This window comes from Mobula birostris, chromosome 14, assembly GCF_030028105.1.
Source record: "Mobula birostris isolate sMobBir1 chromosome 14, sMobBir1.hap1, whole genome shotgun sequence".
Lineage (NCBI taxonomy): Eukaryota > Metazoa > Chordata > Chondrichthyes > Myliobatiformes > Myliobatidae > Mobula > Mobula birostris.
Genome location: NC_092383.1, coordinates 58847492 through 60000924, shown reverse-complemented (window position 1 = coordinate 60000924; position 1153433 = coordinate 58847492). Strand labels below are relative to the sequence as shown.

The window sequence follows — 1153433 nt, the reverse complement described above, 5'->3', positions numbered from 1 at the left end:
GCAGGGTGAAAGTTGGAGGCAAAGTTAATAAAGTCAAAGAGCTCAGCATGCGTGCAGGAAGCAGTGCCAATGCAGTCGTCGATGTAGCGAAGGAAAAGTGGGGGACGGATACCAGAATAGGTTCAGAACGTGGTTCATTCCACAAAGCCAACAAAAAGGTAGGCATAGCTAGGACCCATACGGATGCCTATAGCTACACCTTTAGTTTGGAGGAAGTGGGAGGAGCCAAAGGAAAAATTATTAAGAGTAAGGACTAATTCCGCTAGACGAAGGAGAGTGGTGGTAGAGAGGAACTGATTAGGTCTGGAATCCAAAAAGAAGCAGAGAGCTTTAAGACCTTCCTGATGGGGGATAGAAGTGTATAGGGACTGGACATCCATGGTGAAAATAAAGCGGTGGGGGCCAGGGAACTTAAAGTCATCGAGAAGTTTAAGAGCGTGAGGAGTGTCACGAACATAGGTAGGAAGGGATTGAACCACGAACATAGGTAGGAAGGGATTCTCCGTAACTTCCGCCACCTCCAACGGGATCCCACCACTAAGCACATCTTTCTCTCCCCCCCCCGCTTTCCGCAGGGATTGCTCCCTACGTGACCCCCTTGTCCATTCATCCCCCACTTCCCTCCCCACTGATCTCCCTCCTGGCATTTATCCTTGTAAGCGGAACAAGTGCTACACATACCCTTACACTTCCTCCCTTACCACTATTCAGGGCGCCAGACAGTCCTTCCAAGCGACACTTCACCTGTGAGTCAGCTGGGGTGATATACTGCGTCCGGTACTCCCGATGTGGCCTTCTATATATTGGCGAGACCCGACGCAGACCGCCTTGCTGAACACCTATGCTCTGTCCGCCAGAGAAAGCAGGATCTCCCAGTGGCCACACATTTTAATTCCACATCCCATTCCCATTCTGACATGTCTATCCACGGCCTCCTCTACTGTAAAGATGAAGCCATGCTCAGGTTGGAGGAACAACACCTTATATTCCGTCTGGGTAGCCTCCAACCTGATGGCATGAAGATTGACTTCTCTAACTTCTGCTAATGCCCCACCTCCCCCTCGTACCCCATCCGTTATTTATTTTTATACACACATTCTTTCTCTCACTCTCCTTTTTCTCCCTCTGTCCCTCTGACTATACCCCTTGCCCATCCTCTGGGTTTCCCCCCCTCCCCCCCTTTTCCTTCTCCCTGGGCCTCCTGTCCCATGATCCTCTCATATCCCCTTTGCCAATCACCCGTCCAGCTCTTGGCTCCATCCCTCCCCCTCCTGTCTTCTCCTATCCTTTTGGATCTCCCCCTTCCCCTCCCACTTTCAAATCTCTTACTAACTCTTCTTTCAGTTAGTTCTGACGAAGGGTCTCGGCCTGAAACGTCGACTGTATCTCTTCCTAGAGATGCTGCCTAGCCTGCTGCGTTCACCAGCAACTTTGATGTGTGTTGCTTGAACTTCCAGCATCTGTAGAATTCCTCTTGTTTGCGTTTCTAGGTAGACCCATTGTTTCAGCTTGTTCCTGCCCCACTGAACTCATATTGCATATCTCAACTCTGTTTTATCACCACGAGTTCAGTCGCTTCCTACCTTCATCCATGACACTTCACACGTTCAAGATCTCTTCAATGATTTCAAGTTCCCTGGCCCCCATCAACTTATTTTCACAATGGATGTCCAGTCCCTATACACCTCCATACCCCACCAGGAAGGCCTTAAAGCTCTCCTTTTCTTTCTGGACACCAGACCCAACCAGTTCCCCTCCACCACCACTCTCCCCCATCTAGCGGAACCTGTCTCATTCTTAATAATTTCTTCTTTGGCTCCTCCCACTTCCTTCAAACAAAAGGTGTAGCCATGGGCACTCGTATGGGTCCCAGCTATGCCTGCCTTCTTGTCAGCTACATGGAACAGTCTATGTTCCAAGCTTACATTGGTGTCTGTCCCCCACTTTTCCTATAGAACCATAGAACCATAAAATACTACAGCACAGAAAACAGGCCATTCAGCCCTTCTAGTCTGTGCCAAAACTTTATTCTGCTAGTCCCATTGACCTGCACCCAGTCCATAACCCTCCAGACCTCTCCCATCCACATATCTATCCAATTTATTCTTAAAACTTAAGAGTGAGCCCGCATTTACCACGTCAGATGGCAGCTCATTCCACACTTGCACCACTCTCTGAGTGAAGATGTTCCCTTTAATATTCCCCTTAAACCTTTCCCCTTTCACCTTAAAGCCATGTCCTCTCGTATTTACCTCTCCTAATCTAAGTGGAAAGAGGCTACTCGCATTTACTCTGTCTATACCCCCCATAATTTTGTAAATCTCTATCAAATCTCCACTCATTCTTCTACGCTCCAAGGAATAAAGTCCTAACCTGTTCAATCTTTCCTTGTAACTCAACACCTGAAGACTTGGCAACATCCTAGTAAATCTTCTCTGCACTCTTTCAATCTTACTGATATCCTTCATATAGTTAGGTGACCAGAACTGCACACAATACTCCAAGTTTCGCCTCACCAATGTCTTATACAACCTTCTTTAAGTTCAGAACCTTTGTTTCTGAATTAACTATATACAGTAGCATAGTTGTGGATACCTAGTGTCTCACCATAACATCCCAACTCCTATACTCAGTACTTTGATTTATGAATGCTAGGATGCCAAAAGCCTTCTCTATAACCCTGTCTACCTGTGGCGCCACTTTCAGGGAAGTATTTATCTGAACTCCCAGATCCCTTTGTTCCTCCGCACTCCTCAGCGCCCTACCATTTGCTGTGTATGTCCTACCCTGATTTGTCCTTCCGAAATGCAACACCTCACACGTGTCTGCATTAAATTCCATCTGCCATTTTCTTTCCCATTTTTCCAGTTGGTCCAGATCCCTCTACAAGCTTTGAAGGCCTTCCTTGCTGTCCACAACACCTCCAATCTTAGTGTCATCAGCAAACTTGCTGATCCAATTTACCACATTATCACCTGGATCATTGATACAGAAAACAAACAACAGTGGTCCCAGCATAGATCCCTGAGTCACACCAGTAGTCACAGGCCTCCAGTCTGAGAAGCAATCATCCACTACCACTCTCTGTCTTCTCCCACACAGCCAGTTTCAAATCCAGTTTACAACTTCTCCATGGATACCTAGTGTCTGAACCTTCTGAACTAACCTCCCATGTGGGACCTTGTCAAAGGCCTTACTAAAGTCCATGTAGACAACATTTACAGCCTTTCTTTCATCTACTTTCTTGGTAACCTCCTCAAAAAACTCTACAAGATTCGTTAAACACGATCTACCATGCACAAAGCCATGCTGATTTTCCTTAATCAGCCCTTGGCTGTCCAAATACTTGTAAATCTGATCTCTCAGAACACCTTCCAATAATTTATCTACTACTGATGTCAGGCTCACCAGCCTGTAATTACCTGGTTTACTTTTGGAGCCTTTTTTGATCAACGGAACAACATGAGCTACCCTCCAATCCTCCGGCACCGCACCTGTGGCTAAGGACATTTTAAATATTTCTGCCAGGGCCCCCGCAATTTCTACACTAGTCTCTCTCAAGGTCCGAGGAAATATCATGTCAGGCCCAGGGGATTTATCTACCTTTATTCGCTGTAAGGCAGCATGCACCTCCTCATCTTTAATCTCTGTATGTTCCATGACACTACTGCTTGTTTCCCTTCCTTCCATATATGCTATGCCAGTTTCCTGAGTAAATACTGATGCAAAAAAACTGTTTAAGATCTCCCCCATCTCATGAGCTTCCACACATAGATGACCACTCTGATCTTCTAGGGGACCAATTTTGTCCCTTACTGTCCTTTTACTCCTAATATACTTGTAGAAACTTTTCGGGTTTACCTTCACATTATCTGCCAAAGCAACCTCATGTCTTCTTTTTGTCTTCCTGATTTCCTTCTTTAGTATTTTCTTACATTTTCTATACTCTTGAAGTACCTCATTTTTTCCTTGTTGCCTACACCTGCTATACACCTCTCTCTTTTACTTAACCAGATCGCCAATATCCCTTGAAAACCAAGGTTCCCTATGCCTGTTAACTTTGCCTTTAATCCTGGTAGGAAGATGCAAACTCTGCACTCTCAAAATTTCACCTTTGAAGGCCTTCCACTTACTGAACACATCCTTGCCAGAAAATAACTTATCCCAATCCACTCTTCCTAGATCCTTTCTCATTGCCACAAAATTGGCCCTTCTCCAATTTAGAACCTCAACTCGAGGACCAGACCTATCCTTCTCTATAATTAACTTGAAACTAATGACATTATGGTCACTGGACCCAAAGTGTTCGCCTACTCATACTTCTGTCACCTGATCTGTCTGGTTCCCTAATAGATCAAGTATTGCATCATCTCTCGTGGGTACCTCCATATATTGATTTAGAAAACTTTCCTGAACACATTTGACAAACTCCAAGCCATCTAGCCGTTTCACAGTGTGGGAGTCCCAGTCAATAGGTGGAAAGTTAAAATCCCCTACTATTACAACTTTCTGTTTCTTACATCAGTCTGCTATCTCTCTACAGATTTACTCCTCCAATTCTCTCTGACTATTGGGCGGTCTATAATACAACCCTATTAGTGTGGTCACACCTTTTCCGTTCCTCAGCTCCACCCATATGGCCTCAATAGACAAGCCCTCTGGGCTGTCCTGTCTACTCACAGCTGTGATATTTTCCCTCACTAGTAATGCCCTTTAATCCCTCCCCCCATCACGTCTGAAACAACGGAACCCCAGAACATTAAACTGTCAGTCCTGCCCCTCCTGCAACCAAATCTCACTATTAGCAATAATGTCGTAATCCCACGTGCCAATCCACGCCCTAAGCTCATCTGCCTTACCTACAATACTTCTTGCATTGAAATAGATGCACCTAAGAACATTTCTATCACATACAAGCCTTTCATTTCTATCTATACATGCATTCCACGTATGACCTTTATCCCCCTGCACCTCACTATCTGTTCTAACACTCTGGTTCCCCTCCCCCTGCAAATCTAGTTTAAACCCCTCCCCACCCCGAGCAACACTAGGAAACCTACCTACAAGGTTGTTAGTCCCCCTCCAGTTCAGGTGCAAACCGTCCCGTTGGAACAGGTCCCACCTTCCCTGGAACAAAGCCCAATTGTACAGAAACATGAAGCTCTCCCTCCTGCACCATCTCCTTAGCCATGTATTTAGCTGCATTACCTTCCTATTTCTAGCCTCACTAGCACGTGGCATGGGTAGCAATCCTGCGATCTCAACACTAGAGGTCCTGTCCTTCAACTTTGCACCTAACTCCCTAAACTCTCTTTGCAGGATCTCCTCCTCCTTCCTATCTACGTCATTGGTCCCTACATGGACACGACATCTGGCTGCTCTCTCTCCCTCCTGGGAATACCAAGAACTTGATCCGAGATATCTCGGGTCCATGCTACATGCTACGCTGCATCGACAACTGTATTGGTGCTGCTTCTTGCATCCATGTGGATCTTGTCAACTTCATCAAGTTTTCCTCCAATTTTCACCCTGCCCTCAAATTTACCTGGTCCATTACCAACACCTCTCTCCCCTTTCTTGATCTCTCTGCGTCTGTCTCTGGAGACAGCTTATCTACTGATGTCTATTATAAACTCATGGACCCTCATTGCTACCTGGACTGTACCTCTTCCCACCCTGTTACTTGTAAAAACGGCATTCCCTTCTCTCAATTCCTCTGCTCTCAGGTTGAGACTTTTAATTCTGGAGCAAAGAAGATGTCCTCCTTCTTCAAGGAAAGGGGCTTCCCTTCATCCACCATCAACACTGCCCTCAACCGCATCTCTTGCATTTCACACATCTGCACTCACCATCCTCCTGCCACCCTACCAGGGATAGGGTTCCTCTTGTTCTCATCTACCACACTACCAGCCTCTGTGTCAAGCATACAATTCTCCATAACTTGCGCCACCTCCAGTTGGATCTCACCACCAAGCACATCTTTCCCACCCGCCCCCCCGCCCCCCATTTTCTGCTTTCGGCACAGATCCCTCCCTATGTGACTCTCTTGTCCTTTCATTCCTCCCCACTGATCTCCCTCCTGTCACTTATCTTTGTAAGAGGAACAAGTGCTACACCTGCCACTACACCTCCTCGTTCACTACCGTTTAGGGCCCCAAACAGTCCCTCCAGGTGAAGGGACACTTCACCTCTGCGTCTGTTGGGGTTATATACTGTATCTGGTGCTCCTGGTGTGGCTGCTTATATATCAGTCAGAACCGACATAGATTGGGAGACTACTTCACCGAGCACCTATGCTCTGTCTGCCAGAAGAAGTAGGATCTCCCGGTGGCCACCCATTTTAATTCCACTTCCCATTCCCATTCCAATATATCAATCCATGTCCGCTTCTATTGTCTTGATGAGGCCACGGTCATGTTGGAGGAATAACACCTTATGTTCTGTCTGGGTATCCTCCAAACTGATAGCATGCAAGTTTTTCGAACTTCTGGCAATGCCCTTCCACTTTAGCATTCTCCATTCCCTTTTCCCTCTCTCACGTTATCTCCTTGCCTGCCCATTGCCTCTCTCTGGTGCTCCACCACCTTTTCTGTCTTCCATGGCCTTCTGTCCTCTCCTCTTAGATTCCCCTTCTCCAGCCATGTATCTCTTTCACCAATCAACTTCCGAGCTCTATACTTCACCCCTCCCCTTCCTGGTTTCACCTATCACCTTGGGTTTCTCCTTTCCCTCCCTCCACCTTTTAAATCTACTGCTCATTTTTTTCTCTCTAGTCCTGCTGAAGGGTCTCGGCCTAAAACGTCAACTACACTCTTTTCAATAGATGTTGCCTGGCCTGCTGAGTTCCTCCAGCATTTTGTGTGTATTGCTTGGATTTCCTGCAGCTACAAATTTTCTCTTATCTTGCAGCGTGGATGAAATCACCAGAGAGACAGAGTTACTAGTAGATACAAAGCAGCTTCTTTATTCGATACAGCAAGGTACAGCAGGCATCATACAGACGGAGACGCTTTCGGTAGGAAGGTCTGCTAGCCCAATATGGGCTCCATATTTATATGCTAAACACAAAGGGCAATTGCTATTTACCAAGTTATAGACAATGCATAGACAATGCTTCTTTTTGAAGCTACATACAAAACATCACACCTTCTGACTTCATCCTTTCCTCCTGACGCCAACGTATCTGGGTTGGTACTCACAGCCTTTAGGAATACAAGTCAAATCCACAATACATTTATTTGGCATCTTACATGCTAACATAAAGGACAATTAATATTTATAAAGTATGGATAAGACTGTCTTCGAAACTACATGTAAACTTCACACTTCCATCCGCAGCATCTGGCTAGTATTCCGATATTCACAGCTTTTAGGAAATGCATTGTTGTGAACTCAATCCACAGTATTTTGTCAAAACAGAAGACTGGTGGCCAGAGTCATTTAAGTGTAAATGAATCATCTACCCAAAAACTCACTCTACAACAGTCCCTCCTCTTGGCCCTCTTGGACAAAAAATTAAAATTTGCATCAGGAAAGGCCAACCTGGGAGGACCTGCTCAAATATGGCAGCAAAAATGCCCTGTCTTGAAATTCCACCACCCCCAATTTTGTGTGCCTCGATATCTATCCTCGTATTCCCTAATCGCTACCTACCAAATGTTAAACAGAGAGGCTGTTCCAAGTCTTTAGAAAATGCAGCTCCTTTCATGTGCCTGTCAACTCTTTCCCTGCAGGCTGACTGCAGCTTAATCACATTCCTTTGTCTTCAGCCCTTTATCCTCTGGTCGCTGAAATTCTCCTTCCAGGATCACCCACAGGCTCTCTCATCGATGTACAAGAAGGGGTTGGGGTGGCCTCTACGTAAACGTCTGCAAGGACCTCTCCCCGGTGGCACCCCCTTTCGAATTGTCCGGTCGATCACTGGCCCAGCTGCTGAAAAGTGTCCAGCTTCTCAGACTAGGGGTGACTGCTTCCAGATGCCGTGTGCAGTCTGAAATGCCATCGAAGTGGTGGAACTTGCCATCTCTGCTTTAACTCAAAAATCCCTCCCTGTCTATTTCCCAATAATTTTCTACACTATGCTATAAAATTAATCATCTACCTTCAGCAACCAGCCTTCTTTACAGAGTGCCATCATCGTTAACTTTAGCAGGCTATTCATGGTTTTCCAACATGCTCTCCGTGTCTTCTGCCACGCTCTTGGCGTCTTCTGCCTTTGTGTTTTCTCCAGGTATGTTCTCATCAACTGTGGTAGGTCTGGCATGGCCGGCTGGTGTTCCTCTCTTAGGTTCTCTGTAATTATATGGTTACTGGGTACACTTGGTTCCCCACTCCATCTGTGGGAGCAACAAGAGGGTGAGTCGTATGCTTTAACCTGAGTCCAGTGTTTCCACTGGCTGCCTCGCCAAGTCTGTACACAGACACATGTATCATTGGTTAAGAGTACCATCTGTGGTCCTATCCACCTGGGGGAAAAGCCCGGCTTTTCTGGCAACACCCTCACCATGACTTGATCACCGGCCTGTGGAAGGACTATCCCTTTCCCTCTGGCTCTCTCAGCTCAGCGATTCGCTGGTTGCTGTTTTACTCGGTCCTTAAATACTTTAAGTTGGTTACAAAGGTCTTTCACATATTGGGTCATTCTAGTAAGCCCGAGGCTCCCCACAACCTGTAATTACCCCATAAGGGAGTGGCATTGCTTGCCCCATCAATAACTCGTAGGGGATGAGACCCAAAGTGCGGTTCGTGGTTGCGCGCAATCTCATCAGGATTCCTGGTAATACATCAGCCCATGTCTTTCCTGTCTCAGCTATAGCTTTGGCTAATGCATTCTTGATTGTTCGGTTCATCCTTTCTACCATCCCTGAACTCTGGAGGTGGTAGATTACATGGAACTGTTGTCGAATCCTTAGCAGTCGACACATCTCCTTCATCACTTTTCCCGTGAAATGTGCTCCCTGACCTGAATCCACCTGAACTGGGGTTCCCCACCTTGCGAGGATTTCCTGTACTAGGATCCATGCAGCGGAGCGGGTGGTGCAGTCCCTTGTTGGGAAAGCCTCTACCCACTGAGTGAAGTGATCCATAATTACTAGACAGTAGCTTTTCCCCCTGCTTTTTGGCAGGGGCCCTGTGAAGTCTATCTGGATGTTTTCCCAGGGTCCCCTCAGCCGAGGCTGATTTGCCAGCTGTAGCTGTCTGCCCTTACCAGGGTTATGCTGACAAATGATACAACGGCGGCAGAATTTCTCCACATCCCTGCCCATCCCTGGCCATCACCAGTCCTGCCAGAGGGTTGTGATCATGCTCTGCCTTCCCTGATGCATCACCCCATGATATAACTTCAGTAGTATCTGTCTAATACAGGGTGGGGCCACCACAACTCTTTCCTCCCCGTGTGTCCAGCACCCATCTGGTCCCTCTTTAGATGTATGCTAAAGTGTCCGCTGTCAAGCTGAACCTCTATAACTACCTAAGAAAATTAAAGCCAAAGGTGTGCCATTTAGTCCTAATAGAGAGGAGTTATGTATTGGAATGCCCAAAGATCACTGAATTTATTTTGAACTTTGAGCACCATAAGAATACCATGAGCATGACACATACTGGCATTCCCCCATCACTGATGGCAAATTTTGTCTTTTTCCTAAGCCTCTCTCTCATCTGTCATCCCTGGGACCGTTTCTGCTAGTTATTCATAGCAGTTTAAACATGCTCAAATTTCCCACGTTTGCCCAATGACTATGACTTCTTTCCTCTGCTCAGAGTGCAGCAAGGGTATAATTACTCAAGCCTATGAAATGGACTTAAAGAGAAAGGGGGACATCTGTTCACAACAGATCCCAAAATACTGAAAATCCATGATAAACAGTCTCAATCTGAAACAACAGCTGTTTATTCCTCTCCATAGATGTTGCCTGATCTGCTGAGTTCTGCCAGCATTGTGTGTGTATAACTGAAAATATGATGTGAGGTTTATAGGCACAGATTTTGGTGCTGTATAATGGCTGACTTTCTGGCAACTAAATAGGATAGGCAGCAGGGAAACAAACCGGTCTAATGAGTCATAACAACATTTGTGCCCTGTTCAATCATTTCTCATCCTTTCTTGTCTCTTTCTATTACGTTCCCTCTTCTCCAAAATGTTTATCAGTCTCCCATTAAATGCCTCTGCATTATTTGCCTCAGATAGTCCCTCAATCCCACAGCTCTCTGGCTAAGGGAGTCTCTTATGAATTTCCTGTTGCTCGGTGCCTGTCTTGCATTAATGACCTCATGTGTTGCTGCAGACAAAAGGTCCCCTTGAATAAGTTATTCATATTTCCCAATTTGAGCAATTGGCCTTTATTTGTTCAAGTTTCCATCTTAGTTCACTTTGAAAAATAGGCACAACCAATAAGCGTGATCTCACAGTTCTGTATCATCCTCATCAACCATTTTTATACCATCTAGGTGCCACACTATGCTTTTATCAAAGTACTGCCGAAATGTTCCAGATACTGTATGGTCAACGAGATGATCAAACTTACTTCTAACACGTTTAACAGGTTATTGCCACTGCTAATATAAAGATTCATCATTTGCCAAATACAACAGAATATAGTAGTCATTACAGTATTCCGAACTAACCTCATATTTTATTATATAGGTGTGTTAAACAAACATTTTAAGTTTTTTTTAGCCACTAAAACTTGTATCAAGCTCATACAGATAAGATTCAAGTCTTCTTTTTCTGTTGAATGGACAGGAAATTGCCCCTGTGCAAATATACTTTTTTAAAAATATTACAAAGAATGCTGTTCTTAATTCAATTCAGCACAACAGCTTGTTTTGTTCCATGTCTGATGACGGTCTACTAATGATAAAGGTATTTGCCTTCAGGTGGCAATGATGTTGGTCTGGCACCTGTCACATCAAAAGGATCCCTTCATCGTAATAATGTGTTTACTTAGCAGCTTTATTTGCGTTTGAGAGATATAATCATTGAAGATAGGTGCCCCCTGTTCAAACTTCAAAGAGTATGGAGCTAGAGCTTGCACAATACACTCCCAATTCATCATTTTCTCTCTAAAGTAATTGAAGTACACCGGATGTGACTGCATGAAAATTAAGATTACCCACAACTGTCCATTTCATTTGCATGACTGAAACACGATTATAGCCATTTCCAAGTCATTTCATGTTATTGCAGGTCACTCAGTCAGTCTTTCCCAATTGTGTTGCGCTTGTGAGTCTGACTCAGGATTCAGTACAGATGCTCATGAAGAAACTGAGTGCATTGTAATGAATGTTTATTAATCTGAAATGCTAGCTTTGTTTCTCTCTCCACAGATGCTGGCTGATCAGCTAACCATCTTCAACATTTGCTGCAACACTCACAAAAAATGCTGGTGAACGCAGCAGGCCAGGCAGCACCTATAGGAAGAGGTACAGTCGACGTTTCAGGCTGGGACCTCACAAAAAATGCTGGTGAACGCAGCAGGCCAGGCAGCACCTATAGGAAGGGGTACAGTCGACGTTTCAGGCCGGGTCACGGACTGAAACGTCGACTGTACACCTTCCTACAGATGCTGCCTGGCCTGCTGCGTTCACCAGCATTTTTTGTGTGTGTTGCTTGAGTTTCCAGCATCTGCAGATTTCCTCGTGTTCAACATTTGCTGGTTTATTTCAGACTTGCAGCTTCTCTAGTAGTTTACTTTTAAATTACTTTACTCCTGATGGTAAATTGTTTTACTATAGACCTTTGATGGATGTTCATTGGTCAGCCAGACCCCTATAGCACACCACCAGACTGAATGACAACTTGGGAAAGTCCCATTGTTCGAATTTTATCCTTTGGGTCACCCACACTGCAATGCTGATCCCTTTCACCACCCTCCCACCTTCAGCCCCAAATGTCCCTGGTCTCAACATTCAAACTTCTGGCGCTAAACCCCAATATATTCGGCCCACCACCATCATTCTAACTCACTTGTCGCGACCTCACACCACCCATTAACCCTGCCCCAAACCAACCGCCCCTCCAACCTCTCCTAGCAAATCCTCACTTGACCCATTAACCCTCAGTTGACTGAACAGCCAGGTTTTGATGTCCCAAAGCCTCTGACGGAGGTCCCAGTCTTAACACATTCTTCACTTATATCTACTTGATGTCTTCAATTCTGCTACATCCCCATCCATCAACCCTAGTCACAGCTCCCTTGTCCAGTTGTCCAACTGTCCAACTGTCCACACTCTGGTCCTGATTCGATCCTTGACTGCCAGTGCTGTCTCCACCTTTCAGGGATCACAGGAATTTCTGGATAATGAATGCAGATCCTGGGTATCAGCCACTAGGTTAGCAAAGTTTACACATATTTCTTTTTGTCTGCAGTGGAAAAAATGATTAATTTCTGTAAATAAAATAATACAAGTCCTTTTATTGGCTTGGTTATCACACAACATCTGGTTTGAATAAATGTTTTATATTACTTACAGCTGAAACTGGCAGAATACATTTTTTTACAGTTTATAATCTAATGGAGAAAACAAGAGTGTTTGTGACATGTACAAAGTTAAAGATTTTGTTTTTATGTTTGGACCGTTACTGAGTTTGCAAAAGTAGATTCCAGTCTATAAGGAATGAGAGCTCACTTGAGAAGTGCCATTGATCCTGAGCATGTGTGAAATTCAGAAGTATGATACCGTCTTCTCAGAACAGGATGAATTAAGGGTCTCTGTCACATTCACTCATTCCAACCCCTTCATTTCCCTGATGCTTACCACGTTTTAGTTATTATTTACCATCACAAGCAAGGTCTTTGTTTCTTTCCACTCTTTTGCACCTTTGTTCTTTACTTCATACTCTTGTAATCTTCTGCCATTCAGTTTTCTTCCTGTTACTTCTGCTCTTCCCATCTTTTCCAGTTGACCTCTGTCTCATTCTGGCTTCCCAATCCCCTCCATCCCAATGCAATTCCTGCCCTGAAAATCTGAAATGTCTGGGCAACATACATGTGCAATATCTTCGAAGATCAAAAGAAATCAATTGCTATTAAAACACTATTAATTTATTGTTAATAGTTATTTAAAAAAACTTGAAACAGTAAATAATGTACTTTGTGTTGCAATTGACCATTTTAAATTCCTTTTATATTTTATGTACAATCAACTTATTAAACATACAAACCTATAAAAATGACCTTACATCAATCCACTAGGTTGGAGGAGTATACTCAAGATTAGCATAGAGAATTATTGCTTCTTCCAGGTGTCCATGAGAAAATTGGCCCTGAGGAAGCTGCAGCTAATATCTGCTTAGTTTATGCCCCTGAAACTATGCCATAATGATAATTCGTCAGTTTATTGCTATTTCAATTTACTCCATTTGTCGTCAGTGCTGCAGGCTAGGAAGAGTGTTTGCTTCTGAGTAAGCAATAATAAAAGAAAATTTGTTTCTCCTCCTCATAGGTGGCAAGCAAAAAGGTTTGTAGTCAACAGGGTGAAGGAAAAATCCCCATGGGTAAGGATTTTACAAAAATAAGCCTTCTTAAGACCATAATTAAGGAAGACAACTTCTTTATTTCATTCTGAAACCCAAACGGCTAAACTCACTGATGTGAGCTGCTATTACCTTGCAGATGTTTTGTATAAAAGATAAGAAGCCGAGTCAGGATGATAAATTACAAGGTCTGAGAAGAAGCGTGTTATTCTTTGAATTGTGTAAACAAGCTGGAAAAGACGATGCTTCCCAGACTGCCTAGTTTTAGATTTCTGCATAAACATGATCCTTCAGGCACAGATTGCTAATTGTATTTTGGAACGCAATGTTTTCTTACTTGGACAACGCCTTATTTTTCATCATGAATAAAAAATGTTCTGAACATATATATATACATACACACACACACACACACACACACACACACACACACACACACTCACACATATATATATATGTGTGTGTGTGTGTGTGTGTGTGTGTGTGTGTATGTGTATATATATATACAGTTTTAGTTGCTGTTCTGTCAACGTACAATTTAAAATACTATTTATCTTGTTCTTTCATAAAAATGGTACTTTTCACATTTCGGTTTTGTTGCTTTATGCTATTTTTACTTAGCACCTTATGTCCGTACAACATCAGATTCACAGATTTACCTAAAATGCAAACAAAACTACTGCAGTTCATGGACTATTCATAAATATGATAGCAGAGGGGACGGATCTGTTTCTAAAACATTGAGTATGTGTCTTCAGTTTCTTGTACCCCTCCCTAATGGTTTGTCTGAATGATGAGGTTCCTTCATGATGGATGTTGCCTTCTTGATTCATTGCCTTTTATCGATGTACTCAATAATGGGAAGGCTAGCCGACTGAGTCTACAAACCACTGCAGCTTTTCCTGATCCTGTGTATTGGTGCCTCCATAACAGATGGTGATGCAACCAGTTAGAATGCTCTCCACAGTACGTCTTCAGAAATATGCTAGTCTCCAGTGACATACCAAATTTCCTCAAACTCCTAATGAAATAGAACTGCTGCCGTGCCCTCATTGTGATTGCATCAATAATCACTATTCTCAACCCTTCTGACTAGATTGTCCCAGCAACGTTCCTATAATATAAGGTGTACAAGATGATAAGAGGCATAAAAGGAGTGGATAGTCAGCAACCTTTCCCCAGGGTGGAAATGGCTAATACTAGAGGGCATAATTTTAAGGTGACCGGAGGAAAGTATACAGAGTGTGTTACCAGGTTCGGATATGGCCCAAGTGCGGAGTGAGAGGTCGATAGTTCAGAGACTTTAATGCGAACAGTGTTAAAGGGAAAATAAAACAATAAACACTAGGCCAAAAGGGCTGTTAACTAAAACGCTCAAATAGAAAATGAAGCCTGCATTGAGGCTGAAAAGAACATCTAAGCATTAAATGACTACCACTAATCTTCAGAGTCAGTTGACTCGGAAGTCCCATTTTTCAGGGAAGGCCGAATACAAACAGGCAGCGAAGCATTGCTGTGCCCTGACCAAGTCTCGACAAGCACTACAATGACAAGTATGGAGTTAAATACTATCACAATTAAATAATAATTAGCTGACACATGCAAATTCACAAGTGCAATTGCTGTATCTACTGCGCTGCCAAATCAGTGGCTGTGGCCTGGGGATGCTGGAGTTAAGTTTACTGCTCAGAGGGTCACTCACAACAAGCTGGAGGAACTCAGCAGGTCGGGCAGCATCCATGGAAACGATCGGTCGACGTTTCGGGCTGGAACCCTTCATCAGGACTGTAGAGGGAAGGGGCAGAGGCCCTATAAAGAAGGTGGGGGGAGGGTGGGAAGGAGAAACTGGTGGAACCTACCAGCTTTCTCCTTCCCACCCTCCCCCCACCTTCTTTATAGGGCCTCTGCCCTTTGCCCCTACAGTCCTGACGAAGGGTTCCGGCCCGAAACGTCGACCGATCGTTTCCACGGATGCTGCCCGACCTGCTGAGTTCCTCCAGCTTGTTGTGAGTGTTGCTTTGACCCCAGCATCTGCAGATTATTTTGTGTTTACTGCTCAGAGGGTGGTGGGTGTGTGGAGGCAGATACGTAGGGGAATTTAAGAAACTCTTAGATGGTGTTACGTACCCCGTAACTGGGTTGCCAAACCAGCAGAAATGGATCACTCAGTTGGAGTCTGGATTACTAGAACTACGAAAGTTTTATTAAAGAAACAAACAACACAGTAAACAAAAGGATAATGAATGCAACAGATCAGCAATGATAAACACACATGTGCACAGAATTAAGATAACAGGATCAACCAAGCTCTATCGTTGTCTAGGGGTAAATGACCAATTTCAAAGTGACACAAAGTCCAGTTCAATTTAGTTCAGTTCGCAGTAATCGTTGCCATGGCGATGGTCAATGTGGGGGGAAGGAGAGAGAGAACGAGAACGAATGATCATTCCAAAACGGCTTCCACTCACAGACCTGTGATATTGCTCACAAGCAGCTTTCGGGCGAGTCCTTTGTGATGTCACCTGGGGTCACTGACTGTGACCCCTCCTCCAGATGCGGTCGATCCTCTGCAGTGAACCCGGCATCCAAGCAAGGGCGGACACACACCGGGTTCCCGTTGATCGTACCTTTCCACCCTGTGCGTCTAAGGCTGGTCCCGCGATCAGCCGTCCAAGAGCTTCCCACCGACTTGTGAGAGGCACACTGCTTCCAGGGTCTCGTTACCTCGGGGTGTCGTGTGTGTCCTGCCTTAGCGAACCTGTCCCTTTTTATCCCCCTGCTGGGGTATCGCCTGTCCATCACTTCAAACAGTTCAGGGTTCAAAGGGGGAACCGCTCTAGACAGCTCTCTCTCCCGTCCCTTCATTACACATCTCCAGATCGCCTGTCCATCACTTCAAACAGTTCAGGGTTCAAAGGGGGAGCCGATCTTGACAATACCCAGACTGATGGCTCCTTCATTAACACCTCCAAATGTTGCTTCATTGTTTGCCTTATCTCTCCCTCCCCTGAGGACAGGTGGCAGACCAACTGCTGATGGCACTGGTGCTAGCCCAGGCCAGCAAACATCTTAATTTATGTGTATTCTCGTCACAATGGGCATATGGACGATAGAAGAACAGATACTAAATATACCTCACCAAACCTTCCACTTATGAAGCCTCCACTAGCTGTGTCAATATTCACATTGTCCTGATTTTTAAACTTTGATTTTAAAATTGCCTGGGGTTTAACACCACAGGGGAGGCATATGTTATTTAACATATCGGATTTCTCATCTACCTCAATGCCAATTGAACCTGTTTTCTGTTGTTTTCCAAAGAAATTGTTTCCTTCTGTTGGGATACAGGTTGTCTGACACACTTTGGCTTGCTACACTCTGTCATCTCTGCAAATAGACACTATGTATTCTTGTCTTCTACAAACAAAACAGCTTGATACTCTGAAATGACACACACATGCTGAATATTTTTTTCTACTGCAGTGGTAGTAAAGTTTCCATCAAGACCCCTTTTTCCTTCCTTTTATCATGTCACTTACAAAGCTCTACCATTTACACTTGTGTTCAGGGAGATTATACTGAGGCATTTTTGCACCAGGTCCCCTCTGTGTGCTGATTGTGCTACGGTTTACCTTGTATCTACAGACACTCCAAATTGCCTGAAATTCCCTCACAATTCTGAAGGCAATTTCCATTGGTGTAACTATCTTACATATCCTTTTGAATATTAGATCTAACATTTTTATTGACTTGGACCAGATTTGTTCATCAATTAGTCTACACTCAAACTTAGTTCATGATGTACTGTCCAAAACTACAGCAAAGTTTTAACAATTTTTTTATATAATAACATGTAGCAGGTAATCAGTTCTCCCAACCCATGATGAAAGGTTACACGTGTTTAACAGTCAACAATTTCTAGTGTTGGATTGAATAGATTTGCAGGTTTCCTATTTTTTGGTTAAACAAAGCAATTTTGTCACTATTACAATGGTATTTGGCCCTATTGCCATTCTCTATGAATGCAGCCTCTACATTCACTTATGGGTTCAGCTGATCATTTTCACCATCATTCTCTATTTTGATTTTCCTGAAATAATCTTGATTTATTTGACATAAATAAGTAAAGGTTCCCAAGCATTGTTGTAATACCAAGATTTCTAATCTAACCAGATTGGGATTGGACAACCATGTTGCAGTTAGGTGGTACTGCCTTGCGCTTAAGTATGCAATTCAGAATTATATCCAACAATGACGACGTTGTAAAAGTTCACCCAGTGCAGAATAGATAGGAGAGGGAAAATATCTGTTCCTGCTTCAGTTTATGATTAATGATGATTCTCATGATTAATTATGAGCATCTCAAATTCATTCCATCAACACAGTCATGCTGTCATTCAGTATCCTAGATAGTGTCCATCATAATGGTTGTGATTACACACTATCATCAGCACCAATGTATTAACCTCCCACAAAGTCTATTGTAGAGTGTATGGACAGATACACATGCAATGCAAGAAGCTCAAACAAGATGTGCAGAGATTATTCAAGGGCTGTTCATAGAATGACCTGTGAATTTGAAGGAGCCATACAGAAACAGAAGCTATAGAACATAAAACAGTACAACACAGTACAGGCTCTTCGGCCCACAATGTTGTGCCGACCCTTAAACCCTGCCTCCCATATAGCCCACCACCTTAAATTCCTCCATATACCTGTTTAGTAGTCTCTTAAATTTCACTCGTGTATCTGCCTCCATCACTGACTCAGGCAGCGCATTCCATGCACCAATCACTGTCTGAGTAAAAACCCTTCCTCTAATATCCCCCTTGAACTTCCCACCCCTTACCTTAAAGCCATGTCCTCTTGTATTGAGCACTGGTGCCCTGGGGAAGAGGAGCTGGCTGTCCGCTCTATCTATTCCTCCTAATATCTTGTATACCTCTATCATATCTCCTCTCATCCTCCTTCTCTACAGAGAGTAAAGCCCTAGCTCCCTTAATCTCTGATCATAATGCATACTCTCTAAACCAGGCAGCATCCTGGTAAATCTCCTCTGTACCCTTTCCAATGCTTCCACGTCTTTCCTATAGGGAGGTGACCAGAACTGGACACAGTACTCCAAGTGTGGTCTAACCAGAGTTTTATAGAGCTGCATCATTACCCTGCGACTCTTAAAAATTTTTCCCTTGGCTTATGAAAGCTAACACTCCATAAGCTTTCTTAACTACCCTATCTACCTGTGAGGGAACTTTCAGGGATCTGTGGACATGCACCCCCAGATCCCTATGCTCCTCCACACTTCCAAGTATCCTGCCATTTACTTTGTACTCTGCCTTGGAGTTGTCCTTCCAAAGTGTACCACCTCACACTTCTCCGGGTTGAACTCCATCTGCCACTTCTCAGCCCACTTCTGCATCTTATCAATGTCTCTCTGCAATCTTCGACAATCCTCAACACTATCCACAACACCACCAACCATTGTATCATCTGCAAACTTGCCAACCTACCCTTTTACCCCCACATCCAGGTCATTAATAAAATCATGAAAAGTAGTGGTACCAGAACTGATCCTTGTGGGACACCACTAGTCACAACCCTCCAATCCAAATGTACTCCCTCCACCATGACCCTCTGCTTTCTGCAGGCAAGCCAATTCTGAATCCACCTGGCCAAACTTCCCTGGATCCCATGCCTTCTGACTTTCTGAATAAGCCTACCGTGTGAAACCTTGTCAAATGTGATCCATGTAGATCACATCCACTGCACTACCCTCATCTATATGCCTGGTCACCTCCTCAAAGAACTCTCTCAGGCTTGTTAGACATGATCTGCCCTTCACAAAGCCATGCTTCACAAAGCCATGACCCTGATCAGACCATGATTCTCTAAATGTCCATAGATCCTATCTCTAGGGATCTTTTCCAACAGCTTTCCCACCACAGATGTAAGGCTCACTGGTACATAATTGCCTGGACTATCCTTACTACCTTTTTTGAACAAGGGGACAACATTCACCTCCCTCCAATCCTCCGGTACCATTCCCGTGGACAACGAGGACATAAAGATCCTAGCCAGAGGCTCAGCAATCTCTTCCCTTGCCTCGTGGAGCAGTCTGGGTAATATTCCGTCAGGCCCCGGGGACTTATCCGTCCTAATGTATTTTAACAACTCCAACACCGCCTCTCCCTTAATATCAACATGCTCCAGATCATCAACCTCACTCATATTGTCCTCACCGTCATCAAGTTCCCTCTCATTGGTGAATACCGAAGAGACGTATTCATTGAGGACCTCGCTCACTTCCACAGCCTCCAGGCACATCTTCCCATCTTTATCTCTAATTGGTCCTGTCTTCACTCCTGTCATCCTTTTGTTCTTCACATAATTGAAGAATGCCTTGGTGTTTTCCTTTACCCTACTTGCTAAGGCCTTCTCATGCACCCTTTTTGCTCTCCTCAGCCCCTTCTTAAGCTCCTTTCTTGCTACCCTATATTCGTCAATACACCCATCTGATCCTTGCTTCCTAAACCTCATGTATGCTGCCTTCTTCCACCTGACTAGATTCTCCACCTCACCTGTCACCCATGGTTCCTTCACCATAAAGATATTCTTTATCTTCCTCACCGGGACAAATTTATCCCACACATCCTGCAAGAGATCCCTAAACATTGACCACATGTCCATAGTACATTTCCCTGCAAAAACATCATCCCAATTCACACCTGCAAGTTCTAGCCTTATAGCCTCATAATTTGCCCTTCCTTATACTGTGGATATAACAGCACAATCAAACACACAGAGGGGACCTGGTAGAAAAATGCCTCAGTATAATCTCCCTGAACTCAAAGTGCATCAAATTCCTGTGCTCTTAAAGTACATATATAGTAACAGGTTAATAAATGCCATTTTAATAATTAAAAATTATACAGTTTGTTTCCTTATTTTGGATGTGGACAAATGGTTTCATGCACAATGGGAGCACACCTGCAATAAACAAAAGTATATTGGACCAAATCTGTGTGTCTGTGTCACAGGAGCACAGAATTATATGTGGTGCCATACTGATATGGAACAGTTTGAAGGTCATCTTATCCAATTAACGGTTGCCTTGCAGAAATCAATGAGGCAGCTTATCCCGTGCTTAGAGAATGTTGAAAATGAACTAACTAGTTACTTTACTGTGGCTTCAACTATTTTATTAGAACATTGGACAATACAGCAAAGGAACAAGCTTTTCAGCCCATATACTTCCGCAATCCTCAGAGGCACATCATCTTCTGTAGCTTCCATCATCTACAACAGGATCCTACCACTAAGAACATCTTACTAACCCTCCATTTGAAGAGAAGAGAAGGAGTGAGAGGAGAACCAGAATGTGAAAAAGAGAGGAGGAGGGGAGGGAGAGATTACTGTAAATTCGAGAAATCAATGTTCATGCCATCAGGTTGCAGGTTACCCAGACAGAACCTGAGGTGCTGCTCCTCCAAACTGAGTATGGCCTCATCATGACATGGGCTGACATGTCAGAATGGGAAGGGGAAGTTGAATTGAAATGCATGGACACTGAAAAATCCTGCCTTTTATGATGACTTTGGCAGAGTGAAGCTGCTCAACTGCACATTCCCTCAATCCACAGCAAGTCTCACCAATACCAGGAGCACAGGACACAGTAAATGACCCTGAAACACTTTCAGATGAAGTGCCTGGAAGGACTGTTGGGGGCTGTGATTGGAAACGAGTGAAGAGCTTAGGGCAGGTGTTGCACTTGTTCCGTTTGCAGGAATAAGTGCCAGGAGGGAGATGAATGGAGAAAAACGAATGGACAAGGGAGTCATGAAGAGAGTGATCCCTGTGGAAAGTGGAGAGTGTCAAAGTGGTTATGCAGGTAACTTTTATGTGTGAAGAGGATCTCTGCCCTCACTATTCTTGCAGGCAATTAATTATTTACGTAAATAGTTGCTTCACAACTCCCTTCGAGTTATTCCACATATTAAACTGAGAAAGATGTATCAGATTCTCTAGTCTATATTGGACCTGCAATGTTATAAATATCACTTCAATTAGTAAAGGTGTTCAATGCTGAATTAATTCATGTTTTTGTTTAGCTTTACAGCTCAATCCATTTGTGTAAAATAACATTTGTACCAGTATTCTTATAGATTTTTTAAAAATAATTTGGCAGGCATTTCTAAGTGTAATTCCCCCCAGTAGTGCAGAAGGAGGTGAGAATATGTGATCCTATCAGAGGTTTTCCACTTGTTACATACACCTGTTAGGGTGCATTCTCCAGTTACCTTATGAGGTAACCGTAGCCTTCAGCCAGGAACAGATGTCATCAGGTGGTTCCCAACCTTCACCGAGTGTTTCAACCCTTAACCACGATGCTCTCCAGTTGGTGGGCCAGCAGTGGTGGCCAAATCACTGCCCATCTGCTCCTGGCTTCCAGCTCCCCTCCGCTCACCTACTCCAAATCCAACAAGAGGCTCTTTCTGCCTCTTCCCCCATCCTACGAGCTGTTCGTTTTTTACTCCTTTTGTCCAGGCCCAGATCTGACAACAACCACCATGCTGATTTGGCTGGGAAATCTCTGCAGCTGAGCTCCACAGGGAACAACCATGCCTGCCATCCCTTGTCTTTACACTCCTGCACTAAGTGCTGGTACTTCAAGGCCTTTCTCTTGTGGGCCTCTTCCCATCCCTCCTCCCACAGCACAGTCAACTTGACCAGAATTATTTTCTTATCTTCCGTTGACCACAGTACAATGTCCGGGCATAGGGTTGTGTGCACCACACCCGGGAACTGCAACCTCCTTCCCACATCAACCCTCATCTCCCAGAACCGGCCATTAGCAGCAGATTGGGCTTTGGCTGTTTGGTTACAAAAGGCCTGGCTCCCTCTTTGATGAAGGTGATGGCCTTCCTCAAATCTGTGCCAGCCATCTTCTTCTTGCATCTCTCTCACTCTAGTGTGTCAGCAAGAGCCAGAAGCACCTTATCATGGCACCACCTATACCGTCCTTGAGTTAGAGCTGTCTTACACCCAGACAGTATATGAGCCAATGTCCCCTTTTGACCACAGAGCTTACAGTTCGGGTCCTCTCTCATCCCCCATGTGTACAGATGTAATGGTGAAGGAAGGGTGTCATACACGGATCGCAAGAGGAAAGAAATACAGAAGGGCTCCAGTCTCCATAACTCTGCCCATGAGATCTTGCGCTTAGGCAGATCCCATTTTGTCCAGGCACCCTGGGACCCTTGTTCCACTGCCTTTGAAATCCGCTTCTCTTCCTCACGGATCCGTTCTTCTGCCTGTATCATGTCTCGCCTGTTCCTTATGCTTGTGTTTCCCCACTGCTGGAAGTGAACTGAGCCGAGGCCTTGCCGCCCGATGCAGGGGCTGCTGATGATATCTTGCAGCTTCAGAGAACACAGCTGCGATGGCTGCCCACTTGCACCCGGATCTGGTTGTAACGCCTGCTTGCTTTACCAAGACGTCATTAGAATCTCTCAAGCTTAATAAAGCTCTGCATTTTTCCACCTTGAATTCCTCCACAACAGATGACAGGGGAAGCTGCGGTTGCCCAGAACGAATGTAGAGGCCCACTGAAGAGAAGCTTGGGGGATCTACCAACCAACTCCGCAGGTGCTTGTTGGTTTTCCTCTCGATGCTCTCTACAGCAGTCATGGGGAGTTCATAAAGTGTGAAGAGCCAGAGAAGCCTGGGCAGAAGGCCGTATTGGTACAGCCAGGTCTTGAATTTACCTGGAAGTCCGGATTTGTTGATCTTTTTCAGCCATTCCTCTGTCTGCTTCACAGCATTGGTGACATTGGCCCCATCTGTCAGTGACACATTAAACCACTTCCCCAAGCATTTTATCGGGTTATCTTTGATGGAAGGGATGACCTCACCCTGAACCTGGAGGCTAAACTTGCTAGTAACTTTGCCCTTTCTGATCACCATACACCTGGACTTCTTGGCCTTGAAGGACATCATTGCCCAAGTGGCTACATTACCCAGGGTTTCCAATACCCATCTTGCTTGGACTTGTGACACAGTTGTTATAGTGATGTCGTCCATGAATCCTCGTAGAGCCGGCTGAACAATGCCCGACTCCAGCATCGGGCCACAGGTTACATGTTCTGCTGCTGATAATAGGAGGTTCATTCCCATAATAAATAGGATCGGGGGGATGGTGCACCCTGTTGGAATCCCCTGCTGGTGGTCCTGCCAACTAGTTGTGAAATGGGTTGTTGTAAATCTGAGTTTGAATCCTCCTAGGTAGCTGGTGATCATTTCTCAAATAGCCACTGGGATGTAGTAGTGGTCGAGTCCTTCTAGGAAGAGGCCATGTGGAATAGATCCGTAGGCGTTCGCGTGGTCTAACCAGACAACTGTTAGGTCGCCATTTTTCTGCTTGGCCTCACGGATCAAATGGCTAATCATTGAGGTGTGCTCCAGACACCCCGAAAAGCCTGGAATACCGCCTTTCTGGATGGATGTGTTGATATAGCGGTTCTGCGTCATGTAAGAAGTCAGCCGTCTTGCGAGCATAGAAAAGAAAATCTTACATTCCACATCCAGGAGAGAAATTGTCCTAAACTGGGCAATTGCAGGTCACAGTTTGAGGATAAAGGGGAAGCCTTCTAGGACTGAGATTAGGGAAAACTTCTTCACACAGAGAGTGGTGAATCTATGGAATTCTCTGCCACAGGAAACAGTTGAGGCCAGTTCATTGGCTATATTTAAGAGGGAGTTAGATATGGCCCTTGTGGCTAAAGGGATCAGGGGGTATGGAGGGAAGGCTGGTGCAGGGTTCTGAGTTGGATGATCAGCCATGATCATACTGAATGGCGGTGCAGGCTCGAAGGGCCAAATGGCCTACTCCTGCACCTATTTTCTATGTTTCTATATTTCTATGAAACCTCTTCCTTTGGAATAAAGCGTCCCTCTGCCAATTTCCAACTTGATGGAATAGTACCTTTGGCCCAGATCTTTCTCATGACCTTCCACAGCCTCCGAAGAAGCTTTGGGCATTTCTTATACACCTTATAGAGTATGCCGCCTGGGCCTGGGGCAGCTGATGCTTTAGCTTTCCGGATGATGTCCTGGATTTCCTGCCATGTAGACTCCTTCACATTCAGCTCAATTGATGGATTTTTTGGTCTACGCACAGCCCGATTGGTTCCTAGTCCCTGACCCCTCCGTGGGTGGCTGTGTGCCTCCCGCAGGAACTCCTCTACCTCTGGCTTCGAGCTGGATAGTAGACCAGATCTTTGTTGGCTGAGAAGAGTCCTGGTGAAGCTGAATGGATCTCTCACAAACTGCACTCGCCTTTTCTCTTTCTTCCTTCTTTGCTGTCGCAGCTGTTCCGCCCTCCGGAGTTTGCACAGCTTTTCCACAGCATACTGGTTAAGTCCTTGATACCTTCTTTTTCGGCCGGTGAGCTGGTTTTAAACCACTTGTTAAACGCCTTTAATTCACCTCTCAAGCGACGAATCTCCACTTCCCTCCTATTTGGTTGCCACGGTAACTCCAGCTGGCTTTTCCGCTCCATTGGGCCAAATCGTTCCTTAGCTAGATTGTGCACTATGGCCATGAGTGAGTTAATCTTTCTGTATACTGGACCTGCTAAGGCAACTTCCAGGATACCATCTAGATCATCATCGAACTGCATCCAGGCGACGTTGTCTGACGATCTAGGCCATTTGATCCTGTCTTTCTTGACGAATGGATTGGGGTAGCCGAAGAGGAACTCACTAGGACTGTTGTTTGGTGCTGAGGCAACTCAAGTGCGGAGAGATCTTCGGCTCTGTGGGGTGCTTCCTGGCTGGAATTCCCCTTCGTCTCACCGGACACTAAGTCTGTGCGCTGCGCTTGGGTCACCATTGATCCACATCTAGACCTGCTCTGGTGTATCTTGAGCCCTCTGAAAGCCTTTCTGCAGAAATAGTGCCTAACGTAATTCCTACACTTCCTGCAGCCATTTGTTGAGTTTGAATAATGATTTTTTAAGTAAATTAATGGCTAGAAAAATATGCAATGTTAAATTAAATCATACTTCCAGTAACAGATTCCTATATACATTTCCTTCTGTCAAACTTCAAAGCAGGGTGTAATATACTTTCTTAACAACTCAAATCCTTTCTTATCCAGTTATAAATTAATAATGATTAGATTTTAACGCATTGATTACCAATATGCAAGCATGATCATGGGAGTGATTATTCTTTATCTGGAAATAATAGCTGATAAAAGTATGGTTTATATGGAGATGAAATGGATTTTATTTGCATAACAGTTTTGTCTCTGCAATCCTTGCTCATCTTCTAAGTAATGTCATTGTTCTTGTTTTGTTTATTCACTGAATTTTGTTTATTCAAAATGCTCTGTGATCACTTATTCGGATTAAATGTGTGGGATTATATATGTTTATGTTTCTTAATAGCTGCTGGTTAATAGCTTTGAAATATAAATATATGTAGTCCTAATGTACAATTAAGTAGATGGGTAACGGTGATTTGAAGATAGTAGCATAATACCAATTCTTGATTGATATGTGCAAATTGTACCAGCTTTTATAAAGTCATCTGAATTCACCACCATTGTAATTCTTTCTCTCATCCATTCTGAACATTGGCTTTTGCAATAGGCTGGCACATCTACAGTGAATTAATTCATGACATGCTTTATTTGTCACGTTGCTTGTTACACTCCACACCCTGCGCCATGTACAGCTGCAGTACTGATTCCTGGTAATGAGTTCCAGGTAGGAATGATGCCAAATAGCTTCCTTATGGAGAACAAAGCTGAAATAGATGTGAAATGTGTACAATTAGAACACGTAAACTAGGAAATGTTGTTCTCTAAACAAGGAACATTGCCCAAATGGTTCACTTTTCTGTCTATTTTGGTAATAGCTGTACTGCAACTTACTATTCTCTTCTGTAGTAATGCTACAAAACTTAAATATTTATAGTGGAAATATTTAGCAAACTGTATGTGATTAATTTATACTGTAAACTTGGATTACGTCATTTCGTAAGCTTTTGCCCTTTCTTCTCCTAACTGAAAAGTGGCAGGTTATCAATCTGGTTTCTTCTCCTTCCGAAACAATAGGTATTGTTTTCTCTGCTGCAGAAGAAGCTAAGCGATTACCTGATAATGCATACAAAGTTATTTGGGAGATAGAAAAGACAGATACCAAGAATCATATTCCCATCCAAAACAGGGGGGCAAGGTATATGATGAGATTAAAAGGTTTAGTGGGAGTCTGACGGGGATTTTTTTCACACAAATAATGTCTGAGGAGGTGGTAGAAACAGGAGCTCTCACATTTAAATAACAAATAGAAAAAGCATTTGAACTGTCATTGGAACAAGTATTGAAATCCAGTTTAATATCACTGGCATATGTCATGAAATTTGTGACATATGCACCTGTACCTCCTCCATGATGGTAGCAATGAGGAGAGGGCATATCCTGGGTGATGGGGGTCCTTAGTGATGGATGCCACCTTTTTGAGGCACCTCTACATGAAGATATCCTGGATGCTGGGGATGATAGTACCCATGATGGAGCTAACTGAGTTTACAAGGTTTTACAACTGTGCAGTGCCCTCCACCATACCAGACAGTGATGCAGCCAGTTAGAATGCTCTCCACTGAACATCTGTAGGCATTTGTGAGTGTCTTTGGTGACCTAGGTCCATAAGATATAGGACCATAAGATGTTTGGTCAATTGAGTCTGCTCCACCATTTCATCATGGCTGATCCAATTTTCTTATCAGCCCCAATCTCTTACCTTCTCCCCATATTCCTTCATGCCCTGCCCAATCACAAGTCTATCAATCTCTACCTTAAATATACATAAAGACTTGGCCAAGAAGTCCAAGATCCACCACTCTCTGGGTAAAGAAATTCTTCTTCCTCTCCATTATAAAAAGATGCCCATCTGTTCTGAAGTTGTGTCCTCTGGTCTTAGATTTTCCCACCATAAGAAATATCGCCTCCACATACACTCTACCAAGGCCTTTCACCATTCAATAGGTTTCAATGAGGTCACTCATCATTCTTCTGCATCTAGTGAATACAGGCTTAAAGCCATCAAACGCTCTTCATATGACAAGCCATTCAATCCTGGAATCATTTTCGTGAATCTCCTTTGAACCCTCTCCAGTTTCAGCACATCCTTTTTAAGATAAGGGGCCCAAACCTGCTCATTATACTCCAAGTGAGGCCTCGCCTGTGCTTTATATAGTTTCAACATTATATCCTTGCTTTTACATTCTAGTCCTCTTGAAATGAATGCTAACATTGCATTTGCATTCCTCACCACAGATCCAACCAGCAAATTAACCTTCAGGGAATCCTGTACAAGGACTCCCAAGTCCTTTTGCACCTCAGTTTTTAGTGTTTTCTCTCCATTTAAAAATTGTCATCCCTTTCATTTCTTCTACCAAACAAGTGTATGACCATACACTTCCCAACACTGTATTCCATCTGTCATTTCTTTGCCTATTCTCCTAATCTGTTTAAGACCTTCTGTAGCCTCTCTACTTGCTCAAAACTCACTGCCTCTCTACCTATCTTCATATCATCTACAAACTTTTCAACAAAGCCATCAATGCCATCAACCAAATCATTGGCAAATAACGTAACAAGAATTAGTTCCAGCATAGGCCCCTGTGGAACATCAGTTGTGACTGGCAGCCACTCAGAAAAGGCTCCTTTAATTCCCATTCTCTGCCTCCTGCCAATCAGCCATGCTTTATCCATGCTAGAGACTTTCCTGTAATACCATGGGCTCGGAGATTGTTAAGCAGCCTCAAGTGTGGCAACTTATCAAAAGCCTCCTGAAAATCGAAGTACGCAATATTAGCTGATTCTCCATTATCTATCCTGCTTGCTATTTCTTCAAAGAATTCCAACAGATTGGTCAGATAAGATTTTCTCTTGAGGAAACCATGCTGACTATGGCCTATTTTATCATGTGCCTCCAAGTACCCTGAACCCTCATCCCTAATTGATTCCAACATCTTCCCAACCACTGAGGTCAGACTAATTGGCCTATAATTTCCTTTCTTCTGCCTCTCTTCCTTCTTGACGAGTGGAGTACTATATGCAATTTTCCAGTCTTCCGTAACCATTCCAGAATCTAGTGATCCTTGAAAGATCATTATTAGTGCCTCCATGATCTCTTCAGCCACCTCTTTTAGAAATCTGGGGTGTACACCATCTGGTCCAGGTGATTGATCTACCTTCAGACCTTTTAGTTTCCCAAGAAGCGCCTCTCTAGTTATGATAACCTCATACACTTCATGCCCCCTGACATCAGGAACTTCCACCATAGTACAGGTGTCTTCCACAGTGAAGACTGATGCAAAATACTTATTCAGTTTGTCCAACATTTCTTTGTCTCCCATTACTACCCCTCCAGCATTGTTTTCCAGCAGCCTCTCTTTTACACTTAATGTACCTGAAGAAACTTCTGGTATCCTTTGAGTATTACTGGCTAGCTTACTTTTGCATTCCATTTTTAACTTCTTAATGACTTTTTAGTTGCCTTCTGTTGGTATTTGAAAGGTTTCCAATCCTATAATTTCCCACTAAATTTTGCTGTATTATATGCCCTCTCTTTGGCTTTTATGTTGGCTTTGACTTCTCTTGTTAGCCATGGTTGTGTCATCTTTCCTTAGGAATATTTCTTCCCCTTTGTGATGTATATATCCTGTGCCTTCCAAATTGCTTCCAGAAATTCCAACCATTGCTCCTCTGTTGTCAGCTCTGTCAGTGTTCTTTTCCAACCAATTCTGGCCAATTCCTATTTCATGCCTCTATAGCTCCTTTTACTCCATTGTCATACTGACCCATCTGACATTAGCTTCTCCTCAAATTTCAGGGTGAATTTGATCGTTTTATGATCACTTGCCCCTAAGGGTTCTTTTACCTTAAGGATTCTAATCAATTCTGGTTCACTACACAACACCTAATTCAGAATAGTTGATCATGTAGAATAGTGGATCCTCTAGTGGGCTCAAGCATGAACTACTCTTGTAGGCACTCTAGAAATTCCCCCTCCTGTAATCCAGCACCAACCTGATTTTCTAAACCTACCTGCATATTGAAGTCCCTCATGACTATTGTAACATTGCCCTTTTGGCATGCATTTTCTATCTCCTTTTGTAATTTGTAGACCACATTCTTAATATTGTTTGCAGGGGTGTCTGTATACAATTCCAGTCAGGGTCTTCCATCAGGACATACCAAATGTCCTCAAATTCCTACTGAAATACAGCAGCTGTAATGCCTTCTTTGCAATGCTTGGCATGGACATGATGGGCTGAACAGCCTATTTCTGTGCTGTAAGGTTATGACTCTAATTTTCCCTTGTCAGAATTACAGGGTATTGCGTGTCATTAAAAAGACAGATAAAGGAATAATATTTATGTGACACATGCCTTCTACTCAAGTCGTGCTAAAGTGCCTTGCAGTCAATGAAGTGTGTTCACTGGATTGCAGGAAATACAGCTACCAAATTGTAGACAGCAAAGTCCAACAAAGTGCAATGCATGTCCTGTATGTGTAGCTCAGATTAGTGTTGACATAACGCTGCTTTTGTCAAGAATTTTGCAGTTAAGTCCCTGAAATGAACCTTGAACTTTCTAACACAGATGAGAAAGCTACCAACTAAGTCCTTTTTGACTCGATACATGACTCTCCACATGCCCTCATTAGTATCTGTGAAGATATGATACAGTAGACCATCGCATTTCCTTCCAGTAGTTTTTCTTTGGCTCTGGAGACTGTCTATGCCTGGTTCCTCCTTTAACTTTTCTCTGGAGCATTTCATGGAGTAGATGCTTTTCAGAAATTCACACACTCATCCTAGTTATCTTCCTCCATTTTAGAACCCTCCTTTTCCCCATTTGCACACATCCCTCGCTAACAGCAATTTCATTATTTTAAAATACACTTCCATATATATTTTGATGGCTGCTTGTTCTATCACTAACCCCTGTGTTGTCTATTATTTATTGAGAAATATAGCTCAGTAGCAGGCCCTTCCGACCCAATTAGCACACCTCACCCAATTACACCTGTGATCAATTAATCTACAAATCCAAACATCTGTGAAATGTGGGAGGAAACCAGAGTATCCAGTGGAAACCTACGCGGTCACAGGGAAAACTGTCACAATGTGCTGTACTTTTTAAACACAAGGATAACAACAAATAATTAACTACAGTTTCATTGGCTAAAATGACAAACTTAGTCTCAACATTTTGAATATTGTAATCTGTAATTTTGAAGAATTACATATTTATAATGGTAGTGCATCCCTTTAGCAGAACCTTGAGATTCTAGTAGCTGATCTAAGAGTCCAAAATACAAACTCCAGACCCATAAAATATATTTCTTTGATTACAGTGTTGAGCAATGCCACCATGAATATACAACTAGTCAGAATATACAGTAGACAAGATGGTGCTGGTGAACCACAGTGATGTATTACAGGCCGATTCAGGAACAGTTATTACCTCTCAACCATCAGGTTCTTGAACCAGAGGGAATAAATTCACTCAGCTTCACTGGCCTACATCTCTGAACTGTCCTCACAACCTATGAACTCATTATCAAGGACTCTTGATCTCATGTCCTTGATATTTATTGCTTATTTGTTTATTATTATTATTTTCCTCCATATTTTCAAATTCTGTTGTCTTTTACATATTGGTTGTCCATCTGTTTGGTGCAGTCTTTTATTGATCCTATGGTGTTTCTTAGGTTGACTGTGTATGCCTGCTAGAAAATGAAGGTCAGGTTTGTATATAGTTATATTTTAAGACATCCGTTAGTCTTGTGAGACCATGGATCTGCGCCTGGAAAGTCTTCACTCTCCAGGGCACAGGCCTGGGCAAGGTTTATGGAAGACCAGCAGTTGCCCATGCTGCAAGTCTCCCCTCTCCACGACACCTATGTTGTCCAAGGGAAGGGCAAAAGCCGATACAGCTTGGCACCGGTGTCATCGCAGAGCAATGTGTGGTTAAGTGCCTTGCTCAAGGACACAACAGGCTGCCTCGACTGGAGCTCAAACTCATGACCTTCAGATCGCTAGTCCAATGCCTTAACCACTTGGCTACATGCCCAGCATATATAGTTATACACTGTATATGTAATTTACTTTGAACTTCGAACTAGAATATGTGATAACAACAAACCTAACCTGAACATTGCATAAAGTGGGAGAGGTACACCTTTAAGAATGCATTAATAGATTTTTGAAGAAGAGGAAGATTAGACTTATTTGTTATGCGTACATCAAAATATTGAAACATGCAGTGAAATGTGTCATTTGCGCCAATGACTAGCACAGACTGAGGACATGTTGGGGGCACCCCTCAAGTGTTGTCATGCTTCTAAATTCAATATGGCATGCCACAACTTACTAACCCTAACCCATACGTTTTAGGAATGTGATAGGAAACCAGAGCATCTGGAGTACACCCATATGTTCACAGGGAGAACGTACAAACTCCTTACAGACAGGAGTCAGAATTAAACCCCAATCTTACAATTTCCAGCACTGTAAAGCATTACACTAACTGCTATGCTACCGTGCCAAATAGGAGATGACCAAATAGGAGAACGCCTTCCCTGATCTCATCTTGAAGTTTTCAATGATCACCAATTAACATGAACATTCATCTATTATCTTTGCTAGAATAGCTTCATTGGGACAGAATCAGAATGTCCAATGACCAATGATTAGTTTCAATAGTCTGGGCATATCAGTTGAATTTAAATTGTGAACAGATTTTATTTACTGAAGACTGGTTGTGCAAACTTTCGTATCCTCATTTTAATCAATATCTGCTGTCCATAATTTCATAACTCCAGAAAAATTGAATGATTGGATCGATCTCTAACACCGTCCTGTGCGAAGAGTGAAACTTTGTCAAATAGTTATCTAATCTGGCATATTGAAAGTCCCTTCCCATCATTTACTGCATCTGATAATTTCTCAGTGTAAAATCCAGCCTTTGGCCATGTTTTTAGTCACACCTGCAAGTGCTGTGGGGCAGACTTCAAAATTAATATCATTTAAATTTGTCTTCATGTGGATATTAGAAAGAAAATCTCCTAATAGAAAAGTTCGTCTTGAAACTGGTGAATGTTGATTACTTAAATAGTTTCAGGTTTAAAGTCTGCTTTTCTATTACATGACCCTAAGATTTTCCAAAAAAACTTTTATCTAATATTGTGATAATGCTACAATGATTACTTTGATGAAAACTCTCTGTTGATTTTCAGTGTTTTAGTTAATTTGCATTTGTCAACTTGACAGCCGTTGGAACTCGACACTGACAGTCAACATTTTGATGTATGTGTCCATCTGTCTACTTGGAAAATTGAACATCGTTCCTTTTCCTAGTTTTGCACTTGGTTGCCTCTTCAGAATCCAACTAAGCCTTTGATCTAAGAGTTAAAACACCATTGTGGACAAGAATCCCCATGACAGCTTTGCAATCTGAATGATACATAGCAGAATTCCACCCGAAAGTTGGAGCATTACAAAATCTTCCTTTTGTCTTCAAAACGAATCTTGCTCATGCCATCAGGTAGGAAATCCTAAAGTGGTTGCTTCCTGCTTCCAGGAATCTCAACATTTGGGAAAAGTATTCCAGTGTAAGACGGTAATGATTCATTCAATAATAACAAAAAGAGCAAGCATGTGAGACCTTTGGTAATGTCATCAACAAAGCAACTTTTGAGAGAGAAGTCGAAAAAAAAGAGCCAAGAATAAAAGAAATGAAAGAAATTTGTCCGAAACTTATTATTGTCAACTGCAGGAATGGAAGTAATGAACTTAATTCATTCCAGATGCTCATTACTGTAATTTTAATAGGTTTGACCCTGATTAGGCTATAAACTACAGAGTTCGTAATTTGACTCAGAAATTCATGCCATCACATGCATGATCAACTGGGAAAAGTTACTAAATTGAACATTAGGCCTAAATAGCAAGTAGCTTTTTTTTTGTTTCAAGACCACAAAACATAAGACACAAGAGCAGAACTAGGCTATTCAGCCCAGCAAGTCCGCTCTGCCATTCCATCATGGCTGATTTATTATCCCTCTCAGCCCCATTCTCCTGCTTCTCCCCATGACCTTTGACACCCTGACTAATGAAGAACCTATCAATCTCCACCTTAAATATAACCAAATGACTCTGCCTGCACATTTGCCTGTGGTAATGAATTCCACAGATTCACAACCCCCAGATGAAAGAAATTTTGCCTCATCTATGTTCTAAATGGATATCCCTCTATTGTGAGGCTGTACCCTCTGGTACTAGACTCTTCCACTATAGGAAACATCCTCTCCACATCCAGTCTATCAAGGCCTTTCAATATTCAAATAGTTTCAATGAGATACCCCCTCATTTTTCTAAACTCCAGCGAATCCGGGCCCACAGCCATCAAATGATCCTCATACATAAGCCCTTTCATGCCAAGAATCATTCTCAGGAACCTCCTCTGGACCCTCTCTAAAGCCAGCACATCTTTTCTATAAGATGGGGCCAAAACTGCTGGCAATACTCCATGTGGTCTGACCAATGCTTTATAAAGCCTTGGCATTACATCCTTGCTTTTGTATTCTAGTCCTCTAGAAATGTATGTTAATGTTGCATTTGCCTTCCTCACCACAGAGTCAACCTGCAAATTAACCTTTAGGGAATCATGCACAAGGACTCCCAAGTCCATGTGCACCTCAAAGTTTTGAATTTTCTTTCCATTTAGAAATGCTTTTATCTCTTCTACCAAAGTGCATGACCATACACTACCTGACTCCGTATTCTATTTGCCAATATTTTGCCCATTCTCCTAATTGGTCTACGCCTTTCTACTTCCTCAAAACTACTTACCCCTCCACTTATCTTCATGTTCTCTGCAAAACTGATGAAAACGCCATCAATTCTGCCATCCAATTCATTGACATACAATGTAAAACGATGTGGTTCCAATATCGACGCTTGTGGAACATAACTAATCACTGACAACCTACCAGAAAAAGCTCATTTTATTCCCACTCTTTTCCTCCTGCCAATCAGCCAATGCTCTATCCATGCCAGTATCTTTCCTATAATACAATAAGCTCTTATCTTGCTAAGCAGCCTCAGATGTGGCACCTTGTCAAAGGCCTTTTGAAAATCCAAGTACACATCATCCACCGATTCTCCTTTCTCTCTCCTGCTTATTATTTCCTCAAAGAATTCCAATAGATTTGTCAGAAAAGATTTTCCCTTAAGGAAACCATGCTGACTTTGGGCATTTTTATCATGTGCCTCCAAGTATCCCAAAAGCTCATCCTTAGCAACTGACTCCAACATCTTTCCAACCATTGAGGTCAGACTAACTAGCCTATAATTTCCTTTCTTTTGTCTCTCTCCCTTCTTGAAGAGTGCCATTTGCAATTTTCTATTCCTCTGGAACCATGCCAGAATCAATTGAATCTTGAAAGATCACTACTAATGCCTCCACAATCTCTTCAGTCAGCTCTTTCAGAGCCCTGTGGTGTACACCACCTGGTCCATGTGACTTATCTACCTTCAGACCTTTCAGTTTCCCAAGAATATTCTCCGTATTAATGGTAACTTCACACACTTCTGCCCCCTGACACACTCAAATTTCCAGCATACTGCTTGTGTTATCCACAGTGAAGACTGGTGCAAAATACTTATTCAGTTCATCTGCCATTCCCTTGACCCCATTACTACGTCTCCAGCATCATTTTCCAGTGGTCTGATATCTACTCTCACATCTCAGAAGGAACTTCTTGTATCTTCTTTAATATTATTGGCTGGTTTACCTTCATATTCCATCTTTACCTTCTTTGTAAGTTTCTTAGTTGTCTTCTGTTGGTTTCTAAAAGCTTCTCAATCCTCTAACTTCCCACTATTTTTTTTTAGCTCTATCATATGCTCTCTTTTTGACTTTTATGTTGGCTTTGACTTCTCTTGTCAATCATGGTTGTGTCATCGTGACTTTAGAATACTTCTTCCTCTTTGGGGTGTATATGCCCTGCACCTTCCAAATTGCTCCCAGAATTTCCAGCCATTGTTTCTCTGCTCTCAGCCCTGCCAGTGTTCTTTTCCAATCAATTTTCCAAGCCTTTTGGTACAGAACACCCTTTCCCCAGAAGATATCCCAGTGATCCTGAAATCTGAAACCCTGACCCCTGCACCAATTCTTCAGCCACACATTCATCTGCCAAGTTAAAGCAACACACACAAAGAGCTGGAGAAACTCAGCAGGCCAGGTAGCATTTATCGAAAAGTGTACTGTCAACATTTCAGGCTGAGACCCTTCTGCAGGAGTGGAGAAAAAAAGATAAGTAGATTTAAAAGGGGGGGAGGAGGGGGAGGGAGAACCTATCCTAGAGGTCCTACTTTTCAGCTTTCTGCATATCGCTCTTCTAGATATCTTCCATTTTCCTATCTATCCTGTCATTACCTTTATGTAGCACGACCTCCAGCTGTTCACCTTCCCCCTTTAGAATGCCACAGACCCGATCTGAGACATCCCTGGAATGGCAATGTACCATCTGGGTGTCTATTTCACATCCACAGTATCGGCTTTCTGCTCCTCTAATTGAGGAGTTCCCTATCACTACTGCATTCTTCTTCTCTCCGCTTCCTTTCTGAGCCACAGAGCCAGATTCAGTACCTGGTCACTGGAGATTCCTGCTAGTAGGCCATCCTTCCCCCTAGCAGTATCCAGAGCAGTATACGTTTTACGGAGGGGAACAGCCACAAGTGCACTCTGCCATGACTAACTATTCCCTTTCCTTCTGTTGACAGTCAAACAGCTATCTGCTTCCTGCAACTGAGGGGTGACTAACACCCTGAAGCTCCTATCTATCCCCTCCTCATTTTCCCATATGAGCTGAAAGTCATCCAGCTGTGTTTTCATACCACATCTGTGTTATTTGTAGACAATAGTCTTTTTATAATAATGGTCTTTAAATATATTCACACTTCGCTTTCCACAGAACCTTTTTAATTACTATTTCCCTTTCTAATGCTTGTTGATTGTCACATGACACAATGACACCTGTCCCCTCACAGCTTCTCACTTCATCCCCCTCCCCCCATGCACCCACCTTCCACCTCACCTAGCCTTACATCATCTACGCACAAGAGTTTCTGCAGATGCTAGAAATCTCGAGCAACATTCATGCACAAAATGCTGGAGGAACTCAGCAAGTCAGGCAGCAGCTATGGAGGGGAGAAAATAATCGAAGTTTTGAGCCAAGACCCTTCTTCGAGACTACCAGCTTGTACTCCTTTCTCTCCCCCCACTTTCTTAATCTGGTTTCTGCCCACTTCTTCTCCAGAGCTGATGAAGAGTCCCAGCCCAAAACATTGACTATTTATCCCCTTGCATTGATGCTGGCTGGCTTGCCAAGTTCCTCCAAAAATTTGTCACACAATTGTTTGCATTCACAGTATTTATACTGCATTATCTGCAAATGTTTTAACATCTGCTTTTATGTTCACCTGAGGGTTAGGATTGTAAACTGTTGAATGTGCTCACAATGTATAGATGTCCTTCTCATTTCATTGTATCGTACTTTATGAATGGATTCACCTCACTGAGTTGATAGTATTTGTTTAGAGTTGGTGTGTCATTTGCTAAATGGTGAGATTACTGGACATAGTGGCATGATGCACGTCATTTACAAAGTCTGGGTAAGTAGTAGGTGGGAAGCTAATATAATTTAGGTTAACATCCTTATTTTATTTCTGTATGGGTACCCTTTCCTTGCAGTTCCCGTTACTGAATCAGGATCAGAATCAATCAGAAACAAGTTTATTATCACTGCCAATAGTCAAAAATTGTTGATTTGTGGCAGCAGTATAGTTCAGACATAAGTTACAATAAAATCAATAAATAGTGAAAATGAGGAATAGTGAGGTAGTGTCAGAGTCAGAATCAGAATGAGAATCAGGTTTATTATCACCGGCATGTGTGGTGAAATTTGTTAACTTGGCAGCAGCAGTTCAACGCAATGTCAATGGGTTCATGGACTGTTCAGAATTCTGAAAGCAGAAGAGAAGAAGCTGTTCCTAAAACATTGAGTTTAGGGCTTCAGGCTGAGACATTGAATAGGAAAGACATACATTCTCCTGATGATGCGATACTGAACGTAAAACCTGATGGGGTAATTCTGAACATCTTGTATGACAAATGACCGTCAAGAACATGAGAAATTAGAAATATTTATAACAGTATAAATTGCATCAGATATTCAAAGTTCAAAGAAAATTTATTATCGAAGTATGTACAGTACCATGCAAAAGTCTTACCATGCCCAAGACTTCTGCATAGTACTGTATTTGCCAACATGGAGCACAGAGCGAGTTTGTAAATCTGGTGGGAGCAAATGATGTTGGGAATAGAGAGGGTTGAGCACCATGGGAAGGGTGTGGGACAGGCGGCAGTAAAGGAGTGCCAGGGGCAGGGACGGCATGGGTGCAGACACACCCAGCCCTGAGACGTCAGGCAAGGTTGTTTGATTCCAAACAATTGGCTAATTGATCATTACAGAATGTCTCTCTGGTGCTTCCCGCTCCCTTCCCCTTTTCCTAATTACGATTCTCCTCTCCCCTGACTCCTTCCCACTCTCAGTCCACAATAGAGACCAATATTAGAATCAGGTTTATCAACTTTCACGTGTTATGAACTTGTTTTTTTGTGGCATCAGTACAGTGCAATACATAAAATTACTACAGTAGTGTGCAAACATCTTAGGCTCCCTAGCTATATGTATGTGCCTAAGACTTTGCACAGTACTGTTTATGTCCACGTATTCTGTGCTACCCTGAGATTTATTTTCTTGTGGGCATTCACCATAGACACAGGAACACAAGAGAATCGATGAAAAACTACACACAAAGAATGACAAACAACCAATGTGCAAAAGAAGTCAATCTGTATAGATGCATAAAGAAAGAAAGAAAGAGAACATAAGTTGCAAAGTCCTTAAAAGTGAGTCCAGTTGTTGAGTCAGTTCAGAGTTGAGGTGAGTGAAATTATCCACTCCAGATCAGGAGCCTGATGACTGAAGGATAACAGTTGTTTCTAAAGCTGGTGGTTTGGGCCCAAGGCTCCTGCACCTCCTTCCTAATGGCAGTAGCGAGAAGAGAGCACAGCCTGGATGCTGGAGATCCTTGATGATGGATGCTGGCTCCTAGTGGCAGTGCTCCTTGTAGATGTGCTCAGTGGTGGGGATGGTTTGCCTGTGATGGATTAGGCTGTGTCCACCACTTTTCATAGGCTCCTCCATTCCCGGGCACTGGTGCTTCCATACCAGGCTCTGATGCAACCAGTCCAGCTACCCTCCCCTGTGCATCTACAGAAGTTTGTGAAAGTTTTAGATGACGTGCTGAACCTGCATAAACTTCTAAGAAAGTAGAAGAGAAAAGGGATAATCTTTATAATTCCCTACTTTGTTTGAATTGTTGCATGGCTTACATTCAACATTCCATTTGGTTAATAGATTCTATGTTTTTGGCCAGATAGTAGTGATTGGAGCCAACAGAAAGACAAGAAATCATCTAGAATTGGAACGAGGATATTTTTATAAATCAAACTCACTTCTCAGTAATCACAGAGATTTTACATCTGACTCTCATTATGCTGTGGCCCTACTCCTAAAACATTAACTTACAGAGGTGATCCAACGAGTAAAATCAATTCTTAGAAACAAAGTAGAGAATCATCAACAATACTTGTCTGTTATAGTCTTTGTTACAACTCAGCCTTCTAATGTTTACCTTTCTGAATTGTCTTGCACCTAATGCAGTTAGTCATCATAATCAAAGTATGGCTCGCGTATTCGAAAACAGTCAATGGTATAGTTGAAAACCAGTTCAAATGAAGCAGATCTAAACAGACATTCCAAAGGTCTTACAGCAGTTCCTTTAGATTGTTGCTTATCTATCCAACACACATTCAGCTGTCCACTTAGTTTTCTGCTCTCGTTATTCATCTCTCCCATCTCCCAACACTCACCAACCACCACCCCCCCCCACCAGTTCCATCTACCTTTCGTCCCAAGAGGTCAGCTATTTGTCTCCCTCCGTAGATCACTTCTCTTCCCTTTCATTCCTAATGAAGAGCTTCAACTGAAGCCTTTACTTTAGCCTCCAAGAATGTCACTTGATCCAGAGAGTTCAAAATAAATCAAAGCTCAAAGTAAATTTAATGTATTCAAGTATGTAATTTGTCACTATGTACTGCTCTGAGATTCAACTTCTTGCAGGCATTCACAGTAAAACAAAGAAATACAACAGAATCGATGAAAAACTACACACCAAGTCTGACCACCAATGTGCAAAGGAAGGCAATCTGTACAAATACAAAAAAGAAATACATTTTAATTAAATAAATACATACATACATACAAACATAATGCTAAGAACATAAATTATAGAGTCCTGGAAAGTGAGTCCATAGGTTGTGGAATCAGTTCGGAGTGAATGTGAGTGAAGTTATCCACGCAGGTTCAGGAGCCTGAAGTTTGAAGGGTAATAGCTGTTCCTGAACCCGGTGGTGCAGGGCCTAAGGCTCCTGTACCCCTTTCCTGCTGGTAAAATATTCAGCAAGATATTCCATATTCCAGAATCCACAGTCTCTTTTGTCTTCAGTGGTAAAACAAAATTAATGTGTTTAAGTTCATACAGTTAAATCAAGAGAGGTGAGAATTCTGGAACTTTCCCTTTCTCTGGTTGCTGAGGACTGTTCACTGCTTCCCTAAGAACAAACCGTGGGTCACCAGTGATCTGAAGGCTCTTCTCAATCACAAAAAGAGAGTCTTTAGATCAGGGGATGGGGAGGAATTAAAACATACACAGAGGGAGCTAAAAGAGGAGATCAAAGTGGCTGAAGAGGAATACAGGAGAGAGCTGGAGAACAAGCTTGGGCAGAGTAGCACATAGGAGGTGTGGAGAGGCATGAAGAACGTCACTGGCTTCAATCAGCCTAGCTGTAGACCCTTGAAATGCAGCCGTGAATGGGCTAATAAGTTAAACCAATTCTTTAACAAGTTTGACAATTGCCCTCCTGTTCACACCCCCCTCAGCACACTGGTACAGGTGGTGAAGCACCCAATATTCCCTCAGCACCAAAGCCTCCCCTCCTCGCTCCTACCCCCTCCAGTTCAACAGGTGGCTGAACAACACTGGCTACCACTACCTACATCCCCTCCTTGCCCTGCACCTACCAGCCACACCTCCACATACCAACTGCTATCGTAGCGACCTTCACGTCCCCCAAGCCCCCACTTTTCACCAACTCCCCAGTCATTAAGGACTCACCTTCACCACTGAGCACGTGAGAAGAGCTCAGTGGAAACTCAGACATGGCAAAGCAGTGGGACCGGATTGTGTGAACCCCAAGGTTGGGAAGGAATGTGGCAAGCAGCTGTGTGGAGTTCGCCAGCACATTTTCAATCTGAGTCTCAGCCTGGACAGAGTCCCAACTGTAGAAAACATCATGTGCGGTCTCAGTACCCAAGAGGAGCCAACCAAAAGTTTTGAATGACTACTCTCCAATGGCCCTGACCTCATACATCATGTTGATGCTAGAGAGGCTGGTCCTGGCTCATCTCCAACCCCTGGTGAAATCAGCCCACAGCTCCCTGCAACTTGTCTACAGGAGCACATTGGAGTCGACAGTATTGTCATCTACCTGCTGAACAGAGCCTACTGTCATTTGGTTAATCAGGGCAGCTCTGTGAGGAGCATGTTTTTGATTTCTCAAGTGCCTTCAATACCATACAGCCCTCATTGCTGGGGGAAAAGCTGCATTCATGCAGATTGGCACTTCCATTGTATCCTGGATAACGGACTACATACTGGCAGACCATAGACTGTGTGGCTTCAGAGCTGTGTGTCAGACATGGCTATAAGCAGCACTGAGGCCCCACAGGGGAATGTATTGGCTCCCTCCTTGTTTGCCCTGTTAACCTCGGACGTTAGGTACAACATTGAGTCATGTCATCTGCAGGAATTCTCTGACAACTCAGCAATATTTGGGTGTATAAAGGTAGGACAGGAGGATGAATGCAGGGCCCTGATGGAGGACTTTATCAAATGGTGCAAGCTGAATCATCTGCAGCTCAACATCAGTAAGACAAAAGAGATGCTGATGGACTTCAGGAAGACTAAACCTGCAATGCTCCCTGTTACTATTGATGGTGAGGATGTGGATGTGATGAGGATGAGGATGTGATGAAGACCTACAAGTACTTGGGGGTGCACCTGGATGACAGATTTGAATGGAGCACCAACACAGAGACTGTGAAAAAGAAGGGCCAAGGTCACCTCTACATCCTGAAAAGTACGCAGGCCTCTCCTTGATGTGTTCTACAAGTCTGTTGTTGCCAGTACAATTTTCTATGCAGTGGTGGGCTGGGGCAATGGTATCAACATTGGTGATGCCAACAAGCTCAATAAACTGATTAGAAAGGCTGGCTCTGTTACAGGAATCAAACTGGACACATTGGATGCTGTGGTAGAAAAAAGGACCCTACAGAAAATCCTGGCGATTCTGGACAATGCTTCTCACCCTCTGCATGCCACCTTGGCTGAACAGAGGAGTACTTTTAGTGACAGACTAAGACAACTGCACTGCTCCAGAGAACGCTACCTGAGGTCATTTCTACCCTCAGACATTAGGCTCTATAATAAGTCAAACTATAGCTGGGGAAATGATTACGGCCTCCTGTTAGACTGTTCGAGATAACTTTTTTTTAATTCTTTCTTACTTCTCTTCTAATATTTGTATATTTGTACATCTGTGCACTTGTAATGCTGCTGTGACACTGTAATTTCCTTTGGGATCAATGAGGTACCTATCTTTCTCCCTCAGGACATACATCTCCATTGAAACGAATGGAGTCACTGAACCAGTTCCACATCCTTTCTGGCACAGGTTCAATGGATAGATTTCTCAGCCTAACTACTACAAAGCTGCAGAAATTCTCACTCTTTCACTTCTCTCCACCAGGAATCCAGCAGCAGAGTGTAAAGGATTTCAAAATGACATTTCAGGGTGTGAAGGATTTCAGAAATCATTAGTTTTTTTTGAAGCAACACACACAAATTGCTGAATGAACTCAGCGGGTCAGGCAGCATCTGTGGAAAAGAGTACGAAGTCAACATTTTGGACCCAGACTCTTCTTCAGGACTGAGAGGGAAGAGGTGAGGTGCCTGAATTAAACGGTGCAGAGGATGGGAAAGAGGCTGGCTGGAATGTGATAGGTGAAGCCAGGTGAGTAGGAAAGGTCAAGAGCTGGAGAAGAAAGAATCTGATAAGAGAGGAGAGTGGATAATAGATGAAAGGGAAGGAGGAGGGATCCAGTGGGAAATAATGGGCAGGTGAGAAGAAGTAAAAGGTCAGAGTGGGGAATAGATGAGGGGGAGTGGGGAATATTGTTTGCCAGAAGTAGAAATCAATATTCATTTCAACAGGTTGGAGGATACCAAGACGGAATATAAGAAGTTGTTCCTCCATCCTGAGGGTGGCCACATCTTGACGCAAGAGGAGACCATGGATTGACATGTCAGAACAGGAATGGGAATTGGAATTAAAATGTTTGCCAACCAGGAAGTCCCACGGATAGTGGATGGTGTAGAGGTGCTTGATGAAGCGGTCAACCAACTTACGACAGGTTTCACCGATGTAGAAGAGGCCGCATCAGGAGCACCAGACACAATAGACAACCCGGGCAGATTCACAGGTGGAGTGTTGCCTCATCTGGAAGGACTGTTGGGGGCCCTCAATGGGGGTTAGGGTGGAGCTGTAGCAGCTGGTCTAGCTCTGAGGCTGCTTTCAGAGATAAGGGCTTGGAGGGAGATTACTGTGGACAGATGAATGGACGAAGGAGTCACAGAGGGAGCAATCGCTGTGGAAAGCAGAGGGTTGGGAGGTAAAGATATGTTTGGTGGTAAAACCCCTTTGGAGATGACAGATTTTGCAGAAGATGAAGTGTTGGAGGTGGAGGCTGTTGGGGCGGTAGATAAGGACAGGAGGGACTCTGTGGCTATTACGACAGTGGGAAGATGGCTTGAGCACAGATGTACGGGAAATGGAGGATGAGGTGAGGGCAGCATCGATAGTAGAAGGAAGGAAACCCCATTCTTTAAAAAAGAAGGACATCTCTGATGTCCTGGAATGGAAAGCCACATCCTGAGAACAGTTTTTGGTGGAAATCTGCAAGGATTATATTCTACATATTCGACCATATTAAAATAGTTCAGGACATACTCCCCATAAAATTAAATCTGAAAGGAGGATGAATTTCAATGAATGGTGGAGGTTTCCCTTTCTCCATCGTTGATACTGCCCTCACCTGCATCTCCTCCACTTCCCATACATGCACATCGTACCTCCCCACCAGCAGGTGTAGAGTTTTTCTTGTCTTACCCAACACTCCATGACCCCCCACATCCAGCACATTATTTTCTGCAATTTCCAACATATTCAGTGGAATCAAACATATCTCTACCTCGCACCCTTTCCCCCTTTTTCCACTTTCCACAGGGCTCGCTGTCTGAGATTCTCTTGTCCATTCGTCCCACTCCCTAACTTCCCTCCTGGCATTTAGCCTTGCAAGGGCTGCATCTTCCCAATAGCGTCCTCCCTTCACTTCCATTCAGGGCCTCAAACAGTTCTTCCAGGTGAAGCGACACTTCACCAGTGAGTCTGTCAGTTTTGTCTACTCTATCTGGCAGCCTCGTCTACATCAGAGAGACCTGACGTAGATTGGGGGACTGCTTTGTCAAGCATCTTCTCTCCATCCACAACAAACAGGATTTCCCACAGGGCAACTATTTTAATTTGAATTCCCGTTCCCATTCTGACATGTCAATGTAATGGCCACCTCTACTGCCACGACTGCCAGTATGGAGGAGCTACACCTGATATTCCATTTGTGTAGCGTCCAACTTGACAGCATTAACACCAATTTCTCTAACATGTGGTTATTTCTCCTCCCTCCCCCTTCTTTTTTTCCATTCCCCATTCTGGCTCTCCTCCCACCTGTTCTTTTCTCCTCATCTGCCTATCCACTCCCTCTGGTGCCCCTCTTCTTTCCTTCTCTCCTATGGTCCACGCTCTTCTATCCAATTGTTCTTTCTCAGCCCTTTACCTTTTCCACCTGTCACCTTTCAACTTTGTACTTCATCTCCCCTCCCCCACCAACCTTCCCTCTCAACACACACAAAATGCTGGAGGAACTCAGCAGGCCAGGCAGCATCAATGGAAAAAAGTACAGTCGAAATTTTGATCTGAAATGCCGACTGTACTTTTTTCCATCAACGCTGCCTTGCCTGCTGAGTTCCTCCAGCGTTTTGTATGTGTTGCTAAGTTTTCCAACATCTGCAGATTTTCTCTTGTTTGTACCTTCTCCCTCACCTGGCTATACCTATCAACTTCTGGCTTGTACTCCTTCCCCTCCCCACCCCACCTTCTTACTCTGGCTTCTTATCCCTTCCTTTCCAGTCCTGATGCAGGGTCTCAGCCCAAAACATTGACTGTTTATTCCTTTCCATAGATGCTGATTGACCTGCTGAGTTCCTCCAGATTTTGTGCATGTTTCTCTGGATTTACAGCACCTACAGAATATCATGTTAAAAAGAACATTTTTCCTCTAACTTTCTTGATGTATTCCTGGCTGCCAAATTCTGTGGTAGCCCATTGAAATTCTTTCACCTTGCAATGCCAAATATTTACAGACATTTTTAATCTCTCCCTCTCAGTGTAGAGTGCACACCTGCTTCAAAACATCCACCATTTTCCCTGTACCTAAAAGGACCAAGGTAACATGCCTGAACGACTGGTATCCTGTCACACTCACCTCAATAATAAGCAAATGCTTTGAGAGGCTGGTCCAGGACTACATCTGCAGCTTGCTGCCACCCACACTGGACTCCCTACAATTCACCTACCAACACAACTGATCGACAGATGACACAATAGCCATAGCTCTACACACCGTCCTTACACATCTGAAGAAGAAGGATGCTTTTGTGAGAATGTTGTTCTTGGCCTACAGTTCAGCATTCAACACCATAATTCCTTCCCGGCTTGACAAGAAGCTTGGAGACCTCAGCCTTCACCCTGCTTTGTGTAGCTGGATCCTGGACTTCCTGTCAGATTGCCGGCAGCTGATAAGAGTGGGCTCCCTCACCTCTGCCCCTCTGACCCTCAACACAGGTGCCCCTCAGGGCTGTGCCCTAAGCCCCCTCCTTTCCTCTGTGTATACCCATGACTGTGTCGCCACCAGCAGCTCCAATCTGCTAATTAAATTTGCTGACAATACTAAATTGATAGGCCTAATCTCAAATAACAATGAGGCAGCCTATGGAGAAGAAGTCATCACCCTGATACAGTGGTGTCAAGAAAACAACCTCTCCCTCATGTCGCAAAAACAAAGGAGCTGGTTGTGGACTACAGGAGGAATGGAGACAGGCTAACCCCTATTGACATCAGTGGATCTAGGTTTGAGAGGGTGAATAACTTTAAGTTCCTCACCATGCACGTCATCAAGGATCTCACATGGACCATAGATACCAGCTGTGTGGTGAAAAAAGCACAATAATGCCTCTTTCACCTCAGACGGTTGAAGAAGTTTGGTAAAGGTCCCCAAATCCTGAGGACTTTCTACAGGGGCACAGTTGAGAGCATCTTGACTGGCTGCATTACTACTTGGTATGGGAACTATACTTCCCTCAGTCACAGGATTCTGCAGAGTGGTGCGGACAGCCCAGCACATCTGTAGATGTGAACTTCCCACTATTCAGGACATTTACAAAGACAGACATGTTAAAAAGGCCTGAAGGATCACCCCAATCACAAACTGTTCCAGTTTCTACCATTTGGGAAATGGTACCGCAGCATAAAAGCCAGGACCAAAAGGATCCAGGACAGCTTCTTCCACAAGGCCATCCGACTGATTAATTCATGCTGATACAATTGTATTTCTATGTCATAGTGACTGTCATTTTGTACATATTTATTACAAATTACTATAAAATGCACATTGCACATTTAGACGGAGACGTAACGTAAAGATTTTTACTCCTCGTGTATATGAAGGATGTAAGTCATAAATTCAATTCATTTCATGTACCAATTTTATCAAAGATCAGTGACATTATTTTTGTTATCTCCTTGGTCTCCCTCAACCGACATGATCTCTCCTGATAAAAAGAGACACCTTAAATTCAGTGTGCACGTGTTTCACCAGGAGTCATTGGATAATCAGAAATGCAGACAGAATGAGTATGTTCCCAATCGTGGGAGAATCTAGGACCAGAGCACAGCCTCAGGATAAAAGTCCTTTAAGAACAGAGATTAGGAGGAATTTCTTTAGTGAGAGGGTGGTGGATGGGTGAAGTTCATTGCCACATGTGGCTCTATACACGGCAGACTATGGCATATTTAAAGCGGAGGTTGATGGTGTCATGATTAGTAAGGGTGTCATAGCACAAAAAGAGAAAGCAGGAGAATAGAGTTGACAGAGAAAATAAATGAGCCATGGTCAAATGGTGGAGCAGATTTGATGGACTAAATGGTCTAATTTTGCTCTTATGTCTTAAAGTGCTATAGTCTGTTGCCTACCTTCTCTGGTAATACCATGAACAGGCATTGCAGAAAGTTTAACATCATGACAATCACATCCTGTGCAGAAAGTGAGCCATGGAAGTGCACAGCCTAATTTCTGAAATGGCATTTTTTCCCAAGGCAAAACCGTGTGATTGTTTTTCTCTATGGAATGCATGGTTTTTCCAACACATAGTGCCAAAAAGCCAATACCTACAAAAGAACTTCTATCTGTATTTCAGTTCAGCAAAATGGAGTTCCTGGGTTTAGTGCAGTGGTTAGTACAATGCTTTACAGTACTCTGCAACCTGGGTTCAATTCCTGCTGCTGCCTGTAGGAGTTTGTACGTTTTCCTTGTGGGTTTCCTCCAGGTGCTTCAGTTTCCTTTCCTTCCACAGTCCAAGGACCTACCAGTTGGTAGGTTAATTGGTCATTGTAAATTGTCCCATGATTAGGCTAGGATTAAATCGGGGGATTGCAGGGCAGCGCAACTCGAAAGGCTTAATCCGCACAGTCTCAATAAATAAATAAACCCAAGTAGCACAGAAGGGCACTTGAAGAGTTAACCCTCTTCTTCAGACCAAAAATATGAGCAGTTTCTCAACACAAGAAGTAAATACTGGACTTCAATCAGCTTTTATATGCATGGTTACACAGAGCAACATTGGCAATGCAAGCCATATATCAACGTGAAAGACTCACTTCCTCTCTTAGCTGGAGGCATGTAACCTGGGATAGAGTGGTACTGAAAAACAAATGAAAAGGCTGACTTCTTTCGAATAGAGTGAAGAGGTAATATAACTCTCTCTTCATATCAATAAAGGTTAAAACATTAAAGAATGTCAGCTTTTATAATCAAGGTAATTGAGGCACATGGATTTCAAACAATAACAGAAAATTCAGCCTCCTTGTGTGTGTTGTTAATGTTATTATTGCAACATTGTGTGGATCACATTAGTCATCCTGTTTCCATGGAAATCTTTTCCTTATGCTCATACTTCATTTGTCCTTCGAGAAAATTATGCACACATCAAAAACAAGTGAGTAAACTGTGCTCAACAGTTTCCATTCACCCACATAAGTCTCCTTTATGCAATATGGGTCTGCATTTCATTAAAGTGGCATTGTTAAAACATTGGGTATATTCAAGATTGCAAAGCTATGAACTAAGTTCAACTGTAATTTGATGCTATGTCCCTCGGCACTAGTTGAGCTCAAGAAAAACAGCAGCTGACAAGAGATTACTGAAAATGACCAGAATATATGTGCAAAACTGTTCAAGGAGGTTTTTCCAGGCCTTTTCAGAAATGTAGAACTGAAGGCATATTATTGTTAGGGATAACAATAAAAATCGAGCAGACTTGATGGGCTGAATGGCCTGATTTTGACCCTGTGTCTCATAAGTTTCTTTCCTTCAGACTGACTGTAGATTATAGGACCATATGAAATAGGAGTAGAATGAGGCTATTTCCCCATCGAGTCTGCTCCACCATTCGAATATGGCTGATTTATTTTTCCTCTCTACCCGATTCACCAGCCTTCTCCTAGAACCTTTGACCCCTTTACCAATCAATAACCTATCAACTTCTGCTTTAAATGTACCCAATGACCTGGCCTCCACAGCCATCTGTGGCAATGAATTCCATAGGTCCACTACACTGTGGCAAAAATAATTCCTCTTTATCTCTGTTCTAAGGAGTCATCCTTCTATTGTGAGGCTGTGCCCTCTAGCCCTAGACTCGTCCACTATTCAAAACATCCTCTCCATGCCCACTCTGTCCAGACCTCTCAATATTTCAATATTTGGTAGGTTTTGGTGAGATCATCCCTCATTCTTCTCAGTTTCAGTGACTACAGGCCCAGAGCCTCAATCAATCCTCAAATAAAATTTCATTCTCATAAACCTCCTCTGAACCGTCTCCAATGGCAGTACACCCTTTCATAGATATAGGGCCAAAAACTGCTTACAATACTCTGTGTCTGACCAATACATTATAAAGCCTCAGAACTGCACACTTGCTTTAATATTGAGGTGCTCTTGAAAAGACTGCTAATATTGCATTTGCTTTACTCACTACTGACTCAGCCTGCAAGCTAATCTTTTGGGAATCCTGCGCTAGGACTCCCAAGTCCCTTTGCACCTCCATTTTCTGAAGTTTTCCCTGTTTAGAAAACAGTCTCTGCCTTTATTCCTCCTACCACTGTGCTTGATAACATACTTCTCTGCACTTTATTCCAGCTGCCACTGCCTGCTTTCTTAACATAATCTGCCCCTTTGCCTATCTTTGTATCATCCGCAAACTTGGATAAAAAGCCATCAATTCATCACCATATAACATGATAAGTAGCAGAGTCAACATTGACCCTAGTGGAACCCCTCGAATTCCGGCATTCAAACAGAAAAGACCCCTTTATGCACACTCTTCTCTTTCTGCCAGTCTGCCAATTTTCTGTCCATGCCAGAGTCTTTTCTTTCCTATAACAGGCTCTTATCTTGTTCTGCAGCCTCACATGTAGCACCTTGTCAGAGACCTTCTGAAAATTCATGTAAATATCATCCACTGATTCTCTTTAGTCTATCCTGTCTGTTATTTCCTTGAAGAATTCCAACAGGCTTATCAAGCAAGATCTCCCCTTAAGGTAACCATGCTGAATTCAGCCTAGTTTATTGTGTTCCTCCAAGTAACCCGAAACTTCATCCTCATCTGTTGAATTGTTGAACATTAAACCATTTCAAACTTGTTTAATATTGAGACTCTTTAACAAATTGACATTATTTAAAATATTATTTTAAATAGGTAAAATGGGTCTTCTACAGTAGGTCCTCTCCTCTCTCTATGTTCAGCAGAACAGTTTGATCAGATGGTCATTATGGAGTTTATATGATCTTTTATCTTTCCAGGGATGTCTCTCAAAGACCTCATTGTAGTCTCCAATTCCTTGATAACATTGACTGCTTCCTTAATACAATCCAAAGGCACCTCAGTGAGAGACGATGCAGTGCTTATCCATCTTGTGGTGTTACGTCTTGAGCTCTTATTAATGTTTTAACAGCTCTGCCCTTTGTGACCTTAGCTGTAGGGTACCTCCTGTGTCAATCTTCTCATGAAACCATTAGTTTCAACTTGATCATGGACAAGGATAGATCTGGTCCTAGGGTTGAGGTTCTTAACTGGAAGAAGGCCAAATTTGAAGAAATGAGAAAGGATCTAAAAAGCGTGGATTGGGACAGGTTGTTCTCTGGCAAGGATGTGATCGGTAGGTGGGAAGCCTTCAAAGGAGAAATTTTGAGAGCGCAGAATTTGTATGTTCCTGTCAGGATTAAAGGCAAAGTGAATAGGAATAAGGAACCTTGGTTCTCAAGGGATATTGCAACTCTGATAAAGAAGAAGAGGGAGTTGTATGACATGTATAGGTAACAGGGAGTAAATAAGGTGCTTGAGGAGTATAAGAAGTGCAAGAAAATACTTAAGAAATAAACCAGGAGGGCTAAAAGAAGACATGAGGTTGCCTTGGCAGTCAAAGTGAAGGATAACCCAAAGAGCTTTTACAGGTATATTAAGAGCAAAAGGATTGTAAGGGATAAAATTGGTCCTCTTGAAGATCAGAGTGGTCGGCTATGTGCGGAACCAAAGGAAATGGGGGAGATCTTAAATAGGTTTTTTGCGTCTGTGTTTACTAAGGAAAATGGCATGAAGCCTATGGAATTAAGGGAAACAGGTAGTGAGATCATGGAAACTGTACAGATCAAAAAGGAAGAGGTCCTTGCTGTCTTGAGGAAAATTAAAGTGGATAAATCCCCGGGACCTGACACAGAGTTCCCTCGGACCTTGAAGGAGACTAGTGTTGAAATTGCAGGGGCCCTGGCAGAAATATTTAAAATGTTGCTGTCTACAGGTGAGGTGCCGGAGGATTGGAGAGTGGCTCATGTTGTTCCGTTGTTTAAAAAAGGATCGAAAAGTAACCCGGGAAATTATAGGCCAGTAAGTTTAACGTCGGTAGTAGGTAAGTTATTGGAGGGAGTACTAAGAGACAGAATCTACAAGCTTTTGGATAGACTGGGACTTATTAGGGAGAGTCAACATGGCTTTGTGCGTGGTAGGTCATGTTTGACCAATCTATTGGAGTTTTTCAAGGAGGTTACCAGGAAAGTGGATGAAGGGAAGGCAGTGGATATTGTCTACATGGACTTCAGTAAGGCTTTTGACAAGGTCCCGCATGGGAGGTTAGTTAGGAAAATTCAGTCGCTAGGTATACATGGAGAGGTGGTAAATTGGATTAGACATTGGCTCGATGGAAGAAGCCAGAGAGTGGTGGTAGAGAATTGCTTCTCCGAGTGGAGGCCTGTGACTAATGGTGTGCCACAGGGATCAGTGCTGGGTCCATTGTTATTTGTCATCTATATCAATGATCTGGATGATAATGTGGTAAATTGGATCAGCAAGTTTGCTGATGATACAAAGATTGGAGGTGTAGTAGACAGTGAGGAAGGTTTTCAGAGCCTGCAGAGGGACTTGGACCAGCTGGAAAAATGGGCTAAAAAATGGCAAATGGAGTTTAATACTGACAAGTGTGAGGTATTGCGCGTTGGAAGGACAAACCAAGGTAGAACATACAGGGTTAATGGTAAGGCACTGAGGAGTGCAGTGGAACAGAACGATCTGGGAATGCAGATACAAAATTCCCTAAAAGTGGCGTCACAGGTAGATAGGGTCGTAAAGAGAGCTTTTGGTACATTGGCCTTTATTAATCAAAGTATTGAGTATAAGAGCTGGAATGTTATGATGAGGTTGTATAAGGCATTGGTGAGGCCGAATCTGGAGTATTGTGTTCAGTTTTGGTCACCAAATTACAGGAAGGATATAAATAAGGTTGAAAGAGTGCAGAGAAGGTTTACAAGGATGTTGCCAGGACTTGAGAAACTCAGTTACAGAGAAAGGCTGAATAGGTTGGGACTTTATTCCTTGGAGCGTAGAAGAATGAGGGGAAATTTGATAGAGGTATATAAAATTATGATGGGTATAGATAGAGTGAATGCAAGCAGGCTTTTTCCACTGAGGCAAGGGGAGAAAAAAACCAGAGGACATGGGTTTAGGGTGAGGGGGGAAAAGTTTAAAGGGAACATTAGGGGGGGCTTCTTCACACAGAGAGTGGTGGGAGTGTGGAATGAGCTGCCAGACGAGGTGGTAAATGTGGGTTCTTTTTTAACATTTAAGAATAAATTGGACAGATACATGGATGGGAGGTGTATGGAGGGATATGGTCCATGTGCAGGTCAGTGGGACTAGGCAGAAAATGGTTCGGCACAGCCAAGAAGGGCCAAAAGGCCTGTTTCTGTGTTGTAGTTTCTATGGTTTCTATGGTTTCTATGTTCGTTAGCATTCTTCTGAAATGACCTGCAACCAATATTCATATATTTAGTGTACTTCATGACAACGTATGTGTTATTCTTTAAACCAGTGTCAGCAGGACCTAGTTAATCTGAGATTGATTCCTCATTCTCATTGCTCTTCTTGGTTTGGCCTCACAACCCACACCACACCCGGACCGCACCAGCTTCCCCATCCCCAAGCCACCACTTATAGCTTCCAAAAATATGAGCTTCTAATCTACAAGCCCAGCTGGTTCTTTTCCATGTAGTAGTACTGTGTATTTACCAGCCATCCAGGAATGAAGTGGATTTGCCTGGAAATAAAGGTTTATCTCCTGATACAGCCTCAAGAAATCCAACTGTAAAATCTTTCAGATGATTTTACAATTATTTATGGACTTTTGTTATTAAGCTAGGGTGGCCAGAAGCAAATCCTGCAGTGAATTCTTCAATAATTCATTCAACCAAAGTTGGAAACTCCAAGCCATCACCACAGAAGGGAAGGAGATGAGTTATAAACAGGGAATAAAGCAGAAAGGGTAAAGAAAGTGAACAAAGTAGAAATGAGAGTGGGAAGAGAGGAGTGAGGGATGCTAAAAAGAAGTGGGAGAAAGTGTCAGGAAATGTAGAGGAATTTTGACCTAAATGGTTTAATGATGAATGACAACTTTAATAGTAGACTGCAAAATAACAAGACACTCAGGGCCACAAAGCAAGAGAGAATAGAAACTAAACATTTCAGGCAACAAGGTAAACCTTAGGCTAGAAGAGTGAATGAGGCTGACTGGTTCAAAGAGTGAACAAGGACTGTGGATGGGAACTTTGGTTAAACAGGCTGCAGGTGATGAGCCTGGAACAAGTGACAAAAGTTCAAAATAAATTTATTAGTAAAACACATATACATCATGATACAAAACCCTGAGATTCATTTTCTTGCAGGCATTCACAGCAAATACAAGAAACACAATAGAATCAATGAAAAACTGCCCCCAATAGGATGGACAGCAACCAATTTACAAAAGACAACAAACAGAGCAAGTATAAACTGAGAAAGAAAGCAAAATAATAAATAAATAAACAAACAATAAATATTGAGTCCTTGAAAGTGAGTGCATTGATTGTGGGAATAGTTCAGTGACGGGGTAAGTGAAGTTGTGCGAAGTGATCCCCTCTGGTTCAAGAGTCTGATGGCTGAGGGGTAATAACTGTTCCTGAACCTGGTGGTGTGGGTCCTAAGGCTCCTGTACCTTCTTCCTGATGGCAGCAGTGTGAAGACAGCATGGCCTGGATGGTGGGGGCCCTTGATAATGATGACAGGTGAATCCTAGCCTCTGGGTGGAGAATGCGAAGTGCCTACTGGTGTAGGTTGGTTGGTGTCTGTGGGAGCAGCCCTGACAGGGCCACCTTCCTATGGCTGGCCCACGATGACCCAGGATGATTCTGATAGGCCCAGTGGAACTTATCGATCAGCGATAGCACCCAAGAACTTTCCTCTGGGCCATGCCCTTCCCAGTTAACCAGGAACTGCACACACATCCATGGGAGATGAACCCATCAACCAGTGAACCATGGACACTGGATCGCCTTCCACTATCCTAGGCTCCAGAGCTGTAGGTTCAGGTGGGTTGAGTGATCAGTAGACATTAGGCTTGAGGTATGACACACGTAAGTTAAGTGTGATCCTGAGGGATGGTAAGTGGCAAGATTGATTTTATGGGTGATCTTGAAAGGATCAATGAACCAGGGTGAGAGTTTGTGAGAGTCCGTACACAGGTCAGATCCTGGGCGAACAGCCAGACATGCTCCCCAGTCTGTTAGCCTGGTGGATCTGGTTCTCAAGATCCCAGATGATCAAGGCAAGGATCTGAGAAGATGAAACGATGACTAAGGGTTGGTCTCCAATTCAGCCGGGTCAAACTGTCTTGGCAGGGCATCTGCCTTTGTCTTCTTGAAGCCAGGTCAGTAGGGGATGGTGAAATGGAGTATCATCTATAAACTTGCTGACAATACAACTATTGTTGGTAGACAAGAGGGTGTACAGGAGTGAGATATACCAACTACTGGAATGGTGCCGCAGCAACAACCTGGCACTCAACATCAGTAAAACAAAAGAGCTGATTGTGGACTTCAGGAAGGGTAAGACAAAGGAACACATGCCAATCCCCATGGAGGGATCAGAAGTGCAGAGGATGAGCAGTTTCAAGTTTCTGGGTGTCAAAATCTCTGAGGATCTAACCTGGTCCCAACATATCAACGTAATTATCAACAAGGCAAGACAGTGGCTATAATTTATTAGGAATTTGAAGAGATTTGGCATGTCAACAAATACACTCAAAAACTTCTATAGTTGTACTGTGGAGAGCATTCTGACAGGGTGCATCAGTCTGGTATGGAAGGGCTACTGCACAGGACCGAAAGAAGCTGCAGGAGGTTGTAAATCTAGTCAGCTCCATCTTGGGTACTAGCCTACAAAGTACCCAGGACATTTTCAGGGAGCGGTGTCTCAGAAAGGCAGTATCCATTATTAAGGACCTCCAGCACCCAGGGCATGCCCTTTTCTCACTGTTACCATCAGGTAGGAGGTACAGAAGCCTGAAGGCACACACTCAGCGAGTCAGGAACAGCTTCTTCCTTTCTGCCATCCAATTCCTAAATGGACATTAAATCTTTGGACGCTACCTCACCTTTTTTCAATATACAGTTTTTGCACTTTTTAAAAATCTATTCAATATATGTATGCTGTAATTGATTTACTTGTTTATTTTTTTCCCCCTGCTGGATTATGCATTGCATTGAACTGCTGCTAAATTAAAAAAATTCACGTCACATGCCAGTGATAATAAACCTGATACTGATTCTGATTCAACGAAGAGGGCCCAGAGAGCCCGGTGTGGGTTGATTTGCTGGGTCTGTTGTATGGATATGAGGCTCTGGTGGTCAGTCCAGATCAGTAAGGGCTCAATGTGTCCCAAAGACCAACATCTCCATTCCTCCAAGGCTCACTTGATGCTAAACAGCTCCCTGTCTCCCACTCTATAAAGGCACTGTGTCAGGTTGAACCTGTGTGAGAAGAAGGCACAAGGGTGTGTCTCCCACCCACTCACTGGGAGAGGATAGCCCTGGCACCCACATCAGATGCATCCACCTCTACCATAAAAGGTCTGGTGGGGTTTGGATTGTGGAGGATGGTAGGCATGGTGCAGCATCTCTTGAGCTCCTTGAAAGTGTGGTCCACAGCAGCAAACCAGGCTACCTAGAAGATAGGTAATTTGGTGAGGGAGATGAGAGGAGTAGCAATTTGTCTATAGTTTCTGCTGAAACGATGGTAGAAGTTGGAGAATCCCAAAAAAGTGCTGCAGCTGTTCAAGAATGTGCACTTGGCGCCGTTCAACAACAGTGTGCAATTTCCATGGGTCCGTGGTTATGCCTTGAGTTGAAAGGACATAACCCAGGAACAAAATGACTTGGGTGTGGAACTGGCACTTTTCTAACTTCCAGTGGAGTTAGTTTTTGAGGAGGTGCTGAAGGACTGAATGGATATGACACCCATGTTCCTGGGTATCCTTAGAGAAGATGAGGATATTGTCGAGGTAGATGAACACATCCGTGTATAGCATGTCTTGGATGATCCTGCTAATGAAGGCTTGGAACATGGTTGGACTGCTGGAAAGTCCGAAAGGTATCACCAAGCATTTATAGTGGCAGCTGACCTGAGGAAAGGTAGCCATGCTTCCTGCAGCAGGGGACCCACAAACTAAACAGAAGTCTGGAATAGAGAAGATTAGCTGGATCTATTTAATACTGAGGATTGTGGACACATAAATTAAACCACTTTAATTCATGTATTTACAAATTCCAAAAGGATAAATAGAGGTGATATTGAAGCATAAAGTATTATTGAAGCCTCTTTTTTCATAATCAATGAAGTCATTAGGTGGACCCTAATGGTCTTAAAATTTTCGATGCTGCTTTGTAATATTCATGGAGATAAAAATTGGAGTAAATTATTTAATTTTCAATGTGCAGTTTCAGTGTCTTCTCTTCATTAGATAGTCAAAGAGGTTGCCCTAAGGATATTTAAGAGTTTACACCTTTCTGTCGATTTTTATCTCTCTGCTATGCTGGGACATTTTCTCTTTTAGAATACAATGTGTGTTTCCTCTTTAATATTGTGTGCTATTCTGATCATGTCCGGTATATTGGGTGTGGTCATGAAGAAAGCAGTTATTATCCTACATTGTGCAACAATCTCATATATCAAAGGCCTGTTGATCATGGGTTGAATCATTCAGTCTGGAAGTGTTTGATTGCGCTTTGCATCTCTACCAGTGACCCAACCCAGATCCATTGCACACTGTGTGTGAAACCTCAAGGCCAACTATTGTTGAAGCAGTTTTTTTTTAATCCTTGGATGATAAGACATATTTTCCAAGTTGGTTCTAGATCTATCAAATATATGACAAGTTTTACTGCTTACATAGTATTTCATGTTGAAATTCATTAATAACTAATCTAATACTTACTGACACCATACATTGATTCTGTAAGGAAATGTAGAGGAGGCTTCATCCAAACACAAAGAGCAGCAGAGATGATTTAGTGGTGAGCAAACAATTTAATAAGAAACTGCAAAATGACAAGCCATGATAGGCCACAAAACAAGTCAGAATGGATACTTTAACATCACAAGGCAGCAAGATAACTGAAGTCTAGGAGCAACTAGCTGAGGCTGACTGGTTCATATGAGTAAACAAAGATTGTGGATAAGAGCTGGGTTTAAATAGGCTGCAGGTGATGAGTTGGAAACGAGTGGCCGTTAGTTGGGTGGAGACCTGACAGGACACCCCCTTCCAACAGCCAGCACCCGACAGTTCAGGATGATCCATGTAGGTCCAGTGGAACTTCTGAATGAGTGGTGGATCCAAGATGTAACTGAATGACATCCCCAAGATCTCTCCACCAGGCTGAATTTTTCCCAGTCGATCAGGTATTGCACACCTCTTCTGTGATGACATGAATCTAATAAAGATGGTGCCTGCATACAACGCTCTTTAGGTCGACATCTTCTGAATGGATCATGAAATGATATATTTCACTTCTCTTATGGCTTTTATGTTTGTTTTTTTGAACTTAGATGAGATTCTGAAAATGTTGGAGCCTGTGATTTACTGTTTGAAGAACTTCTGGGTGTTCCAGTACTCTACAGTCTCTGAGAGGATTTCAAGAGGCAGGGGAAATGTATGAACCTAAAAGCGGGCAGGCTATGGGACAGCTATGGGGTGCATTCCAATGCTCTGCTCCATTTTGCCAAATAAAGCTTCCATTGTTTGCCAATTAAAGAGAAGGAGGAGATTGAAGCATTGAGGTAAGTTCACAGGGTGAGAACTGGCTGCCTCTCTCTTGATCATTGAGGATCGCACTGCTACACCGCCAGAGAGGGGAGAGGCTGATGTTGTGCCTGGAGGATGTTGCCCAGGTTTTCTGCATTTTGGTTGTGGACTTGGACTATAGACTTTTTTCAGTCTTATGGGGTTTTTTTGCATTCTGTTTTTCGCCCGATCTTTCTCTTTTTTTTTTGCATGGGGGTTGGGATTTGGGGGTTAATGATTGTGCTGCCTTTTTTCTTTCTTGGTGTCATGGCTACCCAGAGAAGAAGAATTTCAGAGTTGTATACTTTGATAATAAATGAACCTTTGAACCTTTGAATCCATCAACTGGCAAAATGGGTAAACTGGACTACCTTCTACCTTCCTTGATTCCGGAGGTGCTGGCTCAGACGGGTTGAGTGGTCCATGTACAATGGGCTTGAGGCTGGACACGTGGAAGGTAGATGTGATCTTGATGGCAGCTTGAGATGTTAAATGACTAGATTGATGCAATGGGTTACCTTAAAGAGACAACTAAACTGGGGCAAGGACTTGCAGGTTGGTGTGCAGGGGCAGATCTTGGGTGGACAGCCGGACACAGTCCGTGGTGGTAGTAGGTGCAGTTGACAGGTAGGATGGCCCTCCCTGCCTTCTTCCAAGCATCCTAGGATTTTTAAATCAGGTCTCTGACAGATGGGACCTCCACCATTGACTCCTCTGTGGCAAACAATTGGTGTTGGTAGCCATGTTAACATACCCATGTGTGTAGATTGTGACATAGTGGTGTACATCTGCGATCCTGGTGGGCCAGCAGAACCAGGGTTGCCGAAAATCCAAGGATGTGGTACACCGGGGTAGTCACAGATGGGTCAGGAAGGGGCTCACTGGAGTGTTTCAGAGTGTACGCCCACTGGCACATGCATGCATTTGTCAGGTGTGTTAGCCCGATGAGACTGTTGCAGGAGGACTTTGTGGATCTAGTTCTCCATGTTCCAAGTGACCAGGATGAGGATCTAAGAAGATGGAATGATGGGCTAAGGGTCAATCTCTGTTTCAGCTGGGTTGAACAGTGAAAAAAGGGCGTCCACCTGAGTGTTCTTGAAGCCACATCAGTAGGATATGGTGAAGCTGAATTGCTCAAAGAAAAGAATCCAGCGAGGTTGTGTTTACTGTTTTTGGGTCTATTGAATAGATATGAGGTTCTGGTGGTCAGTCAGGATCAGGAAGGGCTCAGTTTTTCCCATTAGTGTCATGGTCCGGTCCGTGAAGTCCGCATTCCGGTTCACGGTCTGGTCCATCGATCCTTGCTCCCGGTTTTCCTGTCGACCCTGTTTCTGTTCCTGTTAAGCACTAATTGAGGCAGCTGATTTTCGTTGGGGCTGGCTGTATAAATACCTCCAGAGACCAGGGCATGGCTGCTGGATTGTTCTTGTCCTTACTCCTTGTATCCCTTCCCCCGCCTTCTGTTTCCTCGCCTGAAGCCCTGCCTTGTCTTGCCGCTAACTCTCGCCTCGCTTCGCCTGTAGTCTTGTCTTGGAGCCACCCTGTACCTAGCTCCCTTCTTGTCCCTTGCCTCCACCGGGTAAGTCAGGCCGTCTTACCGTTACCCTGCGGTTGGTTCTGTCCCTTCCTGTCCCTTGCTTCCATTGGGTAAGCCAGGCCATCTTGTTGTTACCTACGGTTGGTTCTGTCCCTTCCTGTCCCTTGCCTCTGTTGGGTAAGCCAAGCCGTATTGCCGTTACCCTGCGGTTGGTTCTGTCCCTTCCTGTCCCTTGCCTCCGTCGGATGGAGTATCGCGCCCTGCCCAGGAGTACCGCGCCCTGCCCTGGAGTACTGCACCCTGCCCAGGAGTACCACACCCTGCCCAGGAGGAGCTTCAAGACCCCAAGCCTCAAGCCCCTAGTCTCAAGCCTCACCCCAAGTCTCTAGTCTCAAGTCTCTGGTCTCCAGCCTCATCCTGCCTGCCAGCCGTCATGTCCTTGCCTAGTTCTAGGGTCTGAGCCAGAGGCAAAACCCAGGTTCTGAGTCCTTGTCCAGTCTCTGGCTTGGAGTCCAAGCCCAGGCTCCAAGCTCTCTTGTCCAGTCCTGTTCCAGGTTCCCGGTTTTCGTGTCCATGTATCCTGTATCCTAGTCCTGTCCCTAGTACTTCAGTGTCTGTGTCTTGCACTTGGGTCCGTTCCTAGCCACCCCCTTCTGACAATTGGCCAATGTCTCTATTGCTCTGAGGCCCATCAGATGGTGAGTAGCTCCCTGTCTCCTACTCTATTATGGCACTGCGTAGAGTTGAACTTGCACAAGAATGCACAACGTTGTTTTCCTATCTGGTTCTCGCAGGGAGAAGATGGCCCAACCTACGTCAGAAGCGTCAACCCCCACCACAAAAGGTCCAGAGGGGTTTGGGTGCCAGAGAATGGGTGTGGTGGAAGAGGAGTCTCTGGAGTCCTTCAAAAGCATGGTCTGCAAGAGCAGACCAGGTTATCTGTGAGGTAGATGACTTGGTGAGGGAGGTGAGATGAGTGGTGATTTGGCTGTAGTTCCTGATGAAATGTGGTAAAAGTAGGAGAAGCCCCAAGAACTCTAGCTGCTTGAGGGAGTGCAGTTGGCACCATGCAATGACAGTGTACACTCTCTCAGGGTCCATGGTTATGCCTTGGGGTGAAAGGATGTAACACAGGAAGGGGCGTGGAACTAGCATTCCTCTAACTTGCAAGAAAGTTCGATATAGAAGAGGTGCTGAAGGACTGAATGGACATGACAGTCATGGTTTTTGAGGTTCTTGGAGAAGATGAGAATATCCTCGAGTCAGGTGAACACATCCTTGTGTAACAGTTATTGGAGGATCTTGTTGCTGAAGGCTTGGAAAATGGCTGGACTGTTGGAAAGTCCGAAAGGCATCACCATGAATTCGTAGTGGCCCCTGGAGTTTATAAAAACCATCTTCCACTCAACACCTGGCGAGTATTCAATCGGCGCCGTTGATCCAGTTTGTGAAGACGTGAGGGGGCACAGAGTGCTTTGAATGTGCACTCCATCAAGGGGAGAGAATAGTGGTTCCTGATGGTGATTTTGTTGAGTCCACTGTAGTCCTTGCAGGGACGAAGACCCCCATCTTTCTTTTTGACAAAGAATCCTGCACAGGCGGGGGACAGAGATGGTCGAATGTAGGCATGCTGTAGCGCTTCAGAGATGCACTCATTCATGGCTTACTTCTCAGGCAGGCAGAGGGAGCACAGACAACCTTCAGGTGGGTTGGTGCCAGAGGAAGCCACCGTGTGGTTTGTGAAATGGCAGGGTGCTAGCTTTCCGTTCATTGATAGCAATAGCCGAGTTGTCGTATTCTTGTGGGAGTCTAGTCAAGAGTTCCCTACGTTTTCACAGATCTACGGGGTAAAGTCAGCTGAGGATGCAGGCAGGTGGGTCCCCAACGCAGCAGAGAACCGGATGACCAGGTGAAATAAAGGTCCTAGGTGGAGAGTCAGGGGTAACCTAGGATGACAGGAGAGTTGGGCAAGTCAATAAGGAGGTATCAATGGACTCCCAGTGCTCTCCGATGCTCCTGTGCACAGTCTGTGTGCACACTCGGACCATCAAAGACTTCAAGGAACTTGTGGCAATGACTGTAATACAGAAGGAGTGAGAGATCAGCTCAGCAGGGAGTCCAAGCTACACATCCAGAGGCCAGTCCAGAAGGTTGCCTCCTGCGCTGGATCCCCCAGAGCCTGCTCTGTCCATAGAGCCATAGGGGTGTGGAGGAGAAGAGAGAGAGAGAGTTGGACTATTGTGCTGGAACAACACGCCGGGGGGAGCTTACCAGACAAAAGACAATGGCTGTTTCTGCCAGTCTCTATCTGGTGGTGCCATTTTCCTGGACCAGTAGGCATTGACATGTGGATGATCAGCAGCTCTGCAGTAAGTGCACAAGTTTTTCCTCCACTGATTTTCATGCTCTTGGGAGGTGAGGGAAGCCCTCCATAACTGCATGGGTTATGGAGGCATTGATGATGAGGGTCCTGAGGCCTGGGAATGGAACTGGGGTTCTGGCTGGTGATCTGGAGGGTCATCCTTATAAAAGTTAGTCAATTCAGAGGGCCAAAGTAACGAGGCTATTGAGGTCAGTGGGCATCTCCCAGTTAGACAGCTCATCTTTCACATGTTTTAAAGGCTGTGATGGCAATGGGCCAGCAGCATTTCCACAATCCAGATGCACTCTACTGAACTCCACAATGTAATCCAACATCAAGCATGAGCCTTCACACATGCGAAGTATCCGATCCTCTGGTCCCCTTCCACTTTCCAGATGACCAATAACGTGGTGCATCTCAGTGGTAAAATCCTCATATTGGTTGCAAATGCTGGTTTTATTGTCCCAGTTAGCGGCAGCCCAGGTCAAAGCTCAAAAAATCAAGAGAAATGACAAAAGCGATCTTGGTTCAGTCGGTAAAGTATAGAGATGGCTGGAGCTCGAAGTGCAAGACGTACTGGGACAAGAAATTGTGGCATTAGTTGAGGATTTGTTCAGGCACCAGAATACCAGCCTCAGGGAGAGGAAGTTGCTTGTTGCGATGCTGCCGTATCGAGATAGAGAGTTGGAAGTGACTGGCAAACAGATGGTCAATGGTTTCTTGCTGCTTCTGGACTGAGTGCTCAGGTTAATGGATGACTTAGGTGAACATTGCTGGGTTAAATGTTGGTTCACTCATCCTGTCAGGAAATGTAGTGGAGGTCTAACCCAAAAGCAGAGCAGTGGAAACGATCACTTTAGTAATAAACTGCAAAATAACAAGCCACGAGCAGCCACAACACAAGGGAGAATGGATACTTAACACAACTAGGCAACAAGATAACTGAGGGCTAGCAGCAACTGTTTGAGGCTGACTGGTTCGATGGGTGAACCAGGACCGTGGTGAGAGTTGGGTTTAAATAGGTTGCAGGTGATGAATTGGACAGTGGCTGATAACTCCTGTTTGTTGGATCGAGACAGTGAGGAGCATGCATGTGCAGGCCTGACAGATTCTGATATTAGGCAAGTATAGATTTTTTTGTAAATGAATAACTCTTCATTCCGATTTTGTTCCAGTTGCATTATAATGTTGGAAATGATGAAATAATTAGGCACTCCTGAAGCAGTGTTCAATGTTCAGGTACTTTGACAAGTTTATGCATACATATTTTTAAAATATGTTGCTGTTTCAAATTTTAACAGGCTAAGTTCAAGGTCAGGTTATTGTGAAAGGTATACATACGCAGGGAAGCATGCAAAATGCTGGAGGAACTCAGCTGGCCAGACAACATCTATGGAAAAGAGAAAACAGTCGACATTTCAGGCCAACACCCTTCAGCTGGATTCTTTTCCATAGATGCTCCTGGCCTGCTGAGTTCCTCCTCGCATTTTGTGTGTGTTGCTTTGGATTTCCAGCACCTGCAGATTTTTTTTGGTTTGCGATAGATACACAGAGTATAAGTACCATGAAAACTGGGTTTTGCAGTAGCAAAAAAATTGTTTTAATCATGACAAACATAAATTAATACAGAACTAAATTAATATAAACTGCTGTATCAATGAAAACCTGCTTTTTCATTGTGCCAGGCCAGAAATCCTGGAGTAAATGTGCAATCAGCTAGGAAACAGCTCAGTCATTAAAACTAATGTTACCTGATCACTGCTGACCGTCAGAATTGTACATGTTTTCCCCGCTAAATTTCATATATTGCAATAATTGTACAACTTTAAAAAAATACTTGCTTATCTGTAATTACCTTTGAAATTGCAGAGCTTAACAAAGAATATTCTTTTATTGTTTCATTTATTCCATTTTCTCTGATGTGTGTGCAAGGGATTACATTTTATTAAAGGTATTCATACAGCATAAAAGTTCAAACCTATAATTAAACAAGTTGTAATTATAATATTATAAGGTGCACCAGTGGCTATTGAGAGAGTTAGGCCCTTCATTTGGAAAACCAAATTGTTCAACAATTAAAATACTGACAGCAGTAAGATTATTGAGTTATCTTTGGGACTTACCACTACATTTGCTTTGGCAACTGGTAAAAGACAATTAACCATAACAAGTAATCATTTCTTATACACTTAAAGTTTTATAGCATTATAATTGGAATAGTACATTTGAATAACTGGGAATAACCACTGTGATGATTATAAATCACTATAAATGAACTACAATAGCAGATTCAGATGGGTGTGTTTTCTGACAATAGGTTTACTTGATCAGTAAATTGAAACCTAATTGAAAATCTCCTTCAATTTTCCCTTCTGCATTAGCAAGGCAGAATGCATTCAGCTTCAAAGGAACTATCCCACATCTTTCATGTTTCTACATTGTTAATAAAGAAGGCCTTTGTAGACCTTACCAGAAGTATTAGCAGTTTTATTCCAAGACTCTTTATGAGTTGTGAAGGTAAAATGTGTCAGAAATATCAACAAGTTGCCTTGTCAGTCTGTCTTGCTATCATGCACTAATATAATTTGGGCTTCCAGTCATAAGATTTGACTTTTACCAGTTATAACTGCACAGTTTTATCTTGAAGAGCTGCTTCACCACAGGAACAGAACAACATAAGAGTCGGCAACCCAAGCAAAATGCTGGAGGAACTCAGCAGGCCAGGCAGCATCTATGGAAAAGAGTAAACAATTGATATTTTGGGACGAGACCCTGCTTCAGGACTGATCCTGAGGAAGGGTTTCAGCCTGAAATGTCAACTGTTTACTCATTTTCATAGATGCTGCCTGGCCTGCTGAGTTCCTCCAGCATTTGTGTGTGTGCGTGTTGCTTTGGTTTTCCAGCATCTGCAGACTTTCTCCTGTTTGTAACATAAGAGTGAGTTATTCCAACCAACAATGTCAATCGGTGGCAATTTACCAAACAGAAAATATAGAAAAATAGAAAGAAGAGCAGATTTTTCAGCCCCTCAAGCCAGCTCTGCATTCAATACAATCATAGCTGCTTCAATGCCACGTTCCCACTGTCTCCTCAGGCACCCCTATGTCTTTTGAGTTGAGAAAGTGTCACTACACATGGCTGGAAGTAAGCCCCCTGACTTGTTAATAAAGGCCCTTGTCAGAGAGAAAGTAATGACATATGTGAATAATATTAATCTAAATGCAAAATAAAATAAAATATCAAAAATAACATTTTTCCATTTTGTTGAAATTCTTAACCTTGTTCTTAAACTGGTATTCAACCCATTCCTTTTTTAATTAACCTAAATTCACTCTTTTTTTCCACTTTTAGTCTTCTGATAACTAATTCTGAACACCATGCTTTTTGGATAAATGCATCTGATTTATGCATGGATTGTACGAAGTAAATGAAATGTTAATGTTCTCAAAGTTAGCTACCTGTATTCTTGCTACAAAGATTTGGATCCTGTCTCCTTTAAACTCTTTCTAAAATAATCACACAAGATCGACAGGAAATCCATAGGTGGACCTTAATCACATGCAAAACTACAATAATAGAGAGCTTAACATCAGTCATAGAGAAAATACTAGAAACTTTTATTAAACATGTCATAGGAGGAACGTTAAGAAATATCAAGGTAATCAGAGAAAGTCAACATTGTTTTTGGAAAGGAAAATTAGGCTTGACTCATTCATTGAAGTTCTTTGAAGAAATATCATGTGGTGTGCAAAGATGTGAACAAATAAATTTACAGAAAATATTTGATTAGGTGCTGCATCAAAGGTATTGTGCAAAATCATTGCGCATGATGTGGAAGGTACCATTTTGGCTTAAGTAGAAGATTGGGTGGCTATCGGGAAAGGGAGAATGGAGATTCCCTGGAGCATAGGAGGCTGAGGGATAACTTTATATAGAGGTCTATGACGTTATGGGGGGGGGGGGGGTCATAGATGAGCTCACAGTCCTTCTCCTAGGGTAGATCAGCCTAAACATAAGGTGATAGGAAAGATTTAAAGGGGGTCTAAGGGGAATCTTTTTCACATAGAGGTTGATGGGTATATGAAACAACCTTTAAAGGAAGCTGTGAAGACAGGAACAAATACAAAGTTTAAAAGACATTTAAACAGGTACATGGACAGAAGGGGTTTAGGGATATGGACCAAAAGCAGGTGTATGCGACTCGTTCCGATGGACATCTTGGACAAGTTGGATCAAAGGGCATGATTCCACAACGTTTAGCTCTATGATTCTATGACTCTATAATGGCACAAATGAGCCTTTTTTTGGGCTGGCAGAGATATGATAAATTGTGTATTACAGCGACTGATGCTGGAAGCAAAACTTTGTACAATTTATGAAAATAACTTGATAAAGACTCTGAAGGTATAGTCACTAAATCTACTGAGATATGGATGCAGGAAAATTAGTTGTGAGGGGGACATAGGAATTTCTGAAGAGATATAGATGAGTTACGCAACTGAACAAAGATCTGGTAAATTTTACAAATTGTCTATGTTGGTAGGGAAAATTAAAAAGAAACATATTATGTATATGAAAGACTGTGGAGATCTGAGATGCACAGGGATCTTGGTGTCTCTTGAGAATGATTCCCTAAAAGATAGCATGCAGATGCAAGAAATTGGAAAGCCAACAAACTAACATCATTGAAAATCAAGTACTGCTTATGCAAGAAATCAGAAATAAAAATAAAAATTTTGAAAACACTCAGCAGATCAGGCAGCATCTGTGGAAAGAGATACAGAATTAATGTTTTTGGTCAAAGACTCTTCATCAGAATCTGCAAAGCGATTATCATCATATATTGTGATGGAAACTGAATAGAAAGGTAGGGTGGTTATGGATGATTGACTTTGCTGAGTCCACATGTGGAACATTGTGTTCATCTCTGATTTTCCTGTTTAAGCAGAATGGAAAAGCAGTTCAGAGAAGATTTAATTGACTGATACATAAAATTATCCTGCATTCTATATGTTTAATTGACTGAGAAGGGGTTTGATTAAAACATGAGGTCATGAGAAGTCTTGACACAGTGGGAGTGTAGAGGATATTTTCATTTTTATGAAAATCTCAAAATAGCATTCACTGTCCTAAGAATAATGGAACACCCAATTAAGACAGAGTTGAAGAAAACTTATTTATCTTGGAAATTTTGAAATGATTTTCCTCAAATGCCAGTGGCGATTTTGAATATTTTTAAGCAGAAGCAGATTGGTTCTTGATAAGCAAGAAGGGAAAAAAGTTACTCAGGAACAGGCAGGATCTTTAGTAAGGGTTTTATTTTATTCCACTTTGACAGCAATGAAATCACAACAGATAGTTGTCACTGCAAAACTGCAATTCAAGCTGACATCTACATCGGAAACGACAAGATCGAACAAGTGTCTTCCTTTATATACCTTGGTGCAGAACTAAATGACACAAACGAATGCAGCAAGGAAATAAGGCGAAGGCTAGCAATGGCACGCACAAGCACTACCAAACTCTGGAGCATCTGGAAAGATAGGTCTGTGAGCACTGACACCAAGATACGCCTCCTCACGAGTCTCGTCTGGCCAGTAACCCTATATGGCTGTGAAACATGGACCCTAAAAGCAGCTGATGGAAAGAAGTTGGCAGCATTTGAGATGTGGACATACAGACGGATCCTCAGGGTATCATACATTGAAAGGAGATCCGACAATTTCATCCCAGAAAAGATTGGCACGAAACCAATACTTCTGGAAACCGTTATCCAAAGGAAACGTTGCTATTTTGGACACATCTCAAGAACTGATGACACACTGGAATGCACTGTGCTTGAAGGCAGAGTAGAAGGAAGCCGCTCCCAAGGCAGACAGAGGACAACCTGGATCGACAACATCAAGAACTGGACCAGCCTCACTGCCAGAGATGCAAGAGGTTTGACTGCTGACAGATCGCAATGAAAGAAAGCGGTTGCCAAGGCTCTGGCAGTGTATGGCACATGATGATGATGATTTGTCTCATCTTAATAGTGTATCTGATAATGTCACCAAGTCCTGTGACCACAACAATTCAATATGTAATTACACCACTTTAATTTCCTACTTTGAACAAGCCATATGTCTTGTAGCGTGGATGAAATTACCGGAGAGACAGTCACTGGTAGATACAAAGCAGCTTCTTTATTCGACACAACAAGGTACAGCAGGCATCTTACAGACGGAGACGCTTTCCGTAGAAAGGTCTACTAGCTAAAATGTAGGCTCGATATTTATATGCTAAACACAAAGGCAATTGCTACTTAAAAAGTTACAGACAATGCTTCCTCTTGAAGCTACATACAAACATCACACCTTCGGATTTCATCCTTTCCTTCTGACACCAACATGTCTGTGTTGGTATCCACAGCCTTTAGTTCAATCCACAATACATTTATTTGGCATTTTACATGCTAACATAGAAGACAATTAATATTTATAATGTATAGATAAGATTGTCTTCGAAACTACAGCATCAGGCACCAGAAGCTTCTGGTATTTACACCTTTTAGGAAGCCCATTGTGGTGGACTCAATCCACAGTCCTTTGTCAAACAGTTAAAATAAAAGTCTGGTGGCCAAAGTCATTTAAATGTTAACAAATCATCTACCCAAAAAAAATCCACTCTAACAATATGTAAGCACATTTTCACAGTCATTACAGATTCAGCCTGCTGACTGGCCTCATAAGTTGATTTGACATTCTCAACAGCATCTTTGTCTCTGATGGCACACTTGTTCTTAGAACTGAGGAACTTGAAATCTCTTAACTCGACTCACTGCTGTTCTATGTCTCTTGAACAGTAGTTGACTCAGTGCCAATGTCAGGATTAGATTCGACATCATATGTTACTGGTTTCCGCAGATGTTGTTCTAATCATTTGAGCTTTACCTCCAAGGTTTGGAATCCTCTTGGTTATTCATTGTAACATCTTTCACTCTTTGAAGATAGAAGTTTGAATATTTACTGCCCTCTGGGAAATCAATCTTGAAAGGGGACTTGAAGGGCAAACAGGCCCCAGGTACGGCCATATGGGAACTAGGAGCCAACTGTTAGCTTCTAGCATATACACTCTGTGGCCACAGAATCAATAACTATGGTGATAAACACAAGTTAATCAAAACAGATATACATCATGAAGGAGTTTGTTTTTCTATCAGTCCCCGGCCTTTTCCATTGAGGGTGAAAAGGAAACCAAAGGAACATCTCATTTTCTGCTTCGATACAGTCCACAACCCAATGGTATGAACACTGAATTTTTCAATTTCAGGCAGCCCTGTGTTTCCACCACCCGTCCCTACCTTTCCTTCCAACCCACTGTCAGTCCTCCGATTCATATCTCCTTTCCCATAATCTCCCCACCCCTCCATCGTCCATTTTCACCTCCCTTCCCCACACATTTCACCCTTCAACTCCGCTCTCTCTGTTTGTTTCCATCTGCCCTTCATCTTTCCCTTAATGCTGCCCCTGTGCTTCCGACTTACAATTCTGTCTGGGAGGTCCTAATTTTTTTTCAGCTAAATTTCCTTTTGTGGAGCACATTTTTGTACGTAAAGGAAATCAAAAGTTTTAATACAAACGCAATCCTTTATGCACAGCACCGATTCTTTTGGAAGTGGTCGTGGGATCACCTACATTATGACATCATTGAACAGTGATCAGAGGGCATGATGTTTTCCTCATCACTAAAGAATGAGGTTAAGTTCACCTGGCAGATGTCAGCACACATCAATATTGTGTGATGTCTATCGCAGCAATATTCGATAGTTCATTGGGTATAAGACATGCTGAGAATACTGGGAGAGAAGAGCGTATGTGAAAGTAACTCAATGGTAGATAGAGAGAGGAATGATAGGTACCAAGGGCAACATTAGAAGATCCTTTGAAGGATGGATCAATATTAGAAGAAAAGGAATTGAGGGAAGAAAGATCAGAGCTAGATATGTACTCAGGTAGTGGGGTTGGGTGTAAACTTTCATGTTATCAGTTAGGATCAAGTTTCAAGGAATGTGAAAAGGCCAGAATCCAAACTCAGTCATGAATAGGAGGGATAATTAGGGCAAAAATGATATTGGTGACGGGTGGGAGAGTGTGATAACAGATGTAGTGCAAGTAAATGCCCAGCTAAACTCGCGAGGGTTTACCTGTCAAATGAATAATACTAGAAATTTGCCAACTACAGATCAAATAGGGTTGGTCTCCCACTGACTAAGAGGCAGACCTCAGCTCTCCAATTAAGGCTTGTATCCATGTGCATTCTCAGCCGCTAAATGCGCTTCTTTGCATGTAAGCAAGATACATGAGGAGGGCACAGATCCAATTTATGAATGTATGCTGCATGATAAAGCAAAGTTTTTTTGCCACACAAAGGAAGTTCTAGCCCTTGGCCTTTGATCTGAATATTACACATTAATGCTTTTAGAAGCATAGATGTTTCCTGGGAACACATCCCAGTTCGTTTATATTCTGCAGTCCATCCACAGTCCCCATTGTCTAGGAATGCTATATCATCCAGGAATATAACAATATTGTCAAACTATCAGTGACACAGCAATTTCCTCATTTGCATATGTCCGTCATGTAAATACTCAGTCAGACATACAGAGACCATGTCGGTAGGGTTAGTACTTTGCTCTGGGTGTCAGATCTGGGCATCCTGGGAATCTTTCCGTCTCCCAGATGGCCACATTTGCACCAAGTGCACCAAGATGCAGCTCCTGAGAGACCATGTTAGGGATCTGGAGCTGTGGCTTGATGACCTACGGCTTATTAGGGAAAGTGAGCAGGAGATGGAGAGGAGCTACAGAGAGTTAGACAAGTGGGTGACTGCCAGGGAAGGGAAGGGAAGAGCTAGATAGTAGAGAGCACCCCTGTGGCCATCCCCCTCAGTAATTGTTATCTTGCTTTGGATGCTGTTGAGGGGGGGTGACCAGACAGAGGACGACCACAGTGATCAGGTCTCTGACACTGAGCCTAGTTTCATGGTGCAGAAGGGAAAGAAGGAGATGAGGAATGCAGTAGTCGCAGGGGATTTCATAGTGAGGGGAACAGACAGGAGGTTCTGTCAGCCTGATAGAGATGCCTGCATGGTGTGTTGCCTCCCAAGTGCCAGGGTACGGGATGTCTCTTATCAGAGTATTCTGAAGGGAGAGGGTGAGCAGCCAGAAGTCCTGGTACACATTGGTACAAATGACATAGGTAGAAAAAGGGAGGAGGTCCTGAAGAGAGAATTCAGGGAGCTGGGTAGGAAGCTGAAAAGCAGGACTTCCAGAGTAGTAATCTCAGGATTGCTGCCTGTGCCAAGTGCTAACAAGTGCAAGAATAGCGTGATCAGGCATAATAATGCGAGGCTGAGAGACTGATGTAGGGGGCAGGGCTTCGGATTCCTGGATCATTGGGGCCTCTTCTGGGGGAGGTACGACCTGTACAAAAAGGACAGGTTACACCTGAACCCAAAGGGGTCCAATATCCCTGCAAGCAGGTTTAATAGAGCTGTTAGGGAGGGTTTAAACTAATTTGGCAGGGGGATGGGAACCAGAATGATAGGGCTGAGGAAGGGGGAAACAGAAATAAATCAACGATAGCGTGCAACAGAGATGATAGAAAGGACAGGCAGGAGATGAGGCATAATCACAGCCAGTGGGAAGATTTACAGGGCAATAGAGGCATGGTGCAGTTAAAACAGAAAGCAACGAATACTGAAATGAAAGTGTTATATTTGAGTGCATGCAGCAAAAGAAATAAAATGGCCAATCTTGAAATTCAGCTATAGATTGGCAGGTATGATGTTGTGGCCATCTCTGAAACTTAGCTAAAGGATGGCTGCCATTGGGAGCTGAACATCCAAGGATATACAGTGTATTGGAAAGATAGGTTAGTAGGCAGAGGGGATGGTGTGGCCCTGTGTATAAGAAATAATATTAGATCATTAGAAAGGGATGACATAGGATCGGAAGGTGCCATCTCTATGGGTTGAGTTAACAAATGGCAAGGGTAAAAGGACCCTAATGGCAGTTGAAAACAGGTCTCCAAACAGTAGCCAGGATGTGGATTACAAATTACAGCAGGAGATAGAAAAGGCATGTCAGAAAGGCAATGTATGATAATCATGGGGATTTTAACATGAAAGTGGATTGGGATAACCAGGTCAGTACTGGACCTCAAGAGAGAGAATTTGTAGAATGTCTAAGGGATGGCTTTTTAGAAAAACTTGTTGTTGAGCCCACTAGGGGATCGGCTGTGCTGGATTGGGTGTTGTGCAATGATCTGGAGGTGATAAGAGAGTTTAAGGTTAAGGAACTCTGAGGGAACAGTCATCACAATATGATCGAGTTCACTTTGAAATTTGAGAAGGAGAAGCTAAATTCCAATGTGTCGGTATTTCAGTGGAACAAAGGAAATTACAATGACATGAGAGGAGAACTGACCAAAGTTGACTGGAAAGGGACACTAGCAGGAAGGACAGCAGAGCAGCAAAGGGCTGGAGTTCTGTGAAAAATGAGGGAAGTGCAAGATAGATATATTCCAAATAAGAAGAAATTTTCAAATGGAAGGAGGACAATACTGTGGCTGACAAGTGAAGTCAGAGCCAAAGTAAAAGCAAAAGAGAGGACATACAAGTCAGCCAAAGCTAGTGGGAAGATTGAAAACTGGGAAGCTTTTAAAAACTTACAGAAGAAAATTAAGAGTCATTAGGAAGGAAAAGATGATTTATGAAAGGAAGCTGATGACTAATATCAAAGAAGATACTAAAAGCTTTTTTAAGTATATAAAGGGTAAAAGAGAGTTGAGGGTATGTATAGGACCAATAGAAAATGACGCTGGAGATATTGTAATGAGAGACGCTGATGTAGAGGAACTGAATGCGTATTTTGCATCAGTCTTCACAGTGGAAGACATCTACAATATACTGGACATTCAAGAGTGTCAGGAATGTGAAGTATGTGCAGTAAACATTATGACTGAGGAGGTGCTCAGAAAGCTTAATGGTTTGAGGGTGGATAAATCTCCTGGACCTGATGCAATGCAGCCTTGATTTCTGAAGGAAGTAGCTGGAGAGATGGCAGAGGCATTAACAATGATCTTTCAAGAATCGATAGATTCTCGTATTGTACCGGATGACTGGGAAATTGCAGATGTTACTCTGCTATTTAAGAAGGGTGGGAGGCAGCAGAAAGGAAACTATAGACCTGTTAGCCTGACATCAGTGGTGGGAAGTTGTTGGAATTGATTGTTAGGGATGAGATAAATAAATAAAAAGGAGCCAAAATGGATGACAATCCAGAAAGACAGATGTGTTTGATTGCACAACAGATAGCTGGAGGACATATACTGAATGAATTGAGCAGTATTTTGGAACAAATTAAATAGCCAATGAAAAGCAAATGCCAGTGTTACTGAGTGCAATAAGTACAAAAACATACAGTTTGCTTAGAAGTTTGACTTCTCCAACCAAACAAGCCAAAATTGCTTTGCTGATATCGAGTCCTAGAGTCATAGAGGGCTACAGCACAGAAAGGAGCAGTTGCAATCACCGTTTCAATGGAAACAGCAGTCTGAGATGGAATTGATTTTTAATCTCTCCCTCTCCCAGTGTAGAGTGCACACCTGCTTCAAAACATCCACCATTGTCCCTGTACCTAAAAAAGACCAAGGTAACATGTCTGAACAACTGGTGTCCTATTGCACTCACCTCAATAATAAGCAAATGCTTTGAGAGGCTGGTCAAGGACTACATCTGCAGCATGCTGCCACCCACACTGGACCCCCTACAATTTGCCTACTGACACAACTGACTGACAGATGACACAATGACCACAGCTCTACATACCATTCTTACACATCTGGATAAGAAGGATGTTTATGTGAAAATGCTGTTCTTGGACTACAGTTCAGCACTCAACACCATAGTTCCCTCCAGGCTCAACAGGAAGCTCAGAGACCTTGGCCTGCTCCCTGCCTTGTGTAGTGGCTCCTGAGCTTCCTGTCAGATCACCAGCAGGTGGTAAGAGTGAGCTCCCTCACCTCGGTCCCTCTGACCCGCAACACAGGTGCCCCTCAGGTCTATGTATTAAGCCCCCTCCTTTACTCTCTGTATACCCATGTCTGTGTCACCACCCGCAGCTCCAATCTACTAATTATATATTCTGACGGCACTATACTGATTGACCCAATCTCAAATAATAATGAGGTAGCCTACAGAGAAGAAGTCATCATCCTGACACAGTAGTGTCAAGAAAATAACCTCCCCCTCAATGTTCCAAAAACAAAGGATCTGGCTGTGAACTACAGGAGGAATGGAGACAGGTTCACCCCTATAGACACTAATAGATCTAGGGTTGAGAGGGTAAACAGCTTTAAGTTCCTCAGCAGAAACATCACCAAGGATCTCACCTGGTCTGCACATACCAGCTGTGTGGTGAAAAAGGCACAACAGCGCCTCTTTTAGCTCAGACAGTTGAAGAGGTTTGGGATGGCCACCAAATTCTAAGAACTTTCTATAGGGGCACAACTGACAGCATCCTGACTGGCTGCATCACTGCCTGGTATGGCAACTGTCATCATCATCATCAGGTGCTGTGCCCAGTTTGAGCTTTGACTGCCAGGGCCCACACACTTTTGTTTCGGGTCAGGTGAATCAATCCATTAGTATTCATTTCCAGTTCTCTGGCTGCTGTCTCCGTCATCATTTATCTTTGTCTTCCTCTTGCTTTCTTCCCTTCAATCTTTCCCATAATTACCGTGCATTCTAACTCCTCTTTCCTAATCACATGTCCAATGAAGTTACGTTGCCTTTTCATGATCTCATACATTATTTCTCTTTTTGTGTTTGCTCTGTTCAGGACATCCTCGTTAGATATTCATTTCATCCATGATATTCTTTGCATCCTCCTCAAAAACCTCATCTCTGCTGCTTCAATTTATTTCTGCATGTTACTAGATATTGTCCAACATTCTGAGCCATATAACATTACTGGATAAACATAACATTTCAGTACTCTGAGGCAGGTTGTCATGCCTAGGTTAGTGTTGGTCAGTATACTCTTCATTCTTGTAAAGGTGTATTTTGCCATCCCTATTCTTCTTTTGATGTCCATGTTGCACCTGCCATCTGATGTCACCCAGCTTCCTAAGTAGCAAAAGTTCTGTACTTTTTGCAACACACGTCAAAGTTGCTGGTGAACGCAGCAGGCCAGGCAGCATCTCTAGGAAGAGGTACAGTCAACATTTCAGGCCGAGACCCTTCGTCAGGGCTGACTGGACTTTGATGTGTGTTGCAACAAGTACAGAACTTTTGCTACTTAGGAAGCTGGGTGACATCAGATGGCAGGTGCAACATGGACATCAAAAGAAGAATAGGGATGGCAAAAGACACCTTTACGGGAATGAAGAGTATACTGACCAACACTAAGCTAGGCATGACAACCTGCCTCACAGTACTGACGAAGTTAGCAGTTAGTCCTGACGAAGGGTCTCGGCCTGAAACGTCGACTGTACCTCTTCCTAGAGATGCTGCCTAGCCTGCTGCGTTCACCAGCAACTTTGATGTGTGTTGCTTGAATTTCCAGCATCTGCAGAATTCCTGTTGTTTCTGTACTTGTTTTATGTCTTCCGCGTTTATTCTCAGCCTGCACATAGGATTTTCCTTCTTTTTGAATATCACCATACATCCTGTATTTTTGCAATTGATAGGTAGACCAATTTTTGCACTTTCTTCAACAATTATAGCAATTAAGTTTTGTAGTTGTTCTCCATACTTGCAATTAACACAGTGTCATCTGCATATCTGAAATTTTTGATGCTTTCACCACCAACTTTGATTCACAAGATGTCTCTTACTTTGTGTAGTATTGTTTCACTGTGCACATAAAATAAATCAGGGGAGAAACACACCCTGGTCTAATGCCTCTCTTGATTTTCGTAAACTGACTCACTTCTCCATTTATTCTTACAGCGGCAGTTTGTTCCCAGTACAGATTTCTGATTAGGCGGAGGTCTTTCGAATCTAGATCTAGAGTTTTCTGTAATATTTCAAATAACTTACTGTGCTTCACTTTATCAAATGCTTTTGTGTAGTCGATAAAATAAACAAACAAGTCTTTTTTGCACTTGCATAGCTGGTTCTGATAGTATCCTTAACATCAATATAGCGTTTCTTGTACCTTTGTCTTTCACAAAACCATATTGTCCTTTACCTATTTCAGCTTGTATCTTACTTTTAGCTCTTTTCATCAAAATTCTTAGAAGTATCTTGGTGATAGGACTCATTAAATTTATGATCCTATGTAATTCACATTTTATTGCTCCAGGTTTCTTAGGAAGAGTGATAAATACTGTTTTTTTCATCTCTTCTGGTATTATTCCAGTCTCATAAATGTCATTGATGAAACCAGTAAATTTTTCAAGTCCATAATCTTCAAGGGCAATAATTTGTTCTATTGCTAATTCATAAGGACCTGCTGCCTTTCCTTTCTTCATCTTATTTATTGCATTATAAACTTCAGGTTTTAAAATATTTGGACCTTCAATGTTTTTCTTAATTTCTGGTTTTTCGCCTCAATCATCTTCAAACAATTTCTGAATATACTCAGTCCATCTGTTCATAATCTCATCTTTTTCTATGATAATGGTACCATCCTTTGCATTGAAACATCCACCTGAAGAACAGAGGAGCTTTTTACCGGTGATATTCTTGATTTGTTGATGTAACCTTTTTGGATCAGTAATAGGGATTCTTTCTACTTGCTCACATTCCTGGTTTAACCATTCTTCTTTGGCTTTTTGAAATAAGCTTTTAACTTTTTTATTGAAAAACTTATTTTCTATAGGACTTGCTTTCTTCCGCCTCCTTTCTTCCATTAGATTTTTGATTTCATCTGTCATCCATTTATTCTTTGTGCTTTTTTTCTTTTTTAGGAATCGCTGACTTTGCTGATTCTACCAAGGCATCCTTTAAGGAGTTAAATTTCATTTCTACATGATTGTTATCATCTTCAACAGATTCTATTTCTAGACTTTGAAATCTATTCCTTACTTCAATTGTAAATTTTTGTCCTAAGTTTTCTTCTTTAATTAATTGCACGTAGTCAAGGGATTGTTCAGGTTTTTACTTCTTTAGTTTTTTAAGTTTTACTTTTACATGACATACTACTTTCATTTCTTTCCCCTTGTCCAAATTTTCCTATGGTATTTCTATCAGCACCTTGTCCTACTTTAGCTTTAAGATCTCCCATGACAATAACAATATCTTGAGATTTGCATCCATTCTTTGCTTGTTCAACTTGGCAACTGTACTCCTCTCAATTGCAGGACAATGCACAGAGTGGTGTGGACAGCCCAGTGCATCTGTAGATGTGAACTTCCCACTATTCAGGACATTTACAAAGACAGGTGTGTAAAAAGGTCTCGAAGGTTCATTGAAAACCTGAGTCACCCAACCACAAACTGTTCCAGCTGCTATCATCTGGGAAAGAGTACCACAGCATAAAAGCCAGGATCAATAGGCTCCAGGACAGCTTCTTCCACAAGGCCATGAGCGACTGCTTAATTCATGCTGATACAATTGTATTTCTAAATTATATTAACTATCCTGTTGTACGTAATACTTATTATAAATTACGACAATTGCACATTGCACATTTGAATGGAGATGTAACATAAAGATTTTTACTCCTCATGTATGTGAGGATGTAAGTAGTAAAGTCAATTCAATGTAAGTGAGCATGAACAATATTGTAACGTCTAAACGGTAACCTACTCGGCCAAACAATTTGTTCATACACCAGACAAATACAGATTTAAAGGTGAAACTTGCAGAAAATGCAACAAAGTACAACACATTCAAAGAGCATCTCAGGTAGACCAAAATAAATGGACTGCACAGGGAAGAGAAAAAGACAAAGTCAAGTGGCAGTTTCAAAAAGAATACTAATCTGCATGCTGTTGTTGAAAAATCTAATAAGAGTGACACAGCACTTGGTAGCCTTAAGATATACGAGAAGGACAAGGCAGAGGGGGGAAACCCTTGCCCATCCTCTGAGCCCCACCTCTTGTCTTTCTCCCCGGATCTCCTGTCCCATGATCCTCTCATATCCCCTTTGCCAATCACCTGTCCAGCTCTTGGCTCCATCCCTCCCCCTCCTGTCTTCTCCTATAATTTTGGATCTCCCCCTCCCCCTCCCCCTTTCAAATCTCTTACTAACTCTTCCTTCAGTTAGTCCTGACGAAGGGTCTCGGCCTGAAACATTGACTGTACCTCTTCCTAGAGATGCTGCCTGGCCTGCTGCGTTCACCAACAACTTTGATGTGTGTTCCTATGGGAATGACATTCATATCAGTGAAATGCAAAAAGCAACAAGTTATGTTGGGCTTGTATGTGGTAAAAATAGGAGGGCCAGCATTGTGGGGCTGTGATTGGCTGAGATCACTGCAATTTGATTGGAGACCCCTCCACAAATTGCATGCCACATCCCCTGCAATGATCAACTGAAAGCAAATTGAGAAAGGTACTGGATGTGCCACAGCAGTGTTCAAAGATGGCATTGGAAAACTCAAACTTGTCAAGGGTAAAATAGTGTTAAATGAAAATGTCACACCCAAGTTTTACAACGCCCGTCCAGTTCTTTATATCATCTGTGAAAAGTAGCCACTGACCTGGATCACATGGAGGCTGAATTGTAAGGTTGAGTGGAGCCCATGGTCAATGCCAGTGGCGTCAGTAGCCAAAAAGAATGAGTCTATCAAGATCTGGGTGTGGTGATTTTAATGTCACCATGAACATAATACAGAAAGTAGATCAATAACCTTTGCACAGAATAGAGAATATCTTTGCAAACTTTTCTGGAGGGAAACCCTTCAGCAAAGTGGGCTTAGCTGAGGCCTACCTACAGATAGATGTGGAAGAAGATTCCAACGTGTTTCTTACTATAAATACATACAAAGGGCTTTATTGCTATAATGGGCTAATTATTTTTGAGTAGCATCTGCACTTGCACTCTGGCAGAAAGCTAAGCACCAGGTGCTGCAAAGCCGACCAGGCTCTCAATATCTCCTGAGAGACATCATTGTTAACAGTGAGGATGACAAGGAACATCTCCAAAATCTCAAGGCAGTAAAGATGAGAAGATTATAGGCTCGAAGCATTATGCAACAAGTATGAATTCTGTAAGCAAAGTATCACTTACTTACAGTGATCGCACCATTGGTGGACAAGTGTGCTGAGAAAATTTAGGTGGTAGTGGATGCCCCAAGGCCAATAGACATGCCACAGTTGTGTTCCATTTTAGGATTAGTCAATTAATATAACAGGTTCCTGCCAAACCTGGCTACTTTTCTCCACCCCTTCAACTTATTACTGCAGATCGGGAAGAAATGGATAAAGCAACGTGAGATGGTTTTCCAAAAGACAAAGGAAATGGTGATGTTAGACACTATACTCACACATTATGACCACATCGTTCAGTGAAACGCCTGTGTCACCTCACTTTATGATATAAGTGCAGTGATGTAACATATTATGAGTAATGGAAGTGAATCCCCCATAGAATTTGTATCAAGTTCCCTTACCACTGCAGAGAAAAATTGGCAGAAAGGCCTTGAGTCTGGGTTGGAGTGTAAAATGTTTTGACCAATAATCGTATAGGAAGCATTTTACCCTCATCACTGATCATCAACCACTAGTGTCCGCTTTTAATTCACAGAAAGATGATCCATTAATAGCAATGGTGCAAATACAGAGATGAGCTCTGTTTCTTGGAGGACACAATTACCAGATGGAATTCAAGGGAACAACTAAGCATGGAAATGCCGATGGATTGTCCTGTTTACCCTTAGAAATGGAAATATCGCAATAAAATTACATACCAGGACAACACTCCTCAATGTATTCTCCATAATGCAACTCAAAAGTCTCCTTGTTATGGCTGAGATGATCGAAAGGGAAATCAGAAAAGTCCCGATACTGTTTCAAGTCTACATCACAGCCCAAAATGGCTCGAATGTACAGCAGAAGTTCCAGTTCCCACATTTTTACCAGCCCCCAGATGAACTTGCCCTTGACAGGAGTTGCCTTACGAGAGTTGTTGTACCTATCAAGCTGAAAGCTAAAGTGTTGGGGAAGCTACATGTCACTCATCCAGGCACGGTCAAAATGAAAGAGTTGGCTCAAGAATTTGTTGTTGACTAGGGACAGATCAGCAGATCAAACAACTTGCCAAGCACTGCTCGGGATGCCAACACCTACAGAAGGTGACAAGAGCAGCGCCTCTTCATCCCTGGGAATAGCCTGCTTTGTCCTGGCAGACAATTCATGTGGATTTTGTTGGACAGTTCCTGGGTACAAATTTCTTGGTAGTGGCTGATGCAGCTACGAAGAGGCCAGAAGTGTTCCCTATTGCCTCCATTACAGTGTCATACACTGTTGGTGTGTTGAGCAGCCTCTTCTCAAGGACTGGTGTTCCAGAACACTTATTCAATGATAATTGACCACAGCTTGTTGCAGAACAGTTTCAGTCATTCCTGAAAATGGATGGAATAAGATATTACATCTGCACCATACTACCCAACTACGAACGGCTTGGCATACGTGTTTGTCCAGAGTCTAAAGAATACACTGCGAGCAATGCACTGACACTGAATCAGAAGCTCATTAATTTCTTTTTTGCATTTTGCAGTGCAGCACACACCATAACCAACAACTCACCATCTATGCTCTTCCTAGGCCATTGCTTAAGATCACTCTTGGATCTCCTCAAACCCAGTCTCAGAAGGAGTATGCAGGACAAACAGTTTGAGACAAATTGAGGGTTTTTCAAATAGAGGGGTCTGATGTTTCACTCCTGGACAAACAGTCCTGGTGAGGGACTACAGAAATGATCAAAAGTGGGTACTTGGAAAGATTAAGGATGGAACTGGACCACTCTCCTACACAATGGAAATTGTGTCTGATGCCATCTGGAGATAACACAATGATTAGTTGACAAGAGCAGAGTCAATTGTTAGAGAAGAAATGTTTCCGTAGTGGTTTCCATAACAACTTCCTGCAGTCATAGAATTAACTCCTACTGCCACCACAGAGGAAGCCCCAGACCTGAGATTGTTTCACAGCCACAAGTCTCACCTGCCAAGCACAGTGACTCCCCTTTGTTAGGAAAGACGTTATTCCACAAGAATAAGAAATCCTCCAGTGACTAAATCTTTAGGCCTCAATAGGACAATTCAAAATTTACTCTGTTGTCGATGTCTATATAGTAGTTGGATTATATCACATACTGTGTATATCTACTGTATATATAGATGACTAGAGAGCAATACATTACATATTTGAGTTGAAATGCATTCTAAGTTAAGTTGAAGTCTATAGCTATGCGGGAAGGAGTGTAGTGTATTTAATATTTCAGTATTATTTGAGTAACATTGCAAATATTTCATTTGATTAAGCATTCTTTGGTAACGTAATTCATTACCGGTTGTATGTAAAAGTACGTGAATGACATACATCATTACACCATCACGTCATTTCTGTACACCTCATTAAAGTAAAACTAAAATAGACAAGTTATCCTGGGCTCTTGTGTTTTTCTTTTGATTAGTTTTATCTTTTGGAGTTTAAAAAAACGTAACTCCTGCTCCACCTGGGGCCCAAACACCATTAACCATGCTACACAATCATCCCTGCCCACACTTTGGTACATCTGACCACCAGACTGTGCTCCTAATCTCTACATACAAACAGAAGTTGAAATGTAGGGATCTAGCACGAATGTCATATAGTACTGGTCTGAGGAAATAGATGAGTTTTTATGCAATTGCTTTGATTTTCTGGACTGGTCCATGTCCAACGACTCAGCAGTCAGTCTATATGAGTATGTCACAACCATTACAGATTTCATCGGCAAAGGTGTTGAGGACTGTGTACCAAAGAGAACAATCTCGGTGCTCCCAAACTGGAAACCATCAATGAACTGAGAGATCTACTGTCTTTTGAAGACTTCAGCATTCAAATCATATGACCCTGTCCTTTAAAATAAATCAAGATAGGACCTCCATAATGCTATCAGGGATACCAAAAGACAGTACCATTTCAAAATTGAGTCCCCTAACCAGCTACCAGTTGTGGCAGGGCTCACGTTCTATCACGAGCTACAAAACAAAATCAGGGAGCATTGATGACACCCTTCTCGATGAGCTTCACTCATTCTATGCATGTTTTGAACAGAAGGTGATCAGTAGGTTACCATCCACCCTGATAATGCACCTGAACACACAGCCCCTATTACGGATGTAACAGCAGTCTTCTGGATCAAAAACTTGTAGCAAACATCTGGCCCAGATGGCGTTCTTAGCAGTGACCTTAGATTCTGCACAGAGCGAATGGTGGCGGTATTTGCAGACATTTTAAAACTCTTCCTGCTTCAAATTGAGGTTTCCACCAACTTTAGGAAGACCACTATTATCCTGGTACCTAAGGGAAAGAAAAGGCTATGTGCCTGAATGGCTACATCCGAAGGCTCTCACATCAGCCATCGTGAACCACATCAACCATCGCTCTGAGAGGCTAGTCATGGCACACCTCAACTCCAGCCTCCCAAACAGCAGACTCAATGCAACTTGCTTACCACGAAAACAGGTCTACAGAGAATGCCAACTCCCTGGCCCTACACTTATCTCTGGAGCATCTGGACAGTAAATTATGTTAGACTATTGTTTATTAGTTACAGCTCAATCTTCAATTCTTTAATTCCAAGTAACCTCATCTCTAAACTCCTAGACCTGGGACTCAGCACCTTCCTTTGCAGTTGAATCCTTGACTTCCTGATTAACAGACCACGATAAGTAAAGATAGGCAGCAAGACCTCTGCCATGATTATCTTGAACACTGGTGCCCCACAGCCTGTGTCCTCAGATGCCCTACTCTATTCTCTATACACCCATGACTGCATGGCCAGACATTGCCCTAACTCTATTTACAAGATTACAGATGATATTTCAGTAGCAGGCTGCAACTCAAGTACTAATGAGTCAGAGAAACGGGAAGGAGATAACCTCATGACCAGATGCCATGGCTGCAACCTTTCCCTCAATGTTAACAAAACAAAAGAGCTGGCCCTTAGCAACGGGAAGGGGAGCGTTACTCATGCTCCTGCCTACATCAACAGTGACGAGGTCAAGGAGGTTGACAGCTTCGAGTTTCTGGGAGTGAACATTGCCAGTAGTCTGTCCTAATCCAACCATGTTGTTGCCACTACCAAGAAAACTCACCAGCACCTCTACTTCCTCGTAAGGCTAAAGAAATTTGGCACGTTCATGTCAACCCTCACCAATTTTTATTGATGCTGTAGTGTTCTCGTGCAGTGTGTTGAAACTCTGACTAAACACCAAGTTAAACCAGAGCCAATGAAGACAGAGTCGTAGTAAGGTTAACTATTTACTGTTCGCTCTTCCACATTAACATCATATGGTGAAAACTGTTGATAAAAATAAACAAACATATACAGCATCTGTTTCATTCTGGAGACCACGCACGCTCTCTTCTTTTAGCGAGTGTCTCCAGCCGCCCCTAGTAGCGGGCGAGGGGGTCGTGTCAAACCACCATCGGGCTCGAGCCGACCCCGCATTTGAAATTGAAAAGCCGGCACGCATGCCGCCCCAACCGCCGCTTCCTTAACAGAAACCGCGTTAATATTTTTACTTCAAATACATTCTTATGAACTTACGGCGTTGCTTCTATAATGTTTCTTTGTGGGTAGAAACGGAACTCTTCACGATCATGCTGCACGCATGGCACCTGCCTCTACACCTTCCTGAACCGGAGGTTACACATAAGACGCGGCCAAACCGGAGGTGAGGTCATCGCATGCCGCGATATACCATAGACAATGAACTTACCTTTGTTAAACTGTAACATAGTTATCAACCTTTAACTTTAACTTGAAAATAGTTACAAACAAATCATTTAAAACGTAGGCCTAACAAAGTCAAATAAATGCCTTAAGGGCAACACAGACGCAATACGGAAAGCATTCCATCTGGATGCATCACAGCTTGGTATCAGAACTGCTCTGCCCACGACTGCACAAAGCCGCAGAGAGCTGTGGGCACCGTGCAGCACATCACAGAAACCAGCCACCCCTCCATGAACCCTGCCTGCATTTCTTGGTGCCTCGGTAAAGATTCAAGATTTTTTAATGTCATTTCCTGTACACAAGTGTAAAGGAGAACAAAATAATTATTACTCCAGATAGGAACAGTATGCGAGACAAGGTTTTCACTGTATCTCAGTATATGTGACAGTAACAAATTAATTTACTAACTTACATCAGCGTAGTGCCCGAAAACTCCAACAGTGGGAGGATTATCTTATGATCATCTCTGTGATGGAAAATGATTCATCAAATGAGTGAGTAATAGATCAGTATATAAGAAAATACTGGAGACAACTTCAGTGCTGTTCAATGCCAGAATAAAATGCATGAGGATGGTTGATGAAAATCAAAGAATGCAGATGCTGGAGAACTGAAATAAAAACAGAAAATGCTGGGATACCTCAGCAGGTCAGACAGCATCCATGGAAAGAGAAAGCTGAAATGATAACAGTGCAGTCTCTGTAATACAGCAGGTTATGTCATGGAATTGTACTTACAATGGTTACTATGTGCCCCAGTTAGAAAGTAGTAGACTCAGAATTGGATTTATTATCACGGACACATCATGAAATTTGTTGTTTTGCAGAAGCAGTACAAAATTCCTATAAGTTACAATAAGAATTTATAAAAAATAGATAATGCAGAAAGAGCCATATTGCGAGTAATTGTTCATGGCTTCATGAACTGTTCAGAAATCTGATGGCAGAGGGGATGAAGCTGTTCCTAAGACATTGACTCTGTGTCTTCAAGCTCCTGAACCTTCTCCTTGATGATGGTTATGGGAAAAGAGCATGCCCTTTTTGGTGAGGGTCCTTAATGATGAATGCTGCCTTTTTGAGGCAAAGCCTTTTGAAAATGTCCACAACAGTGGGGAGGCTAGCACTCAAGATGAAGCTGGCTTATTCTACAACCCACATCAACACCCATATTCTTTGCATTTCTGGTCAGATGCTAAATGCATTTCATTGACTTTGTATCTGTACTCGGCACAATGACAATAAAGTTGAATCTAATCTAATCATAGTAAATGTTGGTTTCAATTATAAAGTAGACCATTTTTAAGCTAAGTGTCTCCAATACATATGTTTGATCAAAGTTGGCCTGCATTTTAAGTTTAAAAATCAAAGCAATTAATTTATTTTAAAACACATTAAGCTGCTGTTAATTAAAACATTAACATATAGTAAAATTTACAGAAATAAACAAAGACTTAACTGATCTTACTTTTATTTAATGAAGGCTAGTGGCTTCCTTCAGATGAATGGGCCAAGTATTGCTGATAAAATGCTGAGGAGCCTCACAGCTGGGTAAGCTTCAATGATAAGTCTAGAGGTTCACTGGATCCTGTAGGGTCATGTATCTGGTTTCCAGCATTTTTGCACTTCTATAGTGCACAGAAGCTACCCAGGGAAGCCACCTGTCAGCCTGATCGACCACATTTTTATCAACCAGGCCCAGACTCATTCCTCAAATGCTGCATTTTGTGTTTTCATTTGGGTACAATGAGCAATGCTTGTTAAATCTTCAGAATGCAATCCTTTAAAAATAACAAAGAAAATATATATCTTGTGATTTTGATCATCATCACAACACTACATTACGTTTCACCTATGCTTCACTTACTATCTAAGCATACAATTCTGTAGTGAGGAGCAGTCAGCCTTCAACTCATATTAACCTGCTTAGCAGCATACTCCATTCATTCTGCCTTTCCCCATGTTATATGACATGGTCTACCAGTTTACATGGCTCAAAAGCTTCCAGTTTTGCAATTGTTCAGAGCCAAATCTCAAAATAACTCTTGAAATGTGTTTTCTCAAATAAAGTTCAAAGAGTCTGCAGGGCAACTATGAAAATTATGAACACAGCAATTTTCTACATTTTTTTCTCCTGGCTTTGAAAACATTGCTGTTTCTTATTTCAGGAATATCTGTGTTTGGCAGTCCCTTGGGTTGGAGCTTGAATTGCCACCACTCCAGCATTAGGCTCTGATGATTTCATTTCAAAAGTTTGCTTTGATAGAGTTGTCAGTGAACCTGGAGAAAGTTTCACTCAGCTTATGGAAAACAAGTCTGGATCAGTTAACAAAAGGAATAATATTTCAGCTGTGACTGAGATGAAGGAGAAATGACAAATATTTAAACTGTTAATAACTTGTGTCATGAAAAGGCACTACAATCTGCCTCATGAGTTTCAGTAAACCAAAAGCTCCAGTCCTACATCTCATAATCTTTGTTGGAATCCTAAGCGAGTCTCTTAATTATACTTCTAAAATGCTTTCCATTTAGCAACAGGAAACAGTTAGTATCAAGCATGTGATTCATTTCGCTAAGAATGCAGCTGGATTCAAGGCAGGCTTACGGGATGTCAGTGTTGATTACTGTCACTTGATTCCCACAAGCTTTTCCCATTTTCAATAAACTGCCTCTGAACTAATACTGTTTATCACAGTACCCTATGTGGGAACAATTCTAAGATTGTGAAAACTTTACAACAGACATGATTCCCTCCTAAATTGGACCACTGCGACAGGATAAAGCTTTCAAACTGACTAGCAATCAGGAATGAGAAAATATACAGTTCACCAAAATTGAGATTCTGCCAAGGTTATATTTATATCTGCTAACAACAAATATGGCAAATGCAAGATTTTGAAGGAAACAGCTTTCATCCTGGATTGTTTTTCCTAGATTTATCTAAATGGCTCCAGTTTCTGCTACAAGAGTGTGAAATTGCTATGTTCAGCTGAGGTGAAGTGCAGAGACTGAAGAGCAAATATAGATTTTGGATTAGCTGCTCTGATACAATGGAACATCTACCTTCTGCATGGATCTGGTTAATGTCATCAGCCGCTGGCAGTCTTCCACACTGGGGTGGGGTGGAAAATTTCTGAATCTGCTGCACACTTGAAAAATTTCTGAAAACAAATTTAGCACAAAAGTAAAAGAAAAATGGAGAAATAATCCTGGACATTCTAATTTGTGAACCAACAGAATTTCTTACAACACACCATCAATCTTCACTCCCCTTGGAGTATGTGAATGCAGACAAAATTAGAAATAGACCAAAGGGATTATGCTCAGTATAATTCATTAACCATGATTGAAGAGAATAACTGAAACCAATCCAAGACTTTATTCTGGTGTTTTTGAAACCAAGAGGTAATCTGGTCCAGGCCATGACGCTTTGCAGCTGAGGTGTTGAAGGCGAAGTTTTTAGTGACACTAGCAGTACATATGTGAAACAGAAAGAGGCCACTCCATCCGTCAAGTCTATGCTGGTTCTATACAAAAGCAATAGAATTGAGATAGAGTTCTCAAATTTCATCCTAATAATTTCCACATCTATTATGGACTTATTGAGTATGCCCCTGAGAAAATACATCACAAGGTTGCATATGGCTTTGATAATAAACTTACTTTGAATTTACTTAATCATTTCTACCAGCTTAATCATTCCTAATGCTGCCCACATCTTTCCTTCCCCATCCCTTTCAGCCTACCATAGAGACAACTCACTCCTTGATTCCATAGTCAGCTCATCACTACTCACCCCATCCCATGGAACTTACCCCTGCAACTACAGGAGATACAACACTTGTCCCCTGTGCTCCACTCTCTTCGCCACTCAGGGGCCACACCAACTCTTCCAGGTGAAGTAAAAATTCATGTGCACCTCCTCCAGTTTCACGTGCTGCACTTGGTACCCTTGATGTGGCCTCCTCCACATTGGCAAGATCAAGCACAGACAAGGCAACTGGGTTAACGGCAACAGCAGATTGTCCACAATGGTTGTTCCAAGCTTCTGGTTGCATGCCGTTTCAACTCCCTTCCCATTCGTGCACTGACCTGCTCATCCTCACCTTCTCCACTGCTAGAATGAGGTCCGATGCAAAATAGAAGAATATGACTTTGTATTCTACCTGGGTAGTTTATACCCTGTGGTATAAACAATGAATTTTCCAGTTTCAGGTAACCCTTGCCTCTTGTGTTTCCCTAGCTCTCTCTCCATCTATCTTTCTATCTCTCTCTATCTCTCACTCTCTCTCTCTTTGAACATCTTCTGATCATCTCATTTTTGATCCAATTACCGTTCCTCCCTTCTCAACCCTCATTCAGGCATTTTCACCTCGTCTCCTCTCCTGGTTCCATCCATCTACTGCGCATGCACTTTACCCCCTAGATTCCTACCACCATCTGGTTCTGTCTGCCCTTTATCTCTCTCTTAATGATTCCTTCATGTCCCTGCTTATCACCCTCCAGCTTCTATCTCTAACTTCACGCTCCCCTCCGCTACCTGGATCCATCTGACCCTTCACTTCCTTTGTCCTCCTCCAACTGCCTCTATCTCCCAACTCTACTCTTCCTTCATGTTGCGCCTTCTGCCCATCAGCCCTCAGCCTTCCTTGGTCCACCAATCATCTACTGGCCCTTGTCTCATTCCTCTCCCTTTCCTCTTTATACTGGCTACGTTCCCTCCCCACTTTAAGTGTAGGGTTTCAATCCAAAATGTCAGCTATTCCCTTTACCCTGCAGATGCTGCACAATCCACTGAATTCCTTTGGCAGTGTGTTTCTTGTTCCTGATTAGAGCTTCTGTAGCCTCTTGTGTCTTTAGGTCATGTACTGTATCAATACGGTTATAGAGAAGCATGTCACCACAAAATCATTCAGCATCTTTCCCAACCAGAAGCCCTGGATGAACCATGAGGTCCACAATCTGCTAAGGGCCGTATCAGAGGCATTCAAGTCTGGCAAGCAAGAAACTTACAAGGGGTTCAGATATGATCTCCAGAAAGCCATCTCACAGGCGAAGTGGCAATTCTGGACTAAGCTTGAATCAATGAAGGATGCTCAACAGTTGTGCCAGGGCTTGAATGTTGTCACCTCTTATAAAGTGAAATCAAGTGACATAGGTAACAACAGGGCTCCACTTCCAAATAAGCCCAATGCCTTCTATGCTCACTTTCACTGTCAAAACATTGAGAAACCATCACAGACTCCCACAGTCCCCGATGCTCCTGTGACTTTAGTCCATGAGGCCGACCAGCAAACATTCTTCAGGATGGTGCAACCCATGGAAGGAATCCGGCCCAGACGGGGTGCTGTACCTGGCCAAGTACCAAAGCCCTGTGCTGATCAACTGGCTGGAGTGTTCACTGCGATCTTCACGTGTTCACTACAGCAGTCTGAGGTATTCACCTGCTTCAGGAAGACTTCACTTATACCAGTGCCTAAGAAGAACGTGGTAACCTGCTTCAATGACTATCATCCAGTAGCACTTACATCCACGGTGATGAAGGGTTTTGGAAGTCTGGTGACAATGCATATCAACTCCTGCCTCGGAGGCAACTTGGACAGCTCCAATTTGCCTACAGGCACAACAGGTCCACAGCAGATGTGTCTTTACTCAATCCTGGAACATCTAGGCAGCAAGGGTGCACACATTTGGATGTTCCTTATCGACTACTGCTTGGCCATCAATACTATTGTCCCCTTAAAACTAATCAATAAGCTTCAAAACCTTGGCCTCAATACCTCCTTGTGCAACTGGATTCTCGATTCCTTCACTTGCAGATCCCAGACAGTCTGGACTGGCAACAACCTCTCCTCCACAATCTCCATCAGTACAGGTGCATCACAAGTCTGCGTACTTAGCCCCCTGCTCTTCTCACTTTACACTTATGACTGTGCAGCTAAGCACAGCTCCAATGCCGCATTCAAGCTTGCTGACAACAACACTGTCATAAGCCAAATCAAAGGTGGTGACAAATCAGCGTATAGGAGGGAGATTGAAAATCTGGCTGAGAGATGCCACAACATCAGTGATACCAAGTAGCTGAATATTGACGTCAGGGAGAGGAAACCAGAGGTCCATCAGCCGATCCTCATCAGTGGATCAGAGGTGGAGAGTCAGCAGCTTTAAATACCTCAGAGTTAGCATTTCAGCGGACCTGTCCTGGGCCTACCACATCAAAGGTTCAAAGGTCAAATTTAATCTCAGAGAAATGTATACAATATGCATCCTGAAATGCTTTTTCTTCACAACTATCCATGAAAACAGAGAAGTGCCCCAAAGGATGAACGACATTTAAATGTTAGACCCCCAAAGTCTCCCCCCCAGTGCCCCCCACCTCCCGCGCGTAAGCAACAGCGAGCAACACTTCCCCCCTCAGCCCACCGGCAAAAAAAACAGGAAGCATCGGTATCGGCACCGAGCACGCAAGCATCAGCAAAGCAAGAGCAAAGGTACAGACTTGCAGTTATCCCAAAGGCTTCGCATTTCACCTGGGATGCAACATGCCGTAGGTTCTCTCTTCCTAATAAGGGAGAAAGAGATGTCTCCATTTTCCCAGCGAGTGGGGAGACATAACAAACAACTCACTGGTTTAAGATGTTAAAAGTCCTTTATGTCACTATTTTTGAGCTCTGTGCCTGAAGATCGGAAAGATCCCAGGTCTCCAAGCACACAGCATATATCCTGACTCCCCCGATGACACACGGGTCTCCTGTCGTGACACCGACCCTCGATCCGCTCGTCTCCAGAACCCCAAGATCCTAGGCTTCCAAATTTGAGCCAGACTCTTAGGCCGAGCCTTTGGCACGCCAAACAACAGCTATTTATGGAACGCAGAGAGCGGGTCCCATTCCCGCAAAGAACCAGAGTCAGTGTGTAACTTCAAGTCAGGGTCTTCAAAAGAATCCTGAAAGGGAAAAATAAAGATATTAAAGATGGAAATAGAGCTGTTTCCGAAGATGTAAGCAAAGGAGTCACTGGTAGATGCCATTAACTCTCCTAAGCACACAAGTACATTTATTTTTAAAAAAGCACAACAGTGCCTTTACTTCCTTAGGAGTTTGTGAAATTTCAGCATGACATCTAAAACTTTGACAAATTTCTATAGATGTGTGCAGTGAGTATTTTGACAGGCTGCATCACAACTTCATATGGATCACCAAAGCCCTTGAATGGAAAAACCCTCAAAAAAAATACTGGATACTGCTCAGTCCATCGTTTGTAAAGCCTCTCCATCACTGAGTATATCTACATGGAGCACTATTGCAGGAAAGCTACATCCATCACGAAGGACCTTCACCACCCAAGTCATGCTCTCTTCTCATTGCTGCCATCAGGAAGAAGTTACAGGAGCCTCAACACTCACACCACCGGGGTCAGGAACAGTTTTAACCCCTCAGCCATCAGGCTCTTGAACAAAAGACCCAACTTCACTTGCCCCATCACTGAAATATTCCCACAACCTACGGACTTACTTTCAAGGACTCTTTATCTCATGTCCACAACATTTGTTGTCTATTTATTTATTTATTTATTTATTTATTCTTCTTTCTTTCTCTACTTTCAGTTTGTTGGCTTTTGCACACTGGTTGTATGCAGAGTTGAAGCAGCCATTCATTGGTTCTAATATGGTCATTAAATTTATTGAGTATGCCACAAGAAAATGAATCGCAGGGTTATATATTGTGACATATATGTACTTGGATAATAAATTTATTTTGAACTTCGAATTTTCAAGGTTTACTCTTGCATCTATAGATCAAATTCTTGTATAACATTAAAGCATAGCCAATTTCTTTTTCTTTTTATTCTTTATTTAGATATACAGCACAGTAACAGGGCCTCTGACCCAACAAGTCATGCCACCCAATTAAATCCATGTGACCCATTAACCTACTAACCCATGTATCTTTGGGATGTGGAAGGAGGCCAGAGCAGCTAGAGGGGAGTACATACAAACTCCTTACAGACAACGAGAATTGAACCAGGGTCACCAGCACTGTAGTAGCATTACACTACCATGCTGTCGCATTTAATTAGTGATTGTTGACTAGTTCTTTTTTCCTTCACTTAACAATCAGGAAATTGAGTGCACTTGGATTCATAGCCTTCAGCCCTGCTTCAGTTCATGCTGCATTGATTTCATGTGCAGTTTGTTCATGGGAAAACTCCTGTTATCTTCAAAATTCCTGTCTCTTTCACGTATGATTCTGCCTGATTTTTCCTGAAGCATCTTGACTGATGCATTAGCAGGAGAATCACTATGAGCTACAATTTATTCTCATTCTTTATTCTTTGATGAATGAGTTTTGGCACCATTTACCTGTCGATTTTCGATATCTGTGTTACACTCCAATGTCTCTTAGGGTAGTAAATCTCTGAAATTCTCCACCCAAAAAGGCTGCGGAGGCTCAGGTACTGAGAATATTGAAGTAAAAGATTAGATATTAAGAGAATCAAACAATACAGAAAGTGGTGATGAGATATGAGATCAATCAGAATATTATTGATGAGCAGACAAGGAACAGAAATTCCTACTTTTGTTCGTTTCTTTTGTCTTTAGATCTTCCCACAGATGAAAATCCTCTGCATTTGTTAACTTCCACAGTATTTTCATCCATCACACCATTGTTAGAATATGCTCTGTGTTAGCCATATCTCTGTAGCAGAATTTCCTTTCATTAGGACCATTGTTTCCATGGAATATGAAACAGATGTTTGTCACTGTCAAAAGTAACGATGAATTGACAATATTGGCAAATAATAATGTAGAGCAACAATTCCATGAAAAGGGAGAAAAAAAATTGGACTCCTGAGACCCCATGTTTGAATGAGGGGCAAGGGGAACAACTAAGAGTTCAGGAATGAGGGAAGTATGTAGTATATAAATAGTATGTAGTATATGAAAGTATATAAGTGGTGCAGATGTGAATGATAAGGAAGAATGCAAATGCATGATAAGAAAAGCAAAAACACTATTTGAAGGCAAAGAACAAATGTGAAGTTGAAAGGAAATATGAAGTTAAAAAAATGTACAGTCAATTCAATAAAAAGAGAATTTCCATCCTTTTCAACAAAATGACACACTCCAATCACCATTCTGAATAGACTATTATTTTTTTACAATTCCCTGACCTATTTTTTCATCTCCCCCACAACCATTTTCCTTCTTACAGTACTTCCTCATACAACTGCAGAAGGCAGTATGCTTCTCCTTTACATCATCCTTTCCCACCATATGGGTCCTGAACAATCCATCTAAGTTTATCTGCAATGCAATTGTAGTGGATTTAAGACAGGGTTAATGTATACATGAAAAAAGATAAAAAGTGAATTCAAAGAACAAAGCTCCCAGTATGGATGGATTGCAATCAATAATTTTAAAAGTTTCTAGTCTATTGCATTCCATGTTAGTGATGACTCTGTTGAACTGGAGTGACCAAACACAGATTAAGGAACTGCGTTGCAATAAATGGATAAGTTTTTCTTCATTGATATCCATCTTACCATCTAACAAGGCCATTGCATTATGAATTTAAAAGCAATAGGCATCCTCGCACTGAAACTACAATTGAACCTGCCTTCCATTACACCCAAGCACTCAATGCTTTCCACATGTCAATTTTCGTATTTTTGCCAATTACATTTTTACTATGTCCAGAGTTTCGTATTCCTTCCACCTGTAATACAAGGAATGATCTTACGGATTATAAGACCATAAGAACAAAAGACATAGGAGCAGAATTAGGCCATTCAGCCCATCAAACCCACTCTACCATTCAATCGTGGCCTGGATGTCGGGGTAGAAGGGTGGGTTGGCAAGTTTGCAGACGACACAAAGGTTGATGGTGTTGTAGATAGTGTAGAGGATTGTCAAAGATTGCAGAGAGACATTGATAGGATGCAGAAGTGGGCTGAGAAGTGGCAGATGGAGTTCAACCCGGAGAAGTGTGAGGTGGTACACTTTGGAAGGACAAACTCCAAGGCAGAGTACAAGGTAAATGGCAGGATACTTGGTAGTGTGGAGGAGCAGAGGGATCTTGGGGACATGTCCACAGATCCCTGAAAGTTGCCTCACAGGTGGATAGGGTAGTTAAGAAAGCTTATGGGGTGTTAGCTTTCATAAGTCGAGGGATAGAGTTTAAGAGTCGTGATGTAATGATGCGGCTCTATAAAACTCTGGTTAGGCCACACTTGGAGTACTGTGTCCAGTTCTGGTCACCTCACTATAGGAAGGATGTGGAAGCATTGGAAAGGGTACAGAGGAGATTTACCAGGATGCTGCCTGGTTTACAAAGTATGCATTATGATCAGAGATTAAGGGAGCTAGGGCTTTACTCTTTGGAGAGAAGGAGGATGAGAGGAGACATGATAGAGGTGTACAAGATAATAAGAGGAATAGATAGAGTGGATAGCCAGCTCCCCTTCCCCAGGGCACCACTGCTCAATACAAGAGGACATGGCTTTAAGGTAAGGGGTGGGAAGTTCAAGGGGGATATTAGAGGAAGGTTTTTTACTCAGAGAGTGGTTGGTGCGTGGAATGCACTGCCTGAGTCCGTGGTGGAGGAAGATACACTAGTGAAGTTTAAGAGACTACTAGACAGGTATATGGAGGAATCTAAGGTGGGGGCTTACATGGGAGGCAGGGTTTGAGGGTCGGCACAGCATTGTGGGCTGAGGGGCCTGTACTGTGCTGTACTATTCTATGTTCTATGTTCTATTTATTTTCCCTCTCAAACCTATCCTGTCTTTTCCTTAGAAACTGTGACACCTTTAATAATTAAGTACCTATCAACCTCCGCTTTTAATACTCTCAATGACTTGGCGTCCACCAACATCTACAGCGTGAATTCTATTGTAGCGTGGATGAAATCACCGAAGAGACAGAGTCACTGTTAGATACAAAGCAGCTTCTTTATTCGACACAACAAGGTACAGCAGGCATCTTACAGACGGAGACGCTTTCCGCAGAAAGGTCTGTTAGCTCAATGTGGGCTCGATATTTATACGCTAAACACAAAGGCAATCGCTACTTAGAAGTTACAGACAATGCATAGACAATGCTTCCTTTTGAAGTTACATACAAAATATCACACCTTCGGAGTTCATACTTTCCTTCCGACGCCAACATGTCTGGGTTGGTATCCACAGCCTTCAGTTCAATCCACAATACATTTATTTAGCATTTTACGTACTAACATAGAAGACAATTAATATTTATAATCGCAAACAACAGGAATTCTGTAGATGCTGGGAATTCAAGCAACACACATCAAAGTTGCTGGTGAACGCAGCAGGCCAGGCAGCATCTCTAGGAAGAGATACAGTCGACGTTTCAGGCCGAGACCCTTCGTCAGGACCAACTGAAGGAAGAGTTAGTAAGAGATTTGAAAGTGGGAGGGGGAGGGGGAGATCCAAAATGATAGGAGAAGACAGGAGGGGGAGGGATGGAGCCAAGAGCTGGACAGGTCATTGGCAAAGGGGATATGAGAGGATCATGGGACAGGAGGTCTGGGGAGAAAGACAAGGTGGGGGAGGGAAACCCAGAGGATGGGCAAGGGGTATAGTCAGAGGGAGAAAAAGGAAAGTGAGAGAAAGAATGTGTGTATATAAATAAATAACAGATGGGGTACGAGGGGGAGGTGGGGCATTAGCAGAAGTTAGAGAAGTCGATGTTCATGCCATCAGGTTGGAGGCTACCCAGGCGGAATATAAGGTGTTGTTCCACCAACCTGAGTGTGGCTTCATCTTTACAGTAGAGGAGGCCATGGATAGACATGTCAGAATGGGAATGGGATGTGGAATTAAAAAGTGTGGTCACTGGGAGATCCTGCTTTCTCTGGTGGACAGAGCATAGGTGTTCAGCAAAGCAGTCTCCCAGTCTGTGTCGGGTCTCGCCAATATATAGAAGGCCACATCGGGAGCACCGGACGCAGTATATCACCCCAGCCGACTCACAGGTGAAGTGTCGCCTCACCTGAAAGGACTGTAAGTGGACTGTAAGCAGAACAAGTGTTACACATGCCCTTACACTTCCTCCCTTTCCACCATTCAGGGCCCCAAACAGTCCTTCCAGGTGAGGCAACACTTCACCTGTGAGTCGGCTGGGGTGATATACTGCGTCTGGTGCTCCCGATGTGGCCTTCTAGATATTGGCGAGACCCGACACAGACTGGGAGACCGCTTTGCTGAACACCTACGCTCTGTCCACCAGAGAAAGCAGGATCTCCCAGTGACCACACATTTTAATTCCACATCCCATTCCCATTCTGACATGTCTATCCATGGCCTCCTCTACTGTAAAGATGAAGCCACACTCAGGTTGGAGGAACAACACCTTATATTCCGTCTGGGTAGTCTTCAACCTGATGGCATAAACATCGACTTCTCTAACTTCCGCTAATGCCCCACCTCCTCCTCGTACCCCATCTGTTATTTATTTTTATACACACATTCTTTCTCTCACTCTCCCTTTTCTCCCTCTGTCCCTCTAACTATACCCCTTGCCCATCCTCAGGGTTCCCCACCCCCCTTGTCTTTCACCCCGGACCTCCTGTCCCATGATCCTCTCATATCCCTTTTGCCAATCACCTGTCCAGCTCTTGGCTCCATCCCTCCCCCTCCTGTCTTCTCCTATCTTTTGGATCTCCTCCTCCCCCTCCCACTTTCAAATCTCTTAATAACTCTTCCTTCAGTTAGTCCTGACGAAGGGTCTCGGCCCGAAACGTTGACTGTACCTCTTCCTAGAGATGCTGCCTGGCCTGCTGCGTTCACCAGCAACTTTGATGTGTGTTGCTAATATTTATAATGTATAGATAATACTGTCTTCGAAACTACAGCATCAGGTGCCAGAAGCAACTGGTATTTACACCTTTTAGGAAGCCCATTGTGGTGGGCTCAATGCACAGTCCTTTGTCAAACAGTTGAAACAGAAGTCTGGTGGCCAAAGTCATTTAAGTGTAAACAAATCATCTACCCAAAAAAAATCCACTCTGACAAATTCCACAGGTTCACCATGCTCTGGCTGAAGAAATTTCTCCTCATCTCTGTACTGAAGAGACATCCCGCATATGATGCATTGAAGTTTAGCAGAAAAATTCACTGGAGCATGTAGCAATTTCAATGAATGCCTTAAAATCCCAATAGCAGTAACCTGGCATTAATTCTTAGTCTACTGTTTTTGAAGTATAAGGCACAAAATGAAGTTGTCTTTTGTGGTCTGAAGTTTTAAAGCATCTGCTAAACTTTGAAACAAGGCATGTTCCCAGTAGCAGTGACATGCCAGAAACATGAATGCATTCTGCTGTATCTCAGGATAGCAGTACACCAAAATTCTGGCACCAGTACTGTCAAATGGCAGCAGTGATCTTATGATTCCACAAGAGAGAGCCAATTAGCAACGGTTCTGAGGCTACATTACTTGCAAAGAGTCACATGGAAGTTGTTGAAGCAGACACCTGTGTTGTGCATAGCAAAGCAACAGGTTAGCAATATTATGTAGACTAATACTCATCAGTGCCAAAAAGAACCCAGTAATAAAAAAGAGAGATATTAGTTTTAGAAAGTCTGCAAGGTTTGCTTTCTCTGGAAGTGGTAGATTAACTCCGCACATCAGATTTCAAAGATACCAATAGCTTGATAAGAAAATCCTAGTGATTTAATAATGATATAGCACAATCAGCACATGCACTCTAAAGTTTCATTACCTTCTCTTACTTATTCAAATGACAGGGAAGTTATTCTCAAAGAGGAATCCACAGGCTATGCTACTGGTTAAAAATTTGTGCCCCTCATCAGAATGTCAAGTCCCAACAATGATGCTGATTTGGAAATGCAAAAGTAGTGAAAGTTGCCAGAAGTAATCTTGAAATGCGTTCTTTGATAATAACATATGCTCACTGTGACCTTGCATTGGTGGTATTGCGGTTATCGATCAGTGATAAGCATTGTAAAAAACATACAACTCATGAGGACTGCACTCACACATAAGCTTCACTGCTTTCAGAAGAATTTGAGCACGTGCTCCTCCTACAAATGTTATTTTCAATGCCATTCACAACTTCAATACATCCCAAAGTGTCTTGAAACAATGAAGTGCTGTCACTATTTAATGTAGGAAACGCAGCAGCCGAGTTGTGGAAAAAAAGCATTGTAATTTATTTAGAGCTTTATTGTCATTGCTCAAGACAACAAAATTGCAGAGCTACTCCAAACAGAATACTGACAATTCAATTTCTAAAAACACAATGAATAAATTTAAAATAACTTCTGAGTTATTTACAACAGTATTATGTTTTATAACTCCAAAACATAAAGCTCATTGAAAAGAAACATGACACTGGGAATGGTCGTTTTAGTTTCATATTTACTTTAAGCAAGGCATGCACATAAGACATGGTGGTGTAATGACATATACAATTCACATATTTTTGCATACAAGCGATAGTGAATTACATAAACAAATAAGAATGCTTAATGAAACAGTATATTTACATTATTCAAATATTACTGAAATATTAAATATGCAACACTCCTCCCTGCTTAGCTATAAACTTACTCAATGTACAGTAGAGTTCATCTCAATATATATATATATATATATATATATATATATATATATATACACTACATAATTCGATGTCTATATAGACATCTACAGCCGAGTAAATTTTAAATTGTTCCATTCAGGCCTGAAGATTTAATCACCATGGAGGCTTTCTTACTCTTCTGGGATAATGTCTTTCCTGACAAGGGGATTACTTTGCTTAGCAGGTAACATGTGTGACTGTGAAACAATCTCAGGTTCTGGGGCCTCATTCATGGTGGTTGTAGGAGCTGACTCTGGGACTGTAGGAAGTGATTCTGACAGCTTTGGACACCTTCTTCTCTAATGATTGACTCTACTGTCCTCAACTGATCTGTGTGTCATCTCCAGATGACACCAGGCACAATGTCCACTATGTAGAAGAGTGGACCAGTTCTGTTCTTAACTTTTCTAGGTACTTACTTTGATCACCTCTGTCGTCCCTCACCAGGACTGCTAATCTAGGAGTGAAATTGAACCTCCTTGTTTGAGGAGATTTGAATTTGTCTCAGCTGTTTGTCCTTCATTTTCCTTCTGAGATCCTGAGGAGTGTCCTCCATTGTAAATTCTTCAGGAGTTTCCTTTTCCAAGGGTAAACAGGACAATCCATCAGCATTTCCATCATACATTGTCCACTTGAATTCGATCTTATCATTGTGTTCTCCCAGAACAGTCCATCTCTGCATTCATGCTGTTGCTGTTTGTGGAATGCCCTTCTGTGGATTAAAAATGGACACTAGTGATTGATGACCAGTAACGACAGTAAAATCTGTCCCATACAAGTACTGGTTAAAATGTTCTACTCCTCTTACCAAAGCCACTCTGTCAGTCTGTGCATAATTTTTTTCTGCAGCAGGAAGGAACCTAGATGCAAGGTCTATGGGGTGCTTGCTTCCATCATTCATAATATGTGACATCACAGTACCTACACCATAAGGCAAGATTCGCTGGACAATGTGCATCATAATGTGCTCGTAGTGTCTGACGACACCACTTTCTTTATCTTTTGGAAAGCCACCTCAGACTGATCTGTACAATGCCATTTCTTCCCAATCTGTAGTAATGAGTTCAAGGGGTAGAGCACCATAGACGAGTTTGGCAGGAACCTGTTATAGCAATTGACAAATCCTCAAAAGGACTGCAACTGTGACTCATCCTTTGGCCCTGGGGTATCAACTTACTACTTGAAATTTCTCAGCAAACTAATGTAATCCTTGTGCATCAATAATGCGACTACAAGTAAGTGACGCTAGGTTCAAAGAATTCATACTTGTTCTGTAGTGCTCTGAGCACTAATCTTCTAATCTACTTAACACTGTTTTGAGATTTTGGTGATGTTCCGTGTCATCCTTCTCGATAACAATTATGTCATCCAGGTAATAATGGGCATCTAGGCAACCTTCAGCACTTGGCCCATAGCTTTCTGCTCAGTTGCAGATACAGATGCTACTCCAAAAATAAGGCAATAAAGCCCTTTGTGAGAGCTTATGGTGAGAAACACTTTGGACTCTTCTTCGATATCCATCTGTAGGTAGGCCTCAGCTAAGTCCACTTTGCTGAAGTGTTTCCCTTCAGAAAAGTTTGCAAAGATATCCTCTATCCCGGGCAAAGGGAATTAATCTACTTTCAATGCTAGGTTGATGGTGACCTTAAGATCACCACAGACCTTGACAGATGTTGTATGACAGGAGTTGCCCATGGGCTACACTCAAACTTGGAAAGAATTCCTTCAGTCTTCATGTGACCCAGCTCACTGGCGATATTATCATAGAAGGTATAAGAAACCAAATGAGCTTTACAAAACTTGAGTGTGGCATTTTCATTTGACACTATTTTACACTTGATATGTTTGAGTTTTCCAATGCTATCCTTGGACACTTTTGTGGCATCATCCAGTACCTTTCTTTATTCATTTTCAGTTAACTCTCTTGCAGGGGATGTGGTATGCAAATGGCGGATGGATCTCCAATCAAGAAGTAGTCTCAGCCAATCATGGTCCCACATGCAGGTCCTCCTGTTTTTAACTACATAACAAGCCCAATGTGGCTTGTGGGCTGTTTTATTTCATCATTACAAATGCCATTCCCACAGGAGTTATTTCTTCTTCATTATAAGTTCTTAGTTGAATACCTGCCGGCTTCAGTTCAGTATCTTTGAAATGGCATTTAAACTCATTTTGTGGAATGACAGAAACAGACGAGCAAGTGTCCAATTCCATTTTCATGAATTTTCCATTCACTTCTGGTGTAAACCATATTGCTTGTCTATTGTTAGTTTTCACATTGTAAATCTCAAGTCTACGCAGTCCTGTATCACTCTCATCATTATCCGATTTTTCATCAACTGTATGCAGATTCATGCTCTTTTTGAAATTGCACCTTAACGTTTTAACTTTTTTTCTTCCCTAAGCAGTCCATTTTTTTTTCCTTTGCACAACTTGCTCTTTGTATGTGTCCTATTATGTTGCATTTTCTGCAAGCCTCACCTTTAAACCTGCATTGATCTGGTGTTTGTGAGCCTCTGCTACAATGTTAACAGAGTGTTTGGCCAGGCAGGTTTCTGTTTAGATATTACAATTTTGTTCACAATCACTTCCATTCCTGACTGCAATTCAATTGCATCTCTGTCTGCTGTTTCCATTGATACAGCTATTTCAATTGTTCTTTTAAGTATAAGTTGTGCTTCAGTTAGAAGCCATTTTTGAATGATTTCTTGTAAAATTCCATGAACTAAACAAACTCTTAGTACATCAATAAGCTTATCACTGAGCTAACAATCTCAGACAGCTTCTCCAATTCAGCCACATATGCTGAAGTGAACTCCGCTTTCTTTTGATTCCACTTACAAAACATAAAGTGTTATGCAATCAACAATGGTTTCAGTTCTCATTGACCCTGCATTGCATTTACGATATCAATAAAGCTCATTCCAGCTGGTTTGGTTGGAGCAGTTAAACTTCCTCGTAAACTGCATGCTCTTCCACCCAATGCACTCAGCAAAACTGATACTTGCTTCGCATTGTCTATTTCATCTGCTTTAAAATACTACTCAATTTTGTCAGTATACAACATCCAATTATCTCTTGTGCAATGTTTCTTCTCAATTATTTTTATGTTTTGGAGTTATAAAACATAACATCATTACAATGGTTTTAGGATGAGCAGAAGTGCACAGTTTGACAAGAGGCATGACATCAATTGTGCACACATAAGTGTGTTGACTGTGCTCAGGAACAGACCGTTTACCTCAGAATTCCATTCCAGAGACAAGTGTATAAAACCTAGACTGACACTTCAGGACAATCTGTTTAAAGATCATCATTTAGATGAGATGGTAAGCAAGTCTGCCCAGAGGAGGAATGAATAATCCCTTAGCACAATTTTGGTGAAGAACAGGGTTACTATCAGACCCCTGGCCATTATTAATCCTTCAATTAAAATCAGAAAAAAAAAATTATTACCTGTAGTATTGAGGACATCTTCAAAAGGCAGTGCTTCAAAAAGGTGGCATCCATCATTAGAGACCAACATCATCCAAGACATGGCCTCTTCTCGTCTCTATCATCATAGAAGAGGTACAGAAAAATGTAGACTCACACTCAACACACACAAAATGCTGGAGGAACTCAGCAGGTCAGGCAGCATCTATGGAAAAAAGGACAGTTGATGCTTCGGGCCGAAACCCTTCAGCAGGACGTCGAATCGGATCTCAAACAGGTGGTAAGGATGGGCTCCCTCACCTCTTCCCCTCTGACCCTCAATGCAGGTGCCCCCCCCAAGGGTTGAGTTCTGTGTCTCCTTTTCTACTCCCTTTACACCCACGACTGTACTGTCACACACAGCTCCAATCTGCTGATCAAATTCGCCAATGACACGACTTTGATCGGCGCTATTTCTAGTGGTAATGAGACAGCCTACAGAGGAAAGGTTGACATTCTGACATAGTGGTGCCAGGGTAACAATCTCTCCCTCAATGTCCAAAAAAACAAAAGAACTGATTGTGGATTACAGGAGGAACAGATACAGGCTCAGCCCGATCAACATCTGGGTCTGCAATTGAGAGGGTGAGTAGTTTCAAGTTCATTGGTATACACATCACCAATGATCTCATATGGACTATACACACTGGCTTTATGGCAAACAAAGCACAACAGCATCTCTTCCACCTCAGGCAAATGAAGTAGTTTGGCATGGACCCCAAATCCTCAAGACCTTCTACAGGAGGTGCCATTGAGAGCACCCTGACTGGCTGTATCACCGCCTGGTATGGGAACTGCACCAACCTTGATCACTGGGCACTGTAGAGAGTGGTACGGACTGCCCAGCACATCTGTGGACATGAACTTCCCTCCATTGAGGACATTCTTTAGCAGGTGCAGAAAGAAGGCCTGGAAGATCATCGGGAACACCAGCCGCCCCAACCATACACTGTTTCAGCTGCTTCCATCAGGCAAACGCTCCCGCAGCATGAAAGTCAGGATTGACAGGTGACGGGACAGCTTCTTTCTATAAGCTATTTGACGTTTAAATTCACATGTCTGTACATTACAATGGAGTCATAATGCAAAGATTTTTACTCTCTCACGTGAGATGAATGTAAGACTTAAATAAATTCTAATTCTTATAGCAATTTGCTATGGCTGCTCCATACTGCTGACACAAAACCAACAAATTTCATGACATGTCAGTAACAATAAACCTTATTCTGATCATTTTACAAGATGCTGGTAAACTTTACTGATGGGTCATTGAGAACATACTGACCTACTGTATGACAGTACGATACATGAGATGCAACAAGATTGACCAGAAAGCACATCAACAAGTGATCAGGAATGCACAGAAAGTCACTGGGACTCAATTATCAGATATGGAAACCACCTACAACTCATGGTTTTCTACAGCAGGCTTGCAACATTGAGGTGGACTCATCCCCCCCTGTATTCATATGTTCAAGCTCCTAACATGTGGCAGGAGATACAGAAACATCTCTGCACAGATATCCAGATTGAAAAATACCTTCTTCCCTAGAGCTGTCATGCAACTGAACAATGCCACCCCACCCCCCACCACTTGCCCATAGTCCATAGGCAAAATAGAAAATCTCTAAGAGCAATACGTGGACAGGCAACTGGGCTGCTGCCTTACTTTAACTCCAGAGCTCCTTTTTTTAAAAAATTTCAGCTTTAATTCTTGATGTTATTTTTTATTTTATCATTTTATTGTCGTCGTCATCGTGGCTATCCCTCGAGGTCAAGGATGATGGTCTTCATTCTGAAGAAGTGGCTCACAGAGTGAAGACGCCTGTGCGTGTATTTGTTTAACGTGTACTTGATGTTGTACTTCAAGAAGCACACAATACTTCACAAATCAGCCAACTGATTCCAATGGCATGGAAACCACAACGATTGGAGCTGAGGAATTTGTTGCAGCCTTCATTCGCCTTCACAGCCGTTGAGTTCGAAGTAACTTCATCCGCCTGTTCCACCGTTGAGGTCTTAGTTGGATTGTTCTTTGTCACCTTACCGTCATGGATTACCCTACCAGGAGCATAGCTCCAGACGGCATCGCTCTTGGGATCACAGGACCACACAAGCTTCTCCACCACGACAAGGCGACAATCCACGGAGAAGTATTGTATAAGTATTTTATTGTATAACAAGGGCATGTGCAATATTTGAATAGGGTAGCTGCTGTTCTTTTAATTTTAGAGTTGTAACTTGGATATCATTTGTTGTGTATTTAATATTTCAGTAATATTTAAGTAGTATTGTAAATATATTGTTCGATTAAGCATTCTTTGTTGTTTGTGTAAGTCATTGTGTGTTATATGTAAAGGCACATAAATTGTATACGTTATTATGCCACCAAGCCATATGTGGGCACGTCACTTAAAGTAAAATGAAACCAAGAAATATATTCCCAGCTCCGTTTTTCCTTTCAATTAGTTTTATATTTTGAAGTTTCAAAACATAACAGTGGAGATGAGGAAATTTCAAATGAAACCAAGACGACTACCTACCTGTACAAGTGCAGCAAAACATTTGAGTTTTTAAAAAAAAAAGCAGCAAGGCACGTGCTTTTTCAGGAAGGGACAGAAACAGACAAATTAATAAAAAGGCAAAAAATAGACTAAATAGGAAATGGTTCATAAACATGTGGTGTGATAAAAACTATGAATTTTTTATAAAGCAGAATTGGCTGGCTTCATCAGCACAACTCAGATACTTGGGTTCAATTCTGGCTTCTGCTGCGGTCAGCATCAGATTTGCACTTTCTCCCAGTGACTAGATTTGAAGTGGGTAAGTGGGAGGTGTTGCATTTTGGGAGGTCAGATGTAAGAGGAAGGATTCAGTCAGTGGCAGTATCCTTATGAGCACTGACGTACAGTGGGGCACCTGGAAAGTGTCAATACAAGTGGATAGGATGATAAAGAATAGGGTACTACTTGCCTTCGTCAGTCGGGGCATTGAATAAGCAAGTACGCAATATCTGTGCAGATGTGATCATGAGAATTCTAGGAGGGCATGTGGAGGCTTGGAGAAGGTGCACAGGGCGGTCGCAAGGATGTTACCTGGAGCAGAAAATATTAGCTATGAGAAGAGGTTGGATTATTTTCTCTGGAGCATTAGAAACTGATGGGTGACTTGAGAGAAGTATATAAAATTATGAAAGGCATAGATAGGGTAGATATTCAAACCCTTTCTCCAAGGATGCAAATGTTAAATACAAGAGGCCATTGCTTTAAGGCACAAGTGGGAGAGGGAAAAATTTAAAAGGCAAACTCTTACACAGGGAGTGATAAGTGCCTGCAATGCACTGTTAGAGAAGGCGGTAGAGGCAAATACATTCAGTAGCCACTTTATCAGTTACCTCCTGTACCTAGCAAAGTGGCCATGAAATGTCTGTCCATGCTCTTCCTCCACTCTAGCCAAACCACTTCAAAGTTTGATATGTTACGCTTTCAGCATACCACTGTTGAAAAGCATATGTAAGTGGTTTCTTCTTTTATATTATTGCGTAGGCTAATCAAAATGGCTTCTTTGTTATGTTATAATTAAAATGGCTTTTCTGTAATAATGGATGTGATATGAGAAAGTTCTCTCTCTAGCAGCTTGTTTGGGTTATAGAAAGAGTTGTATTCATTTGCTAACCAATTGGAATAGATGTTATTCTTTTTCGTGTGTCTGTAAGCTATTGTTTTCGCGGGCTTTGGGGCAGAAGGCGCGATGGGGACAGAGAGAGGAAACGCGATGCTGTAAACTGGCCGACGGAACGGACCACGAGCGGGAGTCCAAGGCCCAGGGTCTTCGACGAGGAGAGGAGACAGAGACAGACTCGTGTGGTGCGTCTGGTCAACCACCGTGGTTGGTCTCAGGTGGCAGGTCGATGTGGTTGGAGGGGATCGAAAGGTGGAAAGAGGACTCCGTTAATTGAACTCCAACTGTTGTGCACGAAGTTGGGTTGAACTTTGATAAGTTTGGCGCCTTTTACTTTCCTTTTATATTTTATCTCTATTAATTACATATTTCCAGTAATATCTATAAATTGCAATCATTTAATCACATATGGTGTATTGTCTGTAATTTGACAGGGTGGGGTACATCACACAGCATCCACACAAACCTGATTACCCAGTTTGGCGGGGCCAAAGGCTGCTCCCCCTAGATGAAAGCAAGCTGAGCGAGCCTGAGGCTTACCAGGGAGTTACACATAATTATTTGAGTTACTGTCACCTACCTGGCAACTTGAACCAGTCTGGCCCTTCTCCTCTGACCTCTCTCATTAACGGTGCATTTTCACCCACAGAACTGCTGCTCACAGGGTTTTTTAAAATGTTTTTTGCACCATAGTCTGTAAGATGAGCTACCTGGAGACTGCTGAGTGTGAAAGCCCCAGTAAATCAACAGTTCCTGAGAAACTCAACCCACCCTGTCTAACATCAACAATCAATCAGTCAGTCAGAGCCACTAAGATCACATTTCTTCCCCCATTCTGAACAGCAACTGAATCTCTTGACCATACTTTTATTGCATCGAATTTCTGTCACTTGATTGGCTGATTTGATATTTGCATTAACAAGCAGGTGTACCTAATAAAGTGGCCACTGAGTGTTCAGTAACAACGTTTAAGAGACAATGATCAGGCACAGGAACAGGCAGTGAATGGAGGGGTGTAGTCCATGTGCAGACAGATAGGATTAATTTAGTTTGGCATCCTGGGCAGCGCAAACATTTTGAGCTTAAGAACCTGTTCCGGTGCCAATCTGTTTTATGTTCTTCATGTGGGTTTCCTTGGGATGCTCAGATTTCCTCCCACATCCCAAAAATGTGCAAATAATTAGCCCAAATGGCGACAATGAATTTACTCTAGTATATACCATAGATGTGTGGTAGAATTTACGAACAAGTCAATGGAAGTGAGGGGAAAATAAAATGGGTGAGGGCGGGGTTAGTAAAAATGGCCGCCTGATGGTTGGCAGAGTCTGAATGGGCCTTTTTCCATGTTGTTTCACTCTGTGACTCTATATAAGGTAATGAGGGATGGGGTGAGAAGTATTTCTAAAACATTTGTTGCTTAACCAGGCAAATTGCCCAGGAGGCGTAGTTTCTTATGTGGGTAGGGAATGTTTTCTCCAAAAATTCCTGCAGTAGCTGTTCATTCATGGAAAGTCCTTAGCCAATCAGGTCATACTAACGTGACATCTATTAAATGTTTTAATGAAAAAGGAAAAGGAACCTTCCAAAACATTCCATCGGTAGAACAGATTGTGCAAGTATCCTTTCCAGCTACTCAAGCCAAATGCGACAAAGTGAGCATAGAAATATAACACCGAAAAGGTCAGTGCTGCGTCGACCATTTCCACTCCTACCCTCAGCGAAGTGGTACAAGGTCAGAGTACATTCTGATGATGTGGAAAAACAATAAAGCTGGAAATGACTTTCACCTCCAGGCATGCAGGATCATAAAAATAATCGCAAAGCATACACACAGTCTGCACAAGTAACACTTATGCAAAGCAAATAGTACTATGATTTGAAATGTTACTTCCACATTTTCCCTTTCCATTCCTTTTAATTCTAATAACTAGAATCTGAACAGGCAGAACAAGCCCCAGCTACTTATATAATCTTTTCCAACACAGGTATATTGTAAACTGATCATCGTCTTTCTGCACACCGTGACTACTTTGTACTCCAAGTTAAGAACTGTAATGATAAGGCACTCCATCATAGCATGAGACAGAAAACAGTCCATTTAATGACAGAACGCAGGTCCAATACTGTGACGTCTCTAGTAGCGTACAGAAATGGAGTCACAAGAGACTGCAGATGCTGGAAGCTGGAGCAACACAGAAGGTGCTGGAGGAAATGAGTCTATTTCCTTCCATCGATATTGCCTGACCCACTGAGTCCCTCCGTCACCTTTCCTGCTTCTCCAGAGTAATAGAGATACTGTTTCTGAAGCAGGTTTCCAATCTCGTTTCCTACCTGGGCAGTTCAAAGTAAATCAAAGTTCAAAATTCAAATTAAATTTCTTATCAAGATACATATATGTCACCACTAACTACCTTGAAATTCATTTTCTTGCAGGCATTTACAGGAAATTAAAGAAATACAATAGAATTTATGAAAAACTACAGATAACGAAGTGGCAAACAACCAATGTGCAAAAGAAAACAAATCATGCAAATAAAAAAGTCAATAAATAATACTGAGAGCATGAGTTGTAGAGTCCTTGAAAGTGAGTCTATAGGTTGTGCAGTCAGTCCACATTGAGGTGACTGAAGTTATCCTCGCTGGTTCAGGAGCCTGATGGATGTTGGGTAACAAATCTTCCTGAACCTGCTGGTGAGGGACCTAAGGCTCCTGAGTCGTAAGCCTCCTCGAGGCAGAGGCAGAAATGACTCACAAATTTCAGAATAGAAAAGAAGAACTTCCTAAGTTGTTTTTAGTAAAAATTCTTGACGCCAGTTTTTCTCTTCCCAAAGTCACGTGCATATCAATTTCAAGAATTTGAGAATGAAGGGGGAAAAAATTGCCAAAAATCTGTTATGCTGGAGATCTGTACAAATTTCAAATGGCACAAAATTGTGGCACAGACCAGACAGATCCAGGCAGTACACATCTTACAATTTTACTGACTGATGGAGTGGGGCAGAAAAGTGTCTGGCTCAACAATTTCCACCAATAACTCTATATTCTACACTCTGTTATGATTTTTCTTTGATGTACTTATGTAGGGAAAAATCTGTTTAGATGGTATAGAAACAAAAGCTTTTCCCTGTATCTTATTGCATGTGACAATAATAAGCCAATTCCAATTAAGGAATCTGATTTGAATACTTGGGCAAACTTGGAAACAGCAATGAGGAGTTTGGGCTTGGAACAGGAAGGTCATGAAAAGGCAGGTAGGAGACTATTGTTAATGGAATACTGCAACATTTTGCGGCTATTATTGAAATCCTGCATTTGCCTCAGTTCCTCCTCTTCAGGTGGAGACATAGGTAATCTGAGTATGCAAAAGGAATGTGATCCTTTGCAATTACTGTCAATATGCAGGGAATACAAAATGAAGTTAAGTGGCCTGTGCCAAAAAAAATCAGAAAGTAGCCTAGACTTGAGAGTTATGCAACACAGAAGTGGGGCTTACAGCCCACATTGTCTATGCTGATCTTTTTGTGACCACCTCACAGCTTGCAAAACCACCTATTCCTTTTATAGCCGCCAAAAATTTGATACAATACACCCAGTTCTTTTGTGTGAAATTGCACTTAATCTGCCTTATTAGTAACATTACTTCAGGATGTAGAACCAGCAGATGGGTCAGCTACTTTGGGAGGTCTTTTTGTTTAAATTTGCTATTGTTGCTCATTTGCACAATTAACTTTTTTCTGAGTAGCAGCCTGCACTGGACATTTGATGAAACACCATAAGATGCTTCAAAAGGGCCAATTCAGAAAATAATATTGAACCAAACAAAAAGCATCAGGCCTGGTGATCGAATACTTAGCCAAAGAAATACATTTATGCAAGGGTTCTTAGGGAGAGAGAATTAGGGTAGAAATTCCAGAGTTTAAGCCTGGATGATAGAGGCAAGCCCAATAATGGGATAACGAAAGTGGGAACATGTACAAGGCCAGGTTGAAGGAAAGTAACAGCTTTTTTTGGGTTTCAAGGCTGGAAGTTGGGGCAGAGGTGAGAACCTGCAGACTTGAACGCAAGAATGAGGAATTTAAGGTGAAGCATTGTCAGCTGTGATCCAGTGGATGTCAATGGCCACAGAGATGATAGATTAAAGTAGGAATGCTGATGTTGTTGAGATCCAAGCACTAATCTCTTTGGTGCCCCCCTAGTTACTGTCTGATGGCTTACAGTAAGACAAACTCATTTACTTCACTCTGGTTCTTGTCTGTCAACTAATTTTCAATTGATGCCAATATGCTTCAATCAGAACGTGTGTTAATGTTACACATCGACCTTTAATGCGGTACTTCTCTTTTTGAAAATCTAAGTGTATTATGTCCATTGGTTTGCCCTTACGTATTGTAGCAATTACATCCACAAAAGAACTCCCAAGGGGTTTGTCAAACATGACTACCTTTCCAAAAAACACACATAAAAGTTGCTGGTGAACGCAGCAGGCCTGGCAGCATCTCTAGGAAGAGGTACAGTCGACTTTTCGGGCCGAGACCCGTCGTCAGGATCCTTAGTCCTGGAGAAGGGTCTCGGCCTGAAACATCGACTGTATCTCTTCCTAGAGATGCTGCCTGGCCTGCTGCGTTCACCAGCAACTTTTATGTGTGTTGCTTGAAATTCCAGCATCTGCAGATTTCCTCGTGTTCGTGTTACCTTTCCAAAATCCATGTGGACTTGGTCTAATCCCAGTGATTTTCCAAATCTCTTGCCATTGTGTCAGTTATAACCTCCTGCATTTTCCTTACTACAGAAGCGAGGCCAATCAGCCTGTAGTTTCCTGTTTCCTCTCTCCCTCCTTTTTGAATAGGGCTTGCAATCATCATAAGGGTTTGCTCCACATCATTGGGAAGAAATCCAGCAGCCCCAGAATTGTCTGCTTGGAACTGCGTTCCAATTATTGAAATTCTAGACACTAACGGTAGCCAGGAGGAACTCATGATTCCAGGAATAAGGTCTATTGCCATACAGAGCTTCCAACTCCCAAATGGTTACCTTGGATTCACCATTGAACCCCTAGCTGGCCATCTTCCATTCTTTGGTCTCTCTGCTGACTACAAAACCCAGCCCACTATTTTTTTTCCCTGGCTCAGGTCAAAGTCCTCATATAACTTTCGTCATGAAAATAATAAGGGAGATAGCCCACCCTATCAATCTAATGTAATATGATCCATTTCTCATTAAGTCCCTCTCAGTAAAGGACTGTTCGCAGTTCACTGGACCGGTAATAATTTAGGATCTGGGCTAGAAGATGTGCTCAGATTCAAGAAAGTTGATGGATGGTAGATTGCCTATTCAGACGTCTTGACCTGTCAGACTGAAGATCAGAATATCAGATCAGAATCAAATGTTTGAATAACTGTTTTACTGAGTCATAAAATTAAATTATTTTTAAGGGTGGTGTAGGCCTTTGAACATAAAGCAGCCAAGGAACCAAGAGATGCTGAAGGAGAACCAAGTGCCATGAACCTTCATGTAGAGATTAACATCAAACTTTGGTGATGATAGTGAGTGATGTGTTAAAGGAGGTAAGGCATAGTTATTGGCTGATTGCAGTGGGCTGAGAATACATCCCATAGCAGAACACCAAGGGCCTGTTTACTCAAAAAGATATCAAGCTCTTAAGTTAACTTTCACCTAACATCCTTTGGAGAGACCATCCCTTCAAGTGCTTTTCTAAAATATAATATGTCATCCATGTAGGGGTAATCTTGCATTGGTCCTAGGTTGTACCTGTTTCACAGATCTATTGCATTTATTATTAATATGTATTTTTTCTTTTCTAACTCTTTCCCACAATTCCTCCTAATTGCAGAATAAACTGCTTCCCCTATTCCAAAACATATAGTTGTATCACATTCTTAGGCATGTGGCTATTCCTGCCCAATTGTGCTTTGTGTAGTGATTCAGGTACAGAAAATCATGCATAGCTTTTTCTGTGACAATAGGATAGAACTAGAAATCAACTCAGAAAAGTTCAGGTCGGGTGAATTTCAAACAGGCACAGTAAGACGTGGGTGAGGAGAAAGCAACTATACACTGGCTTATAATTTCTATAGGTTTTTACTTCTTATAACTAAGGAATTACTGTCTATTATAAAAAGCTAGTAATTTTCTGTACTCTTTAATGTTTCAATAATAAAAACTCAAATGCATCCAGCTATTACTTTTGTTCTATCTTGTCTCTGCTTCCCTGTAATATTCACATTGGGCCATCCTCTTCTTTTTAAAGACATTTTGTTATTTAATGGTATCTTTGCTATTAAATACAAAAGAGGTTCAGTACGTAGTCATCTGTTTTTATTTACAGCGTTTCAGACAAAAAAAACTGTCATACAGATTGCAAGATTTCCCTTTTGGCAGAGTAAAATCACAATGTGAAGCATTGGAAAGACAATATATCTAAATAAATAAAGTCGGCAGAGTAATTTACAATGTATTATGCATGACTTTAATGTAGTCATCACTACAGTGAATATTGGTCATTTAATAAATAAAAAATTAAGACTTAGAAGCATTTTGTGAATAATGAATCTGTTTCTAAATTATTATAGTCCTTCTCATGAAAATACATCTATTTTGATTCATGATTGTCATTTGGTTGAACCGATGTATATTCTTGTGATGGCAGCAGACACAATTAATCCTGTCCATTCAGTATTGTTTGGTTGCAGGTGAAGTATTGTTCATTTCTTTTGCATATTGTTAATACCTAGAGGTAAAGAATGACATTAGACGTTAGACAGCAATCAAGACTTTAACACAAATAATGAGGTAAGGCATGTCATTTAAAATGTTAAACTGATAGTTTTGAAAATCCAAAAATAAAGCTCTGTGTAGCCATGAGAAAGTATCACAAGCCACTCTCTCAGAGAGCCAGATTTAATATTTTCTCTTCACCGCTTATATCCTTCACATGAATCCCTCATGTGGCGATGAATCATTTCAGAAATGTTCCCATGTGCTGAATGTATCTTTCAATAATTCACCCGGGTGAGATATCATTAATGTGCAAGCTAGTTTTAATTTGTAGCATGCTACTTGGGCTTTGCAGCCGGATCCTTGTCCAAAACAAACAAATGATGGTATTTACAGGAAGTCACTCCAACACATGCAAATACAAATTTGAACTCCTTTGTCCTTACCAATGGAAAATAACTGTATTCTGCTCAGTTACAACTGCTGAAATCACCTAGCTCCAAAAATAGGGTTGATTCTAAAAATAATCAGTGCATATTTAAGCACAATTCAACAAAATACAAAGTTACTTATCTTGAAAGTTACAGACCATCACTTTTAGGACCAAAGTTGCAATGTGTCCTTGCAAGTCAGTGATGAATTCATGCTTCTTTCTAGTCAGTCCCACAGGACTGAGGATAACCTACTTCCAATCTGCTTTTATGGATTCTGAGGTGGCTAATGAGGCCAGTTAGGGAATCCCAGGTTCTTCCACAGATGGGCTAGGTTGTGTCCGATCGTGAGTTAATGTATTTTTAGCACACTGGCAGCATCAAATGCAGCCAGTAGTGAAACTAAATCAATTAATCAGCCTGAAAATGTCATCAGAACAAAAACAGTAGCAGCCCATATATTTGGTGTGGTTCTCCAGCATTCAATAAGAAGATGGCTGATCCTTGGCCTCAACTCCTCTTATCCACCTGTTAACCTCAATATTGAGCATCCATAACCCACAGAGATACAGAAACGAAAGATTCACGGCCTCCTAACTTAATCTTTGCCTCTCCACCACCTCCAACATAATAGGTCAACCAATAATCTGGCTGCTCTATGTCTTTCAATGACATGACCTCTCATAGAGCACTGGTGCATTTTCTCCTCAGTCACAGCAATGTTAGACCCCTCTCTGTAAAACCAGCAAGACTACACATTCTCAGTGAGTCCCAATAGTGTAAGAACCCTTTAAGTTAGTGTAAGAACCCTTTAAGTAAACAAATTGCTTGACCTATATTTAAATATTCCACCACATGAAAATAGTAATGCACGTTCAGATTTTTTTAAAAGTTAAGTGCATGTGTAATCAGTTGTAGGTAAGCTATTCTACCTTCATTACTGTTTGCAAGGTTAGAAAATAGTAATAAATCACTTATAAAGAATAACAAATCATACACATACTTTTCTCCAAGTTTGTATAGTAATCTAATGTTCTACTCATGAGTATAAAAATATAACAGAATTAAAGATAAATTAAAAAATTATTGCTGAAATATTTGAGGTTTTATTCACTCAAACATTAACAAGGATAGTCTTAAATTTGTAATACCTATATGTCAAATATAATGGTACAGTACTTTCTAAGATACATTATATTCTGGTTATATCAGATATATGATGAGAAAGCCATTATGAAGAGAATCAATAATCATGATTGTATTTTTAAATGTTGTGTGTCAAAGATAGTCAATGACATTGCTATCCTTTACTACTGAGAACGTAATTTCTTCACGTCCTCTACCATCAAACCCCCATTGACATCAGTGACATTAGCAACCAGAGTTGCATTAAGCTCAGAAAGATTTGTTGTAATCAGTCTAATATATTTCCCTAATCAATCATTCCATTTTTGAACTATGCAAAGCACTTAATGAAAGACAGTGGCATTTATTTTCTTGAGGGGAGTTCAAACGCCAGCCTTCTGATGTGGTGTTGATACTGCAGTACCTTTAAATCTGAATGATGCTATCAATGGATCATTTAATGTTTAAAGGATTCAAATGACCTGATTGGTCTATTGCATGTTTTATCTCAAGTTGCAACATAATCACAAGATTGATTTTAATCTTCTAATGATTCATTTGGAACTTCTGTTTGCACAAAGTTCAAAGTAAGGTTCTCAACAACCTATTTATCCAAAAATGAATGATCAATTTTTGGGAGATATATCCTTAGTGTTCATATATTCACTGTGTAATATTTTAATAAGCTATCACAGAAGTGGTTTAGAACTAATTAATATCCCCTTTGGTAATAAACTATGAAAAATGATTATAAATCACAGACTATCACATGAATGTATGAAACGGTCATTCCAGTCATTCCTGGCTTTAAGTAAAACAGTGAAAATGTAACCTAATGGTGACAACTGTAAAAAAACCTTAACAGTTCCATTGATCTGGAACCAATGTTAATGATGTCCATGTAAGAGTATTGTACTGCCTTGTAAAACAACTACAGGAGGTTTAGTGTAATACAAATTACATTAGGTTACATGAAAATTTCATTAACTGTATGCTAGAAATCAAATTAAGATCTATGACAAAGTCCTAAAACGATACCATCTGAAATTTCAGCTTTCAATATTTGACGTCCTGGATACCCCAAAAAGTATGTAAAAATCAAACATAATTAATGATATGATTATCTACTGCAAATTTCAAATGAGAAAAAAATGTGTCAAGTGATTACTCGTTTCCTACAAAATTTTCAATTTAAATGTTTTTAAAATGATAGCGCTGAGTTGAGAAAGTCCATGTCACCAGTTCAACACGGTCATATTAAAAACGACTCATAAATTGAGATTTTAAATGGTCACAATTTATTTGAACAAGACTAAATGTTCATATTGAAAAGGGCCAATTAGAGATGGCAGAATATGGGCCCAAGAACATATTGCAGTGGCAGGGCCCAGGAGGAGCGAGGAATGGCATTAGGTTTGAACAATTTAAGCACCAGGCCAGATTGAAAGGTTCAGGGTGTCAGGGCCGGAGGCGAGGAACAGGTCAGTTCAGCTCACTGCCTGCTAAGCTTCACTCATCTCTGCGCTGAACTGAGACAGTGGCCTGCAGCTAATGGGCTCCTGAATCGATTGCAGTGATCACGGGCTTCACGGCTGTAGACTCGCTGTCGTGAACTTCAGTTCTTTGCTTCCTTTTGTTATTTGCAAGATTTGTTTTTGTTTCCTGCACATTGGTTGGTTTGACAGTCTTCCTTGAAATGGGTTCTATTGGGTTTGTTTGCTTTGTGGCTGCCGATAATGGGATATATCTCAATGTTGTATATAGTACATGTACTTTACTTAATGAGCATACTTTGAACTTTGTCCAAGTCTTGGACATGGCAAGTTAATACCCATTGTACAATAACTGCAAAGAACCCTGTGCCCCATGAAAAATAATGCCACAAGTCATTCTGCACTCCTCATGAAATTCTAATGTGACTCATATTTGAAACTGCAATCTTAAAGCCAATAGCGTCAATTTCCACCTTCAGGCACTTTCAAATACTTCATTCCACCAGCAAGGCAAACCATTCATTGTCATGGTTAACTCTCTTCAGATTCCTGTGCAGCTTAACTTTATAGACAATCATTTTACCTGATAAAGATTTTACAAGCTTACTTCAATTAATTTAAAATTATAATATTACCATGTTATTATGACACTTAACATCAATTGTATCGAATACTAGGGAGGAGCTTGAGACAATATTTCTGAATGTAACAATGGGTGTATACTCCATTCACAATTTACACAAAGATACCAGTTGGTGCTGAATTAAAATTGTGTTGTCCCATAATCTTAAAGATGCCATTGTACACAAATATTGTATAACTGTTGACTTAGAATTTTTGATGGAATAATTTGTTTCCATCTTCAGTTTTCTTCATGGTTCAACCTTAAGGTTTCCCCTTGTAATTTTTTTGGACTCAGGAAGTTGGATTTCCTTTTGTCTTCCTTAGTGAATATAAAAATGAGTAAAGGTATTTGTTATGCTGCTCACAACACAACTGAAGAGCTCAAAAGTGATTTTTTTAAAAAAATAAAGATACCTACTACATCTCCAGCATACAATGCACAGACCTAAAGCAACTAACTTCAGAATAAAACTGCCATCTAGCTAACCACCCAGATGGTGCATTTGAAGCCAATAGCTCTAACACAGCTCTCAATTGTAAACAGAACTAACCCATCAGCTTACATATCAAGAAAAGCCACTTGGATGAGACATTGAATGACTGATGCCAGAATGGAAAAAAACAGTGCAGTGCAGACAGATAAACCCACAATATTGAAACTTCTAACCTGTTGGTTATATTATTTTCCTAGTTCTAAACTTGCAAATCTTCTACTTCCTCATCAACACATTAGATCTATTATACCAGTAACATGCACATTTAAATTCATGCTCATTACATCACTATTCAGTTTTTGAACTTTTTTATGGAGCACAATTCCTGATTCCTTTCCTGATCTTTTGTTAAAGGAACCTTTTGCCATTTAACAGCAGAGATTTTTAACTGGTTTCAATCAAAACAAATTGTTACTGTGCTTAATTACTACAGCAGCGTTACTGAACGCATGAGAATGGACTAGGGAAGGTGTACAGTACCAATTGTTGCAAGTTAGATTATCTAAGTTAACGGAATCAAAAGGTCCAAAATGTATGTGAACCAGTCTGTAAGTTATAGTATCTGCTTTCCTATCAATTGAAACATATTTTTTACAATGTTGATTTCAACACTGAGATGTGAATTTTTAACACAGCCCCTGTAGAATGTATAATAAGTATATACACTGGTAGAGAAGTTCAGTATTAACTTTAAGTGAATTTGACAGTATTATTTAAATACGGGTTCTGTACATATTGAGTAAATTTTTGAATTTATGTGGTGCCACTTACATCCAAAAGGTAGTTCCCATCTGCTTCCTAGCTTGTATTTTAATGCTTTGCAACAAAATGATGTTAAGCTGCTGGATTCACAATTTAGTATCAAAATAAAATCTGCTTTTATTAACATTCACAGTGATGGGGCGGCGGCATCTTTTATACAAATAATCTATTCAAGTGCCTTGGCTGTGTTTCAGAAAACTTTCCCTTTGTGCTGGGACTTCAGGATTGCATCCGGTGGAATCTATTATTGTCTGCTGGTGGAAGGGTGCAAATGCCCGACCATGCAGTTTTCTACGAAGTACAATTATTGCAATTAAAGTTGTTTCCAAACATTGACTAAAATAATTTGTCTCAGAATGTTCAGAAATCACACCCCATCTGCCTAAACCTATAACCAGGCCATAACAAGGCACCGTCATATTTCTTAGCATTTGCTTACTGGGCTAAACTTTCGTATTGATGCAATAAGCTGACAGAACAGTGAACTGTCGGATATTGTATACATGTCCTAGGAGAATTACTTGTTCGGTGACAGGAATGGCGAAGGAAACAATGCCATTGTAAGTTATCAGTGACTACTCCGCGTGTCAATCGCCTGTTGATCCAACTGAAATGGATTCATTCATTTGCGACTTACTGGTAAATAGCACCGAGCCTTCAGTGGGAGAAGGCGGCGGTGATGCGACAAAGAAGCATTCTGGTGACCACCAACTCACCCTGGTGTCTTTGGATCAGGACATGGTGCTGATAGCAGTTGGCGTGCAGATGTGAGCCAGCTGTCGGGATTTCACAGACTGAATCGCCTGGCGGTTCTTAAACTGCACCATGCCCAGTGTGATCTCGGCGTTCCACGTCGAGTCTTCCAGGCACCTGAAGTCTATTTCCTTGTTATCTGCCATCACGATGGTGAAATAGATGTATCTGCCTTTCCTCTCCACGCAGTCCACCGTCTTCATGTTTTCAAAGGCGAGCACTTTGCATTTTGACCGGCTTGCCTTCGGATCGTGGATGCACAGCCCTTCGTCTGTCAACAGGCAGTTTTTCCTTTTCCAAAGCTGCAGTAAGCCGTCGCTCCTCTTTTCTAACTGCCCCTCCTTCAGAATGTTCTGACCGTTCATTTTGGCCGCACTTTGATTCTCCTTTACTGCAAGTATTGTCTACGAACTTGGGATGGAGGATCCTTCTAGTTCATCTCTCTCTCTCTCTCTCTCTCTCTCTTCGCTCCTCCAGTCTGTGCTAGCGTGCTGCTCAGGATCTGTTGTAACATGCCCAGATGGCTTTTTATTTCAATTCAGCATTTCTTCGCCCAACCCTCCGCTGACGTCTCCTAGATCAAAGGCTCAGTCCTACGCAGCAGTCAGTCATTCGGGCCACTCGTAGTCCGGGGAGGTGGGGGTTGGGGTAATGGCAAGACTGTCTGAGGTTTGGAAAGATGTGGGGCTATTATTCGCCTGTGAAATGGGGAAGCCCCTACTTTCAGTCTTTAACGTCACCGAAGAGCAGCCAAAGCCCCTGCCGCATCTGAAAATGCATAAAAATTCCTTCTTCTTAATCTAGAGGAAAAACGCAGGCGAACCACGCTTGTGTGCAATTCTTCCTGGGCACCATGTGCTCTGCTGCTGAGAGTTACGTGTTCTTATAAATAATGTCGTTGTCGCTCATTCTAGTTGATGCAAACCGCATTCCGAATTGTAGGAACGTGCTGCAACCCAATGCTTTAACATTTGTTTAATTTTGACACCTTGCCCACGGTCCTGTGAGCACCACGCATTTTATTTAATACAGACTGTATGTGCTCAGATTTATCCAGTTCATCAGCAGTTAGGGTTATTCATTCAGCCGATTGCGTTCATTCACCGTTTCCCCCCACCTTTGAAACTAGTGTGGATTAGAAAGAAAACACTTTATGAGATTGAATGGTGATTGTACTGCCTTTGTCTTGCTTCCGCTACATAATTCTGCAATTGTCCTTGTTTTAAGGTCGTTTATTCTTGCCTTCCTTCAGACTTAAGCATATCTGTTATTTGTTCCTCATCACCTGTACAGCCCTGGTTTTGATATTTTATGTATTGCCCAGGTTAGCGTCAGGTTTTTATTTTAAATAACCTGCTTTTTAAGAAACGACATTAGCACTGAAGGCTGAAGACCCTTGACCAGAACAATGCCACATTGATTCTCGTCATTTCTTTTTATATTCCAAATAAAACAATAAAAAGAGAAAAAAAAGTTGGAAATCGTTGGTAGCTCAGAAGGGGAGGGGGGGAACGATTTAGTGTTTCAGATCAATGATCCTGCAAATTCAACCACTTGAAACTTTAACTCCACTGACAAAGGCTGACTACTACTAGTATTTTCTGTTTTCAATTCAGATTAACATCTGCAATTTTTTGCTTTGGATTGTTGGGTAAAGGGCATTTTAGTAATACTTTGGTGGGATATGTGGTCACCAATATTTTAATATGTATTTTATTCTTAAAATTTGCAATTGTGTGATACAGTGTATCAGCATTCTCATAGAACAGGTGGCACAGTAGCATAGCTTTAGCGTAATCACTTTATAGCACCAGTGATCACTGATCAAGCTTTGGTTCCCACCGCTGTTTGTAAGGAGTTTGTACATTCTCACTGTGACCACGTCAGTTTCCGCTGTGTGTTCCCGTCACTTCTCACATTCCAAAGATATATGGTTAGGGTTAGTGAGTTACGGGCATGCTCTGCAATGCCAGACGCGTTTGATGAACATTTATTGCTCATCACTAGTTGCATTTAAGAAGTCATTAATGATAACCAGTCATGCAGTAAGTACCCTGTGACCCGTCTGATATATCTGATCGAATGGACAATGAATCTGGATCGATTTCAATTAGGAAAACAGGCCCAGGAACTCCAGATGGAATTTAACTCAGGTGAGGTTAAAGAGATGCATTTTGGGAAGTTAAGCATGCAGAGTGAATGACCGGCCTGGTGGAGGACCCGAGGGGCAAATAAATACGTAGTTCCTGGAAGTCATGACATATGCAGACAAAGTGATGAAGGAGGCATATGGCGAGCCCGCTTTCATCAGCAGGGCACTGAGTACGAGAATTGGAATGTCATGCTACAGCTGTGCAAGACATTGGTGAGACCGCAGGAGTGCCGTTTGCCATACCATATGAAGGATGTGGATAAGCCAGACAGAGTGCTGAAAATGTTCACAAGGATGTTGTCAGAACTGGAGGGCTTGAGCGAATAGGAAAGCATGAATAGATTATGAGTTTTCTCTGGAGCGAAGGAGAGGTGTTGCTTTATAAAGGTTTATAAAATCATGAAGGGCATAAATAACATGGATTGTCACAGTCTTTTTTCTGAAGCAGTGGAGTCTAAAACTAGAAGGAATAGGTTCAATATTGTAAAGAAAAGATGTAAAGGGGACCTGAGAGACAAGTTTTCACGCAGAATGCAGTAGGGATATGGAAAAAGCTTCCAGAGGAAGTGGTAGTGCCAGGTACAATGACAATGCTTTAAAGAAATTTGGACAGCTGCAGAGACAGTTGAACAACTTTACAGGGATATAGGCTAAATACAAGCAAATACAGTAGGATTAGCTCAGAAAGGTACAGTCCATGTGAGCTGAAGGACCTGTTTCCGTGCAATATAACTCTGTGACTCCGTGATCACAGTATAAATCTGAGAATTTTAAACACAATTCTAAATACCTAATTCTATCTATTATTTAATCATGCCACTTAATTGTTGTGTTATTCAAAAGAATTCTTATTTATACGTTGTCTTTTTACAATCTGATTTTACAATTCTAAAATGCGCATCTAAAGGTGATGCTAATTAAGTGCAAACAACAGGAATTCTGCAGATGCTGGAAATTCAGGCAACACACATCAAAGTTGCTGGTGAACGCAGCAGGCCAGGCAGCATCTCTAGGAAGAGGTACAGTCGGCGTTTCAGGCCGAGACCCTGAATGTCTAGAGATGCTGCCTGGCCTGCTGCGTTCACCAGCAACTTTGATGTGTTGCTAATTAAGTGCTTTTGTTTTCAAAGGCAATCCCTGTTGTAACACAGGAACATTCCACTAGGTGGAGCAACAGTGTATTAGACCTCAACCAACAGGATCAGACCACCTCCTTAGTAGCCTCCAGATTCGTCTATCTTCCTTAGTTCTGCTATCCATGAACCTGAGGTAATCAACAAAAATTGAGTTGAGTTCTAACACTTCTATACCTGATTTGATACTGGATCCACTCATTTTTAACTTACACATGGGAATCACAGTGGTACAGCTAGGGAGGGCTACTGCCTCACAACTCAAGAGACTCAGGATAAGTCTTGACCTCTATGCTTCCTGAATCAGAATCAGGTTTATTATCATTAACTTATGTGTGGTGAAATTTGTTGTTACAATGGCACGCAAAAGTTTGGGCACCCCTGGTCAAAATTTCTGTTACTGTGAATAGCTAAGCAAGTAAAAAATGAACTGATTTCCAAAAGGCATAAAGTTAAAGATGGCACATTTCTTTAATATTTTAAGCATGAAAACTTTTTTATTTCCATCTTTTACAGTCTCAAAATAACAAAAAAGGAAAAAGGCCCAAAGCAAAAGTTTGGGCACCCTGCATGGCAGTACTTACTAAAACCCCATTTGGCAAGTATCACAGCTTGTAAACGCTTTTTGTAGCCAGCTAAGAGTCTTTCAAATCTCGTTTGGGGGACTTTCATCCATTCTTCCTTGCAGAAGTCTTCTAGTTATGTGAGATTCTTAGACCGTCTTGCATGCACTGTTCTTTTGAGGTCTATCCACAGATTTTCGATGATGTTTAGGTCAGGGGACTGTGAGGGCCATGGCAAAACCTTCAGCTTGTGCCTCTTGAGGTAGTCCATTGTGGATTTTGAGGTGTGTTTATGTTCATTATGCTGTTGTAGAAGCCATCCTCTTTTTATCTTCAGCTTTTTTTACAGGCGATGGTATTTAAATGAATTCATTCTTCCCTCTACCAGTAAATGTTCCCTGTGCCACTGGCTGCAACACAAATTCAAAGCATGACCGATCCACCCCTGTGCTTAACAGTTGGAGAGGGGTTCTTTTCATGAAATTCTGCACCCTTTTTTTTCCAAACATACCTTTGCTCATTGCGGCCAAAAAGTTCTATTTTAACTCCATCAGTCCACAGCACTTGTTTCTAAAATGCATCAGGCTTGTTTAACATAGAATAATACAGCACAGTACAGGCCCTTCGGCCCACATTGTTGTGCCGACCCTCAAACCCTGCCTCCCACATAACCCCCCACCTTAAATTCCTCCATAGATGTTCCTTTGAACCTTTTGAATAGAAGTTTTTGGCCTCGAACTGCATAGTATTACTGAAGCAGATTGCAATATAATATGGATCACAATAGGTGATCACAACAGTTCACCTTTGCCTGACTCTATGTTGTTTAATTCTGTTTTACATTCAGTCAATTGATGCATCTGCTTAGTTTTGTGTTTGAGACTTTTCACTCAGTTATGCTTTTCGTCTGCCTTGTGTACTCTCTCGATGTGACCTTGTTAGTGATACTTTCTGCAAGCTTTTTCTTAGAACCAACAGTCATTTGCAGCATGGGAGGATTTGCCACATCGATAACATTTTTGGCTTTTTGCAGAATTTAGGGACATTTTGTGCATTTCACATTCTAACCTCCTTTTCTGTAGTTCTGCTGCAGTCTCTAACAATATTGCAATGATCAATGCCCATTCTAAGATTAGGTCTCTTTCTGACAGTAGCCTCTTCTGAGTGCTTTGACTGTTAGAGTGGATTTCTTTTTGGGTAGATGATTTGTTAACACTTAAACGACTTTGGCCACCAGACTTCTATTTTAACTGTTTGACAAAGGACTGTGGATTGAGTCCACCACAATGGGCTTCCTAAAAGGTGTAAATACCAGATGCTTCTGGTGCCTGATGCTGTAGTTTCAAAGACAGTCTTATCTATACATTATAAATATTAATTGTATGAATTGTCTTCTATGTTAGCATGGGAAATGCCAAATAAATGTATTGTAGACTTAACTTACATTCCTAAAGGCTGTAGATACCAACCCAGACAAGTTGGCATCAGGAGGAAAGGGTGGTGTGAGATTTTGTATGTAGCTTCAATAGGAAGCATTGTCTATGCATTGTCTGTAACTTTTTAAGTAGCGATTGCCTTTGTGTTTAGCATATAAATATCGAGCCCACATTTAGCTAGCAGACCTTTCTACGGAAAGTGTCTCCATCCATAAGATGCCTGCTGTACCTTGCTGTGTCGAATAAAGAAGCTGCTTTGTATCTACCAGTGACTGTCTCTCCGGTAATTTCATCCACGCAACAACATTGACTATGCTTGCCTGTCCATGCATGTACATACAAGCCTGTTCATTAATGCATCAGAAAGTCCATCTCTAAAGTCACCGTACTGGAAAAGTTTGCGCAGTTCTGCAGTGTATTCAGAAATGCTTTCATCCTTTGACTAGTTCCTTTTGTAAAATCTAAAACTCTCAGCTTAGTTTAGGGCTCAAGTGATTTTGTAAAATTGTAGCAATTTCGTCGAGCATCTTGCTTGCTGGCTTTTTAGTGGTTACTAAGTTGCGTAAGAGACTGTATATTCTAGAACCCATTAAGCTAAGAAGCATGGGGGCTTTCTTTTGTTCCTCCATGTTGTTCGCATCACAATTCCACCCTCTCGATATACAACTCCCAGTCTTCATTAGCACTATCAAATTCATCAACTTTCCCGACTGAAGTCATCGCCATGTTATTTTCACTTTAACTTTGCTAGTTGCATCTTTCACTGTGTACTATGCAGGCAGTTACTATGTGTCCCTTTGTTGGCATCCATGATGGCCTTCATACCGTTCAGTGTTTCATCCCGTAACTGTCAGTGTAGATCACGTTATTCTCTGATGCTCAGGTTCGTACTTATTGCCATTTTGTTGTGTCTGTCCAACTACGTGTTGATTAAATAATTTAAAAGCATGCCTGCAGGAGATGGCTTTAACTGGTGTATTCACATTGCAGCGAGAGAGGAAGTAAGAGTGTTCTGTCTTCACTAAGGAGGACATAAATAATCTTCCAGAAATAGTAGGGGACAGAGGGTCCAGTGAGATGGAGGAACTGAGCGAAATACATGTTAGTAGGGAAGTGGTGTTAGGTAAATTGAAGGGATTGAAGGCAGATAAATCCCCAGGGCCAGATGGTCTGCATCCCAGGGTGCTTAAGGAAGTAGCCCAAGAAATAGTGGATGCATTAGTGATAATTTTTCAAAACTCGTTAGATCCTGGACTAGTTCCTGAAGATTGGAGGGTGGCTAATGTAACTCCACTTTTTAAAAAAGGAGGGAGAGAGAAACCGGGGAATTATAGACCGATTAGCCTAACGTCGGTGGTGGGGAAACTGCTGGAGTCAGTTATCAAGGATGTGATAGCAGCACATTTGGAAAGCGGTGAAATGATCGGACAAAGTCAGCATGGATTTGTGAAAGGAAAATCATGTCTGACGAATCTCATAGAATTTTTTGAGGATGTAACTAGTAGAGTGGATAGGGGAGAACCAGTGGATGTGGTATATTTGGATTTTCAGAAGGCTTTTGACAAGGTCCCACACAGGAGATTAGTGTGCAAACTTAAAGCACACGGTATTGGGGGTAAGGTATTGGTGTGGGTGGAGAGTTGGTTAGCAGACAGGAAGCAAAGAGTGGGAATAAACGGGACCTTTTCAGAATGGCAGGCGGTGACTAGTGGGGTACTGCAAGGCTCAGTGCTGGGACCCCAGTTGTTTACAATATATATTAATGACTTGGATGAGGGAATTAAATGCAGCATCTCCAAGTTTGCGGATGACACGAAGCTGGGTGGCAGTGTTAGCTGTGAGGAGGATGCTAAGAGGATGCAGGGTGACTTGGATAGGTTGGGTGAGTGGGCAAATTCATGGCAGATGCAACTTAATGTGGATAAATGTGAAGTTATCCACTTTGGTGGGAAAAATAGGAAAACAGATTATTATCTGAATGGTGGCCGATTAGGAAAAGGGGAGGTGCAACGAGACCTGGGTGTCATTATACACCAGTCATTGAAAGTGGGCATGCAGGTACAGCAGGCGGTGAAAAAGGCGAATGGTATGCTGGCATTTATAGCGAGAGGATTTGAGTACAGGAGCAGGGAGGTACTACTGCAGTTATACAAGGCCTTGGTGAGACCACACCTGGAGTATTGTGTGCAGTTTTGGTCCCCTAATCTGAGGAAAGACATCCTTGCCATAGAGGGAGTACAAAGAAGGTTCATCAGATTGATGAAGAAAGAATGGATGAACTGGGCTTGTACTCGTTGGAATTTAGAAGATTGAGGGGGGATCTGATTGAAACGTATAAGATCCTAAAGGGATTGGACAGGCTAGATCAGGAAGATTGTTCCCGATGTTGGGGAAGTCCAGAACGAGGGGTCACAGTTTGAGGATAGAGGGGAAGCCTTTTAGGACCGAGATTAGGAAAAACTTCTTCACACAGAGAGTGGTGAATCTGTGGAATTCTCTGCCACAGGAAACAGTTGAGGCCAGTTCATTGGCTATATTTAAGAGGGAGTTAGATATGGCCCTTGTGGCTACGGGGGTCAGGGGGTATGGAGGGAAGGCTGGGGCGGTGTTCTGAGTTGGATGATCAGCCATGATCATAATAAATGGCGGTGCAGGCTCGAAGGGCCGAATGGCCTACTCCTGCACCTATTTTCTATGTTTCTATGTTTCTAAAACAATGGGCATGCGTAGGCAAAAGGTCAATGCACATTCGCAGACAACAGATCAATACATAGTTCTAAGGGTGGGGTCATTGCTCTAAATGAAATAGATCCATACATGCAGTCTCCTTCCACCTCCCAAAGAAATGCAGGTTAACAGGTTCATTGGCTGTTGTAAATTGCCCCTAATGTGTAGATAAGTGATAGAAAGCGTACATGTATATGTGTGGAAGGGGGTGGGGTAGAGGGAGAAGTTGATGGGAATATTGTAAAAATAAAAATTATGGTCCATGTTGAATTAACATAAGTGGATACTTAATGGTCAGTGCAGATTTGGTGTGCTGAAGGGCTTGTTACTGGGCTGTATAACTCTAATATAGACCATTTGGTAGATCTGCACCCATTGTTACACTTATTGTTGTTTTTTATCATTCCCATGTATATTGTTTATTCAGAGCTGAATGCAAACAAGGAATTTCATTGCACCCTGGTGTTTATGGCAATCATCTAATCTGATTTATTACTCCAAAACAGCATAATCATTGCACAATTAATGATAAAATCCCTTAATCTGATTGGTTTACAAAATGTCCAATATCTTTTGCTGTACATGATGAATTTACATCAACAAGAACTTAGCAGACTGAAAATGTCAACTCTAAACAACATTCCAAATCTAATGACAGATGCAGGTGAAAGCCAACTTTTGCAATCCACTCTTACCTGCCTTGCTGCCATGCACTTGCATAAACCTAAGCTAATCAAAAACTGTGTTATCCCTAACCTAACTCGTGCTTCATCCCAGCTCTCTGTTTCCTCGAAGAATCATAGAGTCGTACAGAACAGATACAGGACCTTTGGCCCTACTCAAACATGCTGACCTTGCTGGCTATCCATGCTAATCTTATTTGCCTGAATTAGATCCAAATCCCTCGATTTATTTCCTGTCCAAGTACCTGTTCAAATATCTTTTAAATATTCTAATGGTATGTGCCTTTTCCACCTTTTGGAAGCTCATATTAGATAACCTCCATTCTCTTGTGAAAAGCTATCCCTCAGGTGCCCTTGAAATTTCTCCCTTTTACCTTTAAACCAATGCACTCATTTGTTTTTATTCCTTCATGGTAGAGGAAAAGATTCTGACTAATCTACCTTATCTATCCCTTATAATTTTATAAATCATGACAAGGTTACCCACACCTCATCTTCCAGTGTTCCATTGAGAACAAACTTTGCCTACCCAATCTCTCCTTCTAGGAAAAGCCCTCCATTCCAGGCAATATCCTGGTGAATCACTTCAGAACTCTTTCTTTATATGAGCACATCCTTCCTGTACCACAAGTGCAGCCTGACCAATAGGTGCAACTCCAATATGACATCCCTACTCCTATAGCCAATGCCACATCCTATGAAGGCAAGTACACAAAATGCATTCTTCACTTTCCTGCCCAGCTGTGTCAACTTTTTCTTAAAGCTCTGATTTTTTATCCAAGGTGTCTCAGTACATCTGTACACTCCAGGTGCCTTCCATTAGCTCTATACTGTATATCCATTTAATATCAGATGTTCCAGGAACCATCACCTGAGTTTTCCTGACATGTACTTTACGTAGTCTAAGCTATAAGCTGTAGAAGTCCTTCCTTAAATTCTCCATCTTACCTCCTTGAGATACTTATTAGTATTGACCTTTAATAAGCATGTTAAGGATCAAGCTTATCAAGCTTAATCGAATTTTTTGTTGTCTGCCCTAATATTTGTTAATGCAGCTTATATGAAGTTTTGTTTGACAGCACACTTGCCAAGTCATTTGGAATATTTTTCAATATTAAAGATACCTTAAGTATAGTTAGGAATCCTTTGGTACTTAAAGGCATGATCATATGATGTTGATACCAAGGCAAGAAAATAGAACATTGAACAGAACAGCCCAAACAGGGTATTTGGCCCATGTTGTACATGCTGACCATGCAGATTTTAACTAATCCCACCTGCCTTCACATATCTGTATCTGTCCATTCTCTACCTGTTCATGCACCTGTCTAACTGACTCTTAAATGTTACTACTGTATCTGTTCTCACCTCTTCCTCTGGCAGTGTGTGTTAGGCATCAACCATTCTGGGTGTTTAAAAAAAACTTGGTCCTTGTAATGGCTGAGAATTCTGCTCCTTTGTCTTATAGACCATAAGACAATCAGACATAGGAGCAAAATTAGTTCATTCAACCCACCAAGTCTGCTCCACCATTCCATCATGGCTGGTTTATTATTTTCCTCAGTCCCATTCTCCTGCATTCTTCCCATAACCTTTGATACACTTAATCGAGAAACTATCAACCTTTGCTTTAAATGTACCCAATAACTTGGCCTCCACAACATCTATGGCAAAGAATTCCACAGATTTACCACCTTCTGGCTGAAGAAATTCCTCCTCATCTCTGTTCTAAAGGGATGTTCTTGTAATCAGAGGTTGTGACCTCTGGTCCTAGTCTTACCCACTATAGGAAACATCTCCATGTCTACCTATCTAGGCTGCTCAATGTTCGATAATTTTCAATAAGATATCGTATAAATTTCACCTCCCCCCACCTTACAGCTGTGCCCTCCAGTGTTATCTGTAATTTACAGACCAGAACTACAGTACACACGATACTTCAAATACGGCCTAACCGAAGTTTTATACAGCTGCTACATGACTTCTCTACTTCATAGTCAATATTCTGACTGGTGAAAGAAGTCAAGTATGCATTACACCTAATGTTTATCATCCTGTCTACAGTACCTCTTGTTGCCACTTTCAGAGCACTCTGGATTTGTGTCCCAAGGTCCATCTGTTCACCAATGCTCCTAATGGTTCTGCCAGTTACTGTATACTTTCCTCTTACATTTGACTTCCCAAAGTGCAATGCCTCACATTTGTTCAAATTAAACTCCATAAGCCATTGCCCACTTTTCCAACTTCAACAACCTCACTCACTATCCATAATGCTGCCAATTTTTGTGTTGTCTGCAAATTTACTAACTGGCATCAGATGGAGACTCTTAAGGGTATTTTTGGGGTTGGGACATTGACTTCAGCAACCAACCTTCAGATGTGAATATTCATTGAATATTAAGTTTAAAATACAGCTCAGAACATGCAGACCCAACAGACCAGGAAACAGGGACTTAACTGATTGTTTATATATGTATTAATCCAATCATGCATATGCATGGCTACATCAGTAATGGACAATTATAATTATATTGGGTGTGATGGTGGGAAGATCCAGGTATTTGAAACTGTTACATGTATTTCAGAGGAAGCAGTGTAAATATAGATTTGTTTGAATTGTCCTGAATTTCGTTTGATCTTTAGCACATAACATGTTGTGTAGTGGTGGGACAAGCAGCTGTTTTTCCTCCAGAAGAGTCTCCACCTGATGCCTGCTGTATCTTACTTCGTCGAATAAAGAGACTGCTTCATTCATGTCTACCAGTACTTCTCTCTGGTGACTTCATTCACATAGCAACACTAACTAACTCACCTACATTTTCATCCAAATGTGTCACAATCTACAGAAGTCCCAGGTCTGATCCTTGTGTGACACTAATGGTCATAGACCTCCAGTCAGAACAACATCCCTCCACCACCATCCTTTGCCTTCAACGGCCAAGTCAATTCTGAATCCAACCTACAAAATCTCCATTGATCCTATGTGCCTTAATATTCGGAACGACCTTCCAAGAGGGACCTTGTTGAAGATTTTACGAAAGTTCATGTGTACAGCATCCACTATCCGACCCATATCAATCAGCTTTGTCACCTCTGCAAACTACTGAGTCAAGTTTGTAAGGCATGACCTCCCACACACAAGGCTATGCTGATTAGCCATAATAAGTTCGTATTTTTTCCAGATGTGAGTAGATCCTGTCCCTAAGAATGTTCTCCAACAATTTCCCTATTACTCATGTAAGACTCACTGGTGTATAATTTCCTGGCTCGTTTCTATTGGCTTACTTAACAGAAGAACAATATTGGCTGTTTTCCAGTCCTTTCATCCTCCGAAATCAAAGAAAAGAAATTCTAGTTTAGCTGAGAAAAAGACAGACATTAAGACTGATTTCAAAATTGTACTGAAAAGTAGAAAGACTATATGATTAAAGTGCAGAATTATAAACATGTGGTCCTGATTGTTACTGCAGCAGAATCTGTCCCAATGTTTGTTAAAGGGGGCTCATGATCTTTTTAAAGACAAGGATGATGGGAGACACACGAACCATGTGTAACGAGTTAGTCTAGTGAAATGTAAGCCATTTATTATTCACAGGGAGACATGAGAGACTGCAGATACTGAAAATCTGGAGCAACACACATGGTCTTGGCCTGAAACGTCAAATGTTTATTTCCCTCCAGATTCAGAATCAGGTTTAATATCACTGATTATAGTATGTCACAAAAGATGTTGTTTTGCTGCAGTACTGCAATGCAAAAGCATATGAATTACAATATTACAATGAATAATACACATTTTTTCTTAATGTAATAACATAATAAGTACAGCATGAGAGCAAAGAATAGTGAGGTGGTGTTCAAGGGTTGGTTTATTGTCCATTTGGAATTCTGATGGCAGACGGGCAGAAACTGTTCCTGAAATGTTGAGTATGTCTTCAGGCTCCTGTACCTCTTCCCTGATGGTAGCAATGAGAAGAGGGCATATCCTGGTTGATGAGGGTCCGTAATGATGGGTGCTGCCTTTTTGAGGCATCGCTTTTTGAAGATGTCCTTGATGCTAGGGAGGTAGTGTCGATGATTCAGCTGGCTGAGTTTGCAGCACTCTGCATTTTTTCCCCCAGTCCTGTGCAGTGGTCCCTCCAGATGGTGAAGTAACTAGTTAGAATGCTCTTCGCGGTCCATCCGTAGAAATTTGCTAGATTCTATAGTGACATACCAAATCTCCTTAAAACCCAAATGAAATATAGCTGCTAACATAACTCCTTTGTACAGGTCAACCTTCACTAATCCAGCACCATTGGGACCTGAGGAGTGCCGGATTAGTGAAAATGCTGAATTACGGAAGGATCACATTAAGCATAATCAGTGCCGGATTATAAAAGGAACAGGATTACAGGAAGTCGGATTAGTGAAGGTCAACTGTAATTGCATCAATATGTTGGACCCAGTCTAGAGCTTCAGAGATTTTGACACCTAGGAACTTGAAACTGCTCACCATTTCCACTGTCGATCCCTCAATGAAGACTGGTGTGAATTCCCTCAATTTCCCGTCCCAGAAGTCCACAATCAATTCCTCAGTTTTACAGACATTGTGTACAAGGTTTTTGTGACACCACTCAACCAGCTGATCTATCTGACCCAGAGGCTGCCTGACCTGTTGAGTTCCTCCAGTATGAGCTCTGGTAATTAACAAGGAAAACAATGGAAAAGTTGATAGAGATCTCAGGTGAGATAGGGATGGATGTGGGCAGTGCAAAAGAGACGGAGATCAATAAGTTTGGTGTTTCCAGGTAAATCAATTCTTATGGTCTTATCATCAAAGGCTATGTGGTGAAAGCAGGGGAGTGGCGATAACTGGATCAGCCCATGATTGAATGGCAGAGAGGACTCGATGGGCTGAATGGCCTACTTTTGCTCCTATATCTTATGGTCTAACCTCAGTGACATCAACTAAACGTTGGGGGAAAATCGTGTCATTCTACATCTTCTCCAGGAGTTTGTGCCTCTGTAACAAAAGCCAGAAACTAATTACTTTAATGTTGTTACACCCTATCCTCCTCTATTATTGGTACCAAAACTACAGATATGATAAATGAATGTGCGTTGGATCTTGGCTGACTTTCAGTAATGTTTTATAATTCTTGACATTCCTTACTGTTCTATGTAAATAACCTGGTCCAGAAGACCTTGGAACCAAAAAGCATTTAATATAGGAAAATAATCCAAATGTTTTAGAATGTTCAGGAAATAACCAATATTGCAAAATAAAAGACAATATAACATTGTTAATTAATTTTCTTTATTGCATCCAATAAAAATCCTTTCTAATACTAATATATTTTCAGATATTCATGGTGGTGAGTTCATTTTCAACAACATATTCAGATGCAACAATATTATTAGTGTATCAACTCATGGTATCTTCAAGAGAGTAATGTAACTTACGGTATTTATTGGTACAAGTAAATAAAATACTAGTTTGGCAACAAGAAAGGTAGATATTAAGGCAGAACTTAAAATTGTTGTGAGAATTGGAAAGGCCATTTGGTTAAATTACAAAGTTGAGCTCCAAATTGTTGCCAGCAGTGAGACAAGTTGAGTAGGGTATGAGTGGATTGTCTGAAAATAAAGAAACCAAAAGATCTTGGACGCTTGGAAGTGACTGCAGAGGTAGTAAAGGCTGAAATTTTAACAAGTATTAAATGAGTCACTGATGATCATTTCAGGTCAGCACACATTGATTGTTGAGCAGAAGTTGACTTAAAGCCAATAATACCAGTTCATTGAATGTCAGGGACCTAAACTCAGCCTAGATGGTCAGGCCTGGAGTCCATAAGATCATCGATGAGGGCTTCAGCAGCAGTTGAGTCAAGAGCTGGAAATATCTAATATTACTGAGGAATATTTAAGTCTTCCCACAATTGGTAGGGAGCATTCTGCAGTTATGTGAATATAGCAGAAATTAATTAGAACAAGAACCTGCTTCACTTCTTAATGGAAATTGTAAATTGCAAGCAGTAAACTCAAGTTGAAAGCACACTTTTGCAAATATACTGTACTGTCTGTGTAGCACAGACTAAGAGATGTGGTTTGGTGCCATGAGATGTTTGCATATGCAGCAGGCAAACATTAAGACAATAGCGTTATGTTAATTAGCCTGCAACAATCCAGTGTTTTGAGTTTTTTGCACCATTGTAAACAGGTTCAAGGAAGTTTGCAAATAGTTTGCCCCATCAAATGTGTTTGAACATTCAGAAGTCCTCCCACTGTAGGTATACAATTCAAAGGAAGTATTGCCAACCCAAAGTATTGAAGTAAACAGTATCATTGTAACAAGTGAAATAGTATTGAATTACCTTTGATCTTAAGAGTATAGGAATGTGATGAACTGTGAGTCTGTGGGACCCTACCAGGAGAATGTCTGTTTGTTGTGCTGAATAAAAATGTTCATATCCACAACTTCAGTATCTATCCATTGACTTCAGTCACAGTCACAACATTTGGGGGTTTGCTCAGGATACATTCATGATCCAATTACATGGCCAGCAACCTCTGCAGCCTAAGGAGGGATAGAATTTCTGATCATGGTACACCATGCTTAGATCTGCTTAGGCCAATTACCATGGGATCATGAAGCATCAAAGAACATGGTGGGGAGCTGGAGAAGTAGATGTGAAAGTATGTATGTGTGTGTGTGTGTGTGTGTGTGTTTTGAGTAACAGACAAGTTACTAGAAGACGTGGGGTAGCTTATTGAGACAGCCCACCAGTTGTGAAAAGTGGTCACTGACTGCTCGGGACACCAGAGATGTGCATGTATCCTCATATTGTGGGCAACGACGTAAGTGGAGCATGGTTGCTGTGAACGCTTGGTTAATGTGAAAGATACTGTTCAAGACGTGAAATGGTATAAGTACCATATAGCAGCAAATTGTTTGTAAGTGTGTGTTTCACTGTGTGTTAGAATCAAGGCCCAGTGTAATGATAGTGCAGAAATATTTTCTGCACCAATGTGTATATTTGCAAGAGAGAACCAAGTGCCAAGACTCACACAGTGTACAAATAACAGAGCCATGGGAGAAAACAAATGAATACAGAGAACAATGAGACAATGTACAAGCAGAGCTGGACAGATTGGTGGAACAGTTAGAACTTTTACAGAGAGGGACACAGACACACACACGCACACACACACACGCACACACACACATGAGAAACAGGTAGAACAGTTGGAACAATACAAGAATGAATTAGTCAGGGATCTGAGCAAACTGAGAGATCATTGAGGTAAGGACCAGCAGGTGGGTGGCAGCCATGGGAATGACAGCTGAGGAAAGTGATGAGGGAAATTGGGATTTGCTGGACTGGGAGGTTGACAAGTGGGAAAGAGGCGGAGAGAGGTTATATTGATTACTGGCCGTCGGAATGACACCTATAGAGACCAGACAACAACAGGCTCAAAACCCTGATGATTTCAGCCAGCCTCTCACATTCATCAGCACCATCCACAGGCCCTTCACTCTATCTGAATTGCCCTCACTTAGAGTTGTGTGCAGAATTTTGGCATAAGTTAGAAGAAATGATCGAAGTCCATCAGATGCGCCCCAAAGACATACACACTTTGGTTAAAGCTAAACACCCAAGAGATATGTGGGACAGTATGATCCCAGGGGCGCAGGATGGGCAACTAATGGGAATGCCAATAATAGGGAGAGGTGTCTGAACTTTAATGAAGAAGTGAGGTAAAGACTGGGAGGAAGAGCAAGTAACTGGGGAATGATATTTTCAGATATTCAGAAGGGTGATGCACCTGCTACGGTCTGTGCAGAGTGAAAATACCAAGCCTATGAGGAATACACAGGCCTGGTCAATCCAAGTGTGATGACCCAGTTTTCAAGGAAGACTTCCTTCCTTGTTCAAGGAATGTTCAAGAAAGGTCTGAGCTTAGCTCACCAGGAGGGTTTAGACTTAGGGATAACTGTGGGAGTCATCTCCTCCACAATAGTTTAATGGTCCATGGAAATAGACGAAAAGAGAGGTCATAACATGACTCTAGTGGATCTAGCTACTGCAAGGACACAGAGGACTTGCTTTGTGTGTCAGCAACTGGGACACTACAGAGAGGACTGCCAGAACAGACATAGAAGAGTAAAGATGCTGGGGCCCCTCATGCCATTGCCAGAGGCAACGTCACAAGAAAGACAGTGTGACAGTCACCCACCAATACAGGCAGACACCACATCTGAATCCTCTCTAACCACGTTTACCGCTGACCAGACTATATAACTAGTTAAAACAGCATTGAAGTCAGACAAACAGCTATTGGCAGCCCCCATTGCCGGTCACTAGTTATCCACGGATGTACAGTATACAAGAACTTTAATGGGGGTCAGCAATGCAATTTGTTAGTGGACACAGAAGCTTCAGTATCCATAACAGACCTACCCTTGCCCACAACAGGAGAGACTATTTATCTTACAGGTGTTGGGGGGAGCAATTAGGGCAGAAGAAAGTGAGCCTCAGGTCTTTGAGATAGATTGAGTGCACTGTCCAGAGGATTTCTGGGTGTGCCCAATCAATAAAGGTTCTGTCCTGGGGATAGATGAACTTAGTAATGCAGGTCCTGTTATGGATTCAGGGACAGGATGGATTACTTGGACAAGTCAGTGTCAATGTTAGCAAACACATAAGTTTCACAGAACTGAAAGCGTGACCACAGTAGCCCTGATGAAATTGGACTGGAGCCAGGATGGTGTATCTGGATTATATCAAGGGATCCCAGCGGTACAGTCTGACCACAAATAAGATTGCGTACCAGTCAAAATAAACCCAATTAGAGTAGAGCTATATAAACCCACACTTACACCTCCCTGACATAAGTGGAAGCGAAGCATGGGTCAAGACTAAAGGAGGTCCTCAAAGGATGTGTTGTTCTAAAGTACAACTCATTGCCCAAGACAGTAAGATCATCAGAATTAGAATCAGATTTAATATCACTGGCAAGTGTTGTTGACTTTACGGCAGCAGTGTAATGAAATACATGAAAATATATAGAGATAAAAGAGAATTAAGTATATATGTATGTTTATTAAATAGTAGTGCAGCATAACAGCAATAAAAAAGTAGTGAGGTAGTGTTCATAGTTCTAAATGGCTCAATGTCCATTTAGAAATCGGATGGCAGAGGGGAAGAAGCTGTTGCTGAATCACTGAGTGTGTACCTTCAGGATCCTGTACCTCCTTCCCGACGGTAACAGTGTAAAGAGGGTATGGTCTGGGTGGTGGGGGTCCTTAATGGTGGATGCCGCCTTCCTAAGGCACCACTCTTTGAAGAGGTCTTAGAAGCTGCCTCCCATGATGGAGCTGGCTACTTTTACAAGTTTCTGCAACTTATTTCGATCCTGTGTTGTAGCCCCCTACCCCCCTCCCCAGTACCAGACAGTGATGCAGCCAGTCAGAATGCTTTCAACAGTACATTTGTAGAAGTTTTTGAGTATTTTAGTTGACAAACCAAATCTCCTCAAACTCCAAATGAAGTTAATCGCTGTCTTGTGAACGAAGCAGGCCAGGCAGCATCTCTAGGAAGAGGTGCAGTCGACGTTTCAGGCCGAGAACCTTCGTCAGGACTAACTGAAGGAAGAGTGAGTAAGGGATTTGAAAGTTGGAGGGGGAGGGGGAGATCCAAAATGATAGGAGAAGACAGGAGGGGGAGGGATGGAACCAAGAGCTGCACAGGTGATAGGCAAAAGGGATAAGAGAGGATCATGGGACAGGAGGTCCAGGAAGAAAGACAAGGAGGGGGGCGGGGGACCCAGAGGATGGGCAAGGGGTATATTCAGAGGGACAGAGGGAGAAAAAGGATAGTGAGAGAAAGAATGTGTGTATAAAAATAAGTAACAGATGGGGTACGAGGGGGAGGTGGGGCATTAGCAGAAGTTAGAGAAGTCGATGTTCATGCCATCAGGTTGGAGGCTACCCAGACGGAATATAAGGTGTAGTTCCTCCAACCTGAGTGTGGCTTCATCTTTACAGTAGAGGAGGCCGTGGATAGACATGTCACAATGGGAATGGAATGTGGAATTAAAATGTGTGGCCACTGGGAGATCCTGCTTTCTCTGGCGGACAGAGCGTAGGTGTTCAGCAAAGCGGTCTCCCAGTCCGCGTCGGGTCTCGCCAATATATAAAAGGCCACATCGGGAGCACCGGACGCAGTATATCACCCCAGCCGACTTACAGGTGAAGTGTTGCCTCACCTGGAAGGACTGTTTCAGGGCCCCAAACAGTCCTTCCAGGTGAGGCAACACTTCACCTGTGAGTCAGCTGGGGTGATATACTGTGTCCGGTGCTCCCGATGTGGCCTTTTATATATTGGCGAGACCCGACGCGGACTGGGAGACCGCTTTGCTGAACACCTACGCTCTGTCCGCCAGAGAAAGCAGGATCTCCCAGTGGCCACACATTTTAATTCCACATTCCTTTCCCATTGTGACATGTCTATCCACGGCCTCCTCTACTGTAAAGATGAAGCCACACTCAGGTTGGAGGAACGACACCTTATATTCCGTCTGGGTAGCCTCCAACGTGATGGCATGAACATCGACTTCTCTAACTTCTGCTAACGCCCCACCTCCCCCTCGTACCCCATCTGTTACTTATTTTTATACACACATTCTTTCTCTCACTACCCTTTTTCTCCGTCTGTCCCTCTGAATATACCCCTTGCCCATCCTCTGGGTCCCCCCCCCCCCGTCTTTCTTCCTGGACCTCCTGTCCCATGATCTTCTCGTATCCCTTTTGCCTATCACCTGTGCAGCTCTTGGCTCCATCCCTCCCCCTCCTGTCTTCTCCTATCATTTTGGATCTCCCCCTCCCGCTCCCACTTTCAAATCCCTTACTCACTCTTCCTTCAGTTAGTCCTGACGAAGGGTCTCGGCCTGAAACGTCGACTGCACCTCTTCCTAGAGATGCTGCCTGGCCTGCTGCATTCACCAGCAACTTTGATGTGTGTTGCTTGAATTTCCAGCATCTGCAGAATTCCTGTTGTTAATCGCTGTCTTGCCTTGTTCATAGCTGCATCAGTATGTTGTGTCCAGGTTAGGTCCTCAGGGATATTGGCATCCAGGAACTTGAAATTGCTCACTCTCTCCATTTCTGATCCCTCTATAAGGATTGGTTTGTGTTCTCTCATCTTACCCTTCCTGAAATCCACAATCAGCTCCTCGGTCTTGCTGACACTGAGTGTAAGGTTGTCGCTGCAACACGACTCCACTAACTGGAACATCTCACTCCTGTACGCCCTTTCAACCATCTGAAGTCCTGCCAACAATAGTTGTATCATCAGCAAATTTATAATGCTGTTTATGCTACACCTAGCCACACAGTCATGGGTGTAGAGAGAGTGTAGAACTATGGGCTAAGCACACATCCCTGTGTTACATCTCCAGTGTTATAGTCAGCAAGGTGGAGGTGTTATTTCCAATCCACACAGGTTGTGGTCTTCTGGTTAGGAAATCAAGTATCCAGTTGCAGAGGGAGATAAAGAGGCCAACATTCTGTAGTTTTTCAATCAGGACTGTAGGAAAGATGGTGTTAAATGCTGAGTGATTGTCAATAAATAGCATCCTGACATTGTCCAGGTGATCCAAGGCTATGTGGAGAGTCATTGAGATCGTATCTGCTGTAGACCTATTGTGGCAACAGGCAAATTGCAGTAGGTCCAAGTCCATGTTGAGGCAGGAGTTGATTCTAGCTCTGACCAACCTCTCGAAGCATTTCATCACAGTAGATGTGAGCGCTATTGGACGATAGTTGTTGAGGCAGCTCACAGTGCTCTTCTTGGGCACTGGTATAATTGTTGCCTTCTTGAAGCAGGTGAGTACTTTTGACTGTAGCAGCGAAAGATTGAAAATGTCTTTGAATGCTCCCGCCAGTTGGTTGGCCCAGGTTTTCAGAGCCTTACCAGGTACTGTTGCCTTGTGAGGGTTATAAACAGGTCATATAATCAGAATTCTATAGATCAGGGATTTGAATTTGAGAAAGCTCAGTAGAGGTTGGAATTTAGGTTGATGTGAGGATGGTTGAATGCTTGCATGTCCATGACCAATAATTTCCAGTATTCTTTGTTTCAAAGTCTTAAGGTCTAAGATTCTGATAGGTGGTTGTCAATGTGGGTTTTAAAATATTTTGCTGAATGTTTAGTCTTTGAGAGAAAGTAACTAAAACATGAATGGTATGAGTTCAAAGGCTGTAAGGTGAGGCCACAAGTGAGTTCACTTGACAGAGAGAGAGAAGAAGTGGGGCGAGGGAGAGAGAGTGTATGAATGAGTGAGTGAGTGCAAAGTCTATCAGTTATTTATTAAATCTATATTGGAAGGTATTTGAATTATTTCAAGAGGATGTGAAGTGAATTTACAGGATGTTTTGTCTTAAAAGGCAGTCTATTTAAGAATTTATGTGAGAGTGTGTGTGTGTTGGTGGGGGGCACCCATCCATCATTTCTTTTTCTTTGTTTTCTTTGCTCTTTGGAATGTGTTTGTTCCAACTATTTTTCCAGTTCATTTATGAAGCTTCAGAAGGAAGAAAAATGCAAGCATGGGTTTTTGCTTTGCCTAATCCGTGTTTTGAATTTACTTATTTCCTTTGGAATTGATATTGGATAGAGTGATCTGGATTCCACACTGGCTATGTGAAATCCAGGTTAACATGATAAAAATGTGAGTGTCTCTATTCCAGATACGAGATTCCCACTTTTAGGAAGAAATTAGCATTTGGGAAATTGGTGATTTGTATATGCAGTACTCAAATTAAGAACTTGATATTTATATTGTTGGAAGGAGTTTGGAACGCTAGGGCAGTCACCTGAAATATTAACTTCCGATCAAGGTGGTGCCTGTGTAAAACACTCTTCTGGTCGACATCTTCTCAGTAGATCATGAAACAATATATTTCACTTTTGTATGTCTTTTATGTTTGTTTTTCATGTTGAATGTGATTCTGGAGCTATTGGAGCCTGTGATTTGCATTTTGGAGATCATTTGGGTGTTTGAGAGAGCGTGTGTGAACCTCATGTCGAGAAGGCCACTGGACAGGGCGCAAGCTGATGGTTGACTCAATTTCACTGGTTAAAGCTTTGATTGTTTGCCTATTAAAGCATCGAAGGGGATTGAAACATCGAGGCAAATGTGGAAGGTGAGAGCCTGCTGCCTGCCTTTTGATGGCTGGTGGAATCGCTCTGCTGCATTTTGAGCATGGACTTGGACTATAGACTTTTTACCAATCATAGAGTTCTTTATATTCTGTGTTTCGCCTGATCTTTCTTGTTTTTTTGTGTGTGGGGGAGGGGGATTTGGGGATTGATGTGCCTGTACTGTCTTTGTTCATTTTTTGTGCGGGAAGGAGGGATTTGGGGGTTGATGATCGTGCTACTGTTCTTTTCTTTCTTGCTTTCATGGCTATCTGGAGAAGAAGAATTTCAGAGTTGTATACTTTTAGAATAAATGAACCTTTGAACCACTGAACATTGCTTTCCTTAACAAAGATGTTCCATAAGGCTAATATATATATATATTGTCAACATATGATTGAATTTTAGGGTTTTAGTTCTTCAAGAAAAACTTCGCACAGTAGATAAAAATTGATACAGTGTGTGCCATAAAATGAAATAACTAGCCAGGACTCAGGTCATTCCATTCTCCTAGAAGGCAAATGTCAAACGTGCCTGGAGTGCAGGATGTGTCAGATAAAATGCAAATGAGTATTCACCATTGCTGACCATAGAGAACAAAAGGGAGAAGGCAGACAAAGTGAGTCAGCCCATTAACAATCTCATTATAGGAAATTAAATATTGACCATCAACCTCCTGATTGAGGTGGACCAGCAATGCAAAAGGAATGGGAACGCAAATGTAGAAGACACAATGAGAGCGTGTCAGCAAGCCATAAAATAAAGTGTTGAATGGTAATGGTACTTTGCATTGACAGCTGGATCTGGGTGGTAGATGTTTAGTTACATAGATCAGAATTAAAAGATATTAGGAAAATAGATGGGAAGGGATCCGAGTTACGACATCAAGTTCCAGAACATTGATGGCAAGGCAAACTGAGAAAGAGAAGAAAGTGCACCCAGCCTGGTATGGGAGTGGACACAAGTGAGTTGGGCTCTTTCTGTAGTAGGGCCAGTGATCAAAAAGACAGTCTGGGAGGGGTGCCTCTTGCAGCCACTCCAATAGAGACCAGCCCCAACCCTCCTATAAATCGATCAAAGAGACTAACAGTCTTGTCAGATTATTCTAAAGAGTACTGTCATGGAAGGTGAACTGTTGTCTGTGAACCTAAAATAAATTTATCTTGCTGGTGCCCCTGTGTACAGAGTAACTACTGATAGCCACTGCTGAGTTTTAGCTGTCAGATCTGGAAGGAGTGAAGGTAAGGATATGCAAATCATAATAGGGCAGCAGGGTAGGAGGCAACAAGCACACAATATCAAAGGGGCATTTAAATACTGATTGAAGTCAAATAAACATATGTGTCCAAGAAGAGGAAGTGATCAATTTTTTTGGAATGCTTTATTGCCCTCTCTGTTCATTCTTATTGGTAGCCAATTAGGGATGATAGTTAGTGTAGATGGAGGTACAAAATATGTTGGTTACTGAGTAAGGAATCTGAAGTCAAGAAGGGTCTCAGCCTGAAAAATTGACTGTTTACTGCTTTCCATAGATGCTGCCTGGCCTGCTGAGTTCCTCCAGCATTTTGTATGTGTTGCTTTGGATTTCCAGCATCTGCAAATTTTCTCATGTTTGTAAATTGAAGGGGACCGGGTTATCTCTGAGGCAAGATTTGATTGCTGCCAAAACCAACCTTTTGAAGCATGTCATTACAGAGCATTTAATTGCTACTAGACAGTAGTAATTGAGGCAGATTACTGTGCTCTTTTAGGGCACTGATACAATAGATGCCTCTTTGAAACATGTTGGAACCTGAAGTTGAAGATGTCCTTGAATACACCATCTTGTTGGTCTGAACAGAACTTCAGAAATTGGCTAGGTATGCTATCTGGGCCGGCCAAGGACTTCTGCGAGAGATCACAATATTTGATATCCTGGCTAATTTCTATCCACAGGTAAAAACAAATTACCTGACAAAACAGTTGTTAGTTTATGGGATTCTGATGTACTGTATCTCCCTATTAAAATTCTATCAGATATAAAATATGAGAAGGTGATCCCTAAGTGCTACAAACATGAGAAAATCTGCAGATGCTGGAAATCCAAAGCAACGCACACAAAACACTGGAGGAATTCAGGAGGCCAGGCAGCATCTATGGAAATGAGTAAATAGTTGACGTTTCAGGCTGAAACCCTTCATCAGGACTCAAAACTACTTGTTTTGTTATCAGACTTTATTGTCCTTGTCTGAATAGTTATGAAAAAGTCAAGGAATGGGGGCACAATATATCTGGCAGCCTGGATTAAACATTATCCGGAAACTATGGCACACACACCTTGCGTGCCACTTTTTATGTGGGAAACTGCATTCTGCCCAGTAATTTAGCTGTTGATCATATTCTGGATATACACTGCCACCTGACCTGAGTCACACAATAGCTGACTGGCACAAATCAAATTCACACCTGATCCCAACTTCCTTTTCCTTGATTGATTAACCTGAGAACAAAACCAGATTGTAAACAAGGATGCAATTAACATACTAAGCACATAGTTCTGTCATAGATTGTTTTGCTTCAGGGGTAAATACATAGACTTGGTGAAATGTACATTTCCAGAATTAAGCTGACAATCTATTGTACCTGGGAGGTATAATTGAAAGAAAGACAATATACTGTGAACAAGATACATAGTTTTGTTATTTCAAACCTCACCGAAGACGCAAAGGTGTGTACCCATGTGTTCAAATCAGGATGTTGTGTAATAACAGGTTTTGGTTTAACTATGATGTTTCCCACGATCAAGAAAACCTGCTGACATAAATTGTCAAAACTCATAATATTAGTCACATGGATTGCTTGAGGCCAACCAGTGCACAAGGAATATTACCAATTATTTTTGTTATTCAGTTTTATTCTCCTTACTGATCTCTTACCTCTGGAAACGAAGTAACAAAAATTATCTGATTTCTGATGCTTGCAACTTAATAGACAGTATATAATCCGGCAAACACCATTTGCAGGAAAATAATAAGTTAACACTCAGCCACAGGAGATGATTGACCAAAACCTTGTTCAAATTGCAAACAAAAGAAAATCTGCAGAGGCTGGAAATCAAAGTAATACACACAAAATGCTGGAGGAACTCAGCAGGCCAGACAGCATCGGTGGAAAATAGTAAACAGTCGATGTTTCAGGCCAAGACCCTTTATCAGGTCTGGAAAACAGAGATTAGAAGTCAGAGCAAGAAGATGGCTTGGGGGGTGGGAGGAAATAGTGCAAGGTAGTAGGTGATAGGAGAAACTGGGAAAGAAATAAAGAGCTGGGAAGTCAACTTGTGAAAGAGATAAATGGCTGGACAAGGGAGAATCTGATAGGAGAGGACAGGAGGACATGGAAGAAAGGGAAGGTGGTGGGGAGCATCAGAGGGAGGTGATGGGCAGATAAGGAGATAAGTGATAGAGGGAAATGTGAATGGGGAATGGTGAAGGAGAAGTGGGGGGGGGGGCAATTACTGGAAGTTTGAGAAATTGATCTTCATGTCATCAGGTCAGAGGCTACCCAGGTGGAATACAAGGTGTTGCTCCTCCAAACTGAGTGTGGTCTCATTGTGGCAGTAGTGAAGGCCATAGACTGGCATATCGGAATGGGAATGGGGAGTAGAATTGAAGTGAGTGGCCACTGGGAGATCCCACCTTTTCTGGCGTACGGAGTGTACGTACTCAGTGAAGTGGTCTCCCAATCTACATTAGGTCTCACTGGTTTACAGGAGGCCACACCGGTAGCAATGGATACAGTAGGTGACCCCAACAGACTCACAGATGAAATGTCCCTCACTTGGAATCTCATTTCTGTCATCTCCAGTGGGATCCCTCCACGAAGCACCTCTTTCCCTTCTCCCCACTCTGTTTTCCACAGAGGTCGCTTCTTTTCCAACTCCCTTGTCCATTCGTCCCTTCCCACTGATCTCCCTCCTGGCATTTACCCTTGCAAGCAAAATAAGTGCCACACCTACCTGTACACCTCATCCCACTACCATTCAGGGCCCAGACAGTCCTTCCAGTTGTCCATTCTGACATGTCAGTCCACGGCCTTCTCTACTCCTGCAATGAGGCCACACTCAGGTTGGAGGATCAACACCTTATATTCCATCTGGGTAGCCTCCAACCTGATGGCATGAACATCAATTTCTCAAACTTCTGATAATTCCCCCCCTTCTCCCTCGCTATTCCCCATTCCTGTTTTCCTCTCTCACCTTATCTCCTTACTTGCCCATCACTTTTCTCTGGTGCTCCTCCCCTTCACTTTCTTCCATGGCCTTCAGTCCTCTCCTATTAGATTCCCCCTTCTCCAGTTCTTTATCTCCTTCACCAATCGACATCCCAGCTTTTTACTTCACCCCTCCCCCTCCCAGTTTCTTCTATCACCTACTACTTTGTACGTCTTCCTCTCCTCCACCCACCTTCCTACTCTGATCTCTAATCTCTTTTTTTCCAGTCCTGATGAAGGATTTCAGCCCAAAACAATGATTGTTAATCCTTTTCCATAGATGCTGCCTGGCCTTGTTCAAATTAATGAGCTTTACTATGCTCCATGAAGCAACACAGAGCAACAGAGAGGTATAATCATATAACCATATAACCATATAACAATTACAGCACGGAAACAGGCCATCTCTGCCCTTCTAGTCCGTGCCAAACTCTTACTCTCACCTAGTCCCACCAATGGTAAGGATGTTTAGGAAAGAAATTCCTTATTTTCGAACCTTGACAGCTGTAGCCTTAAAAGGCTGGTTGATTAGGCTGAGTACAGGTGAGGCTGAGTACAGGGCTACGGTAGGAAACTTTGGTGTGAGCAGAATTAGCTACAGCTTAATGTGAAAAAGACTAAGGAGCTGGTGTTAGACCTGAGAAGAGCTAAGGTACCGGCGAACCCTGTTTCCATCCAGGGGGTCAGTGTGGACATGGTGGAGGATTACAAATACCTGGGGATACGAATTGGACTGGTCAAAGAACACTGAGGCTGTCTACAAGAAGGGTCAGAGCAGTCTCTATTTCCTGAGGAGACTGAGGTCCTTTAACATCTGCCGGACGATGCTGAGGATGTTCTATGAGTCTGTGGTGGCCAGTGCGATCATGTTTGCTGTTGTGTGCTGGGGCAGCAGGCTTGGGGTAGCAGACACCAATAGAATTAACAAGCTCATTCGTAAGGCCAGTGATGTTGTGGGGATGGAACAGGACTCTCTGACTGTGGTGTCTGAAAAGAGGATGCTGTCTATGTTGCATGCCGTCTTGGACAATGTCTCCCATCCACTACATAATGTACTGGTTGGGCACAGGAGTACAATCAGCCAGAGACTCATTCCACCGAGATGCAACACAGAGCATCATAGGAAGTCATTCCTGCCTGTGGCCGTCAAACTTTACAACTCCTTCCTTGGAGGGTCAGACACCCTGAGCCAATAGGCTGGGCCTGGACTTATTTCCTGGCATAATTTATATATTACTATTTAACTATTTATGGTTTTGTTTTATTACTATTTATTTATGGTGCAACTGTAATGAAAACCAATTTCCCCCGGGACCAATAAAGTATGACAATGACTATGACTATGATTGGCTGGAAGGTACACAATGCCACTAGTAAACAGGAGCAGGGGTAGGCCTTCTGCCCTACCTGAATTCCTAAATCATTCAAAATCATTATGGCTGTTTTATTTTGGCCTCACCTCCTCTTCTGTGTCATTTCTCCATGCCTCTCTATTTCTAGATCTGTCAAATATTTATCGAGATCCTTTAAATACTTAGAAAGTAGAACACAGGGCTTGTAATGTTACAGCAGAGGTTCTGGGCCTTCAGTTCATGAAGTCTGTGTTGACTGTGGTGTCAAATTAATCTAAAACTATCCACCTGCACATGATCTAAATCCCTCTTTTCCTTGCCCGTTCATGTGCTTCTTAAACATTGCTACCATATCTGCTTCTGCTCCTCTCCCTGGCAGCGTATTTGAGATTTCTGTCCTGGAGAGTAAATACTTCATCTACGTTATCTGTGCCTTTCATCCCGCTATCCATCCCCCTATAGATGGGCACCCCATTGTGAGGGATTAAGTGAGGAGAAGTGAGAAAAATGATGAAATGCTTATACCACTTGGTAGCAGTCAAATGCCCAGTGCACCCTTTTGGACTACTGTAGGGGGCAGTTTCCCTCCCTGGGCCTTCATGGTTAGCTGATGTCAAGGGCAGTGGACTGTGAATCTCCCCTCCTCACGATGAAGCGTCCATTGGTTCATCTGCTGGGACACTGGCTTCGTCGGCAGAGGCTGTTTCTGTGGCTTCCCTGGGTCCTTCAACAGCTCTCTGGTATATATGATCCAAATGTCACCTAACGATATGCCCGCCTGTCAGCTCAAGTTCAGCTATTCACCCATGACAATTTCTGATGACTGTCACGAGCCAGTTTTCTGCCTGCAACATGTGCGTGTAGACTTTGTCTCTGGCACCTAACATTCACAGTGCAGTGCGCATATTGTATATTTGTCCAGGGCCTCTTGCTTGCAGCAAATTTGTCCCTGTGGACCCTGTAAAATTGCATCAAACCATCCAGGTTCTTTAAATTCCATTTCCTTCACAATGAAGAACAAAGTCATGCCTTCATAACCACTTATTTGACCTGCCTCTTGTCTTTTTGTGATTCATGTGCTTGAATATCCGCATCCCTCTGTATTTCACTCATGCAGTATTTCTCCATTAGCAATCTGCCTTTAGTTTCTCATACAAAAATGAATGAACTCAACTTACCCACACTAAACTTCGTTTGGCAGTTTTTTGCCCGCTTGCTCAATCTACCATTGTAGAAACTCAGTGTCTTTATCACAGCATGCCTTTCCACCTAATTTCACATCATTAGCCAATTTGGAAAACTGATGCATTGCTGCTTCCTCCAGGTTATTAACATAAATGGTGATCAATTCTGAGCTAAAAAAAAATGATCCCTGTGATATTCCACTGGTTACCTCCTTCCAGTCTGAAAAGGACCCACTAATTCAAACTTGGTCAAGAACTAGTGAGGCCTCTGTTGTCCAGGGCCTGAATTTAGCTAATCGTATATTCTCTTTCTCTGAAATTTATTCTTTTCACTTCAGCGGAAAGCATTTTGGATGCAGTGCGCAAAACACTCATATTCAACATTGCTCCTTTTTGTGCATCGCAACTCGTTGAGCTATGTTTGCTGCCCTTGATATGTGATCACATTATTTCCGTTTGTCCAGCACAAAGCAATGAAAACAATGTGCCAATCAGCCGAATTTCGGTGGGAGGCTATGTTGTGATGAGGATATTTGGACAATGGAAACAGGATACAGATAGTTAAGTGAGTGGGCGAAAACTTGACAAAAACCTAGTGTGAGAGAGAATGAGGTCATGCACTTTAGTTGCAGGAACAAAAAGACGGATCATTGTCGATAAGTGGAGTACAGAGGGATTGAAGTGTTTCTGTACAAGGATTTCAAGAAGAAAGCAAGCTGGCGGAGCAAGTGGTTAAGAAGGCAAATGGTATAAAAGTAGATCAGTCTTTGGAGTTCAGAAGAATGATGGGTGAACTTATTGATTCCAATAAGCTCCTGAGGAGACATGGCAGAGAACTTCCAAGTGTTTCCACTAGTAAAAGAATCTCAAATGAGGCAACAAAGTCATAAGATTAGGAAGTGGTCATTTAAAACTGCAGTACGAAGCAGCTTATCACAGGATGTGGTGTATCTCTGCAATTATCTACCCCAGAGGGTTATGGAATCTGGATCATTGGGATACATTAAAGAGGAAGCAGATACATTTTTGGAAAGGTAAGGGGAACCAGCAGGGAGAGAAGATGAAAGCTGGGGCAGATCAGCCAAGGTAATATTGATTGGTCGGGCAAACTTGAGGAAGTGAGTCGCCTTCCTGCTTCTGTTTTCTTCTGCTCTGGTGTTAAAATGCCTGGCACCCTGATATTATCGACAGGAGTTGGGTGCACAGTTTACTCTGGGTGTGTCTCTCCTGCCTCATTGGCATTCTGAATGCTTCCACAGCTATCCCACCAATGCTGGAATTTCTTTATAAACAAGCCTAAGATATGAATGTGTCACCTGTCATTCAGCGGACTGGACTCTGAGGAATGCAGGTATGGCACCTTGAAGTGAATGAAGTTCAGCTGGAAGAGGGAGCGCCGGGGCAGACTTCAAGTCTGATTAAAGCATTGGGTCCCAGAGCACAAAACAAAATGGTGTTCAGCCCTACTACTCTGTGCCAGCCAAGATCCCACACCTGAGCATGTCCCGTCTGCCTGTCTCCCTCTCTTCTCGCTATCATCAGTCTCCTGGACCAGCGTGGACAGTTTCACTTGCCTATGGACTCATTTTCAGGGACTCTGCAGCTCATGATCTCAGCATTATTTTGTTTCTTTTCTATTATTTGCACAGTTTGCCCTCTTTTGTTCATTGGATATTTGTGGGTATTTGGTATGTGTGATTTTTTTTACATGGATTTTTTTGTTTTCCTGTGGGTGCCTGCAAGAAAATTAATGCCAAGGTTGCATATGGTATACCATGTTGGATAATAAATTTACATTGAATTTGAATTCAGTATTAACTTTATACAAACAGGAGAAAATCTGCAGATGCTGGAAATCCAAAGCAACACAGACAGAATAGTGGAGGAAGTCAGCAAGTCAGGCAGCATCTATGCAAAAGAATAAACATTTGATGTTTCAGGCCAAGGCCCTTCATCAGGACAGGGAAGAATGGGGAGAAGTCAGAGTAAGAAGGTGGGGAGGGGAGGAAGAAGTAGAAGGTGGCAGTTAATAAGTGAAACTGGGAAAGGAGGAGGGGTGAAGTAAAGAGCTAGGAAATTGGTGAAAGAGATAAAGGGGAAATCTGATAGGAAAGGACAGAAGGCCATGGAAGACCAGCCACTGCAGTTCAGTTTAAGATTAGCTATTCAGCAATTAGCTCTACGTTGGTCTTGTGACATTGAGATATCTGGCTGCATTATATGCCACAAGATGCATGCTGTTAGTTAATCTTACAACTTCAAACAGATTCTTTTTAATTGCTAAAGGTTAGAAGAAAAGAACCAGAGAAAGTGAATACTCTCGATCAATTCAAAAATTTTCAGTTCCCTGGCCCTGATGGCCTTGATTTCACTCTGAGTGTTCAGTACTATAAATTTCTATTTCCTCTCAAGAAGGCCTGAACTCTCTTCACTTCTTGCTGGGATACAAACCTGGCCAGTTCCCCTCCATCACCACCTTCCTTCATATTCAACAATTTTTCTTTTGACTCCTCCCACTTTCTCCAAAGCCAAGGTGTAGCCATGGGCACCCACATGGGCCCCAGCTGTACCTGTCTTTTCATTGACTACGTGGAACAGTCAATGTTCAAGGCCTTCACAGGTAATATTTCCCAACTCTTTTCACACTACATTGATGACTGCTTTGGTGCTGCTTCATGCACCCACATTGAACTTGTCAATATCATCAACTTTGCTTCCATCTTCCACCCTGCACTTGAATTCACTTGCTGAGTTTCTGACCTCTTCTCCCCTTTCTTTTTTGCTCTATCTTCACCTCTGGACACAGACTGTCTACCAGTATCCTTAATATAGCTACTGACTTTCACAGCTCACTTGACCATATCTTCTTCCCACCTGTCACTTATAAAAGTGCCATTCCATTTTCTCATTTCCTCCATCTCTACCCGATCTGTTCCCACGATGAAGCTTTCCTTTTCCAGAGCATCACCGATGTCCTCCTTCTTCAAAGAATAGGGTTTTACTTCCTCTATCATTGGTTCTATCCTCACCCACATCTCCTTCATTTCCCAGACTTTCACCCTCACCCCATCTTCCTGCCACCATAACAGGCATAGAGGTCCTATTGTCCTTAACTACCACCCCAAGAACTTCTGCATCCAGCACGTCATTCTCTGTACCTTCTGCCATCTTCAATGGGATCCTACCACCAAACACAGCATTGCCACCCTCCAATCTCCACTTTCTGCAAGGTTTGCTCTCTGTGATTGATTGCCTTGTCCATTCACCCCTCACCACTGATCTCCCTCAATCTTCCTCTTGGCAATTATCCTAGCAAGCAGAAGTGTTACACCTACACATTCACCCCTTCCCTCAACAACATTCAGAGCCCCAAATAGTCCTTCCAGGTGAAGCAACAGCTATGAATCTGTCTGGATTGGTGCACTCCCAGCACAACCTCCTCTACATCGGTGAGACCTGACATAAGTTGGGGGAGTATCTTCTGTCCATCTGCAACAAGTAGGATTTCCCAGTGGCCAACCATTTAAATTCTTCTGCCTATTCCCATTCTGACATTTTGGTCCGTGGCCTCCTCTGCTGCCACAATGAGGCCACTAACAGGTTGCAGCCGCAGCACCTCACGTTCTATCTGGATAGCTTCCAACCTGATGGCATGAAGGTCAGTTTCTGTAACTTCTGGTATTTACAATCCCTCCCCCTTCTCTCTTTTCCATTCTCCTTTGTGGCTCCCTTCTTTCCAAATCTCTTCTACTCACCTGCCCATCATCTTCCTCTTGTGCCTTTCCTCCCCTTTCTCCCATGGTCCACTCTACTCTCAGATTCCTTCTTCTTCAGCCCTTTAGCAGCAGGAAACCATTGACCATCTTCTTGCCACTCTCCACCAACTCTCTACCTTGATACAGCCACGTCCTGCTAGTCAAGCTTCTCCCTTGCAGCTCTGGATTCCAGAGCCCAAACACTTTGATGGATCCCCAACCTGATGCCTCAACTTCCAGTCCCAGCACATCTTACACTTCCAGCTCCAGCCATCTCTGTATGTTATAGATCGAGTCAAGGTTGCCTTCATCATTTTTCCCTTAACTGGCTGAGCTCTGACCTGAGCAGTTGGCAATAAATACGAGGAATTCACCACTGAGATATGCTCGGTTTTCCACCATCCAGGAAGCGGAGTTTGGGGGTGGGGGGGCAACAGATCAGATACTTTGCCTATGGCTCATGCTTGGTGCTGGATTACACCGTGGAATTCAGGACTCTTGCAGCAGAGTGCAGCTGGAATGGGGAAGCACTGATAGCCCACTACCATCACGGCCTCTCAGAGTGCTTGAAAGACAAACTGTCTATCTAGGAGTTGCCCACCAACCTCGAAAGCCTCATCACTCTGGCCCTCCGAATTGACGGGTGTCTTATGGAATGACCCTCCAGATCATTGGCCAGAGCCCCAGTTCAATTCCCAGAACCATTTCAGGCCGCAGGACCTTCATAAGCAATACTTTCTGAACCCAGGCAGTTAGAAAGAGCTCTCTTAATCCCCCAGGTGTGTGAGCATTGGTGGAGGAACAACTTGCACGCTTACTGTCAAACTGCTGATCACACATACGTTGAATGCCCCCTGCACCTGGGAAAAGGTCACCACCAGGTAGAGATGAGGGGCCTTCTATTTGTTAAGCTCCCCATGGCCTCTTGTACCAACACCATTGCCCAACTCACTCTCTTTGACCTCCTCCACACCCCAACAACTCTATGCACAAAGGAGAATCTGATGGATTCCGGTGCAGAAGGCAATTTTCTGGGCCAGAGTAAACACAAAATAATCTGCAGATGCTGGGGTCAAAGCAACACTCACAACACGCTGGAGGAACTCAGCAGGTCGGGCAGCATCTGTGGAAACGATCAGTCGATGTTTCTGGCCCGAAACGTCGACTGATCGTTTCCACGGATGCTGCCCGACCTACTGAATTCCTCCAGCTTGCTGTGAGTGTTTCTGGGCCAGAGTCTATGTGTGCAGCTTGGACACACTACTGAGCCTATCTCACACCCCTCTACATCACGGTCATTGATAAGCATTCCTTGGCCTCTGGGATGGTCAGAACACACACATGGTTTGTGCATATGAGCATTGGAGAGCACCACGAGTCCATCCATTTCTTTCTTATCGACTCATCGAACTCTCCTCTGGCCCTCCATTACATCTGGTCATCCAGTTCACTGCTGAGTTGGGGACCCACCTGCCTACAACCTCAGCTGACTTCACCCCATTAATCTGGGAGACTCACCAAACTCCCACAGGAATACGATGACAGCCATCGCCTTCAGTGAAAGGGAAACCAGCCCTATCACTTCTCAAACCAGGAAACTGGACGATCGACCTCCTCCTGGTCACCAGCCTTTGCTGAGGTTGTCTGTTTTCCCTCTGTGCTCCTGAGACCCAAGCGATGAATGAATACATTGCCATAGCTCTACTGCGCTCTTCATTTGAATATCTGAGTCTACAGCCAGTGCAGGATTCTTCTTTGTCAAAAAGCAAGATGGGGATCTTCATCCCTGAATTGACTATCATGGATTCAACAAGATCACCATTAAGAACAGCTACCCTCTCCCCATGATGGATAGCACATTCTAACTACTGCATGAGGCCCAGATCTTTAGCAAACTGGATCTATGGAGTGCATGCAGCCTGATTCACATCTGCCAAGGGAATGAGTGGAAGGCAGCAATCATAACACCCACTGGCCTCTATGAATATTTGGTGACTTTCTGACTTTCCAACAGTCCAGCTTTCATTAACAAGATCCTCTAAGACACGCTACACAGGGATGTGTTCATCTACCTCTATGACATCCTCATCTTCTCCAAGAACCTCAAAAACCACGACTGTCACGTCCAATCAGTCCTTCAATGTCTCTGTGAAAATAAACACTGCTGCAAGTTGGAAAATTGCCAGTTGCTCACCCCAGTCGTTTCCTTCCTTGGTTATGTCCTTTCACAGCAAGGCATGGCTCAGAGAAAGTGCGCATTGCTGTTGAATTGACCCAGCGGCACACCTTCAAACAGCTACAGCACTTCTTGGGGCTTCTCCAAACTCTACTGCTGGAACTACAGCCAAATCGCCACTCCTCTCACTTCCTCGCCAAGTCACCTACCTCACAGATAACCTGGTCTGGTGCTATGGTCCATGCTTTCAAGGAGCTCAGGAGACGCTTCACCACCAGTCCCATTCTCCGCTATCGAAACCCCTCCATACCTTTTGCAGTAGAGGTGAACACAGCTGATGTGGGCGCCAGGTCCATCCTCTCCCTGCAAAGATCAGATGGGAAGACATGCACGTCCTTGTGCCTTCTTCATTTTCAAGTTCAACTCCACAGGATGCTACTTACCATTAAATAGGCCTAGGAAAAATGGAGGCATTGGCTGATGGGAAACTCTGAGCCCTTTCTGATCTGGACTGACCACCAGAACCTCATATCCAGACCTGCCATCTCAACTCATGTCAGGCTCACTGAGCCCTCTTCTTTGACCAATTCATCTTCACACAGGGTGGCTCCTGTCAGGCCTGCTCTGGCAGGCACCTCCCAGTCTCTATTCAGCTAAAAGGAGTCACCTGCCACTTATCTCCAACTCGTCACCTGCAACCTATTTAAACCCAGCTCTCATCAGGAGCCCTTGTTCAGCCATCAAACAAGCCAGGTTGAACCAGTTGTTCCTAGTCTTCAGCTACCTTGTTTCCTTGTTTCATGGTCCCTCATGGCTTGTTATTTTGCAATTTGTTATTAAAGTTGTCATTCACCACTAGATTGCCTCTGCTGCTCTGCATTTGGGTCAAGCCTTCTGTTCATTTCCTGACCATCGTGGCTTCTTCCCCCTTTCTTTCCAATCCTGTTGAAGGGTCCCAGCCCAAAGCATCACCTTTTATTCCTCTCCATAGATGCTGCTTGACCTGCTGAGTTCCTCCAGTATTTTGTGTGCATAACAGAGAAAGAGAAAATAGGGAATAGGAAATAGAAATTAAACATACTACAAGACAAGTAAGAAAGATCGGAGAATTGAGGGCAATGTGGAAATTCCATAGAAAAGGAGCTGCGGCCTGGGGTAGATTATGTCTAATCACTTTGAAGGGTAAGGTAAGCCTGAGAGTAAAATGGCTACTCCTGCTTTTACTTTCTTGTGTTGTTATCAAAGCCTAGACCACCTAACAAAACAAGATGCAGGCCACCTTGCTGTTCAAGGCTAGAAAGAGGTTACAGTAAGTGCCACTTGCCAGCAGCAACAATTCAAAAGGAATTAGTGGTGGTTTCCTGTGAAAAAAATCAATTCACTTCTGCTGAGTTTCCTAGGCAACTATATCTTGGAATACATTCAATTATACACCTTGTAGCTCTTCCTTTCTTCAGAATTAGGTGGAAGTTCACAACTGTTAAAGATATGCTGTCAAGCATTTAATGTGAAGGTGCTCTCCTGTCCATTTGACCAATTAACCAACAAATAGAATAATTATTTTTTCAAGTCAACCATAACAAGGTTATTATAAAATGTACTGAAAAATAAGTAAACAGTCTCTTCACCTTTAAAACACAGAAAAAAGTTTTTCATTTCTAGCAGCACACAAAGTGCTGGAGAAGATCCGCAGCCCAGGCAGCATCTATGGAAAGGAATAAACAGTCGACATTTCGGGCCGAGATCATTCATCAGGACTGGAAAAAAGCATGAGAGTTCAGGATAAGAAGGTGGGGGGGGGGGGGGGGGAGGAAGAAGTACAAGGTGGTAGATGATAGGTGAAACCGGGAGAGGGGGAGGAGTGAAGTAAAGAGCTGGGAAATTGATTGGTGAAAGAAATAAAGGGCTGGAGGAGGGGGAATCTGATAGGAGAGTGTTGAAGGTCATGGAAGAAATGAAAGGAGGAGGAGCACCAGAGGGAGGTGATGGGCAGGTAAGGAAATAAGGTGAGAAAGGGAAACAGGAATGGGGAATGGTGAAGGTGTAGGGGATCTATTACCAAAAGTTTGAGAAATCGATGTTCATGCCATCAGGTTGGAGGCTACCCAGACAGACAGACTATAAGGTGTTGCTCCTCCAACCTGAGTGTGGCCTCATCGTGACAGTACTGACATGTCAGAACGGGAATGGGAAGTAGATTTGAAATGTGTGGCCAACGGGAGGACCCACTTTTTCTGGGGTATAGAACATAGGTGCACAGCAAAGTGGTCTCCCAATCTACATCAAGTCTCACCGATATATAGGAGGCCATACTGGGAGCACTAGGTACAGTCGATGACACCAACGGATTCACAGCTGATGTGTCGCCTCACCTGGAAGGACTGTTTGGGGCCCTGAGTGGTAGTGAGGGAGGACGTGTAGGGGCAGGTGTGGAACTTGTTCCGCTTGCAAGGATAAGTGCCAGGAGGGAGGTCAGTAGGGAGGGACAAGTGGACAAGGGAGTCACATATGAAGTGGGAGTGGTGCAAAGATGTGTTTGGTGGTGGGATCCCATTGGGGATGCCGGAAGTTACAGAGAATTTTGGGCTAGTGAGGACAAGAGGAATCCAATCCCTTGTGTGGCCGTAGGAGAATAAGGTGAGGGCAGACATTTGTGAAATGGAAGGGATGTGGAGTGAGGACAGCATTGCTGCTGGAGGAAGGAAAGCCCCTTTCTTTGAAGAAGGAGAACATCTCATTAGTTCTGGAATGAAAAGTCTCATCTTGAGAGCAGGTGCAGCAGAGACATAGGCACTGAGAGAAGGGGATGGCATTTTTACAAGTGACAGGGTGGGAAGAGGTTTAGTCCAGGTAGCTATGAGAATCGGTGGGTTTAGAAAAGATATCAGTAGATAGACCATCTCCTGAGTCAGAGACAGTGAAATCGGAGAGGTATGGCAATTATGGGCCAGAGCTCCTATACATTGATGAGGGTGTTATATTCTTTAAAGGGGGTATTGAGAATATTCTTGGAGAATTTCCTCTGGGGCTTTGTTGAAATCTTATTGCGACAGAACTCGAAGTAGAATGCATTGAAATTCATATTGGTATTGGATTATTATTTTCCCATACCACGTACCATTCATACAGATCAAATCATCACACAGTGAATTGAGCTGGAATAAATGAAAACAATAACAATGCAGAATAAAGTGTAGAAGCTACTGAAAAAGTGCAGTGCAAGTAAATGATAGAGTGTAAGATCATAACGAGTTAGATTGTGATGTCAAGAGTCCATCTTATCGTACAAGAGGTCCATTCAAGAGTGTGATAACAATGGGGTAGAAACTGTCCTTGAGTCTGCTGGTAAGTGCTTTCAGGCCTTTGTATCTCATGCTCGATGGGAGAGGGAGAATAGAGAGTGTCTGGGGTGGGTGGGGTCTTTGATTACGCCAAACATGAATAAGTCTACAGATGTTGGAAATCCAAGCAACACACACACACACACACACACACACACACACACACACACACACACACACACACAATATTGGAGGAATTCAGCAGGCCAGGCAACATCTATGGAAAAGGGTAAACAGCATTTTGGCCAGGAGCCTTCATCAGGACTGGAAAAAAAGATGAGAAGTCAATCATTTGTCATCTTTTTTTCCCAGTCCTGTTGAAGGGATTTGGGTCGAAACGTTGACTGTTTACTCTTTTCCATAGATGATGTCTGGCCTGCTGAGTTACTCCAGTGTTGTGTGTGTGTTTCTTTGATTATGCCACTACATTACTGAGGCAGGGAGAAGTATAGACAGGGTCCATGGAGGGAAGGCTGGTTTTTGTGATATGTTGAGCTGTGTCCACAATTTTCTGCAGTTTTGTCACGTGCAGAGCAGTTGTCAGACCAAGCTGTTATGCATCCAGTCAGAATGCTTTCTATGGTGCATCAATAAAAATCGGTAAGGATTGATGGGGACATGCCAAAATTCTTTAGGCTCCACAAAAGTAGAGGCATTGTTGTGCATGTTTTGAGACTCTAGTGGCAGACATTCGAACAATGGTAGCTGACCAACCAGAGCCAGCTGATGTTGGAGATGTTGACCAGGGAGAGAGTGTTGATATTATTGAACTTTTCCTCTCTGTGAATTTAGATGATCTTGTGAATGAATTTGCTACCCTCATAAAATCTTCATTGTTCTGCACCTGCTACAGAATGACATGCAAGCATAATCCTAAGCAGTGGGACAATCGCAGAGCAAATCACAGTATAAACTTTGGTTAAGAAAGGGTTAGCCATTACTCCAACCCTTTTCTTAATCCTGTCCCATGCAGCAATGCACTAGCAAGCTTCCTATTAGAATACAGTTAATCTTCTTTTCTTTCTTGACAAGTCAACAGGGTAAATGGAAAAATGTTCATTTTATGTCTGCCTTATTCCAAAACTAAAGTCAGTCGAACTTCAGTCTCTGTGCTGAAGTATACAGATAGCACTTACATTTGCACATGTTGAGTGGCCAAGTTCTAAGTCATCACTGATTTGTTCAAACATGCATAAAAGGGATTGGGCTTTTTGCTAAACATCTACAAACAAACTGTGTTTGTTATACAATGATATCTATAAACAATAAATCTCTGTTAATGCAGACCAAATAAAACATCAAAGAAGCTAATTCTCAACAAAGTTAGTCATCAGTAATGAAATGCATCATATCCCCAATATGTCAGCATAGTATTTGGTCATCTGGGAAAAAGTGTTCAAACCTCAAACTGTTTACCGTATTTATGACATGTTGGTTAGTATTGATCTCTGCCCTCCTGTGTGCTTTGGAACATACATTGAAGATGAAAGGGGGAGAGTTCAAAGAAGATGCGCGGGGCAGAGTGGTAGGTGCCTGGAAATCACTGCCAGGGGTTCAGAGGGACACCAAGGGCTTCTTCATACCTTGCACCATGGAAACATGGCTCACCCCCGCCATTTCGGACACAACATTGCAGTTCGATGGCTTCAGCATTCTCTGCAAAGGAAGGACAGCTGAGTCTTCTAAAGTCAGAGGAGCTGGAATATGTCTTCTGATGAGCTCATCTTTGCCTACAAACATGACAGTTCTGTCTCCGTAATGTTCACCTCACCTGGAACGTCTAGCGGTCAACTGTACCTGCCGAGAGAGTTTTCCATCATCTTCCCAATACTGGTGTACGTTCCACCTCAGGCAAATATCAGACAGGTTCTGGAGGAGCTGTGCAATGTAATCAGCAGGCACAGAACTGCGCACCCTGATGCCTTCTCTATAAATACGGGAGATTTCAACCAGCCCAACTTGAAAAAGTCTCTAAACAATTACCATCAATGTATCAGGGTTCAAAGTAAATTTATCATTAAGTACATATACGAGGGGTGATTGATAAATTCATGGCCTAAGGTAGAAAGAGTCAATTTTAGAAAACCTAGCACATTTATTTTTCAACATAGTCCCCTCCTACATGTACACACTTAGTCCAGTGGTCGTGGAGCATACGGATGGGTTCCTTCTTTGTAGAAGCGGTCCACAGCAGAGGTGATTGATAAGTTTGTGGCCTAAGGTAGAATGAGATGAGTTACTAACTTCAAACTTTCTGCATTATCACTCAAAGAGTTGAACTGCATGTGCATGTAATGAGAGCTGTATAACTCATCTCCTTTTACCTTAGGCCACGAACTTATCAATCACCCCTGCTGTGGACCACTTCTACAAAGATGGTATCCGTATGCTCCACGACTGCTGGACTAAGTGTGTACATGTAGGAGGGGATGATGTTGAAAAATAAATGTGCTAGGCTTTCTGAAATTGACTCCTTCTACCTTAGGCCACGAACTTATCAACCACCCCTTGTCTGTCACCATATACAACCCTGAGATTTATTTTCTTGCAGGTGTACTTAATAAATCTAACTACAATAATTGAATCAATGAAAGACCTCAGCAAAAGGGCAGGCAACCAATGTGCCTAAAACGACCAATCTGTACAAATATAAAGAGAAAGAAAAAAAGAATAATAACAATAAAAACAAGCAATAAATATCAAGAACATGAGATGAAGAATCCTTGAAAGTGAGTCTATAGGTTGCAGGAACAATTCCGAGATGAGGCAAGTGAGGTTGATTGACATTATCCCCTTTGGTTCAAAAGCCTGATGGTTGAGGGGTAATAACTGTTCCTGAACTTGGTGCCGTAAGACCTGCTGGCAGCTGCAATAAGAGAGCATGGCCTGGGTTATGGGGGTCCCAGACAATGGATGCTGCTTTCCTGCGACAGCGCTCCATGTAGATGTGCTCAATGGTGGGAAGGGCTTTATCCGCTTCTCTTTGCAGGATTTTCCATTCAAGTGTTTCCATACCAGGCTGTGATGCAGCCTGTCAATGCACTCTCCACCACACACCTATAGAAATGTTTTCAATATTTTAGATGTCGTGTCAAACCTTCGCACACTCCTAAAGGAAGCAGAGGTGCTGTTGTGCTTTGTTCATAGTTACATTGACGTGATGGGCCAGACAGGTCCTCTGAAATTTTAAGAAATTTTAAATTGCCGACCCTCTCCACCTCTGATCCTCCCATGAATACTGGCTCATGGACCTCTGGTGTCCTCCTCCTGAAGTCAATAATCAGTTCTTTGGTCTTCCTGACACTCAGGAAGAGGTTGTTGTGATGGCACCAATCAGCCAGATTTTCAATCTCCCTCCTATATGCAGATTCATCACCAGCTTTGATTTGGCCTATAACAGTGTTGTTGTCAGCAAACTTGAAAATGGCATTGGAGCTGTGCTTCACCACACAGTCATAAGTATAAAGTGAGTAGCATGGGGGAAAGCACACAGACTTGTGGTGCACCTGTGCTGATGGAGATTGTGGAGGAGATTTTGTCGCCAATCCGAACTGAATGGGTCTGTAAGTGAGGAAATCAAGGAGCCAATTGCAAGGAGGTATTGAGGCCAAGGTCTTAAAGCTTGATTACTTTTGAAAGTTTGCTGATGTCAGAACATCTTTCAAGAAGGTGCCGATGTCTAAACATCTTTCAAGAGGGTGAAATCCTGCAAGGTGTCAGGTTCTGATGATGAACTCAGAAGGGATCTGAAAATCTGTGCTAACTAACTGGCAGGAGTATTCAAGGGCAATTTCAATCTCTCAATGCTACAGTGGGAGGCTCCCATCTGCTTCAAAAGGGCCTTAAAAAAGCAAGGTGAGCTACCTCAATGATTTTCGCCCAGTGGCACTCACATGAACTGTGATGAGTGCTTTGAGAAGTTGCCGTGGCTAGAATCAACCCCTGCCCATGCAAGGACCTGGACCGGCTGAAATTCTCCTGTCGCAACAATAGGTCTCAGTGGATACAATCTCACTGGCTCTCCACCCAGTCTTGGGTCATCTGGACAATAGTAACACTTAACTGATGCTGCTGTTTCTTGTTGGCAGAATTTCAGATGGTGATGAGAAGGCATACAGGACAGAGATAGATCAGCTGATTGAGTAGTGTCACAGGAACAACCTAACACTCAATGTCAGTAAGAACAGAGAACTGATTGTGCACTTCAGGAACGGTAAGTCGAGAGACCACACACCAGTCCTCATCGAGGGATCAGAAGTGGAAAGAGTGGGCAGATTTAAGTTCCTGGGTGTCAGCATCTCTGAGGATCGATCCTAGGCCCAATACCTTGATGCAATTACAAAGAAGGTATGACAGCGACTACATTTCATTAGGATTTTGAGGAGAATTGGTACACCATGGAAGACACTTGCAACTTTCTACAGGTGTACTGCGGAGAGCATTCTAACTTGTTGCATCACCATCTGGTATGGAGGGACTACTGCAGAGAATGAGAAAAAGCTCAGTTTCAGGAATAGGTTTTCCCCTCTGCCATCAGATTTCTGAATGGACAGTGAACCTATGAACACTTACTCAGTAGATATATATTGCTATGTATTGCAATGTACTGCTGCCTCAGAAGTACAAATTCCATGACATTTCACCATGGCAAGAATCAACTCCAACTAGCAGAGCCCCTTTGAATATTCAATACTGGGGTCTATTTTCCCTCACGTTACTGGTTGGAGGGGTGGCTCTGTGAATATCCAACTAACCAGAAGGTCAAGTGACAAACAGATCTGCCCTGAACTGTACCTGAAGTGGCAGGGATACATCTTTCATAATGTGCTAATAGCAAAATATTCATCTATTGTCTGAATCAGAATCAGGTTTAATATCACCAGCGTATGTTGTGAAGCTTCCGCTGTGTAGTTCAATGGGGCAGTATCAGAAGGTTTCACCCCCAATGATTGGCTTCACCAGCCACAAAGTATCAGCTGGAAGTTCAATTGTGTACAGGTTGTATTTCCCGAAAACTAGTTCTCATTTCAGTTAATCCATAATTATGTGATCAGTAATTTCATACCTTGAGTACTGTCACTCTGTCTGCCACAAAAGGTAGGATTTCCCAATGGCCACCCATTTCAACTTCCCATTCCAATTCCAACATGTCCGCCAATGGTCTCTACTACCACAATGAGGCCACACTTAGATTGGAGGAGCAACACTTCAAATTCTGTCTCGGTAGCCTCCACCAGATGGCATGATAGCAATTTCACTAACTTTTGGCAATTTATTGCCTCCACCCCTCCATTCTTTCTTTTTCCATTCTCCATTCTGATTCCCCTTTCAACCTTTCTCTTCTTCTTACCTGCCCATCTGTTGCCCCTCCTCCTTCCCTTTCTTCCATTTTCCACTGTCCTCTCCTACAAGATTCCATTCTTCTTCAGCCTATCATCTCCCTGCTTCACCCCCACTTCTCCACCCACCCACCTTCCTCCTCATTTGGTTTCATCTATCTCTTGTCAACATATACGCCTTCACCTCTCCCACTTTCTTATCGGCCTTTTCAGTCCTCCCTTTCTGGCACTGATGAAAGGCCTTGGACCAAAATGTTGACTGAATTCCTCTCCATAGATGCTGCCTGACCTGCTGAGGTTCTCCAGCACGTTGTGTGTGTGTGTGTGTGTGTGTGTGTGTGTGTGTGTGTGTGTGCTCAAGGTTACCAGCACCTTCAGAATCTGTTGAGTTTACAACTCCAGACAGATCCCTAAATCTGGGAAAAAGTCTGCCATCATCCACCTTATCTGTGCCCCTCAAGATCTGACATAACTTCGCCTTTCATCCTCCTATGCTCTGTGGAAGTAGTCACAAGATAAGAGCCCATTGTATTGCAGGAAAGATACTAACATGGATAGAAAATTGACTGACTTTGGCAGGAGGCAAAGAGTGGGAATAAAGGGGGCCTTCTCTGGTTGGCTGCCGGTGATTAGTGGTGTGCCACAGGGGTCAGTGTTGGAACCATTTCTTTGCAAGTTCTATGTCAATGGTCTGGCTGACAGACTTGATGGCTTTGTGACCAAGTTTGTGAACAATACAAAGATAGGTGAAGGGGAAGGTAGTGTTGAGGAAGCAGTGAATCTAGAGAGAGACATAGACAGATTAGGAGAATGGGCAAAGAATTGGCAGATGGAATATAGTGTAAGGAAGTGTATGATCATGCACTTTGGTAGAAGAAATAAAGGCATAGACTAATTTCTAAACAGGGAGAAAATTCAAAAATCAGAAGTGCGAAGGGACTTGGGAGTCCTTATGCAGTATTTCTGAAATATTAACTTGCAGGTTAACCGGAAATATTAACTTGCATCCTCGCTGGCAAGGAAGGTGAATGCAATACTCCGAATAATTTCAAGAGGACTGGAATATAATAGCAAGGATGTAATGCTGTGGTTTTATAAGGCATTGGTCAAACCGCACTTGAGGTATTGTGAGCAGCTTTGGGCCCCTTATCTAAGAATAGGTGTGCTGGCATTGGAGAGGATCTAGAGGAGAACTTTTCCAGGAATGAAAGGGTTAATGTATGAGGAGTGTGTCATAGCTCTGGGTCTGTAGTCGCTGGAATTTAGAAGAATGAGGGGGGATCTCATTGAAACCTATCAAATGTTGAAAGAGGCCACAGCTCCCGAATAGAGAAAGATTGAGAACAGAGATGAAAAGTAATTCTTTAGCCAAAGGGCAGTGAATCTATAGAATTCATTGTCATGGGTGGCTGTGGAGGCCAGTCACTGGGTATACTTAAAGTGGATGTTGCCAGGTTCTTGGTTAGTCAGGGTGTCAAAGGTTACAGGGAGAAAGCAGGAGAATGAGGCTGGGAGCAATAATAAACCAGCCATGTTGGAATGGTGGAGCAGACTCAATGGGCTGAATGGCCTAATTCTGCTCTTATAATTCAGCCCTTCAGTCCTAGTGACATCCTTATGAAACTTTTCAGCTTAATGAAATCGTTCTATACCTAGGAGACCAGAGAGGCACATAATATTCCAAAAGCCGTTTCACCAACAACTTGTACAGTTGCAACATGACTCCTGTACTCACAGCACTGATCAATAAGGTCTTGTGCGCCTGCGTTCTTCACCACCCTGTCTACTGTGTCATCACTTTCAGGAATCGGTCTCTCCAGCCTGATCAATTACTGCGTAAGTCTGGCTTGGCTTAATTGCCAAAATGCAACGCATCTGAGTTAAATTCAATCTGCAATTTCCAGGACCACTTGCCTAGTTCATATAAATCATTTTGTAATTTTGGATAATGCTCTTCACCAGATTTTGGGTGTTATCTACAAACTTACAAATCACGTCATGTTAACATCATTGCCATCCAAATCATTAATATAGATAACAAACAGCAGTGCACGCAGCATCAATCCTTGTAACACATCCCTGGTCACGCAATAGCAATCATCCACCACTATCCAGTGTCTCCTTCCACTAGGCCAGTTATGTATTCAATGGGCCCTGGATCCCATGTGATCCAATGTTCAGGGTTAGCCTACAATGCAGGAGCTTGAAAATGGCTTTGCCAAGGGAATGCAGAATGGCAACCGGAAGAAACAACCTGGACAATTACAATTTGCCTAGGCCATTTGTGCATGGTATTAACCACAAAACCAGTTCATTATTCACCAACGGACTGTATCTCCCCTCTGTTGTTCACCATCACAGCATCCGCATTCCGTACAACTGGAAATAAAGAAGAAAGACTCCCATTTATGCTGCGCTTATCCTGACCTCAGGACATCCTGAAGCAATTTACATCTACTTAGGTAATTTTGACGTGTCATGATGTAATGTAGGAGGAACATGGCCACTCAGCACACAGCTTTGTCCATTTCTCGCCTCCCACTACCCCCACATTCAGTGCATTATAATGGATCCTCCCTTCCACAGCATTATCAGTTTCCTTACATACATCGAGCAGGACAGCACTCAGTGTTTCTTTCCTTTTTAGAAAGTATTTCAAATATTTTGGCAAGAGGGATTTATGTCATGCTATTTGAAGTTACATTTTAGATCTACTTTGCAGAGTCTCTAAAGTTATGTTTCTGTGCAGATGGTTTAATTGATTCAGTCCTTGAATCATTAAACTGTAATTATGTGTAATCTTCACTCTGCTCCTTTCATAAATTTAGAAGCTAATGCATTTTAAATGAAAAGCAGATATAACTTTGTCCTCTCAATTCCTTCAAAAACTGCATAAAGATGAATACAATCGATAGAATCAAATTTATTTTCACTGGCTTATATGACATGAAATTTGTTGTTTTGCAGCAGTAGTACAGTGCAAAGACATAGTATTACTATAAATTACAATAAAATTATAAATAGTATCAGAAAAGGGAATAATGACGTAGTGTTCATGGACCATTCAGAAATCCTGAGACTTTCGATTTATTTGCACTCATTTTTTCAGGTATTTCCTTTTCCCAGGGTAAATGGAACAATCCAAAAGCATTTCCATTAATAGTTAGCCAGGCAGCATCTCTAGGAAGAGGTACAGTCGACGTTTCAGGCTGAGACCCTTCGTCAGGACTAACTGAAAAAAGAGGTAGTAAGAGATTTGAAAGTGGGAGGGGGAGGGAGAGATCCAAAATGATAGGAGAAGACAGGAGGGGGAGGGATGGAGCCACGAGCTGGACAGTTGATTGGCAAAAGGGATATGAGGGAAAGGGATATCTCCCAGTGGCCACACATTTTAATTCCACGTCCCATTCCCATTCTGATATGTCTATCCACGGCCTCCTCTACTGTAAAGGTGAAGCCACACTCAGGTTGGAGGAACAACACCTTATATTCCGTCTGGGTAGCCTCCAACCTGATGGCATGAACACTGACTTCCCAAACTTCCGCTAATGCCCCACCTCCCCCTCGTACCTCATCCATTATTTATCTATATACACACTTTCTTTTTTTCTCCCTCTGTCCCCCTCACTATACCCCTTGCCCATCCTCTGGGTTTTCCCCCCTCCCCCGTTTCTTTCTCCCTAGGCCTCCTGTCCCATGATCCTCTCATATCCCTTTTGCCAATCAACTGTCCAGCTCTTGGCTCCATCCCTCCCCCTCCTGTCTTCTCCTATCATTTTGGATCTCCCCCTCCCCCTCCCACTCCCACTTTCAAATCTCTTACTCACTCTTCCTTCAGTTAGTCCTGACGAAGGGTCTCGGCCCGAAACGTCGACTGTACCTCTTCCTAGAGATGCTGCCTGGCCTGCTGCGTTCACCAGCAACTTTTAGGTGTGTTGCTTGAAATTCCAGCATCTGCAGATTTCCTCATGTTTGCGTCCATGACTAGTTGTCTTCTTGAATTCGATCTTGTAATTGTGTTTTCCAAGAGACAGAATCCATCTCTGCATTCGTGCTGCTGCTGTTAGTGGAGCTCCCTTCTGTGGATTGAAAGTGGACACTATTGATTGATCAGTAACCAGGGTAAACTCTCTCCCACACAAGTACTGGTTGAAAAGTTTCACAGCCCAAACCAGACTCAAGGTCTTTCTGTCAATCTGTGCGTAAAATTTCTCTGCAGTAGTAAGGGAATGTAATGCAAAGGGAATGGGGAATTCTCATCCATCACTCATGACAATTGACGTGGTTGTACTTATAACATAAGGCGATGCATCACAAGCAAGCTTCGCTAGATAATGTAGATCAGAATGTTTAAATACAGTGGCTTGCTGCATTTCCTTTGTCCTTTGAAAAGCCACTTCACAGTGCTTTGTCTACTGCCATTTTCTTCCAATCTGTAGTAATAAATTCAAGGGATGGAGCACAGTAGCCAGATTTGACAGGAACCTGTTATAGTAATTGACAAATCCCAAAAAGGACCACAACTGTGACACTTCCTTTGGTCTTGAGGCATCCACCACTGCTTGAATTTTCTCAGCATATAAGTATAATCCTTGTGTGTTGATAGTGTGACTCTTGGTTTAAAGCATTCACACCTGTCACATTGTGCTCTCTGCCCATAAGCTTCTAATAATTCTAACGTTGTCTTGAGATCTTGGAGAGGTTCCTTGTCATCCTCACCACTGACAATGATGTCATCCAGGTAACGCTCAGTGCCTGGGCAACCTTGCAGAAACTGAGCTATAACTTTCTGCCAGAATGCAGGAGCAGATGCTACTCCAAAAATAAGCCTATATAGCAATAAAGCCCTTCTGTGAATACTTAGGGTGAGAAACCATAACTCTTCTACCATTTCCATCGGGCCTCAGCCAGAAAGGTTTGCAAAGATATCCTCTATCCAGGGCAGAGAGCATTGATCTACTTTCAGTACTGGGTTGATGGTGACCTTAAAATCACCACAGATCCTGAAAAATCCATCCTTCTTGGCTACTCGGACCATTGGTGTTACCCCTGGGATACACTCAACCTTGGAAAAAAATTCCTTCAGCCCCTATGCAATCTATTTCATTGACTACTTTATCATGGATGGTATAAGGTCCAGATGGGCGTTAGTGTGCCATTCTCATTTAACATTCTTTTCCATTGAAACGTTTGAGTTTTCCAATTGTGTCCTTGAACACTGCTCTGGCATCATCCAGTATCTTTCTTAATTCACTTTCACTTGACTGTATTACAGGGATGGTGGATGGATCTCCAATCAACTTCTTGTTGTCTTAGCAATCATGGCCCCACAATGCTGGTCTTCCTGTTTTTACTATATGCAAACCCTATGTGGCTTCCTGATTGTTGTATTTCACTCTTATAGATGTCATGTCCACAGGAATTATCTTTCCTTCAGTATAAGTTTTTGATTGTATATCTGCAGGCCTCAGTTCAGTATCTTTGAAATGCCATTCAAACTCATTTTGTGTACAACAACAGGAATTCTGCAGATGCTGGAAATTCAAGCAACACACATCAAGGTCTCGGCCTGAAACATCGACTGCACCTCTTCCTACAGATGCTGCTTGACCTGCTGCATTCACCAGCAACTTTGATGTGTGTCATTTTGTGTACTTTTGTTTATGGCCTTTGTATGTGTCATGTTTTGTTGCATTTTTTACAAGTTTCACCATTAAGCTTGTATTTGTCTGCTATATGTACGCCCCTGCCACAACGGTAACACAATTTATTTATCCCAGGCAGGTTTCGATATAGACAATGCAATTTTGTTCATGTTCAGTGGCATTCCTGACTGCAACTCAATTGTGTTTCTTGCTGCTGTTTCCATTGACACTGCAATTTCAGCTAGTGCTTTAAGTGTGAGTTGAGCCATTTTGGAATGCTTTCTTGTAAGATTCCACAAACTAAACACTCTCTCTGTGCATCAATATGCCCATCACTGAACTGACAATTTTTTCAGTTCAGCCAGATAAGCTGAAATGGTCTCCCCTTCCTTTCAATTATGCTTATGATACCTAAAGCGTTCTGCAATCAACAATAATATTGGTTCTGAATATTACATTTACAATATTAGCAAAGCTCATTTCAGCTGGTTTGGGTGGAACAGTTAAACCTCTCAGCAAACTATATGCTTTTCCACGCATGACATTCAGCAACATTGACACACGCTTTTCATTTCCTGCTCAATTCATTCAGTTTTAAAACTTTCTCATCACCACAACAGTTACGTTTTGTAACTCCAGAAACTAATCAAAAGAAAAGCACGGGAGGCAGGACACATTCTGTCTACTTCGTTTTTCTTTAGTGAAGTGCTCATGCTGTCGCAATGACATATACCATTCATGTACTTCTCTCATATAACCCGTAATGAATTATACTAGTAAAGAATGCTAACTCTAATAATATATTTGCAATATTAATCAAATATTACTAAAATATTAAATGTACTGCGTGTGCCTTCTTCATGAATGCATCATTGTGTCGGGCAACAGAATAGGTCCACTGAGATGTTGACACCCAGGAATTTAAAGCTATTCACACTTTCCAGCACTGATCTCTCAATATGGGCTGCTGTGTGTTTTCTGAAATTCATTTTCCTGACATCCACAATCAATTCCTTGGTCTTGCTGACTTTGAGTGTAAGATTGGTGATGCAACACCATTCAACCAGCCAAAATATCTCACTCCTATACCATCTGAGATTTTACTAACAACAGTGGTGTCATCTGCAAGTTTATCGATGGTGTTTTTGCAATGCATTGTCACACAGTCACGAGTGGAGAAAGAGTACAATACTAGGTTAAGGTGCACCTGCGTTACTCGCCAGCAAGCACAAGATTTAGCACTACATGAACCTATGATATCAAACATACTTATCTGAAAGATAAGCAAACTGCCAGATTTTCAGTTAATTGAGCAGGTCAAGTAGCATCTCCAGAGGCAGAGGGATGGTCAATGTTTTGGGTAAAGATCTTGCATCAAGGTCTTGACTCAAAATGTTGACCATATCTTTACCCCCACTGATGCTGCTTGACCTTTGAATTCCTCCAGCAGTCTGTTCCAAATTCCATCATCTGTAGTCTCCAGGGAGTCTGGTTTGTGTGGGGGTTGGTTAACAATATAGTGGGGAAGCCCAAGGACAAAGAGGTAGTGGGACTGTTATTGAGCAGAATAAGTTTATCAATGTGTGGTTATGTAGAAGTGACCAGCAGCTGCCCAACTTCAGAAAAATGTGCACTGATTTACCTGGCAGCAAAAAGTTGTATGTAGGATTAATGTTGTTTAATGTTTTGTCACAAAAGACAGCAATGCTGGATCTTCCTTCTATACTCACAGTGTAACCACCTACCTCTGATCAGCTCCTGTCTCAATCCTCTCCTTTATTTCTCATATGCATGTTGAAGCATACAATGAAATGTACTGTTTGCATTAAAGCCAACACACCTGAAGATGTGCTTGGGGCAGCCTGCAAGGGTCGCCACACATTTCGGCGCCAGCATAGCTTGCCCACAATGCTCGGCAGAACAACACAGAACACAACTAGCAACAAAACAACAACAGCAAAACAAGACCTATTCCTCCCTTCCACCCACTCACCCACACAAATACATAGATCTCCAACAGCAGGACAGGCCACCTTTGGCCTCCAGCTTCCAGTGGACTTGGTCATGGACTTGCAGACTTTAAGCCTTTGACCTCCCCAATGGACCACGACATCCAAACATCTGATGGACTCTCGGGCCTTGACCCTCTGCATCGAACTCAGGACCACCTTCCTGTTGATCATGAAACACTAGGCTTCAAACTCTTATCCAGTATTCTTCTGATAAGGCTCCAAACTTGTACAGCACTCTCATGCTTTCAAACATGAATAATCTATTTTGTTATTATGCACAGAATTAATCTAGCAACATCTGCATTCGGCAAAACAAACCCTTTGTTCATCACTGAGGATCGAACTGTTTCTCACCTCAAGCAGAGTCCAAGTAAAGAAGGAATAAAAACTAAAAGCCAGAGTGAATAGATCATTAGCTGGGAGCCATAATGAGTACCACTGGGGTTAAACTGAAGTTTTGTACAATTTAGCACAAAACTGCATTGTGCGCGATCGGAGAAAGCTGCAGGGGGTTGTAAACTCAACCAGCTCCAACATGGGCACTAGCCATCCAGTTTCAAAGACACCTTCAAATGGTGGTGGCTTAAAAAGTTGCTATCCATCATTAAGGACCCCCATCACATAGGACATGTCTTCTTCTCAGTGCTACTGTTAGGGCTTATTCTGGGGTTATAGAATACAGAAAATATTAATTTCAATAGCAACCAGTCTTCAGACCTGAATGTGTATTGTAGATTGAATTTAAAGTGACAGTGATAATGTATGTTGCCACAGGCCTGTTACTCTTGTCTGGTAGAAGCACAGATGACATGGGAGCTCTGTAGCCTTGCCTGTAGCGAGGACCAGACCTCAAGCCTCGGGCCTGCCTGCTGCTGCAGACCAGGCAAGAGACATGGAAGCGTTTACAGCATGGCGTCTGAGCTCAGCTATGGCTGGTCTCTCCTGTCAGTGCTGCCCTCTAATGCTCAAGCAGTGGAACTGCACGTGTCACTACACTGCCAGGAAACTGTACCATAGAAACATAGAAAACCTACAGTACATTACAAGCTCTTCGGCCCACAATGTTGTGCCGAACATATCCCTACCTTAGATATTACTAGGGTTACCCATAGCCCTCTATTTTTGTAAGCTCCATGTACCTATCCAAAAGTCTCTTAAAAGACCCTATCGTATCTGCCTCCACCAACAATGCTGGCAGCCCATTCCACACACTCACCACTCTCTGCGTAAAAAACTTACCCCCGACATTTCCTCTGTACCTTGTCCCCAGCACCTTAAACCTGTGTCCTCTTGTGGCAACCATTTCAGACCTGGGAAAAAGCCTCTGATTAACCACACAATCGATGCCTCTCATCATCTTAAACACCTCTATTAGGTCACCTCTCATCCTCTGTCGCTCCAAGGAGAAAAGGCCGAGTTCACTCACCCTGTTTTCATGAGGCAGGCTCCCTAATCCAGGCAACATCCTTGTAAATCTCCTCTGCACCCTTTCTATGGCTTCCACATCCTTCCTGTAGTGAGGCGACCAGAACTGAGCACAGTACTCCAAGAGGGGTCTGACCAGGGTCCTATGTAGCTGCAACAGTACCTCTTGGCTCCTAAATTCAATTCCACGATTGATGAAGGCCAATACACCATTTGCCTTCTTAACCACAGAGTCAACCTACACAGCTGCTTTGAGCGTCCTATGGACTTGGACCCCAAGATCCCTCTGATTCTCCACATTGCCAGTCGTCTTACCATTAATACTATATTCTGCCATCGTATTTGATCTAACAAAATGAACTAGTTCACAGTTATATGGGTTGAACTCTATCAATGTCCCGCTGTAACCTCTGACAGCCCTCCACACTATCCACAACACCTCCAACCGTTGTGTCATCAGCAAACTTACTAACTCATCCCTCCGCTTCCTCATCCAGGTCATTTATAAAAAACACGAAGAGTAAGGGTCCCAGAACAGATCCCTGAGGCACACCATTGGTCATCAACCTCCATGCAGAAAATGACCCTTCTACAACCACTCTTTGCCTTCTATGGGCAAGCCAGTTCTGGATCCACAAAGCAACGTCCCCTTGGTTCCCATGCCTCTTTACTTTCTCAATAAGTCTTACATGGGGTACCTTATCAAATGCCTTGCTGAAATCCATATACACTACATCTACTACTCTTCTTTCATCAATGTGTTTAGTCACATCCTCAAAAAATTCAATCGGGCTCGTAAGGCACAACCTGCCCTTGCCCTCCATCAATTATTGGACATTGTCACTCAGGGTCTTGGACCATATAGATGTCTTTTTTTTCGAGTGAAGATGCTACTTTGCTTGCTATTTTGAATTATGTTACTCACTGTTTTTGAATGTTTTGCAACTTGGCCCCAGAGGAACGCTGTCTCGTTCAGCTGTATCTATGTATGGTTTGAGTGATAATTAAACTTGATTTGATCTGAAATGCAGCAGAGAAACAATAGTCTTCCTGGAGCTGCAGATTGGGATTGATTGCAAACCAGGAAACACCCCATTGACCTGAGATGTCTACATATGCATGAATGCAGTTCAGAGACAGCGATGATTACATAGAAACATAGAAAATAGGTGCAGGAGTAGGCCATTCAGCCCTTCGAGCCTGCACCGCCATTCAGTATGATCATGGCTGATCATCCAACTCAGAACCCTGCACCAGCCTTCCCTCCATACCCCCTGCTCCCTTTAACCACAAGGGCCATATCTAACTCCCTCTTAAATATAGCCAATGAACTGGCCTCAACTGTTCCCTGTGGCAGAGAATTCCACAGATTCACCACTCTCTGTGTGAAGAAGTTTTTCTTAATCTTGGTCCTAAAAGGCTTCCCCTTTATCCTCAAACTGTGACCCCTCATTCTGGACTTCCCCAACATCGGGAACAATCTTCCTGCATCTAGCCTGTCCAATCCCTTTAGAATTTTATACGTTTCAATAAGATCCCCCCTCAATCTTCTAAATTCCAACGAATTAGCACTCATTTTGGGTGTGCTGGTGTGAAGATCTAAGTGTTTGAAAACCATATGTAACTCAAATGAAGCATTATGAATGCATTGTAACTATAGAAATTGTCCTGACCGTTGATCTTCAGCATATAAATATGTTTGGTCAGGGAGCCTCTCTCAAGCGTGACTCCAAATGCTGTCAACTTATGTGTGCTGAACAAAGACTTCTATACTCCCGGCTGCATATCTCTCTGGTGATTTATGTTGACAGTCACAACAGCTACCATCATGGAGGAGGCTGGAGGTAGTACAGGATGCAGGTCAACTCTAGCAGGGTTTGCAGGCCATTACATACTACAAAGCAAAATCTGACATCATGAATAGCAGTGATGTTTCACTCCCAGAGGAGTTTAATGCCTTTTATGCAGAATTTGAAAGGAAGGATAAAACTACAGCTACGAGGATCCCTGCAGTTCCCAGTGACCCAGTGATCTGTGACTCGGAGGCTGACGTCAGGCTATCTTTCAAGAAGGTGAACCCTTGCAAAGCACAGGCCTCGATGGAGTACCTGGAAGGGTTCTGAAAACCCCTTCCAACTAACTGGTGGGGGTATCAAAGACATTTTCGATCTCTCATTGCTACGGTCAGAAGTTACCACTTGGTTCAAAAGGGCAACAATTATGCCAGTGCCCAGGGAGAACAGAGTGAGCTGCCTTAATGACTGGGAGCACCGGATACAGTAGATGACCCCAACAGAATTGTAGGTGAAGTGTCACCTCACCTGGAAGGACAGCTTGGAGCCCTGAATAGTAGTGAAGGAGGAGGTGTAGGGGCAGGTGTTGCACTTGTTCTGCTTGCAAGGATAAGTGCCAAGAGGGAGATCAGTGGGGAGGGATGAGTGGACAAGAGAGTCGTGTATGGAGTGTTAAATGCTGAGCTGAAGTAAATAATCAGCATCCTGACACAGGTATTTGTCAAATGTATTCCTCCCATAACTACCACCTACCCAAGATCCACAAACCTGACGGTCCAGGTAGTGCCTCAAAAAGGTGACGTACATCATTTAGGACCCCCATCACCCAGGACATTCCCACTTTTCATTGCCACCATCAAAAAGGAAGTACGGAAGCCTGAAGGCACACTCAATGATTCAGGAACAGCTTCTTCCCCTCTGCCATCCAATTTCTGAATGGATATTAAACCCATAAGCACTACCTCACAACTTTTTAAATTTCTATTTTTGCACTACCTATTTAAATTCTATATATAAATATATATAGTTGGCATCCATCTGTCTTAAAGGAGAATGGGTGATGATCATCATCATCACAAGCCTGGGTGGAAGGTATGGAAATCCTGAGGCGTCCAGTCATCAAGATCTCCCTCTTGGCCTCACCGGTGTAGTCCAAGGGAAAGCTTATGAAGCAATACGTTTGGCACCAGCTTGGCTGCAGGAGCTGCCGGTAGGATGTTCAATGACATCCAGTCGCCTTAGAGGCTCCACTCCAGATTTTCTGTCTGGGCTTACTCCTGTAGCCTTCACCTCTCCTGAGGCTGCCCACAAGCCAGTGGGGCTATTTACTCATAGCTGAGGATCTGGTTCACGAGCACCAGGGTGTGTCCACACACTGGTGGGCCTGCGTGCTAAGTGTGTGGGGGGCTGACCTCCTCCCCATCCTCTGTAGCTCAGCCTGAGTCCGAAAGGAGTTCAGTTTCCATGTGTCACCAACGACGAGGTACTACATGAGGCTTGCTGTTGGAGAGGCTATGGACTGGCAGGGACGGACTTACGCATCAGCTCCCCTTTTCACAAGCCCGCAGTGGAAGCTAAAAGTGAGAGCGACAGGCACTACCCACTACACTAGACACATCACAACAACTATTTTGACACATATATACTGACTGTAATTCATACTTTTTCCTATTATTTCATATTGCATTGTACTGCTGCTACAAAGACAACAAATTCTATGACATATTCTGGTGATAATAAACCTGATTTTGATTATGATTATGAGGACACGCAGTCCCCTTTTATTGTCATTTAGTAATGCATGCATTAAGAAATGATACAATGTTTTTCCAGAATGATATCACGAAAACACATGACAAACCAACTTAAAAAGTAACAAAAACCACATAATTATAACATATAGTTACAACAGTACAAAGCAATACCATAATTTGATAAGAACAGACCATGGCACAGTAAAAGTCTCAAAGTCTCTCGAAAGTCCCATCATCTCACGCAGACGGTAAACCTCCAGCGCCGCCAACTTGCCAATGCAGCATCCTAGAAACATCCGACCATAGCCCGACTCTGAGTCCGTCTGAAAACTCCGAGCCTCCAACCACCTCTTCGACACCGAGCACCGAGCAGTATCTCTGCCGAGTGCTTCTACCCCGGTCCCGACAACAGGCGATGGGCAAAGCCAAGGATTTGGGGCCTTCGTCTCCGGAGATTCTCGATCGTAGCAGCAGCAGCAAAGCAGGCATTTCAGAAGTTACTCCAGATGTTCCTCTGCGCTTCTCACGGCTGTCGCCATCAAATCCAGATTGTGCACGGCCCCCTAGTTACACATAATCATTCGGAACGGCAACGCGCACTGCGTCGCGTCGCCATCTTCTCCTCCCTCCCTCTTGGGTACTAGCCGACAAAGCCGACATTATGAGATACAGGAGCCCAAAAGCACAGCTTTTTCCCCTCCATCGTCAGATTTCTGAATGGCCAATTAACCCATGCACACTACCTCATAATTTTGTTCTCTTTTTGTACAACTTACTTAATTTGATATATCCTGTTGTAATTGATAGTCTGTTTCATGTATTGCATTGTACTGATGCCACAAAACGACAGATCTCACAACATTCAGTACGTCAGTAATGATAAACCTGATTCTGAAGTACATGCTGTTAAAAGATGATCATGTATGTCGTTCAGCTTTCACACCTAGTGAGAAGAAATACTCTCACACCATTAGCTTGTAAAGTTAATGTAACCAGGAAATGTGGTCCCTTTAAAGGTATTATCAGGCAATTAGCGTGTGGAAATGTTATTCATTCAAAGAATGTGGGCCTTACAGGCTGAGCCAGGGTTTAATTGCCCATTCCTAACTGACATTGAGAAGGTGATGATGAGCTGTCTTCCTGAGCGGAGATGGGGAAATGAAGAAATAGTTTCCTACACATCAAAGTAGCAAAAGGAAACCAGCTCCAATAATGATGAAATCATTCAATAAATCACAAAAAGCCTGACAGTATTGCACTTCCATAATATTTCTGGTTGTTAATTCAAAGTTCAAAAATACATTTATTATCAAAGTATGTATTCGTCTCCTTACAGGCAGACACGAAACAAAGAAACCTGAAAAGAACCCATTTGATAAGAGACCATCAAACCCCCAATGCACAGAGAGAGAAAAGAAACAAAAAGTGCAAACAATAAAAGTTAGCAACACACATAAAAAATGCTGGTGAACGCAGCAGGCCAGGCAGCAACTCTAGGAAGAGGTACAGTCGCCGTTTCGGGCTGAGAATCTTTGTCAGGACTAACAGAAAGAAGAGATAGTAAGAGATTTGAAAATGGGGGGGGGGGGGAGATCCGAAATGATAGGAGAAGATGGGAGGGGGAGGGATGGAGCCAGGAGCTGGAAAGTTGATTGGCAAAAGGGATACAAGGCTGGAGAAGGGAGAGGATCATGGGACAGGAGGCCAAGGGAGAAAGAAAGGGGGAAGGGAGCCCAAGGAGTTATAGTGAGAGGAACTGAGAGAGAAAAAAAAGGGGGAAATAATTAATTAATTAATTAATAAGGGATAGGGTATGGAGGAGAGGTGGGACATTAACAGAAGTTAAAGAAGTCAATGTCCATGCCATCAGGTTGGAGGCTACCCAGACGGAATATAAGGTCTATATAAGAATACACACTTTATATTCCGTAAATATAAGATGGAATATAAAAGAAAGCAAATAGCTTCAGAACAGGAGTTTCAGGACAGACACGAAGCCAGACATCACTGCAGCAACAGCCACAGTTGACAAAGCTGAGTACAGACGTGAAGCCAGGTATCACGGCAGCTGGCAATGCATTTCGGCGAACAGCTGACTAAGCGCCATGGATTGGCGAACAGAACGAGCCTCGCCTCGCCTCCAGTCCCGATACCCTGGCCTTCTCAATCTGGCCCAGCACTTAAATTATCTAAATGTCAGATCATTCCTCACCCTCGGACAGCTCCAGGGCCTGAACCCCACCGCATGATTCAACAACCCATACCAGGAATTTCCAGTTCAGCCGGGCTCTTAAATCAATCAGACATTGGGACTTCCCTGACTCTCAGGAACACCACGACTCTGCCTTGACTCTGCTTCAATTATAAAGTGATATAAAGTAATGTTACTTCATAATACCTTAACAAAATAAATTTATGGAAGTACAGACCATCAACTAGTCAAAAGATTTTTCCTTAATATGGTCATTTATTTATTGAACCCTGTGTTTATAATCATCAAGAGCACTTAGAAAGATCCATTATGCAAAATTACATTTTGTTATATTTTGCAAAAGCAGTTAAAATATTGTTATGGTTTAAAAAATCGCATGAAGAGGAAACTCATTTTGCTACACAAACTACTTATGTAGTTCTTGCCTTGATTTAATAAAAAATGTCTATGAAATTGAGTAATCTTGTGCATCATTGAAAGGTGAATTTTAGTCCCTTCTGGGAAACGCAATGACATAGACACTTGCAGCTTACTAACTATGTAAATGATGATTACATTTCCTGCTCTTAGTCACAGTCCTTGGCAAAGATCAGGAACAGGCTGATTTTGATTCATCTGAAGCCACAGATGGGCAAGGCATGGATTTGTCATAAACTGCAATGAAGTGGTATAGGGAGAGATGGTAAAGAACTATTGCCAGTAAATAGGTCCATAAGCTTGATTGATGGTTTTGGACCTGTACTCGTTCGAATTTAGAATAATGAGGGGGTATTTCATTGAAGCTTATTGTATATTGAAAGGCCTAGATAGAGTGGATGTGGAGAGAATATTTCCTACGGTGGGAGAGTCTAGGACCAGAGGGCACAGCCTCAGAATGGAGGGATGTCCATTTAGAACAGAGATGAGGAGATATTTCTTTAGCCAGAGGGAAGGTAATTCATTGCCTTCCTGCAGAATTCATTGCCACAGGTGGCTGTGGAGGCCAGGTCATTGGGTGGATTTAAGGCAGAGGTTGATAGGTTCTTGATTAGGGCACGAAAGGCTATGGGGAGAATACAGGAGAATGGGTTTGAGAGGAAAATGAAGCAGCTATGATGAAATGGTGGAGCAGACCGAATGTCCTAATTCCAATTTTAGGTCTTATAAATCTTATAGAATAGCTAACACTGGAAAGGAAGAATGAAAATTAGGTTGAATGGTGCCATAACAACAAACTCAAAGGGCTAATTGTTAACTACAGGAGGAAGAAGCCGGAGGCCATTAACCAGTCCTCATTAAGGGAATGTAAGTGGAGAAGGTCAGGAACCATATCAGAGGATCTATACTGGGACCAGCATATCAGTGCCAGCACAAATAAATCACAACAATGCCTTTGCTTTTGTAGAAGTCTACATAGTTTCATCATGTTATCTAAAGTTTGGCAAAGTTCTCTAGGTGCAAAGTAAGAGATTATCTCATCTGATTGCATCACAGCCTGGTATGGAAACACCAGTGCCCAGGAATGGAAAAGTCTTCAAAAAGTGGTGGATACAGCCCAGTCCATCACAAGCAAAGCCCTCCCCATTATTGAGTACATTTACAAGGAGCACTGCCACAAGAAAACAGCATCCATCAGCAAGTAGCTCCAGCATCCAGCCTATGCTCTCTTTTCACTACAACCATTGGACAGGAGATGCAGAATCCATAGGTCCCACATGACCAGTTCAGGAACAGTTATTACCCTAACAACATCAGGCTCCTGAACCAGTGTGGATAACTCCACCTCAAAGTTGAACTGATTCCACAACCTACAGATTCACTTTCAAGAACCCCGTAACTCATGTTCTCAGTGTTGTTTATTTACTTTTTATTATTTCCCCTATTTGTCTTCTTCTGCGCATTGGTCGTCAGTCTTCGTTATGTATAGTCTTTCATAAGTTCCATTGTATGTCTTTATTTTCTTGTAAATGGCCGCAAGAAGATAAATCTCGATGGTGACATATACGTACTTTGATAACAAACTTAATAACAAACCTGATTCTGAAGTACATGCTATTAAAAGATGATCATGTGTATAGTTCAGCTTTCACATCTAGCTAAGAAATACTCTCACACCATTAAATTGTAAAGTTCCATGACAGAAAGTTTCTGTGAATATTGAATGTTAATGTAATCAGGAAATGTGGTCCCTTTAAAGGTATTATCAAGCAATTAGCGTGTGGAAATGTTATTCATTCAAAGAATGTGGGCCTTACAGGCTGAGCCAGGGTTTAATTGCCCATCCCTAATTGACATTGAGGAGGTGATGATGAGCTGTCTTCTTGAACAGAGATGGGGAAATGAAGAAATAGTTTCCTACGCATCAATGTAGCAAAAGGAAACCTGGCACTGAGCCTGGTGCTGTTGTGCAGGAGGGAAGGAGGGAGAAGAGGAACGCGGTAGTCATAGGGGACTCCATAGCCAGGGGAACAGACAGGAGATTCTGTGAGCCTGATAGAGATACCCACATGGTGTGTTGCCTCCCAGGTGCCAGAGTACGGGATGTCTCGGATCGAGTCCAGAATATTCTGAAAGGAGAGAGCGAGCAGCCAGCTGTCTTAGTACATGTTGGTACAATGACATAGATAGGAAAGGGAGGAGGTCCTGAAGAGAGATTTCCAGGAGTTAGGGAAGGAAGCTGAGAAGCAGGACCTCCAGGGTAGTAATCTCAGGATTGCTACCTGTGCCACGTGCTAGCAAGGGCAAGAATAGTAGGATCAGGTAGATGAATGTGTGGCTGAGAGACTGGTGCAGGGGGCAGGGCTTCGGATTCTTGGGTCATTGGGATCTCTTCTGGGGGAAGTATGACCTGTTCAAAAAGGACAGGTTGCACCTGAACCCGAAGGGGACCAATATCCTGGCGGGAAGGTTTAATAGAGCTGTTAGGGAGGGTTTAAACTACGTTTGTAATTTGGCAAGGGGATGGGAACCAGAATGATAGAGCGGAGGAAGGGGAAAACAGAAGTAAATCTAAGATAGTGAGCAGTAAAGATGTCAGGAAGGTCAGGCAGGGGATGAGGCAAATTTGCAACCATTGGGATGAGTTGCAGTGCAACCAAAGCAAAAAGTACCAAATACTGGACTTAAGGTGTTATACTTAAATGCACACAGCATAAGGAATAAAGTGGATGATCTTGTCGTACAGCTACAGATTGGCAGGTATGATATTGTGGCCATCACTGAGACATGGCTAAAGGATGCATGTCTCTGGGAGCTGAACGTCCAAGGATACATGGTGTATCGAAAGCATAGGCAGGTAGGCAAAGGGAGAGGCATGGCTTTATTGGTAAGAAATGATATTAAATCATTAGAAAGAGGTGACATAGGATCGGAAGGTGCAGAATCTTTATGGGTTAAGCTAAGAAATTGCAGGGGTAAAAGGACCCTGATGGCAGTTATTTATAGGCCTCCTAACAGCTGCAGTGATGTGGACTACAAATTACAACAGGAAATAGAAAGGGCTTGTCAGATGGGCAGTGTTATGATAATTGTGGGGGATTTTAACATGCAAGTGGATTGGGAAAATCAGGTCAGCACTGGATCTCAAGAGAGAGAAATTTGTAGAATGTCTACGAGATGGCTTTTTAGAACAACTTGTTGTTGAGCCCATTAGGGGATCAGCTGTACTGGATTGGGTATTGTGTAATGAACCAGAGGTGATTAGAGAGATTGAGGTGAAGGAACCCTTAGGAGGTAGTGATCATAACATGATTGAGTTCACTGTGAAATTTGAGAAAGAGGAGCCAAAATCCGATGTGTTGGTATTTCAGTGGAGTAAAGGAAATTATGAGAGAGGGACTGGCCAAAGCTGACTGGAAAGGGACACTGGCGGGAAGGACGGCAGAGCAGCAGTGGCTGGAGTTTATGCGAGAAGTGAGGAAGGTGCAAGACAGATATATTCCAAAAAAGAAGGAATTTTCGAATGGAAAAAGGATGCAACTGTGGCTGACAAGAGAAGTCAAAGCCAAAGTTAAAGCAAAGGAGAGGGCATACAAGGAAGCAAAAATTAGTGGGAAGACAGAGGATTGGGAAGTTTTTAAAAGCTTACAAAAGGAAACTAAGAAGGTCATTAAGAGGGAGAAGATGAACTATGAAAGGAAGTTAGCAAATAATATCAAAGAGGATATTAAAAGCTTTTCCAAGTATATAAAGAGTAAAAGACAGGTGAGAGTAGATATAGGACTGATAGAAAATGATGCTGAAGAAATTGTAATGGAAGATAAGGAGATGGCGGAGGAACTGAATGAGTATTTTGTATCTACTGAGGAAGACATCAGTAGTATACCAGACACTCAAGGGTGTCAGAGAAGAGAAGTGTGCGCAGTCACAATTACGACAGAGCAAGTACTCAGGAAGCTGAATAGTCTAAAGGTAGATAAATCACCCGGACCAGATGGAATGCACCTGCGCGTTCTGAAGGAAGTAGCTGTGGAGATTGCGGAGGCATTAGCAATGATCTTTCAAAAGTCAATAGATTCTGGCATGGTTCCGGAGGACTGGAAGATTGCAAATGTCACTCCACTACTTAAGAAGGGAGCAAGGAAGCAAAAAGGAAATTATTGACGTCGGTGGTTGGGAAGTTGTTGGAGTCGATTGTCAAGGACGAGGTTACGGAGTACCTGGAGGCATATGACAAGATAGGCAGAACTCAGCATGGATTCCTTAAAGGAAAATCTTGCCTGACAAACCTATTACAATTTTTTGAGGAAATTACAAGTAGGCTAGACAAGGGAGATGTAGTGGATGTTGTGTATTTGAATTTTCAGAAGGCCTTTGACAAGATACCGCACATGAGGCGGCTAAGCAAGATATGAGGATAGTGGAGAGGGCAGTTTGCTCGGGAGAGCACGCGCAAAGTCGCCAGTTACCAGTGCCATCTTATATGATATGAGCCCATGGAATTATGGGAAAGTTACATATGTGGATAGAGCATTGGCTGATTGGCAGGAAACAGAGAGTGGGAATAAAGGGATCCCATTCTGGTTGGCTGCCAGTTACCAGTGGTGTTCCACAGGGGTCCGTGTTGGGGCTGCTTCTTTTTACATTGTACATCAATGATTTGGATTATGGAATAGATGGCTTTGTGGCTAAGTTTGCTGATGATACAAAGATAGGTGGAGGGGCCGGTAGTGCTGAGGAAACAGAGAGTCTGCAGGGAGACTTGGATAGATTGGGAGAATGGGCAAAGTGGCAAATGAAACACAATGTTGGAAAGTGTATGGTTATGCACTTTGGTAGAAGAAATAAATGGGCAGACTATTATTTAAATGGGGAGAGAATTCAAAGTTCTGAGATGCAACGGAACTTGGGAATCCTCATGCAGGATACCCTTAAGGTTAACCTCCAGGTTGAGTCGGTGGTGAAGAAGGCGAATGCAATGTTGGCATTCATTTCTAGAGGAATAGAGTATAGGAGCAGGGATTGAGGCTCTGTAAGGCACTGACTGGTAAGACCTCATTTGGAGTACCGTGGGCAGCTTTGGTCTCCTTATTTAAGAAAGGATGTGCTGACCTTGGAGAGGGTTCAGAGAAGATTCACTAGAATGATTCCGGGAATGAGAGGGTTAACATATGAGGAACGTTTGACCACTCTTGGACTGTACTCCTTGGAGTTTAGAAGAATCGGGGGGGACCTCATAGAAACATTTTGAATGTTGAAAGGCATGGACAGAGTGGATGTGGCAAAGTTGTTTCCCATGGTGGGGGAGTCTAGTACGAGACAGCATCACTTAAGGATTGAAGGGCACCCATTCAGAACAGAGATGTGAAGAAATTTTTTTAGCCAGAGGGTGGTGAATCTGTGGAATCTGTTGTCACAGACGGCAGTGGCGGTCAAGTCATTGGGTGTATTTCACATAGAGATTGATAGGTATCTGAGTAACCAGGGCATTAAGGGTTTTGGTGAGAAGGTGGGGGAGTGGCACTAAATGGGAGAATGGATCAGCTCATGATAAAATAGTGGAGCAGACTCGATGGACCGAACGGCCGACTTCTGCTCCTTTGTCTTATGGTCTTAATTGGAACTTTGAAGTGGAAAAGAACAATAATTTCCAAATGGTGAGAGACTAAATGGTGTTGATGTTGAGAGTGATGTGTGTGTCCTTGTACAAGACTTACTGGATGTTATATATTTACAACAAATAATTGGAAAGCAAATGGTTTGTTAGCCTTTACCGTAACAGAATTTGAATACAGTCAAGATGGTTTGTTCCAATTAAATAGGGCAGTGGAGAGAACACACCTAGAATATTGTGTGCAGATCAAGGTATATAATGAATAAAGAATATTCTTGAAATTTAAAGAATAGTTTGACTACCTAAAGAAGGATATTGTTGCATCAGAAGTTTTGCAAGAAAGGTTCAACAAGTAATTTATTACAAGCAGGTTTGTCATGTGGAGATGTTAGGTAGATTGGCTCAGAATTCTCTTGAACTTAAAATAATGAGATGGAATCTTTCTGAAATATATGCAGTTCTTTGAGGCTTTGTATAGCAGATGCAGAACTGATGTTACCACTGTTTCTTAATATTCATGAGAGAGACAAGAAGAAATTTCTTCATCCAGAGCTGTTGTATCTTTGGAGTCGCCACCGAGGGAGCTGAATATTAAGGACATTGAGTACACAAGGCAGTAATTGGTACAATTTTTAAAATCAATGAAAAGAGGGAAAGCCATGATGGAAGAGGTAGATGATGCACAATCTGACTGAATGGCCAAAGAATGTTCTTCTCCTGCTGCATGCAGGCAACAATTTCTTACAGAGAAGCAGAAGTGAACAGGGTAGAGTTTTAGCAACAACAAACATGGAAACACGGGCTTCCCGGTGGTCCTGGTAAATTTAATGCCAGGACTTGATTAAAGAGAAAAAAACAGCTGCCTCTGCAACCAGACAGACTGAAAAAAAATGGAGACACAAGAGATTGCAGATGCCGGAGTATCATACTGAAAAATGTCTTGATCATCATTAAGTGGGATGTTGAAGGTTTAATATTTTAATTTGATTTTTTTAATGAGAAGTAAACAGAAGTTAAATTTGGCCTGTTCCTCTTAAAAGTTACGTGCTGAAGCTAACAAGAGAACCTGGCCCGTCCACTTAACCTGGGTGTGAGGTTGGATCACTCCAAGCGCTTAGACAATCTGGTGAGATTGAGAAAGGCTTTGGGCTGGGAGGCCCAAGCGTATTGTGGCACCAGGGTCTGGGTCCTAGAGCAAGGCCCTACCCAGTACTTGGAAAACTTAAGTGCCAGCACAGATAGACCGGAAGCCCGAGTGTCGGGAATGGAGGTGAGTGTCAGGCTAATTTCACTCACTCTCCCACAAATATTCATTCCTTTCACTGCAGCGCCAAGGTTGTGAACTGATCTGGCTGCTCTGCGTTTCTCCCCCACTGGTGTGATGATCTGCGACCCAGGCTTGGGCCTACTCTGGTCTTCCAGGAGTGGATGTGGGACTCATTCTGGCTCAGAATGCTGTTGGCTTGCTTCCATTGTTTGCATGAATTGTGCCTTTTTTTCTCTCTTGCTTTCTCTACGAAGTGGTTTTTGGACTTTTTAAAAATTGGGTTATTCCGATTTCTTGCTTTGTGGCTGCCTGTAAGCAGACAAACCTCAAGGTGTGTAATTTATACATTCTTTGATAATAAATGTGCTTTGAATTTTGAACTTTTGGACAATTTTGGAGTCAGGCAGTTTAAGTAGAGCCAGTACGAATGGGAAAACATTTAGTGAGAAGCAATCACAGCACCACCTTATAGTTGGATCACTTTAGGTTAAAAGAAATCAATTGATGTCCAGTTAACAGTTAAGAAACAGGTCTAGGGAATGGCGGCGTAAGAAAAAGGTCTCTCGACAAAAAAGAAGGTAAACTGCCCCATAATCGAATTTAGACAAATACTTAATATTGCATAACTATATTAATGTCTTGATATGGCTCCTGGACTTGGAGGCAGGCTGGGGTCTCGGCTCCTGGACTTGGAGGCAGGCTGGGGTCTCGGCTCCTGGACTTGGAGGCAGGCTGGGGTCTCGGCTCCTGGACTTGGAGGCAGGCTGGGGTCTCGGCTCCTGGACTTGGAGGCAGGCTGGGGTCTCGGCTCCTGGAATGCAGAACCTGATAACTCGGAGGCTGGAGCTCGGAGACAGACTGGGAACTGTAAATCAACATAGAGCCGGGACTCATCCTTCAAAAAGCCGGGACTCATCTTTAACACAACACCAACATGAGACAGGACAGTAGATAGACATAGAGCCTGGACTTATACTTAGACAAGCTGGGACTCAACCTCTCCACACCAAGGTGGGACAGGACAATCCATCCAGTAAGGGCAGAATGGCCAGACTTACCCAACAGAGGCAAAGACAAGACAAGACAGATCCCCCCGCAGGGCAATGGCAGAACAGCCTGACTTACCCCACCGAGGCGAGGACAAGAAGAGACAAACACCAAAGAACAACAGACAGTTCCATCCCTGCATCGGGGTTGCTCTGAGTAGCAGTTACGGCCAGCAACCTCAGCTGGCTACGGAAACAGCCAAATCCCTACCTAGCTAGGAGTGGCTGGCAGCCACTCAGCTGGCCTGGGAAACAGCTGAATCCATACCGCAAAGCCAGCTCCAACTACCGACAGCAAGGCTCCATGAAGGGATGGTTCCCCAACATGGCCTAAAGATGGCAAGTGGCCACTCTAGCCTTCCACCAGCAGATTGCTCCCAGGGGATCCTGACAAGACAAACCAGCAGCCCAACTCACTCAACCCCAAGGCTACTTATATCCAAGCCCCAAGATGGGAATCAGGTGCCTATGATTAACTCAACCAAAACAAGGGACAGCTGGAAGACCCGGAGTCCCGAGTCCACGGACTAGACCATAAACCGGAATGCAGACATCACGGACCTGATCATAACAAAAGGAGGATCCAACAATCTTTACAAGATGTGTAAGCAGTACGTAAGTACTAAGAGGAGAATTGGAGCTGAACAGGGATCAATCGAAACAGTGACCTACTCATGGAGGAAGAGGGCATGGCCAAATGTGCCTTCACATCGGTCTTTATCAAGATTGAAGGAGCTGCAACAGGCTCAGCAAACGAAGATGTTAGATGGGTAAACACTGAGAAGGGCTAAAACAGATTTATCAGCCAATTTGGATGGGATGTATCCTTGATTGTTCATAACGGGGGAATAGTTTACTTCTAATGTTGAAAATGATGATAATCAGGGACAAAATTAGGAGTCAATGAATAGAACATATAATGCAAATCAAGTGCATATTTTTTAATGAATGTAACCACAGAAATATTTAATATCACATTTATTCACTGCCTTAGGGGACCCAATAGAGGCACTTTAAATAGTGAAGATCTCCTTTCCTCAAAGGCCTTCGCAAACCAGAAAAGATTTTAAAATAACTTGGTGGTTTCATGATCAAAATTGCTAAAATTAATTTTCTTTTTATTTAGACATATTTAATTAAAATGAATTAAAATTCTCAGATGCTGTGATGAAGTTTGAACTTTCATCTGCCTAGTTATTAATTCAGATCCCTAGATAATCAATCCAGTCTAAATCACCAATCTTTTTGATAGAGTGAAAAAGCTCATGGTGACATTTAAGGAAATCCTGAAGCAGTTTGATTGATTAAATAATAGAAGAAAGCATTTACCTGCAATTGAGGGAACACATAAAAAATTAATGTTTGCATCAAATCAAATCAGTGAGGATCGTGCTAGCCATCCCGCAAGTGTCGCTACCCTCCCTGCGCCAACATAACATGCCCACAACTCACGAACCCCAACTGTACTTCTTTGGAATGTGGGAGGAAACTGGAGCACCCGGAGGAAATCCACACATTCACAGGAAGAATGTACAAAGTACTTACAGATAGCGGTGGGAATTGAACCCTGATCTTATGCTGTAAGCTAATGCGTTAACCGCCGCACTACTACCTCATCCCGTTTGCAATTTGTTGGAAAGAAGAAGTGGGTTAAGCAAACTGGGCTTCTCTAGTTTCAACGGTTGGAAGGTGAGCTTACTGAGACACAAAGAACTCTTAAGAGGCTTAAGAATATCTATGATATGTGGATGTTTCAACTGGTTGAGATTTATCGAACCAGAAGCCACAGTCTCACAATTAAGAGTCAATCACTGAGGACAAACCCAAGGAGAAACTTCTGCACTTAGGAGATAATAAGTCTTTGGAGTTTTCTACACAAGATGGCTATAGAGGCGTGATCACTGGCATATTTAACACAGGTTTTCAGATATTAATGAAATCAAGGTATACGAGGTTGGAGCAATAAAATATTTTTGAAGTAAAGGATCAGCCATAATTTGACTGAATGGTGGAGCAGACACAAAGAATCGAGCAGCCTACATCTGCTTTGATTTGTTATGCTCCTATATAAAATTTGTTATGCTCCTATATAATGTGGAGTGTAACTGAAATCCTGATTGAAAGCCTGAGTGGATGATTTGTTTCTTCAGGCAGCAAGCTCTCATACCTTGTCTTTCCAGGTGGCTCCCCATTCGAGGACTGAACAAGACTGAGTCTGCTCGGTCAGGTGCTCACAGCCAGGGTCACGACAAGGGCACTGACTTATTCATCCCCAGAGGGCCAGTAATCAGAGGTCACAGATTTAGCACAGTTTTCAAAGAAACCAGTAGGTGAAATGAGAGTTATGTGTTTTTATTTTACACAGTGAATTGTTGACCAATAAAGCTGTGATGATGTAAAATAGTAATTCTCAAAAGAGAGTTAGCTAAATATTTGAAATTTTCACACCATTGAAAAAGAACAAGATAACTCTTCAAGTGATTACATAGGGTTAATTTCCTCCTTCAATGCTGTACAATTCTACAACTTTACCACATATTAACAACAAAATGAAGAAGCTCAGGAAATGGGTTGAGTTTATCTGTAGTCATTGGATGTGGAGTTAACACTTCTTCTTTACCACTCTGACTGTTCAGGTTGCTGTAAATCATCGTCATCGTGGCTATCCCACAAGGTCGAGGATGACGGTCTTCATTCTGAAGTGGCCCACAGCGTGAAGACGCCTGTGCATGTATTTGTTTAACGTGTACTTGATGTTTCACTCCAAGAAGCACACAATACTTCACAAATCAACCAACTGATTCCACTGTCATGGAAACCACAACCATTGGAGCTGATGGATTAGTTGTAGCCTTCATCCGCCTTCACGGCCGTTGAGTTCAAAGTAACTTTGTCCGCCTGTTCCACCGTTGAGGTCTTGGTTGGATTGTTCTTTGGCAGGGACCTCACCCTTGACCTTACCGCCATGGGTGACCCTACCCGGAGCATAGCTCCAGACGGCATTGCTCGCAGGATCACAGGACCACACAAGCTTCTCCACCGCGACAAGGTGACAATCCACGGAGAAGTGCTGTAAATAAAACACAGACGACAAGAGAAGTATATTTTAATTTGCTGCCAGCATTAAACTTGTCAACACGTATTACCCACCTTTGTGATCCCACACATTCAGATCCACTGATTTCAATTCACAGCTCATACTCATTCATGCATTAAGCACTTGTGATCAAAGATTAATTTCTACCCACATTAATTACAGATGATAGATATTGAAAGCATATCCATATCAGTCATGAATAACATGCAAGTTACTGCAACACACAAAATGCTGGAGGAACTCACGAGAGCAGGCAGCATCCATAGAAATGAATAAAAGTCGACATTTTGGGCCGAGACCCTTCTTCAGCACTGGAAAGGAAGGGGGAGGGGGCCAGGATCAGAAGGTGGGAGGGGGGAAAGGAGAATAGCCAGAAGGTGTTTGGTGAAACAGGTGGGTTGAAAAGCTAAAGGCTGGAGAGGAAAGGAATCTGATAGGAGAGGGGACAATAGAAGAAATGGAAGGAGGAGGGGACCCGGGTGGGGGGGTGATAGGTAGGTGAGAAGAGGCCAGAGTGGGGAATAGGTGAAGAGGGGTTGGGGGAGGGGAAAATTATCAAAAAGTGAAATTGACTTTGATTGGAGGTTGGAGGCTACCCAGACAGAATATAAGGTGTTACTCCTCCACCCTGAGGGTGGACTCATCCTCAGAAGAGGAGGCCGTGGACCGGCATGCTGGAATGGGAATGGGAATCAGGTTTGGCCACTGGGAAGTTCCACAGAGGTACTGGACGAAGCAGTCCCCAGCTTACGGCGGGTCTCACCAGTGTAGAGGAGGTCGCAACGGGAGCACGAGGCGCAGTAGACAACCCCAGCAGATTCGCAGGTGAAGTGTTGCCTCCCCTGGAGGGACTGCTTGGGTCCCTGAGTGGAGGTGAGGAAAGAGGTAAATGGGCAGGTGTAGCACCCTGGAAGTGCCGGGAGGAAGATTAGCAGAGACGAACGAACAGACAAGGGATTCACACATACATTCTGCACTTCCTTGATGCAATTGAGCAAGGTTATATTGACTATCCTGTTGTACATACTATTGATTATAAATTACTATAAACTGCACATTGCATATTTAGATGGAGACGTAACATAAAGATTTTTACTCCTCATGTATATGAAGGATGTAAGTAATAAAGTCAATTCAATTCAAAGTGAGTAATCATGACTGCTTAATTAAGCCTTGTTTAAAAATGGGAAACATAATAGAGCTGTAGCAAAGGAAATATTGCCTTTATCAACACATGATATTACATAATGTATTCTAATTTGTATGCACAGCCAATTTTCTCCAAAATTTGTACTTGGGGTTTACCAAAAATGCACCTGTACTTTTTACAATGCTACATTCCATGTTATTTTATAAACCAATATGTGATTTATAATTAATTCACTTCTGAGTATCTAAGTTACGTATTTAAGGCTATCTCACCCCTATATTTAATTGAAGGAAGTGTTATTCCTAAACAACTGTATCAATGAACGTCATTACTTTAACGATTATGTTTCAACAATTTCAAGGTGTATTTGACAAAAGGAGAAAAGAGATGTGATTGTTGAAAGCAAATCAGTTCATCTGCAAGGCATGACCTTGCAGAATCTACAAGTTATGACCTTGCCTGCCTACGATTCAGCAAGATAATGGGTGATTGTTTACCACACCACAATTTTTCTGCACTAAACACATATCTCTCCATTCCCTTCTGTCTTGGAAAGTATAGAATGTGATGAAAAACCAAGTTATCAGAAGATTGATGCTAATGAGAGAGAAAAGTGAGACAAATGGAGAAACGTTCAAAATGTTAATGAAAGAGGAGAGAGAGATAACGAAAAGAGACACCAGTCCGAGTATTGACAGACCGGTTGCTTTGAACCTGAACTGTTTGAAGTTTGATGGACAGGCAATACCCCAGCAGGAGGATAAAAAGAACAGGTTCGCTAAGGCAAGACAGACACCACGAGATCACGAGATAACGAGACCCCGGAAAAGCGGTGTGCCCCCACAAGTTGGTGGAGTTGGAGGTCTGGTCGCGGGAACCGACCATAGACGCACAGGGTGAAAAGGGTACGATCAATGGGAACCTGGTGTGTGTGTGTCCGCTCTTGCCTGGGTGCCGGGTTCACCGCGGAAGAACGGTCGTATCCGGAATGGAGGGGTCACAGTCGGTGACCACAGAAGACATTAAAAGGGTTTACCCGAAAGCTAACTGCAAAGAACAAAGGTCTGTCTGAATCAGATTTGCATATTATCTCTCTCTCTCTCCAATGGCACAACAGCGATTACTGCGAACTGTACTAAGCTGAACTGAACTCTGCGTCACTTGAGACTGATCATTTTACCCCTAGACTGCGATAGAGCTTGTTTGATTCCTATTACCCTAGTTCTGTGTACATGTGTGTTTTATCATTGCTAACCTGTTGCATTTATATCCTTACGATTAGAGTACTGTGTTACTTATTTCTTTAATAAAACTTTCTTAGTTCCAGTAATCCAGACTCCAACTAAGTGATCCATTTCTGCTGGTTTGGCAACCCAGTTACGGGGTACGTAACAAGAAAAACTCAGTCACTGAGAGATAAACCTAAAATTTAGAACAAATGAACTTCTCAGTGAAGGTTCTAATGATAAATCTTCCCGCTAAGCACTCACAAGACCTAATTGATCTTTAAAAATTTTTATTCATTTTTCACAGTCATTTCTAAGGCCAGAATTGATTGGGAATCATTAGATCCCATTGGTGAGCTGCCATCTTGAATCTCTGCAGTCCTTCTGCTGAAGATATCCCCAGAGTGCTGCCAGAGAATCGTGAAGGAAAGGGCAACATAGTTCCAAGTCACGGTGGTACAGTTGCTGGTATTCCTATCTGTCCACTACCCATATTCTTCTTGCTGGCAGAAATGGTGGATTTGTGAGGTGCTGTAAAATAGGCGAGGAGAGTAATGCAATGGGATATGTAGATGGAAAACTCTGCAGCTCCTGTGTACTGATGGTGGACAGACTGTCAGTTTGGGTAGTGGATTCAACAGCTGGTTGCTTCATCTTGGATGATGAAGAGCCTCTTGAGAGTTTTTGGAAACACATTCATCCAGACGAGTGGAGGGGAACTCTCTCATGCCCTGCACTCCTGTCTTCGAGATTGTTAAAAACTCTGGGCTGCAAGAGGTTGAGTTACTCACCACAAAACTTCTGGCCTGCTGTGGCTTGTCTAGTCGAGCTTTTGGTCAACGATCCCCCCCTGGGATATCGTTGGTGGGGGGGGGGTACGTTGTGATAAATATCAAAGGAATGTGATTATACATGACACTTTTTAGACAGTTTTTTGCCACTTGTCTGCAAACATCTGAATGGTGTGTATGTCTAGCTGCTGGCAGACGTAAGCTGCTTCATTTGCTGAGTGCATGCAAATGGAATTGACCATTACGTAATCATCAGTGGACAACCTCTGCTCTGACCTTGGTATGATTTCAGCATTTAGGAGAAATTTGGATAAGTACATAGATGGGAGGGGTATGGAGGGCTATGGTCCAGGTGTAGGTGAATGGGGCTAGGCAGAATAGTAGTTTGTACAGACTAGATGGGCCAAAGGGCCTACCTCTGAGCTGTTTTGCTCTGTGCTCTATGAAAGGAAGGACATGAATGAAACAGCTGAAAATGACTGAGCCTAAGACACTGCCCTGAGGGATCCCTAATTATGAAAAGTGTGACTCTAAGCCCTTCAATGCTTTCATATGTGTACATTATACCAGTAACTCTTACATCTAAATTATTGCGTATAACCTTATATGTATTACTTAACATAATATATGGTCGATATCTATAATATATCTAGCCTAAATACGAATTACCTTCATAAATCAGTTGTAAATGAATACTTCCACAATCCAATGTTACAGTATATTAATAGGTTAAATCACAGCATTGATACTTCTGGAATGTGGGACTCTCCTTACTAGTCTATTGGTTTGCGTAACAGTAGTACATCCTTGCTTTGACATTTTGCATTTCCTCTGCTGAATCTAACACTACTCATTTTGGATTTTGTATCTTTGGGCTCATCTGGACGATGTCCTTCCCCAGCATAGCTGATCATCTATTTCACAACCTTTCCTGATTTATTTGCATCTTTTTAAGCAATCTGCAAATGCAATTATCCTTCCCACTCATTTTATTTGCTTTGATTTGCAGATTCACTTTCCTCATGATTACTGTGGCTTCTTGATAAATGTGATCTATAAACCTAAAGTGCATTGGTGGTTGTGCAGTTAAGAGTTAATATGCTATGAACCAAGCTTTTTGTAAAGGAGAACCTTGTAAATATTCATTTGATTGCCTCTATTTTAAATGCAAGTTAGTTATATGTAGAATGAAAAGGTGATGCAGAAGACTGATCTCCGGGAGATTCCATTTGCCATTGATCATCTATCCAAGAGAGTCTCTTCTTCTTTAACACCCTCTCCAACTGCAGTGTAAATGAATGAGCTATTATTTCTTTCATTTAAAGTACTTGTGAAATATCCTGTAAGAGGTTTTAACAATCATGATTCACCACTTTTATTCACTTGAAATTATTTCAAGTGCTTCAATTCTGATTTACTTCAGATAAGGAAGGAAATTGCCTTCTTAGAAAAAGTGATCTTTCCAAAAAAAGTGGAGTATTTCTTATTGCTTTTATCACAAATATACATGCATTCAAAGAAAGGTGGGTCTCAAGTATTAATATACGTAGCTTGAAATTACAGCAGACTAGTTCAGAAGACAAACCTATAACTTTGAGTTTTAAACTTTCCATTAATATCAAAATACATATATGACATCATATACAAGACTGAGATTCATTTTCTTGCGGGCATTTACAATAAGCACAAAGAAACACAACAGAATCATTGAAATCCAGCACACAAGATGGACAAAAAACCAATGTGCAATTATACAACTGTGCAAATACAGGGGGAAGAAAACAAGTAACATAATAATAATAAATAAATAAGTAATGAATATCAAGAATGAGCAATGAGGAGTCCTTGAAAGTGAGTCCACAGGTTTTGGGAACAATTCAGTGTTGGGGGTGAGTACATTGAGTGAAATTATCTCCTTTGGTTCAAATACCTGATGGTTGAGGGGTAATAACTGTTTCTGAACCTGATGGTGTGGTTGCTGAGGCTCCTGTACCTCCTTCCTGATTGAATCAGTGAGAAAAGAGCATGGCCTGTACGGTGGGGGTCCTATATCATGGATGCTGCTTTCCTGCGACAGCATTCCTTGCAGATGTGCTCAATGGTGTGGAAGGTTTTGCCTGTGATGGTCTGGGCTATATGTATCCAAACAAGAGAAAATCTGCAGATGCTGGAAATCCAAGCAACACGCACAAAAAGCTGGAGGAACTCAGTGGGCCAGGCAGCATCTATGGAAAAAAGTACAGTCAATGTTTCAGGCCGAAGCCCTTTGGCAGGACCGTATCCATTACATTTTGCAGGCTTTTCTGTTCAAGGGCATTGGTGGTTCCATAACAGGTCATGATACAACAAGTCATTATACTTGCGACCACACATCTATAGAAGTTTATCAAATAACACATTATATACTTGCCAGCTGGTGGTGTAGTGGCATCAGTGCCGGACTTCGGAGCGAAGGCTCCCGAGTTCGAATCCAGCCGGCTCCCTTGCATGCTTTCCACCTGTGCTGGGTTGAGCATCGAGCTAGCAACTCGGCCTCGTAAAAATAAGAAAGCCTGCTAATAAAATGCCCTCATGATGGCGTCCCGATGACTCCACTCAGAGTTAAGGGCTTTCTTCTTCTCCATTATATACTCAGTAACTACTTTATTACATACCTCTTGTACCTAATAAAGTAGCCACTGAGTGTATGTTTGTGATCTTCTGCTCCTGTAGCCCATCCACTTCAAGGTTCAACATATTATGCTTTCAGAGATTCTCTTCTGCACATCGCTATTGCAGCAAGTGATTATTTGAATTACTGTCGCCTTCCTGTCAGCTTGAGTCAGTTCTGACTATTCACATCTGACCACCCTCATTAACAAGGAGTTTTCACCCCAGAAATGCCACTCACTGGATGCTTTTTTTTTTACACACCATTCTCTGTAAATCCTGGAGATGGTTGCGTGTAGAAATCCCAGGAGTTCAGCAGCTTCTGAGATGCTCAAACCACCCTGTCTGGCACCAACGATCATTCCATGGTCAAAGTCACTTGGGTCACGTTTCTTCCCTAATCTGCTGTTTGGTCTGAACAACAATAGAACCTCTTGACCATGTCTGCATGTTTTACGCATTGAGTTGCTACCACATGATTAGCTGATTAAATATTTACATTATGGGCAGGTGTACCTAATAAAGTGGCCACTGAGTGTATCTATAACACAAATTGCTGGAACATCAAGCTGTCCACGGGATGGTGAATGACAAAGTGGGAAAACTGCACGTTGACCTTTTCATCAAACCAACTGTATATCACTAAGATCATTGGATTTCACTCAGACTAAAGCCTGATTTATACTTCTGCGTACAGGCTACGCTGTAGGCCTGATTTATACTTTTGCGTACCTCTACGCTGTAATGAGCATGCGTCGCTGTGTCTGTGTCGCTCTGCAATTCACCGCCAAAACATTAGTTGACGGTGGGGTTTTTATGCCACTGTGTTGAGTTTCTTCGTGAGAGACGTGGGCGAGGAAATGATTTTCAAATATTTTCGGATGTCGGCAGGTAGATTGGACGATTTGGTTCATTGTCTCCAACCGTTTATTTCGCATCAGTGTACAGACATGGCAGAGAAAAGCAACCGGAAATGTGACGCTACCAAGCGGACCAATCACAGTTGTTGCAGTCTGCGTCGCTACGACATGTGAGTTACTTTTTTGGGGAGGTGCACGTCACCCTACGGCGTAGGTATGGTGTAGGATACGCAGTACCTACAGCGTAGATTTGACGCAGAAGTATAAATTAGGCTTAAGGCAAGATTTTGAGAAATAACTTGAAACTTCTGAAATTGCATTGTATAATTGCCATGAAATGTTAATGGATTACAAATATCACCGCACTTGCAATTGTGGACTAACAAAAACGTAAGATTGGGTGGGTTTGATAGGGTTAATGCTGAAATGGTGCTTCCATAAATGGAGATATCTACAGCTAGGTCAGAGTGATTCATTAGTTAGGTAAGAGTCTCCTACTTGGGGTGGAGTTTCTTTTTTTAGAGGGTCATAAGTCTGTGGAATGTAGTACCCCAGGAAGACATGGAAACTCAGTGTATTCAAGGCCAAGATGACAGAATCTTTATCTGAGGAGGAGTTAAGAGTTATAAGGAACATTTAGGGAAGTACTGTTGTGAGCCAGATCTGATGAGCCATGATTTTATGGAATGCAAAAGCAAGGGCTCCTCCTGTTCCTCTTCCTGAGTTTCTTAAACTAGTCCTGACCTTGGTAAAAACCCGCTCCTGCATCAAGGTTGATGCTATTCATTATGACCATAAATGTGACACAGTATTGTAGCAGTGACATCAGTCCTGCAGGGCACACCGATTGACATCATTACTGGCTGCTGGTGGCTTCCTAATGTAAGTGCATCATACTCTAGGAGGGGTGAAGTTTGCCATGACACATTTTGACCATATGTTTGTTTCTGGCGAAAAAAAATTAATTCCAGAGCTATCATGCACAAAAGCTTCAGGCCAGTAACTCAAATACATAGCAATCTCCCACAGCAGTGGCCAAGTTACAAACGTATTTATGACTGAAAACAGAAGAAACAATCCTAATATGTACAGACAGAGTGGGATACGATTGCACTCTTAGCACATCAAGGCAGGCAAGATGTAACATCGCACCATTGCAATTTTATTCTCCACCCTGTAATTAGGTGACACAAGGCAAGCACCAGCACTTACTGTGAAGAAGACTTGAAAGAATTGAAAATCTAGAATATGAGAAAAGTCACAACGGTTTTTTTTTCTGTGTATGGAAAAACTGTTGAGCTAAATCTGCTTTTACATTGTGTCCAATGTCAATATTGTGCCCCATGCGAACACCAGATTTTTGGCACAAGTTGAACTACACTGAAGGGGATGCAGCAAGAAGGGATATGAATTCTGCACTAGAAACATTGCAGGCAGGAAGGAGTGCAAAGCATTGTTCAAGACAGATCTGATGGGACAGTCAATGCTTCAGTTAGTGCCCCTCTTAACTGCACATCGAAACATATCCAGTATCTGCAATGATCATCTTCCTGCTACACCGTCAGTCCATCCAACTCTATTTAAAACCACCTCTGCTGGATGTTGGATTGATTCATTAAGTATCTGGCCTCCATTGCTGAAGCAATTTGCAGTGAGATTAAACTTTCATGGGCAATCCATTCAGCACACTAGGAGAATGAACAAACATCAAGACAAGGTACAAGGAACGTGGGTGTGTTGGAGGAAGCAACAGGCTGTAGATGCCAGGATTTTAAGGAAGAGATTCTATCTGAACCTTGTCAAGGGACATTGACAATCCTAGGGCATGATTAGGTCATATTTCCAGCAGCTGCCAAGATCATCCTGGTCATGAGTTTATGTAAATCAGGTTTCTTTCAGGATGGAACTCAAGGTATTTATAACACCTTGTAGCCTTCTTTTGTCAATTGAAAAAGGTTAATCATTGAAGCTCTCAATTTGAAGAAAGCTGATTATATTTTATACTCCTTAGCCAGAGAGCAGCAGATGGCTTAAGCTTGTGGCTTCACTCAAGTTGCTGCTTTACTCTTGGTTCAAGGCATTATCAGCTCCATCTGTACCACTATTCAGACACTACATCTCTACACTGAGAGAGTTCCACCCAACAGTGTCCGGCTAGTGTGAGCCTAAATGTAGAAGGTAGCTCAACAGCCAATATACTGGTACCAGTACTGGTACCATGATGCTTTCATTCTGTGGTAACCCCCCATGACATCTGTGTTTAAGCCACCATGACGAAGCAGACATTATTTCCGATGACTGAGAGATGAGATCATCCACTGATGACCTAGCTCTGACTCCAGTGTCCAACCCGTTGTCATGTGCCAAAGGTCACACTGCCATAAGAAACACACTATCATTGCTGTACTGTGAATGATCCCACTGCCTGGAGAGGTCCCGGATAACAATTCAATACTTGTTGCAGTGGATGTCACAATTTGTGGTGATCTGCAGTTTAATGTGTTACTTCACCATAAGGACTCAGTTTATTTCATCAGGTAAACTGTGACTGGTGACAGACTAGCAGGAAATGAGGTAGAGTGGGAGAAGAAAGAGCACAAGAAGAGAGATAGCAACTGGACGTGTCATTTTATGATGAGGCTTCTGGTGATGAATGAATTAGATTGTACTTCCAGTAAACACAAATCCAAGGCTGTAGACTATGCCTATCCAGTAATCCCACTAAATCCAGGTCTTGCCACTGCTGACCCCTACTCTGTTGATGACCATCACATCATGTGCTTTTCCTTCTCTTGGCTAAAGCTTTAGAAAATAAACATTCCGAATACAATTATGCGTATGTTCAGAAACTTCAACTACATGTCTCTGTAAACACAAGGAAATCTGCAGATGCTGGAATTTCAAGCATCACACATAAAAGTTGCTGGTGAACGTAGCAGGCCAGGCAGCATCTCTAGGAAGAGGTACAGTCGACGTTTCGGGCCGAGACCCTTCGTCAGGACTAACTGAAAGAAGAGCTGGTAAGAGATTTGAAAGTGGGAGGGGGATGGGGGATCCGAAATGATAGGAGAAGACAGGAGGGGGAGGGATGGAGCCAAGAGCTGGACAGGTGATTGGCAAAAGGGATATGAGAGGATCATGGGACAGGAGGCCCAGGGAGAAAGAAAAGGTGGAGGAGGGGAAAAAAACCAGAGGATGGGCAAGGGGTATAGTGAGGGGAACAGAGGGAGAAAAAGGAGAGAGAGAAAAAGAATGTGTGTATATAAATAAATAACGGATGGGATACGAGGGGGAGGTGGGGCATTAGCGGAAGTTTGAGAAGTCAATGTTCATGCCATCAGGTTGGAGTCTACCCAGACGGAATATAAGGTGTTGTTCCTCCAACCTGAGTGTGGCATCATCTTTACAGTAGAGGAGGCCGTGGATAGACATATCAGAATGGAAATGGGATGTGGAATTAAAATGTGTGGCTAGCAGAAGATCCTGCTTTCTCTGGCAGACAGAGCGTAGGTGTTCAGCGAAACGATCTCCCAGTCAGCATCCGGTCTCGCCAATACATAGAAGGCCACATCGGGAGCGCCAGACACAGTATATCACCCCAGCCGACTCACAGGTGAAGTGTCACCTCACCTGGAAGGACTGTCTCGGGCCTTGAATGGTAGCAAGGGAGAAAGTGTAAGGGCATGTGTAGCACATGTTCCGCTTACAAGGATAAGTGCCGGAAGGGAGATCGGTGGAGAGGGATGGGGGGGACTAATGGAGAGCCTTGAGACCTTCCTGATGGGGGATGGATTTCCCTGCCCTCCACACTTTATTTTCACCATGGATGTCCAGTCCCTATATACTTCCATACCCCATCACGAAGGTCTCAAAGCTTTCCGCTTCTTTTTGGATTCCAGACCAACCAGTTCCCCTCTACCACCACTCTGCTCCGTCTAGCGAAATTAGTCCTTACTCTTAATAATTTCTCCTTTAGCTCCTCCCACTTCCTCCAAACTAAAGGTGTAGCCATGGGTACCCGTATGGGTCCTAGCTCTGCCTGCCTTTTTGTTGGCTTTGTGGAACAATCTATGTTCCAAACCTATTCTGGTATCTGTCCCCCACTTTTCCTTCACTACATCGATGACTGCGTTGGTGCTGCTTCCTGCACACATGCTGAGCTCGTTGACTTCATTAACTTTGCCTCCAACTTTCACCCTACCCTCAAGTTTACCTGGTCCATTTCCGACACCTCCTTCCCCTTTCTAGATCTTTTTGTCTCTATCTCTGGAGACAGCTTATCTACTGGTGTCTACTATAAGTCTACTGACTCTCACAGCTATCTGGACTATTCCTCTTCTCACCCTGTCTCTTGCAAAAATGCCATCCCCCTCCTCACAATTCCTCTGTCTCCGCCGCATCTGCTCTCAGGATGAGGCTTTTCATTCCAGGACGATGGAGATGTCCTCCTTTTTTAAAGAAAGGGGCTTCCCTTCCTCCACCATCAACTCTGCTCTCAAACGTATCTCCCCCATTTCACACACATCTGCTCTCACTCCACCCTCCCGCCACCCCACTAGGAATAGGGTTCCCCTTGTCCTCACCTACCACCCCACCAGCCTCCGGGTCCAACATATAATTCTCCGTAACTTCCGCCACCTCCAATGGGATCCCACCACTAAGCACATCTTTCCCTCCCAACCCCCCCTCCCCGCTTTCTGCAGGGATCGCTCCCTACGTGACTCCCTTGTCCATTCATCCCCCCCATCCCTCCTCACCGATCTCCCTCCTAGCACTTATCCGTGTAAGCGGAACAAGTGCTACACATGCCCTTACACTTCCTCCCTCACCGCCATTCAGGGCCCCGGACAGTCCTTCCAAGTGAGGCGACACTTCACCTGTGAGTCGGCTGGGGTGATATACTGCATCCGGTGCTCCCGATGTGGCCTTCTATGTATTGGCGAGACCCGACGCAGACTGGGAGATCGTTTCGCTGAACACCTACGCTCTGTCCGCCAGAGAAAGCAGGATCTTCTAGTGGCCACACATTTTAATTCCACGTCCCATTCCCATTCTGATATGTCTATCCACGGCCTCCTCTACTGCAAAGATGAAGCCACACTCAGGTTGGAGGAACAACACCTTATATTCCATCTGGGTAGCTTCCAACCTGATGGCATGAACATTGACTTCTCAAACTTCTGCTAATGCCCCAACTCGCCCTCGTACCACATCCATTATTTATTTATATACACACATTCTTTTTCTCTCTCTCCTTTTTCTCCCTCTGACCCCCTCACTATACCCCTTGCCCATCCTCTGGTTTTTTCCCCTCCTCCCCCTTTTCTATCTCCCTAGGCCTCCTGTCCCATGATCCTCTCATATCCCTTTTGCCAATCAACTGTCCAGCTCTTGGCTCCATCCCTCCCCCTCCCACTTTCAAATCTCTTACTAGCTCTTCTTTCAGTTAGTCCTGACGAAGGGTCTCGGCCCAAAACGTCGACTGTACCTCTTCCTAGAGATGTTGCCTGGCCTGCTGCGTCCACCAGCAACTTTTATGTGTGTTACATGTCTCTGTATTTCCCTTCCATCTACCTTGCCTAAAGTTCCTGTGCAGGATTAGTCTATTAGAACATAGAACAGTACAGCTCAGTACAGCCCTTTTGGCCCCAAGTCTTGTGCCGACCTCTTAAGCCTTCCAAGATCAATTAATCTTTCTTTCCCACAAAGCCCTATATTTTTCATTCGTCCATGTGCCTAACTAAGAGTCTCTTAAATGTCCCTAATATATCTGCCTTTACCACCGCCCCAGGCAGTATATTCCATTCACACACTACTCTCTGTGTAAACAATCTACCTCGACCATCACCCCCCCTTAATTTCCTCCAATCACCTTAAAATTATGCCCTCTCATATTACCCATTTCTGCCCTGGGGAAAAGGCACCGGCTGTCCACTCTATCTATGTCTTTTATCATCTTATAAACTTTTATCAAGTTACCTCTCATCCTCCTGCTCTCCAAAGAGAAAGATCCCAAGCTCACTCAATCTTTCCTCATAAGACCTGCTCTCTAATCCAGGCAGCATCCTGGTAAATCTCCTCAGTACCCTCTCCAAAGCTTCCACACCCTTCTCGCAATGAGGCAATCAGAATTGAACGCAATACTCCCAAGTATTGTCATAGTCATAGTAGTCATAGTCATACTTTATTGATCCCGGGGGAAATTTTTTTTTGTTACAGTTGCACCATAAGTAATAAATAGTAATAGAACCATAAATAGTTAAATAGTAATATGTAAATTATGCCAGTAAATTATGAAATAAGTCCAGGACCAGCCTATCGGCTCAGGGTGTCTGACCCTCCAAGGGAGGAGTTGTAAAGTTTGATGGCTACAGGCAGGAATTACTTCCTATGACGCTCTGTGCTGCATCTCAGAGGAATGAGTTTCTGGCTGAATGTACTCCTGTGCCCACCCAGTACATTATGTAATGGATGGGAGACATTGACCAAGATGGCATGCAACTTAGACAGCATCCTCTTTTCAGACACCACAGTGAGAGAGTCCAGTTCCAGCCCCACAACATCACTGGCCTTACGAATAAGTTTGTTGATTCTGTTGGTGTCTGCTACCCTCAGCCTGCTGCCCCAGCACATAACAGCAAAAATTGCTGGCATTAGCTTGTAGTTTCTTTCTTTGAAGATACCTTTAAGCAGCTTATTGCTAGGTTACCTGATTTCAAACTGTATTTTCTCAGCATGAGCAGCAGCATTCTGCACTCTCTGGAAAGACAGGCTGTACTAGGCACATACAGAAAAATCAGCACTTAACACTGTGATGAGTTACTGCCACTTCAGAGACCTAGCAGCTTAGTAATCAATCAGGTAACAAATTGCTGGAGTGTTCTGACACCCCACGTGATCTTTGAAACTTTGTCCAAACCTTTGTGTGTTTTCTATTTGCTGGGAAACTTCCTGGCAGGCTTATCAAAGTGGTGTTTGAGCACAACACTGAGGCGTATCTAGTAGAGTCATTGTCTCTCAGATCAAACAGCTTGGATTCAATCCTGACCTCCAGTGCTGTCTATGTAGAGTCTGCATGGGTTTTCACCAGTGCTCCTATTCCTTCTCATGTCGGAAAAAGAAAACTTGGGTTGCCAGAGGAAATGGACACTCTAAATTTCTCTGAGTGTGCAGGAGAGTGATGGAAACTGAGAGGAGATGATGGGCATGTGGAGAGAATAAAATGAGATGAGTGTAGGATTTGTCTAAACGGGGTGCTTGATGCTCGGTGTGGACTCAGTGGACCGAAGAGTCTACTTCCATACTGTGTGACTCACTCTATGACGTTGCCATTAGTATTTTTCAATAAGCTATCCAAATTCTTCTCCTGCAGTAGAATGGACATGCAAACACAGCCTCTGGAGATCTGGCATCCCAGACAATTTTTCTCTTTGGCTGTCGGCCATTTGAGCCAAACAATCCAGTTCATCCAAGTTCTGCATATTGATGGTCAGTGGTGTAATGGTAAGAGGTACTATTAAATCAGTTACACAAGAAGTTCTGCAGATGTTGGAAATCCAGAGCAACACCCACAAAACACTAGAGGAACTCAGCAGGTCAAACAGTCGATGTTTTGGGCTGAGACCCTTCTTCAGGTTTGGAAAGGAAGCGGGGAAATGCCAGAATAAAAAGGTTGGTGGGGCGAGGGAAGAGGATGAAATCAGTTACCTCCTTTTTACTGTCACTGTCTGACTGGGTAACCAAGGTCCCAACCATAATCATCCTGTCTAACTTATGGATCACACAGTAAATCATCATCATATCATAATAGCTTGTCACACCAGACAGCCAGCCACTCTAGTGTTGTTTGGTTGATATTGAGCAGGCCACTGTCAGCTGAATCAGGTGAGAGTGGGCAGTTGCGCAGAACGTGTTCAATGTTCTGTACCCTTTCGCCACACTCACAGGATTCGCTGGTCTTTAAACCCCACTTCACCATATTGTCTCCCGTCCTAAAAACTCCCACTCTCGCTCTGTTGAGAGTGCACCACTTCCGTCTGTCAAGCAGTGCCCCTTCTGGTAACATTTCTGTGCGGTCTTATAGACAATAGACAATAGGTGCAGGAGTAGGCCATTCGACCCTTCGCGCCAGCACCGCCATTCACTGTGATCATGGCTGATCATCCACAATCAGTATCCAGTTCCTGCCTTATCCCCATAACCTTTGATTCCGCTATCTTTAAGAGCTCTACCCATCTCTTTCTTGAAAGCATCTAGAGACTTGGCCTCCACAGCCTTCTGGAGCAGAGCATTCCATATATCCACCACTCTCTGGGTGAAAAAGTTTTTCCTCAACTCCGTTCTAAATGGCCTACCCTTATTCTTAAACTGTGGCCTCTGGTTCTGGACTCACCCATCAGTGGGAACATGCTTCCTGCCTCCAGCTTGTCCAATCCCTTAATAATCTTATATGTTTCAATAAGATCCCCTCTCAGCCTTCTAAATTCCAGAGTATACAAGCCCAGTCGCTCCAATCTTTCGACATATGACAGTCCCGCCATCCTGAGAATTAACCTTGTGAACTTACGCTGCACTCCCTCAATAGCAAGAATGTCCTTCCTCAAATTTGGAGACCAAAACTGCACACAGTACTCCAGGTGTGGTCTCACCAGGGCCCTGTACAGTTGCAGAAGGACCTCTTTGCTCTTATACTCAATTCCCCTTGTTATGAAGGCCAGCATGCCATTAGCTTTCTTCACTGCCTGCTGTACTTGCATGCTTGCTTTCAGTGACTGATGTACAAGAACACCTAGATCTCGTTGTGCTTCCCCTTTTCCTAACTTGACTCCATTTAGATAATAATCTGCCTTCCTGTTCTTACCACCAAAGTGGATAACCTCATATTTATCCACATTAAACTGCATCTGTCCACTCACCCAGCCTGTCCAAGTCACCCTGCATTCTCATAACATCCTCCTCACATTTCACACTGCCACCCAGCTTTGTGTCATTGGCAAATTTGCTAATGTTACTTTTATTTCCCTCACCTAAATCTTTAATATATATTGTAAACAGCTGCGGTCCCAGCACTGAACCCTACGGTACCCCACTGGTCACCGTTTGCCATTCCGAAAGGGACCCGTTAATCGCTACTCTTTGTTTTCTGTCAGCCAGCCAATTTTCAATCCATGTCTTGCACTGTATTGTTTGGTAGGGTTCTGGCTTCTGTTTGTTGCCAGAGGTCAATCTTGTATGTTTGGGGGGATGTTCCCTGTGGTAGTTCCTCCACTGTAGCAAAGCTTATCCTCGATTTTAGGCGGTTGGAAATTGGCACTTGATGGTGTAGTGGGTGCCGTGGATCCGAGTTCTGTTTACCTTTTTCAATTTTTGTTGTAGTGTGTCTTCGGATCTCTGGGGGAGCAATGCCTGCAAGTCTGTAAATGATGTTAGTGGGTGTGGAGCGCAGTGTGCCCGTGATTTCGGCAGGCTTCGTTAAGCAACGGGTCTATTTTCTTTGCATGGGTTGATCTGTCCCACACGGGTGCACAGTATTCTGCAGGTGCATAGCAGAGTGCTAGGGCAGTTGATCTAAGTGTGTGAGCATTAGCTTCCCATTTCATGCCCACTAATTTTTTCAAGAGAGAATTGCAAGAACCAACTTTCCCTCGGAGTTTTTAGATGTGGGTGGCAAGTGAGAGCATCCTATCCAGTGTCACGCCAGGTAAATTGGAGTCAGATGGTGTTTGAGCTCATTCCCACACCAGAAGGTCTTGAGTTTCCGAGCTGCTTCTCGATTCCACAGGTGGAATGCACACACTTGAGTTTTTGATGGTGACCCTGTTAATCCGAAAGGAGACCAATCCTGACATTACGCGCCAGACCAAGTGATTCAGCGGGTGGTAAAAGGATGAACCCTCAGCCCACTAGAAATCATGAAAACCCAGTAAATAAATTGGTAAATTGGTTTATTATTGTCACATGTACTGAGGCTCAGTGAAAATCTTGTCTTTCATCCCATCCATACGGGGCATATCTTTACAACAGTACAAGGTAAAACAATAACAGAATGCAGAATAATGTGTTACAATTACAGAGACTGCAGTGCAGGCAGACGATAAGGTGCAAGACCACAGACATGCCAATCTCAAGAGGCACTGATGCAGCAATCCCTGTAACCCACAACTCACTGATCTAGTCCAGTCACTCTTCTAAGACCCGCTTCTCTGAGACACCAGCCCTCCAATTCACTGCACCACTTGATTAAATAGTTTATAATGGCTAATTAGTATGGTCAAAGAACTAACAATTTCACACTAACATGAGGAAATCTGCAGATGCTGGAAATTCAAGCAACCCACACAAAATGCTAATGAACGCAGCAGGCCAGGCAGCATCTCTAGGAAGAGGTACAGTCGACGTTTCCAGCCGAGACCCTTCATCAGGACTAACTGAAAGAAGAGATAGTAAGAGATTTGAAAGTGGGAGGGGGAGGGGGAGATCGGAAATGATAGGAGAATACAGGAGGGGGAGGGATGGAGCTAAGAGCTGGAAAGTTGATTGGCAAAAGGGATTCAAGGCTGGTGTTTGGCAGTGTAGTCATGAGTAAACACAGTGTACACCAATGGGTTCAACACCCAGCTGAGCTCAGTGAGAATGATGGTGCCCACGTTGAGGATGATGGTCCTCAGGTTGAGGTTCTAAATTGGAAAAGGCCAATTTTGATGATTTCAGAAAGGAAGCCCTTAGGGATTCTCCCTCTCTTTGTCTGATAGAGCAACCTCATGCCTTCCTTTTGCCCTCCTGATTTCCTTAAAAGTTCTCTGGCATTTCTTATACTCCTCAAGTACCCATTTGTTCCTTCCTGCCTATAGCTACTATGCATCTCTTTCTTCTTCTTAACAAAGGCCTCAGTTTCTCTCAAAAATCAAGATAATGTGTTAGCCTTGTCTTTTATTCTAACAGGAACATACAAACTCTGCACCATCAAAATTTCACCTATGAAGGCCTCCCACTTACTAAGCTCACCTTTGCCAGAAATAACCATCCCAGTCCACACTTAGCAAATCCTTTCTGAAACCATCAAAATTGGCCTTTTCCAATTTAGAGCCTCAACCTGAGGACCATCATCCTCAGCACTGGCACTATCATTCTCACTGGGCTCATCTGGGTGCTGAACCCATTGGTGTACACTGTGTTTACTCATGACTACACAGACAAACACCCAAGTCATCACATTGTCAAGTTTTCCAATGACACAGCTGTGACGGGGCTCACCACCAACAACGATAAGGCAGCCTACAGAGAGGATATAAGACCATAGATATAGGAGCAGCAGTAGGCTATTCGGCCCACCAAGTCTGTTCCGTCATTCAATCATGGGCTGATCAAATTCTTCCACTCCCCTGCCTTCTCCCCATATGCTTTGATGCCCTGGCTAATCAAGAACCTATCTACCTCTGCCTTAAATGCACCCAATGACTTGGCCTCCACAGCAGCTCATGGCAACAAATTCCACAGATTTACCACCCTCTGATTAAAGTAATTTCTCCACATCTCTGTTTTAAATGGGCGTCCTTCAGCCCTGAAGTCGTGCCCTCTTGTTCTAGACTCCCCTACCATGGGAAATAACTTTGCCATATCTAATCTGTTCAGGCCTTTTTACATTTGGAAAGTTTCTATGAGATTTCCCCCTTCATTCTCCTGAACCCCTGGGAATACAGCCCAAGAGCTGCCAGACATTCCTCATATGGTAACCATTTTATTCCTGGTATCACTCTCGTGAATCTGTGCTGAACCCTGTCCAATGTCAGTATATCCTTTCTAAAATAAGGAGCCCAAAACTGCACACAATACTCCAAGTGTGGTCTTACGAGTGCCTTATAGAGCCTCAACATCACATCCCTGCTCTTATATTCTATACCTCTAGAAATAAATGCATTCACCTTCTTCACAACTCAGTCAACCTGAAGGTTAATCTTTAGGGTATCCTGCACAGGGACTCTCAAGTCTCTTTGCATCTCTGCATTTTGAACTCTCTCCCCATCTAAATAATAGTCTGCTCATTTATTTCTTCCACCAAAGTGCATGACCATACACTTTCCAACATTGTATTTCATTTGCCACTTCTTTGCCCATCCCCTTAAACTATCTAAGTTTCTCTGCAGGCTCTCTGTTTCCTCAGCACTACCCGCTCTTTCACCTATCTTTGTATCATCAGCAAATTTAGCCACAAATCCATTAATCCCATAGTCCAAATCATTGACATACATTGTAAAAAGCAGTCTCAACACCGACCCCTGTGGAACTCCACTGGTAACTGGCAGCCAGCCAGAATAGGATCCCTTTATTCCCACTCTCTGTTTTCTGCCAATCAGACAATACTCCACCCATGCTGGTAACTCCCCTGTAATTCCATGGGCTCTTATCTTGCTAAGCAGCCTCATCTGTAGCTGTCGTGGTCCGGTCCGTGAAGTCCGCATTCCGGTTCACGGTCTGATCCGTGGACTCAGGACTCCGGGTCTTCCAGCTGTCCCTTGTTTGATTGAGTTAATCATGGGCACCTGATTCCCATCTTGCAGCTTGTAATATAAGTAGCCTTGGGGGTGAGTGTGAGCTGCTGGTTTGTCTTGTCAAGATCCTCTGGGAGCAACCTGCAGGTGGAAGGCTAGAGTGGCCTCTTGCCATCTTTAGGCTGCATTGGAGAACCATTGCTTCATGGAGCCTTGCTGTCGGTAGTTGGAGCTGTCTTTGTGGTATGGATTCGGCTGTTTCCTGGGCCAGCTGAGTGGCTGCCACCCACTCTGAGCTAGGTAGGGATCTGGCTGTTTGTGTTCCCAGCTGAGGTTGCTAGCTGAACTGAGACTTGGAGCTACCCTGGAGCAGAGATGGAACTGTCTGTTGTTCTTTGGTGTTTGTCTCTTCTTGTCCTTATATCTGTGGGGTAAGCCAGGCTGTTTTGCTGTTGCCCTGTTGGGGAGGGGGGGGGGATCTGTCTTGTCCTTGCCTCTGTTAGGTAAGTCTGGCCATTCTGCTGTTACCCAACAGGTGGACCAGTCCCACCTTGGTGTGAAGATAAAGTTGAGTCCTGGCTCTATGTCTATGTACTGTCCAGTCTCATGTTAGTGTTGAGTTAAAGATGAGTCCTGGCTTTCTGAAGGATAAGTCCAGCTCTCTGTTGATGTACAGTTCCCAGTCTGTCTCCAAGTTCCAGCCTCTGAGTTATCAGCCTCTGCATTTCAAGACCCCAGCTCCCAGCCTGCATGCCTCAAGCCTCTAGACCCAAGCCTCGAGGATCCTGCAGCCGATCTCCACGAGCCCAAGCCTCGAGGATCCTGCAGCCGATCTCCACGAGCCCAAGCCTCGAGGATCCTGCAGCCGATCTCCACGAGCCCAAGCCTCGAGGATCCTGCAGCCGATCTCCACGAGCCCAAGCCTCGAGGATCCTGCAGCCGATCTCCACGAGCCCAAGCCTCGAGGATCCTGCAGCCGATCTCCACGAGCCCAAGCCTCGAGGATCCTGCAGCCGATCTCCACGAGCCCAAGCCTCGAGGATCCTGCAGCCGATCTCCACGAGCCCAAGCCTCGAGGATCCTGCAGCCGATCTCCACGAGCCCAAGCCTCGAGGATCCTGCAGCCGATCTCCACGAGCCCAAGCCTCGAGGATCCTGCAGCCGATCTCCACGAGCCCAAGCCTCGAGGATCCTGCAGCCGATCTCCACGAGCCCAAGCCTCGAGGATCCTGCAGCCGATCTCCACGAGCCCAAGCCTCGAGGATCCTGCAGCCGATCTCCACGAGCCCAAGCCTCGAGGATCCTGCAGCCGATCTCCACGAGCCCAAGCCTCGAGGATCCTGCAGCCGATCTCCACGAGCCCAAGCCTCGAGGATCCTGCAGCCGATCTCCACGAGCCCAAGCCTCGAGGATCCTGCAGCCGATCTCCACGAGCCCAAGCCTCGAGGATCCTGCAGCCGATCTCCACGAGCCCAAGCCTCGAGGATCCTGCAGCCTCCATGTCTCAAGTCCTAGTTCCCAGCCTGTAGCCATGTCATGTCCTTGCCTGGTTCTGGGGTCCAAGCCCGAGGCAAGACCCTGGTTGTGGGTCCTTGTCCAGTCTTGGGCTCGGAGTCCAAGCCTTGTCTCCAAGCTCAGGCCTCTAGCCCCCAGCCACATCCTGTCCTGAAGCCACGTCTTGTTCTTGCCTGATTCTGGGGTCCAAGCCCGGGGCAAGACCCAGGTTCTTGGTCTTGTCCAGTCTCTGGCTTGGAGTCGATGCCTTGCCTCCTAGTCCATGGTTTCTAGTCCTGGTCCCACTTTCCCTAGCCAAAGTCTGTGCTCTTGTCCCTGCTCCTTTTCTGAATCCTGTCATGTCCCTACTCTAGTCAAGTCCTGTTCATTGAACTTCAGTGTCTGTGTCTCACATTTGGGTCTGTTCCCAGTGCCCCCATTGTGACAGTAGCACCTTGTCAAAGGCCTTCTGAAAAACCAAGTACACCACATCTACTGCATCTTTGTCTACCCTACTTGTAATTTCCTCAAAAATTGCAGTAGGTTAGTCAGGCAGGATTTTCCTTTCAGGAAACCATGCTGGCTTTGGCCTATCTTGTCATGTGCCTCCAGGTATTCCATAATCTCATCCCTAGCAATCGATTCCAACAACTTCCCAACCACTGATGTCAGGCACAGGTCTATAGTTTCCTTTCTGAAGCCTCCCACCCTTAAATAGCAGAGTAACATTTGCAATTTTCCAGTCATCCGGTGCAATGCCAGAATCTATCGAAGAGCTTGAGACCTGGTGCTAGGCTAACAAACCCCTTCCTCAATGTAAACAAGACAAAGATGGTTATCAACTCACACCACTCATATCTCTCTTTAAATCAGCGGCACAGCATGCCCACCCAGAGCAGGAAAACAAAACTGGCTGAGGACAAGGAAAAATGCAGGTTATTGAATGTGAAACAAGAAACTGAACACAGGAAGAATTCAGTGGGTCGACCGAGTGTTAATCAATGTTCACCTTTTGCCTCTACAGATGCCACTTGACCCAAAAAAAAACGTGGTTGCTAGCTAAATGAAGCTCCTGGCTGAACTAGGAAGACAAACCCTGTCTAAAGGTTGAACCAGTTGTCCCATAAGTGTATGTGAAAAGTCAATTAATGTTTGTTTCCCACACCCCAACCCCAAGTGTCTGCTGCTGCAAAATTCAAGGCCTCATCTAAAGCACAATTAATTTTGCACCATTAAGACTTCGAAAAAATATCCTTTGCACATTTCAATACGAACACCTTTGTCAGAATGCTGTTTATAGCTCGGAGTGTACATTCCTTCAGTCCTAATCAAAAAGTTACAGAACCTGGGCTTCTGTACCTCACTTTGCACCCGGATCCTTGACTTCCAAACCGAAAGGTCACGATCTGTGTGGATTGGTAATAGTATCTCTCCTCCTCACTGATAATCAACACTGGCGCACCTCAGGGATGTGTGCTTAGCCAACTGCCCTACTCTGTACATCCATGACTATGTGGCTAGGCATAGCTCAAATGCCATTTATGAATTTACCGATGATACAATCATTGTTGGTAGAATCTCAGATGGAGAGAAGCGGGCATACAGGAGGAAGATGTACCAGATAGTTAAGTGGTTTCTCTTAATGTCAAGTTCCAAATTTCTTGTAATTGCTCCCCACCTTCACCATTCCCATTCCCATTTCCCTCTTTCAACCCATCTCCTTACCTGCCCATCACCTCTCTCTGGTGCTCCTCCCCCTTCCCTTGTTTCCATGGTCTTCTGTCCTGTCCTATCAGATTCCCCATTCTCCAGCCCTTTATTTCTTTCACCAATCAGCTTCCCAGATCATTACACCCCTCCCCCTCTCCTAGTTTCACCTATCTCTTATCACCTTGTACTTCTTCCTCCCTCCCCCACCTTCTTGCTCTAACTACTCACCTTTTTATTCCCAGTCCTGATAAAGGGTCTCGGCCAAACACATCGGCTATTTACTCTTTTCCATAGGTGATGCCTGGCCTTCTGAGTTCCTCCAGTTTTTTGTATACTAAACCTGATTCTGTTGAATCATTAACTAACTGCAGCTTCCGCACTTCTGTTTTTCTAGTTCACATACTTCAGCAGACAGGTTTCTCTAATGAAACCAAACTAAATGCTAAAGACTGCCTTGACAGAAAAGACTCAGATGCACAGTAGTTGAACATTTCCCAAACAATTCAAAGACAATTATAATCTTAAGGAAAATGCAGGCACTGAGCTCCTGTGAAGCAGACATGTTTATCAGCATAATAGCATAGCACCACTGTAGGAAAGAGCTGAGGCAAGTAATATGGCCCAAGGAAACTGCTCATCATTCAAGATGTTCATAGCAGATCCTTTGCTGCAATCCCACTTTCTTCACTTGTACCCATATTTTATCCAAGGGCTGAGAGAGAATTTCAAGTTTCTCTGACCTCATCACCACATGTTTTCTGGAAGAGCAGCGGCAGTGATGGGGGCAGGTCCTGCTGAAGTGCCTCAGCTCGAAACATCGATTGTACCCTTTTCCATAGATTATGCTGCTTGGCCTACTGAGTTCCTCCAGCATTGTGTGTGTGTTTCTTGCATTTCCAGCATTGACAGATTTTCTCTCGTTTGTGATAAAATGTCCCAAACCGCTTGATAGAATTTTATGCACTGCTGACCCTCAGATCATGCCCAAACCATGAGTAAGCACGTTTACTTTTGTTTCACACCATTTGGCCTCTTTTGTCCCTCATGTCAAAAGTCTTATCCACTTATCTTTAGAAAAAGCATTAACAGTGTTTGAGCAAAGCCTCTAATGGTGTCTCTCTTCAGGTTTTAGACTTTTGCGTGAGAAATTGCTGGGTGTGTCACTTGATAATATCTCAGTGAGGGAAAGAAGTCATCTGGGCCCTGGGTAAACAAGGTAATCTATATCCTTGACTAACTACTGAAGGATTGGGAAACCAACAACAGTGACAGAGTGTGAAAAACAACTGAGCAAAATCAGTGTAAAACCACTTACAGAATGAAAGATAATGAGCTGGAAAAGGAAACAGCAAAGGTACATGAAACTGAACTACGTTCTCCTAATACAACAATGAAATCTTGAAACAATGGCACTACACACTTATGAAGGTTCACATTCAGTAACTGAGAGTTGATTAGCAGTTACTAACATGTAGCATGTTTTACACTTGCTCTTCGATGTGAAACAGAAGGGCTAATCTTTCTGTAATGATCTAGGGATAAGCCTGCACAGAAAAACACCTCCACAGAGTTTAACATACTTCAACAGTGAGACATTATGTGAATCTTTATCTTCTCATCTAATGGCAAGTCAGTCACTACCTTTGGATTTGAAAGTTCAAAGTAAACTTATTTTCAAAGTACTCATATGTTACAATAAACAACCCCAAGATTCATTTTCTTACAGGCATTTATTGGACAAAAGGAAATACCTTAGAATGGATCAAAACCTATGCAAAAGCAAAGGCTGACAAACAACCAAAGTATAAGAGAAGATAAATTGTGCAAATAAAAAATAAATAATACTGAGAACGAGAACATGAATGAACTCTTCTCTGTAAGGAGCTGGACCCACCACAATTTGCCTACCACCACGATAGGTCAGTGGCAGAAGCAATCTCAATGGTTCTCCATGTGGCCTTGGACCACATGGACAATACAAATTCCTATTTCAGGATGCTGCTTACTGACATGTTATGTTACTTCTGTTTAAATGTACTGTGGGTTAACAGTAAAGAATCATATTCTGGCAGAATTAGAGAACTTTTACTTACAGTAGTAAACAAACACGTCTTAACCCAGCCACGTGCTGGAACATTCTGGCAACCCCGCGCATGCTCAGTGCTCTGTGCAATCATGTACTGGCACATTATTGCACGTGATATCATCACATCTTCCTTTACTTAAAAAGAAAAACAATTAACAACGTTAATCAAAACACATCTATATCAGATAACTGAAACTCTGAAGTCGGCTCTTTCTTAAAGCCTTTGTTTATTTCTTAACACCACTCCCTCGTCTGTTTGGACTATGTATGATCTGATCTGTGTCCATGTGTTCCTTTTATCTTGTATCCTCATTTTGTCTCCTTGTCCTTCAGACAAACGTCTCCTTAGATCAGTCAATTCACGTTCCATTTCCATTTGAAATGAAATACGAAACTTCTTTTCTTCATCTAATTCATTCATTAACTGTGTAATTGCTTTTTTATGCTGAGGCTTCATCATTTCAATAATACTTCTCAATTCCTTCACTTGTGCTTACACTATTCCCTGTACTGTGCCCACTGTGAGCGTTCTTGCTCTAGACGGTGATGAAACAGAATCTCATATTCTCTCAGTGTCCCTTTCATTATCACTTGCATTGAAGCAACCTCCTCCTGCCGTCGCTTTTTCACATCATCAATTGCCTCCTGTCTGGTCGTCTCAGACACTGCAGCTACTGCTTTTGTATTCTCCATGTCAGCATTTGCCTCCATGAGCTGGACCTGCAGTTGCGTTACATCACCTTCTGCTGACTGTAATGCAACATTCTGTCGCTTCAGCTCTGTGTCACTATCCAAGACAAAAATTCTTTTCACCAAATTAAGTCTTTCACAGGCAGATAAACCCAGAATTGACCCTGCATTTTTTGGCACGACCACAAATGAAAGCGTGTGCACAATATTTTTCTGTAATACTTCCACTACACGTTCCTTTAACTGGAATGTCTGCACCTGAATACCCAGTCACTTTTATATTTATCTGATGTAACTTTGGTCTTGGCTTTAAAGCATTAAACTCAGATTCTGCAAGAACATTTACTTGTGCTCCAGTATCAAGTTTAAACAGAATATTGTTTTGATTCACTTGCAATGGAATAGTCCAGTCATTCTTACTTTGTTTATTTTCTCAAAGCACATCTGTATAAAATTCCTCACGTTCATCTTCAAGCACAGCACTTACTTGCTTCATTTTATTTTCCTTCTTACTACTTTTACAACAGCGTGAAAAATTATTAATCTTACCGCAGCCATTGCAAATTTTGCCATATGCGGGACACTGATTTGGACAATGTTCCCGCGCACAGCGATTACATGACTTTTTTTCTTTCCAATGCCGTCTTGCTCTGTTGTTTCGTCCACGTATTATTATATTTCTTGATGTATTTGTGCTTTTTTACAGCATTTACATTGCAGTTTTCGACAAAAAGCTCTTCAGCCTGCAATGTCACGATCTCAGAAGCTTTGCAAAGCACCAAAGCTTTTTCAAAATTTAAATCTTGCTCTCTCAACAACCTTTCTCTCAGAGCATTATTTCGAATACCACAAACAATTCTATCTTTAATGAGAGAGTCCGTGAGCAATCCAAACTCACATGTTCTACTACGCTTTCTTAACTCAGTAGCATACTGATCAATTGCTTCAGCAGCTCTCTGCGCACCTGTGAAGAATTTATATCGCTCATACATTAAATTACACTTAGGTATGCAAAATACTTCAAATCTGTCCATTATTGACTCTAAATTGAAATTATCTCTATCTTCAAAGACAAAATTATTATATACCTCTACTGCGTCTTTCCCGATTACATGGAGCAAAAGCACAGCTTTGTTTTTTCCGATTTTCCATCATAATCGATCGCTGATAAGTACAATTCAAACTATTGCTTGAATATCCTCCAATTCTCAGCTACATTGCCAGTCAGCTGAAGTTTTGGTGGGGGTTGTAAACGTTTCATTTTACCGTTTACAGTTCAAACTTTTTTCTTCCATTATCTTCGATTCTCAATTCTTGATTCTCCCGTATTATTCTTCCAGAACTACTTAGATTAGATTACGAGGACACGCAGTCCTCTTTTATTGTCATTTAGTAATGCATGCATTAAGAAATGATACAATGTTTCTCCAGAATGATATCACAGAAACACATGACAAACCAACTGAAAAACTGATAAAACCCACATAATTATAACATATAGTTATAGTGCAAAGCAATACCATAATTTGATAAAGAACAGACCATGGCGCGGTAAAAAGTCTCAAAGTCTCATCATCTCACGCAGACAGTAAACCTCCAGCGCCGCAGACTTGCCGATGCAGCATCCTGGAAGCACCCGACCACAGTCCAACTCTGAGTCCCTCTGAAAACTCCGAGCCTCCGACCAGCTCTCCGACACTGAGCACCGAGCACCATCTCTGCTGAGCGCTTCGACCCTGGCCCCAGCAACAGGCAATAGGCAAAGCTGAGGATTTGGGGCCTTACCCTCTGGAGATTCTCGATCGCACAGTAGCCGCGGCAGCGAAGCAGGCATTTCAGAAGTTTCTCCAGGTTTTCCTCCGTGCTGCTCACGGCTGTCTCCATCAAATCAGGATTGTGCACGGCCCCTAGTTAACACATTATGATATCATTCGGAACGGCCACACGCACTGCGTTGCGCTACCATCTTCTGACTTCTGACACCATGTTATGTTACTTCTGTTTAAACGTACCGTGGGTTAACAGTAAAGAATCATATTCTGGAAGAATTAGAGAACTTTTATTTACGGTAATAAACAAACACGTCTTAACCCAGCCATGTGCTGGAACATTCTGGCAATCCCGTGCATGCTCAGTGCTCTGTCCAATCATGTACTGGTACATCATTGCACATGATATCACCACAGACTATAGTTCAGCACTTAACACCATCATCCTGTCAGTTCTGACTAGAACGCTCCAGAACCTGGGCCTCTGTAACTCCCACTGCATCTGGATCCTCGACTTGCTAACCGGAAGACCACAGTCTACGTGGTTCAGAAATAACGTCTCCACCTCACTGACAATCTACACTGGCGCTCCACAGGGACGTGAGCTTAGCCCACTGCTCTTCTCTCTCTACACCCTTGTTTGTATGGGTAGGCATAGTTCAAATTCCATCTGTAAGTTTGCTGATGATACAACCATTGTTGGCAGAATCTCAGATTGTGACAAGATATACCAGCTAGTTGAGTCATGTCGTAGCAACAACCTTGCACTCACTGTCAGTAAGACCAAAGAGCCGATTGTGGACTTCAGGAAGGGTAAAATGAGGGAACATGAACCAATTCTCAAAGAGGGATCAGAAGTGAAGAGAGTGAGCAATTTTATGTTCCTGGGTGTCAATATCTCTGAGGACCTAACTTGGTTGCAACATATCGATGCAGCTATAAAGAAGGCAAGACAGTGGCTATATTTCATTAAGAGCTTGAGGAGATTTGGTTTGTCACCTAAACCACTTGAAAACTTCTAGAAATGTACCATGACTGATTGCATCGGTGTCTGGTATGGAGTGGGGGAGGGGGCTACTGCACAGGATCGAAGTAAGTTGCAGAAAGTAGTAAAATTAGTCAGCTCCATTATGGGTACCAGCCTCCGTAGTATCCAAGACATCTTCAAGGAGTGGTGGCTCAGGAGGGTGATGCCCATCATTAAGAACCCCACCACCCAGGACATGCCCCCTTCACGCAGCTACCATCAGGAAGGAGGTACAGAAGCTGGAAGGCACACATTCAGTGATTCAGAAACAGTTTCTACCCCTCTGCCTTACAATTTCTAAATGGACATTGAAACCATGAACACTACCTCAATACTATTGTATTTCTTTTTTTTGTACTAATTTAATTGAACTATTTAATATATATATGTACAAACCCCTTTTTACTAGGCCTGTCTAGAGAAGCAGCTCGCTAGCCCCTCACTAACAGCCACAGGACTGAGGATGAGCAAACACCTAGAGTAAATACGACCGGGGTCCCGCCAAACCCGTGAGGCTGGTATGTCTCGCCCACCCGAAAGCCAGTTTGTGTGATTTACTTCCCCCTGCAACCACCTGTCGTAAGAAATAGCAGATCATACATTGCATACAATTATAAAGAAAGTATATTTATGAATGATATCTTAACCAAAGAGTTATTAAAGAAAGAAAAAAAGCAAAAAGGGCCCATTATAATTAAACAGTATCAGCATTATCATTTCAGCGGATCTGTGCTAGGTCCAGCAGGTAAGTGGCATGGCAGCAGATCTGCTTTCTTCAAAGTTTGTGCAGATTTGGTATGTCACCTAAAACTTTGACAAACTTCTATAACTGCATGATGGAGAGTATGCTGACTGGTTGCATCACAGCCTGATATGGAAACAGCAAAGCCCTTGAACGGAAAAGCCAACAAAAAATAGTGGATGCAGCCCAGTCCATCACAGGCCCTCTCCACCATTGAGAACATCTCCAAGGAGTGCTGTTGCGGGAAAGCAGCAGCCAGCATCAAGGGCGCCCACCATGCAGCCCATGCTCTCTTCTTGTTGCTGTCATCAGGAAGGAGGTTCAGGAGCTTTAGATCCCACACTACCTGATTCAGGAGCAGTTATTACACTTCAACCATCAGGTCCAGAACCAGAGGGCATACCTTCACTCAACCCAACACTGAACTGATTCCACAAACTATGGGTTCACTTTCAAGGACTTTACAACTCTTGCTCTCAAATATTTATTATTTATTTATCTATTTTGTTCATATTTTCACAATTTGTTGTCTTTTGACATGATTTTTTGACTGACCTTGTGTGCAGTTTGTCATTGATTGTACTGTGTTACTTTGTACTAACTGTGAGTGACCGCAAGAAAATGACACTCAGGTTAGTATATGGTGACAAATATGTACTTGGATGATAAATTCACTTTGAACTTTGAACTTGCAGAGTCCTTGAAAGTGAGCCTGTAAGTTGTGGAATCAGTTCAGGGTTGTGAGTGAAATTATCCACACTGGTTCAGGAGCCCGATGGTTGTAGGTTAATAACTGATCCTGAACCTGGTAGTGTAGGACCCTGTATCTCCTGCCCGATGGTTGTAGTTGAGAAGGGAGCGTGACCTGGATGGTGGGGGGCCTTTGATGATGGAAGCTGCTTTCTCAGACCAGGGCGTCTTGTAAATGTGCTCAATGCTGGTGCAGTGGCCCTGGCCCTATTACATTTTCCTAATACCTGGACTATCAGCCACAGGTATTGCAAAGCATTGAAGAAAATAAAACAAATGCTATTTCCAAAAACATTCCAAATTTACTGGAAGGACAAATGAACCGATATTAGTGGCCTCTTTCAGGCCAACATCCCAGGCAGTCAGGTAGGGAACCTGCGGTAGTCCGTCCTCATCATTTCCCTAGCCACTATCAGACGGCCAAAGCAGATTCTTTCTGTCAGTTCTGTCTTGGAAGGACATTACAAGGAAAAGAGAGGCACCGTTTCGAAGATGTGTTCAAGATGATAGAAAACTGAAGAAAAAAATGAAACTGCGGGGGGAGTTACTCAGACGAGAGAATCTGCAAATGCTGGAAATTCAAACAAAACACACAAAATGCTGGAGGAACTCGGCAGGCCAGGCAGTATCTACGGAAAAGAGTAAACAGTCAACATTTCGGGCTGAGACCCTTCATCAGGACTGGAAGAAAAAGATAAGAAGTCAGAAAAAGAAGGTGGTGGGAGGGTAGGAAGGAATACAAGGAGGTAGGTGATAAAGGAAACCGGGAGAGGGGAAGTGGTGAAGTAAAGGGCTGGGAAGCTGACTGGTGAAAAAGATAAATGGCTGGAAAAGGGGTAATCTGATAGGAGAGGGTAGAAGACCATGGAAGAAAGGGAAGGAGGAAGAGCACCAGAGGGAGGTAATGAGCAGGAAAGGAGATAAGGTAAGAGAGGGAAAGAGGAATGGGGAGTGGTGAAGGGAGGGGGCAATTACAAGAAATTTGAGAAATTGATGTTCATACCATCAGGTTGGAGGCTATCCAAACAGAATATAAGGTGTCGCTCCTCCAACCCGAGTCTGTCCTCATTGCAGAAGTAGAGGAGGCCGTGGACTGACATATCAGAATGGGAATGGGAAGTGGAATTAAAATGGGTGGACACTGTGGGGTCCCGCTTTTTCTGGCGGATGGAGCACAGATGCGCGGTAAAGCAGTGTCCCAATCTATGTCGGGTTTCACCGATGTACAGGAGGACACACTGGGAGCACCAAACACAGTATATGACCCCAACAGACTCACAGGTGAAGTGTTGCCTCACCTGGAAGGACTATTTGGGGCCCTGAATGGCAGCGAGGGAGGAGGCATAAGGGCAGGTGTAGCACTTGTTCCGCTTGCAAGGATAAGTGCCAGGAGGGAGATCAGTGGGGAGGGATGAATGGACAAGGGAGTCACGTAGGGAGTGATTCCTTTGGGAAGCTGAAAGTGGGGGGAGGGAAAGATGTGCTTGGTGGCGGGATCCCATTGGAGATAACGAGATTTACAAAGAATTATGTGCTGGAGAGGCTGGTGGAGTGGTAGGTGAGGACTAGAGGAACACAGTCCCTGGTGGGCTGGCAGGAGGATGCGCTGAGGGCATTTCACGCACATCTGTCTCAGCCCATCCTCCTGCTGTCCCACCAGGGATATGGTTCCTCTTGTCCCCCCACATACCACCCCATATAGATGCACGTCCGCCCTGATTGCACAACATTTTACTTCAAATTCTGCCACATTATTGAGAGAAAAGGTAGTATGCAGAAAGTACAATGGGGGTTTGCATTAAATAATCATAGAAAATGGAAAACTTGTGAGCTAGTCACAATTAACTTGACAGGATTAACTAGCACAGGGACTAATCACTCTTGTTAAGGCAACTATTAGTACATATTGGTGCTTGAGAAAGGTTGTAGTCCAAATTTCCATGGCATGCAGCAGAGGCCTACAGGGCTCATGGCGTCCATGTTACTTGTGAGTCTGTGTGGCTCCTGACTGCACGCCCCCCCCCCCAGCAGTCTAAACTTTAAGAAAAAAATTGTCCCATTCTTATTCTGCCTTGGATAAGTGTTCTATAAAGCAGTCTGAATTCACATTACTAAGCCTGAACTCTTAGTAATTTCCTCTGCCACAGGGCTTGACCTCTGAACTCCAAGTTTGCTTCAGTTTTAGCTGCTATATCCTTTGCATTACTGGGACATGCAGCAACTTTTCTTTGGCCCTCCATTCTCAAAGCTTGAAATCAATAAGAAGCTGATGGACTTTTCTCTTCATCAGCTCTCTGGCTAAAATTACTGAAGGAAATCATATTGAGGTATTTTGACAAACTTACAGCAGCTTCTAATTGACATAAAATGCTGAAGTAACTCAGCAGGTCAGGCACCATCTATGGAGAGGAACAAACGGTCATGTTTGGGCCAAGGACCTTCCTCAGGATTGGTAAGGAAGGGGGAAGAAGCAGGATAATGTGGTGAGCAGTTTAAACGGCACTCTGCCAGGAATATTGTCTGGTCCAGCAGCCTTCCGTGGGTTGACGCTGCACAGGGTTCTCCTCAAATCAGCCACGGTAAGACATAGCACCTGGGAAGGAGAACAAGCTGGAAGATGATAGATGAAGCCAAGTGAGGGAGAATGGAAGTGAGTGTGAGAGGGGGAATGAAGTGAAAAGCTGAGAGGTGATAGGTGGAACAGCTAAAGGGCTGAAGAAGAATACATCTGATTGGAGAGAAGGGAAGGAGGAGGGACACTAGAGGAATGTGATAGGCAGGTGAAGAGAAGGGGTAAAAGGGAGCCAGAATGGGGAATGGAAATAAAAAGAGAAAGGAAAGAGGGAAGAAATTACCAGGTTAGAAAAATCAATGTTTATGCCATCATCTTGGAGGCCACCCAGATGGAATATGAGGTTTTGCTCCTCCAACCTGAGAGAATGGAAATGGGGAGTGGTATTAAAATGGTTGGCCACTGGGAAATCCTCCCGTTTGTGGATAGAGAGAAGGTGGTGAGGTGCTGTAAAAGTGGCTTCAGATATTCTAAAGCTCAGAATTTGGCTTTCTCTCTCTTTATTGTGAGCCCTGAAACCTAAGATTCATCACTGATAGCAAGGAAGCATGTTCAGGCCAAGCCACCAGAGGCTTGTGCTAGTATTACTTTGTGACTGTGTGGGCTATCGGAATTATGTGTGCTGGGTGCTGTGTGTGACCATTTGCACTGTGTTTTTCACCTTGGCCCCGGAGGAACACTTTAGTTTAACCATATACATGTGAATGGTTGAATGACAATTAAACTTGAAGATAAAACTTTAGTTCTCCTTTGAAAATGATACATACCAGGGAACTATGTATATAGTAACAAAAGACATTTTGCCATCAGTCTCCCGTTTGAAGAGCACATTCACAAATTGATAATGTAACTGCTGAGAAACATTGCAATTGAAACTATTCTCATTTTCTCTGATGGAAATGTTTTTCTACTGTGTTTTAAGGCTGGGAATGGAAATAACTCAAAATTTTCATGCAGTATGTTTAAAATTCTGCATCATTCATGGATATTATCTTTAACAAGGAAATGATCAGTGATGTTACTGCAGCAGAACTGGTTTGATTACAGCTGAATCTCTCCCCCCACTGGAGCTGAGGCTACATGGACAGCAGATGGCACTGTTTCAGAATCGCAGCAGAGAGAAAACTGGTTTCTCTTGAATTTGACATTTCACAAAGGGTAAAATTCACATTGGAAATTGTTGCCTTTAAAAAATGCATTCTTGGACAATATCAAGGAGAATTTGATTTCCATATTGCAGTCATTAGACAGAGGGAGAGCTGTCACAATGTCTCTGCGACACTTTCAGTGGATGGCTGAACTGTGGTTTCCTCCTGTCATAACATTTTTCACCAGTAGGTGGGGGTGTTGCACTATCTTAAAGAAATGTGAATTTATTGTTTACGTGCCGCTGACTTAGCAGCTACAGTAGAGAGAGGATTGAATACTCTGACCACCCATAATGTAAACAGGGCACCTTTTAGATCCAAAACTTTCTTGATGATAGGAGGCTGAGCATAATAGTGGAAGGAAGTTTAGTCTGTGACCAGTAGTGTACAACAAACAGGGTTCGGTGTTGGGACCTTTGATGTGTGTGATAATAATTATAGATTACCACGGATAACAAGAAATGGTGTTTAAGATCAGATGAAAAGTTGGGCAGAGCGTTGGCAGATGGAATTTAATGCTGAAAAATGTGATGCGATAATTTTCAGAATCAGAAGAATGTTTATAAACACCGACTTATATAATGTGAAATTTCTTGTTTTGTGGCAGCAAAGACATAAAGTTGCTAAAAATTTCAAAGCAAATAGGTAATGCAAAACAAAAGAAGAATGAGAGAGTGTTCGTGGACCATTCAGGTATCTGATGGTGGAGAGAAAGAAGCTACTCCTGAATCATTGAGTGTGAGTCTTCAGGCTCCTGTTCCTTCTCCCTGATGGTAGTAATGAGAAGAGGACATGTCTCAGATTGTGAGGGTTTTTACAATGAATGCCTCTTCATATAAACATATAACAACCACAGCATGGAAACAGGCCATCTCGGCCCTTCTAGTCCGTGCTGAACTCTTATTCTCACCTAGTCCCACCGACCTACACTCAGCCCCTAACCCTCCATTCCTTTCCTGTCCATATGGCTGTCCAATTTAACTTTAAACAACAATATTGAACCTGCCTCAACCACTTCTGCTGGAAGCTCGTTCCACACAGCTACCACCCTCTGATTAAAGAAGTTCCCCCTCAAGTTACCCCTAAACTTTTGTCCTTTAACTCTCAACTCATGTCCTCTTGTTTGAATCTTCCCCACTCTCAATGGAAAAAGCCTATCCACGTCAACTCTATCTATCCCCCTCATAATTTTGAATACCTCAATCAAGTCTCCCCTCAACCTTCTATGTTTCAAAGAATAAAGACCCAAATTGTTCAATCTATCTCTGTAACTTAGGTGATGAAACCCAGGTAACATTCTAGTAAATCTCTGTACTCTCTCTATTTTGTTGACATCTTTCCTATAATTCGGTGACCAAAACTGTACACAATACTCCAAATTTGGCCTCATCAATGCCTTGTACAATTTCAACATTACATCCCAACTCCTATACTCAATGCCCTGATTTATAAAGGCCAGCATACCAAAAGCTTTCTTCACCACCCTATCCACATGAGATTCCACCTTCAGGGAACTATGCACCATTATTCCTAGATCCCTCTGTTCCACTGCATTCTTCAATGCCCTACCATTTACCATGTATGTCCTATTTTGATTAGTCCTACCAAAATGTAGTACCTCACATTTATCAGCATTAAACTTCATCTGCCATCTTTCAACCCACTCTTCTAACTGGCCTAAATCTCTCTGCAAGCTTTGAAAACCTACTTCATTATCCACAACTCCACCTATCTTAGTATCATCTGCATACTTACTCATCCAATTTACCACCCCATCACCCAGATCATTAATGTATATGACAAATAACATTTGACCAAGTACAGATCCCTGAGGCACACCACTAGTCACCGGCCTCCAATCTGACAAACAGTTATCCACCACTATCTCTGGCGTCTCCCATCCAGCCACTGCTGAATCCAATTTACTACTTTAATATTAATACCTAACGATTGAACCTTCCTAACCAACCTTCTGTGTGGGACCTTGACAAAGGCCTTACTGAAGTCCATATAGACAATATCCACCACTTTACCCTCGTCAACATTCCTAGTAACCTCTTCAAAAAATTCAGTAAGATTTGTCAAACATGACCTTCGTCGCACAGATCCATGTTGACTGTTCCTAATCAGACCCTGTCTATCCAGATAATTATATATATCATCTGTAAGAATAGTTTCCATCAATTTACCCACCATTGATGTCAAACTCACAGGCCGATAATTGCTAGGCTTACTCTTAGAACCGTTTTTATACAATGGAACAACATGAGCAATACGCCAATCCTCCGGCACCATCCCTGTTTCTAATGACATTTGAAATATTTCTGTCAGAGCCCCTGCTATTTCCACACTAACTTCCCTCAAGGTCCTATGGAATATCCTGTCAAGACCCAAAGACTTATCCACTTTTATATTCCTTAAAAGCCCCAGTATTTCCTCTTCTTTAATCATAATAGTTTCCATAACTTCCCTACCTGTTTCCCTTGTCTTACACAATTCAATATCCTTCTCCTTAGTGAATACCAAAGAAAAGCAATTGTTCAGAATCTCCCCCATCTCTTTTGGCTCCACACATAGCCGTCCACTCTGATTCTCTAAGGGACCAGTTTTATCCCTCACTATCCTTTTGCTATTAATGTAACGGGTAGAAACCCTTGGGATTTATTTTCACCTTACTTGCCAAAGCAACCTCGTATCTTCTTTTAGCTTTTCTAATTTCTTTCTTAAGATTCTTTTTACATTCTTTATATTGAACACCTCATTTACTCCATGCTGCCTATATTTACTGTAGATATCTCTCTTTTTCCGCACCAAGTTTCCAATATCTCTTGAAAATCATGGCCCTCTCAAACTTGTAACCTTTCCTTTCAACCTAACAGGAGCATAAAGATTCTGTACTCTCAAAATTTCACCTTTAAATGACCTCCATTTCTCTATTACATCCTTCCCATAAAACAAGTTGTCCCAATCCACTCCTTCTACATCCTTTCGCAGCTCCTCAAAGTTAGCCTTTCTCCGATCAAAAGTCTGAACTCTGGGTCCAGATCTATCCTTCTCCATAATTATATTGAAACTAATATCATTGTGATCACTGGACCCGAAGTGCTCCCCAACACGAACCTCCGTCACCTGACCTATCTCATTCCCTAACAGGAGATCCAACACTGCCCCTTCTCTCGTTGTTACCTCTATGTATTGCTGTAAAAAAAACTATCCTACATGCATTTTACAAACTCCAAACCATCCAGCCCTTTTACAATATGGGCTTCCCAGTCTATGTGTGGAAAATTAAAATCTCCCACAATCACAACCTTGTGCTTACTACAAATATCTGCTATCTCCTTACAAATCTGCTCCTCCAATTCTCGCTCCCCATTTGGTGGTCTATAATACACCCCCCATAAGAGTTACTACACTTTTCCCATTCCTCAATTCCACCCAAATAGCCTCCCTAGATGACCTCTGTAATCTATCCTGCCAGGGCACTGCTGTAATATTTTCTCTGACAAGCAATGCAACACCTCCTCCTCTTGGCCCTCCGATTCTATCACACCTGAAGCAATTAAATCCAGGAATATTTAGTTCCTTGAGGCACCAACTCTTGAAAATATCCTTGATGGTGGGAGGATTGTGTCTATGATGCAACTGGCTGAGACTACAACTCTTTGCAGCCTCTTGCGATCCAATGCACTGGAGCTTCCATTCCAGTCCCTGATGTAACTAGTCAGAGTGCTCTCACTGTACAGCTATAGAAATTTGCAAGAGTATTTGGTGACACACCAATTTTCATCATACTCCAAATGAAGTAGAGCCATTGGCGTGCCATCTCATGATTGCATCAGTGAGTTGGCCCACGATATAGATCCTCCAGAATGTTGACACCCAGGAACTTAAAGCTGCTCACCATTTCCACTGCTAAACTCTCATGAGGCTAAACCATAAGACATAGCAACACAATTAGCCTATTTAGCCTATTGAGGTCTGCTCCACTGTACAAAGATGACTGATTTATTATCCCTCTGAACCCTATTCTCCAGCCTTCTCCCCATTACCTTTGATGACTTTCAACGTCTCACTGCTGTCGTCTGAGGTTCCACTTGCTTCAAAAGAGGAACAATCATACCAGTGTCCAATAAGAGCAAGGTGAGCTGTCTCAACAACTATTGCCAAATAGCACTTGCATCTACCATATGTAGTATCTTAAGAGGTATCTTATGATTAGAATTAACCCCTGCCTGAGCAAAGACGTGGACCCAATTCAATTTGTCTGCTGCTGCACAGGTCTGCAGTGGTCACAATCTTGTTGACTCTCCGCTCAGCTTTGGTGTACCTAGAAAACCGCAAAATGTATGACAGGACGTTGCTAGATTACAGCTTGCCACTCAGCATCATCATCCTATCAACAGCCTGGACCTCTGTTCCTCCCTCAACCACTGGATCCTCGACTTCCTCATTGGGAGACCAAAGTCAGTGCAGATCGGAAATAGCGTCTCCTCATCGCTGACAACCAACACATTCGCATCTCAAAGATGCAGGCTTAGCCTGCTGCACTACTTTCTCTATATTCATGTCATGTCTGTGTGGCTGAGCACAGCTCAAGTGGCATTTATAAATTCACAGATGACACCACTATTGTCGATGAGATCTCAGATGGTGATGACGAGGTGTACAGGAGTGAGATAGATCAGCTGGTGCAAGATTGCAGACTTCAGGAAGGAGAAGCCCGGAGAAACACACCAAGCATGTAAAAAGGAGCAATTTTATGATAGTCATTGCGGATTTCATTATGCAGGTAGATTGGGAAAATTAAGTCTAGAGCCAGCCTCAGAATAGAAGGATGACACTCTAGAACAGAGATGAGGAGGAATTCCTTTCGCCAGAGGGTGGTGAATAAGTAGAATTCATACCATAGACAGCTGTGGAAGTCAAGTCATTAGGTATATTAGGTAAAACGGAGGTTGATAGGTTTTGATTAGTAAGGAAATCAAAGGTTATGAGGAGAAGCCAGGAGAAGGGGATTGAGAGGGAAAATAAATCAGCCATGATTAAATTATAGAGCCCACTTGATGGGCTAACCCTCATTTTCATTGGCTCTCTAGAACGGTCCATGTTCCAAGCCTTCCCTGCTGATGGTCTACAACACTTCCCCTGCTACATTGACAAATACTGTGATACTGAGCTCGTCAATTTCATTCACTTTGCCTCCGACTTCCACCCTGCCCTTAAATCCAGCCGGTCCATTTCTGACACCTCCCTCCCCTTCCCAGATCTTTCTGTCTCCATCTCTGGAGACAAACTGTCATCCAAAACTTCTTATGAACTTATCGATTCCCACAGGTATCTTGACTATACTTCTTCCCACCTTGCCTCCAGTAAAAATGGCATCCACGCTCAGCCCATTTTCCTGCTACCTTAACAGTGATAGAGTTCCTCTTGTCCTGACCTACCACCCCATGAGCTCCCACGTCCAACATATCAATGTCCTCACCAGCCCTTTACCTTTCCTTCCCACCTGGCTTCACCTGTTACCTTCAATATATCCTCCTTCCTTCCCTCACCTTCTTATTCTATCATATTCCCCCTTCCTTTCCAGTCCTGAAGAAGAATCTCAGCCTGAAACTTCGACTGTTTATTCCCCTCCATAGATACTGCCTGGTCTGCTGAATTCCTCCAGCATTTTGTGTGTGTTGCTCTAGATTCCAGCATCTGCAGACTTTCTCGTGTTTATAACTTTTTTCTTATTTCTCATGATCTTATGATGCAGATCTAATGGAATTAGGGTACATAGGCATAGCGCCAGCAAGGACAAAGGCCCTATTTCTGTCTGACTCTATAATCCATCCCCTCGCTGCCTTCTGAAAACACATCAGAAGTTCAAACTTCCTCTATCCCAATATGTAAACCTTCTTGCTGAAAACAAGTTCTCACATTTCTGAAAGTGAAATCTAATTTGTGGCATGACCACTTCTTCTGTATTAATCATGGAAAGAGAAGCCGTTAAATTTCAGGTCCACAACCCATGCCCCAGGCTTGGAGAAAGGGTTGCAGGACTGAAACTTTGACTGCTTCTCTTCCCACAGATGCTCCCGAGCTTCCCCTGTATTTTCTTAATTTATTTCAGATTTCCAGCACTTACAGCTTTCCTTTGTGTCCTAAAACATACAGCCTAAATTGGGAAGAGTGGAAGTGCCAAGGAAATGTAACACTAATGGAGAAAACTGATGGCCAAAGTCTGGAGACTAGGGGCCTGTTCTGGCTTTGGGGGATTGTCCACATGTGTAGGTGTGTGGGAGGGAGAAGGGGGAAGGGAGGAAAGGGCTTGTTTTGCTGTTGTTCTATTTTTGCTTGTTGTTGTGTTCTGCGTTGCTCTGCCAAGCATCGTGGGTATGCTATGTTGGTACCGTAACGTGTGATGACACTTACCCTCTGCCGCCAGCACATCACAAGGTGTGTTGGTTGTTAATGCAAGTGACAATTTTATGTTTTGATGTACAGGATGATGCAAAAGTCTTAGGCACATATATATAGCTAGGGTGCCTAAGACCTTTGAACAGTACTATATATTGGTTAATACAGGAAGGTGTTTGGAAAGCAGAAATAAGAGTACTTAGCTTTGTATTAACTAGGTAGTATTAAGTGTTATTTGGTAACTGGAAAGACATAATATACAGTACTGTGCAAAAGTCTTAGGCACCCTAGCTATATATATGTCTACGACAGAGCTGATCATGTGATAAATAAATCTGAATCTCAAAGGTTCATTTCATTATCAAGGTATGTGTGCAGAACACTGTACATAGTTCAAGATTTGTCTTCTCCAGATAACCGCAATATACAGAAAACCATGGTGGTGGTTGAAAGAAATACAGCAATCCTCCCACTGCATGAAAAGAAAAAGAAACAAAAACTCTCAAACCCCAAACCCTGCCCCCCCAACCCATTCCCTCACACTAAAATTAACAGATCACCCACATGGAGAAACAACAAGAACATCAAACCCCAGATCTCCAGCCCACCAACTGGCAACAAGAAAGAGTAGACAAGAACATGGAAAAAAAAACATAGAACTGAGAGAGGCCAATACAAACTACAGTCCAATCCATAATCCCAGAATTTCAATAACATCTCCAAGAACGTCAGCTCAAACCAGTGGCCCCCCTGAGGGCAGCGACTCAAACCCAATAGCTTCTCCAGGAACCACTTGCTCGCCTCCACGTTTGCCTCAATGTTTCAATTCTCCTCAGGGCTTTGATCAGCGAGAAGTGTAGTCGACCATGGCCCCTCATCTTGCCTCTGAGCTTCTCCTCATGGTAGCTCGTGCTTGCATTTCTCACCCGGAGCTTTCTCAGGCATAGCAGGGTGATAGTTCACTTGATCGAACTACAGACTGTAAATCACAGGCTCCAACGGTTTCAAAAACAAAATTAAGTTAAAAAGAGTAAGTAGAAGACGTAGAAAACTGAAATATTTGAATATCTGGAAGATGTCACCCAAGGAATCATTGTTTACTAATACCACCTTGACTGGAAGTAACCAGAGGAATCTGAATCTGTTATGTCAAGCAGCTAAGAATCTTAACAAGCAACTGCACATAATTATAATTTGGGTGGATTATAGTGGTGGATTGTTACAATTCTATAGATTCTATAGATTTGTTGAGTGTGCCCACAAGAAAATGGATCTCAGGGTTGTAACTGGTGACATATACATACTTTGATAATAAAATTTACTTTGAGCTTTTAAACTTTGGACTTGTTGAGGAGGAAGGCTTCATGTAAAAGGGATAGTGCTGCATTTTCTACCGAAGCCTCACCGTGGAATTCGATTCTGTAAACTGCTGACAGGAAAGGCTTACAGCGACAACAGAATCAGGCTTCCATGGAATATACAAACATGGTCATTCTCAATCAAAATAAAGCAGGGCCAACTTGTGACATCCATAACCTCAGCTTTGTGCAATGTGTCAGCAGGATTTTTTTCTCCTACAACTGTGCTCATTTCTTGAGAATTCTGGAACAGGAACAAAACAGTTTTCTCTGTTTTAAAAGGAGTACTGCTTAAGAAAATAAATAATTGCCTTTAACAATAAAATCCTTCAACATTCAGATACTTGTTATTACTTGCAGTGCACTTAAGGCCTTGAAAATAGGAGGCAGAACTCTAATTATTTTGGCGCCTTCCATTCCGTCTACCTATACCAGGCACATATCCAACTTCTCTTGGCACATCAAATCAATTCTGTTTCCCTTCTCCACCCGGTAATTTTAAAATTAAAGCAAAACTATTACCTGAAGCAACTGCTACCATGAATTCAATACAGTAATCTTCAGATGTTCAGGCACTTCACAGGAGAATTATGCCAAAACCTGGATCTCATGAGACACATTTGGATCTTTGCTCCAACTGTCTGTGTGCGGAATTGTATTGGACTCCTGTACTCAAGAGGCATTGCAACAAGGATTGAGGTCAACTTCAGCATTTGTTTAAAGGCAATTGACTTTACCTGGGTTCTGGCCGGGATCCCATGGTTTCCATGTTTTTCTTGGGAAATCAGGCTTCAAGTGTAGTTCTTGGAGATCATACCTCCTCCACCCCCAATTGTTGCCAATATCTTCAGGTCACTGACTGATCCAATCTGCAGTCAAATCTTTTTACTCCCTTCCTGACTGATACACTCAACTCTCTGAAACCCTATTCTGGAACATCTTCCTAACTGGCTGCATCATGGTCTGGTATGGAAAATATTAACAAAGTGATGGACATTGTCCAGTCCATTACAGGCAAAGCCATCCCCACGATTGAGTACATTTACATGGAGCACTGCCACAGGAAAGCAGCATCCATCTTCAAGGACCCCACCATCCAGACCATGGGCTGAGTCACTTTCAAGGACTCTTCACCTTATGTTCTCAATATTTATTGCTTATTTATTTACTATTATTGCTGGGGGGGGGGGGTTCAGCTAAAGCTGCAAAAATCTGAGGTATGAGTATAGCCAAGAACACTCATTTCCTAATTGCTCGGAACCTTCGGACTACCCCAGTGGTGTTTAGTATTGTGGCTTTCTGGAAATTCACATAAATATTGCTGTGTGTGTCTGATTGTTTATTGCTATTATGTAGTGACTTTGGAATGATACCAGTTGTAGATATGACTATTGAGACAATGTATTAGACCAAAAGTTCACTATCTCTGTGTTGGTAATTCTGTGCTGGGATTAGTGACATTTTGGTGCATCAAATTTAGTTTCAATGACCTGTACAAATCTTTTTCAGTGTTCCTGAACTGATAGTTCTCTTTACTTCATCTGCCGCATGGCATGCATCTTTTTAGTCTGGCTTTGTATGTACCAGCCTTTTGTTTAGTGCATCTATGAATTCTACAATGCTTTTAAATTATTACTATTATTATTTCTTTTTGCATTTGTACACCTTCTTGGTTGTTTGTCTGTCCTGTTGGGTGCAGTTTATCATTTATTTGATTTTATTTTTAATTTACTGTGAATACCCACAAGAAAATGAACCTCAAGGTTATATATGGTGACATATATGTACTTTGATAATGAAGTTGCTTTGAACTTTGAGTGCTCCCAGACCGTGCCCTCTTCTTGCTACTTCTATTGGGCAGGAGGTAAGAAGCCTGAGATCCCACATCGCCAGCTTCATGAACAGTTATAATGTTTTTGAAGATTAGCTTTATTTTTCACGTCTACGTCAAAACATTGAATATACACTGAAATAACTCAGTTTGTGTCAACAACCAACATTCAGAGCACTGTGCTGGGGGCAGCCACATTTCCAGTGCCAACATAGCACGCCCACAACTCACTAACCCTAACCATATCCCTTTGGAATGTGGGAGGGAGATGGAACACCCGGAGGAAACCTACAGGGAGGATGTACAGGCTCCTAACAGACAGCCTCAGGAATCGGATCTCAATCAGTGATCACAGGCACTATAAGGCAATTGCACTAATTGTTACTCCTCCGTTCTGACCATTATTATCCTGCAACCATCAGGCTCCTGAACTGGCATGGATAATTTCAATCACCACTGCTCTGATCTGATTCCACAATCTACAGACTCACTTCCAAAGACTCTACAACTCATGCTCTCAGTATTATTTATTTTGGTTGGACAATTTGTCTCTTTTTCACATTAGCATTTCATACTTCTGTCAGTCTCTGTTCATGTATAGTTTTTCATAAATTCTATTATATTATTTTCCCATATAAATCCCCGCAAGTAAATGAATCTCAAGGTAGTATATGGTAACAGACTGTATATTTGAAAATAAATTTTAAAGTAAATTTTGTTACCCTTCCAACTTCACCTATCACCCAAAACATCTTCCTATCCATTCTCCATTGCTCCCGGTGATCCCCACGTTTTTCTCTGTCTCCCTTCTCAGTAATTCCACCCAGTAATCCCAGATCCCCATCCAGAACCCGCTGATGAACTAACGTCCTCTCTGGTTTCAGCTCCCAGACGAAAGGACCGTGTGAAACTTCCAGAGTGTACAGCCTGCTCTGTCCAAAAAAACACCCACTGTCTCATGTGGGATATAGTGTGATTGCTGGGAGCCCCACACAAAATTGACACATGGCCCCAAACTGTGTAGCTTTAATTCACCTCAGGTCTTGTGTGATTTTTAAGCTCATATGTTAATACGAATGAACCTTCAGGTTTATTGGTCAGAAATGTCGATCCTGTTTGCCTCTTCTCAGTTGTTGCCGAACCTGTGGAATGTTCTCAGCAACTTTTTGTTTTCCTTCAGATTTCTAGCATCCACAGAATGTCACTTTTGTGCCAGATTTACTTAATTTGGTAATATATTTGGCCTCATGTGTGCCATTTTGGTTCTCAAAGCAGTGACTAAATTCTGTTCTGTAAAGCAAAGAAAGCCATGTGACAATTGCTCTAAGTTTAGACTTCAGAGTGGAGTAATAACTAAATCACCCTGTCACTGTTGATAATACAAACGTTTGTAGTTTTAGCCAGGCACAACTTAAAACACATGTGGGAAGGCAACAGACAACACCATGTCACAGCGTACTTAGCTTAGCTCAGTCATGTTGAATATGAGCATTTGGACTTGTTTTCTTATTAACCATGTGGAATCCAAATCCTGTGACCCATTCAGGACAGCATCCAAAAACTAGCCATGGTTAGACTGGTGCTGGAGCAGTGTCCGGCGATGTTACATGGGGGTGGGATAATCGTGCAGCTATAGAGCTGCTGCCTCACAACTTCAGTGACCAAGGTTTCATCTTAGCCTCCTTGTTGAAATGTGGGCCTCCCCTAGGTACTCGGCTTTCCTTCCACATCCCAAGAGACATGAAAGTTGAGGGTGAATTTCTCCAAGTGTTTGTGTGGGATAAAATTCAGGATCAAGGTTGATTATCATTCTTCAGTAAAGGAGAACAAAATGATTGTCACACCCAATATGATGCAGCATAATTAAAATAATACGCATAAAGAAACCAAAAAAATTAATACGTATAAATATACAAGCAACCTTATAAAACACAATATGCAAGTAACTGTTTGAGTGCGGACATATATACATCAGAGTAAGTTACATTTAGAAGCTGATTGGAAGTACAAAAAGTGACATCAGGTTCAGCAATATCTGAACATTAAGTAACTCTGACAGGAAATGATAAAATGACAATGTTACTCTTTGCAAGACAAACTCTTCTCAGCAGCATCAGGGCATTTCAAAGCACAGTAGACAGTGACTGTGTCAGTGCAGATATGAGATGTGGAGTGGGGGCGGGAATAAAGGATGCTGAGGGGCTGTGGAGAGATGTGGCTGATTTGGACGAAGTGGTGGTGCAGTGGGTTAATGGGTGGAGGTGTTTATCAGCTTGATGGCTGGGGGGCAAGTAACTATTTTTGAGCCTAGTGGTCTTGGCGTGGGTGCTAATTAGCCTCCTCCCTGATGGGAGTGGGACAAACAATCCTTGAGTAGGGTGGGTGAGATCCTCATGGTATTGCTGGCCCTTTGCCAGCACCTTTCTATATATGTCTTTGGTGGTGGGTAGACTGGTGCTGGTGATGCATTGGGAAGTTTTGACTGCCTGTTGTAGAGCCTTCCTGTCAAACTGACAGGAATGTGGAGAGACAAGGTTACAGGGAAAATTAGTGGGGTAATCTGTGTAGGAATGGACTCAGAGGGCTGAATGGCCTCTGCATCAGAAAAAAATACAGAAATTCTTTATGGGAGCAAAACATTGAAGCTGAAATGAAGTGACACAAGTATAAATAAATAGATATACATTACATAAGTATATAAAAAGTGAATGATAAACAGAAAATAGTGGAAATATCAAACAGGTCAGTCAGTGTCTGAAGAACATAATAGGGTAAGACTTGAGTGAACCAGGTTCATGATTCATGTACAACATCCTCACCTGAACAACAAAGTTAAAAAGCTGCAGATGCCGGAAACCTGAAATTAAAACAGAAAATACTAAGCAGCTCAGGCAGCATCTGTGGAGAGAGAAACTGAGTTAACACTTCACATCAATGACTTTTCATCAGACACCTCACCAGAACGGTTTAGTCTATAAATGGAAACACACAGTTTAACTTGGAGCGGTGGGCACAGAAGTACAAATATAGGAGATAAGGCTATATGTAAGGAAAGTGGAATGAGAGAGGTCTTAATCTCCTTTGGACAGAATTTTAAGTTGCCGTAGGCAAAGTTTCCCATCCTGAGGTTCATGGACCCCTCGGTTAATGGTAAGGGTCCACGCCATAAAAGAAGTTGAGTAGAGAACAGTTAATTAGGTCATTGGTCTATAGCTGCAAACTTACTTTCATCTTAACAAGCAGTTTGGAGACATGGAAGAATTGAACAAAATTATAGTCAGTAAAATGACAAACCCAAAGGCTCTCCTCCTGAATTATTCATAACAAGACAGAGTAAAGTTCCAATAATCCCGCCCATTCAGGACCTTGGTGGTGTCAGACTGGCCTGGCAAATTTTCAGAACTTTTAGATGTTGTTCCTTGTTAGTTCAAATACATTTTTAATCAATTTGGGACCTGTTATGGAATATTGAGGGGGAAAGCTATGAAGGGAGTTGAACACAAAAAAAAAACACAAAAAGAAGTTGAGAAAACTAGTAAATTAATTTATTATTGCCACACACATACAGTGCACTGAGGTGCAGTGAAAAACACTGTTTTGCTTGCTATCCATAGAGATCGTTTAATTACATCAGTACATCACGGTGGTGCGAGGAAAAAGCTAAAACAGAATGCACAATAAAGTGTTACAGTTATAGAGAAAGTGCAGGGCAGGCAGACAATAAGGTGCAAGGCCACATCAAGGTAGATTGTGATATCAGGGGTCCATCTTATCATCCAAGAAGTCTATTCAGTAGTATTGTAACTGCTGTGCTTCAGCTCATTGGGAAAGGGGAGAAGAGAGAACGTTCAGGGTTGGTAGAGTCTTAGATTATGCTGGCTGCTTTACTGAGGCAATGAAGTGCAGACAGAGTCTATGGAGGGGAGGCTGGCTTCTGTGATGTGCTGCGCTGTGTCCACAACTCTTTGCAGTTTCTTGTCGGCTCAGCCAGAGCAGCTGCCATACGAGCCATGATGCATCTGGATAGGATGTTTTCTATGGTGCATCAGTAAAAATTGGTGAGAGTTAAGGGGGAGGGGCATGCCAAATTTCTTTGGTCTGACTGAAAATGTATAGAATGACATATATTATGAAATGTGACCCATCAGAAATCCTGAAGGTTCAGTATCAGGTTCCAGGTAATGTTTCCCATGCCCCTCCAAAATTTGTCTGCTCCCATACCCCACCCAGGATACTCTCCTGAGTCTCACCACAGCCTGAAGACTCACCGGGGGGCAATGCCACCCCAGGACTTATCAGATCCCTAGTTCCTGCAATCCCCTAAAATCTACCCAGTTCAGTGGAGAATTTATTATAATACTTTGTGAGGTCATCAAAAAGTAACTAAAATTGTGGGGGGATAACAGCTAACGTCCAATCATCTGAAAAATCCACTGGTCCCACACCCTCCAAATCCTGAATATGCTGGATTACTGGAGTTTCTTGTTCCAAATAATTCAAATAAAGAACATTCACTGCTGTCTTTTTGCCATCTTACTCTGTTCATTTTCAAAATGGAGAATAATCTTATGCACTTGTATGTTCTTTTCCTTGCTGGCAGTCTCTAGTTAGCATTACCATTTTTCTACTCTGCCCTATCACACTCAGTTTTCTTTAACTTTATAAATTTTCTCCATACCACTCTACCCCTTCTCCTTCAAACACTGTTTAGTGGAAAGTTTTATTTACATCCTGAGGTATTGGGTTTGCCCAGACTCCTCTCATCCATAAGCAATGTCCCAAATATTTCTTTGAATAGCAGAAGCCCCGATTACTCAGCACATTTCATTGTGTAATACACTACTGTTTAAACTGTTTCCATTTAAGGCAGTTTTCAATGACAGGGCCTTTTGTGCTTCTGTGGTTGGATCTTTAAGCAGGATTATCCAAGTGCAGTTAACCCAATCATGGGATAGAATTCATATTCCCATTTTAGGAGAAGTATGTGAGTTACATTTTGTGGTCCGAACTATACTACTAAAAAATATTTATCTTCTCATGATTTATTAACAGAAACAGAAGTGAACCATCATTTGTATATGGCATATTCATAAACAAATACATGAGCAGTTTATGTACATTTCAGTAATATTTAAGCCTGCAAGCAAACCAACAATATACAGACAAGCTGTAAAATTTTGTCTTTGTGGTGGTGTCTGTTGATTCGGAGCAAAGATTGACAAGATGCTTCTAATATGGAATTGATATTTGTACATCACTACGGAGTCTGTAAGAATCCAATAAAGGATGACATGCCATCAGTGGAGGTGGCTGGGAGTTGGGTGTTGCTGACACAAGTTAGTTTGTGACTTGATACCATTTATGAGCTACCTCCTCCTGGGGAAGAGACCTGTAGTAGTGAGGGTTGAGCGTCAAGGCTGCTGTTGTTAAATTGCTAGCAATGTGTAAACAAGCAATGAGTTGTGAGTTGGCAACTTGGCAAGTGCAGCCACTCTGTGGTGAATGACCAGTCAGTCTTTTGCTGCTACTGAACATCGAGGGGCTGTCCTCTAGGTAACAGCTTTTCAAAATGTCCCACTGGAGGCAAGTTTGGGAATGCAATATTAGTGTCTTCCATACTTTGTATGTTAGAATCGGAATCAGAATCAGGTTTAATATCACCAGCATATGTCGTGAAATTTGTTATCTTTTTCAGCAGCAGTACAATGCAATACTTAATAAAAGAGAAAAAATTGTGAATTAAAGTAGGTGTGTGTACACGCACGCACACACATGCAAAAAAAAAGGTAAGTGTATATATATATATATATAAAATGTAAAGCTCCGCTATATTGGCTCGTATATATCTAAGGGAAATCCCGCCCGGCGCCCACCTGGACGGCTCCCGCTTGGTCGGTTGCTGTACCCCTGCCACCCAAATCAATCCCAAACGTCAATCATCAGCCAGCACACACAGTACGTTTTACCAAATACACTTTATAGATATTACTAAGTGACCCGGTACAAGACCTGGTTCTTCAGCTTCAACCAAGGCCACTCTTTCAGTAGTAGGGGCACGGAGGCGTGATTCGCCTTCGCCACCTGAGCCATATCCCCCTGTCTAACCGCGTAACAGATAGTGCTAATGCTGTGGTCATCCTGCTGCACAGCCCCCACTTCTTGGGGGCTCAACTCTGGCAACTCAGAGCAGTCAAGTTACTGTAAACAGTGGGTAGCGCGTCCTCATCAGCCCCCAATTGATCCACTGCCCGATCCGGCCCCATCGGGGCTCCTGCTTCCATGTCGCACGCAAATTGACACGTGGCCTTCACTCCCGGGGCAGGGACTCTCTTCCACTCCTCAGCCGTGCCCGACTCGTCATGCGCCCGACGAGATAGAGCATCTGTATTGATGTTCTGACTCCCCAGCCGGTACTTCAGGCTGAACTCATAGGCAGACAAGGCTGCTAACCACCGATGCCCAGTAGCGTCCAGCTTTGCCGAGGTCAGGATATAAGTGAGAGGGTTGTTGTCAGTTTTCACCTCAGACTGGGCCCCGTATAGATAGTCGCTCAACTTGTCCACCACCGCCCATTTCAACGCCAAGAACTCCAGCTTGTGAGTGGGATAGTTTCTCTCAGATGGCAACAAGCTTCGGCTGACACACACCACCGGCCTCAATCTGTTATCCTGTTCCTGGTACAGGACAGTCCCCAGACCCTCATGACTGGCATCAGTGTGTAGAACATACGGCTTCCGGGGATCAGCAAAAGCCAACACTGGGGCCTGTGTCAGCGCCCTTTTTAGAGATTGGAACACCTCTTCACATTGAGCATCCCACCTCAATCCAAAAGGCTCCCCCAGGTTCAAGTATCCTCCTACCTCCGACCCTCGGTCTTTCTTCCTTTTCTTCCCCACAGGTGGATAACCACACAACAGCTGGTTCAATGGGTGACTCATTTTCGCATATCCTTTCATGAATCACTGGTAATACCCACAGAACCCCAAAAACGAGCGTAAGGCGCTCACCTTCTGGGGTCTCGGCCAGGTGATGACTGCGTCTACCTTAGCCGGATCAATGGCCACTCCATTTCGCGAGATTATGTGCCCGACATAGCTGACCGGCGTCTTACAGAACTGGCATTTATCCAGGGAAAGTTTTAACCCTTCCTCTTTCAGCCGACTCAGCACCTTCAGCAGCCGCTCCTCATGTTCCTCCAACGTAGATCTAAACACTATCAGGTTGTCCAGATACACCAACACCTCCAGCAGGTTCATATCCCCCACTGTCCTCTCCATGAGCCGCTGGAAGGTGGCTGGGGCCCCCGATATGCCTTGGGGCATTTGTTTGAACTGGAAAAATCCCAGGGGGCAGATAAAGGCTGTCTTCTCTTTATCGGCATCACTCATTGGAATCTGGTAATACCCACTCCACAAATCCAATACACTGAATCACTGTGCACCACTCAGACAGGCCAATGCGTCTTCCACCCTCGGGACCGTATATTGGTCGGGAACAGTGCACCGGTTCAGGGCCCTCTAGTCCACGCACATGAGTACCTTCCCATTTTGCTTCCTTGCCACCACTACGGGGGATGCATAGGGGCTTCAGGACTCCGTGATAATCCCTGCATCCTTCAACTACTGCAAGTGCTGCCAGACATCTTCCACATCTGCTGGGGCCAACCTCCTCGACCTTTCTCTAAACGGGGTGTCATTTGTCTCCCAGGTAGTGTGACGAGTGCTCTTGGAACATCCCACATCAAATTCGCCCTGAGAAAAGACATCCCCTAGCTTCAGCATCTTCTCCACCAGCCTGCTCTTATACGCCGGCGGTACAGGGGAGTTTTCAAAATTAAAGGCCTCCTCGGTCAGCCGCCCCACCGTTTCCCAATAGTTTTCCTCCAGGGGGCCTCACAGGGGCGCTGGACATCACCGTCACCGGGAACAAGTGCGCGAGGGGCATCCCGCGCTTAAAGCTGATCTCCCTCTCCGTTGTGTTTCTTACAATCACCCCCATCCGCCGTGCCTATACAGCTGAGGGCCTCTGCAATTCAGGTCTCACCAGCGCCCCAGCTGGGAACCAGGACTCCCCTTCCAGGTCTTCCGGGGTGTGTACTATCAGGGCCTCGCCTGCTGGTACTCCGGGGAATCTGGGGGCCCCCATCACAAGTGCCACCTCCCTTGGCCGTATCACCTTAGGCCTCGCCTGGGTACACCACACCGTTCCTCGTTTGCGCTCAGGATCCAGCCCCTGGGGGTCACCCACTTCTTCGAACACCGCTCGAAACATTGGGTGTACCGAGAGCATCTCCAGAAAGTTCTCCCCCACCTTCCCCTTACAGGCTTCCAAGAGCCGTCGCACCAGAGGGGAGTTAGTCCCCACTAGCAGGGCAGGGCCTCTGGTTTCCACTGGGTCCGGACAATCCAACACCAACGTCTCAAGGGCTTCCGACACTCCCACACCTCCCTCCGAAAATTTCAATCTCACTGACAGGTACCCATCGTACGGGTAATCACCGTCACTTATGCCCCAAATCTCCAGTGCATTACACAGAGTTACTGGCAAATGCTTCAGCTCTTTGTTGTAGAACGACCGGTACAGTAAGGTAACCTGCGATCCTGCGTCAAGGATGGCTCTTGCAAAGATTCCCTCTATCCGTAGGGACACGCTGGAACGGGGTCCCCCCAGTCCATCCGGAATAAGGGCTTGTGCTTTCGGGGGTTCCATCTGGAGTGATCGACCGGAGCCTTCCCACACGTCCGTCGTCCTCCCCGTCTCTCCTCCGACTCCCTGCCAAAAACCCTCGTTCCCAGTCATATGAGACAGCATTATCACCCCAAGAAATGATAACATGAACACCCATTGGCTAATAGCACCCTGCTGTCTGTATTAACCAAGCAAATGTCTAGCTGGAGACTTTCTCAGCATTTAACATAACATAGAAGCCATTTTAATCCACATACGCAGCAGTTTAAAAGATTAACATAACAAAGAAGCCATTTTAAATTTAACTTACAAGGAAGAGACTTCGTACAATAAAATAGTTAAATTAAGTAAGTAGTGCAAAAACAGAAATGCAAAATTCAATGTCCATTCAGAAACTGAATGGCAGAGGGGAAGAACTTGTTCTTGTATCATTCAGTGTGTACCTTCAGGCAGCTGTATTTTCTTCCGGATGTTAACAATGAGAAGAGGGCAGGTTCTAGGTGATAAGGTCCTTAATAATGATGCCACCTTTTTGAGGCACCACTCCTTGAAGCGATGAATACTACAGAGGCTAGTGCTCATGATGGAGCTGAGTAATTTCACAGCTCTCTGCAGCTTACCTCGATCTTGTACAGCAGCGCCTCCCCCCCCCCCCCCATCATACCAGACGGTGATGCAGCCGGTTAGAATGCTCTCCGTAGTAAATCTGTAGGAATTTGCAAATGGTTTTGGTGATATACCAAATCTCCTCAAACTCCTCATGAAATATAGCGACTGTCTTTCCCTTTCTTATATCTGCCCCAATACGTTGGGCCCAAGATAGATCCTCGGAGATATTGACACCCAGGAACTTGAAATTGCTCACTGTCTCCACTTCTGATCCCACTGTGACTGGCTGTGTTCCCTCGTCTTACCCTTTCTGAAGTCCACAATCGGTGCTTTGGTCTTGCTGGCATTGAATGCAAGGTTGTTGCTGCGACACTATTCAACTAGCTGGTATCATCAACAAATTTATAGATGGCATTTGAGTTATGCCTAGCCACAGAGTCTCGGGTGTAGAGCAGTGGACTAAGTACACATCGGTGAGGTGCGCCAATGTTATTCGACAGTGTGATGAAGATGTTATTTTCAATCCCCACAGATTGTATTCTTCCAGTTAGAAAGTCAAGGATCCAGTTGCAGAGGGAGGTACAGAGGCCCAGGTTCTGCAACTTTTCAATCAGAACTGTAGGACTGATGGCATTAAATGCAGAGCTGCAGTCAATAAACATAATGCTGACATAGGTGTTTGTACTGTCCAGGTGATTCAAGGCCACATGGAGAGCCAATGAGATGGCGTCTGCAGTAGATCTGTTGTGGTGATTGGCAAACTGCAGTGGGTCCAGCTCCTTGCTGAGGCAGGAGTTGATTCTCACCATAACCACATCTCAAAATGCTTCACCAACAAGGATGTGAGTGCTACTGGACAATAGTTGTTAAGGTAGCTCACCCGGCTCTTCCTGCGCACTGGTTTAATTGAACTTATTGAATTGTTTGGGGAGTGATAATGAAAATAATAATGTATCCTGAAAGTATTGATGTATAAAGTACACACGTTTTTGAAAAAAGACTACTACCACTCTGCTACAATTACCACAACAACATTAACAACAGCATCAGCAACAGCTAGATAAAATACATATTTGCTTAATTGACACAATTCCATAAGACCATAAGACCGTAAGACATAGGAGGAGAAGTAGGCCATTTGGCCCATCAGGTCTGCTCCGCCATTCAATCATGGGCTGATCCAATTCTTCCAGTCATCCCCACTCCCCTGTCTTCTCCCCATACCCTTTGATGCCCTGGCTAATCAAGAACCTGTCTATCTCTGCCCTAATTACACCCAATGACTTGGCCTCCACAGCCGCTCGTGGCAACAAATTCAATAGATTTACCACCCTCTGACTAAAGTAATTTCTCCGCATTTCTGTTCTAAATGGACGTCCTTCAATCCTGAAGTCGTGCCCTCTTGTCCTAGACTCCCCTAACATGGGAAATAATTTGCCATATCTAATCTGTTCATGCCTTTTAACATTTGGAATGTTTCAATGAGATCCGCCCTCATTCTCCTGAACTCCAGGGAATACAGCCCAAGAGCTGCCAGACATTCAGTATGTGGTAACTATTTCATTTCTGGAATCATTCTCGTGAATCTTCTCTGAACCCTCTCCAATATCAGTAAAGGCATCCATTAGTCTTGCGAGACCATGGATCTGCGCCTGGAAAGTCTTCACTCTCCAGGCGCAGGCCTGGGCAAGGTTGTATGGAAGACCAGTAGTTGCCCATGCTGCAAGTCTCCCCTCTCCACGACACCAATGTTGTCCAAGGGAAGGGCATTAGGACCCATACAGCTTGGCACCAGTGTCATCGCAGAGCAATGTGTGATTAAGTGCCTTTCTCAAGGACACAACACGTTCCCTCAGCTGGGGCTCCAACTCACGACTTTCAGGTGGCTAGTCCAATGCCTTAACCACTTGGCCACGTGCTCATTATCAGTATATCCTTTCTAAAATAAGGAGCCCAAAACGGCACACAATACTCCAAGTGTGGTCTCACGAGTGCCTTATAAGGCCTCAACATCACATCCCTGCTCTTATATTCTATACCTTTAGAAATGAATGCCAACATTGCATTTGCCTTCTTCACCCCCAACTCAAACTGAAGGTTAACCTTTAGGGTATCCTGCACAAGGACTCCCAAGTCCCTTTGTATCTCTGCATTTTGACTTCTCTCCCCATCTAAATAATAGTCTGCCCATTTATTTCTACCACTAAAGAACATGATCATACACTTTCCAACGTTGTATTTCATTTGCCACTTCTTTGCCCATTCCCCTAAACTAAGTCTCCCTGCAGTCTCACAACACTACCCGCTCCTACACCTATCTTTGTATCATTGGCAAATTTAGCCACAAATCCATTAATCCCATAGTCCAAATCACTGACATACATCGTAAAAAGCAGCAGTCCCAACACCGAACCCTATGGAACTCCACTGGTAACCAGCAGCCAGCCAGAATAGGATCACTTTATTCCCACTCTCTGTTTTCTGCTGATCAGCCAATGCTCCACCCATGCTAATAAGTCCCCAGTAATTCCATGGGCTCTGATCTTACTAAGCAGCCTCATGTGCGGCACCTTGTCAAAGGCCTTCTGAAGATCCAAATACACCACATCTGCTGCATCTCCTTTTTCTTCCCTACTTGTAATTTTCTCAAAAAATTGCAATAGGTTAGTCAGACAGGATTTTCCTTTCAGGAAACCATGCTGGCTTTGGTTTATCTTGTCATGTGCCTCCAGGTACTCCGTAATCTCATCCCTAACAATCGACCCTAAGAACCTCTCAACCACTGATGTCAGGCTAACAGCCCTATAGTTTCCTTTCAGCTGCCTCCCACCCTTCTTAAATAGCAGAGTAAAATTTGCAATTTTCCAGTCATCCAGTACAATGACAGAATCTATCGATTCTTGAAAGATCATTGTTAATGCCTCCACAATCTTTCCAGCTACTTCCTTCAGAACCCGAGGGTGCCTTCCTTCAGGTCCAGGAGATTTATCCATCCTCAGACCAGTAAGCTTCCTGAGCACCTTCTCAGTCATAATTTTCATTGCACATACTTCACTTCCCTGACAGTCTTGAATGTCCGGTATACTGCAGATATCTTCCACTGTGAAGACTGATGCAAAATACGCATTCAGTTCCTCTGCCATCTCTGTGTCTCTCATTACAATATCTCCAGTGTCATTTTCTATTGGTCCTATATCTATTCTCAACTCACTTTTACCCTTTATATACTTAAAAAAGCTTTTAGTATCTTCACTGATATTAATTGCCAGCTTCCTTTCATAATTCATCTTTTCCTTCCTAATGACCTTCTTACTTTCCTTCTGCAAGTTTTTAAAAGCTTCCCAATCCTCGATCTTCCCACTAGCTCTGGCTTCCTTGTATGTCCTCTCTTTTGCTTTTACTTTGGCTCTGACTTCACTTGTCAGCCACGGTAGTGTCCTTCTTCCATTCAAAAATTTCTTCTTATTTGGAATATATCTGTCTTGCATTTCCCTCATTTTTCACAGAAACTCCAGCCATTGCTGCTCTGCTGTCCTTCCTGCTAGTGTCCCTTTCCAGTCAACCTTGGCCAATTCCCCTCTCATGTCATTGTAACTTCCTTTATTTCACTGAAATACCGACACATTGGAATTTAGTTTCTCCTTCTCAAATTTCAATGTGAACTCGATCATATTGTGATCAGTGTTCCCTAAAGGTTCCTTAACCTTAAGCTCTCTTATCACCTCTGGATCATTGCACAACACCCAATCCAGCATAGCTGATCCCCTAGTGGGCTCAACAACAAACTGTTCTAAAAAGCCATCCCTTAGACATTCTACAAATTCTCTCTCTTGAGATCCAGTACTGGCCTGGTATTCCCAATCCACTTTCACGTTAAAATACCCAACGATTAGCATACATTGCCCTTCTGACACGCCTTTTCTATCTCCTGCTGTAATTTGTAATCCACATCCTGGCTGCTGTTTGGAGGCCTGTATACAACTGCCATTAGTGTCCTTTTACCCTTGCCATTTCTTAACTCAACCCATAGAGACTCTACACCTTCTGATCCTGTGTCACCCAAATCCAAAGTCTTCCTTATCAGAGCTATTGTCAGCAACATGCTGTGAGCATTATACATGTGAGCATTATTGTCACATGTACCAAGGTGCAGTGAAAGACTTTGTTTAGCATACCATCTACACAGATCATTTCACAAAATCAGTACATCACGGTGTTACAAGGGACAAAGAAACAATAACAGAATACAGAGTACACTGTTACAGAAACAGAGCAGCTCAGGTGTACGCCAAGGTGCAAGGCCATGATGAGGTAGATTGTAAGGCTGAGTTTCCATCTAGTCATACTAGGGAATCATTCACTAGTTTTATAAAAGCAGGATAGAAGCTGTCCTTAAGCTTCTATCCTTAAGCCTAATGTGCTATCATACTGTGTGTGCTGTGTGTGACTGTGTGTACTGTGTTTTGTACCCTTGTTCCAGAGGAACAAGTCTGAAAGCTCACACTTGTCATTTTGTAGTGAAGATTGTGATTTCACCCTTCCCCCTAAAACCTGCTGAGCTTAGTTATCACTCATGATAACTCCTGTTGTGCCTGCCAGAGCCATCCACCGGAGAAGGTGCCAGAGGCAGTTTGGGAGAGAACAGAAGTGCAGCGGCTGTGCTGGAATCCATGGAGGAATAGGGTCTGGCCCTCCCATCTGTGCTGCTCTCCAGTACCTGCTCTGTGGAAGACAACCTGGATTGTCTTCATCTGCAGCTCACCCAGCACCCTACATGCTTGTTCTTGCAGAAACGTGGTTCCAGGACAATATCCCATGTACCATCAATCTTTAGGCCTTGCCACTCAGGGACTTGTGTAAATATTATTTTTTGTGACTGTATGTACCATCATAACTGTACATGCTGTGTGTGACTGTATGTATTGTGTTTTGTACCTTGGTTCCAGAGGGACAGTGTTTTGTTTAGCTGTATACATGTGCATGCTTGAATGACAATTAAACTCTAACTTGTTAATTAAACATTTTACTGGAAATAATCTGGGAAAATTCATTTCTTGGTTTCTAATAATAGGTATATCAAGCACAGATTACAGCCAACTTAAAACAAATGGGTCCTGAGAAATTAGGATATTTTTGACTAGGAATGTTCAATCATTTAAAGGAATTCATTTCTGAGGTTTCATTTTAATTATGCCAATATAATTATGCTCTGAGTAAAATTATCTGTTTATCCTTCAGTATAGTTAAGAAATGCAGAGAAATGTAGGAACAACTATGCAAAAATGTACAATTCCAATTGCTGTAAAATCATACCCCTCTGCATTTTATATCGGAGAGATGACATTTTTAAAGTTACTATCAAAATTCAGCTGGATTGATTTCAGTGGAATTGAAATCTGGAATGCAGAATAGTCCACACTGATGGTAATATAGCGTGCCTTTACTGCCTCTGACCAGGGACAAATTTCAAAATTCACTGACTAGAGATATCCACTCCATTTGCTTTCCATTTTAAGACCCAATCTGTAGTGAGCTCCTTGTAAGGGCAAAATTAGCCTGACAGCCTTTTGCCTGTGAATCTAAGAGTACAAAACAAATACTCAAATTCCATCTTCTGGAATTCACCTAAAGGTCCTTAAAGTCTCAAAAATTTTCACAGATTACCAGAGGTTTCAATTAAATCCAGGAAGTTCCATGCATAAGGTAATCAGTACCACAGATCTGCAATCCCAGCAAATAATTTCTTATGTCTGGAATATCCCGATTACAATGGTCTGTCGAGTGAAGGTAAGAAGTGCAGAAGCGTGATGGATGTTCACTGTCCTAGCCCGATAGGCCTCTTTCTCATGTTTTCTAAGCTTGCTTTCTAAACACATAGCAGCTGCCACTAGTAAGATCAAAAGCAGATGTGAGTAAACTTCCAACTCACAGTTTGCTTAGTTTCAGGTCATAAATGGAAGTCAGTCTTCAGTTCTGAAAATGCAAATAGCAAGCAGTAACACTGGAAAGCAATTTTTTTCAAACATATTGCTTTTGCTGTTCTGTTTGAAGCTGAAGCTGAACTCAAATATAATTTCAGCCTGCTTATATCGTGTAGCAATTTGGAGAAACAAGAAATTAACTTTTATTAAATATATTGTGTTTATTGCATAATAGTACTGATGCTTTGCAATAGTTCAACTGAGCTAAATATGTTTTGTTGATGCTTTTTTGTTTTTGTACTCAGTGTCTGAGACTTCTCACTTAAATATCCAATAACAATCAGCTAGCATTGATGGATTCTAGTTGCCCTGATAACATTTCTCCATGACTGCAATGGCCTGGTGAAACCTTTCACCATGCCCGTCACTGACAGCACCAAGATTTGCAGGGAAGAAGTCTAAGTGGAAATGTGGAAAATGAAGCTTTAGTGACATGTTACACTCTATGGTTCTGTATGCTTGAAGCATGCTTTCAACCAGCTGCACATAGTTTGGTGCTCTGTAGTTGCCAAAGGAATTTTCAACAACATCCTTGGATGCCTTCCATGCAATTTTCTCCGGTCCCACGGGAGCTCTTTGAATTGGCTGCCATTGATGACCTGTTTGATTTGTCAGCCATCAAAACTGCCTTCCTTAATCTTGGCACCAGTTATTCTGGGAAACATCTGTCTCAAATCTTTCACCTTCCTTGTTCATCGCGTTCACAAATGTTTTCGTAAGCCCCAGTTTTACAAGAAGAAGAGGCAAAAATATATTTGTTGGGTCTACGAGTGGCTTCTGTGCCATATATTTCTGCATTGGAACCAACTGCTTATGGAGTGGCCAATTCTTTTTAGTGCAATGAGATTCCTTAGCACGCCAGTCCCAGTTGCAAATGAAACAACAGTACTTGGTGTACCCGAGCTGAATTCCTAGTAGCAGCACTATTACTTTCAGATCACCACAGAGGCTGCCATTGTAGTTGCTGTACTGTATGCGTTTTAACAAGACCCACAACTGGATAGTTTTATTTCATGTGTACTGCACAGCCAATTGGCATTGAAGGGTGTTGCAGCACAACCTTCAGGGTTACACTGAAGAATCAATAAAAAGATGTCATTGTTGTGGGTTATGCTGAAACCCAAACCATACCCAGGTATGCCTGGACAAGATAGAAAATGCTTCCACTTACATTTTAACTGACTTGAATTATGACAAATAACGAATAAATGTGATTCCAAAAAAAAGTGTGTGATAGGGAAAATTCATGGTGATTTTCATGACCAGCAGCCCAAAATCCATAAGATACACCAAAGAATATTCAGGAAGCATGATTTTTGTTGTCCAGTGTAGTCAGCTTCAAGTTAAAAATATAGCTTTGCAAACAAGTGGAGACCCTCTATCTATGAGAAGTAAGATGTTTTAATACTGCTTGGGACGCAGGATAAGAAAATAGGTTATTTCAAACAGGCAAGGTGACTCTTAGTTCAAAGGAAGCTTGCAGAGCAGATGGCAAATATCATTTTGCATATCAATAACTGATGTGTTTATGGTTGGAACGGTTTTAAGAGCTTAAGCAAATTAGCTTCACAGCATTTACAGCATTGATTGAAATCTATGTCTCCAAAAGATGCTTTTATACTATTTGTGTTAAGGAGGTGAGTGTTGCAAGGACGTGGCGGTGGAACAAATCCAAGTGCTGAACACGGGCCCGGAGGCCGAGTCAGGAGGCGTTACGGTCATAGCGAGTGTAGAATTGGTGTCCAAGAGAGTCTTTACCAGGTGTCTTGGTTTAGTAGTGAATTCAGGAACGATGCTAGACTTAGAACTGATAGTCCTAAGAACCATGGAACGTAGTTACTCATACATGAGTCGACCAACAAACTGGCAGCTCATTGTTATGATCACAGGGTCTTTATCCTGCAGTTTCTGATGGAAAGCAGGTGTGTGTAGTTAGTGGAACCTGGGAATGATTGGAAATTAAATGAGGTGATTGAGGCCCAATTCCTGTGGTAAATAGCAAGGTGGGGGATTGCCAGAAGGGACCATCACAGTGAGAGGAAATTTCATGTGCGTGTATCTATTCTTCCAACTTCAATTTCTGCAATGGACGGACTTGTTTATTTGCATCATGCTAAGTCCTCTTAGCTTATAGGAATTGTATTTGTGTTTTGGAAATCCTTTGTGCTTTATCCTTTGCATTTTAGAAATGGTTTATGTTTAAGAAATTTTCTTAGATTATGAGAACACCCAGTCCTCGTTTATTGTCATTTAGAAATGCATGCATGCATTAAGAAATGTAACAATGTTCCTCCAGAGTGATATCACAGAAAAACAGGGCAAACCAAAGACTAACACAGACAGAACCACATAATTATAACATATAGTTACAGCAGTGCAAAACAATACCATAATTTAATAAAGAACAGACCATGGGCACGGTAAAAAAAAGTCTGAAAGTCCCGAGTCGATCGACTCCCGAGCCCCCGATAGCAGGCGGCAAAGGGAGAAACTCCCTGCCATAAACCTCCAGGCACCGACAACTGCCGATGCCTTGGAAGCACCCGACCACAGCCAACACTGAGTCTGTCCATCCGAAAACTTCGAGCCTCCGACCAGCCCCTCTGATACAGCCTCCCGAGCGCCATCCTCTGCCAAGCGCCATCGACCTCGCCTGGCCGCCGTAACAAGCAAAGCCGAGGATTCGGGGCCTTCTCCTCCAGAGATTCCGGACCACACAGTAACAGCGGCAGTGAAGCGGGCATTTCAGAAGTTTCTCCAGATGTTCCTCTGTACTCTCATGTCTGTCTCCGTCAAATCCGAATTGTGCACGGTCCCCTACTTGACAAATAACAGACATCACCACCGAAGTGGCCGCACATCGCGCCGCCATCTTCTCCTCCCTCCTCCCTCCTCTTTAGGAATGCCTTATGTTTAGGAAATGCTTTCTATTTTAGAAATGGTTTGTGATCTGGAAATGATTAAGATAGAAATCCCCTGTGAGTTTTAAATATATTTTAAGTGTGTTATATGGATTTAAGCATGAGTTACTGAAAACAAATGAACTGTCTTTTAAACTATTTTGTTAGCTAGAAGTATCGTCTCCCTGGTGGGGAGTGAGGATCCACTGCTTGAATAGTGGGTATTGGCAAATAAACATGCCATGGAGAATAAACAGGGAAGTGAACTAGTCTGTGAAGTTGGGGAGTTACAGTATAATCTCCCTTTAGTAAGAGAACTTATGGCTACTTAAATTGTTGGCCAGAAAGAACGACAACCTACAAATCAGTGAATTCAAATGAATGCAGGACAGTGGAAGCAGACAGACTAATTGCCTTTGTTCTTGCTGTGTGATTGGGGATGGAGGCTGCCATTTTGTGAAGACACTCTATTCTCTATTTTGTGAGCTTGACATGCTGGGCTTGATCAATGTTTTAAAGAAGACATAATGATACTTCAGGTGATCTGCAGGACTGAAGATCACTTCCAAATAAGAAGTTATTTCTGGAATGTTCTTTGGTCGGATATAATATGCAGGCTTGTGAATGTTGGAGTTGTTGCCTGCCTGGAGTGATTTGAGCTCATTGCTGATTGAGAACAAAGAGCCATAAATTATCGACTGTCACTTGATGGGAAGAGGGCACTGAATGGATGCTGGCTTGGAGCAGAGCCAATAACAAGGTGTTAAAGGTCAGACACATGACCTGTGGCCAATGACACAGGAATGCGATATTTGAATTGATAAGGAACGGATACAAAAGTGGATGCTTCGTGTGTGCTGGCAGCGGTAACTTCGAAGAATAACCTTTGCAGATACAAGCGTGAGCAACCCTGCGTGAAACATGTGGCGAGTAAATTGGGACAGCGAGGAAGGCCTGGCCAGTGTAAACTCTTTTGCCCGGGTAATACCTTTACTATTCTTTGACTATTCAGGAGAGTCAAGGATACTTTGCGGGTGTGCACACAAGGTGCATGAATTCACACACTTATTAGTTTAAACAATAAAGGTACCTGTTAGTAAATACAGATCTCTCTGTGCCTCACTAATCATTGTTGTAAGAGGTATTTTTTTTACAACAATATCCAATAAGGCTTTGTGCTCAGCAAACCTACTACCATCACAGGAGAAAGACAAGGTTTTACTAGGAAATAATGATAAATATATGGCATTATTAATGCAGAATTCACTCACCAAGTCAGCCAAGTGAGTAAGAGATGTAACACACGCCAGATAACGCAGACACCATTTTGTTTACCTCAAGATTTTAATCACATTTTTGTGTTTTATGCATTTTTAGTTAAGTTCACTCTCTATACTGTATTTAATTTTTTTAATGTAAACTGTGAAAAACAATTTTTCCAAATTTTGAGAGATTTTTGATGTTATTGATTGCTTGCTGATTATCAAAGGTTATCAGGAATGTTTGGGGAGTATCCTCTTCCTGACACACCTCAGAGCCTAGCACCTTACAGGCCATGCCATTGGACTCTGCACTGGAGGAACAGGTGCATTCTGATGCATATTCCAGTGCTACCAATGGGGATGGTCTTGGTTGGACTAAGTGGAGCTGAGGGAGGGGGCACCCAGGGCAACCACTCTAGGCTTCAAATGTGGCAAATCGTCATAAATGGTTTGTCACTTTCACAGTTATGACAGCTTGCCTTAAGCACCATATAACTTCTAAAATTCTGCTCTGTCACCATAATCTGCTGACAGAGCAGCAATTTTAGCCAGTTGCTGAAATGGAACTCACCTACTTTTTCCGATTCAATTACCTTAGGTATGTCAGGGCAGAACAATTCTCTCTTACTCATTAACAAGAGAAAATCTGCTGATGCTGGAAAACCAAGCAACACACACAAAATGCTGAAGGAATTCAGCAGGCCAGGCAGTATGGCCCAAAATGTCAACTGTACTGTTTTCCATAGATGCTGCCTGGCCTGCTGAGTTCCTCCAGCATTTTGTGTGAGTTGCTCTCTTACCCATTACCAAGACAATACTTTTATGCTCTCCACTTTGGAGTGCAGCAGCTGTTTTCCTCATTGCCAGAGATTCCACCTCTCATTCTCCAAGATTATGATGAGCTGCTGCAGTGAAGTAATATAACATCTCACTTACTGGAAATTATGAAACTGCTTTTCACAAGCCCTCCAATATAAAGAGCAGCCAAGTTATAAATTCCCCAGGAAATATACATCAGGTGCATGGAGGCTACAGACTCGGAGTTTTAGATCTCTGTCCTTCAGTCCAACCTGATCAAAGTGCTTGTGATGAGTTGAGAAATATTACTGCAAAAAATTTAAGAGCTTTACTTTGTGTTAGTTAATATTCAGGAGTGATTAACTTTGAAAGTCAGGGGCCATCAAGGTGATGTGAAACAGATGGGCTTAAATTTATATATTTAAACCTTACTGAAACTACTATATTAATTGGCAAGAAATCTTTTGCTTACACAACATTCCACAAACCGTTGCATAATAGTCCTGCATGCTTTCCAACCTCAGTACATACTTCATTAGGAGTTTGAAGAGATTTGGCATGTCAACAAATACACTCAAAAACTTCTATAGATGTACTGTGGAGAACATTGTGACATTCTGCATCACTGTCTCGTATTAGGGGTGGGACTACTGCACAGGACCGAAAGAAGCTGCAGAAGGTTGTAAATTTGGTCAGCTCCATCTTGGGTACTAGCCTACAAAGTACCCAGGACATCTTCAGGGAGCAGTGTCTCAGAAAGGCAGCATCCATTATTAAGTACCCCCATTACCCAGGACATGCCCTTTTCTCACTGTTACCATCAGGTAGGAGGTACAGAAGCCCAAAGGCACACACTCAGCGATTCAGGAACAGCTTCTTCCCCTCTGCCATCCGATTCCTAAATGAAATGAAATGAATGAACACTTGGACACTACCTCATTTTTTTAATATACAGTATTTCTGTTTTTTGTACAATTTTTAATCTATTCAATATATGTATACTGTAATTGATATTTATTTATTATGATTTTATATTTTGTCTTCTTCTTCTATATTATGTATGCATTGAACTGCTACTGCTGTTAACAAATTTCACAAGACATGCCTGTGATAATAAACCTGATTCTGATTACTCTATTCAGTGCATTTGAACATCCTTGAACCAACTGAGCTCTGATTATTTTTCTTTTCCTCCTTACTCTGTCCTATGCTAATTTTTTTCCAGCTCCTTGATACCATTGTTATTCCTGGCCTCTTTTTATATCCTATGAGCTCCCGAATCCAGCTTGTATTACCAGCTGAAAGTAACTTGATTTACCTGTGTAAAAAATCTCTCCACCATCCCACCTATGAAACCTTTCCCAGCTCACCCTCCCCCACTGAATGTGTTTTTTATTTCCCACTGTCAATCGGGTATTTTCTGCATCTCCTTTTCGTTACTATTTATTACCAGATACTTAGACAGCTTGGCCCTAACTTTAAGAATACGAACTTCAACCTCATCATCACATCTGCCTTGCCAAATTTTGCTCAAACACATCTATTTCACCAGTCTTTCAGTAACTCTGCTTTGGGGACAAATTTGGCTGAGTGCTTTAGCTAATGAAGTAGTAAGGCAATTGCCAAGGAAGCATACTTGATTCTCCCCTGTTTAGTATAAAACACCACTTTGTTGAAGAATTTAAAGCATTCAGGACAACTACTTGGATTTTGTTAAGGGGTGCTCAACACTTAAATTGTCTGCTAGTTCCTAATACTTATTATTGTGACACAGGAAGAGAAATTGAGCACATTATTTTCAGCTTCCAACTATCTCATTACCTTCTCATTTCCCCTGTATCTCTTACATACGTACTCTCTCAGTTGCTCATTCAGTTTGATTATTTCGCCACTTAGATCAGCTAATGAATTTACAATCACAGCACTGGAACCACCTGGCAGACCCTCACACAGTCCTGGGGGGAATATATAAATAGGCTCAGGATTAATCCCAGGTTTTTGAATCTGTGAGGTAGCAGTAATATTGTGTAGCAAAGATGCTGGAAGCCATTTTGATGCCTAACATTGCATTTTAAAAAGTAACCAGCTCAACAGGGTCATGTAAATCAAAATACAAGAAAATCTGCAGATGCTGAAAATTCATAGCAGCACACACAAAGTGCTGGAGGAACTCAGCAGATCAGACAGCATCAATGGAGAGGAATAAAGAACTGGCATTTCCGGTTGAGACCCTTTATCAGGACATAAACTCCAGAGCATTTAACATTCATTCACGCAAATAAAAATAATATTTACCTATCGTCTTCCCATATTCCTGGTGGTTGACAGCATGCAAATCAGCTATGGAATAAGTGGCAAGACGGTCGATGAGGATGATCTTTGCATCGAGTATAAATGTTACTTTGGAGGCCTTAGAATATCAGAGGCTAGTCTTTCAACATCAAAAGAATTAGGCTGGAGCACAAGTAAGAGAGTTGGGTTGAGGGGGGGAGCAGAAGAAGTACAAGGTGGTAGATGATAGATGAAACCAGGAGAGAGGGAGGGGGTGAAGTAGAGAGCTGGGAAGTTGATTGGTGAAAGGGTTAAAAGGCTGGAGAGGGGTGAATCTGGTAGAAGAGGGTAGAAGACCATGGAAGAAAGGGAAGGAGGAGGGAGACCATGGATAAGTAGGGAGATAAGGTGAGAGAGGGAAACAGGAATAAGGAGTGGTGATGGAGATGGGGTAGGGCAATCTACGTCGGGTCTCACCAATATACAGGAGACCACACTGGGACCACCAGATACAGTGGGTGACCCTGAAAGACTGACAGGTGAAGTGTCACCTCTCTCCTGGAAAGACTGTTTGGGGCCTGAAAGGTAGTGAAGGAGGAGGTGTAGGGGCAGGTGTGGCACTTGTTCGCTTGTAAGGATAACTACCAGGAGGGAGGTCAGTGGGGAAGGAGAGTGGACAAGGGAATCATGTAGGGAGTGATTCATGCAGAATGTAGAAAGTGGGGGCGAGGGAAAGATTTGCTTGGTGGTGGGTTCCCGTTGGACATGGCACCTTTCCTCCCACCCCCTCACTTTCTGCTTTCTACAGGGATGACTCCCTGTTCCTTCCAGGTGAGGCAACACTTCACCTGCGACTTTGTTGGGGGGCATCTACTGTATCCGGTGATCCCGGTGTAGCCTCTTGTATATCGATGAGACCCAATGTAGATTGGGTGATCATTTCATCCGAGCACCTACACTCAGCCTGCCAGAAAAAGTGGGATCTCCCACCCATTTCAATTCTACTTCCCATTCCCAATCCAACATGTCAGTCCATAGCCTCCTCTACCACCACGATGAGGCCACACTCAGGAGCAACACCTTAAATTTCATCTGGGTAGCCTCCAACCTGATGGCATGAACATTGATTTCTCAAACTTCCGGTAACTGCCCCCCACCCATTCAGCATTCTCCATTCCTGTTTCCCTCTCTCACCTTATCTCCTCACCTGCCCATCACCTCCCTCTGGTGCTCCTTCTCCTTCACTTTCTTCCATGGTATTCTACCCTCTCCTATCATGTACCCCCTCCTCCAGTCCTTCAATTCTTTCCCCAATTACCTTCCCAGCTTTTAACTTCACCCCCTCCCCCTCTCCCAGCCTCACCCATCACCTTCCACCTTGTACTTCTTCCTCCCCTCCCTGAACCTTCCTAATCTGACTTCTCATCCTTTTCTCCTGTCCTGATGAAGGGTCTCATCCTGAAACATTGACTGTTTGCTCTTTTGCATAGATGCTGAGGGGCCTGCTGAGTTCCTCCAGCATTTTGTGTGTGTTGCTTAGCATCAACTAAATAATTGCTGGGAATCTCAAGGGTACATTGATTTTTATTTTGATTTACTTGTAGGGTACTATTAAGAGGACTTTGAAACACTTTGCTTTCTGAGACATTTTATCAAGGCTTGACCAATTGTCTATCAATATTTATTTTGAGTTTGTCCAAAGTTTGTTCAAAACTGCAATGCTATCTTGCTTGACCCCTTTTTGGAATCAACACTTGAAAGTTGGTTTACGGTTATTGCCACCTTCCCAAATATCTGCTTTGTTCACTTACAGTTCTCTTCAAGTTGTAGCCAAAATAAAAGGATATTTGTGAACTGGTAACTGAAAACTTGGTCAGTGTCAATGATCTTCAGGAAAAGAATTTTACACCTATCATTTTCTTGTCACTGAATGTTATTATGTTTGATAAATGATTCATCAGTGAGCAACTGGATAATTAGGAGAGTGGGTTAGAGTGAGTCTGTTAGGGAAAGAACTTGACCTTTCCCAGGACATCTATTTCCGAAGAACAAAATTTTCCTTGTTCTTATTTATTAGAATTGTGAGAGCAACTGTGTAGATTGCTTCTAACTCCCAGTTTCAATTCTTTGGAGCAATATATGTTCCACAACCTCATATTGCACCAGGATACCCTTTAAAACTCTGAAAATCATTTCCACCATTTGAGGCAAAGGAGTAAGAAAGGTGTAAATAAGAAAACTTTTTCTAAATTCTCTACCTTCTCTGGCAACCATTTTCTTCAAGCAAAAGGGAAGGCTATCCCTTCTGTAAAGATCATTTAAATAAGATCAAGCTATTCAAAAATGTGAATCTAATGACCTCCAACTTAAGTCAATAAGTTCAATGTTTTGAGCAACTTCATTTCAGCTAGCTATTTTTTTTATTGCTGTTGAATTATTGATTTAAAAAAGTTGTGGTCCCTTTGATACATTCAATGGCATATTAGTTTTGAAACCAATTATCTCTTCTATACAAGATTTTGGGCATTTTTAAAATGTGAATACATTTGTGTCTATTGTTAGAATGATTAAAAAATGAATAAGCTGCTTTGAAAGCATCCTGTCAGACTCATTTAAGATCATAGATGACTTTTAGTACCATTATGCATCATTTAAGAAGTTCTCAATCATATTTAGATTCTAAAAACCTATTCCAACTGAATTGATGATTGTTTAGACAATCACCTGATTCTGGTACATGATGGTATTATAGACAAGTCAAGCCAGATATGATCAGGGAAAACAGAATACACTGATAATCTTGAGGATAGAGGTTTTTCTCTCTCCTCCCCCTACCTTTTAAATCTACTGATCAGCTTTTTTTCTCCAGTCCTGTCGAAGGGTCTTGGCATGAAACATTGTCTGTACTTCTTTCCATAGTTGCTGCCTGGCCTGCCGGGTTCCTCTAGCATCTTGTGCGTATTGCTTGGATTTCTAGCATCTGCTGTTTTTCTTTTGTTTGATCTTGCTACTTTGGCTGTTGTTACTGCATATTTCTTTATGTACATATACTTGTTGGGTAAATACTGAATGACGACTGTTAGCTGTGTCTTAGTTGATGGCTTGCTTGCCATCAGTAAAAGATTTTAGGTTCAAGATTCATTCCAGAGACTTGGTTAATACTGTTGAATAGTACAGCTAGGGGTGGCAGCTTTTCTGCTTGCAGCATTTAACTCTAAATGCTGGATGCTCTCTCAAGAGCTCATAAATTAATCCCATTTTGAGGAAGGCAGTAAGAATGATATATCCCCAGGCTTGGAGGCTACTATTTTAACTCAATTAAGATCACAAACAAAGGTCATTTGGCTTCTGCATAGTGCTGTTTTGAGAAATTTGCTTTGGGCAAATTAGTTGCAGTGTTTCCCACCTTAAAACAGTAACCAGACTTCAGGTGAAAGGTCATTTTTTTCCCCCCTCTGTACAGATATTTCTTGACCTTCCAAATATTTACAGCACTAGTTCAAATGTCCACCATCTGCAGTACTTTTTCAAAATTTCATTGAGTGGGTCTGTTCTTCCTCTGAGTAAAAATGACCTGGTCAATGACCATCCTCAGAATAGTTAGTTCCAGCCATGTATGTCTAATTCATGGGAATGCAAGACACCCTTTAATACTGAAAGATGCACTGCTACAAACATGTTTCTGCTGGACTAATTTGAAAACTATTCCCCTCATCTTCTCCAATGTAACCTTCCTCATAATATCAGACTTCCATTAGCCCTCTCCAAACTAATCCTTCTGTGCTATGTTTGACAAATAAGAACAAGATAGCAATAAAAAATATGGAAAGAGAGGGATGCAGCCAGATTTATTTCTCGAGTTTGTCTTTAGTTAAAATCTGACCCCCCCCCCCCCGACAAAGCTAGTGACTCCTTTGATGGAGACAGACGTGAAAGCACAGAGGAACATCTGGAGAAATTTCTGAAACTCTGGTTTGCTGCTGCTGTTACTGGGTGATGGAGAATCTTCCAGAGGGAAGACCCCAAAATCCCCGGCTTTGCCTGCTGCTGGCGACCAAGATTGAGGTCGAATCGTTCGGATAGAGATGGTGCTCGGTACTCGGTGTCAGAAGGCTGATCGGAGGCTCGAAGTTTTCGGACTGTGGTCGTGCATGGCAGGGAGAGTTTTCTTCCTTCTCCTGTCTGCGTGAGATGTGGGACATTCGAGAAACTTTGAACTTTTTAACTGTGCCATGGCCTGTTCTTCATCAAGTTATGGTCTTGTTGCACTGTTGTAACTATATGTTATAATTATGTGGTTTTGTTCGTTTTTTCAGTCTTGGTCTGTCCTGTGTTTTGTGATATCACACCAGAGGAATATTGTATCATTTCTTAATGCATGCATCACTAAATGACAATAAAAGAAGACTGCATGTCTTCATAATCTAATAATCGAATAATAATAATCTAATAATCACCATACATGACCAGGTCTTCATACTCAGTATTGCTATAAATGTTATTCATAAAATGTTAAGTGTATATACATTCAATATATTTGTGTCTTGCTGTTGAGTTTTGGAATTGAATGAGGAGTATGAAAAGTTTTCATGATGTAAGGGTAAAAACTTGGTCAAGGCTGGGAAGAAGGGTCTTAGCCTAAAACATCAACTGTTTATTCATTTGCACAGATGCTGCTTGGCCTGCTGAGTTCCTCCAGCATTTTGTGTGTGTTGCAAATGGTAATTATTCTTGCGCAGATGACAGTTGAGATGAGAAAGTGAGCAAAATAGTTTCATAAGTGGAAAGAGAATGCTGAGGACAGAAGAGAACGTATGGGCTAATATTCTAAATCCAATTCACAAGAGCATAGGAAACAGACACTCCCTCTGTCATTCACAAAGGTCATTTCTGATGTGATTGTTCATCCCACCACTTTCTTGCCTTGTCTCACAGAAAAATATATGTCAGCCTCAGAAATAGAGAATAGCCCTGTGCCATATCTTTCCTTAAGGAAGCTATATCTTTCCTTAAACAAAGAGACTAAACTTGTTTTTTATTATTCTTGAGGTCTCACCAGACCCTGTGGAATTATTTATTTATTTGTTTGTTTGTTGAGGTACATCATGGAATAGGCCCTTCAAACCATACCACCCAGCAAACCCTGATTTAACTATAGCCTATTCACAATTTACAACTGGTACATCTATGGACTGTGGGAGGAAACTGGAGCACCCAGAGGAAACCCACGCAGTCACAGCGAACATACAAACTCGTTAAAGACAGCGGCAGGTCACTGATAATGTAAAGTGTTGTGCTATCCATGCCACTATACCAAGACATTCCATTTTTGTACATCTTTCCTCTTGCAAAGAGGCCAACAAATATTTGCCTTCCAATTATGTGCTATTTTCCTGCATTCTTTGTTGAGGGCACAAAGGTTTCTCTGAATAGCAGTATTCTGCATTCTTGCATCATTTTAAGTATGTTGCAGCTTTTTCACTCTTCTTACCAAAATGAGTTACTCATTTTCTCACAATGCTCTCCGTCTCCAATCTTCAAGCACATCCCTGGAATTTAATACGTGACACCAAAGGACTAGAATGAAGGCAACATTTGATACGTGCCCAGTTGTTCTCTTTGGTAAATCGTCCCCAAGTCTGAGGGGTGCAACTTTTCACATCTCAGAAAGGACAAAATTATGGATTGAAAATGGAGGAAAGCCTTGAAGTATCACTCTCGCTCTTGCAATTTCAGTGCAAGGACTTCAGTGAATCTTTGAAAATACAACTTCTGTGTCTTAGACATCTAGGAGTTTGAATGACAAAGGAATTAAATACGTAAATAAAATGGTTTTGAGACCTGATTTCAGACTGATGCAAAGCTTTGCATAAATAAGACAATTAGTAAAACTTTAAAAATACTTCAATTTTCCAGCACAGCTGCTAATATTGTTGTCCCCCAGCTCCAGTAATCTGAGTTCACTTTTGTCCTTGAGTGCTGTCTGAATGGTGCCTGCACATTTTCCTTGTGGCCTTGAAAGTTTCCTGTGCTGTTGCAGTTTCCTTCCAAATTTCTGGGATTTGAGCCAATTGGCTGTTGTGAGCTACCCATCAGATAGATGTCTTGCAAGAGAATCAGAGGAGTTAATTGGAATGTAGGAGAGTAACTTACAAGGAAATGAGAGAAGAATGAAATTTGTAGTGCTCAGAGATAGCAAAGACTTGATAGATTATATGGTATCTATCGGAGTGGGACAAGAGGAGGTTCACGAGAATAGTCATGGAGATGAAAGGGTTAATATATGAGGAGCATTTGATGGCTCCGGGCCTGCACTTGTTGTTTAGAAGAATGAGGGGGGATCTCATTGAAACCTATCAAATACTGAAAGGCATAGATAGAGTGGACGTGAGAGGATGCTTCCTATAGTGGGGGAAGTCTACTATCAGAGATCACAGCCTCAAAACACAAGTACGTCCCTTTAGAGCAGAGATGAGGAGGAATTTGCAAGACGGTGCTGAATCTGTGGAATTTATTGCCACACACTGCAGTAGAGTCCGAGTCATTGGGTATATTTCAAATAGAGATTGAAAGGTTCTTGATTAGCAAGGGGAACAAAGGTTATGGGGAGAAGACAAGAGAATGGGGTTAAGAGCGATAATAATTCAGCCATGATGGAATGGCATAGCAGACTCGATGGGCCAAATGTCCTAATTCTACTTCTATGTCTTATGGTCCTATGTTGAAAAGAAACATAACAGATCAAATGATAAATATCAACAGAGCTTCATCACCCATGTGTACTTATACACTTCTCACTGAATAACTCACCCACACAAAATCTGTCTACCCATTTGATGCCAATGAGATGTTGGTATTTCTTACTCAGCTGTCTGAATGAACATCATTAACCATTCATAAAAGTCACTTCAGTTTATGTGAGTAGGCTTATTTGTGGTAGGTGAGATGGACACACCACTGAGCATGAGAGTAATGACAGGAAATTAGAGCAATTATTTTTGACGATGACTTTCTTTACTTTAACACAAGGAAATAGTGGTCAGGCCACCATGCTAGATGCCTATTATATAAAAGGTGTAAATCTGCCAGACTTGGGCAAACCTTTATTCCAATTATGTGCCCTACACTCCTGCATCTCTTTTTGTAAATGTTAGCTTTCACTAAATAAAGATTTATTTAAAGATTTTGAGTAAATGGCACTTGCAGCCTTGTCCTCAGACATCCATTAGCCATCATGAGAAGCATAGCAACACTAAGCCACAAAAAGCACCATAGCAACAAAATCGCACTGCTTCTTGCAGCAAGGCATCTCTGAACGACTTTCCAGAGCGAGAGAGAAGTGTAATTTGGTGATTTTTTTTAAATCCTCTGATTGCATATGGATGTGATGAAATAATGCAGCTGTTAAAGGGGAGAGAGAGTGGAAAGGTTTGTTGACACTTCTATTCGGTTATTGTTTTATTCATTTGAGTAACTCAGCTATAAAGGTCATGCACAGTAATATTTCATCCAATTCCACGATTTATGTGTTGTAATTTTGGTTTATTAAGTGTTTCATTGTCAGGAATGAAAGAAATAGCTTTAAAATTATGACAGCTGCTCTTGGATAATTACATTATGCTGATGGTTTAAGTGATTTTTCACCACTGTTCTGTAATAATTGAGAATATAATTGTCATTTTATTGTTATTAAACCAGCGGTTAGGTTAGTATAGCTATACCTCAAATGGCATCTGGTGCAGACATCATGTTGACTTATTCTGCGGTTTGTCTCCTGCATTGTGTTGTGTCTGTTTGTAACTCCTTGGGTAACAATTCTTCTGAAACCCACTTTCGAGCTTAATCAGGATGTCCTGCACAAACATTGGGTCGGAAGTGGAAAAAAAGGTCAGGCATCAGGAAATATTAGATCAGGAAACTGGATACTCTGGAGTGCTTCGAAAATGGTTTTAGCAATTGTGTTTGAAAAGCTGCAAAATTTAAGAACAATAGCAACCTAGTGGGGAAGCTGGATTGCTTTGCTTATTGATTCGTTTCTAACATCCAGAGCTCCAATCTATAGAATTGTCCTGGTTCTCTGCCTAAATTTGTGCATCAAATAGTGTCAAGTACCGCCGGGCAGCTCTTTCCTACTCCCCACCCCCATGATTATTAATGTATACATTTGTGTCTGTAACTTGTCTCTGCGGCCCTTTGCAAAAATAGTGAAATTGATTGAAGCTCCTTCAGTTATCACAGGGAGACAGACTTGGAGTCAACTGTTTAAATATTTAATCTTTTGATTAATCACAGGAAGAAGAAATACATTCAGTAACTTATTGTAAATGTAAGTGAAAGCATCTTTCAGTTTTAAAATAATCAATAATTCCATTTAAAGAGTCAACTGAAACATGTTTGCTATCTAGCGTTAGAGAGCACCGTGCCATCCAGTGAATACCCTGCACTTTCACAGCTTTCTCTGCAAGTTCAGACTTAAAGGCCAGGATTTTACCAGCTGTGAAAGTAATATGGCGATTTATGACCAGAGCAGGTTTAACAGGAAGGAAATGATGAATGAAAGTGTCAACTGTCACATTTCTGTCAATTGAATCAACAGTGGAACACAGTAGATCAAAACAAAGCTCTCCTTACATCCAGACAAGAATCTGGACAAGTAGTTAAATCACAATCTTGTGGTTCATTCCTGAACTTGATGCTGTGGGTGTAGGATTTGCATATTCTCCCGAAGACAATGGGGATTTCCTTCGAAGCTTGATTTTCCTCCTAATCTCAAAAACGTGTGCATTAGTAGATGAATTGGTCTCTGCAAATCACCTTGTATGTATATAAGTGATAGATTCTGGAGAAAGTTAATAAAGATATGGGGAAAGTGAAAAAAAAGTTTAAATACTGTATAGGTTCAGTATAAGTCAGTGTTTAAAGACAGTGGGTCTCAGGACCTGTTTCTATAATGCACTGTATGTCCCTCACTTTATGAATCTTTGATAAAAGTTTTGTTTTTCCCATTTATACGATCATTTGGAGATGAATGAAGTTCTTTCATTTGCTGTTTATGGGGAAGTATAATATCAATAATCTGATTCTTACTCAGCCGTTGGGTCTTCTGTGGACTGAAGTTGACTTGCTGCTTCCTATTTTGTATGTTAGTCTCTGTAACGTTTCTGCAATAAATGATAGAACATTAATTCTCTAACTGAATAATAGGTGGAGATTTAACTTAAAACTGCAGTCTTTAGACAACCCTAAGTGAGGAGGTCAGAGGTTTTGATGACTTAGTTATTTTTATTAACCTTTGATGACACTAACATTGGGAGCGTTGTGGACAGTGTGGAGGGCTGTCGGAGGTTACAACGGGATATTGATGGATGCAAAACTGGGCTTAGAGTGGCAGATGGAGTTCAACCCAGATAAGTGTGAGGTGGTTCCCTTTGGTAGGTCAAATATGATGGCAGAATATAGCATTAATGGTAAGATTCTTGGCAGTGTGGAGGATCAGCGTGATCTTGGGGTCCGAGTCCATAGGACACTCAAAGCTGCTGTGCAGGTTGACCCTGTGGTTAAGAAGGCATACAGTGTATTGCCCTTCATCAACTGTGGGATTGAGTTTAAGAGCCGGGAGGTAATGTTGCAGCTATATAGGACCCTGGTCAGACCCCACTTGGAGTACTGTGCTCAATTCTGGTCGTCTCACTACAGGAAGGACGTGGAAACCATAGAAAAGGTGCAGAGGAGATTTACAAGGATGTTGCCTGGATTGGGGAGCATGTCTTATGAGAATAGGTTGAGTGAACTTGGCCTTTTCTCCTTGGAGTGACAGAGGATGAGAGGTGACCTGATAGAGGTATATAAGAAAATGAGAGGCATTGATCATGTGGATAGTCAGAGGCTTTTTCCCAGGGCTGAAATGGCTAGCACGAGAGGGCATAGTTTTAAGGTGCTTGGAAGTAGGTACAGAGGAAATATGAGGGGTAAGTTTTTTATGCAGAGAGTGGTGAGTGCGTGGAATGGGCTGCCAGCGGTGGTGGTGGAGGTGGAAACGATAGGGTTTTTTTAAGAGACTCCTAGATACGTACATAAGCTTAGAGAAATAGAGGGCTATGGGTAAGACTAGGTAGTTCTAAGGTAGGGACATGTTTGGCACAGCTTTGTGGGCCAAAGGGCCTGTATTGTGCTGCAGGTTTTCTATGTTTCTAATCATTATTGAATTTGATTACTACTTTGGTAAAAAACCTAAAAAGTGTTAAACTTGTTAATTTATAAAGTTTAATTACAATTAAACAGCTGTACTTATGGGCAATTGATATGAGCATCCACACATTAAATTAAATCCTAACGCAAATTTAGTTTTGCATGTGTAGATTACAGGATTTTTTTTGGTCTACATTTTATTTCTGTGTTTTACCTCTTTTTTTGAAGAATTCAGGGTTTGAATCAAGCCCTCATTGGTATGAAGGTTTAGTCTTTATTTCTCCATATCTCAAAGCAGAACTAAACTTCTGTGCAGTTCCATTTGCTCTGTTATTTGACTGTTTCCCTGCTGCGATTGCTTCTCTTTTAATGAATCTGGCAAGGCACTTACATTATAGTGCAAGTTGCCATAATTCTTTCATCTGCATATTTTGAGTTGGTGTTGTTGTTACAGTCATTTAATTCTCATTTTCATCCTTGGTGTGAAGGAATCCAGACCGAATGAACTACATCAAAGCATGCAGTTTCTTTCACCCTGACTTGTTTTTCTCAGATGCTGCCACATGGGGTGAAAGCATTCTGCACATTTATTTATATACACATGCAGCAATAGAGTCATAGAGACACAGCCCATTCCATTCACTCTGTCCATGCCGAACAGTTTTTCTGCCTAGACCTATTGACTGACCAGGGACTGTAGCCCTCCAAATACTTCTCATCCATGTACGTACCCAAATTTCTCTTAAGTGTTGGAATCAAACCCACACCCACCACTTCTGCTAGCAGCTCCTTTCACACTCTCACCACCCCCTGAGTGAAGAAATTCCCCCTCAGATTCCCCTTAAATATTTTACCTTTCACACTATGACCTCTAGTGTTGGTCTCACCCAACCTTAATGGAAAAAGCCTGCTTGCGTTGATGCTGTATCTATATGCCTCATAATTTTGTACACTATCAAATCTCCACTCATTCTGCTATGCTACAGGAAATAAAATTCTAACCTACCCAATCTTTCCCTGTCACCAGGGTCGCCAAGTCTCAGTAACATCATTGTAAATTTCCTCTGTACGCTTTCAATCTTAGTGATATCTCACCTGTAGGTAGGTGCTAATACTTTGCAAAGTTTGAAGTTCCCTTCACACAGTTCCTAAGGCAGGAAAGGATAGCGTTCACTGGTCCCAGCATCCCGTCCCATGCTGGTTCCACCTATCAGCTACCAGTCTCTATCCCAACAACATCCCCTCAAACTGTTTTTCTCTTTCTTAGTCCTGATGCAGGGCCTCAATCTGAAGTCAACGTACACTTCTTCCTTCCACAGATACTGCTTTTGTTCCAGATTCCAGCAAAATACCATAAGACACAGGAGCAGAATTAGGCAATTCGGCCCATTGAGTCTTCTCCATCCTTTCATCATGGCTGATTTATTATCCCTCTCAACCCCATTCTCTTGCCCTCTTCTTGTAACCTGTGATGCCATTACTAATCAAGAGCTTATCAACCTCTGCATTAAATATACCCAATGGCCTGGCCCCCACAGGCGTCCATTGCAGCGAATTCGACAGATTCACCTCCCTCTGGCTCACAAAATTCCTCCTCATCTTTGCTCAAAAGGGATGTCCCTCTATTCTGAGGCTATGCCCTTTGGTCCTTGACTCCCCCACTGTAGGAAATATCCTTTTCATATCCACACTATCTAGGTCTTTCAGCATTTGAGAGGTTTCAATGATATTCCTCTTATTCTTCTAAACTGCAGCAAGTACAAGCCCAGAGCTATCATTCTCATGAAGACCTCTGTACCCTCTCCAATGCCAGTACATCTTTTCTTAGATAAGCAACCCAAAACTGTTCATAATACTCCAAGTGTGGTCTGACCAATGACTTACAGAGCCTCAGCATTACATCCTTGCTTTTATATTCTAGTCCTCTTGAAATAAATGCTAACATTGCACTTGGCTTCTTTACCACCAATTCAAGCTGCAATTTAACCTTTAGGAATCCTATACAAGATCTCCCATGTCCCTCTGCACCTTTGATTTCTGAATTTTCTCCCCATTTAGAAAATAGACTATGCCTTTCTTCCTTCATTCAAAGTGTATTAGCATACATTTCCATACATTTTATCCCATCTGCCACTTCTTTGCCTGTTCTCCCAATTTGTCTCAGTCCTTCCGCAGACTCCTTGCTTTCTCAACACCCTCGCCTCCCGCCACCCCGCCCCCCGACCTATCTTCGTATCATCCACAAACCTGGTCACAAAGCCATCTGCAATCTGTTCTCATTTCAAAACAAATGACTTTTTTGATGGAAGAAGAAAACTAGGAAGTGAAGTAGCAGAGGGATTTTACTGAAGCATAGAGGACACCTAAAACTGTTACAGAGGTGAAAGAGTACTCAAAGACTGACGCAATTTATCTCAAGATACCTGAGATATGAAGGGTGGTGTCTTGTGCTTCAACCTTACAGGGCCTTAATCACCGTTTGAGATAAGATAATCTTTTTTGCACCAAATCTTAGGAAGAATATAAAGGGGTTGTATGTTGTGTATAGGTGTGTCAGAATGAATGCAAAGCATAAAGGTTTGTTCCTCTCCAGTGCTGAGTGGGGATCTGATCACATCATTTAAAATGATATAGCAACTGAAGAGGGTTGATCGTGATAAGAAACTTCCTCTATCTTTCCACCTGATGTCTGTTGGATGCCGCAATATCTGAAAATTTCAAGAAAGTTGTTTTATTTTCTAAATTAGATAATGGTCTCTATGTTCCTTCTATTCTGCTTTGGATTTTACATACAAAGTTGTCAATCAGACTGTAGTCTTAGTATAAACGTGAGAAAATCTGCTGATGCTGGAAACTTAAGGCAACACACAGCATGTACCAAGACTACAGCAACACACACAAAATGCTGGAGGAACCCAGCACACCAGGCAGCATCTATGGAAAAGAGTAAGCAGTCGATGTTTCGGGCCAAGACCATTCATCAGGACCCCTAAAGAAGGGTCTCAACTCAAAACGTTGACTGCTAACTCTTTTCCATAGATGCTGCCTGACCTGCGGAGTTCCTCCAGCATTTTGTGCGTGCTGCTGTAGTCTTAGTACATGTTTTCTTGTGGAAGCTCAGGTATGTGCCAATATATCCATTTAGCAGTGGAGTTCTTCAAAAAGTGCTGTGAAATTTTCATGTTTGGTGAAAAGAGCTAAAAGTAACATGGAAAAAAAAACAAGGGACAGTTTTCCTGAGAGTGTCGCACTTTATCAGTACTGCATTAGACTGTCACCTTGGCTTACATGCCTAAATCATTGGATGTGTCTTGGAACTCATAGACACAAAGCAATGTTCTCAATGACAGTCATGTACAAATCTTTCCTATGGGCTACCCAGCCAATGGTTCAGGTCACATCCGTTGTACACAGTTTGAGGTGAGTGCATGAATTCTGCTGAGTAGTCAGAGAATGGGTTCATCAAAGCTGTTTCAGTAGACAACCTTGGGTTCAAAGCAACTGAAAAATGTTATTTTAGCAGAAGTAAAAGCCTTAGCGTTTACTGTTGATTTGTTCTGTGTGTGGTTTCTAAAATGTAAGTAGCTTTTCCAATCAGCTCCACTACCTTAGCAACACAATGAAGGCGGAGACAACTCATTGCTCTGGTGTGAAATGTGGAAAACATTTCAATAATTAGCATACTGCTACCTCCTACTCTTGTATGAACAGATCTATTGCAAGTCCTGTCAATTCTGGTAGAAAATGCATACGGTGATGGTAAAGTGAAGTCAGCTCTTTAGAAACTTCCCAAAGATACTGACCATCCAGTCTGCTCAAATTGCTATCAAATCATTTACCTCTGATAATTCATTGAATGTATTCAATCCACCACCTGTGATAGAAAGAATAAAATTTACTAGCCAAATCGTAAGTGCACGAGTTTCCCATTCAGTTAGATGAACAAGCCAACCTGGCAAGCTGCCAGGAAAAAACCTACTGTGGGGTGCTTGGTAATGTAACCATAAGATCATAAGACCATAAGAGATATGAGCAGAATCAGGCCATTCGGCCTATCGAGTCTGTTCGGCATCTCATCATGGCTGATCCATTTTCCCTCTTAACCCTATTCTCCCCAAAATCTTTCACGTCCTGACTAATCAAGAACCTATCAACCTCCACCTTAAATATACCCAATGACCTGACCTCCATAGCTGCCAGTGGCAACAAATTTCACAGATTCCCCATCCACTGGCTATAGAAATTCCATCTCAACTCCATTCTAAATGGACATCCCTCTGTTCCAAGGCTGTGCCCTCTAGCCCTAGGCTCCTCCACTATAGGAAATATCCTCTCCTCATCCAGTCTATCTAGACCTTTCGACCATCGATAGGTTTCAATGAGATCCCTCCTCATTCTTCTAAATTCCACTGAGTACAGGCCCAGAGCTATCAAATGCTCCTCATACAATAAATAACCCTTTCATTCACAGGATCATTCTCATGAACCTCCGCTGAACCCTCTCCAACATCAGCACATCCTTTCTTAGACAAGGGGCCCAAAACTGCTCGCAACACTCCAAGTGAGGACTCACCAGCGCCTTATAAAATCCTTGCTTTTATATTCTAGTCCTCTCAAAATGAATGCTAACATTGCATTTGCCTTCCGCACCACCGTCTCAACCTGCAAGTTAACCTTCAGAGAATCCTGCACAAGTACTGTCAAGTCCCTTTGCACCTCGGATTTCTGCTTGCTTCGAAAATAGTCTACACATTTGTTCCTTCTCCCAAAGTGCATTACCATAAACATTCCAACTGTATTCCATCTGCCACCTCTTTGCCCATTGTGCTAATTTGTCTAAATCCTTCTGCAGACTCTCTGCTTCCTCAACACTACCTACTCCTCCACCTATCTTCCTATCAGGCACACACTTAGCCACAAAACCATCAATTCCATCCAAATCACTGACATTTAATGTAGAAAGAAACGGCCCCAACATCAAAAGCTGCAGAACACCACTAGTCACCGGCAGCCAGCCAGAAAAAGTTCCCATTATTTCCACTCTTTGCCTCCTGCCAATCAGCCAATCCTCTATCCTGTAATATCTTTCCTGTAATACCTTGTGCTCTTAACTTGTTAAGCAGCCTCAAGTTCAACACCCTGTCAAGGACCTTCTGAAAATCCAAGTACGCAACATGCATTGATTCTCCTTCATCTATCCTGCTTGTTATTTCCTCAAGGAATTCTAACAGATTTGTCAAGCAAGCATTTCCCTTAAAGAAACCATGTTGACTTTGGACTATTTTATCATATGTCTCTAAATACCCTGAAACCTGATCCTTAACAATCATCTTCCAAACCACTGAGGTCAGGCTAACTGGCCTACAATTTCCTTTCTCTGCCTCCCTCCCTTCTTGAAGAGTGAAGTGATATTTGCAATTGTCCATTCCTCCGCAACCTTGCCAGAATGTAGTGATTCTTGAAAGACCATTTCTAATGCCTACATGGGGTGTAGTTCATCTGATCAAAGTGACTTATCTGCCTTCAGACCTTTCAGCTTCCCAAGCACCTTCTCTCCAGTAAGAGCAATCGTACTCACTTCTGCCCCCGACACACTCGAACTTCCAGCATATGGCTAGTGTCTTCCACTGTGAAGATGGATGCAAAATACTTATTCAGTCCATCCTCATATTTCCTTGTCCCCCACTATTACCTCTACAGCATCATTCTCCAGCAGTCTGATATCTACTCTCAGCTCTCTTTTACTCTTTATATATCTGAAAAAACTTTTGGTATTCTCTTTGATATTATTGGCTATCTTACCTTCAAATTTCAAACAAGAGAAAATCTGCAGATGGTGGCAACCAAGCAACACACACAAAATGCTGGAGGAACACAGCAGGCCAGGCAGCATCTATGCGAGAAAGCATTGTCGATGTTTCGGGCCGAGACCCTTTGGCAGGACTGGGAAAAAAAAAGAGGAATAGATTTAAAAGATGGGGGGAGGGGAGAGAGAAACACAAGGTGATAGGTGAAACTGGGAGGGGGAGTGATGAAGAAAAGAGCTGGGAAGTCGATTGGTGAAATAGAAACAGGGCTGGAGAAGGGGTAAGCTAATAGGAGAGGGCAGAAGGTCATGAAAGAAAGAAAAGGTGGGGGGAAGCACCAGAGGGAGGCAATGGGCAGGCAAGGAGATAAGGTGAGAGAGAGAAAAGGGGATGGGGAATGGTGAAGGAGAGGGAGGGCGGTCATTACCAGAACTTTGAGAAATCAATGTTCATGCCATCAGGTTGGAGGCTACCCAGATGCAATATAAGGTATTGTTCCTCCAACCTGAGTACAGCTTCATCATGACAGTAGAGGAGGCCATGGATTGACATAACAGAATGGGAATGGTGCTCGGCAAAGCGATCTCCCAATTCTCCATAACTTCCGCCATCTCCAGCAGGATCCCACCACCAAGCATTTCTTTCCTTTCACCCCTCCCCCCCAAATTTCTGCTTTCCGCAGGGATCGCTCCCTACATGACTCCCTTGTCCATTCGTCTTTCCCCACTGATTTCCCACCTAGCACTTATTCTTGCAAGTGAAGCAAGTGCTACACCTGCCCCTACAGCTCCTTCCTCACTACCACTTAGGGCCCCAAACAGTCCTTCCAGGTGAGGTGGCACTTCACTTGTGAGTCTGTTGGGGTCATTAACTGTGTTCGGTGCTCCCGGTGTAGCCTCTTATATCTCGGTGAGACCAGACGTAGATTGGGAAACCACTTCACCGAGCATCTGCGCTCCATCGACCAGAAGAAGCAGGATCTCCCAGTGGCCACCTATTTTAAATCCACTTCCTATTCCTATTATGATACGTCAATCCATGGCCTCCTCTACTGTCATGATAAGGCCACACTCAGGATTATATTCTATCTGGGTAGCCTCCATCCTGAAGGCATGAACATCTCAAACTTCTGATAATGGTTCCAACCCCCCCCCCCCGCCCCCCCCCCCCCAACTCCTTCACCATTCCAAATTCCCTTTTCCCTCTTTCACCTTGTCACCATCCTCTGGTGCTCCTCCCCCCTTTCTTTCTTCCATGGCCTTCTGTCCTCTTCTATCAGATTCCCCCTTCTCCAGTCCTATATCTCTTCCACCAACCAACTTCCCAGTTCTTTACTTCTCCCCTCCCCGCACCTTTTAAATCTACTCCTCATCTTTTTTTCTCCAGTCCTGCCAAAAGGTCTCAGCCCAAAACATCGACTGTACTTTTTTCCATAGTAGAAATGATGTTCCTCCAGCATTTTGTGTGTGTTACCTTCAAGTTTCATGTTTTCTCTCCTAATGATATTTTTAATTGCCTTCTGTTGGCCTTTAAAAGCTTCCCAATTTTTTAACTTCCCACTAATTTTTCCTCTATTATATGCCCTCTCTTTTGCTTTTGTGTTGGATTTGACATCCATTGTCAGCAACAGTTACATCATCCTGCCTTTAGAATACTCTTTCTTTGGGATGGATCTATCTTGTGCCTATCGAATTTCCTGAAGAAACTCCAGCCATTGCTGTTCTGGCGTCATCCTTGTTAGTATCCCCTTCCTGCCTGCCTTTCATGCCTGTACAATTCCATTTACTTCACTGTACTACTGATACATCTGACTTCCGCTTCGCCCTTGGTTTATGGGATACTATTACAGCTCAGGATGTCGGAGTTCAGAGATCAATTCTGACCCTCCCCATGAGCACATGGGTTTCCTCCAGGTGCTTTGGTTTCCTCCCACAGTCTAAAGATGTACCGGTTAGCATGTTTATTGTTCATTGTAAATTGTACTGTAATTAGGCTAGGGTTAAATAGGTGAGTTGCTGTGTGATGCAGCTTGCCTGTTCCACACTTTATCTCAAAGTAAATACTAAATAAACACATGCCAGAAGGGGAGAAGGAATTACTGCTGTCCAATCCAATGTGTATTATCGATTTAACTGTACCTACTGAGGAAAAGACACTTGAACTTGGCCAATTTCATAAATCATGGTTACATGGTTTTACATGGATGTAGGACAAATTTCATTCTGAATAAAATTACCCTCAGCACTTTCTCTGTTGCTGGCAAAATTATTCTCCCTCTCCAGTTTCTGCACAACTCCATCCTGAAGGCACTAATTCTGTTTCCAGCACCCTTGCATGCATGAAATCTGGATCATAAAAACTCTGACATAAAATACCTTTTATGTCACCTTCCCTCTCTACCCCTCTCCACTTCTTTGGCTAAAACTAAATTTGTTCTCCCTAGTCCTTGAACCACTTCTAGCTGTAATTATGCTGACGTATCCCCCACTTAACTTACTTTATCCAAAGATAATGGCCTGTAGCTTTCTAGTTTAACACTATCACTGAAATCTTTCATTCCCTAACTTTGCTAGTACACCAGAGATAGGAGTAGAGACAGGCAATCAGGCTCCTCAAGCTTGCCCTATTATTCAATATGATCATGGCTGATCTATGCTGGCCGTAAGTCTCCCCAAGTTTACAGCTTTTGATTCCTCAATGTTTCAAAAATTAATTCAAATTCACCAGAAATATGTCTAATATTTTGAAATGTATCAGGAGCAGAGAACTCTGGAGACTCACCAGCATCTGTGAGAGAAAAAACTTACACCCACTTTAGTGCTAAATAATTGATTCCCTATGTCCCCTAGTCCATGATTCTCCCATTAGTGGGAACATTATAAATCAATCTTGTCAAGCTGCATAACAACCTTATAAACCCAATCATTATTCCTATTGGTATCATGAGATCCATAAATGTTGGCGTGAAATTCGATCAAATTATCACGAGCAACCAGTTTGTTGCCAGAAAGTCCACCATAACCACAATCAAATTTGTAGAACCTGATCTTCAGTCACTAGTCATTGGATAGTACCAACCCACATCAACATTAGGTAAGCATAGCAAGTCAATCATCCAACTCTAGTCAAACACATGCTGCCATTGGCTATCCATCCCTCCCCCTCCTGTCTTCTCCTATCATTTTGGATCTCCCCCTCCCCCTCCCACTTTCAAATCTCTTACTAACTCTTCCTTCAGTTAGTCCTGACAAAGGATCTCGGCCTGAAACGTCGACTGCACCTCTTCCTAGAGATGCTGCCTGGCCTGCTGCTTTCACCAGCAACTTTGATGTGTGTTGCTGCCATTGGCTGGGGTACTGCTCATCATTGGCAACCTGTACCTTGGTAATTGCTGAGGTAGGGAGTGAATCCCTCCTGTGCAATTTCTAGTGCAGACATCCTACCATAAAATGGCTTGCTGTTTTGGTGAATTGCAATAGATTTCACGGAGTCCATGGGTGCCATTTCAGTCTCTTTTTGAGATCCTTAAGAGGCTCTGCAGCGAAATCCTTTTCAAACCAGCTGCAGACTGCTCTGCTTATACACAGAAGTGATCATTTCGGTTTCCTTGAATATATCCTTGAAAAGGCCTCCTGCTTGGCAAATCTGAAACGGTCCTTTGTGCAGATCTCTGTCACAAAATTTCACACTTTCTGTGCTCATTGACCATTTGGAAAGTCAGTTGAATTTTGAAATGGAATAACAAAGTCCTGTGAGCTACTGTTTGTGTTCCATCCTAATTATTTTGATGTTGAAAGTCTAGCCTCTGATATCTAAGTCCTACAAAGTACCAGCAGACACTTTGAACATTTATATTCGATGCACAGATTATCCAGTTGATTCTGGCTTGCCACTTATTCAATGGCTGATTTTTAAGCTGCCAACCACCAGGTATATGGGAAGAAGATAGGTAAATATGATTACTTTTATTTGTTTGAGTGGATGATAAATGCTGACAAGAAGTTTATGTCCTGATCAAGGGTCTCAGCCCAAAATGTCAGCTCTTTATTCATTTCCATAGATGCTGACAGGTGAGTTCCTCCAGTATTTTGTTTGAGTTACCCTGCATGTCCAGCATCTGCAGAATCTCTTGTGTACATGGCTCATTTTCACTCCTACATTTTTTTTTTTTAGTATACATAGGTTTCTGATGATCCAATGCATTCTATTTATATTCAGATGAAGAAATAGTTCACAATAATTGACACTGACCACCATATTCAGGAGAAACAAGAGAAGAATAGTTGGTAACAGTCCAGAATGGGTCCAGAACCTTAGGCTTGCGTTTCTAATCATGTCTGAAAGGAGAGATTGTACAGATGTTGATGGAGTTCCTTGAGGAAGTGCTGGAGAACCAACAGAGTGTATAGAGTGTTACACTAACAAAATGTGACTGAGGGAAAACGTGAATAACAACTACCATGACCAAATGAGTCAAAAATTTGTAAAGTCTTCCGTTTTCCTTTAAGTGCAATTATCCTATTGAGACAGAAAAAGTGCACACAGGGCACAAACAAAACACATATGAGAACTTCTTCCAAGTGTATGATAAATGTGCAGGGCACTTCTGGAATGTAGTTTCTCTGGCTTTCACTTAGCTTTACAATTACATACATGTCTGTCAGCCAGTACAGCAGAAAAAATTGATGTCTTTTGTGTTCTGTTAAAATCATTATTAACTGAAATTTCTAACATTAAACATAAATCAAATTCATTTTATCCTCTTCTTGTGACTATTGTAAGAGATCTTGAATATGGAAAATAAGTTTTTTTTGAAAAAGCTGTATTTAACATGTTAGGCTCATTGACACTGTACATAGAATGGTCATGAATTTGGATTGTGTTTAATGGTAAGAATTCTGGATGTTAATCATCTTAACGAAGAGTATAGGTCACTGACTTCCTGTTATGAAATGTAATAGAGAACTGCACAGGAATTGAGACATGGCAACTAGAGCCTATGCTTTCTTCATTTCAAACTCATCTAATGCAGGTCCATTTAGAATAATTATAGCTTTGCTAATTAAACTTGATGTGGTTTGAGGCTTGGTTTGGGAAGTTACCTTATTTCTTTCCCATCAAGACAGATCCATAAGCGTGAAATATTGAGATTTTTAAAACGAGCTGAGCTGTGTTCCGATAATATTTCATTACAGTAACACGAGACCAACAAGAAATTGTAATCAGGAGGAGGAAACATTAATGGATGGAAATGACTTAATCATACGATTGTGATTATCAGGGCAAGACGATGGCTTTATGATTCCTCTTTGCAGCACTAAATCAATGCCTATAGTGCTGTTAAGAAAATTAATCAAGCTTTATATTCAGGATAACTTGGTTGTTCATGTATTCTGTAAATGAAGTTCTGTATTAACCAAACAGTTTTTCAAATCAAAAATTAAACCTACTTGGGAAGCAGATATAGCATTGGTAAGATTCTAGTCACAGCTGTGTCATTTTTAAAGTATGACTTATTAATTTAAATATTGTTAAAGTACTGATCACTGCACATTGTAATTAAATCATTTAGTATATTGTATGAAATAGGATTACAAGTGCTTTCACACATGAGAAAATCTGCTGATGCTGGAAATTCAAGCAACACACACAAAATGCTGGAGGAACTCAGCAGGCCAGGCAGCATCTTGGGAAAAGAGTAGAGTCGATGTTTCGAGCCAAAATCCCTCAGTCCTGCCAAAGTATTTCTGCCTGAAACATCGACAATACTCTTTTCTGTAGATGCTGCCTGGCCTGCTGAGTTCATCCAGCATTTTGTGTGTGTTACAAGTGTTTTAGTTGTCAAATATTTAAACATAAGTGTATTTATGAAATTTTCTTCCAATTTCCATCCTGTTGTGAAAATTGTAAGAACTGTTGTAACACCCCGCAGAGGGATCCTTACTATTCATGCTTCGCAACACCAAAGATTAAAAATTGCATAATGACGTGCTGTTTTGCTTCAGGTATTAACAGTTCAAATTCTGATTTTATTCAGAATAGATTATGCTTGCAACCAATTCACAGAAATAGCTAAACTGGAAAAGATACTTCAAGTGTGATTCATCTTAGCATGCCAGACCTCTTCCAGGCATCAGTCATACACCAAGTGACTACATATTCTGCCCACAATATCAAAATGAAGAGTAGATGTTACTTTAGTTAGGATTGGAAATAACATCTTGTTCTTGGTGACAATCAACACTGGCACACCTTGAGGATACCTGCTGCTCTACTCATGACCGTATGGCTGGGCACAGCTCAAATACCATCCACAAATTCACAGGTGACAACTGTTGTTGGCAGAATATCAGATGGCAAGGAGGAAGCATTCAGGACTGAGATAGATAGGGGAAGTCAAAGGAGCCCACATCAAGGTGTCAGCAGTGAAGAGTGAGCAGTTTCAAGTTCCTGAGTGTCAAGATCTCTGAAGGTCAATCCTTGGCCCAACAAGTTGTTGCAATTATGAAGAGGGCACTCTAGCAGTGACATTTCATTATGAGTTTAAGGAGGTTCGGTATGTCACTAAAGACTCTAGCAAATTTCTACAGATGTACCATGGAGAGCATTCTAACTGGTTGCATCACCATCTGGTACGGAGGGCCACTGCGCAGGATCAGAAAAAGCTGCAGAGGATTGTAAACTCAGCCAGTTCCATCACGGGCACCCCACCACCCAGGACATGCCCCCTTCTCATTTCTATCAGCATGTACGTACAAGAGCCTGAAGACACACACTCAGCATTTTAGGAACAGCTTCTTCCCCTCCCTCTGAATGGACAATGAACCAACCCATGAACATAGCAAAATTGATCGTACTTTTTATGTATTGCATTGTACTGCTGCCGCAAGACAACATATTTCAGTGTCAGTGATAATAAACCTGATTCTGAAATATTGGAGTTCAAAGCTCTGCACTCTGAATATCATAATACAGTTTCAGTCAAACTATCTCCCCTCACTCCAATTCACAAGCGTCCCATATCAATTGAGAGTGGACAAGAGAGACATGTAAATGCCAGAAGTGTCATGGAGAATGCAATATTTCTTCTAAAATCTGAATTCTGTCACCTGAATGACTCAAGGGTACCTGCAGGATACCAGGCAGGTGTAAAAACTTAGTAGTGTTATGCTGAACACAGTCAACAGAAGATAGCAGCTGGTATCAGAGGATACAGTCCCAGTTATATTCTGAAGAGGTACAGAAGAATGAGGAAGTCTATTACGTGACATGGGTGAAGATAAGCTCTCCCATCACCCCAGCAAAATCAAAGCAAAAGGAAGCCTTCACTGAGGAATGATCTTCATAAGGAATTTGTTAAATCACACACAAACCCAGTACCTCTCCTCACTACAATGCTTAACACTGTATCAGTACATACCAGACTCAAGGACAGCTTCTATGCCACTGTTATCAGGCTCTTGAACATACCTCTTGTACCATAAGATGGACTATTGACCTCACAATCTACATTGTTATGATCTTGCACTTTCTCATGTACCTGCACTGCCACCTTTTGGTTTATTCAGCATTGTTATTGATTTATCTTATTCCACCTCTGTAGTAATTTGATTATCAACAGTATGCAAAGTTTTCACTGTACACATGACTGAATTGACTGAACATACCTGTATGTGGTTCAGACATCCACCTGTACTGACTACAACAATGATTAAATCCTTAATTCCAGAAGATCAATGGCTTTCTACAAAATTTGGCATTCCTGATGACGGCTGACATATGCACAAAATATATTTGCATCAATTCCTCTCTTCATTTCAAATACAGGCCAAACTCCAGAAATTTTTGAACTGCTGTACGACATCCATGATAGTGAGTCAGCACTGTCTTCTCAGCAACTAAGTGTCACATGCTTAACAATGTATCTCTCAAAGTGATCTTAATTGGGCAGGAGGATGCATTGAAAGGCGCATTTCAAGTTATTGAATCAACTGTCATTCAGCTAACCTTATCTCTACTTCTTTTCCTGGTAAAGGAAGCTCTACTGAAACTTATATTTCATAAACCAGAACTAATCTACCCTCCCACTACCATCCCCCTTTCTGAAACTCAGCCCTCTCCTGCCGTGTGTCCCTCAGTGATGATTGTGTTCAATCTGTCTTTCTACTGTGGTGGAGTGCATTTAATCATGATCCAGTGATTGCTAGCAGTGTAAAATGCTGGCAGCTGCTTTCAGTTGAGTCTGGATAGATTGTGGGAGTAAACCAACCTAATATTGTTTCAAGCTTTTTCAGCCAAGTATGTGACTCAGACTCCTTTTTCTAAAACCACTGCAGTTTGGAAGACACACAATGTCGAGGAAAACTGATCCTAATGAAGGGTTTTGGCCTGAAACATTAACTGTTTATTCATCTCCATAGATGCTGCTGGATCTGCTGAGTACCTTCACCATTTTGTTTGTACTGCTCTGGGTTTCCAACATTTGCAGAATCTTGTGTTCATGGAAATGTAGATGAAATCCAGTTTTAGGGCACAATGCATTTCTTAACATCAAAGAAATATGCATCTGGAAATTTAATCATCTAAGTCCAAGATTTTGTGATCCAACAAGTCCAATTTCAAAAGAAATTAATATACAATGGAAAATTGAGGATTTTACTTAAAAGAAAATTTTCAGCCTCTGTTCTTTCCTTGAGTTAACATATGGAGGAAAAACAGCAATTGAGCATGCTCCTATACCTCGTCCCTGATGATAGCAACGAAAAGACAGCGTTCCTGGATGGTGAAGGTCCTTCGTGATGACATCATCTTTCGAGGAAGGCCTTGAAGGTGGGGAGGTTCGTAACCCTGATGGAGCTAGCTGAGTCTACAATCCCGTTCCCCCCGATCACGTGCACGGATGCTTCCATTCCATACACTGATGCAACCAATCAGAATGCAAATCTTTGATAACATACCAAACCGCTTCACATTCCTGATGAAGAACAACCCCTGGTAAGCCTTCTTTGTAATTGCATCAGAATGTTGGGCCCAGGATAGACCTGCAGAGACGTTGATGCCCTGTAACTTGAAACTGCTCAGCATTTCTATTGCTGCCCCCACAATGAGGACTGGTATGTGTTCTTCTGACTTCCCCTCCCAAATACAAGAGGGATGTTATATCATTAGCATAATGACATTGCTGAAGTAACTGCTGGAATACTGTTGACGGTACCACATTACTTACCCATGCATGTTAAGGAAAGTTTCTAGAAAAAAAGTCATACTTGGAATGGCTGCATTTATTTATTTAGCGATACTGTGCAGAATTGACACTTCCAGCCCCTTGAGTCACACCACCCAAGCCCAGAAACCCTGACAAACCTTAGCCTAATCATGGGTCAATTTACAATAATCAATTATCCTGCAGAACTGTTTTTAAACTGTGTGAGGAAATTGGAGAAAACCCATCTACTTCACAGACAGGATGTATAGAGACCGCATACAGAACACCCCGAGCTGAAATAGCATCGCGCTACCTGCTACACCACCTTAAATTTTCTTATCAGGGTGGTTGGACAAGCTAGGATTGTACATTGGTATCCTGTTTAGAGATACCTGGTACAGTGAGTGATTATGCTGGTTTTTGTTACCCTCAGTCTCACAGATGGAACACACACATACAAAAAACACACACACACACACACACACACCTTCTCTTCATCTGCTTAAGCTGTGCACAGGAATCTTGATGTGAATCCTTGTCCATGTCCTCTCACTTGCAACGAGTAATCGTGCTGGAAACAGAATACCTGAGTCTTACAACCCCAGCAATGAATTGTCCCCATGTGTACGGTCATAGTCTTCCTAGGAGGACTGGTATTAACTGGCTGGGGCCATTGGGAATTACTGAGGAGTGGCAGACTGTGGTCCTACAATTTCTTATCACCTCCTATTGAACATGATTTGATTCAGTTTTTTTGGGAAGAGTTGATCAAAAGGAATGGTACAGCCAGGACAGCTGTTGTCTAGATTCTCTTTAGTAAGGCCTTTGATAAGATCTTAAATAGTAAGGTGGTCCAGAGGGTTAGATTACAAGGATCCAAGGTGATCTAGACAATTGGATACAAAGTCATCTGGGTGATAGGAGCCAGAGTGTGGTAATGGAGGGTTGTTTTTCTGATTGGAGGCCTGTGACTAATAGCGTGGCATAGAGAGTATTGCTAAGACCAGGCAAGTCATTTATATTGTCGATTTGGGTGTGAATGTGACAGCATTGTTCATAAATTTGTAGGTAACACTAGCATTAGAGGTATAATGGATACAAACATTACCTGAGGTTACAGGATAATCTAAATTGACCGGGGAAGTGGGTGAAAGAACAGCAAATAGCTTAACGTGTTCAAGTGTCAGGTGTTACTTTTGGCGATTTAAAGCTGGATAGAAATTCCCTAGTAAATGACAGGGCCACAGCTACTGTAGAAGATAGACTGAGTAGAAGTAACTTGTCCTCCAAAAGAGGCAACACAGACAGAGTGGTATATAGGGCATTTGGTATGCTTGCAGCCTTTAGTCAAGGCAAGGAGTACAAGATTTGCCATGTTACAACTCTTGGGGTATATAATATTTCCTCTGGGGCTCAGAGGTTTATGAAATCATGAGAGGTGTAATGGTGTGAATAGTTAGACTCTCCTACCATGGGCAGAAAGACCATAACACTAGAGGGAAACACGAGGAATTCTGCAGATGCTGGCAATTCAAGCAACACACATCAAAATTGCTGGTGAACGCAGCAAGCCAGGCAGCATCTCTAGGAAGAGGTACAGTCGACGTTTCAGGCCGAGACCTTTTGTCAGGACTAACTGAAGGAAGAGCTAGTAAGAGATTTGAAAGTGGGAGGGGGAGATCCAAAATGATAGGAGGAGACAGGAGAGGGAACACTAGAGGGTATAGATTTGAGGTGTGGTTTGCAGTGGGGGGGGGGGGAGAAGAAGAGGAAAGGTTAATGGGATCAAGTGATAATCTTTTTAATAAAAACAATGGATTTGTGGAACAAGCTGCTAAAGTGGTAGAGGTGGATACAACAACAACACTCAAGGCGATTTAGATAAGTGCACAGATAGGAAAAGGTTTGAGGGATGAGCCAAGCACACTTAAAGTAGAAAAAAAATCAGTTTACAGCTACTATGTTCTGTTTTGCTATACACCTCACAGCAGACTGTCCAGTCAATTCATCACTAGAATTGAAGCACAACACTGTCAGTAACACCTCTGTATCAGCTACAAGGGCTCTTAACATTTATTCCCCCATTGAGTGAAGTGAGCACTAAGAGTATCTAGTTATCATTTAGAAGAGGGTTCCCAACATGAGAAAGTTTATATTGCCCTATTGAACTCTACTTAGGCAAACATTAGTGCTGTACAAACACAGGCAACTCCTGGCATTAGCACTAGGATGGGAACAAAATACCAAGCCAATTAATCAGGGCCAATCTCCCTTGTCATGCTGGAGACTCCCAAGATGACCAGGCTCAGTTACTGGATTGAGCATAGTCCAGTGACAGAATATGGTGGCATCAATAACACTGCTTGTTGGGGCCAATCCAGCTGGAATAGTTAAATGCTAGAAGTTCCAAAAAGGAACCACCATCTACAGCCAGGAAATGTTCAAACCAATTTATGAAAAGCTGCAAAGAGGATAAAATTCTAAACGTGTTCTGGAAAAGAAAGAAAATTCAAGGTTGTACATTCTGCAGGAGAGCCAGGTGGCCTTTATTAAAATGCAGGACACTGCTTTCATGTAACATGGAAGAGTAAGAGTTTAGAAAGTGGTCCAAAAGCCCAACACCTAGGTAATCAATTTAGCAAAACAAGTTGCACTCAAAAAAAAGCATGATACTGTATATAGTCCTTGCTTTTTTTGTATATGTTATAAAAAGCAAGTTAATACCAAGCCAACATTTGGGAATCATGTGTTGCATTCCTCCAACCCAAAAATCTACTATTTATTTATTAGAGCAACCAAGTTAATGGCAAGATGAATCACAGATTTAACTCCATGCATCGACATTTTTTAAAAAAAAGATTTAATCAAAAGTAGAGCTGATAAACTTGTTAGGCATGTTTGCAGTCCAAGCTTAGGTTATTGAAAATCAGAAGTGTTTCTGTTATTTACTTGCAACTACAATTTCAAAGTAAGCCAAAATGTGAAAAAGTCAGTAGTGGACTAAACTGGAGTAAACTTCAGGTGCTTGATGGTCACCAATTTTATCCTGTGAAACTTTTTGAAGATTTAGAGAAACAAACAGTCAGATCAGATGAAACACCTGAATTAACCATAGCTATTAAACCAGATTAGAGACATCACATCTGAATCGAACTGACACCTGGCTAAGCAATTCTAGCAACTAAGAACTTAAAAAAATTGGATAGCTTATCTATACTGCAGCACAAATATGCAATTCTACAGATGCATGCATACAAGGAAAAAAAGAGAGGTGAATAAATATTGTAGTGTTGAGAAATGCAGCTGCCAAGTTCATGCTAACCCCCAAGTGTGTAATTAGTCATAAGCAGATTCAAGGCACTAAAATTAGATTTTGGACGGGAGCCATTATTCATTCTGGTTTTCACGTTAGTATATTTAATCCCAAAACACTTATTTTGGAGACAACACAATAACATGGTATGTGAAGTAACCTGTGCCAAGCATTGCAAAAAAATGAGAAAACATACACACACACACAGTGCTGTAATTTGTATTACTACTGCTATTACTACAGCAATATTCAGAATTCAGCAAATACTGTAGGCAGGGCCTCCTTGTGTTCATGTGGCTTCCAGGTTCAGCACAGGCCCCTTACTGGGTGTTGACAAGTGCACCAGCTCCTTGACCGTAGCCAAATCCTTTAGGTCCGAAATTCTTACCATAACAACCTAGCAGAAGAAAAATGTTTCAGCTTTGGTGAGTGGAATTTGTAATGTACATGAAAACAATTCTACACCAATACAAAATGATTGAAATTAAAGTGATTCTAATAGCAGGAAAGATTTAATAGAATACATTTACTTAAAAGGGGAACAGACTCATGAAATAATGTTTCCTATATTTTTAGAATGTGACTACTTATTGAGCGCTCTCCTCCTCCAGGTTCCTCCTTGTTCTGCATGATCGCCATACAAAGCATCCTGTCTGGATGCATCAGAGCTTAGTATAGCAACTGCTCTGCACATGATGACAAGAATTTGCGGAGTTATGGACACAGTTCAGCACAACTCAGAAACCAGCCTCCCCTCCATGGACTATCTTGCTGCATCAGAAAAAACAGCCAGTATAATCACAGACCCTATGCACCCAGAACATTCTCTTCTCCCCTCCCCCTTTCATCAGGCAGAAGATACTAAAACCTGAATGCAGGAGCCACCAGGCTCAAGGACAGTTTCCATTCCACTGCCGTAACACCACTGAATGGTTCCCCAGTACAATAACATTAACTTGCTCTCAATCTACCTTATGATCCTGCACTGTTCTTTTTCTGTAGCTGCTACACTTTATTCTGCATTCACTTAGCGTTTGATCTTGTTCTACGTCAATGCACAATGTACTGATTTGATCAGTGTGAACAGCATAGAAAACAGCCTTTTTTACTGTATCTCAGTACAGGCATCATTAGGTGAACCAATTCCAATGATCTCTCCTTGTTCTGCCAATCATACCAAAGTGAAAGCACTGGTCTGGGACCAACAAGCTAACCAAGCCCAGTTATCTCTCCCCTCAAAGCTTTATCATCTTGTCAGGTCACTTGTTAGCTGTTGACTCCCCCCCCCCCCCCAAAAGTGCAGTCAGCTACTTAACAATCCTTCACACTATTAGAATTAGTTAGTATATGCAGGGATAGAGATTTAGTACAAAGTGGACTTGCTGCACAAGTGTGTACTGTATACTTCAAAAACTGACTAAGGAAATCACACTGGAAAAGACAGCATCCGTGGTTGTGCTCCTCTGCTTTGCGTGCAGTTTCTGATATGCTACCTTCTACTGCAGCTCTTCTGGGAAATACTATTTGACAGTCCTTCAGTTTTCAGCATTAATTGGTGGAACAGACAAGTGAAAACCAGTGGAGATGTACTTGGATTGTCAGAAAACTTCAGAAGGAGTCACAGAAAAGATGTAAAAATTCAAGCACAGTATACTGGAAGTAATGTATAGAATACTGGCAGACAGAACAAACAAATTTTAGTTTGGCAACAATAAACTAATGGGGTACCACAGGGTTCAGTGATTGGGCCTCACATTCATAGCCCACCGCAATGACTTGAATGAGACAAAATGCAGAATTTCAGTTAGATGGTGGTAACAATTTATACAGACGTTTTAAAAATTATTTAGGCAGATTAAATGGGTGGCTGAAAATTTCCACCATCATACAAATAAATTTAGGGTTAAAAGTGACAAACAGTTAATAGCTATTGTCTGCATTTCTGAAATGCAAGATCACAGAATGTTATGTGAAAGATAGCAATTAAAAACAAAACAAACCTTTGCAATAAATCTCCCCATCCTTATCAGCCAATGTTGTGGACTCCAGACTTTTACCACAATTAGCACAGCGGAAGCAAGCCTTATGCCAGGACTAAAACAGGGAAAGACAAGGTGTAACAGCAGTTGACAAAAAAATTTACAATAAAATCTAGGTACAGCATGTATGCTAGCATTATAGAATCAGTACACTTTCCATTGACAATGAAAATGCTACATAGGAAAGGGAGAAAAAATCAATTAACACTGCCTCATAGCATAAACTTTATTGACCACAAATCTGAGATTTGCACAATATTATAAATTAGATTTATTCAATACCTTTGGATAAATGTTCCTGACCGCTTAAAGAGCAAGCTTGTGTCAGGCAGTATCTGTGGAAGCAAAGAGTCAACTTTTTCCGGCTAGAACCCTTCTTCTGAACTCAACCCAAAACACTGTCTACTTCACTTCATGGATGCAACGTGACCACAGCTTCCAGCATCTGCAGTCTCTTGTTTCCTCCAGATTAGTTTCAGCTGGAAGGAAAACCTATAATTACCTCCCCCATTTTTATCAGAGCCAAATGACATCTTTAGACACAAATCCGCTCTAGCTAGGCAGTTTTTGCTGTATACTTCAAAATAGATGACTATCATTTAGTGATGTTCTGAGTTAAACTGACCTTTGATGATACTCATATCAAATAGTTAAAATTAAACATTTATATTTGTCAATTTGCACCTTTTGATGAAACCAATTTATTTTCAACAGGTATGGTTAGTTTAGTTTACGTCAGAATAGAAATAAAACACCAATTTATTCTTGTGGAACATCCCATACTAATGGAGTAGGAATTCTTATGGATGAAAACATGGCAAAAAGTGTTTTAGGACATTGGGCAATATCAGAAAGAGTGTTCCTTGTTAGATTCAGAGGACAACTATATGATTGAGCAATTATACACATATATGCACCAACAACAGATGGAACAAATGAGGATAAGGATAATTTCTATGAAGAGCTTGAACAAGCAAAGGATGGATGCAAATCTCAAGATATTGTTATTGTCATGGGAGATCTAAATGCTAAAGTAGGACAAGGTGATGATGGAAATACCATCGGAAAATTTGGACTAGGGGAAAGAAATGAAAGAGGTGAGAAATGGGTAGAATGGTGCAAGATGAATAATCAGGTCATTATGAATACCTACTTTAAAAACTATCCAAGACACTTGTGGACCTGGAAAAGTCCAGGTGATAACACGAGAAATCAAATTGACTTTATTACTATAAACCAAAGATTTAGAAACACAGTGACTCAATGCAAAACATATCCAGGTGCAGACTGTAATAGTGACCATAACCCAGTAGTATGTCATGTAAAAGTAAAACTTAAAAAACTAAAGCAGCAAAAACCTGAACAACCCCTTGACTACTTGCAATTAAAGAAAACTTACGACAAAAATTTACAAGTAAGGAATAGATTTCAAAGTCGAGAAATAGAATCTGTTGAAGATGATAGCAATCATGTAGAAATGAAATTTAACTCTCTAAAGGATTCCCTGGTAGAATCAGCAAAGTCAGTGATTCCTAAAAAAGAAAAAAAGCACAAATGGATGACAGATGAAATCAAAAATCTAATGTAAGAAAGCAAATCCTATAGAATACAAGTCCTTAGATAAAAAAAGTTAAAAGCTTATGTCAAAAAGCCAAAGAAGAATGGTTAAACAAGGATTGTGAGCAAATAGAAAGAATCCCTATTACTGATCCAAAAAAGGTTACATCAACAAATCAAGAATATCACTGGTAAAAAAGCTCCTCTGTTCTTCAGGTGGATGTTTGAAAACAAAGGATGGTACCATTATGGAAAAAGATGAGATTATGAACAGATGGACCAATTATATTCAGGAATTGTTTGAAGACGATCGAGGCGAAAAACCAGAAACTAAGAAAACATTGAAGGTTCTAGTATTTTAGAATCTGAAGTTTGTAATGCAATAAATAAGATGAAGAAAGGAAAGGCAGCAGGTCCTGATGAATTAGTAATAGAACAAATTATCAACCTTGAAGATAATGGAATTGAAAAACTTACTGATTTAATCAATGACATTTATGAGACTGGAATAATACCAGAAGATATGAAAAAAAATAATCAGTATTTATCACTCTTCCTAAGAAACCTGGAGCAATAGAATGTGAATTACATAGGACCACAAGTTTAATGAGTCATATCACCAAGATACTTCTAAGAATTTTGATGACAATAGCTAAAAGTAAGACACAAGCTGAAATAGGTAAAGGACAGTGTGGTTTTGTGAAAGACAAAGGTACAAGAAACACAATATTGATGTTAAGGATACTATCAGAACGAGCTATTCAAGTGCAAAAAGACTTGTTTGTTTGTTTTATTGACTACACAAAAGCATTTGATAAACTGAAGCACAATAAGTTATTTGAAATATTACAGAAAACTCTATCTAGATTTGAAGGACCTCCGCCTAATGAGCATCTGTCCTGGAAACAAACTGCCGCTGTAAGAATAGATGGAGAAGTGAGTCAGTTTACAAAAATCAAGAGAGGTGTTAGACAAGGGTGTGTTTTCTCCCCTGATTTATTTAGTGTACAGTGAAACAGTATTACAAAAAATAACATCTTATTGCTGGCAGTGAAAACATCAATTTCAGATATGCAGATGACACTGTTAATTGCAAGTACAGAGGAAGAACTACAAAACTTAACTGGTTATAATTGAAGAAAGTGCAAAAAATGGGTCTATCAATTACAAAAAGACAATGTATGGTGATATCCAACAAGAAGGAGAATCCCATCTGCAGGCTAAGAATAAACATGGAAGACATAAAACAAGTACAGAACTTTTGCTACTTAGGAAGCCAGGTGACATCAGATGGCAGGTGTGACATGGACATCAAAAGAAGAATAGCAATGACAAAGACACCTTTACGAGAATGAACAGTATACTGACCAATACTAAACTAGGCATGACAACCCACCTTAGAGTACTGAAATGTTATGTTTATCCAGTTATGTTATATAGCTCAGAATGTTGGACAATATCTAGTAACATGAGGAAATGAATTGTAGCAGCAGAGATGTGGTTTTTGAGGATGATGCAAAGAATATCATGGACAAAACAAGTATCTAACGAGGATGTCCTGAACAGAGCAAACACAAAAGAGAAATAATGTATGAGATCATGAAAAGGCAACGTAACGTCATTGGACATGTGATTAAGAAAGAGGAGTTAGAATGCATGGTAATTATGGGAAAGATTGAAGGGAAGAAAGCAAGAGGAAGGCAAAGACAAATGATGATAGAGACAGCAGCTAGAGAACTGGAAATGAATACCAATGAATTGATCCACTTGACCCGAAACAGGAGTGTGTGGGCCATGGCAGCCAAAGCTCAAACTGGGCATGGCACCTGATGATGATGGTTAGTTTAAAAATCTAATGCGTGCAGAAAATTTAATTACCTTGCCAGCTCCAATAATTTTCTCCGCAGCGTAAACTGATCTTCCACACCGAGGGCACTTTTCTGAACTGCCAAATTTCTGGGCAAACTTTGATTCATTGACATTAGTTGTTGGGCAATGAGCCTGGGGTCTGAAAACAGAACAGGTTTCAACAACAAGCATTAACTGAAGCCAATTTGTCAATAATTTGTCTTCTCATTTACCAAATAAGTATCAAAGCTTCATACCAAGACTCTTGGGGAATTGTGCCCTAGTTTTCCCATTTATGGCTTAATTAATCCAGATAAGCTTTAATATACACTCAGTGGCCACTTTATCAAGTACACCTGCTCATTAATGCAAATATCTAATCAGCCAATCATGTGGCAGCAACACAATGCACAATAGCATTGTACACAGACATAGTTAAGAGGTTCAGCTGTTGTTCAGACCAAACACCACAATAAGAGATGTGACTTTGACCATGAAACGATTGTTGGTGCCAGATGGGGCTGTTTGAGTAGTTCAGAAACTGCTTATCCTTTGGGATTTTTGCACACAGTCTCCAGAGTTTAGAGAGAATGAAATACAAATAAAACATGCAGCAACAGTTCTTTGGGCTGAGGAGACTCATTAATAAGGACAGAATGGCCAGTACAGTTCAAGCTGACAGAAAGATGACAGTAACAATACAGTGGTGTGCAGAAGAGCACCTCTGAACACACAACACATTGAACCTTGAAGTGGATGGGTTACAGCAGCAGAAGACCACATCTGTTCAGTGTCCACCTCATTAGGTACGAGACGACGTAACTAATAAAAGTGGCTACCAAATGTCTGTCATACCCAATACATGAAATGGGAAGTTGAAGATACTTTCTGCAGCAAGATAATTAAATGCCCAATTTAACAAGGCGAGAAGGATCACTCCTGTAGAACCGCACAAGGTAAAGAAGCTTCTTCACTATAGTCATTTGATTGAGATATAATCATGCTAACTCATCAATACCCATGGAACTTTTCCATCTCTTATTACACTATAGCATTAAGAAAGCTTCCTTTCCACAAGCTGAGCATTCAGCAAGGTATCCAGTGTCAGGATAAAAAATATCCTGAGCAGAGACACAATACCCTACCCACCCATTCATTCATCTTTACACCATGACTGGCTGCCATATGTAGATCAGACTCCTCAACTTCAAAACTCAGACTTTTGGAAGAGAAAAGCTTTCTTCCCCTCTCCTCCATTTTAAAAACTTAAAAGGTTTTCAACTTCAAAATACTTTTGATCACTTTTAAATGTCCCTAATTAGCAGAGATGTATGCAAGAGCAGTGTATGAAAGTGGGAAGCTATCAAGATTCAGTCAGGGTCAGTTGCAAGCCAAATCTCAGGCCCAGGCACAAGTTATAGAGACTGCTCAAAGCCAACAAAGTGATGGATTGGAGCTGTGTTTCCTACACAAATTAAGTAAAAATATAACCTATATGAATGGATTGAGCACAACCCAGGCCAATGCAAAATTCAAAGTTACATGGAAACTTTAATGACAGCATTTAAAAGCGATTGAACTTGCCCTGTCCATCCAAATAGGAACAGGGGTCATTTGTGCAGTCCCATGAACTTATCTTTACATTCAATACAATAATAGCTGATTCTTATCTGAAATGCATTTCAGCATTCAGTCAACCAATTTCCTTAATGCTCAGGATTCCAAAGCTTCACCATTTCAGCACAAAGATTTATGCTGAAATACACCTGTATTAATGCTCAGGATTCCAAAGCTTCATCAGTTCAGCACAAAGATTTAAATCAATTTCCATACACGAATCTGTATAGAACACAAGTCGGCAAGGAGATTCGAAGTGGAAAGCTGAAGGAAAGATTATCTACTGATTGGATTAGGAAAAAAATAAAAATAGGGTGTGCAGTTGGTTCTGGGTGTGCATGTACAGATGATTCATGTCAACATAGGTACAGCAAGCAGGCAAGTCTTCAGTGGAATGTACAGTGAGAAAGTCAAGCTGAGGTTGTGGAATTCTTCGAATCATATTGAACAGCACATGGACTCTATACCAGAGGGAGGATACACTTTAGGTTCATCATTGATTTACAAGACCAACACCATTTTAGAAATGCTGGAGTTCTAGGAGGAAAATTTAATAAACAAGAATATCTTCTGCAATGAAAGCACACTGCAAAATTTTTTTAAGCAATCTATTGTGATAAAGAGAAGGTTACCTAGAAAAACTGGAGTAAAACACATGTAATTCTTCCAATTACTTGTTCAGGTTGAAAACACTGAAGCAAGGAACATCGATACAAATTGTATAATACTAAGCAACTCAAAACCACTTAACCAACTTTAATCAACAAACTTACTCCACGGGCTTTATTCCCACCCTTGCACCAGTGTCCATGCTCAGAACGCCTGCACCTTGGCCGTAGCCATAACCTTTAGGTCCGTACTTCTTCCCATAACACGATTTGCAGTAGATTTCGTTTCCATGCACAGCAAGTGTAGTGCTGTCTAGGTTCTTTTTACAGACCACTGGAAAACAAATAAGAGATTGTCAGATGGAATCTTTCAGCACTTCCTGCAATACAGACCAAAAGCAAGGGCAAAGAACTGCTTGCACATCCAACACTTCTTGAATGCCACTACTTTAATTAGTTTTAATTATACAGTTGGCCCTCCCTCTCCACGAGGGATTGGTTCCAGGACCCCTCGCGGTACCAAAAAACACAGATGCTCAAGTCCCTTATTCAACCTGTCACAATGCGGTTGACCTTAGGACCCAGCGGAACCCCGGACCTTATTTAACCTGTCTCAATGCTGTGGATATTAGGACCCAGCGGCGGAGCTCTGAATCCGCAGTGTTTCTGTTCATGAAAATAATCACGATTGAAAATAAAGTGGAAATAATAAAGCAACCAGAAAGAGGTGAAACGCTATCGGTCATTGGAAAAACGTTAGGCTACAGTCGGTCAACAATTGGAACAATTTTAAAGGATAAAGTGAGAAAGGCCCTGCCCCGATGAAAACTACAATTATTATTAAGCAACGCAGTGCTTTAGTTATTGCGTTTTGGGTTTTTGATCCTCCACATCAACCCGGCACGGATGGAGAGCACTTCCCGGTTTTCTCGATTCGCGGTTGGTTGAATTCACACATAAGGTGGGCCAACTGTACATTATCCCCTCCTCCTACACAATATCAATTTACAGTTGAAATGACTACTTAAATATTCCAAGCAGCCATCCATTCTCTCCCCTTAAAGTGGTTATTCACTCGCTTCAGAAAGGGCAAGACGAGGGAACACAAACCAATTCTCATAGAGGGATCAGAGGTGGAGAGAGTGAGCAATTTCAAGTTCCTGGGTGTCAATATCTCTGAGGAACTAACCTGGTTGCAATATATTGATGCAGCTATGAAGACGGCAAGACAGCAGCTATATTTCATTAGAGTTTGAGGAGATTTGGTTTGTCAACTAAAACACTCAAAAACTTGTACAAGTGTACCTTAGAGAGTATTCTGACTGGCTGTATCGCCATCTAGCATTTGGGGGTGGGGGGCGGGGGGGGGTGGAGTGCTACTGCACAAGATCAAAGTTAGTTGCAGAAATTTGTATGATTAGCCATCTTCATCATGGGTACTAGCTTCCATGGTATCCAAGACATCTTCAAGGTGTGGTCCCTTAGGAAGTTGGCATCCATCATTAAGGACACCCCCCCCCCCCCACAAAGCCAGAACATCAGGGCCTGCCCTCTCCTCACTGCTACCATCAAGGTGGTGGTACAGGAGCCTGAAGGCACACACTCAGCGATTCATGAACAATTTCCTCCTCTGTGTCATCTGATTTCTAAATGGATATTGAACCCATGAACACTACTCCACTGCTTTTTTTTTTATAAATTTGTTTTTGTTGCACTACTCATTTTAAATGAACTATTTGACATGTATATACACTTAGTGTAATTCAGTTTTTTTCTTTATCTATCAAGCATTTCATTGTACTGCTGCCGCACAGCGAACAAATTTCACGACATATGCCAATGATATTCAACTCAGTTCTGATTTTATATTATTTTCATTACTATGGAAACCAACTTATGGGGTATATGGCTTTATATTAATACTATGTAATATTTCCCAGTAACAAATGCAAAATTTGAAGGGTTACACTTGAGTGCATTTCAATCTTGGGTTGGCAGTGCAAGTGCAGTATGTTTATGGCATTGAGTATCCAGAAGAGAATATTTTAGATTTCTATGTTGCAGCTTTATCACATAAAACATTCTTAAATTACAGCTGCAGTATAAACAATTTTAGTTAGGAATGGTAATTTAAGGGCCCCCAAGGCTTTATCATATAAAAATTTTCCAGAGATTTGTCTTTAGGATTTTGTGACAAGTTACAAATAGGTGAGAGAATTTTTTTTGTAAACATGAACCATGACAAGTTCAAGTCCATAAAACATATGGAGGTCAAGGATCCATGGAGTACACTCCAAAACAGATCTGGCAGAGAGCTAGATCTTGGCACCAACTACACATCGTATCAGCATCAGGGAAACCCTCCCCTCCAGCTCCTTCACCAGTGTAGAGTCTGATATGCTCAGCTATAAACCCCTTTGTTATAAGCACAAGGGTATCTCCCCTTTTAGGTGAAAAGTGCAAAATATTTTTATGCTGGTAATACTAAAGACCAAGAAGTCCTCGACAATCAGGAGACAAGAAACCGCAGATGCAGGAATCTTTAGCGACTCGAGAGTCAGTCAATACCCACAAAGGAAAATGTATATTCAATATCTCACAAGACTGTCCATTTCCCTTCATTGATGCTGCCTGACCTGCTGAGTTGCAGTTCAAGCTTATTCGTCCTCTGACAACATTAATACTTGCATTTTTTGGACGAATTTTTGTTTAGACCTTACTATTTTGTTTTAACTCTGTACTGCAGTTGCCAGAACAATAGAAAGTTCAGGAAGTTCCAAGTTTTGTATTGGAAGAGACAATCCCGTGTTAAACTGGTATTTAGATACTCTCCATTCCTAAAATATGTTCTAGTACTTGAAATAAGATTATTTAACATGTTAATAGTTAGTCAACATTCACTAATTCATTCAGCTGCTAAAATAGCAACTATGGCAGAAATAATAAATCACCAGTTTTAAGAAATTCTCTTACATTGATGTGAATTATGCTTGAGAATTCCATACTTGCAAATCATTAAACACTTTTCTACAGATACCGTAGTTTGGTTTTCTCCACAAATTATATAAAATTTTATCTCAATAAATCAAAAGATCTAACTTCACAAGTTCCCATACAATTAAGCTTTCCATTCCTCTTCATGATGCAATTTCATTTGAGATAATTAAGAAAATATTTCAGGCAAAATTAATTAATATGTGATACCTGTCGCATCGCATAGTAACATGTCCAAGCACTTAGCTGGTTAAAGGACAGGATGAAGAAATATTTGGATATAGGTTAGTTTAGTCGGATTGCCTTCCAAATTCATTGCTTTTAATGAGCTGCTTATGTGAAAAATCTAAAATATTTAACCCAGGCAGTCTTTATTCCCCAAAACATTCCAATGTCCTGGCCTACCTTTCAACCCATACATGGCAGTCAGGCAGACAACATTTTTACCAATTATGGTTAGTCTTAGGCATTTTATATTGGCATGTGTTACATGAAGACTAAAGCTGACCAAAAAAAAAAGATCACCAATTGGAAGACTCCCCAGCAGCTGGATATCCAGGAAAGAAAATCATATTTAAATGCTAGGTGTCCTAATATTTCATCTGCTAGGTTTGTTTCAACACAATCTGGCTTTAGAAACAGACTTTTAAAAAAAATTCTTACAGCAGTCAACTCTCTAGGCTTCAAATGCACCCCATTCTATACCAGGCCAACCGTAATCTGGAAATGGGATCCAAATACATTTGTATCAGTGAGGACAACACCCACTCTCACCAAGGAGATGTACAAATAAAAAGTTTGGATAAATAGCCACAACCACACAGGATCACAAGTACAATTTGAATTCCAACTATTTCAATCAGATCACCACAATACTATGGTGCTCAAAAATACAATCTTTCCCAGCTGTTTAGGATTGGTTTGAGTGCCAAAAGCGAGTATATGGGAGCAGATTTTGCCAAATCAATTTAAATGCAGGATGTTTGTAATTAAAAGCCAATGCCACACTAGTTAATGTGGCAAGCATTTTATTGCACCCCAGAGGACTGGGATTAATACAGCAAAACTCTTAATCCACAATCCTGCATTTAGAAATTCCAGTGGTTCAGCATTTGGTCCTAGGCTCACTTCAAACTCACAAGGCTCACTGGAAAATCATACTAGTATGTATTGTCTAAAAGTGAATTGAGTTGCAGCATTAATAGAACATCCAGTAGTCTGGAAAGTCTCCCAGACCAGTGCCAAAGTCCCAAGGCTTTTATTAACTTCTTTACTGTAACTAGTTATGAATTGCATCTACTGAAGATTAATATCACAACATTGGAAATTCATAATTGACCAAGTTAGTAAACACTGATAGACCAGAAGATGAGATTCAAGGATGTTTAAGAAAGCAATTTCTTTTAATAAAATATTAAGTAATTAGCAGATTAAATAAGAATCACTTGTCAATGGAAACTGAACTGTGTGGAATATGCAATGGTCCCACCCACCTTATGGATTTGGATGGGATACTCAAAACAAATCAAAACTGTTGATATAAAAATGTAAAGCAAAAAGAAAATCAATAATACGATTTTAAAAGACCCAACTTAACAGACTGGGCTTTGACTTGTAAATACAGTATGATGCAATGTATGCATTCAGTTTTTAGAAATCCCAGACAAAAAATAAATAAATAAATAACTCAGACCTGGAGGCTCAAAAGATTGATTGTTTCTAAGCAATAAAACTGAGCATGAACATTTTCAACTGTTGTACTTGCTCGAAGTTTTAAAAGTATTTTCCCCCCTCCTGACCCCAAATCTGCTTACTATTCCTTCCCCTCTTCACAACTTTAATAATGTCCCTACACAAAGTACAGTTAATCGATGCAAATTAGTGTCTGATAAAGAGCTGTCATAAGAATTTGTGTAGCTTACTAAGGGCTTATTGAAGAAAAGGGAAAGGGAATTAAAATCTCCACTATTTCAACATCTCAGAATGTGTACAAAAACTGAGTATTCAATTAAGTAAAACCTAACCATTCAATATACTAGTTACAAGTTTACCTTGTACTGTATACCGAGTAAATGGAGGTAGAGGAACATTTAAGGATCTGTGACATTAACAGACTAACGATCCATGTTTTGCATGAATATTTAAAGTGTTCATCAAGATTTACTTTGACATTATTTAGCAATACAGACAACCAATTTCTTCCCAACATTGGGACATGTACAGGAAATGAATACTCATTCATCTGCCAGTTGGTTTCAATGATGTCATGTAAACAGGAGCAGCTCATAACATCAGTAGACTAGAATGCTTTGGCAAATAACATTCTGGCATCTCATTGTAAGCAAACTGAATTCTGCCAAAAAGAGTCAGTGGGTTGAAACAGTGGTTTCTTCAAGAAAGTTACCCAAATTAAAGAGGAGATTTGGACTCAAGGTCAAATGATAACGAGTACCTGTTACTCTGATATTAATTTGCTGTTACGCCAATTATATTTTGACTAGTCAAAGCTGTGGCATTTTCTTCACAATACTGACAAAGCATATTAAAGATGACTAAATGTGTATTCACATGGGACAGAATTCTTCACAGGTTAATTCCTGGGATATTTCAAATGATCAATGCTCTCCTACTCAGGACTGAGAGTAGAAAGTTTGCACATAACCCAAGTAGTAAAACTAATGTCTCCAACCAGAAGTTAACACTAACTTCCAAAAATGCTGGCTTTGAGGGAGAGGCACTACAGTGAAGTACTTCCGTTTCTTCTAGCTAAAGTGGTTTTGGATATTACTAATCAATAGGATAGTGGCCTATAAGAAAGCAGCAGAAAAATATCTATATAGACATGCCAAAGCTGCTAAATGCTTTAAACTACTAATTAAATGCAATTAGAATCTTGCAGAATTCTCTATTACCTGCAAATAGTCAGGAGAACTTGGAAATGATAAATCACTGGGATTCTTTGCAAAAGTGGACACAATTTTACAAATACAAACTGAATAGCACACACATTTAAGGTGAAAAGTGGTGACAGTCAACAGGTGTACAGGACAACTTTTCTTTGAAAACAGTGCTAAGTGCCTGATATGGACCGTTGGGATATTGTTGGCAACATATACAATTGTGGCATCTAAGAGCCTTTGAGACATGAATATGCAGAGAACAGAGGGATACAGATCATATGCAGGCAGAAGGGATTTAGCTTAATCCGGCATCATGTTCCATACATATATTATGGGCCAAAGGGCCTATAGCTGTCCCATACTGATCTATGTTTTATGAGTAGTTTAATTATTGCTCCCAGTTCTAATTCTGTAGGAAAATAGGAAATCTTAGTTTTGCAAGGTTAACCGCTATCACTTAACTAAGCAGACAGAAAAGTGAAATTTCACTAACTACTTACTACAGAGGAAGCACGACTTGTGGAAGAACTTCCCATCACATTGCACTTCCTCGGCAAAGTATACAGTCCTCAGGCAAACGCCACACTTGTTTCCACCACCAAAGTTCGGCATTCTACAAAGAATACAGACACTGCTTCAAAATAATGCAAATATGAGAGAACTGAAATAAAACAGCTCTTGCTATTCTCAGTTGTTCAAACAGCATCTATTGAGAATGAAACAGTTAATGATCTAGAGCACGTCTTCCTGAATATTTTGGTTATTTATGAGAAGAACTGAAATTTGGAAGTTATTTTCTTGTTGCACAATTATCACTTGGAAAATAATTGCTTCGCTACCTCTTTTAGTAAATTCATTTTGAAAAAACTCACCACAATTCAGTAATGCATCATTCAGCCCTTAAGGACAAACAACATTGGCTGGTATAGAGGTAAATGAACTATGACATAATGCATGCAAATACATTACTGTTGAGAGGAAAGAGACTGATGATAAGCTCATGATTTGTTTTTGCAAAACAAAAGTATGTTGATTTCAGGCATACATGAAAATCAGATTTGACTATGATACAGTCATTCAGACGCAGAAAAATCTAGCTGGCTCAGAACTCAATGGAAGTAATGCCCCATTTGTTAAAATGTATTGTGTAATGCCCCATTTGTTAAAATCCCTTTCCCAATCAGCTTCCCGCTCAAAAATACTGCAAAGCAAATTACTGCAGGTGTGACCATTGTATGGCTGTGTTCATTAAGGCATATGAGAATACCAAATAGATTCTTGGTTCACTCCATTAACAACTACCAAATATGGACTGAGAAAAAGCAACAAAGAAAATGGGTAAATTAACATCTAAGCAAATATTAAGAATAGAGATCAAGGTTAAAAACAAGTAACATAAACTCAGAAGAATTCTCACCTACAAGAATGAGCATTTCCTTTCTGGTCTCACCAAGTTAAGCAGATATTTTTAAATATTCCTATGCTTTGGTACTAGCCCTATCTACACAGCATCAACAACTAGATTGAAAAGTCAATTTCTTCAAAACGAAAAACTGGTTACTATTTGCATTATGTTAATGGCAGAGCATTGTAAATAATTTAGAAATCCATTGTATTTAAACCACTGATGGGCATCACCAGCTCAATTTGTTGGATGATTTACATTAACAATGAGCACATTCCCAGTTTTGCTAGCAATCTTTGGCTTATTGGTCAAGTTCAAGCAGGAGATGCTGGAGGTTTGCTGGGATTTCTTAGCAATGATGCTTTGTTTGGTATCAAAACTATAGTTTGTGTTGGTGAATGGATGCTTAAAAATGGAAGTTCATTTCACAACATAAACGAACCATTTTATACAGTGTCCTTGAGTTAGAGATGGTCCCAATTAGTTTTCCAGACAGTTGAATATTTAATTTCATAGCTTATTACAGTTAGAAGATATTGGGATTATCAAAGCAAAGATTTTGCATCCAAAGTTTAACATAGACACCTGTGCGATAGGGACTTAAATTGTTATCTATCTGTTATTCCACTAGATATCAACAGGGATAAAACTGAAGTCAACTATAACGGACCTGCAAATTATTAATGTTAAGAATTATGCAAGGTAGATAGTACAAGTCATGATGAAACCAACATGAACAATTTACCCCCCCCCAGAAAAGTTAGTGTGATTTTACTGATGCGCCAAGCTTCAATATATATATATATTTTTTTTTAAAAAAATCAAGATTTTGACTCTAGTTGTGATTAAGAATTCTGTGCTTTTCAGAATTGGTTAATCTATTTTGTAGAACAATTACTTCTTGTTCTGTCTGGTCTGCATTGCATGTCAACAAGTCAGAGTGATTTGTGCTTCAGGCAAAGTATTTTTATGCCATTAATACAAATACTTTTGATCTAAAAAGGACAAGTCTTAGAGGAAAGTATTCAGGTTCTCAAGTGCAACTTTAGGCAAGCCAACTTTAACCATTACAGATGATCCTCTGGATCTTAAATGACAATTTTGGAATGAGCTCTCCTGTCAATCCCAATTTCAAGATATTTTTATTTATCACATTTTCATTCCCTACCCCCTAAACTTGTTAGCTCTCACACGATTAACTTACCTCTACTTCTAGTTTAGAAATCAGTTAAACTACCAAACACCAAGTCTTCAGGATGCAAGAAGAAACCCACACAGCGACATGAAAAACATGGCTCCATACACACAGGTCTGGCAGTCAGGATTGAATCCAGGTCACTGGTGTTGAGATAACAGATACCAGCATCCCCACTGTGCAGCAGTTTTCAGCTAGGATGTCTAATTTTGTCAGAACTGGTCAATGACAATTAATCAGTTTCTAAATTAACCCACAGAACAAAGTAGAATGCACAGAAACCATTGCCATATTGTTAATCATTTTCAGAACATGGAAATTCTCTAATCTAATGGAAATTCAAATACTGTCATACATAGGTTATGTGAGGGATGTGGCAGAGATCCAACTTTCAGTTTTATACAATACACAAAATGCAAACAGGTTGGATTAAGGTCAAAACAGCTATAATGAACTGCTGGCCAACTATGCACCACTGAATTCAAACACTGATACAACCAGACAAGATGAAAAATTAATGAGCTGACCTGTATTGCTCTCACAAGGCATGTTGGCTTAAAATTTATCATTCTGAATTTCTCCTGAAAACAAATGACTGAATTGCAATTGATCATCCCACACAAAATATCGCACTAACCAACAGTTCAAAAGGAAATCAGGCTTTGATGTTGTGCTGATGGCACGAGTGCTTTTAGCTGCTGTTCTTTGTTAGAGCATCAGCTTGCGTTGTCAAGCACCAGGAGCACGATCTCAGCTTCGACAAACATTGCCAATTGAGCTTTGATCTATTTGAAGAGTTATTTTCACAAGAGTTAGAATATCATCTATGTATCTCTACTGTGCAATTATCTTTAAAGCTGAACAAGCACAGAGTTCCCTTGATTAAAGAAATCTTAATGACATAGAAGTTGCTAAGCTTGTATCCACATTTCCTTGTGTCAACAACAATTGCAAAAAATTGTACAGAGGTCCCAAAGTTTAAACAAGTTTTTCTTCAGCATGCCAGAACAGATCCAATGCATGCTATATTTGAAAATCCGTTTTCTGTGCACAATCTATGCCGCAGGCCCAAAGCTTCAATAAAGCACAAGATCCAAAAGAAGGCATTCCTGATAACAGACCACTGGCAATGCATTCTGAATATACAAGTCTCATACATCCACTGGGCTCTTTTTCTACAAGGCATATTACTTCAATGAACTCCAATAAGTTGGTCAAACAATATCCCATTTCATAAAGACAAGGTGTCTAGCATTCTGTGAAAAAAATACATTTGACAGAGATTTTTAAATGTTTTCTTTATTTAGAGATACAGCATACAATAGGCCCTTCCAGCCCAACGAACTGCACCACCCAGTAACTCACTCACTTAACCCTAGCCTAGTCACAGGACAATGTACAATGACCAATTAACCTCCTGCATCTTTGAAAGATGGGAGGAAACCCACATGTTCCAAGGGAGGAACGTACAAACTCCTTACAGACGGCATTGAAATGGAACTCTGACACCCGGCGCTGTAATAGCATTCTGCTAACCGCTATGCGACTTTGATTAATTTATGGAACCATGCTGTCCAACTCCAAAATATTAAACTAATTCAAAGGAAGACCCGCCAGTGTGAAATGGGAGTCTAACTTCATGTTTTACTTTGAGCAAGGTGAGCACATCACGTGGTAGCGTGATGACATATGCAGTTCATGCATTTTTGTATACAATTATATAAGCAACTGCTTAATCAAACATTTTACAAAATTACTGAACTATTAAATGCACATGCTATAGATAGAGCACCTAAACAGTGATTGAATGCCAGATAAAATTAACTCCTCTTACCTGTAAATTATGTGCTGTGATTAAAAAAATGTTACATGGTCTAGTTTATTCTTAACAGATGGGCAAATTACACTTCAGGCCTAGTGTGATCTCCCTTCCAGGCTCATACCAACAGGCTCGCAGTACACTGTTTACTTCCTGTACTAAGGGAGGACAGTTAATCTAACCAGCTACAAGCTGGAGGTTGTGCCAAGATAGAGACGGAGGAAAAAAAAAGTCCCATTGGAATTTTGTAACTTTCCAATGCCTCTTCAATAACATCCATTGCATAAGCCCCTCTGTACATAGAGGGTTAATAGGAAAGGAACAAAAATGACAGACAATGAAACTACAGTGACAGAATGGACCCAGAAACTGGTGAGCACTTTTTAAGATCCTATTTGGCAACAGTATGTAAACAAGTTGAAAGCTGCTGACATCAGGAGCTGATAATGTGTACACTAAAGCAATTTTAGCATGTTTAATACTGAATTTCAAAAGTGCTTTATGATCCACATTCCAAAAGTGTTGTACTTGCCATTGGCTCCAATACCCCCAAAGCAACAAGTTTTATGGGCCAACATTCTTTTTTAAACTCCCCATTTGCTCCAATCCATGACCTTGAAGCTTTGGCCAATTTAATCCATGGCATTGAATACTAAATTACAGTTCAGCCTGGGCTTCTAAACCCAGCAAATAAGACACCAAATCCAAGAGAACTGGAATAGGGCTGATGGATAGCTTTCACGCAATAAACAAACTACTGGAGGATCTCAGTGGGTCAAAAAGCATCTGTGAAAGGAAAGGAATTGGTAACTTGAAAGGTCAAAACATTGCACCAGCATATTTGCGTTATTTAGAAATAAAAGTCAAGCATTTACTGTTAGAGGACCCCACCATCACCGTCCAATATGATAAATGATCAAATAAGGCCATCAAGTACTTTGGAAAATGCTACAGGTTCAAAATAAAAAACTATGTTAACAAAGTTAATTAATTTGTCTTTTTAAAAAATTCAGGAAATACCGAACTCTCAAGAGTACACCACTATTCAAGAACCTGTACAAATGAAACAATAGCTCTTTCCCCTCTACTTGCTGGCACACAAAGTCTTGTATTGTATTAAGGCACCGGTGACCCCTGTTTCCATCCAGGGGGTCAGTGTGGACATGGTGGAGGATTACAAATACCTGGGGATACGAACTGACAATAAACTGACAAAGAACACTGAGGCTGTCTACAAGAAGGGTCAGAGCAGTCTCTATTTCCTGAGGAGACCAAGGTCCTTTAACATCTGCCAGACGATGCTGAGGATGTTCTATGAGACTGTGGTGGCCAGTGCGATCATGTTTGCTGTTGTCTGCTGGGGCAGCAGACACCAACAGAATCAACAAACTCATTCGTAAGGCCAGTGATGTGTGGGGATGGAACTGGACTCTCTGACGGTGGTGTCTGAAAAGAGGATGCTGTCCAAGTTGCATGCCATCTTGGGCAATGTCTCCCATCCACTACATAATGTACTGGTTGGGCACAGGAGTACATTCAGCCAGAGACTCATTCCACCGAGATGCAACACAGAGCGTCATAGGAAGTCATTCCTGCCAGTGGCCATCAAACTTTACAACTCCTCCCTTAGAGGGTCAGACACCCTGAGCCAATAGGCTGGTCCTGGGCTTATTTCCTGGCATAATTTACATATTACTATTTAACTATTTATGGTTTTATTACTATTTATGGTGCAACTGTAACAAAAACCAATTTCCCCCGGGATCAATAAAGAATGACTATGACTACCACCAGGCAAAATTCCCAGATTTCCCAGCAATGCACTGACTGTAGGTTCAAAAGGGCAGTATTTCCTCATTGAGGGTGTGTAGTTAACAATTTATAGTTTGATGCTATTTAGTGTAAATTCAGTCAAGAGACATTAAAAATGACAATGTATGTTGCTCCTTTATACAAGATTTGATTCTTTGCCAGCTGCCTCACCTATGAGTAGGCAAGTATTTGTCACAGGAAGCTCAGTCTTGAAAGTAAAAGCAGGAAGTGATCTGAATTTGAAGATTTACGAAAAATCTCTTTCACTCAGTTCAAAATAAAAAGGTGTCAAAAAGAGAGCATTACTTCAATAATTCGGATGGATTTTAAGATTTCCCGTGTTCTTGTTGTTTGCACTTTATTTCAAAGTGGAACAATGCTGTTTGAAAGTAATACCACATTCCAGGCAAATTGTGTCAAGACATGTTGAGACTGATCCTTCGTCCCTGACCACCCCATTTTACCATCTCTGTTAACAACACAAGTAATTTTACCTGCCGTTAGAATAGTCAGGAAAAAAAATAACCCACCAAAATATTTCCCTTCATTTATTCTGTTGATATACTTAGGATAGGTAGATGCATCTGCTCTCAGGATGAGGCTTTTCATTATTCCTCTGTCTCTGCTGCATCTGCTCCCAGTATGAGGCTTTTCACTCCAGGATGAGGGAGATGTCCTCCTTTTTTTAAAGAAAGGGGCTTCCCTTCTTCCATCATCTGCTCTCAAACGCATCTCCCCTATTTCACACACATCTGCTCTCACTCCATCCGCCCACCACCCCACTAGGAATAGGGTTCCCCTTGTCCTCACCTACCACCCCACCAGCCTCCGGGTCCAACATATGATTCTCCGTATCTTCTGCCACCTCCAACGGGATCCCACCACTAAGCACATCTTTCCCTCCCCCCACCTCTGCTTTCTGCAGGGATCGCTCCCTATGCGACTCCCTTGTCCATTCGTCATCCCATCCCTCCCCACTGATCTCCATCCTGGCACTTATCCTTGTAAGCGGAACAAGTGCTACACATGCCTTTACACTTCCTCCCTTACCACCATTCAGGGCCCCAGACAGTCCTTCCAGGTGAGGCGACACTTCACCTGTGAGTCGGCTGGGGTGATATACTGCGTCAGGTGCTCCCGATGTGGCTTTCTATATATTGGTGAGACCCGACGCAGACCGGGAGACCGCTTTGCTGAACACCTATGCTCTGTCCGCCAGAGAAAACAGGATCTCCCAGCAGCCACAAATTTTAATTCCACATCCCATTCCCATTCTGACATGTCTATCCACGACCTCCTCTACTGTAAAGATGAAGCCACACTCAGGTTGGAGGAACAACACTTTATATTCCGCCTGGGTAGCCTCCAACCTGATGGCATGAACATTGACTTCTCCAACTTCTGTTAATGCCCCTCCTCCCCCTCCTGTTATTGATTATATATTCTTTTTCTCTCTCCTTTTTCTCCCTCTGTCCCTCTCACTATACTCCTCACCCATCCTCTGGGCTTCCCCCCTCCCCCTTTCTTTCTCCGTAGGCCTCCCATCCCAAGATCCTCTCATATCCCTTTTGCCAATCAACTGCCCAGCTCTTGGCTCCATCCCTCCCCCTCCTGTCTTCTCCTATCATTTTGGATCTCCCCCTTCCCCTCTCAAAACTCTTTCTACCTCTTTCAGTTAGTCCTGACAAAGGGTCTTGACCTGAAACATCGACTGTACCTCTTCTTAGAGATGCTGCCTGGCCTGCTGCGTTCACCAGTAACTTTTATGTGTGCTGAATGTAAAAATGTACACTTTTTAAATGCATCCATTTTAAAGCATCAAGTGTGACAGTGTAAGTGCTGTTAGGTAGCAACCACATCTGTTGATCTTTAACCAACATACAACTCATGCACTAAATAAGAAGCCAAATGAGTCAGCCTCAAAAGGAAGTAGTCAGGACCTGCATTAAAAAGATAACCACGACATAAAAGGACTTGCTCATCCTTGAACTTACTTCTAAATAATGATGTCATGTTAATAGAATGATATGACTTGTGCTGGAAATTACATCACAAATTCTTTGAATAAAAGTAGTTTTAAAGACACGTTAGTCATTTTAAGTCACAGGTCACATTTGTTTGTGATAATCATATACTTGGTGTCTTTTGGAAATTGGGCATCTTCATGCACACTGGAAACACTTTATCCCACTCAATTACACAATCATACAAACACCTTCCAACTGCATTTCTTTCTAACCCCAAAAATGTTTTTGATAATGAAGCAATTCAGTGGTACAATAAACACCATTCCGAAGTTTTGAGAGCCCATGGGACAAAATCCTAGGTTCTGGCGATGTACATTTACAATTTTATATTTTGTCAGAATGATAGACACTGTTTCTGCATGCAAGCCTAAACATGTCACCATCAAGGGTGAAGAAAAAAATAAATTAAAATCCATGCCCACAAATCATCAATTCAATCACTACATATGACCCCATTTCAAAAATGAGAAAAAAATGATGCCTATTCTAAAAAGTCAACATAAACCAAAACAAATTGATTCATGTAAGCAACTCCAGAAACTTGGAAAACATGTGCATTCTTTTTGTGATTGAATTAGCCAAAACAAAATATATTAAGCGCGAACAGAATTCTATTTGTGAGCTGGGATTTTCCACACCTGCACTTTCTAGCCCACCATTATGGGCCCTGCTTTACGATATTGTGGAAATATGTAAAGGAAGAGCACAGCAGCAGCAGGGGAAAACTTACAGACTTAATCTGCAGTAGAAAACAAAATAGAGGTAAATGAGCATCACTTATCTCAAAGATAATAGCATGTTCATTATATTCCGGCCTTGAAATTTCAGATACCATAGGAATGCACTTCTCCAAAATATTACTGTGTTGGACTCATAGAAATTGTAGGACAAACAGCCAGCTGCGTGAAGCAACAGAAAGGCTTGGCAAAGATTGCAGGGACAATTTCCACTCACTCATCATTGAAGTGTCTCTGATTTCAGCACATTCATCAAGTGAGGTACAGTGTCCTGCCATAGCACAGTAGGTTCAATACCAGAAATCAGGTCAGAGCTGCTGTCAGAAAGGCTGATCCATGGAGAGCAACTGAATGCAAAGGAGGTAATGGTAAATCAGGTTGTGTGGGTCCCAGAGAAGAAGGAGTAGAATAATTCAAATCTACCTTAATGGAAGATTTCAACCTTATTCTGGAAAATAGAAAGACTACTAGTTAAAAATGGTGAGTCTGAAAACACTGGTACATGTAGGGACCAGGGTCCTCGTGAATGCCAATCACTGCAAGATAACATCCAGGTTCAGTCAGCTTATATTGCATGAGAACTTGAGCAGAAGAATGAGGACAAATTAATTCCAATTAGATAAGAGCACTGCCGCGATTACAAATGGTACATTTGAGTTAGGCCTGGTCTCCCTATCCAAGGAAGAACATGCTGTGGAAGATCACCAGATTGATGTCTGGAACAACACTTTGCCTTAGCAGGAGAGATTAGTGGGCAGAGGGTTCTAACATGGTATGGTTAGCTCCTTTACGCCTCGCCCTTTAAAGCGTCCAGCAAGATTGAAACTGACGAGGATGGCAGAGGAAGGCGAGCGGGTGCTCAGCACCGTCTGCCTGAGGGTCATCATCCGCTGCTGCCAGAGGAAGGTGCGAGAGTCTTGGGCCCCACACTGCAAGGCTCAATCACAGACAGTAGCTGTGGGATTCTTTCTTTGGGTTGGTGGGGGGGGGGGGGCGGGGAAACAGGGACTCCACGGCTTGATGTTAACATTTTAACATTTTCAGTGCTAACAGCTCCGTTTTTTTGGGGGGGGAGGACTCTGCGATTCGGTTTCCATCTGTTTCTGGTTACTCTTTTTTGCTACTTGCACAATTTGATCAAGGCACTTTGGCACGGAACCATTTCTCTGTGACTGCGACCTGCAGTCAACAACACGGCGCTAAACTGAACTGACCCATTGGCTGTCATGCAGGGACCATTTTGTGGACTCTGCAGATTAATATTTATTATGCCATGTGTTACTTGCTTGTTGTTTGCACAATTTGTTCCATTTTTGCCCATTGGGTTTTCTTTAAACAGGTTCTATGGTTTTGTGGCTGCCTGCAGGAGGGTATATGTCAGGGCAGTATTCTGTATACATACTTCCATAATAAATGTACTTTGAAACTTTGCTATCTTAACTGGCAAGAGGTCCTAGTTGCACCATAGGTTTCAGTTAGCAAATAATGAAAAGGCCATTACCCTATACAGACTGGACTCTGAGTAGGAAGCTCCATTTAAAATGAAGATATTTAAAATCATGAATCATCATGATTGTAAACAAGTAAATCTATTTCAGGGTAATTACTGCTAGTTAAGAGCAAAACAATTCATGACTTTGGAGATCTCCATTGCATCTCTTTTTAACTTCCTCTGGATAATAGTGGTGTGGCTAGAAAAGCTATTACCTTGCAGATTCAGCAGTCTGGGTTGAGTCCTGACCACCTATATAATCCACATAGTTTGTAAATTCAGTAATTGCATGGGTTTCCCACACATGTGTTCCAGTTTCCTGACACGCCCAAAAGACAATGGTTGGTAGGTTAACTGACCACTACAAATTGTGCCTAGTGGAAGATTGAGTGCTACAATCTTGGAGAAGAACAATAGGAGGATTTCCAGGGTGGACTTGGCTAATAGAAGCAGCCATATTTAAAGGTGATTGGAGGAAAGTATGGGGAGGGGGGGAAAGAGGGGGAGTCAAAAGCAAGTGTTAGGTGGTAGTAGAGGCAGATAAATTAAGGGCATTTAAGAATCTCACATAGGAACATCAATGATAGAAAAGTGGAGGGATATGCAAGAGAGAAGAGTTAGATTGATCTTAAGAGTACGTCAAAGGGTTGGCATAACACTGTGGGCTAAAGGGCCTGCACTGTGCTGTAATGTTCTGTGATACTTCTAAACTGGCTAGTATTCAGAGAGCCACAGGGCCTGTGTTAGTGCTGTACAAGTTCAGAACTAAAAAGGAAAACAAGCCACTATACTGGCCTCTCCCAAATGTTCATCATTCCATCTCCTGGACATTCTGGCAAACCACACTCCACATTCTACTGCATTTCATTTTTTCTCCTAAACTGGTGCACCCACAATTGTACAACCCTTTAATTGTGTTCCATCTAGCTATATAAAAAGGCTTGCAACACATTCTTGCTTTTTTTATTAAATGCCTTTGGCCAAGGATTCCATTTTGTCATGTTCTCACAAGCTCTGGTCCACGACTGTTCCCCTGGCATACACAAGCTCTGGCACAATCCTTACACCAGAAATCATGCACTTTCTGCTCCACAACAAATTACAATTCATTAGAATCAGAAAGCTATGATCTGAATAAAACACCCAACAGAAGACACTATCAATCACTACTCTCTACTTTTTCCTGACTTCTACATGGCCATTACCCTACTAATTACATGGGCTTTGAATCATGCCAGCAAATTGTTTTGTGGAACATTTGCAAGTGCCTTCTGGAAATCCACATACATATCATTTATTCCATAGATGAATTCTGATCATCCACAATCCAACAACCCTGATTGTTCAGTATCTGGCTCAGAAGGTGCTTTATGCCAGCTCCCTTTCCACTTATCAAGCCCTAAATTCACTTTCAACCCACTTGCCTTCAATGGAAGAGCCTATGAAATCATATGCCAGGCATTATTATAAAAGCAAATTAGAAGTTTATTGGGTCCTAGAAATAGTACCCAATGGTCCAGAGTAACTGCAATTCTGGCACCAAATTCCTTAACAAATCAGAGTTGCATTTTTCAACCCTTCACTGAATCTGCCTTCGATCAAAACTCAGTGACTTCTGCACACAACAGTTGTTTGTCTTGAATTATAATCACCAAAGTTCCTCACTATTATCAGATGACAAACTGTCCAGTCATTACTAATTTATCTCCCAATCTCTCTCCCTTTTTGGAATAGCGATACACTGTAAAATAAGCACTTCTCCAGTCTTCTGGCACCACTCCCAAATTCAGGAAGTATTGCAAGATTGTAGCCAAAGCCTCTGCTCTCGCCAGTTTTAATTGTCTTAAAAACCAGTGATGTAAACTAATCTAAACCAACTGACTTTTCCCCACACACAAAAAAAAGCTGCCAGCTGTATAAATGTCACTTTTTCATCTACTTCTATCCAATTCCTCTCTTTTTTTGCAACATGGGAATGATCCTCTCGTAAATAAAAGCGCACAGAACTCTTAGTACCCAAGTTATGCTCTGCCTCCGCGAGATTACTTTGGTCCAAGAGCAGCTCCGCCCTTTCATTACTTCTCCTTTGCCCATCTACAAAATACTTCAAGTATTCCCCACTTTCTCTCCTCCCTACTCTCTTTCTCGGAGTGTTGCTTGTAACAGGTAGCCCATTTTGAGTTCTTTTGAAAGTCTTTAGTCCCCAGGGAGCTCTCGCTTTCCATATCTTTATAGTACTTTTTTAAAACGAAGTTAGAAAACGTTGGATCCAAACAGGCTTTTTTTCCCCCCGTTCTCTGGCTAGTTACAAATGATTATAAAAGCAGGACTGTTTCTAAAGTTCCGAATATGCAATTCAATAAAGTTAACCCAGTCTATATAGAAGGTCTGTCATGTTGTCAGAGTGACAGACACCGAATCCGGTTTAGGCTCCGATGAGCAGTCCCTACATCTCACATGGTTTAGGAGTGTCAATGCAACCCTCCCGCTCAGCTTCCTGTTACCGATTTATCAAACGTCGCTTTACCCTTCCCCAGAGAAATAAAGCTTCGCAGAAAGTGATCACATGCGCCACATCCAGCGTTTTTACCTAATATAGAAAGTAGACTAAAGCTGACAACCGCTCCCTACAGTAGCCAGACTACCAACCAGTTTGTACGCGATTTTAGCTCAGAATTCATATCCCCCACACCTTTAAAAAAAAAGGTTCCTGAAACGTTCCCCAGAGGCGCCGACAAAGAACATCGATCGCAAGCCAATCTCTAAGCACCTGCCATTTGCACCTGAAATCAGTAGTAGTTCCGATGCATCTGCAATCAACAACTCTTAAATAGCAGTTTAAAAGTTTACCTGCTAGTCTAACTGCGTCCCGAACCCTAGTCGTACCACGTTGCTGCAGCAATCTGCGCTGAATTTAAGGCGGAACCACGGCCAAAGACTACGCCTTGTCCCTTTGCACACAGCACTAAGGATGACGTTATCAAACTGTCTGAACTTTCAATGCCAAAACATGTTTTTTTTCACGTCTCTTTTCAAACATACTTTAATTTGAACTTTTGCAGTTAAGGTAATTTCTTTATTCGTAGTTGTTAATTACAAGTATTTAAATTCTACAATGAAAAATTGCAATTTTCCATTGTCTCTGAAGAACATAAATGTAAGGTATTGTTTTGTTACCATATATTATGTGGTTGCTTCTTGTTCAAGTTGTTATCCATGAGGAATAATTTATGCACAAAATATATTTTTCCCAGGGTAGATTAATTGGGTATTATGCTGCATTCTTCTACACATTCTTTCTGCACATCAGCCTTTCCAGGCCAGCTACATAACTTATAGACTTATTGCATTCACCTCTGCTCCAAGGTGGTCTTCTACTATTCCTCATCCACACTTGTAAACAGTGCCCTGTCACACTGAGCTGAGTTTAATTCCTCTGGATTCATCATTTTCTTTCAATTCTCTTCCTTCTCCATCCTCAGCTCCAAAAAGAGCCACAAGATTTCTGAACTCCCAGTTCACCATTATAATAATAAATTCTGCTTCTTGCCTCAAACCAAATTTCTCCCTAGGATCCCCTCCTTCTTGTTGATGAACAAATACTTCTCAGCATCCTCTCCCCCCCCCCACCCCCAACGCACACTCACCCTCATCTTCATCTCTAGCCCCTCATGTTCAGTGCCCTGGTAGAACATCTTTGAGTTTATCTCATTCATCATATTCAACAACTGCTCCTTTCACCCACTTCCTTAATACAACTGAACTTTCAGAGCCTAATCTGAGCCTCAGTGCTCAGGAATTGCCTTCCTTCAGATATCTTCAACACTATCAGTTTGTCCACTGCTTCAAAGAAATTCCCTTTCTGCCAAATGGCTGCCTGTTATTTAATATTCTTTTCCTTTCCAAAACTGTCCTTCTGGGTTTGTGAACTTGATTTCGGCTATGAAATCATACAAATAGCTATGTCAGGATGCTGTTCATTGACTATAGCACAGTGTTTTAACACCATCATTCCTACAGTTCTGATCGAAAAGCTAGAGAACCTGGGCTTCTGTACCTCCATCTGCAACTGGATTCTCAACCTCCTAACTGGAAGACCACAGTCTGTGTGGATTGGTAGTAACATCTCAACCTCACTGACAATCAACACTGGGGCATCTCAGGGATGTGTGTTTAGCCCACTGCTCTACTTTCCCTATACCCATGGATGTGTGGAAAGGTGCACTCAAATACCATCTATAAATTTGGTGGTGCAAGGGCATACAGGAGTGAGGTAAACCAAGTAGTTGAGTGGTGTCACAATAACAACCTTGCTTTCAATATCAGTAAGACCAAAGAGCTGATTGTGGACTGCAGAAGGGGTAAGATGAGGGAACACATACCTTTCCTCATTGAGGAATCAGAAGTGGAGAGAGTGAGGAATTCTGAGTTCCTGGCTGTCAAGATCTCTGAGGATCTAACCTGGTCCCAACGTATTGGTGCAGCTATAAAGAAGGCAAGACAGTGGCTATATTTCATAAAAAGTTTGAGGAGATTTGGTTTGTCACCTAAAACACTCAAAAGCTTATACAGATGTATCGTGGACAGCATTCTGACCTGCTGCATCACCATCTGGTATGGCGGGGGGGGGTGTAAGGGTGTGGTGGGCTGCTACACAGGATTGTAGCAAGCTGCAGAGAGTTGTAAAATTAGTCAGCTCCATCATGTGAACAAGCTTCTATAATTTCCAAGACAGCTTCAAGGAATGGTGCCTCAGAAAAAACAGTTTCCATCATCAATGAGCCCAAAAACCCAGGACATGCCCTCTTCTCTCTGTTACCATCAGGAAGGAGATACAGAAGCCTGAAGGCACACACTCAGCGATTCAGGAACGGCTTCTTCTTCTCTGCCATCCGATTTCTATGTGGACATTGAACACATGAACACTGCCTCACTACTTTTTTCTTTTTTTTTTGCATTACTTGCTTTAATTTAACTATTTAGTCATAGTCATACTTTATTGATCCCAGGGGAGATTGTTTTTTGTTACAGTTGCACCATAAATAATTAAATGGTAATAAAACCATAAATAGTTAAATAGTAATATGTAAATTATGCCAGGAAATAAGTCCAGGGCCAGCCTATTGGCTCAGGGTGTCTGACCCTCCAAGGAAGGAGTTTTAAAGTTTGATGGCCACAGGCAGGAATGACTTCCTATGACGCTCTGTGTTGCATCTCGGTGAAATGAGTCTCTGGCTGAATGTACTCCTGTGCCCAACCATACATTATGTAGTGGATGGGAGACATTGTCCAAGATGGCATGCAACTTGGACAGCATCCTCTTTTCAGACACCACTGTCAGAGAGACCAGTTCCATCCCCACAACATCACTGGCCTTACGAATGAGTTTGTTGATTCTGTTGGTGTCTGTTACCCTCAGCCTGCTGCCTCAGCACACAACAGCAAACATAATCGCACTGGCCACCACAGACTCGTAGAACATCCTCAGCATCATCTGACAGATGTTAAAGGACCTCAGTCTCCTCAGGAAATAGAGATGGCTCTGACCCTTCTTGTAGACAGCCTCAGTGTTCTTTGACCAGTCCAGTTTATTGTCAATTCGTATCCCCAGGTATTTGTAATCCTCCACCATGTCCACACTGACCCCCTGGATGGAAACAGGGGTCACCGGTGCCTTAGCTCTCCTCAGGTCTACCACCAGCTCCTTAGTCTTTTTCACATTAAGCTGCAGATAATTCTGCTCACACCATGTGACAAAGTTTCCTACCGTAGCCCTGTACTCAGCCTCATCTCCCTTGCTGATGCATCCAACTATGGCAGAGTCATCAGAAAACTTCTGAAGATGACAAGACTCTGTGCAGTAGTTGAAGTCCGAGGTGTAAATGGTGAAGAGAAAGGGAGACAGGACAGTCCCCTGTGGAGCCCCAATGCTGCTGATCACTCTGTCGGACACACAGTGTTGCAAGTGTTGCATTTGATATTAATATTACAGTAAGAATATTTACTGTATTTCTTTTTTTGTTATTTAATATTTCATTGTACCGCTCCCGCTAAGTTAACAAATTCCACGACATATGCTGGTGATATTAAACCAGATTCTGATTCTGATATTTGAGATTAGCAGACGGAAACTCATTATCTATGGGTTGAGCTGCCATGTCAATACTGTATCTGCAGATATGGAACTATTTTCACATTTGCTACTACTGCCTCTGAATTCTCAGATTCCAAATTTGCCTTTGAATATTGAGTGAGCCGCAAATGAAACAGTCGGGAGAAAAACAGCAGGTATTTTAGCATTACCATAAACTACATTTATTCCTGATTCTGTTCTGCTTCCTCGACATAGGGCTATTTTAAAACTCGAACCCCTGTCTAATCCTGAGCTAAGCTTCCAACCCCATGCACGACAACCATTGTCTTCAGAATGGGTACTCTCCTTTGGAGCTCTCCAGTATTCCAACAGGAAGCCTTCTGTCCTTCATTTTGTGTATTTAACCAATATAAAATTCGAGCCATCAAGCCATCACCCTTACTGATTTTGGCTCCTAGTCTCTCATCAATCCAAATTAAAATATTTTTTCTTATTTTCAAACTCCTTCATGGTTAAACTAGCAATATTTTAGCCTCCTTCAGACCTATACTCTTCCCTCCTTCACTCCAAATGCTCAAATCTTTGGCCTTGGCCTTGAGTTCTTCCTACTGTCTTTCACCCAGCTATTTGTACTTGTGCTTTCGTTATGCTGACTATCTGTAACACCTCACCCACACCTCCTCCCACCCTTCACTCTCTTATCATTTTTAAACCCACATTTTTCTCAAACAGTGCCTCTGGATTTTCTTTATCATTCCTTGATCATTTGCTTTCAGAAGTAATTTTCTATTAAAATGCTATTTTATGCAAGCTACTGCTGTTTACAAGATCAGAGCAGTCTTTTATATGGTTTATCATGAATTCTATCGAGTTTCTTTGTTTTGTGAGAGCGTGCAAGAAGATAAAACTCAAGGTTGTATATGGTATATATACTTTGATAATAAATTTGAACTTTGAACTTTGGAATATGGTTACTTAGCCAAGTGAAAGATTTAATATCTAAGTTGAAGTTTTAATATTTATTTCTGAATCTTGGAACTGGCAGTTAATATATCACAACAGGCAATTATTATTTGACATCTGGAATCAGTAATACATAGCTTCAAAGCACACAGAAAGGTTACTATGTTCATTTATTTTCATCCAGCATTATCTTGCAACTTTGAAATAAATAAAAATTACTGTGCTCCATCTGAAAAGGTCACGATAGTCTACCCTTAACCACAGATCTCTGCGAACAAATTAATCTTATTTTGTAACACAAATGGTCCATTAAATTCCTTTCAGTAGCGAAGTAATTGTATACTATTCATAGAGCATATTAATGGAAAACTACAAGGAGCTGATTTGGAATCCAGAGGGGTCATTTGAATTTTAGGCATTGAACGAAAATTCAAATATGTCTTTACTGTGATCTCAAAATTCATTCCCATTTGCTGTATGGTGCAAGCATATTTAGTTATTCTTTGTGGTAAAATGTAATGTGAAATCAAAGTTTGTGAACATTTTCCATTCACTCTGTCTGCTTTATGTCTTTGGTCGTTGAATGCTTGTGAAGTCATTGTACAGATGAAGTCATATATTTGCATTGAGTAAGTTTGCATAAGGCATGTCTGACTAAATGTATGCTATCGCTTGTGGTAATGAATATTTTTTTCTTAAGAACATCTATGACTCAAAGCTAATTGCTTTTGCGTTGACTTTATTCCACCCAGTTTTCAAGAAATGGCAAAATTGGGTGAAATGCATGCAGAGGAAAAGAACTTCTGAATCTGAAGGACCTGACGATGGTGAAAAAAATACCATATATTATGTTTCATGACGACTGTATCCAAACATCTCTGTTAACAATGCATACTGTACAGGAATAAAACTGCTTCAAGCAAAACCTAGTGTCACAGATTCCAGAGCATTAGCTTAAATACTTCAGGATGTGAATCTGTTGGTCAACATTGCACAACAGGAAAAATATATTGCTCATAAGGAGCAGGCAGCCATTATCTTTACCTCTTTTATCCAAAACTTTTCTAGTTGTCACAGGATACAGTTATTCCTCTACACAGTAATAGAATGTGTGTTCATTGTAACATCATTCTGCTTCTTTTAAAGTACTTCTTTACATGTAGATTTTGTGAAGTGGTTCTTGTTGTACAAAATGGTCTGTGTAGTTGTTAGCACTGCTGGCTCACAAGTCCAAGGACCCAGGTTGGATCCTGAATTCAGGTGCCGTCCGTCCGATTTTAGAACAATCTCACTGTGACTGGATGGGTTTTCACCAAGTTCATGGGTTCTTCCCACATTCCCAAGGTTGTACTGTTAGGTTAATTGGCTACTGAAAAACACAAAGTGGCAAAAAGAGTTTAAAGGGAATTGATAGTCATGCAATTTTTAAAAAATCACAGGGTTACAAGGAAAAGTGGAATGGGATTGATGGGATTGCTCTGTTGGGGGCTTGCATGAAGCTGATAGGCCAAATGGCCTTCTACATTGTAATGATTCCATTACAGGCAAAGCAACAGCAAGGTCGTGGGCTCTATAAAGATTATAGAGGAGGAGGTGTTTTCTGTATTAAGGCAAATTAGGCTGGATAAATCTAATGGGCCTGACAATGAGTTCCCTCGGACCCAGTGGGAGGCGAGTGCAAAACTTACAGGGGCCCTTGCAGAGATACTTGAAACATCCTCAGCATGGGTGAGGTGCCGGAGTTTGGAGGAGAGCTAATGTTGTTTCATTATTTAAGGAGGCAACTTTGTGGATGACACCAAGATTGGGGGTGTAGTGGACAGCGAGGAAGACTATCAAAGCTTGCAGCGGGATGGGGACCAACTGGAAAAATGGGCTGAAAACTGGCAGGTGGAATTTAATGCAGACAATTGTGAGGCACCCTGGGAGGATCAACAAAGTAGGCTTGCATAGTGAACGGTAGGGCACTGAGGAGTGTGTTAGAACAGAGAGACCTGGGGCTACAGATCCATAATTCCTTGAAAGTAGTAACACAGACAGATAGGGTCATAAAGAGAGCTTTTGGCATATTGGCCTTCATAAATCAATGTATTGAGTACAGGAGTTGGGATGTTACGTTAAAATTGTATTAGGCATTGGTGAGGCTAAATTTGGAGTATTGTATCCAGTTTTGGTCACCTACCTACAGGAAAGATATAAATAAGTTTGAAAGAGTGCAGAGAAAATTTACAAGGATGTTGCCAGGACTTGAGGACCTGAGTTAAAGGTTGAACAGGATAAGACTTTATACCCTGGAACGTAGAAGATTTGATGGAGGTATACAAAATTATGAGACGAATGCATAGAGTAAATGCAAGCAGGCTTTTTCCACAGAGGTTGGGTGGGACTTCAACTAGAGGTCATGGATTAAGGGTGAAAGGTGAAATGTTTAAGGAGAACATGAGGGAAACTTTTTCACTCCTAGGTTGTTGAGAGTGTGGTGCCAGTGCAAGTGGTGGATGCAGGGTCAACTTCAATACTTAAGAGAAATTTGGACAAGTACATGGATGGGAGGGGTATAGAGGACTGTGGTCTGGGTGCAGGTCAATGGGAGTAGGCAAATTGAAGGTTCAGCCTGTTTCTCTATTGTTCTATGACTCTATGACTGTACATCTGCTGAAGAAATTTAGCTTTCCCTTCTCTGAGCTCCTGACTGTAGTTTACTCAATACAAAGTGAAATTTGCCATAAGTCAAGTTTTCCAAATCACCAAAAATAGAGATTCCAACAACCTCACCTGTTTTCAAGAATGTAAGTGGTTGAATCAGGAATATGACTTGGCTCCTTACACCTGATCAACTATTCAATAGGTTTACAGCTGATCCTTCACCTCAGTGCTACTTTCTCTGATTCCCTGAATCCGTTAACATTCCACAACCTACCAATCTTTGGGGTGTTTGCAATCTACTCAATAATTAAATCTTTGGTTTTGATTTCCAAAGAGTCACTACCTTCTGAGAGAAAGTAACTTCTCACTTCTGTCCCGATTAGCTTAACTGTATTTGGAATTGTGACTCCTGGTTTCAGGCACCCCAGCTAATGGAATATCACTCTTGCATTCACTCTGTTAAGTGTCAAAAAACTTTTATATACTTCATGCTTCATGCGTTACTGTATGAAAGTAATAAGTGTGTAAAAATGATTTCCCTGTTGACTCTATCCAATTTTTAAATTATTTTCAAACATTTTCCCAGCTACTGATGGCTGGCTAATCAAATTGTAGTTCTTCATTTTTTTTTCTTATCTCTTCTTAAATGGTGGGATTACGGTATATTTACTACTTTTCTAGAGTCTAGAATTTTGGAAGATGACAAATTGATAGCTACTTCTTTCAAAACCTTGAAATTCAGATAATCAAGCCCAGCAGGTTAATATGCCTTTCCAGCATATTAATTTCTCTACTTTGTTTTACTATGTAACTCTCCTTCATTCACTCTTGACTTATTGTTTTACTATGTAACTCTCCTTCATTCACTCTTGACTTATAGTTCTCAACTATTTTTAGGAAGTTTTCTGTGTCTTCAGTGAAGACATACAAAAACCATGTTTAACTTCTCGGACACTTTCCTATATCCCAATAAAATAACTTTTTTCTCAACCTGTAAGACACTCACAAGCAGGTCCCACTACTGTTTTCTGTGATTTGCAAATTCCACATCCAAAATGATTCTACAACTATATTTTCCAAGCAAAGTTAAATTCTACTGCTTTTATCTCAGTGGTTATCATCAGAGATCTTAGTCTCCTGTTCCATTTTGCTCATCTTTTCAAAACGTTAAATATTCTGGAGTATTTAATTCCCAGTCCTTGCAATCACATCCCCATAGTTGCTATTATATCATACTGACTTGTTTCTGTATTGCAAAGGGAACACTTGTGTTTCCTTTATGCTTACATTCATTCTGTTGTTCCAGTAATAATTTGATCCCCTGACCAGTTCCCACTGATCCATGCTGAATAGACAACACATTTTTTTCTTTGTTTATGCCCCAGTAATGGCCCACCCTATCCTTGGGAGTGGAATTGGAATTGATTTAATATTGTCCCCTGCAGTGATGTGCAGTGAAAAACTTGTCTTGTATACTGTTCATACAGCACGGATTATTACACAGAGCACTGAGGTAAAACAACAGAATTCAGAATGTAGTGGAACAGCTATGAGAGTGTGCAGTGCAGATAAACAATGAAGTGCAAGATCATGAGGTAGATAGTGAGGTCAAGAGTTCATTTCATTGTGTGAGGGGGCAATTCAGAACTCTTATAACTGTAGGGTGGAAGCAGTCCTTGAGCCTGGTGGTACTGCTGTTACGCTTTTTGTATCTTCTGCCTGATGGAAGCGGGAGATAGGGAGAAGGTCTTGGATGGGTAATGAGCCAGTAAGATGTATAGACAGAGTCCACGGAGGGGAAGGTGTTACCATGATGTGCTGAGGTTTGTCCACAGCTCTCTGCAGTTTCTTATGGTCGGGATCAGAACAGCTACCATACCAAACTGTGATGTATCGGAAGGGTCTCAGCCTGAAACGTCGACTGTGCCTCTTCCTAGAGATGCTGCCTGGCCTGCTACATTCACCAGCAACTTTGATGTGTGTTGCATGCATCTGGATAGAATGTTTTCTTTGGTACACCAATAAAAATAAGTGAGGGTCAATGGTGACCTGCCAGATTTCTTTAGCCTCCTGAGGAAGTAGAGGCATTGGTGAACTTTCTTGACCTTGGTATCTACATGGTTGGACCACTACAGGCTTGATGAACTTCACTCCCCATCTCCACCCAACTCTCACCCTCTGCAAGCAGAGGAACAAACTGTGAATGTCAAAAGTTTGTGAAGCTCATTCCGCTGCATATAATGTCTCTGATGGTATGCACAGTGAAACTCTGCAATAGTGCTCACAAACACTGTGACCTGCCAGGAGAATTCCAAGAACAATATCTTGACATTATGGTCTATAAGCAAAACACAATGTTGGAAATAATTCGGAAGATGTGTAGATTGGGTGGCTGATGGTTGAGTTGAGTTGTTCTCCGATCTTGGCAACTTACTTGCAAACATTTCCTTTGTGGTGAGTCCTCTGAATGCTTGGCATTATTTACTTTCCGATCAGCCATTTGGTCATTATTTCGGAAACTCAATTGTGATGTAGGGAGGAAATTTCATTGTTGATTGGCTGTGTTGTGAACTTTATGTGTTGTGGTCTGGAATTTTGCCCAGATTGGCTCAAGAACAGTTGATTAAAAATATATATGAAGGCCAAGCATTCAGAGGACACACCTCAGTCAGCAGTGCATTGATTATGTCTCCTCACATGGTGACAAAATGTTTGCAAGTAAATTGGCAAGATTGGAAAATACAATGTGTTTTTTTGTCTAAATTCCATTGTTTAATTGTATTTGGATGTTGTTTGGAAAAGGCTTTTTGATGAGGATTGTGCATACCTTTAAAAAACCCAGTGGAGTTTCCTTCTAATGACAAAATAGCTCGGTGCCCCAGGTCAGGATATGTTCTATTTATCAAAACTGATTTCTGTTTTCTGTTTCTGATTGGGCGGGTTCAAGCCAAATGTTTTTTAGCAGTTCTTTATGCCACAACCAACAGTGCTTCTTTGCTCAACTGCTACCAATAAAGTTAGGAGCATTTTCCAGTCTAAACACTGCTATCTTATCCATTGGCAATGTGTGATTACAAGCCCTTTGTCCTCCTAATAAAAAAAACTTATGAAGTTAAGCATGCTCTTTCTAGATGCCTTCCCCATTTTTAAACATAGAAGTAAATGTTATCTTGTTTGAGCTCAAAATCTATTTATTGCACTATACCTTGCAATTTCCCTTTATGTCAATTCTGATGTACACAGTGCTTTTAAGAATGTTTTCCTTTTGGTGTTTCTAATTTGTAGCCCCTCTCCTTACATTCTGACTGCTTTGAAATCAAGACTAATTTCACAGTTTTTTTCTAGAACTTATTTACATTTAAGTTGAGCTGAAATTCAATCTTAATTGTCATTCAGCCATACATCTGTGATGATGACGATGATGGCTGGTTCTTGGCTTGCAAAGATCAGGAGGAAAGAATAGTCCTCAGGAGTGAAGGCACGATCATCGGTGACTGCTGACTCTGGAGCTGTAGAGACATGGGAACTGCTGGGATGGAGGTGCTTGGGTGGTAGGATCTTGCATACAGCTTGTATACACTTGTATACAGCTAAACAAAACAGCATTCCTCTGGGACCACGATGCAAAATACAGTACATACAGTCTCACACAGCATGCAACACTCCGCACATATGTATACTTACAATAGCATGTACAGTTACAAAAAATAATATTAGCCCAAGTTCCTGAGTGTTGATGGCACATGGGATGTTGCCCTGGAGCCATGTTTCTGCAAGAACAAGCACGCAGCAGTTCCTCATCAAACGCTAACACAGCCATGGACGAACGTGATCCGGTTTCTATTACATCGAGTGAACACTAGAGAGCAGCACTGATGAGAGGGGACAGTCCCCAACCCAGCAAGGACACCAGCGCACCCGCCACATCCCTTCCCAGAATCTACCTGCCTTCAAACCTTTTTTTTTCCAATTTACAATCTTCTGAATTTTAAATCTTACATTGCATATCATACAAAATGACAATAACTGTTCTCCCTCTTTCCTGTTTTCATTCTATCTTGACAAGGTTATGAAGGAATTTGGTTTTTCCTTTATTGATTGAGATAAGGTAATTTTTCCTAGAACATTATGAAAAATTTGTACTGAAAAACAAAACAAATGCTTTTTTAAACATGGGTAATGAAAGTTGGCTTACCTTTGTAGATTAAAAATAAATTATTTCATTTTATGCATTGCCCGTATCATTTCAAATATGGAACATTTTAATTATATCATTGTAAAGGTCAACATTACATACTTTATACATGAAGAATCAATCAATATAATGACCTTGGAAGCCTGACCTTTTTACTCAATTCAAACAAGTTATAAAGGCACATTTGTCAATGAGGTTACATGTTCCTTCACAACTTCAGTTTTCAACAGCACCTCTGAAATTTGTGGTTTATAATCACAATGCTGAAGGCATAATTGTAAGCATGCAACACGGACATTTCTTTCTATTTATATCTTGCTTTCCTGATGATTGGGTTGTGGAACACCAGGTTATCACCTTATCACCTTCTACACGTCCATTGTGCCGAGCTTTAGAGGAACTGCCAGATGGTGTCTCTACCACAATTTAATGAGTTAACATAATTTACTAAAAGACATATTTTTCCTTTTTCCTCTCCTTCTCCATTTCAGCCCCTAGTTTACATTTACATGTATGGCAGCAGAGAGGATGGCTTTAATGCAATACTTAATAGAAAATAAAAATAATTAAATAATTGTACTTTTGCTCTGTAAACAATAGTCACAAAGCGATAGAACACTACAGCACAGAAACAGGCCCCTCAGACAATGCCAAACTATTAATCTACCTAGTCCCATTTACCTGCACCAGGACCACAGCCCTCCAATCATGTACCTATCCAAATTTTCCTCAAAATGTTGAAATTGAACCTGCATACTTACTTCTGCTGGCAGCTCTTTCCACAATCTCACCACCTTCGGAGTGAATAAGTTGCCCCTCATATTCCCCTTAAACATTTCACCTTTCACCTTTAACCCATGTTCTCTAGTTCTAGTCTCACCCAACCTCAATGGAAAAAAAGGCTGCTCGCATTTCCCCTACCTATATGTTTCATGATTTTGTGTACCTCTATTAAGTGTCCCCTCAAACTTCCATGTTCTGGGGAATGAAGACCTATTCTCGTCAACCTTTCCCAAGAACTCAGGTCCTCAAGTCCCAGCAACAACCTTGTAAATTTTCTCTGCACTCTTTAAATCTTATTGATATCCTTCCTATAGGAAAACACAACAGAACTGCACACAGTACTCCAACTTGGGCCCCACCAACATCCAATACAACTTCAATATAACATCTCAACTACTGTATTCAGTTTAATTTATGAAGGCCAAAAGCTCTTTTTATGACCCTATCTATCTGTGATGCCACTTTTAAGGATTTATGAAGCTGTATTCCCAGATCACTCTGTTCTATCACACTCCTCACTGCCTGACCCTGGTTTTTCCTTACAAGGTGCAACACCTCATACTTGTCTGCATTAAATTTCACCTGACATTTTTTAGCCTATTGTTCCACCTGGTCCAGAGCCCACTGCAAGTTTTGATTGTGTTTCTTGCTCTCTATTACACTCCCAATCTTGGTTTCATCTGCAAATTTGCTGATCACCTTTACTACATTATCATTCAGTTGATTGATATAGATGACAAACAGCACAGAAACCTGTGGCACACCAATATTCACAAGCCTCCAGTCAGAGGCAACCGTCTACTATCACTGTCCAGCTTCTCCCGTGAAGCCAATGTCTAATCCAATTTACTACCTCATCCTGAAAGCCAAGCAACTGAACCTTCCTGACCAACCTTCCGGGATCTTGTCAAAGGAAAGGCCTTGCTAAAGTCCACATAGACAACATTCACTCTCTTTCCTTCATCAACTTTCCTGGTAACTTCCTCGAAAAACTCTATATGATTGGTTAGACATGATTTATCATGCACAAAGCCATGTTGACTATCCCTAATCAGACCCTGTCTATCCAAATACACAGATATATGGTCAGTTAGAATACTTTCCAATAACTTTCCTAATATTGCTCACAGGGTCTCCCTGCTTATTCTTAAAGCCTTTGTTAAACTCCAGAACTAGATTTGCCATCCTCTGATGACAATATTGAGCCTTGATAAACCACATGATATCATGTACCTTAAGTTCCAAAAAGCTTTTGAAAGTATCACAATTTACTTTCAAAGGCATAGGTTTTTAGTGCAACAAAAAGATAATAAGCAGTGACCTTCAGTAAAATCCAGATGAAGGGTATGTGCTGCTCTGGCTTTTCCAAGGAATCACAACTGTCTCCAATTTATGTCAGCAACCAGGACTTAGAACATGAATCAAAAGTGATCAAATTTGCAGATAACATTGAATTAAAAGGAAAAACCAAATTGAACTTCATAGCCACACCCACTTTTACATGGAATCAAGAATATACATTTTCATATGCTCCAGAAGAACGAATTAACCAAAGTTTCTCATAAAGAGTTTGCATCAAACAGGCAGTGAAGATAAAAATGTGACAAAGCATGTACTCCTTTAAGGGTTACAAGGAAATAGGTTTCTCTGCTCTTACCTATGGCAGCCTTAATTTTTAGTAACAATCAATCTACTATTCAGGGAATTGCATGAAACTCACCTGGAGACTGCCGTCAGTTCCACAAGACTAAACACAAAGGGTGAAATTGCTTGTGAATCTGAATCTCTTCCTTTTTAGGCTTATCATGGTGATGGTATTGCTACCTTGGTAGCAAATTATGGGCTCATATATTTTTGAATAATTTTGCTTCTCTGAGCTGTTATATCCTGTGTTCAATGGGGAACTGGGTTGGGTGGGAATGAGGAAAAGACAGAGCACCAACCTGTGGTCCTTTAAGTGGTAGAGCAACTCCGATGGATCACATGGTCTCCTTTACTTACTTCTCACCATAACAGCACCTCATTAAAGGAAATCAGAAAGCCGGAGATCACTATCTCCAAAATAATAAACACAATAAAAATTTTGCAAATTCTATATAATCCCTGAATAGGAAAAAAGGAATTAATAAATACACGAGATTCTGCAGGTGTTGGAGACCCAGAGTAACATGCCTAAAATGCTCGAGGAGCTCAGCAGGTCAGGCAGCATCTATGGAAAGGAATAGAGTCAATATTTCAGGCTGAGACCCTTCATCAGGACTGGAAAATAAGGGGGAAGAAGGTGGGGGGAGGGTAAGGAGTACAAGCTAGAAGATGACAGGTGAAGCCGGGTGAGGGGGAAGGTAAGTGCCTGGGAGGATGAAGTGGGAAAGCTGGGTGGAAAAGGTAAAGGTTGAAGAAGAAGCAATCTGACAGGAGAGGAGAGTGAACCATGGGAGAAAGGGAAGGAGGAGGAAAGTGATAGACAGGTGAAGAGAAAAGAAGAGGTAAGAGGGAAGCCAGAATTGGGAATGGAAAAGAAGAGAAGGGGGAGGGAGAAAATTACCCAATCTATGTTGGCTTTTACTAATGTAGAGGAGGCCATGCTGGGAGCACCAGGTACAGTAGATGACCCTGAAAGATTTGCAGGTGACTGTTGCCTCAGCTGGCAGGACTATTTGGGGCCCTAAATGGAGGTAAGGCAAGAGGTGAATATAGCACTTTAGCTGCTTGTGTGGTTAATTATCAGGAGGGAAATTCGTGGAGAGAGATGAATGGACAACGGAATCACAGAGAGAGCAATCCTCATGGAAAGTGGAGAGTGGGGGGTGGGGTTGGTAAAGATGTGTTTGGTGGTAGAATCCCCAATCCCATTGAAGATGGTGGAAGTTGCACAGAATGATGTGCTGGATGCAGGGGCTATGGGGTGGTAGGAAGCATAAGAGAAACTCTGTCCTTTGTAAAGTGGCATGAAGTTGGGATGAGGGTTGATGTTTCAGAAATGGAGGAGATGTGGGTGAGGGCAGTATCAATGGTAGAGAAAAGGAATCCCCATTCTTTGAAGATATTCTGGAATGGAAATCCTCATCCTGAGAACAGATGTGGCAGAAATGAAGGAACAGAGAAAAGGGAATGGCATTTTTACAAGTGACAGGGTGGGAAGAAGTATAGTCAAGATTACTGTGAGAGGGAGTAGGTTCATAAAAAATATCAGTAGACAAATTGTCTCCAGAGATAGAGACAAGGAGATCAAGAAAGGGGGAAGGGAACTGGTTAAGCCTGCTGTCCATAGTCCTAAGGGCAAGCAGTTAATGAGTGTCAACATCTCTGAAGATCTATCCTGGGCCCAACATAATGATGCAATTATGAAGAAGGTATGGCAGCAGCTATAGAACATGGAACAGTATAGCACAGGAGCAGGCTACTTAGCCCACAATATTGTGGCGAACCAGCTAAAAAGCAAATCAAAAACACGCAAACATTAACCCCTCCTACCTACACTATGCCCATATCCCTCCATCTTCCTTACATCCATGAGCCCATGTAAACATCTCTTAAAAGCCTTTGCTCTACTGCCGTACCAGGCAGTTCATTCTAGGCATCCATGATCCTCTGGGTAAAAAACTTACTCCTCACATCCCCCTTGAAGCTTCCCCTCCTCACCTTCAGTGCATGCCCTGTGGCATTAGACATTTCAACCCTGGGAAGCAGATAGTCCTTCTCATTAAGAGTTTGATGAGATTTAGTACATCACAAAAGACTCCAGAAAATTCCTACAGATGTACCATGGAGAGCATTCTAACTAGCTGGAATCACTGTCCAGTATGGAGGGCCCCAATGGAGGCTACCTCAGTAAGTATATTTAAGAAAAAGTTGGATAGATTTTTGCATATCAGGGAGATTAAGGATTATGGGGAAAGGGCAGGTAGGTGGAGATGAGTCCATGACCAGATCAGTCATGATCTTATTGAATGGCAGAGCAGTCTCAATGGGCCAGATAGCCTACTCCTGCTCCCATTTCTTATGTTCTTATGTAATGGACAGGATCAGAAAAAGATGTGGAGGATTGTAAACTCAGCCAGTTCCATCATGGGCACGATACTCCCTAGCATCAAGGATACCTTCAAAAGGCAATGCCCCAAAAAGGTGGCATCCATCATTAATAACCCCACTACCCAGGACATGTGCTCTTCTCATTACTACCATCAGGGAGGAGGTAAAGGACTCTGACGACACACAGTAAGTCTTTTACGAACAGCGTTTTCTCCTCCCCATCAGATTTCTAAATGGTCCATGAACCCACGAACACTACTTCACTATTTTTGCACTAAAACAGTGAGGTAGACAGCAGAGTGTGTGTTTTTAAAAACAATTGAATGTCACAGTGATATTGCAAATTAAAAGAAAAGGCTAATCAGATAAGTTTCAACGCTTCATGAAGGAACCAGAGGCAAGGCCTCAGAAAATAATGAGAGTGTAAATAGGCTTTTCAGACAACACTTTAAATTGACTGAGTCATTGAAGTTTTTAAGTATTTGTTAATCTGCCTTTTCCAGATCAGTGAGTTTGTTCAAAGACTTTGAAATAAATTTGTAACAATGGAAGGGAAAAAATTCAGAATTAAAATTAGTTTTGTATTGCATGCCAGTTGGGAAATAAATATTTTATTATTTTCTATTACAGTGGGGCACCATTCAAGTGAACAAAATACATATTTGTGTACTGTCACTATTTGCTTGTTCTAAGATGATTTAATCAAATTGTTAGACATCATGCTAAAGAAAGAGTCTAATGAAGCATTATTCTGCAGCTTTGCAAAACTATGGAGGAAGCTGTGAAGACAGTGTAGGATAAATAGCTGAAATAAAAAGAAAAGATTTCTGTACTCGGACACTCTCCAAACTTTTCCCAAGAAACTGACATTACTTAACAATGTACAAGATCATAATGCAATATGGAAGCTAAAAATATCAAAAATTAAAAGGGAAAATAAAACAAATATTAACTCGAGCAGTTAGATGGTTGACAGTGTTATCACCCATCACAAGCTTTGCTCATGTCCTGAAGAAGGGTCTCAGCCCAAAACATCTACTGTTTATTCCTTTCCAGTGATGTTACTTGGCCTACTGAGTCCCTCATGCATTTTGTGTGTGTTTTCTCACGTGCAATGTGTTGCAAATGGCCTCCTCATGATCATACATTTTCACTAGAAACAGAAGTTGGCTGCTTAGTGTCAGTTGCTTGCGTGCCGTGGTTGGTAATTGATGCCAACGTGCACCCAACTGGCACACGGTTCTAAATCAAGTAACGGCAGCCCCATATTGGGAATGGTATTAGCACAAACAATGTAAATGCCTGTTGGAAGTACACAGAGTAAGCAGATTATTATGCATTGCCAGTTTGATGCCAGCATTGCCAAATCACAGCTTAATTCTCCAGCAAAATATGTTAGACGACTATTCAGCAGCAGGAAGGACCCAATCCACTGCGGATTCAACGTGATGCTCAGCTGTTTACAACCTTGAAGCTTGTACTTCAAAGAATATTGAGCGCAATGTAAAATTGAGAATTTCTTCACGGATTTAGGCTCTGCTCTTGTTTATTTGACTGGAGATCTTTATACTTCAGAGCAGACCCGTTCTTCCAAAATTCCAAATTCCTGGTCTCCCTATAGGCTATCCCTTTGGCTTCTTATCCTTCTTCAATTGATCCTTTAAAAGTGAGAATTAAGCCGGATTTACACTTCTGCGTCAACGCAACACCATAAGTACTGCGTCGCCGCAAACCCTACGCAGAGCTGACACAGATCCCTACGCCAGAGCCTGACGTGCACCTCCCCCAAAATGTAACTATGTGTCGCGGCAACGCAGAACGCAACAGCTGTGTTTGGTGCACTTGGTAGCATCGCATTTCATCCTAGGCTGCAATAGCTTCCCATTGGGCGACTGAAAGGCAGGGAAGGAACTCTGGCTGCAATGCTTTCCATAAAGCTTTATAGACCTCCGAAATTATGGAGGACGCATTTCGCTTTTACGAAAAAAGACGCTCGCCATAAACTGTCTTCTCCTATCATTTCAGATCTCCCCCTCCCCCTCCCACTTTCAAATCTCTTACTATCTCTTCTTTCAGTCAGTCCTGACGAAGAGTCTCAGCCCAAAACGTCGAATGTACCAATTCCTATAGATGCTGCCTGGCCTGCTGCGTTCACCAGCAATTTTTGTGTGTGTCGCTTGCTTTAAACTTGTTTACCCTGGCAAAGACTACAATGACCATGAATCCTTGCACGGGCAGGTGTGTGCGCATGCGCGACATGCCCGAATTGCAGAGCGACACAGACACACCAACAGACAAGTATAAATGCTCACAACACACATAGGCCACTTGCGTAGGCTACGGCGTCCATTTGATGCACAAGTATAAATCAGCCTTTAAACTCCCATTCTTTGGCTTCACCTATACCCAATGGGCTCATTTCTACTGTTACGTACCCCGTAACTGGGTTGCCAAACCAGCAGAAATGGACCACTTAGTTGGAGTCTGGATTATTGGAACTAAGAAAGTTTTATTAAAGAAATAAGTAACCCAGTACTCTAATAGTAAGGATATAAATGCAACAGGTTAGCAATGATAAAACACACATGTACACAGACTAGTATAATAGGATCAATCAAGCTCTATCGCAGTCTAGGGGTAAAATGATCAGTCTCAAGTGACGCAGAGTTCAGTTCAGTTTAGTTCAGTTCGCAGTAATCGCTGTTGTGCCGTTGGGGAGAGAGAGAGAGAGAGAGAGAGCGAATGATGATATTCAAATCGGATTCAAACAGACCTTTGATATTCCTCGCAGTTAGCTTTCGGGCGAGTCCTTCGTAATGTCTTCTGAGGTCACCGACTGTGACCCCTCCATTCCGATTACGACCGTTCTTCTGCAGTGAACCCAGCACCCAGGCAAGGGTGGACACACACACCAGGTTCCCGCCAATCGTACCGTCTCACCCTGTGCGTCTATGGTCGGTCCTATGACCTCCAAACTCCCACCAACTTGTGGGGCACACCGCACTTCCAGGGTCTCATTATCTCGTGGTGGCGTGGTGTGTGGCTTGCCTCAGTGAACCTGTTCCTTTTATCCCCCTGCTGGGGTATCGCCTGTCCATCAACCTTCAAACAGTTCAGGTTCAAAGCAACCGGTCTGACAATACTCGGAACTGTGGCTCTTTTCGTTAATCTCTCCCGTCTCTCATTAACATTTCTGAATGTTTCCCCATTGTCTCTCTTATCGGCATCAATCTTCTGATAACTTGGTCGTTTGGTCACACTACTTACTTCTATAATTTACAACTACAATGTGAATGTTTCTTAAAAGTTGCTATCGTACCTGTTTTGAGCACATCCTTGGCAGCTTATTCCTCGCACCTAGCATAAAGCATGTAAAACAAAGCACACGGGGTTAAATAGGCCCATTTGGCAAAGCCGACAACACAAAAGCAAAGTTGAGCTGTGGTATCAGCGTACCCCTCTGCAATTGGACCTTGGATTTTCTGACTAACAGACCCCAATCAGTTAAGTTAGACAACTTCTCCTCCTCCTCTCTCACCCTGAACAACGGCGTGCCTCAAGGCTGTGTGCTGAACCCTCTTCTGTACTCCCTTTTCACATATGACCGCGTTCCTGTACATGGTTCTGACTCCATAATCAAGTTCGCAGACGACACTACTGCAGGGAGAGCAGGAAATTGGAATTTTGAAAGAAAGGGTCTGCTCTGAAGTAGAAAGATCTCCAGTCAAATAAACGAGACGGCCTGCAGGGGCGAGGTTCAGCACCTGGCTGCGTGGTGTGCCCACAACAATCTGGTCGTTAACACCCAGAAGACCAAGGAGATCATTGTGGACTTCAGGCACGCCAGGACTCACACTCATGTCCCCATCTACATCAATGGAACTGTAGTGGAGTGTGTATCAAGCTTCAACTTCCTTGGTGTCCACATTTCCGAGGATCTCACCTAGTCCCTGAACTCCTCGATCCTGATCAAAAAGGCGCAACAGCCCCTTTATTTCCTGCAGAGCATCAAGAAAGCTCACCTCTGTCCCAGGATACTGACGGACTTTTACCGCTGTACCATTGAGAGCATACTCACCAACTGCATCTCAGTGTGGTATGGCAATTGTCCCGTATCAGACCGCAAAGCACTCCAGCGTGTGGTGAAAACTGCCCAGTGGATTATTGGCAACCAATCGCCAACCATTGAGAACATTTACCATAAACGCTGCCTGGGCAGGGCGAGAAACATTATCAGGGATGCATCTCACCCTAACCATGGACTTTTTATTCTCCTCCCATCCAGTAGGCGCTACAGGAGTCTCTGCTCCCGCACCAGCAGGCACAAGAAGAGCTTCTTCCCTGAGGCTGTGACACTGCTGATCCTTTCATCACAGCGCTAAGCAGTATTGCATCCGTATTGTACTGTTTCAGTACTTTTATATTTGTGTGCTGTAGCACTTACTTTTTATTCGCAGTTATTTTGTAAATAACACTATGCTTTGCATTTCTGGTCAGATGTTAAATGCATTTCATTGGCTTTGTATCTGTACTCGGCACAATGACAATAAAGTTGAATCTAATCTAATCTAAAGGAAGTACAGCGACAGGAGGAGCAAATGAGATATGCAAGAGCAGTGTCTCAGGCTAAACAGAGTCAGTGGACGGTGGAAAAACATTGAGAAAAGAAAATTCAGCTTTAAAGACTTTTTGGGAAAGGAAGGAAGAACGATTAGCTTCCTAATGAGAGATTTTATGATGTTCTCCCACTCCCAAAAATCTGAACCAGTGACTTGGTGAAGATCCAGCTTGTCCACTCTGTGGAAGAACAGCAAACCTCAAGCACGTCCTCTCATCTTGCAAAGTAAGCCTCACTCAAGGAAGATACACGTGGAGGTACAACCAGGTCCTCAGCTGTTTGGCATCCATTGTGGAGAAGCAAAGGCTGAAGAACAATTCTAAGCCCCATATGACTGGAAGAACCATCATTCTCTTTGTCCAGCAAGGACAGACAGTGCCACCCTCAGTGACACTGTTGGTGTCGGGCACACTGGAGCCCGCTCATGACTGCAACATGGCTGTCGACCTTGACAAAAGGCTAATATTTCCCCCGGAGAGAGGCACTACCACCCTCAGACCACGTCTGGTTTTGTGGTCCAGCAGTCTGAAGGCTGTAGTAATCTCAGAGCTCACAGTGCCCTGGGAAGATGCCATCTGTGAGGTGTATGAACGGAAACGTGTAAGATACGCTGAGCTGGCCACAGATGCCAAGCAGCGTGGATGGAAGGTGCAGATTTTTACCTGTAGAGGTTGGCTGCAGAGAATTTGTGGCTACATCCATGGACAGATTGCTAAAGGGATTGGGAGTCCGAGGCCAGGGCCAGCAGCAAGCTATAAAAGAGCTCTCGGAGTAGCTGAGTGAAGCTGCCATTGGTTATGGGTGAAGAAGGGTGACAGCAGCTGGATCTAAAATGGCCCATTGGTGGCCAGATATGGAAGGGGGTTTTCCTGTGATGCTGGGTCACACTGTTGAGCCCTCTGGAGATGTAGTGGGCTTAAATTGATGAAACATTGAAGAAAGGGGTGCCCACCTGATGACCCCTGGGAAGCATCTGCCACCCACCAAGCCCCACCTCAAGATCTCTATGCTATGACCTGAGTTAGGACCTGCTTATCAAAGGGATTGAAACATCTAGTCCAATGAGCTCAAACATTCAAAATATTCCCCTTTCACCAATAGAACATGGAATAAAGAATGGTATAGCTCAGGAATAGGCCCTCCAGCCTACAACATCTTTGGTGACCATGATGACAAGTTAAACTAGTCCCTTATGCTGATATGTGATCGATATCCCTATGTTCCCTGCATAACCATGTGCCTATCTAAAAGCCTCTTTAATGCTATTGTCATGCCTGCTTCCACTAGCATCCTTGGCAGCCCATTCAAGGTATTTAATGGTATTTAATAGAACAAAACTGGCCTTGCACACCCCCTTTAAACTGCTGAGAGTTTCCAGCATGTTCTGTTTCTATTTCTCCATTTTTAGTCCTTTTCCTGACATCCACCCCTTTGGTGGCTGAGTTCAACTACCTAAGTTGATAAGAAATTTCCTCTAAATACTTCAGCTTTTTTTCTTTTTCATCTCTCAACTCTACAGAGGTCCCCTTTAATTAGACAGTCTTTTGATGATCCATGATAGCTTCATAAACTCTTCTCTTGATTACTTTTAAATGAAATTGCAACTTGATTCTTTGTTCTGTAATCAATTGTCTTTCACAAACTAAAAATGCAGTGAGACTTTTTAACCTATTTTCTACATTTAGAAGAACTTCAGGTAATTAGATCCATCAATCACAAGACTGGAATGCTTCCAATTTAATATCAAAGACTTTTAATATGCACACAACAGGAGGCATTGTGGTGTTGACATTGTGACACCTGTTGAAAGATATTAAGCAGTTACTTTTCCATATGGAAATATTTTTTAAGGTTGAAAGATCTAATTATAATGTACTGTGACAAATGTAGGAAAAGAAGTTTGTTTTAGTGCTTCCCCTATGAATTGTGAATTGATCGTTATTTTCTTTGCAATTTAACAATTAACTGTCTGCTTGTATTTTATATGTATGTAACATGTTTCCTAATGGCTACAGACTGTAGATGCAGTTGTTCAGTGTGGCCCCTAGAGATTACTTTGGAAAAATTCAGAGAAGTTCTGGAAGCTTCTCTTGGCATTATTTCAATTGGAATTTCTAATTGGTTGACTCTTAACTGCACATTTGAATGGAATATTTCTTAATCTATGTAGTATAAAGAGTGCAACTTGCGGCAGTGCCATCTTAGTCTCTTTATCTTTTCGTCTTTGCTCTGCCTTCTGCTTCTAGCGTCTGCTTCTGTTACAGTTCATTTTCAACTGTCTTTGTTCAATTAATGCTTAGTAAAATTACCATGAAGCAACAAGTTTGTGCCTCTTTCCTGACTTCTGATAGAACCTTGGATTAAAACATCAGAATCCAACACTATGTTCGGTGTCAGCTGGAGCACTCTACTGAAAACCACAAGGTTTACAGCTGTGGTTTCCATAGCACTCACTCAAACAATTTCACCTCTCCATAATTGTTGCTCCATCCACTTTTCAATTCCCAGTTTCCCCCATTAACCCTTTGCCATTCACCACCATCTCCCAGCCATCTCTCTTCCAGCCCTTCAATTCTACTTTGTTTACAGGAGTTCTCTCCCTCTTCTGAGCTTCCAAGGAGCAGTCTATGACCTGGGTGCTAGCTCCCACAGAGTACATGAGGAAACTTATGGGGTTTATTCAAGTTGGGGAGGCCCAGGAAATAGAATCATCCAGCTCAGGCCTGATTTATATTGTTGAATACCCCACCTTCACACCTCACACCTCCAGTTAAGATTAGATCGTGAAGCTCAAGACACAAAAGTCCAAAAGACATGAATTTGGATAAATTATTTCATTCAGATGACACTGCATCCAAGCATTTTCATAAAAATATCCTAAAATAGTGAATTGGCGAGTGATCCACTGAGTTGGTCTCTGGTTTAGGAGCCGGACCCTAAGTGATGTATTATCTCATGGCTTCAAGAAGCGTGAAGGGGTGGGTGGGCTGCCACTGAAAAGAGGTTTACGTTGTGATTATGTAAAACCATTAGCCTTCTGAATCCCATTTAAAATCTGAGCAACTCAAAAAAAAGGGACACTACCACCAAAGGTTTCAACCAAAGCCCATGCCTTGAGCAGATAAATACTGCGTTACGGAGGCAGGGAGAGAATTCTGTTATAACTACAAGGCCCTGTCTCACAAGAACACTGGAAGGCAATCACCGTGGAAGAATTTCAGTGTGATTACCTTCCAGCAATCCTCCAAAATTTCTCGTGATGATCCTTTCATTTGTAATACTGAAAGCCAAATGGAGAAATATCAGATATGAATTCCTTGCATTTCCACTTTCATGTGAAAGATGCACTGTTTCCATGGCAGCCTGAAGCAGCTGAAGTGATGGTGGACACAGAGAGCTTTGACAGACTGAATCTGGCCTCACTTTCAACCAGTCATGCTCATTATAAGGCAAAAACAGAGTCTGGAAAATCCTATTGAAAACGGTGTTTGGCATCTGCCAGCTAATTTGAAAGTATGTAAATAATTGAAAAAAGAGATAATAAAGTTGAGAGAAGGTCATAAAATGGGACTAAGTGGATTATCCTTTCATTGAACTGTTACGGGGAGTTTGGGCCAAGCGTCTTTGTTTTATTATGTCAAATATTAATAATTTATGATTCTCTATGTAGATCATAGTAATAACCCTCTGTTAACCCCAAAGCATAACCTGCACATAATGATGCATGGGGTCAGCTAACAAACACTGCAATCTGTTATTCTGTACTCAAGTGGCTTGGAAGTGGAACATTGGCACACACATGGGGATGATGCATTACTAATCACCTACAATGTTCATGAAACATGATCCTTTCTAATTGCAAGACTGTGTCACAAACTAAGGGTGCACCCATTTGTGCAGGTTGTGGTAGAAGGCAATTATAACACAACATGATGATTTCTATTGCCAGTCTGTTTTGTCACTATTTTTTGTGACTTATCTTCCAAAATAAAGCAACTGTTATTTGGCTAAAACAATATCCTGTGTAGTCCATATGAAATACTATCAATGATATGCTTAAACATTTAAAGTCACTGAAAGTATATCAATTGTTATTTAAATGATTATCAATTTAAATTTAATGTTATCCACCTCTAACCACTGTTGCTGGCAAAAAAAGAAAAAAAATGCTAATACAATAGGGTCTTTTAAGAGCCTCTTAGAAAGATACATGGAGCTTAGAAAAATAGAGGGCTATGCACTAGGCAGTTTATAGAGTAGTTTACATGGTCGGAATAACATTGTGGGCCGAAGGGCCTGTAATATGCTGTAGATTTCTATGTTCTATGTTCTATATTATATAATTAAATCAAAAATCAATATGAGGACAGTAGGATCATATTTTAAAATGCAAGGAAAACAATACTGCATATTTATAGCATTTGAATATCAGTAGTAGTGCAGCAAAATTAATTATCCTTGTGAATTATGAATAATAGAACATAGAACATTACAGCACAGTACAGGCCCTTGGGCCCACAATATTGTGCTGATATTTTAACCTGATCTAAGATCAACCTAGCCCTTCCTTCCCACATAGCCATCCATTTTTCTATCAGCTATATGCCTATCTGAAAGTCTTTTAAATGCCCCTAATTAATCTGCTACTACCATCACCCCTGGCAGGGCATTCCACTGTACCCACCACTCTCTGTGCAAAGACTTACTGCTGACATCTCCCCTATACTTTCCTCCAAGCACCTTAAAATGTTGCCCCCTATATTAACAATAATTTATGCTTTCTGGCCTCGTTACAAAGAAGGAAATTTGACGGTATTGAATACATTTTGGAAGAATATCCTATATCCATACATCTCTGGGAAAATGAATTCAAGATGGAGCTAACATGCAACCAGTTTCTTTACTGACATGTTCCTACATCAGACTGTTTGGGAAGGTAGAAATGAGTTCAGATGATAATCCAGTAGGGTTCTACATTCCTCTGAAATGCGGTGAGAATCAAAGAGTGTAGCTCTCTGACATTTACACTGAGTCAGTGGAAAACTTTGAGCATTCAATAAGGAGAGTTTTCATATGCTTCATTTATGATTCATAGCTGTTTTAAAGCCAAAGTACAGTGCATTTTTCCATTGCACATTAATAGTAGGGAAAAAAAATAACACAGCTTTGATTGGAATTCACAGAACATCTGTAAATTTGTTGAAATACCAAATTAACAGTTTATAAATGAAAAATGTTAAACTATCTTTTCAACTTATACTTATAAGGGTAAAGGTTAGGAAGGGCATTACTGTGATCACCAGCATAAACACAGCAGGCACCTATTCTCAGAGCACAAACTCGTATTAAATGAAATGCGTTCATTTGTTTATGAGTCCCATTGCATATGACTGATTATTGTAAATATGTAGTGAACGTTTCTATTATGTATGTTGTATGGTTAATGCATATGTCAATCTAAAAGAGTTTGTGAGGTATAAACTGCACAAGTTGGATAAATATCACACCATATTGAAGAGCAAAACAGGTAACTTACCCAGAAAGAAACCAGTGTGGACTGGTTTCATACAGATCGAGACAACATAAAAGGTATAAGTTTTATATACAAAAGCCATGCAAGTCTAGAATTCAAATGTTTCACAAATGTAGCAACACTGCCGATTGAGTTGTGTGAACTCTATCTGCCTCATGAATTACAGCTCTCACATCTGTATTTCTTTGATTTCCCCGGTATGAGAAGAATTTGAATGCTCATGTTGACAACACTCTGTTATTTTAACTTACAGTTGACCAGGGAGTGCAATGAATTCAGCAGCATGTAAAACTGTATTTTCTTTCATTTTAATGGAATGAGTTAATATTTTTTGTAGAGGAGAACAACGTAACAGCATTATTCTCCTGTTTTCCTCGTGCTTCCTTAGGACACTGTGACACTGGGTAAGCAAGAATTTCTTAGTCTTCTGTTAATGCTGCCTTAAGACAGAGATGGGAATGTGTTCAACTTTCACTGAACTGATTATTGTTCTACATCTGTTCTCATGTTATGGGGTGAACAATCAAAAGACTGCACAATCCAGTCTTTACAGCTCAGTTTGGGAGTTTAGTGGAGCCAGTTTTCATTCTTATCATCAGCTGCACATATTTTTGCAAAAATGAAAATTACACCCATTTTGTGCATTGAACTACTTAACGAATGAGGAAACCAGGGAGATTAGTTCTTAATGTCAAAAGTATCATAATAAAGGAAAATGAGTGTATAGTAGGAAAACCTGTATGAGGAATGAAGAATAATTGAATAGTTTGTTGTACTTTTCTAATTTAATATAACTCTAGTATTTATTAGAATGGGATACTTTTTCAAATCAGTTATAAGGAGGACCATAAAAAGATTTAACCCTTCCCTTTAACTCTTTACAGACATCCCACCCTGCAAAAACTCATTTCAGGGAGGTAGCACCATCAGTTTGCGGGAGACTCCCAGAACTTCTGGGAGAGGTGGGATGTCTTCAATAGAGTAGCTCCTTAGCAGCTAGCCAGCTAGCTTAAATAATGTTAGCTATGCTAATGAACGAATGACACCTGTTAAACTCACCTCAACATGTCTTTTACAGTCCTAACCCACCATGGGCGATAGAAAAGTCACTGTTGCAAACAGTTCAGTGAGCAACACTGTCATTATTTTTGACCCCTATTAGGCAGGGGTACACTTTAGTGTAGTCTGGGGTAACATATGTTTTATATTTTCTTCTTTTGGAACACTCTGCCATGGCGCACTCTCTCTCTCTCTCTCTCTCTCTCTCTCTCTCTCTCTCTCTCTCGCTCTCTCTTGCGCACACTCTTGCTCTCTCTCGCTCTCATGCTTTCTCGCTCGCTCGCTCTCAAAAAAATCGATTTCCAGGATATTGTATATAATTTGCGGGCATCAGGGAGCCACTATCAATATGCGGGAGACTCCCGGAATTTCCGGGAGAGGTGGGATGTCTGTCTTTATCATGCAGTTTATCACCCAGTTTATGTTTAAGCACATACAATGGCTAAATAAGGCAAATTGACCTTGGTTACAATAACAAATTCAGATCATATTGACGTTTACTTGAAGAACTTTCATCAGGATACCTAGCCAACAATGAAGCCCCAAGGACTTTTATGAGAGACAGAAGTTCAATGACCACACACAAATAGAAGTTTATAAAATTGATATACCGTATATTTATAAAATTATGAGAGGCCTCAACAGTGTCTTTCTCCAAGGTTTGAAATGTCCAATACTAGAAAGTATACATTTAAAGTGAGAGGGGGAAAGTTCAAAGGAAATTTGTGAGGCAAGCTCTTATTGCACAGAGAGTGGCAGGTGCCAGAAATCTGCTTCCAGGGGTACTGGTGGAGGCAGAGACAATAGAGGGATTTAAAAGGTTCTTCAATAGGCACGTGACTATGGAGAGAATGGACAGCTATGGACCATGTGCGAGACGAAGAGATTAGTGTAACTAGACATCGATAGCTTAATTAGCTCAGCACAACATTGTGGGGTTAAAGGGCAAGTTTCTGTGTTGTTCAGTCTATGTTCTATGTTTTAAATGGTCAATATCAGTGCATGTGCACACTGCACACGCTGTGGACATTGCATAATTTAACATGTCCCCATCACCCACCTGAAAACAACTCCACCAATCAGGACTCCTACCCAACATTGATTCTTGTCACCCCATCCACACAGATCCTGCACCCAGATCTTACATCCTGCACACAATGTCAGTTTATCAACTATAGCAACCTCCTCATCTAAACAGATCACACATCAGAATCAGGTCCATTATCACTGACATACTTCATGAAGTTTAAAAACGCAAACAAGAGGAAATCTGCAGATGCTGGAATTTCAAGCAACACACATAAAAGTTGCTGGTGAACGCAGCAGGCCAGGCAGCATCTCTAGGAAGAGGTTTGCATCTCTTCCTAAAGATGCTGCCTGGCCTGCTGCGTTCACCAGCAACTTTTATGTGTGTTGTTTCATGAAGTTTGTTGTTTTGTGGCAGTAGTACAGTGTAATTCATACAAAATACCATAAGTTACTATGAGGAATATAAAAAAGTCATGCAAAAAGAGAGAATACTAGTGAGGAAGATCGAAGGGTGACACCATTCATGCTACACTTTGACATGCCTTGCTGGACAATATGATGAAAAATTGGAGACAGTAGGATCTATCTGGAGTGAGACAGGTACACTTGTCTCAATATCACCAGGAGACCCTGCTGGTCTTTATTGGACCAGTACCTGACGGAGACTCAAGCCATTGTAGATTATATTATGCTCTCTGCTAATTCTTTTCTTAAGACCCTGCTCCCCTTCAACATTCATTCCCTTCTGACTTAGAAAATTCATGTTTGAAGGGCATTTTTGTCCACTTTTTTATTGACTCTGCATCACAATCTTACCCTTGTCCTGTTTCCCAGTCCAACTCTGCCATCTGGTCAGATTATGTGGGAAACCAGGGGAAGGTGCAACATCATTTGATTTCAGAGCCACCTGCTCACTGTATGCTCGTTAAGGGATAGTGTGAAAATAATGTACAAATTGGGAGATAATACCACAAATGACTTGGAGGAGTTGCAATGAATATGCAAGTGTAAGCTTATCAGAATGCTAAACAGTGCTAGTGTAAGCAATTGAGAGCATCCTGACTAGCTGCATCACTGCCTGGTATGGGAACTGTACTTTCCTCAATCGCAGGACTCTGCAGAAAGTGATGCGGACAGCCCAGCGCATCTGTAGATGTGAACTTCCCACTGTTCAGGACATTTACAAAGACAGGTGTGTAAAAGGGGCCTGAAGGATCATTGAGGACCTGAGTCACCCCAACCACAAACTGTTCCAGCTGTTACCATCCCGGAAATAGTACCGCAGCATAAAAGCCACAACCAAAAGGCTGCGGGACAGCTTCTTCCACCAGGCCATCAGACTGATTAATTCATGCTGATACAATTGTATTTCTATGTTATATTGACTGTCCTGTTGTATATACTATTTATTACAAATTACTATAAATTGCACGTTGCACACTTCAACGTAACGTAAAGATTTTTACTCATCGTGTATATGAAGGATGTAAGTAATAAAGTCAATTCAATTCAATTCCTGGTACATAGATTGAGATAAAGATTTAGATGTCAGAAGAAAGTGCACAATGATCCAGATTTTGATGGACATATCTTGCTACCAGCCATTCACATACACGTGATATATGTATGTCACGTAAGGCGGGAGGAGAAGATGGCGGCACGATGCAGCATGCGCAGCTCTCCAGTGAAATGATATCATATTTGTAAGTAGCCGTGCACATTTCTGATTTGATGGAGACAGATGTGAGAAGCGCAGAGGAACATCTGGAGAAAACTTCTGAAATGCTCGGTTCGCTGCCGCTGCTACTGTACAATCAAAAATCTCCAGAGGGAAGGCCCCAAAATCTCTGGCTTTGCCTGCTTCTGGCAACCGAGGCTGGGGTCGAAGCGTTCAGCAGAGATGGTGCTCGGTACTTGGTGTTGGAGGGCTGATCGGAGGCTCGAAGTCTTCGGACGACTCAGAGTTGGACTGTGGTCGGGCATGGCAGGGAGAGTTTTCTTCCTTCTCCCATCTGCCTGAGATGTGGGACTTTCAAGAGACCTTGAACTTTTTTACTGTGACCACGGCCTGTTCTTCATCAAGTTATGGTATTGTTGCACTGTTGTAACTATATGTTATAATTATGTGGTTTTGTTAGTTTTTCAGTCTTGGTCTGTCCTGTGTTTCTGTGATATCACACCGGAGGAATATTGTATCATTTCTTAATGCAATGCATTACTAAATGACAATAAAAGAGGACTGCGTGTCCTCATAATCTAAAATGGATCTGGAATGTGATTCACCCTCCGGACTAACAGGGTATCTGATGAGGCAGAGTGCAAACTGAGCATCAGGAATCAGCGTTGCTTTTATTCTAAGACTTCAAAAGTATTTAACAATTTTTAAGTATCTTTCATACTCAAAAGCACTTACATTTTTGTTAAAATAGACAAATATTTAAAGAAGATAAAAGATAATTTAGAAAATAAAGTTCATTAAAATGTATTAAAACACTAAAATAATTAAAAACATCAAAGTAAAAATGTAAGCAACTCACTTACTTTTCTTGCATTTCTCTATCTAATTTATGGGACAATCCCTGTTCAAATGAATCGCACTGTCTTCCCATAGTAAGTTTGGTCTACAATAGGATCTCTGAGTGATTCCTCAGCAGAATTCTGGGAAATCCCATTAGATCTTGATTCCACACTGTGTATCAGAGTAACAGATGCACTTCCTTTCTTGATTAGAGGTAGCTGATTTGGATCGGTAAGCAGGCCTGGGTCACTTGGTTTTACTGTATATAAAGGTGTTCAACTTGTACAGAGTTTGAAGTTCATACCTTCATCATTAAGGGTGCACATTATTTAATAAAATGTGATCTTTGGAATTTTAGGCAAATGTTGCAACTCAAATTTTAATATCAAAGAATAGTTATGGCCTTACAAAAGTGAATGCTTTTATAATCATTCTCCCAAAATCACTCTGTCTAAATTTCTAAACGGACCACAGCTACAGAAGTTCCTCCTCATTTGTGTTCTACATGGATATCCTTCTAATCTGAGGCTATGCCCTCTTGTCCTGGACTCTCCCACTATCAGAGGCACCCTTTCTAGGTCCACTCCATCCAGGTTTTTCAATATTCAATAGGTTTCAATGAGATCCTCACTCATTCTTCTAAACTCCAGTAAGTACAGGCACAGAACCATCCAACATTAACCCCTTAATTTCTGGGATCATTCTCTGGGCCCTCTCCAATGCCAGCACATCTCTTCTTAGATCAGGAGTGCAAAACTGTTCACAATGCTCCGTGTCGTCTGACCAATGCTTTATAAGGCCTCGGCATTACATCCTTGTGCATGTCAAAGTGACAGCATTCACGAGGACTTAAGCTTTCAGATTCTCTCACCTCCTGGAGTTGCATGTATTTGCCTTAACTGTTAAAGTAGGCCACAGATGTTCTAAGTTCAAAGGGAACCCTCACCAAATTTCCTTCTCTTATCTCAGCATGGAGGAGCAAGTGAGCACATGGCTGTGTGATTGAAAGGCTCTCCCCAGGGCGCCATTGACTGCATGTAATTTTACAGGTAGTGTATTTTAACTCAGAGAGATACCTCACTGCCAATCTGTTGTGTCTCCTCAGTGCACCATGCAAGTCAGTGGTCATTATGGCAGCAATTGTTATGCCTTCATTTCACAGTAGTCTAGATTTCCAGGCACCCCAATAAACCGAAGGGTGGTTACTAGTACTTGCTTGACCGCCAAAAGTCAATAATGATGCAGGGAATGCCATGAAAGCATAGATTGTGTGATAGAGAAGATCAGTGCCAAGCTGGAACTGTGATTCAATTCTCAGCAGCACAGTGGAAGAACCCTGTGATACTCAGCAGAATGTGTGTTCAGTCTCACGTAGCCTGGTTATCATGGCAACTCAGCCCATGCCACCAAATGTGCAGCAATCAAATATGGGCAGGAGAAGGAAGAAGATGAATAAGGGCAATAAAAAGTACAGTCCATTTCTGGCCAGAGTAACCAAAAATAACACTTTAAGGATGTTTACTCCAACACTACAAAAAAAAATCACAATCCAAATTCCCCATTCACAATCTGTCCCACATTTCCCTTTTGTTTGTTGACCTTCAACAGCGTTCACTTGGTCAACATAAAGTGCAAAATAAAAGCCAACTCAAAATCAATATTCCAAACTACATTTCTAAAGTCCAAGCATGTAGATTTGAATGGAAACGTTCTCTAGTCTCATTGTCCATTCACACTTCTGCTTCTGCCTGTTGTGATGCACCTGCGCTGTGCAGAAAGGCTGGTAGAAGTCTGTTGAATTGCAGTGGAGGAAACTGCAGATGGCCACAAGCAGCACAGTCTTTTCTCTGACTGAAAGCCTGCTCTGTCTGTTCCCTGCCAGTTCACTGTTGCTCCCTGGGTAATTTATCACCTTATTTTGCAAGGATGAGCAAAGTGTGTAAGTTGCTGTATTTGGGTAATGTGCCCATCATTGTTGAACATCAAAGAGTATGCACAAGCTGTAAGATGTGAGTGTGAGGCACAGTGCAAGTGAGGTATAAGTGTGTGAGGATGAAGTGTAGGACTATTATGAAGGATATTGATTGCAGATATGTGAATGATGTGTATATTGTACATTTAACAATAAGCCTATTCATACAATTGTTGGCATAAGGCAGCGTAAAAAATGCTTTTAATGACTAATGATGCATGTGATATTATTCAACCAATACTAAGTCATTTTCTCAGGACCTGAGTCTTAACGTTGATCACAGAAGTTATCTCTTCCCATTATATTTGGGAAGACTCTCCTTGAATTCAGGACATCTCTCCTGTATTTATCCTTCACTGAACTGTGCCATTTAATCCTTCCCAGGTCAGAAAAATTTCTGGAGTCATCGTTATTTTGCACTGAAGCCTCAATCTATTCTGTGCTGGTTGCCTATAGTAACTATACATTACACATACACAAGCTTCTTGATGCTGATCAGAGCCAAAACACGAGTAATTTCATCTCATGATCCCTATTCCTGTTTTTAAAAATTAAGCAACTTCACCAAATCTAGAAACAAAACAAAGCAGAAAGTCTTCTTTTGTTACAAACCCAAGTATATGTGTTGTTTATGAAATTCAGTTCCTTTTGAGGTTATTTGACCCATATAACTGAGGGCTGTTGCTTGCAGCCCCATATTGGGACATTATTTTATGATGTGGATGAGCTCAGATTATTATGTACGCCTTGAGGATGAAACGCAGGGAGCTGTGTAAACAAGATCATTTTGTGAAATGCAAAATCTTCAACAATACTGCCACCAAGTGGAATTCTGCATGGATCTGTTTATTTCTAAATGCTGAATGCCACACAGATGTACACTGCCTGTTGCAGCCACCCGGGGTGGAGATGTTGGAGGCGTTGTGGCATGGCAGGCATCTATGTTGGTGCATAGCATCTGACATGTCGAAAAAAAAAAGGACACATGTCAGAATGCTGTTTCTGAATTTCATTTCTGCAATCAGCATCATGTCCCACAGACCTTGGTGAACGAACTCCCACTACTCAGTCTCACTGAGCAACTGGATGTCAGACTCTTGGGATTGCACATCTCACACAACCTCTCATGATCCCAGAACACATCCTATGCAATCAAGAAAGCCCTCCAGTGCCTATGCTTTCTGAGGAGGCTAAAGAGAACTGGACTATGCACATCACTGCTCACGAGCTTGCAGAGGTGCACAGTAGAGAGCATTCTAAACATGAGAAAATCTGCAGAAGCTGGAAATCCAAGCTGCAGACACAAAATACTGGAGGAACTCAGCAGGACAGAAGGCATCTATGGAAAAGAGGGAACAGTCGACATTTTGGGCCAAGACCCTTCATCAGAACTGGAAAGGAAGGGGAGAAGTCAGAATAAGAAGGTGGGGGGAGGGGAGGAAGAAGTAGAAGGCAGGAAGCTGCACCAATGCAGTCATCAATGTAGTGTAGGAAGAGTTGCAGAGTGATACCGGTGTAGGCTTGCAACATGGACTGTTCTATGTAGCCGATGAAAGGGCAGGCATAGCTGGAGCCCATGCAAGTGCCCATGACTACACCTTGTGTTTGAAAAAAGTGAGAGGAGCTGAAGGAGAAATTGTTAAGGGTGAGGACCAGTTCCACCAGCTGGAGAAGAGTGATGGTGGAGGGGAATTGGTTGCGTCTGTTGTCCAGAAGGAAGAAGAGTGCTTTAAGACCCTCCTGTTGGGGATAGAAGTGTATAGAGACTGGACATCCAGTGAGAAAATGAGACGATCAGGGCCAGGGAACTTAAAGTCATTGAAAAGATCGAGAGTATGTGAAGTGTTATAGATGTAGGTAGGAAGGGACTGAACCAAGGGGGATAAAACAGAGTCGAGGTATGCAGACACAAGTCCAGTGGGGCAGGAACAGGCAAAAACAATAGGTTTACCTGGACAGTCAGGTTTGCGGATCTTGTGTAGGAGGTAGAAACGAGTGGTGCAGGGTAGGTGAACCATGAGGTTGGTGGCAGTGTATGGGGGATCCGCAGAGTCAGTGAGGTCAATGATGGTGCAGGAAACTATGGCCTGATGTTACTTAGTGGGGTCCTGTTCAAGAGGTACATAAGAGGAGGTGTCTGAGAGTTGCTATCTGGCCTCAGCAAGATAGAAGTCAGTCTGCCAGACTACTACAGTATCCTGCACCCCCCCCCCCCATCTACGGGTTTGATGGTGAGGTTAGGATTAGTGTGGAGAGCAGTGCTCTCCCTATGCTACATTGACAACTGCATTGGTGCTGCTTCCTGCACCCATCCTGTGCTCGTCAATTTCATCAACTTTGCCTCCAACTTCCACCCTGCCTTCAATTTTACTTATTCCAGTTCTGACACCTCTCTTTACCTCCTGGATCTCTCTGTCTCCATCTTTGGAGACAGTCTATCAACTGATATGTTTAATAAACCCACTGACTCTCACAGCTGTCTGGACGATACCTCTTCCCACCCTTGTAAAAATGCCACTCCCTTTTCCCAATTCCTCCGTCATTGCTGCATCTGCTCTCAAGTTGAGGTTTTTCATTACAGAACAACTGAGATGTCCTCCATATTTAGAGAAAGTGGCTTCCCTTCCTCCACCATCAACGCTGCCTTCACCTGGATCTCTTCCATTTCATACATATCTGCCCTCACCCTATCCAGCCACCACTCCATCAGGATAGGGTTCCTCTTGACCTCACCTACCACCCCACAAACCTCTGTACCCAGCACATAATTCTTCGTAATTTCTGCCATCTCCAATGGGATCCCACCACCAAGAACATTGTGATGTACCTGTGATGTACCTTCACCAGTGAATCTGTTGGGGTCATCTACTGTATCTGGTGCTCCTGGTGTGCCCTCCTGTATATTGGTGAGACCTGGCATACATTGAGAGACCACTTTGTCGAGCACCTTTGCTCTGGCCATCACAAAAAGCGGGATTTACCGGTGGCCACCCATTTCAATTCTACTTCCCATTCCCATTCCGATATGTTGGTCCATGGCCTCCTGCCACAGCCATGATGAGGCCACAGACAGATTGGAGGAGCAACACCTTATATTCCATCTGGATAGCCCCCAATCTGATGATGTGAACGTAGATTTCTTGATCCTTCGATATTTGCCCCCTCCTTTACCGTTCCCCATTCTTGTTCCCCTCACACTTTTTCTTCTTATCTGCCCATCACCTCCCTCTGGCACTCTTCCCCCTTCCTTTTCTTCCATGATCTTCTGTGCCCTCCTACCAGCTCTTCACTTCACCACTCCATCTCTCTGGGTTTCACCTGTCACCTACCACCTTGTACTCCTTCCTCCCCTCCCCCCACTTTCTTACCCTGATTTCTCCCCTTCCTTTTCAGTCCTGATGAAGGGTCTCGGCCCAAAACACCGACTCTTTACTCTTCTCCATAGATGCTGCCTGGCCTGTTGAGTCCCAGAGAGCATCCCAATATGCTGCATCAGTGCATGATATAAAATCTGCACTGTGGCAAACAGGAAGGCTCTACAAAGGGGAGTCCACCTGCTCAATTCATGACAGATGCTGTAGCAACTGTCGCAGAGTTATTCTGTCAGTAAGTGTATTGGTGAGTGTACAGAGTGACAGGAATGCTGTTTTTGATGTCTACCGAAACCAGCCCATTCAAAGCACTTCATGATGATTGGCATCATTGCCACTGGGCGGTAGTTGTCTGGTTCTGAAGGTGCAGAGTTCTTTGGTACAGGGATGATGGTGGCTGATTTGAAGCATGTTGAGACAGAAGCCTGAAGCCTGAATGAGTGAAGTGTTGAAGGTTACAGACAAAAGTCCTGGGAAACTTTGAAATATGAATCAACACCTCTTAGATTCACAAAATTTTCATCGTACATGACTGATTATGCAGATATGCTCTTGATTGCTAGCTAATTTCTGTTCAGAATCAGTCATCTGGAAATTTATATGCACCATGCCAAAAACAAGTGTTGCACAGTTTGAAAATTGGCTTAAATTTTTTTGGTGTCTTAGCATCCACTGGGAAAGCTGGTTCATGATCTTTGGTGGGATATTTTGCTTGCATTAGCACTTTTTTTTTCCTGACATAAAACTGCTCCAAATGAAGTACATTAGTGCAACATACTGATCTTGTCTCCAGCAATATTTTCAAACTCACTGATCATGTGACTGTTTTAAAAGTGAAAATTGAACAAAAATAGAGATAATGTTAGTTGTCACATTGCTGAAATCAAGTCTTTGCCAATTTCATTTGACATGCCCATCTACTAATTATATTAAAGTGCCTGAGATTTATCCAGTGCCTGTTGCACATTATTCATACATTGCCCATTACCCCCTTAGTAATGTAAGTTGGAGCTCAAAGGTGAGACCTACGAGCTACATGAAACAGTTTCAATTCAACTGGAACTCACTGTGTTACTTCCTTCCTTTCTTGGTTATTTACTGGAATACTTTTGTTGCCTTTGGGTAACCTGACTGTTTAGTATCACGTCTCTCAATGAACTGATCAATCACATGTGTAAGTTGAGCAGGGACTGCTTTCTCCAACACTTTAATCTGAAGGGAGTCTCAGTGATGGCACTCCAATGATTACCTCCCAAAGGTTATGCCATGATCTGCAGCAATGCCAGCAGCTGCCATACCAATGTCACTTATCTGAACAAAGGATATAATTTCCCCAAATGAGGATGTGCAAGAGTTGTTATAATTGTTAATGACAACAAACAAAAACTAACTAATACAAAACATCAAAACTCATTACTTTTGGATCTGAATTTCAACATTCCAATGCCTTTCCCACTTCACCACAGTAACTGTAGGTTTCAAATCCCTAGCATACCATTGTAGTGGCTCAGGTGTGCTGCAGGTATCAGTGCTGGGTCCATTATTGCTTATCATCTATAGTAATTATCTAGATGATAATGTGATAAATTGGATCAACAAATTTGCAGATGGCACCATGATTTGGGGGTATAGTAGACAGCAAAGAAGGCTGTCAAATTTGTAGCAGACCTGGACTAGCTGGAAAAATGAGCAGATGAAATTTAATGCAGGTAAGCGTGAGGTGTTGCATTTCAATAGGACAAACCAAGGTAGAATTTATATAGTGCATGGTAGGGCACTAAGGAGTGCAGTAAAACAGTGGGATCTGGAAATAGAGATCCATAAATTCTTGAAGGTGATTTCACAGGTAAATAGGATTGAAAAGAGAGCTATTGGCACACTGGCCTTCATAAATCAGACACCAAATATCGAAATTTAAATAAGATGTTGATGAGGCCAAATTTGGAGTATTGTGGGCAGTTCTGGTCACCTACCTACAGGAAAGGTATCACTAAGATTAAATGAGTACAGAGAACATTTTTCAAGCATATTAATGGACTTGAGGACCTGAGTTATAGGGAAAGGTTGAATAGATTAGAACTTTATTCCTTGGAGCACAGAAGAATGAGAGGATAGTTTATAGAGGTATGTAAAGTTATCAGGAGTATAGATAGGGTGAATGCTTGCAGGTTTCCCCCCTCAGGTTGGAAGAGACTAGACCTAGAAGTCATAGGGATAGGGTAAAAGGTGAAATATTTAAGGGGAAACTCAGGGGGAGCTTCTCAACTCAGAGGATACTGTCGAACAAGATGCTAGTGCAAATGATAGATGTGGGTTTAATTACAACTTTTAAGAGAAGTTTAGATAGGTACAGCACGTGGATGAGAGGGGGATGAAGGTATGGTTCCGGTCGGGTACATGGGGCTAGGGTTGGATGGGCCAAAGTGTCTGTTTCTGTACTCTACTACTCTAGACTCTATGACTCGTGTGTGGCTGTAGCCAGTGTACAAGAAGGCTGCTCCCTTTCCCTTTGAGCTTGCACTTGCGTACTTGTGAAAGGAAATTGCCATCGATGGATAAGGAAATTGCAAGTCCTGAAATGGCACGCTGCCTCAGGAAACAGAATGGGACTTAGCAACCTCGTATAAGGGGCATTGAAATCCTGGGCCTCAAACACCAAGCATAAATAAAGGTGAAACCACCTGCTGGTAGCAAGAAGATTCCATCATTGTTTCAACCTCCAGATCTGGGACTGAACTGGCTAACATATCCTGAGGTATTTTGTCAGGACCCTGCTGCCTTCAGCCCTTTTCTCTGAGTGCTTGCCATAGGATCTAAATGGTGAGGGATGTTCTTGAACACTGATGAAAAAAATGGAACTCTTCTTGCAGGGAAGTAATTCATATCTACTCTGAGCTCAAGCAGGATAGCAATCTGTTGACATGCAGTATCTCCCTGTTCATGCAGAGCAGCCAGATTCTCATAGGTAGAATCCCTTAGCCTTCTGAGAGCTGCCAATGGGCCCTATCCCTGAGTCCAATGGGAGCATCAACCAGAATGGCATCAACTTGCTCCGCAAGGACAATTATCTGCTCATGAGTAGAATGTTTTCAACAACAACATGCCATAAATGTTCTTGGGGTTGTTGATGGTGAAGCTCACTTTTGGAGGCAAAGTTACTTACTGCTATTTATAGAATCCATTGGCCCATGCTGAATTTCATGTATCCTTGAGCACTAAACCTATTTTGTTCTGCCTGCAGTGCTTTGAACTCATGCCAGATTCTATTACTTACTTATACAATTTACAATGGCCAATTCACCAACTCACACACCTTTTGAATGTAGGAGGCACCCAAGAGAGTCCTGTGAGGTTATGGGGAGAAGGTGCGGACTCTGCACAGAGTCTGCACCAGAGGTCCAGATTAAACTGGGGTTGCCTGAGCTATGAGACAATCGCTCCCATCTTTGGGACTTCAACAGGATCTGACATTGACCACTGCAAAGTCCCATTCGGAGTCACGTTCTCTGTGCACGCTAAGTTAATGGCAAGAGCAGAATTACTGAGATTGAATTGGCAGTACTGGCTTCAAATTAGCATTTCTTGATGACTTATTTTCCATGTTCACCATCTGTACATTCCACATAATCAGTGTGCCTCACAGTGGTGTAACAGTGGTTTCATCCTCACCTCAACTACTGTCTGAATGAGGTTTTGCACACTCTCACTGTTTCCTCTGGGCCCTCCAGTTTCTTCTCACAGCCAGAGATGTGTGTGTTGGAAGATAAATTGGATTCTATAAATTGTGTAAGTGAGTGATAGATTCTGGAGGGAGCTGATTAGAATGTGATTAGAATGTGAGGAGAATAAAAATTTGGATGAATGCTGATGGTCAGTTTGTATTTGGTGGAACAAAGGGCCTGTTTCCATATTGTGTCTATAAGAAGAGAGATAGTAGGATAAATTGGTCACTGAAAAGATTAAGGGAGTACGTATTAAAGATGTAGCTATCTGATTGCTCTTGTTTGTCATTGTATTCTCCCTGTTTCTCTGGTTTCAGTTCAAGTTCCATTAGTTCATTGGTTCAAGTTCAAGTTGAAGTTTAATTGTCATTCAACCATACACGTATACAAGTGTATAGCTAAACAAAACTTAGTTCCTCTGCAGATAAGGTGCAAAACACTGTAGATACAGTCACATGTAGCACCCAGCACCTATAGTTATGATATCAGAAACAGAATCAGGTTTATTATCACTGGCATGTGATGTGAAATTTGTTAACTTAGCAGCAGCAGTTCAACGTAGTATAGAGGAGGAAAAAAAATCAAATAAAAATAATAATAACTAAGTAAATCAATTACAGTATATGTATATTGAATAGATTTAAAAAATGCAAAAAACAGAAATACTGTATATTAAAATAAGTGAGGTAGTGTCCAAGAGTTCAATGTCCATTTAGGAATCGGACGGCATAGGGGAAGAAGTTGTTCCTGAATCGTTGAGTGTGTGTCTTCAGGCTTCTGTACCTCCTACCTGGTGTAACAGTGAGAAAAGTGCACGCCCTGGGTGCTGGAGATCCTTAATAATGGACACTACCGTTCTGAGACTCCGCTCCCTGAAGATGTCCTGTATTGATCATCAGCGAGGAGGATATGTTATCACCAATCCGCACAGATTGTGGTGTTCCGATTAGGAAGTCGAGGATCCAGCTGCAGAGGAAGGTACAGAGGCCCAGGTTCTGCAGCTTCTCAATCAGGATTGTGGGAATGATGGTATTAAATGCTGAGCTATGGTCGATGAACAACATACTGACATAGGTGTTTGTGTTGTCCAGGTGGTCTGAAGCCATGCGGAGAGCCATTGAGATTGTGTCTGCTGTTGACCTATTGTGACGATAGGCAAATTGCAATGGGTCCATGTCCTTGCTGAGGCAGGAGTTCAGTCTAGTCATGACCAGCCTCTCAAAGCATTTCATCACTGTCAACGGAGATAGTCATTAAGGCAGCTCACATTATTCTTCTTAGGCACTGGTATAATTGTTGCCTTTTTGAAGCAAATGGGAACTTCCGCCCATAGCAGTGAGAGGTTGAAAATACAGTCACAAAATAATACTAGCACAAGTCCATGAGCGCTATGTCCTGATGGTGCATAGAATATTGTCCTAGAGCCAAGTTTCTGGAAAAACAAGCATGCAGCAGTTTCTCATCTTACATCAGGTCAGCCACAGACAAAGGCAAATCAGCTTGATTTACAGGGAGTGAACAATGGAGAGCAGCACGGGCCAGCCCCAACCCAGCTCAGACTCCAGCACAACCAACAGGTCTCTGTGCTCTCCCTCACTACCTCTGCCATCTCTTCACCTAGGTGGCTGCAACAGGGTACACCATGACATGTGTGTCTGGTCTGTGCAACAAACTGGTGCCACACATCTCCTCCGCTGGAGGAATCAATGAACCAATGAACCAGACTCACAGCATTCCACGCCAACAATATCCAACAAGGTCCAGTGACCACAAGAAAAACATTTAAGACAAACATCTGCACCATTTATTGCACCCAGAGAGGGCACTGTGACCAAGCATACTACCATCTTACTGGAAGACATTATGATGACACCTTCTACACCAATGCTTTCAAGGTGTCCTCCTTTTTTCCTAACAATGGTCTCCACTTAAGCATAGCTGCCCAAAATCTTAACTCTATCCATTCATTCTCAAAAATATTTCTAGCATTTCTCTATTTTCACTAAATTGTAATTTTATGTAAAGTACATGATTTATAACATCAAACCTCAACTGAAATGTTTGGGTTCAGGTCATCAGTACCTCCCTCATACTGAGTATTCTTTTCTCATACAGCTGTAACCGTCCGCTGCATTTAGGAAGCACAAAGGCCACCAGGCAAGTGTCAGAAGCAGTTATACGCTCAGTGTCCACTTTATGAGGTCCCTCTTTTACCTATAAAGTGACCACTGAGTGTGTATTCGTGGTCTTCTGCTGTTGTAGTCCATCCAAGGTTTGATGTGTTTTGCATCTGGAGATGCTCTTCTGTATACCACTGTTGTAAAGCATAATTATTTGAATTGCAGTTTCCTCCTGACACCTTGAACCATTCTGGCTATTTTCATCTGACTCTGTCATTACAAGGCATTTTTGCACACAGAACTGCTGCCCACTGGATGTTTTTTTTCGTTTCTCGAACCATTCTCTGTAAACTCTAGAGACTGTTGTGCAAGGAAATCCCAAGAGATCAGCAGATTCTGATATTCAAACCACCCTGTCTGGCAGAAACAATGAGTCTATGATCATAATCCTCCCAGGAGGGGAGAGAAGATGGCGGCACGACAGCAGCGCACACGGCCACTTCGGTGATGATGTCTGTTAACTGTCAAGTAGGAGACCGTGCCCAATTCTGATTTGATGGAGACAGACGTGAGAGCACTGCGGAACATCTGGAAAACTTCTGAAGTGCCCGCTTTGCTGCCGCTGCTACTGTGTGGTAACCGGAATCTCCGGAGCTGAAGGCCCCGAAATCCTTGGTTTTGCGTGTTTCAGCGGCCGGGGAGAGGGCAAAGGTGCTTGGCAGAGGACAGCGCTCGGGAGGCTGTATCGGAGAGGCTGATCGGAAGCTCGACGTTTTCGGACAGATGGACTCAGTGTCAGCTGGGGTCGGCTGCTTCCAAGGTATCGGCAAGTTGACGGTGCCTGGAGGTTTATGGCAGGGAGTTTCTCCCTTTTGCCACCTGCTATCGGGGACTCGGGAGTCGATCGACTGGGGACTTTGAGGCTTTTTTTTACTGTGCCCATGGTCTGTTCTTTATCAAATTTTGGTATTGCTTTGCACTGCTGTAACTATATGTTATAATTATGTGCGTCTGTCAATGGCAGTCTTTGGTCTGTCCTGTTTTCTGTGATATCACTCCGGAGAAACATTATATCATTTCTTAATGCATGTATGCATTTCTAAATGACAACAAAAGAGGACTGAGTGTCCTCATAATCTAATAATCACTTAGATCACATCTCTGATACTCGGTCTGCACAGAAAGTGAACCTGTGTCTGTGTGCTTTTATATGTTGAGTTGCTACCACTTGATTGGCTGGTTAGATATTTGTATTAATATACAAGTGTACAGGTGTACCTAATGAAGTGGCCACTGAGTGTATGGCTTAAAACAAAAACAAAAGCATGCTGGAAAAACTCAGCTAGCCAGGCAGCACCTGTGGATAGAGAAACAATCAGTAGTTTAGACTTGCAACTGTTCATCCGAACTGGGAAAGAGAGAAGCATCCCATTTTGCATTTCTCTGTCTCTCTTCAACAATTCTGATAAAGGGTTGCATAATCAAAACTTTGTCTGTTTCTTTTTCCACAGAAGCTCGGTGACCTGCTTAGATTTTTTTTTCCAGAATTTTCTGCTTCTACTTCAGCTTTCCACCATTTGCAGATTAAACTGTTGCCCGGAAAATCTGCCTGTCAGCCTTTGCAAATAACAACTATGAGTAAAAAGTAATTATTATTTTCCACAGTTTTGTCAAACTCCTTTCATCCTGAGTGAACCAATTACTTTGTAACATTCAGTAGGTTTACAAAGGCGCACAATCAGAAGCTACCTAATCTTTCATTGCTGCAGTGGAAGTTCAGACTGCAGTCATATGAAATTAGCTTGCTGGCATTAAAAGAGAATCTTTCTCTAGCTGGGTAAGAGCCGTTGACTTGCTCTGTACAGAAGCACTGGGACAATCAAAGGAACCCCCACAGAAGACCAACAGAAGACAGAAATGAAAGGGTGAACATTTAAAATTCCATGCATTGAGGCAAGATTTGGTTCATGAATTATTCAGAAAGTGTTAATTTGTGATGTTTTTAGTTTTGTTTAATGGTCCTGAAGATGACCTATGACAAAGGGAAAGTGAAAATGTGAAAATATTCCTCAGTGTGGAACTTAAATTATGGTTTCTCATGTTGAACTGAATAATTCTATGTATATTATCCAGGCAGAAGCTGGTTGTTTAGATTGTTACTTCAATTCCCCATTTTCCTTTTGTTTCTCCTTCTCTTTTCTCATGTCCTTCCTTTCTTGCCCTGCTCTGTCTGACCTCCGCTTACTCTGGGCAACCTCCCTGCTCTACACTCTGATACACCCTCCAGCTCTTTCTCCCATTATCCTCTTCTGACTGCACAGCTTACTCCAGCTCCAGTCTATACCAGGTCTTCACCTTCCCCCCTCAGATCTCCCTACATCTGACATTGAATGTTCTGACCTGAGCAGAGGTCTCACCTGAGTCCACATCTCAACAAGTTCTCAGTGAGATCTTCTTCGATGGCCACTTCCTCTATGCCTACGTATTCCTTTTGCAAGGAAACCACCAACCCCTCACCTGTAACCCCACCCCAGTGACAATTCTCATGTCTCCAATACTCTTCTTCCTCTTGGATAGCCCTCTGGCCTTTTGCCATTTCTTCACCTATTCGTTTCCAGTTGCCAATACAATATCAAATGCCTTGACTTCACCACCTCCCTCATCCTTGCCAACACACCACCTCAGAATGGGCAGCTCAACACCCACTTCGCACCACTGCCAACCAAATCATAAAATCTCTCAGACAAGTGTGGTACCTTTGTGGTCTGGCAACCTGACCTCTACCTTGCAGAGGCCTGACAGCAGCTCTCAGACACTTCCTCATATCTCCTCTTGGCAATGATACCATCAACAAATACTGGGCCATTGTTTCACAGATCATTACAGGTCTCATCACATCAGGAGATATCCCCTCTACAGCCTCTAACCTAATCGTGCCCCTGCCTCACACTGCTCGCTTCTATCTCTTACCCAAAATGCACAACCAGGACTTAGTTGGTAGATCTATTAATTTTTGCCTGCTGTTGTCCCACCAAACTTACCTCCTCACCCTTCAACTCTACCCTATCTCCCTTTGTTTAGTCCCTTTCCATTAACATCCAGGACACCTCTCATGTCTGCCTTCATTATGAAAGCTTCCAATTCTTTGGCTCCATACACCTGATTTTCACCTTGGAAATCCAGTCTTTATATTTCTCTGTCCCCTATTAGAAAGGCTGTAGGACTTCTGCTTCCTGCTGAAAAAAAGACCCATTCAGTCCCACTCCAATAATATCCTCATTTGCTCAGCAGAATGTCCTCATGCCCAACATTTGATTCCATCCGCTCTCTATAAGTCAGTGGTGTAGCCATGGGCATCCACAGTTATGCCTGGCTAAATGAAGGTTATTGTTTCAAAACCCCTTTGGCTCCCCTACCCACCTCTTTCTTTGCTACATCAATAGGTGCTGCTTTCTGCACATATCCAGAACTCATCAATGTCATCACCTTTGCTACTAACTTCCAATTTGACCGCAAATTTACCTAGACTATTGTCATTTCTCTCAGGAGACAAATTAGCCACTGATATTTACCTTAAAACTACCAACTCCCACAGCTACCTCAATAACACCTTCTCCCTGCAAGGTTGGCACCTGTTTTTCTCAGTTTTCCCAGTTCCACTGTACCTGTTCAAAATGGGGCTTTCCATTGTAGGAGATTAGAGAACTTGCACACTGTCCACAATGGTCATCTTGAGCTTCAGGTGGCATATTATTTCAACTCCCCTTCCCATTCTCGCTCTGAACTGTCTGTTGAGGCCAAACACAAAAACGAAGAACAGCACTTCATGTCCCATCTGAGGAGTATACAATCCAGTGGTATGACTAACGAATTTCTCACTTTCAGGTACCACACTCCTTTTAGATTTCCACTGGCCCAGCCAAATTTCCTCTCCCTTTGTTCACTTTTCCACTTCTTCAACTCCCGTTACCTAAATTCATCACCCTCCTCCCCCTGGTTCATCACCCTTCTCCCCCTGGTTCCACATAGCCGTCAATTTCCTCTTGCCTACCTTCCCTTTCCCCTTTGCTCCCCAACTGGCTTCATCTGCAATCTCACTTGGTTACATCTATCACGTAGTAGCCCCTGTCTCAACCTTCCCTCTCGTACTGATCCAGACACACTCTCAGTTCTGATATAGGAACTCAAACTGAAATCTTTTCCTCGGAGACGCCGCTTGATCCTTCGAGTTCCTATGGCAATTTGCTTTCTGCCCAGCTTTTAACATCTGAAGTCACTTGTGTCTCTGCTTATACTTCCAGATTTTCTTAGTTCCAAGGGAAGTCCTGGCAGTTTAGACTGTAGACTGGCAGCAGCTTGTTTGCACATAACCTTTAAAGTCAGGGAAATGTTCTTGCCACATCACACCCCTACTGACTTCTTCAGCTTAGAACATCAGCAGAAAGCACCAAACAATGGCATAATTATACAACAATCAGAAATAAAAAGTCAAACCAGTACCAATGTTCAATTAGTTGCTGATCTCTTCAAGTAGTTTGCTCGGTGGATCTCTTCATGCAGTTGAATTAAGTTTAGTCATGCAAGATTAAAAAAAAACAAGAGCACTGGCAAAAACATAAGGTATCAACACTAGTATAAAATTGCTGTAACATGGATGGCAAATATCATGATCTGCTTAGTATACATACGTATCTTACAGTTCGCTGACACTACTTCCAGCATGCTAGGTAGCAGAAGTGCATAAATATACATCACATGTCACTTTTGTCCTCATTTAGACACGGTCATTGTCAAATCACCAGCACATGAGGATCAACATCATCCCTGATAGCCTCTGCAGTGCTGAGTTGTACTTGGCTAAGCATAACCGTGCAATTTGCCGAATGGCACAAATGCAAGTCAACATGTGCATTCGTCATCCGAACTCCAAATTGGAAGTAATTAGGTAATTGTAAAACCGAAGAAAAACACTAAGCCATCAAACTTCACGGACATTGCTGAAACCTCCCCAAGAAATCTCAACACAATTTAAATTTTTAATAGATTTGGTCTTTCCTAAAATCAATCGTAAATCTAATAATTCTTTCTCATAAAATAATCGATACTCCAACTTCACAATAAAAGCAGAAGTCAGAGTTGCACCTATTGTACAAAAACAATGGCCGAACAAAGCACACATGCCATCTCATTATTTACTTCTTCTTTCCTTCAAAGCACTTTTATTTATATTCTGCCTTTGACCTGGTGCTTTAATGGAATAAGAAAGTTTAGAGCTGACTGTGCTCACATTTGGATATGAAGTGACTCTCACTGCCCCAGAGGATGGACCACACATGGACATCTTATATTCATTAATGCAGGAGTAACTCCTGCCCTGCCTGTTCTTTTTTGGAATTAGAATTGGAATTGGATTAATATTGTCACGTCTACTGAGATACAGTTGAAAAGTACGTCCTGCATTCTGTTCATACACATCAAATCATTATACAGTGTATTGAGGTGGAAAAGGGTAAACCAATAACAATTCAGAATAAAGTGCAACAGCTACAGAGGAGGTGTAGAGCAGGTAAAGAAAATAGTGCAAGATTACAATGAGGTAGACTGTGAGGTCAGTCAGAGTCAGAGGCCTTCATTGGCCAAGGATGCAACCTTGTGGAACACCATTTTTCAGAATAACCGTGGACTAGGTGTTGCTGCCTATCATTACTGATTGAGGTCTGTTGGTCAGGAAGTCAAGGATCCAGTTGCAGAGGGAGTCATCCCAGAGTCCAGAATTTGGTGATGAGTTTGCCTGGTATTACAGTACCAAAGGCAGATCTGTAGTCATTAAACAATAGCCAGACAATAGCTGCCTTTACTTCAAGAGATGCTTCTGATACTAAACATTTAATGAGACTGCACGAGGCAAATCAGCCTCTCTCTTCAAATCTGGGTGAGAATGTGACTGAAAAAGTACAGAGTCTTACGAGTTACTTGGACAGTAAGCAATTGCATGACTGTTGCAGTGTAATGTGAGGTTATTCCCTTTGATGGTAAAAACAGACAGTAGATTATTATCTGAATGCTGATAGATTAGGAACGGGAAGATGCAGCAAGAGTTGGATATCCTTGTATACCAGTCCAGGAAAGTAAACAAACAGTTGGAGCAGGTGGTTATCAAGGCAAATAGTATGTTGGCTGTCTTAGTAAAGAGAGTGCAAGGTCCTATTGCAAATCCATAGGGCTTGGTGTGTTGACACCTTGGATATTATGTGCAGTTTCAGTCTCCTTATCCTGGAGGATAGTTTTGTTGTAGAGGGAGTGTAGTGACAGTGTACTGGTCTAATATCTTGAATGGAAAGACTGAGTTATGAAAAGATATTGGAACAATTGGGCTTATACTTCTTAGGGTTTAAAATGATGAGAGGATGCTTATTGAAATCTATGCAATCTTGATGGAACTGTACAAATGAGATAAGGAAAGAAGTGAGATGGGTGAATGGCCCCTCTTTCATAAGGGATAAGTCAATTTAAGACTAGAACATCTATGTTCAAGTAGAAGTCCTGATCTTATTAGAATCAGAATCAGGTTTATTATCACCAGCATGTGTCATGGAATTTGTTAACTTAGCAACAGCAGTTCAATGTGATACATAATATAGAAGAAAAATCAATCAATCAATCAATCAATTACAGTATATGTATATTGAACAAATTAAAAATCATGCAAAAACAGAAATAATATATATTAAAAAAGTGAGGTAGTGTTCACAGGTTCAATGTCCATTTAGGAATGGAATGGCAGGGGAAGAAGCCGTTCCTGAATCGCTGAGTGTGTGCCTTCAGGCTTCTGTACCTCCTATCTGATGGTAACAGTGAGAAGGGGCATGCCCTGGGTGATGGAGGTCCTTAATAATGGATGCTGCCTTTCTGAGACACTGCTCCTTGAAGATGTCCTGGGTACTTTGTAGGTGAGTACTCAAGATGGAGCCATCTGAATTTACGAACCTCTGCAGCTTCTTTTGGTCCTCTGCAGTATCCCACCCCCATACCAGACAGTGATGCAACCTGTCAGAATGCTCTCCACGGTACAGCTATAGATGTTTGAGAGTGTTTTTGTTGACATACCAAATCTCTTCAAACTCCTAATGAAGTATAGCCGCTGTCTTGCCTTCTTTATTGCTGCATCAATATGTTGGGATCAGGTTAGGTCCTCAGAGATCTTGAAACCCAGGAGCTTGAAACTGCTCACTCTCTCCACTTCTGATCCCTCAATGAGGATTGGTATGTGTTCCTTCGTCTTACCATTCCTGAGGTCCACAATCAGCCCTTTGTCTTACTGATGTTGAGAGCAAGGCTGTTGCTACGTCACCTCCCATCCAGCTGGTATATCTCACTCCTGTACGCCCTCTCGTCTCCATCTGAGATTCTACCAACAATGGGTTGTATCATCAGCAAATCAGCTAATCTGCATCCTCAGTGAAACATCATGGAAAGGAATAGAAAAGATAAACTGGTGAAGAACAAGGTGGTAGTACTGGCTGTTCCCTCCAGTCTAGAAACTTCTGTGAAATTAAGTGTTAAATTGTATTCTACAGAGAAGGGGGATGTATAAATAATCTGTCTTTATAAATGCTTTCACAGCACTGAGATTCGATTTTAATGCTATTTTTGAACACTTAAAAGGTTATTAAAAAACATGCAGCTTAAGTTTCTCAATCAAAGTTCACAGTCTGTATCAGGCCAAATCTCATCCAACTAAAGTAAAGGTTAATTAAATTTTGAACTGATATCTGTAGTGCTGTTACTTGGCCACTACAGATGTTAACCACATTTACTTTAGATCATCTCACAAGGCTCAATGCACAGGTTGGATTTTGCATTCCAAAGGGGTATTCGTAGCCTGCAAGACCACGGGGAGAGATGTATGCAATTGTATAATTCTCATACTCATGGTTTCTTGCAGAAGATCAATTTTTTTCTATTTAATGATATCATAGTAAGTGAATGAAAGAACTTACCTTTCATGACCTCATGAGGATGTTGCCTTATGCGTGAAACAGTCTCCTCCAGTCTCTCCATAGAGTGATGAGAATGCCTCGTGTATTATTTGCTGTTGCACCAGAAATATCCTGTTGTTAAGGAGCCCCCAAGGTACTTAACCCACCTACCTATTTCCAGCTGAACAGAGCTTGTTGGATCCTGTCACTCCCCCACTACTGATTTATCACAGACAATCCTTTCTTGGCCGTTTGTTCTTGGTCATGAGCTCAGTACAGTGTGAAATCCCAATCATCTGGTTTACCGCATCTATCAAAGTGGGAGTACCTGCATTGGTTGGCTTAAGTGGTGTGATGCTACAATCTTTAAAGAGCGGTCATACTTATCTTCCTGCTCAACAGGAGGGGGTTTTTGTCCAAGCTTTAAAACGTGGGTATTTAACATTTCCTGCATGTGGGGAGATGAGCATTATTCATTACTAAAAGGATGAATGAGCAATAAGGCTGCATAATGTAACTTTGTGCTATGTCTTTGCTACAAGATACCCCTGATCTCCAGGGTCACTTCAGTGGTGTTAGAAGGGCTAACATCTGTGCTTTGTCTTTCCCTGGTGTATATTGCATCTCACATAATGGTGGAAAGAGTAGAGCCCTTAGTGAAGGTGAAGACATTTGTTGAGTAAATGGTATGGAGAAAATCTCGATTCATTTAGCAATATAGCACAGAAAGAGCCCTTCTGGCCCTTCAAGCCATGCCACCCCAGCATCACCTGGCAAACCAGATTAACCCTAACCTAATCATAGGACTGTTTACCATGTCTGGGTGATGTCTCTCCCAAAGGAGGTATAAAGTGCTCCCTCCCTCCGCTAGCCTGCAGGTCACCCCTAGTCAAGATGTAACACCTACTTAGCCCCCAATCAGGGTCACATGAAGGCATGGGAGCAGGTGGTGGATGGACGTATGAACAGCTGGTGCAGATCACAAGTCCTGGTTATACGACCACAGTCACCAGGCAGACCGTCTCTGAAGAGTATTGATAAAGGCTGGGGTCACCCATCTTGTAAAGACACTGCCCAGAAGACGGCAAAGGCAAACCACTACTGTAAAAAAATTTGCTAAAAACAATCAAGGTCTTGAGAATATGATTTCCTCCATCATACAACACGGCATATAGTGACGATGGTAACAATTTATAAAACCATTTAACCTAGCCGATACATCTTTGGACTGTCGGAGGAAATTGGAGCACCTGAGGAAAACCCACATATCCCACATGGAGGATGTACAGATTCATTTCAGAAGGGCGCTAGGAAAGAGCTCCTAACTCCAGAATGCCCCGAGCTGTAATAGCGTCGTGCTAACTGCTCTGCGAGTGTTGCGCTCAGATGAGCAAATGTAGTTTTTATATGCCTGCTACCTTTGGAGATCTCTATACATCTGTAAGGAAGAGAAGAAACATCCAAGACTCCTGCAGAATTAATATGATGTCAGGTGACTATGCATACTCCAAGGAAGCTGCATGTATGGCTTATGTGGTACTGTAAAACTTCAATAATCTGACACATCCAAGATTTTGGTGGTGCACGTTGAGCAAATTTTCCAGATATTGGATGTTATTCCCCATTAATGCCCAACACAATCTTTGAATCGCTTTGTTTTCAGATGTTATACACAGTATTAGACATTTTGCAGTGAACCCAGTAAGTAGAGGAAAGGAGATCCTGGTCAGCTTGAGGAGAGCATAGGAAATAAGGTCCCAGTGAGTGGAAGAGAGCATTCGAAGCAGGACCTCACTGAGCAGAAAGGAGCATTGGAACAAGGGCCTTGGTGAATGGAAGGGAGCATTGTAACAAGGGTTTTGGTGAGTGGAAGGGAGCATTGTAACATGGGCCTCAGTGAGAGGAAGGGAGCATTAGAACAGAAGCCTCAGTGAGTAGAAGGAAGTGTTGGAACCATAAGACCAAAACACTCTAAGGCATGGGAGCAAAAAAGGCAATTTGGCACATTGAGTCTGCTCTGCCATTCCACCAATGCTGATATATTATCCTTCTCAACTCAAGTCATTTGCCTTCTCCCTGTAACCTTTAATGCCCTGACTAGTCAAGAAACTATCAAACTCCACTTTAAATATACTCAAAGACCTGGCCTCCACAGATTCTCCAGACTCTTGCTGAAGAAGTTCCTCCTTATCTCTTCTAAATGGACTGACTCTTTCCCAAGGCTGTGCCCTCTGGTCCTGGACTCATCCGCAAAAGGAAACAATCTCACCACATTCATTTCAATGAGATAGGTTTCAATGAGAGTCTTTCCCTCATTCTTCTAAACTCCATCAAGAACAGGCCCGGAGCCATCAAACGCTCTTCATATATTAACCCTTTCATTCTCAGAATCATTCTGGTGAATCTCCTCTGCAATGCCAACACATCCTCTCTTAGGTAGGAGCCCAGTATTGCTCACAATACTACGTGTGGTCTGATCAATTCCTTATAAAGCGTCAGCATTACATCCTTGTTCTTATATTCTATTCCTCTCGAAATGAATGCTAATATTTCATTTGCCTTCCATACCAAAGACTCAACCTGCAGCTTAACCTTTAGGGGATCCTGCACAACGACTCCCAGGTCCTTTTGCACCTCTAATTTTTTAATTTTTTCCCCCATTTAGAAATTAATCTAGGCCTTTATTCCTTCTACTAAAGTGCATGACCACACACTTCCCTACACTATATTGTATCTGCCACTTCTTTTCCCATTCTCGCAGTCTGTCTAAGTCCTTCTGCAGACTCCTTGCTTCCTCAACACAACCTGCCCTTCCACCATTCTTGGTATCATCTGAAAACTTGTGCACTAAGCCATCAATTCCATCATCTAAATCATTGACGTATAAAGTGAAAAGAAGTGGCCCCAATACTGCCCCTGCAGAATACCAGCAGCCAACCAGAATAGGCCCCCTTTATTCCTACTCTTTGACTCCTGCCAGTCAGCCAATCTTCTATCCATAGTAATATCCTTCATGTAACACTATGATCTTATATCTTGTTAAGCAGCCTGATCCTGTCAAAGGAACAAGGGCTTGGTGTGTGGAAGGGATTGCAGGCAGCAGGCCCCTGATGACTTGGATGGAAGCAGGAGAAGTGGGTCTTTGATGGGTTAGAAGGTGCAGAGGAACCAGGGCTCCAGTGGAAGAGAATGGGGCCACAGAAACCCAGCTGGTTCAGAAGGGAGTCTAGGAACAGGATTCCAGGTGAGCTGGAAGACAACATGGGATCCAGGGCCCTAACAGATAGAAGAGTACATGACAAGCATTAACTGCTGATTCAGGTGCTGAAACATCTGGATTTCTGAATGGCTGGGAAATGAGTTATCAACACTTTACTAGGTCGGGAAACTTTAAGTTATATGACATATTACAAATTTTTTGGGATACTCCAGAGCTGTTTTTTGTCAGGCTTGGAATGATTTACCTAATTTCTAGACTATTCACTGAGCAATCACTTTTCCAAATGCATTACAGCATTTAATTTCAAATTAGAATGGTAAGTTCCATGAATAACGTTGAAGTTGAGTATCAATGCTGCTGGACTGATGCAGGTGTGAGGAGGTGCATTGAGCAGGAATTGATGGATGTTTCTCCAAGAAGATTGGGGGAGAAGTGATCTGTTAAAATGCACATAAAGGCAGTGCGGAATGGGAGTGGTGTCTAGAGAAACATCTGGTTCTCTAGCTGCACGGTTTCCAAGGAGAGAAATGGCCTCAGTCCTATTTCCTTGTAGCCTATCAACTTAATTCAACCACCTACAGCATGTGTCTGCTGAAGCTCAGTAGAAGTGACTCATCACCCTTGCTTCTGACTTCAGTGGCTACCTCCTGCCACACATGCGTAATGTCCACGGCAGCCTTCAATAGCGGGGACTATGATCTACCAGCTAACCCTTACAACTGCCAACAAGATGCCCAGCCAGTTGTCGATGAATCTGAGGGCAGACTTCATATATCTACTTTCTATTCAGCTCTTTGAAGAATAGATAACATTATCATTGCAATATAACTTTAAATACTCTGGCTGACATTGAGTTGTATGCTTGATCATTGTTGTCTTTCAGAATAACTGGTGAGCAAAAATATAAATTTACAGGACTGTAGAATCAGATACTTGAACAGTACAGAATCTGACCCTATGACCCACCTCATCCATACTAAGCATAACGCCCAAGTATGCTAATCCCATTTGCTTGACTTGGACCCAGTATCATTTTATTCTATTTCTATCTAGTTTTTGGACTTATCCAAATGTTTATTTTAAATGTTGTAATTGTATCTGCCTCTACTACCTCCTCTTGGAGGCTTGTTCCAGATAACCACCACTCGTTGTATGCAGAGATTTCCTCACAGATAGCCTTTAGTTTTCTCCACGTCACCTTAAACCTGTGCCATCTAGTTCTAGACTCTCCTGCTCTGTCGATCCTGTAGGGAGGCCTCGGTTGGTCAGGGTTGACGATGGATGTTGCATCCCAGCAGTCTAGATATGCCAGCCAGGGCATTGAAATATGAAGAACAAGCTGTTGCCCATGTAGCAAGCTCCCCCTCTTCGCGCATCTGATGAACCCAAAGGAACAGTAGGGATCGATACAGTTTGGCACCAACAGTTTCGCAGGAGTTGCCAGTCAGCATTGAACTGAATGTAGGACTTCCTTAGAGACTCCAGCTCCATACTTTTCCCTCGGGGTTTACTCCCGAAGCTTTCCCTATGAGTGACTGTAGCCACAAGGCAGCAGATCTTTGAGATGAGAGTTTTCTTTCTCCTGGATGAGGTGCCAACCATGACGGATGAACACCATCACAGATGCCCTCCAAAATTTTATGAAACCCTATCAGTTCACACCTCAGCCTCCTATGATTCAACAAGAATAAACCAGCCAATCTAATTTGTCTCTATAACTACAGCTCTTCATCCACGGCAACATTCTTGTGAATCTCTTCTGCACACTCTCCATTACTACCATATCTTTCCTGTAGTGTGCTCACCAGCACCATACATCTGTGCAATATACCTCTGTTCCATTATAGACAATAGCCAATGAAGGCAAGCATACCAAGAGGCTTCTATATAACCCTGCCCACTTGTATGACCACTTTCAGTGAGCTGAGGATTTGCACCCCAAACACCTTCTGTACATTAATGCTCCAAAGCCTCTTGTCACTTAATTCATGTGCCCCATTAGAATTTGACTTTTCAACAGTTAGATTGGAAGGAAGAAAAGGTTGCCTAAGGGTATAGCGGGACAAGGATCAGCTGGAAAGTTGGTTGGTGATTAATGGAAGTTAATCCAGAAAAGTGCATTCACTCATATTTTTCTGGGTTAAATTCTATGTGCCTGCATCAAATTTCAAGATCCTTAGACAAACTTTTTCACTATCAACCACTCTACTAATTTTTGTGACATCTGCAAATTTATCGATCAGACCACCTACATTCTCATTCTAGTGAGTTACAGTCCTAGCACCAATCCCTACTGTATTGCATTTATTACAAATTTCCAGTCATAAATAAGTCCATCCACCACTATCACCAAGCCAATTTAGATTGAGTTATTTGACACATCCCAGATCCCAAGTGCCTTTTGTTAATGGAGCAGCTGAATTAAATTTGTTCCAACAAAGGTGCTGCCATAAATAAAATTGGCAATCGTAACTAAAGCTATGAGCCCTTCGCTCCTTGCCCACATTCCTCTTAGTGGCATTGTGGCTCATCTAATAGAGCTGCTGCCTCTCAGTTGCTGTGATCCCAGTTCAATTCTGACCTCTGATGCTGTTCATCAGACTTAGCAAACTGATGGACCTGCTTCTGGGCTGTGTGATTCTCTGGACCAGAGACTTAAAATTACTATTAAAATTATCATAAATACCTATTACAAGCTCAGCAGGTGTTGAGGATGACCTGTTAGGATGTCTTTCTTAGTACTTAGATGGTATTTGTTATTGCTAAAGCTGGCATCAATTGCCTGTCCCAAGCAGTATATAGAAGAATAATGCTGAACCACCTTCTTGAATCACAGGGTTGTTTTTTAAGAAGTTCTTGGATTTTGACCCACTAAAAACAAAGGGAATTTCCACTCAGAAAGCAGATCATGGAACATTTTAATTCATTTTAAAAGTAAATGTTATGATCCATCCAGAGAAGTGATTATTTTGTAAATGGTGCAGAACGTAAGCAATTTTTTCCATGCCTGACAGAAAATAATGGTTAACAACCATAAGAATTCATGAAGTGTTATGATAGCTCACATCTTCATAATCCATTGGCACATCATCTACTGAGCTTCAGCAGTGCATATGCAAGTTTCTTGGATGATGCAAATACACTGCTTTCTGAATCATCACCTCTCATTCTATGAATTATATAGAACTCTTTGATGTTTTTTCCTCCTTCTTGATAATCTAACAGATATCATCAGAAGTAATAATGCTCCAGTATCTTAAAACACTATTCCTAGCTTTGATGGGCACACAGGAACTGAATCTTTAAATCTGATAGAAAGAATAAAGTAGACAATGGAATCTGCAGAAGTGCTTTGCTTCATTCTCTGTGACCATTCCTAATCTGAATTGCACAATCATACAACAAAGGTAAAGTGCACTGGTTTTGAATCAGTCACTAAAAAACCCACTGGTGCTTGGAGAATCTCTGGAATGCACTAGAGCATCATATATAATCTTTGATTTGCTTTCTTTTACATATCCTTTCAGGGCATTAATAAAACAAAACTGGCAAAATTAATGGTACTGAAGACCAATAAATCCCCAGGATCTGATGTTCTGCAATCTAAGGTTTCGAAGGAGGCGACTCCAAAGATAATGGCACACTATTGTTAACTCTCAAAGTTGTATTTGGACTTTCAGAAAAGCTTTGGAAGATTGCCACATAAGAGGATAATACACACAAAATGCTGGAGGAACTCAGCTGGTCAGGCAGCATTCTGAAATATAGAAGGCAGCAAATACAACATAACTAGATTCAAGATTCAGGATTCAAAAAATTTTATTGTCATTCTAACCGTACATCAGCTCTGCAGGGTAGAATGAGACAGCGTTTCTCAGGAGCAGTGCAATCATAACATAACAAACGCAACACTAAATAATAAACATAACAATAAATAGTAAAACACAACAGCCACATGTCAGTTAAAATCAAGTTATAAGTGTCCAGTGCAGAGTCAGATAGAGCAGCTATTTAGCAGTCTGACTGCCTGTGGGAGGAAGCTGTTTAGTAGCCTTGTGGTTTTAGTTTTGATGCTCCTGTAACGTTTGCCTGATGGCAGAAGAACAAACAATTCATGGAGAGGGTGTGAGGGGTCTTTAATGATGTACCGTGTCTTCTGGAGGCATCGACTCTGAAAGAGGTCTTGGACAGAAGGTAGGGAGACCCCAATAACCTTCTTTGCTCCACTAACCACCCTCTGCGAGGCTTTTTTGTTGACAGCACTGCAGCTGGAGTACCAGGTTGTGATGCAAAAGGTCAGCACACTCTCAACCACGCCTCTGTAGAATGTAGTTAAGATGTTAGTGGGGAGTGATGCTTGTTTAAGCTTCCTCAGAAAGTGCAATCTCTGCTGGGCCCGTTTCACAATCCCAGTGGTGTTCCTGGACCAGATGAGATTGTCCGAGATCTGCACCCCAAGGAACTTGATGTTTTCCACTCTCTCCACTGTGGAGCCGCTGATACTGAGGGGTGTGTGCTCAGTCTGAGACTGTCTGAAATCGACGATCATCTCCTTGGTTATGGAAATGGGTAGGAACAGGCAACATTCTATCAGAGGCAGGGAAAATGCAGAATATTATTTTATAAATGGCAATGTAATTGAGATTACATTGGACCACAAACTTGTCATCGGGTTTGGAGGCTTGCGTGCCTCAATGACTCGAAGAGCTATGATGGCTGGAGTCAAGGCTTTATGCTTTGGATCACCCGTTCCAAACAATTCAAAGGGTAGAGCCCAGACTAAAAGTGGTCCACTGGCCCTCCAGGTCTGGGGGTTCAGCTCAGGGCTAATAACTCTGGTAAAACAAAATGAAGAACCCTTCTACATCTGAGTGCAACAGTATTCCTGAGTCTCCACTTGCGTGAATGACAATAGTGAAAACCGAGAGGAAGCTATTGACATGATGAAGGAAGCCCTGCACACCGCCAGAGACAGAGGACCTTCATTGCTGCCGTAAACACCAGTGGTGCAATGGGCAGTAAGTAATACTTGTTACATACACCTGTTAGGTTGTATTCTCTGGTTGCCTTATAAGGTAACCGTAGCCTTCAGCCAGGAGCAGATGTCATCAGGTGGTTCCCAACTTCCACCGAGTGTTTCGACCCTTAACCACGACACCCTCCAGTTGGTGGGCCGGCAGTGGTGGCCAAATCACTGCCCATCTGCTCCTGGCTTCCAGCTTCCCTTCTCTCGTCTACTCCAAATCCAACAAGAGGCTCATTCTGCCTCTTCCCCCATCTTACGAGCTGCTTGTTTTTTGGCTCCTTTTGTCCAGGCCCAGATCTGACAACAACCACCATGCTGGTTTGGCTGGGAAACCTCTGCAGCTGAGCTCCACAGGGAACAACCATGCCTGCCATCCCTTGTCTTTACACTCCTGCAGTAAGGGCTGGTACTTCAAGGTCTTTCTCTCATGGGCCTCTTCCCTTCCCTCCTCCCATGGTACAGTCAGCTCAACCAAAATTATTTCCTTGTCTTCAGTTGACCACAATACAATGTCTGGGCGTAGGGTTGTGTGCGCCACATCCGGGAACTGCAACCTCCTTCCCACATCGACCATCATCTCCTAGGACCTGGCTGTTAGCAGCAGATTGGGCCTTGGTTGTTTGGTTACGAAAGGCCTAGCTCCTTCTTTGATGAAGGTGACGGCCTTCCTCAAATCTGTGCCAGCCGTCCTCTTCTTGCATCTCTCCCGCTCTAGTGTGTCAGCAAGAGCCAGAAGCACCTTATCATGGCACCACCTATACTGTCCTTGAGTTAGAGCTGTCTTACACCCAGACAGTATATGAGCCAGTGTCCCCTTTTGACCACAGAGCTTACAGTTCAGGTCCTCTCTCATTCGCCATGATGTAATGGTGAAGGAAGGGTGTCATACACGGATTGCAAGAGGAAGGAAATATGGAAGGGCTCCAGTCTCCATAACTCTGCCCATGAGATCTTGCACATAAAATTAGGTTGGGCCAACATGGATTTATGTAAAGGAAATCCTGTTTTCTGATACTGTAACTTGAAAATAAATAAAAGGGAAATCAATGGATGTCTTGTATTTGGACTTCCAGAAAAGCTTTGGAAGATTGCCACATAAGAGGATAATACACACAAAATGCTGGAGGAACACAGCTGGTTAGGCAGCATCTATGGAGAGGAATAAAGAGTCCATGCTTTAGGCTAAGACCCTTCATCGGGACTGTAAAGTAAGGGGGAATGGGCTGGCATAAGGAGCAGGAGGGTGGGAAATAGTACAAGCTAGATGGTGATAGGTGGAGCCATGTGAGTGGGAAGGTAGGTGAATGGGGCAGGGGAGATGAAGTGAGAAGCCAGGAGGTGATAGGAGGAAAAGGTAAAGGGCTGAAGAAGAAGGAATTTGACAGGAGAGTGGACGATGAGATAAATGGAAGGAGGATGGGCACCAGAAGGAGGTGATAGGCAGGTGAAGAGAAGGGTTAAGAGGGAAGCCAGAACGGGGAATAGAAAAGAAGGGGGTAGAAACCACCAGAAGTTAGAGAAATTGATGTTCATGCCATTAGGCTGGAGGCTACCCAGACAGACTATGAGATCTTGCTCCTCCATCCTGAGAGTGCCCTCACTGTGGCAGCAGTGGTGGGTATGGGCCAACATTTCAGAATGGGACTGGGGAGTGGAATTCTCCTTTGGGGAGGTACTAGACAGACTGGATTTATAGTATCTTCAGAAGGATGAACCATAATCTCGTAAAAACATGCAACTTCCTTGCAGGTTGATGGGGTGTAATGCAGGGGTGATGCTTCTGCAAGCTGGAGTGTCTAGAACTGGCTACATGGGTTGGGAGTGCAGTAAAGAAGGCCTATGTAATACTTGTCTTTATTAGTCAAGGAATTTAGGTTCAAGGGTCAGGAAAAAAAAGTTACTGCAAATACCAGTATTTTATTCCTAGGTTTGAAATGCTTAATACCAGAAGGTATGCATTTAAGGTGGGAGGGACAAGTTCAAAGGAGAAGTCTGGGGCACTTTTGTTTTTACACAGAGAGTGGTGGATGCCTGGAATGCACTAGGGGGTGATGGTGGAGGTAGATACCATAGATGTTCTTCGTGCAGAGGCCCATGAATGTACAGGAAGTGTAAGGATATGGGCATTGTGTAAGCAGAAATGATTAGTTTAGTAGGGTTTTTGATTGCTAATTTAATTAGTTTGGCACAACAGTGTGGGCCAAAGAGAATTTTCCTGGGCTGTACTGTTGTTGTATGTAGAATCAAGAAGCTCGATCTCAAAATAAGCAATATTATCAAAATTAGTAACCAGGAATGTTGAGTTTCATTTATAATGAGTACCAGTTCACACTCCCCCAGCCAAACTCTTTGAAGAAATATTGTTGTATTGTCAGTTATGAACTCAGCTCAGTGGCCTTGCGTTGGCATAAGCACAAAAGTAATCAGGTCCCGGTCTGACGCTGGAATATCATTAGCTAACCAATTTGAAAATCCCTCAGGGATGTTCCTTCTCTGAGCTGAGTGATAAATGTAATAAGAGTCCAACAAGTTTAAGTATCTCCTGAATCTAAAATTGAGAAAGCTAACCTCTCTGTGCACACTCCCACATCTTTCGGATAGAGTCATGCATAACTTTTTTTTCCACGCAATAATATAAAAGTCAGATCCCTCCAGTACAATTCGCGCTGCCACCCAGTCCAAACTTCGAGCCCGGGCCATGACTATCACAAGTCACATTTTGATCAAAACATTGAACAGTCGCAGACCAGCAGTGCACGCAGTGTTTGAAGGACGGAGCATTTTGATCAAAACACCAAACTTCAATCGCAGTTTTCTTCAGTAAAAGACGGACAATGAAGTAGTTACTAGATTTTTAAACCGCCAGATTCGCAAAGAGCCCCCGAGTGCCGTCTGAAATACGCTGCTCGTCCCGAATCCGAAGCTTCTGGTTTCATTGTCTTCCACAAGTGGATCTGGCGGCTGGTCGAGAGGGAGAGACAGAGAGCGCGGGGGCGGTGCGAGCTCCGGGAAGGAGGCGGCACCCAGTTACTGCTGCAAGGTAAAGGCTTTATAGCGCCGAACAACCCGACCGCTGGTTCCGACGCGACCAAATGTGTACGTGGGGCTGTTAAAGACAAACGTAAGGAGAGATTACCGTGCCCGTGGGGTGCTGAGGGTACTGAGGTCTGCCTGACGACCACCAACGGCGAGGAGGGCTCGAACAGCATATTTGTGGCAGCATTGTTAATTTAAAAGGTAATACTGGGGAAGCGGAATAAAAGAAAGAAAATTGCGACATATTAAAATCAGTGCGGTGTTTGTGTGCAGTCACACAATGGAAGGGGTCTGTGTAAACAGCGCCCTCGCAATGGTAGAGACGGGAGGGGGGGAATCAACATACAGCCACGACCGATCCAACCGCGAATGTGTTGCTCTCCATTGGAAACTTTAAGGCTGCTTTCTCCTACAGTCCTCTGAATAAATAAACGGTACCACTAATGAAACTGCCATTTAAATAAGGCAAAGCATTGACAAACCTGTTCTAAACTCTCCTCAGTTCCAGCCGTGGGTATGTTTGCAAACCCATTCTACAGCGCTGTCTTCTCTTTTTGATCATTAAAACTGTACTGATCCCCATCTTTGTTGATGATGTTTGTAGTGGTTTGTAACGTGAACATCGACAAACTGAAGTGTGTTTCTTTGCATTCTTCTCAAAGAAGCATTGAACTATAATCACATCAGAAGAGAGCACACAGATAGATAAGTCCAAATATGTTTTTCAGAGCCTGAAAAGCTATGATCCTAATGGGACTGCACAACGTGGACCCCAACTTCACAAATTAATTTTAATTGCAAGGTGTCCATTCTTTCTTTTGTGGACCTTCTTCTATAATTGGTGCTGAACGTTTGTTACTTTTATTGCAGCTGTTATAAAATTTAATCTCTATATAAAATGTGTATGCAAATACTGCAAGATTTATTACTTGTAGCTGGAAATAACTTTGTTTTGTTTCTGTTAGGTTTTATAATTGAGGACATTTTTGTGCAGCCATCCTTAGGACTGCAATGTAAAATGACATTAAAGAAGCTCTTTGTGTTTGAAACTGCTTTTACTCTTGTCTGGTAAATAAGTGGACAAAACTTGTATTTAGTGGTTTGTGGCTGTGTTTTTTTAATGTGTCCTTTGCATGTTTGAATATGGAAGCATATGTGCTGCAAACATTCTGTATTCTATGATAGAGAAGTCTTGATAGAACAGAACAATGCCTAATCCAGGTGGAAATGTATTATATTTTTCATATCATTTTTAACTATTAAATGCAAGTAGCAATTTGAAATTTTTTTTTGGTTTAGTTTTTGTCAGGTTGCACATCAGAAGCGACTGTTGCGTGAAATTGCTCAAGAGCTGAATTATGCAGGTCATTGTAGTAGGTTGGGTGCCTGGTATGTAGTGATTATCTGATTTCAGTTAGGGTGTTTTGATTTTAAATGATGCCACAATTGGCTCTGCCATAACTTCCCATTGAGGGGTGTGGACAGAATGGGACTTGATTATACTAAGCCCCTGTGCTCAGTGGCTCATTGCTCCTAATCTTGGCTTCACGTCAAGAGCAGTGACTGGCGCAAGTTACTACAAGATCACTGTTTGTTGATGGATCTCTATGGGATTGAATGGCAAAGAGCAGAAAGGATTTAATATAGCCAGTTGATGCTACAAACTTAAATCTCAAGTGACAACAGCGATCAATAATATGATTTTATTTTAAACATTGCAAAATAATAATTCAAAACCAGTTCATTTACTTTACACTGTATGCTTAATAAATGGTCAATTCCTTTTACTCCCTTGGCCAACTGTAAAACCAATTTCTGATGAAGTAGGGATCTTCGGTATTATTGTATTTTCCATTCTAAAGGCAGTCAACACAGATCTATCTCTACTTTTGCTAATATTTTATTCCTTATCCTGGCTTTGTAGTTGGTAGGTTGGTTTGTATAAATATTTTTCCATAATGAAAGGGAGTATTTTAAGAAATCAAGATTGAATATGCTAGCTCTTGAAACTGACTCATAACATGGAGAATTGATTTTATATCTCCTTGGTCAGGGAGAAGTGTTTGAGAAAGGGGTTCAGGTCATTGTTAAAATGTGTATCTTGGAATACATAGAAACATAGAAACATAGAAAATAGGTGCAGGAGTAGGCCATTCGGCCCTTCGAGCCTGCACCGCCATTTATTATGATCATGGCTGATCATCCAACTCAGAACCCCGCCCCAGCCTTCCCTCCATACCCCCTGACCCCCGTAGCCACAAGGGCCATATCTAACTCCCTCTTAAATATAGCCAATGAACTGGCCTCAACTGTTTCCTGTGGCAGAGAATTCCACAGATTCACCACTCTCTGTGTGAAGAAGTTTTTCCTAATCTCGATCCTAAAAGGCTTCCCCTCTATCCTCAAACTGTGGCCCCTCGTTCTGGACCTCCCCAACATCGGGAACAATCTTCCTGCATCTAGCCTGTCCAATCCCTTTAGGATCTTATACGTTTCAATCAGATCCCCCCCTCAATCTTCTAAATTCCAACGAGTACAAGCCCAGTTCATCCAGTCCTTCTTCATATGAAAGTCCTGCCATCCTAGGAATCAATCTGGTGAACCTTCTTTGTACTCCCTCTATGGCAAGGATGTCTTTCCTCAGATTAGGGGACCAAAACTGCACACAATACTCCAGGTGTGGTCTCACCAAGGCCTTGTACAACTGCAGTAGTACCTCCCTGCTCCTGTACTCGAATCCTCTCGCTATAAATGCCAGCATACCATTCGCCTTTTTCACCGCCTGCTGTACCTGCATGCCCACTTTCAATGACTGGTGTATAATGACACCCAGGTCTCGTTGCACCTCCCCTTTTCCTAATCGGCCATCATTCAGATAATAATCTGTTTTCCTATTTTTGCCACCAAAGTGGACAACTTCACATTTATCCACATTAAATTGCATCTGCCATGAATTTGCCCACTCACCCAACCTATCCAAGTCACCCTGCATCCTCTTAGCATCCTCCTCACAGCTAACACTGCCACCCAGCTTCGTGTCATCCGCAAACTTGGAGTTGCTGCATTTAATTCCCTCATCCAAGTCATTAATATATATTGTAAACAACTGGGGTCCCAGCACTGAGCCTTGCGGTACCCCACTAGTCACCGCCTGCCGTTCTGAAAAGGTCCCGTTTATTCCCACTCTTTGCTTCCTGTCTGCTAACCAATTCTTCACCCACACCAATACCTTACCCCCAATAGCGTGTGCTTTAAGTTTGCACACTAATCTCCTGTGTGGGACCTTGTCAAAAGCCTTTTGAAAATCCAAATATACCACATCCACTGGTTCTCCCCTATCCACTCTACTAGTTACATCCTCAAAAAATTCTATGAGGTTCGTCAGACATGATTTTCCTTTCACAAATCCATGCTGACTTTGTCCGATCATTTCACCGCTTTCCAAATGTGCTGTTATCACATCCTTGATAACTGACTCCAGCAGTTTCCCCACCACCGACGTTAGGCTAACCGGTCTATAATTCCCCGGTTTCTCTCTCCCTCCTTTTTTAAAAAGTGGAGTTACATTACCCACCCTCCAATCCTCAGGAACTAGTCCAGAATCTAACGAGTTTTGAAAAATTATCACTAATGCATCCACTATTTCTTGGGCTACTTCCTTAAGCACTCTAGGATGCAAACCATCTGGCCCTGGGGATTTATCTGCCTTCAATCCCTTCAATTTACCTAACACCACTTCCCTACTAACATGTATTTCGCTCAGTTCCTCCATCTCACTGGACCCTCTGTCCCCTACTATTTCTGGAAGATTATTTGTGTCCTCCTTAGTGAAGACAGAACCAAAGTAATTGTTCAATTGGTCTGCCATGTCCTTGCTCCCCATAATCAATTCACCTGTTTCTGTCTGCAGGGGACCTACATTTGTCTTTACCAGTCTTTTCCTTTTTACATATCTATAAAAGCTTTTACAGTCCGTTTTTATGTTCCCTGCCAGTTTTCAATCATAATCTTTTTTTCCCTTCCTAATTAAGCCCTTTGTCCTCCTCTGCTGAACTCTGAATTTCTCCCAGTCCTCAGGTGAGCCACTTTCTCTGGCTAATTTGTATGCTTCTTCTTGGGAATTGATACTATCCCTAATTTCTCTTGTCAGCCATGGGTGCACTACCTTCCTTGATTTATTCTTTTGCCAAACTGGGATGAACAATTGTTGTAGTTCATCCATGCAACCTTTAAATGCTTGCCATTGCATGTCCACCGTCAATCCTTTAAGTGTCATTTGCCAGTCTATCTTAGCTAATTCACGTCTCATACCTTCAAAGTTACCCCTCTTTAAGTTCAGAACCTTTGTTTCTGAATTAACTATGTCACTCTCCATCTTAATGAAGAATTCCACCATATTATGGTCACCCTTACCCAAGGGGCCACTCACGACAAGATTGCTAATTAACCCTTCCTCATTGCTCAAAACCCAGTCCAGAATAGCCTGCTCTCTAGTTGGTTCCTCGACATGTTGGTTCAAAAAACCATCCCGCATACATTCCAAGAAATCCTCTTCCTCAGCACCTTTACCAATTTGGTTCACCCAATCTACATGTAGATTGAAGTCACCTATTATAACTGCTGTTCCTTTATTGCACACATTTCTAATTTCCTGTTTAATACCATCTCCGACCTCACTACTACTGTTAGGTGGCCTGTACACAACTCCCACCAGCGTCTTCTGCCCCTTAGTGTTATGCAGCTCTACCCATATCGATTCCACATCTTCCCGGCTTATGTCCTTCCTTTCTATTGTGTTAATCTCTTCTTTAACCAGCAACGCCACCCCACCTCCCCTTCCTTCATGTCTATCCCTCCTGAATATTGAATATCCTTGAACGTTGAGCTCCCATCCCTGGTCACCCTGGAGCCATGTCTCTGTGATCCCAACTATATCATAATCATTAATAACAATCTGCACTTTCAATTCATCCACCTTATTACGAATGCTCCTTGCATTGACACACAAAGCCTTCAGGTGCTCTTTTACAACTCTCTTAGCCCTTATACAATTATGCTGAAAAGTGGCCCTTTTTAATGCTTGCCCTGGATTTGTCGGCCTGCCACTTTTACTTTTCTCCTTAGTACTTTTTGCTTCTACCCTCACTTTACACCCCTCTGTCTCTCTGCACTGGTTCCCATCCCCCTGTTGTGAACTAACCTCCTCACGCCTAGCCTCTTTAATTTGATTCCCACCCCCTAACCATTCTAGTTTAAAGTCACCTCAGTAGCCCCCGCTAATCTCCCTGCCAGGATATTGGTCCCCCTAGGATTCAAGTGTAACCCGTCCTTTTTGTACAGGTCATGCTGTGATCTTATAATGCACTAAGAAATCAGGTAAAACATGAAATTATTTAAGTTGGAAGTCAGCCAATCATTGGAAATTCACCAATATACAGTGTGCTGTCCTGTCTGCCAGGTCCTTAAAAAGCCCATCAGGTACCACTGTTCCGTTCTGATGCCCACTACACAACCTTGTCTTTTGTTTGACATTTCTTAACTCTTACGTACTTTGTTCCTTCTCTTTCTCATTGCCTTTTAAATTCACGAGAGAGCATAGGCCATCAACTTTTTTGCTGTTGGTGTTTCTGTAGCAGGCAATTTTTTTTTACGAGTTCGAGTTGTTAGCTCGACTCTCAACCTAGCACGGATGGAAGGCGTGCCTGGGGAGCCGGCTGCGTTCGAACACAGGAGCCTTCGCTCCGAAGTCCAGCGCTGATACCACTACGCCACCAGCCAGCTTCTTTCTCATGGGCTCCTTGGTAATATTTCCTGATCCATTTTTCAACACCTGAATGTGTTAATTCTTAAAGCTGTTAAGAAGCTTTTACTGCTGCTGAGTATCCAAGAAGATGTTTATTACCGAAAGTCTGATTACATCAGGAATGGATCTCTGCCTCATTGCCATGTGCCACTAACATGGCAATAGTAGGGTCAATCCTGATTTTCAGCTGTGGACGTCAGTTTGACTTGATTGGTTGGGAATCGATATTTTTTCAGCAGATCTCAGTGCCAATTCTGGAGAATCTGAGACCTTTTAAGGTCATAAAAATGGAATTCCAGGGGTAGTACAAGAATTCCCTAAGCTTTGAAAAATATAAGTGATTCCAAAATGAACAAGGTTTATTTGTCTTCCTGGATTAAAAATGTACAGAAAGCACATCCATGTACTGTTAGGCATATGTTAGAACAAGAACAAAATGGATCTGCTTACATTTCATATCAGAATGCAGGATCAATATCTAGTCCAAAATTAATGCTGGAATATGAATAAGAACATAAGAAATAGGAGCAGGAAAAGGTCGTCTGGCCCATCATGCCTGTTCCACCATTCAATAAGGTCATGGACTATCTGGCCATGGATTCAGCTCCAGCTACCTGACTTGACTATGGATAGTCGAGCTACTAGGACTTGATGTTTCAATCCCTATGGTAAGTTGGCACTCTTGATGTTGGAAGTGGGCTTGGAGTGGTGACAAGGATGGAGGGTAGGTAGGTCATTGGGGTCATCAGGTGGGCATCCTCCTTCTTTGATGTTTCGTTGATAAGCCCACGACATCTCCAGAGGGCTCAACGGTGCTACCTGGTGTCCCAGATACACCCCTCAGTTCCATGCCCTCCTGTCTTCATCTTGCAGCCCAGTTGGTGTCTTTCCTTTTAATCCAAATCCTATTACTGCTTTCTTCTGCTGCATTTGACAAGGAATTGATTGCTTGTTGGAGTGAATAACCCCTCACCCCCATCTTCTTCAATAGGTTGGTTGTAGATGTAGCAACGAATCCCCTGCATCCCACTTCTACAGGGAAAATCTTGGTCTTCCAGCCATTCTGGGCAGCTTCAGTTGCCAGTTCAGAGTACTTGGTCTTTTTCCTCTCATAAGCTTCTTCAACTCCATCTTCCCGTGGGACTGTCAATTCCACAACGTATGCCAGCTTGGCTGTTGTGGACCACAGGACCATGCCTGGCCGGATAGTTGTAGCCGCAATGTCTGGGGGAAACACAAGTTTTTTTTCCAAGAACTTTATTCAGTCTCCTCACCAAGGCCAAGTTAAATATTGGCTAAAGTAGTACTTGGGGTTTAACAACTTATCCCTCCTGACTGCCAGAATAAGTTTTTACTGCGGTTAGCTGGCGAGGTATGGGCTGGAGTTTTCAGATGTTTACAAATTGTTCTTGGACTATGTTACTGAGAGCCCAGTTGAAATTTAATTTTGGTCCCTGAAGGGTCTTCCATCAAGTGAAATCAGGACATGGGTTCCAGGCTCTAAGAGGAAACCTCATGGCCTTCCTTTATGTGTCCTCGACAACCCAGCTGAGACTTTGTCCACATGACCAACCTGCCAGCTGGCAGCATCAATTGGTTCTGGCACATGATCATTGACCCTCCCAGGAAATCATTTTATGCTTGCCTTAGGTTGGCAGATGAGGCCAGGACATCTGTCTGTGGATGTTTTCGCACTTGTCTTTCTCTTCCCTGTCCTATATCTGCTGAGAAGCTCATTTTCATCTATATTTTTACAAACCTTGGGGCAGATCATCTGAGACATTGACTTTGGATTTAGGGTTTGTAGTGCATTAAGTGGATTGCATAAGTGGAGCCTTAGCCTGGACCACATAAAAGGTTGGCTAAAGGCAGTTGTAAAACAATACAAGCTATTATCAGGAAATATATAGATACAGTTCCTCTAATTTGTTTGATATTAATGCTTCCTAAAATCCTTTCTCATAAACTATTTTAAGTGACTGTGGCCGACTGTGTGTATTTATGAGTAATCATGTGACATGTCGAAGAAGCTTCTGGATTCACTAAGTAGAAGTCATTGGCCTTGGAATCTTGCCATGGATACTTAGTGCTTGACCGAAATTTCTCCTTGCACATGTAGCAGAGATAAAATGCAGTAATGTGAGCACAACACAGATAATTTCCTCTTTAGCTTATTTTAATACATTTGTTAGAAAAGCTTAACATATAAGCCTTATTTGCCACATCTTCGAATTATTTCCCCATATTTTATTTGTGAGGTAGCTATATTTTAATCAAAACAATTTTGATTTATAACATGCTTTACGAACACATAATAACTTAAATTCGTACTCAGATATGTATTTTTTGGTGGGAATCACAATCAGAATCAGATTTGTTTTCACCGGCAGATGTTGTGAAATTTGTTAACTTTATAACAGCAGTACAATGAGGTACATGATAAATAAATATAGAAAGAAAAACTGAGTTGCGTTCAGTATATATTTGTATATTAAACAATTAAGTTAGAATAAGTCATGCAAAATAACAGAAATGTTAAAAAAAACTAGTGAGGTAGTATTCTTGGGTTCAATGTCCATTTAGAAATTGGATGACAGAAGGGAAGAAGCTGTCCCTGCATCACTGATTGTGTGTGTTCAGGCTTCTGTACCTCCCTCCTGATGATAACAGTGAGAAGGTGGCAAGTCCTGGGTGGTGGGGATCTTTAATGATGGACGCTGCCTTCCTAAGGCACGGCTCCTTTAAGAAGATGTCTTGCATACTGTGGAGGCTGATACCCATGATAGAGCTGATTAATTTTACAAGCTTCTGCGACTTATTTCAGTTTTGTGCAGTAGCCCCCGCCCCCTCCCCGCGTACCAGACAGTGATGCAGCCAGTGAGAATGCTCTTCACAGTACATCTGTAGAAGTTTTTGAGTATGTTATTTGACAAACTAAATCTTCTCAAATTGCTAATGAAACATGGTCACTGTCTAGCCTTCTTTATAGCTGCATCAGTATGTTGTGTCCAGGTTAGGTCCTCAGAGATATTGACACCCATGGACTTGAAATTGCTCACTCTCTCCACTTCTGATCCGTCTATGAGGATTGGTTTGTGTTCCCTCATTTTACCCTTCCTGAAGTCCACAATCAGCCCTTTGGTCTTGATGATGTTGAGTGCAAGGTTGTTGCTTTGACATCACTCACCTAACTGGGATATCTCATCACGTTCGCTGTTTCATCAACATCTGAAATTCTGCCAACAACGGTTGTATCATCGGCAAGTTTATAGATGCTGTTTGAGCTATGCCTAGCCATACAGTCATGGGTGTAGGGAGAGTCATGCATTGGGCTAAGCACACATCCCCGTGGAGCACCAGTGTTAATAGTCAGTGAGGTGGAGATGTTATTTCCAATCTGTACAGATTGTGGTCTTCTGGTTAGGAAGTCAAGGATCCAGTTACAGAGGGAGGTATTCAGGCCCAGGTAGCTTTTTGAGCAGGATTGTAGGAATGATGGTTTGAAATGCTGAGCTATAGTCAATAAGCAGCATGCTGATTGCATTGTCCCGGTGATTCAAGGCTGTGTGGAGAGCCACTAAGATCACATCTGCTGCAGACCTATTGTGACGATAAGCAAATTGCAGTGGGTCCAGGCCCATTCTGAGACTAGTGTTGATTCTAGCTATGACCAACCTCTCAAAGCACTTAATCACCGTTAATATGAGCGCTGCTGGACGATTGTCAATGAGGCAGCTCACACTGCTCTTCTTGGGCACTGGTATAATTGTGGCCCTTTTGAGGCAGGTGAGAAATTCTGACTATAGCAGTGAGAGCTTGAAAATGTGTTTGAATATTCCCGCCAGTTGGTCAGCACAGGTTTTCAGAGCCTTACTAGGTACTCCAGGCCCTGCTGCCTTGCAAGGGTTCACCCTCTTGAAAAACAGCCTGACGTCAGACTCCAAGACAAAGATCACAGGGTCATCAGATGCTGCAGGGATCCTCGTAGCTGTGTTTCTATTCTTCCTTTCAAAGCGAGCATGAAAGGCGTTGAGCTCGTCTGATAGTGAAGCATTGCTGCCATTCATGACGTTGGGTTTTGCTTTATAGAAAGTAATGGTGTGCAAACCCTGTCCGAGTTGATGTGCATCCGATGTTGCCTCCAACCTCTCGTGAAATTGTTTCTTGGCTCTTGAAATCACCCTCTGCAAGTCATACCTGGTTTTCTTATACAGACCTGAATTGCCAGACTTAAATGCCACAGACCTAGCCCTCAGCAGACTACGAACCTTCTGGTTCATCTAAGGCTTTTGGTTTGGGAACGTACAGTAAGATTTTGTAGGCACGCACTCACCACATAGGTTTTAATGAAATCGGTGACAACTGTGCATACTCATCCTGGCTTGAAGATGACTCCCTGAAAACAGTCCAGTCCATTGATTCAAAGCAGTTCTGTAAGCGCTTCTGTGCCTCCTTGGTCCATATCTTCTTAGTCCTCACCACTGGTGCTGCAGTCTTCAGTTTCTGCCAATACTCAGGGAGCAGAGGTGCAGCCAGGTGATCAGGCTTACAGAGGTGTGAGTGTGGGTGTGGGATAGCACAGTAGGCACTCTTGATCTTAGTGTAACAGTGATGCAGTGTGTTATTTCCTCTTATACTACAAGTGATTTGTTGGTAATAATTATTTAGTGACTTTATCAAGCTGGCCTGGTTAAAATCCCCCAGAATGATGGGGAATACTGTTTTATGCCTGTTGATTACATTGTTCAGTTCGTGTAGAGCCTGTTTGATATTAGCCTGAGGTGCAATGGACAACGCTACCAAAAAGTTCGATGAAATCTCCTGTGGCAGGTAGAATAGCTAGCACTTAATTGCAAGGTATGCCGGGTCTAGTGAGCAATATTAGGGCGTCACTGGCACATTAGTACACCACGAGGAGTTGATCATGAGGCATACACCTCCAGCTCTACTTTTGAGAGACTTGACCGACCTATCCTGACGATGAACTGTGAACCCATCATTGTGTCTGGCAAGGAAGGGGTTAACCAAGATTCTGTAAAACAAAGGACACATGCGTTCCTAACGTTCCTCTGCTACGGCACCATAGCTCTGAGATTGTCAGTTTTATTTACCAGGCACTGTACGTTTGTCAGCAAGATGATTGGTATTGGGAGTCAAAAACCTTTTTCTTTTATATACACCATTGGACCAGCACGTCGGCCCCTTTTTCGCCAGTGGCTTCTTAAAGGGCCAGTGTGCTGGCGGCATTCTGTGGATCGTTCATTCCTGATTGTACACATCATAGATGCAGTTTTCATTCTCAGCTGTAGCAAGCTAAAATGAGAATATATCATGTTTTCCATTGTTTTCAATCAGAGCTGCCATTAGAGTCATCTATGATGTTATTGCTCTGGATGTAGAAACTTACGGATTCCCAATTCCAGAGGGATTAACACCACTTGGTTGAAATATAGCAAGATAATTGTTGAGCAGTTGCGTTGCTCTCATGTGGGATTAGCAGATTAGCTGTTGCAAGATTGGACACACAATACCAGTGTTTGTATAACTCCTTAAACTTGTGCCATCCAATAATACCATAATGGATCAGGTTCACTTTTCCATCTGATCTCCATACTCCATCAATTCCCTGACTGTGAAACCTACAGATTTCAGCTTTAAATAATTGAACCCTCTGGAATAGAGAATGCCTGAGGCCATGACCCTCAGTGTAACAAAACTTCTTCCCTTACTGAAACTCTTGGTCTGAGACTTTGCCCTTTAGTTTGAAGCTCTTAATCTTCATCAAATAGCTTTTCAACATTTATCCTTCTAAACCTTTTTATACTTTTTTATGTTTCAATGAGACTGGCTCTCATTGGCTATTGTACTGTGTTCGCTACAGACTATATACTCATGCCAACTCAATTATTCCTACTTCCAGTCCTTTAACCAGTCCGCTACCTAATACGTAGATCCATAAGCCATGTTTGTTTTCTGTAACATCTTGCCTGATGTCTTATTGAATTTTCCTAAAATCCACATGTATTGTGTCTCCTCGCTCTCTACTTTGCACTAACAAAGTCAATAATTAGAAAGACAAGAGACTGCAGATGCTAGAAATCTGGAGCAACACAGGATGAAGCTGGTCAGGTAGCATCTATGGAGGGAAATGAGCAAATCTATTCCAGGTTGATTCTTTCATCAGGACTGGAAAGTAAAAAAGGGTGATGGTCAGTATAAAAAGGGAAGAGAAAAGAGAAGGGGTGCAAGAGCTGATGAGCAAATGTAGGTGAGGAGGTACGATAGGCTGAAGATAGAATCTGATAGGAGAGAACAATGGACAATAGAATAAAAGGAAGAAGGTGGGAGGGGTCCAATGGAAGGAATATTTTGGATGATGGGCAGATGGAGGGGATGGGGAGGGGTAAGAGATGGTGTTGGGAAGATTAGGATCATGAAGAAAATAGGGAAGGACTGGAAGGTTGGAGACTTGCAAAGTGGGATATAAGGTACTATCCCTGTAATTTACATCTAGTCTCAACTGGACAGTGAAGGAGGCCATCAGCAGATGTGATAGTGTGGGAGTGGGAAGTTGAATTAGAATGGCTGGCTATCGGGAGATCTTGGTTGGTACAGCAGATGGAGCAAAGGTGGTCGACGTGATAATAAGATCTGTAATTACATGATTTCTCTTTCAGAAATTATTGAATCAAATTATGGTTTTCTGAATGCCTGTTTACCAAGTCAGGTAATAGATTTCATCATTTTTCCTCACAACTGATGTCAGATTAACTGGCCTGTAATTCCCTCTTTCAGTGTTCTCTTTGTGATTTTCAGCCAATTAAGTCAGTTTCAAACTGCAGTGAATGTTGGAGGTGCCACACGGATGCACCTTTTGCATCTATTGACATCTATTTTATAATTTTGTGTTCCTTTAATTTCTCAATAACTTTCCATTTACTGATGCAAATTAATCTTAAGCCTCCTAGTCATTACATCCTTTGTTCCTGGATATTTCTGGGACATACGAGGGGTGATTAATAAGTTTGTGGCCTAAGGTAGAGGGAGTCAATTTTAGAAAACCTAGCACATTTATTTTTCAACATAGTCCCTTCCTACATTTACATACTTCGTCCAGTGGTTGTGGAGCATACGGATCTTGGACCTCCAGAAAGTGCCCACAACAGGGGTGATTGATAAATTCGTGGCCTAAGGTAGAAGGAGATGAGTTATACAGCTCTTATTACATGCACATGTAGTTCACCGCTTTGAGTGAATATGCAGAAAGTTTGAGGTTAATAACTCTTCAGTTAACAACTTATCAATCACCCATGCTGTGGACACTTTCTGGAGGTCCAAGATCCATATGCTCCACGACCACTGGAATAAATGTGTAAGTGTAGGAGGGGACTATGTTGAAAAATAAATGTGCTAGGTTTTCTAAAATTGACTCCTTCTACCTTAGGCCATGAACTTATCAATCACCCCTCATATATTGTAGTTGGGTTGAGTTGTTCTCTGTTCTTGGCAATCCATTTGCAAATGTTTCATCACCATACGAGGAGGTATTATCAGTGCTCCTGACCAAGTCAGTAACAGATTTCATCATATTTCCTAACACAAATGAACAGTGCACTGATGAAGTCTCCTCAAACGGTGACAAAATATTTGCAAATGGATTGCTAAGATTGGAGAACATTCCAACCCAGCCATCAACCACCCACTACCCAAGCTACACATTTTCTGAGTTATTTCCACATATATTGTACTTTGTAATAGATTCAAAATTTGTTCAATACTTCAGTAATTTCTTTAATCCTCTTTATAGTTTCTCTTGCATCTGCCACAAGCCCAAGTTTATTTTTGTTGCTCTATTTATGTGGTTGTAGGAGGGCCTAGTACCTTTATGTGTCTTGCTGGCATACACTAATTTTCTCTTGCTCCCTTTACCAGTATTTATTCATCCTTTATCAGTTGAACGAAGACCAGGGCTTGTATTTATATATCGCATTCATGACCCACCAAAGTTCTTAGCGAAAAAGCAGTGTAAAAAGTGATGTGATAACATCTGAATAATATATTTTGGACTCCATTCTGTTTAGTATTATTGATTAATGGCCAATTATTGGACTGGGACACCGGAGACACCTCTGTGCTCTTTGGAATAATGTCATGGGACCTTTTGCTTCTACTGAAGTGGGCAGGTCCTTGTCTTAACTCCACATTTGAAACATAGAACATCCTACCATTCAGCGCAGGAGCATCAAGCCTAGAATTTCGCTTTGTTTCAGACTCTGGAGTGGGATTCATACTCAGAACATTCAGATTCATGAGGCAAGAGGTCCATTTGCTGAGAAGTAACAGATATGGAAATCTGATGATCAAAGTTATTCATGGAGATAGATTAGGGCTCAAGGAGGAAAAAGTGAAATAAGATGAAGAAAATTTAAACATTTTTGATGCAATGTGCATGACCAAGATAGATTGCATTTCCATTTGCAAGTGTGTCTTCAGACTATTATCATTCAATGAGCCTTTTATTTTTTATTTTCATACAGATGTACAAATCTGGTGACATGTGAAATTTGTTGGTATGCCTGAAGGTCCCAGGAAGATGGTGGTGGATACAGGCATAGGTATAGCATGAGATGGAACAGATATATGCAGAAAGGAGAGAAATTGTGTTTTTAAGACCAGAAAGTCAAAATCTCAATTTAGAACATAAGGTGTCATGGTAGCGTAGTGGTTAGCACAACGCTTTACAGTACCAGCGACCCGGTCTATTCCTGCCGCCTCCTGTAAGGAGTATGTACGTTCTCCCCGTGATGACATTGGTCTCCTCCCACAGTCCAAAGGCATACCAGTTGGTAGGTTAATTGGTCATTGTAAACTGTCACCTAATCAGGCTAGGATTAAATTGGGGGATTGCTGGGTGTGCAGCTCGAAGGGCCGCAATATTATCTCAATAATAAAACATAGAACAGTAGAAGCACAGAACAGGCCCTTCGGCCCGTGGTGTTGAGTTGACCTTTTGACCTACTTTAAGATCAATCTAACCTTTCCCTCCTACGTAGCCCTCCATTTTTCTATCACTCATGTGCCCACCTCAGAGTTTCTGAAATGCCCCTGATGTTTCAGAGTCAGAATGAGCATTGCCTCAGCTACCTCCCCGGCAGTTCGTTCCATGCACGCACCACTCAGGGAGAGAGGGGGAGAGGGAGAGATATAAATAGATATTACCTCTGACATCCCCCTTATGTTTTCCTACAATTACCTTAAAATTATGACCCCCAGTATTAGACATTTCCATCTGGGAAAAAGACTCCGGCTGAAAACTCAATCTATGCCTCTTATCACCTTGTGCACCTCTATCAAGTCACCTCTCATCCTCTATCACTCCAAAGAGAAAAACCCTAGCTTGCCCAGTCTATCCTCATAAGACATGCTCTTTCATCTAGTCGGCATCCTGGTAAATCTCCTCTACACCTACTCTAAAGCTTCTATATCTGTTCTATAATGAGAGGACCAGAACTGAACACAATATTCCAAGTGTGATTTAACCAAGGTTTAATAGAGCTGCAGCATTTCCTTGTGGCTCTTGGATTTAATCCTACGACTAATGAATGCCAATAAACCGTATGCCTTTTTAATCACTCTATTGACCTGCATGAAAACTTCGAGAGTTCTGTGGATGTTCACCACAAGATCCCACTGTTCAAAGGTCAAAAGATTCATTATTAAAGTATGTATACAGTATAGAGCCTTGAGATTCATCTGCTTACAAGTAGCCACAAAACAAAGAAGCACCAAAAGAATCCATTAAAAAAAAGAGTCAAACACCCAATGTGCAAAGAGAAAGAAATATAAACCATGCAATCGATAAAAGTAAGCAAATAGTATTCAGATCTGAAGTTTTACAAAAGACACAAAGTCAGGTAGCACTGCAGCTGAAGCAGGCCACGACTTCTGTTCGGTGCAGAGCCGAGTAAATATGGTGGAGCAGCAAGCAGAACTGCCCTGTCCTTCGCCTCCGGTCCCAACACCCTGACCTTTTCCATCTTGCTCGGCACCTAAATCGTATCACCATTGGATCATTCCTCGCTTTCGGACAGCTCTGGGGCCGGGACCTCGCTGCCACTATTTGGCCTGTACCTGACCTTCCTAATTCGGCCCAGCACTTAAATTGATCAGATAACGGGACTTCCCTCGCTGCTGTCTCCGCCTCTGCTTGCCTTGACCTTACCTAACCTCCACCTCTGCTTGCTTCTACATTGTTGGTGTTTTGCCGCCGATAAGTAGTCGCTGGGCATCACCAGTGCCACCTTAAACCTCCACACTGCTAAGTATCTTGTCATTAACCCTGTATTCTGCCTTCAGATACAACCTCCCAAAGTGAACCACTTCACACTTCTCTTCAGTCATGACTTAATTTGGGAATGAATTGCTGGATTATGGAAAACAAAACTCTAGGTGCCCAATGGTTTGGGGGGGGGGAGCGGAGTGGGGATGAAGAGCATCTGGTTTTAAAGCAAAATAAGTGACTATTGCAGAAATTTGATGTACCATCACATACTCAATGTCTTTACAAAATTGCGGTTAGTGACTTGTTGCATTGTTCTTTTCTTCATTTAAAAAAAACTATAACCTCTCAGAGGAGTCACTGATTGAAGTAGATTAAGTATCTGAAACTCTTGTGATTGTTTCCCATTCTGGTTAAAGGGACAGTCAAATCTGTGGCAGTAGTTCTAGCTGCTTTTTGCCAAATAGTAACTTAGTTGGAGATGGTAGTATACAGTTATATTGTAATTTACTTGGAAGTTATTTGACGCTGACTCTGGATGAAATAAGCATTTCAGATCTTTTTGTAGAATTCATTGAGGATCTGTAAGCCACTACATTTAACTTAATGGTACTTTTTGTAGAGCTTGTTGAAGATTTGTAGATCATTGTATTTAACTTAATGGGAGGCAATTTTTCTAGAAGAGAGAAGATGATTGGCTACTATTTTGTGAACATCATCTGCATTCTTTACAAACAAGAAAATCTACAGATGCTGGAAATCAAAGCAACACACACAAAATACCAGTGGAACTCAGCAGGTCAGGCAGCATCTATGGAAAAGAGTGAACAGTCAATATTTCAGGCCGAGACCCTGAGTCCTGATGAACAGTCTAGACCCAAAACATTAACTGTTTGCTCTTTTCAGTAGATGCTGCCTGGCCTGCTGAGTTCCTCCAGCATTTTATCCACATTCATTATGCATGTTTGTGGGTATTGTGTGTTTATTACAATTATGTAGTGTGGTCCTCCTCTCCTGAGCTCAGTATGCCAGCCAGCATTGGCGCTGTTGCAGTCTTGTTCATAGAAAGTGGGTGAATCACTTAGCACTTGTATGGTGGAGAGGGGGCACTGGTCACCTCAAGCAGATCTTTTCCTTAGATTGAATTTGTTTTTGCCATAGAGGAAAAGAGTGAAGATTCGCTAATCATTTCCAGGAAAGGTGGAGGTATTGACGGGGGGAGAGAGTGAGTAGTTTGAGATTACATTCTCAAGTGTTCAGAAGAATGAGAGGAAATCTCATTGAAATTCACAACAATATTTAAGTGTTTGAACAGGCTGTGTGCCGAGAGGAGTTTCCCCTTACCAAGGAATGTAGGAGCAGCCACACATTTTCACAATAAAGGAATGGACAAATAGGGCTGAGTTGAGGAGAAAGTTCTTCATTAAGAGGCCAAGGAAGCTTTTGAATTCTCAAATTGCATCATGCGGTTCATTCAAAAGAAATATTGATTTCTTTGCATGGAGGAGGGAATTAAGGATTTGGGGAGAGTACTGGAAGTGATACTGAGACTGAAACTGTTGTAAGTGAATGACAAACCTGGAGAGAAGGAGCTAGCCCTTTGCCTGCTTCTTCTCTTCTTGTGATCTGTACCTGGAATGATGAGGTCGTGCCTGCATTTGAGAAAAGGCGGGAGTTTGTGGTTGGTGATGAAATGAGGGAAGCCAATAGCAGTTTTGTGGGAGAAAGTATTGGGCAGAGGGGTCGGTGAGCCTGGTATTGTGGTTGAAGTGGGAGGATTAAGGACGAAAGCTAGCCACAGGATAGGGTGGCATGGTTAGCAGAGGTACCTACATGAGAGAAAGATCTGTGAGATTGGAGGGGATAGGGAGAGTTTTCAGGTTTGGGAGAGGATGTGCTTTTAAATTATTTGATACCTCCTAGGTCAATGCAGTGCTCTCCCAGGACCACAGTGATAGACGTGCTTAAAACAGTACAGAGCATAAAGTTATTTTGTGCATCCTTGATTGAGGAGTCATACTAAAATTGCACAAATAATTTACACCAGCCTTCCAATAGATGGGAAACAGTCACAAACACTATTTTATCATAGAATCATAGAACCACAGAAATGGACTCTTCTGGCACACACACCCGTGTCCTATCTATACTATTTTCATTTGTCCATGTTGGACCATAAGAATGTAAGATATGAAAGCAGAACTAGGCCATTTGGCTCACTGAGTCAATTTCACCATTCTATCATGGCTGGCTGATTTATTGCCCCCCACCACCCCATTCTCCTGCCTTCTCTCTATAACCTTTGACACCCCGAGTAATCAAGAACCTAGCAACTTCTGCTACAAATATACCCAATGCCTTGGCCTCTGCAGCTACCTGTAGCAATGAATTCCACAAATTCACCACCCTCTGGCCAAAGAAATTCCTCCTCATCTCTGTATTCCTCCATGCCTTTTCTATCCATGCACCTCTCCAAATGACTTTTAAGCATTCTAATTGCATCTGCCTTCATTGTCTTCTCTGGCAGCTTGCTTTCTCTGGGTTAACTTGATTAATGATCATTTCACGCTGAGAAGACCAGCACAGCATGTCACATATCTCAGTGGAATGGTGGTTTGTAAAGTAACATTCTTGTAAATCTTGAAAATTGGAAAAAAGAACTGCAGATTCTGAAAATTTGAGATACAAACAGAAAATGCTGGAAATCCTCAGCTGCTGAAATGTCATCAGTGTAATGAATAACAGAGTTAAAGTTTCAGATCTAAGACATTTAACAGACAAAAGCAGTTCTGCTGAAGGATCTTGGATGTGAAATGCTAAACTTTTCACCTTTCGCAGATGCTACCTGATCTGCTGAGTGTTTCCGGCATTATCAGTTGTGATAAATCTTGCCTGCACTGCTGAGTAGTGTCACCAGTGATATCTTGTGGTGCCCTGTAGTATTTTGACCAGAAATGCACGCAATGCTTGATGCTTAGTCGTGTTCAGCATAGTTGCATGATCCTTCTACCCTTGTAATCCGTGGCTTGGTCCAGGGCACAATTATTTACTGCCTAAGTCTTCAGGGATCTGTGACTACATGCTCCAAGGTCTCCTTATTCCTGTATGCTTCTTAATTTCCTATCATTTGTTAGGTATTCCCTTGTTTGTTTTTTTTTCCCAGATGTATTATATTGCTCTCCTGTTGACCACTTCCTATCCTCCAGTGTTTTTACTAGGTGTTAACTACTTCAGCACTTTGATAACTTCGATATTCACAGAGGAAGGTGAAGTGTTGCTGGCATAGATAGGAATATTGTGTTGAGGTTACAGTCAGAACATAATCTTCCTCCGTGTCAGAATATGTCTTGGGGGAGGGTGTTGAGAAGTGTGCTATTTCTGCACCTAAAAACCTGCATTTTCATTCAAGGAAAACTGAGGTCCATGCATCAGCTGACTAGGACTAGATCGCAGCTTCCAGTCCAATCTTTTCGGGAGTCACTTAAGTGATAAGACATCTTTGTTTTTGTCTCTTTGTTCATCATAATAAGGTTATCGATAACCCCACCATCAGTCATCAACGTATTAAGTCTAGCAGAAATATTTGCAACTGCAGAAAATCTCTATTAGCTGTTGTTTATCCACTTTTGTACAGAACTATTAAAAGCACAATCTGCTGCTGGTAGTTCTTGTATAGGCATCACACATGAAGGTTTGTCAGTTCTTCGTAGCTTACTGATGGCATTTCACAGTTTGCTTTTGGGAGCTGTGCTGACATCAGCATTAATTGAATATAAGGTTAATTAATTTTATTATCTATTCCTGCCTAATTGCCTTTGGGCTATTTGCAGATCCTCTTTTGCATCCAGATAACTTAGAGAATTCCCTTCGCTGTCAGTGTTAGTGTTGGAGGAAAGGGAATAAACAGCCTGCATCATTCAGTGAATGGGTGATCATCCATCCCCCATAGTTCAGTCCCTTCCCACCCACATCCACAACACCCCTCAGGCTCTGGAGCTCCTCCTTTCCTTCCAGTCCTGAAGAAGGGTCTTGGCCCGAAACGTCGACTGTTTATCATTTCCATGGATGCTACCTGACCTGCTGAGTTCCTCCAGCACTTTGTGTGTATTGCTTTGGGTGATAATGCTGTTATTTCTGCTATTATTTTTAACAACAATGAGAAGTATAAGGTGAGCTCAGAGCTGAAGCAGATTTTCCAAAATAAAGGGCTTTTGCTTTTTCAGGTAGTTATGCTCAGCAGAACAACTTTATTGTTGTCATAGAATTCAGGTACTTGTGAAAGAAGAGTCCTTGTGTAGCAGATCAATAGAGGATTATCACTTATTTTAAATTGTTAAGACTTTTTGATGAAAAATTGTCTAATGATGAGAAAAAGTAGTTTCACCATAAAAAACTTAATTTGGTATTTAAATCATTGAAATGTTTCCATGGCTTTTTAAATTCCAATTATGTCAGTTGTGGACAGTCTAAGTGTATCAACACAGTAGTGTTTCAAAATCAGAATCAGGTTTATTATCACCAGCATGTGACATGAAATTTGTTAACTTAGCAGCAGCAGTTCATTGCAATACATAATCTAGCAGAGAGAGAAAAAAATAAATTAAATAAAATAAGCAAGTAAATCAATTACGTATATTGAATAGATTTTTAAAAACAGTACAAAAACAGAAATACTGTATATTAAAAGAAGTGAGGTAGTGTCCAAAGATTCAATGTCCATTTAGGAATCAGATGGCAGAGGGGAAGAAGCTGTTCCTGAGTGGCTGAGTGTGTGTGTGTGCCTTCAGGCTTCTGTATCTCCTACCTGATGGTAACAGTGAGAAAAGGGCATGCCCTTGGTGCTGGAGGTCCTTAATAATGGACACTGCCTTTCTGAGACACCGCTCCCTGAAGATGTCCTGGGTACTTTGTAGGCTAGTTCCCAAGATAGAGATGATTGGATCTACAAACTTCTAGAGCTGTTTTTGGTTCTGTGCAATAGCCCCTCCATACCAAACGGTAATGCAGCCTGTCAGAATGCTCTCCACAGTGTTTGAGTGTATTTGTTGACATGCCAGATCTCTTCAAACTCCTAATGATGTATAGCCACTGCCTTGCCTTCTTTATAACTACATCAATATGTTGGAACCAGGTTAGAACCTCAGAGAACTTGATACCCAGGAACTTGAAGCTGCTCACTCTCTCCACTTCTGACCCCTCTATGAGGATTGGTATGTGTTCCTTTGTCTTAACCTTTCTGAAGTCCACAATCAGCTCTTGCATCTTACTGACGTTGAGTGCCAGGTTGTTGTTGTGGCACCACTCCACTAGTTGGCATATCTCACTCCTGTACGCCCTCTCATCACCGCCTGAGATTCTACCAACAATGGTTGTATTGTCAGCAAATTTATAGATGGTGTTTGAGCTATACCTAGCCACACAGTCATGTGTCTAAAGTGAGTAGAGCAGTGGGCTAAGCACACACCCCTGAGGTGCGCCAGTGTTGATCATCAATGAGGAGGATATGTTATCACCAATCTGCACAGATTGTGGTCTTCCGGTTGGGAAGTCGAGGATCCAATTGCAGAGGGAGGTACGGAGGCCCAGGTTCTGTAACTTCTCAATCAGGATTGTGGAAATGATGGTATTAAATGCTGAGCTATAGTCAATGAACAACATCCTGACGTAGGTGTTTGTATTGTCTAGGTGGTCTAAAGCAGTTTGGAGAGCCATTGAGATTGCGTCTGCCGTTGACCTGTTGTGGTGATAGGCAAATTGCAATGGGTCCAGGTCATTGCTGAGGCAGGTGTTCAGTCTAGTCATGACCAACCTCTCAAAAACATTTCATCACTCTTGATGTGAGTGCTACCAGGCGTTAGTCATTAAGGCAGCCCACATTATTCTTCTTAGGCAGTGGTATAATTGTTGCCTTTTTGAAGCAAGTGGGAACTTCCACCCGTAGCAGTGAGAGGTTGAAAATGTCCTTGAATACTCTCGCTAGTTGGTTGGCACAGGTTTTCAGAGCCTTACCAGGTACTCCATCAGGACCTTCCGCCTTGCATTGGCCTCTGAGATGGAGATCACAGGGTCATCAGGTGCAGCAGGGATCTTCACAGCTGTAGTTGTTTTCTCCCTTTCAAAGCATGCATAGAAGGCGTTGAGTTTAACTGGTAGTGAAACATCGTTGCCATTCATGCTATTGGGTTTCGCTTTGTAGGAAGTAATGTCTTGCAGACCCTGCCAGAGTTGCCGTGCATCCGATTTTGCCTCCAACCTTGTTCGAAATTGTCTCTTCGCCCTTGAAGTAGCCCTCCACAAATCATACCTGTTTTTCTGATACAAACCTGGGTTGCCAGACTTGAATGCTACAAATCTAGCCTTCAGCAGATGACGTACCTCCTGGTTCATCCATGGCTTTTGGTTTAGGAATGTACAGTAAGTCTTTGTGGGCACACACTCATCCACTCAGGTTTTAATGAAGTCATTAACAACTGCAGCATACTCATCCAGGTTCGAAGATGAATCACTGAATACAGTCCAGTCCACAGATTCAAAGCCGTCCTGTAGGCACTCCTGTGCTTCCCTTGTCCAAACCTTCTTGGTCCTCATTGCTGATGCTGCAGTCTTCAGTCTCTACCTATACTCAGGGAGCAGAAGTACTCATTTCTTGGAACTTCTATTTAAATGACATCTCACTTGGGATGGTTAACGTCTCTGGTCAGTGAGAATCCAGCCAAACTAATTGAGTCTCTGTTGTTGAGAGCAGAAACAGTCTTATTTGCAAACATGAGGAATTCTGCAGATGCTGGAATTTCAAGCAACACACATAAAAATTGCTGGTGAACGCAGCAGGCATGAATGGCAGCATCTCTAGGAAGAGGTACAGTTGACATTTCGGGCCGACACCGTTCATCAGGACTAACTGAAAGAAGAGCTAGTAAGAGATTTGAAAGTGGGAGGGGGAGAGGGAGATCCGAAATGATAGGAGAAGACAGGAGGGGGAGGGATGGAGCCAAGAGCTGGACAGTTGATTGGCAAAATGGATATGAGAGGATCATGGGATAGGAGGCGTAGGGAGAAAGAAAAGGGGGAGGGGGAGAAGCCCAGAGGATGGGCAAGGGGTATAATGAGAGAGACAGAGGGAGAAAAAGGAGAGAGAGAAAAAGAATGTGTGTACTGTATATAAATAAATAAATAATGGTTGGGGTACGAGGGGGAGGTAGGGCATTAGCGGAAGTTTGAGAAGTCAATGTTCATGCCATCAGGTTGGAGGCTACCCAGACGGAATATAAGGTGATCTTCCTCCAACCTGAGTGTGGCTTCATCTTTACAGTAGAGGAGGCCGTGGATAGACATATCAGAATGGGAATGGGACGTGGAATTAAAATGTGTGGCCACTGGGAGATCCTGCTTTCTCTGGTGGACAGAGCATAGGTGTTCAGCGAAATGATCTCCTAGTCTGCGTTGGGTCTCGCCAATATATAGAAGGCCACATCGGGAGCACCGGATGCAGTATATCACCCCAGCCGACTCACAGGTGAAGTGTCGCCATACTTGGAAGGACTGTCTGGGGCCCTGAATGGTGGTGAGGGAGGATGTGTAAGGGCATGTGTAGCACTTGTTCCGCTTACAAGGATAAGTGCCAGGAGGGAGATCAGTGGGGAGGGATGGAGGGGGATGAATGGTCAAGGGAGTCACGTAGGGAGCTATCCCTGCAGAAAGCGGGGAAAGGGGGAAAGGGAAAGATGTGCTTAGTGGAGGGATCCTGTTGGAGGTGGCGGAAGTTACGGAGGATTATATGTTGGACCTAGAGGCTGGTGAGGTGGTAGGTGAGGACAAGGGGAACCCTATTCCTAGTGGGGTGGCAGGAGGATGGAGTGAGAGCAGATGTGCGTGAAATGGGGGAGATGCGTTTGAGAGCAGAGTTGATGGTGGAGGAAGGGAAGCCCCTTTCTTTAAAAAAGGAGGACATCTCCTTCGTCCTGGAATGAAAAGCCTCATCCTGAGAGCAGATGCGGCGGAGTCGGAGGAATTGCGAGAAGGGGATGGCATTTTTGCAAGAGACAGGGTGAGAAGAGGAATAGTCCAGATAGCTGTGAGAGTCAGTAGGCTTATAGTAGACATCAGTAGATAAGTTGCCTCCAGAGATAGAGACAGAAAGATCTAGAAAGGGGAGGGAGGTGTCGGAAATGGACCAGTAAACTTAAGGGCAGGGTGAAAGTTGGAGGCAAGGTTAATGAAGTCAACGAGCTCAGCATGCATGCAGGAAGCAGCGCAAATGCAGTTGTCGATGTAGCGAAGGAAAAGTGGGGGACAGATACCAGAATAGGTTTGGAACATAGATTGTTCCACAAAGCCAACAAAAAGGCAGGCGTAGCTGGGACCCATACGGGTGCGCATGGCTACACCTTTAGTTTGGAGGAAGTGGGAGGAGTCAAAGGAGAAATTATTAGGAGTAAGGACTAATTCCGCTAGATGGAGCAGAGAGGTGGTAGAGGGGAACTGGTTAGGTCTGGAATCCAAAAAGAAGCGGAGAGCTTTGAGACCTTCCTGATGGGGGATGGAAGTGTATAGGGACTGGACATCCATGGTGAAAACAAAGCGGTGGGGGCCAGGGAACTTAAAATCATTGAAAGGTTTCAGAGCGTGAGAAGTGTCACGAACATAGGTTGGAAGGGATTGAACAAGGGGAGATAAAACAGTGTTGAGGTATGCAGAAATGAGTTTGGTGGGGCAGGAGCAAGCTGAGACAATGGGTCTACCTGGACAGTTTGTGGATCTTGGGCAGGAGGTAGAAACGGGAAGTGTGGGGCGTGGGAACTGTAGTGGATGGGAGATCCCCAGAGTCGTATTTGTATCTGTTGACAATCAACTGATTATGTTGAGCTGATATCATGGGTGTAAAAATGTTGAAGATTTTTACATGAGGGGGAACTTTCATGAGGGGTGTGAAGAGTACAGTGTGGAAAATCACACAGATAATTTACCAATAGTTTAAATAATGATTTATTACTATTTATCTGAGGGAAAATCAAACACGTTATCTAGAGATGTACAATTGCTATCTCTGCAATTTTTCACTTTGTACTTTGGTTAACAAAATCCTAAGTGTAGGTAGTTTACTCTAAAGTAAAAGTGTTAACTATAGTAAAATGTAATTATTGTTTCAAGTTTTCAGCAGTAGATTGAAGTTCATGCATTGATTTTTCAAAATTGGAAATTATGTATTTCATTGATATGCTGCTTTCTTTTTATCAAGTTTAATTTTTGTTTCGCTGCTTAGAGTTTATCTTTACAGAAGTATTAAATTGCAGCAGTTCAGGTTTGTTTGGAATAGATATTATGAATAATTTTATTCATTTGTAATCATTTATCATCCTTGATATGAAATTATCTCTCAAGGAAATTTAAGAACTGTGTATACTTTACATGTCTTGTGCAGTTATTTTAGCTCTAAAATAAAATACTTGTGCTAAGGCCTGGTTTTGTATTTCTTCTAGTTTATAGGTCATTTTTATTATTCCATATTTTTTCTTCCCATTGCCCCCTTCACCCCACTCAACCCATTTTCCCCAAATTAGAAATATTAGCATTGATACAAAATGAGAGCTAATCCAGCGGAAATTTTTGAATAGCTGCCAAGTTTTGTGTCTTTGTCAGGTCAGTAATTTCTTATTAATTTATTACTGAATCTTTTTCTTCTTTTTGACGTTGCTGTTGTCAGGAGGCCCTCGCACGAGCCTCTTTTGCTTTCCTGCAGCCTCATTGTATCTAGGCGCCAGCTGCATATGCAGTTGAACCAGTCACAATGAGCAGCTTTGGAGTTAAAGTATATCTTTTGGAAGTAGGTTCTCATTAAATCATAGTTAATTCCAAGTGTGACTAGAAGTACATCTTGTAAAAGGTATGTGTTTCCAGATAACAGTCTTCAGCGGATTTTTTTTTTGTTCAATTTACTCCATTTGGGTGCTGATACGTAGTTTTATAAGATTTTTTTTATTACAATGATTCATAGCATAAGTCAGCCTTGATTTACAAAACCTCATAATTAATTTTTTTAGTGAGACTAAAACCCAGATATTTTATAGAGAATTTTATTGACAGAAAACATTGAAAAAGCACAAATCTGCTTTGAGCTCTGTGGCAGTAAAATTGTTTCCTCAATTAGGTTATCAATGGTGAATCCAGAATATTGATAGAGAAACTTCTGTTTTTGCTCCATTTAAGCAGACTATGGTTGCCGGGCCAGAGTTTAACTTGGTGGTTCCAGACGATTTGTGAAAGGAGCTTTGTTGCTTAATTCGATGAGGGTGTTTCCTTTGCAACTGCTGCAGTAATTAATGAGATCTTCCTAAATGCACACCACTGATGTGCAGTGAGACACAGTAACTGAAGAGATTAGTATTCTTGAAATGCCATAAGACCTCTATTGTAAACTGCAGCTGCACAGCAGTCTTCATAGTGAAAGTGTAAAAGCTGACTGGTGCCAAAATGCAAATGAATTGGGATAAATATTTAGTAGAGATTAAAAACATGAGACTGATCATCTTTGAACTTGACTTTTTTTTCCAGTCTTATGAGGGCTATCTTCAGTGAAAATATGCAGCAAATTTTCATGGATGAAATTGGAGGATAAATTGAAATGGAACTTGGTAGTCATCAGCTTTCCAAGAGTAAGTAGCCTTTGTGTAACTAATTTCAACAATTGCAAATAGAGTATAAATGTACTCTGTAAGTCGAATTTATTTAATTGACTCTTAAATGCTCATTTTGTTTTGACCTTTTAATGTGTACTATTTGTAAAACCAGAAATGCAACTTTGTTTTTCTTTGCTATCACAATAAAGATAGTAAGTAGCTTTACTATCTAAAGATGTAAGTATCTAAAAATGTAGACTTAGAGATGCTATATTTAAAATTATCGGTTTTTCATTTTTGGCAGACAATTTGTCTCCATGATTGAGCAGGTTTTTTTTAATAAAGGAGTCTTTTAATCGAAACTTTTATTTCGAAATGCATCTAATAAAGAAAAATCTGCCACTTTACAGAATTGTAAGGATAATGAAGGGCTCAAGCACTTGAGTTTAAGAAGGATAACTGCATCTTTATCAAAGAAGTTGATTCTATGGGGAATTGTTGCCAAGTGGTTTTCGAAAAGCACAACCAAAGTAGTATATAACTCTGGAGCCAAATTTGATCTGAATTTGAAATACAGCAGTACAAGATCCCCTCAGGGAAACATCTTACAACATTTGGGGACTATTCTGTATGGTGTGTGTTCAGTTCTATTTAATGACTTGAGGAGGTGGATATTCCAGTTTAAAATTTTCCAAGACCAGCAGTCTTGTGAGCTCCCATTGCGAAAGAATTTTGATTCACAGGTTTCATTGACGAAGATGTCCTTCGGTTCTTCCAAGCATACACTTTGATTCAAGTTAAAACATCTAACTGTAGGTGAATCAATTTGATTTCAGGTGACCAATATTTTGTGTTAATTATTTAAGAAAGTTCAGTGATTATATCTGAAATGATTGTTTATTAATGCTCTGAGAAAGATAGTTATTTTGAACCTACATAGTACTTTTGTAGGACAAATGTGCTCCCAAAATTTAGATTAATTTCACTGTAACATCAACAATTCAAGCCTTCTGTCAGTGCAATCTTATGAAGTATTCACTGTAAGGATTTCCATTTTTATTGTAATGCACCATCAGCCAACACATGGAAGTAACTTTTCTTTGGTCTACATAATTCACAAATAAAACATTTGCCACATGTACTTAATTTGCTTCCATACACTTATTGGATGTACAAATTTTGCATTAAGAATAATGCAAGTTAAGGTTAGTGAATTTTTTTTCTATCAGATTAACAGTGTTATGGGGGTTCTTCAGTTGCCCTGATTTATTTTGAGACAGCCCAAAGTTAATGAATACCAAGGACCAGCAACAGTGTAATCCTCCCATACTGGCAACGTCTGCTTTATCTGCTATTGCCCAACAATAGATTGGAGAAAAATACGAACAAGAAAGAATCCAGCAGATGCTGGAAATCTGAGCAACAGACACAAAATGCTGGAGGAACTCAGCAGGCCAGGCAGCGTCTATGGAAAAAAGTCGATGTTTCGAGCTGAAACCCTTCGGCAGGACTGGAGAAAAAAAAGCTGAGGAGTAGAGTTGAAAGGTTGGGGGGGAGGGGAGTGAGAAACACCAGGCCATAGGTGAAACTTGGAGGGGGGAGGGATGAAGCAAAGAGCTAGGAAGTTGATTGGTGAAAGAGACAGAAGGCCATGGAAGAAGAAAATAAGGGGCGGGGGGGAGGAGCACCAGAGGGAGACGATGGGCGGGCAAGGAGATAACATGTGAGAGGGCCAAGGGGATAGGAAATGATGATGGGGAGGAGGCATTACTGGATGTGGAGAAATCCATGTTCATGCAATCAGGTTGGAGGCCACCGAAACAGAATATAAGGTGGTGTTCCTCCAACCTAAGTGTAGCCTTATCCCAACAGAGGAGGAGGCCATGGATGGACATATTGGAAAGGGAATGAGAAATGGAATGGGTGGCCAGTGGGAGATCCGCTTGTTCTGGCAGGCGGAGTGTAGATGCTCAGTGAAGTGGTCTCCCAATCTACTTCGGATCTCACCGATATACAAGAGACCACACCGGGAGCACCGAACACAGTATATGACCCCAACAGACTCATAGGTGAACTGTTGCCTCACCGATGTAGGGCCCTGAATGGTAGGGAGGGAGGAAGTGTAGGGGCAGGTGAGGCACTTGTTCTGCTTGTAAGGATAAGTGCCAGGAGGGAGATCAGTGGGGAGGGAGGAATGGACAAAGGAGTCACATGGGGAGTGATCCCTGTGGAAAAGCAGAAAGCGGGGGGGAGGGAAAGATGTGCTTGGTGGTCGGATGCAGTTGGAGGGGGCGGAAGTTTTGGAGAATTATGTGCTGGATGTAGAGGCTGGTGGGGTGGTAAGTGAGGACAAGAGGAACCCTATCTCTGGTAGCATGGTGGGAAGATGGGGTAAGAGCAGACGTGCGTGAAATAGAAGAGATGCGGTTGAGGGCAGCATTGATGGTGGAGGAAGGGAAGCCCTTTTCATTGAAAAAGGAGGACATCTCCAATGACACTTCCCTTCCTTTTCCTGGATCCAACTTCCACCCTGCCCTCAAATTCACCTGATCCATTTCCAACACTCCTCTTGCCTTTCTCGATCTCTCTCTGTCTCTATCTCCAGATGTCTATTGTAAACCAACAGACTCTCACAGCTACCTGGACTATACCTCATCCCATCCTGCTACTTGTAAGAATGCCGTCCCCTTCTCTCAATTCCTCCATCTCCGCTGCATCTGCTTTCAGGATGAGGTTTTTCATTCTGGAACGAAGTATATCTGGTGTTTTCTATTGTAGGTATTCAGCATCTGCAGCTCCTTCTGATTTTCACTCAAAGCAGTCCTGTTTTGGCTAAACGGAGAAATGGTGAAAAAATAGTACATTGGTAGTTTCCTTAGACAAGATCAAAGAAAAATGGAACTTTGCTTTGGAGCAAACAAGCTGTACCAAGAAAATTTGATGCTAATACTGAAAACTGGGGGATAGAGCTCTACCTATTGCAAGGACATACTTTAATTGATAATTGTACATTCTTCAGTTTCTATTTGCAGGTCTGAAAATGTAGCCCATGGTTGCATATAGGAAAATAACATTCAGGGCTGAGCTGGTGAGTGGAAAGCAATATTTTCCTTCAATAAGTGGGGCGATACTAACCATCAACTCTGTTGATATTTAATCGCATTTCCATTGCTAATTCCACTGCCATCCACAACCTTGTATCACTATTGACTGGAAATTTGGCTGGATCAGCCAGAAAGCACTATCAGCTGGATGTCTTGTGGTGACTAACTTGCCTTCTGACACCTCAAAACATTTCATCATTGACAAGGCAGGAGAATGATGGAAGATCCTTCAGCAAATTCTTCATTCATCGATTATTGAAAAAGCCTTTGACAAAGTAGACAAAGACTCTGTGGAGAATCCTGTGTACCTTGGAGTAGCAGGCACAATGGTCAGACTGATGAAGAATTTGTACAAGGGAATATGCTGAAGAGTCAACCATAGCAGACAGCTCACCAGTGGCTTTTAGGTGAAGGAAGGGGTCAGATAAGGGTGCCTGATGTCCCTTTCCTGTTCTTTCTGGTCATCGGCTGGATCATGAAGACATCTACAGCATAGAAGTGGAATGGAATCCAATGGACCCTACGGAAACAGTTGGGACAATGTGGACTTCACTGATGATATAGAAACTGACCAATGTACAATTATTAACTCAGTTCTGGTCACCTCACTACAGGACGGATGTGGAAACTATAGAAAGGGTGCACAGGAGATTTACAAGGATGTTGCCTGGATTGGGGAGCATGCCTTATGAGAATAGGGTGAGTGAACTTGGCCTTTTCTCCTTGGAGCAACGAAGGATGAGAGGCGACCTGATAGGGGTATATAAGATGATGTGGGGCATTGATCGTGTGGATAGCCAGAGGCTTTTTCCCAGGGCTGAAGTGGCTAACGTGAGGGGGCATAGATTTAAGGTGCCTAGAAACAGGTACTGAGGAGATGTCAGGGGTAAGTTTTTCACACACAGAGTGGTGGGTGCGTGGAATGCACTACCGGCAACAGTGGTGGAAGTGGATACAATAGGGTCTTTTAAGAACCTCTTAGATAGGTACATGGAGCTTAGAAAAGTGGAGGGCTATGCAGTTTCTAGAGTAGCTTACATGGTCAGCACAACATTGTGGGCCTACTACTACTATGTCGACTCAGGCCTAGGGCACTGGCGTCGGGCACTATGACGGACTCTCCGCTTCTCCTTCTCCCTCATCAGTGTGTTTACTTCATCTACATTAGCTGCGCCGTTGTCTTCTAGGAGCGTGTTGACCATAGTCTTGGGAGGGTGCCCAGGGTTCATCAATGTCGACTTGCATTAGTATTGTGGGCATGTTCCCTTCTTCTTCCGTGATCATTGGAGGGCCAACGGGCCTGTAATGTGCTGTAGATTTCTGTGTTCTATGATATATCTCTCCTGCCCCATACCCACAAGACAATGCAGAAAAAAGCAATAGACCTGACAACCACATCAGTGCGAATGGGTTTTAATATCCACAAAGATGAAATTGAAGTCCTCAAGATCAACTCAACCTGCGTCAACTCAGTCACTCTCAAGGGAAGTAAACTTGAGGAGGTAGGAGTCTTCACCTACCATTGACAGACAGGGCGGCACTGATGCTGATGTCAAGGCAAGGGTCAGCTCAGCTTGTGCAGCCTTCATCCAGCTCAGGAACATCTGGTCAAGGATCTGTCACAGTGGACTGAGATCAGGCTGTTCAACTCCAGGCTGCTCTTCCCTATGGGGCAGACTTGGAGGACAACAAAAGCTTTCATCAGGAAAGTGCTGACCTTTATGAATAGCTGCCTGAGAAAAGTCCTTCAGATTCGCTGGCCAGAGGTTATCAGCAACACTGATCTATGGTAAAGGACATACCATCTGGTAGTGGAAGAAGAATTAAGTAAAAGATGGGATAGGATCGGACACAAGCTGTCCAACATCACTAAGCAAGCAGTAATGTGGAATGCAGGGAATGCAGAAGAGTGGCCAGCCAATGAACCCCTGACAATACAACCTTGACACTGACACCAAGAAAATAGGCTGCACCTGTGGTCTGAGGAGACTTGGTATGACCAAAGGCTCATGCAAATTTCTACAGATGTACCATGCAGAGCATTCTAACTGGTTGCATCACCATCTGGTATGGAGGGGAGCTCCTAAACAGGATAGACAAAAGCTGCTGAAAGCAGTGAACTCCGTCAGCGCCATCAAGAACACTAGCTTTCCCAGCATCGAGGACATCTTCAAAAGACGGCATCCATCATTGAAGATCACTATCATGCAGGACATGCCCTCTTCTCTTCTCTACCGTCACGGAGGCACAGGAACCTGAAGATGCTCACCACTTTAGGAACAGCTTCTTTCTTCCCTTTTGCCATCAGAATTCTGAATAGACAATGAAACCGTGTACATGACTTCAATATTTTTTGCTCTCTTTTTCCACTACTTAATTTTTCAAAATATATTTCTCATTGTAATTTATAGTTTTTTATTATTATGAAATGCAATGTACTGCCACTACAAAACAACCAATCTCACGAAACACACGCCAGTGATATTAATCCTAATTCTGATTCTGACAACTTGAAAGATTAGCCCAGGACAGAGGACTCTGGCAAGCTGCTGTTGGCGGTAGGGGTTGCCTTTGTCCCAGTAGGGGTGACAGGCTTAACTAACGAACTGAAGGAAACATTTGACAAAGCAAAAGAGCCTATTTCATTTTAATTTCATCCAACATTCTTTTACCTGCACAATTTGTGCAACATCGCTGGAGCAAAATGATAATTACTGAACATTCTGTTACTTATCCAAGCAGGGATTTCAGGGATAAATTGCCAAAAACTAAGTTATTAAATTACGTGGTGTAAACCTTTCAAAGAAACCATCATTCATTTTAAGGATCCACTTGGTCATTTAAAACTTTTGAATTCGGACACGCCCCAGATTTAATAGCTTAAATGCTGTTTCTGATTGTATCTTGGGATTCAAAAGCTGGCATTCTAGCACATGAACAATGTCCCAATAGTGTTCTGCCACTTCAAACATTGCATAATTATTGTCATTATTTATGATAATAGGTCCCGAAAGGAACTGTATTCATTTGCAGTCTCTCATGAAGCAGGAACAACATTTTAATTTTTGACTGAAATATTGAAATCTGGAATAAGTTTATAGCTCTCTCCAGTTTCTTGTTTACCATTCAAATTTCAGTAAAAGATAATTTCCTCCCCCTCCCCTCTTCTTCTGTTCCCCACTCCAGCCCCTCAACTCTTCTCACCTGCCTATCACCTCTCCCTGGGTCCCTCCTCCTACCCCTTCTTCTCTGGTCCACAATCCTCTCCTATTGGATTTCCTCCTCTCCATTCCTTTATCTTTCCCACCCATCTGGCCTCATCTGTCACCTTCTAACTATCATTCCCCTTCCCCCACCTTTTTATTCTGGCATCTTCCAGTCCTGAATAAGGGTCTAGGCCCAAATCGTCGACTGTTTATTTATTTCCATTGATGCTGCCTGGCCTGCTGAGTTCCTCCAGCATTCTGTGTGTGTGGCTAATGGATGCTCTATGCAGATAAAGTTGCTGTATTTGTGGTGGCCCGTACTAAGGATTAAGTTCTGTGAGGCAGTTCACCTGATATCTATATATTAAGATGAGGATTTAGGTATATTAGGAACATTGTTTGATTCTAGGATTAAACAAATAGTAGATGATTAACCAGTCTTGAATGTTTTAATGGGTCTTATTTCAATAATTATGGCAAGAAACTGATTGCTTTCACTCTGCACTGCTTGTGCTGTTTTTGTTTGAGGTGAATAACAGAAAAGATTCCGTGAATTTGCAATGCAGCTTTGGCACGGGAGTATTTTTTTTACTACCTTTTGATTCATTTCTCTTCGATGATCAAAGCATATAAATCTCAGATATAAAAGTGTCAGTTGATCTTGCTTCAGTTTCTATTTCTGGAACTTGGTGCATGGATGTACGTCTCAATTGTATTGAAACAGTCAGGCTCTGATGTTCCAACCTGTAATCTTTGGCTTTCATTGAATAAAAATGATTTTTATTCAATCATGTGAATAAAAATAATTTTTTTTACCAGTTTTATTTTCCTTAGCTTCCTGAAACTTTGAGCATTACTCTCTTAACATCAAAAAATGATAATGACTGCAGACCTATATCTTTTCTTGGCATAATTTAACTCTTTTGGTGCAGCTGTTATCTGGTAATCCTAATTTTTATTCTTCACAAGGCTAGTAAATTCTTCCTGAGTGTCCAAAACTGCTTTCAGAACCCCTGCCCCACCTTCAGTCCTGATGAAGAGTCTCAGCCCAAAACGTTGACTGTTCGATTCCACGGATGCTGCCCGACCTGCTGAGTTCCTCGAGCGTCTTGTGCATGTTGCTTTGACCCCAGCATCTGCAGAGTATTTTGTGTTTAGAACGATAGATTTTTATAAACTAGTAATATAATTTGAGCCATCCTGTTTTGTAGTCCCTCACATAAAAAAGTCGGTGTTTTATATCATTAATTTCTGAATCTGCAGTCACTTTAATGTTCATAGATCTCTGACTCTGTGAACCGCCTAACTTTTTTTATCATTTAGGATGTATTGTGTTCTGCCTTCTCAGATTAAAAACATTTGGTTTACATATTTGCTTACTTTGAAATCTATTTGCCATCAATTATTATCTTTAGTTTAATGCTTCTATCTAGTTTGATTGCAGTGTTAATAATATCATAGTTAGCAACTCTCAGGTGCTATTTCTTATATTAGTCAATATTAGTTATATCTGTAGACATCCTTGTCCACTACATCAGCCAAATTTCTAAATAGTCAATCAGCTCTGTCAGACAAGACCTATTTTTTTTTAGAAATTACAACAAGCACTTTCTGAGGAATTGAAAGTTCAATCATTTTGTTCTAAATTCTCTCCTCCAATAATTTTGCAACATCAAGCCAGCTGGTCTTTTACTTCTTGGCTAACGTTGCTACTTCTGTTATGTCAGGGAGGTGTTCCGTTTTCCAATCAAAAATAACTTTTGTAGATGAAGAGGAATTTGGGAGATTGTGTTTGGACACCTGCAATGACCTCAGCCTCTTCATTTGAAATTCTGCTCTGGAAACCGGCTGCTCTGTGGGTTTCTCATTCTATATTTGTTTTAATTTGCCGAATTACTGATCTATTATTAAGGAACCCACCTTGGTCCAGTCCTGCTACTTTTTTACACAGTTACAAAGGTATTAATATATTAGATTGAAATGTCCTTGAGAATTTCTCCTTCTATTACTTGTTATCCTGACTGTCAGTTTTATCTCTATCTCTCTATCTCTCTGTCTCTCTGTCTCTCTGTCTCTCTGTCTCTCTGTCTCTCTGTCTCTCTGTCTCTCTGTCTCTCTGTCTCTCTATCTCTATCTCTATCTCTATCTCTATCTCTGTCTCTCTGTCTCTCTGTCTCTCTGTCTCTATCTCTCATGTCAGAATCTGTGTTAACTTTTCTCCCTGGTTGAATTTTTACTTCTATAATTATTTAATGTTTTAATTCTATGTTCTTCTTTATCATGAACTATTCTAAAGAATCAGCTGGCAGTATAGGTAACTGTCTGTTATTTCACCAGTTAAGCAGATTTGTCTAGTTCACCATGGATGGTAGTTTATTATTGCACTGAAGTTGGATTAGCCTGATTATAGAATCTGGGTAGTAAATGTACAGTATGTTCGACACAAGCAGTACTGCAGATTCTGGAAATCTAGAGCCATACACATGATGTGCTGGAGGAGCTCAGCAGGTCAGGCAGTATTTCTGGATGGGAAGGATCTGATGAAGGGTCTCCACTCGAAACGTCAACTGTTTATTCCCAACCATAAACGCTGTCTGACCTGCTGAGCTGCTCCAGCACATTGTGTGTATTGCAGCAAATGATATATTTCTCCTTTTCATTGGGGATTGGGGATTGTTAGTGTCACTTTTTTTTTGCAGTGGGGGGGAAGATTTGATGCTATTGTTGCTGTTTTCTTCTACAGGGGAGGGGTTGGGAGATTTCAAGGTCTGCAAATTTTATTTATTTTCTTTTTCATGCTGGGGGGAGGAGTTGAAGCCTTTCATTGACTCCATGGTCTTTCTGTATTTCATGGCCCATCTGGAGAAGACAAGTATCAGAGAGTTGTGTGGTACACACATAGTTTGACATTAAAAATGAACATTTGAAGCTTTTGATTGGCACACTGAGCTTATGGTTGTAATGAGACACTTTATTGTTGAGCCATTAATGGAAGCAAGCTTATTAAACTCTTTCTGTTATATCTTGTGCAGCCTGCCCGTTGTTGGTTCTAAAATGTATGGCTCAAGAAGATTGTTCTGGACGTGCATAGAAATTTACAGTCATGCTCACATTCTTAACCCAATCTCCTTGGAACTTAAAATCTATTTATTTTTGTTCAGTCTTTGCGATTAATTGTTCTATGTCTGCTGCTACCTAGAAGAGCTCCTCTTGCCAAGAGTCACTTTGTGTAGAAGAATTTACTCTGATTTACCATAAAAGAATTTCGTTGCCAATCACTATTGAGAGACTTTACGCTCCTATGTTACTGAAATAAAGACACAGACCTCTGTATATGGTTAACCCTTTTATTACGTGATCATGGGGGAGTCATTGTCTTATGGTTCCGATAATGTTGGGTTACATCTTAGATTTATTTGGTAATTTTGGGCAATAGCCAACAGCCAAACATACTTGGTCAGCGATTTCCAAGACACTTGTTAGGTATCAGCAAGTTTACTAATATTCCCGCACGATGCACAAAATTTAGGTATATGTGTCTACAGTTAGTCCCTCTATTTGCTACTTGCTAAAAAATCTCAGAAGAAGGTTAACAATCCCTCAATGCTGGCATGATCTATGTCTGGCTATCGTTAGCTCACACAAGCAAGGCAGCGTCTGTCTCTTATCCCATCACCCTCATGGCCCAGATCTGGAGCAATTCCTAGCTAGTCAAGTTTGACAATGGCATTTAATTCAAAATTAATCTTAACTTTATAATTTTCTTCCACACTTTGTCACTTTATCATTTCCTGTCAGAATCACCTTGTGTTCAGATACTCCTGTACCTAACATCACTTTATGTACAATCAGTCTTTGCAAATAAGTTAATCTTACTTATATATGGCCACACTCAACAGTTATTTTTACATTGTGTTTTATAGGATTGCTTTTATATTTATATTTATTGTGTTTTATGCTTATTCTGTTTTTTTTTATTGCTGCCTTGGATTGGAAGTAAAAATCATTCCATTCTCCTTTACACTCACATGCAGAAGAATGACAATAAACAGTCTTGAATCGTGAATTTCCAATAGTTGCAATGAGACCAGAGGCTTATCAATGACTTGCACTGCAGTTTTAAATGTGAGAATCAGATTCAGGTTTATTATCACAATGACATTTTTTATTGTTTTTATGGCAGCAGTAATAGTCTAAGACAAAAAAAAGACTATATGTTACAAAACCAAATTATAAAAGAGAAATAACAGGTGTTCATGGACCATTCAGAAATCTGATGGCAGAGGGAAAGAAGCTGTTCCTAAAACACCAAGTGTGAGTCTTCAGGCTCCTGTATCTCTTCCCTGATGGTAGTAATGAGAAGATGGCATGCCCTGGATGGTGAGGGTCTCTACTAACGGATGACGCCTTCTTAAGGCATTGCTTTTTGCGGATTTCTTGAGGTTTTTTTTCTTGTGATTAGAGAAGTGGTTTTATTTCCCCTTGGGGTTAGAAATTAGTCAATGTGCAATATAATGGCAATGGAATTAAAGTCAATTGTAGCATCTTTCCAAAACAGAGTAGTATGTTAAGCACTTATTGTGTTTAAGAAATGCAACCAGTGGTCCCTCTAATCATTTTTTTTTACAGCTGCGTGGACCAATCATTGCTCTGAGCAGGAAATTTTTACACTGTCTGATCACTGCACGACACTTTAATAAAACATTATATAAAAGAATATTCCGTCTGTGCAGCAACAAAGGCTATGTGCACGGGAGCATTTCAGTTACTGTGCGGCAATGCACCTGTGCAGCTTAGAGGGAACAGTGAATGCAACTGAGGACTAATTTCTATTGCATTTTCTTGATGCCCTCTCTCATTACTGGTGAATTTTGCCCCTGATCACAGAGCCAGTGCTTCCCCTCCATCATTTCCCACACCCTTTCCTGTGTGCCTTTGTTTACCTGGTGTATTGAATTTCTACTCTTGTCTGTCTGCATCCATCTTTCAGTAACTGCTATTGTATCACACACTCCAAGTTGGATTAACATCTTCCTGTAAATTGTTCTTGCGTGTGTTTCCCTGGGTTCACATATTAATATGTCATTGTGGTCTGTTATTTTCCACACTAATTTCTCAGTTCTGTTTCCTGGTTTTGTACACAGGTTTTACCTCCCCATTTTACTGTCATGGCTAAAACACAATTCCTAACACATAAAATAAAGTTTAGCAAAGAATATGAAGAGCCAGACAGTATCTAGTATCTGGTCACCAAAGCGTCTAAAATTTAACAAGTTTATTGAACCTTTTCGGTACAAGATCCGCAGCCATTCATAAGTGCTCGCTATTATTTCCAGACAGACATTAAATAATGGTCTGATGAGGAACAAAGACATTCACTGCTGATTATTTTGGTTACGTAATAAAAAAAAACTATAACGGTAACATTGTCTCAGTGATGCACACATTACATGAGTCACCAGAAGAGATATGTCCTGGAATATATTTTGTTAAATGAAATTTTATATTCAAAGGCTGAGAGTGAATTTTGAGAGTTGGTATTCCTTTGTGTTGAGAGTGATGCACAATTTGTTATAGCCCAAGGTGGTTTGGTTAGTCAGGGGAACTAATCATGTATCTCAAAGAATCAATGTGTGTTGCAATTCAACAACACATTTGGTAATTATTTCTTTGTCTTTAAGCCCAGTCCTGGGTTCATATTTCTCCTGATTTTTATTCATATGTATCGTTGAGTTGGGCACTTGGGATTACTGCAGTATGGTGAAAATGTATATATGCTTTTAACAACTTATTTACACTTAACTATTTAAGATACATGTATATATAATTAGAGTAATTACATTTTTTTCTGTACTTTTCATTGTACTGCTTCTGCAAAATTAACAAATTTCTTGACATACGCCAGTGGTATTAAACCTGATTCTGATGGCTTGCAGTATTTCAAAGAGTTACATTCAATATACTGTACCAATGGGGTTTCATATGGTAAAGTAGGGAGTGCTGGGTATAATGCATTGCAATAGGGAAGCATACTGAAAATTATGCCCTGGAGATTCTAATTCTCATGCAAAATAATTTAAAAAGTAACTTTGTGTTTTGTATGAATGACCATTGAGATGATGGACTTTTGGAATGGAAGAAAATCAGATTTTCCCTTAATTCAAATTTGGATGATAAATGTGTGCCTCTCCATTCCATTACAGAGAACAGTGGCACTTATTAGACTGTTGAGGAATCTTTAAGCTTTAACAAATATTGGAGGGTAGCGAAGCCTGGCTAGAACTTTCAACAGGGCTTCATATTTGAAGGAGCCAGTCAAATTATTGAATACTACATATAGGTCCTGACGTTTTTTAGATTTCTGATACTGTTCCAAGATTTTGTGAGCAAGGACTATCATGTTTTTTTTTTGTGTGTGAGATTTTCTGAAACAGGATCTCCTTTGCGAGGAGAAGTAATCAGTTTGAGATGATGCTATAGAGAAAAAGTCAAAGTCTTGACAATTACAACACTCTGGTTTGTCTCCTTTCTTAAAGATTGTAACTACAACAGCACTTCTCAAATCAACTGGAATCTTCTCAGTGTAGCAGATTTGAATAGAGAATTTGTGGAATTTCTGTACCTTATTGACTTTATCTGATACTTCCATGGATCCCACACGCTTGTTATTTTTTATTTTGCATGTTGGTGCATCATAGTTTTTTGAGGAGGGCAATCGATTCTCTTTGAGCACTGAGGGATGGGTTTGATAGCGCTTAGTTTGCCAACTAAGTTGGCAAAGCTCAGGAGAGTCTTGGAGATATTCCTTCTATATCACTTTGATGCTTTCTTTTTCTTTGAAGAGCATCTTTGGCTTGGAATGTGTTGGGATCTTAGGATCTTGGATCATAATTATCCTTGTAGCCTGGAAAAAGCTTAGAGTCATTTTGCCAGCATGTAGCTCCATCTACATCACCTCCTGTTGATACCCCTTAATTTTGATAACACGAATCATCTCCATTTTGGCTTCAACATTGAGTTGCTGGATTTAATCTTTTCTTTGCTGGTTGAGATGCTAATCTGCTATATGCAATATAATGCATTAATATTAATACTGTTCACAACAAACACTCGTGTTTTATTTTTCAATGTTGGACATGTAGAATCATGAAGAATTATTGCATGGAGACAGGTCCTTCAGCCTATTGAGAAAACACAGTTTTACAGTCATTCTCCCAAACCCATTTTATTCTACCCACATCACTATTAACCCCCACTAAATCCTACCACTCATCTACACCCTAGGGGCAATTCAAAGCATCATGTAAATTACCGTCCTGCACATTTTTGGAACATAGACGTAAACTGAATGACCCAGAGGAAAACCATGCAGTCACAGGGAGAACTCTACACAGACAGTACTAGTGGTCAGAACCAGACTGCTGGGGTTGTGTGAGAGCAGCTTTCCTAATGGTGCAACTAAGTAGTCAATCTAGTTGAAAGGGTCAAAAGGCCCTGCCTGGTCCTAATCAGTTACCAAGTCAGAGGGTAATTAAAAAACCCAGAGACAGGCCCTTCAGTTCCACTGGTCCATGTATGTAGTCAATCTAGTTGAAAGGGTCAAAAGGCCCTGCCTGGTCCTAATCAGTTACCAAGTCAGAGGGTAATTAAAAAACCCAGAGACAGGCCCTTCAGTTCCACTGGTCCATGTATCCTCCCTGCTCATCCCAGTTGCCCACAATCAGTCTATAATCCACCAAGCCTTTCCTCTCCACATACGTGCCCAAATTCCTCATAAATGCTGCAACTGTACCTGTCTCGAAGAATGGCTCAGGCAGCTCATTCCAGATACTCAGCACCCTCTGTGTAAAAAGAAGTTAAATCTGGGGTCACTTTGAAATCTGTTCCCTTACATATCTCTGCCCTCTAGTTTTGGACTCCCTAACCACGAGGACTGTCTGCCTTACCTGTACCCCTCATGATTTTATGAAATCTATGATAGCATCACCTCACACTTATCCAAGTTGAAATCCATTTGCCATTCTTCAGCACATCACTCTAACTGATTTATAATTCATTGTAACCTGCTTTATATCAACAAGTATCATAATTTAGTATCATAATACTTGCCAATTGTGCTATGTACATTCACATCTAAATCATTTATGTACGTGATGAATATCAGAGGTCCCAACACTGACTCCTGGGGCACCCACTAGTCCGAGAATTGACCTTCAACCGTCATCATCCTGTGCTTCCTACCACTGAACCAATTCTGAATCCGCCTCGCTAGCTCCTCCTGAATCCCAATCTTCCCAATGCAGGACCTTGTCAAAGGCCTCACTAAAATCCATATAGACAACTTCCACTGCCCTACCTTTATCTACTCCTTAAGTTACCTCTTCAAGAAACTCCAGAAAATTTGTAAAACATGACCTTTCTTGCACAAAACTGTGCTGATTATTCCGGATCTGTCCTTGACTATCCAAATGGCGGTAGATATTGTCCCGCAGAGTTCCCTCTAGTAACTTCCCTACAAACAAAGTCAGGGTCACTGGTCTGTAGATCAGTGGGTTACCTTTGTGAGCCCTCTAACTATAAAGCAGGATTAGCCATTCTCTAATCATGTGGAACTTCACCCGTGGCTAACACCAAAGCAAATGTCTCTACAAGGGCCTCCATGATTTCTTCCCTGGACTTTTATAAAATCCAGGGGTGCACTTTGTCAGGCCAGTGGTGTTCCTCACCTTAACCACTTCAAGGCTGCAAATGATGATGACTGGTTCTTTGCTTGTGAAGATCAGGAGGGAAAAGGTACCCCTTCTCCATCACTGAAGGACCTTTCTTCCCACCTGTTCTGTGTGGGTTTATAGTGAGGTTCAGTGCGTATGGACTGATTCTACTGTTTAGGCTGGGAGATGTTCCACAATGGCATAGTGAGCTGCAGCGATTGCAGAGACCACAAGGCTGTGGATTGAGTATCGGAGTTTTCCTTCTCCAAGACAGACTGCCTGGCAAGGCTAACGAGTCACATCCACCCGGGTTTGGAATCAGAATTGTCCTTCTCCTAGGCTGGCTGGCTGCCAGCCAAGGCTGAAGAGCCCAGGCTGCCCGCCCAATTATAACCACTGGGCACTTGGTTGCCCGATGACATAGCAGATTCCGTAAGAACAAGGACCCCATGTGAAGGCATTGCTATGGACACAGTGGTGTAGGAGAGGCCATATGTGAGTGATCTTCTGCATGGCAATCCAAACAGTGGTCCTGCGGCGATCACTGCACCTGGGAAGGAGAGGCTATGGAAGACGCTTCAGCTTTCTTAAGCGAGCAGGGGTGTCCAGCCCATGGCTTGTCCAGGCTGCCAGTACCTCCTTAGTAATAGGCATATGACCCTAGACCTCATGACTTATTACACTCATTTCTCTGGCATCCATGATATTCTTGTACTTCATTTCTTGTTTAATTGATAATTGAACAGTTCAACATTTTGTATGTTATAATACTTAGGTAACATAATTTGCTAAAGTATGTATGTATTTGGTTCAAATGTAATTATATGAGATGGAATTTGCATTCTGTTGTACTGCCAGAGAAATCGCAATTCCTCAGCCTTACAGATAATTAAAGCTGGGGATATGGGCAATGATGTATGAAGTTGGTCTTCAACATATTTAAATCAAAACATGGATACACTGTAATTGCATCATACAGACCACACAGCCATCAGGTCTCCATCAATGCTCTGCTTCTTGAATCTTCTCTAACCTAAACTCAACCAACATTTTCACCATATCCGGTTATTTCTTTCTCCCTCATTGTTTTTTGTTCTATTTCTGTGATTATATTTGTGTGCTCATTTTGACTTTGAATCTCTATTTTAATATTTATTCTGGTATTGCATCCCAAACACCTGTGTGAAGGAAGCCAGGAGTCAATTTATCTCCCGAAAATGTATAAGTTAAGGTATTATTTAAAAATGGTCGAATTGCCAATGATAGCCTCATTATTTAGATTGTTAATAATTTCTATATTTTCTTTGCTTTCCATTGTATTAATTATAATCTCGTACCCACCTCCCATACCGCCTTCCCTCTTCGTACGCAAAAAGGCCTGTTGTTACTTACTTCATTCATTTTACCGAGACTGCTATTGCTAGTAAGATCAGCATTTATTGACAATCTGTAATTATCTTTGAGAAGATTCAAAGGAGCAGCAATCTTGAAATGCTTCGATCCTCTTAGTAAGGGTACTACCATTCTGCTGTTGGATGGTGAATTCCGAGACTTCAACATGGAGAGCATGTAGAACTGTCAGTATTTTTCCAAGTCAGGGTAGTGAGTGATTTGAAGAGACACCTTCTGGTAGTAGTGTTCCCATTGTAACAGCTGCTCGTGTTCTTCTTTTTGCTGATTTGGGCAATGTAGTTGGAATTGACCAGGAAAGTAATTTTAGTACATTTTGTGTATGATATTTGGTGCAAGTTGCACAAGGAGGGAGGTGTTGGATGGGGTACTGATGGAGAAAGCTGATTTGTTCTGGATACTGTTGAGATAACGGTGGTGCCTGAAAAGAGGATGCTGTCTAAGTTGCATGCCATCTTGGTCAATGTCTCCCATCCACTACATAATGTACTGAGTGGGCACAGGAGTACATTCAGCCAGAGACTCATTCCTCCAAGATGCAGCACAGAGCGTCATAGGAAGTCATTCCTGCCTGTGGCCATCAAACTTTACAACTCCTCCCTTGGAGGGTCAGACACCCTGTGCCGATAGGCTGGTCCTGGACTTATCTCATAATTCACTGGCGTAATTTACATATTACTATTTAACTATTTATGGTTCTATTACTATTTATTATTTATGGTGTAACTGTAGCAAAAACCAATTTCCCCCTGGGATCAATAAAGTATGACTATGACTATAACTCAAGTTGGTGCTCTGCTTATCCAGGTGGATGGAGAATGTTCCGAGCTTTGTGCCCTTTGGATTGTAGAAAACCTTCAGATGTTAGTAGCTGAGTTACTTCCACAAGATATCCAGCCTCTGACCTTGCGACAATGTGACTTGCATGACACGTCCACTTGAGTTTCTGTCCAATGATACTGGTGGTGGGAACTCAGCAATGGGGTGAGATGGTTTATGTGATTCAGAAGCTTTATCCTAGATCAAATTATGTTTAGTATATCACTTACCTCTTTTTTTTACCCTGGATAACTGTACAGGTTTCCCCCGCCATCTGAAGGTAGAGTGTTCCTATGAAATGGTTCGTAAGCCGAAATATCGTAAAGCGAAGAAGCAATTACCATTTATTTATATGGGAACATTTTGTGAGCATTCGCAGACCCAAAAATAACCTACCAAATCAAGCCAAATAACACATAAAACCTAAAATAACAGTTACATATAGTAAAAGCAGGAATGATATGATAAATACACAGCCTATATAAAGTAGAAATACTTTTCCACAGTCATTACTGAACTGTTCTCCGTAGCGAAAATCTCACACAAGCGCTGTTGGCAAAAACACGGCGCAAGCGCTCTCCAGTAACCTTTAAGCTATGAAGCTGCCAAATCATACCAAATAACACGTAAAAATACACAGCCTATATAAAGTAGAAATAATGCATGTACAATGTAGTCTCACTTACCGGAATCAGGAAGACAGTGCAGAGCACACAGATGATGGTGTGTTAGACTGAGTCGTTGCAGGTTGGTTGGTGCAGTGGCCCCCACCCTCCAGGCCGCCGTCCGATACATTGCCACGAAGCATGCAGGAATGCAGCGGTAGCTGGGAGGCACACAGCACATCTTTAAGAAAAAAGCCGAAATAAGCATGCTAATTAATTAGGTGCCGCCGACACGTAATTGTCGGCCCAGATCAGAGACAACGCGATCGGAAATCGGCACTGATCTGGGCTGACAATTACGTGTCGGCGGTACCTAATTAATTAACATGTTTATTTCCGCTTTTGTCTTAAAGATGTGCTGTGTGCCTCCCGGCTACCGTTGCATTCTCCGCGAATCGGAATCTGTCTGTGGCCTGGGGGTTGGGGTGGTGGGACACTGGGGTGTCATCTTGTCGTCTGTTTCCATTAGGGCAGGCAGCTCATCTTCTCCTATGACTGCTCACTCGATGTCGAAGGTCGAGGTTCGTCGTCTGCTGTGGCTGATATGGAAGGCTTACTTGACTTCTGAGCCTCGCACATTTCTCTATCACATAGTTCTTTGTAAGGACGCAAACCATCCTGCAAATATCCCCTAAATCAACATACCCTTTCAAAATTAAAGTTGTACTTTATCATTATTCATTCGGTTTCGATTGTTATCCTTTTTTCTTCCAATTGCATCAGCTCTTCATCTGTCAGTTCTTGGTCATGGGATGCCAAAATCTCTTCAACGTCATGTTCGTCACCTTCCACAAGCCAAACTCACTTTGTCCTTATTTCATTCACCACGATCGAAACACTTAATTATGTCTAGTTTTATGCTGTGTAACACCCTTATGAGCTCTTTTAGGCTTTTTCGATACCATAGAACTCATCTTGCAAATGGCTGCTCACAGGCAAGTGTTTAAGCAATGCCGTTCCGAATACGGGGAGAGCGGCTGCTCGGGGCACGCGCTGCCTTTCTTCGTAACAGTGAAAACACCTTCTGAAAGCGAAAACAGGGTACCAATGTAGGTCTTTCGTAACAGTGAGGTTTCGTAAAGCGAACGTTCGAAAAGCGGGGGACACCTGTATATCTTTATTGGTTTCTTCTCCAACCTGTACTTCCATTATGTTATCACCCTGGTAAAAATGCAGGCAGGGTAATAATTTTAACTTTTGATCATTTGCCATCAGTATTTACTGAGCCTGTTTTGTTTCTCATTTATTTGTCTTAGCTCAATCATGTTTTGTTTTTCTTTTGTTATTTGTATATCTGCAGAATCATTCCTTAAAATTTTTAATTTGGCAAGTTTTTCTATATAGCCTTGATTGTTTTTATATTCTTGTCAAATCTCCTTGTTTGCTGTCAATATTTGATTTTTTTTCTCATTATGTTTTACGAGCATAAATTTATTTAGTACATTGCTGAAAACTGAAATCATTAACACATGTTTGATGCATGAGATGAAGGTAAGGAAACTGAGAGTTAGCTGAAGAACTTCAGAGCAGACATCAGGGAGTAGATGAGCAGTGCAGTACTTAAGTTCAGGTTCAAGTTTAGTTGTCGTTCAACCATACATGAATATAGCCAAACAAAACAGTGTTACTCTTCAGCCAAGGTGCAAAACACAATATCAACAGTCATACACAGCAAAAGGCACATGTGATAGCAAACACGTACAAGATATCAGTTAAGTACCATCACACAAAAAAATGTAGTCCAAGACCCTGTCCATGAATATTGCAGCAATCTACAATTGTACACAATACAGTTTATCTTCTGCCAAGTGAATAATGGAGAGCAGCACTGAATCCAGCTTGAGAGCCACGCCACACCGCCTCCGGTAGAGCGCACTGACTCCAACACCTGTCTGTGGGCGGCTGTAGACAGGCGGCTCCTGTGTCTTGAATGACAGACTGAAATCGTATCTGTATGTATCTCACATTTTTCTTAATTTTTGACTGATGAGGTAGTTACTCGATACATGAAATCTGTGCTGCTTCTCAGTGCAATTCCAGCAAACCCATTCAACAATGGTCACAAAATGTTGGAGCAACTCAGCAAGTCAGACAGCATTTATGGAGGGGAATAAATGGTCAATGTGCTGGGACAAGATTCGTCATTGGAACTGAAAAGGAAGGGGGCAGAATCCAGAATAGGAAGGTGGAAGAGTGAAGAAGGAGTACCAGCTGGCAGGTGATAAGTGAGACCATGTGGGGGAAGGTGAGAGATGATGGATGGAAGAAGTAAAGGGCTGAAGAAGGATTCTAACAGTAGAGGACAGTAGACCACAGAAGAAAGGGAACGAAGCGGGGAACCAGAGGGAGGTAATGGGCAGGTAGGGAGAAGAGAAATGGCAAGAGAATATCCTGAATGGAGAATGTGGGGGGGGGGGGGAAGAGGGAGGAAGGAAGAAAATATTGAAAATTGATGAAATTGACGCCATTGGGTCGACAGCTACCTAGATTGACTATGAGTTTGGCCTTATCATGGCATAGAAGACAGAGACATGTTTGAATGGAAATAGGAAGTTGAATTGAAGTGGGTAGCCACTGGGAGTTATTTCTCCATTTCATACATACATTAGTTCCTTACATTCTCTTGCCACCCTCGGACCCCCAGCCATGTTAACCTGTTTTTGTCTTTTGAATTAAACCAGAGAACCAAAAGGAGACCAACAAGATCACAATTATTTTATGCAAACACCACTCCATGAAGGCCCGCCTAAGGTCAGGATCAAACCTGAGTTACTGAGCGGTGCAGAGATGTTCAATAAATTAGAAAGAAAAATGAAACCAATAACTGCAGATGTTGGAATTTTAAAATGAAAACAGAAAATGCAGGAAATGCTCATCAGGCTAAGCCCCATCTGTGGTTCTCTTATTCATGGAGTGCTTGAATGGTTTGGCTAGACATGAACTTCACTACTAGAGGGGTTAAAAAAAGAAAAAAGGGAGAACATAATTAAACAACATGAGCCATATCACAGATAACAGATACAGGCAGAGAAAGTGGGTTATATTAAGTTGTATAATTTAATATTGAAGTAGACTTCAGTGTGCCAAATGGAAGATGGTCCTCTTTACAACAACAGTCCACAGACCAATTGGCCAGAGTGGGAGTGGGGTGGGGAATTAAAGCTAAATGAGAGAAACTGTTTATGGTAGCAAAAAGGCCACTGACTGAAGGGCAAATGTATAAGTTTATTGCTAAAATTGAAGTAAGATTGTGTATGCCATGGCCTGAAAGAATAGTGCAAACAGATTCAAGAACTAAATTAAGAAGAAAGTAGGGTAGAAGGATCAAAAAAATGAGAGCCATTAAGGTGAATGACCGCTGGCTCTGGATTGTCAAGTGTGTGGAAGTACTGGCAACAGTTTGACCTGTGATCTTCTCCAATGTAAAAGTCATCTCCCAAATACAAAGCCTGAGCACCATGTTCCAAATATACAGAACCTCGTGCACTGTAACGTAATTCTGCATCTCTGCTAAGTCTAATGAATGGAAAATTGTTTGGCGACCTCCTTATACATTAAAATCCATAATATGTTATATGACTATTTGGCTCCAATCAATCTGTGTCAATGTTTATCCTTCCCAACTTGCCTTGTGACATCTGCAGCGTACTACCACCCACACTGGACCGCCTACAATTCACCTACCGACACAATCGATCGACGGATGATGCAATAGCCACAGCTCTACACACCGTCCTTACGCATCTGGAGAAGAGGCAAGCTTATGTGAGAATGCTGTTCTTGGACTACAGTTTAGCATTCAACACCATAATTCCCTCCAGGCTCAACAAGAAGCTCAAATTCCTTAGTCTTCACCCTGCCTTGTGCAGCTGGATCTTGGACTTACTGTCAGATCATCGGCAGCTGGTACGAGTGGACTCCCTCTGACCTTCAACACAGGTACCCTTCAGGGCTGTGCCCGAAACCCCCTCTTTTACTCTCTGTGTACCCATGACTGTGTCACCACCCACAGTTTCAAACTGCCAATTAAATTTGCTGATGATACTACATTGATTGGCTTAATCTCAAATAATAACGAGGCAGCCTACAGAGAAGAAGTCATCACCCTGACACAGTGGTGTCAAGAAAACAACTTCCCCCTCAATGTTGCAAAAACAAAGGACCTGGTTGTAGATTACAGGAAGAATGGAGACAGGTTAACCCCTATAGACATCAATGGCTCTGGCTTTGAGAGGGTGAACAACTTTAAGTTCCTCAGTATACACATCACTGAGGATCTCATGTGGTCTGTACATACCGGCTGTGTGGTGAAAAAAGCACAACAGCACCTCTTTCGCTACAGGCGGTTGAAGAAGTTTGGTATGGGTCCCCAAATCCTAAGATCTTTCTACAGGGGCACAATTGAGAGCATCCTGACTGGCTGCATCACTGCCTCTTATGGGAACTGTACTTCCCTCAATCACAGGACTCTGCAGAGAGTGGTGCGGACAGCCCAGTGCATCTGTAGATGTCACATTCCCACCATTCAGGAGACCTGCAGAGATGGGTGTAAAAATGACCCGAAGGATCACTGGGAACCTGAGCCACTCAAACTGCAAACTGTTCTAGCTGCTACCATCTGGGAAATAGTACTGCAGCATAAAAGCCAGGACCAACAGGCTCCGGGACAACTTCTTCCACCAGGCTATCAGACTGATTAATTCATGCTGATCTAATTGTATTTCTAAGCTATATTGACTGTCCTGTTGTACATACTATTTATTACAAATGACTAGAAATTGGACATTGCACATTTAAACGGAGACATAATGTAAAAATTTTTACTCATGATTGTGAAGGATGTAAGTAATAAATTCAATTCAACTCTTTACAAGTACTTGTCGTTTTGTATTTTATTGATTTATCCAGTCAAATCTTAAACATTTACCCCCTCACTGAACAACCCTGTGAGTGAATTCCACTTCCTTCTATTTGACCGTGTCTCTCTTCTCAGTAACTGACGCAGATATCCTTTTTGTTTTAGATTTCCAGCATCTACAGTATTTTGCTTTGACCGTCTTTGTTCTTGTTTGTTAGCTACAGAAAGTAATCTGCTTCAGTCAGCTGTGCCACATTCTATCATTTTCATAATAATTCTGCTAATGGAATTTTTTTTACTTCAATGAGATAGATAGGAAGATAAATCAGCTTTATTCATTACATGTATATCAAAACAATAAACAGCAGTCCAAGGATTGTGGTAGGCCACGTGCATGTATCACTGCGCTTCCACCACCGGCATAACATGCTCACAATTTACTAACACTAAGCCATACTTTAGAATGTGAGCAGAAACTGGAGCGCCCAGAGAAAACCCACACAGTCATGGGGAGAATGTACGTGCAAACTCTTTACAGACACGGTTGGGAATCCTCATCCCATTGTTTGCTTGCACTGTAAAGCCATAAATACTACCACGCTACCCCACTGGCTATTAAATTGACTGTGGATTTACAATATACAATCTATCTCTGGAAAGAGCAAAGCACTTTAGTCTTGAACGCTACTTTTTACCATCTTACTAGTAATGGCATAAACAAGTTTTATCTATGCATCAATGTGTCATTGAAATTACATTACTGATGTCATCCACTTTTTGTGTACTGATCAAAAATAGATTTGGCCACAAACCATTTCAAACATAATAGAATATGTGTTCAGGTGCTAAAATCGGAAATCCTCAAAGGTTTACTTTCCTTTGAAAATACCAAAATCATCAGACCTGATGCAGAGTTTCAACACAAAATATTGACAATACATTTCCTCCCACAGATGTTGCTCAACCTACTGAGTTCCTCCAACAGATTGTTTGTTGCTCTAGCTTCTAACACTTGCAGTCTCTTCCACCTCAACTTTCCTTTGTGTCAGGAAATGTTGAGGAGGCTTGACCGAAAATGGACAAGCTTGCCGTGAGCAATAACTTTAGGTATAATCTGCAAAATAACAAACCACAAGGGGCCACAAAACAAAGAGAACAGATACTAAACACAACAGGCAATAAGGTAACTGAAGGTCAGGAGCAAGTCCAGTTGGGTGAATGAGTGAACAAGGACTGTCGATGAGAGCTGGGATTAAATAGGCTGCAGGTCATGAGTTAGGAATGAGTGGCAGGAGACTCCTATTTGCTGTGTGGAGCCTGTGAGTTGCCTGCCTGTATAGGCTTGGCACATTTTTGTTTATCTTCTAATGTGTCTTTATCATACTCATAACACCTTTAGGTCTCTGTTCCCGAAACAAAAAGACTACATTATGTTAATTATGAACTTCAATTTTTGCTCTAAAGCTGATGCCTCATTAGGGATTGCGGCCTATGACTGCTCCTTTGGGCTGTAGTAATATTTGTAGAAGTTCCAAAGATGATGTCTGTAAGGAATCCTAGTATAAAGAGGTCATAAGTTGCATTGAACTCCTTGTGTCTTGTATGTACTTCTGTGCATTTTGTTGGATGTTTGGAGACACACAAAGGCATTGAGGATGGGATGGCACAGAAGCTGATGTGTACAATGAATTGAGATGAGTTGAGGTGTGGACCAAAGTTTGTGATAAGAGTGTAGCATATGAAATAAATAAAAATTGTAGGTAAAGAACAGCTGTTTTGGAAATTTCAGGAATCTTGTAGGTTTGGAATGTACTTCAGGAAAATAAATAGCAACTATGCAGTCATTCTGAAGAACCAATCACAAGTGTGTTTTTTTTTTGAGTGAACATAGGCAGAGAGATCTTTGACTCTTGGCTGAACCTATCCAGTCTAAGTTATAAAATGTCCAAGATGTAACACTCAATTGAACGAGCAGGATTTTCACATCTAGGAAAATGGCCTCCAGGATGCAAAAGAAGCTTCGGTTAGCACAGCACGTTGGTGTAGGTGAAGCGAGTGGACCTCACCACAGGAAAGGAGGTGATAATTTTAGCATCAAGTTCAGGCCTGATGAGAAATTGCTTTGGTGAAAAACCTTGCCATTGTTGCCATGGGAACCACTTGCTCAAACCTATTGATTTAGATTTGCGAAATGCATTAATTGTTCTAAGTGAGGGCAGACAGCCTCCCTATCTACGCAAGGCTAAACAGAATGCAGTGAACCAGAATAGTGGCAGTTAAGCAAAATCCCACTGGATGGGAAGTAATGACAGCAGCATACCACAGAAGAAAGGTTACACAACAGGAGATTGATGGGCAATGAGCGTTTGATCACTATAAATGCCACTGGCGGTGACTCTGAAGTAAAAAGTGATTTCAGAATTAGATCAATGATTGATACATGGTTTGTGCCATTAGAGACGAGATTAGGGAAGTTTTGTCAGGTGCCACTGCAGAAGCATTTTATAGTTAAGAAGGTACTTTGATGAGATCCTGAGCATTGAAACATGTGGCCGAGGGAAAAGTTGCTAATTACATTAACAGACCAACCTTCGAAGGAAGAGGAAGGTTGAAAGAGCTGAGACTGGATTGGACAAACGTATTCAATTTAACTACAAAACAATTAAGTTTGAACAGGCGTCTGCAACAGTATAATGATACGTCAAGTTTCAACAAATGTGCTTTCTTCCATAAGTAACTAATTTGGGTATGTCTGCAAGTATACAAAAATGGGCTACAGCCAATAAAAGAGAAAATTGAGACCATCATTAAAGTCAGGAAATATGGAAATATTGCTGAGCTCACATTGCTTTCAGCACGATTGTGTAGAGTGCCCCTGGTTCCTACCTTGTGTTGGCATAGTGCCTCCACTACATCATCCATTAAAGAAAGATGGACATTGCTGCTGGAATAAGGCTTAGCAAATATCCTGTAATTTATTCATGGAAATCCTCAGCAGTGGTTGTTTTGATACTTTACAGCCACGTATTGAAACTAGCTTGTGATGCTTCACATTGTGGACCTGAGCAGTGATTAGATTTCAAAGATAACGCCTATCAGACATGCATCGTGCACACTGAACAAAAACCCAGGAAGTTATACACAGATGAAGAAAGGAGAGTTGACAATCTTATTTCAAATGAGATAGTTTCACTCCATCTTGCCGGAAAGATCATTTATTCTAGTTGCTGACCTCAAAATTCTGCAAGTGTATTTTGTTGGAAGCAGTGTATCGCATTTTACCGTTTGCATCACGTATGCGGTTAGCAAGGAAACAAACTTGCTGTGTGGCCATTACGTGAACATATCCGCACACGTTTATGTAGCAGTAATGTGGCTATTTATATGATGAATAGTTTTAGAGCATCATTTAAGCAATGATGTCCTGATTTGTTACTTTATTTCCGACAGATTGATTCTGTCATTTTGTTAGCACAAATTCTGATGATAACTGGCATCTTGGAAGTTTTTACTTTAGCATATGATTTTGCTGGTGTCCTCTGACAGTTAGCTACACAAAGACTTAGGGATTCGCACCATTTGCTTGTCATACAGTTCACTAATCTAAAATCCAGTCACCTTGAATCCTTTCCAGTGCCTCTGTTTTAATGCTTGACAAGCTGGATATTGTGTTTCATTTTATGGTTTTGGGATTTAGTTGTGTGTATATCCATTTCTCTAAATTTGCTGTGCAGATTTTGATAATTGCTTCTTGAGTTATAATAACTCGGCATGTGCTTTTTACTGAATAATTTTCGAATCTAATAAGTGCTTTCAGTTGCCCTAGCACAATGACAGAATCTGATCAGCTTATGCCCGATGGGCACTCTTGGATCTCCACAAACTTTACTACACTTGGATGCTTTCCATTTGCGTTATTCAATGGTCATTTCTTATGCACTCCAGAAGTTCATGACGGTTTATTTGCTGGAAATAGTTTCTTTATTAAAGTAAATACTTTGTTTCTTATGATGGCAATCATGGTCAGATCACAAAAAATGGAGGGATAAAGGAACTTAGTTGAAATCTTCACATTCTTATCTGTGTCCCCCAGTTTAAGAATGTTTGACATGTAGAAAGATTAACGCTACATAAAGCCAGTAGTGCTTTTCTCTCCTTCGTCTAATCTTCTTGTGTTTCTCTGAAATGTACTTTATTTATTTCAGAGGAAGATGGATTAGATTGTCAAATTTCTCTCTTTGATTGACATCTTTGGAGTAATAGTTACTTAGTGAACAATTTGAATTGCGTTTCTACTGCAGTTTGCAGCAGAGAATTTCACATATATTGTACTTAGACTTGTTGCTACCCGGTAAAGCATTGTTACATTATACTGCCCTCGTTCGTACTCACAAGCACTTATGCCCCCTATATTGTTACGAAAGAAAAGGACATTGACTAAGACTGCATGCTGCTGTGTCACGAATTTGGTGTGTACTCCTTTCCTTCTTTCTGGTATTCCCACAACAGTGAATTGCTTTTGGGTCAGAAAGTGGGCTAGAGTGTAAGGTGAGCTGGAGTGAGCAGTGCTGAGATGTGAGGTTCAGGGCTGCCTGCTGGCTGGCACGAGGATTGTGACCCATTGCTGGGGACAGGCAGCACTTGTGCCATGTTTTGAAAAACCACTAGGATTGTAGGAGTTCATGCCATATTTCCTGCAGAGTGGCTCTATCACTAGCCCACTTCTCTATATCTACTGCCAGTACTGATCTCGTTAGCATTTCCATTCATGGCATGGAAGCACCAGTACGCAGGAACGTAACAGTGCTTAGAAAATGGTGCATCACAAGCAGAGCCCTCCCGACATTAAGCACATTTACATGGAGTTCTGCCACAAGAAAGCAGCATCCATCATTATGGACCCCCACCATCCAGGCCATGGTCTCCTCTCACTATTACCACTGAGCAGAAGGTATAGAAACCTTGGGTCCCTCACCACGAGACTCAGGAACACTTATTAGCCTATAACCATTAGGCTCCTGAACCAGTGTGGTTATCTTAACTCGGCTGAACTCTGAACTGATGCCACAACCTAACAGACTCACTTTCAGGAACTCCACAACTGATATTCTCAGTTTTACTTATTTATGTATTTTTATTTGTACAGTATTCCTTCTTTTAGACCATAAGACATAAGAGCAGAATTGGGACATTTGGCCCATTAAGTCTGCTCTGTCATTCCATCATGGCTGATTTATTATCCCTTTCAACTACATTCTCCTGCCTTCTCACTGTAACCTTTCATGCTGTGATTGATCATGAACCCATCACCTTCCACTTAAAGTATACCCAATGCTGTGGTCCCCACATCCATCTGTGGCAATGAATTCCACAGATTCACCACCCTCTGGCTAAAGAAATTCCTCACTTGTGTTTGAAATGGATGGCTATCTATCCTGAAGATGTGCCCTCTGGTTCTACACTTCCTATAGGAAATATCCTCTCCGCGTCTACTCTATCAGGGCCTTTCAATTTTTGATAGGTTTCAGTGAGATTCCCCCTCATTTTTCTACACCCCAGTGAATTCAGGCCCAGAACCATCAAACAATCCTCATAGGTGAACCCTTTTATTCCTGGAATCATTCTCATGAACCTTCTCTGAACTCTCTCCAGTGCAGCATATCTTTTCTTAGATAAGGAACCCAAAACTGCTCACAATACTACAAGTGCACCCTGACCATTGCCTTATAAAGCGCCAGCATTATATCCTTGCTTTTATATTTTAGTCCTCTCAAAATGAGCACTAATATGGCATTTGTCTTCATTACCACTAACTCAACCTGCAAGTTTACCTTTAGGGAATCCTGCACATGAACTCCCAAGTCCCTTTGCAGTTCAGATTTTTGAATTTTCTTCCTGTTTAGAAAATAGTCTATGCATTTATTCCTTCTACCAAAATGCATGACCATACACTTCCCTACATTATATTCCATCTGTCATTTCTTTGCCCAATCCCCTAATCTGTCTAAGCCCTTCTTCAGACTCCCTGCTTCCTCAACACTACCCTCTCCTCTACCTACCTTCATATCACCACAAGTCCTTCAGTTCCATCATCCAAATCATTGATGTATGGCATGAAAAGAAGTGGTCACAACACCAGCTCCTGTGGAACTGTACTAGTCACTGGTCACAAACAGAGAAAACTCTTTGCCTCTTGCTATTTAGCAGATCTTCTACTCAGGATAGTATCTTTCTTGTTATTCAATGGGCGCTATCTTGCTAAGCAGTCTCATGTTTGGCACCTTGTCAAAGTCCTTCTGAAAATCCAAGTATACAACATCCACTGGCTCTCCATCTATCCTGCCTGTTAATTTTTCCAAAAAATTCCAACAAATCTGTCAGGAAACCATGCTGACTTTGGCCTATTTTATTCTGCGCCAAGTAAGCCAGAACTTCATCCTTAATAATGGACTCCAGCATCTCCCGAAACACTGAAATCAGGCTAACTGGTCTATAATTTCCTATTTTTTTATGCTTTCCTCCCTTCTTAAATAGTGGAGTGACATTTAAAGAGTTCTGCACATTGGTTGTTTGTTGGTATTTGTTTATGTATTGTTTTTCATAGATTACAGTGTATTTCTTTATTTTCCTATAAATGCTTGCAAGGAAATGAATCTCAAGATAGTATAAGGTATGATATATGTACTTCAATCATAAGTTTACTTTATCTTTGACTTTTTTGATTCATTCCTGTATTTGCTAATGTGCAGTATTTAAAAACTTAATTTAATTATGCTCATAATTCTGTAATTCTTATTTTGATTAACATAGTTTTCATGTCCCTGTTTCACAGGCTTTTTAGTCTGAAATGCACAACCTTGGATGTACTAAGTTATCAGTTTCTCATCTGAAAGAAGGATGTTTTTAAGCAATGACTTGTCTCTTTGTTGCTGCGAGTCCAAGAGTCGAGATTCTTCAGTATCCTGCCAACATTTCATTCCCCCTTATTTATAAAACTTTACAAAGAGGTTACCTGGTCTTTCATTGAATTCCCTTTTATGTAGATTATTATGTTTACCTACTGAACACCTGAGGAATAACGTATTGTTTGCATTGCTGTTTGGGTGATGATGAGACACTTGATAAAAATACATGTTTTTAGATATGTATTCACATTTAAAATTGGATTGTTTCATGGTGCTTGGTGACATTCTTTACCATTATCACTCAGCGGAGGTCATGAGTCTCTTTTCAGCATTATTTTGCAGTGTGTATTGGCTTTGCCTTCAGTCCAGGAAGAATTTCTGTGTGCAGGAAGGAGAAGTGAATACCAATTCTAGCTGAAGCAATCCTGGATTGTTTTGTTTCTGGATATCCAGAGGGGGAAGAAAATGAGGATTGTGCCTTAATAGCTGATCATTTTGCATCTTGTTGGTTCAAATCAATGGCAGTTTACTGTTATACAGCAAATTACATCAGTCACCCACCTCATCATTTTTATTGTTCTTCTGATCCTGACTCATGAGTGTTTTGTAGCTTGGAGTTTTACTGGGCCTCTCAGGAGGTTGATCAGAATCCAACCAGCACAACTCTTTGTCCCATTCTATATTATTGTGTTCCTTTAGGTGTGACCACCCACCCCCTGCCTTTCCCAACACTGAATGGGGGCGGGGGAATGCCCTACACATTGAAAGCCAATGGCCAGGATCACTTTAATACAAACAATACTGTGACTAAAAGTGCCGGGAGCCCAATTTGGAGAAGCTGGGCATGTGGCAGGAATGGGCTGGAGTGGATGGCCAAGGTGAAATGAAACTGGGAACATGGGGGCAATGCTCCCTCTTGATGGTGGCAGGCACTGGAGTCATCAGCGTAAACTGCTTTTGGTGGTGCTCCACATGGTGCAGAGGTGACGTCCTATTCTGTGCCTGTGCAGTGGGAGTCATTGGAGCCACCTTCCATTTCATCTGGAGATCCGTGATAGATTGGGTCTGTGGGGGTCGTAATGTACAAGTCTTCAGTCAGGGAGAAATGTACCTCCTATAGTCCTCATGACTTTGGTCAACTTTGTGTGAGCCTGTGTGAGCTGTGGATGGAAGTGCAGGAGTCAAACACCAGGTGTCCCTACTTGATGAGGTTCTGTATGTCCTGGTTTTTGCATCAGAATTGCTGGCCTCATTGCTACACAATGTGTCATAACCACTCGTCAATTTTAAAAAAAGTTTTTTTTGTCAGTTAGTAGGTGGACTTTTTTTCCCCTCGGTGTCATCTTGTGCGTGTGCTTTGTCCATGGATCGTTTACCTTCTCTGTCCAGTTGTTTGTCTTTGCATTAGTTCTTGTTTCGACTGCTGTTGAAAGCTCATTTACTTGGAGAAATACAAACTTAAGTTTGCTGAAACTTGTTTTAAGGAGATGGCCACAAACAAAAGCTGCTGACTGGCTCAGGTACAAGAGATATGTGCCGAAGGATGTAGAGAAGCTCAGTGCATCATAAGAAATAGAAGCAGGAGTAGGCCATCTGGCCCATCGAGCCTGCTCAGCCATTCAATAAAATCATGGCTGATCTGGCCATGGACTCATCTCCATCCACCTGCCTTTTCCCCATAACTCTTAATTCCCCTACTATGCAAAAAACTATCCAAACTTGTCTTTGTTACATACCACGTAACTGGGTTGCCAAACCAGCAGAAATGGACCACTCAGTTGGAGTCTGGATTACTGGAACTAGGAAAGTTTTATTAAAGAAATAAGCAACACAGTACTCTAATAGTGAGGATATAAATGCAACAGGTTAGCAATGAATAAACACACATGTACACAGAACTAGGATAATAGGGTCAATCAAGCTCTATCGCAGTCTAGGGGTAAAATGATCAATGACAAGTGACAGAGTTCAGTTTAATTCAGTTGGCAGTAGTCGCTGTCGTGTTGTTGGGGAGAGAGAGAGAGCAAAGGCTGATATTCAAATCGGATTCAACAGACCTTTGATATTCCTCGCAGTTAGCTTTCGGGCGAGCCCTTTGTAATGTATTCTGAGGTCACCAACTGTGACCCCTCCATTTTCAGATACGATCGTTCCTCTGCGGTGAACCCTGCACCCAGGCAAGGGCGGACATACACACCAGGTTCCTGCCGACCGAATCTTTCCACCCTGTGCGTCTATGGCTGGTCCCACGATCAGTCCTCCAAAAACTCCCACCGACTTGTGGGGGGGCACACCGCTTCCAGGGTCTCGTTACCTCGTGGTGTTGTGTGTGTGGTGTCTTAGCGAATGTGCCCCTTTTTATCCCCCTACTGGGGTATCGCCTGTCCATCACACTTCAAACAGTTCAGGGTTCAAAAGGAGCCGGTCTTGACAAACTCAGACCGGTGTCTCCTTCCGTTAAACTCTCTCGTCTCTTCATTAACATTTCCAAATGCTGCTCCATTGTCTTACTTATCTCTCTCTCCTGAAGACAGGTGGCAGATCAATTGTTGATCCCACTGGTGCTAGCACAGGACAGTTAACATCTTAGTCTATGTGTACTTTTGTAACCCTCTTTCGTCACATCTTAAATATATTTACCGAGGTAGCCTCCACTGCTTCATTGGGCAGAGAATTCCACAGATTCACCACTCCTCCTCATTTCCGTCCTAAATCTATTCGCCTGAATCTTGAGGCTTTGTCCTGTAGTTCTAGTCTCACCTACCAGTGGAAATAACTTTCCTGCCTCTATATCATCTATTCCTTTTATAATTTTATATGTTTCTGTAAGATCTCCTCTCATTCTTCTGAATTCTAGCGAGTACAGTCCCAGGCGACTCGAACTCTCATTCCAGCGTGAAGGCTCTGTAGGGAGTGACTACTGTCCAGCTGTCATCAAACACTGGCTGAACCCTGTAAACAGCTTCTCAAATGCTTCACACATGCATTGTTTAAGGACACATTGTAAGAGAGTGTTTTGAATGGTGCAATGAATGCAGCAAAAGATGAGTACTAATTACCTATGAATTACAAATGTAATACATTTAGGATATTTAAAATGCAATGCATTGTGGGAGCAGAGTCCACTGGTCTTGGAAGCAGATCTTCCTCAGTCATTGATGAAATTTTTATTGTGTGGTGGAGTTGCCTGTCATTACCTGAACAGTAATTACCATTGATTTTGCTTCTCTCACTTGTTCTATTGCCACTTAAGAACAGTGCTAGTGCATTAGAATGTGCGGGACAGTTTTTCTTTCATTTTGTTTGTCAATAAAGAATGTAACAAGTGGAATTTATTGAGTCCCCAGGATCAAATTCTGTCCAACTCCAGAAAATCAGATCCAGTGGCACAGAGTCTGTTCATTATATCATGACTACTTCTCCCTTTTCCGACATAAGATCAGTGTTTGGTTCCTGCCACTGTAACGGGTTGGTACACTCTCCCCATGAGCCAGTGGGCTTTCCTCTGGGTGCTCCAGTTTCTTCCCACGTTACAAACACAAATAGTTCAGGTTCGTGAGTTGTGGCCACGCTGTGTCAGTGTCAGAGGCATGGCAACTCTTGCCAGTTGCTCAGCACAATCCTCATTGATTTGATAAGATGCAAATGACACATTTCCCTGTAGGTTTTGAGATACAAATAATGCTAATCTTTATTTCTTCTTTCAAGCCAGTGACTTCCTCATCTCTTGTTATTAATATTCAAATACAGTGGACTCCAGTTGATTGGGACTCATCGGGACTGGTACATTTTGACCCAATTAGCCGAAATTTCATGGAAGTAGTTAAAAATGTATATAAAAAGACAAACTACCATTTAACTGATGGATTTCAATGAAATACAGAACAAATTAGACCACTAACAATACAACCACAGTACTATAAAACTGTGTATATTAGTTCCTAATAGTTGTTGTCGTGTTCTTTTGATTGACTGTAATTGAACAAAATCAGTACAGACTCCTTGTGCAGATTAATGGACTGCTTAATACAGTGCTTTCGACAATTGCGTCCTCCATATCATCATTTTCATTCTAACATTCAATGTGATTGTTGATACCTTTAAATTCTTCATAGTTTCTAATTTGATGAAGTAGTGAAACCATTTCATTTTCAGTCCTGGCTGTTTCTGGCATTTCCAAGCCTGAATGCTTGAATCTGCAGAGAGCAAACCAGTTCCAAATGGTCTTGCTGCTTATTTCTTGCCAACCACCAGTGACAAAAATCCTGCTTTTTGAACTCAAGCATATGCAACTGATGCTATTTAAAAACTGCCACACAAGTGCACGCAACTGATACTAGTTAGAAACTATTCAATAACAATCTCCTGTCACAACTATGTGACACAATGTCCCAAATAAATGAAGGGAACCCCAGTTATTTTCTAAAATTTGTTTTTGTTCTTTAAAATTTGTCCCAAATAAGTAGCTGCCCCGATTAACCAATGGCCCAATTAACTAAAATTCACTGTATATCCTTTCTTTCCCAATATACTCAGTCATTCTGAATTCATTGTCAGTGGGATGCAGCCTTACACTGTAGATACAACCAGGTTACGTTCTCATCACATAATTGGCTCGGGTGTGAAACGTAATTGTGTCCTTCTTCCCTGTGCTTATTATTCCAGAATCATCTTATTATGTAACAATAATCCTTGGCTTTTCTTTACAGAGGACTATCTAGTTAAATCACTCGCCTTCCTCATCCACTTTAGCAACAAGGCTGTTTGTCACTAAGACTGAAACTATTAGTTCAACTGCCTCAGTTTTCTCACCCAAGCCTGGCAGGCTAAACATAATCTTGTTTTAGCCCTTAGTTAATAATATTTTCCGCTATTCACTCTATATTTCATCTATGAATTCACCTTGAAAATGACATTTCCATCATAATCACCTGATCCTATTCCCACTAAACAATAGGCCACTCAATCTCCCTTCCGGGCCACCACATTTTTTGACTTATCAGTGTTCTCTCTTTTGTACTAAGCCCCTCTCAAGATTTGCCTCATCTCCTCAGTGTTGACCCTTTGGTTTTGATCCTAACTTCAACCTCTCTTTCGTCTCTAGTCTTTGAATGTTTTGGATCCTTTTGTATCCATGCCCACCTCACTCAGAACTGATTATTTAAATTCCTTCCATGAGGTTTGTCTTGTCAATACTGCACCAACCGCTGCCACTGGGCTATAAACATGCAGGAGCAATGTGTGGTTAAGTGCCTTGCTCAAGGACACAACACGCTGCCTCAGCTGAGGCTTGAATTTGTGACCTTCAGATCGCTAGTCCAATGCCTTAACCACTCTGCCTCAGCACTGAAATGTTTCCAAACCATTTTTAACGTGATGTCAAGTTTGGGAGTCCTAACCAAATGAATGAAGACTTTATGCCTGCAAGTCTGATGGAAGCAGTGGCTTCCCTTAGTAACATTGGGAAACTCAGCAAGTCACTCCTCCAGTATTGGATTCTGGTAATGGAACATATTGACAATACCTATTTCTTGGCATGTCCTGGACTGAAAAGGTATACATGAATCAATAGAGTTGACATGCAGCTGCTTGTTAATTTCATCCCACACTTACTGTCTCTCATCAGTAGTTACTACTTCATATAAATAGTCAAGTATTATGTAAATGTTCGATTTCTTTCGCTTCCTCAGCAAAATCCACCTATCGTATTGGGAGAGATACAATGGAATGAGTCACTTCTTATAAAAATCCATAAATTCACAGTATTATTCAACCCAATAAATTGACATCTGGAAAGTTTTGAATTGTACTATATAGACTCTTTCTTCAGTCGTTGAAGGTTTTGTTCAGTCAATAGGAGAAGCATTGTTGTCCATTTGCACTGAATGCAGGATTTGGTATTGCATGTACTCTGTATTTAGCATCAGAAATTTAGTGCTACAAAAGCCATTGGAGTTAATTTTTCAAGAGCCAGATGCAATGCGTATAAACTACAATATTGTGTATTTGCATTCAATGTCAATTTTCAGTGCTATTTTGCATTAAAAGATGTACATATACATATTTGGAAATGGATTCAGATTTCTGATGCACTACTAGGCTTGAGCAACAGAGGGCGGTGCCTCACTAAATTACCCTTTTGGAATGAACACTTCAAAACGTAAGACTGTGAGGCAGGTGCAATCAGGCCAGGAGAGGAAATGAAAAAGCAAGGATTCATTTAAAAAGCAACCTTATGCAGATTGCTGTAGCTACATGCAAGGATAACATGATAAAAAAGCCAACTAAAATATTGACTTCCTGAATAAAGCTAAGGAAAATACAGTTCTATAGTGCAAATATGCCCTTTCTATTTTGGAATGCAAAGACCAACTATGGATGTTAATGTTAATTCTTAACTGAATCTGTTGATCCTGCTGATAATATCCTGCCTGTTCCTGTAGCACGGTGTTGAATTATTATTCGATCATTATTGGGTGTTGTGCCTTCACAGATGCACTGAGATGCAGTATTTGTATCCAAAGAGATAACGGTTTATTGGAAAGGCAGCAGATTTAAGCTATATGCAGTTTTATTAGCTACCTCCTGTACCTAACAAAGTAGCCACCAAGTGCATGTTCGTGGTTTCTGCTGCTGTAACCCATCCACTTCAAGGTGCAATATCTTGTGCATTCGGAGATGTTCTTCTGCACACCACTGTTCTAACGAGTAGTTATTTGAGTTCGTCTCCTTCCTGTCAGCTTAAACCAGTCTGACCCTTCTCCTCTGACACCTTTCTTTAACAATGGAGTTTCACACACAGAACTGCGGCTCACTGGATGTTTTTCCTTTATCGCACTGTTTTGTGTAAATTCTACAGACAGCTGTGCATGAAAATCCCAAAAGATCAGCAGTTTCTGAGATTCTCAAACCACCCTGTCTGGTGCCAACAATCATTCTATGGTCAGTCACTTCTATCACATTTCTTCCCCATTCTGATGTCTGGTCTGAACAAGAACTGAACATCTTGACCTTGACTGCATGCATTTATGCGTTGAGTTGCCACATTATTAGATATTTGCATTAACAACCAGGTACCTGTGCACCTAATAAGTGGCCACTGAATACATGCTGAGTTTTTGAAGTGACAGACTGAATGTTCTGTGATACTGTTCCATTGCTGAACTACAGACATGTCACATGGTTCTCTTGCCAGATAAGATCATAATATGAACACAAGTGGATACACTTTGAATGCAGTGTTCATGCTTAGGAATGCACAACACTATTCCACTTTTGCTAAGAACGGTGACATCAGTATACACATTTAATAACAGAGCTGTAAATATTATCGAGTAATTGTGTATCAGTGTTCTAGATCTCCTGACTTGTTTGATGTTGAATAAACTTTTCTCCCATAAACACTAGAGCCAACTTAAACTGGCCAATTAATCTACTAACTCACAAATACTTACGATGTAGAGCATGAGGAAATTTCCCTACAGTTAGCACTGAAGGACCAGAAGATGAAGGTCAGATATGTTGAAAGGAACACAATATTACTGGAGAAAAACCTCCCGGGAGCGGGGAGAAGATGGCGCGACGGCAGCGTGTGCGACCACTTCGATGATGATATCTGTTATCTGTCAAGTAGGGGACTGTGCACAATTCTGATTTGATGGAGACAAACATGACAGCATGGAAGAACATCTGGAAAACTTCTGAAATGCCCACTTCGCTGCCGCTGCTATTGCATGGTAACCTGAATCTCTGGAGTGGAAGGCCCCAAAATCCTCGGCTTTGCATGTTTCAGCGGCTGGGGAGAGGTTGAAGGCGCTCAGCAGAGGATGGCACTCGTGAGGCTGTACCGGAGAGGCTGGTCGGAAGCTCGAAGTTTTCGGATGGATGGACTTGGTATCGGCTGTGGTCGGCTGCTTCCAAGGTATCGGCAAGTTGACGGTGCCTAGAGGTTTATGGCAGGGAATTTCTCCCTTTTGCCGCCTGCTATCGGGGACTTGGGAGTCGATCAACTTGGGACTTTGAGACTTTTTTTTTACTGTGCCCATGGTCTGTTCTTCATCAAATTATGGTATTGCTTTGCACTGCTGTAACCATATGTTAGAATTATGTGGTTCTGTCAGTGTTAGTCTTTGGTTTGTCCTGTTTTCTGTGACATCACTCTGGAGAAACATTGTATCATTTCTTAATGCATGTATGCATTTCTAAATGACAATAAAAGAGGACTGAGTGTTCTCATAATCTAAAAATAGATAATAAGTCAGCAGGAGAGTAAACCTAGCAATCCTGTCTGACTGTGTACTCACTGCATCACATGCCTACGCTCTGCAAGGTCCCTGTTACATCAGGCTAATTTGCTGCATTCACACTCTGTGTACTCCTGGTTACAGTTTCAAAAAAAAAAAAAAAAAAAATTGAGCACTCTACACTACCAATTTTGTCCTTTTGAATAATCAGATATGTGAGTCACCTGTATGCCTGATGAAAACTTTTGAGTGTGGTAGTAGGTAGCAAGCAGCCATCTTTGTGCCTTGCTGCCAGGTGGATCAAATATGCAAAGACTCGAGAGACTGCAGATGTTGAAATGTGGAGCAACACACAACACACTAGAGAAAAGTCAACTGTCCATTTCAATCTGAAACGTCACCTGTCCATTTGCCTCCATAGATGCTGCCTGACCTGCTGTGTTCCTCCAGCATTTTGTGCATTGAATTAAACACGTGTTGGGTGTTTCTTGCAGTGTTACTGAAGGAGCTGTAGAGACTTGTAAAATTAGACACAGCCTAAGTTTTTGGCAAGTGGGGTTTAAAACATAAATGGGGTTATAAATGGACTAACTTTATAAACATGAATTCAAGTAACACACACAAAATGCTGGAGGATTAAAGATAAAGCATTTTAGGCCAAGATCTATCTTTCTTTCTTTTTAAATCTTTTTATTGAATAAGTATACAAAAAGGTAAGCCATAAAGGCACTAATACACTGTTAGAATATAATAAAATTACAGGAGATATTAATACAAAAAAATACAAACAATGTAATTTAAACATAACATACTAAGGTAACATAATAGTATACTAATTTTTATATATATATATATCAATAGAGAAAAGGAAAAAAAAACCCCAAAAAACCACCATGCAACTAACTAAAAGCAAAGCAAAGCAATGGGCTAACTTGGAACCAAGCAGAGTTAAAAAACTTAAAATCACGTCCTCAATCCCAACCTCCATTAAAAACAGTAAAAAAAACAAGAAGGGTATATAAATATGGAGCAAAAAAAGAGGAGAAAAAAAAATTACATTAAATGAAAATATTGAATAAAAGATCTCCAGGTCTGTTCAAATTTACGTGAGGAATCATAAAGATTGCTTCTAATTTTCTCCAAATTCAAGCATAATATCGTCTGAGAAAACCAAAAAAAGGTAGTTGGAGCATTAAGCTCTTTCCAATGTTGTAAGATACATCTTTTCGCCATTAAAGTAAGAAATGCAATCATTCTATGGGCTGAAGGGGAAAGATTACTGGAAATTTTAGGTAGTCCAAAGATAGCAGTAATAGGGTGAGGAGAGATATCTATATTCAATACCTTGGAGATAATATTAAAAATGTCTCTCCAAAAAGTTTCCAGAGTAGGACAAGACCAAAACATATGAGTTAAAGAGGCTATCTGCCCCAGACATCTATCACAAAAAGGATTAATATGAGAATAAAAGCGAGCTAATTTATCTTTGGACATATGTGCTCTATGAACAACTTTAAATTGAATTAGGGAATGTTTAGCACAGATAGAGGAAGTATTGACTAATTGTAAAATCTGCCCCCAGTCATCCACAGAAATGATAGACCCCAATTCCTGTTCCCAATCTACTCTAATCTTATCAAATGGAGCTTTCCTAAGTTTCATAATAATATTATAAATCATAGCCGATGCACCTTTCTGACATGGATTAAGGTTAATTATAGTATCTAAAATGTATGTAGGAGGAAGCATTGGAAAAGAAGAAAGTATAGTATTTAGGAAATTTCTAACTTGTAGATATCTAAAAAATGTATTCTTGATAAATTATATTTATTAGATAATTGTTCAAAAGACATAAGGGAACCATCTAAAAATAAATCCAAAAACCGTGAAATACCCTTAGTCTTCCAAATTTGAAAAGCACGATCCGTAAAAGAGGGAGGAAAAAATATGTTACCTAAAATAGGAATCACTAGCCCAAATTGGTTAAGATCAAAAATTTTTCTGAATTGAAACCAAATACGTAAGGTATATTTAACTATCGGGTTAGATACCTGTTTGAGGCGTTTCAAATCAAAAGGAAGAGAGGAACCTAAAATAGAACCAAGTGTATAGCCCTGAACAGATTGTAATTCCAATGCTACCCATTTAGGAATGGATAGTATATCCTGGTCAAGTAACCAAAATTTCATATGTCGAATATTAATTGCCCAATAATAAAATCTAAAGTTGGGTAATGCTAAACCTCCATCTCTCTTAGCTTTCTGTAAATGTATTTTACCCAGTCTCGGGTTTTTATTTTGCCAAATAAATGAAGAAATTTTTGAGTCAACTTTATCAAAAAAAGATTTTGGAACAAAGATTGGTAATGCCTGAAATATATATAGAAATTTTGGCAAAAAAAACATCTTAACTGCATTAATACGACCAATCAAAGTTAAATATAAAGGAAACCATTTAGATGAAAGTTGAGTAATATGGTCAATTAAGGGTAAAAAGTTAATCTTAAATAAATCTTTGTATTTACAAGTAATTTTAATCCCAAGATATGAAAAATAATTATTAATCAATTTAAATGGAAAGTTATGATATAAGGGAAGTTGTTTATTAATCGGGAAAAGTTCACTCTTACTAAGATTTAATTTATAACCTGAAAAGAGACTAAATTGTGCTAATAACTCTAAAACAGCAGGGATGGATTTTTGAGGATTAGAAATATATAAAAGTAAGTCATCAGCATAGAGTGATATTTTATGGGACTTTAAGCCCCGAGTTATCCCAGTAATATTTGGAGATTCTCAAATGGCAATTGCAAGAGGTTCTAATGCAATGTCAAATAATAAAGGACTAAGAGGACAACCTTGTCAAGTGCCTCGAAAAAGAGGGAAAAAAGGTGAGCTTAAAGAGTTAGTACGGACCGAGGCCACAGGAGAATGATATAACAGTTTGATCCAGAATATAAATTTCGAGCTAAAATTAAACATTTCAAGCACCTTAAATAAGTAAGGCCATTCTACTCTATCAAAAGCTTTCTCAGCATCTAAAGAGATAACACACTCAGGAACATTTTGTGAGGGGGTATAAACAATACTTAACAGTGTGCGAATGTTATAAAAAGAATAATGACCTTTAATAAAACCCGTTTGGTCTTCCGAAATAATAAAAGGAAGTACTTTTTCTAATCTGTTTGCTAATAACTTAGAAAAAACTTTAGAATCAACATTTAATAAATATATTGGTCTATAAGATGCACATTGAGCTGGATCTTTATCCTTCTTTAATATTAGAGAGATTGACGCTCTATTAAAAGATTCGGGAAGTTTACCAAGTTTTAATGAAGCCTCGAAAACCCTACAGAACCAAGGGATTAATGAAGGTGCAAAACATTTATAAAATTCTATGGTAAACCCATCAGGGCCAGGAGCTTTCCCCAAATTCATAGAGGAAATAACATTCTTAATCTCATCAGTGGTAATGGGAGTATCTAACATAGAAGACATATCCTGTGAAATCTCAGGGAAGTCTAGGTTATCTAAAAAATCATTCATATATTTAGAGTCTCGAGGAGACTCTGATTGATATAAGGAAGAATAAAAATCACAGAAGGTTTGATTAATCCCCGCATGATCAAGTATCAGTTGGTCATTTTGATTATAAATCTGATTAATTTGAGATTTAGCATAATTAGACTTCAATTGGTTAGTCAGCAGTTTACCAATTTTGTCACTATGTACATAAAATTCACTACTTGTTTTCTTTAATTGGTTTACAATCGAGGATGAAAGTAATAAACTGTGTTCCATCTGAAGTTCAGTTCTTTGTTTATATAACTCCTCAGAGGGAGCTGTAACATATTTCTTATCAATTTCCTTAATCTTGTCCACAATTACCAACTCCTCCTGCTTCAGCTTCTTCCTCAAAGCAACAGAATACGAGATAATCTGACCACGAATATAAGCTTTAAAAGTATCCCAATGAATGTTCACAGAAATATCCTCTGTATAGTTGATTGTAAAAAAAAATCAATCTGTTCATTCATAAAGTTAACAAATTCCGAGTCCTGAAGCAACAGCAAATTAAAACACCATTGTCTATTATTTTGTGTATTGGCCTGAATTTTAATAGAAAGCTTAAGTGGAGCATGATCCGAAATGGTTATAGAGTCATTATCACATTTAATCACTGAAGAAATAAGACGAGAGTCAATAAGGAAATAATCAATTCTTGAATAGGAATGGTGAACATGTGAAAAAAAAGAAAAATCTTTTTCCTGAGGATGCAAAAAACGCCAAATGTCTGTCGACCCAGAATCAGAGAGGAATGAATTAATCAAAGTTGCAGATTTATTAGGTAAGGTCCGTAGAGGAGCCTAACGGTCCAAAGCTGGAGATAAACAGGTATTAAGATCTCCGCCCCAGATCAATGGAAACTCATTCAAATTCGGGAACTGATTGAATAATGATTTATAAAATTCCGGACAGTCCATATTAGGAGCATAAACATTAACCAAAACTACCTTTTTATTAAATAGTAGACCACTAACCAATAGAAATCTACCATTCGGATCAGAAATAATATCATGTTGTATAAAAGTAACTGAGGAGTCTATAAAAATAGAGACGCCTCGAATCTTAGCGTTGAAGTTCGAATGAAACTGTTGTTCCTTCCAGAATTTAAAAAAACGTAGTCTGTCCCCCCTCCACACATGGGTCGCTTGTAAAAATAAAATTTGTGCTTTAAGTCTCCAGAACACTTTAAAAACTTTTTTTCCTTTTAATAGGATGATTAAGACCATTAGTGTTCCAGGAGACAAAATTAATAATAGACTTCATAAACCCTAAAGTCAACCCGCAACAAGGAGGATTGACGATAGGCTCGACCCACGAACCCGGAAAGGGAACAGAACAAATAAGAGATAGCGGGAAGGAGAACGCAACCAATACTTCAATAGTGTACATAGCCCAAGAAGAAAGAAACTAAAACGTGAAGCCTCCCCCACCACCCCCCACCCCATGACCCCAAGGCTAAATCTAACACAGACCAGCCAGAAAGAAGCAAGCACTAAAACTACCCCCATGACTTCTGGTACACGCTCCCTAAAAAAAGTGTAAATATAAAAAAGGTCAGCTAGTTATAAACCAGTAAAAAAATAAAAAAAGGTAAATCAATTAAAACAAACACTTAATATAACAGAGAAAAAGCCAGAAAATATAAAAAAAACCACAACAAACCCCAGACCCTATGAGTAAAAGCCAAGATCTTTCAAGAACAATTTTGCCTTGAAACGTCGACCCTTTATTCCTCTCTATAGGTACTACCTGATCTGCTGTTTTTTTTTGTATGTGTTATTCTGGATTTCCAGCATCTTCAGAATCTCTTGTGTTTAAAACATGAATTAAAACTGGATTCCTGCTCCATTTGGTTGCACTGTGTACTAGGAATTATGAACTGCATTTTCTAATGAACATGACACATTTGGGCATTCAGAATAAAGGGATAAATGGCTTAGAAAGGGTAGATAGTCCGAACCTTCTTCCCAGGTGGGAATGGAAAATGTCAAATTGTTGAGGGTATAGGTCAAAGTTGAGAGAACTAAGTTTAATGGAGATATGAGGCAAGTTTTTTTTACACATAGTTGTAGGTGGCTGGATTGCACTGGGGGACAATTGGTCTGTTCCTGTAGTTTTCTACATTCTATGATAAAGTGCCACATAAGTGTTTATTAAGTACATTTAGGGGGTTGCATGAAAATGCGGGTGGTATCGTGCTGGTGTGGACTGAGATTGGTACATGGATATTGAATGGGGAGTAGAGGATGAAGATCACTTTCAGTTTGAAATTGGTATTGTGGACCCACCTTTTCAAACCACCTTGTACCGATTGGGCTGAGGAGAGTAATTGTCTATTTGTAAACCTGCTGATGATACAAGGCTGGGCACCCCACTCTGGATCTTTTTATTGCTAAATGCCGACGAGACATCAACCATCTTGACTTTAACACTTCTCTCTTGAATTCTAACCTCACTATTTCTGAGCCTGCTGCCCTCCACCCACTTCGCACTAATCCTGACCTCACTATCAAACCCGCAGATAAGAGGGGGTGTTGCAGTAGTCAGGCGGACTGGTTTCTACCTTGCTGAGGGCAGATGGCAAATTTCTGACACCTCCTCTTACCTATCCCTTGAACAGAACCCTACTGAGGAGTACCAGGCTATTGTCACTCCCACCATCATTGACCTTATTAATTCTGGGGATCTTCCATCCTCGGTCAGCAACCTCTTATTTCCCCTACCCTGCACCTCCTGTTTCTACCTCCTACCCAAGATCCGCAAACCTCACAGTCCAAGTAGACCCACTGTTACTGCCTGTTCCTGCCTGACTGAACTTGTGTCTGGATTCCTCGACTCTGTTTTATCCCCCTGGTTTAGTCCCTTCCTACCTATATCAACGACACTTCACATGCTCGCCGTAATTTCAGTGATCTTACAACTTTGACTTCTGCCACTTCCTTCAAATCCAAGGTGTAGCCACATGCACTCGCATGGGTCCGTCTTTGCCTGTATTTTTGTCGGCTTTGTGGACCAGTCGACATTCCAACCCTTCACGAGCATTGCTCCCAACTCTTCCTGCACTACATTGACACTGCTTCCTGCACCCACGCTGAGCTCATCAATTTCATCAACCTTGCTTCCAACTTCCACCACACCCTGCCCTCACATTTACTTGGTCAATTTCTGACACCTCTCTCCCCTTACTCTCTGTTTCTGCTTCCATGTCTGGAGACAGTCTATCTACTGATATCTTTTATGAGCCCACTGACTTTCACAGCTATCTGGACTGTACATCTTCCTAATCTGTCACTTGTTACTTCTCTCAGTCTCTGCAGCATTGGCTCTCGGTGAGGCTTTTTATTCCAGAACAACTAAGATTTCAAAGAAAGGGCCTTCCCATCCTCCACCATCAACGCTGCCATCACCTGCATCTCTTCCTTTTCACCCTCACCCCTTCCTCCCACCGCCACACCAGGGATAGGGTTCCTCTTTTCCTCAGCTAACACCCTACAAGCCTCCACATCCAGCACATAATTCTCAGTAACTTCTGCCACCTCCAGCAGGATCCTACCACCAAACACATCTTCTCCCACCCTCCCCCACTTTCTGCAGGGATCTATGTGATTCCCTTCTTCACTCGCCTTTCCCCACTGGTACTTATCCTTGCATGCGGAACAAGTGCCAAACCTGGCCCAACATCTCCTCCCTCACTACCATTCAGGGCTCCAAACAGTCCTGCCTGGTGCGGGGACACTTCACCTGTGAGTCTGTGGGGCATCTACTGTCTCCAGCAATCCCAATGTGGTCTCCTGTATATCAATGAGACCTGACGTAGATTGTGAGACTGCTTTGCCCACGCTCCATCTGCCAGAAAAATGGGATCTCCTGGTGGCCAACGACTTCAATTCTACTTCTAATTCCCATTCTGACATGTCAGTCCATGGCCTCCTCTATTGTCGCAATGAGGCCACACTCAGGTTGGAGGGGCAATACCTTATATTCCGCCTGGGTAGCCTCCAGCCTGATGGCATGAACATCAATTTCTCGAACTTCCAGTAATTGCCCTCCTCCCTGCCTCTTCTCCTTTACCATTCCCCAGAGACAAAAGGTTTTGCAACTGCTGGAAGTATCGAGGGAGTGCACACAAAATGATGGAGCAATTCAGCAAGTAATTCAGCAAGTTAGGCAGCATTTATTGAGGGAAATAAACAGTGGATATTTTGGGCTGAGATCCTCTACCTGGCTTGCTGAGTTCCTCCAGCATTTAGTATGCTTCGCTTAAAACACTAGAAGATTGAAAGATGTTGGTGTTCAGAGGGACCAAGGTGTCCTTTGTACACAAATTATTGAAAGGTTACCTGTAGATACAACTTGCAGTTGGGTTGGTAACTGGCATGTTAATCTATATAGTAGAATGATTTCATTTGCCCAATATATACAGGGCCCTGATGAGATCATGCCGGGAATGTGGTTACAGTAGGGCTGCCCCTACGTTATGAACAATATGGATAGTTTTCTGATTAGGATGATACTGTTTAGAGTTTAGAAGGATGAGAAGTGATATTGAAGTCCACAAAATTCTTGGGGCAATTTTTCTCCCCTAAATAGAGTGTCCAGAACTTGGAATCACAATTTTACAGTAAGGCCTACCAGTCAGGAATGGGGTGAGAAGATGTTTTCTTTTTGTTCATTGAGTGATGAATCATAAAGTCACTGAGACAGTGATTCACACAGCACAGAAACAGGGCCTTTCCCCCAAACAGTCAAAGACTAGGACAAAAATTCCCACCTAATCTAGGCCCATTTGACCCAAATCCCCCCAAACCTTCCCAGTCTCGGCCTGAAATCTCGACTGTACTTTTTTTCCATAGATGCTGCCTGGCCTGCTGAGTTCCTCCAGCACTGTGTGTGTGTGTGTGTGTGTGTGTGTTGCTTGCAATCCATGTACCAGTCCAAATGTCTTTTAAATGCAGCTGATGTACCTGCCTCAAACATTTTCTCTGGCAGCTCATTCCATATACGGACCGCCCTCAAGGTAAAGGAGCTTTCCCTCAGGTTCCTATTAAAGCTCTCCCCTCTCACCCTAAAGCTATGTCCTCTTGTTCTTGATTTCCCCAACCCTGGGCAAATTGCTCTGTGCTTTCTCTCTCTCTAATGTTCTTTTGATCTTTTTTATTGATGAAATTATCAGTAATGAATAGGGCAGGATTGAGGGGTTTGATTGTTTCAGCAGCAGCAAATACAAATGAGCGAAAAGAAACTTTGGAGAATATTCTTGTGAAGCCAAGAGTTGGATCTCTTTGGGGAGACAGCTAGGCAGTGGCAATTTGTTCCTTTGATTGATTTTTCTTCGCTTTGAGATGAGATTGTTTTGACCCAACTAGTAGTGTGCTGTCTACCATCAAGAAACTGGCATCCATCATTAAGGACCTTCATCGTCCAATACTCTTCTCAGTACTACCATCAGGGAGGAGGTACAGGATCCTGAAGACACACACTCAGTGTTTTAGAACAGCTTCTTCCCCTCTGCCATCAGATTTCCGAATGGTCCATGAACACTATCTCACTATTTTGCTCTTCATGCCCTCCTTTAGCACTTCCTGCTTTTTAAAAATTTTTTATGTTGTTAATTGTAATATTTTTTAATGTATTGCATTGTATGCTGCTGCAAAATAACAAGTTTCACAACATACTAAACTGAATTCTGATTCTGGGTCACTAACCAATGAAGCAAATGAAACAGATTCACCTCCCTAGTTGGACAAACTGGCCTTGACATCACAGTAACACTGAACAACTCACCACAGTGATGAGTCTGAGGGTCAGCCTCTCATAGTCCTGTAGCCTCTAGGTTCCCTGCGTTAGTTTGTATAAATTTCGGGCGCATCAGTTTTGAGCTACAGCACATGAATAGATAACTTGTGAAACGTGTTATCAAGGGAGGGCATATAAATAGATCGAAAAAGCAATTAGCATCGTTTCCAGCTAATTGGAAAAGAAGCTAATGGCTAGCAGATTCATCAAATGGCTGAGATTAATCAGAAATTGAGGTATCTATTGGGCCCAATGGCAAACATCTTTTTGAAGACCTGTGTTCCCATAGCAACAGCGTTTGGATATGGGAATAGAATGAGCTTCCTGAGGCTTTTCCAATTGCACAGTTGTTTAAGGTACTGATTAAACCCTGACTCGGTGATGTCATAAGGTTGTATTCCAGCACTCCTTTGATGTACACAAGCTTGATTTTACAATTAATTTTGATTGAATTCTTAAACCCTATTGTTTGTTTAAACCTTTTTGTTGGCTTTGTGGAACAAACTATGTTCCAAACCTATTCTGGTATCTGTCCCCCACTTTTCCTTCGCTACATCGACGACTGCATTGGCGCTGCTTCCTGCACACATGCTGAGCTCGTTGACTTCATTAACTTTGCCTCCAACTTTCACCCTGCCCTCAAGTTTACCTGGTCCATTTCCGACACCTCCCTCCCCATCCTAGATCTTTCTGTGTCTATTTCCGGAGACAGCTTATCTACTGATGTCTACTATAAGCTTACTGACTCTCACAGCTATCTGGACTATTCCTCTTTTCACCCGTCTCTTACAAAAATGCCATCCCCTTCTCGCAATTCCTCCATCTCTGCCGCATCTGCTCTCAGGATAAGGCTTTTCATTCCAGGATGAGGGAGATGACCTCCTTTTTTAAAGAAAGGGGCTTCCCTTCCTCCACCATCAACTCTGCTCTCAAACGCATCTCTCCCATTTCACGCACATCTGCTCTCACTCCATCCTCCTGTCACCCCACTAGGAATAGGGTTCCCCTGGTCCTCACCTACCACCCCACCAGCCTCCGGGTCCAACATATTATTCTCCGTAACTTCCGCCACCTCCAAAGGGATGCCACCACTAAGCACATCTTTCCCTCCGCCGCCCCGCCCCCCCGCTTTTTGCAGGAATCGCTCCCTACGCAACTCCCTTGTCCATTTGTCATCCCCCCCATCTCTCCCCACTGATCTCCCTCCTGGCGCTTATCCTTGAAAGCGGAACAAGTGCTACACATGCCCTTACACTTCCTCCCTTACCACCATTCAGGGCCCCAGACAGTCCTTCCAGGTGAGGCGACACTTCACCTGTGAGTCAGCTGGGGTGATATACTGCATCCGGTGCTCCCGATGTGGCCTTCTATGTATTGGCAAGACCCGACACAGACCGGGAGATCGTTTTGCTGAATACCTACGCTCTGTCCGCCAGAGAAAGCAGGATCTCCCAGTGGCCACACATTTTAATTCCACATCCCATTCCCATTCTGACATGTCTATCCACGGCCTCCTCTACCGTAAAGATGAATCCACACTCAGGTTGGAGGAACAACACCTTGTATTCCGTCTGGGTAGCCTTCAGCCTGATGGCATGAACATTGACTTCTGAAACTTCTGCTAATGCCCCACCTCCCCCTCGTACCCCATCTGTTATTTATTTATATACACACATTCTTTCTCTCTCTCTCTCCTTTTTCTCCCTCTGTCCCTCTGACTATACCCCTTGCCCATCCTCTGGGTTCCCCCCCTCCCCCTTTTCCTTCTCCCTAGGCCTCCTGTCCCATGATCCTCTCATATCCCTTTTGCAAGTCACCTGTCCAGCTCTTGGCTCCATCCCTCCCCCTCGTGTCTTCTAATATCATTTTGGATCTCCCCCTCCCCCTCCCACTTTCAAATCTCTTACTAGCTCTTCCTTCAGTTAATCCTGACGAAGGGTCTCGGCCCGAAAAGTCGACTGTACCTCTTCCTATAGATGCTGCCTGGCCTGCTGCGTTCACCAGCAACTTTGATGTGTATTGCTTGAATTTTCAGCATCTGCAGAATTCCTCGTGTTCTGTATCTTTTGTCCATTTGTCACTCATGGAGAAGCAGATCATCGTCAAGCTTGTGAGGCCTGGCAACCAGTCTCTAGTAGGTCTAGTAGAACTCTCTGTCAACAATGGTTTTACCACTCCCTTTACTCCCACACCCTTACAACCCCCTCAATTATCCCTGATAGTTGGCTCCCCATTATACTCTGTATTCAACCTTAACCCTTCTGTACATGGCCCAGTGATCCCTTTCCCAAACCTAGGTCATACTTCTGGTCATCAAGTTCCACCTCTGAGCATCTCCTTTCTTCCCCCAGGCGGAACCCTAGATCTTCTTTGTTTTTACTGCAAAGATTTTTCCAGGTTTAAATATTATTCCATTGTGTGTAAGATTTTAGGGCTTGAGTTTTTCTGAACTATCCAGTGGAGAGTCCTCTTTTGCCTGCTGCAGATAAACAGCATAATGTGCCTAAAACGTGTCATTCAGTATCTAAATTGCCTTAAAAGGGGTCACAATATTCTATTAGCTAGTTTTCCCTTGAAACTGAGGTAATTAATTTAGTAAGTCTGTATATATTGCTACTTAGTTCCATAAAATAGATGAACAGTGGTAATTTCCAAAATTGAATCAGTTACAAAGAGAACAATTTTGAAACTGTACTTTTATCAAAGATCACCAAAAATGCTTTCATTTGGAGGTTTTCTGATTCCTTTCATCATCACACATTCTTTGAATTGTAAAACTGGAGTTTTTGCCCATCAGTCATTGAACTCTGTCCTTGAATATGCCCTCTAGTTTTTGTTGTTCCTTCCTTGTGAAAAAGACTGTGTGACCAGCTATCTGTACCCCTCATGATTTTATAGACCTCTCTAAGGTCATCCCTCTAACTCCTAAGTTCCAAGAGATGAAGCCCTAGCCTGTCCAAATTGTCCCTGTTGTTTAGGCTCTTGAATCCTGGCAGCGTCCTTGTAAACCTTTGTGCTGTTTGCAGTTTTATGCTTTATTTCCTCTATCAGGGCAACCAAAACTGTACACGTACTCTAAATGTAGCCTCACCAACATATTGTAGAACTGCAATATAATGTGCCAGCTCCTCCACTCAATGCCCTGACTGATGGAGGCCAGTGTATCAAATGCCTTTTTCACCACACTGTCTACCTGTGACACTGCTTTTATTGAACAATATACTTGTATTCCTAGGTGCCTCTGTTCCACAGCAGTCTCCAAGGTCTGACCATTCACTGTAGAAGTTCTACCTTGGTCTGGCTTCATGAAATGTAACACATAATACTTACTTTAATTGACCACCAGTTGACAATCCTCCATCCAACTTACCTAGAGGATTAAAATTCTTCTTTACTGTTGCCTTTAATTATATTTACTGTATCTGAAGCAAATGCAAATGGATCACAAAACCTAGTAAATTGAATGAGTGCTGGTTTGTGGGAAATTTGAAAGAACTTTTGATTTTGGGAATAAGGAGGAACCTATAAAGTGGTCACTGAGTGTAGGCTGAATAAAAAAGAAAATAACTTCTTTCAGTAGCTTTTTATCTGCTAGTCATTTGCCTCTAAAATGGCACATGGGGACTAAGTACCGTGATTGGATCAGGCAGGATTAGGAGGGTTGTGAAGAATGCATTTCAGAGGAGAGAGTTGGTGAAGATGATTCTTGGCTGAGCTCTGGTGAATGATTGTTAAATTCCAAGTGCATTGTGTGAAGGGGAGAGTGTGTGAAATGGGGCTAATTTGCTGGATTGTTAGGCAGATCCTTAATAAACTATGTTGCAGAAGGTGAGAAGACTTACACTGCAATAGCAGCACAGAGTAGAGCGAGGACTTTAAATGAGTGAATGCGAAAGTGTGGGTAAATGTTGGCGGATTATTTTAGTCTGGGTCTGTTGTGTTTATACCAGGTTGAGACTTCACCTGTGTGTATGGGGCTGAGGGAGTGGAGAGGCCAGTTGGCTTCAAGGCTGAGTAAGTATGATAGAAAGTCTTGTAAGACTACAGAAAGTTGTGGAGACTGCCCGGTGCATTATAGGCAAAGTCCTCCCCACCATTCAGTACATTTAAATAGTGCATTTCCACAAGAAAGCAGTGTCTATCATCCAAGAGTCCCCACCATCCAAGCTTTGTCCTCTTCTCACTACCATTGGGCAGGAGGTACAGAAGACTTGGGTGTCACACCACCAAGTTAAGGATCGGTTATTACACAGCCTTCAGGCTTCTGAACTATAGATAACTTCAATTGCCACTACTCTGAGCAGATTCTATGACCCACAGACTCACTTTCCAGGAGTCTTACCTTTTTTAAAATTTGCACAGTTGATCTGCTTTTGCACATTATTTATTTGTCAGTCTTTGTTTATGTAGTTTGTTGTTAATTTTATTGTATTTCTCTTTTCCTATAATTGCCTGCAAGACAATGAATCTCAAGGTCTATTTGGCAACGTACACTCAATGGTCACTTTATTGGGTACCTTCTGTACCTGATGAAGTGGGCACAGAGTGTATGTCTGTTTTTTTGCTGTTGTAGCTCATCCACCTTAAGGCTCAATGTGTTATGAATCCTGAGATGACCTTCTGCACAACACCTTTGGTGTGCATGTGGTACTTGAGTTACTGTCACCTTCCTCTCGGCTTGAACCAGTCTGGCCATTCTCCTCTGACCTCTCTCATGAACAAAGCATTTTTGCCCTTGAAATTGCCATTCACTGGATGTCGTACCAGAAAGATGAGAAAATCCAAGCTACACACACAAAATGCTGAAGGAACTCAGCAGGCCAGGCAGCATCTATGGAAGAGAGTAAACAGTCAACATTTTGGGCAAAGGGTTCTCAAGACGTCAACTGTTTACTTTTTTCCACAGATGTTGCCTGACCTGCTAAGCTCCTCCAGCATTTTCTGTGTGTTCACTGGAAGTCTTTATTTCTTGCACCATTTTGTGTAAACTCTAGAGACTGTTGTGTGTGAAAGTCCCAGGAGATCAGCAGTTTCTGAAATATTAAAACCACCCCGTCTGCCATGAAAAATCATTCCAAAGTCAAAGTCACTTAGATCACATTTCTTCCCTATTCTGATGTTAGTCTAAACAACAACTAAAACTCTTGACCATGTCTGTGTGCTTTTATGTACTGAGTTGCTGCCACATGATTGACTGTTTAGATACTTGCATTAACCAGGTGTACAGGTGTACCTAATAAAATGGCCACTGAGTGTGTATGAACTCTGGTAATACATTTACTTTGAACTTGGAACTTTGAATATTTTTTAAAAACTACATCCCCTATGGGTAAATTTGACTTGTACAGTGATCTTCATAAATATGGTAAGGTTTGAAAGGTCTGTTTTTCTGCTCAATGATACAAGTCAATAAGAGAGTGTCTTGAGCAATTCTGTGTCTATGGGATTAAAGATGGGGAAACATGCAGACATGGGCTGGTGAAGGTTTGAAGTGTAGCAGTAAACAGATGGTAGCAAACTAGGAATCTGTTCACACATTCTGATTATGGTGAAAGCTAATCACATGGAAAAGAAAACTGGGTTGAGTGTAAAACTAGCTGCAATCACCCATTTAACATTACCACTCAAGATGTTTTACACTTTCAGACTTGCTTCCTCTGTGCCTTGCCTATCATAACCTGCACATTTTACTTCCCATGGTAAAATAGAACTTAAACTATATTTTCCCAGAACTCACTTTTGCAAACTATTCAATTGTTTTCCAAAGCAAGAAATCCATTAACATTTTTACTGTTTATATAAAAGATTTTTGACTCAAAATCATAGATAAAGATAATCATAAATTAATTCATTGATTTTGGTATTTTACAATGAAGCAATTAAAATATGTCTTTTAATGCTTTGTATTAATATTTACTTTTCCCCAAAATTGTAAGGTTGTGTACAGTAGTTTTGCTCTGAGCTGTGAACCTGTGCCCTACGTTGTCCACTGATGTAAGGGTTCATGACAAAGTCCTGGTAAACCTGGACCACATCAGATATGTTGTGAGCGACCTCAAATGAAGGCAAGTTCAGCAATGCCATTCGCCACCAATGTGCCAGTGTAACCTTTGGCTGGTCCTGGGAAAAAGTGCATTGCAAGACCAAGACCTCAAACCAAACTCAAAAGTCAGGGTCAACAGGGTAGCAGTGACTCCTGCCTTCCTGTACATGTTTTGAGATGTAGACTATGTATCACAGAAGAAGGCAATGGCAAACCACTTCTGTAGAAAAATTAGCCAAGAGCAAACATGGTCATGGGGAGAGAAAAGAATAAAAACAACAGCGTGAAGGGAGTCTTCCCCACAGGCAACGATCAGATTAAAGACAGGTGGAAGACCATGATCGTCCACGTCATATGACATGGCACATTATGATGAGTTTATGTACAGCAGGCACCTTGAGGTACTGGATATATACCACAAGTGCTGTCTCTGTAAAATCCTGCAAGTTTACTGGAAGGATAACTAAACCAATGTAAGCCTCCTCTCTCAGTGCAACACTTCTAGCACGGAAACCACTCTTACTCTCATTTAACTACATTGGACAGTCCAGGCTATTCGTATACCTTCTACCAAATTCCTGAACTTTATGAGCTTTTCTAAGCTCCACCATATTGTAGATTACCAGGCAGAGTTAAAGACTGTAAGATTTGCTCAACATTTTGTTGTGGAAGTGCAGCAGCCTAGTGATCTGAGAAAACCAGTTCCTGACCACTCAAAGTGGAGAACGAGCATTCAGATTGGCATCAAGAGCCACAAAGCCATGCATCAGGAGCCTTGCTTGAATGGCGGTAATGGATGCATCACCTCATAAACTACTCGCCTGCTTGCCCTGTCTCTCACCATCTGCAGAGTGTCTGGACTTACCACACTGACTGCATTAACCACCCAGGAACCCAGAGTGGAAGTAAGTCATCCTCTGTTATGAGGATTGTCTGAGACGACACCTTATATTCTGTCTGGGTAGCCTCCAATCTGATGGCATGAACATTGACTTCTCTAACTTCCGTTAATGCCCCGCCTCCCCTTCGTACCCCATCCTTTATTTACTTATTTATTTATTTTCTTCCCCTTTTTTTCTCTCTCTCTCTCTCTCTCTCCCCCTCCCTCCCTCCCCCCCCTTTTCTCTCTTTTTTTTCCTCCCTCTGTCCCTCTCGCTATAACTCCTTGCACATTCTCTGGGCTCCCGTCCCCCTTTCTTTCTCCATAGGCCTCCCGTCCCATGATCCTGTCCCTTCTCCAGCCTGGTATCCCTTTTGCCAATCAAATTTCCAGCTCTTAGCTCCATCCCTCCCCCTCCTGTCTTCTCCTATCATTTTGGATCTCCCCTTCCCCCTCCCACTTTCAAATCTCTTACTATCTCTTCTTTCAGTTAGTCCTGACAAAGGGTCTCGGCCCGAAACATCGACTGTACCTCTTCCTATAGATGCTGCCTGGCCTGCTGCGATCACCAGCATTTTTTGTGTGTGTTGCTTGAACTTCCAGCATCTGCAGATTTCCTCGTGTTCATGAATATCAAATGTAGTTCTCTAAGTAGAAAGATGTACAAGAAATGGAGAACAGAATGTGTGTGAAATTGGGACCATTATCTTCCCTGGACAGCCTTCAGCATGAAAGCGATTTTATTTTCTCCAGAATTTAGTCGCAAATTGGTGTTTAGTTAATTTCAAAAACATTGGATGTGTTTGTCTGAAAATGTGTAGAAAATCATGAGAATTCTGTTCACTAGTTTATAATAATGTATCTATGTAATTAAATCCCTTCTTGCTGACTAAATATGAGTAATGAAGAGAAGGTTTCCTGGAATAGAAACATAGAAAATAGGCGCAGGAGTAGGCCATTCGGCCCTTCGAGCCTGCACTGCCATTTATTATGATCATGGCTGATCATCCAACTCAGAACCCCGCCCCAGCCTTCCCTCCATACCCCCTGACCCCCGTAGCCACAAGGGCTATATCTAACTCCCTCTTAAATATAGCCAATGAACTGGCCTCAACTGTTTCCTGTGGCAGAGAATTCCACAGATTCACCACTCTCTGTGTGAAGAAGTTTTTCCTAATCTCAGTCCTAAAAGGCTTCCCCTCTATCCTCAAACTGTGGCCCCTCGTTCTGGACTTCCCCAACATCGGGAACAATCTTCCTGCATCTAGCCTGTCCAATCCCTTTAGGATCTTATACGTTTCAATCAGATCCCCCCTCAATCTTCTAAATTTCAACGAGTACAAGCCCAGTTCATCCAGTCTTTCTTCATATGAAAGTCCTGCCATCCCAGGAATCAATCTGGTGAACCTTCTTTGTACTCCCTCTATGGCAAGAATGTCTTTCCTCAGATTAGGGGACCAAAACTGCACACAATACTCCAGGTGTGGTCTCACCAAGGCCTTGTACAACTGCAGTAGTACCTCCCTGCTCCTGTACTTGAATCCTCTCGCTATAAATGCCAGCATACCATTCGCCTTTTTCACCGCCTGCTGTACCTGCATGCCCACTTTCAATGACTGGTGTATAATGACACCCAGGTCTCGTTGCACCTCCCCTTTTCCTAATTGGCCACCATTCAGATAAGAATCTGTTTTCCTATTTTTGCCACCAAAGTGGATAACTTCACATTTATCCACATTAAATTGCATCTGCCGTGAATTTGCCCACTCACCCAACCTATCCAAGTCACCCTGCATCCTCTTAGCATCCTCCTCACAGCTAACACTGCCGCCCAGCTTCGTGTCATCTGCAAACTTGGAGATGCTGCATTTAATTCCCTCATCCAAGTCATTAATATATATTGTAAACAACTGGGGTCCCAGCACTGATCCTTGCGGTACCCCAATATATACACCAAACAAACGCAGGTTTAAAGGTGAAACTTGCAGAAAACGTAACGAAGTGGGACACACACACACACACAAAGAGCATGTCAGGCAAACAAAAATAAATGGTCTGCACAGAGAATGGCACTAATCTGCACGCCGTTGATGAAAAATCTGATAATGAGTGACACAAGACTGGGTAAGTAGCCTTGAGATTTAGAATGTGAAAACTAACAACAGACAAACAATATGGCTTACACCTGAAGTGAACACCAAATTAATTAAAATGGAATTGGACACTGGCTCAGCTGTTTCAGTCATTACAGAAAATCAGTGAATGGCATTTCGAAGATAACAAACTGAAGCCTGCAGATATTCAACTAAGAACTTGTACTGGAGGAAAGATAACTCCTGTGGGAATGACATTCATGACAGTGAAATAGAACAACCAACAGGCCACATTGGGCTTGTATATGGCAAAACAGGAGGGCCAGCATTGTGGGGACATGACTGGCTGAGACAACCACAACCTGATGGGAGATCCATCCACCATTTGCATGCCACATCCCCTGCAATGAAGCCAACTGAAAGTGAATTAAGGATACTGAATAATGCCACAACTATCTCCATGGTATACACCGTGAACTATTCCTCAGAGGACAAACAGGTGTTGGTAACAACCGTGTGCCTCTGGTCAGAAAGCATATTAGACCAACGAAGGGCCATGTTGCTCAGAGGAAGTGTGAAAGCGCCAAAAGCAGGGGTTCGACTATAAGAGTTTTTGTAGGCAACGTATCTGAGAAAGCTTCCGATGTTTATCAGGCAGTTACTTACAAAATGTGGCTTGGTTTTAAGCTGGAAGGGAGTTCAAGGAGCTTCAGGAAAGTTGTAAGCATTCGGCTTTTGTGAGTACAAAGAACCAGAATTTACTTTGCGAGCAATAACGAGAGGGACCAGATTGCAAGGGGAGCAATATGAAGGATAAGAGAATACTCCAGTTAACTAAATGCATCTTCTCAAGATCAAAATGCACAGAAAGGCAGTTACCACTGTCAGAACTACTTCCAGCAGTTTCAGAGTCATCTCCATAAAGAATGTAGGCAATACACATCTAATTCTATACCCATTGACTGCCACAAGAGGGTGCTCAAGCACACATTCATGATGCAAATTTACACAGATGAGGATATCAGTAGGTAAATTACTGTGTTCATTTAACACAAAATGTTGTCTGCTTTAATGAACTTTTTAAACATGTGTTTAAATATCAAATAAATGAGCACATGAGCTCTACCTTAACTATATTCCAGTATCTCTTAAAGAATGTGTTCTTACAATATTTCAGTTCAGGACCTGAAAGGCTTACTGCTTGTTCAAGACCCAAGTTATATTTTCCTTGAACACTTCAGACCTACTGTTGGTGACCCATCCCACGTCAGTGGTTTCAATGACATAGTTACCATGAGATTGGATTAATAATGTTGCTATATATTGGGTAGCTAAGCTTTTTTCACTATAAATTGTAGGAGAGAATTCCAATTAGATTTGTGTTCATTTATTTATTCCATATACAATGAAAGGTCAGTGAAAGGTATCATTCATGTTTGCAATCAGTACAACCTAGGGATGTGTTGGGGACAGCCCCTAGGCATCACCAAACATTGGAACACCACCATAGCGTGTCCAGAATGTTCAGCAGAACAACACTGAACACAACGAGAAACAAAACAAACCCCATTCTTCCTACTCAGGCAGTCCTCCAACCCCAAGACAGGCTGCCAGGCCTTCAGCAGACACGTGGATGAGGGGTCTCTGACTTCCCCAGTGGCCTCCAAACTCGCAGACCCAGGCCTTCGGCCTTCGACTTTAACTTCTGGATTTCTGATTGACCTTTGGGTTTCGATCTTCAGTATCTACCCCAGGACTAGCCAGTGAAAAAACCCTGAACTCCAGGCCTTGAATTCTGGTCTCTGCGCCCCAGGAGGTCACTGGCTTTCGTATCCCCAGCTTGCATGGATAAGCGGTCCCGGGACCAACCGACCGGGGGTGGGGGGGGCACCCGCTAGCTAAACAGGTGGCCACCAGCCCTTATCCTTGCTTGTGTTCTCATCCATAGGGCTTGTCAGCCTGACATCTAGGGGTGACCATTGTCCACGTCACTAGCTTTTGTGTGTGGAGTGAAAACCTAGATGCTGGATTTCTTTGCTCAAAGTGTTCATCACTGGCCTTCATGCACAGAGTGTACGCCTAGAGACCAGATGTCCTTCATCACCCATCCTCGGCACTGGCTTTAAAATGCACAGAGTGTACGCCTAGAGGCCAGATGTCCTTCATCACCCATCCTCGGCACTGGCTTTAAAATGCAGAGCTTCGAGCGGAGGTCTAGACTACAGCCTAATCTCTAACTCTCCCACATCCCTAAACCCTAACCTGACCTCTAACTCCCCTGACGTCTAACTCCCCTGACTGTCCCCAAAACCATCCCTACGAACTTAAAAAAGCAACTAAATCTGAGTCATTCTGAGTCACAGAGACCACATTTCAGCACCAACTTGACTGGAAGTTTAGGATTTAATTAGGAATGTGAACATGCCTTCTGAAAGAAATCCTACAGACACTGTGTGGGCAGGAACAGGACTGTGAATCCTAGACCCGGAACACAAGAATGTGGGAGATGAAACAAATTTTTGATGCAGAGAACTGTGATATCAGTAAGGCAGAGCAGTGTTCCAGCACAGAGACAGACTGACCACACCGATTCAGACAGACAGCTAGCACACATACACTCATACCTTCTTCCCTGCAAATTCTTCTTTAGTCTCCACCCTTCATAATCATCTTCTTCCTTTAACTAGCCCTCCTCTCTGCTTTTTCTCTTCTCTTCTCACTTTGTTCTACCTTCTTTCTCCCTCATTGTCCCTTCTCCCCATCTTCCCTCTCCACAGTCTCTGTTCTCCCAACAACTCATTGTCTCTCCTCTCCCTCACTAACTTTTCTCCAAACCGCCCCCCCCACATCACTGTCCCTCCTCTCCCTCACTGTCCCTTCTCCTCTCTCCACAGTCCCTCATCTCCCAACAGGTCCCTGTCTCTCCTCTCCCTCACCTGCCCAATCCTCCCCTCTGCAAGGGTCGTTAATGATAGATACCACTTTCTTGAGGCACTGCCTTTTGAAGGTATCCTCAAAATAGGGATATTTGTGCCTGCGAAGGAGGTGGCTGAGTCTAGATCGAATGCTTTCTATGATGCATCTGTAATAATTTAGATTAGATTAGATTTTGAGGACACGCAGTCCTCTTTTATTGTCATTTAGTAATGCATGCATTAAGAAATGATACAATGTTCCTCCAGTGTGATATCACAAAAACACAAGACAGACCAAGACTGAAAAACTGACAAAAACCACATAATTATAACATATAGTTACAACAGTGCAAACAATACCATAATTTGATGAAGAGCAGACCATGGGCACAGTTAAAAAAAAAAGTCTCGAAGTTTCTGGAAAGTCCCATTATCTCACGTAGATGGTAGAAGGAAGAAAACTCTCCCTGCTATGAGCTTTCAGCACAGCAACCTTGCCGATGCAGCATCCTGGAAGCACCCGACCACAGTCCGACTCTGAGTCCGTCCGAAAACTTCGAGCATCTGACCAGCCCTCCGACACCGAGCACTGAGCACCATCTCTGCCGAGCGCTTCGACCCCAGCCCCGGCTGCCATCAATAGGCAAAGCCAAGGATTTGGGGCCTTCCCCTCTGGAGATTCTCGATCGCACAGTAGCAGCAGCAGCGAACCAGGCATTTCAGAAGTTCCTCCAGATGTTACTCCGTGTTTCTCACATCTGTCTCCATCAAATCAGAATTGTGCACGGCATCCTACTTACAAATATGATATCATTCACCGGAGAGGCTGTGCGCGCTGTGTTGCACCGCCATCTTCTCCTCCCTAGTCGGTGAGAGTCAAGGGGTACATGTTGAATTTCCTCAGCCTTCGGAGGAATTAGAGGTGCTGGTGTGCTCTGTTAGCCCTGTCATCTACATTGTTGGACCAGAATAGGCTGTTGGTGATACTTACACATAGAAACTTGAGCTCTCATCCATCGCCACCTCAGCACTGTTGGGCAGGTGCTCTGCCCTGCTTCACAACCTATTGGAACCACTGTTTAAGTTGGGTTGGGGGAAGCACACATTCATGTTAGCTGTCAGAAGAGCCAAAGCAATTTCCTGATAGTTGCTGAAATGATTGCTGAGAAATCTTTTTCTCTACTTCAGTCCCAGGAGCTCAAGATTCATTCGCTTCCATTCTAATTCTGTAGTTCTGAGGTAGTTGAGTTGTTCTGTGTGCGGTCCACAGACTGTCATGGATGGGGCAGAAAGGAGGATCACTTGAAGGAACTTTCCTTAACCTGAAAACATCACAAGGGAGTAAAAGCAAGAGAGTCAGAATCAGGTTTATTATCACCAGCATGTGTCGTGAAACTTGTTAACTTATCAGCAGCAGTACAATGCAATACATCATAATATAGAAAGAAAGAAAAAATAAATCAATCAATTACAGTAAGTATTTCCATGTATAATAAATAGATTAAAAATAGTGCAAAAACAGAAGTAATATATATTAAAAATAAAGTAAGGTAGTGTTCATGGGTTCAGTAGCCTTTTAGGACATTAGGACTAATCAGCCCCTCAAGCCTGCCCTACCATTCAGATTTATTGTAGCTGATGTGTGTTCGAGCCCTCAACTCCTCACTCGCACCACTTTAACAGATCCTTCAGTAACTTGTCTACCTCTTTAAGTAACTCCAGTGACCTACTCTTCCCAACCCTTCACAGTCGCCATTTTCCTTATGAAGCTCAGAGAAGCGTGACTGATTTGGGATCTGCTGCCAGCTAGGTGGTGTAACTGGCCCAGCAAAGTTTGTTTTAACCTGAAGCTAAGAAAGTCTGCAGATGCCAGAACTTCAAGCTACACACACACAAAATGCTGTGGAGGAACCCTGCAGGGCAGGCAACGTCTATGGAAGAAAAGCAAACAGTTGATGCTATGGGGCGAAACCCTTCATCAGGACTGGAAAAAAGATGACAAGTTAGAGCAAGAAGATGGGGGGAGTGGAGGAAGTAGAAGATTGTAGGTGATAGGTGAAACCGGGAGGGGGGGTGAAGTGAAGAGGTGGAGAAGGGGAAATCTGAAAGGTGAGGGTAGAACATCATGGAAGAAAGAGAATGGGGAGGAGCACCAGAGGGAGGTGATGGGCATGTAAGGAGATGAGATGAGAGAGGGAAACGGGAAATGGGAAATGGTGAAGGGGAGAACAATTACTGGAAGTTTGAGAAGTTGATGTTCATGCCGTCAGGTTGGATGCTACCCGGATGGAAACTAAGGTTATTGCTCCTCCAACCTGAGTGTGGCCTCATCACAGCAGTAGCGGAGGCCATGGAATGACATGTCAGAATGGGAATGGAAAGTAGAACTGAAGTGGATGGCCACCAGGAGGTTCTGCTTTTTCTAGTGGAGCGGTCTCCCAATCTGTGTCAGATCTCACTGATATACAGGAGGCCACACCGGGAGCACCAGACAGAGTAGATGACCCCAACTGATTCACAAGTGAAGTGTCGCCTCACCTGGAAGGACTGTTTGGGGCCCTGAATGGTGAGGGAGGAGGTGTAGGACCTGTTCAGGTTGCATGATTACGGCCTTGATGCTAGGGGATGTTGGCCTGGGAGGGGGCACAGACATCCTGCCTGTCTTGCAGTAATATTTTCCCAGTGTTCTGAGGTGTCTACTGTACATTCTCCAAGATTCACAAGCATACAGGAGATGGAGGTTGAGGAACTCATTGTTTGTTAGACCATGAACTTGGGGCTGTTATGAGGTTTGGCCTTTCCTGCCCTTTTCTCTGTCAGCTTAAGGCTGCCCAGTGCAGTTGTGCCGAAGGGTCTCAGTCCGAAATGTCGACTGTACACTTTTCCACAGATGCTGCCTGGCCTGCTGAATTCCTCCAGCACTGTGTGTGTGTGTGTGTGTTGCTTGGATTTCCAGCATCTGCAGATTTTCTGTTGTTTGGCACTGGAAGGTGAGGTTAGTTTTGTCATCGAAGCCGCCCGTCACTGGAAGGTGGCTTGCAGCATGTAGAAAATGCTTCACATGATTCAACGTGTGTGAAGCAGCTTATACGTGCAATCATTTATCATGTTGAGTTATGGACAGTATTGGCCAATGTACTGGGGATAATTCAGATGTTCTTGTCAGAAAATGGGCTGTGGGATCTTTTGCACCATCTGAGGGAATTTAAGGCCTTGCCTCAAAGACTGTATCTCCTTAGAACGGCATAGAAATGCTGGAATGGATGGTTATGCTCAAGTCTTTGGAGTGGGACTTGTTACTGGAAGATTTTGATTCTGAGGCATGAATGCTGCCATCTGACACTTGACTGAAGAAAGGCTAAAGCAATGAAAAAATTAATGCTTCTAAAAGTTTTTGACAAAAGGCAATTGTGTAAAGAAAATGGTTACAAATCTAAGAGCATAGTTCTTGCTTTTCATTCTCCTATTTGAAAGCCCATATTGTCTTTGTCCGGCAGATGTAAGGGATTTAGGTTGTCACATGGGAGATGCAGGAATGTTGACGGTATTGTATGCGGGTGATTGATTGGATAGAAACCACGACGATATTTCTGTGAGAATTTATAACTTTTCCCCTCTTGACGATTCGTTATAGTGCTCAGAAATCCATATGTACAGCAGATGGCCTTATTCACAGACCACAATAGACTGATGTGTTCTGTCAAAGCAATAGCACTGGATTTTAATTTCATTATCTACTTAGATTTTTATGATTATTCTAGATTTACAGTAGTTTTGCAAACTGTGTGCAATTTTGATTTATGAAAAATACATTGTTCATTTCTTTCAAAGAAGAATGAAATATGACAGAATAACCAGCAGTGGTAAAGCAACTTAGCCTGGAAATTGGATTAGAGGCATGTGGTGTACTACGCTTTGCTTATGCCTAATTGAGGTCACTAGAAAACAAATGGTTTTCAGCCATCCTTGCTTGAGGAGATCGCCGTCAAAGCTTCCTCCCACATTGAAGCACTGAATGATGACCTGCATGTTTACAGAAGGCAGCTGCCTGCAGAGCTTCGAGCCACTGTGTCATTCACCCATTGACCACTGGGGAACGGCTCAGCTCAGTTAAAGATTACTTGCCATGTGGCACTGGGGGTGTTAAGAGACCTAAAAGGAATATTAGATTAGGGGTGTGGTGAAGATTGAGGTCGGTGGGGGGAAATGGAGCAAAATGGAGTACCTCCCTCCTAATGGACTGCGTACTCCAGACTGTGTCCAGTGCCTCGAATGTGCAACTGCCTCTGAGAGGAATGAAAGTATCAGAAAACTTGATCACAGTGTCGTTTCTGCACTCTATGATGCAGACATCTCAGTGATGCCTGTGTACAAAGGAGGAGCACAAAAACTTTAATGTAGGGAGTTAATGAACGTACAGTTAATGTCCCAGCAATGGCCCCTTATTTCAAGTATGCTTCCCAGCTATTTCTGTATGATTTGCCATTCCCTGCTTTCCAGTAAATGAACAACGAAGGTCATACCTACTAGATATAATTAATCCAAACCAGCACTAAAGTGAATTACAATTTAAAATACCTGGTTAGAGTTCCCAGTGTGCAAGATTTCACTCTCACATTCAGACTCAGGCTCAGATTAATTTCATTTAAAAACATAAGAAATAGAAGCAGGAGTAGGCCATCTGGCCCAACAAGCCTGCTCCGCCATTCAATAAGATCATGGCTGATCTGGCCATGGTCTCATCTCCACCTACCTGCCTTTTCCCCATAATGTTTAATTTCCCTACTATTCAAAAATCTATCCAAGCTTGTCTTAAATATATTTACTGAGGTAGCCTCCACTGTTTTACTAGGCAAAGAATTCCACAGATTCACCGCTGTCTGAGAAAAGTTGTTCCTCATCTCTGTCCTAAATCTACTCCCCCGAATTCTGGGGCTGTGTCCCCTAGTTCTACCAGTGGAAACAGCTTTCCTGCCTCTATCTTTCATAATTTTATATGTTTCATAAGTTCTCCTCTCATTCTCCCGAATTCCGTTGAGTACAGTCCCAGGGCAATTCAATCTCTCCTCATAGTCTAACCCCCTCATCTCTGGAATCAATCTGGTGAACCTCCTCTGCACCACCTCCAAAGCCAGTATTCAAGTAAGGAGACCAGAAGTGCACGCAGTACTGCAGTTACGGCCTCACTAATGGCCTGCACAGTTGCAGCATAATCTCACTTCTCTTAAATTCCACCCCTCTAGCAATGAAGGCCAACATTTCATTTGCCTTGATAGCCTGCTACACCTGCAAACCAACCTTTTGTGATTTGTTCACAAGCATTCCCAAGTCACTCTGCACAGCAGCATACTGCATTATTTTAACCATTCAAATAAAAATCTGATCTTACATTTTTCTTTCCAAAGTGGCTGACCTCACTTTTACCAACATTGTAATCCATCTGCCAGACCCTTGCTCACTCACTTAACCTATCTATTTCTCTCTGCAGTCTCTCTGTATCTTCTGTCCTTGCTTTTAACTAGAATATACTTATGTTGACCACCGTGAAAAATCTCTTTGAAAGTCTTCCGCTTTTCCTCAACGGTCCCACCATATAACCTGTGATCCCAATCTACGCCAGCCAAATCCTCCCTCATCCCATTGTAGTCTCGCAAACACGAGGAATTCTGCAGATGCTGGAAATTTAAGCAACACACATCAAAGTTGCTGGTGAATGCAGCAGGCCAGGCAGCATCTCTAGGAAGAGGTACAGTCGACGTTTCAGGCCAAGACCCTTCGTCCATTGTAGTCTTCATTGTTTAGCAATAATACACTGGTTTTAGATTGCACCATTGCACCTTCCATTTGTATCAGAAATTCAAACATACCATGATCACGCTTTCCAAGAGGATACTGAACTACAAGATCACTAATCTTATCTGCCTCATGCACAGGACCAGATCTAAGAAAGCATGTTCCCTTGTAGGTTCAGAAACATGCTGTTCAAGAAAGCCATCACAGATACATTGTATGAAGTCCTCCTCAAGACTGCCTCAACCAACTTGATTCACCCAATCTATGTGCAAGGTAAAGTCCCCCATAATAACTGCTGTTCCATCCTTACATGCCTCAGATATTTCTCTGTTTGTTGCCTGTGCCACTGTATTGCCATTATTCGGTGGCTGATAGACAACTCCCACCAGTGATTTTTTTTTCCCCTTTACTATTCCTAATTACTACGCAGATGGATTCAACATTCTGCTCCTTAGATCTTATATCATCTCTTACTATCGCCCTGATTTCATCTTTAAATAAGAGTGCTACCCCACCTCTCTTGCCTTCCTGCCTATCCTTCCATGTTACCTGATATCCTTGGATATTTAATTCCCAATCCTGTCCTCCCAGCAACCACGTCTCTGTAATGGCCACTAAATCATACCTGTTTGTACTGATTTGTGCTGCAAGTTCACTGACCTTGTTTCGAATACTACGGGCATTCAAATAAAGTGCCCTTACACTCGTTGTGCTTTTACAATCTTGTAATCTTTTACTCTTTTGCACTTGACTTTTCTTCACTCCACTCTTACTTTTCTCCTTTTTATCTTTTGTTTTTTTCCTTAGCTTTATCCACACTTCTTTATCAGGTGGACTTTGTAACATACAGTAAATGCATCATTTGAGTTGGCAATCAACATGTCCTAAGGACGTGCTGGGGGCTGCCCACAAGTGTTACCACATACTGATTTCCAGCATCAACTTAGCATGCCCACAAAGCTCGACAGAACGACAGAGAACACAACAAGCAATGAAACAAGCTCTGTTCCTTCATATCACCCACCCAGTCCTCCAACCCCAGGAAAGATTTCTAGGTATGGGTGCGAACAATTTAGTACTTTAACAAAATACTTGTGTGCAGAAAAGCAAATGGCATTTTTTTCTAATCCAATATCTAGACAAAAGATTCTTATCAGTAATTGAAGTTTAATATTTTAATACATCTGATGTTAGGAGAAAATTGTGGGACTATTTTATTACTAAGCATTGAGTTTAATGACTGTTTCGTTTTGTTGATGCCAGCTGCTGTATGAAATCTTTAAATTCCAAACGATTGGCAGGCTGGTTCAGCACCTGGGACCCCACAGCTGAGACCAAACACCCAGTGTCCATGTGCATACTAGTGTAAGGGGTGTCTTCTTTTATGTTACTGCTAAGGCTAATAAAATGGCTTCTTTGTTATGTTATAATAAAATAGCTTCTCTGTAATGTTAACTGCTGAGTTAACGGTAGCAGCTTGTTTGGGTTATAATTACTGATAACAGAAATTGTATTCATTTGCTAACCAATTGGGAAAGATGTTACTCTTTCTTGTGTGTCTGTAAGCTATTGTTTTCGCGGGCTTTGGGCAGATGGCGCCATGGGGACAGAGAGAGGAGACGCGATGCTGTAAGCTGGGTGACGGAATGGATCCTGAGCGGGAGTCCGAGGCCCAGGGCCTTCGGCGAGGAGAGGAGTCAAGGACAGACTCGTGTGGAGCGTTTGGTCGACCACCGAGGGTGGTCCCATTCGAGGGTCGGTGGAGTTCGGAGTACATTGACTGGAGGAAAGGGAGACCTGGTTCTGTAAGAGCTCCAACGAATTATTTCTGCACAGAACTGATGGAGTTACTGACTTGGCGCCTTTATTGTATTTGTTTCTACTAACCCATCACCAAAAAATACTTATAAAGTGTAATCATTTAATCTCATATGGTGTGCTGTCTGTTATTTGGCGTGTAGGGGTACATCACACAGCATCTACACCAACTTGATTACCCAGTTTGGCGGGGCCGAAGGCTGCTCCCTCTAGATGAAAGCGAGCTGAGTGAGCCTGAGGCTTACCGGGGGCTACACTAGCTTTTGCACGATGGTACTGGTTAACCAACGGGAAGTTCTGCGGTCTACATTTAAAACTTCAAAATATACCTTGTTTGAATTAATCCCACTGCAATCTGCAGCATGTAATTTCCTTTTAATTAATGTACTTTTAAATGGACTAAATGAACTGCAGATTTCTTGGTGTTCTGAAGGGTTTCGCGGACTCAACTCTCAAGCAAGCAGGTTTGTCACATTTAAGTGGATGAAGGATCATTGCCATAGTGGAAGTAAGGTGGGGTTGGGGGGAGGTGATTCCAAGACAGGCTGAAACACAGAGGAATAAGGTCCCCTCTACCCAGCATCTTGTTAGCAAACGTACATTCGCTGGGGAACAAAATTGAGGGCCTGAGGGCAAGATTGCTGTATTGGAGGGAAATGAGAGATTGTCGTGTTCTGTTTGACCGAGACATGGCCTTCTCCCAGCATGCTAGTTATGGCGGTCAGAATCGAAGGCCTCTTGGTTGATAGGATGGACCAAACTGCTGATTCAGAAATGGCAGAGTGTGGTGGTGTATGTTTCGTGATAAACTCTCAGTGGCGCTCTGATGTGATGGTTTTTTTGAATGTGTGTTCCCCCGACCTTAACAGATAATGGCAAATGCCTTCAATTCTATTTAGCTAGGGAGTTCTCATCCATGATCCCGTGAGTTTACGTACTGCCAATGGCCCACTGTAAACAAGCATTTGAGCTTCTGCACAATGCTATCTCCAAACAAAAAGCAATCCATCCCAATGCATTTCAAATGATAGTTGTGGTCTTCAATTACCATCAGCAAATAACCTGTAGCACCAGAGGTCCCAAAACACTAGACCACCGTTATACTAATATAAGGAGTGCCTACCATTCCATGCCCAGAAAGCATTAGTTAAAATGATGACTTGGCTGCCCTTCTACCTGCATATGTGGTAACCTGCCTCAATGACTATTGTCCAGTAGCACTTACATCCATAGTGATCAAGAGCTTAGAAGCTTTGTTGATGAAACATATGTCTGAGAAGTCACTTGGATCCACCCTGATTTGTTCACAATAGATCCACAGCAAATACCATTTCTTGGGCTCTTCACTCAACCCTGGAACATCTGGACAGCAAGACACATACATCAGGATGTTCTTTATCAAATGCAGCTGGGCATTCAATTCCTATATATATAAAAGGCATCCGTTAGTCTTGCGAGACCATGGATCTGCGCCTGGAAAGTCTTCACTCTCCAGGGCGCAGGCCTGGGCAAGGTTGTATGGAAGACCAGCAGTTGCCCATGCTGCAAGTCTCCCTCTCCACGACACCAATGTTGACCAAGGGAAGGGCATTAGGACCCATACAGCTTGGGACTAGTGTCGTCGCAGAGCAATGTGTGATTAAGTGCCTTGCTCAAGGACACAACACATTGCCTTGGCATTCAATACCATGATCCCCTTAAAACTAATCAATCAGCTCAATACCTCCCTGTGCAACTGGATCCTCAATTTCCTCACCTGCACGCCCCAAACCGTTCAGAATGGCAACATCTCCTCCACAATCTCCGTCAGCACAGGTGTACTACAAGACTGTGTGCTTAGCCCCCTGCTCTAATGGGTTTACACTTATAACTCTGTGGTTAAGCACAGCTCCAATGATATATTCAGATTTGCTGATGACACCGCTGTCGTAGGCTGAACCAAAGGTGACAAATCAGCATGTAGGAGGGAGTTTGGAAATCTGGCTGAGTAGTGCCTCAACAGCAACCTCCTACTCAACGATCAACTCCTTGGACTCAATGTCAGCAAGTCCAAGGAGTTGAATATTGACTTCAGAAGGAGGAAACTAGAGTCCATCAGCCAGTCCTTATCGGAGGATCAGAGGTGGAGAGGGTTAACAACTTTAGATTCCTCGGGGTTATCACTTTGTAGGACCTGTCCAGGCCCAGCATGTAAGCACAATTACAAAGAAAGTATGGAAGCGTCTCTACTTCTTTAGGAGTTTGTGAAGATTCGGCATGACAACTATAACTTTGATGAACTTCAAAGTTCAAAGTTCAAATGTGTACTGGAGAGTATATTGACTGGCTGCATCACAGCCTGGTATGGAAACATCAATGCCCCGAACAAAAAATTCCACATAAAGTAGTAGACACGGCCCAGGCCATTGTGGGTAAAGCCCCCCCCACCATTGAGCACATGGGCATGGAGTATTGTCGCCGCAAAGCAGCATCCACCGTCAGGAACTCCCACTCCCCAGGCCATGCCCTCTTCTCATTGCTACCATCAGAAAGAAGGTACAGGAGCCTCAGGACTTGCACCACCAGGTTCAGGAACAGTTATAACCCCTCAACCATTTGGTCTTGAACCAAAGGGAATAACTTCACTTGTCACATCACTGAAATGTTTTGATAACCTATGGACTCACTTTCTAGGAGTCAATATTTAATGCTTATTTAATTAATATTCTCTCTTTTTCGTATATCGCAGTCTGTTGTCTTTTGCAGACTGGTTGAATGCCCAAGTTGATACAGTCTTTCATTGAGTTTGTTCTGGTTGTTATTCTATTATGGGTTTACTGAGTGTGCTCACAAAGAATGAATCTCTGGGTGGTATATGGTGACATATATGTACTTTGATAATAAATTTACTTGAATCTTTGAAATTTCTTCAGCTCAGCTTATGAATCAAAATCGGGGCAAGGGCGCTGGATATTTTCCCTTCCTGGTCTAAATTGCTGCTAAAATCAACTAACTCAGCACAAATGAGAGGCTCATATCTCAAAAGTTGATTCGTACGTTCTAGTTCATGGTCATGTTATCAACTGAACGGACAAACTGAATCCATAGCCGAGCTTTATTGAACAGTAGTGCAGGAAAAATACGTAGGGAACACATTTAGTTGATTTTAGATGGAAAATGACCTTGAATTGTTACACCCTTCAATGGATTTTCCTCAAAATAAAACTTTTGCTGCCGGTATTGCACTATTTTCAGAAAAGCCAATCATTTGATAAGATACCTATCATTTGGTGCTTTGAAAAACCTTCTTGTCTTCTGCAATGTTACGCAAATTAATTATGAATTACATGCATAATTTGAATTTTAGATTCCTAATTTTCTCTTTGTACATGCAGTTTTTGTTGAAGATAACCATATTAAAATTTCTTTACATGCAAGCATTATCATAATAAGTTATTAAACAGAATGTTTTATCATTTGTTCCTGTTATATTACATGCTGTCATCAATTGTTCCACTAGTAGTGAAAATAGTGAACAATTCTGGGAACAAGCATGCCAATCAAGAGAAGCAATTTACCTTTGAGCATTTCTTGGCAAGTTTTAAGTCTCTAACAAATGAAATCTTGTAGAGTTTTTTTTATTATTTCATCAAATATGATGAGCAGGAAATAAAACTACTGATGCTGTCATTCATGAAGATGATTTGCAGTGTGCTGATGCTTAGTACCATCATTCCTTGTGTTTTTATTGATTTCATCCTTATCAGCAAAATCAATTAGAGTCTCATCTGAGTTTGCTTCACTGGACAACATCCACTTGTAAAATATGCTACATGTAGTTGCTGGTTCAGATCTGTTTGTACACTCACAATTTCCTAAGTCTGGTGCTCCTCATTTCCTCATCAAAGTAAATGACAGCATTTTCTTCTTCTACTGGTATTGAATGCTTCATTAAAATAAAACTAGGTCCTGGTGCGCTAAGGTTCCCCAAAACCATTACAAATTAAGGAATGTTCTGCTCTAAACAGGTATGCTTTTGCTGATAAAAATCCAGTTTGAGTGTTGATGTGATGAAAAATTGGGTGCTTGCATTAGACAATGTTCCTGGACCATGCCTGGCAGTAATGGTCAATCCTCATCTTTGTTCATCCAATAATTTCATTTTGCTAGTCAGAAACACACCCAAAGGCAGATTTTCACAGGACTGAGCTGCAGTTTGGGAATTGCTTTTTGACTTTGGAGTTGTATTGCTGTTGGGAATGGTAGTGGTAGTGCAAGTGTTAGCTAAGTTTACTTGTTGCTTCATAATGTCCATCGGTTCTTTTGTATTGCTGTTCAGTCAGGCAAATAACAAAGATAGAGCTGCCAAATAAACGTCCTTTATTAAAGGTGATCAATGCTCAACTACCATGGTAATTAGTACATAAGTGAATAAAATGACATGTCAAATGATCAATTGCTCTATAACATTCACACTTGATTATAGTATTGCTTCCCCCTTAAAAAGAACAAACTCGTGCCAGACAGCAACTATATTAATACACTTATTAAACTACTCATTCCCTAAACTACAAGAAGCTGAGCGTAAAATCTCCACAGTATTTACTCCCACTATTACTAATTTTAAAGGATCATCTTTCCAATCAGCTTCAGAGATGACTTTTCTCATACTGCATACAGTTTTTAGGAATACGCAGTTTCCACTATACCCCTAAAAACTATCACTTCTAGTTAATACTAAACATCTTCATTATTTTGTACTCATCCTGTCTTGTCTCTTCTGTGGAGGAAAAGGGAAGGTCAATGTTTTGGGGAGAGGCTCTAGTCCAGGCTCTCAACCTGAAACTTTGACCACTCCTTTGTCTCCATGGATGCTGCTCGGCTCACTGAGTTATTTCAGCAGTTTGTGTTTACTCCAGCTTCCAGATCTTGTCTTCCATATTGGCTTCCATGAACACAGAATTGTTTTCACTTCCCCATTGTCTCTTTGTAAAATTAAAGCTGTTGATTTGTTATTTCCTCTCTGGATTGTTTCCAGTGCCTGCTGTTTAGCCATTACTGCTTTCACCTTGTTAGATGCATCTTGGCTACTTTGTACTCTGTTGTTCCAGCCTGGTGTAACATTATTTATGAGATCCTCACAATTCTCCTTGTGGCACCTGGAATTCTTGGCTTGTTTGATTCCGTACACTGCCATTCCACTGTACAATGGCCTCCACAGATACTTCTACCCAAAAATATTACTGCTTTTCTCCTGCAGTATTTGTTATACTTGCTGCCCTGCAGCGATGAAAAGAAGTGTACAATTCTAACTGGCATCCAGCAAATGCATACCTTTAAAGAAAAAGCCACTAATTTTCTAAAAAGTTCCATTCGCTGATGTTATTAATGTGTACCATTCCCATGACTGAGTATGTCACTTTTTCTATTCAGCACCATACAATTTCACCTCGGCTTTTGACTTGTGTCACTTGCCATTTATTTTGCTGGTAGCTTTTGTACTCATTGGGTTAATTTCTAGATTTCATCCTGTAGACACGATATTTCTCTTTTTATATGGTCCAAACTTTATTCTCCCCTTTTAAATGTGCTGTTGTCAAATGCCAGTGGGTGGCTACATATTCAAAGTAACGTGTCACCATATACTCCCTTGAGATTTATTTTCTTGCAGGCATTCACAGTTTAACAAAGAAATACAATAGAATGAATATTTTAAAAACTCTGAAGACTGACAACCAACGTACAAAAGAAGGGAAACATATATCTCAATCTCTGCACCTATAACGAGTGACTTCTATATTAACTATACTCTCAGCCCAAAATATACCTTTTCTTACCTTTTAGACAGTGAAACAGTGCCAACAGTTTCTTGTGCAGCACAATAACCTATTAAAACTGGCATAGCCTGAGAACTACAGACTTCTTGGTGCCTCCGAAGTCCATCTAATCAATTCTCCCCAAAGGTTGATTGGCTCCTGGATTTCATCACTGCAGAATGCTTCGATTCTCTCAAACATGCATGACATGCAAACCCTCAAGCTGAGTGACTCAATCCAGGTGATATCCATGACGACTGCTGTATGCCTTAGGCTCGTAACCATGATAGGTAAATAGACCCAGCTGTTCATGCTGGCAACTCAATCTCATAACGTGGAGGCTTCCTACTGTACATGTGCTTATTACCATTTTACTCTGCATTAAAAGAAAGTATTGGGGTATTCCCAGCACATACTCTGGTCTGTATCAGAATAGTTTTGTGGTGTATTGATGAATTTATTGATATGATGGCTTTCAATGTACTGTTATTATCCGGGATTTCTGGTCTACAGTAAAATCCATTAAACATGTCCAATTCCACTTTTTCTCTCAGATTTCAATGCATGGATTGAACCCAAAAGGAACTGTTCTAACTCTTCGAAATTCAAAGTAAATTAATTATCGAAGTAATTTATATCATTGTATAAAACTCTAAGATTCAATTCCTTACAGGCATACAATAAACAATAGAATCAATGAAAGAACACATCCAAAAGGAAAGATAAACAACAAGTGGGCAAAAGAAAGGAAATTGTGCAAATACAAACAAATAAAATAAATAAATATAGAGAACATGAAATGAGGAGTCCTTGAAAGTGAGTTCACGGGTTGTGGGAACTGTGCAGTGACGGGGTAAGTGAAGTTATCCTGCTTAGTTCAAGAGTCTGATGATTGAGGGCTGATCCTGGTGGGGTGGGTCCTGAGGCTCCTGTACGTTCTTGCTGATAGCAGCAGCGAGAAGAGAGCACAGACTGGATGGTGGATGCTCCTTTCCTGTGACATCATGCCTTGTAGATATGCTCCGTGGTGGGGAAGGTTTTACCTATGGTGTACTGAATCCTGTCCAGGACTTTTCGTAGGATTTTCTGTTCAAGGGCATTAGTATTTCTGTACCAGGCCATAATGAAGCCAGTGCTCTCCTTCACACATCTCTAGAAGTTTGTCAAAGTTTTAGATGTCACGCCAAATCTTTGCAAAGTCCTGAGGCAGTAGAGGCACTGCTGTGCTTTCTTCCTAATGGCTCTTAAGTGCTAGACCCAAAACAATCCTCTGGTGATAACACTGAGGAAAGGGAGGTTGCTGCCCCTCTGCCCCTCTGTTCCCCTGATGACAACTGGCTCATGGACGTCTGGTTTCCTCTTCCTGAAGTCAATGATCAGCTGCTTGGTCTTGCTGACATTGTGTGAATAGTCGTTGTTGTTGTGGCACCATTCAGCCAGATTTTTCAATCTCCCTCCTATATGCTAATTCGTCACCACCTTTGATTTGGCCAACAACAATGGTGCAATCTGCAAACTTAGATATGGCAATGGAGCTATGCTTAGCCTCACATAAGTATAAATAAGTGTAAAGTGAGTAAAGCAGGGGGCTAAGCACACACTCTTATGCTGCCCCTGGTCTGATGGAGATTGTGGAGGAGATGTTGTTGTCAATCCAAACTGACTGGGGTCTGCAAGTGGGAAAATCGAAGATCCAATTGCACAAGGAGGTACTGAGGCCAAGGTCTTGAAGCTTATTGATTAGTTTTGAGGAGATGAGTGCTGAGTGGTAGTTGAAGAAGAGCATCCTGATGTATGGATCTTCACTGTCTAGAGTTCCAGAGTTGAGTGAACAGCCAACGAAATGGCATTTGCCGTGGACCTTTTGTGATAGTAAGCAAATTGGAGTGGATCCAAGTCATTTCTCAGGCAAGAGTTGATATGTTTCATCACCATCCTCTCAAAGCACTTCATCACAGTGAACGTAAGTGCTACTGGATGATCTCCCCCTCCCCCTCCCACTTTCAAATCTCTTACTAGCTCTTCTTTCAGTTAGTCCTGACCAAAGGTCTCAGCCGGAAACATCGACTGTACCTCTTCCTAGAGATGCTGCCTGGTCTGCTGCGTTCACCAGCAACTTTTATGTGTGTTGCTTGAAATTCCAGCATCTGCAGATTTTCTCGTGATAGTTATTGAGGCAGGTGACCACGTTTTTCTCAGGCACCGGTAGAATAGAAACCTGCTTAAATAAAGTGGATATTCAAGACTGCCGAAGCTGGAGGTTGAAGCTATCGGTGAACACTCCAGCCAGTTGATCAGCACAAGTCTTTAGTACTCAGGTACCCCTTCTGGGTCGGATGCTTTCCTTGGGTTCACCCCCTGAAGGATGCTCTCATGTTGGCCTCAGAAACTGAAATCACAGAGTCATCGGAGACCATGGGAGTTTATGAAGGTTCGCCTATGCTTTGATGGTCAAAACAAGCATAGGAGCCATTTACCTCATTTGGGAGTGAAGCCTTGTTGTCATCTAGATTAGATTAGATTCGATTCAACTTTATTGTTATTGTGCCGAGCAGAGATACAAAGCTAATGAAATGCATTTAGCATCTGACCAGAAATGCAAAGAATAGTGTTATTTATAAAATAACTGCAAATAAAAAGGTGCTACAGCACACAAATATAAAAGTACTGAGACAGTACAATATGGATGCAATACTGCTTAGCACTGTGATGTGAGGTTCAGCAGGGTCACAGCCTCAGGGAAGAAGCTCTTCCTGTGCCTGCTGGTGCAGGAGCGGAGGCTCCTGTAGCGCAAACCTATGTCATTTGGTTTCATTTTGTAGGGGGTGTAAGCCCTGCCACAGCTGTCGAGCATCCTTCAGTGATTCAAGTTTGATCCAGAATTGCTACTTCGCAGATGAGATTGCTTTCCTGATGTCATAACTGGACCTCTTGTATCGTACTTGGTCTTCTAAGTAACTCTTCTACGTATTTGCCCTGTTGCAAACAAAAACCATTCTCTTTACCAGGAGCTGCCTAGTTGGAGACTTTTCATGTCCATTAGTAATTCTTATTCTGGTTAGTTGAAGTACTAGGGCATTTTGATTGGGTGCTCTCATATTTATCAAAATACTTTCCACGTGGTGCTTTATCTTTTGGGGGTACGTTTGCAGTTTGATTTGTGATTCCATTCAAATTATCTAATGGCAGAAAGACATTTCTGAAGCCTCTTTAAATAATAGTGAATCAAATATAATAGGACGTGTATAGTTGGGAATTGTGAGAATTATTAGGTGTCCCTTTAATTATGTCCAGTTATTGTAGAGATTTGCTTGCGGCCTTTAGTTGTAAAAGTATGGTGTCTATTAAGCACACCAGATGTGAAGATGACTTGCCTGTTTGCATCGTGCTAGGTCTAGTTTTTACGCTCCTTGGAGGTTTAGTAAGCTCAATTTATAAGGCTTGCTCTTGTGGTGTGCAAAATTTCCTGGAATCTGCTTTCATTTAATATGGTTACAGTTATTTAAATCTCTGTATCTCATTTAGGTCTCTGCATACAGTTCAGGAAATGTGTTGATTGTCCATCGTTTCCGATGATTATGTTTGTCTGTGCAGCTGATCAATTGTGCGCTCTGAGGTGGCTCTGCAGTCCGATTCTAGAAAGGTGTGCGCGTTGATAGTGAGGACAGGTAACCCGTCCAGCTGCTGTTGGAGCAACTGATGTGGCAAGTTTTCTTCTCTCGATCAGCAGCCAGATCTGTACGGTGACGATTCTTGAAGTTGTTGGAGGCGCGCCTTACCAGGGTACACCATCCTGTCTGGTGCTGAACCCTCCATTCAAGCTGCTCAGGTGCAAAGTCAGCGTGTGCAAGGTTGGCTTTCGCACAGTCCTTGAAACTCTTACAAGGTCGCCACCTGTCTCTTCTTCCTTGAGACAGCTTTCCATATAGCAATTGTCTGGGTACCCTGGAATCATCCATGCATATAACTTGCCCTGTCCAGCGAAGCGGGGCTTGCAGGATCATCGCTTCTATACTTGCGCTCTCTGCTCTTTCAAGGACTTCCAGGTCGGTGACACGGTCTTGCCAAGGGATGCATACAGTTTGGAAAATGTACCTAATGAGAAAAGGTCAGAGAAGATTCACCAGAGCAATGAATCAAAATGGTTGAATTGATGAGTTTCCTCACCTAATCCTGTAGATGATTAAGGAAATATGTGAATTAGATAGTCAGGATGATAGTAGCTTTCAATTGTATCTTCTGGTGATTTAATGCTACATTTTGTGTCAGATTATAAGGCTAATTGGAACATGCTACTCTCCCCACAAAAGCTGTTGATGCAAAGTCAATTAAACATAGTAAACTGCATGATAGATTTCTGATGGCAACAGAATCAGAATCAGGTCTAATATCACTGGCATATGCCATGAAATTTGTTGATTTTCCAGTAGCAGTACAATGCAGTACATAATAGAGGGAAAAAATTGTGAATTACAGTAAATTCATAATAGTTAAATAAGTAATGCAATAGTAGAAATAAAAGAAGTAGTGAGAAAATGTTCAAGGGTTCAATGTCTATTCAGAAATTGGATGGCAAAGGAGAAGAGCTGTTCCTGAATTGCTGAGTGTGTGCCTTCAGGCTTCTATACCTCCTTCCTGATGGTAACAATAAGAACAAGGCATGACCTGGGTGATGGGGTCCTTAATGATGGATGCCACCTTTTTGAGGCACCGCTCCTTGAAGAGGTCCTGGATTCCATGGAGGCTAGTGCTCATGATGGTGCTAACTAAGTTTACAACTCTCTGCAGCTGACTTCGATCCTCTGCAGTAGACACCCCACCCCCCCACCCGCCATATCAGACAGTGATGCAGCCAGTTAGAATGCTCTCCATAGTACATCTGTAGACATTTTCAAGTGTTTTTGGTGACATACCAAATCTTCTTAAACTCCTGATAAAATACAGCCACTGTCATGTCTTCTTTGTAGCTGCATTGGTATGTTGTCCTGGTTGGGTCCTCTGAGATATTGACACCCAGAAACTTGAAATTGCTCACTCTTCCCACTTCTGATTCCCCTGAGGACTGGTGTGTGTTCCCTTATCTTATTCTTTCTGAAGTCCACAATCAGTTCTTTTGTCTTACTGACTTTGAGTGTACGGTTATTGCTGTGACACCAGTCAATTAGCTGATATACCTTACTCCTGTATGCCCTCTTGTTACCAAATTCTGCCAGCAAATTTATGGATGACGTTTGAGCCACACAGTCATGGGTATAGAGAGAGTAGAGCAGTAGGCTAAGCACCAGTGTTTATTGTCAGCGAGGTGGAGATGTTGTTTTTGATCTGCACAGATTGTGGTCTACTGCTTAGGAAATTGAGGATCCAGTTGTGGAGGGAGGTACAGAGGCCCAGGTTCTGGAGCTTTTTGATCAGAACTGTAGGAATGATTGTGTTGAATGCTGAGCTGTAGTCAATAAACACCATCCTGACATAGGTATTTGTATTGTCCAGATGATCCAAGGCCACTTGAAGAGCCAATAAGTTCATGTCCACTGTAAACCTGTTGTGCGATAGGCAAATTGCAGTGGGTCCAGGTCTTTGGTGAGACAGGAGTTAATGGTAGCCGAACCATGAGTGGAAATAGAATTAGAATTGTAGTTGTTGTTTTATTTAATTGGAAGGAAGGATGAGCTTGAGTAGATGAAGGGGTAATTTCTTCTTGTATGTACTTTTAGTGGTGATAAGCTTTCCTGGAAGAACATTAACTACAGTAATTATAATTCTCTGATTTTGCAGCTTATTATACAAACATACATTGCACTAAAGTAAAAGAATGCCATCTTGCAATTTATAAGGCCTTCCGTTTGACAGAGTCGACCATGGATATTGCATCCTAACTGTTTACATGATATGCAAGTCAGGGCAGTGCGATTTGGAGAGCGAGCTGTTGCCCATGCAGCACTCTCCCCTCTCCACACAGCTGATATATCCAAAGGAATGGCAGAAACTGATACAGTTTGGCTCCAGTGGTGTCACAGGAGTTGCCAGTCAGTGTTGAATTCAATATAGGATTGCCTTAGGGGTTCCAGCTCTGGATTTTCCCTTGCAGGTTTATTCCCAAAGCCTCCCCTTTGAGTGGGTATAGCTGCAAGCCAGCAGAGGTTTAAGATCAAAGTTTTCCTTCTCCTAAATGAGCTGGCAACCATGGTTGATGCGTCCCATCTGTCAGAAGCAACTGGCTTTAAGGCACCGGTAACCCGCCTTTGCCCTTTCTCCAGTCAGTAAAAAACGGTTCTGTCGGGCTTAGTAGCTAAGCCACACGTGACAGCCAGGAACTGGAGCAGGCTGTCAGAGGCTAGTTGACATGCACGCCATTGGGAGCATTTTAATAGGTAGTGGGAGCTTGTCCCCAACCTCCCCAGCTATGACAACCTTAAGGAGCCACCTTGCAATTATATAAAAAAATATTAGACCAGGACCAGCAGATAAAATACCAGCAATATATTATCCAGAATTAATAATGTAGATGGAATTTATTGGTGCAATTATTTTCTTAAAAGCAATAAGCATTGGAGATTTTCCAACAGCATGTTTTGTTTAACATTGTGAAGTGAACTGCACAGGCTATACTTATGTTCAGCACATTTTGTCTCGCAAATGAAAATGCTGTTCTTGTTCAGAATAGAAATTATTCTCAGCGGTTATGTCACGTGAAGAATTTGATAACAGATGTTTTATAGTTATTTGATTTCACTGCGCATTTTGCTGTCATTCTTTTTCTTTATTTGAATTTGTGTATTTTCTTGCTCAGCTTTTCTCAGCATCTTTTGTCAAACTCCTTCCAGATTCTTTTTGTTCAGAAGCTGTAATTCTTTCTCGGCATTCTTTCTACCAAGTTGCTTGTAGCAAATCGTACTTGCAGTTCCTAGGGCTTTCAGATCTGTCGTCATCACTACTCTCCCTAGGAACCTCACACCTGACCCATCTGTTTTTGGGTCTGCTCCAAAATTGAAGCTCACCACTGTGACAACGAGTATGTCAGTTCTTATTTCTACATTCATTAATTTTCTACTCCTCCACTGTGTTTAGTTAGTCCTCATATATACTAGAAATTAGCACAATTGTTGGAAATCATTATCCTTGTTCTTCTCTAGATGATTTCAGTCATCACACCATTGATTTTACCACCCTCTTCCAGCACCTCTCCTTGGTTATCTAGCTCAGAACCTTTCCTTGTTCCATTCTTTTATATCACATATTTGCCACAGAATAATCATGGCTTACATTCTCACTCTTACTCCATTTGCTCCTGGGATAACCATGTATTAGGCATGCTGACTCATAGACATATAAGGTGACATTCAGCACAAAGCTGGACACCACTTCGGTGATTTTAATTAATGGTACCCAGTTTCTGTCTTTGGCACCTTCCTGTTTATCATTGGCATGCTGCCCTAGACATCTGGATGCAGTGTGTTGGGGACCACATTTGGCAAATGACACGCAGATCTAACTCCCCATCAATTTCACTTGACATCTCCACTGTCTCCAATATTTTTTCACGTGGGCGTCAAACATCTGACAAGGATTCATCAGGGCATTCCCTCTCCAAAATAGTGCTGAGGTTGACGTGATTGTATTTATTCCCAGAGACGGTCTCTGATACCCAGTCATCCATTCCATCCTCTTCCAGCAGTTTTCTGAGACTGAATTGGGTTCTTCTCATCTTTGACTCACATTTGGCCCTGACATGAGCTTTTCCTCAATTACCATGACTACAACGCCCATCCCATAATTCTATGTAGCTCACGCGATGCTTCAGTTCATCCAGCATTGTTGAAATGGATTTTATAGTCTCTAGATTTGATGTTTTACTGGACAGCCGCTAATCATCCACACCCCTTCTGTGTGAATGCAATCAAAATGTTGCTGCTCTTATTCCTATTGGTGGGCAGGGTCTGATTTCATATACATGTTGATGCCATCTTAAAGGCCATGAGCTAATTTTAGTGCTTGTACATTAAGCTTTTGTATTTGATCTTCAAACACAGACTTGCGTATCCGAACCATAAGTTCCATTCCCCACTCCAGCTATTTCCTCAGGCTGAGTTAGAATATTCGAGAATTGGTATTCTCTTTGAGCCTGAGAGCACACAGACTCACACGAGTTTTCAATTTAGTCCAATTTTTTTGACCAATTTCTCCTACCAGCTCCTAAAGGATACCGTGTCAGCCCGTGTTTCTTGTCACTCCTGTGAAATGCCTGAAGCTGTTACAAAATTGCAGGTTGTTGTTGTTTCCAAGTAGCAATGTGCCCCAGGACAATGTTTTAATATGTCCATGCATTGAAAAATGAAAGATTTTGTTGAATACATAGACTTTGCTGAAGAATTGTCAGTAGTATATCAGGATTTAAACTCTTGATATATCAAAATTATGTTCATAAACATGAAGCTTGTGTATTTAATATTTCAGTAATATTTGAGTAATATGGTAAGTATATTGTTTGATTAAACATTCTTTGTTGTTTAAATGGTTCATTATGGGTTATATGTAAAAGTAAATGCATAGCATACCTTATCATGCCACCGTGTCTTGCTAAAGTAAAAACAAACATACACAAGTTATCTCCCGGCTCCCTTGTTTTACGTTTTGGAGTTACAGAACATAACACTTGTCTTTAATGTTACACACTGAGCGAAGTGGTGCTCTGCAAAAGGGAAGAGGCTGTAGTAAATGGAGTGGCCTTGAAATTATATTGTGCAGCACAGTGTTTGAACTTCCAAGAAAAAAATCCCATTCACTGAAGTTGGGAATTACATGGATTGCGAAGCTAGTGGCTTTGCTTCGGGGTCCTCGATGCACTAGGTATGCCAACTCATAGACATGCAAAGTGGCACATAATACACGTCTGGGCATTGCTTCTGTGATCTTTGTTCATGTGCTTGTTTGCCATGCAGGTGGTGAGGAACACAGCACAATAACTGCCCATCGGGTTAGGTCTTCATTATTGTACTTACGGGGCACCTGTCTGAGCCGCTCTCAATCTATGGTATCAGTTGGAGCAAGTTTAACTTGAAAATGTGCCCCTCATGGTCCATGTGGTGTGTCTTGTTTTGATTTCCCAATTCACCTTCCCCCTCCTCCTCCTGGTTGACCTACAGATTCAAACCTGGACCCTGTTTTCATCCAGTAAATCCAATAGGACTGAACACAATTACCCGATCCTGTAATTCCCAGTTGTTTTTGTGCACGTCTTCTAAGTCTAAACCAATCTTATTCATAAAACAATACTATTAAAATCATATTCTGTTTCATTCCAAATGTATTCTCAACCGTTCATCTCTGTGCCACAGGAGAATACACATCATTATTATTGCACATTGGTAAATTATTGTGTATATTATTATTCTGTACTTTATTAGTTAAGTGTGTCCACTGCAAAGTGTGTTTTTAAACGTTGCTGCTGTAACAAAAGAATTTCCCGCTCAGCATCAATGAAGAATTTTATTATTATTATTATCACTACTCTATAACTCCTATGGATGTACAGTGGAGAGCATTCTGAGAGGCTGCATCACTGTCTGGTATGGGGGTGGCTACTGCACAGGACTGATAGAAGCTGCAAAGGGATTGTAAATTTCGTCGGCTCCATCTTGGGTACGAGCCTACAAAGTACCCAGGACATCTTCGGGGAGTAGTGTCTCAGAAAGGCAGCATCCGTTATTAAGGACCTCCAGCACCCAGGACATGCCCTTTTCTCACTGTTACCATCAGGTAGGAGATACAAAACCCTGAAGGCACACACACACTCAGCGATTCAGGAACAGCTTCTTTTCCTCTGCCTTTTGATTCCTAAATGGGCATTGAACCCTTGAACACTATCTCACTTTGTTAATATATATTATTTTTGATTTTTGCACAATTTTTAATCTATTCAATATACGTATACTGTAATTGATTGATTTATTTATTATTTTATTTTGTTTTTTCTCTCTAGATTATGTTTTGCATTGAACTGCTGCTACTAAGTTAACAAATTTCACGACGTATGCCGCTGACAATAAACTGATTCTGGATCTGAATATTATTATTATTACTACTACTATCGAATCAGAAGTTCAGCCTGGGCTCATACAGAACCCAGTGTGGGTTTGTGAGCTCCATGATTTGACAGAGTCCTGATTTTTGAACACTCTGGTATTGGCTGAAGAGGGAGGCAAAGGTACGGCAGTTTGTGCTTGAAGATAAAAGGTAACAAATTGACTTTTGGCCTTTGGTGTTATTGGGCAAGCATTAAAACTGGCACATTGTCAGGATAAAGATGGATGTTGTCAGCATGCGTGTGGAATCTGGTTCTGTCTCTTCTTAGGAAGAAGAGAATATATTTTAACATGGGTTCTCCAAGAGGTTGGTTCATTAAACAATATACAACCGAGTAACTGTTAAGAGTAGGCAGAATGTCCTCCATGAGTTAATGTGTCTAATGTATCTTCAAGTTGTTTTAGTTATGGTAGATATCAGATTTTTGTTCTGCAGATTTATAGAGAACATCTGGAATCTATATACCTTTATTTTAATGTAAATGTTTGTAGACTAGTGAATCTTATTACAAATGTGGATTTATTCTTTGTTTATTCAGTGATGACAGTGAAGTATCACTGATGAACACTAAGATATTCATGTACTCCTGTTTTATTTTGTTACCTTGCAGGACTGTCATTAATATTATATGCTGATCTATGTTATTGATGCATCGTCACATTTTAATGACATTGAAACTAATTGTTCAGTGCCAATTTCTGTAGTTAATTCAAACTACTGTTTGTTTATTGTTTAAAAAAGGAGTGCTACAAAATAATCCTTTATTAATATTCATTGTTGAGTCCAATCAATGCATTTCACATGACGTATTTAGTTTTCTGGTCAATGATTGAATAAAAGCTGTAGAACAATAATGCATTATATGGATGATTCCATTTAAATCATTTTCTCTTCCATTGACTTCTTAGTTTCTTTCCATAATATTTCATGTTGTATTCTAATCTTATATTTGAGATGATGGCAAAGAACTGACAAACCTGTGTGATTAAGGTGCATTCCTTGTTTTCTGAAGTTAATTCTTAACCATTTTCAAAGTTTCGAGAATCAAAGTGCATTTATTACCAAAGAATGTATAAATTATATACATTGAGATTTGTCTGCTTACAGGCAGCCACAAAGCAAGAAGCCCAAATAACCCAGTTTAAAGAAAAGCAAGACCACTGCACAGAGAAAGAGGGAAAAAAAAAACACAAATCTAGCAAACAACAGGAATTCTGCAGATGCTGGAAATTCAAGCAACACACATCAAAGTTGCTGGTGAACGCAGCAGGCCAGGCGGCATCTCTAGGAAGAGTTACAGTCGACGTTTCAGGCCGAGACCCTTTGTCAGGACTAACTGAAGGAAGAGTTAATAAGCGATTTGAAAGTTGGAGGGGGAGGGGGAGACCCAAAATGATAGGAGGAGACAGGAGGGGGAGGGATGGAGCCAAGAGCTGGACAGGTGATTGGCAAAAGGGATACGAGAGGATCATGGGACAGGAGGTCCGGGAAGAAAGACAAGGAAGGGGGGAACCCAGAGGATGGGCAAGGGGTATATTCAGAGGGACAGAGGGAGAAAAAGGAGAGTGAGAGAAAGAATGTGTGTATAAAAATAAATAACAGATGGGGTACAAGGGGGAGGTGGGGCATTAGCAGAAGTTAGAGAAGTCGATGTTCATGCCATCGGGTTGGAGGCTACCCAGACGGAATATAAGGTGTTTTTCCTCCAACCTGAGTGTGTCTTCATCTTTACAGTAGAGGAGGCCGTGGATAGACATGTCAGAATGGGAATGGGATGTGGAATTAAAATGTGTGGCCACTGGGAGATCCTGCTTTCTCTGGCAGACAGAGCGTAGGTGTTCAGCAAAGCGGTCTCCCAGTCTGCGTCGGGTCCCGCCAATATATAGAAGGCCACATCGGGAGCACCGGACCCAGTATATCACCCCAGCCAACTCACAGGTGAAGTGTCGCCTCACCTGGAAGGACTGTTTGGGGCCCTGAACGGTGGTAAGGGAGGAAGTGTAAGGGCATGTGTAGCACTTGTTCCACTTACAAGGATAAGTGCCAGGAGGGAGATCAGTGGGGAGGGATGGGGGTGACGAATGGACAAGGGAGTTGCGTAGGGAGCGATCCCTGCGGAAAGCAGAGAGAGGTGGGGAGGGAAAGATGTTTTTAGTGGTGGGATCCCGTTGGAGGTGGTGAAGGTTACGGAGAATAATATGTTGGACCCGGAGGCTGGTGGGGTGGTAGGTGAGGACCAGGGGAACACTATTCCTAGTGGGGTGGCGGGAGGATGGAGTGAGAGCAGATGTACGTGAAATGGGGGAGATGCATTTAAGAGCAGAGTTGATAGTGGAGGAAGGGAAGCCTCTTTCTTTACAAAAGGAGGACATCTCCCTTGTCCTAGAATGAAAAGCCTCATCCTGAGAGCAGATGCGGCAGAGACGGAGGAATTGCGAGAAGGAGATGGTGTTTTTGCAAGAGACAGGGTGAGAAGAGGAATAGTCCAGATAGCTGTGAGAGTCATTAGGCTTATAGTAGACAGCAATGGATAAGCTGTCTCCAGAGGCAGAGACAGAAAGATCTGGAAAGGGGAGGGAGGTGTTGGAAATGGACCAGATAAACTTGAGGGCAGGGTGAAAGTTGGAGGCAAAGTTAATGAAGTCAACGAGCTGTGCATGCGTGCAGGAAGCAGCGCCAATGCAGTCGTTGATGTTGCGAAGGAAAAGTGGGGGACAGATACCAGAATAGGCACGGAACATAGATTGTTCCACAAACCCAACAAAAAGGCAGGCATAGCTAGGACCCATACGGTAAGGATCAGTTCCCCTCTACCACCACTCTGCTCTGTCTAGCGGAATTAGTCCTTACTCTTAATAATTTCTCCTTTGGCTCCTCCCACTTCCTCCAAACTAAAGGTGTAGCTATAGGCACCCGTATTTCCCCCCTTGTCCTCTTGTCTTTCTCCCCGGACCTCCTGTCCCATGATCCTCTCGTATTCCTTCTGCCAATCACCTGTCCAGCTCTTGGCTCCATCCCTCCCCCTCCTGTCTTCTCCTATCATTTTGGATCTCCCCCTCCCCCTCTCACTTTCAAATCTCTTACTAACTCTTCCTTCAGTTAGTCCTGACGAAGGGTCTCAGCCTGAACCGTCGACTGTACCTCTTCCTATAGATGCTGCCTGGCCTGCTGCGTTCACCAGCAACTTTGACAAATCTAGCAAACAATGGAAGCTAGTCAACAGCATTCTGAACCAGACATGGTCCCAGATCGCTCCTGGAGTAGCTCGAGTAGGTCCAACCCTCTGTCCCCAGTTCACCAGAGCAGCAGGCAAAACACACACAGCAGCTGGATCGGTTCACAGCCTTGGCACTGTGGAGAAAGGAATGGACATTTGTGGGAGAGTGATTGAAATCAGCCCAACTCTTGCCTCTGTTCCCAATATTTCGGCTTCCAGTCTACGTGTACTGGCATTTAAATTGTCCAAGCACAGGGTGGTGCCTTGCGCTAGGACCTGGACACGGGTGCCATGATATGCTTGGGCTGCGCAGCCCGAAGCCATTCACAATCTCACCAAATCGGCTTGGAGCTTGGAGTGATCCAACCTCGCACCCGAGTTCATTGGACGGGCATCAAAACTTTTCCCCATCGACTCCTCTTCAAATCACTCACTCCATCTCTGGCAATGATACAAACTCCATCTGTACATGACCTTGGCTCATGTACTAGTAAAACAGCTGTGGCTCATGGAAGAATGGCAGATGAATCACCCATACAGTCCTTTATTCCATTATTGCTACATTACTGTAAGATGCTGTTCACAAATACAGTATCAAAGCCCAAATTTTGGTTAGTATACCAGTTACTGGCAGCGTTGTTCAAAGTAATGTTGTTCAAAGTAGTGTTGGACTCATCAAATAGGTATATTTTTTAGTATTTGGATTGATTGGGTAATTAGAAGCATAATCATTGAAGGATCAATGGGAAGCCATTGTCCAATTGTACATTGTTTAAAGATCTTAAAGAAAGGAAATATGGTCTGACAGCCAGGCCATACTTCTTTTGATTCTGTTCGTTTCTTGTGCAGCTGAGAGCTTTGTTGAAGGAAAGTAATCATTAATAACATCAAAACAGATTTTTTACATTTTTGGGTAAATCTTGTTGAACGTTTGAGAATTGCAAGAGGAGCCCTTTAATAAATTTGACCCAAGTAATCCAAAACATCTTGTGTTTTGTTATTTGAAAGAGAGAAACTTTACTTAAGTGAAGTAATTTTACCCAGAAAATATGCAACTTATTCTTTTGTTATGCAGCATAATTACAGCATTTTTTGTCAATTTTTTTGATTTTGCTCCCCAAAACATCTTAATTCTTGAACACCTCACTACGGATCGTGGTGATATCAATGACATCTGCAGTGACAGAGTTCATCAAAGTAGTAGTACTATCTTGTGGTACGTGTGAGTTCTAAACAGGTAGAAGTAGTTATAGATGCATTTGGAAGTCTTATGTATACATGGTGTTGGAGCAAACTGAAAGATCACACGGAGTTGGTGTTTGAAGTAACAGGGGATTTATTAAAAACTGGTGCACACCAGAACAGTCAAAGCTGATCTACTTGAGCATAAATTTGGTACAGCTTTTATATTCTCAGTTGATGAGATTACAAGTAAAACTACATTTTTTTTAACAGAATGGTGGCTACAGGAAGATTTAATTAAGAAATGGACTAGGTCCTGATTACAGAGTAAAATGATTGTCCACGAGTCTAACAGTAAATCCAATTTTATATTGCAACAATGGGAGCATGCTACAATATGATTAATGAATCTCCTTAATCTTGGATGTCAATACTGCTGCGTTCCATGTCCCTACTTCTGGACTTTGTCTGCAGTTCCCTGTTACCACAATAATACAATCCACATCCCTATTTACTTGTTACTGCCCTCATTATTCTTTCCTCTACAACAGCCCCTGCTCTAGACCCTTGGCTTAAGGTAGCCAATAAGGCCTAAAGATTAGATCCCTAACAGTACCCTTGTTTGGCTGAATAAATGGGAATTCCCTTAATGCCAATGCTTTATCTGCCACACACTAAAATAACAGTCATTAAAACAATCAGTTGTATAACAATGATAAAGTGAGGGATAAGTCAAACCCAGGGGTGGGTTTGTGTATTCAAACCCCAATTCCAAATGCTGTCCCTAAAAGAGGGATCTCTGGAGCCACCCCAGCTCCATTGCTAGGATCCATTATCCTTTTCGACAATGCATCCCATTTCTTAATGGCTTCCCTATCCTCTCAGATGATCTTTTCCCAGTCAGCAGTAAAGTCTGGAATGGGTGGTGGTTCTTTGGCTGCATACATGTGCAATACTTTTTCTGTGTTACTACTATAAATGGTAAGTTCCTGCTCCAGTATCCCTTCAGCAGCTGGCTTAGGCAAGTTCTGCCCAGCAGACATTAATTTGGGTCTCTGATCTCCACATTATAGCCAGTCAGACTGCATTGCAACTGCCCCTCCTAATATGCCCTTGCTGATGTTGTGATGTAGAAGATGTTGTTCACAAAAGTATACTTCTGAAAGGTTTTGTTTTAAATTGGCAATATGAGCAGGGAACTGTTACCATATGTAGCAAAACCACATTCCATCAGGCTTCTCCAAGATTCAAGATCGTTTAATGTCATTTCCTGTACGCAAGTGTAAGGAGAACAAAGTAATTGTTACTCCAGTTCTGATGCAGCATGAAAAACAAAGGAACACAATAAAAATAATTTTAAAAAACCACAGACAATAAATGTAAATGCATAAGATAGCTTATATACATTGATTGTATGTCCATAAAGTGACAATAGGCTGTACGTTAGGTGACTGACAGGAAATAATAAAGTAGTGGGTGGAGATGTTGATCAGCCTGTTTTTGAGTCTGGTGGTCCTGGTGTGGCTATACGTACTGTAGCCTCCTCCCTTATGGGAGTGGGACAACCAGTCATTGAGCAGGGCATTGATGAGCTTCCTTGAGGGTGTATGAAGTGTTCTGCGACCATCAGTGATGTGCACTCCCAGGATTTTGAAACTGTTTGCAGCTTCCACTGCTCTGCTATCGATGTAAAGGGAGGTGAGAGTGGTGTGAGTTCTCCTGAAGTTGATAGCCACCTCCTTTGTCTTGTTGACATTGACGAAGAGGTTATTTGACTGACAGCAGGCATCGAGCTCTTCCACGTCCTTTCTGTAGGCTGTCACATCGTTGTTGATGGCATCGGTGAACTTGATGTGATTGCTCGGCCGTTTGGCTGTGCAGTTACGTGTGAGCAAAATGTACAGCATTGGGCTCAGCACACAGCCCAGGGGACACCCACACTGAGGATGATGGTCAGGGAGGAGTGGTTGTACCTCCTCACTATCCAAGGTCTGTGGGTCAGTCGTGTTGAATGCCAAACTGAAATCCAGGAACAGCATTCTGATTTAAGTGTCCTTGTCCTTTGTACAACCTCCTCATGTCCAGCGCAATGATTCTCCCTTTGGTGACGTTGCACCAAGTTCACTCCCCTTGTGGACTTGTGTAACTCAGTTACGTAGATGGCAGTTGCTCAGAGATATCCAAGTTTCCTCATGGTATTTTCTGACATTGTGCACTCTCATCTTATTGTCCCTGTGTGGGCGGATGTGCAGGACTATTGAACTTGCAATGGACTCTTCTCATATTTGCAGCCTCCCAGGACACGATTAGCCAAAGTGAGATCTCAAATGTGGTTCACGTGCCACATTCTTTCAGCTGGTTGTCTGATATCCAGTCCGGGATTCTGTGGCCTTCTGACCACAGAATGTTTGCACCAACTACAAGCAAAAACCTGGCAGCATATGTTGAGTAGACTGCATTTTTATCATGGCATTCGTGTCATTGTTCCCGCTATCAATAACCTCATTAGTTAGATCATTTAATGTCTGCAATAGCTCAATAGTTTCAAACTCTACTTCTGCCTCTTGCTTCCCTATTCTACTCGCCATTCAAGTCACCATAATTTTGTTTGATAATCCGCTTGAAGTTCCGCCGGAGCAGACTGATTTGTGAATTTATTTCAGTATTATCTGAAGTATTGACAGCAGAGACCCCCACTGAATATCCTGCTCCTAACAACTCTATCAAGCCCCTTTTCCTTCTCTGCCTCTCTGTCCTAAACTCATTATGAGTAACTTGTCTATGTTACTGTCCCCGAAAAAATTAGGGAGCCATAAAATAGATACATTTGCTGGTGTCTTCCAGTACTAACCCTATACCCCCAGTGTCCCTTTGACTCTCACTACAATGTGGTGCTCTTGTGGTAACAGGGGATCCTGCAGTAACGGATTCCCGAACGGAGCAGCCCTGTCACTCTTTCATGCAAACTTCTTTGCCACACTTCAGTGTGAATGGTTCATTAGTACTGTGCCTCATCATGACAGATGTAAACATGGGATTCCCCTCTCGCACACACTCGCTCCCCACCGATGTCTCCCAAGCACTATGCAGTTTCCAAATGTATTTTTTCATAGTACTGCATGCTATCAGGCCCTCCCCATATCAAATGACATACAATTGGTACACCTCACATCTCGTCATTCCCTCAGTCTACAGTCTGCATTTTACTTTCTCTCTCTCTCTCTCCCCCTCTCTCTCTCAATAGAGAGAGAGAGAAAGAAAGAGCTCAAAAGAGTGACACCATTGAATTATCCAAATTCTCCTGAGTGTGGTTTGTCAGGTTCCATGTTTACTGCTGCTGTGGAAATAAATTTGCATGATTAAGGTATCTTTTTAGGTGGGACCAGTGTTTCCACTTTGGCCATTCCTTAGTTTCCAGTAGGGCACACATTTCTCCAGTTAGTAATACAATAAATGGCCTCGTCCATCTGGGTTGTTGTCCCGGTTTTGCTGGAACAATTTTGACCATTACCTTACCTTCCACTTCTAGCAGGTTCCCCTCCACTTGGGCATTCTCTTGCTGCCAGTCCCACACTCTCTGACTATCAATGACCTCTGCTTTTACATCATGCAGACAAACGGCCAACTCCTGTACAAACTGGATAATCCAGTCCTTACAAGAGCACATCCTTTGATAGTGGCATAGCCCATCCTGTCATTAATTCAAAAGGGTTAAATCCTGTGCCACAAGCAGAGATTGTTCATAGTTTCATCAGCACCACTGGCAAGAACCTAGACCAACTTCCCTGGCTTCCAGTATGGCCTTCGTTAGGCTCCACTACTCTTTCCCCTTCAACAATGGTATTGTCTGTCAAAGATCATGTAAGGCGTTTAAAGGAAAGTGTCCCTGTCTGTGACATTGCTGTAGTCACAGTTTGGCATGAAAGCCAGTACACATGCCCTTAGATCCCAGTTGTGAAAGTAGAATCCATTGCAGTTTTTTACAAAATAAAAATCTATCAATAATGCTACTTCACCTACATACAAAGTTTACAAGATAGCCATGTTCTACCTTTTGGACAAGCGTCTTTATCTAGATGAGTGCATATTAGTAGGATGTATCATCAAAAGAACACAAAATAGGAAGAGCAATGGGCCATGTGGCTTATAAAACTGGTCCCACCATGCAATGAGATCATTGCTGATCAATTGACATGCAGCCATTCATGGCAAAAATTATCTATTAGATTCATAAATCACATTAATAAAGTTTTATCACTGTGTGATTACAGAACAAGTTGTTTCTGAGAGCATCCTTCCCAAATAGTCTGGGAGCTATAGAGAGGTGATTCTGTTGCCTTGCATTTTGGGAGTTTGATGCATGGCATCTGGGGCTGGAGCAGTGAAAACGTGCCATGCCATGGGCAACAAACAGACAAATCTCTGAGAAGATTGAGCAGTAAAATAATGGGATCCAGTCACTGAAGGATGTACAGAAATCACAGAATTCTTAAAATCCATTGGGAACGTCCTTTGTTAGCACGTAACAAGCCCAACAGTAGCAGTTTTAGAGAGTGAAGCAACTCAGCTGGAAGGAGTACCAGTGGTTCGGCATTTTGATGGTAGTAATTTCAGTTCAGTTAGATATAACATTGTTGAGAAAAGGGGCAAGTCAAACCGGCAGTAAAAGTCAGAAAGTATAAGAAGGAGGTGTTTGATGATCAGATGGTGAGATTTTAATAAAGAGGCTGGAACACAAATCTTGGTATCTCTTGATGACGACACAAAAGAGACAGGATGTTTATGTCAGCCGTGGATCATTTCAGTACTACAAGAAGCAGAGAGGGATATTAGAAATGCAGGCATCAAATAAACAAGGGAATTAGGAAAGCATAAAGATAGCAAATAATATCAAGGAAAACTCAAAGATTTAGAAAGACAGAAGGACAGGCCATGCACACTTAAAGCCTGAAAAAATAACCGATGTGTGTTGCTCAAAATCAGGACGGAAGTTCTTCATGATACTCTGTCCCTATCCTCAAGAGGGCAAGCGACAGACATAGTTGAGGAAGAGTGCAAAATATTTGGAGAAATTGAGCGAGAAAAGAAGGATCAAGGGGTTTATCCTAATTCAAAGTAGATAAAGCAAAACTCCTGTATGAAATTTATCCTAGGATGTGTAGAGCAACCAAGATAGAAATAGTTCATTTTCGATCCTCCCTGTCTACAGTTTGTAGTCAGAGTACTGGAAGACAGCTACTACAGAATAGTGCCGAAGAAAGGGAGAAAGTTGTACGTTTGTACATCAAGTGACTGCATGGCAATCAGTCCAGCATTAGTGATGGTTAAATTATTGAAGAAAGTTCAAAGGGACAACATGTATACCATCATTCATAAAGTCACAAGTTAATCAAGAACAATCAGCAAGTAATTATTTACGGAAGGTCCTGCTTGACTAGAAGATTATTTAGAGAGTTGAGAAGTGTAATGCTTTTAATAAGATCCATGTTTAATGTAGTGCACATGGATTTCAGAAAAGCCATGAGTGACTGTCTTTAGAAAAGTTTTGGAATCCTAGGGAAAAAGACAAGTTGGATCCAAACTAGCTCAGTACCGGGCCGCAAAGCATGTGCTACTGGGCTGCGAGGAAACAATATGAATCAGCTGCACCTTTCCTCATTCCCTTTCACGCCCACCGTTGAACTTCAACACACGCGAGGTCATTATGGAAGCGTCATCCATGTCAGCGCGGGAAGGAGATCAACTCCTTGAGCTTGCAAATGATGGTAGGCTGAAAAGTATGTTTGACATAACGTCTCTGCCGGCATTCTGGATCAAAGTCAAGGCTAAGTATCCTGAGATAGCCACAGAAGCACTGAAAACGTTGCTTCCATTTCCAACATATCTCTGTAATGAATGCAACGAAAACTAAATAGCGGAATAGACTGGACATAAGGAACCCCCTTCGAGTATCGCTGTCTCCCTCCACCCCCCCCCGCCCCCCCCCCCCCCGATGGCACCGTCTTGTTTCAGGGAAACAAGCCCAGGGCTCCCACTGATTCAGTGATATTGGTGTGTTGCAATGATTTTATATGTTCATATGGGGAAAATATGTGCTGTGTGTTTAATACCCAAACATTACTTAAAATGTTATGATGCTATTGACTTATAAGTGACTTATATAGCCATATAACAATTACAGCACAGAAACAGGCCACCTCGGCCCTTCTAGTCCGTGCCGAATGCTACTCTCACCTAGTCCCACCGACCTGCACTCAGCCCATAACCCTCCATTCCTTTCCTGTCCATATACCTATCCAATTTTTCTTTAAATGATAATATCGAACCTGCCTCCACCCACTTCTACTGGAAGTTCGTTCGACATTTACTTCAAGCTCCCCTGTCCTCCCCTGATAATTGACTTATCAGTATATTCATGCGAGGAAAATATGTACTGTGTGTTTAATATTAAATTCGTTAGATAAACCCTTTTAGAAACGAAATTGAGTGTATTAGCCACTAATCACCTATATTCCAATTGTGATTATCACCCCCATCCCCCGGAACAGAATCGCCAAAAGCAACTTGTAGAAAAAAATTGGCACGTACATGCATGCACACGCAGGTGCCTGTGCGAGGCTTCATGGTCATGATAGTCTTTCTTGGGGTAAACACAATGTATTTGACTGCTATTCTTGTCCATTGGCAACCCTACCCCCCCCCAGGTCGACCAGTCCACAAGAATATTGTCAGTAATAAACCAGTCCGCAGTGCAAAAGAGGTTGGGGACCCCTGCACTAGGCTGATTAGGTGCAGAGAAAAGTACTGAATCTAACCCACTCTGTAACAATATGAAGTGGTATATGTAAGGAGAGTGAGAATGCACAACAGATAATTGGATATTGATAAATGCAGAGGCATGGATGGATGTTGGAGTTTAGATCTATTGATCTCCAAAGCCAAAATGGATATGATGTTTGAGAAGTCACGTACCCGAACAAGGTCATTCTAGAACTGTATGAGACAGCAATTAAGTTAGTGCTAAGAGTATCATCTACAACTCTGGTCATCTCAACTGAAAATATCTGATAACGTGTCTGAGGATTTAAAGGTGTATTAAACCTTTAGCACCCACACCTATGTCAGGATGCTGTTCATTGACTATAGCTCAGCATTCAATACCATCATTCCCACAATCCTGATTGAGAAGTTACAGAACCTGGGCCTTTGTACCTCCCTCTGCAATTGGATCCTCAACTTCCTAACCAGAAGACCACAATCTGTGCGGATTGGTGATAATATCTCCTCCTCGCTGACAATGAACGCTGGCGCACCTCAGGGGTGTGTGCTTAGCCCACTGCTCTACTCTCTCTATACCCATGGCTATGTGGCTAGGCATAGCTCAAATACCATCTATAAATCTGTTGTTGATACAACTATTGCTGGTAGAATCTCAGATGGAGACAAGGGAACGTACAGGAGCAAGATATGCCAACTAGTGGAGTGGTGTCGCATCAATAACCTGGCACTCAATGTCAGTAAGACAAAACAGCTGATTGTGGACTTAAGGAAGGGTAAGATGAAGGAACACCTACCAATCTTCATAGAGGGATCAGAAGTGGAGAGAGTGAGCAGCTTCAAGTTCCTGTGTGTCAAGATCTCTGAGGACCTAACCTGGTCCCAACATATTGATACAGTTATACTATACTTCATTAGGAGTTTGAAGAGATTTGGTATGTCAACAAATACACTCAAAAACTTGTATAGATGTACCGTGGAGAGCATTTTGACAGGCTGCATCACTGTCTGGTATTGGGGGGCTACTGCACAGGACTGAAAGACGCTGCAGAGTGTTGTAAATTTAGTCGGCTCCATCTTGGGTACTAGCCTACAAAGTACCCAGGACATCTTCAGGGAGCGGTATCTCAGAAAGGCAGCGTCCATTATTAAGGACCTCCAGCACCCAGGGCATGTCCTTATCTCACAGTTTACATCAGGTAGGAGGTACAGAAGCCTGAAGGCATACACTCAGCGCTTCAGGAACAACTTCTTCCCCTCTGAGATCTGATTCCTAAATGGACATTTAACCCGTGAACACTACCTCATTTTTTAAATATATATATTATTTCTGTTTTTTGCACAATTTTTAATCTATCCAATATACGTATACTGTAATTGATTTACTTATTATTATTATTTTTCTTCTATATTATGTATTCCATTGAACTGCGGCTACTAAGTTAACAAATTTCACAACACATGCCGGTGATAATAAACCTGATTCTGATTCTGAAACAGAGGAGGTTGTTCAGAGAATGGGGAAATGTAGTTGAGCATAAGTTAAGTCATAGAGCCACAGTGTTGTATAGAGATACAGTGCAAAAACAGACACTTCATCCTACTGATTCCAAGCTGACCATCGGGAACCCATTTTCAGAGTGATCCCATGCTAACCCATTTGATTCTCCCTAATTCACATCAACTCCACTCCAAACCTACGACTTATCTACAAAGTAGGGGCAATTTACAGTGACTGGTTTGCATGTCTTTGGATATGGGAGGAAGCTACCCAGGGGAAATCCATGTGGCACCAGGAGAGTGTGCAAGCTCCGTGCAGACAACAGCTGAGCTCAGGATTGAATGTGGGTTGATGTGAGGTAGCACCTCCACTAGCTGCACTGGTGCCAGTCCCAGCTTGAATCATGTATGCAAAACACACAAAATGCTGGAGGAACTCAGCAGGCCGGGCAGCATCTGTGGAAAAAGAGTGCAGTTGACGTCGTTTCAGGCTGAGACCCTTCAGCAGGATTATAATTGTAATTGGATAGTGTTAGGTTGTTTTCGATTAAAAAAAGAGGAGGTTGAGGAAAGATTTGCTCTATATGAATGGTATAATGAGGAGTGTTGACAGTAAATAGGAAGGGCTTAAGTGCGTTAGTAGATAGGACATTGACTTACCATTTTTTTTCAGTTATTCTGTATTGATGTATTCACATACCAGACAGTACTCTTTCCTTTCAGTATTGCTTCTCATTATCCCTGTGATGAAGAGCTCAAAATTCTTCAACATGAAGCTGTAAGAGTTTATATAAAGATGTAATTATGTTGAGTTTTTGGTTGGAATTATTAGCAACAAAATATGGATCAAAATGTGTTGGATAGGGAAATTGATTATCATGTCCACTTAATATGCAGTGTAGAAGTCTAGATGAATGAGCATGACACTTACTTCGGACTTCATTCAGGTTCCTCAGCTGCAGGCCCTCAAATTCACCAGGACAAAATCTGTTTCTGCTTTGCAAAAGAAACCTTGTCAAAGGGCATTTCATTTACATAGCTCGTATGGGCAACAGCGTCATCTCAAGTATATCTTCAGGATGCAGCACTGGAGATCCCTCAAGGAAGCTAATCTGGTTTTTGATGAAGGGTCTCGGCCCGAAACATCAATTGCTTATTCTTCTCCATAGATCCTGCCTGACCTCTTGAGTTCCTCCAGCATTTTGTGTGTGTTGTTCTGGATTTCCAGCATCTGCAAAATCTCCTGTGTTTACGTAGCTAATCTAGTTATCTTTGTTTCTAAAACAAAATGAATTCACATAAATCCTGAAGATCTATCTGATTATAAATAAAAAGTTATTTAAAGCATCATTCAAAAACTATAAAATAGTAAATGTCTGCTCTAGAAATTCATGCTAAATGATTTATTACTGCTAGAAGCTAAAGAATCAGATAAAAGTAATTCACTATCTTTTGATAATAATGGGATGTAAATAACATCTGAAGCCAATGATTAGAACATTTCAAGAAGAGTGAATTTATTTTTCAACTTTAGGCATTTGCTTTGGAGGGAACATAAAGCAAAATTAATGTCTTGAATGAAGGAAGCAGAAAGATGTTTCTTTACACACACCACCTGAAACTCATAATTGTTACCTTTTTTCTCCTTTGTAAATGTTTTAAGTCTTGATAACAAATGGAATGCTTTATTGAGAGGGACTTTCAAATGCTTTAAAATCAATATTTAAAGTGCCTTTTAAAATTTTAATTAGTTTATCTGGAATAAAACCAATTCCATTTTGCTCCTTCTGAGGTGAAGTTTGTTTTTACTACCTTCATGGTTCACAATCTGCAAATTCATCGAAATCATTTCATTGTTGACATGTAACATTTGGATTAGAACTGGAACAAAGCCTTAACACATGTGAACTGTAAGTGATAGCATGAAGGTGGAATGAAAATAAGGGTTTGAAGTCTGCGATGATATGTTTTTCTCATTGCTATAATGTATAAGTCATACAACTAAAATGTATACATTAGATTGAATATATTGAATTCAGGAATTGCACCATGTTATAATAAATTGAAGTTTATATAATTTACTAAGGAGATATCCTCTTACTTCAAAGAAACGGGTTTCCCTTCCTCCACCATCAATGCTGCCCTAAACTGCATCACTTCCATTTTGTGCACATCTGCTGTCACCCCACCAGGGACAGGGTTCTTCTTGTCCTCACTCACCAGCCTACCAGCCTCCATGTTCAGCACATAACTTCTGCCATCTCCAATGGGATCCCACCACAAAGCACTTCTTCCCCTGCATCCGCCCCCGCCCCCCCAGCTTTCTGCTTTCTGCAGGGATCATTCTCTGTGCAAGCCCCTTGTCCTTTCATCCCTCTTACTGATCTCCCTCCTGGCACTTATCCTTCCAAGTGAAACAAGCGCTACAACTGCCCCACACCTCCTCCCTCACTATCATTCGGGGCCCCAAATAGTCCTTCCAGGTGAGGCAACACTTCCCCTGTGAGTCTGCTGGGTTGTCTACTGTATCTAGTGCTCCCGGTGTGGCCTCCTGCATATCGGTGAGATCCGTCACAGATTGGGAGACTGCTTCACCGAGCACCTACGCTACGTCTGTGAGAAAAAGTGGGATTTCCCAGTGGCCACCCATCTTAATTCCATTTCCGCTTCCCATTCTGACATGTCAGTCCGTGGCCTCCTCTACTGTCATGATGAGACCAGACTCAGGTTGGAGGAACAACACCTTGTATTCCGTCTGGGTAGCCTCCAGCCTGTTGGCATGAACGTCAGTCTTGAACTTCAGGTAATGGCCCACCCCTCCACCTTCTTCACTATTCCCCATTCCCATTTCCCTCTCTCACCTTATCTTCTTACTTGTCTATCACCTCCTTCTGGTGCTCCTCCCTCTTTTCGTTCTTCCATGTCCTTCTGTCCTCTTCTATTAGAGCCCCCCTTCTCCAGCCGTGTATCTTTTTCACTAATCAACTTCCCAGCTCTTTACTTCACCCTTCCCCTCCCTCCTGGTTTCACTGTCACCTTGTGGTTTATCCTCTCTTCTCCCCACTTTCTTACTCTGACTCCTCATATTTTTTTCCAGTCCCCATGAAGGGTCTCAGCCCAAAACATTAACAGTATTCTTTTCCATAGACACAGCCTGGCCTGCTGAGTTCCTCGAGCACTTTGTGTGTGTGTTGCTTTGGATTTCCAGCATCTGCAGATTTTCTCTTGCTTATTATAATTTTGATGATTTAAAAGAAGTAGTTTCTCCCTTGCTTTAGCTTCAAATATGTCATAATTTCTCTTTAAATATTTGCTACTTTCTTTGCAAATCCATCATGGATTTTACTTCCCAGTAATTCTAGTTGGTATTGCATAAACTGGCGCCCAAATTCAATAAATAATCTACTCACTGGTGTAGAGAATTCGCTATCTGCAAGCAGAAAAGAGCATACATTTTTAGTAGCTGTTGTATGTTGTAGTCTACTTTTAAAATTTCTCTCCATTAATTGAAAAACTGAATTTCACAACTGGAATACATTTCTGAGCCTCTATGATATATTGCATTTCGGCAAGCTACTGAGAATGAATTACTACCCTATTAATAAGTGGAAATTGTTTTTTTTCCTGATTTACTTTAATAAAACTCTGTAATCCAAAAATCAATATCAAATCAATTCTTTCACTGAAAATGGGCAACTGTGAGTCATATCCATTTGTCAGGCAGCATTAGATTAGAGGGCAACCCAGTTAAAATTTCAGGCAGGTGATGTCTCATCAGTACACCAACAGAAAAATTCACCATGTTTCTGTCTGTGCATCAGCAGTACATGTCAAGTATTCCTAGTATTTTCTGTTTTATTTTTAATTTCGAGTGAATGCAATGGTTTGGTTTTGAGTTAACTTTTTATCTTTTTTGGTCTGATGAAAAGAGATCTGTTTTTCATAACAAAAGTCTTCTCTGTTCTGTTTGGCCTTACTTCTGTATGATACCCAGGTTGGGAATGCATTCAGGGTGCAGAGTGGATGCATGGCTTTGCACAGTGCCCGTCCTTTCCAAAATTGAATCGGTATCGCCTCTTTTGCTGTCCCTTGGGAGGCAACCCATGGCACTGCCCAGCGTCAGTTACCAAAGTTCTGGGTGCTAATTTGGACGCCCAGCTTTCACCCATTTTGGCTTTTCGTCAGCAACTGAGTAGAAATGCCCTGGGAAATTACTGATGGCAAGAACTGTTTTCTGTTGAGATGACAGCATTACTGCTTCAATGCCTCTCCTTCTGCTTGTGCTCTTATTTGCTTTCATCCAGCCAGAGCAGGATGTTGGAAGTCTGTGGCAAACAGATAGAGCTGGGTTCTCTTAAACTTAGAGCTGCTTGAGATCCTGCCTTAACACTGTCCTTTCGTCAACCATGCTTCAGTCACTGCAGGGAGAACTATTGGAGATGTGGGATCAAGAATGGATGCTTTAGCATCTCAGGTTATCAATGACAATATGACTGATCTTTAGAGACACAAGGGGCAGCAGATGCTGGAATCTAGAGCACCAAATAAAATGTTGGAGGAACTCAGCAGTTAAGGCAGAATCGGTGGGAGAAAATGGACAATCAGCATTTCGGTCCAGACTCTTTGTCTGGTTTGAAAGAGAATGGAGGCCAAGCCTGTATGAAGAGGTGAGAGGAGGAGTGGGTCATGGTAGCATACCAGCACAGTAGTGTATTGTTTAGTAGAACACTACTACAGCACCAGTGAGCCAGGTCCAATTCCACTGCTGACGGCAAGGAGTTTGTATGTTCCCCCTTGACCACGTGGGTTTCCTCCAGGTACTCTGGCTCTCTCCCATATTCCAAGGATACATGGATTAGTAAGTTAATTGGTTACATGGGAGTAGTTGGGTGGCATGGCCTTGTTGGGTCAGAAGGGCCTGTTACCTTACTGTATCTCTAATATAGCAGTTCGTGTGTGAGCTTCAGGATTTCCAACATCTGTAGAATCTCTTGTAAGTTCATTCATACTGTCTTTCATGGACAGGGTAACCTTCACTGTAGACCTGCCATGTAGGTGACGGAGTGTTTTAGTTGGAGTTAATGGGCATTCTATAAGTGGATAACCATTATGATGAACTAGGAGCCTTTATCCTTCCATTATGTCTCAAATATATATAGCACAATTGGTTATCACAGAATGTTGAAAGTTACTAGCCTATCAAGCAGTGGCCTAAATGGTACACTACAGATCTAATTATCCACTGGTGTACTTATCTATATCTGCATATCGAGGAGTCAACTCTCTTCAGTTCAGGAAAATGGCAGAGGTGTACAGAAAACCCCGCTAGTATATCAGGAAGCATAACAAATAGAAGTAGATTTAAGTATGAGGGGTTTGAACTTATTACTGTTTATGCTCAAAAGCACACCGATGGTTTCATCAAAATCTTCATCTAAGATCCCGTCTGGAAATTCTGCACAGGGTTTAGAATTACAGTTCAGCTTGTGCTACTGAGGGAGTGTTGCAAGATAGGAGAGGTGTTTTGGATTAGGTTTAAAAAACTGTCTCTCCATTAATGTGTACAGGTGAAAGTAAGTAGTACCTTTAGAAGGAAAAAAAGTTGTTGTTAGTTATCTTGATGTTCAGTTCTTAGTTCCTCCAATCTGGCTAATGGCCTTTCATTAACATCCAGATAAAGAGATTAAACAATGTCTGAAAGAAAAGGGATAGGCTGACAGGGTCTTGATGGCTTGGCTTACCTTCATCCGAATGTTAGTTATGATGAGCAGACTTCAGTTAAGATGAAGCACAATCACTTTAGCTGACTCCAGTCCTGATGAATGTTCTTGGCCTGAAATGTCAACTGTTTATTGTTTGCCATAGATGTGGCCTGACCTGCTAAGTTCCTCCAGCACTTTGTATGCGTTACTCTGGATTTCCAGCTTCTGCAGAATCTTTGTCTTTAGTTTGTGAGACCTGAAGTCACACATTTGTTCCCTTTAACTGGGAGACCATAAAATTATTCATTGCTTTGCTGGTCTGTCATCTCTTTCCTTGTTGTATTACTGTTGACAACATTAAACTTCTGCATTTTTTCGCTCTCCAGTACTGCGAGCTTTCCAGATGTTAGTTTAATAATTTAGTGAGTTTAATAATTTAGCGAGGTGATCATGATCTTGCACTCATTGTCAGAAAGACCAAAGAGCTGATTGTGGACAAACAGAAAGGGGAGGATGAGGGATCACGAACCAATCCTCAAGGAAGAATCAGAAGTGGAGAGAGTGAGCAGTTTCAAGTTACTGGGTGTCAGTATCTCTGAGGATCTAACTTGATCCCAACATATTGACGCAGCTATAAGAAGGCAAGACAGTGGCTCTATTTCATTAGGAGTTTGAGGAGATTTTGTTTGTCACCTAAAGCACTTGAAAACTTCTACAAATGTACTGTGGAGAGCAGTCTGGCTGGCTGCATCACTGTCTGGTGTGCAGGAGAGGGCATGGCAACTGCACAGGACCAAAAGAAGCTGCAGAAAGTTGTAAAATTAGTAGCTCCATCTAGGGTACTAGCCCTCCCCTAGTATCCAAGACATCTTCAGGGAGCTGTGCCTCAGAAAAGCAGTGTCAGTATTGCAGGAGTTGCCAGTCAACATTGAACTCAATGTAGGACTGCCTTAGGGACTCCAGCTTTGGATCTTTCCCTCTGGGTTTACTCCTGAAGCCTTCCCCATGAGTCGGTATAGCTGCAAAGCAGCAGAGGTGAGATCAGCGTTTTCCTTCTAGATGAGCTGTTACCACGGCTAACGAGCCCCATCTGCCCAAAGCGACTGGTTTTAAGGCACCAGTAACCTGCTTTTGCTCCATCTCCTGTCAGTGGAAATGGTTCTACCGGGCTTAGTAGCTAAACCACACGTGTAGGACAGGAGCTGGACTTGGTTGCCAGAAGCTATTTGAGGTGCACGCCATTGGGAGTGTTTAATAGGTAGTGGGAGCTTGTCCCCATTACCACCCCCAGCTACAACAACCTACTGTTAACTTGACTAGTTCATAAGCAGAACATGTATATGCCTATTTCTTTTTTTTCTTTTTTTTCATGTACTACACTGTACTGTTGCTGCTAAGTTAACCAATTTCACAACATATTCCTTCATTTTTAAACCTGATTCTGATTCTTTATCCTCTCTGTAAATTTGTTAAAGTGGTCAGCATTTCTGCTAGTTTAATGGCACTTTTTGTTACGTGCCCCAGTCGCGCTCTCTGCTCATTTTCATCTCAACCACTTCCTTCCCATGCCTCAACATATTTGTTTTATTCAGTTTGTTATCATGTAAAAAAAAATCAGCCACTACATTTTCAAGCACACTTCGCACTAATTAATTGAGTGTGAAGAACTTTGGGAGATCTTTGCTACTATACAAGCACCATATAACTGTAGGTTTGTTTATTCAATCTTTACTGGGTTATTCTGACTTCTGTAGTGGAACTTTTTCAAACTACTTTAATTTGGTGGCCCAGAACAAGATGAATGTAATTCAGAAACAAGCCTACAGTACCAATTAGCATCAGTTTTCACCATACCCACACTATATCTGTTTTATTCTCCTATCAACTTGCCACAGGTTTTACCACTTAAGTACGTACTAAAGGCAATTTTTCAGAGGCTAAATAACATGCCAATCCATTTTTTATTTAGGATGTGGCATACAAGGAGTAAATGCAAATGTCACACAGAGGTCAGCATTGAAACTAAGACATTGGAACAGTAAATCAGCAGTTCTACTAACAGTACTGTGTGATCACATGACAGTTAATCATAACAATTGTTAAATAATCACACAATTAATTATTTCTTGTAATGTGTGTAGGTGAAGAATTTGGTCTTTTGATATAACCAAATTCTCTGAAATATACAACCTTTTTCCCAGGGAAAGGGTATTAGAAACTAAGGATAATATACTTTAAAATCTTTCCTATATTAACATAAAACCAATTATAATAATAAGTTTCGGATATATGGCGGGGAAACGACCTACCAGAGGGAAGGCGCACTGACCGTGTCTCTGGTACTGAGTATGGCTCTGTGCTTCAAAGGGAATGGGAGAGAAGTGGAGTGCAGTACTGATAGTGGCACAGCAGCGTAGTGGTTAGCTCAATGATTTACGGTGCTGGCGACTGGGTTCAGTTCCTGCCACTGTCTATTAGGAGTTTGTACACCCTCCCTGTGACTACATGGGTTTCCGCCCGCATTGCAAAGACGTTCAGATTATTAGATGTAGTTGTCACATGGGTGCAATTGGGCAGTATGGAATTGTTGGGCCGGAAGGGCCTTTACTGTGCTGTATCTCTAAATTAAATAGGGGCTTCCATAGTTAGAGGAGCAGACGGGAGATTCTGTGGACATGAAAGGGACACCTGGATGGTATGTTGCCTCCCAGGTGTCAAGGTCAAGGACATCTCAGATTTGGTCCATAGACTTATTTTCAGAGGGTGGTGAATCTGGGAAATTGATTGCCACAAAGAGATGTGGAGGACAAATCACTGGGTATGTTTAAAATGGAGATTGATCGGTTCCTAATTAGTAAGGATGTCAGTGGTTACGGGGGGGGGGCAGAAGAATGGGGATAAGTGGGATAATAAATGAGCCATGATGGAATAGTGGAACAGACTCAGTGGACCGAATCATCGAATTCTGCTCCTATTTCTTATAGAACATGAGGCACACCTTCTTCTTGCAGAGGGTGATGAATATATGGCTGTGAGCTGCCAAGGGAAGTGCTTGAGGCTGGTACAATAACAAAATGTAAAAGACATTTAGATAGATACATGAATAGAAAGGGTTTGGAGAGACGGGGCCAAAAATGGACAAATAGGACTAGCTGAGATGGGTGTTGTGATAAACGTGAATGGGACGGGCTGCAGATTCTGTTTCTGTACGGATTTGCTCTATGATTCTATGCCTGTGCCTAAGAGATATGGAGCAAACATGTGGCTCACTTTTACTTCTAGCTTTGCATATAAATTATAATTGTATTGGACAAGAAATCATCATCTATTTCAACTCTGGTCCTGTTTTCCAGAAATTCAGGAAATGGAGTTGTTTATTTCTCTGTTAAGTATTGCTTGTATTGTTGAGTGAACTGTTTTATTGCTAACAGGTTTAGTATAATGACTTGTGAATCTGAACTTTGAAAGGTCAGCCAACTTAATTAGATATAATTTACTAAAAATGTCAGTTGAAACCCTACTGTAGAAAGCAGCTTTAGCTTATACTTATTATAGTAATCTCTGATCTTCCTACATGGGTAAGATGAGAGAAAGGAAGATGATGGTGGTGGATGATAATCAGATTTGTGTACCCTTTACACAAAATAGGTTGGTAGTTGTAATTGATCTAATCATGATCGATAGTGACCTGAAAAATACATTTGTAAAACTTCACTTTCTTAGACCTTCTCATGAAGTCATGAACACAATTTGTAAAAATACCTTCATTATTTCATTATATACAAGGAATTATGAAAATCTTCACAAATGTGTTCACACGGTTGCTCTGCTTTCTTAGTTTGTATGGTGTAACAAATTTTCACAAATGTTACCAAATGCAGATAATTTGATATTCACCATGAAAGACTGAATTAATGGAACAGCATCAGGAGAGTTCTGAATTTGCTTTAGGGCTAAGCATGAAGTCAGAAATGTAAACCAACAAGAACTTTATTGAATTTAATAGTGCAGGGCTAGTTAAGAATTTATGAAAAAGTGCCCATGCAGTGAGAAATCTGAGCTCGCACTGAACAAGCAATTGGAGCTAAGCCGGGTTTTCGTTTGCACTGTTGATCATGTTAATGATTTTGGTAGTTTGGTTTTGGCCTTCTGAAGTGAAATGGAGTAATTCTGGGTCAAACTGAACCAACTATGTAAACAGAAGGTTGGTTTGCTGTGGTTGCTTTTCAAGCACAATATTTTCCTTGGGACCGCAGAAACATATCCCTAGACCTCGCTTTTGTATTTCTTCCTTTTTTGTCTTCGTTGGCTCCCCTTTTGGTCAAAGCTCCATGGGGCCTATATTTAGGCTTGCATATGTTTGCTCAGGGTATGTTGACAATCCTGCTTTTTTTAAAATTAAAAAAAGAGAGGGACCTTGATATTTTTGGATCCCAGCCTACCAAGTTCATTTTCCTTAATAAATTTCATTCCACATCTGTGCTTAATGTTGCAGATTTAAATCATGGTGGTTGCTGAAAAAAAATTGCAAACATTGAACATTCTGTGCCTGATAAATCCATGGTTCGACAGCATTGATCTACCATTCACAAATCTTACCGAATTCCAGCAAAACTGTAGTTTTCAGTAAAGTGGGGATTATTGCATTTTTTGTGCATTATATAGTTCATTTACTATTTTCATAAACATTTTCTCTTTTTTCACTGTATGAAACTCATAGATTAAATGAAGATGGATTCTCAAATGTTGTTTGATAGGAGTTATTTTTAGATAAGCATGCATTTTAATATTGCTGAAGCTTTTTCAGAATATCATAAGATTACATGTGGTACTGGCATGGAATATCTTGGCTATAAATAAGCTTTATAAAGTTTAATTTGCTTGTTGCCATTCTTAAAGCTGAACATGTAATTCCCAGTACAGTACAACAATGGCTAATTGCATTGGTGGTCTTGAATTAACCCATGTAGTTAAATACTATCTAATATCTGTATCATTTGATAAGTCAAATTTATTGTCATTTAACTGTATACATATTTACTGTCAAATGAGATAAAGTTTCTCCAAACCAGGGTGTAAAGCACGGTAGTACACATAACACACATGTAACACACAATAATTTAGGAAATTAAGCATAAAACCTACAGATGAATTACGCATAAATAAAGTAAGTAAAGTGTATATGTTAAATATTGTAAGGTACGGAACAGATTAAACAGTGACGCTTCGATTGCAATGCAGCAGGGAGTTCAGAAGCCTAATGGTCTGAGGGAAGAAACTGTTTCCCATTCTGACTGTTCTTGTCTTTATGCATCGGAGTCTCCTGTCTGATGGTGGAAAGTCCAAGAGGATGCTGGATGGATGGGTGAGATCCTTGATAATACTAAGGGCACCGCATATGCAGTGTTCCTGATAAATGTCCCTGATGGATGATAGGGAGACCCCTATGATCCTCTCAATCGTTCTCACAATCCTTTGTAGGGACTTCTGATATGATGCTTGGCTGCTCCCATACCAGATGGAGATGGAGGACGCTCTCAGTGCTGCTCCTCTAAAATTCAGCTAAGGTGGGGTGGGGGAGGTGGGGGTGCCTCACTTGCCTCGATCTCCTTAGGAAGTGGAGGCACTGCTGTGCCTTCTTGATCAGGGAAGTGATATTAAGGAACTAGGTGAGGTTATTGTTATGTGAATTCCCAGGAATTTGGTGCTCTTAACTCTCTCTACAGAGGAACCATATACTGTATTCGCAGAGGGGGATGGCTCGCCTGCACCTTCCTGAAGTCCTGAAGTTCCTTGGTCTTCTCCACGTTCAGGCTTAGGTTGTTCTTCTCAAACCAGTCCACCAGCCGCCCCACCTCCGCTCTGCACTCTGACTGCTCAGTGTTGATGAGGCGACCCACTGTTGTATCTTCCACAAACTTGATGACACGGTTTGAGTTGAGTCCTTTGACACAGTCATGAGCAGCGGGCTGAGCACACAGCCCTGGGGAGCGCCAGTGCTCAGCGTAATGGGATGTGAGACGTTGCTGCCCACACGGACTGACTGTGGCCTTTCTGTTATGAAGTCCAGGATCCATTTGCAGAGGGGGGGGTGTTGAGACCCATTGAGGACAGTTTCCCCACCAGTTTCTAGGATATGATTGTGTAAAATGCCGAAATGAGGTCTATAAACAGCAAGTTGGCATATGAACCCCATTTTCCAGGTGGGACAGAGCAGAGTGGAGGGCAGAGGCTATTGCATTGTCAATGGATTGGTTCAAGTGATAAGCGAACTGGAAAGTGTCCAATGTAGTTGGGAGTAAGGCTTTAATGTATTACTTGGCCTAACATTTTGCAAAGACTTCAACTAGCTTTGATAATTTTATTGAGAAATATCAATATTGTATTGATTAGCAATAAGCAATTGCTTCAAACTTGGAAGGCAATCTAAGTAAGCCAACGAACAATCTGCTGGAGGAATTCAGTGGGTCAAGCAGCATCTGTGGAGGGAAAGGAATTGACATTTCTGGATGAAATTCTGTATTGGCCCTGAATATGTAGAGGAGAAGCAGCTGGTATAAAAAGGAGGGGGGGAATGGTGAGATAGAGGCCAGGCTGATTGATGAATGGGAGGAAGTCAGTGTTAGCTTCTTTAAAAAGGAGGTCAGGATGGAACCAGGTCACTTCAGCAGTGGGACAGCATCTCTACCAGATGTGCCGTTGTTTCAGAATTGAATGTTGAAGGACGACAGGCATATCGAGTTAGGAAGAGGAGGGGGAAGGGTCTAATTCGGAATCGTGATAAATGGAGGCAGACAAAAAGGAATGGAGCCAGGAGGTGGGGGTGGGGATGGAGAGGGAGAAGCTGGAGGCAGCTGCTACAGTGTGATAAGCAGGAACATAAAGGGAATCTGATAAGCAAGGAAGGCGATAATGGGAACATTTGGAAGACATTTGGGAATAAATCCTCTCAGTTTCCATTGGTATAAATTATGCTTAAATAACACATTTCTACTAAGATTGTGGTGTCTGTTCTGGCATGAATGGAAAAGCTGCAAGTTTTAATTTTAAAAACTATCAGGGTTGCTCCACTGGCCTCCTGTCTCCTGGCTGATGTGTTTAAATTTCCTCGACTACTACTCATTTATGTCCTTGCATTAGCATCCTTTTTAATCTCTCCATCTCCTTTGCACAGCGAGTACCCCTTATTGTGTTTTGGAGCACTATAATGGCAAATGGCTAGATTCAGAACAGATCTGACAATTCAAAACTAGGCATTCATGAGACACCGTGTGCCATTAGCAGTGTATCCCAGAGCAACGTTTAACCTCCTGGCACATCCCTTAGTCTACAGTTATAGTCAAGCCAGAGGACCAAACCTGAGCGCAGAAAGGCATACATAAAAGGGTGTCAAAATGGTGAAGCTGCAGAGAGAGAGAGAGAGAGAGAGAGAAACAAACCATGCAAATGGTAAATGTATGCAACTTGGATTTAGAATAAAAGTGAGTCCACAGACACGACACCAGGCATCACTGTAGGCAGAGCAGGCCGCAGCCTCAGTTCAGTGCAGAGTCGAGTAAATGCCGTGGAGCAGCAAGCTGAATCGGCCCGACCGTTGCCTCTGATCCTGACACCCTGGTTTTTCAACCTGGCCCGGCCTTTAAATTGTCCAGACGTCGGGTTGCTCCTTCCTCGAGGACGCAGGCCCTGTCGATCGTGCTTCGATACGCTCTGGGCCTGGACCTTGCCACCATGTCTTGGCCCATACCCAACCTTTCCAAAGTGGCCTGGCACTTAGATTGACGAAACGTCAGTCTTTCCTACCTTTTGGTTTTGGTGGACGGGCCTCCCCTTCGCTCGCCTTGGCTCTGTCTCTCACTTGCTCACTTCGCCTCCGCCTTGTCTCTGCCTCATCTCTGTTCGCTTCTCCATAATCATTTACCAGATACTTGACCAGAAAAAGTGTTATTAATAAAGTATTTAGTTGTATTCTTTGTTTTGTTTGCCGCCGATAAGTAGTCGCTGGGCTTCACCAGCGCCATCTTAAACTGGAATTATCTTGAGAGGTGTTCAAGGCCAGAATTAACTCCCGCTTAAGCAAGGATCTTGAACCAGCTGGTGGTGTAGTGGCATCAACGCCGGACTTCGGAGCGAAGACTCCTGAGTTCAAATCCAGCCGGCTCCCTTACACGCTTTCCATCCGTGCTGGGTTGAGTGTCGAGCTAGCATCTCGACCTTGTAAAAGTAAGAAAACACAAAATAATCTGCAGATGCTGTTGTCAAAGGAACACTCACAATGCGCTGGAGGAACTCAGCAGGTCAGTCAGCATCAGTTGAAAAGATTAGTCGACGTTTTGGGCCGAAACCCTTCGTCAGGACTGAAGGAGGAACTTGGGAGGGTTTGAAGAATGCTGGTAGTTGAAAAAAACAGTAATTTTTAAGACAAAGGGGTGGGGGAGGGGAAGCAGGGAGGTGATTACCTCCCTCATAGTTCTGCCTCCTTCTACTATTGTTCTCCTGTAAATCACCTCCCTGCTTCCCCTCCCCCACCCCTTTGTCTTTCAAATAACTGTTTTTTTCAACTACCAGCATTCTTCAAACCCTCCCCGAAGTTCCTCCTTCAGTCCTGACGGAAGGTTTTGGCCCGAAATGTCGACTAATCTTTTCAACTGATGCTGGCTGACTTGCTGAGTTCCTCCAGCGCATTGTGAGTGTTCCTCGTAAAAATAAGAAAGCCTACTAAAAAACGCCGTCATGAAGGCGTCCCGATGACTCCACTCACAGTTAAGGGTTTTCTTCTTCTTTTTAAGCAAGGATCTGGTCCTGGTACAACTTGCCTACCACCATAAAATGTCTACAGTTCATGCAATTTCATTGGCTCTCCACTCATTTTTGGACTACCTAAGTCAGGCTGGTGTTTATTGATTACAGCTTGGTGTTCAAAACCATCATTCCCTCAGTACTAATCAATAAGGTTCAAAACCTAGTTCTCTGGACCTCTCAATGCTGATACTGATTTTGATGAAAGAATCTGCCTATGGCTTTGGGAGGCCAATCATCTCACCTTAGGTCATCAGTGCAGGAGGTTCTCAGAACCATGATCAAAGCCACACATTCATAAATGCTTCATCACTGACCTTCCTTTCATCACAATGTCAAATAATTATTACTGGTGCAATACTCAATTCCATTGACAGCTCCTCAGCAAGGGAAGAAATATTAGCTTGCATGCTGACAGACCTAGACAGCATTCAGATATGGTCTTCTAGGTGGCAAGCAATATCCATATTATAACAGTGCTGGACATCATGTTAACGTAGCAGTTAGCGTGATGCTAATACAGCTTGGCACATTTTGGAGTTCAGAGTTCAATTCCAGCTCTGTTCTCTAAGGAGCCTTTGTATATCCTCACCCATGGACTGCATGGGTTTGTCCCAGGGTGCTTTGCTTTCCTCCCACAGTCCAACGGGTAGGTTAATTGGCCACTGTAAATTGTCCTCTGGTTAGGTTAGGGTTGTGGGGTTCTTGGGATGGTGGTTTGAAGGGCCAGAAGAAATTACTCTGTGCCGTATCGCTAAATAAATAAGTGCCATACAATAATCAACTCCAGCAAAAGATTCTACCGAATGTCTTTGACATCCAGTAGCATTACAATTTGTTGGGCTTCCCCTCCATTAATATCCTCATATCCATCATGAAGCAAGTAACAAAACAGAATCAGCCATAAATACGAGACGAGCTTAGATGTTGCGTATCATACGGTGAAAGACCCACATCCTGACACGCCTCCACCATCTACGAGGTCAATGTCAGAGTGTGATGGAATACTCTCTACCTGCCTGGATGACTCTACTTCCAACCACACTGAAAACGTTCAGAATCCAGGACAAAGTAGCTTCATGACTGATAACTTGTTCACTCTGCTACACATTTAGTGTAGAGTGCACCATTTCTGAAAAGTTGGCTATTCTTTGCTTCGGGAACCATGACAGTACTTTTGAAACTTGTGCTACTGCCATCTAGAAGTCAAAGGCAGCGGGTGAATTGAAACACTATTCAATGCATGCATCCCTCAAAGAAGCAATAGATCCAAACTTGGGAATTTATCACTGTTAAGAGATCATTATTGTGTCTAGGTTCTGGAATTCCATCCCCAAAGAACACTGGGGCAGTGCCTTCACCAAAAGAACAGTAATTATCAAGAAGACATCTCACCATCGCCTTCTCAACAGCAGTTGTGGATGGGAAATAAATTCTAGCTTACTAACGACAACTTATTAAATAAATAAATAAATGGTTGGACGACTCAATGAATTAATTGTTTATTTTTCTCCTATTCATCTGAACTCTTGCTAAAGTCTTTTGCTGCTAACACGAGTTAGGAACTGTGATAATGGACAATTACAAATTTTGTCTTACACTCACTTTTCACTCCAGAATTGACAATGAAAGTAATAGAAATGGTACATAGAAGATTTGCACACCTCAGCTTACATTAGAAATGCATACCTTTAGAGAACCTGTAATTCATCACAATTTAATGAAAAGGACTGTACATTTCAGAAATGACAAAATTACACTTGGTAGTTACAAAATCTGTGGCTAATGGTCTATCATCCAGTAGCACTTACATCCACGGTGATGAAGTATTTTGAGAGGTTGGTGATGAAACACATTGACTCCAACTGAGAAACGATTTGGATCTGCTCCAATTTGTTTACCAGCACAGCAGGTCCTCAGCAGATGTCGTTACATTGGCTCTTCACTCAACCCTGGAACATCAGGACAGCAAAGGTGCATACATCAAGATGCTCTTCATCGACTTAAGTTTGGCATTCATTACTAGCATCCTCTCAAAACCAACCAATAAGCTTCAAGACCTTGGTCTCAGTACCTCCTAGTGCAATTGGATCTTCAGTTTCCTCACTTGCAGACCCAAGTCAGTTTGGATTCCCAACAATATCTCCATCATAATCACTTTCAGCAAAGGTGGAAAGGATCAGCAACTTTGAATTCCTCAGTGTTATCATTTCAGATGACCTGTCCTGGGCCTCTACTGACAGTCAGCATGAAATCTAATACTTTGCCAAACTTCTATCAATGTATGTTGGGAGTATATTGAATAACTGCATCACAGCCTGGTATGGAAACACCAATGCTCTCAAATGAAATGTCCATAACGTGTAAAGCCCTCCCCTCCATTGGGTACATTTACATGGTGTGCTATCGCAGGAAAACAGCATCCATCATCAGGGACCCCCACCACCTAGGTCAAGCTCTCTTCTCACTACTGCCATTAAAAAGAAGGTACAGGGGCTCAAGACCCACACTGGTATATTAACCCTCAACTAACAGGCTTCTGAACCAAAGGGTTAACTTCATTTCTGTTCATTTACCCCATCACTGAACTGTTTCCACAACCTATGGACTCATTTTCAAGGACTGTTCATCTCATGTTCTCGCTATTTATTGCTTATTTATTTATTTATTTATTTATTTATTAATTATTATTTCACTTTTGTCTTTGCATGGTTTGTTTGCCTGCCCTGTTGGGTGCAGTGTTTCATTGATTCTATTATGGTTCTGAGATTTACTGAGTATGCTCACAAAAAACTAATCTCAGCATTGTATATGTGGTATATATGTACTATGACAATAAATTTACTTTGAACTTTGAATTTTTCAGCTCCTTGTTAACAGTGGACTTTAGAACAGCTTATTTACAGTAAATTGGTTGCATCTTTCTTATGGTGCCTATCTATACATGCAGATTAAAACTACTTTCTGCTTTCTCGACTGGGTCTTAAAAATTGCGATAATGTTTCCACATAGATTTAGCACTTTTGGGCGTGAAAGGAGATCACTGGCCTGAATTGTGCTCGATCTGATCTCCTTCTGATTTCATCCCATGTCCTATTCCCATGTGTGCTTTTGTCTATTTGCTGCACTTGGTTCCAATTATCCTTAATTTGGGTTTAGTGCTTTAAATAATTAAAAAGTAATTACTTAATAAAGTGTCAGTTTACTTAGAATAGCTCAATATAGCTTAAGCCACCAAAAACAAATCAAAGGCATAAACATAAAGTTAAGGAAAAATAAGCAAGTTCCTTTTTAATCAAGCTCTGTAATTGAAACCTCCTCTTTTCTAAAGAGGACAACCCCAAACTCTTCAATTGTCCACTTCACCAAAATCCCTCAATCTTGGAATCATTTTGGCAAATCCCTTCCTCACTCTTTTCAAATTCTTCACATCTTTTCTCAAGTGTGGCTCCCAGAACTGGATACAATATTCTGGTTTTGGTTAAATCAGTGTTTATAATTTATAAAGATTCATCATGACATCTGTGTTCTCATACTTTGTCCCTCTGTTTATATTGCTCAGGAATCTGTATGCATTTAAAGAGCTTTGTCATGATCCTGCAGATTTCTGAGTTCTTGCATGTCTTGCAGAATTGTGCCCACCAGTTAATATTGCCTCTTCTCATTATTAAAACCAATATGTTAGATACAGTATCTCCCAGCACAAAAATATTCCCTGTCATCTATATGACCATTTTACTTGATAACTTTCTATGCTCCTTTTAAGACTATTACTGTCCTCCTGTTAGTAATTGAGTTGTACTGCTCAGAAATGGGCTCTTTGGCCCATCATGTCCATGCTGGCCCTTGTACCATTTACACTGGTCCCATTTGCTTGCATTAGCACCAGATCTTTTTATGTATTGCTTATTTGTGTTCAAATGCTTCTTAAAATTAGTAATAATATCTGAATCCACTACCTCCTTTGACAGTGTGTTCCGGATATCAACCACTTTTTGTGTAGTAAGAAAATATGAATTTACCTCTTAGAAACTTACCTTTAAGTCTCCTAGCTCTCATCTTAAATCTCTTCCCCTATTGTTTTCCTTCATACCCCCTACCATGTGAAAAAGATTTTGACTGACTCGCTTTTCTATGCATCTCATAATCTTCTCTACTTTGTCAGGACACCCACACACCACCCCTCCTCCTCCTAGCCTCCTTGATCCTGGGGAAAAAAGCCCAGTTTTTTTTTTCAATCTCTCTCTCTCCCTCTGCCTAAAGTCATCTAATTCTAGCAACACCTTAGTGAATCTCATCTGTACTCTTTCCAGTGCAGTAACATACTTTGTAAAGTGTGACGACCAGACTGTTTAAAGATATACAATTAAAAGTTAGATTTATTTGTCACACGTACAAGGAAACATATAGTGAAATGCACTGTTTTCTACATCAGAACTGAGCCGTCTGCCCCTAATGTCAAATTATGAATACATTTTAAGCAAATTCATGGTCCTCATACACTTTGCTCTCTAGTGTGTTCCTTCCAGACTGAAAAACAACTTTCACTTGCACTGTCTGCATTCCTGCTGCAAGTCCCTTTTATTATATGGCACTCAATCTTGATGACAAGAGGACCCACAAGGTCAGTGATTCTCGATGGAACGAATGCCCAAAGGTGAGAACCCATCATTAACATTTGCACATTCTGTGGAGGGTAGTTTTCATTGATGTCCTGAGTCAGAGAACACTGAAACATTGTGTGTGCATGTGTGTTTGGTTAAAATCCTGACCAGATAGCATTAATCATTATTTGTTTATTCTGAAATGCACTTCATGGCTTCCAAATGTACAAGAAGAAAATATGCTGCAATGTGTGTGTCCGTACAGATTTCGTGTTGACTAATCTCTCTATCATCTTGAAGCAAATTCTTTTCCAGTTTTAGTTTTTTTGTTAAAGAGTATCTTTCTGTCAGAGACTGTTTATGTTGTCTTATAATTGTTGTTAGTATGTTGTTTACATTGTGATTTTATTTTCCAAAAGTGTCCTTACATTGCATTTTTTAAAATAAAGCCAGGTGTTTTACTTTCAGACAATTTACATTGGCTCCATTCCGGTGAAAAGTTTTATTAGTTTCCTGTGAGAGGAAGGAGAACAAATTTAACAGTCAAATAAAAGAACAAAAAATAGAAGTTAGCTAATATATAAATAGGAACATTATCTAAGTACCTGGAACTGCTGATGCTGGGCACCAAATATAGATTCTCTGCAATTCCATACTGACCTGTTACAATAAATATATGTGACATGAACTGTTTTGATATTAAGTTATGACTTTAGGTTTAAAAGCTATTTCTGAGGTAGGAAATACTTAGTGTTACATTTTATAGTAAAGTAACTTTGCATTGACACGTTTATGTAGCTTGGCTGGTTCTAAAGCTAAGTGCAGATAGTTCTGTTGAAGTCCCAATCAGTATGTTTCCTCATTGAATGCTACAGGGTAACCAGTTAGTCCTTTGTTGTTTGTACCATCTTGTGGAGTGCAAATTAATAGTTACATTTGCCTTCATGTACATTCATTACTTTCAAAGCTAAGAGCCCAATGCCCTTAAATGAGGAGGTTCAAAAATGATAATAACAATAGCATGCTGAAATCGACTTTCAAGATTCAGCCCCATTGAGGCCAGTAGTATCAAATTTCAGAATGGAAGTAATATATGTGCCATACTAAATAGAATGTTTTTATGGTATTTACTGTTAAAATAGCACTCTACAGAAATATACTGAAATGGGAAAAAGGCAACTGTGGTAAGATGTTTCCCAATGTTTATGATTAATGTAGAAGTCAATTTGATGGGGTATTTAAGGAATACTACACAGAAAAGAATAAGTATTGTAGAAGGAAAATTTAACAATTATGATCAACTAAGGTGCAAAAAGATCTCTTTCTGAAGAAGCTGATATTCCATTGTTTATGGAAAATTATGGGTGAAAATTGCTAATGTGTTTGACATTAACGGCAGTTTGTCAAAGTATTTCTTCAGACATGGAGAATAACAAGCACACATCACAAAGTGCGCCCATACACAGTTAAAGGGGATATATTTTGCTACAAATATATAATTCCAATGAATCAGATTGGGATTTAGTACTCAAATCAGGAATGCTCTACTAATTCAATTTCTTCAAGTGATATGTTAAGAAATCTTTCTCTTTATTTTTCCACTGTGCTTGAATTATACTGTATATGCTTCAATTTTCTTTTTCTAAGTGAGTGCATCTGGCTAGAACAGAGAACTTCTGAACCACGGATCTTGTTATATTTCTATATTATGCGATCATCATCCCTTAATGGTGCCACATAGTCCAGACCTTGTAAATTGCCTGAATTACATGCTGATCCAGAGCACTATGGTTTCTGTGATATGGTGTAACTGTGGATTAGACCTACTGACTCAGACTCAAAGATATGAAATGTTCAGCGAAACAGACGATCACTTCATTTGTCTTCATAATGCTACAAGGAGTCTGCTGTCTCAGTCTCTTTTAGAAGAGGAGTATCCATCAGCATAAATTGACAGCCAATGTAAGCATGCTCATCTAACTGCTAATGTGGATTTTAATTTTTTTAAAAGGAGCATTTACATTGCTTCTTTCATGACCTCAGAACATAAAAAGGCAGATTACTACACTTCAGAAGTACTTCATTAGCTGTAATCATTTCCATGAAGGAGGAACTGCAAGCAGTTCATGTTTTGCAGTGCTCGACAGCCAGATAGTGAAGACCAGATAATCTGTTTTGGTGATATGAAGTAAAGAATAAATATTGACAGGATCCTTCAAAATGGTGGTACAGAATCACTTACTTCACCTGGAGAGCAGGGAGCCCTTTGATTAACACTTTGTCCAAAAGAAGACACCACTAAAAGCATGCCCTTTGGGATAGTCTTCTTAATTTTCTTTGAGGCGGCATCCTCTCATGAAGGCACATATATTTTGACCTGAGACCCTGTCCTGATGAAGGGTCTGAGCTCGACACGTCAATTTTTTAATCATTTCCATAGATGCTGCCTGACCTGCTGAGCTCCTCCAGCATATTGCTCTAGATTTCCAGCATCTGCAGTAACTCTTGTGTCTAGATTTTGATTTCACCTGTAATATAATGGATAACACTCTGTTTGTAATTCACTGGGGTGTCAACAAAGGTTTTGTTATTTCGGTTTCTGCGTGTTTCTCAAACATACAGTTTTCTGATTCAGAGAAAAGAGTGCTAATGAATAAGCTACAGCTGACAACTGACATCTTGTCTGAGCTAACTACATTTTCTCAGTATTCAGCATTGATCTTTCTTTTTTCTGAGCCTGTCTAGTATGAATGTTTCCTGCTGAAAGTTTTTGCCACTGTAATGGAAGAAGATATTGCTTCTGGCAAAAGGTACAAAGTCTTCAGAGAATCTGACGACCTGAGCAGGTTAATTAAAATGAATCATGGTTAAAGAAATTGGTAAAATTAATAGACTTTACAAATAAATAAATAAATGGGCACTTAAGAGCAAGACAAATTTGGACCCTGGCTCCACAAGGAATAACGGAGGTAATTACACAGAAGTGCATTAAAGGAGTCGCCAAGAGGGCCACAACTTTGCTGTGGTTTGGAGGCTTGCATCCCTCAATGACCCGGAGAGCTATGTTGGCTGGAGTCAGGGCTTTATTCTTTGGTTCTTGGTAGGGTCACCCATGCCAAACAGGTCAAAGGGTAGAGGCCAGACTAAAAGTGGTCCACTGGCCCTCCAGGTTCGGGGGTCAGCTCAGGGCTAACAACCCTGACTGGTAAAACAAAACTGTTACAGAAACAGCAATGAAGAATCCTTCTACATCAGAGCATGGCAGTATTCCAGAGTCTCCTCCGGGATTTGCATGACTGACAGTAGTGAAAACTGAGCTACTGACACAATGAAGAGAGCCCTGAATACAGCCCGAGATTGAGGACCTTCATTGCTGCTCTAAACGCTAGTTGCGTAACAGGCAGTAGAGAGAGAGTATTGAAGGAGAAGCTAAATAAATACAGGAGGGAGTAGAGGATAGAAGAATATTTTAAAAGGATTGATGAAATAGGAGGGGGTTTGGCTCATGTGTAGAAAAAAGTTATAACATCATCAAGTCACGTATCTATAACCTGTGTACTTGATGAAGATTAGCGTGCAATTTCTTAATGCTTATCACACTTCGCTGTTTGACCACAGGTGGAATTTGGGGTAATTTGTTCTAACATAAAAAAGGAAGTCTGCTGAAGGGTCTTGGCCTGAAATGTCAGCTGTACTCTTTTCCAAAGATGCTGCCTGGCCTGCTGAGTTCCTCCAGCATTTTGTGTGTGTTGCAAAGAAAGTCAAATTTTGTCACAAGACACTAACGATCAGAACTAGCCGTGGTTGGCTATAAGGCAGTATTATCTATATATGAACCAGTTTGTGAAATTGTGTTTCATTCATTTTTAGGCCTGAGGAACTGAATGCCCAATTGAAAAAACTGGCAAATCTTATTTATTACATTTGGGTTGTGTTCTTGTGCACAGCAATGGGTTACAATAGTATGTACTCACCTGCCTGGACAGTAAATGAAGTAATGATTCTGTTAACATTCTTGCTCAGAACTCAGCAGGAAGCATTGCAGCAAAGGCTTTGGGTCTGAGGTGGGGAAACATCTGGGTCAGTTAGAAGCTTCACTGACCAATCTGTGGTCAGGAAAAGCTGGAAGGAAGTCTAAGGCTAAGCCCTTGGTTTCCTGTCCAGATAGGAAAGAAAAGACTGAAAGAATTCCAAGTTAGATCCAGAAGGTTGAGTAAGAGTGGCAGAACAATCTCATACTTCCTAAAATAGAAACAGTAAGAATCAAATGAACTACAGGGAAAAAAGGGAACATCCTTAACAGACAGGGCGGCATATTTTACTATATTTTTTTCGATAAGGTGAGATTTACTTTAAATATTACTCTTCACCTTATGATTGTAAAATTGAGCAATGCCAGTTTGTATTCAGCTGTCTTATTTAGAAAGTTGAATAGTCCTTTCTACCTTACAGTGTTCTCACTTATCTGTATAATTGTCACTGCTCTCATGCTCCTCCCTTTTATCCTTTGCGGCCTGGCAAGTCTTCCTGTTGTTCCCATGTCATTTTACATCTGAAATAGATTTTTTCTTAGCTATCCTATCTGGTATTCACCTGACTTTAACTAAGAAGAATGCAAGTCTCTTCTATTTGATTTATGTTTTCCCTTCCTCTCTCTGATTATTGATCCCCTTTATATGTTTCTTCTGAAGAGTGACAGATATTTAATTTTACTGCTTTCGCTGCTGGGTTTATGTCTCAAATTCAAGAATTCCAGGATAAGCACAATTCCCAAAGCTATTATCTCACCCACTATTCCTTTTCCAGCTTTAGCTCCCTTGTGATTGGAGACCGCTTCAAAATTTGTGGAAATATCCATAAGATTTCAAGTCAATTGGTGATACTTCAGAACAAAAATATGAATGTTTTGTAAATTTGAATGAGAGCAATGACAATCTCTCTCTCTTTCTCTTTCATTCATGCACTCTTGTCTCTCTCATTCACACACACACTCTCTCTCATTTACACTCCCTCATTCACCACTCTCTCACACATTCTGTTACTCTCACTCTCGCATTCTCTCTCACTCACTCTCACACTCTCGCACTTACTCTCTCACTCACATTCACACACTCTCTCTCTCTCTGTCTCTCTCTCTCACACACACACACACACACACACAACACCAACAATTTTATGAGCTAACTTGTAGGAGTGAGTTTAAAATGTTCTCAGCATTCTTCTGTTCAAATGGAAACATTTCAATAATTAAACAACCAATTGGTGGTGAAAAAGACAGATGTTAAAATACATCAGAAATCTGAACATGAAGAAGCAAAATAATTATGAACTGTCTGTTAGAATGCAAGCTGGGTATTGATTATGATTACCATAGGTTAAACCTGGATGTATACATAACACTGTTCAATACAATAAGATTATTAGCCAGTTTTGTCCTCAAAATTACAATATATTTGTCAAGCATGGTTTTCTGTAAATTCATGTTTTGTAAATCCCATCAATGTTTACCATACACTCTACTGTTACACCTGTGATAGTGAACTGAAGCATTTCTGCACTAATGGTGTCAGACTATCAGTTTATAATTCATTGGTTGTATTTTCCCACTCCTGTTTTAACAGTGGGGTTACATTAGCTGGCCTTCAGTCTGTAGCAACTGATGCATGCTTCATTTTGTGGGATCTAAGCATCATCAGCAATTATAATCTGTCTTCTCAGGAGCAACTGCAGATGGGCAATAAATACAGGCCTTGCTGATAATGTTAAAGCAGAGCTCTGCATCAGTTCTAGAGATTGAAGGGTAACTTTAAAAAATGGAGGGAGAGAAAACAGAGAATTCTAGACTGATTAGTCTGACTTCAGTAGTGGAGACCTCATTGAAACTATAAGGCACTGACTGGACTGGACAGATTAGATTCAGGAAGATTGTTCCTGATTGGAGACTACTTAGGTCTGAAATGAGAAGATATTTCTTCACCCGAAGAGTGGGGAATCTACAAGCACAGTGGAGGTGAAGTCATTAAATATATTTGAGGAGTTAGATTAAATGGTGATTTATGCTCAAAGGAATCGATAGCCAATTCTTACTCCAGTCTATATGTTAAGATACTAAGGGTGAGATACCAGGATAGGAGATATGTTATCAGAGCCACTCATAGAAATTAAACTTTGCCCAGTGGTTATCTCTTGTTTCAACTCTCAAAGTGAACACTACACACAAAGTTGCAATAGTGTAAACCAGATCTCAGTAGAATGGATAAGCATGTGTGATCATTTTACTTTTATTCATGATTTTTGCCAGGTAATCAAGGTATGTCTGCTTAGACAGCATGTCCTGTATTGGAATTGATGTTGTGGAGAAACTTACCAGATCTATCCTATTTGCTCGAATATGATCAAGTGATTTCTTTTGGAAAATGCAAAAAGAAGAAAAAAATCCAGGTTCACAGCATTACCTGACTGGCAGACCACAGTACGTGTGCTTGCAACACTGTATGTCTGACAGAGTGATCAGCAGCACTGGGGCTCCACAGGGAACTGTCTTGTCTCCCTTTCTCTTCACTATTTACACCTCGGACTTCAACTGCTGCACAGAGTCTTGTCATCTTCAGAAGTTCTCTGATGACTGCCATAGTTGGATGCATCAGCAAGGGAGATGAGGCTGAGTACAGGGCTACGGTAGGAAACTTTGTCACATGGTGTGAGCAGAATTATCTGCAGCTTAATGTGAAAAAGAGTAAGGAGTTGGTGGTGGACCTGAGGAGGGCTAAGGCACCGGTGACCCCTGTTTCCATCCATGGGGTCAGTGTGGGCATGGTGGAGGATTACAAATACCTGGGGATACGAATTGACAATAAACTGGACTGGTCAAAGAGCACTGAGGCTGTCTACAAGAAGGTCAGAGTCGTCTCTATTTCCTGAGGAGACTGAGGTCCTTTAACACTTGTCGGATGATGCTGAGGATGTTCTACGAGTCTGTGGTGGCCAGTGCTATCATGTTTGCTGTTGTGTGCTGGGGCAGCAGGCTGAGGATAGCAGACACCAACAGAATCAACAAACCCATTCGTAAGGCCAGTGATGTTGTGGGGATGGAACTGGACTCTCTGATGGTGGTGTCTGAAAAGAGGATGCTGTCCAAGTTGCGTGCCATCTTGGACAATGTCTCCCATCCACTACATAATGTACTGGTTGGGCACAGGACTACATTCAGCCAGAGACTCGATGCAACACTGAGCGTCATGGGAAGTCATTCCTGCCTGTGGCCATCAAACTTTACAACTCCTCCCTTGGAGGGTCAGACACCCTGAGCCAATAGGCTGGTCCTGGACTTATTTCCTTGCGTAATTTACGTATTATTATTTAATTATTTATGGCTATATTGATACTCTGTTCTTGGTTGGTGCAACTGTAGTGAAACCAAATTTCTCTCGGGATCAATGAAGTATGACTATGACTATGACTTCTAGCAGGGAAAATAGAAACAAATTTGTAAACAAATCTGTTGTGTAATAAACTTAAAGTAAAGGAACCCTTAGGGGGTGATGATCATAATATAATATAATTCCCCTGCAGTTTGAGAGGGAGAAGATAAAATCAGATGTGTCAGTATTATAGTGGAGTAAAGAAAATTACAGCAGCCTGAGAGAGGAGCTGGCCAAAGTTGTTTGGAAAGGGATGGTAACAGGGATGATGGCAGAATAGCTAAGGCTGGAGTTTTAAGGAGCAATTCAGTAGGTACAGGATAGACGTATCTTAAAGATAAAGAAATATTTTAAAGGGAGGATGGGGCAAGCATGGCTGACAAAGGCAATGGCAAAAGAGAGGGCATATAATACAGCAAAAGCTACTGGGAAGTTAGAGAATTGGGAAGCTTTTAAAAACTGACAGAAGGCAACTAAAAAGTCATAAGGAGAGAAAAGATGAAATATGAAGGGAAGTTAGCAAGTAATATCAAAGAGGACACCAGAAGTTTTTTTTCAGATACATAAAAAGTAAAAGAGAGGCAAGAGTGGATATTGGACCATTGGAAAATAGCACCAGAGAGTTAGTAATGGGGGATGAAGAATTGGCAGATGAATCCAGTAGGTATTTTGCATCAGTCATCACTGTGGAAGACATTAGCAGTATGCCAGAAGTACAAGAGTGTCATGGGGCAGCAGTGAGCGTAGTACTGTTTCCAAGGAGAAGGTGCTTGAGAAGCTGAGCAGTTTAAAGGTCCATAAGTCACCTGGACCAGATGAACTACACTCCAGGGTTCTGAAAGAGGCAGCGGAAGAGACTGTACACGACTTAGTAATGATCTTTCAAGGATCACTAGATTCTGGAATGGTTCCAGAGGACTGGGAAACTGTAAATGGTACTTCACTCTTTAAGAAGTGAGGGAGGAAGAAGAAAGAAAATAATAGGCCAGTTAGCCTGACTTCAGTGGGAAGAGTTGGAGTTCATTATTAAGGATAAGGGTTTCCGGGTACCTGGAGGAATGTGATAAAATAGACCAAAGTCAGCATGGTGACTTTAAGGAGAAATCTTGCTGGACAAACCTGTTGCAATTCCTTGAGGAAATAACAGGCACGATAGATAAAGGAGAGTCATGGATGTTGTTTACTGGATTTTCAGAAGGCCTTTCACAAGGTGCCACACATGAGGCTGCTTAACAAGTTAAGAGCCCATGATATTACGGGAAAAATACTAGCATGGATAGAAGATTATTTAAGAGGCAGGAAGCAAGGAGGGGTGTTTTCTGGTTGGCGGCTGGTGTTCCACAGGGGTCAGTGTTGGGATCTCTTCTTTTCACATTATATGTAAATGGTTTGAGTGACAGAATTGATGGCTTTGTGGCCAAATCTGGAGATGATACGATAATAGGGGGAGGGACAGGTAGTGTTGAGGAAGCAGGGAGCCTGTAGAAGGACTTAGACATATTGGGAGAATGGGCAAAGAAGAGGCAGGCGGAATACGGTATTGGGAGGTGCGTGGTCATGCATTTTGGGAGAAGGAAGAAAGGCGTAGACAATTTTCTAAACAGGGAAAATTCATAAAACAGAGGTGCAAAGGAACTCATGCAGGTTTCCTAAAGGTTAACTTGCAGGTTGAGTTGGTGATAAGGAAATGCAAAGTTTGCATTCATTTCAAAAGGAAGATAAGAGCAAGGATGTGATGCTGAGGCTCTAAAAGGCATTGGTCAGACTATATTTGGAATATTGTAAGCAGTTTTGGGCCCCTTATCCAAGAAAAGACGTGTTGGCATTGCAGAGAGTCCAGAAGGGGTTCCTGGGAAGGATTCTGGGAATGAAACGGTTAATGTATAAGGAGCGTTTGATGGTTCTGGGGCTGTAGTCACTGGAGTTTAGAAGAATAGGAGAGGGGATCTCATTGAAACCTATTGAATATTGAAATGCCTAGATAGAGTGAATGTTGAGAGGATGTTTCCTCTAATGGGGGATTTTAGGACTGGAGGACCCAACTTCAGACAGAGGAATGTCTATTTGGATCAGAGATTAGGAGAAATTTCATGAGCCAGAGGGTAGTGAATTTGTGGAATTCATTGCCACGGACGTCTGCGGAGGCCACATCATTGGGTATATTTAAAGTGGAGGATGACAGGTTCTTACTTATTCAGGTTGTCAGTGGTTACAGGGAGAAGGCAGGTGAATGAGGACGAAAAGGATAATCTTCGGTTATCCATTGAAATCCGATGACAACGTCCACTCCTTTAACGGTGAGATCTTTGATGACTATACAGTCCTATCCTGGACCCACAAGCTCTATTGCAGGTGGGACATGTATATGTAGTAGTGGAGGCAACCATGGCTGCATTTCTCCTGGCTCTCTTCTGCTGTCTTCTGGTTGTTCTTTCCATCTCCAGAATATGAACCCCGTCCGTACACAACTGTCGCCAATTCAGCAGCAACCTTCTCCAGGTCCTCGGGTCTGACCTTGCACTTCCTTAAAGCATTCTTCATCTGATCCTTATAGCGCTCCTTCAGCCTTCCAGCTGAGCGTCAACCATGATGTAGCTGGCCATCTAACACTGTGCGGGGTAGCCGACATGGGGGCTAATGAGGGATAATATATCAATCATAATGGAATGGCAGAGCAGACTCAATGGGCCAAATGGCCTAATTCTGCTCCTGCATCTTATGGATTTATTAAATGACTCTTGACCTCACAACTTACCTCATTTTGAACTCACATCCTAACTGCCTACCTACACTGCATTTTCTCTCTAACTAGCACTTTACCTGAACTCTGTTACTGTTTTTGCTTGTGCGACTTCCATGCACTGTTATAATGATCTGTATGAATAGTATGGTAGACAAGTTTGTCAGTGTGACACTTTGTGTCAGTAATGTGGCAGTAACAAACTCATTTATCTGTTAATTCTACTTGAATGATCTTCTCAGTACAGCTGTCATTAGGTGGTCTATTTTTCTATACTCTCCAACATACATTAGGATGTGATGGCTATTTGTTGAAAAAACTGTTTGAATATCGATCTGGTTTGGTTGTATGCCTTTTGAATGGATTTGTCTCCTATTTTACTTACTTATACGTAACTATTCAGCTAATTCACAAAGTTTATGTTTGTTTATGTAGGAAAGGATAAAGTTGGCTTGGAGTAAAGTCACTTTACTGATGCCTCACATAAAGGTGTAGTTATATGAGGAAAGATTAAGAAGACTGAACTTAAGGAAACTGGAGCTCGGAAGAATGAGAGGTGGTCTTGTTAACACATGCAGTGCTGATGGAAGCTAAACAGGATAGAAGCTGAGGAATTTTCTTGTTATGGGATCTACTAGGTGTGTATCTTCAAGCAATGAGTTAAGCCGGAATTTCCTCTCTCAGAAGGCTTTGAATCTTTGGCATTTCCTCACACCAAGAGCTATGAAGACCGAGTCATTAAGCACAATCATGGCTGAGTTACTTCTTTTGGCTTTAAAGGAATCAAGGATAATGATGATCAGGAAGAATAGTGAAATTGAGGCTGAAATCAGATTGTCCATTATTTTATCAAATAATATACTAGCTCCAAGTGACTGTATGACAGGTTATTGCATCTATTTCTGTGATTCTTTGGGAATCTGTTGCTTGAATTATGTGGTGATATATGCTTGAGGCTTCATGTGGTACTTCAATTTTAAATGTTGGGTTTTTTGACTGCAATGCGCAACTATGTGTATTGATTTCATTTTAGAATGCGATCAAGACATTTCAAATAGAGTCTTTCAATCAACATTTTTCTGTATTTCATTGTTTGCTGTGCAACAATCTTCGCTTCAAGCTCGTCCCACAGTTCTAGAGCTTGCTGCTCTCAAAATTTGTAGTCATATTTTTTTGTCTGACGTAGCAATAGTGCTGTGAATTGTGACTTTATGGTAGTTGGTGAAATTTAACTATTCGCTTTCAGATTTAACCTTGGAGTTGATCCCGGTCAAATACAAAGAGTTGCATTGAAGTGTTGCACCTTGGTAGGGCAATACAAGGAGACACTATACTATTAAGGGCAAGACCCTTAACAGCGTTGATGAGCGGAAGGATCTTGCGGTACGTTTATAGCTGCCTGAAAGTGGCTATGCAGTTTTATAGGGTGGTTAAGAAGGAAAATATTGCATGCTTGCCTCATTGGTCAGAGCATTGAGTTCAAAAGTCAGGAAGTTATGCTTCAGCTTTATTAAGCACTAGTTAGACTGAATCTGGAGTAATGCATACAGTTCTGATCACCCCCACTATAGGAAGGACGTTGAGGCTTTGGAGAGGGTGCAGCACAGTTTTAATGGGCGGCTGCCTGGATTAGAGGGCATATGCTAAAAAAGAGATGTTGGACAAATTTGGGTTGTTTTCTCTGGAGCAGCAGAGGCTGAGTGGGGATCTGATAGAGGTTGATAAAATTATGAGAAGCAGAGATAACTAGACAGTATCTTTTTCACATGGTTGAAATGTCTAATACCATAGTTCATACACTTAATGTGAGAGGGGGTAATTTCAAAGGCGATGTGAGGGGCAAGTGTTTTGCACAGAGTTGTGGGCACCTGGAAAGTGCTGCCTGGGGTGGTGGTAGAGGTCGGTACATTAGAGACTTTTAAGAGATGTTTAAACATAGAACATAGAATAGTACAGCACAGTACAGGCCCTTCGGCTCACAATGTTGTGCCGACCCTCAAACCCTGCCTCCCATATAAGCCCCCACCTTAGATTCCTCCATATACCTGTCTAGTAGTCTCTTAAACTTCACTAGTGTATCTGCCTCCACCACTGACTCAGGCAGTGCATTCCACGCACCAACCACTCTCTGAGTAAAAAACCTTCCTCTAATATCCCCTTTGAACTTCCCACCCCTTACCTTAAAGCCACGTCCTCTTGCATTGCGCAGTGGTGCCCTGGGGAAGAGGCGCTGGCTATCCACTCTATCTATTCCTCTTATTATCTTGTACACCTCTATCATGTCTCCTCTCATCCTCCTTCTCTCCAAAGAGTAAAGCCCTAGCTCCCTTATACTTTCTAAACCAGGCAGCATCCTGGTAAATCTCCTCTGTACCCTTTCCAGTGCTTCCACATCCTTCCTATAGTGAGGTGACCAGAACTGGATACAGTACTCCAAGTGTGGCCTAACTAGTGTTTTATAGAGCTGCATCATTACATCACGACTCTTAAACTCTATCCCTCGACTTATGAAAGCTAACACCCCATAAGCTTTCTTAACTACCCTATCCACCTGTAAGGCAACTTTCAGGGATCTGTGGACATGTATCCCGAGGTCCCTCTGCTCCTCCACACTACCAAGTATCCTGCCATTTACTTTGCACTCTGCCTTGGAGTTTGTCCTTCCAAAGTGTACCACCTCACACTTCTCCGGGTTGAACTCTATCTGCCACCTCTCAGCCCACTTCTGCATCCTATCAATGTCTCTCGGCAATCTTTGACAATCCTCTACACTATCTACAACACCATCAACCTTTGTGTCATCTGCAAACTTGCCAACCCACCCTTCTACCCACACATACAGGTCGTTAATAAAAATCACGAAAAGTAGAAGTCCCAGAACAGATCCTTGTGGTACACCACTAGTCACAATCCTCCAATCTGAATGTACTCCCTCCACCACCATCCTCTGCTTTCTGCAGTCAAGCCAATTCTTAATCCACCTGGCCAAACTTCCCTGGATCCCATGACTTCTAACTTTCTGAATAAGCCTATGTGGAACCTTGTCAAATGCCTTACTAAAATCCATATAGATGACATCCACTGCATTACCCTCATCTATATGCCTGGTCACCTCCTCAAAGAACTCTGTCAGGCTTGTTAGACATGATCTGCCCTTCACAAAGCCATGCTGACTGTCCCTGATCAGACCATGATTCTCTAAATGCCTATAGATCCTATCTCTAAGAATCTTTTCCAACAGCTTTCCCACCACAGATGTAAGGCTCACTGGTCTATAATTACCCAGACTATCCCTACTACCTTTTTTGAACAAGGGGGCAACATTCGCCTCCCTCCAATCCTCCGGTACCATTCCCGTGGACACGAGGACATAAAGATCCTAGCCAGAGGCTCAGCAATCTCTTCTCTCGCCTCGTGGAGCAGCCTGGGGAATATTCCGTCAGTCCCCGGGGACTTATCTGTCCGAATGTATTTTAACAACTCCAACACCTCCTCTCCCTTAATATCAACATGCTCCAGAACATCAACCTCTCTCATATTGTCCTCACCATCGTCAAGTTCCCTCTCATTGGTGAATACCGAAGAGAAGTATTCACTGAGGACCTCGCTCACTTCCACAGCCTCCAGGCACATCTTCCCACCTTTATCTCTAATCGGTCCTACCTTCACTCCTGTCATCCTTTTTTTCTTCACATAATTGAAGAATGCCTTGGTGTTTTCCTTTACCCTACTCGCGAAGACCTTCTCATGCCCCCTTCTTGCTCTTCTCAGCCCCTTCTTAAGCTCCTTTTTTGCTTCCCTATATTCCTCAATAGACCCATCTGATCCTTGCTTCCTAAACCTCATGAATGCTGCCTTCTTCCACCTGACTAGATTTTCCACCTCACTTGTCACCCATGCTTCCTTCACCCTACCATTCTTTATCTTCCTCACCAGGACAAATTTATCCCTAACACCCTGCAAGAGATCTCTAAACATCGACCACATATCCATAGTACATTTCCCTGCAAAAACATCATCCCAATTCACACCCGCAAGTTCTAGCCTTATGGCCTCATAATTTGCCTTTCCCCAATTAAAAATTTTCCTGTCCTCTTTGATTTTATCCTTTTCCATGATAATTATAAAGGCCAGGGAGCAGTGGTCACTGTCCCCCAGATGCTCACCCACTGAGAGATCTGTGACCTGACCCGGTTCATTACCTAGTACTAGATCTAGTATGGCATTCCCCCGGTCGGCCTGTCCACATACTGTGACAGGAATCCGTCCTGGACACACTTAACAAACTCTGCCCCATCTAAACCCTTGGAACTAATCAGGTGCCAATCAATATTAGGGAAGTTAAAGTCACCTGTGATAACAACCCTGTTATTTTTGCACCTCTCCAAAATCTGCCTCCCAATCTGCTCCTCTGTATCTCTGCTGCTACCAGGGGGCCTATAGAATACCCCCAATAGAGTAACTGTTCCTGACTTCCACCCATATTGACTCAAAAGAGGATCCTGCTACATTACCCACCCTTTCTGTAGCTGTAATAGTATCCCTGACCAGTAATGCCATCCCTCCTCCCCTTTTTCTGCCCTCTCTATCCCTTTTAAAGCACTGAAATCCAGGAATATTGAGAATCCATTCCTGCCCTGGTGCCAGCCAAGTCTCTGTAATGGCCACTACATCATAATTCCATGTAGGTATCCAAGCTTTCAGTTCATCACCTTAGATAGGCACAAGGGTATAAGTGAAATGGAAGAATTGTGCATTGTGTAGGCAGAAGAGATTAGTTTAGTTGGCCATTTGATTACTAACTTAATTGGTTTGACACAACATTGTAGGCTGAGGGGCCTCTTCCTGTGCTGTACTGTTTTGTGTTCCATGTTCTATCAACTTTCAGTCTACCAGCCTGTTATGATTTAACATTTCCTACTTATAATTCAAAACAGAAAAGGTTGGAACCACTCAGCATGTAAGGCAGCATCTATGAGAGAAACAGAGTTAACACTGACTCTGCTTCAATGATATCTTCAAATCTGTGTCATGCTTAGTTCATGAAAGGTGCTAATTAAATGCAATATTACCTTTATCTCTGTAATTTTCAGTGTAGTCTCTGACCTAAAAAATGTAATCCTTTTGGAAAAAATATGAATTATCCAGAACTTGAAACTTAGCAATTTTAAATTATAAAGTTGCTATGTTTAAGCAATTTTAATCAATTCATTCAAGCAAGTAGCTTTCTGTAATTTCTATTAGAATTAGCAGCTAATTACAAATTGGCAACTTTGAAATTAGCTGACTTTTCTACACTGACTCCATTCTTTCCTATTTTCTAAAACATTTTTGTTCTTTATTGAATTTGTCCCTGAATATCACATGCCTTCTTGCAGATTATCCTTCATTCTGAGCTGTTTATTATCAACATTTTTTCAGTATTTGAGTTACAAATTGGAACTTTATCATTATTAACTCTGAGCAAACACACTTGACAGTACTTTTATATTCTAAAACATGTCTCAAATCGCCACTTACCTTATTTTTCTACCTCATAAAGAGTTTTGAATTAAGTTTCTATCTAGAGTATGACCATGTTCATATCATGACATTAATATCATGTTGCTCTACTAACGATATAAATATCTGAATCTAAAAGCTGCTCATTTCAGTTATCAAATAAAAAATCAGAACATCCTTCTTTCATTATTTTGTATTTCTATTTTCAGCACTAGGCAGTCTGCTTAGCAGAAAAATAACTTAAAATTTGGTTCATGGTTGGTTTAAGCATCTTCCTGCTTAAGTTGCCTTGGCTGCTTTTTGCTGGGACGTCAGCTAACAATACAAACCTTGCTATAGGAACCTTCTGCAGGCTGTGCTAATAACTTTGCGATCAGAGATTTGGTGTGAAGATGACAGAATTTCCAGTATGTTGAAGATGCTTCAAAATACACAAGGAATGGACTATCGAGACCCTTATAGTCAATTGTTTTCTATTTGTTAATGGGGATAAAAACAGAAGAGAATTTAAAGTACAGCCGATCTTGTTTGTATTGCACCAATTTGAAATTAGGACTTAATTTTGTGATGACACTGGTAAATTAGTTGTTTTTTTTTAGTTTAAGTTAGAAGACAATTGAATTAACCATTTTTTAACAAAGAAACTCCACATATATAGTATACTTCCATTTAAAACAAGCTAATGTGATTAAAATAATGTGCATGCTGTCTGTAGATGAGTAAAAGATTTGGACTATTTTAGGATTGTTGAGTCAATTTTATAATTTTCTTTACTTTATAGTTGGCATCCAGTCTGTAACTTAGAATTGGTCTAACCGCTTTAGAAGAAATAATATTTAATGTTCACTTAGTGGAATCTTCTATGATGCAGAGTCCCTATCCTCAACCCTATTTCTACATGTCTTGTTTGAGGAGGGAAAGGAAGTTGTGATCCATACTAGACTTCTGGAGCTATTCTATGTGTACAATTGGATACTTTGTTCAATCTTCCAGTAGAACTAACCCAGAACAGATCAACAGTGTTGCTGTTGATTTCCAAAATTGGATAAAAGAGCAATGTTTAGTCTCGCATGAAGAATGACATATATACATGCCCAGCAACACATCACTCATATTTGGACATGGTTTTAAATCCGGTGACATTAGCTTTTTTGTGTTATGTATCCTATTTATTTCTGTTCCTCTACAAACAAGAGAAAATTTTCAGATGCTGGAAATCCAAGCAACGCACACACAAAATGCTGGAGGAACTCAGCAGGCCAGGCAGCATTTATGGAAAAGAGTACAGTTGACGTTTTTGGCCGAGACCCTTCATCAAGACTGAAATGTTGACTGTACTCTTTTCCATAGATGCTGCCTGGCCTGCTGAGTTCCTCCAGCATTTTGTGTGCGTTGCTTTGATTTCTGTTCCTTTTCATTTATATTTACTTGAAACTTTGCTGAGAGAATGACTTTCTCTTTTGAAATCTTTGTAAGATCAGTTCACCTTCCTAAGGTAAATCTATTGAACTGAAACAAAATAACCAGCAATATTAAAGCAGTGACCAGTGCACCAAGATGGGGCACAATTATTTGCATTCCATATTTATCATTTACAGTCCCTCAATGGCCATATCCTTCAGTATCCAGATCATTGTTAGATCAGAATCAGAATCAGGTTTAATATCACCGGCTTATATCATGAAAGTTGTTAACATTGCAATATATGATCATATAGAAAAAACTGAATTATAGTCAGTATATATATGTATATCAAATAATTAAATAAGCAGTACAAACATCAGAAATAAAAATGTAGTGACTTAGTACTCGTGGTTTCAGTCATGAACTCAGCCGGCCAGGCAACATCTATGTAAAAAAGTACAGTCTGCATTTCAGGCTGAGACCCTTCGGCAGGACTTTCTTAGCTGAAGCTTTTAAGCTGTATCCTGTATCAGTTAAACAGATAAATGATTCAACATTCTTTTGGGGTCACAGTACATTTCATAATACTGTTTGGTATTATTCATGTTATAATAAATCTGCTAAGTTTGCATACTCCTACATGCTAAGTTTGAGAAGGCTGCACTACTGTACCAGTCAGTTGGAAGCAAAGGCTTCTATGAGGCTCAAAGTGGCTAGTCTACATTAGATTTCAAAATTAAATGTCTGAAGAAGTTTATCTCCTTTTTTTCTGCTTTATGATGGCATACAAGTGTTGTTCTTAACCAAAGGTCTATAACTGACTCAATCTCAGCACAGCCTAGTACAATCAAGGCTGTGTCATTGTCCCTTTGCATTTCTTGGACTGATACAAGATGCAGCTTCAAACCCTCATCTAAGAAGGTCCTGCCAAAATGTCTCAGCCCGAAAGTACATATATGTCACCGTATAATACGCTGAGATTCATTTTCTTGCAGGCATTCACAGTAGGGCAAAGAAATGCGATAGAATCAGTGAAAAACTATGCACAAAGAAAACACAAAGACCGACAAACAACCAATGTACAAAAGAAGACAAACTGTGGAAATATAAAGAGAAGCAACTAATTATTAATAAATACATGCATAAATATATAAATAATGCTGGGAACGTGAGTTGTAGAGTTCTTGAAAATGAATCCATAGGTTGTGGAATCAGTTCAATGTTGAGGTGAGTGAAGTTATCCATCTTGGTTCAGGAGCCTGATGGTTGAAGGGTAATAACTGCTTCTGAACTTGGTGGTGTGGGACCTCAGGCCCCTGTCCCTCCTTCCCGATGGCAGCAGCAAAAAGAGAGCTTGGCCTGGATGGTGGGACTTCTTTATGATGGATGCTATTTTCTTGTGGCAGCACTCCTTGTAGATGTTCTCAGTGGTGAGGAGGACCTTTCCTGTGAAGGACTGGGCTGTATCCACTACTTTTTGTAGGCTTTTCTGTTCATGTTTACATCCCTGGCCGTCATGCATCTAGTCCGGATACTCTCCCCTGTGCATTATACTTTTAGATGTCACGCTGAATGTGCATGAACGTCTAAGATCGAGCTGCAGCATACAGATCATTGTTGGACATGTTTGTGAACTGAGCTTCATATCATCATTGGCTAATTCACTCAAATATACAAGAAAGTGGGCCTTGGATCTCTACATAACAATGGTTCTCCTTAGGGCTTTCACAGATGACAACATAACCCTTTGATAATAAAAGTTCTCTGGGAAAGGTGGGCAGTTTGAAAGATTGGATGTACACTCTTTAGTTTAGAGATGCCGAGGAAGCAGATATAATTGTGTGGCTAAGTATAGCTCCAACACCATATTCATGTTTGCTGATGACACGACTGTGTGGGTGATATCAAAGGTGGTGATGAATCAGCATATAGGAGGGAGATTGAAAATTTGGCAGAGTAGTGTTATATCAACAACCTCTCACTCAGTGTCACCAAGACTAAAGAACTGATTGTAGACATCAGGTGAAGGAAACCAGAGGTCCATGTGACAATACTCAACAGAGGAGCAGAGGTAGAGTGGGTCAGTACCTTTAAATTCCTGGGTATCACTGTCTCAGAGGACCTGTGCTAGACCCATTATATACATGTAATTACAATGAAAGCACACCAGCACCTCTGCTTCTTCTGTGGAGATTCGGCATGTCATCAAAAACCATGACATTCTTCTAAAGATGTGTTGTGGAAAGTGTACTGACTGGCTGCATTACAGCCTGGTATGGAAACACCAATGTCTTTGAGTGGCAGATCCTACAAAAAGTAGTGGATTTGGCCCAGTACATCATGGGTAAAGCCCTCCCAAGCACTGAGCACATCTTCATGAAATGCTGTCGTAGAAAAGCATTTCTACGACAGCATTTCATGCTGTCATTAAAGATCCTCAATGTCCAGCCCATGCTCATTCCTCACTGCTGCCATCAGGTGAAGGTACAGGTGCCTCAGGACTCGCACCACCAGGTTCATGAACTGTTACAACCCCTCAACCATCAGGCTTTTGAACAAAAGAGGATAACTACGCTCACTCTATTTCTGTACAGATGGTCTCACTTTAAAGACTCCTTAGATTATGAGAACACTCAATCCTCGTTTATTGTCATTTAGAAATGCTTGCATGCATTAAGAAATGATACAATGTTCCTCCAGAGTGATATCACAGAAAAACAGGACAAACCAAAGACTAACACTGACAGAACCACATAATTATAACATATAGTTACAGCAGTGCAAAGCAATGCCATAATTTGATAAAGAACAGACCATGGACACAGTAAAAAAAAAGTCTCAATGTCCCGAGTCAATCGACTCCCGAGTTCCCGGTAGCAGGTGGCAAAAGGAGAAACTCCCTGCCACAAACCTCCAGGCGCCGACAACTGCCAATGCAGTGGAAGTACCCGACAACAGCCGACTCTGAATCCGTCCCTCCGAAAACTTCGAGCCTCCAACCAGCCCCTCCGATACAGCCTCCCGAGTGCCATCCTCTGCCGAGCGCCTTTGACCTCATCCTGGCCGCCGAAACAAGCAAAGCCGAAGATTCGGGGCCTTCTCCTCCGGAGATTCTGGACCACACAGTAACAGCGGCAGCGAAGGGGGCATTTCAGAAGTTTCTCCAGATGTTCCTCTGTACTCTCACGTCTGTCTCCATCAAATCAGAATTGTGCACAGTCCCCTACTTGACAAATAACACACATCACCACCGAAGTGGCCGCGCGCTCTGCTTTGCACTGCCATCTTCTCCTCCTCTGAAAATTCCTCTGAAATTGTCTTCTTATTTCATGCTCTTGTTTTATTTATTGCTATTTATTTATATTTGCATTTGCGCAGTTTGTTGTTCATTGATCCTGTTTACAGTTACTATTCTATAGATTTGCTGAGTATGCCCGCAAGAAAAAGAACCTCAGGGTTGTATGTGGTGACACGTATATACTCTGATAATAAATTTTACTTTGAACTTCAAAATGCAACAAAAGATTGGAATAAAACCACAGACCACATTCCTTTGTAAGGTTCAGTGGTATACAACATATGTTTTTATCTAGAAATTCATCAGAGTGTTCCGTTTTATAATTTTCATCTGACTAGGATGCTATTCAAGTAAACAATGTATCATTGTAACACATGTGTGAAAATACTTGAATGGATTGCCCAGAAAAGAATATCTTTTTATGGAGGAAATCTCTTGGATGATGAAACGACTACCCCCCTGCTCTAAGGGTCTTGCTTGAAGTTTCCTAATTCTTTTTTGGCATCTCTGGGCTATTCCTTTCTGAAAGGAATAGCTACCTCATCATCCAACTGCATAGGGGATCCCTTATGCTGGTTTGCATTTTAGCTGTATGTCTGCTCTTGATGTATTTAATAAGTAATCATATTCCACTGGCTGAAATTAAGCTTTGAAAGCAATACTTAGATTTAATACCATATTTTAGAATCAGAGTGTATTAATTTGTATCATATGTATTAATTTTCTATCCACACAACTGTTTATCTGGTACAATAATTACTGACATTTAAGGATAGAACTTGTTTAAGGAATTGCCTATACCTTATCTTAAAACATCACTAATTTATTGGATTACCTATTCCCTCATGTTCCCCTACCCTTCCCACTGGCAACCCAGAAGGACACTGAGCTCCAGTTCCTCTGCTGCCCATCCCAGCTAACAAACAGGTTCTGTTTTCACAGGCGTCTGTAAGTTGTCTTTGTCTGTGAGAAGATGCATAAAAAGACTCGATTAGTGTAAGACTACCTCCACAGCATTGTAACGAATGGTGTTGTGACTCTGATATTGAAGTTGAAGATGACAGAATGTTCTCATTCAATGCAAGCAGGTCTTCTGAAAGTCTATTTCTCCTCTCCTACCCTGACACACTGAGGTTTTATGCTTTTGAAACACAGATTATAATAAGCCACAATATACAGGTATGATTATAATTACCAACTTAAACATCTTGACTGTAGATAGGCAGCTTTGCAGAGCTACATATTTACAATAGGAGTCCATCTCAACGGACAGAACCTGTTTGATTATTCAAAAACGAGCGGCAGGTCCATGGAGTTTTGCACTCAAGCGCCAAGCACTCAAAATGCATTTTGTTTTGATAATGTAGGAGGATGCTGGATGTACAATTAGCTAGAATATTCAATGATGAACCAGGCATGTCCTGATCAGCGTATTAAGTATATTAAGTATTAATAATATGTTAATACTAGAGTAGACCATTTAGTGCCTTCCTTGGCTCATCGTCAGGGTTTCAATGAGGGCCAGATACCAAGAAGATTTGTTTATTGTCTTTCCCGTAGAGTTGCAATGGTACAGAACTGGATTGGATTGCCCCATACTCAATGACTGGGTTTGATGGCCTTGCAGTTATATTGTTTAATGGAGCATTATTGCATAATTATCAATTATTGATTGCATTGTCAGTTTCCAAACCAAGTCACTTAGTGGCCTCCCATGATAGAAGAAGTCAGTCTGTGTTCTAAAAAGAGAATACTATATGATTACTGCAAGAAGTTGCAATTACATAATTTCTTCTCATCAGCCAGGCTGTTGTTCAGATTAATTAATATTTATGGGTGTCTATTTGTAATAACAAATAGCTATAAATTGGATATTTACAACCTATACAGGGCCTCTACAGTATAACTGTCTTCTGCTGGCACTGGGTAAGAGCACATAAGCAATGGTACTTAATATAACCAATTTGTTTGCTATTTGGCCCATCTGCAGTCCAGAATATACTGTGTTCAAATATTTTGACATGTCAGGCTAATTCTTCTGCAAAGGATTCAAGTCTAAACCAATCTGATAAGGATGCTAATGAGCATTATTTACTTAGGCTGCATGACGGCTGTAAAACATACAGGGTAATCAGGCAGAAATATGATTTATGTTAAGTATTGCTTGAATAGACCAGATTGGCAACTCGTTGACAGTTCCTTTTAGTATACACCTCCAGGGATCCTTTTTGCACAGCACGAGTAATGCCGTTGCCGTCTCAATCTAGCGAACAATACTCCCTTGTCTATTCTGCTTGGCAAATCTCCTGCCCCTCTCAAGGTAGCTCCAAATGAGATAACTTGCTTTCACTCCACTTTCTTGGTTTCTGAGATGGCTGATGAAGTATTTTAAAGAATGAATGACTCTGCCATATATGGAGCTTACTAAGGCAAGTAGATGGGCTGAGTTGTTATGGCTTCCTTCTATTGTGTTCCCATCTTAGCGACTCAAGATCTTCTCTCTTGTTCTGTTTCCACTTTGAGCAGTTGTGGACAAGGGATTCCCATGAGTTGCTGAAGACGTTATCTCCCTTCAGAGGGATTTTGACATTATTAATATACTTTTGCTGTTCTGGAAATCTCTTGCCTAGTGAAAGAACTTGAGATAAGATGCTTGCCCTGGGTGTTTGGTATCAGGCATATGAACAATGTACTCCACTGGAGCTGTGTACACGATCAGAGCCTCCAAGCTGACTGTGGTCTTGGTGAGAGCAATGACATATCCTGCGAATTGATTTGGAGAATTTTGAGGAGAAATTTGTTGGCTTTGTGGTGCTTTGCAATATGACTCATTAATGTACAGGAGGAATCACAGCTGCTCCATGGATCAGCAATCGGACCTGGTTGGAAGTATTGAAGTCTTTGCTTTTGGACACTGTGGCTGCGCCATATTGTACTAGCTGAGCACTGGAGGTAGGGGTGAACTTTTCACAATGAAAACGGACTTTGTTAATTAGTTTTTCTTGATATCTGGTGGGTGATCCATGTTTTCCAGGGTCCGGTTGTAAAACTTGATGTTGGAAAGTGTTGTGAGCAAGGGCAGGTTAAGAAAGGCCTTTCATCTTCTGGATATCTAGTATAAGATCCATCATCTTGTTCACACCAGTGTTTCAGTCAATGTTGACATAGGGTTCAGACTCTGAACATATGCACAAGTTTGGTGTACATACTGTAAGCTGACCTGTGACTTTCATGTCAAAAATGGAACATTAGAATTAGTTTATTTTTGTCACATGTCCTGGAATACGGTGAAAAGATTGTCTAGCATACTCTTCGTACAGATCAGATCATTACACAGTGCATTGAGATAGAACAAAATAAAACAATAACAACATGATTATGATTATGAGGACATGCAGTCCCCTTTTATTCTCATTTAGTAATGCATGCATTAAGAAATGATACAATGTTTTTCCAGAATGATATCACAAAAACACATGACAAACTGACTTAAAAATGAACAAAAACCACATAATTATAACATATAGTTACACAGTGCAAAGCAATACCGTAATTTGATAAGAACAGACCACGGCACAGTAAAAGTCTCAAAGTCTCTCGAAAGTCCCATCATCTCACACAGATGGTAAACCTCCAACGCCGCCAACTTGCCGATGCAGCATCCTGGAAGCATCTGACCACAGTCCGACTCCGAGTCCGTCCAAAAACTCCGAGCCTCCAACCACCCCTTCGACACCGAGCACTGAGCACCATCTCTGCCAAGCGCTTTGACCCCAGCCCCAGCAACAGATGATAGGCAAAGCCAAGGATTTGGGGCCTTCACCTCCGGAGATTCTCGATCGCACAGTAGCAGCGGCAGCGAAGCAGGCATTTCAGAAGTTTCTCCAGATGTTCCTCTGCGCTTCTCACGGCTGTCTCCATCAAATCTGGATTGTGCATGGCCCCCTATTTACACATAATCGATATTCATTCGAAATGGCCGCGCGTGCTGCGTCGCGCCGCCATCTTCTCCTCCCAGAATAAAATACAGAATAAAATGCAACTGCTACAGAAAATATGCAGTGCAGGTAAACAATAAGGTGCAAAATCATAACAAGGTAAATTGTGAGGTCAAGAGTCCAACTTATCATAGTAGGAAACCATTTAATAGACTTGTGTATAACAGCTGGATAGGAGCTGTCCTTGAGCTTGGTGTTGCATGCTTTCAGGCTTTGGTATGTTCTACCTAATGGAGGATAGGAGAAGAAAGAAAGTCTTGCACCGCCTTCCTTCCTGTAATTCAATGAGCTGCTGTTTTGTTTTACTGGCATTGAGGGAAAAGTTGTTGTATGACACCAAGCTTACTAAGCAATGTAGCTCCTCCCTGTAGTTTGACTCATTGTTGTTTGAGATATGGCCCTCTACAATGTTCTCATCTGCACAACATGACATGACTGTACGGGGAGTAGAGTACCAGGCTGAGGATGCAACCTTGTAGAGTACCAGTGTATACAATAATTGTGCTGTTGCCGCTGATGGGTCCTTGAGAGTATTGAGGAACAAAGGGATGGAAATCTCTGAAGTGGAAGCCTGGGCAAAGAGCAGGGAGATCATTGTATAATTTGCTAAACTTTATTAGAGCAGAGCTGGATTATTGTGTTTTGTTTTGGTTATCTTGAAGAATGTGATAGTACTTGACAAATTGTTGAAGATAGTCACTAAAATGTTGCGTGGAATGGAATGTTTCAGTTATGAGGAGAGACTGGATAGGCTGGGTTTGTTTTCCTTGGGACAGAGGAGGATGAATGGGGACCTGACAGAGGTGTACAAAATTATGATGCATGGATAGGGTAGATAGCAAGAAACTCTTCCCCATGGAAAAGGTGCCTGAAACCTGAAGGCTTTGGTTTAATATGCTGGGTAAAGACTTTAGAGGAGATCTGAGCACTTTTTTCACCTAGAGGTTGTTGAAGTCTGATTTGTACATGCTGAGAAGGTGGTGCAGGCAGGTACTCTCATTAGCATCAAAACATTAGAACAAGTACATGAATCAGATTACTGATCATGGTAGGCTGGCAAATAGTATTGGTCTAGATTAATATTTACTGGTCAAGTAGGCTGAAGGTCTGTTCCTGTACTGAATGATCTTTTGACTTCATTAAAAATAGACTGGAAAGAAGCCTTTTGGAGTGTTTTTGTGGGGAACATTGAGTGGAGTTTGGGGCGATATTGTAATATTGCATGTTTATTAACAGTTTGGTTCTAAAGTTTCACTGGCTTTGTGGGATGTCTGCAGAATATCCATTGTGTGTTCTTTATAAGATGATTATCTCAGTGTTTCGATCTTGCTCCTTATTTGGCAAGTCAACATTCCTTTGTTTGAAAGGTTCCTTGGATTTTATTTTTTTGCAATCAAAATGGTACTTCATTCAAAATTTAAAAGAAAATGAATAAATCTGTAATAAAAAAAACAGAAAGTGCTGAAAAATATTGAGTATTTCCAGTATTTTCCATTTTAATTGTATAATACTTACTGTCTTATGTACAGAGATAACAGCTGTTAAAACTTATGTAGTTTGTCTTTGATTTCTCAGTTGCAAAGACATGTGAGAGTGGTTAATGGGTTTTGCACCCAGTGTTGGGAGAACATTTGAATTATTTTTTTAAATTAAGGATGATGGGATAGATTTTAAGCTAATGAGACACAGATTTTACCATCACGAAGACAATGTTTCTTTTTCAAAGAACAGGTGAAAATTCCACCACTAAGCTGTAGGGAAAGAAGTTCCAAGATTTAGGTTGAAAGGTTACGAGGGAAAAGTGAAAATCTGCAGATGCTGGAAATCCAAGCAACACACAGAATGCTGTACTTTTTTCCATAGATGTTGCCTGGCCTGCTGAGTTCTTCCAGCATTTTATGTGTGTTGTTGAGGGAAAAGTGATATGTTTCCAGGTGTAAATTGGAAGGAAAATTGCAGAGAAAAAAAATAAACGTGAGAAATTCTGCAGATGATGGAAACCTGAAGCAACACACACAGAATGCTGGAGAAACTTGGCAGGTCTGGCAGCAGCAATGGAAATGAATGAACAGTCGATGTTTTGGGCCAAGGCCTTTCTTCACGACAGGAAAGGAAGGGAGAAGATGCCAGAATAAAATGGTGGGAGGAGGGGAAGGAGTCCAGCTCGAAAGTGAAAGGTGGAGTCAAGTGGACAGATAAAGGAAAGGGCTGGAGAGAAAGGAATGTGATAGGAGAGCAGAGTGGACCATTGGAGAAAGGAACAGAGAAGGAAACCCAGGGGGAGGGAATAGGCAGGTGAGAAGAGGTAATAGGACAGAGTAGGGCATAGAAGAGGGGAGCGGAGCAGTTTTTTTTAATCGGAAAGACAAATTGATATTCATTTCGATTAAGGATCTCAGCGGTGGAGATGGCGGGAGGTGATGACAAATCACACCTCGACGGTGGAGATGACGGAAGGTGATGACATATCACAACAGTAGTGAAGGGTCTCCAACTGACTTGGATTCCATGCCCCTGGACCCTGACTCCAGTTTGTCAGGACTGCGTAGTGGCTGCTCGTGCATCTCTCCCCCGCGCCCCCCCCCCCCCACCAACAAAGTCACACGCAGGTCTTCTCCATTAAGGGAATCCACCCTCACATTCTTTGGAATTTAGAAGATTGAGGGGGGATCTGATTGAAATGAATAAAATTCTAAAGGGATTGGACAGGCTAGATGCAGGAAGATTGTTCCCGATGTTGGGGAAGTCCAGAACAAGGGGTCACAGTTTGAGGATAAAGGGGAAGCCTTTTAGGACCGAGATGAGGAAAAACTTCTTCACACAGAGAGTGGTGAATCTGTGGAATTCTCTGCCACAGGAAACAGTTGAGGCCAGTTCATTGGCTATATTTAAGAGGGAGTTAGATATTCCCCTTGTGGCTAAAGGGATCAGGGGATATGGAGAGAAGGCAGGTGCAGGGTCCTGAGTTGGATGATCAGCCATGATTGCACTGAATGGCAGTGCAGGCTCGAAGGGCCGAATGGCCTACTCCTGCACCTATTTTCTATGTTTCTATGTTTCTAACATCACAGATTAAGTCTTGTGGTAGTTAGCAAATAATGAAGGAGGCATTATTGTGAGGTTCTGGAAGCCCACTACACCAGAATATGTGGATCCTGGATTGGCTTCTACAACCACCTGAAGACCCACCAACAGGCAACTGCTTGGGAAAAGATCATACTTGATTCGAGTGACCGCACTACTACTAACGATCAAGAGAAACTTCTGTTCCAAGTTTTTAGTGAGCACCAAGCCAGATACATTTCTATGAAGACATACAGCACCACGTGGTGTGAGGTTGTCAGTATTAACTAGCCATCAATGCTTATTCTTGGTGAAGATGCCACAGAATCCAGCAGCTTCCCATCTTGGAGATCATTTCGATGTTACTTAGTCATTCGCCTATAAACCTATACCTCTAATTTGTACAGTATATTGGTTGCTTTAATTTTTCTCTGTCTATTCATGGGCCTTCGCCATTCAATGTTGCAACAGATGTGGCTGTCATTAGCAGATTTTCATGCAAGCAAGACTTTTGTCAATTATCTGTAGGTGAAAAACACTTTTACTCTCCGCTGACTGGATGTGCTAGATTTCTTGTTTAAGTTCCATCAATGGCATAAGCTTATGGTCTTCAGAATATGAGGTAATGTTTTAGCTGATGTTAACAAGCATTTGCCATTTGTCATGTGTTTTTAAATTGTAGGTCTCATAAGAATTGTCCTTATTTCCGATAAAAAGTCATAATGACTGGGGGATCTTATCATATCAGAAAGTTTGGGTTGAATTAAATTTGAACTTATGTATGAGTATACTGTGTGCTTCCATTATTTCTAGGTTTTGACAATTGGACATTAATGGATATTGTCAACCCAATATTCAGTGATCTGGTACGAAACTTTGACTGATATTTCCTCTCTCAACAACACGAAGCCATGCAGTCCAGGTAAATGCCACTTTACTATTCATCATTATATTTTGCCTTTTTGTGGTAATAAATTTTTGTAATATTAATGAATGAAAAATTGTCTTTCAGTTTCTAAGTACACAAGTATAAATTTAAGGGGAAAATGGGGGATGCTTTTTCACTGAGAGGGTCATGAGAGTGTGGAACGAGCTGGCAGGTCAAGTGGTGCATGCAAGCTCGATTTTGACATTTAAGAGAAGCTTAGATAGGTATATGGATAGTAGGGATATGGAGGGCTATGCTCCCGGTGCATGTTGATGGGAGTAGGCAGTTTAACTGGTTTAGCATGGACCAGATGGTCCAAAGGGCCTGTTTCTGTGCTATACTTTTCTAATGCTCTATGACTCTAAGCAAACCAATGACAGCAGTCATTCGTGCTGATGTATATTCCTTTAAGTTCCATATTTCTGTCTAAATATTTGTGGATCTTTAAAGTATGAGGACATTGATTGATAGTTTTTTCAAGAGTGATAGCAGTTTAGTATGTTGACTACAAAGTGCACAAGGGATAATTGTCAAAGAATTACAGTGCTTTGGTACAGTTTGGCTGGTACCTATCTATGCTGTAAAGAGTAAGTTGTTTGTGTTCATGGTTAACACATTTCCTTAAGCTCCCTTGTGGAAAAGTCATTTGGATATTTGAGGTTTCAAATATTCCCTTATTTCAACTCCTGGCATGGCATACAGGTCATTACGGACTTCAAACCACCTAATACTGTGCCCACTTCCAGCTCTGCTTCGCTCCCTGATGAGCTCAATTACTTCTACACTCGCTTTGACCGAGAGAACAAGGAAATCACCCTCAAAGCGGATCCCCCACCTGGTGAACTGCCTCTCTCACTTTCCACCTCCGATGTTTGCGCCACCCTGAGCAGGGTGAATGTGCGGAAGGCAGCTGATCTGGATGGAATACCTGGCCGTGCGCTCAGAGTCTGTGCAAGGCAGTTGGCCGGGGTCCTCACGGACATTTTCAATCTGTCCCTGGCCCAGGCAGTTGTCCCCACAAGCTTCAAGATTGCCACCATCGTGCCATTGCCAAAGCATTCCACTGCCACGGGCCTGAATGATTCTGCCCAGTTGCAGTCACCCCCATCATTGCAAAGTGCTTTGAGAGACTGGTTCTGTCACATCTGAAATCCTGTCTGCCCACTACCCTGGGCCCCCATCAATTTGCCTATCGCACCAACAGGTCAACAGAGGACGCCATCTCCACGGCACTTCACTCTGCCATGATCCACCTGGACAGCCCCAACTCTTATGTCAGAATGCTGTTCATTGACTTTAGTTTGGCATTCAATACTGTGATCCCCTCCAAGCTGATCACCAAACTTCACCAGCTTGGTATCAGCTCATCCCTCCGCAATTGGACCTTGGACTTTCTGACTAACAGACCCCAATCAGTTAAGTTAGACAACCTCTCCTCCTCCATTCTCACCCTGAACACTGGCATGCCTCAAGGCTATGTGCTGAGCCCTCTTCTGTACTCCCTCTTCACCTATGACTGCGTTCCTGTACATGGTTCTAACTCCATTATCAAGTTCTCAGACGACACCACAGTGGTTGGCCTGATCAGAGGGGATGACGAGACAGCCTACAGGGACAAGGTCCAGCACCTGTTTGCGTGGTGTGCCGACAACAACCTGGCCTTAACACCCAGAAGATCAAGGAGATCATTGTGGACTTCAAGCATGCTAGCAGCCACACTCATGACCCATCTACATCAAAGGAGCTGTAGTGGAGCGTGTATCAAGCTTCAAATTCCTTGGTGTCCACATTTCCGAGGATCTCGCCTAGTCCCTGAACTCCTCCACCCTGATCAAAAAGGCACAATAGTGCCTTTATTTCCTGCGAAGCATCAAGAAAGCTCAGGATACTGACAGACGTTTACCGCTGTACCATTGAGAGCATACTCACCAACTGCATCTCAGTGTGGTATGGCAATTGGCCTATATTGGACCGCAAAGCACTCCAGTGTGTGGTGAAAACTGCCCAGCGGATTATTGGCACCCAATTTCCCACCATTGAGAACATCTACCATAAGCGCTGCCTGGGCAGGGCGAAAAGTGCATCTCACCCTAATCATGGACTTTTTACTCTCCTCCCATCTGGTAGGTGCTACAGGAGCCTCCGCTCCTGCACCAGCAGGCACAGGAAAAGCTTCCTCCCCAAGTCTGTGACCCTGCTAAACCTCACATCACAGCGCTAAGCAGTTTTGCACTCATATTGTACTGTCTCAGTACTTTTATATTTGTGTGCTATTCACAGTTATTTTTGTAAATAACACTATTCTTTGCATTTCTGGTAAGATGCTAATTGCATTACATTGGCTTTGTATCTGCACTCGGCACAATGACAATAAAGTTGAACCTAATCTAATCTAAAGAATTGTATACACTGCGTACATTAGAAAGTACATTAGAATTGTATACATTAGAAGGTTGTGCAATATAGACACGTAAAAGTGGCAGTCACTTTGGGATGCATATAGTGTGAGGCCACTGCACCCAGTGCCAGTTTGAATTGGCTCAGTTACAAGTCCAGACAGCAGTGCAGCTTTTAACAGCTATTAAACAAGGGGTCAGATGATGGGTTGTCAGTTCCGTAAACTCACCTATATTTGCACTTACTCTCAAGAATCATACTCTTGTTTTTAAGAACAATGAAAGCATAACAGCATGTGAATATTTGCCAAGCATTGTGAAAAATAGAGGTTCACCCTTGACTTCTTACACTAAGTGAATTAAATTGCACCAGTGAAATGCAACTCACACAATGCTGGAGGATCTCAGCGTGTCAGGCAGCATGTGTTGAAGGAAATGGACAGTTAACATTTCAGGTCAAGGCCCTTCAATGGACTGGATGAATATATAATTCTTTCTGCTCATGTGACATGCCCCTGTCTGTCTTTTGCTTTTGCTGTGTCAGCATTTGTCATCATGTACCTTAGCAAAGTCACAATGTTCTTCTTCCTCAGCCTGCCTCTCCACTGCTTGTTCTCCTCATCTCTTGGTGGTTGATCATGAGGCTATTAGAGTTTTTAATCCCTCTCTGGATAGTTTGCAATGTTTTAAAAAGGGAGCAGGCACAGCAAAGCAATGTGCATAGTATTATTAGGAAATGTAGTCCAAGAGTTATATTTAAACATCAGACAGATTAGTGAGTACCGAAGGAACAATTAGAGCACACACACAAATTATAGTTACGTCAGAGATTAGAATTGGAATTGGTTTATTGTTGTCATATATGCCAAGATACAGTGAAAAGCCTGTCTTGCATTCTGTTCATATAAATCAAATCATTAAGATGAGAAAGTCTGCAGATGCTGGAGATCCAAGCAACACCCACAAATGCTAAAGGAACTCAACAGGCCAGGCAGTATCTATGGAAAAGAGTAATCAGTCGACATTTTGGGCTGAGATCCCTCATCAGAACTGGAAAAAACAGATGAGAGATCAGAGTGAGAAAGTGGGGGGAGGGGAGGCAGTGGTACAAGATGGTAGGTGATTGGTGAAACTGGGAGAGAGGGAGGGGTGAAGTAAAGAGCTGGGAAGCTGGTTGGTGAAAGAGATAAAGGGCTGGAGGAGGGGGAATCTGAACGAAAAAGGTCTAAGACCATGGAAGAAAAGGAAGGGGGAGGAGCATCAGAAGGAGGTAATGGATAGGTAAGGAGATGAGGTGAGAGAGGGAAACAGGAATGGGGACAGGAGCATATGCACCACCAACTTTCTGAGGTCAATCAAACTTCATGAATTTACATAAAATTCAGGTTTCCTCAACTACCTTCGGCATATGCCTGGGTTTTCATAAATTCTACTGTATCAATTTTTCTGTAAATGCCTACAAGAAAATGAATCTGAAGGTAATATATGGTTAAATATACATACTTAGATAACAAATTTTAATTTGACTTTGACTTTGACCAATGATACTTGAATGAAATGTGGCCTAATTATGGCAGAGTGGGGCTGTGTGCTCCTTTGCATTTCACTCCAATCACCCACTTCCCCCTCAACTCCTGCTTCTCATCCATGGCAGCCATTATACTCATAGCTGGCATGTACATACCCCTGTGAATGTGGCCTTTCAGGGGCTGGAGAACTGATATCTTGCAGTGCAGCTGTGCCAGTTACCCCATGGCACTGAGCTGAATCTGTGCAAGTTGACCATGAAACGATGTTTTAAAACTCCAGTGTTGAACCGCTGGAGTTTCTAAACAATGCTTCACTGCACGAAATCAGTGAAAAACCAGTGAGGGGAAAGTTAAAGGGGTGGGGGAGGGGGGAGGCAGGGAGGTGATAGGCAGGAAAGGTGAAGAAAGATTAGGGGAAAACACAATGGGTAGTAGCAGGAGGCGGAACAATGAGGGAGGTGATAGGCAGCTGGGGGAGGGGGCAGAGTGACATAGGGATAGGGGAAGGGAGGGGGAGGGAATTACTGGAAGTTGGAGAATTCTGTGTTCATACCAAGGGGCTGGTTTTTCACCTGGAACCTACCAGCCTTTTCCTTCCCACCCTCCCCCCACCTTCTTTATAGGGCCTCTGCCCCTTCCCTCTACAGTCCTGATGAAGGGTTCCAGCCCGAAACGTCAACCGATCTTTTCCTCGGATGCTGCCCGACCTGCTGAGTTCCTCGAGTGTGGTGTGAGGTATTAAATTTAAAAGTGTACATTTGAAAGATCTAGATCGTTATCAGCTCATTCACTGAAGTTTAAGGGGCAATGAGTCTTACGTTGTCCACTAATATTCTCTACCATTTTTTTGCCAACTATGAAAGTCAGTGATAGGGAAATGGAAATTATGAACAACTATCTGTTGCTCAGGACCCATTTCTCAGCAAAGACAATCTCGGATTCATATACCACCCCCAGTTTTCCAGAGCATCCTGAGGCCAATTGATTAGGAGAATGCTTGAAGAGCAAGAATTCACCGAGCCTATGATCTACTGAACAACAATGACCCCTGTAAATTCCAAGTAGGGGATATATTTAATAATATTCAGAAGGTAGTATTGCATTATTTACCAAAGACAGTTGACCGTAAATTGGCATACCTTCTTAGAGTTGTTGAACTGGACCATAAGGCATGAAGATAAAGTTACAAAATCTGTAGTAGCTTGGTTCAGAATCTCCTTCCCAACAGGAAAATACTGCACTAAATAATTCATGCTTATTTATTCTTCCTTCCATTATACTGCATGCCATTCAAATGGTTCCCTGCCCAATTAACCTACAAAATTGTTAAATATATTACCAAATTTTAATTGACAAGGGAACAATCAGCAGAGTATTGCTGCTTGAATGAATAAAATTTAGATCATTACTCAGCGTTCAGTACTTCTGAAGAACATGGTTCCGACAAATGAACAACTAGACCATGAGTGGATTGGCAAGAATTATTTGATTGTACCATAGACCACAACACGAACTGTCACATAGGCCATAAGATATTTTATGAGCAATTGTACTGCTCATAAAGCCACTTGTGAGGATTCCTTTCCCACAGTTGCTTGCTTAATGACTTGTGCTTGTTCATAAGGCTCATGATCAGTTAATGACCCCTTGCCAGGCTAGGAAGAGAGTTCCGTCGTGCTTGCTGAGAAATGAACACACATCAGGCTGAGGTGCTAGCGCCATTTGTGGTCAGGGTACTCATTATGTGCTGGAGTGCAGTTTATTCTACCTCAGTCTTTGCATGTCATTGAAAATTATGGTCTTGGCAGGCCCTTTTATTTCTGGATGTTGTGCGTAGCTACCAAGCAAATCCTTCCCAGGTCAGCTTTCACGAATGATGAAATACTTGCTGCCTGTGGTTTGGCAACGTTCACTGCTATAAATTCACTCATCTTTGCTGTATAGTGAGGGAGCCACACTCCAACAGGGATGCAAGCTGGAGAAATGAACCTAACACTGAAACACTATCTCTGATTTGTTCCTTTTGATGTAGCTCCCCACTGGGTGCAATTTGGAGAGCAGGTCCTTCATCTCAATAGTAGCCATGACCTATGTTACCTCTAAGCTGTACGCATGTGCGCACGCACACACATTTTTCCACCAGCGCACGAAAGGAAATTAATGTGTGCACGAAAGGATAGTTACCTAAATAATGTAGTAATTAATAATTATACTTATTCAAAATAACCTTTTAGCTCAATGTTTCTGTTAAATAGTTAATCGGTTTTTCAGATACCATAATGCACGTCACTAATTTATGTCACCTCACCTTTCCTGTTCCGGTTTGTACAGCTGCATCACGGCGGCAGCCATCTTTGGCGGACAGTGTTCATATCGTAAAGTTTACAAAGATCTGTTTCAAATCCTGTAGATGGCTTACTAAGTTTTTATTGAAAAAAATATTGATTCACTATGTCAAATTCAAAAGAAGCGAAGTAATATCTTTGATGAACTGGCTGCACTGTGCAAGATTCAGCAAAAGAGTGGCCTGACACCGATTGATTCACTTCATTTTGCACGAGGCAAAATTAACAAGATAAGAAAGCAGTATCTGGGAGACAGTTTCATGGAGTGACAAAGTTAAAGTTTTGCTAAGCCAACAACATGAAGAAAACGTTACAGTAGATACAAGTTCGCTGTTGACTTTTATAAATAGTCTTTGTGTTCATTTAGAAGAAAGGTTTCCTGAAGATGAGATACAAAAATGGTCAGCTTTTGATCTCTCTGCAAGTGCCGATTGTGACTTCACATTTGGCAATGAACAAGTTAATGCCTTATGTCTAAAATATCATGATTTTCTAGCTGAAAATACTGTAATAGTTAGACAGTTTAATGATTTCAAATTTTCCGTGCAAGAAAAAATTAATTCCAAACTGATTTCAAACTTTGCTTAAATGGTGGCATTTGTACTTCAAAATGAACAGTTTTGCGACCTTGCACAGTTGACGGACATTGGGGGAACCTTTCTTCTGTCTAGTGCGGAGTGTGAGCGAGGTTTTAGCCTAATGAATCAACTCAACAACAAGCTGAGAAACCGTTCAGGTGAATGTCATTTGGATATGATAATGAGAATCAAAAGCTATCAATTGGATGGAAGTTCAATTAGTCTAGACAGAGATGACAAAGAATAGGTAAATGCCAAAGACAGGGGAGAGAAAAAATAACTGAGTGACTTAAATATTTATGTTATTTTGTTGTTATTTTGTGCAGTTTTATGTCAAATATCTTGTAAATCTACATAAACTGTGCCATGTGTGTATTCAGTGCGCACATACTTTTGTCACTGGAAAGAAATTTGCACAATGTAAGATTTTTGCGCACACTGACTACTAAAAATTAGAGGGAACATTAGTCATGACTGATTTATTTTTGGTAATTCACTACTGTTTCAAAGGCCGGGAGAACCAGATGGATGGCTGCTAAGGAAGTAAGTGGTACCCACTCCACTGAAAGCTGTCATATCTCATTAAAGCGCATATCAAGGGAAGAAGAGTGACATAATGATGTGCACATGCAATCAAAGGTTAGGGTTTGTCATTCTCTTAAGAATCCCCAATGGCATTGGATTCAAAATGACTGCTGAGCATAGTATTATTTGTGTCCTGTTGCATTTTAAAATTACAGTCAGTTTCCTCTGAAAGGAGGCATCAGCCATTCAGCAGCTGTCAGTGCACGATTACGTAACCCTTTCATCTTCTCAATTCATCAGTCTGCATGTGCTGGAACATCAAAAAGTTACCATGCATTGTGGTATCAGTCTAGCTTATGGGTAGGGAAAAGTTGTCCAAAACGCACTCAGTTCCTTTTATTTGAATGGTATTGAATTCCCATTCATCAGCTCAGGAGTAATAATGTCAGCAAATTAATTCACTTCATTGTTGGTTCTGTACTAAATACACATATTAGTAACTTGCGTGACAAGTCACTTTTGATATGGTCTACCCAACACTTTCTTAGTCCTCAGCTTCCTGTTAACATGTTGCTGTACGGAGAATAAATCTTACTGATTCTGTTCTTAAAATGTGTGCAACAATCAATCCTGATGAAGCATTTTGTTATCTAGTGTACTGTCCAATATCAAGCTTGCTCCCTCGTACATCAGAACAGTCACATACCTTTTTATTTATTGAGATACAGCGAGGAAGAGGCCCTTCCATCCTTTTGAGCCATGCCAGCCAGCAATTAAATCTAGCCTAATCATGGGACAATTTACAATGACTAATTAATCTGCCAATCAGTATGTCTTTAGACTGTAGGAGGAAACCAGAGCACCTGGAGGAACCCTATGCAGTCACAGGTAGAACGTACAAACCGCGTACAGGTTGGGGCAGGAATTGAACCAGGGCCACTGGCAGTGTAAAGCGTTGTGCTAACCACTATGTTACCATGCATGGTAACTTACCACCTACTTCGTTGGCTGATGGGAGATATGTTATTGTTTTATTTTGCAAAAATTAAAAACTATGAATGCTAATAACATTAACATGGATTGCTTGTAACTCTTGTTATTACTGTTTGTAATACAAAATGTTATATATTGCAATTGTTCATATTGTTAAATATAAAGACTTATCAATGTGTGTAGAATTTTATATAAAGCCTTGGTTGTACACTTTCTGAATCTGCCACTTAGCACATTGTGACCGTAGATCACAATACCTAACTAGTAACAAGCTTTCTGAAAAATGTTCAGATTCATATCAGAATCAGGTTTAATATCATTGGCATATGTTGTGAAATTTGTTGTTTTGCTGTAGCAGTACAATGCAATACAGTACACAAAAAGGCTATAATGAGCAAGTAAAAAGTAAGGTAGTGTTCATGGATTAGTTCATCTGATGGCAGAGAGGAAGATGATGAATGCTCAGTTCTGTTTTTACCTTGCAGGTTTGAGTTCTGAGCTAATCATTATACAGGATGATCAGTGACATTTGCTGAACAGAAGAATGTGTGATAAATTCAAGAATTCTTCACTTAAAAACATAGAAACATAGAAAACCTACAGCACAATACAGGCCCTTCGGCCCACAAAGCTGTGCCAAATATGTCCTTACCTTAGCAATTACCTAGGGTTACCCTTAGCCCTCTATTTTTCTGAGCTCCATGTACCTGTCCAGGAGTCTCTTAAAAGACCCTATCATATCCAATGTCCACTACCATCGCCGGCAGCCCATTCCACGCATTCACCACTCTCTGCATAAAAAACTTACCCCTGACATCTCCTCTGTACCTACTTCCAAGCACCTTAGAACTATTCCCTCTCATGCTAGCCATTTCAGTCCTGAGAAAAAGCCTCTGACTATCCACACGATCAATGCCTCTCATCACCTTATACACCTCTGTCAGGTCATCTCTCATCCACTGTTGCTCCAAGGAGAAAAGGCTGAGTTCACTCAACCTATTCTCATAAGGCATGCTCCCCATTCCAGGGAACATCCTTGTAAATCTCCTCTGCAACCTTTCTATGGTTTCCATATCTTTCCTATAGTGAGGCGACCAGAACTGAGCACAGTACTCCAAGTGGGTTCTGACCAGGGTCCTATATAACTGCAGCATTACCTCTCGGCTCCTAAACTTAATCCCATGATTGATGAAGGCCAATGCACTGTATGCTTTCTTAACCGCAGAGTCAACCAGCGCAGCAGCTTTGAGCGTCCTATAGACTCGGATCCCAAGAACCCTCTGATCCTCTACACTGCCAAGAGTCTTACTATTAATACTATATTCTGTCATCATATTTGACTGACCAAAATGAATCACCTCACACTTACCTGGTTTCAACTTCTCAACTTGCACTCTTCTTTTCCAGTTGTTGATCAGACTCTCTCTTCCATGCATCCGTGGACGGATTCCTTTTCTGCCTATCATGGATTTCTTCTGATTCTTCCAAAGGTTTTGTGTCATACTCCAAACGTGTTCCAAAAGGTGTATGGTTAGGTTGAAAAAGACAGTACAGGGTTTCCCCCTCCATCCGAAGGTAGGACGTTCCTATGAAATGGTTCGTAAGCCGAAATGTCGTAAAGCAAAGAAGCAATTACCATTTATTTATATGGGAAAATTTTGTGAGCATTCACAGACCCAAAAATAACCTACCAATTCATGCCAAATAACACATAAAATCTAAAGTAACAGTAACATGTAGTAAAAGCAGGAATATGATAAATACACAGCCTAGATAAAGTAGAAATACTTCTCTACAACGATTGCCTGCACAGATCTCCGTAGCGAAAATCTCACGCAAGCGCTGTTGGCAAGAACACTCTCTCCAGTAACCTTTAAACTATGAAGCTGCCAAACCTACCAAATAACACATAAAAATACACAGCCTATATAAAGTAGAAATAATGTATGTACCGTGTAGTATCAATTACTGGAATTGGGAAAACAGCACCGAGCACACTGATGATGGTGTGTTAGACTGAGTTGTCGCAGGCTGGGTGGTGCAGTGGCCCCCACCCTCTGGGCCGCCAACTCGATACATTGCCGTGAAGAACGCAGCAGTAGCTGGGAGGCACACAGCACATCGTTAAGAAAAAAGCCGAAATAAACATGATAATTAATTAGGTGCCGCCAACACGTAATTGTCAGCCCAGATCAGAGGCGATGCAATCGGACTGCCCGCCTCAATGTTAAAGGTCGAAGTTCGTCGTCTCCTGTGGCTGATGTGGAAGGCTTGGTTGACTGCTGAGCCTTGCGCATTTTTCCATCATACAGTTGTTTGTAAGCACTCAAACCATCCTGCAAATATCCCCTAAACCTACGTACCCTTGCAAGATTAAAGTCGTACTTTATCATTGCAGCGAAAATCTCACACAGTTGCTTCACTTTCTGCTTTCGGTTTCGATTGTTATCTTTTCCTCTTCCAATTGCATCAGCTCTTCATCTGTCAGTTCTTGGTCATGGGATGCCAAAACCTCTTCAACATCATCTTCATCAACTTCCACAAGCCAAACTCACTTTGTCCTTGCTTCGTTCACCACGATCAAAATGCTTAATTATGTCTAGTTTTACGCTAAGTGTAACACCCTTACTCTTTCAGGCTTTTCTGACACCTTAGAACTCATCTTGCTAACGGCTGCTCAATGCAACGTGTTTCAACAATGCCGTTCTAAATCCGGGGCAGAGCGGCTGCTCGGGGTGCACGCTGCCTTTTATCGCGCGCTGATTTTTTATTGCGCACTGCCTTTCTTCGTAACAGTGAAAACACCTTCTGAAAGTGAAAACGGTACTAATGTAGGTCTTTCGTAACAGTGAGGTTTCGTAAAGTGAACGTTCGAAAAGCGGGGGACGCCTGTACACATAATTGGTACTGATCTCTGCATTTCTCTTTGAATTGTTGCATGGTGAAGATCATGTTCACTATGCTTCTCGGTGAAAAAAAATCCCCACCACAATCCAAGGAGTGGCCCCACATTTGCTTGGAGAAGTTAGTGAAAACAACGGGGCTTTGTTCAGAACTTTATGGGAAATATAGGAAGAAACTGTGAAAGAAATACATAATTACATTTCACAATCTCTGGGCAGGAAGAAGGGCCTTTAAACTTTATGTGAGCACTGACTAATTTACATGCTGTGTTGGATGATTGGATGTGGGGAATTGGTAAAACTCTATTATGTTCCTGTCAGACCTGCAGGATTTAATTCTCTGTAATGTGTCCAAAAGCTGACAGGCAATTACATGGTGAAAAAAGAGGCATAGCCTTAAATAGCCAAATAACATAGACTTAAGAAAGAGCACCAAGGGCTTTTCTGAGATTCCTTTGCTGAACTTTGAATTATTTTGGTTGAATTTTCAAAAGCCTTGTACCACTGCGGGAATGCAGTAGAGTGCAGCATATTTTAGCAACACTTCAGAGCTACACTACCAATTCAATTGCATTAAGATAATTTGTATTTGAGATCTTGGCCTTGAACCACATGCATTCCTATGACTGGGAACAAATCTTTGGTGGCTTACTCGAACAGAGGCATCATTTCCTGTGAGTCAATAGATTGTGGGTCTAAACACCACAATAGTGTTGTGACAATAGTTTGAAGACCAATTCTACCATCTGCTGTTGTCTTTTGATGAAAGAGGGTGATTGGGCAATTGGGTATTGAAATGAATTCTTTGGCTTTTGGGTCATTTGGTGATGCAAAAGATATTATATAAATGCATGTACTTTTAGTGCAGTTAAAATCATAAAGGCTGTACATTTAAGAATAATCAGTTTGGAGTTATTTTCAGAAGTAGTCCAGATAAGGCATACGAGACTAATATCTGATGTCTTATGAGAAAACTTGGGCTGACAAGCTGGAGTTTTGAAGAGTGGGAAGGGATTTGATTGAAACAGATAAAAGCATGAAAGGTTTGATCAGTAGATTTGGAGGGGAAGCTTCCTTTTCTGGGATAACAGAGTACTAGGGGTGACTTTTTAGAAAGAGGTCATCCATTAAGACAGAGATGAAGAGAATTTCTTTTCCCTTACAGAGATGTGAGCCTTTCAAATGTTCTTCCTCAAAGCATGGTAGAAGCAAAGCTTGTTGAGTGCTTTTAAACCAGAGTTTGATAAATCTTGATAAGAAAGGTTGGGGGTGGGTCAGGAGTTATTGGGTAGGACGGAATTTCAAGCTATTGTTATGGTCAGATCTGCTATGTTTTTGCTTGGTTTAGAGGTGGACTCAAGGTACTAAATGTTCTACTCCTTCATATTTTCATATTAGAATTCTTAACAGGCAGAACAAAAATCTAAGCTGAATTTGTCCTTTAAAGAGCTTGAATACACAATCACTAATGCCTCCTGGCTTGTGGAAATTACAGTTGCGAAGTGTAGTTTTAACAGTTGCAATAGCTCCAAAAGACTGTGGTCTGGAGAAACAAATTTTGGCAGACACTGAAAAGATTGTAATGAAAAAAAGGCTTTTTGGAAAGAATTTTGTGTATTTTCATTCAAACGATTGAAATTGTAATGTCTAATAGCTCTTTCATGTTTTAAGGCTATTTACAGAGGTAGAGCTATCAACAGACTATCTTTCATTGGAGCAAGTAATAGCTATAACGAAAAATGAACAGTAAAACCATTTTGTACTCTGTGTTGAAAAGTATGTTTACAGTTCTGTGCAAAAGACTTGGGCACATACACATACAGTATATGCCTAGGGAGGCTAAGAGTTTTGCATAGAACCTATGTAATTTTATGTATTGCACTATATTGTTACCACAAGAAAAACAAATTTCATGACATACGTCAGTGGTGATAAACCTGATTCTGGTATGGGTCTCTATAGTGGACTGAGAGTGGGAAGGGGGCAGGGAGAGGGAAATCATGGTTGGGAAAAGGGAAAGGGAGAGGGAAGGGAGCTTAAAGCACCAGAGAGGCATTCGGTAATGATCAATAGACCAATCGTTGAAATCAAATGACCTTGCCTGGCGACTCAGGGCTGGGTGGGTCTGCACCCTCACCAACCCCCCCCCCCACCCCTGGCACTCCTTCTCTGCCACCTGTCCCACACCCCTCCTGCGGTGTTCCACCCTTGCCATTCCAAGCATTCTTTGCTCCCTCCAGATTTACAAACTCACTCTCCACTTCATGTTGACAAATACAGTACAGTGCAAAAGGCTGGCACCCTAGCTATTGGTATTTGCCCAAGCTTTTCGTACTGTAGATATGTATGAATATGTAAGGCAGCACCACATCAGTTCTGTATTTACAAATGAAAACAGAATCACGTAACCTCAAGAACAACAAATGTTTCTTCCTTTTAATCATATCTTACCATCAAAATCATTCCAAGGTATTTTATGGGAGCATTCTCATTCGAGATTATAGCAGGCACCTGGTCACAGGAGTTAGCTTTTAGGTTCTTGAGTGGAAAGGCAGAGGTGTTTTGGAAGGGATTTCTAGTGCTTAAGAGTTAAGCAACTAAAGCCATTGCCATCAATGATGCAACAGTTAGGTCATCACAAATGGTCAGAATTCCAGTTGCACAGGACTGAAGGAGATGACAGAGAAAGTGGGAATTCTGAAAATGAGGGTGAAGGTCCAGTGTAGGTCAGCATGTGTAAGAGTGAATGTGAACTTGTCTTGGAAAAACAGATTGAAGAAACTGTTGAAGGAAATGAAGAGGAGGAATAAACACTTCACGGGCTTCCAGCCGGTACAGGTATCAATTATAACCGGTATTTCGATGACGAATTCCCCCATCTTCGTGAAAATGGCAGAATTTGTCACCGAAACGTCAGTTATAATCGACGCTTGTGATCTAGTGTAAGCCCGAGAAGACATATACGCTGGGAAAGCACTAGATCCTTTTTCATGAGTAAGGATGTTTTCTGAGTCTTGGTGATGAGGAAATTATCTGTCATCATATTGCAGAATAATTGGAGACACTTCCACCTCTCCAAAATCAAATTTGTCAGAACAGTCAAAAATTTAAGACTGCCCACATTTGTCAGTAGTGCTCAGAAAAAGTTCAGGTTTCATTTTTGCATTTCCTTTGACATTTCTGTTGCATTGATGTGTTGCCAAGCACTGAGCACTGCCTCTGTCAAAGCATTGATGCTCTGAATCCCTTGACAGATGTGAATTAATAGAAGGAAAAGAACGAGCAGTTGATGCTCCTGAAAGAAAGTGATGGCATGAAGAGGAACTCCCAGAGCTTCTCTGGCTGTCAAAATGGTGAAAGATTTTGCATGTTGATGAGTCCTGCTGAATCACTTCCGATGAAGGGTCTCAAAACCCAAAATATTGACTGTTTATTCATTTCCATAGATGCTGTCTGACCTGCTGAGTTCCTCCAGTGTTTTGTCTGTGTTGTTCTGGATTTCCAGCATCTGCAGAACCTCTTGTTTAAAGATTTTGAACGTTGCTCCTTGTTCTTGTTATTCAAACTGTACTGGATCATCCAGCCTATTGACTTCAGTTATTACTTCAATAATTGCCATTAATTACCCATATTTAGTAGGTGGGATAGCAGTGGAGCTTTTCATCTTTCCTAAACCTCTGATGTTCTGTGAATCAATGAAGCCAGTCTTCCTCCACGTCACCAATACTTTCCAACCTTCCTGCTTTTGGAACTTCCATTCCCTCTACTTTAATCAGCATCAACATTTATTGAAACACTGGGCTTCAGGAAGGATGTGAAGGTTATTGTCTTGTTGTCTTACTCTCTGCATTTGATTCTACATTTGGCTTTGGTTATCCATGATGTGCAATCATTATCTAGAAGTTCTAAACTTGTATTGTACAAAGCAACTAAAGTTTTTCTGTAAACTATTTTGGATCTGCCCTCATTTGTAATATAAAATTCTCCTGAAGGGAAAAAGCTATTTGTGATAAGTGATCATTATTAGTTTGTTCATCCTTAAAGAATATTACTTTATTGTCAGTAACCGTGAAACAATAAAGTATAATACTTTATGAGAATATGTATGTTTGTCTTTGAATCTCTCCAGGCTCCTTCTTTCATTTAATAAGATTATGACTAATATGTGACCTAATTCCACGTATATTTCATTCCCCAATATACTTTCAAGTCTTTGGTTGGCAATTATCTATTGATATCAGATTTGAAATTAACACCAATTGCCATTCATGGGAAATGTACCAAACTGCCAGAACTCTGCATGTGGAAGTTATTTGTGAATTCAGCCCTGAAAGATCTGGCTCGAATTTTCAGACTGCTCTCCTCTAGTCTGAAACTCCCCAGCCAGCAGGAGTACTTCTATAGGCCGAATTCCCTTTAATGCACTGAAAACTTCAAACAAATCACCTTTTAATCACTGGATAGTCCGTATATGAGAAAATCACTGAAGAGCTCTTTTTTTTATTAATTCAACCCATGTGTTTGCATGCTAACAAGGACAACTAAACCTTTATTGGTTTAGGTATTGCTCTAAATGCAGTAAGACTGTGCCAGATAGTGGCTTTAATGAGATACTAAAGGCAAGTGTGTAAATTTGATTTTGTGTCAAGGTTAACACCAAGGATTAAACTTTCTTCAGAAACAATTCTCAGTGTGGAATTGATTTATGTTGACTCTGATTTGGTGTGTTTGAGTTTATTTAGAACATCTGAAATAAGCACTCTCAGAGAGTGAGGCTAGTGCAGAAAAAAATAAAAGTAAGCAAAAGGACAATTTTACGGATCAAAGGGCACAGAGAAACAGCACAAATTAATGTTAAAATTGCAGAGCAATAATGTAAGGCCATAGAAGTAAGTTGATGATACAAAACAAATCAAACAGCTGACAACTGGTAGATGATTAAGATTTCTTAAGACCCTTTTGTCGGTACTTTGTGGCAGGAAGCCTCAAATTCAGTCTTCACAATTAGCCTGTAGAGATATAAAATGAAGGGACTCTTGCCCTTAAATTGGAAGAGGTTATTTATTTTGACCTTGGAAAATAAGACCATTGAGCATAGGAACAGAAGTAGGCCATTCAGCCCATCAAGCCTACTTTGCCTTTTGATCATGGCTAATTTATTTTCTCCCCCAGCTCCACTTTCCTGCCTTCATCCCATAATCATAACCACCCTTGTGTTTGATGATTCAATCATTTTAATTTTTACTTCTCAGCACCAATCTCACCCAGCCCATACGTGGGGGCATAACTTTAAGGTGATTGGAGGAAAGTATAGGGGAATGTCAGAAGTAAGCTTTGTTGCACAGAAAGTAGTGGGCGCATGGAACATGCTGCCGGGGTAGTGTTAGAGGCTAATACATTAGGAAAATTTAGTAAACTCTTTAGATTGGCATATGGATGATGGAAAAATGGAGTGCTATGTAGGAGGGAAAGGTTAGATTGACCTTAGAATAAGTTATAAGCTTGGCACAACGTCGTGGGCCGAATGGTCTGTACTTCATTGTAGTGTTCTATGTTCAAAGGCAATTTATAGTGTGCATAAAGTGACATAGGGGCATAACATAACTGGCATGGAATTCAGCTGGTTCACGCTGTGCTTCTGGACTCAGTGTGGAACATTGCTGGGAAATCTGGCAGATCGCCACCAGAAAGTTGGGACTTTTAGAACCTGTACCTCATTTTAACATTTCTTATTACTTATGGGGAATATGTGCCATTTATTGGGAATGAACTGCTAGCAATAACCAGCGATTTAAATCGTATTCTTACCATCTACTACTCCGTAATAATCCAACAGACTTGATCTCTGGCTGATCTTGGAGTATTGTGTGTAATTCTGGTCACCACAATGATGGAAGGATGTGGTTTGCTGAAGAGAGTATAGAGGAGATTCACTCAGATGTCGTTTAGGTTGGAGGACCTTTGTTGTCAGAAGAGCTGGGTAGGTTGGGATTGTTCTGCTTAGAGCAAATGAGACTGATGGGCAATCTGTTTAAGATTCTGAGAGGCATTATTAGATGGTCAAAATCATTTCTACTTTGAAGCGGTATCAAGAACCAAAGGGCATGGGTTTAAGGTGAGAACTAGGAGAGTTGTTGGCAATTCCTGGATTAAATTGTTTTTACAGAGGGAGTGGTTGATATCTGGAACTTGTTAGAGGAGGTAGAGGAATCAGGGAGAGGCATTTAGCACAACACTTAAATAGGCAAGATATAGAGTCCTAATGTGGGCCAATAGGATAAATGGGGATTGGTGTAGATGGGTAAAAGATCAGCCTGGTTGGTGTAGATGGGTAAAAGATCAGCCTGGGCATGATGGGCTGAAGGGCCTGTTTCTGGGCAGTACAACTCTGACTCTCAGTGCAAATTGAAGTCCAGCGATAGATGGCACCCCCATTTTCTCAGTTTCTCTGACTGCAGTGCTGTACGTTATTTTCAAAGCTTGCTGCTGGAGTAGAATTAATCTACAGGACAAAAAAAAAAGTATGAACCTCTGCTATAATATTGGAATGTGACCCTTGTACTTAACATTTACAAATTACAGGTCCTCAACTAACTTTTCTCCAATGAACAAATAAAAGTAAAATTTATTATCAAAGTACGTGTTTGTTGCCATATACTGCCTTGAGAGTCATTTTCTTGAAGGCATTTAAAGGAAAATAAAGAATACAATAGAATTTATGAAAAACTATACGCAGTCTTTACCAGCAATAAAGATTCATGATGAAACCCTGGGCTACATTGTAGGAACCACAGACGAAGGGATTTCCCATTGCCTTTGGTGCACTGGCACAGCTTTGGGTAATTTGTGGCAAATATGTTTGAATCCCAAGGGAATGCTCGTGGTCTACCAGGCAACAGTTATGCTTGCTGTTCACTCGGGCTCTGAATTACAGGCTACATGCAGCAGGCACCTCAAAGCACTGGAGGGTTATTATCAGCACTGTCTCAGATGGAAGAACAGCTTCTTCCTACTTCACTCTGCCCTCTTAATCAGTGCCCTTTTCTGCATTCCCTTCCTACTGCTGCTGCCGCATTCCCTGCCTCAATTGGCTATTTCATTATTGTTACTTCAGCCTTCTGGTTGCACTATTTCAGATTACATGACGATATTTACTCCACTATGCTGTTTTATGCTCATCATTGAATTTATGGTAGTATTTATAGTATTATGTACACTGTTCACTGTTTATTCTGCGAGCTCCATGTAAGCAAGGGATTTCAATGCATCCTGATGCATGGAACAGTAAACAAGTCAGAATCAGAACATGACTGTGCTTCAAATCCACTGTCAGAAAAGGTGATCCACCATCAGTATTCTCTCCCAGGCAAGTGTACCCAACACTGATGGTCTGGTTACACCCAGTCCACTCCAGTGAACAGGCCACACTGTTTACAGACCCAAAACAAAAAGCACAACACAGCTATTTTCTCAGCATTGACGCAGCACAAAATTATGAAGTTGACAGAGAAAATGGTTCAAGAATACTCTCAAAGCCTCTTTCCAAAAGTGGCCCAGCATAAACAGAGGAAAGAGCCATAGTCATAGTCATAGTCATAGTCATACTTTATTGATCCCAGGGGAAATTGGTTTTCGTTACAGTTGCACCATAAATAATAAATAGTAATAGAACCATAAATAGTTAAATAGTAATATGTAAATTATGCTAGTAAATTATGAAATAAGTCCAGGACCAGCCTATTGGCTCAGGGTGTCTGACCCTCCAAGGGAGGAGTTGTAAAGTTTGATGGCCACAGGCAGGAATGACTTCCTATGACGCTCTGTGCTGCATCTCGGTGGAATGAGTCTCTGGCTGAATGTACTCCTGTGCCCACCCAGTACATTATGTAGTGGATGGGAGACAGTGACCAAGATGGCATGCAACTTAGACAGCATCCTCTCTTCAGACACCACCATCAGAAAGTCCAGTTCCATCCCCACAACATCACTGGCCTTACGAATGAGTTTGTTGATTCTGTTGGTGTCAGCTACCCTCAGCCTGCTGCCCCAGCACACAACAGCAAACATGATTGCACTGGCCACCACAGACTCGTAAGGTGTCCTCAGCATCGTCTGGCAGATGTTACAGGACCTCAGTCTCCTCAGGAAATAGAGACGGCTCTGACCCTTTTTGTAAACAGCCTCAGTGTTCTTTGACCAGTCCAATTCATATCCCCAGGTATTTGTAATCCTCCACCATGTCCACACTGACCCCCTGGATGGAAACAGGGGTCACTGGTACCTTAGCTCTCCTCAGGTCTACCACCAGCTCCTTAGTCTTTTTCACATTAAGCTGCAGATAATTCTGCTCACACCATGTGACAAAGTTTCCTACCGTAGCCCTGTACTCAGCCTCATCTCCGTTGCCGATGCATCCAACTATGGCAGAGTCATCCGAAAACTTCTGAAGATGACAAGACTCTGTGCAGTAGTTGAAGTCCGAGGTGTAAATGGTGAAGAGAAAGGGAGACAAGACAGTCCCCTGTGGAGCCCCAGTGCTGCTGATCACTCTGTCGGACACACAGTGTTGCAAGCACACGTACTGTGGTCTGCCAGTCAGGTAATCAAGAAACACACATCAAAGTTGCTGATGAACGCAGCAGGCCAGGCAGCATCTGTAGGAAGAGGTGCAGTTGACGTTTCAGGCCGAGACCCTTCGTCAGGACTAACTGAAGGAAGAGTGAGTAAGGGATTTGAAAGTTGGAGGGGGAGGGGGAGATCCAAAATGATAGGAGAAGACAGGAGGGGGAGGGATAGAGCCAAGAGCTGGACAGGTGATAGGCAAAAGGAGTTACGAGAGGATCATGGGACAGGAAGTCCGGGAAGAAAGACAAGGAGGGGAGGGGGGACCCAGAGGATGGGCAAGAGGTATATTCAGAGGGACAGAGGGAGAAAAAGGAGAGTGAGTGAAAGAATGTGTGCATAAAAATAAGTAACAGATGGGGTACGAGGGGGAGGTGGGGCCTTAGCGGAAGTTAGAGAAGTCGATGTTCATACCATCAGGTTGGAGGCTACCCAGATGGAATATAAGGTGTTGTTCCTCCAATCTGAGTGTGGCTTCATCTTTACAGTAGAGGAGGCCGTGGATAGACATGTCAGAATGGGAATGGGATGTGGAATTAAGAATAGTAATCAAGTAATCGATAGTAATTAAGAATAAGGTAATCAAGAATCCATGATACTAGGGAAGCATCCACCTGCATCGCTGTCAGCTTCTCCCCCAGCAGAGCAGGGTGGATGGTGTTGAACGCACTGGAGAAATCAAAAAACATGACCCTCACAGTGCTCGCTGGCTTGTCCAGGTGGGCATAGACACGGTTCAGCAGGTAGACGATGGCATCCTCAACTCCTAGTCGGGGCTGGTAGGTGAACTGGAGGGGATCTAAGTGTGGCCTGACCATAGGCCGGAGCAGCTCTAGAACAAGTCTCTCCATGGTCTTCATGATGTAGGAGGTCAATGCTACCGGTCTGTAGTCATTGAGGCCGCTGGGGCACGGCGTCTTCGGCACAGGGACGAGGCAGGACGTGAACCCCTTTTAAAATATCCGACCACAAAATGCCATATCTTTTGGTCCAAGACCGGTCTCACCTGCCTCCTCAGAATCAAAAGAACTGGGCTGGAAGTGGGTCATCTCCCATTCTAGAGCGCTATGCAAGGGAAGGAGCGATGCGCCAAAGAAAACAAGTCAGCTCTGTCCAACCTCTCATTATGACTAATATTCTCTAATCTGAACCTGTCCTGATCCAGGGGTTTGACCCAAAACTGTGACAATTCATTTCCTCCTGTGATGCCGCTCGACCTGCGGATTTCTTCCAGCAGATCATTGCTCCAGATTCCAGCACCTGCAGTCTCTTGTGTCTCCACCCTCTAGTTTGAACCTGGGACTCCAAAGAAAAAGGGGAAAATTGATATTGTAGAAATTTTGTTAGATTTAACTCTCATTTGTTCATTGCCCTGGTATAAACTAAGCTTTGCTTTGAAGTAGTTAAACAGGCAATCTTTGGTAAGCTCTGGTGAATCAGAAGAGGAAGTTGCAGATTGTGGGTAGGAATCTCAGCCTTTTGAGTCATAATTTCTAAAATTTTGTTTAGAGCTACTGTCCAATCATAGGATTAGGAATCTGTGCTCAGCAGTGGTATGTTCTGCTTGTGATTCAATAACAGATGACTTATGCTAAATATTAAAGTTAGCTTGGGTATCTTCCCATTCCTACTCCCCTTATATCCCTCTTAGTAATTGTATTTTAGTACTACTAGTTAGCATTAAGATGACCACTGAACTCTATCCCTTAATCTGAAATAAAACAAGATTTGTAATCCTGCAGGCATATCATGTTTCTAAAGAGTAGTGAGGTAATTTCTTTAGCTTTTAGTCTTGATACGTGGATCAGCATAATTTGATGTTTTTTTTTCACTTTGCTGATTTCAGTGCTGCTTCCATTTGTGGTTAAACCCAGAACCTCTTGTTACTACAGCGCAAAGCATGTTCTCTTCTATGAATCTGCTTCATATTTACACTCAAGCCAGAATGTTTTTCTCTTCAGGATTCCTGGCCCCACTACAAGGGCAGCCACAGCAATCAGCAGCAATTCCAAGTCTCTGACAACTATGAACCGACAAGGTCAAACTGTTAGCTGTTTGAATAAGTACAACGCGTTGCCGTGCAAATCGGGGAGTCAGAAAGGTAAGGAATAACATTTTAAAAGTTAGCTGAATTTGTAGAGTCCCAAAATTACCTCAAGTATCAAGCAACGAAGTTGGTTGGTCTAGTCTTTTTTAAATTGGTAGTAATGGGGTTATTTATAGGAACACAAATTTGATATAATTTGTTGCTTGCATAGATTTTTATTTCTTGTCTTGCATCCAAGATGCTGTTGAAGATTTTGTATTGTAGTACACAAAATTACTGTTTCACCAAAAATATGTTCAATCAAACAATATAGTCATTTTGAATTTAACAGAGAAAAGCAATACTGAGCAAAATTCAAAGTATGAAGTGAGAACATCTCAGCTCTGGAGATGTATTAAGCAGGGTGTGGCATCTTAAAAGGTGATTTTGCACAGTTATTCAAAAGTACTTACTGCTCTACGTGTTCAGTCTGTGAATTTGTAACATCCTTTATTTTGGGATATTTCATGGTGTTAGCTATTTTTTAATTATTGATTTGATCATTGATTTAATATCAAAGCTAAACATATAACCGTTAGATGAAAATATTATTTTCTGAGGTAACGTTAACTATATAAAAGTAAATAGCTGCAGCTAAGTAGTGCAACCAAGTTCAAACTCTTCTCTAGCCAAAGTGCTTCAGTGCGGGCTGCATTTTATGGGCAATGGAAGTTAAAAACAGCTTTTTAACTTCCTTTTTATATCATTAAGCACATACATACATAAATACATAAACTGAACTGAGTTGTAGTTACCAATTTCCAATTTTCTGTCAGGCCTTCTGTGATTAGGAAAACATGATGAAATAATACCGTTTCTTTGGTCACAAAATGTGAGTGTGGAACTTCTACTTAAAGCTCCAAAGCTTCCACATTGACTGCACTTGCGGATGGTGTAAATGAGTTCACCTTTTTGACCTACTGTCCCAAGTGTTGTTAGTTACTCTTATAATAACGGTTCACCAGATTATTATTAGAATATTAAGTTATACACAAAAAATTTATATTGGAATTTGAGGTAAGAGAACTTTAATAAAACACTCTTGATTTCAATGTATTGTCAAAATTTTAATCCAGTGATTAATGAGCTCTATTTGTAAATAAAATTAATTTGAGTTAGATATATGGCTCCAAGAAAATTCGTGGTCATGGAAAGGTTTGCAGTGCACTTCAGTAAGCTATGAAGGATTTAAGTGCTTGATCCAAATTTAGTTTTCCTGTGCAAAGGTGAAATTTTATAGATTGGCAGTAATGGTACGTTTATTCTATATCCTCTTGAGGCTGAATGCAGCTCAAATGTGGATGATCTGAATTGAAAAGGATGTCAGAGGTTTCATATCTACAGCTGCTTCATTCAATTCATATGCTTGCAAATACTGAATTGCATGCCCAAGGCATATACTACAATTCTTATTCTGGTTTTCTGATGTTTTTAATATTGCAATACTTATCTTCCTTTGGTAAAGTTGGATGAGAAGTTTTTGTTTGCCTTATTATTGTCATAGAATCATAAGAGTTTTCCAAAATGTACTGTAAATAAGTTCTTGGGTTTAAATCACCCCATACTGACCACAGTGCTTCATGGGCTAGTCCCACTTACAGAAATTGTCCCATTGGTACAAAATAATTTTGCAACAGGCATACTTCCCATAAGGATATCAGAAAATTATGGCATTCAGATGTAACGTAAGCAGCATTGTAACTCTTAATAATGTTACCAGTATTCAGGACATTGCAAATACCCATTAACCTAAAGTATTGGTAGACAAATGTTAAAAGGCACAACAGTATTCTCAATAACTATAATTAACATTATCGAAATCAAATATGAACAATTTGCATAGTTAAAAGTAAACAGTTGTAGGATTGTATCTTACAGCAAAAATATGCAGACATGGAGAGCTAGCCAAAATCTTTAACAAATATGCTATTGAATATTAGTATTTACTTATGAATGGTTTATATCTGAGTCTTAATTGTGATTTTGTGAAATAATGATACAATTGCCCTTTAATAACTTCCCTGATTTTTATTTCCATAGAAGACAATGGAAATACAATTCGGGAAAGATGTAAAATGAGCAACTTAAACCATCTATTGCAGTTTATATTAACACAAAGTCAAAATGGCTGCCAATCAAAAAGAGACAGCTTTAATTATGCTTGATTTTTCAAGCTTTTTTTGTAGCGTTAACAGTAAGAGATGCTTATGATATTTCTTCAAATGGTACCAGATGTAAAAGGTTAGTGCACAAGTCTTGATCTGATCAAAATATATTTTATAGTGTTAATAACATGTTATTCTCACAATACTAAAAACTTTTCAAAACCACATGAAAATCACCATTGTTATTTGGAAAATCACTTGGAACTGACTATTGCCTAGCATGACATAACAGTGTTCTTGCATCAAGACCAGATGTTTGCCATTAGCCATTTTCCCTTCAAACACAAACTTAAATTGCAAAGTGCCAAAGGTAATTATGGAAACGATCAACTTCAGGCTTTTTCTCCCCCAGTAAATTTGTATATAGGAAAGTCATCAAGGAAGTATTAGGAAATGGCATGTGTGGGTAATGTTATTTAAATATAGTAGTTTTCCAGTCTCATTTCTGCTCCGCTTTTACTCTTAAATGTTTCTTGTTACAACTAACTTGTTTGTATGCACTCTTATCTCTCAGTCAGTCAGTAATCATGTTCTACTAACAAAGAAGTAAACATAAAAATTTTAAGCTGATATTCCAGTGTTGTACAGAGGAGTGTTACCTACTTCAAAATGGTATCGTTTGGATACCATGTAGACCTGGGTCCCATTTTATCTCCAGATTGATAAAAAAAGGGCACTGTGGCACTCCTGAAGAAGAATAGGGAAGTTACCCCAGGTTGTCACAACTGAACCAACAGCACAAATGTAGATCTGGATTTTATAATACTGGTGCTGGTGGGACCCCCAATGTACATGAATTGCTACTGTGTTTCCTACGTTCTAATTGATTCATTGACTTTGGAATATTGAGAAGCTGAGAAAAGTGCTATGTAAGTGCACAATTTTACCATTTTTTGGATTTTTCATTTAAGTTAAAATAACTTATTTCAACCACTCATAAATTTATTATAGTTATTCTTTGTTCTGGCTATTGTTTACTGAATTTTGTCTTACTTTTGCTATTTATCTTTTGGGTCATTGGTAAACTCTGTACTAGATTATAAAAGCCCCAACTAGGTGTAGTGAATCGTGAATCTGTACATGACAAATTTGTCTTCAATTCTGTGAGCTTCAGCTTCTCATCCCTTTTACCAGAACTTTCAGTATTTTGTGGAAGGCTTCATAAACTATATTAATGGACGTTTCTGTGTTCACTTTTGTAGCTTTCTCAAAAATGAATGTAAGCTTGGTAAACATACCCACCCTTTTACAAATTCGTGTTGGCTTTTTCTAATTAACTCACATTCTCTTAGTTTTAAGTCATTCTATCCTTCATTAAGGTTCTTTCATTCCCCATAACAGATGTCACATTAATAGGACTATAATTTCCTGATTTCTCACTGTTCTTCATTTAAGGAATCAAAATTGCAGTTTTCTAACCAAAGAAAGGCAATAAGCTGATTAAGTTAAACACAAAATGCTGGAGGAACTCAGCAAGTCAGGTAGCATCTATGGAAATGAATAAACAGTCGATGTTTTTCAGGACTGGAAAGGAAGGGGGAATTTAAATGTTTGGCCATCATGAAGATTCACTTTTGGAGGATTAAGTGGAGGTGCTCGATGAAGTGGTCCCCCCATTTACGACAGATCTCACTGATGTAGAGGAGGCCGCATCGGGAGCACCATACACAATAGATGACCCCAATAGATTCGCAAATGAAGTGTTGCCTCACCTGCAAGGACTGTTTGGGACCCTGAATGGAGGTGAGGGAGGAGGTGAATGGGCAGGTGTAGCATTGGTGGGTGTAGCAGAATGGGCATGCTACTTGCAGGGATAAGTGCCAGGAGGGAGATTAGTGGGGAAAGCTGAATGGACAAGGGAATTGTGGAGGGAGCAATCCCTGTGGAAAGCACAGAGGTAAAGATATGATTGGTGGTAGGATCCCTTTGGAGATGGCAAAAGTTGCAGAGGATGTTGTGTTGGATGTGGAGGCTCATGGGATAAGGACAAGAGCGACTCTATGCCTTTCAAGATGGCAGGAAGATGGGGTGAGTGCAGATGTTCAGGAAACGGAGGAGATGTGGGTGAGGGCAACATCAGTGGTGGAGGGAGGGAAATCCTGTTCTTTGAAGAAAGATGTCGTGGAAAGGAAAGCCACATCCTGGAAACATGCGGCGGAGATGAAGGAACTGCGAAAAGAGAATAGCATTTTTACAGGAGGGGGAGAAGGTATAGTTAAGATAGCCATGAGAATTGGTAGGTTGATTAGTAAGTCTTGCTATCATTATCTTGCCTCCATTTGTTAGAATCCATGAAGTTCATGATAAATAGGCACCTTGCAAGGACAGGCACCTCCTTCAGATAGCGCAGCTTATTAAAAGAAGAGGAACTCTTGAAATTCCAAAGCCAGATTTCAATGGTGTAAGAGAGGACATGGTAAATGTGTATAGGAAGGAGATGCTTGAAGGTAAAATGACAGCTGACAAGTAGATGATTTCCTAAGTGAGGGGTATTAATAGTTCAGGGCCTGTATTTCTTGGTAAATATGAAAGCAAATGTAGCAAGATAAGGAAACTTTAAATGACAAAGGATATTGAAGGTTTAATAAGACAGAGATAAAAATGTATGGCAGGTGGATGGGGATGGTGGAAGTCATGCGAGGCTTATAGAGTGTGTACGGACAAAAAGTTGAGAAAGAATTTAAGAGGACAAAGATTAAAGTCTGTCACGAGCCTTGTGGTCCATCAGGCCAGTGCTTATGCCGGTTTCTGTGGCGTGAAGCGACTGAGAGTACGAGACACCCCCCCCCCCCCCCCCCCCCGGATGGGACGCCAGTCTATCGTGAGGTTAACTCCCAGCATTTTTGCCGGTACCCATTTTCAGCTGGGTAGACTGGAGCATTGTGAGATTAAGTGCCTTGCTCAAGGACACACATGCTGCCCCGGCCGAGGCTGGAACCCACGACCTTCGCTAGTCCAACGCCCTAACCACTTGGCCACATGCCACACTGAGGACAAAAAGGGTCCATAAAATATCTTTGGCAAGCGAGATCAAAGAATATTCCAAGACATTCTGTGTATATCAGAAGAACGAGGATAGCCAGGAAGAGAGTGGGTCTCCTTTGGAACCAAAGGTGTTATAGATGTGTGGAGGAAGGGTGTATGAGTGGAGCCATACCTTGACACTACAGTAAGGAGAAAAACTTGGACAGTAATGAGTTCAGAGAAAGCAATATTAAGAAGGGGGATGTGTTAGATGCACAACAGTTGATGCACCCTCAGGATTGGATAAGATCACTTGCTAATTGCTTTAGTTATGGGGAAAGATTTGATAGTTTGGGTTTATTTTCCCGGAGTGAATTGGGTTGAGAGGTGATCTAACAGAGGTATAGAGGTATATATTGAGTAGTCAGTCAGAATCTTTTACCCATGTTAGTAGCATCAAGAAAGAGAGGATGTAGATTGGAGATGCGAAGGAGTTTTAAAGGATGTCTGAGTGGAAGTCTTTTTAGCTAGAATGTGGTTCAAATCTGGAACTCACTGTCAGAGGACTAAGCGGAACAAGTGCTACACCTGCCCTTACACTTCCTCCCTCACCACCATTCAGGGCCCCAGACAGTCCTTCCAGGTGAGGCGACTCTTCACCTGTGAGTCGGCTGGGGTGATATACTACGTCCGGTGCTCTCGATGTGGCCTTCTATATATTGGCGAGACCCGACGCAGACTGGGAGATTGTTTCGCTGAACACCTGCACTCTGTCCGCCAGAGAAAGAAGGATCTCCCAGTGGCCACACGTTTTAATTCCACGTCCCATTCCCATTCTGATATGTCTATCCACGGCCTCCTCTACTGTAAAGATGAAGCCACACTCAGGTTGGAGGAACAGCACCTTATATTCTGTCTGGGTAGCCTCCAACCTGATGGTATGAACATTGACTTCTGAAACTTCCGCTAATGCCCCACCTCCCCCTCGTACCCCATCCGTTATCTATCTATCTATCTATCTATTTATTTATTTATTTATCTATCTATCTATCTATTTATTTATATATATACACACATTCTTTTTCCCTCTCTCCTTTCTCTCCCTTCTCTCCCTCTGTCCCTCTCACTATACCCCTTGCCCATCCTCTGGGCTTCCCCCTCCCCTTTTCTTTCTCCCTGGGCCTCCTGTCCCATGATCCTCTCATATCCCTTTTGCCAATCAACTGTCCAGCTCTTGGCTCCATCCCTCCCCCTCCTGTCTGTCCTGTGGTTCGATGTCTTGGGGGAATAAGCAATGACACTGGGGATTACTGGAGGTTCAGGCCATTATCTTTGAAATTATTCTTCATTGCTAGCGTAAGTCACAAGATGAATTGCAGCTTACTTCCACCATGCCTAATTTCCTTCCCTGTTGCATCTAAAGGTAACTACTTTTTTTTATCTTAACAAGTATCTCAATTTTAGCAACAGCAGCTGGAAATGTAGCTTTGTGCTCCAGTTGATAGAGTATGTAGGTTGAACTTATGGGTATCTGTAGGCAATCCCTCAATTTGAGGTAGATCTCCTCTGCAGGTTCAGGTAGGGTCTTGATGTAACTCAGGAGTCTAACTGTACAACTACAAACATGCTCACAGGATATACTGAACATAATAGATTACACAGATGCTGGAAATCATGAGCAACACACACAAATTGCTGCAGGAATTCAGCAAGTCAGGCAGCATCTATGGAGGGGAAAAAACAGCTGACCTTTTGGGCTGAGATCTTTTGGCCCAAAGCATTAACTGCTTAATTTCTTCATAGATGCTGCCTGACTTGCTGAGCTTCTCCAGAATTTTGTGTGTGCTACACCAAAGGTGCAGGCATTTTGTAGTAGTCTATGGTTGCTGTCATCTGGTTGTTTCTCTTGCCTTCCTTCTATCACTGTCTTCAGCTTTTAGAGTAATGAGTTTCAAACCGGAGCAGGACCACTGTTAAGGAAAGATACTATATCATTAGGCTGATTGATAAACACAAGAGATTCTGCAGGTGCTGGAATTCCAGAGTAGCACCCACAAAATGCCTGAAGATCTCAGCAGGTTAGGCTGCGTCTGTGGACAGGAATAAAGTGTCAATGTTTTGGGCCACAGCCTTTCTGCGTTGGTAGTTTGCTTTGCCTTATTATTAATGCCCACCCCTGTTTCTTCAAGAATGCCTCACCAGACATTTGTACTGCTTCTTCTGATCTCCATGGAATCTGAGGGCTTCCGTGGAAAGATGAGAATCAGACAGTTGTGCACTGTCCTCAGTCCAGTAGAGCTGCTGTGTGAGAATCTTTGCTTCATTGTTAGCGACACTGGTTTCAGGGAAGATGCAGACTCTTTGTGATGTTGTCCATAGATCACCCAGGTTTCACATCTGCCAAGCTCTGCTGAGATGATGAGTATATTTGGATCTTTGTGTCCTAATGTAGATGTTAATATTGTTCGTTTTTCATAGCTGACATCTGCTGCTAGTGAATGATTCATTCAGTACGGGAGGAATCAAGAGCTAAATGAATTGTTACCCGATTGTGATATTAGATTATCTCAGCCTGGCTACTGAATTAGAAACAAGAAAATTAAAATCTAAGCATACCTTAAATGAAAAGAATATCTGATGAACAGTTTACCGGGCTGTTAATTGCATCTATTTATTTGATCTTGTCCTTAGGAGTTTTCCATTGTCTAGGGCAAAGATTTATGTTCAGTTTGTCAGGTCCATGCTGAGCATTGTGTGGCAAATCTCAAAATCAAAGTCAAATTTATTATTAAAGTACAGGTATGTCATATACCATCTTGAGATTCATTTTCCTGCAGGCATTTATAGGAAAATAAAGAAATACAATAGTATTCATGAAAAACTATATAAACAAAGACAAACAACCAATGTGCAAAGGAAGACAAATAATGCAGATGAAACTTAAGTAATACTGAGAATATCAATTGTAGACTCATGAGTTGAGGAATACTTGAAAGTTAGTCTATAGGTTGTGGGAATAGTTCAGAGATGTTGTGAGAGAAGCTATCCACATCAGTTCAGGAGCCTGATAGTTGTAGGATGATAACTGTTATTGAACCTGGTGCTGTGGTACTTAAGGCTTCTGTACCTCTTCCTCAGCAAGAGGAGAACATGACTTGGACAGTGGGGGTCTTTGATGATGGATGCTTCTATCTTGTGACTCTATAGACTTTTCTGTTCCTGGGCATTGGTGTTTCCAGACCAGACTATGATGTAGCCATTTAGTACACTCTCCACTGTGCATTTGTAGAAGATTTTCAAAGTTTTAGGTGACATGCTGAATGTCTGACATGGTATTTTGTCACATCTGCTGCTGTTGAAGACAATTGCCTGAGATGGTGCAAAGTTTGCTGGCCACTCTTTGCTCACGGCTCGCCTTAGCAGCTGAGCTTTCCATTCAGCCTTGTCTATAATGCCCTCCTGAAGATGTCACTGTTCAGGGATTGACTTTTAGTGACCATCTCCCACTTTACTGCCATCTTCATATCTCATTCATAGTTTCCACTGTGTATATAGTTTTAACCAACTCTAACCCTGTAAACTTCTCATTTAATCAGGAAAGTTAGTATTACTTAAGTTGTGAGGAATGTTTCATTAATCAAACTAAATTAGGTGAATTTGTGTTTTTGAAAATATTGAAACATGGATCATATAGTTACAGTTGGCAACACCACTTTCTCATTAACTTCTGCTAAAAAGTTTAATTTTGCCATTCATAAATATAAATAATTAAGGCACCTATAATTTGTCTTAAGGCTATATTTACAAGCATTAAATGACAGGAATTCTGCAGATGCTGGAAATTCAAGCAACACACATCAAAGTTGCTGGTGAACTTTCAAATCGCTTGCTCACTCTTCCTTCAGTTAGTCCTGACGAAGGGTCTCGGCCTGAAACGTCGACTGTACCTCTTCCTAGAGATGCTGCCTGGCCTGCTGCGTTCACCAGCAACTTTGATGTGTGTTGTTTACAAGCATTAACTGATTCCATTTTCAGACAAGAAAATCTGTTACTCCTAAGTTCCTAAAACTGTTGTAATGAATGGAAATTATAATTGTAGTACTAAGTTCTCAAAATTAGTTTGTGGAATCTTAATGACTATTTTGTAGTCTATATGTAGAATTATTAGCAACAAAGCCAAAGAAATGAAATGTAAAGACTATGGGAATGAATTCCATAGATCTAAACTTATTTTCTAACACCCTTCTCCATTTATTTCAATATTTTAAATACATATTTTCTCTCTGCCTTTAAATAAGGTCAAATACAGTATATTGGACTTTTCAAATGCATTGTTTTTTAAAGTCTTATGTTGAAGAGAAGAGTAATTTCTGTGGGATCTAGAAGTGCAACCACGAACATCGATTTCTCGAACTTCTGGTAATGCCCCCTCCCTCCTTCACCATTCCCCATCCCTTTTTCCCTCACTCACCTTATCTCCTTGCCTGCCCATTGACTCTCTGTGGTTCTCCTTCCCGCTTTTCTTTCTTCCATGGCCTTCTGTCCTCTTCTATTAGGCTCCCCCTTCTCCAGCCCTGTATCTCTTTCACCAATCAACTTCCGAGCTCTTTACTTCACCTTTCCCCCTCGTAGTTTCACCTATCACCTTGTGTTTCTCCCTCCCCTCCCCCCACCTTTTAACTTTATCCCTCATTTTTTTTCTCCAGTCCTGCTGAAGGGTCTTGGCCTGAAACGTCAACTATACCCTTTTCCATAGATGCTACCTGCCCTGCTGAGTTCCTCCAGCATTTTGTTTGTGTTGCTTTGGATTTCCAGCATCTGCAGATTTTCTCTTGTTTGTCAAAGACTCCCCTTACTACCTGACAGTAAGATGGTGTTTACTGGGAGATGTAAGATATCTGTTTGTTTCAAACATATCATCAATCGGTAGGAGTTCTGAGTATGATGTTGATGCAAGGGACTGCAGATGCTGGAATCTGAAGCAACAATGATCTGCTGCAGGAACTCTGCGGGAGGAAAGGAATTGAAGATGTTTGGGTTTTGACCTGAAACATCACCAGTTCCTTTCCTCCCACAAATGTTGCATGACTGGATGAATCCCTCCTGCAGGTTGCTTGTTGGATAAATATGGAAAAGGAAAGGTACGTCACATCCGGAGTTTCTCCGGATTTCTCTCCATGCCTCTCTGACATAGTGGGAACCGTGTACGAGGCAAGTTACAGCAGTGGTTTGCCATTGCCTTCTGCCGGGTGAGTTTCCAAAGTAATCACCAGCTCGTAACCCAGCACGGATGGAAAGCGTTCAGGGTGGCCGGCTGGATTCGAACTTGGAACCTTTCGTCCCGAAGTCCGGCATTGAATACCACTACGCCACCAGCCGGGATAAATATAATGTTACTGAAAAGATTTTGCAAGTTCAAACTTTATGAACGATCTTGCAATCTACTTTACCTTATTCTTCATGCAGTTTAATTAGACTGAGCTAGTGAGCAGCTGTTAGGAATTTGGTTAACACTGAACATGCTGCACTGAGTATGTTGAAAGATTGTGATGCAAACTCCAAAACAAATGTACAGCATTTCTAATGTCTAGATATGAACATTAAAATTCAGTGTTTCCATTATATATAACTCCAACTGCCCATTTTACAGTGGCTGTACTTTCCTTACCCTGAAAGTTTTGAGAAAAAGTTTTTTAGTCGAGACTTCCTAGATAGCAAAAGTCATAAAAGCTTAGTTAAATGTTGTAAACTCCAGAGGAGTTTGAGCTCTCAGGCTGATGTGCATTCTGAACACTGAAGAAGCAAGAGACTGATTCCTCTGGTTGATTACTATCTGACCACTTCACAAAGACAGAGCTATGCTCTGAAGAGCCGACTTACATTTGTCCATAGCCTTCAGTAAATAAGTATGACTACAGTGTATTGAAAAGTTTGCCAATTGTACAGTCAGACTCTTTTTCAGGAGTATTATCTTTTATGCAAAGGATATTTCTAACTAAGCCACAAGTTTCTGCACACTTATTGAGCAACTGGTTTGAAGAATTGGAATACCGTATAAAATTGAAATAACATAGAAAATCAGAAATTATGGCAAGTATTACCTCATCACTCTCCCATTTGCACTATAAAGTTTTTTTTCTTAATATTAAGCTATTTCTTGAATTCTAAGGCTTAGTTGTAATGCTTGGATTCCAGCAGGTTGAGGAACCTGCTGTTTCCCATGATTGTCCAAGTTTTTCAATAATAAAGCTACTTAAACACCAAGAGTAACTATATTAGTGTTGTTAAATATGCACAACAATAACTATTAATAAACGTGATGGTATTGATTTACTAAGGTTCACATCACTAATACTGTGATTTTGAAAATATTTTTAAAATAAAATAGTTAATAGCTTCTGTACAAAGAACGTAAAGAAAGGGGCACCAGATTATGTAAATGCTAAAATTACAATATGCTGGTAATACTCAGGAGCTTTGGCAATTTACATCCTCTTAATATCCTGGCTCGTAAGTAGGAGTAATTTAGCTACATCAATGGACAAAAGATGCAGATTGATAACCTTCTCAAATTCTTTAATTTCAATTTCATGGAACAGTACCAGACCTTCATCTTATGATGCTGTGCTATATCTTTAACTTACCCCCACATAGCGCTGCATTTTTCTTTCATGTGCCTTGCTAAGAAAATCTTTAATAATCCCCAATATATCTCCCTTTATCACTAACTCCTGCAGTGCGTTCCATGCACTTACCACTCTGTGTAATAAAATCTACCACAGATACTTCCGTCCAATCACCATAAGAGCATGTCCTCTCTTATTAGCCATCACTGCCCTGGGGAATAAGCACTGGCTGTCCATCCTATCTATTCTTATATCACTTTATGGAAGTTAATCCTGTTAGTCTGGGTAAAAGTTTGAGAACCAGTGGTGACAGCAGCGAGCTGAGCAGACTGCTCAGACTCTGTATTGTCATTAGGTCTCATCGGGAGTGAATCATTCTTTGCATTAGCGAGTGGGAGATTGGCATTGTTGCAGGGTAGGAGACATTTGAAAAGAACGTTTCGTCAAAAGTGAGTCATACTTTGAAGTAATGAGCGAGAGAGAGAGAGAGAGGGGGAGACGCTGTTGCAGAGTGGGTGCCATTCGAAAAGAACAAGTCTCGTCGGGAGTGAGTTTTTGTTGAGCCAGGAAAAAGAAGGTGGATGTAAGCAGAGTGGCCATTGTAGGAGCAGACATTGTTGGAATGGGCCATGTTAAAATGGTCAAGCTTTGGCTGAAAAGGCTTGAGTGGGAACAGGCAAGGTGAGTACAAAGAGAGAGGTTTCAGAGAGAAGGCACAGATGAGAACATGTAAGCTTTTTTATGGTCTATAAATCCTTAGTTCAATGTAAGCAGGATGGCTAATGCGGTGGAATGCTCCTCCTGTGTGGTGTGAGATTTCAGAGCACCTATCAATCTCTCTGATGACTATGTATGTGGGAAGTGCACTCAAATTCAGCTCCTGAATGACAAGGTCAAAGAACTGAAGCTGTAGCTGAATGTACTCAGGACCATCAAGAGACTGAAAACTTTACAGGTGAAACTTTTTACTGAGGTGGTCAAACCCAGAGTTGAACCTTGGGTTACCATCAGGAGAAGTAGGGAGAATAAGCAGTCAGTAATGGTTTCCCCTGTGGCCACTGCCTTCAGCAACAAGTGTATCCCTTTGGATACCACTCAGGAGGGACGGATAAAGTCAGGCAGAGCGATAGTGACAGGAGGCTTGATGGTTAGGGGAACAGATAGGAGATTCTGTGGCTGAGAAATTGAAGCCAAGGTGTTGTGTTGCTAGTTCCTGGATGTCTCGGAGCAGCTACAGGATATTCTGAAGTGGAAGGGTGAGCAGCCTGAGGTCGTGGTGCACATCAGCACTAATGACATAGATACAATAGAAACAGGGAAGAGGTCTTGCGCAGATGTGGAGGCAGATTAAAGAAAGGTGTAAAAACAACAGGGTTGTTGTCATGGGGACTTTAACCTTCTAGCTTAGGTTGTGTTGGTGAAAGACAGTGACAACCTGCTGGTGGAAAACACAACAGACAAAACTATAAATTACTCCATTAATCAAACTTTTTCTCAGATATGATCACCGTAATCAATAGCCTGTAACTTTCCTTTTGGAGTTGAGTTTCTGAACTGCTTGGCATTTTCCCAGAGTGAACTGAAGTCTCGAAGGTGCTGGACAGTTGTGGCGTGACGTGTACAGGCCAGATCGAGGTGGTGGGCCTGGGCCTGAGAGTGAGGAATAAGCCAATGTTTGGCCATTGCTGGAGCGGACTTGGAGGCGATTCAATGAGGCAGAAACGAGACGAGGTAGAGTTGAGGCAATGGAGCCTGAGCCTGGGCCTCCAGGCCTCAGACCAAGGAAAGACCTGAGGTTTGAGTGACCAGGCCAAATTGGAAAGATCGGATACAGGCCAAATCAGGGCAATGGGGCCCTGGTGCCAGAGCGTATTGAAGTGGCAGGGCCCATGTCCGAGAGCGAGGAATGTCCCAAGGTTTGGATGATTTAAGCACTGGGTCAAATTGAAAAGGTCGGTGCGTTGGGGCTGGAGGTGAGGTTCAGGCTTGTTCAGCTCGCTCTTTTGTGAGGTTTACTATTCTCTGCACTGAACTGATACTATGGCCTGCAACTCATGGGCTCCTGAATTGGCTGTAGGGATGACCAGCTTCGTGGCTGTGGACTTACTTTCGTGAGCTTCCGTTCTGAATGTTATTTGCTTACTTCTATTGTTTGCAGGATTTGTTTTTATTTCTGCACATTGGGTGCTTGACGGTTGCCTTTTTAAAATGCATTCTATTGGGTTTCTTAGTTTTGTGGCTGCCTGTAAGGAGCTGAATCTCAAAACTGTATGTAGTATGTATACTTTGATAATAAATGTACTTTGAACTTTGAACTTCCCTAATATGAACTGGGATCTTCTTAGTGCAAGTGGTTCAGATGGGGCAGAATTTGTTAGGTGCATCCCAGAGTGTTTCTTAAACCAATATGTAGATCGTCCAACAAGAGGAGGGGCTTACTAGATCTGGTGGTGGATCATGAGCCTGGCCAAGTGACCAAACTTTTAGTGGGTGAGCAGTGACTACAACTCCTGAAGTTTTAAAATACCCATAGATAAGGATAAGTATGAACCTTGTGAGAGAGTATTAAACTGGAGAAGGGCAAATTAAGAGCACCAAGGAGAGTTAATTGAGAATAGGTGTTTTTGGAGAAGTCGTCTAGGGAGGCTATTTGGGTGGAATTGAGGAATGGGAAAGGTGCAGTAACTCTTATGTGGGTGTATTATAGACCACCAAATGGGGAGCGAGAATTGGAGGAGCAAATTTGTAAGGAGATAGCAGATATTAGTAGTAGGCACAAGGTTATGATTGTGGGAGATTTTAATTTTCCATACATAGACTCGGAAGCCCATACTGTTAAAGGGCTGGATGGTTTGGAGTTTGTAAAATGTGTGCAAGATAGTTTTTTGTAGCAATACATAGAGGTACCAACAAAAGAAGGGGCAGTGTTGAATCTCCTGTTAGGGAATGAGATAGGTCAGGTGACGGAGGTTTGTGTTGGGGAGCACTTCGGGTCCAGTGATCACAATGCTATTAGTTTCAATATTATTATGGAGAAGGATAGGTCTGGACCCAGGGTTGAGATTTTTGATTGGAGAAAGGCTAACTTTGAGGAGATGCGAAAGGATATAGAAGGAGTAGATTGGGACAATTTGTTTTATGGGAAGGATGTAATAAAGAAATGGAGGTCATTTAAAGGTGAAATTTTGAGAGTACAGAATCTTTATGTTCCTCTTAGGAAAAGAAAGGTTAAAAGTTTGAGACAGCCATGATTTTCAAGGGATATTGGAAACCTGGTTTGGAAAAAAAGAGAGATCTACAATAAATATAGACAGCATGGAGTTATCGAGGTGCTCGAGGAATATAAAGAATGTAAAGAGAATCTTAAGAAAGAAATTAGAAAAGCTAAAAGAAGATATGAGGTTGCTTTGGCAAATAAGGTGAAGGTAAATCCCAAGGGTTTCTACCATTATATAAATAGCAAAAGGATAGTGAGGGATAAAATTGGTCCCTTAGAGAATCAGAGTGGACGGCTATGTGTGGAGCTAAAAGAGATGGGGGAGATTCTTAACAATTTCTTTTCTTAGGTATTCACTCAGGAGAAGGATATTGAATTGTGTAAGATAAGGGAAACGGGTATGGAAGTTATGGAAACTATGATGATTAAAGAAGAAGAAGTACTGGAGCTTTTAAGGAATATAAAAGTGGATAAGTCTGCAGGTCCTGAAAGGATATTCCCTAGGACATTGAGGTAAGTTAGTGTGGAAATAGCAAGGGTTCTGACAGAAATATCTCAAATGTCATTAGAAACGGGGATGGTGCCGGAGGATTGGCGTATTACTCATGTTGTTCCATTGTTTAAAAAGGGTTCTAAGAGTAAACCTAGCAATTATCAGCCTGTGAGTTTGACGTCAGTGGTGGGTAAATTGATGGAAAGTATTCTTAGAGATGGTATATATAATTATCTGGATAGACAGGGCCTGATTAGGAACAGTCAACGTGGATTTGTGCGTGGAAGGTCATGTTTGACAAATCTTATTGAATATATTGAAGAGGTTACTAGGAAAGTTGACAAGGGCAAAGCGGTGGATGTTGTCTGTATGGACTTCAGTAAGGCCTTTGACAAGGTCCCACACGGAACGTTGGTTAGGAAGGTTCAATCGTTAGGTATTAATATTGAAGTAGCAAAATGGATTCAGCAGTGGCTGGATAGGAGACGCCAGAGAGTGGTGGTGGAAAACTGTTTGTTGGATTGGAGGCCGGTGACTATGACTAGTGGTGTGCCTCAGGGATCTGTACTGGGTCCAATGTTATTTGTCATATACATTAATGATCTGGATGATGGGGTGGTAAATTGGATGAGTAAGTATGCAGATGATACTAAGATAGGTGGAGTTGTGGATAATGAGGTAGGTTTTCAAAGCTTGCAGAGAAATTTAGGCCAGTTAGAAGAGTGGGCTGAAAGATGGCAGATGGAGTTTAATACTGATAAATGTGAGGTGCTACACTTTGGTAGGACTAATCAAAATAGGACATACATGGTAAATGGTAGGGCATTGAAGAATGCAGTAGAACAGAGGTATCTAGGAATAGTGATGCATAGTTCCCTGAAGGTGGAATCTCATGGATAGGGTGGTGAAGAAAGCTTTTGGTATGCTGGCCTTTATAAATCAGAGCATTGAGTATAGAAGTTGGGATGTAATGTTGAAATTGTACAAAGCATTGGTGAGGCCAAATTTGGAGTATTGTGTACAGTTTTGGTCACCAAATTATCGGAAAGATGTCAGCAAAATAAAAAGACTACAGAGAAGTTTTACTAGAATGTTACCTGAGTTTCATCACCTAAGTTACAGAGAAAGGTTGAACAAGTTGGATCTATATTCTTTGGAGTGTAGAAGGTTGAGGGGGGACTTGATAGAGGTATTTAAGATTATGAGAGGGGTAGATAGAGTTGACATGGATAGGTTTTTTCCATTGACAGTGGGGGAGATTCAAACAGGAGGACATGAGTTGAGAGCTAAAGGGCAAAAGTTTAGGGGTAATATGAAGGGGAGCTTCTTTACTCAGAGAGTGGAGGCTGTGTGGAACGAGCTTCTAGCAGAAGTGGTTAAGGCAGGTTCGATGTTGTTGTTTAAAGTTAAACTGGACAGCCGTATGGACAGGAAAGGAATGGAGGGTTATGGGCTGAATGCAGGTCGGTGGGACTAGGTTTGATAAGAATTAGGCACGGACTAGAAGGGCCAAGATGGCCTGTTTCCGTGCTGTAATTGTTATATGGTTATATGGTTATATACATGTGTTTAAAGACCATTTGCACAGAGTACAGGACAGGCATGTTCCAGTCAGAAGGAAGGACGTGGATAGCAATGCAATAGAACCTTGGTTGTTGAGGGATGTGATGAATTTAGTCAAGAAGAAAACGGAAAAGTATGTACTGTAAAACTTAGGAAGCTAAAATCAAACAGAGCCCTGAAGGATAATAAAGAAATCAGAAAATAAATCAGTAAGGGAATTAAGAAAGTCAGGAGGGGCCATGAAAAGTCCTTGGCAAGTAGGATTAAAGAGAATCCAAGGGATTGTATACATATATCAAGAGCAAGAGGATAACGAAGGGGAGGGTTGGACCACTCAAGGATAAGGGGGAATCATTTGCTTGGACGTGAAGGATGTGGTGAGGTCTGCCGGGAGTACTTTACATCAGTATTTACAAAAGAGAAGGATGTGGAGGATTGGGAGATCAATGCCGAGAGTATTAATATGCTAGGGCATCTCAAAGCAAAGGAGAATTTGGTGTTGGGTCTCCTAAAGAGCATAAAGATGTATAAGTCCCCAGAGCTTGAAGGAATATACCCCAGGTTTTTGAGAGAGGCCAGTGAAGGGATTGCTGGGGCCTTGTCCTATATTGTCGTGTCCTCTCCAGCTATAGGTGAGATCTCAAGCTTGCTGAATAGCTAATGTTTGTTCATGAAGGGAACCAGCGATAATTCTGGAAACTAAAGGTTGGTGAGTTTCACATCAGTGATAGGGAAGATACTGAAGAGAATTCTTTGTGATAAGATTTATCAGCATATTGTAAACCATGGCCTAAATAGGGAGATCCAGCGTAGCTTTCTGCAGGGCAAGTTGTGTTTTGTTAACTTGATTGAGTTTTTTGGTGAGGTGATGAGGGTGATTGATGAATGTAGACCTGTGGGTATTTTCTACATGGATTTTAGTAAGGCATTTGACAAGATCCTCCGAGGTACTTGGAGTAACATGATAAAATAGGCCAAAGTGAGCATAAATTCCTTAAGGAGAAAAATTGCCTGACAAATCGATAGGAATTTGTTGAGGAAATACAGGATATCAGGCAGGATAGACAAAAGCAGACTCAGTAGATGTTGCTTACGTGTTTTTTCAGAAGGCCTTTGACAAGATGTTGCATATGAGTCTACTTGCCTCTCACATCTCCTTTAAAATTACGTTCTGGTTTTAGTCAGCCCAGGAGAAAGATACTGTCTATTGACTTTTTATGCCTCTCATAATCTTAAATTAAGTAAATTATCATGTACTTTGGCAGAAGGGATAAAGACATCGACCTTTTTCTAAATGGGAAGATAATTCAGAACTCAGAGGTGCAAAGAGACTTGAGAGTCTTTTTGCAGTATTCCCAAAAGTATAACTTGCAGGCAACGTTAGCATTCATTTTGAGAGGACTAGAATATAAGAGCAAGAGTGTAATACTGGGGAATTACAAGGCATTGGTCAGACTGAATTTGGAGTATGGTGAGCAGTTTTGGGCCCCATATCTAAGAAAAGATGTGCTGGCATTGGAGAGGGTCCAGAGGAGGTTCAGGAGAGTGATTCTGTGATTGAAAGGGTTAACATATAATAACTCTGGGCCAATAGCCACTGGGGATTAAAAGAAAGGGGGGGATCTCATTGAAACCTGTTGAATACAGTGGACATGGAGAGGATGTTTCTTACAGAGGGTGGGCCAAGGATCAGAGGGCACAGCCTCAGAATAGACGGATGTTCATTTCTAACAGTGATAAAAAGGAATTTCTTTAACCAGAGTGTGGTGAATCTGTGGAACTTATTGCCACAGGTGGCTGTAGAGGCCAAGTCATTGAGCATATTTAATGCTGAAGTTGATAGGTTCTTGGTTAGTCAGGGCATCAAAGGTTACGGAGAGAAGACAGGAGAGTGGAGTTGAGAGGGATAATAAATCAGCCATGATGGAATGGCAGAGCAGACTCAATGGACCAGGTGGCCAGATTCTGCTCCTCTGTCATATGGTCTTATAGAGCAGTACATCACAGGAACAGGCTCTTCTTCCTACAACGTTGTGACAAGTCAAATAAATTAGTAATCAATGGACAACTAAATTAATTCCTTCATACCTACCCAATGTTCATGTCCTTCTATTTTCCTCACATTTATGCAGCTATCTAAACATCTCTTAAAAGTCTCTAATGATCTACCTCTACTACCATCCCAGGCACCCAGTACACTCTGTGTGTAAAACAAACACTTGCCTCACATCTCCTCTTACATTATCCCCTCTCACCTTAAATGCATGCCCTCTGGTATTAGACATTTCAACTCTGGCAGCTTTGTGGGATCTATGGAAGTGGACCTCAAGATTTCTCTGCTCTCCACACTGCTAAGAATCCTGATATTAACTTTGTACTCTGCCATCAAGTTCAACCTTCCATAATTTTTAATTTCTTATTTTTCTGGATTGCACTCCATCTGCCATTTCTTAGCCCAGCTCTGCATCCTATTAATATGCTGTTGTAACCTATGACAACCTTCTACATTATCCAGAGCACCACCAATCTTTATGACATTTACAGATTCACTAAACCACCCTTCCACATTCATACTCATTCATCCATAAAAATCACAAAGAGCAGGAGGCCTAGAACGGATCCCTGCAGAACACCACTAGTCACAGACCTCCAAGCGGAATATGCTCCTCTTACTACCACCTCTGCTTTCTGTGGTCAAGCCAGTTCTGAATCTACACAACCAAAATCATTTTCCTTTTTACCTTTCTGGAACAAAGGAATAACATTTGCCATCCTTATCAAAGAGACAAATTGATAAAGGAAAATGGAAAATTAGAGATTATTCCTGACTAAACTAATATGTTACAGATGAAGAGGAAGAATTAAATGCACACATCAACACTTTGGCAATTATGAAAAATGATTTCCATTTGATGTGAGCATTGTGAACAGGCATTCCTCTCCTGCCTTTCAGGAAGAGATATAATAACTTGGTTTCTATCCACAAGCAAAGAGTACACTCGAAGAGGCTAGTCAGTATCAGAGTTTCATCCCAGTGTTCTATAATTGTCCCAGTATAAATTGCTGCAGTACACAACCTGTTATCTGAACAGTTCACAACCATGACTTGTGAAAGATATCCAAGTACTTTGGAAGTAGAAGTAGGTCATATCAAGATTCTTTTTGGTGTGAACTGTCATGTTTGTCATGTGAATTCAACTACTTGCTTTAATGTTAATGTTCTTATTTAATTCGTGTGAACTAGTGCTTTTTTTAGCGTAATGGAACTGATAGAAGATCATTGACACAGTTTCTTTTTAAACAAATGCTCTCTGGATGAAAGGTTATTGATCTGAGATATTAATTTTGCCCCACAGATATTGCCTAAGCTGCAGCATATTTCCATTATTTTCCCTTCTGATTGAAAGCTTCTTGTTTTGCTTTTGTATTAATAAAAGTAAATAGCATTGAATTTTACACCAAGTGGAAATACCCAGAGGGAAAATAAAGCTATGTAGAAAGTACAACAGTGTGAATAATAAGCTGTGAATAATTGAATAAAATGCATCGAATGGAAAACAAATGTGCAGGGCAGTATAAGAGATGGCCTGAGTCTGGGTCCAGTTAGTACCACAGAATATGTTGCATTTGGCAGTGCTCTGTGACTCTACTTGGTAATATTTGATACCAATGATTGTGCTTTAAAATTGCAAAAAGGGAGGAATTTGGGGAAGGGAACAAGTCCTTATACATTTTTCTGCAAGGACTCCTTGTTCTTGGCAAGGGAAACAGCCAAAGCAATTCTGTTAATGAGCAAAATCTGGGAAACAAAATCTACAGCATCACCACTTGTGTGCATTTAACAAATGATAGTTGACCTTGAAAAATGTTATTTGCCAGCTTTGTTTGACTGAACAATGCGATCTGTTGCAAATGAACACAAAAAAAGTTAATTTGAGCATTAGGTAATAGATAATCCAACAGTAATCATTTTATATAGTTGAAAACAATTATTTTATTCCATTACGTCTACCTTTGTCAATTGTCCAAAGTGAATTTGCATTTTCTAAGCTAGGTTTTTGGAAAATACTGTATATTTGTAGTAAATGGTCTATGTCAATAATATAAAGTGATGAATTATAGGGTCAGCAACCATTAGGGAATACAGAACCATATTGCACACCACACACAGATTATTAATGAGTTCTCCCCTTCACGAGAATTCTTTAATCCTTTTATTGCTTGTTCTTTCAGTTTTCCAATCTTTTGCACTCAATTTAAGTTGTATATGGTAAAACATTTTTCATAATTAATATTTTACTACGTACAATATCTTAGTATTTTTGGTTAAGTTTATTACTTGCTAAATTTAAGTTCCAAGAGTTAGAAGGCCTGAACGTTGGATGTGTGACCCATTTACCTGTAACCACAGACAGGTAATTTACATGTATCCTAGGTAATGTTCTGGGAGTTTGGGAGTTTCAGTCACTACTGGTATTGCATCACGTTTGAGAATAGAGGGGCCAGATAGTTGATACGAAGAGGAGAGGTGGAGTGGCAAGAAAAGATTATAAGGCAAATGATAGAATGAGAAGGAATGTAAAACGACAAGCAGGTAGTGCCAGGCGGGACTGGAGCTTGGAGGCTGTAGTTGATGAGTGATAGTTGGTGACAGACAAAGAGAGGAAAAGGAAACCACAACAGATAGACAAAGATGGGAGGAGTAGAGTGTGAAGATGGGAGACTATGGCTAAGATGTCTAGAGCTCTATAGGCCAAGGTGACTTACAGATAGAAGATTTGATCTACACCAAATGGAAGTAGTTGGAACCCAGAGCCCACTAAATATTTGTGGGTTGGGTTCACAGAATACTTAGGAGAGTAAATTACAAACAGATTGTGTTCCTACAACTAGAGGTCATGAGTTAAGGGTAAAGGTGAGATGTGAAAAGTTTAAGGAGAACATGAAGGGAAACTTCTTCACTTAGAGAGTTGTGAGAGTGTGGAATGAGCTGCCTGTGCAAGTAGTGCATGCGAGCTCAATTTCAACACTTAAGGGAAGTTTGGATAGTTACAAGGATGGTCGGGATACAGAGGTCTATGGTCCTGGTGCAGGCCGATGGGAGTAGGAGTTTAAATGGCTCAGCGTGGGCCAAAGGGCCTTTTCTGTGACTCTATTTACTCAGCAAAAGTGCGGAGGTTGTTCAGGGAGCATACTGGGTAGCTATGTTCCATTTGAAGCAGGGAAAGGATGGTGGTGTGCAGGAACCATGGTTGAAAAGAGATGTGAAACATTTAGTCAAGAGGAAGAAAGAAGCTTAGTTAAGATTTAGGAAACAAGTATCAGACAAGGCTTTAGAGAGTTGCTTGGTAGCCCGGATGAAGTTGAAGAATGGGCTTAGGACAGCTAGAGGGGGGCGTGTGAAGGCTTTGGCGAGTAGGGTTAAGGAAAATACAAAGGTGTTCTGCACATTTTTGATGAGCAGAAAGGTGACTAGAGTGAAGGTAGCACTAATCAGGGATAAAAGAGGAAATGTGTCTGGAGTCAGAGAGGTAGGGGAGGTCCTGAATGAATACTTTGCTTCAGTATTCATCAGCAAGAAAGACCTTGCCATTTGTGAGCACAGTGTAAAGCAGGATGATATGCTTGAACATGTTAATGTTAAGAAAGAGGATGTGCTGGAACTTTTTGAAAAATATTAGGATAGATAAGTGCCCAAGGTTGAACTGAATGTGACCCTGGTTCTTTCAGGAAGCGAGGGATGAGTTTGCTGCATCTTTGGCTGTTATCCATGTTTCCATGTATTTGTTGCCCTTGCTCTCTCTGGTGGCTGACATTGCTGGTTTGGGAGGAGCTATTAGAGTGGGATTGATGAGAAATCGATGGGGATTTTGTAGTGATGCAGTCGTAGTTGAGCAGGTGAAAGTCTGGGTGCTTTATGGGTCACCAAACAAGTGCACTGCATTTTGCCGCAATGTGCTGACTTGCTTCAGAGTTATTGGAGATGCCTTCAGTCTCAGTTTCCATATGTATTGAGTAGTAGTGAATGAACTTAATCATGCTGCATTCATGAGAAGACATCCCCACTTCTGACTGCATGATGGAAGGATGAGTGAAGCAGCTGAAGAAGGTTGGAACTGAAACACAGCCCTGACCAGTCAGTGGCATTGACACAATAGGCATCCGTTAGTCTCGTGAGACCATGGATTTGCACCTTGGAAGGTTTCCAGGGTGCAGGCAAGAGCAAGGTTGCCCAGGCTGCAAGTCTCCCCTCTCCATGCCACTGATGTTGTTCTAGGGAAGGGCACTAGGGCCGATATAGCTTGGCACCGGTGATGCAATATAAAATTAATAATCCTAGTAATTCTGTATGCTGCCTTCACACAATGGTCTCTGAAAAGAGAACAAAATGTAGATAATTGTCTTTGAACCAGAAGCTTTAGTGTCCTTCCTCAAACAACAGTTAAATTAGAAGACTTTCTGGCTGCAGATAGGGAAGATCAAAAATGTAATTTCTACAGTCACCTTTGGAAAATGGTCAATAACCTGCACAGAAGTTCCGATTTGCATGTGTAACAAGTTGGGAACATCCTTAACAAAGACCTGACGCCTGGTATTCCACCCTGAAAATATTCTAGAACTGTTGGGTTCTCAATTAACTGCTGATGTTTCTCCATGAATATGGAAGTCCTAATATAAAGTTTGATGTCTATGATGTTTTTCACAAATATGTTCTGACTCTGAAAAACAGCAAGGATCACAGTTTGCCACCAATTCCAGTGGGAATCCCCTTGACTATCCTACTCTGTGTTACAAAGAGGGAGTGCTTCTCCCACCTTTCAATAGAGGGAATGGCTGTGAGGAAATTAACTGAGCAGTTAATCTAGACCTTCTATAAATTAATAAGTTTATTTAAATGCTTCCACGTATTTTCTCCGTAATTTTTTTGTTCATTTTTTTCAAAAAAGTGATTTTTAAGTTTGTCAGTATAGTTGAAATGATTTTTATATATGTTTCTTACTGTAATTTTTAGTATATCTATCATTACACTGTACTACTGCCTCAAAATAGCAAATGTCAGTGATAATAAACCAGATTCTGAATGACTTTTGAGTGGAAGAGTAAATGCGTTTTGCTGAAATTTGGGTCACAATTTTGTCTGAGCATTCTAGGCAGACAAGACATCATGCTACGAGCATCTCTTCTATTCTTTCCTTTTCTCTCCTTTCCCCTCCTTTGACTTAGAACAATACAATACAGAACAGCAGAGGACCAAGTACCTTCGACTTGTCTTGACCATGCTGCCATTCTAAACTAACTTCATCTGTCTACATGTGGTCTCTTCCCCTGTACTCCCTGCCTGTTCATGAGTCTGTCTAAATGCCTCTTCGATGTTGTGATTGTACCTGCTTCTACCAACTCGCCTGCCAGTGCATTTCAGCCACCTACCACACTGTAAGCAAAAACTTCTGTCAGAAAGCTCCTTTAAATTTTCCCCTTCTCACCATAAAGCTACGCCCTCGAGTATTTGACACTTACACCCCAGGGAAAAAGACTCTGATTCTCTATCTTGTTTATGGCTTTCATTATTTTATGTACTTCTACCAAATCATCCCTCAGTTTCTGATGCTCCAGAGCAAACAACCCAAGTTTATCCATTCTTTCCTCATAGCTAATACACTCCAATCCAGCTACATTTTGGATTGATTTAGACAAATGAGGGGGAAATCATCTTGACACCTATTGAATATCGAAGTGGTAAAATGAATTCAGCAGTGGCTGGATGGGAGACGCCAGAGAGTAGTCGTGGATAACTGTGTGTCAGATTGGAGGCCGGTGACTAGTGATGTGCCTCAAGGATCTGTACTGGGTCCAGTGTTGTTTGTCATTTATATTAATGATCTGGATGATGGGGTGGTAAATTGGATTAGTAAGTATGCAGATGATACTAAGATAGGTGGCGTTGTAGATAATGAGGTAGGTTTTCAAAGCTTGCAGAGAGATTTAGGCCAGTTAGAAGAGTGGGCTGAAAGATGGCAGATGGAGTTTAATGCTGATAAATGTGAGGTGCTACATTTTGGTAGGACTAATCAAAATAGGACATACATGGTAAATGGTAGGGCATTGAAGAATGCTGTAGAACCGAGAGATCTAGGAATAATGGTGCATAGTTCCCTGAAGGTGGAATCTCATGTGGATAGGGTGGTGAAGAAAGCTTTTGGTATGCTGGCCTTTATTAATCAGAGCATTGAGTATAGAAGTTGGGATGTAATGTTGAAATTGTATGAGGCATTGGTAAGGCCAAATTTGGAGTATTGTGTACAGTTCTGGTCACCGAATTATAGGAAAGATGTCAATAAAATTGAGAGAGTACAGAGGAAGTTTACTAAAATGTTGCCTGGGTTTCATCTCCTAAGTTACAGAGAAAGGTTGAACAAGTTAGGTCTTTATTCTTTGGAGCGTAGAAGGTTGAGAGGGCACTTGATAGATGTGTTTAAAATTATGAGGGGGATTGATAGAGTTGATGTGGATATGCTTTTTCCATTGACAGTGGGGGAGATTCAAACAAGAGGATATGAGTTGAGAGTTAAAGGGCAAAAGTTTAGGGGTAATATGAAGGGGAACTTCTTTACTCAGAGGGTGGTGGCTGTGTGGAACGAGCTTCCAGCAGAAGTGATTGAGGCAGGTTCGATGTTGTCGTTTAAAGTTAATTTGGATAGATATATGGACAGGAAGGGAATGGAGGGTTATGGACTGAGTGCAGGTCGGTGGGACTAGGTGAGAGTAGGAGTTCAGCATGGACTAGAAGGGTTGATATGGCCTGTTTCCGTGCTGTAATTAATATATGGTTATATGGGTATATTGAAACGCCTAGATCGGTGGACGTGGTGATGATGTTTCCTATAGTGGCAATGTCTATTTTCTGAAGGCCTAGCCTCAGCATACAAGGATGTCCCTTTAGAACAGAGATGAAGAGGAATACCTGTATCCAGAGGGAGCTGAATCTGTGAAATTCTTTGCCACAGATGGCTGTGGAGGCCATGTCAGAAGTTGATAGGCTCTTTCTTTGTGAGGGCGTCAAAGTAACAGGAAGAAAGCAGGAGAATGTGGTTGAAAGGGATAATAAATCAGTCAGGATGGAATTGATGGGCAAAATGACATAATTCTACTCCTATGTCTTATGATCTTATGGAATAAATCTCTCCTGCACCATCTCCAAAGTCTCCACATTTTTCTTGGAGTGTGGTGACCAGAATTGTACATAATACCCCGTATGTGACCTAATCAAAGTTCTACACAGCTGTAACATGGCTTTCCAAATTTTATACTCAACTGCCTGATCAATGAGCATTCTTCAACTTCCTGTCCACCAGTGTTGCTAATATCAAGGAGCTATGTACTAGCACCTGAAGACCTCTCTGAACATCAGTGCCCCTAAAGGACCCGCAATCCTTCCTCTTGCAATTGACCTTTCAAAATGCATCACCTCATACTTGCTAGGACTAAACAACATCTAGTCTATTTTATCACAACCTTCTTTACTATCCACAACTCTAGAAATTTTCATTTTTCAGCTAATTTACTAATCAGACTGCCAGCATTCTTATCCAAATCATTAACATATACTGAAAAGAACAGAGGTTCCAACACTGATCCTTACAAAACACCTCTGGTCATAGACCTCCAGTCATGAAAACATCCCTGTGCTGCTACATTTTGATTTTTAATACCAGTTTTCAATTCACTCAAACCAAGTGTCAGCCCTTCTCATGTGCCTTAATCTTCTGGATCAGCTTACCTTGAGGGAACTTGTCAAATGCTTTTTTTAAAAGTCCGTTTTGATAACATTCCCTGCCCTAGCCTCATCAATCATCTTAATTATTTCCTCAAAAAACTCGAATCAAATTTGTGAGACACAACCTTCAGGGCCGTGTTCACTGTCCGTAATAAATACATACAAGTGCAAGCCAATCCCATCCCTAGGAATCTTCTGCAATAATTTTTCAGTCTGTAATTCCCTGATTTGTCCCTGTTGGCCCTCTTAAACAAACTGATAACATGGGCTATTTTACATTCTTCTGGCACATTGCCTGTGGCTGAAGAAGATACAAAGATCTCTGTCAAGGCACTGGAACAATCTCATCAAAGCTGCTGGTGAACGCAGCAGGCCAGGCAGCATCTCTAGGAAAAGGTACAGTCGACGCTTCAGGCCGAGATCCTTTGTCAGTCCTGGCCTGCTGCGTTCACCAGCAACTTTGATGTGTGTTGCTTGAATTTCCAGCATCTGCAGAATTCCTGTTGTTTTCACTGCAACAATCTTCTCCTTTGCTTCCGTCATAGCTAAGGATGTTTTGTGGGCCGTTTATTTACTCCAAATTTCTTGTTTTAAGTTCTTAACCTTCATTAGATCTTTTTTTGCGGAAAAGTCGAAGCAAAAGAATTTACACATATTGGAATAGCTTGAGCTTTTTGGAGGTAGTCAACATGGCTTTGTGTAGGAGAGGTCCTATTTTACAAATCTTATTCAGTTTTAATTGGCAAAAGTCATTAAGGTGGATAAGTCTTCAGAGCCTGATGGGATTTATCCCAGGATATTGAGCATTGGAGACTGGTGAATGACCTGATTGAATTGTACTAAATTATGAGAAGAGTTGATGGGATAGATAATCCTCTTCCTAGGATGGACATGTCAAATACTAGAGGGCATTGTCAGATGTCGGATCTGAATCTATCTCCAAACGGTACCCCTATTCTACCATTCTCTCATTCTACTTGAAGTACTGGCGGATGTCCAGTTCCTGCCTAATACCATTGTAATTATTCTTCCCCCAGTTCAGCACTTTGAAGTTCAATTTTAATTGCCATTCAGTTGTACCTGAATACAGCCAAACGAAACAGCGTTGCTCTGGGACCAAGGTGTAAAACATAATACCAACAACACACAGCATATAACACATATAGTATACATAATAGAATAAAAGCATAAATCACAAAAGAAAAGAAAAAAAAATATGTATGGTCCAAGCCAGCGAGTGGCCTGGCCTGAAGATTGATGGTGGATGTTGTCCTGGTCCAGCTTGCCTTCCACTGGCCAACGCTGAGCAAACACCAGAGGACAACACCAATGGGTGAGGCCAGCCCTCAATTCAATATGGATTCCAGCACACCCCCAGAAGTCTCTGCTCTTTCCCACACCTCCCTACCACTTCCAATGAACCAGTGAACCGAGCTTGCAGTATTCTACATTACCATTGTCTAGCAGGGTCTTGTGATCACAATAAAACTTCCAAGAAAATAATTTGCACCATTTGTTGGACCACACGCCGCCTCTGCACTACAACGATGACAACAAGGTTCACATTAGGACTTGTTCATCCTTAACTATATTAAAATTAATGGTGTTATAGTTAGGGTTCCTAAAATTGTCCCCAACTGAAACTTTCATCTAGCCAGGCTCGTTCCCTGAATCAAGATTCAGTATGGCCCCCTCCTTTGTTGGACTGTCTACTTATTGTTTCAAGAAATCCTCCTGGATGCCCCTAACAAATTCTGCTCTGTTTAAGAATCTGATACCAAGAGAGTCCCAGTCAATATTAGAGAAGTTAAAATTATTTCAATAATCATTTTGTTTTTGCATATTTCCATTATATGCCTGCATACCTGCTCCTATCACTTTCACTGGCTATTAGGAACTCTCTAGTATAAAGTCAACATATGATAGAATCAGAATCAGGTTTATTATCACTAAAATACTGTCTTTTGGGAAATTGGTTGTTTTGCAATAGCATACAGTGCAGACATGAAAACTACTGTGGGTTACAACAAAGTTGCACCTTTCTTATTCATTAGTTCTTCCAATGTGGCCTCGCAAGATGTTCTCTTGTAGTGCAGCTGTGGCATTCTCTGAAAATAATGGCAAATCCATCATCTGTTTTGCATCTCTCTCTCTCTCACCTAAAGTGTCCTTATCCTGGAACTTTACCAGGTCTACCCACTTCCATCAATTAAGTTTCTGTAATAGCTAAAATATTGTAGTTCTATGTTTTAATTCTCCTGGTTTAGTGCATGAAACCACAATATTTTATCTGTTATAGAAACCAAGCTTATCAGCTTTACCCATTATACTCTTTACATTAAAATAAATGCATTTCAGACCATCGTACCTGCTGTGTTTATATCCTGTTTTTTCTCATTAGACTTACTTGACTGATACCAATTTGGCTTAATATGTGACCCTCAGCTTATTCCAAAGGAATTTTGCATAAATGCACTAATACCACTGAGCACCTCATCTATGCAGAGGTTTTGAATCAGCAAAACATCCTAGAAAATGTATTTCATCTCTAAGTTTGTGTAACTTGAGCCTACCTCAAAAAGAAGTAAATATAGAAGCATATCACAAGCCAGCCTGTAGCTGATTAATGATCCATTTAAATAGTTCATACAGGCACTTCCTATTGATTATACTGTATTGCGCAAGGCTGCATGCATGGGCTGGAGACTTGATCTGCTAAGGGCTGTATTGGCATTAAGTTAGCTTTCAATGCAGACTGATGCTATGCATGCCACTGTGCACAATGAAGCTTTTTTCTAATTTGCTATCCAGTTAAATTTGCAGCTAAAGTGTGTGAGCAGTTTGGCTATTAAAATAGCTTAGTTGTACCAATCAATAGACACTATTTTCATACCTGATATTTTCTGTGATTGGGACCTTCATAACCATCAGAATTGCTGCAATGTCTACAAGGTATGTTCATCTTATTGCAGGGACGGTTAGCTAGCTGGTCAGAGCCTGGTGCTAGAAATACCAAAGCCATGAATTTGATCCCCATACTGTCCATGCACCTTCTTTAGCCGTCCCCTCAGGTAACTGCCCTCTTACTACTGGAAGAAGTTTGCGACAGGTGGACAACGCCTTTGAAGTGTGTCCACTTTCTTTTGTCGGCGTCGAGGTAGCATATCACTTTACAGTGCAACAACCCAGGGTCAGTTGCTGTGTGTATGTTCTCCCTGTGACCGTGTGAGTTTCCTCACACATCCCAAAGAGGTACTTACTGGTTAGTAGGTTCATTGCTCACTGGGTATAACTGGGTAGCACAAACTTGTTGAGCCAGAAGAGCCTGTATCGCAAAATAAATAAATACATACATACATACATACTATTAATTTTGTAACTATCAATCTTCTGTTTGCATGATTTAACAAACACAGCTTTTAGAACTTGGGCATTTGAAGTAGGAAAAATATTACAGGAATGCTTCTTATCAGGCACTTAATAAAGCTTTAAAGTTCCCAGCTCCAAAAAGGAAAAGATCTACAAAAGAATATAAACGCTAAGATGTTGCACTTACATGAAGCCGTACAATAGTTAGAAATCAGTGATCTTGAATGTCAGTAATTCATTTGCAGACATCGCTTGGAAAACAACGAAGAGAGAAGTGCAAATCAGATCAGCTGTGGAAATAAGATCAAATTTTAATTTTGTCTTCATATGCAATCATGTTTCAGATACTGATTATCAGCTTGATATTATTATAGTATTAAAGTTATGTTGCTGCAGTATTTATTTAAGATACAAAGTTTTTGAGCTACCAACAACTGAAACTAGTTAACCAACTGGCAAAGACATTTTTAAGACTTCTGGCAAGCAGATGGTTAAAAATTTAAAATGTGTTCGTGAAAATTTCTCATTGGGAGTGGTACTGAAGGGTGAATGTGCTGCTTGAATACTGGGTGGGACGTAACATTTACTGAATTATTGGATCATGTAGATATGATGCCAAGAAAAGCAATGAGTCAAGAATGGAAACTGAGATGTCAGATTGGATAGGTATTGTGGCTTTATTCCCATTAACCTCAGAATGCTGAATTTTTTCCAATTGTCATTCACTAGTTTGCGTAGATTTTATGATCACACTTACCAGAAAGAAATGTGCGAAAGAAATTTTCTATGTAAGACTGTGATAATAAACTTTTGGCACATTGCAATTCTTTGTCATTAAATGTGAGTTTCAGTTTTGGTGGTTTTTGATGTAGAGATATATACTTATAATTTAGTATTATAATCTTAAAATTGCTGAACATTAATAATGTACTCAGCTAAAAATTGCATAAATTGAGATATTTTGTTGAATTGGAAATATCATATTACAGGTTGGTTTCATTTAGCACAACTGGAGGAAATCTTCTGTCACATCCAGAAGAAAGCAGCTGTAACATGAATAATTCCAGATGTTTTCTTTTAAGGAAGGGTAGCAAACCACTTGAGGTGCTGTGTATCTGTAGTGTGAAAATTAGACCTTTCAATCCACCTTAATTATTTTTCCATTATATCTGTTTGGGCAGCATGGTAATCTAGTGGTTAGTGTAACACTTTACACTGCCAGTGACCCGGGTTCAATTCCCACTGCTGTCTGTAAAGAGATCGTTAATTCTCTCCATTACCACATGGGTTTCTTCCGGGTGCTCCAGTTTCCTCCCACATTTGAGACGTATGAGTTGCTAGGCTAATTGGTCATATGGATGTAATTGGGTGGTGTGGGCTTGTTGGGTTAGAAGGGCCAACACTTGTGTCTTTAAATAAAAATAGATCTAAACTTCTTTAAAAGATGTTTATTTTAAAACTTATTGCCAGCAAATCCAAACATGATTTGCTGGCAATATTCCTTTCACTGCAATATTTTCTAGAGGCATTTATATTCTATTACTTCGATTTTACTTGCTTGTTTAAATCAGAAACAATGATTAAACGTAGATTGTATCTTCCATCTCTTTCAGATCTGTCTGACAACATAACTCAACTGCCTGTCATGAATGGGAACATGCAGTTAAATTCAACAAGACATCAGCATACTTCAACCACGTCTCAATCCAGAAACCTACCACCAAATAGAAAACAAACCTCGGACGTGTCCTCCAAGCAGACTGCCAGGCAGCTAAATCTCACCGTTTCTTCTTCAATAAATGATCTGGATAAGGCTCCTAGCCCAGGATATGAAAAAGGCTTATCTAATGCAAATAAATCAGTGGAGGAACTGAAATATCACAGTAAAACTTCTAGAAATACTGCAGAGGGCAGAATTGAAACCTTTTTGAACAACAAGGGGCAGGATAATTCAGTGGAACTTGGGAATCCTGAATTAGGTAATACTGAAGCAGATAGTGGGGAATCTGCATATAACAGTCCACGGATACCACGGAAGGGAACTGTTCAAGCTTTGAATAAAACTCAGAACATGCAGAAGTCAGCATCAAAAATGTCAGACAGAGGTCAAAAGGAACAGAAGAGTGACAGTGGTGGAACCAACTCCAGGGGAAAAGTGGCTTCTACAAAAGCCTCTCGAATTGCTGGCTTGAATCACGCAAGGAGCAAGGTTTTGAATGATGTGCAGAAGGGCGTTGCAACTCTTCCTCCCAGGGGAAAGTGTAAATCCAGATTCAGTATTTCAAATGATAATCTACTGCAGCTGTCGAGTTGTGGAAGTGCAACAGATACAGAGAAACCTAAAAGCAGTTCCAGTCAAAGACACCGTAAATCTGATGTTAGCTGGAAGTCCTATAGTTTCTCCAATTTGCTTTTAGATGACAACGAAGATTTTTCAGAGCTGTCTGTCTCCTCCGTGAGTTCTCCAAAGCACACTTGTACAGGTGGTCTGAAAATGTCCATCAATAGCAACGTCATCAAGCTTCCATCTCCAACACAGAACAGCCATCCCAACACAGCAACGGTAGCTCCCTTCATGTACAAGTAAGTAAGATTTCACAATTAGCAATGCTTGATTGAAACCTGAGAAAGGTTACAGTTTACTCATTAAGTGACCTTCCAATTTTTGTACTTTACAAATTAAAACTGTGATGCTACCATGTTATGCCGACCATTATTCTGTGCATATTGCTAAGCCTTAGCCTAATTCACCTCACTGATATGTTGTTAGGGTGCAAAATGAACCAATATATTTGAAAAAAAAACATGAAAAATGAATTTTTAGTCAGGATAATTACTCTTTTATTTACTTTTGTTGCTTTTCTTTTTCCTATATTAGACTAAAAGTTGCAGTAAATTGTGCTGAGGTCACACTTTGGAAACTGTTGCCTGTTCCAGTGTTCTTTTGATACTACTGCAGAGCTTTAAGAATGGTGTAAGCTTTAAGGTATTTGGATTCCTACAGCTAGTGGGAATTCCATATTGTGTGCACTGAGTCTATGCAGCAGAGCCTGGTCCCTAATCATAATGGATCTTCTCAGCATTGGACTAAGATTTTGCTCTGTCAACTCCAGGTGTTAGCTGGTTTGCAAAGGTTAAACAAAACATGCATAGGTGTCATCCTTAAACTTGAGAGATTGTCCAAGAAAAGGAAGTTCACTATGACTGACCATAATAGGATGCACCAGGATAATCGGGCTGATTCTTCACCTGATTTTTCTCCCCCCTCCTTCATTCTGTTCAGTTTATGACTTTATGACTTCCAATTGGCAACTCCTGAAAAAGCACAGGTGAGGTAAGGAGCTGATAGTGGGAAATCTCCCATATCCTACAGTGTTGTAGTACGGAATATTGATATGTTGTTCCCTCTGCTACCGGTCTAACTCAGTCACTGAATAGTGTAATGTAATTGATGCAGCTTGTGAGAAGTTTAAGAAGCAATACATTCCAAATGCAAGGAATTTGAAGTCTCAGTGCCAACAGGTCAAGCAGCAACTATGGAGAGAAAACCAGATATGACATTTTGACAATGACACCTCTTTGGCAAACCTAATCTACTTTAATGTAAATGATTAATTGTTCATAAATTTCAAGGAAAAAATAAGGAAATAGCTGGATAGGATGTTTTCTTGGGTTCTTCCATAGTGTTCCACAGTTATGTGCCAAAATAGTAATATCATATAGCATTTGATCATCTAAAAATGTGATAGAGAATAAAGGTAAAAGCATGATAAATGCAAGGACTATTTCCAGCTGAATGATATGAAGTTTTATGCTCAGGGGCTACTATGGAGAGCTCATGTGCCGGCAATGATTTGTGTCATGGAATGCGTAAAAAAAAAGCAGCCATTTGGCACATTGTGGCTGGCCTGTTACTTGATAAATCAATTCACTTAGACAATCAGAATCAGGTAATATCACCAGCATTTGTCATGAAAATTGTTGATTTGTGGTAGCAGTACATTGGAGTACGTAATAAGAAAAACTCTAATTTATAGTAAGTAAATATTTATTTAGTTATTTGCAAGATGAAATCAAATACGTAATACAAAAAGAAAAGAAAGTATTGAGGTAGTGTTCATGGGTTCATCATCCATTCAGAAATCTAATGGCCAAGGGGGAGAAGCTGTTCCTGAATTACTGAGTGTGTGCCTTCAGGCTCCTGAACCTCCTCCCTGATGGTAGCAATGAGACGAGTGCATGAACTGGGTGATGGGGGTTCTTAATGATGGATTTTGCCTTTATGAGGTGCCGCTCCTTGAAGAAGTCCTCAATACTATGGAAGCTAGTGCCCATGATGGATCTGACTAATTTTACAACTTTCTGCAGTTTGCTTTGATCCTGTGTAGTAGCCTCCCCTCCACCACCACCCCCATACCAGATGTTGATGCAGCCAGTTAGAATGCTCTCCGCAGTGCACCTGTAGAAATTTGAAAGTGTCTTTGTTGAGATACCAAATTTCCTCAAACTCCTCATGAAATATAGCCGCTGTCATGCTTTCTTTGTAACTGCATCGATATGTTAAGCCCAGAATAGATCCTCAGAGATGTTGATACCCAGGATCCTCTGCTCTTTTCCCTCAGGCCCAGAACATATTTTTGACTCAGGCAGTTATCTGGTTCCACTTTGTAAGTTGTTATTGAATCTGCTTCACCAACTAACCATCCAATCTCAGATCACAAAAATGTCTTTGTTTAAAAGAAAGTGCCCTTATCTTGGCCTAAATGCCAGTCATAGAGAGGTAAAGCATGGAAATTGGCCCCCTCAGTCCAACTAGTCTGTGTTGACTATCATGCAAATCAATCCCAGCCTAACCCATTTTACTTTAATTGTCACATCCCACTCCACCCCTCCCACAGATATCCCTCCCTACAGATTAGATATAATTCACAACTGTCAACTGACCCACAAGCCTGCTCACTTTCGGAATGTGAATGAATACCAGAGCTCCTGGAGGAAAGCCAGTCATAGGGAGAAAACAGTCAGCAACGGAGGATAGGATCAAACCTAGGATGCTTAAGCTGTAAATAGTATCTCTTGTCAGCTCTGGCACTGTGCTTGCTGCTAGTTCTACTATCACTAGAAGCAGTATTTTTATATTTATCAGAAGGTTTCATAATTTTGAACACCCCTTAACTTTTGTTTCTGAAGAGAGCAACATAGTTTTTCCAGTTTATCCTCTGGACAATTCTTTCATTGAGAGGAGCAATCTAATAAGTCTTTAAATATCTCTACCTACTGTTTTGACATTCTTCATACATTGTGATATTCAAAACTGATATGTGATGATCTTCAACTGAGTACAGAAGATTAGCACAGTTTCTTTGTTTCCGTAATCCATTTCACTTCTGGGAAAGCTGAGGAATTCCGTATGTATTGGCAGCGTTTTAACTTGAACCTGACCCTTACCTCATATTCATTTTCAACACACTTCACATTATCATTAAAGCTCCACCATTAATCTGATGACTAGAATGATTCTCTTCATTTCTCTGAGTTATATTTCATCTGCCACATTTCTGCCCAGCTTATCAGTCTCTCCATGTTCTGCTGTTGACATCCTCCTCATGGTTTACAACATTCCTGGGCTTTATCACATTCTAAATTTTGAAAGATATCCTTGAATGTCCCAAGCCAAGCTCATTAATAAATAATAACAATGAGTCCAGTCATACTAATGTCAACACCTGGGAAAACTGCACTGTATGCCACCCTTCTTATGGTGATCAACAGCCATTCATCACACCTCTCTGCTTTTGTACACTCATTTCAGTGAATTAAATTCTGCTAACACGTTGACTCTGTGGTTCTTCATTAAGCACCTTTGAAAGATCCTTGAATCTATCATCTGCTGTACTGCTGTTCTCACAAATTTTTCTATTATTTCATCAAAGATAGCAATCAAGATAATGAAACATGAATTCTTTTTCACAATCCATGCAATCCACCTTTTAATTAATTAATTGTTGATTCAAATAATCAGTTAATGTCTCATTTTAAAAGTTTAAATAATGTTAGACTTCTGGAAAAGTGTATTAAAACAGAATAATGAGATTTCTGCTATTAGGAACAGTTTCTTTATATTTAAGAAAGTCTTTGATTTTGAACACCTGTAGACAATCTCCACTTCTATGGAAAACAATCCCAGTTCTTTTGGTCTGTTCCCAGGACAATCACTACTCTTTTTTTTGCACGGAGTGCAATGCTCGCAACCTTTCAGCTATTTAATACCACCTAATGATGGTTGGAAAGTTCTGGCCAGGGTCTCCACAATTTTCACTTTCAGTTTGTTCAGTCATCCATGATGCATCCCTCTTCACTTGAGAACTTTTCTGCCCTGAGTACTTCATTATTTTTGAAATGCACTATTTGACTACAACCTCTAATTATCCTGCTTAAAACATACTTCTCCTCATGGTGAAAGGCTCCTTTAGTGCCTCAGCTACATCTCCTGATCTCTTAATTGTTTTTGCCCTTCTATTTAGTACTCTTTTGCTATTTAAATGTTGATAACAGATTTCTGGTTTTCCTTTGATGTTATCAGCTAATAATGTTCTCTCTCTCTTTAGCCCTCACTTGTCACAATGGCTGGGGCACAGGGAGCAAGGGTGGACCCAAATGCAAGACACATCTTGTGAGGTTAATTAAATTTAGTTATCAGGAGAGCTAGGCAGGAGCAGCAGTAGCGAACTGGACAAGGACTGAGGACTACGACTAGGCTGGGACCAAGGGTCTGGGCTAGGACTCGGAATTGGCTCCCAGAACTAGAGGAGACATGAAGAGGCTAGGGTATGGACTCCGAGCCCGAGACTGGGCAAGGACCCCAGAACCAGGCATAAACATGACATGGGCTAGGGAGAGGAGGAACATGGGAAAACAGAGCCTCGGTCTCGGGGAGCAGGTACATGGAACCATGGACACATACACAGAACACAAAGTTGGGACCCCTCCTTGGGTACAGGACATAGGGCCGGGACCCACACACAGAACAGAGAGCCGACCCCTCCTTGGGTACAGGACATAGGGCCGGGACTCATGAACTTCCGCGGGGCAATGGCAAGACAGCCTGACTTACCCCGCGGAGGCGAGGACAAGACACGACAAGACATGACCCCCCATGGGGCAACGACAAGACGGCCTGACTTACCCACGGAGGCGAGGACAAGACAAGACAAGATATGACTCCCTGCTGGGCAACGGCAAGACGGCCTGACCTACCCCACGGAGGTGAGGACAAGACAAGACATGACTCCCCGCGGGGCAACAGCAAGATGGCCAGACTTACCCCCATGGAGGCGAGGACCAGACAAGACAAGACATGACCCCCCGTGGAGCAACGGCAAGATGGCCTGACTTACCCCACGGAGGCAAGGACAGGACAAGACAAGACCAACACGAATGAACACCAGACAGTACCTATCTAGCTCCGGCGATGGATCTAGACTGAAGTGCAGGTGGGGGCTGCAGACGAGCACTAGAGGCGAGAGGGGCAGGGAAGGGATTCAGACAAGTGAGTAGGACAGGAATCACAGACTGCCAGGGCCAGGACTTGACTCAGAACTGGGAAGCAGCCAGGGCCAAGACTTGACTTGGTGCTTGAATGCCGCTAGGACCAGGACTTGATTTGGTGCTAGAATGCCGCCAGAGCCAGGACTTGACTTGGAGCCTCTGGGTAGTGGCGAGCTCTTGACTCGGCCCGGGAACAGTAGACAGTGGTTCTTGATTCCCTCCGGCGGATTAACTGACAGACCCACCTCGGTGAGGAGACTTTGCAGGCTCGCTTTAGCAGGGTAACTTGACGGGGTTGCTCCGGTAAGGAAAGGCAAATTACCGGCACTTGCTTTGGGCGGAGACTAGGCTTGCTCCAGCCAGATGACATTGGCATGCCGTACCTTGGTGACTTTGCAAACGCTCCCGCGCCGAACGGCTGAAAGCCGGAGACTATAAACTACCGGTTCAGCCGAGAATCACCAAAGTCGAGGGACACGGGAAAACAGGGAATCAACGGTCTGGATCGTAACATAAACAAGGTAAATTTAAAGGGACCCCAATCCGGACCATGACATCACTCTAATTTTCAGATCCCATTAGTATTTTCTTCAACTTATCCCACAGTTCTCCATTATCTTATGTATGCTGTGTGCGAGAATCTTATTTAGATCTCTTAAGCCATCTAGGGACCTTTAGTTTTAACTAACTTTCCATTTCCCCCTTACGTGACTACTTCAACCACCACTTCTTTTGAAGGTCTTCCATTGTTCCATTCCTTGTTCAGCATGCATCGAAGGCAAATCATACTTGGGCCAGATCCTTTCTCACTTCACTGAAATTCACACTATCACTATTTTAGTTTAGTGTTTTTTATTCTCGAGCATTCCCTGTCTTTTCCATAACTATTCTGAAAGTCATTATGACTACAGAACACTCAGTGTACCCTCACTGAAACACTTCATTTGTAACCAGAATTGGAACTTATAAGGTTGAAAATATTCTAATGGAAATGTTCTGTTCTCATTTCTGGAAATTCTCTCAATTTTTATTCTTTCTGCTCAATATTTTATGACAAATTAAGTCCCCCAAAATTATCTTTATATATTTCTTTATGTAATTATCTCCGGTCTCCTTCCCACTACTTGCACTGGGTATTTCCAGAGTCAGCAAAATTTTCACATTCCTTCATTCCAACCAAATGCATTTCTCCTTTGACTCCTCCTATATGTCATCCCATTCTTGTACTATAACAGGTGAAACTGATGTTCACTTTCCTTTTCACCCTTCTCTGTCTTTTCTCAATACCATGGTGTGGCAGCCAATTCTAACAAATGCCTTGCTACTGCTGGCGACCTCCAGGGATTTGTTATCCCTGTATGATATGCTTTTGAGGTGATGAAACTTAAGCATAATTAACTGTAACTAAGTGGTCAACAGATATGACATCCATCAGTCCCCAGCTCCAAACTGCACAGGACAATGCACAGATACGTAACTTATTCCCTTCGCTTTTTCCACACTCTCACTCACATGACTAATTACCAAAACACACACAATAAATGTGCAACACAGGATACAGTGCAGATAGAAAACAGATGCATGGCTTCTACACCATAGCCAGGAATATTTAATTTTCTGATCCTCCTTTCTTTGTTCACTTATTTAAATATGCCAAATACTGGAAACTTTCTGCAGGTCACCATCTGTAGGTCACCATCTGCAGGTCACCATCTTTCTGTATCTGTAGGAAGAAAAACAGTTAACATTTCAGAGTGAAGACCCTTATCTGAAATGGGGAAAGAAAAAGCAATTTTGTCTAAAGTTGCAGAAAAGGTATGGGGTAGGGGAAATGATTAGGATAAAGAAAGCAGGGTTGCTACAAACGTACATTGTAAATATCATTTGGTCGATGGGTTAATAGGGCAGTTACAGGGAGAAAATACTGAACAAAAGCTAATAAGTGAGGGTAGTTAGTGAGAATACAGACAAAGGAACAGGAATGAGATTTAAAGTGCTTGCCTGCAGTATAAGTCCATTTCAAACATGAGAAAAATTGCAGATGCTGGAAATACAAAGCAACACACACAAAAGGCTGGACATATTCAGCAGGCCAGGCAGCGTCAGTGGAAAAGAGTAAACATTTGATGTTTTGGGCCGAGACCTTTCTTCAGGAATAATGAAGGGTCTCGGCCTGAAACGTCTGCTGTAATCTTTCCCATAGATGCTGTCTGGCCTGCTGAGCTCCTCCAGCATTTTGTGTGTATGTGTCCATTAGGTCAGTCTATGCTAATGGGAAGAGGATAACTAACCAAACTGTCACAGTTGATTTGTTTCCAGCAGAAACAGTCAGTTCAGATGCAAACAGAACGAGTTGTGGAATTCAATATTGAGTCCAGAGGACTGTTCCCCAAGCTTCGATTCAGCTTTGATGTAACAATGTAGGAGATCAATAACAGACAGACTGCTGTGGTAATTAAAGCAGCAAGCAACAGGGACCTCTGAGTCATTAGAATCAGAATCAGGTTTATTATCACTGCCAGTGTCCTGAAATTTGTTAACTTAGCAGCAGCAGTACAATGCTATATGTGATAGTATAAAAAGGATAAATAAGTAAATAACCTAATAAATCAATTACAGTAGGTATATATTATATATTAAATAGATTAAAAATAGCGCAAAACAGAAATAATATATTTAAAAAAAAGAAAAAAATGTGAGGTAGTGTTCATGGGTTCAATGTCCATTTAGGAATCGGATGGCAGATGGGAGGAAGCTGTTCCTGAATTGCTGAGTGTGTGTCTTCAGGCTTCTGTACCTCCTTCCTGATGGTAACAATGAGAAAAGGGCATGTCCTGGGTCATAGAGGTCCTTAATAATGGCTACTACGCAGGCTAGCACCCAAGATGGAGCTGACTAATTTTACAGCTTTCTGTAGCTTCGTTCGGTCCTGTGCAGTAGCCCCTCATACCAGACAATAACGCAGCCTGTCAGAATGCTCTCCATGGTACATCTATAAAAATTTTTAGTGTTTTCGGTGACAAGCCAAATCTTTTCAAACTCCTAATTAAGTATAGCCACCATCTTGCCTTCTTTATAGCTGTATCGATATGTTGGGACCAGGTTAGATCCTCAGAAGTCTTGACGCCAAGGAACTTGAAATTGCTCACTCTCTGCACTTCTGAACACTCTATTAGACTTGGTTCATGTTCCCTCATCTTACCCTTCCTGAAGTCCACAATAGCTCTTTTGTCTTATTGATGTTGAGTGAAAGGTTGTTGCTGGGACATCACTCAACTAACTGGTATATCTGGGTGGGTGGGGCAGCGGGATGAAGTAAGAAGCTAGGGGATGATAGATGGAAGAGGTAAAGGGTTGAAGAAGATGGAATCTAATAGTAGAGGATAGTTGACCATCAAATAAAGAGAAAGAGGATTGGTGCTAGAGGGAGATGATGGGTAAGTGAGAAGAGAAACGGAGAGAGGTTAACCACAATGGGGAATGGAAAATGAGTGAATTGAAAGTTAGAGAAATCAATGCTCATGCCAACAGGAATATGAGATGTTGCTCCTCTAACCTGAGTTTAGCCTAACTGTGGCAGTAGAAGAGGCCATTCACAGACATGTTGGTATGGGAATGGGAAGTCCAATTTGAAATGAGCAGCCACCAGAAGATCTTGCTTTTTGCAGTGATTGATGAAGTGGTCCCCCAGTCTACTTCGGTTCTCACTGATGTGGAGGAGGCTGCACGGGAGCAATGCATATAATAGATGACCCTGACAGCCTCACAGGTGAAGTGCTGCCTCACCTGGAATGGCACTTTTCCATACAACCACAGGAGGTGTCCTTGTATGTCTTTTCTTTCTAGCACCCCTGGGTGCAAACAATCCTACTAAATGAAATAGCAGTTGATTAGCACTCTCCTGCCTGAGGCTTGGCCATTGCAGAAACCCATCACCAAACTCTTCTGCTTTGCATTGGGCCAGATAAATGGAAGATAATAGATACAGTGGGCTACAGTTCCAGATGGTGGACTGAGACCAGGAAGGTTCAAATGATTGTCTTTAGATGAAACAATTTACAAAGCAGTATGGTGACAAATTAAGATGTTAGTTTGAATGCAGTCATATGAACATTGTTGGAGTTGTACCAGTGCAGAGCGGTCCATCACAGTTGTGACTTGTGTTCTATGGGTGACAGAAAGGCTCCGTAATCAGAGGGTGAGGAACTCGCTGCAGGATGCAAGTCCAGTTAAATTTCTACTCAGTGGTGATGGGGTGATGGGGCTTCAATAATAATAATGTTTTCGAATGACCAAAGGTAAAAGGTCAAACTCTGGTGATTGATGTTCATTGCCTGACTTGAATAAGATTATCAGTGGAAACTTGAATGTTGTCCTGAGTTTGCTGTGTGCTGTTTAATAAGGACTTGCAAATGGACAAAGTTTGCACCATCATCAGAAATTTAATAAGGAGTTATTAAAGAAGTAGCTGAAGATTGTTAAGTCCAAGACACTTACTGCAGTGACATGTGGCTGAGGTCTCTGACAACCTGTCATTTTCCCTGTGATCTCTAGTCATTGGAGTGTTTTCCACTTGATGTCTATTGAATTCAGTTTTACCAGGACTTCCTGATGCCACGCTGGCTTATGTATTGCCATGAAGAAAGTGCAGTTACCTCCTGAATTTAGTTGTCTGGACTGAAGCCAAGTGGATCTGGTAAAGGTCAAACTAAGTTCAGGTTTTTAGTGAGTACCTACCATTTAATAGCACTTTTAACAATTCTTTGCATGACTGCTAATTGTGAGGAGATTGTTGGGGCAGGAATTGAACTTGTCTTGAACACAAGAGATTTTGCAGATGCTGGAAATCCAGAGGAACCAACGCAAGATCTGGAGGAGCTGAGCAGGTCAGGCAGCATCTGTGGGAGAGGATTGAACAGCTGGTGTTTTGGGCCAAAATTCTTCATCACCCAGGCAACTTTGTCACATTGTGGAATAAGTGACAATATTGCAACTATACTGCAAGAACATGACTAAGGATGCAGCCTGTTCCACAATATAGTACATGGAATCAAAACCTGGAAATTATGTAGTCCATAATCTGCAGTGCATTCAATGTTCTTAGCTATTTTTTGAACTAATGTCAAATTAATTAAGTTAACCATAGACTGCGTCTGTGCTGGCAGGGATCTGTGAAGGAATATAAAATGGACCTGCTCTGTGCTACTGCCAGAAAATGATCGCAAATTCTTCAGACTTGTCTTTAGCACTTAGTTGCAAAATTGTCAACACATTGTTGTAAATTCTGATGATAATTGTAATAGCCACTTCATTAAATATTGTATGTTGGCTAATGACATCTACTTAGTTATTGCTTTACGTTTCAGCTGTAATCCTGTAACAAGCCTAACTGGTTTAATTTGTAAACTATTGATTGGAACAGATTTGTTTTTAAGCTCAATTTTGATTTTTTAAGCAATTTATCTGATTGATTATTTAATAGCTAGATGATAAGTAACATCATAGTCATAGTATATAAACTGAAATGGGATGAAGTCTTCAGTTGTAAATACATGTGACTATTTGTTTATTGAGCTACAGCGCGGAATAGGCTGTTCTGTCGCCTTGAGCCCAGCCACTCAGCAACGCCCAGGGAGAACGTACAAACTCCTTACAGACAGCGGTGGCAATTGAACCCGGGTCGCTGGTACTGTAAAGCGTTGTGCAAACTATTACACTACTGTGCCACTCCGTATCTTATGAAAAATTCCAGTATTTGGTTAGACTTGATTTTTCACTTCTGTTATTTAATAATTTTTTAAAAATTTAATTGTGAAGACTTGCTTCGTTAGAAGAAAGACAGTTAGCATTTCTGAGACCTTTGTCAGAACTTAGAAAGAGAGATTTAACAAACATTCCTTTTCTCCTTTTTTAACCAGTGGCATTGTTAACAAGTGATGCAGCATACTAGGTGAGAAACTGAATGAGAGCAGAGCCCATGGAGATGGAATGAGATTGTTTCTTAGTTAAAGCACAGGAGAGACATTCTAACTCTGACACCAGTATAATGAGGGAATGGAGAACATTTTGCAAGATCTGCTTTGCTTGACAAAATATTCATCTTGATTACACAGAAGGATGGAATTGCATAACTTTCCTCCATATTTACTAATCCACACATTTTTTGGCAGAATCTAAATTTTACTAGATACGAGAAATAATGAGTTCAATTCAAGACTGAAAGTCAGGGAATCCTGTAAATTGCCAGCCGTCCTGAGTCCCAAGTCATCTTTGACCTGCATGAGCTGTCATTTGAGCTTCCTTACGGGTTTGTGGATGGTACTGATCAGGTATTTCTTCAGGAGCAGTGTATATAGGTCAGGTGGGCCGCTTGGTGGAAACCCGTATCAAGGAGCACAGGAGCTGTATATGTTTGGGTTACCTAGAGAAATTGGCAGTAGCAGAAAATGGCATTCGCAATGGCCCTAGGATTGACTTTCACGGCACAAAGCTACTGCGCCACACCAATGGCTTTTGGGGCCACCTGCTGAAGGAAGCCATTGAAATAAAACTAGAGGAGAAGATTTTAGCAAAGACGAAGGTCTCGCCTAAGTAAGAACTGGAATTCAAATTGCAAACAAGGTGGGATGGTGGAAACCTGATTGGATGAGGACTAACCAATCAGGAGGAACGGATGACGCGTGTATATATGCATCATCTCTATGAAGATGCCAAAGTTTGTCATCGAAATGTCGGTTAAAATTGATTCTTGTACCCGGCTGGATGTCCGAGGAGAATTTAGTCGTAAGTACAAGGAGCTCATAAGCTGCTTTGATCTGAGACCATTCTTGTCACATCTTTTCTGTCTGAGCCATCTTAAGTTTTGCTGAGTTCACTCCCATCACATGCTGTTTCTCATCTCCGCAGGTGAGTGAGACCACCTCTGATCTCACTAAAGCGCTGAAATCATGACATGGCCTTCTGGATTCATACCAGCTGATATTATAAATAGGCTATCCCCTCAGAGGATCTATGGAACCTCCCCACATTACCCTTTGAAATCAAGATATTTCTTAAAGCAATCTCCTTGAAAATGACCACTTCATTTTCAGTCTTCTGTTTTCCTACAAAATCCTTGAATGTATTCAACTTTCTTGGACACTCTATTTCTGCCTCCACCACTGTAATGATAAGCTCCTATTCAGAGTCACTCTAGATAATCACTCAAACTGTTTGAATTCTTTGTGAAAACAGACCTTGTAATGTATGCTATGTTACTTAATAGATACACTTTAAGAACTGCTGTAAATTTACATTGCACAGACAACTGTCCATTTTCATTTTAAGGATACTGATTCTAGTTGTGAGCACGGGTAGCTGATCGCAAACCAACAGTGGAGAAGCACGCAACACTCACACAAAATGCTGGAGGAACTCAGCAGGCCAGGCATCATCTATGGAAAAGAGGATAGTCGACATTTTGGACCAAGACCCCTCATCAGGACGAAGTGTCCGGCCTGCTGAGTTCCTCCAGCATTTTGTGTCTGTAGCTTGGATTTCTAGCATCTGCAGATTTTCTCTTGTTTGTGAATGGACATGATAGATTTCATTTTATTGAGCAGCCTAATATGCCTAATCCATCCCTCTTCTCAACCCATAAAACTTTGTATTTATCTGCCCATTACTTTTTGCACCTTTGTCAGGCATTCTGTGTAACATCTCGACCTCAGTTCCTTAAAACCTGTTCTCTGCTGATATTTTCTTTCACTTGGAGACATAATGTTTAATGTATGTTCCTGTGAATCATCTCAGGTTTTCTATTAAACTAGGTTAACAATGCTATGCTGCAAAATCTGTAACAGAATATTCTGCTTTCTTGTAGCACTATGTTCCACATTCTTGTTTTTTTCCCTCATTTACTTATGTAGGGAACAATCTGTCTGGATGGTGTACAAACAAAAGCTTTTCTCTGTATTTTGGTACATGTGACAATAATAAATCAGTTACCAATCATAAAGACCAAGTTGCTATTGCCATATGTATTAGATTGATATTATCCCATCGTGGCCAGACAGAACCATGATGGAGGCAGTGGGCTTGGTGTAAGTCAAATTCTGCCATGGACATTGCTTGTCACCCACTAAATGCAGCCAACCAGTGACTAATAAGATTGAATGCTTTGTTAATGTATTCTGTACCTGGTGGTCACATGTATTATCAAAACATTTAAAATCTATTAAAATACGTATTCTAGTCAATTAAAAAATAAAATTCATAAATATGAGCAATTGACTGGATTTACATAAACATTTCCACTTCCCCTCCTTTTTCAGCGTTTTGAATAGCGCATGACCTTCTCAATACCCTGGTCCATTCTTTTGCCTCCACTAATCCCTTCCTCTCTCGTGGCACTTTCCGAAGTAACCTCAGGAGATGCAACATCTGCCCTTTTATTGCTTCCCTTCCCACCACCCAGGGATTCATGCATTCCTTCCAATTGAAGCAATGATTCACTTGCACTTCTTCCAGTTTAGTGTACTGCACTCAGTGTAGTCTATATGTACTCGTCTACATTGCAGAAACCAAACACAGATTGAGTGACTTCAGGGGGAAACCCTGAGCTTCCTGTTTAATTCCCATCCCTTTCCTCGTCTGTCTGTGGCTTCTTTCACTGTGGTCATGAGACCTAACACAAACTTAAGGAACAGTAACTCTGGATGCATTGCAGCTTCTGGACTTGTATCAAGTTCTACAATTCAACTAACTCACTCTGTCTGTGTCTGAACTGGCTAGCCCAGTCCATTTGTGATATTGGCTCAGTTCTCCATTCTCACAGGCACGCCCTACAACTTTTCAGTTATAATATTTATACTCCTTTATGTTCTCAGTTTTTAACTGCCCTTACATCGTAGCTTTTATGCTCCTGTGTCCAGATTCCTTCTCTCTAGCTGACCCCCCCAACACAATTAACCCATTTTCTCACTGCCATCTTGGGTTGAACTTTGACCCATTCAACCCTGCTCTCACTTTGTCAGTTTTGATGAAAGATCATCAACCTAAAATGTTAACTTAGTTTTCTTCCAAAAAGTGATTTCAGCATTTTTCTGTTTTTATTTCAGATTTCCAGCATCTGTCACTTTTTCTCTCTGTTTGTGCAGCCATCACATTATCCTTGGGAAGACAAAAAAAACATTCTTCATCTTAGATCATGTGCCACTGTGGCAATTGGGAGAGCTTGCAAATAGGTTACAGCAGCTGTCTCCACCTTTCCCACATCCTGCCTTTCCTGGCTCATTCTGTCTTTTTTTTTGCCTACCTCTACCTATCATATGGGAGGCGGGTTGGAGATGTAGTATGTCGCTAGCAAAGGAGGTGTAAGGTGCTCCTTCCCTCAGCCAGCCTGCAGGTCACCCTTGGGTAAGGGGTAGCCCAGGCTTAGCGCCCCCACCCCTTCCCCCAAATCAGGGTCACATGAAGCCATGGGAGCAGGTGGTGGGTGGATGGAAGTTTGAGCAGCTGGTGCATTTCACAAATACTAGTTATACGACCACTGACGCCAGGCAGACAATCTCTGAAAAGTGTTGACGGAGGCTGGGGTCACTTGTCTTGTAAAGACACTGCCCAGAAGAAGACAATGTTAAACCACTTCTGTTGAAAAATGTGCCAAGAACAATCATGGTCATGGAAAGACCATGATCGTCCAAATCATATGACTCAGCACATAATGAATGAACTACCCTTCATCCATCTGCATCTGTCTCCAAGCTCCATCACACCCCATCCCCCCACCGGGCTCCATCTGCCCATCATTCTCTGACTGTCTTTGACCCTCCAATCACCTCCTGTCCCCTGTCTCATCTTCCCTCCCCCTTCCTCTCCTTATATTGGCTATCTTCCTTCTCCACACTCAGGCTTGATGGACAATGCCTTTTATCTCCACAGATGCTGCTGGACCCTCTTGAGTTCCTCCAGTAAATCGTTTGTTACTCCTGATTATAGCATCTGCGATCTCTTGTGTCTCTAGTTTACAAACAGATCTGATTATTAGAACAGGAGTATTGTAGGACGTCAGTGTCTTTGACAAGTTTGTTTATAAATTATTGCAAAATCATTTATAAACTAATGGGTTGGCAATATTGCAACCTTATGTCTGATAATCCGTATCATGTTCCCTTGTGTAAGCGTGTAAAAAATTATTTGTTAGGAGCAGCACAGGGAGTAGTTTGAAAATAGGTGTTGATCTGTTGAAACTGCATTATAAACTCGCAAACCAGCAAGGAGTAAATGTTATAGACAGAGCTCAACCTTTTCACACCTAGCAGATTTGATCAGAGCACTGCATTCATGAATGGTGGGGGTGGGGGAGGGCGCTGTCAGTGAAGCAACTATAAGAGGATGGCTTATGAACAAAAATCTATTTGTCTGTTGTGAAAGGTGCCATTAAGTCAGCATTTCCAGCCTTTCTTCTTTTTGTAATTTATCTTTTATTGAAGTTCATCATCAAACAAACATTTCCTTAAGCTGTATCCTTTCTAAAGAACCTTCCAGACTTTTGTGTGTGAGGAGGTGCTTCCTGATTTCAATCATGAATGGTCTGGCTTTAATTTGAAGACTATGCTCCCTTGATCTGCTTTTGCCTGCCAGAGGAACTTATTTCCCTTATCTCTGGAATTCTTAAGAACTTCAAGCTCCCTGCTCTCCTCCCCAGGCCAAACTACCTTTATCCTCTGTATTCTATGCAGTAGAATTAACATTTATGCAAGGCAAGCCTGATTTATTTCTTTAAATAGAAGTGACAGAGAAATAATCCTTCTCAACTACTTCCTGAGATCCCTGCCTATGATAGATACCAGACCTCAGCCAATTCAATGTACTTGTTAAAACATCAAGCAATGAGTCAGTTTGTCAACACAGCAAAATCTCCAAACTCTGGCAATGTTTTGACCAACCAATGTGGAAAATCTGCAGTTCAGAACTACTTTGTCTCTGGCCAAATAATTCCAATACAATTGCAATAGTAGCATCTTTCCACAAATATTCTCTTTCTTCTAAACCCAAAGTAAGGTGAACATATTTCAAAGTTGCTGGTGAACGCAGCAGGCCAGGCAGCATCTGTAGGAAGAGGTGCAGTCGATGTTTCAGGCCGAGACCCTTCGTCAGGACCTGATGATGGGTCTCGGCCTGAAACGTCGACTGCACCTCTTCCTACAGATGCTGCCTGGCCTGCTGCGTTCACCAGCAACTTTGATGTGTGTTGCTTGAATTTCCAGCATCTGCAGAATTCCTGTTGTGAACATGTTTCCTTAAGTTTTCTTTTATTTCTATATGGCAACGCTACTCGATTTTCAAGTCCTATCCTTTTTGTTGCATTCTTTATCACTTTCTTATTTATTCTCTTAAACAGATGTGATATTCCTTTTTCTTGGTTTATTTCCCCCTGGTGGTGGAAATGAATATTGTCATATTTTAATAATATAGATATGCTTACATCTTGGTATGTTAGAAACCGTGCAAAGCACAAGCCAAAAGAAGAATATTTTTCCTTGCCCAAAAGATCCATATTTCCGTGTTTGCTTGTGGCTTAGATGGAGGCTATTTGACCTATCATGTCCATGGTAGCTTTCACAGCAATCACATCAGCCTGCATACTTCCCTGTGGTCTATCTTCTTGGAAATAAAAATAAGCAAACTAGTTTTGATCCCTGAGTTTATTTTTCCATTAGTAGTCAGTTACAAGTGTTCTTACTAATCAATTAATGCAATGGAAAGTTATAGCCTTGATTTCCTTTCTAAGTAAAAACTTGAAGTAAACCATTCCTGTTCTTGTTGGTTCAGTACATGCCGCTCACTGTGATACATTGCTAAGGACAGTTTTTATAAGTACAGCAACCTCAGTGTAATTGTAATCCTATTTATGGCACACGTGCAAGTGAGCTGTGGGTTTCCTTCCCCTTTGATATGAGGGAGTGACTTACAAACATTTAACACTAATCCCATACTCCCTTGGGTCTTCCCTAAGTAGTAAGTGAGCATGAGGTGACTGTACATAAAAATGCATCCTTTAGGGCTTGGAGGGAACTTATTGCCAGCAATAGCATGGTCGTTCCCACCTCTTCCGTCAAGTTGCAGATTCCAGGCCAAAGCAGTGTTCTTGGCCATTGTATCTGAAGTGAGTTGATGCTAAAAAAAATAAGGTTAATTTAATTCACTTCTAACAGACAGTCTGCCACCAGACATGTGAAGTTTATCCTGCCCTTTCTGGGATTGTGCTCTCTAACTGTAGTGAAAGTGCAGATATCATTTCTGATGTGCTCAAATTGTTTTCTGGGAACGCCTCTGTGGCTATGGCACAGAATTAAGCATGTATCACAGTACCTCATCGGCCTTAACGCCTGTCAGTTCTAAATCTTGGCCCGAAACGTCAACTGTACTTTTTTCCGTAGATGCTGCCTGGCCTGCTGAGTTCCTCCAGCATTTTGTGTGTGGTGCTTGGATTTGCAGCATCTGTAGATTCTCTCTTGCTTGGGAGTTCCAAATCTTTATCACTAAGGACAAGGAGCGCAGGACTTAAAATTTGCAGGTTCCCCTTCATATTCTGGCACCACTCTATTTGAAATATATGGCCATTTAATCAATTTTGTTGGTTTTCTGTTGATTTTTTTTTACATTTTCTTCCTTTGTACCATTGAGGAAACTAATGGAACATAACAATTGAAATACTTAAGAAGGTACTGCAATATAAATGTGGTTTGCTGAAAAGTATAAAATATTTAATAAACAATGCACTGAATATGCATTTGTAAAAGCTATCCTGTTCTCACAGGACTCAGAAATGTAGAAATTTGTTCTCAGCTGCTTACATTTGAACATGCAGTGCAGAAGCAGATTTTGTCACAGTCTGTCTTTTGGGTTTGGTTTGGTTCCATAGCCCCATGTGATTATTTATTGTTTTAGTATCCACACTGAAACAACCAAGAGAGTGTGAGGAAATGTAACCTTAGCCTTTAGCTAATGCCATTGTGTAACAAACATCTTACTCAGCACAGTCGTGTCCTGGAGTAAACATGGAAGCTCTAGTCTCTACTCACTATGTGCACAGAATGGCAACATCCAAGTCAGGAAGTGGCTGTGTTGGGAAAGTGGTTGTTAGCCCATAACATCAACTGAAACGTTACCACACTTGTGAATTTAATTGAATGTTTCAGTTTTGAAGACTTAATGAATCTTATGGCCCTCCTCAGTCATTACTTTTCTGCTTCATTTTTAGGCTAAAAATATTGAGATTGGATGCTTCCTTTCTTTTTTGTATCCTTCCCTTATAAGCAGCTGTTCAGGAGCAAAAAAAACACCCAGTAATTTAAAAAAAAACGTAATAGGAAATGAGGTCTTTTCAAAGCTTTTGAAGATTTGAAGGTGCGTTCTATTTTTGTTGGGAAAATAGTTAACAGAACATGAAGCATAACAGGATGTGGCAAAGCCTGAGGAGAATCTCGCAGGTGTTTTTTATTCTGACAAGGCCAAAGCTAAAATGCCTGGATGTAACTTTCTGGCCCATGGGCATTGTAGGCTTGCTTGACGCCACTGAAAGAACTCTTTGATTTAAAGTTAAGGGAAATGTGTTTTGTTTTTGGTGGAGTACATGAGATTATAAGACAATAAGATGTACAAGCCATTTGGCCTATCGAGTCTGCTCCTCTATTTAATTATGGGTGATTTATTATCCCTCTCAACCCCATTCTCTTGCCTTCTCCCAGTACATGTTCATTCCAAAGTAGGACTGCCTGAAGAAAGGAGAAAAGATGAAGTTGAAACATCCTGCTGAAAGCATTGACTCTCAAAGTTACTCAGAGGGGATCGTTGAACAATTCTGTTTGTAAGAGCTCCATGATGGAAGTAACCAGGGATCCCACTCACCTGCCCTTTCTTCTTAACCCTTTCAAGTATATATTTTTCCCCTTTATCCAAATCTCTTTTGAAAGTTGAAAGGAGGGAGGAGAAGATGGTGGCGCGACACAGCATGCGCGGCAGTTCCGAATTGATATCGTATCTGTGAAGTAGGATGCCGTGCACAATCCTGATTTGATAGAGACAGACGTGAAGAAGCACGGAGGAACATCTGGAGAAACTTCTGAAATGCCTACTTCGCTACCGCTGCTACTGTGCGATTGAGAATCTCCGAGGGAAGGCCCCAAATCCTCGGCCTTGCCTGTTGCCTGTTGCTGGGGCCGGGGTCGAAGCGCTTGGCAGAGATGGTGCTCGGTGTATTGGTGTCGGGGAGCAGGTTGGAGGCTCGGAGTTTTCGGACGGACTCAGAGTCGGATTGTGGTCAGATGCTTCCGGGATGTTGCATCGGCAAGTTTGCGGCGCTGGAAGTTTACCGTCTGCGTGAGGTGATGGGACTTTCGAGTGACTTTGGGACTGTACCGTGCCCATGGTCTGTTCTTATCAAATTATGGTATTGCTTTGCACTGTTGTAACTATATGTTAAAATTACAGGTTTCCCCCGCATCTGAAGATATAGCGTTCCTATGAAACGGTTCATAAGCCGGAATGTCGTAAAGCGAAGAAGCAATTACCATTTATTTATATGGGAAAATTTTGTGAGCTTTCACAGACCCAAAAAATAACCTACCAAATCATGCCAAATAATACATAAAACCTAAAATAACAGTAACATATAGTAAAAGCAGGAATGATATGATAAATACACAGCCTATTTAAAGTAGAAATACTTTTCCACAGTCATTGCCTGCACTGTTGTCTGTAGCGAAAATCTCACGCAAGCGCCCTCAGCAAAAACACGGCACAAGCGCCGTCGGCAGAAAATCTCATGCAAATGCCGTTGGCAAAAACACTCTCTCCAGTAACCTTTAAGCTATGAAGCTGCCAAATCATACCAAATAACACATAAAAATACACAGCCTATATAAAGTAGAAATAATGTATGTACAGTGTAGTATCACTTACAGGAATCGGGAAGACAGCGCCGAGCACACTGATCATGGTGTGTTAGACTGAGTTGTCGGAGTTTGGGCGGTGCAGTGGCCTCCACCCTCTGGGCCGCCGACCTAAACCTACATACCATTTCAAAATTAAAGCCATACTTTATCATTGCAGTGAAAATCTCACGCAGTTACTTCACGTTCAGTTCGCTACTGCATTCGGTTTCGATTGTTATCCTTTCCTCTTCCAATTGCATCAGCTCTTCATCTATCAGTTCTTGGTCATGGGATGCCAAAACCTCTTCAACATCATCTTTGTCAGCTTCCACAAGCCAAACTCACGTTGTCCTTACTTTGTTCACCACGACCAAAACGCTTATTTATGTCTAGTTTTATGCTAAGTGTAACACCCTTACAAGCTCTTTTAGGCTCTTCTGATACCTTAGAACTCATCTTGCTAATGGCTGCTCACAGGCACGTGTTTAAGCAATGCCGGCGAGAATGCCGTTCCAAATCCGGGGGAGAGCGGCTGCTCGGGGCGTGCACTGCCTTTTATCGTGCACTGATTTTTTCGCAGGCTGATTTTTTTCATAACCGTGAAAACACCTTCTGTTAGCGAAAACAGGGAACTATTGTAGGTCTTTCGTAAAGTGAGGTTTCGTAAAGTGAACATTCAAAAAGCGGGGGACACCTGTATGTGGTTTTTGCCAGTTTTATAATCTTGGTTTGTCATGTGTTTCTGTGATATCATTCTGGAAAAACTTTATATCATTTCTTAATGCATGCATTACTAAATGACAATAAAAGAGGACTACGTGTCCTCATAATCTAATCTAAAAAAAAAGTTTTTGAATCTCCTGTCAGCTGTTCATATAGTGCATTCCAGATCTTAGCACCTTGCAGTGTAAAAGTTCCTTCCATGTAGAAGAGTGTATTTCTCTGCTCTGTGGTGGAAAGTTATCAAAGAAGACCTGATTGTAGCTATTGATCAGAGTGCATGATGTGGTACTATTCCTTTGCAAGGATTTTGTTAACACACACTCTGCAACACATAGACAGAGAACCATCCGGCATGTGTGATGTGCAATAGAAATGTTGGTGTTACTTGAGCAAAGTTGTTCTCCTTGAAGGAAGGCAGCAAGCAACAGGGGCACTGCACCTGAAGCAGGCTTTGCTTGAGTATGGAAGCCATTATTTAAAATGGTACGAGGGGATGGGTTTACTTGGCTGCTGCTGGGAGTCCATGATTTTCATTTCCCAGCTGGATGCTTCTTCCGTTTTCCAGTATTAATCATGTCCACATTATTTCCACCCTTACTGTTGTTGTGTGACCTACCCCAGTTGTTGCTCCACCTCCATTTTATTTATTTAGAGATACTACACAATAATTGACCCTTCTGGCACAATGAGCCCCCGTTGTCCATTGACACCTTGTGACCAATTAAGCTAACATACAGTTTGTCTTTGGAATGTAGGAAGAAACCTGAGCACTCAGGAGAAATCCACAAGGTCACGGAGAGAATGGAAAAGCTCTTGACAGAGTGGCAGAACTGAATCAGAGTTGTATGTGCTGTAATAACTTTATGTTAACTGCTATACTGCTGTGCCAACCCTGAGCTATGTTCCTAAGTAGTTTATCCCTGATTCCAGCTCATCACCTCCCTTCTAGTTACACTGACTGACCTTCTAAATGACCTTGACCTCCTCCATCTCCCCAGCTACACTTACCTCACTGATAGGAGGTGGGCTGTCTGTCCCAATTACTTTCATGCTGATCCTTCCTCTTGACCTCCTGCCCCCCTCGCAATCTTTTTCCCAAATTCTCTAGTCTTTATCCATCTGATCCTCACTACTTTGCTGGCAAACAACTGCTCAGTTAACTTGCTGTGTGGTTGTATATACAAAAGGATTTTGTGCATAATGGAGCAGGTTTTGTACTCTACATCTTTGGCCTTATTCACAAACTAAATCTTAATTGGAGATCTTTCACAAAAATGTCACAGGAACCTCAAAACCCCACTTTAATTGGCTTTTCAAGAACGGTACATTTTCTAGCCCGTTTTTCCTCATAAGTGATGAGAATTATAACATTTTTTGCTGTTTGTTTGAAATCTTTATCCATATGCTGCCAATCCTTATTTTGTGCTCATGTGTGTTATCGATGGTGATACTTGGAGTGTAACTTAGTTCTGAAGAATCGTTAGATCACATTTATATTTTACAAGTGGACTTCAATAAATATGGCAACCTTGCAAAAGAGCATCGCCAGGAGTTCAATATATTCATGTTGACGCATGCAGAAATGATAACTCAGTCAAAGTCCAAAGAGATCAGTGACAGAGTAATTTTAAGGGAACCCATAATGAAGGACTCATCTGTGCCAGCATAAAGACACCCAGCTGGCAAACATATCCAAGCTAAAATTCACCACAGGGCTGATTACCTTCACTTAAATATTAATGCTCTGCCTGAACATACTGGTTACATATACCTTGGAACTTCCCCAAATAGCTCGAATCTATAACCCCAGCTGGTGCTGAAAAATCTCCTCCCAGCATGACTTTCCTGAATTTTATCTGGTTAACAGGCTGAACTGAAAGACCTTTTTGTTGGGATACATCCGCCCCATATTCCATTTTCACCGCTGTCCTTTGAAAAAGACTATTACAGCTTTCGTTTAAGTAGCATAATAAAGTAGAAAATCATAACAACCATCGGACTCAAATAATGAAATAAAAACGATGTTATTAGCAAATTCAAAAATGATTCAGAGAACTTCATTTTCCAACAATGGCCTTGTCAAGATTTCTGTATCAATCAATTTGGTGAAATATCACCAGTGTATGCTTATAGTATCTTATTAATATTTTGAATTGCCAATATTTTAAGCTGCTATTTTTTATTAACATCAGTATCTTAATGGATCCAGACTATTATGTGGCAAAAATGGAAAAAAATCTAAATTTCCAGCTTGTTATAAGGTTTTGCAGTTACTGATTTAAATCAAAGCAGCCAAGCCTGACACTGCATCACTGGATTAAAATAAAAGCATGATCACAAAAGATCTAGCAGCCACAATCTTAAGCAGTTTGTTTGACCAAGAAATCATAGTGTTCTAGTGAGGAGATTTCTGTTAAATGGTCTGACAAATTTTAAATCAACACATTAAATATATGCAAAATAAAACAAAATTTATTAATAAGAATAACATCCAAGGAAGACCAAATAAACAGTCCTTATCAGTTTACTGGAGTTGAAATGGAATTCGACCGAAACTAATAAAGGAATTATTATTACAAAGAATTATATAAAATGCATAATAGAAATGGGTCTTCTGACATTTAGTTCCAATTTTAATGTGTCTGTGCCCTTGTGTTTACCTATTTCCAAATGATTTTATCCTAGTTTATTTCAGTTATCTATCTAAGCTATTAAACATTAATGTTAGTGTGGCATCAATTATTTACTTCAGAAAAGGATTCCATAATGTTTTCTATCCAAATCAATTGTATTAAGCCTTGTATCCCTGCTCAGTCATATTAACCCTTCGTAATTGAAAGAAGTGTGATCCATGAGTGTCTTTGACACTTTACAACACCAGTGTCAAAATGTCCTGATGCTTTTCTCTTACCTACATCTGATTGTAAATCATGCCTCCTTGCAATTTTCTCTATTGCCAGTAAAATCCTATTCCAGTCACCCACCCCTATAAGTATGAGTACCAAACCATCCTGCTGAGGAATGGTAATACCCAAATCCATCACCTCCCCTGCCATGCCCTGAAACTCTCCGCTGCAAGCTAAATCGGGCCTATAGTCAGTGTCCTGAAACTAGCCATGGGGAGTAGAACTGAGCAACAAATTTACAAATGAAAACATTTGATTTGTTTTTAAATTGTGATGTAGCTTTTTCCAGCACAGCTATGGCCTTGCCTTCCTAAGACACTCATCATTTTACTTACTGAAGAATGGGTGCCCAAGCTGCCATTTGCTTGGGATTGGAGTTGTATTGGTTTACTGGTGGTATACTTGCTTGCATATGAGATAAAAATAGCAATTGCAGAAGTTCCTATTTTTTTGGCTTGTACCAACTGACGAAATTTTTGTGGCCTGGCCCTTGCTGTTCACAATACCCTACATTTGACTTAACCCCTGTTGTGTTAGCTATTTATATAGTCTCTTTAATAACTTTTTAAATAAAACTTATGCTAAATAAAAGTTACCACTTAAAAATGCTAACTTTTATTAGTCTTAAAGGAGCTGTGCTTGTTAATTATGGGTAAATTCTGTTAAATTTGACTTTTGTGTTAATATGAAACAGCTGCAAAGGTGAATGCACTGTTGTTTTTAAATGAGCTCCTTTACACTTGTATTCACTTGAATGGGCAAAATGGGTAAAAAGCCATTTGAATTTGCATTAAAATTCTGCAGCCTTTACGTCAACATGGTTTACCACTGATCTCTTAGGCTGTGTTGTCTTAATGTATGCTTGACAGAATCAGTCAAAATTTTATATCCATAATTTGAAGTCCAGTTTGTGCTGAGTCCACACATTATCAGCTGTAAGTGTTCAGTAACTTACTAAAGCAAACATGACGAAAAACACAGCAAAAATGACTACCCTAGAGATTAATAATGTGGAACTTTTTAATGTGTTACGCAATTGACTGAGTGTGAAATATAATTGCTACCTGATGGCACATAATCAGTCTTCGGTCAGCTGCTTCCATGCGCATAACTTGTCAATGCAAGATGCGCTTAGAGTATCTAAGTGTGTTTTACATGAAAGAAAACAGTTCCTAACACAGTGCAATTCCTGTAACCATGCATTTTTAAGGGAACATTAAATAATTCAGAACTGATTTGGAGCAGAACCCTCTTCATTCCATGGGACAGAAGACTCTGGCACAATATCAAAACACCAAGATGCTAAAAGAGGTACTGATGAAAGGTCATCAAGCTGAAGTATTTACTCCTTTCACTATCCTCAGATGCGCCCGGTCTGTTTAGCTTTTTTTCAATTTTTTTTTGATTTTACAAGTTGTGTGAGAGTCTGTATATACATTGAGTGCAGGGCAGACTTTCTTTGTTGTCTATTATACGTGCTTCAGAAGCACTGTCACTCAGCTTTCAACATGACCTGGAACAGGTCATGGAACAGGGGGATAGAAGGGGATAGATGCTGTAGAGGTGAAGAGCAGTTTTACTTTCAACTTACTATGGCGTGGCTTCAAAGTGTAGCGGTTGGTGCAACTTTTTACAGGTGTCGTCTCTAAGTGTGCCATCTTTAATTCCTGTTGCTGCCTGCAAGGAGCTTATACGTTCTCCCCATGACTGGGTTTCCTCTGGGTGCTTTGGTTTCCTCCAACATTCCAAAGACGTACAATTTAGGGTTAGAAAGCTGTAGACAGGTTATGTGGGTGCTGGAAGCATGGCGTACTTGTGGGCTGCCCTCAGCACGTCCTCGATGCGAGTGACGCACTTCACTGTGTGTTTAGATGTCCATGTGACAAATAAAGCTAATTTTTATCTTTAGGATTTGCATCGTTGTAAGTGGATTTATGTCAGGCTGCATTTGGTAGTAAGGGATGCGATGGATGTCGTCTGTTTAGGGAGAAGGTACTTCTCCTTGAGCAGAGGCCAGCAGTAATCATTGCCAGAGGTATTATCATCCTGAGAGACAGACTGTATCTGTGTGAGACTCTAAGCACCACACATCAGATGGGAGCTCTTTAGAAACTGCAAATGTCCTGTGTTCATTCTTTGAATCAGCAGTTATTGTGAGACTACTTACAGAACATTCTCAGTGTTTCAGGAACAGCTTTCTCCTCTCCACCATCAGATCTTTGAATGGATAATGGACCCAAGAACACTACCTCACCTTTTCTTTGCTCTCTTTTTCCACTACTTAATTTAATTTTTACTGTAATTTATAGTTTTTTATTATTATGTATTGCTACTGCAAAACAACAAATTTCACAACATATGCCAGCGATGTTGATTCTGATTCTGATTCTAAAGGCCGGTATTTGGAAGCACAGATACATGCGCTTCCCTGATAAAAGGCACTCCCTTTGTGTCCATGTTCTTTCAATTATCAAGCTGGACAGTCAGAAAACTCTTGGGCAAAGGCTATCCATTTTGTGGCTCACTTCAGTTTTAAATGCTGACTAAGTTGGAAATGGATATACAAACATCGACAGTTACAGGGCAACTTGGAACTTGATGGGGCATGCTGGAGCAGAGGTTCCACTTTTTTGCATTGATCAGGTGTCGACCAACAATTCTACCCAGAGAGAGTGCTGTACATTGTTGTTGTCTGCTTCACGTGCCCCTGGTTGGTCAGATAGCAGGAGGGACAAACGGTGTCAACTAGAACCTCTCTCTAGACCTGCCTAATAGCTGTGTATTTCACTTGAGGTACCCACTGAGTTCCATGCTGAAAGACAGCCCCTCACCAAATCTAACAAATCCAGCAATGGCTTTTTGCATTAAGTGGATGATTCTCTATTTCCAATTGAGGTGAGAAGGATATATTTGAGGCTCTCAGCAGCAGGTGGACTGAAGTAGGAGCAGTGTCAAATAATGTTAAAGAGGTGGAAAAAGGTAATTCCAAGCTCACCTTGAAAACAGATATTGCAGATTGCATGGTTTGATTTCAAAGTTTCCAGTGAGAAAGACTATGTTATTAAAGAACAGGGTTTTTGCTGGGGAGTGAAGAAAATAACTGGTTCTGTGAGTAATTATTTGGACATAATTTCTGTTCATTAAATTACTGGACATTAGTCAAGCAGTATTTCAATTTGGAGAGCTCAAGCTGCTGAAGCAGAGTTGGGCACTGTCAACATGCATCAGAAGGCTGGTTCTGTGCTTTTTAGGTGAATAATGTTATCATTAATGTTACTGAAATATTTTTTGGTGGTGAATAAAGTTTTATTTTTCTGCTGCAAAGAAAATTTTTGACACTTTTGCTGTAAGAATGCTTGAAACTTTGTCGTTTATGGAAAAAAAAGTGGAATTAGGCCATATGTGAAATAATGTACAGACGTTTGGGAAATATTTGGTTAAATGGTTGACTGAACCTGCTGTAAAAACTTAAACTACTGGAAACACTGAACAGGGAGTAGATGAGAAAAGGGAGTTATCCAAGGATAAGCCTAATTTAATATGAAATCAAGAAGACGAAGAGAAGCTAATGCAGGTGATTTCCAGGTAAGAATAGTACCTGTTGAGTGCAGCCTCACCAGGGTAGATAATAATGGAGAATCATGTGATCAGCAAAAACTGCAGCAGGTTGAACGACTGTCTTAGTCATACAACACAGAAACAGGCCTATTGACCCACATTGACCTCACTGACCATTAAGCACTAGCTTGCATTAATCCTATTTTTCTGTCCCCTTAGTCCTGTCAATTCCTCCAAATTCCACCAGTTTCATATTTGATATGGCCAATTAACTAATTGACCTGCATGCATGTCTTTGGAATGTAGAGGAAACTGAAGTATCCTGGCAATCACAACAGGAAGGTGAAAACTCTATACTGACAGCTACAGTAGTTAGGATTGAACTATGTTTGTAGATTGGCAGAGCTCTGAGGTAGTGTTTCCACTATCCATGCACTTGGACTGTAGAATCAACTGTATCAAAGACTGTAGACAGTTCGAGGAAGATTTGCAGTTAGATTAACTTTGTCAAAATTATTTAGATTGTCAGTACATCTGTTTAGATACTGTGATAAAGGTGAAAGATTGATTAGAATTATGTGCACAATGAGTCAGAATTTGGGAATGAATATCTTCGTATTTTCTCTGAAGTTCTGATGTTTGTTTCTGACAACTAACACTTCATGCATGAAGAAGATTGTAAATTGACCTCTGTTAATGAAATGTAGGCCATTCAGAAATACCATAATAAATGCCTGTAAATATAGAAATTATGGCATTGATAGTTTGAAAAAAAGAATAACGTAGTGTGATGATCTCATCCCAACAAAAAGAAGCTTTATAAGGTATTCTTTGAAGTTTGTTTAGTTTGATCTCAGTTTTACTCATGAAAATATAATTTTTACATCAAATCATTGTATCTTCTATTTTCATGTTTCAGAGGAGAAACAAAGAGAGAAAGCAATAATATAGAAGTAAAGGAGTCCACAGCCTATCCCAATACAGGGGAAAACAACTGGAAACTCAAAAAAACTTTTGAAGATATTGGTAATGTAAATTTTGTGCAATTTTTCCTTAAATATTAAATATGCAATTATGCTCAATACTTTGTTTTAAAATTCTATTTATATATTGTGGTGGCTTGTTGAACTACAATCATTTGAAGTATATTTCTTACCAAATCTTCACCATCTTTTTCTAGGCAAAGAAAACTATAACTTTTTCTCTGTGAAACTTTTTTTTGCCATATTTGTCTATTTTACAGAATATGCTCAGGAGCACAGTACTGTTGACAGTTGCGGACATCTGTGATATTATTTACTCTGGCTTATTAGGAATTAATTTTCTATGAATTAACAGTGTTTTCATTTGATGAAGTTGGTAATAGCTTTTGATGTTGGAAAGATTATGTTGCGATTGCGTCATGTAGATGTGGATAACCCATTCCAGTTTCAGAAGTAATAAAGGCATGTTCAAAGCAGTTGCTATGAATTGGTTTAAATTCATCTGGATTAATATTTAGAACAGTGTACATTGGGCAAAAGAATTTCTACCCAAGCATGATCAGCAATCCATGGTCAATTTATGGGTTTTATGATGTTTTTTTTCTGTTTTTGTTCAAGCACTTACATTTTGCTGAACAATAAATCTGTTTTCAATCAGGACATTGAAACAAGATTTTGAGTATTTTTCTTTTCAAAATTGTAGCAAAAATAGCATAGCATTTTTAGGAATGGTTGGCTGATACCTTGAAATGTTAAGTTTCATCCAATACATTAGGCTTTTGAATGTGGTGTTGGCTTGACTGTCTTGAGAATAACCCAATGAATATCTAAACAGGGCAATGCCTAATTCCACTGTTACACTTAAAGTTCAGCAATGCAGGCATACATATCAGCCCCATTAACAACATTTTGATTAGAACAGTAGGGAAGTTGTATGGTTCCCCTGATTTTTTTTTACAAATAGCAAAAGTACAGTACAATTACAGGCCCTTTGGCCTCACTCATTCATGCTGAACAAGGCGCCTATCTACAGTAATCCCAATTTCCTGCATTTGACTTTTACCCTCTCCCGCTTTCCTATCCATGTACTTGTCCACTTGCTTTTTTGAATGCCTTGATTATACCTGTTACCACCACCTCTGGCAGCTTGTTCCATATACCTACACCCTTAGTGTGGGAAAAACTTGCCCTTCAGATCTCCTTTAAATATTTTTCTTCCTATTTTACACTCACATCCTCTTATCATAGACTCCCTACCCTAAGAAAGGACTTGAATTGACAACGTTACCTATGCACCTCATAATTTTATAAACCTCTGTAAGGTCACCCCTTAGTCTTCTGCACCCAGTGAGAACAATTGTGGCCTGTCCAACCTCTCTACGTAACTAAAGCCCATTCCAGGGAACATCCTTGTGAAGCTCTTCTGCACTCTTTCTAGCACTACCACATCTCTCCTGTTGTGAGGTGACCAGAAATGCAGGCAATATACTGAATGTGGCTTAACCAATGTCTCGTTTAGCTATGCGATGTTGCAACTCTTATACACTGAACCTCTGTTTATGAAGGCAAGGAGACTAAACACTTTCTTCACTACTTGAGGCAACACACATCAAAGTTGCTGGTGAACACAGCAGGCTAGGCAGCATCTCTAGGAAGAGGTAGAGTCGACGTTTCAGGCTGAGACCCTTCATCAGGACTAACTGAAGGAAGAGTTAGTAAGAGATTTGAAAGTGGGAGGGGGAGATCCAAAATGATAGGAGAAGACAGGAGGGGGAGGGATGGAGCCAAGAGCTGGACAGGTGATTGGCAAAAGGGATATGAGAGGATCATGGGACAGAAGGCCCAGGGAGAAGGAAAAGGGGGAGGGGGGGGAAAACCCAGAGGATGGGCAAGGGGTATAGTCAGAGGGACAGAGGGAGAAAAAGGAGTGAGAGAGAAAGATGTCCTCCTTTTTTAAAGAAAGGGGCTTCCCTTCCTCCACCATCAACTCTGCTCTCAAGCGCATCTCCCCCATTTCACGCTCATCTGCTCTCACTCCATCCTCCCGCCACTCCAGTAGGAATAGTGTTCCCCTGGTCCTCACCTACCACCACACCAGCCTCCGGGTCCAACATATTATTCTCCGTAACTTCCGCCACCTCCAACGGGATCCCACCACTAAGCACATCTTTCCCTCCCCCCCCCCGCTTTCCGCAGGGATCGCTCCCTACGCGACTCCCTTGTCCATTTGTCCCCCCCATCCCTCCCCACTGATCTCCCTCCTGGCACTTATCCTTGTAAGCGGAACAAGTGCTACACATGCCCTTACACTTCCTCCCTTACCACCATTCAGGGCCCCAGACAGTCCTTCCTGGTGAGGCGACACTTCACCTGTGAGTCGGCTGGGGTGATATACTGCGTCCGGTGCTCCCGATGTGGCCTTCTATATATTGGCGAGACCTGACGCAGACTGGGAGATCGTTTTGCTGAACACCTATGCTCTGTCCGCTAGAGAAAGCAGGATCTCCCAGTGGCCACGCATTTTAATTCCACATCCCATTCCCATTCTGACATGTCTATCCACAGCCTCCTCTACTGTAAAGATGAAGCCACACTCAGGTTGGAGGAAAAACACCTTATATTCCATCTGGGTAGCCTCCAACCTCATGGCATGAATGTTGACTTCTCTAACTTTTGCTAATGCCCCACCTCACCCTCGTACCCCATCCGTTAATTATTTATATACACACACTCTTTCTCTCACTCTCCTTTTTCTCCCTCTGTCGCTCTGACTATACCTCTTGCCCATCCTCTGGGTTCCCCCCTCCCCCTCTTCCTTCTCCCTACGCCTCCTGTCCCATGATCCTCTCATATCCCTTTTGCCAATCACCTGTCCAGCTCTTGGCTCCATCCCTCCCCGTCCTGTCTTCTCCTATCCTTTTGGATCTCCCCCTCCCCCCCACTTTCAAATCTCTTACTAGCTCTTCCTTCAGTTAGTCCTGACGAAGGGTCTCGGCCTGAAACGTCGACACTACCTCTTCCTAGAGATGCTGCCTGGCCTGCTGCGTTCATCAGCAACTTTGATGGGTGTTGCTTCAATTTCCAGCATCTGCAGAATTCCTCGTGTTTGCGTTTTTATCTTCACTACTTGATCTTCTTTTGTTGCCACTTTTGGGGATCTGTGAACTTGCAAAGCCCGGCTTACTCTGTACACCAATGCTTCTAAGGACACTGCAGTTTACTGTATGTGTCCTGCCAGTATTAATCAACACACTGTTGCAGAAATTTCATATTCATTGCAAGTGTATGCTGAACTTGACTCTTTAAATGGGTACATTTTTTCAGGTAGTGAGCATTGCCTGCAAGGCCAACACTTAATGTCCTTGAAAAGGTAGTGGTGAGCCTGAGCTGTTATCTTCTCAAGGTATACTGAAGCATTGCAGTTTTTCCTCAACACTGTTGGGAATTTGAACAGAGCGCCATTGAAGGAAGGGCATTATTTTTACATGCCAAAGGTGATTTGTGAATTGGAGAAGAGTGTCCTGGTGGTGTTCCTATGTTCCTGTTTCCGTTAGCATATCAGATAGCAGATGGTGGAGACCATGAGTTTGACAGGTACTGCAGAAGAAGTCCATTGTGTAAGAGAGGTGGGGTGAGTGGTTTCTCTGGGTGGGCTGCTGATCAAGTGAGTTTCTTGCAATGTCCTGAGTGATACTGAGCATCTCCACTGTTATTAGAGTTACGCTCATCTAAACCAGTGGAAAGTTTTTCAACACAGTCCTGATTTATGCCTTGTAACTGGTTCAAAGACTTTGGGAATGTTAGAATATACGCTACGCACCACAAGATGTTATTACAGAAATCCTCAGGATACCTGTCCTCTGATTTAGTTTTTTAGCCCAGTATGTATATAGGCGTGGTCCAATTAAGTTTCTGGTCAATGGTCAGGGACTCAGCAATGATTATGTAATTGGATGTCAAAGAACAAATAGTTGTATTTTCTGGTAAGATAATGGTGTGCTCTGACACAGCAGTTACTACGGGGCCAACCAAAGGTGTTATTGTCTTTGTCAAATGTATTTTTTATAATCGCAAGACCCTGCTGGACATTAAGAACTACTGTAGGTTCACCCCATTAGCAAGTTGCTCATTGATAGAGAAACTAAAGGAACTGGATTTGGTGTGGATCATGATGCTGCCTGTGACAGACAGGCATCTGTACATGAAGGAGGTGTGTAGTCTAACAATGAATGATCATCTTAGATTCTTTTCTTGTGATTGCAAGACCCTGTTGGACATTGGTGGTGTGCAATGCTGCAAGTCCAATTCGTTAGTCTGTTGACAAACAGCAGGGGTGCTGCATGGCCTCAGTCTGCGGTGTCACCTATTTGCAGATGCCCAGGGGCGACGCCAGAATCGAGCACTCCACCAGAGTGCCATAGGCAATGTGGCGCAGCATCCAGGCTGGAGTTGGAACTGCTCCCCAGTGTTCGCCCAGCAGAAGACAAGCTAGATTGTATTCAACAGCAGATTGCTGCAACATTCATGGACTCAGGGATTTGGACAATATATTTTTGTGTGACTGTATTCTACTATATCTTATATGTCCTTAATTTAATAAATAATTCAATGTTTGAATGCATTTTAAAATAAAATTATATAAAATGGATTCCAATTAATTGGGACACGTAAAGACCAGTACATTTTGGCCAAATCAAGTGATTGCCCCAATTTGCCGAAATTTGATGAAGTTTAAGTAGTATAAAATAGTATAAAATAGACTAATTACCGCTTAATTTAGCAATAAATTATGTATTTAGATGAAATACAGAATGAATTCCAACAAAATAATAATACTACTACAGTACTTTAAAACTGTGTGTTAATTCCTAATTGCTATCGATGGAGGAATTCATCCAGTGTACACTCCTGTGTTGTTTTGATTGACTGTTGTGACAAGAATACACATAGATTAAGATGTTAGCTGTCCTGAGTGATCAGCAGTTGGTCTGCCACCTGTCTTCAGGAGAGAGAGATAAGGAAAACAATGGAGCAGCATTTGGAGATGTGTAATGAAGGGATGGGAGAGAGAGCGGCTCCCCCTTTGAACCCTGAACTGTTTGAAGTGATGGACAGGCGATACCCCAGCAGGGGGATAAAAAGGGACAGGTTCACTAAGGCAGGACACACACGACACCCGAGGTAACAAGACCCTGGAAGCGGTGCGTCTCTCACAAGTCGGTGGGAAGTACCGGGCCATAAACGCACAGGGTGGAAAGGCACGATCGGCGGGAACCTGGTGTGTGTCCACCCTTGCCTGGGTGCTAGGTTCAGCGCAGGGAAACGATCGTATCTGGAAACGGAGGGGTCACGGTCGGTGACCTCAGATGACATCACAAAGGACTCGCCCGACAGCTGACTGCGAAGGTCTGTGTGTGGAAGCTGTTTGAATATTCATTCATTTTTGCTCTCTCTCTCCTTCCCCCACACTGTCCATCTCCCACGGCAGCGATTACTGCGAACTGAACTGAACTTTGCGTCACTTTGAAACTGGTCATTTGCCCCTAGACAACGATAGAGCTTGATTGATCCTGTTATCTGAATTCTGTGTACATGTATGTTTATCATTGGTGAACTGTTGCATTCATTATCCTTTTGATTAGAGTACTGTGTTGCTTTTTTCTTTAATAAAACTTTCTTAGTTCTAGTGATCCAGACTCCAACTGAGTGATCCATTTCTGCTGGTTTGGCAACCCAGTTACGGGGTACGTAACACTGTAAATTAACAAAATCAGTGCAGTCACCTAGTGCAGATAATGGACTGCCTCTATATGATGATTTCGATGATTGCATCCTCCAAATCGTCATTCTCATTGTAACATTCAAGACGGTTATCGATGCTTTCAAATTCTTCATTGTTTCTAATTTGTTGATGTAGTGAAATTGTTTCATTTTCATTCCTGGCTGTTTCTGGCATCTCCAAGTCCGAATACTTAAAACCGCACTGAGCAAAACAGTTCTGAATTGTCTTACTGCTTATTTCTTACCAACTATCTGTGACAAAAATGACTGTTTTTTGAACACAAACACACGCAACTGATGCTATTTAAAAAATGTTCAATCTAAGCACCATGTGATGTCCAACAGCCACACAAGTGCACATGAGTGACGCTGGGAAACTTCAGGATTGTCCCAAATAAACGGCTGCCCTAATAACACAGTAAATATGAAGAAACACAGTAGAATAAATGAAAGATTACACATGACGGAGATAGACTAACAGCCGATGTGCAAAAGACAACAAACTCTGCAAATATAAAAAAAAGAAAAATACTAAGTAATAAATATTGAGAACGTGAGTTGTAGAGTCCATAAAAATGGGCTCATATGTTATGGACTCAGTTCATGGTTGCAGTGAGTAAAGGTATCCCCTCTGTTTCAAGAGCCTGATGGTTGAGGGGTAATAACTGTTCTTGAACCCGGTGGTGTGGGACTTGAGGCTCCGTTATCTCCTCCCTGATTGCAGCAGCGAGAAGAATACATGACCTAGTTGTGTGGGGGGCAGTGGTTCTGGATGATAGATGATGCTTTCCTGCAACAGCACTCCTGGGAAATCTAGTCAATGGTCAGGTAGGCTTCACCTGTTATGGGCTGGGCTGTATCCACTACTTCTTGTACTGTAGGTTTTTCTTCCCAAGGGCATCAGTGTTCCCATACCAGGCCATGATGAGTAAGTAAACTCTGCACCATACATTTATAGAAGTCTGACAAAGTTTTAGATGATATTCTGAGTTTGTGCAAACATGGAGGAAAGCAGAGGCACTGCTGTGCCTTCTTTGTAATGGCACTTACGGACTAGTCCTCGAACAGCTCCTCTGAGATGATCATGCTGAGGAATTTAAAGTTGCTGACTCTCTCCACCTCTGATCCCTTGACGAGGACCGGCTCATGGACTCTGGCTTCCTTCTCCTGTACCCCGTAATTGGTTCTTTGGTTTTGCTGACATTGAGTGAGACATTGTTGTGGCGCTATGCAACCAGATTTTAAAATCTCCCTCCTATATGTTGATTCATCGCCACCTATGATTCAGCCCATAACAGTGGTGTTGTCAGCAAACTTATGGTAAATTTAGCTTTGGAGCTCTTCTTAGCCTCACAGTGTGAAGTATAAAGCGAGTAGAGCAGGGGTCTAAGCACACAGCTGCTGATGATTGTGGAGGAGATGTTGTTGCCAATCCGAACTGACTGGGGTCTGCAGCTGAGGAAATTGAGGAGCCAGTTGCACAAGGAGTTATTGAGGTCTTGGCCTTGGGTGGTGGTGTTAAATGCAGAGCTGTAGTCAATGAAGAGTATTCTGATGTATGCACCTTCAATTTGCAGTTGCTCCAGGGTTGAGTGAGGAGCCAGTGAAATGGCATCTGCTGTTGACCTGTTGTGACTGCAGGCAAGTTGCTGTGGATCAATGCCTTTTATGTTAGCTTTGACCAGCAAAGCATAGAGGCACCTTCACAAGCTCCTACAGCTCTCAATAACCCTGTGATTTCAGTTTCTGATGCTGACAATCGAGCATCCTGTAGGAGGATGAACCCATGAAAAGCATCTGGTCCAGATGTGGTACCTGTTCAAGTACTGAGAACCTGTGCTATTCAAATGGCACCAGCGTTCACTGATATATTTAACCTCTTGTTTTGGCGGTCTGAGGTACTCATCTGCATCAAGCAGGCTTCAGTTGTACCGATGCACAAGTAGAGCATGGTAACATGCCTCACTGTTTATCATCCAGCACATATGTTCACTGTGATGAAGTGCTTTGAGAGGCTGGTGATGGAGCACATCAACTCCTGCTTGAGGAGCAACTTCTAGTCATCTTAGGAAAACGGAAATCTACAGCACTGAAATCTTCCACCCATCTGTGCATGAGAGAGAGAGAGAGAGAGGGGGAGAGAGAGGGAGAGAGAGAGAGAGAGAGAGAGGGAGAGAGAGAGAGAGAGAGAGGGAGAGAGAGAGAGAGAGAGAGAGGGAGAGAGAGAGAGGGAGAGAGGGAGAGGGAGAGAGAGAGAGGGAGAGAGGGAGAGAGAGAGGGAGAGAGGGAGAGGGAGAGAGAGAGGGAGAGAGGGAGAGAGAGAGAGGGAGAGAGAGAGAGGGAGAGAGAGAGAGGGAGAGGGAGAGAGAGAGGGAGAGAGAGAAAGAGAGAGAGGGAGAGAGAGAGAGGGAGAGAGGGAGAGAGAGAGGGAGAGAGACAGAGAGGGAGAGAGGGAGAGAGAGAGGGAGAGAGAGAGGAAGAGAGGGAGAGAGAGAGGGAGAGAGAGAGAGAGGGAGAAGGAGAGAGAGAGAGGGAGAGAGATAGAGAGAGGGAGAGAGCGAGAGGGAGAGAGGGAGGGAGAGAGAGAGAGAGAGGGAGAGAGGGAGGTGGGACATGCACACATTTCTTCAAGGGCAATGACCACTGCGAATTAGTAGGACAGAGCAAGAAGATGTAGCATCTGTGAAAGTTGCTATAAATGACAGTAATCTGTGCAACAAATTACGTATTGTGATGAAGGATAAATGTGGAATCTAGTTACACTCCACAGTTCCAAGGTTGTTAATTGACCTCATAATTTCAAACACCATCTTATTATTGGCTTTTGAGAAGTCCACATGATTCCTTTCGAATAGAGTAAACATCTTCTTTACTCAGGAATTTAAGCTCAGATGATTAGTAGAATAAACCTGTAATTTATGAAATATGAAGTTAGAGAGAGAGAGAGAGAGAAAGCTCAGAACTACCAGCAGTAGATTGTCTTAACCCACAGTACTGAAGGGGAAACCCTACTGCCTAAGCAGTAACATCTTGACTGACATATGGCTGGACCAGTATTTCAGATGATGAATAAATAAAGCTGAGATATGAGTTCAGATCTCACCACAACATCTGGAGTGTTTAAATCCAGTTAATTAAGTAAAGCTGGAATCAATAATGGTGGCCATGAACGTACTGGTTTGTTGTAAAAAGACAGCTGGCTTAAGGAAGGGAAGTATGAAACTATTGGCCTGTCTGGTCTCTATATATCACCAGACCCAGAGATTACAGGTCTCTGAAATGGGTCTGGGATGTAAACTATCAGGCCAAAACATGACAAACTTCTAGCACTGACCCAGGCACTTAGTTTGAGTGCGACATAAGTTCAAGTGAACCCCTCCTCACTGACATCTGGACTGTGCGAAAATTAGGAAAGCTGATCTTAAAACTAGTCAGGTACAAATTCAACATGGCCACGCTTATACCTTTCAGCCAACGTTGGAGACTCCTCCTTTAACAACCATAGAATATCTTTGTGGTGAACTGGAATTGCGGAGAGGTTGTTCTAGAAATCCTCAACATTGCATCAGATTAAGAATCTGGTTTATTATCACTGACATACTGTATGTCATGACGTTTGTTGTTTGGTAGCAACAGTACAGTGCAATGTATACACATTGCCATAAATTACTATAAATAGATGGTGCAAATGTATAATAATAAGTTTGAAGGTAATAGTGAAATATTGGCAAGGAAACCACCTTTCGTTATAGTTATCCTCCTTCGGCTGATGAATATTGAATACCATGTTGAAGAATGTTTGGAAGAAATTCTGACGATAGCAACTATATAGAAGTCAGCAGATCAGTGTTCACAACTAAATACCGCAGAAATATTATCACAGGCTCAGCTGACCGAGCCCTGATAGCCATATCTGGCAGACTGGGCTTAAGGCAGGGGCTGAGACAACCATGCTGAAGGTGTGTGGAGCCTCTATGTTGCAGATGCATCTATAATTGACATTATTATTAATAATGATCACCGAACAATTTTGGGGACATTATGTCCATCTTCAAAGTAAGTAAACACTCTTCGCTTTGCTGTATGATGTTAATATAATTTGAATTAACTTGGGATAAATCAAGGAAGGTATGATATTGTGACAGAGCAATTAGTGCTGTTTTCTCTTAACCTTCAGGACTCAGGTTTGATCCTCAGATGCTGTCTATATGGAGTTTGCTGGATCTCTCCATGAGTTCCTGTGGATGTTTTCACTTCTTCCCACCTCTCAAAGATGTGTAGTTAGGTTTACTAGCCATTGTAAATTTCCGCTTAGTATATAGAGTGAAAATTGTAGAAGAGGATGCAATGGAGGTAATGTAAAATGAGGTGTTGAAATGGGGAGGAGAGTTGGAGTGGGAGCTCATCATGGTCATTGCAGACAGATGGTGGGCACTCAGCAGAGCATTTGCCATGCCTGTGTTTGGGCTCACTGATGTAGAAGAGCACCAAATGCAATTGATGAGGTTGAAGGAGGTGTATGTGATTCTCTGCCTCATCTGGAAGAACTGTTTTGATTCCTGGAGGCTGGAGGAGGAGGAGGCAAATTAGGGAGTCCACCAGAAAGCAGAAAGAGGTTGGGTGGAAAGATGTGACTTGGTGGAATTGTGTTGCATCTGGTGGAACTCTGAACTAACAAGCCACGTGGTTGTGAAAATAATTGCTGTGAAGTTCTACTATTGTTTATTTAGAGCAATTAGAGATAATGAATAACTTCATTCAATCCGTGATTAGTCATTCTTTGCATCTGTATTTACTCGGAAGACGAATACAGAGTCGAATCTGAGACGAATACAATGTAGAAATAAGGGAAAGCAGCATCAAATTCATGGACCCTTGTAGAGATTACAAAGCAGGTTGTGTTTGCTACCCTGAGGCAAATCATGGTGGATAAATCCCCACAGCCTGACAAACAGACCCACCAGGAGGCAAGTGCAGTAATTGCCGGGGCTCTAGTAGAGATATTTAAAATATGCTTAGCATCAGACCATAAGACCATAAGGTATGGGAGCAGAAATTGGCCATTCAGCACGTTGAGCCTGCTCCACCATTCCATCATGGCTGATCCCAGATCCCACTCAACCCCATACACCTGTAGAGGTAGGTGAGGATTGTAAGATAGCCAATGTTGTTCTGCTGTTTAAAAAAGGCTCTAAACAGAAATCAAGAAATTATAGGCTGGTGTGTCTGACATCAGTTGTGGGAAAGTTACTGGGAGATATTCTAAGGGACTGGATATATAAGTATTTGGATAGACATGGACTAATTAAGGATAGTCAGCATGACTTCGTGCATGGTAGGTCATGTCTAACAAATCTTGGAGTTTTTTGAGAAAGTTACCAGGAAAGTGGATGAAGGGATGGTGGTGGATGTTGTCTACATGGACTTTAGTAAGCTATTTGACAAGGTCCCTCATAGGAGGCTCAAGCAGGTTCAGTCGCTTGGCATTCAGGATGAGGTAGTAAATTGGATTAGATATTGGCTTTGAGGGAGAAGCCAATATCTAATCCAATTTAATATTGAGAGAGTGGTAGTAGAGGGTTTTGCCCCTCTGCCTAGAGGCCTGTGACTAGTGGTGTGCCCAGAGATTGGTGCTGGGTCCTTTAATGTTTGTCATCTATGTCAATGATCTGGATGATAATGTGAATAAATAGTCAGCAAATTTGTGGATGACACCAAGATTAGGGGTGAGGAAGGCTAACATGGCTTACAGAAGGATCTGTATCAGCAGGAAAAATGGGCTGAAAATAGCAGATGGAATTTAATACAGACAAGGGCAAAGTTTTGCATTTCGGTAGGACCAACCAGGATAGGTTTTACACAGTGAATGGTAAGGTACTGAGGAAACAGAATCAGGTTTATTATCACTGGCATGTGTCGTGAAATTTGTTAATATGTGGTAGAACAATGGGATCTAGAAATATAGGCACAAAATTCACTGTAAGTTGCGTCACAGATAGATACATATGCCACACTGGGCTTCATAAATTAATGTATTAGGTACGGAAGATGGGATGTTATGTTGAAGTTGTATAAGATGTTGATGAGGCCTAATTTGTAGTATTGTGTGCAGTTATGGTCACCTACCTACAGGAAGGATGGAAACAAGATTGAAAGAGCACAGAGATCATTTACAAGGATGATACCAGGTCTGGGGGAACTGAGTTATAAGGGAAGATTGAATAGGTTGTTTAGAACTTTGAAGATTGAGAGGAGATTTGATAGAGGTATACAAAATTATGAGGGGTATAGTTAGGGCAAATATAAACAAGCTTTTCCACTTTTCCACTTTGTTGGGCACATGACCAAGTAGTTAAGGTGTTCGTCTAGTTATTTGAAGGTCACTAGTTCGAGCCTCAGCTGTGGCAGTGTGTTTGCGTCCTTGAGGAAGGCACTTAATCACACATTGCTCTAGTCTGTGCGAGGAGTGGCGCCCCGCACAGACTTCCAACCTGTGCCTTGTAAGCCATGAAAGTGCCTGATGCAGCCTCTCATGGTCTGAGTCGACATTCCCTCCCCTCTCCCTTTTCCACTGAAGTTGGTTGGGAAGACAACTAGAGGTCATGGAAGTTTAAGAGGAATGTGAGGGGGAACTTCTTCACTCAGAGGGTTGTGAGAGTGTGGAATGAGCTGCTAGCACAAGTGGTGCATGTAAGTTCAATTTCAATGTTTAAGAGAAGTTTGGATAGGTACATGGATAGTAGGGATATTGAGGGCTATGGTCCTGGTGTAGTTCGTTGGGAGTAGGCATTTTAAATGATTGTTGGCATGGACGAGATGGGCCGAAGGGCCTGTTTCTGTGCTGTACTTCTCCATGACTCTATTCTTTGGAACAGAGTCACTAAGAAGTTGAGGTGGAAGCCCCCCATTTTACATTACAAAAGTTAATGAACTCAGAAGTTGTTCGGGGTCTGGAAAGAACCATTAATACCTTGTTGCAGGCCTATGGTTTGGTGGCACAGACAAAGGAAACCAGATATGCCTAATTCACGTCTTGTGGACTGCTGACTGAGTGAAGCTAATTATCAACGCAATTTAAATCTTGAAACACTTTCACAATTTTACAGTATAATGAAACAGAGGGACACTTAGGTAAGGCAGCATTGTGTGGTGGGATTGTGTTTCAGGTGGCGGGAGCGAAAAGAGGGTCAGGAGTTGATTTATGGTTGTATTTGCCAGTCTGGGATTGGGGGTTTTCAATCAGAGGATGTGGTTGTCAGCCAGAGAGCAGGGGTGATTACTTAGGGAGGAATAATTAGCAATAGAGGGGGCAAAGGTCCATGATCATGTATTCACTCTGGGGTTTGTTGGATATTAGACAGGATCTTGGGTTGATTGGAGGTTATTAGATCATTGGGTGGGGAGCTTCATGGAGTAAGGTTTGCTGTTGTGAGTTGGGGCTGAAGTTGGATAGTTGAAGGACAAATGCTTTGACACAGCACTCAAGAAGAATGTAAGTGAATTGAGTTCCCAAGGCTTTGGACCTGCATAGGAGGTCTCACCAAGTTATGAGAAGCTGACCAATGGCATAGACAGAGTACAAATGACACTTTCAAACACACCATTGAAAACCCCAGGGTGGCACCTAGGCACGCTCCACATTTTTTGAATAGCCCTGCACATAGTTGGGGTTCTCTCTGCAGCGTGTGTTCACACTAAATGAAACTGGGAATTTTCTATTTACACATTCTAGGAGACCTTTTAGTTGAAATGCACCTTACAGATATTGATTACCAATTGGTCCTGAAAGATAATTTTTATGAACTACTTTATTCATTACCGAATAAAATTCAACTGACCGCAAAATGCTTTGTCATCCTTTAATAAGCTCTTGTTAAATAGTCTGCTAGTTGCATCCTTGAACCAAATAGTTTTTGTTATAGGGACCAAAATTTGTTGGATAGATTGGCATTTGTTCTCGACTATTGTTTCAGGTACCTCTCAGCATGAAATAAGTCATCACTGAACATACAGATTGCATCTTTGGTATAAATCTTAGTGTTCACAGCAGATCTCAATGTAAACTGTTGCCACTAACTGTGAAATATGAAACCACTGAGTTTTCAGGGAGAGTTCTAATGGTGACAAACCCATAGATGTGTTTATTTCCAATCTGACTAATCCACCATCATTTTCAATAAACATTGTTTTCAGCTAAATTGGTTCCTCATTTAGTTCAGTTTTATTGAAAGCCCCTGACACTGAATCTGATTATGCCTTCTCACATAACATCAACTTGTGTCACTGCATGATTGTACCACAAATTCTATGAGGACGTGATGAGTTCATGTTGAATGCAGATCATGTGAAATCTGCTTTTGAGTACAAGGTCTTCTACTTGAGTGGTCATCGAAGGGATAAATTACACATTACTTTCAGCAGACTTTTGCAGTCTTTCTTCCTCTTATGTTGTTCAAAGGAAAAGCACTATTGCTCACAATGATCACAAATAAATGTTTCTCTAAGTTTTAGTTATTGTTACAGTTGTATTACTTTGAGAAACGACTAAGATTAATAATCCTGTGAGAGCATTTATTGTTTCTTAATGCTATTTTGGACCAAATTAGTATTTTCTCCTGAAGTTGGTGAATCTTGGCTCCACAGAAATCACTAGCACTTTTGTTACTCACTGTGTTTACTTTCTATTCATATCTGATGCAAAATATGTGCATGTAAAACAGCTGTTCATTCATAAAGGATATCACAGCTGCAGTCTGATTATGCTCTCAGTCAAACTGTTCCAAAATTTCATTCAAGTCATCCCAGAAACAGAACCTGGAATTTTTTTGATATGTGGCCACATGAACAACATCTGTATCCAGTCATTAGAGAACAGAGATGGAAGATGTAAATCACATTGAGACATTTTGATATTCATCCAGTTCTGAGGTAATGCATTGGCAGTACACCACATACCAGATTATCTCTGAATCCTAACATATAACTCATACCTTTATTTATGTTCTTTTTTTTATCTAAGTATAGTTACTAAACCATAAAAGTGACTTTTATTAGAGTGGAAACACAAAACAGTGCTGAGATTTACGCAGTGCTGAATTGCACACTCAGATGCATGCGTTTTTTGGGTCTGGTGGCATATTGAATTAATAGTATGAGAAAGGGATGCATCAATAATGATAATTATCATTCTAAATGGTCATAATCTGTCTTTATTCCTCATTTTTAATTTCATGTTGTACAATTTTCTCTGAATAACCTCAGACTTTCTTCCACATTGCATTCAGAACTTCATTTCTATTCTGAGGAATCACTGTTTTCAGGCTTAAATGAAATTCTCTCCATCCCTTTGAAATCCCCACTGCTATATTTTGTAATTCCAAAGCATAAAGCTAATTGAAAGAAAAATACAGGAGCCCAGTACACTCTGTTTATGAGCCCATGAATTTCATCTGTTTTCTGCCTTTTTTCTTAATTTGACCATCTCCTTCCCATTGCGAATAGCCTTTCCCATTTCAGTTGTGCATTTTTTATTAAAAACTTGAAAATCTTGCTGCATTTCAACAAGTGGGTAGGCATCTCGGGTTCGTTTTAAAATTTTCTCATCGCCACTGTTATGTTTTGTACTGCCAGAAACTAATTGAAAGAAAAACACAGGAACCCAGGAAAATTTTACTTTAGTGAGGCGCTCACTTATGACATGGTGGCACAATGACATATGCTATTCATGTACTTTTACATATAACCCATAATGAATTATGTAAACAAACACGTATTGCTTTAACAAACAATGTATTTACAATATTACTTAAACATTACTGAAATACTAAATACTCAACTCCTATCACCGTAATTACAGCAGCAGAAGCCCCAGAGCAGTTCTGGCAATTTCTTTCTCTTGGGCAACCAGTCATAATTGGTGCTGTGTACATACATCTACTGATGCTTCTGGATGCATCTTCAGTGATGTTCCTGGAATCATCGGGTGTTTCGGGTCTTTCAACATCATACAACCTCCTCCAGGTGACCCAGCCGGGGCTGATCGGACCCCAGCTTGTGTCCAGATGGCTAGCTGCTTATGACTCCATGGCTCCCTCTTTTGAGCCACAGCCATCTTGAGGCCCTCTCTGCCGCATCACTGGTACTGTGGATGGCTCTCCTCTTCCTCTCTCCCTCGATGCCCAAATTGCTGAAGGCTCTAACTAAGGAGCGGGCTATGAATCCCCTGCAACCAACCTCCACTGGCAGACACCTCGCTCTCCATCCAGCCTGCTGACAGTTGCTGACCAGTCCTGCGTACTTGGAGAGCTTCCTTTCAAAGGCCTCTTCCAAGCTATCTTCCTGTGGGACTGTCAGCTCCAGCAGCACCACTTGCTTAGTAGACTCAGACACTAGGACAATGTCTGGTCACAGGATGGTGGCTGCGATATGGTTGGGGAATTTCAGCTGCCGTTCAAGGTCCACCATCAGCTGCCAGTCCCTTGCAGAGGTCAGGATGCCTGCAGATGTTCTTTTGGCAGGTATTGGCTGTAATTGTTCTGCTTTGTAATCATTGGCTCTTTTCATCACCCCATGGAAACTCGATGTAGATGTGCTCAGATTCAAAGTATGCAATAAACAGATTTTGCTTTATTTGAGAAGAGGTTACTCAGGATGAGAGTGCCTTTTGGTTATATTATTCTAATGCATTATGTAGTAGATATCAAGCTTAACTGTGATCGGTTTCCCAAACAACAATGAACCATAATGCACCTCCTTCTTTTACTTAACCAGGGCCTCAGTATCTCAAAAATTTACCTTTGAAGGCCTTTCCTCTACCAAATATACCTTTGCCAGAAAACAACTTGTGTCAATATACATTTGTCAGATCCTTTCTGATACCATCAATATTGGCCTTTTTACAATCTCAACCGAAGACCTATCCTTTTCCATGGTTACCCTGAAACTAATGGCATTATTAGATTAGATTAGATTCAACTTTATTGTCATTGTGCTGAGTACAGATGCAAAGCCAATGAAATGCATTTAGCATCTGACCAGAAATGCAAAGAATAGTGTTATTTACAAAATAACTGTGAATAAAAAAAGTGCTACAGCACACAAATATAAAAGTACTGAGACAGTACAATAAGGATGCAATTCTGTGTAGCGCTGTGATGAGAGGTTCAGCAGTGTCACAGCCTCACTAGATTATGATCACTAGATGCAAAGTGTTCTCCCACACAAACTTCTGTCATCTGACCTGTCTCATTCCCTAATAAGAGATCTAGTATTGGACTCTCTCTAGTTGGGACTTAAATATACTGAATAAAGAAACCTCCCAGAGCACATCTAATAAGTTCTTTCCCATCCATCTTTTTTACAGTACGTGTGTCCATACAGTATGTGGAAAGTTAAAACCACCTACTTTCACAACCTGATGTTTCTTGCAACAGTCTGCGATCTGTCTACAAATTTGCTTCTCTGAATCCCCCAGTGTGTGGTGTATAGCTCCGGGGTTGTGCTCCCAGTGGGATTTTTTTTTCATTTTTTTTGGTTAGTAGGGTTTTTTTTTGTTTTAGTTAGTAGGGGTTCTTTTTTCCTTCTTTCTTTTTCTCCCCACAAAAAATAGTTTTAACATTATGTTTTTGCGTATTATTATTGATATATTGTTTAGCTTGGTTAATCAGTTATTTGATAGTTTAACTCTTATTGTACATATTGATATGTTGACTTGATTACTTGAATGTATTTTTTTGTTGATTTTCAATAATAATTAATAAAAAGATTTAAAAATGAAATGAAATGAATAAATTCCGCAGACTGTTGGGTGGTCTATAATATAGCCCCATTAACGTGGCCATACCTTACTTATTCCTCAGTTCTACCCATAATGCCTCACTAGACATGTTCTCCAGTTTGTCTTGACTGAACACTGCCATGACATTTTCCCAGACTACACCTTCCCCTTTAATCTGTCCTGCTTTAACACGTTTAAAACAGCTAAACCCCAGAATACAGTACTGAGCTACCTGTCCTGCCCCTCCAGCAACCGAGTCTCATTATTGGCTACAATGACATAATTCTATGTACAGATCCATGCCCTAAGCTCATCTGCCTTTCCTACAATTCTCCCTGCATTGAAATATATGTATCTCAGAACATTAGTCATACCATGTTCGACCTGTCATCTGCATATATGCAAAGCTCACATATAGAATCCATTTGAGGACCTGAGTTATAAGGAAAGATTGAAAAAGTTAGGACTTTATTCCCTAGAACATAGAAAATGGAGGGGAGATTTGATAGAAGTATACAATATTATTGGAAGTATGGATAGGGTAAATGGAAGCAGGCTGCTTCCTCTGAAGTTGGGTGAGACTGCAATTAGAGGTCATGGGTTAAGGGTGAAAAGTGAAATATTTAAGGGGAAAACAAGGGGGATCTTCTTCACTCAGAGGGCTGTGAGAGTGTGGATTGAGTTTGCCAGCACAGAGTGGGTTTGATTTCAATGTTTAAGAGAAATTTGTATATATATATACATGGATGGGAGGGTTATGGATAGCTAAGGTCCAGTTGCAGGTCAATGGAATTAGACAGGTTAATGGTTCAGCACATATTAGCTGGGCCAAAGGGGCTGTTTCTGTGTTCTATGATTCTACTGATTCTGCAGCCTATGGAACTTGTTTTCTAAAATAGCAGGTCTGATAGAACAACCTGCTGTCTTTGCCTTTGACCCAGAAGACACATGCAGAGGTCTCTTCTCCTATGTTTACAGCATTAGATAAGCACCCAGAGGATCTAAATAGTGACCATGAAAGGATAGCACCAGACAAAAAGTTGAAGAAAGCAACTTTCAATTGTCATGTAGTTATAAATAGAGATGGAATTATTGGCAATGCTGATCTATCCATGAATCAGTTACTTGAAACATTCTGTAGCAGCTGATGGTACATATAATCCCAATGCAGCACTGAGGATTACAGTGACCCTGACTGACACTGACATGCTTAGAACCTTAACATCTATGGTGAAACTTTACAGATGGCTTAATGCTGATACATGCATATACATTTCACCGCGGCCACTGCCATGGAGAATAGCCAGAGCTTGTGGTTGTAGTTTGTTGTTATAATGGCAGGTCTGTACAATACATCTGAAGTGCCATCTGATCTAATTTGTGTTACTTCTTTTGGCATGTATGACTTTAACTATTGCATACATGGTATCCTGACTGGGAGTTTTATATGTACTGGCCTATCAGTAAGTTTAAAGTGACTTGCCAAGCAGGGAGTGACTGAATACTTCAATATGACTTATGGAATGTTAACATGTCTGTGGACTCTTTGGAAATGTGTTGTTTTCAGCGATTGGGATAATCATCTTCAAGTATTCAAATTCTGCTGAGCAGTAGCGCAATGTAAATCAATGAAGAAACCACCACATGATCATTCTGCCCTTCTTCCACCTGCCCATTATTTCTTCCCTATTTGGTCCTTGTTAGTCCATGTCTGGAACTATCCCTCTGTCACTCAGTTCCATCTGCCTAATCAACCCCCTCCTACACTGCCATCCCATCCTCATTGAGTTTCATTCATCATCAGTAAGTTCCTGCAGTATCCCACCCCTCCTCTCTTTATACCAGCTACCTTTATTCCACACTTCCAATGCTAATGCAGCAACTCAATTCAAAAAGTCAACTATACCTATGCCTCTACAGATGTCATTAAATATATTACCAAATGCTACTGTAGTCAGATATCAGTGAAAGAATCCTTGAATTTTAAGTTATACCGTTTAAGATTAATTGACGCACTCTATCCAAAAAGTAATGGGAAATTTATTGACAGTTTTCACCTTTGCTTATTGTTGTACCAAAAGGAATATTTCTATTCCTTCAGCCAGAAGACATAGTCTAATTTTGCTGTTTCCTATTATGCATCATAATTACAAAATTATGATGTATAATGGGAAACGGTACTCTAAATAGCTTTACTAAGCCATTATGTGTTCTACCAGGAAACACCAAAATAGCTTTAAGAGGTAAACTTCAATTAACTTATGAAATGTCCTGTTCAAGTTTTTCATCATACAGTCAGAAATGAAGAACTGATTTTTAAGGTGTGATGTTTACTGTGAGCTCACAATATGTGATTTTCATTTTTCTATATTGTAACATCACAATTTTCTCAAATTCTCACTATTTAAGTCTCAGAATTTGATGAAAGATAAGGATTCTTTCCCATTTCTGAAATAAAGCAAATGTTTGGCAAGGGCTATGTAGAAACATAGAAAACCTACAGCACAATACAGGCCCTTCAGCCCACAAAGTTGTGCCGAACATGTCCTTAACTTAGAAATTACTAGGGTTACCCATAGCCCTCTATTTTTCTAAGCTTCATGTACCTATCCAAAAGTCTCTTAAAAGACCCTATCGTGTCTGCCTCCACCACTGTTGCTGGCAGTCCATTCCACGCACTCACCGCTCCCTGCATAAAAAAAAACTTAACCCTGACATCTCTTCTGTACCTACTCCCCAGCACCTTAATCCTGTGCCTTCTTGTGGCAGCCATTTCAGCCCTGGGAAAAAAGCCTCTGACTACCCACACGATGAATGCCTCTCATCATCTTATACACCTCTATCAGGACAGCTCTCATCCTCCGTCACTCCAAGGAATGTTTAAACAGTGGTAGTCTATTCATGGCAGTTGCTTCCTTCTCCAGTTGGGACACCACAAGATGAGGAGAAACAAAATTAATGGAATGTTTTAATGCCAGATATTTTTAAAAAGGGGCTACAAAGCTAACCATTCAGTACAGAGGAATATTTTGCAGAATTAAGCAAAGTGAATAATGGCTGACAATATGAAGGATTAGTTTTGAATGTTTGCATTGATCTTTACTGTCAAGAATAGATTTAAGATTTCCTAATGCCGTGGTTTCCAGTTAAATGGGTCACTAGTTACATAATCGGGATCCACTTATTGGGGACAACTATTAAAGAACAGAAACTAATTGAAAAAATAGCCAAAATTCCTTTGTTTATTTGGGTCACTATGCTACTTAATTAGGACAGGGGACTATTGCAGAAGTTTCTAACTCGCATCATTCATGTGCAATTGTATGGCCACTAAACACTAAACCATGCTTAGAACAGTTTTGAAATAGTGTCAGTTGAGTTTGTTTTGTGTTCAAAAAGCAGTAATTTTTCTCACTGATAGTTGCCAAGAAATAAGCAATAAGGCAACTTGAAACTCTTTTGCTCACTGCGGTTTCAAGCATTCAGGCTTAGAGATGCCAGAAATAGTCCTGAGTGAAAATGAAATGATTTCATTACTTCAACAAGTTAGGAACTACGAAGAATTTGAAGGTATCGACAATCACCTTGAATGTTACAATGAAAATGAAGATTAGGAGGCTGCAATTGTCAAAAGCATTGTATGAAGACAGTCTATTATCTGCACTAGGTGTCTCTGCTGATTTTGTTCACAATCAAAATGGATGAATTCCTCTGTCGATAACTATTAGGAACTACAATTTTACTGTACTGTAGTAGTATTGTTAGTGTTCTAATTTGTTTTGTATTTCATTTAAATACATAATTTGTTATTCAGTTAAATGGTAACTTGTCTTTTTTTTATACGTTATTAACTATTTCCATGACATTTCAGCTAATTGGGGCAGCTGCTTAATTGGGTCAAAATATACTGGTCCCAATGTGTCCCAATTAACCAGAAGCCTCTGTACAGAGAATCAGAATCAGTTTTAATTTCAGACCATAAGATCATAAGACATAGGAGCAGAATTATGCCATTTGGCCCATCGAGTCTGCTTAGCTATTCAATCATGGCTGATCTTTTTTCCCCTCCTCAGCCCCACTCTCTGGTCTTCTCCCCATAACCTTTGATGCTGTGGCCAATCAAGAGCCTATCAATTTCCACCTTAAATACACCCAATGACCTGGCCTCCACAGCTGCCTGTGATAACAAATTCCACAAATTCACCACCCTCTGGCTAAAGAAATTTCTTCGCATCTCTGTTTTGAATGGATATCCCTCTATCCTGAGGCTGTAACATCTTGTCCTAGACACCCCATCCTTTCCATATCTACTCTGTCTAGGCCTTTAAACATTCAAAAGGTTTCAATGAGATCCCCCCTCATCCTTTTAAATTCTAGTGAGTACAGACCCAGAGCCATCAAACATTCCTCATATGATAACTCTTCCATTCCGGAAATCATCCTTGTGAACCTCTCCAGTGCCAGCACATCTTTTCTTAGATAAGGAGCCCAAAACTGTTCATAAGGTGAAGCCTCACCAGTGCCTTATAAAGCCTCAGCATCACATCCCTACTCTTATATTCTAGACTTCTTGAAATGAATGCTAACAATGCATTTGCCTTTGTCACCACTGCCTCAACCTGCAAGTTAACTTTTAGGGTGTTCTGCACAAGGACTCTGAAATCCTTGTGCATCTCAGATTTTTGGATTTTCTCCCCATTTAGAAAATAATCTGCTCATTTATTTCTTCTACCAAAGTGCATGACCATGCACAGCCAACGCTCTAACCATACTAGTACCTTTCCTGTAATACCATGGGCTTTGAACTTGGTTAAGCAGCTTTGTGTATGGCACCTTGTCAAAAGCCTTCTGAAAATCTAAATATACAACATCCACTGCATCCCCTTTATCTATCCTACTTGTAATCTCCTCAAAGAATTCCAACAGGTTCATCAGGGGAGATTTTCCCTTCAGGAAACATGATGACTTTGTCCTATCTTATCCCGTGTCACCAAGTTCTCCATAACCTCATTCTTGACAATTGATTCCAACATCTTCCCAACCACTGAGGTCAAGCTAACTGATATACAATTTCCTTTGTGCTGCCTGCCTCCTTTCTTAAAGAATGGAGTGACATTTACAATTTTCCAGTCCTCTGGAATCCTACCAGAATTCAATGATTCTTGACAGATCACTACTATTGCCTCCAGAACTACCTCATTCAGAACCCTAGGGTGCAGTTCATCTGGTCCAGATGACTTATGTACCTTTAAGTCTTCCAGAATTTTGAGCTCCTTCTCCCTTGTAGTAGTAACTGCACTCACTTCATTTCCCTCACACCATTCAACACCTGGCACACTGCTAATGTCTTCCACAGTGAAGACTGAAGCAAAATTACTCATTTAGTTCATCAGCCACCCCCGTTATTATTTCTCCAACCTCATTTCCCAGTGGTCCTATATCCTCTCTCATCTTCCTTTTATTTTTATATGCATGAAAAAGCTTTTTCTATCCACCTTGATATTGTTCACTAGCTTGCTACCAGCATGAAATGTAAGAATAATAGCAGTGAAACTGACATGATTGATTCCTTTGATTTAGGATATTGAATCATTTATTTGTTAGCTAAAGGATTCTTGCATTGGATCGAAATTTAAATGAATGAAAGTATCCTTTACTGGGCTGGATTCTGTGCATCACATTAAAAGTAAAATGCAATGCTTATTTAAGATTTTCTATTCCATAAACCATAAGACCATATCACCGGCATAGGTCGTGAGATTTGTTGTCTTTGCAGCAGTACTACAATGCAGTAAGTAATATTAGAGTTTTAGAAGCTTGCATGTTTTATTGTTTTACAACATTGAATCACAGTGGATTTAATTTGGGTTTTTTTTGACACTGATCAACAGAGAAAGACTGTTTCATGTCAAAGTGTAAACAGATCTCTACAAAGTAATCTAAATTAATTACAAATTATAAAACGCAAAGTAATTGATTGCATAAATATTCACCCCTTCGAGTCAGTACTTAGTAGAAGCAGCTTTGGCACCAATTACAGCCTTGAGTCTGTGTGGATATGTCGCTGTGAGCTTTGCACATCTAAACACTGCAATTTTTCCCCATTTTTCTGTACGAAACTGCTCAAGCTCTGTTGGATTGCACAGGGATCGTGAGTGAACTGCCTTTTTTAAGTCCAGCCACAAATTTTCAATTGGATTGCAGTCTGGACTGTGACCTAGCACTCCAGGACATTAACTGTGTTGTTTTTAAGCCATTCCTGTGTGGCTTTGGCTTTATGTTTGGGGTCATTCTCTTGCTGGAAAACAAATCTTTTCCCAAGTTGCAGCACCCTTGCAGACTGCATCAGGCTTTCCTCCAGGATGTCCCTGTATTTTTCTGCATTCAATTTACCCTCTACCTTCACAAGCCTTCCACGGCCTGCTGCAGTGAAGCATCCCACAGCATGATGTAGCCACCACCAGGCTTCACAGTAGGGTTGGTGTGTTTTGATGATGTGCAGTGTTTAGCTTACACCAAACATAGTGTTTAGTGGCCAGAAAGCTCGATTTTGGTTTCATCAGACCACAGAACCTTCTTTCAGCTGGCGTTAGAGTCTTCCACATGCCTTCTGGAAAACTGTAGCTGAGAATCCATCTGAGTATTTTTCAACAGTGGCTTTCTCTTTGCCACTCTAACATATAGCTGCAACTGGTCACAACATGGTGGAGGAACTCAGCAGGTCGGGCAGCATCCGTGGAAAAGATCGGTTGACGATTTGGGCCGGAACCCTTCGACAGGACTGTAGAGGGAAGGGGCAGAGGCCCTATCAAGAAGGTGGGGGGAGGGTGGGAAGGAGAAGGCTGGTAGGTTCCAGGTGAAAAACCAGTAAGGGGAAAGATAAAGGGGTGGGGGAGGGGAAGCTGGGAGGTGATGGGCAGGAAAGGTGAAGAAAGGACAGGGGGAAAACACAATGGGTAGTAGAAGGAGGCGGAACCAAGAGGGAGGAGGTAGGCAGCTGGGGGAGGAGGCAGAGAGACATAGGGATAGGGGAAGGGAGGGAGAGGGAATTACCAGAAGTTGGAGAATTCTATGATCATACCAAGGGGCTGGAGGCTACCTAGACGGTATACGAGGTGTTGTTCCTTCAACCTGAGTTTAGCCTCATCATGGCAGTAGAGGAGGCCATGTATGGACATATCTGAATGGGAGTGGGAAGCATCCCAGTTTCACTCCACCCCTTCCCCCAGCTGCCTACCTTCTCCCTCTTGGTTCCGCCTCCTTCTACTACCCATTTTGTTTTCCCCTATTCTTTCTTCACCTTTCCTGCCCATCACCTCCCTGCTTCCCCTCACCCACCCCTTTATCTTTCCCCTTACTGGTTTTTCACCTGGAACCTAGCAGCCTTCTCCTTCCCACCCTCCCCCCACCTTCTTTATAGGGCCTCTGCCCTTCCCCCTACAGTCCTGACGAAGGGTTCCAGCCCGAATCGTCGACCGATCTTTTCCGCAGATGCTGCCCAACCTGCTGAGTTCCTCCAGCGTGTTGTGAGTGTTGCTTTGACCCCAGCATCTGCAGATTATTTTGTGTTAGCTGCAACTGGTGAAGCACCTCGGCAACAGTTGTGTGCGCGGTCCCTCTCATCTCAGCTACAAGCTTGTAACTCCTCCAGAGTTGTTGTACATCTCTTGGTGGCCTCCCTCACTAGTCCCCTTCTTGCACGGTCACTCAGTTTTTGGGGACGGCCTGCTCTATGCAGATTTACAGCTGGGCCATATTCTTTCCATTTCTTGGTGATTGATTTAACTGTACTCCAAGGGATATTCAGTGATTTGGAGATTTTCTTGTATCCATTTGCTGACTTGTGCTTTTCAATAACCTTTTCGCAGAGTTGCTTGGAGTGTTCTTTTGTCTTTATGCTGTCATTTTTGCCAGGAACTGGACCTTCCAGATACAGGTGTATTTTTACTACAATTAATCAGAACTCCTTGACTGCACACAGGTTTATACTGTATATACTGTAACTAGGACACCTTAAGTAATCACCTGACTTCTAAAACCAATTGGCTGCTCCAGTGATGATTTGGTGTGTTATATTAAAGGGGGTGAATATTTATACAATCAATTATTTTGTTTTCTATTTGTAATTAATTTAGATTACTTCGAGTGAAGTATTTACACTTTGACACGGAAGAGTCTTTTTCTGTTGATCTGTATCAAAAAAAGCCAAATTGAATCCCCTGTGATTCAATGTTGTAAAACAATAACACATGAAAACTTCCAAGGGGTGGGGGAGATGAGTACATTTTATAGGCATTAATTAATTACTCATAAAATGTGTTTTGACTTTCATCTAAGTCATAATAGTAAGACAAATGCAATCTGCCTAAACTATTAACACACTTTTCATGTCTTTATTGAACACATTGTTTGATCATTCACAGTCTAGGCTGAAAAAAGTATGTGAACCCTTGTATTCAATAACTGGTAGAATTTCCTTTAGCAGCAATAACCACCAAATGTTTCCTGTAGCTGCTGATCAGACTTGCACAATAGTGAGGGGAAATGTTAGACCATTGCTCCATACGAAACTGTTTCAGTTCATCAATAATTCTGGGATACTTTGCATGACCAGCCGTCTTCAGGTCATACCACAGCATCTCAATTGGGTTAAAGTCTGTACTTTGACTTGGCTATTCCAAAACATGAACTTTCTTCTTTTTAAATCATTTTGTTGTTGATTGACTCTTGTGTTTTGGATCATTGTTTTGTTGCATTATCCAAATTCTACGAAGCTCCAGGTGCCAGACCCCTACCCTGACATTCTCCTGTAAAATATCTTGATACAATTTTGAATTCATTGTTCCCCCAAAAATTGCAAGCTGTCCTGAGGCAGCAAAGAAGCCCCAAACCATGATGTTTCTTCTATCATGCTTCACAGTTGGGATGAGGTTTTGGTGTTGGTGTGCAGTGTCCCTTTTCCTCCAAACATAGTGGTATGCATTTCTGCCAAAAAGTCCAACTGTTGCCTCTTCTGCCCATAAAACAGAAGTGTTGTAGGACATCCAGGTGGTGTTTTACAAGCTTGAGATGAGCAACAATGTTTTTATTTGGAAAACAATGTTTTCCTCCGTAGTGTCCTTCCATGACACCATCTTCTTCAGTGTTTTTCTTATAATGGACACATAAACAGAGACTTCAGCAAGTTCGAGAGATATCTGCGGGTCTTTTGCTGTTACCCTTGGGTCCTTTTTTCACCTGCTTCAGTATTGCGTGTTGTGCTCTTGGTATGTTCTTTGCAGGATGCCCACTCAGAGGGAGAGTAGCAACAGTAGTGGATTTCCTCTATTTGGAGACACTTTCTCTTACTGTGGAATATGAACACTCAGGTCTTTAGAAATGCTTTTGTAGCCTTTTCCAGCTTCGTGGATCTCTAGAATTCTTCTTCTAAGGTCTTCTGAAAGTTGTTTTGATTGAGGCATGGTGCACACAGACAGATCTTTCTTGAGAAGAGCAGGCTCTATCAGTAACCTGAATTGTGTATCTTTTTGATATGGACAGGGCACCTCTACAACCCACCCCTCCAATCTTACCTCATTGATTGAAAGACCTGACTCTAAGCAGCTTTTGTAGATGACTTAGATAAGTCTGGCAAAAAATAAAAATAAAAAAAGTAGAGAGGTAATGTTCATAGGTTCAATGTTCATTCAGAAATCGGATGGTAGAGGAGAAAAAGCTGTTCCTGAATCGTTGAGTGTGTGCCTTCAGGCTTTTTCTGTACCTTCTTCCTGATGGTAACAGTAAGAAGAGGGCTTGTTCTGGGTGGTAGGGATCCTTACTGATGGATGCTGCCTTTATGAGGCAACGCTCCTTGAAGGCGTCCTGAACACGACAGAGACCTAATACCCATGATGGAACTGGCTAATTTTACAACTCTCTGCAGCTTATTTTAATCCTGTGCAGTAGTCCTCCACCCCCATACCAGATGGTGACAAAGCCGGTTAGATTGCTCTCCATTACACATCTGTAGAAATTTTCAAGTGTCTTTGGTGACATACCAATCTCCTCAAACTCCAAATGAAGTATAGCCACTGTTGGTGCCTTCTTTGTAGCTGCATTGATATAGAAACATAGAAACCCTACTGCACAATGCAGGCCCTTCAACCCACAATGCGGTGCCGAACATGTACTTACTTTAGAAATTACCTAGGGTAAACCCATAGCCCTCTATTTTTCTAAGCTCCATGTACCTATCCAAGAGTCCTTAAAAGACCCTATTGTATCCACCTCCTCCACCGTTGCCGGCAGCCCATTCCACACACTCACCAATCCCTGTGTAAAAAACCTACGCTGACATTTCCTCTGTACCTATTCCAAGCACCTTAAAGCTGTGCCATCTTGTGTTAGCCATTTCAGCCCTGGGAAAAAGCCTCTGATTAACCACACGATCAATACCTCTCATCATTTTATGCACCTCTATCAGGTCACCTCTCATCCTCCGTCACGCTAAAGGCCAAGTTCACTCAACCTATTCTCATAAGGCATGCTCTCCAATCCAAGCAACATCTTGCAAATCTCCTTTGCACCTTTTCTATAGTTTCCACATCCTTCCTGCAGTGAGCTGACCAGAACTGAGTACCGTACTCCAAGTGGAGTTTAACTAGGGTCTTATATAGATGTAACATTACCTCACGGCTCTTGAACTCAATCCCATGGTTGATGAAGGCTAACGCACATATGCCTTCTTAACCACGCAGTCAACCTGTGCAGCAATTTTGAGCGTGCTAAGGACTCAGACCCCAAGATCCCCCTGATCCTCCACACTGCCAAGAGTATTATCATTAATACTATATTCTACCATCATATTTGACCTACTAGTATGAACACCTCACACTTATCTGGGTTGAACTCCATCTGCCACTTCACAGTCCAGTTTTGCATCCTATCAGTGTCCCGCTGTAACCTCTGATAGCCCTCCATACTATCCATAACACCCCAAACTATGGTGTCATCAGCAAATTTACTAACTCATCCTTCCACTTCCTCATCCAGGTCGCTTATAAACTTCATGAAGAGAAGAGGTACCAGAACAGATCCCTGAGGCAGACCACTGGTCACCTTCATGCAGAATATGACCCATCTACCATCACGCTTTCCCTTCTGTGAACAAGCCAATTCTGGATCCACAAAGCAAAGTCCCCTTGGATCCCACACCTCCTTACTTTCTCAATAAGCCTTGCATGGGGTACCTTATCAAATGCCTTGCTGAAATCCATATACCGGTTTCCCCCGCCATCCGAAGGTAGAGTGTTGCTATGAAACGGTTTGTAAGCCGAAATGTTGTAAAGTGAAGAAGCAATTACCTTTAATTTATATGGGAAAAATTTGTGAGCATTCGCAGACCCAAAAACACCCTACCAAATCATGCCAAATAACACACAAAACCTAAAATAACAGTAACATATAGTAAAAGCAGGAATGATATGATGAATACACAGCCTATACAAAGTAGAAATACTTTTCCACAATCATTGCGCACTGTTCTCCGTAGTGAAAATCTCACGCAAGCACTTTCAGCAAAAACACAGTGCAAGTGCTCTCCAGTAAACTTCAAGCTATGAAGCTGCCAAATCATACTAAATAACACGTAAAAATACACAGCCGATATAAAGTAGAAATAATGTATGTACGGTGTCGTATCACTTACGGGAATCGGGAAGACAGCGTGCCAAGCACACTGATGATGGTGTGTTAGGCTGAGTCGTCAGAGTCTGGGGTGGTACAGTGGCCCCCACCCTCCGGACAGCGGACCGATACCGATCCGCGAAGCATGCAGGGGTACAATGGTGGCCGGGACGCACCCAGCACATCTTTAAGAAATAAAGCTAAAATAAACAAGCTAATTGATTAGGTGCCGCCTGGCACGTACATGTCGGCCCAGATCAGAGGCGACGCGATCAGCAATCGCCTCTGATCTGGGCCTATTTTTACGTGCTGGACGGCACCTAATTAATTAGCTTGTTGATTTCAGCTTTTTTTTCTTAAAGATGTGCTGAGTTTGTTCCAGCTACCGGTATCTATTCGGGGCCCAGGGGTTGGGCGGGGTGGGACACTGGGGTGTCACCTCCTCGTCGATCAGGGCAGGCAAGTCATCTTCTTCTATGACTGCCTGCCTCGATATCGAAGGTCGAAGTTCGTCGTCTGCTGTGGCTGATGTGGAAGGCTTGCTTGACCGCTTAGCCTCACACATTTTTAGATCATACAGTTCTTTGTAAGCACTCAAACCATCCTGCAAATATGCCCTAAACCGACGTACCCTTTCAAAATTAAAGTCATGCTTTATCATTGCAGCGAAAATCTCATGCAGTTGCTTCATGTTCAGTTCCTGGACGACTTCACTTTCGCTACTGAATTCAGTTTCGATTGTTATCTTTTCCTCTTCCAATTGCATCAGCTCTTCATCTACCAGTTCTTGGTCATGGGATCCCAACACCTCTTCAACATCATCTTCATCAACTTCCACAAGCCAAGTTAATTTTGTCCTTACTTCGTTCACCACAATCGAAATGCTTAATTATTTCTAGTTTTACGCTAAGTTTAACACCCTTAGGAGCTTTTTCAGGCTCTTCCGATACCTTAGAACTCATCTTGCAAACGGCTGCTCACACGCACATGTTTGAGCAATGCCGGCGAGAACGCTGTTCCGAATCCGGGGAGAGCGGCTGCTCGGGGCGTGCGCTGCTTTTCTCCGCGCGCTGCCTTTTTTCGTAACAGTGAAAACACCTTCAGTTAGCGAAGACAGGGAACTAATGTAGGTCTTTCGTAACAGTGAGGTTTCGTAAAGCGAACGTTCGAAAAGCGGGGGACACCTGTACACTACATCTACTGCTCTACCTTCATCAGTGTGTTTAGTCACATCCTCAAAAAATTATTTAATCAGGCTTATAGGGCACGACCTGCCTTTGACAAAGTCATGCTGACTATTCCTAATCATTTTATGCCTCTCCAAATATTCATAACTGCTGCCTGTCAGGATCTTCTCCATCAACTTACCAACCACTGAAGTAAGACTCACTGATCTATAATTTGCTGGGCAAGCTCTGCTCCCTTTCTTGAATAAGGGAACAACATCTGCAACCCTCCAATCCTCTGGAACTGCTCCCATCCCCATTGATGATGCAAAGATCATTACCAGAGACTCAGCAATCTCCTGCCTCACCTTCCACATAGCCTGGGGTATATCTCGTCCTGTCCCGGTGACTTATCCAACTTGATGCTTTCCAAAAGCTCCAGCACATCCTCTTTCTTAAAGTCTATATGCTCAAGCTTTTCAGTCTGCTGTAAGTCATCCCTACAATCACCAAGGTCCTTTTCCATAGTGAATACTGAAGCAAAGTACTCATCAAGTACCCCTGCTACCTCCTCCAGTTCCATACACATTTTTCCACTGTCACACTTGATTAGTCCTATTCTCTCACGTCTTATACTCTTTCTCTTCACATACTTGTAGAATGCCTTGGGGTTTTCTCTAATCCTGCTCGCCAAGGCCCTCTCATGACTCCTTCTGGCTCTCATAATTTCATTCTTAAGCTCCTTCCTGCTAGCCTTATAATCTTCTAGATCTCTAACATTACCTAATTTTTTGAACCTTTTGTAAGCTCTTTTCTTCTTGACACTGTACCCCATGGTTCCTGTACCCTACCATCCTTTCCCTGTCTCATTGGAATGTACCTATGCAGATCGTCACGCAAATATCCCTTGAACATTTGCCACTTTTCTGCTGTACATTTCCCTCTGAACATCTGCACCCAATTTATGCTTCCAAGTTTCTGCCTGATTGCTTCATATTTCCCCTTACTCCAATTAAATGTTTCCCTAACTTGTCTGTTCCTATTCCTCTCCAATGCTATGGTAAAGGAGATAGAATTGTGATCCCTGTCTCCAAAGTGCTCTCCCACTGAGAGACTTGACATCTAATCAGTTTCATTTCCCAATACCAGATCAAGTACAGCCTCTCCTCTTGTAGGCTTATCTACATATTGTGTAAGGAACCCTTCCTGTACACACCTAACAAACTCCACCCCATCTAAACCCCTTGCTCTACAGAGATGCCAATCAATACTGGGGAAATTAAAATCCCATGTGTTGGCATGTGGCCAAGTGGTTAAGGCGTTCGTCTAGTGATCTGCAGGTCGCTAGTTCGAGCCTTGGCTGAGGCAGCGTGCTGTGTCCTTGAGCAAGGTACTCAATCACACATTGCTCTGCGACAATACCGGTGCCAAGCTGTATGGGTCCTAGTGCCCCTCCCTTGGACAACATCGGTGGCGTGGAGAAGGGAGACTTGCAGCATGGGCAACTGCTGATCTTCCATACAACCTTGCCCAGGCCTGCGCCCTGGAAACCTTCCAAGGCACAAATCCATGGTCTCACGAGACTAACGGATGCCTATATATAAGATCTCCCATCACGACATCCCTGTTATATGTTGGAACCAGGATAGATCCTCAGAGATATTGACACCCGGGAAATTGAAATTGCTTACGCCTTCCACTCAGTTCACAGAAGTAATCTTCCTCATTGAGCAGTATTAGTTTTCTGCCTAGTAATTAATTTTAATTAGGCAGAATAATGTTACAGAAAGTGATACTCATCTTCAAAGTAACTATTTTCCTACTTTGGATGTTTTATTGGCATTTGAGTATGAGCTGAAAGTGTAGAAAACTAGCTAATGTGTTTCTAGAGTGAGATAGTCAAAAAAAATAGTGTATAGAAAACTTTTAACACACATCAGAAGAAGTACTTCATTTTTAAGCCTATTGATAGCAACAGTGAAATGTTTTGTGTCTTTTGAAAAAAAAGCTCACTCCTCTTGTCAGTGAAATGTTTGTGTTTGTGGCTGACAGCCTGAGCACAAGTGTATCATTGTTTGGGTCAAAATTCAAGGGTGTCAGCACAAATCGAGCACTATGCTCCAGTCTTGAAAGAGAATGAATACAAAGAAAACTTGTTGGGATCAGAAATCAGACTGTGTTCAATTTTTATTTGATGAAAAAAGAAGTCTAGCAATAAATACCTTGCAATTTTGTTCAGAGTACTTTTTTTTTTAATTTGGCACCAATTTCCTTTAAGGTCGTAACTTACAGTCAGTCAAACGTGTTCAGCAGTTCATACATTTGCTAAATCTGCATTTGATTCGCCAGCAGCTTTAGTGTTGTTCGGCATTCCATACAGGCTCTTGAACAGCATATCTGTGAATGACTTGAGACCTGAAATAGTAACTTTCAGATCGTTCCTTAACATTGTAAAGCAGGGGTCCCAAACCTTTTTTGCACTGCGGACCGGTTTAATATTGACAATATTCTTGCGGACTGGCCAACCCCGGGACCCCGGGGGGGGGGGGAGATGCGGGTTAGGGTTGCTAACGGACAAGAGTAGCAGTCAAATAAGTTGTGTTTACCCCGAGAAAGACTACCATGACCATGAAGCCTTGCACGGGCATCTGTGTGTGCATGCATGTACGTGCCGATTTTTTTCTACAAATCGTTTTTTTGGCGATTCTTTTGGTGGGGCGGGGGGTGTTAATCACGACCAGAATATAGGTGGTAGTGGCTAGTACACTCAATTTCGTTTCTGAAAGGGTTTATCTAACGAATTTAATATTAAACACACAGCGCATATTTTCCTCGCATGAATATAGTGATAAGTCAATTATCAGGGGAGGACAAGGGAGCTTGAAGTAAGTGTTGAACGAACTTCCCGTAGAAGTGGCAGAAGCAGGTTCGATATTATCATTTAAAGAAAATGATAATAATTTAAAGCTATATGGACAGGAAAGGAATGGAGGGTTGTTGGCTGAGTGCAGGTCGGTGGGACTAGGTGAGAGTAGCGTTCGGCACGGACTGGAAGGGCAGAGATGGCCTGTTTCCATGCTGTAATTGTTATATGGTTATATAGGTCACTTATAAGTCAATAGCATCATAACATTTTAAGTAATGTTTGGATATTAAACACACAGCACATATTTTCCCCGTATGAACATATAAAATCATTGCAACACACCAATACCGCTGAATCAGTGGGAGCCCTGGGCTTGTTTCCCTGCAACAAGACGGTCCTATCGAGGGGTGATGGGAGACAGCGATACTCGAAGGGGGTTCCTTATGTCCAATCTATTCCGCAATTTAGTTTTCGTTGCATTCATTGCAGAGATATGTTGGAATTGCAAGCAACGTTTTTAGTGCTTTCGTGGCTACCTCAGGATATTTAGCCTTGACTTTGATCCAGAATGCCAGCAGAGATGTTATGTCAAATATACTTTTCAGCCTGCTGTCATTTGCAAGCTCGAGGAGTTGATCTCCTTCCCGCGCTGACATGGATGACGCGCAGGTAATGACCTCGCGTGTGTTCAAGCTCAACAGTGGGCATGACAGGGAATGTTGACTCCTATCGCCAAATCATATCATTTCCTCGCGGCCCAATAGCACATGCTTTGCGGCCCGGTGGTTGGGGACCGCTGTTGTAAAGTACGTATTTAGTTTATAAATTCTTGTTGCTGTACCTTCTAACATTGTTATTACTTTCGTTCATTATAATTATCTTGAAACATTTAGCCATGGAAAAACAAAATCTTACGTCATAATTATTGGTTGCATCAGAGTTCCAAAGTCTGAGGATGTGACTAGTTACATGTTATGAAAGAAAATTATTGTATTTAAAGAAGATAGAAAAAGCTTGAGGTTTGATGATCTAAATATGATGCACGTGACAATACTAAAATATTGATTGCATGTGTTTAGTGAATGAGTCACGAAGGGGAGAAAAAAATCAGACTCCTTATTGGTGAGATGTAGTAGAAGGTGGATACACTTCTGACATTTAAAAGATATTTGGACGAGTACCTGAATAGGAAAGGTTTAAAGGGATATGGGCCAAATGCAGGCAGTTGGGAAAGCTCAGTTAGGCAGCTTGATCAGCATCGGCAAATTAGGACAAATGGCCTGTTTCCTGTGCAGTAAAAGCTGTATGTATAGTTACTATTTCGCACAGCTAAGTTTAAAATGTTTTGAAACAGATTATTATCAATATTAAGAGATCAATTTTGTAGTAATAAAAAAAAATCAAGCCTGAGCGTCGTCACTATCATTATAGTGCAAATTGTACACTGATTTACTATTGGCCTCAGTCTGACAGCAGCAGCATGACCACTGCAGAGATAGTGATTAATTAATGTACATACTGGCTTCCACTCGGTCAGAAAACCTTGTAACAAAAAGATACAGCAGAGCAGAAAGTAGGGTGAAATTGGCATTTGAGTCTCAAGCAGAGTGAGTGGGAGAGATTGTGGTGGAGGTTGTCCTGGATATGAAGGATAGTAATCATGGGAGACAGCATGTAGTGATCTGCGAGAGAAAGCCAGCTATGAAAGGAGAGACTAAAAAACCAAAGACCTGAAAATTCAAAGCACATTTATTATCATAGTGCGTATACAGTGTACAACTCTGAGATTTATCTTCCCACAGACTTCCATGAACCAAAGAAACACCACAGAACCCATTCAAAGAAAACAGTAAACAACCAATGCATAAAAAAAGAACAAATAGCACAAATGGCAAAAAACAAGAGTCCTTGAAGCGGTCTAGGTGTGTTTAGTGTAGTTCAATTCAGTTCAGTTTAGTGCAGTGTTGTTTGTTGACTGCAAGCCGTAGAGCCTGTCTGCGTTGAAGTGCCCAATCAAATAGCAAAAAAAAAGGTTCAACCAGAAACACAGATAACGTGAACTGCAGGGTCCTCTAAAAATGAGTCCAATCTGTTGTGGGGTGGATGAAGTCACCGGAGAGACAGAGTTACTGGTAGATACAAAGCAGCTTCTTTATTCGACACAACAAGGTATAGTAGGCATCATACGGATGGAGATGCTTTTGGTGGAAAGGTCTGCTAGCCCAATGTGGGCTCGATATTTATTTGCTAAACCCAAAGGGCAATCCCTATTTACAAAGTTATAGACAATGCATAGACAATGCTTTCTTTTGAAGCTACATAACAAAACATCACACCTTCTGATTTCATCCTTTCCTCCTGACGCCAACATGACTGGGTTGGTACTCACAGCCTTCAGGAATGCAAGTTAAATCCACAATACATTTATTTGGTATTTTACATAGACAACAATTCATATTTATAAAGTATAGATAAGGCTGTCTTCAAAACTACCTGTAAACTTCACACTTCCATCCGCAGCGTCTGGGCTAGTATTCCGATATTAACAGCTTTTAGGAAATGCATTGTTATGAACTCAGTCCACAGTACTTTGTCAAACAGAAGACTGGTGGCCAGAGTCACTTAAGTGTAGATGAATCATCTACCCAAAAACTCACTCTTAACACAATCCACAAAATCACACTGATCAAACGTTGCCCAAGACCTAAGACTCCTGCACCTTCCTCCAGCAGAAGTGAGCCAGAGTGAGAGGGAGACCGGTCCAGCGCAGGCAGGAGCTGAACATCCGCTCACCTTTCGCTCTCGTCCTCATTGATTTCAATCTTGCTCGATGCTTTGATCGGTGAGATTGGCACATAATAGAGCTGGTCATCAGTTCGCACGCTGCCATTAGGCCACATACTTTGTTCTCAGCCATGCCGAATTCCCTTAGAGACAACATAAGTGCCAGATTGCTCAGTTGGCCCAAAAATTCATGATCAAAATGTAAATTACAGACAACAATCAAACACAGATTAGTAGTAGCAGTATATTTAAAAGAAGGAGAAGAATAAGTATTTTCATGTACTGTCTGTAGAACGTTACCATTAATCACATTGGTCCCTGGTGCTATCTTAGAACATAGAACATAGACATCTACAGCACATTACAGGCCCTTTGGCCCACAATATTGTGCCGACCATGAAACCTACTGTAGAAATTGAGTAATATTTCCCCACCGCATAGCCCTCTATTTTGCTAAGATCCATGTACCTATCTTAAAAGAGCCTATTGTATCGGCCTCCACCATCATCGCTGACAGTGCATTCCACGCACCCACCACTCTCTGTGTGGAAAAACCTAACCAAAGACATCCCCTCTGTACCTCTTTCCATGCACCTTAAACTATGCCCCTTCATGTTAACCATTTCAGCCCTAGGAAAAAGCCTCTTGCTATCCACACAATCAATGCCTCTCGTCATCTTATACAACTCTATCAAGTCACCTTTCATCCTCCATCACTCCAAGTAGAAAAGGCCAAGTTCATTCAACCTATTCCCATAAGGCACACTCTCCAATCCAGGCAACATCCTTGCAAATCTCCTCTGCACCTTTTCTATAGTATCCCCATCCTTCCTGTAGTGAGGAATCTTGCTCCTTGAACCACTAACCAGAGCCACTACTTAGACTTGCCACACTGCACCAGAATATGTGGATCCCAGATTGGCCTCTACAGCTACCTGAGGACCTAGCATTAGACAGAAGGACTCGACTGAGTAATTGCACTACTACAGGCAGAGTACGGCCAAAAGTGTTTCGGATTTCAGATCTTTTGGATTTTGAAATGGATCACCATTATTTCCAGCTCTGAATTTATGTGCTATTGTATGTACTTAATAGTTAACATGATTATATATAATCAATATAATGAAAATATAATGTGTGCAGAGTAATGGGAGAATACCTGAATCAGTTGTTGAACAAACAAACAATGGCAGGCTTTCAGTTTCCACCTCAATGCTGTATTTTGATGAAAAGTTTGCGGTACATGGTAGTTGTATTGTACTTGTCTTTATATAAGGTATAAAAACAATCAGCATTGTAGACTTGTTGTGGTGTTAGATTTTCATCAGTGACGATCTTGGCTAACTCATCAATGAATTTCTCTGCTGCTTCGTAATCACCAGATGCTTTATCACCACAAATGTTTAAAAATGTAGTGCCATGCCTTTTCTTAAGTTTCTGCAACCAGCTGAATATTCAAAATTACCTTCAATTTTCAGTTTGTTCTGATAGATCTTTGCTTGTTTCATGATCAGCACACCGTTAAGCAGCATAAGTTCACTCTGACTTGGATGAATCCACTCTTTCAGTACACGCTTGAGATCTTCATTTTTCACTTAATGCAGTGTTTTTCTATTTTTCATTAACTTCTGTTCATTCCATACGCGATGAGAGGCCTCACAGAGACCTGCCCAGGGAACCTTCCCAGAGCCTTGTGAGATTTACCATTTGTGAATTCATGTCAGAACTCATTAAAATTTCAGATTTCAGAGATTTTCAGATTTTGGATTTTTGGTTAAGGGGTGCTCAGTTTGTTCTAGTATCAGACTTACTACCAAGAGAGTGGGGATATCAACAATTCATAGGGTTTTTGGAGGGGGAGATTTCATAGTTTATCAGTTAGATTGGGAGCAAATAATCCTTCTGCCTGCGTAGATTATTGTCACCAATAACCTTTTGGATCCAGTCTTTCTGACTCCCATTTCCCTGCTGTTTTTCCCAAGAGTTACTATCAACAATTGATCTGACTCCATGCCCATATCCTACATTACGTACCCTTCGGTGTCACCTGCAGTGAGACCAGATGGAAGGATTTGAGGCAACTCTGCTTCCTGGAACAGATTTTGCAAAATCTCCCAATCAAGCCAAACTCACCCATTTCTGGCATTAAATTTTGCCCTTGGATATTGATTGAGAAGACTTCGGTCCAATTATTTGTAAAAATCTCACTACTCACAAATTCACTGCCTTGTGTCCTATTTAAAGGTAGCCACAATGAGCCAAATGCCAGATTGCAGCAAGGCTCTGCTCTTAAGGTACAGAAACTCTATGCACAGCAAGGTGAATGGTGATTTCTATTCCTCCACTTACAGTAAAATCCATGTCATTTATTTATACATTATCGCTTACAAAATTCACCCTTGGTTGGTAAGTGTTAAACGGACTGTATAGTTACATAGGTGGAATGAGGCAGAGTAGAAAGTGCTGATTTGATAACTGACGATAAATTTCCAGGTTAACATTACTTGGATATATAAGAGATTGCTGTAAATATCCTTGTAGTTTAAATTTTAACCTTTAGTAGAACTGTAATGTTCATAATCAAGTGGTGACACGAAGAAAATTGTAATTTATATGAATGTTAATTGTAGTTGACTGCACCAACAGCCAGTATGCTTCTTCCAGTTCTGAATTACCCAGCTAGCACCAGGGAGAATGCATTCCCAGTCAGCAATTGTTTCAATTATCAGAAATGATTCTAGGCAGAGTTCATTTTCCTGGGAGCAGAGGAGCTGGAGAACTTGACAGAGGTATACAAAATTATGAGAAGCATAGATAGGATGGAAAGCAAAATTTTTCCCCATAACAGAGACATCAAAAAATAGGACTTGTATGATTATGATGAATAGTAATGGAGTTAGAAGGGATCTGAGGAATTTTTATTTTCGTCCGGAGAGTAGTTACAATCTGTAATGCATTTCCCAGGAAAGAGGTAGAATACTCACAGAGGGTTTGAAGTATATTTTGACAAACACTTGAATTGTCAAGCATAAAAGGTTATAGATCAAGTGCTGGGAAATGAGATTAGTACAGTTAGGTATTTGATAGTTACCATGTACAGTACAAGGCTTCAAAAACTACTGTCTGAGAGTCATAGAGTAACATAGATAGAGACAGGCCTGTTGGACCAATTTATACACGACAACCATGGTGCACACCAGGTTAATCCCACTTGTCCAAGTTTGGCCAAATATCTTTTGAATAATGTTTTTGTACCTAGCTCAAACACTTTCTCAAACAGCTTATTCCATATTGCCAGAGATGGCTGTGGAGGCCAGGACATTAATAGGTTTTTGATTAATAAGGGTATCAAAAGTTACAAGGGTAAGACAGGAGAATGGGTTTGAGAGGGAAAATAAATCTGCCATGACTGAATGGCAGAGCAGACTCGATGGACTAGGTGGCCTAATTCTGCTCCTGTATCTTATGGTTTAGACACACTACCCTTGGGTCTCTTTTAACTTTTTCTCATAAGAACAAGCATTAGGAATGTTGAACTACAAAGAAACTAGGAAACATTGTAGACCCTAATCCAATACCGGTCACCTTAAGCCTCTAGTTTTTTGTTCCCTTTCACTGGGAAAAAGGCTTTGTGAATTCTTCTATATATGTCCCTCATGATTTTATTCACTTCTGTAAGGTCAGCCTTCAGGCTTCTACACTCCAAGGAATAAAGTCCTGTCCTTCTCAATCTCTCCCTACCACTCAGGCCCTTGACTCCTTGCAGCTTCCTCATCATTCTTCTCAGCAGTTTTTTTCAGTTTAATGATATCCTTTCTGTAATTGAATAACCAGAGCTGTACACAGTGATGTATGGTGGTGGTGTGTGGAGCGCTGAGCAGTGTTTCTGTTCCCCTTCCAAGACATCAAAGAACAAAATGTTTTTTTCTCTTCTGCATGTTGCATTTGCCTGTGCACTTGCTTGGAGAAGAAATATGTTCCTGCCTTGATTAAAACATCTTGAAGAGTGGTAGTGTGGCCTGGTTGATCATTGAAAATTAAGTGTAAGATTTTATCTAATCCATGTGTTTTCTGGAAAAAGAATGGGACACAAGGAAAAGAGATTTGAATTCTACATTTATGTACTTAGAAAATGTTGAGGTGTTTTAAAATATTGACATATCCAGATTTTATTTTTATTTAGAGATACAGCACAGAACAGGGGCTTTGGCCCAACGAGCTACACTGCCCAGCAACCCTAGCCTAATCACAGGTCAATTTACAATGATCAATTAACTTTCTAACTGGTACGTCTTTGGAATGTAGAAGGAAATCGGCACACACAGAGGAACCCATGCATTTCACGGGAGGATGTACAAACTCCTTACAGACAGCAGCTGAATTGAACCTCTGAACCCCGACACCCTGAGTTGTAATACCGCCACGTTAGCTGCTATGCTACCATGGTGGTCCAATTGGAAAGACTGGAAAGATAATTTCCTTGGTCAGAGAGGCTGCATCATTCTTAATTTTAAATTGCCACCATATAAGTGAGGAACGAGTGTATTTATTATTTGATTTTGAAGAGAATGAAGGACTTGCTGTGGGCTGTCGTCGAGGCAGACATTATTGTATCTCCTAAGAGAAGAATTGATACCCATGAGTCTGACAAAGGCAAGTGCAATGCATGTGGCACTGAAGGGGAAACGGGACAGAGCAATTAGTTTTGCATTTTTCAGCCAAAACCCAAAACAGGCATAAAAGACCGGACACTAAAACCTGGAAATCTCCGAATTTATATTTTAAGAAACAAGCCTTTTCTATAATCAGAAAGAATACCAAATTAATAATATGAAGAAGGTGAAACAAATTTCTTAAAATATTGTTTTCATCCAAATCTGCAGAATAGTGAGAAGGAGATAAATATTGAATATACGAAGAAAAAAAGATCAGGCTGAGTGTATGCATCTAATTGCTCCCAGTTTTCCCTGAGTGATTGAGATATATGGAGAGATTCTGGCTGAGGACAAAAAGAGATCATTGAGGGGAAAAAAAGGGCACAAAGCAACAAGAGAAAACAGATGACTCAATTGAGGATATCACAGACAAGATAAATTGTGACTTAGGATGATTACTCAGAAAAAGACCGAATGTCTGCATTTTATGCAGACTGTGTTTTGTATCCATAGATCACATCTGTGGTAGAAATGCAACAGCTTTTCATATTTTCCAGCCATAGTAGTGGTCAGACAATGAGCCAATATGGCTTGCTTTTAATATATTGATCCATCAGATTACAGTAGAAGGCATATTCAGGAATTTAATTTGTTTTTACTTTTAATGTGGTTGAAAACAGACATCCCACCCTGCAAAAACTCATTTCAGGGAGGTAGCACCATCAATTTGCAGGAGATTTCCAGGAGAGGTGGGATGCTTGCAATAGAGTAACTCCTTAGCAGCCAGCCAGCTAGTTTAAATAATGTTAGCTATGCTAATGAACGAATGACACCTGTTACACTCACCTCAACATGTCTTTTACATTTTAACCCACAATGGGCAATAGAAAAGTCACTGTTGCAAACAGTGCAGCGAGCAACACTTGTCATTATTTTTGACCCCTATTAGGCAGGGGTAAACTTTAGGGTAGTCTGGGGTGACGTACGTTTCTTTTTTTGGAACACTCTCCCATGGCACGCTCTTGCTCGCTCTCGCTCCCCCTCTCTCTCGTGGTCGCTCTCGCTTGCTTTCTCTCTCGCTTTCTCTTGCTTGCGCTCTCTCTCTCTCTCTCTCTCTCTTGCTTGCTTTCTCTCTTGCTCTCTCGCTCGCTCTCGTCACTCTCGCGTTTTCTCTCTGGCTTTCTCGCTCGCGCGCTCTCACTTGCTTGCTCTCTCGCTCACTCGCTCTCAAAAAAATTGATTTCTGTGATATTGTATATAATTTGCAGGCATCAGGGAGCCACTATTCATATGCGGGAGACTCCCAGAACTTCCGGGAGCAGTGGGATGTCTGTGAAAAGGGATGATCTTGGAAAGGTTTGGGATGAAACCTATCTCCTAGAAACACCTCAGTTGTCCCAGTGCTGTACATCATCCCAATGCCAAGACACAGAGTTGAGCAGCAAATTCAGATGCTCCTGAGCCTGTGAAGTTTCTCCAGCAGATAGTTTGCTGCTACAGATCCAGTGTCTACAGTTTCTTGTGACTAGAAGCAACTTAATTTGATGATAATAGTAACTTATTTATAGTGTATTTCATACAAATTATGTGGTTCAAAATGCTTTCCAATGGGATAAAGTGAAAACATTAAATAAAGGCCAAAATGATGTTAGTTAAAGGCAAGGTTAATATATAGGCTTTGCACTGGAATTTAAAAGTGTAAACTGAGTCTGCGTCCCTTTTTTTGGGTATTGAGGTCCACAGTTTTTGACCATAGTTAAAAAAGCCAACCTGCCAATTTTCTTTTGAGGGACATTGGTTAATTTTTTAAGACTCTGGCAGAAGAAGACCTTGGAGCTTGAAGAGGATTATAAAGCAAAAGTGGTTCTGTGATGTACTCCAGACCATTGAGAGCTTTAAAAACAAGTCAGAGAACTTTAAAATCAATTCTAATAAGACACAGGATGCTACTGCAGAGTAGTTAGAGTGGGAGTGATATGCTCCCTCATCCTCATCTTAGTTAAAGGTCTAGCTGTGGTTTTCTGAATGAGTTGAAGTTCGTTAATAGATTGCTTTAAAAGGCCAGCAAAAAGCGCATTGCTCTAATCTAGCCTATTCGACATAAAAGGCATTAATTAGTTTTTTTAGCATCATTACGCAACAGAAATAGACATATCTTTGCAAAATTTCTTAAGTGTAAAAATGCTGCTCTGGTCACTTTCTATATGTGGGATTTAATATTCAAATTTTAATCAAGAATAACATCCAAGCATGTTAATTTGACAAGTTGGTGGCTTTCTTATACTTTCAATCAAGTAAGAGTTTTGGGTCTGTTTGAAGTGATCACATTTTGTAGTTGCACCAGCTGCTCCGAATTTAGTGTTCTGTGTATGATTTTAAAATGTATGGCATGATGCATTTAAAGCGAAATATCAGTGATAAAAAGGCTGATATCTAGTTCACTGTGATAGCTGTACATCTTAAGCACAAGTATTTTAATTATTCAACAGTTGTATAAAAGTTGTATAGGCCAAATATGTTTAACTCAGTTTTAATCTCCTTCATCTGACAAGATCAAGGTTTCATTAACACCAAACTACTTCCCATCAAGTTTCAATTGCTGGATTTAGAAAATGTGAGAGATTTCCACAAGGACAGATAAGCTTCTAATATTAAAGTCATGGATATTTTCCCAAAGTTTCACTCCTCTCCATTTGGGCTACAAGATTGGCAATGACTTTTTACAGAGTACAGAAGACATAGGGCCAGAAATCCCTTCATGACAGGAAGGATTGTTGAATTGTGTGGCAGTTTTGTTGAACCTCCAGAAGTGAGCATGAGATCAAAGGCACGTGGACAATAGAACAAACCTTCCACAGATAAACACATTGCCCTAGAAATTGCTTTGTTATATTTCACTGGCATTGAAACAGCATTGTGGCCCACCCTGTCTCCTGTGAAAGTCCCCATAAAGGTTGATATCTTCAGTTAAGCTGTATTGTCAAGTTTTCCTATTCCTCTGGTAATGTTGTGCTATGTTTATTTTAGAACACGATAGTTTGTTTGTCTAAAAACAACTGCCTGGAGGAACTTAAGAGGGTCAGGCAGCAACTGTGGAAGGAAATGGACAATGTTTCAGGTTGGCATCTTTAATCTGGATTGATACAGATTTCTCACATAAAATGTTGACTATCCATTTCCTTCCACAGATATTATCTAACCCACTAAGCTCCTCCAGCAGCCTTTTTTTTGCTCCAAATTCCAGCATCTGTAGTTTTTTGCATCTCCATTGTTTGGTCTGCTACAAGATTATGTAGTATTTATTCTTGAAGTTGCAGTGTCACCAGCTTGAAAGAGATAGAGCAGAAAAACTTTTCCAGGTATTGCCTAATAAATAGATGATGCAATGATTGGGGGAGGGGGCTGGTTGAAGAGGAGGAAGGGGATTGGAGGTGGCTTATAGACCAGGAAAGGATGATAATGAACATTAAGTACAGTCTTCAAATTCACATGCAAGGGATGCAATAAGCATACAAGGTTACAGCAGGAGGTTCCAGGAAGATCTTTGTAAAGAGTGACGTTTAATCAGCACTGATCATATCTTTGGAGAAGCCTGCACTGCAGGCAAATGGCCACAACTGTGAACTGAAAGAAAGTAGATGACGTCTTCTCTCCTTGAGTATACAGTTGGGTCATCACCCTGATGAAGCATTGAAAAGCAAACTGAGCTATCTTACAGATCAGCATTAGCACCAAGGAACATCCCTGGGATCAGGAAGCTGAAAGTGTCTCTGACTTTGAACTCCAAGGTCAAAGCAGTCAAGTGTTAGTTTATGTTTTTGAATTTACATAGTTTACTGTGAAGATAAAGAAAGAGAAACAGGATTAGTATAAACTGCGAAGATCAGCAGATGCTGGAAATCCAAGGCAAAACACACAAAATGCTGGAAGAACTCAGGAGGTCAGGAGGCATTTATGGAAATGAATAAACAGTCGACGTTTTGGGATGAGACCCTTCATTGGGATCATCCTAATTATTATTGATGTCAGGCATGTTAGGTTAAAAGATGTCAGTGCAACAAAAATCTGGTTGCAAATTTGGAATTGAACTTTCCAATCGATGCTAAGGTACAGAAATGAGCACAAAATCATCCTTCCCTCCATGGATCATGAGTGGTGGTTAAAATGTAGTGTTCCAGCTAAGTCTGGACCATTTTTAGTTAATGCTGCATCAGGCCTTATTACATTATGGGATGTTGCCCTCAATGACATCGCCTCCATTTCCTGTACATCTGCGTTCACCCCATCTTCCCACTGTCATAATAGTGATAGGGTCCCTCTTGCCCTTACCGACCACCCCATCAACTATCGCATCCTACACATTATCCTCTGCAACTTCTGTCATCTCCAAAGGGACCCTACCACTAAATATATCTTCACCTTCCTCCCTCCCCCCCGCCCCCGCTCTGCTTTCTGCAGGGATTGCTTCCTCCATGATTCCCTTGGTGAGGTAGTTGGTTTACAAACAGAGGCAATGTGTAGTAAGGAGAGGCTGATGACAGAGCAAAATTGGAGTCAACAGGATGAGTTGAATGTGAAAGGCAGACAAAATCAAAAAGGGTGACTACTGGACTGAAGGTGTGCAGTATACCGAATAATTAGATTATCTTGTAGCACAGTTACAGATTGGCACGTATGATGTTGTAGGCATCACTGAATCATGGCTGAAAGAAAAATTATAGCTGGGAGCTTAATGTTCACGGATACACATTATATTGAAAGGACAAGCACAATGGAAGAGGGAGTTGTGTTGCTCTGCTGGTAAAAAATGAAATGTCATTAGAAAGAGGTGACTGAGGGTTGGAAGGTGTCGAATCATTGTGGATAGAGCTAAGGGAATGCAAGGATGAAAGGATCCTGATGGGAGTTGTATACAGACCCCCAAACAGTAATAAGGATGTGGTCTAGGGCAGTGGTCGCCAACCTCCGGGCTGCAAAGCATGCAGAGGTGCAGCGGTAGCCGGAACGCACCCAGCACATCTTTAAGAAAAAAGTCCAAAATAAGCAAGCTAATTAATTAGGTGCCGCCTAATATATAGTATGTAGTAGACATAAGTTGTCTGCAGAGATAGAGACAGAAAGATCTAGAAAGGGGAGGGAGGTGTCGGAAATGGACCAGGTAAACTTGAGGGCAGGGTGAAAGTTGGAGACAAAGTTAATGAAGTCAACAAGCTCAGCATGCGTGCAGGAAGCAGCGCCAATGCAGTTGTTGATGTAGCAAAGGGAAAGTGGGGGACGGATACCAGAATAGGTTTGGAACATAGATTGTTCCACAAAGCCAACAAAAAGGCAGGCATAGCTAGGACCTATACAGGTGCCCATGGCTACACCTTTAGTTTGGAGGAAGTGGGAGAAGTCAAAGGAGAAATTATTAAGAGTAAGGACTAATTCCGCTAGATGGAGCAGAGTGGTGTTCGAGGGGAACTGGTTAGGTCTGGAATCCAAAAAGAAGCAGAGAGCTTTGAGACCTTCCTGATGGGGGATGGAAGTATATAGGGACTAGACATCCATGGTGAAAATAAAGGGGTGGGGACCAGGGAACTTAAAATCATTGAAGAGTTTCAGAGCGTTTTGTTAAACAGCTGTTTGGTTAAAAGAAAAGAAAAAAAATCTTGGACATATAGTCATAAATTCAAACATATAATAGTCATCATCATTGCTGAACAAGTCGAAGATTGTGGACATTGTTCCAGAAAGGTCCCCATAATGTGAAAAAATCTTGTCTGGGTGTAGAAATAGAACACCTAATCTTCTCTAGATTTAAACATGACATAACATCAATCAACCAATGGGCATGAGTAGGCGGAGCGGCTTCTTTCCATTTAAGCAACAAAACTCTTCTGGCTAAATGAGAAATAAAAGCCAAAATATGCAAATCATTCGACTTAAGAGTAAAATAATGTCCTCCAACAATGCCAAACAAGGCAGTCAGAGGGTTGAGCTTAAAGTTTACTTTAAAAAGTTCCAAGAAAGTTTGAAACACTTCTTCCCAAAGTTTATCAAGCCGCGGGCAGGACCAAAACATATGAATTAGAGAGGCCTCTTCAACATTACACCTATTACAGTATGGAGAAAAATCTGAGTAAAAACGAGAGAGCTTATCTTTAGTCATGTAGGCTCTATGAACCACTTTAAATTGTAAAAGAGAGTGATGCGCACATAACAAAGAGGTGTGAATAAGTTTAAAAATTTCATTCCATGTATCCTCATCAATTGAAATCTGTAGGTCTTGTTCCCAGAGGTTTTTAATTTTGTCTAATGGAATGTTTCTCATTGCCAACAACATACTGTACATATTAGAAATAAATCCATTATGAAAAGGTCTCAGAGTAAAATTTGTATCAATTAAATTCTTATCTGGACATTTAAGAAATGTATGAAGTTGAGAACGCAAGAAGTCTCTAATTTGTAAATATCTAAAAAAGTGAGCTTTATTAAGTTTATATTTAATAGATAATTGATCAAATGAGGAAAGACTATCTCCAATAAACAGATCCTGAAAACATTTAATACCTAGTCTATTCCACTCTTTAAAAACTACATCAGTTAAAGAAAGTTTAAAAAATATAATTAGAAAAAATGGGACTAGAGAGTGAAAAACCAAATAACCCAAAAAATTTTCTAAATTGTAACCAAATCCTCAAAGAATGTTTAACTACATAATTATCAGTTAAGTTACTTAAGGACAGAGGAATTGAAGAACCAAGAAGAGAAATAATAGAAAATTTATTAACAGAATTAACTTCCGAAGAAACCCAAACCGGACAGTCTTTACGATTAATATAATATAACCAAAACGTAAGGTAGCGTATGTTGACTGCCCAGTAGTAAAACCTAAAATTGGGTAGGGCTAATCCCCCATTTTTTTTAGTTTTCTGAAGATGAACTTTGTTTAATTGGGGGGTTTTATTCCTCCATAAGTAAGAAGATAAAATCGAGTCTAAAGAGACAAAAAAGGATTTAGGAATAAAAACAGGTAGGGCTTGAAATAAATATAAAAATTTAGGCAAAATATTCATTTTAATAGATTTGATACATCCAATCAGCGATAAAGAAAGGGGAGACCAATTTGATAGTACCTTCTTAACATACTCCAAAAGAGTGATAAAATTTTATTTAAAAAGAAATTTATAATTCCTAGTAATTTTTATACCCAAATAAGTAAATTGATTTCTTCAAATTTTAAAAGGAAGGTCAGAGTTGACTGATATCAAATTATTCAAAGGAAAAAGTTCACTCTTATGAAGATTAAGTTCCTGAGAACTGACTAAATTCAGAAGGTAAAGAGAGTACTGAGGGTAGAGAGGACTCCACATTATAGATGTAGAGCAAAAGGTCATCAGCATAAAGTGACAACTTATGAGTGATACCCCTCCTTAAAATATCCAAGATGTCAACGGATTCACGAAACGCGGTGGCTAAAGGCTCTAAAGCCAAATCAAAAAGCAAAGGACTCAAAGGACATCCTTGTCTGGTACCACGTTGGAAATTAAATGGTTTAGAACTCTGAGAGTTAGTAAGAACCTGTGCAGTGGGAGATAAATAAAGTAATTTAATCCATTGAATAAAATTGACCCAAAGTTAAATTTTTCTAATATTTTAAATAATTAATTCCATTCAACCCAGTCAAGGGCTTTCTCAGCCTCTAAAGAAATCACGCATTCCGAAGTTTCTTTAGAGGGTGAATAAATAACATTCAGTAAATGACAAATGTTAAAATGAGAATAGTGATTTTTAATAAATCCATTCTGGTCATCAGGGATAATAGAAGGCAGAATGTTTTCCATTCTATGAGCCAAAAGTTTAGATAAAATTTTAGCGTCAACATTAAGTAAAGAAGTAGGTCTGTAGGAAGAGCAATCAGTTGGATCTTTGGATCTTTATTCTTTTTCGAGAATAAGTGAAATAGAAGTGTCATAAAAAGATTGTGGCAACCTGCCTAATTTGAAAGAGTCAGAAAGGACAGAAAGTAAGTAAGGAATAAGCAAAGGAGCAAAAGCCTTATAGAACCCTCCAGAAAATCGGTCAGGACCGGGAGCCTTCCCCGAACTCAGAGAATGGACAACCCGGGCAATTTCCTCAGAAGAAAAAGGTTGATCTAACCATTTTTGATTAACCTCAGAAAATCTTGCCTGACATATCTGTTGGAATTCTTTAAAGAAATAATAAGCAGGATAGTCAAAAGAAAATCAATGATGTTGTGTACTTGGATTTTCAGAAGGCCTTTGACAAGATGCCACATGTGAGGCTGTTTAACAAGCTATGAGCCCGTGGTATTACCGGAAAGATTCTAGCATGGATGAAGCAGTAGCTGATTGGCAGGAGGGAACATTTTCTGGTTGGCTGCCTGTGACTAGTGGTTTTTCCACAGTTTTGTTTTGGTTCAGGTTCTTTTTACGTTATATGTCAATGATTTGGGTGATGGAATTGATGGCTTTGTTGCAAATTTTGCAGATAATATGGAGATAGCTGAAAGGACAGATAGTTTTGAGGCAGTATAGAGGCTACAGAAGGACTTAGATTAGATGAATGGGCAAAGATGTGGAAGATGGAATACTGTGTTGGGAAGTATGTGGTCATGCACTTTGGTAGAAGAAATAAAAGGATTGACTATTTTCTAAATGAAGAGAAAATGCAAAAAAAAACAGAGGTACAAAAGGACTTGGGAGTCCTTGTGCAGGATTCCCTAACGGTTAATTTGCAGGTTGAGTCTGTGGTGAAGAAGGCATTCATTTCAAGAGGACTAGAATATAAAAGAAAGGATGTAATTTTGAAACTTTATGAAGCACTGGTGATACCTCACCTGGAGTACAGTATTGTGAGCAGCTTTGGGCCTGGAATCTTAGAAAGGATGTGCTGAAACTGGAAAGAGTTCAAAGGAGGTTCATGAAAATGATTCCAGGATTGAATGGCTTGTCATATGAAGAGTGTTTGATGGCTCTGGGCCTGTATTTACTGGAATTCATAAGAATGAAACTTGACCTAATTGAAACCTATCGAATAGTGAAATGCCTTGAGAGAGTGGATGTAGAGAGGATGTTTCCTGTTGTGGGAAAGTCTAAGACCAGACGACACAGTTTCAGAATAGAGGAGCGTCCTTTTAAAACAGAGATGAGGAGAAATTTCTTTTGCCAGAGAGCAGTGAATCTGTGGAATTTGTTGCTACAGGCAGCCATGGAGGCCATATATTTATGTGTATTTAAGGTAGAGGATGATAGATTCTTAATTCGTCAGGGTGTGAAGGGATACGGGGGCGCGGGGGGGAGGCAGGAGATTGGGGCTGAGAGGAAAATGAATCGGCCATGATGAAATAGCAGAGCAGACTCAATGGGCCAAATGGCCTAATTCTGCTCCTATATCTTAAGGTGTTATGGAATCTGCTGGAGTCCTCTATTGTGTCCAGTGCTCTCAATGCAGCCTCCTCTACTTTGGTGAGACCCGTCGTAGATTGGGGGACTGCTTGGTTGAACACGCCCGCACCATCTACCACAAGCGGGACTCTCCAGTGGCCATTTAATTCCCATTCCCATTCCCATTGCAATGTGTTGGTCCATGGACTCCTCTTGTGCCAAGATGAGGCCACTCTCAGGGTGGAGGAGCAACGCCTTATAATCCGTCTGGGTACCCTCCAACCTGATGGTATGAATATCAATTTCTCCATCCAGTGAAGAAAAACACCCCCCCCCCCGGTCCCCTCCTCCTCCCCTTTCTCCTATTGTCTACTCTCCTCTCCTATCATATTCTTTCTTCTCTAGCCCTTGACCTTTCCCACCCAGCCAGACTCTGCTGCCTCCCTCACCCTTTAATTCAGACATCTCTCCCCTTCCCCTTCAGTTCTGAAGAAATGTCTCGGCCCAAAACGTTGACTGTTTATTCTTCTCCATAGCTGCTGCCTGACTTGCTGAGTTCCTCCTGCTTTTTGTGTGTGTTGCTTATGGGATTTTATGTCGAAGACATTGTTGAGGCCAAATTCGGAGTATTGTGTATAGTTCTGCTCACCTAACTACAGGATAGATATGAATAAGATTGAAAGAGAACAGGTAAAATTTGGGATGGTGTTGGAGGGGCTTGAGGACCTGAATTATAGGGAAAGGTTGATTAATTTAGGATTTTATTCCCAGTGGTGTAAGAGAATGAGGAGAGATCGATAGAGGCATGCAAAATTAGAAGGGGTGTAGACAGGGTAAATACAAGCAGGTTTTTGACCACTGTTTGTGTAAGACTAGAACTAGAGGCCATTGATTAAGAGTGAAAGTGAAATGTTTAAGGGAAACCTGAGGGGAGGTGCTTGCAGTCATCACCCTCTTCGTGATTGTGGAACTAGCTGCCAGTGGAAGTGGTGGATGGGGATTCAATTTCAACATTTGAGAGAAGTTTGGATAAGTACATGGATGGGAGGGGTCTGGAGGGTTATTGTCCAGGTGTGGGTCAATGGAATTACGCAGAATAACAGTTTGGCACCAACTAGATTGGCCGAAAGGCCTGTTTCTGTGCTGTAATGCTCTTTGACAATTAGTCAAGGCTTGTTACAATATGGGTGGCTGACACTAATTGACCACAATTTGAGAGAATATGCTGAAGTAATCCCTGTGGGTACTTTTAGGTAAATTCATTTCACATAGAAAAAAATAATAAACTACTGAAAATAATTTTTGGTTTTTGGATTTTTGTAATTACTTTAGTCCACTATCATCCGAACCTTTGATTTTTTTTGGTCTTCCATTACTGGAGTGCTTGCTATTTAAGATGAAAATCAGATTTGTCCTGAATGTTAACTGCTTTTCATTTTCAATATTGTTATTCAGCAATCTCTCTGCAGCTGAGTCATTTGTAATTTGATGCAGAGTGTGAGTAAATGGATGCAAATAAAAATTGAGAGCTCCGAAAAAAAATTGATTTAAATATGTCCTGAGAGGGACTGCCATTTCCTGTTGGAAGACAGGAATTATAATGTTCGGACTCATACGACATACAGAGCCATTGTTTTCTTCACTTGCTCCCTAATTACGTTACTAAGCATCAGTGATCTGTATGCTTATGTGCCGTTATCCTCTGAGACAGTAAAATGGTTACACCTCTGTTTGTACAGTAGTTATTTGATTGAATTTATCTTTCTAAAATATGATTTCAAATTTTTATGCATCTGCAAAAATATTTCTTCTTGAATATTAGATAATTTGCTACTCAATTTTTTTTAATAATGTGAAAGCGTATTTGGAAAAAAAAATCTCCATTCACCCTTTTGCAGGTATGGTGCCTTCCATCCTTAAATGCACTTTCTAAAATTAATAATTATATAGTAACATCACTTCGGGCTTTACTATAGGAACAGCTGAAAAAAATGAAATAATATAACTTGCCGCTTTTCCATTCTGCCTACTGATGGGTGTTTTATTTTATACCATGTTTTTTGCTCTTGTTCTAATTTTCACCGAGATGTCTGCTACCATGGCAGCAAGGAGCAGCCACTGCAGTGGAGGAAGCTGGGATACACTAGGGATGTGGGCTGCATATTGAGGAGGGCTCAGTCCAGCCCATTCCCCTGCCTTCTCACGCTCAGTATTTCCTGCCTTACTAACTGAGCAGCTTTAATGCCGGAGTGGAAGCTGTTACCACAACAGCTGTTTGAATTGGTGCCTGTTCTTGAGCTGTGAGAAAAATTCTTGAGAGAGCAATTGGACAAGAAAGGAACTGCTCTCTCTGATTTCCCCCTTTTGCTGGGAATGATGGAATAGCCTTTTCTTTCCTAGCACAGAGCATCTTGGAAGCAGGGGAGGGCGTTTGGTGATGACATTCCTCTGGTGATCAATCTGCCAGCGGGAGCTGATCATCTGATGCTGCAACAAGCAAGCTGTGTGAGGAGAGCTGCACAGCCCAGGAACTGCTGTTTCAGAGAGGGATATCTGGATTGAATACTGGAGCTGGAAAGCAAGAAACCTTCCCGTTATTCCGCCGTTTGGATACGGACGAATGGTTACATTCCAGCAAGATGCTTGGTGCAAATGTCAAATGTTGCGAAACTGAGATGTGTGATGAGACCCAGGAAGATGTGAAGAATTACAAGCGGCAGCCAGATGGCAAGGGAGTGCAGCATGCAAGGAAGGGTAAACCTCCAACAATGCAAAGAACCGCCGAGCTGAAGGTGTTTAAAGGGGGAACTAATTTGAGGAAGCAAAAATCTCTCACTAATCTTTCCTTCCTGACTGATGCAGAAAAAAAGATGCAGCTGTATGAGCCTAAGTGGTGCGACGACATGTCAAAGCCGGCTCAAACACTCGGCAAGGGAGGGCTGAAACCTAAAGAGGCACCAATGTCTAAATCTCTCTCAAAATCTGAGCACTCGCTGCTTCAGTGCAAAATAACACCAAGTGTGAATAAACCTCTCGCAGCACCTTCTGCAGTCCGTGGGATCCCAAGTAGGATCCCAAGAGGACCCTGGGCTGAAGTAAAACCACTTAATAAACCAACTGACACCAGCACAGGGGATGGGAGCAGATCTGATGATGAAATTTTGTCCAGCAAAGCAAAGAATATTAAAAAGCAGACACCAGCAACAAGCAAGACCCAGCAACCAGAGGAAAAAGCTTATTTAAAGGTGGATCCTGAGCTTGTTGTCACAGTGCTGGGTGACCTAGAACAGCTTTTATTTAGTCAAATGCTGGGTGAGTTTTATGCTTGTTATGCTAAAAGCATGTCCATTAAATAGTAAAAACAAAATCATTCAGATTTTACATCCCGTGTGTTTGTTCTCAGTTTACACAGCAGTTGTGACTCTCCCCCATAAAGAGTTAAAACCTGCTCTTTTATGATCTGTCATTGTAATTAGTGTAGAGAAAGATGTCTATAATTAGGCCATTGTTGTATTAATAGCATTCCTTGACTCACTTAAAATTGTCATTTTTAATTACTGATGCAGTGCAGTGAGGCTCTGGTGGGCAGGTTGCTGTATTTGCAGCCATATAATACATTTTAATTGTGCCTTAGCTATCTATGTGCCATCTGCAAATATTGAAATATCTGATAATTAAAAATGTATTTTCCACTGGATGGATTTTTGTTACTTACTTCTTCATAATCCGGATTTTTGTTGTAATTTGTGGGCAGAGATTCTGTTTCAAAATGAGAACAAAATCTTTGTGAAGCTACAAATAGCCGCTCTGCCTAATTTGTTATACAGTACTGTTTTAAAAAATTGGATATTATTTTTTGACAACAATCTTCTTTAAATAGTTCAGTTATTTCTAAGGTAATTTTTGATATAGTTGTACATATGATTGAAGTTAATCTAATTTGTTTCTGTTCAATGTTGATACATACTTTTTATTCAATTGAGCCACATTTTGCATGTTCTGCATCTTAACAATCGTATTTGAAAAGAAAGTTTCATGTCTTGTAGTTAATGATGTGCTTCCACATTGCTCTCAGTAGATATTACACATGCACTTGAAAGGATGCAAATCAGTACTACTTCAGTAGTCCGACTTAAAATTATCAGAAACAGAAATATTACTTTTTAATATCCTGTTTCAACATTTAACCACTTAAGCAACTATTAACATATAATAACATAAAACTGAGTTAGATAAATGAACATTTAAACATTTATATTAAAAAATTCCTTGAAGTTTTCTTGAGATAAACTGATGGTCTTGCATTATTTTAATGTGGCAGAGTACAGCACTGTTGGGTAGTGTATATTTCATATTTTCTAATTGAAAATTAATTACGTTCTAAATTATTTTAATTACTATGTTCATAAAGTACAATTTCTCCATCTATAAATTCAGCCATTATTGTCTTCATATGAAAGTCAGGTTGAGGTGATAGATTCAAAAATAAATTTATATCTCATTCTAATATTTTGAAAAATGATGGACTAAAAAATTATTAGGAGCCATAGAGCATCTGGATCTTTCAGAGTCCATTTGCAAGCAACAGATTGAAATTTAAATCGGATCCATTTAATAAAATCTTTATGATGTCACTGCTATTTACTTTGCAAATTACTACCAGATGATTGCATGTGAATTACTATATGTCTTGTATCATGCTGTTTATGAATATAGGTGGACTATAGTTTGAGACATGTTCATGTGACAGCTAAGATGTCTCTTTAGTATTGATTTATGATTTTAGCAAAGGACTTCAAGGCTTTGATGTTTAATTTAATGTATGACACTGCCATTTCCATTTTTGCTGTATTAACTTAATTGTCATGCGCATGGCTGAAATTGGACCTACCATTAAAAGAATTGTAATCCTTTGAGAAATGATGGTGTGCTATTGCAGCATGACCACTGTTCAAAGGACTGCAGTGTTTTACATCTCACTAAACTGTGGGATCCTTGTAATAGATTGTATTCACAATGGATATTGCATTATCCAGACATTAATCATGCTTATCAGGGTTCAACCCAGTGGCTATTAAATAGCTTGAAATACTGGGTGCAATTAAAATTGAAATTATACCGAAGGAATTCAAAGTGATTTAGTGAGGTTTGGAAAACGAAACATGATTCTGACTTATGAACATTTACGGAATGTCATAGTTGTGATGTTTCTAAATATTAGATGATTTGAACTGTCTTCAACTTATGACGATTGCCTCCTAATATGGTAAAGTGTATTACTGAAACTTACTCTGTAAAATTTTCTGAGAGCTTAATTATAGTTAATGTACTTAAACATCATTTAAAAATAACAATATTTGAAACTAATCTTATGTATTTCTAAGAAATGAAAGGTACAGGTGCAATGTCACCTTGGCCAGGGTGCAGATTTGGCAGTTGAGTAGGCTTGTGTGTCCCAGCACAGGAAAGGAGAAAAGGAAATATCAATTCTGGTAAAAAAAATCAGCTGGATCACAAAGCTAGGTACAGTCTTGATTTCAGCAGATGGGCAAACCACTAATCACATGCCAAGCATTTTATACAAAATGATGAGATGAGGAATTTTTATTGGCCTACTTCAGTGCTCCTATGATAAAAAGCACCATTACCAATGGCTTGGTGGTCAATTGTTTGCAAAATATCTGAGTTAAGGATCGAAGTACATTCTTCCTGTTGTAGAACATGTGGAGAGGCTCCACTGTACGTAAACCATAATTTTCCTAAAGTAAATGCCTCATTTAAACTGGCTTTATGATGCATTTTTTTCTGATATCGTCAAAGCCTCTATATAAATTGTCAAATAAGTTGGGATAATAGGGTGGAAACAATGTTAAAATGCATTACTTCTCCCTTTTATTACCCAACGCTGGTTTTTCTTTTGTATGCAACTCTTTCTGTCTTTCTTTGTAAACTCTAGAACATGCAATGTGGGTTCTAGAACAGTGAATGAATGGATAATCCAAAACCTTTTCAGGGCTTTTACCAATCCAATTCTATGTGGAGCGGTGGTAGTGAGAAGCCAGCAAATTGAATGTTTTCCCGCCCTTTCCTTGAACACTTACTCAAGGACTGATGTATTGAGCAGCAGTTGTTAAAGTGAACAATCCTGCATTTAATAGCTTCTGAGTCTTTGGTGAGGAAAATGCAAAGAAAAGAATTCATCTTTGGTTGCCAGTTCTGAATGTATGTGGCCTTTTCTATGTACCTTCTATACAACCTTTGAAGTCAAAGGACAAAAGCTGCAAGGTGAATATGCACCAGAGGTTATTCTCAGCACTAGTGACCAAAGATGAATTTCCCTGCTCAAGTGTGCATGAGGAAAGGCATGAAGTAAAGAGGAATATGATTCAAATAGCAGCTGTGATTTTATATCAGTGTTCTTGTCTGTGACTCAGATGATTGTGGGTTTAATACTGGACATGTAAACGCAATTTAACATGGCCCTGTGGGAAAGGTACTATTTTCTAGATGAGTCACTGAGATGAGTTTCTGTCTAGCCTCTCAAATTTTGTGAGGCTATTTTGTATAGGAAAAAGCGTATTCTCCCACTGACTTGTCAAAATTGTCCCTTCCACCAATATCGCTAAAAGAAAGTTGATATTAGTCAGCTGCTTCAGGGACTTTGGTATTTGTAAATTAGATGATCTGTTACCTGTTGGTAGCAGTGATCACAAAATCTCTCTTCATTGATTGAATAAAGCTTTGGGACACCCTAGAGGTATGAAAGGTATTATGCATTTATGCATTCTTGCCAACTGGTTGTCTTGCATATTGTGTTCATTCAGTATATTTAGTGAGAGAATGAGGCAATAAATACAGATAACAAAGGAATGGGAATTATAATTTATATGATTATAAGGTAGAGAAATGCTTATTAAAAATGTTAAGTTTTTATCTTTTAGGGATGTGGAGAAGAACTTAATTTCTTCTACATCTGTTTGGTCTTAATATCTGTATAATTACTAAATTACATTCATATGATACTTTTTCCAATTGTGATTCAGGCGAATTTCTCATTCCGGTGGAAGACATTGAAACAAAACCTTTTAAACAGAAAAAGAACTGGAATGAAATACTAATTTCCGATTTTGCAATGCCGGCTATACTTCAAAGGTTCTTTGTTTGTGCTAAAGTACATTGAGAGTAGGATATTGTGAAAGGCATTGTATAAATCCATATAGAATTGAAAAACCTTGATATCACTGAGTTCAGTCTGCAACGCCCATTGAGTTTGTATTAGCACTTTGTAAGGAAATCCAATTCATCCCTTTCCTCATAACTCTACAATTTTGTTTTTAGCTTAGGTTATTCAGCACACCAGTTTCAGAGCCGAATAGGGGCCAGTGGGACTAGCTTAGATGTGAATTATGATCAGCATGGACTAGTTGGGCTTAAGGGCCTTTGTCTATTGAAGCTGCAGCTAATTTTGTACTTGGAATTAGGATGGCCTGTGAGAAAAATCTTCCTCTATCCTACTAAATACTCACATTTTTCATTCACATCCCTAACTAGGTCACTAATATACATCAAAAAGTTGTTGTCCCAGTACTGTATAATTTCCTTTACAGCAATGACTTTGTTTTCTGCCCTTTCATTGCCTATACCAGTGCTAATTTTTTTATTCCATGGACTATTATTTTGTTAACGTGTGACTTTATCAAACTGCTACAGAAAATTTGGGACAATTATCCTATATTCTATCTGCCTTTTCGTTAGTTTTTTATGTATTGTATCTTGTAAACAGTCTTATTTTTGTGCAATGTACTAATCTGGAATATTAACTAGTTACATTATCTTTAGATATTTATTATGCTAAAAATTATTTAAATAAAATTGGGCGGACTGATGGAGCAGCTAGTCAAACCCCTACCTCACAATGTCGGAGACCTGGATCCAATCCTGAACTCAAGTGCTGTTGGAGTGGAGTTTGTACATCTTACCTATGACTGCTTGGGCTAGTTTCCACCATGTGTGCAGCTTCCTTGCATGTCATGTGCGTTGGTAGGCTAATTGTCCACTGTAAGTGGGATAAGTGGTAAATTCTGAAGTGTTGTTGATGACAATGTGGGGGAAAAGATCTAATGTGGGTTTAGTGTAAATAAGTGGTTAATGGCTAGCATGGACTCAGTGGGCCGAAGGACCTGTTTCCTTGCTGTATGTCTCCATGACTATATTTCAACAATGCGATAAGATGACTTTACAGGCATTGTGCAGCTACCTATTAATAATGAGTATGTTTATAATTCTGCACTTCTCCATTATTAGAAAGTTCTTAGTTTACAACTTTTGTTAACTCTGATACAACAGCCTTTACTCTCACAGTTCTAGAATGTCATTAAACCAGATGGCAATTATTGAAACATACAAAATACCAGCAGGAGTTTGAATTCATTCTTTCACCTCCTCACCTCTGGTGAGAAATAAGACTCTTACTTTTTTTTATTTCTAATGGAAATATTTAGCAAATTTCTACAAAAAAATTGAATGTACAGTATATTTGCACTCAGAGGCAACAGTAATTTTATTCTGTACTTAATTTTATTCTCATGGAAAATGTATTGCTAAATTGCATTAACTGTCATGCAAAAACATAAACTGACCCATTATAACAACAGGAATTCTGCAGATGCTGGAAATTCAAGCAACACACATCAAAGTTGCTGGTGAACGCAGCAGGCCAGGCAGCATCTCTAGGAAGAGGTGCAGTCGACGTTTCAGGCCGAGACCCGTCCTGACGAAAGGTCTTGGCCTGAAACGTCGACTGCACCTCTTCCTAGAGATGCTGCCTGGCCTGCTGTGTTCACCAGCAACTTTGATGTGTGTTAACTGACCCATTATAACATTTTATAATCAATTGAGGCAAAAATTCAGAAATGATCTTGCATGTAAAATGGAACATCTTCTCATAGCTATATTCTGCTTGCAGATGGAAAACAGAATACAGCTGACAAAGCAGTGAACATGTCTTGATCCAGAATGAACTTAATAGATAATTCTGTATTGTTCATAATGACAAATATTTAATATACATTTCAGATGGAGCATAAAATATTTTTAGAATGAAATGAATTAACGTAATTTCTGTCTTTTCTGGTCCTCTGATGCACATACTTGTGACTAGTAAACTCAATTATAGACAGTGATTGTATTATTGCATTTGATGATTAATAAATGCAACCTTTGACAACAATGTATGTCATTGAAATACTCTAAAATGTTGTAATTGTTTAATCATGTAGCAATGACTGACATTTTCAACTCACGTGAGTTTATTCAATTATAGTGCTCTGCAAAATCTCCTCAAAAAATCTCTGGCATGATCACATGCTACTTACCAAATTTAATTGTTACTAAAATCTAATCTTAAGTGGATCAATGGCTTGTTGAAAAAAACATGAAAAATTGGGGAGGGGCTAGGGGGTAATAATTCTGTAAAACATTAAATTCCAGTAATTCCTTACACTTTAATAGAAAGAATATGCACTAGAACGTTAAAATCAACACAGGAGGAATTTGGCCCATTAAGCTTTCTTGAAAGAAATTTAGTTAGTCCTATTCCTTTCCTCTTTTCTAATTGATGTACAATATTTTCCCCCTGAAGTGCATATTTAATTTCTCTTTTGAAAGTCATAATTGAATATTCCTTCCCCACTCTTTCAGGTAGTGAACTTGATCCCATAATTACGTACTGTGTGAAATAGTTTTCTTCTCATGTGACCTTATGTTTCCTTTACCAGTCACCTTAAATCACTGAGGTCTGGTATTCATCATTTTGCCAACAACAACATTCTTATTATGCATATTTTCCCTTTATTCTTGAACACTCGTATCAATTCTCCTGTCAACGTTCACAGCTCTGAATGGTCTTGCTGTAGTCAGGTCTGCTGCTTTTGCTCATTGGATATTGTGCAATAATTAGTGAACCTCCCCATCTCTGGTCTTGTGATGGAAAGAAGGTTATTGATGTATTGATGAAGCAGTTGGGGCTGGCTAGATGTAGGACACTGTTGTGAAGAACTCCTGTGGAGATATCCCCAGGCTGGGATGATTGATTTCTGACTACCACAATCATCTTCCTTTGTGAGAGGTATCATCCCAACCATTGGCGTACTTTTATATTAATGCCAGTTATCTTCAGTTTTTACAGGGCTGCTGGGTTACTGCTTGTAGTTAATGATATTATCTTCATTATGTCTCTCTGTTAAATATTAAAAATCTTAATAATTTCTCTTGAATAGATCTAGTTTGGCTTTCATCTATTGATTTGCAAGTAACTATTAATATTGTAATGCATTGCCATTTCTAGTAGCCTCCACCACCACCAAGTTAAGCAGCCTGTATTTGTTGGATTTATACTTGCATCTTTGTTAGCAGTGTAATAAATTCAACTTTGCTGAGACCTCTTTACCAATGTCTATTCTGTTAGTATCTTAGCTGCCATCATTCCTACTTTGAATTTAGCAGTATCTTTGCCTTAGAAATTCTGCCAGACTCTTTGTTTTCCTGCATAGATTTTAGTTTTCGTCCCTGGTTGTCCTCGCACCTCCTCTTATGATATGTTCATACTGAACACCTTCTCATTTTGTTATTATCTACTTTCATGCTCTTTCTTGCTCCTTTTATTTTTATTTCTATCACTTGCCCTTTGGTTATATGCCCACGGTTTCTACATCACCTTAATTCCTTTTCCAAGAAGTGGGACTTTACCCTCTTTTTATTTGCCGAGGTACTGTACAACACCAGCATACACTAGGGCAGCTTGGTAGCATACCGGTTAGCATAACACTTTACAATGCTAGCAATCGCTATCAGGGTTCAATTCCCACCCATGTCTATAAGGAGTTTGTACATTCTCCCTCTGACTGCATGGGTTTCCTTCAGTTGCTCCAGTTTTCTTCCACACTTCAGAGATGTACATATGCGTTAGAGTTACTAAGTCGTGGGCTTGATATGTTGCTGTTGGAAGTACGGTGGCACTTGCAGGCTGCTCCCAGTATATATTTGGACTGTGTTGGTTTTTGGCTCAAATAGCGCATTTCACGGTAATTTCTATATACATGTGACAAATCTTTACCGTTCCTTCAGAAAACTTAGCCAAGTGCTAAAAAAATCATAGCAGTTCCACGTGCTAAAGTTGACCTACATGGTTTCTCTTGGGACCTTTATGCGGATCTTGTAGCTGACATGTCATTGGCTCACTGACTATTATTGGAGAATGAGGCAGCATTAAAAAGGCACTCTCCTTGGTACGGTACAGCAACAGAAAGCATTGCCGTGGAAATGAAAGAGGCTATCTTTCCCAAGTTCACCACTTTCCCACCCCAGTGTGAATAATTTCCATGCTCTGAGAGATTCCCCAACTCTCTTTGAAGGATCAAGCTGATCATAGAGATAAAATCATCCTGTATAAATTTGAAGTGATTTTTAATAAAAAAAAATGGTTGCCTTCAATGAAGTAATTAATTTAATGTGATGCAATTGAGTCTGAGGCCAAGGCCTGGAAGTCCAGAGGTGGCCTGTCCTTGGATTGGAGGCCTTTGTATGCGCCCATTTGTGTATGACAGATGGGAGAGTGGATAAATGGGCTTGTTTTGCTGTGGTTCTCTGGCTATGTTCTGTTGTTGTTTGTGTTGTTCTGCTGAACATTGTGGGCATGGCACTGTATTGTATGGCGACACTTGAGGGCTGCCCCCAGCTCATCCTTGGGTATGTTGGTTGTTAGCACAAACAATGCATTTCACTGTATGTACATGTGATACATTAATCTAACGTACGAATGATACTGGGAAACTTGAGTGACAAATCTTTGAAATGACAGTGGAGATTAATTGGTACTTGAGCAATTTGCTGCAGTATTTGTTGATAATGAAGGATGCAAGTCTCACTAGAAGTTCCCTAGATGTTTGGAAAATTGTCAGTTATGCTAGGGTAGGTAAATCATTGCAGGAGTGCCCTAGCCAATTTCTCAAGTCATTGAATATTGACCTTGATGTGATGATTAATGCAGTCAAATACGTGACGGGCAAGGGGTATAGTCAGAGGGACAGAGGGAGAAAAAGGAGAGTGAGAGAAAGAAGGTGTGTATAAAAATAAATAACGGATGGGGTACGAGGGGGAGGTGGGGCATTAGCGGAAGTTCGTACCCCATCCGTTATTTATTTTTATACACACCTTCTTTCTCTCACTCTCCTTTTTCTCCCTCTGTCCCTCTGACTATACCCCTTGCCCATCCTCTGGTTCCCCCCCCCCCCGTCTTTCTCCCCGGACCTCCTGTCCCATGATCCTCTCATATCCCATTTGCCAATCACCTGTCCAGCTCTTGGCTCCATCCCTCCCCCTCCTGTCTTCTCCTATCATTTTGGATCTCCCCCTCCCCCTCCCACTTTCAAATCCCTTACTAACTCTTCCTTCAGTTAGTCCTGACGAAGGGTCTCGGTCTGAAACGTCGACTGTACCTCTTCCTAGAGATGCTGCCTGGCCTGCTGCGTTCACCAGCAACTTTGATGTGTGTTGCTTGAATTTCCAGCATCTGCAGTATTCCTGTTGTTTCCGTATCAAGAATATGGTGCTCAGTTAACTTACACTCAGTGGCCACTTTATTAGTTACACCTGTACAGCTGCTCATCAATGCAAACACTTAATCAAGCAATCATTTGGCAGCAACTCAATGCATAACAGCATGTAGACATAGTCAAAAGTTTCAGTTGTTGTTCAGATCAAATATCAGAATGGGGAAGAAATGTGATCTAAGTGACGTTGACCGTGGAATGATTGTTGCTACCAGACGGGGCAGTTTGAGTATCTCAGAAATTGTTGATCACTTGGGATTTTCAAGCATAATAGTCTCTAGAATTTACAGAGAACGGTGCGAGAAACAAAAACATCATCGAGTGAGTGGCAGCTCTGTGGGCGAAAATGTCTTGTTAATGAGAGAGGTTAGAAGAAAATGACCAGACTGGTTCAAACTGACAGAAAGGCGACAATAACTCAAATAACCAGGCGTTACAACAGTGGTATGCAGAAATGCATCTCTGAATACACAACACGTTGAAACTTGTAGTGGATGGGCTACTGCAGCAGAACACCACTGGCATACTGAATTATTCTAGCGTCAAGTGCGATACAGGCCTTTAGGGCCAACCAGTCCACACAGGTCACAGTGCCCATCTAGCTAGTCCTAATTTTCTGTGTTTGGCCCATGTCCCTCTAAGCCCTTCCCTGCCATGTACCTTTCCGAGTGCTTCTTAAATTGTACCTGCTTCAGCCACTGCTCAGCCAGTTTCTTCCATATACTTGCCACCCACTGTGTGAAAATTTTGTTTTCAAGTCCTTTTTAAATCTTTCCTTTCTCATCCTAAACCTATGACACATGTTTGGACTCTTCTATCCCAGAGAAACAGTCGTCTTTCTGGCTGCAACAATTTTCTGTGGTTGTTGATTTTGTTAGTTCAGATTGCAGAAGAATTCTAGCTCTTATCACCTGTGTTATTGAAAAGGATTAATAAAGCTGTGTTTGCTGTTTTCTCTGGTTATTTCTGGTTGCAGAAGTCCTCAGTGAGTGCTGTAGCAAGTGCTGAAGGAAGCTTTGCTGATTTCAGTGCTTCTGCACAAACCAGTTGTTCTCAGACATGGTGCATTAGTAGACAATCCCCTGAAATAGAGCATGACTGGGAGAATGAGCAAAGGACAATCAGAGAAGGACAAGCTGCTCGAAGAAGTGGGAGGAGGACAAGAGTCACAAAGCCTTAGCTACCCGTTATGTGAAGGGAACATTTCTCTTACCTGAATGTGATATTGTGGGTAAGTAGAGCAGCCGTAACTGTTTCAGTTCCATTCTTATCAGAGCAATTGTGGAAATTACAGTTGATCAACTAAATAATTTCTGGAGTTAAAAAGCAAGAATTTGTAATTATATCCCTGAAACTATGAAATTGTTCTGAAAAACCATCTGGTCCATTTATGTCTCCTGGGAATGAAACATACTGTCTTTGTCCCATCTGGTCTTTATTGTGATTCCAGACACTCAGCGATGTGGCTGATTTTTAACTACCCTTTAAAGTGACCCAGTAAAGCCATTCAGTTATATCAGGCAGCAATTAAGGATCAGCATCGGCCCAGACTTTGCTGTCGGCAGTGAGACACCTGCACTTGATGCTGAGGGCCCAGTGGCACCTCCAGGAAGTTGTTGTGAAAGCCCCATGAAACAAGTTCTGCATGGTGAAAGAGCCTTCCATAGGGTCATGTGGGGGAAACTAAAACAAGCCCCACCAACCAAAAGAAGGAAACACCCTGACCTTGTTGGAAACATTAAAGCAGGATGCTTTGATTCAGTCCGAGACATTCAGAAGTACTTACAAATGCTTAACAAGTAAAGAATGCACAGTGATGGTTGTTAAGAGTTGAAAAACTAAACAAAAATACATAAGAATTTGAGGTGTTATACAAACTACTTAAAGTCTACTGCAACATTTTAAAAAAGTTTAGAAAGCTTGGAAAAAGCTGTGTAGAAGTAAGATCAGACAAATGCAGGCTTGCCCAATAATTGGTGCATAGTTTGCCAATGACTATTCTGATTCTGGGTCTGACTGTACACGCTACACTCGTGGCCAAGGCCCAAGATTGGCAATAGTTTCAACCTATGAGGGGCTGATGAGACTGGAGTTTCTGCTAGGATCGGAGGGTCAAGGAGCCGGAGGATCAGGCCTTTGGGTATTGTTGGTTTTGATGCTTGGTTCATAGAGTGATTGTGAGGATTTTTGGTGTCTGGAAATTTTGCCAACTTCCTGTGAAAATGGTTGAGATTTTTGTTTTTGAAGATCTAATCATGATTAAGGGCAGGGTGGTAGATGTTGCCTTCATCAACTTTAGCAGGCTTTTGTTAAGAGTCCTGCATGGTAGGCTGAACTGGAAGATAAGAACACTTTGGAGTCCAGCTCTAATCTAATCTAAATTAGCCATTCAGATACAAAGTTGTTTTGGTGGTAGGAGGCAGAGGATGGTAGTGAATCACAGTCAGGTTTAATACCACTGGCATATGTAATGAAATCTGTTTATTATGCAATACATAATAAATTATTTACCCAAATTATTTATTATGCAGTATGTAAATAATAAGTAAATTACAGTAAAATGTATATATGTAAAAAGTTAAATTAAATTAGTTACAAAAAAGAAAAAAAAGTAGTGTTCATGCATTCAATGTCCCTCCAGAAATACAGCAGAGGGGAAGAAGCTGTCCCTGAACCATTGAACATGTGCCTTCAGTCTTCTGTACCTCCTCCCTGATGGCAGCAATGAGAAGAAGGCATGTCCTGGGTGATTCGGGTTCTTAATGATGGATGCTGCCTTTTCGAGGCATAGCTCCTTGAAGATGTCCTGGATGCTGGGGGTGGGGGGCACATTGGAGCTGACTGCGGTTACAAGTTTCTGCAGCGTATTTTGATCCTGTGCAGCACCCCCTCACAGCCCATATCAGACAGTGATGCAGCAAGTTGGAATGCTCTTCACTGTATATCTGTAAAAAATTGCTAGTGTCTTTCAGGATATACCAAATCTCCTCAAGCTACAGCTGCGGTTGTGTGACCTTTGTAACTGGTTTGATGTGTTGAGCTCACGATAGATTCTCAGAGATGTTGACACCCAGGAACTTGAAATGGCTCACCCTTTCCATGACTGATCCCTCAATGGGGACTGGTATATGTTCCCTCATCTTGCTCTCTCTGAAGTCCACAATCAATTCTTTGGCGTTACTGATGTTGAGTGTAAGGTTGTTACTGCAACACCACTCTACCAGTTGATCTGTCTAACTCCTGCAAGCCTTCTCACCACCATCTGAAATTCTGCCAGCAGTAGTTGTGCCGTCAGCAAATTTATAGATGGCGTTTGAGCTGTGCCTAACCACACAGTCATGGGTGTAGAGAGAGCAGAGCAGTAGGCTAAGCACACATTCTTGAGGTGCACCAGTGTTGATTATCAGACAGTGGAGATGTCTTTTACAATACGTGTGGACTATGGTCTTCTGATGAGGAAGTTAAGGATTTGGTTACAGAGTGAGGTACAGAGACCCAGGTTTTGGAGTTTTTTGAGCAGAGCTGTAGGAATAATTATATTAAATGCTGAGCTATAGTCAATAAACACTAGTCTGAGGTTAATATGAGTATTGCCCAAGTGATCCAAGGCCATGTGAAGAGCCAGTGAGATCAATCCACTGTAGACCTATTGTGGCAATAGGGAAATTGCAGTGGGTCCAGGCCCTTGCTTAGGCAGGAGTTGATTCTAGTCATAACCAACCTCTCAAAGCACTTCATCACCGTAGATGTGAATGCTGCTGGATGATAGTTGATGTGCTTCTTGGGCACTGCTACAATTGTTGCCCTTTTGAAGCAGGTAGGAACTTCCAACTGTAGCAAGGAGAAATTAAAAATGTCTTTCAGCTCACCTGCCAGTTGGTTGGCACAGGTTTCAGAGCCTTACCGGGTTCACCATCAGGGCCTATCTCCTTGCGAGGGTTTGTTCCTTTGAAAGACGTTCTGCCATTGGCCTCCAAGACCGAGATTACAGGGTCACCAGATGCTGCAGAGGTCCTCATAGCTGTAGTTTTATTCTCCCTTTCAAAGTGAGCAAAAAAGGTGTTGAGCTTATCTGGAAATGAAGCATCACTGCCATTCGCTATGTTAGGTTTCGCTTTGTAGGAAGTAATGGCCTGTAAAACCTGTGAGAGTTAGCGTGCATCTGATACTACCTCTAACCTCAATCGGAATTGTTCTTTTGCTCCTGTGATCGCCCTCCGTAAGTTGTAAGTTGTAAGTTCTTGTATAATCCTGCATCACCAGACTTGAATTACACAGATCTGGCCTTCATCCACGGCTTTTGATTTGGGTATTCATGGTATGTTCTCGGGAACACTTTTTTTAAAGATTGGAGGCCTGTGACGAGAGGTGTATTGCTGGGATTAGTGTGGAGTCCTCTGTTGGTTGTCATGTACACTAGTAATATGGTTGAGTTGCATAATCAGTAAATTTGAAGATGACACAACGATTTGTAGTCCAGTGGACAGTAAAGAAGTGTGTCTGTAGTTGACGGAGGGTCTCGGCCTGAAACGTCGACTGCACCTCTTCCTAGAGACACTGCCTGGTCTGCTGCGTTCACCAGCAACTTTTATGTGTGTTGCTTGAATTTCCAGCATCTGCAGAATTCCTGTTGTTTGTGTCTGTGGTTGGAATGGGATATGGATCAGAAAGTGGGTAAGATAATGGCAGTTGGAATGATCTCACATAGGCGCAAAGTGATGCAGTTTGGGAAGTTAAGATTAAATATACTGTTCTTGTCTCAGCTTTATCGTGCAGAACTAAAGAACTTTAGTTCAGTACAGAACTGAATTTATAAATGAAGTGATTATACCATTTGAATTTTGTATGTAGTCACCCTTACATATTCTATTAGTTCCTGTTCTCCACCTCCTCTGCAGTCTTAACCTAGGCACTGGAGCATGCAAGAAGGTTGCTGGCTCTCAAGGAATATGAATGCCATAACCTTGTGGCATGGCCAAGATTGTACAGCTGCAGATGCACTCCCTGAATGTGGACAGCAATGGTCTGGTTTTGCTGTCTGACAGGCAGAAGCAAGAACTCTCCCATAGTGATAGAGATGGGAGGACAAATCCTGTCCCTGTCTTCCTGAGAATGAATAGCAAAATTTGGAACCTCCACCTCATTAAGCCTTGTAATTTAAGAACAGATTGCAAGACCAAAAGACATAGGAGTAGAATTAGGGTATTTAAGCCATCTTAGAGCAGCTTTTTGTTGAGCCCACCATGGGTAAAGCAATTCTGGATTGAGTGTTGTGTATGAGCCAGATATTATTTGGGAGCTTAAGGTAAAGGAGCATTTAGGAGACAGTGTACATAACACGATAGAAATTACCTTGCAGTTGAGAGGGAGAAGATAAGGTCAGATGTAATGGTGTTACAGTGGAGTAAAGCAAATTACAGTGGCATGAGAGAGAAGCTGGCCAAAGTTGATAGGAAAGGACAATTAGTAGGGATGACAGTGAAACAACAATAGCTGGAGTTTCTGGGGACAATTCGGAAGGCGCAGGATAGATACATTCCAAAGATGAAGAAGTATTCTAAAGGGAAGATGAGACAACCTTGGCTGTCAAGGGAAGTTGAAGACATCATAATAGAAAAAGCTAGTGGGAAGTTACAGGATTGGGAAGTTTTTAAAAACCAACAACAAATGGCAAATTAAAAAGCCATAAGGAGCGAAGAGATAAAATATGAAGGTCAGCTAGCTAATAATATCAGAGGATACAAAAAGTATTCTTCAGAATATATAACGAGTAACAGAAGGGTGAGAGTGAATATTGGACTGCTTGAAAAAGATGTTGAAGAGGTAGTAATGGGGGAGAAGAAAATGGATAAATGTAAATATTTTGTGTTTTCCTTCACTATGGAAGACACCAGCAATATGCCAGCAATTTGCATGTGTCAGTGGGGAGACGTGAGTGTTAGTGTTGTTGCTATTACTCAGGAGAATGTGCTTGGGCAGCTCAAAGGTCTGAAAGTAGATTAGTCACCTGGACCAGATGAACTATACCCCTGTGTTCTGAAACAGGTAGCTGAAGAGTTTTGGAAGATTTATTGGTGATTTTAATGGAACTACTAGATTCTGTAATGGTTCCGGTGGACTGTAAAACTTCAAATGTCGCTCCACTCTTTAAGAGGGGAGAAAGGCAGAAATTATAGGCCTTTTAGCCTCACTTCAGTGGTTGTATTAAGTATTTGGTTTTGGGGTACTTAGAGGTGCAGGATAAAATAGACCAAAGTCAGCGTGGCTTCCTGAAGGCCAAATTTTGCCTGACAAATCTGTTGGAATTCTTTGAGGAAAATAACAGGCACGTTAGTCCAAGGGGAGTCAGTGGATGTTGCTTACTTTGTCAAGGCCTTTGACAGAGTGCTGCACATGAGGCTGCTGAACAAATAAGGGTCTGTGATATTATAGGAAAGATACTAGTATGGATAAAAGTTTGGCTGACTGGTTGGAGCCAAAGAGTTGGAATAAAAGGATCCTTTTCTGGTTGGCAGCTGGTGACTTGTGTTCCACCGGGTTCAGTGTTGGGACCACTTCTTTTCTTGTTATATGTTAGTGATTTGGGTAATGGCTTTGTGGCCAAGTTTGCAGATGATATGAAGATGAGTGGAAGGGCAGGTAATGTTGAAGAAGCAGGGAGTCTGCAGAAGGACTTTGACAAATTGGGAGAATGAGCAAGGAAGTTGCAGATGGAATATAGTGTAGGGAAGTGTATGGTCATGTACTTTGGTAGAAGGAATAAAGGCAGAGACTATTTTCTAAACAGGGAAGAAATTAAAAAAATCATAGGTGCAAGGAAACTTGGGAGTCCTTGTGCAGGATTTCCGAAAAGTTAGCTTGCAGGTTGAGTCAGTGGTAAGGAAGGCAAATGCAATATTATCATTCTTTTTGAGAGGATTCATATATAAGAGCAAGGATTTAATGCTGAGGATTTACGAAACATTGGTCAGACTGCAAATGGATTATTGTGAGCAGTTTTGTACCCCATATCTAAGGAAGGATGTGCTGGGGTTGGAGAGGCTGCAGGGTTTTATAACGTGATTTTCAGTATGAAAAGGCTAATGTATGAGGTGTGTTTGACATCTCTGTGCTTGTACTCACTGGGGTTTAGAAGAATAATGAGGGATTTTGTTGAAACCTACCAAATATTGAATTGTATGTATAGATTGGACATGGAAAGGATATTTTCAATAATAGTAGAGTCTGTGACCAGAGGACACATCCTCAGAATAGAAGGATGTGGATTTAGAACAGAGCTGAAGTAAAATTTCTTTAGCCAAAAGATGGTGAATCTGAAACCATTGAGTATAATTAAAGCAGAAGTTGAATTAGAATCAGGTTTAATAGTACCGGCATATGTCGTGAAATTTGCTAACTTTGCGACAGCAATGCATGATAATATATTAAATATATATATATGTATATTAAATAGTAAAATTAAAAATAGTGCAGAAACAGAAATAATATAGAAACAAAAAAAAGTGAGGTAGTGTTCATGGGTTCGATGTCCATTTAGGTATCGGATGGCAGAGGGGAAAAAGCTGTTCCTGAACCGCTGAGTGTGTGTCTTCAGGCTTCTGCTCCTCCTTGCTGACGGTAACAGTGAGAAGAGGGCATGTCCTGGGTGATGGGGTCCTTAATGATGGAAGCCACCTTTCTGAGGCACCGCTCTTTGAAGATGTCTTGGATGCTACGGAGGTCAGCACCCAAGATGGAGCTGACTAATTTTACAACTTTCTGTAGCTTCTTTTGATCTTGTGCAGTTGCCGTCACCTCCCCCCCCCCCGCCATACCAGACAGTGACGCAGCCTGTCAGAATGCTCTCCATGGTACATCTGTCGAAGTTTTGGAATGTTTTCTTTGGCAGACTAGATCTCCTCAACCCCTGGATGAAATATAGCTGTGGTCTTGCATTCTTTATAGTTGACCAGGTTAGATTCTTAGAGATCTTGACACCCAGGAACTTGAACTTGCTCACTCTCTCTTCTTCTGATCGCTCGATGAGGATTGGTTCATGTTCCCTCATCCTACCCTTTCTGAAGTTCACAATCAGCTTTTTGGTCTTACTGATGTTGAGTGCAAGATTGCTGTGACACCACTCAACTAGCTGGTATATCTCATTCCTGTATGCCCTCTCAGCTCCACCTGCAATTCTGCCAATAATGGTCATCAGCAAATTTATAGATGGCATTTGAACTACATCTAGCCACATAGTCATGGGTGTAGAGAGAATAGAGCAGTGGGCTAAACACACATCCCTGAGGTATGCCAGTGTTGATTGTTAGTGAGGAGGAGATATTATTACCAATCTGCACAGATCATGATCCTCCAGTTAGAAAGTTGAGGATCCAATTGCAGAAGGAGGTACAGAGGACCAGGTTCTGTAGCTTGTTGATCAGGACTGAGGGGCAATGGTGTTAATTGCTGAGCTATAGTCGACGGACAGCATCCTGACATAGGTGCTTGTATTGTCCTGGTGATTTAAGGCCATGTGAAGAGCCATTAAGATTGCGTCTGCTGTAGACCTATTGTGGTCATAGGCAAATTGTAATGGGTCAAGGTCCTTTCTGAGGTAGGAACCGATTCTAGCCATGACCAACCTCTGTAGATGTGAGTACTACTGGACGATAGCCATTAAGGCAGCTCACTCTACTCTTCTTGTGCACTGATACAATTGTTGCACTTTTGAAGCAGGTGGGAACTTCTGACTGTAGCAGTGAGGGGTTGAAAATGATAGGTTGATCAGTTCATAATTAGTAAATGTATCAATGGTTACAGGAAGAAAGCAGGAGAATGGATTTGATAGGGATAATAAGCCAGCCATGAATGAATGGTGGATTGTGCTCAACAAGACTATAAGTATAGGACCAGAATTAGGGCATTCTGCCAATCAAGTCTTCTTCACATTCAATCGTAGCTGATTTATGACCCCTGTCAACCTCATTCTCCTGCTGCCTTCTTCATCTTCATCTTCAGATCCTATGCCACTTCTTTCTAAGGATACAATTTAATTCTTTTTACCAGCAGAGCCTCCCCACTCCCTCTGACTACCTGCCTGTCTTTTTGATAGAGCACGTATCCTGGGATGTTTAGTTCCCAGATGCGATCTGCTTTCAACCTTGACTCAATGATGCCCACAGTGTCATACTTGTCAATTTCTGTCTGCACTATAAGCTCATCTACCTTATTTCGTATCCTGCATGTATTCATATTAGGTGACTGGAGACTCTTGTGCTACTTTCAGATTGTAAAGATGATAATGTAAATAGCGTTGGTTTAACATTCTTCAGTAATTGAAATATTAAGATTATTTTATTCTAGACAGAAGAGAAAAGCTAAATAATGAGAACAACTATGAGGTGTAAAATTGAAAGTTTTGACAATATGTATAAGGTGAAAAATGGCAAAGCAGAGTTTTTTTTACTTTAAGGAGAATATTCAATAATAGAGTACAGGGATACCTAGAAATCCCATCGCAAAGCACTATTTTGTCAGAGGGAGAGAGACAGATTTGTCACATATTTCAAAACATACAATGAAATGCAATGCGCAAATACTGAAAAATAAACTTTACACTTCATTAGAATCTTCTCCAGTGCTCTTTATGAGCCCCGTCTGAAGTTAATTCTCATGAATCCAGTGTCTTCAGCCTAACCTGGTTTAAATAGGACTGCTTGCTTTACTGTTGTGCAATCTGAAGGGTATTTCCCTGAGCAAGCCCAAGCCCAAGTACTGAGAACTGAGTTCAAGTATGAGTTCCCTTCAAGCCCCTCATTTTCTGCTTTGGGAGTCCTCATGCAAGACTCCCAGAAGGTTAATTTACAGGTTGAGTCTATGGTAAAGAAGGCAAATGCAATGTTGGCATTTGTTTCAAGGGGGATAGAATATAAAAGCAACGAGAAAATGCTGAAATTTTATAAGAAGCTAGTCAAGCTGCACTTGGAGTATTGTCAACAATTTTGGGCCTCATATCTTAGAAAGGATCTGTTATCATTGGAGAGAGTCCAGAGGATGTTCACAAGGATGATTCCGGGAATGAAGGGGCTATCATATAAGGAGTGTTTGGCAGCTTTGGGCCTGTACTCACTGGAAATTATGTTGAAAGGAGTAGATAAGATGGAAGTAGAGAGGATGTTTCTTATGGTGGGGGTATCCAGAACTAGAGGGTATAGCCTCAAAATAGAGAGGTGACCTTTCAGAAAAGAGGTAAGGAAGAATTTTTTTTAGCTAGAGAGTGGTGAATCTATGGAGTGCTCTACCACAGACTGTGGTGAAGGTTAAGTCCGTGGATGTATTTGAGGCGGAAGTTGATAATTTCCTGATCGGTCAGGGCATCAAAGGATACAGCAGGAAGGCAGGTGTATGGGGTTAAGTGGGATCCGGGACCAACCATGGCGGAGCAAACTCGTTGGGCTGAATGGCCTAATTCAACTCTTATGTCTTATGGTCTTCTATGTAGTGCCTTCGGTCCTGTGTTCACCACCCTTCTTTTTAATATTGTCTCCATGTTGCCTGAAGTTAAATTTCTTATCACTTTTTAAACTTTCTTTGTTCTGGAGAACTCTGATCTTGCTTTATCCATACTTTTTCAGGCTGTTCAACCCAACCCCGTACTATTTAGTTTAATACCTTATCCATAGCCCTACTTTGCGATTCATCAGGACCCTGGTCCCAGCATGGTTCAGGTTGCACCTCTCCGATCAGAATGGCCCTCAGTGTCGGTGTCAGTGTCTCACAAATTCTTACCCACTTTTACCACACGGATCTTTGAACTATGCAATTAGCTCTCTGATCTTATTAACCCTATGCCAATTTGCACATGGCTTAGGTAACAATCCAGAGATTATTATCAATTTGGTTCTGTATTTTAATTTTGTCGCTAGCTGGTCACATCTCTCAGTAGAAATTTTTTTCTTCTTCTTTTTGCATAATTTGTACCTTCATGAACCATGACAACTGTATCTTTCCCCTACCAGTCCAAATTCCTCTGCAGGTCAGGTGAGATTCCCTGAACCTGGGCACCAGGCAAGTAACATAGTCTTTGGGACTCTCAATCCTTGCAACAAAGCATTATGTCTATTCTCCTGATCATTGGGTTACCATGTCAGGTTACCTTGACATCTTGGAACCCTCTAATCTACAGAAATTGTAACAGTAATGGGGATTTGATACATAATGGGGATTTCCAGTGTCAGGGTATCGCTGCTTGTGCAATGGAATCTCCAGGGTTTGCTTCCAAAGAATATTTATTGTTGTGTGCACAAGTGTAGTGTGCAGGAAGTTTTGGCCTTGATTTGAGAGGGAGCTCCAGGCAAAGTTCTGTGCCAGGTTAATGTTGGGCTTGCCCACCTGTTTTTGTTGAATACCTTTCAGTCTTCTTCTGTGGCTATGCCACTGTAGTCAGTGAAGCTTTTGTTAGCCACCTGATACTGCAGTGGGAGACAGGAGCCATATTGTGGCAATGACCTTATTATAGTACCCTCCGTGAGCCCCAAATGTACAGCTTCAGCAACATCATGCCAATTGGCAAGGAATGAGGGGACGCAACATGTCGTAGATTTGCAAACAGCCACTCTCTTGTAGAGCTAGTTGGAGTTGTTTTAAAGACCATTGTTGATGTCATTTAATACCAGGGCACATGGAAGGTATAGAATACCACATATGCTTCACTCATATGTCCCATAGAATTACAATCATAATCTCAATTTTATAATGGCTTGAGTTGTAAATGGATGTTTTGTTCTGAACAGTAGACCATTCCAGTTGAAATTCTAATATCCCTTTGCTTTCAAAAGAAGGATTCTTCATAAAAAAAATTTAATACTAGCGAATTGATTGTGCATTCATGTTAGGAAAATTTTGAAGAAAACACTAAATATAGAGAGAGACCACCAACGTTGCAGCAACAATTTTTGAATCTACATTTTGTGATCTTGATAGAAAAATAACTAATGTTTGACAAGATTAAATTTAACATTGGAAAGAGCTTGTTTGGAAAACTTTTGCCAAGCTGTCCCTTGGGAGATGAGGTGAATTACATGAGGGATCCAGTTACACAGTCCTGATGTTGAGACATCTGGAGCTTTGCCCTTTGAACAGTAAGTTTGCCTGTAGCATGATGAAATCACCTTTTACAGTAATCCAAGTTCAACTCCTTTGCATATTATGGAGATACTATTTCCACATAATGCTTGAAGCAATCAGATGATTTATCTGATGACAGCAGTTTTAATGGGATACACGGCACCCCAGGGCTGTACTGTTGAAAATTAAAAAATGGTCAAGTAAGACATGAATAATAACCTGCCAGTTTGCAATTACGAAGAAACTAGAACATGGCAAATATTGTGTCTTTATTTAAGAATGGCTTCAAGGACATTCCAGGGAATTAGACGTCAGTGAGCCTAACTTCAATGGAGGGGATCCTTAGAGGTAGGTCTACCTACATTGGGAAAGGTAGTCAGTGAGAATTGAATATGAGACCGAGTGTTTGGTGTCCTGCCATTGGTGTGCCTGGAGCTCGAGGCCTTGTGTTCAGTGATTGGCATGCCCTGGATTCAGTGACAAGGATCAAGGCTCTAGGGTGAATTGGAAGTCTGGAAGTTGAGCCTGTTAGCCAGAGCCAAATCTTTAAATCTCTATGAGAGCCCACCAGGGAGGTTGAAGCTCAGTGTCTATAGGCGCAAGTCTTTGTCTGTTGGAGGCTTGCCCTGGTGTTAAAGGACTGTGTATGTGTGTGGGTAGAAAAAAGGAAAGTCGCTTGTTGTGTTTTGTGTTGTTCTGCCCAGTATTGTGGGCATCATGCTTTGTTGTGCCACAATGTGTGATGACATTTGTGGGCAGAACCCCGTACATCCTCCGGTGCATTGGTTGTTAACGCAAACAAAGTATTTCATAAACGAGAAAATCTGCAGATGCTGGAAATCCAAGCAACACACACAAAATGCTGGAGGAACTCAGCAGGTCAGGCATCTATGGAAAAGAGTATAGTCGATGTTCCGGGCCAAGACCCTTCATCGGGATTGGAGAAAAAAAAGATGAGGAGTCAGAGGAGGAAATTGGGGGGGGGGGAAGGGAGGAAGAACCACATGGTGATAGGTGAAACTGGGAGGGGGTGGGGAAGGGGTGAAGTAAAGAGTTGGGAAATTGATTTGTGAAAGAGATACAGCTATGGAGAAGGGGGAATCTGATAGGAGAGGACAGGAGGCTATGGAAGAAAGAACAGGGGTAGGGGCACCAGTGGGAGGTAATAGGCGGATGAGGAGATAAGATGAGAGAGGGGAATGGGAAATGGTGAAGGGGGGGCATTACCAAAAGTTTGAGAAATCAATGTTCACGCCACCAAGTTGGAGGCATTCCCCATTGCCCATTCCCATTTCCCTCTCCCACCTTATGTCCTTACCTTGCCTGCTCTACCTTACCTCTGGTGCTCTAATCCTAACCCAAAACCCCCCTCTAAATAGTCTTAGAGGGATTGGGACCAGCCCAGGTGGGCAGTTGTGTCAACATGGACCAATTGGGCCAAAGGGCCTGTTTACATGCTGTACAACTCTGTGACTATTCTGTGGTGTCTTTATTGTTTCTTTGGTTGATCAAAAGTCCAGATTCCACTGTGATGTGCCATGAAACTAAGTTCCAAAGATCTGTTGACCTGTGAGCTACGTACTTAAAGGTTTTGGATTGGCAGCAAGTGTCTTTCAGCTCAAAAATAGTTAGCTGAAACCTGTCCTTCTCAAAACTCAATAACATATAGTGAACAAATTATGTATGGTGGGATTAACTTTGGGTTAGGAATGTCACTCACGTCCTTCACTGAGGTTTTTTATACTTTTGTTTTAGATTTCAACTTCTACAGTTTTTGTTGACCATTCAGCAGAGCTTTGTCGTTAGTAATTTCAAAAAACTAACCTTAGATGAATTCTCTTCCGCTTCACGAAGCTTATGATGCTCATGAAGTATTTGGTGCTTCCTCACCAGAAACCATGGCAGGTGTAAATCAGTGAAATATAAAAGTGGTAGTTACAATGTTCCCATTACTGTTCAGCGTAAATTTATTATCATAGTGCATATACTGTATGTCACTATATACAACTCTGAAATTTGTTTTCTTGCAGGCATACTCAGTAAATCCAAGACCACACCCAACTCAGAAAGACTGCACCCAATGGCAGACAAATAACCAATGTTCAAAAGACAACAAACTGTACAAATACAAAGAAAAATAGAAATAATAAATAAGCAATAATTATCGAGAACATGAGTTGAGGTATTCTTGGAAGTGAGTCCATAGGTTGTGGGAACGGTTTGATGATGGGGAAAGTGAAGTTCGGGTGAAATTATACCCATTGGTTCAAGAGCTTGATGGTTGAGGGTTAATGATTGTTCTTCTCTCCTCTGAAGCAGCTGAGACAAAAGACATAAAACCATTTGATCTTTTTCAGGCTGGTCAGAACAAATTTGTTCTGGTATAGATGAAATATGTACATCTATGGCCCAGAATAAAGAAGAAGCTCTATTTGTAATATGTTGTGTGACTTGAAACACAGTGGAGTATTTGCCATTGTGTCCTCTGTCCGTACTTGCCCTGACCATTGAATTTGAAAACCTTGGCCTTAAGAAGATTTTTCTTTTGGACACCATGCTTTATATGCAAGTAGACTATGTTTAGAAAAGGGGTTTCCAATCTTCTTATGCCATGAACCAATACCATTGAGTGAGGCATCAGTGGACCCCAGGGTTGTAAACCTCTGATTTAGAACTTAATTGATTTTGGTCTTTGGATTTTAAAAGCTCAGGTTATAAAACCAAAGGTTTGTTGACATATTCAGCTGCTTTCAGAAAATTGGTTCACACATTTAACATTTATGATAGTTCTTGTATGGCCCGCAAAATTGTACTCTTGACCTAGTAACTCCGCTTATTCTTCCAAAGAAAATGCATTATTTCTCATTTTTGGTGTTGCATTTTATGTATTATGTGTTCACACATTCCATTAGTCATTCTCTGTCCTCAGGATATCTGTGAACATTTCCCAAGTTTTGTGTCATCTGCAGAATTTGATACTGCTCTGTAGCCTCAAGCTGAACGGAATAGCCATGATTCAGCTAATGAACCCAGTGGTATACTGTTCATTATGAGCAATATTTATCTACTGTACCACAACCCTCTTTCATGTCAGAAAGCCAATTTTCCATCCATGTTGCTTTTGATGCTTTATTTACTGGGTTTGAGTTTTGCTCATGAATCTCATGACTGGCATTTAAACAAAAGCTAATTAGAAATCTATGTACATTACAAGCTGTGTTGCTGTCATCTACATTTGCTATCTCTTCAAAAGCTTGTGAAGTTTATCATTGAAGTTTCTTCTGACCAAGTTTGTAATGACTCATCTTTACTTGTCATACTTATCCAAACAGCTATTTTTATCACCTGACCTGGTTTATTATTTGAATAGTTTTCCAACTGGTTGAACAAATTAGGTTTTGTTTTCCTCATACATTTTATGTTTAAAATTTTCAATCTGCTCATCCTCTGGAATGATCTCCTTGAGGCTAAAGAGATACTAAATCAAGAAGTTGAGGATGGGAACAGTGAGGATGTGGTATTGGCAATAGAGTTCCTATTGTTCAATTTTGTTACAGTGCCATTGTTGATCCTGTAATAATATCTGGCGATGTTACAACTTTTATATGACACATTCAGTGTAATTCTGAAAATACAGGACTCCGTGAGTTTAAATCCTCAAAATTTAGTTTGAGGTAACTCAAAAAGAACTCGTGTTTAACTGAACTCCTGGGCCAGCACGTAAATTGAATTAAAAAGACAACCCAGCAGCACCTCTACATCCTTAGGAGTTTGCAAAGGTTTGGTATGACATTTAAAACTTTGGCAAACTTCTGTAGATGTACAATGGAGAGTATATTGACAGGTTGCAGCACAGCCTGGTACAGAAACACCAATGCCCTTCAACAGAAAATCCAATACAAAAAGTAGTGGATACAGCCCAGCCCATTATGGGTAAAGCCCCCCCCACGAGTGAGAGCATCTACATGACACGTTGTTACAGGAAAGAAGCATTCATCATCAGGGACCCCCACCACCCAGGACATATTCTCTTCTCACTGCTGTCATCAAGAAGAAGGTACAGGAGCCTCACACCACCAGGTTCAGAAACAGTTATTACCCTTCAAACATCAGGCTCTTGAACCAAAAGGGATCACTTGTTTCAACTTTGCATGCCCCATCATTGAAATAGTCCCGTAACCTATGAATGCACCTTCAAGGACTCTTCATATCATGTTTTTGATATTTATTATTATTTCTTTCTTTTTGTATTTGTATAGTTTGACTTCTGTGCACTTGAACAAAAGGTATTTCATTGATTCTGTTATGATTGCTATTCTGTTACGGATTTATTGAGTATGTTCGTCAGAAATGTCTCTCAGGATTGTATATGGTGACATATATAACTTTGATAACAAATTTACTGTGAACTTCAAACAGTTGGAGCTAGCATGACAATGGACCAATCTGTTTTAAATTAACTGTTCATGACCTCAGTATCCTATTCAGATCGAGCTGAGCTTTTGATCTCATGACCTCTCCAAGGCAAAATCCTTCTACTTCTATCTCTGCTATATCATTTGTTTCTATTACTATCTCAGCTTTTCTTCTGATCAGATCATGTCAACTAATTTGTTACTGACTGTACCAGCCCACTTCAGCTGAACTTACTTCTTCCACCTTTGCCAAGCTCATTGAAAACTCCTATTTATCCATCACACTTTTACTTGCTGACCTATGTTGGTGCCTGGTCTAATAGTGTCATAAATTTTAAAACTTCTTTTTGATTTTCAAATCTTGCCCAGGGTTTTGCTCACTTTGGATTTTTCTAATCTCTAGCCATATAACATTGTAGAACTGTGCATTCTACTAATTCTGGCTTTTTGTTCTCTCTTACTCTTTTTACTAGTTCTTTCATCTTGAAGTGTCCATAAACACAACTCTGCCTCTAAAATACTGTCTCTTTCCCTTCCTCCTTTTAGATATCTCTTGCTCTTGATCCAAGTGTTGATGCAATTATTCTACTACCTTTCTTGTTTGGATTGATATCTTTTGACTTACTACTCTCTTGTGGTGGACTTAAATATTTCCTATTTTAAAGGCACTGTATAACTGCAATTTGATGGTTGAAATTTGAGGAAAATTTGTACCAATATTTCTATCTATGTTGTATTATCAGAGGATGTTTGCTTTGAGGGCAGAATCCTCTTGAAGCAATTGAAAATCAAGATAAAATCTAGCCAATGCTAGAATTAAAAGCAGAAAAAGCATAAAATGCTGGAGATATTCAGCAGTTTAGGAATCATTTACAGCAAAAGAAAGCAAGTTACTTATTATTGTTAATGATCCTTCTTTAGAACTCGAAAATGAGAAAACATGTGCTTTATAGAGAAAAAGAGGATTGGAATGCAGAGAGGATAATGTCTGTCCTTTGGATGGGACCAAGATTGTTCATGAGCTGCAATACTTCCAGAGTTGTTCAGCTATTGGAGAAATGAGAACAAGAGAGGGTGAAGAAGCACAACATGCTGGCAGTGTGAAATGTAGAACCATGCAGTTGTTAGAAACCTGAAACAAAATGGTATACTGAAAGTGGACAGTAGATCAGGCAGCATCTGTGGAGAGAAGAAATTTAACTAATTTTCACAATCAGAATCTGTAGACGTGTGTGAATGTCTTTGGTGACATACCAATTCTCCTCAAACTCCAAATGAAATATAGCTCTGTCATGCCTTCTTTGTAGTTGCATCAATATGTTGAGACCAGGATAGTTCTTCACAGATGTTGACGCCAAGAAACTTGAATCTGCTCACCCTTTCCTTGACTTACCTCTTCTGAAGTTTAAAGTCCCTGGTCTTACTGAAGGTTAGTGCAAGGTTGTTGCTGCAACCCCACTCAACTAGCTGATCTATCTCTCTTCTGTATGGTCCTTGTCATCATCTGAAGTTCTGCCAACAATTGTTTTGGCATTTGAGCTGTGCCTAGCCACAGAATCATAGGTGTAGAGAGAACAGAGCTAGGCTAAGCCTCATTCTTTGAGGTGTGCCAGTGTTGATCATCAGTGAGGAGGAGATGTTATGGTTATTTCTGGTCCTCACAGATTGTGGTCTTCCAGTGAGGAAGTCAAAGATACAGTTGAAAAGGGAGTTGCAAAGGCCCAGATTTTGAAGCTGGTTGAGAACTGAGTTACAGGTGGATTTGCATCAGAACTGGACAGTATTGATACGAACAGAAAAGGCTAATGATCTGAAATTTTGAATTCACCATTAAGCCCTGAGGGGTGCAATGCTGATATGTCCTGGTAGTGTTCCTTGATCTTCCACTGGATTCAGTTAGAACAATGTAGAAGGCCAAAGGAACAGAGGAAGTGAGATGGAAAATTAAAATGATAGGTGACTAGAAGCTCAAAGTCACCTTCTTGGGGTAATATGTTGGCTCCTGTGAAATAGTATCATGCTGGAAACGTATTTCCCCAAATTGTTTTCAGCTATCCATTACTTTTATGTCTAGTATGAATAGAAAGCCAAACACCCCCAGTTTATTTTTCAATATATGTTCCCAGCTAGTGTGACTGTGCCAAGAATGGTAGTAATATAAGATTACCATATTGCTGTGGTGTAAGATTACTATATTGTTCTTTATGTCATTTAGAGAACTACTTAACGTCAGGTAATCAGAAAATACAAAATTAATGAGCAGAAAAAAGCACTTGGTCTGCCAAATCTGCTGTGTATTTATAGCCTTCGCATCTTGATTAAACCAATCTTCCTTTCATTTCCCCTTTGCTCTCAACAATCCTTACCCCTGCTCAATCAAATTAGTCTACACTGGAGACTTAATAACATCCATGTTTTTTGTGTTTCGTCCTTTCTTTAAATGGCTATCCTTTCTTAACTTTTGTAGTGTAGTAACACTCAGCAGCTCAAGAAGTATCTGTGGAAAGGGAAATATAGTAAATATTTCGGGTTAAATGAAGGGTCTCTGTCATGAGATATTTTATTTTTCTTTCAAGGGTAACAATTAACTGAACTACTGATCAGGAGACTTGGTTTTGAATCCCACTAATGGGGAATTAAAACGCTAGTATAGGAAAATGTGGTGATGGCAATACCAGATTGTCATTAAAACCCATCTGGTCCACTTATGTCCTTAAGGGTAGGAAATCTGCCATTGTTACCTGCTCTGGTCTTCAGTGATTCCATGTCCACACCAGTGCAGTTGATTCTTATCTGCTGTCTGAAATAGCCCCTCAAGCCATGGGTGATTAGCAAAGAGCAATAGATGATAGATGATAGCTGAGCCAGTGGGAGAAACAAATTGTGAAAGAACAGATGAAAGTGTTGTTAGATTTTCCAATATCAACATTCTCCCTATCAATATGATTTTTTTTCCTTTCTGATGCCTTCCAACTGTAAGCCCCACCTTCCACCTAGTGTGTGCACAACCAGAAAATCCATGTACTACAGGAACACAACATCATAGCTGCATTCAGTTCGGCATGAGTTGTTTTAAAAATCAAATTATTGAGCTCATGGTCATTACAAAGGCTGGCAGGGAACTAGAAAATATAGATTGATGCAGCAATATGTGACCTTCTGGAGTCAAGGTTAGGTTAATCCTTTTTCAGTGCTTTAGAGAAAATACATATATTTGGCTTACTTCTTTGTAACTTACCCTTAATAAATGCTCATTACCAATGCATCATCTTCCAAATATTCCTTCATTTTAATTAGCATGAAAATATGAAAGCAAATCCAAGTTTACATAGCAGTTTATACACCGAAATACATTAAGATTAGGATTATCCAATGTTAGATCCAAAAGACTATATTCTCTTAAATTTGGAAATAAAATTGACAAATTGCATTTATTTTGAAACTATCTTTTGACATAGTCATATTGGATATTCTTCCATTTTCTGTCACTCATTATCTGAGTATGAAATGCACAATCTCAGGAATAGCATTTAAAGCAAGTGGCAAATGCATTGACCAACTAATACCAACGCTAATTAATGTCAGTAAATAGAAAACACCGTCCTCTTAATGGGCAACTCTGGCTAAAAATCTTCCTTGAATTTCACCCATCACACTTTTCAAGACACAGCCTGAATATCATTGGAGCTGTTGCCAGCAGAAGTGATAAATCTGTGTCTCAAAGCCATATATTCTTTGTATTTAGTATATCTGAACATATAGCCTCATATGGCATTTTGAACAAAATTAAACCAAGGTCTTTTAATGATATTTTGTGTTTAACCTTGAAGTACCATATTTAATTATTGTCATGTGTGCAAAAGCTTATTTTTAATGTTCCACCATTGATTCTCAACATTTGATTGTTCTGTATATCACACAATCTCCTCCAGGGATCATGTTGGCTGTAGGCTTTAACATAACTGCTTGCAGCATTGCAGTGGGGGATGGATTTAAGTGAGGTGAGATGATGTCAGTTTTTTCTTCTCTTGAGCTTCATGCAGTGTCCCAGGCTGGTAACTGCCCAAACTTATTCAGCCGACACAACTGAATTGATATGGCAGGCAGCCTTTGGCTTCATGCTTTCTAACCATCTGGCTAGGAATGAAGACCCAAGGTCCTTTGGCTGCAAGCCTGGCATTTCATTCCCACATTCGCAGTGTGTTTTTTCATGTGAACTTTAAAAAGCAGAATCAAATAACTATTGGATGCATTACGGTGGTTAATTTGTTTAGCAATGAATAAGCTAAAAACTCACAATCTATTTTGTTTTCAATAGTATTTATTGGATTTACAAAATATCTTGAATTTAATGTGACAGCATGAGTAATATTCAAATTTGTATTTGTTTTTGGTGTTACTATATTTCATTTAATTTAGTCTGGCCTCTTAATTCTAGCAGTTTTTTGGGGTGGGGGGGGTTTCAGGAGGAAAAGCTGTCTGATTCATTTATTTGGGATCAGCTTCTGAAAGACTCCATTGCTTTCTTAGATAACTGCTTTATCAAATGGCACTTGAAAATAATTAAGAAGACATATATGTTAGCAGTTATATAAATAATGCTGAAAATGAATAAATTAATTTAATAATTAATTTTATTCTTCTGATTCATAGATCCAGAGACACAACGAAAAAGGACAGTTCAGAATATCGTAGATCTTCGACAAAACTTGGAAGACACAATGTCGAGTTTAAGGGGATCACAGATAACCCATAGGTACTGAATAAATTGGTTTTTGGTAATCAGAATAAAATAATGTAGTTTTTCCTATTTGCAGCATTCTCATCAAGGTTGAAAAAACTTATAAATTGGTAGTCTATGACCAGATGGTTCCAGCTAAGTTTTTGCCAGAAACATCATGTAATGATGCGCTTTCCTTCAAACATTTCAACCATCAACTCATGCATAGCTCAGTATTCTTCAACAATTGGGAAGCAACATTTGTTTGATGAGAGAACCATCCACCTGATTTATTTTGCTTTCTGCTTAATGATGACTACAGTATGGCTGTGTTTGTTCTTATCCTCATATCATGTTGTGTACAGTTGTAATCATGATCATAAATTAATTATTTTACCTGATTCTGACTTAGATTGAATAGGTTAAAATTCCCCAGTACTCAAATAAATCTCTTCATGTCCATGACAATTACTAAGCCATTTGCAATCTGTGCAATTTCAGTGTCCTACTGTCATACACTGCCAAATGCTCTGGGCTTCATGCAACATCCAGTACTTTCTTGTTTTTTTCTCAAATGGTATTTTTTACAACTATGCATGCTGAAGGTTTTCAGATGGATGTGAATTGTGTTTTTGTTGTAATAGAGATGTTCTGCTTCTGTCTTTTTAAAAATTCATTTATGGGATGTAGGCACCGCCAGCTGAGCCAGCATTTATTGCCCATCCCTAACTGCCCTTGAGAGGGTGGTGAGGAGCTGCCTTCTTGAACCGCTGCAGTCCCTGAGATATAGGTACACTCACAGTGTTGTTAGGGAGAGAATTCCATGATTTTGAATCAGCGACAATGAAGGAACGGCAATATGTTTCCAAGTAGAGGGGGGTGAGTGACTTGGAGGGGGACTTCCAAGTGGTGGTGTTCGCACATTCCTGCTGTTCTCGTCCCTCTAAATGGTAATGGTCGTGGGTCTGGAAGGTGCTGCCTTAGCAACTGTTGTGTGTTGTTGCAGTACATCTTGTAGATTGTACACACTGCTGCAACTGTTTGTCAATGGTGGAGGCATTGGATTTGACCTGTGCAGAGATGATCGGTGTCTGGTTCATTGCAGATGGAACTAGTTTTAGGAATAATCTGCCAGTTCTTTCATATATACTAATCTGCCTGTACTTTAAAATATTAACTAATTATTTGGAAATTATTTGGTCATTAATCAGTAATTTCTGAATAATCAGTTAATTTTTCATTATTCATTGATTGATAATATCAGAATAATAAATTATTTTTATGAGGAGACTATAAACTAATATGGTACGTATTTCAAAACATGTATGCATTTGTACTCTTCTAATGGCTCAGCAAAACCATTGAATTGTTAGCCAAGTAATAAAGGTTAGGAGAGTTGTAGGTTTGGTTCTATTTTGTGTTTCGTTAAACAAATGCTTGTCACCCTGAGCTGCTTTAGTTAAAGCTGATTTTGAATTAGTTGGGGACATCTATTTTTTCTCTCAGGATTCGCTGACAGAAGTCACAGATAAATAACTAAATATGGGCTGTTGAAATAGAGCGACTTCTAATCAGCATGAAGTCAATATCTGCATGACAGACAGTGAGGACAATAGCATGAACAAATAATAATAATAATGTTTGTAGAGACAAAAATGGTTTTGTGTTATTTAACAGTCATCTATTCAAATTGTTGAATAGTCAGATTTAATGCAGCACATTGCAATTTGCATTTCCAAATTTTCATTAAAATAATTTTAAAATATTGGTTCACATTACTAATAGATTTCCAGCATATCTTAACATGTTATATTTTGACTATGGTCTCTTTAAACTCGATAAGAGTGTACCCAAATGTGAGAGGCACCATGTTAAAAATTGATGTTTTTTGTTTTCTCAGCATACTGTGAAGCCTGGGCAAATTGGTTCACAGATGTAGCAAGTGGAACATGTTGCACCAGCCTTAGTGGTTTGAGGCAGGGATACATTGGATGAATGAAGGATAGGGTGCATTTTGTATTGCAGGAATTATTATGAAGCCAGCTCATGGAGCTATAGTGAGAGTAGGTAGGGTACTCCCAGTCCTACTTCCAGGGTTTAACATCTTATGCTAAACCCAACCTTCCTGGCAGATGGAGGTTCCAGATGACATTGATGTTTAACTTCATTCACTCTTGCACTGAAAAAGTCAAAAACGAATCTAAAGTACGTATATGTTACCATTTACTACCTGGAGATTCATTTTTTGCAGGCATTTACAGGAAAAAATGAAATACAATAGAATTTTATGGAAAAAAATGATGTAAACAAAGTCTGACGAAGACCAAATGTGCAAAAGTCAAACTGTGTAAATAAAAAATATACTGAGAACATGAATTCTAAAGTGTCCTTGAAAGTAAGTCCGTAGGTCATAGTTCAGAGTAGTGGTGAGTGACGTTATTCATCCCGGTTCAGGTGCCTGATGGTTGTAGGGTAATTGCTGATCCTGAAACTGGTGGTGTGAAATCCATGGCTTCTTTACCTCCTGCACTGGTAGTAGTAGCGAGAAGAATGCATTGCCTGGATGGTGAGGGGTCTTTGCTGATGCATGCCGTTTTCTTATGGCAACACTGTATGCAAATGGACTAAATGATGGGGAGGGCTTTGCCTGTGATGGACTGGGTTGTATCCACCACTTTCTGTAGCCTTTTCCATTACTGGGCACTGGTGTTTCCGTATCAGGTTGTGATTCAAACCATTAGAGTACTCTTCAATGTAGTGCATCTATAGAAAGAACAATGACATTGTAGTACTTTATATATGGGCTGTAGTATATCTGTGCTAGTACTGTTCTCAGCCTTGAAGAAGAGTCTCAGCTTGAAACGACTATCTATTCAGTTCTGCAGATGCTGCCTGACCTGCTGAGTTCCTCCAGCATTTTGTATGTATTGCTTTTGATTCCCAGCATCTGCAGACTTTTTTTATGTTTACTAGTAATGTCTGCCTGCCGCACACAGAGGAAGACCAAAGCTCTGATGCAATATCTAGATCATATTAGACTTAAGGAATTCAGCATTCTGAGAACAGGGCCCATAACTCAGTTGGGAGGAGATGGGATTTGCAGGTGAAATCATTGTAAGAGAGCCATTGGAGCCCTGACTGAGGCTCATAGGCAAATCAAGGGAGCAGAGTGTGCTCCAGACGCTTAATCGTTGACTGCATCTGCCAACTACTTTCACAAAAGTAGAAAGTGCTTGAAGCAGTCATGCAGCATCTGTGGAAATATTTTTTCTTCTTTGATTTTTAGTGTTGCTTGTATTCTGCTTACAGCTACAAAAGCTGCTTTTTTAAAAAAAAAGTGAGAAACTTCATATTCTGACATTGAAGATAAATGAAATCAGGTTGGTCTCTACTTATGGATAAATGAATTCCAAAGGTAATTGATAAATTCTATTTGTGTCAAAATAATACTTGAAATAATACAGGAAGGAAAATTATTCCTCAGTTTTGCTTGCATTTTCTTATAAACTGTAATTGGAAAAATTGGATACTATCCAAGCAAAATATGGGCTTGCCATCAATGGCGGTGTTTGCATTATGAATAACTCACCATAGTAGTCTTGCTCCCTTGACCTGGAACATCTGGTTGTCATGTGATGTCTATTCTATCTGCTGAGGGAATTCTCTGCCATCATCATGGTAGTGGTGTACATTCTGCCCCGCCAAACGTCAAGTTGGCACTGGAGGAGTTGAACATTGTGATTAATAGTTATGAGACGGTGCCTCTTGATATCTTCACAGTCATCATGGGGGACTTCAATCAGGCCAGTTTGAAGAAGTTTGTGACAACCTACCACCAACATGTCATCTGTAGAACCAGAGGAGCCAACGCATTCGATTACTGTTACACGTCCATTAAGGACACTTACAATGCCTTCCTGTGTCCCTCACATTAGCAAGGCTGCTCCCCGGGCTGTACTTTACTCTTGACATACAGACAGAGACTGAGGACCTCAGCAACAGTAGAGAGGACCACTATGGTCAAGGGAGGCAGAAAAGTGTTTTCAGGACTGCATTGAATCAGTGGACTGGACTATATTCAGGGGTTCATCACCGATTTCATCAAGATTTACGTGGTTGAGTGTGTGCCTTTGAGATCATACCGAGTTTTTCAAAACCAGAAGCCGGGCATGAACCATATTTGCAGTTGGCTGAGGTCTAGATCTGTGGCATTCAAGACCTGTGATCCAGAGCCTATCAAGAAGTCCAGGAATTCCACAGCGAGAGCGAAAGGTCAATTCTGTATGAAGTTGGAGAGGCAATCAGATGCAGGTGTGGCAGGCTTTGCATGCTATTACTTCCTATAAAGTGAAACCTAACAGGATAATGGCTGTGATTAATCACTCCCTGATAAGCTCAATGCCTTTTACTCACATTTTGAAAGAGAGATCAACACTAAACCTGTGTGAATTCCCAACCCTCTTCTCCCTGTCTTGGAGGGCATTGTCAGAACATTCTTCATGAAGGTGAACCCACATAAGGCATTAGGCCCCCATGGTATATCTGGCAGGGCACTGAAAACCTGTGTCAGGCAGCTGGCCAGAGTATTCAACCTCTCAATACTGTGGTCTGGGTTTCCCACCTTCTTCAAAAGGGCAGCAAATATACCAGTGCCCAAGAAAAGCAGGGTGAGCTGCCTCAATGGCTATCACCTGGCAGCACTCACATCTACCATGATGAAGTGCTTTAATAGGTTGGTTATGGCTAGAATTAACACCGGTCTGAACAAGGTCCTGCCTGGCCCCATCAATTCACCTACTGCCACAGCAGTTCTACAATGGACGCAATCTCAATAGCTCTCCGCTTAGCCTCGGAGCGCTTAGACAACAGAAAAAAAGTTGCAGGCTGCTCTTTTATCATTTAGAGTTTGGCATTCAATATCATCTTCTCTTTGGTATCACTCATCAAGTTTCTAAATCTGGACCTTTGTACCTCTCTCTGCAACTGTACCCTTGACTTCCTCATTGAGAGACCAGTCAGTGCAGGTTGATAATAACACTTCACCCCACTGACAGTCAACACAATTCAAGAATGTTTGCTTAGCCCACTGCTCTACTCTCTCAACACTCATGACTGTGTAACTAGTAACAGTTTAAATGCCATATACAAATTATCAATAACAGCTGGATCTCAGATGGCAACAGGAAGGTGTACAGGAGTGAGATAGATCAACTGATTGAGTGCTGTCACCACAACCTCACACTCAATGCCAGAAAGATCCGAGAATTGATTGATTGAAGGGGATGTCAGGGAAACCCACAGGTCCTCATTGAATGTTCACCAGTGGAAAGGGTGAACATCTTCAAACTCCTGAGCATCAACATCTCGAAGGATCTGTGTTGGGTCCAACACATTGATGCAATTGTGAAGAAGGCCTACCAGTTGGCCTGGTAAGTTGGAGTTGGAGGAGATGTGGTATATCACCAGACACTTGCAAATTTCTACATTTGTACAGTGGAGAGCATTCGGACTGGTTGCATCACAGCCTGCTATGGAGACTCCAATGCATTGGATCTAAAGAGGTTGCAGAGGGCTATAAAATCAGTCAATTCTATCACAGGCACAAACCTCCCCGCCATCACAGATAACTTCAAGAGGCACTGCCTCAAGAAGATGTCACTGATCATTGGGAACCTTCACCATCCAGGACTTGCCCTCTTTTTGTTAATACCATCGGGTTGGAGGTAAAGAGCCAAAAGAACTACACTCAATGTTTTAGGAACAATTTCATTTCCTCCACCATCAGATTTCTGATTAGTCCATTATTCTTCTTTTGCAGTATTTATTTTTGAAACATTTTTCTTTCTTACTTATCCTGTACTGCTGCTACAGAAGGAGAAATTTCACAACAGTAGTATCAGTGATGATAAACCTGATTTGCATTCATTTCGGCAAGTGCTGTATGTGCTGGCCCTGGTTTGATGCAAACACAAAGAGTTGACTGTTGTACAACAGGCCTTGTGCATGCAACTTGATGTTAAACCCTTTCTTCCACTGCTGAGAAGTGATTGGTAGGGAATTAAGTGTGGCGCAGTGTGGGGAGATGATTGGCTGAGATGATCAGGAGGTTGGAGGTTGAAGCTTGAACACTGGGTGGGAAATCATTAGTGTTTCAGCATGTGTGGAGAGTATGGGAAAAGATAGAGGGAGTAGGGAACATTCTGGGAATGGGGAGAGAGTTTACTGTGAATTGGAGTGGTCTGTGTAGCTGGGAAGACGATCGTGCAGACAGGTGCTGAGGGGACAGAGTGCAGAGTGAAGATGTCATCAGAGTGTAGAGTAAGTAGTTCATAGAGGATATTGGGGAAATAAAGTGTCAAGTGCACTGGAGACAGAATTGTTAGGCATAGGTCAACTATTGAGGGGAGTGATGACATAGGCATGGAGTGGAGCTTGAGGATGAGAAGATAACATTGGCCTTCTCAGGCTGTCCAGAACAGCCTAGGTGGAGGTGAGCACTTTTAAGGAAGTAGCCTTAATTTTGTGGTTAGAAAGTGCAGCCATGTGCAAAGCAGCTGTCGATCATGGTTAAATTTCACTTGGGCGATGTCAGCCCTGTGTTGTATGCTGGCCACTGTCACCGTGATTGCCTTGTGATCTCCATACACCAAATACCAGTATATCACACAAAAGAAAGTGGAGGCTTCTCTGGCTGTAAATGTTGTAGTGCAAAGCAACAGCTGCAAAAGAGTTTGGTGATACTGCTGAATTAGTTTATCGTTTACTGATGACCCAGTCTTCAGAAAATGTGCAATGAGACCACACCTAGAGTGTCATGTGCTGCTCTGGTCTCAGCAGTAAACACAGCAACAAGCACAAAACAATGGAATGGTATGTTTTGTGCAAAAGGAAGTAATGCTAAAAGGACAATAACAGGAGAGAAAATGAAGGGTTTGAGAACAGGGAAGCAACAATGGGATAGGGAAGAGGTGAATGCTTTGGATGTTTGATAGCAGTTGGCAAAATGGTAGAATGAAATACGTTCTGAAGTTGGTAACAAAAAGAAATTAAGGATGATGGCTGAGATGAAGCCCTTCACTCCAACCAGTGCAATCTTATTTAGATCGGGTTTGGTATGTGTCTGTGCCGCTATGGTCAAGGGGTTGGGCCGAGCATACTCATTTTTAGTGGTGAATTGAACAGACTGCTAAACTATTTGAATGGTATTTGTTGCTGACCAATGTCAACTCTACAGTCAGCTGTTCTGTATTTCATGACCAACTGTCTTTGCTTTGGGAAGAGAGGAGCTAAGAAGATCACTAGAATACTTTTAGGAATGTGAGGCTAAACCAAGTCAAAATTCTGTGTAATATAAGACATGCACTGAATCTAGTATTTTGGTAACCACTGAGCCAGCTTAATTTTGCAATGTTTCACTGGGAAGCTAGATTTTTCCTTCAGACAGTTTTAAAAGGCAGTACCTTAAGGTCTGAATTGGATTAGGCATATCGTTCAATGACTACCAGCAGGGTCATTTTTGCAGGGTTTCACTGTCAGATCGTAAGGCTTTGGATTAGGAATCCATTTACCTACCTTCTGAATGGCACTCCTGTCAATCTGCTGCACTCTTCATTGTCCAAGCAGAAAGTTTCTGCCTTCCTGTTGATGGACTCCTGGTAGTTCAGGTAGTGCTGAATGGGGTCAAATGACCAGGACTAATGGAGTTGTTCACCGTCTTGTAAATCCATTTTGGCTCCCTGCATTTACCTGGCTTTGGACAATCTTTATGAGGACGTCTCAAAGTCACATTAGTTTCCTGAAGATTTATTTCTACTTTTCGACATCAGCTTTATACTAAGTTGGTTTGTACTTGAGAAGGTCCCAAATGCATCAAGACCTTGAACTCTCTTGACATTGTGGCTTCCATACTAGTGACCCAACTCAAAGTATTACTTTGTTTTTATTATATAAGACTTTCCAGGCATGTAGAAGGCATCTGAAGATTGATGTCATCACTGTAAGTATGTACTGAAAGTTAATTAAAGTTAGAATTGTGTCATTGGGAGAGAGTGAGAGATCCAGGTAATGCAGAGGAATCTAAGGATCTACAGGAAGTGTACACTCTGTCAGTGAGAAAGACAAGGTCTCGTTATCATACATAGCCATTGAACCAAAGGGTGGGGAGGAGGCAAGGCCATGCATAGGACTGGCCATATACATTCCTGTTATGGCCCACCCCCGGCAGTCTGCAGACAATGAAGAAACTGCATCAGGGCATAAGGATGAATCATGGTACTACTTAGTTCAGTGATAAACAAAAGAAGCAGTTAATCAATTGCTTTAGTGTGGGGACTGATCTAACTTGCCTCTCAGGATACTATAACACCTTGACCACCAATTGATATAGCATTGGAAGTGTTGCAGCAATAGCTGTGCATGACAAGCTTGAACTGAATGGTCAGGCAGAATTTAAAAAGTGCTCCAGTGCAATAGGGGTCTTCTGTTTATTTGAAGGTTAGAAATGTCCTTGCTCATTTGTGGCACTCCATGCTATTGATGAGTTTAAAACATTGCATAAATTTGCCGAGAGAAGCTGCGTATCTCAGTTTTCAGAAGAAGGGCGTAAGCCATGCATCAGGGAGATAGTTCTAAGCTGCTGACCAGAAAGTGTTTCAGAAGTTCATTTTGTCAGGTGGCAGGCATTGATTGATTGATATGACAGATCACCTAAGATGAGAGGAAGAGCCTTCAGAGTCCATCATATGGGTAGATAAACTGGGAACATGGAGATTGTCATATTTTGCAAAGTGGAGATTAGGGATGTCACGTTTGGTTTTGAGGGTTGGGATTAGGAAAGATGGCATGCTGAGACCCAGAAGGCCTGTCCTGAAGATATTGTGATTGGGGATCTAGGATAAGGAGGTAAGAGTATACATTTTGATAAAGGAATTGTGGTGAATATGGTCGTCCTTTAGGAAAGGAGCTGTGAAATCTCAGCATGGTATTTTAGAGAATGAGTTATGGAGTCTGGGCTTGGTGTTTCATAAAGAGATTGGGGAGGCCAGGCTTGGTATTCTACAAAGAGATCATGGAATCTGGGCTTACTGTTTTGGAGGGTGGTTTGGGGAATCTGGGAACTTTAGAAGGGGGGAATCAGAGAGATTGCACTTGGAATTTGGAGCAGGAATCACGAAGTCCAAGGTTGGCATTTTGGGGAGGAGTTCAGGGAGATTGTGTGTGATGTTTTGGAATGTGGTCAGATGATGAAGTTGAGTGTTGAGGGGAAAGAATGGAATCAAAGGCAGGCATGTAAACATGGGGGGATAGTGACAACAAAGGAGAAGATATGTTGCTGTCCTGTGGAGCATACTGAAGGAGAATACGAGATGATTGACTTTTGCACAGTACTGTATATGTCAACGTGGAGCAGAGAGTGAGCTTGTAAAGTTGGCAGGAGCAAAGGCTGTCGGGAACGGCAAGGGTGGAGCACCGCGGGAGTGGTGTGGGACAAGAGGCAGAGAAGGAGTGCGGAGTGCCAAGGGCAAGGGGGTGGTGTGGGTACAGACACACCCAGCTCTGAGACACCAGTCAAGGCCATTTGATTCCAAACAATTGGTTTATTTATCATTGTAGAACGTCACTCTGGTTCTCCACATTTTCCAAAGCATGATTCCCCTCTCCCTGCTACTTTCCCAATCTCAGTCCACATTGGACACCCTATTCAGAATCAGATTTATCATCACTCACCTATGTCATAAAATTTGTTTTTTTGCAACAGTAGTACAGTGCAATATATGAAATTATGATAGCATTGTGCTAAAGTTTAGGCACTGTAGCTATATGTATGTGCCTAAGACTTTGCACAGTACTGTAGGAGAGCATTTAACTTACTAGGTGGCTTCCCTGTTTCAAGCTGTTTTTTTAAAGATTGGTTCCTTGGGAGTGACCACCCATAGGAGCCTAGAACAATGTGTTCTGATTTCCTTTGCAGTACTCCAAATGCAGGGTTACATTGGGAGTAATGTTAAGAAGAGCAGCAGGAGTGTACAGATCATGTCAGGATTGCAAAGGTGACTCAAAAGGGAAATAAATTGGCCTCATCTACTGACTGTAATGGTTTGACCTGGAAATAGCCTCAAACATGATATACTCCAGGTTAAATTAACTTCCATTCACATAGTTCTTGAAAGAAAATGCTATCTGATTTAATTTCTCAGTCCTCTATCTAAATAATCAGTGTCGTCATTATTCCAATAGTATTTTCTCTAGTTAATGTTCTCATAGGAGCACATTAATTATGTGTTTTTTTTAGAACAGTACATCTTTACCACAGTGCAGGTTGACGGTATTAAGGACCCTTAAGTTTTGTGGAAATGACTACTTTGATTCTTTTAATCTAATGAATTTAAAATTGAAGAACATTCTTAAAAGGCTCATTTTCAGGAATAAGGGTGGGAAGTTATGCAGAATTTCAGCGAATTGGCTTGAAATACCGTTAATGGTAAAAGTAAAATCACTGAAGCTAAAGACCTGATTACCACCAAACGCACAGAGTGATGACAATCAGCACTCAAGATTACTGCTGGGATCTTCATATTTGTAATCCATTATCATATCCGTTATCTTACTGTGTTATCTGATGATGGCTTCATATCACATTATTTGAATAAACAGTTCATGGCATTCCAGCTTTTAAATATAAGTAAAATTAGTGCTAACATTTCTTAACACTACACTTAACTATAATCATGTCAAATTGAAATTAAAATTTTGCTATGCTCAATATTTTGAGGAAAAAATAGGGAACAGTCCAACAAATCTTCTAGGGAGCCTAACCCTGTGGAGTCCTCAATTAATATTGGACAAGTAGGTGAAAGATTTTCCATTTACAGGGGGTCTCTTATATCACACTTCACTCCATTATCTACATCGGTAATGTTTTACTCGTCAATGGTTGACATTTGTTTTGTAGAAAGTAGGCAGCTGTGGTTAGATTGTTTTGTTTTCTTCATGTGTGGAAACTTCTCTATTTTGTCATATCAAATAACTCCAGCTAATAAAACACATCACATGGCTGACATGTTAGTGCATAAACCACAGCTGGAAGCCTTAACGAGGCTCTCTCTGTTTCTGCTCCCAGTGAGTGTTAGCGTTTCTTGGCACTGCACCTTCCTTCATTCCTCACTTTCTTTTCTTTCCTTGCAGTTCTTTAGATTCAGCCTTTGACAGTGACCTGACTGCTGAGGTAAATTCCAGGAGCCGCGGCACAAGTTCTTCCAACCGGTCTTCACCGTTGTCCTGGCGCTATGGTCAGGCGAGCCCCCGTCTCCAGGCAGGAGATGCACCTTCTGTGGGCAGTGGCTGCCAGCCTGGAGGGAATTCTGGCTGGTTCGTTCGCGGAGACTCCTCCCATTACTCACACACCATGCCCATGCGGAGCTCCAGTAAGTCATGTAACATCTCTCGCTTAGACTTGGATTCTCTGGATGCTGATGATGTGGACCTGAAGTCCATCAGTGCAGACATGTCTGGCTATATGAGTGACAGTGACCTGCTGGGGAAGACGATGAATGATGACGACATTACAACTGGGTAAGTTGGAATTTCATTCTTGTAGCTTCCCAAATGGGATCAACTTTAAACTGTTTTTCAGATTCTTTCTGCATTATTTTTAGTAAATGCTTACCACATGTTAAAATTATACTGATTGCTAAATTGCATGAAAGTGATGTGTGTGCCATTTGGGTCCTAATTTTAGAAGTCATGTTTGAATTGCTCAGTGTCGAGCAGTGATTGGCTCACTGCAAAAAAGAAATAGAAATACCATGGATGCTGAAATACTCAGTAAGTCAGATAGTGTTTGTAGAGAGAGAACTAGTTAACTTCCAACTTTTCAGAATCCAACATAGGCAGTGTGATCAGTTTAGAATCAAGAATATTTAATTTGCTGATTTGTACTTTTAACTAAACAACTATGTTGAAATTCATTTGCTTTTCACTATTCTTTTTAACATGTTGTGACTGGAAACAGATCTTTTTGTTCCAGACAGAAATGTGATAATATCCATTTCTGGGTTGTTCTGTGTCATTCTGCTAGCTCAACTGTGCACTTACTGGTAGAAGTCATGTTTGTGACTCTGAGTGGAAATTGCTTCAGGGCTTGATATGGTGATGATGTCCCTTTGCAACACTCCTTGCAGCAAACTGGGGGTATGAGCACCAAGCACGCCAGTTGAAGGGCAAGTTGACTTTTAGTGGAGAGCCTGTGATCACTGGCATCCTGTTCCACCACATCTAGTGCACGCTGTCGGGGTGCACTTGAATTTCAGGCTTATACGGTGTTGTTGAATTAAAATTGAGAGTACTGCTAGATAAAGAAGAACTAATGGCCTAAACCAATTACAGTATTGGTGGTGATATTTTAATCATTGAATTTAAATTGTTACAATGTTCTATCAAGTAGAAGTATTTAACTATTCATTTATCATTTGCTTCTGCCTGAGATAAACTCTGTTCTGTGTCTTCATTCAAGTGCCCTTTATGCCCAATTGACCAACCATTCCCAAAAGGTTTAGAGGCAAAGCTGTTGTTCCGCGCCTTGTGGCACATCAGGCGGCAACCTTGACGTTCCTTTAGCATTTTTGTCTGTTTTCTTTTACGAGACTGAGTTGCTAGCTCGACACTCAACCCAGCATGGATGGAAAGTGTTAAAGAAAGCATACGGATTCAAATCCCAGACCACTGATCTTGAAGTTGGGTGCAGATGCCAATACACCACTGGCTGGCTGTAGAGGCAAAGTGGTGTTAAGTTACTGTGTGGTAACCAAATGCTTCAACTTGGCTGTTGGAAAATGCAGATTTAGGTAATTGATTAAATTTGAGTTTCTTCTCAACTGCTAATCTTAATAAGAGTAATCATAAAACTGACGGATTGATGTAACTTCCATCTGGGTCCTTGCTGTTCTTCAAGGAAGGATATCTGTCTCTTTATCCAGTCAGACCCGTTTGTGACTCCAGACCCAAAAACATTGTTGACTCTCTAACTGCTTGTTGAGTTCAGAAACAATTAGTCAAGGGCAGTGATATTTGTATTCTGTGAAGCTTCTTGCTTCATTTTATCATGTCTGGCCTAAAACTACATCATCTTGTTCTTGTTTTCACCAGATAATGCTTCCTGCTTCTTGCTAGTCTAGATAAATTTTATTTTATTTGCTCATTTGAAATCTTTTCAGCCTTTGCAAGATATAGTAGAACTATCTCCCTCCAAACTTAGAAAGGATGTTTAGCTATGTAACAAATGAAAGTACACAGTAATTATGTACACATTTTTATTACAGTGTTAAAGTGTCAGAGGTTTGTACTAGTTATCCATGTGCTCAGAAAGTTGAGTAAATTTTCCTTGTTGGCAGCATAGCCTTGAGCAATGCAGGGGAATGATGTGGGTGGCCAAATTCCATACTAAGGACTGGGGACTGTCAGTTCTTATAGGGTCTTCATGCCTGTTCTAAGATAATTATCACAAGGCACAACTCTGCCACTGGACCTCAAGAAGAATCCATCCGTGGAGTGTAACCAGTGAACATGCTCATCCAACAAGATGATGACTTAGGAAAAGAAAAATAAGGAAGCGAGCAAGCAGCATCATTGTGGACCCATCACACCCTGGACATCACCTGTTCCAACTCCTTCCTTCTGGTAGGCGCTTTAGATCACTGTATGCCAGGACAAATAGGTACAAGAACAGTTTCTTTCCGTATGCCATCAGTCTTATGAACACTTGAATTTTAGTCTATTATAAACCAAGTCCACCTGTACATACACAGGTAGACCTCATTGTATATAGTTCAGGATTATTTGCACTATTGTTTTGTTTGCTTTTTGATTCTGTACAGCGAGAGCTCAAGGAAACCGGCATCAAATTCCCTGTATGTGTCCACATACTTGGCAATAATAAAAGATTCTGATTCTGATCATTGTTTTGGATCTATTGCATCATTGTCTTACCAACACAAATAACAACAATTCTCTTTTTGCTTGTATATGCATTCAGGCTCGCTAGTTGGATTGATCAATTTAATATTCTATTTTATTCTCTAAAAATAATTTGTGTCAATGGACAAAGTTAACTAGAAGGCGGCAGAAAAAATCCATTTCTAAACTTTTGCCCCAGACAGGTGTTAATATGCAGGAAGATCAGAATTGGCAGCTTGATTATATTCAGTAATTGAAATTTAAGCTCTTATCTTCTTCCCCTCCCTTTAAAATGAAGCCTTCTCTATTCCCCTGCTGTGCCAGATGTTTTTAAATCACAGGGGAGCCAGGTCATAGAAGGGCAGCTGTTAGAAGATTTATAGGAGAGACAGAAGTTGATTTAGCCTCATGTTGTTTTGCTCTTTTCTCCTTCCCTGAGGGTAATCCCTTTCCTTCAATCTGCCACAATGTTCACATGGTTTGGAAGGGTACTATCTGGAGGGAGCCATCTTGATCCAGTGTCCTGTGACATAACTGAGTGGTGCAGTCGCAATGTGTATCATGAGAGCCTTAAATAAACACAGAATTGATCTTTATTTAGAAAATAAGCTTTATTGAAATGTTTACACTGCTTAATTCAATACGTCAAACCAAATTAGTAACAAATATTTTCTTCCTTCGTTTCATGGCTACCTGAAGAAGAAGAATTTCAGAGTTGAATACTTTGATAATAAATGAATCTTTGAACCTTTGAAATGCTGCTCAGTAATCTCGAGGCAAATAGACCTGTTGTGAATGCGACAGTATGATTTCCGGAAGATATTACACGTAGGTGTACTGAAGAAATAACTTCAGTGAACTATTCTTGAAAGGTGGCAAGAAATGATATCAATGTGGTAATCGCACATATATTAACAGGTTAATTGTAGAATCACTAAAAAAGGAATAAATGTGTTTCATTGTTTATTTTTATCCATCTAAGGCATGTGGGCTTTGCTGGCTGAGCCAGCATTTAGTTGGCCATCCATAAGAAGGTGGGGGTGAGCTGCCTTCTTCAACCACTACAGCCCTTGAGAGATGTGAGTATCATACCCACAGTGTTATTAGGGTGTGAGTCCCCAGATCTTGACCCAGTAAAGGAATGACAATAGATTTCCAAGACGGTATGGTTGTGTGGCTTGGAGAGCAACTTTTGGATGGTGACACTGCCATGCTTCTGCTGCCCTTGCCCTTCTCCCTGGTAGTGTTTGTGGGTTTGGAGGGTGCTGTCGAAGGAGATTTGGTGAGCAGCTGTGGTGTATCTTGTAAATGGTAGATATTGCTACTACTGTTTATTGGTGGAAGATTCAGTGAATGGTTCTGGATGGGGGCGCCATCCAGAGCTTGCAATAGTCACTGATGTTTAGTCTTTGGATTATTCTTCTAATGTGATATTATTCACTAAAGAGTCATTTATTTCTTCCTTTATTAATATCATTTCCTCGGTGTTGATCCGCAGTACCAAAGGATGCCCCTGATTTGCTCTGGGAATGTTTCACTTTAAATTTACAGGTAAGATGAGAAATTCAACAGGGTTAAAGAAAAGGAACTGAGGAGGTGTGGAGATATGGATCAGGGGAGGGGGGTTATTATGCCTGGGAGTGTGACCGAGACAAGGGTGTGAGACTGTAGCTTGAAGCAATACCATTGTGATGTCACGAGTGTCAGTTTTGATAAGTTTAAAAATAAACCTAAATCCTCTGGGTCAATTATTTCTCCATATTTCTTCCATTAATTAACATCTATTTCAGTTCCAAAATAAATCTGGAATGACATAAGTAACACAATGCCTAGTTAAACTGTTCCCGTTAATAGTTTTTTGTTCAGCAATATGATATAGAGAGTGTTTTCAATCTGGAATTTAATTTAGGGAATAATTTTGGGATAAGGAGCTGATGGGCAGAAAATTCTCCTGTAACAGAACATTTCATCAGATGTTTTTTTTTGGCTAAGGGGATATATTGGACAATTTAGACTGACCATTTTCTGGATACTGAAGCAATCATATTTTTACATGTTACCTATTTGCTGTCATGCCACTGAAATGTGGGGCATCCCATCATCAGTGACTTTGGTGTTCTTAATTTAATTTGTACTAGATTGACTACATTTGAATGTGCTAGTCCTGTTTCTTAACACAGTTTTAATTTACTTTAGGGATTATTTAATCAGTCATATATTTTAAAGTACAAATTAGAATGCTGTCTGATTGATTTAAGCTATGTTGCTCATAAGCTTCAACTAATCATTTGGTCAGTAAATTATTAAATATTTGTATATACATGATAGTTCAAAAGTGCCTATAACCAATAAACTACTTGAGACGGGGGGCTTCTTAACTGGTAATGGCCAAAATGGGATTCAAACCTTGTGTGGTGATTGAGACAAAACCACAGATCTGCTCAATAGTTGGCATTTGAATACATTTGCAAAACTTGTGAGTTACTTAGACCATAAGACATAGAAGCAGAATTAGGCCATTTGGGCCATTGAGTCTGCTCTGCCATTTAATCATGGTTGATCCTTTCTTCCCCTCCTTAGCCCCACTCCCCATAAGCTTTGATGCTGCATCCAATCAAGAACCTATCAAGCTCTGCCTTGAATATACCCAATGACCTGACCTCCCCAGTTACCTGTGGCAATAACTTCCACAAATTCACCACCCTGTGGCTAAAGAAATTTCTCCATATCTGTTTTAAATGGTCACCCCTCTATCCTGAGGCTGTGTCCTCTTGTCCTAGATTCCCCCACCATGGGAAACATCCTTTTCACATCTACTCTGTCTTGGCCTTTCAACATTCAAAAGGTTTCAATGAGATCCCCCCCTCATCTTTCCAAATTCCAGTGAGTACAGACCCAAAGCTATCAAATGTTCCTCTTATAATAATCATTTCATTCCTGGAATCATCCCTCCTCTGCCAGCTCATCTTTTCTTAGATGAGGAGCCCAAAACTGTTCACAGTACTCAAGGTGAGGCCCCACCAGTGCCTTATAAATGCATCAGCATCATATCCCTGCTCTTGTATTCTAGACTTCTTCAAATGAATGCTAATATTGCATTTGCTTCCTCACAACCGACTGTACCTGCAAGTTAACCTTTAGCATGTTCGGCAGAAGGACTCCCAAATCCTTTTGCATCTTAGATTTTTGGATTTTCTCCCTGTTTAGAAAATAGTCTGCACATTTATTTCCACTACCAAAATGCGTGACCAGGCATTGTATTTCATTTGCCACTTACTTGCCCTTTCACCCAATCTGTCTAAGTTCTTCTGCATCCTACCTGTTTCTTCAGCACTATCTGTCCCTCCACCAATCTTTGTATCATGTGCAAACTTGGCAACAAAGCCATCTATTCCATCGTTTAAGTCATTTATATACAGCATAAAAAGAAGCGGTCCCAACACCGATCCCTGCAGAACACCACTAGTCACTGGTAGCCAACCAAAAAAGGATCTTTTTATTCCCACTCGCTGCCTCCTACCAATCAGCTATGTTACCAACCATGTTAGTAACTTTACTGTAAGATCATGGGCTCTTAACTTGGTAAGAAGCCTCGTGTGGCACCTTGTCAAACACCTTCTGAAAGTCCAAATATACAATATCCACTGCAACCCCTTTATCTATCCTATGTGTAATCTCCTTGAAGAATTCCAACAGATTCGTCAGGCAAGAATTTCCCTTAAGGCAGTGGTCTTCAACCACCAGGCTGCAAAGCATGTGCTACCGGGCCACGAGGAAACGATATGGTTTGGCGATATGAAACGATATGAGTCAGCTGCACCTTTCCTCTTTCCCTGTCACACGCTGTTGAACTTGAACACCCCCCCACCCCCTGTCCGCTGGTCCGCAAGAATATTGTCAATACTAAACTGGTCCATGGTTCAAAAATAGTTGGGGACCCCTGCCTTAAAGGAATCATGCTGACTTTGTCCTTTCTTGTCCTGTGTCACCAAGTACACCATAACCTCATCCTTAACCATTGACTCAATTCACAACCACTGAGGTCAGGCTAATTGGTCTGTAATTTCCTTTCTGCTGCCTTCCTCCTATCTTAAAGAGTGGAGTGACATTTACAGAGTTCCGGTCCTCTGGCACCATGTCAGGGTCCAATGATTTTTGAAAGATCATTACTAATACCTCCATAATCTCTACTGCTACCTCTTTCAGAACCCTAGGGTGCAGTTCATCTGGTTTGGGTGACTTATGTAACCTTAGTTCTTTTAGCTTTTTGAGCACCTTCTCCCTTGGAATAATAACTGCACTCACTTTTCTTCCCTTACACCCTTCAACATCTGGCACACTGCTCGTGTCTTCCACATTGATGACTGGTGCAAAATACTCATCCCCTTGGCCCCCATTATTATTTCTCCGGCCTCGTTTTCTAGCGGTCCTATATCCTCTCTCACCTGTCTTTTTTTTTACATACTTAAAAAGCTTTTACTATCCACTTATATATTGTTCGCTAGCCTGTTTTCATATTTCATCTGTTCCCTCCTAATGATTCTTTTAGTTGCTCTCTGTAGGGTTTTAAAAGCTTCCTAATCCTCTGTCTTCGCAATAATTTTTGTGTTGTTGCATGCCCTCTCTTTTGCTTTTACATTAACTTTGACTTCCTTAGACAGCCACGGTTGTGCTATTTTACCGTGTGAGTATTTCTTTGTTTTTGGAACACATCTATCCTGCACCTTGTTCATTTTTCCCAGAAACTCACACTATTACTGCTCTGCTGTCATCCCTGCGAGTAGCTCCTTGCAATTTACTTTGGCCAGCTCCTCTCTCATACCACTGTAAGTTCCTTTACTCTACTGAAATACTGCTACGTCAGTCTTTACTTTCTTCTTATCAAATTTGAAATTGAACTGAATCATATTGTGATCATTCTCTCCATAGGGTTCTTTTGCCTTAAGCTCCCAAATCACCTCCAGTTCACTACATAACACCCTATCCAGTATAGCTGATCCCAGTAGGCTGAAGGACAAACTGCTCTAAAAAGCTATTTCGTATGCATTCAACAAACTCACACGCTTGAGATCTAGTTCCAACCTGATTTTCATAATTGACTTGCATGTTGAAATCTGCCATGACTATTATAACATTGCCCTTTTGACATGCCTTTATTATTTCCTGTTGTAATCTGTGGTCCACATCCTAGCTACTGTTGGGAGACCTGAATATAACTGCCATCAGGGTCCTTTTACCCTTGTAGTTTCTTAACTCAACCCATAAGTATTCAACATCTTCCAATCCTCTATCACACCTTTCTAGTGATTGGATGCCATTCTTTACCAGCAGAGCCACACCACCCCTCTGCCAACCTTCCTGTCCTGATACAACATGCAACCTTGGACATTCAGCTCCCAACTACAACCATCCTTCAGCCACGATTCAGTGATGGTAACAACATCTTACCTGACAATCTGTAATGTGCAGCAAGATCATCCACCTTATTTCGTATACTCCGTGCATTGAGATATAACACTTTGAGTACTGTATTTGCTACCTTTTTTGATTCTGCATCCCTAACGCACTGATACTTACCCTGCTAGCTGCAGTTATATCCTATCATCTGCCTGCCCTTCCTGACAGTCTGACTGCACACTGCCTTTGCTTTTTTACCATCCGTCCTATTCTGAGCCCCTCTGGTTTTAGTTTAAACCCTCCCTAACAGCTCTAACAAAACTGCCCGCGGGAATACTTTTCCCCCTTGGGTTCAGGTGTAACCCGTCACTTTTGAACAGGTCATACCTCTGCCAGAAGAGATCCCAATGATCAAAGAACCTGAAGCCCTACCCCCTGCACCAGCTTCTCAGCCACTCATTAATTTGCCAGATCATCTGGTTTCTACCCTCACTGGTGCATGCCATAGTTAACAATCTGGAAGTTACTACCCTGGAGGTCTTGCTTCTCAACTTTCTACCTAGCTCTCTAAATTCACTTTGCAGCTTTTTCCTTGTATGCTATTGGTGCCAACATGTACCAAGACATCTGGCTGCTCTCCGTCCATCTCCAAAATGTTGTGGATATTATCCAAGATGTCCCTGACCCTGGCACCTGGGAGGCAACATACCATCCGGGTGTCCCGTTCATGTCCACAGAATCTCCTGTCTGTTCCCCGGACTATTCAATCCCCTATCACTACCGCTCCCCTCTTCTCCCTCTTTCCCTTCTGCACTATTGACCTATGTTCAGCGCTAGTAACCCAGTCTCTGTGGCATTCCCCTGGAAAGTCATCCCAACAATAATATCCAAAGCGGTATACTTATTATTGAGAGGAATGGCCACAGGGGTGCTCTGCACTAACAGTCTATTCACTTTTCCATTTCTCATGACAGAAAAGTGCAAACATAATGTTTATCTATTATATTTAATAGATGACTTATACAAGTTGTGGATTTCACCCTATGCACAGCCATTCACTCAATCTCCCACCAACGAATAGTAGCAGCGATATCTACCATCTACAAGATGCACCACAGTTGCTCACCAACACTCCTTCAACAAGACCCTCAAAGGCCACTAAAAATTCTGGTACTTAATTTTACATCAAAGTTTATGTAGTACTTCTCATGGAGTTTACACCACTCTATGAGTATAGTCTTAAAGACTTCTCAAAATAGAATTAGAAGAGTTGGGCAAATATGATACCACGATAGAATGAGTATTTTTTCCAGCAGAGCAATTTGGGATGGGATGCTTTTTCACCATAGGCAGCTGCAGACTGGATTGGCCGTCTAATGGGCAGCTTGGCAGGAGTGGTAGCTATGGGAGTCTGACTGTTTCATCTTAAGAGAGGGCAGGAGGTTCGTGCTCTCAACCATCTGGCACACTCCCGAGCCAAGGCTTCAGGTGGCTCTGCTTCAGTCTGTCAGAAGGCAACTCACACAGCATTCTGGCTCATTAATGCCTCCAGAGAAGGAAATCCTCTATCATTGCCCCATCTGGACTATATGTGACTTTTGACCAACAATGTCCATAAGACTGTAAAACATAGCAGCAGAATTAGGCCAGTTGACCCATCAAGACTGTTCCATCATTCTATCGTGGTTGAATTGTAATCCCTCACAACACCATTCTCCTGCCGCCTTGTGGCCTTTTGACGCCCTTACTATTCAAGAACCTATCAACCTCTGCTTTGAATATACCCAGTGACCTGGCCTCCTCAGTCATCTGTGGCAATGAGTTCCAGAGGTTCACCCTCCTCTGACTAAATAAATTCTTCCTTACCTCTGTTCTAAATCAATGTCCTTATATTCTGAAGTTGTGTCCTCTGGCCCTAGACTTCCTGACTATAGGAAGCATACTGTATGCCATTGGTTCTTTAAATGTCCCCTTGTCTTAGAGCAATTAGGGATGAACAGTAAAAACCACTGTTGCCAGCAACATCTACTGTAGGTCATCTGAATGAATGCAGTAACTCAGAGTCTTCTGTCAGAAGCTTGTTCTGGATAGCAGAGGAGTGAGATTCCACTGCAGCTCGAGATACTGAACAGCTTCATCTTGTGCTGCATTGGCAACTGAGTCCTCACCATGATCTACTGCTCCACGGATATGGTTAGATTAAGCTTGTAACTGAATTCCACTCTGGAATTCCTCCATAAAAGGTACATCTGGAGCTGGGTTCTGTCATGCGCCTTGATGTTTAATGCAAGCATTTAGACAGATCTGATAATATCGCTTGCTCTGTTCGTGAGATGGCCATCGATATGCCTTTAGTGGAATTCTATGAAGAGATTGAAAGCAGGAGATTAAAAGCAAAAATGAGATGAAAGTCAAGGTGAAAGAGAGAAAAAAAGAGTAGAGCACATTAAAAAAAAGGTTGGTCTGGAGAGGGTGTAAATGAAAGAAGCAGGAAATAGCACAGACATGTGCTGTAGATGCTGGATATCTGAAAGAAAACCAGGAAACAGTAGAAGTGCTTGCTGTCTGAATTTGGTGAACTCACTGCTGGGCTCTGAGAAAGACTGTAATGGACTGAACTGAGGCACCATTCCAACTCTGCTTTTAATGGATGGAGATGACAATTCCAGACTCAATAAATGCATACCTTCGTTCTGTTGAAATCCATAACTCCTGGGAGTGTGTGTAAGTAGGATGGCTCATGAATCTGAAATGAGAGAGGAGAGGGCAGGCAGGAGGGCCTCATTGGAAGCATCTGAGTGTTACAGACAGGAGATCTGTCGAATGAGGAGAGCCAAGTTGTAAGAGGGCTGATAGTGTTACCGATCCTCCAGTGACTAGATAGATGGCAGCAGAACCCAAAATTATAGACTGGATCTTCTCCAAACGGCTAAACTGCTGAGTTTGGATGGGCCCCCCACTCTACTTGTTGCAGCAGTTGCCTGTTGTGACCAACCTCCTGCAAGAGAGACAGAAGCGGATCAGTTTCTGTGTTCATTGTAAGTGACTGAAATGGCTGCTGTTTATTGAATATACAGTAGTAAATGTGTGTGAAAGATGCCCGTGAGTAAAAGATGTGCGCATGCTGTCACAGTGGTTGCTCCATTGACTTCCTTCAGATTTGTTAAAATGTGCATTTTTTAAAGTGGCAAATTTATTGAGGAACATTTAAAGCTTTTAACTAATTTGACAATTGATGAGACCAAGCAGTGCAGCTTGCTCAAGTGTCAATACTTTCATGGGCAGGGCAGGGCTAGTTATGTCTTGACTTACATGGCAGTATTCAAACATTGATGGCCATTGATCTTTCTGCCGGGATATACATATCGACCTGATAAGAGTACATCTATAGTATTTTTATAAAATGTCTGGATAAGTATCATGATTTACTGGCATGTATTCTGCTTTACACATGCATGATTCTATAAAGTCATCTTAGGCTTGTATGATAGTCCTAGCACAAAGAAATGGTAAGTTAGAATGGAGACACACCATCTTAAGGGCCGCCTGTTAAATATCTAGTTCATTCTACTGCTGAATATGCTAAGAATCACTACTAAAGAGGAATTTCCACTTCCAACCCACTTGTGTATAATGTCACAGTGTAAAGTTACTGCAGTGCCACTCTGTCTTATACTATTGTTGTTCGTTTGCATCCAGCAGCCGTTTGCTAAGGTTGAAACTGGAAAACTTAAAAAAATGGAGAAATACTGGATACCAGAAAGCAAAGAAACCAACATTTTTATGGAATTAGATAGAAAATAGATTTAGGTTTCAAATGCGGTTAGTGTAAGAATGCTATCGCATCTTTTACACGGATTCAGAGTAAAGGATAACAATCTCTGAAAACATGTACAAAGTGTTGCTTTGTAAGAGATCCATTTTTTGAAGTCAATAGGAAATGAAGTCTTGCAATTGCCAATGTGCTGGTGCATCATTGGTATGCCACACCAATTGTTTGAAAAGCTGAAGTCTTTAATCGGGATGATCGAATTAGCTGATCTTGGTATTTTTTTTATCATAGGGTACTAAAGGAAGTGGTTTGCAGTACAATGATGACTTTTAATGACTACAGAAAAGTTCATTGGGTTTATTAAAGACCTCTTTGAATTCATCAGATGACGGGATATTGATGGCCAAAGAAAACTGAATACTCACTGGGTATCCCAGGACAATATGAGTTGTGTGTGAATATAATGGAACGTAATTGCAGTCCTTAAATTAATCAAGCTAGTCATAATTGCTGAATGACTGAATAGTGCTTTGTTATTTCTTCCAGACTATTAATACTATTCACTGGTTGAGAGAAATGTTAATTAGTGAGCAGGGTGGTTTGTGCAATCTAATAATGCTGATCAAGTTTATTCTGTTTTGCATGAGATAAACATGTTTGTTACAGTGGGGCCATTGTTTTTGCATGTGAATTTTAAACAGAGACCATATCTCCATTATCCAGTATGGACCCATGGTTGAGCTGGGCCGGAAGATTTTCTGGATGTTGTATGTTACTCCTTTTAATACACAAATACATTTTTATTGACTTCCTTTAGAAATTGCATAAAATTTGACTCAAGGAGAATCTGATCATTAAATTTGCAGATGATACCACAGTGATGGGCTCATCAGCAAAAGTGATGAAACTATGTACAGGGAGGAGGTCAAACACCTAGAGAGCTGGTGCAGGGATAACAACTTCATGCTTAATGTCACCAAAACCAAGGAGGTGATCGTCGATTTCAGACGGTCTCAGCCTGAGCACACATCCCTCAGCATCAGCGGCTCCACAGTGGAGAGAGTGGAAAACATCAAGTTCCTTGGGGTGCAGATCTCGGACAATCTCACCTGGCCCAGGAACACCACTGGGATTGTGAAACGGGCCCAACAGAGATTGCACTTTCTGAGGAAGCTTAAACAAGCATCACTCCCCACTAACATCTTAACTACATTCTACAGAGGCGTGGTTGAGAGTGTGCTGACCTTTTGCATCACAACCTGGTACTCCAGCTGCAGTGCTGTCGACAAAAAAGCCTTGCAGAGGGTGGTTAGGGGAGCAGAGAAGGTTATTGGGGTCTCCCTACCTTCTGTCCAGAAGACACGGTACATCATTAAAGACCCCTCACACCCTCTCCATGAACTGTTTGTTCTTCTGCCATCAGGCAAACGTTACAGGAGCATCAAAACTAAAACCACAAGGCTACTAAACAGCTTCCTCCCACAGGCAGTCAGACTGCTAAATAGCTGCTCCACCTGACTCTGCTTTGGACACTTTTAACTTGCACTGGACACTTATAACTGATTTTAACTGACATGTGGCTGTTGTGTTTTACTATTTATTGTTATGTTTATTATTTAGTGTTGCGTTTATGTTATGATTGCACTGCCCCTGAGAAACACTGTCTCATTCTGCCCTGCAGAGCTGATGTATGGTTAGAATGACAATAAAGTTTTTTGAATCTTGAATCTTTGAATCTTTGAAAATTTATTTACGTATTACAAAGGGATATAATAATTTTTTCAGTCAACTCATAGTTTAAATCATAAGACCATATAATATAGGAGCAGAATTAGGCCATTTAGTCCATCGATTCATTCTGTTCTGCCATTTCTTCATGGTTGATCCCTTTTTTCCTTCAGCCCCAATCTTTTACCTTCATGCTCTGACCAATTAGGAATCTTAGTAACCTCTGCCATAATTATATGTATAAAAGTATATGTGTTTAAAAGGTGTGGGAAATACACAAGCATTCTTGTCTCTGAATCCAGTCATTCTGCTGGCCCAGTGACACGACTGTGGCTTGAACCACACTCCAGAGCCCCAGTTGTATCTGCAGACTTCGCTTGCCTTCTGAACCCTGGTTCACCTTCTGGACTCACGAGTGAGTCAGATGCAGGACCATCAGGATTTCACAATAATGATAGATTATTGGAACTTTACTGCAGCTGTGAAAATCTGTCACCAAGTTAGATTCCTTTTAAAAGCATTTTATGTTTTCCTGTCAATGAGTAATTTTTGTATCTCTGCTGTTCATTGCAAAATCTGTATCATCTTCAGAAATACAGAGTTGCACATGCAGCATAAATTGATCTCCATAAAAATAATGTCTTCAAAGTATTGGCAATCAACAATAATAGTTTTTATATTACAGCTTAAACGTTGCAAGGAATGCAAAGCCAGCCCAATTTTAAAGATGCTAATCTCGTGTGAAACAGAAGGAACCTGGTCTTTACTATATTTTTATTCTGGAACAAATATGAGTGTGCTGTTTTATGAGGAGTATATATATTAAAGATAACTGCAAACATGTTCACTTTGAGAAATATTGGAAACAGTCCCCTTATTTTCCTCAGATGAACATTTTTATCCCGTCTTATACAGCAATAGGTTTCAATAGCTACGTTTAGTGTCAAGAGGAATGTATACAATATACATCCTGAAATTCTTTATCTTCACAAACACCCACGAAAACAGAGGAGTGCCCTAAAGAATGAATGATAGGTAAATGTTAGAACCCCAAAGCCCCCCCAACTCCTCCCTCCCACGCATAAACAGCAGCAAAGCAACGACTCCGCTCCCTCCCATTACTTCTAGATCATATAAATTTAACATTTGGTCAAATATACAACACTGCAACCCCACTTACTACGAATATGTCAATGAAAAAATGGATGCAAGGTTATTATATTGATATCACATTTTGCCTATTTTGCATTTTCACGGTGTGTTTTTGTTATGTTGGGAATTGATTTTTACTATTCCAGACAAAGACAGGAAATCATTACCAAAATATGTTTTGTGGTTCAAAAGCATGATCATGGAACTTAGTATTGCAACATTGAATATATAATCCTGTCCAAGATTTCAGTACAGTATTTTAGGAATCCTTAATTGCGGGAAGTGTATCCTTCTGATGTAAAAAAAATTCCGCGGGTTACATCTGCCTTGTTGGACGAACATAAGAAACCACTCGTTTTTTAAACAGTAATCCTTGGCTCTAGATTTCCCCACAAAAGGAAACATCTTCTCTTCTTTCTCTCTAGTAAGCCTACGCTGCATCAACATGTTTCAGTTAGGTTACCTCACACTCCAGTAAACTGCAGCAGACACAAGCTGAACATGTGCAACCTATCTTCATAAAACAACCCATCTTTTCAGCTTGTTGCTTTAGAACATAGAACATCAGCAGGAGATCAGGCCCTTTGGCTCATCATCTGTGTGCCAACCATGAGACCAAACTAATCCCATCTGCCTGTGTACTGTCTCTATCCCTGGATTCCCCATCTATTTATGTATGTATGTAAATGCCTCCTAGATATTGCTCGCATATCGGCTTCTACCACCTCCCCTGACAGTATGTTCCAGGCACTTCCCACTCTCTGTGTAAGAACAAAGCTTGCTTTGCTCACCTCCTATGAATTGTGCCCTTTTTACATTAAACCTCTATCCAGAAGTATACAGCATTTCCAATCTATCTATCCTATCTGTGCCTGTCTATCAAGTCGCTCCTCATCCTCTGACTCTCCACAGAAAACAGTCCGTTTCTCCACCAATCTGCTGGTGGTCCTCAGAGGGACGAGCAGCTTGTGTGAAAGAAAAGAAACTGGCAGTGTTTAAAGTCAAAACCCTGCACCAGGAGTCTTTGATCAGGATTCTAAAGGAAAAGATTTTTGTCCTTCCACAGATGCTGTTTGACCTGCTGAGTTCCTGTTTGTTGTTCCAGATTCCAGCAACTGTAGTTGCTTTGGTGAACCTCCTTTGCACCATTATGTTGAGTTTTAATATGACGCCAGGCCAGATGGATTGAAAAGGCCGGGTGTCAGGACCAGAGACTTGGGTCAGGCCATTTCTGCTTGCTGTTTCGTGATGTTTACTCAACTCTGAGCTGAACTGAGGCTGGTGATCTGGTCTGGTCCAGGTCTTCCAGGGTTCGTGTCTGTGGACTCACTTTCGTTCAGAATGCTACTTGCTTACTTGTATTGTTTGCATAATTTGTTTTTTTTTCTTTTTGCGCATTGGGTGTTTGACAGTCTTTTTTTTTCATGGGTGCTTTTGGGTTTCTTTGTCTTATGGCTGCCTGAAAGGAACTTTGATTATACCTTCAAAAGCTCATTGAAGATATATGTTACTCATTTTAGTTCATTCTTTGATGGTGTGTGCAAACTTGCTGGTCCACAGGGCCTATTTCTGTGCTGTTTGACTCTATAAATTGACTTAAGTGATATCACGAAGCACAATACATACTAATTCTGTTCTGCAGATACTAAAAATCTGACATAAGTTAGAAAATGTCAGCAACATTCAACAAGATCGGCAAAACTCGGTTAACGTTTGAGATTGAAACTTCAGCAGACTGTCCTAGAAGGATTGATTTGACCTCTGTAATAATTTTTATTTATTGTTTCATATTATTTCTCGCAACAAATCAACAGTGAAGGCAATTAAAATGAGCGGATTTTATTCTAGATCATGCTCATCAACTGTTTATCAGGATGTCAAGCAAAGCTTTGAATTTCATTTGTTGAAGAGGACATTTTAGTTAATTATGTTTTTGGCTGTTCTTTAAGTGCACCAACAAGTTCTGTAAGAGAACAATTCAGACACAGACTTCATGAATTAAGATGCCTACTGAAATGTTATATATTGGAATTTGTGTAACTTGTGTCAAAAGATTTTTTGATACTGATTTGCTCCCAAACTTAGGCAAGGTTAGTGTGATTCATTATCTAGGAAGGAAAAGAAAATACAACTCAGCAGGGCTGTGCAGTGCCAGAAAGACTTTCTATAGTCAGTTGGGAAGCCATGGAGAAGGATAGGGCATGTGCCAGGTGTCAGTGGGAGAATGAATGGCCCAGTTTAGATCTTTTTCTTGTATGTGACTAATCCCGCTGTTTCGTCAAAAATAAGTGCTTGTCACAGCAGTAGCACATGCTTATAGTTTTATTTGTAATTGCAAAAGAGCCTTCTATATCAGTAGCATTTGGGGAATTTTAAATTGAACTAATTCCCACCCAGTCCTGCAGGACATTTCCATGCTACTGCTCTTTCTGACTGCAGCTGTGATCGATGGCATTATTTTAGTTCAGTTCAGTGACATCAGTGTCATAATTAACCGCAATTACACAGCAAGGGGGCAATCACTGGAAATAGCATGCAGGCAATTAGTTTTCACAGGACAATGACCAAGAGGCACTTTCTATACTCTTCAAGTTGTTACTGTCAGAGCAGTTTTACATTTTATGATCTGAACTATGAAATATAGCTGTTACTTCATTACTGTTACACTTGTAACTGTTTTAAAAATGAGATTAAGATTTTAAAAATAAAGACTTTTTCAAAATATAATAAATTGTTTATGTGGTTTTTGATAATTTCCAGCAATATCTGTAAAAAAGAACAAATCTCTTCATCAAATAGATTGCCTAGCAATACACCCCCATTCACTTCAGTGGAAAGGCTTTTCACTGAAGGTGGTGTTGATGTCTTATAAAAGTTTAATACTATTGGCTTAGGATGAAATTTCAGATGATCATACTTCAGAAACAACTATTCGAAAAGGAACGTATGCAAAATTGTATGTTACAGGAAGCAGAAGAATATTCTTCATTCATTTGTTCAAATCTGGCTTGTTATTAACTTAAAAATCACTGGTTTGAATCATGCTTACCTCTCACTGATGGTTCCATTGAGAACTGTGAAGCAGCTTGTAGTAGACTTCCATGTACTGTCTATGTGCAATGCAACATGTAAGTTGGAGGTGAGCTAGTCATCAGACCTCCCCCAGTGCCGCTAGACTCAACAATGGAACTCGGGCCAAGATGCTAATGTCCTGATGCACTTCACCTCTGGCATCTTAAGCTGAGTGATGTAATACAACCCCATTCATTTAAATCAGCTATATCAGACCAAAATTTAGTTGATCTTTATTTAATTTTTAGAAAATTAACTTGAATAATTTTATCACTTTTAAATCTAGTTCGACTGACTTTTCTGATCATCGACTGATCTGAGACATTTAATTCAAAGGTCTTTCAGGGCTGTGAGCTGCTAAAGGTCACGAGGATGTTCTTCCGGTAGGGTCACAAGATCCTGGGGTCTGGTCATTTGCAGCTCATTCTGCTCCACAGTTAGGTCGTCATGTCAGATGGAACCACAAAGCAGGGAAGCTATGTGTGGCCAAGGGCAAAGTACGGGGATGTGAGGTTGAGAACAATCTGACAAAATATAGTTTCCTCTTTTACTCATATCCTGAGATGAATTTGGCAAGCACTCTTAAATAATAATGCTTGGTATATTTATTCAAACAAATTTTAAATGACAATGCAACCTAATCTACTTATGTTCAAAATATCTATTTCTAAGATTTGGTCTCTGGGGCCTTAAAGATGAATGATTTTAAGGTAAAGATTGTTATTGGCCCAGATTATATGGGCAGTAAAAATAGCAAGGTTAAATGAACAATACAGTATTTGTTCTGGAGTTCAGTGGTCTAGTGTCACGCATCCTCAGACCGACTTAAATTTCCATTAGCTGTTATTGACTGAAAAGCAGAACATTCATTCTTGCATGACTTATCCTTTGTTAGTGAAGTAACAATGTGAAATGAGTGTGTTCAGTTTAAAACTGCCAAGCTGCTGGCTTCATTTATCTTACAAAGTTGTACATTAGTTTCTAAAGACCTTAATGTTGTTTCACAAAATTGGGTTGTGTGTATGCATGAATGTTAAGTCAGAATAGTATGAATATGTAACTTTGGAAAATAACCAAAAACAATTTGTGTTAGTGTTATAAATTAAGATTTGATTGACCCACTAATATTGGGTCTGCTGACCAAAGATATTGTCAAGGAGTAAAATCTTAGAGACTACTTCAAAGGAAAGGAATAGAGGAATTATGGGCCTAATGCAGGCAGATGGCTTCACAGTAAATAGACATGGCAGACAGCATGGATGAGTGGGTGAAATACCCTGATTCTTAGCAGTGCAACTTCGCAACGCTATGATTGTATGAAGGGAGAATGACAGGAAGCATTGGGTCAATGGGTGACCAGTGGCAGAATAGTGAAGATGAAGAGTTGGCAATAAACTCAAATTAAGGGTTGTAGGGCTAGAGGAGGCAAAGGTTTTTAACCAAATACACACTTTTAACTTGAGAAGCCTAGGTTCTAGCACTCAAAGCACATGAATAAAAATTGAATGAGACTTGATCTCATTTAGGATACAAGCTTCAAGTTCAGAGTGTGTATGGGGGGAGGAATGCGCTACCAGTATTGGCACTGACAAGGCACTAGAATTGCTAATATAGTTTTGTGTCTTGAATCAATACAAACCTAATGAGATTGAGAGCAACACCCTTCCCCAAATGGCAGACAAATGTTAGCTCGGCTGTAGCAATTAAAAATAGTCTGGTTTCTTTACATTCATTTGTTAAACATAAAGGCACAATTCTTTTCAGGATTTTCTACCTGAGTCACCAGTTCTAAAAATCTTATTGTTGAGGAAATTGAATTTGAATAATCACTTTTGGTTTGACATAAAGAGCAGTTGTTCTAAGCCAATTTCCACCATATCATTTTATTTAGCATTATTGTAGTTAACCAGCATCATTGTCAGTTTAATGCATGTGGAATAGTGAACATTTACATATATTTTGCAAGAATATTTTCATTGTAATAGAACCCAGTTTTGCTTCAGATCCATTAACAATTAATAATTAATGATTTTCCATTAATTCATTTCAATTATTTTATTTATTATAATTTATTTGCATTGAACCATATCTGTAGCATAGTTCCATTATTCCATGCTAATCCTCTGTTCCATTATATTCTTTCTCACAATTTGGAACAATCTCCAAAATAACAATGTATATTTTGGACATAGGCTCTCTGATCAGATACTTCTCATTTATTAATAAAGGGGAAAAACAAAGGTCAGTGATCTCCAGGGAACAGTTAGCTATATCTAGCCAATCTGAAAATATTGCTGTGCTTTAGATTCCTTCTTTATAACATCGTTAATCTTTAATAAGTTGTGTGTAACATGTGTACTTACTACATTTTATGGATTTCCTATCAACATACCAATGTGTCCAGTGATTTCCTCTAGGTATTGCACCTCATCGGCAAAGCATAACTTTTTATAACTTCCTGCTTCTTAATTGTTATGGTCAAATCATTGGTGATCCCTGCTCTCGCTGTACTGTTGAAAGATCTCTTCATTCATTAAGTTTGTTTGTGACTTTGAAATTGCAATGATCTTGTCTTGATAAATAGAACCCTCAGCTTTCTCAGAGAATACAAAAGTAATATTCTCAGGGACTTAAAATTCATCTAGTGCCTTGTTTAACAGAGCTTTCCACTCATGCCTGGCAATAGGTTTAGTTTCATCCACATTGTCCTTTTGGGGCAACTGCCACTGTCCTGATGCTCTCTATTAACTTAAGTCCTGCTTCATGACCCTTTCCTTTGCAGCCCTGATGAATAGAAAGTGAGTGGTCTAGCCACTGAGTTAACATCAAGGCAAATGCATGAATCCAGTGAGCATGCAGGGTTGATTCTCTAAAATATTCCTCTGATAGGTATAGTAAGGGTAAGCTCTAGTTCCAATGAAAAATGAAGTATCCTTGTTACTGAAACTACCTAAAGCTTGACATGCTAAATAGAAAAGGTGTAAATTAGAAGATATGAATTGTGTTGATGACGGAGCATGGAAGAAAAGAAGTTAATTCATAAAACAGCTTGTTTCTTTTCACGGTCAAAACCTATCAGAGCTGAACTTAACATAGTTTTCACCTTCTCTTCCATGGTCATGGAGATACAGAGTCAAAACAATACAAAACAGGCCCTTCAACCCATCTGGTCTCTGCTGACCACAGCGTTTTCCCTGCTAGTCTCAGTCAGGCACATTCAGTGCAATTGTATCCGCCTCAACAACTTCCTTTGGCAGCTCATTGTAGCACTATTCTCTGTGTAAAGAAGTTGCACAAGAACAACATTTCTCTATTTTGCTCTCTCTTTGCACTATTTATTTTAATGTTTTATATTTTTCTTATTGTAATGTATAATACTTTATGTATAGCCATGTACTGCTGCCACAGAACAACAAATTTCACAACATATGTTAATGATAATAAATCTGATTCTCATTCTGATCTTCCGGGAGCCTCAGTCCTTACAGGCCTCCAGTTGGAGAACTAATCTTCAGCTGTCTCCTTCTTCCTATCATCGAGCCAATTCTGAATCAGCCTCACTAGCTTCTCCTGAATCCCATCTGCCTGCTAAGCAGGACTTGTCAAAGGCCTTATACTAAAGTCAATATGGACAACATCCACTGCCCTACCTTCATCTATCCCCTTAGTTACTTCTTCAAGATACTCCAAAAGATTTGTAAGACATGACCTCCCATGCACAAAACTGTGCTAACAACTCCTGATCAGGCCTTGGCTATTAAAGTGATGGCTGGTCTTGTCCCTCAGAATTCCCTCCAGTACAGCTGAAGCCAGGTTCACCTGTCCATGGGTTTCAAGCCTGGCCTTGCTACCCTCTTGAATAATGGAACAATGTTATCCACCCTGAAGTCCGGTGAAACTTCACCAGTAGCTAATGATGAAGTGAACATTGCTACAAAAGCCTCTGCATTTTCTTCCCTGGCCTCCTAAGAGGTCTGTAATGCACTTCATCAGGCTCTGTGGACTCGTCTACTTTAATGTGCTTCAAGGCTGCAAATACCTCCTTCCTTGTAATATACAGATGATCCAAGATCTCATTTCTTATTATCCTCATTTTTTTTTGACATCCATGATATTTTCATTAGTCTGCAGAAGGAAGAAATAGACATTAAAACTCTCAGCCATCTCCTGCAGCTCTACACATAGGCACTTCGATGGTCTTTTAGAGGATATAGTTCCTTCTTAGTTGTCCTTTTACTGTTAATATAACTGAAGAACCTCTTGATTTTATCTTTAACTCTGCCTGTCAAATCAATTACATACCCACTTTTTCCTGATTTTTCTCTTAAGTAAGCCTGCTCTTAAACTTTTGATATTCATCGAGGGATTCATTTATACCCAGCTGCTTAACTGCAATACACATTTCCTACTTTTTCCCTACCAGAGTCTCAATATCATTTGCTAGCCAGTGTTCCTTGAACTTGATAGGCCTACCCTTCACCCTAACAGGAACATGCTGGTGGCTTCTTGATATGATTCTTTTCAAAGCTTCCTACTTGCCAACAGTTCCTGCCTTTAAATAGGGTCACCCAGTTACCTACAGCTGGATCCTGCCTAATGCCATCAACATTGCCCTGTTCCAGTTCAGGAATTTTACCTTTTGCCCTGTTCCATTTTTTTCCATAACTATTTTAAAATTATATAATTGTAGTCACTGGACCCAAAGTGCAGCTCACTTAAGCTACTTGGTCATTCCCTAAGGGGAGGTCCAGTACTTCATCTTCCCATGTAAGTTCCTGTATGTAAGTAGGGGATTCCCTAAACAGGAACATGCTAGTGGCCTCTTTAAAAGCTTCCTACTTGCCAGCTGTTCCTTTGTCTTAAAATAGAGTCACCCAGTTGAGTGCAGCTGGATTCTTCAAGAATATCCTCTTAAAGGATGTACTCCCTCATCGAATAGGCAATACCCCTTCACTCTTGCTTCTTCCTCTGTCATGCCTAAAGCATTGGTATCCTGGAACATTGAGCTGCCAGTGTTGCCCTTCTCTCAGCCATGTTTCTGTGCTTCTGTCATGGCCACAATATCCCAGTCCCCAGAGCAAGCCACACCATTAGTTTGAACACCTTGACTGTTAACCTTCCTGATATCTTTTGACAGCCCACAGGTGCTTATGTCTGGTTGTGAAAATTTCACTAAAGTACATGCCTTAACCGCTCATCACTGTTGGTAGATATGACAAGTGGTGCCCAAATTCCTGTCCCAAGCTATTGGGCCAGATTCTATTCAGTCCAACCTGTCATCTATGCTTGTTCCCCAGCAAAAAGCCTACTGCCATTTATCAACTGCATGGCCCCCAACATCCCTGGTTCTCAGTTTGTGCCTGCCCTGGGAGTAGAATAGTTGACCAGTCCTTCAAACGTTGTATCTGGAGGCCTACTCCTCAGCACCATCCAGTCAGCCTGATTCTGCTTTTGGTAATCAGGGAGTTTCAGAAGGATTGGAATTACTTTAGGGAGCAGGTAGCAGGGCCGCTGTCTCACAGCCCCGGAGACATGGGATCAATCCTGAGTTTGGGTGTTGTTTGCATGAAGTTTGCATATTCTCCCTGTATTTGCATGGGGTTCTTCAAGTTCCTCCTACAATGCAGCTTCACTGGCCACTTTAAATTATTCACAGTGTTTGGTGTTAGAATCTGAGATGGGGGAGTGGAAAATGAAGTAATAATAATAATATCAATAACTTTGCTTGTAGAGCACTTTTCATACAGATGATATAGTTCAAAGGGTTTACAATGGGATAAAAGTACAAATATAAGAAATAAATAAAAACAATAATAATAAGCATGAGATTAAAAGACTAAAAGTGTTAGTTAAAAGCAAAGTTAAATTAATAGGTTTTGAGTTGGCATTTAAAAATGTTAACCGAGTTAGTATTCTTTGAGTTCCACAGCTTAGGAGTGTAGTTCAAAAAAGCTGACCTGCCAATTATCTTTTGCGAGATTGTTTAAATTTAAGAGTCTAGCAGAAGAAGAGCTGAGAGCTCAAGCAGGGTAAAAAACAAAAGGGATTGCAGAGCTCGAGCAGGTTATAAAGCGAAAGGGATTCCGTGATGTACTCCGGTGCCAGACTATTAGAGCTTTAAAAACAAGTAAGAGAAATTTAAAATCAGTACTAAAAGAGAGAGCAAACCAATGCAGAGTAGCGAGCGTGTAAGTGACATGCTCCCTCCACCTGGTTTTGGTTAAGTGTCCAGCAGTGTCATTCTGAATGTGTTGAAGTTTGTCAATAGATTGTTTTTAAAAGTCCAGTAAAAAGTGCATTGCAGTTTTGACAGCATCTGGAAAAACTCCAGTTTCAGGGGAAGTATTAATGATTTTTCTAACAGAATTGAAAACACAATTAAAAGAGCCCTTAAAAAGTATGGTAGGGACAGGGTCGAGACAACAAGTTTACTCTTTGTTACAATCTTATAGAGTTCTGAATCAGAAATACTTGTAAATTTTGACATAATTGCCTCCTCTTTACAAGGTTGGTTGTAGAGGTTACCAGTATCCGTAGCTATTCTCTTCCTAATGGAAATAAAACATATCGCAAATTCCTCACATTTTATGGCAGGTGTTTGACCGAGGATGTTACAGAGTAGAAGAATGGGAGTACTGTAGGATTAGTGCAATGCATGGTTGATAGTACAGTCCCATTGGGCTGAAGCGTCCATCTCTACTATATTTCATTTACAAATTCAAATTTATTTGAATACTATTTTATTTCAAAACATTAAATTGCTGTTATCAAAAACATATTGAAAGAAAGAATGTAATAAAAAATGTTCAAATCATTTAGTGATAGTTGGTGGCCAAATTCAAATGAATCCATTGCATTAGGTATGTCAGCTCCAGCTGATGTAAAGCTAGTGGAGTATTGTGGATGGGATGGGGGTGATGTGGGAGGGAGAGAGGGAAGTGTATCTGAAGTTCGACTTGATCAGTTACAGGATGTCTGGATCCAGAGGCAATTTAGGAGGTCAGAATCTCCAGCCTTCCTTTGCCATGTGCAGACACTGAAGTCCAGGATGCACTGATACACACCTTGCAACTTGCCAGTGGTTACTACAAAACTTCTGGGTAGCTCCTTTGAGCTGTTAATTAGTTTCAGAAATGAGCAGCAGACAATATGTACCCACATCAGTTCTGCCAAACATAGGATATAGATTAAACAAAATGTTTGATAAATTCATTGAAACAAAGTGTTGAACAAACTTTACATGAAAGAATTCACCTTGAATAATGATTCAAAGACTTAGTCGTGCTTTGAGCTGCCCATTACATTGTGAGAGTCTATATTTTTCACTTAGAAGATCCGAAACTAACATTTCAAGTCAGAAAGACTTTTGGGTGCTATATAATTATTTTTGGCAGCAGGCTTTAACAATGAGATTTTCTATCAATTGCAAGCTCCAAATGAAGTACCAAAGCTGACAGTCTATTTTAAATGAGTATATGACCTAGTTGTGACAGTAGAACAAGTTATTACCCTTCAACCATCAGGCTCCTGAACCAGCGTGGATAACTTCGCTCACCTCCGCTCCAAACTGATTCCACAACCTATCGACTCACATCCAACAACTCTACAACTGATGTTCCCTGTATTATTTATTTATTTTGTTTTTGCGGATGCATTGTTTGCCAGCCTTTGTGTGTCGCTTTCATTGATGCTTTTTCCTACTGTGGTTGCCTGCAAGAAAATGAATGTCAAAGTAGTATTTGATGTTATATATGTACTTCCATAATAAATTTACTTTGAATTTTGAAAGTCAGAATTCCTCTCAGCAGTTCATGAAAATTTTAAATAAGTTGTATGAAACTTAAAAGAACCTGACTACTTTGCATCTTGTTGATTTTTATTTTGTTGTGTGTTAATATTTCATTCATGCAAGAGCCGCTGGATTTTAGACTACTGCTGTCTTTTTGGAATTTGAGCGAGTTTAATGCAGGCTTCCTCACTGTTTATGGCTTTGGCCAAAAAAAAATCCTGCAGAATATCATGGACTTTATTGTTGTTGTGCAAGAAAGAAAGAATTTCATTGGTCTGTTGCTGTTTACTTCCACTTTACAATGTCCCAGAATGCTTTTTAGACTATAAGGGTGACATAATTGGTGGAAACCTGCATAATTCATAACCACTGACATTGAGTTGGGGTTTCACTTTAAGAGGCTGGTCTGAAGTGATGACATAATTACATAAAGGGTTTTTAGTGCAAGTTGTGTTCAGGTATTGAGAGTTCAATAAAATGTGTTATGGTTTGTCTCACGCAGTTTTCTTTGCAAAAACCTCCAGGAGTGCATCTCAAATGTCACTGTTGCAGTGCAGAATGCCTGACAATTTACACACAGCATGCTTCTGTGAACTGGAATATGATCAGGGTCAGAATCAGGTATAATATCACTTACATATGTCGTGAAATTTGTGTAAACAAGCAGTGCAAAAAGAGAGCAAAAAAAGAAAAAAAGTAATAGTGATGTACTTTATACTTTATTGTCGCCAAACAATTGATACTAGAATGTACAATTGTCACAGCGATATTTGATTCTGCACTTCCCACTCCCTGGATTACAAGTATTAAATATTAAAAATATTAAAAATAGTTAAAATTAGTAAATATTAAAAATTTAAATTATAAATCATAAATAGAAAATAGAAAAATGGGAAGTAAGGTAGTGCAAAAAAACCGAGTGGCAGGTCCGCATATTTGGAGGGTACGGCCCAAATCCGGGTCAGGATCTGTTCAGCAGTCTTATCACAGTTGGAAAGAAGCTGTTCCCAAATCTGGCCGTACAAGTCTTCAAGCTCCTGAGCCTTCTCCCGGAGGGAAGATGGACAAAAAGTGTGTTGGCTGGGTGGGTCGTGTCCCTGATTATCCTGGCAGCACTGCTCTAACAGTGTGCAATGTGGTGTACATTTGTTCTTTGCCCATTCAGAAATCTGATGGTAGAGAGATAGAAGCTGTTCCTAAAATAGTGAATGTGTGTCTTCATGCTCCTACACCACCGCCTTCATCATAGCCATGGAGAGAGAGCATGTGCTGGGTGACGGGGTCCTTAATGATGGATGCCACCTGTTTGAGACATCTCGTCAAACTCCTAATGAAATATAGCTGCTGTCATCTCTTCCTTGTAATTCCAACAATATGTTGGTATCAGGATAGATCTTCAGAAAGGTTGACACCCATGAACTTGAAAGTGTTTACCCTTTCATAGCCGATCCCCTGATGAAGACTGCTGCGGGTTCCCTCAACTTCCAATTCCTGAAGTCTACAATCAATTCCTTGGTCTTACTGACATTGAGATGCCGTTGTGATACCACCCAACTAGCTGATCTGTCTCATTCCTGTACACCACCTCATCACCATCTGAATTTCTGCCAACAATAGCTGTGTCATTGGCAAACTTACAGATGCTGGAAAATAGCAGGTAAAAGGATTTAAGCTTATGTAGCCCCCCGGCCAGCCTCAGGGTCGCTCGGCTCGCTGTTGTCTAGGGAGACAGCCCTCGGCCCCGCCAAACTGGGTAATCAGTTTGTGTGGACGCTGTGTGATGTACCCCACTACGCAGTGACATAAAAAAAAGAAACCCCTTACGCTTAGAACATAGAATGGTACACCACAGTAGAGGTCATTTGGCACACGATGTTGTGCCAACCTTTTAACCAACTCCAACATCAATCTCACCCGCCCTTTCCACAAAACCCTTCATTTTCCTTTCATCCATGTGGCTGGGCTCAACCTTTGCTCATAAGAAATAATGTCTAATCCAGGTGGAATCTTGGTAAATCTCCTCTGCACCTTCTCTAAAGCTTTCACATCCTCCCTATAATGAAGCAACAATAAATGGACACAATACTCCAAGTGTCTATAAGTTTTGTAGAGCTGCTTTGTTGCTGTGAACTCAGTAACATATCTAATGAACCCCTCCTTAACCACCCTGTGAATTTGCATGGCAACTTCAAGGGATCTTTGGTCATGAACCCTGTAATCCCTCTGTTCTTCCACACCCAGTAAGAATCCTGCCATTAATCCTGTACTCTGCCTTTAAATTTGACCTTCCAAAGTGTATCACTTCACACATTTCCAGATTGAACTCCATCTGCCACTTCCCAACCCAGCTTTGAATCCTACGAGTGTTGTAACACATAACTGTTTCAGTCATTATGTTCTTACCATTTTAATACCAGTAAACTGGAGGCAGCATTTTCACTGGTTAATGTTGATTAGGAAATAAAGAAACAAAGTGGGAGGTGTTGAGGCAGCCCCTCTCATTGTAAGGAGCATGGAAAAACTGTGAATTTCAAGTCTTTTACAAGATGACTTCTAGCATTTACTATCTGTTGTGACGTAAACTTAATTAAAATGTTTTAATTTTGCACATTTTGATGTGTTAGAAATAAATACTTAAATGAATTATAAATATACAGTGGGTTCTAGTTGAAAGGAAATGAAGAATCAGCATTGCAATACTTTGTAAGACACAGGAAAAGAAAAGATCACATGAAGAGATGATGTAAACCGCTTATATAGTAACAGACATCCTGAAAGTTGGGCTAGAACTGGCTTCAAATCACTTCCATTTCCTATGAAAGCAGCTTCATTTCAACAAACTAACCATAGGATGCTTGAGGAAACTATTTGCTGCCTGTAACGTTGTGTGATTTCATTACTGGTACTCTGCAAGCAAAACATAGCCATGGATGACTTGGGTAATTCATCTTTTATAACACTTTTCCAGATATCTTCTGAATCATTTAACCAATATTACAAGTGGCATTAAACATAAATCAGCTATTTACATTTTAATGAGTTTATTTGGCATTCAATTATGAGAAACTTGTTAGATTTTGTACAGTTTTTCACACTGGAGGTTGAATGAACTTGATGGGTTGCTCCGTTATTATTACTTATAGAGTAACAGAGTTATACAGCAAGGAAACAGGTCCTTTGGCTCAACATATCCATGCTGATGTAGATGTCGTGTCTGAGCTAGTTCATTCTCAATTTTGTGACCGAAGTAGAATGAAATATTTAAGATAAATGTAAATTCAACTGAGTACTAAATTATTAATGAGTCAGGATTTACCCTTATTTAGTTTATTCTTTTCAATATCATATCACAATCTTTTAAGTTGGTGATACACTGCAGTATATCATTAATTATTATAAATCCACCTTAAGCAACTGTTTGGTATCAGATAATATTTACATCTATTTTTCAATGCAAGTGGTTTGCAACTCATTTTGTCCTTCACAATATATTTAATGTCTAAATATATTTCCAAATATATGTATTCTTAACTGTTTGATAGTAAGTCAAAGAAACAGAAAATTTCAGATGAGATTGAGCATTAAAATTAATGTAGCAGTTAAGGGATTGCTTTAAGTCGTATACCCTGTATGTTTTTTTTCTCCAAATGCTTTGAAGTTTAACTAGTTCAATTCATTGGAAACCACTTCCAATTCTTATAACTAAAATATAGCGTTACGAGAGAAGATTAAAATCTTTACTAAGTCTGATGTGAAGTCCTGTTTATTGGCCATCACATCTCATTGATTGTTTTAGAACTTTTAACCATGAAACTATTGTTCATGATTCAGATTAGTTACAATGCAATTATCATTCTGAACTGTAATGAACAATAATGAATAGAAATAAAAAGAAAACAACTTCAAAAAAAAAGTCATACAAGGATTTGACACATCAAAGCTTAGTCGGGGGGGGGGAACTTTTTACAGAATAAAATATGGAACTACATATTTGACTTAGTGAACACTCTGAGAATCATGTTTAGATTGTTACAATGATTGACACAAGTTATATGACCGAGCTCAAGAATTCAAGGGCAGCTTTCAAATGGAACATCAAGCAAACCCTATACCTTAGTAAGATATTCTTGCTTGCAGCCTAAAAAAAACAAAATCAAGTGTAAAATGGGGAGGTTTTTTGGATGACAATGAAAAAATACGAATTACTGTAAATACATATATTTGATATTTGACTACTGTATTGCATTGAACTGCAAAGTTAACAAATTTCATGATGTGCCAGTGATATTCAAACCGATTCTGATATATAGATTAATGAAAGGTGAACATTTTTTCTAATTTAGATCTGTATTTCACATGGAGGAAAAAAAATCATCTGTAAGGTAGTTCATTGCTTTGGGTTGAAGGTCTCACAAATTGCTTACCTAGTTTAAATAAAAGTGCCAGCTCTCCGCTGATTAGACCCATTTGTTTCATTCTCATCTTCTTATTTCATTGTGCCCCTGCAAACTAGTTTCTTTCATATGCTGATAAACTTCCCTTTTATTCTTTTGACAATTAATCCACACTAAGGGATAATTTGCAGTAGCCAGTTAAACTACCAGTATGTTTTTAGGATGTGGAAAGAACAAGAGCTCGAGAGGAAACCCAGCTGGTGACACAGAGAATATAAGTAAGACCTGCATAGATAGCATCTGAGGTCAGGATTAATCCTAGCAATATGAGACAGCTGTACCAATTGCTGTACATCTGCGCAATAAATTCACAGACATACAAGTACACTATTGCAATAATTTGGAATAAATTACAATAATAGTAGGATGAATGGCGTTTGTTCAAGGTCAACTGGTGTGTTTTACATAAAGTACAAAATGGATAGAAAAATCACCTTTTGCATTAGGAAATTTAAATGCTTGCCCATGATCACATGTCTTCCAGTGAAAATGATAAATATTCATAAATGTCTGTAAACTGTATGCATGTAATGTATTGCATCTGTTATAACTGTGTCATCATAATTTTTTTCTCTACTTTTTACGTGATTCTAGATTCAGGTTAGTGTCGTAAATGATTGCAATTGACTATTTAACATTTACTCACATGCTGTTTTCATATCATCAAAATTTAAAATGTTTGTGGTCCGCAGGTGTAGCTACTGTAGACTTAGAGTCATGAAAAATTACAGCACAGAAACAGGCTCTTTGGCCCATCTTTTCCATGCCAAACCATATAAACTGCCTAGAGCCATTGATCTATGCCCGGACCGTAGCCCTCCATATCTTTCCCATCTATGTACCTATTCAAACTTCACTTAAAACATTAAAAAAATTCTTGAAGATTTTTTTTATTAGTTTAAAAGCATTTTTTTGCCAGTTTCATAGACACCAATCGACAGTGTCTTAAATCTTTCCAACACAGTGATTTGCTGGAATTCACTGTCTCTGACATGCTTAATGCTAGTTTCATTTGCAGTTTATTTCATAGTGCAAATACCTTCACTGCCTCGGAAGGTTTAGAAATATTATTCATAATCAGTAGAGCCAAGCTACTGAATGACAAGCAACAGCTTTATTAGATTGAGATTTTGCCTGCTTGATTATATATATATTGCAAATGGTACAAGAGTGGCATTTTTTCATCCTGTATAACTATGAATTTCTGAAATGTAGCATTAAGTTGAGAAGCAGAATCAGAATCAGGTTTATTATCACCGGTATGTGATGTGAGATTTGTTAACCTAGCAGCAGCAGCAGCAGTTCAATGCAATACATAATCTAGCAGAGAGAGAAAGAAAAAATAATAATAAATAAAATAAAACATAATAATAAATAAACAAGTAAATCAATTGCATATATTAAATAGATTTTAAAAATGTGCAAAAACAAAGATATTGTATATTAAAAAAAAGTGAAGTAGTATCCAGAGCTTTAACGTCCATTTAGGAATCAAATGGCAGAGGGGAAGAAGCTGTTCCTGAATTGCTGAGTGTGCGCCTTCAGGCTTCTGTATCTTCTATCTGATGGTAACAGTGAGCAAAGGGCATGCCCTGCGTGCTGGAAGTTCTTAATAGTGGACTCCACCTTTCTGAGGCACCGCTCCTTAAAGATGTCCCAGGTACTTTGTAGGCTTGTGCCCAAGATGGAGATGACTAGATTTACAATCTTCTGCAGTTTCTTTTGGTCCTGTGCAGTAGCCCCTCCATACCAGACAGTGATGCAGCCTGCACAACTGTAGAAGTTTTTTGAGTTTATTTGTTGACATGCCAAATCTCTTCAAACTCCTAATGAAGTATAGCCGCTGTCTTGCCTTCTTTATAACTATATCGATATGTTGGGACCAGGTTAGATCCTCAGAGATCTTGACATTGAGGAACTTGAAACTGCTCACTCTCTCCGCTTCTAATCCTCTATGAGGATTGGTATCTGCTCCTTCGTCTTACCCTTCCTGAAGTAGAAAGCTGTCCAATCCTTGACATATAGAATGTGAAGTCAGTTTTACAGATCCCATTATCAGAATAATCATCTTTGTGTGACTTTTGAGAAGGTATATAAATTTGTACAGTTATTAAAAGAAATTTGATTTAATTTACATAACACATAATTCTACATAAATTTTAGAATAGAAAATCAAGATGGAGGTGGTGCTGTGGATTAAAGTGAAATAAATTATTGCTCTAGCTCTTTTTGTGATTCATTTGGATATCAGGCAGAATTTATGTGAAAATTTATACCTTGTGATGAGCAACATGAGTCTATGGTATGGTTGGTAGATACAATGTAAGCATAAACTATCGACCATTTTGTTTGTCTTATATTTTCTTGGAAATTAAATAACAAAATAATAATGATAAGCAATCTTTATCAGTTAGGCCACAAAGGACAAAGACACAATGTGAGAAAAGTCCCCAGTGATAGAAAGCTTTGGAAACTCTAGTACCAATGTCACCTGTTCCTCACAAGCCTGATACATTTGCCATATGTCATGTCTCAAATTACGCATACAATTACCCCAAAATATTATTTTCTGAGAGAAATGTAATTTGCATTTGGATGAATCAATACTATCTGCTTCCAGTGTCACCCTACTCCATTGATTTAACTCTCACTTACTCAAATAAAATTTCTAATTTATCCCCTGTCAAGCTTATCCCGTGCTCTCATGGTCTGCTGTTGGGGATAAGAAGAAACAGCTGGTCTTTCTCTCGTCCCTTTGGGACCCTAGAGACAGCCTCCAACCTTCTCTTTGCTGTGTGAACTGTCCACCTTTTGTAATAGTTTACCATAATCCAGTTCTTTCTTTTTAACCATGCTCTGGTTGCCTTTTTTGTGGCTTTTCTACACTGTAATTTTTCTTTTGTGCAGTGGGGACCAGATCTGCACACCATATTCTATGAGGCCACAACCATAAGGTCCCAGCATTATCTCACTATTTAGTTTAATATTTGAATACATCTATTCATTCATCAAGCCTGTGTGCTTCATTTTTTCTACATTGGCTTATGGTTAGAGCAGGTGTTGAGTTTAGTTTTCATTTTTGCCTATCGGTATCTCCATTCACTCAATCTTCTCACCTCTGCAATCTCTTCCACCCCAACATCCTCTGAGGTAAAAAATGGAAATCTCACAGTAGTCAGCATGTCAGGAAGCAGCTATGAAGAGAACAAAAAAAAAGCTAGAGTTTTCATCCATAGGCACTGACTGACCTGCTGAATATTTCCAGTATCTGTCTTTTTTCTAGATTTGCAACATCTGCAGTATTTTGCTTCTTTGACGCCCTGAGATACCTACGCTTCTTTCAATTTTGACACCAATATCATCTCTACATAAAATATATTTCACTTGCTGTTGAGAAATAGCACACTAAGTTGCATTTGGTTTCTCAAGGAGATGAAGTTCAGATACAGAATCATTTTTAGCTTTTTCAGTGAGAGAGAATACTAGATCGTATACAAGATAAGCAAAGTACTGCAGTACTGCCGTAGCACATAGTAATGATGGTACTCAATCTATATACATCTGGTTCCTTCCAAGTCAACGTATCTGCCTATTTATTCACCATCCACAGACAAAAAAAAGTGAGTGATTATCTCATTGTGAATCAGAGAATCAATTTACTACCCTTGATACTGGAAAGCCGCAGAGCTTGATAAAAAGTGACACCTCCGATCTTTCCATTGGGCTGTACAGGCCCTCCTGGGTTATGAATGCCTCGTACATTTGGATTCTCATACATAGGAAAAAGCCACAGCAGTCATGGGTGAAGTTGAGCAGAGCGGAGTTGGGAGCACAGTCAGTGAGACTGGCTGGAGACTCCTCTTCCTGTGCCTGTTCACTCTGCCATCATAACTGTGCCTGTTCACTCTCCCATCATCGTTGTGCCTGTTCACTCTCCCATTATAGCTGTGCCTGTTCACTCTGCCATCATAACTGTGCCTGTTCACTCTGCCATCATAACTGTGCCTGTTCACTCTCCCATCATAACTGCCTGTTCACTCTCCCATCATAACTGTGCCTGTTCACTCTCCCATCATAACTGTGCCTGTTCACTCTCCCATCATTACTGTGCCTGTTCACTCTGCCATCATAACTGTGCCTGTTCACTCTGCCATCATAACTGTGCCTGTTCACTCTGCCGTCATCGCTGTGCCTGTGATTCTCTCCCATACGCTTAGTGTTCATTTTCAAATTGCAAAAAATGTGGGTTACGATTATTTCTCAGAAATAGAACCCTGTTGAACTTGGGGACTGTCAGTGCCTCCTGTGCTTGTTGCGAAAGGTGCCCGTGTTGATGTAAGTTAAATTAAACCGATAAATACTCAATGAATGTAGGACAATATCCATTCCTGTTGCTCATTTTGGAAGTTCCAAAAGGCATAGATTTAGGTTAATATATCTCAGATCAGACCAGAAGATTCCAAGTTTTCCATATTGTAGCAAAAAATTTAGATGGGTTTTTGTAGCATATTTTGTTTAAGCAGATTTCCATGATCTGTAATACATTTGCGAGAATTTGCATTTCCATTCATATAATGATGTGATTCTTTGTTGTCTGAAACCTGATGTCTGAGAAAGTGAAAACTTACTTCTATTTAACAACGTGTTAAATATTGATGATGTTTGTAAGCATTTAATCACGAATGAAGTCGTCTCAGTTTTTATGCAATTAATGCTGACTAGTGGACTTGTGAACTGCAACTTAAAATGTTGGTGTTACTTGCTTCAGTGATGTTAGTCAGTGGATAAATTTAAATTGTAGAAAAACCATTGATGGTACCTTGCAACATCCGTCACCTAAAGAGAGACCGTCAAGTTCAAGATAGATGGAATTGATGCCACTATCCGCACTGAAATCATTATCAACAGCCAGCAAAATGGCAGTTAATCCCATTGCACCAAATACACTGTGTGTGGAAAACCCAAATTCTTGTTTCTTCAGACAAATCCTCTACTCTCTACTTGCCCAGGTCAGAGTTCCTGCGATGGCCTGAAAGATCACTGCAGAGACTCTCTGAAAGTGTATTTCAGGAAAAGAGAGAGGAACAAGACATCAGGAAGCCTCAGTGGTACTGTATGTTCCATTGGGTAGTGGCACCACTTTACCTCTGTCATTGGAAAGGGCAACAGAAAAAAATGAAAGGGAAAGATCCTCCATCAGCAGGCATTGACCTATGAGGATTAGTCTGCAGGTGGATCTATGGTTCCAGGGTCATCTTGGGAACCGCTGTCTGCAATGGAAACATCCTTGATTGAAGGTTGGCATGTGATTCGCCAAGACTTAGATGAATCCTTCTCCACAGCATTTAATAATGACATAGGGTCTTTCCCGCCCCCCCCCCCCCACCTGAGGGGGCAGATGAGCCCTCTATTAAACTTAACATCTGATAGATGAAAAGCAAGCAGGAATGTTCTTCACGTAATTGTGTGCAGAACGTGGGTATAACTTCAGTAGGGCTTTGTTCAGGGCAAAATATTATTTGTTTGAAAACTTGATGGCATCCCTATTGGCTATATTAAAAATAACATACTTTAAGAGCACTGTGTGCAGTCTGTCATCTGATAGTCATATGAATAGTTTGGAGTTAAAGACTGTTTCTGCATGGTTACATTTTTTTAACTTCATTTCCCCCTTTTTGTGTTGAAGTACAGTAATTCAAATCTTTTCATGCATTGAAAGTACATTAAAGGTGAAGCAGATGATCTTATGCATTATGGATTGTTAGTAGTTTGTTATTCCTATATTTAGTGTTTCCAAAATGTTTAATTTAACCTCTGAGCAGATTTTTCAGAAAATGAGAAGAGATGTAAGGCTGATTAACAGGAGAATAAATGATACTAAATTCATGTTTAATTTCTTTCAAAGGTACCAACATTTTATTCAGGAAAGCCTTTTGGAAGATTTTTGTAAAGAAGGTTAATAGTAATGCAAATTAATTTGTACTGCTGCATATTCATGAAATGTTAATGTTAGTAATCAGAATCTATCACCAGACATCAGATCTTTATTCAGATGTATGGGCAGTGTATTTGAATAAATTTTTCAGTTGTAAAGTAATTTTAAAATGTCAATCCAGTAGAACAAAATGATGTTTGAAGTATTGTTTCTGTTAAAACATATTGTGCCATGAGATGCAGAATGATAGCCTGCAGCTCTAATGGAGACAGCACCCTCTATACTACTATGTGGGACAAAGTTCCAGGAATTCAATCCAACAGTGATAAATGATCAACAATATACTTCCAAGACAGGGGTAGATTGAAGTGGCTGAGAACTGCTTTTGATGACTGTAGCAATTCAGCGGTAAACTGAGGTTGATATTCCTTCCTCATATTCAGCAGAAGATCTACGAGGTACTTCAGCCATACTTTGCCCTGTTGCAATCATTGTGGAGGCTGATAATGTTTGCCTCCTCCTTCTATTTGCTGTTTCATTTACTATGCCGGTTTAATTGCTCTTTGTTGCCTTTTGCACTGTCAGATCTTTTCCATGCCTATCCCATTTCGCTGCACAACACGTTGGAGGAGTCGTTGCAAAGCTTGGATTTTGTTCTGCAAGAGCAGTGAACACCCTTACTAGTAATGCCGTTGGCAGCTGTATCTACAAAAAAAAAGTCATTGAGGATGAAACATTTTCCCTCTTTTTAATCCTCAGTTTCTGCTGGCTCAGTCTGGCAGCTCTCTTTTAACCATTTTAGTCAATGTCAGTGTTACCAAGTTGGCAACTGATCCTCAGGATGTCCTGATGCAGAGGACATGTGGTGATCCTGCTCTGTACTACAGTGGAAAACAGTGAGGGAGCTGGGATAGTAATCCACAAGGTGTTTCCTTGTCCATCTTTGATCTGGTACCATGAGATTTGATGGGAAACTGAATCCTCCTCCCCCCCCCCCCCAATAGATACTCGATTGCTGCCATGACTTTTGCTTCTTCACTGGGTATTGCTAGCTGAATCAGAATTTATTGTCCACATTAAATCAGTGCAGAAGTGGGGTCACATATAGAATAGACAAGGTATGAACAACAATTTTTTAACTTGTGAGACATTACATAGAACGTAGAATATTGCAGCCCACTACAGGTCCTTTGGCCCATGATACTGGCCTTTCAACCTACTCGAAGGTTAATTTAACCCTTCCCTCCAAAATAGTTCCATTTTTATGTATTCAATGTTTCTTAAATCCCCCTATTATATCTGCCTCTACCACCACTCCTGGTGGCACATTTACACCCACCACCCTCTGTGTAAGGAATTTACTTCTGACATCCCCCCATACTCCAACCATCTTAAAATTATGCCCCCTTGTATTAACCATTTCTTCCCACTCAATCTATGATCTTACCATCCTGTACACCTCTACAAGTCGGCCCTCATCCTCTTTTACTCCAAAGAGAAAAGCCCTAGCTCGTTCAGCCTATCTTCATAAGACACGCTCTCTAGTCTAGGTAGCATTCTGGTAGATCTCCTCTGCACCCTCTTGAAAGATTCAACATCCCTCCTACAGTGATGTAACCAGAAATGAACCCAATACCCCTAGTGTGATGTAGTCAAAGTTTTATAGAGTTGCAACATTACTTCAGGGCTCTTGAACTCAGTCCCCTGACTAATGAAGCACAACCTTCTTAACCGCCATATCAACTTGCACGGTGACTTTGAGGGAACTATGGACATGGACCCTAAGATCCCTCTGTTCTTCCAAACTGCTAAGAATCCTGCCATTCAACCTGTACTCCACCTTCAAGTTCAAACCTCCAAAATGTATCACTTACACGTGAAAATCTGTAGATGCTGGAAATGCGAGCAACACACACAAAATGCTTGAGGAACTCAGCAGACCAGACAGCATCTAGGAAAAGAGTACAGTCAATGTTTTGGGCCAAAATGTCGACTGTACTCTTTCCCTGGATGCTGCTTGGCCTGTTGAAATCATATCACTTCACACTTTTCTGGATTAAACTCCGTCAGCTACTTCTCAGCCCAGCTCCGCATCCTGTCAATCACTGGTTGTAATCTTCTACGCTATTCACAACACCACCAACCTTCATGTCAATTGCACACTTAGTAACCCACCCTTCCATTTCCTCATCCAAGTTGTTTATAAAGATCACAATGAGCAAGGGTCCTAGAACAGAACCTTTCACAACACCACTGGTTATTTTCCTCCTGGTAGAATATGCTCCATCCATGACCACTCTCTGCCATCTGTGGGCAAGCCAGTACTGAATCCCTACAGCCAAATTTACCCGGATCGCCTGCCTCCTGACTATATTGTCCTTTTAGAATCACTGAACATTTTCCAGTTGATGTCCGCTTGCCACTTCTCAGCCCAGCTCTGAATCTTATCAATGTGCTGTTGTAACCGACGACTACCTCCCACGCTACCCACTGTTTCACCAACCTTTGTTAGTGAATGAAAGTGTATTTTATTGACAATCATTATATTGTGGTTAGCTATATCTTGTAGCCGGCTGGTGGCATAGTGGCATCAGCGCAGGACTTCGGAGCGAAGGCTCCCGAGTTCAAATCCAGCCGTCTACCTTGCACACTTTCCATCCATGCTGGGTTGAGCGTCGAGCTAGCAACTCGACCTCGTAAAAAAGAAATTGCCTGCTTACAGAAATATCATCAGCAAAAAGTTGATGGCTTATGCTGTCTTGTGAGTTTAAAAGGCAATTTCCTTTTGCTTTATACCTTGTATTCCAGATTTATTAAATTATTGAAATGCAAATACCACAGCAACCAGAATGGCTAGAATATCTCACATCAACAGTTTGACCCTTAGACTTTAGTCTGCTACTTAACTATGTTCTATATAGATCTGATAGCTGGTAGAATTGTTCATTCCCATGGAATGCAATGGAAGAATTTGGGACAATGCTTATATAATATTTCTCTATGAATATGACTGTCAGTTAGTTACTTGATTAGTTTCAGTCCAGATTCATTTTGCACCTCTCAATCTTTCTGTGTCTACTTTTCATTGAAATAATGAACTGTATTCTGTTTCACTTGCCTCGCGATATATCCTCTGATTATCTGTCTTTAAACAGATCAAAGAGATTCATTGCCCTATCATTGACAAACATTGCAAATAACCTCTTGACCTCACTGCATCATTACCAGCTTCCGCTCTCACTAATCTTCTGAAAAATATAATGGGCAGGAGCAAGTCTGTACTCTGCTAAAATCTGGCCCAAATTATATTTATATAAAATGTACATGTAATAAGTAGGCATTCTATGCCTTACTCAGGAACGTCTTCAAGAAGTAAGTTCCCTGTCAGTGTTGAGTTACAAATGACGTTCAAGAGCAAAATTATTTTTGGTTATTTTAATAGTACAAACTACTTCAGAATTATCTTACATTGAGTAATTGAGATCTGAATTTAATCTGGTGGCAAGGAGTTGACTTTATTGATGGTTTAACCACCATAAGTAAATGACAAAGATGAAAGTTTTTTGCCTTTGTGAATCCACTGATCTTAGTGTACAAATCTGTGGTCCCAAGGAGCACTCCAAACGTTCATTGATTCTGTATAAGCTTCTCCAGTAGGTTTCTTCAGACATGTAGATGCAGGGGATCAGATACAAACCATTTTATTTACTTATTAAGAAATTGGATTTGACACGTTTTCTGCTCTGCCTAAATATCATTGCATTAGCGCTAATAGCAAGTTGGTTCCTACTTAAAAAAAGCTGAGAAATTAGTCACATATTTACTGGCACCTGATGGGACCAGGCTCAATTCAATATAGCTACTGACACTTTGCCATAATGTGACCTAAGAAAAAACTCATCCCTTAAACACACAATTCCCCTGCCAACCAGAAAACACTAAATCATATTATGGATAGCATGTAGTAGAGAGAGGTTGGAAGAGTTAGGAAGAGTTTCAGCAAGAATGTATCAGTGGTTAATGAAATGCAAACTGGGAGGCCAGGACCGTTGGGAGGAGAGGAGGAAAGGAAAGAGACTCATCAGACTTCCATAAAATCAATATGCCAGTTTGAATTCTCTTCTCAAAGAGTCAGACCACCCATTACAAATGTTGTAAGATATGTAATGATCTCACAAGGTATAAAATGGTGACCCACAAACTGGTGAAAATGCTAAACATGAGAAAGTCTACAGATGCTGGAGATCCAAAGCAACACACACAAAATGCTGGAGGAAACCAGCAGGTCAGAAAACATCTATGGAAATGATGGACAGTTGATATCTTGGGCCAAGGCTGTTTTTGAGCACTAAGAAATAAGGGGGAAGTCACCATCATAAAAAAGTGAAAATACTGCACTGTTGGGTAAAATAACATTGGAGACAAACCAAAAGGGATTCACTTGGTTAATTAATGTGAAGAGAAGGTTGTTGCATCACAATTAACAAAAGAGATTAGATTTATATTTTCAGAATTTAGAAGATGAATGGGTGATCTTATTGAAGCAGTTAAGGTGCTTGGGGCAATGGCAGTGAAAAGGAGGGGGCATAGTTAGTCATTTAAAATGGAGCTGAATAGAACTTCCACTTATGGAGAGTGTTGAAACTTTAGAATTCTTTACCTTAGAGAGTGACAGAGATTTGATCATTAGTATATATAAAGAAAGGGGTAAGGAGATAAACTCTAGGGTGGTTGGCCATAATGACATTGAATGACAACACAGGCATGAGGGTTTGAGTGGACTTCTCCTGTTCTTATTTTCTTTAGTGTCTTATATCCCTTCAATCTACTCACAATCATCTGCAAAGTGTTGGAAGATGTAGCAATGCTATCAAAAAGCATTAATCTGTGTGAAATGGCAGAAGTGAAGATGATTGTAAAGACTGCACAGTGTTCAGTCATTTCAGATAGTTAATCTGTTTGTGCAGCACACTGTAGAACATCAACAGCATTCAGACATAGTCTGGTAGATGATTTCTGCATTACATAAGTGCCAGCCATTGGTCATCTCCCACAAGGAAGAGTCCTCCTTCCCTTAAAGTTCAGCCTTACGACCTCTGAGTTCCCTACATACCAAAGGTCAATTTTTTAGTGACTAAAAAAATTTCTTGATTTGGATCAGCCACGAGAGCAGCTCAGTGGCCTCAACCCAATCTGTAAAGAACAAGTCAAAGCTTTGACAGAATACCATCCATATCCCTGGAAGTGTGCAGTTCCAAGGATACTCCAGACTGAGTGATACCCCATCCACTACCCTAAGTATTCCCTACTACTAACACTGGTGCACTTTACCTGTACGGTCTGTAAAGTGTAATGTCATGACTTTCCTTTGCAGTCTTGAAAAATAATGGTGTCTTTCCTTTAACGGAGTGCAGTAATTCAAGAAGGTAGATTACCAATGTCTTTTCAAGGACAATAAAATGTCCAATAAATTCTCACCTTGCCAATGAAAACCACATGAAGTGAATTGGAAAAAATGCTTATTTTCCAGTAATTATTAATCTCTGTGATGTAGGTTGTTGAAATGAAATTTCAGTGGGACCATGCTGACACATACTTTTTAGGGGTTTAAAAATCTTTAATGAAATAATAACTTTCTGCTTTGTATTGACCTTATAATTCAGAATGGGTAAATCCACATTCCCATCTGTTGTTGAGCTTCATTGGTTCTTAGGCATGCTTTATTGGGCAAAACACCACAAGATGTAAGCAATTTTGCATCAGTGCTGGTGAAAGGATGCAGCTGGTTCTTAATATCAAATGTAGTGAAGTGGACCACAGACCACAAGCTTTTTAACTGGCTGATAAAGTGTGGACGGAGCCAAATGACTGGGAAAGAGGACAGAAACATAATCAAAATCTGCACAAACACGAGAGATTCTGCAGACACTGGAAATCCAGAGCAGCACACACACAATGCTGGGGTAACTCAGCAAGTCAGGCAGCATCTTTGGAAATGAATGAACAGTTGATGTTTTGGACTGGAAAGGAAGGGGGAAGAAGCCAGAATAAGAAGGTGGGGTAGGGGAAGGAGAACAAGCTAGAAGGTGATAGTTGAAGCCTGGTGGGTAGTGGAGGGGGTCTGAAGTGAGAAGCTGGGAGGTGATAAGTGGAAAAGATAAATGGCTGGAGAAGAAGGAATCTGATAGAGGAAGGTGAACCATGGGTGAAAGGGAAGGAGGAGGGGTACTAAAGGGAGGTGATAGGCAGGTCAGGTGAGGAGAAGAGAAGAGGTATGAGAGAGGTCAGAATGGGGAATTGAAGGAAAGGAGGGGAAAAATTACTGGAAGTCAGAGATATCAATGTTCATGCCATGAGGTTGGAGGCTATTCAGACGGAATATAAGGTGTTGCTCCTCCAGCCTTAGGGTGGTCTCATCATGGCAGTAGAGTATGCTATGGACCGACATATTGGAATGGGGATTAGAAGTAAGATGTTTGGGCACAGGGAAGTCCTGTTTTTTGTGGATGGAGTGAAGGTACTTGACAAAGCAGTCTATGTCAGATATCACTAATGTAGAGGAGGCTGCATCGGGAGCACCAGATACAGTAGACGAACCCAACAGATTCGCAGGTGAAGTGTTGCCTCACCTGTGAGGACTGTTTGGGTTCTTGCGTGGAGGTGTAGTGAGGAGGTGAATGGGCACTTTGGCTGCTTGCAGGGCTAAGTGCCAGAAGCGAGATTAGTGGGGAGAGACAAATGGACATGGGAATCTTGGAGGGAGTGAACCATGCAGAAAGCAGAGAGTGGGGCGGGGTGGTGGAGAAGGTAAAGATTTGTCAAAATCTCTGCATTTCCTTTATTTTTGCCATCAGTAGAACAGACTGTCCTCTCAGTAAAAATGACTCAACAGCACTGCAGTATAATGGAAGCAATAGTTGCACTTAAAACACTTATGAATAAGAAACATTTGGCACATTGGTCTCATAAAATTGCAATCCATGGATATATGCTGCTGCTTTTGCTGAGTATATATGTGACTACTTTGGCAGAAAACCAGTGTTTAAAGTATTTTTTACAGAACCTGAGGGAGATATCTTTAGCTGGTTTTGGAGTAGGTGTTGCTGCTACTGTCTAATTATAACAGTAATATGGGACTTCTCTCAGATTGGAAAGCAAAAACAAATCACATGGGGAAAAACATGGCATTCTATTTAATTAAATGTACACTTATATAACAAGCAATACAACAAATAATGTGAGCTGGGGTTAAACATATTCAAACAAAATGCCAGAAAGTTGTCCAGAATGAAATTTAATTTAAAAATGCATTTCATAAGTTCTGCTGAAGTTCTCCCATTGTGCTGCTCAGGAGAGAGTTCCAGAAGTTGACCCAGAATTCATGAAGGACTAGTTATATACTTCAAAGTCAAACTGTTGTGCAATTTAGAAGGGACTTGGAGTATTTATGATGAAAAATTGTTTGCACTTATGGTACAAACACTTATGAATGCCATGAGTATACTAGAAACAAAGTACTGTAGCAAGACACACATTTTAATATGCTTTTTGTGGCCTTGGATGTTTCACAGCAGAGAGGAAGCAAACAGAATTCTTCAAGGTGAACGTCCAGTGAGGTGGGCTCTTGAATAAGCCCGAGTATAATAAACTCTTAACATATTGTAGCTGGACCACAGAAAACATGCATGAGAAAGTTATTCCAGTTCATTAGAAAACAATTGAAATTGAAAATGCTGGGCCATAACATTCTTTCACTACACTAGGTTTTCCTTAGCCTTCCTCAGCTGCAAACACCTCAAGACTCTACTCACGCTGCAAGATTGCATAGTGTAATTCAGTACACATGTGCAAAGGAGAACAAAATAATTGTTACTCTAAATCCGATGCAACATAAGTAACACAATCATTTGAAAACTATGATGAATATAAATACATAAGATAGCTTATATGCATAGAATGATTGTATGTTCATGAAGTGACGCTAGGCGCAGGCGTGTTGGCACATAGGTGACTGACAGGAAATGATAAAATAGTGTGGTGAGGTGGGGGTGTGGAGGGATGGAAGTGTTGATCAGCCTTACTGCTTGGGGAAAGTAACCATTTGTGAGTCTGGTGGTCCTAATGTGGACGCTATGGAGGCTCTTTCCTGATGGGAATGGGACAGACAGTCCATGAGCAGGGTGGATGGGATCCTTCATAATGTTACTGGCCCTTTTCTGGCACCTTTCTGTATTTCTTCCTTGATGGCAGGCAGGCTGGTGCTGGTGATGCATTGGGGAGATTTGACTGCCCGTTGTGGAACCTTCCTGTCCACCACAGTGCAGTTTCCCTACCATGCAGTGATACAGCATGTTAGAATGCTCTCTACTGTGCTGCTACAGTATTGTGCGAAAGTCTTAGGCATATAGATAGCTGAGATGACTAAGTCTTTCACACAGTACTTGTGCCCAGAGTATTTGTCCGCGAGGCGTGGAGAGCAAGTTTGTAAATCTGGTAGGAACAAACAATGGTGAAGGTGGAGCGCTGCAGGAGGGGTGTGGGACAGGTGGCAGAGAAGTGCCGGGGTGGGGGTGGGGGGAGGTGACACCAGTGCACCAGGCAATATTATTTGATTCCAAACAATTGGATTTGTTGATCATTACAGATTGTCTCTCCAGTGCTTTCCACTCCCTCCTCCCTCCCTTCCCCTTTTCTCAACCACGATTATTCCACTCTTCCTGTTCCCTTCCCACTCTCAGTCCACAATAGAGACCCACATCAGAATCAGCTTTATCATCAGGTTTATCAGGTGTGTGTGTGTGTGTGTATGTATATCTATATATATATATCTATATATCTATACACACATACATACACACACACACACACACACACACACATATATATGCCTGAGACATTTGTACAGTGCTATACAGAAGGACGCGAGTATTGATGTGGATAGACCTGCTCTCTTCAGTCTCTCAGAAAGTAGAAGTATTGGTGAGCTTTCTTGATTTGTGTAGTATGAGAGTAAGCTTTTAGACACACTCTCTCTACCACACTGTTTCCTGTGACCAGCCAGTGGAGCTTTCTTGCCAGCTTCTGGCTGGTATATCTTAAAATATTCAAATTGATTAGTGCTCCAGAATCATGGACTCAGTTTCCATGTGGTCCATATTGGTCACCAGATGCCACGCTGCTGCTGCAAATTGTAATTGGGACTTGTCTTTCAGAGCTTTATTAAAAGGATAAGGTAATTTGGAGGATTGGTAAGGCTCAATGAAATAATGTTCAAATCAGGCAAAGGGAAAAACGCAGCCAATTATAGGGCAGTTAATTGGATATGATTGATAGAGATCATTTCGGATTCTTTACTTAGACATGAATTCTGCCTTGACAGACCTACTTAAGAAGGGGGAGGATATTGTAGTGCATACATAGAACCATGGATGTTCAGAAAGATTTTGAGAAGATAACTGTTAAGCATTGAGAATTTTAGTGATCTGAAATTTGTGAGAGGCGAGAGAAAGTCAAGGGCTTACAACTAAGGTACAAATACTCAATGTGATTTGAAGTATGGGATAATGAGCTAGGAACATCATTTGTTGAAACCTTCTTCTTACGTATGACTGGAGAAACATTTAAAATTTATTTTTGAGTTTTAGAAACCTGTGTTTGTTGTTTTACAGTACCAGAAATTGCATTAACTTATTTCATAACTGGGTTCTGTGCCAGGTGGGTTCTGAAAGAGCAAACCAAGAACGGTTTTGGTTCAAAACATTGACTGTTTGTTCATTTCCATCGATACAGCCTGACCTGCTGAGTTCTCCAGCATTTTGTGTGTGTTGCTCTCAATTTCCAGCATCTGCAGAATCTCTAGTGTTTGTGTCATTAATTTCCATTCTTTGTGTTTGCCCAAGTCTTCAATATATTTTCACTTAAAACTCCATTTTAAAATTTGTATTACAAATTACTTATGGGATTCTTAAGATTACATCTGTACTATAAACTTGGAAGAATGATAACCTTAAAATGTATTCATAAAATGGTGTATAAAACAAGAAGGTAAGTTACAGTGTAGTTGTACATGCAATCATTTGTAGGCTGAAGATGAAGGGAGAAACTACATTTATGAAAATACATTGCCAGGATGTGCTTAGCAGCAATGAACAAACCTGTCAAAAACATAAAGATTGTGTGATTAGATTCATTAACAAATCCTACCTCATTTCATCTTGGCATACTGAATGATTTTGCATGTCCCTTTTTACAAAAAGGAATTATTGTCACCTTTATAAACCTGACAGGTTATTTGTTTCAGTTTTCTTAATTACAAGATGCCTATCAATTAATTAGGAGAATTTCAATGTCCATTATTTCCAAATATCCTGTACTATTTGCAAAAAATACTAAAAAAAAGTGTGGAAATTATAATATGATATACTTATGCAGGATTATGTTTGTACCATTCGTTGAAGTGTAACATAGGAAAAAAAGCAATTGCACAAGTATTAGTTTGTGGAGTTGTGTTTCCAAAGAGTCTTCATAATATTCTTGAGAGGCAAAGAATTCTCCCATTGAATAATTTCAGATTTTAAAGTAAGTTATCTTTTTACACCTTAATTTAGTGTCTATTCTCTTTTTGCCCAAATAAGCCTAAATAATCTCACGCTTCTGGATGGATGGAAGTTTTTTTCTCAGATGAATGCTTGGCTGAAGTGTGTCAATTACCGTTACCTGGTCGTTTTGTACCAGTTGGAAAATTTGACACAGTACCTCCATCCTTCAGTCACCCACACATCCTGAAAAGGCTTTGCATCAAGACATCTCAGCTTGGGTGCGAAATTATATTATTCCCCATGCAGCATTGCAGAAGAGTGTGGGGATGTGTGTTGTTGGATACTTCTGGGACAACGTAGTCTTAAAATTTCAGTACCCAACTGGGAGGCCAGCAAGTTCATGAAATACTACAATACCTAAAATTTTGCCCTTCCCTACCTTCCCCTACTGAATCTCACCTTAAAAATGTGAAATATTTACTTCATCCATCCACGCTTAAGCCCTGATCTCCAAGTTGCATGCTGAGTTGATGCTTCATTACCTGATGGGTTTACTCTGGCAATTTTCTGTTTCTTCCTCTTCCCCTAACCCCAATCCCCTGTCATCTTCATGAGAACTTCTGGACAATGTTACTTGATTGTGTACAGTTTTCTGTTCAAGGTTTTTAGTATATATAATTTTCAGTTGATCTTTCCCCTAGCTAAGATTTGAAACAATTTAGGAGGCAAAAATCAGTTACAGTATTCTGTCTATAAACGTAAAGGACTTTTGATAATTGTATCTTTGTTCATTGAATACTGCTAACTGTCCTATACCACTGGTTGTTATTTGATTGAGAGCAGTTGGCTAAAGATACATGTTATAAAGTTCTTTTCTTCCAATAATGTGAGATAATGAAGATTAATTTTTCCAATATGTCAAATGGAAAAATCTCACCAATCATATTTTTTTTTACTTTTACTTGAACATTTTAAAAGCAGGTTGGTTTGATTGAATGTTAGTACTTTACTTAGATGGGTTTATTTTAATAAAGGCATAAAAAGTGGGTGTGTATAAGCAAAATATTTATAGAGTTCTTGATTAATGTGACTTGGATCAAGCCAAAGATTCACTTCATTCACATATTGTTGCTGCATGCTACTTTGCTTAAAAGCACGAACCACATTAAAACCTTTTCAAAATTGGTTTACATCTGCTTGTTAATAATTTTACCCTCTAGACTTGCATGTACACATGAGCTGTAAGCAATTAAAATAGTTTAGTATAGTATTATACCAGATCCTTACTTTTGTTGAATAGTTGGTCCATGCTCCTTATATACTTCTAAATTAAGTATTAACATCTGTGCAAGGAAAACCTAAAGTATATTATTTTCCCATTTTTTGTGATGCAGATTTATCGGACACTTAATTGTGAACTCGTTATATAGAAAGTTTATACCTCTGGATTAAAGTTTTAATTATCCATAGAGAGTTGACTCGAATGAATAAATCTTTCCTGCCCATTTGAGGGTCATTAAATCTACTCTGCACAATCCTGTAACACCAGTTAACATGTTCCGTTTGGATAGATTCAACCATCAAGTGCAATATAAACTCAATTTACAATAGTGACTTTAGCTTGGTATATTTAATGGGTTTTGGGATTTGTGTATTGAGATATTCTTGGAGATTATATTTTTCATGGTTAATGAAAAACAACAATGCTTTTCTTTTAGTTTTCATGTCTTGAATCCAATTCGCCATGACTTGATCATAGAAATGCACAAAAGTTCTAGATTAAAAGCAAACTATCTACAGCAGTAAGGAAACTTGTCTTATTTTTTAATCCACATCCTGATTTTCCCGTGCTAACTGATAATGCAAGTGATTCAAAGAAATAGTTTGATGTTGTGTTATTGTCCTGGTAACTGCCTTTTTCTTCAGTCCAACTAAATAAGGAAGGTGACTTTTTAAATTCCATTTTTCTGTTGATCTACTGGTGAAAGGAGCTGGGATATATTCTGTAATGCAAGATTTCTCCTCCATGAACCATTCATTTTGCAAAGATTTTTGCATTGTTGGAGAGAGGATACCTTGGGAGTTCTTATCTTTAAACATTGTTAAAAGGCATATATTTAGATTGTAAATCAGACTTTAAATATTGGGTGCTGAGGTTTATAACCAATATGCAATGCAAAGAGTATGTGATCCTATTCATATGATAATACTTGGATGGAAAAAAAATAAGTAAAATGAGTGCCCTCCTGCTTCCACAGATGAGTTTAGCAATTAAGCCTCTTTCCCAAATACCTTAAAGGCCTTCTGACAGCTCATGTTCATTGATTAGAGACTATTAAAAGCAGTCAAAGTTAAGCCTTTGTGAACAAACTTTGCAACATTTTTGTTTTCAACTGTTGAATGAGTTACTGCATACTTCGAAAGAACAACAAAATTATTTACAGGTTTCCCCCGCCATCCGACGGTAGAGCGTTCCTATGAAATGGTTCATAAGCCAGAATGTCATAAAGCGAAGAAGCAATTACCATTTATTTATATGGGAAAATTTTGTGAGCGTTCTCAAACCCAAAAATAGCCTACCAAATCATGCCAAATAACACATAAAACCTAAAATAACAGTAGCATATAGTAAAAGCAGGAACGATATGATAGATACACTGCCTATATAAAGTAGAAATACTTTTCTATAATCATTGCCTGAACTGTTCTCCGTAGCGAAAATCTCACGCAAGCGCCGTCGGCAAAAACACTCTCTCCAGTAACCTTTAAGCTATGAAGCTGCCAAATCATACCAAATAACACGTAAAAATACACAGCCGATATAAAGTAGAAATAATGTACAGTGTAGTATCACTTACGGGAATCAGGAAGTCAGCTTGCCGAGCACACTGATGGTGGTGTGTTAGGCTGAGTTGTCGGAGGTTGGAGTGGTGCAGTAGCCCCCACCCTCCGGGCAGCAAACCGATCGGATTCTCCACGGATCGGTATCTGTCTGCGGCCTGGGGGTTGGGGTGGTGGGACACTGGGGTGTCATCTCATCGTCATCTGTTTCCATTATGGCAGGCAGCTCATCTTCTCCAATGACTGCCTGCCTCGATGTCGAAGGTCGAGTTTCGTCGTCTGATGTGGAAGACTTGAAAAACGACAGTACAGTATGCTTGACTGCTGAGCCTCGCGCATTTTTCTATCATGTAGTTCTTTGTAAGGACTCAAACCAGCTTGCAAATATGCCCTAAACCGACGGACCCTTTCAAAATTAAAGTCGTAATTTTATCATTACTCATTCGGTTGTGATTGTTACTTTTCCTCTTCCAATTGCATCAGCTCTTCATCTATCGGTTCTTGGTCATGGGATGCCAAAACCTCTTCAACATCATCTTTGTCAGCTTCCACAAGCCAAACTCACTTTGTCCTTACTTCGTTCACCATGACTGAAACGCTTAATTATGTCTAGTTTTACGCTAAGTGTAACACCCTTACGAGCTCTTTTAGGCTTTCCCGATACCTTAGAACTCATCTTGCAAACGGCTGCTCACAAGCATGTGTTTAAGCAACGCTGGTGAGAATGCTGTTCCGAATCCGGGGGAGAGCAGCTGCTAGGGGCGCGTGCTAATTTTTTTTTCGCATGCTGTTTTTTATCGTGCGCTGCCTTTTTCGTAACAGTGAAAATACCTTCTGTTCGCAGAAATAGGGAACTAATGTAGGTCTTTCGTAACAGTGAGGTTTCGTAAAGTAAACGTTCGAAAAGCGGAGGACACCTGTACCTTGTTGGCCCCTACTCTTAACATAAGCCACACAATTGCACACGTTCTGTAATTTTGCATAAAGCAGCTTAAAATGCCCACCAGAGTTGTATTTTGACTCAATGGTCAAAAAATAAGTCAGCATCTTTTCAAAGGAATTATCAGCTGTGTTTTCTGGCTGGTTGTGACACAGTTCCAGCACAAGGAACAGGAGAGCATTATACTTAACATTACTGAACAGTGTCAAGCCATTATGTGAGTTATATTTATAGTTTACTTTTCTGTCAGATAAAATGTTGGCTTCAGGAATAATTAACAGTAAGCACATTGGCGAGTCTCTCTGTATTGAATAAAATAAAAATAATGTAGATCTAATTACTGGTGAGCATAAAGATATAAAAGTAAGGAAATTAAGTTAATTATGCAATTTTTAAAGTAGATGTAACTATAAGATAATTCTTGTAATAATAATATCATATGCATTTCCAAGTGCCATTTTCTTCCTGCAATTCTTCTCTAATTTAAAGTATTGATTGTTTTGGTTTGAAATGATGGGTTTCTTTTGGATGTTTGTTTTACACTGATACGCTGATGTAAATCCGAGCCATCAAAATATATAATTCTCCCATTGACACCACGGTGACTCCCCCAACCCAAAAGACCAACGGAAGGAAAATCTACTCCTCAATCTAGCTCTTCTAGAAGTCCTGATGAAAACTAAGTGCTTCTTATCCTCAGGATAAACTTTGTGCTGGAAGGCTGGCTATAGACTTTCTATGCCCATCCCTTGTTTACCTGAGAGGAGAACTGAGGTTTTTTTTTATGCAATAGATCTTAAGCCTTATCATTGGTGGCCTGTTGGACCAGTGGTGCTGTTTTATGGCCAGTAGTTAAGACTTTTAACTTTGTTTGTTTTCTTTTTGACTTGCTTCTTAAAATCTTCGATCATCAAATACGAGCTGTCGGAAGGCCTTTAAGATGGTAGGAGAAGGAGCTTTATTTTTCTCTACCCCTCACCGATGTGCATGTTCATGTTGACCCTTACCAATTTTTATTAATGCACTCTAGAAAGCATCTTATCTGGATGCATAACGGCTCAGTATATCAACTGCTCTGCATGTGACTGCAAGAAACTGCAGAGTTTTGGATACATTTCAACACTTTAAAGAACCTCGTCTCCCTTCGGTGAACTCAGTCTATAGATAGATACTTTATTGATCCCAAAGGAAATTACAGTGTCATAATAGTATTAGAAGTGCACAGATATACAATTATTAGAAGAGAAGTAAGAAAGAATAAAAATAAAGTTACCTCAAACAGTCTAACAGGAGGGGGTCATCACTTCCCTGGCTACAGGTTGACTCATTATAGAGCCTAATGGCCAAGGGTAAGAATGACCTCATGTAACGCTCTTTGGAGCAGTGCAGTTGTCTTAGTCTGTTACTGAATGTGCTCCTCTGTTCAGCCAAGGTGGCATGCTCAGTAAAACCTCTGTAAAGCAGTCAACATATTAACACCACTCACCCTGGACATTCTTCCTTCTCCCCGATCCCATTAGGCAGACAATACAGAAGTCTGAAAGCACATCACCAAGCACCAGGACAGCTCCTACCCTGAACAACTCTTGAATGAACTTCTTGTACAGATGGATGCATGACCTCATGGTCTAACTCGATTTGATCTTGTACCATTTTGTTTACCTGCATTGCACTTTCTCTATAGCTTTTACACTTGATTTGGTATCGTTTTATCTTGTTCTGCCTCAGTGCCCTATATTATGAATTGATCTGTATGAACGGTATGCAAGACAAGCTTTTCACTGTATCGTGGTACATGGGACAATAGTAAACCAATACCTTTACCAATAGCAATACTGTGTCTTCACTCACAGATTGCTTCCTCCATTGGGTACCTGCAGTGGCAAGGCTGATGTGTTTTCAGAACCTGTGCAATTGCAAGAGTTAAGTGTAACAGCAGCTAATGCAAGCTCAGTCCAACTCTTTGCACTCAAAAATGCATTGATGCTTCTGCATAAACTATCTTGTGTACAACATCTCAGAGGACAGGTGTACAATAACTTATCCTGTCAATGTGGTAAGGCTTTTAAGTGTTGGCACTCTTGCGATTTCCTTGACAATGAAAATACCCAGACCTTAAGTGAGTGCATTACAAGGCATTCAGAATGCAATCTTCAGCAGAGAGCTGGAAGTCTTTTACCACGGAGTTTACGTTACACCGTGACTTTTACTTCTCAAATATATCAGTGAACTACCTGTTTAGCACTTTGGCCCTATTTTCAACTCTACCCTTCCTCATTACAAAATTCACACATCTTGTGCTCTTTCTACCATCAGCTTACATTACCTGCAACCTGATGGTCTAGCATGAAGTTCTGTCAAACCCACTAGCTGCAGTCTCGTGTCCAGTAATCTGATCCTCAAGAGTTTTAGAAAACCTCAAAATAAGCATTATATGGATTTGAGATTGTGATTTAGCAGGTCAGGCAACATCTACGTAAATGAATAAACAGTCAACACTTCAGGCTGAGACCCTTCATCCAGTCCTGAAGATAGGTCTCGGCTTGAAACGTCCACTGTTTATTCATTTCCATAGATGCTGCTTGACTGGCTGAACTTCTCCAGCATTTTTTTGAGTGTTCAAAATCAAATCAAATTAAGTTTAATTATCATTCAACCATACATGGATACAGCCAAACAAGACAGCACGCCTTTGGGTTCAAAACAATAGAAAAATATACACTGTATAATCAAAATAGTGAAGACAAAATAAAAGAACATAGTCACTCAAGAAAACACATTTTAGTTCAAGACCCTGAGCAACAAATCCTGCATATTGAAGGTTTCTGGCCATGCAGCCTGTAATTCCATTGATCCAATCGAATTGGCCACGTGGCCCACCGGCCCGTCTCTCCTCCCGTGGCCCACCGGTCTGTCTGTCCTCCCGTGGCCCACAGGCACGTCTCTCCTCTCGTGGCCCACTGGCCCGTCTGTCCTCCCGTGGCCCACCGGCCCGTCTCTCCTCCCATGGCCCACCGGCTGGCTCCTAAGACACCCCAGCTGCCTACTCCGAACAATGAGTAGCTCATTGATGTGGCAGACCTGCTGTACTTGTAGTTATTGGAGTTCAGTATAGTCTTATGGTAAAAAAGCACACTTAACAAAGAGAAAAAGCAACTTTGCTTGGCCCTGAGAGGCTGCTACATCTGCATGTGCCAACATCTTACCAGAAGTTGTAGCTCTGGATTTCCGGCATCTGTAGAATCCCTTCTGTTTGAGATTGTGATTTCTGTTTGGTGGCATAGAGAAGAACAGCTGATCAAAGAAGGACAAAACCCTATAAAACATAGGAGCAGACTTAGGGCATTTGGCCCATTGAGTGCGCTCTGCTGTTCAGTCATGGCTGATTTACTTTCTCTTTCAACCCCAAAGGAAATTGTAAATGCCATCGGTGTGACCTTACCAATGGAAATCCATCAGGAGAAATTAGGTGGAGATGTTGCAACACAAAATATAAAATAGTGGAATGGGAGGGGAAAAAGATTTGAAAGTGGAGCTGAAAATCAGTGGGACAAGTGGACGATCAAGGAACATAGATTAATTAGGAAAGGAAGCAATCTGGTGTAAAGGTTATTGATGTGAATGGTCCGTAAAAAGAATAGTGTAATAAAGACTGTTATTTGTGAGTAAAAGTGGGGAAAGCCTAGAATTCCGGGGAAAGGGCTGGATTGTATGCTAGTGATCGCCTGTTTCGGTTCTCCAAATTGAATGGTTTAGGCAGTAAAGTGATCAGCAAAGATTGTCCCAGAGTACTCGATTTTTCATCCTCTATTCCATCTGGGAAGGGCGTGTCTATTTCTGACTGCTTCATGAAATCATGGTGTGAGACAGTGCAGTGGTCTTCTGCTAATGTCCAAGTCCTCCTTACTTTGGGCAACACAACAGCACTCACTGGGCAGTGTGATATTTTTCCCCTGGTGCTCAGTTTATTGTTTTAGGGAGCTAGCTCGCACTGCTAGCGTCAGTTGAGCTCACTGGGAAAAGTAGAAATCAGCCTTAGTTCTCCTGACATTGGGTGAATGAAATTTGGGTTTCGTAGTCAAAGTGGAGATGTGATATCAGGCATCCCATCCACTCTTTGCCCACTGATTATTCTCACCCATTTAATTTTCTGAACTTCCCAGGCAGAGTCCGCCTTCTTTGATTTCCCTGTTCTTTCCAGAAATTTTGAACAGTTGCTTTAGCCCAGATCTGGAAATAGATTAAATGAAAAGCTTTCTTTTGGCAGCTGGTATTTGAGAAGTGTGAAATAACCCAGGTACTGGGTAGTGATTGAGCAGAGGCCATTGTTAAAGAATCCCAAGGGAAGTACTACTTTCTAGTAGTCAGGTCCAAGCCAGTTCTTCTGTTTCAGCTTCATGTAGAGTTCAAGAGAAGAGATAAAAGGTAAAATACAAATTAATATTTGAGTAATCAACAAGAAAATAATTATCTAAAACATTGTTTAATTCTTAATTTATTTTGTAATATTTATTGTTGGAAAGGAATTGGAAATTACTTGCTTGGAGCATTTTGCATTGATTTGAAAGCTACACAATTTAGAGTACAGAATGGGTAGAAGGAGATGGTGTGTCATTTACTGTATATTCTTAAATCTCTTGCTTTTTGCTGCTTCTCTTTATATCCTATCCTCAAAAGGCCTGTTACACTGAGATTTCAATTGACTTTCACAATCTAATTAGAAGTACCGTGTCCCTTTTGTGTTCTCATAATGTCTGCACAGTCTTTTTAATGTGTACAATATCTTTCTCTGTGGATGTCTTAAGGAAAACAGCTAATGTATTAAGAAGGCAAGGTACTTTTAAATTTCTCCATGCTTGAATATTAAAAAAATATTATTAATCCCTTTTATAAAAACCATAATTTTACACTGTGGTATAAATATCAACGTTACTTGCATTTAATTATTTCAGCTTATCATCTATGTCGAATGTTATTGTGATAAAAATGTTACACGACACACTAGGGTCTTCTCACTTACTGGCTGATAAAGAAAGCATATCTGCAAGCTACTTGATAAAGTGAACTGCTGAAAGCAAGTGAAGTCAGCATGCATTGATGTCTGTCATAGAATATAGTTTAATTTTTTTAACTAATGACAAATAGAAACAAATGTTATTAGTGCTGCAAGATATTAATTCACATTTAGACCTTTCTGATTTTTCTTGACATTAGCTAAAGAAGTAAGGAATATTTGACCTTTGCTGGCCAAGCAGAGTTTGCTTTGTATAGTCGTAGTGGTTTTATAAAGAAAGAGGATCTCCTTAACAATGATATACGTCATATAAGATTGCTCTAAGGCAACAATGGATTCTGCATCATTAACATGATAAAAATATTGTGTTCTGCACACAGCAGTTGAGATTAATGCAGATAATTTTATAAACAGTTGGATATGAAAACTAGATTTTTAAGATTCACTCTAAAGCATATACATATAATGCTGTAGCTTGTCTTTTTGATGCTTTGTGGACGTTTGTGGCTGTCTTTTGGTTATGTGCATTGGTTCCTTCAGATTACAGGCAAAGATCCAGTGTTGTTCAGTTGCTTTTTTGTACAATGAGGTGGGCAGGTAGCGTATATTGACATGGCAAACAGTATCGAATGAATGTCATAATACTTAATAAATTTCTCCTGGTTTTAAATATATATTGGTTTATAGTTCAATCATCCCTGTGTATAAGTGGATCACAAATTTGTTTTACATAGAGAAAGTCTTTGATAATAAGCTGAGAAGAGTTTCTTAGATCTTTTGGTGATTATGAGAAATGATTCAAATTGTTTGGATGTTTGGCCTGCTCTGCCTTTCCAAGTGAACTAAACGGCATTGCTCAGATTGATAGGATGCTGGGTACACATAAGAAATGTTGATATTGTGAGTATATCAAAATAATATTAAACAATGGTATTGTTATAATCAGTTTAAAAATATAACCAAATGTTCCTGTTTACATCTTATGTCAATATTTTTATCCATAACCAAGTAGATATGATTGCAAATTTGGTAGAAAATTCATTCAATCAGTAGGAACACAATATTTATTTTTTATGTTCCTTTTTTTGTTAACATACTGGTGTGACTTTGAAATTTTACTGAGTATTAATTGTGCCTGTTTATCCAAAAATAAGTAATTGATTTCTTAGTAAAGAGTTCATATTGTTTGCATTTGACATATATAAAAAAGACAACTAAAACTGATGTATGGCAAAACTAAATACTTCTTCTGTGTTGATTAGGGAACAAAAAGTCTTTAACAAACCGCTTGGTGAAGAAGTCATCCAAATGTTAGTGCATGTAAATGCAGGCTATTCCAAACACAACTCATTTTTGGACCTGTTATTATGTAGGCAATTACAATTGGAGTTAACACTTTGAATACTGCTCCTCTGCAACGGCATGAAAATAATAGTTCATTTATGATAGAAGTAACATTATAACATTACTGAAAGGACTTTTAAAATTTGTATTGGTCATCCACAATTGCACTTCACCTGTATTCAAAGTTGAGTTTATTGTCATGGGTGCACAGGTGCAAAGAAAAACTTACTTTCAACAGCACCATAAGCACGTAAGCAGCATTCACAAGAAAAAAACATAAATTATACATTTTTTATGAGAAAGAACACAATTTGAACAAACAAGTCCATTTTAATGCCAAGTAGTCAAAGTGGTCTTAGTGTTGCTAAACTGTAGTGACTAGGATTTTGTGACAGTTGGATGAGAACCGAATGGCTGAAGGGAAATAACTTTTCTTTAACCTGGTGGTGTGGAACTTCAGGCATCTGTACTTCCTGCCCTATAGTAGATGTGAAAAGATGATATGGCTCGGATGATGGCAATCGTTGATGAAGCAGCCCTTCTGTAGATACTTCCAGTAATGGGAAAGGATGTGCCTGTAGTGTATTCTCTATTCTCTGCTGTCTATTACGTTCCCATGCTTGTGAACTGCTGTACCAGACCATGATGCAAACAGGATACTCTTAACAATATACGTGTAGCAGCTTGTCAGAGTGTTTAGTGACAAGCTGAACCTCCTGAACCTCTGGTGCGCTTTCTTTATGATTCCAGGGATGTGCTGGGCTCAGGATAGCTCATATAATATGTTAATGCCCAGGAACTGAAAGTACGGTGGCATAGCAGTTAGTGCTGTTGCTTTACAGTGCCAGTGATCACCAGTTATGGTTCGATTTCCTCCACTGTGTGTAAGGGGTTTGTACGCTGTCCTGTGACCGTGTGGGTTCTGTTAAGCTGTGTAACTTAAAAACATTATACTAATTCAAGGGAAGATACGGGAGTCCGAAATGTGAGTCTTACTTTAAGTGAGGTGTGCACATAACACGTGGTAGCGTGATAACGTATGCAAATCACGTATAGCCTGTAATGAATTATTTAACTGAACAAAACTGCTTAATTAAGCAATATATGTATAAGATCACTCAAATATTACTGAAATATTGCACACACAACAGTTCCGTCCAGATTTTTCCCACATTTCAAAGGCGTACAGGTTAGGGTTGGTAAATTGTGTGCATGTTATTTGACACAAAACAATGCATTTCACTGTATGTTTGGATGTATATGTGACAAACAAAGCTTATCTGTAGCTTTATCTTTAGCTGTTGACTCTCTCCACCACTAATCCCTCATTGTAGACTGGTGTTTGTTCGCCTTCCTTTCTTATTCTGAAGTCAACAGTCAGCTTTTTAGCTTTGCTGACGTTGAGCGAGCAGTTGGTGTTCCAACGCCATTCAGCTGGGTGCCCTATCTCACAATGGTAAACTCAGTCATTGCCCCCTGTGATTCATCCAATTTGACGAAAGCATTGGAGCTGTTCTTAGCCATACATGTATAAAAAAATAGAGCAGTCTGCTTAAGCACGCAGTCTTGAGGTGCATCTGTGTTGATGAACAGCAAGGAGATGTTATTACCAATCCTCACCGATTGGAGGTCTTCATATGAAAAGTTGAGTAATCAGAATCAGGTTTATTATCACCAACATGTGCTGTGAAGTTTCTTGTTTTGCGGCAGTAGTACAATGTTTTACGTAGCCTGTAACTGGGTTGCCAAACCAGCATAAATGGAACGCTCGTTGGAGTCGATGATTACTAGGAACTAATAAAGTTTTATTAAAGAAATAAGTAATGCAATACACTAATCGTAAGGATATAAATGTAACAGGTTAGCGATGATAATACACACATATACACAGAACTAGGATAATGGAATCAACCAAGCTCTATCGCAGTCTAGGGGTGAAATGATCAGTCTTAAATGAAGCAGAGTTCAGTTCAGTTTAGTGCAGTTCGAAGTAATCGCTGTTCTTGTACCATTGGTGGGGGGGGTATAGAGAGAGAGAGAGAGAGAGATGCAGTTGGTTTCGGGCAGACCTTTTGATGTCTTCTGATCCCGCTGTGGTCACCGACTGTGACCCCTCCATTCCGGATACGATTGTGCTTCCGTGGTGAACCCGGCACCCAGGCAAGGGCAGACACACACCCCACATTCCCACCGATTGTACCTTTACACCCTGTGAGCCTCTGACCAATTCCTGCAAACCGGTCCTCCAAACTCGCACCAACTTGTGGGGGCACACTGCTCTTTCCAGGGTCTCATGGCGTGTCGTGCCTTAGCAAACCTGCTCTTTTTATCCCCCTGCTGGGGTATCACCTGTCCGTCAAACTTCAAACAGTTCAGGTTCAAAGCAAACGGTCTGTCAATATCTGAATTGTGTTTCTTTCTCGTTAATCTCTGTCTTCTGTCTTATTAGCATTTTGAATGTTTCTCCATTGTCTTCCGTTATCTCTCTCATTAGCATCATCCATCCGGTAGCTCTGCTTGGCGTCACACATGACACCCCCACCCTTAAAAGGATTTTTACCGGGGTAAGAATTATGGGCATGAATGCACATTATAAGATACACACTAATATACAGGTAGTCATCAGCTATTCGGCTAATACAGAGAACTTTACGTTTTAACACCTTGACAGACAATCAGCAATCACATTGTCAGTTCCTTTTATATGTTTTATCTTAATATCAAATTCCTGTAATACCAGGCTCCAACATAATAAGCGTTTGTTTTTATCCTTCATTGTGGCTAAAAACACGAATGGATTGTGATCAGTGTAAATTATCAGTGGTTTCCGTGCCGGACAAATATAAACCTCAAAATGTTGTAATGCCAGTATGATTGCCAATAATTCCTTCTCCACAGTGGAATAATTTCTCTGATGGACATTAAACTTCTTAGAAAAATAAGTCACTGGGTGTTCAATTTCCTCTTTGTCTGTCTGCAACAGCACTGCCCCTGCCGCTTCGTCGCTAGCATCTGTTGCTAGGGAGAAGGGTTTTGAAAAGTCAGGTGCATTCAATGCAGGGTGGTGACACAGAATCGCCTTCAGACTCTCGAAGCCTTGTTGACAAAAGTCGTTCCACACAAGCTTCGCATTTTTCGGCAAGAGCTTTAGTAAGAGGGAGGGTAATGTCTGCAAAGTTTTTGCAAAACTTCCGATAGTACCCCACCATCCCCAAGAACCTTCTCAGGGCTCTCCTGTCCATCAGGATGGGAACTTCAGAGATAGTCTGCACCTTAACCTGCATCGGTGCCAGCTGTCTCTGTCTTACCACATACGCCAGATAGGTGACCTTAGCGTGGCCGAACTCACTTTTCACGAGGTTCACTGTCAGGTTGGCTTCAGACAGCTGTTTAAACAGTTCCTCTACTGCCACAATGTGCTCCTCCCACGTGTCACTCCAGACCACTAAATCGTCAATATACGCTTCTGCGTTCTTTAACCTTTTTATCACTGAATTAATCATCCTTTGGAAGGTCCCTGGGGCGTTCTTCATGCCAAAAGGTAAAACATTATACTTGTATAACCCGGATGGAGTGACAAATGCTGAGATTTCTCTAGCCCGGTCGGTTAAAGGAATGCACCAGTACCCTTTCAGCAAATTGATCTTTGTGATGTAATTAGCTCTCCCCACTTTATCGATGCAATCATCTACCCTTGGGATGGGGTAAGCATCAGTTTTTGTGACGGCATTCACCTTTCTGTAATCTGTACAGAATCGTATGCTCCCATCGGGTTTCGGGACAACCACACAGGGAGAGGCCCATTCTGATTTGGATGGCCTAATAATACCTGTGGCTAGCATGTGCTCAATTTCTTTCTCCACTAGCTTGTCCTTCTCCAAGTTCATCCTATAGGGGTGTTGCTTAATAGGCTGATCTGATGTGACAACAACATCATGTACTGTCCCCTTGCATCGCCTCGGGACATCCGGACATACATCTGCATGCTGGTTAATTAGCTTTATCAGCGGCTCACTCTGTTCAGGGGTTAAGTGAGAGACCTTATCAGCAAAGTTAGCCAAAACAATAGAGTTCTCCAATCTGGTCGGCACTATATTTATCTTTCCAAGATGGGTTTTCCCCTTATCATTTGGCACCCCAGCCTCATTTATTTTTGTTATAACACCGACTAGATCTTGCTTTCTGATCTTGGTAAGCGTTTAACATATTAATATGTACTAATTGTGTCGACTTAGGTCTGTCCGGCATTTCAATAACATAATTCAGAGAGTCTATCTTTTTAATCACTTTGTACGGACCGTGGAATCTCGCCTGGAGGGGGTTGGTTACCACTGGAAACAGAACTAAGGCCTTATCGCCCACTTGAAACACATGTTCGCGAGCACATCTATCATACCACTGTTTCATTTTAGTTTGGGAGTGTCGTAGATTTTCCTTGGCAAGGTCACAGATCCTTTTAAGCCTCTCACAAAATTTTAAAACATAATCAATCACATTGATTTGTACTGTCGGACTGGACCATTGCTCTTTCAGTAAGTTCAGAGGTCCTCTGCGCCGATGACCGAAGACGAGCTGGAATGGGCTGAACCCCAATGACTCCTGAACTGTGTCCCTTACGGCAAATAACAGAAGAGGCAAGGCATCATCCCAGTCCATAGCGTTCTCTTGACAATAAATTTTAATCATGGTCTTTAATGTTGCGTGGAATCTTTCCAACGCCCCTTGGGACTCCGGGTGGTACACGGAGGCCAAAATCTGCTTTTCTCCCATCTCATCCAACATCCGTCGGAATGTGTGAGATGTGAAGACACTCCCCTGCTCTGAATGGATTTCCCTTGGCAGCCCCACCGTAGTGAAAAATTTCACAAGTGCCTTTACCACTGCGGGAGCCTTGACGCTTGCCAGGGGCACAGCCTCCGGAAACCTGGTGATGGCGCACATCATAGTCATCACAAACTCTCGCCCACTCACAGTTCTGGGCAGGGGACCGACAAAATCTACAATTATTCGGGAAGAAGGTTCCCCGAAAGCGGGTATCGGTCGAAGGGGCGCTTTAGGCAGGATCTGGTTCGGCTTTCCTACCACCTGACAGGAATGACACCATCTACAATATTCAATAATATCCTTCCCATTGTTCGGCTAGTAAAACTCTTTCATAATTCTATCGACTGTTTTCCTCATCCCAAAATGTCCACCAAGGGGTATCTTGTGGGCCAGGTTAAAAATCTCATCCCTATAAATATTCAGCACTACCACCTGGTGTACCACCCCCCACTCCTCATCTGCGGGCACGGTACTTGGTCTCCACTTCCTCATAAGTACTCCCTCCTTCACATAATAGCCCACTGGTTCCCTTTTTATTTCTGCTTCGGAGAGAGCTGTCTCCGTCAAAACCATCAGCTCCTCGTCTCGTTTCTGTGCCTGTATAAATTCCTTCCTGGCTAATGATAAATCTACCTCAACTCCCTCATTTCCTTCTGCTCCACTATGCTCCTTGTTCTCACTTTCTAACCCCTCCTGGTACAAGGCTGGTAAAAACGCCTCAGCTAAATCTACATTCGCTTCGGCAGCCTTTCTCGACATGAGCCGAGTTACTGCGCAAACGGGATAAACCTGTGAGTCCATGGGCGGGTCCTCAGTCCTGGCAGGCTTGCTCGTCAGCTTTACTGCTGGGTACATATCTCCGCCTGCAAGGTCGTTACCGAGTAAGACCTCCACGTCTTCCATCGGTAATTCGGGCCTCACCCCTATCGTGACCGGTCCAGAGACCAAGTCACCTTTTAGGTGTATCTGGTGCAAAGGTATTGCTTCAGTCCCTTTCCCAATGCCTCTTATCACACTGACCTCCCCAGTCTCAGTCTCTGCACTAAAGTCTAACACCCTCCTTAAGATCAATGACTGACAATCGCCAGTGTCTCTCCAGATCCGTACTGGAATTGGGGTTGACCCCTCCTTCACCGACACCAATCTGGCCAAAACAAACTTCTCGCGCCCTTCCTGAACTCTATCAGACCTCTTCTCCCCAGCGGTTTGTTTGCCGGCTCAATACAGCCATTCGGAGTCGCCGTTTTTCCTTTCCCCGTCTCCTTTGGGGCAAAACACCTGGACGCAATGTGACCGGCTTTCCCACAATTATAGCGTACGACCCCAGGAGACTTCCTACCAAACTGCCTCCTGTCTTCTTTATCCTTCTCTCTAGTCCCTGGCTTACTTTCTGGCTTTTCCGGCGGACTTTCTCCGCCCTCTCGACTACCCTTCTGGTAGCTCTTACTCGGGGTAAACTTTGCTTTGTGTGTTAATGCGTACTCATCCGCTAACTTAGCAGTTGTGGCTAAGGTTTCTGCCTCTTTCTCATCTAGATAGGGCCTCATACCTTCAGGGACACAACTTTTAAATTGCTCAATCAGTATTAGCTGTAGCAGTCTATCATAATTCCCAGTGACCCCTTTCGAGGCGCACCAACGCTCGCAATACATCTGCATCTCACAGGCAAGCTCTAAATACATGCGGCCCCACTGCTTTCTCACATTCCGGAACCTTTGCCGGTATGCCTCCGGGACCAACTCATAAATCCTGAGTATAGGCTCTTTCACCACATCATACCTCTGGGCATCTTCTGCTGACAACGCTGAGTAAGCTTGTTGAGCCTTCTCCTTAAGTACACTCTGAAGTATAACAGCCCACTTATCCCTCGGCCAGTCCTGACTTGCAGCGACTTTTTCAAAATGTAGAAAGTTCCGATCAACATCGGCCTCCTCAAATGGGGGAACGAACCTACCCTCCTGGGTCACCCTGAACCCTCCACCTTGGTTCGGCTTTTGGCCCCTCTCTAGCGCCATCCTTAACTTCTCCAGCTCAAACTCCCTTTCCTTCTCTCTCTCTTCTCGTTCTCACTGCATTACTCTCTCTTCCCATTCTAACTGCCTTACTCTGTCTTCCCGTTCTAACTGCTTTATTCTCTCTTCCCATTCTACCTGCCTTACTCTCTCTTCCTGTTCTAACTGCTTTACTCTCTCTTCCCATTCTAACTGCCTTACTCTGTCTTCCCGTTCTAACTGCCTTACTCTCTCTTCCCGTTCTAACTGCTTTACTCTCTCTTCCTGTTCTAACTGCCTTAATCTCTCTTCCTGTTCTAACTGCTTCTCTTCCCTTTCTAACTGCTTTACTCGGAACTCGTGCTCGAGTCTTAATTTTTCCATCTGCAGCTGCACTGCCTCTCCACCAGGTTTGCTCATGGACACCACCTCCAGCTCCCCGTGGGGAAACACACCTTTAGATACATAATGCTCTATGATAGCTCTGTGCATCCTCACTCTCCTTATTGTCGGCTTCCCCTTAAAAAAATTCAACCGTTTGGCAACAGTCGCCAATTCTGAGTTCCTGGCATCCTCTAATGCCTCCAAGGTTGGAGCCTTTAGAAATTCCTCAATCATCATTTCTGCTGTTTGCCCTTTTTTTTTCTTCGGGGAATTTTAACCCAATCAATTTACCCAGTCCCAATTTTGGCATTCAAAATCCCGGACGAGATCCCCACTTATGTTACGTACCCCATAACTGGGTTGCCAAACCAGCAGAAATGGAACGCTCTTTGGAGTCTGTGATTACTAGGAACTAATAAAGTCTTATTAAAGAAATAAGTAATACAATACACTAATTGTAAGAATATAAATGTAACAGGTTAGCAATGATAATACACACACATACACAGAATTAGGATAATAGGAATCAACCAAGCTCTATCGCAGTCTAGGGGTAAAATGATCAGTCTTAAATGAAGCAGAGTTCAGTTCAGTTTAGTGCAGTTCGAAGTAATCGCTGTTCTTGTACTGTTGGAGAAAGAGAGAGGGAGAGATGCTGTTGGTTTCGAGCAGACCTTTTGATGTCTACTGATCCCGCTGTGGTCACCGACTGTGACCCCTCCATTCCGGATACGATCGTTCTTCCGTGGTGAACCCGGCACCCAGGCAAGGGCGGACACACACCCCAGATTCCCACTGATCATACCTTTACACCCTGTGAGCCTCTGACCAATTCCCGCAAACCGGTCCTTCAAACTCTCACCAACTTGTGGGGGCACACTGCTCTTTCCAGGGTCTCATGGCGTGTCGTGCCTTAGCAAACCTGCTCTTTTTATCCCCCTGCTGGGGTATCACCTGTCCATCAAACTTCAAACAGTTCAGATTCAAAGCAAACGGTCTGTCAATATCTGAATTGTGTTTCTTTCTCGTTAATTGTCTTCTGTCTTATTAGCATTTTGAATGTTTCTCCATTGTCTTCCGTTATCTCGCTCATTAGCATCATCCATCTGGTAGCTCTGCTTGGCGTCACACATGGGAAATGCAAAACATAAATAAATTACGATGAGAAAGACATCAACAGTCGTGCAAAAAGAGAGCGAAGTAGTGAAATAGATTCCTGGACCATTCAGAATTTTGATGGTAGATAGCTGATAGAAAGGAGATACAGAAGCCCAGGTCTTAAAGCATTGCAGAGTTATAAAGGGAAGTACAGAGACCAGGTCTTGATGCTTGATAATGAATTTGGACTGAAGGGTGTGAAAGGCCATTAGGAGCCAATCGCATTGGTGGGTCTGGAATCACCTGAACTCTTGATCAGGCTGGAATGGTGGATTTCCCATCACTGAGAGCAGTAAAATTTTGATGACAGTCCTGTGCTCCTGTGAGCATTACTACTCTCAATTTTTTAAAATTTCCGGATTATTGACTACCATTGGGGATTTGAATTGAATTGCCTTTATTTCTTACATCCTTCACATAGGTGAGGAGTAAATATCTTTATGTTACGTCTCCATCTAAATGTGCAATGTGCAATCATAGCAATTTATAATAATTTATAATAAATAGAACAGTGAATGTAATATAGAGTACACTCAACTCAGCGTGAGTTCATCAGTCTGACGGCCTGGTGGAAGAAACTGTCCCAGAGCCTGTTGTTCCTGGCTTTTATGCTGCGATACCACTTCCTGGATGGTAGCAGTTGGAATAGATTGTGGTTGGGATAGGTTGGGTTCACAATGATCCTACGGGCCCTTTTTACACACCTGACCTTGTAAATGTCCTAAATCATGAGAAGTTCACAACTACAAAGTTCTGGATTGTTACGAATCCAATAATTTAACCACTGTGCCACAACCATGCAAGTTGTTTTTCATTTCTTTAGTGAGATCTTGTTAGACCCAGTACTGCCTGATATAGTTAAGCTTAAACTGAAACCAAGGGAGTCAACACACTGTTAAGCTTTAATATGAATACAGTTTTGGTGATTAGTTTACTCTTGGTGTCAATATTTAGAGCATGATTAAAATAATCCATTGCTGCTCTAGAGTGTCTTCAAACTGGCTGCTGATTATCCTGTGTTAGAACAATTGTTAAAATTCATTTCATTAAAAATACACAAACAGTACTTCACTGTCTGCACTTTGAGATGTTCTAAATGGGTTGTGAAAGGTGCTATATAAACGTCTTATTTTAATTGGAAAATTGGTCACTAAAGTCACACATGGTAGAGCACTCTTCCACTGTGTACCAACAGCGTATACTGTCATAGCTCTCAAATAGTTAAGGCTTTCTTCTGGTTTACATTTGTGAGTGAACAGCTGCAGTCATGTTCATGTGGATTCTGGCCAGTTGGCTCACAATGGTACGATTCCCCAGTGATGAAACAGAAGAAGCCTTGGTGGCATTAGAACTAAAATTTGGAGAGTAGATTCCCTTACATTGAACACAGAGGTATATCAGTCACAGAAGTGTCTTTACTTGACTCTGAAAAACAAGTGAGTTTATATATAAAGTGCTGAATAGTTTTCACTGTTCAGCAGTGCCATTGTAATGCATCTTTTTAATGCTTTCTTCAAATTAAAAATTTATTAAGTATTCAGTTGGTCTACAAATCACCCATAAGCAGCAGGGAATGCTGGATAGGAAAGCCACATCTAAAATTGTTCCCAGAAATAATTTCATTTGCTACATTAAAAATCATGGATATAATTCAGTTTTAACTATATAGGTGCTTCAGTGGGTTTACATTCAGGTTGAAGTTCACATTAAAAGTTAACACTGTCTTCATATGAAAAAAAAAAGTCAATCCAGGCATTAAGCAGTAACCTCTTGGAAAAAAAATTTCATCACTAAGAATTAGACTTAGGTCATTTATATAACAGTGACATAAGCACTCTTGATATATTGGGGTATTTGATATTGTTTATGTCATCCTTGAACTTATTTGTAAAGATAACAGATTAACCAATTTTGTTTCATAATCTGATTGCAAGAGAAATTAGATTGTATTGATAATCCTCAACTGACCTTTTCAAGACTGAATTACTTCTACTTTTCTGACATCTAATATTGAGTTCTAATTAATTATTAATGGAAGATAATCAAGAGGATTTTAAAAATTATTCCCACTATTAAAGTTATCTCAAATAGTGATTCTCAGTTTGCTTCTCCTTACAAGGTCTGAATTGACTTTTTCAATCTTGGTCCTGTGCTGCCATTATTCAGGAAAGAAATATATGCTTTCACCAACTTGGGATACATGGAATAGAATTTAATTAGCCCTTGTGCCAGTTTTGCCTTTCACAAAACATTTTACCTCAGTGCCACTTCTTACACTAACCCTTATCCTTTCCTTCCCTTAATATCTGGAGTTTACCAATTTCTGTTTTCAATATAGTCAATGATTGAAACTCCACAGCACTTTTGGGTGGAATATTCCAAAGATCCTTACCTTCTGAGTGGATAAATTCCTTCCAAATAACTGCTGAGAGACTGATACTTGTTGATCTAATTTTTAAAAAAATTTGTGCCATATTCATTGATAACTTTGTAGTTACTACTCTAATTTACACAATCTTGTGGGATTTGTTCTTAGGAAGTATCTTTGATACTATTCAGTTATAACTATAGGTGGGAAGTTGGAAATGCTTGTTCATCATAATTTTTCTTATTAGGTCCAACATTTTAAATTTTACATGTCCTTCATGGGAATTATTTTTTTCAAAGCTAAAACTTCCCATTTATCTTAAAACAATGAAGCAACACAACTATGAGGCAAAATATTAATGTAGCTTATTTTAACCATATTGTTCAGGAAAAGGAACCATCTGAGAAACTTACATATGTAATTCTTTCTTCTGACCGTCATTTCACCATTTTTAGCACATGGCTAGTTCCAATTAAACTTCGACTTGGTGATGTTTCAGTTCTGTTCAAAAATGTATGTTGGAATTGTTTGAAGTTTCTTATTGAATGAAAAGCAAGAAATTTGACAGAAGCCAAGTTAGCCATTATCTTATATGATCGTGCTGATTGAAATGTGCTTATCATTGTGAGTTTGTCCCTTTTCATTCTTTCTTTCCATTATACATCTCTATTTTGTTGTTAGTTTTTACAGCTTTCAAGAATATATTCCCTTTGCTATATAATCACACTTTCCTCCCCATTTTTTAATTTGTTGGTCTGGATTATTTTTTCGTCATTCCAGTCATTTGATAGTTGTCATATTATGTGACTTTGTCACACAAAATGGCTGTATTTTTCTGTCAAAACTTCATGTAGAAGTAAAGGTGTGATCTTAAAAATATCCTGTAGAAATGCAAGCAAGTGACAAGAATGTAAAGAGATAGCGTAACACAGAAGAGCTGGCAGTTTTGTTTATGGATGTGAGGTCAAATGAGGAAGTCACTGCAGAAAACTGTTTCCAAGTGACTTCAAACAAGTTCATAAAAGAATCAGTTATATCAAATAATAAAAACGAGTTTGTTCTCCATTTTGAAATAAACATTTTTAGTGTTTTGATTTGAATATTTGTTCTGTAACAGTTTAGATAAAGTGCTTTTTTCGTCTTTAATGTCATTTGTGTTTTTGGCTCATGAACATGCAACATGTTCCAGTTACAAAGGCTAACTTTGTTTCAGTTGAAGTAAAAGGGCTCTAGAAAAAACGTTAGTGTGCTGGTCAGGGGTGAGACGGAACTCCCACAAGACACCACATTGGTTCAATTAACACAGATGTCTCAGGCAGACATTAGTATCAATTGATTGGCCGATGGTGTTGTTTTGTTTAACTCATTCATTCGAAGCAGAAGATCCAGGTTTACTGACTGGACAAAAAAAATCGGAAGTCAAATACCTTGTCAGTCATTGTATTTTTACACAAGGGTAGATTGGAAATTTACTGGTCAGTTTGCTGCTTGGTCTGTAACTGCAGCTGAAAGCTATCAAAGGGAGTGACTGGGGGCAGCTCATGTTGCACTTCCCCATGTGGCTCATTTTCTGATTGTAAAGCAGTTGAATGGATCTGATCAAGCCTGACTCTGTGCTTACTTGAGGAAAGTAATATGCAATTTGAGCTGAAGAGAATATAGAGAGCTGATTGATAAAATGATACATTTTCCCTATGTGAAGATGGGCCGGACAATGAATTTTAGTTCCAGGTAAGGTAAGGTAAGGTAACCTTGACTGTTCTGTCTGAGTTTTGTTTTAAAACTTCAGCACTTGCTCTGCTGTGACTTGGCCCAGAGTGCTTCAAGGTTTCCCTCATTGAAAACTGTTGAATCCATTCATTATAACGTGTTCTCTGTGTATTGTACTGAGCAGTTCTCTGCAACTTAATACAGTAATAGATGATTAAATGCTGTCACACCATCCACAAGCTTGCAGGCTTTCCCCAATAAAATCTGCAAAAATTCAGTAAAATCAATCTTCTGTTAACTGTGCTGAGGTGATTGCGTGAAAACCTTCATCAGTTTTAAAAGTTGTGATATACTTTGTTCGTGAAAGGTGTTACCTTGTGCAGTTCAATTTTTGTGATTGCTTAATACTCTCAGGGTGATTAGTGCCGGTGTGATCTTGGGGATACGGGTCTGTGTCTGTAATGCTCCTGTGCTTTTCCAGCCCAGTTTTCTCCTCTCCTTTCATGAGGTAGGTCAGAGTCAAGTTTCGTTACAATTTGAAAACTAATCACACCATGAGGAGCAGAGGAAGTGACTGCTTAGCTTGAACCTGTCCCTGTCCAGTATCCTCACGCATGAACTGCCTGACAGAGATAATGGATTGAATTTAGGAAAAACAAATGCAGTCTGCTCGGTTTTCCCCAGCTCTGGTTGAAGCGACCGGCTGGTGTAACCTCTTGCCCTACCAGCCTTTGTGAGTTCTCTTAGTGCAGAGCAGACCTGTTTTGCAGTTATTTATTTATCTGCTTTCGACACCACTGTCAAGGTCTGCATTTAATACCCTTCCTGAATTAACATGGAGAAGGGTGGTGAACCATCATTTTGAATTAATGCAGTACTTCAGATAAATATACTCTCACAGCACTGTTATGTAGGGAATCCCAGTGTGCAGACATAGTGGCAATGAAGGAACAGCCACATAGTTCCAATCCAGGGTGATGTGGAAGGGAGTTTGGGGTGATGTGGTGTTCCAATTGCCTTTTCAATCTTGGTGTTAGATGTCAGGGGTTTGGAGGGTATTGATAAATTGACCTAGCAACACACACATAAAATGCTAGAAGAACTCAGCAGGCCAGGCAGCATCTATGGAAAAGAGTACAGTCAATGTTTCAGGCCGAGACTTTTCTCGACTTGAAACGTTGACTGTACTCCTTTCCGTAGATGCCGCCTGGCCTGCTGAGTTCCTCCAGCATTCTGGATGTGTTGCTTGGATTTCCAGCATCTGCAGTTTTTCTCTTGTTTTTGATAGTTTGGCCTAGATGAGTAAATCCACAGGATTTTGTAGCTCACACACAGTGCAACTACGGTGCATCAGTAATGAAAGGAGTAAGCTTAATTTAGGTTATGAGACACCAGTGAAATGGCTTCCTTTTCCAGGGCAGTGTTGACCTGTTTTAGGAGGGGCATTCATTCAGGCAAGTGGAGATTATTCCCATATATTCCTGACTCGTGTTTTGCAGGCATTGCAAAGTTGGCATCAGGAGCAAGTCACACTCTTAAGACCCTTGACCTGTAGCTTGCTAATTATCAGCCTGTAACTAGCCGAGCAGAGCCTGGTTCACATTATATATCTGGTTCATTTGCTGAAGTGTTGGCATCAGCAAAAAATGTCAGTGTCTGATCTTGCTGTGGAAGAAAGATCATTGATTATCAGCTGAAGAATTGCAGCTGCAATGTCCTTGGGCTGGGATGTTTGACTTCCAATAATCACAACTATCATCATTTGCATCAAGTCTTTTAGGTTGTCTTTTCTGCCTTTGTGGATCAGGGCTCCTGACCACCAGACTTCATCAAAATGTACTTTTATGTCAGGGGCAGTCACCATCATGTTACTCCTAGAGTTGAGTTCTTTGACACATGTTTAGGAAAAATAGGCTGCAGAATGGCTTGAATCGTAAAGTCATACCGCACAGAGTTAGGTCCTTTGACCAATGTGACCGTACTGACTATCAACAACCCACCTACTCTAATCCCATTTACTAGTATTAGTACTTGGTCCATTACCTTCAATAGCTTGGCATTTCAAGTGCATATCTATATACTAAATATTGTGGGATTACCTGCCTCCACCCACTCCGACAGTGTGTTTCAGATTCCATACGTCTATTGAGTGGAAAAGAAAAGCTTCTTCCTCAAATTCTCTCTAAACCTTTAACTCCTTGCCAAAACCTTTACTCTTTAGCTTTATGGGAAAAATCTCTGCTGTCTACCATATCCATGCCCCTCATAATTATTTATGCCTCCACTAGATACTCCCTTAGCTTCCTGTATTCCAGAGAAAGCAAACCCGGCTTATCCAGTCTCTCCTCAAAATTGAAATACTCCATCTCAGGTAACTTCCCACTGAATCTCCTCTGCATCTTCTCCAGTTTAGTCATGTCCTCCCTGCAGTATAGTGAACAGGACAGTACACAGTGCTTCAGTGACTAACATTTTATAAAGATGTCGCATAATTTTCCTGTCCTGGTTAATTGCTGTATTCTTTACCGGTAACCTTCAGGGATCATTGGATTTTTCCATTTTGTTAACTCTTCAAAAATGATTCCCTTTACACCAGGGATTCCCAACCTTTATTATGCCATGGATCCCTACCATTAACCAAGGGGTCCATGGACCCCCAGGTTGGGAACCCCTGCTTTAAAGAGTCAATGCTGACCACTTTTGATTACTCCTAAAGCAAAGAATAATCCTGTAATTTAGATTATTTTTTCTAGAGTGGCATGGTCTTGCTAAATTCCATACAAGGTATCAGCAAGTAAATTATTGGTGGGGTTGTACTGTCTCACATTGAATGTAGAGTTCATTTAGCTCAGCTTCTAACTAGTTATGAAGTGTTACTCGAACCGAGTGGAAAGCGGTTGGAATAGTTCATCTACCCAGCCAATGCTTGTCACCAGGGTCCAGGACAGTTTTCAGTGGGAGAAGCATTGAAATGCTGCCCGCAAGGTACAAGTGATTGGAGACAGGCGACTAGCTGTAAGCTAATGATTGCACAGGAACAGGAAAGTAATGTGACGGGGTGCATTTATGTGGAATGTGATTGGTAGGGTGTGAGGTTCACAGGGAGGCTTTCTTGTGGTAATTTTTATCAGATGTCCCCACAGAAATTAAAACTTTTCTACCTAATATTGTATTCTCCTTATTCATGAATGCAGTTTTCAAACTATTTCAGCCAGATATTCCACTCCAAAGCTTGCAAACCATAAATATTCCAGCGGCTGAGCCTTGAGCATGAGCATAACCTATGAATCTCGCCACCCCCCCCGCCCCCAATTTTCAACAGCTCTCATCACTTCTCAGGCAAGAGTCTGGCAGCCCAAGTAGCAATTTGTTCAAGGTACTCTGTGCATACATTCACCTGGCACTTTAAAAATGTGCGTTTACAAATTCTGATTCACATTCTGTACATTTATTATGTTACACACCTACATCCAATAAAATATCTTGCCTTGTGTGAAGCTCTCAGTGTAAACTTTATATATGACAACAATAGACACTACAACAAGCGCAAAACAATAGAATGGTGCAAGAATAGTAATGCAGTCTGGTGCAGCACAAAATGAAATGCTGAAGTGGCAATAATGGAATAACTGAGACAGATAGAATTAAGAGTTTGGGAATGTGTCAGCACAACTGAGAAGGGGATGTGAAAGAGCTGATTAGCTCAGTAAAGCAGTTACTCAGTTTGGTCATTTGGATTTCCAACTCCTTTATCTACTCTCGGAAGGTAGAAGAGAGCAAAGGGAGTGTCCAGGGTCTTGACCATACAAATAGCATTTCTGAAACGACATACTATGAAGGTGGACTGGATGGATTGAAGTGATGAGCCTGTGATCAACTGGGCAGTGTTTACAACCTCCCCCCCGTACCCCATCTGTTATTTATTTTTATACACACATTCTTTCTCTCACTCTCCTTTTTCTCCCTCTGCCCCTCTGACTATACCCCCTTGCCCATCCTCTGGTTCCCCCCCCCTTGTCTTTCTTCCCGTACCTCCTGTTCCATGATCCTCTCATATCCCCTTTGCCAATCACCTGTCCAGCTCTTGGCTCCATCCCTCCCCCTCCTGTCTTCTCCTATCATTTTGGATCTCCCCCTCCCCCTCCCACTTTCAAATCCCTTACTCACTCTTCCTTCAGTTAGTCCTGACGAAGGGTCTCAGCCTGAAACGTCGACTGCACCTCTTCCTAGAGATGCTGCCTGGCCTGCTGCGTTCACCAGCAACTTTGATGTGCGTTGCTTGAGTTTCCAGCATTTGCAGAACTCCTGTTGTTTACAACCTATATTCAGGAAAGACGTCATTTTGTAGACATGATTCTTATTCTACACTAATGTATGGGCTAGTATCATGGATGTTTTCTGCCCAGTCTTTACATTTGCACAGGCATCATAGCCTGTTACAATAGCATTTACAATAGCATCAAATGATGTTAGAACTCAGCTTCTTCATGAACTTTGACTATTATTTTAGTTTTCTGCATCTCCATTAAATGTGGAGTCAAGCATTCACTCACTGGTCATTTCTAAAGTGTCAGTTACATTATCAATATCTCTTTACTATGATTATACCTGCAACACCAAGAGCACTCGGTGCAGGAAAGGCCATTTCGTCCCATAGCATCATCTGTTCCCTTTATTATCTCTGGCCTGCTTCAAGTTCATGCTGGGAGAGCACTGAAGTGCTTGTCCTGCTCCCAGTCTCTTGACAGGACTGTGCACATTCTTTTCAGCTTCTCTTCTGTGAAGCTGACTACTGTTTGAGAGAGGATATTCTGCATCTTTGTGCACCTACATCCTTAGGCTGTAGAGTTCAGCTCGACTCTTTCTTACCATAGTTGCCAACCCTGACTCTCCCTAGTAGCACCTGTACAACCTCCTCCATCCTCCTTCCTTTTGCTGCAGATATATTCTGGGTCTCTGTATTGAAACAGACTACATTAAGTTGGCTATTTTGGACACACAGCTTACCTACCAGCCTAGAGCATCCTGCAGTGATCTCCAAAGCAGTACTGTTGACAACCAGGGTAAGCCAGAGTACAACAACTGTAGTACTTTTTAGTATTAGTACCTGGTGGGATATTTGACATGATTTTCATTGAACCACCCCCACATAACTCCAGCAGCTATGGTGCAATGCCCAATGTTCAACGGCAGTGAGAGTTTCATTGTTCCTGGCCTGCATTGAGACAGTCTTACTTACTCACAGAACAACCGGCTTTCACTGATCCGGTCGTTTGTTCATTTATTCGTTATGTACCATGTTGTATGACAGGTGATCATGACCATGATTATCCTTGGTAAATTTTGCCATTGGCTTCTTCTGGGCAGTGTCTTTACAAGACGGGTGACCCCAGCCACTATCAGTACTGTTCAGAGATTGTCTGCCTGGCGTCAGTGGTCGCATAACCAGGACTTGTGACGTGTACTAGCTACTTACACAACCCTCTACCATTTGCTCCCATGGCTTCACATAGCCCTGATCGGGGGCTAATCAGGTGCAGCACCTTGCCCAAAGGTAACCTGCAGGCTAGCAGAGGGAAGGAGCGCCTTTTCACCTCCTTTGGTAGAGCCATATCTCCACCCCGCCACCCAATGAAAAAATCTTGTTCAAAAACCAACTGCATTTGTTGCCCCACTTAGACCTATGGCCTCCTGTGACCTTAAACCTATCAGTGCTCCATTGCTTCAATTGCTTTGTATGCAGAGGTCATGGTGACAGTATGACTGAGCTTTCCTACCTCAAGGTCAGCCTAGAATACCAGTGCTGATCTCTGCCACATCTCATCTGTTGTTGCACTGTGCTACATTAGACATACCACCCAAACTCCGTTCTCTATTATTACCTGGCTAAAGAACTGATAATCATGTTAATTTAAATTAAATTTAACAATTTCTGAGGGAGAATGTCTGAATTTTTGATCTGATTCACAGAAGTGTGAAATTCTAATTTTTTTTTATTTTTTGAGAACATTATGATACTTCTGCCAAGAGCAACATTTAATTCTTTGCATTTTTTAAGGAAAAGTCTGTTTATGCACATGTTTTTGATTCATTTGAAGTTAGTATTATCAAAATTTCTTGGAATTGGTGTTGGTGGGAATATAACACAGCTTTAACAATTTCAACAGTCTTTGAACTCTCAATTATATTTAAAAAGCTGCCTGAACAGAGCTGACAGAGCAGTTATAATACATGTATTGTAGGAGTTCTAAGTATGGAAAGGCATCCTTTTTGAGATTGTGTTGTGATGCATCTTTATCCTCTTGATCCTTACATGAAAATCTTGGGCAGATTTATGTAGAAACAAATATTCAAAAGTGAATAGGCTTTTTATTAAATTGTATACAGTAAGACAGTGTTAAGTATGAGAATACTTAAATTCATTTTGAAATTGTCCATCTACTTACACCATTACCTATTGGTTTATATACGAGGGGTGATCGATAATTTTGTGGCCTAAGGTAGAAGGAGTCAATTTTAGAAAACCTCGCACATTTATTTTTCAACATAGTCCCCTCCTACATTTACACACTTACTCCAGCAGTCGTGGAGTATACGGATCCTTTCTTTGTAGAGGTCAGCGTCTTGGACCTCCAAAAAGTGGTCCACAGCAGGGGTAATTGATAAGTTCGTGGCCTAAGGTAGAAGGAGATGAGTTATTAACTTCAAACTTTCTGCATAATCACTCAAAGAGTTGAACTGCATGTGCACGTAACGAGAGCTGTATAACTCTTAGACCACGAACTTATTAATCACCCCTGCTGTGGACATTTTCTGGAGGTCCAAGATCCATATGCTCCACGACCGCTGGACTAAGAGTGTAAATGTAGGAGGGGACTATGTTGAAAAATAAATGTGCTAGGTTTTCTAGAATTGACGCCTTCTACCTTAGGCCACAAACTTATCAGTCACCCCTTATAGTTGGTTTAGCAGTATCACTTATTTTTAGCATTACAGCTTGCTCTGTGTTTGTACTTCAGTGTGTAAATGAGCATATTTCCATATTTTATATTCTCATCTTCCTATTCTAATCATTTTTCCATCCTGGTGAAAATGGAATAAACCGTCTGATTTACCAAACTATTGTTGGACTTTGAACTGATGACTTGAAGTAATCGACTCTGAATTGTTTCTTTATCCTCGTTCCCTCTGGAGAAGTGTCGCACTTTCACTCTTGATAGCTGAAAGCAGAAACTCATCAGGGAGTTGGATTGATGCATTATGTTTCATTGGTCAGAGTTTTTCTTTATAATGGAAGTGGAAGTAACAATCCAAACAATGTAAAACCAGATATCAAATATTTTCTCTGCAAAAGAACAAGCACATTCAACTCCAAAATGCATCCATTGAAATCAGGACGTCACCTTGCTAAAGCTAATTTCAAATCAAACAATATGTGACAGGATTATAGAATTCTTACAGCATTGAGGGAGCCTATCAAGTCTTCATCAGTCTTGTGTAAAAGTAAACCAGTTAGTCATATTTTCTGGAATTTTCCCTGTAGCTCTGCAATTTTGTTTATCCTTTGTGTACTTGCCCAAATCCTTTCAGAAAGCCACATTTGAATCTAATTCTAGAACTTTGTTAGGCAGTGCAGTCAAATTCAAAAATACAATGTGAAATGTTACTTTTAGTTAAAATGTAAGTAGGCGGAGGTAGGTAAGACCTAACTTTATGACAACTTTATCACAATAGAATCTACTGATGTCCACCCACTCGTTTATGTATAAACTCCCAAGTCATGAATGTCTGGACTTACAAATGGCTCTGCATAGTTGATGTTTTTCAATCATGAAAAGGGACCAGAATAACTTTTATAATTAAGCTGTTCCCTTAATTGCAAAATTTGGAAACTGTTTAAATACTAAATACAGGTGTCCCCCACTTTTCAAACATTTGCTTTACGAAACCTCACTGTTACGAAAAACCTACATTAGTCCCCTGTTTTCGCTAACAGAAGGTGTTTTCACTGTTACGAAGAAAAGCAGCGCACGAAAAAAATCAGTGCGTGATAAAAAATCAGTGTGCCGTGTGCCCCGAGCAACCGCTCTCCCCCGGATTTGGAACTGCATTCTCGCCGGCATTGCTTTAGCACATGCCTGTGAGCAGCCGTTTGCAAGGTGAGTTCTAAGGTGTTGGAAAAGCCTAAAAGAGCTCGTAAAGGTGTAACACTTAGCGTAAAACTAGACATAATTATGAGTTTCGATCATGGTGAGCGAAGTAAGGACAAAGTGAGTTTGGCTTGTGGAAGTTGATGAAGATGATGTTGAAGAGGTTTTGGCATCCCATGACCAAGAACTGATAGATGAAGAGCTGATGCAATTGGAAGAGGAAAGGATAACATTTGAAACCGAATTCAGTAGCGAAAGTGAAGTCGTCCAGGAACTGAACGTGAAGCAACTACGTGAGATTTTCACTGCAGTGATAAAGTATGGCTTTAATTTTGAAAGGGTACGTCGGTTTAGGGCATATTTGCAGGATAGTTTGAGTGCTTACAAAGAACTGTATGATAGAAAGATGCGCGAGGCTCAGCAGTCAAGCAAGCCTTCCACATCAGCCACAGCAGACGGCGAACCTCGACCTTCGACATCGAGGCAGGCAGACATGATGACCTGTCTGCCCTAATGGAAACAGATGACGATGAGATGACACCCCAGTGTCTCACCACCCCAACCCCCAGGCCGTGGACAGATACCGATTCGCGGAGAATACAGCGGTAGCCAGGAGGCACACAGCACATCTTTAAGAAAAAAGCCGAAATAAACAAGCTAATTAATTAGGTGCAACTTGGCTCATTAATGTCGGCCCAGATCAGAGGTGATTGCCATTGCATCGCCTCTGATCTGGGCTGACAATTACGTGCCGGGCGGCACCTAATTAATTAGTATGTTGGCTTTTTTCTTAAAGATGTGGTGTGTGCCTCCCGGCTACCGCTGCACCCCTGCATGCTTTGCAGATTGGTATCGGTCAGCGGCTCAGAGGGTGGGGGCCACTGCACCACCCAAACTCCGATGACTCAGTATAACACACCATCATCAGCGTGCTCTGCGCTGTCTTCCCGATTCCTGTAAGTGATACTGCACTGTACATACATTATTTCTACTTTTTATAGGCTGTGTTTTTTATGTGTTATTTGGTATGATTTGGCAGTTTCGTAGCTTAAAGGTTATGGGAGAGAGTGTTTCTGCCAACAGCACTTGCATGAGATTTTCGCTACCGAGAACAGTGCCAGCAATGATAGTGGAAAAGCATTTCTACTTTATATAGGCTGTGTATTTATCATATCATTCCTGCTTTTACTATATGTTACTGTTATTTTAGGTTTTATGTGTTATTTAGCATGATTTGGTAAGTTATTTTTGGGTCTGCGAACGCTCACAAAATATTCCCATATACATAAATGGTAATTGCTTCTTCGCTTTACGACATTCCGGCTTTCATAGGAATGCTCTACCTTCGGATGGCGGGGGAAACCTGTATTGTAATTTGTTGTAACATCTGAAGATGAAAACATGTTGATGGAATACTATTAAGTCAGAAGCTTATCTCTGGTTCAATCTCGGCGGCATAGCAGTGAACAGTCTCTTTCAGTCTCAAGTTGTTAGTAGAGAGAGGACTGGAGTTTATTTCCAGAACAAAAACAATAACTGCAATGTTATCAACTTTTCAAAGTTCTATTTTTTTCCTCTTCTAATGCTGGATGTTGCACAAATTATGTAACAAATCAAAGACAGTGGCGAAGCATGTGTCATTAACTTACGTGCATGTGGCAATTAATGTATTACCAAGAAACATTTTATGGTATTAACAGGAGGGTGCTGCAGGGACACCATTGAGGCTCTTCCATTGGTGCCAAGGTGGGCGAAAAGCTGTTGCGATTAAATTAGCTTGTTATGCCTGAACAGAGAAGGGCCCATCATACCCAACCAGACATCAGAAGGAAGTCCAGATTTTCTGATGTCCAAATGAATTGGTGCGTCATCCTCAGAAGGAAAATGATGCTGCAGCTCGTTCTCACTAAAAAAACTGGGCAATAGGAAGCAAGTCTTGCTGTAGTTATGGAGATCATACCTGCAACACTGTGTACAATTTTGTTCTGTTGAGAAAGGATATATTCATATAAGAGGGAAAGCTACAAAGATTACTAGAATATGAGTAAAAACATTTTTTATATTCTAGTGAGTTTCACGTCCATTTTACACCATTATTCAACTATTCCATATCTCTTTTTCAAATCTATGTATCACTTTGCTGAACAGCCTAGTACTGCAGAATCAATGATAGGTCATTCAGTACTTTCCATGACCTCAGCATCTACTAAAGTACGATAAAGCCAATAAAACACTTGTGAAGGCTAGTCACTCGTTAAAAAGTACATTTATTATCAAAATATGTATACATTGTAAGACCTTGAGAGACATCTCCGAACAGGCAGCCACAAAACAAAGAAACCTAAAAGAGCCCATTTAACAAAAAAGACCATCAAGTACCCAGTATGCAGGAAAAAAGCAAATCATGCAAATAATAAATACAGGCAAATAACATTCTGGACTGAAGTCCACAAAGAGAGTCTGTCCACAGACCTTAGTTCAGTGCAGAGCAGAACATCGAGCTGAACCAGCCTGGCCCTCTCCTCGAACCCCGATACCCTGACCTTTTCAAACTGGCCTGGCGCCTGAATCGTCGTATAAACATTGGGTTTGTTTGCTTTGATATGTTTTGGGACCTGAATCCCTCTGCCTTGATCCAGCTTCTACCTCACCTTCTCAATTCTGCCCGGTGCCTGAATTGTCATTCGAACATTGAGTTCAGTCGATTCGATACGCTCTGGAGCTTGGACTCTGTCACCTTGATTCGGCCTGTAACTGACCTTCACAAATCGGGCCGGTGCTTAAATCCATTTTACCTCAGGTTTTTCTCATTCTCAGCAATGGACCCCTGCTTTGCCTCGGGTCTGCCTCATCAAATTCCCTCCAAGTCCAAAGGGAAGTTGTAGGCTATTGTTTGTGATGATTGTTTACCAAAAAAAGAGTGATTAACAAAGTATTTAGTTGTTTTTCTTGTTTCATTGGCTAGCAGCCTGCAATTGCTGAGATTCACCAGTGCCATCATAAACCAGGAGTTATATAAATGTGTTAAAATTAATTGTACATCTTTCTACATTGCAAATGTCAAGTCAGTTGTTTTATTCAGAGCTGCAATTATTTTATACTATCATTATAAACCACTGCAGAGGATACTCATGAAATGCAGCTTCTAATTTCAGAAAAAGATAGCAACAGATTTGTGTTTTGAAGTCTACTGATAACTTTATTGATTAAATTAATATAATTTAAAAAAAAAATCAAGGTACCATGTGACTGATTTGACAGCAGAAAACTGCTTTATTTTTTGCAGGGTCCTCTTCAGTTATGTTTTGGATGTTTAAAAAATCAATTGTATCACAGATGAAATTTTCTTATTATAGGCACAGTTACAAGGACTCTGCAAGATGATATTGTACTTTTGATAGATGTATTATATCTTAATAATAGGGTTTGCATAACAGAAATAGAAATGGTGCACAGTAGATTAGAAAATGTAATTGAAAGATTTAAAAAATTAATGTTTTTATACAGAAGTACAAGAACAATAACTCACAAAATTTCTTTTAGAGGAACAAAAGTTATTGAGCCGTTCTTCAAGGACAGAGTTGTTCTTTGAAAATGAGGGTTGCAATTCCTATTGTTTAATTATTAGAATAATAATGATACACTTTAAGTACTAAAATATCCAATAACGGTAGGAAGGGCTACATGTTTTGACCCACTTTGTATGTTGACTAGTCAATGTCACTAAGAAAAATGTCCTGATCATTATCACATTATGTTTTTAGTGAGCTTACTGAGCACAAATAGGCACTGATACTTCCTACATTACAAAGTAATGCACTTCAATTGTAATCCATTGGCTGTAACACTTCCCGTGAATGGGGAAGTTTTGATATGATTTAAGCCATTCTTGCTTTATTTCAGTGATGGGTTCAAGTTTTAATTTGCAGCTCATTACTTTTCCCTGATTATCACCACTGCTCTGTTGTGTTACATCATGAAATTTGCATCAGCATTTACTCAAGTTACTTTGATGTAGCATGCAAAATGCAAACTATACTAAATACTCCTTTGTCTGGTTATTGGGATCCAAAATTTTAAATGAACTGTATGTATTCAGTTTTGCGGACACATGTATCCATTTATGCTGTTTGAAAAGAAGTTTGTATCTACTCAGTTTATGTCAAAAATCTGCAACTAATAACTATTGATTGTGACCATCTGCAGAGTGTCCTGTGGTCCAATTCCGCTACCCATTTCATCTCTTTTAAGAATATTGCAGCTGTGGTGCCTGACCACTGCATTAAATCTTAAACGTTTTTGCTTCTGCATTTATGAAGTATTTCTGACTGATTCTATAAATTTCCTGCACCAATTTTGATCCTTAACTACTGTTCCATTTATTGAGAGAAGATACAGATCTATTCATTCCCTTTAATGATATTTTCAAATAAACATTGTTAAAAATCTTAGTCTCGTTGTGCTAGCTTACTGCATTGCAAGAATACATTTATATTGCCTAATAAACTGAACTTTATGTGTTGAAAAAAAGATTTAAGTTCTTCATCTTTCAGCTACTTTGTTTAAAATAAACTGCCCCATCAACATCTGGTATGATAATGGGAGAGAAGAAGGTTCAATCCCAGTGCTCTGCTCAATTGGTGAAAGCTTTTGCTGCTCCATGTTCTAAAACAGAGAAAAAAATGTAATTTGTTGAGAGGCCAGGAGCAAATCAGTCAGTCATAAGCCCCATAAGGGTTTGTAACATCGACACTGAGTTAATTCATGCAACTTTAATGGTCCCAGTCTTGTCTTGGAGACAAAGTTGGAGCAGATTTTGGAACATATAATTTTGTGGTCCCTGGTCCTGCTGAGCTTAATGGTAGGACCTGATTATCTTTTATTGGCTGCTTCCTTCCTGGATTGATACTGGCAAGCATTTCAGTGTGTAGGTTTTAGCTTTGGACTGTGTCCTGATGCCACAGGGGAAGGGGAGGACGTCAGAGTCTGGATTCCTCTCTAGGCTTCCAATGGATGCTTGAATTGTGCATCTTAGCAGAATTGTTTCTGCAATAAATAGTGTAGGATCTGGAGGTCAGACAAGAGTTCAGGATTGAGGGAAAACTTGGAAATGGGTTCAAGAAGAGAGAAGATGGCAGGGTTGAGTAATGTGGACGAAGAACAGGGAGTTGGGATTGGAAAAAGAACAGTGAGCGACAACGGGGCAATTAGCAAGGTCAGGTAATGTTTAGAAGGGTTGTGGTGTTTCATTACGTGCTCTGGGTGGACCTGTTGATGATTTGCAACTTATCCATGATCCATGCCTTCCAGGAAACTGTGGTTGGGTTTACTAAAAACATCTAAATGAAAGATAATGCAAAGAGAAGAAGTTTCTTTTTTTTAAAAAAATAACCAACCCACCTCCTGTGAGAATATTGTTGCAGCTCTAAACATCTCTGCCCCTTCAACCTACCCATTCTGCCTTCATTAAAAACAGAAGTGGTTGGAAGTCCAGCCACCTAATTTGGGAAGAGGGTTTGATTGGTTGGAATTCCCCTAATGTGGTTTATATGTATAGAAAGTTTAAAATAAACTAAGGAACTCAAACATCTTTCTTTTGTTCATCACTTAATGTTTTAAAGAACACAGATCGAAGGCAACTTGGATTCAGAGCTACAAAAAAATTTATATCATGCTCATTTGGATCTCCTGAGTGTGCAGACCACTGTTCTCATTTTTTAGATTTCAAATGTTTTAAAACATTTCCAGATGCATCTCCATTCTCAAAAGGTTTAACTCAAGGCTGGTTTACAAAATGCCAGAGCCTCCTGTGATTTTTTAAAAATTTGGTTTGATATCCTCTGGTGTTGCATTTTGGCTGAAAATGCACTCATTGTGAAATTGTATCCTTCTTGAAGTTTGTGTTTCTCTCCAAAGACAAGTGGGGACCTGACTCTGGGGCTGCACTGTGATTATAATTGTATCTTAAGTAGTTTTCTGCCTTTGCCAACCAAACTAATTACACAGAATATTACAGAATCTGGTTTCCTCTCTGGGCCTCTGTTAGATTCCTGAATCACACAGTACAGAATTGCTTGTCAAGTAAAGAGTGCTTTCAGTGTTTCTACCCTGAGCAATCTGGAGCAAAGCTACTACCTGCAAGACCCAGGCCTATGCTCTTGTATGTTCAGCAACTTGACTATCAATCTCCCGCAGTGACTGAAAGAACTTCAGGAGAAGCAAGGGAAACTTTGATTCCCATTCTTCCGGTATAACAGAGAAATGAGATTTTTGTAGCTATTTGAATCACTTGAAAATATTGGCTTATTGAAGGATAACCATCATTTGAAAATGGATAGGTACCATAAAATTAGTGGACTATTAATGTTATTTCATTATTCATATAGGGAACTGAACATTCAGGTTTATTCAAAAATGTAAGAGGAAGTTATTTAGGAATTTTCAGAAGGGATGGTTTGGCTTTATATATCAACTGGGTGCTCAGGTATCCTCCCATATTCCAAAAGATGCGTGGTTAGGGTTAGTAAGTTGTGGGCATGGTATATGGACGCTGGAAGTGTGGCGACACATACGGGCTATTCCCAGTACAATCCTTGCCGACATGATTTGATGCACAATGATGCATTTCATTCTATGTTTTGCTGTGCCTGTGACAAATAAAAATAATCTTTAAAATTTATTAGCACTACTGATTAAAAATTGCTTTAACCTAGAGGAAATCAAATGTGCAATGATCTTTGGGTAAGTCGGATCAGTCACTTCCAATCATGACTCGGTCTGGTGACAGTGAGATGATTTACACATAGAGTAGAAATGATGACATGATTCTTCTTGGGCATCATTGCAGGCAAACGTGAACCATTTTGTTATGGGTGCTCCAACGCCTCTCCCAGCTTCTTAGCCTGACTCAGGCACAGCTTACTGGAAGACAGCATCTTGCCAAGCACACCCAGTAAGATTGAGGCTTAGTGACAAGTGGATTTTGATATGGTTGGCAGTCGCTAAATATGCCACTGTACCACTGGCGTTCTAGAGCTGCCTTTAAACTTGCATTGCATTTTCCAAAAAATGATAAACGCAGTAGTAAATCTTGTGGGGAAAAGTCTGAGCTTTTGAAACTAAGATGTACAAGCAGAATACACCAACACTGGTTCAAGTAAGTAAAATCAAATTCAAGACTGATTTCAATAGGCAAACATGATAAAAGTTGACAACACACTTTTGAAGTGACATTCCATGAGAGAAAAAGTATAAGCAAAAATAAGCTCTAATGGGAGGAATACATGCTTTTTAGGATGGAGATGTAAAATGTGGACAAACAATAAATAATACAAACTGGCTTGTGGTCTTCCTAACCTGACAGTAACAATTTTCCTTTTAACAAGTCTGCTGCAGAGTGTGAACTTCCTATGTCCCTTATCCTCAGACTTTTGTCTAAAACATTGCCCACCAGCAGCATGTACAAAACCGGAAACCAAGCATATGAGGAATTGCAGGCTTCCTCTGAATCCTTTCTGTCGGAGGCTCAGGCTTGAAGGGGGTATGTGGGCAGAGGTGAACACAAATGATTAAAAGTTAATACAGTACTGTCTGTTACTGAACATACTAAACTTGGGATTTAAACTATGTAAAGTATCCTGAATCTGATAGTGCTACTGACCCTGAATTTGGTTTGTGTTACCACCCGGCAAAACAAAAGAGATAGTTTTATGGAAGTATTTCATGTGCATTTCAACCTCAATAGCATACCACTTTCAAAGAGAAGTTTATGTGGAAAGATGTACGAATTAGCATAATGAATGGTGTGCCTAGTGGATTTGCACAGCTGTAACAAGGTGCTGTGAACTTGCTTATGGAAGAGATGGGTCTGTTTAGTTTTAGCACGAAAGTTAAAGGAAGGTATAAACAGTCTGGTTTTGTTTCCTTGGTGTCTGTTTTCTAACTAACTACGGCCTTGACTTCATTAGCCGCAATTCATCGACATTTATGGTGCGAAGCTTCAAAGCTAAGCAGTTGCATATGGGATGGTGAAATAGCAGGGGGTCTTTTGAACAAAATTTTATCTAAGATAAAACCTAAGAATCAAAGGGTGACAGATGAACCTTTTCCTATATTAGCACTACATGACGCAGACATTGAAGTCCAAAAATTTAATTGGGCGAAGTAAATTTCTTCCAATCCAGGTGGAGTTTAAAATTTTTGGATTGAAAACAGTGCTTCCTTATTTATTTATTTCCGCCTATATTGTATATTGCATTATACTGCTACTGCTAAGTTAACAAATTTCACGACACATGCCGGTGATAATAAACCTGATTCTGAAAACAGTTTCAGTCTCCTGGATTAACTGTGGGGGGTTTGCACAGTTTCCTTGGCAGTGAGACATTAGTTCTTTTATAGCTAACAAAGCTAGCGTTTTACGTAAGGTTTTTCTACTATTAGTACCTGGTGCACGCAGGCTGCCTGTTTACCTGCAGTTAAGGTGTCAAGAGCATTTCGGATTTGATCCCTTAGAGACCGTGTGATCTGGTCACATGACTAGATCAGAGCAAGTTTCAGCCACAAAAGTGTGAGAGCCGTCTGGCATACAGAAACTATTAAAAAGAGATAGACAATCAAAACAATTAAAAAGAAAGAACATAACAATTTTATTTTACTGATTTTGTTTTTAGTTTTTTAAGAACTTTTGAATAAATAAAACATATTCGAATTAGAGTGGTTACAGCAAATTACTGAAAGTAAAAGAAACTAGTTTTAGTCTTTAAACTATAAAATTGACATTGAAACTAATGGATGCAAGATCTGAGAGCAGTTCCCCTGTGCCCTGATGCAGGGTTTTGACCGAAAATGTCAACAGTTCCTTTTCTCATGCGGATGCTATACATTCGACTGAAGTTTTTTTTCCAGCACATTGGTTTTTGGTCCAGATTCCAATATCTATAGTCTCTTGTGTTTTCCCAGCATAAATGCCCAGGCACCTCTTGAGTTTGTGGATTCCATATATGTGGTGAGAACTGATTGATTTACCAGGCTGAATATATTAGTAAATTTAAGACTTAGTCCTTTTGATGCCTGTGTACGAAGGATAAGCCAACATCTGGTATCATGAGCAAAATTCAGCTTGCTCTGATATTTGGCCATGTATGAGGCTCAGATTGTCATGCATAATTGAAAGAGCCTTGTGTACAAATGTGAACAAAGACCTATCATCTGGGGTCTCTTACCGTTGTTAAAAGTGACGCCTCTGAAGGGTTCATTTTGCAGATTGGAGATAAGGTGTGGTACTTGATTGGTTGGAAAGGTTGACAGAGAGGGGACTGCAGAATTGGAGGGTGGGCAGAGCTAAAGATAAAGATTTATGGGGAGGGCAAAGATATAAGTTGAAGGGCAGATGATGAAGAGAAGAATTTATGCAGGAGATGGAAAAACTGGTGGACAAGATCCAAAGATCAATGAGGACATTGTTGGGAAGGACCTTTTAAGGAAAAATTAAGAGTAAAACATTAAAAAAGGAAGTTAAATGGATCATTGACACCATGAAATCCAGACAAGATCAGATGTCTTCATTAATACCAAGGCAAATCTCAACCCGGGAAAAATTAAAGGCACTGGGATAAACTCATGTAGCCTTATGTCAAGAAAAAATAAAAAGTCAGGTATGATTACAATCAAAAGAGGAAAATCACACAGGCTTCACATATGTAAAGGATGGAGAGGAACTTTCTGATAGAATGCATGAAAGCACACACTGAACAAGCATCTCAACTCAAAATATCAACTATCCAGTTGCCTCCAGAGATGCTGTCTGACTCACTGAGATCCTCCAGCAGTTTGTTTTTTTTTTGCTCCAGGTAGCAGGATCTGCACTTCCTTGTGTCTTCAGCCAACATCCACCTTGTTTCTACCACCTTCCCTTTCCCCCATCTTTGTGAATAGATGTCTAGGCAGTGAAATCACCCACTACTTGTCTCACAATAATGAGCAAGTAGAGTGCATATAGCATGCTGTTTAAGCAGCTGGAAGAGGCACATACATACACCACATGCTTTAGGAGAAGTTGCAATTGCAAGCCAGTATCTCTCAGCAAATCTAGTCTATTAGAATTCTATTATATTCACATATTTTTCGTTGTTCCTTCCCTGGTGCAACTTCAAGCTGAGAATTTAATTGGGCTGCCAAGTTTTATGACAGAAGAAATGCTTCTGAACGCAGAATAGTTATCAAATTAACATTTACAATATGCTGGAAGAACTCAGCGGGTCAGGCAGCATATATGGAATGAACAAATATTTGATGTTTCGGGTGTCAAATTGTCATGTCAATCTGATTTCAAGTGCACAAAAGATGTTTTGCAAAGTCTGTTTGAGTATAGAACATAGAACAGAACAGGCCCTTCAGCAACGATGTGTTGACCTTTTAGCCTATGTTAAGATTAATTTAACCCTTCCCTCCCACATAGTCTTTGATTTTTCTATCATCCAGGTAACTATCTAAAAAATGTTTGATAGCTACCTGTTTTACAGTTGTTTTATGACAAACTTTGACTTCTTCTTTGTTATGTTAGTGAACAGGATGCAGTTACTTTGTTGTTTCAATGTTTTCAATTAACAATTCTGCCTCTCAGATTAGTGGATTAAAATTTGGTTAAGAATGAGAAGCAAAATTGTGGAGAAGTTTCAAACCATACATAAAACTTAATTTAAAATTTTATTTTAAATAATGATTTGGAATTATGTAGGTTGTATAATACAGTGGATTCTGGTTAATTTGGTTATTATTTAATCGGGGCAGCCACTTATTTGGAACAACTGTAAAAGAACAAAAACTAATCAGGAAAGTAGCCAGTATACCCTTTGTTTATTTTCAACACTATGCCTCTTAATTGGGACAGAAGACAGTTGCTGAACAGTTTCTAACTGACGTCAGTTACTTGCACTTGTGTTGCCGTTAGACTCTACACCATGCTTAGAGTGAACAGTTTTTAAATAGTGTCAGTTACGTGCATTTCTGCTCAAAAAGCAATGATTTTTGTCACTGTTAGTTGGCCAGAAGTAAGTAGTAAGACAATTCAGAACAGTTTTGCTCACTGCAGTTTCAAGTATTCAGGCTTGGAGATGCCAGGAATGGCTGGAAGTGAAAATGAAACAATTTCAAGAAGTCAGGAACTATGAAGAGTTGGAAGGTATCAGCAGTCACCTTGAATGTCACAGAGAAAATGAAGATTTTTGGAGGATGCAATCGGCAAAAGCATTGTTTGAAAGCAGTCCATTATCTGCACTTAATTGCTAATTGCTCTTGCCAAGAATGCTGGTGGGTCACCTGATTGAACCACTGCAGTGCTTCTAGTGATGGTGTACCCAGAGTAGTGTTAAGAAGGAAGTTTCAGGATTCAGACCTGGTAGTGATGGAGGATGGTGTGCAGTTTGGAAAGGAATGAGCAGTGTTCATGTTCCCGGGTGCCTGCTGTTCTTGCCATTCATGAGGTAGGGCTTGTGGATTTTGGAAATGCGATTAGAGCAAATTAAGGGACCTACTGTGTATATTTTTCACATGCTGCACACTGCAAACATGCTCACTTTTGGTGAAGTGAGTAAGTGTGTAAGGTTATGTACAAACATGCCAATCATACAGGTTTCTTTATCCTGGATGGTGTTAAGCTTCTTGACAGTTGTTACAGCTGCATTCATTCAAATAAGTGAAGCGTATTTCCTCATGCTCCCCCCTCCCCCGGCTTGCAATTTCTCGGTGATGGGAAATCTTTGGGGGATGAGACAGTGAATCATCAGCACAGGATACCCAACATCCTGTCAGGAAGAAAGTACAGGAGCCTCAGGTCCCACACAACCAGGTTCAGGAACAGTTATTACTCCTCAATCCTCAGGCTCCTGAACCAGTGGGAATAACTTAACTCAACTTCACTTGCCCCATCGTTGAACTGTTTCCACAAGCTATAGACTCACGTTCAAAGACTATTCATCTCATGTTCTCTATATATATTGCTTATTTATTTATTTTGTTTAAAATGTTGTATTTGTAGTTTGATTGTCTTTTGTTCATTGATTTTTTTGTCCTGTTGGGCGTGGCCTTTCATTGATTCTATTGTGTTTCTTGGATATACTGTGTATGCCTGCAAGAAAATTAATCTCAGGGTTCTATATGGTGACGTATATGTACTTTGATGATAAATTTACTTTGAACTTTGAATATCCAACTTGCCCTCATCATGAGTGTGACTGATCCAGGTGAGCTTCTGTTCAGTGCTGGTTGCTAAGGTGTTCATGGTGTGGTGGGGTGGGCGTGGCAATATGCCATTCAATGTCAAGAGTAGGCAGCTTTTGTAGGTGAGCACTGCCTGCCATTTCTGTAGCATGAATGTTACCTTCCATGAATCAGCCATGCCTGAATGTTTGGGTCTATTTGCATGCAGACATGAATTACTTCACTTGCGTAGCAGCTGCGAATGAAATTGAATCATGCAAAGTATCAACAAGTACCGTCATTTCTGACATTAGGATGGAAGTAGACTATTAATGGAGCTGTTGAAGATGGACGGACCTGGTTCCCTACCCTGAGGTAATTCTGTACCACCTATCTTGGTACTGATGATTAAAAGTAGACTCATAGGGCAGTAAGGAGCTGATGGGATTTGACTTTTATGTGTAAAAGGTAGACCTGGGTAACTTCCCATAGTGTCAGAAAAATGCCAGTGCTGTGACTGTATTGGAAGAGGTTATTGAGTTGTAAAGTGTATGTTATGAGTACTACCGCCAGGAGGCTGCCTCATCCCATTACTTTGTTGTACTTTCTGCCCATTACACCACTGATGTTTAGCGCAGCAATGATGGTCCTCCATCTCTGGTGGTATTGAGGCCTTCCTTCATCATATCAATAGCTTCCTCTCGGTTTTCACTGCTGTCAGTCAAAAAGTCTCGGGTGGAGACTCAGGAACACCATCTCACTCAGATGTAGAAAGATTCTTCATTGCTGTTTCTGTAACAATTTTGTTTTACCCCTTGTTAGCCCTGAGCTGAACCTCCGAACCTGGTGGACCACTCTTAGTCTGGCCTCTACCGTTTGGCCTGTTTGGCATGGGAGACCCTACCAAGAGCCAAAGCATCAAGCCCTGACTCCAGCCAGCATAGCTCTCCGGGTCATTGAGGCACGCAAGCTGCCAAACCCTACGACGTGGTTGCGGTCCTCTTGTTGCATCCAGTGTTGATAGCTATTTTGTGAACATTTGTAACATTTACAGATTTCTTGGGGGGGTTTGTTACAGGCAAACAGGTCATATTTTTGAACGTCAGCGCCACAAACAGCATGGATTTCTATATGTAAATAATGTTGGCTGGCCCCTCTAGTTTCTGATTGAATTTATCACTGCTACTTAAAAAAGCACAGAGACTCAAATAAAAGGAATATTTTGTCAAAGTTGCTTCACGGCGGTCTTACCACAAAGATCCACTGTGCAGCTGTGTTATAGCACTGTGTTCACATTGTAATGAGAAAGGCAAAATGGTAACATTAAATACAAACAACTTTGATTTCCTGAGCACTTTTATTTTAAATGAGTTAGAATTTTTCTACTCAAGTATATTTACCTCATTTAATTATGATTATTTTTCAGCATATACACTCACTAATTTAAAATAAGTTGCACTTCCTTTCAAAAAATCAGTGTAACTGTAAGAAATGTAACCCATTTGTATCTTTCCTTAGCCTTATTTCTGCCTGTTGTTTGTCTTGAATGCTTGGGGCATCTGGCTCAGATCTGAAGCAGTTCATAGTTATAGTGAGCTTCCCACTTCCTCCAGCTGGGAAGACTCATAAATGATGAAGTGATTACAGAAGGGATGAGATTAAACAGCAAAGTCATCTACTGTGGCGAAGTGAATAACATTAACAAGATGTGGCTTCATCCGTAATTTCAATCTCAGTAAGCCTAAAATTCTGCGGGGAACTTATTCATCTCCGTTTTCTCCAAAGCCCTTGCACTATCCAGGGTCCTGGGCTGAATCTTAATGTTAGGTGCTGCCCCGCAGAGTCTGCACCTTCTCCCTGTGATCACCTAAGTTACCACAAGATGTTTGATTTACTCCCACACCCCAGATTCTTATGGGTGGTTAATTGTCCATTGTAAGTTCCCCTGTAGTGGGTGGAAAGAATCAAATGGGGACCTGTGTGTGTATGGCGTGTGCGTGCACACAAATATATTGCAAGGAAGGAGAGGACAAATGGAATTAATTTCCTAGGAACCAGTATAGACACAATGGGGCAAATGGCCTCCTGTGTCATGGTAAGCAAGTATGATATTAATCTCACTATTTGTTAAGAAGAGTGCAACTTCATTCCCCAACACACAGTCTTCATGATTGACTCCGCATTAAATATCTTCTAACATTCTCTCTTTCCACCATTGGTTCATCAGTGTGTACCACCTACTAAATCACTGCAGCTGCTTCTCAAGGTTTCTTCGATGACACCAAGTAAGCTGCGATCCTTACCGTGAAAGAGATGCCAAGTGAGTTAATCTCTTTCCGTACTGTGAATACAGATGTAATTATTCCCTATACCTGCCATGCCCTTGTTAAAATCACACCTTTTCAAGAGACCACCCTGACTATCTTTTTCCTAGAATAATCCTTTTAATACAGTATTGCTTTTGATGTCCCACGTAATTATCTTATTACAAACATCATCTGAATCAAATGGATGGAAATTCTCAAGTTAGTACCAAGATAATGCAGTAAGAGTGAAATCTGAGAGATCTAATTGCTTCAGCCTTTAAGAAGAAAGAGATACTGGACATTTTCATAACCTCAGCAACATCCCATTGTTCTTTAGAGTCTAACGAGTATTTCTGAGACATAATGACTGCTATAAATACTGAAAGTGTACTGGAACAGGCTACAGGAACTGGAAGAGTGTCAGTCAAGTCAGCCATGGCTTAGTGGAGACAAGTTTGCTTGCAGAAGATTATGGGAGTAATTTTTACTTAAGGTGCCTGAGGACATGGTCTGGATTGGCAGGGTGAGGAAGAGCTGCACAGATGTATGTGTTACAATTCAAATATCAGACTTAAAAACCAAAATATATGCTGCTCACAGTACTATTAAGAACCAATTTGTAGTTTAATTCGTTCAGTAAGTTCAGCAATCACAGCTGATAAGTCACAACAGGAACAGCACCCGTAAGATTTTTCCATGTTTGTGGTGTAAGCTATTTATTTCAATTTGGGTACCTTAACGATTGTACTTCTTGGGAACACAAAATTCCAGCTGTCAATGGAAAGCCATCTTCTTTCTGTGCCTCCAAATTTACTTTGCTGAGCAGATTGTTATTTGATTAACGTAATGAACAGACAACATGTAATGATGAACAAGTTGGTTGCTCATTATGCTGAGGATGCAAATACCACTATATACAAAATTTTTTTCCCAACAATTGAATTTAGGTACACGAGGGAAGTAAAACAAATATTCTGTATCCCAAGTGAAATTGAGGAATTGACATATAGGTATGGAGCTACGAGGATCACAGGAATGGATTAATTTGTGGGTATAGGGGCTAAAGATGGGTGTTTGTTGATGGTGGGAATATATGCAGGAACTTCAACTCAAGTCATATCTGCTCAGTGCATTATATGATAGAGGCATGACCAGAATCTGGTTACGTTGATTTTAAATTTAAAGAAGCAACAAGCAGGATGGGTTAATGTTGTTTACTTGAATCTTCAGAAGGCCTTTGACAAGATGCCACACATGAGGCTACTTATCTAGCTACGAGCCCATGGTATTACAAGAAAGATTCTCGTATGGATAAGGCAGTGGCTGATTGTCAGGAGGCAAAGAGTGGGAATAAAGGGAGCCTTTTCTGGCTGTCTGCCTGTGATTAGTGGTGTTCCACCAGGGTCTATGTTGGGACCAATTCTTTTTACGTTTTATGCCATTCATTTGGATGATGGAATTGATGGCTGTTGCAAAGTTTGAAGACAATATGAAGGTAGCTGGAGGGGCAGGTAGTTTTGAGGAAGGAGAGAGGCTACAGAAGAACTGAGACAGATTAGGAAAATGGGCAAAGAAATGGCAGATGGAATACATAGTCAGGAAATGTATGGTCATGCACTTTGGTAGAGGAAGGGAAAGGGTAGACTATTTTCTAAATGGAGAGAAAATACAAAAAACGGAGGTGCAAAAGGACTTCAGAGTTCTTGTGCAGGCAGCTTTGGAGGCCAGGTCTTTATGTATGTTTAAGGCACAGGTTGATGGATTCTTAAATGATCAGGTCATGAAGGGATACGGGGAGAAGGCAGGAGATTGGAGCTGAGAGGAAAATTGGATCAGCCATGATGAGATGGCGGAGCAGACTCGATGGGCCAAATAGCCTAATTCTGCTTCCATATCTTATGGTCTTAAATTTGCAGCAAGTGACTTATAATGGGAGTGTTCACAGGCACCCACCCCTCTGCAATGCCACTCCAGAGGAGTATATTGGAATTTATTGGGCTGTAGCATTTAAGATTTTGATTGTCTCATCCTTTTTATTAACAGAATAATGTGAATGCAAATTACCCTTTCACTGTTAGGTCAAAAGTAGAGAGTGGATCAGATGATCCATTTTCATGTTGTAATGACTGTAAATTTCCATATCCAGTATTTTTATCTTTGTCAGATCTACAAAAAGGTGTGAAAAGGATGTCTGGATATGAAGTTTAAGGTTCTATTTATATTTAGTGCAGTGTAAATTTCTGCGTTTGATTTCTTTTCCTTATTGAAATTCATATATTAACAGAAATGTGTCTTTGTAATACTGCTGAGGCATCTATTTTTGTCAAAACAAAACCTGAAGCAATAGTGATAGAAGCAGCCTATTACCGTTGTGAGCACGTTCACTCTGCCTTCAAATGCTGCTTAGGTTGGAAATTGCTCTTTAGGAAGTCTTTCTCCTGCAGCTCGTAATTGCTACCAGAACTGACACAAGGTTAGGTAAGTTACAAACTACACACTATCAAGATAGCCATTCAGCAAGACTAATTATGATTGTGCCACCAAATCCATGATAATACAATCTTTTAAACTTGCTGCATCAATACATTGCTGTGACTGCTTTGCAGTGATCTGAGATACATATACAGGGTAATTACAGCTTTTCATGCATTAGCGATTTGCGAGGGATAGTTTGGTTTTTATCAAAATTATGACTTCGCTGATCAATGTATAAAAGAAATAATTTGCATATATAGGAAAATACAAGGTATTTTATGTTACCTTATTTCAGTCAATAGAGCAAAAAATTGGTTATTCAGTCAGAAGTAATGTCACTGGCAACCCAAAATGTTTCTTTCACTACATGATAATCGGAAATGAGGGTTATGCGTATACCAGGGAAGAAACAGAATTTTTGTTCCATTATGGCAATAAATTGTTTGGGACGAATTTTGCAGAAAATAAGGCAGTTCCCCATGTGAGCACCAGCAGGGTCCTTTTAAACATTGGTAGTGTTCTTTTAGTGGCTGTTCATATATAGAACAGAGGATAATGTAGCACAGGAATAGGTCCTTCTGTCTAACGTGTCTCCACTGACCATGATGCCGATCTGCCTGCAGCATTGGCCATATCTGTTTCTATTCCCTGCCTGTTCACATATCTGTCTAAGTACCTCTTAAAATGACTTTTCCCTGTATTTTCACCACCTCCCTTGGCAATGTGCTCCTACCACTCTCTATGAAAGTTTTCTGCCTCTCATACTAAATCTATGCCCTCAGGTATTTGACATTTCCGCAAGTGCACTCAACTGTCTCTTTGCAGGTGCTGTTACTCACCAGCATGACTATGTTGCTCAGCAGCCCATTCTTGACCCTTTCCCCAAGTTTGTTGCATCCATTCCATCTATACTAACACTGGAATCGTGCTGCCTATGTTTTGCTGAATCTTTTTAAGAGCTAGCTGCAGAGCTCACACCTAATATTCTACATGCTGAGAATTTGCAATACATCAGCCAGGCAAAGTGCACCAAAACTGATGATGCCAATTTCGATGTGTCATTATAGAATGAAACTCCAACAATACTAATCTCTGAGCCTTGCTATTCAATTTCCCACTCTTTGTGTGACTTGCATATACTTGAATCATCTGTGGTGCTCTTTTAGCACCAAAGTAACTGCCTGGAGGAATTTGCAGACCAAAGTTTTCTGCGGCTTTGGAGACCAGCGAAGCCAAGAGCTTGTGGCTTAGCCAAAGCTTACATCAGTAGTTTCGTGGAAGGAGCATTCTTGGTACTCTCCTCACCGTATGACAGGATTTAGGTGTGGTAGATGTTGCCACTGTAATTGGCGCTCCAAATCGAAAGAAATTAGGAAGGTATGATTGAAAACATACAAGCTAAGAAATATTGAAATGTTATTTGAGATAATAAATAAGAAATAATCCTGAGGTTTACATTGGATTCCCACTGAATGCTTTCAGGCCAGAAAATATATCTTCCTTCAACTGATTAAATTTAATATTATTTAAATAAGTAAAAATAAATCTCCAGCACGATCATAAAAAAAAACTGAAGGTTGTCAGCCATTCTTGAAACTGGGTGATCTTGATACAATGCAGTTGAATTCCAGTTAGTCATAACTGGCATTGCTCAGGAGCATTCTTGAGGTCTGAAGCTTATTTATGATCTATGTTTGTCAAGGTTGAATAGTACTTAAATTGTCAATGACTTAGGCATTCCCTGTGGGAAATGATGTAAGTATCCCATGACCAGTTAAAGGACAGTTGAGTGAAGTTTTTATATGTCAGCTGGCAAATATACATCACAGACTCTGAAGCATACCATGATGTGTTATAGACAAGTACCAGGCTTGTGTTTGTGGGACATAGATATGCATATACTCACTCATGCACTAACACATTATTAGGTGGTACAGCAGAGAGACCCATCTGGAATGTAAATAGTGGCTGTTCTTTTTTAGAATATTATGCAATATAATTCAGGAATAGGCCCTTTGGCCACTATGTCTGCACCAACTATTAATCCCATCTGCCTACAATATGGTCCATATACTGCCCATTCATTTTTTTTTTAAGTTCTCTTAAATGTTGCTGTTGCTTCTGATCCTACCACTTACTGTGGTAGTGTTTTCCAGGCACCTCTCTGTAAAAAAAAACAACTTATCTTGCAGATCTCCTTTCAGCTTTCCTCTCTTACCTTAAAACTATGACCTCAGACATTTCCACGCAGGAAAAAAAGTGTTTGACTATCCTGCGATCAATGCTTTTTATAGTTTACTGCACATCTATTAGGTTACTCCACAGCCTCTGAAGCATCAGAGGGAACAGAAAGTTTATACCTCCTTTCCTTGTCATAACTCCAATCCAGGCAGCATCCTGGTGAACCTATTCAGCACTCTCTCTAAAGCCTCCACATTTTTCCCATATTGAAGCATCCAAAACAGCACATAATACTGGCTGTTCTCACTTTTATACTCATTGCCTGACAGATGAAGGCAAACATGCCTTATGTCTTCTTAACCACGCTACCCAGTTGTGCTGCCACGTTCAGGGAGCATTTGCACTCCAAGATCTCTCTACATTGGGCTCCTAAGGGCCCTGTGTTTTACTGTTTACTTTCCTCTTGTATGTGTCTGCTGAAATGCATCACCTCACAGTTACAGTATCTTCTATCTGTTATTCCTCCACCTAAATTTCCAACTGATCTATATCCCGTTGAATCCTCTGGCAACCTTATTCACTAGCCACTACTCCACAAATTTTTATGTCATCTACAAACTTACTAATCTGATTGCTTACATTGTCATCCAAATTATTAATATATGTTACAAATAGTAAAGATCCCAGCATCGATCCTTACAAAACACCACTAGTTACAGACTTGCAGTCAGAAAACCACCTCTCTACGACTACCTCTGCCTTCTATGACCAGGACAATTTTGGATCTAGTATACCAATTTGCCCTGGATCCCATGTGACTTAATCTTCTGGACCTGCCTACCTAGAGGGCCTTGTCAAATGCTTCACTAAAGTCCATATAAACAATATTCACTGCCCTACCCTCATCAACCATCTTGTAATTTCCACAAAAAAACCTTGATCAGATTCAAATTTGTGAGACAAGACCATGTAGTCTGTCACTTAAGAACCCCATGTTGTCCCAAATTCAAGTGAATCCTGACCCAATTACCTTCTTTAATTACTTCCATACCACTGATGTGAGACTCACCAGCCTATAATATATTGGTTTGTTCCTGTTGCATTTCTTAAATAAAGGAACATCACTGAGTTTTCTCCAGTCTTCTGACATTTTTCTCATGGCTAAAGAAGATACAAAGAGCTATCAAGGCTCCGGCAATCTCTTTCTTTGCATCCTTCAGTACCCCCAATCTTGGGTGTTGTCCTGGTCATTATTTTTTAGGACACTTAATACCTCCTCCTTTTTCATATCAACACACCCGTTCTTAATCTCACCTTCTCCTTGGCAAATATCAATGCAAAGTACTCATTATGGACATCACCTGCTTCCTCTAACTCCAGGCTTAAATTCCTTCCTCTTTCCCCAGCTCTTATCTTGCTCCTAATAGCCGTGGGATTCTCTTTCTTGCCAATGAAATGATATTGCCAACTTTAACCATCCTAATTTATTAAGTTCTTTCATGCTTCCTTTATATTACGCAAAGACTCTGTCTGATTTCAGCTTACTAAACTTGACATGTGCTTCTTTCCTTTTTTGACTAAACTTACAATATTTCTTGTCATTTAAGGTTCCCAAACTTGGCCATCCTTATCCTGCATCCTTACATGAACATGCTGTCCTGTACCCTGGTCAACTGGTCTTTAAGAGTCCACCACCTATCAGATGTGGACTTACTCACAAACAGCTGCGGCCAGTCTACTTTCTCCAGTTTCTACCTCATCCAGTTGTAAATATCTTTCCTTCAACTTAGTACTTTCAGCTGAGGACCAGTCTTAACCTAATCTACAATTATCCTAAGACTTACGGAATTATGGTCATTGTTCCCAATATATTCTCCCACTGAAACTTCAATATTCCATAAATATAAGCTCTAGTATTGTCACATTCCTAGTTGGACTATATACATCTTTTGTGGCTTGATAAATCACTTTGTTAGCTATTTGGAGTTGTGTAGATTATCACAGGGGTGATAAATTTAGTATTTTTTTCTAAACTTTCTTCTTTTATTATCTCTTCTAAATTATTTGTGGAATTATGTTTTTCATTTTGTCACAATAGCGTTTCGCCTATAACCATTGCTATATCTTGTAAATTTATAGTACATACTTCTTCATTAAAATGAATCATTCAAAAATATATGTAAATGCATAAATCAGAGATGCTGGAAATCTAAAATAAAAACAAAATATTCAGAAACTTTCAGCAGGTCAGGTAATTTATGTGGACAGAAGGCTAGAGTTAACGATTCAGGTTAAAGACCTTTCATTTTGTAACCAAGTTTCACCTGAACTGGAATGGATAATCCTTGTAATTGTCTACGTACTGTATGTATCTGGTGTGTAATTGGCCACACTATAATATTGTATGTGTAACTCTCAGGTTCAGCCGTCGGCATTTGTCTAGGGAAGACGGTCTTTGGCCGCACCAAACGTGTGAAATCTGAGATGCAAAACCTCTTGTTGTGTAGACGCTGCGTGATGTGTTCCTGTTACAAATCAGTGCCACGAAATAACGAACAGTACACCATATGCAATTAAACGGTTTAGCTGTATAATTCTTAATTTGACCAGAGGGTTAGTAAAGAAAATCAAAAAGAAAAGGGCCCATTTTAATGAAGCAGCCTAATGTGCACGTTGGAGCTCACGGTTTCCCGTCCGTGAGTCCTCCATCGATTTCCCCCAGGCATCGTCACTCCCGGCCCCATTCCAAGTCCACTCCGTCCTGCAGCCTACGACCTCTCCATTCTGGCATCTCCTCTCTCCATCTTCTGCCGAACAAAAGGCCTTGAACAACTTGCTCTCAGGCACACAACAAGAAAAGAAACACTCCCATCTTTGGACAGCGCACATGCCAAAGCCCCCGTTATCTCTAGTCATAACCCAAACACCACTGCTATAGAACAACCATTACATTAGCAGTGAGACCTTTCCTAGACCGTTACATATGTATAATATTAGTAAATCTTTCTGAGATGTATCAATAGCTATTTTTCTGGTCATACCTGATAACTTTAACAGAAAGTTCATGTTTCAGTGTGCATAGGTAAATACTGTAGATGGCTTATTCATTGATAATGTGAGTGCAGGTGGACTAGATTAGTATTTTTGCTAACTGTGGTCCTTTATCCATAACACTGGGGAAACATCTGCTGCCTCGAGTACCTTTCTTCCTATGTTTACAGAATCCTTTGTGTTATCACTCTCTGTTTTGAATTCATGTTTTCAAGGTTTCTTTCTGCTTGGTTACCACTTTACTACTTTGACCTCTCCTGAGATCCCTTCTCCCTATTGTTTACTTTTTTTAAAAAGTATCATCAAAATTTGTGCTGCTAAACATGTAAAATATTCTGGAGAGATTCAGTATTTGATCTTTCTCATTAGATGAGTTCCAACAGTTTAAATCACAACAAAAAAAAACTTACAATACTACAACATTCCTAAAGGATTTATACATCAACATCAAAGAAAAATCTTGACACAAGAGCACTGGTGTTACCCACAGCATTATGATTCCTTATAATATTCTTGGTTCAGTGGTAAAATTTTTTTTAGAAGTCTGCTGAAAACAGACAACAAAAATCACCAGAAGTAACCTTTTGGTCCAGACTGCTTACAGAATGCAAACAAACTTATGTACATTCCATGGGAATGCTATATGTAACTTGGTAGCTGACCAAGGAAAGTGCAATATAAAATTTGACTATTGGCCAGTGAGGACAGTGAATCATTGTTCAACCAATGCAAATTCAGTAATGTATTTTCCTGTATTTACAAGTGGTTCATATTGTCACATTATTTTTCTACAGTATTTGAACATACAATGCCTGAAAATAGGCCACTAATTGTTGCCATAGCTAATATTTCCAAATTGCTAAGATCTAGATGTTGAAACCAAATTTGGTGTTGAAATGGCTTGAGGTGTGTGAAGTGGGCTATTGGACAAGATTTCAACGTAGCTTTGTTAAGCACATAAAGAGTTTTGGGGAAGGTAGAGAAATAAATACTTCTATAATACCACCTGTTTGGTTAGTACTACACAGTGAACTTGACCAGCAGCTTGCTGGAGAAGATGGTAATGTTGGTAGATGGTAACTTTACCATGCCGCCCCAGGTCTGTAACACCACTTATGATCATGGATGTAGCCAGGAGCATCTACATCTTGTTGCAGAAGCAGGAGAGCAAAGAAAGGATTGCGTATAGGTTTAAGGCTGCCAGTAACATTTCTCAGGCCTAACACTTTGGGAGATCTTGTGCTGAAATCCTTGCTTGTCAAAACTCCGAGAACAATGTAGGGAATTTATGAATTGTGCCTGCTTGAAGATAAATAATAAGGTTTGAATAAATCTGCCATGCACATAATTTTTCCTAGTGGTGAGGCTATACTACAAGAAAAGTAACTTTGAACTTAAGGCACTTTTAGTTCTTGACCATGTCCTGGACCACCCACAGTACTTTGATCGCCTTGTTCCTTGCATCCCTGTGGAGGTGGTGTATCTTCTGCCTTCCTACCGTTAGCATACCTTTGATCAGATAGTTGAAGCAGCATATATCAAGGTTGTCTACTGACAAGGAAATGCTAGAGGTCGTGCAACTCATGAAAGCTGCTGGTAATATTGCAATCTGGAAGAAAGTCTCTGGTGTTTATATGAGCAATGTTTGGCAGAAGTTATTATTCATTAGCATTGTGGGATTTAAAGGGATGTGGGGAGCAGCTGATTACCAATGATTTAAAGGGATGTGGGGAGCAGGTGATTACCAATGACTCCCAAGCAATCCTGAATGAAATTGTCACAAGCAACGTGGCAAAACTGGTGAATCTTGTGGAGACTGCCACATCAGTCTAGAGCTCCTAGTATTGGAACAGCACCATGTTCATGTGGAGGATGTCTTCAAAACAGGAGTATGGAGGATGAGAGGTGACCTGACAGAGGTGTACAAGATAATGAGAGGCATTGAATGTGTGGATAGTCAGAGCTTTTGCCTGGGGCTGAAATGACTAGCACAAGAGGGCATAGTTTTAAGGTGCTTGGAAGTAGGTACAGAGGAGATGTCAGGGGTTAATTTTTTACGCAGAGAGTAGTGAGTGTGTGGAATGGGCTGCCGGCGGCGGCGGTGGAGATGGAAACGATAGGGCCTTTTAAGAGACTCCTGGGTGGCTACATGGAGCTTAGAAAAATAGAGGGTTATGGGTAAGCCTAGGTAATTCTAAGGTAAGGACATGTTTGGCACAGCTTTGTGGGCCGAAGGACCTGTATTATGCTGTAGGTTTTCTATGTTTCTATGTACCTCCAAATGAATCTTACCTGACCATGGCAATTTTGATGGGAGGTATCACAAAGGTCAAGGTGAAATGACCCAGGAAACACAAGAGAGTATAGATGCTGGAAGTTGAAGCAGTGTCTGGAGCAACATCTGGTCCTGATACAGGGTTTTGATCTAAAATGTCAACAATTTTTTTCATCCTATAGATGCTGGCTCATTTCCTCCAGAAACAAGTAATCTGCAGCAAGAATCCTGTAAGTTTATCCAACAGATTGTTTCTGGAAGAGATAATCCAGTCTATGATCCGAGTTACTCTGAAGAGAACTGCTCTCTTAAGTGCACCCTGCCTCAGAAATCCTTTATGAAAGGAAGAAGCGACAAAATTGAATCCCTGGATATCATCAAAATGGAAGAATCTTAATTAATCCACATTCTAAGGAGAGTGAGCCACAATCTGACTCATCTCTTACAGCCCAGTTGTAGCCCCTTTTGCATTTTTTCCTACTTTGGCTACCGCCCTGATATATTGTACCTTGTATTATGTTTGCTCTCATTGTATGTTCAGTATTTAACAAATAATGCTGTCATATCCTGTGCTTCTCTTCAGAACAACTCTTACTTAGCACGTCCATCTCCACACATATATAATGACAGTGCTCATGCCCAGGAATACATCCAACATACTGTTTGGCATTGATATATGTAAATTGTGGTATATCTGTAAAAAAACTGAGGAAATATTGCATATTTTATTAAAGATAATGCAATGGAATTAAATGAATTAACCAGAATTATGGCTTGTAGACAGCTTTTAAAAAAAATATAAATGATACCCAAATGGATCCATGAGAGTTCGCTGCCCATCATTAACATATAATAGTACACAGCTTGAACATATGTCCCATTATTGCAGTTTCTGTCATCAAAGCAGGTGATAGCAGGTGCCCTTGTGAAGAGAGTTCAATCCTTGCCAGGTCTGAGTGGGTCTAGGGACTTCCCAAGTTCCTGTTTTTGCTAATTTGAGGTGAAGTATTAGGTTTATTCATACTTAGGAAGTATTTGAATTTGTTTATCTTTCTTCTTTCTTTTCATGGAATTATTGGGACTTTCTAGGGGGATTTGCTCTTCAAATTTTACCTTGGTTATTTTTTTGAACATTACAAAGATATGATGCAAAATTTTGGCAGAACCTAATCAACATCTCACAGCATTTGAAAGGATTTGCTGTAGTAGTAAAGAAGTTCGCAACCAAATTTAAATAAATCACGAGAAAGCAAAATCAAAATGATGGTGACAAAACCAAATCAATTTAACATTGCAATGACACCAAAACTGTAATTTTAAAAAAGAAGCAGAGGAGGTTCAGGTACATGGCCTTGTAAAGCTGGTAGTGGGACACTGGGAATCATAATATGGATAGAACTAGTTATTTTAGTTTTGGCGGATAAGGAAATGGATGGGGCACCATGAGTGAAGGTGAAATGTATTTTGAGGTCCAGTGTAAGAAGAGTGAAGTTGTAGATTTACAGGCAGAGGTGAATGGATATTGATCAAATATTACCTTGTTAAAACCTCAGAAGTAACCAGGTATCATATGATCTCATAATAAAGGGACTGTTCTGGAATATTGCAGAATGAATTTCAAAGGGACAGAAAAAAAATAGATTCTACTTACAGATTTAATTAAGATAATCAAACAATGAATAATAGAGCAGGAAAGAAATTAATTATGTTGACTGCAATATTTTTCTGAATATACCCTACACATCTTGACTTTCAACACCCCTAGTTTCTGAGGAGACAGAAGAGAGATGGTCTGTGCACACCAGTCGTCAGAACCTTCTATCGATGTGCAGTGGAGAGCATCCTTAAAAGCTGCATCACCGTGTGTATGGAAATTTCACTGTGGCAGACAGGAGAGCTCTGCAATGGGGAATTAAAACTGCCCAAGGTGTCTCCAGCACCAGCCTATATGCCATCAGACATACTGTCTACACAGAAAGGGGCCAAAACAAAGACTTGCAAGATCATGAGGGATCCTACCCATCCTGCCTATGGACTTTTTGTCCCACTCCATCAGGGAAGAGGCTACTAGATTCAAAAACAGTCACTTCCTCCAAGCTGTCAGATTGGTCAATACCTCCACCCACTAAACCACCACCCCTGCCCCCAGCCACCACTACTTACACATCACCCACCATCACTTTATGTACGTGCAATCAGTCCATGTATATAACAGTTACTTGTACATTGCATTTTATAGGACAGCTTTTACATTAATTGTGTTTTTATTGTCTTTTGTTATTGTGTTCTTTATGTGTAGTATGTTTTTTTTGATGCTGCATTGTATCTGGAGAAACTATTTTTTCATTGTCTTTTACAGTTGTGTCTTGAAGATTGACAGTGAACAATCTTGAATCCTTGAATCATCTTGAAGAATATGTACCTTCACTTAAGTTGTTTTATTGACATGCAATCTGCAAATGGCTGAAATGAACATAAACTAACCAGTTGAAATCTACTTCAGCATTAGTTAAAGGAAACTAAATTTTAGTTGTTCACTTCCCACTGAGTTTGGTGTCTGATAGTTTTGCTTTTATGTGTACTGATTTTTCACTTCCCTCTCCAACCCTGTTCACCCACTCCAGAGTGCGCATATGAATCATTCCTTCCAAAGCAGTAATATTTTTTCTCAGGCTGCTTAAAATTAACGCAATGTCATATTAATACACCCCATCCAACTGACATCAGCACATCCACTGAAAAAGAAAATAGTATCTACGTACAGTTACGTCACATACAAATGGCATGTTTCAATTCTTCGTAGCGTGATCAGCTTGACTGTCGACTTAATGAATTCCATATGCCAGTTCCTAGAAGTGGATTATATTTTTCTCTTTACTTCTTCACCCGCTGTTGAATTCAGAATTTTACACCAAATGTCTAAAGCTAGTATAAATGAGAAAGAGCCAGTGGATATTTTGAATAATGTGGGCACACCAGAATGCAGATGCAATTGTTGATCACATTTAGCAGGGAAGGTTAGAAAACAGTTTGCAGAGGTGGAGTAAATACTAAGATAACAAACTGCTATATCCTCCAGAAGATTGTTTGTTGCTCCAGATTCCAGGGCCTGCAGTCCCTTGTGTCTCTAGACTGTTATATCTGGTCATGAGTATTGTCTTTCTAAATTACTCATTGTGTATATTAGAGCAGTATGAATTTTGAATAAAAATGTTCATTAGCTGTTATGTTACACTTGGACTTGCATTTAGTGATAGTCTAGAAATAGAAGTGACGACTTCTATCTCTACTGTTTGTAACATATGATTGAGTTTGAATGTAAACTCACCAGATATATTGATTAGCCTAAAATAATTTCAAGAGCTGCAAGGTTATGTTACAGCCCCTGGTAAGACCACACTTGGAATATTATGTTCATTTCGGGTCACCTCATTATAGGAAAGATGTGGAAGCTGTAGAGAGGTTGCACAGGAGATTTTCCAGGATGTTGCTTGGATTAGAGAACATGTCTTAAGAGAAAAGTTTGAATGAGCTAGGCTTTTCTCTTTGGAGCGAAGAAGGATGAGAAATGACTTGTTATAGGTGTACAAGATGAGAAGAGGCAAGGATCAAATGCTTTGAGGCTTTTTCTCAGGTCAAAATTGACTAATATGATGGGGCATAATTTTAAGGTGTTAAGTGTGAATTATATGGACTGTGTTGTGCACCTTGGTCCAGAGGAATGTTGCTTTGCTTTGTGGTATTATGTATATGACTGAATGACAATAAACTTGAACTTGGTTGACAGCAGAATGGTGGACTCTGTAGTTGGGAAAGGTTAAATTCATTGTAGAATAAGTTAAAAGTTTGGCACGACATCACGGGCTGAAGGGCATATACTGTGCTGTAATGTAGTATGTTCTGTGAGTGCGATGGGCCAGGTTTGTCACTACTCTCTTTGGGATTTCATTGGCTATTTTTTCCACGTTGAAAAATGTTATATGAAATTTAAACTATTCGGTGTATCAGATTAAAATCAAGGTCAGTGAACACAATTTGATAAAAGCACACAAAAGAACGAGAATGAATTAAACAGACTAGATGTATTACTCTATTCTGTGGACATCTGGCTTTTCTCCAGATAGGACTCAGTATCAAGTCATCTAAACAAGCCCTTTTATAAAACACAATACATCTCTGTGCACGTGCATGGTTTGATTTACAATCTATGTCATGTAGTTAATTTTTGTCTATGGATAGCAGTTTGTTTATTCATTACAACTGGTACTTCCTTAGCTTTATGGGATCTCTTTTGTGAAATCTCCCCATAAACTTAACTGGGAGGAAATTAGTGCAGGAAGCATATCAACTGAGCTATTGTAGTCTGAGGCCAGTCAACATATATTAAGTTCACTGATAAAATTGTCAGGCAGAATCCAAATACAAATAAAAGGAGACTTGTAAAGGAGACTGGCCAATGGAGCTAATCTCTTGTGGATTAATAAATAATAAAGAAAACTTGTCAGATTTCCAGGAACACACACAAAATGCTGTGGATTGCAGCAGGCCAGGCAGCATCTATAGGAAGAAGTATAGTTGACGTTTCGGGCCGAAACCCTTCGTCAGGACTAACTGAAAGAAGGGATAGTAAGAGATTTGAAGGTGGGAGGGGGAGTGGGAGATCCAAAATGATAGGAGAAGACAGGAGGGAGAGGGATAAAGCTAAGAGCTGGAAAGTTGATTGGCAAAAGGGATACGAGGCTGGAGAGGGGAGAGGATCATGGGGCGGGAGACCTAGGGAGAAAGAAAAGGGGAGGGGAGCACCAGATAAAGATATAGACCAGGCAAGGAGTTATTGTGAGAGGGACGGAGAGAGAAAAAAGAGAGAGGAAAAAAATAAATAAATAAACAAGGGATGGGGTAGGAAGGGGAGGAGGGGCATTAACGGAAGTTCCACGTGCACCATGATGCTGAACTCTTCTTCCACCGGCTCTGCCTTCGTGCCTACTTCTTCGGCAAGGACTCTCCCACCCCCACTGATGACCTCTTCTCCCTCCTTCAACCCTCCTCCTCTTCATGGACACCCCGCTCTGGATCTCTTCATTGCTAACTGCTGACGGGACATCAACCATCTCGACTTCACCACACCTTGTTCCAATTCCAACCTCACTCCTTCCGAACGCTCTGCTCTCCACTCCCTCCGCACCAATCCTAACCTTACTATAAAACCTGCCGATAAGGGGGGCGCTGTTGTGGTCTGGCGTACTGACCTCTACCTTGCCGAGGCAAAGCGACAGCTGATACCTCCTCTTATTTACCCCTCGATCAGGACTCCACTAAGGAGTGCCAAGCCATTGTCTCCCACACCATCACCAACCTTATCAGCTCTGGGGATCTCCCATCCACTGCCACCAAACTCGTAGCTCCCACACTACGTACTTCCCGTTTCTGCCTTCTACACAAGATCCACAAACCTGCTTGTCCAGGTAGACCCATTGTCTTAGCTTGCTCCTGCCCCACCGATCTCATTTCTGCATACCTCGACACTGTTTTATCCCCCCTTGTTCAATCCCTTCCCACCTATGTTCGTGACACTTCGCAGGCTCTGAATTTTTTCGTTGATTTTAAGTTCCCTGGCCCCCACCACCTAATTTTCACCATGGATGTCCAGTCCCTATATACCTCCATCCCCCACCAGGAAGGTCTCAAAGCTCTCCGCTTCTTTTTGGATTCCAGACCTAACCAGTTCCCCTCTACCACCACTCTCCTCCGTCTAGCGGAATTAGTCCTTACTTTCTCCTTTGGCTCCTCCCACTTAAGGTGTAGCCATGGGCACCCATATGGGTCCCAGCTATGCCTGCCTTTTTGTTGGCTTTGTGGAACAGTCCATGTACCAAGCCTATACTAGTATCCGTCCCTGACTTTTCCTTTGCTACATCGATGACTGCATTGGCGTTGTTTCCTGCACGCATGCTGAGCTCGTTGACTTCATTAACTTTGCCTCCAACTTTCACCCTGCCTTCAAATTTACCTGGTCCATTTCCAGTACCTCCCTCCCCTTTCTTGATCTTTCTGTCTCTATCTCTGGAGACAGCTTATCTACTGATGCCCACTATAAGCCTACAGACTCTCATAGCTACCTGGACTATTCCTCTTCCCACCCTGTCTCTTGCAAAGGTGCCATCCCCTTCTCTCAATTCCTCCGTCTCCACTGCATCTGCACTCAGGATGAGGCTTTTCATTCCAGGACGAAGGAGGTGTTTTCTTTTTTTTAAAGAATGGGGCTTCCCATCCTCCACCATTAACTCTGCTCTCAAACACATCTCTCCCATTTCACGCACATCTGCTCTCACTCCATCCGCCACCCCACTAGGAATAGGGTTCCCTTTGTCCTCACCTACCACCCCTCCAGCCTCCGGGTCCAACATATTATTCTCCGTAACTTCCGCCACCTCCAACGGGATCCCACCACTAAGCACATCTTTCCCTCCCCCCACCTTTCTGCTTTCTGCAGAAATCACTCTCTACACAACTCCCTTGTCCATTCATCCTCTCCATCCCTTCCCACCGATCTCCCTCCTGGCATTTACCCTTGTAAGCGGAACAAGTGCTACACCTGCCCTTACACTTCCTCCCTCACCACCATTCAGGGCCCCAGACAGTCCTTCCAGGTGAGAGGACACTTCACTTGTGAGTCGGCTGGGGTGGTATACTGCGTCTGGTGCTCTCAGTGCGGACTTCTATATATTGGTGAGACCCGATGCAGGCTGGGAGACCGTTACGCTGAACACCTACGCTCTGTCCACCAGAGAAAGCAGGATCTCCTAGTTGCCACACATTTTAATTCCACGTCTCATTCCCATTCTGATATGCCAATTCATGGCCTCCTCTACTGTCAAGATGAAGCCACACTCAGGTTGGAGGAACAACGCTCTATATTCCGTCTGGGTAGCCTCCAGCCTGATGGCATGAACATCGATTTCTCTAACTTCTGTTAATGCCCGTCCTCTGGTGCTCCCCTTCCCCCTTCTTTCTCCCTAGGCCCCCCGTCCCATGATCCTGTCCCTTCTCCAGCCTCGTATCCCTTTTGCCAATCAACTTTCCAGCTCTTAGCTTCATCCCTCACCCTCCTGTCTTCTCCTATCATTTTGGATCTTCCCTCCCCCTCCCACTTTCAAATCTCTTACTGTCTCTTCTTTCAGTTAGACCTGACGAAGGGTCTCAGCCTGAAACGTTGACTGTACTTCTTTCTATAGATGCTGCCTAATCTGCTGCGTTCCACCAGCATTTTGGGTGTGTTGCTTGAATTTCCAGTATCTGCAGATTTCCGCTTGTTTGCAGATTTCCAGGATTTTGCAATAAGGTAGGGAAAGTGAAAATGTACTCACTTGTATTTTATAATCCAAACAACGAAAGTTACTTGGCAGTTGTGGCAGGGCTTGAATACTATCAACTCTTATAAAATTAAATCAGGCGACATAGGCAGCAACAGGGCTTTGCTTCCAGATAAGCATAATGCCTTTTGTGCTTGCTTTGACTGCCAAAACGTGGAAGAACCATCTCACAGCCTGCGCAGATCCTGTGAGCGGTCTTCAGGATGGTGAACCCCCTAATAACATCCAGCCCAGACGGGGTACATTGCTAAGTACTAAAAACCTGTGCTGATCAACTGGCTGGAGTGTTCACTGAAATCTTTAACCTCTCAGTTTGGCAGTCTGAGGTACCCACCTACTTCAAACAGAGTTCACTTAGACTGGTACCAAAGAAGAACGTGCCTCAACGACTACTGTTCAGTGGCACTTACACCCATGATGATGAAGCGTCTTGAGAGGTTGGTGATGAAGCACATGAACTCCTGCCTGAGAAGCAACTTGGATCTGCTCCACGTTGCCTACTGGCACAGAGGTCCACAGCAGTTCTTCTCTGAATCATGAAATATCTGGAGAGTTTGGATTGACAGCACAGGTGCGCCATAAGGCTGTGAGCTCATCCCCCTGCTCTACTCGCTTTACACGTATGACTCTGTGGCTAAGCAATTCCAATGCCATATTCAAGTTTGCTGACGATACCACTGTTGAAGGCCAAATCAGGGGAGGGAGGTTGAGAATCTGGCAAAGTGGTGCCACAACACCAACCTCTTAGTCAATGTCAGCAAGACCAAAGAGCTGATTATTGACCCCAGGAGAAGGAAACCAGAGGTCCTATGAACCAGTCATCTGTGGAGGATCAGAGATGGAGAGGATCAGTAACTGTAAATTCCTCTGTGTTACTGTTTTGGAAGCCCATCCCGGGCTCAGCAGATAACTGCAAATACAAAGAAAGCATGGCGTGCTTCTACTTCCTTAAGAATTTGCAAAGATTCAGCATGATATCTAAAACTTAACAAACCTCCAGAGTTGTGTAGTGGAGAGTATATTGACTGGCTGCATATTGAGCTTGGTATGGAAACACCAATACCCTTGCACAGAAAATCCTACAAAAGATAGTGGATATGGCCCAGTCTATCTCGGGTTAAGCCCTCCCCACCATTGAGCATATCTACTTGAAATGTTATCACAAGAAAGTAGCATCCATCATCAGGGATTCCCACCACCCAGGACATGCTCTCTTCTCGCTGGTGCCAACAGGAAGAACGTACATGAGCCTCAGACTTACACCACCTATGGACCTTATGGTAGCCCAAGAAAAGACATTGTGGAGACCTTTGATCATCATTTGCCACTTGTGAGGTTTCAGAAGACTGGAGAATGGCTAATATTGTTCCATTATACAGGCCAGAATGCAAGGAGAGGCCAGTGAAGTACAGGCCAGTGAGCCTGACTTAAGTTTTGGGGATTTCCTGAAGGGAATTTTGAGGGACAAGATCTACCACGATCTTGACAAGGACTAATCAGGACGAGTCAGCATGGTTTAGTGAGTGGGAAGTTGTGTTTGGTAAATCCTTTCTAGCTTTTTCAAGGAGTAACTGAACGGATAGATGAAAGTAGGGAAATGGAAGTTGTCTACATGAACGTTGGTGGCGACTTTCACAAGTCCAGCATGGCAGGCTGATCTGGAAGGAGAGGTCATATGGAATTCAAGGGGAGCTAATGATGTGGATTTAGCTGAAGGAAAGGTAGCAGAAGATGACAGTTAAAGATTGATCCTCCAGCTGGACACTTGTGACTAGTAGGGTTCCCAGGGGTCAGCGTTACTCATTGTTTATGTAAGTAATTTGGAAATGAATTAGCAAATTTGCTGATTATACTAATTTAAAGGATTTCGTTGATAGTGAATTGCAAAGGGATTTAGATCAGTAAGGGATTTGGGCTGAGGAATGGCAAATGTATTTCAATTCGTATAGGTGTGAGATGATGTATTTTGCACTTTAAAGAAATTTAGATAGTCATGAGGTGTCTGGATAAGATGGACAGATAGTCTTTTCTCCAAGATTTCTGAGTCTAGAGCTTGAGGACACAGATACAAGATAAGGAGAGAGAGAGATTAAGAGAGTCCTGAGAGGCAATTTCTTTACACAGAGAGCAGTGAGTACCTGTAAGGCACTGTCAGAGGAAATGTTTTAAGGCAGGTACAATTTGCAGCATTTAAGAGGCATTTGGATAGGCACGTGGAGGGAAGGGACTTGGAGGGTTTGGGTCAAAAGCAGGCAATTGGGACCAAAAGACCTGTTCCCATGCTGTATTCTACGACATTAAACTAAGCAACAAACCTCTTCCTCAATGTCAACAAGACAAGGAGGATGGTTCTCAACTTCAGGAGAACTTGAACTACTCGCACTGCTCTTTACATTGGTGACAGAGCAGTGGAAACTGCAAGTAGTTTCAAACTCTTTGGAGTGCATGTTTCACAAACTCTCATGGTCCCAGAACATAGTCTTCAAAATCAGGAAGGCTCACCAACGCTTCAGTTTTCTGAGGAGGCTGAAGAGAGTGGGACTAGGTATATTTATACTCATGTCCTTCTGCAGATGTGCAGTAGAGAGCATCCTAACATGCTGTATCACTGCATTGTACGGAAACTGCACTGCAGTGGACAGGAGAGCTCCACAACTGTCCAATGCATCACTGGTACAACCTCACCATCAAGGACATAGGTTCTGGAAAAAGGCCTGTAACATGCCGAAGGATTTCACTCACCCTGCTCATGGACTGTTTGTCCCACTCCTATTCAGGAGGAGGCTACATAGCATCCACACCAGGACCATGAGACGCAAAAACAGTTACATTTCCCAAGCAGTAAGGCTGATCAACACCTCCACCACTAACCTACGCCTCCACACACACACCCCCACCACTACTTTATCAAATCCTGTCAGGGTCACCTTATGTACAGATACTACTGTGCCTAACATCACTTTATGGACATACAATTAATCTATTTATGTTAGCTATCTTATGTATTTATAACTATTGTGTTCTTTATCTTATTGCATATTTTTTATGCTGCATCTGATCTGGAGTAACAATTATTTAGTGTATATTACTTTGATGCATTTTGTGTGTATAACAATTATTTTGTTCTGCTTTACACTTGTGTACTGGAACGAGGGAGGGCGAGGAGTGGCGCCCCACACAGACTTCCAATCTGCGCCTTGGAAGGCATGAAAATGCCCAACGCAGGCCTCTCATGGTCTGAGCCGACGTTCCCGTACTGGAAATGACATTAAACATTAAGCAATCTTGAAAAAAACATTTAATCATTAAGTGTTAGCTCTTTTTTAAGGTTTCTTTTTCAGTTAAACTGCATAACTTTGATTGGCTTACAATTTTGGAAGGCTTACTTAATCATAATGATACTTATGAATCCCACTTCTAATGATCAACAGTACAGACTTTGTACCTGAATAGACCATGAGGAAGAGAATCTACAATGCCATCAAGGAAAATGAGCAATCAGGGGGAAAGAGCTTCATGTATTGTTAAGGAGAGGTGATTAAGCTTGCCTCTGAGGCTGGTGAGAGGTGGAGTGAGTAGTCAGGTGTTCAAATCCATTGTCTTAAATGGATGCTTTGGGCCTTGTTTTAAAATTATGAGCAGAACTTGTACAGTTTTGAGGGCATTCAGAATGGTATAATATTCAACAAAGCCTTCCTTGTTCAATAGTGTGTGGTTGTATAGCAACGAGCACATCAGAAATGTTATCAGTGTACAAATTTCATCACTGCAGTTAATGATTAAACTGGAGCAGTGAATTCTCCCTTACAAAAATGATCACAAAAGGATGTCTCTACACAGGGAACTATCTACAAAAAACTGCAATCTCTGGTTTGATTAAGCACTTTTGGGCATGATGGATTCCTCAATCCCGTTTGTAGAATTAACCCTCCATACAGTATATGTCTACCTCGAAAATTAAGCTTTGTATCACTCCCCTTTACCTGTGTCCCAAATTGTACATTAGAATTTATTTAAATCTTACATCTATCCCACAATATGAGGGAGTAAAAATGCTACTCATTCTGCCTTTTAACTATATTCCTATGTACATAATATTGATCAAACCTGGAGTTGTGGAAACCCTACTGGAAATCGGTGTCATCTCAGTGCCCATCATGTAAAAGAAGGTCCATTTAATATTAGCTGAACAATTTTGCTTCTTTCCTTAAACAAACTGCTTGGCTTTCAACTACTAGCTGCATATTGTGGCTCACTGTGGAAGGCAAGTTCATGTGGGAAATTTTGGGAACAAGGCCAGAAATCCATTCAGCAGTTGTTTTGTAATTTTTACAGAGACACTATTAGTAAGGTGTCAGGGGATGTGCTCTTCAAGAATTAAAATAGTGGGATAATTAGAAAAAGAAAATTATTGTGAATACTTCTCTTGGGATGTAGGTGTAACAAAATTCTAACTTGTTATTTATGAAAACAGTATCTTTGCTCTTTGATATACAAAGGGAGTCTCCTTATATATTTTATAAAATGCATTAATTTGGGGACTTGGGATCAATTTCAGAATGTGCTAACCAAATGGTACATACATAGATGGAGGTAATTCTTAAGATGAGCCACTTTTTACAAAGTGTTTATCTATTTGAAAGGTCAGGGAAGTTTGCACTTTCTATGTGATAAGGCAGTGGTTGTACTAATTCACATCATGTTAAGTAAAATGTGACTGTTCATATAACTGTGAACCATTTCATGAAGGCATATGCAAACCATTGAGGCGCAGGAGAAATTATGATTACTCTCAAGACATTGATATCCTGGAGAATGCAACATGTCAGTTTTAATCCTAATATTTGGGTTGTAAGAGCTGTCACGGTGGAGGCCCCAGAAAAAGCAATGATAGATTTTCTGGATGTGAAATATAATCTTGGGAAATATGTATTTGCATGTTCTCAAATTTGGATAGATTTTGTCAATTTCCTGTTCAGAACATTTGGAAATGTTATTTTCACGTATTCCTCCCTTTTTCTCCCTTCTGCAATTTGACACATAAGCCTGGAAAGTTTGAATAAAGAAGTCCCAAGATGTTTTTTGAGATGATAACCGTATTGCTTTGTCTGCAGTTGCTCTCATATTGGTGGTGGTCTGTATTAAAGCACAGAACATTTGTAACCTTTATTCCACATCAGTTAACTATATTATGAATTATTAGTATTTGGTCTGCTGAACTCTGTCAGGTCATCAATTTGCATACACAGATTTAAGGATTAGACTAGACTATAGATATTTATATTGTTTATGTTTTATGTATTTTAAGATTTAAAATTATAATCTTGATGCCAAGGTATTATACAAAATATTATCAAACATGATAAATATCATAAAACAAATTGCAGCCTGTCAGATACACACTTGATGTGTCATATCCTATAGGCTGTTAATTGGACAGTTTGAAAGCTCTATTTGCCTGTCATGAACAGAATTGGCTTTCTTTCTATGCTGCTATGATTTTTTTTCGGTCCTGGATTTGTTTCAAGTAAATCACTTTTGCTTACTTTTTGGTTGTCTTATGCCATGCCCTATTTTATGTTTAAGAGCTGTTTATATCCTAATATTGACACTTGGGTCTATTGCGAAAAATTGGGAGAACATGTCTTATAGCAACGGTCCCCAACCACCGGGCCGCGGACTGGTACCGGGCCGCAAAGCAAGTGCTATCGGGCCGCGAGGAAACAAGATGAGTCAGCTGCACCTTTCCTCATTCCCTGTCACGCACTGTTGAACTTGAACATAGGGTTGCCAACTGTCCCATATTTGCTGGGACATCCCATATACTGGGCTAAATTGGTTTGTCCCATAAGGGACCACTTTTGTCCCTTATTTCCCCCACTAAGGTAGACCCGAAATGGCGTAAAGCGAAGAAGCAATTACTATTAATTTATATAGGAAAAATTTTTGAGCGTTCCCAGACCCAAAAAATAACCTACCAAATCATACCAAATAACACATAAAACCTAAAATAACACTAACATATAGTAAAAGCAGAAATGATATGATAAGTACACAGCCTATATAAAGTAGAAATAATGTATGTACAGTATAGTCGGGAAGATTAAGGCAAAACCGATTTGTGGGAGAAAAAAAATCAGCATGTATGCGCATGCGCACATCACGCATGCGCACACTGGTGCCCGCACAAGGCTTCATGGTCATGGTAGTCTTTCTCAGGGTAAACACAAGTGTCCTGTATTTGACTGCTACTTTTGTCACTTATTTGATAGTGAGAAAGTTGGCAACCCTAACTGTTAAAGACATGTTGAGGTGAGTTTAACCCTACTTGAACACCCCTCCCCCTCCGGTTAGCTGGTCCGCGGTGCAAAAAAGGTTGGGGTCCCCTGTCTTATAGTAACGTTCCATTAGCCCAAGTACGCTTACACTTCTGATGTCATGTGATGTCAGAAAATACTTAGATGCTGTTATTTTCATAGCCCCCTTAAATTGGGGTGTCTCCCTTGTCACAATATATATTTTTGTTTATTTAGAGATACAGAACAGTAACAAGCCCTTACGCCCAATGAATCTGCACTGCCCAATTACACCCTTGTGACTAATTAACCTACTAACATATGTGCCTTTGGTACGTAATTGGAAACTGGAGCGCCCGGAGAAAACCAACGTGGTTACTGGGACAACTTACAGACAGCAGCAAAAGTGAACCGAGGTTGACGGTGCTGTAATGGTGTTAGACTAACCACTGGGCTACCTTTCCAGTTATAAATAGGTTACATGTGATATAAGCACATGCACAATTAAGTGTAAAAATCTGGATGTCTTCTGACATGTCTTCGCAGGATATCTCAGACTCATCTCTGGAACTAATGTAACGTTATGAAGTTGCGTATTTTACCACGTAAATATTCCTGCAATAAAACAGAAGGAGTAATTTGGACCGGCACACTCTGGCCAAAGTGTCTTTCTAATGACTGATTTGAGAAGTGACAGGAACTGTAGAAATATCTCTGAACCTTTAAGCATTTATCTTTCAAGTGTGCAGTTCAGAAAGAGAGGCTGGCAGAGAGGATGCTGGAGGAACTCAGTGTGTCGGACAGCATCGTTGGAGGGAAATGGACCTTCGACACTTTGGGTCGAGATCCTTCATTTGGACTAAAGGGTAGAGAGGGGATAGCTAGTATAAAGAGATAGGGCAAGAGCAGGAAAGCAATAGGTGAATCCAGGTGAGAAAGGTGATAGATAGGTGAGGGAGGGAAGAGCGGAAATAGCTACAGTGGCTGGGAGGTGATAGTTGAAAGCAACAAAGGGCTGCAGGTGATAGAATCTGATAGGAAAGGGAGCAGGTGGAATGGACAATTGGGAACAGTGGGGAATGGATGGAGATCAAAGAACCAATGTGATGGGCGCTTGTGGTTGTGGGTGTCGGATGATCTGAGTAGATCAGAAGGAGGGAGAACAGGGCCAAGAGGGGGCAGATTACCTAAATTTAGGAATTCAGTGTTCCTGCCATTGTTACGTGGACTGTTGAAGGGTTTGTCCTTATATCCGCTGTCTATCTTTCATCTCTTTTTCTTATGGGCAGCATGGTAGCACAGGGGTTTGTATAATGCTATACAGTGCCAGCAACCAGGGTTCAATTCTGCTTCTGTCTGTAAGGAGTTTGTATATTTTCATTATGACTGTGTGGGTTTCTTCCAGGTGCTCCAGTTTCTTCCCACATTCCAAAGATGGATGGGTTAGTAAGTTAATTGGTCATTGAGTTAGAAGGCCTTGTTACCATGCTGTATCTCTAAATAAAATAAAATACTTTCATTCTTTGCATTCTCAGCCTTTGGTTTCTCTCTATATTTAACTTTCTATTTCAGGCCTTGTATTTTCTGATTTAGTTTCCACATTTCTCAGTGAGGATTCCTGCTCACAAAAACACACACATGTGCTAGGTTGGGTGCCACACTAAAGGACTAAAGCCCTGCAAAGATTTTGTGGCAGCTGCAAGGTGAATGATGAGCTACTTTTCTTTGTCAAAGACTGAAGCATCCAGGCTACTTTCAACAACCTGAAGAATTCTGGTCAGTTAAAATCTAAAACTTGCACGATGGAGAACATTCCTATTGATGTCTGATTTCATAATTATTTTGGTCATATTCTATTCAATTATTTATGCACCAGTTTCCAGCTTCAGGCAAGAATGATATGGATAAAGAATGGTATGGTATCTAGGCTGTAAACCTGGATTTTGGTTCAAAGGCATGTCTTGTCTTGAAAATTGGGTTAATTTACAAATAAACTAGTATATTAACATTGTACAACTGTGCTCTTTATTAGCAAATGCTCTCTAGTTTCAAGCGGTGAGATATCCTTTTAAAAGAACTATAGGAATAAACATTTAGTCTTGCCATTAGTGTGCAAAACTGGAAAATTGTGACTTTTCTGTTGCATCGGCTCACTTTTTACAAAAATTTGAATGTTTCATGCAGGAATTCTGATGTAGGGTGCCGTACTCGCAGAGAATCTGTCAGCTCTGAATACCACTTGCTAATTAATGCACTGTTCTAAATAAGAGATTTTTTTTCCCTTCCAAGCCATTAAAGTAATTACTTATAAAGGCTAATATGTTCACATTATGGTGTCAGTTTCTGGCTTTCATCCATCTGCATGCAATACATAAATTTCAACGCTCATAAAAATTTATTACCAAAGTACATGTACTGTATGATACCATATACTACCTTGAGATTAATTTTCTTGCAGACATTTATAGGGAACAAAACAACTACAATAGAAATTATGAAAATCTCTATATGAGTAGACCATGATTGATGACCAACTGTGCAAATAATTAAAAAAATACTGAGAGCATGAGTGGTAAAGATACTTGGAAGTGAACTTGTAGGTCGTAGAATCAGTTCAGAGTAGTGGTGAATGAAATTATCCACACTGGTTCAGGAGCCTGATGGTTGTAAGGTAATAACAGTCCCTGAACTTGGTGGTGTGGGACCTAAGGATTCTGTACCTCCTGCTGAATAACAGTGAGAAGAGGGCATGGCCTGGATGGTGGACAAAATCACAGGCCATGAGGATACTTAATGCTAAAAAACAGAAAAAAAATCTAATAAAATGTGAACAGGCAGAAACTTATTTTTTGCTAGAGATATGAAGGCAGAACTCCATTGGGGATTTCTTCAGGTGTCTATTCCAAAGATAAGGAGCATTAAACAGGTTAGATTTTCCAGTAGATGCCCCTTTCCCATTAACTGACCCGTCTGGTTGCAGCTGTAAGGAGAGGTTAAGTCAGCTCGCATTAGCAGTGGAAGATCTGATGGAGTTATAATGCCAACAGAACTCTTCTCGCACTGCTGTTACATCTTGTTTACTCCAGCAGTTTTTCAGCAACTGCCCTATCATTGTGTGTTGTACAATGAAAGAAATCTTCCAAAAACATTGAGAGATAGTATTGTCTGAATGGTTGCATTTCTACCACTTTGCAAGTTATGGAGCACTTATCCAGCAAAAAGTGTGAGAACCTGCTAACTCACTGCATGGGTTAGCAGAGGATCACAGACAGAGCTGTGCCCTCTACTCCAGATTTTCAGTGGTTTCTGTGCACATTAAGTAACAGGAAAAGTCAACTACTTTGAACACCTTATTCTTTAGAAAGTCTGTCTGTTGTCATCATACAATGGCTATCTATCTTCCCTCTTTTTAATCTAAGAATTACTTCTGTCAATGCCTGAATCATTATAGGATTGTGCAGTTTGCGGGCATGATTATTAAAATGGTATTATTCATTATTTAAAGAGTGACAAATGGCACCAAACATTGTACAAGTATCAATGACCATTTCAACTTCTGAATTTGTGATGGAGAGAGATAATTAATAAAACAGCTGATGTTTGCACTAAGGGCCCAACCCAAGGTATACCTTCAGTGGTTGCTCCCAATAACCACAATGGCAGCTTCCTTACAGAAAGTTGGCTTGGATATCAAGGCAGAGAGCATTAGCCTAAAGCAACAAGGTCTCAAGTTGAATTTGGAGCCCAAACATTATCTTCCCTTAAACTTGGTAGATGAGTTAAACATGTGTCTCATCAACCAGGCCAGCTGCTCAGATGTGGAATCTCCTGCTCTGCACATCAGTCCTACACCATTCAACAATCCACAGTGCAGCTGGATTTTGACAAAACTGGCAAGAGTAAGACTGTAACTTTGGTGTTGACCATAACTGAGGCGGCAATGGGGGTGGGGAGGCACTGAATTTAGTGAATTTTGCTTTTATAATTATTTGCCCAACATTTCAGCCACCAAAGTGAAAGATTAATTTGGCTGAATGATTAAATGAAGGCAGAATCCAATATTTTTAAATTCATTAATTAATTTAGTTTCTTGGCTCATTTAAGTTAATTAATATGGATTCCCCTTTAGTGTTCCATAGCTGAAACCTTGTTTTGAGGTGGGGTGGTATAAGACTATGTTCTATTCCAAAAATGGGATGGAACTGACCAACATTTCAAAAACTTGAAGTACATTTATTATCAAAATATATATGTAATATAGAACCCTGAGATTTGTCTTCCTAAGTCAGCCACGAAACATGAAACCTGTTCAACGAAAACATCAAGCACCCAATATGCAAAAAAAAGAACAAATCACACAAACAACAAAAAGCGAGCGAGTAATACACAGAATAGTAAACATCAAACCACAGCGTCATTGAAACAGTCTGAGAACATTCAGTTTTGTTTAGATCAGTTCAACTTAGCAATGCGTCGTTTGTTGACTGCAGGCCACAGAGGCAGTCTGCCCCAATCAAAGTCGGGTGAAATAGCAATAATAAAATGAGTAACCAGAAACCAGATACACATATAACATGAAATGAAGGGTCCTCTAAAAGTGAGACCAATCAACATTCTGTGCTGATCAAACCTTGCCCTAAACCCAAGATTCCTGCTCCTTCCTTCGGCAGCAGCGAGCAAGAGTGAGAGGGAGACCAGATGTGGGCAGACGGTGCTGAACACCCGCTCTTCCATTCTCTTCCTCATTGACTTCAATCTTGCCCGATGCTTTGATCCGTGAAGTGGTGCAGATTATGGGTTCTCACTCTGCTGTTAGGCCACACACTCCATTCTTAACCTTGTTCTTCACCATGTCGTATTCGCTCGGAGACAGCAAAGGGTCCTGACGAAGGGTTCCAGCCTGAAACGTTGACTGATCGTTTCCACGGATGCTGCCCGACCTGCTGAATTCCTCCAGCGTGTTGTGAAAGGTGCCAACTTGTTCAGTCAGCCCAAAAACATAATATCAAAATGTAAATTACAGGCTCCAATAGCACACAGAGTAGTAGTAGAAGTATATTTAAAAGAAGAAGGTGCAGGAATAGCTGTTTGAATTGTTTGCAGGATGCCGCCATTATTCACAGGAGCCATCTTCCCAGATTTTGCAGGGGTTTTCATGTCAATCACCTGCAAAATGCCGGAAATGACATAAACGACAGAAGTGAGAGCATTATAGTCTACGGCATCCTAGAAGAGAAAAGAAGTGGGTGGTGAATAGTTTTACTAAAACCAGCCAGCAGTTCTGTATAGTCAACTTTTCCATTGTGTGATATGTTGCTTTCGTCTCTTTCACCTTTCCACTCCATTGTCTGCACTAAAAGTACTTCATGAGTGGGCATCACATATTTGCAATTAACATCAGACAGTAGGGATTTAGGAAGAAACTAAAATAATTTTTAAGCAGGCAAAATATATTCCTAACAGTATTGTATCCATGATACCTTTAAATGTTCAGATTATTTTCAACAAAATGAGAAAAAGGTTTGAACACCTGTGCTGATGATAATGTGTATTTAACATTCCCGGCATATGCTATATTTTACTCCGTCATTATAGAATCTAATTTAGTGCCTTTTATTTAGTAATTATAATCATCTTCTTGCACATACAGATCAGCTTATTTTAATAAACTATTAGCTATTAATTTCAGTTTATCACTAAAAGCAAGATAAAATTGATAAAAATTCTTAACTGTTGTGGGGATTTTTGCTCAGTAATTGGAATACATGCAAATACAATGGATGTCATTCAAGCAAAATTAAGTGGTGATTTTAACTAAAACTACTGAATCCTGTTTTCATCTGGGTGTGTCTGACTTACTGAGATATTGACCTGGAGAGGATTTTGACAGGTTTTGTTAACTGAGGAAGAGTTAAAAGCAGCATCATTATCAGATGTCCTGTAAAAATATATGTTCCATACAGTAGACAGCTGCCACAGAAATGTGGCAGCCCAGTGCTGCAGTGTCACATGATGAGGTTGTTGCCAAGGGCATCTGCTCCTTTGAATCTAACTTGTCAGTGTAATTACAGTAGATAGACAATGCATCATATAAAGTAAGATAGAATAGCCTGTTATTTTTTATCAACTATATTTATTTCTGTAGAATCAGTCAGTACACAAGTGGCAACTAAGAAATTCTCTTTTAATGATCACATACAGTAAATGCAGTGGAACTTTATTTGTTTAAAAACGTTTCTGTAATTGGTTAAAGGTACTTCCACCTGTTTAATAATAGGGTGTAGTTAGGGGGTGGCCCTTGAACATGGAAACCGAATATCCAGCAAATTTTATCTCAGGAACTGAATATAATCTTTTACTGCATTTCACAGGGTTGCAGAGCTGAGAAGCTGGGTGTTTACCAGGGGCTCACAGACTGGGGAAATAACGGAGAAGTTTCTTGGCAGATCAGGAATCAGATTGCTGGAATTGATTCCATGACCCATTGCCCTGAGTTTTTTTTTGTGTGATATATGATTAAATGCAGCCATTTTCTGTTTTGAATAGAAGATTTACTTTAAAAGTACTATAAAACAGGTCAAAGTAATGACTTGTTACAGGAATGCTATCATGTAGTCTACTTTAGAAGACAACCGGGCCAAGAATGGAATGGATCGTGCAAAAAAAATACGATAGTATAGTAGTACAATTCTGGAACATGTCCTTTGACCCACAGTGAACATGCCAACCATGATGCCAATTTAAACTGTACATCTGTCTGTATTGCTCTATATCTCTCCACTCTTTGCCTGATCATGTATCCACCTTAAACCACTTCTGCCAGCAGTGCATTTAAGGCGCCTATCTCTCTGTATAAAGAAAATTTGCCTCCTAAGCCTCCTTCAAACTTTCCTTCACTCACCTTAAGCCTGTGCCTTTGAGTATTTGATATTTCCATTCTCGGAAAAAGGTTCTGACTATCTATTCTTCTGAATGACTGAACTTGTCAAAAAGGCTAGATCAGTTCTTGGCTACAGCTTGGATTCTCTTCAGTTAGTGCTGGAGAAAAAGTTGCTAAACAAACTGTTATCCATTATGGACAATCCGACACATTCTCTCCATGAATTAAATTGAATTGAATTGACTTTATTTCTTACTTCCTTCACATGCATGAAGAGTGAAAGTCTTTACGTTACGTCTCTGTCTAAATGTGCAATGTGCGTTCATAGTAATTTATAATAATTTATAATAAAACAGTTAATGTAACATTGAAATACACTCAAATAAGCGTGAGTTAATTAGTCTGATGGTCTGGTGGAAGAAGCTGTTCTGGAGCCTGTTGGTCCTTGCTTTTATGCAGCGTACTGTTTCCTGGATGGTAGCAGCTGGAATAGATCATGGTTAGGGTGACTCAGGTGCCCAATGATCCTACGGGCCCTTTTCACACACCTGTCTTTGTAAATATCCTGAATCATGGGAAGTTCACAACTACAGATGCACTGGGCTGTCCGCACCACTCTCTGTAGAGTCCTGCAATTAAGGGAGGTACAGTTTCCATACCAGGCAGTGATGCAGCCAGTCAGGATGCTCTCAATTGTGCCCCTGTAGAAAGTTCTTAGGATTTGGGGGCCCGTACCAAACTTCCTCAACCGTCTGATGTGAAAGGGGCGCTGTTGTACCTTTTTCACCACACAGCCGGCGTGTGCAGACCATGTGAGGTCCTAAGTGATGTGGATGCTGAGGAACTTGAAGCTGTTTACCCTCTCACCCCAGATCCATTGATGTCAATAGGGGTTAGCCCATCTCCATTCCTCCTGTAATCCACAACCAGCTCCTACTGAATAAGCAGTAGGCACTCTTTCGAACAGACTCATTCAGCTTCGCTGTCACAAAGATCGTTACAGAAAATCTTTCCTATCAAATCTAATAAGCATATACAACAGTTCATCTCTGCGCAACAGGAGAACACACATCATAGTACAATAGTCTCTGTTTTATTTCATATATTATTATTGAACATTATTGCACATTGGTAAATTTTCATTATGTATGGTATTATTCTGTACTTTATTATTAGTTAAGTCTGCACACAGCTAAGTTTGGTTTTAAATGTTGCTGCTGTAATGTAAGTGTTTCCCACTTGCAATCAATAAAGTACTTATTATTATTATTATTATTATTAGGTTGTTCCTCAGTCTCCAACGCTCCAAGAAAACAATCCACGTTTGTGTAAACTCTCCTTACAGCTAATACTCCCTCCACCAGGCAACAGCATCCTGGAGAAATACCACTGCATCCTCTTTAAAGCTCCACATCTTTCCTGTAGTGAGGTGACCAGAAATGCACACAATTCTCCACATTACTGAAGTTGTATATAATTGCAACATGACTTTCTTACATTTATCACAAACAAGAGAAGATCTGCAGATGCTGGAAATTCAAGCAACAACACACAAAATGCTGGAGGAACTCAGCAGGCCAGGCAGCGTTTTGGGCTGAGACCCTTCGGTAGGACTGGGAAAAAAAAGATAAGCAGTAAATTTAAAAAATGGGGAGGGGAAAGAGAAACACAGGGTGATAGGTGAAACTGGGAGGGGGAGGGATGAAATAAAGAGCTGGGAAGTTGATTGTTGAAAGAGATACAGGGTTGGAGAAGGGGGAGTACCTTCCAGCGATGAGACCTGAGGTAGATTGAGAGACCGTTTCGCCGAGCACCTATTCTCCGTCTGCCAGAAAAGGCGAGATTTCCCAGTGACCACTCATTTTAATTCTACTATGCACTCCCACACCGATATGTCAATCTGTGGCCTCCTCGACTGTCGCAATGAGGTCATACTGAGGTTGGAGGAACAACAGCTTATATTCTGTCTGTGTAGTCTCCAACCTGATGGCAATAGCATTGATTTCTCAAACTTCTGGTAGTGACCCCCCTTTCACCTTTCCTCATCTCCTTTTCCCTCCCTCACCTTGCCTCCCCATCACCTCCCTCTGGTGCTACTCCCCCCTTTTCTTTCTTCTATGGCCTTCGGTTCTCTCCTAATGGACTTCTCCTTCTCCAGCCTTGTATCTCTTTTACCAATCAACTTCCCAGCACTTTACTTCATCTCTCCCCCTCCCTGTTTCACCTATCAGCTTGTGGTTCTCTCTCCCCTCCCCCACCTTTTAAATCTGCTCCTCATCTTTTTCACTCCAGTCCTGCTGAAGGGTCTCAGCCCGAAATGTCGAATACACTTTATTCCATAGATGCTGCTTGGCCTGTTGAATTCCTCCATTCTTTTATGTGTGTTTCTGACATTTATACCTTGATTGAGGTCACATATGCCATGCACCATCTTCAGTTGCCTCTTTTAATGAGCTATATAATTGCACTCCAAGATATCTCTGTACGTTAATAGTCCTGCCATATTCTGTATTGAATTCACCTTTATTATTGCATCCTTCACATACATGAAGAGTAAAAATCTTTACGTTACGTTTCCATCGGAATGTGCAATGTGAAAATTATAGTAATTTGTAATAAATAGTATGCACAGTAAGATATACAACAGAACAGTCAATATAGCTTGGAAATTCAATTTTTTCAGTGTGAATTAGTCTGATGGCCTGATGGAAGAAGCTGTCCCGGAGCCTGCTGGCCCTGGCTTTAAGGCTGCGGTACCTTTTCCCAGATGGTAGCAGCTGGAACAGTTTGTGGTTGGGTTGACTCAGGTCCCCAATGATCCTTTGGGCTCTTTTTATGCACCTGTCGCTGTAAATCTCCACAATAGTGGGAAGTTCACATCCACAGATGCGCTAGGCTGTCCGCACACTCTCTGTAGAGACCTGCGGTATGGGGAAGTACAGCTCCCATACCAGGCAGTGATACAGCCAGTCAGGATGCTCTCAGTTGTGCCTTTGTAGAAAGTCCTTTGGATTTGGGGTCTCATGCCAAACTTCTTCAACCATCTGAGGTGAAAGAGGCACTGTTGTGATTTTTTCACCCCACAGCCATTATGTACGGACCAAGTGAGGTCCTCAGTGATGTGTATACCGAGGAACTTAAAGCTGTTCACCCTCTCAGTTCCAGATCCATTGATGTCAATAGGGGTGAGCCTATCTCCGTTCATCCTGTAGTTCACAACTAGCTCCTTACTTATCTCTTGCATTTGGCCTTCCAAATTACAATGCCTCACATTTGTCTAGATAAAAATATACCAGTTATTTCTTTATATTCCTTTATATCTTTATATAGGATTCTTTCCTCTTGCCCTTCCTTCCATGGTCCACTCCCCTCTCATATTAGATTCCATCTTCTCCAGCTCTTTACTTCTTCCACTCCCTGGCTTCTTACTTCTTCCTCCCTCTACGACCCATCCACCTTCCCCTTCACCTGGTTTTACCAATCACCTCTAGTTTATATTCCTTCCCTTCCTCGCACATTCGTATTCTGGCTTCTGCCCTTTTTCCCAGTCCTGATGAAGGGTCTCAGCCTAAAACGTAAACCTTTTGTTCCCTTCATAGATACTGTTTGACTTGCTGAGTTTCTCTAGCATTTTGAATTTGTTGCTATTTCTTTACCCGTATTTCCAGTGGTCTCTGTTCTTCTGAATCCTTTGACAACCTTCCTCACTGTCCACTACTCCAACAAGTTCTATTGACTACAAACTTACCAATCAACCTAAATACATTTTTACCCAAATCAAGCATCTATGTCACGAGCTACAGAAGTCCCAGCACTGTTTTCTGCAGACCACTGGTCACTGACTTTCAATTGGAAATATATCCTTCTACCACTACCCTCTGTATTCTGTGACCACGCTGAATGTGGATTCAGTCTGTGAAGTCTCCATGGATCTCCTGTGCCTTCATTTACTGGGTCTGCATACATTGTCATAAACTTTACTGAATCCCATGCCCTGGACAATTAACTGACCTGCTCTCATCAATCATGTTCATCATTTCCTTGAGAAACTTAATCGAGTTTGTAGGATATGACCTCCCCCACTCAAAGCTATGTTGCAGGTTTATATCTTCTCCAGTAATTTCCTGCCACTAACGCTAGGCTCACTTGCCTATGGGGTCCTGCTGTGTCCCTTCTATAACAGCAGAACAACATTGGTTATTCTCCATTCCACTGGGACCTCACCTCTGGCTAAACAGATACAAAGATCTTTGTCAAGGCCCCAGCTATCTCCTCTCTTGATTTTCTCAATAACCTTGAATAGATCACATCAGACCCTGGGAATATCTACCTTAATGATCAAGCAAGAAACCAACTCCTCCTCCATAATAACAATATGCCCTGGAGTATCAGCATATTCTTCTCTGATCTCAGTCCTCACTACCCATGTCCTTCTTGGTGAGTACCAATGCCATTAGTAGCTTGCCCACTTCTGCTGGCTACAAGCATAAATTACGTTCTTTATCTCAAGTGGTCCAACCCGCTCTCTTTTTATGCTCTTGTTTTTAATATATATGACAAATGCTTTGGGATCCTATTAATTTATGCTGTCAAGTAACGTTTCATGTCCCCTTTTAATCTTCCAAATTCCTTGTTTACATTCTTTTGTGCCTTCTTTATGTTTCTCAAAGAGAATCCTACACTACCTGTCTGCTCCTCCTAGCTGCCACCCACTTAATCCTTGGTGAGACTACCTCCTTGAAACTTCTAAGACACAGGAAAAGGCCCTTTGGACAACTTGTCCTGGCAAATCAAGATATTGCTCTTAGCTAGACCCAGTTTTCTGTGCTTGGCCTATGTCATCAGTGTCACTTGACTGCTCCCTGATTCCCACATCTTGCAGGAGGAACTTCCCTCTCTAATGACCACACTCTTTTAACAATGAATTAAATCAGGAAAAAAGAAAAAGAAAAATCTTGCGTTACATAGTTGCTACTGTGCCTCCTCACCAAGTCCAGCATATTGACTTACAGCAGCAGATCAACCTAATTCTGCCACCCCAAAATATGACTGCACTGAATTCTCCCTCTCTTTGAATAGCTTTTTACCCTTAAGGTAAGAAAACAGCATCACAACGAATACACTTTTTACTGGTTCCCCCTTCTAAAATTATAAAGATCAGTAAAAGATAAATAAAACAGAAGTCATTATCAAATTGAATGATGACATGCCATCGTTATGTGCACCATGCAGGAGTGGAGAGTGCTTAGCATGTTTCCAGAATCAGCCTTGTTTTTATGGATGTGCCAGCCAGAGGGATTTACCTGCAGGCAGCCCTCAACATCTCCACATAGCTGACTTCAGAGCAGCATCTGGAGAAGCTCAGGATCAGGTTGCATACCCATATTATATCCAAAATAATACTCTTGAACAGTGTAAGCAAATAGCAGTAACGTGTAACATGATATAATTATGTCTCGCTAATCTCAGACTCGAACCAGTGGAGAATCTTACTCTACCGGTTGGACTGGTCACCATTTCTGGCAGTTGATAAGAGAGCAATTTGCGAGTATGCTTTGTTCAACAACAATGAAAAAAACATTGATAAGAAAGGATAAGAATGTGCCAAGATCTGTGTAAGCATTTTTAAAAGTCAACTGGATGGGTCTTCCTTTGGTTGGGAAAAAATCAATTCTATAAGAAAAGCGTCTTGGAGTGTTCATATATTTATTGTTCTTCTGCTGCTGATGTCATTCTCAATTAACTCGCAAGCTGAAAATTCTGTTTGGGGATGGATGAAAATATAGTGTATTAGAGTCAACGTGTTGAACTTCACTTATGAAAGTTCCACCCAATGGAATCAAGTTTCAGAAAACAATGTGCAATGTGTGTCTGTTACTATATTGCAGTTTTGTCCCTATGACATCATTTGCTCTATCTAAATTATTTTCTATAACTGCAAATATGATAAAGTAACATTGCTCAAAAGTACCTCAAAGTAGGGAGTGCTAATAAGAGACAATACAGTATTCAACACTATCTTGGGACTGTTTTGTGTTTATGATTAGCTGAACATTTATCCACAATTGGTGCATTGTAGTCTGCTTCAGAATTCAATTAAACTAAATTTTGGAAGCTGAATAATGTATTTTATGCCCCCAACCAAGGATTAAGTTGCTTCCAATTATTTTTATTTTGTACTTAATGATTTTTAAATAAAGTTTCAAGAGATTATTGGGATAAATTTGATACACATTTGATTGGAAACTACTTTAGTACTACTCTGAAAAGATCATGCATATGATGCACTCTAATAGCAATTATAAATTGATTGCATAATATTTTGTATTCATTTAATTGGAACATTCAGTTGCACATAATTTAAATTATGCCAGCAGCTAGACAGCTGGTCTCCTCTTGAGTAGAAGCAGAGCATCTAGTAATGTGCCCTATTAGTGAGACATTACCTTGCTTCAGAAGCTCAAAAAGGCTTTTCCCTTGTGAGGGTAACAGGGCATTAGGAAATATAGTGAGCAACTGGGCTTACTGTGTCAATGGGATTTAAAGAATGAGAATGAACTCCCTAACTTCTCAGGATTAAACTGTACAACTAAATAAATGTTACCAAGCAATTCATCACCATAAAGTGCATTAAATAAAATACATAAGATAAAATACCAGGGAAGGGAAAAGGGTGAACTGAAGAAAAATGTGAGAAAGGCTGGATTAAAAGAGAAGGAAAAGAGAGAGCAAATTATTCAATAGCCTAGTTTTTGTAGGCAGCAGCAGGCATTGAAATTCACTATGGTCTTCCAAGCTGAATTTGCCTTTTCTCATTATTGTACTAGGAAGAATCCCGTTGTTTAAGTTTTGTGCAGTGAAGGTGTTCTACATTGTAGAAGTGCCTGATTTCAAAGAATCATACAGCACAGGAATGGAACCTTAGACTCACCATGTCCATTCTAATTCCATTTATCATCCTGTTGGTCCATAGCCGTAAGCTTCAGTGATTTGTTTGTCTTCATCCTTTTCAAATACTGTGAGAGTCTCTGCTACTAATACATGTAAACACGTTCAGGAAATGAATATTACATAAGACATCAAACCTAACACAATTACTCTTGCACAGCATGATGAATTAAGTCATTTTGTCCACATGAGAGACCAGGTAGGACCTTGGTTTAAGATCTCATCCATGTAAGCATACTTCCCTACAATAGTGAATTGGAGTGAAGTATAGACTTGAGTACTGAAATCTCTGGAATGAGACCTGAACCTTAAATACTGAACTGCAGAAACAACTGAAAATAGGATTAAATAGAAAAAAATTAAATCAAATAGATCTTTAAAGATCTAACATTTGGGATCTTTTTCAAAATTTTCCAATAAAAGGATTTTGTGAGAGACTTGGCGTGCACTTGCAATGATTCCTTAGCTGTTTGAACTAATGTGTCCACATTTTTGGCATGTACTTCTGGTAAGTGAAGTTAACTACATGACATGCAGAATCAAAACACTATTCCCTTCAATGTTAATTGATATAAAATCTTCAAAGTGCATCATGTTAAATTTATTTGATGGATATGATGGCTATATTCAGTATGATCTACGTTATGCATGTGAATTTAATGAGTTAATTTCCATACATCACACGAAAAGCCCTTATGAAATTTTGGAAGTTACAGCATGTATAATGGGAGAAATTGCTGATGGAATGGTCCATGTCGCTTTAAAAATGCATGTGTTACACCAGGAATATTTGCTTCATGTTAAAATATTAATTGGCATTGATATTTGACTAAAATAATGGTGAAGAGGTAGAAGGCGGAAAATAAGAGTAAACAAAATAACATAAAGGTAAAACAATAAGAATTACTGCAGGTATATGCTGTAGGAAGGAAGAGACTAACTCAAGTAAAGGTTGGCCCCTCAGAGAATGAGACTGGGATATTAATGAGAAGTGGAGAAATGGCTGAGACCTTAAGTTATTATAATTTTCATGTTAAAGACATAGGAAAAAATCTCAATATATAATCGAGACTGTAGGAAGAAAAGAAAAATAATCTCTGTCACAAATATTTTAAAAGTGCTAAGCTATCCAAGGGGGTTATAAGCCAACAAAATTGCCAGACTAGATGATCTACATTCCAGGGTCTTAAAATCATAGAATCATAGGTGCATTAGTTATAATTTACCTAAATTCTCTTGCTTCTAAAAAGATCCTACAGGATTAGAAAACAGTAAACGGAAGGAAAGAAAAAGCAGGGAACTATGATCAAGTTAGCTCCACGTCTGTCATTAGAAAATTGCTGGAAAGCATTTTTAAAAAGGTGATAGCAAGTCCTTTTGAAAATCTTAAGATACTCAAACAGAGTCAACATCATTTTTAAAAGAGAAATTGTGTTTGACAAACTTACTAGAGTTGTTTGAGAATGTAATAAACGCGGTTGACAGAGAGGAAGCGGTAGTTGCAGTGTAGTTGGATTTTCCAGGAAACATTTAATAAGGTGCCACTCAAAAAAACTGTGTAAAAAGTTTAAAAAGTAGTATTAGCACAATAGGGGTGCGTCCAGCAGAGGGTTGGGATAAATACTGTAGATTGCTCTTCGAGTGGGAACCAGTAATTAATGTGGTGCCACAAGCATCAGTACTGGGGCCTCAACTATTTATGATAACGGTTGACTTCAACGAAGGAAGCAGGTGTATCATAGCTAAATTTACTGAGGAGTTAGATTCATAGAGAGAAGTTGTTAATTTGCTGTATCAAGGACGTAAAGGCTGACAGAAGAAAAAAAGTGAGGTGGACAGGAGTTTGGCAGATGAAGTATAATGTCAGAAGATGTGAGGTTATCCGCTTTGGAGAGAAGAATGGGGATGCAAATTATTATTTAAACAAAGTGAGACTGTAGAATGTCATGGTACAAGTGGATCTGAGGGATAGTGTACGAAATACTAAACAATTACCATGCAGGTACAAGTATTGGAGAGGCCAATACATTGTTCTCTATTAGGGTATGGTGTGGAAAAGAAGAGAGGTTTTGATGTACATTTGCCCAGTGTCTTGTGCAGTCAGCAGGAATGGAAAGAAAGGCAGAGAGTGGTGTCAACGCCAAGGTTGTATCAACTGTAATGTTATTGAATGATGGAGTAGGCTCAAGAGGCCAAAAGGCCTACTCTTATGTCCTTTGCTCCTATGACATGATTTCTGAAGATCAACAACTGAAAGGGAGAAACTAAATGTATCGATATCCATCATCCTATGTAAGATAATCCAAGGCTTTTGTATACCTTTTTGTCCACAATTGGAGTAGGTTCTTGCAGGACCTTGACTGATACAATTGTATATTTATTGAAATTACACCTAGAAAGCTTAGTCCAGTATTTCATTTTTCATTATTTATCTAATAATTTATGATGCTTGTGTGCATTAATTGTATTTAATTTACTGCCACAATAAATATTTATAATTTATAATATTGTGCATTATATATAAATATGATTAAGCATGAAAATACAGGAATAGATTGTTTTGGTAGTGTTGTTGGGCTACACTATGAGCAGTTGACTCAGTTAATACTTCCTGGTACCAGATCAAAGCTTGGCAAATTAGTTTGTATAGCATATACATTAGCCCCTGATAGACTTCTTAAGAAAAGCAAATAAAATGAATTATCATGACTGTTACTGAAATCACTCTTTGCTTTTTCTAAGTTGCTGGCCAAATGCTGATCGCCATTTCTTTGTTAGCTCTCATGAGAGGTCATGCCAGCTATAAAGCAGCTCCTCTACTGAGATGAGTGATATTTTTCCATCTCTCTAGGTAAAATTTCAGAGCTGACAGATCTCCATTTTCATATGGATAAGTCTGACAGGCTGCCAAATTTCTCCCAACTTTAGTTTTACCTTTTTAACTTTGGCAAGCATCCTCAATATAGGTGCCTGTTATCCTTTCCATCTGTGAAAGAATGCAAGTTCACGGTTCAGTTCTCTCCTTCAAATGACTCCTCTCTTCACTGCTTTTCCTGCTCACTCTAAAAACACTCTTATCTGTTACACTGCAGTGACATCCTGTCAGCAGGTAATTATACTGGACAAAATCCTCAATCAAAAGACCTATTTCCATATTTTTGCTGCGATTTCCCCATTGATGTCAATTTAAATGGGTTAGCATTGACATTAAAACTACTCTAAACATAAAGTACAAGCTTCCATGTCTATCAGCAAGTGAACAGTCTCCACTACTTAGCTTTTAGTAAATCATTTCTACCTATATGGATCAAAACCATTGCTTGGCGATTCGTTTTTTGTGAAAATATAAGAATCCAGAACACATGGAGAGTTTTCTTGGATGTTATTATAGATGAACATTTAATATGCTCGGATGGAGTCAGCTCTTTTATTAGAAATACTTATCTGTATAGATCAAATGGACTGATACTACCATTAAAATAGTTAAAAAGGGATTTTTATAAATGTTTAGTAAGATCATGTGTGACAGCATCAACAGTAATTTCTGTCTTGTGCTAAGAATTGGAGAAGTTGTCAAGTAAGAGCTCTGTGAAAACAAGATGTGGGAAATAATACCAGAAAATACGCAAAAATCAACAATTTGGGTAGGAATGGGGATTTTGTCTAAATTAAATCCACAGATATAAAGAGCAGTTATCAAAAATATAGACTTTGCACCAACCTCTCAGTAATTTAACTCATGTTTTCTTGGCATTCTTCAGAATTACTGAGCACACTGGAATGGTAGTTTCTGGTAACAGATGTATGAATTGATTCATCGGGCCTGGTTTATTATATTGCAATTGTCAGATCTCATTGATATTTTCTCAGCATTACTGCAATATATTGAATATTAGTTGTCTAATGTTGCTACCAGATTTGAAAATTTATATGGAAAGATGATCTTCTGTCACGTGTACTTACTTTCGACATCTTTGAGAAAGTGAAATCCTCCCTGTCAAAAGAAAAATTTGATTAATTTCTGTCACTTTTTCAGATTCTCTGAGAAACTTGGAACAGAGTGCTTTATGTTGTACTGTAAGTGCCAGGACCACGCTATTCAAGGGTAGTGTGTTTACTTTTCATTAGGCTTCTCAACTTTACTTTCTTTTCTTTCTTGCAGTTGGGATGAAAGTAGCTCTGTTAGCAGTGGCCTCAGTGACACCTCTGACAACCTGAGCTCTGAAGATTTAAATGCCAGTTCATCTCTCAACTCCTATCCAACCACACCTGTTGCTTCCAGAAGAAATTCCGGCATAGGGGTAAGAGCAAAATTGTGCTACAATCTGCTTGCAAGCTGGTTTTGTAATCTCTTCCTCTGGCAAATGTACATTAGTCTTCGTTATTCTGAGGCCAAGTTCATTCTTGTATCTTCTCTTTACCTTTCTTGAGAAGACTGATGTTTACTTTTTCTCAGAGTGCTGTTAGTATAGTTGTGCCCATGAAGCAGAGAGCTGCTCTTAGTTGTGCTTTTTCATTAGCACAAATTCTGCTCTTTTCCTGAGCAGTTTTACAGCACAGAAACAAGCACCTATGCCTTTATTCATACAGATTTTTTTTTCCCATTTCTTGTATTACAGTTGTTCTATAATGCCCTCTTGTATTAACATGCTACTTGGGCACAAGCCAAGAAGTGTGTTGTAACACATTGTTATCTGGACACAGGCAATGGCAAAGGGGCATGATTAATATTACATCCAAATATGAAGCCAGTGCAGGAGGCAACAGTTTTGTATAAATGGTATAACCACCACTCGCCACCCGCCAACCTCCCCCCCCATCCCCACTCCCAGTTCTTCGGCTCATAATGTACTGCATGGAAGGCAGCCAAACAACCATCAATAATCGGGTGTGTTACAGCAAAAAGCAGAGTGGAATTTGTGTAGTAGTACAGCTGTGTTAATGCTAACTTTTGAAAGGCATATATAGTAAAGATTATCTTTGTTTCTAACTGCTCATCTGCAATTAGAAATCTATTCGAAAGGCATCTGTCAGCTGGAGCCGTTATGCACAGGGATTTCTGAAATATATAAGTGCATGGATATTTAAAACAACTGTTCCAATTTGGGATTGATTAAACCTATCTTCTACGATTGACACTCACTATCTGTATTGCAGAAAATGAATGTGCAAGCTGTTAACACCAAAAGAGAAGTAAGTATATCTGGGAAGCTGTTTGCTTTCTGGTTCGGCACTTTCAGTGGTGAACTAGCCATTAATATTGAACTATAACTTCTTCTAAGTTGTGTTGATTTAAAGTTGAATATTTTGCCACCAGAAGTAAAAGGTTAATTGGTTAGCAGAGAAAAAATCCAGGAGGCATAAAAACAATCTAGAATTTTGTTTTTAATTTGTAGAACTCTGTAGTGAAGCAGCAGAAATCACAAAATAAACAGCAACAGAAGACTGGAGGTCAAAGTAGCCCTGTTAAGCTGTTGTATAGCAGGAGGTGTTTGGCTTGAATTTTCAGCAAAGGGCTGAGTGGATTTATTGTAAAAAGATGTTGTAAATGGGCTTGTCGGCCAAGGTATTGAATGGTGCAATTCAGGATGCATAAATGGGGCAGGTAGCAACGTGAGTTTTGCTTCAAGAAGATTAGTTTGGTGCTAGGACTAGGCATGTGCAATGCCGACTTTGATCAAACTAAAAATGTATAAATGTGGCTCATGATCAAAGTGAATGTGCTCCTGGGGAAGAAAGATTGAGAGGTTTAAGAGAGTGAGAGTGCAACATAAGTAGATATTTGGGCCAGCAGGTAGTCACAGAGGATCATTTAGCCTGAGGTGTAGTTTTGGTTGCTAGGGGGAGGTGGTGTAGGATGACCAGAGGTCTGGTCATTAGTTGGTAGCCCTAGAGTATGGTTGAAGGTGGCTGAGTGGTGAGAATAGGTGATAAAATTATGAGTTGGGGTTGACACATAGGCTGTTGGTAGAGGTGGTGACAAGTATGCCTGGGAAGTCAAGCCAATGTGTAGTTGCAGGTGTGTTTCTTGGATATGAGTGTGAGCTCCTCAAGATGTGTCAATGTGGGAGAAGGATGGCTAAGAGGAGAAGCTATCGTGCTACTGAAAGAGGGAGCTTGCAAACTTATTTCTTTCTACCGTACTGCATAAGCTGGAACATTGTTAGATATGCTCATAAGTACTATGAAACCATGTTTCTCCATGAGTGACCCACATGCATGTGAACGTAGCAGCCAGGTATGCACTGGAGGCCACTGCACACATCCAGGTTTGTTGATCTATAAGTTCATCAGCTGCACTGAGGACCTCCAAGGAACATGGAGACTTCATGAAACTCATAGATAGCCGTAGATATTCCATTAAGATTGAATTTTCATTGAAAAAGTATCAACCATGGTCGTGGTTGATTATATTTTTCAGTAAGTGTGTTTTGCGAGATGGAATATATCTGTCAGTTGTACAAATTAAAATTCAAACTACTTACCTTTTAATTATATAAAGCATCAAAGAACTCTATTACATACAGTTACATTCTTGCTAAGGAAGGAAAGGAGTGAGTTAGAAACATAACAAATCCAGAAATTTCTTCCAAAATATAATGTGGATTTGTCCTCATTTGTAAACAAGATTCTGATTTGTGAAATAATTAAATCATTTGGAAGATGCATATAAATAAGGAAGTAAAAGTATAAACTATATTTGCCAAATGCTAATTAGAATCCTGCTCGAAGTTAACAAATATATAAAAATGAAACATATATAAATATGGTCATTCTAAATATAAATTGATATTATCCTGATGTTCATTGACCCAGTGTTATTTTACTTTTTACAATTAGTAAGTACAAATGCAGTAATAACTATTAAAGTGTAGAATTCAATGAGGTTTTCGCAGTTAAATCTTGTTATTTTAGTAGGTTAAATATCTTTGCCTCCAACCCTGTCTGTGTGGATAATCATTAATACATGATAGAGCACTTTGTTGAGTCTTGATTGAAGTGCCATGAGTGAAATGTGTCATACAAGTTATTATAAAGAAAGTTAAGGAAGCTGGATACGTGCAGACATGTGGTTTGATATGAACCACTGCTGTATTGGTTATTTATTCAGCACTGATAGATGACTTGCAAGCCTGCTATTAGTATGAGTCACCATGCATGCAATACAAATCAGTAAATCCACCATAGTAGAAGGAAAGGGAGGATGAGTATGCAACCTACTTACTGTACAACAGTACCAATTGCAGGTATAAGCGGATCTCTGTGTCTTGTCACTTCTCTTGGAGACTAGTGTGGTGGAGACAATCACAGGTCAATTAACATTTTGACAGTCTACAACAGTCTCCCAGTGCTGCCCAACACAGATTGGAGGATCACTTCGTCAAGCACCTTTGTTCCGTAATATCTAGGATCTCCTGGTGGCCAGCCACTTTAATGTTACTTTCCATTCCCACACTAACATGTCTGTCCACGACTTCCTTTACTGAGAAGCTGTGGTTAGAAATAGATTAGAGGAACAACACCTCACAATACATCTTGGTCGTCTTGACATCAACATTGATTTTTCTGACTTCCGGTAACCACTGCCCCCTTTTGTTTTCCCTTATGCCTTTGGCCCCTTCATCCCTTCTCTTTCCTGCCTATCACCAACACCTTCCTCCCTCTGGTTCCTATCTCCTTCCCTTTATTCTATGGCCCTCCTATCAGATTCCATCTTGTTCAATCTTTTGTCTCTTCCACATATCATCTCCCCGTTTCTCACGTCATTCCCACTTCCCCCCTCCCCCACCTACCTACCTTCCCCTTTATTCCGGCACCGGCCCTCTTCCTTCCCGTTCCTGATGAAAGAGTCTTGGCATGAAACGCAAGTCAGAGTCAAAAATAAAGGGGGTGCATATTCTTAGATCAGGTTTTTCGCTCCTTCATAATGACTGGCTTAAGGGTGAAGGGGGAAATATTTAAAGGGAACATTAGTGGGGGCTTCTTCACACAGAGAGTGGTGGAAGCGTGGAATGAGCTGCCGGATGAAGTGGTAAATGCAGACTCACTTTTAACATTTAAGAAAAACTTGGACGGGTACATGAATCAGAGGTGTATGGAGGGATATGGTCCAGGTGCAGGTCAGTGGAACTAGGCGGAAAAATGGTTCAGCATAACCAAGGAGGGCCAAAAGGCCTGTTTCTGTGCGGTAATGTTCTGTGGTTCTATGACTGTTGTAATCACCAATGGCAAAGGTAGAAAAAGTCAGTTTCTCTGAATGTTTAATATCATTTATATATCAGAACATCACTTCACTATTCCTGTTTTTCAACTTTCCAGCTTTTAGCTCCATCCCTCCCCCTCCTGTCTTCTCCTATCATTTTGGATCTCCCCTTCCCCCCCCACTTTCAAATCTCTTACTATCTCTTCTTTCAGTTAGTCCTGACGAAGGGTCTCGGCCCGAAACGTCGACTGTACCTCTTCCTATAGATGCTGCTTGGCCTGCTGCAATCACCAGCATTTTTTGTGTGTGTTGCTTGAATTTCTAGCATCTGCAGATTTCCTTGTGTTTGTCTGTTTTTCACTTTATTTATTTCTTTTTGATTGTAATTCAGAGTAATTTTTCATGTCTTGCATTGTACTGCTGCCACAAAGCAATAAGTTTCGTGATACGTCAGTGAAAATAAACCTGTTGGTCTGATTCTGAGTCTGAACCAATGCCTACCATGAATATTCTTTTAATAATGTCACTTTTAAATCTTTTTAAGATGTTTGAGGGAGGTAAGGATCATTTGTTATGCCACATTGGATATAGTATACACATATAGCTGGGTAATTAAATTCACATCTATAAAAGAAGGAAAGATTGGAAATCCAGCCTTGTGGGTTTAGAGAGGTGATGTCAGTATAAACAGCAGCATCTGCAGATTTTCTTGTGTTTGTGATCCACTTCTTTGTTTTCTTTTAAAGTCTTTGGACAACGGATTTAGTTGATAATTGATATGAAACCTGTCATTGAGATCATTCCTGTGAGATGCAGAAAGTAGGTATTTAAAAACAAAGGAAGTGGCCAGAATGTTTAAGTTAAATTGCATAAGTGTATTCACCGATGTTTCTTGTTTGAACATAGAAATTATTTCCTATTAAAACAGACGCAATGGGATCAACCTCCACCAAATAAAAGGATGATTCCAGTAACTAAATTTGTGGCCTTCACCTTCACCGCTCATATAATTAGTGTAAGACCATTGAAGAGTCTTTGGTTGAATAATTTGTCTTAGCTGCTTCAGTTGAAGGATTAAATTAAGTAAAAGAAGAGCAGCTTTAAGGTGCCTTAGTGATGATATTGAAGAATGTTTTGGCTATTCAGATGATTATGAGAAAAACTGAGAAATGTAGAAAACTAGCTGTCAATTCTGTATCATCTCAGGTAAGCATCCCTAGTGTGGAGGAGCAGATTTGGATGCCCAGTAGCTAGCAGGATAGCAGGAGGACTTAATATTGCCCTTTACTTACAGCATCCCCTAATGTTATTAATTAAGGTGCACAGCCTATATTTCAGAATCTAAAATCCCAGGGGGATTGCACAAGGTTGTGCCCAATTTCTTGAAGAAAACATTAAGTAATGATGCCTAAATTCAGTGATTAATACCCTAAATCACAGGATAACTGATAAATGTCTAATCCAAGCATAGCCTGCACCATTTATCAGGCAGCCTTTGGCTACCACTTATTAATGCAGTATCTTATCTATATAATTGAGGTCCTAATATCTAAGTAATAAATGAGGTTTATATCCTCTCAGTAAAAATTGTTAAGCAGGCCCCTTACCTGCTTAGTGTTCTTCCGCAGGCATCACTGAAAAGTACAGCCTGTCATTGTGGTGACTGCAGGGAGCTGTACTTATTGGCTATTTAACTCCAAAGGAAGTGGCCAGAGCTTCTTGGTTAAGTTGCAGTCTCTAGTGTCTGCCAATCCTCTGATTTCCGAAAGTTGTAATCTAACTTGTTGACTTCATGCACCAGATCATGTTCTATGAGAAAACAATGTATAAAATCATTTTTATGTGCCTTTTCAGTTTTGAACATAGAATTTATTGCCTATTAAATGAGAAGTGATAGGAGCAATATCTAGTAAACAATGGTATTACAAGTTTTACAAAGCACTCTTACGGAGACTGGGATAACAGCATCCATTCTTGTCACAAATTCTGAATCTCAGTCATTGTAATTGAGCTCTTGTTACTTGTTTAATTGCCACAGCTTGGACCTTCACATGCGACAGCCATCAAAAGCTTACTCATAAAGTGCTATTAACTGTGTTAATCTCAATTGATTAGCATCAGTCTTGGCACACTACAACTCTGCACAAAATGTATGTATATAACTGTCAGGCCCATTTTATCAAATAACTTTCAAAATGCCTTTTAAGTACATCTTGGGACTGATTATTTTAACCCTGTATTAAGCACATGGTAGGCCATAACTGGAGTATCATGCCTGTTTTGTTGTTCACTATAAGTAGGATATGAAGACTCTAGAACAATCTTTCTCAACTGTTTCGCCCTGGAGGAACCCTTAAAATAACTTCCAGGTCTCGGGGAGTCCGGGCATAAAAATATATATCTAGAGCTCACTGTAAGTGTGTGTGATCAGTAAGTTTGTAGATGTAATAGTCCAAAAATAATTGTCAATACTCTTTTGAGTAGAGAATGAAATTTTAGCCAACCTTTCCTGGAAAAAAAAAGATAATTAAGCTTAGCTTATTTTTCTTTAAATTACTCTTTCTTTCTCTTTCATCAATTTTAAAAACTCCTAATGCAAAAATAATAAATTTCTCAATTCTGGGTCAGACTTGCAATACCTTCAACTGAAATGACAGGATTTCTATCCTCGCTCTTGATTCTTGCTAAACAAGAAAAAGCTTGCTCACACATGCTCAAACACAGTTTGAAAACGCAGCAAAATGTTCTTTGCTTTCCTGTGAATGGTAGGATACTCTTCTTTCACAGAAATCCAGAACTTGTCCAGGGGCAGGTCAGTAAATCTCATCTTGAGTGCATGATCAGAGTGTAGCTCACGAAGTTCTTCCTCTTCTCTCAAAGTCAAGTTCTCAGGCTAAGCAGAAGATTCAGAGAAAGGGTCCCTCACCCAGTCATACTCTTGTGTTGAAAGGGATGAAAAATACTCTTCAATTTTGTTCTGCAGTTCTTCCAGGTGGTTTTCAATAAGACTGCAAATTCCCTCCAAATATCTGGACCTGCCTCTTGGTTTTTTTTTGCACTACCTTACTTCCCCTTTTCTATTTTCTATTTATGATTTATAGTTTAAATTTTTAATATTTACTATCGATTCGTACTCCAGGGAGCGCGAAGCACTGAATCAAATATTGCTGTGATGATTGTATGCTCTAGTATCAATTGTTCGGCGACAATTGATACAAGTAACTTGCCTCCTGAATCTTTTTACTGACTGATACTTTATTTTCAAATGCTGTAATATGCTTGTTTTGAGATTTCAATAGTCATTTAAAATAACCAGCACTTTTACGTGATTTGTAGTTAAGTGTCTTCTTAATTTTGCTGGAGCCATTGCTACATTTGTAAGTTGTTTGCCACAGACCAGGCACAATGAAATAGGATACTTGGATTACCAGTCCACGTAAAACCCATTATAAGTAGCTTTCATTGTAAAGATATGGTACCGGCTGATTACTTTAGTCCCGCCCTGTACTTCTGTCTCCAGGACTCAGAAGATGCTGGTGGACTTCTGAGGCAACAGGAGGCATTGGGTCTCTGCTACGGCCCTGAGTCTTCCAATCGCTGAGGACGGTCAGTCACTGGTGTGTGTGTGCACCCAGCTGGCAGAGATACCTGTACAGTGACCACCCGCCAAGATGGCATGCGCTGGCGATGCACTTTCTCTGCCAGGGCATTGCCTGCAGGAGGGCACACAGCTTCCAGTGGTCAGCATCAGCCTTGCTGCTTTGAGGGAACTGCCTCACTTTTACCAAGAGCTGTTGAGGGAATGGGGTCTAGTCTCATCCAGACAGGGTGCTCCTGCAGCAGCGGGGGATGTACGCTCTCTGCGACAGGGGGTGGTCCCCCATGCTGTCATGGTGGGTGTCGAGGTGGGCACGGGAAGTGGAAAGGTTCTGGCTACACTACCGCCTGGTGGGCCGGAAGTGCTCAAAGGACCCATGCCTCAGGATAGCATGCAGGAGAGGGTCCCACACAATGTGAGCCATCTCACAGTGATGCTTACCATGCCATTCCGTGACGCTCCGATGCGTTTCTTGTATGGGCTGCTCCTGCACACCTTTCAGTTCCTTTGCTTCATCTGCCGGCTGGACTCACCTTGGCGATCGGTTTCACCATCTGGCAGCAGAGTGGAGGGGTCCTTCCCCTGGACATTGGAGACCTGGGGGGGAAGGTGTTGCGTAGAGCAGTACCGTGCAACGGGTTCACTGACACCCCGTTCACCTGTCCATTCTGTGGCTGAGAGAGGTCAGTGTCCCACGCTTACATGGAAGGTGAGAGGTTGCAGCCCCTGTTTGAGTATCTGACGGGGCTGCTGCTCAGTTTCTGGCTGCACTTCAGCCCTGCGATCCTGATATACGGGCATTCAGTATGCAAAGAGCATCTCGTGATGCTGGGCTTGCTCCTGGGCCTGGCCAGGATGGCCATTCACTGGTCTAAGTGGCGGAAAGTTCAGGGCTCTGCCAGGGTCGACTGCCTGCCCCTCTTCGGAGGATACGTCTGTGGCTGGCTGCTCTTGGAGAGGGAGCATGCGGTCACAGTGGGGGATTTCCAGGAGCAGCAGGCTTCCTGGGAATTGACTTATAGACAGAAGTAATCATATTTTAATTGGAATTTATTCACTGTCATGTAAATACTTAATGTTTGTGCTTTGTGTATTTGTGGTATAAATAAACTTTTATAGTTTTGTAAAAAAAAAGGTGGATGTTTGTGTGTGTGCACTAGTGCAGTGAAATAACTCAGAAGATTTTGTAATTCTTCATCATTAACCTTTATCAGAATTGTCCGTAGGCCTAGGTTTAGAAGCAGTCTCTTCCATCTCACACCTCAGCTTCAAAAATCGCCACACAACACCTCCTTTAGAATGAAAATTTCCCTCCAGTTTTCTACCACACCGGTAGAGTTTGTTCAGTAAGGGGAAGTTGGGGGAGATAGTTCGGGAGTGAGAGGCTGACATCACAGCCCAGGTTGGATGAATTTATTCAATACTTGGAAAATGCACCTCACGCTCCTCATCAGCCTGCTGTCCTCCCCTACCACGCTCACCAATGATCAATGGCCTCCCTTATCTTGCGGTAAAAACTGAGAATGGACTCAAGCAAATAAACACGTTCTTACTGAGCACTGGCATTCTGGGCTGAGAGAGCTCTAACAAGATTGCTAACGGGTCTGCTCGATCACTGCATACCACTGCGAGCACTAGCATTGCAGATCACGCAAAGTTCAAAAAACAATGTTTATTTTTAATCACGACCTGTCATGGAAACCCTAGCGACCTGTCACAGAACCCTAGGGTTCCATAGAACCCCAGTTGAGAAACCCTGCTCTGGACAATGTGCCAAAAATTCCGAGAGACCTTAATTATTTTCTCTTTTTGTAGATACTGCCCGACATCCTTCAGCATTTTCTGTTTTATTTTGAGAGCCTAATATTTGTGTTCCATTGCAGCAGCAAAGATGTACTTGAATGGTTTAATCTGTCAGATTAGAATGGAGAAGCTGGATTGTTTGATGACAAAGTAAATAGATAGGGAAGCACATAGCGATAAAGATGGAATAAAACAGAATGCCAGTGGAACTCATTAGATCCGACATCATCTGTGCAGGCAAAGGGATGGCTTTGAGACTACACATCAGGACCGAGATTGTAGAAGGAAGAGAGCTAGAGTTGGGGTGAGGCAGGAGCTTGCCATAGATAGGTAGAATCCAGGTGAAGAAGGAGTGAATGGACAGATGGAGACATGCGGGTAGAAGAGAAGATAGTGACAGAGGCTGGGAGGTGAGAAGTGAAGACAACAAAGATTAGGGAATCTGATCAGAGAGGAAGGTGATGAGTGGGTCCATATAAGAGAGGAGTGGACAAATGGGGCGGGGCAGAGATGAGGTATTGAGTGTGTAGGGTATATGGGTGATAAGCAGATGGAGCTAGATGGAGAAAAGAAAGTAACTTCAAAAGAAGGGCTGGAGGAGTGAGAATTGCATAGAGGATATTTGGACGATGTAACAGGATACAGATAAATTGAACAGGAGACAAATAGAGTTCAATGTGGGAAAGTGTATGCTTATACACTTTGGCTAGAGAAATCTAAAAGAAGACGGTTGTCCAAACAGAAAAAGATTTTAGATGAGCAAAATACAGAGGGATTTATTTATTCTTATGCATGAATCAAATTTTAAAGTAAATTTATTATCAAAGTACATATATGTCACCATACACAACCCTGAGATTCATTTTCTTGTGAGCATACTCAGTAAATCCAAAATAGAGTAATAACCATTATTCTATGCATCGACTTGGGCGTTCAGCCAGTTGTGTAAAAGACAAAAAACTGTGCAAATACAAAAAAAATAATAAAAATAAATAAATAAGCTATTAATATGGAAAGCATGAAATGAAGAGCCCTTGCAAGTGAGTTCATAGGTTGTGGGAACATTTCAATGATGAAATTGAGTGAAGTTATCCCCTTTGGTTCAAAAGCCTAATGTCTGAGGAGTAATGACTATTCTTGAACTTGGTGCCGTGACTCCTGAGGTTCTTGTACCTTCTTCCTGTTCGATGGGAGCAGCAAAATGAGAGCGTGACTCTGGTGGTGGGAGTATCTGATGATAGATGCTGCTTTCCTATAATAACATTTTGTGTAGATATGCTCACCCATTTCACCCATGATGGACTGATCCATATCCACTACTTATAGGATTCTCTGTTCAAGAGCGTTGATATTTCCATACCTGGCTGTGACGTAGCCACTCAATGTACTCTCCAGTACAAATGTGTAGAAGGTTTAGATGTCATGCTGAATCTTTGCAAACTCCTAAGGAAGTAGAGGTGGTACCATGCTTTCTTCGGAATTGCACTGTGCGTGCTTGGCTTAGGGCAGGTCCTCTGCAATGATAACACCAAGAAGTTGGAAGTTGCTGACCCTCTCCACCTCTGATCCTCTGGTGAGGACTGGCCGTTGGACCTCTGGTTTCCTCCTCCTGAAGTCAATAATCAACTCCTTGGTCTTGCTGACATTGAGTTATAGGCCGTTGTTGTGGCACCACTCGGCCAGATTTTCAATCTCCCGCTGATTGGCCACTACCTTTGATTCAGCTAATGAAAGTGCTGAAATCATCAAACTTGAATGTGGCACTGCAGCTGTGCTTAGCCACACAGTCCTAAGTGTAAAGCTCATTGAGCAGGATGCTGAGCACACAGCCTTGTGGTGCACCTTTGCTGATGGAGATTGCGGAGGAGATGTTGTTGCCAATCTGAACTGAGAAAATCGAAGATCCAGTTGCAAAAGGAGATGTTGAGGCCAAAGTCTTTAAGCTTATTGATTAGTTTTGAGTGGATAATTGTATTGACTGCTGAGTTGTAGTCAATAAAGAGCCTCCTGATGTATGCATATTTGGTATTCTGATGTTCCAGGTTTGAGTGAAGAGCAAATGAGATGGCATTTGCTGTGGACCTGTTGCTCAGGTAGGCAAACTGGAGTGGATCCAAGTTACTTCTCAGGCAGGAGTTGATATGGTTCATCACCAACCTTCCAAAACACTTCATTACAGTGGATGCAGAGCTACTGGATGCTTGTCATTGAGACACTTTACCACATTCTTCTTCAGCACCGGTATAAGTGAAGTCTGCTTGAAGCTGATGGGTACCTCGGACTGCCAAAGCGAGAGGTTAAAGATCTGAGTGAATACTCCAGCCAGTGGATCAGCACAGGTCTTTAGTACTTGGCCGGGTACCCTGTCTGGGCCAGATGCTTTTTGTGGGTTCACCCAGCCGAACTTGGACATCTGCCTCAGAGACTGAAGTCATCAGATCATTGGCGGCTGTTTGAGTTTGCGATGGCTCCTCCATGTTTTGACGGTCAAAGTGAGCATAGAAGGCGTTGCGTTCATTTGGAAGGGAAGCCCTGTTGTTGCCTATGTCGCTTAATTTTGCTATGTAAGTACTGACAGCATTCTAACCCTGCCACAAATGTGGAGCTTACTAAGTTAATTCAAGTTTCATCCGGAATTGTCACTTCTGTGTGATGGCTTTCTGGAGATCATACCTGTTCCACTTGTAACTCACGGACTTGTATTCCTCTGATCTGGCTTTCAGCAGATTGCTGACCTCGTGGTTTGTCCAGGGCTTGTTACTGGGGAAGACTATGAGTGAATTTATGGGGACACTCTTGTTTGCAACTGTTTTATAAAGTCTGTGACAACCATGGTGTATTCATTCAGATCCACAGTTGAGTCCTTGAGCACAGCCCAGTTCACCGGCTCGAAGCCACTCCCCTGCCTCCCTTGACCACCTCTTTTTTTTTTGTTCAAATTGCCGGAGCTTTGCTCTTTAGCCTCTGCATGTATGCAGGTAGGAGAAAGACAGCCAAGTGATCAGATTTTCTGAACTGCGGTCTGGGCATGGATTGGTAGGCATTCCTTATCTTAATATATAACAGTGCTCTAGTGTGTTGGGACCACAAGTACCATGCTGATGGTTTTCTTCAAACAAGAAAGTGAGCTGGAAGATATAACAAATGATTAGAAAGACAATGAGATTTTGGCATTTAATGCAATAAAATTGGTGTTTAGAAACCAGAAAGTATTATTACAATTGTGCAGTGTGCCAGTGAGGTCACTCTCTGGAGTGCTGTTTTCACCCCACAGTTAAGGAAGGATATACTGGCACTGGAGGCAGTTCAGAAGAGATTTACCATTCTAATTCCCAGAACGCAAAGAGTATTCTGTCATAAACAGCTACAGAAATTAAAGCTATATTTTTTGGAGTTCAGGAGATTTAGGAGTGGATCTGATTGACACATGAAGATTCTAGGGAGTCATGACATATAGATGTCAAGAAGTTTGACTTATTTTCCCATCGGGGGAGAATCTTGAACAAGGAGCCAGAATTATGAGATTAGGAGTAGTCATTCAAACAGAGTTGTATAGCAACTTTGTTTCTTGAAAATCTAGTAAATTTCTGGAATGCTCTACCTCAGAAGGTTTTGGGAGCCTGGGGGTATTTAAAGTGCAAATAGATAAATGTTTAAAAGATTGGGGAATTTAAGTTTTGAGGGAACTAGCACAGAAGATGAGACGAGGCCTGGGAAGATTGCACTATCAAGAGCTAGCACAGACTGAATGACCTGGATAGCCTCTTTCTATACTGCAGCAGTTCAATGATTCTATGATTATCTGGGAACAAAGGTTAGAATCGTTTTTGAAGATCAAGTTTTCCTTTTAGTCATAAACTGTGAGTGAGACAAGATCATTTCGGATTAGGCAAGAGTGGCAACATTTCCATAAGGTTTTATCTCTTTCTGGAGATGCAATCTCTGTTTAGTGTCTCAGGATGACCAAATGCATTCTCTAGCCTGGATTTTATTGCATTCACCCAAGTTTGGCTGCCGTAAACCTAATATATGTTCAGGCATCTAGTTCATTCTTGAATGACATTACCTGATATTTTTGTTACTTTCAGTCTTAGTACTGTAAAAGATTATTAATCTCTACCTGCTCTATTGTACTCTTGCTAGCTGTACGTAAAAATGCTTGAGCAAGATTGTTCATGTTTTAAACCCTTTTATTTTAGCTGGTGCATTTGACTGGATGTGGTCCAACACCCTGAATCCATAGGCATATCTCTGCAAGTGATCAGATATCTCTGAAAACCCCTGTCATCTCTGACAAATGGTCCTCAAACTTAAATGTTAATTCTGTCTCAATTTCCACCAATGCTGCCTGGACTGCATATTTCTAGTACTTATGTCTTTATTTCAGTTTTTCACTATCTGCGGGGTTTTAATTATTTTCATTCTTTGTCTAGGTAAAATGACATTTTGAGCTCAGTCTGCACAGAATCAAGATTATCATCACTGATGTATGACATGAAGTTTGTTATTTTGAAGCAGTATTTACTTTTCAAATACATAAAATTCCAATAAATTACAAAAATAAATATGTTGTGCAATAAAAGAATAGCGAGGTAGGGTCCATGAGTTTGTGGCTTGTTCAGAAAGCTGTTTCTGAATCATTGAGTATTGGTTTTCGTGCTCCTCTACCTCTTCCCTGATGATATAATGAGAATAGGGCAAGTCCCAAATGAGGGTACTCAGTGATAGATGCTGCTCTTAAAAGATATCCTCAGTCATGGAGTAGGTTGTGACCATGATGGATCTTATTGAGTTTACAACCCTGCTAAGTATTCAACTGTGTATATTATGTCCAATACACGAACGTGTTCAGTCAGTTCTTTCAGTCAACCCCATTAAATAGTTGGAAGCAACTTGATTATAAAATTAATGTCAAATAATTGGTTTCAAAAGGGTTCTCATCTCTTTCTGCTTATGTGTGATGAAAATAATAATATAATAGTGTTTACTATAAAGACACTGTGATAATTTGTTAAGAAATTAACCCTCTAAATTAAGATAGATTTCATAAGACTTCCCAATGTGTACACTTCGTAATTATTTTACTTAATGATTTGAATTAGACTTAATGAAATATTTAACACATAACTGAATTCTCCTTTAGTTGACTTTCATGTATTCACTATCTTTATTTTATGTATTAAATTATGATTTAATTTGATCGAAGGATCTTGGCTTTTAAATTACATTTCACTTATCAATTCTATTCCTGGCTGTGGTGATTGGATTTGCTGATTTGGTGGTTCATCACAGTAGGATTGAAATTATGAAATGTCCTGCATGATTTTAATGACAGACATTGGCTAAAAAGATGTGGGAGTGAGCAGAATCTGATTTCAAAAGCTGAGTACAGTGCTTGACCTGCTATTACCAGTACGAAGGTGAGCTTCTTAACAATGGCAACTTAATTGAGAGGAAGGGATAATAGCAGACATTCGGAAGGTTCAGATATTGATTGTTGATTCTGTTGGTTTTTTTTCTGTTTCCTGAACTCAGGCAACCAATGCCTTCAAATTTCAGCCCATTTTCAGGCCACAAAATTACTTTAAAATTGTAATTTTACCAATTCCTGTTAAGTTTATCAGGTAAACTAGTTTATACTTTTTATGGCCTCATAAAATATAATGCCATATCCCATTAATATTCAACCTGGTTTTGAGGAGGGCTGGAAATCGCTTAGGTCATGTTGCTAGACTGTGCATGCTGAGAACCTGCTTAGTTGCAGGTGAGTTCAATGGACAGTCTACAACAAAAGGGGAAGAACCCCATGGTATTGATTCATGTGGGTCACTGGGAGCAGAGTAATTATTGTTCCTGGCCTCAAGTCTGTTTCTTTCATCCCTCCTTGAGATAGAGTGTGTCCATACTTGTAAAAAATGCTTTGACTCAAAAGTATGAAAAAGCTGTGTGGTTTCTTTTCTCTGATTCATCACTGCCTTCAATCCTGCCAGGGCATTAATAAAAATTTAAAAATGAACCAGTGACCAGTCCATTAATAACATTTTAAAAAATTGGACAAGTGATGCCATTGCTCCATCTAATTGATGGGCTCTGGTTCTGTATCACCTCTTTTTCATCTGTTGTAATCCTGTGACCCAGGGAGAGCGGGTGCATTCTGTTCCTATCTTACCACAGAGACCTCTTGAAGCTCCAGCGGAATCTTTCTGATCTCACTCCCATTACCATGTTAACTTTAAAAGCAGAACTGAAAGGAATAAACGCTGCACTGGAGATATTGTCCAGATTAAATATTGTTCACGACCAAGTGGTACAGCTGCTTGGATTTCAGTGGTCTCAATGGGTTCCGACCTCCGGTGCACCTGAACCTTCAGTCAGTTTTGTGAAGGTAAGATTTGTCTTCCAGAGGGTGAAACAGAAGAAAGCATTTGACCCGGATGGTACCTCTGGCTACTTCCTTAATTCTGTGCAGATCAGCTGGCGGGAGTATTTCCAGAAAATTTTAACATCTTCCTGCTTCAATCTGGGGTTCCCACCTCTTTAAGAAGACCACAATCATCTTGGTACCTGAGAAAGCAAAGATAATGTGCCTAATTAACTACCGCCCGTTTGCTTTGCTTTGAAAGATTGGTCATGGCATGCATCAACTCCAGGTCTATTACAAGCACCATCTCGCTGGCCCTATTCTTCATCTCTGGAGCAATTGGATAGTAAAGACACCTATGTTAGACTTTTGTTTACTGACTACTGCCCCCACCCCCAGCACTATGATTCCAAGCAAACTCATCGCCAATCTCTGGACTCTGGGAATTAATGCTTCCATCTACAACTGGATTCTTGACTTCCTGACCAACAGCCCATAATCAATAAGGAGAGGCAGCAACACCTCCACCATGGAGGGAGGAGAAGATGGCGACGTGATGCAGCTCGCAGCAGCCATTTCGGTGGTGATGTCTGTTATTTGTCAAGTAGGGTGCCGTGCGCAATCCTGATTTGATGGAGACGGACGTGAAATCACGGAGGAACATCTGGTGAAACTTCTGAAATGCCTGCTTCGCTGCTGCTGCTACTGTGTGGTCCAGAATCTCCGGAGGGGAAGGCCCCGAGTCCTCAGCTTTGCTTGTTGCTCGGCGGCTGGGGTGGGGTCGAAGTGCTCAGCAGAAGATGGTACTCCAAGAGGCTGTGTCGGAGGGGCTGGTCGGAGGCTCAAAGTTTTCGGATGGACTGAGTCCGCTGCGGTCAGGTGCTTCCAATGATGCTGCATCGGCAAGTTTGCGGCGCTTGGAGGTTCATGGCAGGGAGAGTTTCTCGCTTCTACTGTCTGCGTGAGATGGTGAGGCTATTGGGTCTTTGCGACTTTTTTTTACCGTGCCCATGGTCTGCTCTTTATCAAATTGTGGTATTACTTTGCACTGTTGTAACTATATGTTATAATTATGTGGTTTTGTAAGTTTTAGTCCTGGTTTGTCCTGTGTTTTCTTGTGATACCATTCTGGAGGAATGTTGTATCATTTTTTTAATGCATGCATTTCTAAATAACAATAAACGAGGACTGAGTGTCCTCATAATCTAATCTAATGACTATCCTGAATACTGGTGCTCCAGAAGGTTGCGATCTCAGCCCTCCACTCTACTTTCTGTACACCCTTGACTGCATGGCCAGAGTCTACTTTAACTTCATTTGCAGGTTTGCAGATTATACCACCACAATGTGCTGTATCTCAAATAACGACGAGTCGGAGAGCATAGCAACTTGTTGTCAAAACAGCAACCTTTCCGTCAATGTCAGCAGAACAAAAAAGCTGGTCATTCAGTCAGGAAGGGGAGCGGTGCATACGCTCCTGTTTCCCAAGGTGATTAGTCATAGTTATACTTTATTGATCCTGGGGGAATTTAGGTTGAGAGTTTCAAGCTCCTAGGAGTGAACATCACCAATAGCTTTTCCTGTCCCAACCATGTAGACATCACAGTCATGAAAATTCACCAGTGCCTCTGCTTTCTCAGGAAGCTCAAGAAATATGGCATACCCCGTCAACCCATGCTAACTATTATCAATGCACCAGAGAAAACATCCGCTCTGGATGCACGGTGGCTTTGTATGGCAACTGCTCTGCATGTGAGCTCAAACTGCAGAGAGTTTAGACACAGCTGAGCAAATTGCTGCCTGCAGCCTCCCCTCTGTAGACTCAGTCTATATTTCTCACTGCCTCAGTGAAGAAGCAAAGAGCCCACCCACACTGGGTATCCTCCCTTCTCCTGTTTGCATCAGACACAAGGTACAAAAGCCTGAGTGTATGTACCACCAGGCTCAAGGGTAGCTCCCACCCTGCTCTTATGCCACTGCCTTTGTGGAATGGGACAAAAGTTTGGTGGGGATTAAACCATGATCATACTGAATGACAGGACAGGCTTGAGGAGCTACACAACCTGCTCCTGGTTTCTTTTCTCAAATGATAATGTATCTTAATGCATATGTGGCAAATCAAACCCTGGTAACTTCCATCAACCCTGTACTATGCCCAAATCTTCGACTATATCATTACTATCTGCACTCAAAATCCTTGGGTTAAATGCTGTCACTTTGATGCTTTCAAACTTTAAGTCTCAATTTATAAATTTTTTTTCTAGCCAAACACAAGAAGAAGAAATAAGGAAAACAAAAGCACTGTAGATCTTTTGCAGAGGCTGTCCAGAATGTTTTATGTATGAGCTTTTACTGTGGGCTTTTATTTATTTTATGATTGATAGATTTCCTAATTCAATATGCAGTTCAAGTATTTCTTAATGGTTAGCTTATTAAAATAAAGGAAATTTGTGTAATCCAATAGGTATACAAAAGACTTTGCCAAGCAGTGAAAGAGTTGAAGGAAGTACTTTCTCCTGCCCAGTCCATCAGATTGCATTGCTCTAATGCCTTATACTTTATACTTTATCGTCGCCAAACTAGTACTAGAATGTACAATCATCACAGCAATATTTGATTCTGTGCTTCTCACTCCCTGAATTACAAATATTAAATATTAAAAATAGTTAAAATTAGTAAATATTAAAAATTTAAATTATAAATCATAAATAGAAAATAGAAAAATGGGAAGTAAGGTAGTGCAAAAAAAAAACCAAGAGGCAGGTCCGGATATTTGGAGGTTACGGCCCAGATCCGGGTCAGGATCCGTACAGCAGTCTTATCACAGTTGGAAAGAAGCTGTTCCCAAATCTGGCCTTACGAGTCTTCAAGCTCTTGAGCCTTCTCCTGGAGGGAAGAGGGACGAAAAGTGTGTTGGCTGGGTGGGTTGTGTCCTTGATTATCCTGGCAGCACTGCTCTGACAGCGTGCGGTGTAAAGTGAGTCCACGGACAGAAGATTGGTTTGTGTGATATGCTGCGCCGTGTTCACGATTTTCTGCAGCTTCTTTCAGTCTCGGACAGGACAACTTCCATACCAGTTTATTGGTATGGAATGCTCTTTACGGTGCATCTATATAAATTAGTGAGGGTTTTAGGGAACAGGCCAAATTTCTTCAGTTTTCTCAGGAAGTAAAGGCGCTGGTGGGCCTTCTTGGCAGTGAACTCTGCTTGGTTGGACCAAGCCAGGTCATTGGTGATATTGCCCCCGAGGAACTTAAAGCTTTTGACCTGTTCCACTTGCGCACCTCCGATGTAAATTGGGTCGTGCGATCCGTTCCTCCTTCTGAAGTCAACAACCAATTCCTTTGTCTTGCTGACGTTGAGGGATAGGTTATTGTCTTCGCACCATGCCACCAGGTTGTTAATTTCCTCTCTGTACTCAAACTCATCATTACCCGAGATACGACCTACAATTGTTGTGTCATCAGCAAACTTATATATTGAGTTTGATGGAAACTTGGCTACACAATCATGGGTGAACAGTGAGTTCAGCAGGGGGCTGAGTACACAGCCTTGTGGGGCACCGGTGCTCAGAGTGATTGTAGAGGAGAGTTTGCCCCCTATTTTTACAGCCTGGGTCCTGTCTGTGAGGAAGTTGAAGATCCAGCTGCAGATCTGAGTGCTAAGGCCCAGGTTCTGGAGCTTAGGAATCAGTTTATTTGGAATGATGGTATTAAGGCCAGAGCTGTAGTCAATGAAAAGGAGCCTTACTTATGTGTCTTTATTCTCCAGGTGTTCTAAGGAGGAATGTAGGGCCAGAGAGATGGCATCTGCCGTTGACCTGTTGCTCCAGTAGGCGGATTGCAAAGCGTTGAGGTTGACCGGTAGGCTGTGGTTGATGTGTGCCATAACCAATGTCTCGAAGCACTTCATAGCAATTGATGTCAGAGCCACAGGTCGATAGTCATTCAGGCATGCCACCTTGCTCTTCTTCGGCACTGGGATTATCGTTGCCTTCTTAAACCACGAGGGGATCTTAGACCGAAGCAAGGAGCAGTTGAAGATGTCAGCAAACACTCCAGCTAGCTCGCTTCCACAGGCCCGGAGAACCCGTCCTGGGATGCCATCTGGGCCCGTCGCCTATCTTCAGGAAGGCCCTTCTAACGTCCTCCTCGGTGACGATGCATCTTGATGCCACCAGGTCCGGTTTATCCGGAGGGAGCGGGAATAGCCTTTTGCTTGCCTAACTGGAGTTTCCTGCTTTGAGTAGAACTTGATTTTAAACGCATAACTGTGCCCAACATTGCTTTTATTTTAACCATGTCAAGTTCTGCATGCTTCCTCCAATATTATTAGAGCACCATCAAAATCAAAACGAAAGCAAAGCAGAGAAGTAATTGGAGCCCAGTGAAGTGATGAACCACTAAAGTGTCCCAAAATCAAATGTTAGCTCATTGCTGAACATTTGTACAGACATGGCAAATTTTATTTAGGATCTGCAAAAATCAGAGCATTTATTTCTTAATATGACTTCAGTTTTTGCCTTAAAGATGCATTCATGGAGAAAGAAATTAGAGGTAAGTCTCTGAGGATAACTGTATTTTTTATTTTTAGAGATGATATTAAACTGAGTGTGTACTACTACAATTTTAAATCTGATCGTATAGTGAAAGTATTTTGCACCTCAGGACATGTTTGAGCAATAGGGATGATCGGATCTGAAGATAGTAATTCATTTGGACAGTGGCCAAAGGTAAGGGGTGATTGAGGCACATTGTGCACATACATATAACTTGTATGTACCTCAAAATTGTTTAAACTACACATTTACGAATTTTACTAACTAAAATGTATAGTGGGCAAGAATGGTCCTTATTATTTTATCCCTGATGTTTTTTGAATCATGTATTTTACACACAACATTTTCTTCAATAATTTTTATCTTCTATGATAAATAAAATACAATTTCCTCCACTCTGAAATTTATTATATTTTCTCCAGATAAAATCCACACTAGTTTATCTGTGCTTTGAAGCGATGTTTTCAAATTTTCCGCAGAATACTGGTTTGCAAAATTGATATCTGCCAAGGCCAATAATGTTCTAAAATATTATTAAGCACACTGCTGAATCTTCAGCAATGTTAATCTGAATTTAATGGAGCACTATAAGGTTAATCAGTATTTGTGAGTTTTGGGAGCTTTCTGATGTTCTTATTTGTAATTTACCACACTTTCATGATCTCTAGTAAATTCTTATGGCATAATATCATTGAATGTTACAGGTCATTCCATATTTATGGAAAATATTATCAGAGTTGAGTCAATGCATCATAAATGTTATGAATGTTAATTGTCTGCTTCATTTGCCATGGAAAGAGAATCACAGACAGTGTTACTCCCTTCATCCATCAAAATGGTTAGTCATTGCAATTAAAAGATTACTGTCTCTTTCTTAATAGGAATGAGCTTTGTTATTTTAAAACATTTTTTATCTCCCCTGATATCCATAGTGTGATCTTTTAACACTCCACACTACATTTTAAACCAATATAATTTTCATTTTTTGGCTGATATGTGAAAATGACAACATTCCAAGCTGCATAAAGATATTTTTATCATCTGTTAATATTTACCAAGTTTCATTTGCTTTTAGAGTATTAAAACCAACTGTCCATGCAGTTATAAAAAAAAATCCTTGGTCATGGATGAAAGAAACACATTTGCGAAAGATCCAAGATTTCATTCGGAGGAGATTGACATATATTCTTCCGCCTTCTGGGATCAAGTTATAAATATGATGAAGCAGAACATTTACTGACATTCGAGTAAACAGATTTAACTGGTCATTATATAATTTCCAAAGAGCATAAAGCCATTGGAATAAATTTGTCCCAGATCCATACAAACAACATTAAATTTGTAATTCTATGTGAAAGCTCAAAAATGTAATATTTTGAGTGATAGAAACAAGTTACAATGGCAAATACAAAAGAAGCAGAATGCACATAGTGCATTTCTTTTTTGGGTAAATGAAAAGAAGACTGTGTGAGGAGGTGTAAATGCACCTCAGACAATTAACTGGATACTCATGGATGAAGGAAAGAGCTGACATTCCATAATGATAATGGTTTATTTCAAGCAATTGCGACTGGGCTCAATACTACACGTTGGAACGGTTATAAACATAGAACATAACGATATATAGTACAGGCCCTTTGGCACATGATGTTATGCTAAACTTTTGAGCTAATCAGAATCAGCTTTATTATCACTGACATATGTTGTGAAATTGTTGTTTTGGAGCAGCAGTACGATGAAATATATAAATAGTACGATAAATTACTATACAAAATAAAACTACATATATATATATTTTCTTATTGTAAGTAAGATATATATCTTTAGACTTTTGAAGATACATCCTTGACGCTGGGGAGGCTAATGCCCATGACAGCACTGGCTGAGTTTGCAACCTTCTGCAGCTTTTCCAATCCTGTGCAGTGGCCTCTCCGTACCAGATACAACCAGTTAGAATGCTCTCCATGGTACATCTGTAGAAATTTGTTAGGAGTCTTTGGTAACAAAACAAATCTCCTCAAACTCCTAATGAAATACAGCCAATGGCGAGCCTTCTTTGTGATTGCATCAGAATACTGAGTCCAGGATAGATCTTCAGTGCTGCTTGCACCCAGGAACTTGAAGCTGCTCACTCTTTTCACTGCTGACCCCTTGATGAGGACTGGAGTGGGTTCCCTCGACTCCCCCTTCCTGAAATCCACAATCAATTCCTTAGCCTTACAGATAGTGAATGCAAATTTGTTGTTGTGCCACTACTCAATCAGCTGATCTATGTCACTGCTGTAGCTTCCTAGTAACCATCTGAAACCCTGCTAACAACAGTTGTGTCATCAGCAAATTCATGGAGGGCATTTGAGCTGTGCTTAGCATACGAGTGCAGCAAGCTAAGCACTTGAGGTGCTCTGCTGTTGATTGCCAGCAAGGAGATGTTACTTCTGATCTACATTGACTGGTCTCCTGATGAGAAAGTCAAGGATTCATTTGTAGAGGCCAGATTTTGAAGCTTGTTGATTAGTCAAAGGGGGATAATGGTTTTGAATGATAAACTGTAATCAATAAATAGCAGCCTGACAATAGCTATTGTTGTCCTGGTGATCCAAAGCCAAGTGGCGAGCCAGTGAGATTGCATCTGCTCTAAACCTGTTGTGCTTGTAGGCAAATTGTATTGGGCCAGATCTTTGTTTAGCCAGGAGTTAATTCCAGCCATGAGGGACCTCTCAAAGCACTCCATCATGATAGATGTGAGTTTATAATTATTATAGGCTTCCATTAGTCTCGTGAGACCATGGATTTGTGCCTTGGAAGATTTCCAGGGCGCAGGCCTGGGCAAGGTTGTATGGAAGACCAGCAGTTGCCCATGCTGTAAGTCTCATCTCTCCACGCCACTGACATTGTCCAAGGGAAGGGCATTAGGACCAGTGTCGTCGCAGAGCAATGTGTACCTTGCTCAAGGACACATGCGCTACCTCAGCCAAGGCTTGAACTTGCGACCTTCAAATCACTAGACAATGCCTTAACCACCTGGCCACGTGCCAACACGTATGTGATAGTGTGTGATTGTCATTGAGGCAGCTCATGCTACTCTTCTTGGATAGTAGTATGATTGATACCCTTTGAATCAGGTGGAACCTCTGACTGCAGCATTGATAGATTGAAGATGTCCTTGAACACTCCCGCCAGTTGGATGTCACAGGTTTGCAGTGCCTTACCAGGTACACCATCAGGCCCTAATGGCTTTGCGAGAATTCACCCTCTTAAAGGATACCTTGATGTTGGCTTCTTGGACAGAGATCACAGGTTGCCAGATGCAGTATGAATTTTCAGAGGTGTAGTTTTATTTCTCTTTCGAAGCATGTATAAAAGCCATGGAACTCATCTGGAAGTGAAGCCGTTCATGATGGCGGGTTTCACCTTGTAGGAAGTATTGGCCTGCAAACAGATGTGATTTTGTCCCTAACTTTGATCAGAACTGCTTTGTCACTCTTAAGATAGCTTTCCATAGGTCATAGCTGGACTTACCGGGACTTCTTGTAGAGTTCCAGATCACTCTAAGATCAATCCAATCCTTCCCACCTAAAGAGCCCATATCGCTCTATATCTCATTCAGCTATGTTTCTATATAAAACTCCCTTACATTCCCCTTTCGGAAACTACCACCAACTCAGGCAGTGCATTCTAAGCACCTACCCCTCTCTCTGTAAAATGCTTCCCTAGAACATAAAACAGTACACAGGGAAACAGGCCATTTGGCCCACATTGTTGTGCCAAACCAACTAAAAAGCAAATCAAAAACACCCAAACACTAATCCCTCCTACCTGGATAATGACCATATCCTTCCATCTTCCTTACATTCCATGTGCCTATTCAAACGTCTCTTAAAAGCCTCTAATATATTTGCCTCCATACTAGGCAGCGCATTCCAGACAATCATGACCCTCTGAGTTAAAAACTTACCCCTCACATCCCCCTTGAACCTGCCCCCACTCACCTTCAGTGCTTGCCCTCTAGTATTTGACATTTCAACGGATACTCTCTGTCCACTCTTTCTGTGCCTCTCAAAAGTTTGTAAACCTCTATTAGATCTCTCCTTGGCCTCTGGTGCTCCAGAGGAAAACAACAGAAGTTTATCCAGCCTTTCGTGAAAGCACATGCCTTCTAAGCTTGGCAGCATCCTGGTAAGCCTCATCTGCACCTTCTCCAAAGCCTCAACATCCTCCTGTAGTGGGGCAATGACAACTGTATGCAGTACACTAGATGTAGCCTAACCATAGTTTTATAAAGTTGCAATGTAACCTCCTGATTTTTGAATTCAATGCCTTGACAAAATATAAGCAAATATTCCATAAGCTTTTTAACCACCTTATTAACCTTTTAGTCACTTTCAAGGACCTATTAACTTGGATCCCAAGATCTCTTTCCTCAGCAATACTGTTAAGGATCTTGCCCTTAACAGCATACTGTCGCCATGCATTTGTCTGACCGAGGTGCAACACCTCACGTTTATTTGGGGTCAACTCCATTTGCCACTGCTCTGCCCAAACTGCAACTGATCTATATCGTGCTGTATTCTTTGCCAGTCTTCAACACTATCCACAACTCCACCAACCTTGGTATGATCCTCAAACTTACTAACCCAGCCATGTACATTTTCATCCAGTTCATTTATATACATTACAAACAGCAGAGGTCCCAGCACAGATGCCTGCAGAACACCACTAATTACAAACCTCCAGCTCAAATAGGTCTATTCAAACACTACCCTCTATCCATGTGCCAGCCAGTTTCGAATCCAAACAGCCAGTTCGCTGTAGACCCCATATGTCTTAATCTTCTGGATTTTCCTCCCATGGAGGACCTTGTCAAACATCTTACTAAAATCCATGTAAACACCATCCACTCACTGCCCTACTGTCATCAATCTCTCTTGTCACCTTGTCAAAAAAAAAACATGCCCTGCCGTGCTGGCTTTCCCTAATTAGGTCATGGGTTTCCATATCCTAACCCTAAGTTTTTTCTCCAGTAATTTCCCTACAACTGACGTGATTCTCACCAGTCTATGGTTACCACTGACATCTCCACTAAACTGTCCTCCAATCGTCTTAAAAGGATGCCCTCTGGTATCAGCTATTGGCACCCTGGGAAGAAGGGGCTGGCTGTCCACACCAGCTATGCTCTTGTCATCTTACACACCACACCTCAAGTTTCCTCTCACACTTGTGTGCTCCAAATAACAAAGCCCTAGTATGCCCAACTTTTCCTCATAAGGCATGTTCAATAATCCTGGCAGCATCCTGGTAAATCTCATCTGCATCCTCTCTGAAGCATCCACATATTTCCCATAATGAGGCAATCAGAACTGAACACAATACTCCAGGTGCAGTCTAACCAGGGTTTTGTAGAACTTCAACATTACCTCGCAGGTCTTGAACTCGTTTTCCTAACTAATGAAGGTCAGCATACAGTGCACCTATTTAATCACCCTATCAACTTCCACAGCAACTTTAAGGAATCTATCAACTTGGACCCCAAGATCTCTCTGTTCCTCCACATTGTTATGAATCCTACAATTAACCTTGTACTCTTTCAAGTTCGACCATCCAATGTGTATCAACTTCACACTTTCCTGGATTGAACTCCATAAGCCTTAAACTCAGTAGCCAGGTTAAGCAGCACAATAAATTAGATACCATATTCCTGATGGCGTATTAATTTTTAGAGGTTCGTTTTCCTTTTTCTAATATTATTTGACGACTGTGAATGTTTGGATCTTCATCTGAGAACATTTAGTCATCTGATCTGTATAAATTGCCTTGCAGTTGCGGACGGATGCAGAGAAGCGTTCTATGGTTGAGAGTGGTCTGACCTGGTGCAGTGGCTCTGAAGGCAAGGGCCAGAAGAAGTCAGAGGGTGGCTACGATGCCAGCAATATCAAGATGGATCAAAACACCAAGTGGAGACGCATTCGCAGTGAATCAGCTGACGAATCTACAAAGGGAGAAGTAAAGAAACCACAACCTACAGTGCAACCCAGTTCACTGAAAAAGAGTGCAGCACCAGTAGGGGTAACTTCTCCAATAACCAGTTCAGGAACAGGCTCTCTGAAACCATCTGGTAAGTGTCGGGAATAGCAATGCTTGTTTTATGAAAACACATTTTGAGGGGACGTGTAAGGCCACCGCTAGCCAAAACTCCAAATAATTTTATGGTTAAGATTCCCCTGCATTTCCAGTTTCCTGTTCTGTTCACTGTGACCTTTAAAATGATGTGGTTCCATGTTGAAATTGTTTCACTGTAATCTCCATTTATTCCCAGATGAACAGTGTATGACTCTAGCTTTGCTTATTCATTGCTTTCTCACTTTTCTCCGAGGAAATCAGCTTTAAAAAAAAACAATTATTCCCCTTAGGAGCTGAATTTCACAATTTATAGCAGTTTAAATGTGATTTATATTTTGCCCTAATATCAGATCAAGGTTTAGCAAAAACTAAATATGGTGACACTGAGTATTTTTCCCATTTGAATCCATTGTATCATGACCTGCATATTGACAAATGGGAGCTACCTGAAGGACTTACCACTTCTATATTTTTTGATAGTTGATACTTCACTTCCATGGAGAGTACACTTCACCTTTGAAGTGTACTCTCCATGGAGGCCACATTGGAGTCTTCTTGGCCATTGTGGAGATCAGCAAATCTAGGGAGATGAGGGAGGAAGGCGTAGATTGGCTACCGCAAGCTCACGCTAGATTCTTGATGGGATTATTCCCTTACCCCTCTGATGCTATGCAGCAGCCAAATAATGCTCCGTGCTGTAATTGGGCCATTGTCACCAAGAGCAATGGGAGCACCAGGGCCATTTTTGCCATATCTTTGCCTGGCTCCAGAGTACAGAGGTGCTGCAGTCTTTCTCAGTGCTCTTTGTGCAAAAGGGCAGCATCTAAATATTAAAGTTGAGAGTCAGTCAATGCCTAGTTGGGCACCTTTGAGTCACACATTGTACCTGCCTTGACATTGGGTTGCTACGCTACTTGTTTTACTATCAATTATAACAATGCAGATGATAGATCAGAAGCTCTTGATCGAATTTCCATCAGAATGTTAGAAACTTATTCCATTTGTACTGAAGATGTCATCAAGTGTGCAACACAACAGGGGCATGATGCCTGTGCTAGGATGACTTATGATCTGGCTTCAACATCAATTTGAAACAATCTCTTCAAAGCATGTCCAGAAAGATCTTAATGCATTAAAATGGTTCATTTCTCAGGATGCTTACTTTAGGTTTTGATGTAGTCTGGTATATCACTGAATCACAATGACTTCAATTTTTAATTACCTATTCATTGTATGACATTGCTCAGTTATTATGCTCAGTGTAATTTGCATGCTTTCAAATTTATAGCTATTCATATAAAACAGAATGCTAGTTGTAACTTTGTGAGTTAAATGTGACTAACAGAGTGCTCTCATTGTGCCACCAAGATTTTTCTGGGTTTAATTTCTTTCCTTTGTAACTATCTTCTCACAATCCTGACAAGATCCCTTGGGACTGCTGTATTCTAGCCAAGAAAAGCTATGCATCAGTTACCACATTTCCTCTCACCCATTTTAAAGTCATCTTAAGATCTCCATTTGGCTCAATCCTAGCATTCTTATTCTGAGTCAGCAAGTCTATCCTCAGTCAAGGCTCACACGCCATTGACCATTTGAACCTTTGTCTCAGGGTTTCTTATTTAGATAAAACGTGGGGCTAAATTTTGATTTAGCTATTCATATAGCAGTGGCTGACTACGTTTTGGAAAAACAACTGTTCTCTTAAGTAACTCACATAAAAGTTGCTGGTGAACGCAGCAGGCCAGGCAGCATCTCTAGGAAGAGGTTGATTGGCAAAAGGGATATGAGTGGATCATGGGACGGGAGGTCTCGGGAGAAAGAAAAGGGAGGGGGGGGAATCCCAGAGGATGGGCAAGGGGTATAGTGAGAGGGACAGAGGGAGAAAAAGGAGAGAGAGAAAAAGAATGTGTGTATATAAATAAATAACGGATGGGGTAGGAGGGGGAGGTGGGGCATTAGCGGAAGTTTGAGAAGTCAATGTCCAACTGTCTCAACTGTCCAGCTGTTGGCTCCATCCCTCCCCCTCCTGTCTTCTATCATTTCGGATCTCCCCCTCCCCCTCCCACTTTCAAATCTCTTACTAGCTCTTCTTTCAGTTAGTCCTGATGAAGGGTCTTAGCCCGAAACATCAACTGTACCTCTTACTATAGATGCTGCCTGGCCTGCTGCGTTCACCAGCAACTTTTATGTGTGTTGCTTGAAATTCCAGCATCTGCAGATTTCCTCATGTTTGCGTTTTTATGTTCTCTTAAGTGCTGGCCAACATGTCGTCCTCAATCAGGACTAAGCCAGTATACATGATTGTTCCCCTAATATGGTTTGGAGTATCTTGTGGAGAAGAAATGGTCATATTTTTGCCCATGAAGCAATGTTACCATTGCTTATAAATCATTTATTCCTCCAAGGGCTTGAAGTTGACAGTATAGGTTAAGGTTCTTGTTTTTTTTTAATCTGTTTTTCTCTCATTTGATACAGTTCTCATGCCACTGCAGCTAGCTTGATCAAGTTAAGAATTAGAATACAGGTTTCCCCCGCCATCCGAAGGTAGAACGTTCCTATGAAACGGTTCGTAAGCTGAAATGTCGTAAAGCGAAGAAGCAATTACCATTTATTTATATGGGAAAATTTTGTGAGTGTTCGCGGACCCAAAAGTAACCTACCAAATCATGCCAAATAACACATAAAACCTAAAATAACAGTAACATACAGTAAAAGCAGGAATGATATGATAAATACACAGCCTATATAAAGTAGAAATACTTTTCCACAATCATTGCCTGCACTGTTCTCCATAGCAAAATTCTCATGCAAGCGCTCTTGGCAAAAACACGGCACAAGCACCGTCGGCAAAAACACGGCGCAAGCGCTCTCAGCAGAAAATCTCACGCAAGCGCCGTCAGCAAAAACACTCTCCCCAGTAACCTTTAAGTTATGAAGCTGCCAAATCATACTAAGTAACACGTAAAAATACACAGCCTATATAAAGTACAAGTAATGTATGTATAGTGTAGTATCACTTACGGGAATCGGGAAGACAGTGCCGAGCACACTGATGATGGTGTGTTAGGCTGAGTCGTCGGAGGTTGGGGTGGTGCAGTGGCCACCACCCTCCAGGCAGCGAACCGATACCTATCCACAAAGCATGCAGGGGTACAGCGGTGGCCGGGAGGCACACAGCACATCTTTAAGAAGAAAGCCAAAATAAACATGCTAAATAATTAGGTGCCGCCCGGCACGTAAATGTCAGCTCTGATTGGCCTCTGATCTGGGCCGACACTTACGTGCCGGGCGGCTCCTAATTAATTAGCTTGTTTGTTTCGGCTTTTTTCTTAAAGCTGTGCTGGGTGCCTCCTGGCTACCGCTGCATTCTCCGCGATTCGGTATCTGTTCGTGGCCCAGGGTTGGGGTGGTGAGACACTGGGGTGTCATCTCATCGTTGTCGATTTCCATTAGGGCAGGCAGCTCATCTTCTCCTGTGACTGCCGGCCTCGATGTCGAAGGTCGTGGTTTGTCGTCTGCTGTGGCTGATGTGGAAGGCTTGAAAAACAACAGTATGCTTGACTGCTGAGTCGCGAGCATTTTTCTATCATACAGTTCTTCGTAAGCACTCAAACCATCTTGCAAATATGCCCTAAACCGACGTATCCTTTCAAAATTAAAGTCGTACTTTATCATTGCAGCGAAAATCTCACGCAGTTGCCTCATGTTCAGTTCCTGGACGACTTCACTTTCGGGCTGTTTGCTACTGCATTCGGTTTCGATTGTTATCCTTTCCTCTTCCAATTGCATCAGCTCTTCATCTATCAGTTCTTGGTCATGGGATGCCTAAACCTCTTCAGCATCATCTTCGTCAACTTCCACAAGCCAAACTCACTTCGTTACTTACTTCGTTTACCACGATCGAAAGGCTTAATTATGTCTAGTTTTATGCTAAGTGTAACACCCTTATGAGCTTTAGGCTTTTCCGATACCTTGGAACTCATCTTGCTAACAGATGCATCCATTGTCCAACACTCCTGAATAGTTCAGCAAATTAGCTAGACTGCTGAAGAAAAAAAAAACAGAAGGTGCTGTAAACACCCTGCAGATCAGGCAGCATCTGCGGAACACAAAACTGTCAATGTGTAAGGTATAGACTCTTTATCGTAACTGGCAAAGAAAGAAAACAGGTTAGTTTTAATAGTAGGGAAGGTGGGAGAGGAATGGGCAGATCACAGAGAATACCTCTGACAGGGTAAGACCAAATTTGGGGATTTTGAATGGGATCTGAAATCAGATTATGCTTCTGTGTAATGTGAGTCTGCAGAATATGTCCAGCAAGCAAAAATTATACAAATAGAATAAAGAAATAAAACTGAGGTAAAATGAATACAAGAGAAAGTGTTCAATTCTGAGGCACACAGCAAGAATCATCTGAAATTGGGGCCGATGACCTTCTCTACAACATAAAACTTTTGTTTATCAAGACGGCCTACAGGGATGAGGTCCAGCACCTGGCCGGGTGGTGTGCTGATAACAATCTGGCCCTTAACACCCAGAAGACCAAGTAGATCATTATGGACTTCAGGCATGCTAGGAGACACACTCACATCCCCATCTACATCAACAGAGCTGTAGTAGAGCGTGTATCAAGCTTCAAATTCCTTGGTGTCCACATTTCTGAGGATCTCACCTAGTCCCCGAACTCCTCCATCCTGATCAAAAAGGCGCAACAGTGCCTTTATTTCCTGTGGAGCATCAAGGAAGTTCATCTCTGACCCAGGATACTGACAGACGTTTACTGCTGTACCATTGAGAGCATACTCACCAACTGCATCTCAGTGTGGTATGGCATTTGTCCCGTGTTGGACTGCAAAGCACTCCAGCGTGTGGTGAAAACTGCCCAGCAGATTATTGGCACCCAATTGCCCACCATTGAGAATATCTACCATATACTCTGCCTGAGCAGGGCAAAAAGCATTATCAAGGATGCATCTCACCCTAACCATGGACTTTTTACTCTCCTCACATCCGGTAGGCGCTACAGGAGCCTCCGTTCCCGCACCAACAGGCACAGGAAGAGCTTCTTCCCTGAGGCTGTGACCCTGCTGAACCTCACATCACAGTGTTGCGACGCTATGTAAGAAAGGCAATATTTGAGGTGAACTAATTGCAGAGTGGAAAACTCAGAATCAAAACTTACACTGGCATTGTACTGAACTAAACATAAAAGCAAAGTAAAGTAGATGCTGGAAATATAAAACAAATACAGAAAGTGCCAAAGCCGCTTAAGTAACCAGCATAGACTCAGTGAGTCCAGTGACCTCATAGATAGTGAAAGTTACATGAACTAAATAAACTATTTTAGGAAGCAGAGCCAACTTTTCAGGTCAGGGATCTTTAGAACTGAACTTAACATCAAAGAGCTGCTGAGAGGTGTTGTTGATATGGATGATAGAAAAATGGAGACTTGCATTGGGTTGGAGGAAGGGTTAGATAGATGTATGCTAAAAGGTCAGGACAACATCGTGAGCCAAAGGGCTTGTACAATGCTGTAATATTCTGTGTTCTCTTACAGAGTCAGAGAACCAGAAACCCTAGCAAGAAGTGAAAAAGCCATTTGCTTTGCCATTATTAAACTGGAGACTGTTTTGTCTTTTGTATGATGTGCTGTTGGAGGTGCTGGATCATTGGAGGCAATGGAGAGAGTTCTGTATCAACAGCACACAAACTAACCCATGATCGTAAATAAAGGTGCTACAGGTTGTTTTGTAAATGAGTTAGAATGCTAACTTCAGTGGTCACTTGTGTACAAGGGATGTGAATTGGCCTCCTGAAATGTGGTAATTAAATGAGTTGGTAACAAGCTTATCAGCAATGTTCCCTCTGACTTATAATGACCAGTGTGCACAAAAATATTGTGCTGTGCAGTGTTCTTGCGTAGTGACAAAAAAAAATATAAATAAGCCAGTTCTAAAATCTGCAGATAAATCATCGCAAACTCCACATTGGCAATAGCATCCGAATCAGAAACTGGTACAGGAAATGTGATTTTGTATGATGGTGAAATATGCTTAACAGTAAAATTAGTCAGCTCCATCTTGGGTACCCTGTAATATCCAAGGCATCTTCAAGAAACAGTGCCTCAGAAAGGCAGCGCCCATTATTAATACCATAAGACATAGGAGCAGAATCGAGTCTGCTCCACCATTGAATCATGGCTGATCCTTTTTCCTCCTCGTCAGCCCCACTCCCCGGCCTTCACCCTGTAACATTTGATGCCGTGTCCAATCAAGAACCTATCAAGCTCTGCCTTAAATACACCCAACAACCCGGTCTCCGCAGCTGCCTGTAGTAATAAATTTCACAAATTCACAACCCTCTGGCTAAAGAAATTTCTCCGCATCTCTGTTTTAAATGGATGCCCCTTTATCCTGAGGCTGTGCCCCCTTGTCTTAGACTCCCCCACCATGGGAAATATCTTTTTCACATCTACTCTCCCTAGGCCTTTCAAATTTCGAAGGTTTCAATGAAATCCTCCCCCCTCATCCTTCTAAGTTCCAAGAAGTGCAGACCCAGAGCTATCAAACGTTCCTCGTATGATAACCTTTTCATTCCTGGACCTCCATTATCTAGAACATGCCCTGTTTTCATTGTTACCATCAGGGAGGAGGTACAGGAGCCTGAAGACACACACTCAGCGATTCAGGAACAGCTTCTTCCCCTCTGCCATACAATTCCTAAATAGACATTGAACCCATGAACACTAACTCACTTTTTGTTAATATTATTTCTGTTATGAACTTTTTTTAATCTAACTATTTAATATACATATATATATATCTACTGTAATTGATTTACTTATCTTTTTCGTTCTATATTATCATGTATTGCATTGTAATACTGCTGCTAAGTTAACAAATCTCATGACACATGGCGGTGATCATAAACCTAATTCTGATTCTGATTCTAATGAAGTAGAGGGTGACAACCTTTTGTGCGCAGTTTAAATTCCTTTGTGTGCTAGTTGCAAAAGATGTGTGCGGGCGCGCGTATATACACACATGCGCGCACACACACACTTAAAGAGAACATTGCTTATCAACTGTGGAAGTTACAAGGGAAGTGATGTCTTTTGAATGACAGTGATCAAGGAGAACTTCAAAGGGAAACAAGGCATATTGACATTCTTAACAAATGAAAGTTTGGTCAGAATGTGCAAATGCTGTGATATGTCAGAGAAGTTTTTGAGAATCAGAGAAATGTTCTGGATGGAATTTTAATCGCATTAGTGCCTTAAGTCACACACTCACCAAGTGCACATCATCCACTGAAACTGTTGTCAGAAGGGTTAATTTTAACCTCAGATTTTCTTATATATTTTGATCTGAATGGTTTTTGACGTTTAATTGTATGCTTACTGTGCAAGCATATGCTTGGGGCTCCTGGGTGTACCTTTCAATGGCAATTAAGAGATGTTTTCGAGTGTGAAGGGTGCTCTATAAATGGATGTTTGCCTTATGGAGAACTTTTCAGGACTTCACAAATTGAGATCATGTGTTGGTACAGAGATTTTGTTCATGGATACAAATCAACATTTAGTACTATGACTAATATCTGTTTATAACACAGAGTTCATATCTAAATTCATGAATATAATCACATCTGGACTTCAGTAAATAAAACAAAAGCTAGAACCAGCGGAAATGCCTTCCCCTACAAAAATTGTTATTTTTTGGAATGATCAGATGAACTGTTAAATATTATTCAATGGCTGAATCAAAAGGGCAAGGAATAGAATTAATATACAAGTTTTAAAAAAGTTCCAGTGCTTCTTCCAATTCTGAAAATAAATGTGGATATTCCATGCTTTTTAGCAAAAATGGTTAAGTTGAAAACATGTTTCTAGCCTTCAGTGATACCAAAGAGAAATGAGAGGGAAGCCTTCCTCAACTGAACAGCTGGGCGAAATACTGAATCCAGACTAGGCAGCCTTCCTTAAGATGAGAGGAGTCTGGGAGTTATTTCAACAACCGCTAGTCAACCTAAAACAGTTTTGCAAAGATTTGGGAACAGTTCAGCTATTCTCTTGCTAAAGTAGGTAAATGGTAATGAGTAACACACATCAAAGTTGCTGGTGAACGCAGCAGGCCAGCCAGCATCTGTAGGAAGAGGTGCAGTCGACGTTTCAGGCCGAGACCCTTCGTCCTGACGAAGGGTCTCGGCCTGAAACGTCGACTGCACCTCTTCCTACAGATGCTGCCTGGCCTGCTGCATTCACCAGCAACTTTGATGTGTGTTGCTTGAATTTCCAGCGTCTGCAGAATTCCTGTTGTTTGCGTTTAAATGGTAACAAGTAGTAGTCCGATGTGTATGTGATATCCTATTTTTCTCTGAACCAGCTAAAGACCTCATAGTTTTATAACCTGAAGCCATCAACTTTCTTTCTCTCTCCTTGGATGTTATCTTGCCACTTGAGTGCTCCCAGCATGTTGTTTCATGCCCGGAGTTCCCGCTTTCAGTTGTTAGTTCACCTTGATGGCTTCACAGACTCCTGGCCTTAGGTGACCTTTTTTTCTCCTTGGTGTCATGTCCCTCAAGGCAACCAGAAATGCTCAGAAAATCAATGTCTCTGACATCTTCTGTTCTGAACTGTGTTCATTCAGTCTTCCCAAACCTTTCGAGTGAACGACAGCTGTAAGATATAAGTCATAGGAGCAGAATTAAGTCAGTCCATCAAGTCTGCCCTGCCATTCCATCATGCTTGATTTATTACCCCTCTCAACCCCATTCTTCTGCTTTCTCCATGTAACCTTTGACACCCTGACTAATGACGAACTACCAATAGATGAAACCGGTGATAAAAAGTAATGTAAGTGCATCAGATTTCAGAAGAAAATATTTGTCAGGATATTGCATTTCATTTATATCAAAATAAGAATGTCTTTTTATAATTCTAATGGTTTTTTTATACATGTGGAACTAGGTTCACCTTTGAGAGATTTTAATTTGTTCAAAGATTTGCATGTTCTCCACAGAACTTAGGGTTCTTTTCTTAATTATTCTAAATGTAATGACATCAAAACAGTGTATTACTTAGTGTAACATTTCTGGAAGTTAATGCAGATTGTTGGTGAGGTGAACAGCCTTGGGTGTCATTAATGATGGTGGGAAAATCCATATAAAACATAAAACCAACTTATAAAGCAACAGGAAGTTGTAAAATTAACCGCCGTAGTATCGAAGACATCTTCTAGGAGCAGTGCCTCAGAAAAGCGATGCCCATTATTAAGGGTCCCCACTACCTAGGACATGCCCTCTTCTCATTGCTACCATCAAAAAGGAGATACAGAAGCCTGAAGGCACACACTTAGTGATTCAGGAACAGCTTCTTCCCCTCTGCCATCCGATTCCTTAATGGACACTGAACCTATGAAAATTACCTCATTTTTATTTCTGTTTTTGCACTACTATTTTTAATTTAACTATTTAATATACATATATATCTTCTGCAATTCATTTATTTTGTTTATTCTATATGTATCACGTATTGCATTGTACCGCTGCCGCAAGGTTAACAAATTTCATGACATACGCCTGTGATATTAAACCCTGATTCTGATATTAATTTTGTACAACAGATGTGTTGTTGACCATTGTCGCATCATGTGAAGATTTGTAAAAACTACTCATTGTCATTTTTCATTATTGGATAGTTTAACATGTGCTTGTTTGGTTTTATTCTTGGTGACGTTCATTACAATAAAAACCTTGTTTACATGCTACTTTGTGCATATAAGCAGCAGTAATTAGAACAAGACACAATGAAAGCCAAATAAAATGTAATCTGGCCCGCAAATGATCAAGGTATGATATGACCCAAGGTCTGCAGAGTGCCTGTAGACTTTCATATTAATATATGTCTAGTAAGTATTTATCAAAAGAACAGCAATTACAATTATCGTATTTAACACAGCATGTGGAGATATTTATTTTCACACTATCCCATAATCTTGTCTTTTTTAATTCCTATCATGAATGATCTGGACTCTCAGCTGCAGTTTTCAATTGTACTGTGACTGAAATTGTAGACACATTATTGGTGAATTGCAGACTAACCTATTAAGTTTCAAAAAAGGGGAGATAACATTTGTTGAGGCTTTCAAAATTCCCTTCAAGAAAAGGGCTTTTGTAAGCTGTGTCAGCATTCAGAGCTATACCTGTTTATACAGTATGCATACATTGAATTGAGCTGAATTCTTCTAGGTACATTTCTTGTACTTGGTTTGTTTGAACTTAACCTATCCAGTCAAAATATATTTATTTAATTTCACCATTTTGGGGTGTTGATTATTGGGGGCTAAGGTTTTGAATGCCAGGGGTTTGTATGCACTAAGTCACCGAGTACATTCAAGCCACATATGAATGTAAGGGGTATGGTAATATTGCAACCATGGTAGAAAATGAGCCATGATTTTGAAAAACTGAGCTGGGTAGAAAGGTTAAAAATTCAAATTGGCAATTCTTGCTCCATTTTATGCTATATTTTTATTGTTCAGTGAAGCAGCTGCTGGTAGTTCACTGGCCTCTTGGAATATGCTGAGAGGTCACAGAGATTGGAAATTAGTCTATCTGGGGTGACAAAGGAAAGAAGGAAGGCGGATATGTAATGATGCAGTGGTATAGGAATTGGGATAAAAATGGTGAAGCAAATTGTGGTGAACTGTTGCTCTGGACAGTGAGGAGGCACGCGGAGGTGAGGCTAGTTCAGGGGATGAGCCATGCTGGGACATTGCAAGGGGCAATGTGTTCGAGCCGGTATCTCAGACAGAGTTTGCATTGCTGCCGGAAATAGAGTGAGTGATTTGGAGAGGATTTGATTTGGAAGAGTTTTGATGCCCGAGCACCTGACCCGGGTGTGAGGTTGGATTGCTACATGCAGTGAGCCGATTTTGTGAGATCGAGAATGGTTTCAGGTGAGGCGGCTCGGGTCCTGGAGTGTGGCCCCACCTGGTGCTTCGACAATTTAAACAGGAGCACAGATAGACTGGAAGCTCGAGTGCCGGGAACAGCGGCGAGGGGCAAATTGATTTTGCTTATTCTCCTGTGAATTTTTATTCCTTTCTCCACTGTACCAAGGCTGTGAATTGATCTGGCTGCTGTATGTTTCTGCCCCGCCGGTGTGATGAGCTGGAGACCAAGGCTTGGGCCTATTGCGGCTGTTCCAGGAACAGATCTGGGACTTAGTCTGATTGGAATGCAGTTGGCTAGCTTTTATTGTTCGCATGACGTGTGTGTTTTGTTTCTCTCTCTTTCTTTGGTCTTTGGTTTTTGGTCTTTTTTAAAATTGGGTCATGTGGGTTTCTTGCTTAGTGGCTGCTTGTAAGCAGACAAATTTCAAGGTGTATAATTTATACATTTCTTGATGATAAGTCTGCTTTGAATCTTTGATAGAGCTGTTTAAGAGGCTGTTAAGATAGGCAAATGAATCTGCAGACAATGGAAAGGTATGGAGATTGTGTAGTCAGAAAGGTTTAGTTGAGTTGGGCATTTAATTTCTAATTATTTTGGCACAACATAGTGAGCTGAAAGCCCTGTTCTTAACTTCTATTGTATACTCAGGTTTAGGTATTTTATACATTTCATTGAGATTACCTCTTATTCCTTTAAACTCTAAGGGATGTTAGCCTGGACTACTCAGTTTTCCCTCATGGTTACCCTTCCCTCATCACCTATCCTGGAGCCTGTCAGGGGAGATCCATACAGTGTTCTCCTTCATGACTGCTGATGTTTGAACCCACAACAATTACTCTGGGCTCTAACATCACTGACCTGCTCACTCCACTCAATACAACTGTCTTGGAACCTATCAACGGAGTGACAACGGCTGTTCTGTGAATTTCCCTTTAGAATTGAGACGCTGAAGTAGAAACAAACCATTTACAGCCCTTAATAATATTGGAAAATATTGCAATGATCTCTTTTTGACTGAAGTTGCCTCACAGATGGTGATGTATCACAAATCCTGTAGGATCCACACATGCTGCTTTTATGCCCCCAAGACAAGCTTCAGATTTCTCGCCAATGTATTTTTCCTCCTCTCATCCAACAGAAACTGCACTGAATGAAATTGAATCCTTGTGGATGTTAACATTCTCATCAAATTATTTTGCTAGTTTCATTTTGAATTCCATGCTCCAAAATAGTTTCTTCCAAGTAAGTCAAGGCCTGTTAACCTTTCTCCAAATGTGACCAAACCTTTGAATTGTACTGGTGTTGCAATCAGAAATGTAATTCTGTTGTTCCATGTTGACGAAATGCGAGGCGTTATAAATGCTTAGAGTGTTGTTAACAGTTTTAGGCCCCATATCTCAGAAAGGATGTGTTGTCATTGAAAGAGTCCAGAGGAGGTTCACAAGAATGATTCTGGGAATAAAGGGGTTAACATATGAGGGGCCTGAACTCACTGGAATTTAGAAAAATGCGGGGGGATCTCATTGAAACCTACCATATGTTGAAAGGACTAGATAGGGTAGATGTGGAGGGGAGGTTTCCTAAGATGGGAGTATCCAGAACTAGGATCCAAAATTGAAGGACGACCCTTTAGAACAGAAGCAAGGAGGATTTTTTTTTAGCCAGAGAGTAGTAAATCTGGAATGCTCTGCCACAGACTGCAGTGGTGGCCAAGTCCGTGTGTATATTTAAGGCGGAAATTCATCACTTCCTGATTGGTCAGGGCATCAGAGGATATGATGAGAAGGCAGGTGTATGAGGTTGAGAGGGATCAGCCATGATGGAACGACTGAGCAGACTCAATGGGCTGAATGGCCTAATTCTGTTCGTATATCTTATGGTCTAAAGTGCAACTCTTCAGCAAGTAACAAAGCTAATAAATTATGTCACAATACTTTAATGCATATATATTTCAAAAATGCATGTGTCTGTGAATGACTCGAAAATAATGTAGAAAACCAGAGATTTTGGGAGCACTTCGCACTGATGAGCAGTAATCTCTGAATATTTGAGGCTTCAAAATTGTGGCTATCTTTTAGGAACTTAATTCTCTTGGATAGCTTTCTGGAATCACTGAAAGAGAACTGTATTCTCTAGCAACTGTCTATTTATGTTGCAGATGTTCTTGGCAGTGATTAACCTGATGGTCATCGACTGCTGAGGATAATCCAGTGTCATCTTCTAGGTGGTTACTTGACATCAGGGAGACCTTTTTTATTCTCACCTTGTGCCTTAAGAAATTTCTTGCAAACTGTCAGTGTGAGGATTACGGACAATGGAATAGAAATCCTATTCCTTGCTACATAAGTTTTGTGTAAAACTTTGAGCTTTTTTAAAAGAGAATTTGGACCCCAAATTTTCACATAAACACGATTGCACAATAGCATAATAGTCCATAAATCAGTGTAATTGGGCAGAGTTTTAGAATGCAAAGATGATTTTCTTTTCCTCAAAATCATCAGGAGATTTCAGAGTTGTTATTTAGTTCTTTTTTTATTAGTACAGCTGCAAATACACAACATGCAAAATAAGTATTTTTATTAGTTATCTGGTCTAGCACATGTGTGTAGCTTAATATTAAATCATTGAAATTCATTTAAACAGTACACTAAATAGTTTGCTGGTTTCATTGTCTTGCATTTAATTAAGTACATATATATATATATATATATATATATATATATATATATATTCTGAAATTTAAAAGGTATCAGTGGAGCCTATGCCTAAAAACAATAGTTATATAAAGAGCTTGCAAGGGGACTCGGACTGTATTGATTTGATCCAGAAGAAGGCTTAATTTTGAGTCTAAGTTTAATGTGAAGCAGAATGGAAACATAAATTGCTCTGGACGTCACCTATGTTTGAAAATGCTAAGCACTTTCACCCGTCAGTCTGTTGGGGTCATCTGCTGTACCTGATACTCGTGGTGTGGGCTTCTGTAATACTGGTGAGACCTGAGACCTGACGTAGATTTGGAGTTTGTTTCGCCGAGCACCTACACTCTGTCCGCCAGAAAGAGCCGGATCTCCTGGTGGCCAACTATTTTAATTCTGCTTCCCATTCCCATTCCGACATGTCAGACCATGACCTCCTCTACTGCTGTGATGAGGCCACACTCAGATTGGAGGAGCCTTATATTTCATCTGGGTGGCCTCCAATCTGATGGCATAAACATTGATTTCTCGAGCTTCCAGTAATTGCCCCCACTTCTCCTCCACCATTCCCCATTCCCATTTCCCTCTCTCACTTTACCACCTTACCTGCCCAGCACCTTCTGGTACTCTTCCACTGTCCCTTTATTCCATGGCTTTCTATCCTCTCCTATCAGGTTCCCCCTTCTCCAGCCCTTTATCCCTTTCACCAATCAACTTCCCAGCTCTTTACTTCACCCCTCCCCCTTTCCCAGTTTCATCAATCACCCGCTAACTTGTACCCTTCTTCCTCTTCCCATCTTCTTATTCCAACATTTCATCCTTTTTCTCCAGTCCTGACGAAACGTCTCAGCCCAAAATGCCGACTGTTTACTCATTTCCATAGATGCTGCCTGGCCTGCTGTATTCCTCCCGCATTTTGTGTGTGTTGCTTGGATTTCCAGCATCTGCAAATTTTCCCTTGTTTGTGATTCGTGCCAGTTTGTCAATTTTCTATGAAATTGGTTAGCTATGTTCAGAGCAGTCGAGGGGGAAATTCTACCCTTGAGTTTGGTTTTTGGCTTTCATTGATACTTTATTTTGTCCTAGCCCTGTACAGCCATTCCAACTTGGCAAAATTATCTTTCCGCTCTTTTGTAACCTCCCTTTAAAAGTGCTTTTCCTTTGCATTCACGACTCGTGCAGTTTGCTACCTCCGTACGGCCAAGCACCCCATGGAAGGCTGAAGTCATGCTTAGCTGCTTGTGTAAATACAGTATTGTTGTGATTGCACATTGTACTCCAGTTCCAGTGACTGTAGTCATTAATCCAGTTCAACTCACGCATGTGGGATATCTGTTATTTTCAATTCTCCTTTTTGTTAGAATTATTTTGATCGTTTTCTTCTTATTCTAGTAGTGTGGGGAATTAGGATCACACCAAAGTGTACCTATCTTTCCAAAACTATGGGTTTGCCAGACACATTTTTAATGTACCGTCATGCCTGCTGGTAGCTTTCTTGGGGTCAGTCAGTGCAATGGATTGGTCATGAGATTGTGATGTAAGGTTTTCTCATCTTCAGGTATATATCTCATTATTCTTTCTGTGCTGTTGCCATCTCATGACATTACTACCCTGCAGTTCCTGGTAGTCAGGTATCATGACCAGTCCGTAAATGCACAATGGTGAACAACAAAATGATTGGTTGCATATTGTAAGATAAATTTAGAAAAGCAACAGAGCTATTAATTCGGTCCTTCTGCAGAATAAATGTAAATTTGGATCTTAGAAGGAGCTTGCTTCATTTTCACAGTTAATAATCTCATTTGTAGAATTTGATTGTATTATTGCCTTGTAATTTACCAGGAGATATCGATTATCACCATGCAACCTGTACAAGGTTCAGTTATGTAGTACTGACCTTGCAATCTCAGGCAATATTTTGAATGATCTAAACCATGACGATTCCACTGGAGCCTAAATAAAATATTAGTCCAGAATTAATCATAAAGTCAAATATCGCTTACTTAGCTTCTCGCATATAGCTGTGAAGTCACAAGTTCACATTCCCCATAGGAAGTAAGCTTGAAGAAAGTGTGGGTCAAACATAGGCCTGAAGCACCATTAGTCTTTAATCTGAGCTCTTTTCAAATACATTTCCCTGCTGGTCATGTGTTTTCTTTATTCCTCTGTATATTTAACAAATGTCTATATTTGCAAAGAAGCTTATGAAGATATATAGTCATGATTATTTATATATTCACATGATTTTGTCTGTTTCGGCAGCAAAATTAATATTAAGGGCAAATTTTCACCCAATAGGAAGGCACCAAATTAATCTTTTAAGTAAGTACTTTTGATCTTCCACGGTTAGGCAAATAATATATTTATTTTAGCCATGTGAAATCACTATCAACCAAGTCGACCGAACCACTGTCACTAATATTGAAATAATATTGCAACGTCAAATAAAAAAATGTAGTTATAAAAGTATTGTAAGTTGTAAATGCTAGCAGGAAGTTAAAGGATTATGATTCCTTTTGTTAAATCACTATACAGTAAAGACTTTCATTTATTTAACACCTTTGTCAAGGTGTTTCATACAGAAGTTAAAAAGAATTGAAGCCGAGCTACAAAGAGATACAGTACTAAGGCAGATGACCAAGTCCTTGGTCAAAGGCCAGTTTTTAAATTGTGACTTAAAGGAGAGAAGAGGGAGCAACTGTAATAATGGGGATTTCTTCAACTTCCGACCTCGTTAGCTGAAGCCAAGACAGCAATGATGAGGTGATTACACTTGGGATGTGCAAAAAACACAGTTGGTAGATATAAATCTGAACTAGCTTGCAGAGATATGAAAAAAAAAGACTTCATGACTGAGGCATTGCACAGTTCTTATGCATTTTAGGTCTATAAGCATAGGATGATGGTTAAATGTAACTCGAGAGTACAGACAACCAACTTAATTGACCCTCTTGATCAGTAATCTGCAATCTTCTGGTTGAGATGGTGCTACTGAACGTCTGTGACAGCTTCTGGTAGTCAAAAAGATAAGAAATCAATCTAAAAACATCAAAAAAAATACTTTTTCTGTGGTAAATTGTATTAAATTATCGCCGCAAACAGTGAAGGGGGCGAGGGATGCTGAGGCAAGTTCGGGGGATGATCTGAGATGGCGTGTTGCAGAGTCATTGCAGTTGGAGCTCTTTTTGCCTGTACAGCTGGCCAGGAGTGAAGTTGGATTGTACTAGGCTCCAAAGGGTGAATTCAGAGCTCGGGCAGCGAAGTTCCGATGCTCATTCAACTGGCCTGGGTGCAAGTTGGATCACTCTGGGCACTGAGCTGATCTGAAGAGTTTAGGAGAGGCTTCGGGCTGGGCGACAGAATCTGGGCCTGGGGTGAGTTGCTGGGTGGCGTGATATAGGCCCAAAGCCTTTCTCAGCAGCAGTGTCTGGGTCCTAGTGCGAGGTATGATATGCTGTTTCCGCAATCTCCAGGCCACCAGAGTCTTTTACTGTTTTGTTGTGGGGTCAATTTAAACACCGGCCCAGATAGACTGAAAAGACAGGGTGTTGCTCATTCTCAATGATGGTCACCTCCATGGTGCTGTGGCTATGAAGACTGCCCTGGCTGCTTTGCTCTGTGCCTGCTAATATGATGAACTGATAAGCGAGGCTTTGGGCCTACTCCTGGTTGCTCTGGGTTCAGACCTAAGGACTCAGATTTAGTTTGAAATGCTGTTGTTTGGTTCAATTGTTTGCATGATTTATATTTTTTTCTTTCTCTTGCACATTGAGTGTTGGTCTTTTATTTTTATTTTTTTTCTTTAATTGGGTTATTTTGGGTTTCTTGCTTTATAGCTACCTGTGAGCAAGCAAGTCTCAAGGCTGTGTAATTTACACATTCTTTGATAATAAATGTACTTGAATCTTGAATCTTGACTAATGAGGATTCCCACAATGAGTGACAGAAGCAAAGATGCAGCTGCATGTAAGAAGGCAGAGGTGCCAAATGATATGTGGTCTGAAACTCAATTAAGGTTGTGAATGGACTAGTTCCAATTTGGACAATTGTCAGGAGAAGGGGCAGTGTCAGTGGTAAGGGGAAGAGTTTATCAAAGGGAGTCAAGACCATAGATTTAGTAATCCCAATATTTAACTTTTACTTTAGAGACAATGGAGAGTAAGGTCTGACTAGTTTACTTATTAGTCCTTGGTGAGGCTTCATTTAAAGTGCTGTCTTCAGCTGGGGCTCAGGTTGGATGGCATTTACAGGATTCCTTGTGAATGCGGAGCAGCGTATACCAGCCAGACAGGTCCCACGGTGGAAGCCCGCATCAAGGAGCACAGGAGGCGTATCTATTTGGGTTCCCCAGAGAAATCGTCAGTAGCAGAACATTGCATTTGCTATGGCAACAGGATTGACTTTGATGGCACAAAACTACTGTGCATTGCCAATGGGTTTTGGGACCACCTGGTAAAGGAAGACATTGAAATAAAACTAGAGGAAAAGAATTTTAACAAAGATGAAGGCTCGTTCCAACTAAGAACTGGAATTCGATTGTGAACAAGATGAGAGAACAGAAACCTGATTGGTTAATCCTCATCCACCCATGAGGGATGGAGGGGCGGTGTAAACACCACTGGACTAGACATGCCAAGATCTCATCCCTGATGAAGATGGCAGAGTTTGTCATCAAAATGTCTGTTATAATTGATACCTGTACCGGCTGGAAGCCCAAGAAGAGCTTATAAGCCAAATGATCCATTCAAGCTGATTAAAATACACCAGATTTATTATCTATCTGTTTGGCATTCAGATGGAATGCCGGGTTAGATTAAACTCTTGTGGATGAACCAAAATATATTTCACATTTGCTTTGCTTTCTTTCAAAGCAGGTGCTCCTTCTGGGGAAAAAAAAGATTGCTGATATAAAAATTGAATTTACTGAGCAGTGGATCTATGCCCAGTATTGAATTGTGATAAATAAGGATATGAATATTTGTTTTTTACTGCCTGTTGAAGGCCAAGCAATTGTGCACCTAATTTTGACCTCTGATTGTTATTGAGAATGTGTTGAACTTTCAGTGCTCATGAATTAGCTTTAATGCCCTGCATAATTCAAAAGGAAAAGCTCAGTGCATTTGCCATCACGGTCAGTTTCTATCCACTGTGTCAATTCAAATCAATGTCATAAATTTGATTTTCCAGACTTGTTTAATCTGATTGGACTCGTTGTGAAGTATAAATCATTTCCATGGAAGGGAGAGTTTGTCATTCTCGTTCACTTATAAGTGTGTAAGCCTAGCAGAACATTTTAAATTTGTGTTAATTATATTCTTAAACAGGAGCATTCTACTTTCAGTAATGAAGCTGACGTCTCCTTTGAATGAACACTGAATAAAGCTGCATAATTTCTAGTTCTATAAATAGTTCTTTGTCCTACATATCTAAGTTTGAAGCAGTTGGTTAAATTGGAGCTAAGAGAACCATTTTGATTAAATAAAATGGTTCTCCAGTTCTGTCCCTAAATTCTTGAATGTGTGAACCAGGTTGCAACTGTAGAGAGCATCATCTGCACAGTTCTGCAACCTGCCGTGATTGGCTTTAGGCACCTGTAGTCTCCATCCCTACCAATAGTTGGTCCCAAAGTGGAAATGCAAACCTGCTGCTGAAAACATCATGGACTCCAATGATATGGTTTGAACGTGGCAGGGAGGTTACTGAGGAAGCCAGCTCCCAGAGGGAGCTTGAAAGCTTTGACAGTCTGCAGGACTCTGCTGCCAGCTTAGGCAGTTCTAAAAGCTTTGAGTGTCTTTCTGCCTTCCTATCCATTTGGATTTTGTCACTCTTCGGTATCCAGTCAGGTTTAGTGGGTTCTGAGGTGACTGATGTGGGAACTGCGATTCTTCTGTCGGTGAGGTAGGAGGTGCAGATGAGTTTGGCGGATGTTCCTGACACGCGGCAGCGACCACGGTAGTATAGTGGTTAGTGCAACATTATTACAGCTTGAGGAGTTCCAGACTTCGCCATCTGTGGGGAGTTTGTATGTTCTCCCTGTGAACGATGTGGGTTTCTTCCGGATTCCAGTTACCTCCCACAGTTCAAAGACTTACCAGTACAAGTGCCTCAGGCCTTCACCACCAGGTTCAAGAACAGTTACTACCCCTCAACCATCAGGCTCATTCTATTTCTGGTGTTCCCACAACTGTTGGTCTCACTTTAAGGACTCATTAACCTTGTTATTTCATGCTCTCGTTATTTAATACTATTTATTTATGTTTGCATTTGCACAATTTGTTGTCCTTTGATCCTGTTTATAGTTACTGTTCTATAGAGTTGCTAAGTAGGCCTGCAGGAAAAAGAACCTCAGAGTTGTATGTAGCAACAGGTATGTACTCTGATAATAAATTTTACTTTCAACTTTGAACTTTGGGGTTAGTAGATTAATTGGTCATTGTAAATTGTCCTGTGATTCGGCTAGGCGGGTTGCTGGGTTATGCCATACTGTACCTCTAAATAGGTAAAATCAGTAAGCGGCCTTAACATTCTCAATACCATCTGAATGTTCCTTCTCAAGAATATCTCAGGTGTTGGTGTGACTTGTATTTCTTCATGGAGATGTTGAGTATATCCTTGAATCCTTGCTGTCATCTGGTAATCCCTTCCCACTTGAAGAAGAAGAAGAAGAAGAAGAAGAAAAAGAAGAATATCTTTATTGTCATTGTTGTGGAGCGATGAAACACAGTTTAGCAGCTCAACGTTTTGCAGCATGACAAAGAATATATACATAAAATAAACACTAAAACCTCAGGAGTGCAGTCCAAAATTAATAATATATGGATGGGGGAGGGGGGGTAGGACTATTGCACACCTGCCATTCCTGGAAGTGTGATGCATTTAGCTGCTGCCATCTTAGGAGGGGGGCAGGAGAAGAGAAGGGGGTGTTATACATTTCACTGATTGTGGGTAGAAGCTGTTAAGGAGTCTCTTTGTTTTCGTCCTAATGCTCTGTATCTCTTCCCAGAAGGTAGAGGGGAAAACAGGTGATGTCCAGGATGAGTGGGATCCTTTGAAATACAAGAAGTCTTCTTTTGAAGTCTGCCAGTATAAATGTCTGTGAGGGAGGGTAATATTGTGCCAATAACCCGCTCTGCTACCCTCACCACCTGCTGCAAGTCCTTCCTGTTCTGTTCTGTGCAGCTGGCAAACCACACTGCACGTCAGGAAGCTCTCTATAGTTGTCCGATAGAAGTTGATCAGCAGGTGATGAGGGAGGAGAGCGTGCTTTAGCTTCCTTAGGAAGTAGAGCCTCTGTTGGGCCTTCCCCACCTGATAAGAGATATGGGCAGTCCAGGTGAGTTCAGCCGAGATGTGGACGCCGAGGAACTTGAGACTCTCTACTCTCTCCACCTCTTTCCCGCAGAGTGAAAATTTAAAACAAAAATACAGATGCTAGAACTCAGAGACAAGAACAGATAATGTTGAGAATGCTCAGCAAGTCACGCAGCAGGCTGTGGAAAGAGGAACTGAAGTAATATTTCAGGTTCGGAGCCAGGAATGAGATGAAGAGCTGTGGAGAGTGTAGAGAGAGATGGCCAGGACAAAATGCTCCTGATAGGGTGACTTTGGTGCTGCTCTGGGGATAAGTACAAATGAAATCATCTGGTTTAGAGGATGAGGAGGTGAATTACAAAGAGAAAGCATGAACAGTACATAAAAGCAATGAAATGAGTGTAGTTAGTTGAAATACAAAGGTTTATGAAAGCTGCAAAATGCAGAGATGGTCAGGTTTCAGATTAAAGAGGCAATTACCCCGAGGTTATTGGGGGATCTCAGAACGAATGCACTCCAGCACTGGAAATGGGGTCCAGCAGTGGAAAGAGCTGACAGACTTTTTTTTTAAACAGCATATATGGAGTCCCAGATTTGCTGCTATTTATGAAGCTAAGCACTGATGGTGTTGTTTGGAATCACCAACATTAACAAGCACTGAAAGGGGAGACATTGACAACACAGACATGTGCACTATTGACCCATTATTTCACTTTCCCTGAGAAGAAATGTGGCAGCATAATATTCTAAGGCTGGCCTTAGTTCATCCCACATTCAGACCCTGGATCAGTGCAACAGCTGCACTCTAATCCTTGAACAGCTGATTAAAAGTTGTATTAACTCAGAATGTTTTAGCCACGTAGATAGCAGTGGAACAAGCAGGAATTAAATCCATGAGGCCATTAGAAATAGAACATATGGTTCCAAGAGATGAAAAATGTGTGTGTGTGTGTGTGTGTGTGTGTGTTTGTGTGTGGTGGGGTGGGGATAATTTGCACACTGCAATTTATGAAGTAATAACTGAAAGCACATTTTTTCAAGTTACAAAACCATATAAAGGCTAACCTTCTGCTACCATCACAGTGTTATGGCTGAAATGTGTGGAATCAAAATTTCCATTTTTAGGTCACTAGTGGATAGGAAAATAGTCCCCGACCAAGTGCCAAACATGTATAATGCACAGCTGCTACTGTTTATACTTTACCGTGATGCTCAATTGCATTGGATTCAGTAGAATTGACTTCTGGACAGCATGCAAATGCTACTTTATCACATGAAGATTTCTTACTCTTGACAACGCATAAATGCGAGTCCCAGATTTACTACCATTTTTAAGACCGAGGATAAATCTTTATCATCTCATGATTTGGATCCTATTTTAGAAAATGCAAGATTCCTTCCATTTATTTTGGAATGATAGCATCAGAGGATATATGTGGTATCCTGATTGAATACTTTGCATTAGTATTATCACCAGGAAAACAATGAGGAAAATTAAGCCAAAGCACTGAGATTTTGACGCATACTAAGATGAACAAGACCACAGGGCCTGATAGAATCTATCTCAGTGTGTTACAGGAAGCAAGGGAAGAGATTTCTGGTGCTCTGACAGTGATTTACACATAATTGATAGCCCTGAATGTGGTACTGGGAAAATGGAGAGGAGCTCATGTTGTTCCTATAAACAATTGGGTGTTGGGGACAAGGCAGGAATCTACAGTCCAGAAAGCCTTACAGCAGCAATCGGGAAACTATTGGAAATCTTTCTTTGGGATGGGATTTATAATGATTTGGAGAGACACAGACTGATTGGGAAAGTCAGCATGGTATTGTGCATGAGAAATCCTGCTTCAGAAATCCATTTCAGTGCTTTCAGGAGGTGGTTACCTAGCAACTTGATGAAGACAAAGCAGTACACACAGACTTTTGATAAACAGGATGCTAAATTGGCTCACTGAGAGGTGGTGGACGGTAATGGTAAAGGATTGCTTTTCTGACTGTGACAAGTGTACCACAGTCTGGTACTGAGACCTTTGTTGTTTGTCATATGTTACAGTTTTTTTCCAAGGGTAGAAGAGTCTGAAGCTGGAGGACATAGGTTTGAGGCGAGAGGGGAAATACTTACAGGAGATCTGAGGGCCAAGTCTTTCACACAGAAGAAGGGTGGTACTACAGTCAGGTACAGTTACTGTATTTAAAAAGGATTTGGACAGGTACATAGATAGGAAAGGGATAGAAGGAAAGGGGTCATATGCAGGAAGGTGGAATTTACATCGGTGGTATCATGGTCAGCATGGACAACTCAAATGAGGTGACTATTTTGGTGCTGTGCAACTTTATGATTCTATCATGCTGACATTAATGGCTGGATCATTTTCTGATAAACATCCCTGCAATACTCTGCTGCAACGTTCCAGTTCTGTACAGAATTTGCTTGTATAGAATTTTATTCAAAAGTTAAGGTCTCGTATTATCTCTAGGTTTTCCTCTTTTTCCAGATTTGTTCATTGCATTGTTTTTCGGTATTCCTTGATCCCACCGCAGTGGCCAACCCTCTTTAACATGTGAGCCAAGTCAATGAACGTCCAAAGGTTATTAGGCCAAAAAGGCTTTAAAATTACATCTAATCTAGCAGCATTCTCACTTGCAGCAGGGCTGTGGAAATCAATCAGGAGTCAAGCCACAGAGTGACTTTCCCCTTGCCAGCCCACGATTACTGGGCACAACTCCTGCCTCTTTTGAAATCAGATGTGACACTTCAGGTCAGGGTCAAATCTGGTAATATAGCTTAAGGACACTGAACACCATTTGCTTTTACCCAGAAGACTACGAAAGAGCAACAATCATGAATGATTTATTTTTGTCACAGATGGATATGTGCACTCTCTCGAAAGGGCATAGATGCACACTGATAATGCTCCTTTAATTTTAAAATCTATGTTTTATAAAACAATATTTGTATAACAAAGAAATTATAAATTCTGTATGTAGATCTAAATCAGATTGATATGTGTTCTTTCTATTCTATATATTATGTATTACACTGTACTGAGACTGCGAAACAATAACTTTCACAACATACTGTGTGTCAGTGATCGTACACCTGATTCTCATTCTGCTGTTGATGCCTGAATAAAACAGCTCACAATACAGTGCACCTGCTATAACCAGTTCATATCGTTAGTTGAACTCTGTTCTAAAGGCTTCCTGGACTCTTTCTTGTACAGAATCTTTCAAAGCTTGAAGCTAAATAACTTAAATCTGCCTTAGAATTTGGAATCACGTTGTGCCTGGCCTGCAACGCTGCATGTGTTGCACTTCAAAAGTGAACGCAACAGACAAGTTTGTCACATCTCAAGTCTTGGTTAGGCAAATCAGATGTTAAATATTCCCAATTAGTGGATGTAAAAATAATTCAAAAATGTATTTCACACTCATAAAAAAACAACTCTCAATTAAGTAGATTTTTTTTCTAAACCCAGCCATCACTAATTATATAAAAAAATTTAATCTCATAATGTGTACTTTAAAATGACTGATTACTTCAAGGCATGTTATATAAAAAAATCATTTGCATGGGTACTTTGCTGAAACTGAGACATGAGATTTGCTCCTTCAGGCTCTGAGAGGTAAATTTTCTCAGGGCCTTCAATGCTAAAGGACTTTGGTTCCTGCGGGGAATGAAACACAGTTAAAATAATTATGAGCTGTGAATGATGGGGGAGAAAGCAAATATTGGTCCTGAATTTTTAGTTGGCAAAGGTACTCACCACTGACTTCTAAGAAAGTCTCCTACAAAAAACAAGTATTCTCTGTGGTGAGAATATCTTTTGCTCTCATCTGTCAGTTCAGAGAGATCCTCCACAGTATTTACATTAGAGCGTCTTCACATGAAGCAAAATGTTTTAATAAACATATAACATTTATATATAGTTAAAGTTTGAATGAACATAAGAAATAGGTGCAGGAGTAGGCCATCTAGCCTGTTGAGCCTACTCTGCCGTTCAGTAAGATCCTGGCTAATCTGGCCATGGACTCATCTCCACCTACCTGCCTTTTCCTGATAACCATTAATTCCCCTACTACGCAAAAATCTATCCAACTTGTCTTAAACATATTTTCTGAGGTAGCCTCCACTGCTTCATTGGGCAGAGAATTCCATAGATTCAACACTCTGGGAAAAGAAGTTCCTCTTCATATCCACCCTAAATCTACTCCCCCGAATCTTGAGGCTATGTCCCCTACTTTTAGTCTCACCTACCAGTGGAAACAACTTCCCTGCCTCTATCTTATCTACCCCTTTCATAACTTTATATGCTTATATAAGATCTCTTCTCTGAATGAACACATATGATTAAAGTTGAAACTAAAACATCACAGATAAACTAATTAAAATATTAAAAGAACTATGATGGGTGCATTTAAAATTTTTTATGTTGGAGATTTACGACACAAATGATAGTTTTACCTTTTATTTGAATATGCTATTAATGTATGAAAGTTGCTTGGCAATAATTATAATGTAGCTTACAATGTATAAACTCGCTTGTGGAGCAAGCAGAAGTGAGAAACGGGGAGTGGTGGTGGACAAAGTGCTAATATCCCCCAGTTAATTCACGTCACTCGGCCAATATTTCTTGCTTGCTGCTTGTTTTACTATGAGGTTCAAACACAGGACAGAGGTCAACAGTTTTGACAGCTAATTTCTGCTATTAAACACAGAAATTAGTCTTGCACTCTGGATGATCTCATTTGATGTGTACCTGACAATGGACAAATATCAGAGCTGGTGAGGTGAATCTTGCATCAGGCCAATTTCCCGTTGTTTTTTTATTGAGTTAGAATGGATTGCTAATGCAATCTTAAAAGGTGCAAAGGAATTACTTTTCAAATTACATATTAAAATGTGTTTAAATGGATTTAATTTCCAGACACCTCCATTCAGAAGTATTTGAGGAATTTCTCTTCAGTCTATTGAATTAACTCTCAAACAGTAGAGGCTCAGACTGGACTGTTGACATTCCTGCTCTAAACTTGACCGGCACAGTAATCCCAAAGTTGCTGCCAGTTTCCAGTTTAATGGCAGCAATCCTGACTTTTTCCATGTTATTACCATCTGCCCATGGAGAAATAAATTGGTTTACCTGCTGGGTGTAAAAGTGAAAGTTTTGAGTCACAGTGGAACAAACCTACCTTATTTATGACTTTGGTGGATAATTGCATCAGGGTCCAGCATGTTGCCAGTTATTCTGATGCTGACAGTGGATATGCCCAGAAAATACACGTTGATGCTTATTGAAGATGAATGTGCCTGCAGAGAAGACCTGTTTGGTGCATTGGTACGTCATAACAGTACAGTGACATATGCACAATGGGCAATAGAAGAAAAGAGGTACACACTTAGAGATTACAAAGTACCAGAAAGTAAGATAGAGTTGATGTTTAGTGAAAAATATATCAGTATGAGACCCTTCAAGCATGTTTCATCATTCAATATCCCACAGATCTTTGAACCCAGACCTTATCCTGCCATGGTAATGTACTGAAACGTCGTTCTCTCTCACTATCCTTTGTGGACCACCTTCCCCTGCAAAGCACCGTCACCCCACCATATATTCATACTGCCCTGGTGCCAACACATACTGAGCTGAATCCACCACCAACTTGTTTATTTGGAGTGTCTTGTGTTAATGAAGTGAAGGCCTACAAGCTCACAAGAAATTCTAGGCCCAATATTCGCAGCATTGGGCCTTAGATAGAAAGTACCGTTTGACTGATTCTGCCTACACCTTGCCCCCATTGAGCAGCTGTACCTCCTGCTCAATGGTAGCTGCAAGGAGATGACATGACTCAGATGGCAGCTATATTTCTATTCCTTTACTTTTTGATGACCTGATTACTAAAATATCTAGATTGATTTTAATGAGATTCATCAAATCTTGTTGGAAAATAGTATTCACAAACATCATTTTGCCACAATTTCTTAACTTCATTCTTTTTTGTACTTGCAGGTAAAGTTGATACTAAAGTCCAAGACAAAGGAAAGTTGGCTCTCAAAGGAACAAGCTTGCAAAGATCTTCATCTGATGCTAGTAGGGACAGAGTTGGAGAAGCACGAAAACCTCCATCCGGAATTTCCAGGCCGTCTACTGGTGGCTCCTTTGGCTATAAGAAGCCTACTACAGGCACTGCAACGGTAATGACAGGTGGTGGAAGCTCTGCACCGGCGGGGAAAACTCACAAATCCACTGGCATTCCTGTTAAACCAACAAACTCCAGGAAAACCAGCCTTGACGTGTCCCAAAACCATGATGGTTTCATGTCGTCAGGTGCAAGGACAGCAGTGCAGTACCGAAGCTTGCCCCGTCCAGCCAAGTCAAGTTCTGTCAGCGTCACTGGCAGAGCAGGTGTAAATAGACCTGTCAGTAGCAACATTGACCCAAGTCTCATCAGCAGCAAGCAAGGAGGCATTCCTGTGTCACGTCTGAAAGAACCCTCAAAAATTGGCTTGGGGCGTACAAGTTCAGGTCCGGTAAATCAGACGGATCGAGAGAAAGAGAAGGCCAAGGCAAAGGCAGTGGCTTCAGATACTGAATGTACAACTGTAGCAAGTTCTGCGAAGACCACAGCGGTCCCTGAAAGTCAAAATAAATTGCAAGGAATGCGACAGCAAAGTTCCAAGTTCTCAGAGATGTCATCTCCAACAGCTCAGAGGTGAGTTGCATGAACTTTCAGGTGGTACATATCCAGTAGATTTTAATCATGTAGTTAATTCATCGCATTTTAGTATGCAATCATCTTTTATTGTTATTATAGTAAAGCTAAAGTGCAGTGGCCATGAATCATATTTTATTTTGTATTCTAACAGTCTGGAATTTCATTTCCAATTGGATCGAGGCCAAAACAATCCTGTTATTTTAATGTCTATCTTCATCATTGAAGGCACCTGTGTTGTTTCTTCTTTATTAAAGTTTAGTTTTCTTGTATCCATCATAATTTAGCTTCAAGCTTTTATAGGTTGGAATTTAAATACAGATTTTATTGAGGATGACATGATTTTGTTCTTCTTTTAATGGTACTTGCTTTTATCATTGAAGACACCTGTGTTGTCCTCTCACTTCCATATGGCTAATAGATATTTCTCCATGATCACTGACAGTGGGCCATGTCGTACTAATTGACAGATAGTGCTTCACTGGAAATGCTTTGCAGCACTTTCTCATTAAAACTTGTCTGCTGAATTGGCCCCAGTTTAGACCAGCCACAGGGACAGCAACTGCATTAATTTAAATTAAAAGAATTATTGGCAAGTGAACATGGTATTAGAGACTTTACATTTTGTAAATAGCTATTCAGTTAAATAATTTAATTGGTAAGATCATTCTTATTTTAATTTTTAATAATTGAAGTAGTAAACTAATAATGCAGTGTCCATTTGTTCAGAAATGCGTATGATTGTGCTTGTGGCCGGAAGTTGGAGTTCCAGAGAGCAGCTGGGTCTGGGGTCTGGGGTCTGTGCTATATGCAACCAGGCCTCAGGTAGGGGTTCAAAACACGAGAGGTACAAGGTAAAGAATGTGGGTGGTTTTCTAGCTGGAGCCATGGTCCCGAGTGCTTGTATATTTCCTGCTTCTCCTCCTCACTGAGTTTACTAGATAATTTATTGCACCGCTGTATAACATGCGAAAAAACTGAAATACGCATGTGTTTCCATATTGTTAGAATTGACATTCAATACCTCAGAAAGTCTGCTCATCCAACGCTACTAAAATTCGAAGGATATAGAATTACTGAAGCTTTATTGAAAGGAGGAGGTCCTTAAAAGAGGTCTTAGGAAGCGAGGTAGAAGGCTGAAAAGCAGGACCTCCTGGGTAGTAATCTCTGGATTGCTGCCTGTGTTACATGCCAGTGAGGGTAGGAATAGAATGATTTGGCAGATGAATGCGTGGCTGAGGAACTGGTGCAGGAGGTAGGGTTTCAGATTTCTAGATCTTTAAGATCTCTCCTGGGGAAGTTATGACCTGTACAAAAGGGACGGATTACATCAGAACCTGAGAGGAACCAATGCTTTTGCCCAGAGGTTCACTAGAACTGTTGGGAGGGTGTCATAAGGAGTGCAAGACACAGACACTGAAGTGCTAGGGACAGGACTAAGATACAGGGTGAGGGCTAGCACATGGACACGAAAACCGGGAACCCAGAACAGGACTGGACAAGAGAGCTAGGAGCCCCGGCTTGGACTCCGAGCCAGAGACTGGCCAAGGACCCAGAACCTGGGTCTTGCCTCTGGCTCGGATCCCAGAACTAGGCAAGGACATGACTTGGCTGGCAGGCAGGATGAGGCTGGAGTCTTCAGACTTGAGGTGAGGCTGGAGACCAGAGACTTAAGGTGAGGCTCGAGACCAGAGACTTGAGGTGAGACTCAAGACCAGAGACTTGAGGCGAGGCTTGGGGTGAGGATCAAGGCTTGGGGTCTTGAAGCTCCTCCTGGGCAGGGCGTGGATCTCCACCCGACAGAGGCGAGGGACAGGAAGGGACAGAACCAACCACAGGGTAACAGCAGGGTAACGGCAATCTGGCCTGACTTACCCGACGGAGGCAAGGGACAGGAAGGGACAAAACCCACCACAGGGTAACAGCAATCTGGCCTGCCTTACCTGACGGCGGCAAGGGACAGAACCCACTGCAGGGAAACGGCAATCTGGCCTGACTTACCCAACGAAGGCAAGGGACAGGAAGGGAGCTAGGTTCAGGATGGCGCCAAGACAAGACTTCAGACGAGACGAGGAGAGAGTTACCAGCAAGACAAGGCAAGGCTTCAGGCAATGCAAGGCAAGACAAGAACTTCAGGCTAGGCGAGATTTACTGGCAAGACAAGGCAAGGCTTCAGGCGAGGAAACGGAAGGCAGGGGAAGGGATACAAGGAGTAAGGACAAGAACAATCCAGCTGCCACGCCCTGGTCTCTGGAGGTATTTATGCAACCAGCCCCAATGAGAATCAGCTGACTCAATTAGTGCTCAACAAGAACAGAAACAGGGTAGACAGGAAAACCTGGAGCAAAGGTCGATGGACTGGACCGTGAACCGGAATGCAGACTTCACGGACCGGACCGTGACAGAGGGTTCGAACTAATTTGACAGGGGGGTGAGAAACTGAGTAATAAGGCTGAGGATGGAGGAGTTTTATACAAGTAGGGGCAGTGTGCAGTGAGACTGTTATGGACAGGCAGATGATGGGGCAGAATTGCTTTCAGTAGGATGAGTTGCAGTGTGGCGGGGGGACAAAATCAAAAAGAATGATGAATACAAGACTAAAGGTGTTATAATTGAATGCACGCAGTATATAGAATAAGGTAGATGGCCTTGTAGAGCAGTTACAGATTGGCTGGCATGACATTGTGGGCATCACTGAGTTGTGGCTGAAAGAATATCATAGCTCAAAGCTTAACATTTAAGGATGCACATTTTATCGAAAGGACAGGCAGGTAGGCAGAGGTAAAAAAAATTGCAATCAAGATCAGAAGATGTAGAATGTCCTTGTAGGTAGAGATAAGAAACTGCAAGGGTAAAAAAGATCCTGATGGGAGTTATATAGAGGCCTCAGAACAGTAGCCAAGATGTGGTCTACTAATTACACTGGGAGATAGAATCCTGTGCATTAATCCTGTGCATCATGTACACCAGGAGATTTCAATCCTGTGCATTAACCTCCACGCAGTAGACGTTGATGCAGCCAGTTAGAATGCTCTCCATGGTACACCTGTAGAAATCTGCAAGTATTTTTGATGACATACCTCCTCAAATTCCGTAAGAAATTTAGCCACTCTCATGCCTTCTTTATAGCTGTATCGATATGTTGGGCCTAGGATAGATTCTTAGAGATATTGACACCCAGGAACATGAAATTGCTCACTCTCTCCACATCTGATCCTTCTGTGAGGACTGGTGTGTGATCCCTCATCTTGCCCTTTTCGAAGTCTACAATCAATCCTTTGGTGTTACTGACATTGAGTACAAGGTTGATTGCTGTGACTCAACGATCTGATATACCTTGATCCTGTGCGCCTTCTCGTTACCATCTGAAATTCTGCCAACTATGGCTGTGCCACCAGCAAGTTTATAGATGGCATTTGAGCTGTGCCTAGTCAGAAAGTCATGGGTGTTGAGAGAGTAGAGCAGGGGGGCTAAGCACAGATCTTTGAGGTGCACTAGTGTTGATTGTCAATGAGGTGAAGATGTTGTTTCTGATCCACACAGACTGTGATCTTCCAGTGAACAAGTCAAGGATCCAGTTACAAAAGCCCAGATTTTTTTGATTAGACCCGTAGGAATGATTGTATTGAACATTGAGCTGTAGTCAATAAACAGCAGCCTGACATACGTATTAGATGATCCAACGCCGCATGAAGAGCCAATGAGATCACATCCGATGTACACCTATTGTGCTATTGTGCAGTGTGTCCAGGTCCATGCTATGACATGAGTTGATTCTAGCCATAACAAACCTCTCAAAGCACTTCATCTCTGTAGATGTGATGGTTCCTCGTCATGCTGAAGAATGCTTGTATGAATGTACTGGGGCCGGCAGGATTGCCAACTAACTTTCTATAAAGTCTGACTTCAGCCAGTGAAAAGCTCCTCATTGATTCCCGTTGACTTTGATATTACTTGCTGTCACGGTCAATCACGTTTTGCCCTGATATCAAAGGCAGGCACCTTCACATTACCTGTTGAATTTTCGGCTTCTTGACCGTACTTGTGACAGGGCTGAAGATCTGGAGGTCTGGAGCAGCATGTTCCTCACAGATTGCAAATTGTGTTAGACCTTTTTTTTATTAAGTATTCATTCCCTCTGTCTTCATTCCAGCTAGACTAACATACCAAGTGGGGAATGGATGCCCATGTGTCAACAAGAATGCTTGAAGAAAATTAACATTAGGCATACTTACAACCATTTGATGCATTATTCTGTTCTCATCATGAATCAGTTGTTTTTTATTGGTATCATTGTTATTATTCAATTAATGTGGGATCAATTATAAATATGTTTGGCTAAGAATAGATAAATAAATATGCAAGACAAAAATGTTCAGAATTGCATTTTTTAAAACAGGCATATGCTTCACATATCCTTGCAGACTAAACACACTCAGTGGCCTTTCCACAGTTCAGAATCATCTAGGTTCTGTCAAAACCAGTATGATTTATTTTTTCCCCTCATTATTTCAGGATGGTGTGCTGTGCCAGTAGATCAGGCAGTTGTCATTTGAATTGCACGGTTTGTTCTGAACAGAACCAAGGCAAATCACCATAGCAGTGACTTTAAATTACATGCCATCCATGAACTGCTGCAATTCTCAACAGATGTCCATCTGAGTGCAGAATGTATAAAATAATTTATTATTATTTATACAGTCTTTCTAAGGTTTGTTTAAAACTGGCTGCTGTAGAATACTTAATGTGGACTAATCGATTTTTATTAGTCATGAGCTACTAACGGGCAACAAGTTACAAGCAACTTCACATGCAATGCTAAATTTATAACACTTATTAATTCTGAGGTTGTGATTGTTTTTGTTTCATTGTTTCTTTGTCCCCCTCCTTCTCTGAAGGCCCTCACTCCTTGCTTATATCTTTTGGTCATAATTTGTAAGTTTCTACTGTGACAGGCATCATGGGACATCACAGATGTTGTTACTCAATGTGCTGTTCCAACGTGGGTCAAAGGAACCCTGCTGGATTAATCCCACAATAACTCAGTGCTCTGAACCCAATTCTAACCTGTTTTCGGATGGAGAATTCTTTGTTACTTTGTGCCTCGGCTAAGGCTGTATGAATAAAGTCTTGTATCAGAAGTCTAGTAACACTTTGCTTGCTAAGTTTGCCATTACTTTCAGCTAATTGGAATTATAGAAGTTATCATCAAACTGACTGAGCCAGATCACTTCAATTTCCATTAGTCAAGAAGGTACTGCATTGGTTGAGGTTAGGAAGGAGAACCGCCTGCTTGGTCTGAGACCGTGAAGTTGAAAATATTCTATTGAGCAAAATGTGTCAGTAGATCGGGATATAGTCATTTAAATTGCAAGGTTTGGTTTAAAAAAGAACAAAGGCAAATAACCTTTGCAGTGATTTTCAATTAACTGTATATCATCCATGAACTGTGCGGCTTATGAATTGACACCAGATTTGCATATGGCTTATTTCTCTCCATGTTCTCCCACCCCTACTTGTGAAGATCATAGAGACTTGGGGAGAGGATCAAGGGGGGGTGAGTATCAGAATCAAATGACATGGAACAGATGGAGAAAGAATCACCAGTGACATAACAGATTGGGTAGGAGGAGGAGATTGGAAGATTTGGGACCTTGGAGAGGAGATAAAGGAATTGTTTATGGAGGGAGTTGGAGAGAAGATCAGAGAGGCAATTGAGGCATCAAGGAGATGATCTTTGGAAAAGGGTGGGAAGAGATCTCAGGCACTGGAGAGGTCCTGCAGGGAATGGTAGGAGGTAAATTGGTGATAAATCTGTCAGTAAAGATGAAATAATAACGAAGAAATATGAGAAAAATTATGCATCATCAGTTTCTCGACAGCAACCCAGGCAAGAACTGAGCAAAGACCATTCTCTGTCTCACAGGCTTGCAGTAATCCTGTATTACATCTGGGTGACCAAAAGCACATGCATGCAGCACAATTTTCAAGATGTGTATCTATCAACATCACAACATGGATACAGCAGCTTCAATTGATATGAACTTTGTACATTGAATAGATGGAAATTTATTGCATACTGACAAAGAACATGATTGTTTAGCTGAAATTCTATTGTGACACACAAAACATTGTATTCTGCAGTGGGATTTACTGGCTATTATTTCCCCTGAAGTGTGATTTACAGTTCTTCTACATGATATATCCTAGTTTGTTAGGTTCTAATAGTGGCTTATATTAAATTGAAAACAAGTCATCTCAGGATGTGGGTATTTTTATGTTATGTTTCCTCCTAACATTAAAGAGTTTATTGGTAAATGTTGATAGTTTGCAGAGGCCATTTGATATCTGATTACTTAATATATTGATTTTCATACAATCTGATGTAAAAATAAAGACAAAGATTAACTTTATTTGTTACAGATACATTGAACCATACAGTGAAATGTGTTATTTGTGTCATATCAAATTAGTGCGGATTCTGCTGAGGCAACCCACAAATGTCACCACACTTTTGGCGGCAACATAGCATGCCAACAACTTACTTACCTTAACTATACATCTTTGAAATGTGGGAGGAAACCAGAGCACCCGGAGGAAATATGTGTGTGGTCATGGGGAGAACATCCAAACTCCTTACAGGCACAGGTTGGAATCGAACCCTGATCTTACAGCTAGCGCAAAGCCATAATGGTCTGAGCCTGTCTGATGGAAATAGCTTAGCCTCTGTCATGAGTTTTATAGCTTTTATATTGTAGCTGCGATGTTACAATGTACTCAGGGCAATACACACAAAATGCTGAGATACTCAGCAGGTCAGGCAGCATCTATGGAGATAAAATGTCCCGATGAAGGGTCTTGGTCTGAAATGTCAACTCCTTATTCCTCTCCATGTATGCTGCCTGACCTGCTGAGTATCCCAGCATTTTGTGTATGTTACTGTGGATTTCCAGCATCGGCAGAATTTCTTGTGTTTATGACATGCACACACATACAACTGCTTTTTAGAAAATGAATGCATTAATAAATGCAATGATTATATTCATTTACAAATGCCAATGTGGACAATGTGTGCGAGTATGAGTGTAATAGATTAGCTGAGTTAATGGGGTACTATTTGGGAAAAAATTGTTGTATCTTTGTTTCAAAACTCAATAGGAAAACTACCTTACCTTTAATATTTTGTCTTGAACCATGAAGATAGATTTTTTTCTCATCAATAGCAGTAACTCAGAAGCCCACATGGAATGCCTTTTCAAGATGATAATCCACTCAAGCTGAAAAAACAACTAGGGTACTAAGACTAGATTTGTATTTATTTTACATGTTTTTTGAAGTGCCAGACATTTCTATCTGATTATTGATTATTTTCTATCATTTAAATAAAGTGCCCTGCTGTATTTTACATTTCCTTGGATTTAGTTGTGATTCCCCCCCCCCCCCCGCCCCCGGAAATATTGCATTGGTAAAATAGTTATTTGTTTTTGTTTCTTTTATTCCAGGATGATAAGCTCAAAAGGAATCAGCAAGCCACCTACAATGGCCAATATCGACAAAATCAACTCCAACAGCTTGGACTCTTCCACCTCAGGGCATGCATCTGGTAGTAGCAGCATTACCAATGAGCCTTTAACAAAACTCCCCGATGTCCAGACAAGTACAATCAGCTTAGCTCCATGTTTAACCCCAAGTCCTGCCCCTGTCCTTAATGTAAATTCCAGTACTTTTAGTCAAGGGCTTGGTCTAGGTAGCAATTTCACAAACAATAAGGAAACCCTAATGTACCCTAAGCTAAGTAGCCTCCACACCAGCATGGAATCTCTGGATCTTCCTTTGAGTGTTCCAAGTTCATTCTCCAGTAGTGGCATGCTTTCAAGGGAAGAAGATCATAGCACACTCACATGGACTGGAGGTTCTAGATTCTCACAGATGGAAAGGTAAATGACTCATTTATTATCACTTTTATGTGATAGGATTGGAGGTCGAAAAAGTGCAAGATTTTGGACGAATGATGTTAATTTATTTGAAGTGCCTCTTTAACAGATTTAGGTTCACCTCATGCAGCACAAAATCATTTTTGCTGGCAATTAATAATCATTTATGATATAATATAATGTTGCCTACTCTATATTATGGCACAGTTTGTGGAGTAATTGGGTCAAGTATTTGAGAAGTTTTGTAATTATATACACATTTGTTGATAATTCATAAGCTCTGATTTTTCCAGTTGATTCTGAACATTGCTAATGAAGTGAAAATACATGCAAATAATTTAATTAATTGATCTTTGTTCTCAATTTCAGTGTCTACATTCTTTATATCATCTGTACTCAATGGATCCCAAATTCCTAAATCACCTGATGACAATAGTGTCTGATTTGTGAAGTGTCAGCAGCACAAGCTGCTTTGGTTGCTACTTATAGCTTGATAACGTTTGAGAACCATTTATAATTTTTTTGCAATCCAAACAATACCACTTTATTATTAACTTACCTGAAGTGTCTTTATTGCACAGGAAAGTTATTTACAGAACTAAGAATTAAGTAGATTGATGAGAGCAAAATACACAAACCTGTGAAAAGGTTTCTTGTGCAATGGCAACTACTCATATATTTATAGTTCATTAACAAAGGGATGTCTTATTCTTGAAAAAGGATTCAGTAGTAGGTTTGTGTTATTTATTTACTGTGACACCTTTTAAGTAAAATCATACTGTGTATTCAATGGAAAATTTGACTGAAGACAAACTGGTTTTGGGAATTAAAGTTCGAGAACAAAACAACTAATAATAGGCATAACAACATCTCTTGTTCATTACATATAATGTAGCTAATTGGAAATGGTGAACTCAGGTTAAAAGTATACATACTTACAATGTTTAAAAAACCCATCTGCCAATCTCACCCTGTTCATGCCATATAATTGTCTTGATGTTGACTCATTTCTTTGACATAAAAACTAGCAGAGCATTCACCAAACAGTGAATAGGGATTAAAATACAAGCACAGATGTATATTTAAAAGTAGAAAATATTTGTAAAAGGACTATTAAGTACTTACAGACTTCTACTCTGTAATCTTAATGTTCATTGCAATCAGAAGTACTTAGTACAAACAGAGTGCTCGGTTTCTTTCCTCAGAGTTAACATATATCATATTTGAGGCAGGGATATACTTTTTCATTCTGGAAAGATTTTAATGTTCTTTTTTTCAAGGATTCAGTCACAATATTTTCAAAAACTCAGAATTTGCTGGTGGGAGCATAAAGCTATTATTCTAAATGTACTTGTGATAATTATGCTTTCACACTTCTAAGCACATAAAGATATTTAAGACTGACTGGAGAATTATGCTGTAATTGAGCTGTGCAGTTTTTCTGTGTAAAGACTTCCTGAAACCCTGGTAACTGCTGATCTGCCAACATGGCTTAGTATTTCGAAAATAGAGATTTGGCCATTTAAGAAAGGTTGGGAGCTAAATGAAATACACCCAGGAAATGGCCGTGATTCATTGTAACCTGTAATTAACTCAAAATCATTCAACCCAGTACAGGCGGAACACCAATTGTTTTAAGTACTGCTTGCTATGCAGTAAATAAACTCAAGATACTGAGTATCTGTCGCAAGATCGAAGAAGATGGAGGTGCACAGCCGCCAACCCCGGATTCAGGTTGGCACCCGCTGACTGACTGACTGAGTATCAAGCACTATTTAAAGTCAGCCTGCCCAGCTTAAAGCTGGTCTGTACTTCTTAAAGGGGAGATGCATTATGGTGGCAATAGTTTCTGACAGGCCTACTGAAATTAAACTAACCTGAAAGTGGAATGTAGAAGTAGATGGTGTGAAGATGAGAAAAGCAGAAAGTCTCCTGTGGGACTTGTGCCCAGGCCATCTATAATAACCACATCGTAAGACAGAGTATAAAGGAAAAAGTAATGGAAACTAGTCATGAAGATGCAGATATAATTCTGAGATATTTTAAGTTGCCTTCTGACTGACAATGACTACATTGGGTAAGACATATATAGTGTATTTTCATGATAGTTTCTTAGAATAGCACATTCTGAAATTGGCCACGGACTATACACTAAATCTGAAATCATGCGACGAGACTGGCTCTACACTTACAATCGTATGGCTAAGTACAACTCCACTGCTATATTTAAGTTTGTTGATGACACCACTGTCTTTGACCACATCAAAGGTGGTGATGAATCAGCATATAGGAGGGAGATTGAAAATCTGGCTGAGTGGTGCCACACCATCATTGTCTCACTCAATGTCAACGTGACCAAGGAGCTGCCTACTGACTTGAAGAGGAGGAAACCGAAGGTCAATGAGTCACTCCTCATTGGGGGATTAGAGGTGGAAAGGGTCAGCAATTTTAAATTCTTCAGTGCTATCCTTTCAGAGGATCTGTCCTGACCCAGAACATAAGTTCAATTATGAAGAAAACACGGTGGTGCCTCTACTTCCTTAGAAGTCTGTGAAGATTCGACATGGCATCTAAAACATTGATAGACTTCTATAGATGTGTGGTAGAGAGTATATTGACCCATTGCATCACAGCCTGGTATGGATACACCAATGCTTTTGAACAGGAAATCCCCTACAAAAAGTAGTGGATACGACCCTGTCTGTCACAGGTAAAGCCCTCCCCACCATTGAGCATATCTACACGGAGCGCTGTTACAGGAAAGCAGCTTCCATCATCAAGGACCACCTCTACCCAGACCATGCTCTGTTCTCACTGCTGCCATCAGGAAGAAGGTACAGGAGCCTCAGAACCCACACCACCAGGTTCAGGAACAGTTATTATACTTCAACCATCAGGCCCTTGAACCAGTGGGGTTAACTTCCCTCAACTTCACTCGCCCCATTATTGAAATATTCCCACAACCTATGGGCACACTTTGAAGGACTCTTCATCTCGTGATCTCAATTTTTATTGCTTCCTATTATTATTTTTTTCACTTTAGTATTTGCCCTGTTTGTTGTGTTTTGCACATGGTTGTTTGTTTGGCCTGTTCGTTGCAGCCTTTCATTGGTTCTCTTATGGTTCTTGGATTTACTGAATATGTCCACAAGACAATGAACTCAGGGTTATATATGGTGACATATATATGCTTTGATAATAAATTTACTAAGAACTTTGATCAAGAAGCACTCCATAGTGATCCTGATATAATTGAATTACACATCCAGTTTGAGAGATGAAAAAATTGATGACATTAACCTTCCATGCGTTCTAATTGTGGTCACCTCCGTTAGAGGTAGGATATACTAACATCATTGGTCTTATGCCACAGACAGCTGTGGAGATCAAGACATTGGATATGTTTGAAATGGAAGTGAAGAGGTTCTTGATTAGTAAGGGTATGAAAGGTTTCAGGGAGAATCCAGGAGAATGGGGTTAAGAAGGAAAGGAAATCAGCCATGACTTATGGCAGAGTGGAATTGATTGGCTGAGTGTCCCAATTCTGCTTCTGTGCCTTATGTATTTGGTTTATTAAGGGAAAATTTTTCTATCTATCCTATCTGGGCTTCTCCTAATATTGTATCCCATCACTAGCACATTACATTTAATCGAGGGCATGAAAGGGAACTTGTTGAAATGAACTGGCAAATTAGCTTAAGGGATCAATCATTCACAACACAAAGAGCAGAGATGCTCCAATGAGAAGGAAAGATTCCAAGGGGAGGACCCACCACCTTTTATTAACTTAAAAAATAAATAGTTTCAAACTAAAAAAAGCTCGCATAATCACACAAGTGTGGGTGGTAGCTAAGAGGATTATATAACACGTGAAGAACAACCCAATCAAAAATACAATAAAGGAATGAAAGATAATGGTGTGAGATAAAGTGAGCCAGGGATATTAAACAGATAGAAAAAGTTCTAATATAAAAAATAAAATAGCTGACAAACGGGGTGTTCTGTAGAAATTGAGACTGGTAAACAATGAATGATATTAAATAGGAGCTTTACATCACTCCACATAGGCATACAGTGAAAGTAGCTGTAGATCAGGAAATGGAAGGGACTGTGGAATTCAGGAAAACCACAGTTACCAGGGAAGTGGTAATGCAGAAATTGTTGGATCTGTGGATTGACATGTTTCCCAGTCCTAATGGACCTCACCCCAGAAAGTGACAAATAAGATTGTTAATGTAACAGATTTAATTTTTCAGATTTCTGTAGACTCATGGCAAAATCCATTAGAATGCAAAAGAGCAAATGTGATTTCTTTATTTAAAAAGAGAGATAGCAGGAAATTACAGGCCACTTAGCTGAACATCTGTTACTGGGGAGAAAGGAAGCTATTTCAAAGACACCATGGTAGGTTGTTTCGTAAAACTGAGGGTAATTGACAAAGCGAACATGGTTTTGTGGAAGAGAAATCCTGTTTGATGAATTTATTGGAATTCTTTGAAGGAGTGACATGTGTTGTGGATAACAGGGAGCCGGTGTGTTATTCTACATGATTTCATAGATTTCCAGAATGCATTTGATAAGGTGCTGCATCAAACGTTAATGCACAATGTAGGTGTTGGCAGTAACACACTGCTGTGTATAGATATTTGTTGGGCAACATGAAATAGACGGCAGGCATAACTGGATCTTTCTCTGGTTGGAGGTATTTTTAATAAGCAGTTTGCCACTGGGATCAATGTTGTTACAGTTTATATAAACTACTGCCAGATCTTTACCCATTTATTTGTTCAACTTCTCAGTTCCTTTGCACAGCCAAAGATATGGTTGCTAATTTTGCTGATGGCACAAAAACTGGTAGAAAGATAAAATGTAAAAGGGACGTAAGAAATCCATCTGCCATCTCACCTCCCTTGCTCAGTTCCATGCACCACCTTACTCTCCTATCAGATTCCATCATCTGCGGCCCTTTGCAGCTTCCACCTCTCTCCTCCCAGCCTCTGTTACTATGTCCATGCTTCCCTCCTCCATATGCCTATCACCTCTGCCCAGTTGGATCCACCTACAATTTGCCAGCTCCACCCATTTCCCTCATCTCTTTATACAGTCTGTCTGCCCTCAGGTGTTTCCGGTCGAAGTGTCTTGACCTGAAACATCAATTGTCAATATCCCTCCACAGACACTACTTATCCCACTAGGTTCCTCCAGCATTTTGTTTGTTGTTGATTTGTCAAATATCATTTTCTTTCACAAGATTCATCTTTAACTGGTTTTTAACAATGTCACAGTAGTGTAGTGGTTAGTGTAACACCAGTGCCATCAAACCGGTTTCAATTCCAGTGGTGCCTGTGTTCTCTCCGTGACGACATGTTTTTCTCCAGTGCTTTCCCTCATTCCAAAGACATATGTGTTTGGAGGTTAATTGTTCAAATGGACGTATTCAGATGGGTGGGCTTGATGCACCAGAAGGGCCCCTTACCATGCAGTATCTCTAAATAATAAAGAAATAAAGTAAAACTATTTTCTAGGTAATTTGTACTCATCTCCTTAGTAATGCATTCCAGCATTTTTCCTACTGTTGATGGCAGGCTAACTGGTCTGAGGTTCCCATTTCCTCATTCTGGAACCATTATCACCTCTCAACCATCAGGCTTCTGAACCCATTGGGACAACCTCACTCAACTTCACTTGCCCCCAACACAGAACTGTTCCCACAACCTGTGAACTCTCTTTCAAGGACTCTTCATCTCATGTTCTTAATATTTATTGCATATTTATTTATTAGTATTTTTTTCTTTTGTTTTCTTTTGTATTTGCAGTTTGTTGCCTTTTGCACATTGGGTGATGTCTTTCATTGATTCTGTTCTGTTCCTTGGATTTACTGAGCAAACCTGCAAGGAAACCAGATCTCAGGGTTGTATACGTACATATATGTACTTTGATAATACATTTACTTTGAACCTTGCACTTTTGATGTATTTTAAACTGCCGTATCCAACAGCTGTATCAGAAGTCTCAGCTGCTGTTCAGAACACCTCACCTCTGTTGCTCATCCATCAGCAATCAAATAAAGGGTACCATTCTTCTGCTCACACACTTATGCTGCTGCAAGCCTTTCACCTGTATCCTGAGGGCTGCAGAAACCACCAACTGTGTAGCCAGGATAAACGTATCACCAAGACACTTGCAGTACGTTCACCAATACTTCCACTTCTAGTACCATCCATTCTCTTTCTCATTCTTCGAACAGTTTATTTTGGTCATTGCTCGGTGGGAAAGGCAACTAATGTACGCGTGTCTGGAAGCTACCAACTTCTGCAGAGGCCTTAAACCCAGGCAGCATGACTTTCAGCAGCTGGCATGTTACTCCCTTTAGACTTCATAAACTTTAACGGACATTAGAAGGCACCGTACCTTGGAGGAACCAGTAGAAATTAATCATCAACTGATCTGCAAGTAGTTGATGCACTTAGAGGGTAAGTGTAGGAAAGTGTTCATTACTGCTGCAAAGCACAATAATCAGCTATGTAGGAGATTAGATAAAAGGACTTAACTGGAGCCTTGAACTACAGTTTAAATTTAAAACCACATTCTGTCTATTTACAAACTTCCTTCCGGTGTTAGTTCCCAAGTGATGCAGTGTTGCAGATGGAATGACTCACGTGTCTGTGTGCTGCGTTGGTTGCTGTTTAAAGCCAATTCAAGACTGTTGCATCTCACATTGGCTCAGTGAGTTCTGTGGCTCTTGCTCTTTATGGTTCACTTTTTGTAGTTACACCCCAAATCTATGTGGACTTCAACACCTGTTCATTTGGGGATACTGCTTTTGTTGCTTGCAGAGGCTCCTCAAGGTTTCTTGTCACTTGGAGGAGGCGAGAGCAGTTCACAATTCAGATATTGGCTTCACTTGTCGTGGTTTCTTGCGTTTCACAAATGATCAGGAGGCACAGAGGATTCTTCAAGAAGTTTTAAACTGTAATTTGCAAATCAAAGTTGAGACAGTCAGTGAGCTAGTTGCTGATTGCCCGCCGATCTTTGTACATAGCATTTTTTATAGCATTCTTCTGGCTCAGCTGAATTAGCATATCCAATCAGTCTGCAGTTGCATATCATCAATATGCCAGTTCCTGACTTGCCACTATTATTTTTACCCCTTAATTTAATCATGTCCTGGTTTACATTTTGGGCCACATGTTTTCTCATCCCTGGCCACAGTTATCTCTTAGTTAGCCTTTCATTAACGTACTGTCGCATGTTTCATTATCCTATCTGCCACCATTATCTTTTTACTTGGTTACATTCTAATGAGTCAAAAGTACATAGGTTACATTCTAGCTAATAAGTCAATGGTTGCATAGTAAATACCGTAGAAAATACAATGTATACCCAGTAAATCAATAATGCGTAGTAAACACTTAGTAAGCAGTATTTCATAGCAAATGATGCATATTTTGTTTTCCAATACACTTAATGGAAAGAAGTTTGTGCATCATAGTGGCAACTGGAGTATGTTTCTGATGCCTACAGAAGAGCATTAATTAACGAAAAGAGAAAATGTCATCACTTGGCAGGTCAGGCAATCTCTGGAATGAGAAACAATTTGTGGATTTTTCATTATTTTTGAAAAGTCAAATACCACTACCAGTAAGTTGTTTTCTCTCTCCACAAATGTTTCTTACCTATTGAGTGATTCCAACAGAATTTGTTTTATTCCAGATTTCCAGCATCAACAATATCTTGCATTTGGGTACTGTGAATTAAATTGTACTTTCCCTGATTTAATGTTGTAACGTCTTTGAAAAGACATTCTCTTAGGCAATGATCTACTTTAACTATAGTTTTTTTTGTTAGTCCCTGTTACAGAGACAGCATTTCAACTAGCTCAGCATATTTTCAGTAACTGAAGTTATACACTACGAAACTTTGGAAAAGAAAAGTTGAGAATTTCTGAAATCTTTCCATTGATAGCTTATGATGGAAAAGCAGAGTTTCTAATTATGCTTGCACATCAAGTTGTTGGTAAATAATCTAGATAACAAAAATGGACGTATCTAGTAAATGCAGAATGCTGCCAGTGTGCATGGCAATGTTGTCAGTTATTGTTTTACTTCTGCAATCTATATTTTGTTGTAAACCAGATTTTGCATTTTAAATATAGAAAAAACACCCCAAAGCCTGGTTGAAATCCAAATAAAGGAGCGTTGGATAAAGGACAATCCTTTTGAAAAGTGCTGTAAAAGTCTATGCTTAACTCCTCAAAGTTAAACAATTTCAGAAATGTGCAACTTTTAAACTTCACACAAGAAGGGAAAAAGTAAGCATGGTTGCAACTTTTTTTGATCACTCTCTCAAGTTACTGATTAATAAAGGTATTTATTTTGTGCCAGGAGGAGAGAGATTAGGCAGATGATGAAATGCTTGCTCTAATGGTTTGGTTCTGAAAAGTTCAAGAAATTCATGGAGAGAGGGGTAGAAAATCATTCTCAGTACCCTGCACTTAGTTCACAATATTTTATAGTAACTGAGTTGTTCTCAACTTACAAAATTCTTCCAAAAATTGATGTCATGGAATATTTTGTAGGCTTGTAGTGGTATAGGGGAGTCTTATAAATGTTGCTTCCTTAATGTTTTCTTGATTTTAGGTATCTTAGCAATTGGCTTTCCCTTCATCCCAATTTTGATGGCATCCTGGTGCATCTTTCCTTCTGCTTCCTTCGTCCCATCTAATTCTGTTCTGCTGCCATGCTTTTAGGTGGCCCCCTACTAACTGCCTGCATCTCCATTGAACATTTATTCCTCGTGTTCCTAATTTAAATACAGTAGAGCCTTCTTTTATGGTTAGGGCAATATAAATAATTAGTTGTTAAAATCAGATTTTGTGAAAATTTTGAACAAGAAAGCAGTTTTTTTCCACTTTGTCAGAGGTTTCTAAGCCTGGTTTCTCAATCATTACCTCATATTGTGTTTTCGTTAAAGTAGACTGAGCTGAGTAGTTGGAACAGGAAAATAATTAAATATATTTGATGTTTAACATGATGCTGGATAAAATAACAACATATTTTATTGTTACTGGCATTCATTTAGTGATTGAAATTGTCATGTGTTCTTAAGCATAATACACAGTAGTTGCTTTGTTGGTATCTTTCACAAGAAACCACTAACTGCTGAGAGTGGAATAAATTATGAATACAAGTTCAGATTTCTTAAACAGTGCATTCTTTTGTGAAACAATTTTTGTACAGAAATACAGTGTTGAATTTGAAGCATCAAGACAATAAGTATCCAGGAATGTGATCCAACAGTTCTTTGATGTTATTTTGAAATTACTCTTTTTTTTTAAAACAAAATACATATGTTTTCTGCAAAAGAATCCAAATAGTTTTAATTCAATGTTTGAGAAGTTTTTAAAATATAAGATCATTCAAATTCAATCAAATATGAGTTATGAAGTACAGATGCTCCAATTGTATGATGGATGCAGATTTTGCCTGCAGTGTTTCATAACAAAAGCTATCTCGATGAAAAAAAGTTTTCCAGAGAGAGGAAAGCAAAATAAAATCATTCTCGTCTTGGTTTAAAGCTTGTTCAAACAGCTGGCTTAAGGATAATACTGAGGGTAGTATTAATGTCTAAACCTGTGTCTCAGGACAATCACTCAATCAGGAAACCAAAGGAACAAGCAATAACACCAGTGATTCAAAATCTGGAGCAATTTTGGTGTGAGTGTAAGTTTAGCCTCATCATCCATTGAAATTACTCTCATCAAATTAAATGCATCTGTTTTTTTTATTCCTTTGCGTGGTTTATTAGTAATTCCATGTTTGTGTTGTTTTGTCTGTTGTTGTGTATGATGTTGTATCAGTGTTCCCTGTTTATTTTATAGTGCACAACGTGACAGAAATACTCTGCCGAAAAAAGGACTCAGGTAACAACCTTACGATGTAGCTTGATTGATCTTTTGATGTCAAATTCTACATTCCAGACAGTCTTCATAAAATAAAGTACAAAGCTGCAATATAAAGGAATTAAGCTGCAACTCCCATCCCCTTAACCATTTTGACCACGGGTTATTGGTGGTCCATTATTTCACATGCCATCATTCTATCACCTCACATCAATAAACAAAATATAAAGAATCCATATGATTATCTAGACAAATTAAATGACAGGTATGACACTTTTTTGAGGGGAAAAGAAACATCTTCATACAGCAAGCAAAATAACACTTTGCCCAACTGGGTCTGCATTGACTATCAATCACCCACTTGTGCTAATACGACACTGATCCCAATTTATGCCCCCCATCTTCCCATTAGCCTCCCCCAGATTCTAACACTCATCTACACACTACAGAGGCAATCTATAGTGGGACAACTAACCTGTCAACCTGCACATCTTCAGGGAATGTGAAAACCAAAGGACCTGGAGAAAATCCAGACTCCAAACGGACAATGCTGCAGATTAGGACCTGGATCACTGGCACTGTGTGACAGCAGCACAATTCACTGGAGAGTCACGGAGAAGTACAGCTCAGAATCAGGCCCTTTGGCCCATCTAGTCCAAGCCAAAACCATGCCACAGACTTTAGTCCTCTCACATCCTGGTTTTATGAAGTCACCAGTGAAAATCTTCCTTCCATTTACAATCCACGGGGAAAGATCACAGCTGACCTTTCATTTCAAATTCTAACCCAATGCAATACCCCAATCCCCTTTGCTGAAAGATCATTATGCCAGTTTTGAGAATACTCATGGACTGAGCATTCTGGGGTAAGAAAGTCCAAGTTCACCCTTTGACATTGTTTGAGTCAGAGCATTTGGACATCCTGCACAAACAGCTCTCCCTGAGCTCAGCGGTGGAGCAGTGACTCATTAAACACGGGATGCAGAAGTAGTTTGCAGCTGGCCCCTCAACTTTATGCCAAGTCTGGCTGGCATTGAAACAGTAGTCCCTTTCATTTGAAAGAAGTCTTCAAGTCATTTTGCTTTATGTCAATATATATTTTTTAATTACCTCTTAGTAACTTAATGTGTTTTAATTACATGTTTCTGATTTTTTTAAAATTAGTTGCATCTATTTGAATAGTGTTTGAATGTTTTTGTGAGAGGCATCTACAATATTTTAAAGATCATTAGCCACCAGTAAGTGTCAGGAGGTTCTGGAGCATGGCTCAGGACAGACTGCATGAACCCTGCTTGTCTCTTGGAGTCTGCACAAATCCTAGGCGTGGTAGGTCAACACAGCTAGTCTTCCTCATCCAGAGAAAGTAAGTGCAGCCCAATGGGGACCACAAGCAGGAGCTGAATCTGGGCTGTCTATTCCAACTACGTTGGATGTTCTCAGCTATTGATCACACCAGCAGGCCCCATCTTTTGACATAGAAATAAATCAGTTGTTTCATGATGAACTATAAGCAATATTCCTTATGAAGGCTATTAGGTAAACAGTGAGTTAATGTCTTGGGGTGACTGTCATCCTTGATTTTGTTCTACAACAAGAGACAAAACTAATGAAAAGGTTCTTAAAATTATAATCAATGAACATCAAGAATTATATTAACTCCATGTTAGAAATGATCTCTCTCTCTCTCTCTTTCTGGCTCATTCTCTGACTCTTGCAGACCTGCTCACTCTCTTTGTATACTAAAACCTGCTTATAATTATCTCTGACTGGAACTAAGTAGGAATTCCATTCATAAAATATAATTGTCAGTTTATGCAAACCATTAAAATAATGCTGTGTTTATGACTACTTCATTAACAAACGATATTTTTTGTCTGTGTGGTCAGATGCATTATGTTGGTTTGAGTTGATGTGAAGGGCATCCACTTGAAACTGCTTCTTCAGCATCAGACCCTACCTGCTGGTAGCTGCCCAAACTGATCCCCTTGAATTAATCCTGAAGCAGCCTCAGATGTGCTGTGAAGGACTCCAACCATGTGAGTGGCCTACTGTGCTTAAGGATGTCAGATTTGCAGAGTATCCCAAAGAAACCTTGCAGACTCTGTCATTCCTGCAGTCAATCTCTGATTTTGCATTTATTAAAAATTTGCTATGATCACATAGCGGATAGAAACCTAGCAATGCCATAATAATACAGCTGGAAGAATTTTTGGGTGGGTTTTTTGGAGTATTATTGACTGTCACTACCATTTCAATTGACATGATAGATTCCATTTTTAAGTAAATTTCGGTAGATCTTGGAAAATAATCAGATCAACATAATGCATCTGACCTTACAGAGGAACGGTGGAAAGTCTTTAGTGATAAACCTAATCTCTTCAAACTCCGAATGAAAAATAGCTGCTGTTGTGCCGCCTTTGTAATTGTATCAGTATGTTGGGCCCAGGATAGATCCTTAGAGATGTTGATACTGGGAAGGGGATACGGAGATGGAGATTGATTTGTGGGTGGGGCTAAGGCCTGAGGAATGAGATGAAGTCCATGGTGTTGGATGTGACAGTGACAATGGGGAGAGGAAGAGAAACATTAAGGAAGATTGTTATAGTTGATGGGGAGGAGAAAGAGGATCATAATTTATTGAGGGATGACGGCCAATGGGAGAAGATCAGAAAGAACATGGACGACGATTCAGTAAATTTGTAGGAAATAGTAGTGATGCAAATTAAGAGATCAGAACGCGAGAGGTCATGGGGAAGATCTTAAAGAGTATCTGGAAGGATAGAGAAGGTGAAAAGTTCAAACATAACCCCAATGGGGAGATGGAGAAGAGAAAGAGGGAGAGTGTGAAGACTCTTTGTGGCTAGGGTTTGGGGCCATTGAGGGAATCATAAGTTGGGAGAAGATGAACTTGCATCCTGCTTCAAGATAGATCGAGGTAGTTTTAAGCCTTGGTGGGAAAAGCTACTGAAGGTTATGTTTCATCTCTGCATAAGCTTTCCTACAGCACTGGGCTGTGTTGCTTCTATGTTGTATGATGTAAGATCACATTGCTCAGATACAGTAAGTCATAAGTTATATGCCAGTTGAGGTGATGATGCATGCCCTGTGGCTTTCCTGTGTGTTTGTGCACATGGAGGAACTGGAACAAATTTATGGTTGCACACTCTGCACGTACATTTAACTGGATACCTTCAATTATACTCTGCATGTCCATTTAACTGGCTACCTTCAATTACACTCTGCATGTACATTTAACTGAATGCCTTCAATTAAAATTCACTCCCAAAGTTTCATTAAAAAGTTCTGCTATATATGGGGATTTTTAAATGATATATTTAAAACCTGACATGAGTGATTGTTTTAAATTAAGTAGTATCAGGAGACCATTGCAAAAATTTATTACTATTATGAAAGAAATCTTTTTAACGTGTAACTGAGATAGAATCAATAACAGTAAAAAATGAACCTTTTAATGTCAGTTTAAGGACGTTTTAAGCATTGAGGTTTGCAGCCCAAAAGGAGGTCGGATAACTCAACATTCCGGAACTGACTTTTTTCCACTCCGATCTAAACCCAAAACCATTCTGTCCCCATGACCTTGTACCTTCTTTTGCTTATGCACATAATATTTCTTCTAAAGGTAAAGTTTTCATAATATCAGCTATTTCCAACAGCAAAATATTCCCTGCTGTAACAACTTTGAACAAATAAATTTCTGCTAACCTAGATCCTCTTAATAAAAATTTCAAATGAATGTCCCTACATGACTATAACCCCAATCACAGGAAGTGGTCTCTTCCCAATAATGCAATTTCGTAATTCAAAACATTTCTGTTTTTCTGTTTAACTCTTAAGTTCTTAGTAGCACTTCCAAATAGTTCTGGCAACTCCAAGTCCCCTTTCATTGCTTCTTTATTGGTATCCTGCTGATTGCCACATAGGTTCTGAGGTTTTGATATCCTTGCTTCAGGAAGATGTAATATTCTGCTGTCTCCTTTAGCTTGAGACAACAATAATTTTTCATATTTTAGTTCCTTAAATCCTACTTTTAAAGCTTGCAATGCTTTTATTTCTTGGCCTTACTAATCTGCACTTGTAATCTAATGGATTTACACAAACATTTTATTCATTTTGAAGAACCTTCTCAAAGAATTATGTTGCCAGTTTTCATTTTCCTTCCCAATTGGCATTTAGTTTAAATGACCATTTTATTCTAAGATAAAGTAATTGTTGTTTTTGCTTCAATTAGATGCATGTCTGATTTTTTAAAAAATTTTAACCCTGAGCTAAATATCCCAGGGCTAGCTGGAATATTGTTACCCAATATAGTCTAATTTTCCTCTTTGAACAAAGCTGATGTGTTTTTTGCCTTCATTGCCCCAGATCCTATTTTTAAATCTAAGACTGTCAGAATATTTGTGATTTATAGCAGCTCATTTAATCCATGCCATTGTGCTTGAGTAGTGTTTACATAATAGCTGTGCACAACCTAGATCTTTCCTGGATGCCTATCTTATTTTATAAAGCCTTAAGCAACTTGTTAGCAAGTTTAACCATTTTGGAGCCCCCTGTAGCTCATTTTCCTGTAGGTTAGTGCACATTTTAGTTCATTTCCGTACTAAACTCAGTGCTATCTGTAGGTTAATTAGGTAGAGATTAACCTACCTTTGCAATCTCTGTTTGTGGAAGTTTATGGAAACTTTGGGTTATAGACAGATCTCAAAACCCTTATGTAACTTGGGGGATATTTATAACGAAAAAGAACAGTTATGCTTGGGGGTGGGGGCAATTTTAATCTGGTTTGGTATTTTCTGTGATCTGGCACCAATCAAGTCTCAGAGGTGCTAGGCAAGAGAGTTATAACCTGTAGTGTACTTTCAACATGTTGGCAGAAAACCAGATAAAAGGCTTCGTAACATTATTTTTATTTTGAATATATCAATTTATTGTGAGTTTAAACTAACACAACTATCCAAGCTTCAATTGGCCCTTGTAGTCAAAAGTGTTATATTTCACTTAAAGACTAGATTTTTATCTTGGGTTCAGCACATGGATGAAAATTTTCCCCAAGCGCAAGCAAATACACAAACTAGTTTGCATGACAGTCTTGATGGAAACGTGTTTTAGCCCAGATCAAACTTCAACAATGAATGTCTTGTGCTTTAGTCTTATTTTAAAGCAGACTTGGTTTCTTTGGCTGAGAAAGTTTTCTCTTTGTTCCAACTGTAAAGGATGAGAAATAGATTGACTGTTTGCTACTTCTCTGGTTTAAACGCACTTAATCCTCTTTAGTTACAAAAGCAGTCAATCAGATTAAAGTGGAAGTGTTCAGAAACCTATGCAGAACAGTTGGCAAACAGCTAAAGCATGGCCTCTGTAGAAATGCACTTTTTCTTCAATCCCATATTTTATTTGTAATATTATCAAGATCACAGTACTATATACCAATAAATACTAAATATGTGCAGTGCTAAAAGTTAGCTTGAATAAGTTATCGAGCTAACACCAGCAAGCAACATAAACTATCCATAGCATAAAATATTAATTTGTATTTTTACTCCATTACCTTCTACATTATTAACCTGATTCTTCCATTAGCCAAGTGAATGATAATTTATATGTATCTGGCTTCACTTCATTTACAGATATGGAACAAGCTCACAGCAAGAAGACACGAAGGAATGGCTTCATACACGTCCTACTGCCAGCTCTGTAGACACAGATAGCCAATTACTTTCTTCTCCTTCTTCCGTCCCATTGTCAAATTTAGGTTAGTGATGTTTCATTGTCAACTAAATTATGAACAAAATATTTCCAATTGCATTTTATCTCTTTCATTTTATTAAAAAATAGTATTTTGTCTTGCAGCTTCTGACTATAATATGTATTAAAATGACTAATTTTATTTTTGGGTGTTATAGTGTAAAGCCCACACAAAATATATGTTTTATTGAATAGTTTGAAGTTAGTTTCCACATTGAAAAAATGCTTTATAAAGTAGTGAAGAGATCTGTTGACCATATGAAGAATGGTCATGTAAACATTTTTATTAGTTGAGTGTATATATAAATGGTAAACCCAATCATGTTGCATTCTTTTATGCTGTTTTCAAAGATTTAAGTTGCTTTGAATTTACAGATTAGATATACATTTAGAGTTATCCATGTAAGTGTAAGCTATTTACGTCTGCAGCAAATAAAATCTGTCACTGTTAATTTGTCAAGAGTAGCCAGATTTTGACAGACTTTCATATTTTAGTGGCCGATACATAAATGATTTCTGACCTTTCTTTCATCGGTAGTCCTGGTATATATCGTAGATAAAGGGGACTATAGATGTTGCCTTTTTCTGATATATGTGTGCCCATTTCATGATGCTGACCTGGATGGTTAAAAATAAAGGTGAATGCTCAATACTCTGAGTGATAAATGGTGGGGTGTAGGAGTCCAGAAGTCTAACTCTAGTTGTTCAGTGTTTATAAAATGATATGGACTTGAGAAATGGAGATATAATTCTGAAATGGATACCAAATTGGAAGATGGAGCGGCGTCATCCTTTGCAAAAGAGGATCACTGCAAAGTATTCAAAGCCATTAGTTTAAAGAAATGTGTTTGAACTACTCTTGAAGTACATCATTTTATTTTTAAAATGTAAAAAAAAAGAAGAGTGCAAAAATAGTAATTTCTGGAAAGATACCCAAAAAATGTGAAACTATACCTGACAGGGAAGGCTGGAGCATTATTTCTCTGAAAAAAATAAGACTGAGTGAGCTAAAAGAGAGATGTTTAAGATGTTGAAAGGGATAGAGTTTATCATCTGGTACAACTAAAACAACAGGTGATAAAGGTAAGGTATTAAGTACTCCAGAACAGAATTCCGAAGAAAACCCTCTATCTAGAGAGAGATTAGAAGGTAGGGCACACTACCACAGGGAGTAATTGAGGCTAAACAAATTATGATCACATTTTCTTGCTTTCTGTCTCCATTATTCCTTTATGAGCCATTATGAGAGCATTCTGCAACTCAAAATTAATTTACAGATATTTTCAGAGGATTATGGCTGTTTACTTGGTGCTGAAATGTTTTAGTTCATTTATTTATACAGAAGGTTAATTTCCAATCACAAGCACATACTTGTTCATTATTGGCTTTATGTATTAAGCTGCGCTTGTCTTCTACTGTTCAATGTTCTACTCCATCCTTCAATTTGGTATCATTTTCAGAATTATATTCACAGAATCTTAGAAGAATCGAGGAATTAATTAGCATGGATGGAGGTCAGATTGGCCAGTGAGCACCTTTTGTATTTATCCCATTGCCCAGTACTTGGCCCATAGTCCTCTCCTCTATTTACCATGTTCATATTAATCCTGTGGATTCTTGCTGCCTACGTTTGCCAGTCAATTCCATATCTGGACAATCTGTATATGAACTAAGCTTTCGTCACTTGAATGGAGAGGAATAGATGTTACGGCCAAGCACCCTATCAGTTTGTTTACAATTTTAAAGTTGTTTATGTTCATTTAAATATTTTAATCTTTATGTTTTTAAGTTTATGTAGGTTTTACTATTCTTAATTTTTAATATTTTTTGACAGTTTGACAGTCGGGGAATGTCTTAGTCAGCTGTCAATTTATTTATTTAGAGATACAGTGCAGGACAAGCCCTTCTGGCTCTTCAAGCCTCACTACCCACCATCCCACCGATTTAACACTAGCTAATCACGGAACAATTTATGACCGATTAGCCTACTAACCAGCACGTCTCTAGACCATGGGAGGAAACCAGAGCACCCAGCGGAAACCCACTTGCACACGGGAAGGAACGTAGAAACTTGATTCCCGAGGGCGTCTGAAGCTCCAAGCTGTAATGGGGTCGTGTTTATATTTCTGTAGATAGTGTATGTTTTATATACATCTTTCCCCATCCGCTCCCACCTCCTCCAATATGACAGGATTTCTGCACCGTGTTGAGAAGACCCAATGTCACTCTTGTGAAGATGTCATCAGCTGTATTCGTGAGGTTGGCCTCAACAGATGTGCACTTGCCTAGCACGTACTGAAAAATCCTAGTTATTACTAATCCTTGTCATAACATTTCAGTGTGTGAACTTAATAATTCTGACTTGTGTGCAACTTCGTAATAACCTGACCTGGAATTTCCTCCAATTTAAAGCAAATTTCTATGAAGTCAATCATCCAGATAGAATATATGAAATCAGAATCTTCCTCTGTAGGCCTGAAGTTTGTTTAGCTGGCACCTTAATGAGGTGATTCTAAAGCTAACAGCTAATTTAGACCAGAAGACTTGTTATTGACCATGAAATATAACAAAAGACTTTTTTGTGGAGTTTGCTGTAAACAAATGTCAATTAAACAAGAGATGTGACATTCTCAAAGTGAATGCCAATTAACAGCTGCACACTGGGAAACAGAACAAGTCTAAATTGTATCTAGCACCTGTTCATTATTTCTAACTCTTACGGTTGAATGATATTGTTAGTGCACAAATGGCAAAAAATATTTCCAGAGTAAGCTATTTTTTCATAAATTGTATTTAATTGCTGTGATTAGTATGTTAAACACAGAAGTCCACTCAATGAAGCATAGTTAAGATTATGAAATTAATCTTATTTATTTCACTGTTGTACATTAATTAATGAATTTTATTTTTTTTTCCCGGAATGCATCCATTTTCATTATGGGTCATTGAAACACCTGCACTTTTTCCTTTATTTTCAAAATGCCTTCAGGACTATTTAACGCGATTGCAATAGACTGGTTAGGCGTCTGTGATTAGTCAAAGCACAGAAATAACTTAACATGGCAGAAACCTCACATCTGCATAACTTTCTTCAATCTTGTATGAAGAAACAGATATAAAATTAATTTTATTGAGAATGTGTCACTTATGAACCACAATGCTGAAATGTTGCACTCAGATATAGAGCCATTCATCTCTATAGCACAGAAACAGGCCCTTTGGCCCATTTAGTCTATGCCAGCCTGGTCTTCTGCCTAGTCTTAACAACCTGCACTGAGACCATAGCCCTCCATACCTCTTTCATCCATGTACCCATCCAAACTTCTCTTTATTTAAATCTACCACTTCTGCCGGTAGCTCATTCCACACCCGCACCACCTTCTGCGTGAAGATGTTCCCCTCAGATTCCCCATGAGAATTTCAGCTTTCACCCCTAACCCATGACCTCTAGTTCTAGTGTCATCCAACCCGAGGGTAACGAGCCTGCATGCATTCACCCCGTCTATACCCCATATAATTTTGTATTCCTCTATAACAGGGGTCCCCAACCTTTTTTGCAGCGCGAACCGGTTTAATATTGACAATATTCTTGCGGACTGGCCGACCGGGGTGGGGGGGGGGGAGGGGTGTTCAAGTAGGGTTAAATTCACCTCAACATATCTTTTACAGTTAGGTTGCCAACTTTCTCACTGCCAAATAAGGGACAAAGGTAGCAGTCAAATACGGGACACTTGTGCTTACCCCCACGAAAGACTACCATGACCATGAAGCCTTGCGCAGGCACCTGTGTGCACATGTATGACGTGCGCATGTGTGTACATGCCGATTTTTTTCCCACAAATCTGTTTTGCAAATTGGTGTATTTATCATATCATTCCTGCTTTTACTATATGTTAGTGCTATTTTGGGTTTTATGTGTTATTTGGTATGGTTTGCTAGGTTATTCTTTGGGTCTGGGAACGCTCAAAAATTTTTCCCATATAAATTAATGGCAATTGCTTTTTCGCTTTACGCCATTTCGGCACAAAAGGTTTCATAGGAACGCTCTACCTCAGCGGGGGAAATATGGGACAAGGGCAAACCAATGGGACAAACCGTATGGGACAAACCAATTTAGCCCAATATACAGGATGTTCCGGCTAATACGGGACAGTTGACAACCCTATGTTCAAGTTCAACAGTGCGTGACAGGGAATGAGGAAAGGTGCAGTTGACTCATATCGTTTCCTCACAGCCCGGTAGCACATGCTTTGTGGCCCGCTGGTTGGGGACCGCTGCTCTATATGATCTCCCCTCATTCACCAGCATTCCAGGGATTATGACTCCAACTTCAACATAGCATTCTAGCTCCTGTACTCAGTGCCTTCATTTATGAATGACAATATACCAAAAACTTCCCTGAGATCCTTCCTATCTGTGATGCCACTTTTAAAGAATAATGAATCTGTACCTCAAGGTCCCCATGTTTTTCTGCAGGCCCCTGGGCCTTAATATGTAAGTCTTACTCGGATTTGTCCTTTCAAAGTGCAATACCTGACATTTGAATGAATGAATGATCTTTATTGTCATTATGCATAGGTACAATGAAACTCTGTTTGGCTTCCTGTCAGGCAATTAAATAAAGCGGTAGATAAAAACAAGACAGTAATAGAAAAACAGTATTAAATAGATAAATAGCAGAAAATAAGTTGCAGCAGCACCAGAATATCACAGTAATGCACAAAGTGCTGTTAGTACAAGTATTTGAGTCTTTGTGTGTGCATGTGTGTGCTCACAGTTTCAGTCATTGTTCTGTGGGAGTGGTTTGATGAAGGCCACAGCTCTGGGATAGAAGCTGTTCCTCTGTCTATTTGTTCTGGCTTTTAGTGTCCTGAACCTTTTGCTGGACAGCAGCGGGTCAAATAGGGAGTGGCCGGGCTGTGTGATGTCTCTGGTTATGCTGATTGCTTTCCTCCTGAGTTTGCTGGAATAGATGGTGTCCAGTCCTGGGAGCTCCATCCTGACAATTTGCTGGGCCGCCTTCACCACGCGATGCAGGTCTTGTCGCCCAGTGGCTGTGCAGCTGGCATACCACACTGTTGTGGCGCTGTTGGTCAGGATGGTTTCAATTGTCCTTCTGTAGAAGTTAAGCAACAGCTTTTGTGGGAGTTTGGCTGTTTCAGCTTTCTGAGGAAGAAGAGTCTTTCTTGTGCCTTTTTTTTTTACAAGCAGTGAGGTGTGTTGAGAACATAACTCCAAGGAACTTTAGGTTTTCCACACTTTCCACTACCTCTCCATGTATATGGAGGGGGGTGTGTACTCTGTCATTCGATCTCCTGAAGTCAATGATCATCTCTTTTGTTTTAGAAGTGTTAAGGACCAGGTCGTTGTCCTTACACCACTCTGTCAGATGATCCACCTCAAGCCTGTAGGCTGTTTCATCCTCGTCCGAGATCAGGCCAACCACTGTGGTATTGTCCACAAATTTAATTATGGAGTTGGAGGTGTAGATGGGGGTACAGCCATGTGTGAAGAGTGTGTAGAGCATAGGGCTCAGCACACAGCCCTGCAGAGTGCCTATTTTTAAGATGAGGGTGGTGGAGGTGTGCTTACCAATTCTGACTTGCTGTGGTCGGTCTGTGAGAAAGTCCATGACCCATGAGCACAGGGAGGAACCAAGGCCAAGAGTGTTCAGTTTGCTGACCAGTTTTTGGGGGATGACTGTATTAAATGCAGAACTGAAGTCCACAAGTAACATCCTCACATAAGTGTTCGGTTCCTCTAAGTGAGTCAGAGCAATATGGAGGGCTGTTGTGATTGCATCCTCTGTGGAGCGGTTTTCCCGGTAGGAAAGCTGGTGTTTGTACAGATCAGGTGGGATTATAGTCTGTATTAAATTCCATCTGTCATTTTTCAGCCCATTTTTCCAACTTGATCGAAATCATGCTGCAAGCTTTGATACCCTTCCTCACGGCCCACTATGACCACCAATCTTGGTTTCATGCTCAAATTTGTTAATCTAGTTTATCACATTATGATCAAAATCATTAATACAGCATTGGACCCACATCAGTCTCTGTGACATACTACTAGGCACAGGCTACCTGTCAGAGAAAAAACCATCTACTGCCACACTTTGGCCTCTCCTACAAAGCCACTGTTGAATCCAGTTGGCAACTTCACCGTGGATGCTATGCTACTTAACATTCTGTTGTGTGGGATTTTGTCAAAATCTTCGCTGAAAACCATGGAAAGAATGTCCACCGCCTTTCCTTTACTGATTTTCTTGACAACCTCCTTGAAATCTGTATAAGATTGGTTGGATATGCGTAAGGCCATGTTGACTATCCCTAAAGAAGTCCTGTCTATCTAAATACTTAAATATGCTGACCTAATAAATTTACCCACAACTGATGTCAGGCTCAATGGCCTATAATTTCCCAACTTATTGTTGGAACGTTTCTTGAACAACAGAGCAAGATTACCCAGTCTCCAGTACTCTGGAGGTTCTGTAGCAACAAGTCATAGCTAGTGTATGCAGCATAATTAGATGAATACAAGTAGCATAGAGACACTTATTTGCTGGATGTTTTTCTTTTTCTGTATGTCTTCTCATATTAGATAGCACATGCAGACTTATTTCTCTTTTATTTTGCAATTTGCAGCTTAGCTGAATATGTATATTGTTTCATTAACAGCAAGTCCTACGGTGGTATCTCAGCTCAGCAGCCCCACTCCAAAAATGATGCGTTCCAATAGCATTCCGACCCACGATTCCTCTTTCGATTTGTATGGAAGTCTGCAGATGGGAAGCACAATTTCCTTGGCCGAAAGACCGAAAGGGATGATCCGCTCAGGTTCATTCAGGGATCCTGTGGATGACGGTAAGATGGAATGTTCTCGGCTTCAGTCAGTGTTAGGGGAATAATTTTTAAGTTACTTGATGTGCAGGAGATTGTAACATCTTGAATAAATTTTGACCTAGAATGTGTAGCTGTAATGGTAACAAATCTGGTAGCGCTAACTTGTTTCTCTGGAAACTTATCCTCTGCTTCATGCTTCCCCGTGTATGCACTCAAATGCTGAAGTCTAGAATTTATAGCCAGTGTTACCATAAGGGAGATTGTTGTGCTTTTTCATAGTGCTGGTAACAGACATGCAGTAACTGATGTACACTTCAACCTAATGAGCACTATTTAGATTGCAAAATCAATTTAAAATATTGGCTTATTGAATGTTATAACTAAGTTTTTAATGATGCATTGAGTTTTTAATGGTGCACTGCTTCATAAATACTGAAGAACAAACTCTCTGTCCCAAAAGAATAATTTTATGTGGTGTCAGAAATTCCATTCCATCATAAAGATTCTATTATTTCTTCAAGTGATATTTTTAGTAACAAAAAATCATTCAGCTTTTGATGCAAGCCATGTATTTTCCGAATTTCTGTAAGATACTTATGAAGCTATTCATAATCCCAGTTATTGAATTCTAGTTTACTAGTCTGATTGGCTATTCAGACTGATCAGGACTTCAGTTTCCAAATGTCACAGAGACCCAAATGATAAAGCCGTGTTCTGATAGGATAACTTAACACATTCAGTGTGCTAAACTTTTGTGAGCAGTTTTATTTAAGTTCAGCAAGCAGCATCTGTGTGGTGCTGATTGCAGATTGTGAGTCATTACTTTGAAAGCCTTGCAGGGCACATCCAACATTATGTAGCTGTTTCACCCAATCAAACCTAACAAAAGGCTGGAACCAAAATACCCGTTTAATGACTTAAATGAGCTCAGAATATCTCAAAGCAGCTTAGAGCTCATGAACATTGTGAACATAAATTCAATGTATTATTATCTGTGAAATCTTCCTGACTAATATTAATCATTTTCTACCATTTGTAAATCCTAGAACCGATACTTTAGCTTGGTTGCAATTAGCAGTTCCGTCATATGTTATAGCCATCATTTACACAATCAACTAATATTTCAAAGAGCAAGCACAATAATTTTATAGAAATATCATATTCAGGAAGTAAACATTGGAATTTAAAATAGCCTGGAAACCGTGTGCTTTATTCACATCTCCACTTTGACCGATATTATGAGTGGCTTATCCCCAGTGAATAAATCCATTATTTTGCTAGCAAAATGCCTTGTCAGATCAGAGAGTTTTTGATGACATCTCTTGCATGGTGTTTATATGATGAAGAAGATTACTAGTCCTGGTGGAGTTTCCTTATGATCTTGATAATAAAAATTAGAAAGTGTATTTTAATGAGAAAAACGAATAAATAATTAATCACAGGAAAACACAAGTCCTGTATTTGTTAAACAAAACAACTCAAATGTGCTTTATCTTTGCGAAGAAGAATGGAATAAAATAGGATTATAGTTCATGGTGGTTGAGATCTAGAATGGGGTTAGTGGCTGAAGGGTCTGTTTGTGTGCTGCATGTCTGGCTCTATATCAGTTTCTAAAGAGCTGTTCTGAGATCACACCGCTGTATTTCATGAATGGTAGAACACACTATTTTCAAAAGAGACCCAAGATGAATACACCAGTCATTGAAAGTGGGCATGCAGGTACAGCAGGCAGTGAAAAAGGCGAATGGTATGCTGGCATTTATAGCGAGAGGATTGGAGTGCAGGAGCAGGGAGGTACTACTGCAGTTGTACAAGGCCTTGGTGAGACCACACCTGGAGTATTGTGTGCAGTTTTGGTCCCCTAATCTGAGGAAAGACATCCTTGCCATAGAGGGAGTACAAAGAAGGTTCACCAGATTGATTCCTGGGATGGCAGGACTTTCATATGAAGAAAGACTGGATGAACTGGGCTTGTACTCGTTGGAATTTAGAAGATTGAGGGGGGATCTGATTGAAACGTATAAAATCCTAAAGGGATTGGACAGGCTAGATGCAGGAAGATTGTTCCCGATGTTGGGGAAGTCCAGAACGAGGGGTCACAGTTTGAGGATAAAGGGGAAGCCTTTTAGGACCGAGATTAGGAAAAACTTCTTCACACAGAGAGTGGTGAATCTGTGGAATTCTCTGCCACAGGAAGCAGTTGAGGCCAGTTCATTGGCTATATTTAAGAGGGAGTTAGATATGGCCCTTGTGGCTACGGGGATCAGGGGGTATGGAGGGAAGGCTGGTGCAGGGTTCTGAGTTGGATGATCAGCCATGATCATAATAAATGGCAGTGCAGGCTCGAAAGGCCGAATGGCCTACTCCTGCATCTATTTTCTATGTTTATATGAATAGAGGCAGAAATTAGGTCAGGACCTATTTATGCCAAACTTCTGTTCCATTCTTGATATGCTAATAACTTATGAAGGGATATCATTCACACTGATGTCTTATCAAGTCAAGATGATAAAATTAAGTTCTCCCTGTAGAATATTTGTCAGCAGACAGTGGTGCAGCCTGCACCCCTGATTCCTCCCTCATGTAATTGTGGGGAGGTTGTTTTATTTTTCCACAGCACCCTGCCTCAAAGGGGTTAGCTGCAGGAAGGATACTAGCTACCTTGGAAAGGGATTTGTTAAGGCTGTATCCTAGGTGATAGTCAACCCTACTCCAGAACACTACAGAATAGAAACAGCCCTTCAGTCTACCAAGTACACTGCAGCCATGAAGCATCCAGTTACTTGACTCTGATGCTGATCACCTAGCTGGCCAGTTAGCAGATATTCCCATCAAAGTGCTGTAGCCCCTCCAGTTCTGGCAGAGATATCTACTTTATTCAAGTAGCTTTGACAGCAGAGACCCAAAGGGTTAGCAGCACCAACAGACAAAGCTTACGGCGTTCCAAGGTCAACATAATTTGAACAATATACTTGGGGAATAACTTCTATTTTTACACATTAAAACAATGTGTAATTTTAAATAAAAAGAGCAAGCAAGAGTGTATCTGTGTGGTTTGGCATCAACTTCAATACTATGTTTCAGTCTCTGAATTATGTGACCTTCTGTATAAAATCACATTAAAATCAAAGTTGATCTGATTTTCTTTTACAATCAGATTATTTTTCCTTGTGCCACATTGCTGTTCAGTTTCACTTTTCTAATGGGATATTGGTCCTATCCCATTGAGGCTTTCTGATACAGATAACTGAGGAATGTATGCATTGCCTGTTATTTTTGCATTTACTTCCCATTTATATACTTCTTCTTTCAGGCCTTATTATAATTCACAAACCTCTGATTCCCAGTGGAAAAATAATCACCTCAGAACCCAAGTCAGATAGCTCTGAGATTAGCTTCCTTGAGGCCACAATTAACATTTTAGGAAATACTACTTCACCCGACATTTAAAATAGTCTTTCACAGGTATTTTTCTTCCCCCTTCCTTGAGGAATTCTGTAGTATTTATTAAGAACAGATGGAAAAGTCAGTGGTGGTCCTTTAGCACTGTTAAACTTCAAAGCTCACATTAGCAAAGTCAAGTCCTGCTGCTTGAGGCTAAAAATATGCATTCATTGCTTTATGGTTGTATTGTAACTTTTCCCTAGTGCAGTTATTATGAAGCTGGCTTTCCAAACATGGTTCTTATAGATCCTAAAGATCAGGAGTTTCTATCAGATTCACATGATTACTACACTCTGTTAAATTTGTTGACTTGCTAGCATGTTATATTTGTTATTATACTGTCTATGCTAAGGAAAGAGATTTTTCGTCAAATGTTCCCAGTGCTCCCTTCTTCTTAAGTTTGGAAAGTTTCGTGGAATTAGCCCCCAGTTGTTGACCTTTAGCTGATGCCTGTTAAAATGCTTTGAAAATTCTCCTTTGTTTTATGTCTAGCATACAGGTTCATGTTTCCCTTTGTAATTAAGCTTTACGTGCTTTTTCAAAGCTTTCCTAGTCTTGTCATATGGTTTAAGATAACAATGCTGCCTCTATTAACATTGTATGAAAGCTGGGCATGAAAGTCTTCATGTATGTAGCACTTTTCAAGTTTCTGTACTCTTGGCCTTTATTGTATTTGAGTTAGATTTCAGATTTTGATGAAGTGATCAAAGTAGTTGTATACCCCCCAGAAAAAGACGACAAAGGTAAGAATACAGCTGGTGGTGGGCATGAATGAATATAGGAAGGGCTGAAACAGAAGAGCAACCAAGCCATGTAGACATTAAGTTGTTTGCCATCTGCTAAGAACCCCCAAGTCTTCAAATATGGCTGACTATCAGCTCAACTATTGTTCAGTACAGACCATCAAACCATAAGCAATAAATGTGAGAATCACTCATGTATGTAGCACTTTTCAAGTTTCTATTGGGACATCACAATGCACTTTACAGCCAGTGAAGTATTTTTGAAGTATAGTCTCTGTTAAAGTGTAAGAAAAGCAGCAACTGATTCATACACAACAAACTCCCATTACACCACTGTGATAATGTGCAGGAAAGAGGAGGGATTTTTGCCTGGTTTTCCTGCATTCATCAATTAATATTTGCCTGATGGTTTTAGGAATGTTGAATGAGTGCTGTAACATTATGAGGGCAGCATAGAAAGTTTCTCTTCTTCAAAGTACTGTTACAAAATATTTTACGACATAGACACACACAACACCTTAATTTAAAAAATATCTCATCTGAAAGTCTGCACATCTGAACGTGCAGAACTCCCTCAGTGCTGAACTGGAGTGTCAACGTAACTCCTAAACTCAGACCACTTGAAGGGGAACTTAGACGAACAACTTTTTAACTCAGACACAAGAATGCTACCAAGTGAATCATTGTTGATGATTACATTTAAAATGCCAGCAGTGTACTGTGTCTAAAAGATAAAGATATAATACATCAATAGAATACAAAAGATATTGTAATACATTTTATGAACTAAAACATTTTATAAAAACTTACATTCTCTGCTTAATCTTTCACTATATCACCCTTAATGTCCATACTGCTTCAACAAGTCATAAATTTACTAACAGAAATTAAGTCCTGTATACTTTATGATAGTGGAAGATGAATATCACTCTGATAGGTATGCGCAGAAAACTACAGCACAGAAACTGGCCCTTTGGCCTATCTGGTCCATGCTGAAACATTTCAACTGTCTAGTCCCATCAACCTGCACCCAGACCAATGCCCTCCATACCCTCTCATCCATGTACCTATCCAAACTTCTCTTAAACATTGGAATGGAAATCGCACCCGCCATTTGTGCTGGCAGCTCATTCCACAGTCTTACTGCTCTCTGAATGAGGAAGTTTCCCCTCACGTTCCCCTTAAACGTTTCACCTTTCACCCATAATGCATGACTTCTAGTCATAGTCCCACCCAACGTCAGTGGAAAAAACCTGCTTGTATTTACCCTATCTATACCCCTTATAACTTTGTATACCTCTATCAAATCTCCCCTCAATCTTCTATGTTCTAGGGAATAAAGTGTTAACCTATTCAATCTTTCCTTATTACACAGGTCCTTCAGTTCCAGCAATATCCTTGTAAATTTCCTCTGTACTCTTTCAATCTTACTTAGATCTTTCCTGTAGGTAGGTAACCAAAACTGCACACAATAATCCAAATTGGGCCTCACCAATTTCTTCCCAACTTCAACATAACATTCTATCTCCTGACTCAATACCTTTATGATTTATGAAGGTTAATGTGCCAAATGCTTTCTTTATGACCCTTTCTACCTATACCACCACTTTCAAGAATTATGGACCTTTGTTCACAGATCTTTTTGTTCTACCACACTCCTCAATACCCTATCTTTCACTGTGAACGACCAACCCTGGTTGCTTCTCCCAAAGTGCAACACCTCATACTTGTCAGCATTAAATTCTCTCTGCCATTTTTCAGCCCATTGGTCCAAATCCCGCTACAAGCTTTCATAGTCTTCCTTGCTGTTCACTTCACCCCCAAGCTTGGTGTCATCCACAGATTTGCTGATTCAGTTAACCACATTATCATACAGATTGTTGATATAGATGACAAACAATAAAGGACCCAGCACCGATCTCTGTGGCACTCCACTAGTCCACAGGCTTCCATTTAGAGATGCAACCATTTACTACCACTCTATTGCTTCTCTGGCAAAGACAATGTCTAACTTATCTTGAGTGTCAAGTGACTGAACTTCGTAGCCAATCTCCCATCCAGGACCTTGACAAATGACTTGCTGAAGTCTATGTAGACAATATCCACTGCCTTCCCTTCATCAATTTTCCTAGCAACATACTTGAAAAACTCTATAAGGTTGATTAGACACAACCTAGCATGCACAAAGCCATGCTGACTGTCCCTAATCAATCTCTGTCTACCCAAATACTCGTATATCCAGTCCCATAGAATACCTTCCAGTAACTTTCCCACTGCTGAAGTCCAGCTCACTGACCTATAATTTTCTAGTTTATTCTTTCAGCCTTTCCGAAACAGCAGAACAACATTAGGTCTCTTCCAGTCCTCTGGTCCCTCACCTGCTGCTAAGGATGATTTAAATATCTTTGCTTTGGCCGCTGCAATTTCTGCACTTGTCTCCAACAGGCTCCAAAGGAATACCCTGTCAAGCCTGGGGATTTACCTACCCTGATTTGCGTCAAGACTGCGAAGACCTCCTTGTCTGTAATCTGTATAGGGTCTATGGCCTCGCTGCTGCTTTGCCTCATTTCTGTAAATTCTGTGTCCATTTCGCAAGTAAATACGGATCTAAGAAATCCATTTACGATCTTTCTCACCTCCCTTGGCTCTATGCATAGGTTGCCATACTGATCTAGCAGAGGAGCAACATTGTCCCTTGAATCCTTTTGCTCTTAACGTATCAGTAGAAGTCCTTCAGATTCTCCCTTCACCTTGTTTGCTAGAGCATCCTCATGCCTTCTTCTGATTTCTTTCATAAGTGCTCTCTAGCATTTCTTATACTCCTCAAGTATCTCATTTGTTCCTACCTGCTATGCATCTCCTGTTTTTTTTTAATCAGCGCCTCAGTATCTCTCGAAAACCAAGGTTTCCTAAACCTGTTATCCTTACCTTTTATTCTGACAGGCACATACAAGCCTTGTCCTCTCAACATTTCACTTTTGAAGGCCTCCCACTTACCAAGTGCACCTTTCCCAGAAGCTGTCTCAATCCACACTTGCCGGATCATTTTTGATACCATCAGAATTGACCTTTCTCCAGCTTAGAATCTCATCCTGAGGACCAGACCTATCCTTTTCCATCATTACCTTGAAACTAATGGCATTATGATCACTAGATCCAAAGTGTTCTCCTACACAAACTCCTGTCACCTGCTCTGTCTCATTCCCTCATTCAAACAAATATGTCTATGTACCGACAAAGGAAACTTTTCTTGAACACATTTGATGAACTCTATCCCATATAGTCCTTTTACAGTAATGGGAGTCCCAGTCAATTTGTGGAAAGTTAAAATCATCTACCACGACAAGCTTATGTTTCTTGCAGCAGTCTGCGATCTCTCTACAAATTTGTTCTTCTAAATCCTGAAGGTTGCTACATGGTCTATAATATAATCCCATTAATGTGGTCATATCTTTCTTATTCCTCTATTCCACAATTAAGCCTCACTAGACAAGTTTTCCCATCTGTTCTGACTGAGCACTGCTGTGACATTTTACCTGACTAGTAATACTGCCGCCTCCCCCTTTAATCCCTCCCACTCTATCATCTCTAAAACAACAGAGCCCCGGAATACTGAGCTGCCAGTCCTGCCCCTCCTGCAACCAAGTCTCATTAATGGATACAATATCATTATTCCACATGTTGATCCGTGCCATGAGCTCATCTGTGTACTACACTTCTTGCATTGAAATATATGCAACTCATAACATCAGAACAATGTGCTCAACCTTTTGCCTCCTGACAATGCCTGAGATCTTAGCAACATCTGTCTTCCCAAACTTTCCACTATCTGCTCTGGCACTCTGGTTCCCATACTCCTGTAATATATACTCACATTGTAGTATACTAATTTATAATTTTGATTCTGAAAACCTGATATTTAATTTTCTCTTTACACTCAGTTCAGACAGATTATGTCATTCACATACCTGACATCTAATATTCAAACTAGGTACTCCATTCCAAATTGTCATGATGGAGGAGAAAGATTAGTAGGCAGACAGAGAAAAAGATTCAAGAATATGCTTCTACCCGCCTTAGAGCAATGCACCGTCCGCACAGACCCCTGGAAAAGTCTAGCCTAGGACTGCTCAAAGCAGAGATGGAGAATCTTCATTTTGGTGATAAGTACCTCAGGTCTGATGATGTCAGAAGCCTTGTGTAAGCAGCGGAAGGGAGCGACCCACCTTACCAAATACCAACCGGTTATACCCCATCAGTGGAAGTGCCAGGGCACCTCACAGCAACCTCATTAGCCAGCTAAGAACCGACGAAAACAAAACAGAAACAAGTCATTGTCACTCTGAGAGACTGCAAAAATAGAAGAGCCACGGCAATTAAACGTGTAGCTACTTTTCCTTCCCCTCAGTAACATTAAAGTGATGTGTTTGCTAGCAACAAACACACTAATGCAGTGATGGATATTGGACCCCAAATGATGTTGCTAAAAGGCAAATATGAATTTGATTTGGAATTTGTATTATGGAATAAGTTATTTATTAGAAATATTACTGAAAGTGAAAGTTCTTGTTCTGTATATGTGTGTCAGGCTCTGTCAGAAGTACCATGCTCTGCTTTGGGCTCTGAAGCTTAGAAAATATGTGTTGACCTTGTAAAGGGACTAATGTGGACTCACCAGATTGAAACTAGACTGAAAACATCAAATTTTTCAGTGCATGTTGTATAAACCTGATGGTATTGGTTGAGTTTAGAAGGTAGAAAGTTACCTTTTGAGCATAATAACAAGATTTGATTGGGAAGATGCTGAGAAAGTCTAGCGAAACGATGAATACTAGAAATGACTTGATTCAAGCTGATCAACACGAAGGGCAGAAGAAATTGGTAAAGTGTTTCAGCAGAACTTTCCAGGACTGATTTTGATGGAAGTTTTGGTGACGAGTTACTGTTAAACCAGTAAACTTGTATCTTACTGCACTGGAGGAAGTACCCTGACATATGTGGTGCCAATATTCAACTAAGATTTTAGATAGGGTGTATTTCTTCCTGGTCAGGTAGATAGATGTAAGAGATCCAGTACAGGTAATTACTTGAAGTCAGGAGGCACCTGAGTATTATTCAGAGAACAGCATCACCTAAAACAACCATGCAAACTAATTCCAGGACTCGCTAAAGGATGTACTAGAAAGGTGTATATTGTCATTTTGATTTTGGTTTTCAACCAAAAGATATGCAGCCCCATCACTCCCCTGAGGCTATACACAGGAGACTGGATGAAGGGTCCTTTAGGTCTGTGATTATGATGGGTAGGGGAACCAACTTTCTTCCTTGGAGAATCAGGAAGAAAAGACCAGGCACTCTTACCTGGGGATAAGGTGAGCATTCTATATAATGATCTTGTCGAGGCTGGGATTCAGATCCACATGGGGGTGGGAGTGTGACGGTTGGTGTGCTCTTGGGGGAGTAGTACCGAGGGAATGTGCGTAGGTAAGTGCTTATCTTGCAGATCTTGTAGATAAGGGCAGCAATAGTAAGGTCAAACAGTGCAAGGAGTGTTCAATGCCCAGGGTAACTCCCCTTACAATCCTCTGAGAAGAGCAATGTACAGTGATTGACACTGATGCAGAAATCAGGAATTAATTTATTGGCAGATGTTTCCGTTTTGAGAGCATAAATGCATTTTAATGTAATAATCAGAAAATTGCTTGCTTTAATTTGAAAAACTGTTTTACAGTTCATGGCTCGGTGCTTTCACTTGCATCCACCACATCATCGGTTCATTCCATGGTAAGCCGTGTTTTCATTTTTATAAACTTTGAGGATCGTATTTTAATGGTAGTTTTAAATTTCAGGCTTTGAATATATTGATGGATTTATATTACAGTGGCATGTTTCAGATGATATTTTGTTAATGTGTATTTGAGAATAGATTGCACTTTTATGTTTAGTGTTCTTCCTAATCGATATCCTTTTTAATGTACAATGAAAGTGCTGAAGAGTAGAGTTATTTCATGGAAGGTACGTTATTCTCCACAAAATCCATATTCTTAATCGCTCTGCCTTCCGTCTAAAGCCAGATCAATTACTTATTGTAGCGACAAGATTTCAGCAGCAATACTTACCAGTGCACACATCACTTAGATTTTCTGGATGAGTTTTCTCTCTGAAAATAAAAGTAACGTACTTTGATATTAATGGTTAAAGTTATTAGGGTTCATACAACACTGGAAGCCATTCCATTCAGTGTGTCTGTTCTAAAACTTGCAAAGATATCCCAGACATGGCAGCTGTTGACAACACTGCGCCAGCCAGAATTGGATCACAGAAATGAGCAGAAAAAAATACTCAGAAAGCAAAACCTATTTAAAGAGCAGAGGCAAGAGAAGCTACAGCAGCCTGTCCCATTAAAAGCAGGGGAAATAGAGGTTAATTATGTATAAATTAGCTGATTTAGTTAAGTTTCAGTCACACTGTAGAATGGCCACTAAGATGATTTTCAGGAGTAATACTCAATCGCCAAACTGCCTTTCATTATAGAGTTGTAAGTAAATAAAGGTATTCCTAAAACTCCCTAATTTTCTCCTTTTGAACTACTTTTCCAATAGGTTTTTGAGTTATTCTTGAATTTGGGTTTCATTATCCACACCCCTCCTTCCAGGTAGTTCGTAAATTTTACATTCTAGTTGTGTCGCTAGAGGCAACTTTGCACTGCCTAATTTATCCAGCACAAGAACTCATAATTATGACCATCTCCAGCAAATCTCTCCTTAACTGCAACTGTCTGAAGGATAACCATCACATTTGCATTGTACTTCCTCTCAGATAAGGAGATAAATCAAGAAAACTGAGGCAGTGGGTGAGGACAATGCAAATGGTGTAGAAATTCTTCTTGAAGGAACAAACAGTAATGCTAGGCAGAATAGTTTTATTCTGAGCCAATTACCTGAGATTCGGAGGTGTAGAATATTCCTGACTACATTGCTGCTCTCTGCAATTGTGACTTCCAGCGGTAAGGCACTCCAGTTTAGCAATTCAGAGAGTGGACACCATTCACTTTGCCATACTGCAAGCTACTTTCCTACCAGCAAAGAAGAATTTACTAAACCACAAAATGGTGCATTCCTCTTTTGCAATATATTACTTGTATGAAAAGGATGTTTATTTTTAATTCTAGGAAATGAAACATTGGTAAATCTGGAGGAAGAAAAATAACTAAATTTATTTACCCTGAAGTAACTAAGTGTTTGATTCTGTTTGAATGCACTCTGTGATGCCTTGAATTGTCATAGGGTGGTGGCTGGGAACGGACCCAAGTGCAAGACACAGACACTGAAGTACTAGGGACAGGACTAGGATACAGGGTGAGGGCAAGGACATGGACACGAAAACCGGGAACCCGGAACAGGACTGGACAAGAGAGCTAGGAGCCCGGGCTTGGACTCCGAGCCAGAGACTGGACAAGGACCCAGTACCAGGGTCTTGCCTCTGGCTCAGACCCCAGAACTAGGCAAGGACGAGGCTTGGCTGGCAGGCAGGACGAGGCTGGAGTCTTCAGGCTTGAGGCTAGAGACTTGAGGCGAGCCTTGGCAGGAGGCTGGAGTCTTCAGGCTTGAGACTAGAGACTTGAGGTGAGGCTTGGCAGGAGGCTGGAGTCTTCAGGGTTGAGGCTAGGGGCTAGAGACAAGGCTTGGCAGGAGGCTGGAGTCTTCAGGCTTGAGGCTAGAGGCTAGAGACAAGGCTTGGCAGGAGGCTGGAGGCTAGAGACGAGGCGAGGCTTGGCAGGAGGCTAGAGACGAGGTGAGGCTTGGCAGGAGGCTGGAGTCTTCAGGCTTGGTGCTAGAGGCTAGAGACAAGGCTTGGCAGGAGGCTAGAGGCTGCTTTTGGGCAGGGCGCTGTACTCCACCCGACGGAGGCAAGGGACAGGAAGGGACAGAACCAACTGTAGGTATCGGCAATACGGCCTGGCTTACCCGACAGAGGCAAGGGACAGGAAGGGACAGAACCAACTGCAGGTAACGACAAGACAACCTGGCTTACCTGATGGAGGCAAGGGACAGGAGGGACAGAACCAACCGCAGGTAACAGCAAGATGGCCTGGCTTACCCGACGGAGGCAAGGGACAGGAAGGGAGCTAGGTACGGGGTGGCTCCAGGACAAGACAGCGGGACAAGGCAAGGCTTCAGGCAATGCAAGGCAAGACAGAACTTCAGGTGAGGCGAGAGTTACCGCCAAGTCAAGGCAGGGCTTCAGGCATTGCAAGGCCAAACGAGAACTTCAGGTGAGGCGAGAGTTACCGGCAAGACAAGGCAAGGCTTCAGGCAATGCAAGGTGAAACGAGAACTTCAGGCAAGGCGAGAGTTACCGGCAAGGCTTCAAGCGAGGAAACAGAAGGCAGAGGAAGGGATACAAGGAGTAAGGACAAGAGCAATCCAGCAACCACGCCCTGGTCTCTGAAGGTATTTATGCAGCCAGCCCCAACAAGCATCAGCTGCCTCAATTAGAGCTCAACAAGTACAGAAACAGGGTAGACAGGAAAACCTGGAGCAAGGGTCGATGGACTGGACCGTGAACCGGAATACGGACTTCACGGATCAGACCATGGCATGAATTGGTTTAAAAAATGGTAATCTTTAATTCCATATACTTGTCATAGTCTGAGCAAGAACAGTTTGACTTCTTGGCCTTGGCTTTATTATGGCAATGGATTACCGTGCAAAAATTATCAACATAGGTTTCTAATAAGATGGCAGTGTGTTTGATCGCAGCAGCTTCTGTGGGGTCAACCAGAGGAATTATTTTCTTTTACAAACATTTTTTTATGATCGAAAGACCCAGCTGGACTTTAAGAACTTAAAGTACTGCAGATCTACTCAATCAGCGAGTTGCTGGTTGATGGAGAAACTGCAGAAGCTGAATTTGGTGCGGATCGTGCTTCTGCCTGCTTCAGAGAGGTGCTGAAGGAGTCAGTGCGAGAAGGCAGTGTGTAGTCTAACAGGAGTTATTGTCTTAGTTGCTTGTGATCACAAGACTGTGTTGGACAGTGTCAGTGTAGAAAGCTGCAAGTCTGATCCACTGATTTATGGGCGGGCAGTGGGGGATTTGCGTGGCCTTGGTCATAGTGAGGACAAGGCCTCATGCCCTGTTGTCGCCTGTTTATAGCCGCCCAGGAGAGAGGCATCAGAGTCAGTGCACTCCACTGGAGGTGCTGCTGCCCCCTGGTGTTCACTCAGCAGAAGACAAGCTGGATTGTGTTCAACTGTAGACTGCTGCAACATTTATGGACTTAGGGTCTTGAACTTTATCTTTTTGTCTTGATGTCTTACAGTATATGTGCTATATGTACCTTGCCCTGTGTGTGACTGTAGGTACTGTGTTTTGCAACGTTGTCCCCATAGTAACACTGTTTTGTTTGGCTGTATTCATGTATGGTTGAATGCCGGTTAAACTTGAACTTCAGTGAAGAAAAGAGAGAATGACAATAAGTCTAAAGGAGGGGTGCCTTTCATAGAGTCTGGTAAAGTAAATCAGCTTTTGCTGTCTTTGTGGAGTATTTCATGCGTGGACATGAAGGATGTTAACTACACTTGCAATGGACATTGAGTGATCATTTAGATTAGATTAGATTAGATTCAACTTTATTGTCATTGTGCCGAGTACAGATACAAAGTCAATGAAATGCATTTAGCATCTGACCAGAAATGCAAAGGATAGTGTTATTTACAAAATAACTGCAAATAAAAAAAGTGCTACAGCACACAAATATAAAAGTACTGAAACAGTACAATACGGATGCAATACTGCTTAGCGCTGTGATGAGAAGTTCAGCAGTGTCACAGCCTCAGGAAAGAAGCTCTTCCTGTGCCTGCTGGTGCGGGAGCGGAGGCTCCTGTAGCGCCTACTGGATGGGCTTGGAAAATCAAAAAGGAATTGAGTATTCTTTTTCAGTTTGTCCTTGATTTTTCACACCAATTTAGGAAGGAGTCGTCAACCATTAGAAGTCTGTGTTTTGTATTAATTTATAGGATTGATTTCTTTTTGTTACTTTTTGCAGAGTGAAGACAAGGTCCAAGGAGAGGTATGAGTAATTGAATATTTATTGCTTTGTTTAATATGGAGAGGTGACATATATTCACTTGGTTAATTAAAATGATTGATTTAATGTGTGTTTACACTCGAATTAATACATTTCTACTTATAATATGGTGTACCAAGATAATGTAAACTACAAGTTATTTTAGATTTGTAACACTGACATTGTATCAATAACAAAATTAGTAGACTTATAAATTTTTGCTCTGTTTGTGCATGTGAATAGAGGGTAACTTGCATTTAGAATCTTGCATGGTATGTTGTATTTATAGCCCTGTAAATAAGTGGCATTAATAATGAATTCTTTGTTACAGCATATTCGGAAACTACGTAGAGAACTTGAATCTTCACATGACAAGGTTTCTGCACTTACATCACAACTGTCTACAAATGTAGGTTTTTTCTTTTTACTTCCATCATGGTGTTAGGCATAAAACAACACCTTCTTCTATCCATCTGTTTTTAGTTTTCTGTCATAAGTAGCATCATATTGACTAAGCTCTTGAAATAGTGTCCTGCAATGAATATTCTGAGTAGTAGCTGGCCTTTGAAGATTTAAAATTAGACTTGTACATACATAGTGCATTTTTCTATCTCAAGGCAGCCGGAGTGCTTCACATGGAATGGAGTTTTTTTCATCTGCATTTATCTCAGTAACTTGAGAAAACCAGCAGCCAATTCTGGCACAAGAATCTCCCACAAACAGGAATGTGGCAATGACCAGATGACCTTCTTTGATGATTTTTTTCTTGTTAAAATTAGTGAGGACACACTATTAATTAATTTTTTGGATCCAAAACAGCAGCGTGGAATCTTTTCTACATATCAGGGAGAGATAGTACATAATTATGAGGGCTGTAGATAAGGTAAATGCAAGCAGGCTTTTTCCACTTAGGTTGGGTGAAATTAAAACTAGAGGTCATAAATAAAGGTGAAAGGTGAAATATTTAAGGGGAACCTAAGGAGGAACTTCTTCACTCAGAGCGTGCTGCGAGTATGAAGTGAGTTGGGGGAACTCAGGAAGTGGTGGAAGCAAGTTCGCTTTCAACATTAGAGAGAAGTACGTGGACAGGATAATTCTGGAGTACTGTGGTCCAGGTGCAGGTCAATGTGACAAGGTAGAATAACAGTTTGGGATGGTCTAGATGGGCCAAAGGGCCTATTTTCATACTGTAGTGCTTCTAAGGCAGGGCACATCGTTTAGGGTCACTTTTGAACAACACCTTCTATGAGTGTGTAGCATGGGAGCATAGTACTTAATGCTGTTGCATCACTGCCTCAGAGACCTGTGTTCAATCCTTGACTGGTGTGTTTGTGAAATTTGAATGTTTCCCCTTCAATATCTTTGTCAAGCCTTCTGCTTCATCCCACATCCCAAAGATGTGCCAGTAGATTAATGGGTTACTGTAAATTATCCTTTAATGCAGATAAGTGAATCGAAGGAGAGTCTGATGGGTTTGGGAGAGAATACGTGGTGGGGAATTTTGTCACTGGGACTGACGGGGTGGCTCTGTTGAGAACTGGTATAGACCAGATGGGCCAAATGGCCTTATTTTACATAGTATTGAGCCTAGTGAAACACTTAATACAATCTTTAATGTTGATGTTGCCAGAGTAATGCCTTTAGACCAAGAGGACAGTATGCTATAAACTATGCACTAGCTGACAAAGTGCCACTATTAACAAAACTGGCCACAGGCATCATTCACAATTCTCCAATGGGGTAAATGAACAAAAGCAATATAATACCTACGGCAATCATGTAACAATGTAAAGCCAGCATGAAAAGGATATGATTTAAGTATGTTGTGATTAAAAGTGAGTTAAATTATCAGATGCATTATACAGACACGGGATGCAGATCGACATCCAGGCTTTAGCCTTGTGCATGGTTGGTGCTTACGGTCTCAATGCTTCAGTGCCTGAAGAGTGGAAACACAAGGCCTTATAGCCATTCATGAAAAAGCATTAACTCTTCCTCATTTGATTCCTTTATCAAGTATCTTAATATATGACCTACAACTGAAGGTAGTTCACACGATAAAATGAAAATAACTTTTTTTTTCAGTTTTATTGCTTGCTGGGGCACTAAGTAAATTAATGGCCAGCCTCTAGCCACTAAGCTTGCGAACTTCTTTAAGTCAACAAATAAGGTACTGCAGTAAATCCCTGTAACCTACATTCCGACTACTTGGAAATCCCAATGGGTTGGCATCTTGCTCACAAGGTTGTCTGCCGTGCTCCTTTATAGTTGCCCAGCCCTGTACCTCTCTTTGTGAGTTCCTCACCAGGGTCTGGTTCCTACCCTCCCATTAAAGTCAGCTGGTCCTGTAGTAGCTTGAAACATCAACCGTCTATTTCCCTCTTCAGATGCCCGGCCTAGCTCTTAATCCAAGTCACTCCAGTTGCTCATTTCTTTTTCCTTCAGATTCCAGCATCTAAGTCTCTCGTGTGTGAAGCACTTTAAATTTATCTAGCCTCTTCTTATGTGCTTCCTTGGAACTTCCTATGGTCACTGGAAAAACCGTTATTCTGGAGTGTGAAATTAAAAGAAAAAGAGAATCAAATGTGTGTTGGAGCATAAATAGAACAGCATCTGATAGTCCAGAGTCTGCTAGTCTGGCACCACCAAAATCCCACGATTGGCATATCTCTTCTCCTCACCTGCCTGTCACCTCCCCCTGGTGCTCTGCCTTCTTCTCTTTCTCCCATGGTCCACTCTCCTCTCCTATCAAATTCCTTCTTCTCCAGCCCTTTGCCTGTCCCACCCATCTGACTTCACCTATCACCTTCTAATTTGTTCTCCTTCCCCTCCCCCCACCTTTTTATTCTGGCATTTTCTCCTTTTCCTTTCCAATCCTGAAGAAGGGTCTCGGCCCAGAATGTGGACCATTTATTCATTTACATAGATGCTGCCTTCTGTTCCTTCAACATTTCGTATGTGATACTCTGGATTTCCAGCACCTGCAAAATCTCTCGTGTTTATATTAAAGCACTGTTGCCAACCTTGTGTTCTTGCATCATGGAGGCCAGTCAGACCCCAGCCACTCCAGTTCTTACTTGAGGCACAGTCACTTCAATGTTAAAATTAAGCACCTTTGGTGACATTCCACTAGATATCCCAGGGATGTTGAAACCAATGAGCAAAATTAATGCACACCAGTAATCAAACTTGTGAGCTGCTGATCTGCAGTTCATACTGTCTTTGTTCATCAAATTAATTTTACCATTTAGCGCCTTTACAATATAATAATTATTCAGTTCCTTTAATGTGAGCCTCAGTTGTTATTAAAAACATTAACAAGATAGTTATTAGTTTCTTAGCCTGCCATTTATTTATCTCTTACTAACTAGAAACTGAAGGTCACTTCATTAGCCATAATACATATTCATTTAAAAGCAGTGATAAAAAGCAATCCATCAGAGGACCTTGGTCAAAAAAATGTACAAAATTATTTTAGCTCATTTTTTAACAAAAATTATTAATTTGAGCTGAGCTGAATACTGCTATAATAAGAACATGTATTGTTGTGTAAATGTTCCTGACTTTTGTGATCTGGCCTTAAAAATAGACAAAGTAAAAATAAAAATGTTACATCACTTAACAGTTTCTGTCCTAATTTTCAGGCTCATCTCGTGGCTGCATTTGAGCAGAGTTTGACCAATATGACATCTCGTCTGCAGAGCCTTGCCATGACAGCAGAACAAAAGGTCAGTAAGAGCCACACGTCAACGATTCTAAAATCTAATTGTAGAACAGGTCTCAATAAATTCTATGTCTGGGGCATTAATTACCAAGGTGAGAACAATGAAACAATAAGAGAGCATTGAGTTCAGTCTAACTAAATGCTACACCAAATCATACAGTTGTCACATATTGTCAAGTTCTACATGACTAAGGTACATTCTGATCACAGTCAATAACTAATCATGTGTGGGAGAGAATTGAGGAGGAGAAAAAGAAAAGTCAATGGAAAATTGCCATCTGTTTTATCATCTTGGCAGATGGCAGCTAATAGGAGCTGTTGCTTTATCAGGGTGAAAAATGCAGAAGATTCATTACAATAATGATAATATCCTGGAAACTGTGCGAAGATTGCTTTAATGATAGAGAAGCAATATTCTAATATTAGTATGAAGAGAGAGAACTCCATTGGGAAGTGCAGTTTTTTTGAGAAGGAAGTAAGTGAGCGTCTTCAGTAAAATGACAACCAGGAAGTTTCCTATCTCCAGTGTGATTGCAGATTGCAAACCTGACATAGGTGAATGTGCTCTAATCTACGGACCAATATTCCTGTGCTTCTGTATTAATCCCCAGTATTAGACAGAAATGAGAGATGTCACATAACCAGCAGAAAAGAAATCGAGGATTAAAATTAGCTCTTTCCCTTGCCTCTAGATGAAGAAATAATATAAAGTGATTACGATCATCTAGGATAACCATTTCAGTTTTGAAATCAATAAGATGTTTAAGTAAATAAAGTTTGCTTGACAGCTTATTGTTCAGGGTCCAACAGTAAACCCAAAATGTGCCTCTATTAATCTGTTACCATGTACACAAGTATTTGTTTAGATGATGCAAACACATTCCATTGATGGTATAAGGTATTAATTTTCTTTATCCAAAGGATAATTCTTTGACGAATAACACAAAAAAATGTTTACCTTTATGGAAATGTACAGCACAGTGAGTTTCTTCACCAGAGGATGGTAAATTTGTGAAATCTGTGGAGGGAAAAAGAAAGAGTTTGGTGGAGACCAAGTCATTGGGTGTACTTAGGGAAGAAATTGGTTGGTTCTTGACTGGTACAGCAGTTAAGGGTTACAGAGAGAAGGCTGGAGAATGGGGTTAAAGAACAAAATCGACCATGGTTAAATGGTGGTGTAGACTTGATGGCCTAATTCTGTTCCTGTACCTTATGGGAATAGACTCTTTGACCCGCTGAGTCCAAACTGACCACAGTTCAATTAACCAAATAACCACAGGTCGTTGGGATGTGGGAAGAGACACATTGACAGGAAAAATGTTCCTGTGAATATTATATTTGCATTCTCTTACAGTAATTGTGTTATTGTGTCATTATTCAGACTTGTTACTTTTACAATTATTATACTTTAGGTCTTTTATTAAAGTAGATCTTTTCATACTGTTCTCAGGGGTGCTGACAGTGATGTGTTTTGCTAAAGATAAAGTCTGGAGCTTAAATTTTTTGTCTTAAAACAGGACTCAGAATTATTTGACCTGAAAGAAACCATTGACATGTTGCACAAAAAGAATGCAGAAGCACAAGCTGTTATACAGGGAGCCCTGAACAATCCTGATTTAACACCCAAAGGTAACTCCTGTTCTTTTAATTTAAAAATAGCATCATGGATGTTCTGAAGCTTTTGAACAGTGGCTAGCCAAATGTTCTTTGAACACTCAAATTTCTTTAGTTTCATCCATCCCTTACTCATATGTGTATTATTTACAGTAGATTACTCTGATGACTGTGTGACAATTGAACAATTTACCTGATATCCAGACCAAATAAGTTTCAGAGCTAAGTTCAAAGTAAATTTACTATTGAAGTGTGTGTATATATATGCCACCATATTCAACACTGAAGTTCATTTTCTTGGGGGCATTCACAGTAGATACAAAGAAACACGCAATGAAAACTACACACAAAGACACACAACCAATGTGCAAAAGATGACAAATTTTGCAAAAATAAAAACAAAATAATAAATAAATAGACAGAAAACAATACTGAAAACATGAGTTGTAGAGTCTTTGAAAGTGATTCCATAGGCTGTGGAATCAGTTCTGTGTTGGGGTGAGTGAAGTTACCATAAAACGTCACTGTATACCACCAGTGCCGTCTTGAATACTGGAGAACAAAGTATTCTGTAACCATGTGTTCAGTGCATGAATGAAGACAAATTTCAGCCTAATTATAAACAAATCAATAATCTGAAGTGCGACTGAAACAAAGAAACCAACAGCTTTCAGTAACAAGCATCTTGAAAGGCAGAAGACAGCAGAAATGTCATTTTCAAGCAAGCGGTTGAAATTCACTAGGTGTAAAAACAATACCATCATTTTAAAATAGGACAGATATGAGAAATAGAGCTGAACATTGACCGTAAATCACTGGGAAGTTCACAACTATTATGGCATTTATAAGAGACATTGCAAGATACCACACACATATCTTGTAAGCTCCAATATACACAGTATATTTCCTCAGAATTTTCTAGATATTTTACATGCCAAGTTTAGAGATTACAATCTGTCAAAGATTTTTAACCTCAAAATGGAAAGATGATGTTTATTCTTGAAAGTATGAGATCAACTTTTTCCTGTTGCTGTTTGGATTTCAATTTCCATTACTTAGAGTACCAGTGGTGATTTTTTTAAAAAGTTGCACCTACATGATTATAACCTTGGTATTGCTCTTTGATAAAGGGAGAGCAGTTCCCAATCTTAATGTAAGAACCATGTTTTCCATTTGATGTTTTTTTGTTCCATTAGTGCGTACACAAATGTTTACATGTCTGCCATTCGTAAAGGTCATTGTTATTGCACACACCTTTACAATGCATTTAACAATTTTCTTCCTACCTGATTGTCTTTGTCTGTTTAATTGTGTGCTTGCTAATATCAAGGCGGGGGTATTTTGAAGTATTTATAACCTATATAATACTTCGCTGAATTTACCAAAGTTTACCATAAGATTATGCATGAGTGAGAAATATTAGAACTTTATCATAGTAAGAATCTGTTGTATCATCTAGTGGCTGAATAATATTGTGAAATTGTATTGTATTATTTAACAGAATTACGTATAAAGAGGCAGAATTCATCGGACAGTATCTCCAGTCTCAATAGCATTACAAGCCATTCTAGCATTGGGAGTGGTAAGGATGCTGATGCCAAAAAGAAGAAGAAGAAAAGCTGGGTAGGTTATGTTTTCAGCTTGATGAAAGTCAAATGTTGTAAATCAGCGCTTTTCCTGTGATACCTTCAATGATACACTTTCGTTTCACTGCAGAGGTGAATTTTAACTATCAGGATTTAAAATAGATCTATCACAGTCAAACAAATCTGTCAAATTGAATGTGATATTGCTGTAAAACCCTTTGTTTTATGTTGTAATTGGGTCTTTATGCATTTTCACCTCCATTTGAAACAAATTCTTGTATCTAAATTCCTCTGTCCATTTTTAGTTCTGTAGAACCAGGTTATAAGTTCCCACCATTAAGACCAACAAAGCTGCAAAGGTAAATCATTTTGCAGTGGAAACAATCGTGTTGGAAATAGGTTACATATTTTTCAGAATGTGACAGCTACAGAAGAGTTAATGAAGAGAGAACCTACCAATCACACTCTCCCAATTGCACTCAGAGTACATTTAGGTTGGGGGTAGAACCACAATTGCTGCAACACTCAGATTCTACAACCAATATACTTCTTAAGTATATTTTAAGTATACAACCAATGATGTCTGATTGGAAGATCACTTTAATTCTTTCACTATCAACAACCTTTAGGAAAGAAATTATATTTTCAATGCCCTTCACATAAAACCATAAGCCTGACATATGATCAAAAAATCTCAGGATTATAATCTTACTTGCTCTCCTCAATGGAGGCTGTCAGTTTCAGGATCATTCCCACAAAATATCCTTGGCATTTTGTGTTTCAGCTAACACCTTAAGTTACTGTATCTTCCTTTAACTTGTGCTCTGCATGTAGCATTCTGAACCATATTGTCTCTGCATTGATCTCTCATTTATTCTGTTTCATTTTTATGTTTTTGGAGGACTGGATATGATTTCTTCAGGCATTGCTACCTTACGGGTGGAAAATTTAGAGGAGGATTCTTATTTGTTAGTGTCAATAACTTAAGTTTCAAAATTAATGGGAATGTTGGTGCAAAATGTAAATGTAGCTCCCTGATCTGCTAATCATCAAACAGTGCTAGCTAATAATTCATTATTCTTTAAATTAAGTATACCAATGCTACATAATAAAGCATGTATAATGAAGCATTTCAATCCAAAACCTTCCTGGATTCTGCCCACTGATTTTGAACCCATGATGTGGAAACAAAACTGACAACATGAAGATATTAGCAATACTCTCATCAGAATTCCAAATTACTGAACTAATCACTTCAAGCAAAATGTTATCTAAAAGCTATTATTTTATCTGTGCTTACTTTAAATTATATTTGTTTGGTTAATGTTTCATGAGTGCTTTATTAACCTTGCCATTTACTCTCTTCTTTCTGTTGAACATGAATATATTTCAATTACTTTTTTTAAGATCCTTTACGTACCTTTCTTCTGCCTTTTAAGCATGCAGGAGCTTTTTCTAATTCAAGTATTTTGTTGCTATTGCTTAAAGGCTATAAGTCTGATTAAATATGGGTGTTTATTTTAGTATAAAATGTATCGATTAGTATAAGAAGATTGGGAATAAATGCTCTTTAAATCAATCAATCCAATAATATGACAAAACAAATTTTGTAACTATATTTATTAAAGACAACTACCTGCTACAAAGCTAGAATCTTAAATAGTTCTAGAACAAATCTCTGTTATGAATGGGATTGGAATACATTAATTATATATAGTTCAAATATTCATGTAGTAATTGGTTTATTATTGTCACACATATCACGACACAATGAAACAATTTGTTTGTGTTCCATCCATGCAGATCATTCCAAAACAGAAGTAGATGAAGGTAGTATAAACGGAAAGCCAATAACAAAATGCAGGATGTAGTGTGATAGTTACCATTACAGAGAAAGTATTGGGCAGGTAGAGTTCATTCCAGAGTCGTAGAAACTGTGGTAGGTATATTCAAGCTTTTGTCCAGTGGAGAGGGCATTGTAGGAGAAGAGAGAATGACCATGGCAGGAGAGATCTTTGATTAGATTGTCTGCTTTCCCAGGACAGCAGGAAGTGCAGGTGGTCAGTAGAGGGGAGGCTTGTTTTCATAATGGACTGAGCGATGTGCGCAACTCTGCACTTTGTTGTTGTCTTGGGCAGAGCAGTTACCATACCAAGCTGTGTTGCTGATGCTTTACTATGACTATTATGTAGCACTACAGTAAGAAAACTGATATCCCTTTGCAGTTATATGTTATATCGGTTTCTTGATGTTACAGTGGACATGCCGTGATTTCCCAAAAATAACGCCATTGCTTCTATAATGTAAAATGACAAAAAACAACAGTAATTGCCAAGAATAAAATGTCCTAATTTACATTTTAGTTTGTAGCATCCATAACTGAACTAGATCATATTTTATTTCATAGATTAATATGACAGAAGTTATTATAATACTGTCTCGTACTGTATAATGTATAGTCACAGACACTGGGAAACCAGAAAACAAACCTTGCATCAGAATCATCTAAGGGTAAAGAACAGTAGATATGAGCAATGTGAAACAAATCATGGCATGCAGGAGAAACCCAGGTGGCAATGCAGCTCTGAAAACACCCTCAGAGGTTCAGCAGCAACTGAAACCTGGAGTTCATAACCACCATACAGTATGCTCACATGTGTCTGTAGGGAACTGGAATCAAAGGAAGAGGAACTGATCACTGCAATAATCTGCCTGAAACCAGAGTTAAACTTTTGAGTTATAGAAAACATCGAGTGCTCCAGTCGTGAAAAGTTGCCACTTAGAAAGTGTGCACTATTAGCCGTTTCACCACTGCATATTAAGAAAGGATATGATTAATACTCTTCAGAAAAAAGAGCCATTATAAATGAGTAAGCATTTTTCAATTGACTTTACATTTATTTCATTATCCAAAAAACTATAGCTGAATTTCTAAGATACCTGGAAAGGTAACAAGTATTGCTTTGTCTTTCCTCCCATGCTGACACTAAACTTTTTTTCAGGTTTATGAGGTAAGTGCTCTCAATATGTAAACCATGTGAGGAAATCATATTTATGCATCCAGTATGGATGAGTGTCATCCACTGACATCCGAATTCATCAGCCCCATTGAGACCCTTAAAGTACTCTTCCCTACTTTTGCAGTTCAGCAGTGATGCATGACCTCATGATTTATTAACTCTTGATATTTGTGTTTGGTTGTTTCATTGTAGTCTGTGCTTTGTAACTTTTAATTTATAAAATTTTATTATACTATCCAGTGTCACTTGTTGGGATTGTAAATTACTGATTTAACTCTGCATTTTGAAATATTAAAAGTAAATCTCAAGTGATGCTACTTCACAACAAGTGATTTCAGGGTAGATACAAACAATGTATATGAACAAAATTCACTCGTTGTTATCAATGTAAATAGAATGAATTGAATATTTCACTGACGAACTACGTGTTGCCCTCTGTTTGCTGGTTAAGATAATTTCATAAATAGGGCTGTCATGAGTATTTGATTTTGAAAATTTTACTGATTATATTTGAACTAGATTCCTTTCCTGTCAAATGCTTTTTGAACCTGCAACTTTCTAGAACTTCCAAAGCAGTACCTGCAATCTGGTTGAGTACACAGTTACAAAAGTTGCTAGATTAAGACCAAGTGAACAGGTCAATGATGAAAACACGAATGTTTGTACTATGAAGTATGAGATGGTAATGACTACAAAATGTTTGAATTTCAAAAATCTTAATGCATTACTAAAATTAGTGAATTATTTTACGTAAGTGATCACTGTAACCTGCACATTTTCATTAAAAGTGATTTAAAAAAAATACTTTATGGGGTATCTCCCATAACATTTTTCCTGAATATAACTGAAGATGAGTAAATTTTATGCAAAAAATGTCAAATTTTAAAATATTACAGAGGTGGGAGCGGTGTTTGTGAAAGTGATGAACGTTGGAAGAATAATCACGTCAAGAAGACGTGATGGGAATGGTAGGGTAGGTACGGGGAAGTTGGTGAGATTGGTAAAGCTTAAAACTGCCAAAAGCTAGATTTTTACGAGAAAATTCCTGCAGTGTGATGCAGATGGAGGTAAAAACCACCAGCAGCAGCCAGGCACCACACTGGAGTCATTGGATAGTTAATCCAATCTATTCAGCAAGCTGCTCAAACTGAGATTTGGAAATAAATCCTGACTATGAATATTTGTCAGGCTATTTGGCAAGTGAGAGATTCGCATCATTTGCTGCTAACCTAGGAATTCAGTCATCCTAAAATCACAGACCAGAATGTCATAATCTTTAATAACCAAAGTCTGGATGGCTTTCAACTACTGGCACCTCACGATGATTGGAAATATTGAAGGTGACCTAGACATGGACTCCAAGCTTGTTCAAGGTTGGATCTGAGCTCCTCAGTATACCCTGACATGGCACCCATACTTTTTTGCAGTCATGCCTTTGCACCAAATGCTTGTTTGTGCATGGCCAAAAGCCTTCATCCGTGGATCTCCCCGTTCACAGTCCTCACCAGGCCCCCTGCAATCTGTCCCTTGGTGAGCTGACAAATAGATTACTCTGTCTGGAACCATGGGGTAGGGCCTATGTAGGGTGAACAGTGAAGTGTAGAAACGCGGTAGTCATGGTGGGTGTCAGGCAGATGTCTTGAAAAATTTCCATCAGTCCCCCTCTGATCTCCCAGATACCAGGGTAAAGGGCATAACTGAGAGGGTAGGAATATTCTGCTCATGCAGGAAAGGGAATTAATTACTTGGTTTCAATTACATGGGAAGAAAGCGATAAGGAGTCCTAGGGGCTGATTGTAAGGAATTAGAAGAGAGTTTGAGAAAGAGATCCTTTAACAGGGTGGAGGCTAAGGGAAGACCAGATAAAACTTTATAAGATTATGAGGGATGTGGATAAAGTACATTGTGGGCGTAATTTGCGGGTTGAAAGTTTAATACTTAGGAGCATTCTTTCAAGGTGAGAAGGGGATAAGGGCAATGAAGATGTGCAGGGGAAGTCGCATTGGTGACTGGAATGTGCTGCCCGGAGTGGTAGTGAAGGCAATATAATAGAAGTTTTTAAGAGGCTCTTACGTGAATGTACAAAGTATGGATGAATATGGATATTCAATCCAATTTCTAAGCATATGTTATCCTGGGTAAAAGGCGTTCTGGAATGATAGCGAAGGAAGAAGGTGAGGAGATTGGGATGTGCAGTATTAATATATTAATAAAGAAGAAGATTCTAGTGAGCAGGTGTCTAGGAAAATTACGAAACAATATAGGTACATTAAACCACTGGGAGTACTCTGTAGCTTGTCACACAATGGGAATGATGCAGAGAAACAGGTTTCCAAGGAAATTGCAGACTAGTACAGGAACTGAAAAACAGTGGCTTCCACTATTCTACCATAGATTAGAAGAATGAAAATACAAGCTGCAGAGAGGAGTTTTTGAAGTGTCTTCTTAGCTATTTAAGAAGGATATAGAATATTCAGAATTCTTAATTGGCCAGGGCATCAAAGGGTATGGGGCGAAGGCAGGAGAATGGGGATGACTGGAAGAATTGGATCAGCCCATGATTGAATGGTGGAGCAGACTCGATGGACCAAATGGTCTACCTCTGCTCCTATATCTTATAGTCTTAAGCACAATATTTGGAGATGGGATGAGAACAGTGAGATGAGAATAGATCTAGCCTGGGTAAATTGGATTTGAAGACTGGTAGACAAACCTGTAATATTGGCCACCCCTAGGTAATGAATGGTCTCCATTTTTACAGGCATCTATAAATTGATTTTGTCTATAAGTTAGAAATGCACAAAAATCACTTCATATGGAACCAATACCTCCACAGTATTACAGTGAATGGCATCTGCTGCACGCAAGGCTGATAAGAAAGTACAATTATGAAAAGTGGTGAAAAAGAGGAAACTAGTTCTGCCATTTCAAAGTAAATTTATCATATGTTGCATGCACTATCTTGAGATTCATTGTTTGCAGGCATTCACAGCAAAATAAAGAAATACATTAGAATTTATGGAACACTATACCTAGCATTGACTGACAAACATCCAATGTGAAAAAGAGGACAAATCATGCAAACATTAAATTTTAAAAAGTAAATAAATAATATTGAGTTGTACAGACCTTGAAAATGAGTCTCTTGGCAGTGGAATCAGTTCAGCATTGAGGTGAGTGAAGTTATCCACGCTGGTTCAGGAGCCTGATTATTGAAGGATAATAACTGCTCCTGACCCTGACGGTGTGGAACTGAAGTCTTCTGTACCTCCTGCCTGTTGGTGGTAGTGAGAAGAGAGCATGGCCTGGATGATGAGGTCCTTGAAGGTGGATGCTACTTGTAAATGTGCTCAATGATGGGGACAGCTTTTCCTGTGACGGACTGCGCTGTATTCAACATGTTTTATAGACTTTTCAGTTCCTGGGCATTGGTGTTTCCATACCAGGCCATGATACAATCAATCAGGATATTCTGAAGTTCAATTTCAAGTTTGTCATTCAATCATACATGAATACCCATGAATACAGCCAAACGAGACAGTGTTACTCCAGGACCAAGGTGTAAAACACAGTACTAACAGTCATACACAGCACAGGGCACACACAGCATGTATAAGATATCAGTAAAATACAATCTCAAAAAAAAATCTAGTCCAAGTTCCTGTCCATGAACGTTGCAGCAGTCTGCAGTCAAACACATTCCACCATACATCTATAGAATTTTGTCTTTAAGTTTTAGATGACATGCTAAATCTATGCAAATTCTAAGAAAGTAGAGAAGTTTTGTGTTGGCACTTATGTGCTGATCCCAGGATAGATTCTCTGATGTGGTAATGCCAAGGCTTTTAAAGTTACTGATCCTCTCAACCTCCGATCCCCAAGGAGGATTGACTCATGGACCTCCAGTTTCTTCCTCCTGTAGGCACTATACCTTTATAAGTACAAATGTATGTATGTGTGTAAAACTATTGAACTTAATATTATTATGGGTGGTATGTGTGGGAATTAATGTCAGACATTCTTAACCAGTAAAAAGCCTGTATAGAAACGAGCAGTCTTTATGGAGAAAATGATCCAGGTATAGTCAGAAGTACATACTCGTGGAGGAAGGTCGGGTCAGCCAAAGGTCCTTAAATAGCCAAAGAAGTAGAAAGTAAAAAGGAATCAAGATGATAACATACATGAAAAGAGGTGATTTTTAGAAAGTCCAATATAAACTGGAAGAGGAAAAAAAGAGTTTGAGAAAATAAACAGTAAACATAAAAGAGAATTCAAACATCTTCTACAGAGAAGTAAACATAGTAGGAACTGTGAGTCTCAAAATACTAAACAGAAAGCAGAAAGTCATAGTGAACAGTTTTTTTAAAAAGATGGGGCAATAGTCAAAAAATAATGGATAGCACTGTTCTTTGAAGGTTACTATATTCTTCTTAAAGTATATAAATGATATAGTCATAGTCATAGTCATACTTTATTGATCCTGGGGGAAATTGGTTTTCGTTACAGTTGCACCATAAATAATATAGTAATAGAACCATAAATAGTTAAATAGTAATATGTAAATTATAATATGTATGAAGGTGTGAGGATTTTGATAGACATATGATCTGGTAGAAGGACAGAGAAGAGGCTGATGAAATGTAACATCAAAAAAAGCAAAATGATGTGAGCAGAAAGAACAAGGGAAGAATCTTGAATACGTTTCATAATACTCAACAGTCCCCTGGGGCAAAGGACCAATGTTTATACGTGCTTAAATCTTAGAAAGTGACGGGGTATTCTGAAAGAGCAGTTAATAAAGCAGATGCTTTATTCATAAAAGTGCTGGCTACAGTATAATTGGAGTAATCCATTCATTTGTGCTCATTGCATTGCTGAAAGATGTAAAGGTCCTGGAAGGGGTGCAGAAAGGATGTATTACAATGGTTTTCACTACAAGACTAAAATGGAGAATTTTTTTTTCTCATTGGATGAAGGAAGAGTTTGAGGAGATTTGATAGAAATGTAAAAGATCATAGAAAGTCATAAGGTACTAATGCAGATAAACAGGCCCTTTGGCTCACCTAGTCCATGCCAAACTATTGTTCTCCCTAGTACTATCAACCTGCACCTGGACCATAATCCTCCATACCCTTCCCATCTACGTACTTATCCAAACTTCTCTTAAGTTTTTGAAATCAAACCCACATCCACCACTTCGGCTGCAGCTCATTCCACATTCTCACCACCCTCTGAGTGAAGGTGTTCCCCGTAACCATTTCACCTTTCACCCGTTAGACAAGTGTACCAGTAGTGGATGGTTCAAGGATATGGGGTCATAGCTTTAAAGTGATGACAATAAGAAGGGATTTGAGGGATTTTTAAGCAGTGATTGATGATGGAGACCATTCACTGTAAAAGTGAGGGAAGTAGAACAAGTCAAGGCTCTCACAAGAAATCAAGTAGCAGTTGAGAGAGAAAGATGAGTGGTTTTTCAAATTCAAAGTGAGGAGGAATAGGAAAGAATTCATTGCTTCCTTCTGAACCACAGTAATTTCATATCCTCCAACAAGGCATTATCTTTTGAAGAATCCCAGCCTAGTTGCAGTCATTGCTGGCCATCCTGAGCTGGTGCTATCCACTGACAAAACTGGCCCATGCTTATACCCTCGGACCTGCAGCGGTTAGATTTGTTACCAAAACTGGAAACAAAGATTTTGTGCATTTCCTCCTTTGAATCAGGGCGTATCACAATGGCAAGGCACATTTTCAGTTGCTATCCAATGTAGTTTTCTTCTTTAATTAATTACAAGTAGCCAAGGGATTGTTCAGGTTTTTGCTTCTTTAGTTTTTTAAGATTTACTTCTACATGACATACTATTGGGTTATGGTCACTATTGCAGTCTGCACCTGGATATGTTTTGCATTGAGACATCTTGGGAATCAAAGTTGGTGGTGAAAACATCAATAACTTCAGATATGCAGGTGACACTGTGTTGATTGCAAGTACGAAGGAAGAACTACAAAACTTAATTGATATAATTATTGAAGAAAGTGCAGAAATGGGTCTATCTATCAAATTGCAAAAAGACAGAATGTATGGTGATATCCAAAAAGAAGGAGAATCCTATCTGCAGGCTGAGAATAAACGGGAAAGACATAAAACAAGTACACAACTTTTGCTACTTAGGAAGCTAGGTGACATCAGATGGCAGGTGTGACATGGACATCGAAAGAAAAATAGGGATGGCAAAAGACACCTTTACGAGAATGAAGTGTATACTGACCAATACTAAACTAGGCATGACAACCCGCCTCAGAGTACTGAAATGTTACCTTTATCCGGTTATGTTATATGGCTCAGAATGTTGGACAATATCTATTAACATGAGGAAACGATTTGTAGCAGCAGAGATGTGGTTTTTGAGGAGGATGCAAATAATATCAAGGATGAAACGAAGATCTAACAAGGATGTCATGAACAGAGCAAACACAAAAAGAGAAATAATGTATGAGATCATGAAAAGGCAATGTAACTTCATTGGACATGTGATTAGGAAAGAGGAGTTAGAATGCACGGTAATTATGGGAAAAATTGAAGGGAAGAAAGCAAGAGGAATACAAAGACAAATGATGATGGAGACAGCAGCCAGAGAACTGGAAATGAATACCAATGAATTGGTCCACTTGACTCGAAATAGGAGTGTGTGGGCCATGGCAGTCAAAGCTCAAACTGCGCATGGCACCTGATGATGATGATCCAATGTAGTTCACAGGATCCATAAATATCTTAGCATGGTTTAAATGGTATATTTACTGGTGTGATTACAAAGTTTGATTATTTAATTGTGGTAGTTAATTTGAAAGTCTATGACAGAGTAGATAGAGTGATTTTAATTTATTGAGGAGAAGTGGATATCCCCTCATGACCAAAGGCAGATTCGAAGTAGGCTGCCGTGGGCTTATTGCATTCACTCTCCAGAGTGGCTGCGTGACCTTGGCTTCCCTAGAAGAGAGATCAAGTCAACTAGCAGGGCTATAGCTGAGGCAGCAGAGAAAGGATCAGCATGGGTGTGGACCAAGTATGTCTAGAGGGGCAGATAGTCAGACAGTGTATACATCTTTTGCAAATCCTTCAGTAGTTGCATAGACACCTGAAGAGCAGACTATCTGTTGGATGGAAGCGACCAACAACTCTGATAGAGGCAGATGTCAAGCTTTTAAGCTCACCAGTGGGAGGTGGTGCTTTAGCACTGCTGGCCCACCACCTCGAGGGAGTCTTGATCATAAGCAGGCCGAAACTCCTGAAGACAGGTGGCAGATCAACTGATGGTCCCACTGGTGATAGCACAGGACAGTTAACATCTTAGTCCACGTGTATTCTGTAACTCTAGATGAAACTTCTTTATGCAAAGGATGTAAGAATGTGGAATTTACTGATGATCAGGACAGATTATGTCCCTTTTTCAGCATAATTTGAGTAAGTAATTGAAGGTATTGAGACAGAGAAGTAGGACAGATTGATTGGAATAAGATTACTACTACTTGTGTGGAAAACAGCCAAGCGAACCAGATGAGCAGCTGAAATTTCTTCAAATGGATTTATAATGAATTAGCTGCTTAGAAAAACTCCTGAAAAATTAGATTCTTAGAAACAAGGCAAATAGTGATGAGATGACAGTGTTAAATTTCAGTGAATAATTAAGTTCATTGCTAATGAACATTGCACTGAGAGATGAGACAATGGCTGAGATGTCGTTAAGATCCTGGATGTGCTCCTGAGCTTAGGTATGCAATTAGGAGTGAGGTTCCTTGAGAATAACAAGAAATGGTCACTGCATTGAGCTGAGATTCAAAAGATGAGTTTTACAAACTTTGCTTTGTTTTTAAAGATGGTGAGGTGTTGATGTCTCAGTAGAATATTGGAAAATGTTGCTGGGATTTCACCCTCATTTAAAAATTAATTGTGAATTACTGAACTGAAACCCACTGACAGGGTCCCCAGTCTAGAATCACTGTCCGGGATATTACGCCATCCAATCCCCAATCTCTTCCCACCCGCCCATGTATTTATCTAGTTCAGATGCAAAACAGAGATCACAATGATTATTGCATCCAGAAATCCAGTGGTCTGGCCTGAGCATCTTGAGGTAAGCCTATCATCAACATAAGAAATTTCTATCCCCAGCGTTACCAGCTATAAAAGCTGCAGGTATTCCTGTAGGTTCTTCATTATCTTTGTGATATTCAAAGACATTGAAACCCTTTTAAAATTGAAATGAATATTTTTAAGTGAATTAAAATCATTAATTAAAACATTATAGGACATAAATAGTTCAGGATAAAGCAGTGAAATAGTTTAAATTTCAGCATGTTAACTTCCCTTTGCCTCCTAATCTACAGTTCTATCAACCCAATTAATGAGGTCTTGGATGTGATGCCAGGTTTGACCCCTGCATGCAATCCAAGAGGCAGTTGGCCCATTTTGTTGCAGGGGAATCTATGTAAATCTAGGCATTTCCACTAGACTCCAGTAGTGGAAGAAACAGACAGCAGGTTCAGTGCATTGGCATGAGATCTGTTGAGGTATGGGGGTTTCCTGCCACTGAAATGCCTAAATACTCTATTTCTTGACCTCTCTTCTCAATTGCGCTGCAAGTTTGGCACATACTTTCACAAGCCCATTCTTCAACAATTTAGTCCTCCCAGAAATGAGTATCCAGATCATCTGTTCAGTTGTGGGGCAGATGTATCCACTCATTACGTCCCTAAAGCAGTAATTGTAAAATCATTCATTGAAATAAAATCTGTTACTTCTTAGTTTGAATTTTGACATTGTAATGCAGTTTTAAGTACATTGATGTAGTTGTTCACACAATTCACCTTGTACTCAAAATATGAAACTCAAAGATCACTTTAAGCTGAGCAAATCTTCAAGACGCAGTTTGAGTTGAATGCCCCTTTCTTGTCTAACCTGCCAATTGTAATTTGTTGCTTCTATTGCTGTGTATATTTACCCCATTCAATGCATTTGACAAATATGGAATGTAGAAAAAAAAACTTATCATTTGTTTTGCCTGAGAATTTTTGACAGAACTGGTTGGGTTAATTTCAGGCAGATTGAATTTTAATGCCATCTGCAAAAAGAGGAAAAACAAGTTGAAGTTTATTAATGGAATATTCTGTATTGAACCTCCACATATTCCCAAAGTCAATGTCATGACAGCCCTAAAAACCATCACATATCTCTTATTTGTATTTGCAAAATTGCTACTGACCTTGCTGACATTATTATTTTTGAATGGATTATAGCTAATTGCAAATGTTCTACAATTTTTATCTTGATATTTATCCTCTCTGATGTCACCTAAGTGATTTATTTTTCCTTTTCCTTGGAGCTTTTTCTTTGTAATTCGTAATTAGTCAATTTAAAAATATAGACCAAAATCCTCATTGAAAATTTGGATATTGTAAATTGCAATGTTTGTTTTATACTTGAAGACTAAGAACTCAGAAGGAACAGGACATTTTTAGTTAAAGAAGCCAAATGAAATTCCAGGATAGGTTGACATCTGCAATGATATGGTATTGGATTTCAATCCCCAGAGTAAGTTTAAAATTGAAGCACATCTGTTGTTAGCCTGTAGTTTCCATTGAATGACTTTTGTTAGAATACCTGAGAGGAATTTCTTATTAAAGACAAGTTGAAGTAACCGGCTAGTTTCACATGCAGTAAATCACTGTGGAGGTCCCAGAACAATATACCTCCTGACTAAAAGAAGACTCTGACACAGAAGAACTGTGACAAGTAATGAATGGTGTTTTTTGGGGGGGGAAGAAAACATTTTGTCCCTTTATATTGAAGCATTCAATGAAGTACGTTTCATGCTTTGAGGATTGAACTTTTCTCAAACATGCATAATTTTTCTTTGCTTTTCTTTCCTGTGAACAGACGGTACATATGTAGCTATGAAGCCCATTGCTTTCCAAGCTGTCAGCTTTGCATATTTTGTGAAGTTGTACCATGCTGTCAAAATCTATTCTCTTTTCAGCTGAGAAGCTCGTTTAAGCAAGCTTTTACCCTCAAAAAGGCACCCAAATCAGCATCGTCATATTCTGATATTGAAGAGATAGCAACACCGGACTCTTCTGTTCCATCATCACCCAAAGTGCAACATGACGATGCAGAATCATCATCTCCCTCCATGAAACCATCACATTCATCCACAAAGTAAATACAAATTTTATTAATGTAGACATTCAGAATTATGAAGACAAAAGTTTTCCATTTTTATAGCACCTGATATGGTTTTAGCACATTACTTTTGATATATAGAAAATAAAGTGAAGCATGAAACATATTGGTAAACTGAAATGGGACAACATTGACCATGGTGGACTATTTTGTTGAGTGGTAATTGGTTTGTTATTGTCACATATACCAAGATACAGTGAAAAGCATTGTTTGTGCACCATCCAGACAAATCAGTTCATACAGAAGTACATTGGTTACAACAAAATGAAAAACAAGAAAAGAATGCAGAGTCGAGGAAATCTGCAGATGCTGGAAATTCAAGCAGCACACACAAAATGCTGGTGGAACGCAGCATGCCAGGCAGCATCTATAGGAAGAGGCACAGTCAACGTTTTGGGCTGAGACCTTTCGTCAGGACTAACTGAAAGAAGGGATAGTCAGAGATTTGAAAGTGGGAGGGGGAGGAGGAGGGATGGAGCTAAGAGCTGGAAAGTTGATTGGCAAACAGGATGCAAAGCTGGAGGAGGGAGAGGATCATGGGATGGGAGGCCTATGGGGGAAGAAAGGGGGAGGGGAGCACCAGAGGAAGACATAGTGAGAGGGACAGAGGGAGAAAAAAGAGAAAGAAAGGGGGAAAAATTTTTAACTAATAAATAAATAAATAAATAAATAAATAAATAAATAAGGGATGGGTTAAGAAGGGGAGGAGGGGCATTAAAGGAAGTTCATGCCATCAGGTTTGAGGCTACCCAGACAGAATATAAGGTGTTGTTCCTCCAACCTGAGTGTGGCTTCATCTTGACAGTAGAGGAGGCCATGGGTGGACATACCAGAATGGGAATGGGACGTGAAATTAAAATGAGTGGCCACTGGGAGATCCTGCTTTCTCTGGCGGATGGAGTGTAGGTGTTCAGCGAAATGGTCTCCCAGTCTGTGTTGAATGCAGAGTATTGTATTACAGTTACAGTGCAGGTAGACAAAAAGAATACAAGGACCATGAAAGGTACATTGAGAGATCAAGTTCATAAAGTGTATAAGACATCCACTTACGAGCCTTATAACAGTCCGGCAGATGGTGTCCTTGACCCTAGTGGCTCATGTTCTCAAGGTTTTGTATCTTCTGCCCAATGGGAGGAAGAGAAGAGAATGACCAGGATGGGTAATTTCTGCATTTTGTTGGCTTTTTTCTCAAGACCGGGAAGTGTAGATAGTTAGTGGAGGGGAGGGTGGTTTTTATGATAGATTGGGCTGTGTTCACAACTCTGCAATTTCTTGGGCAGTCATGGGCAGAACACTTGCCACATCAAGCTGTGATGCATCTGGATAGGATGCTTTCTGTGCTGCTTCTGTAAAATTTGATATATCATTGGAAACATTTCATATTTCCTTGGCCTTCTGAGGAAATAGAGATGTTGATGTGCCTTTTTGGCGATACTATCCACATGGCTGGACCAGGTCAAGTTATTGGTGTTATTTTCTCCAGAGAACTTTAAGTTCTCAGTCATTTCCACCCAGGGCACCATCACTCAGGGGCGTTAGTACACTTACTGACATTATCTGTGTTCATGCCTCTTCTGGGGTCGTGGGAAAGAAGTAATCATGGCAGCATTTTGTGTGCTGGGGAGAGGGAGAATGACCTGGCATTTGGGAGGTGGGAAGAGCATAATATGCAACCTTGTTTTTCATGCCTTTGGCCATTATGTCTTAAAATATTATTGTCTAAACTTAGTGACAAACCTTTGATTACTGTACATTAAGGGTCTTTCTGTATTAAAGATGCTATTTATGCTATTTTGAATTCAAAAATGATTACAAACTTAATAACATCTAATGTACTAATGAATTAAAACAGATGTATCTGAAATCAGTCTTGCTCTACAGAAAATAATAAATATTTCTCTTAAACCTAGGGCCTTTGAATCCAATGAAACTGACTTGAAGGAGGTGTCAATCCTACGTAGTGAGCTGTGGGAGAAGGAACGAAAACTAACAGATATTCGCCTAGAAGCTCTTAGTTCAGCTCACCAGCTAGAGCAATTGCGAGAAGCCATGCACAACATGCAGGTGTGTTGTATATTGTAAACGTGAATATATTTGGACAAAAATGAGGAGTTTACTTCTCGGTAAATGTTTATCTCGTGGATTTCTTTTTAAAGAGATTAAAGTACTCTTTTAAATTATTGTGGGCTGCAACATTAATGAACACACTTGTGTGGGAATTGCTAGCATTTGTTAGCATTGTTGATTCTTTCATTTTGAAGACAAAGCTACCAATATTTGATTCATAGTTATTTCCTGACTGGCCTGCCAATCTGACAATGGCTGCAATCTCAACTTGAGAAGTTAAGCACTCATATGCCTTTGGCAGGACTTGGAGACATGCTGATATTTTCTACACTAAGCATCTGTGAATATCTAAGCCTTCTTTAGTTGGTTAAAGCCCACATTGTTTTATTAATATCATTAGTTTTGTTTCACCTTTTCAAACATATGTAACATGCATTCTCTTATTTGTCTTTGACTGTGTGTTTGACCTTATTCATACAATTGAAAGAACCCAATGTGCTGAAAGTTAATTGATTTTTTAAGTCATTGTTAGATAACCAGACAAAATTATTTTGAAGATTATGATGAACTGCAGTCTCACATGACTCTAATTCTCAGTATTAGGAATACCCCTGGCAAGCAATTAAAAGTTTCAATGTTTATCAGCAATCATTATTTGCATGTGCAGCAGATGGTGACCGTTGTAATCAATGATGATGGTCTCTATGGTGTAAGCATGTTAGCAAATGTGGCAGAATCATTGCTGGAATCACAGACTGTAAGAATGAGAAAATATGAAATTTTAAAGAATTACACATGACTTGAGCCTGTTTCTGAATAAATTAATTCTCTTACAAACTACTCTTTTTCTCCCAACATGACATCAAGTTCACTCATGACAGGTTGGTCCAGAAAATTGGGACCCTTGGGGTCGAAGGCAGGCGTATTGTGTTGGAGATAAATAAAATTATGCAAGGCTTGGATAGGTTTGATGCTAAATTTTTTCCCATGGTGGGTGTGTCTAACATGAGAGAGCATGGGTTAAGGTGTGAATGAGAAATTTTAAAAGGGATCTGAAGGAAATATTTTGATATAGAAGTTTGGAATTCACTGCCTGAAGTGGTGATGGAAGCAGATTTCCTCATGATATTTAAAAAACATCCAGGAAAGTATTTGAATCACCGAAACATAAAAGTTGGTAAATAGTATTAATGCAGATAGATACAACAGCTGGCAATGATACATATAGTGAGCTGAAGCACCTGTTTCTGTGATGTCAAATTGTCTCCCACCTTCAGTATCCTGAGGATTCAGGGAGTATTTATTTGGGTAAGTTCAGCCACTTCACCTTTTGGACATGTTCTGCTTTCAGTGAAGATACAAAAGACTGCAGATGCATAAACCTGGAGCAAGAGAAAAGCAAATCACTGGAGGATCTCAGCAGGTTGAGCAGCATCTTGGGGGTGGGGGAGGTAAAAGGAATTGCCAGCACTTTGGGTTGAGACTCTGCTCTCAGTAAGCTCGTTGCTGATGTATGGGTTATAAAATGAAATAGCAGCTTTAATTGTTGTCATATTAATTAGATACTTTTGGACTCACTTTAACCTCTCAGCCGAGGGAATGGCTGACCAAACACATGCCATTCCTGGAGACACAACAGACTTCCAGTTGAGACCTTTCACATGGATTCAGATATAGGGTCATAACCCAAAGTATCGACTGCCCATTTTCCTCTGTAGATGCTGCCTGACTTGCTGAGTTCCCCCCAGCATCCTGCATGTTACTACTACACATTAGCTCTTCTAAACCGTCACTGGAAGCAAGTCCTTCCCTCCCTCCTGTGAAGAGACATCTCTCTGACTGCACCTGACAGCCCAGATGGTATCATGACTTATGAAATAGAGAATTAATCTCACAAAGTTATATCCATTCGTATATGTAAATTATTACACCACAAACCCTGTGACATTTTAACAAATGCAAAGAGTCACAGCGTTAGTTATTTTAAAATCAAATAGCAAAGGAGTTGAAATATATTCATATGAACTTTACTGCAGCCAATTAACATTCTGATGAAATCTGTTTAACCTGGGTCAATAATGTGAAACCACAGCATTATCTTTATAGGCTCTTTATAAGTTGTGCGGGAGCTGTGGTTTGCAAATTTAAGTGTTTTTACTGTTTCATTACCTGAACCAAATTTTCAAAGAAATTATTTGCTGTACAAGTGAAATATTACTCATTTAAAATTATGTCAATTATGTAACAAAATTACATAGCGTGAGGTGAATTACTGAATGATACAGATTTTCACTTGGGGTAACAATGCAGAGTTTAACAGTTTTTAAATTTGTTTAATATGATTTTCAAAGGAATGAATAGGAAGCAGGTTTAACGGAGAAGCTGCAGGTTCCCATGCACCTACCAAATTCAATATTCTAACCTAGTTACCTTCTCAACATTTGATGAAATTTTTCATTTGTGTATCATTCATCACAAAATCCTCAGAAAAGGATTTACATTTTAACAGCATTAGAAATAAAAGGCCACATTTAGTCAGTTATTTGCTTGGCTGTAAACAATAATTTTAATTTAAATATTTAAATCACTGCTATATAAAAATAATATCAGAAAATCTGGATTTTGCTAAGTTTCCTGGTTTTGTTATGGTTTGGAAACTTTGCCTTCACTTTCACAGCAAACCCTAAGTGGACATTTCTACTGCATCATGTTGTCTTTGTAGGTGGAAATTGAAGCATTGAAGCTGGAAAATGACCGTCTTAAAGCAGATACAGGTACAGGAGCTCCACAGGCTGCAGCATTATCTTCTGCCACGTCGTCTCCTCGGCGATCATTAGGGCTCACCTTAGCTCATTCGTTCAGTCTCAGTCTTACAGATTCTGTTGACCAAGGTAATCTTAAATACAATTCATACTATTCTCAGATCTGTATCTTTCAATTATATTATTACAAATTAGAAATATATATGAGTTCTATAATGGAAGGTTGATTGATTGGACTATTGCTAAGATTCTAGTCAGCCTCTATTTTTAGTTAGTCTTTCATGGGACTTTCTCATAATTAATCAATATACTTGAAACCCACTATCAGACAGTGATACCTGCATGATTGGGTTCAAAGGCTCAATCACTTGACTTCACATTTAAGTATCATAAATACCTGTTAGTGGGGATTCTCATAATATTTGCCTAGTATCTTTTGTCTCAGTTCAATGAGGTGTAGAAGGGTAGCTTTCATTAAATCAACTGGACGCACTAGGTATTGCAACATTGACTCGGTTAGGAGAACACACTGTAAAGCAACAAATTTGAACTGCTGTTTAATTTAGAGGAAGAAGTTGGTGTGAACTCCTATAAATTCTTGTACTTCAATGCAGCTAATTTTCATACTATCAATGCCCAGATGTTTCTGCTGCTCTAACTATGAACTGAAGAAAACCTCCCCTTGTACAAGCAGAGTGCATTTTGTCCATTGTGTATTTGTAATGATTTAAGGAAGAATAAGGAGGAATTCCATTTGTATAAGCCACTACAAAATAATTAGGGTTGAAATTGTGAAATGTTCTCATTTGTTATCTCTTGACAAGACTTGTGACCTAGAAACTTAGTCTCATGGAGCGGGTTTATCAATAAAGCTTGATGGAGGGTCACTGACTTTCAAAGTGGAACTCACGATTATGACTATTTTTGGATTGAATTGAGCCACTCAGGATATTCAGTAAGGCACTTCCTTCAGTGAATCAGCCTTGAACTAATTACTCTATTTCCACATCAGTCAAGCAAGATACAACATATTTCCTGGCATCATGTCCCTTTGGAGAAATGTCCAAAAAATTAGGTCATGTTATTAAAGATACAGCCGTTGTAGGTCACCCTCCAGAACAACCATGCCTTTGCGCGAGTCTAAGGAACAATGTTGCTGAAAGGCATCTTCTGAAACATGTACCCATAAAGCGCTGGGTGCCTGATGCAGATGTGTTCCTTTAATTGACTACATTTTTAATTAATTTTAAATGCTTCTGGACAAAGGGTTTTGTTTGGTATTTCTGGGCTGAATGTACTGCTGGCTACTTTGGGTAAACTTGCCAGAGGCAGACAGGTAAGTATGGGTGGTGGGGTGGGTGAGGGGAGGATACCAGTGCTGATGATTCTAGGCAGTGTGATGAGGTAAGATTCAACCCAGTGAAACAACCTGAGGTGCAAAGTGTTGCACATCCATAATAAAACCCACTTGATTCTCATCCAAATGAAATGGCTGGATCAAAGATTCAGCCATTTGTATTAAAACATCCATTTCTTTCCTCTTAATTGCCACCTTCATGTTATTACTGGGCAGTGCTTTATGCAATAAAGACAAATGTGTGTTTCTAGGACTGAATTCCTTTATGCAGGTTGTTTTGTTATCAGTCCATTCAGAAGTGAATTTGTTCTTTATTGAGGTGTTAACAATTGAAAGTGTAAAGAATGCAGCGGAAACATTCTTAATTTTATGAATATATCGCCTAATTCATTTTTATTTTGAATACAAAAAACTAACCTTGCTCTAAATGCTAATGCAGCAGAATTATAGGCTTCTATTTTTGTTTTATGTACCAAAAAAGAGTTGGATTGAACTTTGATTTTTGTAATTCAGTGGAGTTCTTAACATGCCTAATCCAAAGGTATAGGAACCGTGTAACAGAATGAGATTGGGTAGAGTTATTCCTAGTGAGAGAAAAACACTTACACAGACTTATAAGATTTATTTCTGAGCGTATCATTCTAAATCTATCTTAGATGTATAATTATGTGTTCAAATCATCATGCTAATAAATTGATGTAAGTTTTGTCTAATAGTTATTTTGATCTATGCTCTAAACAATTCTGGTGGAAATTTGCACTTAGTCAGTACTTAGATTTGGTGTTTTTCACTGCAATAGGTGCCATCAATGAAACCTCATGTTTTTAGTGCCATGACAAATATCTTTTACCAAGAACTCTATAAATTAGTGGTTTGATATTATAGTTGCTGCTGTTTTTCTTGTAAGTTGTACTCTTATTTTTCTTGGAATACATAATTTGAACATTAAATACATGGAAAGAATATAAGAGCAAAACAAAGCAGCCCTGTCTTTCCTGGTGTTGAGTATCAGAATCAATGACAGCAATATGTGTGCCTGTGTGCAGAAGAAATCAGACTAAATTTAGTTACTGTGGGGGTGAAATGTATAATTTCTCTATGCATACTAAAATAGAAAAGACAGATATTTTCTTTTAATTTCAACAAGAATAAATACTTTAGATTGTTTGGCTGCACTTGAAATGGGAGAGAAATGATTTGCCATTGTCTCATTATCCCTAAAGAACTGCACCACACCCTGTGTTGGCTTTTGTGTGCATAATAATGGTAACATTTGAAAATTAAATCAATTTTCAATTTCAAATTAAAAACAGCACAGCCGACGCTATACTATCTCAATTAGTGGTGCAGCTTATAATTCAATTGATGATATCCAGTTGTGAACATTTTAAGTCGAGATTAATAAATTGTTTTGATTTTAGTGGCTACTTCTGTAGAAAGAATATTTTCTTATTCCTATATATAAACAAGATGGAGAATTATTTATGAGAAAATTCTGATGAAGCTTTGGTCCTGTTCAGGCTTGTTAACATTATTTTCCTCCTTTTCTGATTCAGATACATCCCCAATGGATGGGGTGACCAGCTCTTCCTCGAAGGAAGAAAGAAATGTTCGAATTGTAGTCCTGCTGACTGAAGAGCAGATTTGTAATGAAGTAAGATAGATATTAATATGAAGATGATTTGGGTTCAGTGTTGAACATTCATGAGTACAAGGCAAAATCTTGTATTCTTCATTATCCACGAACATTTTTTTGTAAAGGGATAATACCGGGGACTAAAGAGAGAAGAATGGTTCCTCTGTTTCAGGCTGTGGTTCTGCCAGTGAGGCCAGCTGAACACTAAGATACATGGAGATGCCAATACATGACCGATTGTTCAATTGGAGGGGCTTTGTTTGCTGGCTGAGCTAAGGGATGGGAGTCCTGCTGGAAAAGATTAAGCAGAGCCTCATAGAGGGAGAGGAAATGGATTCCAAGTTTAAACAACCTGTCTGCAGATTTTAGTACTTTTAAAGCCTTCATATTTCTGATGAATTGTCTTTTTAAATATCCTCATATGAGGAGCATTGCCAAAATCAAAATAATACTTTAGACAGTGTCTGACCAGAGAATAATAAGGTAGAGAAGCAGCACTTCCCGCCCTCTGTGTTCCAGTCCCTTGCAATTAATGTCAGTGTTCCAACAAGTTCTCTGTTTTCTTTTTGTTTATCTATTCTGTGTTTCAATGAGTCACATGCCTATGCAGCCAAACCCTTTGGCCTTGCACAGTTCCTTCTTTTTCATTATAAAGAAAAATTGGGATGTGTCTTTCCATAGTTCCGGCCACAGTTAAAATTAGACAATTTAATTGAGCAAAAAGTGCTCATTTTTTTCTCCCCAGCCAATCACAAGTATTTAACTTTGTTTCAGTTGAGTTTTACATCACAGAAGCAAGCCATTTGGCCTATGAGGCCCATGTTGATCTTTTTGCTCATGTTAATCCTATTTGCTTGCATTAGGTTCATAACTTCTATGCCTTGCTTATTTAAATGATTCTTAAACATAGTAACTGTACTTGATCCCACCACCTCCTCTGTCAGCATATTCCACTTATCAACCACTCTTTTTAAATAAGCTTTCCTCTCACATTCTTTTTAAAACTTCTTCCTCTCTCCTCACACCTCTTTTGATAGCCTCTACTGCGTGGAAAATAATTATCTATTTACCCTACCTATGCTGCTAATAATTTTATATATCTCCACCAGATCATCTCTCAGCCTCTTTCTCTCTAGGGAAAACAAACCCTATCTAACCAGTTTCTCCACGTAACTGAAGTCCTTCAATCCAAATGTTCTCACCACTTTCTAGTTCAATCACATTCTATAGTGTGGCAACCAACATTGTACACAGGACTGCTAGTGTGGACTATCCAGTGTTTGGTAAAGTTACCATATTATCTCCCTTTATATTTTATGAGCCAAACTGCGAAGGCAAAGATATCTCAGTTCATCAACATTCCTTAACCTCTGGACGTTTGCTGCATATGTCCTACCTCTATTTGATCTCAAAAATGCATCACTTCACACCAGTCAGCATTAAGTCTTCCATACAACTTTCTATCTGATCTCTACCATGCTGTAGATGTGAACAATCTTCTTCATTATCGACACTGTTCATTTTCATGTCAGCCATAAAGTTAATAATAGCATTTCTTACATTCAAATACAGTTTGTTAATTTATATCACAAACAATAAGATTCCCAAAATACAAACATTTGTAGATCCTTTTAGTACATTATTAATCATATACTCAATCAAAAAAGTGCCCTTACACCACTACCCTCTGCCTCCTATCACCAAGCTAATTTTGGATTCAATTAGAAAGCTCACATTGGAATCCTTGTGACTTTATCTTGTGAACCAGCCTTTTATGTCAATGATTTACTGAAGTCCCTATAGGTGACATTTACACTCTTGCCTTCGTCGGTCTTCTTATTTACCTCATTACATGTGATTATTTTATAAGAATGATACTAATATGAACTTTTGAAGAACTCCCTGAAATTTGATGACAAAATCAAAACTGGTTAATGTCAACTGAAGACATTATGATTAGCTAGAGGGTCTACCAGTCCATATTTGGTAGGATACTTTTGCACAAACAATTGACCTAACTTTTTCTGATTTAACTAGGGCAACGCAGAATTCAGCAGATGTTTCAAATGAAAGCTATGAATTTGCTTGATGTTTCTGGTTGGCAGAACTTGCAAATTCTCAGAGATTCACACAACACACACAAAATGCTGCTGGAGCACAGCAGGTCAGACAACATATTTGGAAGTGAATAAACAGTTGATGTTTTGGGCCAAGACCCTTCTTCAGAACTGGAAAAGAAAGGAGAAGAAGACAGAATTAGAAGGTGGGGGGAAGGAGAGAAGGACAAGCTAGCAGGTGATAGGTGAAGCCAGGTGAGAGGGGGGTGAAGTAAGAATCTGGGAGTTGATAAGTGGAAAAGGCAAAGGGCTGGGGAAGAATGAATCTGATAGGAGTGGAGAGATGGATCATAGAGGAAAGGGAAAGAGGAGGGGCACCTGGAGGAGTTGGTGGGCAGGTGAAGAGAAAGGTAAGAGGCCAGAGTAGAAAATGAAGAAAAGGGAAGGAGGAGGGGGATTAAAAATTACTGTAAGTTGTGGAAATAGATGTTCATGCCAAGACAGAATATGTGGTGTTGCTCCTCCTACCTACAGAGTGGCCAAATTGTGGTAGGAGAGAAGGCCATGGACCAGCATGTCAGAAAGGGAATTGGGATAGAAATTGAAATGACTGGCCACTGAAAAATTCTGCATTTTATGGATGGAGCTGAGGTGCTCAACAAAGCAATCCCCAGTCTACATCAGGTCACATCAATGTAGTGAATATAGTAGAATTCTCAGAGATTATCAGCTCTGCACAATAATGTCAAACATGTATAATGAACAATGTTCAGCATGACTGAAGTAGTTCATATACATAGAAGTAGTTCTTAATAGGATAATTAAGGTATGATTTGTCATTATTTAAATGGGACCAGCCTTACCTGTTCTGTTGTACTCGAGTCCAACATCTGGTCTTCCATCAGGATAAAACTTTTACTTTTCACTTTTTTTCCATCTGCCAACTGTACCCACTGCTTTTACCAATACATCCTTACTGCTATATACTCCATTTGATCTCCATCCAGTATCATGCCCTGGTCTATTTATTTACCCCAGCAACATGACCATCCATGACTGTCTCTCCACCCCTCAAGCAAATATGGTCTTCTTATTCTGAACCCATTTCAAGGTCATCCCTTGACTTACATGAGCTCATGCTTCTCAAGTGCAGCACCTGTCTATTTTACATGTGTTATCTTGTACTGCAACATGACCTTTGGGTCCCTGTGTAAACCATTTTAACACTTTTTTTTGAGATGGAGGAAATTTCTTAGCCACTGCCACGCTGGTAGAATGAACAATATCCATGGTTCATTTGTATTTTTTTTATGGCAATTCCCTGCATAATATGGGAAGCACCATAATGATGTTATAAACACAATGTAATCTGCAGATGCTGGGGTCAAAGCAACACTCACAGCACGCTGGAGGAACTCAGCAGGTCAGGCAGCATCCGTGGAAACGATCAGTCAACATTTCGGGCCAGAACCCTTCGTCAGGACTGAAGAGGGAAGGGGCAGAGACCCTATAAAGAAGGTGGGGGGAGGGTGGGAAGGAGAAGGCTGGTAGGTTCCAACTGAAACACTAGTAAGGGGAAAGATACCCGATGCAGATTGGGGGACTGCTTCATCGAGCACCTCCACTCCGTCTGCCACAGCAGACAGGATCTCCCGGTAGCCACCCACTTCAACTCTGCTTCCCATTCCCATTCAGATATGTCCATACATGGCCTCCACTACTGTCATGATGGGGCTAAACTCAGGTTGGAGGAGCAACACCTCATATACTGTCTAGGTAGTCTCCAGCCCCTTGGTATGAACATAGAATTCTCCAACTTTCGGTAGTTCCCTCCCCCCCTTCCCCTATCCCTATTTCACTCTGCCCCCTCCCCCAGCTGCCTGTCACCTCCCTCATAGTTCCACCTCCTTCTACTACCCATTGTGTTTTCCCCTATTCCTTCTTCACCTTTCCTGCCTATCACCTTCCTGCTTCCCCTCCCCCACCCCTTTATCTTTTCCCCTTACTGGTTTTTCACTTGGAACCTACCAGCCTTCTCCTTCCCACCCTCCCCCCACCTCTTCAGTCCTGACGAAGGATTCCAGCCCGAAACGTTTCCACGGATGCTGCCCGACCTGCTGAGTTCCTCCAGCATGTTGTGAGTGTTACCATAAAGACATTACCACACTATGTGCATGTCTCTTAGCATAGCTTCTCATTGTAATGTTGAGGAACTTGTATCTATGCAAACTTATATTTAGACATGCTGAGAAAATACCTTATCTTGTCTTTCCAGCTCTCATCCAGTGTTTGATAACTCACTCGTGCATCATTCCCAATTTGCTTTCTCAAGTATTCAAAAATCTCTGATTCTGAACCTTGAGTGTATTTAGTGGGTGTACATCTACAACTCTCCATAGCTCTCTGTATAAAGAAACTTTTACTTATCTCAGAGATAAATGAGCAATCCCACATCACCCATGGACTTCCTTTTCTTTCTTTTCCCTGATTCTAAAAACATCCATTGCTTAAGTGATCCCAAGTTTCAATTTATATTTTTGCAGCTGTTGTGAACTTCATGAGTTAGAACTCTGGAGTAGATCCACCTTTTCTCCTTGCATATTTAATTTCCAGTTGCTAAACAAATATGTTTGTCAGAAAATGTGTTTTTAAAAAATCCAGCAAGTTTACAGATATGAAACTCATCATATTTGTTTATTTCCAAACAGACCACAAAACAGCAAGAGTTTTTCATTGGTTCCGTCAAAGTAAGTGGAACAACTGACTGGACTACTTTAGATGGAGCTATCTGCCAGCTATTTAAGGTATGCTTCACATGATTATGGGTTATGTGCTGAAATGAGCATACTGGGTAAAAGGTTTCTGTACATTAGACCAATGTTATGCAGATAATTATCAATCTCCTGACACAGCTCACTAGCAATAACTTTTTAAGAACTGACCACTTTACAAGCCAAACTGGCTCACAAGATATTTTGAAAAGATATTATTAGAGGGAAACAAACCTCAACTAGCTTCACTCTACAGTATTGTACTGGACCTTGGCAAGAAAAGAATGCCCTCTACTGATTCTAAAAATAAGTTATTTTTACCTGAAACCCTTTTAATGACCACTGGTTAGGCCACAGAAGATGTATAAAAACTTAATCTTATTCTAATTTCAACTAAGATTAGTTATCATTTTTAGTGAACATAATGTCACCAGCACCCAAAATACCTGAAGACTTGAGTTTCTAATTCAGTTGCTGGGCACATGCAATGGAGAAATTGGACCTAGGAGACCCCTATTTGAAAAACCCTTCCTTAGAACTTCAGGGCAGCACACGCAAAATGTTGGAGGAACTGGGCAAGTCAGGCAGGATCTATGGAGGGAAATAAATGATCAACATCTCGACCTGAAACATTGATTGCTTATTTTGCAAGGGTGATAAAAAGACATTTTCTCCTGTGCTTTCCTTTGCTAATGCATGCCACTGATTTTTGCACAAATGAACTTTCAAGTTCTGTTATAACTAAGCAGCGTAGGTTTTAGAGTATTTTTCTCATGGAAAACTCTTGAAAGCAAGCTTATACATTTTAACAGTATGAAGTAGTATTCCATTTACACTGCCTTGTAATTCAGTTATCTTATCAGTGATAGCAATGAAGTCCACAAGCTGCAGTTTACACTTCCTTGTGTCATTTTGATAGCAGCACTAATAAAGACATGGTTGATTCAAGGTCCAAAATGGTTACCAAACAGGGAAGGGGAAAGAGGAAGGGGCTGTTATAAACTGAAAGGTGTTCCCAGGACCATATCTGTTTGGCCTTAGTGGAAACTCCTAACTCAAAGGAGAAGATAGATGAAAAATATTGAGAGCAAAATTCAATGGTGTGAAAGAAATGGATGGTAGTAACAATGGGAACATTTTGTAACTGAGTATAATTTCGGAAAAGCATAATGCTAAGTATAGAATGTGTAGACTAAAAAAATGTCTCAATCAACCTGAGTCCAATTCAGCAATTTAGATTCTGTTTTTATGAATTAATTTGGGCAAGTGCTGTGTGATCACCATCCTATTATTGAGCTCTTCAGAATTTGACTTATAATAATTATGGAGAGACCAAAGAAGATAATTCCAATGATTTGAAGTAGGATGCATCATAGCTAAATTGGATGTGGCAATTAAGGTGTAAGCAGTAACAAAGGAAAGTAAAACATTCTATGAGGAGATAGAAACTGGATGTTTTCCTATGACGGGAAAAGTTAAAGTATCCAATTCTAATCTGCTGTTGAAGGGTAGTGTGACATGTATCATAAGAAGACACAAGAGTTTATGTTATGGATAGAAAGGAATTTAAAAGTTAGTGCAGGAGAGGAGGCAGTAAACTTTATAAGACAAATATTATGAATATAGTAAAAGGTTATCTGTCTCTGCTTAATAAAGACCCGAGGAAATATCTTCATATAGAAGCAAAGTACTGAATTAATAGCTTACAACCACCTTCACAAAGGAAGTAACTTTGTGAAGATGATATTAAAAGAAAACAAATTTATGAATATAAAGAGGAAGAATGTTACTTAACATTGGAAGTCACCTGGGTCAGAAGGAATCAGTGGCATATGTCGTGAAATTTGTTGTTTGTACAATAGTACATTACAATACTGTTTATTAGTGGTATATATAACTATCTGGATAGACAGGTCTGATTAGGAACAGTCAACATGGATTTGTGAGTGGAAGGTCATGTTTGACAAATCTTATTGAATTTTTTGAACAGGTTACTAGGAAAGTTGACGAGGGTAAAGCGGTGGATGTTGTCTATTTGGACTTCAGTAAGGCCTTTGACAAGGTTCCACATGGAAGGTTAGTTAGGAAGGTTCAATCGTTAGGTATTAATATTGAAGTAGTAAAATGGATTCAGCAGTGGCTGGATAGGAGACGCCAGAGAGTAGTGGTGGATCTAACTGTTTGTCAGATTGAAGGCTGGTGACTAGTGGTGTGCCTCAGGGATCTATGTACTGGGTCCAATGTTGTTTGTCATATACATTAATGATCTGGATGATGGGGTGGTAAATTGGATTAGTAAGTATGTAGATGATACTAAGATAGGTGGAGTTGTGGATGATGAAGTAGGTTTTCAAAGCTTGCAGAGAGATTTAGGCCAGTTAGAAGAGTGGGCTGAAAGATGGCAGATGGAGTTTAATGCTGATAAATGTGAGGTGCTACATTTTGGTAGGACTAATCAAAATAGGACGTACATGGTAAATGGTAGGGCATTGAAGAATGCAGTAGAATAGAGGGATCTAGGAATAATGGTGCATAATTCCCTGAAGGTGGTATCTCATGTGGATAGGGTGGTGAAGAAAGCTTTTGGTATGCTGGCCTTTATAAATCAGAGCATTGAGTATGGGAGTTGGGATGTAATGTTGAAATTGTACAAGGCATTGGTAAGGCCAAATTTGGAGTATTGTGTACAGTTCTGGTCACCGAATTATAGGAAAGATGTCGAGAAAATAGAGAGAGTACAGAGAAGATGTACTAGAATGTTACCTGGGTTTCAGCATCTAAGTTACAGAGAAAGGTTGAACAAGTTGGGTCTTTATTCTTTGGAGCAAAGAAGGTTGAGGGGAGACTTAATAGAGGTATTTAAAATTATGAGGGGGGATAGATACAGTTGACGTGGATAGGCTTTTTCTATTGAGAGTGGGGGAGATTCAAACAAGAGGACATGAGTTGAGAGGGGGCAAAAGTTTAAGGGTAACATGAGGGGGAATTTCTTTACTCAGAGAGTGGTAGCTGCGTGGAACGAGCTTCCAGTAGAAGTGGTAGAGACAGGTTCAATATTGTTATTTAAAGTTAAATTGGATAGCTATAGGGGCAGGAAAGGAATGGAGGGTTATGGGCTGAGTGCAGGTCGGTGGGACTAAGTGAGAGTAAGTGTTTGGCATGGACTAGAAGGGCCGAGATGACCTGTTTCTGTGCTGTAATTGTTTTATGGTTATTATACATAATAAAAAAACTATAAATTACAATAAGAAATATATTTTTTAAAAATAAATAAGTAGTGCCAAAAGAGAGAAAAAATAATTGTGAGGTTCATTGTCCATTCAGAAATGTAAACTATATGTTAAAAGCATCCTATACTACAGAAAGGAACGGTAGAAATAGCTGAATTGGTCAAGATCATTGGATCCTCTTCCCACTGATTGGAACCTGGGCAAATGCTAAAATAAAATGGTGCTTGGTAAACTCAGAACAGTGAGTCACCTTAGCATTAGTGATCATAATATTGAAAACCATTATCAGGAACAAAATGAAACTTTATTCCTAGTAACATTCTGTAGGTTAACCAAGGATTTTCTGAAATGTATCTGATGAGCCTAAATTTCAAGAATTTAATCAAAATAGCACAGCAAATAATTGTGCTCGGGATATATATGGTTTTATTGTTTACAGTACTCTGTGTACTGATTTCTTGGTAAATGTTCAAAAATCTGGCCTTTCCCGCTAAGTTGGCACATAATGAGATCAAATGAATCTTTCTGCACCTTTCTATTAATTGCAACCATTCTCAGAACTGTTATATTTCTCAAAACGTGGGACACATTTTAAAAACTTTTGACTATTTTTTAACATTATCTAGGAGTTGACTGTTTTATGTACTGGAATTAGCCAATGCACAGATAGCAGAATCAGGTTTGTTATCACCGGCATGTGACGTGAAATTTGTTAACTTAACAGCAGCAGTTCAATGCAATACATAATATAGATCAGGAAAACATAATAAAAATAATAATAATAAACAAGTAAATCAATTACAGTATATGTATATTGAATAGTTTTTTAAAATGAGCAAAAACAGAAATACTGTATATTAAAAAAAAGTGAGGTTGTGCCCAAAGGTTCAAAGTCCATTCAGGAATCGGATGGCAGAGGGGAAGAAGCTGTTCCTGAATTGCTGTGTGTGTGCCTTCAGGCTTCTGTGCCTCCTACCTGATGGTAACAGTGAAAAAAGGGCATGCCCTGGTTGCTGGAGGTCCTTAATAATGGACGCTGCCTTTCTGAGACACCCTCCCTGATGATGTCCTAGGTACTTTGTAGGCTAGTAGCCAAGATGGAGCTGACTAGATTTAGTCATAGTCATAGTCATACTTTATTGATCCTGGGGGAAATCGGTTTTCGTTACAGTTGCACCATAAATAATAAATAGTAATAGAGTCATAAATAGTTAAATAGTAATATGTAAATTATGCCAGTAAATTATGTAATAAGTCCAGGACCAGCCTATTGGCTCAGGGTGTCTGACCCTCCAAGGGAGGAGTTGTAAAGTTTGATGGCCACAGGCAGGACTGACTTCCTATGATGTTCTGTGTTGCATCTCGGTGGAATGAGTCTCTGGCTGAATGTACTCCTGTGCCCACCCAGTACATTATGTAGTGGATGGGAGACATTGACCAAGATTTACAACCTTCTGCAGTTTTTTTTGGTCCTGTGCAGTAGCCCCTCGATACCAGTCAGTGTTGCAACCTGTCAGAATGCTCTCCATGGTACAACTATAGAAGTTTTTGAATGTATTTTTTGACATGCCAAATCTCTTCAAACTCCTAATAAAGTATAGTTGCTGTCTTGCCTTCTTTATAACTACATCGATATGTTGGGACCAGGTTAGATCCTCAGAGATCTTGACACCCAGAAACTTGAAACTGCTCACTCTCTCCACTTCTGATCCCTCTATGAGGATTGGTATGTGTTCCTTCACCTTACCCTTCCTGAAGTCCGCAATCAGCTCTTTCATCTTACTGACGTTGAGTGCCAGGTTGTTACTGCGACACCATTCCACTAGTTGGCATCTCTCACTCCTGTACACCCTCTTGTCACCACCTGAGATTCTACCAACAATGGCTGTATTGTCAGCAAATTTGTAGCTGGCATTTGAGCAATGCCTAGACACACAGTCATGTGTATACAGAGAGTAGAGCAGTGGGCTAAGCGCACACCCCAGAGGTGCGCCAGTGTTGATCGTCAGCGAGGAGGATACGTTATCACCAATCTGCACAGTCTGTGGTCTTCCGGTTAGGAAGTCTAGAATCCAATTGCAGAGGAAGGTGCAGAGGCCCAGGTTCTGCAACTTCTCAATCAGGATTATGAGAATGATGGTACTGAGTGCTGAGCTGTAGATGATGAACAGCATCCTGACGTAGGTGTTTGTGTTGTCCAGGTGATCTAAAGCCGTGTGGAGAGCTATTGAGATTGTGTCTACATTTGACCTATTGTGGCAATAAGCAAATTGCAAAGGGTCCAGGTCCTTGCTGAGGCAGGAGTTCACTCTAGCCATGACCTCGTCATGATGTTATTTAAGTTGAACTTTTGCACTTCTCAGTAGCATAATACAAAACCTACTGAAAGATCTGGCTCTGGTCCATGTTCCCCATTAACCTCTTGCATCGTTGATAGGTCTGTCGGCCGCAAGAACGCTTTTCTAAATAGTGATAATGATCCCATCATTGACAATAACATCTTATATTTTGTTCAATGCTGTTTATATATATAAAAAAAAGCTCTGAAATGCTTCAGCGGAGCATTAAAAATAATACGTGACACCAGGACACTGCCCTACATGAGACGTGAACTTAGCGAGAGATTTGAAAACAAGATTGAGAATTTTTAAAAGGGGTATATCTTCTCTATAAAATAGCCCACCTGCAAGGAAAGTGATGTTGGAGTGTGTTATGTAGGTATGAATGACAAAACTTTCTTGGAAGAAACCACTGTGGAAAGTCACTGACTCCCCCCTTCCTTTGTCGACTCATGTGTCAAACCACCACAAAGGATGCAGTGCACTATGTTTCCAAGGCACTAATTGTGTAGAATGTGTGAAATTCCCAATATTTGTGTGAAGTTATAATACAGCTACATAAGTTTATAGAGTGTTTGTGATCTGATTTTTTGAGCATAACCGCATGAAAACTAGTCGTCATCTTTCTGTTGATAGAGAATGAGTAACATTCAGAACTTTGTCTCTCCTCATTAAAGAATGTTGTTTGTGTTAAAGTTCAACTTCACAGCACTTTAAAAACAAGTGTCAACACATTGTTATGCTTTAGGAACTGTAGAAACTTGCAACATACCATTAATAATGTGCATTACAATGCTGAATTTCATCTCTGGGTTATTTTTAGAGCCTTGCTTGGAATTTTTTTGTTTTACCCTATTCTCATATAGTTTGCGAACCTGATCTACTAAAGACTAAGGTCACAGGAATGTACAATAATGTGATAAAAACCTAGGCCAATTGTCCCATCACACCTGTAGCAGGTCCAATTAATCCTAGATTCCTGTTTTACCCTTCAGCCCTGTAATTATTTTCTTTTCGATATTACAGATTGTATGGTCCATCATCATCTAAACAGTACATTCCATGTGAATAAAAGGAAATTTGTAAAAACAAGAAATAATTTATGTGATCCATTGTTGTCTTGCCAGTACTTTTTATCAGGTTTCTGATTTTTCTACTCGGGGACCCTCAGTTTTGCCACTCCTACATCACAGATACTCTTGATGATCTTCAATATCTTCACCAAATCTCTTTTTAACTTCTGTATTCCAAAGAGCACAATCCTTTTTTATTCTCTTCATATAACAGATGTGTCCCACCATGTCATCCTGCTCACTGCCAATACAGACCTTTCTTTAAGGTCTCGTACCATTACTGAACTATGTTGCCTGCAATTGATCTGAACTTTAATTGGTGTTTTTTTAAAGAGGAATAATTTTCTTATTGCATTTCCTTGTTAGAAAAGATTCCAAGTTCAACTGTCCATGCATGTACTCTGCAATTTTTCTCTTCTACTTTTTCTTTGTGCTTGAACTTGTTTTACAAAATTCAAGGAAATACACAAGTAGAAAATATAGAAACAAGTAGAAGTGCACAAATTTTATTTTTAAAAACTAAACTGGGGCACAGTATTTTTTTTTCATTTTATATGATTACCATGAGGAAGAAAACAGATGACCATAGAAATTTAGGTAAGATAAGCAAAATATTCAGTAAAATCAGTCAAATTTTGCAAAGTAAGGGTTTAAGGGACACAGGGAGAGGGCGGGAGACTGGCATTCAGCCAAGGTCAAGTGGCGGAGTAGACTCAGTGGCCAAAAGGCCTAATTCTGTTTCCATGTCTTCCGGCCTTATGTTTACACCTGTCCAATAGGACTACATTACGAAAGTGGACCCAGTTTCTTGTCTGGGGTTGAGTACAGATGCCATCTACAGTTATGCCGTTGATCGTGTGAAACGTGTGTTTGGAACTGATCCACCAGAGCTGCTGCCCTACAGATACATGGGAAAGGAAGCCATCAGCTTTGCTGTAACTTTGAAAGGTTAGTGGAAAAAAAATTATAAGGAAGCTTCAAGCATTTACCCACTGCTTTTAATAATTAGTTCATGAAAATTTTATGATTCTTGATTCACTGTTAGGGTTTCTTGGTGTGAAATAAAATGGCTATTATAATGAACATAGAACTTAAAACAGTACCGAACAGGAATAGGCCCTTTGGCCCCATGATATTGTGTCAGTCTAATTAAGCTAATGACACTAATCCCTTATCTCGGCACGTGATTAATATAGCTCCATTCCCTGCATATTCACGTGCCCATCTAAGAGCCTCTTAAATGCCTCTGTTGTATCTGTCTCCACCATTCCATGGTAGTGCATTCCTGACCCCCCCCCCCGACTCTCTGTGTAAACAAAAAACCTGCTTTACACATCTCTTCAAATTTCCCTTTCTCATCTTTAAATGCACACCTCTAGCATTAAATATTTTAAACCTGGGGGGGGGGAGTACCAGCTGTCTACTTTATCTATGACTCTCATAATTTTAGAAATTTTTCATCAGATCTCCCCCCTGCCTCTGGCGCTCCAGACAAAACAACCCTCATTTGTCCAACTTCTTATACCGCAAGCTCTCCAATCCAAGCAAAGTTCTGGTAAACTTCTGCATTCTCTCCTTAACTTCCACATTCTTCCTATAATGGTGTGACTAGAATTGACTGCAACACTCCATATGCAGTCTTAACCATAGCTTTCAATCTGCTACATACCTGTCTCTTCCTGCTTTTTGAACACAATACCTCGACTAATCTCTTATACCTTCTTTGCCACACTATCAACTTGTGCATCCAGTTTTTGGAACCTATGGAGTTGGGCTCCAAGATCCCTCTGCACTTCTAACTGTACCTTCCCTTTACATTTGATGTTCTAAAGTACTTACATGGATTAAACTCTTTCTTCCATTTCTCTGGTCACATCTGCAGCTGATACATATCCAACTGCATCCTTTGGCACAACGACAGAAATGCCACCAATCTTTTTGCCATCTGCAAACTTAGTAACCCACTTACCCACATTTTCATCCAAGTCATTTGTACATATCACAAACAGCAGAGGTCCCAATACCAATCTTTGCAGAGCACCACAAGTCACAGACCTCCAGCCAGAATAAGAGCATTGGACTACTATCCACTATCTTTCATGGGCAAGCAAATTCTGAATAGAAACTGCCAAATCACCGTGGATTTCATGCATTTTAATCCTTTGGATGAGTTACCATAAGGGACTTTATTGAATGGCTTACTAATGTAACCCTCTCACCGGGCTTGTTAGCTACCCTGGGTGCCAGTGAGAAAGCCACTTTTATGTATCCAATAAGCATACATGTTAGGTTGAACCAATTAGGAAAGTTGGAATGTTCCGGCAAGGAAACATTAATTGTGGTGAATGCTGTGTAAGTACTGCCCCATGCAAAATTATCATTTGCCAGGAAATAACAGATTGTACACCGGCATAAAATTACAAATCAGTATATTTACCAATATTTCAACTTTAACAAACACAACAGAAAAAAAATGTGCACATTAACGTTGGAGCTCAATTCTTTAGTAATTGAATGTTAAATTTTACTCACCCTGCTGAGTTCCCAGGATGAATTTCCCTTGAAGAACATCACAAACAAACTTGTTAACTCAGAAGTATTGCACTTCCTCCCTGAAACCACCCATCTTTCCTTTGGATGGGAGCCTCCAAGTGTCTTCCTTGGTGCCCTTCTCTGCTTCTCCTCGCCAAAGACCCCAAACCAGACTACTGTCCTTCAGATATCTGATCCCGCCCAGTTCTCTCAAATCTTCCATAGCATCCCAATGGGCAAATGGCTCTTTATCTTTAGCTGAAGCTTACTAACAGGACGAACACTGCTTGCAGAAAACTGCTAAAATAAAAATACCTCACAGCATGGCAGTAGAAATACTATCTTAATCAGGGCATTACACTAACATCCACGGTTCTAATTTTATTGATCACCTTTGTCACCTGCTCAAAAAGTTCAATTAAGTTAGTAAGACCTGATCTGCTTCACACAAAGCCAGACTAACCACCCCTAATTAGGCCATGCTTTTCTACATGCTCATGAATCCTATCCGTAAGAATTTTTTCCAATAGCTTCTCTATCAATGATATGGGACTTACTGGTCTATCAGCATTATCCCTATTTTTCTTCTTGCATAAGAGAACAACATTATCTACTCACCAGTTCTCTAGGACCCAACCTGTGGTTCGAGCATTATTATTATTATTATTATTTATTATTATTATTATTATCTACATTCTGTACTTTATTATTAGTTAATATTACTACTATTATTGCTAAGTGTGTTTTTAACTGTTGCTGCTGAAATAATTTCCCACTTGGGATCAATAGAGTACTTATTATTATTATTATTATTAATATAAAGATCTTGGTCAAGGCCCTAGCAAGGTCATCTCTTGCCTCTCTCAAGAACCTGGAGTATAACCCATCAGATCAGGGGACTTTTCCACATTAAGGTTCCTCAAGAGACCTAGCAGCACCTCCTTCCTTATCTCAGAATGACTCAGCACTTTATCATGCTCCATGATCTCACTCTCCTGTGTGTTCTTCTTTGTGAATACCGCCCGGCGCAAAGTACTCAAGCAATACCTTGACCCATTCTCTGTCTCCAAGCATTCCCTCTTTTATCCTTCAGTGATCCTTCCTTCCCTAGTTATTCTCTTGCTCTTGATGTGTAAAGGTTATGTTTTAAGGAAAATATAGAGAAGGTGGTATGTACTAAGCTGAGACCTGATGAAATAATCCCTAACAATGTACACAAGTACTTTAGTGAGGATGTTTAATTTGAAAAAGTTCATTTTTAATGAATAAAATGCTTTAAATTGATGAGAACAGAGATAGAAAAAGTCCAGAGACAAAAGAGACAGCAAGTGCTAAAACTGGATCAAAATAACAGAATGCTGGAAGAGCTGTTTGGGTCAAGCAGTATCTGTGAAGACAAAAGGTGTGAGTTGCTGGTTTTGGGTTGAAAACTCTCTACCTGGATTGTGTGGGATCAGGAAAGATTACCAATACATTATAATATGGTGGCGGGTGGGAGGGGGATAGACACTGTTAAGTGGTAGATGAAACCAGATAAGGAGGAAATGACAGGCAGAAAGGTGAACAGAAGGAGAATAAAAGTAGGTGGACTGGCAAGTGTGTGGGGGTGGGGTGGTGAGAACCCTGGGGCTGTGGATTATCTGAAATTGGAAAACACAGTGTTCATTTATTTGATAGATGGATTTCAGAAACTATCTATATGGAATATAAGATTTCATTCTTCAAATTTGTACTTGGTTGCTTTGTGGCAAGACAAGTGGGTCAATGTGAGAATAGGAAGAAGAGTTAAAAATGCACACAGCCGGAAGCTGAGATGGCTGATATGGGCAGAACTGCTGAAGGATCATTTAGTCTACACTTGGTTTCACCAATGTTCAGGAGGCCACATCATGACCAATGAATGCAGTAGACCAGGGTGGAAGATGTGCAAGGGAACATGTCCTTCCCTGGAAGACCTGTTGAGGTCCTTGGTTAATGGTGAGAGAGGAGGCGAAGAGACAGGTGATACAGCTGAAGGAGTCTATGGGTGAGACTGATGAGCAAAGCATGAAGTCACAGGCAGAGTGGTCTGCAGGACAACACAGAGAATGCAGGAAAGGCTGTTAGTTTTATTTGCATTTCAGCTATAATGCTGAATGTACACCAATGTTTCGAATCCATCTGTTCCGGTACATTAATAGCATTCTCATTTACCTAATCAAAAGGAAAGTTACACAGGGCTCTACAGACCACAGAAGACAGGACAAATCCTATCTGGACCATTACTATTCCAATAATGTCCTGTCAAACAACAGCAAACCCTTGAAAAGTATTGTTGGCCTTGGCTGTCAAGTGCAAATTACTCACCAGATTTGGATTCTGCCAGGAACAGTCTGCACAGATTTTTTTCCCTTTATGTCAAAGGTGATGAAAAGTGTGGATCAGAATCCTTGATAATAAGACTATGTTTTCATAAAGAGTTGAAGTAAAAACTGAAATCCATAGACATCAGAGAGCATCTTTGGTAATGGTTGTTGGAAGCTGGTTGTGTTTTTTTTCCAGTACAAGTGCAGGAATTCCTTAGCATGTTAAGTGCAATGACTTTCACACACCTTCCTTCCATTGCAGTGCCAGAAGTAGGGATATTCACTGATTACTGCACAATTTCAAACTTCTATTACACATGTGACAACACACAAAATGATGGAGGAACTAGCAGGTATAGCAGCAATGGACTATCAATGTTTTGTGCTGCAACCCTTTCTCAGGGCTGGAAAGAAAAGAAGGGGTGAAGCCAGTATAAAATTTGGAGGAGGTGACAGAGCAAGAGCTGGCAAGTGATAGGTGAATCCAAATGAGGGGAGAAGATGGACAGATAGGTCTCATTAGACTTAGGAAATCTCAATTTTACAGGCAGATGGAATTTGATTCCCAAATTTTCCTTATGCATTGACTGTTAGTAATGACCAGTGTAATTGGAGAATTAACCAATGTCCTTTCTTTCAGGATTGAAGGAAAAAAGTGTGGACAGCTTGGTTTTCGAAACTCTCATTCCTAAGCCAATGATGCAGCATTACCTCAGTCTACTGCTTAAACATCGAAGGCTCATCTTGTCAGGCCCTAGCGGGACTGGCAAGTCCTATTTGTCCATTCGTTTGGCTGAGTACTTGGTTCAGAGGTCAGGACGGGAGGTTACGGATGAAATCATTGTAACATTTAACATGGATACACATTCATGCAAGGTAATTTTTAGATATTATTTTTCAATATGTAATTTTGAATGATTTATTACATTTCCTTTATAATGCGTGTGCACGCGCATGCGCGCGCGCGCACACACACACAAACAGAGTGTTTTGGTTAATTACGTCATTGGTTAATTGAGAAGTCGCTTATTTGGGATAACTCTTAAAGAACAAAAACTAATTGAGAGAATAGACTGGATTCCCTTAGCTTATTTTGACAAGTGACTGTTGCCAAACAGTTTCTAACTAGCGGCAGTCACATGCACGTGTGAACTTTAGACAATACACTGCTTCAAGCGAGCAGTTTTTAATTAGTGTTATTTGTGTGTGTTTGTGCTCAAAAAGCAGTGACAGTTGGCGCGAAATAAGCAATAAGACAATTCAGAACAGTTTTGCTCATGCCAGTTTCAAGCATTTAGGCTGGAGAAGCCAGGAATGGCCAGGAGTGAAAACTAAACGATTTCACTACTTCAGCAAGTTAGGACCTACGAAGGAGTTGAAGGTGTTGACAATCATCTGGAAAGTTATGATGAAAATGCAGATTTGGAGGATGCAATCATCAAACACATTGTATGAAGGCAATAGGTGTCTGAACTGGTTTTGTTCTTTTCTAGATTCAAGATTGTTTAATGTTGTTTCCTGCACACAGTGTAAAGGAGAACAAAATAATTGTTACTCTGGATCCAATGCAGCACAAAAAAACCCAGAAAATATAATGAACACAATAATAATAATAAAAACACATAGTAAATATAAGACAGCTTATATATTTTATGTAGCTTGTTTGCATGTCCATAAAGTCACACCAAAATGTACATAAGATGACTGATAGAAAATAATAAAGTAGTGGTGAAGTTAGTGGCTAGAGGTGTTGATCAGCCTTACTATTTGGGGAAGGTTACTGTTTTTGAGTCTAGTGATCCTGGTGTGGATGCTACATAGCCTCTTCCCTGATGGGAGTGGGACAAACAGTCCATGAACAGGATGATGTGTGGGATCCTTCATGATGTTACTGACTGTTGTCCGGCACTTTTCTATATACATGTCCATGACGGCAGGTAGACTGGTACTGGAGATGCATTGGGCAGTTTTAATTACCCCTTATAGAGCCTACCTGTCCACTGCCGAGCAGTTTTCTTACCATGCAGTGACGCAACATGACAGGGTGCTCTCTGCTGTGCATCTATAGAATGACGTGAGTATGGATGTGCATAATCAAGCTCTCTTCCGCCTCCTCAGAAAGTGGAGGTTGTCTGTGATGTGTGCTCCCAGGAGTTTAAAACTGGTTACAGATGCCGCTGATGCATGTGAGTGGTGCGAGTTCTGAAGTGGATAACCATCTCTTTTGTTGACGTTAAAGAAGAGGTTATTTGCACCGGGCCTCGAGCTCTTCCACCTCCTCTCTGTAGGCCATCTCATTATTGTGAGTGTTGAGCCCCACCATTGTAATGTCATCAGTGAATCTGACAATGTCATTGTTCAGATGTCTGTGGTTAGGAGGTCCAACACCCCGCTGCACAGTGGTGTATTTAGACCAAAAAGTAGGAGATTGTTCACCAAGCTCTGTAAGACAATAGTGTTGAATGGCAAACTGAAATCCAGAAAAAGCATTCTGGCTTAAGTGTCCTTGTTTTCTAGGTGTGTCAGGGTCAAGCAAATGATAGAGGCATTTGTCATAGAGTGCTTCTGCTGTTAGACATATTGTGAGAGTCCAACATGGCAGGAATGGAGTTTTTGATATGTGCTGTTATCAACCGTTCAAAGCACTTCATGATGATTAGCATCTGTGCCAGCAGGTGGTAGTCATTTAATTCTGAAGCTATAGGCTAGAGCTCAGGGAAGATGGTGGCTGATTTAAATCATGTGGAGACAGCAGGCTGGATGAGTGAAGTGCTGAAAATGTCTGTGAAGATGTCAGTGTGCCGGTGAGCATAGTCCCTGAGTACTCAGTCTGGGATAGTGTCTGGCCCAGCCGCTTTACTGGTGTTGACTCTCTGCAGATTCCTCATGTCTGCTGCTGTTACAGACAGTGGCAGCTCAGTTAGAAGGGGAGTTGCATGCTTCAAAGTGTGCATTATAATGGTTCAGAGCATCAGGGAGAGAGGGCGTCACTGGTACAGTCGATACTGTTTTTCCTTGATTAGTCAGTGATGCCTTTGATGCTCAGCCGCATAAGCCAGGGATCGTTATCAGAAAGGTGTTCTACAATTTTTTTTTTACGAAGGTGGGCTTTATCCCTCTTGATGCCTAAGGTGAAGTTTCTCCTAGCTACTCTGAAAGTTGTTCTGTCACTGGATTTGAAGGCAGCATCCTGGGCTTTTAGTAAAGAGCATGCCTCTGTTTAGCCAAGTTTCTAGTTGGGCTGTGAGATGACCATTGTGGAGGTACCAATGTTGAAAACACATTTAGTGATGGAGTCTGTGACGGTAAGGCATATTCCTCGAGGTCTGTGTCTGCTCCGCTTGTGGTGGCCCCCTGCTGCCAATTGGTGCGTTCAAACCAATCCTGAAGCATAGAGATTGTTTCTTTAGGCCATGCGGTGAAGGTCCTCTTGGATAGTTTCTCCACTTTCAGCAGTGGTTGGTATGCTCGCATTAACATCATGGACGTGTCGTCAGAGAGGCCAGGATGAGAGCATGGGATGGCTTTGTAAGTACTGTGCCAATTTGTATAAAGATGGCCAATCAAATTTACAGTTAATCTAAAGAACACCATAGCATACACTGGATGAATTCCTCCATTAATAATTATCAGGAACCAATACATAGTTTTATAGTACACAGTAGTATTGGTAGTGTCCTAATTTGTTTTGCATTTCATTTAAATGTATAATTGATTACTCAGTTAAATGGTAGTTTGTCTTTTTTATGCTTTTTTAACTATGTTCTTGAAACTTTGGCTAACTAGGGCAGCTGCTTAATTGGCCCAATGTGTCTCAATTAACCGAAATCCACTGTGCGTTTGTGTGCGTGCACGCATACATGTATGTATACACACACACAAACCTCTGCCCCAATTAACTGAAGTTTTGTGGAAATAATTATAAAGATATAAAAAATACAAACACCAGTTAACTGAATAACATATTATGTACTTAAGTGAAATACAGGACAAATTAGAACACTACCAATGCTTTTACAGTACTATAAAACTATGTATTAGTTCCTAATAGTTATCAATGGAGGAATTAATTCATCCATTGTATGCTGCCCCATATGAGTTTAGATTATGAGGACACGTCCTCTTTTATTGTCATTTAGTAATGCATGCATTAAGAAATGATACAATATTGTCCAGGAAGGGGTAGTTCCTCTGATGAAGAGGCTTGTCGTGTCCATTCTGGGGCAGCTCACTCGCCTTTGGTCCCCACCAGACCCTCAGCTCTCATCTGTGGCTCCAAGTAGCTGTCTGCATGCGACAGCAGCCACACCCCTTTGGCAGGCGAGCTAAACCAGCTGAGGGTAGCCAGTAGGCCTGATACCCCAGTGCCCAAGCCTATGATGTCAGCTCCAGCAGACTGGGTGGATGAGATCAACAGTAACATATAATGGTCAAGAAGGCAGTCTAACTGCCAAACAATTTCTCTTTTTTTTTGTAACTTATTTTTATTGAATTTCATCATCAAACAAACATTTCCATAAGATGTATTTCAGATACTGTACATATATATCATATAATCATAGTTGTCACAAATCTCCACTTAATATTTATCTGAGGTATACACTTATAGAAAGGAAATTTCATATGATTGACGCTAGTGAGAAACTGTTTGGCAATGTTCTGCTGTCCCAATTAAGCAGTATAGTGTCACAAAAAACAAAGGGAATCCTGCCAGTTTTCTTGATTAATATCTGTTGTGATTTGTCCCAAATACGTGGCTGCCCCGATTAACCAATGGACCAATTTACTGGAATCCACTGTATATTCCTATATATGAAGATACAAAGAGCTTGAACGAAGATTTATTTTTCTTTGTGTTCAATTCATCTACAGTAGAGTCAAAGGTGTATTTTATCTCAAACAGCAAGCTTCCACATTCACTTTTTTAATCCTGTGAGCTAATTTGGCAGCTATATTTTTCAAAGTCTTGTGGTCCATTGTCAACATCCAGTGTAGCTGAGTAGGTGAGGCAATATAAGAAATAAGACAAAGGAAATGAAAGATCCTAATTTGCCAAAATGATGGATCAGGATTTCCTGTTCACCAGGTAAATGCACCCAGATATCCCTCTTTTTTTTAATGTAATGAGTAGAAGCTCTCATAGATGGGGACAACTAGAATTGCTGTCAATTGAACAAGGAGAGCACTTGAGTATCTACCAGCTGCTGGGGTCCAGAAGCTCAGAATAATGACTTGATGGGAAGATTGTTTTCCTTGCAACAGTCAAAGACGTTGTTAGCGGCAGACACAAGGACGTTGCCTTGCTCTCATTTGTCTCTATGGTTTCTTCAAAGGGGAGAGTAGCGCTAAATCATCAGCCACCAGGATATCAATAGGGCTATTAGAGCTAAGGTCCAGAGCAAATAAATGTAGTTGCTAGCTACCCTTTACTAATAACCCAACTGCCCCCCCCCCACCAACAATGGGACATTAACCCTCAATAAATCCAGGAGCAAATTGCCTCCATGAGACTGAATTTTTGATTTACAAAATTAACTAATTTATTCTGTGTTATAGGTGTGTTTTGAATTATTGGTCCTTTGATGGGTAACAGTTTATTTGCTTAATGGTTGAAAATCAATGTCATTCATCTTAGTTGTTCAATAAGAGCCACATAAGGAAGGTTTAACAAATGATTTTAGTTCTTTTTATTATACTCCCTGTTTTGGTGGAGTTAACTCAAAGTGGATCTAGACATTTTTGCCACATAATAATCTCTCACAGAATTTAATTTGGAGAACATTAACTATATAGGATTTTATGTTCTTTTGAATTAAGTTTGTGTTTAAATTTTGGGGTCAATGAATTTTTGTGCATTTTCCAAATAAATCAGTTTAACTTGGTTGATATAACAGTGCAAGCAGAAAAAATACAGTAAATGGACAATTGTGGCATGATGCTAAATTCACAGGATTCATTTTGTTCCAGAGTCTCCAGTCACTATATGAAAACGTAACTGTGAAATGAAAAAATTGGAGACCAGTTCTGTAACGTTTGGCAATGCTAGTTAACTCCCAATTACATTTAATAGGATTAGTCACACTCCAAGTTGCAAACACTCATGTATGCCAGAAACCGGAAGAAATTATTTTCTTTCCATGGCCTAATGGAGATTGTTAAAATTATTAAAGAGTTTGGTAGCATTAACTAGGCAAGACAAGTAAGACAAAGATTAATATCCGTAAAATAAATACAGTGACGAATTCGTGGTAAGTATTTTTACACCAAGGGAATGATTGAAATCTGAACCTCCCTATCATGAATCATTTAGAATTGCATTAGTGTACTTTGAAAAACTGGAAGAGCATGTAAGTGAATAAACCAAAAGTTAATGTGTTAAGTGGAAGCCTCTGTGGAATATAAAGATAGTGCACAGAGATTTTCCCAAATTTAATAGTACGTTCAGTGTTATTTTATGTAAAGTAGAACCTATTGTGCAGTGATTTGAAAACACATATTGAAATAGCTTCATTTGAATATTGTTATGCAAATGTAAAACCTGACTGTTATTCCAGTGAATTACCACCTCAGTTAAAATGTGAGCTAAGGGGATCTGTTTTAAAGTGAAATGATAGTTTGCTTAGTATTCAACCACCTCAAGCCCCATAAACCTTCACTGCTTACTGTATAGAGTGGATTCCAATTAATTGGTTAATCAGGGCAACCACTTATTTGGCACAACTCTTAAAGAACAAAAATTAATCCTTAAAATAACCAGGATTCCCTTTGTTTATTTGAAGCACTATGCCGCTTAATTGGGACAGGAGATTGATGCCGATCAGTTTCTAACTAGTGACAGTCATGTGTGCTTGTGTGGCTGTTACACACTACACTGCTGAAAGCAAGCAGTTTTTAAATCGTGTCAGTTGCACGTGTTCATGTTCAAAAAGCATTGACTTTTGTCAGTGATAGTTGGTGCAAATAAGCAGTAAGACAATTCAGAACAGTTTTGCTCACTGCGGTTTCAGGCGTGGAGATGCCAGAAACAGCCAGAAGTGTAAATAAAATGATTTCAAGGAGTTAAGAACTGTAAAGGATTTGAAGGTATCAACAATCATCTTGAATGTCACACAAAAAAATGAAGATTTGGATGATGTAATCATTGAAAGCATTGTATGAAGACAGTATTTTCTGCACTAGGTGTCTGTTGATTTTGTTCATTTACAGTCAATCAAAAGAACACAGCAGGGTGCACTGGATGAATTCCTTCATCGGTAACTATTAGGAACTAATATGTAGTTTTATAGCACTGTAGTAGTGCTGTCATTTGTTCTGTATTTAATTTAAATACTTAATTTGTTACTCAGTTAAATAGTAGCTTGTCTTTTTTGTACCTTTTTAAGTATTTCCATGAAACTTTGGTTAATTTGGGCATCCATTTAATTGGTCCAAAATACGCTGGTTCTGATGTGTCCCAATTATTCAGAATCGACTGTATATAGAAGTCACAAATTTAAACACATTAGTTCTGATAGGCTCTACATGTCTTATAAGCTAAGCAACATTACATAACAGTACTTGCGTAATTTTATGATCCCTGCAATATAAAATTGATTGTGTTTTTACATTTCCCTTATAGGATTTGCAGCTATATCTTTCCAACCTCGCCAATCAAATTGACAGAGAAACTAGTACAGGGAATGTACCATTGGTAATAATACTTGATGACCTCAGTGAACCTGGCTCTCTAAGTGAACTTGTCAATGGTGCCCTTACATGCAAGTATCATAAATGGTAATTATACTTATTTTCACCACTATTTGAATGCTGGTTGCAAAGGTAATTATATTCATTGCTGGTGCCAGTGGTCACGATTTACTCTTAAAACTACACCAAACATATGATATAGCATTTTTTCCCAATGCATTAGATTCAATTTTATTCTAAGCCAACCCATGAGAATGAAAATGGTTGAGTTAAAATGTGAGCAGAAGTAACATGCATGATACAGTCAATAGAGCAAAAGACAATACAGCTTTTGGGGACCAGAAATCTGCATATATTATAACCCCACCGTAAAGGTAGATACCCTAAAAAATTGTGCAACTACAGTAGTTTAAAAAGCTGTAGATAATATTAAAACTGTCTAACCTCTAGTAGTTATCACATGCACTGCTTATAAAACAGCATGACTGATGCATGTTTTTAAAAGCAGTTGTATCTGAATACATTTCCCTAGGAGTAGTGGATGTATCGTAGTAATCCATTAACGTGAGGGCTCTTTCGGTCTTCTCTAGAGAGATGGTGGTCTCAATTTCCAAGAGGTAATCATAACAACTAAAGCATGATTTTTAAAGATTATTATTGATTTTTGACAAAATATTAGGCATTGATTTCAATTCAGCTTGGTTTCATATTTTGGAATAATAAAATTGATTAATACTATTCTAGTTGCTGGTATGCTAAAATCTGATTTTGACATATTTCTGTTGATAACGCAGATTGTTACAGCAAAGGAAGTTAATATGATACGGGCTGTCAGTGCAGATGGAATATAAATTAGTGGTAGTTACTTGAATCATGAAAGTAATGATTCTCACAGCTCACATACAAAGTCAATATTGTTAATTTTATGATTGTGCTTTTAAGTTGAATTTATTTTATAATTAAATCAGGAGACATCATAAAGAGATAAAGACTGAAAGTGGAGGAGATGAAAGTCTCGGTGTGTAAGAGTTACACCTTGGCCTTTACGGATGCTGCTTCAACCACTGAGTTCCTGCAGTATTCCGTTAGCTATTACAGATTGCACCATCTACAGGCTCTTATGTTTTCAGTAGAAACTATCCTCGCTGCAGGTGGATGAAATAATACCACAAGACAATTTTCACTAATAGCTGATTGCTGATCCTTGGACAGCTGCTCTCTGCTATTGGACTCTTCATGAGGTCTAAAAGCTTCCAACTATTTCCTTACAAATCTGGGAAATCTGCTTGCTTCATGTAAGGCAGGTTTACTTGGTGCAAACCAGTGGTCTTGAAGTTTTCAATAAGATGTTATAGCTACAGACAGAAGTGTAAAGACAATCTAATTCCCACTTTTAACTTAATCGAATTGACTTTGTTGCTTTGTAGCATTCTATTTATTTTTTGTAACTACTGCCACTTATCCACACACAATAAAGAAAGGCATTAAAAACTCTAGGAAGAGAAAAAAACAACTGAAAGTTGTTAAACCAATTTTTCTCCCGAGGCTTCCTAATCATGTCTGCAAGTAGTAATTTATTAGAAATAGCAGATTCTTAAATTTTACTGGGATCTACAAGATTAAATATTACAGTTTATAAACTGGGGTATTATTTATGTCAATGAAAACCTGAATTCTGCAATAATATTCACTTTGGATCTTTGCAATTATGTCACCATCTGGCATTTTCACACAAATGCACAGATCCAATTCCCTTATATAGTCTGACTCTGTTTCACTGTTTCCGAAGACAGTTCTCTTTTACACATGGATTAGATTGCTATTCATTTCTACTTCAATTAAAATATGTTGAATAATATTGAATGTGCAGCAATTAAGAATTATTTAACTATTTTCTCCTCGTTGACTGATACTAAATAGGAATTGTACTGAATGACCAATTTGACATATAATATATACCCACCAAGTATGTTATTTTATTGGTTTTATACAGTAAGTCATGCGAGAGGACTTAAACACTAGCAGAATGCATTAAATGGTCTAGCGAGGTCTATAAATGAGGTTTATACGTTTTGAAAGACAAACGACATTGTTGTACAACGACATAATCAGGTTTATTATCAGAATCAAGCTATCACTGACATTTGTTGTTTTCTGGCAGCACTGTATGATACAATAAAGAAGAATAGTGAGGTAGTGTTAATGGACTGTTCAGAGGGGAAGAAGCTGTTTTTAAAATGTTCACAGTCCTGCACCTCCTCCCTAATGGTAGAAATGAAAACAACAGAAGCATACCAGTTCTTTTTCATTATTCTCAGCTAGATAATCAAACTGTCTGGCAACACAGTAGAATTGGCTAGAAATTGGACTCATTTGCACACATTCCACACATCTTACATGTAAAGCTATCTACAAATGTTAAATTATTTTAGCAATTATTTCCAGTTTGAGTAGTGATCGTTAAGGAAGCAAGTGTCAGTGCAGCTAATGTTTGCCTGTCATCGGCTGCACATCCAATGATATCATAGACCTCACAATGCCTGTTTCATCCACTGCCAGCAGAAATTGGAAATGTTATGGAAAATCTACACTCTTCATTGTTAACTGAACTGCAGCATTTGGGAGCAAGATGGCAACTACAGGATCTGCGTCATCACATCAATCTCTTGCCCAGAACATTGTTGCAGATCCATTGTACAGTAGACAATATAATTTACTATAGTTCCCTTCACTGGTCACAGCATTTTGTTATCTTATGATTTCCTGGTCCTATAAGCTGCTTTTCCTGGGTCCTTGAAGAAATACCAACATACAGCAGCTGGGAACCATTTGCAGTAGAGACTTACCCTTCCCCACACCTTTGTGGCTGCCCTGAGAAAATTCCTTAAGTGAAAATACAGCACATTAGTAACTCAGCAGCAATGATTCATGCACTCAGGTCCTGATTGGAACAAAGCAGGTCCTATCGTAACACACAAATTTACAAGCAAAATGCCATAACACTAAGTAGCGTCTGTCTTTGTCCAATTCTATGATTTTTTTGAGGGGAACCTGAACAAAATATATAGCACAAACTTAGTACATGAAAAGGAGATGAATGTCAGTATCTAAGCAAGCAATTCTTATCCTTATATCCAGTCAGCGTTATAATTGGAGAAAGTTGTGCTTTATTATTGAAGCAAATTTGACTTTGTTTTGCGGAGAAACATAGTTAAACTCTGGTTACATAAGAACATGAGAGATAGGAATAGGAATAGGCCACCCGTTCCTTCGAGACTGCTCTACCAAGCAGCAAGATCACAGCTGATCTCCTACCCAGTGCCATTTGCCTGCACATATTTAGATTTAGATTCATTTATTAATTGCATGTACAAACGTTTGTACATTGAAACATAGAATATAGAACAGTACAGCACAGTACAGGCCCTTCGGCCCACAATGTTGTGCTGACCCTCAAACCCTGCCTCCCATATAAACCCCCACCTTAAATTCCTCCATATACCTGTCTAGTAGTCTCTTAAATTTCACTAGTGTATCTGCCTCCACCACTGACTCAGGCAGTGCATTTCCACGCACCAACCACTCTTTGAGTAAAAAACCTTCCTCTAATATCCCCCTTGAACTTCCCACCCCTTACCTTAAAGCTATGTCCTCTTGTATTGAGCACTGGTGCCCTGGGGAAGAGGTGCTGACTGTCCACTTTATATATTCCTCTTAATATCTTGTATACCTCCATTATGTCACCTCTCATCCTCCTTCTCTCCAGAGAGTAAAGCCCTAGCTCCCTTAATCTCTGACCATAATGCATACTCTCTAAACCAGCTTTAAGGTAAATCTCATCTGTACCCTTTCCAGTGTTTCCGTATCCTTCCTATAGTGAGGTGACCAGAACTGGACATGGTACTCCAAGTGTCGCCTAACCAGAGTTTTATAGAGCTTCATCATTACCCCGCGACTCTTAAACTTTATCCCTTGACTTATGAAAGCTAGCACTCCATAAGCTTTCTTAACTACCCTCTCTACCTGTGAAGCAACTTTCAGGGATCTGTGGACACGTACCCCCAGATATCTCTGCTCCTCTACACTACCGAGTATCCTGCCATTTACTTTGTACTCTGCTTCGGAGTTTGTCCTTCCAAAGTACCTCACACTTCTCCGGGTGGAACTTCATCTGCCACTTCTCAGCCCACTTCTGCAACCTATCAATGTCTCTCTGCTATCTTTGACAATCCCCTACACTATCTGCAACACCACCAACCTTTGTGTCGTCTGCAAACTTGCCAACCCACCCTTCTACCCCACATCCCGGTCGTTAATAAATATCACGAAAAGTAGAGGTCCACGAACCGATCCTTGTGGGATACCACTAATCACAACCCTCCAATCCGAATGTACTCCATCCACCACGACCCTCTGCCTTCTGCAGGTAAGCCAATCCTGAATCCACCTGGCCAAACTTCCCTGAATCCCATGCCTTCTGACTTCCTGAATAAGTCTACCGTGTGGAACCTTGTCAAATGCCTTACTAAAATCCATGTAGATCACATCCACTAGACTACCCTCATCTATATGCCTGGTCACCTCCTCAAAGAACTCTATTAGGCTTGTTAGACACGATCTGCCCTTCACAAAGTCATGCTGACTGCCCCTGATCAAACCATGATTCTCCAAATGCCCATAGATCCTATCTCTAAGAATCTTTTCCAACAGCTTTCCCACCACAGACGTAAGGCTCACTGATCTATAATTACCCAGACTATCCCTACTACCTCTTTTGAACAAGGGGACAACATTCGTCTCCCTTTAATCCTCCAGTACCATTCTCGTGGACAACGAGGACATAAAGATCCTAGCCAGAGCTCTTCCCTTGCCTCATGAAGCAATCTGGGGAATATTCTGTCAGACCCCGGGGACTTATCCATCCTAATGTATTTTAACAACTCCCAACACCTCCTCTCCCTTAATATCAACATGCTCCAGAACATCAACCTCACTGATATTGTCCTCACCATCATTAAATTCCCTCTCATTGGTGAATACCGAAGAGAAGTATTCATTGAGGACCTCACTCACTTCCACAGCCTCCAGGCACATCTTCCCACCTTTATCTCTAATCTGTCCTAACTTCACTCCTGTCATCCTTTTGTTCTTCACATAATTGAAGAATGCCTTGGGGTTTTCCTTTACCCTACTCGCCAAGGCCTTCTCATGCCCCCTTCTTGCTCGCCTCAGCCCCTTCTTAAGCTCCTTTCTTGCTACCCTATATTCCTCAATAGACCCATTTGCTCCTTGCTTCCTAAACCTCATGTATGCTGCCTTCTTCCACCTAACTAGATTCTCCACCTCACTTGTCACCCATGGTTCCTTCACCCTACTATTCTTTATCTTCCTCACTGGGACAAATTTATCCCTAATGACCTGCAAGAGATCCCTAAACATTGACCACATGTCCATAGGACATTTCCCTGCAAACACATCATCCCAATTCACACCCGCAAGTTCTAGCCTTATAGCCTCATAATTTGCCCTTCCCAATGAAATATTTTCCTGTCCTCTCTGATTCTATCCTTTTCCATGATAATATTAAAGGCCAGGGAGCGGTGGTCACTGTCCCCCAGATGCTCACTCAGCGAGAGATCTGTGACCTGACCCGGTTCATTACCTAATACTAGATCTAGTATGGCATTCCCCCTAGTCGGCTTGTCCACATACTGTGACAGGAATCCATCCTGGACACACTTAACAAACTCTGCCCTGCTTGAACCATTGGAACTAATCAGGTGCCAATCAATATTAGGGAAGTTAAAGTCACCCATGATAACAACCCTGTTATTTTTGCACCTTTCCAAAATCTGCCTCCCAAACATACAGTGCAATGCTTCATTTGCGTTAACAGCCAGCACAATCTGAGGATGTGCTGGGGGCAGCCAGCCTGCATGTGTCACCGCACATTCTGGCAGCAACATAGTATGTCTACAATGTTCAGGGAACAACACGCAGCCATCATACAACAAGCAACAACTGGAAAACAAATCTATTTCGAACCGCAGACTCCCACCCCCTGCACCCGCACCCACAACCCCAGGACCAACTGCCTCCAGTCCTCCGACCTCCAGACTAACCTCTGGACTTGCCGACATCAGTCCTCAGATCCCCAGATTGGCAGACTTCTGGGCTTTGACCCCAGAACTCGCCAGTCATGGGCCTCTGACCTCAGGACTTGCTGACTGAACTCCAGTCTCTAGTCGCAGGACTCGCTGACTATGGACCCCAGGACTATCTCCCTTGATTCCTTTGATAGTTGGAAATCTGCTATGAATAAACTTAACAAATGAGCCTCCAGAGAGTTCTGAGGTAGAAACGAACAAAGATTGAATTGAATAGAATTGACTTTTACTTTGTACATCCTTCACATACATGAGGAGTAAAAATCTTTACGTTACAACTCTGTCTAAATGTGCAATGTGTAATCATAGTAATTTAAAATAATTTATAATAAATAGAACAGTCAATGTATCATAGAGTGCATTCAAATCAGCATGAGTTCATCAGTCTGATGGCCTGGTGGAAGAAGCTATCCCGGAGCCTGTTGGGTCCTGACTTTTATACTGCGGTATTGTTTCCCGGATTGTAGCAGCTGGAATAGATTGTGGTTGGGAGGACTCGGGGCCCCCAATGATCCTATGGCCCTTCTTTACACATCTGTATTTGTAAATGTCCTAAATGATCAGAAGTTCACAACTACAGATGCTGTCCGCACCACTCTCGGCAGAGGCCTGCGATTAAGGGGGGTACAGTTCCCACACTAGGCAGTGATGCAGCCAGTCAGGATGCTCTCGATTGTGCCTCTGTAGAAAGTTCATAAAGATTTGGGGGCCCGTACCAAACTTCCTCAACCGTCTGAGGTGAAAGAGGCGCTGTTGTGGATGCCGAGAAACTTGAAGCTGTTTACCCTCTCAACCCCAGATCCATTGATGTCTATAGGGGTTAACCCATCTCCATTCCTCCTGTAATCCACAACCAGCTCCTTTGTTTGACACTGAGAGAGATGTTGTTTTCTTGACACCACTCTGTCAGAGACATGACTTCATCCCTGTAGGCCACCTTGTTATTGTTCTTCGCAAATAAAGGAAAATCTACTCATCTCGATCCTAGAACAGTTCTTGCTAGAACTGTTAGTGAGGGTTTAAACTAACTTGGCATGGGAACTGGAGTGATAGGGCTGAGGACAGGCCAGTTGGTACACATGCAGAGACAGTATGAAATGAGACTGTCAGAAAGGACAGATTTGTCCTGCAAGATTTTCCTTTAAGGAAACCATGCTGACTTCAGGCATTTTATCAAGTGCTTCCAAGTACCCCGAAACCATATCCTTAATATTCGAAACCAACATCTTCCCAACCACTGAAGTCAGGCTAACTGGCCTATAATTTTCTTTCTTCTGCCTGCCTCCCTTCTTGAAGAGTGGAGTGACATAGCAATGTTTCAGTCCTCCAGAATGATTACACAGATGAGGCTTTATAAGGCACAGGAGAGGATTCACTTGGAGTATTGTGAACCTCAATAGGAAGGCACAACCTCAGAATAGAGGGACGTCCACTTAGAACAGAGTTGAGAAGGAATTCCTTTAGCCAGAGAGTGATGATCTGTGGAATTCATTGCCAGAGGTAACTGTGGAGTCCAAATCATTTAAGTTGGAGGTTGATATGTTCTTGGTAATTCAGAGCATGAAAGGTTATGGAGAGAAGGGAGGAGAATAGGTTGAGAAGGAAATGGATCAGACATGATCAAATGGTGGAGCAAACTTGATGGGCTGAATGGCCTAATTCTGCTCAAATGTCTTGTGGTCTTAAGCACTCCTTTATGTTCTGAGACAGTGACCATAAGCCTGGTCTACTTTATATTTCCTCATAAGGAAAACCTGTAAGCTCTGGAAGCAACTTAGTGAATCTTTGCTCTACTGTTTGGGTAAGTACATCCTTAGCAATACATGCAACCTAAAATTATTAAATTAATCTGACACTCTATGCACTTTCCTGATTCTTTCTCTCCATCATCAGTACCAACCAGTCACATTAGTTGAATGTACTTTTAACCTAACAGCAGAAATGCCCTATGTTTGACCTGCACACAATTTTAATCAGATTGTTCAATAAAGTGTAATTGCAACTCAAGAATCTCCACATCTGTCAGCAGCATCCAGATGTGCACCAGTGGTAGTTGAGGTTCATTCAATCAGCACATTTCTAAGGAAAAATTACACCTTGCCCTTGATATAAAACTTATAGATTATTTCAAATTGTGACTTTGATTTGTGTGTGTTCAATTTAGCTATAGTAACTAGCCATTAAATATCTTGCACCAAATACCTCATTAACAGTAAGTAATTTTAATGAGTGTTATATACATATTTCTGACAAGTGTTGTTTTTAAATTATTATTTGAAAATGAAAGTATACAACTGCCAAAAAATGCCATTGCAAAGGTTAATCACAGTTTTGATATTGTAAACCAGATGATACAGCAGCTTGGATATTGTCCTGATGTTATCTTTGATTTTTAACTATTTTTAAATCTTCTTATGATGTAGCCCATATGTAATTGGAACCACCAACCAGCCTATCAAAACAACACCAAACCATGGTCTTCACCTCAGTTTCAGGTAAAATGCAGATTGATATGTTTAGAAATAAAAATATAATTTAAATATATTGTACCATCGGTCTGTGCAAAGTTGATTTAATTTCCTTAGGTGCATGCTCCTCATTTTCAGTGAATAAACAAAATGGTCCAGTTGTTTTTTCCTCTGAGTGATTAAGTGGGAGCTTTCACCTGTCTTACCAAAACAAGTACCCAGTTAGTCAGCAGAGATTCCTCCACATTCAGCATCTGTCTCAGTGTGGTTCCTCTGAAAGCAACCTCTTGCATGGATGAGTGACTGTTAAGCTTTGAACAAATGGGATTGAATCATACAAACTAAAATGCACAAGTCACAAAGCAGGAAGTAAAAGAAAACCAAAAGATAAATAGCATAGAATTCAGGGAGAGAGGAAAGAAGATATATAGTATTTTTCTGATGGAAAATCTATAAAATTAATTGTCCTGTGAAAATGAGACTCCACATTTATCAAATTAAATTTTCAGTGCCTCAGAAGTTAATCAGTGGAATTTTTCTCCTTTTAATAACTCACTCACAGCTAATGCAGCTTTTTTTTTCTAAATTCACTGTGTGTGCTCCAGTTTTGCAATATTCCATTAATTTCTGAACAAAATCCATTGTCAAAGGCAGCAACAATCCAGCCTGTGAAAGAATATATGATGAAGTGACAGCAGCATATGAATTTCCATAAATGTGTAGATTCCAGAAACTGCTTTAATGCTGGTGGATGCTGGCAGCAAATTCAAAGCCACTGAATTTCAAAGTACTGCATTCTACATTTACTCAATACTTTAAGGACCAAACTATGAATGTTTGAATATGCCTTTTCCTAATCTGAAAAAGAAATGGTGAATTAAAATTCTAATACAGTGCTTAACACTATGAATTTGAACAGAACACATGCCTGGAAAAATCCACAGACTTTTCCTAGAATAGATGACCAGGTTCACAGGGGATTGTTGACATTTGCAAAGATTCCCATTTGGTCCAGAGAGAATTGATTAAAGGAAGACGGATTCTTCACAAATGTACTATACGAGTAGAGCAACATGTTGGTGCTATGACTCTCTGGCTGGTAGATCCATCTAGTGTCCACTCGTCATTTGGACCTAACCTAACAATGCAGGCAGCCACATCCTTCAAATTGAGACGGGTTCCTCAGATTGGGAATCCTTTTAATGCGATGTTTGCAAATCACCCAGAATTTTCAACTGTCATCATCCAAACACATGGTGAGATATGCAAGTTTAAACTTAGAGCAATAAACAATACTATTCTATCCAAAGTTATTCAACATACTTAAGGCGATAATTCAAGAAAATTAAATGGAAAGATAACTGGGCTAATAACTGTTTGACTCTACACCAGAAGTATATTTGTAATGTGTCTGTGGTGCAATTAGATTTCTTCGAGTTGATATAATAACTGCAGAGAATCAGAACAGGAGTGAGCACTTCCATAAATATAAAAAAAAAATTTGTAAATACTGTTACTGTTCTCCACAGTGTTTTCTATAATTGTCAATAGAAATAATGGAATAATAATTTGCAATTTTGATCACTAGGTTGGTGCCATTTTCTAACAATGCAGAACCTGCTAACGGATTCCTTAGTCGCTACTTACAGAGAAAGTTGATTGAGTCAGAGAATGTCGCAAATGCAAATAATAATGAAATCCTCAATATTCTTAACTGGGTGCCCAAGTTGTGGTATCATCTGCACACGTTTCTAGAAATGCACAGTACATCTGACTTCCTTATCGGTAGGTGCTTGTTACATTCTTGGTATTGGAAGGTGTTTGACATATGACATTAATTTAATGCCTGTTATTATCATGTAAATGCATTTGATATAATAGATTCACAGAAATCAGTTAATGTTCATCCTGTTGTGGGAACTTTGAATTACTGTAATGAATTCCAATTAGAGCTTTGATAAACACTTACAATAATGAACCATTACAATATTTCTTCTTATAGTGTCAAATATGTGCAAAAAGCAATATACAATTGACTGTGATTGTACCAGAAAATTGATTGCATCAACTAAATTTTAATTTGCTCCAGCAAAACTGGTTTTAGCAGTGTCCTAAAGAGTTCAATGGCTAAGTCAGTTATGAAGAGGGTGAGATAGAACAGGAGACATGTAGGGAAAGGAGGAGGTAATACAGCCCTTTGAACAATGTTCAACCAGACCATGGCTGAAGGTACTCAGTCCCTTTCCCTGTCTTTTTTAGAAATCCCTTATCCGAAAATCATTATCTGATTATAAAATGATTAATACCAGTCTTTAATAAAATCAAATGAGTCAGTACCCAAGCCATTTGTGATAGAGGTTTGTTTCCCTAGCTTTCGTAAGCAAATGTGTTGCCTTATTCTTTAAGACGTGGGTATTGGTGGAAAGTATAACATGTATAATCCAACTCTGGCTGCCTGTGAAAATGTTGATGCTGAAACCCAGGTGTCAGATGTACAGTATTTCCACAATGTGTGCTGCTCCAGAACTTTTCAGATAGCAACAACAGTGAGTATTTGTATGTCAGGTCGCAGAACAATTTTGAAGGAAATCTGCTGATCTTGACCAACAATGTGGAAGTTCTGCTGTCCTTGAAGGAGTATAACTAAACATAAGAATATATCTCTTTGTAAGTTATTTGTGAGTTACCTTTATATCAAATAGAAGCAGGAAGCAGAAAGCTGAGGCCAAGTAAAATGGATTTGAGCTCAAGTGCTGCAGGTTTATTGACATTAGTAGAGGTTTTATTGACTATTAATAAAGTGGAATATAGAAAAAGGCATGATCATTTATCTTCCATTTTACTTGACTTTGTGTTTTATATGGATTTCACTTCTGAAACAAATCTAGCTGTTCAATTCAGAATCTGAGCCCAGTATCAGAAAGGTAGACAGAGAGAGAGAGAGTAGAGGTTCTAGTGAACATGTAGTTAGGAGAAAACTCTAAACTCTAGTTTTTCATGGCTGTTCTTTTTCTTTCATTTTTCTGAATATTTAGTTCCATAATTATATTAAACATCTGATAACATCAGTGCTTAGCTTCTAGTTCATTTCAGTTAATTCTGACATAAGCATGCCGGTTAAAAGTGTGTCACTGTTTTTAGAAACACTTAATGACATCCATGTACTTAAAGCACTATTGCCATTTCCCTATTGCTCCCCTGGAGTATTAATGAAATTGCTGAAGGTGTGATAATAATTGTTCAGAAACCCACTTTGGTCAGGCTTTGTTGACAAGAGGTGTGAGCTTACCAAATTTGATGACTGTGGATCATCTGGGAAATACTGAGCTGCACAGCAAATAGAGCTGAAGGAACAAACATCTGTTTAACCAATAGGTGTAGTTCCCCTTCCCAGTTTGTTTTATGTTATTAAGGTTCAAAGCAGTAGAACTTTAAGGTACTGTACATTGTAGCCAGTATGGAATATTAATACTATATTTTATTTATTGTCTTTTATTTTATTTACTGTCTTCCAGGTCCTTGCTTTTTCCTATCTTCTCCTGTCAATGTGGCTGAATTTAGAGAATGGTTTATTGACCTGTGGAATTACTCTATTCTCCCTTATCTTCAGGAAGGAGTCAATGATGGTGTTAAGGTGATTATATATATTAATGATACTGAAATTGCACTCATTTTCTTTAATTAAATTGAGAGTTTCTGCCATATCACTTATGCTGTCTCCCCCAAAATAGCTGAAACAAAATACTTAACAATTATTTTAAGACAGACTCATAAGATGATGACAAACATACTGTCCAAGTAAATATTTCAATTTACAAAGTAATAGAGCATTTTGTTTGATGAAATCAGGTTTACTAAACATTCCAGTTAACATTGTGTAATTGATTGCTTTCGTGCTGTTACAAAATTAATGTGTAATGTATTACACCATTAAGCTTATTTTCCTCTTCTAGAGAGCTTATTGAGTCAGGATCTTAAGAGCCCAATCAGAGAAAGGACGAAGGAAATTGGGCTAATCTTAGGCAATGAAGGAAGTGTGTGTGTGTGTTTAGTAGATTTGAGAGAATGACTATAACTCTGATACTTTCAAAATAGGTGTGGGAATGGGTAAGGATAATTTGAAAACTAAAGGCCTGAATTGGGGAAAAGATTCATTTCAATTTCATAAGACAGAGACTGGCAGAAGTATGTACTGAGCACTTGCTGGTGATGCAAATCTACATCTGACAAATAAGTCTTTTAAAAGTGAAATGGTGAGAGCTCAGAGCCAATGTGTGCCTGAAGTGTGAAAGCGAATGAAGGCAAGCACTGAGAACCCTAGATATCAAGGAATATTGTCAGGCAGGATGCAGGGAGGTCGTTTCCCTTGAGTGAAGAATCTATGATAAGGGATGAACAAGGAATAGGCCATTTAGGATTGGGATGAGAAGAAATATCTTCATTCAGAGGGTGCATTCTGTGGCATTTTCTGCCTCAGTGGGCTGTGGAGGCTCAGTCACTGAGTTCATTCAGATATCAAACATTTCTGCCTATTAAGAGAATAAGTAGTTACAAGACTGAACTAAAAATATTTATCTTCCTAAATAGCTGAGCAGGCTCTATGGGCCAAATGGTCACATGAATTTTGTTCTAATGAACTTCTAGACCATTAGTTTGCTTTGGTTGTGCTGGTTTCAGTATTTTTGGCAAATTTATCTTTCAGTTGACTGAAGTTTGGCTGCTTTAATTGCATAAATATGACAAAATGAATTAGCACATGCAAGTCAGACTGCAGGTTGTTCCATTTCACACATGTTATCCAAAAATGAGTCAGGAACCTTAAAAAATCATATGAAGAGGGTTGTATTTTAAAAGGCCTTCCTGTCAATTTTGCTGGCACTATTGCCAAAGCTTGCTACAGAGAGCAATAATCCATAGAGGGAACTCGTGGATATCTTAATTCTATAAAGTTGACGCAAACAACAGGAATTCTGCAGATGCTGGAAGTTCAAGCAACACACATCAAAGTTGCTGGTGAACGCAGCAGGCCAGGCAGCATCTCTAGGAAGAGGTACAGTCGACATTTCTGGCCGAAACCCTTCGTCAGGACTAACTGAAGGAAGAGTTAGTAAGAGATTTGAAAGTGGGAGGGGGAGGGGGAGATCCAAAATTATAGTAGACATCAGTGGATAAGCTGTCTCTATATCCCCTTTGCCAATCACCTGTCCAGCTCTTGGCTCCATCCCTCCCCCTCCTGTCTTCTCCTATCATTTTGGATCTCCCCCTCCCCCTCCCACTTTCAAATCTCTTACTAACTCTTCCTTCAGTTAGTCCTGACGAAGGGTCTCTGCCTGAAACGTCGACTGTACCTCTTCCTAGAGATGCTGCCTGGCCTGCTGCGTTCACCAGCAACTTTGATGTGTGTTGCTATAAAGTTGACTGTTTTTTTCTATGAAACATTTACAGATACGATTCCATTTCCAGATTTATTATATCAGGACCAATTCAGGAATGAATTCATTTTTTAAGAAGGTAGCCTGATATAGCAGAGACTTCTAAATGATCTTAAAATAAAACATGTATATTTACAGTTCTTTTAGTATACTAAGATACTTCTCATGGGAACTTTATCAGACATTTTCACCAAAGGAGCAGTAAAGACAGATGCCTGGTCGAAGGAGCATCTTAAAAGGAAAAATAAAAGATAAAGAAATGGGGGAGGCTTGTTGATGTTTTTGATCAGCGGGAGGTCCAGTCATCATTGGTGCTGGAGTTAAGGCTGGGGCACTCAGTGGGGCAGAGGATGAATTGTTAAGTCTTGGTTAATTATCTGTGGGTGAGAATCCTAATCCATGACAGGTGGACAGATGGTTCCTACTGTCTCATAGTTTATATTATTATATTTTATTTATTCAGAGATACAGTGCACAAAAGGCCCTTCTGGCCCACCAAGCTGCGCTGCCCAGCAATTCAACATTAACCTAATCACAGGACAATTTACAGTGACTAATTTAACCTACCAACCGGTATTTTTTTGGACTGTTGGAGGAAACCAGAGCATATGGAGGAAACTCACACACACAGGAAGAACATGCAAACTTTCCTACAGAGGACACCAGAATTGATGCCCTGAGCAGTAATAGCTTTGCACTAACTGCTACTCTACTGTCATGTCTTGTAAATCCAACCCTTGTTTCTGCAGTTTCAAAAGTTCTTTTTCTCCTGTTTACATTCGTTCTACCTATTTTTTTGAAGATGCTGTTGACTGCTAATGTTCTGCAGTATTATGTGTGCAACCCTATTTGAATATTGTGGTTAGGTAATTATTATTCTTGTGTAATTGTAGATTGAGTTTTGGTAGGCTATACAACTGAGATAGCACCGTTACGAACACAAGAAGTTCTGCAGATGCTGAAAATCCAAAGCAACATGCACAAAATGCTGGAGGAACACAGCAGGTCAGGCAGCATCTATGGAAATGAATAAACGATCGATATTTCAGGGTCAAGACCCTTCATCAGGACTGGAAAGGAAGGGGGCAGATGCCAGATTAAAAGGTGGGAGGGAGGGGAAGGAGGATAGCTGGAAGATGATAGGTGAAGACGGGAAGGTAGGAAAGATAAAGGACTGGAGAGAAAGGAGTCTGATCAGAGAGGAGGGTGAACCATGGGAGAAAAGGAAGAAGGAAGGGCACTAGGTGGAGGTGATAGGCAGGTGAAGAGAGGTAAGAGGTCAGAGTGAGGAATAGAAGAAGATGGTAGGTGGAGTGAAAAAAATGAACAGAAGGAAAAATTGATGTTTATGCCATCAGATTGGAGGCTACCCAGTCTGTATATAATATGTTGCTCCTCTACACTGTGGGTGCTCTGATTGTAGCACAAGAGGAGGCCGTGGACCAACATGTCAGAACGAGAATGGGAATAGGAATTTTAAAAATTGGTGAATGGAAAATTCTGCTTTTGGTGGATGGGGTGGAGGTGCTTGACAAAGCGGTCCCCTAATGTTTACAACAGGTCTCATCAGTGTAGAGGAGGCTGCTTGGGGAACACCGGATACAATTGATGACCCCAACAGATTTGTAGATGAAGTGTTGCCGCACCTGGAAGGACTGTTTGGGGCCCTCTTTGAAGGTGAATGGACAGGCGTAGTACTTTTGTCGCTTACAGGGATAAGTGTCAGGAGGGAAATTAGTGGGGAGGGATTAATGGACAAGGGTATCACAGAGGGAACAATCATGTGGAAAGCGGAGGGGGAGGTGAAGATTGGATCCCTTTGGAGATGCCGGAAGTTGTGGAGAATGATGTCTTGGAACTGGATGCTCATGGGGTGGTAGGTTAAGACAAGAAGAACTCTATTCCTTAAGGTGGAGGGAAGATGGGGTGCACAGAGGTGTCCAGCAAATTAAGGAGATGTGAGTGAGGGCAGCGTCAGTAGTGGAGGAACGGAATCCCCATTCTTTGAAGAAGGAGGACATCTCTGATATTCTGGAAAGCTAAGTATCATTCTGGGAACAGATTGGGCATAGACAAATGAATGGAGAAAAGGGAATAGCATTCTTACAGGAGACAGGGTGGGAAGAGGTATAGTCAAGATAGTCATTGGAATTGGTAAGTCTATAAAAGATGTTGGTAGAGTTTATTTCCAGAGATCGAGAAAGGTGAGGGAGGTGTCAGAAATAGACTGAGGGAATTTAAGGGCAGGGTGGAAGTTGGAGGCAAAGTTGATGAAATTGGCGTGCTCAGCATGGGTGCATGGAGCAATACAGATGCAATCGTCAATGTTGTGAAGGAAGAGTTGGGGAGTATTACCAGTGAAGGTTTGGAACATGGAATCTATCAACCTCTGCCTTAAATATATATAAAGACCTGGCCTCTACAGCTGCCTATGACAATGAATTCCACAGATTCACCACTCTCTGGCTAAAGAAATTTCTCCTCATCTCCGTTCTAAAAGGACATCCCTCAATTCTGAGGCTGTGCCCTCTAGTCTTAGTCATAGGAAACATCCTCTCCACATCCACTCTGTAAAGGCCTTTCACCATTTGATAGGTTTCAATGAGGTCACCCCTCATTCTTTATTCTAGTGAATACAGGCCCAGAGCCATCAAAAGCTCTTCAAATGAAAAACCGTTTAATCCTGGGATCATTTTCGTGAATCTCCTTTGAAACCTGTCCTGTTTCAGCACATCCTTTTTAAGGTAGGTGGCCCAAAACTTCTCACAATACTCCAAGTGAGGCCTCACCAGTGCTTTATAAAGCCTCAACATGACATCCTTGCTTTTATATTCTAGTCCTCTTGAAATGAATGTTAACATTGCATTTGCCTTCCTCTCCACAGACTCAACCTGCAAATTAACCTTCGGGGAATCCTGTACAACGACTCTCAACTCCCTTTGTGCCTCAGTTTTTTGTATTTTCTCTCCATTTAGAAAACGGTCAACCCTTTCATTCTTTCTATCAAAGTGCATGACCATACACTTCCTAACACTGCATTCCATCTGTCATTTATTTGTCCATTCTCCTAATCTGTCTAAGCCCTTCTGTAGCCTCTCTCTTAAAACTACCTACCCCTCCACCAATCTTCACATCGTCTGCCAACTCTACAACAAAGCCATCAATTCCATCATCCAAATCATTGACATAGTACATAGAAAGAATTGGTCCCAACACAGGCCCCTGTGGAACACTACTAGTCACCGGCAGCCAGTCAGAAAAGGCTTCCTTTATTTCACTCTTTGCCTCCTGCAAAAATACTTATTCAGTTCATCTGCCATTTCACTATTCCCCATTATTACCTCTCCAGCATTGTTTTTCAGTGGTCCGATATCCACTCTTGCCTCTCTTTAATATTTCATGTATCTGAAGAAACTTTTGGTATTCTTTTGAATATTACTGGCTGGCTTACTTTTATATTCCATCCTTACCTTCTTAATGACTTTTTTAGTTACCTTCTGTTGGTTTTTAAAACTCCCAATCCTCTATCTTCCCACTAATTTTTGCTCTATTATGTGCCCTCTCTTTGGCTTCTATATTGGTTTTGACTTCTCTTGTTAACCACAGTTATGTCATCTTGCCTTTAGAATACTACTTCTTCTTTGAAGTGTCTATATTCTGAGCCTTCCAAATTGCTCCCAGAAATTCCAGCCACTGCTGATCTGCCATCATCCCTGCCAGTGTTCTTTTCCAATCAATTCTGGCCAACCCCTTTCTCATGCTTCTGTAATTCTCTTTACTCCACTGTAATACTGATACACCTGACTTAGCTTTTCCTTCTCAAATTTCAGGGTGAATTCGATCATATTTTGATCACTTGGCTCTAAGGGTTCATTTACCTTAAACTCTCTAATCAATTCCGGTTCATTGCACCACACCCAATCCAGAATAGCTAATCCCCTAGTGCGCTCAAACATGAGCTGCTCGTAGGCACTCTAGAAATTCCTCCTCCCGGAATCTAGCCCAAACCTAATTTTCCCAATTTGCCTGCAAATTAAAATACCCCATGACTATAGTAACATTGCCCTTTGGGCAAGCGGCAAGCATTTTCTATCTCCTGTTGTAATTTGTAGACCATCCTTACTATTGTTTGGGGGTCTGTATACAACTCCCATCAGGGTCTTTTTTACCCATGCAGTTCCTTAGTTCCATCCACAATGATTCAACACCTTCCAACTATATGTCACTCTTTCTAATGATTTGATTTCATTTTTTACCAACAGAGCAACATAGCCCCCTCTGCTTTCCTGCCTGTCTATTCAATACAATGTGTATCCTTGGACATTCAGTTCCCAGCTATTATCTTCTTTCAGCCATGATTTGGTGATGCCTACAACATCATACATGCAAGTCTGCAACTGTGCTGCAAGTTCATCTACCTTGTTCAGTATATTGCACACATTCAAATATAACACCTTCAGTCCTGTATTCACCATTTCGATTTTGTCTGCCTTTTATGTTGCAACTCATCCTGTTGACTGCAATTTTGCCCTATCAACAGCGTCTCCTTACTACACATTGCCTCTGTTTGTAAACCAGCTACCTCATCTTCAGCACTATTATTTGCCTTTCCTACAATACTTCTTGCATTGAAATATATGCCGCTCAGGACACTAGTCGCTCAACCTTTTGATTCCTAATTTTGTCTGAGGTCGAACCAATATTTACCTTCATAACCCCTCCACTAACTGTTCTGGCACTCTGGTTCCCATCCCCTGTAACTCTAGTTTAAACCCCTCTGTTCAGCATTAACAAGTCTTCCCACTAGGATATTAGTCTCCAGTTCAGGTGCAAACCATCCCTTCTGTACATGTCTCACCTTCCCTGGAAGAGAGCCCAATGATACAAAAATCTTCTGTTTTGCCTCCTAAACCATCTGCTTAGCCACATTTTAAACCGTATAATCTTCCTAGTTCTGGCTTCTCTAGCATGTGGCGTGGGTAGCAATCCTGAGATCACAACCCTGGTGGTCCTGTCCTTTGACTTAGCACATAACTCCCTGAACTCCCAGTGCAGAACCTTGTCAGTCATCCTACCCATGTCATTGGTAGCTACATGGACCAAGACTTCTGGCTGTACACCCTCCCTCTTAAGAATGCTGTGGACTCGATCCGAGATATCCCAGAACCTGGCACCCGGGAGGCAACATACCATCCAGAAAACCTGTCTCCCCCACAGAAACTCCTGTCCATTCCCATAATTAATGAATCCCTGTCACCACAACGTGCCTTTTCTCTTCCTTTCCCGTCTGAGTGGCAGATCCAGATTCAGTGCCAAGGACCTGACCACGGTGGGTGGCTTTCCTCTGTTAGGTCAAACCTGCCAACAGTATCCAAAGTGATACTGTTGAGGTGGGTGGCCGCAGGGCACTACCTGCACTATCTCCTTAACCCCTTTCCCCTTCCTAACTGTTACCAAGTCTCTTGCGTCCTGCACCTTGGGTGTAACCAACTCTCCATATGTCCTATCTATCACTCCCTCAGCCTGCCGAAATGATCCGGCGTTCATCCAGTTCCAGCTCCAACTCCTAAGCGTGTATTGTTAGAACCTGCAGCTGGATGCACTTCTCACATTTGTAGTTGTCAGGGACACTGGACGTCTTCCTGCCTTCCCACATCCTGCAAGATGTGGCTGCATCTTTTGTATGGCTGCATGTTCTCGTTGGCATGGTAGAGTAATGACCTGATAAGATACTCCTGGCTAATTATGCACTAAAACCCACCTGAGACATTAGATGATGCTGGCAAAAGTCTGCTGCAGTTCTTTGTGGATCAGTTCAATAATGGACAATGTCCTTCAGCAAGATATCAGTGAGGAGTGAGAAACCAAACCATCTTAACTGCTAGTTCTTGAAGAAGAACAAGGGTATTTATAAGTATAATATAATAATGATGATTGTCTGTTACTGAATTCAGCCTACCATGAATAATAGATCATATCCTAAAAAGCAACTTTGCTTTTATAGAATGGTCATATTTTTATGAAAATTAAGCACTTGCATATTTGATGTTGTTGGTTGATTTTTTTATTACTGTCCATTCTGCTTAAATCTATTTTCTATTGATATTTTATTTTAGATAGTTTTTACACAAATCCATGCTAGCTAATATTTCTTCTATTACCAATATATTGCTACTTAGATCATAATTATTGACATAATTAAAACTGTAATCTGATTACATAGAACTTGAATGTCACAGAGTCTGATACCTGCTTGTGTCCATGCTTTTGTAGGTCTCTGTGACAGGATGAAAGCAAATCTCTATACATTCTGAATTAGCCCTCTGCCATCTCATTGACATTGTTTTGGCCTTAGACTGCAACATCGCAGCCTGGTTCTCCAACTTCAACAATACTGATTTAGGCTTTGTCATGAGAGTGCAGGATTGATGAATGAAACTGCATGACATATTTATACTACTGGCCTCACAATCATATTTGTACTGCTTCCAATGACTAATTCACCCTTGATCGTACTTTTTCTGATTCTGAGTAAATGTGCCATGACTATTCTATGACTTAGGTCTAAGTTTACCATGACTTATTCCCAACCCTATGTGCAAATAACACACAAATTCAACTAATTTAAGAACAGAAGAAATAGGAGCAGGAGTAGGCCATTTGGCCCATCAAGCCTGCTCTACCTTTCAATAAGATCATGGCTGATCTGGCCATGGACTCATCTCCACCTACCTGCCTTTTCCCCATAACCCTTAATTCCCCTACTACGCAAAAATCTGTCCTACCTTGTCTTAAATATATTTACTGAGGTAGCCTCCACTGCTTCATTGGGCAGAGAATTGCATAGATTCACCACTCTCTGGGAAAAGCTGTTCCTCCTCATCTCCATCCTAACTCTACTCCCTGAATCTTTGAGGCTATGTCCCCTAGTTCTAGTCTCACCTACCAGTGGAAACAACTTTCCTGCCTCTATCTTATCTATCCCTTTCATAATTTTATATGTTTCAATAAGATCTCCTCTCATTCTTCTGAATTCCAGCGAGTACAGTCCCAGGCGACTCAATCTCTCCTCATAGTCTAACCCCCTCGTCTCTGGAATCTATCTGGTGAACCTACTCTGCACCGCCTCCTAAGCCAGTAAATGTTTCACTTTAGACATATTCGTTGTTGAGTCTCAGAATTAATGTCACCTTAAGGACGTACATGCTTTACAGATAACAAATGATCGTCTTTACTTAACGTAGATTATTATGGACTGAAATAGGGAATAGAAAACTAAAGCTGTGGGCAATTAAAACATGGCAGTGAAATAACTTTGACATTATGTTAAACAAGCTCTTCTCCTCTCAGATACTTCACCCAATCAGATCAACCAGACTCTGACATTTCACTCAATGACATCTAAGTTTACAGCTGGAGGGTAAAATTACATGCATTCAACAGAATTTAAATAAACCTCTGCTTCAGAAAAGGAACATAATACGTAGATATTTTCTCCTGAATCAACATGAAAAGTAGAATTGGTCTTAGAAAAACATGTTTAAATTCCCTATGTTTTCAGAACATCTCCTGAGCAGTTGGATACAATTATTACAATGCTTTTTTTTTCCAATGTTATCTTAGACCTATGGAAGGAAAGCTGTGTGGGAAGACCCTGCTAAGTGGGTGCAGGATACTCTACCTTGGTCAAATGCTTCGCAGGACCGCTCCAAGATCTTCCACTTGCCTCCTCCAAGTATAGGATCACATGTTACAGGACCTCCCGCAGATGAGAGGAAGATCAAAGAGACAGCCCCTGCTTCAGTTGAATCTGATCCACTTGTAAGCATATCAGCTTTGCCTTATTAATTATTGGTGCTGAGATTTGGAATTTTATTAACTTCAACAGGAAAGTAAGCATGGATATCAAATATTGAAATAGCACTTTATACTTGTGATTACTTTTGCTGGTGAATTAATAAAATATAAGTGGGAATTGATCAAGAAGAATCCATATTTTAACTGAAAGAGCTTCTGTTCTTTGAATAATTCCTTCAAATCTATAAGGGTCTTCTATAGAACCAAAATTGGTTGATTACATCTCAACTTTTCATTTCACTTGAAAGGCAGCACTTTCAGCAATATATTATTACCTATCAATTACACCTGAATATCAATTATGAACAGCAAATGCTGGAAACACTCAGCAGATCAGGTAAGAGCTATGGAAAGGGTAACAGTTACTGAATCAGGCTGAAGATGAGTTTCACCCTGAGTTCAGATTTTAACCCATCAAGAATAATGAATTATCTTTGGCCTAATATATTAACATTGTTTCCCATTTCCACAGCTGTTTCTTGATCTGATGACTTTGCAGCATTTTCTGCTTTTATTTCAGATCTCCAGCTTCTGTCTGAGTGTCACACTGAATTGCCTGATCAGCATCTGCTTAGGACTATCTAGAGAAAGTGTCCAACTTGCTGAACTAGGTCAAGAATACCTGACTATACCTGTTTGCAAAAATTGTTTAAAGAGCCACTTATAAGCTGGAAATTAATCTAGTTCTAATTTTACCAGATACCTGGAAAAACCCAAAACAAGGTTCTAATGAACATGTTGTAATCAGCATGCAATGGTAACAACAAGTTTAATTGAGGTATGAGGAAGGAAGCCACCAGATAAAGGCTACCTTGTAGAGGATTGCAATTTTTTCCCCCCTGAAGAGTGCTTAATGATGGGTTTCAGCCCGAAACGTCAACTTTTTATTTCCCTCCAGAGATGCCGCCTGACTTGCTGAGTTTCCCCGGCATCTTGTGTGTGTTGCATTCCACAGTTTGGACTTCTCTGATCTTAAGTTCTAGCATTACCATCCTCCCCTCTCCAACATCTAAATTCCTTGCTAGAAGACCATCTATCCAGAGCTTTCTTCCCCACACTCTCCTTCATGGTACAGTGTAATCAGCGGCAATTGGATTTTCAGTGCCAGACTACGTCCCACCTTTCACCTCCCTACCTGTCTCAGGTGGGGCATATTCTGCGATTTAAAAATTGGACTGCCACAGGTAGATTCAGTATTAACTCTGGTAAGGTCGAGTACACAGCACGTTCATATTGGAGAGAAAAGGGAGGTTGTAGTTGGGCCATTAGTTTGCAAGGATTGGCAATCTTTTTTGAGGAGATGGGTGATTACAGCTGATTTGAAAGAGCGGGTTACAAAATGCCAGAAGAATGACATCAGCCTACATAGGGGTCAGAAAGGGAATAACTTAGAATAAATAGCATCCAGAGGTGGGCTATAAGAGCAAGAGTAATGATTTGTGAATGACTTGTCAGCTGAACCCCCACAACCTAAAAATTCCTCTGAATATTTTTGGAATTATGTTGATTTCTCAATATGCATATAATCTTGATATTTATGTATATCAGAGTTTGTTTTCCTCCACGTTTGGGTTCCGATATTGCCAGTGCACATCGTGACATTTATGTGTATTGTTTGGGGAGCAATAACAGACATTCTATTCTATATGATTGAACTGGGAATTGTTCCTTTAATAGACGAGAAATGATATTGTTGCGCCAAGTATTAACTGCATATCCCCAAGATGGTAATTCTTGTATTAATCCTTAAAATGACTTTCAAGAGAAACTGTTTCTTTGTTTGTGTTTATAATATACCTCTTCGGTTACAATTCAGTACGGTAACAATAGAGAAAAGGAGCCATTAGGAAACCAGCCCAGAGCAGGCCCTTCAACCTGTCTAGTGCATGCTGAACCGTTATTCTGCCTAATCCCATCAACCTGAATCTGGACAATGGCCATCCCCATCTATGTACTTATCTAAACTTCTCTTCAATGTTGCAGCTGAACCTGCACCCTCCACTTCTGCTAGTAGCTCGTTCCACACTCACAAAGCCCTCTGAGTGAAGAAGATCTCCCACAGGTTCCCCTTAAATATTTCACCTTCCACACTTAACCTAGTCTTACCAAACATCAGTGGAAAAAGCCTGCTTGCATTTGCCCTATCTACAAGCCTCATAAATTTGTATACCTCTATCAAATCTTGTGCTCCAGGGTAAAGAGAAAGTCCAGATCTGTTCAATCTTTCCCTATAACTCAGGTCTTCAAGTCCCAGCAACAAACTTGTAAAATTTCACTGTACTCTTTCAACCCTTATTGATATCTTTCCTATCCTTAGGTGACCAGAGCTGCACTCAGTACTCCAAATTTAGCCTCACCAATATCTTATACAACTTCAGTGTAACATTCCAACTCCTGTGCTCAGTACTCTCATTTATGAAGGCCAGTGTGCCAAAAAGCTCTCTTTATGACTTTATCTACCCATGACATCACATTCAAGAAAGTATGGATCTGTGTTCTTGATCTCTTTGTTTTACTGCTATCCTCAGTGTCCTACCATTCAGTACCATTTTTTCCAGAGACCACTGCAGTCTTTGATAATCTTCCTCGCTGTCCAATCTTGGTGTCATCTGCAAACTTGTTGATCCAGTTTACCACATTAGAATCCAGATCACTAATGTAGATGAAAAATGGCAATGCACCCAGCACCAACTCCTGAGGCACACCACTGGTCAGAGGCCTCCAGTCAGAGTGTCAACTATCTACAAAGTACAACTCTCTAGCTTCTCCCTCAAAACCAATATTGCATATAATTTCCTACCTCAATCTGAGCGTCAAGTCATTGAACCTTCTTGACCAGCCTCCCGTGAGAATTTTGACTAAGGCTTTGCTGAAGTCCATGTAGTCAACATCTACTGACTTTCCTTCATCAACTTTCTCACTAACCTCCTCGAAAAGCTCTATATGATTGGTTAGACACGACCTATCATGCCACTAAGCTGTGTTGGCTATCCATAATCACATACTGTTCATCCAACTACTTATATCCTGCCCCTTAGAATGCCTTCCAATAATCTATCCACTACTTACGTCAGGCTCCCTGACCTATAATTTCCTGGTTTACTTTTAGAGCCTTTCTAGAACAATGAAACAATATTAGTTGCTCTCCAATTCTCCGGCACTTCACCTGTGGTTAAGTTTATGTTACTACCTCTGCCAGGGTCTCTGCAATAGTTTGTATCTAATAAGTTCGGCATTCACTATAATATAGGAGGCTTATATTTGTCCTTGAGACAGAACGTGGTCTGCAGTGAGTACACAGTTCTCAGTGCTGACTTGCAATAAAGTCTAAACCTTCCTGAAGAAATCCAGACTGTTACCCTTTCTGAGTCTCTCCTGCACAGCTATGTAATTTAATCACATGGTGGAGGTTGATGGTCATCAGCACAAACTCCTCTTACATAAAGTGGGGAAAAGACATTGACAACTGACTGACTCATGATCCCAATGTCCCTCAAAGTGGTCAGATGTAGTACTGTGCAAAAATCTTAGGCACATGTAAAAAAATTATAAAGCAAAGATGCTTTCAAAAATAATCAAATGAAAAGTTTCTAAATATCAAAATAAATTACTATAAAGAGCAGTATACAGTAAAGAAAAACTAAAGTCAAGTTTATTGTCATTTAACAAAATGCATGTATACGATCAAACAATATTTCTCCAAATCAGTGTGTACAATAACTTAGGAAGGTATTGATAAAATCTACAGATGAATTACATATAAATAAACAAGGTAAAGTGTATGAATTAAATATTGTAAGGTACAAAACAGATTAACCAGTGAAACTTCAAATGCAATGTGGCAGGGAGTTCAGAAGTCTAAAAGCCTGACGGAAGAAACGGCTTCCCATTCTGACCGTTCTTGGTTTTATGCATCGGAGTCTCCTGCCTGATGGTAGAAAGTCAAAGAGGATGCTGGATGGATGGGTGGGATCCTTGATAATACTAAGGGTCCTGTGTACTCAGCACTCCTGATCAATGTCCCCGATAGATGATAGGGTGATCCCTATGATCCTCACAGTCATTTGTAGGGACTTCCAGTCTGATGCTCGGCTGCTCCCATTTCAGATGGAGATGGAGATCAAATCAATATTTGGTGTGACCCTTTAAAACTGCATCAATTCTCTTAAGTACACTGTCATGCAGTTTTATAAGAAAACTGGCTGGTAGGTTGGAGAACTTACCACAGTTCTGCAGACTTTGGCTGTCTTGCTTGCTTCTGTCTCTCCAGATAATCCCAGACAGCCTCGGTGATGCTGAGATCAGGGCTCTGTAGAGGCCATACCCTCTGAAACCACATAAAAGGCTTTTTGCACAGTACTGTACTTCAAATATGTGCATGCTTCAAGATTTCAAAAGGATATCATAACTTCTTAAAACCACTGAAGCATTAAGTTAAAATATACCTTAAGACATATAAAAACAATTTGGAAGTAAATAAACTGAGCCAACAATTAACCAAAGGCCACTGCAATCATTTTCTCCAGTGAAGTTAACTGTGACGTACTCACTGCACCAGGCCCGAGTGATTGCAGGCTGTTTGTGAGGAACCACTGCAACTTCACCTTAACACACTGAACTCAATGAATACTCCAGTAATGCAGTGTAGGTGATGAGTCAATAGCAAAACACTGGAAAACTGCAAAACTTTTGGAATTTTGCCTTTATATGATAATGGTGGAGTTACTGACAGTTTAGCTGTTTCACTAACATTTCCATCCAAAATGCATACATGGTCGGTCTCTCTCTCTCTCTCTCTCTCTCTCTCTCTCTCTCTCTCTCTCTCTCTCTCTCTCTCTCTCTCTCTCTCTCTCTCTCTCTCCCCCCCCCCCCTCTCTCTCCCTCTCTCCCCCCCTCTCTCCCCCTCTCCCTCTCTCTCTCTCCCTCTCCCTCTCTCTCCCCCTCTCCCCCTCCCCCCTCTCCCCTCTCCCCTCTCCCCTCTCCTCTCTCCTCTCCTCTCTCCTCTCTCCTCTCTCTCTCTCTCTCTCTCCTCTCTCGTTGTCGTATGTAACGATTTCAAGTTGTTTAGTTGACTGAAAAGGCATCCAGGCCGTGAACTTACTTGCAGCTTTAACTACTTGATATGGTAATGCTCAATGTGTGATTATTTGATTCTGTTCAGTAAAGCTTGTTTCACATACTGTCAGTTTTAAACAACTGTGCTGTTATTACACATGAAAACCTAGTGAAGTTCAAAACAAGAGGCAGTATTGAGATCCTCCAATTAATTAATGTTCATTCTTTTATAAAGGTCTTTTAAGTTGCAAGAATAGATAATTGCTATTGCAGTCCTTGTAGATTCAAGTTATATATTAGTCACCGGAACTAATTTGTTCTTTTTAGAGAGCCCCAGAGAAATTTGCTTAATTGTTATTATTGGTGATCACAGTATGGTGACTGAAGTTGAATGAGCTGTGAGACCTCATCCCATTATTGGGACGCTGTTCTTTATTCCTTATTAATGTCACAGGAAAAAAATTCTACAATGTCTTCATAATTACTTGCCATTTACAATATATTTGTTTCAGGGATACACGATGTTCTAAATTATACTAGTAATTGCTCATAATTTCAAAAATTACAAATTCTAAAAGCATTGAATTTTATAGGCAGAGGTTTCTTTTTGTTTAGTCTAGCAGCTCCAGTGTTGTTCAGTGGGAATTTGCCAAACCAGGCAATGGATGTTTAATGGATGTTTGAAAATCAGTTACAAATTACATCCAACATTAGAGTAATAACATTTGCTTCAAAGCTTTGCACTAGAAGTGCTCCCCACCCAGAAAACTGCCCAGACCTTTAGATCAATTTAAGCTCCCTGCCAAGCTTCTCCTAATTATAGAAACATAGAAAATAGGTGCAGGAGTAGGCCATTTGGCCCTTCGAGCCTGCACCACCATTCAGTATGATCAGGGCTGATCATCCAACTCAGAACCCTGCACCAGCCTTCCCTCTATACCCCCTGATCCCCGTAGCCACATGGGCCATATCTAACTCCCTCTTAAATATAGCCAGTGAACTGGCCTCAACTGTTTCCTGTGGCAGAGAATTCCACAGATTCACCACTCTCTGTGTGAAGAGGTTTTTCCTAATCTCAGTCCTAAAAGGCTTCCCCTTTATCCTCAAACTGTGACCCCTCATTCTGGACTTCCCCAACATCGGGAACAATCTTCCTGCATCTAGCCTGTCCAATCCCTTTAGGATTTTATATGTTTCAATCAGATCCCCCCTCAACCTTCTAAATTCCAACGAGTACAAGCCTAGTTCATCCAGTCTTTCTTCTTATGAAAGTCCTGCCATCCCAGGAATCAATCTGGTGAACCTTCTTTGTACTCCCTCTATGGCAAGGATGTCTTTCCTCAGATTAGGGGACCAAAACTGCACACAATACTCCAGGTGTGGTCTCACCAAGGCCCTGTACAACTGCAGTAGTACCTTCCTGCTGCTGTACTCGAATCCTCTCACTATAAATGCCAGCATACCATTCGACTTTTTCACCGTCTGCTGTACCTGCATGCCCACTTTCAATGACTGGTGTATAATGACACCCAGGTCTCGTTGCACCTCTCCTTTTCCTAATCGGCCACCATTCAGATAATAATCTGTTTTCCTATTTTTGCCACCAAAGTGAATAACTTCACATTTATCCACATTAAATTGCATCTGCCATGAATTTGCCCACTCACCCAACCTATCCAAGTCACCCCGCATCCTCTGAGCTTCCTCCTCACAGCTAACACTGCCACCCAGCTTCGTGTCATCCGCAAACTTGGAGATGCTGCATTTAATTCCCTCATCCAAGTCATTAATATATATTGTAAACAACTGGGGTCCCAGCACTGAGCCTTGCGGTACCCCACAAGTCACTGCCTGCCATTCTGAAAAGGTCCCGTTTATTCCCACTCTTTGCTTTCTGTCTGCTAACCAATTCTCTATCCACATCAATACCTTACCCCCAATACCGTGTGCTTTTAAGTTTGCACACTAATCTCCTGTGTGGGACCTTGTCAAAAGCCTTTTGAAAATCCAAATATACCACATCCACTGGTTCTCCCCTATCCAATCTACTAGTTACATCCTCAAAAAATTCTATGAGATTCGTCAGACATGATTTTCCTTTCACAAATCCATGCTGACTTTGTCCGATGATTTCACCGCTTTCCAAATGTGCTGTTATCACATCTTTGATAACTGACTCCAGCAGTTTCCCCACCACTGACGTTAGGCTAACCGGTCTATAATTCCCCGGTTTCTCTCTCCCTCCTTTTTTAAAAAGTGGAGTTACATTAGCCACCCTCCAATCCTCAGGAACTAGTCCAGAATCTAACGAGTTTTGAAAAATTATCACTAATGCATCCACTATTTCTTGGGCTACTTCCTTAAGCACTCTGGGATGCAGACCATCTGGCCCTGGGGATTTATCTGCCTTTAATCCCTTCAATCTACCTAACACCACTTCCCTACTAACATGTATTTCGCTCAGTTCCTCCATCTCACTGGACCCTCTGTCCCCTACTATTTCTGGAAGATTATTTATGTCCTCCTTAGTGAAGACAGAACCAAAGTAATTATTCAATTGGTCTGCCATGTCCTTGCTCCCCATAATCAATTCACCTGTTTCTGTCTGTAGGGGACCTACATTTGTCTTTACCAGTCTTTTCCTTTTTACATATCTATAAAAGCTTTTACGGTCAGTTTTTATGTTCCCTGCCAGTTTTCTCTCATAATCTTTTTTCCCCTTCCTAATTAAGCCCTTTGTCCTCCTCTGCTGAACTCTGAATTTCTCCCAGTCCTCAGGTGAGCCACTTTTTCTGGCTAATTTGTATGTTTCTTCTTTGGAATTGATACTATCCCTAATTTCTCTTGTCAGCCACGGGTGCACTACCTTCCTTGATTTATTCTTTTGCCAAACTGGGATGAACAATTGTTGTAGTCCATCCATGCAATCTTTAAATGCTTGCCATTGCATATCCACCGTCAATCCTTTAAGTGTCATTTGCCAGTCTATCTTAGCTAATTCATGTCTCATACCTTCAAAGTTACCCCTCTTTAAGTTCAGAACCTTTGTTTCTGAATTAACTATGTCACTCTCCATCTTAATGAAGAATTCCACCATATTATGGTCACTCTTACCCAAGGGGCCTCTCACGACAAGATTGCTAATTAACCCTTCCTCATTGCTCAAAACCCAGTCTGGAATAGCTTGCTTATTGTGTCTGCTTGTGATCATTTGTGGAAGCACTTCAAATTCTGCTCAGTTTTTCTGCGCAAGGACACCAAAGGCACATCTCATTTATTGATGAGGGGTCATTTATTGAGGTTTAATTTCTTTTTTAAGTATATGCATAGAAAAAGACTGTTGAATGCCTATACAAATATTAACAGGCTTTATATAACTTTTAAAGTCATTTTGGTTATTTTAAATCTAGAGAGCCAGTTTATACAGGAAGACCTGGAATTTCCTGCCACTGGCGGGCCAACTACACTCATTACTTCCCTATCTCCTACATCCATGCTTAACTGCAACAAATCTAGGGGCAATTTAGGAATCATTACAAAGAACCCTGTCTCGCTTCAGTGATGAATCTAACAGATCTGGTTCTGTAAAACTTAAAATCTTAGATAACTCTGTTCCCTGAGTATGGTATCTTGTTGGGCTCCCTCACACAAACTCATCTGTCCTAAAAATTTTTCTACAAATCTTTTATTTAACATTGACTATTCTAGCAAAACCAATATCATAGATATAATACAAACTGTTACCTTGCTCCAATTAGCACAATCAAACGTACAATAATTCTATGTTAAATGTTTCTTCTCTTATGTATTGACAGATGAATATGCTACTGAGGCTTCAGGAGGCAGCCAATTACACCCAAAGTTGTGAAGGAGACAATGTTTTGGAATCATCTTTGCAATCAACACATTGAAAGAAAGCAAAGCAAGGAATATGGGAGCCATCTTGTTTTTAATCATGTCATTACTACATTTTGAATATTGTAGTCCTGAAACAGATGTATATTCTGTGATAGACGTAGTTAGGTAGGGGGCTAAATTAATTGATGGGTAAAATTGTAGGCCCAAAATCATATGTAAGTTAAATGTGATCATTTATTGTAAATCATATCGCCTAGCCATCTGGAAGGAAAAATACCATCTAACTCTATGGACTTTAAATGCTGTGTTTGTACCTTATAATTCAATCTTCAAAAGTGCATGGCAATCATTTAAGCAGAAACAAATAATATTTTAGTAAGCTTTATTAAGGTTAACTCCGAATTTACAACTCAAACAATTATAGGAGCCATCGCTGTTCCACTACTGCTATCATCTCAGATGTCACACTGGTGCTGACTGGAGGACTTCTCCACCAAACTTCGCAGTTAATAGTGTTTAAAACCTCATTAGTCCACACAATTTGTGTGCACAAAAGCACAGCTGAAATGTGAATCATAGTGAAACCACTAAAACAGTTTATTACTTCCCAAGTGCTAAAATGCTGCACATTGTAATTGAAAGATTTTTGTATCCTGAATTTAAAACTGATATGTTTTATGACTTTTGGTTTCATTAATCATTAATATGTATTACAGGAACCCTTTAAGTACTTGTTTTTCTTTTACTTCTTCAAATACAGGAAGGCTTTTTGATCAAGGGCAGTTGAGGGAGGGGTGAACAAACCTTACAGAAACAAAATTCTTAACCTTAGGAACAAATTATTTTCCCTTCTTCAACATCTCAACTTAATTAGTTTCGTAAGATCCCCTGCGCTGAAACTATTAACAAGAAGCTAAACTAACTTTTCCAGAAATCACCTAAAACCAACGTGTAACTAGCAACTAAAATTTACAACAAAATTTACAGCAATCTAAATTTTAATCCCTGCTAAGTATTATCTGTTTTGGGGCATATTCCTTGTGTCTCAATATATATTCTAATACTTTGTTATGTTCCACAGAGTACCTATAACGCCAAGAGAATTTTCTTTTTATATCTTTGGCATAATATGTGTTCCTTATGTTTATAATAATACAAATTTTGAAAGTAGTTACAGAAATGTCATTTTTTAAAATTTCTACTGAAATGCTTGCTATTAGGAGCACCCACGGAATGAGCAATTACTTGGATCTTTGACAATGAAACTGTGTGGGAAGAGGTTCTTGCCTCTGCAATATGAGCTAAATGTTTGATATAGTGTCATGTGCATTGGATTATAACTGCAATTTTCGCTGAAGTCAATGGAGCTGAGTTTCAGTATGATGTTGACCATTTAGCACATACAGTAGGTAGTGAACTTCTAGCCGAAACTCTTCACTTGAGATGTGAAAGACAGCATTCTAGGTTAATTTTTATGTTGTTCCTGAACTAGCTTTTACTCATTATTCATCTGATTTTACTAGTTATTGATTACATCAAATCATCACCCTTATTAACTTATTAACATCATTCATTCCATCGGTCCAGTTTGCCTGAATACAGTATAACTCTCTGTGTGGCTGGGACTTCAGCCAGGAGTTTCATCCTTCATATAACACCAAAAGCGTCCATTTGGTTTATCATTTATGCTGGCTCTCACAACATTTCTCTGTCCCTCTTTTCCCTCGTATTCCATCAACTCTTCTGATGTTTGCATTAAGGCTAACTTACAGTTGCCAATTCACCTACCAGCCTGCACATTTTTGTGGTGTGGGAAAAGACTGAAGCGCCCAAGAAATCCCACATAGCCGCAGAGGGTATGTGAAACCTCCACAGAATCTGAGAAACACAAAATAAGCACTGCTTATATTGTCTGTGACTGTGGCCTCTCCCTTCCCCCACTTCCAATCTTATCACTGTAACATTTCGTTTTTGATTCATCTTTCACCTCTCCAAATATTTTTTGTACTGGTTAATTGTAAACTTTAATGACGTAACTAAAGAACCAATAACTTCCAAGCTCTTGTACTTTATATTCTTGAACACAATTGTTACTCTTAGTCAAATTATTTAAATAGAATCATAGAGCACTGATGCACAGAAACAGACCCTTTGCCCCCATTTAGTCCATGCCCAGCTGTTTTTCTGCCTACTCTCATCGATTTGCACCTGGGCCACAGCCCTACTACCCATGTACTTATCTTAAATGTTCTCTTATACGTTAAAATCAAACCCACAGGCACCACTTCCTCTGGCAACTCATTCCACACTCTGAGTGAAGAAGTTCCCGCTCAGGTTCCCATTAAAATTTTCAGCTTCCGCCCTGGCCTCTCATTCCAGTCTCACTATAAATTACTTTTATCACTAAAAATACTTACATTTTTCTTTGACACTTGTATATAACTTTTACTCCAGAGAATCAGTATACTGTCAATCTAATTTACTTGAGATTGCTCCTTCATCAAAGAGTTGAAGCTATTCCTGAATGTTTATCATTTGCGATATCTGAATATACAAATATGTCATATGTTTTGTTATATTTCCAACAAAAATATAGCATCAGAGCCAAACACTTTAAACTGCAGTTCATTAAATAGGTACAAAATGATTTAATAATACACCTCATAATCTCATTTAAATGCAATAAATTCTTATCTGAACATACAGTTCAAGGATATCAACATGACTAAGGAAATTCAATTCTACAGTACTTCATTTTGCCTCATTCTTGTAAATATTCTCCCATCCAATGTAGATATTGCTCAAGGTGGTTAGTTTTTAAGTAGAGAAGTTCCAAAACACTGTTGATATATATAAATTCTAATGCTATGACTTGAATACATGAAAACTAAAATCATAATCTGAGGTACCTTACTTAAAACATTTAATTTCACAATTTAATGTTCTACTCAGAAAAATCCTGCCAGTTGGAAAACTCTCAATATTTTCAGATCTGTTCTCTACATATAAGGAAATAAACATATACGCTATATAACATATATATTCTGACCAAAGGTAAGTTAACAGAGGGCACCCATTTACAATGAGAGGTCTGAGAATTACTCAAAAAATATTCACCTCAAAACTGATCTCTAGTAGTTTACACTGTGTATAATGTATAGTAGCAGCTGTGCTTTGGCAGCTCGGCTTTAATGAATAACTGAACAAAATTTCAGAAGCACGTAGAATCTATGACTGTCATAACACAGCACAGTGGCTACAAACCAGAGATGAATTCCTAAAATTTATGTATTTCATGGTGCTTGAGGAATTTTGTAATGGCTTTTTTCTTTTAATTAAGCATCGGTAATGTATTGCCCTAAAGGTTTCTCTATGAGCAAGTTTTTTGCCCATGTTTCTTGGTAATTGCCTCCTCGTGACCCCAATCCCATTTGGAAGAATTTTACAATAGTTGTTAAGGAGTTGCTGCTATACAATTACTAATACAATAATAATGTATAAAATACAAGCAAAATTTTATATTTGTAAAATAAATGATGCAATTTACTGTGTTGGCGCATGGCCAAGTGGTTAAGACGTTTGTCTAGTGATCTGAAGGTCGCTAGTTCGAGCCTTGGCTGAAGCAGCATGTTGTGTCCTTGAGCAAGGCACTTAACCACACATTGCTCTGCGATGACACCGTTGCCAAGCTGTATGGGTCCTAATGCCCTTCCCTTGGACAAAATCGGTGGCATGGAGAGGGGAGACTTGCAGCATGGGCAACTGCCGGTCTTCCATACAACCTTGCCCAGGCCTGCGCCCTGGAAACCTTCCAAGACGCAAATCCATGGTCTCACGAGACTAGCAGATGCCTAAGAAGTGATGCAATTTAGAAACTAGAAATCCAAGTTAATGTGACAAGTTAATATAATGTCCAAGGCTACTATTTAGAAATAGTACATAGACAAAACATTTTTTTGGTAGTATGATTTTACATGTTCTTTAGCAAGGTGGTAAATAATCGGCGTTTGTACAGTGCCTTGCAGGAAAATAGGAATATTCTTTGCATTGCCCTGTTTTGTTCAACAGATGGATTTATGAACCTTTCAATGCTTCTACAAATTACTGGCTTTTAAATTTTATATTATACTTAGTGCAGTTATTGGAGACAGGCTTCATTAATACAAATGATTGTTGAAAATTTCACACTTCCAAAATGTGATGATAGTTCAGATTTTGAGCTAAGTTAGTCCTATTTTAGGAAGAAGTTAACAAATTCCAGCTGCACAGTCTAGAGAACTTTACAATGAACCGTTTTTCTATTATGTTGATAGGAATAAGGAAGTGCTGCCCCCTGTCCCTACTGCTGTGATTTCCAGTCATGTTGTCACTATAATAAGAAACTGTAGTGACTATTTTTCCATAATATCTAGGCTACAGTTATTATGCATAACTATGAGTTGCCTGTGGAGCAGAATTTTGAAAAATTCTGTTTCCAGTTCTATTAAATTAGATGAAAAGTACTATATATTTTCTATACAAGATGACTACTGTTACACCATTGCAAATCAGCGATAATGTATATCATTGAGATCCTGTTTAGAATTATGTGACAACTCAGCAAGAAGTGTTTTATCCTTTAACAAAGATCTTCATCCCTGCAATATTTTTATCATTGTATTCAAATTGGAACTCACTTCAAAGAAGTCACAATATGTTTGTCTGATTTGCTAAAATATAGTACTTAAAGGGTTCTGTGACCAAAAGCACAAGATTTAACATAAACTAACATGGTCTGCTAACCATTTTCCATATAAATTATTGTTTGCAGTGTGCTCTGAATAATCTTTGTTCCAGGCAATGTGTACCAATATTATTGGATTGCATTAAGAATAATTCCCATTATTTGCTTCAAAGGTACTGTGGGTTGGGATCACCAAAGGAGAGTTTCAACTCAGGCTGCAGTCGGTCTGAAACTAATAACTGGAAGGTTTCTCAGGTTTTATTTCCAGCTATTATTTACTTTCCCATCTTCATCTGTGCAATAATGCCTCAAAGTAAAAGTTCCTTCAGACATAATGTAAAGCATTGGATAACTTAGAGATGCATAGTTGAGATGGATTTCTCTAGTTTAAATATATAGACAACTAGGACTTCAAGAAAAGATAATTAAACTAAAACAATGAGTTACACCTTTCTGTGGGGTGGGTCACATTTTGCTATTTCATGGGATTTGGAGCCCATTTCTAACAAAGATAATGGAACTTTATGCCAGCTGTTACATAGCAAACTAATATAAAATTAACTTTGATGAATGCTTATTTGATATCAAAATTAGATCATTCTAGTTCATAGAACTTCTAATGGTTCAGCAGAAAATTGCCTTCTAATTCACAATCTCAATGAATGAAGTAGAGGGGCTCTGACAAGTGACATGGAAATAAACCAATGCGCCCAAATATACTTCAGGATTTCTTTGATAAAATGCCTGACTACTTGCTACTGATGCATAGTTTAAATATATAAAAAAATTAACAAAAAAACTACTAAAAAGTACAGCTTTGTTAGTGGTATTAGCAGGTTGTAATAAACCCATCCTAAACAATGTCAGAAAATAAAAATTAACACATCAGATTTTTGTGCCTTGAAATTCACCCCTGGTCAGTAATAGTGACAACACTTGGTACTCTGTCCCCAAACTTAATCCCATCCACTTCCATGGTTTGCATTTCAGAAGTAAGAGTAGAACATGTTAGAGTTGTTGTATAATGCTTTTAACATCATTGACAAGGATGACTTTGCAGGCTAGAAGCTATTGCATGCTGCTGCGACTATTTTTTCCAGATATCAGCAGTATCAGGATATTCCTGCTCTTTGGCTCAACCACTTAAAACAAAGCCCAGTGTAACAAAGATGAAATATTCTCTGATGAGATATTAACACTGGGATTCAAATTGAATATAATAGATACTTCTAAAGGTGTAGCCACTTCACCATTTTTTAAATATTTACCCCCAGATAATTATTATTCTAACCTTATTAGAGCATAAGTTACATGTGCTTTTATATTTCAACATTATTCTCTCCTTTATAGAGCTGGAACCTATATCCCTTGTAGGATGGGAAGTCATTAATCTGGCTTCCTTTGCCTAACAGAAATGAACAGAGCACTGAAATTTAACCTGGTACTGTCACTTCGAGAAATGGGCCAAGTTACCGCGCCTCACAGATACATAGACAGCTCAGAAGACAGTCCTTTAAAAACTAGGGCACATACTTCATGGGTTTAATTTTGGCTCCCCTATTATGTGAGCGTAGTTTATTTTTATTGATTGCTTTAGATCTCATTGGTTCTGAGTAACATTCCATGACATTCCATTCAAGCTTCAAGCAGACTGGCTGGCATGTGTGAAATACTTGAAGTTTAAGAAAATAATAGGAGTGTCTGTGTGCTCCCAAGTGCAAAATGTTAATTTTTTAAAAAACATAGGTGGTTGGCAGTAAAATCCAAATGTAACATCTTTATTCCAAAAATGCCTTTTTCACAGTGTCTAGTGATGGGAAAGCATCTATTTAAGTTATTTTTGCTGCAGCAGTAGAATGGTACAAATTTCTGTAAAGAACTGGATATTAGAAAATAATAGATACTATTTTCTGTCTTAAGGTTTGCTTCATTGTCTTAAAATGACTCGATGCTGAAACTACAACTTAAGAATTAGAATAGTTAAAACATAAGTTCTAAGCCTTTCTATCTGAATATGAAAAATGAAGTTAAGGACAAATACGACCATAAAGTAATATATCCTAAATTATTAGACTAAAACTTCTGCCAGATCTAGTAACCTATTGGATGAATAATAAATTAATATATTGTGTTCAAGTATGTTCTGTATTTACAGCGATGCTGATCAGGCAGGACCAAGTAACGTTGAAAATATTAAAGATAAGTTCTTAAATCATTCAAATATCCAAAATGGATGAGTACATATGATCAAAAACACATATATTCAATATTTTGTTTAATTGAAAACAAAATCTGTAGATGGTGGATTCTGAAATAAAACCAGAAGCTGCTAAGATGTCTCATCAGATCAGAAAATAGAGTTCGTGTTTCAAGTGAGAACAATAAAAGGTTACTGACTTGAAGCATTAACATTATTTATGTCTCAGCAGGTGTTGGCTGACCTGATGTGCATTCCCTCAATTTTATGCTTTTGATAGTTTAACCATCCTCTGCCAGTTTAACTTCATTGCTAAAAAAATTTTTTCTTTTAAACGAGTTCAACTCCTTTGAATTTAAGTAACAGTGGATGAAATTTTGTCAGTGATGCACTCTAGGTGGTTTGGTGCCAGATCTCTAAACAAGTTGCAGTCCAGTCTCATTTGTCATTTTTATTTAGGTTCACCCAACGGGGAAAGTTTATCAAATTGCTAGCAACTTTTTATCAGAGGGAAGTGGAAAAAAATAAATCTCTTTATGCAGCATTTTTGTGTACCGGCTGAAATTTAACTGAGGCACGATACTGTTCTGCAAGCACACCTGACCAAATACAAAAAAATAAGTCTAGAGCACTATCAGGGACAATTATTTAAACAAAATACAAATTTGGAGATAAGGCGGGAGAAAATCAACAATTGTAATTTCTTGTAATGTAATTGACATGCTCCAAGAGGTTTACTCTAATACAGACTGAATTGAATTAGGTATGATAAAAAATGCTGAGATCAAACATCTTATGTTTTATATTTTATTTCTGGGACATTCAAATGAGAATTAGCACAAACCGTAGGTTATCAGCATATGGTTTAAAAAATGAAACTGCAAGTCTGTTACAGATGCTGGCCTAAGTCAGGATATTTTATCAGTGTTATTTCATATATGCATGAAGGATGTTATCTGCCTTTTTGCTAAATTGTTCTGTTTCCTCTGAACCTCGAGTTGCCTGAGCTGCAGTATATTCCCAGCGTCTTTTGCTTACAGTCCTTTACTTTCATCAGAGGATGTGTGTTTAATTAAGGTATAAGAAGGTTAGAGGCCATCTGTAGATTTTGTTTTCACCCTGATGGTGTTTCCAATCTGGATCGCATTGCCTGAGGAGATAGTAGAACCAGGTGCTCCCATAATATTTGGATGAACACTGGAATCATGAACCTTAGAAGACTATGGACCACATGCTGGTGAACAGGATTTGTGTAGATGGGTTCTTGATGGTCAACATGGTCATGATGGGCAGAAGGGACTCCTTGACTATGTACAGAGAACTAAAATTGTATAAATTAGACAAAGATTGAAATCTGCTCTGAACTGCAAACCTAATTCTCTACATAGCATAGGTACATGCTAGAAAATACTTGAAATAGTTTCCAATTATTTTCTTTTATGTTCATTGTTACCTAAGATAATATTGCCTTGTCACACCAGGGAGTCCAGTCAATAGTTTTGTTGTAAAGTGAGTCCAGTCAATAACTTTATTGTAAAGGGAGTCCAGACAATAACTTTTAGATTACTTATAATAGGACAAGGAACAGAGAATGTAGATTTAAAATGTGATTGTTGTTTATTATGTTGTTGTTTATCATTACCTTGGGTAGCAATGTGATAAGTTCCTGCAAGACTAGCTTAATAGCTCACTGCTAGAAAGGTGAAGTGCAACAGAATTTTACAATCCTTAAATCAACCATGTTGGAGGTCATCTATTCCTTTCATTTCGGGGCGTAAGTTCAAGTCTTTGGAGTTAGAGTAGGAGACTTTCTGTTGCTATCTCTCACTTGAAAGCCAAGCGATTACAGTTGAATAAGTTATGGGGATTTGAGTATTCTCACTTACAAAGTTTTGTGAATTATGGAATTTGATCTGAGAGATCGTTGTTGCTCCTTTAATTAATCTTAAAGGGATATATAGCCTGCTGAACTTTTATCCCAACTTTTACTTAAATTTGCACAGATGGATGATTACGGCATCATCAATCTCATATCGGAATATCAATGCTTAGAAGTAAGACCCCCTTGCAGAAATTATGCACTATAACCATTTTAGGTATGGTTTAATGCAGTGGCAGCCACTTCTAGCCCATTAGAAAATTGGACCAGGCATTCCCAGTCCTGTTGCATCTCTAGAAAGGCTTACATTTCTGCCTTACTGACATAAGTTGATGAATGATGCATTGCATAGAACATTTACTTATAGTACATATTCAAGCAAGGAGCAAGTCCCACAGCAGGCCTGAGTCTTAGCGAGTGTATATCTGTTATATTATTGCTGGATCTCTGGGTTATGCTCCAAATCACGGAGCATAACCCAGAGATTTGATATAGGATGTGAAGGACTTTTTCTATTTTAACCATTGTATAGTGACATTGAACGTTCCCATAACATGGTGGAGTATTTGAGGGAAGGGTATATGCCATTATAGGATGTGAAGGACTTTTTCTATTTTAACCATTGTATAGTGACATTGAACATTCCCATAACATGGTGGAGTATTTGAGGGAAGGGTATATGCCACTGAAGTCTGGGCCTTCCTCATCCAGTGTGGCTGCAGGACCACGCATGATGCATGACTCAAATCTCTGACAGCAGTCACTGGATGAGGAAGGCCCAGACTTCAGTGGCATATACCCTTCCCTCAAATACTCCACCATGTTATGGGAACGTTCAATGTCACTATACAATGGTTAAAATAGAAAAAGTCCTTCACATCCTATGTTTTACCACAGTAAATAGCATGAATTTTATTGGTCTTTTTCTTTCCCTTAGTTTACAGTATTTCACATGATCCCAGACTGGCATGAATGCAAAACACAGCACTTATTCAGCACACCAGTTAAGGGTGTGTAACACAACTGAGTCGTGTTCCACAGCACATTATGAATTGGATTGTTGTACTTTGGGTACAAGTTATCTGTATCTTTAATGTGATTATAATCAATGATTAATATATTGTGATTAGCTTGAGTTTTAAAAGTAAACCCAATATATTTTACTTCTGATATTACCAGTCAGGATTTGCAGTTAGGGTTTTGCATTCTAAAACGTTCACTATCAACCCCACCAAATGAGAGAGTTGTGGAAATTTTCTGGCTATTAGTTGAAGCATCCAGACGGTTATGGAAGTGATATTGAATTACATAAGAACACATTCAAGATAGAACAGTTCATTTTCCCCAGTCCCCCTGTCTGTTCCAGCATTCAGTAAGATCTTTAACATTATTGTCATTTTTCTGCAAAATTCTGTTGATCCCTCCAGCTAGAAAATGGCCATGAAAATGCCAGTTCTCTTTATAAATCTCAATTGACCTTCTCTGACTCGTCTAGCCTTCCTGTGATCTCTCAGTATTAGTTTTACATTCTTGTATATGCAATACATTTGAACTGGTCAGTAACAAGAACTTCATATCCCACTTTTAAATTATCTATTATGAAGCATCACTAGTGTTAGAAATTGGGGTTCCACCTAGATAAGTATTGTAAAAAAAACAATATTGGATGATCAATTTGGACAATGATAATATTTCTCTTATTTTAAAATTTGTTTTCTTTGGTTGAGCCTACAGAGCCACATTCAACATTTTTAGTGAGACATTAATAAAGTATAACATTTTCCAACATAAACCTAAGGAATCAGTTGTAGGTTTGCTAATAATTAACTTATTGAAGGTTTTTTTAAATTTTGAATGCATTCCAAAAATTAGGTTTGAACTGTATTAAGGTGAAACATATCTGAACCAATTTATGATGTCATTTTTCCAAATGAACTTTAAGCTACTTACAAAAGCAAAAAAAAAGTGCAGATTAAATGTTCACCATTGTGCCACACTTTTTGATTATACAAACGTATATTTGGTGCTTGTTCCTTCATGTAAATATATACTGCAGCAACCAAAAAAATTATCCTGGTCAACTGTGTAAATATGCAATGGAAAAACTCATTAGCAACAGTCTAGATTTACCCTAAACTATTGTAAATGTTTTACTTACATTTCAGGTAATTAGAAACATTGTTTTTCCTCTCTTTCTCAAAATGCTACGTTTTAATTCTAATCACATCATGTAAATGGAAATCAACTAAATATGTCTGTGGCAATTGTTAGAGTAAAGTTCTGGCAAGTACATTTACTATTTTTTCTTAATTTGTAACTTCCAACATCCAGAAAGTATCTGTGATATTTAAGGAGTGCATTTGCTTGATGCACTATAAGTACTTTACTTGTGAGCAGTTGTGGACCAGCAGGTGTTCCTTTGTGGTTACGTATAAGAGTACAATAGAGCAAAAATTTAAAGAAAGCCGAAACCATATAAACGGTAACTATCTGTTAAGCATGATAATATGTCATGTCATCTTAATATTTTACTATTTAATTTTTTAATGTTATTCAATGTAACTAGAAATGTTATTAATGAAGTTTGGCTTTAATTTCTCTTGGTTTTACTTTTATAATTCAAAATGGTTCTTTATACAAATGTAGAGGTGAACAGTTACCCTGACTTTATTATCAGGGTATTTGCACAGTTACTGGTTAAGTAATTAAAAAGAAACTGCTTTTTACAGTTTAGAATTTTTTACTGGTTTCTCTCGTGTCATGTTTTTCGAGTTGTAGGATATATTTGAAAAGGTTTTTTCTGTAAGTATAGAGTTTGGTACCACTTTCAACCAAGCCTCTGTGATGATGTGCTTCTGATGGGTATTTCCAATATTGTGTGTGGATAAATGTGCTAAGCAGAAGCAGTGATTTATTGTAAGGGACTGTGCAACAATTTCTATTGGCTTTTTAAAAGTTAGCTTCATAAAGATTATTGACTACCTGTTTTATTAGACTTTCTGATAAATCACCTCTTTGGCAAACTCTTAAATCTTTTTACCAAACATCAAAAACAGTGAATTAATCAGTAGAGGCATTGCCCTTTGGTTTCAATGTATTGATAGAAGGAATGGCAATTTTGATGGGATGTTTTAAAGTCAGAATGTTATCACATGTTTATATATCCATTTGTTGATTGAAAGTATTGGCCATGAAAATTAAAGACCCACATAAATAAATAAGCTTAAATCAGCCAATTTCATTGGACATTGAAGCATTATCAGAAAGAGTATTCAGGTTCTATGCAAGTCCTGCTATAGTTCCTCAGCTTTAAAATTATTAAAATCCAAAAACTGTTAAAATATTTAAAATTGACTAGAAATAATCAATAAACTTATTTATGTTAGACAATTGCAATTTCACATCCCATTTAAAAATTCGTAAGTGATGTCATTTTATCTATTAAAGTGATTAAAGAACAGTCTTTTTTCCAACATGGAAATTGTATAATGGTTAAACTAGGCCTTGTGGAACAAATACCAAATTTAGAAGTGGTCACTAAATTTTAGACATTTGAAACGATAAGTAGGAATTAAATATGTTTCTCAATTGCATCTGTTCAAGATCATGCATTGATTCTTGTACATATGTCTTTTTATACCCTTAGTAATGAAAACAGCCAATACAGATTGCTGAATAGTCTTCTTTATATGCCATAAAGTTGGATTGTTAGGATTTAAAAGCATTAACATTAAAATGTTTACTAAACTGTGAAGTCATAGACCCCCATGTTAGCATGTTATTATGTTTGCCTAGGTGCTCTGTTCTCAGTTACTTTTTATGAACAAGTTTTGCAAAGCAGTTCTTTGTAAACTCGCTTTATATTTTGTACATTATAATGTATACAATGTAAATACGCAATGTCAGCGACAGCAATCATTTAAAGTGTCTGTAGTCTTTCAAAGAAACTAATGGATTCTATTCTCTATTGCCAGAGTAACCGATCAGTTGCCTGTGCTCTTGGCTCAATACCAACCTGAAGCATGTTTCTACGGCAACAGAATTATCATCTGTCTAACTTTCTGTCCATTAAAGTGATGCTACATATTTGTCAGTTATTTTTGTAATGCCTAATGGGTCATGAATTTGCCACACATTCAGATTGTCTTGTTTACATAGTAGAAGCTAATGTGTGGTCAGTGTGGAAATCAATAGGGGGCACAAATTACTGTAATGATACATTATTGCATGTGTCAATGCTCTTTGCTGATCTGCGTGTTTAGCATCTAAATGTTAGTGCAGTTAGCAATAGTACAAAAACACGTGATAGTTAATTATAATGTCTTATGAGGATATTACTAGTAACAATGATAAAAGTCTTGAAAGTGCTGAAGTGTTTCAAGGCAGGGAATTCAATAATACTGCTAGCAATCATTTAAACTAACTCAATATTCACACAAAATATCTTTACATCCATTGAATTCAGAAAGAATACATTTTGTGGATATCATGGTGTAGGAATTCACTTCTGGTTAATAACACTGTGTGCTATGTGGTGTCAGTACATGGTAATTTGCTTTTGAATTATTCTACTGAAGTAATGAATTATGGAAGCAGGCTCAATTACTAGGCTCTTTTTTTGCTGAAGTACAATTACACTAACCCCGATGGACCTAACTTCAACAGACATGATAACAACTAGAGAATGAAGCAAAGATACAAAATTGTGTATTCGGGAAGTGCTATGCGAGTGATTCAGATAAGTTGTCATACATCTATAGGTGGTACACATTTAGGCATGGGAGCCTGTGAGGAAGGCAGTAAAGGTTAAAGCAGATGCAGTGCCAAATGAAGTCAACTACTTTGGTCTGGACAGTGTCGAACTGCTGAAATGTTTTGGAACTGCAGTTACACAAGCATTTGATATATGTTGTGTCACCTGACTTAGCCTTGAAGATGATTGCATACCTTTGGGAGGATAAGGTGGTGAACATCCAGGCTTCGACCTGCAAGAGGCTGCAGAGTTTTGTGGGGTTGATTCAATGGATCCTGAGAATGCTGGGATGTTGATAGGGAATTCAGTAATACTCTCAACACTTCCTTTCTCTTATTTCCCTCACCCTTTAGTTTCCATCTAATCCAGTAGTACACATATACTAGGAACACTTTTAATGCAGGCATTGGTTTTCTCATCACGAAAGGATTGCCAGGACCATCCAGCCATGGCAGCCATTTAACAATCACATGCATTCAACAGAAGGTCACATTTAGACATGATACATTGCCCTCTGAAGTATTTCACCTTTTCAAAATCTTGTGTCATTCCATTTCCGCCTTTTCTTGAAGTGCTTAAATTAGAATGAATGTGAAAAAATCTAAACATTTATTTTTCAACATAGTCCCCTCCTACACGTACACACTTAGCTCAGCGGTCGTGGAGCATATGGATCCCTTCTTTGTAGAAGTGGTCCACAGCAGGGGTGATTGATAAGTTTGTGGCCTAAGGTAGAAGGAGGTGAGTTATTAACTTCAAACTTTCTGCATTATCACTCAAAGAGTTGAACTGCACGTGCATGTGACGAGATCATCTTGGACCTCCAGGTGGTCCACAGCAGTAGTGATTGATAAGTTCGTGGCCTAAGGTAGAAGAAGATGAGTTATACAGCTCTTGTTACTTGCACATGCAGCTCAACTCTCTGAGTGCAAATGCAGTAAGTTTGAAGTTTCTCCTCATCTCTTTCTACCTTAGGCCATGAACTTATCATCACCCCTTTCTGGAGGTCTAAGACACTGACTTCTACAAAGAAGGGATCCATCTGCTCCACGACTGCTGGACTAAGTGTATAAATGTGCTAGGTTTTCTAAAATTGACTCCCTTCTACCTTAGGCCATGAACTTGTCAATCACCCCTCATATATTAAAATCAGTCATTAATTATTCATCTTTGAGCCACTGTAGTGGCAATTTTCCAACCAAGTTTGCTGGCCCTATTATATCCACACAGTGCTCCCAGTGTAATATGAGAGATGGCTGCTCTCCATTAATGGTTGCCAGTTTTGATTGTTGAATTGGACTGTCACAGCCAAAAGAAACTGGAGCAGAACACAGCCAAACAGCCCTGTTAATAAGGTCATGGCTGGCTTAATTATTGTTTCAACTCTGCTTTCCTGCTTGTTCTGCCTAACTTTAATCTCTCCACATCCCCAATAAACTATCTCAGCCTCTAATGTTCAGGAGATTTAATTCACTGGGGTGGAGAGCTAAGGACATGGGAAGACTGCTGCCTAGTTCTTCAGCATACAGTGGCAGCATTCTTCCTGACACTGTTCCCCCCATCTTGGTCCTCGTCCAACTCTGCTGATGTGCAACTTCCCTCTGCAGGATACTGGCACAGAGGTTCTGCTGACTCTCTGGCATGATTGCTGCCTGCTAGTGCCAGATGTCTCTCCATGTGTTGTATCTCTAAACCAGCCACATCAATCTTCACAGTGTCAGTAGCTGAATTGTTGTGTGATGGTGTCAGGGGCACTGATGTGGTACCCTTCTCAGCTGTAGGGTGCTCCTCCTCTGCCTGTTTATGGCTGGATGGAAAATTTCCTTTGGGACTTCACAATAATAAAGATGAAAGGTAAAGCAAAAAAATGATAACTGCATAGTGCTTCTAAGTGGTGTGGTCAGTAAATATACACTGCATCTAGCAAATCATTGCTATGAACGGAAGAGAAATAGGAAATGGCCGGCTAAGAAATTGCACATCTTTGCCCTTGGTATTCGAACTCCAACATCATTTCTGGTTTGGCTCTCCCCTGGAGGAAGCATCAAGTGACCTTATTCTGCTGAAGGAGAATGTTCAGGTGAAAGAGTTGTTAACACCTGACTGTTCTCGTTCGGTTTTTGCAGCAATGCACTTGGCGCTATGCGAGCTGTTCAGAAGCAGTACTGCATTGAAAATGCACCAAGGTCCTGGTAGCATGTCTATCATTGTGAGTGTCCATAAGCATAAGCATGCACACCTGCAGGGTGAATGAGAGAGCATGTAGGTGTGCTTATTTCAAGGGTGAAATGGAGAGTCAGACTTAGATGAGTGAGAACACTCCCCTTGATTAAAGAACAATATTGTGAAATTTCTCCTGCTCTATTCCCAGTTCTGATAAGTCAGCATTTCATGTCACTTCTTGCTGCTGCTTTTAGACCCCAGGTCTGGGTACCTGCCTTGTGCCCTTTAGTCAAGAACATGCCTCCTTCTCTTTGCCATATTAATATCTGAGAGTGCTTGTTCATTTAAGAGTGAGCCACTAATGTCATTCCCCCTGCATTTGTATTGAAAACTGTTATTACATGAATAGTCAGAATTCAACTATAAAATCAGCAGAAAGAGTAATAGTTTGTGAATGACAAAGAATGTTGCATTTACTTTCTTTTCCCTCTTGCTACAGCTTGAATGAAACAACTCAAAACAGCATGTTAATGTTGGAAAGTTCTTCAAAAAGGTGCAGCAGATTGCAAATCCAACATATGGCACTTTTAAGTTCTCCTATGTTGCAGAGTTCCTGCTGATATATAATGTTAATGTTGAGAAGTTCTGAACTGAATCTGTTGCTTCTCAACACAGCGAGGAAGGCTGAGTTTTCCCATTGGCCACTTCAAGGAATCTGATTGCAGAGCCCTTAAATATAACCTTGAAAAATTCCCCATTTTCATGGAGGCTATAGTTATTTGATAGGGTCCTGTAGATAAAAGAGAGAAGCATTTCTATTCATGTCTCAAAACATTTTTCATTGTAACATTCTTTCCTAAACAGCAGTCATAAATTTTAGTGCTAAACGACTTTCTAACAAGGCTCATTGACCACAGGCGGCAATCTTAACTATTATTCCTTTGAGCCTTGAAAGTAATTTTTATCTTTCTCCTGCAACACCACAGACTAGAAATCTCAGCCTAAAGTAGAACGCTTCTGGAATATGTTAAATTGTTACTTGAAAATTATTGGTTGATATCAGAATGCCCAAGTTAAGTGTTAAAAGTTATCTCAGAACTAAACATAATTAAACAGTCTCCAGCACTGGAAATTCATGAACAGACTATCTAACTAAATAAGGCTTAGTTCCATGCAGCCCCAGGGTACATCAAGAGAGCCAAGCAATACTTCTTAAAATAGCACTGTTTGTCCTTGCAAAGGTTTTAGATACCAGAAGCACATGAAGAAAATCTCTAAGCAAATATTCTGGAATATCCTTGAGCATCAAGCTTCATATCAGGCAACAAGATAGTCTGCAAACATCAGTACATATGAAAGTAAAACAGAAACTTCAAAGACACAGTGGAAAGTCAAATCAATTGACTTAGAATGGGGGCACAAAGAAGATTTACTGGAGATGATTATTTTATTAGATATCAGTTACATCAGTAAACACGGAAAGCTGTTTGAGGCAAGTGCCCTCCATGAACTCATACCCCCAACCAGCACCATATGTCCATTTGGTTTATTCAGATTTGCCTTTATGGAATTTACAAGCCACTAACCAAAAATCCTGGATACATTCACCGTGTAATTCACAGACATCTTGTTGCTAAAAACCTAACTGCTGCACAAATCATTAAATATTCTTATCACACCAGTAAATAAAATTAAGTCTCATGCTCTCAATTCTTAACTATTTCAAGAGCTTGTGTTATCCCATTCTGACATGTCAGTCCATGGCCTCCTCCATTGCCATGATGAAGTCACACTCAGACTGGTGGAGCAGCACCTTATATTCTGTCTGGGTAGCCTCCAACCTGATGACATGAACATGGATTTCTCGGGCTTCCAGTAATCACCTCCCCTTCTTTCCTTCACCATTCCTCATTCCTGTTTCCTTCTCTCACCTTATCTCCTTACCCTGTCCATCACCTGCCTCTGGTTCTCCTCCCCTTCTCCTACTTCCATGGATTTCTACCCTCTCCTATCAGATTTCCCCTTCTCCAGCACCTTACTTCTCATCAATCAACTTTCCAGCTCTTTACTTCACCTCTCTCCCTCTCCCGGATTCACCTATCACCAAATAGCTTTTACTTCTTTCTCCCCTCCTTCCACCATCTTATGCTGACTTCTCTTCTTTCTTTCCAGTCCTGATGCAGGACCTCAGCCTGAAATGTCAATTGTTTACTCTTTTCCATAGATGCTGCCTGGCCTGCTGAGTTCCTTTACACATTTTGTGTGTGTTGCTTTGGATTTCCAGCACCTGCAAATTGTCTCGTAGTTGTATTCATCATTTTGTTTACCACCAGTAAGTAGTCACCAGGCTTCACCAGCACCATCTTAAACTGGATGGGAGTTGAGTTGAGTAATCAACTTTAGAATATTAGACATGACATTGCTTATTTATCAGTATTACTTGCAAAGTTTCATGAAATCAATCTTCAATTGCAAAGAAATTACGTGAATCTTATCAAAGTCTAATCGGTCATCTCCACATTTCTATTAAAGTTAACCCTATTTAAGTGTAACATTGGCCTCCACGACCTTTTCCAATTTCTAAGCCTCTCTGAGTTGAAAAGAAAGAATACCAGATGATGATCTTCAAGTATATTGTGTCCACCTGGGTGAGCTGCATAAAAAAAAACATGTCAGAGAGATTTCGGGATCTTCTTTTGATCCAAATTCCAGATTGGGTAATAAAATCCATTCCTGTACACTTGTAATGAGGAATTAACAGGAAGGATGGAGGCAGAACTGATCTGGCTACAAAATAACGTCAAACTGAAGCCGAGGCTAAAAAACTCATATCAGGATAGAAAGAAATCTCTGAATGTAATCCTGCACTGTGGAAAAGAAGTCAAGATGTTCTTTATTGCTTTTCCAGCATCTTATTTACTGAATCACAGTTTCAGTGCAGTCACTCAACTTCATTCAAAGCAAAGAAAGAGACTGCAAATTACTGACCATGGTGATCTGAGACTCCTTCTGAGTGACGTTCAGCCTGATATTGAGAAGCTGATATCAGTACTCCAAGGCCATCCATTTCATTGGAAGGTGAAAAAGCAATGAAGTAGTGAATACTGTAGTTAGACTTAATAATGAATGCTCTAAAATTGATGAAAATTGTTTTTACCGCAATTAAATAAAGAGATAATTATATTTGTAACTTTAAATAGATTTGAATAATATTTAAAATAATTTGTCACTGCTTTGAATTTGCAGTTCCTATTTTATTTCACAGTATATTGTGAATCAAAATTCTTTATAGTTTTTTATGTTATGGCTGGGAAGGGAGAAGGGGCATTGGGGACGTGGTCTGGTTGCCAAGGAGACGGTAACCCAAAAATGGTTGGAAACCATTGCTCCAAACCTGTGACCTCTAGTTCTAATCTCACCCAACCTGAGAGAAAATAGCCTGCATGCCTTCACCCTGTCTATACTCCTCATAATTTTGTATACAAGCCTCTGTAAGATCTCCCCTCAATCTCCTGCACTCCAGGGAATAAATTCTTACCCTATTCAACCTTTCCTGTAACTCAGGTCTTCTGTGCAAATTGTCTCTGCACCCTTTCAAATATATGAATAATTTTCCTGTGGGCAGGTGATCAGGAACTGCACACAATGCTCTAAATTCAGTCTCACCATATCTTATATAATTTCAGTGTAACATCACCACACCGGTACTGAGCGCTCTGATTTACAAAGGCCAATGTTCCAATAGCTCTCTTTATGACCTTAACTACCTGTGATGTGAGGCCACTTTCAAAGACTTATGAATCTGTATTCCAGGAACCTTTGTTCTGCTATAGTGCCTACCATTCACTGTATGTCTTACCCTGGTTTGTCCTCCCAAAGTGTAACACACCTCACATTAAGTTCCATCTTCCATTTTACAACACATTTTCCCTGCTAGTCTGGATTATTTTGTAAACTTTGATAGCCTTCCTCACTATCCTTTATGCCCCCAATCTGGGTGTCATCCATAAATTTGCTGATCTAGTTTACCACATTATCATCTAAAAGATTAATATAGATTAAAAAAGATGAAAGAACAATGAACCTTGCACTGATCCTTGTGGCACACCACCAGTCTCAGGCCTCCAGTCAGAAAGGCAACCATCTACCATCACTCTCTGCCTTCTCCCACTAATCCAACATTGAATTTCAAATAGCTGGCTCCTACATTTAACTTTAGTGAATATATCTCATTTCACAGCACTCTTGGCCAAAGTGGATTGTTTGTTGATATATATTGAAGGTGTATTAAGAACCATCTTTCACATGTTTTTTATATTACGCTGTAGATGTGCCCATGGATTACTTGAGGCTTAGCACTGGAGGCAAAACAAGAGTACAGTACCAAAAATTTCTGGCACTGAGTTTACTTTGTGAATGGAAATACTGCACATGCTCAGTAGTTAATTTCATTTGAATGGCAGAGAGTTACCAAAATACTCTTGAAAGAACAAATCATCATCCTGCGACATAAACCTACACTAGATTTTGCACGTTTTCTATTGATTTTCAGTAATTCTGCTCTTCCTTGAAACACCAAAGTTCCACTGTTCTCGATCTTCCAGTAAAGTGAAGGGTTGAGGGTGAAGATCAGTAAGTATTCAAGTATCATCACTTCTCCTGACCTGGTGAGATCACTGAATTTGTGTTTACTCTGAATTTAGGAGTGTGACACAATCCTTCTGCCACTTATATCCTGTCATGCATTCATTATAACAAAAGTAACCTCTATTTTGTTTTCTATGGGGAAGAAGATCATTTGCGATCCTAGCATCCTTTGATAAGGCTGAATTAAAGTGTCTTTTAACATTCTGATTCTGTGAAGATTCAGAATCTTCAAAGTTGCATTGTCAGATTGTCTTTCAATGTTGGAATTGAGTTCACTTTACAGGAGTCTTCACCACATTCACTGCTTCAGATGTGAAGGTAAAATGTTAATATTCCAGCCTGGTTCAAAAGCTGAAGAAAAATGTCAGCAATTGTTTCCAGATTTCACTTGCATAAATTGGATATGACTCTAAGTTAATATTAGGCCAAAATGTCAGTCTTCATAAAGAGCATTTAAATGTGACCATATTATTGAGCATGTTCTTGCTTTGCTTTTCAATACTCTCCCATGTGATAACATGATCTTCTTGGGATTCAGATACATACTTTTCAAGGGTAAATTTGTTTGAGAAAAAGATCTGGAATGCTGTCCCAGGTTCCCAGCATGAAAGGAATGAAATGAGGATTAATTTCATGGAACAATATCTTGCATTCAAGCAGTGCCTGTGATACAGGTGCTGTTATTTCAACATACACAGATGCCTCTGGTGCTGCCTAGAACATTGCATTAGTTCTCCTTCATTTGCAGTCGAAGGTCTTTCTCCTGCTTTAGGTCAGCAGCACTACACTACACCGGACATACAATGGAAGCTCATAGACCAAAGTTCAAACTCAATTTATTATCAAAGTACATATTAAAAGATTTGACGTTCATTGATTATCAAAGTATGCATACAGAGTACAATTCTGAGAGTCATCCTCCACAGGCAGCCACAAAGCAACGAAACACCATGGAACCCATTCAAGAAAACCTCTAACATCCAACGGGTGAAAAAAGAATAGCACAAACCTTAAAAAGCAAGTGGACATCGCCTAGAACATCAAACATCAAACCAGGAGTCCAGGACTGTCCAGCTTAGTCCAGTTCAGCACCGCACCGCTAGCTGACGCAGGCCACAGGACCATTGTTCACCGACGCACATCACCCTTCATCGACCACCTCGATCAAGCTGCTCAAAAACGGCAAAAAAGAGAGTAACCAGAATCCAGAAACACATGAAACATAAGCCTCAAAGTCCCCCAAATGAGTCCACAAATGAGTCAACCGTCCTTCGCTCTTGTCCTCGTCAACTTTGGCCTTGCTTGACGCCTCCATCAGAAAGAAGCAATGGAGTTGATCATGGGCTATGCTCCAGGTCTCCAGGCTGTACACTCCACTGCAAACCAAGCAGAACTCCCTCGGAGAGAGCAAAGCACCCGATCACTCAATTGGCCCAAAAAACACACCACTAAAATGTAAATCACAGTTTCCAATTGTATGCAGCTTATTGGTAGAATCACATTTGAAAGAAGTAAAAGAAGTAGTTTTGTGAATCTCCTGCAGGATGTCACCATTTGTCACATGGTTTGCTAGTGCCATCTTGAAGGATTTGTATATGCTACTTTATACTACCTTGAGATTAATTTTCTTGTGCGCATGCAATGTAAATCAATAAATTGCAGTATACAAGAGCCACTGTCAATCTACTGCCTTCCTCCTGAACCCAACCATCCCACCAAAAACAAGTCCCCATCAACATCTAGCTCCCAGAAGCTAACACAGTGATTGTGACAATGAAGTAGGTCTTGCTGAGATTGAAGGGGAAACAATGGATGTGCTGCTTTTGAAAGTATAATTTGAGGCAACCCACCATTGTCTTGAATTCCCATGTGTTTATCCTAATGTTTTGTGGTGATTTTGTCTGGTGGGAAGTGAAACCCCAGAAAAGTTGCTTTAGTAGTTTCTTTTTTTCATTTTTCTGAAAGTTTCTCCAATTTTCCAGTAGGCAAGTCACACAGAAATTCAAAGTATGCATTTTTCTATGAATTTTGAGTCTATACTGAAGCACAGAATTGCTGTGGCACATAAGGAAACCATTTGGTTCATCACATCTAAGTAGAGCAATCCCATCTGTCCTTGCCCACGGTCCTGTAAATAATTCTCTGTCATGTCTATCCAGTTCTCTTCAGCAGTTACTGATAGATTCTACTTCCTAATAAGCAAATTATAAGAAGTCAATTCCAAACCATAACATTGATCTGAGTGAAAAAAGCATTTTTTCACGTCCATCTTGTCTTTCTTGCCCAGAATTTTAAATCTGAGGAAATCCCACGCCCTTAGCTTACAGTGGGGGCTGCGCTACGCCCTGGACTTGCACATATATAATGTTGGCCCTGGAAGAGTTGAGCTGCAAATGCGGGCACATCAGTCTCTCGGCTCTGTCAATTGATACCCCCATGGAGTCCAACTCCAGTGCCCTATCATGTTGAGATTCCACACAGTTACACTGGCAACATCTCCACAATAATGCATTATCCACTCTGGCGTAGACCAATGCTTCCATTTATTTGAATGGTGGTACCTGAGATGATTTAAATGATTTCCTTTGATTTCAACAGTTCTAATCACAGTCAAGGTTTCACCCTCAGTCCTGCTTCCTGTCACGGGTGATGAGGACATTCCAAGGATGAGGGGTCAGCACTCTGGCACCTGAGGCCTAGGTATTCTTTGTTGTCCAACAACTGAAGTGGGCGAGCCTCTTATCTCTGCCTCCAACATCTAGTCCAGGTGAGGACAATAGTTGGAGTTGGTGGATGGTATTGGGCTTGCTGAATTAGGTATTCCTCTACTGCAGTAATTAGTGCTGCTCCATTGGCTGGGGTTCTCATAGTTTGCACGTCCATCCTGTGACTCTATGGACTTTCCCAACTGTGCTGTAGTTGCACCTACATCCTCAAAATATGCTGGTAGGTTGCCTGCTACAGTAAATTGCCTCTAATGTTGGTGGGTGGTCAGAGGATCAAAATGGCGTTGACGAACATGAGAGAAATCAGACTTCAGGAGAATGGCACTAATGGTAAAACCCTGAAAGAATATACTCATTTTGCCAAATAACCCTTTTCTATGTTGTAAGGAAATATGAGACTCAGTTCAATGTTTTTTTCTGAATTCATTATCAACAGGTTATCTTCAGGGATCTGATATATTCGGTGGCTTCAAAAATTCCTTAATCGTATGCACAAGAAAATTGTTTTAGGTGTCAGATCTACATGCCTCTATTGCTTTTGCCTTCACCAGTAGGAATTATTGTATGTAATTATGCATCCCAGTTCCAGTAAGTGTCTTAACTTAAGAACTCATTAAAAGCAACACTCCCCCATGGAGGCTGGGAATGGGCCATGTAAGGAGCATTGCATCCTCTCCCACTAGCTTCAGTTTAGCTGATGACATCACGGTGCTGGTAGGGTTTAAATCTAGCGCACTGTAACCAGGTGATCTCTTCCCCTCTCAGGTCACCATGGACTAGGTAGGCGATAGAGGCTGTGGAAACATAAAACAGTGGGGGTGTACTATGTGCAGTGAAAGACCATGTACACAGTTTAATCAAGTATTTGCCGCTGTGTGTTTGTTTAGTGTCTGTATTGTCCTGCCCCTTCGGGCATTCAGCTTAGACAAGTATCTGTAACTAAGTTTAGAATGTTTAGAGTTGTAATCTTGTTATTTAGAGTGTTTAAATAATACTTCACTAACCTGAGAAAATCTGCAGATGCTGAAAATTCAAAGCAACAGACACAACATGCTGGAGGAACTCAGCAGGTCAGGCAGCATCCATGGAAATGAATAAATAATCAATGTTTTGGACTGAGACCTTTCTTCAGGACTGGAAAGGAAGGGTGAAGATGCCAGAATAAGAAGGAGGGCGGAGGAGAAGGAGGAAAGCCGGAAGGTGATAGGTGGAGCCAGGCAGGTGGGAAAGGTAAAGGGCTGGAGAGCAAGGAATCTGATAGGAGAAGAGAGTGGACCATAGGAGGAAGGAGAGGAGGAAGAACACCAGGAGGAGGTGATAGGCAAGTGAGAAGAAGTTAGAGGCCGGGGTGGGGAATAGAAGAAGAGGGAAAAGGGAGGGAAATTATTTTATACTGGAAGGAGAAATCAATATTCATGTCATCAGTTTGGAGGCTATCCAGACAGAATATAAGGTGTTGCTCTTCCACCCTGACATCATGCCATGAGAGGAGACAATGGACCGGCATGTCATGACGGGAATAGGAATCGGAATTAAAATATATTGTGAATGTTTTTTCAGACTGCAAAACCTTCAACTGCTCATCCAGATTCGCAGCAATTTTCCATTGGTCATACCTTTTGTTGCTTAGCAACCACATAGATTTTTTTCATCTGTTCACATCAAACCCTTATCATTCTTTTGCTTTGCAGTGTGATTATTGCCGGTGGGATTTAGCAATAATTTGGATCTGATAGATATAATGAAATGTAAGGAAGGAGATTTTGCTTATTAAAAATAGCTAGTTGCTAATTCTCTGTGACTACGAGAGCAAATTCTTGCTCTTGTTTGAGTGGAAATTCAGCAAAACAGTCAAGAGCTACATTTATTTCTGTATGTGCCTTTAGAAAAGATTTTTTCTAGCCGTTTCTGGGAGAGGGGTGCTGGGAGAGCTGTATGAAAGGCAACGTTTGCAGGTGTAAGTCCAAGAAAGGAAATTCATACTTTCTTGGCCCAAGTAAGATCCAGAGTCATTCTATGGCACATTGAAAGAGATGATGCATCTGTGCCTTATGGTGGATAGAAGACTCTCGACCATGTAGGGTTATCATCTGTTCGGATTCTGCTGCTGCCTTAGAGTCTATAAAAGGGAATAAATCAAAAGCTCATCCTGTCATAGTTATTGAGATTTTCTTAGTGTTGTTTAGAGTAGGGAAGATAGATTGTGCAGTTAGATTTTCATGGATGCTTGGGCATGCTGGGGTGGAGGGAAATGAAATTGTGGATGGCATTGCAAAATCTTCCTTACAGAGCAAGCAAGTAGAAATTAGAGTCCCGTTAGGCAGAGCAGAATTGAGAAGTAGGATTAAAAAAGGTATAGAGAAGAAGTGGCAGGAGGAATGGAAAAATGAATTAAAGGGCAGGCATTATTTTTCTGGTCACCCACTAATTAAAAAGGTCTCAGACTGTTACCTTTTAAATCGTAGAGATATGCTGAAATTAACAAGAATTAGGTTGGGGCATTGTGGGCTAAACTAATATTTAAAGATAATAGAAAAACATCCTACTGGATTCTGTGACTGTGGTAGTCCAGAGACAGTCCAGCATGCTTGCTAAGCTGTAATCGGTACCAAATTGAAAGAGGCATGTTGCTCAAGAGGCTATCTGGCTTAAATTTATTTTGGTTTTCTATTAAATCTTTGTTTGGCCATCAAGAGAACCAACATCTGATTGAAGAAATTATTATTCAGTTTATACGTGAGACTAGGTTATATTCGAGAACTTGAGTTCCTTGAAGTTCTATAATTAATTATACATCCTGCGGAGGGCAGTAATACGCCCAGGTGCGTCTAAACTGCCAGAAATAGAAGAAGAAGACAACCTTGGTAGGGCAGATGCAGAGTTGTAATTGCTATGGTGGGGATGTGTGTAACCAGAGAGGTTGGCCTACTTAAGACAGAAATAAGAGATATTTTTATTTTCTTTCAGAATGTTGTGAATCTTTGGAAATCTTTCCACGAAATTGGTGGAAGTAGAATTTTGAAGCAGAGATAGAATCTCGATAAGCAAGATTGAAAGGTTACTGGGAGCAGTCAGAATGGGGAGTTAACATCAGATCAATTATGACCTTATTACTTGGAGAGCAGGCTCCAGGGACCAACTGGCCCTTTCCCGATCCTGATGTGTACACTCATATGTTGGTACAAGGAGGAAGATTTTCAATGCTAATGTAGTATCACAAGCGGTCTTTGTGAAAGCGTGACAATTGTATAACGTATGTGCACATTAACAGAGCAAATAGAGACGGTGAAGTAAACATGAGGCATCCATATGAGTGTATGAGCTCTCCATGTCTGTTATTGGTTCCTTACATCCCTAACCCCACGTGCAGTTGTACCAAGAAACCACAAGTACATTACAATCCTACAATGAGGATGTAGTGATCACATGAACAAAGAGGAATCTACTCATGGGCACAAAATCAGACTTTGAGTCAGACTCCCGAAATCACTGGTGATGTCAGTGTCAAACTGGGCCCTACAGCAGTAATCACCAGCAAGAATGGATACTGAGGACAACAGAAAGTTAGGCAACATGAACTTGCAGCATGTGGAGTGATATGCCCTTGTGGACGCTGAACGGACTAATTTAGTTAGGCATTTAATTACTAGTTTAATTAGTCCGACACAACATCATGGGCCAAAGGGTCTGTTCCTGTGCTGTACTTTTCGATGTTCTATGTTTGATGTAAAAAGGACACAGAATACCTCGAGGAGTCAACTGTGTGAGTACTTTGTGCATGGGTTAGCATACCTCAATGGTGGAGAGCAAGGCTACTCAGGTACACTGCATCCAGAGGACCAACTTGAGATGTATGTCTGTACCAGGGTAAGACAGTTCCTGATGTATCCAACCAGCACAGGAGTTGCATTGACAGAGGTTGCATTGTCAGAGGGCATGACCAATCAACTAAATAGGCCCTACAGTAAGAAACTTTGCACATTCTGGTGTGTTGCCATCAGATTTTGAAGGAATGGCATCAGAGGAAGTGATTTGAACATATTCCCAATGTCTCCTTAGAAAAGATATAACATCCACATTGACTCATGGAAACTTCTATCCTGAGAGTGAGCAAAATGCAGAAATTGAGAAGGAGCAGCCAAGAGAACACTAAGAACCTTGTGCGCTTTCAAAGTTTCAAAGGGTCATCTTATTGTCAAAGTGTGCATGCATAATACAACTCTGATATTCGTCTTCTCCAGATAGCCATGAAATACAGAAAAAACATGGGTTTCTTGAAAGAAAAGGAAAAAAACTCTCAAACCCCGAAACTACCCCCCATAGAGAAAAAAAGCGACAATAATATCAAATTCCCAACCCCACCTTGCAGAAAAAAGCAGCAACAATATATTTGAAACCCCAACCCCTCCCCCACAGAGAAAAGACAGCCAGAATAACATCAAATCCCCAACACCCTGGCTTGCAGAAAATAACAGCGACAATAGCACCAAAACCCCCACCCTCTCTCTCCCACAGAAAAACTGACAGATTTCCTACACAGTAAAACACCACAAGAAAATCAGATCGATCCAAATCCTCAACACTTTTTTTAGAAGTATGTGGAAGTGTATTGAAAAAGGAAAGGAGCGCATACCAGTCATATGAGTCATCCCCTGCCTGCCCCCTTAGCTACCTCCTCTCCTATCCCACCAGTGGCAGGATTTGTGGATCCCCCATCTGCAAACTTGCCAACCCAGCCTTATACCCCCACATCCAGGTCGTTAATAAAAATCATGAAAAGTAGAGGTCCCAGAACAGATCCTTGTGAGACACCACTAGTCACAATCCTCCAATCTGAATGTACTCCCTCCACCATGACCCTCTGCCTTCTGCAGGCAAGCCAATTCTGAATCCACCTGGCCAAGCTTCCCTGGATCCCATGCTTTCTGACTTTCTGAATAAGCCTACCGTGTGGAACCTTGTCAAATGCCTTACTAAAATCCATACAGATCACATCCACTGCACTACTCTCATCTATATGCCTCGTCACCTCCTCAAAGAACTCTATCAGGCTTGTTAGACACGATCTGCCCTTCACAAAGCCATGCTGACTGTCCTTGATCAGACCATGATTCTCTAAATGCTCATAGATCCTATCCCTAAGAATCTTTTCCAACAGCTTTCCCACCATAGACGTAAGGCTCACTGGTCTATAATTACCCAGACTATCCCTACTACCTTTTTTGAACAAGGGGACAATATTCGCCTCCTTCCAATCCTCCGGTACCATTCCAGTAGACAACGAGGACATAAAGATCCTAGCCAGAGGCTCAGCAATTACCTCCCTCGCCTCATGGAGCAGCCTGGGGAATATTCCATCAGGTCCCGGGGACTTATCCGTCCTCATGTATTTTAACAACTCCAACACCTCCTCTCCCTTAATATCAACATGCTCCAGAACATCAACCTCACTGAGATCGTCCTCACCATCATCAAGTTCCCTTTCATTGGTGAATACTGAAGAGAAGTATTCACTGAGGACCTCGCTCACTTCCACAGCCTCCAGGCACATCTTCCCACCTTTATCTCTAATCGGTCCTACCTTCACTCCTGTCATCCTTTTTTTCTTCACATAATTGAAGAATGCCTTGGTGTTTTCCTTTACCCTACTCGCCAAGGCCTTCTCATGCCCCCTTCTGGCTTTTCTCAGCCCCTTCTTAAGCTCCTTTCTTGCTTCCCTATATTCCTCAATAGACCCATCTGATCTTTGCTTCCTAAACCTCATATATGCTGCCTTCTTCCACCTGACTAGATTCTCCACCTCACTTGTCACCCATGGTTCCTTCACCCTACCATTCTTTATCTTCCGCACCGGGACAAATTTATTCCTAACATCTTGCAAGAGATCTCTAAACATTGACCACATGTCCATAGTACATTTCCCTGCAAAAACATCATCCCAATTCACACCTGTAAATTCTAGCCTTATAGCCTCATAATTTTCCCTTCCCCAATTAAAAATTTTCCTGTCCTCTCTGATTCTATCCTTTTCCATGATAATGCTAAAGGCCAGGGAGTGGTGGTCACTGTCCCCCAGATGCTCACCCACTGAGAGATCTGTGACCTGACCTGGTTCATTACTTAGTACTAGATGAAGTATGGCATTCCCCCTGGTCGGCCTTTCCACATACTGTGACAGGAATCCGTCCTGGACACACTTAACAAACTCTGCCCCATCTAAACCCTTGGAACTAATCAGGTGCCAACCAATATTAGGGAAGTTAAAGTCACCCATGATAACAACCCTGTTATTTTTGCACCTTTCCAAAATCTGCCTCCCAATCTACTCCTCTGTATCTCTGCTGCTATCAGGGGGCCTATGGAATACCCCCAGTAGAGTAACTGCTCTCTTCCTGTTCCTGACTTCCACCCATACTGACTCAAAAGAGGATCCTGCTACATTACACACCCTTTCTGTAGCTGTAGTAGTATCCCTGACCAGTAATGCCATCCCTCCTCCCCCTTCCCCCCACCACATTCCTTTTAAAGCTCTGAAATCCAGGAATATTGAGAATCCATTCCTGCCCTAGTGCCAGCCAAGTCTCTGTAATGGCCCCTACATCACAATTGTATGTATGTATCCAAGCTCTCAGTTCATCACCATTGTTCCTGATGCTTCTTGCATTGAGGTACACACACTTCAGCCCTTCTGCCTTACTACCTTTACACCCTTTATTCTGCTTCTCTTTCCTCAAAGTCTCTCTATATGTTAGAGCCGGCTTTACTCTGTGCACTTCTTTCACTGCTCTATCGCTCCAGCTCCCATCCCCCTTGCAAATTAGTTTAAACCCTCCTGAACCATGCTGAAAGGATATTGCTCCCCCTCGAGTTCAGGTGCACCCCATCCAATCTGTACAAGTCCCACCTTCCCCAGAAGAGATCCCAATGATCCAAAAATCTAAAACCCTGCTCCCTGCACCAACTCCTCAGCCACACATTCAACTGCCATTTCCTCCAATTCTTACCATCACTGTCCACTGGTTGTCACTCAGGTTTCCAAAGTGTGTAGCAGATGGAGAATCACAGAGTGTGATTTTAATGCTGGGCTTGAGCTATGAACTCTTTCTTCTTCAAATGGCCTTGAGTGCACTGGTGGTGAATTTTGTTATCAATGCTTACTTTTGCTGGATGATCCATCTGGAGATATGAATTTGTTTCCAAGTTTTCCAGTATTTCATTATGATCTTTTTTCCTGGCATGCATTATGGACTTCTGTTGCGTGGATGGTGCTCTGCTATCCAGGCAGACGGACAGAGGACCTTTGGTTAATCCTTGGTCAAGTGTTTTCCATTCCTCTTGTAGATTAGTTCTACCCCAGTAAGAATCTTCTTGACTCAGGCTACAACGATGTGGTGGAATAGACTGAGAAGAGTATTGGAATAACGTCATTGCTTTACTTGATCCCACTATGCATTGAGAATGGGTCTGTGGATGACTTATTGGTTGATATTATTGTTTGCGGGTCTTCATGAAGAAGATGTACAGTAGATTGAAGGGGGAAGAGAAGATGGCAGCGCGACACAGCGCGCACAGCCGCTCCGAAATGATATCGTATTTGTTAAATAGGGGCCATGCACAATCCTGATTTGATGGAGACAGACATGAAGAAGCACGGAGGAACATCTGGAGAAACTTCTGAAATGCCTGCTTTGCTGCCGTTTCTACTGTGCTGTCTAGAATCTCCGGAGGGGAAGGCCCCAAATCCTTGGCTTTGCCTATTGCCTGGTGTTGGGGCCGGGGTCGAAGCGCTCGGCAGAGATAGTGCTCGGTGCTCGGTGTCGGAGGGCTGGTTGGAGGCTGGAAGTTTTCGGACAGACTCAGAGTCGGACTGTGGTCGGGGTGCTTCCAGGATGCAGCATCGGCAAGTTTGTGGCGCTAGGAGCTCATGGCAGGCAGAGTTTCTCCCTTCAACTGCCTGCATGAGATGATGGGACTTTCGAGAGACTTCGAGACTTTTTTCACCGTGCCCATGGTCTGTTCTTCATCAAATTATGGTATTGCTTTGCACTGTTGTAACTATATGTTATAATTATGTGGTTTTTGTCAGTTGTTTGTAGTCTTGGTTTGTCTTGTGTTTCTGTGATATCATTCTGGAGGAACAAATTGTATCATTTCTTAATGCATGCATTACTAAATGACAATAAAAGAGGACTGCGTGTCCTCATAATCTAATCTAAAAAAAAATCTAAAATTTGTGAAGACAGCTACATTTGAAGATAATTCTTTATATTGTGTCCTGGTTAATCGTCAATCTTTTGTAAAATCAATAAAGAACACATACAGCAACTGAAATTGCTCCCAATATTTTTCTTGGAGCTATATGGCAGTGAAGATTTTATGCAGAGTTCCTCTTGAAGGACAGTACTCATACTGTGATGAGAGAGGCATTTTTTTTTTGGTCACTGGGAGGACATAGCTAAGAAGGTTCTTTGAAATGACCTGGCCCATGGCAGACAACAGAAATGATTGCAGTTAGACTTGTCTCCTTGCTTGCATTTGGTCATAGTTATGCCAATTCTGATGTCCCCAGGAATGTCCATCTATTCCTATGGGCGGAGCAAAGGCTGTGAATTGTATCAAATATGTTACCTCCAAGTTTTAGGATAATGGTAGGAATGCTCTCAGCACCAAGATCCTTGTTTATTCATTGGTATGTGGCTTTTTCAATTTCTTGTTGGATCTGAATAACAGTGAGACTGGACAAGCTATTGTCTTGTGGAATAAAGTCAAAGATACCTGTGAGAAGGCAGAGTCTGAACTAAGAGAGCATTTGAAATACTTATTCCAGTAGACAGAAGCTGCCTTTCTCTACAGGATAAGCTTTTATATGTTCTTGGAGAGCCTTTGGGTATATGAGTCATGGATGGCTTGACCCGAAACATTCATTCACACTGCTGTTCACTTTTTAAGACATACTGGAACTTTTTTGTTAGTCTTCAGCCTGCAGTTGTCTGGAGACCTGGAGTAATATTTCCCTCGAGGCCGAGGTAAGTTTGAAATGAATAACTTGGATCATTTAAACAAGTAGGATATACAACTAGTTTGATTTTATAGCAGTCAAATTATGTTTTAAATTTAAGATATGGTATCTTGCTCTGGAAAAGAATTCTAATCTATTTTTCCACAGACAAGAGTTCAAATCCTAACATGGCAGCTGCAGAACTTAAGCTGAAGTAATTTAACACAGCTGGATATTAACTAAAAGCTCATAAAATGATGATGAAACCACAAAATTTGGCACACAGATGTCCTTCAGTGAATGCAATTTGCCATTTTCACTGGTATGGCTAATGTCGGAAACTAGATATATGATTACTCCATCCTGTGATTGGAAACCAATTACTTCATAGGCCATTTAAAGATGATAATATATATAATCTTCACCTGCAATGCCTGCATTTTGTGAGTGAATTTGCTTATGTGTTTAACTGAAGTATTTTGGAGAGGATGATCTATTAAGGTTACAGGACGTTAATTCTTGTACTTGAATCTCAGCTGAAATATTTTTAGCAGAATGAAAAGTTGTAAGGTTCCTCTGAAGGAGTTTCTGGAAATTTGAAAGTGTAGTTGACACAGCATGGAGCAATGATTCTTCCCAAGCAGAATAGCACATCAGCAACGCAGCAGCTTACTCACAGCCCAGTGCCAAATGGCGCCCCCGCCCTTCCTCTGCACAATCGATAGCATCCATAATGAGAGGAGCACACGGTCAGTATTAAAATGAGGTTGACCCGTTTCTCACCGGGCAGGCGCAAAGTGCATGCATCTGCTCAGAGTTCCGTCCAAGCAGAAAATCCAGGCTTGTGTGAGAGAAATGAACAGCAAGAAGCTTCTGAATGCAGCTGAACTGTAAACACGTCCTGTTGATTAGGGGAAAAATATCTCCCTTCCCTTCCATTAAGGGCAGTCAGGCCACTATTGTGCCGAGCCTTGTGAATCCCAAAATTTGTTCAGCAAAGAAGCGCATTCTGAATATACTATTTATTGAAGGCCAAGGGCATGACTGTGCTGAATGTGCACTTTCTGTGCAGCCTGTTACAATAAATAAACAGTGGCTCTATGGAATCGGCAGATTTATCCTGGCATCTATAAAGAGATCTTTCTGCGTGTCCAATGATTTGGAAAATCATAATAGTTCTAAGTGCTCTGTAATTATTTATTTTCTAAGAGGCACAATGACCTCCCAGTAATGATTACATGGTAATAGGAAGGTCAATACCAACGTTGCAGACCCAGTTCGCAGTTGCATGCCAAAAAAATGTTGTAAGGCTGTTAAGCTTCAATTTATCTCGTAGACAAGCTTCCATTTCAATGAAAGTGGATTTATTAAATGAAACAAAAATAGCATCAGTCACCTTCAGGAAGTTCAACTCACATCCCTGGGAAGCAATGTAGTAAATCCACTCAAACTTCAAAAAATACAGGGTTTTTATTAACAGTATGGGATTCAGGCAATATGCACTGAGGTTTGTTGGATGTAATTGTGATACCCTTGTGGCATAGCCTTCAGCTTTTAATCAAATATTACCACATGTACTTGATACTACAGATGTTCTGAATCAGAAATTTCAACCATTTGCTTTTTACTTTGACTCTCCTTGAGATTTCGAACTTGAGAAAATGTGATCAAAAGGCAATCAACTTTCTCTGCACTGCTGTGAAAAGGAATTAAGCTGTGATCATTTTTCCCATCCTATATAAACTCTACCCTTTGGAGTTACCCATTATTTTGGTTTCCATTATTGAGACTTCAAACCTGTGCGTAATATTTTTGTGAGAAGGAATAGCTGCCATTTGCTTTGAAGTTGTAACTTGATTCTTTAAGCTCTATCGAACGGTACATATTTTGAAACCCAGAAAATAATGGTAACATTTTACTCATTTTTTTGGCAAAACGTGGCATAGAATTATACATACAAAATCTTCTATCCGAGTCCATTTTTGGTCATTTAAATCAATTTGCAGACAAACCTATCCTTAATCTTTGTTGTAATGTTTCCAGAAGCAAACGCTGCAAAGCACATTGTATAAAAATCTTAAAAATCTGAAGAGTCTTTACGTAGGAACAAAGAGTTGGAATTTTATTTTAGTTAGAAGGAAATTTAAAGCATAATTAATTTTATTATGCACTAGACCAATGCTCTTGAAGCCTTCTATTAATACCCCCATTCCATATTTCCCCTACAGGCACATGAACTTTTTGCAGCTTGCTGGACTGATCAGTCTGGAGGACAGGCCATGAATCGGCAACTTGACGTTTGGTGACACACTCTAGGCTTTCCCATCCCTCAGATGGCCCTGATAATCAGAATACATAAGGGTCAGAGTGCTTACCATCCTGAAGAGATGCGAACACTATGACCATGATGTAAACCAAAGGTTCGTTTTATTATCAAAGTATGTACGCATGATGAAACTCTGAGATTTGTCTTCTCCAGATAGCTGTAAGATACAAAAAAACCATGGAATTCATTGAGGACCCCTTCCCACACAAACAGAAAAAGAAACAAAACTTGCAAACCCCAGACTCCCCACCCCCAACCTCTCCCTTGCGCAAAACTAACAGATCGCCCACCCAGCCAAGACAGTTAAAACATCAAACCCCTAACCCCCAAGCTCCTCGCATGCAAAAAAAACCGTGACAATAACATCAACACCCAACCCCCTCTCTCACCCAAAAAAGTAAAGTTTGCCCTCCCGCCAACTGGCAACAAGAATGAAAAAACAGAAAATCTGAAGATGATCGATATAACTAGAGTCCACACCAATAATCACATATGTCCCGGAACTTCAAAAACATCCTCAGTCAGTATTGAGCATTGGTGAGAGCAACAGTTTGAACTCAATCCTTCTGTGGGGACTTCATCCGCCGAGAAGCAGCCTCTCATGGGTTGGAACCTCTGGCAGCCTCCCCTGGGGAGTGAGCTTTGGTCCAATAGAGCTCAGGCATTGGTAATGGAAGTGAAGAGCCAACTATGACAGAATCAAAAGGAAGCGTGGCGCTCAGCCAGCGTGACTTGAAGCATTGTGTGTAGAGCTTGCATGACTTTCCTGTGAGTTTTGTCTGGGTACTCTGGTTTCTTGTATGACTCTAAGGCAGTTGACCAAACTAAATGGCCAATGTAAACTGTAAGTGTGCAGATGTGTAATAGATACGAAGGAAATTTGATGACAAAGTAGGAGAAAAAAAAGGGCTTTACATAAGATGAGTGTAAATCGGTAGTTAATGATCAGCATGGATTCAGAGTGCCAAATGGCCTGTTTGTATTCTTTATCTTTCAAACATTCTATAAACCTTTGACCACTTCAAGAGTTTTCAAAGATATTTTTATTATGAAGTCTATTTAAAAGCAGTTCAAAGAAATTTAAATAATGTCATGCCCACATAGGCAGGCACATCCTAGTGGCCACCCAGTTAACAGGGGACACAAGCCACTCATTTCCAACTCATCTCCTGCAGCCTATTTAAACCCAGCTTGCAGCCACAGTTCTCTGTTCACTCACTGAAAAACCCAGCCTCAACCAGTTGCTCCTAGCCTTCATCTACCTTGTTGCCTTGTCATGTTAAACATCTGTTCTCTCTTGATTTGTGGCTCCTCGTGGTTCATTACTTTGCAATTTGTTACTAAGGTTATCGCTCACTGCTAAATCATCTGCACTGCTCTTAGTTTAGGTCAAGCCTCCTCTACATTTCCTGACAAGGAGAGTGAACCAATGACTGACCTGCTGAGTATGCTCGTCTAAAGGAAGTCGTCCATTGACAGGAGCACACATTCTCAAAGCAGCAGGAAACCATTGACCATCTGTTCACCGCTCTCAACCAACTTGATACAGCAACACCACACCAGTCAGCCTCCTCCGTCAAGCCTAGGATTCTGGTGCCTGAGTACTTCAATGGGACCCCAGCTTCTTGTCCTAGTGCACCTTACACTTTGAGCTCCAACCATCTCTGAGCCAAACTTGTTTCTGACATCTCTCTCTTGACCGGGCAAACTCTGATGTGGGCCGCCATTAACTGGGACAACAAAGCCACCATTTGCAATAATTATGAGGAATTCATCACTGAAATGCGCTGGGTTTTTGACCATCCAGGAAATGGAAAGGGGACAGTGGATCGGATACTTCACCTGCAGCAAGGCTCGTGCTCGGTGCTGAATTACATCGTGGAATTCAGGAATCTTGTGACGGAGTGCAGGAGGAATGCAGAAATCCTTCAGGAACATGACCATCACGGCCTCTCAGAGCACTTGAAAAATGAACTGATTACCTGAGGAATGCCCTCTGACCTTGAAAGCTTCATTTCTCTGGCCCTCCGAATTGACCCTCCAGATCATCAGCCAATTCCCAGAACCATTTCAGGCTGCTGACCCCTTATCAGCAACACCTCCAGAGCTCTTACAGTTAGGGAGAGTTTCCTTAACCACCGCCCCCTCCCCCACCAAAGAGCACGAGCATCAGTGGAGGAACAACTTGAGCTAATCACCCATACATCAAACGCCCACTGTATCTGGGAAAACGACACCATGAGGGCCTTTTATCTGGTAAGCCTCCCCCTGGCCTCTTGTTCCATCACTATAGACTGACTCACTCTCTCTGTCCTCCACACTGATGACTCTGGGCACATGGGAGGCCCTGGTGGCTTCTGGCACAGCAGGTAACTTTCTGGACTGGACTCAGTGTCTATTGCTTAGACTTCCTGTCAAGCCTACCTCTCACCCTTTCTGTATCACATCCATTGATGGACATCCCTTGGGATCTGGGATGGTCAGAGTGTGCACACAGTCTATGCAAGTGTTGGAGAGCACTGTAAGTCTCATGCATCTAACAATCCTCTCCACTTGGGTTAGCCTTGGCTTTGTACTAGTGACCCTCATTTTGCCTGGTGATTTGGTTTGCTGCTCAGATGGGGTCCCACCCGCCTGCCTGCAACCTCAGCTGACCTCACATCATAAAGTTGTGGAAACGGAGGAAACTCCCACAGGAACGCCACGATTTAGCCATTGCTTTCAGTAAAAGGGAGACCAGGACCCCGCCACCTCACAGAACACACAACTGCACAATCAACTTCCTGGCACCACCCCTCCCTGAACTCATCTAATCTTTCTCTCCCCTCTTGAGAACCAAGCCATGAATTACATCGCTGAAACACAGTTTCATTCAACCATCCTGGTTCTTGTCAAGAAGAAAAATAGGGGTCTTCATTCCTGCATTTAAAACTTCTTCGAGTGCAAGAAGGGCGAGACTGCGCAGGCGCATGACGTCAGCAGGACCGCGCGGAGAGTTTAAAAAGGCGACCACCGTATACAGCGGGCAGCTGTCGGAGCGGGCAGCGGAGTGAGCGGTAGCAGAGTGTAGGGCTTTGGCTTCAATGGGCTTCGGCGATAAACGGGAAGAGGCGAGAGCGAAGCGCCAACTCTTTTTTCTCTCCCCCCCCCTTTCGCGAATCGGCCAGGACAGACAGGAACAGCAGGGCTCTCACAGCTAACGGTTTAAAAAGTTTGTCTGTTTGGCGAGGTAAGTGTGTGAGTAGACTTATTTTTCCTGTTTCATTCGTGTAGAATTAGATAGCATGCCTGCAGGGTTAGTGCTTTGTTCAGGGTATCAGATGTGGGAATCCTGGGAGACTTCCAGCCTCCCTGATGGCCACATCTGCGCCAGGTGCACCGAGTTGCAGCTCCTCAGAGACCGTGTTAGGGATCTGCAGCTGCAGCTTGATGACCTAGTGCTTATCAGGGAAAGTGAAGAGGTGATATACAGGAGCTACAGGGAGGTAGTCATCCCTAGACTACAGGAGTCAGTAGTCATTCCTAGGCTACAGGAGTCAGAACACTGGGTCACTGTCAAGAGAGGGAAGGGAAATGCCCAGATAGTGAAGAGCACCCCTGTGGCTGTCCCCCTCAGCAACAAATACCTTGTTCTGGATGCTGTTGAGGGGGATGACCTGACAGGGGACGCCCACGGTGACCGGGTCTCTGGCACTGAGCCTGGCGCTGTTGTGCCCGAGAAAAGGAGGGTGAAGAGAAATGCGGTAGTCGTGGGGGATTCCATAGTCAGGGGAACAGACAGGAGATTCTGTGAGCCTGATAGAGATACCCGCATGGTGTGTTGCCTCCCAGGTGCCAGGGTACGGGATGTCTCGGATCGGGTCCTGAATATTCTAAAGGGGGAGGGTGAGCAGCCAGTTGTCTTGGTACATGTTGGTACCAATGACATAGATAGGACAAAGGAGGAGGTCCTGAAGAGAGATTTCCAGGAGTTAGGAAGGAAGCTGAGAAGCAGGACCTCCAGGGTAGTAATCTCGAGATTGTTACCTGTGCCACGTGCTAGCGAGGGCAAGAGTAGTCGGATCAGGCAGATGAATGCCTGGCTGAGAGACTGGTGTATGGGGCAGGGCTTCAGATTCTTGGATAATTGGGATCTCTTCTGGGGGAAGTATGACCTGTTCAAAAAGGACAGGTTACACCTGAACCCGAAGGGGACCAATATCCTGGTGGGAAAGTTTAATAGAGCTGTTAGGGAGGGTTTAAACTAATTTGGCAGGGGGATGGGAACCGGAATGATAGAGCGGAGGAAGGGGAAAACAGAAATAAATCTAAGATAGTGAGCAGTAAAGATGTCAGGAAAGACAGGCAGGTGATGGGGCAAATGTGTAGCCATTGGGATGAGTTGCAGTGCAATACAGTTGCAGTGAAATCAAAGCAAAAAGTATCAAATACTGGTCTTAAGGTGTTGTACTTAAATGCACGCAGCATAAGAAAAAAGGTGGCTGATCTTGTTGTACAGCTACAGATTGGCATGTATGATATTGTGGCCATCACTGAGACCTGGCTAAAGGATGCATGTCTCTGGGAGCTGAACGTTCAAGGATACACGGTGTATCAGAAGGATAGGAAGGTAGGCAGAGGGGGAGGCGTGGCTTTATTGGTAAGAAATGATATTAAATCATTAGAAAGAGGTGATATAGGATCAGAAGGTGCAGAATCTTTATGGGTTGAGCTAAAGAATAGCAGGGGTAAAAGGACCCTGATGGCAGTTATTTATAGGCCTCCAAACAGCTGCAGGGATGTGGACTACAAATTACAACTGGAAATAGAAAAGGCTTGTCAGAAGGGCAGTGTTATGATAATTGTGGGGGATTTTAACATGTGAGTAGATTGAAAAAATCAGGTCGGCACTGGATCTCAAGAGAGAGAATTTGTAGAATGTCTGCGAGATGGCTTTTTAGAACAGCTTGTTGTTGAGCCCACTAGGGGATCGCCTGTACTGGATTGAGTATTGTGTAATGAACCAGAGGTGATTGGAGATATTGAGGTGAAGGAACCCTTAGGAGGCAGTGATCATAACATGATTGAGTTCACTGTGAAATTAGAAAAAGAGAAGCCAAAATCTGATGTGTCGGTGTTTCAGTGGAGTAAAGGAAACTACAGTGGCATGAGAGAGGAACTGGCCAAAGTTGACTGGAAAGAGACACTGGCGGGAAAGACGGCAGAGCAGCAGTGGCTGGAGTTTATGCGAGAAATGAGGAATGTGCAAGGCAGGTATATTCCAAAAAAGAAGAAATTTTTGAGTGGAAAAAGGATGCAACCGTGGTTGACAAGAGAAGTCAAAGCCAAAGTTAAAGCTAAGGAGAGGGCATACAAGGAAGCAAAAATTAGTGGGAAGACAGAGGATTGGGAAGTCTTTAAAACCTTACAAAAGGAAACCAAGAAGGTCATTAAGAGAGAAAAGATTAACTATGAAAGGAAACTAGCAAATAATATCAAAGAGGATACTAAAAGCTTTTTCAAGTATATAAAGAGTAAAAGACAGGTGAGAGTAGATATAGGACCGATAGAAAATGATACTGGAGAAATTTTAATGGGAGATGAGGAGATGGCAGAGGAACTGAATAAGTATTTTGCATCAGTCTTCACTGAGGAAGACAGCAGGATACTGGACACTCAAGGGTGGCAGGGAAGAGAAGTGTGCGCAGTCACAATTACGACAGAGAAAGTACTCAGGAAGCTAAATAGGCTAAAGGTCGATAAATCTCCTGGACCAGATGGAATGCACCCTCGTGTTCTGAAGGAAGTAGCTATGGAGATTGCGGAGGCATTAGCGATGATCTTTCAAAAGTCAATAGATTCTGGCATGGTTCCGGAAGACTGGAAGATTGAAAATGTCACTCCGCTATTTAAGAAGGAGGCAAGGAAGCAAAAAGGAAATTATAGACCTGTTAGCTTGACATCGGTGGTTGGGAAGTTGTTGGAGTCGATTGTCAAGGATGAGGTTACAGAGTACCTGGAGGCATATGACAAGATAGGCAGAACTCAGCATGGATTCCTTAAAGGAAAATCCTGCCTGACAAACCTATTACAATTTTTTGAGGAAATTACTAGTAGGCTAGACAAGGGAGATGCAGTGGATGTTGTATATTTGGATTTTCAGAAGGCCTTTGACAAGGTACCACACATGAGGCTGCTTAACAAGATAAGAGCCCATGGAATTACAGGAAAGTTACATACGTGGATAGAGCGTTGGCTGATTGGCAGGAAACAGAGAGTGGGAATAAAGGGATCCTATTCTGGTTGGCTGCCGGTTACCAGTGGTGTTCCACAGGGATCAGTGTTGGGGCCGCTTCTTTTTACATTGTACATCAACGATTTGGATTATGGAATAGATGGCTTTGTGGCTAAGTTTGCTGACGATACGAAGATAGGTGGAGGGGCCGGTAGTGCTGAGGAAATGGAGAGTCTGCAGAGAGACTTGGATAGATTGGAAGAATGGGCAGAGAAGTGGCAAATGAAATACAATGTTGGAAAGTGTATGGTTATGCACTTTGGCAGAAAAAATAAACGGGCAGACTATTATTTAAATGGGGAGAGAATTCAAAGTTCTGAGATGCAACGGGACTTGGGAGTCCTCATACAGGATTCCCTTAAAGTTAACCTCCAGGTTGAGTCGGTAGTGAAGAAGGCGAATGCAATGTTGGCATTCATTTTGAGAGGAATAGAGTATAGGAGCAGGAATGTGATGTTGAGGCTCTATAAGGCGCTGGTGAGACCTCACTTGGAGTACTGTGGGCGGTTTTGGTCTCCTTAATTAAGAAAGGATGTGCTGACGTTGGAGAGGGTACAGAGAAGATTCACTAGAATGATTCCGGGAATGAGAGGGTTAACATATGAGGAACGTTTGTCCGCTCTTGGACTGTATTCTTTGGAGTTTAGAAGAATGAGGGGAGACCTCATAGAAACATTTGGAATGTTAAAAGGCATGGACAGAGTGGATGTGGCAAAGTTGTTTCCCATGATGGGGGAGTCTAGTACGAGAGGGCATGACTTCAGGATTGAAGGGCGCCCTTTCAGAACAGAAATGCGAAAACATTTTTTTAGTCAGAGGGTGGTGAATCTATGGAATTTGTTGCCACGGGCAGCAGTGGAGGCCAAGTCATTGGGTGTATTTAAGGCAGAGATTGATAGGTATCTGAGTAGCCAGGGCATTAAAGGTTATAGTGAGAAGGCGGGGCAGTGGGACTAAATAGGATAAAATGGATCAGTTCATGATAAAATGGCGGAGCAGACTTGATGGGCCGAATGGCCTACTTCTGCTCCTTTGTCTTATGGACTCAACAGAAGCACCATAAAGAACCTCTAGCCTCTCCTCTTGATGGGTAGTGCATTTGAAACACTCCACAGGGCAGTGATTTTCACCAGACTGAGTCTATGGAGTGTGCACAACCTAATCCACATCTGCCACGAGTTCAGCAGAAGACAGCTTTCATAACACCCACTGGCCAATATGAATACTTGGTGATACCTTTCAGAGTCTCCAACAGTCTAGCCATTTTCCAAATCTTCAAAGTTCAAAGTCCAAAGTAAATTTATTATCAAAGTACAAATATATCTCCATGTACAACCCTGAGGTTCATTTTCCTGTGGGCATACTCAATAAATCCCAGAACCATAATAGAATCGATGAAAGTCTGCACGTAACAGGATGGACAAGCAACCAATGTGCAAAAAGACAACAAAATGTGCAAGTACAGAAGAGAAAAAATTAATAACGTTAAATAAGGAATAAACATCAAGAACATGAGATGAAGATGAAGAGTCCTTGAAAGTGATCAACAAGGTCCTCTGAGATATGCATTCGTTTAGCTCAATGACATCCTCATCTTCTCCAAAGACCCCCAAGAACACATTTGCCATGTCTGATCAGTTCTTCAGCATCTTTTTGAAAACCAGCTGTACTGCGAGTTGGACAAATACGAGATCTACACCCCAATCATTCCCTTCCTGGGTTACGTCCTTTCACCCCAAGGCATAACCATGAACCCAGAGAAAGTGCACACTGTTACTGAATGGCCCGGACTACACTCCCTCAAACAACTATCGAATTTCTTGGGCTTCTCCAACTTCTACCACCACTTCATCAGTACGGTTAAATTTCCACTCCTCTCACTTCCCTCACCAAATCACCTACCTCATGGATAACCTAGTCTGCTGTCATGGAGCACACTTTTGAGGAGCTCAGGAGACGCTTTACCACCACTCCAGTTCTCCACCATCCAAACCCCTCTGGAGCTTTCATGGTAGAGCCAGATGATTCTGACGTAGGTGCTGGGGCCATCTTCTCTCAGTGAGAACCAGCTGCCAAGTCTGATATAGACTGAAGTAACTTGATTGCACTGTGAACATGCTTGAGGATGGTGAACCTGATAAATTTGGACATCAGTAATGTGTTGTGGTAGTAGAATTTGCATCCAAGCCTGGAAATACTCCAATGCCTGGTGATGATGATGATGATGATGTCGTCGACTCAGACCTGAGAGGCCAGCGTCGGGCATTTTCATGCCTTACAAGGCGCAAATTCGAAAGGCTGTGTGTGGCCCCACTCCTCGCATAGACATTTCACAGTATTATTTTACGAGGCCCAGTTGCGAGCTCAATATCAACCCGGTGCGGATGGAGAGCGCGCACGGGGGTGGTCTGTCACTGGAATGAACTCGGGAACCTCCGTTCTCGAGCCCGGTGCTGATCTCACTGCGCCACCAGCCGAGCTGGTGAGATGAGATAAATTGTGGTGTATTATAGGCCAACGAGTATTTTGCAAAATGGCCTAACACATAAAAATTCTATTGTAGATATTCCCAGGATGTTGTTTGAAATAGAACTGGCCTTGCATGATTGAGATCGAAGGCCATCTCTCCATTCAATGCGCAACTGTAGATTCATCCATTTACTGTATTTGCTTTAGTGGAGCAGAATAAAATATATGCAAATGCCAAAATGGAAAACTGTAACATCTAACAGACTGGATAAAGAAAGAACATTATTGATACCAGAGGGTGACGTGGCAAAAAAACCACATTCAAAACTTTTAATAAGCCCTGGAATGATTAATTTCCTTCTGTATGCAAAAGAAAACACGGTTTTATCCAGAAGACTGCAGAACCATACAAGTGGAAAAGTTTTATTCTTAGAAAAAATTGTTTGATGAATCTTCAAGTAATTTAGATTTGCAGCTCTTGTAAAAAGAAGAAAAGTACTGAATGGCAAATATAGCAGATGAACAATTTTGATGGGACTTCACACAACAATAAACTATTTAAAATAATTGTTATCCATATTGTAATTGTAACCCATATTGATTCAAACATTGATATTATTCCTCTAAAGTGCCTTAGGATATTCTAGAACATTAAAGTGTATGTTATTTTTCTTGTTTATAAACCTGTCAATAGAAGACATTTGACCTTCATTTCAATAAGATAGTGCCCTAGCAGTAGTTAAAGCAGCCTCACATACCACTCTTTATTAATATTTTTCTCTTCTTAGTTTCATTTTATTCCTGAAACAAGAGTACAGTTCATAGCTGAGTGATTGGGATTTCTTCCAACATGCCACAGTGAAAGCTGCTGAACAGACGGGAGATTTAGCAGATCACTTCAGATTTGAGCTTTGGTCTTAATTCCAAACAAAGTGAGAAATCCTGAAACTGGAAAACACTTCAGCAGACAAAAATCTGTGCTCTTTCATCATGCCTGAATTATAATTTTAATCAAGTCTTATGTTTATTGCTTCTTACCAACCTGTAGCCTTTAAAATATTATTGGCAGGGAGTGATCACTTTGGAGAACCCACCTGAGGATTCCAGGAGATCTGGCTGGGAGGTTCGTTACTTGCTCCCATTTGTTTCCATAATAAGTGAAGCATAAAGGAAAATTGGGGATAATATGTTGTATTATCGATGATTTTAGTTCCAAATCCTCCAGGTATCTAATAAGTGGAGAAATCCAGACCTGTGTAGTGGCAATCTGAACATTAATAGTGTCTTATAATCTTCAATGTGTGTCCAGAACTATCTGCACAATAGACATTGACAATACCTGCACCATCTAAGATCTGCTCTTTTGTAATACCCTGCATAGGATGATTGAATGAGATCCAATCTGGTGTCGAGAAACCTGCACTTACAGGCACTCCTTAAGGTAAGAAATTGATTTCCCAATGAGTGCTCCCCACGTTTGAATACATTTACTTGGAACACTACAACAAGAATACAGTGTCCATTATCAAAGACCTTCTTCATATAGGTCATGCTCTTTTCTCGCTACTACCATCGGCCTTGGGTCTCACACTACCACATTCAGGAACAGTTATTACCCTACAACCATCAAGTTCCTGAACCGTTGTGGATAACTTCAGTCAAAACTACTCTGAGTTGGTGTTATAAACTAGAGACTCACTTTCAAGGACTCTTCACAACTTGTGTTCTTGGTATTATTCTTTATTTGCAGTTTGTCTTTTTTGCACATTGGTTGTTTGCCACTTTTTGTTTTTGTGGTTTTTCATACATTCTATTTTAATTCATTTTTCCTGTAATTGGACCTCTTGGTACATACAGTATCTACACTTTGATAATCAAGTTACTTTGAACTTTGCTCCTACCCCAGCTGCAGATTCAATTCCCTTCCACAAGCTCTTGTCAAAGTTGTTTTCAAAAATTAGTCTGATACTAACTGATCCACACTCCAAACCCTGCCTACCAATGGATACGCACAACTATCATTTGAACTTCCAACCAGACCCCTATCCCTGAACCATCAGTTCTAATTCTTGATCACTAAGCTTGTCAAAAACTCCTAACCGTGAATCTTTAGCCACTGGGCACTCACTTTGACAGCTCAATGAGTTGTCTATCACTTCCACTCACAATTGTCATAGTCATAGTCATCGTTATACTTTATTGATCCCGAGGGAAATTGGTTTTTGTTACAGTTGCACCATAAATAATAAATAGTAATAAAACCATAAATAGTTAAATAGTAATATGTAAATTATGCCAGGAAATAAGTCCAGGGCCAGCCTATTGGCTCAGGGTGTCTGACCCTCCAAGGAAGGAGTTGTAAGGTTTGATGGCCACAGGTAGGAATGACTTCCTATGATGCTCTGTGTTGCATCTCGGAGGAATGAGTCTCTGGCTGAATGTACTCCTGTGCCCAACCAGTACATTATGTAGTGGATGGGAGACATTGTCCAAGATGGCATGCAACTTGGACAGCATCCTTTTTTCAGACACCACCGTCAGAGAGACCAGTTCCATCCCCACAACATCACTGGCCTTACGAATGAGTTTGTTGATTCTGTTGGTGTCTGCTACCCTCAGCCTGCTGCCCCAGCGCACAACAGCAAACATGATAGCACTGGCCACCACAGACTCGTAGAACATCCTCAGCATCGTCCGGCAGATGTTAAGGGACCTCAGTCTCCTCAGGAAATAGAGATGGCTCTGACCCTTCTTGTAGACAGCCTCAGTGTTCTTTGACCAGTCCAATTCGTATCCCCAGGTATTTGTATTCCTCCACCATGTGCACACTGACCCCCTGGATGGAAACAGGGGTCTCCGGTACCTTAGCTCTCCTCAGGTCTACCACCAGCTCTTTAGTCTTTTTCACATTAGGCTGCAGATAATTCTGCTCACACCATGTGACAAAGTTTCCTACCGTAGCCCTGTACTCAGCCTCATCTCCCTTGCTGATGCATCCAACTATGGCAGAGTCATCAGAAAACTTCTGAAGATGTCAAGACTCTGCGCAGTAGTTGAAGTCCGAGGTGTAAATGGTAAAGAGAAAGGAAGACAGGACAGTTCCCTGTGGAGCCCCAGTGCTGCTGATCACTCTGTCGGACACACAGTGTTGCAAGCACATGTACTGTGGTCTGCCAGTCAGGTAATCAAGAATCCATGACACCAGGGAAGCATCCACCTACATCGCTGTCAGCTTCTCCCCCAGCAGAGCAGGGTGGATGGTGTTGAATGCATTGGAGAAGTCAAAAAACATGACCCTCACAGTGCTCACTGGCTTGTCCAGATGGGCGTAGACACGGTTCAGCAGGTAGACGATGGCATCCTCAACTCCTAGTCGGGGCTGGTAGACAAACTGGAGGGGATCTAAGTGTGGCCTGACCATAGGCCGGAGCAGCTCCAGAACAAGTCTCTCCAGGGTCTTCATGATGTGGGAGGTCAATGCCACCGGTCTGTAGTCATTGAGGCCGCTGGGGCGCAGTGTCTTCGGCACAGGGACGAGGCAGGGTGTCTTCCACAGTACAGGAACCCTCCAGAGCCTCAGGCTCAGGTTGAATACATGACGAAGTACTCCACATAGCTGAGGGGCACAGGCTTTGAGCACTCTGGTACTGACAACATTGCATCTCTTGCCTGTTCCCCTTCACAACCTAACTTCATGATCCTCAACCCCATTCCCCTGTTCTGAACCTTTGAAAGGAACGTTATGGAGTGTGTAAGGCTAGTTTAGTAGTGTGCAATGCCATTGGGCTTCTGTACTTCTTAACTTTCCAATGTTGGTGGCTGTTTGCCTGTCATAAAGCTCCTCGGGACACCTAGGGAGGTTTCAAGAAACCATATCTAAATAGCATGGAATGAACGATACTAGGCTTTGCACTGAGCAATGAGCCTGGCCAGATTACCAAAGTTAAATGGGAGAGTATTATGGGAAGAGTGATCCTAATTACATAAATGTTAATATAGTTACGGATAATACTGGTCCTCGGACAAAGTGCTAAATTGGAGGAAGTCTAATTACAACACCACGTGGCAGGAAATGGGGATTGGGAGCATCTGTTTGGAGGTAAATCTACAGCTGAAGGCCGGGTGGTTAATGTTCAGCACCAATATATTCCAGTGAGAATGACACACAATGATGGCAAAGTGTGGGAATATTGTACGACAAGAGAAATTGTAAATTTTGTTGAAACAGAAAAAGAGACATTAGTAAGTTTTTGGAAACTAAAATTAAAGTCCTTGTGGGATATAAATGAATCAGGAAACAAGAAATTTGGGAACAAAAGGGCCTGGAAAATGTGCTTGATAAATTGGAGTAAAGGGAAATCCTTGGAAATTTTACATGTATATTCGGAGCAAGGGGTTAGCTAAAGAAAAGGGTATGTCCATTCACAGCCAAATGAAGGAACTCATGACTAGAGCCAGAGGAAACTGGTGAGATCCTTAGTAAATATGCGTACTTACCAAGGAGAAGGACATTATGATGTAGGTATTCTAGGGCATGTTGATATTAAGAAGGGTGTGTTGGGTATCTTGAAAACATGAAGCTGCTTGAGTTCCTTAGGCCAGATAGGATCAATCTCAGGATACTGAAAGTGTCAAGGGAGCAGATTATGGAGGTTACAGGTGAGGTCCCACAAAAGTAGAGAACAGATGAATTTAAGAAGGGCAGCAGTATTAATCAGTCTTTTCTCAGGATGGAAATACCAAATACTAGAGGACATAGTCCTCATTTCTTGAACAGGTCAACAATTAAAGGAGATGCGTAGGGCTAGAATTTTGCTCGCTTCTTCATTGTTTGTGGTGATCTCTTGCCTCTATTTACTTTTAAAAAGGTGTTATTAGTAATGTTTTTCATTGAATTCCATTGCTTTTGAACCACAAGTAAGTTGTTGCACATCTTCGATAGCGCTATCTTAAAAAAAGCAGTTTCTTTTGAATTTTGAATTTCATTTCAAAATGCAAATGTATTTAAATTTATTTATCATATGTACATCAAAGCATACAGTGAAATACATCATTTACGTTAACAGCAAACGCACCCAAGGGTGTCACCACACAGTCTGGCTCCAGCAGAGCATGCTCTCTTTGATCACTATTTTCATACCAATGTGGCCTTTTTTTTTAAGTTGATGTTGTCCATTCATTCTTGACCTACCCATCTACAGACAGATTTATCATATATGAATGTTTGAATCTTTGAAATGGAGTAGACTACTGGCAAAGTGAAAACAAAGGTTCAACTACCTGGAATGCCATAAAAGAGCATTTTAAAATTCTGACAACATGTTCAAAGTTGTAAAGGTCCACTGTACTTTGTACAACTTCACCACTATGGAAATCAGCCATGTCCACCAGCTACGTGGTGATCGGTTCAGAGGGGTAGTAGGAGAGATATGATGAGCAGAAGGAAGAGGCACAGTTAAAGAGACATTTCAGACTGGGTTGACAATAATCAAATAATTTGACTTATTTCTGAGTTTTGCCATGATTTGCTGTAGGACAGGAACATATAAAGAGAGGAGAGGAAACCAGAGATAGGGAGGGGAAATTATGCAAAAGAATACAGTGAAATCAAGGGTGACAGATAAACAAAATTCTGCAAAATAATGCAGATGTGACAAAGAATGTTAAAATGACAAACCTAATCAATGTATGGACTGGCAAGCCACATTTCCAACAATGGCATGGGTAGGTTTCCTAGTACTTGTGGCAAGATGGTTTCTGGACCAATATTTTCCAATATTTCAAAGAACCAATGAGAGAGCAGGTCATCCTCAAATGGATATTCAGAGTCACAATCAGGTTTATTATCACTGTCTTATTAGACACAATATTTATTATTTTGTGGAACCAGTACGCTATGAAGGTATAAAATTACTATAAATTGTAAATGACCAGGGTGGCATAGTAGTGTTGCGGTTAGTGCAACACTTTACAACACCAGTGGAATGTCAGGGTTCAATTCCTGCTGCTGTCTGTAATGAGTTTGTACATTCTCCCGTTCGCTGTGTGGTTTTCCCTGGGTGCTCCAGTTTCCCCCCAAATTGCAAGGACATATGGTTAAGGTTAGTAAGTTGTGGGCATGCTATGTTATCGCCAGAAGCGTGGAAACCTCCAGAAAATCATCGGACTGTATTGGCTGTTGACACAAACAACATTCAGTACTTCACTGTGTGTTTCAATGTACATGTGACAGTTACAGCTCCTGTAAAATAAATAAATCGTGAAAACAGAGGAATAGTGAGCTACTGTTCATGGATTCATGGACCATTCAGAAACCTGATGGTTGAGAGGAGGAGGCTGTTCCTGAATCATTGTGTATAGGTCTTCAGGCTCCAGTACTTCCCTCCTAATGGTAGTAAAGAGAAGGAGGAATGTCACAGATAGTGAGAGTCCTTAATGATGGACGCTACCTTCTTGAGGCACTGCCTCTTGAAGACAACCTCAGTACTGGGGAGGATTGTGCCCATAATTGTGCCCATCTTCAGCCTCTTGTGCTGTTGTGCATTTGAACCTTCATTCCAGGTCTGATGCAACCAGTCGGAAAGCTTTCCAACATGCGTTTATAGAAACCTGCAGGAGATTTTGGTGACATGCCAAATCTCCTTAAACTCCTAATAAAGTAAAGTTGCTGGCATGACATCTTTGTGTTGGGCCCATGATAGATGCTCTGAGACGTTGATGACCAGGAGCCTAAAGCTGCTCAGTTTTTCCACTGCTGACCCCTTGATGAGAATGGGTGTGCATTCTCCTAATTTCCCCTTTCTGGTGCACAATCCGCTCCTTGGTCTTGCTCACACTAAGTGTGAAGCTGATGTTGTGACAGCACCGAAGCAGCTGATCTAGTTCACCCCTATATGTCACCTCATGGCCATCTGGGATATTATTAACAGCAGTGCTGTCACCTGCAAATTTATAAATAGTGTTTGAGCTGTGTTTAGCCACAGAGTCATCAGTGTAGAAAGGGTAGGGCAGTGGGCTAAGTGTACATCCTTGAGTTGTGCTTGTGTTGACTGTCAGCAAGACAGACGTCTCTTGATCTCCTCATGAGGAAATTGAGGATTCAGGTGCTGAGGGAGGGCCAGAGGCTTTGGTTTAGAAGCTTGGTGTGATTAAAAGAGCATTCATTTGCAATATTGCTGTATGAGGTACCCTGTACAGATGCCTTCATATTCATCATCATATAGAGTTGCAGTATGTAAACAGGCACTTTGGCTCATCCAGGCTGTGCTCACCACATAGCTATTCACTTTGTACTTTGTTTTATTTCCCCCACATTACCACCAACTACCTTCTACACACTAGAGACAATCTTCACTGGTCAGTTATTCTATCATGCCACACACCTTTTGGGATGTGGATGGAAGCCAAAACACGATGAACTGCAACATTTGTTCATTCCTACCTGGCAGAAAAATCAAACAAAAAGGCTGCCTAACCTTGGCCAATCGGAGAAATAGTAGGTGGCATTAGATACAAGTTGGTGATAGTCAAGAGGGTAAAATAACCCACCTATCAGCATGGTTAAATTGATTAAATTGTTTGAAGAGGTAGCCAAGAAGAATGATGAAAGTAATGTGGTAGACATTGTCTATGTGAACCTTAGTAAGCCTTTTGACAAGTTCCCATTGCAAGCTGGTCCAGAAGGTTAAGATAAGCTGGCTAATTAGTTCCAAAACCAGTTTGATACTAGGAGGCAGAAGTTAGTGTGGAAGGGTGCTTTCCTAATTGAAAGCCTGAGATCACTGGCGTATTGTTAGGGATAGACCAGATAGAAAATTGGGCACTGTGTTTACTGATGCAATTTAATTCAGGCAAGTTTGAAGTTTTGCATTTTAGGAAGTCGATAATGGTATAATATATAGAATAGATGACAGATTGCTAGGAAATGCAGATGAGCAGAAGGCCAACATTGGAGATCAAGTCCATAGTTCTCTGAATCTGGTAACATGGGTAGAAAGTTCAAGTTTAAGTTCAACTTTATTTGTCATTCAATCATAAATGAATATCCATGAATACAGCCAAATGAGGCATTAATCTAAACTGCAAACATAGTGCCAACAGTCACACACAGCACAAAGCACATATAGCACATGTCAGATACCAAGCACATGTAAGATAGAACGTGTTGCTTCCTTTGTTTATGATAGACCTCTTCAAGCTGAACACAGTTATAATTTCGAACTACTTATTTCACATAGGAATTTGGAGAAAAAAGAAATGAACTTCTATTGAACATAATGTATGTAATTGCATAATGGTGCTGATGCATCACAATAGTTGAACTAAGCTAAAATATTTTGTAGATGATTTCACCAATGTCCTGGTGAAACCTTTCACCATGCTCGTCACTGACAATGCCAAGATTTGCAGGGAAGAAGTCTGAACGGAAATGCAGAAATGAATCTTTAGCGTATGTTGCACTTCATGGTTTTATATGCTTGAAACATGTTGTCAATCAGCTGCATGTAGTTTGGTGCTCTGTAGAGCCAAGAAAATTTTCAACAACACCTTTGAATTCCTTCCATGTGACTTTCTCTGGTCCCACCAGAAATTCTTTGAATTGTCTGTCATTAATGACCTGTTGGATTTGCAGACCAACAAAAATGCCTTCCTTAGTCTTGGCATCAGTTATTCTGGGAAACTCTCAAATATCAAAAACCTTCATGGAAATTTACAGCCTTTCTAAAATCTGTCCTGCCAAGCAGCATCCGCCCTGTCTAAGCATGCCCAGGCATACCTGGACAAGATAGAAAATTTTCACCCTACATTGTGGGCAACATTTTAATTGACTTTAATTAGAGAATTGAAATAAAAAATATAGGGGATTTCAAAAAATGGTGCGTGATATGGAGCACACTGACTCTGGTGCCTCCCTCCTGGGCAACACCGCAGCTTGAGGGCTAATCCTTGCTGCGACCAAGGCCACATGGCTTCCCCACCATCCACCCCTGCCGTCCACCAATAAATCAGTGAAATGGGCTTGTAGCATTCCACATTAACAACGTGCAACAGAGTCTTGTGACAGCAACTAAGAGAATCACTCGCTGATGGTGAAAAAGGTGTATGGAATGTTTACCTTCTAACATCAGTGCATAGACTATAAAAAAACTGACAGTCTCCTCCCAAAACGTTGACAGCTTACTCTTTTCCATAGATGCTGCCTGACCTGCTAAGTTCCTCCAGCATGTTGTATGTGTAATTTTACTAAACATTGCTTAGGCCACACTTGGAGTGGTGTCACCACAATAGAAGGCACATAGTTGTTCTGGAGCAAGTACAGAGAAGGTTCATCAGGATATTGCCTGGGTTAGAGGACATTTCATAATAAGGAGAGATAGGGTAGGCTGAGCTTGTTTGCCTCCATGAATCTATGAATAGACCATAAGACCACAGAGCACTGGAGCAGAATTAGGCCAGCTGGCCCAACAAATCTGCAATGCCATTTCATCATAGCTGATTTATTATCTTGCTCAACCCCATTCTCCTGAACTTACTAATCAAGAAACTATCAACCTCTGCTTTAAATATACCCAGTGGCTTGGCCTCCACAGCTGTTTGTGTCAACTAATTCCACAGGTTCACCACACTTTGTCTAAAGAAATTCCTTCTCATCTTTATTCTAAGGCTGAGCCTGTCGTGGTTTCACAAGTGACAAGGAAGCGCCGAAGATTCTTCAAGAAATGTTTAAACTTTAATTTGCAAAGTAAAGCTGAGACATTCAGTGGACCAGGCTGTGTAGGTCTGTCACTGACTGCCCATTTGTCGTTTTCACACAGCATTCTTTATAGCCCCCTTCTGCATTAACAGCATTACTCTAGCTAATAAATCAATTACTCTTATCTCTCTTACTTGGCGACATTTGTTTTTCTCAAGGGGTTAAAAGTACACAGGTTTCATTCAATGGTTAAATCCCAAATACCATAGTAATCCCACGCACTCAGTAACAGACACTTAATGCATAGTAAAGGCATGGTCAACATCTGAATAAACACCTGATACGCAATGAAAGCACACTTTAAAACAAATACTTAGAAAACAGAGTTAAAATGTTTTCCAATATAATCCCTGCTTTGAGACTGACAAAGTCTCACATAGAGAGAGGAAACTCCGAGTACACACACAAGCTCAAATAAACTCCAGAATTTACTCCCAAATCTGGGTCAAACTATAATTTCTTGTGCTTAGAACTCGAAATGTTCTCTCTCTACCTTCCTAGGCCACTGAGCCAAAAACCTGTCCCTTCGTGTCTGAGACAGGAAAAAAGACTCAGGAGCCTTTACAGTCTACTCCCACATTATCATTTCGCTCCTGTACATCTTGCATGTCGTGTAAGCTGTAACAATATATCATCGGTATTTCTCTTTCCACTGGGCTTGATTCAGCAATTTCCAGGAGCATCGGAAAGCGTTTTGTTACGGCCCACACTATAAGAGACTTGAGACATGAAAGAAAACAGCACAAAACAATCGCACAGCTTACCAATACGATACCTACAGTTATCACTATCTTGATTAGCCATGCTCCCCATCCCCCTGGCTTACTATCTAACCAGTCAAATAACTGATGTCCGAACCCTGTATTCTGTCTAACTTCTCTTCTCAAACTTTTCAATTTGTTCATTGCTCTGGTAAATGATCCCTCCAGTCTAGTGTTATTTGGTATAAAAGTACAGCACTGTTCTCCAAACATTACACAAACTCCTCCTCTTTCTGCCAACAGCCAGTCTAACACCTGTCTATTCTGCCACACCACTCTAGGAGTTGCATCCAGCTGTTGTCCTAGTGCCTCCAGCGCATCATCGGTGTAGTTAATGAATCTCTGTTGATTATAATATATATAATTTATCCATTCAACATTTTTGCTAACCCGTATTATAGGTATAATCGCTTCCCAGCCAGCAGCAATCTCATTTCTTGCCTTAAGCTCGTTAGGTATACCTCTCGGCTGTCCTATACTGTCGATTCAGATTGTTGGATCAGGTTTATATTTTCGCCTCTTCCGCCGCAGTGTCTGCTGCTTTGGAGCGTCAAATTGTATTTCAGGGGATACTACAACTTCTTATTCTTCTTGTCTGTCCCCTGCTATCCATTCCTCTTCACCACTCACCTCGGGCTCCACACCTGATTGTACCTGCAGGACTGCTCTGGTGCAGTGATTGAGATGGTACCAGGTGGAACGTCCCTCTACTTGAACTGCGGTGGGTGACGCCTTGGTTACCGTAAAAGGCCCTTCCCTTCTTGGTTCATTCCACTTTCTTCGAAAAGCTCGCACATAGACCTGATCTCCTGGCTTGATTGGTCCTTCCCTTTGCACGATCTCCGGCTCTTTCCGTTTTTCCTGTGCCTAGGTAGACTTATGTATCATGGTTAGTTGCTGCATGTATTGTTTTAGTTCTACTTCCAATTGTTCCAAGCTGGGCCCTTTGTATGGTCCTCTCCACTGGAGCACTGGCATGGGCCTTCCGGTTAGCATTCCATGCGGTGTTAGACACGTCACTCGATTAGTTTGCATGCGGTAACTCATTAACATAACGGCAGCGCATCAATCCAGTTGAGTTTAGTACCCGCACAAATTATATTCAGTTTGGTTTTTAGAGTCCCGTTAATTGCTTTCCACCATGCCCTGCGACTGAGGGTGATACACGCATCCAAACCTCTGCTTTATTCTTAGTGCTTGCAATACTAATTTGACCACTTTTTGGATAAACACTGAAACATTGTCTAAGCTGACTTCTGTGGGTATTCCGAATCTTGGGATCACTTCCTTTGTCAGGAATTTTACCACTGTTCCTGCCCCTTGATCTTTCGAGAGTACCGCTTCTACCCATCTCCTGAATCTGTCAATTACTACTAACATGTATCTTTTCCCTCTTACTGTCCTTATCATATCTATGTAGTCAATCACTAAATGTTTAAATGGCCCTTCGGGCACGGGTATATGACCTATTGGGGTTGTAATTCCTTTCCGAACATTATTCTGTGCACATACCTTGCACTGCGACAGCACCTGGTCTACTGAAGCCTGTAAATAAGGCGACCAAAAACTGTCCTTTTTTATTTTCCTTATCACTTCCCCTCTTGCACAATGATCCATCCCATGTGCTTCTGAAATCAGGATAGTCAACAACGGGATGGGTGCTACCAATAAACCGTCCTCCGTGCTCCACAGGCCGTCTGGGCTCTGCTTGGCCCCCCTTCGTCTCCACATTGTCTGCTCTGCCAAAGTTGCCTTACCTTGTATTTCAATCAGGTCCTCTACCTTAGGTTCCGGCTCCAAGCTTACCTGGGGCACAATGAAGGCCGACATACATCCAGATGCTTTCTGGGCTGCTTCGTCTGCAGCTTGATTTCCCTTAGTTATTACATCGTTTCCTTTATTATGTGCCTGACACTTCACTATAGCCAGCGCTTTGGGTTTCATCATCACTGTCATTAAATCTAAAATTTGCTGATGGGATCTCCATTACTCTTCTTAAATGCTCTCTGTTTCCACATTGCCCCAAACAAATGACACACTCCATGCGCGTATACCGAATCAGTATAAATGTCTACTTTCTCACCTTCCATCATTTTGCACGCTGCTGTCAGGGCTTTGATTTTCGCTAATTGGGTGGAACACGGTTGGGGGTAAGCTTCCATTCTAATAGTCTTAAAGCTTGTCTGATCCTGCTGCACTACTGAGAAACCTGCATGATTTCCATCATAATCCCAATAACAGGAGCCATCCACAAACAAAACCTTTTTATCTTCCTCTTCTAGTGGTTCGGATCGTAAATCTGCTCTTAATTTGGCAAATGCCATTGTCTCATACACAATCATGGGGTTCTCCTTCATGACCCAAGGGGACGTAATCAGCTATATTACTGGTAGTACATCTCGGTATAGTTATATCTGGAAATGTCAATAACATCTGATCTGCTGTTATTCTGGCTGGTGTCAACACAAATTTACCTCTTTCCAGTAATTCTGTTACCTTGTGGTGTGTGTACAGGATCACAGGGTTGCCCATGGTCACGGATTATGCCTTTTCATAGGCATAGTATAATGCTGCTAATCCCTGATAACAGGGTGGGTACCCCTGAGGCACTTCATCCAATTTCGCACTATAGTATGCTATTGGTTGTTTTGCTTTTCCTGTGCCTGTCTCTTGTGTTAGAACCGCTGCGACATAGCCTTCCTGCCGGTTGGATACATACAAATGAAAGTCCTTTTCATAGTCAGGCAAAGCTAATGCTGGGTCTGACTGCAATTCCTGTTTAATAGTATTAAACGCTATTTCTGCCTCCTTGTTCCACTGTAAGCCACTTTTCAAACTTGTATGTCCTGCCTCCATCATTATTTTCCTTAATGGCTTTACGATTTCAGCATATTCCCCAATCCAATCTGAACTGTATCCTGTTAATCCTAAAAACGTCATCATCTGCTTTACTGTCTGGGGTTTAGGAGCTTTAGCTATTGCCTCAATTTGACTTGGCGCTATCGCCTTCATTCCCTTGGAGATTACCCTACCTAGGTATTCTACCTGTTGCTTACAGAATTGCAATTTCTTTTTGGATACCTTATGTCCTCCATACGCCAGTCTTTCTAAAAGGGTTACGGTATCCTGTTCACATTGCTCCTCACTTTCGGAGCAAATTAACAAATTATCCACATACTGTATTAATGTACTTTCCAATTGTATACCCTCTAAGTCTGCCTTTAATACTTGATTAAAAATGTGCGGTGAGTGCTTAAATCCTTGCGGCATTCTTGTAGAGGTATACTTGTTACCTCTGTGTGTAAATGCAAATAAATACTGACACTGATCGGCCAGGGGAATGCTGAAGAAAGCTGAACACAAATCAATCACTAAAAAATAGCTTGATTCTGGCGGAACGTTAGTCAAATGCGTGTGTGGGTTGGGGACTACGGCTGGCCAGTCCTCCACTACCTCATTTACTGCTCATAAATCATGTACCAGTCTCCATTTGGATTTGTCCGCTTTTAAGATGGGCAACAGCGGAGTATTACACGGACTATCTATCCTCTTAAGTACGCCTGCTTCGAGCAACCCCTGTATCGTGGGTGCTATTCCCTCCTCTGCTTCTGGTCTTAGAGGGTATTGTGGTCTCCAAGGTGGAACTGCTCCCTTTTTCAGTTTTATTTCTACCGGACTTGCTGTTTTTATTCTCCCTACGTCCGGCTCCTGTTGCAACCACAGAATAGATGGTATCCTATCCAGCCTGTTATCTTTTCCCTGACCTTTCTCCTTTTCCAATAGTGACATGTGCAGCTGAGGAATTACTTCGACCTCCTTTATAGTTCCTGTCATATCTATATCTACCATTACTTTAATGTAGTTGTTGTCTCCCGATGCCCATACCTCCTGCATAATTTTCCTCCAAACCATTATGGTTCCAGTGCGTTTTACTAAGAGTCCTAGGTCTCTGGACTGGTATCCTTCATTCACCAGCAACGTTATGTGGAGCACAGCCTCCGGTATTCTATACCATTTCTCCAAAAAGGTATTCCACCTGACTTGTAGGGCTGCCCCTTGCTTTCCAATTATTATAGCCTCTCCTCTTAGGTGCTGCCGGGTACATGGCCCCTCGTACCATCTCTGCTCTAACTCCTTACTCTGAGTCTCGTCAAAAATTACTGTGCAATGTAACTCAGACTCAGGCACTTCCGCCTTGGGCAATATGGCCTGCACGCCCTTTTTCCATTTTTCCCAGGTTTCCCAGATCTGATCTTCTATGTCTCCTATCCAGAAAACATTAGCTTTCTTGATTTCCCGCACTAGTAACTGAGTGCTCTCTCTTTCCACACTCAACCCATTTCTAGTGCATTCTAATTTTAATTCCAGTTTTAATAGTGCATCTCTGCCTAGCAAATTAATCGGGGTTCCTTTGGACACTAATACTGGCAGAACTATTCTTTTACTGCCCATCTCCAACCATACTGGAGCTGTATATTGTGTTAACTGTGTTTTCCCTGAGAACCCTACAGTCTTAATAAATTTTCCTGACATGGGAAGGTGAAGGGCATATTGTGGCTGTACACAGGTATACGTGGCTCCAGTGTCTATCATCATGGGTGTCAATTGCCCTTCTAACATAACCTGAACAATGGGTTCCTCTTCTGCCTCCCTTGTTATCACTGGGTAATGTCCCTTCCCACCTGGGTTCTCTGGGCACCCCTAGCATCTTGCATAGGGGTTCACGGGTCCGCTTGAGCCTGTGGGGGCTGGTCCTTGGCTAACCTGCGGTTCCCTTCTCATCGGCCCCTGCTGGTATGTGACGGGCCATAACCTGAGTGGACAGTCTCTTCTCATATGTCCTGGCTGGTTACACCCCCAACACAGTCTCTCTATCTCTCTCTCCCCTTGTCTCCTCACTGGCCCTCTTTGTCCATAACTTCTCTGTCCCCCTCCTTGGGGTTTCCAGTCCTGTCTGGGCTGCTGTTTAAATTTACTCTGTTGCTGATAGGGCATTTGTGGGAATGCTCCTCCAAAGACGTTTATTATTGGCATGGGGTTTTCTGACCCCTGTCTGACAGCGCCACCGGTTCCTCGATACAGTGGTGTTTCATTCATTTCAACGGTTGCACTCAAATCGGGTGCTACTGGCAGCATCTTTTATCCCTTCTCTTTTTCCTTCTTTTTAAGTTCTTCAAGCTGCATTTGCATTAGTTTTCTTTGCACCTCCTCCTGCTGCTCAATCAGCTTCTGTTTGTCTTTCCAATATTTCTCAACCGCATGAATTACGTGGTCTCTAAATTCTTGTGAGTTCATTGACATCAGTCCGACCACTTCCTCCAATTTAGATTTAACTTGCAGAGGCATTGCTTCCAAAATGGCGGTTCGGAACAGTATGGTCATAAATGAGTTGTCTTCCACTTCTTGCTCAGCCTCCAGCCTCCACCTTTTCAACTAATTTTCTACATAGGCTGCTGGATTCTCGGTGTCCCCCAGTGGATCCCCTTTCAAAGCTTTGGGGTCCACTTTGGGTGGGTAAAGCTTCCTGAGGGCCTGCCATACCCTCTGCCTCACTTGGTCAAAGCTGGTCTCGTCAGTCATTGGGCTGAACGCATTTAGTAGTCCAGCCGTTTCCACCAACTCTTTTAATTTGGAGGTTCCCATCAATCTTATCAGCAGTGCCTTCAAATCTCCCATAGCCAATAACCATCCCGTAGTTTCTTCTTCAAAAGCTCTGATCCACTTCCCTGCTCCTTCATGTAAGCTAGGCAGGGTGTTTTTCAGCCAGTCCAGGTTCTGGGAGCCCCAAGGAACATACTGTACTTGTCCTGACCCTTTTACTAACAACGGCATCACCTTTTTTCCTTCTCTCCCCATATTCTGATCTTCCTCCTCATCCGACTCCTCGTCCCCTTCTGACCTTGTTCTTACTGGCTGCCACACAAATCTCCCCGGGGTTTGCTCTGTCCCTTGTTTTCCTATTTTCTCTTGACTTCTCTTTAGAGTCCTCTCTTTCTGATTCAGGCTAGCATTTGCTCAGGTCCTCGCGAATTCCTCAAATTGTTGTTGGAAACCCAGTGGGAAACCCAATTTCCACTGTAATCTCCTATACTCTTTCTCCGCTTCTCTTATCTCCCTTTCCACTCTCTCTTTTTCCCCTTCAAGGAACTCCTCTTCTATCCCCTGTCTGCACTCTCTTATACCCTCACACTCATTACTTGACTCTTGCTCTTCTGATAAATCATCTTCTTTTTCAGCCTGTTCAGTGTCGTGTTCCTGTAACAGGAATTCCTCCTGATTTTCTCTCAGCCTCAGTTTTTAGTTTTTAGATTTTTCTCTTGGTTTATAATTTTTAATCAGCGCCTCCATTTCCTCACATAAACTTACATCAAATGTTCCTTCTTTCGGCCACTTTGTGACCAGATTTTTGGTTCTTTTTTCCCATTTTTCTGAAATTTCCGCTATCTTACCTTGACACACCGGGAATATCCTACTCAATATTTCTACTGCTGTTCCTTTCCCTGTCATATTGTTCTTCCCCTTTTTAAGGTATTCTTGGCGTCTCACACCAAAGTAATACTATTTTCTGTACCACACATCAAAGTTGCTGGTTAACGCAGCAGACCAGGCAGCATCTGTAGGAAGAGGTACAGTCGACGTTTCAGGCCGAGACCCTTCGTCAGGACTAACTGAAGGAAGAGTGAGTAAGTGACTTCTCTAACTTCCGCTAAGGCCCCACCTCCCCCTCATACCCCATCTGTTACTTATTTTTATGCACACATTCTTTCTCTCACTCTCCTTTTTCTCCCTCTGTCCCTCTGAATATACCTCTTGCCCATCCTCTGGGTCCCCCCCCCGCCCCTCCTTGTCTTTCTTCCCGGACCTCCTGTCCCATGATCCTCTCGTATCCCCTTTTGCCTATCACCTGTCCAGCTCTTGGCTCTATCCCTCCCCCTCCTGTCTTCTGCTATCATTTTGGATCTCCCCCTCCCTCTCCAACTTTCAAATCCCTTACTCACTCTTCCTTCAGTTAGTCCTGACGAAGGGTCTCGGCCTGAAACATCGACTGCACCTCTTCCTACAGATGCTGTCTGGCCTGCTGCACTCACCAGCAACTTTGATGTGTGTTGCTTGAATTTCCAGCATCTGCAGAATTCCTGTTGTTTACTATTTTCTGTAACCTATTTTCTACCTAGCCTTATGGTTTCTTCTCACCCGTGTCTAAATTATCTACTTAAGCTATCCTTATCTTCTATTCTGTTCTGCCCGTACAGACCCCGTTCTCGGGCGGTATCCGCAGAACCTTCCTTTTGCACCTTGCCTATTCAGACTCTTAACTTTTCTTAAGGCGGTATTCACGAGGATTTTCTCTTTTCTTTCCTTCCCTGTCCGTTCAGCCCTTCGTCTCGTAAGAAGTGGTATCCACAGGGACTTACCTTACCTTTCTTTTCCCTGTCTGTTCAGGCCTTCGTCTCGTATGAAGCGGTATCCACAGGGACTTACCAACACCACGTGGAATTTTTCTCACTTAACTTCTTATTACTTTATTCATACTCACCCCCCTCACTGCAGTGTTCTTGACTAATCTTCCGAGCCTCCTTTTAACTCTCAATTCTGCCAGATTCTTTGAATTGGAGAGACCCTTCGGCAGTTGTTTCACACTTCTGAGTCCATAGAACCATAGAAACTACAGCACAGAAACAGGCCCTTTGGCCCTTCTTGGCTGTGCCGAACCATTTTCTGCCTAGTTCCACTGACCTGCACACGGACTATATCCCTCCATAAACCTCCCATCCATGTATCTGTCCAATTTATTCTTAAATGTTAAAAAAGAACTCGCATTTACCACCTCGTCTGGCAGCTCATTCCATACTCCCACCACTCTCTGTGTGAAGAAGCTCCCCTTAATATTCCCTTTAAACTTTTCCCCCCTCACCCTTAACCCATGTCCTCTGGTTTTTTTCTCCCCTTGCCTCAGTGGAAAAAGCCTGCTTGCATTCACTCTATCTATACCCATCATAATTTTATATACCTCTATCAAATCTCCCCTCATTCTTCTACGCTCCAGGGAATAAAGTCCTAACCTATTCAACCTTTCTCTGTAACTGAGTTTCTCAAGTCCCGGCAACATCCTTGTAAACCTTCTCTGCACTCTTTCAACCTTATTTATATCCTTCCTGTAATTTGGTGACCAAAACTGAACACAATACTCCAGATTCGGCCTCACTAATGCCTTATACAACCTCATCATAACATTCTAGCTCTTGTACGCAATACTTTGATTAATAAAGGCCAATGTACCAAAAGCTTTCTTTACGACCCTATCTACCTGTGACGCCACTTTTAGGGAATTTTGTATCTGTATTCCCAGATCCCTCTGTTCCACTGCACTCCTCAGTGCCTTACCATTAACCCTGTATGTTCTACCTTGGTTTGTCCTTCCAACGTGCAATACGTCACACTTGTCTGTATTAAACTCCAACTGCCATTTTTCAGTCCATTTTTCCAGCTGGTCCAAGTCCCTCTGCAGGCTCTGAAAACCTTCCTCACTGTCTACTACACCTCCAATCTTTGTATCATCAGCAAACTTGCTGATCCAATTTACCACATTATCATCCAGATCATTGATATAGATGACAAATAACAATGGACCCAGCACTGATCCCTGTGGCACACCACTAGTCACAGGCCTCCACTCAGAGAAGCAATTCTCTACCACCACTCTCTGGCTTCTTCCATTGAGCCAATGTCTAATCCAATTTACCACCTCTCCATGTATACCTAGCGACTGAATTTTCCTAACTAACCTCCCATGCGGGACCTTGTCAAAGGCCTTACTGAAGTCCATGTAGACAATATCCACTGCCTTCCCTTCATCCACTTTCCTGGTAACCTCCTCGAAAAACTCCAACAGATTGGTCAAACATGACCTACCACGCACAAAGCCATGTTGACTCTCCCTAATAAGCCCCTGTCTATCCAAATGCTTGTAGATTCTGTCTCCTAGTACTCCCTCCAATAACTTACCTACTACTGACGTTAAACTCACCGGCCTATAATTTCCTGGATTACTTTTCGATCCTTTTTTAAACAACGGAACAACATGAGCCACTCTCCAATCCTCCTGCACTTCACCCGTAGACAGCGACATTTTAAATATTTCTGCCAGGGCCCCCGCACTTTCAACACTAGTCTCCTTCAAGGTCCGAGGGAACACTCTGTCAGGTCCCGGGGATTTATCCACTTTAATTTTCCTCAAGACAGCAAGCACCTCCTCCTTTTCAATCTGTACAGTTTCCATGGTCATGGTCTCACTGCTTGATTCCCACGATTCCATGGATTTCATGCCAGCTTCCTTAGTAAATACAGATGCAAAAAACCTACTTAAGATCTCCCCCATTTCCTTTGGTTCCGCACAAAGCCGACCACGCTGATCTTCAAGAGGACCAATTTTATCCCTTACAATCCTTTTCCTCTTAATATACTTGTAAAAGCTCTTTGGATTATCCTTCACTTTGACTGCCAAGGCAACCTCATGTCTTCTTTTAGCCCTCCTGATTTCTTTCTTAAGTATTTTCTTGCACTTCTTATACTCCTCAAGCACCTGATTTACCCCCTGTTTCCTATACATGTCATACAACTCCCTCTTCTTCTTTATCAGAGTTGCAATATCCCTTGAGAACCAAGGTTCCTTATTCCTATTCAATTTGCCTTTAATCCTGACAGGAACATACAAACTCTGCATTCTCAAAATTTCCCCTTTGAAGGCTTCCCACCTACCAATCACATCTTTGCCAGAGAACAACCCGTCCCAGTCCACGCTTTTTAGATCCTTTCTCATTTCTTCAAATTTGGGTCCCCGAGATCTCCCCAAAAACCAACAGAATTTTTAGTCCAAATTGTCGCTAAAAAGCGCTTACCTTTGTTTGGGTGCACCCTGAATTCTGTTAGCTCTGTGGAGGTCCCCCAGCGCCCTCAATCTGCCGTTTCCTTCTTCCATGGGCCTCTTCCCGATCCTGCCTGACTACGCCAGTTTTGTCGTGGTTTCACAAATGACAAGGAAGCGCTGAAGGTTCTTCAAGAAATATTTAAATTTAATTTGCAAAGTAAAGCTGAGACATTCAGTGGACCAGGCTGTGTAGGTCTATCACTGACTGCCCATTTGTCATTTTCACACAGCATTCTTTATAGCCCCCTTCTGCATTAACAGCATTACTCTAGCTAATAAATCAATTTCTCTTATCTCTCTTACTTGGCTACATTCGTTTTTCTCGAGGAGTTAAAAGTACACAGGTTTCATTCAATGGTTACATCCCAAATACCACAGTAATCCCACACACTCAGTAACAGACACTTAATGCATAGTAAAGGCATGATCAACATCTGAATAAACACCTGATACACAATGAAAGCACACTTTAAAATAAACACTTAGAAAATAGAGTTAAAATGTTTTCCAATAAGCCCTTTGGTCCGAGACTCCTCACTATAGAAAACATCCACTTCCTTTGCGCCTCTGAGTTTTGAATTTTCTCGCGGTTTAAAAATCAGTCTACATATTTATTCCTTCTAACAAAGTTCATGACTATACACTTCCAGGCACTGTATTCCAGCTGCCACTTCTTTGCCCATTTCACCAGTCTAAATCCTCCTACTGGCTCTTTGTTCCTCCAAGCTTATCTGCCCCTCCACCTATCTTTGCATCATCTGCAAACTTAGCTACAAAACCATTAATTCCATCATCCAAATCACTGACATATAATGTGAAAGGAAGCAGTCCCAATATGGACTGCTGTGGAACACCACTAGTCACTAGCAGCCATCCAGTAAATAGGTCAATAGCTACATTTAATGTCAGAGAAATGTATATGATATTGTGATGGGGTCCTGAATTTACCCCTATGAACTGTGCTTTTGAAAAGAGAGAGAGGGAGAGAGAGAGAGTTATTTAACACCGACATCTTGTTTTTGAAAGAGAGAGAGAGGTGAAGACTGCTCACGGTATGTTTACATTTCTACAAGGACACTGCCTGCTTGGAAATTCTTGCAGACAGAGAAGGGAAGAGCTGTTTGAAAGACAGTTGGTACTCAGCACAGTGAGATAAATAGAAGGTCAGACGATAGACCTCAGACACATGGTTTTGGACACTGAATGAGCTTTGTTGTGCCCATAGGAAAGGTGGGTTTTTGCAGGATCGATTAGGCGGATTGATCAGTGGCTCTCGCAGTGTGAAATGGGTGTGACCGGTGGGGAGTTATTTGTGTGTCCAATCCTCACCTGGCTTGATAATTCCACTACAGAAGAACGGTCCCCTTTGTTGTGGTCACAGTCTGTGACTTCTAAAGGATTTCGGAAGACAAAGGGAAGGTCGACAGCGTCAGCTCACTTGAAGACTCAAACCTCTCTTTCTCTCTCTCTCCATCACTACTCAATTCAATTCCACGAACTGAACTGAACTTTACTCATCTTCGTAACTTTACTCACTATCTATTTACCCCTAGACTTGAAGAAGCTTGGTTTTCATATATTTCCACACTTACTCATATATAATCATTGCTAACCTGTTTGATTTATCTGCATTTATATTACTGTACTGCGTAGTTACTAATAAATACCATTAGTTAATAGCAATACTGGACTCCAAAGTGTTTTCCATTTCTGCTGGTTCTTTAACCTATCACGGGGTACGTGACAAAATTGGGGCCTGCGTCCGAGATATGAACAGATTGGTTGAGGCTTATTTGGAATTGGTTGGGGAATATCCCTTTTGATTTCCTTGTGTGGAAAAACAGCAAAAATGGATGTTGCGGAATTTCTGGAATCGCCAAACCCCGTGTCCTTGACGAAAGCTAGAAAATATGAGTTGCGGGACATTGTTAAGGAATTACAGCTTACAACAGTAAAGAAGGGTATGACTAAGGTAGAAATTCAAAGAAAAATAGTTGAATATTATGTTTCGACGAAGGAATTTACTGAGGATGTGTTGAAAATGTTTGTAGAAGGTAAACCTACTGAGGCTGAGTTTCAGCTTCAGTTGGCAAAATTAAAGATGAAGCATGAGTTGCAACTGAAACGGCTCGAGGCCGCTGAGGCAGAAAAACGAAGAGAAGAGGCAGACAAATTGAGGGAAGAGGCAGAAAGACAGAGTCAGTTTGAGATGGAGTTGGTGCAGCAAGGGGTTCCAGTGCCAATCCGTAGTAGGGAACCGGTTGTAACATTTAATATTAGTCAAGAAATTAAGTTGGTACCTCCATTTGAGGAAACAGAAGTCAGTAGGTATTTCCTACATTTTGAAAAAGTGGCCATGTCAGAACTGGCTGAAAGCTGGCTGTTCTGTTATAAAGTGTGATGAAGAGGAAGGCCCAACGAGTGTATTCGACGTTGTCTGTTGCAGACGCAAATGATTATGATGTGGTGAAAGGTGCTGTACTTAGAGTTTACGAGTTGGTCCCGGAGGCATACAAACAAAGGTTCTGAAATTTGAGGAAGCCTTGGGACCGCACATGTTTAGAGTTTGCCCGTGAGATGCAGATGTACTTTGATCACTGGTGTACCTCGAAAGGGGCAAGTGAAGATATTGACAACCTGAAGGAGTTGATATTGATTGAACAGTTTAAAGGTTGCGTTCCTGATGGTATAAGGACGTATTTAGATGAGACAGAGGCAGTGACACTGTCAGAGTCTGCTAGATTAGCAGACGAGTATGCCTTGACTCATAAGGTCAGGTTTGTTCCAAATAGGAGTGCCCAAAAGGGTAACAGAGAAAATCCAGCGGCTAAACCAAAAAGTAATCTGGGGACTAGCGACAAAAGTAGATTAGATTATGAGGACACGCAGTCTTCTTTTATTGTCATTTAGTAATGCATGCATTAAGAAATGATACAATGTTCCTCTAGAATGATATCACAGAAACACAAGATAAAGCAAGTCTGAAAAGCTGACAAAAACCACATGATTATAAGATATAGCTACAACAATGAAAAGCAATACCGTAATTTGATAAAGAACAGACCATGGGCACAGTAAAAAAAAGTCTCAAAAATCTCTCGAAAGTCCCATCGTTTCACGCAAATGGTAGAAGGAAGAAAAACTCTCCCTGCCATGAGCTTCCAGCGCCGCAAACTTGCCGATGCAGCAGCCTGGAAGCACCCGACCACAGCTGACTCTTGAGTCCGTCCGAAAACTTCGAGCCTCCGACCAGCCCTTCGACACCAAACACTGAGCACCATCTCTGTCGAACGCTTCGACCCCAGCTCCGGCAACAGGCAATAGGAAAAGCCGAGGATTTGGGGCCTTCCCCTCCGGTGATTCTCGATCGCACAGTAGCAGCGGCAGCGAAGCAGGCATTTCAGAAGTTTCTCCAGATGTTCCTCTGTGCTTTTCATGTCTGCCTCCATGAAGTCAGGATTGTGCACGATACCTACTTACAAATACAATATCGTTTTGGAGCGGCTGCGTGTGCTGCGTTTCGCCACCATCTTCTCCTTCCCTCCAAGTAAGGAGGAAGGAAAGCAGTGGGGGAAAAATTTCCCAGTTGCAAGTGTTACTTTTGTGGGAAACCTGGCCATGTGGTGTCCAATTGTTTTGCTATGAAAAGGGAAAAAGGAAAAGAGAAAGAGAAAACCCCAAGTGCCTGCGTTCAGACGGTTAAAACACAGCTGAAGAAGGAGGGGTCTGACTGAGTTCAAGAGGGACTCGAGAGATTTATTTCAACTGGGTTTGTGTCTGTGAATGAGGGGGTCAATCCCAGTTCCCGTGAGAATCTGTAGAGATACTGGAGTTTTTCAGTCACTGATATTAAAGAGTGTTTTGGAATTTGATGCTGAGACAGAGACTGGTGAAGTAAATATTATCAAAGGCATTGGAAAGGGGATGGAGGCCGTGCCTTGGAATAAGATAATTTTGAAATGCAACTTGGTATCCAGACCAGTCACAATAGGGGTACGATCTGAACTACCGATAGACAATGTTGATGTCTTACTTGATAATGACCTTGCAGGTGGAGATGTTTACCCAACAGTTCAGCTCACAAGTAAGCCTGCTGCTGCTGAGGACCCGCCCGTAGATGCGGATGTGTATTCCACATGCGCAGTGACACGAAGCATGTCGAGAAAGACTACTAATGTTAATGTTGATTTATCCGAGACTTTCCTACTGTCCTTATATCAACAGGACTTAGAGGGTAGTAAGGCTGAGGAGAGCAAGGAGGAAGAGAAAGACCTGTCCTTATTGAGGAAGGAATTTGTAAGGAACAGAATAAAGATCCTGAAATTGTGGCTTTAAAAGAGACAGCTCTCTCTGAGGATAAAATTCAGAAAGAGACAGTGGGATGTTACCTTAAAGATGGGGTGTTGATAGGGAAGTGGAGAAAAGCCACTGTGCCTGCAAGTGAGGATTGGGCTATTGTGCATCAGGTGGTGGTTCCACATGTTTACAGGGCTGAAATTTTAAACCTGGCCCACAAGATTCCTTTAGGGGGACACTTTGGAGTAAAGAAGACAGTGAACAGGAGTATGTAGGAATTTTATTGGCCTAATTTAAGAGGGGATGTTGTGAATTTTTGCAGGACTTGCCGTACCTTCCAGGTTGAGGGGAAATCTAATCAGCTTATTCAAGTAACACAACTTAAACCGATACCTGCTTTTGGTGAACCTTTTGCTCGGGTCATAGTGGATTGTGTAGGCCCATTGCTAAAGACTGTAGCTGGTCATCAGTATCTGTTAACAAATATGTGTGCTGTGTCTAAGTTCCCTGAAGCCGTGCCTTTTGGAAACATCAAGGCCAAGACTGTGGTAAAAGCATTCAGTAAGTTTTTCACACTGATAGGTCTGCCCAAAGAAATTCAATTTGACCAGGGTGGTAACTTTACTTTGAGAACATTCCAGGGGATAGTTGGAGAGCAGGGAGCTAAGGACATTGTGTCATCTGCATATCACACAGAGTCCAAGGGAGCCTTGGAACGGTTCAACTCCACACTTAAGACCATGATTAAGACATGTTGTGTGAAAAATGGGAAAAACTGGGATGAGGGGGTTCCCCTACTCTTATTTTCTGCTGGAGACATGATTCAAAAATCATTGGAGTGTAGTCTGTTTGAACCTGTGTTCGGTCACAGGCCAAAATGACCTTTGACCCTACTCAGAGAATTGTGGTCTGATTTGGAAATATGGGCCAATGTGTGGAAAAGATTTAATAAGGTTTGTGATCTTGTAAAGGAAAGTTTGCAGAATGTTCAAATTAAAATAAAACACTTGTTTGATAAGGTAGCACCTGTGGGTACTGTTATAAAAACAAATGGAGTCATGGAGGCTGAAAATGAGATGAAAAATCATTGTAACCTACTGAATCTAGTATCAACACGGTTTAAGAATTACATTGTTTTGAAAAATATTACTGATAAGGTCCATCAGTTGGAATCTACACGGCAAAAACAATTGAAGAAATTAATTAGCAAGCATAAAGATTTATTCCCTGACATGCTAAGGTGGTGTACAGCTGAAGGGCATGACGTCATTATAAATTCAGCCCAGCCCATCAGAGAGCATCCTTACAGAATGAATTTAGAGGAAATTAAAATGGTTGAACAAGAAGTTGGAAACAAGAAGGAACAAGGAAAGAGAGTGGATGACTGTATTGATAGAGTGAGGAAGGCTAAATACCTTATAAAGATTGACCTGTTAAAAGGATATTGGGGTGCTCCTTTAACAAAGAGAGCTAAAGAGATATCAGCTTTTGTGACACCATCTGGACTGTATGAGTACAATGTTTTACCCTTCAGGAAGACAGATGCTCCAGGGACATTTCAAAGAATGATCAATTCTGTGATTAGAGGTTTAGAAAACACAGGGGCTTATATTGATGATTTAGTAGGCTGGAATGACACGTGGGAAGAGCATATTTCGGCATAGAAAAACTGTTTGACAGACTGTCCAAGGCCAATCTTACTGTGAACCTCGCTAAAAATGAGTTTGGCCATGCCTCAGTTACATATCTGGGCTATGTAGTAGGCCAAGGCCAACTGGCTCCTGTACAGGCCATAGTTCAAGATATTGCTGAGGTTCCTGTTCTGACTGGCAAGAAAGCTTTAAGAAGGTTTTTGGGAATGGTTGGGTATTATTCTAAGTTTTGTAAGAATTTTGCTGACATTTCTCTTCCCCTAACAAGACTTCTAGGGAAGAGTGCAAGATTTATATGGAGTGATCTTTGCCAGGAGGCATTTAAACGTCTGAGAACCACCCTACGTTATCATCCTGTGCTCAAGGCACCTGATTTTTCCAAGCCATTTTCAATAGCAACAGACGCTAGTGACGAAGCTGCTGGGGCAGTACTGTCACAGAAGGGAGTGGATGACATTGAACACCCAGTAGCCTATTTCTCAAAGAAATTTAATGTGCTCCAGAAAAATTACTCCACTGTTGAAAAGGAATTGCTAGCACTTATTCTGGCTTTACAACATTTTGAAGTCTATATTTGTCCTGCCCAGAGACCACTTGTGGTTTATGTGGATCATAATCCATTGGGGTTTCTAACTAAGATGAAGGATATGAATAGATGGTTATTAAATTGGAGTCTGATATTGCAAGAATATGACTTGAAAATCAAACATGTGAAAGGTACTGACTTTATTGTCGCCAAACAATTGATACTAGAGCGTACAATCATCATAGCGATATTTGATTCTGTGCTTCATGCTCCCTGGAGTACAAAATCGATAGTAAATAGTAAAAATTTAAATTATAAATCATAAATAGAAAATAGAAAAGGGAAAGTAAGGTAGTGCAAAAAAAAAAACAAGAGGCAGGTCTGGATATTTGGAGGGTACTGCCCAGATCCAGGTCAGGATCCGTTCAGCAGTCTTATCACAGTTGGAAAGAAGCTGTTCCCAAATCTGGCCGTATGAGTCTTCAAGCTCCTGATCCTTCTCCCAGAGGGAAGAGGGATGAAAAGTGTGTTGGCTTGGTGGATTGTGTCCTTGATTATCCTGGCAACACTGCTCCGACAGCGTGCGGTGTAAAGTGAATCCAAGGACGGAAGATTGGTTTGTGTAATGTGCTGAGCCGTGTTCACGATCTTCTACAGCTTCTTCTGGTCTTGGACAGGACAACTTCCATACCAGATTGTGATATACCCTAGAAGAATGCTTTCTACGGTGCATCTATAAAAATTAGTGAGGGTTTTAGGGGACAGACCAAATTTCTTTAGCTTTCTCAGGAAATAAAGGCACTGGTGGACCTTCTTGGCAGTGACTCTGCTTGGTTGGACCAAGTCAGGTCATTTGTGATATGGACCCCAAGGAACTGAAAGCTTTTGACCTGTTCCACTTGCGCACCACCTATGTAAATAAGGTCGTGCAGTCCATTACACCTTCTGAAGTCAACAACCAATTCCTTCGTCTTGCTGACGTTGAGGGATAGGTTATTGTCTTCGCACTATGCCACCAGGTTCTTAATTTCCTCTCTGTACTCAAACTCATCATTTCCCAAGATACGGCCTACAATTGTGTCATCAGCAAACTTATATATTGAGTTTGATGGAAACTTGGCTACACAATCATGGGTGTACAGTGAGTACAGCAGGGGGCTGAGTACACAGCCTTGTGGGGCACCGGTGCTCAGAGTGATTGTAGAGGAGAGCTTGTCCCCTATTTTTACAGCCTGGGTCCTGTCTGTGAGGAAGCTGAAGATCTAGCCTAAAAGCTGCACTTCTAGCCTTCAAAAGGGACCTGAACTCATAACTTATCCAAGGTTTCTGGCTAGGGAATACCCGGATTGTCTTGCAAGACACACAGTCCTCTGTGCATTTCCAAATAAAGTCCGTGACAGCTGAAGCACACTCATCGAGGTTAGCTGCTGAGTTCTTGAATACTAACCAGTCCACCGATTCAAAGCAGTCACAGAACACCTCTTCCGTTTCCTCCGTCCAATGTGACACCACTTTTGACACCGTGACCTCCTGCTTCAGTTTCTGTTTGTAAGCCGGGCAGAGAAGTATGGGCTGATGGTCTGATTTTCCGAAGTGAGGTTGTGGGAGGAATGGTTGGCATCCTTGACTGCTGTGTAGCAGTGGTCCTCTATTTGGGCCTCTAGTGGGGCAGAAGACATGTTGGTATAACTCTGGCAGCGTCTTTCTGAGGTTGGCCTGGTTAACGTCCCCGGCTGTAATGAGCAAAGCCACCGGATACCTGTTCTCAAGTTCACTGATGTTGGCATACAGTATGTTCAGAGCACACTCCACGTCCGCCAGGGGGGGAATGTTGACCACTGTCAGTATGACCGAGGTGAATTCCCCTGGCAGGTAGTAGGGATGACACTTCACCGACAGGTGTTCCTGGTCCGGGCTGCAGGAGCTTGTCAGTGCCACTGTGTCCGAGCACCATGCAGTGTTGATCAGTAGGCAGACACTACCTCCCCTTGTCTTGCCTGAAGACGCCGTGCAGTTCATCCAATGGATCGAAAATCCCCCTAGTCAGATGGCATAGTCTGGTGTGGCAGGGGAGCGTTAGGTCTCGGTGAAACAGAATACACAGCATTATTATAGCTGATTGTTTATCCAGATGTTAAGTTGGAAATTGTATACGTTTTGCTCTGTCATCTGTTGATTATATATGTATTGTTTCAAACTCTGAAATTTCCAGTTAAACAAACATTTTGCCTTAATCAAAATTTTTTCTTTGGAGGAAGGGGGTGTGACGAAGTCCTGAATTTACCCCTATGAATTGTGCTCGATTAACCCTATGAACTGTGCTTTTGAAAAGAGAGAGAGGGAGAGAGAGAGAGAGAGAGAGAGAGAGTTACTTAACACCGACATCTTGTTTTTGAAAGAGAGAGAGAGGTGAAGACTGCTCACAGTATGTTTACATTTCTACAAAGACGCTGCCTGCTTGGAAATTCTTACAGACAGAGAAGGGAGGAGCTGTTTGAAAGACAGTTGGTACTCAGCACAGTGAGATAAATAGAAGATCAGATGATAGACCTCAGACACATGGTTTTGGACACTGAATGAGCTTTGTTGTGCCCACAGGAAAGGTGGGTTTTTGCAGGATTGATTAGGCGGATCGATCAGTGGCTCTCGCAGTGTGAAAAGGGTGTGACCGGTGGGGAGTTATTTGTGTCCAACCCTCGCCTGGGTTGATAATTCCACCACAGAAGAACGGTCCCCTTTTGTTCTGGTCATAGTCCGTAACTTCTAAAGGATTTCAGAGGACAAAGGGAAGATCAACGGTATCAGCTCACCTGAAGACTCAAATCTCTTCTTCTCTCTCTCTCCATCACTACTCAACTCAATATCACGAACTGAACTGAACTTTACTCATCATCATAAGACTATCAATTTACCCCTAGACTTGAAGAAGCTTGGTTTTCATATATTTCCACACTTACTTATATATAATCATTGCTAACCTGTTTGATTTATCTGCATTTATATTACTGTATTGCGTAGTTACTAATAAATACCATTAGTTAATAGCAATACTGGATTCTAAAGTGTTTTCCATTTCTGCTGGTTCTTTAACCCGTTATGGGCTACGTGACAATATACATCCTGAAATTCTTTTTCTTCTGAAACATCCATGAAAACAGAGGAGTGCCTCAAGGAAAGAATAACAGATAAATGTTAGAACCCCAAAGACCGCCACCCCCAGCTCCTCCCCCATGCATAAGCAGCAGTAAGGCAACAACCCCTCCTCCACCAGCAAAAGAGCATTGGGCACTCCCCACCGAGCACTCAAGCATGCAGCAAAGCATCAATAAAGACACAGACTTGCAGTACTCCAAAGTCTACTTGTTTGCCCAGTTATTCAACATCCCGCAGGCTCTCTCTATCTCTAATAAAGGAAAAAGAGGTGTCCCCCATTTCACAGCGAGATGGATGATATATCAAAACAACTCACTGATTTATGGTGTTAAAAGTCTGTTGTGTCGCTTTTTCTGAGCTCTGTGCCTCTGGACACACAGCCAACAGCAAGCCCTATGCTTCTGATCTTCCTTGCTCTCCTGCGATGCATCATTCGGCAGCTGGAGCACCAGCCTTGGAACAGCCTGTCTCCAGATCCACGAAAATTTGACACCCTGAAGGTGCGCTAGTCTTCTAGGCCGCGTCCTTGGCGTATCGAAAAGCAGCCGGTCGTGAGGCCCTGAGAGTGGGTCCCATTCCCACAAAGCAATGGACCCCAACTACAGGGCCGCAAAGCATGTGCTACCGGGCCACGAGTAAACGATATGATTTGGCGATATGAAACGATATGAGTTAGCTGCACCTTTCCTCATTCCCTGTCACGCACTGTTGAACTTGAACATAGGGTTGCCAACTGTCCCGTATTTGCCGGGACATCCCGTATATTGGGCTAATTTGGTTTGTCCCATACAGGACCGCCCTTGTCCCATATTTTCCCCGCTAAGGTAGAGCATTCCTTTGAAACCGTTCGTAAGCCGAAATAGCGTGAAGCAAAGAAGCAATTACCATTAATATATATGGGATAAATTTTTGAGCGTTCCTAGACCCAAAAATAACCTACCAAATCATACCAAATAACACATAAGACCTAAAATAACACTAACATATAGTAAAAGCAGGAATGATATGATAAATACACAGCCTATATCAAGTAGAAATAATGTATGTACAGTATAGTTTCACTTAACAGAATCGGAAAGATTAAGCCAAAACCGATTTGTAGAAAAAAATCAGCGCGTACACGCATGCACACATGACGCATGTGCACATCACGCATGCGCACACAGGTGCCCGTGCAAGGCTTCATGGTCATGGTAGTCTTTCTCAGGGTAAACACAAGTGTCCCATATTTGACTGCTACCTTTGTCCCTTATTTGGGAGTGAGAAAGTTGGCAATACTACTTGAACACCGCCCCCCTGCCCCCACCCGTCGGCCGGTCCACAAGAATATTGTCAATATTAAGTTGGTCCGCGGTGCAAAACAGGTTGGGGACCCCAGCCACAAAGAGCTGAAGTCAGAGTGTAGCTCCAGGTTGGGGTCTTCAAAGGAACCTTGAAAGGGGAAAAAAAAGAGATAGCAAAGATAGAAATAAAGCCGTTTCTGAAGATGCAAACAAAGAAGTTGCCGTTTAATGCCATCGTCACTCAGCCCTGCCTTCAAGTTCCCCTATATTCCTGTTTTTTGCCTCCTGCCAGTCAGTCTACCTTTATCCATGCCGTATCATTCCTGTAATACCATGGGCTCTTATCCTGTTTATCAGTCTCATGTGTGGCAATTTGATGCAGGCCATCTGAAGAGCCAACTTAAGAACTTCCACTGATTCTCCTCTGTCTACCTTGCTTGCTATTTCCTCAAAGAATTCCAACAGATTTGTCAGACAAGATTTCCCCTTAAGGAAACCATGCTGATCTTGGCCTATCTTATCATGTGCTTCCAAGTACCCTGAAAACTCATCCCATTAATAGATGCCAACATCTAACTAACCACTGAAGTCAGGTTAACTGGCCCATATTTTCCTGTTTTTTTTTGCCTCCCCCTCCCTTCTTAAAGCAATTTTTCAGTCAAAGAACATTATAGCACAAAACAGGCCCTTCAGCCTATCTAGTCCTAGCCAAAACATTCATCTGCCTAGTTTCATCGACCAGCTCCCAGACTATAGTCCTCCGTATCCCTCCCATCCATGTACCTATCCAAATTCCACTTAAGTGTTGAAATCAAACCCATATCCACCACTTCCGCAAGCAGCTTGTTCCACATTCTCACCACCCTCTGAGTGAAGAAGTTCCCCCTCATGTTCCCCTTAAACATTTCACTTCTCACCCTTATCCCATGACCTCTGGTTCTAGTCTCAGTCAACTTCAGTGTAAAAAGCCTACTTGCATTTGGCCTATCTAAGCCTGTCATAATTTTGTATACCTCTGTCAGATCGCCCTTTGCTCTAAGGAATAAAGTCCTAACCAATTGAACTATTGTCCTTTTTGGGGGGCGTCACATGATGACGTGGGATTGAGACGTGTAAATCCAGCTCTCCCGCAACAAATCAGTAAAGTACCGTTTAAACAAAACAAAGTTAGTAAATATTTTCTGAAAACTATTTATAAACTTTGTAAGACTACTTTACGATGTGCCTCCTAAACCGCAACAAAAGAAGTCTGCTGTTGCGAGGCAGCCGCGAGACGGGAAGAAAAAAGGGCCTACTGCAACGATGGAGCCTCGGACTCAGGTTGGATCTCCTGCGGTAGAACAGGGAGCAATGGCGGTGGTAACAGCTTCTTCGAAGAAGACACCAGAAATGCGCATGCGCAAAGAAGAGCGCATGCGCAAATCGACACAACGCAAACTACAAGAACCGACAGCCACTGCAATTGAAAATGACTCAGAGTCAGAATTGGACTTTGCAGAGAACACAGATGAAGAAGAGGAGGAAGAATTGGAAGCGATTGGAAGTAAAGGAGGTGACAGAGACATGAGAGAGGCTATATTGCAATTAATGGCTGAATTAAGAAAAGTAAGAGAAGAGCTTAGAGATACGAAGATGTGCTATGATAAAGTTATGGCAAGAGGACAAAATGGATAAGAAGCTTCAGAAGATGGAAAGAGCAATGGGGCATATGAATGATAGAGTGGAAAAAACAGAAAATGATCTGCTTGTCTGGAATTTGGAAAGAAACCGACTCTTGGAGAAAGTGGACATGTTGTAAAATTTTAGTAGACATAATAATATTAAAATTGTTGGTCTTAAAGAAGGTACGGAGGGAGATAAACCAATAGAATTTTTTCAAAGATGGATCCCGGATGTTTTGCAAATAGAAGAGGAGGTTCGACCAATTGAAATTGAGCGGGCACATAGAGCCTTAAGACCAAAACCAAAAGATGACCAATATCCACGATCGATTTTAATAAAATTCTTAAGATTTCAAGACAAGGAAAGGATTCTACAGGCAGCTGCTCGAGCTGCCAAAGATAGAAAAGGGCCATTGATAATTAAAGGGAACAAAGTTTTTTTCTACCCTGATATAAGTTACGAACTTTTGAAGAGAAGGAAGAAATTTAATCTAGTGAAAAAAACCCTATGGGATCATGGTTATCAATTTACACTGCGTTATCCTGCAACCTTGAAGATTTTTTTTGCCTGGTGGAGAAAAAAGATTTTTTGATGACTACCAGAAGGCAGAGCAGTTTGTGCGAGATTCTCTGAATATTCACCAGATACAAGAACAAACCCAGGAGAGCGAGATAGATTGAAGATGAAGATTAGGTTAAAGAATGGACTTGTTGGATTTTTGAAGCTGGATGAATGCATAAATATATTATTAATTATACAAGGGGGGTAAGAAAGGTTAAAACTGGAGGAATATTAGTTGGGAATAGTAATACTAATTTTGTCTATATATATATAATGTTTTTTTGTTGCGGGGGAGCTGGAAGAAGCACTGATCGATTGCTACGCTAGTCATGTGTGCAAGCGTGGCTTTTGCCATGACCCGTAAAATGGAGGGGGGTAGTGTTGTGTATCCTTTCATTCACAACATTAGTGGGGGGGTATTTTGTTTTTTTCTTTTTTTGTATTTTTCTTTCTTTTTAGGTAGGACTATATATGGGGGGAGGGTTAAGGGGAGGGGGGAGGGTAGATTCTATCTTTTCATGCATTCTTTTTGAAAATTCAAAAAAAATATATATTACAAAAAAAAACTATTGTCCTTTTAGGTAGAGTTAAGAAACTCTAGGGAACTCCAAAGTAATCCTCTGGAATCACCCCAGAATCTGCTGTCTCTTGAAATGTCACTACACGGTATTGGGGGTAAGGTATTGGTGTGGGTGGAGAGTTGGTTAGCAGACAGGAAGCAAAGAGTGGGAATAAACGGGACCTTTTCAGAATGGCAGGCGGTGACTAGTGGGGTACCGCAAGGCTCAGTGCTGGGACCCCAGTTGTTTACAATATATATTAATGAGGGAATTAAATGCAGCATCTCCAAGTTTGCGGATGACACGAAGCTGGGGGGCAGTGTTAGCTGTGAGGAGGATGCTAAGGGGATGCAGGGTGACTTGGATAGGTTGGGTGAGTGGGCAAATTCATGGCAGATGCAATTTAATGTGGATAAATGTGAAGTTATCCACTTTGGTGGCAAAAATAGGAAAACAGATTATTATCTGAATGGTGGCCGATTAGGAAAAAGGGAGGTGCAACGAGACCTGGGTGTCATTATACACCAGTCATTGAAAGTGGGCATGCAGGTACGGCAGGCGGTGAAAAAGGCGAATGGTATGCTGGCATTTATAGCGAGAGGATTCGAGTACAGGAGCAGGGAGGTACTACTGCAGTTGTACAAGGCCTTGGTGAGACCACACCTGGAGTATTGTGTGCAGTTTTGGTCCCCTAATCTGAGGAAAGACATCCTTGCCATAGAGGGAGTACAAAGAAGGTTCACCAGATTGATTCCTGGGATGGCAGGACTTTCATATGAAGAAAGACTGGATGAACTGGGCTTGTACTCATTGGAATTTAGAAGATTGAGGGGGGGATCTGATTGAAACGTATAAGATCCTAAAGGGATTGGACATGCTAGATGCAGGAAGATTGTTCCCGATGTTGGGGAGGTCCAGAACGAGGGGCCACAGTTTGAGGATAGAGGGGAAGCCTTTTAGGACCGAGATTAGGAAAAACTTCTTCACACAGAGAGTGGTGAATCTGTGGAATTCTCTGCCACAGGAAGCAGTTGAGGCCAGTTCATTGGCTATATATGGCCCTTGTGGCTACGGGGGTCAGGGGGTATGGAGGGAAGGCTGGGACGGGGTTCTGAGTTGGATGATCAGCCATGATCATAATAAATGGTGGTGCAGGCTCGAAGGGCCGAATGGCCTACTCCTGCACCTATTTTCTATGTTTCTATGTTTCTAATGGCTCCTCAATCTCTTCAGCTGCCACTTTCAGAACCCTGGGGTAGAGTTCATCTGATCCAGTTGACTTAATTACCTTCAGACCTTTCAGCTGCCTAAGCACCTTCTCCTTAGTAACAACTACACTATTGATTTCTGGCATACTGCTGGTGTCTTCCACAGTGTAGAATGATGCAAAATACTTATTGAGAGTGTCTGCCATTTCTTTGTCCTCCATTACTACCTCTTTAGTATCATTTTCCAGCAGTCCAATATTCACCCTTGCCACAATTTTATTCCTTATACATCTGAAAAAAATTGGTATCCTCTTTTATATTATTGGATAGATCACCATCATACTTACCTTTTCTCTCCTTATTGCTTTTTTTGTTGCCTTCTGTTGTTTTTTAAAAAGCTTCCCAATCCCCTAGCATCACACCCTAAGGTTTACTATATTACATGCCCTCTCTTTTACTTTTATGCTGTTTTTGACTTCCTTTGTCAGCACAGTTGCTCCATCTTCCCTTCAGAATATTTTTTACTTCTTTGGAATGTATCTATCCTGTGCCTTCCAAATTGCCACCAGAATCTCCAGCCATTGCTGCTCTGCTATTGCCCCTGCTAGTGTCCCCTTCCAATCAACTTTGACCAGTTCCATTCTCGTGCCTCTGTAATTCTCTTTACTCCACTCTAATACTGATACATCTAATTTTAGCTTCTCCTCTCAAACTGCAGAGAGAATACTATCATATTACTATCCCTGTGTATTAAGGGTTCTTTACCTTAAGTTCTAATAAATCTGATTCATTATACAACACCCAATCCAAAACTGCCTTTTCGTGGGGGGGGGGGAGGGTTTGGCATAATGACAAGCTGCTCTAAAATTCCTTCTCTTGGGATCTAGCACAAACCTAATTTTCCCAATCTATCTGCATATTAATATTTCCTGTGACTATCATAACCATGCCCTTTTTTACATGCCTTTTCTATCTCCCATCGTAATTTGTACCCCATATTCTGGTTACTGTTCACAGGCCTGTATATCACTCCAATCAGGATCTTTTAACCCTCTACCCACAAGGATTCTACATCTTCCAATTCCAAAGGATTTGAGTTCATATTTACCAACAGAAGCACCCTTTGTCAACCTGCCTGTCCTTTCGATACAATGTATATCCTTGGATAGTTAAGCTCCCAACTATGATTTTCTTTCAGCCATGACTCAGCGATGCCCACAATGTCACACCTGCCAATCTCTAACTGTGCTGCAAGATCTTATTCCATATACTGCGTGCATTCAAATATAACATTTTCACTTCCTGCTATTTAGTTTAAAGACACAGCCATATTCAACCTATCCCACTGACTTCAATTTTGTCCTATACTTCCTCAAAGTCTCACCGCACACAGAACTACTTGTATACCAACTGCCCCATCCTCAGCCCTGTCACTACGGTTCCAATGCCCCTGCCAAATTAGTTTAAACTCCCCATAACAGCTCAAGCAATCTTGTTAAACAAGGATATTGGTCCCCCTTGAGTTCAGGTGTAACCTATCCTTTTTGTACAGGTCATACCTTTCCCAAAGAAATCCCAATGATCCAGAACTCTGAAACTCTGCCCCTGCACTAATTTGACATTCATCTGTCAAATTTTCCTGTTCGTACCATCACTGGTGCATGACACAGGCGGCAACCAGAGATGTTAAGGATCCGGCCTGAACACTGGGTCAAAGGGCCTCTGCTGGTAGCTCTGGATCATGACAGTGTTTAATTTCTGTTTTCTTTCACCTGGCCATGTGGGTTCTGGCCCAGCCCCTCTCCTTTTTGGACTTCCTCCAATTACCTGCTCGTCTCCTCGTTTGCACCCACCTGTGTCTAATTTTCACTCATTACCCCGTCCATTTAAACCCCGCCTTGACTAGCACTCTCTGCCAGTTTGTCCTAGTTCTGACCTGTGTCGTTCTAGCCTGTCATTGCGAATTCTGCCAACTGATTTTGCCTGATTCTGTGTTTTGGATTTTGCCCGTTCGTGGACCTGATTTTTGCCTGTGCACTCTGGATTGTCTGCCCTCGCCTGACTGCCTTTCCTGGTAAGACCTCTGTCTGCCATTTCAGATTCATGCCTGCCTTCTGTTTTTGAAAGACTGTTGATTTTGTGCTCCCTAATAAATCCTGGTGAAAAAGTATTCATTGGTCTGCACTTGAGTCCCACCGAAACCCGACAGAACGAACTGGCCAAGATGGACTCAACGGACCCCAACCAGGTGCGTGAGGCCCTCTCCCGACAGGGCGGGTTGTTAGGGAGACATGAAACGCAGTTCGCCTCTATCAACCAGTCGATGGAAGCCTTCTCCGCCACTCTGACCAGCATAGCCTCCCAGCTACAGCAGATTCAGCTGGCGCTGAGCTCTAACCCACCTTCTCTTGCTGCGCCAGCAGCCCCACAGACTCCAACCCAACCAGCCCGAGAGCCCCGTTTACCTCCACCTGAACTTTACAATGGTGAACCAGGCACCTGCAGATCATTCCTGTCTCAATGCTCGCTGATTTTTGAGCTGCAGCCCACTACCTTTCCCACTGATCGATCCCGTATTGTTTATGTTCTCACGCTGCTGTCAGGAAGAGCAAGAGAGTGGGGTACGACTGTGTGGGACAGCAGAGCCCCTTTTTACCACACGTTTAAAGACTTTTGTGAGGAGATGAGAAGAGTCTTTGACCGTTCCCAGCAGGGACGAGAGGCAGCAAGGGAGATGTTGCGAGTTTGTCAGGGTAACCGTTCTGTTTCGGACTACACCATTCAGCTCCGCACACTAGCCACCACTACCGACTGGAATTCGGCGGCCCAAACTGACGTGTTCCTCTACGGGCTTAGCGAAGAGGTTAAGGATGAACTAGCTACCCACGACCTGCCTGCTGGCTTCCAAGAGCTGGTCGATTTGGCCATTAAGATTGACAGCCGCATAAAATAGCGTCAGCAGGAGCGTGATGTCCGGGGGTCACGAAGAACCACCAGGGAGCGTCTGACCTTTTCCCAGCCAGCACCTAGATCTCCTTCCCCGAGTCCTCAGTTGCCCCCATCCAACCCAACTGAGCTCATGCAGGTTGATCGTATCCGCCTGTCTCCTTTGGAAAGATGGAGGAGAGTCAGTACCAACTCCTATCTGTATTGTGGTCAGGCTGGTCACTATGTACCTACCTGTCCCGTAAAAGCCAACGCTCACTCGTAAAGAGGGGACTGGGGCAAGTAGCACTTCCTTCCCCCGGTTCCCTGTCACTCGAACCCTGCTACCAGCTTTTATACTGGCTGAAGGGAGGAGATGCACCATTTCAGTTTTTATCGACTCTGGGGCAGAGGGAAACTTTATCAGTTCCAGTTTCGCAGCCAATCTCGGGATGCCACTCTCCCATCTGAAGCAACCCCTAGAGGCCAGCAGCTTAACTGGAGTGAAACTTGCCATGGTTACTCACTCTACAGCTCTGGTGAGTCCCCTCATTTCTGGCAATCACCAGGAGAGCATTGCTTTCCATGTAATAGATTCCCCCAAAGCTGATGTTGTGTTAGGCCACCCATGGCTAGCTCATCACGGTCCACACATTGATTGGTCTAACAACAGAGAGTTAAGCTGGAGCCCTTTCTGCCAAAATTATTGTCTGCGTGTTGCTCATGCTCCTCAAAGTCCGGTTCCTCTGCCTACAGAAGAGTTTCCCGATCTGTCCTCTGTACCCCCTGAATATCTGGGCCTTAAGCTGGAATTCAGCAAGACTCGGGCCACCACCTTACCCCCACACCGCCCCTATGACTGCGCTATAGATCTCCTTCCGGGAACCGCGCCACCTCGGGCCGTCTGTATTCCCTGTCTCCACCTGAAAGGGAAGTGATGGACGAGTGTATCCAGGAGGTCTTGGCTGTAGGAATTATCTGTCCCTCTTCCTCCCCAGCAGGCGCAGGGTTCTTCTTTGTAGCCAAGAAGGATGGGTCCCTGCATCCTTGCGTGGACTATAGAGGTCTCAATGAGGTCACCATTAAGAACCGCTATCCTCTGCCTCTTATGTCATCTGCATTTGAATTGCTCCAGGGTGCTTCTATCTTCTCCAAGCTCGACCTCCACAACGCTTACCATCTGGTCTGCATAAGAGAGGGGGATGAGTGGAAGACCGCGTTCAATACACCATCTGGGCACTACGAATATCTGGTAAGGCCTTTCGGACTTTCTAATGGTCCTGCTGTGTTCCAGTCCTTGGTGAATGACGTCCTCAGAGACATGTTGAACCAATTTGTATTTGTGTACTTAGATGACATTCTGATATTTTCTAGGTCCCTCTCTGAACACATCCAGCACGTCCGTCGGGTGCTCTAACGACTCCTGGAGAGTCAGTTATTTGTGAAGGTGTAAAAGTGTGAATTTCACCGGAGTTTAACTTTGTTTCTGGGATATGTGATCAGCGCTGGAGGAATCCAGATGGACCCTCAGAAGATCAAGGTGGTAGAGGAGTGGCCACAACCCGCCTCTCAACGAGATGTCCGATGCTTTCTTGGGTTTGCCAACTTCTATCGCCGATTCATTCGAAATTTCAGCATCCTGGCCGCCCCGCTGACTGCTCTAACCCCCTCCAAGTCGAAGTTCGCCTGGAACCCAACGGCTGAGAAAACCTTTTCTGACTTAAAGACTCGTTTCACCACAGCACCTATCCTCCTTCAGCCTGATCCTACAAGGCAGTTTATTGTAGAGACTGACGCCTCTGATGTAGGAGTAGGGGCTCCACTGTCACAGCGTTCAGCAGAGGACAAGCTGCACCCGAGCGCCTTTTTCCCCACAGATTTTCACCCGCAGAACGCAACTATGACATCGGCAGTCGAGAGTTATTGGCTGCTAAACTTCCTCTTGAGGAATGTCGGCATTGGCTTGAAGGAACGACTACTCCTTTTCTGGTCTGGACGGATCACAAGAACCTGGAATATATCCGTTCAGCCAAACACCTCAACTGCCGCCAGGATCAGTGGTCCCTGTTTTTTGCTCGTTTTAGATTCACCCTGGCCTACCGTCCCTGTTTTTTGCTCGTTTTAGATTCACCCTGGCCTACCGTCCTGGCTACCGTCCTGATGCGCTCTCCAGGCAGTTTCCAAGAACCGACAAGGTGCCCGAGGTTACGACCATTCTCCCCAAGCAAGGTCTGGTCGCTGCAGTACAGTGGGAGATTGAATCTGTGGTCCAGTCTGCCCAGCAGGGTGAGTCTGTTCCTAATGGCTTCCTTGCTAATCTATTGTATGTTCCCCAGTCTGTCCGCTCCCAGGTTCTCCAGTGGGGACACACCTCCAGACTGGCATCTCACCCTGGCATCAGGCGCACGACGGCCTTCATCAGTCGAAGATTTTGGTGGCTATCCCTGAGGAAGGATGTTGAGAGTTTCATTTCTGCCTGCCCAGTTTGTGCACAGAACAAGACCTCCAGCCAGCCACCAACTGGTCTCCTGCGACCCCCGCCTGTTCCTAGAAGGCCCTGGTCACACATTGCACTGGACTTTGTCACCGGACTCCCTCCGTCCGACGGTAACACTACCGTTCTTACCATAGTGGATCGTTTTCCCAAATCAGTCCACTTAGTTCCCCTTCCCAAGCTGCCCTCTGCCAAGGAGACTGCCAACCTGGTGATTCAGCATGCTTTCCATATTCACGGTCTCCCCGTTGAAGTGGTATCTGATAGAGGTTCGCAATTTACCTCCCACTTTTGGAGGGCCTTTTGCAAACTACTCGGGATCAGGGTTAACCTCTCATCTGGGTTTCATCCACAGAGTAATGGCCAACCGAGCGGGCTAATCAGCAGATGGAGGTGATGCTCCATTGTGTGACGCCTCAGGAATCTTCCTCTTGGAGTCAGCAACTTTCCTGGGTCGAGTACGCCATTAATTCTTTGCCTTCTGCTTCATCAGGTTTATCCCCATTCCAGTGCTATCTTGGCTATCAACCCCGCTTATTCGTGTCTCAGGAGGAGGAAGTGGGCGTTCCCTCAGCCGAAGCGTTTGTCCAGAGGTGTTCACGGATCTGGAGACGAGCCCGAAAGGCGCTGCTTCAACCTACAGCCAGAGTGAAGCAGCAAGCAGACCATCACCGCATCAAGGCCCCCCGTTACCGCCAGGGTGAGAAGGTGTGGTTATCTTCGCGTGACATCCCCTTGAAGGTGGACTCCCGCAAGCTGGCGCCACGCTACATTGGACCTTCCCCATCACCAAGGTGATCAGCCCTTTGGCGGTACGTCTAAAACTACCCCCTACCCTGCGCAGGATCCATCCTACATTCCATGTTTCAAGGATTAAGCCCTTTGTCTGCAGCCCACTCTGTCCCACCCTGAAGCTCCCTCCTCCTCCCCATCTCATCGATGGCTCAGAGACCTTCACTGTGTGCCGATTACTGGACGTTCAACGCAGAGGTCGTGGACTGCAATACCTCATTGATTGGGAGGGCCATGGCCCCGGAGAGAGGTGTTGGGTTCCTGCTCGAGATATCCCGGATCCCTCTCTCATTAAGGACTTTCATAGGAGCCATCCCGTACCAGCAAGAAGGGCGTCTGGAGACGCCCGTGGGGGGGGGGGGGGGGATACTGCTAAGGATCTGGCCTGAACATTGGGTCGAAGGGCCTCTGCTGGTAGCTCTGGATCACGACAGTCTTTAATTTTTAAACACAAAATAATCTGCAGATGCTGTGATCAAAGCAACACTTTCAGTACGCTGGATGAACTCAGCAGGTCGGGCAGCATCAGTCAGAAACGATGAGTCGACGTTTTGGGCCGGAACCCTTCTTCAGGACTGAAAAATGAAAGATGGGGAAGGATTTGAAGAATGCTTTAGCATCAGTTGAAAGACCAGTAATTTGAAAGACAAAGGGGTGGGGGAGGGGAAGCATTGACGTCATAGCCCTGAAAACAATGGGTGGTAGAAGGAGGCGGAACCGAGGGAGCTGGGGGAGGGGGTAGAGTGAAATAGGGATAGAGGAAGGGAGGGGGAGGGAATTACTGGAAGTTGGAGAATTCTATGTTCATACCAAGGGGCTGGAGACTACCTAGACAGTATATGAGGTGTTGCTCCTCCAACCTGGGTTTAGCCTCATCATGGCAGTAGAGGAGGCCATGTATGGACATATCTGAATGGGAAGCAGAGTTGAAGTGGGTGTCTACTGGGAGATCCTGTCTGTTGTCGCGGTTGGAGTGGAGGTGCTCGACGAAGCCGTCCCCCAATCTGCGTCGGGTTTCACTGATGTAGAGGAGGCCACACCGGGAGCACCGGATGCAATAGATGACCCCAACAGACTCACAAGTGAAGTGCTGTCTCACCTGGAAGGACTGTTTGGGGCCCTGAATGGTTGCAAGAGATGAGGTGTAGGGACAGGTGTAGCACTTAAGCTTACAGGGATAGGTGCCGGGTGGGAGATCCGTGGGGAGGGACAGTGTGGATAAGGGAGTCGCAGAGGGACCGATCCCTGCGGAAAGCAGAGAGGGGTGGAGAGGGAAAGATGTGCTTAGTTGTGGGGTCCTGTTGAAGGTGGTGGAAGTTGCAGAGGATAATGTGTTGGATCCGGAGGTTGGTGGGGTGGTAGGTAAGGACAAGGGGAACTCTGTCCCTGTTGTGGTTGTGGGAGGATGGGGTGAGGGCCGAAGTGCCGGAAGTGGAGGAGGTGCGGGTGAGGGCATCATTGATGACGCTAGAAGGGAAACCACAATCCTTAAAGAAAGAGGACATTTGAGATGTCCTGGAACGGAAAGCCTCATCCTGGGAGCAGATGCGGCGGAGACGGAGGAACTGGGAATAGGGAATGGCATTTTTGCATGTGGCGGGGTGGGAAGAGGTATAGTTGAGGTAGTTATGAGAGTCAGTTGGCTTGTCGAAGATGTCAGTGGACAGTCTGTCTCCAGAGATGGAGACCGAGAGATCGAGAAAGGGGAGAGAAGTGTCCAAGACAGAGTAAGTGAATTTCAGGGCTGGGTGGAAGTTTGAAGTAAAGTCGATTAAATTGACGAGCTCAGCATGGGTGCAGGAAGCAGCACCAATGTAGTCGTCAATGTACCGAAGGAAAAGTTGGGGAGCAGTACCAGAATAGGTCTAGAGCACAGACTGTTCCACATAACCAATGAAGAGGCAGGCGTAGCTGGGTCCCATGTGAGTTCCCATAGCTACACCCTTAGTCTGAAGAAAGTGGGAAGAGCCAAAAGAGAAGTTATTGAGTGTGAGAACCAGATCTGCCAATCAGAGGAGGGTAGTGGTGGTGGGGAACTGGTGAGGTCTCTTATCCAGGAAGTAGCGGAGGTCTTTGAGGCATTCTTGATGGGGAATGGAGGTATATAAGTCTTTAATTTTTGGTTTCTTTCACCTGGCCATGTGGGTTCTGGCCCAGCCCCTCTCCTTTTTGGACTTCCTCCAATTACCTGTTTGTCTCCTCATTTGCACCCACCTGTGTCTAATTTTCGCTCATTACCCTGTCCATTTAAACTCTGCCTTGACTAGCATTCTCTGCCAGTTTGTCCCAGTTCTGACCTGTGTCGTTCTAGCCTGTCATTGTGAATTCTGCCAACTGATTTTGCCTGATTCTGTGTTTTGGATTTTGCCCGTTCGTGGACCTGATTTTTGCCTGTGCGCTCTGGATTGTCTGCCCTCGCCTGACTGTCTTTCCTGGTAAGACCTCTGCCTGCCATTTCAGATTCGTGCCTGCCTTCTGTTTTTGAAAGACTGTTGTCTTTGTGCTCCCTGATAAGTCCTGGTGAAAAAGTATTCATTGGTCTGCACTTGAGTCCCACTGAAACCCCACCGTAACCTGACAAGAGATCATTGCCCTTGGGTTTCTGCTTCTCAGATTTTTACCTAACTCCCCTTATTCTCTCCTTAGTACCTCATCCATTTTCTTACCTATGCTGTTGGTACCAATATGTACCCCAACTTCTGGTTTTTCACCCTCGTCCTTTAGAATGCTGTTGACCTGATCCGAGATGTCCTTGACACCTGGGAGCCACATACTAACTGGGTGTCTAATTAATTTTCCATTTCAACCCAGTCTTGGTCCATGACATAAGCATATTCTGCCTTGTTCTAGAAGTAACTCACTGATTATTTCATTCTGAGAGCAACATTTTAGTTTATGCAGCAAACCCCTCACTGGAAATCCGGAGAGAAGACTTCATGGCTACCTGCCATTTTTTTGTTTCCTTCTTTGCCCTTTACACAAAGCAAGTCCGTCAACACTTTCTTGGGGTGCATCATTTGTGTTCTGTGTGCCTGTGGAACATCTCTCCTCGGAAGTATTCTTTCAATTTAGTGTTGTTCTGCATATCGAATCTAAATTCCCAATAGAAATTACTCGACTCCCTTCAATGACTGACAGCACCTATACAACAATTGTTTCTGCACATAAGCATAATTGTTGCAGTAAATTTCGTAGTTCCAGAAAAGACTGGCATGTGGGTCTATGTTTTTGGACTGGTATTTGCTTTGTCCTATTATTTTTCATATGACCTGTCAAACATGCCGCTTTTCTAAATGCACCTTAATAAGCAAAATCTCAAGAGGAAGAGCTACAATGGTCATAAACTATACACTTTCCCTAGAAATTTTTGCTGTTTCACTTATTATGTTCTGACTAACTCTGAATGTGTTATACGCATCACAAAATCCTTTAATATGCAAATACCCAGGCAACGTATTCTAAATTAGGTTTACATTCGCAGTGAGCAGAATAACTCAGATGATACATGCAAATGAAGGCTTTCAAACTAATTACTTAAAGGAGTTATTCAATGCTTTTTCACTGAAATTAATTTGCCAGAAATATCTTTGAAATGGTGTGATTTATTTCTCTTGAGCTCATTTTAACAAATGCTGCATTTAAAATCTGTTCAAGTTGTGAGTCGCTGGGGATGCATTTAAAGCTTTCCTATTACCTGATCCCTATATTTCAATGAATACACCTGACCTTGGTAAACATACCAGTCACAGCCCAATCATACCTTGTATTCTGCGCAGAACTCTGGAATTGGTGATCAGAATATTTATTTCAAAAAAGATTAAAGATCCAGTGAGATGGATGAGTCAAAGTTGCAAGCTGAATTATTTTGCAATTATTCAAATGGCAATTTAAAAAATCTAAACATTCAGGCAAATAATGAAGTGATGTCTGAAATAATTTTTTGTGTGAACTGAAAAGGCCTAAGATGATAAGAGGCACAGATTGGGTGCACAGCCAGACTTTTTCCCAGGACAGAAATAGCTTATACAAGGAGGCATAAATTTAAGAGGTTGAGAGGAAATTATAGGAGGATGTCAGAGGCAGGTGTTTTACAGAGATAGGGGGTAGGTACATGCAACAGCAGTAGTGGTAGAGGCAAATACATTGGGGGAATTTAAGGCACTCTTAGATGGACACATAGATGATAGAAGAATGGAGGGCTATGCAGGAGGGATGGGTTAGGCTGATCTGAAAGTAGGCTAAAAGGTCATTACAACATTGTGGGCTGAAGGGCCTGCACTGTTTATGGTATGTTCTATGTTCTAAGTTTACGATGAAATCTTTCTTTGAAGAATAAACTATGCTACAGATTTTAACAATGGTCAATGAGCTTGTCACATTCCTGTTGTTGAATGCTATAACTGTTGCCAAAGGAGTAAACTGTGCCAATCTAGTATTAGCCAAGAACTTAATAAATAGACTTCTATTGTCTTTTAATGCAGACATCCCTGAGATAATATTTTGGGAAAACTTGTAAAATGTGTTCCCCTCAGATTGCCTGTTGATTTTGCTTCTATCTTCTTTTCAAGCACACGTAAATACATTTCAAAGGGCTGGCTACTTAAAACCTAGGACACGCTGAGAAGTTTTCTGATGATGCAGAACTAGGTGGCAGTGTGAACTGCAGGGAGTGTGCAGAGAGAACGCTGAGAGGTATATACAAATTGAGTAAATGAACACAGACTTGGGAGATAGAAAACACTGTGGAAAATATGGTTTCATCTGCCCTGGTAGAAAAATGATTGAAGTCGGTGGGGTATTTTTTAATTGTGAGAAATCAAAAGATGCTGGAGTTCAAAGGATCCCTTGTCTTTCCCACGAGCAGATGACTGGAAGTTAACAGGCACATTCAACAGGTAATTAAGAAAGTTAAACGGTATGTTAGACTTGTTTGCAAGAGGATTTGAATACGAGACATGTTAAACATAGAACATGACAGCGGAATATAAGCGCGTTGACCCACAATGTTGTACTGACCTTTTAACTTACTCTAAGATCAATCTATCCCTTTCCTATGAAGGTTCTCAGTCATCCAATTCATTGTATATCTCTGGCTTTATTAGACTGTGCAGTACTTGTCGAAGAAAATAGACATCTAGATATTGAAGTTTATAGGAAACCAACCCACATGGTTCAGTACCGGTGGTTTGACTCTCATCACCCATTAGAACATAAGTTGGAGGTTAACAGAACACTTCATCACCATGCTGAGATTGTGCCCACCACATTACAGCTGAGGACAAGGAGTGCAAGTATTTGAGAGAAGCCTTGAAAGCTTGCAGCTACCCTGACTGGGTCTTCATCAAGACAGTAGGGACATCAGCCCAGCAGATAGAGGTAAGGAGCAAAGCAGATGGGAAAGCATAGTCATCCCATATGTAGCTGGAGTTTCAGTGATCTTCAGCAAACACCAAATCCCTGTGTTTTTCAAACCTACAAACATACTTAGACATAAACACAAGCTGACTAACGCTGTACATGCTATCCAATGCAATGAGAACCGCACAGATCTGTATATTGGTGAGACAAAACAACCACTTCACAAACAGATGGCCCAACACTTCAGGTCAAGCCTTGGCTGTATATCTACACCTAAAGGACAAATGACACTCCTTTGATGAACACAATGTGCACATTTTGGATAGGGAGGGCAGGTGGTTTGAAAGAGGGGTTAAAGAAGGCATCTTTGTCAAACTGGAAAACCCATCCCTGAACAGATGTTTGGGGTCAACACCACCTATCCGTTACCTACAATGCAGTACTAATTCCCTTCCCTGGTGTCTCCACAACAGTTCACACCTCCATTCTTGAAAAGATAAAACTAATGACCCTCTTATTACCTCTACAACTTTTAATACCCTCATGTGGTTGCTATACAGTTAAACAACTCACAGAGCTTATAAATTCAAAAACTACCCACCATGGATCAGAACTGAAGAAACCCCTCAGATGAGTGGCAAGGCATCTTCTCGACAACACAGCAAGTCCATTTGCCATGATTTACTACTGCTTGATATCCCTTCTCTCCTATATACCCCCCCCCCCCATTTTTCTATCTCCACATACTTATCAAAGAGTTTCCTAAATGCCCCTGATGTATCTGCCTCTACCACCACCCCTGGCAGAGCATTCCATGCACCTACCTCTCTCTGTAAAGAACTTACCTGTGATTCCCCCACTATAAAATAAATGATGTTAAAAGTTCAAGCAAAGCCGCAAATAGAAAGGTTGTGAGTGGTGCTAAAAAATCTTCTGAGGTTTATATATTTCAATGCTAGGAGTATTGCGGGGAAGGCAGACGAGTTGAGAGCATGGACTGACATGTGGAATTATGACGTTATAGCAACTAGTGAAACTTGGCTACAGGAGGGGCAGGACTGGCAGCTTAATATTCCAGGGTTCTGATGTTTCAGATGTGATAGAGGCAGAGGAATGAAAGGCGTGGGGGAGGGGGGGGGTGCATAACATTGCTAGTCAGGGAAAATTTTACAGTAGTGCTCAGGCAGGACAGATTAGAGAGCTTGTCTATTGAGTCCTTATGGGTGGATCTGAGAAACAGGAAAGGTATGACCACATTCGTGGGGTTGTATTATAGACCACCCAATAGTCAGTGAGAACTGGAGGAGCAAATCTGCAGAGAGATAGCAGGCAACTGCAGGAAACAAAGTTATGGTGGTAGGGGGTTTTAATTTTCCACATATTGATTGGGACTCCCATACTGTTAGAGGTCTAGATGGGTTAGAGTTTGAAAAATGTGTTCAGGAAAGTTTTCTGAATCAATATATAGAGGTACCAACTAGAGGGGATGCAATATTAGATCTCCTATTAGGAAACGAGTTAGGACAAGTGACAGAAGTGTGTGTAGGGGAACACTTTGGTTCCAGTGATCATAACACCATTAGTTTCAACTTGATCATGGATAAAGATAGATCTGGTCCTAGGGTTGAGGTTCTAAACTGGAAGAAGGCCAAATTTGAAGAAATGAGAAAGGATCTAAAAAGTGTGGATTAGGACAGGTTGTTCTCTGGCAAGGATGTGATCGGTAAGTGGGAAGCCTTCAAAGGAGAAATTTTGAGAGTGCAGAGCTTGTATGTTCCTGTCAGGATTAAAGGCAAAGTGAATAGGAATAATGAACCTTGGTTCTCAAGGGATATTGCAACTCTGATAAAGAAGAAGAGAGAGTTGTATGACATGTATAGGAAACAGGGAGTAAATAAGGTGCTTGAGGAGTATAAAAAGTGCAAGAAAATACTTAAGAAGGAAATCAGGATGGCTAAAAGAAGACATGAGATTGCCTTGGCAGTCAAAGTGAAGGATAATCCAAAGAGTTTTTACAGGTATATTAAGAGTAAAAGGATTATAAGGGATAAAATTGATCCTCTTGAAGATCAGAGTGGTTGGCTATGTGCAGAACCAAAAGAAATGGGGGAGATCTTAAATGGTTTATTTGCGTCTGTATTTACTAAGGAAACTGGCATGAAGTCTATGGAATTAAGGGAAACAAGTAGTGAGATCATAGAAACTGTACAGATTGAAAAGAAGGTGCTTGCTATCTTGGGGCAAATTAAAGTGGATAAATCCCCAGGTCCTGACAGGGTATTTCCTTGGACCCTGAAGGAGACTAGTGTTGAAATTGCAGGGGCCCTGGCAGATATATTTAAAATGTCGGTGTCTACGGGTGAGGTGCCGGAGGATTGGACAGTGGCTCATGTTGTTCTGTTGTTTAAAAAAGGATCGAAAAGTAATCTGGGAAATTATAGGCTGGTAAGTTTGACATTGGTAGTGGGTAAATTATTGGAAGGAGTACTAGGAGACAGAATCTACAAGCATTTGGATAGACAGGGACTTATTAGGGAGAGTCAACATGGCTTTGTGTGTGGTAGGTCATGTTTGACCAATCTATTGGAGTTTTTCGAGGAGATTACCAGGAAAGTGAATGAAGGGAAGGCAGTGGGTGTTGTCTACATGGACTTCAGTAAGGCCTTTGACAAGGTCCCGCATGGGAGGTTAGTTAGGAAAATTCAGTCGCTAGGTATACATGGAGAGGTGGTAAATTGGATTAGACATTGGCTCAATGGAAGAAGCCAAAGAGTGGTAGTAGAGGATTGCTTCTCAGAGTGGAGGCCTGTGACTAGTGGTGTGCCACAGGGATCAGTGCTGGGTCCATTGTTATTTGTCATCTATATCAATGATCTGGATGATAATGTGGTAAATTGGATCAGCAAGTTTGCTGATGATACAAAGATTGGAGGTGTAGTAGATAGTGAGGAAGGTTTTCAGAGCCTGCAGAGGGACTTGGACCAGCTGGAAAAATGGGCTGAAAAATGGCAGATGGAGTTTAATACTGACAAGTGTGAGGTATTGCATGTTGGAAGAACAAACCAAGGTAGAACATACAGGGTAAATGATAAGGCACTGAGGAGTGCAGTAGAACAGAGGGATCTGGGAATACAGACACGAAATTCCCTAAAAGTGGCATCACAGGTATATGGGGTAGTAAAGAGAGCTTTTGATATATTGGCCTTTATTAATCAAAGTATTGAGTATAAGAGCTGGAATGTTATGATGAGGTTGTATAAGGCATTGGTGAGGCCGAATCTGGAGTATTGTGTTCAGTTTTGGTCACCAAATTACAGGAAGGATATAAATAAGGTTGAAAGATGCAGAGAAGGTTTACAAGGATGTTGCTGGGACTTGAGAAACTCAGTTACAGAGAAAGGTTGAATAGGTTGGGACTTTATTCCCTGGAGCGTAGAACAATGGGGGGAGATTGATAGAGGTATATAAAATTATGATGGGTACAGATAGAGTGAATGCAAGCAGGCTTTTTCCACTGAGGCAAGGGGGAAAAAAAAACCAGAGGACATGGGTTAAGGGTGAGGGGGGAAAAGTTTAAAGGGAAAATTAGTAGGGGTGGCTTCTTCACACAGAGTGGTGGGAGTGTGGAATGAGCTGCCAGACGAGGTAGTAAATGCGGGTTCTTTTTGAACATTTAAGAATAAATTGGACAGATACATGAATGGGAGGTGTATGGAGGAATATGGTCCGTGTCCTCCGAGAGGGAGGGAGAATGATGGACCCAATCGGACGGATACAGTTAATTACAGGGAACGACTACAACCAAGAGCTAGAATAAGAGGCTCTGAGTGTCCAGTGTGTTGGTGTGGGAGAGCGTTTTCCAGCATTAAAGGTTTACAAGTCCACCAAACAAAGTTGAGGTGCTATTCCATCCCAGTGGATGAAGATGAGATTACTTCACCAAGCACAGATGATGTGGTCTTTTCAACCACTGATTCACAAGCCACAGCGATTCACTCTGGAGAGAGTCATCATATTCCAGGTCAGATGAGAGATAACCCAGGTCAGGTTTCAGACCACAGTACCCAGGTAGATCCTTCGCATGATGGCGGTGGTGAGGAGGTAGAGAAGAAGAGGAAGGTCAAGTGGCCAGCCATGGCAGACGAGAAGGCTTGGTGTGTATTTGATGAGGATATCAGTATGATGTTGGAGAACACTCAGGGGAACATCAAGAGAAAGTTGGAAGTGATGGGTGATATGATTTACCATGTTGGAAAGTACAGGTTTGGTTCGGTTGAGTTGAAGAAAGCAAAGCCTACACAGCAACCAAGCAGGTGCCAGAAGGAGCTTAGTAGGTCGTTGAGACAGAGGTGGAAGGTAGCAAGTGAGCCAGGACTTGCTGATCTCTGAGAGCATTTTCAAATAAAGTTAGCATCACTCCGTTATGCAGAGTCACAATGTAAAAAGAGAAAGGAGAGAGAGAAGGCAAGAAGATCGTTCTTTGAGAACCCTCACGAGTTCACAAAGAAACTGTTTGAACAAAGTAAGTGCGGGCAGCTTAACATCTCTCAACAAGAACTTGAGGAACACCTGGCAAGCACTTACTCTAACGAACAGTGGGAGGCTCCTATGCTTGACATTTCAGGGCTTGTGAAGCCTACCAAGCCAGGAGTGAAGTTCGATCTGTCAGAACCCAAACTGGCAGAAGTCAAACGGTTCATCAGAAAGGCAAGGTCAGGCTTAGTGCCAGAACCTAATGGAGTGCCGTATAACATGTTCAAGAAGTGTGAACAGCTGAGGAATTACTTGTGGAGATTGTTAAAGGTGGTGTGGAGACAAGGTGTTGTTCCTTTGTCACGGAGTGAGGCTGAAGGAGTATACATCCCGAAGGAAGAGAATTCTTCTACATTGAATCAGTTCCGACCAATTTCACTCCTGAATGTAGAGGGGAAGATTATGTTTGGCATTCTGGCAGAAAGAATGTCTTCATTTGTGATAATGAATGGATTAGTAAGTACATCTGTGCAGAAGGCAGGAGTACCAAGCTTCCCAGGATGCCTTGAACATTCTAGTATGATATGGCATACCATCCAGGAGTCAAAAAGGTTGAGAAGAAATCTGGCTGTAGTTTGGCTTGAACTGGCAAATGCGTATGGTTCTGTTCCCCATGTCCTGATTGAGTTTGCGATGGAATTCCTATGGATTCCTGTTATGGTGAGGAACTTTGTTGTGCAGTACTACAACGATTTCTGGATGAGGTTTAACACTCAGCAGTTTACAACTAGGTGGCAGAGCTTGGATGTTGGAATCTCAATGGGATGTACGATTTCACCCATCCTTTTTGTGTTAGCCATGGAGGTCATTGTGAGGGCTGCAGAATCAGTGGGACCAGGTGTCGCACTTGATGGCGGAGAGGAGTTACCACCAATACGAGCGTTCATGGATGACCTTACCCTTTTGGGTCCCAGCACTGAGGCAGTGGAAAATGTACTATCTAGACTCGAGGAGCTAATGGATTGGGGAAGAATGAAGTTCAAGACCAAGAAGTCAAGGAGCCTTGTTCTTAGGAGAGGAGAGCTGGTTGACTTTCATTTCACCCTTTGTGGAGAGGAGATTCCATCCATTCAGGACCAACCATTTAAGAGCCTCGGGCGATGGTATACAGAGGAGCTGAGAGACACCAAGAGGGTTCAAGAGACAGGAGATCAGATCAGCAAAGGTCTGATATCTGTTGACAAGTGTGGCTTGCCCTGCAAGTTGAAGTTATGGTGCTTGCAGTACGGACTGATGCCACGGATAATGTGGCCACTAACTGTCTATGAAGTGGCAATGTCCCATGTTGAGGCAATGGAATGGAAGATCAACAAGTATGTGAAGAAGTGGCTTGGAGTACTGAGCAGCCTCACCAATGTTGCGATCCACAGTAGCCAGACAAAGCTTACCATCCCAGTGCAATCCCTTGTTGAGGAGGTCAAGGTAGCCAAGGTAAGATCATTCTTGATGCTTCAAGACTCAAAAGACCCTGTCATCAAGAACACCCAGCCGGATGTGAGATCAGGTAGGAAATGATCAGCTCGTGTAGCAGTTGATGAGGCAGAGTCTAGATTGAAGCACAAGGAGATGGTTGGGGCTATCCAGCTAGGCCGCCAGGGACTTGGATGGACAACCCACAAGTGGTGGTCGTCATCTACAGGTAAGGAGAGCAGTGAGCTTGTAACACAGGAAATATGAGAGGTAGAAGAGGAGAAGTTAGCTAAAACAGCTGGCCTGGCCAAACAAGGGTTTGGACCTGGTGGGAAAGTGTTGAACAATGCCATCTATCTTGGAATGTTCTGTGGCAGGTGGAACCGCTCCGCATTTCTTTTCTATGCAGAGCAGCGTGCGATCTGCTCCCAACACCTGCCAACCTCAGCACCTGGTATGAAGGTAAGACAGACAGGTGTGCTGCTTATGGCGAGAAGGGAACACTTCAACATATCTTGAGTGCATGCAGAGTCAATCTTTCCAGCGGTATGTACACTTGGAGACATAACAACGTTCGCAAAGTTGTAACAGAAGCGGTTGAACAGAGAGTACTGCAGCACAACTTATCTCATGCCCCATGCTGCACAGAACATGGCATATCATTTGTGAAAGAAGGCTCCAAGTCAAGGGCTCACGATCAAGCATACTTTCTTCAGCCAATGATTGGTGTGTCAAGGCTGACCTGGACGGGAAAGGCAGTTTCCTGGAGCAAATAGCTTTCACAACATTGCGTCCAGATAGAATCGTATGGTCTGACACCAGTAGAGAAGTGGTTATTGGTGAACTCACAGTCCCCTGGGAAGACAACATCGATGAAGCCCATGATCGCAAGTTAACCAAGTATGCAGAATGAAGATCAGAGTGCAGAGACGAGGGTGGAAGGTCTCATGCTATCCATTCGAAGTAGACTGCTGTGGGTTTATTGCATTCACCTTCCAGAAGTGGCTGCGTGACCTTGGCTTCACTAGAAGAGAGATCAGGTCATCCAGCAGGGCTGTAGCTGAGGCAGCAGAGAAAGGATCAGCATGGGTGTTGACCAAGTATGTCCAGAGGGGCAGATAGTCAGACAGTGTATACATATCTTGCAAACCCTTCTGTAGTTGTGTAGACACCTGAAGAGCAGACTATCTGTTGGATGGAAATGACCAACAACTCTGATAGAGGCAGATGCCAAGTTTTTAAGCTCACCAGTGGGAGGTGGTGCTTTAGCACTGCTGGCCCACCACCTCGAGGGAGTCTTGGTCATAAGCGGGCTGAAACTCCTGAAGACAGGTGGCAGATCAACTGCTGATCCCACCGGTGATAGCACAGGACAGTTAACATCTTAGTCCACGTGTATTTTGTAACTGGTTTCTATGGTTTCTATGCTTTCCTCCAATCACATTAAAATTATGGCCCCTCATATTACCCATTGTCACCCCAGGAAAAGAAGTCTCTGGCTACACACTCTAACTATGTCCCATCATCTTGTACACCCTTACCAAGTCACCTCTCATCCTCCCTCATTCCAAATAGTAAATGTCTTGCTCGCTCAACCTATCTTTTTAAGACATGCCCTCTAGACCTGACAGCATCCTGGTAAGTCCTCTGCTTCAATTAGAGCCCGAAGGGGGATTGGGTCTGGAACAGGACTGGTCTTCATGCTTAAGGGAGGACATAATTCCAATAGATCGAGAAGAATTAGAGGTGATTTTATTTAAACATACTCAATTATTATAGCTTTTCATTAAGTGATGTGGAATTTTGCACCTGAAGCAAGTTCTAGACGAGGAATGGGAAGTCGATCTATTTTCTAAAATACCATTCTGACAGGCAGCAGTTAAGGATGTGTTGATATCATTAGTAATGCTGCATTTCCCAGAGGGTAGATGAGGCTCCATCGATTCCTCCTTTAATCTCCATGTTTTCTTTCAAAAAACACTCCTCAGTAGTAATGGAGATTATAAGTCAAGGCAAATGCCAAGGAACATTTCTTGTTAATATTGTAGAGAGGCTTTCAATAGAAGCAAAGAAAGCAATGGCCATGTAAGAAGATTGCATAAAATCAGCTGAGGGTAAAGACAGCCTTTCAAATATATTTACCTTTTTGTATTTATTCACTTTGACTTTTCTTGCTTCCTATTTTCTTTTTGGAGCAAATTCCCTTTTATTTTCTACACTCCCACAATTCTTAAGACAACTTATTTATGTATGCATATAGGAATGTTAATCCTGTTTTCTTTCTTTCCACAGGTGCTACCTGACCTACTGAGTGTCCCCAGCATTTACTGTTTTAATTTCAGATTTCCAGCAACTGACATGGAGTTAATACTTCCCCAAGTAAAAGTGTTCAGAGCCAGATTCACGATAACAAGACAGAGGAGAAGAGATTTCTTTACCCAAAACCTGGTGAATCTTTGGAACTCATGACCCAGTGGATATGTGGAAGCTCAGTCAAGCAGCACATTTAAGATAGATCAATAGTATTCTAGTCATTAAGGACACAATGGGTTTAATGCAGCCAAGTGGGGGTGAGGTGAAAGATCTGCTATGATCTCAATGAATGGTGGAACAAGCAAACAGAACTTAATGGCCCCCTGATTCTGTTTCTTCAGAATCAATAACATTATAATTAACAATTTCTCACTGAAAAATAATTTTTATGTTCTTTTCATTTTTTAAATTTCAAATTATGTTTTACTTAAAAGCCAGTGTCACTCTGCCAGTAGAATAGGTGTAATTTTGCATACGTGCACGAGAGGGAGCCAAACTCCTAAATTCTGATAGTTTAGGCACTAATGTCTATTGTGAGACAATGAAGGATTCCTATTTTCCTTTGCCTCCTAAGTGTCAGCAAGATGCTCAGTGTTGACAAAGGAAGTCCATATGTTGGAAAGTAGCACATGCAAAACTTCTGGTTTATACTTAGCAGGTCAAATTTCATCTATAATATATTATTAATGTGGAGGAGACTTTGGTCAATAATAAATTGCTACCCCCTTGATCATCTTGAAATAACAAACAAAGTGTAAGTTTGTAGTGCACTTTGTGTCTGTGAGATAATTTCAAAATGCCTCAGAACTAGGGGATAACATCTTTAGATAGTAATGGCATTTAAAAACAAAATGGTCAAAACCAGGAGATCAGGTCCTTTGAAAGTAATTTAAGTTACAATGTAAAGAAATAAAACCCTTGGGAATGCATATTTTTGTTGCAGTTTTGTAAGGCATTTTCAAAGTCTGTTCTTGGGTAATGGGACATCTGTTTATATTCCTTTCCAAATGGGGAGGTGAAATTAAACAGGTCGCCCTGAGCTGCAAAATTAGTCAGATGAGCTTTGGAGAATGGTTCCTGTTCATAGTGAAATCAGTCACAAAGAAAATGCTTGATTATTCATGAGGTTTGCAGTAAAAGTATTGAAATATGTTGACTGGTTTTATTTGAAAGAAGCGGAACCATCCTGTGAGCAGGACTTTGTAGAGTTGTTGTGAGTCCCTGTGCTAAACATCTCACTCTACACATACTGGGGCATCAATTATACTGGCACGCAGGAGAGGCACCGGGAGGAATGCAGAGACCATTCAAAAAGAGCTAAATTAATTTGTGATCTCAAACCTTTTAAAGTCATGATATTAAAGTAACAAGTCTGGAATTTGGTTCACCTAACTGCTTGTCTCTGCTTGATTAGATATTAGATAACTAGAGCTGTGTGACATTGAACAATAAACTGCCCGTGAAAAGGATACAACTCTGGTGCCATTTTATTATGGTGCCTGCAGCTACTTACATCAGTAAGTGCTTGAATGCCAACAGCATGGCTAGTCCAGTCAGTTAAAACCAACTGTATGTTCACACCACATACAAACACCTCTCTATTTACTGCTCTCTGAGGGCCGATCCCTTCTGCTTACAGGATGGTGTTCGGCAATGGATGGTTCTAGGTAGGGTATCGGATGGTACTTTTCACTCTTGGCCAAGGCCTTGCAACATTTTCCTTCTTATCATCCGAGAAAAAAGTATTATCTGATAGCACCTTTGGTGTAACATTCTGAGGATCACAGACATTTATTATGGAAAGTCTTTTGGTCATGATTCTATTCTGATCGTGAGCTTCTGACATTTTAAAGCATATACCAGCATGCTGAGGAATTTGGTGTGGAAAATACTTAGGTGTGACTTTGTCTCCATTTGTTTTATGTCCAATTGTTCTTCAGTATGGTAAAGGACACGGTAACCTTACTAATGGAGTGGGTTTAACAGAACATCCATCCAACAATCTCTTCAACCCCCTAGCATCAGGTAGGAGGTACTGTAGCATTAGAACAAAAACTGTTAGAATTGGATACAGCATCTTCCCCTAGGATTTAAGACTACTGAACTCCCTGACACCAAGCAGGTCTCATCACATATGAAGCACCAGTAGTGTTACACTGTTTACATTTTGTGTCATGTATGCACCTTTTTATTTATGTTATTTCTGGTAATATTACTTTATGCGTTGTGTGTGTGAGTTACATGTGCTGTGCATCTTGGTCCCAAGGAATGTTGTTTCATTCGACGGTATATATGTGTACGGTTGAATGGCAATAAACTGAACTTGAACTTGTTGGAGAGGAGTGCTTGATAGTTGACACAGACTTGGTAGCTGTAGGAAATGTGTCTATGTTGTCAAGCTCTACAATATTGTGTTGGCTTCTTGTCAATCTCCCTTGTTGCTAACACATCACCCATGTCAAGAAACTCACTTACTTCCATGGAATTGTTACTGTCGGTGACTGGCTTCTAATTCATTTTTCTCGTGCACTTTCAGTGCGAGCTATAGAGACAATCCAGTCCATGATTCAATCCGTTTTCCAGAGTAGCTCCCTGACTGGCAGTGGCTGAAAGGTGAGCTGCTATCATTAGTATTGCTACGTTCCCCTGACATAGGCGGGGCTCCAGTGATTCCTCCTCTAAAGTGATTATTGTTTCCTTTAAAAACTATTCCACAGCAACAATAAATGAATTAAAAGGCAAAAAAAAAAGTCAAGGAACGTATTTGCTAATATTGTAGAGAGATAAGAGAAGAAACTGGTGTATGTGAAGGCTATGTGTAAAATCAACAGAAGGTAAAGATGGCCTTATAAATTGATTCTTCTTTTGTATTTATTCACTTCTAATTTTCTATATTGTTTCTTTTTCAATAAACTCCCTTCCTTTCGTTTTCTAATCTCCCACACCACTTAAGACAACATATCTATTTGTACATGTAGGAATGGCGCAGTATGGTCAAAATGGCAAGGTGTGCAGCCCATGACAAGGTGGCAATGAGCCGTCTTCCTGTGCTTGCTGTCGTCCATGTGGCGAAGTGTTTAGGAAACATTTAACTAAAAAGTTCAGCTTATGTCCTGCAAATTAATCTTTAAGGAGGTTCAGCTTTAGCATGGATCCATACTTGGTTTTTACTCTTGTAATTCATTGCAGTTTCTTTATAAATTGCAGTTGGGACTGCTCTTAAATAAGTTCTGCCAGACACTTGATTGGTATCTTGTAGATGCTTGGAAGATTTAGAGAAACAATCACCACAAACTAGCCAATCTTTGACACACAGGCACTATGCTTTATGTGCGTGGTCCACCGGATGCCTGGATGCTGATCGTGATGGGCTGATAATGGTAATGTCACTGACAACAGAGAGCGGCAATTACACTTCAATTTGTTACTGATGGGCATTGCTTTGTGCTTGGGGTCTGCCACTTACCAACCCAAACCTGAATACTGTCCTGACCTTTCTGCGTAGGAACATACTGCTTCATTACCCGTGGAAACATGCATTGAATTGAATGCAGTAGTGTTTAGTATGAAATTGAAGCCTAATCTTCATTACGGCCTCCATTTTCGGCTCCTTTACGATGAAATCTGGAACTAAATTGTCCTGCAGGAACTGAATCTCACCCTGTTTGAAATGGTTTGGCCATTCCATCGTACTATTGACAACATTTCCTAAAGCTTTGCTAGTGATTTCAAAAGGATTGCAGTACTGCCTTTGGTGTGCATGTTATGAACATCATGCAGGGCGAATGTTAGGATAGATGCAGATTTATAAATAATTGTACTGCTCATTTACAGGGGAATCTAGTTTGAAGGCAATCTTCACCAATGGACTATTGTCCAGCTCCAGAGCTTTTGGCATCTTTTAGAGCTCATCCGAATATCACAAGATCTGAATCAAGTTGTCTGGTGAGGCGTCTTTGATGATGGAGGGCTCAGGAGGAGGCAGAGTTGTATTATCCACTGATCAGTTGGAGGTGGTGGCGATCACCTCAGCCTTGTCCTTTCCACCACTTTCCTGGGTTGTGTATTCATTTCGAACCAGAATATTCATTGCAGTTTCTCTCAGCAGTTTTTAATTGTCCATCGCCATTCCCCTCTGCATGTGACGGGACTGCAGGGTTTTGATCTGCTCTGTTGATTATGGGTCAGTCACAACTGTGTCTGATGTTCAGCAGGCAATAGTTTTTTGTTGTTTGGCTTTATCAGACTACCACCTCGTTTCTGCGTTGGTCTCAGACTGTTTCAGGATTAGTCTCATACGCTGAAAAACCAAAGCTGAGTATTTTTGTCAGATTTTGTAAAATATAAAATTGGGCATGTAATTTAGACTGTAATTGGAATACTGTGAGCAGTAATGGGCCCCATATGTAAGAAAGGATGTCCTGGCATTGGTGAGTGTCCAGAGGAAGTTTACGAGAATGATCCCAGGAATGAATGGATATGAGGAGCACTTGATGGATCTAGGTGTGAAACGCACCCTTGGGAATCCCAACACATGTTGGTTTGCAAGCATGTTGAAAGGAATGCTGCTGGCTGACACGTTTCAGGTTGCTGTCTATGCTGAGAGACTCACTGAGGCCTGGGTGCAGTCACTGCAAGTGATCATTGGGGAAGGACCTTAGTATGGGTTTCTTCTGCTATTGGACAGGCGGGGCCAGGTTGGGTGAGGAGGCTTCTCAATTGTAGTAGTAATGCATTACTCCAGGGGGTCATATGAGTGGCAACAGGCTATTGGTTTTAAGAAACATAAAAGAACACCACTTAATGCATTGTCTATAAATGTAAGAATGAAAAGCAAAGGCATTGTGTGGATTTTTCTTGGAAATTTTTTTTTATTATGAATAAAGTTAATTTTGATATAAACAGTTTGATAGTTCTGGGCCTGGGCGTACTGGAGTTTAGAAGAATGAGGGGTGATCTCACCCAGAGCGCAGGCTTCAGGTAATAATTGGGTGACCACCAGGACAAGTAGAGGGGTAAGCACTCGTTGCAGTGTTCTCCTGTGGCAACATGTATACCCCTTTGGATACAGCTGGGAGGGATAACCTATCCAGGCACAGCAGCAGCAGCCAGGGAGGTCAGGGGCACTGTGGCCGGTCTGAGGGCTCAGCAGGGAAAGGTAAAATCAGGCAGAACGATTGTAATGGGAGACTCAGTAGTCAGCAGGAGGGACAAGAGGTTCTGTGACCATGAAAGAGGCACCAGGATAGTGTGTTGCCTCCTAGGTTCTAGTGTCTAGGATGTCTCAGAGCAGCTGCAGAAGATTCTCAAGAGGGAGGGTGATCAGACAGAGGTCACAGTGCACATTGGCACCAATGACAGATAGAAAGGGAGAAGGAGTCCTGTGCAGTGAGTACAGGGAGTTTGGAAAGAGGCTGAAAATCAGGACCCCCAAGGCAGTATCTCTGGATTATTCCTAGTGGTCAGGGCAGGAATAGGATTATAGTACAGATGGATAAGTGGCCTGAGAGGTGGAAGTGGGAGATTCTTGGATCATTGGACCTTTTCTGGGGCAGAAGTGATTTGTAAGTGAAGGTTGGTGTGCACTAGAGGGTAATCAATATTCAGGCCAGGAGATTTGTTTATGCTGCTCAGGAGGGTTTAAACAAGCTGGACAAGGGAATGGGAACCGGAGTACCAGGCCAGAGAGTGGAGGGATGGAGAGGAAGCGAGATGTCAGGAGGGATAAAAGTAGACAGGAGCAAAGTAATAGATATGATGGGACAGATAGTTTGAATTCCACGAGTATTATGGGTAAAAGTGATGAATGTAGAGCATGGATCAGTGAGATCTTGGGGTCCGTGTCCATAGGACACTCAAAGTTGCTGCACAAGTTGGCAGTGTGGTTAAGAAGGTGTATGGTGCGTTGGCTTTCATCAGCTGTGGGATTGAGTTCAAGAGCTGTGAGGTAATGTTACAGCTATATAAGACTTTGGTCAGACCCCTCTTGGAGTATTGTGTTCAGTTCTGGTCACCCCACTACAGGAAGGATGTGAATGCTATAGAGAGAATGCACAGGAGATTTACAAGGATGTTGCCTGGATTGGAGAGCATGCCTTACGAGAATAGGTTGAGTGAACTTGGCCTTTTCTCCTTGGATTGATGGAGGATGGGAGGTGACCTGATAGAGGTGTATAAGATGATGAGAGGAATTAATCATGTGGATAGCCAGAAGCTTTTTCCCAGGGCTGAAATGGCTAACATGAGAGGGTATGATTTTAAGGTGCTTGGAAGTAGGCACAAGGGGGGATGTCAGAGGTAAATTGTCAGGGTGCATGGAATGCACTGCCAGCGAAGGTGGTGGAAGTGGATACAATAGGGTCTTTTAAGAGACTCTTAGATAGGTACAGTTGAAGTCAGAAGTTTACATACACCTTAGCCAAATACATTTAAACTCAGTTTTTCACAACTCCTGACATTTAATCCTAGAAAACATTCCCTGTCTTAGGTCAGTTAGGATCACTACTTTACTTCAAGAATGTGAAATGTCAGAATAATAGTAGAGAGAATGATTTATTTCAGCTTTTACTTCTTTCATCACTTTCCCACTGGGTCAGAAGTTTACATACACTTTGTTAGTATTTGGTGGCATTGCCTTTAAATTGTTTAATTTGGGTCAAACGTTTTGGATTGCCTTCCACAAGCTTCTCAAAGTAAGTTGCTGGAATTTTGTTCCATTCCTCCAGACAGAACTGGCGTAGGCCTCCTTGCTCGCACACACTTTTTTAGTTCTGCCCACAAATTTTCTATTGGATTGAGGTCAGGACTTTGTGATGGCTACTCCAATACCTTGACTTTGTTGTCCTTAAGCAATTTTGCCACAACTTTGGAGGTATGCTTGGGGTCATTCTCCATTTGGAAGACCCATTTGCGACCGAGCTTTAACTTCCTGGCTGATGTCTTGAGATGTTGCTTCAATATATCCACACAATTTTCCTTCCTCATGATGCCATCTATTTTGTGAAGTGCACCAGTCCCTCCTGCAGCAAAGCACCCCCACAACATGATGCTGCCACCCCCATGCTTCACGGTTGGGATGGTGTTCTTCAGCTTGCAAGCCTCACCCTTTTTCCTCCAAACATAACGATGGCCATTATGGCCAAACAGTTCAATTTTTGTTTCATCAGGCCAGAGGACTTTTCTCTGAAAAGTAAGATCTTTGTCCCCATGTGCACTTGCAAACTAGTCTGGCTTTTTTTATGGCGGTTTTGGAGCAGTGGCTTCTTCCTTGCTGAGCAGCCTTTCAGGTTATGTCGATATAGGACTCGTTTTACTGTGGGTAAAGATACTTGTCTACCTGTTTCCTCCAGCATCTTCACAATGTTGCTGTTGTTCTGGGATTGATTTGCACTTTCCGTGCCAAAGTACGTTCATCTCTCGGAGACAGAATGCGTCTCCTTCCTGAGCGGTATAATGGCTGTGTGGTCCCATGGTTTTTATACTTGCATACTATTGTTTGTACAGATGAATGTGGTCCCTTCAGGCATTTGGAAATTGCTCCCAAGGATGAAGCAGACTTGACATCATTTTCTGACCTCAATCCGATAGAAAATTTGTGGGAAAAAACGTGTGGGAGCAAGGAGGCCTACAAACCTGGCTCAGTTACACCAGTTCTGTCTGGAGGAATGGAACAAAATTCCAGCAACTTACTGTGAGAAGCTTGTGGAAGGCTAACCAAAATGTTTGACCCAAGTTCAACAATATAAAGGCAATGCCACCAAATACTAACCTTTGTTAGTAACCTATGTAAACTTCTGACCCAGTGGGAAAGTGATGAAAGAAATAAAAGCTGAAATAAATCATTCTCTCTACTATTATTCTGACATTTCACATTCTTAAAATAAAGTGGTGATCCTAACTGACCTAAGACAGGGACTGTTTTCCAGGATTAAATGTCAGGAATTGTGAAAAACTGAATTTAAATGTATTTGGCTAAGGTGCATGTAAACTTCTGACTTCAGCTGTACATGGAGCTCAGAAAAATAGAGGGCTAAGTGGTAGGGAAATTCTAGGCAGTTTCTATAGTAGGTTACATGGTCGGCACAACATTGTGGGCCGAAGGGCCTGTAATGTGCTGTAGGTTTTCTGTGTTCTATGGAACTATGATGTTGTGGCCATTACAGAGACTTGGCTTAGAGAGGGACAGGTATGAGTGATTAATATCCCAGGGTTTCAGTGTTTTGGAAAAGATGGGGGGGGGGAGGGTGAAAGGCACTACTATTCAGGGATAACATTACAGCTGCACTCAGAACGGCCATAATGGAAGGCTCAGAGTCGATGTGGGGAAAAACCCACAAATAGGAAGGGTCCACGCACTCTGATGGGATTGTACAACAGATCTCCCCAGTAGCTACTGGGACATTGAGGAACAGATATGCAGGCAGATTAGGAAATGTTTTAAAACAATAGGTTTGTTGTCAAGGGAGACTTCAACTTCCCTAATGTAAACTGGGACCTTCTTAGTGCAAGAGATTTAGATGGGCAGAATTTGTTAGATGTAAGCAGGAGGGTTTCTTAAGTCAATGTACAAATAGTCCAAAAAGAGGAGGGGCTGTACTGGATCTGGTGAAAGGCCTGGCCAGATTACTGACCTTTCAGTGGCTGAGCAGTTAGGAAACAGTGACAAAAGCTCCTTAAATTTTAAGATAGCTATTGATAGGGCCATGGACCCCATACAATTACAGAGGAGGGGTTTGCTGTCCTGAGGCAAATTAGGGTGGACAAATCCCTAGGGCCTGACAAGATGCTTCCTTGGACACATCCTTGCAAGTGCGGGATTTGCAGGGGTCCCAGCAGAGATATTGAAATCATCCTTAACGACAGCTGAGACCCAGAGGTTTGGAGGATAGCTAATGTTGTTCCACTCCTTAAGAAAGGCTCTAAGAATAAACCAGGAAATTATAGGCTGCTGAGCCTGATATCAGTAGTGGAAAAGTTATTGAAAGGTATTCTATGGGACCGGATATATGATTATTTGGATAGACAGGGATTGATTAGGGACAGTCAGCATAGCTTTGTGCATGCTAGGATGCGTCTAATCAATCTTATGGAGTTTTACGAGGAAGTTACCGGGAAAGTAGATGACGGCAAGGCAGTGGATGTTGTCTACATGGACTTCAGCACCTGACAAGGTCCCACAAGGGGGGTTGGTCAAGAAGCTTCAGTCGCTTGGCATTCAAGATGAGGTAGTAAATTGGAGAAGCCAAAGAGTGGTCGTAGAGGGTTAACTCTCTGACTGGATGCCTGTGACTAGTGGAGTGCTGCAGGGATCGGTGCTGGGACAGTTGTTTGTCATCTATATCAATGATCTGGATGATAATGTGATTAATTGGATCAGCAAATTTGCAGATATCATCAAGATTAGGACATAGTGGACAGCAAGGAAGACTATCAGAGCTTGCAGTGGGATCTAGACCAGCTGGAAAAATGTGCTGAAAAATGGCAGGTGCAACTTAGTGCAGACGGGAGTGAGGTCACTTTGGGAGAACTAACCAGGATAGATTTTACACAGTGAGTGGCAGGGCACCGAAGAGTGCGTTAGAACAAAGGAATTTGGGAATACAGGTGAATAATTCATTGAAAGTGGTATCACAGGTAAATAGGGTTGTAAAGAAAGCTTTTGTCACATTGGCCTTCATAGAACAAAGTATTGAGAACAGAAGATGGGATGCTATGTTGAAGTTATGTAAGACATTAGTGAAGACTAATTTGGAATATTATGTACAGTTTTGGTCACCCACCTACAAGATTGAAAGAGTACAGAGAAAATTTACAAGGATGTTACTGAGACTGGGGGACCTTAGTTATAAGGAAATATTGATTAGGATAGAACTTTATTCCTGAGAATGTAAAAGTTTGAGGGCAACATGAGGGGAAACTTTTTCACTCATAGGGCAGTGAGAATGTGGAACGTTCTGCCAGCGCAAGACGTGATGTGATTTCTATTTCAACATTTAATTTAAGTTTAGATATGTACATGGATGGGAGGGTACGGAGGACTATGGTCTGGGTGCAATTCGATGGGACTAGACAGTTTAAAAGGTTCAGCACAGACTAAATGGACCAAAAGGCCTGTTTCTGTGCTGTAGTTTTGTATGACTCTAAGGATAAGTATAGACCTTGCAGGAGAGTATGAAATTAGAGTAGGATAAGTTATGAGAATATTACGTAGGAACTAGGGAGAGTTCATTGGAACAGCTGTTTTTGGGCAAGTCCACATCTAACATGGAGGGTGTTTAAAGACCAAATGCACAGTGTACAGGACAGGTATGTTCCTGTCAGATGTAAGGACAAGGATGGCAAGCTGAGAGAACTTTGGATGTTGAGAGTGGTGATGAATTTAGTTAGAAGAACAAGGAAAAGTGTGTAAAAATTAAGGAGCCAGAATCAAACAGAGCCAATGAGGACTCTAAAGAGGCCGAAAAGAGCACAGGAAGGGAATTAGTAAAGCCTGGAGGGTCCATGAAAAGTGTTTGGCAAGTAAGATTATACGTACAAGATAGAATAACATGTCCCCCCATTGGTTAGTTCCCTGTTATCTGTAGTTATAACCCAAACATTGCAGCTACGGAGAACCTATTACCTCAGCAGTTGGCACTACAGGGAAGCTATTTTATTATAACACTTATGGAAAAGGCATTTTATCAGCCTCAGCAGTTAGCATTACAGAGAACCCCCTTACATCTAGTTTGCTCGCATCTGGAGTAGTTCATACAGTTTTGGTCTCCCCATTATAGGGAGGATGTCAAGGCTTTGGAGAAGGTGCAGAGGAGGTTTACCAGGACATTGCCTTTAATTAAAGGGCATGTGCTAGAATGAGAGGTTGGACAAACGTGGGTTGGTTTCTATGTAGCGGTGGAAACTGAGGGGAGATCTGATAGAGGTTTATAAAATCATGAGAGGCATAGACAGAGTCACCAGACAGTATTTTTTTCCCAGGTGTAAATATGGCTAATACCTGAGGGCAGCATTTAAGGATGAGAGGGAGTAATTTTAAAGGAGACGTGAGGTGAAAGATTTTTTCTACAGGAATAGTGGATGTCTGGGGTGGTGGTAGAGGGAGAATCATGAGGAATTTTTAAAAGACATTTCGATGGGAACATGAATATGAGGACAATGAAAGGATACGGACATTATTTATTTTCTTTTATTTAGGTAAAACACGGATTAGGCCCTCTGGCCCTTCAGACTGCGCTGTCCAGCAGCCCCCGATTTAACCCAATTAAGCCACCAACTGGTATGTCTTTGGACTGTGGAAGGAAACCGAAATGCCCTGAGGAAGCACTGCAGTCACGATGAGAACATACAAGCTCCTTATAGACAGCAGCGGAATCGAACCTTGGTCACTGGTACTGTTAAGTGTTATGGCTAACCACCACGCTGCTGTGCTGCCCTTGCATTGTGTAAGCAGAAGAGATTACGGTAGTTTAGTTAGTTATTTGAGTACTAATTTAATTGGTTCAGCAGAACATTGTGGGCTGAAGGGCTTAGCCCTGTGCTGTTCAGTTCTATGTTCTATCTCATGGAAGTCCAACAAACATTGAAAGGCCTTGGTAGAGTGGATGTATAGAGGATGCTTCAAATAGTGGAAGGGTTGAACCAGAAGGCACTCCTCAGAATAGAGGGATTTCCCTTTAGAACAGAGATGAGGAAACACTCTTTTAACCAGAGGGTGGTGAATCTGAGGAACTCATTGTCACAGATAGTTGTGGAGGCCAAGTCATTGGGGTATATTTAAAGTGGAAGTTGATAGGCTCTTAATTAGTAAAGCCAATGAAGGTTAAGGAAGAAGTCAGAATAGGGATTGAGGTGGAAAATAAATCAGTCACCATCAAATGGAGACTTGATGCGCCATTTGGTCTAATTCTGCCCCTATGTCTTATGGCTGTATATTCGGCTTGCATGTGACATTGGAGAGGTTGAAAGGCCAAGCCTTGAGTTTGTGGATAGTGGGCAGCAGCACCAGGGTGGCAGTATTATTGATCTGCAATATTTCTAATAGGTAAAGACTTCATCAGACAGCTAATTGACTGGTATGTGGATATCTCTGAAGCTTGTCCCTAGGTGATTGTGATGAACTGTTCACAGATCTGTTTGTTTTTCTAAATCTGATGTCTTGATCTCTACTGGGTAATATGCCATGGTTATTTTTATTGATCCAAATTTCCGCTGAGAGGTATACATGACCAGGGAAGTATGCTGACATTCATAAATGCTCAAAAATGAATACAAATTAAACATAGAATTGTTTCTTAAAATTTTAAAGAGTGAGTTTAAAAAGGAAGTTAAAGACCCCGGAATACATTTAAATACATTCAGAGAAAGTTGATTTAATAAATTAAGTATAAAGACTATATTTTGTTTGTGTAGTGGGCTCAAACTTGACAGCATAACCATGGGGATCTGGATCACAGGTGTTCACTGTTGTGCAGGAAGCTTGGACTATGCTTTCATGTAAGTAAATTTCAAACTTCAGGCAAAGTTATGAAAGTAAATGCTCACCTCCACCACATCCCACAGCCCCTGACCTGTAGTTTTGTGTGTGATTGTTGACGTTTTAGCTGAAATTGAAGTCGAATTTATTATCATATTGACAAATACATAAATCCTCGTGCAATGAAAAACATCCTCATAACATCACAGGTATGTAGTACAATCAAGGAAATTCAGAAAAACATAAATTAAACATAAATTATACAAAATTTTATAACAAGAAGTAAAACCAATAAAATAAAAAAGTCCTTTTTAATGCAAAGTGATCAAAATGGTTGTCCTAGTACTGCTAAACTGTTATGATAAAGATTTTTCTGGTTGGTTCAAAAACCAAACGGCTGAAGGGAAGTAGCTGTTCTTGAAGTTGGTGGTGAGGGACTTCAGAATTCTGCACTTGCTGCCCAATGATCACTGTAAAAAGATGGCTTAGCCAAGATAGTGGGAATCTTTAATGATGTATATCACCTCTTGTTGATATGACCAATGATAGGTAGAGGTGTGACCTTTATGTATCGGGTGGAATTCACCAATCTCTCATGTTGCTGTGCCTTCAGACTGTCGTATCAGACCGTGATCCAAACAGTCAGTATACTTTCAACAGTGCATTTGTGCAAGTTTGTTCGAGTGTTCGGTGACAAGCCGATCCTCCTTAAATTCCTAAGAAACTGAAGAGGCTGGTGAGCTTTCCTTGTGGTTGCATCAACATTCTGAATCCGGGACAGGTCATCTGTGACGTGAATTTAAATAGCTGACTCTCTCAACCACTGATCCCCAGTGCAGCCTGGTGCCTGAGCACCCTGCTTCCCTTTCCTGAAACCATTTCTTCAGCTTTGTTGACATTGAGCAGCGGGTTGTTGCTACAACACCACTGGACCCAGTGTCTTAACTCACTATGGTAAGCTGTGACTTGTCCAACAAACAGCAGCTTTGCCTGCAAATTTACTACCAATCCTCGCTGATTGAAGTCTGCTGATGAGGAAACTGGGAGGTAGAGAGGTCCAGGTTTTGAAACTTGGCAGAGAGTTTAGATGGGATGTTTGTGTTGAATGTCAAATGTAGTTGATGACGCAGAAGTTCCTGTTGTCGAGACGGTCCAGAGCAGAGTGATGAGCCAGAGAAATCACATCTGCTGTTGTCATGCTGTGATGGAGCGGATAGAGGTCATCTCTGAGGTAAGAGTTGATTTGCACAGCAACCAACCTCTGAAATACTTACGGTTGTGATAACGTAGATAGTCATTTAAGCAGGATACCCTTCTCTTCTTGGGCACCGGTACAATAAGTGCTTTTTTGAAGCAGGAGGGAACCTCAGATGGCAGAAGTCAGAGTTTGAATATGTCTGTAAATACTCCAGCCAGTTGGCCTATAAAGATACTCAGCCAGCTGTTCTGTCTAAACCAGACACCTTTCATGAATTCACCCTTTTGAAGGATGCCCGGATGATAGCTCGAAATTACAGGGTCATTGGGAGATGTGAATGTGTGGGTGTGGCATAGTTCTCCCTAATAAAGCACGAGCTCCTCTAGGAGTGATGGGTTGTAGCCTGATGTTGCATGCAGGAAGTTACCAGGGGTGAGTGATAAGTTTGTGGCCTAAGGTAGAAGGAGATGAGTTACACAGCTCTCGTTACATGACATGCAGTTCAAAGTTTTGAGTGATTATGCAGAAAGTTTGGAGTCAACAACCCATCTCCTTCCACCTTAGGCCACGAACTTATCAATCACCCCTGCTGTGAACACTTTCTGGAGGTCCAAGATCCGTATGCTCCACGACCACTGGACTAAGTGTGTAAATGTAGGAGGGGACTATGTTGAAAAATAAATGTGCTAGAAACTGACTCCTTCTGCTGTGGGCCACAAAGTTATCAATCACCTCTCGTATATTATGCAAGCCCAGCCACAGGTATCTTGCGTCCATCTGTGATTCCAGTTTAAAATTGACTCTTTGTGCTCTGGAGGTTGGACCTGGTCTTCTTATGATTCTGATTCACCAGTCCTAACAAATAAATAATAATAATATTATAACAAATATTTTATTTCTTACATCCAAGAGGGAAAATCCTTATACTGTGCATCTGTTGCTACGTACAAGCAATAAGGAAGGGAAATATGGGAGGATTGTATACATAATTGTTTTGTATACATGTACATACAGTCAGATACAATGTACAGTCCGATGTGCAACCAGATCAATGTGTAATGATAAATCTGATGGCCTGGTGAAAGAAGATGTCCTGGATCCTGTTGCTCCCGGCCTTAATGCTGTAGTACCATTTGCCAGACGGTAGTAGGTGAAACAGTCTGTGGTTGGGGTGGCTGGGATCACTGATTATTCTCTGGGCCCTTTTTACACACATGCTGTTGTAAATGTCCTGAATAGAGGGGAGTTCACATCCACAGATGTGCTGGGCTGTCCGCTCCACTCCTGGCATTGCCCTGCAATTGAGCGTAGTAGAGTTCCCATACCAGGTGATGACACAGCCGGTCAGAATGGTCTCGATGGTGCTCCTGTAGAAAATCCTGAGGATTTGGGGAGTCAAGCCAAACTTCAAATGTCTGAGGCGAAAGAGGCACTGTTGTGCTTCTTTTCAACACATAGTGGGTATGTACAGTTCAGGTGAGTTCCTTGGTGATGTGTATTCTGAGGAACTTGAAACTACTCCCCTCTCATCTATAGTCCCATTGATGCCAATAGGGGCTAGTCTTTCTCCATTCCTCCTGTAATCCACGATCAATTCCTTTGTTTTTTCGACATTGAGGGAGAGGTTGTTTTCTTGGCACCATTGGGTCTGGGCGTTGACTTCTCCTTTGTAGGCTGTCTCATCATTATTGGAAATAAGGCCCATCACCGCTGTGTTATCTGCAAATGTAATCAGCAGATTGGAGCTATGCGTGGCAACACAGTTGTGGGTGTATAGGGAGTAGAGGAAGGAGTTCAGGACACAGCCCTGGGGGGCTCCTGTGTTGAGGGTCAGAGGGGCATAGGTGAGGGAGCCCCTACTTACCACCTGCTGGTAATCTGACAGCAAGTCCAGGATGCAGTAGCACAAGGTGGGATGCAGGCTGAAGTCTCTGAGCTTCTTGTCAAGGCTGGGGGAATTATGGTATTGAATGCAGAGCTGTAGTCCAAGAACAGCATCCCTATTCTCCAGGTGAGTGAGGACAGTGTGTACTGCTGTGGTTATGGCATTGTCTGTTGATCGATTGTGTCAGTAGGTGAATTGAAGAGGGGGCAGGGGTCCAGTGTGGGTGGTAGCTTTGAGACCAGCCTCTCAAAGCATTTGCTTATGATTGAGGTGAGTGTGACAGGACACCAATCATTCAGGCATGCTACCTTGGTTTTCTTAGGTATAGGGACAATGGTAGATGTTTTGAAGCAGGAGGGAACTACACACTGGGAGAGGGAGAAATTAAAAAATGTCTGTGAATGCACCAGCCAGGTCTAGCCCTCAGCAGAATACAGATCTCCTGGTTTATCCCTGTTCATCCAGAGCTCATGGTAGGGGAAAACTTGGAATGTTTTTGTGGGTAAACCAATATTTTAGACCATGAGACACACACAAAATGCTGTAGGAACTCAGCAGGCCAGGCAGCATCTACAACCTCGCCTGCTGAGTTCCTCCAGCATTTTGTGTGTGTTGCTTGGGTTTCCAGTATCTGCAGATTCTCTCTTGCTTATGATATTAGACCATGATATTTTTTGTAGAACTTTGTCGGACAACTTCAATGGCATCTGTCAATCACTTTGCTGTTTGGAATTGCATTCAGTACAGACTGACTAAAATAAATATTTTCTTATATAATGGCAATTAGTGTACCTTTGAGGATTTTACAAAAATACGACAGAGAAGTATTCAATGGATCAATATTTCCATCTGCACTTCAATGACCATGTAATAGTATTTCTGTTACTCAATTAAGCAATTTATTTCATAGTCATTCCAATACATAAACTGGCACAGTGACATTTGAACTCACATTTAGAGCAAACCTTTGGATTCCTGGTTCAATCACAACATCATCACTATGTTTGTATAACCAAAGCAATGTTATGAGTATGATTAGACAGCAGGGGGAGGATGACTGTCATCTCAGTATTTTTCAGCAGAGAATGAGCTCCCAATCCTGTTGCAAATTCTCATCCTCTGGAGCTGCCATTTATATTAATTTAACTGCTGCAGTTCAAGGAAAGAATAAAAGATTTATAAACCTGAAAGTCAAATAAATACACATGCAAGTGAACCTTAATGTTACTTCAGTGCTATAAAAATGATCAGCCAAGGCAATAGGTTGGCGAGAGCTGTTTGTACATTAATGCTCAATGACATCTTTTATTAAATATTGATGATACATTGTTCAAATCTTTTCCATTGTGCTACACTGCTCTGTCAGAAGTTGTTGTTTAGGCCAATTCTTGCAACATTATTTTTCTCCTTTGGCCTACAATTTCAGAAGGAGTAATTTCAAAATGAAATTATCAGCAAAGCATAAATTTATATCATTCATGTGAACTGGCACATAGAACAATCATTTATTGTTTTCATGACAGAAGCACTTTATATTCTGCCAGTTGAATCCAATTTCACTTCATGGCCTTTGAAGCAATGTCATAAATTAGAGGTGCCCATTGCATTGTCATCAGGCACAAATCATGAAAAATACTGAACATTGTACTGGATCAAAGTTATTCGGATGCAATTTAATGCCCCACTCTTTGTTTTATCCATGAAGAAAAGAATTGGGAATCTATTCTAGTTAGTCACTAGAATTAACCATCACAGATTTTCATTTCACATGAAGTGACTACTTTTGAAAAGCAATTCAGCCAAAACCAAGTGATCAATTCTAATGATCAGTTTGATATGTGACTGCAATATATTGCGAGCATAATTTCCAACACTTGCTAGATCATGCAGTTCTGTGGCAAGAAAGCACTGTTATTCTTAAAAGTTGACGTTTTTGGTGTTTGGTAAGTGGTGGGTAACCTTGCTTTAGATTCCATATATCTCATTTGGATTTATGCATTTTGATGGACTAAAAATTACTGTCATTTTGTGAGCTGTAAATAATTAAATAATTTTATCCTGAAATAAATTACAAGGGTGATTGAAAATGTGATACAGAAAAAAATATATTAGCCAGACAGATTCTGTGTTTGTTGCCTAGTCACTCACACCATCTTCTCCATTTCCACAGGAATTTCTTAGGCAAATGTTTCAACTGAAAAATTAAATGCAATTGTAGAACTTAACAGGAAAAGTGTGTTGGAGATCTTTTGTGATGCTCAGTTCCATGATGGTCAATGATGTTCAATTTCAAGGGCTCAGCATAGGTATGTTAAAATATTTATAAATACAACAGATGAGAAGTTCCTTCTGCTCTCTTCTTCATGTCTCATTCCCAAACAAAGATTAGTAAAGAAGGCATACAGCATGCTTACTTTCACAGTTTGCGGCAAGAATATAAGAGTTAGGACATTAGATTGTAGCTTTTATAAAATACTGGTTAGACTGAACTTGAGGTAGTGTGCATACTATAGGAACAATGAGGTTGCATGGAATAGAATGTAGACAAATTCATGTTGCATAGACTGGAGGACTTTAGTCATGGGGAGAGATTGGAAAGGCTGGATATGTTTTCCACTGAGGGTAGAACACTGAGGGATAACCAGACAGCTATATGAAAGGAGAATAGAAAGGATAAGTAGTCAGTATCTCTCTCACATGACAGAAGTATCAAAAACAAGAGGAGATAGTTTTAAGGTGAAAGGAAGGAACTTTAAAGGGGATCCGAAGGGAAGTTTTCACACAAAAGGTGGCTGATTTCTGGTCTCACTGCTGGGGTGGCAGTAGAATCGGTCACAGTTGATATATTTAAGAAACATTTTGAATGATACTTAAATAGACAAGTCTTAGAAGGAAGGGGCCTAATCTGATCAAATAGGATTAGTGTAGATGTTTGAAAAGGTCAGTATTGTGGTGATGGGTTGAAGAGCCCACTTTGGTGCTCTACAATTTCACAACTTTATGAGTCAATAAATATAACTTCCAGATGAAGGACTGACTGACTTTCACTGCTATGATTTCATTATACCATACTGGCAACTCTCCTCAATGGGGAGCACAATTACAGAAAAGAAAATTGACGACTTGTTCTCCAACATTTAGTTGCAAAGCTTTCATATTCATAGCTGCCCAAGATCATCTTTTGTTGCTTTAGTTGCCCCACTACTACCTGCTTTTATCATGTTCCATTTTAGCATGGACCTTCCCTTTCTTTCTTTCTTTCTTTGTCCCATTCCCTACTGCCTCCAGAATTTCTTACACTAATGACTTGTAATTATGATGCACTAACATATTCCCTAGGCACTGCTTGACCTGTTGTGTTTTATTTAGCTTTTTTTTCTGTTTTCATAGTAATATACATACAGTCCTTACAAATATTTATTGTTAATACTTTCAAGTACCAGTAAGATTTTGCAAAGCTTGGCTGCAGTGTTGATATAACCAGGATCCGTGTAAAGAGTGAGATGAGCTTTATTTGTCACATACAGTATACAGTGCATCAAAACATACAGTGAAATGCACCATTTTGCCTCAAATGAAATCAGTGAGGATTGTGCTGGACCACGCCTTTGGGATCAACGTAGCATGCCCACAACTCACTAACTCTAACCATACATCTTTGGAATGTGGGAGGAAACGAGAGCAACTGGAGGAACTCCACATGGTCACGGGGAGAACGTACAAGCTCCTTAAGGGCAGCAGCAGGAATCAAACCCTGTTCTTACAACTGGTGCTGTAATATATTGTGCTAATCACTAAACTACTGGGTTGCCCCCTGCACAACCATATCACCTTGTCTTTTGTGTCTCAGTCTGTCTCTATCTGTATAAAGCTTAGTGAGTAACAGTGCTTTCAAATCCTGCCTAATTATATGAATGTTGTGCTGTGCTACCTAACCTAGATTGTAGAACTGAAGGTATCCTTTGAAGAAGAATTTCATGGGGAATGTGAAGAACAGAGAATGAGATGCAGGACAACCATACACTTCCTGCTGTTAATTGATTAATTAGCTTCAGTACACCTGCAACACCTACATCTACCCAACAATGTAGAACCTGATCCAGGTACATCTTGGCCACAAGAAGCAGGACACATCCTCGGGACCAATCACCATTAGCCTACTCTTGACCGACAGCAAAGTGACAGAAGAGATAGTCGACGGTTCTTAGCAACAATCTACTTCCAGAAGTTCAGTGACCAAAGCCACTCAGCTCCTGACCTCATTAGACCCTTGTTCAATACACGGACTGAACTCATGAGCTCTAAAGGTGAGGTGAGAGTTACTGCCCTTAACAACAAGGCAGTGCTTGGTTGAGGAGCCCTGCTTAAACTAGAATCAATGAGAGTTGGTGAAAACCATCTACTGGCTAGAATTGTACCTGGAACAAAGGAAGATGGTTGTGGTGTTTGGAGATTAATCATCTCAGAGCAGATCTGCAGGAGCTCCTCAGAATTATGTCTTAGGCCTATTATCAACTGCTTCATCAATGATCATCCTTCAACTGCAGTGAAGAAGAGAAAATCCAACAGTCCCTGACATTCAATGGCACTACCATCACTCAGTTTCCACTATCAGTACCCTGGTGGTTACCATTGATCAGAAACTGAGTTGGAGCACCATGTAAACAATATGGCAACAAGAGAAGTCAGAGGCTAGGAGCCCTGTAGGATGCAACTCAATAGGTACATTTAATGTCAGAGAAATGTACACCCTGAAATTCTTTTTCTTCACAAACATCCACGAAAACAGAGGAGTGCCCCAAAGGATGAATAACAGTTAAATTATAGAACCCCAAAGCACCCCCCAACTCCCTCCTTTCATGCATAAGCAGTAGCAAAGCAATGACTGCCCGCCCCCACCCCCCACAACCAGCAATAAAGCATCGGCGCCCCCCGCCGATCACTCAATCGTACAGCAAAGCATTAATAAAGACACAGACTTGCAGTACCCCAAAGACTACTTGCTCTCCTGGTAATTCAACCCAGTAATTTGACATACCACAGGCTCTCTCTCTCCCTAAGAAGGGAAAAAGGGTGTCCCCATTTCATAGCGAGGGGGGAGTCATGCAAAGCCACTCATGGTTTGTGCCATCTACAGGATACACTGCAGCGACTCACCAAGACTTCTTGAACAGTGCATTCTAAATCCATAACCTCTACCAGCTAGAAGGACAAGAGCAGCAAAAGCATGGGAACACCACAACCTGGAAGTTCCTTCTAATCTAAACATCATCCCATCATCCTGACTTGGAGATATATAAACATTTTTCACTGTCAATAGGTGAATGTCCTGGCAGTGCCTCTCCAACAGCATTAAGGGTATATCCACAGTTTAAGGATTGCAGCAGTTCAATAAGGCAGCTTGAAACTACCTTCTCAAGGGCAAGTAAGGAGGGACAGTAAAATGTTGGCTCAGCCTGTGAAGCCCACATCCCTTGAATGAACATAAGCTAATATTCCCTGGCTAGCAAATGATATGTGGAAAACGTTTCTCCTCAAAGATTAAACTATTAAACTGATTTAACTATTGACAGATTTATTGAATCCTGTCAATAGTTAAAACGGAAAGTGCTGAAAACTATCTCTGGGTAAAGTGGCATTGATCAAGAGAGAGATAAATTATGTTTCAGGTCTCAATGAAAAACAATTGCTGGAAATGTGAAACGTTAGTAGAAATTGTTGATAATATTCAGCAAGTCAGGCAGCGTCTGTGGACGGAGAAACACTGTAATTATTTCAGATTTGTCACATACCCCGTGACAGGTTAAAGAACCAGCAGAAATGGAAAACACTTTAGAGTCTGGTATTGCTATTAACTAATGGTATTTACTAGTAACTACGCAATACAGTAATATAAAATCAGATAAATCAAGCAGGTTAGCAAAGATTATATGTATATAAGTGTGAAAATATAGAAACCAGGCTTCTTCAAGCATAGGGGTAAATGGATACAGTCTTCCGGTGATGAGTAAAGTTCAGTTCAATTCATGGTATTGAGTTGAGTAGTGATGGAGAGAGAGAGGTGTTGTGGTTATTCAAATTAGCCAATGCCATCGATTCTTCCCGTTGTCCTCCAAAATCCTGTAGAAGTCACCAAATGTAACCACAACAAGGGGACTGTTCTTCTGTGGTGGAATTATCAATCCAAGCAAGGGTTGGACACAAGAATAACTTCCCACCAGTCACACCTTTTTCACACTGCGAGAGCCACTGATCGATCTGCCTGATCGATCCTCCAAAACCCACCTTTTCTGTAGGCACAACAAAGCTCATCCAGTGTCCAAAACCATGTGTCTGTGAGTCTATCATCTGACCTTCTATTTATCTCACCATGCTGAACGCCAGCTGTCCATCAAGTAGCTCCTCCCTTCTCTCTGTAAGAAGTTAGAAGCTGCCAGTGTCCTTGCAGAAACATGTTGCAGAAAAAACATAACACTATCTCCAAGCAGTCTTTGCCTCTCTCTCTCTCTCTCTCTCTCTCTCTCTTAATAACAAGGTGTCTGTGTTGTACACCTCTCTCTCTCTCTTTTAAAAGGACAGTTCACAGGGATAGTTCAGTATCCTATCACAGATTGAACACCTTCATCAGTATTGATCAGGTCCCCCCTTTTTGATGTTTTGATGAAGGGTCTTTAAGCTGAAACGTTAACTCTTTCTCCCATTTCATAGTTGCTGCCTGAATTGTTGGGTGCTTCCAGAATTCTCTGTCTTTTTTTCTAATCTTTCAGGTTTTTGGCACTTTGTCAGATCTGAAAGAAATAAATGAAGGTGAAATTTGAGCAGGCATAAGGACCGAAAGAGAATGGGAGAGCGAGTGGAATGTTTAGGATAAGGTAGGAACAAGGAGATGTAGAATACATCATGGAACGGAGGGTAGTTACTGGAACAAGATAAGAATTCAAAGAGTGGTGCATGGAGGGAGGGAGCAGCAACAACCTGCAGCTTGTGGTCTGGACAATGAAAACGTTGTTGAGTTCCAGATTATTGTAAGTGTTCATATGATATTCCCCATTTGCCTCTATATTATGGGTACACCCATCTCATTCAGAACACACTATATAAATTTATTTATTTATTTATATTTATATGGCTATATTTATACTCTGTTCTTGGTTGGTACAACTGTAACGAAACCAAATTTCCCTCGGGATCAATAAAGTATGACTATGACTATGATATTATGGTCAGAAGCATCACATTTTTAGTTCAATCAGAAATCGCCTTTTGAAACTGGTCTGCAGCTATCCGACCTGGAGGAATGTGAGTTCCATGCTCTGTTTGGTCAGTTTTCTAGTCAGAAACTTGAAATACATTGTGATGACCCTGAAAGTCTTCAATGTATTAACATATTTACTGTGAAGATTCGTGGGCACATGGTCAAGCGGTTAAGGCATTGGACTAGCGACCTGAAGGTCGTGAGTTCGAGCCCCAGCTGAGGCAACAGCAAGGCACTTAATCACACATTGCTTTGCGACGACACTGGTGCCAAGCTGTATGGGTCCTAATGACCTTCCCTTGGCCAACATTGGTGTCGTGGAGAGGGAGACTTGCAGCATGGGAAACTGCTGGTCTTCCATACATCCTTGCCCAGGCCTGCACCCTGGAGAGTGAAGACTTTCCAGCAACAGATCCATGGTCTCACAAGCCTAATGGATGCCTTTACTTTACTTT

General features: G+C 41.2%; 3 protein-coding genes across 10 annotated transcripts; 1 reads left to right on the top strand and 2 right to left on the bottom strand.

Moving 5' to 3' along the window:
• Window positions 1-111828: 111828 nt before the first annotated feature.
• LOC140209926 (pleckstrin homology-like domain family A member 2) lies at window positions 111829-118651 on the bottom strand. Its single transcript, XM_072278597.1, has 2 exons — window positions 117895-118651; window positions 111829-112262 (listed from the first exon to the last, which is right to left on the bottom strand). Exon 1 carries the CDS (start codon window positions 118294-118296, stop codon window positions 117910-117912), a length of 387 nt encoding a protein of 128 aa, XP_072134698.1. The 5' UTR covers window positions 118297-118651; the 3' UTR covers window positions 111829-112262; window positions 117895-117909.
• Window positions 118652-280456: 161805 nt separating this feature from the next.
• On the bottom strand, window positions 280457-308251 carry LOC140209925 (cysteine and glycine-rich protein 1-like). Its single transcript, XM_072278596.1, has 6 exons — window positions 308155-308251; window positions 295318-295430; window positions 289089-289257; window positions 286729-286858; window positions 283255-283348; window positions 280457-281651 (listed from the first exon to the last, which is right to left on the bottom strand). The coding sequence occupies exons 2-6, from the start codon at window positions 295427-295429 to the stop codon at window positions 281575-281577; spliced, it is 582 nt and encodes a 193-aa protein (XP_072134697.1). The 5' UTR covers window position 295430; window positions 308155-308251; the 3' UTR covers window positions 280457-281574.
• Window positions 308252-369048: 60797 nt separating this feature from the next.
• On the top strand, window positions 369049-1041268 carry LOC140209923 (neuron navigator 1-like). 8 transcript variants are annotated; one of them, XM_072278591.1, is made up of 36 exons: window positions 369049-369421; window positions 395854-395954; window positions 478518-478742; window positions 538642-538750; window positions 560609-560748; window positions 592519-593488; window positions 621478-621584; window positions 705404-705506; window positions 716655-717041; window positions 850127-850265; window positions 851122-851157; window positions 876306-876600; window positions 903577-904279; window positions 911782-912216; window positions 922094-922135; window positions 927759-927883; window positions 934554-934739; window positions 944637-944689; window positions 948954-948977; window positions 949306-949383; window positions 952619-952702; window positions 954216-954327; window positions 955814-955935; window positions 968950-969128; window positions 971063-971216; window positions 973942-974110; window positions 976895-976992; window positions 981740-981778; window positions 989224-989392; window positions 993962-994197; window positions 1000940-1001094; window positions 1009598-1009669; window positions 1011231-1011427; window positions 1013158-1013276; window positions 1022698-1022895; window positions 1031802-1041268. In XM_072278591.1, exons 4-36 carry the CDS (start codon window positions 538740-538742, stop codon window positions 1031895-1031897), a joined length of 6033 nt encoding a protein of 2010 aa, XP_072134692.1. In that variant the 5' UTR covers window positions 369049-369421; window positions 395854-395954; window positions 478518-478742; window positions 538642-538739; the 3' UTR covers window positions 1031898-1041268. The 8 variants fall into 8 exon arrangements, with proteins under 8 accessions (XP_072134692.1, XP_072134688.1, XP_072134689.1 ...); XM_072278587.1 differs by having other exon boundaries at window positions 981740-981835; XM_072278588.1 differs by having other exon boundaries at window positions 478518-478771; window positions 981740-981835.
• The last annotated feature ends 112165 nt before the right edge of the window (window positions 1041269-1153433 follow it).

Coding starts and splice junctions, on each gene's coding strand:
- LOC140209926 (XM_072278597.1), bottom strand. CDS start 118,296: ATGAACGGTCAGAACATTCTGAAGGAGGGGCAGTTAGAAAAGAGGAGC.
- LOC140209925 (XM_072278596.1), bottom strand. CDS start 295,429: ATGCCGAACTTTGGTGGTGGAAACAAGTGTGGCGTTTGCCTGAGGACT. Junction 289,258..295,317: donor CAAGTCGTGCTTCCTCTGTA/GTAAGTAGTTAG, acceptor TTTGTTTTCCAG/TGGTCTGTAAAAAGAACCTA. Junction 286,859..289,088: donor GTGGGAATAAAGCCCGTGGA/GTAAGTTTGTTG, acceptor TTCTGTTTTCAG/ACCCCAGGCTCATTGCCCAA.
- LOC140209923 (XM_072278589.1), top strand. Junction 876,601..903,576: donor AGGCTCTCTGAAACCATCTG/GTAAGTGTCGGG, acceptor TTGTACTTGCAG/GTAAAGTTGATACTAAAGTC. Junction 948,978..949,305: donor AAGACAAGGTCCAAGGAGAG/GTATGAGTAATT, acceptor TCTTTGTTACAG/CATATTCGGAAACTACGTAG.